The following is a 1,153,433-nucleotide window of genomic DNA, read 5'->3' on the forward strand; positions in this document are numbered from 1 at the left end:
GAAAAGATAATATTTCTTTGGTTTTTTTTTTTTTTTTTTTTTTTTGCCAAATTTGGGGTAATACAATTATCACCACCATACTTTAAAATAGATATTTTTGTTGGTGATGGTGCTGGTGGACTTCTGAAGGAAAATTCTCTATATGAAAACGGGAATTGACAAGTAAAATCAGTGAAATGTTTAAGATCGCATAGTTGAAGGCTATCAGACTCAATAAAACGCTAAAATAGAAAAGGATGCTAATCACAGTACAGACTGAGAAAACACACACTGCAAAAATAGTAGCTACCAAACGAATATCTTTTTTAGAGCTAAAAGTCACTGGGATTACTATTTAGGGTTAGACTGTTAGTAAACATGGATTAATAAAAGACAATGAAAATGGAATCAGAATTCCTCTGTATTCCTTAAGAGTGATTGATTCTAGGATTCAGCTAACTTTAAGCTCCTGATCCAAGATAAGATTTTAAAAGGAATATTTATTTCCAATCTTTTTCATGCTTTCAAGACAATAGACGTCACATCTGGCCTCTGGAATAAACACCTCTTTCTGCATTTGTTATGAGAGCTGCTGCAAATTAAAGACAAGACGGGATGCACTTGGAATTCCAGGTCCTGGGGTGAAACCAGACCCCTACTGAAGCAGTATGAGGCTCTGGATGTGGGAACCATTAACACCACCAATCAGGAATGAGCCCCTGACAAGGCACTGCCCACCCCTGGAGGGTAGCACCAGCATTGAGAAGGCCCAGAGCCCCTAGGGCATTCAGGTTCCTAGCCTGTCCTGGCAGAAAGGACTTCTTGTAGGGACTGTTGATCGTGAGGGACCTAATTAGGGAAACCCAGGTGATTGTGTTAAACCCAGAGGATAGGGAGAGGTGGGAAGGGTCCATTTTTGTCTAAGTTGCCAGATCAAAAGTCAGAGGCAGCTTCAGACAGAGCTGGTCCCAGGTGGTTGCTACACTGATGGACTGCAGATGAGCTGTCGAATTCATCTTTTTTTAAATGTAAAATCCTTGATGCAATCCACTTCAGTTTTTTGTTGTTGTTGTTCTGTGTGTGTGTGCTTTGTTTTTTTTTGGCTGCGCTGGGTCTTCCTTGCTGCGTGTGGGCTTTCTCTCGTTGTGGTGAGCGGGGGCTACTCTTCGTTGTGGTGCACAGGCTTCTCATAGCGATGGCTTCTCTTGTTGTGGAGCACGGGCTCTAGGCACACGGACTCAGTAGTGGTGGCGCACGGGCTTAGTTGCCCCGCGGCATGTGGGATCTTCCCGGAACAGGGCTCGAACCTGTGTCCCCTGCATTGGCAGGCGGATTCTTAACCGCTGGACCACCAGGGAAGTCCTTGAGTTAATCTTTGATACTGTATGCTGACCCTATCTGTGACCACTGGACCCTAGCAAACTACCAACTAAACAGTGACTAAACTCTGCCTGGTCTGACCCTGTGACCACTGGACGCTGGCAGACTACCAACTAAACAGTGACTAAACTCTGCCTGTTCTGTCCAGCTATGCTTAATCCAGATCAGTAGCCCTGGGACCATTTATCCTTTAGTTAGCACTAGGAGGATGATCCAAACGCCTCTTAAAAAGGCTTCACAGATGCCTGAGCCTTCACATTTACACTGGATTACAGGTCCAGCTGATGCACCAATCCACTTTTTTTCTACTACAATTTCATGGAATCTAGCTCCAAGCACAAAGTGGCACATCATGGGTTCTCAATAAATATTAATTGACTGGCTGATCTCCATTAGCAAACAGCCATCACCACCATTAAACAGTTACCCTTCCTTCCATCCGTTTAGTCATTCACTCATTCGAAACATTTATTAAGTGCCAGTTACGGATCAGAACTGTGTTAGGCACTGGAAAAGCCAAGATGATGCAGGTGGTGTGTTCCAGGAGCTCACAGGCGACTGAAGAGTCCTGGAGACATGGAGAATCCTGTATCCACGTAAACAGGTAGAAGCATCACGTTGTCTTTATCACACTCCAGTCTTCCAGATGTCTTGCTCCAGATCAGCCTCTTTTAAAGAACTGCTCTAATCATTTGTATTCTTAGAAGATCACAGAGTTGATCAGACCTAAAATTCTGAGCAAGTAGTGTTATTACCAGGAAATGACAAATGACACAGCAGCAAAGAGCAGCACTGATGAGTACTTGATTAGGGGACCAAGCTCAGTTGAAACAAGGACTTCACCTGGTGATGTTACCGGGGGGGTGGGGGAGTGGGCATCAAAAGCAGTAGCCAAGACCAAGAATGAGGAAAACAGCCAAGGAAACAGGAGATGGGAGCTTGGGGAGCAGTTACTGCAAGGATGCAACCAAATTCTGCTGAGTAATATCTGTCTTGGATGAGGTCATTCTCCTTACCCTCCAATTTTATTTTTTAATTTCTAAATATAAAGTTGTAATATACATTAATTTTAGAAAGTCTGAATAGTATGGAAAAATACAGAAATTATCATATCCCACCACCTAGAAGCAGCCTCAGCTAAGATTTAGTATAGTATTTTCCTACTTGTTTCTTTTTTTAAATAATTGAGATAATACTGCTCTTAAAATTTTATAACTTGCTCTAAAAAAATAAAGCTTCACAAAAAACATTAATACTTCATAAATATTTCAATGGCTACATAAATATGCCATTGGACAAATGTTTAATAAGATAATGAACTTTTCTCTTAGTAATAAGTTTTCACTATTTTTCCTAACTTTTTGTTGCTATACATAACTCTATGTGCAACATCTTACATTTTGGAATATTACCTCAGTGTGGATCCTCAGAAGGATCGCTAGATCCCAAGACGTGAAAAACTTAGAGTCATGACACATGTTGCAAATTGCTTTCTAAGTAAAGCAGTTTGAAATTAGAACAAAAAACGTTTTGTCATTTAGAAGTAGTATGTGAGACTGCTCTTTTCAAAACAGCATTGGGCATTCTCGTTAAAAATAATCTTTGCGGGCTTCCCTGGTGGCGCAGTGGTTGAGAATCTGCCTGCCAATGCAGGGGACACGGGTTCGAGCCCTGGTCTGGGAAGATCCCACATGTCGCGGAGCGACTGGGCCCGTGAGCCACAACTACTGAGCCTGCGCATCTGGAGCCTGTGCCCCACAACGGGAGGGGCCGCGATAGTGAGAGGCCCACGCACCGCGATGAAGAGTGGCCCCGACTCGCCGCAACTAGAGAAAGCCCTCGCACAGAAACAAAGACCCAACACAGCCATAAATAAATAAATTAATTTAAAAAAATAATAATCTTTGCTAATTGTTTTGTATTTCTTTTGAAGTTAAACAGCAAAGATGGTAGCTATTGACCAAAAGTTTGTGCTCACTTTTTTTAAAACATAAATTTATTTATTTATTTTTGGCTGCGTTGGGTCTTCGTTTCCGCGCGAGGGCTTTCTCTAGTTGCGGCGAGCAGGGGCTACTCTTGGTTGCGGTGCACGGGCTTCTCACTGCAGTGGCTTCTCTTGTTGCGGAGCACGGGCTCTAGGCACACAGGCTTCAGTAGCTGTGGCACACGGGCTCAGCAGTTGTGGCACACAGGCTTAGTTGCTCCGCAGCACGTGGGACCTTCCCGGACCAGGGCTCGAACGCACATCCCCTGCGTTGGCAGGCGGATTCTTAACCACTGCGCCACCAGAGAAGCCCTCTCACCTTTCCTTAGCGTGAGTTTGTACTAGGAAGGAGGCGGTGGTCCAGCCAGGGACTATTTCCCAGTCCCTCCTGCATCCCCGTGTGTCCAGTGACGCAGTGTTGCTGATGGACTGTGGGCAGAAGAGATGCGTGTCACGTCCAGGCCGGGTTTTCTCAGGAAGCATGTGTGCCTTCTCCACTTACTCTTCCCCTGCTGGGTGGCTGAAAAGGGCCCTGTGGCCCCAGGGGATGGCAGAGCCGCAAGGTAGAAGAACCTGGATGCCTCAGTCATCATGGGAGGAAAGCCACTGACAGCTAAGCACAGCTGAATTGACTGGACTGCTTCATGAGCAAGAAATAAATGTTTATTACATTAACTCACGGAAACGTTGGCAGTCACCTGTTACAGTAGCTAGCTTTATCCTCTCCAACATAGGTATCCACATAAAAGATGATCACACAGAGGGAACACCAAGTGCTCCTTTTCTTTCATTTTAACTGTAGAAGCCATATATACATGTCACAATGAACATGAAAAATGCATTACCTAAAAATTAGGAATGAAATTGATGTCTAACACAACCACACTTTCAACCATTCATCTAATCCAACCAGGCAATCATTTAACAAATATTAGGGGTCACACATGTGTAAGACACTGAGAACTGGTTTCTGTGATTTCCTGCACATCCAGATGACCCCCAAATGACCTAGGCACTGGGTACCATCCCACTGAGAGCCGGTGGCAGTCCACCCCACACAGACATATCAGGAGCACTTCCGTTAGGAAGGAGGTGAGATTTCGAGGTCGTGCAGCTCACGCACCCAAGGACAGTTTTGGGGAAGAGGGTCCACAGGCTGGATTGAACCAGGAACGTACTGGTTATCAGGGTGGTCCGCGGAAGCTCTGAGACCAGAGAGAAGAGAAAGCATCCTTGGGAAGAGCCAAGATAGGGAGATATGAAACGTCAGGTGGGAAGTGGTCTTTGCGTTGTGCCGCAGATGCGTGAGCAGACCCTCCGGTTCTTCTCGGCAGGCAGGACAGCGGGCCCTTTCTGTTCCTTGACGAGGAGTGGCGTCCAATAGGTCAAGTTCAGAACAGTATTTTTTTCCTGTTATTACTTTCTGGTTTTGAGCTGTATCTTGGATAAACTGAGGCCCGCTGTCTTGGTTTGTTTTGCCTTTGCCCACCCCACCCCCGCAAGTTCATGTCCTTCTGGTATGTCATCAACTCAAAAGTCTCAGTCCAAAGTCTCCTCTAAACACCATCGAAAGCAGATGTGGGGGAGACTCCAATTCCTCTCCAGCCGTGAATCTCTGGTTCCAAAACACAGTGGTGAGGCAGGCATAGTACAGACAGAGGAAGGACACAGTGCCCAGCACCTCCAAAATCCAACAGGGCAAGGGTGGGTCACACCTCAAGGTTCAGGAATAACCTTGGGCTCGGTGTTCTGGCCTCTGGCCCACCTCGCGGAGGTTCTGCCTTCCAGACACACTGGGATGGGGATTCTGGAGCCCCCCTTTGGAGGGCTCTAGAGGGCCTGCCCCGGGGGCTTTGCTGGGTGGGAGCCCAGGCATGTGGCTGTCTCCATGGGAACTCACCACACCACAGCTGAGTCCACTGGCTTCCCTCTGCTGTCCTGCTGGGCATGGCCCTGGCGGGGGCTCTCGACACGGGCCCCACTCCCCCCGTGGTTCTCTGCCTGGACCTGAGGCTCTTGGGGGCATCCTTTGAAGTCAGGGAGGAGGCAGCTACGTCCCCACAGCTTTGCTCCACCAGGGGGGCGATGGAGTGCAGGGTGTGGGGCAGAGCCCCTCCTTTGAAATCGGTTGTCCCCAGCCCCTTGCTCTCAGGGCCTGTGATGGGAGGGGCAGGCCTGATTCTCACAAGAATTGATTAACAATTCCATCTTTGTCATGTCTCTCTTCTTGCATTTTATTATAAGCAGCCAAGAGGCATCAGGCAATTTCTCTGACACTTTGAAATTTTCTCAGCCAAATATCCAGTTTCACCCCTCGAAAGCCGTACCTTCCACAAAACCCTCGGAGGTGAGCATAATTCCTCTAAGCTCGTTGCTACTTTGTAACAAGGTTGGCCTCTCCTCCATCACTCACTCAGCTGTTTGCCATTTCCATCTGTGATCTCATCAGGATGGGCTTCGTTGTCCATATTCCCACCAAGACTCTGTTCAGGATTCCTTAGGTATTCTCGAAAACACTGAGGCCTTCTCTAGAAGTCTATTCTTTTCTTTCTGGTCTCTGACCAGAATCGCCCTTCGTGGTCTGTTCGTGGCAACTGGGCTTCTTCCAGCAGGAACCTCAAAGCCCTTCCAGCCTCTCACCATTACCCCATTCCAAAGCGTCTTCCACATTTTTATGCATTTGTTACAGCGGCATCCTACTCTCGGTACCAACGTCTGCCTTAGTCCGTTAGGGCTGCTATGACAAAAGCCCACGAACTGGTGGCTTATACACAACAGACATTTATTCCTGTAGTTCTGGAGGCTGTGAGTCCGAGATCATGGCGCTGGTAGATTCCGTGTCTGCTGAGGACCTTCCTCCTAGCTGACGGCTGTCTTTTCACTGTACCTGTACCCGCATCGGCAGTAGGGACGAGGGAGCTCTGTGGGGTCGCTTTCGTAAGGGCACTAATTCCCTCATAAGGGCTCTGCCCTCATGACCTCATCCCCTCCCAAAGGCTCCACCTCCTCACACCATCACAATGGGCATTAGATTTTTAGCATATGAATTTGCGAGGGGACACAATCTTTCAACCTATAGCACCTGCCAGATAAATTATTTCCGGATAAATGGAAAATTCTTTTTCGTTTAACATTTGGGACGTTTGAGTCATGGAAATAGGTGGTTTTCCTTTTTTTAGGCACAAATATTCTCCCACTGTTGACGTGGCACCGAATTCCGGGCCTTTCCCTTTGGTAAATCACCGCCATGAAATTGATGAGAATGGCTTCAGAGGCCACCCACAAAGTAAGGAGGTAAACTCTGTTCCTTCTGTCCTCAGGCTTTATTTCCTCTTCCCAGGGAAATGTGTATTTGTCACAGGGCTGTTTATTCCTAGGTCTCTTAGACTCAAAGCACCTTGTCATGGCTACAGCTGCAGTGAAGCTGCCTCTTCGCATGCTTTTCTGCTTACGTAGGGAATCATTGCTTGATTAAATTAGCCACTGGAGGGCTCCATCCCAGTTTCCAGGAAAAAAATGTCTGCAATTGTACTTTCCTGGCACATAACTGCATCTCTGCAGTTTTCAGTGGGTCATACCTATTTAAACAGGTGAAATAAGGAGCCAGGGCATGGAGCTCGGCTACATTCAGAATGTTCATTTGAAAAGTCCAAAGATTTTTCTGGAAGCCTAGAGTGTATTTCTGTGGGAAATAGCATGAAAATGAGACTTGAATTGATAAGCTCTGGTTTATTTATTTTATTTTCATCTCAGGCATCTTAAAATTCATAGCAACAGTTTATATTCAGGATATGCAGTTAATTTACAGGTGTCACATGAAAAAAACACCTATTCTTATGTACTATCCATTATTTTTCTTCCTGTCCAATGAAAAGACTTTTATTATAATCCAGTCTGATGGTCCAAATGCTCCACGCCTTCATTTTCATGTATAACAGTGCTTCCTAGCATGTTCCACAAGATGACAATAGCTATTACAAGAAGAAAATTATCAGGACTTCCAGGAGGAACAAAATTGAGTGCAATTCTTTACTACAGAGGTTATCAGCACACCACTCTGCAACTCCTAGAGAGGCATTTCATACACATTTGCTGCACTTCTTGGAGATGACAAGCAAGGTTTCAAACGTTACTATATCAAAAAAACATGCCTGAAAAGAGAATCCCAAACCTGAGACCATACCTATTCTGAGAAATGGGGAAAACCACATGGAAAGTATAAATTATTGTATTGCCTGACGCTTTTGGAATTTCCTCCTGGACCTCATGGACAGGAACCCTTATAGGCATACAACACAGGGCCAGACCCAGCAGTAACCGGGACACCCCCAGTTTTGAAGTTCTAGCTCACTCTCCTGTAGCTGTCAAGGGTTGCACTTACCATTTTATTTGTCTCTTTTTAATTTGGAGAAAAAAGTAGTAGCTAGGGAGTCTAGTAAATGCAAACTCTTGGTGACAAATGTGACTGTGTTTGTGGATTAAAGCACATGAGCCCAGACCAGGGGAGAGATGGTCACATAGGAGATGAAGGAGCAGCATGTGAACTGCTGATTCTGAAAGAAAAATCACTAGTCTCATCATTTCACAATGAAATAACTCTATAAATCACCAAACATAACAATAGGTAATACATACTTTTTTAAAAAATAAAAAAGGCATTTTGCGGCTAAATGGCAGTTTATGTCACACATCCTGAGAACTCATTGAAAATCGTGACTGGCTTTGGGGAGATGAATTGATTTTTCTTAGTTTTGACGGATCCACCCTCTAGGTCATCCCGCTGTTGAATTCCCTAGTCTGAGTCTATTCTTCCCTGTATCGCTCATGTCTCCCCCGCCCCCAAATCCTACCCTCTAAACACAACGGAAGATTAAACCAAAGCAGCCTGCCCTACTGGACACTTCTTTTTTTTTTTTTAACAATTTCATCAGGAATTTATTTTTGTATTATATGAAGGAAGGCTAACTCCATTTTACTCTAAATTTTGCAACACTTTCTTTTCCTTACCTAGTTTCTTCTTTCTCACTGATGTGAGATTTAATAATCATTGTATTAGTCAATATAGCTTTGGTCACACTATGGCAATACATTAACTCTAAAATCTCAGTAGACAACTGATTTTTGACAAGGGTGCCAAGGCAACTCAATGAAAAATGAATACTTTTGTCAGCAAATGCTTCTGGAACAGTTGGCTATCCGTGTGCAAAAAGCAAAACAAAAACAAGACAGAACAAAACCCTCCACACATTCCTCACACTCTATGCAAAAGTTAAAGCAAAATGGATCATCAACCTAAATATCAAAGGTAGGTTATCAACCTTCTCAAAGAAAACCAAGGAGAAAACTTTTTGTTGCCTTGGGACTGGCAAAGAGTTTTTCAATATAACACCAAAAGCATAATTCATAGTATAAAAATTAGTAAATTGAAACTTATCAAAATTTAAAACTTTCATTCTGTGGAAGACATTAAGAGAACGAAAAGCTAAACCATGGACTGAGGTTTGAACGTTTGCAAAGCACAAAGTGTTAAAGATCTCGTAACCAGAATATATAAAGGTAAATCAACTATACGTCAATAAAAACAATAAAATAAAATAAAAAATGCCTCTGATGACGTACACAGCCCCTGCTCCTGCTGACTACCTCTCTGCAGCACCCAACACTGTGAAACCCCGCCCCCAGCTGAGGTCACTCCAGTCCTGTGTCTCCTTCCTTTGCCTACTGGACACTTCTGATTGGCATTTTTCTATATCTGGGTTGAGGAAAAGGAGAGGAAGCAGCATGAGCTGCCCAGGTGCATGAACACAGGACTGTGCAGATAGAGACCCTCCTATACAGGGCTGGCAGATCAAATCCTGCTGCCACAGGAAATAAAGAAGTAAACCCAGGCAGCAGCTCAGGAAAAACTTGTCATGTGGCCAGCACCAGGGGAGCTGGGAGCTCGCAAATGGGACACATATCTTCCAGACACGCTCTTTGGTTACAGTTTTTTTTTTTTAATACAATTTAAAAAAATTTTATTTATACTTATTTTTGGCTGTGTTGTGTCTTCGTTGCTGCGCGTGGGCTTTCTCTAGTTGCGGCGAGCGGGGGCTACTCTTTGTTGCGGTGCGCGGGCTTCTCATTGAGGTGGCTTCTCTTGTTGCAGAGCACGGTCTCTAGGCACGCGGGCTTCAGTAGTTGTGGCTTGCAGGTTCAGTAGTTGTGGTGCACGGGCTTAGTTGCTCCGCGGCATGTGGGATCTTCCTGGACCAGGGCTCGAACCCGTGTTCCCTGCGTTGGCAGGCGGATTCTTAACCACTGCGCCGCCAGGGAAGCCCTAGAGTTCTTAAAGGCTGCTCTTCTTAGAGTGGAGATGGTGGAGTCCACCGCCCTAATCCCAAGGCCATCTTCCACGCTCCTGCTGAGATGACTCCTTTGGTCAAGTATCAGATTAGCCACACCTGGGCCATCTTTCTCCTTTCCTCACTTCGTTCCTTTGTCTGTTATTCCACTTCCACCTCCCATTTTGGAAAGTTCTCTCCAGGGTTCAGAAATGGACAATGTTGGTTCGAATCCCTGATCCTTCACTTCCCAGCTATGAGAACTTAGACAAATTACTTGATATCACCAGGCTATAATTTTCTCAGCAGTAACTACAGATAATAATAGTACCCCCTTCACAAGGCTGTTGAAGGGATTAAGGAGTAATATCCATGTAAAACACCATATTGAGCTTTTATTATTACACAGCATTCATGTCTCAAATTCACATCCCACTTCCTCATAAAGTCTTCTCCAATGAGCCATGTTGGAAAGGATAGTTTCCTTTGCTAATTTCTCGTAGCACTTACTGTGCTCATGACCAATAGGGCCATAGTCTACACAGCCTTGTGGTCTAGTTATTTGTGTACATGTTTTCTCATCAGAACTAGAGGCAAAGTTTCTGGATGGCAGGGAGTGTGTCTTATGCAGTACCTAGCACAGTGTTATCCTGTAAATTTTTATTAAATCAAAAAGTCAAATGGATATTTTAGTGAATTGGTCAAGTCAATCAAAGGTGTAGGTGGTCAGAAACCAGTAATGATCTCAATCCATTACTCACATATCTGGAGAATTTGGCCTGGGATTCAGCTCCTGGGGACCCAGAGGCACCTGAGCGAGTGGGTGCCCAGGTGTGGGAATGAGAGGCCAAGGAGAGAGAAGCCCCAGGTCCACTTGGCCGTGTTAGGCCTTAGCTGAGAGAGAAGACGTTAACTCCGAAGATTGAAATTTTAACTTATTGCACCAGACTGGATATAGTCGTCACTGAATCGAAACAAATTTTTAATGACTTAACATTGCTGGAGGCTTTTTGATATCTGAGGGTGACTGTAAGAGTTTTTGTCCAAATGCAAGAGGAAGAGCCTGCCCAGAGAGTGGATGTGAATGGTCAGGTGGGATTTCACAGTAGGAGGCCTGCTGCAAGGTACCAGGTTCACGAGCTGACTCAGTGTGGCCTTGGCCAGTGGAATAGCAGCGAGAGATAGAAGTGTCTGCAGGGCGGGGAATGAGAGGGATGGCCTGCCCCTTGCCCACAGTCCCACGGCCGCCACCTCCATCTCTCCAGCTGCCTTGACTGCTGCAGAGGATGTGGTGGTGTCCCAGACCCTGGGCTTTTACTTCTCTCTCCCCCAGGTGACAGCTTCCTGCCATCTCCCGTGAGCTCCCTCCCCAAGTCACTGCCCAGCTTTTGCTTCTTGGGCCTCACAGGTCAAGCCAGGAGCAAACCCTCCAACTGACCAGGCTCTCAGGGAAGTTCTGATTCTTCCAAATCTCTGTTGGATTGCTTTTATTCTAATGTTTCTGTTGGGATGCAATTGCCAGTTGCCATAGTATTCTGTGCAAACAGAAGCTCTTTTATTCTGTGGGATGATTTCATCATGCAGTGTCTGTCACAGAATGAATTGCTATTAGAACCAGTTTGTTTATAGGTTACACCTCTAGTTGGCAAGCCCTTGAGATTTTATTATGCGTGTTAGCTGCACCTGATATCCATCTGAGACCCAGCGCTCACATATTATTCCACGTGAAACTGTGAACTCTCAATTAGGTGCCGTTGATATTGGCTTGGAGAGGAAAAGGTACATTTTGAGGGCTGGCAGAGATAGGAACTAGGTAGACTGTTTTCCTTTAATGCCTGCGGATTTGGGTAATAATTACAGAACCCAGGTTTCGCTGTAGCATCATAGCAAACACTAGTTCAGCGGCCAAAGGTAGAAACTAAGTTGAGGATGGTTGCTTTGTCATCTCTCCAGCTTCCATTTCTTTTTTTTTTTTAATTGAAGTATAGTTGATGTACAATATTATATTGAATGTTACAAGTGTACAATATAGTGATTCACAATTTTTAAAGGTTATACTCCATTTATAGTTATTATAAAATATTGGCTATAGTCCCTGGGCTGTACAATTATGTCCTTGTAGCTTATTTTATACCAAATAGTTAGCACTTCTTACTCCTGTACCCCTGTGTTGCCCCTCCCCGCTTCTCTCTTCCCAGTGGTAACCACTAGTTTGTTCTCAAGATCTGTGAGTACGTCTTTTTGTTATATTCACTAGTTTGTTGAATTTTTTTAGATTCCACATATAAATGATATACAATGTTTGTTTTTCTCTGTCTGACTAATTTCACTTAGCATAATGCCTTCCAAGTCCATCCATGTTGCTGCAAAAGGGCAAAATTTCATTCTTTTTCATGGCTGAGTAATATTCCATTGTATATATGTACCACATCTTCTTTATCCATTCATCTGTCAATGGACATTTAGGTTGCTTCCATGTCTTGGCTATTGTAAATTCTGCTGCTATGAACATTGGGGTGCATGTATCTTTTTGGATTAGTGTTTTTGTCTTTTTCGGATATATCCCCAGGAATGAATTGCCGGGTCATCATTCTATTTTAGTTTTTTGAGAAACCTCCATACTGTTCTCCACAGTGGCTGCACCAACTTACATTCCCCCCCAACAGTGCAGGAGGGTTCCCTTTCCTTCATATCCTCATTAACATTTGTTATTTGTCCAGCTTCCTTTTCTTTATTTTTGGCTGTACCACTTGGCCTGTGGATCTTAGTTCCCCGAACAGGGATTGAACCCAGGCCCTCTGCAGTGAAAGTGCGGAGGCCTAACCACTGGACCGCCAGGGACATCCTGAGCTTCCTTCTCATCTCTGCCTTGTCATTGCCTCTCCAGTCCCCACTGTCACCCACTACTTCCCACTTTAGAGCCCTGAATTTGTAACTTCTGGGTAGTGTCCCCCTTTCCAGACTCTCCTGTCCTTCAGTGATAATTTATCACTGCTAAGAGAACAGCTGGAAATACAACATATAAATCAAGCTCAAGCTATTAGTGGGAGCTAATGGCTGAAGGCACAGCACTGGGGCTTGAGAGACCTGTTTTCTTTTTTCTCTCTCTCTCTTTTTATAAAAATTTATTTAGTTATTTATTTATTCATTTTTGGCTGTGTCGGGTCTTGGTTGCTGTGCGCAGGTTTTCTCTAGCTGTGGCAAGTGGTGGCTTCTCTTGTTGTGGCTCGTGGGCTCTAGGTGTGCGGGCTTCAGTAGTTGTGAAGCATGGGCTTAGTTGCTCCGCGGCATGTGGGATCTTCCCGGACCAGGGCTCGAAACTGTCCTCTGCATTGGCAGGCGGATTCTTTTTTTTTGGCCGTGTTGGGTCTTCGTTGCTGCGCATGGGCTTTCTCTAGTTGCGGCGAGCCGGGGCTACTCTTGGTTGTGGTGCGCGGGCTTCTCATTGTGGTGGCTTCTCTTGTTGTGGCGGCTTCTCTTGTTGTGGCACACGGGCTCAGTAGTTGTGGTTCGTGGGCTCTAGAATGCAGGCTCAGTAGCTGTGGTGCACGGGCTTAGTTGCTCTGCGGCATGTGGGATCTTCCCGGACCAGGGCTCGAACCTGTGTCCCCTGCATTGACAGGCGGATTCTTAACCACTGCACCACCAGGGAAGTCCCTCTCTTTTTTTAATTGCAGTATAGTTGATTTACAATGCTGTGCCTATCTCTGCTGTACAGCAAAGTGACTCAGTTATACACATATATACATTCTGTTTTTCATATTCTCCATTATGGTTTATCATAGGATATTGACTATAGTTCCCTGTTTCCATTACGGTTTATCATAGGATATTGACTATAGTTCCCTGTGTTCTACAGTAGGACCTTGTGGTTTATCCATTCTAAATGTAATAGTTTGCATCTACTAACCACAAACTCCCAGTCCATCCCTCTCCCTCCCCCTCCCCCTCTCCCTCTTGGTAACCACAAGTCTGTTCTCTATGCCTGTGAGTCTGTTTCTGTTTTGTAGATAGATTCATTTGTGCCATATTTTAGATTCCACATATAAATGATATATGATATTTGTCTTTCTCTTTCTGACTTACTTCACTTAGTATGATAACCTCTAGTTTCATCCATGGTGTTGCAAATGGCATTATTTCATTCTTTTTTATGGCTGAGTAATATTCCATTGTATGTGTGTATATATCTATATCTCTATATATATATCGCATCTTCTTTATCCACTCATCTGTTGATGGACACTTACATTGCTTCCGTGTCTTCACTATTGTAAATAGTGCAGCTATGAACATAGGGGTGATGTTCTTTTTGAGTTATAGTTTTCCCCTGGTATATGCTCAGGAGTGGGATTGCTGGCTCATATGGGAGTTCTATTTTCAGTTTTTTAAGGAACCTCCATACTGTTCTCCATAGTGGCTGCACCAACTTACATTCCCACCAGCAGTGTAGGAGGGTTCCCTTTTCTCTAGACCCCCTCAAGCATTTTGTTATTTGTAGACTTTCTAATGATGACCATTCTGACTGGTGTGAAGTGGTACCTCATTGTAGTTTTGATTTGAATTTCTCTAATAATTAGTGTTGTTGAGCATCTTTTCATGTGCCTACTGGCCATCTGTATGTTTTCTTTGGAGAAATGTCTGTGAAGGTCTTCTGCCCATTTTTGGATAGGGCTGTTTGTTTTTCTGCTGTTGAGTTGTATGAACTGTTTGTATATTTTGGAGATTAAGCCCTTGTTGGTCGCATCATTTGCAAATACTTTCTCCCATTCCATAGGTTGTCTTTTCATTTTTTTTTTTTTTTTTATGGTTTCCTTTGCTGTGCAAAATCTTGTAAGTTTGATTAGGTCCCATTTGTTTATTTTTTGTTTTTATTTCTATTGTCTTGGGAGACTGACCTAAGAAAACATCGGAACAAAAATATGCCAGGCTTCATAAATTTGTGCGTCATCTTTGCGCAGGGGCCATGCTAATCTTCTCTGTATCATTTCCATTTTAGTATAAGTGCTGCTGAAGTGAGCATGGGAGACCTGCTTTTAAACTGTGATGGGAAAAATAAACTTTGCACGATGCTAGTGGAGCAGGGGCCCCAGCTTGAGCCAACTCCCAGGAAATGTATTCTCATCGGGGATTTGTCTGGAGGAGAGTGGTGTCCGCGGAGCCTCAGGGAAGGATGCAAGGATGAGGGAAGCCTGATGGATCAGAGCGCAGATTCTGCGGCCAGAGGACCTGCCTGGGGTCAGGTCTCCCAGCTCCACTGCCTAGGGGCTGGTGACAATCTTGGACAAGCCGCTCCATCTCCTTTTACAACTGAGGGTGTTGGCAGTTGCATGCCTCTCAGGGGGGTTTTAAGTTGATCTGTGTAGCCCACTTCGAGCAGTGCGTGGCATGGATCACGTGCTCTGTAAGTGCCAGCTGTTAACGTGGCTGTGTCTCTCCAGCCCTGCGTGCTGGACGCCTGTCGAGCTGGCAGAGAGAGGACTGCGCGACCCCGGGACACGGCAGCTCTGTGTTTATCCTCAGCCGAAAAAGTGTGACCCAGAGAGGGAAAAGGATCTGTCTGCCTGCTACCTGGAGCAACGCGACTTACTGTGGTGCAGTGAAGACCCCAGGCTGTAAAGGCCCCAGGGTTCCCTCCTTGGGAGACGGTGCAGATTCCACGAGGGCCCAGCCCCGATGCTGCCGGCGAGCGCCGTGGAGCGTGAACGAAGGGCTGCTCTACCCGCAGAGCCACACCAGCACCTCAGAGACGCTTCAGGGGCTTTCCAGGGGGCCAAGGTGGCTTATAAGAGCAGGCTGGGAGCCGTTTACCCTGAGCTGTAACTTGTATGGCCCATCCAGATGAAAGGCTGGCAAGACCTTGGGAGACTCCAGTTACCCCAGTAAAAGAGATCTCATGAAATCGATCGACTCTTGGAGACTCTTCTTTTCTTGCTTTCTTAGCTTTCCCTCCTTCCTAAACTATGCAGTTTTCTCTTAAACATTTGCGTTTTAAACATAGTTTTGGTCGTGTCTATGGGAACCGGAAACCAGGCTGGGAAGCTATTTACCCATTGCCTCTACTCACGGCTTGGGGGGGGTCTTTCCCGTGGAAGCTGCCTCAATCTCCCCACTGCCCTCCACACACAATATTACTCTTTAATAAAAGACAATTAATAAAACACACAGACACAAATACCGTTAACAAAGCCGAGATAATACCGGAGCAATAGCGATGTTCTGTGCTGGCTGATGATGTAACTGACTCTGACAGGTGTCACCTCAGTGCTCTGTAGGTACGAAGGGACCTGGGTGTGCTCCTGCCCTGTGTTCTTACTGACAGAAGGAGCTGGCTCGGGCTTGAGGACTGACCTCGGGGGCCCCAGGCAGGGCAGGTCCTGCTCAGCGTCTCAGACTTCAGCCCCTGACCGCCCTCTAGATGACTGCTTCATACGCTCGTGCTGTCTCTCCAGGTAGACGATCATTTCTTGCGGACAAGAGTCCTTTTACACTTCTTTGGTATTTCTGCAGTATTTAGCAAAGTCCACAACATAATAAAGCCTTACTAAATATAAACAAATCAGCGCCAGGGAGAAGACATTTCCTCCGTACAGCTCATGTGGCATCCACGCTCTTCCCGTTTGTGTGCTATTTCCCCTGTAAGGAGAGACACGTCCCATCCGCTCCGCTCTCCTTACTTCTCCACACCTTCCCTTGGAAGGTGGCTGGTGTGGACTTTTTACATATTAGGGAAGACATTGCTGCCGTGTCAGTAATACGGAAACAAGGAGTGAGGGTTCATAGGAAAGCTGACTGTAAGAAAAAAATTCTTTTCATTTGTAAACTCAGCTCTGTTGTGACTCGGCAGCGATGGTGAACAGACCCAGGATGCAGCGGCAATCCAGTGGGTCTGAGTAACATCAGACATGCGCGTGGAAATGAACATGTGGTAGAACAGAACGCAGAAATGAAAAACAGGTCTTTACAGATGGATCCTCATTAATTTATTCAGTAAGAGTAATTCTGTCCCCATTTTGTTGAAGCAAACTTTTGCTACCCATGCACATACGGGACACTTACTTGCACAATTGCCCTTATGCATGTTTGCATACACCACATTTTGAGAATGCAATTGAGAATTGGGTTTTTGCGCACAACTGCTCTCTTTTACTGCGTTGACAGAGATATGATTGTTAACAGACTTCTCTATGAGGATCGTGCCTCTCTTTTTCCAAATGTTGCACACAGTGCTAAATTAAGCCAGCAGGCAATGCAGTTCTTTCAACACAAAAGCTATTCAGCCCTTCTGCTCAAGCGCTCCTTCTCCATCCTCTTCTTCTTCCTGCTTCCTTGTACCAGTTCTGGGCAGGGCACCCAGGGCTGCTGTACCCTCCCAAGTCCCACCTAGGGGTGTGGATTTGTTTGCTAGGGCTGCCATAACAAAACACCACAGACTGAGTGGCTTAAATGACAGAAATGTATTGTCTCCAATTCTGGAGGCTGAAGTCCAAGATCAAGCTGCCAGCAGTTTAGTTCCTTTTGAAGCCTCTCTCCTTGGCTTGCACACGGCTGCCTTCTCACTGTGTCTGCACATGGTTGTCCTTCTGCCGTGTTTTCTGTGTCCTAATCTTCTTCTTGTAAGGACACTAGTTGTAATATGACCTCACTTTAACTTAATTACCTCTTTAAAGGCACCGTCTCCAAATACATTCACATTCTGAGGTAGAGCAGTTAAGGCATCAACATACGGATTTTGTGGGGACACACTGAGCCCTTAACAGGGTGTTACTTGAAAATGCTGTTCTTGTCTAGTCTTGTTCTAATTAGAATAAAAATACATAAGCTCAAGCATGATTCTTGAAATATCAGAAGTAAATACCACCTTTTAAATATGTAGCGAACAGTTTATTTTTCTTCTCTTAAATGATTAGTGATTTTTAGGGAAGGCAGAACAGCTCTTGGTAGCATTTTAGAAAATTTCTGGAAGTTTTGATTATCACAATGATTGGCAGGTGCTATTTTAAGGCATAGCAACTGATTATTTCTGTAGTAGCTACACACTGAACTACATTAAGAAAATTACAACTTTCTTTTTGTTTATATTTTATAACTAAAATACATATTATATTTTATAATTTATATTACAATTTATTATTATTTACAATTAGGGCATTATAATGGTTTTCTGAATTTGTAGGTAAACTACTTATGGATTTTATATCAGAATCGTGATGGTGGCATTACAAAATATTTGTTTTAAGAAGGAGTGTCGGGTTTGATAGGGTTGAGATTCTCTGCACCAGATGTTAAACTCCTAAGGGTCAGACTCTTTTCTTTCCCGAACTCTAAACCACAGGAGTGCATAAGAGGTGTTCAATGCATGGCTGTTAACTAAGGACATGCTTTCTACAGATCTTCTATTCTTACCATTGTGAAACTGCTGAAGAAGGAGAAATGTGAACAGCTCTGTGTCCCGGTGCTTTCACTGATGTCTGCATACCTTTGGGTAGTGTACTCTTCATTTTTTGGTTTTATTTATTTATTTATAAAATTATTTATTTATTTTTGGCTGCGCTGGGTCTTCGTTGCTGCACGCGGGCTTTCTCTAGTTGCGGCGAGCGGGGGCTACTCTTCGTTGCGGTGCGCGGGCTTCTCATTGCCAGCAAGTGCAGTTTCAAGCCTGTGGTGGCATATGCTCTGTAGTAAAATGGGGTCATGGTATGGTTTTCTCTCTCCGACTTGTGACATCTTCCGGTCTTCTCTTCGAGGATTTACAGTCTTGCTTTTCTCTTTTCCCTGGGAGTAAATGTTGAAGAATGAAACAAATGCATCAAAATCTGAAAATGGTCAGTGTAATACCGCATCTAAGGCAGATAGAGGAACATGTCTCTCCTGCCCTAACAAAGATCGTTTTTCCCCTTCGTGGGACTGAGGTGAGAAAGTTCATGACTCAGCGTGGGACCTGTCAGAACAAACAAAACAACTCTGCTTAAACACTATCCTCTCATTTACCTTCGAAGGTGATGAGGAAAATCATCGATATTCTGTGGCAGGACAATCAAACTAAGACAGAAAGAAGAAAAAAGAAGACGAATGACATGTGCCCTTTGGGCAGGCTTTTCCCAGTGTGCGATGTGCATCTGCATTATACATTAACCAGACCTCCTCAGAGCAGGAGGACGAAATCAACCTGTGAGAAAAAGTTGGCCCCTTTCTTCAGAGGCCAGCATTGTAATATCATAACTCTATGATTAATATGTTTCTTTTTCATCTCATACAAGGGTACAAGGGGCCGCATTGACCAAAGGCTTGTCTGTACATGCATAATTGAAAAAAAAGAAAAAAGAAACTTTGTTGATTGAACTGTGGATACAATGCTAACCTGTCAATATGATACACAGTTTCTTTGTCTCAAAAATGTATGAAACTGCATCTTTAATTCCCGATCAATGGAGCAGTTCTCAGAGCTTCTGAGAATCTGTTTCCCAGGTTATAATCCTCAGTTTGGCTCGAATAAAATTCTCTTTTCTTTCTTCTTAGCTTGATTATTATTTGATTTCTCATCGACAAAGGGAATCACCAAATTTAGCCACCACAGTGCACACCAGCTCCCTGGGCCATATTTTGTTTCCTGTTGGTTTTCTCCCCGCTTCTTGCCAGACACTTTTAGAGGAAATTCTCAGATCCTGTCCTCAGACGACCTCCCACATTCAAAGACGCTTCCTCAGCTGAAAGACTTAGGCTCCTTATTCAAACTAATTCTAGCTTTCAGACAATCCAAAAGGCTGGCATTTGTTTTCCCGACTAGGAGAAGCTTTCTGCTTTGGGGCCAGAAAATCTATCTTGATTTCAATACCAGCAGCTAAAAAATGTGTGATACAAAGGGCATAAAACAAGCAGCAAATTTAAAGTAATATTTCTCACGGTTTGCGTGGCACCGAGGGTCTTTCATCTTATATTCACACCGAGCATTTCCATCTTTAGAGAAGAATGTATGCAGTCTGGTTTTCACTTCCCTCAATCCGTAGTCAGAATGTTCAGATTATGCTGCATTGAATATAATGCTCAGAAAGGATGTTCCATTTGTGTCCTGTTCCGAGAGGTTCCTGGAACCTCCAAGGAGTTCCACAGAAATCTCTTCACGGGTCCGTTGTCTCTTACTGTTCAAACCTGGGGCTTTGATTTTCCACGTGGGTTCTCTTGGGCGTGATTTTGGAAGGCAGATGACCTTAGGGGTTGTAAGATGCCTCCAGATAGGCGGTGCCAGGCACCCAGCAGCTTCAGAGACGGGAGGAGGTGGGAGCTGCCGGGAGGTGCCTTCTGTGTCCGCTTGTCTTCGGGCTCTTTCCTCCAACACTGTGTGTGAGGTTCGTCCCTGTTTCTGCGGTGCACAGTTGTGGGTGATGTCCTGTCTTTGCTGTGTGCGGGTCATTTTACACCTCCCCTCCGCCCCTTACTTTGGTTTCATCATCAAATCCTATCAATGGGATCTTCAAGTAGACCTAAAACCTGCGCCCCCTGCCCTCTCCTCACACACCACCCAGGCCCCGGCCATCCTGCCTGGATGTTGCATGGTCCTTGGGGAGTGTCCTCACTTCCAGCCCCGCTCCCCTCCTGTCCTGCCTGCTCAGGCGGCCAGCGTGGCCTTTCAAAGAGACCATGGTGCGTCAGGGTGATGCCCACTGCCCACCCACGGTCACGAAGCACCTGGCTTCGCCCTGATACTCCCCCCACCATTACGCGCTCCCAGTCTCTCAGGAGCCAAGCTCCACCCGCTTCTCCACGTGGGCACCTGTTATCTTTCCTCCTTAATCTGGCAAATTCCTACTCAGCCCTTTCTCAGAGAGACCGCCTTCCCTGACGCCCCCGTCTACATCGAATAGGTCGTTTTCAAGGACAGTGATGGCCACGCCCCACGTTAAACAACGATTCGTCGTCCCACTAGGCTGCGGCATCCCAGGGCCATGTCTGGTTTGCTTACTGCCTCTCAGCATCTGGTACAGTGCCCGGCAGGCAGCCCCCCCCCACAAGCCCAAATATTTTTGGAATGAACAACTGATTAAAGTTTCAGGGACATCACAGCGTGTACCAGAAAATGCATTCAGGGGACTTCCCTTTAAACCTTTATGATCTGAAGCTTTGCAGCTGAAAATGGGTAGATTGGGCATCAGGAATTCTGAGCACCGTGCAGCTCAGTCAGTGCCTGAAGGCAACAATCCCCTTCGTGAGCTGCTCTGGCCAAAGCATTCTCAAGAAACACAGCCCCTGAATTAGAAGCAGCATGAACGCGATGCCAGAGTCCCAGCCTGGAACTGGAACGCTGATTCCATCCACACATGCTGCAGCCACAGGCAACAACATCCATCCCAGCCCCTGGCTGCTTGCCCACCACTGTAGCAAATATATAATTTATTAAGAAAATGTGCAGTGAATAAAATGACCTAAGAAGCTGACCAAACTCTGAGTTGCCAATGGCTTTTTAGGCCACAAGAGGGCGCTGTTTAAATTCCTGTTAAACATAAAGAAAAAAATTGAAAGAGAAGAAATTGGCAATCATAAGGCTGGCCAGATGGACACCTATTTATATGATGTTGACTCCGGAATTCCATTTATTTTTTAAGCTACAAAAATTCCAATTCTTTTTGTCTGCAAAGTAATTTGCATTTTAAATAGTGTTTTTAAAGGCAGAGAATTGTTTTTCCCTTAAAATCTAATTTTAAGTCTAATTTAACTAGTGTGAGGAAGTGTAAGTATTCAGCGAAGGGACAAAGAGATGAAAATTCCTTTCGAAATGAATCTTTTTTTTCTAAATCCTTTTTTTCTAAAACAGCCTCAGGGGCGATATAAGCTTTCTTTAAAAAGTTCCTGTTTCGAGACACAGACTCACAGACATAGAGAACAGACTTGTGGTTGCCAAGGGGGAGGGGGGTGGGGGAGGGATGGAGTGGGAGTTTGGGGTTCGCAGATGCAAACTATTATATATAGGATGGATAAACAACAAGGTCCTACTGTACAGCACAGGGAACTATATTCAATATCCTGGGATAAACCATAATGGAAAAGAATATGAAAAAGAATGTACATATATGTATATGTATAACTGAATCACTTTGCTGTACACCTGAAACTAACACAACATTGTAAATCAACTATACTTCATTAAAAAAAGTTACTGTTTCTTTCACTAATTAGCCTATAAGACTTCAAATATCTAAATATCTGTGCCAATCATCAGATTTTTAAAAGAAATGTATAGCCTATGGCTTGAGAATTTATTAAGAACACTGAGTCTAATCACCGATGTGTTTACCTACCACGAATTAATTTATAGGAGCTCCGCCGGCCAGCCCTCCTGGTCACCCCGAGGACATGGGTGAGTTGTTGAAAGGGCCTGACCCAAGGGCAGAAGGAGGCTTTTCTGAGAAGCTAGTGAGAGGGCACACGGGGGCTTTGACGGAGTCAAATGACCCGTGGGGATAACACCACACGGGGAGTGTCATGCGGTCCAGGCTCTGTGCTGGGAACTTCACATGGACCAGCCAGTCTGTCCTGCACAGAGATGTGTGGAAGCCGTGGTTATGTTTCAGTTTGGGGATGGGAAAACTGAGGCTCAGAGAGAAAGCCTGAGTGTCTTGTATTGAGTCAGGGGGCCACGATTTGAACCCCCCTCCAGGGGGAGGCCCTTGAATGGAATTCTACTCAACTGGCCAGTTTGAGTGTGGGTCAGATCACTGGGCCCCGGGTAACGTGCTTCTTCCTTATAACGGGCCAAGGATGTACATCGTCACCCTATTGAGAACACCAGGATTTGGCCAAGATTCTCTTCTTCCCCTAAAATGTTTTGCCCTAAGAGGGAGAGAGGAAAGCTTTTATAGTGTCTCAAGGGCAGCTATTTCTGGGATGATTGTCAGCAAATAGTAAATGTGGTAAAGATGCTGGTTTTCTGCTGACTCACCTGAGTGATGCCAAGCCTTGTGGGAACACAGAGAAACTCATCTGAATCATGATGAACACAGACCATTTCATGTTCGAGAGAGGTCATCGAAAATGCTCTAAGCACATGATTTTTAAAAATTCCTACACTCTTCCTGTAGTTGTCTAGAGCCTGAGCGTGTGTTCTGAGTAAACACTCAGACACGTGCTGCGAGCAGACATCAAAAGATCATCTTCCTGGCTCGGGGTGGGAACAGGGGTGGGAATGGTGGTGAGGGGGCGGGAAAGACCTCTTGCTACTGACTGTCTACTGTCTGCCTGCATTTTCTCCTGACCCCGCTCTCATCCCTACTCCTAGCTGGCCTCCTTTAAATACTTGGAGAACATTGCTGGTTTTTCTTATCAGAGTACCTAGGAGAAAATGGCATTCCTGAATATAAAAATAAATGACCCGTTTCTTATCCTTTCTTTTTTTAAAACGTCTCCTCACGTCTTTACTCAAGTTTTTATGAACCAGGCACAGAGTGTGAATGAATTTTAAGAAGGACTGACAATCGTAGTGCCTTGGGATGCCTGTTTTCTGTTGTTAATGCAGGGTCAAGCCCGCTTGCCTTTTCATTCCAGCGGTTGACCAAAGTCCAGCATCAGGACTGGAACATGATTCTGCCCTTAGAAGCATGTATTCAAATATGGCAGCAGATTTGAAAAGGTTCTCTGGAATTAGACAGGCTGAGGCTCAACCCTCAGGCAACCCTTCCCCACAGCGTCACCCGTTTAAGTATAGGCTGTTCAGGACTTCCCTGGCGGTCCAGTGGTTAAGACTCTGTGTTTCCAATGCAGGGGGTGCAGGTTCGATCCCTGGTGGGGGAACTAAGATCCCACATGCCATGTGGCACAGCCAAAAAATTAAAAAAAAAAATACAGGCTGTTCAATCCAATTTGAATTTTGGATAAACAACAAATAATTCTTTTCGTAAAAGTATATCCCAAGTATTACATGGGAGATACTTGCACTTAAAATAATTCATTGTTCGTCTGAAATTCACATTGAACTGGGTGTCTTGTGTGTGTATTTGCCGAGTCTGGCAGCCCTTCTCCCTGCCTCACTGATCCTGGAGCTTCGTGGTTGAGGACAGGCCCTGGAACCAGAGCGCTGGGATGCCCTGCCAGCTGTGTGGACTTCAGCAAACTACTTGGCTTCTCTGTGCTTAGTTTTCCTATCTGTAAAATGGGGACAATAATAGAATCCCCCACCTCAGAGTTCTGTTGTCAGGATGAAACAAACTAATGCATCAAAGCACTTAGTAATCAAGGTGATACTCAACAAATGTTAGCTGTTATTATTCCTATTACTTTTAGAGATGGTCTAAAATGCGGACAGGACCAACTCCTCGGTCCTACTAGAGCGGTCAGACTAGAGCCCTCCTGTGCTCCTATTTCCAGGAAAGGCCAGAAAGGGGAAAAGAAAGCTGAGCACCTCATGTTTGGGCTCAGCTTTGTCTAGAAAGGAAGCAAGACGGGGATGAAGATCAAGGCCAAACATGAAAGTACCTGCCCCTCAGACACTGAGGGAGCCCCAAGGTTAGAGCCAGAAGACACTGGAACCAGGATAAGGCGTGGATCTAACACACCTGATACCATCTGTCAGTTTATAGGCAAGGAAACCAGAGCCCTGGGCAGGCTGGTGACTTCCACAAGGCCGTGGGTCCGGGTATGGATCTGGAGCTAGGACCCTGTCCCCTCGTCTCCCTGGCTGCCGTGGATTTTGTAAGGTGACTATTGCCATCCTCACAGGTGCCAGCTGACATCCGCTGAGCACTTACACCTGTTGGAGGGGAGGACAGGGAGGGAGGACACAGCCCTGAGGAGCTGGGAGTCACTCCAGGAAGTGGAAATGGTTGGGACTGCGCTTCAAATGCCCAAACATTTTAGGAGTCAGGGTGTGCGCTGTGTATGAGTGTGCACGTGTGGGTGATGGGCGACCCAGGAGGACCTTGGGACCGGGAGCGTTTCAGTGGCCACCATACGATGTTAAAAAAAAGCCTAAGATGTGATTCCTGCCCCTCTAGTGTTTATAACCCACCTGAGGGAGAGCCGTGACTCGCCCTGTTAGAGGCAACCAGCACACTTGGTGTTTTAGAAGCGAAAGTGTAGCCCACTTTTCTGACTCTTGGGAGAACCAGCTTCTGTGAGTCTCTCCAGTGAAGAACACTCTTTTGTCTCACGAGGCGGGCATGTGTGGCTCCTAAGGAGACCAGGAGTCTTAAGCATATAGCCTCCTGTTTAATAGAAGATAAAACACCAGTGGCCTACACTTTTTTACCAGTTTAAAATTTTCATCCAGAAATTGCTGTCATAATGCTTTTACCAGGAACATGCTGCAAAATATTTTTTTCCAGTGGCATTAGAGTCACAATTCTCAGTTTTTCTTTTCCTGACAATTTTCAGATGTCTGCCCTTTTCTCTCTCCTGTCTTCCACGGCCAAGCATTTATTTTGTAATAGGACCCTTCAGTGTCACCTTAATAATAGTCGAAGATGCCATGCTGGGTGCTGTTTCCCAGAGATGAGAAAGACACAGCTTTCCCTGATGGAGCAGGTGAGCCAGGGGGGGCAGGAGAGCAGCAGAGGGGGAGGGGCGGAGGGGGTGGGACCGGTGTGAACAGTGCCCTGAGAGAGGTACCAAACGTGCCACGTGAACCGGAGATTAAGTCCACTTTGGGGCAGCCTTGAGGGAAGAAAGGGAGGAATTGGGAAAGATGGTGTGTAAAAGACAGCATTGAAATTGGTCCTTGAAGCATAAGAGGCAGGATGTTCCAAGGCTGAGAAGTGTAGAAGAATCAGGGAAGAATGGACAGCCCCGCTTGGCTGAAAAGTAGGTTATTCTAGGGAACTGGTGGACGTAAGACCGAGAAAACGCTCTGAGAGAATTTTGTTTGAGGAGGAGTTTGGGTTTCAGTCGATGGGCAACGGGGAAACCTCGACCATGGCTCAGCAGAGGAGCCACAGGTCAAATAACGACCGTGGTTTTGCTACCAGGCACTTCTGTTAGAGAGAAACAAACTGCAAACCTGCTGGCTGCCCCAGAGATCGTGCTCACACCGAGGACCACTCAGCTGTGCTGCTGAACTGGGTGCACCGTATCTCCTGCACTTTCTTTTTTTTATTTTTAAATTTTTACTTAAAAAATTAAAAAAATTGAAGCATAGTTGATTTATAATGTTGTGTCCGTTTCAGGTGTACAGCAAAGTGGCTCAGTTATACATACATATATATATATTCTCCTTCAGATTCTTTTCCATTATAGATTATTATAAGATATTGAAGGGACTTCCCTGGCGGTCCCGTGGTTAGGACTTCGTGCGTCCATTGCAGCGGCACGGGTTTGATCCCTGCCCGGGGAGCTAAGATCCCGCAAGCCGAGCTGCCAATCCATCAATCAATGAATTGAATATAGTTCTCTGTGCTGTACAGTAGGTCCTTGTTCATCTATCTTATATATAGCAGTGTGTATATGTTAATCCCAAACTCCTATTTTAGTCCTCCCCCTTTCCCCTCTGGTAACCATAAATGTGTTTTCTATGTCTGTGAGTCTGTTTCTGTCTTGTAGATAAGTTCACTTGTATCATTTTCTTAGACTCCACATATAAGTGATATAAGTGCTATGGTATTTGTCTTTGTCTGACTTGCTTCACTTAGTATGATAATCTCTAGGACCATCCGTATTGCTGCAAATGGCATTATTTCCGTCTTCTTTTATGGCTGCACTTTCTACATGAATCCTGTTGTATCGGCGGTTTGAGGGCTGCAAAGCACTACTTCGAGAATCGTCAGGAGAAGACAGGCAGCAACGTGGACGCATCTCACAGGAAGTGTGCTAAGTGACGGAAGCCAGAGTCCAAAGACGACATACCGTGCGACCCCGTTCACACGACACTCTGAAAAAGCCAGGACAGCAGAGGTAGAGACCAGACCAGTGGTCCCCAGGGGTTGGGGTGGGGAGAGGGTCTGACGTCAAAGGGTCAACATGAAGGAGTTCTTCGGGGTGATGGAGTGATGCTGTTTCCTGCCTGTGGTGGTGAGAAGAATCTCTGCATAAGTTATAGCTCAGAGAACTGGACGTGAGACATCTTACTGTAGGTACATTTAAAACATAAATAAATATGAAAAAGCAGGTTAATTATGTTCAGTTTTCTGGAAATAATATGTTTAGTTATCCAATTTTTCAAGAACTGGTAAATTCTTTGTAGTACATAATGGCAAGTCTGCATGTAAAAATTAATGTACAAATAATTATATAGCACTATATGATTATATATTATTTAATATATATTTAATTAATCAGAATTAATTATCTAACTATGGCTATCAGAAAAAACTTGCTATACATTCTCAAATGTTTGGGAACTCCTAGGAGCAAGATGGGAATAAAGACACAGACCTACTAGAGAATGGACTTGAGGACACGGGGAGGGGGAAGGGTAAGCTGTGACAAAGTGAGAGAGTGGCATGGACATATATACACTACCAAACGTAAAATAGATAGCTAGTGGGAAGCAGCCGCATAGCCCAGGGAGATCAGCTCGGGGCTTTGTGACCACCTAGAGGGGTGGGATAGGGAGGGTGGGAGGGAGGGAGACACAAGAGGGAAGAGATATGGGGATATATGTATATGTATAACTGATTCACTTTGTTATAAAGCAGAAACTGACACACCATTGTAAAGCAATTATACTCCAATAAAGATGTTAAAAAAAAATGTTTGGGAACTTTATTAAAGATTGCGCTGGCCCTCATGTATTAAACAGATGACATCTATGAGAGTATATATATATTTTTATATTTAAAGATTTTTTTTACAAATTCTTCTTCCAGTCTTGTTTATGTTAGAAATTTGCGTAATAATCTTTTTGATTATAATCATATTAAATGAAAATCTCAGATCAGATTGGATCTCATAGATTTTGACTTAGTGGTGACTTAAATGAAGTTTGTTTGTGAAGTCTGGTTGTTATAAATACTTTTCTCTCAGTAGAGAATCTCTATAACAGCTGGCCACGTTTTCAAAGTATAGCTACTACAGCACAAAATCCAAATCAAAGGTTCAACCTATGTTATCAGTGCGTGGAGGACGGAAAGTAAAGGGCTTTGCTGTTTATTACAGCTCAGGATCAGAAGGGGGGCTGACCCTGTTACAGATTAGAAGTTCCAAAATGATTTCCTTCTTTTTCCTTTGAAGCCTCTTTCCACTTACCCTAACTTCACTCTGTGTCTTTGACTAAAATAGCGGTTGGCAACAAAATAACACATTCCCTTTTAACTTAAACCTGTGTTTACTTCGTAGAATAATAGGCTCCAGGATCTAAGTGCCGTGCTCCTCAAAGCCACCATGATCACAGCCTGCATGTTTACAGGGGTGGCGCTTCCCGCCAGAGAGAGGGCCCCAACCAAATCCAACTTCTCTGAGAGCCACGGGGCTGCAGCCACAAACCACATAAAGTCCGGTGGCATGGGATGGAGTGAACAATTTGGGTGTCCATTGAGGTTTTTATTTTTGTTCTCATGAATGACTGTCGCTGAGGATAAAAGGAAATTATATGTTGTGAGGGCTATTTTTTAAATCAGTAAAAGTAGGTTGTCGAGGTTTAACATTCTTAAATGTTCCAGGGCACTGCCTTCATCAGATGCAATTTAACATCTTCCCTTGTAAGTTTTACTGGGTTGGCCAAAAAGTTCATTCCGGTTTTTCCGTAACATCTTACGGAAAATCCCGAACGAACTTTTTTGGCCAGCCCCATACTTCTGATGCACAGTTCCTATCTCGGCCCCACTGTCACTGGGCAGAGCTCTCCCCGAGCTTTTGCTGTGTTCTGGCTGCCCTTGCTTTCACCCCTTCATCTACACCGCTGCAGAGCTCACTGACAAGCAGGTGTATTTAAAATTCTTGAGTGGATACTTTCTGTTCTCAGGATAAAATCCAGAATCCTCAACAGGACTGAAAAGGCCGGCATGGTCTGGCCCTTGCGCACTCTGGCAGCTGCCCTCCTACTGCTTCGCTGTGGTTTTCCTTCCTTAGAGCCTTGGCTCAAGCTCCCTCTGCCTGGAATGCTCTCTCTGGACCCCTCTTCCCCACCCAGGTCTCCGATCCCTGTCTGAGCATCCATTCCCAGAGGCAATCTCCCTGAACTCCCAGGCTGTCACTCCTTCTTGGTATAAACATCTTCCATTTCCCCTTATTAGCACCTGTCAAAATTGTAGTTGAGCAATTACTTATGAAATTATTTGTTGATTGTCTTCTCTGATGGAATTGGTCCCTGTGCTTCCAAGGAACATTTCTGGCTTGTGTTCTTGTGTTTCTCCAATGCCCAGCCAAGTGCCTTGTTCATAACACTTGTGCAATGAACATTTGTTGAGCAAATAATTGAAAATCCAAGGCAACCATAAGTTGACTATCGAATGAGTCGAGTGGTGAAATGGGAAGGGGTATAGGTTGATTCCAGCCTGCGAATCCATGGGTCTCAAATCTCCCTGTGCACAGGGTTACCTTGGGAGCTTCCCGAACAAGCAGCTTCCCTGACTCCACTCTCAGAAACACTGATTTCATACATTTGGGGCAGCGGCCAGGAGTCCGCACGTGTAATGTGCATCCTGGGTGACGTGATGCAGGTGTTCGAGGATAGTCTTCGAGAAGCGCTGCTGTGAGTTGAGCTGCACGTAAAACCAGCCCAAAGTTATAACAAGTGCATTTGTGGAAGCGATTTGGACATGGTGATCAAATTCAACTAGCTACCTTGGAAACAGGCTTGCAACCTTAACAAAAGCTAAAAAAGAAACCCCTTATAATCAAGTAGTAATTAAGATGTGGAAATAATTGGAAAGTTATTCATTATAAAATTGGGCTAGAATTCTGCATCTGAACAATAAACAAGCCAAGGGGCCTGATGTGGTTCAAAGTAAACCAATGTCGATGCATATAATAGAAGGTGTCAGTTATGATGACAAAAGACTGATGTTTCCAAATTAATCCTTTACAGAAAACCCAAGTCCTTTCCTCCCCTAACCCCCAACAGCATGAGCAGCAGAGCTGTACACAGTTCTCTTGGGCATCTGTCAGTTTCGTGTTTCCTGTCATTTCTGGCACATACATCTTTTGGGGGCAGGGTGGCGGTGGTTTTATACATCTTCTAGTGTGATTACCCAATTTCACCTAATTTCACACCAGGTGACGGTGACTCAGAATCACTGTGAAGAGAAAAACACCCAGAAGCAAAAGATTATGGTTTTCACCCTTTAACTTTTTTCCATTTGGGGTAAAACCCAAGGCTGATGGGACTTTCCGGGGTTTTGTTTCAATGGGATAACAGAATGTGAAGAGCAGACCAAGGGACCATCTGCTTCTGAAGGTCTGCTTCTTCATTACGTGTTTTGTTAGAGGTGCCATAAATGCACTTTCTCTCATGCATTTTTGAGAACTTTTTACATTGTAGCCATCTGGGCTACAATGCATTTTCTCTCATGCATTTTTGAGAACTTTTTACATTGTAGCCATCTGGGCAAATTACCACCCTATTTAAATTAAGCATCCTTAAAGAGATCAATTCACAGTCTCTGAGCTAAATTCCACGTAGCAATTAATGCCTGAGAGATTTCTCGAGAGCTCCCGGCTTTGTCAGTGCTGAGTACTAACGATCCTATTCCAGGACTCAGCATCCAATTTGCATTACAGAGCCTGCTGTCTGCAGGTTGGGTTAGAATCTGTTAGAAGAACATGAATGACATAAAGGACATGTTTGGATTGTCATTGTGAATATCTCTGCTCTGTAATACATTTGCATTTAAGGCTTTGGATTCTGAGATAACACATTTGTTTAGAAAATCTTTGCTCATCTTTGCTAATCTTTTGGACTTCTCTATCAATGCCCCTGTAGAACAGTAACTTTTTTTGGTGGAAATAGCCTTTCCATTTCATTGAGTCTTTTCAATACCAGGATCTCTTTCATTTAGTTGGACGCCTGCCTTGAAATGAAGTTGTCACTGGACATGATCAACTGCTATCCTCAAAGTGTCCAGGTGTCAATTTATCCATAATGATCCTTCATTTAACAGCTGTGTTTTGGTATTAACAGTGTGAAAGTCGTTGGGGGAAAAATCTGGCAGGACCTGGCGTTCACCTGGGAAAGATCCAGGCCTAGGAAGGTAAATTTCCCGTGTACTCTGCCACTGAGACCAAACTGTGTCATCCCCAGGGCCATGGCTGCCCTCTGGAATCCTGAGTCCTTCCCGTTTGAGAGAGAGACCAAAAGCTGGGCAGTGGTGGTGGTGGGAATAAGCATGGTTCTCGCACACTACAGGACCTATATCTGGCACAGGTGTGAGACTCTTACCAAAAACCAGCCTCCTGTGGGTGGACCTGCTTAAGAAACTGGGTCTCGGAGAGTGAAAGACAGCAGGCTTGCTCGGATGAATTTTGCTAGCAGGGAGCTGTCCAGGGTGCTGACCCTGTAGACCTGAACCTCTGTAGTCCTTTTGCTGCCCTGCTTGCCCAACACTCGACAACTGGTCAGAAAGGAGGCAGTGCCTACTGCCTGAAACAAGTTCTGTCCTGTTGGCCTGGTCTGACCCAGGCTGACCTGGCCTGGCCTAACCTCTGCCCTGCCTGACCTGTGCCTGTTGGAGCTGGGACACGGTCCACTGTGACAGCTACCCTAGTTTTGCCCTAAATCAATGGCTCCCAAACCTGGCTCTGACCAGAGTCGCGAATATCATGAATCAGAGTGTCTGGGAGCAGGTCTAGGAATCTGAGGGTCACTCTCTTGGAATAACTTCTTGGTTCCTTTACCATGTTTCCTTTCAGTATTGGGTCTAATTCCTCTTGTCTATCTCTTTCACTGAATGGAAAGTAAGTTGTAGTACCTAAATTTTTCAGAGGGGTTATTGAGGAAAAGTGTGTTGAAAAACCCATGCCCTATGGGTTTGGAGTCTGAGGTTCCTAAGAAGATTCAAAATAAAACTACCATATGATCCATCAATCCTACTTTTGGGTATTTATCCAAAAGAATTGAAAGCAGAATTCTGAAGGGATCTTAGCACTCCCATGTTCCTTGCAGCCTTATTTACAATAGCCAAGCTATGAAAACAACCTAAATGTCCATCAAGGATGAATGAATAAAGAAAATGTGGGGACTTCCCTGGTAGTCCAGTGGCCAGGACTCCGTGCTCCCAATGCAGGGGGCCTGGGTTCGATCACTGGTCAGGGAACTAGATCCTGCATGCCACAACTAAGAGCCTGCATGATGCAACTAAGAGCCTGCAAGCCACAACTAAAGATCCTGCATGCAGCAACGAAGATCCCATGTGCTGCAACTAAGACCCGGCACAGCCAAAGAAAGAAATAAATAATTTTAAAAAATTATTTTAAAAAAGGGGGGCTTCCCTGGTGGCGCAGTGGTTGAGAATCTGCCTGCTAATGTAGGGGACACGGGTTCGAGCCCTGGTCTGGGAAGATCCCACATGCCGCGGAGCAACTAGGCCCGTGAGCCACAACTACTGAGCCTGCGCGTCTGGAGCCTGTGCCCCGCAACGAGAGGCCGCGATAGTGAGAAGGCCCGCGCACCACAATGAGGAGTGGCCCCCGCTTGCCACAACTAGAGAAAGCCCTCGCACAGAAACGAAGACCCAACACAGCCAAAAATAGATGAATAAATAAATAAATAAAGTAGCTATTAATTAAAAAAAAATTATTAAAAAAAGAAAATGTGGTATTTACACACACGACTGAATATTATTCAGCCTTATAAAACAGGAAATTCTGACATGTGCTACACTGTGGATGAACCTTGAGGACATGATGCTAAGTGAAATAAACCAGTTCCAAAAAGACAAGTGCTATATGATTCCACTTATATGAGGGATCTAATGTGGTCAATCTCAAAGAAACAGAAGGCAGGATGGAGGTTGCCAGGGATAGTGGGAGGGGGGTGGGGAGTTGCTGTTTAACGCGTACAGAGTTTCAGTTTTGCAAGAGGGAAAAGTTCTGGAGGTCTGCAGTACAACAATGTGACTACTGTTAGCACCACTGAACGTTGAAATATGGTTAAGATAGTGACCTTTATTTTACATGTTTTGCAATATTTTAAAAAATTAAAAAGAAACCACCCCCCATACGCTGGCAAATACTATATTTTGGGACAATTAAGTTCAAGGTAGAAATGAATAAATTGATAACAAGATCCACGTATTTGCTAGACTCTAGTTACCTCGGATTTCATAGGATTGCCACATTTTATTTCTCTCTCTCGGCCCAGATTTTATTTAACACTTCTGCTCATAGTATCTGGGTTTGAGTGTGGCTGCTTTATAGAAAAGGATGTTCTTGAAGTGATTTTTTATCCATATCTGTATCAGACCTTAGGGAATACTAGAGGACTCTTTTCTCTGGGTCACACTTCAAACTAAATTGGTTTAGGGACTTCCCTCGTGGCACAGTGGTTAGGAATCAGCCAGCCAATGCAGGGGACACGGGTTCAAGCCCTGGTCCGGGAAGATCCCACGTGCCACGGAGCAACTGAGCCGGGACGCCACAACTACTGAGCCCGCGTGCCACAACTACTGAAGCCCACGTGCCTAGAGCCTGTGTGCCACAAAAAGAGAAGCCACCATAATGAGAAGCCTGTGTGCAGCAATGAAGACCCAACGAAGCCAAAAATAAATAAATACATTTATTTTTTTAAAATTGGTTTAAATTTTGTTGATATTATTTGGTTTCACTGAAACATATTTAATTCCCAGTCTAAGTGCTGGAAATCTGTAGAACTGAAAGAGTTTTAGCAGCAGAAAGTAAAGTTCACTGGGTCACTATTAACCACTAATGTTTGACATGTAAGCGAATGCAACAGGAAAAACTATTTTAGCAACAACTGCTCAAAAAAACCAACCTAACTTTCCCTTTGGAGTGTCTGGGGAAATCCGCATATTCCTGACCAGATCTGACCCCTTTTTCCCCACTAAGCCTGCCTTACAAGCCATATAAACCTTTGGTTTGGCTTTGCTACTGCTCAGAGCTATTGGATAAATAGCTCTTGCGGAAATAGCCTGAGTGATCCCATCTCGAAGACGAAGAGAAAACCAAGTTCTCTGTCCATCTACCCAGCACTTGTGACAACGTCAGGCTTCTGTTCAAGGACAACCAGAGGATGCTGGTAGAGGAACCAGCCTGGAGGAAAACACACGCTCTAAACTCAGGAGGACCAGGACAGGTGGCCACCAGCTGAAGCATCAGGAGAAGCACGTCCAACTCCCAAACTTCCCAGAGCCACGTACGTCCTGGCCAAAGCTGGTCAGCTCTAGTTGCTCCTTACTCAGGCCCATTCAAACCCTGCATATCCAAGTCCAGAGCTGTGATTCCTACTTTCCTTTCCTTGTTTCCAAGCTCGGCTGGGTCCTCCAACTGCTTGGCATATATTTATGGCCGTCTGGACCCCTGTTTCTGTCAAGGAAAAAGGAGGACTGCTTACCTATCGCCACTGGCCACTGTCCTGGGGAACGTTGTTCCGACTTGAGTTAAAGTTTTCTCACTAAATACAGATGTAACTTGGAAATACGGAATGATAGAATCCAGGATCACTCTGGGAGAACGTTTATTTCTATCTTAAGCTCAGATGTCAGCATCACAGAATATTTCATCGTTAGCCAGCTCTGACTCCATTCTCCACCCCTCTTAGGATGTATGTTTAACGGGTGGCAAGTGATTATTTTCTATTCACATCAAGTCCTTCCTGTTTCTCTCCTGGACTGGAGAGATTATAAAAGAACGAGATGAGGTGAAGGGCTTTGTACTGCACTCCTGTCTCTCTTGTTTTCCAAGGATTTCTTGTAAATCCTTTCTTGGGTATCTTAAAGACAACGGTTTTATCTCCCTTATCTACTGATTGCTAATTATCTAAAATTTGCTCCATATTGGGGTAAACCTAGGGGTGTCACCCTTCTAGATCATGATTTAACAAGGACTGTTAAACAGCTGAAATCCACTTGACTGGAATGGAAATTTCCCCCATACCTCTCCTGAGTTCTTGTGGCTGAACTAATAGTAAAATTGGCACAAAGATTAACAGGAGAAAAAGAAACAAATTTTAATTCGTGTGCATGGAGGTCTCATAGAAATGGGACCTAAGAAGTGGCCAAAGCAGGCAGCTTTAGTGCTTTTAAGCAAAGACAACAAATTTGTGAGGAAATGACATGACAGAAGAAAGCAACCTAGGTTTTGGAAGCTCAATTCGTGAAGAATCTACACAGATTTTAGACTGGGGGCAGTCAGTTAAAGAAGTCACAGGGTTTTTTGATACAGGCTTCTTGCCCCAAATCCCTTATCTCTGGCAATAAGGGCATCCTTCTACCTCCAGATGCAGGGGTACACCTTTCACAGGGGAGGTTTATTTCCTGCTTTCAGGGAGATGGATAGGAGGCTCAGAGCATCCCTCTTGTGTTGACTGTTTCTTAAGTAACCTTAATTCAAAATAATCAATATACCATTGATGCAAATTTTGGGGCCGCCTGCCCTGAGCCCCAGTAGTAGACTACACACAAAAGGAAATTCATAAGAGGTTCCTAGAGTCTTAGTAAAATCTCTATTACCTCCACAGACTTGAGCAAAAATATTTACTGTCTTCTGCAATAATGTTTTTTTTTTCTCATAAAAAGAATACAGGCCCTTCCATGTAGAAAACTGGAGAAATACTTAAACGTACTAAGTGCAAAGAAGTAAAGAAAAGTAAGTAATATTTTCTTACCATAATAGGTGCTATGATTAAGTGCCTTTCTATGTGTCAAGTACTGTGTTAAGTGCTTTACAATCACAATCTTTTTTATATTTACAATAATCTTAAGAATTAGTATTATTATCCTAGGTTTACAGATGAGGAAACTGAGCCTTAGAGGTTAAGTGACTTGCCTAAGGTCACACAGCCTGTGTGTTGCAGAAAGAAGATTTTAAATCCATGTTGGTTTCGCTCCAAAACCCAGATTCTTAACCAGGAAGCTAGTTTTTAAATTTATAACTTTATGTTGTGAGAATTTCTCCATGCAGGGGAGCAAAATTTGCTACTCCAAAATGACTCTTCGGCATGAGGATTGAATTAGGCTGATTAGTTTTAAGAAATAGAAGACTCGGGAAGTTTTTCTTCTTACCTCCCTCTGAATGGCCTAAAAGAATTTAGCTACAGGGCCTGTTCCTGGAATAGAACCATCACCAGAAATATCTGCAAAGAACATGGGCCGGGTGTGGTAGGGGAACTCAGCAGAGCCCAGAGATAAGAATCCTCTCTGTCTTGCTGTCACTGTCTGGCCCAGCAGACATTTGTTTACCAAACATTTGCTTTTCTGTCTCCATGCAAATTGCCTTCCTCCTCTTTGTGGTCCAAACCACTACCCCCAGCATCCTTTTTTGTCTTTAGTTAAAGATGGTATTTAAGGTGAGTGTTTGGGCCATTTTGACGAGTGACTCAGTTTTCCTGGGTCTCTCCCATGTATACATGTTATTAAACTTTTGTGTGATTTTCTCCTGTTCGTCTGTCTCACGTCAACTTAATTTGTAGAAGAACCTAGAGGAAACTGTCTTCTTCCCCGACGCTGTAATCAAAACAGTCTGGCACAAAGATAGACATATATCAGTGGAACAGGTTAGAAAATCCAGAGATAAACCCACTCACCTATGGTCAATTAATCTATGACAAAGGAGGCAAGAATATACAATGCAGAAAAGACAGTCTCTTCAGTAAGTGGCGCTGGGAAACCTGGACAGCCACATGTAAAAGAATGAAATTAGAACATTATCTAACACCATACCCAAAAATAAACTAACAATGGATTAAAGACCTAAATGTAAGACCGGATACTATAAAACTCTTAGAGGTAAACATAGGCAGACACTCTGTGACATAAATCAAAGCAATATCTTTTGGGGTCCACCTCCTAGAGTAATGAAAATGAAAACAAAAATAAACAAATAAACAAAAGGGACCTAATTAAACTTAAAAGCTTTTGCACAGCAAAGGAAACCATAAACCAAACAAAAAGACAACCCACAGAATGGGAGAAAATATTTGCAAACAAAGTGACCGACAAGGGATTAATCTCCCAAATATACAAACAGCTCCTGCAGCTCAAGAAAAAACAACAACAACAGCAAACAACCCAATCAAAAAATGGGCAGAAGACCTAAATAGACATTTCTCCAAAGAAGATATATAGATGCCCAAGAGGCACATGAAAAGATGCTCAACATCACTAATTATTAGAGAAATGCAAATCAAAACTACAATGAGGTACCACCTCACACCAGTCAGGATGGCCATCGTTAAACAGTCTACAAATAACAGGTGTGGAGAAAAGGGAACCCTCTAAGACTGCTGGTGGGAATGTAAAGTGGTGTAGCCACTATGGAAAATAGTATGGAGGTTCTTTAAAAAACTAAAAATAGAGTTACCATATGATCCAGCAACCCCACTCCTGGGCATATATCTGGAGAAAACCTAATTTGAAAAGATACATGCACCTCAATGTTCATTGCAGCACTATTTACAATAGCCAAGACATGGAAGCAACCTAAATGTCCATCGACAGATGAATGGATAAAGAAGATGTGGTATATACACACACACACACACACACACACACATACAATGGGCTATTACTCAGCCATAAAAAAGAATGAAATAATGCCATTTGCCGCAACATGGATGGACCTAGAGATTATCATACTAAGTGAAGTAAGTCAGACAGAGAAAGATAAATATCACATGATACCCCTTATATGTGGAATTTAAAAAAAGGATACAAGTGAATTTATTTACAAAACAGAAACAGACTCACAGACTTCAAAAACAAACTTATGGTTACCAAAGGGGAAGGCAGGGGTGGGGAACGGATAAATTAGGAGTCTGGGATTGACATGTACACACTACAATATATAAAATAGATAATCAACAAGGACCTACTGTAGAGCACAAGGAACTCTACTATTATTAGGATATTATTGAGGATATTCTGTAATACCCTAAATGGGAGAAGAATCTGAAAAAGAATAGATACAGGTATATGTATACCTGAATCACTTTGCTGTACGCCTGAAACTAACACAACATTGTAAATCAACTATATGCCAATATAAAATAAATTTTTTTTTTTTAATTAAAAGCAAATAAAGTGAGAAGTCACATTCTGTTTTGTCTCAGTCATCTTTGATTGTTAGAGGGTTTCGGCTGAGCTGATCCAGGCTTTGGGTAAAGCTGGGCTCTGCCCTCTGTGAGGGACGTGGTTCCACCTCCTGGCTCTCCTTCTGTCCAGGCTCTGCAGGACTCTCCCCTCTCCGCGGAGCTGACCCCCTGGCTCCTCTCACAGCTGCCCTTCTTGGGTGGTTCTCGCCCATTCTTCTCCCGTGGCCCTACTTCGGATTTTCGCTGACATCAGCCTTTGCAAGTTTACACCCCTTGGTGTATTGAGATTCTTTCCTTCAGCAACAGATTTTTGCTGCTTGCTATGTGCCCTGTACTGTTCTAGGATCTGGGAAAAGAGCAGCAAAAACCCCTGCTTCGTGGGCCTTAGGTTCTCACGGACACAGAGGGGAAGCCACGGTGAAACGAACACGCAGCACTTTAGATACAGACGGAGCCATGAGAAAAGAAAGCTGCGAAGGGTGGCGGGAGGTGAAGGGAGAGATTTACGGTCTTAAATGCAGCGACTGGGGAGTCTTCCCTGAGAAGATGATATTTGGGTGAGGACTTGAAGCTTCCCTTACCTGTGGAGGGAGCACCGTGTGCTCCAGGGGAAGGACTTCCCAGGCCGAGGGACCAGCCCGCACAAAGGCCCTGAGCAAAATGTGCCGGCACGTGCAGGAACAAGCAGCAAGGCAGCACTGGGTCAGGGAAGTCGTGTTTTGGGGGGATTTGTGTGTCTGTGGGGAGCAGGAGAGATGAGAAGGGCACTTGAGGGACACCCGCCTTGGACACTTGGTGTGACTGAGAAACAAACCTCTCTTGTGCTGAGCCTTGAGAACTCGGGGTGGATTTGTTTAAACAGCGATTAACCTGCCCTAACTCATCGAGGAGGACCCCACCGGCAGGATGATTACTGGAAGCCTCTTGAGGGATTCATCTTTTTTTTTTTTAATTTATTTATTTTTGGCTGTGTTGGGTCTTCATTTCTGTGCGAGGGCTTTCTCTAGCTGCAGCAAGTGGGGGCCACTCTTCATCGCGGTGCGCGGGCCTCTCACTATCGTGGCCTCTCTTGTTGCGGAGCACAGGCTCCAGACGCGCAGGCTCAGTGGTTGTGGCTCACGGGCCCAGTCGCTCCGCGGCATGTGGGATCTTCCCAGACCAGGGCTCGAACCCGTGTCCCCTGCATCGGCAGGCGGATTCTTAACCAGTGCGCCACCAGGGAAGCCCCATCTCTTTTTTTTTGAGGAAACTCAGAAAGACGTAAAGGACGGAGTAACATAAAGTCATTTAAAAATAAATACGAGGGACCAGAGGAAAAAACCAAGGAGGGAAGTAAAATGGTGCAGATGCAGATCCAGAGGACTGGGAAACTGGAGTGGAATACAGCAGGGGCGTAGGAATGGAGAAGGAAGAGATGGAGTGAATTCACGGGAGCAGCTGATGGTGTAAGTGAGTCAAAGATATCGGCAGGGTCTAGGCTGCCGTTTGGAACAAAGGTGGTGCCGGCAGTGTTAGCGGGGCACACGCGGTAAAAGGGCATACAGCCCTCTTTTTGGTTAAACTCCATTGACGTTATTTAAAAACCTCTGGCAATACTGGACAGGCTGACTCCATCGTCACTCTCTCTTGAATCCACTCTTTTCCGGTTTTTTTTGTTTGTTTGTTTGGTTTTTTTTGGCCGTGCCACACGGCATGTGGGATCTCAGTTCCCCCACCAGGGATCGAACCCTTGACCCCTGCAGAGGAAGCGCAGAGTCTTAACGACTGGACCGCCAGGGAAGTCCCTGTTTAACCCTCCACTTCTCAGCATCCTTCGAAGATTCTTCTTTCTCTGACTCCCATTTAACTGTGGATGTTTCCCCAGGTGTAGACTTTAGTCCTTTTTTTTTTTTATTACTCCACACTAAAGGTTGGCAATTTTTTCTGTAAACAGCCAGATGGTAAATATTTTAGGCTTTGTGGACATACGGTCTCTGCTGTAACAATTCAACCTTGCTGCTGTAGTGTGAAAGCAGCCGCGGACGCTATGTAAACAACGGGCGTGGCTGGTCCCCGGAAAACTTTATTCAGAAAAACGGGCAGTGGGCGAGATTTGATCCGAGGGTCCAAGTTTGCTGAGCCCAGACTTACACTGTGCTCTTGGTGACGTATCAGCTCCCATCCATGTGACGATGGCTCCCATACGTACTGTATTTTCTTTAGGACAGACTGTCTCCTCAACTCCACAATCCTGTGTACTACTCGTTACTGGACACCTGCATCTAGAAACCCGCATTCCCAGTTTGGGGCTCACGTATCCCTTCCACCCCCAACAGTACCACACGTACATCCTTTTTGCTGAGCTCGGAGCGCCGTGAACCCCTCTCCCCAGGCAGCCACGTGGAGACAGGTAGGCTGTCTGTCATCTCCTCTGCTTAACTCAGCGACGTCCTCTTTGAACTCACCGCCACTCTCCATCCTTGCTCCCCTTCTACTATCCCCCAATCTGCTGCCAGAGGCATCTTTCTACCACACGATATGGTTAAGTTCCTTCCGTGGTTAAGACTTTGACTGAAGCCTCAGAATAAAACCCAAACTCCTCAGCGCGGCCTGCAAGGCCCTTCACCATCCAGCCCCTGATACTTCTGGAGCCTCGCTTCGTGTTGCCATCCGGCTGCCCACGCAGTGAAATGGTGCAGATCTCAGATCTCTCAGCCACCCTGGTGCTCCCACCGCCGGGGCTTTGCACACGCTGCATCCTGGGTCGGGAACACCTCTTCCAGGTGCCAATGACCCTCCCTGATTAGCACCCACCCCCCGTGCCCATCCTCATCAAGATGCAGCCTTGTGCCACCTCCTTCTAGAAAACTTCCACGAGATCTTGTTAGGGGCAGGTCCAGATTTTGGGGGCCATGAAACTTATACCATGTCATTTTTGTCTCTATGACCAAAAAATACAAAAATATGTTTTGTTTTTTTCAAAATTTACAACGTATAACCATGTGAGTACATTACCAGGGTCCCGGGAGGGGTCTGTGCAATTGAGGAGCCTGGAGATTGCATCTGGGAATCTGCCCCGACCTGCCCCATGCGGGGCTTCCTTATACCCTGGACCCGGCGCCACCACAGAACCCAGCAGACGGCACTGAATCCAAGGTCTGCTCATTTCTCTGTGCTCCACGCTGGACCGTAAACTCCGCAAGGACCAGCACTGTGTGCCAGCACGCGGCAGGTCTCCAATAATTGCTAGTACAGTGAATGGCAGCATGAATGACTGTATGCCAGGTCTGCAGAGACAGGTGCAGCCTGCCCTGACTTCAGGTTGTGTACAACATGGGCGTGAGGGGAGGGGCAGGGTCAAGGAGGTGACCTCTGGCGGAGAGAGTTGTCCAGGGTACAAAATCCTCTGCCTGTTCCTGTTGAGAATTTCACAATTCTCAGCATGTGGTGAATGTACATTGTTTCCTAAGGACTACAAGTGACTTTCCAAGAAAATGCTGTCGTCATTATAAGTCTAACTTATGTCATTGCCCCAGTAACATCACGCTTTTTCAAGACTGCATCTGAATGTGGGGAAAGAGGTGAGAAGTGCTGGCACCTGGCCAGGAGACTTGGTCACAACACAGAAATACAGCATCTAGTAAAAGATGATAAACTGACAGACTTGAGAAGAGAAAACGAAGAGAAATAAACTTCGCTATGTGTCTTCTCCTCAACTAATATGACATTATAGAATTATTTAAAGAATGGGAAATGCTGGAAACACGGAAGCATTGCAACTATAATTAAATTATATGTCGTATAGTATTGGATCGAGATGTAGAAAACATGCCTCTAATGTCAAATGACAAATGGCCTGCTCCGTGGCTGTCAGATGTGAAGTGCATCTTATAAGTCAGGAATAAAGAGGCGATGCCTCAAGGCAGTTAGTAGACCTATAAAGTGGGGATCTCGGGGCTGAGCTTCTCATCTCTTCTCTACATACACATTTCCCCAAAAGCTTGTGGGTTTAAAACCCCTTAATATTTAATATTCTAATGACTCCCAAACTAATACCTGTTGACATAACTTTTTCACTGGGCTTTAGACAAGGATACACAGCTGTCTACTTAACATGTCCACTTGGATAAGGAACATGCATTTCAAACTCTGTGTGTTCCCCACAGAATCTCCGATTTCCCCCACCCCATCCCATTTCAACAGATGGCACTGCCGTTCAGCCAATTACTCCAGCCCCAAACCAGGGAGGGATCCTTGGTTTCTTTCTTTCCCTCACTCCCCGCAATCAATCCATCATCAAGTTCTATGAGTTCTACCTTCAAAATACATCTCATGTCTGTACCACCATTAGCAACTGCTTAGATGTGCGCACCCAACTATGAACTGCTGCCATGTTTTCACCCTTGTCCCTGCAACGCAGCTTCTACAGAGCTCTACGGAGCGGAGAGATCTTTTAAAAGTGTAAGTCAGACCATGGCCCTCCCACTGCTACTTACAGCTCTCCTGACCACGGTGGCCTGGGGGAGTCACAGCAGCCTCGCCCGCCTCTGCGACTGCATCTCCTGCCTCTGCCCCCTCTGGCTCTCCTGCCTCGTGGGTCACACCAGGCCATGTCCAGTCTGGGGTTTCTATACTAGCAGTTTCCCTCCCTCACATCTTCAAGTGTTTGCATATTATGACTTAGGTCTGATTCTCATTATTTAGGTCTTGGCTCAAATGGTGCCTTCTCAGAAAGGCCCTTCCTGACCAACCTAAGTAATTCCAATCATATCTTTCTTTGTTTTCTTCAAGATATTTACCACAAATTGAAATCATGTGTTCATTTTTTTTTTTTTTAAGATTTTGTTGTTGTTGATGGGGATCATTTTTAAAGTCTTTATTGAATTTGTTACAATATTGCTTCTGTTTTATGCTTTGGTTTTTTGGCTGCGAGGCATGTGGGATCTTAGCTCCACAACCAGGGATTTAACCTGCATCCCCTGCATTGGAAGGCGAAGTCTTAACCACTGGACCACCAGGGAAGTCCCCCATTTATTTGTTTTATGCCTAACAATCCCCACTGAATTGTGAGCTCCAGAGGGTGAGTTCTCTGTCATTCACCATTTACACCCAGAGCCTGGAGTAGTGCCTGACTCATGGTGCGAGCTCATCAAAACTATTTGTTCAATGAATGAATGAATGAATGAATGATCTGCCTACTCTGAGCATGACCTTTGTACTAGGGCCTGGCTCTTTATGCTAATGGAAGGAATGAGACATTTTGCCAGCTGTACCTCCATGGGAGGGTCAGGTGGGTAGCGTGGAAAAGGCAGACCTGTGTTCTGAGACGTGTCTCTGAACGATGGGTGACCTTGCACAAGCCTCCCAGCCTTTCTGCCCTCAGTTTTCTAACCTATGCAATGGTAATAAATATACAGGCTGCTAGAGTTTTTCAGTAACATTTATAGAATTCAAGTCCAGCTGATATTTGTAGAACTTCTATGTGTAATTTATGAGTAAATAGCATATAATGATAGCAAAGAATATATACAAGTATAGCTATAAATACATATATATTATTGCTCAGAAGAATGGTTAGTTCCTTATGGGTTACCTTTCTAGCAAGAAGCAGAGTCCTTAACAGCCTTATTTAATTGATGTTAATTGGTATTAATAGGGTAAATTTACAGAACTCACATTTTAAAAAAAATGACCTCCTCTTAGAGTGTTGACCCTGGGAGTTTTAAGAAGAACCATCAAGCTTGCTATTCAAGAAGTCCCTGCCACCTGTGACTAACAAACAGACCAAGGAGAAAGGGGTTGAGGGACCCCTTCAAAGTACTCAAATCCCTCAAATGTCGGTCAATCAACGGAACCCTCCAAATGAAGGCCGTTTCCACTCGGAGGCTTGTTGTACGTTTATAATCTCTTTCTCTCCCTCTTCTCTCAGAAGTGCTAATGAAATGTATTTCTCCCCCTTTTCTTTCAGGAAAGCCTGTTAGAAGCTTTTAAGATCAGTTTATCCTGCTCCAGATTTTGAGGTTATTTTTTGGCCTTTGGTCGGTAGGGTGGATCACAAAATTAGAATTTAGAGTTGGAAGGGATTTGATACCATGTAGTTCAAACTACTTTGTGCATCTTTCTCACAGATTAAAAAAAAAAATTGTGCTGTCAATTTTTAATACTGTTTTCAAGTCTTTGAAAGAAAGAATTTTGCTTTTCATAATTATAGGCCAGAACCAGCAGCATTCCAGGCTGTGAACTCTGAGGGTGGGATGGTTTCATTTGTTTTATAAGCCCAGTGTCTGGCATGGCTCCCACAAGAAATGCTTGAAGAATGAATCATTCCTGATATGTCACTTTGCTAACTAGACGAGCTTGTCAACATTTAATTGCTTACATTCAAAAAGACAGATGCACCGCAATGTTCATGGCAGCACTATTTACAATAGCCAAGACATGGAAACAATCTATCATCTGTCTGACATGGACAGACAACAATCTGTCCATCAACAGATGAATGGATAAAGAACATGTGGTCCATATATACAATGGAGTACTACTCAGCCACAGAAAAGAATGAAATAATGCCATTTGCAGCAACATGGGTGGACCTAGAGATTATCGTACTAAGCGAAGCAAGTCAGACAGAGAAACACAAATATCATATATCGTTTATATGTGGAATCTAAGACAATGATACAAATGAACTTATTTATAAAACAGAAATGGACTCACAGACTTAGAAAACAAACTTATGGTTACCAAAGGTGGGGAGGTGAGGGATAAGTTAGGAGTTTGGGATTAACATATACACACTACTATATATAAACTAGATAATCAACAAGGACCTACTGTACAGCACAGGGAACTCTACTCAACACTGTGTAATAACTTATATGGGAAAAGAATCTGAAAAAGGATACATGTATATGTATAACTAAATCACTTTGCTGTACACCTGAAACTAACACAACATTGTAAATCAACTATACTCCAATATAAAGAAATTAAGAAAACATTTAATTGCTTACAACAAAATAAAGGGATAAAGGCATGGATAATCTAAAATAACAGGTAATTCAAGAATGATTTTATCAGATTTAGGAAATGAGTGAGAGGCCCCCCAAATAAGTCTAAACTTTTTCACAGAATTTCCTGTTTTCCACACTATGTTACTAAATTAATATCTCCGTCGGTGGTTGATGCTTAATTGTGCGATAGGAACATAAAAGCCCTGAACTTCTCAGATAATTCACAGAGCAGAAAATCGATTTTAGGACCAAAAAGAGAAATCAGAGTGTCAATAATTATTACCATCTCACTGACTTCACCTTCCACAGAACTCAGTTGGGATGGCATTGTCACACGTCCACATTCTACACGTGCAGACCTCTGTTACATGGCTCCACATTTTGTATCATATGCGTCTATAAAACCACCAGATCATTCGTGATGAAACCTACAGCACAGAGAGGTTCAGTAACCAGCACAAGGCCAAACAGCTAGTTAGGTGGCAAAGCCAGAACTCTCAACCAGGTCAGGCCCTCTTCACTCTGCCTCACTGGTTCTGCCTGACAAGTCACAGAGCTGAAGGGATTTGAAGGTGACTTAATCGTATGACTTTGTGCCACTGATGAGGACCCTGGGGCCAGAGAGACGGGGACACGGCCCTCAGGCACACACAGCTGGTGCGTGGCAGCCTCCTGACCATGGACTTTCACGCCTCCTGGAATTGAACGGGGTCCGAGCTAAGGAAATGGAAGTGCAGGTCCCAGAAATGACGTGGGAAAACACCCCCCACTTTGTTTCCTGACGTACGAGCAGCAAAGGAGTCACAGCGTATTTGCATTTCAGAAATCTCTCTCTAGCACAGCTGGAGGATGGATTTGAGAGGATCCAACCGTGAGGAATGAGGAGGGCAGTTCCTCAGACGGCAGTGGTAATGGGGGTGCTGCAGAGACAGGATAACATGTGGCTTCAGCAAGTGCAGGCGACAGGTGGCGGCTGGCAGACCTGGGATTAGGATCCCGCGTCCCCCCGGCTGTGCACAGCGGCATCGCAGTTGTGGCTTATTGGGTGTCGCGTCCTCCCAGGTGCACGGGGCACTCTGTCCACCCTGCTCACGGTTACAGCTTTAGTGCTCGGCACGCTGCGGGCACACAGGAAGCCCTTACGTACTGTTCAGCGGATTAAATGAACATTTCACTCTTCCGACATGGCTGGGGAGAGAGGCAGTCTGTGAATGGATAGTTAAATCTTTAGTGTTAAAGCTGTATCTTTATGGGATGATAGTTAAAAATACAGTATTCAAATTCAGCGTCTTACAAACAACACATTGACCATTCATTTCCTTTTCCTAGATGATTGTCACATATCCAGGTGTTCGGGTGCTCCATTTTCTTGAGTTGTCAGATCCTTGAGAGCAGCAAAATGCTGTATGTGTCAGATAAACCAAGATAAAGCTACTCCAGTAAGCCTGCTGCCAACCTCCCACTTAAGAATGGGAGGTCTTATGATTCCAGCAGCCTTGGAAGGAAGAGACATAAAGAAATGTTTTGGAAGCCTGCAGACTTAAGGCTCATTTTAAGAATAATTCTAAGGAGCAGAGACGTCAAACATTTAGGTTTGATAGACAGTCTTCAGCAATTCTGGGCAATTCAAAAGAGGTGCAGAGGAAAAGCTGGTTCTTGTTCTCAGTTGCAATATTAATAGATTCTTATCTGAAATATATTTTTTGCTATTATATAATCTGTGGCCTGAAAACAGATTGAATGATGCTGGCAAGAGTAATTTACAAGATGAAAACAAGGGAAAGGACAAGAAATATTGATCAAAGAGAAAATGTTACAAATAAAAGGCTTTTCCTGAATTAAGAAAAAAAGATGGCATTTGAACTGAACAACCAACCAATAACTTGGACGGTTAGCAAACCTCTTAATTTCCACTGCATTAGATACTTAAATTGATCTTGGGAAAATGTTGTTATCTGCTCAGGCATTTATGGTAATTTAATTGTTCCTTATCATATGCTCAACAGTATTTTAGAAATTGTAGCTATTACAGAAAATTCATTTTATCTCTTCAACTTGAGCCAAGAACAGGTTTATTTTATTTTTTGAAACATTAAAGTTATAATGTGTTATAACTAACAGCAGGTGTCACCAAAACGTCTATAAATAATAAAGGCTGGAGAGCATGTAGAAAGAAATCCTAGTGCACTGCTGGTGGGAATGGAAATTGGTGCAGTCACGGTGGAGAACAGTATGGAGGTCTCTCAAAAAAAAAAAACAAAACCTGAGCTACCATATAATCCTACAATTCCACTCCTGGGTATATATCCGAAAAAGACAAAAACACTAACTCAAAAAGACACATGCACCCCAGTGTTCATAGCAGCATTATTTACAAGAGCCAAGACATGGAAGCAATGAAATATTACTCAGCCATAAATAAAGAAGAATGAAATAATGCCATTTGCAGCAACATGGATGGGCCTGGAGGGCATTATGTTAAGTGAAATAAGTCAGACAAAGATAAATACTGTATGATACCACTTATACGTGGAATCTAAACATACAACAAACTGGTGAATATAACAAAAAAGAAGCAGACTCACAGATATAGAGAACAAACTAGCAGTTACCAGTGGGGAGAAGGAAAGGGGGAGGGACAATGTAGGGGTGGGAATTAAGAGTATAAACTACTGGGTGTAAGATGGGCTCAAGGATGTATTCTACAACACGGGGAATATAGCCAATATTTTGTAATAACTGTAAGTAGAAAGATACCTTTAAAAATTGTATAAAAATAAAAAATTAAAAGTCAGCACTTCCGGAAAAAAAAAAAAATTAACAGCAGAGCTAAAGGTGAACCAGAAGAAGGGAAGCAAGTGTAGGGTTAGGAAACCTACTGCACGTCCCTGACATCACGCAGGACTGATTGCACCTGCCCCATCTCGGACTGAAGGTTGCAGTCTGATGTTTAAAGACTCTGAAGGGAGAAATCTGCCCTGTTTCCACAGTGTTTTCAATGATTACATGAGCCAGTGAGGGGTTATCGGAGTAAAGCAGAGGGTAACCTCAGGTTTCTCTCATTCCCTCCCTGCCTTAGTCCGTTCGGGCTGCTGTAACAGACCACCGTAGACGGGGTGGCTTAGAAGCAACAGAAATCTATTTCTCACGGTCTGGAGGCTGGAGGTCCAAGGCCGAGGTACCAGCAGATTAGTTCCAGCCTTCTGCGTGAGACTGCCATCCATGAGCGCTCCACTCATGACCTCCCAAAGGCTCCACTGACAAATGCCGTCACATTAGGGATCATATGGATTTTGAGGAGACAAACATTCAGGCTATGGCACTCCCATGATCAAGAAGGGCGTGCATGAGTCTGTGTGAGTGTGTCTGAGAGTACGTGTGTGGTTTTAACTCAGACCAATGCTCCTGTCCAATAATGAGAGTAACTGAGGCATGACTGAATTATGATTAAAGTTCCACACTGCAGAGTTGCCATTAACAAAGTCTGAAATCACAACCAGGACTTGGAATTCTGTAGAGTGAATACATTAAAACTGCCCTCATGGGTGAGGATGCATGGATACCTTTTATAGGAATGATCACTGGCAATTGCTATGGGCTTGATGCCATTCTGTGCAATTAACGTGCATCCCACTTAATTCTTACAAGAGCCCTAATGAAGTTGGTATCACCTGCCCGCTACAGATTAAAAAAAAACAAACAACTGCAGCAAAGATCAGTTATTAATAACCTTCTGAGACATACTGTGAGTAAAGCCAGGTATGAACCTGGACAAACTGGCTTCAGAGTTTTTAGATTCTGAACCACTGTACTGTCTACCCCCCCAGAACGTTTCTATGAATTAAACCAAGAGCACTCTAGAGACAACAGTGGGTAGAGCACAAAAAAGGTGTCATGGTTACTTGGTCACTCTCCTAGGATCCAGATGTAAGTCTTTAACCAGCTAGAGGGGCGGCTCGCTGACTTTGAGCGTTTTCATAGAACTGACGGCAGGTGAGAAAGACGCTGGCCCCGGGGAAGCCTCCAGGGTTTACTAAGCAGAGGGGAGAGCCCCCTCTCTTTCTTTACTGGTGATGGGCTTTACCACGTATTATGATTCTAGGACCACCGTGGGGGAACAAAACATCACCAAAACGGCTATTTCTATCTTTGTTCTTAGTTGAGAAAATGCATTTTATAATGTGCAAGATTGGGTTGACTTTGCTAACCCAGCTGTGAAGTTTAAAATATGATCATTATATCATTTTTTATGTTGCAGCTCACATGTGGAAAGCAATTTTCCAGTTTTCAGTTCTGAAAAACAGTATATTTCATCCGTCATTTAGATACTCTGGTGCTTTTTCCCCCTTCTCTGTTCTTAAAGTCCGCTTTTTGAGACTGCTCCTGAATGGAGGTAATTCATGCTTATAAACACCATTTGAATCGTGAGCATCACAGATGTGAAGCCATGTCTTGGGGACCGGGTAATCACGCGTGTTCAGGTGGGCCCCTGACAGGGAGCGCAGGCTTCCTGCGGCAGCACTGATCCCAAGGCTATTTGATTACACAGAGCCGCTTTATTTCTGGCCCATGATAACTGATCATGAACATATCCAGAGGTAAGATAACAGTTCGTAATGAAACGATTTAAATAGTAAAGTTTGAGTCTTTGGATCCTACCTGCGATGAGGTCTCTACCTCCTATTTTGTAGTAGTTCTTATAAGAAAACGTCTTGTTTTTAAAGTGGATCCAGAACATGGGTATATCCTGTTCAAAATACAGATGCTCTTATACCTGGACAAAACTATAATTCGAAAAGACACATGCACCCCAGTGTTCACAGCAGCACTATTCACAATAGCCAAGACTTGGAAACAACCTAAATGCCGATCAACAGATGAATGGATAAAGATGTGGTACATATATACAATGGAATATTAGTCAGCCATAAAAAAGAACGAAATATTGCCATTTGCAGCAACATGGATGGACCTAGAGATTATCCTACTAAGTGAAGTAAGCCAGACAGAGAAAGATGAATACCATATGATATCACGTATAGTGTGGAATCTAAAATATGACACAAATGAACTTACTTACAAAACAGAAATGGACTCACAGACACAGAGAACAGACTTGTGGTTGCCAAGGAGGGGGAAGGAAAGGAGAAGGAAGGACTGGGTATTTGGGGTTAGTAGATGCAAGCTATTATATATAGGATGGATAAACAACAAGGTCCTGCTGTAGAGCACAGGAGACTATATTCAATATCCTGGGATAAACCCTAATAGAAAAGAACATTAAAAAAGAGAATGTATCTATGTGTATAACTGAGTCACTTTGCTGTACAGCAGAAATTAGCACAACACTGTAAATCAACTATACTTCAATAAAAAAATAAAATAAAATACAGATGCCCTATTTGTAAGCCATTTTCTTGTTCTGACATTGAAAGGCACTTGCAAAAATGACAATCTTCTTATCTTTTACAGTCAGTGAAAGGGGTTTTCAATTAGTTAATATAATATTCTGGTTAATATTTACTCCATGTTTTAAGTGTGGTTTAATATTTTTAACGAACAATCACTGATCGTTCCATAGTCTATACTCTGTTGAAGGAACACTTATATCTGTTTTCTGGTGTTCCCGTCGACGTGCGGGAAGATCCACTCAGTACAGAACTGGCTTCTCCCCAGCCTCTCAGTCACTCTCCCCGGGAGAGAAGGATTTAATCCGTTTAGTGCGCTTAGGCAGAGACGCCGGGCACCTGTAACCCCTCCCTCCACTTGCCTGCTTCGGGGACAGAGCTGCCCCCGAGCCAACGCTCCCCTCGGCTCCTCCACGCCGTCAGGACAAGCCTCGGGTGCAGGGCCGTCTGATTCCTTCTAGGGTTTGGTCCTAGGACGTCCATTTGCTGCAGATGTAATCTGTCCACCAGCCGAGGCTTGATCAGTAAGACACGGGAGACTGTGTCTTACTGACTCTTCTGTCTTGTTTCCCGATTGGATCAGGACTCATTGTGGAGGGGAGTCCCGAGCATCTCTGCGCCAGCGGCCCGAGCCTCGTGACGTGAGCCAGGGCAAGCCACCACGTGGGGCGTGGTGTCTGGCGTGGCAGTGCCATCAGCGCTGGGGATTCTGTGCTAAGTGCAGATGCTCCCTGTGGGGAGCCGGGAAGCTTTGGGCGGCTCTGTCCACAGGCAGGGAGCTGCTTCTAAACTGCGATCCTGTTTCTCTAGAGGCAGAGGTGGGTCCCCAGGGCTGAAGCTGAGGTGTGGGCCTTCAGCAAATCCGAGGGGTCTCAGAGGGCAGAGCGAGGAGGGTGCAGTGTTTATGCTAAGCGGGCAAGGCTGAGGCCGGCGTTGATTTCAGGGAGGGGTCCTCCCCTATGGCCTTTAGCGATTAGGGAGCAAACAATATTTGCCTTTTGAAAACAGATGCACCTGGTTTTAGCAGGGGCTCAAGAGCACTGGTGAGATCCCACCTGTACCCACGTGCCAGGCTAGGTAGGCAGCATGGGGCGGTTGCCTCAGTGTCTATTCTGTCCTTGGGTTGTTCCGGCTGCCTTCACAGCCCAGGGCGGGTACGGCCCATCCTGAACTCGTGTGGCTTGTCCATAGCCAGAGGAGCCCAACACCAAGGGCATATACTGTTCGATTCCGCTCATCTGATGCTCCAGAACCAGGCATAACTAATTTATGATGATAGATATCAGAATATTTGGTCTCTTTAGGGGGTCACCGACTGAATCGGAGCTCAGGGGGGCCTCTGGGTGCTGGAAAGTTTGACACCTTGATCTCGGTATTGGCTACTCAGCCATATACATGATAAAAATTCACTGATGTGCCTGCTTAAAAGCTGTGCACTTTATTATACTTCTATTTTAAAAGAAAGCATCTATCTGAACATGGATCACACAGAGGACCTAACAGTGCAAACAACTTAGCTGCACGTTCCTTGCATGTGCCCCGTCGGTCCCTTAATTCTCACAGGCTACACAGCCTGTTGTGGGAAAGATCCTGTCAGATCTATAACACCTTACTGTTTCCAAGTTTACTTTTATTTAAAAAATTTTTTTTTAATTTTTAATGATTTTGTAAAATTGAAGTGTAGTTAATTTACAATGCTGTGTTAGTTTCAGGTGTATAGCAAAGTGAATATACATATATATATATACACATATATGTGTATATATGTATTCTTTTTCAGATTCAATTATAGGTTATTACAGGATATTGAATATAGTTCCCTGTGCTATACAGTAGGTCCTTGTTGTTTATCTATCTTATGTATTGTAGTCTGTATATGTTAATCCCAAACTCCTAATTTATCTCTCCACTGAGATTTTTTTTTAATTTTTTATTTATTTTTTTAACATCTTTATTGGAGTATAATTGCTTTACAATGGTGTGTCAGTTTCTGCTTTATAACACAGTGAATCAGCTATACATATACATATATCCCCATATCCCCTCCCTCTTGCGTCTTCCTCCCACCCTCCCTATCCCACCCCTCTAGGTGGTCACAAAGCACCGAGCTGATCTCCCTGTGCTATGCGGCTGCTTCCCACTAGCTACCTATTTTACATTTGGTAGTGTATATATGTCCATGCCACTCTCTCACTTCATCCCAGCTTCCCCTTCCCCCTCCCTGTGTCCTCAAGTCCACTCTCTACGTCTGCATCTTTATTCCTGTCCTGCCCCCTAGGTTCTTCATAACCTTTTTTTTTTAGATTCCATATATATATGTTAGCATACGGTATTTGTTTTTCTCTTTCTGACTTACTTCACTCTGTATGACAGACTCTAGGTCCATCCACCTCACTACAAATAATTCAATTTCATTTCTTTTTATGGCTGAGCAATATTCCATTGTATATATGTACCACATCTTCTTTATCTATTCATCTGTCGATGGACACTTATGTTGCTTCCATGTCCTGGCTATTGTAAATAGACCTGCAATGAACATTGTGGCACATGACTCTTTTTGAATTATGGTTTTCTCAGGGTATATGCCCAGTAGTGGGATTGCTGGGTGGTATGGTAGTTCTGTTTTTAGTTTTTTAAGGAACCTCCATACTGTTCTCCATAGTGGCTGTATCAATTTACATTCCCACCAACAGTGCAAGAGGGTTCCCTTTTCTCCACACCCTCTCCAGCATTTATTGTTTCTAGATTTTTTGATGATGGCCATTCTGACCTGTGTGAGATGATACCTCATTGTAGTTTTGATTTGCATTTCTCTAATTATTAGTGATGTTGAGCATCCTTTCATGTGTTTGTTGGCAATCTATATCTTCTTTGGAGAAATGTCTATTTAGGTCTTCTGCCCATTTTTGGATTGGGTTGTTTGTTGTTTTGATATTGAGCTGCACGAGCTGCTTGTAAATTTTGGAGATTAATCCTTTGTCAGTTGCTTCATTTGCAAATGTTTTCTCCCATTCTGAGGGTTGTCCTTTCATCTTGTTTATGGTTTCCTTTGCTGTGCAAAAGCTTTTAAGTTTCATTAGGTCCCATTGGTTTATTTTTGTTTTTATTTCCATTTCTTTAGGAGGTGGGTCAAAAAGGACCTTGCCTGTGATTTATGTCATAGAGTGTTCTGCCTGTGTTTTCCTCTAAGAGTTTGATGGTGTCTGGCCTTACATTTAGGTCTTTAATCCATTTGGAGTTTGTTTTTGTGTCTGGTGTTAGGGAGTGTTCTAATTTCATTCTTTTACATGTAGCCGTGCAGTTTTCCCAGCACCGCTTACTGAAGAGGCTGGCTTTTGAGATTACTTTTAAATTTCCATTTATTTATTTATATTTGATGCCTTCCTAGTACCTCTTGGCTGCTCTGGAGACTCACCAGGTATAAGTGGTGAAAGTCAGAGGCTCGCGGGTGTGGGTGATGACCTGACGTGTTTCTCCGTGTCCACCACACCACCTGGTGAATCCAAGGCTAGTGCTCCAGGTGTCCCCTCCTCTGGCAGGATGGGTCCCAACCTAGGTCTATTTCTGCACCAGATATAAAATATATGTGCTATATTTCAAATTCCTGCACATGTACAACAATCATCTAAACCAGAGGTTGGCAAACCTTTTCTATAGAGGACCAGAGAGTGAATTTTTTGTTTGCGGGCCATATGATCTCAACTGTGCATGAAGGCAGACAGACAGATGAGATGGTAATCAGGCAATAGGAAGTGTGTGGATGAATGACCAATCAGAAATCAAGGTTTAGATTCTGGGCTTTTCCAAGCTAGCTGTGTGACTCTGAGCCACTTACTTAACCTCTCTGGATGAGGCTTCACGTAGGACTCATTCCAAGGTATCTACATTTCAAGAGGACACCTAAAGAAGGCAACATTATAACTCAATTTTCAGTGGAGCCAAACGGCACACCGATGAAGGAGTTCATAAGAGCATCTCAGATCAAGTCGTGTCAGTATCCTCACCTCGTTCATTATGATTTCCATGTGACCATAGCCACACCAAGTGATGTGAAGGGTTCTGTCAATCACATCCCAACTTTTGAAGCCGATAACAGGCTAGAGAGGGTTTTCAGGCTAAGGAGTAAGATTATTTCTTAATCTCATTTAAAATACTGTCCAGTCAAAGGATGTAAATATACATTTCCTTCCCCTCAGTGCTTCCAAGTTTTACTCAAGAATTAAATACTTGCACATGAAAATATGCTCAACATCGTTAGTCATCAGAGAAATGCAAATTAAAACCACAATGAGATCTCACCTCACACCTGTCAGAATGACTATTATCAAAAAGAACACAAGTAAGAAGTGTTGGAGAGGGTGTGGAGAAAAGGGAACCCTCCTGAACTGTTGGTGGGAGTACACATTGGTGCAGCCACTGTGGAAAACAGTATGGAGTTTCCTCAAAAAACTAAAAATGGAACTACCATATGACCCAGCAATTCCATTCCTGGGTATATGTCTGAAAAAAACCAGAAACACTTATTCGAAAAGATACATGTACCCCAATGTTCATAGCAGCGTTATTTATAACTGCCAAGATATGAAAGCAAGCCAAGTGCCCATCAACAGACAAATGGATAAAGAAGATATGGTGTATATATACAATGGAATATCACTCAGCCATAAAAAAGTGCGAAATTTTGCCATTTTCAACAACATGAATGGACTTGGAGGGCATTATGCTAAGTGAAATAAGTCAGAGAAAGACAAATACTGTGTGATATCACTTATATGTGGAATCTAAAAAATACGACAACCTAGTCAATATAACAAAAAAGAAACAGACGCAGATATAGAAAACTAGTGATTACCAGTGGGGAGAGGGAAGGGGGGAGGGGCAAGCTGGTGGTAGGGGATTAAGAGGCACAAACTATTATGCATAAAATAAATAAGCTACGAGGATATACTGTACAGCCCAGGGACTACAGCCAATATTTTATAATAACTATAAATGGAGTATAATCTTTAAAAATTGTGAATCACTATATTGTACACCTGAAACTTATATAATACTGTACATCAACTATACTTCAATTAAAGAAATCCCAAATAAAATTAAGAATTAGCAAACAGGGCTTCCCTGGTGGCGCAGTGGTTGAGAATCTGCCTGCCAATGCAGGGGACACGGGTTCGAGCCCCGGTCTGGGAAGATCCCACATGCCACGGAGCAACTGGGCCCGTGAGCCACAATTACTGAGCCTGCGCGTCTGGAGCCTGTGCTCCGCAACAAGAGAGGCCGCGATGGTGAGAGGCCTGCGCACCGCGATGAAGAGTGGTCCCCGCTCGCCGCAACTGGAGAAAGCCCTCACACAGAAACGAAGACCCAACACAGCCATAAATAAATAAATAAATAAATAAAAGAACGTGAATTTCTTTAAAAAAAAAAAAAAAAAGAATTAGCAAACACTCATTTGTTCCACGTTTATATAAAGGAATGGGCAGGCAATGGTTAGAAACATGGCCTTACTGCCTTTAGATTTTACTAATTAAACCAGAATTCACAAAAAATGTCAGCCACATCATGCTGACCCCAGCGGCTGCATGGGAACAACCCACAGTAACTGCTCTGTTCTTGGGATGCCACTTTCCTTTCAGAGTAGATGAAACGTAGCACAGGTATTCAGGGAAAAGGAAGGAGAAAATGGTGCTTCTGTTGTGTACGTTACCTATTCTTCCCCTGTGGCAACAAATACTTTAAGAGGAAATGACTACTACATCATCCTTCTATTTAAAAGAAATGCGTACCGGTTTTTCTCAGCGCAGCGTGGCCAGGCTGGGCATCGCAGTGTCGCGAGGGTCTCCACGGGGGGTGGGATGTGGGGAGTTGAGCGGCAGGAGGGCGGTGACCGTCCACGTGGCTTTCTTCACGCTTTCGCGCAGGGTCGGCCCTGCAGGACACACATGTTCCTTATTTGCAGATTCAAAGGGCATCTTGCTGGAAACAAATACCGCACCTTGTTCTCCTCCAAACTATTTACACATGAGGAGGGATCATGGTCCATTGGCCAGTCAGCTATCCTTCATTGCCTGGAGGCAGAGGCCGGTGCTCTGGCTGGGAGCACGGTCCTTGCACGACCTGACCCTCCTTGACTTTTTCTTTTTTTGAATTTTATTTTATTTATTTTTTTATACAGCAGGTTCTTATTAGTTATCCATTTTATACATATTAGTGTGTACATGTCAATCCCAATCTCCCAATTCATCCCACCTCCATCACCCTCCCCCCCCCCGCTTTCCCCCCTTGGTGTCCATACGTTTGTTCTCTACATCTGTGTCTCTATTTCTGCCCTGCAAACCGGTTCATCTGTACCATTTTAAAACTTTTAAAACGTTCTTTTTCCCCACGTGCATCTTGACCTGCAGACGTTCCCAATGGACTCTTGCTCCACGCGCCAATGACGTCTAGTCTGAATGCCTTTGCACGGGTTCTGCCTTCTCCTTAGATACCCTTGCCCTGGTTCCCTCCTAAGTAAGCACCCCGTCTGCTCAGAGAGCACCGCCTTTGGGAAAGCTCTCTGACCACAGGTGGGCATTTTCTCCCCACTGCGTGAGGATGGCTGCCGAGGGGTAAATGCTCCTTGGGCATCAGGCTCCCACTAGACTTAGTGCCCCAACAAGGTCTGTCCTCTTTTTGTGCCTGGCAGAGTGGAGAATTGAATAAATGTGCGCTGCAAAGAACGAATGACCATTTTATACAGGAGAAGACAGTTTAGATTTCTACAGGATAGTTTAGATGTATACAAGAGAAGATAGTTCAGATTTCTAACATTCTGCTTTCATCACATTAATATTACAAATAGGAGTTATTTTTATTTTATTCATGGTTTTTAGTTTCTTTTAAAATTTTATTTGTATTGAGGTATAATTGCCATATAACATTATACTAGTTTCAGGTGTATGACACAGTGATTTGCTATTTGCATATATGGCAAAATGGTCACCACAATAAGTCATCATCCATCAGCATGCATAGTTATAAAATTTTTTTTCTTGTGATGAGAACTTTTACAGTCTACTCTCTCAGCAACTCTCAAATATGCAACACATTATTATTAACTATAGTCACATGCTGTACATCCCAGGACTTAGTTACTGTATAACTGCAAGTGTGTCCCTTTTGACCCCCTTCACCCATTTCTGCACTGCCCATGCCCCTCCCAACCTCTGGCAACCACCGATCTGTTCTCTGTACGAACAGGAGTCGTTAGAGGTCAGAGCCTGAGTCTCACTCTTCTTTGCCTTTCTGTGCTCACATAGAGCATGGTGGCGACATTTAACACATATTTGGTGGTTGAAGGGAGGGGTGAGTGGTCGAGCGGGTGATGTGGTGAAACCCCCACTCATCCCCTCACACCACAAAGGAAACAGAGGAAGCTGTGGGCACCTCAGGCCCACAGATGCAGGTCTGATGAGGTGACAGAATGGGTAGAGCTATCGCTGCAGAGCTGGCCTGGGTGAGCAGAATAAACATGCCTTCGTGAAGGCCTTAGGATGTACAGTCATTTATTTAACAAATATCTATAGGACCACAATTCCTAATCTGAAACTCGTGAGGCCAGATATGTTTCAGAATTCAGATTTCTTTCAGATTTTAGGACAGTAATATACCATATAGCATGTAAAATGGGGTCTAGGGCAACACTATGGAATAAAGCACCTTCATGTTTCTCCAGAAAAGCGTATTTACATTTACACCATTTGTGGGATAAACTAAAATAGACTCATGCAACTCAGGTCAGGTTTTGACTCTGAAAGCATTCAGGTCAGGTCAGGCTTTGCTGCCAACTGTGTTAGCAAACACTTCCTGTTTTCAGAGCTGTTTGGGTTTTCGAATGGTGGCTGAGGGATCGCAGAACTACATCCATGTTCCTCCGAAAGAAACTTTCTCCAGAAGAAGAAATTTAGAGAAGACGTCAACAAACATACACTCCATCAGTGATTCCCAATGTGGTTTTACCGAACAAAAGTCATCTCAAAGGATCTTATTAAAATTGGAAGAAAAAATGAATTTAAATGTACTTTTTATTAAAAGATAAACCTTGACATCGCATGTATTAGTCTTAACCAATGGCAAAGTAGATCTGATAAGCAGGATAGAGGGTTTCTAAACCCAAAACAGCTGTTCCTTGCAATCTTCACTGTGGGGAAAGTTGGGGCAGGGGTCGGTGGGGCGGGCAGTGAAGGAACAGGAGGCAGCGGCTAAAATTAGAGGCCGCTCTGCCCCAGGGCCTGGTGATCAAATTTGTACTGTACCTGCAAGGGCTCCAGAATCGTCACTTTCTCCTGTTATTTAATGCCGGACATTCCTTTATCTGTGCAGGATGCATTTCTTCACAGCCCTCCCGCCCCCCACCCCAAAACAAAAGTGGACACAAGGAGCTCTGCCCCGTGTGACGGTGCAGAACCAAATCCCCTCCACTGCGTTTCAGGCTCATTGCCTGTCCAGATGGCGTCTGCAGTTTTACCACGAGGTGAAACCCTCTTTAAAAGCTGTTCAGAAAAATACATAATATTCCCTCGGTTGTTCTGGTTCCTGAATGTCTTTAAACTGCTCACCTCCGTGCCCAACTCCCCTGGCTTTTGCGGGGAAACTGAGATCCTTCGCACCCTACCAAGGCGACGTGCTAGAGCTTCACAGAGGGGAGGGGCCTGGAACCCGTGCAGACGGGCGCGCTCACGGGGACCGGGCGTGGGCGACCCTCTGACTGGAGCCCAGTGCTTGTGCCCCCACCCTCCCCGGCCTGGGGGCCCCCGGCCTGCTCACTCCCTCACTCCGTGGAACCAGCCTCGGGCTCCTTCTGCCTTTAGTCTCTGCTTTGATCACTGCGGACTCACTAACAAAGAGACCTTCAGGCTTGGCGTGGAGAAAACCTGGGATCTTCCGCGGAGACAGCATTTCCGTCCTTGTATCACCTGCATACAATCGCCAGCCTCTCTTCCGAGCTTCCTCGCAGGACCAGGCATGGCTGGCCCCCTTGCTTCTGCTCCTGTGGGGTCACGCTCGTTGCTTATGTGCCAGTGGGCTTACCTGGGCCAAGGCGAGAGGAGGACCCTGCCCTGCTCTCTCTTAGAAGGGGCAACAGGGAAGAGGGGTCTGCCAGCTGTGTCTAAACACTCAGATACGAATGCTCGGCACACAGCCCCGCCCCTGAGCCTTCGACCTGCCCCGCCTTTACAACAGTGGGAATGAGGCTCGTTTCAGGAAAAAAGAAATGGCCATCTGGGTTCACAGTGCTGGCGCAGAGGGCAGACGGTGGGCGCAGAAAGGGAAACTTTACGACTGAAGCATGATCTCCAACTAAAGGATGAAGAACTTCGCCCTCGCACAGAGGGACGTCAGGGTCAGGCAGGTGGGAGGAGGGCTTGCACGGGGCTGGATGATGCGGACGGAACTGAAGAGGCTCATCTGCGTGAGGCTGGCCCCCAGGAGCCTGCACCTCTGCGGGGTCCCGGCAGAGGTCAGCTGTGGAAGCCAGCTCAGGCTCTCACCCTTTCCCGGATGGTGTCAGCGCGTATTAGATCCGGACACCATGGCTCTCAGGCCTCGTGGCAGCAGAGACATTGGGAAATGGCCATTTGGGAGAAACGGGAGACGGTCGCTGATGGAGCCAGTGCTCGGCTGAGCGCCTTGCCGGATTCCTCACCACGCCCATCTCTGCAATGAATGCCCCCCGACGCCAGGGCCACGGAGGCCTGGGGGCTCAGTGCTTGTCCGAGGCTGCAGGGCTGCTGGCAGGTGGCGGCTCAGCCCTGCCACCGTGGTGGTGGTGCAGGGGGTTCTGGACCAGACTTTCCCCTCCTCACGCACGAGCCGAAGGGGACAGGAGGGGGCCGCCGGGGGGAGCCGGGAGCACAGTCTGAGTGCCCTTAGCCTGTGCCCACGACGGTTTGATAATAAAATTATGTAGATCAGCGATGACTGAAACTTAAGACCCCCCTGCAGAGTGGGTGGAGATGCACAGGCAACGCAGACCCTTTCCTTGAGGTCTGTCCATCACCACCGGCTGAGCCACCTGTTTTCCAGAAAAAAACCCGGAGCTGGGGCCGCGGTGGAGCCTGGAGCTGCTCGTGAACTCTGACCTCGTTTACTTTGACTTCTTAAGTCTGAGAGTATAAACAGCCGGACGAGAGGAACCGGGGTCCACAGGGAGGACACAGAGCGGGGGGGCGGAGGGAGGGGAGCGGAGGTGAGAGCAGAGTCTCCAGGGGGGCGGTCTGTGGCTCCCACCCTCCTGTGATGCAGCCGATCACGCTTCTTCCATTTCATGCAAAATGCCGTAACACTGGAGTTTCAACAGCCTCTTTCAGATAAGACTGCTGCCCCAAAGCCCTTTAGGAATGGAAATTCTGGGGACACTGAGGACCAGCAGAAACTCAGTAGAGCTGGTTCTATCAAGGCAGCTGGTTGACCTGAGCTGGGGACCCTTCTGCGGCCAGAGGGTGGGAGATGGCTCTGCTCTGGGCGAGGGAAGTGATGGAAACTCTCTGGGAAGGAAATCAAGTTACTGGCCTGAATCTGCTAAGGACAAGAAAACCCGTTCCTTGGTTTTCGTTCTCTCCAAGTTATACACATTTCACAAACGCGGTCTATTCAGGTGTTTCTCATACAATTTTCATAATTTGAGACTGAAATTCTCTTTTGAAGGATTAATGGGTAGCTGATAGGCACTCACCAGGGTCACAGGTCCTGTGCAAAGTCAGCCTCGCCCTGTGACAGACGGCAAAGCAGGAGGTGAAGGTGCACGAGCTTTGGCATCAACAGCCTTGGGCTCGAATCTGGGCTCTTCTCCTGTGTCTGCCATCACTTTCCGAAGCTCTCAGGGGCTCACTGTCCTAATGTCTTGCATGGACGTAAAACCTACCTTGCAGATGGTGATGAAGCTGAAACAGGGTGGATAGAAGAGCCAGGGTGTTCAGCAAGCAGGAAGCGCTGTTGCCAGGGAGCAGGTCTCTGCCAGAAGCAACGTTCACAGACGGAACGCTGACTGGACGTTGTCTGGGCGCTGTCAGCCTGGAGCTGGAGAAAGGGAACAGGGCACGGCTATTCCTCAAATCATTTACATCCGATGCACCCTCCCGCAGGCCGATTTACCTTGCTCATTACCTCCACCCCGGCTAATATGGGGATTAGTCTGTCTTTCTCAGCCATTGCTGGTGGCTTGTCTGAAAGGGACTGTGGCCCAGAGCATTCTGAGTGGTCTGGGACTGAGTGTGTCCAGGGAATTCAGCTACAGCGACAGGTATCCCCCGCTCCCCCAACTTGATTATCTCTAAGGAAGGATCCTTTGGACGCCTTCCCCCTACCTGTTCATTGCTTACTTTTAGTCTTTCTCTCCATCTGTACTCTGTAAGCTTAGCAGGATCAAATGAAGTTTCTCCCCTGACATCTCAAGACTGCAGTGAGATCGTGTCTCTGATGCTACAGAGCACATCACAGCCCCCATGGGCACCAGGACATTCCATTTTCTCAGACCCAACCTTCTCGCCTCTGTAACACCCGGGAGAAAAATAAAGCCATGCAGGGAGTTCTCACCGATCCTTTCAACGCCTTCCTTTCAACGTTTCCTTCTTGGCAGTGTGACCTCTGCTCTCAGCTCTGGGAGCCTCAGGGTTGGATGACCATTGTTCCAACCAAACTGACACCCTCCCAGTGCTTCAGGTATTGAAAGGCACCTGGCTTGTGTTCATTTCAGTTGGAAGAAATACTAGCTACATCATGCCCTTTAATCTCAATGGTCAGTAAGCAAACAAATAAAGCCGGGAATGCTGCCTTCATCGTTGTTTGCTTGCTTCCTACCGTCAAATGCTGGGGCTGTAACCTCTGTTCCGTACACTTGACACACCCTGAGAACTGCAGTCACGACCATGGAACAAGCCTCCCCCATCACTGGATTGCTAAGCAGGTACAGCCCAAATAAACTGGTTTTAAGTTTGTATCAGCCCTTCAAGCCCATGTTCCATAGGTAATTTACCAAAAAAATGACAGGCAGTACCTGCTACATTATCTTCAAAAGCGCGCAAATTCCTCGTGCGGATGGGAGTAGATATGAGTTACCACCATGTGTGGCAACTTACCTGAAGCTGAAGGGAGCCGGGGGACCTGGTCCTGTGACCGGATGCTGGCATCCTTTCTTGAGCATCGTCCTTGGAAGAGCCTTGTGGAGAAAAACGGTTGAGTCACTTGTTTAGCGAGCTTTAATATTTTGAAATTTCATGAAACTCGTTAGATTATATTACATAAGTATTTATGTTACATTAAACATTGACTTATTTGAAATATTATTTAAAATAAAATATTACAGGATCAATATTATTTAAACATATATTAAAAATAAATATTAACATAAATATTATATGTACCTATATTTCATGCAAAACTTAAAATTTTTTTTTCTGTTCGGGAAGTCCTTTTTGAAAATGAGCAGAAGCAGGTACCAACAAATAAATATTATTTAAAATAAACAAATGATTTAAATGGTGCATGTTGGAGTGTGAGGGTGCCTGAGAAAATGCACCCTCCCTTATCAGACCAAGTTCTGAAACGACAGAGAAATATGAGGAAGAGTAAGGCAGGCGGGAGTTCCAAACATCAGCTGGTCTGTCTCTGAAGAGTGGGCTTCGGAACCCCGAACCCACAGGGACAGACCAGCCACGCAGCCTGACCTGCCTCCGAACCTTCCTGCAGGGGGCGCCGCTGAGCCCGAGCTCTCTGGAGTGGGGGTGGGCGCTGGAGGTCCAGGGCCCGGGAAGTGCCTGGGCTCCACCACGGACCAGGGGTCCCTTCTGTTCTCCACTTAGGAGGAAGCTTCAGAACTGGGGAAAAAGCCACGCCAGCCCGCAGTGATTAACTCCTGAACTTAAGATTTCCATTTATGACGGTTCATTTATTTATTCCTTCATTATTTATTTGTTCCCTTTAATCCTCTGATTCCTTTACGAGATGAAATAGTATGTGAAGTTCATCAGATTCTATTTTCAGACTGCCTGGGTTTAAATCCTGGCTCCACTGCTTACTAGCCGTGACGTGGGGCAAGTAATGTTTCTAAGCCTCAGTTTTCTGTAAAGTGTTTACCTATGTTATGATAACAGATGAAAAGCATCGGTTCAGTTCTTGGTGCACAGTGAGTGCTCAGTAAGCGTCACTGATGTTGTTGCTGAAGTTGTTTGTTTTTAGTCTTCCTGGTACCCTCAGGAACACACAGACCAGTGCTTCTCAAACGTCAAAGCTCAGACAGCTCACCTGCGAACTCCTTAAAATGCAGATTCTGGTTAGTCTACCTGGGGTGGGGCTAGAGCATCTGTGTGTCTACCACTCCCTAGGTGAGGCTGACCTGCTGGCTTAGGCACCGCACTTGGAGGTGTGGGACCTGCACGCCTTACGCAAGGTGCTGGATAAGGTAGACCCTTCTTAGTTTTCTCTTCTTCAGCTAAAACAAAATTCTCTAATAGAATCAGCTGTCTCTGTCTAATGCTGCTGTGCTGAATAGTTTAAAGGGTCAATCCATACCTAACTAGGTGGTAAAAGGCTTTGGGATGGGCTGGACTCAGGTCTGCCCCTAACGTTTGCAGCGTTCAAGGCAAGATTTCAGTTGGTGGCCCATGTGCTGTATGTCCAAATAGTTAAAAGTTATAATCAAACAAACGAACTTAAATAAAATCTGTGCTACTCCCAACAAGCACATGGAAAGATGCTCAACATCACTATTCATTAGGAAAATGCAAATCAAAACCACAGTGGGATATCACCTCATACCCACTAGGAAGGTGCTATCAAAAAACAAAAACAAAACACCCCAGAAAATAGCAAGTGCTGGTGAGGATGTGGAGACACAGGCACCACTGCACACTGTTGGTAGGAATATGAAGCGGTACAGCTGCTGTGGAAAACAGTAGGGTGGCTCCTTAAAAAAAAATTAAAAACAGAGTTATCTGCCGCCGCTGCGTCTCTCACCTCTTTGGGGGCAGGGGCCTGGGCCAGATTTCACACATCTGCAAGCAGACCTTTCCGGAGCTCTGCCAGCCGACCCCATGGCGTCCTCTACCACTGTGCCCCTAGGGTCTCACTATGAAACAAAGTGTGTCGTCCTGAGCTACCTGGGAGTCCTCTCTCAGGAGAAGCCGCGGGAGCAACAGCTTTCCTCACCCCAAGGGGTTCGACAAGATACGGCTTCACAATCTCTGGATCAAGAAATTTTATTAAAAGTTAAAACTGAAATTGAAGAAGAGCTAAAATCCCTGGACGAAGAAATGTCTGAAGCCTTCGCCAGCACAGGCTTCACCCGGCACTCTTTGCCCGTGTTCAGCCCCACAAACCCCGACAGCTCCGCAGAGGACCGCTTGGCCCGCCTGGGGGAGAAGGCGTCGCAGGAGCTGAGGGCGCCTCTGCCGGGGCCTTGCAGACGCCCCTCAGCCGGACGCTAAAGCACTTCGGCCTGGTAGACAGACCCGCGTGGGGACTCCGCGGCGCACAGCAGCGGCAGACGGTTCAGGAAAGGAAGTGAAGGGACCGATGCACGCAAGCCGAGCTGCAGGGAGCACCCAGGCCAGGGACGTACCAGGCACGTGGGGAATGTACACTGGAGACCACAGCTCACGCCAGCGGCCGGAATAAGACGTTGGTGCCTCTGATTCTGCTGCGACCAGTGCTCTTGGGGTTGACAAGGCGAGCTCAGGAACCTTGGAGCGCGTCGCTGCAGTTTGGTGGGACTCTCCCGGAGGACCACGCCGCCGAGCGCATCACGCAGCAGGGTGGCTAGGGCACTGCCTTTAACCTGGAGTCCGCGGAGGAGGACGAGGAGCGCCCCGCGGAGGACAGCAACGACACCGACATCCCGCCCGGAGGCGGCGCCCCGCTCGCCAGCCCCACCGAGGCTCCGACGCCCGCGACGGCGTCCTGGCGGGCCGAGGGCCTCCCCGTGTCGCTGTCCAGCAGCCAGAGCTGGCGCACCGAGAGCCCACCGGCGTCCCCGGCTCCCGAGTCCTGGCAGCAGGTCGCAGCGGACCCCGAAGAAGTCGAGAGCTTGGACAGCAACGGGGCCGGAGAGAAGAGCGAGAGTAACTCCGCCAACTCGGACCTCGCGCACGTGGAGGAGGCGGAGGTGCCCGAGGGCGCGGAGGCGGCGGCCCCTGCCCTGATGGCGGCCTGGGATTCTGGCCCCGAGGGGTCGGCCGGCCAGACAGCCCGTCCCACGACATCCCTGTCCGTGGAACCTGCTGAAGAAGAGGCGGGAGCGGAAGCGTCCGAAGCTGCTGAGCTGGAGCAGGAGGGGGTCCCACCGCTAGAGCCCCCGGGGGAGCCCCCAGCAGCCCCGCCGGGCGGAGAGCAGGCGGCCCGCGGGCGGGGAGGGGGGGGCTGGGGGCGGGGCCCTGTCCTGTGGCCACGGCAAAGCTGGCCCCCGGCCCGAGGGCAAGTCCCTCCCGCTCGGCGGAGGGGCAGCCGCTGTTGCCATCCTGGCGGTGGCAGTTGCGGTGGCAGTGGCTCTGAGAAGGAAGTAGATTTTTCGGAGAGAGAAGACAAAAAGGTGTAAGGTTTTAGTTGTGTCGACCGGACTGGAGCTGCCAGGAGCTGGCTGGACATCCCTTGGACAGTTCGGGGTCAGGAGAACTTGGGTCCGCAGGGCAGGGGCCGACCCACGTGTTAGGGCTTGAGCTGGAGGCTGCGCACGCCGGTCTGATCGGAGGTCCAGGGCCCGGGCGCCTGCCAGGTTCAGGGTCTTGTGTGTAAGGTGCCCCACCTCCCCCGGCGTCCACGGCCCCTGGGTAGCTCCCGGGCCTGGGCGCCTGCCAGGTTCAGGGTCTTGTGTGTAAGGTGCCCCCCCTCCCCCGGCGTCCACGGCCCCTGGGTAGCTCCCGGGCCTGGGCGCCTGTGCGCTGTAGGGTGTGCAGCCTCTGCCCACCAGCCCCGTAGCGCCTTCCCCAGTGGTGACAGCCCCACCCCACGTGTCTCCCCGTGTTGCCAAACGTCCCCCAGGGATAACGTCGTCCCGTGAGAGCCACAGTCTCAGAGCGAGAGGGTCCCCGTGGGGGGACCTGGGGTGGGGGGGGAGACCCCAGGCAGGAGGGCTTGGCTGTGGGCCCCTCGGCTGCTGGCGCGCTGCTGCCTGGAGTCTCTCGGCGCCTCTGGTCTTCCCGCCCTCGGCCCCGCAGCCCAGGTGCTCCGCCGGGTCTCAGCCGCCTCTCAGGCACTGCCCTGCCCGCCTCGCCCCAGGGTGCCCCGAGGCCCCGTGGAGAGGGCTCGCCCGATGCTTCCCGCAGTTCCCCTTGTAAAAATGCTGCCTTTAGTCTTTAAACGCACTAGACGGAAGAGACCCGGGGCCCCTGCCCGTGAGGCAAGTTTGTCTGCGCGTTGGGAAGCTGGAGGGTGGCTTCGCTGGCCTATCGAGGCTGCTTCCAGCCCTTTTGTCTGTGCGCGGCCTTGAGCCGACGGGGCCTCGCCGGCCGGCAGCGTCCCTCTTGCTGGGCATCGCTGTCCGTGACCTGGACTAGCGTGATTCCCAGGCTCTGGCCTCAGCCTCCTTCCCAGTCAGGCCGCTCCTCGGCGGTCTCTGCCGGGTGATGAGGGTTTCCACACGTGGGCTTACAGGCCAGGGAATCATAACTCTCCATCAGCACACAAAGTCTCCTAAATACCACTGAAGTAAAAAGCAGGAAAGAGAGGCTGCCCTTGGGGTTCTAGCCTGGCTCTCGGAGTTCCGTAACGGAGGCTTACACTGAGCTCGTCACGGCCCAAATGCCGGAGTGACAAACCGTAGTGACCACGGTCAGCACGTGCCCGTGGAGACTCAGCGTAGCCTCATCCGCTGACCGCGTCCCTCACGGGGGGACCGCGTCTCTTCATGCCTGAGGTCAGTGCCACTGACGGGACACACGTGCTTGAGACAGGTCATCTCAGATTATCCTAGTAAATGTAACAGATTACTTTTTAAATCCTGAAATTTGTAATAACATTACCTATCCCGATCACCAAAAAACAACAACAACAAAAAACAGAATGATCATATAATTCAGCAGTTCTGCTTCTGAGTATATACCCAAAAGAATTGAAAGCACAGTCTTGAAGAGGTATTTGTACACCCGTGTTTATAGCAGCATCATTTACAATAGCCAAAAGGTGAAAGCAACCTAAGTGTCCATGGATGGATGAATGGGATAGAAGAATGGATGAACAAAATGTGGTCTGTACATACAAAGGAATATTATTTGGCCTTAAAAAAGAAAGAAACCTTGTCACATGCTGCAAAAAGGATGCACCTTGAGGACATTATGCAAATTGAAATAAGCCAGTCACAATAAAACAAATACTGTATGAGTCCACTTACTTAAATAAGTCAAATTCATAAGGACAGGAAGAATGGTGGTGGAGGAGGGTAAGGGGGTATTGTTTAATGGTGGCAGGGTTTTAGTCTTGCCAGATGAAAACGTTCTAAAGATCTGTTGTATTCAATACAACAATGTGAATGTAAATCAACATAAATGTCCATCAACAGAGGAATGGATAAAGAAGATGTGGTACATATATACAATGGAATATTGCTCAGCCATAAAAAGATTGAAATAATGCCATTTGCAGCAACATGGATGGACCTAGAGATGATCATACTGAGTGAACTAAGTCAGACAGAGAAAGCAAACATCATATGTTATCACTTATCCGTGGAATGTAAAAAAAATGATACGAGTGAACTTACTTATGAAACAGAAACATACTCACAGACATAGAAAACAAACTTATGGTTACCAAAGGGGTGGGAGTGGGGGAAGGGATAAAGTCAAACCCACGCACTTTCCTCTGGGACATGTTGTCTGGGGTGAAGTTCGGGAGAATATCCGATCATGAAGTATTGTCCCGTCATCCAACAGGCTTATCCTCTCCTTGGTGAGACAGGCATCCAAGTATGTTAGGTTATGAAGAGCACAGATGAAGTATGTTTAGTTGCACCAAGTATAGGCTGGACACTTCGCCCGCGAACTCTACTGGCCACACAGCACGGTTTTCGCTGCCCAGCAAGGACTTGGCACCTGCAGCCTGGGGCCAAGTCCAGCTGCGCTCCCTTGCTTACCTCCCTCCCAGGGCTGCCCTCTTGTTATAGAGGCAGAGGTGAGTCATCGCACAGGGAGAGCCCGGCTCATAAAGCTGAAAGTATGTTCCATCTGGCCCTTGACAGAGAAAGTTTACCAATCCCTGCTGTAGGGCATAAAAAAAATGAACCAACAGCACAAAAGAACACATGACGAATGAGTATATGGCAGAACAAGCCATTTGCTGTAATGAATGTTTCTAGCTTAGCTATTTACAAGAAGATTAAAATGCTTTAGTTCTTAGAAAGCACCTTATTTCCACTGCATGTTGTTGAAATTATAAATAAATACATATTTTATGACTTGGGCAAAAACATACAGGTTCTGGATTGGTTGATTGATGGACTGATTCATTTCTTGCTATTTTAAATGGTGAGTTTTGTTGAAAAGTTAACACCAAAAAACAAACAGAGCTTTAGCAACCCTCACTCCAAACAGGTCTAGCTGTGATCAAACTGTCAGCCAAACGCAACACGAAGTAGGATATTCACCCCGATAGCTGTAGGTCGCATCTCTTTTACATGCGGGGGATGGATGGTTCACGGATAGACCGCGCGTTCTCCTGGCTCTTTGTAAATAACGCCCTTCACCACCTGAATACTTTGCATTCTTCAGCCTGGTAACCGGTTTTCAAATATTTCATGTCATGATTAGCTTGAGTGGAAAAACAGGAAGTAAGGCAGCAGCGTGACACAGCGGCAGTGGCTTGGGGAGCCTGGAGTTCTCATCTCCGCTGTGCAGTTCCCTGTCCAAACCAGACGTTTAATCTCTCTGCCCTCATTTCCTGCAACCCGACTTTGGAGACACACAGTGCGTGTGTGGAGGGGGAGGGCCTCCAAACCGCCGTCCCTCCCTACCTTCCCTCTGAAATCCTGCGGCATGAACCTCCCTGCAGCCTGCGGGTGCTTAACTGCAGAGTGAACCCAGTTGAGTTAATTATTTCAGCATCTCTTTAGAGCCTGTTCTACAGCCTATCAGCCTCTTCCTGGCTATAAAGGGAGGCATTCGAGGGGTTTGGCTGGGGGTGAACCAGGAAAGAGGGAGGCCAGTGTGTGTTGAGAACTCAAATCTCCACCTGATGGAAGTCTCTCGTTCCCAGGAAGGACCTTCAGTCCGATCTGCAAAGGTTACTCTGCCCAGATGACCAAGCAGAGCCTGGCCCGACTGTCCGGATCACCCAGTATAGCCTTTCTAATCAAACTCACAGCAGACATGACCGGGCAACTGGAGGCCCAGTGCCTTCCCCTGAGCTGTCTGCTCCACGGAGGGTCTGGAGACTTTGTCCCCTGAAGCCTGGGCCACACGCTCGATACCCCCCTTCGGAAGTGCTGTGGTCGTTGTTTTTCGCAGCATCAGTCTGGGCTCTGGGCTTTCCCTCCCCCGTTGTTTCTTAAGCCGCTAGGTTGTTTCTAGTCCTGCCTTTTTCTCAGGCGCAAGGGAAACTGGCCTCATTTGGCTGGTGCCTGTGGAATCCCGTGGTTTTTTAGTTTTCTCCCGGGAAACCTCTTCGTAAGGCAGAATGTAGTCTGCTCTCCACAGGGGATTATTTGGGAGTTGTTAGCGGAATGTTTTGCGATTCTTATCTATCAGATACTTTATTGATTGCTTATGTTATCTGTTGCTGAGAGGGGTGTATAAAATTTCTGTGAGACTATGGATTTGTCAGTTTCTCTTTGTAAACCTGTCAGTCTTTGCTTTGAAAAATTTGAACCTACATCTTAGAGGTACACAGGTCCAGGATTCCATCCTCTTGGTGAAATTTTCCTTTTTAATCATTATGTTATTAATCTTTTCTAATATTTTTTTTTTTTGGTCTAAAAGTCTATGTTGTTTAACATTTGCCTGGTATAGCTGGTTTTTCCTCCTTAGGTTTAATTCACTTTGTTTTTGCTGGTCTGAAACCACTGTGGTGGCCACAGCAGAGTCCTGAGTGCTCTGCAGTGAGACCAGGCGTGGATCTTGAAGGATCAGGAGCTTCCCGATGGGGACACTGAGTCAGAGTGAGAGAGCCGTGCTTTGGAGATGGCATCAGGCAGCTTCAGCCGAGTCAGCCAGGGTGGCAGCATACCACTGAACAGCTGGGCAGAGGGGCAGGGACACTGCCCTCCGGGGGAAGGGTAGGAGGCACAGGCACAGAGGTGCAGTGCCCAACCCCACCCCCTTGCCAGGAGGGAGAGGGCTGCTTCCCCAGCAGTCTTGCCTCCAAGAGGTCAGGGATGCCTTGCCCAGGTGATGACACAGGAACGGCAGTTGCCACTTCCTATGAGTGTTCAAATCTTGACCAGCGTGCCACGTGGTTCCCAACAGCCCAGGGTAACTCGGAGGTGGTTTCTGGTCACCTCTTTCCTTTCTCTGGAAGAGTGCAACCCTTAGTGCCTCATCCTCAAGAAATGGGCCCAGAAGAAGTCAAGGAAGGAAACGAGAGGGATCTCCTCCGGGAACTTGATCATCACGTCCTTGATCAGATGACCCAGCCTGGTGTCCAAGCCAGTCCCTGCCCCTGTCCTTGTCCTCTGTCTGTCCTGAGCACCAGCGGCACCTGCAGCCTTTAGCTTGGCTGATTTCCTGGAGAAGCCTAGTGTACCTTTCTCCATCAGTTCGTCCTTGACCTTTCTGGGCTCATATGTTTCTAATTTCTGTCTTCTAGCATATAGCTGATTAAAAAAAATCAATATAAAAAGTTCTGACTTCGAACTGCTTCATTTATCCATCATATCCATATAAGACACTGATGCATCTGGTTTTATCTGTACTACCTACTGTGTGTTTTCATTTTGCCACTCCTTTTTCTTTTTGGCTGCTTTTTACTGCTTCGTTCCTGACTTCTCTTTATTCTTTCTTTTCCCTATTAAGTTTTGATATTGTACATTCTATTTCTATTTTTTATGGTATCCTTTAAATTTTTAACATGCATAATTGACATATCAAAGTCCAAAGTGATGTCTCTACCATTCTTGAAAACTTATGATGTTTTAATTCTACTATCCCTGTCCTGTTTTTCATATTTTTGGTGCCCAGCATTTTAGGTGTACCTCCTGTTAACTGTCCTTTCCATTTTGTTTTAAAAGAAAATCCTTACCCTCATTTACTTTATGTTTGCCACCTTCCTCACTCACTTCCCTTCCCCTCATTCCTTCCTTCTTGGTTCGGTTTTCTTTGTCTTTCAATTCTTTCGGTAAGGATCTGTTGTTCTTCGACTTTGTTTCTCTGAAAATGTTTATTATGCACTCTGACTCTTGAATGATGGCTTACCTGGGTCCAGTACTTTAGGACTTTGGAGATATCATGAATGTTGCTGATGGGAACTGTCATACCTTTGCAGGTGATCTGTTTTTTTCCTTTGTTTTGTTACTTTTAAGGTTTTCTCTTGATCCATGATGTGCTGTAGTTTCACTTCCATTTGTCTTTTATTTATTTATACTGTACTTACAGAGCCCTTTAAATCTGAGGACTTATGTCTTTCCTCAATTTGGAGTCCTTTTTCTTCTGAAACTCAAAATTAAAAAGAGCTCTCTCTCTCTCTCTCTACATGTATATGTATATATATCTTTTAAGTTCCATACTCTATTAAACTTTGTCATACCTTTTATAACTTCATTGTTTTGTGCTGAATTCTCATTAATTTCTGCAAGTCTATCTGAGTCATTTAAGCTCTCCATTGACGTCAGCAATTATACTTTTACAAATCAAGCACTAAATAAACATTAACTGTTATGGTCCTTCAGTAACTTTAGACATACTAATTGCATAGCCACTCTGGCTGCTCTAAGGGGCTTGGCTTCTGGAGGTGTCAGTCTTCACATGGTCTCATATACTGACTCTTCCTTACAGCAGACTGCTTCTGGGTGAGGTTTGTGATGTTTTAATGTTTGGCCCATTTTTAGCTAGGTTTCTTTTCTATGTGGGAAACTCAAATGCTTTCAGTTTATTGAACAATTTGAGGTTTGTTTCTGTTGGATCTGCTCAAACTATCACGAATTTTTCTTTTTCTTTTTTTCTTTTTTTTAAAACATCTTTACTGGAGTATAATTGCTTTACAATGGTGTATCACAAACTTTTACATTAATTTCTTAACTGTGGAATCTAGACCTGCCCACGGTACAAGACTGCAGATTTTTACAGCACACTTTTTGTGCTTTTTGTACACACATATATGCACACACACACATATGTGTGTGTGTGTCCCAGAATTCAAGATTTTGTGGGATTTAGAGCCATTTATTCTCTATGTCTACATAGTAGATTTTTAGTTTGCAACCAATTATTCAATATTTGGCCTTTCCTCACAGCACAAACAAAACCCAACAAACTCCCCCAAACTTAAGGGAAAACTCCTTATTTTATTTGTCCTGAGGATGGTAATGAATTGGCCATCAAAAAATAAAAATAGATTGGAGCTGAACCCTTTTAAATCTACCACACAACACTGGCATCACACTGAGGTTCAAGATGGCGGAGTAGAAGGACGTGCTCTACTCCTGGGAGAGCACTGGTATCACAACTAACTGCTGGACAATCATCGACAGGAAGACACTGGAACTCACCAAAAAAGATAACCCACATCCAAAGACAAAGGAGAAGCCGCAATGAGACGGTAGGAGGGGGCGCAATCACAATAAAGTCAAATCCCATAACCACAGGGTGGGTGACTCATAAACTGGAGAAAAATTATACCACAGAAGTCCACCCACTGGAGTGAAGGTTCTGAGCCCCACGTCAGGCTTCCCAACCTGGGGGTCCAGCAACAGGAGGAGGAATTCCCAGAGAATCAGACTTTGAAGGCTAGCGGGATTTGATTGCAGGACTTCAACAGGACTGGGGGAAACAGAGACTCCACTCTTGGAGGGCACACACAAAGTAGTGTGCGCATCGGGACCCAGGGGAAGGAGCAGTGACCCCATAGGAGACTGAACCAGACCTACATGCTGGTGTCGGAGGGTCTCCTGCAGAGGCGGGGGGTGGCTGTAGCTCACCGTGAGGACAAGGGCACTGGCAGCAGAAGTTCTGGGAAGTACTCCTTGGCGGGAGCCTGCCCAGAGTCTTCCACTAGCCCCACCAAAGAGCCCGGGTAGGCTCCAGTGTTGGGTTGCCTCGGGCCAATCAACCAACAGGGAGGGAACCCAGTCCCACTTAACAGCAGACAAGCAGATTAAAGTTTTACTGAGCTCTGCCCACCATAGCAACACCCAGCTCTACCCACCACCAGTCCCTCCCACCAGGAAGCTTGCACAAGCCTCTTAGATAGCCTCATCCACCAGAGGGCAGACAGCAGAAGCAAGAAGAACTACAATCCTACAGCCTGTGGAATGAAAAACACATTCACAGAAAGACAGACAAAATGAAAAGGCAGAGGACTATGTACCAGATGAGGGAACAAGATAAAACCCCAGAAAAACAACTAAATGAAGTGGAGATAGGCAACATTCCAGAAAAAGAATTCAGAATAATGATAGTGAAGATGATGCAGGACCTCGGAAAAAGAATGGATGCAAAGATCCAGAAGTTGCAAGAAATGTTTAACAAAAACCTAGAAGAATTAAAGAACAAACAAATAGAGATGAACAATACAATAACTGAAATGAAAAGTACACTACAAGGAATCAATAGAAGAATAACTGAGGCAGAAGAACGGACAAGTGACCTGGAAGACAGAATGGTGGAATTCACTGCTACGGAACAGAATAAAGAAAAAACAATGAAAAGAAATGAAGACAGCCTAAGAGACGTCTGGGACAACATTAAATGCACCAACATTCGCATTATAGGGGTCCCAGAAGGAGAAGAGAGAGAAAAAGGACCTGAGAAAATATTTGAAGAGATTATAGTTGAGAACTTCTCTAACATGGGAAAGGAAATAGCCACCCAAGTCCAGGAAGCGCACAGAGTCCCACACAGGATAAACCCAAGGAGAAACACGCCGAGACACATAGTAATCAAATTGGCAAAAATTAAAGACAAAGAAAAATTATTGAAAGCAGCAAGGGAAAAACGAAAAATAATATACAAGGGAACTCCCATAAGGTTACAGCTGATTTCTCAGCTGAAAGTCTACAAGATAGAAGGGAGTGGCATGACATATTTAAAGTGATGAAAAGGAAGAACCTACAACCAAGATTACTCTACCCAGCAAGGATCTCATTCAGATTTGATGGAGAAATCAAAAGCTTTACAGACAAGCAAAAGCTAAGAGAATTCAGCACCACCAAACCCGTTCTAAAACAAATGCTAAAGCAACTTCTCTAAGTGGGAAACACAAGAGAAGAAAAGGACCTACAAAAACAAACCCAAAACAATTAAGAAAATGGTCATAGGAACATACTTATTGATAATTACCTTAAACGTGAATGGATTAAATGCTCCAACCAAAAGACACAGGCTTGCTGAATGGATACAAAAACAAGACCCATATATATGCTGTCTACAAGAGACCCACTTCAGACCTAGGGACACATATAGACTGAAAGTGAGGGGATGGAAAAAGATATTCCATGCAAATGGAAATCAAAAGAAAGCCGGAGTAGCAATACTCATATCAGATAAAATATACTTTAAAATAAAGAATGTTATAAGAGACAAGGAAGGACACTACATAATGATCAAGGGATCAATCCAAGAAGAAGATATAACAATTATAAACATATATGCACCCAACATAGGAGCACCTTAATACATAAAGCAGCTGTTAACAGCTATAAAAGAGGAAATCAACAGTAACAGAATAATAGTGGGGGACTTTAACACCTCATTTACACCAAAGGACAGATCATCCAGACAGAAGATTAATAAGGAAACACAAGCTTTAAATGATACAATAGACCAGATAGATTTAACTGATATTTATAGGACATTCCATCCAAAAACAGCAGATTACACTTTCTTCTCAAGTGCGCACGGAACATTCTCCAGGATAGATCACATCTTGGGTCACAAATCAAGTCTCAGAAAATTTAAGAAAATTGAAATCATATCAAGCATCTTTTCTGACCACAACGCTATGAGATTAGATATCAATTACAGGGGAAAAAAAGTAAAAAACACATGGGCTTCCCTGGTGGCGCAGTGGTTGAGAATCTGCCTGCCAATGCAGGGGACACGGGTTCGAGCCCTGGTCTGGGAGGATCCCACATGCCGCGGAGCAACTGGGCCCGTGAGCCACAATTGCTGAGCCTGCGCGTCTGGAGCCTGTGCTCCGCAACAAGAGAGAGGCCGCGATGGTGAGAGGCGTGCGCACCGCGATGAAGAGTGGTCCCCACTTGCCACAACTGGAGAAAGCCCTCGCACAGAAACGAAGACCCAACACAGTCATGAATAAATAAATAAATAAATAAATAAATAAATAAATAAGAACGTGAATTAAAAAAAAATTCATTAGGTACGCTACTGCACCTCACTTGTTAAAAAAAAAAAAAAACACACAAATACACGGAGGCTAAACAATATGCTACTAAATAACCAAGAGATCACTGAAGAAATCAAAGAGGAAATCAAAAAATACCTAGAGACAAATGACAATGAAAACACGACGATCAAAAATCTATGGGATGCCACAAAAGCAGTTCTAAGAGGGAAGTTTATAGCAATACAATCCTACCTCCAGAAACAACAAACATCTCAAATAAACAATCTAACATTACACCTAAAGGAACTAGAGAAAGAAGAACAAACAAAACCCAAAGTTAGCAGAAGGAAAGAAATCATAAAGATCAGAGCAGAAATAAATGAAACAGAAACAAAGAAAACAATAGCAAAGATCAATAAAACTAAAAGCTGGTTCTTTGAGAAGATACACAAAATTGATAAACCATTAGCCAGACTCATCAAGAAAAAGAAGGAGAGGACTCAAATCAATAAAATCAGAAATGAAAAAGGAAAAGTTACAACAGACACCGCAGAAATACAAAGCATCCTAAGAGACTACTACAAGCAACTCTATGCCAGTAAAATGGACAACCTGCAAGAAATGGACAAATTCTTAGAAAGGTATAACCTTCCAAGACTGAACCAGGAAGAAATAGAAAATATGAACAGACCGATCACAAGTAATGAAATTGATTAAAAATCTTCCAACAAAAGTCCAGGATCAGATGGCTTCACAGGTGAATTCTATCAAACATTTAGAGAAGAGCTAACACCCATCCTTCTCAAACTCTTCCAAAAAATTGCAGAGGAAGGAACACACCCAAACTCATTCTATGATGCTACCATCACCCTGATACCAAAACCAGACAAAGATACTACAAAAAAAGAAAATTACAGACCAATATCACTGATGAATATAGAAGCAAAAGTCTTCAACAAAATACTAGCAAACAGAAACCAACAACACATTAAAAGGATCATACACCATGATCAAGTGGGATTTATCCCAGGGATGCAAGGATTCTTCAATATACACAAATCAATCAATGTGATACACCATATTAACAAATTGAAGAATAAAAACCATATGATCATCTCAATAGATGCAGAAAAAGCTTTTGACAAAATTCAACCCCCATTTATGATAAAAACTCTCCAGAAAGGGGGCATAGAGGGAACCTACCTCAACATAATAAAGGCCATATACGACAAACCCACAGCCAACATCATTCTCAATGGTGAAAAACTGAAAGCATTTCCTCTAAGATCAGGAACAAGACAAGGATGGCCACTCTCACCACTAGTATTCAACATAGTTTTGGAAGTCTTAGCCATGGCAATCAGAGAAGAAAAAGAAATAAAAGGAATACAAATTGGAAAAGAAGAAGTAAAACTGTCACTGTTTGCAGATGACATGATACTATACATAGAGAATCCTAAAAATGCCAACAGAAAACTACTAGAGCTCATCAATGAATTTGGTAAAGCCGCAGGATACAAAATTAATGTACAGAAATCTCTTGCATTCCTATACACTAATGATGAAAAATCTGAAAGAGAAATTATGGAAACACTCCCATTTACCATTGCAACAAAAAGAATAAAATACCTAGGAATAAACCCACCTAGGGAGACAAAAGACCTGTATGCAGAAAACTATAAGACACTGATGAAAGAAATTAAAGATGATACCAACGGGTGGAGAGATATACCATGTTCTTGGATTGGAAGAATCAATATTGTGAAAATGACTATACTCCCCAAAGCAATCTACAGATTCAATGCAATCCCTATCAAATTACCAATGGCATTTTTCACGGAACTAGAACAAAAAATCTTAAAATTTGTATGGAGACACAAAAGACCCCGAATAGCCAAAGCAGTCTTGAGGGGAAAAAACGGAGCTGGAGGAATCAGACTCCCTGACTTCAGACTATACTACAAAGCTACAGTAATGAAGACAATATGGTACTGGCACAAAAACAGAAACATAGATCAATGGAACAAGATAGAAAGCCCAGAGATAAACCCACGCACCTATGGTCAACTAATCTATGACAAAGGAGGCAAAGATATACAATGGAGAAAAGACAGTCTCTTCAATAAGTGGTGCTGGGAAAACTGGACAGCTACATGTAAAAGAATGAAATTAGAACACTCCCTAACACCATACACAAAAATAAACTCAAAATGGATTAGAGACCTAAATGTAAGACTGGACACTATAAAACTCTTAGAGGAAAACATAGGAAGAACATTCTTTGACATAAATCACAGCAAGATCTTTTTTGATCCACCTCCTAGAGTAATGGAAATAAAAACAAAAATAAACAAATGGGACCTAATGAAACTTCAAAGCTTTTGCACAGCAAAGGAAACCATAAACAAGACGAAAAGACAACCCTCAGAATGGGAGAAAATATTTGCAAACGAATCAACGGACAAAGGAGTAATCTCCAAAATATATAAACAGCTCATTCAGCTCAATATTAAAGAAACAAACAACCCAACCCAAAAATGGGCAGAAGACCTAAATAGACATTTCTCCAAAGAAGACATACAGATGGCCAAGAAGCACATGAAAAGATGTTCAACATCACTAATTATTAGAGAAATGCAAATCAAAACTACAATGAGGTATCACCTCACACCAGTTAGAATGGGCATCATCAGAAAATCTACAAACAACAAATGCTGGAGAGGGTGTGGAGAAAAGGGAACCCTCTTGCACTGTTGGTGGGAATGTAAATTGATACAGCCACTATGGAGAACAGTATGGAGGTTCCTTAAAAAACTAAAAATAGATTTACCATATGATCCAGCAATGCCACTACTGGGCGTATACCCAGAGAAAACCATAATTCAAAAAGACACATGCACCCGAATGTTCACTGCAGCACTATTTACAGTAGCCAGGTCATGGAAGCAACCTAAATGCCCATCGACAGACAAATGGATAAAGAAGTTGTGGTACATATATACAATGGAATATTACTCAGCCATAAAAAGGAATGAAATTAGGTCATTTGTAGAGACATGGACAGATCTAGAGACTGTCACACAGAGTGAAGTAAGTCAGAAAGAGAAAAACAAATATCGTATATTAACGCATATATGTGGAACCTAGAAAAATGGTACAGATGAACCAGTTTGCAGGGCAGGAGACAGAAAAGTAGAGGACTAACATATGGACACCAAGGGGGAAACGTGGCAGGGGGGTGGTGGTGGGATGAATTGGGAGATTGGGATTGACATATATACAGTAATATGTATAAAATAGATAACTAATAAGAACCTGCTGTAAAAAAAAAAAAAAAAAGATATCTGGGAGGTCCCTGGTGGCCTAGTGGTTAGAATTCCAGGCTTTCACTGCCATGGACCAGGTTTAATCCCTGGTCGGGGAACTGAGACCCCACAAGCTGCATAGCTCAACCAAAGAAGAAGGGAAAAAAAGATACCTGCACTCCCACGTTTACTGCAGCATTGTTCACAATAGCCAAGATACGGAAACAACCTAAATGTCCCTCAATGGATGAATGGATAACGATACCGTGATATATATATTGGAATGGAATATTATTCAGCCATGAAAAAGAAGGAAATCCTGCCATTTGCAACAACATGGACAGACCTTGAGGGTATTATGCTAAGTGAAATAAGTCAGAGAAGGAAAGAAAAACACTGTATAATCTCACTTATATGTGAGAATTCAATAAAGGTGAACTTGTAGAAACAGAGTAGAATGGTAGATACCAGGAGCTGGGGGTAAAGGAATTGGAGAGATGTTGGTCAAAGGTTATAAACTCGCAATTAAAAGATGAGTAAGTTCTGGAGATCTAATGCTCAGCCTTGTGATTATAGTCAACAACACTGCGTATATACTTCAAAGTTGCTAAGAGAGTAGACCTTAAATGTTCTCACCACAAAAAAGAAGTGATGTGACGTGGTAGAGGTGTTAGCTAAAGCTATGGTGGTAATCATATTGCAATATATAAAAGTATCAAATCAACAAATTGTATACCTTAAACTAGCACAATGTTATATGTCACTTATACATCAATAACAAATATATTTTGAAAAATTTCCATGCATTCATTCAAATATTATATATAATACCAAGACAAATGTATACTAAGATATTGGTATTAATATTAATGGGGCTTGACTGTACATATTATTTTTTTAATTTTTATTTTATATTGGAGTAGAGTTGATTAACAATGTTGTGTTAGTTTCAGGTATACAGCAAAGTGATTCAGTTATACACATACATGTATCTTCTTTTTCAAATTCTTTTCCCATTCAGGTTATTACAGAGTACTGAGCAGAGCTCCCCATGCTACACAGTAGGTCCTTGTTGGTTATCTATTTTAAATATAGCAGTGTTGTACATATCAAAAATAAACAAATAAAACCAAAAATAAACAAATGAGACTTAATCAAACTTACAAACTTTTGCACAGCAAAGGAAACCATAAACAAAATTAAAAGACAACCTACAGAGTGGGAGAAAATATTTGCAAATAATGCCAGTGACAAGCGCTTAATTTTCAAAGTATACAAACAGCTCATACAACTCAACAACAACAACAAAAACAATCCAATCAAAAAATGGGCAGAAGACCTAAGAAGACATTTTTCTAAAGAAGACATACAGATGGCCAACAGGCATATGAAAAGATGCTCAACACTGCTGATTATTAGAGAAAGGCAAATTAAAACTACAATGAGGGGGACTTCCCTGGTGGCACAGTGGTTAAGAATCACCTGCTAATGCAGGGCACACGGGTTCGAGCCCTGGTCCGGGAAGATCCCACATGCCGCAGAGCAACTAAGCCTGTGCGCCACAACTACTGAGCCTGCGCTCTAGAGCCCATGAGCCACAACTACTGAGCCCACGTGCCACAACTACTGAAGCCTGCATGCCTAGAGCCCATGCTCCGCAACAAGAGAAGCCACCTCAATGAGAAGCCCACGCACCGCAACGAAGAGTAGCCCCCTCTCGCTGCAACTAGAGAAAGCCTGCGTGCAGCGATGAAGACCCAACGCGGTCAAAAATAAGTAAATAAATAAATAAATTTATTTATTTTAAAAAACCCCAAAACTGCAATGAGGTACTACCTCACACCGGTCAGAATGGCCACCCTTAAAAAGTCTACAACTAACAAATGTTGGAGGGGTTGTAGAGAAAAGGGAACCCTCCTACGCTGTTGGTGAGAATGTAAATTGGTATAGCCACTACGGAGAACAGTATGGAGGTTCTTCAAAAAACTAAAAACAGAATGGCCTTATGATCCAGCAAACCCACTACTGGGCATATATCCAGATAAAACTATAATTCAAAGATACACACACCTCTATATGCACAGCAGCACTATTCACAACAGCCAAGACATGGAAGCAACCTAAGTGTCCATCGACAGAGGAACGGATAAAGAAGATGTGGTCCATATACACAATGGAATACTACTCAGCCATAAAAAAGCATGTAATAATGCCATTTGCAGCAACATGGATGGACCTAGAGATGATCATACTAAGTGAAGTCAGTCAGAAAGAGAAAGACAAATACCGTATGATATCACTTATATGTGGAACCTAAAATATGATACAAATGAACTTATTTACAAAACAGAAGTACACTCACAGACATAGAGAACAAACTTGTGGTGGCCAAGAGGGAGGGGGTGGGAGAGGGTTGGAGTGGGAGTGTGGGATTAGCAGATGCAAACTATTATATATAAAGTAGATGAACAACTAGGTCCTACTGTATAGCACAGAGAACTATATTCAATATCCTGTGATAAACCATAGTGGAAAAGAAAAAAAATATATATATATACACACACATACATATGTATACATAAAACAGAATCACTGTGCTGTATAGCAGAAATTCACACATTATAAATCAACTATACTTCAATAAAATAAGTTTTAAAAAATACATCTTGAAGATGTTTACATGTCAGTTCAAATAGGTCTACAGCATTCTTTTTAATGGCTACATCGTATCCCAATTCCCTGTTAACACCAAAAATTCCTAAGGTGTGTTCTGTAGTCAGAAAAATTGGAAATACAAGATTAAACACAGTTAACTAGGTTTCTTTACTGAGGACTATGATAGCTTTCAGGAAGGTAATGTATGTGTAAATCTCCAAGACAGCTACCCAGGACGAAGTGTTTACCAAACACGTGAACTTATTTGAGTCCAAGCTTCTCCAGCAAAGATGCTGGCTCTCATGGATGGTGCAAATCTAGGAGGGTAGGCTAATAATTAGGATGCCAGATCTCCGCTGCCTGGACCCAAGGGGTGCGGTCAACAGGACATAATTTAACAAGGCATAAGAATGTTGCACCTTGGTTTGAAACATCAGCAGCACAAGTATAAAATAAGGATTAGTGATTCTTAGAAAAGCAGGGTCTTTACCATTGTATATGCATGCAAGTTCAATATATGCTATCAAGCTGATACGGCTGCTTAAAAAGCCAATGAAAATGTAAGCTGCTTAACGGGAATCATGGGAATCAGATCAATGGTGTTTCGCTGGGCTTCAGCCCACCCAGCTTTGGTTCTTCAGCTTCTCGCAGGGGACACTGCACCGCTTAGCACCAACAGCCAATAGCGTGCCCTTGCCCTTAACCCTGACCCATCCTTGGAGGAGGAAAGAGGGGGCTGGAAGAGCAGATAGGAGCCTGCAGGTAACTTAGAAACCCCAAGCAGTACATTTTAGAGTCTAAAAGTGTCTTCCCAAGACCTACTTACTCCCCTCGATTCAACGCTGCAGATATAATTTCTGTAATTTTACACAGGGCTTATCCAGACCAGAGCTAGGTCTTGATCTTACTTCGTCTGATGCCTCGCCTAGCTTATTTCACCTACACCCATTGTGTTTGTAGATGTGTGTTTTAAACATTCTTTCTTGATTATCAAATGCTTCCCAACTCTGTTGTCTGAGCCTTTGCCAAACCCCAGAATCCTCCATGTGACACTTGGGCTGATTCCTGACTGCTCCCCTGCTATACACACTCTTCTCTTTTTAACATAAATACTGAAATGACTATACTCAGCCATTACAAAAAAGAATGAAATAATGCCATTTGCAGCAACATGGATGGACCTAGAGATTATCATACTAAGTGAAGTAAGTCAGAAAGAGAAAGACAAATACCATATGATATCACTTATATGTGGACTCTAAAATATGACACAAATGAACCTATCTATGAAACAGAAACAGACTCACAGACATAGAGAACAGACCTGTGGTTGTCAAGGGGGAGGGGGGTGGGGGAGGGGTAGGCTGGGAGTTTGGGGTTCGCAGATGCAAACTAGTAGATACAGAATGGCAGCACAGGGAACTATAGTCAATATCCTGGGATAAACCATAATGGAAAAGAATACAAAAAAGAATATATACATGTATAACTGAGTCACTTTGCTGTACAGCAGAAATTAACACAACATTGTAAATCAACCATACTTCAATAAAATAAATAAATTTTAAAAATACTGAAATGACTAATGGCACCTGGGTTTGAATCACTGCACTACTTTTCCTAGTTATTCTTCTTCTCCACCTTGGTCTCAGCTCTTTGTCCCCCAACAGGGATTTGCTGCTGTCCATTTCCCAGATCTTGCTTTCAGAAACCATTCCCCTCACTTCACAGAAAGTCACTCGATTACTTATTTGGGTTGGCTGGAAGCTCATCCCTCTGTATCCTGCTACCTAAGGGCTAGGCACCATTAAATGTTCTGAAGTGGCCTTTGGTGGTGTTCATTCTTAATCATTCATGTGTGAACAGAACATGGAAAACTGGAGATTAAATATCTAGGGAATGAAGAGTAAATTTAAAAATTGCCAGGGGACAAGACCTGTTTCTCCATGAAATATAGCTGTTATATAATGATGATTAAATGTTAGTACAATGCCAGGATTGCTTTTTTACCTTTTTCATCAGGTTAATGGAAACCATAAAGCTTTTCGGTTAATAAACAAAATTTGCAAAATCATAATACCTGAAAGTATTGGGTTGGCCAAAAATTTTGTTCGGGTTTTCCTGTAAGATGTTACGGAAACACCCTAACTTTTTAGCCAACCAATAGATTTTAAAACTCTCATTTCTTTTTTAGGTTAAAGTTTATAAAATATATTCAACCATTAAATCAACCATTTATATATTTTTTTGCATCAAAGTTTACAATATACGTTCAAAACCAGATATACTGGTTCTTCAATTACACAAAAACATTTATGCAACACATCACCTGAAAGAAGTATTACTACATGGAGCTTTTGTGTAAACCTCACGGAACTGGATTTCAAACCTCAGAAACACAAAGGAGATTTCTTTTTGAGAAACATTTAATTAACATTGGGAAAAAAAAGAGAGCACTGGAAGATCATGAAATGGGTATCATTTCACGAGACCAGATTGAAAACTGGCTTGTTCCTTCTTTCACAAACTGTCCAGGTAGCCCTGGTGCTTGTGATTGACATTGGCATCACTGACGTGCCGAATCACTTTTAAAACATTTACCCAAACATTCTGGGTGCCTTATATAAAATCTGAGTCAGTCAAGCAATGCAAGCCCATACATACTTCCTTATTAGATGTTACTGCACGCCAGGTGCTGTAGGGGGACAGAGACGTTTAGGGTAACGCCCCGGAGCACGGGGAACTGCTTGCTGATCCAGCCAAAGAGAGAAGGCCACGCCTGCAGCAGGGCAGGGGCTCACCACACACTTGTTAAGAGCACGCATCCTCCATGCATGCACGTGACTCACGAGGAGCAGACATTCACGGAAAAGGAAAAGCCACTTGGTGCAGGGCTTTGCAGGATGGGGGGGACAGAACAGCTAGGGAAGACCCTGGGAAACCTAGCCAGGCAGTGAGAATGGACAGAGGAAAGGAAGGGAAAGGAAAACAGTAACCTGGTATTTATGACATTCCAGACTCCATCCATGCATTGTCTCACTAGGTCCTCATATCATCCTAGCAAGTGAATAATACTCTGCCTGCGTTTCAGAAGAGGAGATTGGGGTGCAGACTCAGATTCCCACAGCTGTGCTTTTCGCATGACACATCTCCTCTGTGAAAGCCTCAAAGGGGGGTGGTGCTTCAGTGAGCATTGTCCTCACTTGATAAATGGTGAGACAGGAGCGCAGGAATCCAAACGCATTTTCAAAGCTGAAACGGCCAATGTGGGTCACGATCAGCTCTTTCTGTCTGCCAAGCAGCACTCTCCTCATCTATAAATCCTTCTCATATTTAATAAATGTCCTTGTGTTTGGCCCTTTGTTAACTTGACTTATGAGGTTTTTATTTCCTCGTGACAATTATCTCCAAAGTGATGAATTAAAAATCCAGTCAGTATGGGTCTGTGGCTGGGCAATTAGAGAAATGTGGTTCTTGATAAAACCCTCACCGGCCTGTGAGTTCCTGGAGAGAGAGAGTTGTTCCACCAAATCAAATGCTCAAGTCAGCGCTGGCATTAATGGAAGGGCAGAATGGCTTTGAGAAATTAGTTAGGACCACAGATTTTTGCTTAGCTCACATGTGTACCTCTTCATTTGCTTAAATTATACAGAGATGGATAAGACATTTGAGGCTCAAAGATGCCACAGAGATTTACAGAACATAGATTCACTGGAAGACAGGTTTCTAAGGTCCCTTCCTCACTCCCTTAATCTTAACCATTTCCGTTTCACTTCAGGCCCTCTTATGACTCCCACTGTAGGGGCCAAAGATCTCTTAATGGGACTTCAGCTCATACACAGCGTTACATTTCTTTCCTTTTAAGGACGGCTCTTCTTTGAGACCTGCAAACATTCATCTTCTTCCGTGTTACCAGCAGCAGCATGTTGCATTAATTCATGGTTGTATTTTGTATCTTCAGAGCTCACAAACTTTCAACTACAATGTTTTTTTTTAAATTAATTAATTAATTTATTTTTGGCTGCGTTGGGTCTTCCTTGCTGTGCACAGGCTTTCTCTAGTTGCGGCAAGAGGGGACTACTCTTCATTGCAGTGCACGAGCTTCTCATTGCGGTGGCTTCTGTTGTTGCGGAGCATGGGCTCTGGGCGCGTGGGCTTCAGTAGTTGTGGCACACGGGCTCAGTAGTTGTGGCTCGTCGGCTCTAGAGCGCAGGCTCAGTAGTTGTGGTGCACGGGCTTCGTTGCTCCGCGGCATGTGGGATCTTCCCAGACCAGGGCTTGAACCCGTGTCCCCTGCATTGGCAGGCGGATTCCCAACCACTGCGCCACCAGGGAAGTCCCAACTACAATGTTTAAACTCACCAGAATGCTGTACCATAAAAACATTTCTTGTCAAAGAATCCTTTGAGGTGATATTTTTAAAGCAGAATATTACTAATTTCATTGCAAAAGAAAAGAAAATTTGGTTGCCAGCTTATTACTGCAAAATAATTGTGTGCAGAATGGAGAAAGTGAAAAAAAAAAGAAAACCCAACCCTGACATCTGATATTCTTCTATAATTTTTTATGCAAATGAAAAAATCGTACACATAAATGGGGTCATATTTTAATTTACATATATTTTTTCAATAATCTGTCACAGACATCTTTCTGTAGCAATAATGATCTACTTTATGCACTTGAATTCTGCATAGTATTCCACTGCATGTAAACGTCATGATTTATTCCTATTGACAGAAAAGTTGGTTGTTTCTAATTTTCAGCTTTTTTCAAAAAGAGTGTCATCAATATTAATTTATATACATGTATTTTATCTACTTCTTTTGCCCTTATCCTTTGGATAAATTCCCAGAACTTGAATTTATGGATCAAATGCTATGCAAATGAACAAGTTTGCTATGTAGTGCTAACCTGCCCTCCAGAAATTCTGTGCCAATTTTTATTCTAACTAACATTATGTAAGGATATCTACTCCCACACACTCTTTAGCAATTTAATTAACCATTAAATATTTTCCAAATGGCAAAAATTGATACCTGTTTTGTTTTCATTTGTATTTCTTTGCTTATTACTGATGTTGGGTGTATTTTCTTTTGAGTAATGTCCATTTGTAGTTTTTCTATGAATTGTCTATATTTTTCTCCACTGCTTTAATGGAGGTGTTTACATTTTTTCTTATTTATTTCTAAGATCTCTTTGTATATAATGGCTCTTAAATCATTGCCATAGATGTTGCAAATATTTTCTCCACATTGTCATTTGTTAACACGGTTATTAAATTATGGCAGTTTTTACATTTAATTTTTAACATATCTGGAATTTATCTTGATGTCATATAGGAAAATCTAGCCTACTTTCCCTCCAGATGGTTTAGTTTCCCCAGCTTCGTTTATTGAATAATTCATCATGGTGGATCGATTGCAGTAACGGCCCCAACGAGCCCCCTGCTCCCTGCATCCAAGCTCTTTGCAAGTGTCCTCCTCTGCTGACTCTGCTTGGGCATCTGACTTGCTTTGTCCAATGGGATGGCAGCAAACACGATGCGAGCAGAGAGTTGAAAAGTGCCTGGGAATTGAGGCTCACCCCCTGCTGCTCCTGGAACTCTGCGCTGCATAAACAGGCCCAGGGAGCTTGTTGGATAGTGAGACGTGTGGCCCAGTGCCCCTGTTCCTCCCAGTGACTCCTGAGCTGTCTGAGTGAGACCATTAAAGCCTTCAGCTCCAGCCAAGCCACCAGCTGACCACACACCCCGGAGCACCCAGACCCAAGAATTACCCAGCTCACTCCAGCCCAAACTGCCAAACCACCAAACCATGAACGAAATAAATGGTTCTTCTTTTAATCTACTGCATTTTTGGATGGTGTGTTTCTCAATAAAAGGTAACTGGTGTATCCTTCTTCCCTGTACTGATTTGAATATCACACTTTTCGTGTGCTGAATTCCCATTTACACATGTGTCTGCTTCTGAGCTCCTTATTCTGTTTCTCTGGCCTGTTTGCTCCTTCTTCTGGTAGCTTCACACGTTTAAACTTATTGTAGCTTTATGGCATGCTTTACTATTTGATAGGTTAATTTCTCCCCCGTCACCCTGATTCTTCTTTTTTATTTAGCAGAAACTTGTCGAATTCACCAAAAAAAAAAAAAAAAAAAAAGTCTTGCTAGGATTTTATTGTTAATTTCATTCATTTTTTGGAGTATTTTGAATTTTCAGCACAGAAGTCTCTTATCTACTTGTATGTCCTTCAGCCACATTTGACATTTTTCTTCAGAAAGACCCCAGTAGGAGGTATATATTAAAAGATTTGTTGTAAAAAATTGGTTAACAGGATTGTGGAGGCCAGTCCAAATCTGTAAGGCCATCGAGACGGGTAGGCAGAAGACCTTGGGCATGAAACGGCTGTCCACAGCTGGGACGCAGCTGGAATTTCTCCTCCTCCTTCTGGGAAACCTCAGTGCTGCTTTTAAGGCCTTAAACAGAGTGAATGAGACCCACCCAGATTACCTAAAATAATCTCCCTTATTTAAAAGTCAACTGAATATGGATTTTAGTTATGTTTACAAAATGCCTTCAAAGTAACACCTAGATTAGTATTTGCTTCAATACTGGGGATATTAATTTAGCCAAGCTGACACAAAAAACACCATAGCATTTATATTAGTGATTTTTTTGTTCCAGAGTTTTCATCTTATTTTCTGTTCATTGATTTTCAACAGAAAAACAAGTGATTTAAAAAATAGTTTTCTTTTTTAAATATATTTATTTATTTATTTATGGCTATGTTGGGTCTTCATTGCTACGCGCGGGCTTTTCTCTAGTTGTGGCGAGCAGGGGCTACTCTTCGTTGCGGTGTGTGGGCTTCTCATTGCGGTGGCTTCTCTTGTTGAGGAGCATGGACTCTAGGCACTTGGGCTTCAGTAGTTGTGGCACGAGGGCTCAGTAGTTGTGGCTCGCGGGCTCTAGAGCGCACACTCAGTAGTTGTGGCACACGGGCTTAGTTGCTCTGCAGCATGTGGGATCTTCCCAGACCAGGGATCAAACCCGTGTCCCTTGCATTGGCAGGTGGATTCTTAACTACTGCGCCACCAGGGAAGTCCCTAAAGAATATTTTTGTTGTATCTTGTACCTCTGTGCTTTTGTTACGCTTAATAGATTTTTTTGTTTTGTTTTTCAAACACGAATATTTTCATTTTCTAGTCTTTCGTTGCCTTATTTTATTGGTCAGAACTTCCAGAAAAATCTTAAAGGATGTAAGACTTCTGCTTCTATGGACCTTGAGGGCATGATGCTAAGTGAAGAAGTCAGAGAAAGTCAAATACTCTATGAACTCACTTATGTGTGGAATCTAAAAAACAAACAACAAACCCAAACTCATAGAAAAGGGGATCAGATTTGTGGTTACCAGGGGTGTACGGTGTGTGTGTTGGCGGGCTGGTGTCGGGGGTGGGGGGGGGGCGGATTGGAGGAAGGTGGTGAAAAGGTGCAGACTTCCAGTCATAAGATAAATATGTCCTGGGGATGTAATGTACAGCGTGATGACTCTAGTTAACACTGCCGTGGAGGTATATTTAATTGTTAAGAGAGTAGATCCTAAGAGTTCTTATCACAAAGGAAAACACTTTTTTTTTGGTATCTATATGAGATGACGGGTGTTAGCTAAACTTACTGTGGTCATCATTTCACAATATCTAAGTTACTATGCTGTACATCTTAAACTTACACAGGGGTATATCTCAGTTATATCTCAATAAAACTGGAAAAAAATGACTACTGACCACTATTCCTAACAGAATGACCCAAGGGGCAACACTATTAGATATACTGATTACTTTAGCTCAGAAAAAGCTCTGACCATAGAATAATACCCACCCACCCCTCCCCCCCAAAAAAGACTTCTGCTTCTAGACGTTTTAGACTGACCCTCTTTCTGGACACCACCCCTCCCCACCCCCCAACCTGTGCAAAACGTAAGAACATTTTTCCTAAAATCTTCAAACTGCTTAGAAGATGGCAAGGCCTTAGAGGAAAAGAACCCAGAGTCTGAGTCAGGTGCTCAGGTCCACTTTTGCTCTGGGAGTGTTTGGGGATCAGGAAGAGACAGAAAGAGCTGAGCTGTGTTCCCAGCCCCCGCTGGGGCAGAGGTTGTAATCCAGGCCCTGCCAAGGGTGTGGGCCTAGCAAACCAGCCTTCACTGGGGCCTGCCTGGCTCTTCCAAACACTGGCCTGGAAAGAGAATCTGGCAGAATCCTGTCCTTGCGTGGATTTTGACCCAGATTCCAGCCATCTTGGTGGCCAGCAAAATTCTAAGCCCTTACGTGGGTTGAGGTGACCCAGACTGCTGGCACCCCAGCTGCTTGGCAAAAGCAATTCTTTAAAAATTCTCTTTGGAAGAAGATCACATCATTTTTGTCTCAATTTCTACAAATAGCTTTTCAAGTAAAATAGCCAGCATACAATCAGGAAAAGACCCTCAAGTGATAACACTCCATGAACAAGAACCGACAGAAATAATCAACAACGGAAACAAACTTACAAAGACTCCAGATAACAGAATTATCAGGCAGAGGGTGACAAAGAACCTCCTTGTTTTGTTCCTGCTTTGGAAGAAAATCATTTTTGTGTCTCACTATTCCTTACGACATTTGCTCCATTGACCAGGATAGGGTGCCTCTCACTCTTAAATTATTAAGAATTTTTTTAAAAATTAGTAATGAATATTAAATCATATCAAATCTCTTTTCAGTATATATGCTTGGATTGTGACTTTTATCATGAACTTTGTGGATTTCCTAACATTAAACCATTATTTCATTTCTGAAATGAATCCTAATTGGTGTTAGTGTGTTTTTAAAAGTATACTTCTGATTTTGTTAGTATTCTTATATTTATACTCATAAGTGAGACTGGTATGTGCTTTATTTGTTTGTGTTTTTCTTTTGAGCCATCTGTCAGATTTTGGTATTGAGATCATAAAGACAATTGGAAAATTAAAAAAAAAACTTTTATGTTACGAATTTGTGTTTTAGAAGGTCAGAATTATTAAGGATTGTCTGTTCTGTTGGTCTATTTTAGATTCTGCTCTTTTTGGTTTTAATTGTAGGTGATTTTGAGCATCTTTGCAATAGTATTTATTTTTTTGTGAGCTGATTTCGTCCTTAATCTAACATTTTTGGTTAGTTTGGTCATCATAGTCATAGATTTTTAAGAGCTTTTCACATATTAATGAAATTAAGTCCTCATTATAAGTGTTACAAATATTTCCCCCAGTTTTAAATTTTACTTTGATTTGTTTATTGCTTTTGTTCTATGGAAATTTATAATTTTAAATCAATTTTATCAGTCTATTTTATCTCTTCTATGTTTTGTTTTGCTTAGGAAGGACTTCTTCATTCTGATTATTTTTGAAACCCCCATATTTTTCCTCTTTTATCATTTCATTTTTTGATGTTTGACTTGATGGTCTGTTTGGAATTTATTTTGAAGTAAAGGATGAGAAAGGAATCCAGTTATTTCCCTGAGATGGCTATAACAATTTGTAAAATGTCTCGACTTTCTGGTCTATCAATCTATAGGGTCATTGCCAATACCAAACACTTTTACACTCCCTAGATTTATAATACATTTTAATATCTACATTTTCTAGTGGCTTATGATCCTATTATAATGTTTATTTTACTTCATTTCCTTATGGTTTGATATTATTTTTCTTTTATAATTTTGTGATTATCTTCGTGGCTTAATAGAAAGTTAATTTTTATAATGTTATATAATTAATTGAGAAAAGGTATGTTTGCTGATGAAAATTTGCATGTATAGTTTGAGGTAAAAAAATGATAGCTAAATTGTTCATATCATCTATTTCCTTATTTGTGTGTTTCTTTTCTGAATGCTCAAATTCTGAGAGAGGTGTGTTAAAATCTCCAAATATGATGGTGGATATGTCACATTTAGCATCCCACCAGCTTTTCTGTTCAGTGCAATTGTCACTTGGTGCAAATGTGTTTAGGATATGTTACTTTGTGGGTTGGTTGTAAACTCTTACCAATAACCATCCTTTAATTAATTTTTTCTTGAAGTCCACTTTGATATTGATGCTGTCACTTCTGCTTTCTCCTCGCATTGGTTTGGTATATTTTAATCTATTCCCCTACATTAATATGCCTGTCTCATTTGCTTTAGGCATATCCTATAAACATAGCTGACTTTGCATGTTTAATATAGGCCTTTAACTGATCCATATTTGGTTTTCTAAGCCCGTTATGGGGGTTATTTTCCCAGTGCGGGTCCCCTGGGCTGGCGTACCCATGTGGGGCTCAAACCCCTCACTCCTTAAGGAGGAATCCAAGTTGTGACGTCCCCTCTTGCTGTGGGTCGCCCACCGGGGGTGTGGGTCCTGACTCATCACGTCTCTGCCCCTCCTACCCGTCTGCGTGTGGTTTTTCCTTTACATCCTTGGTGGTAGAAGAGCTGTGCTGCCCGTCTTCAGGTCGTTCTCAGAGGGAGTTGTTCCATGTGTGGTCATGATTGTGGTGTGTCCATTGGAGAGGGTGAGCTCAGGGTCTTCCCAATCTGCCATCTTGAGTCCTGTTAACCCTAGGCAATCTTGATCACATTCTTTTTTTTGTTTGTTTTTTTAAAATTTCATTTATTTATTTATTGGCTGTGTTGGGTCTTCATTGCTGCATTCCGGCTTTCTCTAGCTGTGGTGAGCAGGGTCTACTCTTCGTTGCGGTGCGCAGGCTTCTTATTGCGGTGGCTTCTCTTGTTGTGGAACACGGGCTCTAGACACGCGGGCTTCAGTAGTTGTGGCTCTCTGGCTCTAGAGCGCAGGCTCAGTAGTCATGGCTCACAAGCTTAGTTGCTCTGCAGCATGTGGGATCTTCCCGGACCAGGACTCGAACCCGTGTCCCCTGCACTGGCAGGCAGACTCTTAACCACTGCGCCACCAGGGAAGTCCCTTGATCACATTCTTGATCCCGTTGTATTTTCTCTTCACAAGACATTTTTTTTTAATTGAAGTATAGTGGATTTACAATATTATATTACTTTTAGGTATATAGCATAGTGATTCAGTATTCTTACATTATATAATTCCATTTTAAGTTATTTTATGATAATGGCTATAATTCCCTGTGCTATACAGTATGTCCTTGTTGTTTATTTATTTTATACACAGTAGTTTGTATCTGTTAATCCCATACCCCTAATTTGTCTCTCCCCACTCCCCTCTCCCCTTTGGTAACCACAAGTTTGTGTTCTATATCTGTGTGTCTGTTTGTTCTGCATATACAATCTTTTTTTTTTCTTTTTTAGATTCCACATATAAGTGACATCACACAGCATTTTTCTGACCTCTTTTACTAAGCATAATATTCTCTAGGTCCATCCGTGTTGCTGCAAATGGCAGAATTTCATTCACTATTTTTCACTAATACTCCACTGTGTATGTATACCACATCTTCTTAATCCAATCATCTGTTAATGGGCACCTGGGTTGCTTCCATGCTCGCAAGACATAGTTTTAATGGATGGACACATAGCTTGGTTAGGACCTATGGGACACAAAGAACAGTTTGGGAGAACATCTGAAAAGCTCCCTTGCTCTCCCAGAAACAATCCAAGCTCACTATCTTGAAAGGACGTGGGCAAAACACATGTACTTCCATGAGCCAGCCTTAAGATAAAGCTGATATCATCTTGAAAGCACACTTGAGGGATGTGAAGAAACGATCCTGTTGTACTTTCTTCAAAGTGTTTGTCCTGCTCTGAGACTCTCATATTTATTTATATGGTGCTGATGGCTTTCCCCTTTTCACCAGCCTATACACTCCATGAGGGCAGAGACCCTTCCCATTTTATTCATTGTGTCTTTTTAAAAACAATATTTTTAAAATTTATTTAGGCTGCACTGGGTCTTAGTTGCGGCATGTGGACTTCTTAGTTGCTGAGTGCACGTGGGATCTAGTTCCCCACGGAACCTGGGCCCCATGCATCGGGAGTGCGGAGACTTACCCACTGGACCACCAGGGAAGTCCCTATTCATTGCATATCTTTGACTCTTTTAATAGTGCCTGGCATGTAGGAGGAGCTGAGTGAATGGAGAAAAATATGAAATAGCAAAAGCTGCTTTTCCTCTTTCCAGTATTTCCAAAAGATGTTCCATATTATCAATTCTCCTTCCTCTATTTAATTTTCCAGCTCCCTAAAACTGCCTCCAACACACCACGCACAAACTACACACCACGCACACCAAACACACGCACACACACAGCAGTACACATACACACACCACACACACACACCGCACACACACACCGCACGCACACACATACACCACGCATGCACACACCACACACACATACACCACAAACACACCACACACACTCACATATTTGCAAGAGGGCAAATTCATGTACCCAGAAGTTAAGGGAACTCTGTCATGCGGGAGAGCTGAATTATGCGCTTGATTTAGTAAAGTTCACAAAATGTCTGGTGTATCTGGTCACTCCTACCCTCTGTTTCACATCATTTAAATTATCTGAAATATGATCCAATTCTTATTTCTGTTTACTGCCTAGTCACTGCCAAGGAGTACTGAATGTTGCTTTTGTTGTTTCTTCAGATATGATTCAATAGATATCAAGATTATATTGTAAACAGATCTGTTTTTGTTAGAGATTTAGTTTCAAATGATTTGGTTTGGCCAACATAATCAGACTTTGGCAATGCAAGTTACACGCAGAAATCTAATATTAATATTTAGGCCATTTTCTTCAGCTATTTTATCTGGAACGTGTGGTTAAGACTAGAAACTTGGATTCCCACATTGGCGTTTTTGCTTTACCGCACTTTTATCTTGCTTAAAGGACCAGAGTTGAAATGACAAGCTGTTATGACTCATGTTTTGCAATGAGAATGATTTAGTCTGTTAGTACACAACAGGAGTGCTATAAATGTTGAACACATGTATGGATGAATATAAATAAATACTAAAAAGGATTCAAACAAATTATGAGTTATGCTCTAGTGTTTTGTTCTTAAAGCTTTCTGGAATGACTAGGGATGTCGCTGAAGAAACTGAAGGAAGAGAGGAAAACTCTTGTGCTTTTGGATAAATAGAGGCAATGACTTTATGCTGAATTTCTGTAAAATTCTCATCAGTTGTCATCCGTCCACTCTACAAAACCAATTTGTCACAGAGATTGCTGGGTGGGCAGAAAATGTCAGAGCTGCATCAAAGTTAGTAGTCATTAGTGCTATTCACCCAATATTCCCAGTTCTTGTTCTCTGGGCACGTGGTAGAATCATACTTCCTGCTGCCCTTGTGACGGTGTGGACCTATGTGACTACTTGTGGACAATAAGTTGTGAGCAGAAATGACAATGACCCATGTCACGGTTCAGCCAGAGCATTTTATCAGTGAGGTGAAACCCCCTCCGGAGCTCCCTTTCCTTCTGGAGTGATTACCAGCAATTCTCCTGATCGTGGGTGCCAGGGTCCTGGGATGAGGGTGGTGTGGAGTACCCAGCTGAGACCCAAGAATCGTGCGTTGATCAGGAACTGGAAATAAATCTTTCTTGTCTAAGACACTGAGATTTGGGGCAGTCTGTTAGTGCAGCAAAACCCAGCCCATTCTGACTGATATGTAGAATTTAAGTAACCTGCTCCAAGGGGGGGAGTGTTGCTGCATCTCTTGCTTTGCTGCTATGTCTGGGCTCAACCCTCTGCCCTGTTTCTTACGGCCCTCAAACAACTTTTGGACTTTGCTTCTGCATTCCATCTTGAATCTTACTGCCTTACCCAGCTGATGGGCTCAAATAAAATACATACAACTTTTATTAGAACTAAGACTTGAGGCCAGGTCTATCTCCTTATCTGTCATTCCTCTCATTTACTCATTTCTTCATTTATAAAACAAAATGTTGAGCATTTCTATGAGCCAGTGTTAACCACCAGCATAAAACGGCAAATAAAAAAAATCATTGGGAGGGGGAGGGAGAGGGATGGACCGGGAGTTTGGGGTTGGTAGATGCAAACTATTATATATAGAATGAATAAACTACAAGGTTCTCTTGTACAGCACAGGGAACTATATCCAATCTCCTGGGATAAACCATAATGGAAAAGAATATTAAAAAGAAGAATGTATATAATGTAATGTGTATAACTGAGTCACTTTGCTGTACAGCAGAGATAGGCACAACATTGTAAATCAACTATACTGCAATTTAAAAAGATAATGAAGAAAAAAATCATGGGAATTATATTCTAGTTGGAAAGACAAAAATTAATCAAATAATTATACAAATAAATGTAATATTACAACAGTGATAAGTGCTATGAAGAGGAGATTCACACAGTATCTATCATCTTATCATCTATCTGTCTATCATCTATCTGTCTACCTATCTATCTTTCTCTATCTCTCATCTACTTATGAATACTAATAAAGCAAATCTGACAAAATGTTCATAATTAGAGAATGCTGGTATCTAGGGATGATGTTATACAGATATTTTTGTATTATTTCTGCAGCCTTTCCTTCAGTATGAAATTATGTCAAAATTAAAAGGCTTTTTCAAAGTACTGACTGGTATGGTAGCATGCACCTTTACTGGCCAGAATCATCTGGGTTGTTAATCTCCGTTTGGTACTTTATTCAAACTCTTGGTCAAATTATACTGCCTGGCATTGCCATCCCTCTTTCTGTATCTGTGCTAGTCATCATTCCTGCAATCCTGTGGCCCACACATGGTAGTGAAATGAAAGAAAATTCATTTAAAATTGTGCTTGTATTAAAACAAAGCACAGGGACTTCCCTGGCGGTCCAGTGGTTAAAAATCCGCCTTCCAATGCAGGGGCGGCAGGTTGATCCCTGGTCGGGGAACTAAGATCCCACATGCCAGCGGGGCAACTAAGCCTGCGTGTGCTGCAACTACAGAGCCCATGTGCTCTGGAGCCCGCCTGCCACAACTAGAGAGAAGCCCACACACCGCAACGAAAGATCCGGCGGGCCGCAACTAAGACCCGACGCAGCCAAAGATAAATAAATAAATATTTTTTTTAAAAAACCCACAAATTAAAACCATTCCCTTTTTGGTTTTTCTCTTCTGCTTTTAAAAAAGTGATATATAATAAATACTGAAAATCAAGAAAAGATACAGAAAGTCTAATAAAAAATGAAAATTACTCATAACTAATCAGTCAGTGATCACGGCTATTAACCTTTTGGCAAATTTCCTACCATATATTTTTGGTTTTCATTTGGCAGTATTGTCTTTTGTATGTAACAAGTTAACCTGAAACTCAACTGTTTAAAACAATAAACGCCCACCATCTCACACAATGTCTGAGGGTCAAGACTCTGGGATGAGTGGGTCTGGATCAGAGTTATTAGGGGGTTGTGGCCAAGTTGCAGCCACCTGACGGGGCTGGGGAAGGGGCTTCAACCTCATTCCCGGAGCTGTTGCCAGGAGGCTTCAGTTCCTCACCAGGGAGGCTGTCCCCAGAGGCACAGAGCTGCTCACACTGTGAGGAAACTGGCTTCCCGAGGGAGTGGCGGGGGAAGAGACAGAGACAGAGGAGGGAGGGAGGGAGAGAGAGAGAGACAGAGACAGAGGAGGGAGGGAGGGGGAGAGAGAGACAGAGACAGAGACAGAGGAGGGAGGGAGGGAGAGACAGAGAGAGACAGAGACAGAGGAGGGAGGGAGACATGGAGACAGAGGAGGGAGGGAGATAGAGAGAGACAGAGACAGAGGAGTGAGAGAGGGAGAGAGAGAGACAGACAGACACAGAGGAGGGAGGGAGATAGAGAGAGACAGAGACAGAGGAGGGAGGGAGGGAGACAGAGAGACAGAGACAGAGGAGGGAGGGAGGGAGGGATGGAGACAGAGACAGAGGAGGGAGGGAGGGAGGGAGGGGGAGAGAGACAGAGACAGAGGAGGGAGGGAGGGAGAGACAGAGACAGAGACAGAGGAGGGAGGGAGGGAGAGAGAGACAGAGACAGAGACAGAGGAGGGAGGGAGGGAGAGACAGAGGAGGGAGGGAGGGGGAGAGAGACAGAGACAGAGGAGGGATGGAGACAGAGACAGAGACAGAGGAGGGAGGGAGGGAGGGAGGGGGCGAGAGACAGAGACAGAGGAGGGAGGGAGGGAGGGAGAGACAGAGACAGAGACAGAGGAGGGAGGGAGGGAGGGAGGGAGAGACAGGGACAGAGACAGAGGAGGGAGGGAGGGAGGGATGGAGACAGAGACAGAGGAGGGAGGGAGGGAGAGACAGAGACAGAGGAGGGAGGGAGGGAGAGACAGAGACAGAGGAGGGATGGAGACAGACAGAGACAGAGGAGGGAGGGAGGGAGAAGAAGAGAGAGAAACAGAGACAGAGACAGAGAAGGGAGGGAGGGAGAGACAGAGGAGGGAGGGAGGGGGAGAGAGAGAGAGACAGAGACAGAGGAGGGAGGGAGGGAGAGAGACAGAGACAGAGGAGGGAGGGATGGAGACAGAGACAGAGACAGAGGAGGGAGGGAGGGAGGGAGGGAGAAGAGAGAGAAACAGAGACAGAGATAGAGACAGAGGAGGGAGGAAGGGAGGGAGGAGAAGAGAGAGAAACAGAGACAGAGACAGAGGAGGGAGGGAGGGAGAGCCAAGACAGAAGCTGCAGTCTTCTAGGACCTAATCTTGGGAGTGACGTACCATCGTTTGTACTGTATTCTACTGGCCATAAGGCTAGCGCTGGTACAGTGTGAGAGACGACCCTACGAGAGGATGAATACTTGCAGGAGGTAGGAAACATCAGGGCCATCTCGGAGACTCTCCCCTGTATAACACTCTATCACGAGCATTTTACCACGTTATAAACTATTTCCTATGACAGTATTTCAACGAATTAATAAAATTGAATTTATTAATTTCATCCATCAAATTACTGTATTAGTAATAATAATAGTTAATTGCATTCTATTGCTATAGGCCTTCAAATTCATGTACAAAGGGACATTATAAAGTTATGAGGCTGTTATTTTACATTTTTTATTGAAGTATAGCGGATTTACATTGTTGTGTTAATTTCTGCTATATAGCGAAGTGATTCCATTATACATACACACACACACACACACACGTATATATACACACATACATTCTTTTTTATATTCTTTTCCATTATGGCTTATCCCAGGATATTGAATATAGTTCCCTGTGCTCTACAGTAGGACCTTGTTGTTTATCCATCCTACATATAACAGTTTGCATCTGCGAACCCGAAACTCCAAATCTATCCCTCCTCCACCCCCCTCCCCCTTGGCAACCACAAGTCTGTTCTCTATGTCTGTGAATCTGTTTCTGTTTTGTACATAAGTTCATTTGTATCATATTTTAGATTCCACAAATAAGTGATGTCATATGGTATTTGTCTTTCTTTTTCTGTGCTGCATTTAGATGAAGTAAGAGATTATCAGGATAATCGCCAAGTCCACCCGTGTTGCTGCAAATGGCATTATTTTATTCTTTTTAATGGCTGAGTGGTATTCCATTGTATATATGGACCACATCTTCTTTATCCATTCATCTGTTGATGGATAATTAGGTTGCATCCGTGTCTTGGCTATTGTAAATAGTGCTGCAATGAACATAGGGGTGCATGTATCTTTTTGAATTAGTGTTTTCTCCAGATATGTGCCCAGGAGTGGGACTGCTGGATCATATAGTAGCTCTATTTTTAGTTTTTTGAGGAACCTCCATACTGTTCTCCACAGTGGCTGTACCACTGTGGTACCTCATTCCCAATGAGGCTGTTACTTTAAAAAGTGACACCAGGTTTTATCCATCCATCCAAATCAGTGCTGATCATTAAAGTGCTCACCTTGGGAACCTATGACCTTATTCTGATGATGTTGGGCTGTTGTCACAAACATGTCTGGGACACTTCTTTTGAAATTACAATCAGAGTCTTGCAGCATTTTATTTTCAGTAAACTCGAAGGTGGTATGAGGCAGCTATGTTAGCACGTAGAACATTCATTGGATTTATTCTTGTTCTTCTGCTGTTCAGTTTGTGATACCAAACCAGATGTACAGTCAAAAATGAGTTTTTGGCACTCAACTGCAGCTTAACAAAATGGTATTTCTTTGCAAAAATAAGTTGTCCTAAGAAGGAACTATATGTGGGATGAACATTGTTGATTCAGACATTTTAGCTCTTTGGGCTTTGAATGCACTCCCCACCCCTAACCCAGCCACCTGCCCAGTGAGTGTCCTGAAACACTTTTTTAAGTATAGTTCTCGGATTAAGTTCTAGTTTTACAGAAACTTACACCTGCCAACATATAGTCTTGTATTTACATTACCCATCAATTTTGTTGGCAAAGGAAGTCATGGACTAGGAGGCAACATTAAGTCAGAGTCTAGTCTTATCTGACTGTGTTTCCCCGTCATGCTAGACACAAAGCACATACTTAAGACACACTTGTTGAATTAATGACACATTGAGGGACTTCCCTGGTGGCGCAGTGGTTAAGAATCCTCCCGTCAATGCAGGAGACATGGGTTCGATCCCTGGTCCGGGAAGATCCCACATGCTGCGGGGCAACTAAGCCCGTGGGCCACAACTACTGAACCTGCGCTCTAGAGCCTGTGAGCCACAAGTACTGAGCCCGTGAGCCACAAGTACTGAGCCCGCGAGCCACAACTACTGAAGCCTGTGTGCCTAGAGCCCGTGCTCCGCAACGAGAAGCCACCAGAACGAGAAGCCCATGCACCGCAACGAAGAGTAGCCCCCGCTCGCCGCAACTAGAGAAAAAGCCCGCACGCAGCAACGAAGACCCAACGCAGCCAAAAAAAACAAAAGAACAAGAAAGACACACTGAAATTCTGGCATTGTAAAAAAAAAAAATGACATTTCAGCTAATAGTACTTGCCTGGTGGTCTAAATCTTAAAATCAATCATGTTGATACTTGGTACTACCATGTCCTTTCTTAATCCTATGTTCTGACATCATAGAATTTGTTCATTTTTCTTGAGTCCTGCAGTAACATTAGTTGGGCTAAAGTAGATAGCAGGCTGAAAAATATGGACATTTCCCCAACAGCCCAAACTCCCCAAACAAAAAATAATGACCACCAAAACAAACCAATCACCCTAATTACTAACAGAATTTTTAAAAAGCTGGAATCCTTTTCCAACTTTCCTTGAAGTTGTAATGGTGTATTTGTGCATTTCCCACTCTGAAACCATCGTAGTTATCGGTTTTCTCTAAGACATCCAAGAAGTATGTGCAGACAGTATATGTAATCATAGTCTTTTCAAACAACTGCTTGGGGGATGGGATGGGGCAGTGGGGAAATAAGCAAATTGCTGCCATTCCCCCAGAAAGCCAATGTTATATTAGCAGTTCTACTGTGGAGGAGAAAAATAATCCAATTTCAAGGCTGGCATAAGTATTACACTCATCACTCACTTCCTCACATCGGTGGCAGAAAATTCTGTGATTCCATGCCAAGCCCTCTAACACAGACATGGCGTGGCTTTCTGATGTATTTGGCTTCTTCCTATTTTGAAGTTGTAATTTACACTTCCAAAAAGAATTAGAGGCAGCTTCCAATGTTGAAACAGTGAGACCAGATCATTAAAAATAAAAACAGAACAAATTCTAATGAACGGACTAGAAATCCCTACAGGAGCCCTCTCACTAGAGGAGAAGTCGCTGGGTATCCAGGAAGAGCCTGGGCGCCTGCATCCAAGGAGGCCCTGGTGAAACCCTGGGGGCTCCGTCCCCGCCACGCAAATGAGCACTTCCCGTCTGCACTGTCCTCGTCTTCGGTCACTGGCTGGCTCTTCTCTCTCTTAAAATGTAACTGCACTTACAGAAAAGTTGACAGAACAGAACTTCTGAACACCCTTTAACAAAACCTTCCAAATTTTTTTACATTTTCCCCTATTTTCTTGTTTATTCATTCCCTCCCTCTCTCTACAAGCACACACACATGTACACACACACACCCCACACACTTTTTTTCTGAACCATTTGAGAGTACATGGAAGACATGCCTTTTACCATGAAATACTGTAGCATCATATTTCCTTCAAACAAGAAAAGGGCTCTTTCTTACATAATGAGAACAATTATCAACACCAGGAAAATTAACCATGATACGTACCTCATCTACAGATCTTACTCAAATTTTGTCAAGAGTCTGACTAATGTCCTTTCGAGTAAAAGGAACAGAAGTTCTGACCCGGGACCATGAAGGGTGGCAGGGCATTTGGTTTCATGTGTCTTAGTCTCCTTTAATCTGGAGCAGTTCCGCTGTCACTCTGTCCCTCACGACCTTAACAACCTTGAAGAATACTTTGTGGATGGCCCTCAGGTGGGGTTTGCTCAGGCTTGGTGATGGTTTTCGGTGGAATTTCACAGAAGGTGCAGCCTGCCAAGAGGTACCTGGTGCTGGTTTGTCCCAATGCTGGATGTCAACCTGACCAGCTTCTGAAATCCTACCTTCTATTTTGTGACACGAGGCAAAATGACAACTTCGAGACCCTGGGACTCACAAATGGAGGGTGGCCGTGTACCGGCTACTCTCTGTCTGTTCCATCCTGGGTTTGTTTCAGACCCTGGGGGTGGACCCCTGGCACCATCACCGGCCTCCTCTGTCTCGGCCTCTGAACAGATTCAGCTAATGGGAGACACCGACAAAAGATCAAAGTAGGGAGGAGAGAAGTGCGGGGGGATGTAGCCCCCGGAACCCTCACTGCTGTGCGTTAGCCCCCAGGCTGCAGCAGCGGCCACATTCCCCCCAAGAGCATGGCTCTCGCTCCACACTCGCCCCATCCTCTCAGCCCCGGGCAGGGGGTGGCAGGGGGCGCTTCCAGCTGTGACCCATTCCCCCACCAAGATGCTCTGCTGGTGCCCTTCGCTGCCCACACCCCTAAAAGTGGTCCTTTGTTAAAGCACCTTTATTTCTCAGACCTGAGTTGAACTCTGTTCTGTGCCATGCCTCTCACTGGTCCAGCTCTCACTCTGTGTGGTGTTTCTGGGGAACAGATGGGGAGGAAGAGACCAGTTTTAGAGAAGTGTGGACAGAAAGGCCAGGGTGTGACTTGTCATCATTAAGAAGAACAAAGGCCAGTTGTTGGTCCTTCACCACACATAAGACACCACGTGGAGTCCTGAAGAAACACAGGATGTATTTCTTTTCCCTCCACCTGCTTGGAATGGACTTGAGGAGGCAGGTGGGAGCCCTGAAGACAGGGGCAACTGGAAATGTTCTTGGCTGCAGCAGAGGAAACGGGAGGATGGAAGTGGATGGGGTGTCTTCCGTTGACAAGACACGTTACCGAGCTTGTTCTTTTTCTTATCTCGTCTCAGGGACCCCGTGTACAGATGAAAACACCGAGACTCAGAGGAGTCAAGTGATTCGCCTGAAGTCATAGATGTAACCTGTGAACCCGCTGGGATTCAAACCCAGTTTTGTCCAAATCAAAAGCTCCTGCTCTCCTAGTTATAAAAGCAATAAGGAGAAAGAGTTTCATAAAGGAGAGACTTGGGGAGAAATGCCAGGGAAGGGGAAATGTTTGTGGTGTCTGGAGTCACTGATGGCTGATGGGAAAATCACTGATGGGAAAATCAGAATCACACAAGCAGACCCAGAGTGCGGTGCGGAGAGGGGGTTCGCAGAAGCCAGCCTCCGGGTACAGAAATCAGGCTGAGGGCCATTGCCTACGATCAGAAGCCAGGGATCTACCAGCACCATGCAGAGGCATGACTGTGCAGGAAGAAAGTCACCATCCACTGCAGTGGGGTGGTCCAGACACCTTACTAATGGTTGGTGAAAATACCCTAAATATGACAATCTGCCACTTTTGCAGCCATTCAATTAGAAAAAGATAATATTTAGATGAGAAAAAGTAAAATGTTTTATATCACATATCCCTTGTTAATAAGTTAGATTAAAATTTAGTCCAAAAGATTGTGTACTGGGACTTCCCTGGTGGCGCACTGGTTGGGAATCCGCCTGCCAATGCAGGGGGTGCAGGTTCTGGTCCGGGAAGATCCCACATGCCGTGGAGCAACTAAACCCATGTGCCACAACTACTGAGCCTGGGCTCTAGAGCCTGCGAGCCACAACTACTGAAGCCCACACACCTAGAGCCCGTGCACCGCAAGAGAAGCCACCACAATGAGAAGTCCGTGCACTGCAACGAAGAGTAGCTCCCGCTTGCCACAACTAGAGAAAGCCCGCGTGCAGCAATGAAGACCCAATGACGAAGACCCAATGCAGCCAAAAATAAATAAATAAATAAATAAATAAATTTATTTTAAAAAAAAGATTGTGTACTATAATGATATATTTGACTGTATAAACTACAAATTCTTCGATTTATATGGCATTTTTCCTCCAAAGAGTTAAAGGCTGGCAACCCAGAACGGGTAAGATAATTCCAAGAGTCACAGCAAGGGCCAGTCTCAGAATTAGACATCATTAAAGCAATACAAATACAGCATTGTGCAATTCAAACTGCTTAAATGTCCCATTCCTTCTTCACAAGGATTCCGTACGACAAGTGTCTCACGCCCTGCGTCAGGGACTCTGCCTTCCTCCAGGAGCCTTCCTCTCCCCCAAGTCCCTTTCTTCTCTCTCAACACCTTCCCCATTGTCTAGCCCCTTACTCTCTGCTGATTGTCTTTCCCTGCTGACGAAGTAACTGACATGTAACGTAATAGCTGATAATAATTTAAGACGCCACCATTCCTGGGGCTCTGAGTTCTAACGGAGGCTGTAAAACTAGGGGCTCCTCCACAGAGAACAGACTGGTGGTTGCCAAGGGGGAGGGGGTTGGGGGATGGGGGAGGGATGGAGTGGGAGTTTAGGGTTCGCAGATGCAAACCAGTATACATAGGATGGATAAACAACAAGGTCCTACTGTAGAGCACAGGGAACTCTATTCAATATCTTGTGACAAACCATAATGGAAAAGAATATAAAAAATGTATATGTATGTATGAGACGCAAAAGGGAGGGGATATGGGGATATATGTATCCGTACAGCTGATTCACTTTGTTATACAGCAGAAACTAACACAACATTGTAAAGCAATTATACTCCAATAAAGATGTTAAAAAAAATAGGTGTATAACTGAATCACTTTGTTGTACAGCAGAAATTAACACAACATTGTAAAATCAACTATACTTCAAAAAAACCCGAAGAGCTCCTCTACTCAAAGAAAGGCTGCTTGGATGGTGCAACCACAGGTGATGTGCTGTCACATTCTGGGGTAAGGAGACCCCACATACTCCCTGTTTATAAGGAGCATCTGGGCATGGCCGTCGGAAGTGCAGGGAAGTTGGTGCAGACCTTCCATGAGGCGGGAGGTGGGGATAGAGAGGAAGTGCATCTGGTCCCTGCAGACCTACTTGCTGGTCTGTGAGGACCTAGGAATGGGGCGGGCAGTCCCTGGAGGCACCTGAGCCTGGCTGTGCGATGGGCCTGGCCTGAGCACAGCACCCCGACTCCTTTATCTTCTTAAGGGAACGACAGTGGATGACCCCCCAGCGTCAGAGCATTACAATGGAGACCCATGGCCCTAGGTGCTGCTCCCGAAGACTGAGGCTCACGTGGCAACTTGGAAAGCCACCTCCACAATCCTGCTGACCGCTGGCTCTCCCCCAAGGCTGTCACAAGGAAGAAAAATTTGATTTCGTAACGCATGCCCTTTGTAACGTGCAACTGTCCTCTAGGCTACAACAGGCAATTTCTCCTAGGTTAGGCGCACAATGTTGATTTATTGGGCTTAGCATGAAATTCCTGGAATGGACAGAAGAAAGGATGAGGGGTTAATTTTTTTGTTCTTCCTTACTTGCTAGGAAATAGCACCCAAAGGTCTTGGGAAGAACGGGAGAGGTAATTCTCCTCTCCTGGCTTTGCAGACTTGGACCTAGGAAGGCAGAGCACAACGGACCTCTGTCCTTGGTGCCCAAGAGCCTCAACCATGAGTCTCTCCTGGCCACTGCTTGAGGCAAAAAGCCATTGCTATGGATGGAGAGCAGGTGGTCACAGAAGGGAGATGTGGGTTGTGCCTGGGAGAGGGGGAGGCTGGCTACCAGTGAGTGTCCTTCCCCCGCCGCAGCCTGGACCCAGGGGGAGATTTGAAGTCGATGCCTTTCCAGCAGATCTGAGCCCGACGGTCCCTGTACTCATACAGAGCCCAAACCCTGCAGAAGGGTCTCTCTCCACACGTAGGAGAATGCGGTACCTTGCCTCTGCCCGACAGCACTGGATGCATAAAACAACCCCTTCCCTCCTCAGCACCACGAGTCCACACTCGTTCCTGGGCGCTGGTCAGTCTGGGTTCCACGCCAGGCCGGAGCTCTGATCCCCTATCAGCGTTTCCCCTCTTACGTTCAGCAGTGGCCGGGGAACTGCGGGATCTCACGTTCAGGCCATGCAAAGTTTTCATCCCTCCCTTGCACGTTAAAGTTAAAGTGTAAAGAAGGGTAAGAGGTAAAGAAAGATTAATTTAATACAAGCCTCGTACGGAGGCAACGCTGCCCAGAGCTTTGCCATGTGGGGTTTCGGGAAATTAGATTTAGATGATCTCTTACAAACTGCAGTTCACCTTCAAGGAGGCCAGATGCTACTTCCTGTCAGCTTTCTTAATTACCTGTCAAGCGTAATTCCTTCGCTCTCGGCCAAGCCAGCGAGGGAGGCCACCAGCCAGGCTGATCCAGCGTCGTTTACCGGCAAAGCAAAGGGGCTAAAGTCAGGGTGGTGCGGCCACCAGCCAAACCTAGAATAAAACATCTGAGGGGCAACTGCTCTCTCCGCCAGATAACTGAACCACTTTAGAGGTTCTTTATGGTCTGGGGCTTCCAGATCCATCCCCCACCCCCAAATATCCCTTACAAACGAACAAATTCCATCTATCCGTGTGCAGGGGCCGTGAGTCACGGAGCCCAGAGGAGCACAGTAGGTCGTTGTGGGGTGAGAAGATGCAGGTTTTGGGCAAGATCGCAAAGAGTCCTTGGGCTCAGCCCGCGTGTCCTGGCTGCGTATCCCCCCGGGACGGTCAGGCTCTTGCAGTGGTGCTTGTTTTTAGTCTTGGGATTCGGAGTTTATCTGTGTTCAGGGAAACGCTTCAGGAATAGTAGGTACAGAAAAGCAGAAAGCAGGGGCAGGCTCAGAGCGAACACGCTCTCCAGGGAAGGTCGGTACCGCGGGGAGAGGGACACAGACCAGCATCTCAAGAATTTCATCCTGTGCGTGAATGACTCGCACAAGCACAGACTAGACGGGGAGAAGCCAGACAAAATATCCTTCTGGTGCCATCCGTCTCTCACTTTGAGGAGTTTCTGGGGTTTTCCTTCGGGAGAATGATAGCACTGGCTTGAGGTCTCTCCCTCCGTTACATTATTCCAGCTCCTGCCTGAGAGGCTATGAGTTACTCTGCATTATGTTCTACCACCCATCTGCTCTTGATCGAGGGGCGTGAAAAATAATATTCAGGCATTAACAACTGGACAGATGCACCCACGGCTGCGGACGCTGTGACCTCTGATGCCCTCAGACTCCTGTTCCCTGACCCCCCACTGCTTGCCTCCTTGGGGATGGTCTCCAAGCCACCCCTGCACTCAGACACATCTGCCGTCCCTGGTCAGCCTGGGTCTCTACCTTCCCACAAAGTCTTCCAGCCCACTTTTGGACGCCTTTGTGTCACTACTGCAGATGCTGTGTTTGTTTCTTTTTCGCTTTTGTTTTCCACCAAGAAGGCAATCAATTCCGAGTCTGGGACCACATCTTTGGTAAATGTCCTTGACGGGCACAGGGCAGGAAGCACGGGGACATGGTGGGTCCCTCAATACGTACGTGTAGGCGTGCGTATGGAGAACAATCCCGGCTAAGAATTCCCTGCCAGGAAGAAGAGGAGGAGGAGGAGGAGGAATGTAGAAGGGTTGGGAGACTCAGCCAAAGCCGCAGGGACCTGTGCCGGTAAAATGCCTTCACCTGTTCCGGGAGAGGGTGGAGCATGTGTATCTGCTTCACACCCAACAGCTGAAGCGTAAAAACGTCCCCCTTTAAACCTCTTTCTCAGGCATCAGTCTCGTCTTGGAGCGTCTGGGCTGCCCTCCTCTTGGGCTCGGTCCTTGCAGCAGTGGCCCAGGGGCCACTTGTGCTGCTGGACCCGGGGACCCCGGTGGGGGGGACCCACCGAGTGGACATCAGCACGGGGGTGGGGGGAGGGTATGTTCTACACCACCTAACCCTCCCACTGAGGCTGAGGTCAGAGGCTCCCCAGTCACCCCCTTCCCTCAGCCCCTCCCGGGGATGCAGAGATTAGGAAGCCTTCCTTGGCAACGTTTTATTTCTGAAAAGAAGTAAGAAAGAAACAGTTGGGGTCTTTAGTGGGTCTTTCCCCTACAGGAAATGGTGATACCGAGCAGGGCCCCGTGGGGCTCCTGGGCACAAAGCCTTTCTGCATCCCCCATTTCTTTGATGACAGGAAACAGCCTTCATTCAGCCTCCATGACCTTCCCTGACCTTCAATGGGCAGATCCAAGCAGTTGTCAATTAGGGAAGGGAGGGGATGCGAGACCAGGGAGAAACGGTCAAGAGCAGCCTTGGGGCAAGGTCCTGTTTCCCCATCAACAACACACACACAACAATATCTTTGAGCTATTTTGCAGAGGTCGAAACCCCCTCCAGGTGGGAGAAGTTAACTATTAACGATGGTATGCTGCCCACAAACACGTAGACCCCAGACCAGTTGGACCTGAACGTTGATGACGCCGACTCCCACTGACCTCACCACCAGCCAATCAGAAGAACGCAAGACTGTTCCCGCCTTGATCCTTATCGGATACCCCTGACCACGAGCCCCCGACTACAAGACCTCTCTCTATGCCCCAGGGAGGGGGGCACCGTTCTTGAGGCACTAGCCTACTGTGTTCCCCCTTTGCCTGGCAAAGTAATAAAGCTATCCTTGTCTACTTCACCCAAAACTCTGTCTCTGAGATTTGATTCGGCACCGGGATACAGAGAAGCTGAGCTTTCAGCACCGATGGTTTGAAAACGACTGGCTAAAACAAGACTCCAGCCTCCATGACCTTCCCTGAGCTCCAAAGGGAGGATTCGAACAGCTGCTAATCAAGGCAGGAGCAGCCAAGGAACCACCTGAGGTGAGATGAAAGGGACCAGAGAAGACCATCAAGATTAGGAGACCACCTGAGACCCTGCACTGCATCCTAATCTCATCAGCAGCCCCACCCTTGAACCATTTCCATAAAACTCATCAAATCCTCCTGGGTTGGGACACAGTTTTTTGAGGCAGGAGCCTGCTGTGACCCCCTTTGCCTGGCAAAGCAATAAAGCTCTCCTTTTCTACTTAAAAAAAAAAAAAAAGTGGGGGGTCAATGTCCCGAAGATACCCTGCCACCCTAGAGAGACAGCGGTCTGGGAACTGCCCTTTCACTGTCCTTTGTCCCAGAAGGTTTGGCTGGGGCCGCAAATCTGAATTAATCGTGCTCCACAGTGAAAAAAATCAAGGCACAAAATCTGTGGGGATAATGACCATGTCAGAAGATGACAGGGAGGGCTTCCCTGGTGGCGCAGTGGTTAAGAATCCACCTGCCAATGCAGGGGACACGGGTTCGAGCCCTGGTCCAGGAAGATCCCACATGCCGCAGAGCAACTAAGCCCATGCACCGCAACTACTGAGCCTGCGCTCCAGAGCCCGCGAGCCACAGATACTGAAGCCCATGTGCCACAACTACTGAAGCCCGCGCACCTAGAGCCCGTGCTCCGCAACAAGAGAAGTCACTGCAGTGAGAAGCCCGTGCACTGCAGCGAAGAGTAGCCCCCGCTCGCCACAACTAGAGAAAGCCCGCACGCAGCAACGAAGACCCAACGCAGCCAAAAGTAAATAAATAAAATAAATTAATTAAAAAGAAAAAAAAAGAAGATGGCAGGGAATTTTAGCTCTGATGAAAAAAAGTCTTATGCTGATGGAAGTATGAGTAGCTGCTGAATATAAGATACACTGATGTGGATATCTGCATATACCTAACACTTACACACACGAAACTGGCATGTTACATACGTGCGTTAGGTGATGTACCACACACACAGGCGCATAGGTGAGGAGATGAACGGGCCCGTACCCCCCCGCACTGTGCTGTGCGGTCTGGAGGACGACTGTAAAGGCCAGGGGTCTAGACTGCGTCGCCCTTAGAATCAGTTCTTAGTAAAGAGAAGAGGCTGAACATAACCTCATGGGAGCACCCAGCGGTCCTGGCCCGGGCGGTACCTGCGGAACAGAGACGTAACCATGGTGTCAGGGAGGCAGCAGAGGGACCACGGGCTGGGGGAGCCAGGCTGCCCTGTGACCCCACGGGGCGGGGGGGGGGCGAGGTGGGGGGGGCGCCATGTGTGGACACTGCTGCCCTTGCGCCCTCTGCAGACAGGCGTGATGACACACCCGCCTCATCATCTGGGACCCCCTCTCAGAGTCACTACTTCACTTTACCCAGCACACCCGCGGGCCTTGCTGACGACCTCTGTTCCACTGTTTTCAGCCTTTTAAAGCCTATTTTCTCCGGGTGAACACAAAACACGCCCTCCTTTCAAGTTACGTAATATTTAGAAATAAACAAAATGTTGTGACGCCCCGATGGACAGTCCCTGTGCCAAGTCACAGGATGAAGCTCAGACGTGGGGACTTCACCTGCTTCGCTGCTGGCCGAGCCCCTGGAAGCCTCTGGAGCAGAAGAGGGGCTGCCGTCGGCCCTGCATCCTGGACAAGTGGCTGGGCTGGGAACCTGGATTAATCTCGCTCCACGGCACAACCATTAAGGTGCAGAGTGTGTGGGGATGTCCCATTCGCAGAGGAATGGGCGCCTGGGGCTGGGGCCGCCCGTGCTCGTCCTTGTCACCGTACGGGGAGGACGCAGGGAGCCGCCCTCAGCAGAGGGGACACAGGCTCACCCTGTCACAGTGCGGGAGGAGGGGCGGCAGTGACGCACCCACAGCTGTAGGGCTGCGGTCTGGGCGACAGGCCAGGCAGTTTGGTCCCAGGACCGTCGAGAAGCAGGTCCTGGGCAGGCTGTCTGCTCTGGGGGTGGTGGCCCCTCTTCGGAGCCGCAGCCCTTCCTCTGTCACTCTGTCCTCTCCGTCTCTTTACTTCCTTTGTGATGTCCTCACTCTCCGACGACACATCTCCGTTGACACCCACCTGTCTACACAGGCACACACACACTTGATTGTGTGCTTTCTCCTTCCTATGCCCGGGGCCCAGGACGGGGCCTGACTCACGCCCGCCTCTCATCAAATGTCTGTGACGCGGGCACGACCTGCATCCAGGCCTGGCTTCCGACGGGCCACGTTCTCTCTGGCAGATGACTTAACCCCGGCGGGGCCTTCTGTCTCCCGTAAGCCGTGTGGGTCACACCTTCCTCAAGAGATTGTGGTGAGGGTACAGCATACACTAGCCCCGAGCACAGAGCCTGGCACACAGCACAGGCCCCCAGGATGATGGCTGGGATTTCAAATAATCTGCGCTTTGCTATCCAAGTGCTCTGAGGGGTTTTCTAGCGTAAATCCTGTTCTGTGACTTGTCTTGAGCCAGGAGTGCAGGGCAGGGTGAAGTTCCTATTTACAAGTAGGATGGAAAGGCCAGTCTTAGGGAAAAGCTCAAAGGACAAAAAGCCACAAGCTTCAGTTTTTCTTAAAAATAACACATGGTCTCTTCCCCAGGGGAGGGGAGACGTTTGGCCTTGCTTCCTATTGTTTCGTGTTTGGTGAGAACACGCGAGTGCGTGTGCTTGTGTGCTCCTCTCTAGTCGACCCTGGGGATGCTGGATCTGTGGTCTACTCTGTCCTTCTGAGAACAAACCCTTCCCCGGTAAATGTCCTTGGAACACGTACTTATTTCTGCTTTATTTGATTCTTGGTTGTGTTGGAGGATGGTGACAGCTGGGAACTGTAAAAGAAAGAAAGCTAAGAATAGAAAGAACTAGATCAATCTTAGTGTACTTTTTCTAAAGAGATGCACAATCCTTGAAATTGTGGTTGTGGAGACCTGGTTTATTTATTTAAACTACCATATGTCTATTTAAAAAAAAAAGAGACTCATAAAGAAAAGCTAACAGATGAATAAAGCAAAATTGATGGCCCCAAATACACGAGGATGTGCCAGATAAGATTAATATTTTGTTCCTGAAAAATGTTTTCTATCATGCAGTGTTGCATCGTTTGTGTTTGTTTATTTGAGAGTTTATATCCTGGAACATTAGTCACAAGAATTACTACTTTCTTTTATCATAAGAAATAAAAAGAAGAGCTTGGAGATATAGTCTTGGGAAAAACAAGGGAAAGAGGGGCAGGCTTGCTATAGAAAACACTGCTTTATAAATAATTGAGCTACAAAATTTCATGAAACTACAGAAATAATGTATATGGAGTTTCATGTTTTATGAAACATGAATGAGAATAGTATTTGCCAAAAGTGTCTGAGCATAAAAGTATAGTGTTTTTCAGGCATTTATGATTAAAATTTTTACTTATTTTACTTATTTCTCACTGCTGGGCTGTTGGTTCGTAGAAGGTCGGGTTGGAGGCTGATTGGCCCGTGACTTTGGGTGAGAAGCCACTGCTTTTCTTCCATAATTTGTTCTATAGGAATAAGATTATAGCTAATGAAGTTATTCATTAAAAATCATTTGAACAGCCCCCAAAAGAAATGACGCTAATGCAGCAAATTACCGAAAAAGATAATTCTTTGCTTTTGTACTTGTTTTAGGGAAAGAAAGACTTGGCAATTGGATTCTGTTTTGCAATATAAGACAGCTGTAGGCAGATGGCTGGTGCCCCCAGAAGAAAAAGATGGGCGTCCGTGGACCCGGCAATGAAAGTTCTTTTTGATGGAGGTTTTTGGCCTCCAGAAATCTCCTGGGCAGAACCTCAGGCCCAGGTCCTGGGTATTTTCAGACAACGGAAGGTGCCATGACGTAATAGTTTTCAATTTTAAATGGTAAATTGTGTTCTAGGGCAATCATCACTGTGGAAAGTCAAGGCAATTCAGGAGCATGAAACACAAGAAAAATTAATAGACGATGTTTACTCATCCTTTTCTGTTTGAGATCTGGACGCCAAGAGTTTAAGCCCATGCAATGGGCATCCCTTCTTGACTCGATACAAGTCAAACGTCATGAGAGTAAACTAAAAAGAAGATAATTATTGGATGTAGTATTGTGGAGATGTGATGGCCAATGAAGGTCTTTTGGCACGATTACAACAGCCATTGCCTTGGGTTTGTTCTTATTTCCTGTCTGGTCATTGCAACGGTCTTGTGCTTGGACCTCTTTCTCAACAGCCCTCCCCTCTGTCCTCCACATTCTGCCGGAGTGGTCCTCACAAACACAAGCTGGATCAGGTCACACTTCACTGAAAATTCCACACTGGCTCCTCATCGCCATCACACTGACGTCCAATTTCCTTAATGAGGTGTTCAGTGAGGACTGGTCTTTAAAACTTTGCTTGAATTTGGGAAGTGTTAATTGGGAGGGTTACCAGCAGTTTTTGTTGTGGTGGTGTTTGTTTTCATTTTCTAGGAATAGAGATTGGAATTTATCTTTGGGAAATGCCCTTTGTTTGGAGAGATAATTATGACAGTGACCTTTAGTTATGCAGAAGTAACAAGAGAAGTAATGAGGACTTAAATATTATTCTTGCGGATGAAACTGATGAGATACCCCAAGAGAAAATGCTGCAGAGTGAGCTGTTAAATGGCCTACTTAATAATGTAATACTTAATAACTAAAGTTTACTGAGCCAAATCCTGTCCGCCAGATACTCTTCTAAGCTTTTTGCATTAATTGATTTAATACTCATAACTCTTTTACAGTCCATTACTATTGATGAAATAGAGACACAGAGAGGCTCAGTAACATGCCCAAGGTCACGTAACTGGGATTTCAGTCCAAGTGGAATAACTCCGAAGCCCACACTTGTAAGCACTACGTTCTATTGTACATCCTCTGTTACACGATCAGGGCAGGGACCCTGCAGAGTTCAAGACACCCTTCCCTCCACCAGTCTGGGTATCCGATGGATTCTTTTCCTAAGTGTTTGTACATGAGAAGTGACACCTGCAGCTTGATCACAGCTGGAGAAATATACTGCTTTAATCTGTTTAAGCCACTTTGGAGGCAGGACTCAAAAAGTACAGTGCAGCTTGGATGGGATGCTGGTGTCCTACATTGATGGTACTTAAAAACCAATCACTCCGATATTAAGAAGTATCCTGTGGACACTTTGTGAGTCTTATTTGATCCATCTTATTCCACACTTTTGAGAATAAAAGGTGGGGTTTTATTTGGAGGGGTTGACTCTTTCTACTGTCAATTGTTCTGGGGAGATAATCCAAACATAGGCATTTGAATTGCTAGAGGAAAATTTTATATTTGGGGGTGCTCACAGAGTTGGACCTCGACTGCTATGTGGGGACTTGGGAGTATTCCTTTGGTGGAGGGTGAACTAGCCTGAGAACTCAGTAGGGATTTAAGGGCTGGGTTGGGCCTCTGGGCTCTAAGATCAATCCTTTCTCTTAGCAGTGCTAAATAAATCTGTTTATTACACTTGTTTTCTTCCTTGATTTCCAAACTTTCAGTAATGTTTTATTAAGGGTCGCAGTTTGGTATGATGACCCTTCTCAAGGTCAGAGAAGAGGTGGCAAAGGCCCTATCTGTGTACCCTTCTCTTTCCCTTCTCTTCTCCATATGGCACATGGGATTTCCATCCAACTCAGCACGTTCTTTTAGGCCTCCGTGCTTTTCCTCATGCCAGACTCGGAGGCTATGAGGTAAATTTTATGTGCCAACTTGACTAGGTCACAGTACCCAGATATTTGGTCAAATGGCAGTCTGGATGTCACTGTGAAGGTATTTTTTTTTTAAATGAATTAACATCTAAATCAGTAGCCTTTGAATAAAGCAGATTATCCTCCATAACATGGGTGGGCTTTGTCTAATAAGTTGAAGGCCTTAAGAGAAAAGACTAAGGTCTTCTGAGGAAGAGGGATACTGCCTTCAGACTGGAGCTGCAATACCAACACTTCCTCGAGTCTCTGTCTTCTGACCTACTCTGCAAATTTCCTACTTGTCAACTCCGACAATCAGTTTCTTAAAATAAATCCCTCTCCATACACACATCCTCTCAGTTCTGTTTCTTTGGAGAACTCTGACTAGTAACGGGGCCCTGACTTTGTGGGTGTGCACACCGGGTGTCAGGCGGTATCACAGCATTGCACATCCCTGGCAGACTGCCCCTGGGGAGGCGTTCACAGCTGTTCTTTTCCCAGTGGGAGCGCTCCAGTCCTGCCCACATCACACTGCAGCTTGGAGCGGGATCTGGGGTGGACAGGTCCTGGGAGAGCCCTCCCACAGAGGCAGCCCAGGTCTCATGCAGCAGCACAACCACCTTTATTCCTGCAGCCACAATGCCCCAGCCTCCAGCGCCAGCCTAGCTCTAGGCCTCAGACGAACACAACGGAGAAAAGAGCATCACCTTGGGGTGCTTTAGGGCAGAACCGTGGATGCATACATAGGCTGTGCATAGGTCTGCTGTGACCACACCAGCCTCACTCGCTTCAGAACTCACCTCCTTGGGGACAGAGCACACACTTAAGGGCAACAGAGCCTTATCAAACCTGACTCTCAGGGCTTCTACTCCAACAACCGGGGAGCAGACCTCACCCTCAACAGGGCTGTGACAGCCACAGAACAAAGAGGAAGACCCATCCAATATCCAGTGCAGGCTCTGGTCACCACAACACCAATCACACCCCCTATCAAGGGGATACTAACCAGAACACTCTGAGAAAAGATGTGGCTGGCATCCAGACCAAATACAGCCGTCACACCAAAAATACCGTACTCACACAGTTTACAAAGGGACACTCCCACATAAAAACAGCCCTGTGAGACCACGATAGATAACTGTTTCTCCAAAATTCATAGAGACAGAGAACTTTAAGCAAAATGAAAAAGCAGAGGAACTACTCCCAGTTGTAAGAAGAGAAATCCCCTGAAAGAACAAACAATGAAACAGACCTCACCAGTCTACCAGACCCTGAGTTTAAAAATGAGTTAAGAAAAATGCTAAAGAAATTAAGAAAGATTATCGATAGAAATGCAGATCACTGTAACAGGGAACTAGAAGGTATAAAGAAGACCCAATCAAAATTAGACAACTCAATTGCTGAGGTAAAAACCAAGCTAAAAGCATGGAAAGCAGACTAAATAATTCAGAAGAACAAATTACTGACCTGGAAGATAGAATAATGGAAATCACCCAATCAGACAGAAAAACAGCAGACAGAAAGACAAATGAAAAAACATGAAAGCAACATACAAGATCTATGGGATAATATAAAGTACACCAACCTATACATAATAGGGATTCTAGAAGGAAAAGAAAGAGAAAAGGGGATCAAAAATGTGTTTGAAGAAATTATGGCTGAAGACTTCCCAAGCCTAAAGAAGGAAACAGATATCCAAGTACAGGAAGCACAAAGAGTTCCAAACAAGATGAATGCAAACAGACCCAAGAGAAGACATAATTAAAATGGCAAAAGTTAAAGAGAGGATTTGAAAGGCAGAAAGAGAAAAACAAAAAGTCAGTTACAAGGGAACCGCATAAGGCTATCATATGATTTCTCTACAGAAAATTTGCAGGCCAGAAGGGAGTGGCAACATATACTGAAAATCCTGAAAGGGGAAAATGTGCAACCTAGGATACTCTACCTGGCAAGATTATCATTTAGAATAGAAGGAGAAACTAAGAATTTCTCAGATAAGTGAAAACTAAAAGAATACAGCAATACTTAACCTGTCTTAAAAGAAATATTGAATGGTCTTCTCTGAATAGAAAAGAAGGAAGAATCTATAGGAAAGGGAAAAACACAATAGGAAGTGTAAATACATAAAAGGATTGAAAATCACTTAAGCCAGTACATAGATTAAAAAAACTTCATAAAAGAAATTATAACCATAATTAACAGCAAAGGATAAACATGAAGATGTTAAATAGGACATCAAAATCACAAAACGTGGGGAAGGGAAGTAAAAAGAAGCATATCTTTTAGAATGTGTTTGAACTTTTATACGACTATCAGTCTAAAGCAAGTAGATATAGTTATGGGTTAACATACTTGAAAAACAGGGTAACCACAAATCAAAAACATGCAATAGATTCATAAAACCCAAAAAGAAAGACTCAAGCATAATACAAAAGAAAACTATCAAATCACAAAAGGAAAAACAAAAAGAAGGAACAAAGAAGAAACACAAAATCAGCTGGAATATAAGGTTTAAAATGGCAATAAATACATGCTTATAAATAATTACTTCAAATGTCAATGAACTAAATGCTCTGATCAAAAGACATAGAGTGGCAGATTGGATAAAAACCAAGAAACTTCTATATGCAGCCTATAAGAGACTCATCTTAGAGTGAAAGACAGACACAGATTGAAAGTGAGGGGATGGAAAAAGATATTTCATGTAAATAAAAATGACAAGATAGCAGGGGTAGCAATACTCATATCAGACAAAATAGACTTTAAAACAAAGTCCAGGGCTTCCCTGGTGGCGCAGTGGTTGGGAGTCTGCCTGCCAATGCAGGGGACGCGGGTTCGAGCCCTGGTCTGGGAGGATCCCACATGCCGCGGAGCAACTAGGCCCGTGAGCCACAATTACTGAGCCTGCGCATCTGGAACCTGTGCTCCGCAACAAGAGAGGCCACGACAGTGAGAGGCCCGTGCACCGCGATGAATAGTGGCCCCCGCTTGCTGCAACTGGAGAAAGCCCTCGCACAGAAACGAAGACCCAACACAGCCATAAATAAATAAATAAATAAATAAAATTAAAAAAAAAAACAAAAAACAAAACAAAGTCCATAAAGAAAGACAAGAAAGACACTATACAATGATAAAGGGATCAATACAAGAAAAGGACATTACACTTGTTAACATATATGCACCCAATATATATAAAACCTAAATATATAAAACAAATACTAACAGATATAAAAGGAGAAACTGGCAAGAATACAATAATAGTAGGAGACTTTAACACCCCACTTACATCAATGGACAGACCTTCCAGACAGAAAATCAGTAAGGCAACAGAGACCCTAAATGACACAATAGAACAATTAGACTTAACTGATATCTTCAGGACATTACATTCAAAAAAACAAAACAAAACAAAAAACCCCAGAATACAACAGACCACATAGCAGGACACAAAGCAAGTCTCAACAAATTTAAAAGGATAGAAATTATTTCAAGCATCTTTCCTGATCATAACAGTATGAAACCAGAAAGCAACCATAGAAAGAAAAATGAGAAAAAACAATTACATGGAGACTAAACAACATACTACTAAAAAATCAATGGTCAATGATAAAATCAAGAGGACATCAGAAAATACCGTGAGAAAACGACAATGAAAACACAACCATACAAAATCTACAGGATGCAGCAAAAGTGGTTCTAAGAGGGAAGTTCATAGTGATGCAGACCTTTCTCAAGAAACAAGAAAAATTTCAAACAAACAACCTAACCTACCACTTAAAAGAATTGGAAAAGGAAGAACAAATAAAACCCAAAGTCAGCAGAAGGAAGGAAATAATAAAGATCAGAGAGGAAATAAATAAAATAGAGATTTAAAAAAAATAGAAAAGATCAATAAAACCAAGAGCTTTGAAAGGATAAATGAAATCAATAAACCTCTAGCCAGGGTCACCAAGAAGAAAAGGACCCAAATATAAACAAAATAAGAAATAAAAGAGGAGAAATATCAACCAATACTGCAGAAATACACAAAATCATCAGAAAATACTTTGAACAGTTATATGTCAAAAATTGTACAATCCAGAAGGAATGAACAAGTTTCTAGAATCATATAGCCCACCAAAACTGAATCAAGAAGAAACAGATAATTTGAACAGACTGACCAATGGAAGTGAAATATAATCTATAATAATAATAATAATAATAAAACCTCCCTGCAAACAAAAGTCCAGGACCAGATGACTTCACTGGGGAATTATACCAAACATACAAAGAGCTTATTCCTATCCTTCTCAAACTAATCCAAAAGATTGAAGAGGAGGGAAGACTCCCAAGATCATTCTATGAAGCCACCAACACCCTGATACCAAAACCAGATAAAGACACTACAAAAAAAGAAAATAGCAGGCTAATATCTTTGATGAATACAGATGTAAAAATCCTCAACAAAATTTTAGCAAACTGAATCCAATGATACATAAAAAGGATCATATACCATGACCAAGCTGAATTCATTCCAGGGCCATAAGTATAGTTCAACATATGCAAATCAATCAATGTGATACACCACATCAACAAAAGACAAAAACCACATGGTCATCTCAATAGATGCAGAAAAAGCATTTCATAAAATGCAACATCCATTCATTATAAAAACTCTCACCAAAGTGGGTATAGAGGGAACATATCTCAACACAATAAAAGCTATTGATGACAAACCCACAGCCAACATAATATTCAACGGTGAAAAGCTGAAAGCCTTCTCATGAAATTCTGGAACAAGACAAGGATGCCCACTCTCAACACTGCTATTCAGCATAGTATTGGAAGTCCTAGCCACACCAATCAGACAAGAAAAAGGAGTAAAAGGTATCTAAATCGGAAGGGAAGAGGTAAAATTGTCATTATATGCAGATGACATGATACTCTGTATAGAAAACTCTAAAGACTTCAAACAAAAACTATCAGAATTAATAAATTAATTCAGCAAGGTAGTAGGATACAGGATTAATGTACAGAAATCTATTGCATATCTTTACACTAACAATGAAATGTCAGAAAGTAAAAAAAAAAAAAAAAATCTTATTTAAAATCACATAAAAAGTACCTAGGAATAAACTTAACCAAGGAGGTGAAAGACCTATATACTGAGAACTATAAAACACTGATAAAGGAAACTGAAGATGATTCAAAGAAATGGAAAGATATCCCATACTCTTGGATTGGAATTAATATTGTTAAAATGGCCACACTACCCAAAGCAATCTACAGATTTAATGGGATCCCTATCAAATTACCCATGACATTTTTCACAGAACTAGAACAAATAATCCTAAAATTTATATGGAACCATCAAAGACCCAGAATTGCCAAAGCAATCCTTAGGAAAAAGAACAAAGCTGGAGGCATAACTCTCCCAGACTTCAGACAATACCACAAAGCTACAGTAATCAAAACAGCATGGTATTGGCACAAAAGCAAACATATGGATCCATGGAACAGAATAGAGAGCCCAGAAATAAACGCACACACCTATGGTCAATTAGTCTTTGACAAAGGAGGCAAGAATACACAATGGAGAAAAGACAGTCTCTTCAGCAGCAAGTGGTGTTGGAAAAGTTGGACAGCCACATGTAAATCAATGAAGTTGGAACACACCCTCACACCATGCACAAAAATAAACTCAAAATGACTTAAAAACTTAAATATAAGGCATGACACCATAAATTTCCTAGAAGAGAACAGAGGCAAAAATTCTCTGACATAAATCGTACCAATGTTTTCTTAGGTCAGTCTCCCAAGACAATAAAAATAAAAGCAAAAATAAACAAATGGGACCTAATCAAACTTACATGCTTTTGTACAGCAAAGGAAACCATAAACAAAAGGAAAAGACAACCTACAGAATGGGAGAAAATGTTTGCAAACAATGGAACCAACAGGGGATTAATTTCCAGAATATACAAACAGCTCATACAACTCAATATCAAAAAAACAAACAACCCAGTCAAAAAATGGGCAGAAGACCTAAATAGACACTTTTTCAAAGAAGACATACAGGTGGCCAATAGGCACATGGAAAGATGCTCAACATCGCTAATTATTAGAGAAGTGCAAATCAAAAGTACAGTGCGGTGCCACCTCACATAGGTTAGAATGGCCATCATTAAAAAGTCTACAGGGCTTCCCAGGTGGCGCAATGGTTGAGAATCCGCCTACCAACGCAGGGGACATGGGTTCAATCCCTGGTCCGGGAAGATCCCACGTGCCACGGAGCAATTAAGCCTGTGTGCCACAACTACTGAGCAGGCGCTCTAGAGCCCGTGAGCAACAACTACTGAGCCTGCATGCCGCAACTGCTGAAGCCCACGTGCCTAGAGTCCATGCTCCACAACAAGAGAAGCCACCGCAGTGAGAAGCCTGCGCACCGCAACAAAGAGTAGCCCCCGCTCACCGCAACTAGAGAAAGCCCACACACAGCAACGAAGACCCAACACAGCCAAAAAAAAAAAAAAAAAAAAGTCTACAAAGAATAAATGCTGGAGAGGGTGTGGAGAAAAAGGAACCCTCCTACACTGTTGGTGGGAATGTAAATTGGTGCAGCCACTATGGAAAACAGCATGGAGGTTCCTTAAAAAACTAAAAACAGAACTACCATATGATCCAGCAATTCCACTCCTGGGTATTTATCCAGAAAAGGTGAAACTCTAATTTGAAAATATACATGCTCCCCAATGTTCATTGCAGCACTATTCACAATAGCCAAGACATGGGATCAACCCAAGTGCCCATCAACTGATGAATGGAAAAAGAAGATGTGGTACAGATACACAATAGAATACTCAGCCATAAAAAAGAATGAAATAATGCCATTTGCAGCAACATGGATGGACTTAGAGATTATCATACTAAGTGAAGTGAGACAGAGAAAGACAAATATTATATGATATCACTATATGGAATCTAAAACATAATACAAGTGAATCTGTTTCCAAAACAGAAAGAGACTCACAGACATAGAAAACAAACTTATGGTTACCAAAGAGGAAAGCAGGGGCAGGCGGAAGGGATAAATTAGGAGTTTGGGATTAACAGTCACATACTTCTATATATAAAATATATAAGCAAAAGGATTTACTGTATAGCACAGGGAACTATATTCAATATCTTATAAGCACCTATAATGGAAAAGAATCTGAAAAAATATATATATTATATAACTGAATCACTTTGCTATATACCTGAAACTAACACAACACTGTAAATCAAAATTTAAAAAATCATTTATTCAACACTTCCCCCAAAATAATGAGGCCCATTTGTCCAGCTCCCAGCCCGGATCTGTTTCCATTATACTTTGCTTCCTACAACTGGGGCCTACAAATTACTAAAAGCATAAAGAATTTATTCATGGCAATGTTTGTTACAAGGAACTAACAACTCAAAGAAATCCAATTTTCCAATAGTCTTTTCTCATTAAGTTGTGCTTGGCAATGTGCATTCAAATGATTTCAGGAGGACATTTTGGTCATCCCGCTGGCAGCTCATTCCCAGGGCTTTGGGGCTGTGATCCTTTTGTTCTCTGGATATTTTTGCTAAATGTTCATTGGTTAGTTCTCATGTGTCAGGCATTGTTTAGGTGCTGGAATACCATGGGGAACAAGACACAAAACTCCCTGCCGTCATGAAGATTGAATTTGGGGGGGGAACGGACAATGAACAAGATTAAATAAGTAAGAATATCATCGTCTAAGAGGCAAGGAATCTCGTACAGTTATGCAGCTGGTGCACTGCACAGCGTTCCGCGTCTAAGGGTGGGCAGTGACACAGCGCTCACTGTGGCTTTATACCTTTATTTCTACATCATTCTGGCAGAAGGAAATCAGTGTACGGAGAGGGGCATCTTTCACTAATTTGCACAAAGGCACTGTCTGGGCCAGTGGCGGCTCTACCAGCAACGAGCAAGCCTGTTGGAGACTATTGCAGACACCGGGGAAGACTTGCTGGTGGCTGGGATTAGGAAGGTGGCAGTAGAAATGGGGAAAATTTTGTGGTCCAATTCCGCATGTATTTTGAAAGTAGAGCTGAAAGGATTTGCTACAGACTGGATGTGGGGTGTGAGAGAAGATGGCCACCAAGGCTTTTGGCCTAAGCAACGGGAAGAACTGAGTTTCCTTAACTGGGGCGGGGAGACTTCAGGAGGAGCTGGGCTGGGGGCAAAGGTCAGCAGCTGTGCTTCGGAAACTTGCAGGTGAGTTGTTGATCAGACCTCACGTGCAGATGTCACACAGGCACTGGAGACGGGGGTCTGGAGTGCAAGAAAGAGGCCCAGACTCAAGATATAAATTACACGTTTTATGAGACCTACTGCAAACCATCATTGGCCTTTTAATGGCCTGTGATGTTAGTAAACATGTGATTTCTACCCAACATTTGTAACAAGTTCCTCCCCATTTCACACTTCTCTACCTCTTCATATGAACTGAATTCATGCATTTGTTTTCGCTTGCAGTTCTGCCTCTGAAAAGCCTGCAAAATACTTTGAACAAATTATGATTGAAAACATCTGCTCTTAAAAAATTATGACATTATGACTGAGTCCAGTTTTTAAAAATTTATCTGTAGAGAGAAGAGTAGAGAGAAGAGATGGCGCCCTGATAGCCACTGAATTTTCTCAGAGGGAATCTGAATTTGACCATATGCGATCACTCATTTGGAGTTATTTTTTTATGGCAAGAATAAGGGTCATGATGATCAGTGTACGCTGTTATCAGTGACCATTGGAACTTCTCTAATATCAGTTCTGGAGTTTAGAAAACTGGCAAAAGCAAGACTAGATAAAGTAAAACAGCAGGACTCTTTTACAACACAAAGGAATCTATTGCTCACGTTTGTCAGTAGATCTGTCAGGAATGGAGGGCAATTGACAGCTATCAGCTAAAAACTGCTGGTTCTTATGGTAACTGCCAACTCTGCTTCCCCCAAGCAGGTCATCATCTATTTGCAGGTTTTCTGCAGTTTCACGATCTGTGTCTTTCTCTCGTGGGCGGCAGGGAATCGCCGTCCTGGCACACAGGTTGAGTATCTGTGTATCAAAGTGCTTTCTGAAGGCCACTCTCATTGATTTCGGGCCTATTTATAGTTTTGTAATGTTTTCACCTCTTCAGCCGGCTGCCTTGTGCAACCAAGGGCAGTTAGGGCAGAGGTGGCTGCAGGCAACTTGCTGTGTTCCAGAATCACTCTACCAGAGGTCCTACTTCTGGCACAAGTAAGAAATCCAAACTAAACTTTCGCAACAAAAAAATGCCTTGTTGGTTTCCATTTTTATAAATCCACGTGTTCATATGTTGGCATCGTTAGTTCTAATTGGCAGTTAGCCTGCCCCTTTAGTTTTAATATGGGGGTTGAGTAGCCCTTTATATGTTGACTTGGAAAAACAGCTTTATTTAGATAGAGATTCACATAGCATACAATTTACCCACTTAAGGTGTGATATTCTATCTTTTTCAGTATATTCACAGGGTTATTTAACCATTACCATAATTTAATTTTAGAACATTTTTATCTCTAAAAGAAATTCAATACTCACTGCATTCATTCCCCATCCTTCCTTCCCTCCATCAGCCCTTGGCCATCACTCATCTACTATCTGTTGCTATGAATTTGCCTGTTCCGGACATCTCATATTAATGGCACCACACAATATGTGGTCTGTCGTCACTAGCTTTTTTCACTCAGCGAAATATTTTCAAGGTTTATCCACGTTGTAGCATTTCTCAGTACTTCATTCTACTGACTAAGAATATTCCACGGCGTGAATATTTCACGTTTCATTCACCTATGGGTGGACATCTAATTGAGGGACAATTGGGTTGTTTCCACTCTTTGGCTCTTATGAATAATGTCACTATAAACATTCGTGTACACATTTTCATGTGGATGTAGGTTTTCATTTCTCTTGGGTTGATACCTAGGTGTAGAATTGCTGGTTCGTATGGTAACTTTAACTTTCTGAAGAACTGCCAAATTGTTTTCCAAAGTACAATCTGGCTTTAAAAACACAACCTGTACTGTGATTCCCCTTCTCTCTTAGACTAAATGTTTTTCTTTAATTTGTACGTTTCCAGGTATCATGTTGTTGTTACATGTATACACTTTGCAGAGTTGTCACCTCAGTCATGTCTTGAAAATACTGCAATGGCAAAGTTGCCTGTTTCTCCCAGTCAAATGAATTTTTAGAGGACTGTCTCATTTTTCTGGGACTGTACACAATTAATGCAGCTTAAATTTTTTAATTTGAATTTAATTCTATTTATTTGCTTTTTGAATAGGTACTAGAGTCCCATGGTTCAAAATGCTGGGGGGTCCAGTAAGTTACCTGGTATATCCCGCCCCCGCCCTGCATGCTACAGACGCCACTTTCCCTCTCTGGGGGCAACAGGGTTGTCTACTTCTTAGGTGGTCTTCCAAGGAAGGCATTTTAACACAATTTTAATTTGAAAAGAATAAACTGAAAAAAACAAAAAAACAAAATGAGTATGTGGGACTCTAAGGGTCTTGTTCTAAACTTGGTTATTTTCGTTCATCAGAGTCAGAACAGCATAACCCCAGAGATGGCTTTATTTCAGGTTCAAAGAGCAATAAAGAACTGACGAGTTTAATGATTGCTGTAAACAGCTCAAGGACGTAATCAAAGCAGTCTACTCCGTAACTTTCAGTTTCGTCCTGGGAGCCAATCCTTGATCCACAGCCTTCGGGTTATTATTTCACTTTGTCTACATTCCAGAGACATGTCATTGCTGATTCTATCTTCTCTAAGTCCACTCTGCCTTCCACGCTTCACTGTGTGGAGGTCACCCTCAGACGTCTCCAGGCTGCTTCCTGCCTGACCCCCAGGCCCCCTCCGACTGCCTCTCCATCCTGGAACACAAGCTCTTCCCACCTCAGGCTTTGGACCTTACAGGTTCCTCCCTTCGCCGAAAAGGTTTTCTTCTGTCCCTCCTACCTGACAGGTCTCAGCTGAAGTGCCGCCCTCTCTGACCATCTCAGCTAAAGCTGGCCTCTTCTCCTTTCCCCTACTGCATTCCACAGTTCACTTCATTCATAGCACCTACTACAGTATTTGCTTATTGAGTCGTTCATTGCCTGGAATCATCTATTCTAGAATAGTCTATGTTCTAAAACAAAATGGGTAAACTACAGTCCAACCCTGTTCTTGTATGGCTCTGGACCTAAGAATTGCTTTACATTTATAAAGCGTTGTTTACATTTCTTTTTAAAGCAAAAACAAAACAAAACCAACCATGCAACAGAGTTTGCAAAACCTTAAATACTATCTGGCCCTTTACAGAAAAGTTTGACTCTAGGGCTGAACAATGTCTCCAAGGTAGACTGTGTACATTCCAAGGGGTGTGCAAGATAATCCAGCGGGATCTTAATTGCTCACTCTTTTGCAGATATCTATCATGGATGCCTTATAAAGTGCATGACTTTTAATACAGTAGTATGTGCATATAATTTATAAATTAATATATGCATATATGTACTGGGGATGTTTCTCAGAAATTTTTAAATAATGAGCTTATAATAAAAATGGTGGGGGCAACGGTACTAAAATGTATCACTTATGAAGGCAGGAGCCACATTCTCTCCTTCCTTATTCCCATCATCTGAAACATACTCAATACAATATTTTTTGAATAAATGATGGCAGCGGACTTTCCATTTATTGAGCACATATTATATTCTCCAGACAGTAACTATGCTGTTACTGTACAGTATCTCCTTTAATGATCACAGCTACACTATGTCCTAGGTCCTGTTACCCCTATTTCACAAATGAGGAAATCAAGGCCCAGAGGGGTTAAACGACTTCCTGAAGGTCACATTGCTAGTGACAGGTGGAGGTCAAGGTCAGCTGTCTTCTGACTCCAAAACCAGTGCTTTTATCCACTATTGGCTTGTCCCTAATTTCGTTCCTTTTGACTCCTTCTGTGCATCGGAATCCAGTCCCATTTGGAACCCTTCATGTCTGGAAGGATGAAGTCACAATGGCTTAGAAGTGTTCAATGTTTCCCCCAGCAGTCAACAAAAACGAAGGGGTGTGTATCTTCCTGACAGGGGGAGTCACTTTCAATGCTTTGTTGCCAGCTCTTGACGTAAGAATTAGGACACATGAGTTTGGGTGAGTTTGCAATTTACTAGATAAATCATTTAACTTCTATGAGCTAATTTCTCACCTATAAATTGGGGCTAATAGTCATATTTATCCCAGAGGTGGTTTTGAAGATTAAATGCATGTGAAAATGCTTGCATACTAAGCTCTATAAAATATTAGTCTTTCTTTAGTCATATAACTGTGTAGGGGCATACTTTTTCCGCTCTCATAGTTTTGGCTACTACTTACTGTAACATGCTTTGCTTCATAACCCACTTGGGGAACTGTTCAAAGCAAGCAGCACCGTTCTGGCTTAGGAAGGAATCAGAGCCCAGGTCTAAATGTGGCATTCTGTTTCTAGGCTTCTTCTAAACCTAAGTTTACTTGATCTTAGTCCAAAGTGCACACAGCTACTACCTGTATGCGCTTTAAAAGAGAAAACTGCAGTAGCAATCAGATCTCCTTTACCCACCTGTTGGAAAGTGGAAGAACAGAATGCTTTAACTGAATGGTACAGATGAACTTCTTTGCAACGCAGAAATAGAGTCACAGATGTAGAAAACAAACTTATGGTCACCAAGCAGGGAAGGGGAGGGTGGGATGACTTGGGAGATTGGGATTGACACATACACACTACTATATATAAAATAGATAGCCAACGAGAACCTACTGTATAGCACAGGGAACTCAATGCTGTGGAAGGAAATCTAAAAAAGAGGGATGTATGTATGCATACGGCTGATTCACTCTGCTGTACAGCAGAAACTAACACAACATTGTAAAACAACTATACTCCAATAAAAATTAATTTAAAGAAAAGAATGCTCTGTCATGCCCAGCAATTTTAGAATTAAATTGGAAGCTACTATTCAGATTTTGCTGGTGCAACTCTTTATCAGTCTTAAACTTTAAAAAATCCTTCAAGTCCTTTTTAAAAACCACAGCTCTTTAAACTAATTTTATATTAAGTTACAAAATAAAACCCAAAGCATATACCACATTTTCACTTTAAATAATATCTTTCACACTTTTAAAATACTGAGCTCCCCAGGCCTTAAGCTAAATCTGAAATGAAAACTTTCAAAAGAAACTAATTCTCTATGGAGGTGGGAGAGGGATGGAGTGGGAGTTTGGGGTTAGTAGATGCAAACTATTACATATAGAATGGATAGACAATAAGGTACAGCATAGCTACTGTACAGCACAGGGAACTATATTCAATGTCCTGGGATAAACCAAAATGGGAAAGAATATTAAAAAAAATGTGTATATGTATATATGTGTATAACTGAGTCACTGTGCTGTACAGCAGAAATTAACACAACCTTGTAAATCAGCTATACTTCAATAAAAAAAAAAAAAAGGAAACCTAATGGCATCAAATCCTTCTCACAGAGTCCTGACATTTTTGCCATGAACCCTTTACCTTTTTCCTTCCCTAAAGTGTGTCTTCCAACTTTTCTTCTGCCAGGCCCTTTTGCAGGAGAAACCAGTCCTAGTTTTCTCTTATTTTCTGCCTTTGTCCTGCCTCCAGTTAGGGACTTATTTAGAAAGTCCCAATATGTGGAGTATTTTTGCCAAAGTTCGTAAATATGTATAGATTTCCCTTCCCTCTAAATGGTGGTACCCATTACAGCCTGACGGTTCATTTAGCAGTCAATCATGCTCCGCCTTGTGACACATTTTCTCTTTTCACTTGAACCATTATTACACTGCTATTTAATTTTACACGAATCTGTCTTTTCTCTAATTGCACTTCAGAACCCTGAAAGACCAGGTCTTTTGGACCCCAGAGCACGGAGCAGAGGCGCTGACAGCGGTGTGGCCTTTGGTACCAGACCCAAGTCTCACACCCAGCTCTGTTCTTGATCCTCTGTGGCTCTCTGTTCCTTGCTGAGCCTGCTTCGTCACCTGTAAATGGGATGAGAATACTCCCCAGGTGGTTATCAGGATTGAACTGTGTGCTGGCGTGATGGCCGAGCTGCAGCATTGCAGGTTCCGGGACGACGCCAGCTTAGGGGGCCTGGTACAGAAGGCACCCTGCACGTGCTGTCACTGAATCCCATGTACTCGATTCTTAAAGTGTAAAGAAGCAAGCCCGGCAGAGGCTCGGTGGAACACTGTGTGAGCTGTTGGCAGGGAAAGAGCTACCTTTGGCTCAAGCTTCGAAGAGCCACATGGATTTTAATTCTCCTCGGGGACAAGTCAGCTGTTTTGTGAAGCTGTAACATTTATTGTCTCAGTAAGTTTCCTTTAAACAATTGGTTCTAATCTCTCTTTTATGTCACATGAGATTGGGAGGGCAGAGAGGGATGGAGACACCAAGCCACCCGGATCCTCTGACCCGGCAGGTTCTCTTCTCTGGTGTGTCCCTGGGGGTTGGTGACGCTGGCTTGTTCCGCCGAGGAAAGAGGGACCCAGGCTTACAGCCAGGTTTGGGCATCTTCAGACATTCGGAATGTGACGACACTCAAATTCTCAATCCAGTCCTTCTGGTTAGTAACCGATTTAGAGCTTCACAGCAGAAAGAGCAGCATGGAGGTTCCCTAAAAAACTAAAAACAGAACTACCGTATGATCCAGCAGTCCCACTCCTGGGCCCATATCCGGAGAAAACTCTAATTTGAAAAGATACACACACCCGATGTTTATTGCAGCAATATTTACAATAGCCAAGACATAGAAGCAATCTAAATGTCCACTGACAGATGAATGGATAAAGAAGATGTGGTATATATATATACAATGGAATATTACTTAGCCACAAAAAAAGAACGAAATGATGCCATTTGCAGCAACATGGATGGACCTAGAGATGATCATACTGAGTGAAGTAAGTCAATGAGAGAAAGACAAATACCATATGATATCATTTATATGTGGAACCAAAAAAACCGATACAAATGAACTTATTTACAAAACAGAAACAGACTCACAGACTTAGAGAACAAACTTATGGTTACCAGGGGGGAAAGGAGGGAGGAAGGATAAATGAGGAGTTTGGTGTTAACATATACACACTACCATATATGAAATAGGTAATCAACAAGGACCTACTGTATAGCACAGGGAACTCTACTCAATATTCTGTAATAACCTATATGGGACAGAATCTGAAAAAGAATGAATATATGCATATGTATAACCGAATCACTTTGCTGTACACCTGAAATTAACACAACATTGTAAATCAACTATACTCCAATATAAAATAAAAATTAAAAAAAATAATAACCATAAAAAAAGAACATAATTTGGATGGCACAAAAGAAGGAAAGAGGAATGTAAACCCTGGCGAATGAAAGACCTGAAACTCCAGGTGGGTTTCTAGGAAGTATTGAGGATATGACAGGTACTACTTTTTTTTTTTAATTTAATCAATTTATTTATCTTTTTAACGTCTTTATTGGAGTATAATTGCTTTACAGTGGTGTGCTAGTTTCTTCTGTATAACAAAGTGAATCAGCTATATGTATACATACATCCCCACATCCCCTCCCTCTTGCGTCTCCCTGCCACCCTCCCTATCCCACCCCTCTAGGTGGTCACAAAGCACCAAGGTGCTATGCGGCTGCTTCCCACTAGCTACCTATTTTACATTTGGTAGTGTATATATGTCCATGCCACCCTCTCAGTTCGTCCCAGCTTACCCTTCCCCCTCCTGACAGGTACTACTTTAAAGCCCTGAGGATGGTCTTTGTTTAGTTGGAGAAAAGGAAAGAAGGAATGTATCCTTGAATAATTCTTGAAGGTCGCAGAGCAAGTGACACTGGGGGGTGGGGGGCAGGCAGAGCGGGTTACGTGCTATTAGATTAATGTCACATCATTGCAACATATGGAAGAAACGGTAATGTTATTAGTCAGGTGCTAAGAGCAAATTACAAGAAAATAGTAACTGGTTAATAGAATCATAGGATAGTAGAGCTGAAGGCACATGAAGAGATGACACGGCCCAGCCCTGTGTCTTCAGGCAAAGGGATGTCTAAACCATCCAGGCAGGTGTTTTTGCAACTCAAGGAGCTCACTAGAGATAAAGAGGCCTCCACATTTTTTTGGTGGCCCCTATGATTACTTTATCACCCTGAGAGTAAAAAACTCTACATCCCTATCTAATCTCAGGATCAGATGATTAATTTAGATTTGCAGTTCCTTTCCCACAAATAACTGCAGACGGGTGCTTGCGGTGATGGTGTTGCACCTGCCCCCTCTTATTGCCCTTGTTCTTTGTTAGGAGAAGCCGAGAAGCTCATTCACTCAGCAGGTGTTCAAGTATCAAGCTCTGTGACAGGAGCTGAGGATGCAATGACAACTAAAACAGCATCCCGGCCTCAATCCACGTACAGCCTGGCAGGAGGGCAGCAGACAGGAAGTGAGGTGACAGACGGGTGGCCGGTAACGTGAGTGTCCCTATCACCTGCTGGAGCTGTACTCGGTGCTCGGCACGCCATGTCATTCATCCTCAGGCCTCTCCTCCCTCATAAACTCACAATCGTAAAACGACAGAAGTGCAAACTTTTCCTGCCAGCTGGAACTTTCTTTAGCACACCCTAAGCGCTTCCTGCCAATGGCTTAAAGTGAATTGATGATCAGTCGTCAAGCTTTACTTGTGAGATGTAAAGGAAGCACTCCAGGCTGACATTCCTTTTCTCTCTCCTGCGTTTCGGCTTTCAAGACCATCGTGTTTCTGTGGGTTTCAAAATCTTTCAAGACCATTGTGTTTCTGTGGGTTTCAAAATTCTATTCTGGAAGCCGAAAGCTTTCTTTCTCTTCGCATTTCCACAGTAACAATTCTACTTCTCCCGCAGGCAGATGGAATCTTCTGGTTGAAGGGGGAAATGCCATATTGTAAAAACATGAGAAAGAGAAAGGAAGAAAACCACATTTCAACATAGCATCTCTGTTTTATGGTAGAAATGCACACAGAGCTACTTCCATAGTAACTGAATCCAGGATTCCACACACATCCTCATCCAAAGGTATTTATAATTTGACTGGAGATGAGTCTTCAGTCCACATAATGTAGATTATTTCTAATGGTGGAATTTCAAGCATCAAGGTAGTCGGTAAGGCTTTTTATTTTCTAACACTTCTTCTTCTTTGCAGAACCCATCGAGCTAAGGATGTTGTCTACGAAGTTGTTCCCTTATGGAAATTAGTTAACTTTCAACGTTCATTACAGCTTCTGTAAAGTGTTCGCAGGCACTTCTTGCCCTCCTACTTCTGACCCCCTGCGTGTCTATACTTCACACACGTGTGATTACAGTCTCTGAGGTAATCACTGTGCTGATGATAGCAATCAGAAAGGTCAGAAAGATAGTCTCTGATTACACTTAACAGCAAGTGCAAAGATGCACTTCTTCCTGCTCGGGTGTATTTAATGCAAATGGCACAGCAACGTAGAGGACAGCTGTCATGACCCATCCGGTCAGTCTGTTCCCTGACTAGAAAGTAACCATGGGGGAAAGAAATGCCTCCTATCACGTACTGCTCAGGTTCCTAAGCTGAGGATTTACCGAAGTTTTAACTAAAAGCATGCATCTGGATCCTGAAGCTCACACTTGGTACAAATGCAATCGCAGGGCGTACTGGTTACCAAGGTGTTGTCTGGGGGACCCCCGTCGTCATGTGCCCCCCTCAGCCTCCCACCGTGACTCTGGTCAGGTCCTCACCACCTGCCCTGCCTGAGCCCGCTGTTAAGAAGGCCAGGATGGAAGTGTATTCTTTCAGGTTCCTTGGAAGGACACTCACTGACCTCTCTCACTCTTTGGTCGGCTTTTCTTCCTTTCTGGATGAACGAGGACAAATCTGGGAACCCCTGAAGTGACACGATTCAAGACCATTTGGAGCTGTATGTCTGTCTGGGCACCCCAGAGAGGGTGCTGGGGGAACCTGGCTAGGTGGTCTCTCTCTTCCTCCCCAAGCTCAGCTTATGTTTGTACGCACACAGTTCTCTGCTCTCAGCCCCTTTCTTTTTCCTTGTATGCTTCTCCCCATCTCTCATCCCCTCCCCCAACACACATAACCTTGTTACAGGATGGAGAGCGTTTGTCTGCTCTCCAGGCAGCAGGAGAAACAGCAGATGTGCTAGAGGGTCAGGGAGGACCCTGTACAGTACACACTACGTGTACTAAGAATACACGGGGAAACTTAATTGTTATCATCATTATTATTTATCGCAATGTGTCCTAACTATATTGCCTTTGGTGTGGTGACTTAATATTTCAAATGGACAGGCAAGACGTTTAGACCTAAACTATCAGGCCTCTAAGAAGGTTGTGATTTAAAGACGCTATTCACAACCCAAGGGAAAAAAAACAAAAGCAAAAATCCCTTAATTTTCCTTCTGAATGTTCTTGAATTTGTTCTGTCTTCTCTTTGGTGGGAAATGGGGGTGCTGCATACAGAGAGATCTGCCTGCCCTGAGCGGTACTTCAAGGCTCTCTTAGCCATTCACTCCGATTCTGATTCTCTCGAGGTCCAAGGAGCCGGAAGTCCTGCAGTCCTGTTGGTGTGAATTGCATTAGGAGGGGGCGGGGATGGGACTAGGTGCAGGGGTGGAGGCAGGGATGGAGATGAGGACGGAGGAAAGAGAGAGAGAAGTTGCAGAGAGTGCAGGGTGATGGGAAGGCAAGAAGAAAGGGAAGTGAAGTCATTGTCTGGAATCAGAACCTACAGCTCCACCGGTCTGTCCCACAGTCCCACTTTGGCCCGGTGATCACCATGCCGACACCAGGCTATAGCCTCTCTCTTGGAGCACAAAAGAAAATGAGGGCGTTAATAGCGAGGCTGGGAGTTAGGAAACAGGAAGCGAGGTGCTCCTGCAGCTGTTGGAGCCTGGAGCCGTCCCTGAAATGTAATCGTGACATCCCCGTGCGGCAGGACAGCACAGTCGAGGTGCTGGTATCTCGGTTGGCAAAGCCCCCACCTCGGCCTCAGACTCTTGCTCCTGCCACCCAGGCTCCAGGCAGTGACAACTAAATATTGCTCTGCATGGTCATTTATTTGGGGGAAAAAAAATAAGTTTCAGAACCATACCAGCTTTTTGGTTCAGCAATTGGGGCACTTAAGTAAAATGTGAACCTGGCCATCAGGAGATGTGCTAGAAAAAAAATATGACTTGGCAAAATCAAATTTCAAGTCAGCATCATTCACTACAAGGAAAACCACACATTCAGCAGAAGGCAAGGCAAAGCTGAAATTGACCTGCAGAGCTAAACATTGTGCCTTAGACCAGTTTAACCTCTAATTCATTGGAGATTTAACGATCTCCTTTGTGTCTGGGTAAATCTGAAGTTAAGTGGTTAGCAGAAGGTCTTGGCTTATTAGATTTTTCTTTCCTTACAGATTAAAAAAATTTTTTTGAATTTCATTTTATTTTTTTTAATACAGCAGGTTCTTATTAGTTAGCTATTTTATATATATCAGTGTATACATGTCAATCCCAATCTCCCAATTCATCCCACCACCACCCCCGCCCGCTCCCGCTTTCCTCCTTTGGTGTCCATACGTTTGTTCTCTACATCTCCTTACAGACTAACTTTTTATAAACAGAGATGAGTTACTAGCTTGAATGTTTCCCGCAGCTGGATTTGGAGAAGCACTGTTTTGTTAGTCCGAGACTGGAAGAATTAAGTTCCTCTTGTGAGAGGGGGGAGGAAGCCAGGCTTCCCAGTGGGTCCGGCGGGATGGCGGGCAGGGTGTGGCCGGCACAGAGCAGCTCATATGCACGGGTCCCAAAGCAGGGCCCGGCAGAGCCTGGGAAGGCAGAGCCCTTTCTGCAGTGGCTCCCGCTAACAATCTCATTTTGCCCCAGGGAGGTCTAAACTCCCAGAAACAAGTACTAACTGAGCACTTCCTACCAGAGAAGCAAAGGGAGACAACAAAGAATAAAAAGAGAGAAAATTTATGCAAATGACAAGGACCACTGAGGTCATGTTTGTCACAGGAATGGGACAGACTAAAGGAATTCCCAACTTTTTTGAGCATGGGTCACTCTTTTTTTCCCCTGTTGAGTTTAACTTTATTAAATTTATTAAGATACTAATTAATTTTAATTAATAAAGTTAAACTACCTATGTAAATATATATGTATATATATTTAATAAACCACGAATTTGAACATAGCTTTTATGTGACATAATGTCATATGTCACAAGGTGAAATGAACACAAAGAATAATTCTGGAATTGGCTTCAAACAACCCCTCACTAAAGCCAGAGCCCGGGGGCTGCTAAGGAAACTGTCCCCCACGGCCCATTGTGGGGCTCTGTCCCCTTCGTCCAGCTGGCGCTGTGACCTTTGCGGATCCTCCTTCTTTTCCCTGTTATTTCACACCAACACCAAACATCTGGGGGAAACCCCACATGCAATAATTACTTGAATTGTCTGTTGACTGAGGAAATATATATACTTATACACAGCTGTTATGATATCTTGAATGATTTCCTTGATCACAACAAGGACACATGTTTGAAAGTAGCAGAAAACAGACGGGTGAGCCCTAGCACTGGCGTGTCTTCATGGCAATAACTGGGGGGCACGAGCTTCACAGACCACCTCACGGCAGTCGGACCCCAGGGCAGCCACCCGACAGGGTCTGGAGGACGGACATGCCTGGGGAAGACGGCACTGACGAGGGGGCCTTTGAACTCTGTGGGGCAAGGCCTCCCGATCCTCAGCTCCGCACTGGAAGGACGTAGCTGACGGCCTCACGCTGTCAGCTGGCCAAGTCCAGCAGCATCTAGAAGCTGATGCCGCTCTCGCTACAGTGGCCTTTGGGAAAGGATGGCTGTTGACTGGCCAAACGCGAGGCAGCTGGCATTCGAGTGGGAGTGACAGGAGGGGCCTCTCCCTCTGGAACTCGGGGGGCTTCCGCGAGCCTCTTCCCCAACAGCATCTGCACCCGGCACTGGCTTCCGACTCTTTCAAGCAGGACCCATCCCCCTACCAACACGTTTATAGGTCGCCTCCCAGAAAGGTCTAGTAAAAAGCTCCCAGTATAAAATGTGCTGCTCAAGGTAAGACGGAGTGCTTTCCCCGAAACGAGAGTCACGGATCCCTTGGGTTCACCCTGGGGACCGTCCAGCATCCCTGGTGGCTCCACGTGCTTCTGCCCTAAGCTCGCTGGCAGAAGCTACAGGCCTGGCCCCAAGTGAACTGTCCTCATTTCTCACCTGGAAATTTGAAGCTTGCCCCCAAGTGGCCCAGAGTCTGGGGGCTTTCAGGGCTGAGCCGTGTGGAGCCAGCTTTCTAAGAGGAGGGGCGTGGACCTGAACTTCTAGGGTTCCGTGGGCTGCTCCATCTTCCCAAGAACTCCCACTTGGGTTTGTTTGTTTTTTTCCCTTAAGCTAAGCAGAAGTGGGTTCTGTTATTTGCAACCCAAAGAACTTTAATTATCTAAGTGCTTTGGGGCAGGGAAGTGGACTACCCTCTTTTCGACTCGAAGTTAAATCCATGGAAAGATGTAAGGATTCTTAAAATTGAATTGTAGGCCACATGTGCGTTAGAAAGTTGTGGGTTGAGACTAACCCAGTGGGAATCTGAATAAACACTACCTCGTCTATGACCCACCTCGTGTTTTCTTGCAGCTGGGTGGGCTTTCTCTTGACCACTCCCAAGTTCCCTAAGACTTTCCTGCTTCTTTCTTGGGCCCGGCAGAAGCTCATCTGAGGGCATGGCAACCTTAGACTCTCTGACCAAGCTCATCTGGCTTCATGTCACTTTAAAGGGGACACTGCTTCCTCTTTCCTCCCCCACCCAGCAGGGCTGCTGTTAGAAAGAATGAGTAAAAAATAAGTGCTCTAGGGCTTCCCTGGCGGTCCACTGGTTACGACTCTGCGCTTCCACTGAAGGGGGTGCGAGTTCGACCCCTGGTCGGGGAACTAAGATCACACATGCCGCGCAGCGCAGCCAAAAAAGAAAAAGTGCTCTATTTAAAGCAAATTTTATATTGGTCAATGTGAAAAATAGATATGTTATTCTTGGGACTTCCTTGGTGGTGCAGTAGTTAAGAATCTGCCTGCCAGTGCAGGGGACATGGGTTCGAGCCCTGGTCTGGGAAGGTCCCACATGCTGCAGAGCAACTAAGCCCGTGTGCCACAACTACTGAGCCTGCGCTCTAAAGCCTGCGAGCCACAACTACTGAGCCCATGAGCCACAACTACTGAGCCCACAAGCCACAACTACTGAAGCCTGCGCACCTAGAGCCCGTGCCCCACAACAAGAGAAGCCACTGCAATGAGAAGCCCGCGCACAACAATGAAGACCCAAGGCAGCCAAAAAGAAAAAAAAAGAAATGTTATTCCTACAAAAGGAGTATACATTTGCATATGTAGTATAATTACACCAATACAGTAAAAATGAAACCAGTATTTATGTAAGAAACCTTCAGGGGCGCTAGATGGGAGTGCTGATGGCCACTGGGCAGGAGCAGTGGAGGTACAGGTGGCCCCCCTTGCTGTCATTTTCTCCAGTTTTCCAGATTTCCCCTAATGTAGGGTTATCGCACCTATAATAATTTTTGACAACTCTGGATGCAGGGGCAATAGATAAATACACCTAGTGCACTTTAAGATGAAAAAATAGAGAGAGAGAAGGAAGGAGGGAGGGAGGGAGGAAGAAATAAAAAACAGAAAGAAAAAGACAAAGAAAGAAAAGAGGCAGAAGGAATGAGGGAGAGAGAGAAAGGAGAGAGGGACAAGAGGGAGTTAGACATTCTCAAGTCTTGTCGGATTGTCAGAGAAAAAACCTAATAAAACAGTCTTGAAAAACTTTAAACTGACTTTTGGTCTTGCAGTCCTAGGAGATTTTTGTGTGTGTGTTTTTTTCAGTTTATTAATGCCTGAGAGATGTTTGTGTCAGCATTTAAAAATGGAATAGAAGCTAATGTATATACTTTTTTCTTCAGTGCAACTGCCTGAAATGCCTAAATGCCTGATACTCCGAAGGATGAAGCAGCGGCTTCTCATTGGCTGGTTTTAAATTTTGTAGCTAACTACCATCTTTTTACTTTTTTTACTTTTTATTTTTTGTCCTCTCCGTGTGGCATGCGGGATCTTAGTTGCCCAACCAGGGATCGAACCCGTGCCCCCTGCAGTGAAAGCGCGTTGTCCTAACCACTGCGCCACCAGGGAAGTCCCACAGCGGCAGGTAGGTTTTAGACATCAAGGTTATTGGCAGAGATGCCCATTTTACTTATTCATCTAAAATAGAATTAGGCTACGTGAACGACAAAGATATGCAAGAGAAACTCTGTCTAGATTCAAAAGGAAGTGAGACAACGTTGCATTGCTACTGCAAACATCCTTGTAAGCCCAGTAAAAGATCCCTCTTGCAGAATTTTCATGTAAATACATTGCCTCAGGAAGTGTTTTAATTATCAATTTTAAAAAAACCATTTAACATATATAATGGACCAAGGTTGTTACCTATTTTGTTGACTAAGACACCAACACATTCCTTGACAGGGTGTCCACATGTATTTACATATCAATACAAGAGGGCCTTTCTCAAAGCTCGGGAGAAAGAATTCATGAATTTAAACAATCCTGTAGAGCTGGATTGGCCTTTACAGATAATCCAGCCCAGGGCCGTAGGGCTCCTGGGATGACGCGGGTGGCTGTAACTGCTAACACAGGGCCCACGAGTCTCCTGAAATCGCTTGAATAGGGCTGGCAAGACTGAAAACTTAGAACATTCATTTAAATGTAGATGAAACGGCCACACATGGCCAATGCCATGTACTGGACAGCACAGATCACACTTATTTGGCAGAGAAAGAAGTCAGCAGAGAGGTAAGCGGGAAGCTGTCACACCCAGCATTTCTACGTTCAATCCATTCCATTCAGGAGAGATTAGGGACACGAAGGAGGACGAGTGAGCTGGGTACACTAGCAACCCAAGGATGCTCCCTGCTCAACCTTCCCTGGGAACCTCTTGAAACACCTAGAAACCAGCCACCCAACAGGGGTCATGGGGAAGATGATCCAAGTAGATCAAGCCCCCCAAGCCCGCTCCTATTCTCACGCTAACAGTACGTTTGCTAGTACTTCGCAGTGTTCAGACTTCCTCACATACACGATATTCTCTCCTTCCCATTTTCCAACAATCACCTGAGGTTGCAAGAGAAAACCTATCCCCAGTTTGCATCTGAGGCCAAAAGATGAGCTCAGGCTCCTGTGTCTTGCAAGTGTCTGTGATGGAAAAGAAGGTTCTGACCCTTAGTTCGGCCTCTTTCTGTGACGCCGGCTGCCCTTCATCGGAGTCCCTGAGAAGAGCTGAGACCTGGGGAGCTGCCTCAGTATTTTGGGCAAATTACGGGAGCCCCACGGAGCAGGAGCGTCTCACACAAAACATCCTCTGGGGGCCGTGCAGACCCAGAATCATGAAGGTACAGGACGGAGACTGGTCTGTTGAACTTTCTAGAGAATACTCTGGGTGAGTTCCTAGGCCTCCTTATATACACTTTCCTCTTTGGGAAAGCGAGGATATATTGGCACCTAGTAGGCATCTTGTGCAGATGAAGTGAAGTGATTCATGCACAGTGCTTTGTGGGGACACAGTGATGGCTCAGTGCATCAACACAGAAGGACGTAAGCCAGAAAGAAAAAAAACAAGTGTTGTAAATTAATGCACGTATGTGGAACCTAGAAAAATGGTACAGATGAACATATTTGCAGTGTAGGAATAGAGACGCAGACGTAGAGATCGGACGTGTGGACACAGAGGGGGAAGGGGAGGGCGGGATAAATTGGGAGATTAGGATTGACATATACACACTGCCATGTGCAAAACAGCTAGTGGGAACCTGCTATAAAGCACAAGGGGCTCAGCTCGGTGCTCTGGGATAACCTAGATGGGTGGATGGGGGGCAATGGGAGGGGATGGGAGGGAGGTCCCAGAGGGAAGGGATATATGTCTACATAGAGCTGATTCACTTGGTTGTACAGCAGAAACTAACACAACATTGTAAAGCAACTATACTCCTATCAAAAAAAAAAAAGGAAAAGAGAGAAAGATGTCAGCTGTGGTTTGATGGTTTCATTTCCCTGTTTCCACATTCAGAACCAGGAGGTGTGACCTTGGTTTTGAGTTGCTTCAGAACACTACCGACTCTTTCAGCATTTCCCCACGTGCTCCCCGTCCTCCGCAATTCTCTCTTCTCTTTTTCCCACTACAGCGCCGTCAGGAAGATGGAACTGCGTGCCCACCCCTGGAATCTCTCACCTTGCTCTGTGAGCTCTACAGGAAACAGCGAAGGGACACCCTCACCTGTGGGGCTGTGGAAACACTGACCGGCCTCCTGATGTCCACCGGCATCGTGGGAGGGACAGTGTGAAGCCCATGCCCACTTCAGAGGAATATATTTTGACAAAGTCTTCTAAAACTAAACTCTTTCTCCCTGTGGAAACATCCCTCCCCCCACCCCACCCTACCATGGGTCCTACCACCCTCACTACTCTAAAAATTGAGTCGTTATCAAAGTAGACGGGAGAAATCTGCCTGTACATAAAGCCTTCATTCCAGATTCAGGGGTTATGTCCAGTAATCTTCCCGTCTCCTTTTCCAGGCATCTTGGGACCTAGAACCTCCTTCATGAGCTTTGGAAGTGTTCAGGTGGACCCAAGAACACCTGAGGATCAAGGATATCATTTGGATCCATAGATTTCCTCCTCATGGACAGCCCTAGTGTGGGAGAAGAAAACCCAAATGACGTAGATCCCACAGCCCCCAGGGGAAGCTGAAGACCAATATTCCAGGTTAAATTGAGTGCAGATGGTAACTGCTTGTCCCGCCTGGTGACTGGAAACGCACAGCAAGATGGTAAAAGCACCGTCCAGGAGGTGATTCCTGCCTTGTCACCTGGGCGACCACAGCTCACCCCAACTCCATGAATTACCATCCTTTTAAGAGCAGCTCCAATCACTGCATCCTCCCCTGTGGATTATTCAGATGGGCAGAAGGGCTGTCAAATACTCCTCTGGCTACTGTGGTTGGTGATAAGAGAGTGTAGTACCACCAGGGCCCAAGTCTCAATAGAACACCACAAATATTCAACAATTACTGTGATCTGTGAAGTGCCATGTGTCTCCATTCTGGTCACAGCTCGTATTTTTGTTTCTGTTAAAAATCTGCATCATAGCAGGAGTGTGGATATATACCTGTACAGCTCTTTTTTTTTAGCAATTGGAAAAAACATTCCGGGTAAAGCAGGGCGCCAGTGTAATCACAATTTTGATCTTCACAAAGGCCAAATAAATTAAACAGTCTAGTTCACATTTATAGCCTGAACCCCCAGCTGGGACTGGCCTTTTAAGAAATGTGCATCCCTAGACGTAAGCTGACTGGGCTACAGAAGGTTTATGGCACGTCTGCCCGTCACAATTACTGGAAAAAGCAACACAAAGACCTTGGCCTCATGTGTGAAGAAGAGCACGCTATTGACAATATGGTGAGAATGTGCTAGACCCAGCTTCAAGCTCAGGCCACTCACCAGCCCTATGACCTTGGGCCTCTGAACCCTGGTTGTGCCATTTGGAAAATAGAAAAAAGAAAAAAAAAATAATAATAGCTTTTCTTCCTTTATCGCCTGGGTATTGTGGGGAATAAATGAGAAATCTCTTTGTAACCGTAAAGTGCTTTTACAAGTTGAAGATACTATTAATATTTATAGCCTAAATGCTCAAGATTTTTTATAGTGGCTGCTGTGTGTTTGTTTCATTTCCCCTGGGGTAGCTTTAAAAAATGTGGCCTGCATTTCTGTTATGATGGCATTTAGACCTCTGCTTCATCAAAGTCAGGGGCGAACTTTCATAAATTCTTTTTCTTGATGGAAATAGAAAGTCCCTATGTCTGCAGTGGCAAATCATCACCGGCAAATTCTGGGTTATGATGAACGGCCGTGAAGCAGAGTTGATGGCCGAAGCATCATTACCCTTCTACACAAACCCCATTAAGACAACACTGTGCAACACCCGAAGACGAGGCCGGCTTGTGAGAGGTTATTTTTAGTTGAGAGAGTGGAAAAGAAGAGAGTGGAAGACATAGTACCTGAGACTGCCTCCTGCCCGAGAGAAACAGGGGCCACGAGGCTGGCTTTCTGTGTTACACCCACCCTTCCATGCTGCTCAGCGGAGTTGTAAACGTTAAAACCACAAACACAGGCAAGCTCTTAATTCTCTTCCTTTCATTGAATCAGGCTTTAGTTTGAAAGTCACACGAGATCTAAGAAATTCTCTCTTTAAAAAATTAAGTTAGGTGCAGAGAGAAGCATTTCAGTGACCTTAAACTTGGACACTGTTGAGTGAAGTCCTCCATAATCTAAATACTGAGGGGGAAATGTCCTGTTCAGTGAGAAATAATGCATTGTAAGTAATAAAACACTTGGACCAGTGACTGATAACAGAGAAAGGAGAAAAATCTCCATGAATGGGGAGAGTCAGTTCAAAATCACACTGGTTTGATGTTAAGCTGCTGAGACCAGCCTTGCAAAGCCCTCAGGTCTTTGCGAGGCCTCTGGGGACCAGGTTGGAGTATCAGCCTAGCGGCCCTAAGACAAGGGCTGCCTTGTGATATGAGGGATCTCAGGAAGGGACCTGGATAAGATGGACTGAGCAGAAAGACAGCTTCTTATTCCTGGAGGGATTCATGCCAACTCGATTTCCCTCTGGCCTTTAAATAGAAAACTCTCTAGTTTCTTCAGGTACAGGGCAGAGCCTCTGATGTGAGGACAAGATCAGGAATCTTCTTGCCAAGGGAGGGCTGGATCTCCTTCGGGGAAGAATTCCGTTTTGATCCACTTCCCATGACAGGGAGATGGGGATCCTTGTGTGATTTTTTTTTCTGGGTAATATCGCATTAAATCATTTGGTAGCTTTGACTCAAATACGGCCTTAGCTCCTAGAGCTTAGGGAAAGACAAAGGAAGAGAATTTCAACGTGTTTTAAATAGGGTCTTTTGCTTGGAGTGGGTATTCAAAATGGTGATGGGGTGCGTACTTAGGGATACACACGTGTAGGGCCCGTGAGACTGTGAGCCAACACCTAATGCCCATCAACGGCCGGGAAACCATCGCATGGGCTTGGTCTGACTTTTCTAGTCTCCGTCCACAGCCTCAGTGACTCAGTGGTTGATGTCTTTACAAAGGGCTGTTAGGATAGCTCACAAGGACAATTACGCTTGTGTTCATTTTCCACAACCTACATTAACTGCTGGGTCCTTTCATAAACCATAAAGCTCCTTTAAGGTTATTCTGCAAATAGTTCCAGAATGCGCATGCTCTAATACCTTGTTTCCTGCTGGCTAAACGTTTAGCTGTGATGTATGTTAATGAATGTAGTGCAATTTTTATGCGAAAGCAGTATCAGCTCTTTTCTAGGATGACATGAGGAACTGGATGTTACTTGATGGTAATTAGACAGAGGATGTCTCCTCTTATGAGGTTCTCACGGGAGCGATTCACACACATGGTGACGATAAATGAGAAATAGTGTATTTACTTTTGCAAAAACTTTCAGAGCCTGATCTAAGCATGATACCACCCACTCCCCCCCAACGTGACTAGTTTCACCCAATGGAAACGTTTCCTAGCAATGTGTACAAAGGATTCAGGTAACTTCAGAGATTCTAATCACAGAAATAGTTTAGTACCGGCAGCTCCCAGGGTCCTTAACTCAGAGAACGAGACAATATTAAAACAAGCCTCAGGAGAGAATAGTGTGACCAGTGGCTATCTCCCAGCTTCTTTGTACAGTGTGTTACATTCAGGTAGGGATGCAAAACAAAGAATAAACTATACGGTAAACGGCCGCGGCAGAAGGGTGAAAGCCTGGACCCTGGGCTCATCTTCTTTCGGTCCTCATCAAGGTACTGTTCCTTATTATGTGACGTCCAGCTTCCTAAGACGGAGCAGGAGGCTTAGGCCAGAGGCCAGTGTGGAGCTTTCACTCCTCCATGACCCTGACCCTGAAAGCTGAAATCCCACGCGCTCCACCTCTGGATAGCGATATGGCACAGAAACGTTCCACGCGTCAGGGAGACGACGATCAGCCAGCTCGGGGAGCCACGCAAAAGGAAAGGAGTGAAGGCTGGTCCCAAGCTGAGTCCTGGGGCCTTAAGTGACCCTGCTTCCTGGGCTTGACTGAATGTCTAAGAGTTACCTTAACCTACCCAAGACTGGGGTCCGCACCCAGCCCCCGGTTCTAAGCCTGCGTCTTTCCCATCTCAGTTAACAGCACCAGTTGCTAGGGCCAAAAATCGATGAGTCACTAAATTCCTCCCTTTTCCTCCCTCCTACCCACAATGTCTCACCCAGCAGCGAGTCCTGTTGCTTTTACCGCCAAAATCTCTTCGGAAGCTGCACACTTCCCGCTGTTTTCACGGCTACGACCTTAGTCCAGGCCTCCCCTGCGTCCTGCGGGGGCCACTGCGACACGGTCCTAGCGACGGCCCTGCTGCATCCCTGCCTCAGCACCACCATCCGGCACCGAAGCCCAGATGCCCATCAGTCCACCTCCTCTCCTGAGCACAATCCCCCAGTGGCTCCCACTGCGTCTGGAATAAAACGCCCACCTCCAGGCCAAGCCACCCCCGGGGCCCCCAGGGCCTGGCAGCTCTCCACTTCCCCTGCTTCCTGCTCCCACTCTTGACCACCCCCCACCTACCCCCCCACTCTCTCCAGCCTCATCTCCAGCTTTCTGCGTGACGGGCTCCTTGTCTTGAACCTTGTCTTTAGGCTAAACTGTCACCTCCTTGGAGAGGCCTTTCCGGACGCCTTAAACTGAATAAGCCACCTTCCCACGGCAGCCCCACTACTCTGTTCTGTCTCATCCTTAGCGTTCTTTCATCTAAAACGCTCTCATGTGTTTGCCGATGTCCTTGTCACCCCCTCTGCGATGGCGCCCCACGCCACTTCACGGCCACGTCTCCAGGGACCCAAGCAGTGTCTGTGAAGCAGTGTCTGTAAATCTTGTTCAACGTGTTCTCGATAAACAACGGCTGAATAAGTAAGTGACTTTTAAGTCATCCTCCCCAAAGCAAATGTGGGTCCCACGATGTTCTGCCGTGAGACCAAGTGCTGGGGCATCTCTGCCTCCCGGGAAGAAGCGAGAAGGCGGGTGGCAGACAGTGAGCATGTCTCCCTCTCCCAGGACACAGAGGTGAGCAGGCACGTGGGTCGGGGCCACTGAAGACACACAGTCACGCTGCGTGGCCCGCGGGTGGGTGTGACACGAACCCACACAACGGGAATTAGATGCCGGTAATGCAACGGGATTTAAAGAGGGCAAGAGCGGTGTGAAACACAAGCCTTGGGCTAAGCTTTGCCAAAGAAGGAAGCAGAGACTCTGGAAAGGGACGCGAGGAGGAGGGCTTGCAGGCGGAGGAAGGGGCATAAAGGAGAGAAAAGGTGATGGCGGGGGTGGGGGTGTGGACACACATTGGCTGTGGCCAGATTTTGCCCTGAGAAAGCCCCAAGAGACTGATTAGATTCTGCTAAAACCATGCATTTTAGAATGCTCAAATATTTAGAGTCTAAAAGAATTCACAGACAGATAGGTGGGATGGAAGGTGATTTATTAAGGCATTCCTTCCCTAAGGCTCTGGTGGTATTTTTCTTGGGAACTGGGTTTCATTTGTTAACTAACTAGTTATTACCTGCCTCCTTGGTACCAGGCACTGTGCTGGTACCAAGAAGAGATTCCAGTTCCTGTGCCCAGGAGCTTGTAATCTCTCCAAGGAGGTCAACAGTATGTGGATACATTCAAAATAATGACCTAAGTGTAATTTAAAAACTGCATATTTCAGGCAAATTCTTTGATGCTAGCGATGTGGGAAGATACAGAGAAAGAAGATGCTACTCACAGGATGTATGTGAGGCTGTTTGTACCACAGTGTGTTTGTGTTGGAAAGGACAGTGAGGTAAGATACACAGAAAAAACTAGTGGTCACCAGTGGGGAGGGGGAGGGGATGGGGGAGGGGAAAGATAGGAGAGGGGGATTAAGAGGTACAAACGATTAGGTATAAAATAAACGAGCACCAAGATATATTGTACAGCACAGGGAATACAGCCAATATTTTGTAATAACTATAAATGGAGTATAACCTTTAAAAATTGTAAATCACTATATTGTACACCTGTAACTTACACAGTATTGTCCAGCAACTATACTTCAATTAAAAAAACCAATACATAAAAAAAAAAAAAAAAACCAATACAGACATATAAGGCCCACATGATCAAGAACCACATAACTGGAAAAAAATAAAAGGACAGTGAGATTGAAACTGAGCAGAACCCTATGGGGCCTTCCTGGGACAGACCCCTCCCCCCACCCCATGTCCTCACCTGCCTCTTGTCAGTAGAAAAACTTTAGCCAAAGAACAAATTTAGTCAGAGAATTGAGAAAATGCAAAAGCAAAGGAAAATAGTCAAACAGACCATATAATAATAGTTTAGCCATTAAACAAAGTCAAGGACCTTTAGTTCCTCTTCAAGGACTAAAGATAATAGTCTGAGCCATATCCTTTGAGCTGTTTTGCAGATACTGAAATCCCCAACAGGCGGAAGAAGTTAACTACCTGATGACCAGACTGTAGCCATGACATAAGCCGCTCCATCTTACACAAGTCCAAGAACTGGCCTCAAGGAAATGGGAACAAACCGACCGACCCTGGAGCTGAAGATAAACTGTACTCAAAACAATCAAGATGACGCTGATCAGACCACCGATGACCAATTTCAAGATGACTGTCAGAGCTGACTGTGCTGCTCTGCACGTAGCCCTCACCCCGCACGTGCACCCCTGAAACTCCCGTTTAAGAGCTCTTCCCCTTGATCGGCAAGGGGGAGTTGGTCCTTTGGGACATGAGTCCACCTTCTCCCCAGGACTGCCGGCTTCCTCAATACTACTACCTTTCCTTTTACCCAAGGAACTCTCAGTACTGGACTCCTGAGCCAAGAGCAGCTGAACCCAAGTTCAGTAGCACGGTGCCTGTGACGAAACAACCAGAGCGTAGCTGCCAGGGCCCCACATGGAGTCCCTGCTCCTTCTTTTTCTCCCTCCTGCCTTTACACATTTCTGTCAGTTTAATCACAGCTGTGTAAAAATACACAAGCTATGAACAAGGCATGATTAACGTATGTCTGGCAGCAATGCCTGCAATTGGGATGGAACCGGCAAGGATGACTGTCATCATGCCAGAGGCCAGTACCGGGTGGGAGCTCTTGACCCACCAGCTGCACAGGTAGAGAGCAGCTACTCAGCAACTTTCATTATTGGAAGAACAGAGCCTTTCACACAGGAGCAGTCATTGCCTCCTCCAAGACACTGCCAGTCACGGGCAATCACTAAATGATCAGTGATCTGGTTCTGATAGAGATTTCTTAGACAATCATGGCATATCCTGGCCTTAAGTTGGTCCTCTCCCTTGCACCTTGGACCAGAATTCAATAATCGTTACTTCTGTAAAGAGACGTAGATTCCAGCACTCCCTAGTTATGCTGATTCTTGTTTTATCCTGGAGCATTGCCCTAAAATTATGTTACGGTGGCCCTTGAAGATCTGTTTTCATAATATACTGTTCCATTCAAAAAAGTAAATTTTTAAACGTGAAGTCAACTCTGAACGCAGCCAGGTACACCTTGTGGATTACTGAACAATCGACTACTATCAGGTGTCTCCTCCATGGTTTTATTCTTCCTGTATTTGTTTGCTAAGGCTGCCGTAACACAGACTGGGAGGCTTAAACAACAGAAATTTCTCTCTCACAGTTCTGGAGGCTAGAAGTCCAAGATCCAGGTGTCAGTAGGTTTGGTTTCTCCAAGGCCATGGCTGCCCTCTCGCTGTGAGGACATGGTCCTTCCTCGGTGCTCCCACCCCTCATATCTCTCTGTGTCTCCAAATTTCCCTTTTTTTATAAGGACACAGGTTGGATCAGGGCCCACCTAACAGTCTCATTTTAGTTAATCACCACTTCAAAGGCCCTATCTTCAAATACAGGCACATTCTGAAGTCCTGGAGGTTAGGGCTTCAACATTTGGATTTGGGGGAAGACAATTCAGTCCATCACACTTCACAGTCCTGATATACAGCTGGTCCTGAGGGGCAGTGGGTGGGATTCAGAGACCTGGTAGAGGCCTTGCTCTGAGGCACCTGACACCTGCTCCCTGAACCACGTGATGAAACAAATGCGAGGCGGTGGGAGCTTTTAAAAGTCCTGCATCTCCTTTCCGTTATTTCCTGAGATCCCATGGAAAGAAGAGGCCTGAGCTGTAATCTTGTTCTGATGTAGGGGTAAAGATGGCAAACTGCACGAATTCCTAGGAGAAGGGCTTTACTTGTAGAAGGGGGATCCCAGCTTTGTGTGTGAGAGGCGACAGCCCACCTGGGCCTTGGAGAATGGGCAGCAGGTCGGTGTGAAGAGGTCAGAGCATCGGAGGCCAGAGGAAGGTGTGACCGTGGGAGAGGGCGGCACGGGCGAAGAGGTGACCTCTTGTTTATTAGCACACGCGGGCATTCTGTGGAAGTTATCACACTGCATCACCCCAGAACGCCCGTGAGGTAAGCCAATCGGGGATCTGCACTCCTTTCCAGTGAAAAACAGAACAAAGGCTGGGAGAGGCTGGGTAGCCGTACCTGAGACAGGTGATGTGAACGCACGGGACCGCAGCGCCCTTCCCGCTCAGAGGTGCCTGTATTCATTCCCACTGCCATTCTCACAAATCACCACACACTTTACTGAAATAAACAACCCAAATGTCTTACCTCCGTTTTTCAGGTGGGAAGTCCGGGGGGCCTTGCCTGGTTTTCAGCGCCGGGTTTCCCAAGGCCAAAATCAAGGCGGGGCCGGCAGGGCTCCGCCGGGAGCTCTGGGGAAACCTGCTTCCGGCCTCCTTCAGGCGCAGAATTCAGGTCCGGGTGTCCCTGTGACCGAGGCCCCTGCTTCCCGGCCGCTGCTGTCAGCCGAGGGTCACTCCCAGCTTCCGGGGCTGCCCGCTCTCCTCGGGCCCTGGGCCTCACTTTCCCGGCCGGCCCTTCTCACACTTCGCGGCTCTCGCCTCCAGCTCCAGGACGTCCTCTGCTCTCAAATGCGCATGTGCGTAGTTAAGCCCCACCTGATAATCCCGGAGAACCTCCCTAATTAAAGGCTTGCTCCTCCAATCACAGCTGCGAAGTCCTGCTTGACGTGGCACGTGACACGTGCACAGGGCGGGGCTCAGGGTGGGCACGTGGCGCGGGGGCGGGGCTGTCTGAGCTCCAGGGCGGGGCTGCGGGCCTCGGCCCTCCTTGCAGAGGCGACGGACGAGACCCGTTCGAGCCAAACAGCCAAGAGGGAGGACGGGGTGGCGGAGGGCGCTGTGTCCTGGTCAGGGATCTGCTCCGAGGGGATGACTCTGGGAGTCATGGGGGAGGTGGGTTGGGCTGGTGAGAGATCCGAGCTGGGAGAGGAGTTTGGAGGCTTTCGAACTACCTAAAGTGGGCGCCACAAAGAGGTGAAGAAGGGCTGGAAGTCCGTTTGCCCCCAACTCCAGTTCTCCTGGGGTCAGCTGAGCTGCCAATTTGGCTTAGATGTGAATCCCCTGTGTTTCCCTTCCTGGCCGCACGGGATACTCTGAGTGACGCCCCCGTGAAAACAGCTAGTAAAGAAGGAAAAAAATTGATAAGAACTTGAACTGGCAAGAAGGCCGACTAATGAGTGGCCAGGTGCCCGAGAGAGGGGGGGTGGACCCGCGAAGCTGGCATTTGCGGACCTTCCAGAGCCCCCTGAGGCATCAAAGACCAGACAAAGCCCAGGCCCTCGGAGGGCAGGGCTTCTCAAAAGAGACACTGACCACCGGCACAGGCTAGGACCTGAAAAGGCACAAGGGTGCCAGGAATAAACCTGCCCCATCTCCCCCACTCCCCGCAAGGGGAACTTGCTCATTTTCTGCTTCTGAGTGGAGAGAACCCAGAAACAGACTCGAGAACATATAGACACAATACACAAAAGAGGTGGCTTTTCAGATCACTGGGGAAAGAACAGACTTTTCAATAAATGGTCTTGGGACAACCGGGGATTCGTGTTCAAAAAGCGCCATTGGACCGCTACCTAAATCTCTCACACTAATCAAACTCCAGGAGGATGAAGGACTTAAATGTGAAAGTCAAAACCCTACAACTTTAGGAGACCGTGCTGGTTACCTTTGTGATCCTGGGGTAAGGAATAACTTCTTAAACAGAACACAAAAGCACAAACAAAAGGGTGACAGTGATAAGTCTGACCACATTAAGATTAAAAATTTATGTTCATCTAAGGACACCCGAGAGGGAAAAGACAAACTGGAGACTGGGAGATATTCATAACATATATTATGGACAAAAGAGTAGTATTCAGAATCTATAAAGAATTCCCACGAGTCCAAATGAGAAAGATAAATAACTAGAAAGAGCAATGGTCAAAAGACATTTCAGAGAAGAGAAAACCTAAGTTGCCTGTAAACAAACGAGAAGAATGTCTAACTTGAGTTTTCAGGGAAGTTAATCTTAAAAGTACAATGAGAGTTAACACAAAAGTTTGCACCTCAATACAATAGCAACTGAATTCGTAATAGCCCCAAACTGGAGACAACCCGGATTCTCCTAAAACTGGTGAATGGTCAAAGAAACGGGTCCATCCAGACCTTGAAGAGCTGCTTCTTTTAGCCATAAAACAGACGACCTGTGACCCATGCAAGAACCTGGGTGGATCTCAGGGGTGTTGTGCTGAATGAAAAAAGCAAATCCCAAAGGGTTGCACATTGGATGTTTCCATCTACAGCATTCTTGAAATGAGACGAATTGTAGAAATGGGTAATAGACGCTCAGCTGTCAGGAGTGAGGGATGCGGTGGGAGATCGGTGGGTGTGGTTGTTTTCGGCAGCACAGGGGATCCCTGTGATGGTGGGAGTGTTCTGGATCCTTTCTGTGGTGGTGGATACACAAACCAACGTGTGATAAAACTGCACAGAACGAAGTGCACATACACACACCCGAGAACAGGTGACCTGAGCAGCATCAGTGGGTGTGTCTGTGCCCGTGTCCAGGCTGTGACACTGCACTGACGTTTTGCAGGTACTGCCATTGGGGGGGCTTAGGGTGTCTCTCTGTGTTGTTTCTAACAGCTGCATGTGAATCTACAATGATCACAAAATAAAGAGTGTAATTAAAAAATAATGCATGAACGGCATTTCATACCTACCAGAGTGACAAAATTTAAGAAGTTGGACAAAAAGTGTGGGCAGGGCTGTGGGGCAGCGTGAACTTTCACCCTCGGGTGGGTCTGGACATCCATGTGTCTGGACCCTCTCGCTGTCCTCCAGACAATAGCACGATGGTCAGTGGAAGCTGATGCTGGGACCAGAACGCCCACTCAAGCTCTAGGACCAGCTGCATTTTAGTGGAGCCGGTGCAAAAGAAAATGTAGAGCCCCTTACCCAGAAATGAAGAATGCAAGATGGAGACAGCAGAGCTTTGAGGCAGTACAGGTCCTCGTAGGCAATGGTCCCCTGTGTGACCAGCCAGTTTCCATGCCGCAAGCCGGCCTTCCCAGGCGCACACCTTAGAGGAGCCCCGGGATGTGGGCCCCGGGATCCACACAGGGGTGCTCGGGGGAGCACGGCTGGCAACAGCTCAGATACGGGCGGGTGAGCTGGGGGCACAGACATGCCCTGAAAGGCCAAGGGATGAATCAGCTACCTGGGATGGGGTTGGGGACATGATACCACAAACACGGTGTCTCGGCCTATTGAATATTTTAAGCTAAAGGAGTTTGAGAAAATGGCAGAAGCATGAAGGTCCCTCTGAGCTTCCCCCACCTCTCTCTCCTGAAGCAGGTCACAAAGCCTTCAGGTGAGAGGTGCCCTCTGCACACCCAGAGGAAAAGAACATCTGCATCTTCACACATGGAGGGAACCAAGAAGAGTCCCGACAAGCGGGCCTTGCTGACCCCCCCCCCCAGTTACTACATCACTCATCCTCCCCGAGCCCCGCCGTCCTCCACGACTGCCCGCTCTGCACCACACCCAGCATCACCCAGGTCTGTTTCTTTGGGTCCTCGTGTCCTTATGGAGGCGCCCGTGTCACATGAAATTTGTTTATTTATTTATTTTTGACTGTGTTGGGTCTTTGTTGTGGTGTGCAGGCTTCTCATTGCGGTGGCTTCTCTTGTTGCGGAGCACGGGCTCTAGGCACGCGGGCTTCAGTAGTCGTGGCACATGGGCTCAGTAGTTGTTGTGCGTGGGCTCAGTAGTTGTGGCTCATGGGCTCAGTAGTTGTGCCTCACGGGCTCAGTAGTCTTGGCTCATGGGCTCAGTAGGTGTGGCATGCGGGCTCAGTAGTTGTGGTTCGTGGGCACAGTAGTTGTGGCTTGTGGGCTCACTAGTGTGGCTCGCGGGCTCTAGAGCACAGGCTCAGTAGTTGTGGTGCACGGGCTTAGTTGCTCTGTGGCATGTGGGACCTTCCCGGACCAGGGCTCGAACCCGTGTCCCCTGCACTGGCAGGCAGATTCTTAACCACTGTGCCACCAGGGAAGTCCCATGTGAAACTTATATTAAATAAATCTGCATGCTTTTCTCCTACTAATCTCTCTTTGTCGGTGTAATTTTCAGACCCAGACAGGGGCCCTGAGACAGTGGAGGAAAACTCTTTTCTCCTCTACACTTATAACCACATTGAAGTACCTGAGAAACAAAATACTGACTGAAAAGAAGTCCCTAAAGGAACTACACTGTTGGTGGGAATGTAAATTGATACAGCCACTATGGAGAACAGTATGGAGGTTCCTTAAAAAACTAAAAATAGAACTATCATATGACCCAGCAATCCCACTCCTGGGCATATACCCTGAGAAAACCATAATTCAAAGAGTCATGTACCCCAATGGTCATTTCAGCACTATTTACAATAGCCAGGACATGGAAGCAACCTAAGTGTCCATCGACAGATGAATGGATAAAGAAGATGTGGCACATATATACAATGGAATATTACTCAGCCATAAAAAGAAATGAAATTGAGTTATTTGTAGTGAGGTGGATGGACCTAGAGACTGTCATACTGAGTGAAGTGACTCAGACACAGAAAGACAAATAGATCATATGATATCACTTACAGGTGGAATCTAAAACAATGATACAAATGAACTTATTTACAAAAGAGAAATAGACTCACAGGCACAGAAAACAAACTTATGGTTACCAAAGGGGATAGTGGGGGTAGGGGAATAAACTAGGAGTTTGGGATTAACATATACACACTACTCTATATAAAACAGATAAACAAGGACCCACTGTATAGCATATGGAACTATATTCAATATCTTAACCTATAATGGAAAAGAATCTGAAAAAAAGAATATATATATGTTATATATATATATATGTATATATATATACACATATATATATATATATATAAAAGTTATGTGTATATAACGGAATCACTTTGTTGTACACCAGAAACTAACACAACATTGTAAATCAGCTATACTTCAATTAAAAGAAAGTCCCCGAAGAATACATACAACAAAGGCTACCTATAGCAAGTTAAGAAAACCCTACAAAGCTGAACTATGTATATTGTTTAGAGAAACAAACACATGTGGTAAAACTGTTAAGAAAAACGAGGGAATGATGGGGCAGAACCCAGGAGAGTGGTCCCTCTGGAGGGATCAAGTGGGCGGGGCTGAGGGGGATGGTGGGAGGGCCATCAGGGCGAGGGGGTGGCCTTTATTATAAATGGGCCTATGGATAGATGGGTTTTGTTGAACCAGTATTTTTCATACATTCCTCATACTTTGTATTTTTATTTATTAAATATTAATTTAGGCAAGTTGGCACTATTGTATGGGGGAAAACGAACAGTTCATTTATGGTAGGAAATTTCCAGACCTTTCTGCACTTCTACAAGCTTCTAGATGTCTCGTCTACTTTTAGCAGGTAGCGGGGCTGCTGACTTACGCGCGTCCTCTGCTCAGATGTGCGAAGATGCGCAGTTCTTTTCCGGCTCCTCGTCCACCCCGACCCTCTGGGTGGTGAGGGGCGGTCGGGGGTCCTCGGTGTCTACAGATTTCAGTGGTCATTTCCAGGCGACTCCTTCTCTTTGGGAAATGTCGGCCTCTCGGCTGCCCCCTCCTGCCCCTGGTCCTCCGGGCGTGGCATCTGGGGTGTGGCGTGGGTACAGAGAGGGAGGCGTGTCGAGTCTGGCCCCTCTTGCTGTCCTCCCGAGCCCTCTGGTGTCGCCCGGCCCCAGGGCCGCCGGCTGCCATGAAGCTGGGGCGGGGGGAGGACTTCTGGTTCCTCTTGGTGCAGCAGCAGATGCTGGTCGTCCCCCTGCCGACCCGGCCCCCAGGGTCCTGGAGCACAGGGGCGGCTCTGGGTCTTAGCTGCATCCCCATCAAGCCTGAGCAGGTCCTCTTCGCCGGCACCACGGCAGCCCCCGGCCCAGGCCCAGTGCTCTGCCCTCGGTGGCCTTGCTCTCCCGGTGCACGAGGGCACCCTCCCTCCTTGCACAGGGGCGGAGCTCTAAGTAGGTGGCCCCGCCTCATCCCGCGGCTGCCGCAGCCCGCGTGGCCTGGACCCGCCCCGCACGCCCCTCCTGGTTCCAGCTTCCGTGTCTCTGTGAGGCTTCCCCTCAGGACCGGGCGTGGGAGGAGCAGCCCCGCATGTCCGACCCTCGTCTGTCTCCCCAGCCCCTGCTCCCCCGGCATCTGTCCAGGCAGTGGGCGGGCCTACCGTCTCTGGCCTAGAGTGACATTTGTCCATCTCCTCCCTCCCTGGGAGGACCCAGAAGGTGTATTTCCCAGCACGCAGTCTTGAGCGTTCAAGGATTTCCAGGGGAACCTGTCCAAGGACACGTATGCCTGAGTTTCTAGCAAATGAGCCCATTTCAAGCTACTACTGAGAAGCTCTAGAGAAGGTCCGTCCCACGTAGAAAGTGGGACAACCACCCAGATGCCTGGTTATCGCCTTCGATCTTTGCGCGAGGCCTGTCGGGGAATGAGACCCCAGAATTTAGCCTCGTAATGAGGAGTCCTTTTCCCTCCCGCGGGTGATTTGAACTTCACTTTACACCAAGAATCACAGCAAACTCCAGACAATTCGGAAGTTGAATGTAAGAAAATTAAAGTTGCTCTACAGCAACTAGAAGAATAGAGTTAGATATTTATCAACCATCTGGAGGAGCAAGGACAGAGTAAATTTAGAAGTGGTAGAAGTCATGAGGAAAATAATGGGCAGATTTGACTGTATGAAATTAATTTTTAAATGAAATTAAATTTCTATTTAATTAATATTTTAAAATTATAAATTTAATTTCATTTAAATTACAGAATTAAATTTTAGTTACACTTTAATATTTGTTTAAATGTGAATCCAAATTTATTTTATTTTATTTATTTATTTTTTTAACATCTTTATTGGAGTATAATTGCTTTACGAATCCAATTTTAATTAATTTAATTTTTAAATTAAACTCACTTTAACCTAACTGGCTGTTGGTGAAATTGGTTGCAGTCAAATCGGATTTCGAGTGACTTGGTTTAGCAGAGGCTGGCCAGATCCTCCTCTGGCGGCGTGGCGGTGGGGACACAGAGGAGAAGGATTTGAGTGACGAGGGAAAGTCAGGGCTGATGACTGATTAGACAGGGCCGGCTGGTAGGTGCAGGCATCAAGGATGGATCTGAGGTTTTGAGCCCAGGTAGCCGGGAGGTAGTGGGACTAATGAACCCAGATAGGGGCGGGGTGGCGGAGCAGGCGTGGCTACTCAGCTAAAATCACTATTGGTCGCTGGTTCTCAGAATCACCTGGTGGGGGGTTATTAACATACCGATCGAGCGCTGGCCCATCCCCAGAGGTGCTCATTCGGTAGGTTTGGGCCGGGGCTTGAGAATTTGCAGGTCTAACAGGTTCTCCGGTGACGCTGAGGCTGCTGACCAGGGACCTGGCTTTGAGAATCACCCTCTGGTCTTTGGGGTAGAGGAGGTGGGTGGAACCCGGCAGCATTGTTATGGTGGCGCCGGAGCCCTGGAGAGAGAGGGGTCAGGACCAGAGATGAGGATAAAAATTGCTACCATTTACTGCACAGCTTCCCACTGGCGTGCCAGCAGTGGGGTGAGGGCCTGAATTAGTCATCAGCCGCTAGGGTGGGGCTGGGCAGGGGCTGGAGAGGCCAGAGCCCTGCGGCCAATTCTTTCTGAACACAGTCACCTCCACTTACCCCGGCTTGCGTACACATATTTTTTCTTACGTAAGCAGTGGAACGAAGAAACTGTAAAACATGGGAAAGCTCTGCTTTACCGAGTGCTCATGCTGGGGCAGGCTGAGCAGGATGTCCCCAGGAGCGAGATGCTATTATTATCCAGATTGAAGAGAGGAGAAAATGGAGGTTTAGAGGGGTTAAACCACTTTCATGGCTGGCGTCAATGTCACACGGTTGGTTAGCAACTGGCAGATGCAGAATTAAAGCCCTGTCTGGCCCATTTCCAGACTTGGAGACTCTAATCATTATGCCTCTTCCAGGATTTGGACATTATCTGCATGGAGGTGACATTTATTTTTATTTTTATTTTTTAAAATTTATTTTTATTTTATTTATTTTTGCCTGCGTTGGGTCTTCGTTGCTGCATGCGGGCTTTCTCTAGTTGTGGTGAGCGGGGGCTACTCTTTGTTGTGGTGTGCGGGCTTCTCATTGCGGTGGCTTCTCTTGTTCCAGAGCACGGGCTCTAGGCGCACAGGCTTCAGTAGTTGTGGCTTGCGGGCCCTAGAGTGCAGGCTCAGTAGTTGTGGCGCACGGTCTTAGTTGCTCTGGGGCATGTGGGATCTTCCCGGACCAGGGCTCGAACCTGTGTCCCCTGCATTGGCAGGCGGATCCTTAACCACCGCGCCACCAGGGAAGCCCCACAGGTGACATTTAAAGCAATGAGATAGGAGGAAACCACCGAGAAGAGAGTTTATAGAGAATGTCCAAGCACATCACCTTGGGAATCTCCACATTCAGGGGATGAGGGGAAGAGGCTGAGCCCTAGGGGAGGCCATGGAAATGAAAGGAGACGGAAGCACCAAGAGAAGGAGTTTCAGTAGCGCCACATGCCTTGGAGCTGTCCAGAAAGAAAAAGACGAAGAGGAGGCCCCCGAATTTTCAGCTGAGGTCACTGTTGATCCTTAAAGGAACTGCTTCACCAGAGAAGTGAAGATTAGCATTGGGAGCGTTTCAGTTATCTGTTGCTAATTAACAAACAACCTTACAGTGTTTTAAAAATTAGCAGCGTTTTTGCGTTTCTGTAGGTTGATGAGGCTCCAATTGGTGGTGACTTTCCAGCTGCATATGTGTCGGCTGGGGCCCTGAGAGGCTTGGTGGGGCAGGAACATTCCCACATGGCCCCTTTCACCTTGGCAGTTGGTGCTGGCTGCTGGCGGGCGCTCAGCTGGGGCTGGTGACCCAGGACCCTGGTTTTCCTCCCCATAGGTAGTTTCTCCACAAGACCTGGGCTTCTCATGGGGCAGCGGGATTCTGGGAAGATGGGTCCCAAGCACATAAAGTCAAAGCTGTACATCTCTTAAACCTCTGAAGTTACATAATATCATTTCAACAATATTGTGTTAGTAAAAGCAAGACACACGTCGGACCCAGATTCAAGGAGGTGGGGAAATAGACTCCACCTCCCCTGGGGAGGAGTGACCAAGATTTGAGGCCGTTTTAAATCGCCCAGAGGGTGAGTGATGAGAATGTGGGTTACTTACCTTTCAAGAGCTATTGCAACGAAGGGCGGTTGTTTCAGAGCCCAGAGGTTTTAGGGAGGGGCCTTTGTAGGGTACAGGTTACTCATCTCATGGGGTGCTGTTCACCAACATTACCACACATGTACAGCTTACAACCGTGACATTTGTTACCTCACAGTTTCTGTGGATCAAGAGTCCAGGCTTGGCCGAGCTGGGTGCCCTGTGTCACGGCCTCACAAAGCTGTGGTCAAAGTATCAGCTGGGGCTGCAGTCTCATCTGATGCTTCAGAGGGGCGGGGCGGGGGAGAGGATCCATTTCCAGGATTTTGTGGCTTTGAGCAGCTTTCGATTCCTTGTGGGCTGTTGGACCAAGGAGCACAGTTTTGAAGGCCACTGGCTGGAGGCCACTGTGAGCTCCTTGCCACCCGAGACTTCCCAATGTGGCAGCTCAAAGCCAGCAAGAGAGAGAGTCCTCCCAAGACAGGCACAATGTCCCTTAATCACATCCACACAATCACGTACATCCTGTCGCCTTTGCCGTATTCTAGTTGTTACGAAGCAAGTCACAGGTCACACCCGCACACGAGGTCCTGAACACCAGGAGGTGGGGATTCCAGGGACTGTCCCTACCACAAAAGACTTGCATTTGCTTCTAGGCTGGAAGGCAGTGGCCAGTGTAGAGGGAAAATCCATCTTTAGAGACAGGCCAGGGGTGACTGGTGGACAGGGGCCAAGGTCACACGTAAGTTAGATTTGGAGAGGAGGACTTCTTTTATTTTGAATATATAGGAAGAGGGAAGGAATTGGAGAAGATAAAAGAAGTTTTAAAGTGTAAAGGGGGACGTTTCCAAGAAAGCTCACATGGTGGGCCTCCATCTTCCTGGTCAACACGAGGTGAGGCTATTTACTGGGTCTGAGAGTTGAGTGGGGATTCATGTTTTGAGGAAAGTAGAAAGTATTTGAAACAGGTGCTATGCTGAATGTCATCAAGGTTGATCAGAAGTGAGAAAAAGGAGAGAAAAGGATCTTGATCAGCACACAGGGTCAGTTTAGGTGAACATGCAGATTTAGAACTGTTGGCCAACAGTGGTTGGGCCATTGTTAAAATGGTTGGTTATGGGATTTAAGCCTCTTCAGGAGGCAAATGAGGTCAAGAGCAAGTAAAAAATGGTAAGAACAGAGAGTATAAAGGGCAAGAGATTCCCATGAAGGCAAATAGTAGGTTCAATGACTAGGGGAATGATGTAAAGAGAATTTTTATTCTTAATTCTTAATCTCATTTGAATTTCCAGTGAAACGTGAAGCTCCCTCTTCGTGAAATACCCCCTTCCTTGGCTCCTGTAAGACACCCTCTCCTGCTTCCCTGAAGCCCTGATCTCTTCCTCCTCAGGGTTCCTCCTTAGGCCTGCCCCTCTTCCCTCCTCTCAGGGCCATTTCATCGCCTCCTGTGGATTTAATTACTCTCGAAAGGCTGCCAACTTCCCAAAGGTGTATTTCTAGCACAGATTTTCTCATTAGTTTCAGCCCAGGAGCCCACATGTCCCACAGGCACTAAAGCTGGACATTTCACACAGAGAAAGCATCCTTTCTCTCCCTCCCCTTCCCCGATGTTTCCTATGTTGGGGAAGGGCACCCACACAGATTCTTTGCTCAACTAGGAAACCCAGTGTCATCCTTGACATGCCCTTTTCTTCACCCCATCCCATCCCATCTGTAACACTGGACCACTTTTCTCCCTTCACTATGGCCACTCTCCCACCCCAGCTACCAACACATTCGGTCAGATCACCCCCCTCAGGCTCCTACACTGCCTCACTACTTCTAGTATTGATCCTCTGCAATCTGTTTTCTTCCTTGTAGCCAAAGGGACCTTGCAAAATGCAAATCTCATTATGTCAATACCCCCTACCCTGACATACACACACCATTTATAATCCTTCACTGACTTCCTATGGCCCATAGAATAAATAATAAAGGATAAGATTTACCAGGAACTTATTATTTGTTCTGGGCACAGGGATTCACATTACTTGTGTTACAGAACAAATCCCTTAGCAGGATAATTCAGCACCTTCATTATCTGGTCCCAGTGTAACCCTCCAGCCTCCTTGTCTACACCTCCCTCTCCACCTGGCTCATCCCAACTCACCCTTTAGGAATCAGTTCAGAGGCTGATAGCACCTCCAGGAAGCCTCCTGCATCCTGGCTTCAATCTCTGTTATGGGACATGAACCCAGCACCACCTTCTATAGTATTAACCTTCTCGTTCGTGTCCACCGCTCCTCTGTCTTATTAGTTATCCTACCTGCAATATCTTTTAGGGGGCCTGGTTCATAGTCATTTCTCAATAAATATTTGTTGAATGAATGAATGGATCTTGGAGTTAAGACAATTCCAAACATTGGGAGCTGTCAGGAGTGTTACCCTTGGGTACACTCACACTGGCGTGGGTGGTGACCTTGAGTGCCTTCCTGCAGACCCAACCCTGCTAAACCCTAGGAAGGGAGGAAACCCAGCAAGCGTATGCCCTTGTATGGATATACCACATTTTGTTTATCCATTAAGCCAGTAAATTTGGGCATGCAGCCATAGAAACCTGGAGCACAATAGGGGTCAAAGATGGGAGGAATTAAGAGTGCTACCTTCTATGTTCTAATGGTTGAACTGTAGTGCACTACAGTGCATTTTATCATGGTCTTTTAGGCATGAGGTTTTGCACTAAAGCTATCATGTTCTTCCAGGAAAATCCTGTGGTACACAGTGTTACATTATTTTGCATATGTTTTTATTTTTGTAACATGAATCCTACATTGAAATATGCATATTTTAAGTAGATAAAATGAGTTAATTCAACGTATGACAAATTGTAATCGAGTATTGTGTAAATATATTGATATATTTCCTGGCCTGTTACCTAAAACTGGATTTAGGCCCAAAGTCATAAGCGACGAGGATATTTATTAATACTATTTTAAGGAAAAAAATAAATCTAACCAATATCCAAAGCGTTATCTAATTCAATGTGGAAAAACCTGGATTCCCAATAGTTAATCACATATACACCTCGGGACTGTAATCGCCTGCAGAGAGGCCATCCCAGTCCTTCCAATATAAAGAGGTCCTCTGCACCCTTTTGTTTCTTAAGAGCACCTGGACACACCGATTCTTATTTGTTTACTACTTGTTCATGGTCTCACTCTCCCACGAGAATCTGTTCTAAGTTCTGTGTCTTTCCCACTCACCCCTATGTCCTAGAACCCAGCACCACGCCTGATCATGGCAGGAGCCCAGGACTGAAGACTCAAGGAGAACACGAAACAGTGAAGGTGGTTGTGGCTCAGGATGAGTAGTGTGAGATGCAGAGCTTCCTTCAACATTGGCTTAGTACTTCAGCATGAAAATATCTTGAAAGTGAACTGCAATTATGGACGCACATTCCAAAGGAAAGGCCTGCCGTTCTGCTTCCTGCCGACGTTGGTCGGCTTGCAAACTCCAGTTCTCACCCGGGTAGCATCACTCAGAGAAGTGTGAGAAATCCAGTACCTTCCCGCATGGAATTCTGTTCCCTCACAGCAGAACGAGACTCAGCATCACCCCTTCTGGGAGCACACGGAGCTTGTCATGCTTCTCAGTTGACGCCCAATCTCGTGCCTTCCTGCCCCCCTTCACCTACTTGTCTGCCACCATCACTTCAGCCCTGATGCATGCCAGTAAAGCAGGGCTATTTTCAGAGTCCTATTTTAGCCTCAAAAATTAGTCCGAGTTCCTACACAGCCCTAGCAGTACTGCAATTTAATAAACGACATCGATTACCGCCTATGTTATGTGTCTCGGTACGACCACGGATTTCATACAGCAATGCTGTGAGCTCACCTCCATGTCTATGATGAAATCTTGAGCCACTATCCCACATAGTAGAGTGCAGGTGGCAGATGGAAGGTTCCACAACTGCCGGGCTAGAGGGCTCAGGTAGCCTTGTGAGTGGGTTGCCCCTGGTAGAAGGCCCTCAGCATGTGCTCTCATCCTGGCGTTCACCTTTCTAAACCCCAGAGAGCTGGAAAGCCAGAACCAGAATTTTCCCGACTCCCTTGCAGCTAGGGTTCTGGATGTGAACGCACTCCAGCGTGAGACCCACCGTGGAAGGTGAAGAGGAGCAGAGGTCCTCTCTGTGCTGCTGAGGCGGCTGCCGAGCTGGGTCAGGGAGGCGCGGAGGTTTACGGCTGGACTCAGCATCCCAGTGTGTAGCCCTCAGTCCAGTGAGGATGGGAGGCGTCCGTGACGGGAGTGGAGGTGACAAGAGGATCAGCCTCTGGTCTCTGAATCTCACCTATGGAGGTAAGTCTGGTAGCAGCTCTCCAGCTACTCCTGCACTCGGCTGTGATTTTGTAGGTGCCCAGTATCCTGTATGAAATCCCATTCTGCTTGAAAACCTGTTCTGCGACTGTTAAAACCCCACTGAGGACTCAGTCAGGCTACTGAGCTGGACTCTCCGTGGCTGCTTTGGGCTCTCCGTGGGGAAATAGGAAGCTTGACACATAATAAACATTTATTAAATGCACTGCTTGTCCAACATGAAAGAGCTTCATTGAAAGATTAAGTAATATGTCCTACATTAAGCAACTTACAGTATTTTAAAATCTCTAAGTACTCCAATTTCTCAAAATATAAGACACACATGGGGGATACAAGATGATGAAAACCTAGTTCTTTTTTTAAAAATAAATTTATTTATTTTTTATTTATTTTAATTTTATTTTTGGCTGTGTTGGGTCTTTGTTGCTGCACGTGGGCTTTAGTTGCAGCGAGCAGGGGCTACACATCGTTGTGGTGCACAGGCTTCTCATTGCGGTGGCTTCTCTTTTTTTTATTAATTTAATTTAATTTTTTTATACAGCAGATGCTTATTAGTTATCCATTTTATAGATATTAGTGTGTATTTGTCAATCCCAATCTCCCAGTTCATCACACCTGCGGTGGCTTCTCTTGTTGTGGAGCATGGGCTCTAGGTGCGTGGGCTTCAGTAGTTGTGGCATGTGGGCTCAGTAGTTGTGGCTCGCGGGCTCTAGAGCTCAGGCTCAGTAGTTGTGGCACGTGGGTTTAGTCGCTCTGTGGCATGTAGGATCTTCCCGGACCAGGGATCGAACCCATGTCCCCTGCATTGGCAGGTAGATTCTTAACCACTGCACCACCAGAGAAGCCCGAAAACCTAGTTCTTAATGAGACTGGTGGTCTCCAGAGGCGGGGGGTAGGTGAAATGGGTGGAGGGGGTCAAAAGGTACAAACTTCCAGTTATAAAGTAACTAAGTCCTGGGATGTAATGCACAGCATGGTGTCTACAGTTAATAAACTGTGCTGCATATTTGAAAGTTGCTGAGAGAGTACACCTTAAAAGTTCTCATCACTAGAAACAAATTCTGTAACTGTGAGGTGATGGATGTTAGCTACACTTACTGCGGCCACCATTTCACGGCGTATATGAACAGTGAATCATTAGGCTGTACACCTGAAACTAACACAATGTTCCACCTGAATTATACCCGAATGTTCTACCTGTCACTTATACCTGAATTTTAAAAAATGTGGGGACTTCCCTGGTGGTCCAGTGGTTAAGACACTGAGCTGCCAGTGCAGAGGGCATGGGTTCGATCCCTGGTCAGGTAACTAAGATCCCACATGCTGCATGGCTAAGAAAGAAAAAAAAAAAAAAAGCTTATTCAATAATAAAGCTGTTTAAAAAAAAAATTGGTTTAAAAGAAAATAAATAAAAAATGTGAAAAAAGCTTAGTTCTTACCCCACGTGAGAGGGATACAAGGCGTACGGCTCCTCACGTCATCTTAAAGGTACCAGCCCAGCACCAAGAGACGACGTCTGCAGTTACTTACATCTGTCCCTGGAAGAGGACCAGATATCCCCAACCCCGCAGACTTTGGACTTGGCCACGTAATGTGCTTTGGTCAACGGCATGTGCGAGAATCAGATGTGCATCACCTCCAAGAAGAAGATGCAGAGTCACTGTGAGATTCCACCAGTCTGCCTGGGTCCCAGAATGGAAGAACGCACAGTCTGCACGTGACAAGGGTAAGACGCCTTCACTGTAAGCCAGAGATTTGGGGGTTGTTGGCTACTGCCCAGAAATAGATTAATACCCTGGAAGAGAAGAATTTCGTTTTACTGGCAGATCTTGAGTACGTATTCTCGGAGGGGGTGCGATGTCAGGTTTCCTTGGAGGTGTAAGTAGGATTTCAGGGGACAGAGAAGGAAGCAGGCAGGGTGTACGTTTATATCCAAAGAGCCAGATGTGGGAAAATGCAGGTGGATTGGGGAAGAGGGCAGAGAACAACGAGTAATCGGATAGATCTAGAATCTCTGGTGCGAATGAAGGGGAGCGGAAGATTCTTTCAACCACGTTCAGAGGGACTTGAACATCACGGTCAGGGGTCAACACTTCTCAAAGTGGACAGGGAAAGCCATCTCTGCAGGAGAGAGCAGTCAGGAGATAGGCCGAGATTTAGGAACATTTACGAGCTGAAGGAAATGGGCCAAATCAGAGATAATATTGGAAGATATAAGAGAGGAAAATTGGGATCAAAGATGGAGCCTTGGAAAGTTTTTCTGAAATCAGTAAAGGAAAACAACAAACTGATAATGAGAACTTTGGAGGTGGGGTGAGTTCACACCAGACAGCCCTGATCCCAGTGAAGGGGGTAGATTGTGGAAAGTGAGGGGTGGGAGTGGGTGGAATAGCCTTGGGGGGGGAGGGGACGGCCACGGCCACAGAGGAGGGAACAGCTTCAGAGGCATCACGTGACTTGTCACCAGGATGGTGTAAAGTACATGGACCAGCAAGTACATACAGTACCTAGAAATCTGCCTGGCACACAGTTCTCAAACCCTCTTTGGTTTTCCTTTATGTAATTTACCAGGTCCTTGAATATGGACTCTTTTCAGGCCGGAGCCCACAGGCCATTACGTCCTCTCTCCGAGGCCACCACTTTCCATCTGTGCTCTGGCAGGTGCCGCCCACGCCAGAAAACCCCACCGTGCACTCTTCATGGTTCACAGGCTGGCCTCCCCCCATCGACCCCCTTCTCAGAGTCAGTGCTGTCAGTCTGGGGTAAATTTCATGCACAGTCTAATCTCAGCCCTTTACAGGCTTGTTGACTCACGTGGCTTCTTGCAATTCTAGTCACAGGATTAGACACTGGAGAAGTGGCAAACTTGGTTTGCAAGTAGATGCTGCATCAAAGACGTACCTCAAATCCAACAGAATAAATGAAGCCAGCACGAATCTCCTGCTTGGCACTGAGCGGGGCTGGCAGGGATTCCTCCCGGGCACTGCATAGAGGAGCAAGTGAACAGCGGCCCCCGACGCAGCTCCGGGAGTTCTCAGCTGCAGAGTCGAGCCAATTCAGCTGCTAACCCGACAAAAACTTGGTGTGAATATACATGTATATGCTATGTTTCTATGAGAGCACAGAACACGCGTCTATAAATAGTCAGCTGAAGCTGGCAGTGACAACAGAAGCTCTGTACTTTCTTGGCTTACTAAACTGCACAGAAAGAGGGAACGCCGTGTGAGCCCTGCTCCTGGAGGGGTGTGTACTCAGCCCACCGTGGAGGGAGTCTGCTGAGAACGTGACGTCAGACGCCGGGCCAGCTCTCGGCCGTGTTCTGGGCTACTTCAGTGTGACGCCTTCAAGGAGGGCTTTGAGCTCAGGCAGGAAGGAGGAAGAGTTTCTCTAAGCTGGTCTAGGTTAGAGAAAAGCCCAGTAAATACCCAGGTGCTGGCGAGGTAGTGGCGGGAGAGTCCAGGGGAACCAACACTCACAATGCGTGTGACGTTCACGTGTGTCACATGGAGGCACAGACATAGCTCTGCATCCGGTACGTGCGCTTTTGAGAACTCAGAGTTTCAGGCACTGGGCTAAACCTTCCGGTGATTATAAGTTATATATAATCTGATTACAATTTAAGGTAACATTTTTTGACGTCTGTACCCTCTAAGGAATAGTTTATTCAACATGCATCTTGAGTATCTCCCAAGTTCCAGGCACCGTGCTTCGTGCCAGGCACAGAAAGATGAGTAAAGCAGGGTTCCGGTCTTGGGGAGCCTGCGATCCAGTGAGTGTGACAAATAAAGACGAGGATTCTGCAGGGCTGCTGAGTGCTGTAACATTGGAACATACAAAGTCTTTGGGACTCACGGCAAGTTGCGCCAGTTCCTTTTGCTGGATGATAATAAATCAGCCCAGGACTTAGCGGCATAAGGCAACCATTGCATTATTCTCCCAGATCCGGCGGGTTAGGGAGTTGGAGGGGCACGGAGCATGGAAGAGATGGTTGCCTGTTTTCCACCGTGCCTGGGGCCCCACCTGGAAACAGGACGACCAGGTCTGCCCGCCAGGTGTGTACACGTGGCCTCTGCAAGGAGCCAGGCTTCCTCACAGCTCCAAGGGGATGAGTTCCAGCCAACAGGGTGGAAGCCACATTGCCTTTCAGGGCCCAGCCTCATAAGACACCAGTGTCTCTCCTGCCACAGACTCTGTTGGATGAAGCCCCCCCCCCCGCCAGAAGCAAGAAGAGGGACGTGGACCCAAACTCTCAGTGCGGGGAATGTCGAAGAATTCCGTGGCCATTTATAAAAACTGCTGTGAAGAGAGCACCTTCCTAGCTGGGGAGTCAGGGAAGGCTTCACAGAAGAGGTGATGCTTGGGCTGCATCCCGAGGAGTGGAAGTTTGCCAGGAGAAGTGGCGAGGGTGTGAAGAACAGCATCCCAGGCTCACACACCCATGGGGACACAGAGACAGGAGAAGGAGGAATCCGAGGGGGGGACCGTGCACAGATCAAGCGTCGGAGGAAAATCAGTCTCACTGCTCTCCCATTCCCTGGATACATCAAGTGTCTGAACTGCTAACTCAACTCAACCGTTGCTCACTGATCCTTAAACCAGGTACATCGTCTTGGGAAAGTGCCGTGGAGCAGGTGGGTTTCAAGTCGGGCTTGAAAGTGAAGGGACAGCTGTTCTTTAGCAAACACCGAGCACGTACTCCCTGTGGGCACCAAGGACAGGGCCGTTTCCACTCACTCAATCCTCACCACCACCCTGCAAGGCGACTCCTGTTACTACCTCGCTGACAGATGGGGAAGCTGAGGTCCAGAGAGGTGGGGTTACCTGCTCAGCTGGCCAGGGGCACACCTAGGATTCAAAGCAGGTAGCCTGACCACAGAGTCTGGACACCTGACCCCTGCACGGCGCCACCCCTCAGACAGCTGGGGCAGAACAGAGGCTGAAACTGAAGGCTTCCCCAGAAGCTTGAACTTGATCTGTGTGGAGACCAGGAGACATTTAGGGCCACCTGAGACGGCAAGGAATGTGATCTAAACTGTGCGCACACAGCTCGCACGGCTGGTTCTCGGCTGATCCAGATAAGACAAGTCTCTTGCTTCCCTATTCAGTGTTCTCCACTGTTCCCTAAAGCTTGCGTGCGCGGAGAGAGTACTTTCTGGTCCAGCATCTCTTCTGATCTCTCCAAGGACGATGTAAGAGTCTAGACTCTTGAAGAAACCAGCAATGGGGCTGCCCCACGGGGTCACAGGCAGGGTCTCCCAGGCGAGGTCTTAACCTACATGGGATGTTTTAAGGCTAATCTAGAACAAGGCCAAGCATATTCTGTGGTTTGACTTGCAAAGATAAAATGCGATTTATTACAGCAGTTTAATTTCCCCATCAACTCGGCACTGTTCTTACCGCCCTGAGCTGTGGTGGACCTAATGCTTTGCTGTGCCGTGTGGTGCCACTTAGATGCACACGCTGACATCAGGACAGACAGCGTCACAGGGGCAGAAGGTCTGAATGAAGACACCACAATATTATCATCCCTCAGGTCCTTAGTACAGAACCTGAGATGCACAATGGTAAAGAAAGTGGCGGAGGTACACTGTGACCTCAGGAAAGCGGTGGGAGGAGCTGGCAGCTCGATTTCAGGTTCCGGGGAAGTGCTTTTAAATGGACATTGCGCTAATCTCATCATCTTCTATAAAAAATTTAGACCGTTTACTTTGTGATGACTTTACACGTTCACTGAGATATATTAGAAAGTGGTAGGAATAATAAAAACAACAAAAACCATAACTATCAAGCCCTTGGCTCAAAAATGTCCTCCAAGCAGACCCATGAAAAAGACCAGGGCAGGTGAAGTGGATCATTTTGAAATTGAAGGTAGTTTAAAGGATCAAATCAACAGTTCTAGAATTGGTGTACAGAGTCTAAAGGCATGACCTGGGAGGGAAGTCAGGCTTGTTTTGGCAGGAGGTGTGCGGTCACGGGGCTGGACCAAGCTGGGACCAGAGCTGTGTGCCCTCAATCTCATGAATCACCTCTGGTGAGCTTCAGTGGACACACACAATATGTAGTTTTGCTGCACAGCAAAGGAAACCATAAACAAAATGAAAAGACACCTATACACTGGGAGAAAACACTGGCAAATGATGAGACCGACAAGGGATTAATTTCTAAAATACACAAACAGCTTATACACCTCAATATCAAAACAAACAAACAAACAACACAATCAAAAAATGGTCAGAAGGTCTAAATAGCCATTTCTCCAAAGAAGACATACAGATGGCCAAGAGGCACATGAAAAGCTGCTCAACATCACTAATTATTAGAGAAATGGAAATCAAAACCGTAATGAGGTACCACCTCACACCGGTCAGAATGGCCATCATCAAAAAGTCTACAAATAATAAATGCTGGAGAGGGTGTAGAGAAAAGGGAACCCTCCTACACTGTTGGTGGGAATGTAAATTGGTGCAGCCACTATGGAGAACAGTATGGAGGTTCCTTAAAAAACTAAAAATAGAGCTACCATATGATCCAGGAATCCCACTGCTGGGCATATATCTGGAGAAAACCCTAATTCAAAAAGACACATGCACCCCAATGTTCACAGCAGCACTATTTACAATAGCCAAGACATGGAAACAACTTAAATGTCCATTGACAGATGAACGGATAAAGAAGATGTGGTACATATATACACAATGGAATACTATTCAGCCATAAAAAAGAATGAAATAATGCCATTTGCAGCAACATGGATGAACCTAGAGATTATCATACTAAGTGAAGTAAGTCAGACAGAGAAAGACAAATATATGATATCGCTTATATGTGGAATCTAAAAAAAGAATACGAATGAATTATTTATAAAACAGAAACAGACTCACAGACTTGGAAAACAAACTTATGGTTACCAAAGGGGAAGGGGGGGGATAAATTGGGAATATGGGTTTAGCAGATACACACTACTATATATAAAATAGATAAACAACAAGGACCTACTGCATAGCACAAGGAACTATGTTCAATATCTTGTAATAACCTATAATGGAAAAGGATCTGTAAAAGAATAAATATATATAACTGAATCACTTTGCTGTATATTTGAAACATTGTAAATCAATTATACTTCAATAAAAAAAAAGTCTACACAATTACTCAGCCTTAAAAAGGAAGAAAATTCTGATACATGCTGCAACATGGATGAACCTTGAAGACATAGGCTAAGTGAAATAAACCAATCACAAAAGGAAAAAACAAAACAAAATAAAAAAACCCAAAACACATATTTTTGGCGAGTTTTCTAAAAAGTGGTTAATTAAATAAATGACTCTAAAAACTACTCTTCCTGCATGGATGGAGGGATGGATGGATGGAGGGATGGATGGATGAAGGAATGGATGGATGGATTTCACTAAACGCCTTTCTCTCTAGTGAAATGACCTGCGTGGTCCCCTACCTGACTTCCTGTACCAAACTGCAGTGGCAGCAGAAACAGAGAAATCAAAGCACCTAGTACTGGTTTGTCAACCAGACCAACAGCCAGAAAAACGGCCTCCTTTTTCTCTTTCTTGAGCCCATTATACACATTTTTTGGTGCAGAGTAAAAGTGAGCCAAGAATACCCATTTGTATGCCACAAGCCTTCTGCACAGACTGGACATTCACACACACTGTAGCCGTCTCTTGGGGAAACTATGAGAATATTTGTGGATTTATAAGCTGTCATTTCAAAGACACAGTGGTGGGAAAATGGCTCTACAAGTATTAAAGCATTCTTGCTTTTGTGGCATTAAGGTGACATGAAAAGATCTCATATTCTCTTCCAGACTTGAATCTACTAAGTACTTATTTGGGTCTATTATAGACACTGAAATTTTTCTTTAGAAAGTCTTTCTTGCTGACAAAGCGAGGGTGTCATTAGCAATGGAATATCAAAACTTCCACTTAGATGGGCCTAAAGTACACATAAGAGAGAGTACTGAGTGTTCCTTTTTATTTGTAAGTTATCTTGATAACAAGCGTTGAAGAGGGTGTATCTCACGCCCAGGGCATTTAAATCATCGCTGTTCCCCAGTATTTACTCTACAAGGTTTTCATGCATATTAAAACTTGGCTACTAACATGGTTATTCCATGCTGAAACCATACATGGGATGTTTAGAAAGAGATGATTATTCAATAGGCTGAGTTTTGGGAAGGAGTTTGTTTTACCTTCCAGACTGAATTGCTTACAAGAAAGTGAGACTATTTTTGGATTCCTTTTTATTCTATGAATGTTAGCTCTACTGAAGCTCTTTGATTCTTCTACCTTGTTGCTTAGAAACATTTTATTAAATACTGTCAGTGCTTCAATCTGATTTAAAATGTTACTTTTCTCTGTCACTGAAGAATGAACTCGTGCTTTGCCATTTTTCCCAGTCAAGGCCTTTTAAGTTATTTATAGTTGTTAATATTTTATTGACACAAGAATGCTAGGTCAGAGTGAGCCAATAGTTCTGGCCTTTCTATTTTAAGGGCATTGGTTGGGGGTTGGTCTGGAAAAGTCTGCGGCAGACACAGGAGTGATGGGGTGTCCTCAACATCCTTCATCTCTGACACTTCGAACCTAAGAGGCAGCAGGTAGATTCATGAACCTCATTTCAGATTCTTTCCCAGCACGCCGCCTGGGTCCAACTGCCTATCATTTGCCTGAAATCCCACCACTGGTGATATTTCTTTGATGTTGTTTAAACAGTTATCAGATTCAAACTTACTTGGAGATTCACTGAATAGCTGTATGAGCATAAGGCCTGGAAGAAGTGGGGGCTGAGACAGGACTCTTGAAAGCAGGGGCATCAGGAAGGGGGGGGGTGTAGGGGGGAATCGGGGGAAGAAGGGAAACCGACAAAACAAAGATTCCCCCCCCCCAAACCCCGGCCCAAAACACGTTAATTTGGCCCAATTTCCTCAAAGAGCTACTTCACAAAAGAGTTAATTAGGCCAGTAACTCACGTTAAACCTGAACTGCTAGTCTGCAAAAACATCAAATTCTGCCTTTAAAAGTAAGACCCAATTCATACCTTCTGAATAATGAAACAACTATATTTCAAATTAACGTATCTGTATTCTGTCCACTAATAGAGAGGATTTTATGTGGCTTAGAATTGTTACCTTAAGACTGGAAGCTTATTTAAAACCAAGTGAAATAAAACTTCCCAAATGATCTCTCCAATTAAATATGCACACACGCTTCACCTTTATACGGTGGTCCCTGTACTTCATGCTTCCTGTTAGATAAAGGGCACTGCCAACTTACACAAATGACTTGACCATCCTGACTGAAGTACCTTGTGTAATAGGTAATTCTGTTTCAGAATCTCTCATCCTCCGGGGTGATTAGCTTCAGTGTTACAACCCGAGACCTAAAATAACAGTAGCTATATCCAATACTAATGTTTTATAAGTAAAAAGCTTGTTACCACAACATATACAGTAGGTCAGACTTCCTGAAAGTTTCAAGTTTTATGGGTGAACTGACTAAGCTTAAGGAAGGATGCTTTGTTCATTTATGAGAGGCTTTCTAACTGACAGCTGCTAATAGGGGCACAAGCTGGGAAGAAAATATTCAAATGGATTGTAATTTGATTACGCCAATATCACTTCTGAAGACAAAGAGATCTTAGCCATGATTCAGACAGAAAAAGCTAATAATAACTTAATGTGGAGTTATTATTTTTGCCCATAAGCATCTGGGTGGCTGAAGCAATCTGATTGTATGATTAGGCACAAGTCCAATCTGTAGAAATATTTTGGTCTAAAATAGTTACGTGAGAAACCATTGGAAATATGTCTCAGCTTCTGAGAGATTTCAACCTGGTGAATCAGTACATTTTTACCCTGATATTTCATTTTTTTTTTTTTTAATTTATTTTTGGCTGTGTTGGGTCTTCGTTGCTGGGTGCGGGCTTTCTCTAGTTGCGGCGAGTGGGGGCTACTCTTTCGTTGCGGTGCACGGGCTTCTCATTGCGGTGGCTTCTCTTGTTGTGGAGCACGGGCTCTAGGCACACGGGCTTCAGTGGTTGTGGCACACGGGCTCAGGAGTTGTGGCCTGTAGGCTCTAGAGCACAGGCTCAGTAGTTGTGGCACACGGGCTTAGTTGCTCCGCGGCACGTGGGATCTTCCCGGACCAGGGCTCGAACCTGTGTCCCCTGCATTGGCAGGAGGATTCTTAACCACTGCGCAACCAAGGAAGCCCGATATTTCATTTTTATACTCCATTGGTAAACAAACACACAAAGAAACAAACAAACAAAAAAGCATGTTCCCCAGAATTTTATATTAATGGCCAAAATCATGGCTGATAATATTATGTACCCCAATACTCTGGGGAGCTTGTGATGTGTGACAGTTATATCTGCTCACTGATCCTTAAGACAGCTGAGAAGTACAAGGTAATGGCAAGATGCTATTTCCAGACAAAACTTGGGCCATCTCAGTGGAAAGCTCTTCATAAATAATACATCTATAGATAGATGGGATTCAAAAACCAGAGTCTCCCTACAAAATGTTGCTCTTTGTATATGATAACTTCAACTTTCAAATTTTAAGAATAGTCAAAATCTACAGCATGTATTCTTAATTTCCTTCCTTTTTTTTTTTCTGTTGTTTCAACTGATGACACCCCCTTTTTTTCTGTTGTTTCAACTGATGACCAGTTTCAGTGCCCTAAGACCTACCAGTCTGAAAAAGAATTGTCTGTTGACAGCTCTAGGGAGGTGGCTTGCTCAACTCCGTGTGCTGACAAACTGAAGATGGATGGAGCTTTCAAATCTGGCTGGGACATCTGGAAATGTTTTTCTCTTTAGCAGCAAGATGCCAGATCAGAGGAAAGGAAAAAAATGGATATAATTTGTACAGGCCCAAGGTTCTATGTTGACAAAGTCTATGAACCGATTTTAGGGATGACAACAGTAATAGGAAAGTTTTAGATTTAGAGAATTCAAGTCTTTTCCATGTCTGTATGGTCAGTTAATTTACAACAAAAGAGCCAAGAATATAAAACCTTGGGAAAACTGGATAGCTACATGCAAAAGAATGAACCTGGACACTGTCTTATGCCACACACAGAAATCAACTCAAAATGGAGTAAACACTTGAATGTAAGACCTGAAACCATAGAACTCCTAGAAAACACAGGCAGTAAGCTCCTAGACACTCTTCTTGGCAATGATTTTTTGAATTTGACACCAAAAGCAAAGGAAACAAAAGAAAAACATAAACAAGTGGAACTGTTTCAAACTAAAAATCTTCTGCACAGCAAAGAAAACCATCAACAAAATGAAAAGGCAACTATGGCAAATCTTATATCTGATAAGGGGTTAATATCAAAAACTATTTTAAGAATTCATAAGACTCAATAGAAAAAAATCTGACTTAAAAATAGGCAAAGGACCCGAATAGACATTCTTCCGAAAAAAGACATACAAATGGCCAACAGGCACATAAAAAGATGCTCAACATCACTAATCATCAGGGAAATGCAAATCAAAACCACAATGAGATATTGCTTCACACCTGTCAGAATGGCCATTATCAAAATGACTAAAAATAACAAGTGCTGGTGAGGATGTGGAGAAAAGGGATCCCTTGTGCATTGTTGGTGGGAACATAAATTGGTGCAACAACTATGGAAAATGGTACGGAGGTTCCTCAAAAATTTTAAAATAAAACTACCATATGATCCAGCAACTCTACTTCTGGGTATTTATTCAAAGGAAATGAAATCACGATCATGAAGAAATATCTGTACACTCATGCTCACTGCAGCCAAGATGTAGAAACAACCTAAGTGTCCACTGGCAAATGAATGGATAAAGAAATTTATACATCTCCATCTACAAATATATATGTAATACATATATATATATATATACATACTATACACATATCACTATATATATATATACACACACACGTGTGTGTGTGTGTACGTGTAATGGAATATTATTCAGCCGTAAGGAAGATGGAAATCTTGCCATTGGTGACAATGTGGATGGAACTTGAGGGGATTATGCTAAATGAAGTAAGTCAGACAGAGAAAGACAAACATGGTATGATCTCATTTATATGTGGAATCTGAAACAAACAAACTCATGGAAACAGAGAACAGATTGGTGGTTGCCAGAGGCGGGGGTGGAGGGTGAGGGAAATGGGTGAAGGGGGTCAAAGTGTACAAACTCCCAGTTGTAAAATAAATAAGTCCTGGGGATGTCACGCACAGCACGGTGACTACAGTTAACAACACTGTACTGCATACCTGAAAGTTGCTAGGAGAACGAATCTTAAAAGTTCCCTCACACACTCAAAAAAACTTTGTAACTAGGCGAGGTTATGGATGTTAACTTACTGCGGTGGTCATTTTGCAATGTATACATATACAAAATAATTATGTTGCATACCTTAAACTAATACACTGTACTATGTCAACTATATCTCAATAAAACTGAAGGGGAAATAAAGTACAGTAGAAAGTCAGTGAAATGTTATAAACACCCCATGTACTCCAGCAGAGTGTCAGTGTATAAGGAAGGTGCCATCACTTACTAAATACTCCCTCTGCCATTATTTATTAAATTCCCTCTCTCTACATTAAAAAAATTAGACCTAAATGTAAGACTGGAAACCATAAAACTCTTTGACATACCTCGTAGCAATATTGTTTTGGATCTGTCTCCTAAAGCAAAGGAAATAAAAGCAAAAATAAACAAAGGGGACCTCATGAAACTTAAAAGCTTTTGCACAGCAAAGGAAATTATCGACAAAATGAAAAGACCTACTGCGTGGGAGAAAATATTTGCAAATGATATGACTGATAAGGGGTTAGTATCCAACATATATAAACAGCTCACACAACTCAACATCAAAAAAACAACCCAGTCAAAAAATGGGCAGAAGACCTGAACAGACATTTTTCCAAAGAAGACATACAGATGGCCAACAGGCACATGAAAAGATGCTCAACATCACTAACCATGAGGGAAATGCAAATCAAAACCACAATGAGATATCATCACATACCTGTCAGAATGGCCATCAACAAAAAGAACACAAATAAACAAATGTTGTCAAGGATGTGAAGAACAGGGAACCCCCCTACACTCTTTTTTTTTTTTTTTTTTTTAAAGGACACATGTAATGTCATTTTATTTATTTATTTTTAATTAATTAATTTATTTTTGGCTGCGTTGGGTCTTCGTTGTTGCGCATGGGCTTTCTCTATTTGCGGCGAGTGGGGGCTACTCTTCGTTGTGGTGTGCGGGCTTCTCATTGCGGTGGCTTCTCTTGATGCGGAGCACAGGCTCTAGGTGTGCGTGCTTCAGTAGTTGTGGCGCACGGGCTTAGCTGCTCCGTGGCATGTGGGATCTTCCCGGACCAGGGATCGAACCCGTGTCCCCTGCATTGGCAGGCGGATTCTTAACCACTGCGCCACCAGGGAAGTCCCCCCCCTACACTCTTGATGGGAATGTAAATGGGTGCACCCACTGTGGAAAACAGTATGGAGGTTTCTCAAAACATTAAAAATAGAACTACCATATGACCCAGCAATTCCACTCCTCGGTATATATCTGAAAAAAAAAAGAAAATACTAAGGGTGGGGACCCTGCCTGTTCACTGCTGGTTTCCAACACCCAGAATAGCACTTGGCAGACATATGAGTAGGCAAGTAACAACATTTGTTAAGTGAACAACAGTGGTCATCATGACCATCGTTGTTATGTGCTGCAGTATCGTATTTTGATTTCGGTATATTGATATATATTCGTCACGTTGATTTATAAGAACGTGGCTAGAGAAATGGAGAACAGTCCAGCCAGCAAGTGGGCCAGGGTGTCCTGGATAACCTGGTAGTGGTAGTTTCTCTATGACCCAGCGAGTGTAGACAAGATGGTCTATTACCCTGTTCCTAAGAATAGGTGCCCAGGCAGTTGGATTTGGACAGTTGGGCATGCATTTTTCAGGCTTTCATATTGCCCGGTGATGGCCAACGCACACATCTTCAGATTGACATGAAGACGCCAAGAGTTCAGCTGTGCATGCAATCTTCATGCTACCCACACCTCACACATGTATCAGCCACCCCCTAATCAGGTGAGAAAAGTCCCGGAGGCACGACAAACGGAAAGGGAAGCTGGATTCACGTATAAATACTCTCATGAGTCTGAGATGGATGGGTTTAAACAAACCCGAGACAGCCTGATGTATCGCGATGCTTGTATCAAGCGAGTGTAAATGGAACATGAGAGGCTGCGGAACTTCTGTTCTGAACCACAGCATAATGACCATTAGGCATTCGTGACACAATCAACGACTCCACTTTTCTGACAAAGCCTGCCTGTCCGCTGTTCCCACGGGCTGCCTTCTCTCTGCTCCCAAGAGGGCATTTAGAACCTGAAGCCCCTTCCCTGGGCTGGGTGACCGTGCTCGTTGCAGAGCTGCCCGTCCCAGCCAGCCTGGCAGCCCGAGTCCCACATCCTCCTAAGAAGAGCGCCAGCTCCCTGCGGGTGTAGAATTCCCTGACAAACCATGGCTGTGGCTGGAGAACTTGATTCCAAGGGGTCCTCGTTTCTGTGGCTACGAGACTTCCCTGCGTGACAGAAAATAAGGGCAGATTGCTCTCAATTTCTCAATACATCGATATAAAATGTTACAAGAAAATCCACCCTCTAGTTGCTCATCCTCTCCCTCTCCACCTCCTACCACTGGCGTTACAGCGAACGCCACTGAGCCCTTCCAGCCTCCATCTGCCTCTACTGCCCTCCTTTCTAATATAAGCCTGGTTTTGCTCAGCCCTCCTCACCCCTCTTCACAGTTGACGTGGTTAGATTTCAGGCGAGACTGGCCCTGTCCACGGGGGGTTCATCATGCTTGATGTAAGCCAGGGACTGATTTAGGGATAGGCATTTCAGTCAGTCCAGGAAAAAAAGAGATGTCTGATCAGCTCAGCTGGGTGTACTTCTGAGAAAGAGTTCCCTTCCTTAAAACAAACAGAACAAACAAACAAGAAGAAGAAGAAATGGCCCTTTTGTATTTTCTGTTTCCGAATGCCGAGTGTGAAGGGTGATGCCTGTACCTGCTTTTCCACCTGGAGACCACGAGGGAAGCCAGTGAAGGTCCAGGGGAAACGGAACTGTTGGAGGCTGGATAAAACCTCAGTACTTAATTATGCTGATGATTTAATCACCCTGAGAAACTCTCCACCACCAGAGCTCTTATCATGTGAGAGTACAAAAAAAAAAAAAAAAAAAAAATCCTAATGTTGGCTTCAGTCACTTTGAGTTGCATTTTCTACCTTCCTGGCAGCCCAAAGCACCCTAACTAAGCCATGTGACTCCAGCTGTTTGCTCAACATGTCTTTATAATCCCCTGGCTTGGGGACTTTTGAACAACAGTAGGATTTTCTAGTAATTAATACGTCAATATATCAAATAGATGAGTCTCTACTTCCAACAGAAGACAAATTACTGGTTCTATTTTTCAGTGTTGTTTGTATCGTATTTTCAGTTTACAAAGCGCCCTTGCACACTCTCAAGTCCTGCTCTGTGAGCAAGCCCAAGAACAAGCAGGCACTTCCTAACTGCAAAGGTACCGAGAGAAAGCAGTGGTCCAACTACGTGTTTACGGACACGTATCTGTCAATCTCAAGGAGCCGGAAAGGACTTGCAAAAGTCACAGCAGTAATGGGTGTAACTGTTCCAAGTGTTCGATTTTCCTTACGTTCTCCTCCCCACTTCTCGGATGGCAATGTGATTCTCTCAGTCATCCAGGATTAAAACCTCCAATTTATTTCTACTCCTCCCACCCTCTTACTCCAGAAACTACTGTGGCCAAGCCCCCGACGAGACCCTCAGAAACATCTCTCAGGTCCAGGCAGATCGCCCTGCCGTTCCTGCCACTCACCTGGTCCAGACCCTCATCAAGAGCCTCTGAAATCCCCACAGGGGGCTTCACTCTCTCCCACGCATCTTTCCAAAGCAGAGGTCTGTCCTGTCCACTCTGCACACTGGCCTTCAGGAGACCTCAACCCACGTCCCCCCTGCGCCCCACGTTCCCCACTCCAGCCCAACAGCCAGCCCTCTGGGCCCTTTATTGCCTTCACCCCTCACCTCACATCCAGTCCGTCTCCACCTGCCCAAATCCCAACTACCCTTCACAGATTATCTGAAATTACCTTTTTCTTCAGAGTTCTCCTGATTTCTCCCAGTCAAAAGTATGGCATTCCTCCCTTGACTTTTACTAGGATTTCAGTTCTCTATCCATGAGGGCATTTATTACTTTTTTTTTTTACAAGATTCACTTTTAATGGATTTGATAGTCAGGTGCAAATTTGAGCATTATATACAAGAGCTGATGCTTCTACAGAGCTATGTCTGTTTGAACAAGAACAGACTTTCAAAATACAACATAAACCTGAACCAACTAGATTTCTTTCCCTGCAAGTTATAATATTCTGATCAAATAAAATATAATAAAATTCTTGCTTCCCCACAGGTGTAGTGTTTCCTTATAGGCAGAAGGAATGGTCTCTTAGATGCCTGACCACAGTTCTAGGCATTTCTTGAGAGCTGGATTAAATGGATGTATGCATCACAGCACATAATCAGTTTTATCCACAGAGCAAAAACCTGTCTTCATTCTGGCATCTCTTTAACATTAAGTAAGGGTTTTTACCAAGAACAGGGTGTTGGCGGTTCTTCCCCTTGTAATGAGATCCGTGCTGCTCTGGAGGTTTCACACTCCGTGATTACTAGTAGCAGAAGACAAACATCTGAGGCAGGTGCTTCACAATGATGCTGCAATCTAATCTTGAGCTACTCTTTTCAATCCCTAAAATCTCTGATGGTGTGCCACCCTTTTTCCAACATTTATTACTTTTTGAAAAATCATCTATTGTAGCTATTTACTACATGCCTTAAGTACTTTCTAAAAAGGTGAAGTTTTAAGGACAGGAACCAGGTCTTGTTCATTCTTATGTTCTTGGAGCCTAGTATTTCCTTGACCCTTACAAACATCCAATAAAGATACGTGTCTGTAAACACACAGTTTGACAGAACTGCTTTCTCTCGGTACCTCTGCAGTTAGGAAGTGCCTGCTTGCCCCTGGACTTGCTCACAGGGCAGGACTTGAGAGTGTGCAGTGGCACTTTGTAAACAAAAAGAAAGCTGACTTACTAAAGAGGGACTGGCTTTCTGTTGAATCCTGCTTTTTGTGTCCAAACCTTATCGTCATCTGATTAATTAAAATGAAATAAAATTTTGCAAAAAAATAAAGGGACATTATTTGGTTCAGCTGGTCACTAATTGCCTATATGAGGGAGAATTCTTTAAGGGTTGATGAATTCAGAATCATATTAACTGCAAAACAGGATAGATACCTTCGTTTCCTATTTCAGAGAGATTCTTATTAATCTGAACGAGTTTGAATAACATACATACTTCAGGATGATTCTCCCAAATTTATAAGCACCTTTTGGCCTTTCATCTGAAGATTATCACTTGAACTTTACAGAAAATGACTGTTTTGCTTTACTGAAAAACACCACTTTTCCATGAGTCAAAAGATTACGTGTACCAATATCAATATGAAGGATGCTTTTAAACAAGCAAATGCCTATTTCTTCACTGGGCAGACTTCTCTACTGATCAAGGTGATGCCCTACTGTTCATGTGTAGGCACCATGAGAGGATGAGATGCATGCCACCTAGTTAGCAGTGAACACCAGGACTTCCTGTTGGACCCCAGGAACCTCTACTCAGCTAATCTGCAGAAAAGAAACGCACCACAGGCTCATGCTGGGGGAATTCTGAGACACATCTAGGCTTACCCTCCACATTTTCTTACCCTTAATTTCTTCCCCTACTATTTAGATTAAATTTAATACACAGTGTAAAACAGAAGTAGACCCAGAGGTTATCAGATCAAGAAAACTGTAGAGTAAATAAACCCTATTCATTTCCATGAACTTACTGCTTATGGGGTAAGAAGATAATGTAACTAGATACCATAGTAGGATTTGTTCTGACTCACTTTGACAGGTTATGAAGTAAACATTTGATAATTGGTAAAACTGAATTCCTGAGTATTTAATAGGAGCAATTAAGATTTTATTTGCACAATATTCGTGCAAAAGTAAAAACCAACTGGACCCACCTTTAATCCATATCAGGATGGAACAGGTCCTTTATCGGGTGGGGATAAAGAAATCAAGGGCAGCTCAGAGACACACAGCAAACTAGAGAGAAGTGAGTCACAAAGGGTTCAAAAGGATTTCTACCCTATAATTAATACCTAGAGTCAAGCCTCTTGTGACTGCAGATGCCAGGAAAGAGGATTTACAGCGAGGTTGGGCAGGGCTGATGTTACATAAGCAAGTAGGTGCCCAGTCACCCTGCTGGACGCTGGGGCAGTGGACAGAGCTCTGGATCTGGGCCCTTCTCCGGTCTGGGCAGCAGCGATTACGGAACCAGGCTCCACAGGGGAGTGGGACAGAGTGGCCGCTGTGGATCCCAGTGGGAATGTTCCCTCGTTACTGCCTCTGGATGGTTACTCAACTTTCGGATGAGAGGGTGGTGTTAGGACCAAGACAAGAGACCTGGCTGACTTGGCGGCAGGTGCATTTCTGTCCAGGTGGATGCCACGGAGGGGGTGACAGGGGTTCTTATAGTTCAGATGTCAGTCCCCCCCATTGCAAGACCGCGTGTGTGCCATGTGTTGATGTGGTTCTGCTATTGTAAGACCATCCCCTTGATCTTCTGTAGTTACTGTTTCTGAGAGGGACCAGGAGGGATCACAGCCCTGGAAGCAGCTCTTCTTCCTCCTCGCCTGCCTCTGGTTGCAGGGGGCGCTGGGGCGTGTGTGTGCGTGTGTGTGTGTGTGTGTGTGTGTGTGCGCACGTGTGCAGTGGGAGCACGTGTGCAGTGTGACGGGAAAGTCAGGCTCACGGCACCTCAGCAGTTTGCTATACAGGGAAGCAGTTCAGGGCCCAACAGCTCGAGGCCTCTCAGAAGGGTCTGCACAGTTCCCGAGGTCAAGGGTGCCCAGTGACGGTGACGTTCTGATGGTGGTGCCGGGCCCCGGGCCAGGGCCGGGGCTGGTCAGCGGAGGGAGGCTGGGGAAGGCGAGGACGGGTTTGCGCGGCCCGGGCTAGGACAGTGAGGAGGAATCAGCCCTAGTGGAGGTCAACTTGGCCTGATCCCCTGTGAAGCGTGGAAGGAAAGGTGGAATTGAGCAAGTAGGCAGGCTTAGCTTTCAACAAGCCTGGTAAGTACCGGGGCGGGGGACGTTAACTCACAGCATCGAAAGCAGTCGATGTTTGGCCGTGTTTATGTGCCTTAGTAGCGACACATGGTGACCAAGAGTGGCTGGAGGGGACCAGAGGTCACCAAGATGGAAACACGAGAGCCGGTGAAAGCCTCTACCTCCTGGGCTGCATTCTGGGGTCTCCTGTGTGAGCCTGAGCCCAGCCCCTCCCCAGGAAGCACCCGCCTTCAAGACAGGAGGAAAACACAGGTGCTCCCTGCCCGCCGGGGGCTGAGGCCCCAAGACAAGAGCAAGATGGAGGGGAAGCTGGGGAGGAAATGATGGTGACCCCTTGAGACGAGGCTGCAGCCGCAGAGGGCCTTCATCTCCCTTCACAAACCCCGGGCACCGGCTGCACCAACAAGCCCTCGTGGGCGACGCTACAGCACGCAGCTCAGCGGCAGCACACGTGTGCGTCGGGGTGACGTGCCTGTTATGTCACATGCTGTCCCTCCTCGATCCTGAAATAATTCCCTCACTTAACGAGCCCGGTTTCCCCGCTCCTACAATGAGGCCCGTGGGCAGCGCTGCCCTGCTGTGCCCTGAAAGCAATTCAGGGGGGTACACACCCCTGGTTGTTTAGGAACATTTAAACCCATCAGCTGTGTGTGGGGGTTCATTTTCCACTGGGGCTGGTCTGCCCTGGTGAAGATTTAAGGAGAGGGCAGCTTGGGCTCGAGGAAGGGGATTCTCCACTAGAATTTTGTTGTTTCTTTTGAGGTAAAAGAAACTTAGAAGGGGGCCAGGGCAGCTTGGGCGGTTACGCACTGACCTGTCCCCGGGATGCATGGACTGTCCCCACCAGCATCTGAGCTGCAGAAAGGATGCGGTTTTTATTCTGCTCGACCCTCCAGGGTCTGAAAAGTGCCCTCAGAGAATACGACATGAAATGACATAGAGGTGATTCCAGTGTCACTATTCCTTTCTCTTGAATTCACTGCAGGTTTCTAATTGTGGAAAGCTGTCTCACCAAGACACCACCAGAGTGGACAGAAGACTTTTAAATGGCTCTTTAAAAAAATATATTAGGTTAAAGTTCGACAAAAAGAGAAGAGTTATATTCTACTCCTTGAAAAAGAAACCTACCCCATCCTGTGAAGGGGGGAGTGTCTGCACAAGTATGGTTTTAGGTTCCAAGAGATTCTTCAAAGTGTACTTTTTACCCTTCACTGGGCCCTATGAATGAAGACATTTAATCCAATATCAATAAATCCTAATTAGCTAGAAGACAGATTTGTTTTCATTTAATTAACGTTTACTAAAGGCTAGTCATCTTTACGCGTCTGTAGGAAGCACTGTGGCGATACAGACATGATTGCTGTCTGCACAGAGCTCACGGTCTGGTAGCTGTAGATTCTCTTATGGTCTTGGGAAAATGACTTTTTTGTTTAGAACATGGGATCATCTGCTAGGCTACCCTGCCGGTAAGACAGGGAAGAAGAAGGGTGTGTCTTGTTATGAAGGGGAAACCAAAGAAAAGACTTAAGGGTTTATGCAATCATATATCTGATAGGGGACTTGTATCTAGAATATAATAAAGAACTATTACAATTCAACAACAACAACAAAAAGACTTAAGGGTTTACCCAGCTTTACCTAAATACTCCGATATGAAAAATGACAGGAAATGTTACCTCCCACTGCTGATGAATGAGCATAAACAATTTTGTAAGGCTGTGAAATACTGTCTATGCAGAGGAAACAGAGCAAAACTTAGGTGGTACAGAATAAATCTGATTATGGTCAGTGTATGGTGTGCACATCTCATGCTTAGTCCTGAGTTTGGAGTGGAAAATACAGAACAGCAACTTTACTGATGTGGCAATTATGAAAAAAACATTTTTGAACTTGATGGAGACAAAGTATCCTAATGTAGCACACTCAAAATAAATATTTGAAAGAGGCTTCAATGTTGCTGCTTAACGGAAAGTCCGCCCTCCACTATCACTGGGAATCATTTCTTAGTAATGGTTTAATAACTTGAGTTTTGTAACAGGACTCTACTGATTAGCTTAGCACAAAATGCTTCAGTCGTTGAGGTTCATGTCACCGAGGAGACAACCAGGACCCAAACCGGAGGGGTTTCTTGGCTGGAAATTAGGTAACGAGTATAATTTTCTGTAATTTTTACGACTGATTCACACAAGCTAATGCATTTACCATTTTCCATACTTTAAAAATTCACTTTTATCTGGGCACAGCTGCCCCTGGCTAACAGTATGAAGGAGAGTTGTTTTTCAGTTTTCTCCTGCTTTCCTAAGGCTGCTCCTCTCCTGCTTCCAAGAGGTCAGCGTCCAGCTTCAGGCTGCTCAGGACCTCCGGCCAGGGCTGGCCTCCTGGAAGTCCCGTACCCTCCTCAACGCTCCTGGGTCCTGGGCACTCAGATTTCAGCTGGTTGTTAGATAGAGTCAGAGGAGCAAACCAACCCACACTCTGTACCCGTAATGCCTGATGGAAGCCAAATGTGCTTACGAGTCCAGGGCATTTGCACAGTAAGAGAACAACGTTACTTGGAAGGATTCTTTCATGGCGCCTTTCCAGTGGCTTCGAATGAGGACTCTTCCAGACTCCTCAGATGCCCCTGTTCTGGAATCTGCCTCCTGTGCCTTCCTGAGTTGGGCAGAGGATCTTTTCCTCAACACTGTGGCCGGCTGTCTTAAGTTCAACACTTGAGATGCTTTTTTTTAAAAAATTTATTTTATTTATTTTTGGCTGTGTTGGGTCTTCGTTTCTGTGCGAGGGCTTTCTCCAGTTGCGGCGAGTGGGGGCCACTCTTCATCGTGGTGCGCTGGCCTCTCACTATCGCGGCCTCTCTTGTTGCGGAGCACAGGCTCCAGACGCGCAGGCTCAGTAGTTGTGGCTCACGGGCTTAGTTGCTCCGTGGCATGTGGGATCCTCCCAGACCAGGGCTCGAACCCGTGTCCCCGGCATTGGCAGGCAGATTCTCAACCACTGCGCCACCAGGGAAGCCCTAGAGATGCTTTCTTAATATAACATCAGAAGTGACAGGTACCTCATCACGGCCTAGGGGCTGGCACTTACCTGCCCGTCCCGTCTTACCCAAGGGAGCGGAAAACAAGGCTATCGAGATCTCCAGCATCACAGAGGTTGTCTGAGCCTTTACCCATGACTTGTTACCACTCTGCACCTTAGTTTTGGAACTTCTGGAGTGTACCTAGACATTGTACATTTGGGAGGGAGTACTTTCTCTTTGAGACTTTTAAAGGCATGTAGCAACCACGCCTTTGTTCCGTGCTCTGCATCTTCTGGCTGCTCTAGAGTGCAAGGCATGAAGTGGGCATGCCAGAGCTCCTCCACCAAGACACCTGCCTCACGTTCCTCCTTCTCAAGGGTTTTCTAGGATCTCAAGTGTCTGGCTGTCTTTCCTTTGTGTTTCAGAAACCACACCTGTCTGTCTTCATTGTACAAGTCCTTTTAAAGCAACAGGAATTCAGACATCAAGAAACTGATAAATGTCCATATATTTCTATTGGTAAAACATACTTATTACAGTTGGTTCCAGAAAAGCTTCAGTTATTTAGTTAAGTTTACTGATGTTAAAAAAAAAAATGTGTTCTGGGGTGGGAGGGAGGGAGGTGTGGTTGTGAAAGGGCAACTCAGGGGTCCCTGTACTCATGGAATGTTCTGCATCTCGCTGGTGGTGGTGGATGCACAGATCTATATGTGCGGTAAAATTTCACAGAACTAAAAGCTCACACACAAATGAGTGCGTGGAAAACTGGGGTGACCTGGTTAAGACTGGAGAACTGTACCAGTATTGATGCCCTGATTGCGATGGTGTGCAATGCTTTTGTGAGAGATATCCACTGGGGGAACTGGTCAAGTGTACGTGGGATCTCTCTGTACTATTTCTTACAACCACGTGGGAATCTAGAACTCTCAAAATAAAAAGTCTAATTACCATAGACTGGCATCTTAAAAAAAGCATTTATTTCTCACAGTTCTGGAGGCTGGGAAGTCCATAACCAAGGCTCTGGAAGATTCAATGCCTGGTGAGGCTGGCTTCCTGGTTCAGAGATGGCTATCTTCTTGCTGTGTCTTCGGAGCGCTCTGGGGCTCTTTTATAAGGACACTAATCCCATTCATAAGGGCTCCACCCTCATGACCTCATCACCTTCCAGAGGCCCCACCACCAAATACCATCACATTGGGGTTTAGGATTTCAACATACGGTTTTTGAGGGGACACAAACATTCAGTCTGTTTGTGAGTATGGCATAATCATCTTTTTCTTGTGTTACAGCAGAAAACCTTCCATTTTTAGCTACAGATAAAGAAAAGCATTTCTAGATCATCCAGCTGTTCTGCTTGTATAGTCATACTGAAAATCTCTCATGGATTCAAAATGATTGGGAATAAAATGTCTGATTAATAGTCTGGTTATTGAGTTAGTGAACTTGTATGAAACACAGCAATTACTAATGTCAAAGGATGCACAGAGAGTAAAATATATTTAACTCAATCACCTCAAATCCAGTATGGGATGAGAGAAGGTAACATAAAATAGTTAGATGATATCTAACTATTTATCTGCATGTATTTTTTAAAAACTTGTTTTTTTTTTTTTTTCAGGATCTGGCAGGTTTTCAGAAATATCACTAATGTATCTCAATAACTACTATAATGACAAAAAGTTAGGAAAGTTGTATTCTGAACACACAAAAAAACTGATCCCAGACTTCCAATATAAGTTGTCATCTTTCTTTTTTTTCCTACAAATGTATTTAAATTTTCTATAATTTCTGAGGTCTTAACACTTTCAAAATTTCTTCTTCATTAGATAAAGACATTTCTACAAATATGGTGCCAGGTCTTAATTTTTGTAATGTTTCAGCTTTAAAATAATATCAAGTGGAGCCAATATTAAAATTTACCTCTTGTATGTTCAAGTGTCTGCTACATGGTGGATGAATTTTCTCAGTCTCTAACTGTAATCAAGCATCTTACTTCGTGCGTAATAGCTTGGTCCATTGGCCCAACAGGTGAGGTAATACTAGCAGGAAAGACAGGAGACATCATCTGACAGTGAGGGCTATCTGCACAGCTGGTATGGAAGAAGTTTACCTCTTTTCTCCAGACAAACTTGTCATTTCTTTCCCACTTCATGTAAAAACCTTGAGGTTTAGAACTAGGAATATTTTTAAAGCTTTGGGACAACTTTATTCACCTCATCAAATGGCTGGGTGGAATAAGTATGCCACAGTAGAAGTAATAATCCATCAGACCTAAAAATCAGACACGCCGATCACGTCAGGGTCTCCAATGCATGTGAGCTTCATACGAATCATGAAAACTTTCAGGAAACAGATGCTGTATAGCATGAAAACTGAACAATAGAAAGACCCTCAATCTAGCTAGAGTTCTATGCACAGGTAATTTTTTTTGCATGATTCATGTGAATTCGCATTCCATAATGAGCTTTAAAACATGAGTCCATTATAAGAAAACCTACTCCATTGGTCGTGAGAAATTTGCTTCTTGAAAAATTCATATTGCTATTCATCAACCTTCATTCATATTTTTTAGCTTATGAGTTAATATCTTAGGAAAATTCTTATTTTACTCTTGGTGTCTTCATTTTACCTAACAGTTAAATGCAATTGGTGCTGGCTCTGATTCACTTATTATTTAAAAATACCTCAATAAGCCACTTAACACATACATACACTTCTTTCAGTGTGTCATCTCTAATGGTCCTTCCAAAACATACTAATCTACTGAGGCACTTAATCTGCTGGTTCTTTCATTTTTCTGGCAGTTGAACCATCCTTTACTTAATGAGTTGTAGCGTCAGGGCATCTCCGGGGTTGGGGGAGCACCTGATTCGCCTACTTCTGCCTCCAACACCATTGGCAGAAACCATTTAAACTCAAAAGGGTCTGTGCCACATGGCGTGTAATTCATGTAGTGGTGCCAGGAGCACTCACATTTTTTGGTAATCCTCTCTTTGACATGAATACACTTATAATTTTCATTTTGGGTTGACAGTAAAGGAAAATTTTATTGTGGCAGGACAAACTCACGCTTTCAGCTCCAGATGCTCAACAAGGACCAGTGTGGGACCACTTTTAAGATTTCTGACTCAGCGCTTAAAACCTACCAACACCGGAGCATGTCCTAAATGTGGTCACGGGTTCTGCTACACCAGAGATGTTCAAGCAGAGCTGAACCCGTGTGTTAGGGACTCTGCCGAAAAGACAGGGAAATCAGAAAACCTGACACTTATTTTCCAGCTCTGTGACTACACGCTTTGAAAATCACTCAGATTAATATTAAGCCTTACCTAGGCTCCTCTGATTAAGGCCCATGAAGAATGCACTATTCCAAAACCTGTAAAAAAAAAAAAAAATTAGCAGCTGTTTGTTCTGGGTCTGAAAATATGTACCAGTCAAAATTACGCAGTTAGGACAAAACTTTCCTATTTTCTCTTCCCTGGTGGCACAATTGTTAATTTTTCCACGAATGCCACCATAGTTCTCTTAAACCTTTTTTTGCTTGACAGAACCTCTGGATCTTAGTTATATGCACAGTTTATCCGGTAACCCACTCAATAATTTTGTTGGCCTCTCCAGATCTATAGCAAAATACTGACTTTCTTTCCCATTTGGTGTTATCCTTTCTTGTTTTGTTTACATGACCTCATCCTATCTGAGAGGAATCCAGCTTTCAAAGCTTTCAAGGGGCACCTCCCTAGCATATTCTTTGATTTGGTCTGGACTGGGTTCTGTCTAGGTGTTTTGTGTTGGATCTATGACTAATGTCTTCTCCCGTGGAATGTTCTGGGTAGGTGAGTTTCCTGGTCTTCGTGGATTTTCTACAATAAGCTTGATGTTACATGTTAAAAATGATTTCTTCATATAGATAGCCATTTATAAAAAATAAATGGATATCAAGTTTGTCAGGACAGAGTTAGGATTTTTGAATTTGGATAGTTTGTAGATTCACATAACAATTACTTCATTTTTCCCTTTTCCCCAAGATATGCCACAGATGCAAAAGGTAGGGACGAGGACTGACTACGGATTTCTTACCACTGGAAAGAGTAAATCAGGCCACACTCACACAGCCTTGAGCTGGGACACGACACGCTCGGCACACCTGTGCAAATCCTTTATTAAAGCAACAACCAAAATACAGGATGGCTCACATGTTTTTTTTGCTGCTATATCAATTTAAATATTAGTCATTTGTTTATACCTTTAAATTATTCTTAAAAGGTGAACATTTATAGCTCACAAATCAACAGTTTGACATTTCCGCCCAGATACATTTTTCCATCTTATTTCCTGGCTTTAACATAGAAATTCCAGAACCAGAGGAATAGCACATCAAACGTTAAGTGCCAGCATCTTCCGTGAGCATTGCTGGGGTGTCTGAGAGATACACTGAAGGTTTTAATTCCTCGTTAAATAAAAATAATTTATGCCAGAATATTCTTAGAACTATTTGCTTTCTGTTTTTACATTCTCTATGAGCTTCAGTTTCGACTGTGATATTCTAAGCATTAGTCCCCTTAAAAATGACATCTCTAAAAAATCTCAGTTAAAAATCATTATCACCCTCATACAACATTTTCTTGTATAACAGACACTCAGTCCTTCAGAAAGCAGAATAAGCAATTGTTTTTTTTGATTTTTTTCCCCACCACTGATTTGTTTAATTCCAACCTTGTTAATCACTGGTTTAACCCTAAGAGTCATTAGGAAAATGAACTTTGTTATCTACTAAAGGATTTTTAAATGAATAGGTGAATGTAAAAATGACTAATACCGTGAAGGTAACAGGTGCTCAAAACACGTGTGTGAATATACAACGAGATTTGCTGGCTATTTAAAGAGTACCAACGAATTAGTTTAAAAAGCAAGAACAGAAACCAGGATTATGATCTAAAGGGACTGCCAAAAGGGTACGTGAAGACAGGTACAGGGAAGTCGCTGAACTGCGCTGGGTATAAAGTAGAGGATCTGAAAGATAAGGTAAATGCTCCATTTTCTTACCCAATGAAACACTGGGAGGAAACCCCTGTTCACAGAACCACAGGGGCTGCCCTTTAAGAGTTTTAGCACTGGTACAACACTGAAATTCAACCTGCACACACAGGAGTCTGATCTGCCTTTTGAAATGGCTCGTCCGCTGGCTGGGATTGGGGTTTTTGTGGTTGAGTTAGTTTGTGTTGGCTGCACTACATTTAGAAGCTGTCTGTCCAAATCTTGCAAACATTCTTTCTGCCTAACATTTTCTTCACGAGATAAACAGCTGAACAGCTCTGAGACCACCAATAGAGAACAATCCAAACATTAGATGAGAAATGTTACCAGCCCAGAGAATAAGTTACACAGCCATCCTTCAAGCCAAGTCTTTCCATCAAGTTGCTTTCTTATCTCACATTTGCCCTTCAAAGGAAGTCTGAACAACACGGGATGTCTACAATTAAAAATGAAACACACAATGAAAAAGATAAAGAAGGGAAGGATTCCAGACTCCACTGTGTGGGAGGCCAGGCCTTTCCGCTTGGTTTTGAAAAAAGAAATGCTCACCAGCAATCATTCTGGGTGTAATGACACAGCACAATAATGCTCAGGATGGGTAAGGACATTCAGTTATTTTCAGAGCGATTTCTATACATTATAGATGTCACATTTGGTTCCTAGAGATTTAGTCAAGTATTACTATTTCTTTTTGTCAAGTATGATATACAAAAAGATGAGAATAGATGTGCCCTAAAAATATGAAAATATAATATATAAAACAAAACCATTATAAATTACATAGATTTGCAGTATAAAATTTTTTCCCATTTAGAATAAATACCATCCAAGTTTACAGATCATCTATGTGAATTAAATATGCACACATATCTGAATCATTTTCAGAACTTCAAGAAAAGAAATCGCTAGAGATATGACCAGATGACTCAGAAACCAGAAACTGCTTGCTTTTGAGAATAATGACCTAAGACCCAAAGGACATGGCTTGGGATTTAGTGCTAAGCTGTTAAAACTGCCCAAATGAGTCTGACGTATGCATGTGTGCATACACACACACACACACACACACACGCTCACATGCAGCCATACTTTTATGAATTTCTATGAAGCTGAACAGTTTATCTTTGAAAAATCAGCCAAAAGTCACGAGATCTTCTCTGTTCCATATTCTAGCAGGAGAGCTTTCCTATTCTGTAAAGAAGCTACAGGATGAACAGGAAGAGTGTGGCCTTTCTGGACAGAGAAATCTTCGTTGTAAGCCAGCCTCCTCTTTGGTTGGCTGCTATTCTATCAAGAGCTTTCTGATGCCTTAAAGAGGGGAAAGGCTTTGAAAAATCTATATAATCTCGCCAGTCTAAAGAAGCTAAAACCAACCTGAAAACATTCTTTGGTCACACATTTCTGCTCCTGCTTCATAAAAAATCTGCCCGTTTTTAACTTTCTATCCCTAATCAGTGTCTAGATGGGAGAGATGCCTTTTCCTGTAATTTCCACGTGGAAATGTGCACATGGGTTTCGGTGGAGGGAGAACTGGACAGAATGGGAAAAGGTTCATGCAGTGTCACAAAATGAGTGTTGGCCCCTGTTGTCACTTTGGGTTTACAGATCCATGGTAAGAATCCGCTGACCTCCATGACAAGTGGAAAATTCTAAGAGGTGGAGATAAAACTCTTCTGCAACCAAATACAGAAAACCCTCGTCCAGAGAGTGCAAGTGGGAGGTCAAGGTTCCTCTGGATTGTTCACTACTCACTTTTTATGTGACCACCCAAGACACTCCTAACTGATGGCAATGGGCCATTTGAGGCCAAGAGGACTCTGATCCAACTCTGAGTCTTGTCAGACCACCTGTCACACCGGTTATCTATACATAGAGAAACCCCTGAAGCCAAACCCTCTGCCCTCAGCTACGGATTCAGACGCTTTTGCTGTGAAGGTTGGCAGCAAGAGCATCTAACCTCATGTGCCCATTTCTGCTCCCAAGACTGCTTGTCTCCTGCAAGGGGGGCCATCACACACTTTCCATAAAACTCTAAATGTCTGAGCCGCATGGGATCTGGGGACCCATCAAGTACCACCTCCGTGTTTGTCAGATGAGAAAGATTAAACCCAGGGGGGTGTCGAAGGTCACTTATCCAGATAGCGAGAGAGTGAGGACTAAACATCAGGTTTGCTCTCACATCCGTGTGGCCCAGGGAACCTCCATGGAAACCGTGATGTGGCCGTGACCCTCAAGACGACTTCAAGGTTATGGCTCCCCTGCTCATAAATGGAAATGAACCAATGCCTCTCATTCTTCCCATGATGACATCTAAACTGCAGACGCTGCCCTAATGATTTTGGGTTTTGAGTTTTTGAAACTGATCCTCTTGATTTGCATCAGTACTAACTTTCAGCATAAAGAAGATTAGAGGAACCAGAGAGGAAAGTGAAAAATCTTTCGAGTAACTGTGGAGTAGGGCTAGGTGATTCTGCGGGAGAGGGGACCATCTAGATGGAGCTCGAGCCCGTCCGGTCTGTCCCTCTGCCAGGGAAGGAACGGAGGCCCCACCTGCCCAGAGCCTGCGGTGGTTACTGGCACCGTCAGACGAGACGCTAGCCTTTGGGTGACTAGTTTTGTCGTTTCTATAACATGCTGCCGCACATACAACTGCTTTCTTGTGGGACAAAATTAATTCAAGAATTCCGGTGTGAAATCTGATGCCATCACCCTAACCTTTCACTCTCCCCTTCAAGGACAGACGAGCTAGCCCTGCAGTTCAGAGAAGTGGGCCTGGCTAGGCGACCCCACGGACCCTCACACTCGCTGCCCCAAACCAAGCGTCTGGGTCCCCGGACGGCCCCTGGCGGCCCTTGAGGGAGGCCCACATTCTACACCTACACGGATTCCTCAGATGCCTCTGTCTCTGGAAGCAACATGCGTTCCAGATCAAGCAGCAGCCGTTGTTTGGAGGATGACGTTACTTAAACGTAAAAACAGCACTTTTCATGGACAGTCTGGGCAAATTCAAGTTTACAGTCTCCCTGCAACCTCAGCTGAGCTCACCCAAAGGCTCTCAGAATCGGACAGGCAACACATTTTTATTTGGCTATTAAAGTGCTATCCTGGGCAAGGTTGTTTTTTTTTTCTCAGTTTCACAACAGCAGCTTCATTGGAAACAAACAAAAAAAAGCGATGGATGGAGACAGGCCTGGGAAATGACAAAAATCACGAGGCTGGTAACTGCTTTGGAACATTACAGATGACTTGTGGGTATCAGCCCTGACACCAAAGCCTCCGAGGTAAAAGTTTGGCGGGGGGTGGAGAGAAATAAGGACAAAGTGGCAAAGGGGACGAAACCAGAAGGAACGATTAGCATTCGTATCACAACGACTCGGTTATAGGGGAACAGGGAAGGGGGTTAAAACTGAGAAGAAAGTGCAACAGACCCACGGACGTGCAGTTGCTCTCGTAGCAGACCTACAATTCTTTAAAGGAAAAGCGCTGCTGTGTGCATTGGACAGGGCTCTTGGCCTCAGAGTCTCTCACACCAAAAGGGCATCAGTGATTAAGGTATCTGGCAGAGAAGAGCCTCTGAGCTTCGTGCCGCGCGCACAGACACCTGCCCAAGGTCGCCGGCTCTGCACCCTGCCGCTGCTTGCATCCTCTGCCGCGGGGCGCGGTCCGGGCACACAGCATGCACACAGGCGCTCCCTTCTGAAGGGGCCTGGCTCCTACCTACGGGACAGGCGTCTCTGGTAAGGCTTAGCGGCGAGGGCGGACCGCGTCTGGCCCTGGGGGGGGGGGCGGCCCTGATTCTCGGGGTGTGCATAGCTTCTCGGGGGGGGGCGCTGTTAGACATGGCTTTCACAGACGACGTGGGTGTTCCTGTCGCGCGCCCCGGCCGGCTCTGCGGCTTCCAGGAGACCCGGGGGCAGGACATGGTCCGGCACCTCGACGGGCGTGGGCTCCTCGGAGGTCAGCGCCGCGGACGTGACCTCGGTGGACGGCGCCGCAGACTCGGGGGAGCGCTCGGCCGACGGCTCGGTGTCCTCGTCTCTGGCCTCGAGGGGCCCCCCATCCCGGTCATCCGTGGGCTCCCTCTGGGCCTGGGGGTGCACGGACACCTCGATGGCAATCTGCTGGGGCTGCTCGTGCAGCGACGAGGCGTCCGAGTCAGCGGCGGGGGACTCGCTCCGCTGCAGGGCGGCGGGGATGGTGTAGACCTCGTCCCCGGTGGCGGCCTCCTGGCCCTCAGGCGCCGGGCGCACGAAGTTCTGGCCCTGCTCCTCCAGCCCCACCACCTCCATGAGCTCCTCCACGATGGTCCTGCAGTTCATGATGAGCGGGGGCAGCGGCACGCTGCGGGCCAGCTCCTCGATGTAGCGGGCGAACTCCATGGTCTTGAACTGTGTGACCTTGGCCAGCTCCAGCGTCTTGGCCGAGGTGATGATGGGGATGCGCTTGGCGATCTCGAAGGCCTTCTGCAGCTTCTCGGCGCCCTCCGTGCGGAAGAACTCGTTGATGGCCTTCTCGGTCTTCTTCAGGTGGCTGCTCATCATGCAGAGGCGGGTGATGTTGAGGACCAGCACCACGGCGAAGGCCACCAGGCACACCACCATGTAGTACACGCCCATGTCCCCCGACGTGAAGACCACCCTCAGCGTCACCGTGTTGTTCACGGTGCCGTGGATGTTGGTGGCCACACATGTGTACCGACCTCGGTCCGTGAAGGACACCTTGGTGATGTTCAGGAGGCCGTCGTGCATCTGCCACTTTCCTGCAGGAGGAAGAGGACAGAGTCAGCCGGGCCCTCGGCTCCCTGCAGCCACTGCCCCGCACGTCGCTGAGTGCATCTCCCACCACCGTGTCTGCCACTGCCGACGGCGCCCACAGCGAACGCCGACCTCGCCAGACGGTGACAGTGTTAGCTCGCCTAATCCGCACAACCTGGGGAGGAGCTACCAGCACCAGCCCATTTTACAGTATGGGGAAACTGAGGCACAGGTCCACTAAGCCACCTCCCCAGGGCGCCAGTTGGAGAAACTGAGGCACAGGTCCACTGAGGCACAGGTCCACTAAGCCACCTCCCCAGGGCACCAGTTTGGAAGCAGTTGAGCTAGACATGAACTCGAGCCCAAGAGGCTGTCCTCTTAACACCAAATCATACTGTGTGATTCCACATCCTAGAGAAAAATTAGAAAAATAAACAGTATGGAAAATACTTGCTCTTACTAGAGAATTCCTTACTGTAGCATCTGATTTTCTAGCCTGCCTGTGAGCATGGCTCTACAGAATATATATGTTCATTGGAGAGTTTTAATACTTTTCAGAAGATAAAGTACTTTAGGATCAACATAAAAACTGGAGTAAATCAATTAAATTGTAATGGTTCACCTGGGTTTCTCATATTTGAGATTGAAGTAGTCCTGGTATGACCTCGGTTGATGGAAACATAAATAATTAATTTTGAGAAGCTACAATGAACTATGTCACTTACAGTTACAAGCTAACGCTGTGGAGATTCAGAGGCTGGGTGTGAATAAGCAACAATTTGGTTTCGCTTTGCAAATAAATCATAGACCCATCAGGTTAAAACCAGGCCTCACATAATGGAGAATGCATGTTGAAAAGCATTGTAATAGATGAGAATTCTATCGCTCTCTGGCCTGGAAAGGATCGTTGCCCTGGGAATGAGGTTCTTAATCTGAATTAATCTTTGCTAGGGATTAATCCTTAGCCTGCCTGCGTACCCGCAGGTCAGAGGACCCCGGGAAGCGTGATCCTAGCTTTGCCTTCCAGGTCTTGGGTCTGAGCCTTTCTGAAAACCCTCCACCTCCCTAGACTGTCCTGTAGAGAGAGAAGGGTCCCGGTCCGGCCTCGGGGGAGTTCTGAGGAGCAGGAGGATCTTTCTGCGTAAAAGCACTCGCGTCCCCAAGCAAGCCAGAGGCCTCTCCTGAGAGATGCGGCAACTTAGCGTGTAGTTTCCTTTTAAGGGTGTATTATCGCTTTGTAGTTTCGCTTGTTTCATCCCCTTCTGGCAGTAACTTAATTCTAATTAAAGTCTGATATTTCCCCAAAGCAACAAGCAATGGATTTTTAAAAAAAGAAGAAATTTGTGAGCACCAAAGTGACCAGGGTCTCCAGGGACTGTGGGATGAGACAGCAGACGCCCCCGTTATTCCAGGTCCTCTGCTCCAAGGACCATCCTTCGGGAGGCTGGCCGGAGCCGTGGGGGCCGTCGGGGACCTGCAGCCCCTCCTCCCGCTGGCCTGGGGAGTCTGGCAGGAAGCCTCTTGTAGATGCTGTCACATTCCTCTGCTTTCTGAAGGAACATCTGTGAAGAGTGGTTCCTGGTGTCCCCAAGTACCCTGCGTCTAATAATTCAGCCAGTGTACTTTCCCGAGAGTAGGAAACACTGGTTTGGGAAATCTAGCGAATTTCCGTCTCTCGTGAACGTGTATGAACAGACCAACCTAGCGCCCGGCCTGTGAAATCTTCTCTCGTCCAGATGGGCAGAGGCAAGCCTCCCACCCTGTCCGTTCGTTCCCGAACATGAGACTTGATACTTCAGTGGCAGATTTATCCAAATAGAGACTAATTTGAGCGAGGGAAATGATCAACTTGTTTTCTTAAAATGTGCATGTTTCATCAAACCACACTACAGCAGGCATAGAAAAAAATAACAACTCTGGTTGCCTGAAAGCTTATTATAGATGTGGAAGGTACTGGGTTCCAGAGAATTACAGACTCTACCTATAGGAGTTTCTCATACTGATTGTTGGAAAACAACAGGAAATAGGAAGGGAGAAGGTGAGAAGGTGAGGTTATTTGTATGAGGGACAGTTAGGACCAATGTGTCCACCTCCTAACCTCCCACCCTCGCTCCCTCTGTGGAGGAATTATTATCTACAAATTCAAGGACAGGGTAGGGGGACCCAGGGTGTGGAGGAAGAGCAGAAAAGAGTGCTGAACTCAAAAGGCTGGCACCTGACGGTAACATAAACAAGCTCTCTCCCCACACCTAGGCAAGGCGCTCAGGGACAACTGCACCTAATTGTGATAGAAAAGTGAAGTGCAGAAATGCACGCCAGTTACAAGATACCAACAGTTTCCTCTACCGACTATTCAAAGGGTTTCTGAACTTGGATTTTATAGTTATCTTTAGGCATGTTTTTAATCGTCTATTGATGTGTATTTATCTATCCTGGACCCAAGCGATTCAAAGCAGATACCGACTCAGACACTCCAGAAGTTCCCTGTCGCACGGTCAAAACAGGCACAGGCCGGAATCAAACACAATTAGGTGACACTTATTGTTCGTTCTGGGGAAACCGGTGAGACGTAGAGTGCATAAATTATTAGTTTGGCACGTATTCTGCTTCTTAGCCCAGGGCACTGGGTCCTTGGACAAACATCTATCATATACCTTATCCAATAATTAACCTCGTTTGTTCCGGAAGCCCGAAGCCCAGCCATGAATCTGCGAAGTGACTATATTTGCCTAACGATAAACCACAACAATGAATCACATATGATTATCCTGAAACAGGCAGGTATTACCCCTAATAGGAGCTGTGACACTGTAGTTAAATAAGTGAGACCCATCTCTCTGCCAGCAAGTCCCTGTTTCGGGTCCACGACAAGGACATCAAGACATCCCTCTCTTCAGGGTTCAGTCCTTCACTATATTTCTCTTGAAACAAAACACATATCACATTTACTTTATGGATTAAGGTAATATTAATGCTGCGTAGGCTTCTCAGGTACAACGAGGTAAAGTGAATGTGTGACCTGGACTAAACATTCTTTTGCCAGATCTCAAAGCGAGTCTTGGGAAGCCAACACACACACACACACACACACACACACACACACACACTCATTCTGATGACAGAAGATTCTGACCTCAAAGGTGATGTATGTCCGTGTCACGTCCTGTTTAAAGGCTGATACATTCTTTCCTTCCTAGGAACTAAGACTCTAAATACTTCCTCTCAGCCTCAGCATGACCTTGGATTAGCGAGAAATAAAGATTTCTGCAGGTTCTCCTGCTGTATGCAGCCCCGAACACTATGAACCCCACCCTGGGGGTCCTCCCACATCAGCAGGGGCCCAGGCTCATGGAGAATCACTGGCAGCTGCCCCACTAGGATCGTCTCGAGAACATTCCTGGGCCACGTGTTGCCTTTCTCCTTAGTCTGTAAATACCTTGTCCTGAGACCCAGCCTGGAAGGTCTGACTTCAGGCATCAGGAGGTCGAGGGAATAAAAAGGGCCACAGTGACTGTCACACAGACCCGCAGAACCAGCCACCTGGGGCGGGGACGCTCGGTGCTGCTGCTCCAGAGATGATTTTAAACTGGAGTTGAGCAGGGATGTCACAACCACGTGCTGAATTCTCACGAAGCTGCATCACTTCAGCACAAGTAAACACCTAAAACGTGAGCCGCTGATGCTGAGTCACTTCAACAGGCAATGGTTTTGGAGGAAATGCACAACTAAAAAATCCCGCACGCCGCAACTAAGAGATCCTGCACATCCCAACGAAGATCCCACATGCCACAACTAAGACCCGGCGCAGCCAAATAAGTGAATATGAATTTTTTTTTTTTTTAAAGGCAGATGTTGAGCCATCACTTTCTGATTCTAATACCAAAGATTCTGTGTCAAACGTTTCCCTGACAGATTGGTTCAAGATGGCAGAGTAGAAGGACATGTGCTCACTCCCTCTTGCGAGAGCACCGGAATCACAACTGACCATTGAACAATCATCGACAGGAAGGCACTGGAACTCACCAAAAAAGATACCCCATATCCAAAGACAAAGGAGAAGCCACAATGAGACGATAGGAGGGGTGCAATCACAATAAAATCAAATCCCACAACCGATGGGTGGGTGACTCACAAACTGGAGAACAGTTATACCACAGAGGTCCACCCACTGGAGTGAAGGTTCTGAGCCCCGCATCAGGCTTCCCAACCTGGGGGTCTGGAAACAGCAGGAGGAACTCTTAGAGAATCAGACTTTGAAGGCTGGCAGGATTTGACTGCAGGACTTCAACAGGACTGGGGGAAACAGAGACCCCACTCTTGGAGGGTACACACAAAGTAGTGTGTGCATCGGGACACAGGGGAAGGAGCAGTGACCCCATAGGAGACTGAACCAGACTTACCTGCTAGTGTTGGAGGGTCTCCTGCAGAGGCAGGGGGTGGCTGTAGCTCACCGTGGGGACAAGGACACTGGCAGCAGAAGTTCCAAGAGGTACTCCTTGGCGGGAGCCCTCCTGGAGTCCGCCATTAGCCCCACCAAAGAGCCCAGGTAGGCTCCAGTGTTGGGTCGCCTCAGGCCAAACAACCAACAGGGAGGGAACCCAGCCCCACTCATCAGCAGACAAGCAGATTAAAGTTTTACTGAGCTCTGCCCACCAGAGCAACACCCAGCTCTACCCACCACCAGTCCCTCCCATCAGGAAACTTGCACAAGCCTCTTAGATAGCCTCACCCACCAGAGGGCAGACAGCAGAGGCAAGAAGAACTACAACCCTACAGCCTGTGGAACGAAAACCACATTCACAGAAAGACAGACAAGATGAAAAGGCAGAGGACTATGTACCAGATGAAGGAACAAGATAAAACCCTAGAAAAACAATTAAAGGAAGTGGAGATAGGCAACCTTCCAGAAAAAGAATTCAGAATAATGATAGTGAAGATGATTCAGGACCTCAGAAAAAGAACGGAGGCAAAGATCGAGAAGATGCCAGAAATGTTTAACAAAGACCTAGAAGAAGTAAAGAACAAACAAACAGAGATGAACATTACAATAACTGAAATGAAAAATACACTAGAAGGAATCAATAGCAGAATAACTGAGGTAGAAGAACAGATAAGTGACCTGGAAGACAGAATGGTGGAATTCACTGCCGTGGAACATAATAAAGAAAAAAGAATGAAAAGAAATGAAGACAGCCTAAGAGACCTCTGGGACAACATTAAATGCACCAACATTTGCATTATAGGGGTCCCAGAAGGAGACGAGAGAGAGAAAGGACCCGAGAAAGTATTTGAAGAGATTACAATTGAAAACTTCTGTAACATGGGAAAGGAAATAGCCATCCAAGTCCAGGAAGTGCAGAGAGTCCCATACAGGGTAAACCCAAGGAGAAACACGCCGACACACATAGTTATCAAATTGGCAAAAATTAAAGACAAAGCAAAATTATTAAAAGCAACAGAGGAAAAACGACAAATAACATACAAGGGAACTACCATAAGGTTAACAGCTGATTTCTCAGCTGAAACTCTATAAGCCAGAATGGAGTGGCACGATATATTTAAAGTGATGAAAGGGAAGAAACTACAACCAAGATTACTCTACCCAGCAAGCGTCTCATTCAGATTCAACGGAGAAATCAAAACCTTTACAGACAAACAAAAGCTAAGGGAATTCAGCACCACCAAACCAGCTCTACAACAAATGCTAAAGGAACTTCTCTAAGTGGGAAACACAAGAGAAGAAAAGGAACTACAAAAACAAACCCAAAACAATTAAGAGAATGGTAATAGGAACATACATGTTGATAATTACCTTAAATGTGGATGGATTAAATGCTCCAACCAAAAGACACAGGCTTGCTGAATGGATACAAAAACAAGACCCATATATATGCTGCCTACAAGAGACCCACTTCAGACCTAGGGACACATACAGACTGAAAGTGAGGGGAGAGAAAAAGATATTCCATGCAAGTGGGAATCAAAAGAAAGCTGGAGTAGCAATACTGATATCAGATAAAATAGACTTTAAAATAAAGAATGTTACAAGAGACAAGGAGGACACTACATAATGATCAAGGGATCAATCCAAGAAGAAGATATAGCAATTATAAATATATATGCACCCAACATAGGAGCACCTCAATACATAAGGCAACTGCTAACAGCTATAAAAGAGGAAATTGACAGTAACACAATAATAGTGGGGGACTTTAACACCTCACTTACACGAAAGGACAGATCATCCAGAGAGAAAATTAATAAGGAAACACAAGCTTTAAATGACACAATAGACCCGATAGATTTAATTGATATTTATAGGACATTCCACCCAAAAACAGCAGATTACACTTTCTTCTCAAGTGTGCACGGAACATTCTCCAGGATAGATCACATCTTGGGTCACAAATCAAGCCTCAGTAAAGTTGAGAAAATTGAAATCATATCAAGCATCTTTTCTGACCACAACGCCATGAGACTAGATATCAGTTACAGGGAAGAAAACATAAAAAACACAAACACATGGAGGCTAAACAATACGTTACTAAATAACCAAGCGATCACTGAAGAAATCAAAGAGGAAATCAAAAAATACCTAGAGACAAATGACAATGAAAACAGGATGATCCAAAACGTATGGGATGCAGCAAAAGCAGTTCTAAGAGGGAAGTTTATAGCAATACAATCCTACCTCAACAAACAACAAACATCTCAAGTAAACAATCTAACTTACACCTAAAGGAACTAGAGAAAGAAGAACAAACAAAACCCAAAGTTAGTAGAAGGAAAGAAATCATAAAGATCAGAGCAGAAGTAAATGAAACAGAAACAAAGAAAACAATAGCAAAGATCAATAAAACTAAAAGCTGGTTCTTTGAGAAGATACACAAAATTGATGAGCCATTAGCCAGACTCATCAAGAAAAAGAGGGAGAGGACTCAAATCAATAAAATTAGAAATGAAAAAGGAGAAGTTACAACAGACACCACAGAAATACAAAGCATCCTAAGAGACTACTACAAGCAACTCTATGCCAATAAAATGGACAGCCTGGAAGAAATGGACAAATTCTTAGAAAGGTATAACCTTCCAAGACTGAACCAGGAAGAAATAGAAAATATGAACAGACCAATCACAAGTAATGAAATTGAAACTGTGATTAAAAATCTTCCAACAAACGGAAGTCCAGGACCAGATGGCTTCACAGGTGAATTCTATCAAACATTTAGAGAACAGCTAACACCCATCCTTCTCAAACTCTTCCAAAAAATTACAGAGGAAGGAACACTCCCAAACTCATTCTATGAGGCCACCATCACCCTGATACCAAAACCAGACAAAGATACTACAAAAAAAGAAAACCAGTATCACTGATGAATATAGATGCAAAAATCCTCAACAAAATACTAGCAAACAGAATCCAACAACACATTAAAAGGATCATACACCATGATCAAGTGGGATTTATCCCAGGGATGCAAGGATTCTTCGATATGAGTAAATCAATCAATGTGACACACCATATTAACAAATTGAAGAATAAAAACCATATGATCATCTCAATAGATGCAGAAAAAGCTTTTGACAGAATTCAACACCCATTTATGATAAAAACTCTCCAGAAAGTGGGCATAGAGGGAACCTACCTCAACATAATAAAGGCCATATAGGACAAACCCACAGCCAACATCATTCTCAATAGTGAAAAACTGAAAGCATTTCCTCTACGATCAAGAACAAGACAAGGATGTCCACTCTTGTCACTATTATTCAACATAGTTTAGAAATCCTAGCTGCGGCAATCAGAGAAGAAAAAGAAATAGAAGGAATACAAATTGGAAAAGAAGAAGTAAAACTGTCACTGTTTGCAGATGACATGATACTATACACAGAGAATCCTAAAGATGCCACCAGAAAACTCCTAGAACTAATCAATGAATTTGGTAAAGGTGCAGGATACAAAATTAATGCACAGAAATCTTTTGCATTCCTATACACTAATAACGAAAGGTCAGAAAGAGAAATTAAGGAAACAATCCCCTTCACCACTGCAACAAAAAGAATAAAATACCTAGGAATAAACCTACCTAAGGAGGTAAAAGCCCTGTACTCAGAAAACTATAAGACACTGAAGAAACAAATCAAAGATGACACAAACAGATGGAGGGATATACCATGTTCTTGGATTGGAAGAATCAATATTGTGAAAATGACTATACTACCCAAAGCAATCTACAGATTCAGTGCAATCCCTATCAAATTACCAATGGCATTTTTTACAGAAGTAGAACAAAATATCTTAAAATTTGTATGGAGACACAAAAGACCCCGAATAGCCAAAGCAACATTGAGGGAAAAAAATGGAGCTGGAGAAATCAGACTCCCGGACTTCAGACTATACTACAAGCTACAGTCATCAAGACAGTGTGGTACTGGCACAAAAACAGAAATATAGATCAATGGAACAGGACAGAAAGCCCAGAGATAAACCCATGCACCTATGGTCACCTTATCTTTGATAAAGGAGGCAAGACTATACAATGGAGAAAAGACAGTCTCTTCAATAAGTGGTGCTGGGAAAACTGGACAGCTACATGTAAAAGAATGAAATTAGAACACTCCCTAATACCATACACAAAAATATACTCAAAATGGATTAGAGACCTAAATGTAAGACTGGACACTATAAAACTCTTAGAGGAAAACATAGGAAGAACACTCTTTGACATAAATCACAGCAAGATCTTTTTTGATCCACCTCCTAGAGTAATGGAAATAAAAACAAAAGTAAACAAATGGGACCTAATGAGACTTAAAAGCTTTTGCACAGCAAAGGAAACCATAAACAAGATGAAAAAACAACCCTGAGAATGGGAGAAAATATTTGCAAACGAATCAACATACAAAGGATTAATCTCCAAAATATATACACAGCTCATGCAGCTCAATATTAAAAGAACAAACAACCCAATCACAAAATGGGCAGAAGACCTAGACATTTCTCCAAGGAAGACATACAGATGGCCAAGAGGCACATGAAAAGCTGCTCAACATCACTAATTATTAGAGAAATGCAGATCAAAACTACAATGAGCTATCACCTCACACCAGTTAGCATGGGCATCACCTGAAAATCTACAAACAACAAATGCTGGAGAGGGTGTGGAGAAAAGGGAACCCTCTTGCACTGCTGGTGGGAATGTAAATTGATACAGCCACTATGGAGAACAGTATGGAGGCTCCTTAAAAAACTAAAAATAGAATTACCATATGATGCAGCAATCCCACTACTGGGCACATACCCTGAGAAAACCATTAATTCAAAAAGACACATGCACCCCAATGTTCATTGCAGCACTATTTACAGTAGCCAGGACATGGAAGTAACCTAATTGCCCACTGACAGACAAACGGATAAAGATGTGGTACATATATACAATGGAATATTACTCAGCCATAGAAAGGAACGAAATTGGGTCATTTGTAGAGCCGTGGATGTACCTAGAGACTGTCATACAGAGTGAAGTAAGTCAGAAAGAGAAAAACAAGTATCATATATTAACGCATATATGTGGAACCTAGAAAAACGGTACAGATGAACTGGTTTGCAGGGCAGAAATTGAGACACAGATGTAGAGAACAAACGTATGGACACCAAGGGGGGAAAGTGGGGGGAGGGTGGTGGTGGTGGGATGAATTGGGAGATTGGGATTGACATATATACACTAATATGTTTAAAATAGATAACTAGTAAGAACCTGCTGTATAAAAAAGAAAATTAAAAACAACAACAACCCGCCTCCTTGACACTCGGGAGGGCAGTCCCCGGTTCCCGTCCTGTGCTCGGATGGGAGCTCCCCCTCTGCCCCTCGGGATGGCCTTCCCCATCCCATCCTCCCGCTCTGTCCTGATGCACGGCTGGAGGCTGACACCCCAGGAGACGGGCCGTGCGGCTCTCGGGCATCCTCGACGGTCTCCCCGGATACTCCAGGCACGAGAGGCCCATGTGGAAATCTCCCCCATGTGAACTGGGGCATCGCCTTTGCAAAGACAAACGCTAACACAGGTTCGCTTGTAGCTGAACCACGCTGAGTGCTGCGCTGTGTGACGAAGCTGACGTCTTTAGAAGGACAGCGGTATTTTTTATCTTGTTCATGCATTCGGTCAACAAACATTACTGAATACACTGTCTGTCACCAGGCTCCCTGCCAGAAGATGCAGCTACAAAGATGAGTAAGACATGACCCCCGGCTGCAGAAACCAGCGGGCCCCGAGAGGGCTGCAGACCCCCAGCCAAGCCGGGGCCTGTGGCGCGTGCCCTGTGCGGGTGGCGGGGACGGCAAGGGTGCTGCTCAGCGGGGGTGCGGCCCCGAGCGGGATGCGGGCGCAGGCAGAGGAGCAGAGGAAGAGGAAGCACTCCCAAGGCCACAGGGGGCAGCAGGGCCGGTGAGCAGAGGAGGGGCGCCCGTGTGCACTGCTGCAGCTCACAGACGTCGCGCACACCAAGGGGGGATGCGCCACCTGCACACCCCCTGCTCTGACCCCTGGTTCAGTCAGCGGAGGAAACCTCCAAGTCCAGACGAGGACGCCGGCAAGCGTGGGAATTTTAAATGAAGGAAAAGGTCATTTCCAATCGGGGGGAAGAATACTGGGATAACTGACTACTCATTTGAAAGAAAATGAAGTTAAGTTCCTAGTTTACGTGATACCTAAAAATAAATTCCAAGTACTCTAAACATAAAATGAAAAGTATAAAGTTAATAAAAGATATGAAAACATTTTTCTAACCTTGGGACCGGAAAGCTTTTTTCAACATTTCAAGAATGCCAGGGGCTTCCCTGGTGGCGCAGTGGTTGAGAATCTGCCTGCCAATGCAGGGGACATGGGTTCGAGCCCTGGTCTGGGAAGATCCCACATGCCGCGGAGCAACTGGGCCCGTGAGCCACAACTACTGAGCCTGCGCGTCTGGAGCCTGTGCTCCGCAACAAGAGAGGCCGCGATAGTGAGAGGCCCGCGCACCGCGATGAAGAGTGGCCCCCGCTTGCCGCAACTGGAGAAAGCCCTCGCACAGAAACGAAGACCCAACACAGCCATAAATAAATAAATAAATAAATAAATAAAAATTAAAAAAAAAAAAAAGAATCCCAGAAACTCTAATAGAGAACCCTGACGGATCGGATTTCTCCCAAATTAAAAGTTTTACACTGTAACATCTGTTACACTAAAGTTGAGAGCAAATGAAAGAGTGGGAGAAAATTCTGGAATATTTGACAGACAAAGGCTTAATAACTACGAAACATAAAGAACTCCTATAAATCAAGACAAAGACCCCGAAAGGAAAAAAAAATGGGAAAGGAGATGGACGGAGAAGTCACAGAAAAAAGCAATGCAGGTAGTGTCTAAGTGCACAAAATCACTCGTGGTTAAATCATAATTAAATTTGAAGAGATTGAAGTAATTTTTAAAAACAGATGACTTTTCCACCTTGCAGAGCGCCAGAGGAAGGGGGGCCCTGATTATATAGTGTGTTGCTGGGAGGATGGGAAGGCAGATTGCAAGGCTGGGTTTTGGCATCGACCGAAGTGCAAGATGAATGGAGCCTGTGACCCACTTCTAGAACTCTTGAAATGCTTCAAATCAGGCAGGCCTAGATTGACTGGGAAAATATTAATGAGTGTAAGAAAATCAAGGTAGTGAAAAAAATCTCCTTGTCAGCATCTTTCTCCCCAGGGACACAGTTCTAGAGACTTCCTCATGTCCTACATCTTCTGGATGAAGCCGTCACCGGGGTCGCAGGCCAGGAAGGCGGCTGACCTCGTATCACTGTGTCACTGCGGGGCCCAGGCACGTGGAGGGGGAGTCACTGAGGGTGGCACGAGGTCATGTCGACAGAACTGGGTCAGGGGACCATCCAGCAACTAGAGAAGCAGGTCAGCAGCGCTGCGTGGCGACAGTTAAAACCCGTGCCACCAAGAAAGGCCACGGCACAAGGGTTACTGTGACTTACATGACAGATCAGGACGAACGCTGGTGCCAACACCTTCCGACCAAATGACCGCTGGACAGAAACAGCAGCACCATCTCCTTCCTCCCGGAACCGAAGCATCACGAGAAAGGTGACAGCACACCCACAAAGATGCTGTAACTACAACTTCCCTCCAAACCCATCTCTGCCGAAATCCCCAATCTTTCCAGCAGTCCTGAGGATCGCTCAGCATTAAAAATTAACACCATGCCCCAATGAAAAGCTCTTAGAATTTCCCTCAAATTATTTATTAGAAGAAAAGGATTTCTCTTTTTCCTTGGAGACGTCTTTCCGTGAAAGCGTCAACAAGCTGATGTGTGGTTCGTCTACATTCCCGATAGGTGGTATGAGAACATTAAGCCTCTGTTCACAATGCCGTTTAGACACGGAGACTCTTAAACTTTTCAAGGAGGAGAGTTCGGTCTGCTAAAACAAGGAGGTTGTTTTCCTGAAAGCAGCTTAACACTTCTCAGGTGGTGAGAGTTCCAATAACGTTTATGCAAACAGAAAGGAAGTGCAACACTCACTTGAACGACACCGCGCCGAATGCACACGCTTCACATAAGAACCAAACATGTGCATGTGTCTATAAGCACGGGGCCTATTTTCCAACACGTGAAACAGAAGCTATTGAGAGGAAAGGACCCAAGCCTTTTTACAAAACAGAATTGAGAACAAATGGAGCTCCGCATGGCTGCACCTGTTACGGGGCTTCTGCAGGAGACGACAGCTCCCCGAAGCCACTGCAGAGACCCAGGTTAGAAACACTGCAAGCCGCAAGGGCTCCTGCGACACCACCCCCAGCCTCCCAAGCGGGCTCTTCGGATGGTCCTGGGGCAGCTCTACCAAGCTGCTTCCTACGTCACGTGGGACAGAGGTGGCCTGGGATCATCAGGGATTAGCTCAGCTCTCAGCTCAGGAAGGTTGGGGGGAGGGCGGCTGTTCACAGCCTGCAGTTGTGCTTTGCTTCAAGGCATAAATAATATCTGAAGAGAACCCGTCTTTTCATTTCCTGGCAAAGGAAACATATGACCCTCCGGCTCATTCGGCCTGATAATCTCCATTTTTAAAAAAGTGCCAAGCACGTCACTCCATGCAGGCTGGCAAGAGTCTCTTCTGAGAGTGGGCATAGGTGGTCTTCTAAGAGCACGCTGCCCTGGGTGGATGGAAATAGCATCTCAGCCCTCACATCCTCATCTGAGAGGGATGGGGAAGGGTCGTCCCACTGCTAAGACTAACGCAGTCTGGGCTCACACCCCAAAGGGGCAGCACAACTCATTAAAAAAAACCACTATAAATGGTGGTTCATCACCAGGCTGGCCCTCGACGTGACTCAATTTGGAAAATGAACCGAAGTACCACTTTTATGGAAAAATACATTATGGGTTCACGCAAGTGACTTAACCGACTTTGGAATGATTCTTTAGCTGGCTGAGGACGCTTCTTCAGTTGAAACCAGGGTTTCTTCTCTTGGGCCGGCATTTTGCATCAGATAATTCTTTGTAGGGGGCTGTCTGTGCATTGCAGGATATTGAGAGCATCCCTGGCTTCCACCATCCAGATGCCAGCAGCACATCTCCCCGGTCCTTCCCCTCCTGCCCCGGCTACGACAACCAAAAACACCTCCAGAATTGGCCGGTGTCCTCTGGGTGAGAGAACCAGTGGGTTAGGCAAAGGGAAAGTTCATCCTGTGCGTAATATACTCCGTAACATCCACACTCACTGCTCCGAGGCCTGGGCGCGTTGGAGGGCAGCGGGCCCCTTGCACGCGGAGGGGGGATGTGTCAGGGAGGGGATGTTGCTGGTGGAGGGGGGAGAGCCACTCTCGCCATCACATCCGTCACAGCGTTAACTCGAGCTTCTAAACAACACTTAAGGGATATAAATGTTTTTGGTCTTTACTGAATGTTTTTTTAAAAGGTTGAGAACTTGAGAGAGCGAATAAGAAATTGCCCAGAAAACTATTTCCTTTCTTTACAAAACACACCATACTGCGAAGCAGAGACAGACGCACTTGGGATCTTGACTATGACAGCACAGGACACCAGTGATGTGACCAATGACGGTGGCAGCTGCCGTTTACTGATGGCTTGACACCAAGTTTCACGTACTGGACTGACATTTCATACACGACACAAATTGCACAGCCCTGCCTGGCGGTAAAATAGGATTATCTCTGCTTTACAGATAGGAAAACTGGCTCCGAAAAGTTGAGGCACTTGCTCAAAGAGATGCCATTGTGCTGTTCTGCTGAATTTGCAGTAATACATTTATAGTTACATAAATTTTGTCTAACGCCTCTTGAGGAGTTGATTTTTTAAATCTCAAATATGTAACATATTTAAGAGAAATTCAGTATAACACTTCCATAGGTTAATGCACTACTCCACGCTTCATCTGAGAGGCAAAGGATGATGTAAACTTAGTGCTGTGGGCGCTGACCCCCTCCTGGATATGTTGCAGGGGGTGATACACTCCGGCCTCAAGACGTGGCTGGCACAGTTTGTTGAGGCCCCCCTGGCAGAAGGAGTTGAAAGCATCTCACGGGCTACTAAAAACATTTGCAAAGCAGAGGATAAAAACACAAGAGCCGTGTAAACTAAAGCAAAATTTATAACAATGAATTCCACAAAGGTCACGTAGCTGTGAGACAACTGTGAACTTTGTACAATTCAGCTCAGCTTACTTATGCTGTACGTGTTTATTTTCAGAGATAATTCTTAGTTATTTTTGGTGGCAGAATGCTACAGGGGAATGGAAAACAAATCCACAGGAAAGTCTAAAACCTCACCTGAAGGAAGAATTTCCAAGTTAATCGCTAACGAACCAGGCATGTTTACAAAGGCCTATGCCTTTTCCAAAGCTGACTTTTTTTTTTTTTTAATTTTTATTGGAGTCTAGTTGCTTTACAATGTTGTGTTAGTTTCTGCTGTACAGGAAAGTGAATCAGCTATACGTATACATACATACATCCCCTTTTTTAGATTTCCTTCCCATTTAGGTCACCACAGAGCACTGAGTAGAGTTCCCTGTGCTAAACAGTAGATTTTCATTAGTTATCTATTTTATACGTAGTAGTGTGTATATGTCCATTCCAATCTCCCAATTCATCCTACCCTCCCCTCTCCCCTTGGTAACCATAAGTTTGCCCTCTACATCTGGGTCTCTATTTCTGTAAAGCTGACTTTCTTGAAATGCTTCTTATTTATTCATCTGATAAAGGTGCCAATGTGCATTTGAATGGTTTAAAGTCAGAGTATGAAGCTACAGCAAAAATACACTGGATAATTGGTACCTGAAATAACAGGGAACCACTTTCTGGCACCTATATACTCCTAGTTACCTCTTGCAAAAGGAAAATTGAAAACAGGACATTTTGTGGCCATTTGTGGTTCCTCGTGTTATTGGACCTGTGGGTTATTTCTGTAACATGGTTGGTGGACCACCCCGAACGTGTCCTTTGGTGAACTCCAAAAAAAGTCTTCCTCCAGAAATAGCTCACACATTAGCCTCTCCTGACCTGTGGGAATGAAGTGACAACACGAGGGACACAAAGCGAAGCAGCCGCCGCTCCTGCCAGCGACAGGAAATAGCCCGTCCCTTCTAGGACCCGCGGAGCTGGCGCCAGGAACAGCCGTCTCACTTTCTCAGCACCCACAAGAAACGGAACTCCTCCTGGAATCGCAAAGCACACGTGGTGGGCAACTCGTCAGACGGCTCTGGACACACCTGGGTGTGTGCACGCCTCGTACGCAGGTCATGGCGGGGTCCTAACCCTCCTGCTTCTTTGTGACGGTGACGGGGCTGGTGCAGGGACCACCCAGCCTCTCATCCACTCCGTCTGGTCAGAGGCTCTCACCACCCCTCGCCTGCCAACACCTGGAGGATGAGGAGGTGCTGGTGGGCATGGTGGGCACCACGCACCTGCTTCTCATCTGGATGGGTGAGCACCAAGGCCACCAAACCCTCACACTCACTGGAAGGACCAGAAACAAGGTGTGCAACGTGGTACAAGGGCTTAGTCAACGCAAGTGGTTGCTCATGGGAATTACACTCATTTTGTTTGGTTTCAGCAGTGGTCTACCGTGTACATAGGTAACATTCCAGGGTAACATTCCAGGAGCACCATTTTCCATGCTGTAGCCATCACCTCCTTGTTGAGTTATTAACACTGCTGCATTTAAACTCCTAGCCAATCAGCCCAGAAACTGAAATCTACATCCTGGTTAGCACGTGGGCACCTTCCTGTCAGAAATGGAGACTTAGAGACCATGGGTCCTCGAGTGGCACCACCGTGCGCGTATTTTACGATGAGGATAAATGTTCTGCCGTTTCCTCTGTTTTGCCTGGTTGTTCTGAATGTTGCCCCGTGTTACTTGTGACCTGAAATGACTGTTACTATGCACGGTAACTACCAAAGCTGAGCTGGAACATCAAGTGCCAGGATCACGAGTTCTTTTAAAAACTCCACAGTGTGTCTTCCTTCCGAGGTTTTAGAACAGCCAACTGATTTCTCGGCACGGCCACCGGCTACAAACACGACCAGAGGGTTTTGATGCCCCGCCTTGCGCCCAGGCTCTGTCTCCGAGGCACTGGTGGCCGCTCCTTCCTCTCCCGGCGCCCGTGGACGGAACAGAAGTGAGCCCGGGGGACCCCGGCTCCACCAACCTCCCAATGAGAGAAACGACATACAGGGGTCACTTGCCAAGACTGGACCCACACCGTCAAGACTTCGCACAATCTCCCTGGTGGGGCCACTACGACTCCAAGGTAGCCCTCACAAAGCCACGGCTGAGGTCCAGGCCCCAGCCCCACTCTGTTCCTACGCTTCCCTCCTCTCCCGGATACGGGGCTCAGAGCCCCACCCTGGCTCTTTATACCCGGGACCACCTCTGCTCCGGGCCAACGGGAGCCACAGGCTTGGTCTGCAGTCCCTGGTCCCCCGAGAATCCTCCCTGAGGCCCAGCCCAGCAGAAAGACCCCGTGGGGTCCAGGGACCTGTGTGTGCACACGTTGCCATGGTTACCACCCCTGCGCCGGTGTGACGTCACTTCCTCCTGACCTGCAGCAGGAGGAAGGGGCCGTGCCGTCCCATCTGCCCACTGTCAGCACGGAAGGTCCGGTCACAGCCACTTAATGACCACAGGACCGGGGAAAAGTCCCGTAAAAGAGGGGTTCGGACTGCACTGTCTCCAGGGTCCCTTCCAATGGGAAAGTTCTGCGGTCCCATCGTTTTACTTGGTGGGGAGGGAGTTCCCCTCTACCAGGTGAAGCATGCAAACACACACATGGTGTTTTTGTGACCATGATACTTTCACTAGAGGGGAGAAGCTGCATGACGCTGCCTGGCCTTGAACGGCCGTGTAAGGGGCAGTACAGGCAGTGAATGTCGGGGCACGACTGGGAGAAGCCTGGACTTGTCAGACACCCCATCACCTGGCACCTAAGGAGACAGAGTGTTAGCCTCTGGTCTTTTTTTTTTTTAAGATTTTTTTGATGTGGACCATTTTTAAAGTCTTTATTGAACTTGTTACAATGTTGCTTCTGCTCTGTGTTTTTACTTTTTGGCCGCACAGGATGTGGGATCTTAGCTCCCCGACCAGGGATCGAACCCGCACCCCCTGCATTGGAAGGTGAAGTCTTAATCACTGGACCGCCAGGGAAGTCCCAGCCTCTGTTCCTTTTCAGAGCGATTAAGATAAAATGAGGAAAAGAGATTAGCAATGCAGGCCTTCCTGGGGCAGAGACTCTTCTGCGGGTTAGAGGGCTGTGGGCTGGGAGGTACACGAGGGAAAGGGCGGCAGAAACGGAGCAGCTGCTAAGTCAGATCCGTGGTCATTTCACCCTCACCCCCACCCGCCAGGTCATCACCGGAGATGCTCAGAAAGTACCTCCCGGGCCTTCAGGTCAATCAATCAGGTTTGGTTCTCACACCTGAGATAGGAAGCATGTAGACTCCTGAGGACCCACGGTGCCCCCTCCGGCCTCAGTCCTTCCTGACGTGAGCTGGTACGTGGGAAGGGGATTTGCACCTTTTGGCCAGAAACTCATTCATGAGAAGCCAAGCACTCCCCCTATGCCACGGGTTATTTCTCCCCCACTGGCCAACAGTCTAGAAACTTCAGCCAGGTCCCCGGGAGCACACATGACCTCTGGCTGCTGGTGAGAAGCTGCACAGAGACCGCTCTCAAAAGACGTGGCCTTTAAACCCACAGTCCACGAATTAAACTGACCTTTAATGATAGACAACTGCTATGTTCCTTGAAACAAATTAAAACTCCCATATAGACAGAACATATGCTTAAGGAAAATTCACTTTACATCCACCCCTACAATATTCTGTACGCATTATATTGCAACATTCCAAGAGGCCTTTTAAAAGACTCAAACATACATACAATATTTTCGTTACTGTAATACTTTCATTAGAGGGGAGAAGCTGTTTGAGTTTTGTCTTCTGAGTCAAGAGTGAAAGAATGAATTCATTACTGCTTTGAATCCTTAAGGATATTCACTTCTTGGATATCTCTCTCTTGCCTTAGAAAAACAAGACAAAAGGAGATGCTGAAATGATCTGCATAAGAACAACGGACGTTGAGGGTGCCGGCCCCCAAGGCCCTCCCCGTATTTTCTGACACGGGACACAAGTGGACAGCCTACCTGCCCCTCGGTTCTCGGTGTCCTCATGCAGCAGCTTGCCCACGGAGTTATACCACTTGAGCTGGGGCTCAGGGAGGCCATAAACACTACAGTTGATCAAGGCACTGTTCCCTTCCTTGACGATGATATGGTCGGTTCTGGCAATGACCACGGGCACTGAGCCCACGACCATGTCAGTGCCATTTAAAGTGCTGTTGGCCACACTCTTAGCAGTCGCCAGAGTGGACACTAGGATTAACAAGGGCACAGAAGGCAGAAAGCACCCAGGCAGAGGGCGCGCCACTCCGTCCATCTTCTTCGCTTGCTCTGTAAGGCAACAGAGCCGGTCGGCCAGGGGAGTCTTCTAGCAGACAACACCCGGCTCACAGCAGGCCAAGGGCCAAACCCGGCCTGGGTCCATGGAGTTGGCTCTGGATTAAGAACCTCTGTAAAGAAAAAAAACGAACAAAAAAAAACATGTAAATGTTAGCACCCATACTTTAAAAGGATTATTTATAAAATGTTAGAAACCCTGCTAAAGTACACATCTGTGTAATTTTTAAATAGCACACAAATTCAGAAGATGTTCCAAATATTCATGGAAATCGTGATGATACACGTCTGTTATTTTTGCTACTGAAACATATGACTCTTAGCAAGAACACGTTAACTTTGTACCACACGACTTCATGGGGCTCAAAAGCTGACCCCTGCTTCTTTCATCCCGCACCTTGAGGCCTCCTCCCATCCCTCACCTGTCCCCGTCGTGGACCCCGGTGGTTCACCTGGGTCCTCCTAACTAACTTCTCTCTGCTGGCTGAAATGAATTCCAGCTCCTGCAGTGTGCACCTGGGCTCTGCCACATCGGAAGGGCCCCCCCGAACCAGTGCGGTGTCCCCCTTACCCCCACCAGGACACCCCCTTCCCCTTTCAGGCAACTGCCCCGGCTCCTGGAGCTTCCGGGCGACCCTCACCACCCGCCCTCATCACTCACTGAATGCCTTGCTTTCCATCTTCACCTGCCTCCCTGGATACAGGGGGTGACATGACAGGTGGCTGCACTTCTTCACCCAAGGATCTAACCTTCACCTACACCTCTGCCCTCCATTTCGTCCACTAATCACACGGCCACACCCTGGACCCTTCTTCTCTCCAAATTCTGAATTCTGGAGTTCCAGGTCATTCTGAAGTTCTCAATACCCGTCTTTCCCTGCACCCCACCTTCTCAGTCCCCTCACTGGGTTTCCTGGCCGTCCTACTCTCCTCAGGTCCTCCCTCCCACCCAGCTGGCTCGCTTCCTTTCTGCCCCCGCCTGCACCTGGGCACATGGACTGCGCCCCCCGCACCCTCAGCCCTCACCCTCCCGCCACAATCCCTCTGCCAACGCCCAGCCGCGATCCACCCATCGCTTGTCGTCCCAGCTCCTACTCCCCGGAGGCCGGAGCAGGACTGGGAGGGCATCCTACACCCATGACGTGACCGCAAAAATAAGGGGACGGTCGCCAGCCCCAGCCAGGCCCTCCGTGACAGCTGGCAATCCAGGAGAACTTCACTGAGGAGGTGGCCCCGGAGCTGAGGGCTCTTTGGGAATCAACCATGCCTAGACCCCAGAGAAGAGCATTCCAGGAAGAGCCAACAACCAAAGCAAACGGGGCGCTACGAGATGGGCCCAGGTCACCTAGGGCTTTGGAGGACAGAGTAAGGAATCTGGATTTTAGCTGACGTTCATTGAAAAATGTTAAGCAGGGAAGGGACAGGATATGATTTGTCTTTTTTAAGATCAACTTTACTGTGGCATAATTTACAAATTAAAAAAGTGCCCATTTTACGTATGCATTTTAATAGGCTTTGACAGATTTATACACTCATAAAACCACCACAATAAACAATACATAGAATGTTTCCATCACGACCAAAAGTTCCCTTGTGTCCCCTCCCAGTTTTAGTTTTGCCATGGACCCATTCCAGTTACTTTTGTGTACGGCGTGAGGGAGGGACCGAGGTTCATTTCTTCCCCACACGGACATCCAGCCCTTTCTGCACCACCTGTAGAAAAGACCATCCTTTATCAGTGGATTGTGTCTCAAACACAATGAGTCTATTTCTAAACTCTTCCTTCTGTTCCACTAGCGCCAATGCCTGCCCCGAGGCCCATGTCATCCTGACCGTACTGTCTGCCTCATCTTTCTTGGTATCTACAGAGTCTGAAATTGTCCCTGACACTTTACATGCCCAACAGATTGCTGAACGAATGAATCTGTCTGCAAAAGCAGAAAGCAGAAATTATCACTCCAATCGTGTGGACGGTAACACTGAAGAGGTACCAGGCGTGATAAAGCAGCCTCGGACCAGACTTCTTCAGTCGGAAAGACACGCGTTTTCTCAGAGCTACAGCCTTCCACACATACACCCCACGGGGCCGGGTGCCTTCCTGCCCAGGGCGGCCCACACGCGACTTCCCAGTAGGAATCGTAGGGCCGAAGAGCGTGACAGACACCCTGCCGTGATTCTGTCAATGGTTTTCTATACTTGGGCTCATCTTGTGATTTCCTTTTAGCAGGAAAGCTGACCTGCTCCATACAGAACGCTTAAGAGCATGGCCTCAGGTTTGAGAGCGACTGGGGTCCCACCTGGATCCAACCACCCTGACGGCCTGGGTGTTTCCGGCCCAGGACTTACTGAGTAAGGACTGTTACAAGGATTCATGATCAAATATACATCAAGCATGCATTGCTCAGCTTGAAAATAAAAGTTACTAATGCAGCATATAAAGCATCCTTTACTGAAATTACGCTTCTCGAGTTCATTCTTCTTTTAGGTTGTTATCACACCTTGTTTTTGGTTTTGTTGAATACATTATGACTACCATCCCACCACCAGAAGTCATGACAAATGGTTTCCGGCGCTGGGTCCTTTGGTGGGACTCAGGTCTGAGAAGCATGAGCGCCACAGGCAGCGAGCGCCTGGGGACACTCCCTCCCTGGCACGAGGCCAGGGCAGACGCCGACCAAGGACCTCAGGGAGGATCAGAAACAAGTCGGCGAGGGAGACAGGTTCTCATAAATATGTGCAGTAAACACACTGTGACCTTCTCCCCCACAACTAGGGACAATGCAGCAAATGGGAGATCACAATGGGTTTTAAGGTGCGTAAATCAGAGCTGCTTTCAAACAAAGGCTGGCCACATGGTTTGTACTTCCCAACACACTGCGCCAGCCAGGACAAAGGGAAGGGGAGACGGCTGTTCTGTCCTCTTTTAATCACGTCAGTGGGTGCTCTGGGCTGGGCACACGGCGACCGCTCTGCAAGGGCTCGAGCTCGCTGGGAGGCCTGACCAGGTAGGGGAGAGGCTCCCCTCTGCTGCGGGCACGCTGACTCATCCCTCCCCTCCCTTCCCGTCTGAAAAGTCACTGAGGCGCTTCGGAAACGCAGTGCGTCACCTATGCGCTGTTGGGAAGCCAAGCGTTTGTACTCTACAACTCTCTGTGAACACTCATTTTTGAAAAGAAAGCACTCATTTCTGAAAATGCGCACTAACGAAATTAACAGGTTTCGGTAAGAATTCACCATCCCTCATGCCATGCCCTTTCAGTTCAGATTTTCAAAAAAGTATTTATCATGTGTTGGGCACACCGCCAGGGGCTTGGGGGCGGCAGGGGGCGTTGGGAGCGCTACGAACTCAACAAGCCATAGGCCGTGTCCGCTTACAATCCCCTGTGGAGAGAGACAGGTAAATTCAATGTGCTGTGCAGGTGTTGGGAGACTGGGGGTGGCTGGCGGGTGACACTGGGAGTGGCTGTTTGCCGCTGGCCTCCCCTGCAGCACCCAGGCCCACCCCAGCTCCCCTCCCCGCCTCCAGGAGTCCCACCGCTCACCCATCCCAGTCCTAATCGTCCCGGGGCAGATGCAGCTTGTGCCAGCCTCCTGACACCCCTCCCACCCAGGCCCTTGCCTTTTCTCAGCTCCGAGGAACAAGGAGAACGCGTGGAGGGCAGGAACTCGGTGCAGTTCTGCAGAGTTCCCTCCACCTCGGCCGCCCATGGTCCTGCTTCCCTCCACACCTGCCCTGTGGCCACACCGGGGTGGGATCCACCGGCACCTGCTCAAGAGGAGGGAGGTGCCAGAAGAACATAAAGACATCGCATCCCTCTGGATGCTGGGGAAACGTTCCACGAACATACTTTGTTCAGCCTGTCGGACTCCGCAGACAGCATCGTGACAAGTTCAGTTGATAACACTGTCACGCTGGGAAAGACATTTCAGCCACTGTAGAATTAACCACGAGGACTGTAATCCGGCAGCTTAAAACGCAGTCCTTCAAAATACAACAACGAAGGCCACAGATTCCCAAACCGGGGCTTAGAGACAGACACAATGGACAAATTGTTAAGGTTCACATGTTTGCTCAGGGCCTTTGGGAAAACGCTCACAGAATACTTGACTTTTTTTGTTTTTAATGAATGAAACAAAAGAGAAAACGCTTAGCAAATATCCAATGTCCTTTCTTTAACTTGACCCCTTTCTTACTTTCCAACAATTGCATCTTATCTAAAAGCATTTTAATAAAATGCTTTGTGGAGGCTTATTTGCTATCTCTGCACCTATAATAAAACATGACTATTGACCATGAATTTCTGGAGTTGGAAGGAAAAGGGCCTCTTGTTTCAGGGTGTTTTGAACTACATGAATGTACAGGATTGTTTTTTCTTGGCAGTGTTCATGCTGGCATTTCCCCATCAACTGTGATGAATAATTTTATACTTCACAGAATGGGGTTTTGTCACAAAAATATACGAAGAGTTATCACCATTTTTCATTTGTGCATAAACGATGTGACGGGCACAGAGGCCACCTTTTAGATAGGACACAATGTTGATAGGTCCCTACTCATCAGGCGAGGTGGGAAATCTCAACTTCCGGTGGAATGGACAAGGCCTGACGTGCTCATTACATCGTAGGTGCTAACGTTCAAAACCGGTAGCCAGCTGCGGCCACCCTAGTTACAGATATCTTTCTGCAACTTCCTTTCCCATGTGTCATAATCAATGAAAAATACCTATGCTAACCTGTTTTACAAACATGGTTTAAAAAAGATTTTCTTTTGCAATTTTAAAGAAAAATGACAAAATTCTACCAGCCCATTCTTTCTCCCCTAACTTGAGTTTTTAGGTAGTTAAGGTGATGTCTGAACATGGGCTACGGGAATCCAAAGTCAAAGATGAAGAGCTCTGTGGAACAAGCATGTTCCTGCCACGGTGACTGTAGCCCAGCATCACACCATTTAAGCTCTAAATCAGCTAAGTTCTATCTCAATGTCCAAAGTCACGCTACAGAAAGAGGTTCAGATGGTCCTTCTTTCTTCCCGACATGTGTCCTAGAATCCGTCTGTGCAGGGATTCCTGATGTCTCTAACCACACAAAGGTAACTCCTGACTCAGATGGTGATCGTTGCATGAAAGGATGAAGAGCATCCTGTTTAGGTGACTTTCAGAAGCACCCAGCATCACTCCAAATCACTACACTTTAACTGAGAAGATTCCCCGTGTGAGGCACAGTGCCGGGGTGTGGAGCGCACAGGGAAGACACGGTCCTTACCCCTGTCACCCAAGAGTCGAGGAGGAGGACAAAGTAAATCAATAATTACAGGGCAGTGTGGCAACTGCCCCATCAGAGAGGGGTCAAGGATCCACATGGTACAGGACAGGAGACCCAAGTGGTAGAGGGTCCAGGAAGAACTTGCTTATAAGAAGTGACCCTGCGGTTTAATTACAAAGGGGTTCACCAAGGGGGCCAGGGGCCAGAAGCTGACCCTATAAGAGGAAACGGTGATTAGAGAGGACCCACACACTCGGGGAAAGGTATGCATTAGGCATCACTGGTGACGTGCACAAGACGGGGGGCTGGAAAGGCAGAGTGCCTGGATAACAAGGGGGGGGGGCCCTGTAACACCAAGGATGGGGCACGCCCACAGGTAACGGGGGGAGTGACCCCCAGACAAGGCCGGCAAGCTCACTGAACAATTCAGAAGGAGCTAGAACAAAAGGCCTCATTCCTACTTTATCAACTACACTGATGTTCAGGCCTCTATTTTTCTGATACACAAAAGGCACCTACTTTTCAAAAACGGATCTGTTTTAAATCACTGTTTTTCAAACCTAACAATGAATGACAGGCCCAGAAATGCCATCTATGTAATATGTTATTTTTTATGGGTGCATCGTATGAAGAAACCCTTCTTGGATCTTCATCACATTTTTTCCACAGGGTACGTTTTTTTGGTTAAAAGTAAGAATCACATAAAATAAAGCTCTCATAAATATAATGGCTAGAAAAGGAGAAAGAGAAAAAGAAGAGTATTAAAGGCTTCCCTCTGCAGACAATGACTATCGTCAGGTGAGATACAAATGGTCCCATCGTATGGGTTTGTTCACAGAACAAGAGCAGTAGATCTGGAAGAACCTGGGTGTCTCTTCTCAGAGGTGTTTTTTTTTACACAAGATGAGAAACGGAGACCACAGCAGGTAAGCAACTGCCTAGGGTCACACAATTTATTGGCTTCAAACCAGGATAAAACGTCACGCCCATGTCAGGCCTGATATCACATGAAAACCTCTCGGCTCCATAAAGGCGATTTTTCATTGTTCTAGCAGTTGAGACAGGCACAGAGGACTATTCTAATCACAAGCGTATCTTTTAGAAGGGCTTATTGATGTTTTAGCGTGTATTTAGCATCTTCTAATTGTCATTCTAAATGAATAGGCTAAAACACTTTTGGGCCCAATTAATGCAAATTCTTAATTGATCGGAGAGATACTTCCTCAGGAATCTGACGGTCCAGGGAATAAGCCAAACCTGGGAACTGAAGACAGATGGGACACATACACTGGTGGATGGTGCCTTTGTGCTACCAAACCTGTTCCTGAAACACATCACGATGCAGATAAAAGGTGAGGATGCCCAGTAGTGGGGTTGCTGGGTCATATGGTAGTTCTATTTTTAGTTTTTTAAGGAACCTCCATACTGTTCTCCACAGTGGCTGTATCAATTTACATTCCCACCAACAGTGCAAGAGGGTTTCCTTCTCTCCACACCACTACTGGGCGTATACCCTGAGAAAACCATAATTCGAAAAGAGTCATGTACCACAATGTTCATTGCAGCTCTATTTACAATGGCCAGGACATGGAAGCAACCTAAGTGTCCATCATCGGATGAATGGATAAAGAAGATGTGGCACATATATACAATGGAATATTACTCAGCCATAAAAAGAAACGAAATGGAGTTATTTGTAGTGAGGTGGATGGAGTTAGAGTCTGTCATACAGAGTGAAGTAAGTCAGAAAAAGAAAAACAGGGGCTTCCCTGGTGGCGCAGTGGTTGAGAGTCTGCCTGCCAATGCAGGGGACACTGGTTCGAGCCCTGGTCTGGGAAGATCCCACATGCTGCGGAGCGGCTGGGCCCGTGAGCCACAATTGCTGAGCCTGCGCGTCTGGAGCCTGTGCTCCGCAACAAGAGAGGCCGCGATGGTGAGAGGCCCGCGCACCGCGATGAAGAGTGGCTCCCGCTTGCCGCAACTGGAGAAAGCCCTCGCACAGAAACGAAGACCCAACACACCCAAAAAGAAATAAAGAAATAAATTAAAAAAAAAAAAAAGAAAAAGAAAAACAAATACAGTATGCTAACACATATATATGGGATCTAAGGGAAAAAAAAAAGAGGTCATGAAGAACCTAGTGGTAAGACGGGAATAAAGACACAGACCTACTAGAGAATGGACTTGAGGATATAGGGAGGGGGAAGGGTAAGATGTGACAAAGTGAGAGAGTGGCATGGACATATATACACTACCAAACGTAAAATAGATAGCTAGTGGGAAGCAACTGCATAGCACAGGGAGATCAGCTCGGTGCTTTGTGACCACCTAGAGGAGTGGGATAGGGAGGGTGGGAGGGAGCGAGATGCAAGAGGGAAGAGATATGGGAACATATGTATATGTATAACGGATTCACTTTGTGATAAAGCAGAAACTAACACACTATTGTAAAGCAATTATACTCCAATAAAGATGTTAAAAAAAAAAAAAAGGTGAGGATGTTGTGTTGGCATTTTTCTCTTCTCTTCCCTTTGAAACGCTGATGATCAGATCCTATACGGGACCTAACGCTGGTCCAGAAGCACCTGGAGCTGCTTGTCTTTCTCTGCCTGTCTCTACCACTAGATATTTTGTCCAGCATCTCCCACCACCACTTAAAAAAACTGGGTTCTTTCCAAACATCCTCCCTACTCTTTGGAACGTGCATATAGGGAGATACCTATTTTCATCCTAGTGCAGTTAATTTCTCTTACTGGCTAACCTACAGCACAACTTCAGCCAACCTTCAATTCTTCTTGTTTTAATTTCATTGCAAGCCCGTTTCCCGAGACGCTCTTGATGTAGTTCATGCAAAAGCTCCTCTGTCCAGAGTGAAGCCAGACAGGAGCTGGTGGGCATATGGGAGCCTGGACGCATCAACAGGCCAGCATGGAAAAGTGGCCAGAGGATTCGACATATTGGGGCGATGTTTGATGGACACGCTGACCCCCGGCTGCCTGCCCGCAAGGCCAGCGTTCTGCCCGGACAGAGGGGCAATCCGCCCTCCCGGCCGACTGCCAAAATCAGAGACCAATATTCTTAACTTGCTTCCTAAATATGATGTTTAGGCCCGAAGCGATGGCGAGTTTAGATTTTCTCGCGGATTCTGGCACACGCCGTAAACACTTAAGGCCGTGGCAGTGAAAGCCCCTTTCTCAACCCCATCTGCCTGTACACAGACCACCTCCCAACTGCCAAGGGTGAGGCACTGTGTGGACTGAGGGGGGCCCTTTTCCAGAGAAGCCATCCCTAAGGGATGACTGATTATTTCTCCTCCGAATCCACCATCCTGTGACCACAACGAGCAGGGGTGTAGCTGAGCTGTGGAGGGAGGGAACAGGGAGGTGTCTGTGTCCAGACCAAGGTCCCCCTGCAGGGAACAGTCAGGGCAGAGCGCCAGGTTGCCAGCCGTCCGGGACTCGGTGGATGGCCAGGAAGTGGCCTGGGTACCACACAGCACGTGGGGACTTGTCCTTTGCCAGGGATGCACCTTCCTGAGTGTCCCCTCCATCCTGTACAGCAGGGCGCGAGCTCCCGAAGCCTTTAGACCTCCATCCACACCCTCCAGATGCCTCACCTCAACACAGAGAGGAAGCAGCTCGGGTCCCTAGCGGCGCCTGTACGCGCAGGCGGGATGGGGTGGCTGGGGGCTGCGGGGAGGGACCCTCCTCCCGCGCGACAGGGGCGGGGCTCTCCCTCGGCCCCACCCCCGGCGAGCTCAGCGCCACCAAGGAGCCCCGCTGCTCGCGTGGATGGCGGTGAGGACCCGGGTGCCGTGGCCGCACCACCGACCGCCCCCTCTTCAGACCAAGGCCCACCACGGAGTTGGCCCCTGCTGTGCCCCTGCCCGGGCCCTGACAGCTCCACTTCGCTTGCTAATACCCGACAGAGAGGCCCTGCAACTGCTCTTGCGACCTGGGGGTATCACTGTTATCCTGGCGACGCTGTGACCAGACAAATTCTCTATAAATTCTATGTGAACTACAGAAAGGTGTGGTTGGTGCTCAAATACCTGCTGCCATCCTGGGCACCAGGCGTTCGTTACGTACTTTCGTAAATGTCTGGTAGCAGCCTGTGCATGGGGAGGCCTCAAGGAAAACACACCAGGAACACTCTTTAGTTAACACAATGCACACTTCCCAGGGCTCCTCACTGAAGGGTAAAAGCCGGAGGGCCGGGACTTCCCGGGTGGCGCAGTGGTTAAGAATCCGCCTGCCAATGCAGGGGACACGGGTTTGATCCCTGGTCCGGGAAGATCCCACATGCCGCGGAGCAACTAAGCCCGTGCGCCACAACTACTGAGCCTGCGCTCTAGAGCCCGCGAGCCACAACTACTGAGCCCACGTGCCACAACTACTGAAGCCCGTGCGCCTAGAGCCCAGGCTCCACAAGAGAAGCCACCGCAATGAGAAGCCCGCGCACCACGATGAAGAGTAGCCCCCGCTCGCCGCAACTAGAGAAAGCCCACGCGCAGCAACAAAGACCCAACACAGCCAAAAGTAAACAAATAAATAAATTTATAAAAAGAAAAAAACAAAGCCAGAGGGCCTTCCCACGGCCACTACAGTATCTGCTCACCGGCTGCCTCCCAGACTCAATTTCTGACCTTTTTGCCCCTCTCGCTCCCCGCCAGCCACTTGGGCTCCGCGAACCCCGGGAGACGCCAGGCTCGCGGGAAGCCGCCCGCGCCATTCCTTCCTCTGGTCCGAGCCCCTGGCATGCCGGCAAGGCTCCTGCACACCCCCGTTCTGACTCTCAGATGTCACCTCGTCAGCACCCTCTCCGCTGTGTGATGGGAGTCCGTGTGCTCCCCCCTCCCTCTCCCCGGGGGCTGGGCTTCTGTCCCTGCCGAGGGCGGGTCGTGGTCACGTGGGTTGCCGCCCCCCTCAGGGCAAGCACCTGGCTACCCACTGGGTGAGCTTAAACCGCTCTGGGCCCTTTCCTTTAAACAGCTGACTAACTCACTGGGCATCCACATTGGCCCTGCTTTCCTCCAAATTCCACCCATTTCTTAGGACTTCTAGGTAACTGTGTCCTTTCTTTACCACAAATCTAACTTTAAAACATAAACCAAGGTTTCCCCAGAGCTCAGTCTTCACAGCACATCCTTCCCTTGCAGGAGAGGCCGGTGCTCCTACGTGGACCTGGGAGCGGAGGCCCAGGACCTGGGCGGGGACCATGGGGGCCCCGGGATCCGCCGTCGGAGGACTCGGGCCTGCGAGGTGAGTGACGTTTACGGGACTCTCTTCTACACCTGAAATGTACATTCCTATGACTGCTGAACTGGAATTTATATTTCACAGCGTCAAAACCATCCCTCATTCCTTGTCTTGCCGGTGTCTATTAAGGCCATTCAGAGTCACCGCAGAGGAACTGGATCACCCAGGGTTTCTTCTTTCATCAGGATAAAATCTCATCTATTTGAGAAAATATGCTCAGTAACTGCAGAGAGTAGTTAAAATTCTTTTCTTTCTCCCTCCTTTACCAGCCCATTTTCACAAAGTGTGATTGTACGACCAACGTGTTTCCAAATCACACGAGTGTTCTCACTAGACTCTCTCTGAGAACTGGATGTCAGGAAAAACAGATCAGAAGAGATCCTGAATTCACACTCTGCTTGATTTCATTCTTATTAACAGCAAGAAGACAACAGCCCTTATACTCACCTAGCATTTATGGTTTACAAGACACACCCGAGGACGTCACCCAGCCTCGCCTTGCCACGAGCCTATGACGTGGGGAAGGACCACGTAGGTCTGTCTACAATGACAGCCGAAGAAGCAGAGGCCAAGCCGCCAACCTGGGCGTGGAAGCCCCTCCAGGACCACATCACCCCAGGGCTCCTGTCGCCTGCCCACGGTGACCTGGGAGTGGACACCACAGCCCCGGAAAACTGGCTTAATGCCACTAACATCCAAACTGTCACAACTGTTATTTTAAAATGATAATTTAAAAATATTGTGATTATGTATTATTTAAAAATTTTGTGCATAGAGCAATACTCTTCAAAATTCAGTTGGACCGGAATAATCTTCTAGCTGAGTTCAATGCATATATCCTAAGGTCAATCCTCCCCCAAAGTTAAGTGGGTTTCACTGTGGCACTATGGAAAATTATCTTAACAGAAACACCAGAAGAAAGTTGAAAATGTGGATTCAGTGGTTTCCATGCAGAATCTCTGAAGGAAGCTTTGCTTTTCTCTCAGCTCTGACAGGAGAAGGCCTTGCTAGGCTGAGCACACTCTGGGTATTCTCAAGAATTTCTCAGTGGGGCAGATTCAGCTGAGTAATAAAAACAATCAGGACTCAGTCATCCCAATTAAGCGGAACTCCAAGTATTTAAGAGACCACTATTATCACTTTGGTTCCAATTGCTGTGGGGCTTAAAAAAACTTTTAAGACCAGGTCTTTACCCTAAAGGTGCTTACAATCTTGGTGATACCTGTATACAAAATGATACATAATTAAGCACTACTGGGTACATACCACAGAAATTCAGAGGAGGGCCAGCTGGAAAGGTCAAAGAATGTTCACTGGGATTGGCCAAGCCTTGAAGGGTGAGTAAAGGAGACAGGACAGTTTCCCCAGCAGGAGTTAACGGCTTAGTTTAGCAAGTAGGGGTGGAAATAAGCAAGGTCTCCCAATTAAAAACAAAAATCTTCATTACAGTATGTTTCAGCAGGGCCCATGCAGTGGATCTGCTGTGTGCGCTCATCTCAAGCATGCTGGCACATCAGGGCATTCCTCTAGAAGTTCTACTTAAATAAGAGGGCCTCCAGGGCTTCTTAGGAGCAATGATAAAGAGGACTTTGGGACAGAGATCCATTCCCCCAGTGAAAGAAGAAGGGGAGACAGCCAACATCTGGAGGAAGGGATGGAAGCCCTACCAAGGCAGGAGGGAATCAAGTCCACTGTAGGTCCTGGGGTCAGATGTACAGGGAGAAATGCCCAGCCCCCCGTAAGGTAAAGGACTGGTAATACTCAGATATTTTCTGGAAATTAACTTCAAGTTCCTCAGAAGTGTTTTAAAATGGAGAAAGCCACGTTACCTTTGGGGAGTCCAACAAGACCTAGACTCGCCCAGAGACCAAGTCATCTAGGGCTGTCCAAACCCTGAAGGACAAAACCCTTCCCTCCAGCACATCCAGTAACAGAGCAGCCCAGCCCAGCCCCGGCTTCAGCATCGCGGCAGAAATCTACCAAATGAAACTAACAACAGCATCTGAGAAGCAGTCAGGCTCCACGGCCGCTGGAAGTTTCAGCCACCCCACAGCCATCCCGGGGTGTGAAGACCCAGGAGGAAGAACTGGGTGGGAGCCAAACACTAACGCAGTCAGTCTTCACTCCAATACCTTCTCCTGCCGAGGACCAGAGAAAGTGGGCTCTGCACCTTTAAGAAAGCACAGTGGCTGTACACCTACCTACCCTTTTGCAGGCGAGAAAGGGGTTAGCTGGCCAGCTTGGGATGGTCCCCACTGCCACCAGTATCCCAGAGCTCTCGCTAGTTTCAAGAGGGTACAGAAAGGTACAGACGTGGGAACAGGCACATTCCATCTTGTCTAGGAGACCTACTGCCTTAATGAATCCAGCCTGCCACCTCCAGCGCTGCTGTCAATGGGTAACTACTCCGATTCACTGATTTTTTTTTTTTAAGGAGCAATCTCTTCCCTTACACTCTTCCTCGAGCCCTCAGCCGACTCAAATCCTCAATGGAAGGAAAGGGTTGGGATGATATCTCAATATCTGCTCAGCAAGCTTCTTCTTTCCCACTGATGACAAAGTCAACTTCAGCCCAGCTTCTGAAAGAGTTACCTTCTAAATCCAGAACTAGGAAGTCCACCCACACCGACTTCCTCTCAGTCTCACTGGCAAGCCCCAGAGGCTTCTGTCCAGAAGCTGGACAACCACCAGGGAATTAATCCCTTCTTTCTTTCTCCCACGCCTGTCTCACAAAGTCTGTGCCCTGCGGCAATGCAGTTCCGTCTACAGCCCCGCGCGCGGGCTTTCCTGCTCCTGCAGCCTCAGGTCCCCCTGGTTAAGCACCTGAGGTAGAGTCAGTCTCTCTGTCCGCAATCCCTCCAGAAGGTGGCGTCACACACCTGACAGATGCTCCAACTACATGGGCGTTACGATGCCTGCCTTCCCTCCCTGCCCACACGGCTGCCACGTCCAGGTCTGTCCCTGGTTTAAGTGCTCCTCATCCCCTCTGACTAACATCTCTGATGGACCCCGTCCTGGGGGACCTGCCTTAAGTCCCGCCTGCCTGCAATCCACACACCACGTGGCGGCTGAAGTGCGCTGACGCTGAGAGATCTGATTCAGACGTATTCCAGGTCCTCATCCCGCCACCAGCGTACAACTGAAGTCCATGGCAGGACACACGTGATCCTTCATGCTCTGACTCCCGCCTGCCTCCGTAACCTCATCCCTGGAGCTCCCTTGGCACCTCTGCACCGTGCTTCCTTCCATATCCTCACACATCTGGCAAACCCCTACTCAGCCTTCAAGTTCAAAGCCAACCAGGACTGACCAGGTAGCCCCAGACACTCCTTTTCTCACCAACCTTCACCCAGAACTTCATATTTTCACTGTAATCGTCTTTGTGCACATCCATCCCTCCGCTAGGTTATAAGCTCTCAGGTTATCAACATTTGCTGAATGAATCAGTGAATGAATGAGGGAGGCTTATCTGAAGGTACAGATTTGGGGACATCGGCGTGTGGGTGACTGATGCAGTCATGAGGAAAAATAAATCACCCAGAAGGAACACAGTGGGCCACATAATGAGAGGACTAAGGTTAGAACCCAGGGAGGACAGACCCTCAGAGAACGAGGGGCCTGTATCCCAGAGCCTAAGGGAGAGGAGATTCAAGATAGATAGAACGGTTTACACTGAGCTTGTCCTGTACAGTGGAAAACAATAATTATTGCATCACTATATAAGGAAGTATCGGTAAAAATCTTACAAAGTTATGCAAACGGAAGCTAAACAATATAGATCCACAGTTTCATTTTCATTAAGATAAGTTTTCATCAAGTCTTACCATTGTTCCCAGGATCGGATTTTGCCAACGCAGGGCTTCCTGCACCATGTTGTCTGAAAAATGTGTTCTCTCTTACTAATTTTTCTACATATAGTTTGGTTTCAACTTGGAGCCACTCCTGTAACACTAAGGTAGAAGATTTCTTCAGATGAGGTTTTCCAGACACACAGAGATGTCAATTCAACCAGACCATACATTTTTATACGCTATTAAGCCCTTGTACGTAAAAGAGACTGAATAATATGTTTGGAGAGAATGACTGAATTTCTTACATTTAAACCCATAGGTTAGGGCATCTGGTAGTGTAGCTGTTGCCCATCCCCCAGCAAATATGGAGCCCACAGCAAACACTGCTGACGGGTTGTGGGAATTTCCCAGCCAAGCCTGTACAAGCCCACGACATGGCAAGCAGCTCCTACCAACTGGTCAGAGTTGGCCCAGGTGACGTGGCTTCGTTCTCAAGGTAACTATGTTAAACCTGGCTTTCCCGCAGGTCCCTGCCCACATCTGGTCTGCACGGGTGTGTATTCAGCAGAGCAGCTGCCCTCTGTTAAGAGGGCAATGAACAGAAACAAAGTAGTCCAAATGTGACCCGCCCTTCTGCTTTACTTCCTACGTCCTTCCTGCATTACTAGTTGTGAACACAAGTCTTCTTAAGCTCTTAATTCCACACATGCATACTAATGTCATTTCAGATCAATGGAGAGAACTGAATTATACGACACGCTGGTTCCAGATTCCCATCTGCCACGGACCACCTCTAGTTACACACCCTTTGTCGAACTGCCCTGTGAAACCTGGGGTTTAGCTGTATACTGCTTTTTCAGGAAGATAAAACTGGCAGCGGTTTGTCCATCACATGCTCCTGTTCAAAAATCCTCAGTTGATTTCCCATCATTTATCTATAATAGGATGAAATCCAAACTCCTTTGCCCCGGCCCCTGATTCCATCACACCAGATCTTTCTTTGTGTATGGTCGGATGATCTTTCTATGGCTCCTTTCTAAGGCACCAAGTCGTTCATTGACTTATACACACATTTGTTATCTTTCAGTTCTGCGGGTGAAAAGTTTTACATGGGTCAGGATGGGCTAATCAAGGAGCTGGCAGGCCTGTGCTCCTTCTGGAAGCTCGGGGGGCGGCAATCTGTGTCCTGGCCTTTACCAGCTTCCAGAGGCTGCCCCCGTTCCTTGGCCCCTTCATCTTCAAGGCTAGCAATGGCCAGCCAATCTTCCTCACATGCATCTGACACTGACCTCTGCTTCCCTCGTGCGATTACCTGGGGCCCACTGGATAATCCAGAATAATCTCTCCACCTCCAGATCCTCCATTTAACCACATCTGCACAGTCCCAAAGTGGACATCTTGGGTTGGGGGGGCATTACCCTAACTACCATCATGGTGGTCTGTCTGCCTGGACTTCCCTGGTAGAAGACTCCTATCCAATTCCTTAGGCATTCCTTAAGATCCTACGGAAATGTCAATATTTTCACGAGGCCCCTCCCCTTCCAACCCAAGACACGTCTCTGGCAGCACTGACTTTGTACTCCAGTTTATTTGTGCTCAAGCCTGTCTCTCTGACTAGATGGTGAATCACTGTGTCTTACTCATTTTTGCAGCCTTAGGGGCCTAACTATAAAAGACTGTGGGGAAGAAAAATGAATATTTTAATGAGTAAAGGCCTCAGCCAGAGGCAAGACCAGTAAACACACAAGACTTCTGAGTATAACTTAGAAACTAGTTCTGACAGCTCTTAACTGGTTCTTATCACATAATTAACCAAGCCCCTTAACCCTTTAACGATTCCAGGGAGGTCTTCCTGCACACTTAAAATCAACCATTTGCATCTAAGGCTGTTTCTGACTTTAAAGTGATTTGCCATAGATCACAAAGTGTTGTCAAGTGTCCTCCTCGGCTTGGCTAGAAAAGGGCGAGCCACATCCCAAATGCTTGGTTAGATGCTGAATTAGGGAAGTGACCTTATTTGCACTATTTCTGAATTCCAAGAAAATGATTCTCGTCTAAAAAGTCTGACTGCACTTTGTTGGGGGTTAAAAGCAACTTTGCCACAATATTTGTTTGATATTTCAGTATCTGGAAGTTCTTGCATAGAACAAAAAGTTCAAATTAAGCAAAGTTTAAATGGCCTCAAATCTTTAAATTGCAAGGCAAACAAGGAATTGAATAAATTTCGGTCTCGTGAATGGGCAAAGCTGTACTTTTAAAGGTAATAGTTTGCCAGGAATATCCAATGTGACTAATAGGACTATGCACTATAGAAACCTAAAGACATGGAATTAAAAGTAAAATCTATGTGCCCAGCAGTTGAGCTGCAAGAACCCAACAGTTAGGTACAAAAGAGGAGAGATTATCACCTGTTTCTGAATTTGAATACAAAGTCTACTCTGCTATTTTTTTCTTCATTAGCAGTAATAAAACCTCTCTTCAACCTAACTCCTGTTGGTTTTGTTAGTTTCAGGTTAGCAGAATGTGGAGTTCCCAAAGCCAAGAGTGGTGTTTAAATGTGCCTTCTGTTAAATTTCACTGTCTTTCCTAACACTGATAAAATAGGTAGGATTTTCAGATCCACAAGGTGGGGGGCCTATGTATCTGATAAAACACCGATAAAATAGGTAGGATTTTCAGATCCACAAGGGGGGGCCTATGTATCTGTATCAAACCTCACATTCACAAAGCAGAAACTCAGGCCTAGCTGCTTCCTCTAGGTCAGCAAAAAGCCAAGGGTGAGGGGAGATGGTCCGAACACCCACTGAGGAATGGAGCCTGAGAACACAGGCCCTGCCGTAATGGATAAGCTGTACATACGTGTAGTACACACGGCAGATTGTGAACTGGATGCATTTTTATAGAAAAGGGAAGCACAACTTCTCAGTATTTGTGTTGGGCTTTTTTCAAACTTCTAAATTCTTCTATAAATATATTAAGAAAAACATCTAGGGCAATGAACACCACCAACCAAACTCTTTGGCTAAAATGGAGGACTGCAGGCCTAATTTGCAGAAAAAGTCATCATGTTGCCGCTCTTACTGTCTGGACACTTCACTCCTGTTATTACATCTCGGTCACCTACAGGCACGACACAGACCCCACTTGGGGAAATGGTCTGGAGCATCTGGAATGAGAGCTGGAGCCATCTCAAGAAAGAACAAACATTAAAAGCTATTCACAACCTAGTGAAAAGCAAATGCACCTCAAAAGTCTAGGTCTATGAAGAACGAAAACCAGATGTTTTGTAATACCTTAATATATAAAACAACTGAACCCACTAAGTGGTACTTATGGAAACTGGCTTGAGAGATAGAGCTTTAGTTAGAAGTGGAACTAGTTCCCACCAGGAAAAGGATTGTTTGCCTTGCTCCTAAAATCCAGTCATGCTAAGGGTGATAATGGTACTAAATGTTTTAAGAACCAACAGAAACGGTGGTGGGACCTACACATTTCGTTTTCCATAAAAGTAAAACGCCCAGTAGAATTACATTGTTCTAACTTAATCCCTTCCGAAAATAATTTTCTTGCAGCTTGCATTTCATCTTGAACAATTTTACTATGTTCAGCATAGTAGCAACTGAGAAAAAAATGTGTTTCCTTTAGAAACAAAAGTGAGAAAACTTTACAAAAAAAAAATTGCGCTTCTGCGACGCTACGCTTCCAAGTTCTTAACATAAAGCCAAAATAACGCACAATATAGATGGCTACAGTAACCCAACTTTTCTGCAACAAGTATGCTTAAAAACAATGACCATTCAACCACAATACATTATTTTCTACAGTGTGAGCGGGTAATGGACCCGCAAACATTTTTTTCTTTTTGGCTAGCTTGCTTTAAAAATCTTGCAACTTGCAAGCTCAAGTTTTTTGGAGGGGAAGGCCGGTTAATGGTCGAGCTTAAAATAAATCGGCTCTGCAATTACTTCGTTCTTTAAGCCGATGAAACACGTTTACCCATTCCACGCCATAAAGCAATCCGATGTCAACTTGCTATGGAGTCAAATGCGACAAACTCCGAGAGCTCCAGTGGAGGCGGCGGCTGGCGGAGCCCACAGATCCCCGCACCCCTGCGGCACCAGGACGCGCAGCCCGCGCTCAGGGCCTGCCGGGCCCGGGACAGTGCACCACCGCCACCCCCCGTCCCGGGGATACTGAGGCCCGGTGACCCGGGCGACCTGGAGTCGGCGAAGGCCCCGCCGCGGCTTGGCGCCCCCTTTCCCCAGAGGCCGGGAGGCTCCTGGGCAGCGCGCTGTGGACACCACGCTCCTATAGCCGTGGGAGGGCTATGGCACGAGCCTGGGACGCCGTGTCCCCGACCCGCCGCTCCCGGATCCCGCAGCATCCTGAGACCCAGGAGCCCGCCGCGGGGACCCGGGCGCCTCCCGGCGCGCAGCCCCGGCCGCGGGCCCCTCCAGCCCGAAAGCCCCAAAGTTGCGCGGCCGCGTTGCCGGCGGCGGCGACTCGGCCACCACGCGGTGCGGGGCTCCCCGCCGCCCGCGCCCCGCGCCCCCGCCCGCCAGCGCCCGGCTAACCTGGATAACCTGACGCCGCCTCGCCACCCCAGCGGCCGCCGCGCGCCCCTAGCCATGGCCAGCCCGGGAGCCGCGCCGACGCCCGCAGCCTCCCGGCGGCCGCCTCTGCCCCCGCGCTGGCGGCGGCGCAGGATGCGGTCTGCGGGAGCGCGGAGCCTCCCGGAGCGCAGCGGGGCCGAGCGGCCGGGCGGAGCATGCCCAGTGCGCGCGGCGCCGCCGGGTCTTCGCGGCAGCGCGGCGGGGCGGGGCGGGGCGGGGCAGCGGGCCGGCCCGCGGGGGAGGGGCCAGGACCGGGGGACGGCCCCTCGGTCCCCGAGGCCCCGCGACGAGACCCCGCGCCCAGCTGTCTCCGGCCGGCGCCCGCCCCGCGCGGCTGTGCTGCAGCCTCGGCCGTCTCGGCGTGGGTCCCGGGTTCCCGCACGCGGGGCTCGGGACCCGCCCTGGGCCCGTGACCCCGGACCTACCCCGAGCAGGGTCCCCGTGCGGCCGCGGTGCCCGCCCCGGCAGCGCCCCCGCCGCGCGCGGAGCCGCAGGAGCGGGACGTCCACCGGCGGCTTCTGAGCGGCGGGCTTGGGATTCTAGTCTCCTCCTTTGTGACTATCTGGAGTTTCTAAGTTTTCTCTAGTGACCACTGTGGTGTTTTGTCAGTGAGGAAAGACGGGTTTTCTAAGGCGCCTGCAGAAGTTGAGCGGCCCGTCCCCGCAGTGCAAGCTGCCCTTTTCCATACGGCGGGACCACTTGGTGCCAGGCCGGCCCCCGGCTCCTCCTCGGGTTGCCCCCGCCCCTGTCGGCCCCGCCCCTCCCCGCCCCGAGCCCCGCCCCCTCGGCTGCGGCGTAAACCCGGAGCGGCAGATTTCCCACGGCGCCCGGGAGCCGGTAGTCGCCGGTAGTCGCCGGGCGGGAGCGCTGCCGGGGGCGGGGTGACGCAGCTCCGCTCTCCCCCTCTTTCCCCATCCCCGGCGAGCCTCGCGGGGGAGCGCTGCGACCCTCGCCGCGGGGCCGGCCGCAAAAATGGGTCAGGATCCGACTGAGCATGCTCGCCGGCTCGCGGCCGCGTCGGGCGCCCAGGTGGACCCAGCCGGGCCTCCGGTCGGGCCGCGCGGGGGCGGCGCAGGTGCGCAGTCCGGGAGCAGGTGCGTGGTACCCGGCCGGGCCGCGGGCCGGAGTGGGGGGGGGCCTGGGGGGGGTGGGTCTGGGTCACAAGTGAGTTGAATTAGAAATCCTATTTCAACATTAGTTTCATTACCTCAAGAACTTTCAGCTGGTTTGTTTTCCAGGCAACCCAAATCTTTCATTCTCTTCTCGTATTTAATAGGCTTCCTTGACAATTGCATGAGGACACGAAGTTTTCACCTGCTTTTTCGAAGATGAAGGCCTTGTCCTCACTCTCAGATCATTGCGCGGTGTCAGAGTCCATTTTTTCTTCAGTTCTTCCTTCCTCTGAGACTCCACGTTCTCCAGGACCCTGCAGAGCGCGCTCGCGCCGCCTTGGATGCACTTTGGGTGGGCGTGGGAACTTGCTGCTAGCCTTCGGTTTCGGAGGAGAAGACGGGAATGGAGAGCTTCCAGGGAAGGGAGGCTACAGGCAGGAGAGGAGTAAACTCAGGAACCCAGAGAAATGCTTTCAGGTGAGTGGGGTCTTGCGGGTTTCCAGTCCGGGGAGGGGGGACGCTGCCGCACCAAGCTTGGTGCCATGGTAGTGGAATATGAGGGAAGGGGGCAGGGCACAACCTTTCAAAGAAGACATATCCCGAGGACATGACATAAACTGGTTACAACCAGCTAGGTCCAAGATGGCGGACTAGCCAGCATTCACTAGACCTTGAGCCTCAGTATAGGCTCATTGTAACACATCAGCTAAATGATACACCCACAGGTGCCATGACAGTTCCAAGGCTGACCCTAAAGGTCAAAAAGTAGGCGGTGGCCCAATTCCTGGAAATCCCCACCCTCCCCCCAAATAGCTGGACTACTTCTCCCACTCATTAGCCTGTGAAATTACCCACCCCTATAAAAACTGACAACCCCCCATACCCTGGTCCCGGTCTTGCCTTCTGAGATGGCCCACACTCTGTTTGTGGAGTGTTTCTCTAAATAAATCCACTTCTTATCTATCACTTTGTCTCTCACTGAATTCTTTCTGTGTTGAGACGTCAAGAACCTGAGCTTCATTAAGTCCTGAGACCAGGTGTGTGATCTAAGTTAAAACACCATGGGTTCAAGTGCCAATCTGAGTTACACGGTTTCATTGGGATTCCCTCCGAGGGCGGCTTCCCTCTCCCCTAGTCCAGCCCCAGTTCAGCGCCAGCGTGCTTGGGGACACCACCTGTAGTGAAGGCCCCTCTGGGGAACAATTTCCTGGGGGGCTTACTCTGGTGCTCCCCAGAGCCCTACCTTGTGCTGAGGCCCCCCGCCTCCCTCTCGCGAACGGTGAGGCGCCATCATTGCCCGTGCCTCCTGAGCCCTGCCCTTGAGCTTGCCCAGGCCCCTTGGAGGTCCACACCGCGAAGCGTCTAGCCTGGGAGAGGATGGGTGAGAATTTGAACCCGGTATGTCGCCAGCAGAAGTCACGAGCTGTAGTTGCTCCTCCCTTGCATGTCCTAGTTTGGTGACCGGTACCCCCTTCTTCTTAGCTATGCGCAGCACACATCTGGATGTTTGTTATCCCAGATTCGCTCATTTGCTTTCCCCCGTCATCCAGCTGGTCACTGGCCTGTCCACGCTGCCCTTAGACCTCGCTGGATGCGGACCCTCCACCTGCACCACCCTTTTCGGACCGTGTCAGCTTCCCCATCAACCACAGAGCAACGACCTTCCAGAAGGATCCTCCCTCTGTGCTTCCGATCCGTCCTCTGTGCCTCCACACACTTTTCTTTCTCAGCAAATTATATTTCAGTATATCTGCAAAAAATCCTTACACGGGTTCCTACTGCCTTCGGGAGAAAGTCCAAGTTTTTAAGCATAAACTGGCCCCTGTCTCCCTCTCCTGATTGGCCTCCAGCCAGTGTCCCCGCGTGTCCCCCATCCTAGCTGACCCCAAAAGTCACACCTCTGTGTTCCTGTAGTTCTCTTGTCCCTCCTTTTACCTTGCTCACCCCTTGGCAAACGGTTATATCTTCAACACCCAGTTCAGGCTGGATCTCCTCTGACCTCCCCAGGGGTTTCTCTTGGGTACCTCGCCTGGGCCGTGTGCTTTGTCTCCATCTGACACACCTGACCTTGATTTATTTTCCTTCATCTCTGCTGCACTGAGGCAGCGTGACCACAAGGGCTCCTGTCAGCCCTCTCTGTGTCTTCGCTCTCAATCCTCAGTAAGATTTTTACTTAATAAATGAATGATAGGTATATGTACCCATCTAATGTTTAAAGTTCATCAATTTAAAAAATTCTTCCCAAGAATTGTTAGTGGAGTGCACAGGAAAAAAAACTAGAACAAAGTCACATCTTATGCTGTTTGCCAAATGGTTCTACTCCTTTGAGTGATGTGAGACCTCAGATTTGACTTTCAACCCAGTGGATTTTCTTCAGCTTCAGAGATCAGGACATGTCTGAGGTCCTTGTTTATCAGTCTGTGGCTACACAGGGTTCCGTGTTGTATTGCTTATTAATCTACAGACTGCATTGTTCTCTCTCCTTGTTTCCTTCTACAGTGTAGTCATAAGCTTCTAATTACAGGTTACTCCTTAGAATAGATTGTGCTTGATTTTTTTTCTGATGAGAGTGTGGCACACAGAGAGGGCAGATTAACCATTTAGGAAGGAACACGCTTCTTGCAGTTCCGCCAGCTTGTATTGCCTTCCAAGAGCACGGGCAGATTAACCATTTAGGAAGGAACACGCTTCTTGCAGTTCCGCCAGCTTGTATTGCCTTCCGAGAGCACTTCCAGCTGATTGTGGGGTGACTGGCCACCTGCTTCAGATTCACCGGGGAGGCTTAACCCACCCAGACCTCCTGAGCAGAGTGGACTGGGGGCCGGCGAGTTTAACAAGCCCTCCAGGTGATTCTGGATACATTTGAGAAACACAGTTGTAAGTCATATGGATAAAAGGAAAAAAACAAAGTATTAGTCCAGAACTTCAAGTACTGGTTTTCTCTGGTGGAGAGATGCACGTGGGTGGGAAGAGAGTTGGCCCGTTTCAGAAGCATTGCCCGTGTTTGTGCGTGTTAACCAGCGGGGGCTTGTGTTGGGGAGGCTGGGGATCTAGAGCAGCACGAGGTAAGGCAGCTGCTTGCTTATCGGTGTGTTGAGCCGCTCGGGCCTTACTTGGTGGCCTCTTAGGCCACGTGTGATTCCCCAGCACCTGTGTCCTCAGGGCAGCCCCCTTGGCGGGGGTGAGCGGGCCGTGGAGGCTCTGACCTGACCCCTTCCCGGAAGAGGCCAGGAGAGCTGTGGGACTCTCATTAGGCAGCGTCCTTGTTCCTGGGAGCCTGACCAGGCCAGTAAGGAGGGGGCGGGGGAGGAATGGAAGGAAGCAAGCCTTTCCCTCCACAACCCTGTGACTTGCTGGCTGAGGAGGGCGAAGCTTCTTGAAAAGTCTGAGTCAGGGTTAGGGAAATACTCCCTTCCTCGTCTGGGTGTAGACGGAGCCCTGATGTTGGTCCTTTGAGGGGTGTGTGCACGTGTGCTGTCTAACCAGTTAGCCAGGAACCGCAGAGCAAAGGGCTGCCTGCAGCCTGAGTAGGGCCGGTGCCCCAGCTGGGGGTCCCGCCCTCCCTGATCGTTTTCTGAGGCCACAGCAAGGCCCTGGTCACCTTCCAGCTGAGCCTGCTGCCCCCTTTGGGTTTCACTCCCGACGGTGACTTGGTTTTAGGGACACGGGTTATTGGCAGGAGAAGGGATGGATCCGGGGGTCCCCTCCGTGTGCAGGGCCTTCCTGAGAGGCGGTGGGAAGGTCAGAGGCGGGAACCTCTCCGTGAAGAGCCGGGAGAGGCTGCCTCGGAGGTGGGGCGGGTCCCGGGGCAGGGGCGTTGTGAAAACGGACTTCACAGCGGTTTCCCTCGGATTCTGAGGAAGTTAGGTCTTGCGCGTAGCTTGGTGTCCTGGTCTTTGAGTTTATAATTTCCTCGGGAAGGAGGGAAGGCCAAGGATCCACTTTCCCAGCACGGGTCAAAGTTGGGTGACCCGTGTAATGAAACGAACAAACACATCGCTGGTCAGCACATGGGAGAGAGACACCCAGGATGCCGAGATGTTCTCCAGGAGCACAGCAGCTCGGGAGACCCCGCGCCCAGGTCAGGTGCGGCTCGAAGCCCAGGGCTCCGCCCAGGGGAGTGTCCGCAGCCTTTCTGACCTGCGTAGGAGTGACCGGGACCCCTGCACGATGAGGACTCCAAGGTGAGCTCGGAGAGTCGAGGTGTGATTTCTGTGCTGGCGATTCCACGCCTCGCTCTTTTCTCAGCAGTCATTTGCTAGAATTAAGAGGGAAGGAAAGGAAATTCCGTCCGTGGATACACGTGATACAAAGTGGACACGGGCTCCAGCCGGGATGAAGGCGGGGGGCGGGGAGCCCCGAGGGGCGGCTGAGCTGAGCCGAGCTGGGCGGGCAGAGGCCAAGGCGGCTGACGGGGGGGTACGAGGCCACGTGGTGGGTGGGAGGGGCTGGGGGAAGGGGCCCTCCCGAGGCAGGAATGGGGAGAGTGAGATGCTCGCCCCAGAGAAGGTGGAAAGAGCTGGTTTTCATAGGAGATTTGAAGGACTGGGAGGTGGGAGGCCTTGCTTTTACGTGGGTACCGTCCTCCTCTGGAGCCCTCCCGTCTGCCGGCCGAGGTTAGGTCCAGGGAGCCGGCGGCCCAAGCCCAGGACCTGCCCGGGGATGGGGCTCCGCAGCGGGCAGCGTGGAGGCACTGGACATCCACACGTGATGTGTCACCACGGGCCGGGGCTGACACGGGGCCTGAAACTTACTTTTGATGCTGTTACAACTGCGGCTTGAGCCCCGCCTGGGGATGAAGTTTCCTAACAGACTGGAACTTCCCTCCCAGCACAAGAGACACAGCCCAAGCGTGCCGGCCTTCACTCAGATCCCTGCCCCCGTCTGCCTGATAATAAGTACAGTTTCCACCTGTCACTACAGGAACGGCTGTGTGGTGTGTTCTCCATCGTGGCGAGTATGCTCGTGAATAGTTTTTCTTTGCTTCTGGCCCGCGCGGGGGTTGGTACAGCCGAACTGTGCGGCCGAGGGCACGGGGCTCTCCTCCTGGACCACGCCTGCGTGTCAGGCGGACACAAACTCTGCAGCTTCTCTTTAGTAATCTTTTCAATCTCATCTCGTGTAGGTTCTGGCACATCATTGATGCCCATCGATTTTGTTGAATCACGTGTTGAAATTGGTGTTAGAACTACAGGTCGGAGTATCTCGGAGGCAGGCGTGTAAAAATACAAAATCTGTCATTCAGCTGGTTAGTGGGAAACGCCATCCAGACTCTGGCCTCGGTCTGTGTCATCTTGATTCGGCTTTTCTTTCTGATGAAGTGTTTCAGGTCGGTTACCAGACTGTTCCTCCCTGATTTGGGTCAGCTGGCAAAAAAGCAGAGCTGCAAATACATCCTGGATGAGTGTATGGCTGAGTTCATGAAAATGTTTGCAGGAGAAGGTTACTAAGTGGCTGTTTTTTTTAGCATCGTGGTTCAAGGGCTCTCTACTGTAATAGGTCAGCATTTCTGCTATTAATTTCAATGAGCCTTTCCTTTTGCTTTAATAGGAAATCTAAAAGTGTCTTGGAATCAACCATCCCTAAAACTTGAGGAATGTTGTAATCGTATGTATGAACTAAACGAGCCAGTTTGCTTAAGTTGAATGGAAATTGCGATTTGCTGCCCACAGTGTGGGGTGTAGGGTCAGGTGAGAAGTGCAGCTAGGAATTGCTGAGATGCCCAGTGACATTGGCTGGCGATGTCGGCAGCAATCAGAGTGGAGTAGGAGAGGGCTTTGCCCAGCTGTCTCCACGTGGCTGATTTCAGTGATTTATAATTGCGTGTCTGTGCTTTGGCCTGTAGTACTAAGGACTGCAAACGGACTGAGCTAACCAGCGCAGCTTCAGGAATCTCTGGCTGGTACATGAATATTACATTTAATTACATTAAAAGTCCGCCATTGCTTATTCCCCGTAAGAGACACAGCAGGTCATACCTCATCATCTGTTAGGCACTCACCAACCTATAATTCACCTGGTGCTGGGCCCCGACCCCTGAGGGCACCAGAGAAACAGGAGAGCCGGGGACAGCTCTGAAGGTGTCAGTGCTAGCTGAGCACCAAGCTAGTTCTGTGGGGAGACCGCGTTCCCGCTGCGGCCTGGAGTTTACATTGTCAGGTTCCCATGACCGCCTTCCACTACCTGGGGGCTTTGGTTCTGAAGGCTGAATCTGGTTTTCTGTCTCTCCCTTATTTTCGCTCGTTTTGACTCTCACACGACTTCTTGAGAGGGTTATTTCCTTTCCTTTTGTAGCGTCATGGGGAGAGTCATGAGAAAACTACCAGGGAAAGGAGGAACCAAGTCAGTGCTGAGACCCCCGGGGTCAAGCCAGGCTGGTTCCGCTGACCTCGCGTCCAGGACGGCTCCCAAGACCGCACGTGGAGAGGGTTGAATTGATTTATTTCTTACGAGATTCTGGCTCAGGTTTCCTTTAAATGTTAGTTGTTATTAACTTAAAGTATTCAAAATATGATCTGACAGGCAAGTTAGGAGCATAGAATTACATCATTCTAGCACTGCTAGCTTTTAGACCCACATGAAATACACCTTTCTGGTGTTTGTGAGATCTACTGCATTTGATTGTCAGGAACCAGTTAAGAGAGCAGGATGGCCGCCCCAGCTTCTCCGAAAGTGCCCCCTGTCGCTGGGTCCTCCGGGGCCTCACTTCCTGTGGGAGAAGGCCGTGGTCTGAGTGGGCCTCTCTGCGGGCAGGGCCTCTTTGCGGGCAGGGCCTGGGGGGCCAGGAGGCTGAAGGCTGAAAGCGCAGGGTGATGCGACCCTCCAGGGACTCGCGGTTACCCTGTTCCGCTTCCTCTCCCGTCCCTGTCCTCAGGGTCGGGGGTGATGGAGGAGGGTGCGGGTCCTTTGCCTTCAACCACCCCCAGTCTCCCCCCGCTCGTGGCGGCACGAGGTTGAGGCCTGGCACTGGGGCTGGATGATCCTCCCGCTGTCCTCCTGTCACCTCTGCTCCCCCCGAGCACAGGCCGATGACCTGCTGGTTTCTGGGGCTAGACTCTGTTACCCTGACCCAGCCCTGCTGAGGATTCCCAGCGTCCTGTGGGTCCCCCTGGGCTTTCCTCGAGCCCCTCAAAGCCAGCAGGCTCTTTGAGCTGCAGCTCAATCCCGAGTCTTAGTGAGAGCCGTGGGTTCCTTGAGGTGGACCGTGGAGAGACAGGAAACAGGAGCTTAAGAGGGGATGTATGTCCGCACTTCATCCTCTTGTCAGGTGAGTGCAATGTCTTCATGGAATCAGTATCTTTAATATCTATAAACACATACTGATCGTTTTAGAGTGAGAATATTTTTCAGTTGCTGCATTAACAGTCAAGCTGCATCCTCCTAAACATTAAGGTGATGGTGCCCACGTGAAGTGTTAAAGGGGCAGTGTTGTACAATCGTCACAACGATTTGCTCTTAACGTCGGCACAAGAAATTAGCCATAGAATCTGTGACTTTCAGAATGCATTAGATGCAATATTTTGGGCCAGTGAGACTAATACTGCACATAAGTGGGAAAACTGAGTCTCATACATACATTTTAATTTATTATGAAATTAATATGCCAGATTTGCCTAACAATTTAGGAACATTGCATAACTTATAGTGACAGTTCATTTACGAAAGAACTAGGGTGCCTTTTTTTTTAAGCCATAAAACAAATTGGAGAGCGATTCTTGTCCCATAAGTTATTTATGTAGGAAGATGAATAAAAACATTAAGCATGATGAATGCATTTGCTGTGACAGGGTTACAGCAAGAACAAATAATAACGCATGCCACATTTTTAATCAGGCTAAAGAATTTTACCACACAGCAAATTAAGGAATCTTATTTTTATCTGGCGCAACATTAAAATTGTTTTATCATGCACACGGCATTGAACACACATTGCCCATCCCCCCAAACTAGTTGAAACTCCTTGAGGACGGCGGCCACGTCTCCTGTCCATGCAGCCTCTGCGTCCAGGGTGTTATCGTACACACGGTTGGTACTGGCTCAGCGTCTGCTGGGTAAAACCTGAACTTAAGAGTGACTTAAACAGTTTTTGGGTTTTTTTTTTAATTAATTTTTTTTGGAGTATAGCTGGTTTACGATGATGTGTTAGTTTCAGGTGGGCAGCAAAGTGAGTCAAAGTGAGTGGACATACACATATAGCCACTTTTTTTTAGATTCTTTCCCATATATATAGGTCATGACACAGTGTTGAGTGGAGTTCCCTGTGCTATACAGTAGGTCCTTCTTAGTTATCCATTTTATATACAATGGTTTTAAGTGAGCTAGTCTTTATGAGGAAACGTACATGAAAGAAAGGCAGTGACTTCCTTTTGAATAGTTGTTTACCTAAAAAACCTGAATGATGATTTGATCAGAAGCAGGTTGGTATTTGGGGAGGTGGCTTTTCATGTATGGCTAATCTCTGAGATTAGTATGTAGTAAAAATTACTCTAGAAAAGCCCTTGCCTTGACCATAAAGCTTAACATTCCCGTTTGAGTATATAATCTCTCTCCAATGGGAGAATGAGAGGAGCGTCTCTGTACGAATGTCTGGGCAGTCTGATCCATGGTCTTGAAGGAATCTCTCTACTCGTTCTGCCCTAATAGTAGACCTTTATTCGTTAGTACATTTCACTCTGAGGATTAAACGTAAGGAGTTGCATTTTCTGCATCCCACGTAGGGAAGGGTCGGATGCGGGGTCAGAGACCGCATTGCCTTTTGTGCTGAAAGTAGGGTTTCTGTGATGTGAAGGAGCCTGGAAGTCGTGGCAGTTCTTTGACTGAGTTATGTTATGTGAGAGGCAGCCCTTCTGGAGCTGGGCTGTGCACGGTCGCTGTTTTGATCCAGCTTGAACTATTCAAGAAAGGCCTGTTTGGTTGGTTACTGCTCCCAGGTCACAGGACACATCAGCGTGACAGTAAAGCCAGGGTGTCACTTATGTTTGGCATTTAACCTCACTTCGTTGTGGTTTTAAGATGGTCACGGGAGGTTGCATATGAGGCAAGAGCGGATGGGTGTGGCTTGTCACCGATATTAGAAAACCGGGACGATCGGGTGGGCAGCTGGAAGTTGACTTTATGTCTGAAGTTCATCATCAGTACTGTCTTTGGACCGGAGGTGCAGTATTTCTGCTCCACTGGTACGAGTGCCCTGTGTGTTTCTCGGCCTTTCCTTTAACGATGACCTTGCTCATCTAGGTGCCATCAGGGTCCTGTTTGTAACCTGCTCAGGAACCTGGGTGATCAAAGCCAGTGCGAGATTTACTCTCAAGCGACCTGATGGTTTAAGTGCCAGGGTTGCTGCTTAAGTTTCGGCTTAAGTACCAGGGCCCACAACGGCTTATCTTCCAGCGAGGTGCGTACTGACAGTGCCACAGAGGGCGCCAGGTACAGGCAGCCGAGCAGGAACTGCGTGTGGAGCGTGTGGATTCCATAAGCGCCGTGAGTTTGGTGTCTTCTCGTTTTTATTAATTACATTTAATTTTTGTTAATAGTAATTATATCTAATGTAGTAATTTAATAGTAATTAAGTTTCACATTCCCAACAACGACCCCTTCCCGGCGGCCTGGCGTCCCTCGGTGGCCGAGCGGCTGGACGTCCGCGTGCTGAGCCCCTCAGAAGCCAGAGGCTCTGCGTCCCGCTCGTCCCGCCGGCGGCCCCTGGCCATCCTGCCGAGGGGCGTCTCCCCCCCACCCGGGCACTCCTGCCATCTGAGCTGCCCTGCATTTTTCAGGGCGCCTGGCGCTTCCCCGACGTGCCGTGACACTGTGCGCGAGTGTGTTCCCTGCAGGGCCCTATGCGTGGACGTCCCCGCGTCCCAGCACCTGGCAGGGGGCAGACCCCAAGCCCACTGCGGGTGAGTCCTGCTGGGCTTGTACCAACCGTGCGCCAAGGAGTGATGTCCGTGGGCAGGACCGCAAAGGCGGGCGGGCTGGGTCCATCCTTCTCTGTGCTGTGGACGGAGTCCTGTCCGCCCAGAGGTCCCATGTGGAAGCCTAACCCCCAGTGGGATGGACTTAGGATGGCGGGGAGGTAATCGGGGGGTGAAGGGAGAGCCCTCCTGCTGGGCTAGTGCCCCTGTGCGCAGAGCCGGCGAGGACCTCCCCCCAGAGGCAGCCACGCAGGCGGAGGGGGGCTTCCCGGGAAGCCGGCCCTGGCTGCGGACTCCCTGCCTCCAAACGGCGATAATAACATCTGCTGTTTAAGCCCCCAGCCTGGGGAGTTTTGTTACAGCAGCCTGCGCTGACTAAGACAGTATGTTTCCAGAAAACATTTGTCTGGAACACGGTCTTTCCCAGACTCCTGTCTCCCAGCGGAGCCATCAGCTGACAGCAGGGCCATGGGGAGACCGTCTAAGGGGGGGCGGCAGCGTTCGTGTCAGCTGAGTGCAGGTGCTGCTGGGAGGGGGCAGAGAAGCTTCCTTTTTGTGAGGATGCACTGATTGAAGCTTTCGGAGTAGAGCACGCAGTACTGCCGTGGGGTCGTCTGTACGTGGTGTTTATGGGACTGTGATTCCAGTGCAAGTACCGGAGATACAGCTTTTGAAGAGATGGTTCTGGGTTTTGCTTGTTTTGAGATCCTTTAGGATAATTCAAAAGATCTCCTACAGAAAAAGCCTATGATTTATGTATTCACACTGAAACTCTTGGATTCTGATTTTTTTCTTTGAAAATTTTCTTAAAAATTAATTTGTTAAAAATGTAAACTTTTCTAAGTTATTCCCCACTCCTGCCCCTTTTCTTGAATTGCTTTTCTCTGTGCAAAAAACTTGTCAGGAATTGTAGTGCTTGAAAGGTTATTTCTCTAGAAAAATGGACTCACTCCATTCATTTCCATTTTTCCTATTTTTTTTGCACTCCTTGTTTTCCTGTTATATATTTGGTTCTTACCATAGTTTTTTCTATCTTTAGTTTTTTTAAAAAATTTGATCACCATTGAGTAAACACAAGAATAAGTTAGAAATGTAAAAAAAATTTTTTTTCCACGAAGTAAGTTTTCCTGCAATATAAGGAATTCTATTGTGTTACGGAGCCTGTTACAGGGGAATGTGATTAGCAGATCATAAGAATGAGTGAGAACTTCTCCCCCCTTTCTCTGCCATGGACACTGATTGGTTTACCTGTGATTATCTGCTATGTGTAGAGGATGATGTCCTGGCCGATAAAACTTATTTCAGAGTTTGAAACACGTGTTGATCTAGGAGCACAGACAGACATTTCCAGGGGGTATCTGAGAAGACCTTACAACCCCATAAGAGCAGACCTTATAAAACGTGTAACAGTTTATAATGTACATGTTGGCCAGGTGTTTTTTTTAAGTTACCTCAAGTCCTTTTTGGAAATAGGGATGTCTATTAATAAGTCACCCAAGACACAAAGAGTCGTGGCCAGTGTTTTCAGAATCGGCACGGTACTGCCACCGGACAGAGGGTGTGAGGGTCAGAGTCAGGGTCGCGGCATCCTGGGCCATCTTTCAGGTTGGCATCGGAGCTGAAAGCCCAGCTCTGCCGCACGAAGTGGTCCCTATGCCAGCGGATGCCCTGCTTGACCAAGAGCAAGAAGAACTTCTCAAGGAGAGCAGTGTGAATACCCTGATGTTCCAAACAAGCCGATGATGGGCAGAGCAGAGGTGTGAGCGGCCCTCCACGCGGTGTGGAGCTCACAGGGTGGCCTCATCGGCCCCTTGGCTATTTCACTGGCTGCCAGCAGCAGCCATGCTTGATTTTTAAGGCAGCAAAAGAGGCTTCACCCAGACTCTTTGAATTTAGCCAGCCTCTGCAGGAAACAGTTTTTTTCCCCCTGATCTGTAATTCTAATGGCTGACTCCATCTGAATACTTACGTTGGATTTCACCGTGTATGTTTATACATACCAAATATTGAGATGAAGGTGGTAAATTTTGGTTGATGTGTGTTAGTAGTTTGCTAACAAGTAGTTTGTTACTACGTACCACAAACTGAGTGGCTTAAAGGGAAACTTGTTTCTTAGTTCTGGAGGCTAGAAATCCAAGATCACGGTGTCAGCGGGGCCGTTGTCCCTCTGGGGAAGGATGCGTCAGGACTTCAGTATATGAATTTTGGGGGACACAGTTCAGTACACAACAGTGTGATCGGCATGAAGATAATCAGCTCATGGAGGCGTAGACCCAGTAGGGCCCTGGGAGACTATTGGATGCAACCTGATTATTTTGCACGTGAGATCAGTGGGCAGTAAAGATTGTATTATTTTAAAAATTAAATCAGGTAAAGGGTCCTTCAAATGCTGCAAAATAATTAAAGCTCCTTTGTTTGCCCATGTGTCTCTCCAGCCCCGGTGGTCCTTCTCTTCTTTCTCCGACTCTGCCCATCCTCCTGGCTCCAGTCCACCTCCATCACTACCAGGAAACCTTCCCTAGCTGTTCTCACCAGCAGACGGCCCAACTCTGTACCACCAGCCTTTAGTAACTTGGTCCCTTCTGTCTCCTGATTTTTATTCACTGAAATTTGAAATGTACACACCATCTTATGTTTTAATCATGCCATGCATTTATTAGTCTCCTGGCATTTGTTGATGGAAAGATTTCTGGTTCCATTATTAAAAGGAAGTCTGATACATAGGCATGTAAAATTTTTCTGAAATACAAGTTGGGTTGTTTTGTTTTGTTTTGTTTTGGTTTTTGACCATGCCATGCAGCAGGCGGGATCTTAGTTCCCAGACCAGAGATTGAACCTGGGCCCCCTGCAGTGGAAGTGTGGAGTCCTAACCACTAGATTGCCAGGGAAGCAATTGCCCTGAAATACAGGGTTTTTTTTTTTAAATTAATTAATTAATTAATTAATTTATTTTTGGCTGTGTTGTGCGAGGGCTTTCTCTAGTTGCGGCAAGTGGGGGCCATTCTTCATCGCGGTGCTTGGGCCTCTCACTATCGCGGCCTCTCCCGTTGTGGAGCACAGGCTCCAGACGCGCAGGCTCAGTAGTTGTGGCTCATGGGCTTAGTTGCTCTGCGGCATGTGGGATCCTCCCAGACCAGGGCTCGAACCCGTGTCCCCTGCATTGGCAGGCAGATTCTTAACCACTGCGCCACCAGGGAGGCCCTGAAATACAGGTTTTAATCACCTGGATTTTGAAGAGTGGACGTGTGGGGCTGGGCTGTGGAGTGGGTGGTAATGGGCGACCCAGGTAATGAGTGCCTGGCTGGCCTTTCTTTACCTAAATGTGAAACTCGCTGACATTCTGCACCTTGGTGATGTTAAGTCTTTTGTTGGGACTGTAGGTGCAATCATATCTTTGAGAGCTTTAGAAAGCTCCCAGGGACATAAGACTCTGATGGTCTCATCTCTATAACAAAGCTATGGGCTCCTTGAAGGCGGGAACCTTCTCTTTCCTGCTTCATGCCAGCTTCCTGCTGGGGCAGGGCCATGCTTGTTGACCTGTCATACCAGCTAGGGAAGCCAGAGGTTGACTTAATGTAAATAGGTCAACAGAGGAAAATGTGTTCTCTTACTGGACTAGACTCGGCAAATATTTTGAGAGTAAACATATACTTAACCATGATTATCCTACAAGGTTTACCATTTTAATTTTGAGTACTATATGAAATATACTTTTAAATATTATAAAAATCACAGCCACATATTAATCTTTCTGAAAAGTTAAAAGTAAATTTTGTTATTTCTCTACAATGAATGAAAACTTGAACTTTTTGATGAAAACTTGAACTTTTTTTTAATTAAATGAGACCCAGGAGTATGCAATATACAATTAGTGACAGGCCTCACATAGGAAGACAAAATATGTTAAATATCTTAATGGGAAAATCAATGTTTAAATATATTACTTCCCCCCGCTATGACTTAGAATGGCCTAGACATTATGCATTACATGGAGTATGCAGAAATGTCTTGACAATTAATTCACTTAATACCTACATGTATTATCTTGTATTCTTACAGTTAATTGAATGAACAGATTCAGACAACATTATTCCTGAAACTCAAGGCCATAGTATGATTAAACAATGCTGCGTTCATAATTCCTGCTAAATATGAGATACATTTGGATTTTTGTGATGGTATCACTCAGAATCAAAAATTTACTGTCATCCTTTCTGTGAGCTTTTGAAGTCATCATGAGACAAACCTGCCACCTGCTGGTCAAGGCTTGTTACTTCAATCTACGTTTCAAATAACCTGGGCATTTTTCACTACAGCCAAAGAATGTAATGTGGGACTTACCTGGTGGCGCAGTGGTTAAGAATCTGCCTGCCAATGCAGGAGACATGGGTTCGAGCCCTGGTCCAGGAAGATCCCACATGCCACGGAGCAACTAAGCCCGTGCGCCACAACTACTGAGCCTGCGCTCTAGAGCCTGTGAGCCACAACTACTGAAGCCCACGCACCTAGAGCCCGTGCTCCGCAACAAGAGAAGCCACGGCAATGAGAAGCCCGCACAGCTCAACGAAGACCCAATGCAGCCAAAAATAAATAAATAAATATATTTTAAGAAAAAAAAGAATGTGATACAATTTGAAGCAATCCTACATATGGACTTCTGAGATTTCCCAGGCTGTCGTGAATTATTGAAGCTTGGACATCCTAACCATTGTCATTCCCACAAGCCTTTCATGTTTATTCTTCCCTTCTGATGACCATTGATGATAAATCTAGGTCTGTATGTTTCTGGGCCTTTGACACAGTCCACGTTCCAATCAGGCTTCTTTCTCTTGAGCAGTTGTGTGCCAAGTCGGCCCGTAAATGTGGCCAACCCTCCGGCAGAGTCTCACTCCTCTGCCTCTTCTTTCCTGACCACATTGCACACACACACTGGTGCAGCCGCCGTGTCCCTGTGGAGGACCCCAGCTGGACTTCCCCCACTCCTCTGTCTGGCCCTGAGCCCAGCCCAGGGTTGTCCATCCCCCAGGTGTCCCAGAACCTCAGCTTCTTCATCTGTGAAGTAGGGCTGATGACTCCTCCGGGTTGCCTTGAGCATTAAGTCAGGTAATGTGGGAACGCACTTAGCCTCCTGACTGTAAGACTCTCCTGTGCGTGTCCATCATCAGCAGGTTCAAAGACTCGCCAAGATACAGCCCTGTGACTTTTCACCTCATCTGTGTCACCCAACCCGGCTTTTAGTCCTCTTTTTCTTCCCTGTTGTACTTTGAAGACCCGCTTCGTGGGCAGGCAGACTGCAATCCCAGGGACTGGATGTTTAGGGCATCACCATGAGCAGCACAGAAACCGCCTTGAGGCTGGAGAGAAACGTCGGTGGGTCCTGCGAGCTTCTCCATGTTGATTCGGCTGTTGATTCGTCTGCACTCATTAAACCTGACTTTGTATTTGCTAGAAAGAGGGGTAATGGTTATGACTCAGGAAAGAGAGCAAGGGAGATAATTAGTGTAATAAGTGTTAATTAAGTGATAGCCATACACAGTGACCGGGGGAGGTGCTGGGAGCACGAGGTCAGGACAGGACCCTGTCCAGAGCCCTGCGAGAAAGTCCCCTGACAGTGTCAACCCCAGTAATAAGGTCCCTTCCGCGGCTGTTTTATGTGTTGTGTTACAGCTGGATTTCCCCAGGTTTTCTACCTTTTTAGGTCTTCCGAGCTTCAGGTGCCTGCAGTCCCTGCTTCGCCTGCTTCTCAGTGGCGCTGACGGGCGTGGGTGTGGCTGGCGCCGTGCTCGTCCTGGGTAGACGTGGCCACGGTGCAGAGTAAGCGTTCGGCGACCCCGTTCATCTCCTTAAATGTGGCGTTGAGCGCGTTCTTGCTGCGTGGAAAGGGTTCTGTAAACGTCTGTTTGAATTAATGAAAAGGATCTTCAAGTTGTCAGGGGCCTCATTAATTTCACAGTGCTCCATCACTGGCGTTAGGGAACAGTAGACCGGGTGTGCGTCGTCTGGTCGTCTTGGGAATCAGGAGAAGGTGGGCACCGCCTGGGGACTGTTACTTTGCAACAGTTGAACTGTTATGTACTGGACTGTCTTATGTACCGTTGAATTTGACCTACACTTTCCACGGCTCAGACCTGAGCCCCCGGGACTCAGGCCAGCGCGGGCTGCTTGTGGTTGAAGCATGTAGAGGGGGATGTTGATCATTATATTTTCACTTATTATAGACGGATTTGCATGATCATTTTAGCTCCCCAGTAAAGAGATGCAGGGGACGGGACCTCACCTGGAACCTCCTGACAAGGGCACACTGCCTGCGCACGTTTTCCTGCACGTCGCCAGGTGTTTACAGTGAACACAGCTGTGTGGAGTCTTTCCCTCCCACTCTGTCCCAAGCCCCCTCCAATCAGCTGTTCACGCCACCTCTACGCCATGGAGCTGCTTTTGTCCAGGTCACCAGGGACCCTGCCCTGCATGATCCATGGGTCGGTCCTCGGCCGCGGCGCTACCTGACCTCAGCAGCGCTGGGCACAGCGGGTGTTCTCTCCTGACCTCTGCCCTTTGTCCTCTGGCTTCCAGAGCGCACACTGGCCTGGCTCTTTGCCTCATTACTCCTCCTGATCTGACTTGGTCGCCCCCTCACTGCAGCTGTCTGTGTTGTCTTCCCCAGGCTCAGTTCCTAACTTTCCTCTCTCTCTATCTGGTAGTCATTCAAGTTCAAGGCTGTTTACATGCTGCCATTTGCTGACGGCTCCCACTGTAAGCAGCTCTTTGTAGGAAACCGCCCTCAGCAGGAAGCCCCTTTCCTTGTCACTTTAGCAGAGCTGTACTGTGACTTTTCACCAGGCACCCCATGCTCTACTCATCTCCGGCCCAAGCACACCTTTCAGGTCTTCTCATCACACAATACTTTGCCTGAAGTTGTCTGTTCTTTCTGTAGATCAAAGATGTAGAAATGAAGAATCAGTAATTAATAGGTGGCCAGATCTCTTGCCTAGCGTCCCCTCCAGTAATCTCCTGAATGAACTGTGTGACCAAACTTGTGAACAAGAGAACATCTAGAGGAAGATCACGAGGAGTCCACGAGCCTGCACACAGTGGGGGACGGCGGTGACCCTGACCCCCCATCTCAGTGATTAATTGAGATTACTCCCCTCCTTCCCTTTACAACTTCCATGGCCGAGCAGAATCTCAGAGGTGGTTTTGAGGGGACATGGAGTCCACCATCTCCCCACGTTGCCAGCATCCTGATTAAAGGAACTCTTTTTTCTAGCAACATTTCTCTCTCTCGAGTGTTGATGTTTGAGTGGTAAGCAGCCAGACCTGATTGGGTAACCCCACGTCTCACCTCTGCTGGGTCCGAGCCGCCGTCCTCCCGGGCCTGGGTTACTGTAGTAGCCTTTGGACAGGCCTCCCTGCCTGTTCCCCTCAATTCCGCAGCCAGAGCCACCCACTCAGACTGGAGGTCCCCTCTGTCTTGTGGTCGAAATCCCACCATGGTTCTCCCCCTCGGAGAGTGAAAGCCACTGTCTTCAGCTCGGCAACAAGATGCTCTGGCCACCCCACCCTCCTCTCCCAGTGGGTCCCTCTTGTTTGCTCTGCTGCCGCCACACTGGTCCCCTGGCTGTCCCCTGAACCGAAGAGGCTCAAACCTGGGGTCTTGCTGCTCCCTCAGACCCCCGCTTGGCTAATGCCCACTTGAGTCTTTGCTCACCTTCTCAAGGACCAGGCTAGCATCTTAATTTCAGGCTGCACCTCGCCAGCACCCCAAACCTCTCTGCCAGGTGACCCCCCGTGGCCCGTTGTCCCATCTAATAGGCTGTATGATGTACTTGTGTATTGTGCTTATTATTTGTGGTAAACCTCCCGTGCTAGAATGTAAGCCCCATGACAACAAGTGTCTTTATTCACTGATGGGTCACAAACACTTATAACTGTGCCCACAAATATGGGCATTCAAAAATACTGGTTAAATATGTGGATATATCCTTTTGTTAAGCAAAAAAAACCCCCAAAAGCAAACAAACAAAAAACACAGGGGTCATATTGTATAAATAAACTGCTTTAACAAAACTCTTTTGCATGGTGTTTCTTGAATATTTTCCCATGTCAATAGACATGCAACTCAAACTTTTTTTCTAACTACATTAAATGCCAGTGTATGGTAATTCTCTTTAGTGTTTAATGAGTTTACTTGTTTTAATGGTAATGTCTTTTTTTAATAGCTTTGTTGAGACGTAATTCACACACCACAAACTTCCCCATTAAAAGTACACAGTCCAGCGGCAACGCATATTTACTGGAGGCCTGCCCTCAGCCAGGCTCTGTTGCGGGCCCCGAGGACGCAGCCATGAGGAGCATGGCATAGCTCCTTCCTCAGAGATGAGGGCTTGGGAGGAGAACATCAATTAACAAGTGCACAGAGAATTACTTCTTACTGTGGGAGGAGCTACAAAGGAAAAGAGATCAGGCTGTATGGTGCCTGACAGAGGCCCTGGCCTGGCTGGGGGGGTCCGGGCCTCCTCTCCAAGTGTGTGGGACCCAAGTCCTCAGGGTGAGTGGGGATGGGGGGGCGGGGCAGGGCAGGGGGGCACTAGAAGGAACTCGAACGCCTCGAGTTTGGGTTTTTTTTTTTTTTTTTTAAACATCTTTATTGGAGTATAATTGCTTTACAATGGTGTGTTAGCTTCTGCTTTATAACAAAGTGAATCAGTTATACATATACATATGTTCCCATATCTCTTCCCTCTTGCGTCTCCCTCCCTGCCACCCTCCCTATCCCACCCCTCTAGGTGGTCACAAAGCACCGAGCTGATCTCCCTGTGCTATAAGGCTGCTTCCCACGAGCTATCTATTTTACGTTTGGTAGTGTATATATGTCCATGCCACTCTCTCACTTTGTCACAGCTTACCCTTCCCCTCCCCATATCCTTAAGTCCATTCTCTAGTAGGTCTGTGTCTTTATTTCCGTCTTACACCTAGGTTCTTCATGACCTTTTTTTTTTTTTCTTACATTCCATATATATGTGTTAGCAAATGGTATTTGTTTTTCTCTTTCTGACTTACTTCACTCTGTATGACAGACTCTAGGTCCATCCACCTCACTACAAATAACTCAATTTCGTTCCTTTGTATGGCTGAGTAACATTCCATTGTATATATGTGCCACATCTTCTTTATCCATTCATCTGTTGATGGACACTTAGGTTGCTTCCATGTCCTGGCTATTGTAAATAGACCTGCAATGAACATTTTGGTACATGACTCTTTTTGAATTATGGTTTTCTCAGGGTATATGCCCAGTAGTGGGATTGCTGGGTAGTACGGTAATTCTATTTTTAGTTTTTTAAGGAACCTCCATACTGTTCTCCATAGTGGCTGTATCAGTTTACATTCCCACCAACAGTGCAAGAGGGTTCCCTTTTCTCCACACCCTCTCCAGCAGTTATTGTTTGGAGATTTTTTGATGATGGCTATTCTGACTGGTGTGAGATGATATCTCATTGTAGTTTTGATTTGCATTTCTCTAATGATTAATGATGTTGAGCATTCTTTCATGTGTTTGTTGGCAATCTGTATATCTTCTTTAGAGAAATGTCTATTTAGGTCTTCTGCCCATTTTTGGATAGGGTTGTTTGTTTTTTTGATATTGAGCTGCATGAGCTGCTTGTAAATTTTGGAGATTAATCCTTTGTCAGTTGCTTCATTTGCAAATATTTTCTCCCATTCTGAGGGTTGTCTTTTGGTCTTGTTTATGGTTTCCTTTGCTGTGCAAAAGCTTTTAACTTTCATTAGGTCCCATTTGTTTATTTGTGTTTTTATTTCCATTTCTCTAGGAGGTGGGTGAAAAAGGATCTTGCTGTGATTTATGTCATAGAGTGTTCTGCCTATGTTTTCCTCTAAGAGTTTGATAGTGTCTGGCCTTACATTTAGGTCTTTAATCCATTTTGAGTTTATTTTTGTGTATGGTGTTAGAGAGTGCTCTAATTTCATACTTTTACAGGTACCTGTCCAGTTTTCCTGGCACCACTTATTGAAGAGGCTACCTTTTCTCCATTGTATATTCTTGCCTCCTTTATCAAAGATAAGGTGACCATATGTGCGTGGGTTTATCTCTGGGCTTTTATCCTGTTCCATTGATCTATATTTCTGTTTTTGTGTCAGTACCATACTGTATTGATTACTGTAGCTTTGTAGTATAGTCTGAAGTCAGGGAGCCTGATTCCTCCAGCTCCATTTTTCGTTCTCAAGATTGCTTTGGCTATTCGGGGTCTTTTGTGTTTCCATACAAATTGTGAAATTTTTTCTTCTAGTTCTGTGAAAAATGCCATTGGTAGTTTGATAGGGATTGCATTGAATCTGTAGATTGCTTTGGGTAGTAGAGTCATTTTCACAACGTTGATTCTTCCAATCCAAGAACATGGTATATCTCTCCATCTATTTGTATCATCTTTAATTTCTTTCATCAGTGTCTTATAATTTTCTGCATACAGGTCTTTTTTTTTGTTTCCTTAGGTAGGTTTATTCCTAGATATTTTATTCTTTTTGTTGCAGTGGTAAACGGGAGTGTTTTCTTAATTTCACTTTCAGATTTTTCATCATTAGTTTATAGGAATGCCAGAGATTTCTGTGCATTAATTTTGTATCCTGCTACTTTACCAAATTCATTGATTAGCTCTAGTAGTTTTCTGGTAGCATCTTTAGGATTCTCTATGTATAGTATCATGTCATCTGCAAACAGTGACAGCTTTACTTCTTCTTTTCTGATTGGGATTCCTTTTATTTCTTTTTCTTCTCTGATTGCTGTGGCTAAAACTTCCAAAACTATGTTGAATAATAGTGGTGAGAGTGGGCAACCTTGTCTTGTTCCTGATCTTCGTGGAAATGGTTTCAGTTTTTCACCATTGAGGACGATGTTGGCTGTGGGTTTGTCATATATGGCCTTTATTATGTTGAGGAAAGTTCCCTCTGTGCCTACCTTCTGCAGGGTTTTTATCATAAATGGGTGTTGAATTTTGTCAAAAGCTTTCTCTGCATCTATTGAGATGATCATATCGTTTTTCTCCTTCAATTTGTTAATATGGTGTGTCACATTGATTGATTTGCGTATATTGAAGAATCCTTGCATTCCTGGGATAAACCCCACTTGATCATGGTGTATGATCCTTTTAATGTGCTGTTGGATTCTGTGTGCTAGTATTTCATTGAGGATTTTTACATCTCTGTTCATCAGTGATAATGGCCTGTAGTTTTCTTTCTTTGTGACATCTTTGTCTGGTTTTGGTATCAGGGTGATTGTGGCCTTGTAGAATGAGTTTGGAAGTGTTCTTCCCTCTGCTATATTTTGGAAGAGTTTGAGAAGGATAGGTGTTAGCTCTTCTCTAAATGTTTGATAGAATTCGCCTGTGAAGCCATCTGGTCCTGGGCTTTTGTTTGTTGGAAGATTTTTCATCACAGTTTCAATTTCAGTGCTTGTGATTGGTCTGTTCATATTTTCTATTTCTTCCTGGTTCAGTCTCGGAAGGTTGTGCATTTCTACGAATTTGTCCATTTCTTCCAGGTTGTCCATTTTATTGGCATATAGTTGCTTGTAGTGATCTCTCATGATCCTTTGTATTTCTGCAGTGTCAGTTGTTACTTCTCCTTTTTCATTTCTAATTCTATTGATTTGAGTCTTCTCCCTTCTTTTCTTGATGAGTCTGGCTAATGGTTTATCAATTTTGTTTATCTTCTCAAAGAACCAGCTTTTAGTTTTACTGATCTTTGCTATTGTTTCCTTCATTTCTTTTTCATTTATTTCTGATCTGATCTTTCTGATTTCTCTCCTTCTGCTAACTTTGGGGTTTTTTTGTTCTTCTTTCTCTAATTGCTTTAGGTGTAAGGTTAGGTTGTTTATTTGAGATGTTTCTTGTTTCTTAAGGTAGGCTTGTATAGTTATAAACTTCCCTCTTAGAACTGCTTTTGCTGCATCCCATAGGTTTAGGGTCGTTGTGTTTTCATTGTCATTTGTTTCTAGGTATTTTTTGATTTCCTCTTTGATTTCTTCAGTGATCTCTTGGTTATTAAGTAGTGTATTGTGTAGCCTCCATGTGTTTGTATTTTTTACAGATCTTTTCCTGTAATTGATATCTAGTCTCATAGCATTGTGGTTGGAAAAGATACTTGATACGATTTCAATTTTCTTAAATTTACCAAAGCTTGATTTGTGACCCAAGATATGATGTATCCTGGAGAATGTTCCATGAGCACTTGAGAAAAATGTGTATTCAGTTGTTTTGGGATGGAATGTCCTATAAATATCAATTAAGTCCATCTTGTTTAATGTATCATTTAAAGATTGTGTTTCCTTATTTATTTCCATTTTGGATGATCTGTCCATTGGTGAAAGTGGGGTGTTAAAGTCCCCTACTATGATTGTGTTACTGTTGATTTCCCCTTTTATGGCTATTAGTATTTGCCTTATGTATTGAGGTGCTCCTGTGTTGGGTGCATAAATATTTACAATTATTATATCTTCGTCTTGGATCGATCCCTTGATCATTATGTAGTGTCCTTCTTTGTCTCTTGTAATAGTCTTTATTTTAAAGTCAATTTTGTCTGATATGAGAATTGCTACTCCAGCTTTCTTTTGATTTCCACTTGCATGGAATATCTTTTTCCATCCCCTCACTTTCAGTCTGTATGTGTCCCTAGGTCTAAGTGGGTCTCTTGTAGACAGCATATATACAGGTCTTGTTTTTGTATCCATTCAGCCAGTCTGTGTCTTTTGGTGGGAGCATTTAATCCACTTACATTTAAGGTAATTATTGATATGTATGTTCCTATTCCCATTTTCTTAAATGTTTTGGGTTTGTTATTGTAGGTGTTTTCCTTTTCTTGTGTTTCTTGCCTAGAGAAGTTCCTTTAGCATTTGTTGTAAAGCTGGTTTGGTGGTGCTGAACTCTCTCAGCTTTTGCTTGTCTGTAAAGGTTTTAATTTCTTCATCAAATCTGAATGAGATCCTTGCTGGGTAGAGTAATCTTGGTTGTAGGTTTTTCTCCTTCATCACTTTAAATATGTCCTGCCACTCCCTTCTGGTTTGCAGAATTTCTGCTGAAAAATCAGCTGGTAACATTATGGGGATTCCCTTGTGTGTTATTTGTTGTTTTTCCCTTGCTGCTTTTAATATGTTTTTTTTTTGTATTTAATTTTGGATAGTTTGATTAATATGTGTCTTGGAGTGTTTCTCCTTGGATTTATCCTGTATGGGACTCTCTGTTCTTCCTGGACTTGATTAACTATTTCTTTTCCCGTATTAGGGAAGTTTTCAACTATAATCTTTTCAAATATTTTCTCAGTCCCTTTCTTTTTCTCTTCTTCTGGGACCCCTATAATTTGAATGTTGGTGCGTTTAATGTTGTCCCATAGGTCTCTGAGACTGTCCTCAGTTCTTTTCATTCTTTTTTCTTTATTCTGCTCTGCAGTAGTTATTTCCACTATTTTATCTTCCAGGTCACGTATCCGTTCTTCTGCTTCAGTTATTCTGCTATTGATGCCTTCTAGAGTATTTTAAATTTCATTTATTGTGTTGTTCATCATTGCTTGTTTCCTCTTTAGTTCTTCTAGGTCCTTGTTAAATGCTTCTTGCTTTTTCTCTATTCTATTTCCAAGATTTTGGATCATCTTTACTATCATTATTCTGAATTCTCTTTCAGGTAGACTGCCTATTTCCTCTTCATTTGTTAGGTCTGGTGGGTTTTTGCATTGCTCCTTCATCTGCTGTGTGTTTTTCTGTCTTCTCGTTTTGCTTATCTTACTGTGTTTGGGGTCTCCTTTTCGCAGGCTGCAGGTTCATAGTTCCCGTTGTTTTTGGTGTCTGTCCGCAGTGGCTAAGGTTGGTTCAGTGGGTTGTGTAGGCTTCCAGGTGGAGGGGACTAGTGCCTGTGTTCTGGTAGATGAGGCTGGATCTTGTCTTTCTGGTGGGCAGGTCCATGTCTGGTGGTGTGTTTTGGGGTGTCTGTGGCCTTATTATGATTTCAGGCAGCCTCTCTGCTAATGGATGGGGCTGTGTTCCTGTCTTGCTAGTTGTTTGGCATAGGGTGTCCAGCACTGTAGCTTGCTGGTCATTGAGTGAAGCTGGGTCTTGGTGTTGAGATGGAGATCTCTGGGAGATTTTCGCCATTTGATATTATGTGGAGCTGGGAGGTGTCTTGTGGACCAGTGTCCTGAAGTTGGCTCTCCCACCTCAGAGGCACAGCACTGACTCCTGGCTAGGGCACCAAGAGCCTTTCATCCACACAGCTCAGAATAAAAGGAAGAAAAAATAGAAAGAAAGAAAGAAAGAAAGAGGATAAAATAAAATAAAATAAAGTAAGATAAAATAAAGTTATTAAAATAAAAAATAATTATTATGAAAAAAATTTTAAAAAGTAAAAAAAAAAAAAGAAAAAAAGAACGGATGGACAGAATCCTAGGACAAATGGTGAAAGCAAAGCTATACAGACAAAAATCTCACACAGAAGCATACACATACACACTCACAAAAAGAGGAAAAGGGGAAAAAATAATATATCTTGCTCCCAAAGTCCACCTCCTCAATTTGGGATGATTCGTTGTCTGTTCAGGTATTCCACAGATGCAGGGTACATCAAGGTGATTGTGGAGCTTTAATCCACTGCTCCTGAGGCTGCTGGGAGAGATTTCCCTTTCTCTTCTTTGTTCACACAGCTCCCGGGGTTCAGCTTTGGATTTGGCCCCGCCTCTGCGTGTAGGTCGTCTGAGGACGTCTGTTCTTCACTCAGGACGGGGTTAAAGGAGCAGCTGATTCGGGGGCTCTGGCTCACTCAGGTCGGGGGGAGGGAAGGTTACAGAGTGCGGGGCGAGCCTGCGGCGTCAGAGGCCGGCGTAATGTTGCACCAGCCTGATGCGTGCCGTGCGTTCTCCTGGGGAAGTTGTCCCTGGATCACGGGACCCTGGCCGTGGCGGGCTGCACAGGCTCTGGGAGGGGAGGTGTGGAGAGTGACCTGTGCTCGCACACAGGCTTCTTGGTGGCGGCAGCAGCAGCCTTAGCATCTCATGCCCGTCTCTGGGGTCCACACTGATAGCTGCGGCTCGCACCCATCTCTGGAGCGCCTTTAAGCAGCGCTCTTAATCCCCTTTCCTCACGCACCAGGAAACAAAGAGGGAAGAAAAAGTCTCTTGCCTCTTCGGCAGGTCCAGACTTTTTCCCGGACTCCCTCCCGGCTAGCTGTGGTGCACTAGCCCCTTCAGGCTGTGTTCATGACACCAACCCCAGTCCTCTGCCTGCGATCCAACCGAAGCCTGAGCCTCAGCTCCCAGCTCCCGCCCGCCCCGGCGGGGGAGCAGACAAGCCTCTCGGGCTGATGAGTGCTGATTAGCACCAATCCTCCGTGCAGGAATCTCTCCGCTTTTCGTCCGCACCCCTGTGGCTGCGGTCTCCTCCGTGGCTCTGAAGCTTCCCCCCTTTGCCACCGCAGTCTCCGCCCGTGAAGGGGCTTCCTAGTGTGTGGATACCTTTCCTCCTTCACGGCTCCCTCCCACTGGTGCAGGTCCCATCCCTATTCTTTTGTCTCTGTTTTTTCTTTTTTCTTTTGCCCTACCCAGGTACATGGGGAGTTTCTTGCCTTTTGGGAGGTCTGAGGTCTTCTGCCAGCGTTCAGTAGGTGTTCTATATGAGCAGTTCCACGTGTAGATGTATTTCTGATGTATCTGTGGGGAGGAAGGTGATCTCCGTGTCTTACTCTTCCACCGTCTTCTCCTCGAGCTCGAGTTTGGGGTTTTTAAGGCATGAGCCACCCATCTCCTTGCATGACCCTGCAATAAACCTTTCTCTGTTCCAGACTCTGACGTTTCAGTATTGTTTGGCCTGTCTTGTGTATCAGGCACATGGACTTGCGTTTCGGTAACAATTATGGCGAGCCACCCAGGAGGTCTGTGCCAGTGGCAGGTGGACCCCAGCCAGGGGCAGCCACTTTCCTGAGTTCCCAGCAGCTGCTGGAGCTCATTTTGCTCCAGGGAACTGGGAGGGACTCTTTCTGATAGAGGTCGGCTGCCCCAGTGCACGAGGCTGTTGGGAGCAGAGAAACGTCCGGAGCTGTGGTCCACATTTGATGTCGCTTGGGGGTAAGTTACTCCAGCTTGCGCAGACTGGGAATTCTCTCCACTCCGTTTGGGCTGCTTCTGTTGGAGCAAATGAGCCACTTTGGGTCCGTTCTCTTGAGAGCTGGCCCACTCTATTTGGAGGCCTTCGTCTGGGAGTGGAAGTGAAATTTTAGACTACACTTCCTCTGATTTTCTGTCTATGCGACTGTAGCTTATTTGTTGTTTGTGTTTTTGTATATGTCATTTTGGGGTGAGCCACTCTGGCTTGTGCTTTTGTTTGTGGGACCATGTTTGTATATTGTATGTGTGTGAATCAGTACTTGCATTGGCTAGTTGAGATGTCTTTGGTGAAAAACGGAGCTCAACTGTGATGACACCAGGTATCCTTCCCCATTGTGTTGGGTTTTGCCTGTGGTGGAGCTTTGGTTGGGATTTTCCCTTTGCAGTGGGTGGGAATCTCCTTTTTGGTGCTAGAGAACTGTGATCCTGAGAGACCGTTTTGCACTGCATTTGTTTGTTTGGTATTTGATAACATCTGCCGTGATAATCAGAGCTCTATTCCATCTTATAGTCCCCCTAGGGTAAAAGAAAGAAGATTTTTTAAACACTGCATGGCCACTATATTCTTTAGACTCTAAAGAAAAATTGGTTAAGATGAAACTCTTTTGGAATTCCAAAACTGTTTTTTTTGCATATGCAGTTAGAGAAAGCTGGCTTGATGAAATACATTTTTTCAGAATTCTGACCCTGAGAAAATAAAAATATTTCCAGGAAAAAGCTTGAAGTTAACTAAGTAAACTTAACTTATTCCAACTGTTATTTTTGGTTTTGCATTTGCCAGGTGAATTGCCATGACACTTGTAGTCACGATTCCCTATCTTTTCATTTGCATGTTGTTTGTTGTTAAAAAGAGGGATCTGTGTTTGAAAAAGTTGAGGAAATTGTTGAACTTCACCCTTTTGTTTCTGTCCTGCAGGAAGTAGACTTTGTTCTTTGTGTGTACGTTTGATTTGGTCTTGTGTTTAAGTGTGCTGGCTATGGGAAACTCAGATTTGTTTCCCAAATGCAGCCCCTTGAGGGGCATTCTCCAGATTTGGACCATTTTCAGTTATAATACTGCTGAATTAACTTGTGAATGAGCTCTATTTAACTGACTCTAAAGTAAGTGCTTACAAATTAAATACTTCCTAATACTTAGAAAATTGGCCAAAATGAATTTCAGGTCCTCATGATCTGGGTTGATATCTGGTATTGAAGCTAGCTTAAGCTTGTTGGTTTGTTAAGTTGTTAACACTTCCGTTGTACCTAGGTTTATTAGAAATCAAATAAGACCTTATATCTGTTGCAAATTTGTCAGCAAGGAAAATAACTTGATATGATGAAACTTTAAGTCTATCTAGAATAGCCTCTCTAGATTTTGGTAACTTGAAACTGAACTAAGTTAAATGACAAGAATCCATTGACTCTCTGGGTCATTTCAAGCAGGATAAAATATTTGAACGCTGGTCGCTGGGTAAATCTAACTTTATCTACCTTTGCCTTCTTAGGAGAGGAAAACTAAAGCATAAATTTCCAATCAGAAAATGCTGGAATGACAAGCAGTTCACAATTACTTGCCTCTTGGTTTTCACTAAAAATTAAGGTGTTTAAGAGTTGAGGATTCTAATCTAAATATGTACTTAAAGCTACTAAAAATAATCGAATGAAAAAAATTTTCAGTATAAAGTGAGAAAGTAGGATCTATGTTTTGAGTAAAAACGGAGTTTTATGCATGGTTGGGCTGAGATTAGATTAAATTTAGGTAACTGGATTTTGTTATTAAAAGTAAGCTGGTGCAAGACTGGATTTGGTTCCTCTCTGCTAAGAGAACAAGTTTGCTTAGAATGCTGCTTTTGATAAGAGGTTATATGAACTTCCTTGCCTTTAAGTGATCTGTATTTGCTTTTAAGATCTCTTCTCACTTTGGATAAGAAACAAGTATTGTCTTACAGTGACCGATGATCTTATTTGACCAAGTATTTTGAAACTTTTTGACAAACTTCCCAAATATCAAATTTTAATTAAGGTTTTTGACCTCCAGCTAACTTTGGCATTCTTTAGGGGGGCCTTAAGTCATGTCAAGGGGGAATATTTAATAAGTATTATTTGGTGTATTGAATTACATGGGAAGCATTGTCAAAGGAGTGATAAGCCTTCTAAGATTATCCAGTATGGATAAACGTTACTACTGTAGATATTCTAGAAATTATATAAAGTGTCAGAAATGTAGATATGCCCTGGTATAATCTATCAGCCATAAGTCTGGTTATATCACTGCAACTTGATTAAGCTTCTTTGTCAATCCATTGTAATCAGATCTTTAACTTTGCCTTTTTAAGTCTTTAATAGACAGTTAAGCTGATGCTTTGCAAAAGTGCTTCATCTTCAGAAGATATAACAATTGTAAATATTTATGCACCCAACATAGGAGCACCTCAATATATAAGGCAAATGCTAACAGCCATAAAAGGGGAAATCGACAGTAACACAATCATAGTAGGGGACTTTAGCACCCCTCTTTCACCAATGGACAGATCATCCAAAATGAAAATAAGGAAACACAAGCTTTAAATGATACATTAAACAAGATGGACTTAATTGATATTTATAGGACATTCCACCCAAAAACAACAGAATACACATTCTTCTCAAGTGCTCATGGAACATTCTCCAGGATAGATCATATCTTGGGTCAAAAATCAAGCCTTGGTAAATTTAAGAAAATTGAAATCATACCAAGTATCTTTTCCGACCACAACGCTATGGGAGTAGATATCAATTACAGGAAAAAATCTGTAAGAAATACAAACACATGGAGGCTAAACAACACACTAATAACCAAGATATCACTGAAGAAATCAAAGAGGAAATCAAAAAATACCTAGAAACAAATGAGAATGAAAACATAACGACCCTAAACCTACGGCATGCAGCAAAAGCCATTCTAAGAGGGAAGTTTAAAGCTACACAAGCCTACCTTAAGAAACAAGAAACATCTCAAATGAACAATCTAACCTTACACCTAAAGCAATTAGAGAAAGCAGAACAAAAAACCCCCAAAGTTAGCAAAAAGAAAGAAATCATAAAGATCAGATCAGAAATAAATGAAAAAGAAATGAAGGAAACAATAGCAAAGATCAGTAAAACTAAAAGCTGGTTCTTTGAGAAGATAAACAAAATTGATAAACCATTAGCCAGACTCATGAAGAAAAAAAGGGAGAAGACTCAAATCAATAGAATTAGAAATGAAAAAGGAGAAGTAACAACTGACACTGCAGAAATACAAAGGATCATGAGAGATTACTACAAGCAACTCTATGCCAATAAAATGGACAACCTGGAAGAAATGCACAAATTCTTAGAAATGCACAACCTTCCGAGACTGAACCAGGAAAAAATAGAAAATATGAACAGACCAATCACAAGCACTGAAATTGAAACTGTGATGAAAAATCTTCCAACAAACAAAAGCCCAGGACCAGATGGCTTCACAGGCGAATTCTATCAAACATTTAGAGAAGAGCTAACACCTATCCTTCTCAAACTCTTCCAAAATATAGCAGAGGGAGGAACACTCCCAAACTCATTCTACAAGGCCACCATCACCCTGATACCAAAACCAGACAAAGATGTCACAAAGAAAGAAAACTACAGACCAATATCACTGATGAACATAGATGCAAAAATCCTCAACAAAATACTAGCAAACAGGGCTTCCCTGGTGGCGCAGTGGTTGAGAATCTGCCTGCCAATGCAGGGGACACGGGTTCGAGCCCTGGTCTGGGAAGATCCCACATGCCGCGGAGCAACTTGGCCCGTGAGCCACAGTTACTGAGCCTGCGCGTCTGGAGCCTGTGCTCCACAGTGGGAGAGGCCGCGATGGTGAGAGGCCCGCGCACCGCAACGAAGAGTGGCCCTCGCTTGCCGCAACTGGGGAAAGCCCTAGCACAGAAACGAAGACCCAACACAGCCATAAATAAATAAAAAATTTTAAACTGAGTGAACAAGATTCTGTACTCTCTTCTGGGGGCTTACTTTATAAAAAAAAAATACTAGCAAACAGAATCCAACAGCACATTAAAAGAATCATACACTATGATCAAGTGGGGTTTATCCCAGGAATGCAAGGATTCTTCAATATACGCAAATCAATCAATGTGATACACCATATTAACAAATTGAAGGAGAAAAACAATATGATCATCTCAATAGATGCAGAGAAAGCTTTCGACAAAATTCAACACCCATTTATGATAAAAACCCTGCAGAAAGTAGGCATAGAGGGAACTTTCCTCAACATAATAAAGGCCATATATGACAAACCCACAGCCAACATCGTCCTCAATGGTGAAAAACTGAAACCATTTCCACAAAGATCAGGAACAAGGCAAGGTTGCCCACTCTCACCACTATTATTCAACATAGTTTTGGAAGTTTTAGGCACAGCAATCAGAGAAGAAAAAAATAAAAGGAATCCCAGTCGGAAAAGAAGAAGTAAAGCTGTCACTGTTTGCAGATGACATGATATACTATACATAGAGAATCCTAAAGATGCTACCAGAAAACTACTAGAGCTAATCAATGAATTTGGTAGAGTAGCAGGATACAAAATTAATCCACAGAAATCTCTTGCATTCCTATACACTAATGATGAAAAATCTGAAAGAGAAATTAAGGAAACACTCCCATTTACTATTACAACAAAAAGAATAAAATACCTAGGAATAAACCTACCTAAGGAGACAAAAGACCTGTATGCAGAAAATTATAAGACACTGATGAAAGAAATTAAAGATGATACAAGTAGATGGAGAGATATACCATGTTCTTGGATTGGAAGAATCAACATTGTGAAAATGACTCTACTACCCGAAGTAATCTACAGATTCAGTTCAATCCCTATGAAACTACCACTGGCATTGTTCACAGAACTAGAACAAAAAATTTCACAATTTGTATGGAAACACAAAAGACCCCGAATATCCAAAGCAATCTTGAGAAAGAAAAACGGAGCTGGAGGAATCAGGCTTCCTGACTTCAGACTATACTACAAAGCCATAGTAATCAATACAGTATGGTACTGGCACAAAAACAGAAATATAGATCAATGGAACAGGATAAAAGCCCAGAGATAAACCCACGCACATATGGTCACCTTATCTTTGATAAAGGAGGCAAACTTATACAGTGGAGAAAAGCCAGCCTCTTCAATAAGTGGTGATGGGAAAACTGGACAGCTACATGTAAAAGAATGAAATTAGAACACTCCCTAACACCATACACAAAAATAAATTCAAAATGGATTAAAGACCTAAATGTAAGGCCAGACACCATCAAACTCTTAGAGGAAAACATAGGCAGAACACTCTATGACATAAATCACAGTGAGATCCTTTTTGACCCACCTCCTAGAGAAATGGAAATAAAAAGAAAAATAAACAAATGGGAACTAATGAAACTTAAAAGCTTTTGCACAGCAAAGGAAACCATAGACAAGACGAAAAGACAACCCTCAGAATGGGAGAAATATTTGCAAATGAAGCAACTGACAAAGGATTAATCTCCAAAACATACAAGCAACTCATGTAGCTTAATATCAAAAAAACAAACTACCCAATCCAAAAATGGGCAGAGGTCCTAAATAGACATTTCTCTAAAGAAGATATACAGATTGCCAACAAACACATGAAAGAATGCTCAACATCATTAATCATTAGAGAAATGCAAATCAAAACTACAATGAGATATCATCTCACACCGGTCAGAATGGCCATCATCAAAAAATCTACAAACAATAAATGCTGGAGAGGGTGTGGAGAAAAGGGAACTCTCTTGCACTGTTGGTGGGGATGTAAATTGATACAGCCACTATGGAGAACAGTATGGAGGTTCCTTAAAAAACTAAAAATAGAACTACCATACGACCCAGCAATCCCACTACTGGGCATATACCCTGAGAAAACTATAATTCAAAAAGAGTCATGTACCAAAATGTTCATTGCAGGTCTATTTACAATAGCCAGGACATGGAAGCAACCTAAGTGTCCATCGACAGATGAATGGATAAAGAAGACGTGGCACATATATACAATGGAATATTACTTAGCCATAAAAAGGAACGAAACTGAGTTATTTGTAGTGAGGTGGATGGACCTAGAGACTGCCATATAGAGTGAAGTAAGTCAGAAAAAGAAAAACAAATACTATATGGTAACACATATATATGGAATCTAAAAAAAGAAAAAAAATGGTCAGAAGAACTTAGGGGCAAGAAGGGAATAAAGATGCAGACCTACTAGAGAATGGAATTGAGGATACGGGGAGGGGCAAGGGTAAGCTGGGACAACGTGAGAGAGTTGCATGGACATATATACCCTACCAAATGTAAAATAGATAGCTAGTGGGAAGCAGCTGTATAGCACAGGGAGATCATCTCGGTGCTTTGTGACCACCTAGAGGGGTGGGATACGGAGGGTGGGAGGGAGGGAGATGCAAGAGGGAAGAGATACGGGGACATATGTATATGTATAACTGATTCACTTTGTTATAAAGCAGAAACTAACACACCATTGTAAAGCAATTATACTCTAATAAAGATGTTAAAAAACAAAAAGTGCTTCATCTTCAAGAAGATTCATAGGAAGGACTTTTTGACAAACACAGATCTCGAGTAAATTTCAAGTTATACCACTGAACTGGGTAAGAAATTTAAAATCCTAATGGAAGACCTGATGGCTTCATAAAAAGTAAAAGGATTGGTTACTGAATAAACTGGTGTATATGGTTATGTTTATGGGTTTTGTCTGGAATATTACTGATTTTGATCTGTGTTCTCCAGATATAGGGAAGCCCTTCCCCTCAAGTTACTCATGACTTACAGCAATTTGGTAAATTATACTTCTGTGAATCTGGCTATCTGGCAACAAGTCTCTCCCAGAGTGCAAGATCCAGACTGGTTTTCAGTCTTATTTTCCTGAATCCCTTATATAAGATCTTTCTTATACAAGACTTGGATCCAGGACTTGTAACTTGGGAATATTTCCAATTTGGTATCCATTCCCCACATCAAGGTAGGACTACACCCCATTTCAGCAGGAATTAGCTAGAGCAGTCATCGTCCGATTCCCTGAAAGACTTGGGGAAGGATGAAACAGGATTGGAAGTGGAGACCAAGTCCCCCAGAAACCGAGTTCCTCTGCCGAGTTTATGATTAGCCACTCTGTCCAAAACATACCCACGTGTTCTCCTCAAGACTGAGGAGTATCAAAGAAAACGGGGGAATTGTAATAGAGCACAGCAGCATGCAGCCCTTAGCACAGCCATTGCTGCATGCTGTTATCACCCACGCCCCCACGCTGTCACCAGGCAGTGGTTACCGGGAGACCACAAACACCATGGCTAGAGCTGTGTCAGAGGTCCCACTCAACCATTGCTCGGCACCGCAGTGGGCACCTCCCCCAAGTGACCAACTGTCAATGAGCCACTGTTAGTGGGCTCATTCAGCCAGTGGTCCATGGAATGGTGGTCCTCAGGCGAGAGTGAGGTAAGAGGCGGATCCTGGCCTTCTCCCCGGGGCCTTTGAGCTATCCGGCCTCGGGCCTGGCAGGTGAGCTGGGGGGCCCAGGGAACAGACTGGGGGTGTGTCCTGCAGGGTTCCAGAGCCCTCACCAAGGCCACCCACTGGCTGGGCCCAGGCCCTGAGGCGGCAGTGACCCTCTTCCCCATCCCCGCCACTGTGACCTAATGGCAGCGGCAGTTTGGATGGGACACAGTCTGGAGGACCTGACCCTGCCATCTGGGTGGCCTGAGGAGCCTGAGGGCCAGTTGGGTCCTGGGCGCCTGGCTCCCTCAGTGATGATGGCTGGGCAGGATCTGGGGACCCGGCCTTGAGGGCGCCGCCAACCGAGATCTGCCTCTTCAGCAGAGCCTGGGCACTGGAGGGAGGGCCCAGACCTGTTGCTGGACGAAGGCTCCGGGGCAGGGTACACACACCCACCCCCTAGCCCCCCGCAGGGACCCCTTCCTCTTAGCCAGGGCCTGGACCTCGGAGGGCGAAAGTTGAGCCTTGGGACCTTGCCCTTTCTTATCAGAACAGAGATCACATTTGTTTAGGGGGAGTTTTACAGGAACATTGTGACTTGACCATGACCCGACCTCAACAACAACAGATCTGACACCAAGAAGTCTGCAGCAACTAACCACGCCCCTCCCTCACCTTTCCTGTAAGGGGGCTTTGCTGAAAGCTTTCAGGGACATAAGGGTTTTTAAGGCTTGAGCCATCCATCTCCTTGCGGTGCCCTGCAGTAAACCTTTGTCTGCTCCGAAGTCCAACGTTTTGGTATTGTTTGGCCTCACTGTACATCGGGCAGTGAGGTTGTGTACACTTTTATACCCTGACTTTTCATCCCATATAATCATTTTACCATACTGGTGTTTAGTGGTGGCCTAAAACTTAGTTAAGTGGATGAAACATAATTGACGTAACATCTTCCTATCGTGAGACCTCTAGTCACCAAACCTCTACTCCCACCCCCAGCTTTTGGCTGTTTTAAATTACAGTTGCCATCTTTGTAGTTTTTAGTGTCTTGCATATTTTGGGTAACTCTTTACCTGTCCAGAAGTGGGATTCCTGGTGGGCAGGAGAGGGTTAAGGCAGCAGCTCCGGGTCCCTGGGACCGTGCACATTCCCAGGAATGGGCTGCTTCCATGGCTGCCCTTGGCTGGCTCCTGGGGACCGAGCTCTCGGGGTACACGTACTGGAGGAGTGTTCTGCGTGCCCAGGGGCTGATGCCTGCTGTCATGGTTTCTCCAGGTGGTTTATGCTGAACACCTGCTCTCCCTCTGCGGCAGGTGGGGCAGTCTTGCAGCCATGGTGTCACCCATCACTGCTGAAGGAATTAAGTGAGTCCCGTGGCGCTGCTGGGAGGGGACTCTCGGAAGCTTGTGTCTGGTTTCCCCCAGACTTTGCCCACGTGACTTTCCCTTTGAGATGTTGCTCTATCCTTCTGCTATAATAACCTGTAACTGTGAATAGAACAACTTTTGGTCCTCTGAGTCCTTCCAGTGACCCATGAAGCCCAAGGATGGTCTTAGAGACCCCGACACACCGGGCCTGGTGGGCATTCAGTTGCAGATAATGGAAACTACTCTGGCTGGCTTAAGCAAAAAACATTTCTATCACGTATTCCGTGGTTTCCAAATGGTTGGCATGACTGAAAATGTGGATGGAGCATTTTCCACAGGGCTGGGGACAATTTCTAGCCCCGCGTTTCCCTGTTTCTGCCAGAAGAAGCAGACCCACCCAGCCGGGCAGCGGCCTGCTGTGAGGTCCTGCTGCCTTAGCTGTGCCAGGAGATGGGAGCCCCATATCCTGCCCGCTCGCCTCCTGACTCAGTTCTGAAGCCAGGCGTCTGGGGGACAGAGCTCACACCTGGGCTGTGTCTGCAAGGCCATCTGGAAATGTGGCATTTCACCTCCCAGAGCTCAAAGACACAGGAAGGAGCTCGGACTCTGAGCCAAGGGAGCCAAACCACAGCATCTGATATGCTGTGTCAAAGACTACAAACCTGCTAGTGTCTCTGGATCCTGCCAGACAGCTTTCCCAGCTTGGAAAGACGCACAAGGGCAAAGGCATCAGGCGAGGCTCCTGTTTGTGGTGCTTTAACGTTTGAGAGGCAGGAAATCTCTGGAAATGAAAGTGAACCCTGAGTGATAAGGGGCCGCCTCCCCATCTCCTGTGCATCCTGTCTCCGCCCTTCTATTTTCCTATGAAGAAGCAGATTCCCATAGACTGTCGTTAGATTGCACGTTTCCCGGCTTGAAAGGAGGCTGTACATCAACTCCCCTATGTCGGGGACTTAACAAGAAAAACTAGGCCCTCCTGTATATAGCCCAGGCTGAGCAGTTTGGCTCTTGTTGGAAACTGCTGAATAAAATACATGGAAGCCCGGTTTTACTTTTACGAATTAATTTACACTTTCCTCTCTCTTGTCCCACTTCACAGGCTTGTCAGCTCCCCCATCTCAGCTGTCCTCTGCTGCCTGCGTGTCTCCAGTCTCCCAAAGAACCACCACCGCTTGTCCTAGAAAGGGGACCCAGGCTTGGAGCCAGCTGATTGGATTTGAGCTTTAAGGTAAGATTTTCGTTCAAGAACTTTAGCTGCCAGTGGTATAACATGTCATTCAGATGCTGGGAAAATAATAACCGTGATGGAGATGTTTATATACACAAGGATGGTGGGAATGATAAAGAGGTAAACTTCCTAATTCCTCAAAGGACCAGATAACTTTACAAGGACTGGGTCTTGGAATGCTGGTAAACTGTTCTACAGCAATAGAAAACGGATACAGGGTATTTATGATACTGTCCTAATGAGATCACATTCTTGCACATATTACATGTACATGCATAGAAAACATCTAAAAGGATAGATATAAATGCTGGGGGTGAGATACCTGGTGGCTTTTACTTTATTCCTTATACTTACTGGGTTGTTTGAAAAAAAAATTAAGTGAGCATATATTTAATAATCAGATGGGAAAAATAAAGACCTTAAAGGTGAGAAAGAAAACCATTAAAAAGTATATCATAAGTACCTCAAAGGAGTCTAGTAGATTGAAATTACGAAACTGATAAGAATGCATTTTGAAAGTTGTGTAGTTTCATAAAAATACAATGTAGTACATTTTTCTCAGTCCTTAATCTCTCCTCCTTACTTAGAATTAATAGGGAGACCTTTATGTATGTTTAGATTCAGAATTTTATTTTAAATGGATTTCTGTGCCATAACATAATGTCTGTGATACTCTTACTAAAAATTATGTATAACAGTCAAATTCTAACAATTTTTGCAACAAGCTCTCATTACATTTTCTTCAAAATAGGAAAAGTTCACATTACATACCATTTTGAACATGATTGTTTGCTTACACATAATTTACTGTAAAAATGTTATTTTCAAAGAAAATTTATGGGAAATGAAAAAGCAACTACAAAAATCTTTACAAGAAAATCCAGGATAAAAATACTTTTCGGGGGTTGAAAATTTATCAACATGTACAGGTGGATTATAAATATATTTTGGCAATCTGATGGGTTCAAGGGCACTTTAAAAGTTGTCTAGTTAAATTACTACAGATATGACGTGTTTGGTGAAACCCAATCTGTAAGTCTAACACCAACAATCATTTCTTCCTGCTAAAACATAGAAATAATTTATCTGAAAACCGTGAGTGCTATGAAGAGCTCGATTTCTTCATAAAGATTCCTTTATAAATTGGGCTAATCCCTGGAAGGCCTAAAAGCGAACAGAGAGAAGAATTAATAAAATTAGGATGCTGTTTAGGAAAAGTCTGTCATAACTTTAGAAATTCAAACAAAGAGTATCCATCTTAGGTTGAGATCAGACAATGAAAGGTCAGGATTAACCTCAGTTTTATCTGGGTCAGAGGCCATCATGTCCACTAATATAAGTAGACGGAAGCATATCAGAGCCCCAGGAAAATTTTCAAGTCCTTATTCCCTCAAGATCATCATATTCTCCTAGAACTTGAATTATTTTTTTCATATACTCTCTCACCTGCACGTGCCTTCTGTATAGTTTCAGTTGTCCAGCTCTACGCATATATAACTTATGAAAAGCATATTTAGTGACATGAGAAAGCAAGTCAATCAAGAACACGCCCGGAGACAACCCATCTCCAAGGATAAGTATACACTCTTCTTACACTTACTGGACTCTTCAGTTTATGGCTCTTCTGTGGGTTCCCGACACACAGTTCTTAGGAACTTGCTTCATGGTTTCCTGTAATCCTGGTTAAAGCTGGACTTTGTGATTAAGCAATTACTTAACTCCAATGATTAATATTATTCTATTTGACCCTTCCCCCAGAGATAGAGATGGATGGCTTCATGAATTTGGACTATGGCTCATGTTAATTCCATGAAGGAGCGAAAGAGGTTCTCTCTGTAACGTGTTGATAATCTGCCAACACTGTTGAGCAGGTCTGAAATCTATTCAACTCCAATTTGGTCGCATCATTTGTCTATAGAAGCCTGGCAACTTCTTTGAATGGTGGTTTGTGACTTTCCAACTAATACCCATTTTGCAGAAACCCAAGAAGATATCAAATAATGTTGTAACTCCCAAAATGAACACAAAAAATAAATGGATATCTAGTTTTACTCTAAAGAGAATATTGTACTCACCATGTCCATCTGCTCTGGAGAAGCTAAAGAGAAAGATGCTCTGAAGTAGGGGCAAGGAGCTGAACTATCAAGGTAGAAGTTATATCCAGGAAGCATGAATATCTAAGAGAGTTAATGGAAAACACGTGATGTACCATTAAAGAAAACTAAAAGGAAATATAGGTGAACCTAAGCTCGGAGTGGAGGATGACTTTTAAACTTAGAAAGCAATGAAAGAAATCACAAGAGAAAAATCAATTTATATAAAATTACTGCATGTCGTACAATAAAACTAAAAGCATAGAAACCAGTGTTTACAATAAATACAGCAATTCTACCTCTTCTCCATATATTATAAAGAATGCACAGAAACAGAGGAAAAACTTTATAATGGACAAGGACAGCTTATTCAAGAAATAGAAATGGTAATAAACACGAATAAATGTTTAACATAACTAGAACAGTAAAATAAATCCAATGAAATATCATTTTAAAAAATATTTTATTTCATTTTTTTAAGTTAAACTATAGCTGATTTACAATGTTGTGTTAGTTTTGGGTATACAGCATAGTGATTCAGTTATACATATGTGTATATGTATATGTATATGTATCGATCGATCTACCTTTTCTTTTTCATATTCTTTTCCCTTATAGGTTATTATAAAATATTGAGTATAGTTTCCTGTGCTATACAGTAGGTCCTTGTTGATTATCTATTTTATACATAATAGTGTATGTATGTTAATCCCAAACTCCTAATTTATCCCTTCCCCCCTTTCCCCTTTGGTAACCATAAGTTTGTTTTCTATGTTTGTGGGTCTATTTCCATTTTGTAAATAAATTCATTTGTATCATTTTTTTAGATTCCACATAAGTGATATCATATGATATTTGTCTTTCTCTGTCTGACTTACTTAGTATGATCATCTCTAGGTTGATCCATGTTGCTGCAAATGGCATTATTTCATTCTGAGTAATTCTGGCTGAGTAATATTCCACTGTATATATGTACCACATCTTCTCTATCTGTTCCTCTGTTGATGGACATTTAAGTTGCTTCCATGTACTGGCTATTGTAAATAGTGCTGCAATGAACATTGGGGTGCATGTATCTTTTTGAATTATACTTTTCTCCGTATATATTCCCAGGAGTGGGATAACTGGATCATATGGTAACTATACTTTTAGTTTCCTTATGAACCTCCATACTATTCTCCATAGTGGCGGCACCATTGTACATTCCCACCAACAGTGTAGGAGGGTCCTGTTTTCTCCACACCCTCTCCAGCCTTTATTATTTGTAGACATTTTGATGATGGGCTTTCTGACCGGTGTGAAGTGATACTTCATTATAGTTTAGATTTGCATTTCTCTAATAATTAGTGATATTGAGCATCTTTTCATGTGCCTGTTGGCCATCTGTATGTATTCTTTGGAGAAATGTCTTTTTAGGTCTTCTGCCCAATTTTGGATTGGGTTGTTTGTTTTTTTGATATTGAGCTGTATGAGCTGTTTGTATACTTTGGAAATTAATCCCTTGTTGGTCGCAACATTTGCAAATATTTGTTCCCATTCTATAGGTTGCCTTTTTGTTTTTTTATGCTTTCCTTTGCTGTGCAAAAGCTTTTAAGTAGGTCCCATGTATTTATTTTTGTTTTTATTTCCATTAATCTAGGAGACAGAACGAAAAAGATATAGCTGTGATTTATGTCAAAGAGTGTTCTTCCTGTTTTGCTGTAGGAGTTTTGTATTATCCAGTCTTACATTTAGGTCTGTAAGCCATTTTCAATTTATTTTTGTTTATCGTGTTAGAGAATGTTCTAATTTCATTCTTTTACATGTAGCTGTCCAGTTCTCCCAGCAACACTTACTGAAGAGACTGTCTTTTCTCCACTGTATTTTCTTGCTTCCTTTGCTGTAGATTAATTGGCCATAGGTGCGTGGGTTTATTTCTGGGCTTTCTCTCCTGTTCCAGTGGTCTATATTTCTGTTTTTGTTCCAGTACCATACTGCTTTGATTACTGCAGCTTTGTAGTATAGTCTGAAGTCAGGGAACGTGACTCCTCCAGCTCCATTCTTCTTTCTCAAGACTGCTTTGGCTGTTAGGGGTCTTTTGTGTTTCCATACAAATGTTAAAATTATTTTAGTTCTGTGAAAAATGCCGTTGGTAATTTGATACAGGGATTGCATTGAACCTGTAGTTGGCCTTGGATAGTAAAGTCATTTTGACAATATTGATTCTTCCAATCCAAGAACGCGCTATATCTTTCCATCTGTTTGTGTTGTCTTCAATTTCTTTCATCAGCATCTTACAGTTTTCCAAGTACAGGTCTTCTGCCTTTTTAGGTAGGTTTATTCCTAGGTATTTTATTCTTTTTGATACGATGGCAAATGGGATTTTTTCCTTAATTTCTCTTTCTGCTCTTTTGTTGTTAGTGTATAGAAATGCAACAAATTTCTGTGTATTTATTTTGTATCATGCAACTTTACCAAATTCATTGATGAGCTCTAGTAGTTTTCTGGTAGTGTCTTTAGGATTTTCTATGTATAGCATCATCTCATCTGCAAACAGTGACAGTTTTACTTCTTCTTTTCCACTTTGGATTCCTTCTATTTCTTTTTCTTCTCTGATTGCTGTGTCTAGGTCTTCCAAAACTTTGTTGAATAAAAGTGGCGAGTGGGGCATCCTTGTCTTGTTCCTCACCTTAGAAGAAATGCTTTCAGATTTTCACCGTTGAGTATGATGTTAGCTGTGGGTTTTTCATATACAGCCTTTATTATGTTAACGTGTGTTCCCTCTATACCCACTTTCTGGAGAGTTTTTATCATAAATGGATGTTGCATTTTATCAGAAGCTTTTCTTGCCTCTATTGAAATGATTGTATGGTTTTTATTCTTCAATTTGTTAATGTGGTATATCATATGGATTGATTTGTGGCTATTGAAAAAAACTCAAAAAACACAAACGTGGAGGCTAAACAATATGCTACTAAACAACCAATGGATCATTGAAGAAATTAAAGAGAAAATCAAAAATACCTAGAGATAAATGAAAATGAAAACACAAGTATCTAAAACCTATGGGATGCAGCAAAAGCAGTTCTAAGAGGGAAGTTTATATCAATACAATCATACCTCAGGAAACAACAAAAATCCCAAATGAACAACCTAACCTTACACCTAAAGCAACTAGAGAAAGAAGAACAAACCAAACCCATAGTTAGTAGAAGGAAAGAAATCATAAAGATCAGAGCAGAGATAAATTAGAGACTAAGAAGACAGTAGAAAAGATCAATGAAACTAAAAGCTGGTTCTTTGGAAAGATAAACAAAATTGATAAACCTTGAGGCAGACTCATCAAGAAAAAAAGGGAGAGGGCCCAACTCAATAAAATCAGAAATGAAAAGGAGAAGTTACAACCAACACCACAGAAATATAAAGGACCATAAGGGACTACTACAAGCAAGTATATACTAATAAAATGGACAACCTAGAAGAAATGGCCAAATTCTGAGAAAGGTACAACCTCCCAAACCTGAAGCAGGAAGAAATAGAAAATATGAACAGAGCAGTTACCAGTACTGAAATTGAACCAGTAAGTTAAAAACTCCCAACAAGCAAAAGTCCAGGACCAGATGGCTTCACAGGTAAATTCTATCAAACATTTAGAGAAGAGTTAACACCTATCCTTCTGAAACTATTCCAAAAAATTGCAGAGAAAGGAACACTTCCAAACTCATTCTGTGAGGCCACTATCACCCTACTACCAAAATCAGACAAAGACACCACAAAAAAAGAAAATTACAGGCCAATATCACTAATGAACATAGATGCAAAAATCCTCAACAAAATAGTAGCAAACCGAATCCAGTAACACATCAGAAGGATCATACACCATGATCAAGTGGGATTTATCCCAGGGATGCAAGGATTTTTCAACATCTGCAAATCAATCAGTGTAAAATACCCTTTTTGAGTTATCAAATTTGGGGGTGATCTTTCAGCTGGGAGTTGAAAGGTAAGTAGGCATAGGCCAAGCAAAAAGTAGGGGAAGAGTCTGTCAGGGAGAAGATACAAAGTGTAGTGTCCCCGAGGTGCAAAGAAAATTGGTCACTCAAAGAGGTGGAAACACTTAATACATAGAGTGAAGGAATAAAAATGATAGGTAATAGTGTCAAAACGGTGGGACACCTGCTCTTGGTGACTTCTGTGGCCAACAGCTCGCTGCCCCAAAGCATGTGTCCTCTGCTTCCTGTGCATGAAAACACACTGTTCCCAGCCTCTTTCTAGATGCCTGTGGCTGCGTGAGTGAATCCCAGCCAGGAGAGGGGAAGTTTTGGTGCTACTTCTCGGCCTGGCCCCGAACGTCTCCCTGTGTGACCCACCATGCCCTCTCAATGCTGCGGTCATCATGGATCCATGTGTTGAAAAACTCAGAGCAAGAAGGTGGCAGGAACCTGGGTCTCTGACTCACGGCAGGAGCAGAGGAGCCTGTAGACCACGTCTTTGAAAATTGTGCGTGAGTCAGAACTAAGCTGGGTTGTGTTAAGTCTTTGAGATTGTTGTCTAGTAAAATCATGACATTCAGAACTTTAAGAAACTGCTTGTATTTTCATGGTGTAAATCTGGCCCCTGGATGTTGAAGTTAGGTGAGCTGGGAATGAAATGATTTGGGGGTATTCTGGGGAGAAAATTTCAAGGCTGAAGATGAGTTGTTTTTTTTTTTCCCTGATTAACAATGAAATGAAAACTGTCATTTCTACCAATATTGGGGACCAGTTTAGGGATGTGCCAGAAACAAGTTTCTGTAGAGAAGGAGGGAGTGGTAATAATCTTGCAAGGTGACCAAAATCTGGGTTAAGAGAGTGGTGTTAAAGTTAGAGATTTAGAAAAGTTGAAGGTCCATGCAACAGGGTGTATGGAATAAATAAAAGGGACTGAAAAAACTATAATAAAATATGAAGCCTGTGTCCTTATCTCCTAGCTCAGGGATACAAACAAATAGCCACTTATCAAATATTGTGAATAATAATGGCATTGATAACAAAGCAAAGAAAATGTAATAAAATTGATTTATTGTACTAAAATGCACTTATACGAGTTAAGTCATTTAAGTATTTATTAAGCACTTTCTATGTGCTGTTATTAGCATTAAAACAATTCATAAAGCATGAGTCCTGCGGTCAAGTACGACGATTACAGGGAATGAGTGACTTTCCCAGGGCAGTGGATTGGCTCTCGGGTCCAGGCAGCCAGTTCCCAGCTCTGACCTCTAGACTGTCTCTTATGCTCTAGCACAGGAGTTTGCCAACAACAACATGATCTGTTCTTTGTACTCACTGCCTCAAGACAAAAGTGATACTAGAAACAGATCTTGGTGTTTACAAAAGAGTGACGAACATGATAAAGGAATTAATTAATGGAGAATGGTTGATTGACTTGGTAAATTGGAAAGCTACACAGAAGCATATTTAGATGTCTCAGCTTAATTAGTGCCTCTGAATGAAATCTAAGTAGACCTGATTTAAGTACAAAAGGAGAAAAAAACCTAGAAATCCTTGTGGGCTAATTTTAAGTGAAAAAAGCAGGATATAAACTTTTCTGTGTAATTTTAATCATGTAAAATAATTGCACAGCCATATCAAACAAACAAACCACCCGATTAAAAAATGGGCACAAGACCTGAATGTACATTTTTCCAGAGAAGACATACAGATGGCTAAAAGGCACATGAAAAGATGCTCAACATCATTAATCATCAGGTTAATGCCAATCATTAACCATTCATCATCAATGCAAATCAAAACCACAATGAGATATCACGTCACACTTATCAAAATGGCAATCATCAAATGGACGACAAATAACAAATGCTGGTGAGGATGTAGAGAAAAGGGAGCCCTTGTAAACTGTCGGTGGGAATGTAAATTGGTGAAGCATTATGGAAAATAGTATGGAGGTTCCTCAAAAAACGAAAAATAGAACTACCATGTGACCCAGCAATTCCACTTGTGGGTATATGTCCAAAGAAAATGAAAACACCACTTAAAAAAGATACATGCACCCCAGTGTTCATTTCAGCATTATGTATAATTGCCAAGATATGGAAACAACCTAAGTGCCCATCAACAGATGAATGGATAAAGAATATGTGAGATATATATATATGTAGTGATGTGATACACAAAGTCATAAAATGAATGAAATAATGCCATTTGTGACAACATGGATGGACTTGGAGGGTATTATGCTTAGTGAAATAAGTCAGAGAAAGACAAATATGCACTTCTACGCAGAATCTAAAAAAAAAAATGAATAAATACAACAAAAAGAAAGAGACTCACACGTAATAGAGACAAACTGGTACTTACCAGTGGGAAGAGGGAAGGGGGAAGGGCACGATAGGTGTAGAGGAGTAAGAGGTACAAACTATTATGTATAAAATAAAGATACAGTGACATATTGTACAGCACAGGGAATATAACCAATTTTTTATAATAACTTTAAGTGGAGTCTAATTGTTAAAAATATTGAATCACTATGTTGTACACCTGAAACGAATGTAATATTGTAAAGCATTATACTTTAATAAAAAAATAATTTCATAGGCCATCTACTAGATATATATAAGATGTTCAAGAAAATATTTCACAAATGGTCATAAAATCTGGGTGGTAAAATTATGGGCTATTTAAAAATTTTTCATTATGCTTTAATGAAGAATAATGTTACCATGAGTATGCTTTACTTTCATAATCAGGAAAAAAATCCTTTTATTTTAATACTAATGGCTTATGGTTACCAGTGGGTAAGGGGAGGAGGGTTAAATTGGGAGTTTGGGATTGACATATACAACTACTATATATAAAGCAGATAACTAATAAGGCCCTACTGTATAGCACAGGGAACTCTACTCAATACTCTGTAATGGCCTATATGGGAAAAGAATCTAAAAAAGAGTGGATACATGTATATGTATAACTGATTCACTTTGCTGTACACCTGAAACTAACACAACATTGTAAATCAACTATACTCCAATAAAAATTTTTAAAAAATAATAAAAAATATTACTGGCTAATACTTATCAAGCATTTACTATGTGCCAGGTATTAGTCTAAGTACTTTATCCATATTTATTGCTTTCATCATCATAGCAACCCTAAGAGGGAGAGGTTCTTATTATCTGCATTTTACCCAATGCCACATATCAGGGCAGGGCTGGAGCTGGGATTCACACCCAAGGACGTGACTCCAGAGAGTATTCTCTTAGCCACTAAGCTAATCAGTAGCTGAGCTGAATGACTATTTCCCCTAGTTTAGACCAGGAGACTAGTTCTGTAACCCAAAATCTATTATGTTCTTAGTAAGGAGATAATGTATCTGATAGGCAAACATTATGCCTTGGGTTGGTGGGCAACGATAGATATCTCTCGCCATTTTATTAAGATATTACTTTAAAGAAAAAATATAGCTTTTCTTCCTGTTTTACCTCTTTCTTAAAGGCTTTCTCTTCGATCAGTTTTCTTACATCATGAAGGCCCTTAATTTTAACCCATAAAAACATTCCAGCAGTAGGAACATGCCATTCTGCCAAACCTACAAACAAAAGAAGAGAAGAAATATTTCCCGAGACCATTTTTGATGATGTCAGCTATACGGCTGAAATGACAAATTGCAGTAACTGTAAACTAGTATTTCCAAAAAAGTTCCTTCAGGGATAGCATTTTTAAAAATATAGTTTTATGAGTCCTGAAAATTGATGCTCTGAGTTTTATTTTAAAAAGTAAGGGGAGGGTTTGAAAGGGAGAGAGGAGACTCATGTTTATTTACGATTTTAGTGGGTCTCAGGGCAGTGCGGGAAATCCAGTGCCATGCCCACCTCCCTCCCTTAGAACTGTCCCTAAGCCAAACACGACTCTTTCAGTTTTAGGAGCGGATTCCTCAACTCTTTCTAGAGCCTTCTAGTGTTTCAACAAATCCTATCATTTATGTAATTGTTCATAAGTCTAATGAATTGAAGTTTTTATCAGAATGTAATTAATTATGAAAGGAGTACATAAAATTAAGAAATTCTGGTCATTTGCAGACTTTATGCTTCATTGAATATAAGGGTACAGAAACCAAGAAGGAAGAATAATTATTTTGATTTTGATTATTACCCTTTAAAAAAAAAAACCTTGATGTTGACTAAAGCCTTTTTTTCAGCTTCACTATAGGAAGTGGTAGAATAGTACTCTTTTCAAAAAGATAGTAATTGTGTTTTTACCAGGACTACATAGGGAACAAGATATGAGGGAAATAAGAAGTGAATACTTTGTATTTACTATTATTCTTTCCAAAGGCATTTTTAGTGGTGTAATTAAAGCCATGCAATTCATTTTACTTTCTTCCTTAATAGAAAATTAAATCTAAACCATTCTGAAATCAAATTAGCAATAGAAAATATTAGATAAATGAGGTTAATTATTAAAAGGCAAATTGTCTGTAATGAGAAACCTGCCTTAGATTGTCCTATTTTGTCTTTATAGAGTCAGAAAAGGAGTATGTTGTTGATTTCACAATTCCTCTTCTATTTGGAGCAAAATTTTGAAAACCTTTTGAGTACAGATGTTATTTAACTTTAAGTAGGTTATTGCTGGTTGATTGTTAGACTAATTGGTCTTTTTTCTTCAAACCACAGATACTTTGCAGCAGTCAGGTATAGTAGAAATGCGTAGAATTGTGCCAGGGTTTGTGCTGTTACTTCTGAGATCATTCATAGGGTAACATTTTCTTGACAAGAATACTCCTGGGCCCTGTTTCCTTCCCCAGGGTTATTAACAATACTCTGTGGTGTGTATCACTCACTCATATAAGGGCTACTGTTCATCCCAGGACAGGATGTAAGTTCCACTCACCACTTAACCACTTGTCTGCGGCGGCCAATAATGCATCCCTTTGCTTTCTATAGAAATCAATAATCCTAGAAGAAGAAAACAATGAAAAGGATGTGTTTGCTACATTGATTGCAGACACTAAAAGGCTCTGGAGTCCAGTCTATAAGAATCTATTTTCTATCTTGATGAAAACGTCGAATTCTTGATGAGGGAATAGAGCATATTTATTTGACCTGTCTGATGGTAAACTTTTTTACCATTGTGGTCTTTCCATTATTTTGGAATAATTCAAAAATGAAAATTAATAGAGTGAAGTCCATTTCTATATAAAGTATAGAACCTAAAATACAGTACCTCTCTACATGAGCCAGGAAGCCCTCTTCTCCCCATTGGTGGAGAAGCTGCGATACCAGGAGCTAAAAGGGATGAGAGAGTTATAAGGTTCATCCTCTAAAATGTTTTTTTTTGCCAAAGATCACAGCAAATCACTCTTGATTATGTGCAAACGACCCTAAGAAGATGCAACAACCTGCACGCAGCCTTATAGGCTCAGCGACTTATAACAACGTTGATTAATAACAATGACAACAATAATAGTAAAAATAACAAATATTGATATGGTCCTTGCTATGTGCTGGAAACTGCTGTACCATATGAATATAGTTCAGCTAAGTTGATCTTTGTAATACCCTTATTGGGCAGGTCATTATTTCCACTCTACTGATAAAGAGAATGAGGCACAAGGTGAAATTAACTTTCCTGCAGTCACTGCGCATCACAGAGCCTGGACTTAGGGCAGACTGTCCAGCCCCAGATCCACCCAATAACTGCCGCCCTAGATGGCCTCTCTAAATATAAAACACATACAGTCTATATAAGAAGTTATACAATATATTTAGAGATTTTTGTATCCAAAATGAAAGTTCTAAATGTTCTAAATGGATAGTGAAATTTAGTTGATAACAGATACAGAAAATATAGAAAAAGCCCCCAACTTGATAAAACATGGGATATCTGCACTTTGTGGAATGTATAATGTCAAAGAAATGTCCATTCTACGTGAACTACCCCTTTTGCGTTCTTAGGTAGCCGTTCTGTCCTTAAGGTCTGATTCTCAAGGTTGCCTTAGGGATGGGTCCAATAATTTCTCAAAGCTTGTAAAGAAATTTATACATTCTCCAAAAATAATTTTACTGTATTTTAGTTAAAATACATTCCAGCTGGTGTCTGTAGGGAGGTTAGCACATGGGCAGTGAAGGCAGACGTCGGGCCACCACACGGGTTTGAACCCGTGCTCTCAGATTCCAGGACAACGAAGCTAACGGTGTGTTACTTCACCAAACCTCTTCCGCCCTGTCGAGTCCAACACAGTTTTTATGGGATTCCTAGGCTAGATGCCAGGACACAGATGAATAAGATCTCTGACCCTCAAGAAGCTTGATCTACACTGTGTAACAGCACCAGGTCCATTCAAATCTCTTTTGCCTTTTAGAGCAAACATCTGCTGTGCGTGGTCTCCTAATTCAGTCCATGCGGAACTAGAGTTGCAATCAGTGATTTCTCTCTCTGCCACCTACACGCAGTCATATTTGCCAACATCTATTTTATTTTATGATCTGATTCAAAAAATTCCTACCTGGGTGAAAGTGCTGGTGTGCATTGTTGAAACTTCTGTGTGTAAAACAATTCTCTCGATCAAGGGCTTTGGACCAGTTATAAACCCTATTCGCAACCTGCACAAAGAGAGAAAAGGCACAATACCAACCCTGCATTAACAATTAATACCTTGTTACTGATTTCACGGGGAAGAAAGTTGTGACCTGGGGACAAATGGACCTAGACAGTTAACACATTCTAATAAAACAACTTCTTATTTAAAATACACATTTAAATTAAATTGTACAGTTAAAATAGAATGCATATCTGACCAGGTATTTCTAAATGTGCTCTATCATATATGCAAGCAAAAACCTGACCAGTCCCCATTAAGCTATAGATTAATGGCCAAGTATCTTTGACCACTCGGAAGGATTGGTAGAAAAGCCTGTTATTAATAGATAAAATCAAACAGGAATACAAGTATCTTAAATGAGAAGAACTGTTTGCACTAAGAGATGCTGAGGTGCAGCCTCTGTCACCTGTAGATGCAGCCTGAAGGCACAGCCAGGGCCTTACCCAGAGGACAGGACTTTGGAAAAGGAGTCAGCTCGGATGACACGCCCATCAACGTCCATGGAGAGAAAAGTCGGTGCCCAGGGCTGGAAATGGAAGAAAAATACTGTTGGTTTGGGAAGTCTGTTAGAGACCGTATCCCTACTTTGTGCAGAGAGTGGGGAGGAATGGATTTGGAGAACAGTAGGACAAACATCCTTTTTCTTGTCTTCATCTCAGCCCTTTGAGATGGAGTAAGAACCAGAGATGCATGTTCTTCTATTCGTATCTGCCGATCTTCACGGCTTTTCTGCCAAACACACACACACACGTCCTCTCACTTGCTCACGATGCCACTCCCGTGAGTTTAGGGAAACCTCACACAGGACCTCCTTGTCCCAAGGCTTGAGATCCAGGATGAACAGATTTCGAGGAAGGATTCAAGAAAAAGTAGTTTGGAAAAGACCAAAACGAAGAGGGCCATCAGCATTGAGGGCTGTTTAGGAAGAGAACGCTGACCCTTAGACCAACTAGAAACACAAAAAAGGTGCAAATGAAGACGAGCAGTGTAGTCAGTGTGCAATGCTGAAACTTCCATATTTACTTCACAAGTAAATGCCAACGAGAAAGGGGGCCATGGTCGTGTTGAAGGTGGGCGGCAGGCAGACATGGTATTCAGGCCAACTAGATAAAAAGCCAAGAGTTCTGTTTCTTCTCCGTAGATATCAAGTGGGGACTGAGTCCCTGTGTTTGCTCAGTGCAGCCCTGAGAGCAAATACAGTGTTGGATTTTGAGGAATTGGGCATTGGGAGTGTGTACCACTACTGTTGTCTCCTAGGAAACCATGCTTGTCCACAGTGGTGTACGTATGTAGTGGGAAGGGATGTAAAAGTCCATCATTCTGCAGGTAGGTCCCCGGCCCTAAGTGACAGGGATGGCAAGTGGGCAGCGTGATGCTAGGAACGCCCCTCCTCTGCCCACCGCCACCTCACTGACTGAGCGCGGCCCTCCTTCTCCTTCAGCCTGGGCACAGCTCCCAAGTCCTCGGCCCATCAGCCACCCCCGAGAGACCGAGGCTGACACCCAAGGAGACGCCCACTGCATAACCCTGGTCCGATGTCGAAGGAGCCATGATCTGGATTTGGAGTCCAGACGACCCTCACCCTTGACTCACTCGACCCTCCACGTGCCTGGCACAGAGAGCCAGCCACTGTTCTAAAGGTAAGGGATTTCTGGAAAGAGCAGTAATACCAGAGATGAAAATACTCAGCAGCCCGGCTAAACTCAAATCAGCGCAGTAACCTACAGCCACTTATCTACTGATTGTGGGCTGAGTTGACACGGCACTTACCTTGTTGAACTGCATAAAATAGTAAGGATCGTCTTCTATGATGAGGAAGTCATATTTTCTTGCGAGCTAAAAAAGTTAAAGGAGCATATTTATTGCTTCAGATCGCTCGAAGATGAAAATCACTTGGAATCATAGTTCTTTGTACTCATTTCTGTGTAGCTTAACATATGATTTTAGAACAGTGTTTATAGTGAAAATCTTAGACATCATGTTCAGCTACCTAGAGGAGACTTTACAAAAGGAGCCTGCCTCCTATTTTAAAGGAATTTCTTTGTAACCTGAAATGACAAGAAGTAGGAAAGGGAAGGGACAGGTTGAAAATACAAACATAAAATAATGAAAATCAAACTTGGGGCCAGTTATTAAATAACCTCACAGAGTTTAACATCACACCAAGAATAACATTTCTTTCAATGAAAATATCAGTTAAAGGGAAAGAAAAATCTCATAGTCAACAAGAGTGTAATAGTTTCTTGAATTTAAATTCATGGCGACCCTGGCATAGATGACTTCCTTTTATTAAAAATCATCTTCCTTGAGAGCAAGGGGTCATGAGAAGGAACTTGCAGAGCACTCTTCGAAAGAGTCAGAACAAAACAAGAGCACAGCCACATAGCACATTCTTTGAAAATACCTCATAGATTTCCTTTTTGCGGTTAGTTGTTAATGAGTTCCCGGCAGGGTTGTTGCCATTTGGGACAGTATAAAGAAATTTGGGGGTGTTTTTCTCGGGGTTCTTTGAATCTTCTGGTTTCCATCTGGAAAGTATTTCTCTGAGGGAGTCTGGAATAATCCCGTGCTCATCACTGGAAACATTAATCATGTTGCAGCCCAGAGGTTGCAGCTGTCCAGTACAAAGAGAAAAGAAAGCCCAAGACTCAGACTTGACACAAAATGTCAGTGTCACTGGTTCTTACACTAAGGAGAATGTTACCATTTATACCCTGAAACATAAACCTGCACTCAGCTCTTCGCCCACAGTGCATTATCTTCATAATCATGCTTAGAACTGGTTCATAAAATAGGTGTTTATTAAGGCATGTTTTTTGACAAAGTAAATTAATCTTATAAATCATCTATGATGCTAATACGTAAAATAGTTATAAGCAGAGGTGATATTCAAAATATCAGACAAGTGGTGTAGCGTGGGCACATCAGATACAGAGCAGGCTGGAATGGGGTCCTGGAGGCCCCCTACCATGCCAGCATTGGCTCTGTACTATGGGGTGTTCAGGTTGGTCTTAGGAGAGGGACAGGGGAGCCAGAGTGGTGCTGGGGCACCAAGGAGCATCAGGGCAGTGGCTCACCAAGGCATGTGGATACTATACTGTACCGATTGCAAAGGCTGAAGTCACAAGTAGTGGCCTTGTTTATACACATTGTTCTATGAAAGTTTTGTGTTTTTATGTTTTATGTTTGTGGACGAACATAAAGAAAAAAATCGGAACTTAATAAGTAACAAGCAAAGGAAATCATCAACGAATGGAAAGACAACCTACAGAATGGGAGAAGCTATTTGCAAACAATGGAACTGACAAGGGATTAATTTCCAAAATATACAGACAGCTCATACAGCTCAATATCAAAAAAAACAAACAACCCAGTCCAAAATTGGGCAGAAGATCTAAATAGACATTTCTCCAAAGAAGACATGCAGATGGCCAACAGGCACATGAAAAGATGCTCAATGTTACTAATCATTAGAGAAATGTAAATGAAAACTACAATGAGGTATCACCTCACACCATTCAGAATGGCCATCATCAAAAAGTCTACAAATAATAAATGCTGGAGAGGGTGTGGAGAAAAGGGAACTCTCCTACACTGTTGGTGGGAATGTAAATTGGTGCAGCCACTATGGAGAACAGTATGGAGGTTCCTTAAAAAACTAAAAACAGAATTACCTTATGATCCAGCAATCCCCTTCCTCGTCATATATCTGGAGAAAACCATACTTCTAAAAGACACATGCACCCCAATGTTCATTGCAGCATTATTTACAATAGCCAAGACATGGAAGCAACCTAAGTGTTCATTGACAGATGAATGGATAAAGATGTGGTATGTGTATGTATGTATGTATACACATATATACACACACACACACACACACACACACACACATATATACACAATGGAATATTACTCAGCCATAAAAAGATTGAAATAATGCCATTTTCTGCAACATGGATGGATCTAGAGATTATCATAGTAAGTGAAGTAAGTCAGATGGCGAAATACAAATATCATATAATATTGCCTATATATGGAATCTAATAAAATGATACAAATGAACCTATTTATAAAACAAATAGACACACACAGACATAGAAAACAAACTTCTGGCTACAAAAGGGAAAGAGGAGAGGAGGGATAAATTAGGAGTTAGGAATTAACATATACACACTACTATATATAAAATAGATAACCAACAAGAACCTATTGTATAGCACAGGGAACTATACTCAATATCTTGTAATAACCTATAATGGAAAAGGATCTGTAAGTTATACATATATATGTATAACTGAATCACTTTGGTGTACATCTGAAATGAACACAACATTGTAAATCAAGTACAATATATTTCAATAAAAATTTTAAAAAATAGCAATAACTGAGCGAGGTTCTCAGAAAAAATATTTTCAAAGGATAAGCAAACACTTTTCTTAGCAGTCAAATGTAGAATTATGCACTGAGAATAATCCAGACCCCACTTATGATAAATTTAAAAGGTCTTAGACTTAGAAATCACATAAACATGAATAAAAGAAGTCAATATTGGACCGTGAGATAAACACACATGGACCATAAGCATATTCCCTCACAGCCTGGCATTGGTCTCTGTTTGGGTGTGTGAAAACGTGTGTGCGTGTGTGCTGTTTACATAGACAAAAATTTTATATTTATAGGCATTGTGTAATCTTATGACTTAGGAGTTTAGGAAAATAATTAACAATTAGTATCCAGTCACTAAGAAAAGGTAATTATTTTATTTTAGTTTTTTAAATTAGGGCAAAATATGTAAATAACAAAAATTTGCCATTTTAAAGTGTGCGACTCAGTGGCATTAATTACATTCACAGTGTGTGCATCCATCGTCACTATTAATTTCCAAAATCTTTTCATCACTCCAAACAGACCCCCTGTATCATTAAGCAATAACTCCCCACTTCCCCCTCCCTCAGCCCCTGGTAATCACTAAGCAACTTTCTGTCTCTATGAGTTTGCCTATTTCAGATATTTTGTACAAGTGGAATCATACAATATGTGTCCTTTTGTGTCTGGCTTCTTTCACTTGGCATAGTGCTTTCAAGGTTTATCCATGTTGTAGCAGGTGTCAGAACTTCCTTCCTTTTTCTGGCTGAATAATATTCCATTGTGTGGATGGACCACATTTTATTCATGCACTGATGTAAACTTGGGCTGCTCCATGTTTTGGCTGTTGTGAATAATGCTGCTATGAACGTTTATGTTTCTGTTTGAGCCCCAGTTTTCAAATCTTTTTGGGTACATACTAGGAGTGGAATTTGTGTGTCCATGGTAATTCTATGTTTAATTTTTTGAGGCACTGATAAACCGTTTTCCACAGGGGCTGCACCATTTTACATTTCCACCAGCAATGTACTGTGGTTCCAATTTCTCTACATATTCACCATTACTTGCTATATTCCATTAAAAAAATAATAGCCATCCTAGTAGGTGTGAAGTAGTATCTCACTATGGTTTTGACTTTCGTCTCTCTAATGACTAGTGATGTTGAGCATCTTTTCATGTACTTATTGGCCATTTATATATCTTCTTTGGAGAAATGTCTATTCAAGTCCTTTGTCTATTTTTAAATTAATTTCTTTGTCTTTTGTTTTTTAGTTGTAGGAGGTCTTGATATACTCTGGATATTGAACTCTTACCATATATATGATTTGCATGTATTTTCTCCCACTCTGTAGGCTGATTATTCACTTTCTTCATAATGTCCTTTGATGCTCAAAAGATTTTAATTTTTGATGAAGTCCAATTTATCTATATTTTTGTTGTTGCTTGTATTTTTGTTGTTTATATCTAAGAATAGTGCCAAATCCAAGGTCAAGAAGATTTGCCCTTATGTTTTCTTCTAAGAGTTTATAGTTTTAGCTCTTATATTTAAATGTTTGATCCATTTTGAGCTAACTTTTTATATGGCATGAGGTGAGGGTCCAATTTCTTTCTTTTGCACGTGGAAATACAGTTATCCCACCACAATTTGTTGAAGAGACTTTTTTTTCCCTGTTGAATGGTTTTGGTACCCTTGTCAAAATCAGTTGGTCACAGCTGTATGGTTTATTTCTGAACTCTCAATTCTATTCCATTGGGGTATGTATCTATCCTTAATGCCAGTACCAGCCGGTTTTGATTACTACAGATTAAGGCAGTTGGTTTTGAAATTGGGAACTGAAAATCTTCTAACTTTGCACTTTTTCAAGATTGGTTTGCCTATTTGGACCCTTTCCAATCCCAAATGAATTTGAGGATTGGCTTTTCTATTTCTGCAAAAAAGGCTATTGGAATTTTGATAGGGATTGCATGGAATCTGTAAATTGCTGTGGTAGTATTGACACCTGAACAGTATTAAGTCTTCCAACCCAGGAGAAGGTGATGCCTTTCGGTTTATTGGCATCTTCTTTAATTTCTTTCAGCAATGTTTTTTAGTTTTTAATGTGGAAGTCTTTCACCCATTTTGTTAGATTTATTCCCAGATATTTTATTCTTTTGGATGCTATTACAAATGGAATTTTCTTAATTTCCTTTTCAGATTGTTCATTAGAAAAGCAATGTTTATAATATATTTTTACCCCTACTTGGGAGTGTTGAGGAAATATGCCTTTCATCAAGACTAGCTAATTGCTTTCTATATATATTCATTTTTCACAAAGATAATATTAAATTCAAAAAAAAAAAAGATAATCCATGAAGTTAGATTCAGTAGAGCATAAGGGCCATCTCATTAAATCCCCTACTCTAAGCTAGAATTACTTTGCTAGCATTCATGTCAGGTGGCCATTGAGAGTTACTCTGAGCCCCTGCAGTGATGGGCAGTGCTCTACTCCTCAGAGAGCTGGTAAGGCTGATGGTTAGACAGTTGTTACATTGAGTTGAAACTGTTTTCCTGTAGTTTCCATCCTTTGATTCCAGTTGTGTGAACCTGAGGACATGCACAGACAAATCTAACTCCTCTGTCACGTGGCTAGCTTTAATGTACTTGAGGACAATTCTCATGGCCCCGTGGAGTCTTCTCTTTCTGCAGAAAAGAGCATAGTTCCTAAAACAGTTCAACCTATGGTATTATTTCCATTTGTTTGTTCACTCTGGTCGCTCTTCTCCGACTGTGCTCCAGTCTGTATTCACATCGACCCAAAAGTATTGTGCCCCCGACAGTGGTGTGTTCTGACCAGGGCACAGCAGAGCAGGTGATCCGATTCCTCGTTCTGGATATCAGAGTCCCATTAATTAAGACTGGAGAGGAAAGTCCTAATCATACCATGTTACTGTACAGTTATTCTCCATTGACATATGATCATCCTTAGGCATGTGGTAATATAGATGGTAGTGAAAAAACGTCTTTGTAAATTAAGTCACATTTCAGGTGAAATATTAAGAAATCTGGACATGATTTTGCACAACCCAATTTTAGCACCTCTACATTTAGACTTTGTAAGGAGAAATGTATAAAGCAGAGGGTACATTTCACATATTTTATATATATTAATGATTCTTCTGTTTAAGAATAAAGATGCTATTTTATGTTTCAGTGGACAGATAATTCTCAAGGTGCAGTGGTTTCTTCTTATTTGTTATAAGAAAGAGAGTGGCCTTTTGTAGAAATGTGTACTCACAGCATGAATTGTTCCTGAGTAAATAGGTTCATTTACGAGGATATTATCTCCAGGATTAACGATCATTTCAAATACCTAACAAAAGAAGCATAGGTTAGCTTGGTTAGTTTGGTTTCCAATCTTAGAAACCACCCCCCCCCCCATTTTTTTTTTTTAGTTTGGGCTCACTAGGATTCTAGAGAAGGAGTTGGCAAGTTTTCTGTAAATGCCAGATGGGATGTATTTTGTGAGCCCTGGTGTCTCCATTGCAACTAGTCATCTCTGCCTCAAGGTGAGAAAGCAGCCGTAGATAGTACGTCAGCCGATGGTGTGGCTGAGTTCCAGTAAAGCTCTACTTACAGAATCAGACAATGGCTGGCTTGGCTCTCAAGCCACAGTTTGCAAACCTCCGTTCTAGGTTGAAAAAAAAAAAACATAACTGCTTTGGCTCCTAAAATTTATTTATTCCTTTTATTCCTTTTCTGAAAAATTTAAAAATATTTGCTATAAGCCAGGCCTGTGTAAAGGATGGAGATAAAGGGACGAGCATAAAGGCATGGTTTTTACCCTCATGGAGATACTGGTCCACCATTCTGACTAAATCTTATACGAGTCACAGAATCATTCTTTCCTGCCCTGTGATGTTTCACAATCCCCAGGTCAAGCCTCTCCTCCCTATTATTTTAACAACCTAGAGCTCTTGATAAACAGCACGGCCATTATACATTGGGACAGAAGATTTGACTTTTGTTTCCTGATTTGGTCTAGGATGTTCCATTTACTTTTCCTTAGGAGCTTTTGGCATTTTATGACGGTGTCATCCTCTGACAGGTTTCTAATTGATTCAGGATTTACAGGACCTCCTAGGACCAAACAGATCACTGGGTGGCTTGTGTATCATCCATGGATCAGATGAAAACCTCATTACATACATTTCCCATGTCAGTTAGGGGAGATGAGATAGTCAAATATCCTAAATGAGGAGGGAGGGCTGTATATTATCTGAGACACGGACACCTAAAATAATATCCATCCTGGAGAACAAAGTGGGAGAAATATTAAACCATATTCCCAGGAGCCCTCTGTAACAAGCATGGCTATAAGCCACTGAGTTACTGATGCATTTGGCCATCTATGCTATCTTCCTCTTTGATATGACTGATGCTGCAACAGGCAAAGAAGAAACTTTCTTGTGCATCTTTCTGGAAAAAAAAAAGGCACATAATGTCCCTTCCTAAGAAAAGAATTTCACTGAAAAGAACTTTTTTTTTCCTACTAGTCTGGAGCATCACAAATGTTTCTCTTCAAGAAAAAAAATCAGGGCTTCCCTGGTGGCGCAGTGGTTGAGAATCTGCCTGCCAATGCAGGAGACACAGGTTCGAGCCCTGGTCTGGGAAGATCCCACATGCCGCGGAGCAACTGGGCCCGTGAGCCACAATTACTGAGCCTGTGCGTCTGGAGCCTGTGCTCCGCAACAAGAGGTCGCAATAGTGAGAGGCCCGCGCACCGCGATGAAGAGTGGCCCCCGCTTGCCGCAACTAGAGAGAAAGCCCTCGCACAGAAACGAAGACCCAACGCAGCCATAAATAAAAATAAATAAATAAATTTAAAAAAAAAAAAAAAAAAGAAAAAAAATCAAACAGCAGCTAATCCTTTTATTTTTCCTAATTCAGGACAAAAAGGGGGAGGAAAATTATGAAGTCTTATTACTTTAATACCTTATTCTGTAAAAATAATTTAATTGAAATTCATTAAAACTAACCAGATTATAACTTTCACATTTACATAAGAAAGAAGAGCAAGAAAGCTACTCTGCTTTGAGATAAACAAGAGTCATACTTTCATCTAGATGTGAGGACTGAATGTAGAGCCTCCTTATCCAGGACTAATTATTCATGAAAAAGAAAAGAAAAACATAGATGAAACTTTAACCATATATGCAGTCTCTTTATCTGGGGACCCCCCCCAGTGGTGGTTGCCTCTGTGGAGTTCCTGGAACCCAGGAGAGAGGCAGACAGAGAGAGAGAGAGAGAGAAAGAGAGAGAGAAAGTAACCCAGAGGAGAAGTCAGCCACAGCACAGACATATATGTAGACGTGGAGAAGCACATCCAAGAGGGAGTCAGGGTACAAGAGGCAGCCGGCACAGACGATAACACCAGCAGACACACAAAGGAATGACGTTTCATCTCAGAAGTATCAGGATACACCCTCAAAGAATTTAAAAGTCATACACTGAAATGTTATAGCCACAAGCAAAACTGAAATTTAGCCTGAATCTCTGAGTCAGATGAAAGTAAGCAGTGCTCACTAAGCTGCAGGTAGGGGTTGAGTTCTCCCTGAATGGGAATCTTGTCCTAAGGACCCAGAGCTCTGGGTCAATGATGATGGGATCTCTGTTTAAGAGAAATCAGGTTGCAAATGAAGCAACTGACAAAGGATTAATCTCCAAAATATACAAGCAGCTCATGCAGCTCAATATCAAAAAAACAAACAATCCAAAAATGGGCAGAAGACCTAAATAGACATTTCTCCAAAGAACACATACAGATTGCCAACAAACACATGAAGAGATGCTCAACATCACTAATCATTAGAGAAAAGCAAATCAAAACCACAATGAGGTATCACCTCACACCATTCAGAATGGCCATCATCAAAAGATCTCCAAACAATAACTGCTGGTGAGGGTGTGGAGAAAAGGGAACCCTCTTGCACTGTTGGTGGGAATGTAAATTGATACAGTCACTATGGAGAACAGTATGGAGGTTCCTTAAAAAACTAAAAATAGAACTAGCATATGACCCAGCAATCCCACTACTGGGCATATATCCTGAGAAAACCATAATTCAAAAAGGAACATGTACCACAATATTCATTGCAGCACTGTTTACAATAGCCAGGATATGGAAGCAACCTAAATGTCCATCGACAGATGAATGGATAAAGATGTGGCACATATATACAATGGAATATTACTCAGCCATAAAGAGGAACAAAATTGAGTTATTTGTAGTGAGGTGGGTGGACCTACTGTCTGTCATACAGAGTGAAGTAAGTCAGAAAGAGAAAAATAAATACCGTATGCTAATGCATATATATGGAATCTAAAAATACTGGTACTGATGAACCTAGTGGCAGGGCAGGAATAAAGATGCAGACGTGGAGAATGGACTTGAGGACACAGGGAGGGGGAAGGGTAAGCTGGGACGAAGTGAGAGAGTGGCATGGACATATACACACTACCAAATGTGAAATAAATAGCTAGTAGGAAGCTGCTGCATAGCACAGGGAGAGCAGCTGGGTGTTTTGTGACCACTTAGAGGGGTGGGATAGGGAGGGTGGGAGGGAGGCTCAAGAGGGAGGGGATATGGGGATGTATGTATGCATATGGCTGACTGACTGTTGTACAGCAGAAACTAACACAACATTGTAAAGCAATTATACTCCAATAAAGATGTGACAAAAAGAGAAGTCAGGTTGGTGAATGTCTTTAAGTTCCGTTTATGATTCTAGGTGAAGACAAGGAAGCCTTCGTAACCCACAGAACACGATGCTCTGTGGCTAAGGGAGAGATGGCCGTCTGGGTGAACGTAGTATTTGATTCTTCCCGCGGGCGCCCTTCCTTCCAGCCTTACCTTACAGAGACCTTCTTGGCTGCCACATGTGACACACATGTCCATTTGTCCTTGGCTGGGTGGATAATGGATGGTGGGAGGATTATGCAATTTTACTTGTAACTGTTTCAGCCAGGATAACAGCTCTGGGAGTCTAAAGCATAAAATGCATTTAAAAATTGACAGTAGTGAAAGTCATAATAATAGTAGACAGGAGCTAAATGGTAGCTTTATAGCAGGCACTTTAAAGGTCCTCAAATGCTTTTTGCCAATATTAATATCTTTACTTAAAACACAAGGCAACAGACTTAGAGATTAAGAAATCCACATAAAGTTAATCAGCTGGTGATTAAAAGAGCTGAGATTTGAATCTACAGCTTTCTCATTCCAAAGCCTGTACTTTTTCTTTTACATTAGAGCACTCACTGCGTAATTAATTTTTTGTTTCCCTTAGGGAGATTTCTGTAGGATACCTAAAGTGCAGGTTCAGTAAGTTCTTTCCATCACAGAAAGAAAAGCCTAGGTATACATTGTATACAATTCTTATGCACCCAACATGCATTATTCTTCAATCACAGAACAAACAGGCTTTAATAAAGTATAATTCATAGACACTCTCTAAGTTACCCTTTATCACTGGAAGAAGACCAGCTGAGGAAAGCTTTAGAATATGTGTTCCAGTTGCCTTTATGAGATTAAACACATCTGAACTGAGGGCAACACGCTTACATAGCTGCCTGTTCAGAAAGGGAACATAATCATTAAAAAATTTCCCCAGGACCTAAACTGGCTGCTTCCTGGGTCATCCTTTTCCTCCTTTCTCCTACCCTTCTTCTTTACCTAGCTATATTCTCTCTTTTTCTTTTCCCAGTCTCAGCTCAAATGGAACCACCTTCCAAAAATTTCTCCCTCTCCTAGTCATATAAGGTTGAGAAGCAGTCCCTGGCGTCTTAGGCATTCAGTATCATTGCTGCAATTATTTTTTCTTCTAAAACTCTTCCCCAAACCTTCCTCACTGCTGAATACCCAGTTAAAAAACACACAGGTCACTTTATCAGCGAGCTGTAGAATATTGCTCATGAAAATGAACCAAGGTTACATTATCTACTGATCAGTACCCAGCACTCTGAGAATACTGCAGTGCTCTCTTCATCATCTCTTCATCAAATTGGATGGTCTCTCCGTTGTCTATGGTGATAACCGCAGTCTTGAAAGGGAACGTGTTGGGGTTTGGTGCTCCAGTCGCCAGGGAGAGGACAGATTTCGATGACTTGCCCAATATCTCAGCTACAACAAATAAGGAGGAGAAGAAGAAACACTTTCAGTGAAGACTTTCCTAAACAGAGATGGTTCAGCATGTTGCATTAAAGTCAGTAAGACTTTAAAATGTAACGATTTCTAGTGATAGAATGCTAGTCCGAAAGAAACATAGAAGATGCCTTTTTTTGTGGACCGACCTCACCGGTGGAGGAACTAAGGAAGAGACACGTGCATCTAAGAAGGCAGAGTGATCAGGCAGACAAGCCAAGGGCCGCAGTAACAGAAAACGGTCTTCCACTCGGCCCGTCCCTGCCCGGCTCCGCGCGCACCCCGCTCTGTCCCGCGAACCCGCCCTCCCCGCTCCGCACGCGCCCGCACGCTGAGCCGAACCCCGACTCCTGTGCCCGGGAGAGCCGTCTGGAGCCTAAGCAGGACGTGTCCACAGCGGCCTGCCCTCTCTCTACTGCTGATGGCCCGCCCTCGTGCCCGTTCCAGCGCGGCTTCTGTGCCAGGTCTGCGCAGAGCCGGGCTCAGGCCGCCCCGAGCAGCTCTGCGGGGACCGCCCCCTCCAGTGGGAGAGCAGGGCCCGGACTCACCCATGAGTCGAATGGCAGAAGGCTTCCTGGCCGCGCTCGCAGCCGTGATGAACCGTGTGTAATTCATTCTCGGATTCCAAGCGGCAAGCCCCGCCTTAGGTGGTTGAAGACTGGGAAAACCAAGGATCCGCGTCAGTCCTGCCCCCTAACCCCTGCAAGGCCGCCTCTGCTGTCCCCCGCGTGTGGTCCGGCGCGCGGAGCCAGGAGAGGCCGCCGAAGGCCCGGCTGGTGGCTGCGCGAGAGCCTGGTTAGGATCCGGCCTGGCGCGTAGCGGGACTGGCAAAGTCCACGGGCAGGTTAGGATGCGGGCCCCTCCGGCCTCACTCCCTTTGGTACCTCCCCCTGCCGCGCGCCCCTCCATCCCGGCCCCGCCCCTGCCACGCCCTCCGCCGGCCCCGCCCCTGCCACGCCCTCCGCCGGCCCCGCCCCCTGCCACGCCCCTCCATCCCTCCCCCGCCCCGGGCCGCGACTCCAGACCCGCCCCCGCCCTCGTATGCGTCTACCCTGTCCCGCCCGTGACCGCCTGTCCTGCTGGGGACCTGACCACGCGCCTGCAGCGTGCTCTCTTTGTTGGCGCAGGCAGTGCGGGAGGCCGCATTTAATGATTTACCATTGGGTGTTTTGCACAAGGTACTTAATCTTTCTGGGCATTAGTTTGCTCACAGGGCTGTGGGCAGGATGAAATCAGGGAATCTCAGACACTCCTCGGCACAGTGACCTGATCTTACAAAAGCCTTTAGTAACTGTTAGCTATTATTTTGACTAGTAACAACGTTCTCAGCAAAACTAAGGACTCCGTTTCCTAATGGTTTTTGCTAGAGAAACTGGCAACTTTTAAGGCAGATTATGTCCTTAGTTCACTCATGTACCCAATTAAGGGTCTTTGTGAGGTTACCTATTTAAAGTGTTGCCTCTGCATTTTTCTAGAAGTTAGCTCAAGAAGCTCTAACTAACCTCTAAATTATAAACCATAGTTAATTATGAAATAAAAGTGGAGATTTTGATGTTACTAGAGATTCAGGATTCCCCCCCACCCCATTAGTGTGGTTCCCTTGGATACTTAGATACCTTAGATACACAAACTTAAACTTCTTCCCTTTGGTTGTAGGAACCTGTTTGTGAAAGGTCTTTGGTGTTCTCAGGTCTATGCTGCTTATAATATTTATTACATAGAGACTTTTTTTTTTAAGTACGGAACTAATGCCCGCCCATATTTCCAATCAATGGCAATAAAACTAAAGGAGCCAAAACTAAAGAGATTTCAGGCCAGCTCGTTATAAGTTGCAGGCTCTCAAGCTTCATGGGTTTGCTGAATTTTCTACTTGGCTGCTGGAGTTAGACAGGTGAGAGGCTGAGGGTGCTGATTCGTTATGAGGTGGTGATGATTTAGGTCAGGTAGGGAGGCAGAGAAGTGGCCCATCAGGGCGGCTACTGGAACACAGGGGACCTGAGGGTTGTGCTTAGAAAATGCAGGCAGAGAATGGCCAGAGTGGTGGGAAAGGGTAGGCAAGGGCTAAGTTGGGGGCAGCTTACCTGACAATCAGAAGCTGAAAACTGAAGAGACAGTTGATTGCCAGAGAAATCCAACAGACCAGACTTTGAAATTGTCAGGAGCAACCGCAGAAGGAGTTCTTTGCCGGGTGTGGGGTGAGTGAGCAAGGTCACAGCTCAGGCTGCCTTTTAAACACTTGGCTTAGGACTCCTGGGGACAGAATGTATGAAAGGGCCAGGGCTTGTGGACCCAGTCATCCTCTAAACATTTAATGAGTGCTTCCTCTGTGCTGGGAGCTGTAACACGTCTAAAGAGATGGTGGAGACCAGCCACAGGTCTGGAGGCTGGAAGTGCCGGATGAAGGTGTCAGCAGGGGTGGTTCTCCCCGAGACCTGTGACCAGGAATCTGTTCCAGGCCTCTCGGCTAGATACTAGTGGTTTGCTGGTAATTTTTAATGTTCCTTGGCTTGTGGTTGCATCTTCATCTTCACATGGTGTCTCCCTGTTGTGTGCATGTCTCTGTGTTCAAACTTCCCTGTTTTATATGGACACCAGTCACATTAGACTAGGGCTCACCTTCATCACCTCATGTTAACTTGGTTACCTCTGTAAGGACTGTATCTTCAAAGAAGGTCACATTTCTAGGTACTAGGGGTTAAGACTCCAAAGTACCTTTATTTTTTTTTTTTTAATTGCAGTAGAGTTAATTTGCAATGTTCTGTTAGTTTCAAGTGTACAACAAAGTGATTCAGTTATACATATGTATCTATTCTTTTTCAGATTCTTTTCCATTATAGGTTATTACAAGATTTCAAATATAGTTTCCTGTGCTATACAGTAGGACCTTGTTGTTTATCTATTTTAGATATAGTAGTGTGTACATTTTAATCCCATACTCCTAATGTAACCTCCCCCTCCCTCTGCCCCCACCCCTCGGGATCCCCTTTGGTAACCACAAGTTTGTGTTCTATGTCTGTGAGTCTGTTTCTGTTTTGTAAATAAGTTCATTTGTATCTTTTTTTTTTTTAAGATACCGCATATAAGTGATATCATATGATATTTGTCTTTGTCTGACTTACTTCACTTAATATGATAACCTCTAGGTCTCCCCATGTTGCTGCAAATGGTGTTATTTCATTCTTTTTTTTATGACTGAGTAATATGTACCACATCTTCTTTATCCAGTCATCTGTCATGGGATAGCTAGGTTGCTTCCATGTCTTGACTATTGTAAATAGTGTTGGTATGAACATTGGGGTTCATGTATCTATTTGAATTAGAGTTTTCTCCAGATATATACCCAGGAGTGGGATTGCATGACCATACGTTAACTCCATTTTAGTGTTTAAAGTAACCTCCATACTGCTCTCCTTAGTGGCTGCACCAGTTTACATTCCCACCAAAGTGTAGGAGGGTTGATTTTTCTCCACACCCTCTCCAAAATTTATTATTTGTAGACTTTTTAATGATGGCCCTTCTTATTGGTGTGACATCGTACCTCATTATAGTTTTGATTTGCACCTCTGTAATCATTAGCGATGTCGAGCATCTTTTCATGTGCCTGTTGGCCATCTGTAGGTCTTCTTTGGAGCAGTATCTATTTAGGTCTTCTGTCCATTTTTTGATTGAGTTGTTTGTTTTGTTGATATTAAGTTGTATGAGCTCTTTGTATATTTTGGAAATTAATCCCTTGTCAGTAGCATCTTCTGCAAATATTTTCTCCCATTCTGTAGGTTGTCTTTTCGTTTTGTTCATGGTTTCCTTTGCTCTGCAAAAGCTTTTAAGTTTAATTAGGGCCCACCTGTTTATTTTTGTTTTTATTTCCATTACTCTAGGAGACGATCCAAAAAGATATTGCTGCCATTTATGTCAAAGAATGTTCTGCCTATGTTTTACTCTAGGTGTTTAATAGTATCCAGTATTACATTTAGGTCTGTATGCCATTTTCAATTTATTTTTGTTTATGGTGTTAGAGAGTGTTCTGATTTCATTCTTTTACACGTAGCTGTCCAGTTTTCCAAGCACCACTTACCGAAGAGACTGTCTTTTCTCCATTATATATTCTTGCCTTGTTTGTCATAGATTAATTGACCATAAGTTTGTGTGTTTATTTCTGGGCTTTCTGTCCTGTTCCATTGATCTATATTTCTGTTTTTGTGCCAATACCATACTGTTTTGATGACTGTAGCTTTGTAGTAAAACCTGAAGTCAGATAGCGTGATTCCTCTGCCTCTGTTCTTATTTCTCAAGATTGCTTTGGCTCTTAGGCGTCTTTTGTGTTTCCATACAAATTTTAAAATTATGTGTTCTAGTTCTGTGAAAAATGCCATTGGTAATTTGATAGGTATTGTGTTGAATCTGTAGATTGTCTTGCATAGTATGGTCATCTTAACAATATAGATTCTTCCAGTCCAAAACACAGTATATCTTTCCATCTGTTTGTGTTGTCTTCTATATCTTTTATCAGCATCTTATAGTTTTCAGAGTACAGGTCTTTGCCTCCTTAGGTAGGTTTATTCTTAGGTAGTTTATTCTTTTTAGTGCTGTAGTTAATGGGATTGTTTCTTTAATTTCTCTTCCGATATTTCCTTGTTCATGTACAGAAATGCAACAGATTTCTGTAAAGTAATTTTGTACCCTGCAAATTTATGGAATTCATTAATGAACTCTAGTAGTTTTCTGGTGGTGTCTTTAGGATTTTCTATGTATACTTCATGTCATCTGCAAACAGTGAGAGTTTTACATCTTCTTTTCCAATTTGGATTCCTTTAGTTTCTTTTTCCTATCTGGTTGGTGTGGCTAGGACTTCCAAAACTATGTTGAATAAAAGTGGTGAGAGTGGGCATTCTTGTCTTGTTTCTGAACTTAGTGGAAATGCTTTCAGCTTTTCACTGTTGAGAATGATGTTAGCTGTGAGTTTGTCATATATGGCCTTATTATGTTGAGATATGGTCCCTCTATGCCCACTTTCTGAAGACTTTTTAGCATAAATCGATGTTGAATTTTATCAAAAGCTTTTTCTGCATCTATTGAGCTGATCATATGGTTTTTATTCTTCAGTTTGTTAATGTGACATATCACATTGACTGATTTCCGAATATTGAAAAATCCTAGCATCCCTGGGATAAATCCCCTTGATCATGGTGTATGATCATTTTAATGTATTGTTGGAGTTGATTTGCTAGTATTTTGTTGAGGAATTTTGCATCTGTGTTCATCAGTGATATTGGCATGTAAATTTCTTTCTTTTTTTTTTTAATGATATCTTTGTCTGGTTTTGGTGTCAGGGTGATGGTGGCCCCATAGAATGAGTTTGGAAGTGTTCCTTCCCCTGCAATTTTTTCTGGAATAGTTTCAGAGAATGGGTGTTAACTCTCCTCTAAATGTTTGGTAGAATTCACCTGTGAGGCCGTCAGGTCCCGGACTTTAAAGTTTTAAAGTTTCTGATTCAGTTTCAGTACTGGTAATGGGTCTGTTCATATTTTCTATTTCCTCCTGGTACAGTCTTGGTACCTTCCTAAGAATTTGTCCATTTCTTCTAGGTTGTCCATTTTATTGGTGTATAGTTGCTTGTAGTAGTCTCTTATGGTCCTTTGTATTTCTCTGGTGTCAGTTGTAACTTCTCCTTTTTCATTTCTAATTTTATTGATTTGAGTCCTCTCCCTTTTTTTTTCTTGATGAGGCTGGCTAAAAGTTTGTCAATTTTGTTTATCTTTTCAAATAACCAGCTTTTAGTTTCATTGATCGATAGGGAAGCATTAAAGACTTTTTTACATGGGGGTGGTGGTTTCCTAAAGTGGACAAGTCAATATTTAAATTTAATTCAGAAGGAAACCATGCTAAATGACAACTGTTTTCTATTTATGGCTGTTCCTATTTGCCTTATATATTGAGGTGCACCTATGTTGGGTGCATATATATTTACAATTGTGATATCTTCTTCTTGAATTTATCCCTTGATTGTTATGTAGTGTCTTCTTTGTCTTTTGTAACAGTCTTTATTTTAAAGTCTATTTGTCTGATATGAATATTGCTACTCCAGCTTTCTTTTGATTTCCATTTGCATGAAATACCTTTTTTCAACTTCTCACTTTCAGTCTGTGTGTGTCCCTATATCTGAAGTGGGTCTCTTGTAGACAGTGTATATAAGGGTCTTGTTTTTGTTTCCATTCAGCCAGTCAGTGTCTTTTGGTTGGAGCATTTATTCTGTTTACGCTTAAGGTAATTATGGATATGTATGTTCTTATTGCCATTTTATTAATTGTTTGGGGTTTGTTTTTGTAGGTCGTTTTTCTTCCCTTCCTCTTTTTCTCTTCTCTTCTGATTCGATGACTAATTTTAATGTTGTGGTTGGATTCCTTTTTCGTTTTTGTGTTTGTATCTATTGTAGATTTTTGGTTTGAGGTTACCATAGGTTTTGATATAGCAGTCTGTATATAAACAAGATTGTTTTAAGTTGCTGGTCTTTTAATTTCAAATGCATTCCAATATCCTGCATTTGTGCACTTTTCTTCTCATGATCGCTAGTTTTGATATCATACTTGTGTGTGGATGATTTCCTATGTTTACTGTATGTTTGCCTTTACCAGTGAGCTTTTCCATTCATCATTTTCTTGTTTCTAGTTGTGGCCTTTCCGTTTCTGCCTAGAGAAGTTCCTTTAGAATGTGTGGCAAAGCTGGTCTGGTGGTACTGAATTCTCTTAGCTTTTGCTTGTCTGTAAACTTTTGATTTCTCCATTGAATCTGCATAAGAGCCTCTGCTGGCTAGAGTATTCTTGGTTGTAGGTTCTTACCTTTCATCACGTTAAAGATATCATGCCACTCTTTTCTGGCCTGCAAAGTTTCTGTTGAGAAATCAGCTGGTAACCTTATGGGAATTCCCTTGCATGTTATTTGTTGCTTTTCCCTTGTTGCTTTTAACATTTTTTCTTTGTCCTTAATTTTTGTCAATTTGATTACTATGTGTCTTGGCGTGTTCCTCCCTGGGTTTATCCTGCCTGGGACTCTCTGTGCTTCCTGACAACTGTTCATTTTAGGACAACTTGAAAGAGCCATATTGATTCCCACCAGGACCAAACGCTGTAGCTCATTCATATGCTGGGAAAATACTAACTGTGATGGAAATGTTTACATACACAAGGATGACGGGAATGACAGTGACATAAACTTCCTAATTCCTTAAAGGACCTGATGACCTTACAAGGACGGGGCTTGGAATGCTGGTAAATTGTTCTACAGCAATAGAAAACGGATACAGGGTATTTATGATACTGTCCTAATGAGATCCCATTCTTGTACATATTACATATATATGCATAGAAAACATCTAAAAGGATAGATATAAATGCGGGGGGTGAGACACCAGTGGCTTTTACTTTATTCCTTATACTTACTGGGTTGTTTGAAAAAAATTAAGTGAGCATATATTTAATAATCAGATGGGGAAAATAAAGATCTTAAAGGTGAGAAAGAAAATCATTAAAAGTATATCCCAAGTACCTCAAAGGAGTCTAGTAGATTGAAATTACATAACTGATAAGAATGTGCTTTTGAAAGTTGTGTAGTTTCATAAAAATACAATGTAGTACATTTTTCTCAGTCCTTAATCTGTCCTCCTTACTTAGAATTAATAGGAAGACGTTTAGGTATGTTTAGATTCAGAATTTTATTTTAAATGGATTTCTGTGCCATAACATAATGTCTGTGATACTGTTACTAAAAATTATGTATAACAGTCAAATTCTAACAATTTTTGCAACAAGCTCTCATTACATTTTCTTCAAAATAGGAAAAGTTCACATTACATACCATTTTGAACATGATTGTTTGCTTACAAATAATTTACTCTAAAAATGTTATTTTCAAAGAAAATTTATGGGAAATGATAAAGCAACTACAAAAATCTTTACAATAAAATCCAGGATAAAAAAATTTTTTTGTGGGTTGAAAATTTATCAACATGTATAGGTGGATTATAAATATATTTTGGCAATCTGATGCGTTCAAGGTCACTTTAAAAGTTGTCTAGTTAAATTACTACAGATATGATGTGTTTGGTGAAACCCAATCTGTAAGTCTGACACCAACAATCATTTCTTCCTGGTAAAACATAGAAATAATTTATCTGAAAACCGTGAGTGCTATGAAGAGTTCGATTTCTTCATAAAGATTCCTTTATAAGTTGGGCTAATCCCTGGAAGGCCTAAAAGCGAACAGAGAGAAGAATTAATAAAATTAGGATGCTGTTTAGGAGAAGTCTGTCATAACTTTAGAAATTCAAACAAAGAGTATCCATTTTAGGTTGAGATCAGACAGTGAAAGGTCAGGATTAACCTCAGTTTTATCTGGGTCAGAGGCCGTCATGTCCACTAATATATGTAGACGGAAGCATATCAGAGTCCCAGGAAAATTTTCAAATCCTTATTTCCTCAAGATCATCATTTTCTCCCAGAACACGAATTATTTTTTTCATATACTCTCTCACCTGCACGTGCCTTCTGTATAGTTTCAGTTGTCCATCTCTACGCATATATAACTTATGAAAAGCATATTTAATGACATGAGAAAGCAAGTCAATCAAGAACACACCCGGAGACAACCCATCTCCAAGGATAAGTATACAGTCTTCTTACACTTACTGGACTCTTCAGTTTATGGCTCTTCTGTGGGTTCCTGACACACAGTTCTTAGGAACTTGCTTCCTTGGTTTCCTGTAATCCTGGTTAAAGCTGGACTTTGTGATTAAGCAATTACTTAACTCTAATCATTAATATTATTCTATTTGACCCTTCCTCAAGAGATAGAGATGGATGGCTTCATGAATTTGTACTATGGCTCATGTTAATTCCATGAGGGAGTGAAAGAGGTTCTCTTTTTAACGTGTTGATAATTTGCCAACACTGTTGAGCAGGTCTGACATGTATTCATGAAAGCAATAAAATTCAACTCCAATTTGGTCACATCATTTGTCTATAGAAGTCTGGCAACTTCTTTGAATGGTAGTTTGTGACTTTCCAACTAATACCCATTTTGCAGAAACCCAAGAAGATATCAAATTATGTTGTAACTCCCAAAATGAACACAAAAAATAAATGGATATCTAGTTTTACTCTAAAGAGAATATTGTACTCACCATGTCCATCTGCTCTGGAGAAGCTAAAGAGAAGGATGCTCTGAAGTAGGGGCAAGGAGCCGAACTATCAAGGTAGAAGTTGTATCCAGGAAGCATGAATATCTAAGAGAGTTTATGGAAAACACGTGATGTACCATTAAAGAAAACTAAAAGGAAATATAGGTGAATCTAAGCTCAGAGTGGAGGATGACTTTTAAACTTAAAAAGCAATGAAAGAAATCACAAGAGAAAAATCAATTTATATAAAATTACTGCATGTCGTACAATAAAACTAAAAGCATAGAAACCAGTGTTTACAATAAATACAGCAATTCTACCTCTTCTCCATATATTATAAAGAATGCACAGAAACAGAGGAAAAACTTTACAATGGACAAGGACAGCTTATTCAAGAAATAGAAATGGTAATAAACATGAATAAATGTTTAACATAACTAGAAAAGTAAAATAAATCCAAACAATGAAATATCATTTTAAAAAATATTTTATTTTATTTCATTTTTTTAAGTTAAACTGTAGCTGATTTACAATGTTGTATTAGTTTTGGGTATACAGAATAGTGATTCAGTTATACATATGAGTATATGTATATGTATATCTATCTCTCTATCTTTTCTTTTTCATATTCTTTTCCCTTATAGGTTATTATAAAATATTGAGTATAGTTCCCTGTGCTATACAGTAGGATCTTGTTGGTTACCTATGTTATACATAGTAGTGTATATATGTTAATCCCAAGCTCCTAATATATCCCTTCCCCCCTTTCCCCTTTGGTAACCATAAGTTTGTTTTCTATGTCTATGGGTTTATTTCCATTTTATCAATAAGTTCATTTGTATAATTTTTTTAGATTCCACATATAGTGATATCATATGATGTTTGTTTTTTTTTTCTGTCTGACTTCACTTTGTGTGATAATCTTTAGGTCTATCCATGTTGCTGCAAATGGTATTATTTCATTCTTTGTCTATGGCTGAATAATATTCCATTGGGTATATGTACCGCATCTTCTTTATTTATTCATTTTTCGATGAACATTTAGGTTGCTTCCATGTCTTGGCTATTATAAATAGTGCTGCAATGGAACATTGGGGTGCATTTATCTTTTTGAATTATACCTTTCTCCATATATATATTCCCAGGAGTGGGATCCCTGGATCATATGGTAACTCTATTTTTAGTTTCTTAATGAACCTCCATACTGGTTGCACCAATTTAAATTCCCACCAACAGTGTACGAGGGTTCCCTTTTCTCCACACCCTCTCCAGCATTTATTATTTGTAGACTTTTTGATGATGGGCATTCTGTCTGGTATGAGGTGATATCTCATTGTAGTTTTGATTTGCTTTGCTCTAATAATTAGCGATATTGAGCATCCTTTCATGTGCCTGTTGACCATCTATATATCTTCTTTGGAGAAATGTCTTTTTAGGTCTTCTGCCCAATTTTGGATTGGGTTATTTGTGTGTGTGTGTGTGTGTGTGTGTGTGTGTTTTTTATATTGAACTGTATGAGCTGTTTCTATACTTTGGAAATTAATCCTTTGTCTGTCACATCACTTGCAAATATTTGTTCCTATTCCGTAGGTTGCCTTTTTGTTTTCTTTATGGTTTCATTTGCTGTGCAAAAGCTTTTAAGTTTAATTAGGTCCCATTTATTTATTTTTGTTTTTATTTCCATTACTCTAGGAGACAGAGCAAAAATGACATTGCTGTGATTTATGTCAAAGAGTGTTCTGCCTGTTTTACTCTAGGAGTTTTATAATATCCAGTCTTACATTTAGGTCTGTAAACCATTTTGAGTTTATTGTTGTATATGATCTTCGAGAATGTTCTAATTTAATTCTTTGGCATGTAGCTGTACTGTTTTCCTAGCATCATTTATTGTAGAGACTGTCTTTTCTCCATGGTATATTCTTGCTCCTTTGTCATAGATTAATTGACCATAGGTGCGTGGGTTTATTTCTGGGCTCTCTATACTGTTCCATTGATATATATTTCTGTTTTTGTGCCACTACAATACTGTTTGGATTACTGCAGCTTTGTAGTGTAGTCTGAAGTCAGGGAATGTGACTCCTCCAGCTCCATTCTTCTTTCTCAAGACTGCTTTGGCTGTTAGGGGACTTCTGTGTTTCCATACAAATTTTAAAATTATTTGTTCTAGTTCTGTGAAAAATGACCTTGGTAATTTGATAGGGATTTCACTGAACTTGTAATTGGCCTTGGATAGTAAAGTCATTTTGACAATATTGATTCTTCCAATCCAAGAACATGGTGTATCTTTCCATCTGTTTGTGTTGTCTTCAATTTCTTTCATCAGCATTTTATAGGTTTCCAATTACAGGTCTTTTGCCTTTTTAGGTAGGTTTATTCCTAGGTATTTTATTCTTTTAGATGTGATGGTAAATGGGATTTTCCCCTTAATTTCTCTTTCTGATCTTTTGTTGTTAGTGTATAGAAATGCAACACATTTCTTTGTATTTATTTTGTATCATTCAACTTTACTGAATTCATTGATGAGCTCTAGTAGTTTTCTGGTAGTATCTTTAGGATTTTCTATGTATAGTATCATCTCATCTGCAAACAGTGACAGTTTTACTTCTTCTTTTTCAATTTGGATTCCTTTTATTTCTTTTTCTTCTCTGATTGCTGTGTCTAGGTCTTCCAAAACTTTGTTGAATAAAAGTGGTGAGTGTGGGCATCCTTGTCTTGCTCCCGATCTTAGAGGAAATACTTTCAGATTTTCACTGTTGAGTATGATGTTAGCTGTGGGTTTTTCATATATAGCCATTATTATGTTAAGGCGTGTTCCCTCTATACCCACTTTCTGGAGAGTTTTTATCATAAATGGATGTTGAATTTTATCAAAAGCTTTTTTGTCTCTATTGAGATGATCATATGGTTTTTATTCTTCAATTTGTTAACGTGGTGTGTCACACAGATTGATTTGTGGATATTGAAAAAAACTGCAAAAAATACAAACATGTGGAGGCTAAACAATATGCTACTAAACAACCAATGAATCACGGAAGAAATTAAAGAGAAAATAAAAAAATACCTAGAGATAAATGAAAATGAAAACATGATGATCCAAAACCTATGGGATGCAGCAAAATTAGTTCTAAGAGGGAAGTTTATAGTAATACAGTCGTACCTCGGGAAATAAAAAATCTCAAATAAACAACCTAACCTTACACCTAAAGCAACTAGAGAAAGAAGAAGAAACCAAACCCATAGTTAGTAGAAGGAAAGAAATCATAAAGATCAGAGCAGAAATAAATAGAGACTAAGAAGACAATAGAAAAGATCAATGAAAGTAAAATGGAACCCGGGTCTCTGACTCACGGCAGGAGGAGAGGAGGTCATAGACCCCTTTTTTGAAAACTGTGAGTGAGTCAGAACTAAGCTGGGTTGTGTTAAGTCTTTGAGATTGTTGTCTAGTAAAATCATGACATTCAGAATTTTAAGAAACTGCTTGTTTTTTCATGGTGTAAATCTGGCCCCTGGTTGTTGAAGTTAGATGAGCTGGGAATGAAATGATGTGGGGGCATTCTGGGGAGAAAATTTCAAGGCAGAAGATGAGTTTGTTTGTTTGTTTTTTTTGTCCTGATTAACAATGAAATGAAAACCATCATTTCTGCCAATATTGTGGAACAGTTTAGGGATGTGCCAGAAGCAAGTTTCTGTAGAGAAGGAGGGGATGGTAGTAATCTCCTTGCAAGATAACCAAAATTTGGGCTAAGGCAGCAGTGATAGAGATTACTTAGAAAAGGTAAAGGTACGTGCAACAGGGTATATGGAATAAAAGAAAGGGACTGAAAAAAAAATGACAATAAATATGAAGTCTGTATCCTTAGCTCCTAGTTCAGGGATACACACAAACAGCCACTCATCAAATGTGCTGGAGAATAATGGCATTGATAAGAAAGCAAAAAAAAAAAAGTAATAAAATTGATTTATTGTACTAAAATGCACTTAGATGAGTTAAGTCATTTAAGTATTTATTAAGCACTTTCTATGTGCTGTTATTAGCATTAAAACAATTCATAAAGCATGAGTCCTGCGGTCAAGTACGATGATTACAGGGAATGAGTGACTTTCCCAGGGGAGTGGATTGGCTCTCGGGTCCAGGCAGCCAGTTCCCAGCTCTGACCTCTAGACTGTCTCTTATGCTCTAGCACAGGAGTTTGCCAACAACAACACGATCTGTTCTTTGTACTCACTGCCTCAAGACAAAAGTGATACTAGAAACAGAACTTGGTGTTTACAAAAGAGTGACGAACATGATAAAGGAATTAATTAATGGAGAACGGTTGATTGATTTTGTAAATTGGAAAGCTACACAGAAGCATATTTAGATGTCTCAGCTTAATTAGTGCCTCTGAATGAAATCTAAGTAGACTTATGATTTAAGTACAAAAGGAGGAAAAAAAACCTAGAAGAAATCCTTGCGGGCTAATTTTAAGTGAAAAAAACAGTATATAAACTTTTCTGTGTAATTTTAATCATGTAACATAATTGCAGAGCATTATTAAAAAAAAAAAACCCCAGACTAAAAAATGGGCAGAAGACCTGAATAGATGTTTTTCCAGAGAAGAAATGCAGATGAACAACAGTTACATGAAAAGATGCTAAACATCACTAATCAACAGGGAAATGCAAATCAAAACCACAATGAGATATCACCTCACACCTGTAAATATAGCTATTAACAAAAAGAACACAAATAACAAGTGTTGGCGAGGATGTGGAGAATAGGGAACCCTCCTCCACTGTTGGTGGGAGTGCAAATTGGTGCAGCCATTTTTGAAAACAATATTGAGGTTCCTAAAAATCTAAAAATAGAGCTACCATATGATCCAGCAATCCACTCCTGGGTGTATATCCGGAAAAAAGAAAACACTAATTTGAACAGATACATGTACCCCAATATGCATTTCAGCATTATTTATAATAGCCAAGATATAGAAACAACCTAAGTGTCCATCAACAGATGAATGGATAAAGAAGATGTGGTATGTGTGTATACACACACACACACACACACACACACACACACACACACACACACTCAATGGAATACTACTCAGCCATAAAAAAGAAAGAAGTCCTGCCATTTGTGACATGAATGGACTTGAGGGGTATTATGCCTCGTGAAACAGGTCAGAAAAAGAGAAATAACATGTTATCACTTATATGCAAAATCTAAAAAAATAAAATGAATAAATACAACAAAAAGAAACAGGCTCACATATAATACAGAACAAGCTAGTTGTTATCAGTGGGAAGAGGGAAGGGAGGAAGGACAAGATAGGGGTAGAGGATTAAGAGGTACAAACTATTATGTATAAAATAAAGAAGATACAGGATTTATTATACAGCACAGGGAATACAGCCAATATTTTATAATAACTTTAAATGGAGTCTAATCTTTAAAAATACTGACTCACTATGGTATATACCTGAAACTAATGTAATATTGTAAATCAACTATACTTTAATAAAAAAATAATTTCATAGCCAAAATACTAGATGGATACAACCTCTTCAAGAAAATGTATCGCAAGTGGTCATAAAATCTGGGTGGTAAAATTATGGGCTATTTAAAAATTTTTCATTCTGCTTTAATGAACTATAATGCTATCATGAGTATGCTTTACTTTCATAATCAGCAAAAAAAAATCCTTCTATTGTAAATACTAATGGCTTATATTTATCAAGCATTTACTATATGCCAGGCAGGTATTAGTCTAAGTGCTTTATCCATATTGACTGCTTTCATCATAGCAGCCCTAAGAGGGAGGGATTCTTATTATCTGCATTTTCCAGATGAAACTCAGGAAGGGCAACTCATCCAGTGCCACATATCAGGGCAGGGCGGGAGCTGGGATTCACACCCAAGGACGTGACTCCAGAGAGTGTGCTCTTAGCCACTAAGCTAATCAGTAGCTGAGCTGAATGACTGTATTTCCCCTAGTTTAGACCAGGAGACTAATTCTGTAACCCAAAATCTATTATGATCTTAGTAAGGAGATAATGTATCTGGTAGGCAAACATTATGCCTTGGGTTGGCGGGCAGTGATAAACATCTCTCACCATTTTTATTAAGATATTACTTTAAAGAAAAAATATAGATTTTCTTCCTGTTTTACCTCTTTCTTAAAGGCTTTCTCTTCGATCAGTTTTCTTACATCATGAAGGCCCTTAATTTTAACCCATAAAAACATTCCAGCAGTAGGAACATGCCATTCTGCCAAACCTACAAACAAAAGAAGAGAAGAAATATTTCCCGAGACCATTTTTGATGATGTCAACTATATCGCTGAAATGACAAATTGCAGTAACTGTCAACTAGTATTTCCAAAAAAGTTCCTTTGGTGATAGCATTTTTAAAAAATATAGTTTTAGGAGTCCTGAAAATTGGTGTTCTGAGTTTTATTTTTAAAAGTGAGGGGAGGGTTTGAAAGGGAGAGAGGGGACTCGTGTATATTTCTGATTTTAGTGGGTCTCAGGGCAGTGCAGGAAATCCAGTGCCATGCCCACCTCCCTTTCTTAGAACTGTCCCTAAGCCAAACGTGGCTCTTTCAATTTTAGAAGAGGATTCCTCAACTCTTTCTAGAGCCTTCTAGTGTTTCAATAAATCCTATCATTTACATAATCGTTCAGAACTCCAATGAATTGAAGTTTTTATCGCAATGTAATTAAGAAGTACTTAAAATTCAGGAATTCCTGGTGTATTTGTAGGCTTTATATTTCATTGAATATAAGGATAGAGAAACCAAGAAGGAAAAAGAGTTATTTTGATTTTGATTATTACCTTTAAAAAAAAAAACCTTGATGTTGATTAAAACCTTTTTTTCAACTTCACTATAGGAAGTGGTAGAATAGTACTCTTATCAAAAAGATAGTGATTGTGTTTTTACCAGGACTACATAGGGAACAAGATATGAGGGAAATAAGAAGTGAATACTTTGTATTTACTATTATTCCTACAAAAGGCATTTTCAGTGGTGTAATTAAAGCCAGGTAATTCACTTTACTTTCTTCCTTAATAGAAAATAAAATCTAAAGCATTCTGAAATCAAATTAGCAATAGAAATACTAATGATTAATGAGGTTAATGATTAAAAGACAAATCATCTGTAATGAGAAATCCACCTTAGAGTGTACTTAGTTTGTACTATTGTACTATTTTGTCTTTATAGAGTCTAGTTAGAAAAGGAATATGTTATGTCATAATTCCTTTTCTATTTGGAGCAAAATTTTGAAAACCTTTTGAGTACAGATATTATTTAGCTTTAAGTAGATTATTGCTGGTATTAGACTAATTAGCCATTTTTCTTTAAACCACAGATTCTTTGCAGCAGTCAAGTATAGTAGAAATGCGTAGAATTGTGCCAGGGTTTGTGCTGTTACTTCTGAGATTATTTATAAGGTAACATTTTCTTGACAAGAATACTCCTGGACCCTGTTTCCTTCCCCAGGGTTATTAACAGTACTCTGTGGTGTGTATCACTCACTCATATAAGGGCTACGGTTCATCCCAGGACAGGATATAAGTTCCACTCACCACTTAACCACTTGTCTGCAGCTGCCAATAATGCATCCCTTTGCTTTCTATAGAAATCAATAACCCTAAAAGAACAATAAAACAAAAAGGTGTGTTTAGTACATTGATTGCAGAAATTAAAAGGCTCTGAAGTCCAGTCTGTAAGAATCTGTTTTCTATCTTGATGAAAATGTTGAATTCTTGATGAGGGAATAGAAGCATATTTATTTGACCTGTTGGGTGGTAAACTTTTTACCATTGTGGTTTTTCCATTATTTTGGAATAATTCAAAAATGAAAATTAATAGACTGAAGTCCATTTCTATATAAAGTATGGAACCTAAAATACAATACCTGTCTACATGAGCCAGGAAGCCCTCTTCTCCCCATTGGTACAGAAGCTGTGATACCAGGAGCTAAAAGGGATGAGACAGTAATAAGGTCATCATTCATCCTCTGAAATGTGCTTTTTGCCCAAACGTAAAAGCAAACCACTCTTGATCATGTGCAAGCCACCCTCAGAGGATGCTACAAGCTGCACCAAGCTTTGTAGAGCTAGCGATTTATAATAAGGTTGATTATTAACAATGACAAGAATAATAGTAAAAATAACAAATATTTATATGGTCCTTCCTATGTGCCGGAAACTGCTGTACCATATGAACGTATTTCAGCTAAGTTGATCTTCGTAATACCCTTATTAGGCAGGTCATTTCTAATCTACTGAGGAAGAGACTGAGGCACGAGGTGAAGTTAAATTTCCTGAGGTCACTGCTCCTCAAAGAGCCTGGACTTAAATCAGACTGTGCAGCCTGAGATCCACCCAACAACTGCCGCCCTGGATGGTCTCTAAATATAAAACACATACAGTCGTAGAGGGTTTCTACAGGCGTGTGCTCCATTCGCCATGTTTCTGTTTGGCTGAAGGCTTCCCTAAGGTGTGCGGCTGACAGGGTCTTGGTGCTCCGGCCTGGTGTCAGGCCTGAGCCTCTGAGGTGGGAGAGCCAAGTTCAGGTCATTGGACCACCAGAGACCTCCAGGCTGCACATAATATCAATCGGCAAGACCTCTCCCAGAGATCTCTGTCTCAATGCTAAGACCCACCTCTACCCAATGGCCAGCAAGCTCTAGTGCTGGACGCCCCATGCCAAACAACTAGTAAGACAGGAGCACAACCCCTCCCATTAGCAGAGAGGCTGCCTAAAATCATACTAAGTTCAATCACACCTCAAGAAACAAGAAAAATCTCAAATAAACAAGAAGAAAACAATAGCAAAGATCAATAAAACTAAAAGCTTGTTCTTTGAGAAGATAAAAAAAATTGATAAACCACTAGACACACTCATCAAGAAAAAAAGGGAGAAGACTCAAATCAACAGAATTAGAAATGAAAAAGGAGAAGTAACAACTGACACGGCAGAAATACAAAGGATCATGAGAGATTACTATAAGCAACTATATGCCAATAAAATGGACAACCTGGAAGAAATGGACAAATTCTTAGAAAAGCACCACCTTCCAAGACTGAACCAGGAAGAAATAGAAAATATAAACAGACCAATCACAAGCACTGAAATTGAAACTGTGATTAAAAATTTTCCAACAAACAAAAGACCAGGACCATATGGCTTCACAGGCGAATTCTTTCAAACATTTAGAGAGGAGCTAACACCTATCCTTCTCAAACTCTTCCAAAATACAGCAGAGGGAAGAACGCTCCCAAACTCATTCTACGAGGCCACCATCACCCTGATACCAAAACCAGACAAAGATGTCACAAAAAAAGAAAACTACAGACCAATATCACTGATGAACATAGATGTAAAAATCCTCAACAAAATACTAGCAAATAGAACGCAACAGCACATTAAAAGGATCATACACCATGATCAAGTGGGATTTATCCCAGGAATGCAAGGATTCTTCAATACACGCAAATCAATCAACGTGATACACCATATTAACAAACTGAAGGATAAAAACCATATGATCATCTCAATAGGTGCAGAAAAAGCTTTTGACAAAATTCAACACCAATTTATGATAAAAACTCTCCAGAAAGTAGGCATAGAGGGAACTTACCTCAACATAATAAAGGCCATGTATGACAAACCCACAGCCAACATCATTCTCAATGGTGAAAAACTGAAACCATTTCCTCTAAAATCAGGAACAATACAAGGATGCCCACTCTCACCACTGTTATTCAGCATAGTTTTGGAAGTTTTAGCCACAGCAAGCAGAGAAGAAAAAGAAATAAAAAGAATCCAAATTGGAAAAGAAGAAGTAAAGCTGTGACTGTTTGCAGATGACATGATACTATACACAGAGAATCCTAAAGATGCTACCAAAAAACTACTAGAGCTAATCAATGAATTTGGTAAAGTAGCAGGATACAAAATTAATGCACAGAAATTTCTTGCATTCCTATGCACTAATGATGAAAAATCAAAGAGAAATTAAAGAAACACTCCAATTTACACTGTTAGGAATAAACCTACCTAAGGAGACAAAAGACCTGTATGCAGAAAGCTATAAGACACTGATGAAAGAAATTAAAGATGATACAAACAGATGGAGAGATATACCATGTTCTTGGATTGGAAGAACCAACATTGTGAAAATGACTATACTACCTAAAGCAATCTACAGATTCAACGCAATCCCTATCAAACTACCAATGGCATTTTTCACAGAACTAGAACAAAAAATTTCACAATGTGTATGGAAACACAAAAGACCCCGAATAGCCAAAGCAATTTGAGAAAGAAAAACAGAGCTGGAGGAACCAGGCTCCCTGACTTCAGACTATACTACAAAGCTACAGTAATCAATACAGTATGGTACTGGCACAAAAACAGAAATATAGATCAATGGAACAGGATAGAAAGCCCAGAGATAAACCCACGCACATATGGTCACCTTATCTTTGACAAAGGAGGCAAGCATATACAGTGGAGAAAAGGCAGCCTCTTCAATAAGTGGTGCTGGGAAAACTGGACAGCTACATGTAAAAGAATGAAATTAGAACACTTCCTAACACCATATACAAAAATAAACTCAAAATGGATTAAAGACCTAAATGTAAGGCCAGACACTATAAAACTCTTAGAGGAAAACATAGGAAGAACACTGTTTGACATAAATCACAGCAAGATCCTTTTTGACCCACCTCCTAGAGAAATGGAAATAAAAACAAAAATAAACAAATAGGACCTAATGAAACTTAAAGATTTTGCACAGCAAAGGAAACCATAAACAAGACAAAAAGACAACCCTCAGAATGGGAGAAAATATTTGCAAACGAAGAAACTGAGAAAGGATTAATCTCCAAAATATACAAGCAGCTAATGCAGCTCAATATCAAAATAAAAAACAAACAACCCAATCCAAAAATGGGCAGAAGATCTAAATACACAGTTCTCCAAATAAGATATACAGATTGCCAACAAATACATGAAAGGATGCTCAGCATCACTAACCATTAGAGAAATGCAAATCAAAACTATAATGAGGTATCACCTCACACCGGTCAGAATGGCCATCATCAAAAAATCTACGAACAATAACTGCTGGAGAGGGTGTGGAGAAAAGGGAACCCTCTTGCACTGTTGGTGGGAATGTAAATTGATACAGCCACTATGGAGAACAGTATGGAGTTTCCTTAAAAAACTAAAAATAGAACTACCATATGACCCAGCAATCCCACTACTGGGCATATACCCTGAGAAAACCATAATTCAAAAAGACATGTACCACAATGTTCATTGCAGGTCTATTTACAATAGCCAGGACATGGAAGCAACCTAAGTGTCCATCGACAGATGAATGGATAAAGAAGATGTGGCACATATATACAATGGAATATTACTTTGCCATGAAAAGAAATGAAATTGAGTTATTTGTAGTGAGGTGGGTGGACCTAGAGTCTGTCATATAGAGTGAAGTAAGTCAGAAAGAGAAAAACAAATACTGTATGCTAACGCATACATATGGAATCTAAAAAAAAAAAAAAGTTCTGAAAAACCTAGGGGCAGGACAGGAGTAAAGATGCAGACGTAGAGAATGGACATGAGGACACAGGGAGGGGGAAGGGTAAGCTGGGACGAAGTGAGAGAGTGGCATGGACATATATACACTACCAAATGTAAAACAGATAGCTAGTGGGAAGCAGCCGCATAGGCCAGGGAGATCAGCTTGGTGCTTTGTGTCCACCTAGAGGGGTGGGATAGGGAGGGTGGGAGGGAGATGCAAGAGGAAGGGGGTATGGGGATATACGTATGCATATAGCCGATTCACTCTGCTGTACAGCAGAAAGTAACACAACATTGTAAAGCAAGTATACTCCAATAAGATGTTTAAAAAAAAAATTAGTTCCAGAAATTGAACAAATGTTATGATAAAAATAAAGAGATAAATTGACAAAAAAACAAACCAATAAACCTCCCCAAAAACACATACAGTCGATACATGAAGTTATACAATATATTCAGAGATTTTCTATCCAAAATGGAAGTTCTAAATGTTGTAAATGGATAGTGAAATTTGATTGATAACAGATACAGAAAATATGGAAAAAGTCCCCAACTTGATAAAACGCGGGGACACGTGCACTTTGTGGAGTGTATAATGTCAAAGAAATGTCCATTCTACATAAACTACACCTTTTGAGTTCTTAGGTAGCAGTCCTGTCCTTATCGTTGGTTCTCAAGATTGCCTTAGGGATGGGTCCAATCATTTCTCAAAGCTTGTGAAGAAATTTATACATTCGCCACAAATAATTTTACTGTATTTAATTAAAATACATTCCAGCCGCTGTTTGTAGGGAGCTTAGCACATGGGCAGTGAAGGCAGACGTCGGGCCACCACGCGGGACTGGAACCCTTGCTCTCAGATTCCAGGACAACGAAGCTAACGGTGTGTTACTTCACCAAACCTCTTCCGTCCTGTCGAGTCCAACACAGTTTTTATGGGATTCCTGAGCTAGATGCCAGGGCACAGATGAATAAGATCTCTGACCTTCAAGGAGCTTGGTCTACACTGTGAAACAGCACCAGGTCCATTCAAATCTCTTTTGCCTTTTAGAGCAAACATCTGCTGTGTGTGGTCTCCTAACTGGAACTAGAGATGCAATCAGTGATTTCTCTCCCTGCCATGTTCACTCAGTCTTATTTGCCAACATCTCTTTTGTTTTATGATCTGATTCAAAAAAATTCCTATTTCCTAAGTTGTCCGTACCTGGGCAAAAGTGCTGGGATGCATTGTTGAAACTTGTATGTGTAAAACAATTCTCTCGATCAGGGGCTTTGGACCAGTTATAAACCCTATTCGCAACCTGCACAAAGAGAGAAAAGGCACAATACCAACCCTGCATTAACAATTAATACCATGTTAGTGATTTCATAGGGGAGAATTTTGTGACCTGGGGACAAACACAGACAGTTAACACATTCTAATAAAACTACTTATTTAAAATACACATTTAAACTTAATTGTACACTTAAAATAGACTATGTATTTCTAAATGTGCTCTTTCGTAGATGTAACCAAAAACCTGACCAGTCCCCCTACAGCTATAATTTAATGGCCAAGTATCTTTGACCACAGGGGACAGATTGGGAGAAAAGCCTGGTATTAATAGTCAGTCAAATGGGGAATACAAGCATCTTAAATGAGAAGAAGTGTTTGCACTAAAAGATGCTGAGGTGCAGCCTCTGTCGCCTGTAGATGCAGCCTGAAGGCACAGCCAGGGCCTTACCCAGAGGACAGGACTTTGGAAAAGGAGTCAGCTCGGATGACACGCCCATCAACGTCCATGGAGAGAAAAGTCGGTGCCCAGGGCTGGAAATGGAAGAAAAATACTGTTGGTTTGGGAAGTCTGTTAGAGACCGTATCCCTACTTTGTGCAGAGAGTGGGGAGGAATGGATTTGGAGAACAGTAGGACAAACATCCTTTTTCTTGTCTTCATCTCAGCCCTTTGAGATGGAGTAAGAACCAGAGATGCATGTTCTTCTATTCGTATCTGCCGATCTTCACGGCTTTTCTGCCAAACACACACACACACGTCCTCTCACTTGCTCACGATGCCACTCCCGTGAGTTTAGGGAAACCTCACACAGAACCTCCTTGTCCCAAGGCTTGAGATCCTGGGTGAACAGATTTCGAGGAAGGATTCAAGAAAAAGTAGTTTGGAAAAGACCAAAACGAAGAGGGCCATCAGCATTGAGGGCTGTTTAGGAAGAGAACGCTGACCCTTAGACCAACTAGAAACACAAAAAAGGTGCAAATGAAGACGAGCAGTGTAGTCGGTGTGCAATGCTGAAACTTCCATATTTACTTCACAGGTAAATGCCAACGAGAAAGGGGGCCATGGTCGTGTTGAAGGTGGGCGGCAGGCAGACATGGTATTCAGGCCAACTAGATAAAAAGCCAAGAGTTCTGTTTCTTCTCCGTAGATATCAAGTGGGGACTGAGTCCCTGTGTTTGCTCAGTGCAGCCCTGAGAGCAAATACAGTGTTGGATTTTGAGGAATTGGGCATTGGGAGTGTGTACCACTACTGTTGTCTCCTAGGAAACCATGCTCGTCCACAGTGGTGTACGTATGTAGTGGGAAGGGGTCTAAAAGTCCATCATTCTGCAGGTAAGTCCCCGGCCCTAAGTGACAGGGATGGCGAGTGGGCAGCGTGATGCTAGGAACGCCCCTCCTCTGCCCACCGCCACCTCACTGACTGAGCGCGGCCCTCCTTCTCCTTCAGCCTGGGCACAGCTCCCAAGTCCTCGGCCCATCAGCCACCCCTGAGAGACCGAGGTTGACACCCAAGGAGATGCCCACTGCATAACCCTGGTCTGATGTCGAAGGAGCCACGATCTGGATTTGGAGTCCAGACGACCCTCACCCTTGACTCACTCGACCCTCCACGTGCCTGGCACAGAGAGCCAGCCACTGTTCTAAAGGTAAGGGATTTCTGGAAAGAGCAGTAATACCAGAGCTGAAAATACTCAGCAGCCCGGCTAAACTCAAATCAGCGCAGTAACCTACAGCCACTTATCTACTGATTGTGGGCTGAGTTGACACGGCACTTACCTTGTTGAACTGCATAAAATAGTAAGGATCGTCTTCTATGATGAGGAAGTCATATTTTCTTGCGAGCTGAAAAAGTTAAAGGAGCATATTTATCGCTTCAGATCGCTCGAAGATGAAAATCACTTGGAATCATAGTTCTTTGTACTCATTCATTCATTCACCCAAGAAGCTACTGAGGGCTCCCTGTCCTAGGAGCAGGATGAAGACAGGAACCAGCCCTGAAAGCTCTGTCCTCAGGGAACTTACGTTCTGGTGGGAAAGACAGAACGAACATGCGCCAGTGGATAGTGAACAGAGGACGAATAGGAGGGAGGCTTTGAGGGCTGGGCGGAAGGTTAAAGAGGGTCATGTTTGAGAGAGAGAGAGTGACACGGAAGCTCCAGGAGAGCTCAGGCTGGCAGGAAGGCTCAGGTGTGCAGATGACGGGGGAGAAGATTTTAGACTCAGGGACCAGGGGCAGAGGCCCTGGGGGTGAGAAAATACTTGGCATGTTTAAGGGATAGACGTTTGTAGAAGGCATAGGTGTGTAAGGGACGGAAGGAAGGCTGTGTAGCTGCAACAAGAAGGATGTGGGAGACCCTAGCCTGAGAACCAAGGCCCAGGTCGCATCACCGTGCGTGGCAGGTGAAGGACTCTCATCTTCTTTTAAGTGCGGGGAAGCAGCTGGAGAAGGGCTTGTAGATCTACACTGGAACAGGAAGGACGCCACGAGCCGGGGGAGGAGCTGTGAGGAGGGGGGCAGTCACAGGGTCCGGGAGGGTGGGCGGCCGAGGGGACGGTGGGTTTGGATAACGTTGGTGGTGGGAGCCACGGGATGGATTGGAGGTGGGGATGAGGGGAAGACAGAAGGAAGAGAGGGGAGGAAGAGGTGAGTTTAACACTACACCAACCATAACATCTCTTTCAACCAAAATATCAATTAAAGGGAAAGGAAAACCTCATAGTCAGCAAGAGCATAATAGTTTCCTTAAATTCATGGGGACCCTTTTATTAAAAATCATCTTCCTTGAGAGCGAGAGGCTAATCAGAGAAGGAACTTGCAGAGCACTCTTCTAAAGGGTCAGAAAGAAACAAGAGCACAGCCACGGAACCCATTCTTTGAAAATACCTCATAGATTTCCTTTTTGCGGTTAGTTGTTAATGAGTTCCCGGCAGGGTTGTTGCCATTTGGGACAGTATAAAGAAATTTGGGGGTGTTTTTCTCGGGGTTCTTTGAATCTTCTGGTTTCCATCTGGAAAGTATTTCTCTGAGGGAGTCTGGAATAATCCCGTGTTCATCACTGGAAATGTTAATCATGTTGCAGCCCAGAGGCTGCACCTGTGGAGGACAGGAGGAAAGAAAAGCCAAGACTCAGACATGGTACAAAATATCCTAGTCACTGGCTCTTACAGTAACGAAAATGTTACCGTTTATACCCTTAAACACAAACCTGCACTCAGCCCTACACCCAAGGGCTGAGGTTGTATTTTCTGATTCCATTGTTGCCCCAGTTAAGCTTCCATTATGGTTCAAAAATATCCCCTGTCAATTCCTAGAGGAAGGGTAGACTTCCCTGCTCATATATGTCAGGCTTGGCCAGGGGTCTTGGCTTTGGTCAATAAATTGCGTGCAGAAGTGATGGGTGTTCCTTCCAAGCAGAAGCTTTAAATCCCAGCTTGTGTCTCTCGTTCCCTGTCCCCTCTGCTCTAAGACTGGCAGCGGTCCGGATGACGCTGCTTCTGTCACTCTGGGGCCTGGGATGAAGATGGCCTGGCACAGAGCTCGGGGGCCTGACCGTGGACACAGCGTGTGAGAGAAAGACAGGACTTTGCAGCCATAGGCCAGTGAGATAAGGAGTCAGCTATTCCACAGCAGAACCCAGCCTCTTCTGACTGTATCATCTTTATAATTATGGTTAGAGCTGCTTCATAAAGTGGGAGTTTATTAAGGAATTTTTTTACAAAGTAAATTAATCATATAAAGCATCTGTGATGCTAATACGTAAAATAGTTATAAGCAGAGGTGATATTCCACATACTGGACAAGTGGTGTAGCGTGGGCACTGCAGATACATCCTGTAGGCCCCGTGCCAGGCCAGCATTGGCTCTGTACCATGGGGGGTTCAGGGTGGTCTTAGGAGACGGCCAGGGGAGCCACGGAGCATAATGGCAGTGGCTCATCAAGGCATGTGGAAGTATTTCAATACTGTACCAGTTGCAGAGGCTGAAGTTGAAAGTAGTGGCCTTGCTTATAGACACAGTTTTATAAAAGTCTTGTATTTTTGTGTTGTATGTTCATAAAGAAAAAATTGGGACTTATTAATAACAAGCAAAGGAAACCATCAACAAAATGAAAAGACAACCTACAGACTGGGAGAAAATATTTGCAAACAATGCAACCGACGAGGGATTAATTTCCAAAGTATACAAACAGCTCATACAGCTCAATATCAAAAAACAAAAAAGCAAAAAATAAACAACCCAATCAAAAAATGGACAGAAGACTGAAGTAGACATTTCTCCAGAGAAGACATACAGATGGCCAACAGGCACATGACAAGATGTTCAACATCCATAATTATTAGAGAAATGCAAATGAAAACTGCAATGAGGTACCACCTCAAATGAGTCAGAATGCCCATCATCAGAAAGTCTACAAATAATAAATGCTGGAGAGGGTGTGGAGAAATGGGCCTCTGACATTGTTCGTGGGAATGTAAATTGGTGCAGCCACTATGGAGAACAGTATGGAGGTTCCTTAAAAGACTAAAAGTAGAGCTACCATATGATCCAGTGATCCCACTCCTGGGCATATATATGGAGAAAAGTATAATTCAAAAAGATACATGCATCCTAATGTTCATAGCAGCACTATTGACAATAGTCAAGACATGGAAGCAACTTAAAATGTCCATCAACAGATGAATGGATAAAGAAAATATGGTACATATATACAATGGAATATTACTCAGACATAAAAAAGAATGAAATAATGCCATTTGCAGCAATATGGATGGACCTAGAGATTATCATACTAAGTGAAGTAAGTCAGAGAAAGACAAACATCATATGATAGCACTTATATGTGGAGTCTAAGACAAGGATACAAATGAACTTATTTACAAAACAAACAGACTCACAGACATAGAAAACAAACTCATGGTTACTAAAGGGGAAAGGTGGGGAGGGATAAATTAGGAGTTTGGGATTAACATATACATACTACAATATATAAAATAAATAAACAGCAAGTTCCTACTGTATAGCACAGGGAAGTATATACTCAATATCTTGTAATAACCTATCATGCAAAAGAATGTGAAAAAGAACAGATATATATATATATCTGAATCACATTGCTGTATACCTGAAACTAACATGACATTGTAAATAAACTATATTTCAGTAAAAATTAAGAAAAAAAACCCAATAATTGAGTGAAGTTCTCAGAAAAAAAATGCAAACACATATATTAGTAGTCAAATGTAGACTTATGCACTGAGAATAATCCAGACCCTACTTATGGCAAATTTAAAAGGTCTTAGACTTTAAAAACACATCAACATGAATAAAACGAGTTGATATTGGGCCATGAGATAAACACACATGGACCGTCATTATATTCCCTCACAGTGTGGCATTGGTTTCTGTTTGGGCGTGTGAAAACGTGTGTGCATCGTGCTATTTACATAGACACAAGTTTTACATTTACAGGCATTGTGTAATCTTACATCTTTGGAGTTTAGGAAAATAATGAATAATTAGTATCCAGTGATTAAGGCCATTATTTTACTTTAGTTTTTAAAATTGTGGTAAAATATATATAACAAAAACTCTGCCATTTTAACGTGTGGGATTTAGTGGCATTAATTACGTTCATAATGTGTGCATCTCTCACTATCAATTTCCAAAATCTTTTCATCACTCCAAACAGAAACCCTGTAGTCATTAAGCAACAACTCCCCATTTCCCCCTCCCCCAGGCCCTGGTAACCTCTCATCAACTTTCTGTCTCTATGAATTTGCCTATTTTTGATATTTAGTACAAGTGGAATCATACAATATTTGTCCTTTTGTGTCTGGCTTCTTTCTTTGAGCCCCTGCAGTGATGGGCAGTGCTCTACTCCTCAGAGAGCTGGTAAGGCTGATGGTTAGACAGTTGTTACATTGAGTTGAAACTGTTTTCCTGTAGTTTCCATCCTTTGATTCCAGTTGTATGAACCTGAGGACATGCACAGACAAATCTAACTCCTCTGTCACGTGGCTAGCTTTAATGTACTTGAGGACAATTCTCATGCCCCCGTGGACTCTTCTCTTTCTGCAGAAAAGAGCATAGTTCCTAAAACAATTCAACCTATGGTATTATTTCCATTTGTTTGTTCACTCTGGTCGCTTTTCTCCGACTGTGCTCCAGTCTGTATTCACATCGACCCAAAAGTATTGTGCCCCCGACAGTGGTGTGTTCTGACCAGGGCACAGCAGAGCAGGTGATCCGACTCCTCGTTCTGGATATCAGAGTCCCATTAATTAACACTGGAGAGGAAAGTCCTAATCATACCATGTTACTGTACAGTTATTCTCCATTGACATATGATCATCCTTAGGCGTGTGGTAATATAGATGGTAGTGAAAAAAGTCTTTGTAAATTAAGTCACATTTCAGGTGAAATATTAAGAAATCTGGACATGATTTTGCACAACCCAATTTTAGCACCCCTACATTTAGACTTTGTAAGAAGAAATGTATAAAGCAGAGGGTACATTTCACATATTTTGCATATATTAATGATTCTCCTGTTTAAGAAGAAAGATGCTATTTTATGTTTCAGTGGGCAGATAATTCTCAAGGTGCAGTGGTTTCTTCTTATTTGTTATAAGAAAGAGAGTGGCCTTTTGTAGAAATGTGTACTCACAGCATGAATTGTTCCTGAGTAAATAGGTTCATTTACGAGGATATTATCTCCAGGATTAACGATCATTTCAAATACCTAACAAAAGAAGCATAGGTTAGCTTGGTTAGTTTGGTTTCCAGTCTTAGAAGCCACCACCCCCCCTCTTTTTTTTTGGTTTGGGCTCACTAGGATTCTAGAGAAGGAGTTGGCAAGTTTTCTGTAAATGCCAGATGGGACGTATTTTGTGAGCCCCGGTGTCTCCATTGCAACTACTCCTCTCTGCCTCAAGGTGAGAAAGCAGCCGTAGACAATACGTCAGCCGATGGTGTGACTGAGTTCCAATAAAACTCTACTTACAGAATCAGACAAGGGCTGGCTTGGCTCTCAAGCCACAGTTTGCAAACCTCCGTTCTAGGTTTAAAAAATATATATATATATAACTGGTTTGGCTCCTAAACTTCATGTATTCCTTCTTTGAATAATTTAAAAATCTTTGCTCTAAGCCAGGACCTATGGAGGTAAACTGATGAGTATAGCGGGATGGTTTTTACCCTCATAGAGGTGCTAGCCCACTGAAAGCTAGATTCTAATCAAATAACGACTCAGATAAATGCATATGTAAAATCGGTGATAGGCGCTATTACGTATAGATGCCAATGCTCTAAGTGCTCATTGTAGGAGGACTTGGGCACTCAGGGAACTTAGAGCAATCAGGGAAGGCTTCCCTGAGGAAGTGATGAGTAGGAGGAGGGGGTGACAATACGTACACAGTTTGAGAAACTGAAAGAATCCTGTGGCTTGAGGTGGAGTGTGAAGAGGAGAGTGGAAGGAGGTCAGAGGGAAGTGGGCAGAGAGCGTCCCAGGGAGGCCTTTGGGCCAAGTGAGCCCAGTGAGAATTTTAAGTAGAGGGCGGGACCAGGGAGTCAGGTGACCAGACAGGCATTTGAGAAAGTCATTCTGGCTGCAAACTCAAGGTATCAAAAAGGAATGAGAGGGCTTCCCTGGTGGCGCAGTGGTTGAGAGTCTGCCTGCCAAGGCAGGGGACACGGGTTCAAGCCCTGGTCTGGGAAGATCCCACATGCCGCAGAGCAACTGGGCCCATGAGCCACAACTACTGAGCCTGAGTGTCTGGAGCCTGTGCTCCGCAACAAGAGAGGCCGCGACAGTGAGTGGCCCCCGCTCGCCGCAACTAGAGAAAGCCCTCGCACAGAAACGAAGACCCAACACAGCCATAAATAAATAAATTAAAAAAAAAAAAAGGAATGAGAGTACAGGTGGAGTCTGGGAAGTTTTTAGGCTCATTTGGGAGGTTTTTTGCTGCAGTCCTTGGGAAAGGTAAGGGTGGTCTGGATGGGGTGATGATGGCGGGGCTGGGGAGAACTGCGCGGCATTTAGGAAATCAGAACCAGCAGACGTAACTGTGGACTGAGGGGGCGCGAGGAAGGAGAGGTGTCAGGAGGGACCCCTGGATTTCTGGCTGTGCAGGTGGGGAGGTGGTGGGAGGGGTGCCACTGACTGAAAAATACCCCCAACGCTGTCTGTTCTGAGGGAGGAGCAGGTGAGCGTGCTTTGGTCCATCCCAGGCTGGATCAGGTGGGGGGCTGGCTGTGTGGATGTGCAGGGAGCCTGGAGTTAATGGCAATGGACGTGACCGCCTGGGTGCGATGCCCAGCGAAGGTGTGTGTGTGAAGGGGAAGCAGGTGTGGGCGCCCAGCCTCACGGGGCTCCCATGCATAATGGACACGGCAAGGGGGGCAGGGCAAGGAGGAAGGGGAGCATTCCAGAAAGGAGGGGGGCTCAGCAAGGCTAAAGGAGACTCAGAGGTCAGGGAAGACAAGGTCCACAAATCTCGGGGGATCTTGAGGACAATATGATGCCTCGTGACATCAGTAGAGCCACACAAGAGATTTTTCCAGCCTAAATCAGAGGGGTCCATTCTGAGTAAATCTTACATGAGTCAGAGAATAATCCTTTCCCAACTTGTGACATTTCACAATCCCCAGGTCAAGCCTCTCCTCCCTATCATTTTAACAAACTGGATCTCTTGACAGACAGCACGGCCATTATCCATTGAGACAGAAGATGTGACATTTTTTTCCAATTTGGACTAGGATGTTCCATTTACTTTTCCTTCGGAGCTTTTGGCGTTTTATGACAAACAGTATCTTCCTCTGACAAGTTCATTGGTTCAGGATTTACAGGACCTCCTAGGACCAAACAGATCACTGGGTGGCTTGTGTATCATCCATGGATCAGATGAAAACCTCATTACATACATTTCCCATGTCAGTTAGGGGACATGAGATAGTCAAATATCCTAAATGAGGAGGGAGGGCTGTTTATTATCTGAGACAGGGACACCTAAAATAATATCCATCCTGGAGAACAAAGTGGGAGAAATATTAAACCAGATTCCCAGGAGGCCTCTGTAACAAGCATGGCTATAAGCCACTGAGTTACTGATGCATTTGGCCATCTGTGCTATCTTCCTCTTTGATATGACTGATGCTGCAACAGGCAAAGAAGAAACTTTCTTGTGCATCTTTCTGGAAAAAGAAAAGGCACATAGTGTTTCTTCCTAAGAAAAGAAATTCACCGAAGTCCTTTTTTTCCCTACTTGTCTGGGGCATCACAAATATTTCTCTTCAACGATAAAACTGAAACAGCAGCTAATCCTTTTGTTTTTCCTAATTAAGTCCAAAAAGAGGGAGGAAAATTATAGTCTTATTACTTTAATACATTATTATGTAATAATAATTTAATTAAAATTCATTAAAACTAACCAGCTTTCACATTTACATAAAAAAGAAGAGCAAGAAAGCTACTCTGCTTTGAGATAAACAAGAGTCATACTTTCATCTAGATGTGAGGACTGAATATAGAGCCTCTTTATCCAGGACTAATTATTCATGAAAAAGAAAAGAAAAAAAATAGATGAAACAGAGAACCATATATGCAGTCTCTTTGTCAGGGGACCCCCCCCCCAGTGGTGGTTACCTCTGTGGAGTCCCTGGAACCCAGGAGAGAGGCAGAGAGACAGAGAGAGAGAGAGAGGGAAAGAGAGAGAGAAAGTAACCCAGAGGAGAAATCAGCCACAGACACAGACATATACATAGACCTGGAGAAGCACAGCCAAGAGGGAGTCACGGTACAAGAGGCAGCCGGCACAGACGATGACACCAGCAGACACACAAAGGAATGACGTTTCATCTCAGGGGTATCAGGATACACCCTCGAAGAATTTAAAAGTCATGCATTGAAATGTCATAACCACAAACATAACTGAAATGTAGCCTGAATCTCTGAGCTAGATGAAAGTAAGCAGTGCTCACTAAGCTGCAGGTAGGGGTTGAGTTCTTCCTGAACAGGAATCTTGTCCTAATGACTCAGAGCTCTGGGTCATTGATGGTGGGATCTCTGCTTAAGAGAAATCAGGTTGGTGAATGTCTTTAAGTTCCACTTATGATTCTAGGTGAAGACAAGGAAGCCTTCGTAACCCACAGAACACGATGCTCTGTGGCTAAGGGAGAGATGGCCGTCTGGGTGAACGTAGTATTTGATTCTTCCCGCGGGTGCCTTTCCCTCCAGTCTTACCTTACAGAGACCTTCTTGGCTGCCACATGTGACACACATGTCCATTTGTCCTTGGCTGGGTGGATAATGGATGGTGGGAGGATTATGCAATTTTACTTGTAACTGTTTCAGCCAGGATAACAGCTCTGGGAGTCTAAAGCATAAAATGCATTTAAAAATTGACAGTAGTGAGAGTCATAATAATAGTAGACAGGAGCTAAATGGTGGCTTTATAGCAGGCACTTTAAAGGTCCTCAAATGCTTTTTGCCAATATTAATATCTTTACTTAAAAGACAAGGCAACAGACTTAGAGATTAAGAAATCCACATAAAGTTCATCAGTTGGTGATTAAAAGAGCTGAGATTTGAATCTACAGCTTTCTCATTCCAAAGCCTGTACTTTTTCTTTTACGTTAGAGCACTCACTGCGTAATTAATTTTTTGTTTCCCTTAGGGAGATTTCTGTAGGATACCTAGAAGTGCAGGTTCAGTAAGTTCTTTGCATCATGGAAAGAAAAGCTTCTGTATACATTATATACAATACAATTCTTATGCACCCAACATGCATTATTCTTCAATCACAGAACAAACAGGCTTTAATAAAGTATAATTCATAGACACTCTCTAAGTTACCCTTTATCACTGGAAGAAGACCAGCTAAGGAAAGCTTCAGAATATGTGTTCCAGTTGCCTTTATGAGATTAAACACATCTGAACTGAGGGCAACACGCTTACATAGCTGCCTGTTTAGAAAGGGAACATAATCATTAAAAAATTTCCCCAGGACCTAAACTGGCTGCTTCCTGGGTCATCCTTTTCCTCCTTTCTCCTACCCTGCTTCTTCACCTAGCTATCGTCTCTCTCTCTCTCTTTTATTCCAGTCTCAGCTCAAATGGTACCTACTTTCAAAAGCCTTCTCTCCCTCTCCTAGTCGTATAAGGTTGGGAAGCAGTCACTAGGGGTCTTAAGCATTCAGTATTATTGCTGCTATTAATTATTCTTCTAAAGCTCTTCCCCAAACCTTCCTCACTGCTGAATACCCAGTTAAAAAACACACATGTCACTTTATCAGCCGGCTGTAGAATACTGCTCATGAAAATGAACCAACAAGGTTACATTATCTACTGATCAGTACCCAGCACTCTGAGAATACTGCAGTGCTCTCTTCATCATCTCTTCATCAAATTGGATGGTCTCTTTGTTGTCTGTGGTGATAACCGCGGTCTTGAAAGGGAACGTGTTGGGGTTTGGTGCTCCAGTCGCCAGGGAGAGGACAGATTTCGATGACTTGCCCAGTATCTCAGCTACAACAAAAAAGGAGGAGAAGAAGAAACACTTTCAGTGAAGACTTTCCTAAACAGAGATGGTTCAGCATGTTGCATTGAAGTCAGTAAAACTTTAAAGTGTAACGATTTCTAGTGATAGAATGCTAGTCCGAAAGAAACATAGAAGATGCCTTTTTTTGTGGACCGACCTCACCGGTGGAGGAACTAAGGAAGAGACACGTGCATCTAAGAAGGCAGAGTGATCAGGCAGACAAGCCAAGGGCCGCAGTAACAGAAAACGGTCTTCCACTCGGCCCGTCCCTGCCCGGCTCCGCGCGCACCCCGCTCTGTCCCGCGAACCCGCCCTCCCCGCTCCGCACGCGCCCGCACGCTGAGCCGAACCCCGACTCTGTGCCCGGAAGCGGCCACAGCGTGTCCACAGCGGCCTGCCCTCTCTCTACTGCTGATGGCCCGCCCTCGTGCCCGTTCCAGCGCGGCTTCTGTGCCAGGCCTGCGCAGAGCCGGGCTCAGGCCGCCCCGAGCAGCTCTGCGGGGACCGTCCCCTCCAGTGGGCGAGCAGGGCCGTGACTCACTCATGACTCGAATGGCAGAAGGCTTCCTGGCCGCGCTCGCAGCCGTGATGAACCGTGTGTAATTCATTCTCGGATTCCAAGCGGCAAGCCCCGCCTTAGGTGGCTGAAGACTGGGAAAACCAAGGATCCGCGTCAGTCCTGCCCCCTAACCCCTGCAAGGCCGCCTCTGCTGTCCCCCGCGTGTGGTCCGGCGCGCGGAGCCAGGAGAGGCCGCCGAAGGCCCGGCTGGTGGCTGCGCGAGAGCCTGGTTAGGATCCGGCCTGGCGCGTAGCGGGACTGGCAAAGTCCACGGGCAGGTTAGGATGCGGGCCCCGCCCGCCCTGCGCGACGCGGCCTATGGCCAGCGGCCGCCCCTCCCGCGGGTTTCCAGCCCTGTGAGCACGCCTCCAGGCCCTTCAGCACGCCCTCTGGCCTCGCCCCTCCTGGCCGATCCCCACCCAGGCCGGGCGTCCAGTGCGTCCCCGCCCCCGGCAGCGCCTCGCGGCCCGTCCCGCCCTCCCCGCCTGCAGACTGGTCTCCGCCCCAGGCCTCGGCTCCGCCTGGAGACCTGGCCACGCGCCTCCAACCTGGCCACCTGTCTTGGCGCAGGAGGCGCGGGGAGGCTGGCCGCCTGCCTGAACCAGGGCCTGAGTCAATTTAAAACTCAGTCTGACTCCTGACTCTGCAGCTGGAGTCGCCGCAGGAAAGCGCCGGGTTGGCCGGGGCGCCGGCGGGGATGTCCCCGAGCGGCTGGTGGAGGGGCCTGAGTCCTCTGTGCCCAGGTCCTCGAGGGCCAGCCGCAGGCTTCGCTGCCTGAGCAGCAGGGCGCTGAACGCTCATCTCGGAAGGGAAACTGCAGACAGCCTCCTGGGGAGTCACCAAAGCGACGCGGGTGATGTCCAGCGCCTCTGTTTCCAAGATCTGAGCGTTTTAGAGTGAGGGTGGAGTGTTGATAGAAATTTTGGGAGAATCACTCCGAGAGTCTCCTCAAATTTTAGTGTCTCCCCTCCGCTTGGGTTTTTTTTTTTACCACTCAGTGTAGATTTAGGTTGCAAGTGTCGATGCAAAAAGATGCCCGTCTTTGGGGCCAGCACCTTGTCCCCTTTTCTCACAGAATAAGCCCATCCTCCCACTCCCACCAGCTTTAGCCGTGATTTCTCCTTCCTGAATCACCCAAATGGAAGGCACAGGGTTCCCTGTGAGCCCTGAATGAGAGAAGATTTGGAGACAATCTCTCTTTTTTAATTCTTAAATGGGTATTAAAGAATCATTTCTTTTCACCAAATTCCACCCTGGATTCATTCATTCGGTAAGTATTATTGCGTTCTTCCTGCATGAGTGAGTATTGACCCTCGGCCCAGGGCTTTCTTAGACATAAATAGTTTGGTCTTGGAGACACTTCTGCCCTTAGTAGGTCCTGGCAACCACAGGATAAGACAACCCAGGGAAATCTTTATGCCCCCAGCTGAGGAACACAGGGAATATCATTAGTAAAGCTACTAGAAACCCAAGAGGGGATGGAGTTCTGGATTCAGAGACTTCAAGTGGTTTAAATCGGGGGTCCCCAACTCCCAGGCCACGGGCCAGTACCGGTCCATGGCCTGTTAGGAACCGGGCCGCACAGCAGCAGGTGAGTGGCGGGCCAGTGAGTGAAGCTTCATCTGTATTTACAGCTGCTCTGCATCGCTCACATTGCCGCCTGAGCTCCGCCTCCTGTCAGATCAGCGGTGGCATTAGATTCTCATAGGACTGTGGACCCTACTGTGAACTGCGCATGCGAGGGATCTAGGTCGCGCGCTCCTTATGGGAATCTAATGCCTGATGATCTGAGGTGGAGCTGAGGCGGTGACACTACCGCTGGGGAGCGGCTGCAAATACAGGTTATCATTAGCAGAGAGGTTTGACTGCACAGAGACCATCATAAATCAGTTACTTGCAGACTCATATCAAAACCCTATCAGTGGGCTTCCCTGGTGGCGCAGTGGTTGAGAGTCTGCCTGCCAATGCAGGGGACACGGGTTCGAGCCCTGGTCTGGTCTGAAGATCCCACATGCCGCGGAGCGACTGGGCCCGTGAGCCACAACTACTGAGCCTGCGCGTCTGGAGCCTGTGCTCCGCAACAAGAGAGGCCGCGACAGTGAGAGGCCCGCGCACCGCGATGAAGAGTGGCCCCTGCTCGCCGCAACTAGAGAAAGCCCGCGCACAGAAACGAAGACCCAACACAGCCAAAAAATAAATAAATAAATAAATAATAATTAAAGGTGCTAATAATTAAAACAAACAAACAAACAAAAAAAACCCCTATCAAGGGTAAGTGACAAGCTGCATCTGGTGGCAAGCTTTATAGTGGCACGTGAGTTGATGTACTTCAATTGTACAGCTGCAGCTGGTGGCAGGCTATAAGTCAGAATCTGACACTTACTTTAGTCCGTGTGTGGCCCGCCCATTATTTTATTTACCACTTCTGTCTGCGCCTCTTTCCCGCACTGTGCACTTGTCTCAGTCACAGTTTTGGTAAACCCACAAGCTAATCCTAGCCAAAATGAGTAAAAAACAAACGTTGCTGAAGAGCTTCTTTGAAAAGGGGGAAAGACCCAATGATGAGACAGCAGAAGACTCTTAAGACTGCTAACAAGAAGAAAGCTGCATTTAAAAGAAAATACCGAGTCCTACTTAAATTACGGGTGCATCGCAACAGGTGATTCACATTCTCCAAGCCCGCTTTATATAATACGTGGCTACCGGCTATCCAATGAAGCTATGAAACCTTCAAAACTGCTTCGTCACATGGAGACCAAGCACCCTGCATTAAAAGACAAGGCTTTGGAGTTTTTCAAAAGAAAAAAAACATGAACACGAAGAACAGAAGCAATTACTGAAGGCCACCACTTCATCACATGTGTCTGCACTGAGAGCATCATTCTTAGTGGCTAACCGCATTGCTAAAGCTAAGAAGCCCATCACTGTTGGTGAAGAGTTGACCCTGCCTGCTGCTGAGGACATTTGTTGTGAACTTTTAGGAGAGGCTGCAGTTCAAAAGGTGGCACGTGTTCCTCTTCTGGCTAGCACCATAACTAGATGAATTGACGAAATAGCAGAGGATACTGAGGCACAATTGTTAGGATTAATGAGTCACCGTGGTACGCAATCCAGGTTGACGAGTCTACCGCTGTTGACAACAAGGCAACAGTGCTTGTTTTTGTGCGATATGTTTTTCAGGAGGATGTGCATGAGGATATGTTATGTGCGCTTTTGTTGCCAAACAACACCACAGCACAGCTGCAGAACTAGTCAAGTCTTTGAATGGTTACATATCAGGAAAACGGAATTGGTCGTTTTGTGTCGGTATGTGCACAGACATAACGGCTGCCATGACCGGACAGCTTTCTGGTTTCACTACTCGGGTCAAAGAGGTCGCTTCTGAATGTGAGTCCACACACTGTGTGATCGAAGAGAAATGCTGGCTAGCTGAAAAATGTCACCTGGATTTAACAACGTTTTGCAGGATGTGAATAAAATTATCAACCACGTTAAAGTACATGCCCTTAACTCACGTCTGTTCGTGCAGCTCTGTGAGGATTTGAACACAGAGCACCCACGTCTTCTCTTCTACACAGAGGTGAGATGGCTTTCTAAAGGTAGATCACTGGCCAGAGTTTCTGAGTTACGAGAGCCACTCCAGAGATTTCTTTTAGAAGAATAGTCACCACTGACCGCACATTTCAGTGACACAGAATGGGTCGCAAAACTTGCTTCCTTGTGTGACATATTCAACCTGCTCAACGACATCAATCTGTCACTTCAGAGGAGAATGGCAACTGTGTTCAAGTCGTCAGATAAAGTGGCTGCATTCAAAGCCAAACTGGAATTAGCAGGGGGCGACGAGTGAACATTGGGATTTTTGACATGTTTCAAACATTAGCAGAGATTTTGAAAGAGACTGAGCCAGGGCCTTCTTTCTCCCAGCTGGTACATGATCACCTATCACAGCTTTCAATAGAGTTTGAACGTTACTTCCCAACCACAAAAGACCCCCGAACTGGGAAGGAATGGATCCGTGACCCATTTGTGAATAAGCCAGGTGAATCAACTTTGTCCGTGCTAGAAGAGGATCAACTGCTTGAGATCGCAAGTGACGGTGGCCTTAAAAGTATGTTTGAGACAATTTCAAATCTCCATATGTTCTGGATTAAAGCCAAGGTGGAATATCCTGAGATGGCCACAAAAGCACTGAAAAGCCTGCTTCCCTTTCCAGCATCCTATCCTTGTGAAGCAGGGTTTTCTGCAGTGATGGCACCCAAAACGAGATCACCGAGTAGAGTGGACATAAACAACACACTTCGGGTGTCACTGTCTCCCATCACTCCCAGATGGGACCATCTAGTTCCAGGAAAACAAGCTCAGGGCTCCCACTGATTCTGCATCATGGTGAGTTGTATAATTATTTCATTATATATTACAGTGTAATAATAGTAGAAATAAAGTGCACAATAAATGTAATGAGCTTGAATTGTCCCGAAACCATCCCCCTGACCCTGGTCTGTGGAAAAATCGTCTTCCACGACCCGGTCTCTGGTGCCAAAAAGGATGGGGACCGCTGTTTTAAATCCCACTTAATGATTTGCCAGCTGGGTGTTTTGCACAAGGTACATAATCTTTCTGGGCATCCGTTTGCTCACAGGGCTGTGGGCGGGATGAAATCAGAGAATCTCTGAAGCTCCTCAGCACAGTGGCCTGGTCATTGTAAAAGCATTCGGTGACTGTTAGCTGTTGTTACAAATAGTAACAATGTTCTTAGCAAAACTTAAGGACTCAGCCTCCAAATGGAAATTTTTAAGGCAAATTATGTCCTTAGTTAATTCATGTACACAATTAAGAATCTTTATGAGGTTATCTATTTCAAAAAGTGTTGCCTCTGAATGTTCCTAGAAATTAGCTCAAGAAGCTCTAACATCTAACTAAGTTAGAGACCGTAGTTTATTATGAAATAAAACTAGAGATACTGATGTTACTAGAGACTTCAGGATTTTTCTCCACCTTTTAATTAGTGTGGTTCCCTTAGATACTTAATACAACTTAAACTTTTTCTCTTTGTCAGTAGGAACCTGTTTGGTGAAAGGTGTTTGGTGTTCCGAGCCAAGAAAAAAAGTGAAGTTTAGCCTTTGTAGCCATATTCATGCACAGGTCTGTGCTTCTTATACTATTTATTACATACAGACATTTTTTTAAAGTGTGGAACTCATCCCCTGACCCCCTCACACACACACACACACACACACACACACACACACACACACACACACTTCCAATCAATGGTAACAAAACTAAAGGAGACAAAACTAAAGAGATTTCAGGCCACCTCGTCATAAGATGCAGGCTCTCAAGCTTCTTGGGTTTGCTGAATTTTCTACTTGGCTGCTGGAGTTGGACAGGTGAGAGGCTGAGGGTGCTGATTCGTTATGAGGTGGTGATGATTTAGGTCAGGTAGGGAGGCAGAGAAGTGGCCCATCAGGGCGGCTACTGGAACACAGGGGACCTGAGGGTTGTGCTTAGAAAATGCAGGCAGAGAATGGCCAGAGTGGTGGGAAAGGGTAGGCAAGGGCTAAGTTGGGGGCAGCTTACCTGACAATCAGAAGCTGAAAACTGAAGAGACAGTTGATTGCCAGAGAAATCCAACAGACCAGACTTTGAAATTGTCAGGAGCAACCGCAGAAGGAGTTCTTTGCCGGGTGTGGGGTGAGTGAGCAAAGTCACAGCTCAGGCTGCCTTTTAAACGCTTGGCTTAGGACTCCTGGGGACAGAATGTATGAAAGGGCCAGGGCTTGTGGACCCAGTCATCCTCTAAACATTTATTGAGTGCTTCCTCTGTGCTGGGAGCTGTAACACGTCTAAAGAAATGGTGGAGACCAGCCACAGGTCTGGAGGCTGGAAGTGCAGGATGAAGGTGTCAGCAGGGGTGGTTCTCCCTGAGACCTGTGACCAGGAATCTGTTCCAGGCCTCTCGACTAGATGCTGGTGGTTTGCTGGTAATATTTTTAAAAATTTATTTATTATATTTATTTATTTTTGGCTGCACTGGGTCTTTGTTGCTGCGCGCGGGCTTTCTCTAGTTGCGGTGAGCGGGGGCCACTCTTCGCTGCGGTGCGCAGGCTTCTCTTTGCGGTGGCTTCTCCTGTTGTGGAGCACAGGCTCTAGGTGTGTGGGCTCCGTAGTTGTGGCACACGGGCTCAGCAGTTGTGGCTCTCGGGCTCTAGAGCACAGGCTCAGTAGTTGTGGCGCACAGGTCAATCTGCTCTGGGGCATGTGGGATCCTCCCGGACCAGGGCTTGAACCCGTGTCCCCTGCACTGGCAGGCGGATTCTTAACCACTGTGCCACCAGGTAAGCCTGTTGGTAATTTTTAATGTTCCTTGGCTTGTGTTGCATCACCCTGATCTGTGTCTTCATCTTCACTTGGCATCTCCCTGTTGTGTGCAGGTCCCTGTTTTCAAACTTCTTTTTTTTTAAAATAAGAACACCAGTCACATTAGACTAGGGCTCACCTTCATTGCCTCATGTTAACTTGGTTACCTCTGCAAGGACTCTATCTTCAAATAAGGTCACATTCCTAGGTACTGGGAGTTAAGACTCCAAAGTATCTTTTTTAAAATTGAAGTATAGTTAATTTGCAATTTTGGGTAGTTTCAAGTGTGCAGCAAAGTGATTCAGTTAAACATATATATTCTTTTCAGATTCTTTTTCATTATAGGTTTTTAAAAAATGTTGAGTATAGACCCTTGTGCTATACAGTAGGAACTTATTTTATATATAGTAGTGTATATATTTTAATCCCAAACTCCTAATCTATGCCCCTGCTATCAGCTTTAGTAAGCATAAGTTTGTTTTCCATGTCTCTGAGTCTACTTCAGTTTTGTAAATAAGTTCATTTGTGTAATTTTTTAAGATTCCACATAAAGTGATATCATATAATATCTGTCATCCACTGTCTGACTTATTTCACTTAGTATGATAATCTCCAGGTCCATCCATATTACTGCAAATGGAATTATTTCATTCTTTTTTATGGCTGAGTAATATTCCATTGTATATATATATATATATATATCATATCTTCTTTATCCATTCATCCATCAATGGACACTTAGGTTGCCTCCATGTTTTGGCTATTGGAAATTGTGCTGTTGTGAAGATTAGGATGCATATATCTTTCCAAATTAGGTTTTCTCTGGATATATGTCCAGTAGTGGGATTGCTGGATCATATGGTAGCTCTACTTTTAGTTTCTTAAGGAACCTCCATACTGTTCTCCATAGTGACTGCACCAATTCACATTCCCACCAACAGTGTAGGAGGGTTTCCTTTTCTCCACACCCTCTCCAGCATTTATTATTTGTAGACTTTTTATGGTGGCCAGTCTGACTGTTGTGAGGTGATACCTCATTGTAGTTTTGGTTTGCATTTCTCTAATAATTAGCTATGTTGAGCATCTTTTCATGTGCCTTTGAGTTTATTTCTGTATATGGTGTTAGAGAATGCTCTAATTTCATTCTTTTACATGTAGCTGTCCAGGTTTCCCAGCACCACATGTTGAAGAGACTGTCTTTTCTCCATTGTATATTCTTGCTTCCTTTGTCATAGATTAATTGACCATAAGTGAGTGGGTTTATTTCTGGTTTTCTATTCTGTTCCATTGATCTATATGTCTGTTTTTCTGCCAGTACCATACTTTTTTGATGACTGTAGCTTTGTAATGTAGTTTGAAGTCAGGGAGCATGAGTCCTTCAGCTTCATTCTTCTTTCTCAAGATTCTTTTGGCTATTTGGGGTCTTTTGTGTTGCCATATAAATTAAAAAATTTTTTGTTCTGATTCTGTGAAAATGCCATTGGTAATTTGATAGAGATTGCATTGAATCTGTAGATTGCCTTGGATGGTATGATCATTTTAACAACATTGATGCTTCCAAATCAAGAATCTGCTATATCTTTCCATCCGTTTGTGTCGTCTTCAGTTTCTTTCATCAGCATCTTAAAGTGTTCAGAGTAGAGATTTTTGCCTCCATAGTAGGTTTATTCATAGGTATCTTAATCTTTTTGATGGAGTGGTAAATGGGATTGTTTTCTTAATTACTCTTTCCAATATTTTGTTGTTAGTGTATAGAGATTCAACAGATTTTTGTATATTAATTTTGTATCCATCAACTTTGCTGAATTCATTGATGAACTGTAGTAGTTTTCTGGTAGCATCTTTTGGATTTTCTACTTATAGTAACATGTCAACTGCAAGGAGTGACAGGTTTACTTCTTCTTTTCCAATTTGGATTCCTTTTATTTCTTTTTCTTCTCTGATTGCTGTGGCTAGGACTTGCAAAACTATGTTGAATAAATGTGGCAAGAGTGGACATCCTTGTCTTGTTCCTGATCTTAGAGGAAATGCTTTCAGCTTTTCAGCGTTGAGTATGATGTTAGCTGTGGGTTTGTCCTATATGGCCTTTATTATGTTGAGGTGTGTTCACTCTATGTCCATTTTCTGAAGAATGTTTCTCATAAATGTATATTGAATTTTATCAAAAACTTTTTCTGCATTTATTAAGATGATCATATGGCTTTTATTCTTCAATTTGTTAATGTGATATATCACATTGATTGATTTCCAGATATTGAAAATCCTAGGATCCCTGGGATAAATCCACTTGATCATGGTGTACAATCTTTTTAATGTATTGTTGGAGTTGATTTGCTAGTATTTTGTTGAGAATTTTTGTATCTGTGTTCATCAGTGATATTAGCCTGTAGTTTTCTTCTTTTTTTCATATCTTTGTTTGATTTTGGTGTCAGGGTGATGGTGGCCTCATAGAATGAGTTTGAAAGTGCTTCTTCCTCTGCAGTTTTTGGAATAATTTCAGAAGGATAGGTGTTAACTCTTCTCTAAATGTTTGGTAGAATTCACCTCCCTCCCTCCCTCCCTTCCTTCCTTCCTTCTTTCCTTCCTTCCTTCCTTCTCTTTTGTACTTTGGACAGTACTCATATTTGTTATCTGTAGGAAGTTTGGGTCAGGTAAGAGCATAGTTGGTTTTATCCAAAGTGGAAAACTATGGTGGTGGCCTTTTGAAAGTGATAGAAGGCAGTGTGGTGTGGTGAGTGATCACGGCTTTGGAATCAGACTGCCTGGTTTCAAATCTTAGCTTTATCACTTACACTCTGTGTGTCCTTGGACAAATTACTTAACCTCTTTATATCACCTAGGCTGTAAAATAGGTGGAAAATATTACCTATTTCATAGGCTTATTATGAATATTAAATGTATAATATGCTTTGCAGTGTCTGATATATAAGTGCTAGTAAATGTCAGGTGTTTTCATTCTTATCAGCAATCTTAATAATGTTAAAAGGGGAAACTCAGAATATTCTGAGAAATCCTACTTAAGAAGGATGTATCTCAAATTCTTCCCTCAAGCTTAAGGGGACTAAATCCATTATATTAAAAATGATTATTAAATGTTTACCAAGTGCAAACTGTGGACTGATTTTACTAAGACAAATAACACACAGTTCCTATTATTGATGAGTAAATATATGTGTGGTTTCCAAAAGTCAAAAAATAATGAGAGAACATAGTGAAATGTATAAATTGTCTGAGCATAGTGCACATATAAAGCACAAAGACCAAGTGCTTAATTTTAAAAGAGATCCTCACCAACACGTTTACCCCAGAATCTCTCCATGATCTGAGAGAGATTTAAGTTTTAGACAACCAAGCTTATTGGTAAGCATTCTGGGCTTAAAATCTGTAGTAAAGAGAGGTATGTGATACTATCTCACGTACCGTTGACTTTTTTTGGGGGGGTGGGGGGTGGAAGGGGCAAAAAGTAGTATGCAGGTGGCAGTGGAAACAAGATTCAAGATGGGCAGCAAGGTATTCTTCTTCTTGGCAAGTTGAAGCCCCCAGGGCAAGGACTGAATTGGATAAGGTTTGTTTTACGTTTCCTATGTTTGGTGCTTTGAGACGCAGTGGTGAGGGCTGAGCAGAAAGGCACTCAGTGCATGAGGATATAGGATGACACAGGGGTGCAGTCTTGGGGGGTATAGTCCTCCGAGGAAGATATCTTTCCACTGAGGTCGAAATGCTGAGTAGAAGTCAGTGCAGACAGAGTGGATGAGGGGAGAGCACCCCCAGCAGCAGGAACAGAATGTGCAAACGTTTCCCAGATGAAGGAAACACGGTGAATTCACGGAAGGGAAGGGAGGCTAGAGGTTGAAGAGCTGAGTGATAAGAGATGAAAGTAGGCAAGAGCAGAGGCCAAATAATACTGTCCTTGTTGGCTACAGGCAACATCTTCATTCTTATCCCAAGAATAAGGGAGCTATTGAAAGGTTCAAGGTGAAGGATACAGGTCAGGATGGCGGTGGGGTGGGGCTGCAGAAGAGCTGGAGGGGCAACTTGATAAGTGCCTTTTGCCTTTGACACGCAGGATGGATTAGAAGAAGCAAAAGTGGGTGAAGGGAGACCAATTAGGAGATTACGATAATAATCTAGATGAGAATTAATTATGATGGTGGAAATTGAGAGGAATGGACAGACTAGGAGGTGAAACTGACAGTACTTGATGGATTGGAAATGGGTTCCAGGGAGAAGGAAGTGGCAAAAGTGATTCCTAGGTCTCTGGTTGGCAGAGCTAGGTGAACAGTGGTACTATTTACTGAGGCAGGGATCATGGGAAGAGGCTTAGATTCGGGTGGGACGATTGTGGGTCTAGAAGGAATGACAGGACTCCTATTATTTTTACATAAATCAGTGTCCCAGAGGAAAGAATGATGGTGGACACTGCAATCACAGTGTGATCCACAGAATGGATTGGGGGAGAATGTAGAAGTGGATTTGCATTGGTTATTGTTGCCAATTTGGGCAAGTCCTAGAATGGTGGTGGTAAAGAAGAGGAGGAGCATGGCCACGTTAAACTGCAGATATGAACTTGTCCTCCAAGCTACCAGCGGGCATTGGGCTTGTGCGCAGCTCTCGGCTGAATGGGAGGAAGGGGAGATGGAGTAGAGGGGTCCCTGGGCAGGCGGAGAATATTGACTTTCTTTCCCTTGTCCTTCCTGTCATTACTTTCTCTGGGTATGGCACCCTCTCTCAGGAAGGGTTAGGACCTGTGGTTCCCCCCGGCATTCCCGGAGCACATATGTGTGCATGTTTTGCTTGAAGATTTGGCTTGAGGAAAGGCAAGTGGTAATTAACGAAGAAGCTTTGAGGTGAGCAAGTTCCTAATTTTAAAGAGATTGTGGGCGGGAGTTCATCTTTTGGCTGATTGAACGAAACAACATTTTGTCACCCTGGAAACAATGTTCTGAATGGTGACTGGATGTTTCTAACATTATTTCTTTTAAAATGGATTCTGAGTTGAAACTTGGATTCCTGAAAAGATGTATCTGATCAGATTTGGTCTGATGTGACTTGAGGAAATTTGATTACATTGTGTCATTATTTCAAAAAGTGTTTACTGAGCACTTGGTATCTTCCAGGAACACATTTGGTGCTGGACACGTGCTGGTGGACGTGATGGAGGGATTTACGTGTTAGAGACATGACTAAGCATGTGGGGCACCAGAATGGGAGTACAGAGAGGGGGCAGCATGGCGAGGCAGAGGAACCTGACGAATCCATGATGGGGCAGAGAGAGCAGTGAAGAAGGTGGCAGGAGGTCCCTGAAGGGATTGTCGTCCATGTTGAAGCTGTTGGACTTTATCCTCTTTGCGGTAGCTGTGTTTTGTTCAAGGGAGTGGCCCCTTCAGATATGTGTCTTTAATGGTCACCCTTGCTACTGAGTAGGAATGGATGGGGGAGAAGAACAAAAATCAACAGGTGGAGCCAGTTAGGTGCTTGCGTAGTAAGGATATGAGAGACGGGAGCGGAAGGGAGGAAACATAGGGTGTGAGAGTCACTCAGAGGGTAGAGTCAGGGTTTGTGATGGATGGACATGCAGGGGAGCAGCCACGGTGGGTGAGTCAGTGTGTTAATTTCCCGTTGCTGCTATAACAAATAGCACAAACTGGGCAGAAACAACAGAAATTTATTCTCTCACAGTTCTGGAAGCTTGAGGTCAAAATCAGGACGTGAGCAGGGCTGCGCTCCCGCCAAAGGCTTAGGGAGAATCCTTCCTTACTCCCCACAGCTCCTGTGGTGGTGGCATCCTTGTCAAAAGCTTTTTCTGCATCTATTGAAATGATCATATGGTTCTTATTCTTTAATTTGTTGATGTGGTGTATCACACTGATTGATTTGTGGATATTGAAGAATCCTTGCATCCCTGGGATAAATCCCACTTGATCATGGTGTATGATCCTTTTAATGTGTTGTTGGATTCAGTTTGCCAGTATTTTGTTGAGGATTTTTGCATCTATGTTCATCAGTGATATTGGCCTGTAATTTTCTTTTTTTGTAGTATCTTTGTCCGGTTTTGGTATCAGGGTGATGGCGGCCTCATAGAATGAGTTTGGGAGTGTTCCTTCCTCTGCAATGTTTTGGAAGAGTTTGAGAAGGATGGGTGTTAGCTCTTCTCTAAATGTTTGATAGAATTCACCTGTGAAGCCATTGGGTCCTGGGTTTTTGTTTGTTGGAAGATTTTTAATCACAGTTTCAATTTCATTACTTGTGATTGGTCTGTTCATATTTTCTGTTTCTCCCTGGTTCAGTCTTGGAAGGTTATACCTTTCTAAGAATTTGTCCGTTTCTTCCAGGTTGTCCATTTTATTGGTATAGAGTTGCTTTTAGTAGTCTCTTAGGATGCTTTGTATTTCTGTGGTGTCTGTTGTAACTTCTCCTTTTTCATTTCTAATTTTATTGATTTGAGTCCTCTCTCTCTTTTTCTTCATGAGTCTGGCTAATGGTTTATCAATTTTGTTTATCTTCTCAAAGAACCAGCTTTTAATTTTTATTGATCTTTGCTATCATTTCCTTCATTTCTTTTTCATTTATTTCTGCTCTGATCTTTATGATTTCTTTCCTTCTGCTAACTTTGGGTTTTGTTTGTTCTTCTTTCTCTAGTTCCTTTAGGTGTAAGGTTAGATTGTTTACTTGAGATTTTTCTTGTTTCTTGAGGTAGGCTTGTATAGCTATAAACTTCCCTCTTAGAACTGCCTTTGTTGCATCCCATAGGTTTTGGATTGTCGTGTTTTCATTGTCATTTGTCTCTAGGGATTTTTTGATTTCCTCTTTGATTTCTTCAGTGATCTCTTGGTTATTTAGTAACGTATTGTTTAGCCTCCATGTGTTTGTGTTTTTTACGTTTTTTTCCCTGTAATTCATTTCTAATCTCATAGCGTTGTGGTCAGAAAAGATGCTTGATATGATTTCAATTTTCTTAAATTTACTGAGGCTTGATTTGTGACCCAAGATGTGATCTATCCTGGAGAATGTTCCGTGCGCACTTGAGAAGAAAGTGTAATCTGCTGTTTTTGGATGGAATGTCCTATAAATATCAATGAAATCTATCTGGTCTGTTGTGTCATTTAAAGCTTCTGTTTCCTTATTTATTTTCATTTTGGATGATCTGTCCGTTGGTGTAAGTGAGGTGTTAAAGTCCCCCACTATTATTGTGTTACTGTCAATTTCCTCTTTTATAGCTGTTAGCAGTTGCCTTATGTATTGAGGTGCTCTTATGTTGGGTGCATATATATTTATAATTGTTATATCTTCTTCTTGGATTGATCCCTTGATCATTATGTAATGTCCTTCCTTGTCTCTTGTAACATTCTTTATTTTAAAGTCTATTTTATCTGATATGAGTATAGCTACTCCAGCTTTCTTTTGATTTCCGTTTGCATGGAATATCTTTTTCCATCCCCTCACTTTCCATCTGTATGTGTCCCTAGGTCTGAAGTGGGTCTCTTGTAGACAGCATATATATGGGTCTTGTTTTTGTATCCATTCAGCAAGCCTGTGTCTTTTGGTTGGAGCATTTAATCCATTCACGTTTAAGGTAATTATCGATATGTATGTTCCTATGACCATTTTCTTAGTTGTTTTGGGTTTGTTTTTGTAGGTCCTTTTCTTCTCTTGTGTTTCCCACTTAGAGAAGTTCCTTTAGCATTTGTTGTAGAGCTGGTTTGGTGGTGCTGAATTCTCTTAGCTTTTGCTTGTCTGTAAAGCTTTTGATTTCTCCATCATATCTGAATGAGATCCTTGCCGGGTAGAGTAATCTTGGTTGTAGGTTCTTCCCTTTCATCACCTTAAGTATATCATGCCACTCCCTTCTGGCTTGCAGAGTTTCTGCTGAGAAATCAGCTGTTAACCTTATTGGAGTTCCCTTGTATGTTATTTTTTGTTTTTCCCTTGCTGCTTTCAATAATTTTTCTTTGTCTTTAAGTTTTGCCAATTTGATTACTATGTGTCTCGGCATGTTTCCCCTTGGGTTTATCCTGTATGGGACTCGCTGTGCTTCCTGGACTTGGGTGGCTATTTCCTTTCCCATGTTAGGGAAGTTTTCAACTATAATCTCTTCAAATATTTTCTCAGGTCCTTTCTCTCTCTCTTCTCCTTCTGGGACCCCTATAATACGAATATTGTTGTGTTTAATGTTGTCCCAGAGGTCTCTTAGGCTGTCTTCATTTCTTTTCATTCTTTTTTCTTTATTCTGTTCCACAGCAGTGAATTCCACCATTCTGTCTTCCAGGTCAATTATCCGTTCTTCTGCCTCAGTTATTCTGCTATTGATTCCTTGTAGTGTAGTTTTCATTTCAGTTATTGTATTGTTCATCTCTGTTTGTTTGTTCTTTAATTCTTCTAGGTCTTTGTTAACATTTCTTGCATCTTCTCGATCTTTGCCTCATTCTTTTTCCAAGGTCCTGGATCATCTTCGCTATCATTATTCTGAATTCTTTTTCTGGAAGGTTGCCTATCTCCATTTCATTTAGTTGTTTTTCTGGGGTTTTACCTTGTTCCTTCATCTGGTACATAGCCCTCTGCCTTTTCATCTTGTCTGTCTTTCTGTGAATGTGGTTTTTGTTCCACAGGCTGCAGGATTGTAGTTCTTTTTGCTTCTGCTGTCTGCCCTCTGGTGGATGAGGCTATCTAAGAGGCTTGATGGGAGGGACTGGTGGTGGGTAGAGCTGACTGTTGCTCTGGTGGGCAGAGCTCAGTAAAACTTTAATCCACTTGACTGTTGAGGGGTGGGGATGGGTTCCCTCCCTGTTGGTTGTTTGGCCTGAGGCAACCCAACATTAGAGCCTACCTGGTGGGGCTAATGACAGACTCTGGGAGGGCTCACGCCAAAGAGTACTTCCCAGAACTTCTGCTGCCAGTGTCCTTGTCCTCCAGGGTGAGCCACAGCACCCCCCCCCCCCGCCTCTGCAGGAGACCCTCCCACACTAGCAGGTAGGTCTGGTTCAGTCTCCCCTGGGGTCACTGCTCCTTCCCCTGGGTCCCCATGTGCACACTACTTTGTGTGTGCCTTCCAAGAGTGGAGTCTCTGTTTCTCCCAGTCCTGTCGAAGTCCTGCAATCAATTCCCACTAGTCTTCAAAGTCTGATTCTCTAGGAATTCCTCCTCCCGTTACCTGACTGCCAGGTTGGGAAGCCTGACGTGGGGCTCAGAACCTTCACTCCAGTGGGTGGACTTCTGTGGTATAAGTGTTCTCCAGTCTGTGAGTTACCCACCCACCAGTTATGGGATTTGATTTTACTGTGATTACGCCCCTCCACCCGTCTCATTGTGGCTTCTCCTTTGTCTTTGGATGTGGGGTATCTTTTTTGGCGAGTTCCAGTGTCTTCCTGTCGATGATTGTCCAGCAGCTAGTTGTGATTCTGGTGTTCTCGCAAGAGGCAGTGAGAGCACGTCCTTCTACTCCGCCATCTTGGTTCCTCTCTCTTTATTGATCATTCTTCAATGGATTCTTAAATCTTTACAATGCCACAATTGTAATGCCTTTATTTTTGTCATTATGGCATGTGGTTCAAAAAGCATTTTTATAACATATTAATATACCCACCTTTTGCATTTAAATATTTGAATCAAAGATTTGAAAGGAATCTTTGCTCCTTACTGAAAAGAAAAATCCCTACCACTTGCTTGCCTTTCTGTGAATTAGTACTGACTCTAAAATACATTATTCAAATACCTCATAAGAAATTACGCATTAAGAAAATGGTGTCATATTTGCTTATTCCAGTTAACAAGTTAAAAATAAAAGTGTGGGGCGAGGGGGCTAGTGATTACCATCTTTAGTAAAATGCAGATGGTATGGCTGTGTTAGGTCAGAAACATTGTAAAACCATAAATCTACTTCACTGGAATACTGGAATGAATAGAAGCTTCAAATTCCTCAGTGAGTTGGCTTTTGCTCTCCAATCTAAGGAAGAGGCAGTTTAAGCAAGATGAGGCAGTTTAAGCAAGGTAAAGTTTCACACAGAAACTTTGCAAGACATGGATGAAAACCCAAAGGTGAGAATCGGAGTAATGTTTCTTGGAGTCTGCAACTGTGAAATGTGTTTCTGTCAATGTGCATGCAATCTTCATCTCCTTTTAACTGGGAGTTTTATTTCTAAGATAAGAACATGGTTTAGATGACGGAAATATTTAGACCCAGTTAAAAATCAGGGTTGAAGCCTCAACTCTGTGAGGTAGGTACAATTATTAGTATCATTTCATAAACTGGGAAATTGGGACATAGAAGCTCACATGTAACAGAGCTGAGATTTGAATCCAGACAGTCTGATTCAGAGCCTGTGCTTAACCACCCCGGCAGATACCTTTTTTCATATTATTTGTTGTGTTTGTCTAGGCAAATGCAAACTTTCCAGTATGTAAACTTGCACAAAGATATCAATCTGAGTTGCCGCTGTATCTAGCACAGTATGTTGATATCATGATGAGCGTCGAGCAGATGGATGGCTGGGTAGAGATGAAACGTCTGTTCAGGGTAAATTTTCAACTTTGATGAGTAACCAAAGAGAGAGATGGTGTGGCCAGGAACCCAGATACAATCAAAGACTCTACCATCATCATTATGTTTCTGGGGTGGGATGGTGGATGGGAACATATTAAGGCATTTTCCCACTAACCAGTAAGAGTCAATCCCAATTGCTATTCAGACTATTTGAGTTCTAATGCTAGCCCACACCTCACCTGAGAATAATCATGAGATCACATACTTAGTAATTTGAAAAATTTCTATCTTTAAATGGCATCTGTTCCAGGAAAAATTCTTTGAGTTAGTGTGGACAGCCTTGCCCGTGGGCAATATATACCATAAGAAGCACATATATTAGAGATCTCAGAACTTAACTTGGGGGCACAAAATAGCCATTGATCTCTGGTAAAGACAGAAAGGGCCATAGAGTAACCATCATCAATGGAGAATACTATACCCAGCAAAGCTGTCCTTCAGAAATGAGTGAGAGATACTTACCTGTGCAAACAAAAGCTAAGGAAGCTCCTCACCACTAGACCTACCTTACAGGAAATGCCAAGGGTGTTCTTCAAGTGGAAATAAACTTAATTAACATTGTAAAAATGTATGAATGTGTAAAACTCATTGGTAATGATAAAATATAATCAAAGTCAGATTCTTTAATATTGTAATGGTGGTTCATAATTCACTTACAACTCTAGCTTAAAAATTAAAAAACAAATTTATTAAAAAAACATAATAATAATTTGTTATTGGATACACAATGTAAACAAGATATAAAGTGTAACATCAATAACGTAAAATGTGAGGAAGGGGGAGAAGTAAAAGTATAAGGTTTCTGTATGCTATTGAAGTTAAGTGGTTATCAAGTTACAATTGGATGTTATAACTGTAAGGTAATTTATGTAAGTGAGGGTAACCACAACATAGTACTGGAATTCCAAGCCAGAGCAATAAGGCGAGAAGAAGAAATAGGAGGCATCCAAAAAAATGAAAGAAGTGAAATAAATTGTCCCTATTTGCAGATGACAAAGTGTTACTTGTAGAAAACCCTAAAGACTCCACGAAAAACTCTTACACCTAAAAATGCATTCAGTATATCTGCAGGATACAAAGTAAACATACAGAAATCAATTGCCTACCTATATGTTAACAATGAAACATCTGACAAAGAAATAAAGAAAACAATCCCATTCACAATAGCATCAATAACAAGGAAATTCTTAAGAATAAATTTAACCAAGGAAGTGAAATATCTCTCCACTGAAAACTATAAGCCTCTGATGAAAGAAGTTGAAGAAAACACAGATAAATGGAAAGACATCCTGTGTTCCTAGATCAGAAGAATTAATATTGTTTAAATGCCCAAGTTTCCCAAAGCTGTCAATAGAGTCAATGCAATCCCTTTCAAAATTCCAATAGCATTTTTCACAGAAATAGAAAAACAATCCTAAAATTTGCCTGGAACCACAAAAGACCCTGAGTAGCCAAAGCAATCATGAGAAAGAAGAACAAAGCTGGAGGCGTCACATGTCCTGATTTCAAACTATATTACAAAGCTATAGTAATCAAAGTAGTATACTGGCTTAAAAACACATAGACCAATGGAACAGAACAGAGAGCCCAGAAATAAGGCCCTGCATTAACAGTCAACCAATATTAGACAAGGGAGGCAACTGCCCTCAATGGGGAAAGAATAGTCTCTTCCATAAATGGTGTTGGGAAAACTCGATAATCACATGCAGAAGAATGAAGCTGGACCCCTGTCTTATATCACCCACAAAAAATAACTTGAAATGGATTAAAGACCTGATTGTAAGGCCTGAAACTTTAAAACTCCTAGAAGGAAACAAGTGAAAATGCTCCTTGACTTGATCTTGGCAGCAAGTTTTTAGATATGGCAACAAAAGCACAAGCAACAAAACCAAAAACCAGCAAGTGGAACTACATCGACAAAAAAGCTTCAGCACAGAAAAAGAATCAACAAAATGAAAAGAGGACCTACAGAATGGGAGAAAATATTTGTAAACAATATGTTTGATAAGGGATTAATATCCAAAATATATAAGGAACTCAAGCAACTCAGGAGTAAAAGGACAAGCCAATTAAAAAACTGGTCAAGGCAGATGAATGGATAAAGAAGATGTGGCACATATATACAACAGAATATTACTCAGCCATAAAAAGGAACAAAATTGAGTTATTTGTTGTGAGGTGGATGGACCTAGAGACTGTCATACAGAGTGAGGTAAGTCAGAAAGAGAAAAACAAATACTGTATGCTAACACATATATATGGAATCTAAAAAAAAAGGTTCTGAAGAACCTAGGGGCAGGACAGGAATAAAGATGCAGATGTAGAGAACGGTCTTGAGGACATGGGGAGGGGGAAGGGTAAGCTGGGACGAAGTGAGAGAGTGGCATGGACATATATACACCACCAAATGTAAAATAGATAGCTGGTGGGAAGCAGCCGCATAGCACAGGGAGATCAGCTTGGTGCTTTGTGTCCACCTAGAGGGGTGGGATAGAGAGGGTGGGAGGGAGACGCAAGAGGGAGGAGACATGGGGATGTATGTATTTGTATAGCTGATTCACTTTGTTATACAGCAGAAGCTAACACACCATTGTAAAGCAATTATACTCCAATAAAGATGTTAAAAAAAAAAACAAAAAGAAAAACAGATCAAGGACTTGAATAGACATTTTCCCAAAAAAGACATTCAGATGGCCAACAGGTACATGAAAACATGCTCAATATCACTAATTATCAGGGAAATGCAAGTCAAAACCACAATGAGATATCACCTCACACCTGCTATTATCAAAAAAACAAGAGAAGGAAAGTGTTGGCAAGGATGTGAAGAAAAGGAAACCCTTGTGCACTGTTGGTGGGAATGTGGGTTGGTGCAGCCTCTATGGAAAACACTATTGAGGTTCCTCAAAAAATTAAAAGTAGAGCTATCATGTGATCCAGCAGTCCCACTTCTTGGTATTTATCTGAAGGACACAAAATTATACCTGTATCCCCATGTTCATTGCAGCATTATTTATATAGTCAAGATACGGAAACAACCTAATTATCCACTGATGGATGAATCGATAAAGAAAACATGGTATACGTACACAATGGAATATTATTCAGCCACAAGAGGAAGAAAATCCGCTGTTTATGACAACGTGGATGAAACTTGTGGGTTTTATGCTCAGTGAAATAAGTCAGACTGAGAAAGACAAATACTGTATGATTTACATGCAGAATCTAGAAACACTGAACTCCTAGAAACAGATTAGATTGGTGGTTGCCAGGGGTGGAGCTGGTGGAAATGGGTGAAAGTGGTTAAAATGTACCAACTTCTAGTTATTAAATGAATAAGATCTGGGGATGTAGTGGACAGCAGGGTGACTACAGTTAACAATACTGTATTGTATACTTAAAAGTTGCTGAGAGAATAGATCTTTAAAGTTCTCATCAAAACAAACAAACAAACAAACAAAAAAACCAAAACAAAAACAAAAAACCCAAAAGGTAACTACATGAGGTGATGGATATAACTAACCTTACTGTGGTAATCATTTTGCAATATGTACGTATATCAATTAATGACACTGTACACCTTAAACTTACACAATGTCATGTGCCAATTTTATCGAAATAAAGTTGGAAAGAAATAGAATTATGTGTGCAAAAGATATTTATGAAGCGTGCCACTTTTCTTTTAGCAGAAGAAAACGCTGTGTGCTGATTAGGAGAGGGTTGGCCAACATCTGAGTTAACTATTTAAGGTTCTGTTATTTTACGAGATACCAGACTTGGTCACGTGGATTCGTAGTGTTTGGCTGAATTTTCAGGTTCGATCCTGAAAAACACCTTGCTTAGCTAATGTTGGGGAAAAAATGCTAAAACCTGGAATAAAATATTTTAAAAAGGTAATACTTTAAGAACATCTGTGAGAAGCAGGACAGAAGTGCATATGGTGAATTTTATTATCATAAAATTAAAAAAAGGCAGGATGACCTGTTTGTATTTTGTGCATCTCCTCAGTGAGTTTGTGTGTAAGCAACAGTGGAGATTAAAACTGGTGGTGGGAGCATGGCGTTCATCCATGGGAACAGCTTCTCCCTCAGTAGTGTGGGGTTGAAGATGGAGATCAGAGGTGCTGGGGAATGTCTTAGACTATCCAGTATGACGGCGGCTGTTCATTGCACACAGATGGGCAGGATGTGAGTGAGCCGGAGGAGAGGAGGGGGATAGTTGTGTAAGGAGGTGGATGAGAAGTCCGTGTGGGGAGGTGACCCGGAAAGATGGCTTACTGGAGTAAAGGGCACGTGCATAATGATTTATCTCACAGTTCACCTACCTGTTTGAAGCTTATCCTCCTGTCCTTCCTGGGTTGAAGTTACCACCTCCTACCCTTAACCTTTGCAGGTTTGTCACAGAGTCTGTTACATTACTCGTAGGTCTGCCTCGCTCCCGCAGCTGGGAAATTCCTTGAAGGTAGCCACCCTTTTCTTATTCCTTTCCTGTTGTTTCCAGAACCGACTGATTTCTTAGAGCCTGGAGCCTCTGAGTAATACATAACCACTTCTGGAATGAATGAATAACTATTTTACACTGTAAAATAGCAACTGGGTCACATAGGTAGGGCAGACCCCATCAAAGAGAAAATTAGAGCCTCAGACAGAAAAGTCACCCAAGAGTCACGGTCCGTGGAAAGACGTGGGAGGCAGAGTGCAGAGTGAATTGTGTTTGTGGCCTGGTCATGTCACTTATAGGCTTTGTGAGTTCAGGTGATGTGAATGAATTAATTCCTCTGCGGAAAATTAGGGAGTCTTCATTGAGAAGAAATAGTGAGTATTTTATTTGAAAGTGAGTATCAAAATAAATGCTCGTAAAATTGTAACAGTTGTTAAAATGACGTTTGATATATACCGATTTGGAGAATAAAAAAATAAGTGCAGTGACTCAGAGACAAACACGCCTCTCTTATAAAGAGATAATGCAGTGTTCGTAGCGAAATGGTTCTTTTACACCAGTTTCACCCTTGCGCTGAAACAAGGCAGAGGGGCAGGCCGTAGGGCACAGCTGGAGGCCCCCGGGTTTTGGGGAGACAGACCTGGGTTCCAATCTGCCATTTATCCGTGCGTCTGTGTGAATGACTCACGTGCTCTGAGGTTTCCTTACACGGAATTTATGTATATATAACAACGTCTGAATTTCAGGGCTGCTGTAAGTGTCCCGGGTGGAGTGTGCATCATGTACAAAGGACTCAGTGACCGGTAGATGTGTTTTCTACGCCATCGTGTGCGGTCTGCCACACTAGGGCTTTCCCTGGGGGCGTCTCACCTTCTCCAGGCCCCCTGGTTAGTGCTGCTGTGGAGGGATGGGTTGACTGGCCCCGGTTCACGGAGGTGTGGGTGAAAGTGCCATCGCTAGGCGTTTCTCCCGCGCTGGCTTTCAGCCTGGACTCACCAGGCTGCTTTGGGCTACGACCTGCCCTTGAGGTCCGATTCTTCTGAGTCTGTCCCCTGCACTGAAACGTTCTTCTCTGATGTCTGTGCCCGCCTCCCACTGACCCGTGACGCTGCTCCAACCTCCTTCCTGCCTCAACCCCCCGGTTCTCTCCATGTCACTGCTTTCCAGGTTCCCACGTTCTTGCTCTTCTTTTCTAAGAAGCGTCCTGCACGGTCTCATTCCTTGAGGACCCCCAGTCCTCTTAACTCGCTCCATCCAAAATATCTCATAGGCTGCACACTGAGTCGCTGATTCATTCACTGAGCAAACGTTTCTCGAGTGTGTGTTCTGTGTGGGGCTTAGGCTCACTCTGACGCTTTGGTGGAAAAACACAAGGTTTTATTCCTGGTGCATTTAGAAGACTCTGGAGAAAATGGCAATTCCCCAGGACATAGTAGAGGATCTCTTTACCCACCAGAGTGTGTATGCTGAACAATTAAATAAATATGCATTCTCTACTTTCAGAAAGGATAACTGCATTCTGTGTTGCTAATGCTTTGGAGAGTGGGGACACGTTGACATCTATTGAGAGAGGAAAAGAAGGAGAATGAAGACTTTTGTGTGGGATAATGAGAGTGTGGCCAGAGCAGCAGGAGACCACTGAAGGGGAACGGAAGTCTGCAAGGGATGGGCTTGGCTCGGCAGTGCCGGGTCCTTCCCCCGAGGGATCCGTCACCGGGAATGGACATCCCATTCATGTGTCCAAGACCTATGGCTCTGGGATGACCTGGCTGGGCAGCTGTCAGGGAAGGGGTCACTATAGTAACTAAATGGAGGCATTATTATGCTTCATTCCAAGCCCTCTACAGCTAATGACCACAAGTAAGATGGTGACTGCACTTTTGGAGCTTCATCGCCCTGCGTACACCTAGAGATATTTTGAGCCAATTACTCCATCATCTGTTTAGCGGGGAGTCAGTGTTATGCCCCATGCCTTGAGCGTGACACATATTTTGACTAACCTATACATACGCTGCTCTCTACAACACCAGGGGAGATAGGAGGCTCGTGTGACCCCTCGACTTACGGGATGAGCAGCGACAGATTCTATTTTGCCGGGAGCAGACACCACAGTATCATGTATGAGCTGTGAGCTTGGCACTGTGGAATAAAAGGAGAGGAATAAGACTTGACCCTTCTGTTTGATTCCTATTTATGGGGCAGAGGAAATAGGGTGGGTTCACAGGGCAATGTCAGGTCAGGGAGTGGATGCACTGCTTGAGACAGTCGTTGCAGCTAAGATTTTGCAGGTCTCGTCCCTCTTCAGATAGGGCTCGACTCTGTTTTAATACATTTTTGACCTGTCTGAGCTCGTGGGATATGTGTGAAACAAAAAGGTCATTTTCTAAATTTCTTGGAAAAGTCAAATATCCTCTGTAAAGTCTTTTGTTGATATCATATGATATTACACAGAGGGAGAATTATGGGCTGCTAGTTTGATGGGTTTCTAGTTGAACACCTGCACCCAGAAGGTATTAATCTGATGACAGCTTTCTGCTGGTAAGTATCCTGGCTTTATCTTGGATCATATTCTGTTGGATACATTCATCAGGGATTTGGATAAAGGTATGGGGGACACACTTATCATGATGCAGAGTTAAGAGGCTTAATAAAGAAACTAAATGACAAAATCAGATGATGAAAGAGGTCTTAATATGCTAGAGAGATGAACCAAACTTTTACAGAAGTTTGATAGGAATAAATACCAAGCGCTATGTGATTTTTTTTTTTTTTTTGCTTTAGTATTGTTAAATCTTAACTTTAGAAGCATAACAAAACAAAAACAAGCAAAAACATACCAGGACATAATAGTTCAAACATATATTTATGAACACATATAACTATACTATTAAAACATGTGTAATTGTATAATTATATTAATATTATAGTTCAAAACACAATATTTTGCAGAGGGACGTGGCTAAATAGATGAGACACTGATTCTCCTTTGTGTGTTCTAGGTCACCAATCATTCAAATAGCAACGGCCTGAATCTTGGAGGACTATTTGATTTTGTCCTCTTTGAGAATTGTGTTTTGGTGATGACAGCCTCAAAACCAGCCTTATTTGTTCTGAAAATAGCTGGCCAGGGAAGCCTGCATGAGTAAGAATATCTTAAACTTCCCTGCTTCCAGCCTGGAGTAGCTTGTCTGCAGCGGCATGACAGTTGCAAATGTCAGTCTTGTCATTCACGAGGACAGTCACACACTTGTAAACATCACCAAACAAAACTGCCCTGCCCCTGCCATTGACCTTCTTTCTCTCTTTGTGAATCAAAGTAACTTCAGCATTGAATCCATCTGCAATTAGGTGACACTTTTGGAACCACTTGCATGAGAGGATGCAATGACACATTTCTTCCACTCTGCAATAGTTTCTCAAGTCCACTGGAGACTGTATGTTCTGCATATAAACTCTCCACAGGAGCATTTTCAAAATACCTGTATCTGAGAAGTGTGTATCTGCCCCAGTTACTGAAATCATACTGGTTACGAGTTTTGTAGAAATTAGAGCATGGGTCATGTTTTGGTGTTTGTTTCTTTGTTCTTTTTTTTTTTAATTGAGGTGTAGTTGATTTGCAATATGGTGTTAGTTTCAGGTGTACAACATAGTGATTCAACATTTTTATAGATTATACTCCATTTAAAGTTATCACAGAATAATCATTATATTTCCCTGTGCTGTATGATATATTTTTGCTGCTTATTTCTCTTGTACATAGTAGTTTGTACCTCTTAATCCCCTTCCCCTACATTGTCCCTTCCCCCTTCTCTCTCTCCGCTGATAACCACTAGTTTGTTCTCTATATCTATGAGTCTGTTTCTGTTTTGTTATATTCACAGGTTTGTTGTATTTTTTAGATTCCACATATAAGTGATAACATAGAGTATTTGTCTTTCTCTGTCTCAGTTATTTTACTAAGCATAATATCTTTAGGTCCGACCACGTTGTTGCAAATGGCATTATTTCATTCTCTTTTTTGGCTGAGTAGCATTCCATCGTGTATATATATATGTGTGTGTGTGTGTGTTTGTGTGCGTGTGTGTATATGTATGTGTGTGTATATATATGTATGTTTGTGTATATATATATGTATGTGTGTGTATATATATATGTATGTGTATGTGTGTGTATATGTGTGTATATATATGTGTGTGTATATATGTATGTGTGTATATATGTGTGTGTATATGTATGTATGTGTGTATATATGTGTGTGTGTGTATATATATGTGTGTATATATATGTGTGTGTGTATATATGTGTGTATGTGTGTGTGTGTATATATATGTATGTATATATGTGTGTGTGTATATATATGTGTGTGTGTATATATATGTATGTGTGTATATATGTGTGTGTGTATATATATATGTATGTGTGTGTGTATATATATATGTGTGTGTGTGTATATGTACACCTCATCTTCCTTATCCATTCATCTGTTGATGGACACTTAGGTTGCTTCCATATCTTGGTTATAGTAAATAGTGCTGCAGTGAACATGAGGGTGCCTATATCTTTTTGAGTTAGTGTTTTCCTTTATTTCATTTCCACTCAGACAGTGATAGTTCTATTTTTAGTTTCTTGAGGAACCTCCACACTGTCTTCCATAGTGGCTGTATCAGTTTACCTTCTTACCAGTAATATATGAGGGTTTCCTTTTCTCCACACCCTCTCCAACATTTGCTATTTGTGTTCTTTTGAGGATGGCCATTCTGACAGGTGTGAGGTGATATCTCACTGTGGTTTTGATTTGCATTTCCCTGATGATTAGTGATGTTGAGCATCTGTATATCTTCTTTGGAAAAATGTTTATTCAAGTCTTCTGCCCATTTTTTAATCAGGTTTTTTTTTTTTGATATTGAGCTGTATGGGCTGTTTGTATATTTTGGATGTTAACCCCTGTTGAATGGGAGAAAATATTTGCAGTTTTGCAAGTGTCGATTATGATGAGAGGTCCCCCTGCGTCATGCTCATTTCCTCATAGTCACTCCATATGACACACACAGCTTCATCTCTTACACTCTCACAGTCTCTACCCTGGCAACCTAGTTGCTGAACTCCTTGGTGGTCACCTTGCTCAGACCCAGACTCGCCTCTTCACCAGTTTCCGGGACAGATCCTGGCTTAGCTGCTGCTGAGCTGAGCCGTGCTGGGCTTGGCGGAGGCCATGGGACAGGTGGGGCACAGGCGGCGGGAATGGAGGTCACTTACTTTAAGAATAAAAATTTTCATGAATTGCAACAAAAGAAAACAAAAAACAAGCTAATGTTTAACTACAAGATGAGAGAGCAATAATGTTTGCGAAAATGTTTCACAGGTTATCAAGAAGAATCTTCTCAACAAATCGACTGTGTAATGTGGCTGCAGACCGTCCTGTGTGTCCCGTGGTTTTAATGGAAGTGGATCAGAGTGAGGGACTTGGAATCCATATCCTGTGAGTCGATCAGTTCACGCCTTTCAGTTTTTTGATTTTAGTTTTCAGCAATACAAACTTCTTTTAAAAATAACATTTATTATTTGCTTTTTATTACAAAGTAGTATATTTTCACTGCAGAAAATCTGGAAAGTACAGAAAAATACATCAAGTAAAAATCATCTGTGATCCCATCGGCTGGAAGGAGCTACAGTTAATATTTCATCATATATTCTTCCAGGTTTATGAACATACACAGATATGTATACACAAATGATCTCATGACACGATTTTTGGTAATCTCCTTTTCCTTCTACTGGACAACATAGTAAACATTTGAATGCCATTCAGTTACTTCTTCAACGTACTTTCAAATTTTATCATGTAGGTATACTATACATACTCTTATTTTTGAAAACTGTAAGTAATGCTGTGATGAACATTATGATAGACAAATATTTGTTCATATACCTGATCATTTCCTTCAAGAAAACTCTTAGAAGTGTAAATACCAGATAACAAGGATTTTGCTATCATTCTTTAAGAGGTACACGGACAAATGAAGTATGTTCAGAAGAGAGTGACTATTTCATGGAGGGACTAGAAACAATGCCATTTGAGAACAGTTGCAAGAGAATAATTGAAAATCGTTGCAAGAGGAAAAAAATGGGGATTCAAAGCTTCACATATTTCAGGGTCTGTCACAAAGACAAGAGGAATTATATGACTCAAAAATATAACAGAACCAACAGCTTGAAGCTAGAGGGAGACAGATAGTCTGATGCAGCGTGCATGCTCACTCCTGCCAGAGCTGCTGAGACCCGGGTAAGGGGGACTCAAGAGGGAGTGCCCTGAACTTGGAGGTATCTTCATAGGCTGATGGCCACTTGGGAGACACGGGGTCGAGAGCTGAGAGTGGGGTGGACTCTTCTAACCTTCTGAGTCAATGATTTGTCCTAAGCAGAAAGTTTTCTTAAGAAATACATACCTGATTAGATCATGTCAGTAGAAAATTATTTACATAGGATTTTAGAAAAGAAAAAAAAAAAACCCACAAAAACAGCTGCAGAACTGGCTTGTTTCAGAATTCAGGTGTATTTTCTTTCTAAAATAATTTTAGTGGAAATGTTTCTTGTAAAGGAATTGATGGTAATTTCCATCATCACTGTGTTCATTATCACCTGGATTTTTAAAAATTTATAATACATATGTGTATATGTGTGTGTGTGTGTGTGTGTGTGTGTATATATATATATATGATATGTAATAGGATGCCCAACTGAGTGTCCCATTTATGGTGGTTCTTCCCCCTTTTATTCTAGGGAGGGAACTGTCAGAAAGTCATGTTGTCACCGTTTGCAGGTGTGAAGGCAGCTTCCTCCACAGAGGGCCTTCCTGGGGGCAGTTGGTGCTGAGGGTAGAGCCTGACACAGAGTAGGTCGTCAATCAGTGTTTGGAAAGTGAATGAATAGTGTAGTGCCTTCTGGAGATTGTAGAGGGTCCTTCTGATTTCTAAGCAGAGAGGTATACTCAGACTCTGGGTTCCCAGGTGAAAAGGGAGCGGCTTCCTGGTGTCTGGGGATGCGGATTTCTTAGAAGGGCAGAGGGGTGGTGGCTCAAGGTCTACAGGAGGCCTCAGCCTCAGCCTAGCGCTCCTGGGTTTGCCCCCTTGGGGCAAGCTGAGGTTGGCGACAAAGGGAGCCCAGGCAGTGGATAGGCTGTCCTGGCTCGTTCTAATTTGGAGGGAATTAGGTTATCCTCCTTAAGAGCCACCTGGGTCTGTGCGGGAACCGAATGCGTATCAGCTCAGCTGACCAGCATCAAAGTCACACTCAGCAGCAGCACCATCCGTGGAACTGGGACCACGGGTGTCGGCCACCACGTGGCAGGAAGCAGCAATGGACTAATGGGATTGTCCAAAGGATACAGATTCTGTTTGCTTAGGTGTAGAAGGCGGGCTGCCATTCTCACATTTGGACTGAGAAGGCTGTTAAGTTTTGGGCAATTTTGGGAGGGTGTTACCTCCAAAGAAAGGTCCGGGAGACTGTAAGCTGACCGAGGGCAGGGGCTCCTGCATGTCGTGTATACTGATGTGTCCCAAGCGCCCCACATGCCTATGGAGATGTGAGTATGTGTACCTAAGAGATGACATTTTAATTCTGAAACAGGAATTCTTTTCAGCTGGCCTCAGTACCGCAGCTCTCCAGCCATGATTTTGTCAATGTCGTCACCGTCAGCAGTGAGTAGGTTATAATAGCGATTTCTCTTGCAAACTAAAGTTTTGTCGCCTGTGTTGTGAAAGCCAAAGTTAGATGGAGCAAGGATCAATAAAGTTTCCAGCGAATACACTATAGTACAAATGGAATTAATAATAAGAAATGAAATGACTTCTTCTGACAAATGCTGTTGCAAAAAACCTCAGGCTGTCATTTGAAACTGATATTGTAGGGAAACTCTAGTTGCGGTGTGAACTTTAATATGTACATCTTCTGTGGCACAGGTATTCATGATTTCCAAAGGTGCTGGGTATTATGACGTGAAGCATATTTCTGGGCATTTCTGACTCATTTACTGATTCAGATATCTGTTTCTTTTTTTTTAAAATTTTCCTGGAACTCACACATGTGACTAAGAAGGATGTTGATTTTAGAATTCTAGAATTCTCATTTTTACTTCAAAGATTAACCATAATTAGGTAGGTTTTTTCCTCTCTTTTTTCTTCTCGTAGAAAGGCTTCAAGATTAAAAACACCACCTGCAAACTGAGATTATTCAATTTGAAGACTTTTGGTAAGAATAAATATATTTGGGGGCTATATTTGCTACAGATACATACAGACAGCAGCCAGTAGGGGAGTTAAAGCTTCATTCCTCAGAAGTGTGCATGCTTGTATTATAATGTGCACCACTGGACAGTAGTTCCCTGAGAAGCATAAGGAGACGGAAATTTTCCTTGAAGATCAGAATTTATTTAACTAGAAGTTGTATAAAGCAGGTGAGAAAAATGCATATGGACGTTACATGTTTTTGACCAAAAAATCAAAGAAAGATGATAAGAAATCAAGATTGTAAGCTGTGGAATCAGGAGAGCTAAGAATGCTTTTTACCTCTCATGATTCCCGATGGTTTGTGGATGTGACTTGAGTGTGTTCTTAGGGGCCGAGGCACTGAAATACAAGGAGAAGCTGTTTCTGTTTGGTGGGGACAGTGTGAAGTTTTTAACACCTAGCAAGAGAGGGATTGTGAAGTCCACGCTCTTAAGAAAGCTACTTTTCTGAGATTGGACTTAAAAAACATTTGGCCGAGTTCACGTGTTCATAGGCCAGAGAATCATTTGGATCCAGGACTTTTTCATGCACTTTAAGTCCAAGGATGCATCCAGCATTAGCAAATACTCAGGTTGTCTGAGAGTTAATGCCCAAGCAAGGGTGCGTGTGAACAACTCCGTGCGTGGTGTCCTTCCTGGTAGCACGACAATCAGATGAGCCCCGTCACCCAGATCCTGGCAAGGAGCTTCCATTTGATGTGCTTATGAATGTAAATGAAGATGAATGACAAAGATTTTGGACTGGGAATTTTTAAGCTAGTAGGAAACTGACCTTGTTCTTGTGTCAGTTACTGTCTTCAACCTGAGCTGTCTTTTCCACCCCCCCCGCCCCCCCCACGCCGGCATTAGAGACGTATTTATTTACTTATTTCCCAGCTTTATTGAGATATAATTGACATGCAACATATTATAAGTTTAAGGTATACAGTGTGATGATTTGATACACTTATATATTGTGAAATGATCACTATGGGAGGGTTAGTTAGCACCTCTGTAACTCACATAATTATTATTATTTTTTTCATTGTGAGAACTTTTAAGATCTACTCTCTTAGCACCTGTCAAGTAGATAATGCAGTATTATTAATTAGAGTCACCATGTGGTTCATCAGATCCCCAGAACTCATTCATCTTATAACTGGAAGTTCATAATCTTTGACCAGCCTCTCCCCATTTCTTCTACCCCCAGCGCCTGGTTACCATCACTCTACTCTCTGTTTCTATGAGTTCTGCTTTTTTAGATTCCACATACAACTGAGATAATTCAGTATTTGTCTTTTTCTTCCTGACTTATTTCACTCAGCATAATGCCCTCAAGATCCACTTATGTTGCCACAAATGGCAGGATTTCCTTCTTTCTCATGGCTGGATAATATTTCATTGTATATGGTATATATATATATATATATATAGAAATGGGATTGCTGGATCATACAGTAGTTCTATTTTTAATTTTTTTGAGGAACCTCCATATTGTTTTCCATAGTGGCTGCACCAATTTACATTCCCATCAGCAGTGCACAAGGGTTCCCTTTTCTCCACACCCTCGCCAGCATTTGTTATTTGTTGTTTTTTTGATAATAGCCATTCTGACAGGTGGGAGGTGATGTCTCATTGTGGTTTCGATTTGCATTTTCTTAGTGATTAGTGAGGTTGAGCATGCTTTCATGTACCTGTTGACCATCTGAATGTCTCTTTTAGGAAAACATCTGTTCAAGTCCTTGGCCCATTTTTAAATTAGCTTGTTCTTTTGCTCCTGAGTTAAATGAGTTCCTTATACATTTTAGATATTAATCCCTGATCAGATATATGGTTTGCAAATATTTTCTCCCATTCCACAGGTTTCCTTTTCATTTGTCGGTTGTTTCTTCTTCTGTGAAGAAGCTTTTTTGTTGAGGTAGTTCTACTCGTTGATTTTTGATTTTGTTGCTTGTGCTTTTGGTGTTCTATCCAAAAAAAGTCAAGGAAGATTTTTTTCCTATGCTTTCTTCTAGGAGTTTTACAGTTTCAGGTTTTTCATTTAGAGTCTTTAATCCATTTCAAGTTATTTTTTGTGGGTGGCATAAGATGGGGTCCAGCTTCATTCTTTTGCATGAGATTATCCAGCTTTCCCAAGACCATTTATTGAAGAGACTATTCTTTCCCCATTGAGTATTCTTGGCTCCTGCATCAAATATTAGTTGACTGTAAATACAGGGGTTAATCTGTAACATAGTTTGTAATTAGGACATGTGAAACCTCCAGCTTTGTTCTTCTTTCTCGAGATTGCTTTGTCTATTCAGGGTCTTTTGCTGTTCCTTGTGAATTTTAGGATTGCTTTTTTTCTATTTCTGTGAAAAATGCCATTGGAATTTTGATAAGGATTGCGTTGTCTCTGTACATGGCTTTGGAAAGTATGGATATTTTAACAATATTAATTATCCTGATCCACACAGGATATCTTTCCGTTTATTGAGACCTCTTTAATTTTGTTTGTTTCAAGAATTTTTACACTAATGGAAAATTCATAATGACCCTTTGACAATGACTAAATCTTCTACCTAAGTTGTGGGGTTTTTTGGTGCATTTCAAATTGTTTTTCTATTTTACCTGGGGACACCTGGAAGCAGCACGACTTGCCTCTGCTGTTACCTCTGTACACAACATGTAATACCCGTCTGTGTTCCATGACTTTGCTCAGTTGTTCATTTCTCTTTATAGTTCTTCTTTTTATAATTACTCCACTGCGCATGTCTTTCCACATGTGGGAGGGATATGGATGAGGGTCCCATTTGTGCCTCTGAGCCCTGGCTTCCAGAATGCCCATGGGTGAGTGGCTACCAGCCCCGTCAGCCAGGGAGGTAATGGGCCTCCACCGCAAGGGCTCTAGTGGTTGAGCAGTGACCCGAGATGTGGTGTCACTGGTCAAGAGTCTTTTACTCTCTGCACAAACTCAGGTTTCATTTTGCTTTTTAAATTCCTGAAAGCACTGACTTTTTGCTGAATATAAAAATAATTCATTGTCATGGTAGAAATATTGGAAAAGGAAAAAAAATTTTTAAAAGAAAATGAAAACCACCCAAGACTACAAAGGGATAACCATTGTTAATATTTGAATATTCTAATAACAATTTCTTTCCAACTTTCTTCTCTGGAAAAAGGTCTTCCCCCCAAATTTTGAGGGGTCCTCCCTACAAAAACCATATTGTACATGGTTTTTAGTGTTCATACAAGATATTTCCACTTAGTATATAATGAACATTTTTGTAATATCATGAACTTGCCCTTGGAAACAGGAATTCTTAACGGATGCATAATACATGAACCTATAGATATGCTATAATTCATATGATGATTTCCCTATGGCTGGGTATTTTAGTTACTGGCAGCAGTGACTATTTCATGTAGACCAGCATGCTTATCCTTGAACCATCAGTGCATCTCTGATGAGTTTTTAACATTTTATTATGCAAAGTGTCAAATAGATACAACAGAGGGGAGAATATTTTACTGCAGGAATCTTCTTCTCCCATCACCAGCTTCAGCAATTAAAAACTCACAGCCCATCCTGTTTTATCTACACACTCTCATCCCCAGGTTGTTTTGAAACAAATCCCAGACATCATTAACATGCCAGGAGGTGCTGCTCAAAAATAAGGACTCTAAATATTGTGGCAACTGTATCATATCACACCTAAAAAAATTAGCCATAGTTCCTCAGTATGTGATACTTCTTTTAGAGAGTAGATTTTTAGAGGCGAATGTTCACTGCTTGAACAATATGGATCTTGATAAATATTACTTTCTAGAAACGTTTTAAACTTTGTACTTCCACCTCAGTGTATGGGGATTTCTGTCTGGCATCTAGAATCACACTGAGCTATCATGTTTTAAAATAGGGAACAATTTGAAGGGCATATAATGGGTGGGCAGTAGAAAGGAGTGGTTGAACACCCAGCCTCTGGAGCACACAAGCCAGGTATAGCTCTGGGTTCTACACTTACTATTAATTTATCTTTGATTGTGCAATGTCATCTTCAGCAACAGCAATTACACTTGGGTTCACATGCGTCTTGTTCACTACACATCTGTTTTTACTTATTTTTTCATTGTCTTGATCATTTTTACTTTGAAAATTTTATATAGATATTTAGTTAGAGATGTTAGGGAAAACACAAGGTGCTATTTTATCATGAAACAGGTAATTCAACTAATCATTAAAATTGCTCCCAATATTTGCCTATTTGAAATGATGTTGCAGTGAACATATTCTGTGAATGTTTTCACTCCATTTTGATTATTTCTTAAGGGTAATTTTCTATAGGTGGGATTACAAGGTCAAAGGGCATGCTGCTTAATTCTTTTTTTGGGGGGTGGGGGGCGGGCTCCTAATAGCTTTTTCTAACCTGTTTTCTAAAATGTTTATATCAACTTGCAGTGCCTTCAGCAACTGTGAACTTAGCAGCTTTACTTCACCTTTGGAAGTACTGGTTGTCGTTTGGAAAAGAATTGTCTTTTTGCTCAACAGCTAAATAGTGATACCTCAAATTGTTTGATTACTAGCAGTGTGGAATATTTTCCTCGTACGTTTATTTATAAATTAATTTCATCTTGCCTTCTGAGAAAGAATAAATGAAAATAAAAGAGAAATCTAGGCTGAAAATGTAAAGAGAGAAGAGATCAAATGGAAATTCTCAGGCTGCTGAATTGTGCTTTGAGTAATAACGACCAACTCTAGGGATGAGAAATTAATTTGTAAGATCTGAGAAAAATTGTGAGATCTGTGATAGGAGGCATGCGACCTCCATGGTGGTAGAATTCACCGCATTTGCAGAATCCAGAGACTGGAGGGCTTCATGCAGGAGGGGACTGAGCACAGAGAAGCTAGCCCTGGGGAAGTCGTAGCGGGCGGCTGTTCCAGACCTCTGGGTCCTCCCCTGCGTTGCTTCCATCAGGTCTGCAGTTTCCTCCTCTGGCCCTGGTTGCAGCCTCTAATTCGCCCCTTGTTTCACCCGTCACATGCAACTCATTCCTTCTCAGCTGCTTCCGGGGTGATGTTTCTAAAACACAAATATATACGTTGTCGAATGGATCTGCTGACTTAGGGTTTTGGAATCTTCTGGGCTCCACCTGACGAGGAGATTTGTGAGCTGACACAAGCTTCTGAAATGTATGTGAAAACGTGTCTGCACATTGATGGTCGGCTATAAGCCATCTTCTCCTGAGAATTTACAGCTCACCTGAGATCTTGGGGTCAAGACCACCTCGTTTTTTTTTAGAGTGACAGATTGCCTTGACAGAGATTTTTAACAACTATTTGTACTGTAAATCTTTGGTAAGAATGGTCCCACCTGTTTTACTACCTGGACGTGATTCAGAAACTGCAGAGTGTAAAAAGGCAGTATTTGTTAACAATTTTAGGGTCCCGTTTTTAACCGTCTAAGTATTTATTGGCAATACATTCTATGTTTAGCACAGGGTTAGGAGTTTCGGGAATTTGGGGCGAACTAGATAGAACATTGCCTTTATCCTTGTTGGAAAGGCCAAGGATATGTTTAATGAAATTAAATAAAATATCATGGTTTAATAATAGCATAAAATAATGTAATAATGATAAAAAATCAGAAATAATCATAATAATAGCTAACACTGAACACTTACTATATGCCACAAACTGTGCTAAACAGTTTACATGAATTATTTTAACCAACACATTTAATTTTTACAACTACCCTATGAGGTACATAAAAGTCAGAAGTCATCTATAGAGTCAGATGTGGTCAACCGCTAATTTGATTAAGTCCATTTGATTCTAAGTCCATAGAATCACTTCCAGAATTATCATAAACGACTTTGAGATGGGAGAGAATTTGAAACTCTCCTTGAAGGCTGGGTGGGAATTGGACAGACGAATATAAGTAGGAAGTTTAGGTGAGGGTGCCCAGAGCAGATTCCCAGAGGTAAGGATCTCAGATAAGGTGAGTGTTGCAGGCCGTAGAGAATTTGCAAAGGGTGATAAAAGAAAATCCACAAAAGTAAGCAGGCTGGGAGTAAATAATGTACATGTACAGCTATGACTTACAGGCAGGCTGTGATAGTCACTTCTCTCCATGAGTTTGGAGAAACAAAGAAATAGGCTCCTGAGCTTTCCCACTTCTACCCTTAGCCTTTTCCCGGTGTGCTGTGTGCCAGGATCACTCTGGACTGCAGGTTCCGGCTGGGAACTGCCTTGCTGTGTGATCTCTGTGATGTCAGAGAAGTTCTGTACAACGGACCTTTCTGGGGACTGTTATCTGAAAACTCTCCAGATTCTGGCGTCAGGATTTATGGTTTTGAACATTCTTCTCAAGCCATGGCAGTCATCATGGGTTCAGGTCATTTATGTTCCTGAGCCCAGGTACGTGCTCTGTAATGGGCCAGGTGTGGGTGTGGGCTTAGTACAGGCCGACCTCAGAGACACTGCAGGTTCAGTGCCAGACACCGCAGGAAAACGAGTATCGCAATAAAGCGCGTCACATGAAATTTTTGGTTTCCCAATGCATATAAAAGTCATGTTTACACTATACTGTAGTCTAAGTGTGCAATAGCATTATGTCTCAAAAAACAATACATAGACCTTAATTATACTTTCTTGCTAAGAAATGCGAACCGTCATCTGAGCGTTCAGCGAGTCATAGTAGTAACATCAAAGATCACTGATCAACACTTATAATAATAATGGCAAAGTATGAAATATCGCAAGAATTACCAAAGTGTGACCCAGAGACAGGAAGTGAACAAATGCTGTTGGAAAAATGGTGCAGATAGACTTGCTCAATGCAGGGTTGCCACACACCTTCAGTTTCTAAAAAACACGGTATCTGCCAAGTGCAGTAAAGCAAAAGCGCAATAAAACAAGGTCTGCCTGTAATTTCTCTGGAAAAAGAAGACTGTCTGGATTCCTGGTGTTATTCTTGATACCTTTTCTCTTTGAACTATGGGGTTTCTGAAATGGCGCTTATGGTCTTACTTTGCTACTCACCAGGCCCTATATTTCTGTGCAGCTTAGTTTCGTGGTTACAAGCGCAGACCCTGGAGCTGAGCCGTCTGAGTACAAATGCCAGCTCTTTTGTGACCCAGTCTCTGTTTCTCCTTTTTCATCTTAAAATCTACCTTGAGTTCCTTGATTAGATTGTCGAGTCTCTAGGCAAATACCTCTTTCATTTTATATAAGATGTGCCCAGTCTGTTATCAGAAATGCGTTATTGCTTCGTAGACCCAAGTTAAGGAAGCCACACGCTCTTCTTTCAATACTGTGGATGTGTGATGTAGACCCCGTCGACCATGATTCCCTTCCTGCCCTGGTTCCTCTTTCCCACAGCCATGTCATCAAGTGACGTGTACTCACCAAGTCCCATTTGGTTCCTTTTCCCCAAGTGTAAGGATAGCAGGTTTCTTCCATTTCAGAAATAACAGGATCTATGATTGTGAATCTGTGGTGTTTTAAGATTTTTTTAATAAGCATAATTGTACAGAAATCACTTCACTGGGAAACCCCACAAATTCCAAAATTGCCAAAACAACACCCAGCAAAATTCACATTTGAACCAGAAACATAATACACATATACAAGTATACACCTTCCCCCGCCCCCCAAGAAATGAGGTTGGCATTAATTTTACACTTTGATATACTTGGAACTGTCACAGTGGGTAAATTTTTTAGGTTAAAAAAAGAGAAATCCTGGTCTCCGAATTAAGACCAGAGGAAATCAAATAGCAACCAAAGATGTGAATTATGTTAAAAATAGAAGGGCTGTTAATACAAACATCAAATATGACCGAGTGTGAACTGTCTTATTTCCCTGAGTGTTGCAGATACGTGAAGCAGCTCTGATGTCTCAAGATTCAGTAGATTGAGAAGTTAGTCAAGTAGCCGGAGTTCTAGTTCTTTGATGGGAAATTAGGCGAGGGGGCCCTCAGAGCAGGTTTTGCATATTTCTGAGGGAGCAGTTGAAACCTTAGTCGTGAACAGCTTGTGGAGGATGGGGGCAGAGTCAACACCCTGAACGCAGCACTGGGACTGGGCAGGTCTGCAGTCCTGCCCTTTCTGCACCTCGGCAGCCTGCTTTGTTTGGTTTGGCTTTTTAAAAACTTAGTTAATTAATTGATTTTTGTTGGGGTAGAGCTGTTTTACAGTGTTGCGTTACTTTCTACCGTACAGCGAAGTGGAGTGGAGCCCCTGTCAGACGTCTCCACCAGGTATCAAATAATAGCATGTTTAGTGCTTCAATTCTACTGATTTTTCTTATGCTCAGCTTGGCTTTCAATGAGAGAAGAAACCCTTTCCTTTTACATTTTCATGTTATCGGTTCACATAATGTTTAATAAAATGTTAGCTATAACAGGGTCTAGTGACACATATAATTTTGTGAACAAATGAAATGGGTAAGCAGTGGTGGATGAAAGGAAAAGTCTAGGGGATACAGCTGGGAAACACCCATGTGTCACGGGCCGTCAGCCTGCTCTAAGAAGAAAATACAGCTCAGGTATTTAAGTGAGTAGGTAAAGCAGCAGGCAGTTAAGAGATCTCCTTTTGCATATGGAACGAAAATAAGTAATCAATCATTTGTCTTTAGTGTATATAATATTCAAATATGGATTAATTTACACAGATATTGTTGTACAGCAATTTTTTTTCAAAGGTTCAGTTTAATTTTGCATCAGTTTCTTCTGCCCTTAAGGGAGTCAAGTCTTCCTGCCCTTAACACCCTGCTGTATTTAACATTTCTGCAATGATGTCTCAGCTAACCTCCCAATCTTTTTTTTTTTTATTTCTTTGATTTGTCTAGGGCATGATTCGAAATCTTAGATCAAAGCCAGCTCTAGCCAAGTTCATTTTTATGATCCAGTTTTGTGAAACACATTTGATTTTTTTTTTTTTTTCATTCTTCAACAGATTTAAAACATGGTAAAGTGTTCTGAGGGCGGTGATAGTCTATGGACACATGCAGGCCTGTCAGCGTGTTCAGAGGAAGCAATTGCTTCTTTGGTGAGAACAATGACATCTGTACCCTACAGTCTATGAAATGCATTCTAACGGCAACTCGACGTTTAGCAAAAGGTTTCAGCTTTGCCCCAGCTTTGTTTGTGCTCAGCTGTCTTCCAAGTTAGTCAACCGTCAACAGAGTCAATGCAGAGCTTCTAACGAATGGTGATGTAAACTAGTCACTTGGCAGACTCATGGCTAGTGCCTGGATGGTACCACAGACAACTCCTGAAACTTTGTGTAGGACTAATAGCCCTTCGTCTTAGGTTCAAACCAGGCAGTACTTGGGTTCTTGCAGGGGTAAACCTGGGGAGCCCAGAGGTCGTAATTTCAGAATGACCAGCTGGTTCTGTGCCATGTCGAAATGCCCAGATGAAAAAGGAAAAGCAGTGTCCGTTAGAGTACAGCGTCAGTTTCTGCTTCATGGTGCCTGTGTTGTTTTTTTTTTTTTCTCTTTTCCCCCTGGTTTTAGGAAAGAATTTCCAAAGAAAAGCCAATAATTTATGCTTTGCTGCTGACTTCAACAGTTTCCTGCATGCCTATAAAACATAAAAGTGTACTTTAGAGAGAGGCTGGGGATCTCAGGCAACGACTAGATGTCTGGGTGCACAAGATGAATGAGATAAGAACACAGCCTGGGAGGAACGCACGTTCTAATGATACAGACAAACACACCCGAAATACGTACCCGAGATATGTATGGGAGGTGGAGGAACGACTGCCTGATTGGGGGGAGAGGAAGCTTGTACAGAGGAGGTGACCTCTGAGCCTCAAAGACAAGTGAGCAGTCGTCAGGCAGATAGAGGTCCCAAGATGCCAGAGCACGCAGCCCAAATGCCCAGCCTCTTGGCACTATATAATAAAGGCCATCTTCTGGAAAGTAGAAATAGCTTGAAACTTTTAAATCATTTTTTTCTTCAGTTACCTTTGATAGTTAAAAGATAAGTAATACACACAGAAAACTCGTTTCTAACCAAGTAACCTCTTAGGAGCATTTTTGTAAGGAGATTAGTGTGGTAATACTTGCCATGAAGGCAAAGTGGATACAGATGAGGGCTGTAAAGGGGCTCTGGGCAACGGGGAGTCATTACAGGTTTCGGTGCAGTTCTCTGAAGTGTGTGTGTGTGTGTGTGTGTGTGTGTGTGTGTGTGTGTGTAGTTTGTGGAGAAATCCACGTGGCAATGTGAAAGAAGCACCTGGGCAGGGATTGGAAGGGTCTGGAAGCAGAGACACCCATTAGCAATCTGAAATAGTGTAGACAGAGGGGGTAAGTGCGTGAACTACAGTACTGACAAAGGAAAGAGAGAATAAAAATATAAGTTGAGTTATTTCCCAGGTGGATCTGATGAAAGATTTAGTCATTCATTGACCAAAAATTCAGTCATTCATTTAATAAACACACTCCATCTTCAAAGCATTGTTCTTTGAGGATTAGAAAGATGCGGATTGCTTTTGAGGGGCTTACAGTCCAGTAGGGAAATCAGACATCATACTATACTAGTTAGGGATCTCCAGAGAATCTATATCTATCTATCAGCTATCTATCTATCTATCTACCCATTTAATTTAAGGAATTGACTCACATGATTCTGGGGGCTGGCAAGTCTGAAGTCTGCAGGACAGGCCAATAGCTTGGAGACCCAGGAAAACCTGATGTTGCATCTTGAGTCGGGAGACCTCAGTCTTTTCTCTTAAGGCCTTCCTTCAATTGATTGGATGAGGCCCACATTCATTATGGAGGGTAATCTGCTTTACTTGAAGTCTGTTGATCTAAATGTTAATCTCATCTAAAAATACCTTTGCAGCAATATCTTGACTGCTGTTTGACCTAACACCGGGTACCATGGCCTAGACAAGCTTACATAGAAAATTAACCGTCACACATAAAAATAGTTGAGAGAAACGTGTGTATGTGTGTAAGAAATTGTATTTGAGATGAGCTTTGAAGGAAGAGATGAGTATGAATATTTGAAATGGAAGGCACAGCATGAAAATAAGGATGGAAATGAGAAAAAAGCAGGGTGCGTGTAGAAAATTATTGTTTCCTTTGATTGGCATGAAGGGAGCGAGGAAGGGATTGATGGAAATTGAACTTGAATGAGGGATCCTGGTATCCCATGAAGGCCAAAAAGAGGAGTTTGACTTCATTCTGCAGGAAGGGGAAATCCAGCCAAGTGTTTTGCTCGGAGGATTGTTTTCTTGGAGTTAGTATTGAGTTCAATCTGACAGCAAGCCCCGGGTCAGGGCATCGTGGGGTTGTGCGGCTTCCATGGGGCAACTGCCCTGCCTTCTTGTTGTGTGACCACCCAGAATACGATTCACTTGGAAGACGGTCGTGAACAAGACCAAAAGTATCATTTAGGGTTTCAAGGTAATCCAAGATCATTATTGTTGGAACACTGCATGCAATCGTTTCATAAAAAGATATCACCTGTTTCAAGAAGGGGGCGTAAATGAAAAAAAGAACCTATGGGTGGGATGTAGCTCTTCAAAAATGATTAAATTGGGAAATAAATTCTATTGTCCTCCTGAGTTCTTTCTTTAAATTCTTGGTGAACTGGTTGAAAAAATTTATGTAACACTGGTTTCATGCCTGACCGAGAATGGCAGATACATCATTCTCCATGATTTACTCTTTTGTACTAATGATTCTTTACTTAAAAAAGCTTTACAGTTGCTGATTAACTGATATGAGTTAAGGCCTTTGGTTAATTGTAACCCTCTCAGTTCAAAGGTTTCTTGTATTGCTTAAGCCACATGTAGAGTTTCTCTCTTTGTGTTTTTGGTTAATTTCTTGTTTTTAAGGACATTGAGTTGTGTTCCGTTTTCTATTATGTTGAGTCATGGATTAACCTAAAGAAACACAGACATTTGATTATGCTTCTTTGGAGCAAAATATGCACAGGCTTTGGGGGAAGTGTGGGTGTGTATTATTAGGGTCTTTGTGGTAAGGGCTTTGCCCCTTCCATCCACTCACAGCTCTTTCTCTATAGGACCATGTAAGAGAGACGTTCCATCTAGCTAATTTGCTGTTTTGTTTTTTTTTTTAAGATAATAAGTAGGTTATATTAAACCATTTTCTAAGAATCTAAGTCTTAGATCCCCCCCAGCAGGCTGCTGGGACCACAGTGTTAAGAATGTGAACTTTGGAGCCAGGCGGCCCGGGTTAGAACCTGGCTCTGTTACCAGCTGTGTTTCCTCCATGAGCCGCTTAACCATTTGGCCCCCATTTCCACATCTGCAAAAGTGAGGGTAGTAATACTGAAACCGTGTACCTCAGATTGGGGCTGGAACCCACGTGCCAGGACTCAAACCCAGCCTGTACTCAGATTGGGAATTGAACCCACGCAGCCGGGACTCGAACCCACGTGGCCAGGACTCAGACCCAGACGAAACCCATGGTCTTCCAACTGAGATCACACACCTGGTTTCAGGACCTAATGAAGCTCAGGTTCTTGATGTCCTATCACAGAAAGAATTCAGTGAGAGACAAAGTGATAGGTAAGAAGTGGATTTATTTAGAGAGAAACACACCCCACAGACAGAGTGTGGGCCATCTCAGAAGGTGAGAAAGTCACCAGGGCATGGGGTTGTCAGTTTTTATACGGGTGGGTAATTTCATAGGGTAATGAGTGGGAGAAGTATTCCGGGGTTGTCAGTTTTTATACGGGTGGGTAATTTCATAGGCTAATGAGTGGGAAGAATATTCCAGCTATCTGGGGGGAGGGTGGGGATTTCCAGGAATTGGGCCACCACCCTCTTTTTGACCCTTGTGGTCACCCTTGGAACTGTCATGGCGCCTGTGGGTGTGTCATTTAGCTGATGTGGTACAGTGAGCCTATACTGAAGCTCAAGGTCTAGTGGAAGTTGACTTGTCCGCCATCTTGGACCCATTTGGTTCTAATCAGTTTATGTCATGTCTTTGGGTTATGTCATTCTTTCAAAGGTTGTGCCCTGCCCCCTTCCCTCCTGTTTCATTATAACATCATCACTGTTGTGAGGACTGGATGATTTAATGATATGCAAAGTGTTTAAAGCAATGCCTGACACATGGTACACACTTGTAAGTGTTAGCTCTTATCATCTTAGATGAGAACTGGGCAGATGCATCACATTGTTCAGAAGAATCTTGTACCATTAACAAATCTCAGATGACTGTCTTTGGCTGCATATATGGAATTTTACTTCTCTGGAACAATCACTACTCCTAAGCAAAGTTGTCAGTGTTAGTTCGTTTTTAAATGATGGAAGAGGATGAGATTTCACCGGGTGGGTCAGCTATCACTGGCACAATGACTCATAGCTGGGTAGGGAGATACAGGAGCAGTTAGGATTTTTCCCTGGCTAGAGTGGAGACTTTCTTTCTGTGTACATAAATATCCTTACAAACATATTGATCTTTAAAACCGATGCAATGATATTTACTTGTTGGTAAGTAACATCACTTTTGCAAACATCTGCTGGCTTTTACGACCAGACTGATTTATAACTTATCAGGGATATTGTACAGCATGCATTATACAAGTTCTGTAAGTCTGGTAATATAATCAGAACACATATGACAGCTTGCCTTCTCGTCATGCTGATATTCTAGGACATCGTAGGTGCCATGATAGGCAGAATGGGCAGTAGTTATGTTTCATGAGGAAAATTCTAGTTTTAAAAGTGACTAATAAAAATTTAAATCTCAGTCAGCATAATTACTTCTCCTGTGTCTTATAGAACAAAGGGGAGGAAACAACTCTGTAGCTCCTACTCCTTAGAGCCAGAATGGATACAGAACAACAAAGGAGACATCCTATTTAATTGATTTCTTTTTATATACCCTTTTGGTATTTCACGAATCCCATTTTGTTTTTACTGGCATCTTATCTGCTCTGTTTATGTGCCCCATAGCTAGTGATTTTTTTTTTTTTTAAACATTCTCACTAACTCTGTTTCTTTTCCTCAAAGCCCTTAAGTAACTGCCGGATCCTCTTTCCACTGTTATCCCCTACAGATGATTTGTTAGTTTATTTCCTCTTCTGATCAAAACGCCTTTGCCTGGGTGACTCTGAATTAGTCACATCTAATCTTGATGACTCCCTGAATGACATTTCCACGAAGTTACCAGCAGGCAGTGCTCTGTTTGGTTTAAAACATTAAAATGTGAAGCTTGTTTTGACAGCAAGATTCTTCCCTGGGCAGTGCTAAGAAGTGTCTAAGTCTGACTGATGAATCGTGATGAGAATCACAGGACTTAACAATAGTAATAAAACCTTGTGATAAAGCACCTTGTTTTTCCACCATTTGAATATCATTGTGAGTCAGATCATCTCCCTTGAGAGCAGAGTGTAATCTCGTGACTGTATCTCTTTAATGTGGTCCACACACTTGTGGGTCCTTATTTTCCAGCGGATATTTGAGCGCTTACTTGATGTGTAGCATTCCAGTGTCATGAGTGGGTCCTTCTTCTTTGTTTAATTGTATTTTTTTATTGAAGTATAGTTGATTTCCGATGTTGTGTTAGTTTCAGGTATACAGCAAAATGATTCAGCTATACATATACACACGTATATATATATATATATATATATATACACACACAAAAAGAATATATATATATATTCTTTTGCAGATTCTTTTCCCTTATAGGTTATTACAAGATACTAACCTATAAAGTAATAGTTGTAGTTCCCTGTGCTGTACAGTAGTTCCTTATTGGTTATCTGTTCTGTACATAGTAGTGTGTATATGTTAACGTGCGTGGGTTCTTCTGTTTTTATAATTTATGAAACATTTTCTCTTCATGACTCAGAGAACACCTTTGGCTCATCCTCATAGCAATTTAAAAATGTAAGATCTTCAACAACGAAGGAAAACATGGGAACCCACTGCTCATCCAGGAACACACATGCGGCCCCTGTGTCTAATCCGGCGGCAGGCACTGCAGGGAGGTGGGATGTGGATGAATCAGTTCCCGACTTCGCAGCCCGCGTCTTAGAGAAGGGACGGGGAGAGAGAGAAGAGATGAGCTCACATTTACTGAGCGACGCGCAAGGCCCCTCACAGATGTCCTCTTTTAATCGTGACAACAGTACTGCAATATACCTGCTGTTACCTCTATTTTATATGGAGGAGACTGGGTCTCAGAGTGGTCGAGTAGCATCCCCAGGGTCTCGGGGCCAGAGTGAGTAGAAGCAGTGATTTCAACTCAGGTCTGTCTTTCCAGTCCATGCTCTGTCTGTCCCCTGTGTGGGCCACTCACAGGCAGAAGGAAGAAAAGCACGAGGGCAGTGAATGATTATGGGAGTTCATGGTCATGTGTCTTCGTGGGCCAGGAAGTCATTACAAAAAGAGTACTCGAAAGGGCTTCCCTGGTGGCGCAGTGGTTGAGAGTCTGCCTGCCAATGCAGGGGACATGGGTTCGAGCCCTGGTCTGGGAAGATCCCACATGCCGCGGAGCGACTAGGCCCATGAGCCACAACTACTGAGCCTGCGCGTCTGGAGCCTGTGTTCCACAACAGGAGAGGCCGCGACAGTGAGAGGCCCGCGCACCGCGATGAAGAGTGACCCCCGCTCGCCGCAACTAGAGAAAGCCCTCGTACAGAAACGAAGACCCAGCATAGCCAAAAATAAATAAATAAATTTATTAAAAAAAAAAAAAAGAGTACTCGAAAAACTAAAGGTGAAACTGATAATGTATCAAAATGGAGATCAAACATTCTCCTTGAGATGGTGAAATAGACTGAAAAAAGTGGAAAAACATTCGTGCTTGATTAGAACATCTCAGACTCTGCTGGATTTCTATTTCTCCACAGCTCGCCTCTTCCAATGGGCTCCCTCTAATATCAACAGGTCTTCAGATGCGAGCACACAGAATTACATGGAAATTCCCCACGCAGTACAGCTACTTCAGTATTTAGATTTTTACGGCAAAGATTCTTTCCCGTGATCCTTTTTACAGGCATGACTTTTGGGAGAATACCAATCATGAAATAGAAGCTACATTTTAAAATGAAAATGCATTGATACCTCCTGTAGAATCTCATCCTAGGATGACATGGCAATCTAAAACAGGCACAAAACACACAAAATACATAAAAAGTCATCTACCCTCAGTTTACTTGTCTTTTGCCTTCTGCTTCCATTACTAATCTGAGAAAACCGTGTGTGTGTGTCTGCCTGAGTTTGTGTGTTGAATTCTTCACTGAGAAAAAGTTATTATTCTTGAGAGTATTTTAAGTTTAGTATTGTAGAATAGTGGTCCCCAACCTTTTTGGCACCAGGGACCGGTTTCGTGGAAGACAGTTTTTCCACGGACCGGGGGGAGGTGTGTGTGGGGTGGGTAGTTCAGGCGGTAATGCGAGTGATGGGAAGCGGCAGATGAAGCCTCGCTCACTCGCTGGCCGCTCACCTCTTACTACGCAGCCCAGTTCCTAAGAGGCTGTGGACCGGTACCGGTCTGTGGCCCGGGGGTTGGGGACCCCTGTTGTAGAAGATGTACCAGTTATATGGAAAAAAGAGGCACTAGTTCCAGGAGGTTGGAGCTGGTGTCAGCTGGGCTTAGGCTCCTACGTGAAATTTTGACCCCTGGGACACTTTAGTAGCTGATGATTCCAGGCTCCGCCATCTGAAAGTCGTTTCCATCGGGCAAACCCAAGATCCTGTTCTGACACAGGGGCTGGCCTGTTTTTATAAGTAGAGTTTTCCTGGGACACGGCCACACTCATTTGTTGACATACTGTCCCTGGCCGCTCTTATGCTACAGTGGAGATTGTGACTCTGTGGTCTGGAAAGTAAAAAATGTTTACTGCCTGACCTTCAAGAAAAAGCTTCCTGGCCCCCGTTGGGAGCATCCAGCCTTCATCTATATTTACCTGGACTCAATCCTAAAATGCGTTGTATTGCACTAGAGCTTTGCAAAACCAATATTGCATTAATGATGCTTTAGTCATATTTTGAAATAAGTCAAAGTCCTTTGGATATAGAAGACTAGGAACGGAATAGTCATACTTTCTGGACTTCCTCTTGCCCCGAATTTGCATCCATAGGCTTCCAAATTGCATTCTCTTTCACAGAAACTCAATTGGTCTCAGTTTTTAAATCTGAAATCTTCAAAGAGGATGCGGTACACAAAAAAGGTGATACCTGGCAACGTGGAATGGGATCAAAATTTAGTCTGTGGTTTTTAAATTAATACTCTGTGGACTCTTCATGTTTCTTTCCTCCTTGTTTCATTGTGTAGCCTTCAGACGTGCGTCATTCACTGTAACTCATCGTATTACATTTCTGTTTGGCAATTTCCTGAAGTTAGCACTCCCATAACCATTATTTGCAAGCTGTGAAAAATAACAATCCTGTTGTGAAAATGGTTGAGAATTTCAATAAGCTCAAGTGTTGACTTCTTGGCACTAGAATAACAGCTGTTTCCTAGGGTAATGTAAAAGAAAAGGAACACCACCAATTCTTTTAGATTTCTAGGTAATAGAAGCCCACAGAAAATCAACAGATTTGTTGTATATGAACAGAGGAAACTTCGGCAAAATCATTTTTAAATTCCCCATATCTTTAAGTTTTCTTAAAGCCATTTCATGATACAGTTGCTCAAAAGACATTTTTTAAAGCTGGATAAGTTTTTTTTGCCTAGTGATATCAGTATTAATGTGATAGGAACAGCACAGAGAGGTCTGGAGTCTGTTTTAAGATGAAACTTCATATGCCAGCAGGAAAGAAGCCACCAACAATCTGGAGAATTTAATGAGAACAACCTCCCAGTTTTAACTACAGCATTACAAATGTGCAGATATAATAATTACATTACCTTGATGTATATTTCCACAAGGACTCCATAAAATAAATTCAAAGGCCAGCAGATGGCTATCACTAATAGTATCATTTCTCCCTGGGAACAATACAGTTGCTGCATATATTTTTGTAAAAAACAGGTGAATGACACCATCCCAAGACAGTATAACATTTAAATATTTTCTTCATGTCTTGTTTAAAAGACTTTTCCTTATGGTTTTTCGTCAAAGGGTTAGAGAAAAGTAAACCTATGAAGATACTAGATTAGCTTGTTTAATTTCAGTATCTCTAGACTTCTCTAGATGGCAGTCAAGCCACAGGGTGTTTTAGGCTGCTCTTGTGGAAAGCGAGAGGAAGAACACAGCAGGGTTTTTTGTTTGTCACAGTTGTCAAATAGCGGTGTTGAGCGTCTTAAAGTCTGGAAACTGACATAACTGACATATGAGAGTATGAATACAGCAAAAGATGCTCGTCTTAAGGCTGCACATTGAAACAGGAAAGAAAGATACTCAAGGGGAATAAGACCCCTGGACTAATCTGATCCAGTTATCACATATTTTTGTGTGTGCATGGCATCCTCTTTGAAGATCTCAGATTTAAAAACTGAGGCCAGTTGAGCTTCTGTGGGAGAGAATGAACATTTGGAAGCCTGTGAATGCAAATTTAGAGCAAGAGAAAAATCCAGAAAGCATGACTATTCCATACCTAGTCTCCAACATCCAAAGAACTTTGACTTATTTTAAAATTTGATTACAGCAAAGTGTCATTAATGCAACATAGGTTTGTGAAAGCTCTTGTGAAAGACGACATATTTTTTGCATTGAGCCCGGGTGAACTTAGATGAAGTCTGTACTTGGTGCTCCTTAATAGCGAAAGTAATCAGTGTTTTAGGACAAGAATCTTTAACTTGCGCATTTTAAATGACTGTTTGATTGTGTTCCTGAGGAAAATTGATCGTGTGACATGTATTCAACATGCAACAAATATTTTTTGACTGTTTATTCTGCATCAAACACTCTGCTTAGTGCCAGGTATTCAGATGCGCGCGAGTCCCTATCCCAATGGCCCCGTGAATGTACACTCTACTAGGACAGATAAAGCCAGAGTGAAGTGGGGACCCTTGTTTTTTGTCTCTTGCTTCCAGTATAGGATGGAGAAGAGTTAAGAAGACACAGATTTTCCATCAAGGTCTTTGTCCAGGACTGGGATTTAATAAAATAATAATGAAAATATCAACAAAACCACATTCATTTATTGTATATCTAAATAGCCTACTTGTTTTAAATACTTTATCTATGTGCATTACATGAACCCAGCAAGGTGGGTATTAGTACCTTTATTTATGGATAATGAAACTTAGAGAAGGAAGATGTCTTTCCCAGGGGCCACAGCAGAGCCCGATTCTAGCTGGAGTTCCTGTGTCTCCAAGGCTTAGGCTCTGCCCACCGCACCCAGCTGCCCACATTCTGAGCTGCCCTGTGTGTGCACATCTTCCATCTGAGTTGGACTCTTCCACACAGAGGTGTTGGGGACAGTGTACATGGCCTTTCCTGGGTCCATCTGTGTTTGGAAGACTCTGGGGAGCTCGGTGCTGATCCTCCAGGGCTTACTGATGATATGCTGATATGTCTGATGATATGCTGTCAGGAACGGTAAGGGAGACGTTTCGGCATCAAGAATATTTTTCTTATCCCTTAACAGGCGCTATGGTGACTCCTATTCCTCTGGTCCTGATGCAGCATGAAACGTGGCACAAAGGAAAGAGGAAACGTGGCCTTTTGCGCTCGGTGTCTGAAAGTGAGTGTACCGCTGTGGGGACAGTGGCCGGGGAGGTAGGGTAGGATTCCTGCCATCTCTGTGACCATCGGACAGGATTACCTGATCAGCAGCAGCCCCTTACTAAGGCCCCTGATCGCACCCAGGGCTCCGTGTGAGTGAGGTGCTGGGAACAGACATTTTCCTGAGGCCGTGTGTGTTAGCTTCCCAGGGCTACTGTAACAAAGCATCACAAACTGGGGGGCTTCAAACCCCAGAAATGTATTGTCTCCTGGTTCTGGAGGCTGGAAGTCTGAAATCAAAGTGCTGGCAGGACCACAATCCCCCGAAAACTGCACGAGAGCCCTTCCTTGCCTCTTTCCGGCTCTGGAGGACCTCCAGAGTCCAGTCAGCAGTCCCCGGCGCTGGCTTGCACCTGCCTAACTGCAGTTCTGCCCCCGTCTTCACGTGGTTCTCTCCCCGGGTCTTTGTCTTCTCCGGGGGACCAGTTACATTGGGTTAGCGGCCACCCTAGTCCGGGATGACCTCAACGAAGTACACTTGTGATCACCCAGTTTCCAAACAAGGTCATATTCTGAGGCACTGGGGGCTTGGAACTTCAGCATGACCCTTTTCAGGGAAAGACAATTTCACCCCATGACAACACAACATAAGGCAAAGAGCAGATTCTAGTACTAACTCTGTCACTAATTAGCTATGTAACTAGTATCTACATCTCCCTGGGACCCTGGTTTCCTCATCTATAAAGGGTAGGAGTTGGAAAAGTTGACCTCTAAGGTCTTATTCTATTAGCCTGAGAGCGGGAGGTCCTTGGCCTCTGGTCACGTACCTCTGGTCCCTGGACATTTCTGTCAGGACAGGGTATGTGGCTCAACCAGGCTGGACACCGTGCAGCTCCCTTCCTGCCCCCGACCCTGGTTTCCTTCTTTAGTCTGTTGTTAAGCTTTGAGAATCCTCAGAATCTGAGATTTTATTTATTTTACTTCTGTGCTGAGCTGTCTGCTGTGATGCAACAAAGAAAAAGGTATAAGGGAGGAACGAGAAATATATAAACCAGATACCATAGAACTAAAGGGAAAAACAGAGAAAATGACCAGAGCTCCAATAGGTTAACCGTGATAGGCTGCAAGTCTACTGCTGGCTGAAGGGGCCAAGCAAAATTATTGTCTTGGTACTAATCGCAGACTTGCCATGTGACCACACTTTTCCAGTGGATTATTTCATTATATTGAAACAGGAGTGTTTATGATCTATCATCCAAAAGGAGGTTCAGAGCTAATGAATTCATAGATAAAGTTTCTGGTGGCCTTAATTGCATGTAGACCATTTCCTTTAGAAATGCCATCATTCAGTGCATCCCAGCTGCCCATCGTGACCATCCCGCCACTCCTCCCACCTGTGACGATTACTTGGATGAGATGCTGGGCCTCTCTCCTCTCTCTAAATAACTGCAGTGTTATGCCTGTGAGCTCAAGAGTGATACCATGTGAGGTCTCACAAAACCATCAACACTGTCACTCAACATACAGATGGCCTGTAGGCACATGACAAGATGCTCAACATTGCTAATTATTAGAGAAAATCAAATCAAAACTACAATGAGGTACCACCTCAAATGAGTCAGAATAGCCATCACCAAAAAGTCTAGAAATAATAAATTCTGGAGAGGGTGTGGAGAAAAGGGAACCCTCCTACACTGTTGGTGGGAATGTAAATTGGTACAGCCACTATGGAGAACAGTATGGAGGTTCTTTAGAAAACTAAAAATAGAATTACCGTGTGATCCTGCAATCCCACTCCTGGGCATATATCTGGAGAAAACTCTAATTCAAAAAATACATGTACCCCAGTATTCGTAGCAGCACTATTTACAATAGCCAAGACATGGAAGCAACCTAAATGTCCATCAATAGATGAATGGATAAAGCAGATGTGGTACATATATACAATGGAATACTACTCAGCCATAAAAAAGAATAAGGCCATTTGCAGCAACATGGATGGACCTAGAGATTATCATACTAAGTGAAGCAAGTCAGAGAAAGATAAATATCGTAGGATATTACTCATATGTAGAATCTGAAAAAAATGATACAAAGGAACTTGTTTATAAAACAGAAATAGACTCACAGAAATAGAAAACAAACTTATGGTTACCAAAGGGGAAAGTGGGGGAGAGATAAATTAGGAGCATGGGATTAACAGATACAAACAACTATACATAAAATAGGTGAGCAGCAAGGATAGCACAGGGGACGATATTCAATATCTTGTAATAACCTATAGTGGAACATAATCTGAAAAAAGTATATAACTGAATCGCTTTGCTCTACACCTGAAACTAACACAATATTGTAAATCAACTCTACCTCAATAAAAAATACGATTTTACAAACAAATTTTGAAGAACATTTTATAAAAGCAACTATCCATCATCTTTGTAAAAAACAGCTTTACTGAGATCTATTTCATATACCATGAACGTCACCCACTTAAAGTGTGTAATCCAGTGGTTTTTAGTGCATTCACAGTATGGCATATTAGTAGTCACAGTATATATCACAGTATATTCACACTGGGCAACTATCACACAGTCTGATTTCAGAGCATTTTATTAACTCTCAAACTAGCAGTCACTCCTGATTTCTCCCCCTGTTCCCCCCTCCCACCCTTGACAACCATGGATCTACTTTCTGTCTCTACATATTTTCATATTCTGGACATTACATGAAAATGGAAGCATACCATATGTGGTCTGTCACTGGCTTCTTTCATTGATCAGAATGATTTAAAGGTTTATCATGTTGTAGCATGTACCAGTTATTTAATATCTTTTTGTTGCTGAATAATATTGCATGGAGTGGATGCGTCACATTTTATTTATCCATTCACCAGTTGATGAACACGTGGGTGGTTTTCACTTTTTAGCTGTTACGAACGGTGCTGTTGTGGACATTAGGAGTAAGTTTTTTGTGTGGATGAATGTTTTAATTTCTCTTGGGTTTATATGCAGGAGTGGAATTCTGCGTCTACGGAAGCTCTGTGTTTAACAGGTGGAGAAACTGTCAAACTATTTTCCAAAGTGGCTGTGCCATTTTACAAATCTGCCAGCAATGTATGAAGGCTCCAATTTCTCCTAATCCTCGTGTATGCTTGTTATTTTTTGTCCTTTTGGTGGTAGCCATTCTAGTGGATGTGAGGTAGCATCTCATTGTGGTTTTTGTTGGTGTTTCCCTTATGATTAGTGAGGTTGAGCACTTTTTTCATCTGCTTATTGACCATTTGGAAGAGGATCTATTCAGATCCTTTACCCATTTTTAAATTGGGTTGTTTGTCTTTTTGTTATTGACTTGTAAGTATTCTTTATATTTTCTGAACATAAATCCCTTATCAGATACCTGTTTTGCAAATATTTTCTGCCATTCTGTGGGCTGTCTTTTCACTTTCTTGATGGCATTGTTTGCAGCACAAAAGTTTTTAATTTTGATGAAGTCTGACTTACCTATTTTTCTCTTGTCACTTGTGCTTTGTCCGAGAAACCGAGAAACCATTGTCTAAGTCCAGGTCACAAAGATTTGCTCCTATGTTTTCTTCCAAGAGTTTTATATATCTGGCGCTTACGTTTCTACCTAGGGTCCATTTTGAGTTAATTTTTGTGTCTGATGAGAGGTAGGAATCCATTTTCAATCCTTTACATGTGGATGTCCAGTTGTCTCACTACAATTTGTTGCAAAGGCTGCTCTTTCCCCATTGAACTGTTTCAGCACCCTTGTCAAAATTCAATTGACACGGTTGTTTTTTAATTTTTATATATTACCTTGAAATTCTTTTTTTATATTTAAACTGTTTCAATAATTATGCATACGTATTTTGCATTATGGTTTTTAATTTAACACAACATAAACATTTTCCAGATTTCTACAGAGGATTTCAATGTTTACACTCCTTCATGTTGAGGTATGGTATTTTACCAAACCATTTCAATATATTTGGACACTTCCATTACCACATTAACTTGGAAAGAAAATAAATGGAATTTTTACTGAATTTGGAATAAAGATTTTGAATATCAGCACCTTTTGACTTAAACATACAGGGAATAATATTTTCTTTCACCAAGGGAATTGCAGAAATGGAGGAATTTCTGAAGAACCTGGCAAAAGAAAGAATGAGATGTAAAAACCTGCCAAATCCAGAGAGCATGAAGCAAACGTTCAACAATACCAGTCAGGTAAGGACTCTTGCTCACTGTCTCTCCTCCATCACTTCTTCTCCTCAAAATAACTGGAAGATGCCGATCCCAAAGTCAGTAGGCTAAGGTAAAAATTGGTGGGAAACCCATTTTGATTGCTATATAGAATTAGAAAATCCGGTTTAAAATAGAATCATGATTGGAGTTTTAATTGGTAGGATGGTACTTAAGGTTGATCCAAAAGTCATGAGAATCCCTAAGTTTTCATTCCAGGTAAATGAGAGGAGAGGAAATTACATAAATTCACTTTAACCAGGTTGAGACTTATACAGTTAACATTTCCTTTTGTCTCAAGGGATGGGAAGGGAAAGCATCATATGAAATAATAGAGAAGTAATAGGATCTAAACTTAAGCAAGTAAAATTATCAGGATTTTCTGTCCTTTTGTGTCGAGCAAGTTACCTGGACCAATCTTTAGCAAAAATAAAATGAGAACTAATCGATTAGGCAGTGAAGCATCTACAGGTTATTCAGGAAAGAACTTCATCTGTAAGTCCTTTGGGAACAAAACCATTTTACCATGGCTATGAACTAATAAGGAAATGAGGTATCAAAGGGAAAGATGGACAAAGAACAAGGGCTGAGCAGAACATACAAGGAAGTTGCATGGAGGGCTGGAAAGAAAGTAGGCAGGACAGAAGGTCAAGAAAATGAAGTAAAACTAAAGGTCATTTGCATTGAAAATTCTGAGTTCTGATTTTTTTAAATGTTTTTCTTCTGGCAAGTTTTTGTGTTTTTTTTTTTTTAACTATAAGGAGTTGTTAAGAGCTTTATTGGTAAGCAACACAAAGGGCAGAAATTGTATAGGAGCACAAAAGTTTTATCTTACAATTACGTTTCAGTTTATAATTTTATAGACTGTCCAAAAGTTCTGAGTGATATGCGACCTTCTTAAGTCTCTTTAAACGTGTGTTATGTTTATCTCTTGCTCTAAAACAAGTTATCCCTGAATTCCATGATTTAGAACCACTATTTCATTTTGTTCATGATTTTGTGGGTCAGGAATTCTGGAAGGGCCAGGCTGGGTGATTCATCTCTGATCAATATGGCAGCAGCTGGGGCTGTAGGGTACGCTCAAAGACGGTTTCTCCATTCATGTCTGGGGTCTTGGGGCTTCCTGGCCTCTCTCTCTATACAGCATCTCATCCTCTCTGGCCTTCTGCATGTGGCCTGAGCATCTCACGGACAGTGGTCTCAGGGCTCCAGAACCCCCGTGCACAAGCTGCTTGCCCAAGCTGAGCTGGGAGCTGGAGGCCCACTGTCCTCAGCGTCCCGGTGGTGAAAGCAGCCCTCGTTCAGTTTAGATTCAAGGGGAGGGGAGCTAGGACCCACTTCCCCATGGAAAGAGGATCAAAGGCTTTGCAGCTTTCTTTAATCCTCCACACACCGTGGTTCTTAGCTGTTTTAGTTTCTGGGGTCTTCTGAGAATCTGATGAAGGTTATAGAAAATGCACTCTCACCTCATTTTATATGCGGTTTTGGTGGAATCACTTACCCTGAAGACTTGAGTGTCTAAAATAAAGCTGCTTGATGAATGGAACTGGAGAAACAGTGTGCTAGTTATTCCCTTGATGTCAGAGCCACTGGTCTGCTCACTAAATCCCCATCTCCTTAGCCCTTTTCTTTCCTCCTTAAGCACTCTCGATTCTTCCTCCCCTACCCTTAACCTTCTCCTCTGTCCCCTAGAGGTCTGCCTTTGGAAGGATCTTGGTTGTAGTTCGGAGGTTATAATTTCACAAGGTTCATTTCTCTCAGGGTAGCAATAAACCTGTGAAGTATGACTGGGTCAGTATTTCTCCAAATGAGTTCTTCTGTCCATAATTTATACCCAGCAGCAGACTCTGTGTGACCCGAAAGACAGGAAGGAAATAATCTCCCGGGACAGTATTTTAATAGCCAGATGTCATTGCCACTAACGAACTTTTAGGCTGGACACAAGGATAACCTTGACAACTGACTTCCTACTCCTGCCTGAACTGTCCACCTGGATTTTGTTTTTTATTAGCCGTCGTCGATACAAAGGTTGTTTCTCAATTTCGTTCTGTAAACATACAACAGCTGCGTCCCACAGGAACTGAAAGTAGGCGTCCCCAGCTTGGGAACTTTTTTCGGAAACGATAAAAAGCTCCTTCAGCTTTGTCTTTTGATGAGGATGTTTTGCAGCCCGCGCAAATGCCTTGTAATGTAATCTCAAGACACAGCTGTTGTTTCAGAGAGTTCATTCCTGTCAGCAGCAATTAAAAAGTGCTTTGTTTTCCAAACATGCTTTCAGGCCCCCTTGAAGATCTTGGCAAACAATGACTCCTGCAGCTTGAGGAAAGGGATCTTTATTGAGTGCGGCAGAAAGGGTGTGCCCGGTTCGCTTTCAGTCTTGCCCCATGATTTACAGCAGTTACACCTGTGCATCTGGACCATGAGGTTTTCAATGTAGAAAATCCAGTCATCACTTTGCCACTTTGAGGTGTGGTCTCTTGTCACGACGAGTTAAAATATGCTTCTGAGATGGGATGAAGCTCAAACCACACTCTTGGAATCACTGTTACCCTGTTTATCTTTTAAATTTTGCACATCAAAATGATGCATCCTTGGGACCTGAGCCTAAGAGTCTGAGTTCGCCTCTCTCTCGGGTGAGGTGTGTAATACAGGACAGCAGCTCAAGGGCTCCCTGTGAAGGCTCCGTGCTTTGGGCTACGGGGACCCGGACCAAGAAGAATTGAAGGACAGACGCGTGATGTGATGTCAGAGCTGAGAAGCAGGTTCTTCTGTCAGTGCCGTGCCCCTCTCTCAAGAGTGAAAGAGAAAGTGTGCATAGCGCTGTTCTGTGTCCATTTAACTCTTCCCCCCGCCCCGTGGAGGGGAGCCGCCTATGTATTAGGTGAATGCCTGCCATGAATATTTACAAATATTAGTGTCATTAGTATGTATGTGTATCTTTCAGATTGTCTACATATACTTTTTCTCATTTTAATTGTGTGTGTGTGTTTGGTGATTAGAGAGCTCATTAAATAACAAAACTTTTCTGTTGTTGTTTGGTATCTAGACCTCGTTTCTTCTGTTGGGGAAGGGAATAGAGGTGGGGCTGGGGTGGGTGGGTGAGGGGAAACTCAGGAAACTACTCATTTATAATAAGCTAAAAGCCAAATTGTTGCACAGCCCAGGGAAGTGTTTTCCCCTCGCTTTTTAAATAATCAGAATGAGCTGCTGGCATCTCTAATGAAATACTGGTTTATCTACTTAACAATGAGCTTTATATTCTTGCAAATATCAACAAAACAAGACAAAAAACAAAACAGTTCAGGCCCCATAGTCTGGGGAACACAAAAAGGTAAAATAGGACAGAATATTTCCAACTCAAGTTTCATAAATCGACAGATTCTATAAATTCTGATGACATTACTGTAAGGGTGTCAGGCATATATTAGAGTAGATTTTTAAAAGTGAAGGTTTGAATGCCTTGCAAGCCGGTTGGTACACACATATCCTGGCTCTGTCAGAGCCAGATGATTTACGTGGCTCAAACTTCCCTTGGCTGGAAAGCTGCCCCAGCATAGGGGCACCCCCTCTCACAATGTTGGGGGATCCCAGGAAATACAGCCCGAGCAATGCAAGGCTGCCATCCTCTCTGTATCACACAACATCTTTCTTATTCTGCTTTTGTGAAAGTCAACACCCACAGAATCCTAGGTGGTAGAGTTGGACTTGATCTCAAGTCACTAGTGAAATCAATCTTCCTTTCTATAGAAGGAGGAAGCAGCAGACACAGAGATTAAGTGATTGCCCAGGGCATACTCTGCTTAGTGACAAAGCTGGGATCTGAACCCAGGTCTTTGGACTAAGTCGATCTTGAATATTAAATCAGAATATTTGACATGAGTGTTCCAGGTGCTATAGACTGAATGCTTGTGTTTCCCTAATTTTCCTATGTTGGAACCTAACCCACAGGGTGCTGCTGTTAGGAGGTGGGACCTTGGAAAGGTGATGTCACCCTTATAATAGAGACCCCAGCCAGCTCTCTCGCCCCTCCGCCCAGAGAGAAGATGGCCGTCTACAAACCAGGAAGCGGGTTCTCACCAGACACTGAATCTGCCTGCGCCTTGATCTTGGACTTCCAGCCTCCAGAACTGTGAGAAGTAAATGTCTGTTGTTTAAGCCACCCCATCTGTGGTAGATTGTTATAGCAGCCCGAGCAGACTAAGACGCTAGGTTTTTTTTTTTTTACGGTTTTATTGAGATATATTTTACATACCATAAAATACACCCCTTTAAAATGTACGGTTATGTGCTTTTTAACATATTCAGAGTGCAATCATCACCACATTTTAGAACATTTTAGCACTACAAAAAGGAAATCTGTCCCCATTAGCAGTTGCTACCCAATCACCCCCAGCTGGCCCCAGCTGCCTCCCTAAGCAACAGCCAATCCACTTTCTGTCTTCATGAATTTGCCTGTCCTGGGTAAGTGGGATCAATATAATATGTGGTCCTTTGTGACTGACTTCTTTCACATGGGATAATGGTTCAAGGTTGGTCCATGTTGTAACAGGTGTCTGTACTTCATAATTTTTTATTGCTGAATAATATTCTATTGTCTGGCCATCCCACATTTGTTTATCTGTTCATTAGCTGATGGCATTTAGGGGTTCGCAGTTTTGGGGTATTTTGAATGATGTGACTGTGAACATTGTGGGCAAGTTTTGCATACATGTGTATTTTTACTTCTCATGGGTATATACCTAGCAGTGGAATTGTTGGGTCACATGGTAACTCCATGTTTATAATTTTCTGAGGAACTGCCAAACTGTTTTCCACTAGCTTGTTTTTATTTTTTTAATTTATTTTTTTCTGAGTTTTTAAAAATTGAAATATAGCTGATTTACAACGTTGTGTTAGTTTCAGGTGTACAGCAAAGTGATTCAGTTATACATACATATATATCTATTCTTTCAGATTTTTTTCCCTTATAGGTCTTTGTTGGTTATCTATTTTATATACAGTAGTGTGCATATGTTGATCCCAAACTCCTAATATATCCCTCCCCCCAACTAGTTTTTTATAACAACATCAAAATGTTATGTTAACAACTATCATGATCCAGGGCAACTTTTAGTCAATTAAAAATACATGTATAACTACGTATGCACAAGTCTGTATATATTAATACACAGTTAAATTGTGGAAAGGAACAAGACATTTCTCATAGCTAAAAATTAGACTATGTAAAACAAAAACCTTTCTTTTCACATCATGAATAATTTGCACGGGCTACACTTAAACCAGCTAACAGAGAAGAGGCTTCCAATCCACAGTTAGACAGGGGCGGCCAAGTTAATGTTGTCAGAGGGGTCCTGCATTTGGCATTTCTAGACATAGACAATGGCAACACGGTTTTGATAAAGGTGTTAGGATATTAAAGAAAAGAAAATAAGAGAATCAGCAAGAGAGAAGAAGGGCGCCAAGGAAGGGCAGTGCTGGTTTTCATACTGAGGGTCTCTGAGCGGCAGCTCGGCAGGACTTGGCATCAGGGAGGCACCGTTTTGTACCTTTTTATGGCTGAGTCAGTAGGCAGCATGGGTCTGGAGCAGCCCTTGTAGACCCAGGTGTGAGCAAACCAGATGAAGCTGTTCGATTTCCCATTTGCATTTCTAGTAAGGCATTTTGCCAGCCTTTTCCCCTAACCTTTCACCATGTGTAATGGCAGGAATACCAAGACCCCTGCCCTGTTCCAGGCTCCACAAGACCCCTGGGACCTCGCTCTGTATCTTGGGCCCCGCCTTCACCTGTAGAATAGGAGTAATTACCCCCCTACCCACTTCCAGGATCAGGTTTCCGGGAGGACGATGAGAGAATATGTGGCCCAGTACCCTGAGCTGTCAAGCTCTAAAGGAAAGGCATTAACACAGGCCAGTAGAACTGTGTTCTCGTGGTAGATGGTCTAAGGGATACTTAAAATGCTCAGAGTACTGACAGACAGTTTTGTTTGCACACCTACCTGTGACTGATGGCCAGTGCTATGTAAAGCACTTAAAAACACATTTCTAAGCTAATAGGCACAAATAAAAAGATAAAACTGGGAAGAACTGACAAATTTCCTTAGTACATCAAACTCGAGAAAGATTTCCTTGGCATATATTAGAAAAAGCATAGAGCACAGAAATTACAGAAAAACTGCACTCACATTTTGCATGATTTCAGACTGCAGATTGGTTAGTTCTTTTCTTTCATCTCCCACACACACTTGAAGTTCACCACATGCCTAACTCTGCCTCTGGGGGCTCTCCTTGTAGTTTTGTTCACAAAAGCAGACCTGAAGGCATCTGAGGCAGCCCGATTGTGTGATTATTTTACTATATTTTATTTTTTATTGAAGTACAGTTGATTTACAATGTTGTGTTAGTTTCAGGTGTACAGCCAAGTGATTCAGTCATATACATATATATATATATGCTTTTTTAGACTCGTTTCCCTTATAGGTTATTACAAAATATTGAGTAGAGTTCCCTGTGCTATACAGAAGGTCCTTGTTGGTTATCTATTTTATATACAGTAGTGTGTATATGTTAAACCCAAACTCCCAGTTTATCCCTCTTCCTCACCTTTCTGCTTTGGTAACCATAAATTTGTTTCTATGTCTGTGGGTCTATTTCTGTTTTGTGTATAAGTTCATTTGTATCATTTTTTTAGATTCTTCACTTAGTATGATAATCTCTAGGTCCATCCACGTTGCTGCCTATGGCATTATTTCATTCTTTTTAATGGCTGAGTAGTATTCCGTTGTATATATGGATCACATCTTCTTTATCCATTCCTCTCTTGATGGACATTTAGGTTGCTTCCACGTCCTGGCTATTGTAAATAGTGCTGCAATGAACATTGGGGTGCATGTATCTTTTCAAAGTATGGGTTTCTCCAGATACTTGCCCAGGAGTGGGATTGCTGGATCATATGGTAGCTCTATTTTTAGTTTTTTGAGGAACCTCCATACTGTTCTCCATAGTGGCTGCACCAATTTACTTTCCCACCAACAGTGTAGGAGGCTTCCCTTTTCTCTACACCCTCTCCAGCATTTATTATTTGTAGTCTTTTGATGATGATTATTTTAAATAAGATATATGTAATTCATTTCCTCTGCTAACCTCTTGTGGCCCAATACCAAAATGAACTGTTTTCTTAAAACAGCTTTTACAAGTTTCATTTATAAAAAGGGAATTTGAGATAGCTACCATGAAACAGTGTCAAGGGGCAAGTTCAAAGCAGTGCTGTTTATACAACCCCACAGTGCCATTCTTTTTCGCTTCTACTCACTTATCAATGTCATTACAGTTTCATTAGCATTTGGCATTAAAAGTCTTCTTAAACATTTACCCTAAAAACATTACACTAAAAACTTAGAAAGATGGTTATATACTTTTCCCTGATGGAAGACTGCAGACAGAAGATAAGGCCAATGATCGGAAATTTTAGCAAGCATAGAGTGACAGAAAAAAATAATTAGCATCTTGTTGAGAACACTACATTCTACTCCTGCTTAATTTTATGAATAGCAGCCACTGTGCCAATTAACATCCAAGCATCCATATCTTAAGATGACACAGAGCTTGGTTTTTGTTGTTTTTTTCCCACCCCCCGAGAGAAAAAGACAAGGAGTTCGGCAAGGGGCTGTTTCTGGAGAAAAATGACCTGCATTGTGAACATCTTCAATCATTTGTCTCGATTCATATAACGTCCTCTTTCCTCCCTCCAAGTTCTCATTATTCAAAAATCATTTACCACTAAATTACAGAAAAACAGTTTCTCCTACAGCAGAAATGAAGTGAAGCTGGGCATGAGTCAATAAACAATTATGAGGCTCTCAAATCATCAGAAAGAGGCCACCTGAGACATATGACCTGTCCTGGTCTCCAGACGCCCGGTGCCCATTGATGGGGAGCCTAGAAGGGTAATATTTTCTCTTCTCTGGAACTGAAGGCCCCTGTCATCTCAACTAAGAGAGAGTTTTTCTTTGGAAGAACAAAAACACATCAGTGTTTGGAGGACGTACTGATGATACACACAGGCATCTTTTCCCAAGAAGCAGTCTGAAGCTCTAATCGTATTTTGGCAAACAGAGCCTCACGTCACTGGTGCTCTGGCCACAGGGACCGGCCGTTGTTACCCTCGCGGCGTGGCTGTATCAGGGTGGCGTGGTTGGGAGTGAGGCTTTGGGGCCAGCCGGGCCTCCGTGCAGAGCTGCCTCCCTACGAGCAGGGTGACTTGGGCGGAACAACCACGGCTGCCTCGTGCAGTCTCTGTGAATGAACAGCGAGCACGCTGTGTTTAAGCCGCTCTGGGTCAGATTTTCTGTTACTGTGGTGCCGAGTATCCGACTCCAGGAGCAGACCTGTTACTAATATGTATTCATCAGCAAATTTGAAAGGGGGTAAATTGATATTTAATAATTCCCAGCTTAATTCCAACTAATTCTTTTTTTTTTTAAATAAATTTATTTATTTATTTATTTAATTTTTTGGGGTTATGTTGGGTCTTCGTTTCTGTGCGAGGGCTTTCTCTAGTTGCGGCGAGCGGGGGCCACTCTTCATCGCGGTGCGCGGGCCTCTCACTATCGCGGCCTCTCTTATTGCGGAGCACAGGCTCCAGACGCGCAGGCTCAGTTGTTGTGGCTCACGGGCCCAGTCGCTCCGCGGCATGTGGGATCTTCCCAGACCAGGGCTCGAACCCGTGTCCCCTGCATTGGCAGGCAGACTCTCAACCACTGCGCCACCAGGGAAGCCCGGCCCAGTTACTTCTTAGCGATCTGGTTAAAATCAATCAAAGCGTCCTTCCCAGTCAGTGACAGTCCAGGGCTCTCCTTACAACTGCTGCATAACTGCGGTCTCTTCCTCACCATCCAGGCAAATGCTCCTTTGTTTCTTTTGCCCCTTCCTGAGTCTAGAGCAAGAGTTCGCAAACTATGACCCTGACCCGTAGTCTGGCCTCATGCTGGGAATGGTGTTACGCTTTTATGTGGTTGAAAAGTGTTCAAAGAAGAACAATATTTTGTGAAACGTGAGAAGTGCATGAAATTCAAACGTTGGTGTCCAAAGTAAAGTTTTATTAGAACAGTCGCGGGCCACACCCCTCATTCACATGCTGGGCGGCTTGATGCAGAAGAGCAGCGTGGAGTAGCTTCGACGCGTGACCCGCAGAGCCTGAAAGGTTTGCTCTTTGGCCCTTTTGGAAGGACTTTCGCTGGTCTCTGGTCCAGAGGCAGAGACCAGCCTCTCAGTGCTCAGTTCCCTCCTGCCCAGGCTTGAATAACTGCAGCCATCACTGAAATGACTCACGCAGAGGTCACACTGCAGTCCTGCTTTTCACACAGCCCGGTTCTTTCTCTTCCTCTTTCTACCTGACCCTCTCCCTGTCTGCAGAACCCAGCAGATTTCTCTCTCATCTACCGCAGCTCCGCTTCACCCAAAACTCAGGGCAACCCCAATGAGGAGACGTGGCTCTAGCTGTTAAGAGAATTGCATTTCCCATTTTACTCTACATTTTTAAAGTGACTTTTAAGCAAAAAGCAGTGTTTCATTGATGCTATATCAGCTGCTTTACTCTAATTTTTAAGGTTTATTAAAATATTTGCAAAACAGTATATCCTATAACTAGAGCCCCAAATGAAATCTGTATATTAAGGTTTCCGAGATCCACGGAGCACAGCATGGGGTGGGACGTGGGGGCATCTATTTTTTTTTTTAACGAATTTATTTACTTAATTTATTTATTTTTGGCTGTGTTGGGTCTTCGTTGCTGGGTGCGGGCTTTCTCTAGTTGCGGCAAGCGGGGGCTACTCTCCATTGCGGTGCACGGGCTTCTCATTGCAGTGGCTTCTCTTGTGGAGTACGGGCTCTAGGCACGCGGGCTTCAGTAGTTGTGGCATGTGGGCTCAGTAGTTGTAGCTCACGGGCTCTAGAGCGCAGGCTCAGTAGTTGTGGCGCACGGGCTTAGTTGCTGCATGGCATGTGGGATCTTCCCGGACCAGGGCTCGAACCCGTGTCCCCTGCATTGGCAGGTGGGTTCTTAACCACTGCACCACCAGGGAAGCCCGGGACATCTATTTTTGTATTAGAGTAAGACAGAGGATCATTCTAAATTTTAAGTAGTTGTGCCAATGGCTTTTTAAGGATAAAAAGATGACAGTTCATTAAAATCCTGATGTATCTTCATAATAGCAATGATAGAGTTCATGAATATTCGTTGACATTGTTGCAATAAAGACATCTTCACTGATACCCAAGAAAAGTGTACGCAAACCTTGCCTGAAAGGTCATATAATTAATGTACATTCATGTTTACTAAATGGTTACCCTCTGTTTTATAAACTGTAAAAATCACGATTCTCAGATCATTATATCAGAGGAACCAGAATGTTTCTGAAAAAACCAAACAACCAAAACAAAAAGGTGAGGTGATTGCGGCCGCGAGAGGTAATTCTTCACTTAAGGTCCCATAAGAGGTGAGCAGTGGTTGTCATCTGCCTGAGACCAGGACTCAGGTTTCCTGACCCCCATTGTACCACACCAGCTCCCCAAATTTCTTTTAACTTTTCTCTTAGTAATGAATAATAAAGGCAAGTAAACAAATACATAAACACTCTCTCAGTTTCACATATTTAACCTGGTGGAGCAAAATTATCCAAAATAATAATCTCGATATGGTGCTAGAGTGCTGTAAGTGTAGAAAGTTATTCAGGAGAGATTCACCGCTGAACGGAACGGCTTGCTATGGCAGTGGTGCCCCTGGGATGCAGACAGACAGGCAAAGGGTCCCTTCCGAGCTTCTTTTGTTAAATAGCACAGGCCCAAAGGCAGTCAGCTGCACTGGACTGCAAAAACAATAATTATTTTATCTCCTAGACTATTCCACTTTTCTCATTGTCCCACCTCAACACTAATTTAAGATAACTTGATGGCATTTAAGGAGGAGAAAAGAATTTGTATGTAAATGAGGGAAAGGACAAAAATTGTCTATTAAAGTCCATTGGATTCAAGAAAGCTTCAAGTTTGGTTAGGAAACCGCGACTCTGCAAAAGTGTTTAAGAATATCTGGAGAATTTTTTTTTCTATTAAATTATTTTATTTTGAGACTTATAATGTGATTTTTATTCTAGAGTAAAATGCTCTCTGCAGCGGCTTTGTAATAAAAAAGCAACAAGGTAAAAAGTAGCCGAAACCTTTGCCTGCCTGAGCTATAGCATTACAACCATTTATATCGGGAATAGAAACATTTCTGCTAATCTGTTCTTTTTTAAAAAAAAACAACCCTGACTTTTTGACATGGTGTATATGTGTATGATGTGTGTGTGTATAAGTCCATATATGATAATAAAAATATTATTATTATAAAAGAGAAAACTATGATCTACTTCACATAAATAAGCTATTTTAGAGCTTTAAAATCATGTAAACAAATGACATGGTTAAAATACTTCATGTTAATGGTTATTATTTGAAGGTAGTCATCGCTAATCTCTAAGAGGATGTGAGGTACCCTACAGATGTAAACGCATTGTAGAGTCAGGTATTTACGAAAGAATACAACGGAGGCCGTGGGCTCAAGGTTGAAGAAATAAGAGCTATTTCCCGCCATCAAGTCAGGCTCTGGGAAGCCCACGGACCCCAGTCTCTTTTCGTAGGTGGGAACAAGAGAGCAGTGCAGCAGAAGGGACTGAGCTGTAGCTTGAACGGATCAGTTACGAACACTTGATACTGTACTTTCCCATTTTGTTTTAGGTTTTTAAACATCTAAGACTATCAATAAACTGATCAGTACTTCTTTGGCAAAGAGAGAGAGGGAGAGTGTGGTGTGAGTGCCAGGAAATGACCATTGCATACATGTTCCAACATCGCGTGGCAAGTTGAGAGACATTTAATAAGATTAAAAAGAAATAGAATTTAACTCTGGTAACTGCTTTTTGTAGTGCTGCTATTGTCAATCGGCTTTGACCTCGATTTAAGGGCAAATTGTCTAGGGAAAAAAAGACTTCTGAATTTGTGCACTGGAGCTTTGATGTTGATATCTCAGCGGGATATAAGATGCATATGCTCCTTGAAATCATTTTGCTTTATTCAATACATTGTACCAATTTTGTATAAATTCTAGACTTCTTTGACTTCTTAGATCTTGTGTATATTCTCATGTTCCATTGAGTTCTTATGATTCCAGTGTTGCCCCATTCTCTAGAAGGTGACTGTGAATCTCAAGAGTAATGATTAGGTGAATTATATTTTTAACACAATTGAAGAGCATGGCACATTATTTTTTGTTGTGGAGGGTGTTATTGATATGTCTGCAATATCAGAAACAGTGGTAGGAAAAAGAAGAGGGGTTGTTAACTTGCGTGCGTGCGTGCGTGTGTTTTATGGACACTGTAAGAGGCAGAACAGTGGCCCCCCACAGATACCCACGTCCTAATCCCTGGGACCTGTGAAAAATGTTACCTTACGTGGCAAAGGGGACGCTGCAGCTGCAGTTAACATTACCCTGGATTATCTGGGTGAGCCCGGTATAATCACCAAGTTTCCTTGTAAGTGAGAGACGGGGGCTGGATGGTGAGAGAAGGAGGTAGAATGATGGAAGCAGATACTGGAGTGATGTGCTCACTGACGTGAGCCGAGAAACGTGGTCGTCTCCGGAGCTGGAAACAGATTCTCCCCTACAGGAAGGGGCGGAGCCCTGCTGACACCTTGATTTTAGCTTCAGGATACCCATTTTTGGACTTCTGATCTCCTGATCTGTAAAATAATAAGCCTGTGTTGTTGTAAGCCTCTAAATTTGTGGTAATTTTAACAGCAGCAGTAGGGAACTAACACAGACACCTCTGAGCCATCTGGTGAAACCTATGAATCTCTTTATGGGTTTTTGATAGAGTGATGTGCGTGCCTCTGTATTCATGTGTTAATTGACAGGACAAACCACTTAAAATAGAGACAAGTTAAAATTCAGTGTCATCTTTTCCATGTTTATCAGGGTGAAAGCTCACTGCTTATGGACTGTAAACTATTCACGTTTCACAAGTTGTACTGTCCTACAGAGGATTAAGAATGGAAATTTGAACTGTCCAGATTTGTGAAACTTTTAAGTTTTCATCTTCTTCTGACTTTGGTCAACAAACTATTGTAGATGTGGAACACTGGAGAACAAAGTCATTTTCTGAGCATCAATTTTGCATGTATGTGATTTCACTATTAACTGCATAACTATGGGATGAGGGGTGATCCAATAGCTGGCGAACAGGAGAATTGGATGCAGTCTGGAAGTGGGTTTAATAACCACCAGGATTTCAAATTAGGCATGAGCATAAATAATATTTGAGTTACGTGTGACAACTGTAGCGTGATGTGGACATGCCTGTGCTATTTGTGACAAAATGACACAGACACCACTAACACTTCTTTTCTACATTGACAATTGAATGCGATACTAAATTCACCGAAAGGCATTTAAAATGATAAAGAGGCATTTCTTTCCAGTCCAAGTTCATGGACTCTCTTCCCTGGTTACGGCCACCAGAGCAGAACCAGAACAATGAGTGGTTTTATAGATTGTAGCTAGTCATCTTCCTCGTTTTCACTCTGATTTTTAGGGGAAGGACTATCTTGTTTATGGAGAGAAATGACATTAAAATACACAAAACAAATGGAGCACAGACGGGTCGGCCAGTCTGCTGATGTCTCCTGCGGCGCTGAGGGTGGAACTTTGAGTGGACGTGGTTAAGGAGTCCGAGTTCTCTTCCTCTTTATTTGCCTTCTTTTTCTTCCTTAATCACAGTGCTTCTTTCCTTAGGGAGGCAGGTAATTCTTTGTTTATTCTTTGATAACGAGAAAATTATGTTCTATGTCATAAGAAAGAAGTCAGATAGGAGACAGAGTATGGAGGTTAGGCAGGAGGTTAGATCAGATCATTTGCGCGTTGATATCTGTTAATATGTCACGTGGAAGTTAAGGGGAAAATGATATTCAGGTGCCTATACTGTCATTTCCTTGGGGGAAGTCATAGAATCTATTTTAGCATGAATATCCCGATGCCTCAAACCAATGCAACATCTGTTACTTAAAGAAATCTGCTGCAGTCAGGAGTGGGTTGTGTGGTCCAGTAGACCTTCTACAACTTTCGTGGTTCAGCCAGCCGCGGAGAATACACTGGGTGCTCTCCAAACACCCACATGGGTGCCCACTGATTTACAGAGCAAAGTGCCCAGGCTCCAAAGTTCAGAGAAACAAAATGGACTTGTTTCCCACAACCCTTTGTAGATTTAACGTTGCTCATTTTTCATTAAAAAAAACCCCTCTTCTCTGTATAAAAATAGTGCTCTTATTTAACTCGCTGTCCTGAAGACAAATTGAGCCAGTCGACAGGGTAGTAAAGCAGACCGCTGTTCAAACATAGTCCATAAAAGGTCCAGCTACGTTGGCATTTTGCAGGGTTTGCATGAAAGCAAGAGAAATGACAACTTGCTGAAGCGCAAACCAGGCAAAACGGACATCCAAGTTCAAGAGAAAGTTGAATCTGGAAGCAAGGTCTGAGCTTTTTCAAGATGACAAGTCAAATTGCCCCTGGATCCTGCTGTGACTCAGTGGAGTTGATCCTATTTCTCAGCCACGTGGGCCCAAGGTGAGTCTGATGGGGTTTTAGGAAGGCCCCAAGGTGTACTATGTCACAGTTAGATGCTGCCCGTTACAGTGGAAGTCGCTGGTCATAGCACAGACTTCGGATTAATTTTTAGGGTAAGAAACGCATCAGAAATAGCTAACTGAGACTTTTAGAAAACCGAGGTGAAGAATGTCTTATGTGATTTAAGACTGAAAGGCAGAAGTAATATTCACCATCGAGGGAATATTCCATTTCAAATAACTGATTTTGGGCTTGTAATCTTAGATTTAATAGATTTTCATATTTCTCTCTTCCCTCACTCACCAGACACACTCGTTTGTAGCTGTGTGTGTGCGCTTGTGTGTTGGAGCTCAAGGAAAGAAGATGTGGATTCATGAACACGAACTTCAGATGAACCGGGGGTCCTAGGTGTACGAAGGACCTACCTTCGTATTGGTCGGCTTGGAGGGTTTTGCAGTTAGTTATCTACCAGAGCTCTTGGTGGAGGCCACGAAGCCAGGCCAGAGCTCTGTATGCCTCAGGCTGAGTCCTCGAGGAACCATTGGGAACTCAAAGCCCAGACATTCCTTGACCTTCACACACACACACACACACACACACACACACACACACACACACACACACACAGACACACACATACACACTACTGATGGCTGTTCATAGTGGCTCTAGTCGTGACAGGGACTTGGGAATTCACAGTCACGGACACGTGCCCCGGCTGTGCAGATGCACACTGAGAGCTGCCCTGCGGGTCTCAGACACGATGCCAGCACCGAGAACGGGGTGGGGAGGGCAGAGGTTGGGAGGTACCGGATCTGTGTTCAGGATCCAGGAGAAAGAGGAGAAAGAGGCGGGAGATTTCTTGGTTAAAAAGAAGAAAGCCGTGATTTTCATTTTGATGCGGCTCTTTGACTAGGCAGTGTCAACATGAGTGCCTCGGACTGGTTATGTTAAAATATCCAGCTTTGTCCCTTTTGCTGCTTTTGCGACTTTCCAGTCCTTTCTTGGGTCTTTTGGCTGAGGAATCGAATCTTTAATGCTATCTTTTAAAATCTTGTTTAAGCGCTTAATATTCGGCAGATAAATCATGAACATCTACCTCGGGTATGAACAGCGTGATAAATATGTTTCCTGCCCGTAAGGAGCCTGAGTTGAAGCTGCAGCTGTAACTAGACAATCTGATCCTACTTCACCCCATGAGACGCTGGAGGCCTCATTTTTAAAGGAGAAGGGAACTAACATTTACTGAATTCTGATTCACGGTGTAATACTTAATCCTTGAACGAATCAGATTTTTAGACAGATGCAGGGTTGAAGACCTCACTGCTTTCTAGATGGATGTCGGCCAGAATACTTAACTTCCCTGAGTACCAGTCTCCCCTGTCTAATAGATTAGTGAAATTAATAATGGCTACTGCACAGGGTGAACATGAAATAAAGTGATTTAAAATATTGAGCATTCTGTCAGAATTCAGTACATGTTTCCTCTCTTACATTCTCCCCATTTTACACCAACATTAAGGCCCTTGTCCATCCTTCCCACACGGCTCTCAGGGACAGAGCTCCCATGACGCAGGTATCGTTGGCAACACTGCGAAGAATCGAGTGGGAATAAAAGTTCATCATCAGTGGCCAGGTCTTTCCTTCCCCCCATCAGTGCTCCGGGACACACAGCTCCTGCTGTATCAGGCGTGAGATGATTTAGCTGTTAGTCCTGGGCTACTAACATCCGCAGGGGTGTTTAATGGCATGATGTGGGTGGGACATCACTCTGTGGGAACAGGGAGCTCCTTTTCATCTGCTTTCTGAAATAAAAGTTAAATTTCCTTCCTCTCTTCCCTTTAGACAGCCAAGAATGCTGATTTCACCAATAAAATAGCTAATAATCAGAGCTCAAAAGCAGACATGTCAGAGCTTCCAGACTTAGCAGGAAAAGAAGAACCTAGAATGTTCAGAGGACGCTTCTGGCTGCCTGGAACCAACCCTGTGGACCCCGAGGGAGGAGGATTTCACGGCAACCACACTCAGTGTTAGAATTTAGTGCATATCTGTGTGCTCAGTAAAATTTATTTCAAAAAGCATATTTAAACACTCTTCTAAAAGAATCCATGTCTGTGATGAAAAACTCATGCTGTAGACTTAAGCTTCCTTAACCCTGTTGCTATTCCTGACAACGCACACTTCTGCTCATGGCTTTCAGGTCTTTGCGATGACATCTGTCTCTTTAAATAATAGGCATTTGCTTTTATTTCTTGTTTCAACACCCCTAATGGCATCTTTTAACACCCATCTTATAAATGGGAGTGTTTCTGTTGTTATCCTGATTCTTGCCCTTCTTTTCCTCTTCTGCCTTTTTCATCCGTGCTTTTGCTTTTTTTTTTTTAACATCTTTATTGGAGTATAATTGCTTTACAATAGTGTGTTAGTTTCTGCTTTATAAGAAAGTGAATCACTTATACATATACATATGTTCCCATATCTCTTCCCTCTTGCGTCTCCCTCCCTCTCACCCTCCCTATCCCACCCCTCTAGGTGGTCACAAACCACCAAGCTGACCTCCCTGTGCTATGCGGCTGCTTCCCACTAGCTATCTACTTTATGTTTGGTAGTGTATATATGTCCATGCCACTCTCTCACTTTGTCGCAGCTTACCCTTCCCCCTCCCCATGTCCTCAAGTCCATTCTCTAGTAGGCCTGTGTCTTTATTCCTGTCTTACCTCTAGGTTCTTCATGACCTTTTTTTTTTTTTCTTAGATTCCATATATATGTGTTAGCATATGGTATTTGTTTTTCTCTTTCTGACTTACTTCACTCTGTATGACAGACTCTAGGTCCATCCACCTCACTACAAATAACTCAATTTCATTTCTTTTTATGGCTGAGTAATATTCCATTGTGTATATGTGCCACATCTTTATCCATTCATCTGTTGATGGACACTTAGGTAGCTTCCATGTCCTGGCTATTGTAAATAGAGCTGCAATGAACATTGTGGTACATGACACATTTGAATTATGGTTTTCTCAGGGTATGTGCCCAGTAGTGGGATTACTGGGTTGTATGGTGATCCTTTTGACCCATCTCCTAGAGAAATGGAAATAAAAACAAAAATAAACAAATGGGACCTAATGAAACTTAAAAACTTTTGCACAGCAAAGGAAACCATAAACAAGACCAAAAGACAACCCTCAGAATGGGAGAAAATATTTGCAAATGAAGCAACTGACAAAGGATTAATCTCCAAAATTTACAAGCAGCTTATGCAGCTCAATAACAAAAAAACAAACAACCCAATCCAAAAATGGGCAGAAGACCTAAATAGACATTTCTCCAAAGAAGATATACAGATTGCCAACAAACACATGAAAGAATGCTCAACATCATTAATCATTAGAGAAATGCAAATCAAAACTACAATGAGATATCATCTCACACCGGTCAGAATGGCCATCATCAAAAAATCTAGAAACAATAAATGCTGGAGAGGGTGTGGAGAAAAGGGAACACTCTTGCACTGTTGGTGGGAATGCAAATTGATACAGCCACTATGGAGAACAGTATGGAGGTTCCTTAAAAAACTAAAAAGAGGATTACCATACGTGTTTTTGCTTTTTGATTGCTTAGGTCGACCTCAGGTGGAAAAGGGAAGTGGAGGAGGAGGCCTTCAGGTAAGGGGGTCACACAGGTTTCTAAACACAGCATGCTTTCTCTCGCATTTCCGTCTTTGTCTGTCTCACAGCTGTCACACTTTGCTGTGTGTGCACAGAATTACCTGCAGTGGTTCTTCAATCTGCAGTTTCTAGCATTCAGACCCGAGAAAATTCTGGTGTGTGTCTTTGGGCTAAGCCTGGAAATCTGCGTATTTACCAGGCACCGCAGATTGTTCTGGAGCAGGTGGCCCGCACAGTACACTGCACAAAACAGCAGATCTTCTTCCCGTGGGTGAAGAATATTGACGCTCCTCTCCGCCCAATAGCAGGAGATGCCATTCCATCTGTGAGCCACATGCCTCCTGAATCTAGTGGATCCCGAATCTAGTGGATCCTGAATCTAGTGGATCCCGAATCTAGTGGATCCTGAATCTACTGGAATGGTCGGCTTCCAGGCTAGAGACTGCACACATGCACACAGCTCTGGAGTTGTTAGAGATAACTGGAACCCCATAGATGGAATCTAGGAAATACATTTGTAATGATGAATAATTTCACCCCTCATGCACAAGCTTATGCCTTGGGTTAACAGAAAGCATCAAGCTGTCGTGCACCTCGAAGGAGATCTTTCAGAGAGAACCAACTGCTTTAGGGTGTGGTTCACCGAGTCTTTGTAGGGATACCTGGTGCTGCTTCCCAGGAAGACTGCTGACCTGATAGGTTTACTGAACCCTAAAAAAGAAATTGAGGATATTTTTCCCTCGGACGGAAGAGAGGAGGGAGCTAGCCCATAGTGTTCTAGATCTATATTTCTAATATACAAGGAGAGATGTCGCTGGGATTTTCCTTTAATGTTGATGTCATGGCAGAAACCTTAGATGCCCATCCATCTCTGTCTTTGGATGGGTGAGGGGCACATACTGTAGGAAACCCTGCTTCCTTTGCATCTAACTTAAGGGATAAATTACAGGACGTAACAGACACGTCCCTGCTGCTTTTGAGTCAGGAGAGCAGAGCCCCTCTGAATGCTCTGAATTCAGGCATGTTGCCCAATTGCAAAGCTGTTGGGGGAGTGAAAGTCCAGGAGAGGGCGCTGCAGGATCAGAGAAAGAACACCCAGCAGTCTGTGAAGTACAGGTGTGAGCGGGAAACGGGCAGGGGTGTCTAGGACTCTGAAGGCAAGAGAGCAAGGAGCCGACCAGGTGGATCGGGTGCCAGTGGTGGGGCAAGCACGCATGAACGACCAGAAGTGAGTCTCCCAGGGGAGAGAGCTGTTCTCGAGCCACCTTAAATCCTGTTCAAGAGGACTCTGCAGCAGGGCGTGAGCTCTGGGATCTACAGGGACAGAAGGACCCCCGTGCGTGCCGGAGGAGAATTTACTGCTGCTGCCTCTGTGAGGGGGACCAGTTGTCCCCAGGCTGGAGTGAAGCCCACGGTTGCCGTGCGAGGACAGGAGCCAGCTGTGGCCACCCGCCCGTGGGAGATAGGGTCACCCCCCCACCTGCCGGGAGAAACCAGCCCCGATGACACGCGTCTGCTCTTGACGTTTCTTTCTGCCTCTGCTCCAAACCTGCCCAAATCAGAGTTAGAAAATCAGTGGGCGGAGAGGCAGGGAGGTGGGGAAATAGAACAGACATTGAATATAGCCCCATGAGAGCCTCCTAAGCTTGTCTCACCCAGGAGAGGCAACAGCTTTTAACATTAAATAAAGTCAAGCTTTTAGAAAATCCCACCAGGCTGGATCTATTTATGACTATTCTTATGCTGGAAAGTGAATGGAGGTCATCTTACTATCCAACGGTACTTGAAGAGATTATGGACTTTCTCAGAGATTTCAGGCAGGGTTAGGTAGAGACCTAGGCTCACAGAGGAAGTTTAAAGGTCAGCACTGCATAGAATGAAGTTATTTCCTGATTGAGCCATATAAGTCTTGAATGTTCAGCTTAACGGTGTTACCTGCCTTGGTTAAAAAAACAAATCAAGCCACACAAAGTAGGTAAAAGCAGTTTATCCTTTTTTTTTTGGTTATATGAATATATGTTTCCTTTTTTTTCAAAACAAACAACTTTTTATTGAAGTGTAGTTGATTTGCAATGTTATGTTAGTTTCTGGTGTACAGCAAAGTTATTCAGTTTTATATCTTTCTATATATGTACATACTCTTTTTCAGATTCTTTTCCATTATAGGTTATTACAAGATTTTGAATATAGTTCCCTGTGCTACACAGTAGGTCCTTGTTGTTTACCTATTTTATATATAGTAATGTGTATCTGTTAATCCCAAACTCCTAATTTATCCCTCCCCCCCTTTTCCCCTTTGGTAACCCTAAGTTTGTTTTCTCTGTCTGTGAGTCTATTTCTGTTTTGTAAGTAAGTTCATTTGTATCATTTTTTTTTCTTTTTTTTAGATTCCACATATAAGTGATATTACATGATATTTGTCTTTCTCTGTCTGGCTTACTTCACTTAGTATGATCATCTCTAGGTCCATCCATGTTGCTGCAAATGGCAATATTTCATTCTTTTTATGGCTGAGTAATATTCCATTGTATATATGGACCACATCTTCTTTATCCATTCATCTGTCAGTGGACACTTAGGTTGCTTCCATGTCTTGGCTATTGTAAATAGTGCTGCTGTGAACATAGGGGCGCACGTATCTTTTCAAATTAGTGTTTTCATCTCTTCTGGATATATGCCCAGGAATGGGATTGCAGGATCATATGGTAACTCTATTTTTAGTTTTTTAAGGAACCTCCATATTGTTCTCCATAGTGGCTGCACCAATTTACATTCCCACCAACAGTGTAGGAGGGTTCCCTTTTCTCCACACCCTCTCCAGCATTTATTGTTTGTAGATATTTTGATGATGGCCATTCTGACCAGTGTGAGGTGATACCTCATTGTTGTTTTGATTTGCATTTCTCTGATAATTAGTGATGTTGAGCATCTTTTCATGGGCTTATTGGCCATGTGTATGTCTTCTTTGGAAGATGACCTAAATGTCTGTTTAGGTCTTCTGTCTGTTTTTTGATGCGGTTGTTTGTTTCTTGATACTGAGCTGTAGAACCAGCTTATCTTGACTCTATTTACTTTAAAGACAAGGAGAAGAAAGGGCTTAGTATTTGGAAGATTCTGCCGAAGTAAGTAAATGCAGTTGTGTGTAGTTTAGAAGTGTAAGACGAAATTGAGTTTTGTTGCAGAAGAAAAACTTGCTCAATGCACTGGGGCTGCTGCCACACCTTCAGTCACATCTCTGCAGTTTTCAGAAAGTGACTTTAGCATCCTTTGAGGCTTGGCTAGGGCAGGAGCTAAGCATATGACACGAAACTTTTACTGCTTTGGCGATTTCAAAGAGTCTACTGTTTTGCTGTCTTCTGCTTTCCCCAGCCTGTAAAATTCATGCAGTTGAGTTGAAATGTGTGTTTTCTACTCAAGAATGTAGAAAATGAAATCACAGAGTAATGCCGTCAATCTAAATTATTTAAATACCAGTCTCCTTTTGCTTGAATTTATTATAAAGTTCTATATGCTGGTGAATCCTTTAATATGGAGTTGGAAAGGATATGGCTTATTCAAAATCAATAAAAGTCTTAGACATAAAAATATAAATGAAAAGAAACTGGAATATAACTTTAAAATAATCCGAATCTCTGCTTTATCCTTGGAAACCACAATCTTCCAAATACTCTTTAGGAAAAGATTGATTCTTACTTCTGTCACTACCATCATTTTTATTAAGTGTTATGTTTTGGAATACAAAGCCATGCTGAGGATGAAGCATTTTGTTGAGCTAACATTGCACGGTTCTCATGAGCACTGGTTTCTATCCTTGCACCGTGTAATCTCTCCAGGAGTGGATCACAAGTGACCACCCGAAGAAAATCCTGTCTTCCTAGTGGTTCACTGAGAGTCACATGCGGGGGTGGGGTGGGCGCTTTCAGGGTTAAGATACTGGCTGAGCTTCCTGTGGTGTCTACGGCCTGCAGTTTACCTTTAGCCCAAATCAAGGAGTTTACTAGGCTCTCGCCCCAGACTATAAACCCAAATTGCCCTATTCTAAGCTTTTAAAAAATGCTCCATTTGAAAGAAACATCATTAGAAAAGACCATCCCAGGGCAATAATTGGCATTGACTTCTCAGCAGGCTTGAAGCTGTGTCCTTGAGTCAGACTCTATGGCTGAAAAGCAATGTATTTGGCCATCAGTCTGTCCTTTCCAGATGTGCTGCGGTGTTATGGGCCGTTCTCAGGTTTTATGGAGGTTGCAACAAGCAAGAGGCTTATGAAATTTGCCTCTTTATTGACTCTGACACCGCCTATTCCATTATTTAATGTGCCCTATATAAATCCCCATATGAGACAGTGTTTTAGAATTTAGTTCCAGGAAAACAAACAAACAAACAAACAAAAAAACTTGTCTCCCCTGAGGTACTCACAGCTGAACTTCTTTCTGATCCTAGGAACTTACTATGAGTTATCTGATTACATTTTATTTTTATGGTTCTGAAATACGACTGCAATTTGTTAACCTTTGAAACCTATATTTTGTATATTGTTTCAAATTATTTTTGAGAAGGGGTAGAAGTTAACAAATTGAACAAATTAATAATCCTCTGTGATTTGCCTTTTTTTTTTTTTTGTAGTCTTAGAAAATTACCTTTTAGGAATGTTCTACTCGCCAAGTTCTTTTAAAAGTGTAACATCAAAAAATTCTTATTTTAACGTAGCGGTAACATTACCTGTGGCGTGATGCTACTATGGTGCTCACAGACATAACATGTGTAAAACACTTAAAACAGAACCTGAAGCTACCTCCCCAGCTGGAAACAATGGTTGAATATAACTTTAATTCATTTATGCTCTATAACATAACAATGCACCTTGCCCAAAGAGCCTGTTTATTTTCTTTATTTACTGCAGTGTTGCTATTATTATGTATATTATTATATCAAAAGTCAAGCCTTCCAGATACAATAAGTATACATCTTCCCAGTAAAAAATAAAGTGAGTGGTTGATTTACTGATTTTTAAAGACATATCCCCCGACTCATTCATTTTTTAGACTGTTTTTCAAAGAAGCAATAAACAGCATCTAGTCTTTGTTTTTCTGATACGGTATTTTCTTTGTTTCATAATCAATTGCATTTTTGTTAGCTTTTTGAAAGCAATTCTTACTTTGGTCTCTAAGTTCTTTTGTTGCTATAATATTCCACCTTTCTCTTAAAAGATCTCCAAAGGGCATAGAAGCTCTATCTCAACTATGTAATGGAACACACATAACCATCGTCAGATTATTGCTGAAATAGTTTCTAAGACAACTATTTTCTGGAAAGTTCATTTAAGTAACCATATGTTTGTGAAATATTAGAATAAAAACTTCCATAGTTAAACTTGTCTTTTATAATAATAGTAATTCTTATTTTTCAAATCTGTTGATTAAAAAAAATACTTCCTGGAAAAATTTACCTGTTAGAAAGATGTGCATTTCATTATTAAGAAAAATTTAAAACCACGTGGTTTAATGTTGGCCTCAGAGAATTACCTGGACTGGTTTATCAGTGAGTTCTTAAGCTCGTACTTCCATAAGTTAACAGTTTCAGTCTACTGCTCCTTCATGGTTTCTTTGAGTTCTTAGAAGCTTAATGACTGTATGTATCAACCAGTCGAAACAAACAATATTTATTATAATGACCACTAGACTCATGTAGTATCTAAGCTCTCACCAGGTACCATTATTGGTCTTAGCAATGACGAAAAATAGAGAAACAATGAACAGTTTTCCTGCCTGCCTGCCTTTCAATCTTTCTTCCCTCCTTTCTCACAAAATGAAAGCCTCTGGGTTAGTGTTTTTTTTTTTTTTTTTTAACTTACATACAGACCAAGTAAATGGGGTCTTCCAGTCTCCATTTCCAGCAAGGTTACTGGTTACTTTTTTTTTTTTTTTTAATTCTCCTGGAATAGTGTGTGTCTATGTTTGTATAATCAATGAAGCCTTTATTTCTGCCAATAATTCATTTAGCTCTATTGATTTTCTTTTATCCCTTTATCATGGCCAAGTTCAAGTTTAAATTCTAGATTCCTAAAATAATTAATAATCCAGAAAGAACTTGTTTCACTGTCGTTTGCTTTTTAAACCCAACCTGTAGCAAATGGGTGTAAAACATCCTGCAATTTGGGTCAGGATCAGAAGCATTGACAGAGCCGGGACTTGGTTACAAAGTTCAAGTTGGTGGCAGGAGTGGTTAAGGACCCACCATCCTGGGCTCTGCTTTGGGCAAGTCCTGGTAAAGGGAAATGTGAATTCAGAGTATGGATGTATTCATGAAACCAATATTGACTGGGTCCTAATAAGTGCTAGGCATTTTTTTTCTACTGGGGATAAATAAGTGAATAAATTCTTGTCCCCTGTGAATGAAAAATACTGCCGGCCATATCAGTAAACAAAGGATGTTGCAGCCATCAAGCCATCACATTGTAGCCGCCCTGACAGTGAGCGCTGAGGGAACTCAGGATGGAAACAGGATGCCCGCCATCAAGCCCTCAGCAACTGCAGCCCCCCAGTGATGCACCCTGCAGGGACTCAGGATGAGAAAGCACAGGACATTGGCCCCAGAGAGCTGAGGTGCAGAACAAAGGGATGATTTCAGTGAGTCCAGACTCTTGCATCTCCCCATACATAGAAAAGTGCTAAATTCCTTAACTTGAGATGTCTTGTTTTCTTTAATTAACAGTAATCTTTTGATGTTCTGACCACGAGGTCTTTGTTGCAAAACCTCCTATATATCCTAGCCTCCTTCCTTACCTCTTCAGATCAGTCCCTCAGAGCTGTCTGAGAGGCTGTGTCCTGGGCTTAAGTCCTCAGTTTTGTCCACCAATTAACACATAACTCTCAACTGCTAGGTTGTGCATTTTTTCAGCTGACACCCCATAGATGTGACAAAGGAGTTCTAGATTTGGTATCATTATTGAAGCCATGTTTCAATATGTATTTGATTTTTCTAACATATAAGATATCAAATTGCCAAGGAATTCCTTTTCTAAGGGCTTGGATAAGCACTATTTTTTAAGAGAAAATAAAAAATACATATTCTATTTATTTTACCAATTTCAGTTAGAATGGTAGAAAAGTAAAGTTGAAAAATTATTTATTTAGGTTCTATGATAAATGGTTATTTTTTTAAAACAGCTGATATGTGTCTTCACATGTAAAATATATAACTTAAAAAGAAGTTTCATTATACTCATTTCATTCAGTCTATAGAGGTAAACTAAGCAAGGGGAACTATTGATAGTTTAAAAATGTTATTAGCTTTTCCAGCATTTTTTTGAAAGGTTATGAGAACTGAGGACGGGGGAGTCTTACAGCGTCCCCAATATTTGTAAAAACAAAACAAGCCAAACAACAACAGAAAAAACAACCTGTGAAATTACATTCCTAAGCGAGGACTTAGATACGGGAGAGCTCTGTTTCCCCAGAGAGAAGGTGCCACATCATCTAAAGCAGCTATGTTCCTATGAGTCACACTGCTCCTGGTGCCGTCTTTGTCATGATTTCCCCCCAAAATGGTACAGCTTAACAAAGAAGATTAAACCTCCATCCCTGAGGTGGCTTATTGACAGGTCTTTGAAAGATCAACACAGGAAGCAAACGCAACACAGTAAGTGCCCTACAGCAAATGAGTTCCGTTCCGAGAGCGCGTTCATAAGTCCGATTTGTTCGTAAGTCCAACAAAGTTAGCCTAGGTGCCCCACTGACACAATCATCTATACAGTATGTACTGTCATAGGTTTATAATACTCTTCACACAAAGAATACATACAAAACAAACAAACACAAAAAATAAACTTTTTTAATGTTACACTACCTTGAAAAGTACAGTAGTTCAGTACAACAGCTGGCATCCAGGGGCTGGCATCGAGTGAACAGGCAAGAAGAACTACTGACTGGAGGGGGGAGGGGAGTTGGGAGATGGCAGAGCTGAAGGATGGTCAGCAATAGGAGACGGAGGGCAAGCTGCAGATTCACTCCCGCCTGAACACACGTTCACATCTTTGAAAGTTTGCAACTTGAAGGTTCGTACGTAGGGGACTTACCATATCCTTAATTTTTAACTTAGAGACTTAAGGAAGGAAGGAAAGTATTTGCCGAGAGGTAAATAGCAATGACTTGTTGAAAAAATGTGATGCTGTGGCCGCTGTAGGAGCTGCTGAAATCACCTGACAGAAGAGAAAAAGGGAAGAATCTGGTAGAAGCTGGGGAATTTCCAGGAGTAGTGAGGTTTCTAGTTTAGGTCAGTGGCCGAGGGAGTTCCCTCCGGGGTGGCAGAGTCCTGGGAGTAGCCTGAAGCCTGGAGGGCTGCCCTGGGAGCCGGGGATCCAATTGGTGTCCAGAATGTGTCTGCCGGCCGTGTCACCCTAACTCACTCTTGTTAAAAATGCTCATCTCCGTGTGCCTGGGGATGTTTTTCCTTAAGGGAACATACTCTTGATTTTAAAATGGGATTAATTTTTATACTAGAATTCAATTTATTCAAATTTAAAGTCAACTTTGCTTGAAAATCTTAAATCAGTGTCATTATTAAGCAAAGCCATGTGAAATGCGTGTGGTCTGCGTGTATGTTCTAGGGCGGGGTGAGGGATGCAAGTGACTTCACAGATGTTTGAGCTGATCGAGGACCTTTGTGTATTTTGCTTTATTTCTTTTTCTCCGACTTTTGATGCTTAAAAATTCTCATTAGTTTAAAGGAAGGTTGACGCCATCACGGCGACTGAAGCATGGTCCATGAATCTAAGGAAATGTTCAGTATTTTATAGCCAGGAAAATAGGTTCTGTATCTTGACCTTTCTGTGAAGCTTTTCTTTTCAGAATGTATTACCTTGCAAAGTACACAGGGAACGGAGCCAGCTTGTGACCTTTTGCTAACATGTCATTCTGAGAAATGGGAAAAAGGTGTTGCATAGATCAGGAATTTTATTACCAAAACGATGAGGGGTCACTTGCAAGTTCCACCTTTCTTGGGAAGGCAGCTAGCCATGCAATTTCTGCAACAGAGGCTGTTCTCTTTGGAGAACGCTGGGGCCAATGTCATCCCAAAGAAGTGAAGTGGGAAGTAATTGATCGCAGAGGGTGAATGAAAGGTGGAGAAGGGGGTGAGGAGACCTTTGGCATGTTGCTGTCGGGAACATCCGTGGAGGTGGTTGTTATGTTACCCCAGTTTGCTGAACATGAACGGGCTCCGTTGATGCTACGTGACAATTCCCCTGGCGGATTAAGAGCTATGACTGGGGAGGAATAGAGCTTGATGGGGATACGGTGCAATTACATATGCACCAGGCTGTGATGCCCAGTGGTTTGTGCCCACAGCTGGTCCTGTGGGCACCACCTTCAAAACATGCAGGACCCAGCGGTGCCTCACCACGAGCCCCGCTGTCACCGGGAGCAAGCCACAGCCCCTGGCCACTTTGATTATGGCAAAGCCCGTAGCTGTGTCCCTGCTCCTGCCCTCACCCCCCCCCCCCCCCCCGCAACGGTGAGAGAAATCCCATTAATACAAAGTCAGATTATGCCATTTCTCTGCTCAAACCCTGCACTGGCTCCCAGGAGACTCAGAGTAAAAGCCAGTCCCACTGGGACCTACGCAGCCCACCGGCTCTGGCCCTGGTGGCCCTGGACCTCGCTGCCACTGCCTCTCCCGTTCACCTGCTCTGGCCACGCCGGCTCTGCCCAGGTGCTTGCTCCAGATCCTTCCCTCTGCCTTTATCTCTTGTTGGATCCACCGCCATGGGTTTGAAATGTTGCTTTCCCAGGGAGGCCTTTCCTAACCGCCGACATAAAGGAGCGGCTCTCTTCACCCGACACCCTGCTTCTCCCCATCTGACGCCCACGTGTTTACTTGTTCACGTGTGCCTGTCCGTTCCCTCCACTGTACCATGGGCCCCTCAGAGCTCTGTTTCCTCAGCACGTGGAACATCGCACAGAGTAGCTCAGTAAATATTTGAGTGAATAAATGAATATGAAAACCAGCAAAATAATTTCATTTTGAACAAATGCTTGTTACGGAATCATAGTGTTTTAAAGCAACTTGCTCAGTACTTGGAGGACAGAACGCTCCAGGAAGGCAAATTTTGCAGAGACTCAGAGAGTGGCCAGGACTCAGCACCATCCTATTAACAGAGGATTGGCATGTTTCCTACAGCAGGCGTGGGAGGAGCAGATGACTTCCGGGAGATGATAGGATACCTTCTGCTTTGTGAGGAAAACTAACCATTTAGTGAATAATAGAAAAATACTTTCCTCATATAACAAGATACTATTACATTTTTTCCTCCAGTTTTATTAAGATATAATTGACATACAGTACTGTGTAAGTTTAAGGTATACAGAAAAATGACATATACAATAGTGATATGATTATCACAATAAGTTTAGTTAACATCCATTATCTAGTATATAGTAAAAGAAAAGGGAAAAATTGTTTTTTTGTTTTTTTTTGTTACTTGCCTTTCTTTTATTTATTTATTTATTTATTTATGGCTGTGTTGGGTCTTCATTTCTGTGCGAGGGCTTTCTCTAGTTGTGGCAAGCGGGGGCCACTCCTCATCGCGGTGCGCGGGCCTCTCACTATCGCGGCCTCTCCTGTTGCGGAGCACAGGCTCCGGACGCGCAGGCTCAGCAATTGTGGCTCACGGGCCCAGTTGCTCCGTGGCATGTGGGATCTTCCCAGAGCAGGGCTCGAACCCGTATCCCCTGCATTGGCAGGCAGATTCTCAACCACTGCGCCACCAGGGAAGCCCCGGAAAAATTGTTTTTATCTTGTGATGAGAACTTTTTGAATCTACTCTCTTAACAGTTTTCAAAGATACCATACAACAGTGTTTGCTGTAGTCATCATGTTGTATGTTACGTCCTCAGTACTTACTTATTATATAATCTTTATTTTCTATGACTTTGGTGTTTTTTTTTTATTCCACATATAAGGGACATCATACAGTATTTGTCTTTCTCTGTCTGACTTAATTCACTTAGCATGATGCCCTCAAGGTCCATGCATGCTGTCACATACGGCAGGATTTTCTTCTCTCTTATGGCCGAGTAATATTGTACATGTCTACCTCTGTATCTTTATCATCTATATCTATAGATCTCTCACTGCATCTTTATCCATTCATCTGTCTATGTTTGTTTCCATGCCTTGGCTATTGTGAATAATGCTGCTATGAACAGAGGGGTGCAGATATCTCTTTGACATAGTGTTTTTGTTTCCTTTGGATATAGTTCCAGAAGTAGAATTGCTGTCTCATACGATAGTTCTATTTTTAACTTTTTGAGGAACCTCCATACTGTTTTCCATGGTGGCCACATCAATTTACAATACTATCAACAGTGCATAAGGGCTTCCTTTTCTCCACACCCTCACCAGCATTTGTTGTCTCCTGTGTTTGTGATGACAGCCATTCTAACAAGCGTGACGTGATACCCCATTATGGTTTTCATTTGCGTTTCCATGATGACTAGTGATGTTGAGCATTTTTTCATGTATCTGTTGGCCATTCATATATCGTCTTTGAAAAAATGTCAATTCAGGTCCTTTGCCCATTTTAAAATTGGATTATTATTATTATTATTTTGCTATTGAGTTGTTTGAGTTCTTCATATGTTTTGGATTTTAACCCCTTATCAGATGTATGGTTCGCAAATATTTTTTCCCATTCTGTAGGTTTTTTTTTTTTTTTTCATTTTGTTGATCATTTCTTTCGCTGTGCAAAACTTTTTAGTTTGATGTAGCCCCACTTGTTTGTTATTGCTTTTGTTGCTTGTGCTTTGGATGTAATATCCAAAAAAGTCATTACTTAGACCCATGTCAAAGAGCTTTTTTCCTATGCTTTTTCTAAGAGTTTTATCGTTTCCAGTCTTACATTTAAGTCTTTAATCCATTTTGAGTTAATTTTTGTGATTATGTAAGATACCGGTCTAGTCTCAATCTTTTACATGTGAATGCCCAATTTTCCTAGCACCATTTATTGAAGAGACTGTCTTTTCTCCATTGAGTATTCTTAGCTCTCTTGACATATATTAGATGACCATATGTGCATGGATTAATTTCTGGGCTCTCTATTCTGTTCCATTGGTCTATGTTTCTATTGTTATGCCAGTACCATATGGTCTGTATTATGCTGAGGTATGTTCCTTCTATAGCTAATTTCTTAAGTTTTTATTGTGAACACATAATGAATTTTGTCAAATGGTTTCCCTGTATCTATTGAGCTGATCATACTTTTATTGATTTGCAGATGTTGAACCATCATTGCATCCCAGGGATAAATACAAGTTGATCATGGTGAATGATCCTTTAATGTGCTGCTGAATTCAGTTTGCTAGTATTTTACTGAAAATTTTTACATTAATATTCATCAGGGATGTTGACCTTATAATTTTCTTTCCTTGTGGTGTCCTTTTCTGGCATTGGTATCAGGTTAATGCTGGCCTCATAAATAAGTTTTGTAGTGGTCCCTCCTCTTCAATTTTTGGAAGAGTTTGAGAAGGATTGGTGTTAATTCTTCTTTAAATGTTTTGTAAAATTCACCAGCGAAGCCAATTGGTCTTAGACTTTTTCTGCTGTTGTTGTTGGGAGATTTTTGATTACTGATTCAATCTTTTTTTTAGGTTGTACAGTTTCTTGGTGTATAGTTGTTAATAGTATCTTCTTACGATCCTTTATATTTCTGTGGTATCAACTGTAATGTCTTGTCTTTCATTTATAATTTTGTTGAACTGGGTTCTCTTTTTTTTTCCTTGGTTAGTCTAGCCAAAACTTTTATATTTTGTTTATCTTTTCAAAGAAGCAACTCTTATTAATCTTTTGTATTGTTTTCCTGTTCTCTATTTATTTGTGCTCTAATCTTTATTATTTCTCTCCTGCTAACTTTTGGCTTAATTTGTTCTGTTTCTAGTTCCTTGAGGTGCAGAGTCAGGTTGCTTATTTGCGATCTTTCTTGTTTCTTAATGTAAGTGTTTATTGCTATGACCATCCATCTTAGAACTGCTTTTGCTGTGTTCCATCAATTTTGGTATGTTGTGTTTCCATTTTCATTTATCTCAAGAAACTTTTTAAGTTTTTTCTTTAATTTTGTCTTTGATCCATTGGTTGTTCAAGAGAATGTTATTTAATTTCCATCAGTTTTCCTCTTGTTATTAGTTCCCAGTTTCATTCTATTGTGGTCAGGGAAGATGTTTGGTATGCTTTCAATCTTCTTGAATTGCTAAGACTTGTTTTGTGACCTAACATGTGGTCTATCGTAGAAAATGTAGCATATGTGCTTGAGAAGAATTTGTATTCTGCTGTTGTCAGGTAGACTATTCTGTATATGTCTGTTTGGTACATTTGGTCTATGGTGTTGATCAGATCTAGTGTTTCTTTATTGATTTTCTCTGGATGATTTATGTATTGTTGAGAGTGGGATATTAAAGTCCCTATCTATTATTGTATTGTACTGTGTTGCTGTTTATTTCTCCTTTGGCTCTGTTAGTTTTTGTTTATTTTTAGAAACTCTGATTGGACAAAGAATCCAGACTTATCCTCTTAAAGAAGTTTAGTGAACTACAAGAATACACAGACAGAAAACTAAAATAAATCAGTAAGGAAATGCCTAAACAAATAAGAAGTTCAAAAAAGCAATAGAAACCATCAAAAAACAAACAATAAAAGAAACAGAAATCCTAGAGCTAAAAACTACAATAACAGAACTGAAGAATTTAACAGAGAGGGCAGCAGGCAGAGCTGACCATCCTCGCAGCAAAGCCCGGGGTACCATTTGGCCAGGGAACTCGGCCTGCAGGTCAGCTTGAGTTAAGACCCCGAACAAGAAGCTTCGCAGGGCCTGGAGCTTGTTTCCTGCCCCACCCCCGCCAGGGAGCTAATTTATAGCCCCACCCACTGCTGAGTGTAGCTCCAGCCCCACCTGACCAGAAAGCCTGACTGGGAACACCTGGGAGGCTGCTTGGAGCCGGCGTTCCTGCCGGGCCTGGTCAGGGGAGATAACTTAGCCCCGGATACCTGGAGTGCAGCTCCCAGCCACACCTGAGCAGAAAGCCTGGCCAGGACAGCAGGAAAAATGGGCACCCCGGCCACTCCTGGGCATAGAGTCCGTCAGGCAGAGCAAAGGCAGTGGGCCAATTGGCCACAGAACCTGGAGCATGAGTTGGCTTGAGTCAAGACCACAAAGAGCCTTGCTGGAATTGGAGCCATCCATTTCTGTAGGGTCAGCTGTTGAAGATGTATTAGTTTCCTTTGGTGGTGTCATGTTTACCTGATTTTTCATGATCCTTGATTTCTTATATTGGTATCTGTGCATTTGAGTAGGTGGTTTCCTCTTCTGTAGTTTCCAGGTTTGCTTTGGCAGAGACAGTTCTTCACCAGTCAGCTCAGTTGGGTGTTTTAGATGTGTCCACTCTTAATGTCCTTGGGCAGGCGGGGCCTGCTGTCAGGGTCTATTCTGGGGCAAGGCCATTGCCTGATCTCTGAGGTTGGGGGCGGGTGGTTCCCACTGGCTGGGAACAGGTGACTAGGACTGCTGGCTTGGTTCCCTGCTCAAGAGATGCTGTAGGATGGGCTCTGTGCTTGCCTGAGTTCTCTGGTCAGGCTTCCTAGACAGTCAGGACTGGGTACTATACTCAGATGTAGATGGGGCCATGAATTAGCTTCCCTGCCCTGGTGGGGTGCAGAACGGGCTCCAAATCCCACACAGCTCATTGTTTGGGGACCTGAATCAGGCAAGACTGTGCACCGAATTCCCTGGCCAGATGGGGTCACTGGTTTTGCTCTGTGGACTGGACAGCCATAGGCTCTGCTCTCTGTTCAGGTGTCATTGTAAGCGGGGCTGTAGGAAGGGCTCTACAGCCTCCCTGTGCTCTGGTTGGGCTCCCAGTTTGGGCTAAAGGCTGGATTCAGCAGTGGGGGTGGGAGGGGGGTGGCTGTGAATTAGTCTCCCTCACTGGTTAGAGCAGGAGGAATGGCTCCAATTCCAGCAAGGCTCCTTGTGGTCTTGACTCAAGCCAACCCATGCTCCAGGTTCTGTGGCCAAATTGGCCCACTGCCTTTGCTCTGCCTGACGGACTCTATGCCCAGGAGTGGCCGGGGTGCCCATTTTTCCTGCTGTCCTGGCCAGGCTTTCTGCTCAGGTGTGGCTGGGAGCTGCACTCCAGGTATCCGGGGCTAAGTTATCTCCCCTGACCAGGCCCGGCAGGAACGCCGGCTCCAAGCAGCCTCCCAGGTGTTCCCAGTCAGGCTTTCTGGTCAGGTGGGGCTGGAGCTACACTCAGCAGTGGGTGGGGCTATAAATTAGCTCCCTGGCAGGGGTGGGGCAGGAAACGAGCTCCAGGCCCCGCGAAGCTTCTTGTTCGGGGTCTTAACTCAAGCTGACCTGCAGGCCGAGTTCCCTGGCCAAATGGTACCCCGGGCTTTGCCGCGAGGATGGTCAGCTCTGCCTGCCGCCCTCTCTGCTTGAGTGTCACTAAGGTAAGCAGCGTGCAGGTGCTCTGGCCAGGCTTTCTGGTCTTTTCCAGGCGGGGCCAGGAGCTGCCCTCCGCGGTGGGCAGGCCTGAGGCGGGGCACCCCGGCCTGGCGCGGAGCCGGGGTGAGCAGGCCAGGCCCCGAGGCCAGCAGGGCTCTTTTTGGGGGCCCAGAGTCTGGCTGGCCTGTGACCCGCTGAGGTCCGACTGCATCACCGTCCCGGCTCTGCCGAGGGGCAGAGCTGCCGGCCGGCGTCCTAGCCGCCTGCGCGGGTGGCAGCTCTGCCCGCCGAGACCTGTGTGCTGGTGCCGCAAGCCCCTCCCCTCCTCCGTCAGATTCCCCCGCACTCCTGAGGGAGACCCAGGAAGCCCCGGGGGGCTGGCCGTCCACGGGGGCTCTCTTCCCCCGGAGGAGCCGGGCGCTCAGGGGCGGGGGGGCCCGTGCGGTGCTGCCGGCCTGGGGGAGGGCAAGTCGTCCGCGTGTAGCCGCTCCTCGGGCCCTTTACTGGCCTCTGTCTCGGTCTCCGTGGTGCAGGGGTGTCGCCTCGCCCCCTTCTCTCGGATTCGCTCAGGGCCGTCCTGGGCATGAACGGTTGTTAGTTGCTCTTCTGAGGGGGTGTGAGGCCGGGAACAGCCGATGTCGCCATCTTGGGGACTTTACTCAAGGGATACCATGTTGGAAAAAAGGCCGAATGTCTGCTTTTCTTGTGTTTCTGCCCTCCTTGTCTTCTGTGTTTTCAGCCAGGTATCAGTCCTTGTCTCCCAGGAGTCATGATGCTACAGAAAAGCAGAGAAAGGCTTTTGGGTTTTCAAAGTGTTGGCTTTTATGTTGCAAAAACCGAGGGCCCAAAGGAAAGGCTGATGTAAAAGTCTTCCGGTCCACATCCTCCGCCCCCTTTCCTGGCGGGGGTGGGGGGTACAGGAAGGACCCCTGCCCTCCAGAGTGTCACGGAGTACTACACAGACTGCGGTACACGTCTGGCCTCACGGAGGTCCTGCAAGCGCCCCTGCGGGGAAGGAAGCAGAGGGCACTTAATTTACTTAATTTACCAACTCAGATGGACCTAGGAAGGGCCCCGCAGCAGGATTGAGTTCCCTCCAAGAAAGAGGCCAGGAGAGAATAAGGGCTTCCTTGTTTGCATGAAAAGAGGATGAACTAGCTCAGGCAGTTTGCAGCTCCCTCAGGGGTATTGTTTTCACCTGGAACTCAGGAGCAACTCCTGGCAAGGGCTTATGATTAACTCTCCACCACAGAGCCGAAGCTTGCAGCAGAAACTGCAAGTTTCTGTTATAAGGAAAAGAAGTGCACATCGCGGAGATGGGCTGAATTTGTAACCCAGCGCACTTAGATGAACCAACGGTCTGTCACCCGACTGACCCCAAGTCCTCCAACCTTCTCAAGTCCCCTTTCCTTTGATATACTGGCAGAATGGCTCTCACCTTCACCCCTTGTGGTGTGGAAACTCTAGCCATCCTGAATGTCTCTGGGAATGATGTTTTCTGGGCACTGCCTGCCCTGATTTCTTCCACCGCCTGCTCTGTTTCTCTCTGCTCACTGCTCTCCCTCTTCTGTAGCCGGTACACCAACTTCCTTCTTTCTTTATTGCTCTGATGCGTCACTCCCCAAGGTTGATGAGAATAGCGGTTTTTTTTTTTTAAAGTGCAGATTGTGATTCAGTAGGTCTGGTGGGCCTGAGATTGATTGATTGATTGATTGATGGCTGTGTTGGGTCTTCGTTTCTGTGCGAGGGCTTTCTCCATTTGCGGCAAGCGGGGGCCACTCTTCATCGCGGTGCACAGGCCTCTCACTATCGCGGCCTCTCTTGTTGCGGAGCACAGGCTCCAGACGCGCAGGCTCAGTAGTTGTGGCTCACGGGCCCAGTTGCTCCGCGGCATGTGGGATCTTCCCGGACCAGGGCTCGAACCCGCGTCCCCTGCATTGGCGGGCAGATTCTCAACCACTGCGCCACCAGGGAAGCCCAGAATAGCGTATTTTTAAAGGAGGTTTGAGGTAATGGAGGGAAATAACAGCAGAAATTAACCGTAAGCAGCTACTGGAAATGAAACCTTGAATATTAAGAGTCCTAAAAGTGACTGTCTCTTTACGTATCTTCTTAGACACTTTTTTCTGTTGCGTCCAGAGATCTCGGAGTCAAAAGTCCTAGTGAATTTTCTGTGGAATGGTGTTTTGAAGCTCTCTGCGCTTTTCTAAAGTGTACTTGAAAATGATCAAAACTATTTTGGGCGCTTGATGCCAGACAAGAGACCTGCAGTGTTAAGAAGGGAGGTCACATGCGGATGCTCTGAAACAACGTTGCAAAGGGAGCTTTCCTCATCCAGGGCCTTGCCTTCCTCTCCGCTCCTCTCTGCCTTGTCTGCACTGTGCCTCCGTGAATGACTCAGCTCGCAGCTCGGGCAGAAGCGTCAGTCCTCCACCCTGGCACTTTCCCATGTCGGTTGCTAGGTGCACACCACGCTCCCGTCGTTTTTCGTGAAATAGTCTGCATCAGACACAGACCATATCCTTAAAGGTCATGAGTTGCCCCACACGATAAGCTTGTCCCTCCAAACCTTTGGTACCACTGAAACTTACTACGAGTCCTCTTCGGAGCGCTACACAACAACAGCTCCTATTCCTAACAAGAGCCTTGAAACGGTCTGTTGAACTTGACACAGAGGTGATAGCACAAGACATACCGGCCTCACTCCTCCATCATTAACGGCATTGAAATTCAAAGAGAGCTGCTCCAGAGGCATCAAGACCGGGTCCTTGGAGCTGTCTAATCAGTGTAACTGTTCAGCCTCGAATGAATTAACATGAAACAGTGTCAGTCAGCTCCGTAGATCCCAGGAAATCACATCTCGTGGAAGAGTGGTTCAGCTGCTAAAACGATGAGAGCGAGAGATGCCAGGAGTGGTTGAGAAGCTCTTCCAGCCTGCTGGAGATCACACTAAAAGCAAGTGGTGTGCGTACTGATGGATCACTGTCTGAGAAACGGGTTGGAGCTTGTAGGCAGAGCTGTGCAATGCTCCTAAGTGAGGCTAGAATGCCTCAGAGTGAAAACCCCCATGATGCTTTGCTCAGAAAGGAAGACCATCCTCCCCTGGGGGTGTGCCATCATGTCACCGTCTTACTCTGAGCAACTGCATACACTCTGAACATTTGTTACCCCAGCCTGCAATTACTGGCTTTTTAGTTAGTAGATGCCACTTGGCCTTCATGGAGGCTGGCGCAAAGTCATACTCATCTTTGCGTCCTGAATGGCGCACACGTTGCCTTGTTTATGGTGAATTTACCGTAGATGCCTGAGGAATGCTGTTCCTAGCTTAGCTCCTGGTCAGAGCGCTGGAGCTTAGTGATTGACTCGTGTCAGCAGCTCAGGACTGCAGGACACAGATAAGTTGAGTAATGGGAAGAGTGCAGACCAGCCTGGTTAGGGTAATTGTAGCTGCCACTGCTGTTAACTCAGTTATGCTTGTACACGTGCCCTTTGAACACCTTCCAAACCTACTGGTCATCTTTAAAAATAAGCATGTCTGTCCCACCTCGGGATCCTGGTTCAGGCTCCTCCTTCCACCCAGAACTCTCTTTCTTGCTCTGCATGTGGCTGGTGTCTTCTCATCTTTTAATGTTGTTTTCATCAGAATGGTCTCCTCTGACCACATAACCTGTGTTTCCTGCCCCCACCAACCAGTTTCATGGCATTTACAGTATCCTATTAGTTCATTTATTTGTTGACTTGTTTTCTTAGTCTGCCTTTACTGAAAGTCTTCCCTTGACTGTTTGTAGAGTTGCCCACCCATCCATCTCATGAGTTTGCTTCTCTCCAAATTGAAGAATATTAGTACCATTCTTAGGATTTTTTTCAACCCACTTTCTTTGCTTAGTAATCTTTTTGGAGAATAGGGCTCTGTTACTAGTCTTGTACCACATATAGTGAACAGTCATAGAGTTTGCTGTGGACATATTCAATTGATGTGGCACTGTCCCAAACATCCCAGGTGTAATACAACATACAATTGATGCCTATATTTTTAAAATTCAAAGAAATTCTAAATTTCTGGTTTCTTTCTAGGTGTCTGTTGCCCAGTATTTATAGCACCAAGCTACTCTCCTTCCCTTGTTTGTTTGCTGCTGTTGAATTTGAGTTTTTCTCTTTCATTACTCCTTTTAAAACTTGTCTTAACCCAAGAGACTGGGCTAGGACTTCATGCTATGCTTTATATTATAAAGCAATAAAAGCTATTTAAGATAGGGAATCACATAAAATAGGGAATCACGTGTACTCATTTAAGGAAAGTTAAATTTTTACTATCTTGCTGTTATATACCAGTGACATGTCATTCATATTCTAATTAAAAAATGTAATAGTGCTCTCGATACCAATTGCATATCTCTTCTCTGCATTTATTTTTAAATTTTTTTAAAGATCTTTTTTTTTTGATGGGGACCATTTTTAAAGTCTTCATTGAATTTGTTACAATATTACTTCTGTTTTATGTTTTGGTGTTTTGGCCACAAGGCATGTGGGATCTTAGCTCCCCAACCAGGGATCGAACCCACGCCCCCTGCACTGGAAGGGGAAGTCCCAACCACTGGACCCCCCCCCCCCAGGGAAGCCCCTTCTCTGTATTTATTATCTAACCAGTCTTAAAATGGAAAATTTGGGGGGAAATAAATTCACGTGTTTAGTTATCCTGTATTTTATGTATTTACCTTTTGAAATAATGAGATATACCTACATATACATATATACATGTATTAATAAAAACGCTCCTTGGCAAAATGACCTAGTCTTGCAACTCTTATTGCAAATTTGTATAGTTTTACCCTTTCCCTTATGAGAAATTACACAATTATCTGTAAGATATTTCAGCCAATCTCTGTGTTTTATCCTTTCCTAAAGAACCCACAGACATACACATATACACGCATACATACATAGACATACAGTTTTTTTTTTAGATTACAGAGTAATATAGCAAAATGTTTGACACTGGATACTGTAAACTCTAATACAAGGAATGCAAGTTGATATACTTAACAAATCTCTAAGTAGGCATTTAAAACCAGATAGTCCATACCTCATCAGGATTACTTAAATGATTGTTCAATTGAAGTATTTTGTATTCTTCCTTCTAGTGATATAGTTATTTTATATTAGATTTTATTGTATTTTATTTTTTTTTAAGATTTTCTTTTTGGATATGGACCATTTTTAAAGTCTTTATTGAATATTTCTTCTGTTTTATGTTTTGGTTCTTTGGCCGTGAGGCATGTGGGATCTCAGCTCCCCAGCCAGGGATCGAACCCGCACGCCCTGCATTGGAAGGTGAAGTCTTAACCACTGGACCGCCAGGGAAGTCCCATATAATAGATTTTAAAGAAAACATTCATTGTCTCCATGTTTCTGTGCCAAAAAGATAAAGAATATATTTCACTAAAAATAGAATGTTGTAAGTCCAAGAAGTATATTTTCAATGAAATTAAACGCATCCAGTAATTTTTCAGAAAATAATTTGATTGGATTGGATTTTTTTTCAGGAACATGTATCAATACTATTCATTCCTGTTGGATATGGTACCTTTCACATATAAGCATGAGGGCAACTACACTCAGATTTTTGGAAAACATGTTATATCACGGAAGATCTGCTTAAAAAAGCAGACGTTATTTTTCTGTGCAGAAAAAGGAAGACTTCCAGCATTTAAAATTTTATTACTTCTAGTAAGTGTGGCAATTACTGAAATTTATTAAAATACTTACCATAATCAAACGTGCTACTATTATTAATAATGCATATTCTTTTGTTAAATTAAGTATAGCTCTTGTATTAATATTCCAGGGAATAACAAACTGCTATTTCCTTATTTGCTTAGCTAATTGTGTAAAAACAAATGTACTAGTCTTCTGTCTTATAGATGGGGGAAAAAAATCTTTTTCTTAGATTCTGGGTTTAAATCAGTGAGAGAACTGACATGCTGTAGTCTTAGATTCCAGAATTTTTTCCTAGAACTTAGTTCCTATTAGGAACCATTCTGCAATGATATCTGAATACCATTAAATTATACTACCTTCTAAAACTTATCAGTGCCAAGGTGTTGATTTTTATTGGTCTGGTTTATATTAGTTTAGGTGATAATTTGCTCTCTTGTTTTTACATTTAATGACCACAGTTGAGTCCAAAATTACATTCCTCATTTGAGAATGTTCAGGAAAGGAGCCTCTAACACTACATACTTTTCTCCTTTTTCGGGATCTGTCCGTCCTTCTTCACCTTCTGCCCACTTGTGCTTGCACCTACGTACACAGCCATGCTGTCCGTGTTTAATTCACATTCCTGATCCCTAGTTCAAGTGGCCCCTTAGTGCAATCCTGCTGTTTTCCCCTAGGACTTGAATTCTTCTGCGCTCTCATACGTTGCCTATTTGCAAAACTCCTAGCGTCTTTTCTCCCTTCTCATTGCCATCTGCAGCTTTTATTTTTGCGAGAGGAAAGACCTCCTGCCGCTTCCCCTGACCGCAGCTGCCGCCGCCCCCCACCCCGCTCTCCCCGCATCCAGGTACTTACCCTGGCCTTCTCGTCTGCAGCTCTGCCTGGATTGTCCATGTTCCTTCTACCCCTTGGCGGGTGCAAAGATCCCGTCATCTCTAGCTGGCTTCATGACCTTGACCTAGCCATCCTTCCCTCTCTTCTGTTGATCAGTTTCCCCGTTTGCTGGAGAACTCTTACAAGTACACGTGCAGACCCATTCGTCTCGCCTGACGCCTTTTAAAAACAAAAAGAAACAAAACCCTTCACGTCTCCAGTTACAGCCCTACATTTATCCTTTCCTTTACAACTAAACCTCTTAGGAGAGGTTCCATACCACCTGTCCCCTATTTCTTCCCCACTCTCTCTCTCTCTCGACTTCACTCGAATAATCCAAGGTGACCACTGACCTCCTCTGTAGTGTCAGATCCAGTGGGTGTAAGAAAAGTCCATCTCACTTTATCAGCAGCATTTGAAACAGTGACCCTTCCTCAGTTCCGGCTTGTTCACTATGGCTCGGGGGCACCACAGAAGAGTATCTCCGGGTCCAGAAGTGCCCTTGGACCCTCTCCCATGACTGTCCTTTCCCTCCTCCTCACATGAGCCATTACCCACATTTGTATAGTAATCACTTTGTAGCTTTTCTTTATAGCTTTTCTAGCTCACGATGGAGTCCTAAAATTTATCCTGAAGTGGTACCTGTTTTTTGAACTTTAGGAGTTGGGTCACGTAGAAGGAGTTTTGATGTCTTGTTCAACATTGCGTTTGCTTTGTGCCGTTGTCGTGAGTGGCCGTGGTTCTCATTGCCGTTGCTTTATGCTCGTCCACTGTACGAATACATCTCGTGTGGGTTTGTATGGGACTCGGTTTCTGCACCGCTCCACACCTGGGTCCTGCCTGGCTCTCTAGCTGGGTGCGGGGTGGGTGAGCAGCCCTGGCAACATTTCTAGGAGCTGCTGCAGGTGGGGGGCCGCGTGCTCTGCTGACGGTGAGAGGGATGCTGCGGCCACGCCCTGGCTAGAGTGGTCCAGCCCGGCTTCCGCTCTCCTGGTTGCTGCTGGGAGACACCGCTGACTTGGCTTGTCAGTGGGAGGAGCTTACAGCTCATCTTGGTGGATTCTGAGTGCAGCAAGGTGAAGAAGAGGCAGATGAGGATGAATTCTTTTCTCTTCCAACCACCAATACACATGTATGTGTGGGATGCAGTGCTTAGATGGCCCCTCTGAGGACATCCTGGGAAATCGAGGCATCAGTCATTGTTGCCGCCAGCCTTAAGCTGGCTCTGTAACACTCCCCTGTGTGTCCTCCTCTTTTCCTGTGTCATCCCCTTTCGCACACGATCCTGTTACTCTGGAGTGCACTCCTCAGTGATGTGGTAGCACATCTGCTTTTGCCTTGGGCTCTGTTTTCTCAAGAACCTAGAAACTGGCTTCCAGGGCCAGCTACATAATTGATGGGACCAGTGCAAGATGCAAATACGGAAACCTTTGTTCAAAATTAAGAAGGACTTCAAGACGATGACCGCAGAGCATTGAACCAAGTGCAGGACTCTTCTAAGCCCTGGGTCCCGTGTGACTGCTCAGGTCGTGTGTCTGGGAAGCTGGCCTTGGTTCCTCCCATTCCCAGCCCTCCCCCGACCCCTCTTCCCCACTCCCTGTCCTCCAATTCTTCAAGCACCATCCTCAGGTCCTCTACTATTACCTGTTTCTTGTGCAAACTTCCATCTTTTCCCCATCTTTTTCCTCTCCCATCATTGGCCCCTGCCAGGATGACCAGATTAAGCAAATAAAAATCCAGGATTCTCAGTTAAATTTGAATTCAGATAAAACACAAAAAATTTTTAGTCTAAGTATGTCCCATGAAATACTTGGGACACACTTATCCTAAAAAATGATTCGTTGTTTGAGTTTCAGATTTAACTGTTACCCTGTATCGTATCTGGCAACCCTCCCCCCTTCAGCGCTTTAGGTGACAAGGTCTCTGAATCCAGGGCATCTGCGTGCTACGCCGTGTCTTAAGGGGAAGAGCAATGCTAGGATCTTTATAAGGATTGATTGATTGATGGGAACGTCTGCAGGAAAGCACCTCCAACAATCAGATATTTCAAATGTAATTTCCATTTAGGCCTTGCTGATTCTAGAAAGGACTTCCTGAGCTGTTATCAGTGAGTACTGTCTGGAGGTTTGTAAGGGAAGCTGTACCCTAAGGAGCGTGCACTCACCTTGGTAACTCTGCAGGATACCAGCCCAGGGAGACGGCCACATGCAAACCTCTCTGTACCTGGAGATGAATTCATGACCCTTTAAAACAGAGATACTTTCTGCATTGTTCTCTGATTTTCTGCTTTCATCTGGGTAAATAATCTTTCTTCGTCTTTTCTCTTGAGTTAATTGTGACCTGTCTCGGGACTTTGAAGAAGAGTAACACCTCACAGATGATTGTCACTGTGACCATGTAGCATATGAGGTGAGGGGCCACAGGAATACTTAGGGCAATAACGACACCCCCTGAGTCCCAGATCCATAGCAAAGGAGGATGTGAAGTAAAAACTGGGTGTCCTTTAAATTGTGTTGAACTAGCAAACCCACGGCTATATTATAGATGTAGCTCAACTTAGTTCAGGGAGCTCATTTTGTAGAAATTAAAATATGAATAAAAGTAGTAAGTTCAGGAAAAGGAAGTCCGCTGACCCTTTGACTCTGAACACAAGTGGCTTTCCCTGCCCTAAAAGATGACATTGGATCATTGGGCTGGTGTACATTGCTTCTTTTATTATTTTGAGGTGACACCCCCCGACCCCGGTCACCTTAGCCAATGACTATAACACCATTCCCTTGACCTACATCTTTTTTTAAATTAAATTTTAAAATTGAAGTATAGTTGATTTACAATGTTGTGTTAGTTTCATGTGTACAGCAACAGTGTACAGTTATACATACATATATATACTTTTTCAGGTTCTCTTCCATTATAATTTATTACTAAGTAATAAGTATAGTTCCTTGTGCTATACAGTAGATCCTTGTTGGTTATCTATTTTATATATAGTAATGTGTGTATATTAATCCCAAACTGCTAATTTATTCCTCCCCTTCCCCCTTTGGTAACCATAATTGTTTTGTATGTCTGTGAGTCTATTTCTGTTTTGTAAATAAGTTCATTTGTATACTTTTTTAGATTCCACATATAAGTGATACCGTATGATATTTGTCTTTCTCTGTCTGACTTACTTCACTTAGGTAACTTCTAGGTAATAATAAGATAATCTCTAGGTCCGTACATGTTGCTTCTTATCAAGTGGCTGAGGTCAGCCTGGGCTCTGTGGTGTCTCGGAGTTGGTCTCTGCCGTTGCTGGGAGGTTTTGTACCACAGCCGTGCTGTCTTACCCTTTCCACACGAAGGGAAGCTGTCGGACTTCACTTCTAACGTTTGCGATTTCGATTTCACGTCTGATCTGATTGTTACTGAGCAGTTGCCTTGTTTGGAGAATTCAGTGCTTTGATTAGCCTCTTAAAGGGTTCTTTTCCTGTGGCCAGATTTCTGTTTTTCCCTGTGTCTTAGGCCTGGTTCCCTCACATGGAGGATTCTTTGAAGTCAGTGGAAGCTTGGTGGAAAAGGAGCTGCACTGCCCTGTGGGGTAGATGGTGGGAAGCAAGACTTCAGCCTCTGGTTTCCAGCTTGCTTGTGACAGAACTGGAAAAATAACGGAATTAGCAGGAAAGAGTGTGTTGGGTGTGTTTAAGATAAATTTTAAACAAAACATTAAAAAAAACTTTATACAGATTTCTCATTTAGTAAAATGCGTGACTGTTGAGTATTCACGTCAATAAAGCAACTAGTTCAACATGATATAAAGCATGTACATGTTTCTCATATTGTTTATCTCTAGAACCTTCATCCTCATCAGTCAAAATCTCTAAATGGAATTAGTGTGGTTCTTACAGGGATATCATCTTCAAAATGGGACTATGGTATTTAAGGATATGTACTTAAAATCGCCACTCTTCAGAGGGCAAACTCATTGGAAAATGATCCAGATAAACATAAGCCTCAGAGATGAAAATCAGAATGTGTTTGATAGAAACGTTGATTAAGCTTGGTATATGTGGCATGTAAATAATACCTTGCTTTAGATATACTTTTCTTATGGGGGAAAGGTTTCTTATCTAGGCCTCACTTCATGAATTAGTGTCTCCCTTTTTCTTCTAAAATTTCATTTTCATTACAACTGATTCCTGGCACTTGCACCATCTCTTCAAATTAATACAGTTAAAATGGAACTTCTGAGTTTCTTTTCTCGGAGATACTAAAACTTCTCAGCATTTGGAGGACCCATAACTTTTCTTAAATGGGCCCATCTTCTAGCACGAAAAATAATTCTTACATGTCGCTTTAACTCCTAGTTTCAGTACAAAGACGGATTGTCAGGGTAATAAATTAAAGGCACCACACTGCAGCTCTTCTGGTCAATGTTCTAGCACAGGCCGATATTAATATTTTATTCCCTTTAATATTATTACATGATGCAGGCTTTATTTAAATGGATTTGACTGGTCTCTGGGTTGGCTTGACAATCAGAGGGAAAAATTTATGTTCTGCATTTAATCTCAGCTCAAGGTGCTAAATTATTTCGGAGGTCAAAACCGTCATGCATATCACGCTAAATTATTGACTGTAATAACTATTAGCTAGCTAGCTATTTATGGGCTTTTTAAATTGTTTACTTCATGCATCTTGAGCTAATTCTTAAGAAAATCTCCCTTTAAGTTTTTTCCCTTTCATGCGCCACTGTTATCCCAACCTTTGCAACAGGACTGAAGGAAGATGCCGGGTGGCCGTCTTAGAAACTATGAGAAATGTTAATAAGGTGCAGAGGGCACTCCTCTTTTCATTGGTTCCATTTTCATATGAAGTTCAAGTATGTTGAGAGAAATAGTGACTTTGTTATACGCTATTATCTTGAGATAAAAATCACAGAATGCTTTGTATAAAAAAATTGATGGTTAAAAGAATATAGTTGCTGAGGGAACTAAACCTTATTCTAATTATTCTAAGAATAACTGGAACAGAATTGAAAAAGGAATTGAAGGATAAAATGATACTGTTAGATATTTAAAGAAATATTTTAATGAGAGATCTGGCAAGTGAAATATAAGATAAGGTATTTATTATTTATGATAGAAATGAGTTCCATATATTTGTCCTTTGGTCCAGCCTTAATCTAAAAGGTGGATTCATTCATGTCAGTGGTGTTCTGCACTCTTCATCGTGTATGAGAGCTCTGATCTTACCTCCTGGACATTTTTGTAATGAGAGCTATAAAACCCTGTACCTTGAGAGTAGAATCTCGCCCCTTTAGGTCCTAGGAAGGTGGCGGTGGGGAGTTGGAAGAAGGCATCTCCTGTCCTGTCTCTGCTCTGCTTCCTTGGATTTTATCTTAACTACAGCCAGCACCTTCTATGTATGAGGATCTCTGAGGTTAACCAGTTTTAACTGCTTTACTTAAAGCAGCATCAGTCATGGCCAATGGGCCATGATTAAAAAAAAAAAAGAGCTTCAAATGAGAAGGTGATTTTTCTTCCTGGTAATGAATGGCGACGGGCCAAAAAACTTCTCGTACCTTCCAGGGCAGGATAACAACTTACCCGAGTAAGGGCAGCCGGCACTGGGCGAGGCTGGCTGTTGGTGGACAGACTGGACCTCACCCAAAGGGCTGAGACAGCACTCTTCACCCCGTCTTTCTTTCTGTCTTTCCCATCTCACTTATAAATGACTTCATTCATCTAAATGAGAGCTTATTGGAAGGCTGTTAGTCTGGAAATGGCAGGTCTGTCTAGCGACCCAAGATAGCTTCTCGGGGGCATCTAGCTGTGCAGAGAGAGGCTGCTCTGAGAAAGGGGTAGTTGGGTGGTCTGGGACTGCCCGGCCCCCGTCCTGCCCAGCAGCCCCTTGCCGTCCACTAAATGGTTGGACTGGGAGCAGTGGGGTAGCCGGCCAGGCAGGGGCTCGGGTGGTGGGGAGGGGACATCTAGGACCCAGAGAGTGGTCCGTCCCTGGGAGAAGATCAGTGCTCTTTCCTTATCTTCATCCAGTGACTCAATTAATGCAAAACCAAATGAAACGAAATAGAACCAACTTTCAATCGTACTTGCTGTGCCGGGGCTACGGAACGCGGAGTGGCGTGAGCCTCGGTTCAAGCCCCGCGGAGCTCACGTCTCCTGCCTTCCTTAGGCCGTGGCTTGTCCTCACCGCTGCTGCCCCTGGGTTGGAGGAGAGTTAGGGGGACAGCGGGGTGAGATGGGAACCAGGGCCTCATAACATCCGACGGGGACGAGGGAGGATGTGGAGGGTCCGCAGCCCATCCTGGGGAGAGAGCAGCGCCCAGAGTGCAGGAGGGCTTGACGCGAGGACCAAGAGGATGGAAACCCTAGGTGATCGGAAGTGGACGGCTCATCATGTCTTTTTTTCTTGTTAACTCTCTTTCGGGGCGTGTGAGCTTTTGAGATCTAGTGTTTTCATAGGTGACATCTTTGAGTTAGGTGTTCCTGACTTCTTTGAGACCTTTATTAAGAAAGTGGTCCTTCGTTGCTCTCCACGGCTCTCATTTACAACTGGAGTCACCTTACTCTTAGGTCTTCAGGTTTATAAGAACTCGTCTGAGGCCCGAGGAAGAAGCAGAGAACTTCAAGATGCTGATACTAAATAAATAGTGGGAAATAAATAAGTGGAGGAAAACATGTCCGATTCTGTGACTAATGACAGTTGTAAGAAGTCACTAAGTACCTTAAAACAAAGTGCTTTAAAAATACATTTTAAAATGCAACGCTCTCTCTCTGTCTCTCTCTCTCCAGTTAGGAAACCTATCACAACAGTGTTTGTGTTGAAGCTTTATCAAAATAAAAATGCTGTATAAAAATAAAAATTAAACAAAAAAACTCTATCACTTTCTTAAATACCTACACTGGAAAATATAGGTATTATTAAAAAGGATGCCGCCCATAATTCTATCACCTTGAGGTGTTCAGACTTCAATAGATAAAGAAGAAAAGATGGTAAGCTTTCTCTATTATTCATAGAAAGTTCCATTTGTTAATTGTTGAATGACAAAAAATCTCTGCTTGGGAGAACGGCACAAACCATGTGGCAAAGGATTCTAATGTTTTTAGTATAAGTTACAAAGTGGTAATTGGTCTATTAAGTACTGTGGCTTTATGAACAGACTTTAGAATCCTAGTAGGTGTCTATGAAAAGAAGTGAAAGTTGTACTTAAAATAAGATACGGGCAACCACAATTGGATTCGCTAGGCTTGGTAACAGCTGAAGACCAGTGGGACAAGGTATTTTGTTTGTCCTTACATATTTGCAGTATATGCTTTGCTTATTGGATATTGGATAATTAGGTTTATTGGATGTACTGAACTCCATAGAGTACAATGAGAAAATGGGTTCATTTATTTATTTATTTTTAAACATCTTATTTGAGTGCAGTTGCTTCACAGTGCTGTGTCAGCTTCCATGTACAACAAAGTGAATCAGCTACATGCACACACACATCCCTATATCCCCTCCCTCTTGCGTCTCCCTGCCACCCTCCCTATCCCACCCCTCTAGGTGGTCACAAAGCCCTGAGCTGATCTCCCTGTGCTATGCAGCTGCTTCCCACTAGCTATCTATTTTACATTTGGTAGTGTATATAAGTCCATGACACTCACACTTCTTCCCAGCTTACCCTTTTCCCTCCCCGTGTCCTCAAGTCCATTTCTATGTCTGCGTCTTTATTCCTATCTTGCCCCTGGGTTCATCAGAACCATTTTTTTTGGTTTCAGATTCTATATAAATATGTGTTAGCATACGGTATTTGGTTTTTCTCTTTCTGACTTCACTCTGTATGACAGACTCTAGGTCCATCCACTTCACTACAAATAACTCAATTTCGTTCCTTTTATGGCTGAATAATATTCCACTGTATATATGTGCCACATCTTCTTTATCCATTCATCTGTCGATGGACACTTAAGGTTGCTTCCATGTCCTGGCTATTGTAAATAGTGCTGCAATGAACATTGTGGTACATACTCTTTTTGAATTATGGTTTTCTCAGGGTATATGCCCAGTAGTGGGATTGCTGGGTCATATGGTAGTTCTATTTTTAGTTTTTTAAGGAACCTCCATACTGTTCTCCATAGTGGCTATATCAATTTACATTCCCACCAACAGTGCAAGAGGGTTCCCTTTTCTCCATACCCTGTCTAGTATTTATTGTTTGTAGATTTTTTGATTATGGCCATTCTGACTGGTGTGAGCTGATACCTCATTGTAGTTTTGATTTGCATTTCTCTAATGTTTAGTGTTGTTGAACATCCTTTCATGTGTTTGTTGCCAATCTGTATATCTTCTTTGGAGAAATGTCTATTTAGGTCTTCTGCCCATTTTTGGATTGGGTTGTTTGTTTTTTTGATATTGAGCTGCATGAGCTGCTTGTGTATTTTGGATATTAATCCTTTGTCAGTTGCTTCATTTGAAAATATTTTCTACCATTCTGAGGATTGTCTTTTTGTCTTGTTTATGGTTTCCTTTGCTGTGCAAAGCTTTTAAGTTTCATTAGGTCTCAATTGTTTACTTTTGTTTTTCTTTCCATTTCTCTAGGAGGTGGGTCAAAAGGATCTTGCTGTGATTTATGTCATAGAGTGATCTGCTTATATTTTCCTCTAAGAGTTTTATAGTGTCTGGCCTCACATTTAGATCTTTAATCCATTTTGAATTTGTTTTTGTGTGTGGTGTTACGGAGTGTTCTAATTTCATTCTTTTACATGTAGCTGTCCCATTTTCCCAGCACCACTTATTGAAGAGGCTGTCTTTTCTCCATTGTATATTCTTGCCTCCTTTATCAAAGGTAAGGTGACCATATGTGTGTGGGTTTATCTGTGGGCTTTCTATCCTGTTCCATTGATCTGTATTTCTGTTTTTGTGCCAGTACCGTACTGTCTTGATTACTGTAGCTTTGTAGTATAGTCTGAAGTCAGGGAGCCTGATTCCTCCAGCTCCATTTTCCTTTCTCAGTATTGCTTTGGCTATTTGGGGTCTTTTGTGTTTCCATACACATTGTGAAACTTTTTGTTCTAGTTCTGTGAAAAATGCCATTGGTAGTTTGATAGGGATTGCATTGAATCTGTAGATTGCTTTGGGTACTATACTTATTTGCACAATGTTGATTCTTCCGATCCAAGAACCTGGTATATCTCTCCATCTGTTTGTCTCATCTTTAATTTCTTTCATCAGTGTCTTATAGTTTTCTGCATACAGGTTTTTTGTCTCCTTAGGTAGATTTATTGCTAGGTATTTTATTCTTTTTGTTGCAGTGGTACATGGGAGTGTTTCCTTAATTCCTCTTTCAGATTTTTCATCATTAGTGTATAGGAATGCAAGAGATTTCTGTGCATTAATTTTGTATCCTGTTACTCTACCAAATTCATTGATTAGCTCTAGTAGTTCTGGTAGCATCTTTAGGATTCTCTATGTATAGTATCATATCATCTGCAAACAGTGACAGTTTTACTAGTACTTCTCCGATTTGGATTCCTTTTATTTCTTTTTCTTCTCTGAATTCTGTGGTTAAAACTTCCAAAACTATGTTGAATAATACTGGCGAGAGTGGGCAAACTTGTCTTGTTCCTGATCTTAGAGGAAATGCTTTCAGTTTTTCACCATTGAGAACGATGTTGGCTGTGGGTTTGTCATATATGGCCTTTATTATGTTGAGGTAGGTTCCCTCTATGCCTACTTTCTGGAAGGTTTTTATCATAAATGGGTGTTGAATTTTGTCAAAAGCTTTTTCTGCATCTCTTGAGATGATTATATGGGTTTTATCCTTCAGTTTGTTAATATGGTGTATCACATTGATTTGCGTGTATTGAAGAATCCTTGCATTCCTGGGATAAATCCCACTTGATCATGGTGTGTGATCTTTTTAATGTGCTGTTGGATTCTGTTTGCTAGTATTTTGTTCAGGATTTTTGCATCTATGTTAATCAGTGATATTGGCCTGTAGTTTTCTTTCTTTGTGACATCTTTGTCTGGTTTTGGTATCAGGGTGATGGTGGCCTCGTAGAATGAGTTTGGGAGTGTTCCTCCCTCTGCTGTATTTTGGAAGAGTTTGAGAAGGATAGGTGTTAGCTCTTCTCTAAATGTTTGATAGAATTTGCCTGTGAAGCCATCTGGTCCTGGGCTTTTGTTTGTTGGAAGATTTTTAATCACAGTCTCAATTTCAGTGCTTGTGATTGGTCTGTTCATATTTTCTATTTCTTCCTGGTTCAGTCTCGGAAGGTTGTGCTTTTCTAAGAATTTGTCCATTTCTACAAGATTGTCCATTTTACTGGCATATAGTTGCTTGTAGTAATCTCTCATGATCATTTGTATTTCTGTAGTGTCAGTTGTTACTTCTTCTTTTTCATTTCTAACTCTATTGATTTGAGTCTTCTCCCTTTTTTTCTTGATGAGTCTGGCTAATGGTTTATCAATTTTGTTTATCTTCTCAAAGAACCAGCTTTTAGTTTTATTGATCTTTGCTATTGTTTCCTTCATTTCTTTTTCATTTACTTCTGATCTGATCTTTATGATTTCTTTCCTTCTAACTTTGGGGTTTTTTTGTTCTTCTTTCTCTAAGTACTTTAGGTGTAAGGTTAGGTTGTTTATTTGAGATTTTTCTTGTTTCTTGAGGTAGGATTGTATTGGTATAATCTTCCCTCTTAGAACTGCTTTTGCTGCATCACATAGGTTTTGGGTCATGGTGTTTTCATTGTCATTTGTTTCTAGGTATTTTTTGATTTCCTCTCCAAAAGAGGAGAACAATAACACAGTATAAAGAATAAAATAAAATTAGAAAAATAAAAGATTTATTAGGAAACATAAAAATATAAATGGATCAAGAGCTATGAATCAACAGGTAAAACAGAGCCCCAATCTAAAAGAGGAAAAAAGAAAAAAAGAACCTTGCCTATGGGGGTGGAGTTTAGGTGGGGGTGGAACTTAGGCAGGGGTGGGGCCTAGGTGGGTGGGGGGGCAACGTTCAAGCATGGGGCGGGCCTCTGCTTAGGACCTGTGCAGAAGGTGAGAGGCAGCACGTAGGAAGGAGGGCCTGCAGAGTGTGGAGTTCTGGAGTTTGGCTGTAGGGCCCTGGGTGAGGGTGAGTGGGTGGGGTTTATGCCCAGCGCTTTGGAGGGGGTCTCTGAGTGTAGAGGCGGGGCCCTGGGTGGGGTGTAGGGGCGGGGCTTGGGCTCTGCACGGCAGGAGGGAGGCTCCGAGGGCAGAGGATTAGGCCTGGGAGCTAAGTGGACGGGAAAGCGGTGGCTGCGTTTCCTTCTGTTCCTCTGTGCCCCTCCCCATCTCCCCCAGGGTCTCCCGGTCCCCACTGGACCCCTAACCGTGGGTGGGTCCCGCTGGGTGTAGGAAGTCCTCTCCTCCCCCAGCCACCCCTCAGGGGTGCTGGTTCCGTAGGTCCGGCCTTTACTTCTGCTCCCCCTTCCCTCCCTCTGACTCCCTCAGGACCCACGTGGCTGGAGGGGGCCTCGGTGGGCAGAGGAAGCAGGCTCGGGATCTCAGCAGGTTCCTGGGGGCCCAAGTGGGCAGGGGAAAGCTGGCCATGCTCCCTTTTGATCCTCTGCCCTCCCAGTGGTTCTGCAATTTCCCCCTTCGGGCCTGGGATCCCTTCCCCTCCCAGCCGCCCCTCAGGAGCGCCAGTCCCATCCCACCTCCACTTCTCCTCACTCCCCCCACGCCCCATGTCCTACCCGGTCCCTGGGGGTTCCTCCCATCCCCTTAGGTGTCCGTGGTCCCCCTCCGGTGCCTGGTATGTGCCCTAATTGTTTGGAGACACGAATTCTGCATCCTCCTAGTACGGCATCTTCAGGAAATGGGTTTATTTTTTTTTTGCCCTGATTGCCTTTGTGGATATCCCATTGTCACCTCGGGGTGACATCTCATATGAAACCCATAGCTTTTAATTCCTTTTCTAGTTTTAAAATGTCCAGTCCAGTCTAAATCAAAACCTTGTTTTCTCGTCCAGTTGAAAGCTTCCCCACCCCTCTCTCACCTAAGGGAAGTAGGGCCTCCTATGTTTTGATAAACTCCTGGTTTTGCTTTCCTTGCTCCCCTGCTCCTCGCTTCTGGCTCTTCCAACTGGGTCGGGTGAAAGGAAAGATGAGAGGGGATGTGGCCAAGCCCACAGTGCTAGACGGTTCGCCTGCCACAGACTGAGGGGCCTACACAGAAGAGACTTGTTTTTCATGGTTCTAGAGGCTGGAAAGCCCCAGATCAAGGTGCTGGCTGGCTGGGGTCCTGGTGAGGGCTCTCTTTCTGTCCTGCAGAGCAGCCTTTCTACTATGTCCTCGTGTGGCGGAGACGCCAGCTCTGGTGTCTTCCTCCTCTAAGGGCCCTGATGGATGAGGGTCTCATCTTTATGACCTCATTTGACTTTTATCACCTCCTTACAGGCCGCATCTCCAAATACAGCAACATTGAGGGTTAGGGCTTCAACATAAGGATTTTGGGGGTGACAAAAAAGTTCAGTTCACATGCCCATTTTACTTACTTGGTATTTTATCTGGTGTTTACTTTTCACTCTTGATTCTCCAGTGACCTTTTTCATGGCAACACTTCTGTCATCGACTAGAAACAGTGGGCTCATGGGAGAACACAGAAGGGACTTCTACCTTACTTAGTTCCCTCACTATATTAGTGAGGGCAGAGGTAAGCTGCTCGAACAAAGAGACCAAGCATATAATAGCTGAAATCATGCGTTCTCAGTAGTGGTGAAAATTGGTTTTCAGGGGACAGAGAATGAAAAAAATTCTTAGTTATTGAAATGGTTTGTGGCCTTCCAAAGCTCAGCAAGATCTTATTTCTTAGTATTTTGTCTCTCTTGTTAGGAAGAAATTAAATTAAAAGTTTAATTACTCAAATTAAATTTCTTTTTTCTCCTTAGGGGGGCAATAGTGAAAAAAATGCTAGGAAACCCGGGCTTAAATGAAACAGATTTATTACTCTCTCACTTGGCAGTCTAGCTCTGCCTCATAAAGTCATTTAAGGAGCCAAGGTCCTTCCATCTTACTGTTTCACCATCACCTGGGGGCGTTACCCGGTCTGCAGGATCAAAAAGCTGCCTTGAGCATGTCTGTTTTTTTCAGATAGAGAGGAGAGGAAGGAGGTGGAACCAGGGCAGGTATTTCCTTTGAGCAAATGAGGCAGAAGTTGCACCCATCATTTCTGCTAACATTGCATTGACGACAACTTAGTCATGTAGTTACTTTGGGTGGAAAGAGGCCGGGAAATGCAGTCTGTGGCTTGGTAGCCACGTGTCCAGCATGAGGGAGAGGGCATTTGTGGGGACAGCTAGCAGCCTGCCCCATCGGCCCTGAGAACGCACCGTTTGGCGGACTGCTGCCCTCCTCTGGTCCACCCACACAGCCCTCTGCCGTGGTTCCTTGTCCTGCAGGCAGCTGTCTGGGGCAGTATCCTTTCAAGAGCATCCTAGCCTATCATGCAAGACGTCTACTGGGCCAGTGGGAGCACAGATAACCTTGCTGCATTAAATGGTGGGGGGCACTTTGCTCTCATAACTGTATTCTCTTCTCCTTGCTCTGCACCCTTCACTACTCCAGCTAGCTTGCTGACTTCAGAATTCCCAGCTGGCAAGAGGGTAAGGAAGGCAGGTTTAAAGGGATGTATATTAAGATCCAGAAACGCTTTCTCTTTCCTGTTGGCAACAGAGATAAGCCCAGGCGCTTGTTTCAGGTGAGGAGAAAGATGCCTGATGGCACTGAGATTTAAGACTCCTCCCTTGCACACTTCTCCCAGGTACTTGGAGAGAAGTTCTTCTTTTTAAGCTTCCTCATTTGCCTTGGGTATGAAAATCAACCGTATGCCCTCCCCTGTGGGAATAGAAAGGGAAATGCCACGATGCTCTGAGGCCCTTGGCTTGATCAATTTGAAATGTCTTTTAAAAAAAAGGATGGGCATGGGGTGAACCAATGCAGCAGGTTCTTGGTGCCCTGCATCTCATCCAGTTGGTTCACTTTTTATTTCAGTCACGGCCGAGCTGGATAGTTGTAAGCACACGGATACCATCTCACCGCGCGGGTCCACCATGAAGCTCTCCAGTTCTCTCTCGGGACCTCCTCTAAAGCCACAGGCGTCCCCTGGGCCCACTTGTAGGTTGGGTCCCCAAATGCAGTGCAGTTAACACTGCAGTCAACCCTCAGCCAACAGGCGAGCCAGTAGGTAAATGCCCCAGACGCCCTGCTTTGGGTGGACCATCCTGGAAGACATTCTGTGTTCCTCAGAGGCTCCTGCAGAGGGAAGCCCCTGCTGTCCGTGGCAGCAATCGCAGTACTGTGCCCTGAGTTGCTTTTCCAGCTTCTCTCTCTCCATGTCCTCGTTCCTTCCCTCCTGCTTTCTTGTATCAACTCTTAAATGCACTACCTCAATACAAGTTCTTTCCTCACACTCCCGTGTTGGGGGAACTCGAACAAAGCTATGGTTTTGTTACATTTTGTCAGTCTTACAGCGGTAGGGCTGGTAGCCTCTCTTTATAAGGTAGGGATACTTACTCATTTTTATGAGGTTTGGGGACCTCCGCTGAACAGAAAGACTTTCACTTTTATCTTTTCATTCCTACAGTAGTATATTTTCTTAAGGTGATTTAGCATCATGTTAAAAATTACTGTTTAGTTCAAAAAAGAAATCTTGTTTTCCTTTTACAAAAGGCATTTTGGGTGAATTACGTGCTAATGTCCTAAGATCAAGTTATCTAAGGAAAAACTGGCCAGTTGGCCGGTGTACAAAATATCGGTAACCCAGTCACAAGCATGGGACCTGGGAGTTACTGGCGTATACAGGATTGGCTTGTCACTTAGGAGGTGACATCCGCATCACGATATCCTTACGTTTTAAATTTGAAGGCATTCATTTTGACCTTTTGCAATTTCACATCTTTCTTCTTGATTATAGATACTATATAACAGAATTCTGTATCTCCATGATGAATATTTGAGGGGCAATTAAGAGGTTATTAAATGTGTATTGGGATTATTGTAAATACGATAGGTAATCAGTTTCATGGTGTTTTACCTAATCAGTACTGGTAATTCATTAGGAAATCTATTTGGAAGAAAAACATGTATATTGGACAAGTTTTCGCTTTCTTTAGGCCCTTTTGCAATTAAAAATAATTGGCATTTGACATGAAATAGACTCAGAATGTCTGACCTATAGTCCTCCCTTGGTCACCTCAGCTCTTGCGGAAGGTCAAGCTGTATCCTGCAATTTACTTTAAGTATTATTATTATTGTGTTGTAGCAATATTTCTTTGGAAGTTAAAACGATGGCTGGCTATAATACAGAAAGCTCGATGAAACTGTTATAAATCACCACTAGCTGGGCGAAAAGATGAGATTCTGATTACTTATGATTTCTATTGTTTCACAGAGAATTGTCTAGGATTTTTGAGTCTCTTTCTGTCACTATCTCTATAGTGATTTAAATTTGTTGTACTTGAAGGAGATTGGTAAGAACACTTCAAGATTATTCAGGAAGATGGTTTCTAACCCTCTTAGAAGAAATAGGTTCCCAGCTGACTAGGGAGTAGAAGAAACTTTCCTGGAACATCATTAAAACAAGCTACTGCCTTCCCTGGCTCAATCCTGCTACCAGACACAGAAAACAACTTCTAATTTTCACAACTACGCAACTGAAGTTTCTTTTTTCATTGTTGGTTATGACACAGTTTTAACACTTCGAGATTTTCTTTCCCTCTTTTTCTAGCACAAAGGATAGTGTTCATCCATCATTAATTTTTACAGCTATTATACAGCTCAAGTGTACTTGGGAAGCCTTTTGGGGCCTCCGAAAGAAATCTGAGGCATGGATTTCCTGTTCACCAAAATTATCCTTGGAAGATAAGTGTAGGTAGATACATGTTTTTAAAAAGAAAGATTTTTAAAGAGTCCCAGGCTTGAACACTGCCTGGCTCAGGGATTCTCCTATGAGCTGGGGCCCCACCATGGTGCTCGCTTTAGTCTACTTTCAGCCTGCTGGAAGTTAGACTTCCTTTCGTATTTAAAGTCCTGTTTACTCATTGATTTGAGTTCTATTTTAACTAACATTTTTGGATAATGTAGCAAAAAGAAAAATATCAGAATGGTCCAAATTAAATTGGTTTATATCCAAACACTGGTGCGTGGACTTTCCTCTCTGATCCCTGGGGATCGTTAGCACAAATGACATCCGGATACAGGAATTTGCATTTTAGGATGGAAACCTCATACGAGGGAAGACCACTCACGTATAAACCAGCATTTCTCAACTTTGACTTTTCCAAGGAATTATCTTGTCACAGGGCACCTTGAAGTCTGAGGGCAAATATGTAGGAAGTGATAAATTAGTCACTTCTTATTTTGCGTCTCTGACATCTTCCTCATAACTATATACTGAAACTGTCTCCTTTCCTTCAGATCTGCCACCATCACCTTAGTTCAGACCTTTACAGAGTCATGCCTAAAACATTGCAATTCTCGTGACTTCCCTGGAGGTCCAGTGGTTAGGACTCCACACTTCCAGTGCTGGGGGCGTGGGTTCCATCCCTGGTTGGAGAACTAAGATCCCACATGCCAACGGCCAAAAAAAAAAAATACTGCAACACTCAGCTAACTGACCCATTGGTTATGACATTTGTAAGTTCCCTCCCCCATCTTCTTGAACAACCTTTGTGCTCCAGTTACTGCTGTGACCTGCATTGTAGGCACCCATCTCACCTTGGCTGTACGATGGGCTTAGCCCAGGTCTTCTCTACCCCTGCCGTCCGGGGTGTCTCCCTCTGAGAGCGCAGGCATCCATTCTGATGCGTGTACGTACCTGGGAGTAGAGGCAGTTAACACCCTCTGTGCAACACCTGACCGACCCCGAGGGATGCTGGGGACAAATACTGCCTCTTCCTGATCGGGCTGGACTGTTCTAAAGCACATTTTACAGGTTCCTCAGAAGGTTTCTCTTATGTCCCCACTCAGTTTATTTGACCTTTGCAAAAACCAAATGAATAATGGCAGATGGCAATGGCTGACTGTACATGTAACCCATTAACAGTCCAATCACAACTGTTGTGATGAATGTAGAATCTTGACTGTGGTGAATCAGTACAGACTCTGGTGCTTGGTATGTAGCAACTCATGGGCTAAACAGATTTTTCTCAGTTCTCATAATTAAGAGGGTCTAAATTAGTTTGTGTTTATGTATGGTGGACAGCAATACATTGTCACTGTTTTGTCCCAAGATTTCGTCAGAATATAGTTCTCAGGAAGCTCAATCATCTTACAAGTCTACAGATTCATGTTACTTTGCTATATTGATCACATCATGCCAACTGGATTTGGTGAGCAAGAAGTAAAAAGTACTGTGGGTACCTTAGTAAGATCCTTGTGTGCCAGAGTATACGAGATGAACCCTATGAGGATACGGATCCAGCCAGAGCAGTGATGTTTTAAGGTGCCTCATGGTCTTTGGCATGCCTGGACATTGCCTCAAAAGGACATGTTGTAGGACTTTACACTTCCTACCACTAAGAAAGAGCATCATGTTTGGTGGGCTTATTTGAATTCTGAAGGTAGCATATGCTGCAGTTGGGAGTAATATTCTTACCCTTTGGTTGAGTAACTCAGAAAGCCACAAGTTTTGAGTGTGGCTCAGAGCGAGAGAGGGCTCTGTAGGAAGTCCGGGTTGGGGTGAAAGCTGTCCAGCCATCCAGACTGTATCACTCAGCAGAACTGGCGGTGCCGGAGCTACTCATAACGCATGAGAATGCTGTGTCGTGAGACACACTGTAGTGTGCGAGGGTTCTGGAGCAACGCCATGCCTTCTGCAGAAAGAACTACTACGTGATATTTACAAAGCATCCCTTGACTCTTGGAATTTTCTAAGTGATGAGAGCAACAAAGGTGTCTCTTGTTAGGCTAATGCCGTGAAATCTGGACACAACCCCACTCCCCAAGGATGGGGGCTGGTTTCCAGAAGAACCAACCTTGTGATTAGAGGGTTGGAACTTTCAGTCCCATCCCCCAACCTCCAGGGAGGGGAGAGGGCCTGGAGGTGGAATCAATCACCATTGGCCAGTTTAGTCAATCATGACTATGTAATGAAGCCTCCATAAAAACCTAAAAGGACAGCTTTTTGGTCCCTTTCAGAGAACTTCTACATGGAGGAACCAGAAGGCTTCTGTTCACCACTGCGCCTCGCCCCAAGTTCCTTTGTTTGGGACTCAGCCCTATGTATCTTTTCATCTGGCTGTTGGTTTGTATCTTTTAGCATCCTTTCATAATAAATTGGTAATCTAGTGAGTAAACGGGTTTTCCTGAGTTCTGTGAGACTTTCTAGCAAATTAATCGAACCCAGTGAAGGAGTCGTGGGAACCTCTGATTTGTAGCCAGTTGGTCAGCAGTCCAGGTAGCAACTTGGGCTTGTACTTGGCATCCTGCGTTGGAGGGGGGTCGTCAGAACCTCCAGTTCGTAGCTGGTTGGTCAGAAGCACAAATGACAACCTGGGCACGCCATGGCATCTGAAGTGGAGGGAGGTCTTGCGGGACTGAGCCCTTTACCTGTGGAATCTGGCGCCTCTCTGGGTAGATTGTGCCAGAATTGAGCTGATTGCTCAGACACCCAGGTGGCATCTGAGGAACTGCTTGTTGGTGTGAGGAGACCTCCACACACAGGTTGGAATTGGGTCTGTGTGCCTTTTTGGAATTCCTGCAGGGGTCCAGCCGACCCGTGCTGGTCTGTGAACAGACTCGGAAGTACTGAGGAATGAACACCCCTCTGGGGCAGCTACCAGCAGCTCAGAGGACATCCAGCAGGGTTGAGTCCCGGTGGCACATGGTGGTGATCTGCTCAGTTATGCAACTTAGGTTGGCTTCTCCTCATTTCCTGTTTGATGTTTTCCAGCAGCCCTGTTCCTGTGCCCTGGGATCACTTCGCAAATAAACTACCTGCACACAAGTCCCGATCTCTGACATTCAGATGTGGCTTTTCCCTTTTCACCCTTTTTTTCTCTCCGAATCATTGCCCTTCTTGTGGTCAGGCAGGTCTTCCTAAAATGCAAAAGGGATCGTGTTACACCATTACTTACTTTGCACTGGACTCTTCCAGGGCAGGACATTTCTCCATGCGCACGTGGCCCTCTGTGCGGTACTTGGAGAGTCCATTTCTGAGCATGAATGGGTAAGACCCTCAGACATCAAAGATGGTAATAGGAGTGCTGACAGCCCAGAACTGGCTGTCCTGTCTCCCCATTGGAGGGCAGGACAAGGCTCCCTCACTGTTTTGTGAAGAGAAGAAGCGGTGCAGGGAAGCATAGATTTGAGGAAGATAATATTTTCCCGTGATTCGAAGTATATTTTTCATTATGTGCATGAATTGTTTCAGAGAATCTCAATCAGTTTCATTCAGTGGACTCATTCATGTATTCAGCAAACTTACATTGAGGAACAGAGCTCACTAATTACAGTACTCTTATCTCAGAGATGTACTATATTTAGGCACCTTTTTTTCTTGTCTGAAGGAGGCTGGATTTAGTTAATCTTAGCTCCTTCAGATGGGGGTTTATTAAGGATTGTGCACCAAGGCTGCAGGCAGATAGAAGACTGAGGCAAGAAAATGCAGTCAGAAAAGTTCTCCTTGGGTACTTCTAAAATATTCATCTTTGCCCCCCATATTTGCTAAATACTGCTCTGGGGTACAGATTTGCAACCAAGTTCCCCTGGGTTTAATTCCGCATCTTTGTTCCCTGTGACTATTGTGGACTTGGGCACATTTCTTAGTCTCTCTAAACCTTATTTTCCTCATTGGTACAATGGGGATGAAGGAATCCCTGCTTCATAGCATTGGTTGAAGATTATATAAGATAACATCAAAACTGGTCCCAGGTTCCAACATGTGAGGAGCACTCAGTGAATGAAGGGTCCTTGTCTTCATCATATTTCCATCTCTGCTTCATTTTGCTAAACCACGAATTAAATGCATACCTTTCCTCCCCCACTTGATTAACCATTGCTTTATAATGAGTAGAACTGATGGCTCTTGAGTTTTCTAGACACAGGTCTATAAAGGACTTGGAGACTCTTGGTCCCTTGTTCACCATACGCATTTCAGCCGGCTCAGGGGGAAGACATTATAATGGAAGTAGAAGTCTTGTAGTAAATAAGGTACAAGGAAAGTGGTAAGAAGCCCCTTAAGGCTAAGAATTTGAAGGGTGGATAAATGTGAGGATGTCTGTCATAATAGAAATTGGAAAATGCAGGGAAAGGGTCAGAGTGTCCTCTCCTTTTGTGTGCGTGGTGGGGAGAGGGACTGTATCCTTCCTTTACTTTTCCCTTTTCAGATGTCAGTCTCGTAAGTTAGGGTGAGTCCTGGCCAGAGTGAGAGGTCAGGATAGGTGGGAGGCATGGGATGAGGGCATTCCGGGGTTTTGTGAACAACATTGACTGAGGGATTGTCTCTTTCTTACACTCTCATTTGATTTTGAGGGCTCTTTACTTCTGAGAGAGATTTCTCTAAAGCAGCAGAGCTACAAACAGAGATTAGGGCTCAGAGGACAAGAAGTGGGGTGGTGGATGCTTAGAACTTGCTCTAGGACTTAAGAAGTTCCTGTAGGGAGACTAGTACGGCTGACCAGATCAGAAGAGGAGGTAGGGCAGGGATTCAGACTGGGAATCAAGTTATGCAGACAGTAGGAGCATTTTATGGGCTGTAGCCCTCCAAGAAACAAGGCAATAACTGATGGTGGGGAACAGCACTGAGGAACCCCAATACATACAACTGAATCAAACTAGAATGGCTTATGTTCACTAAAAGCCTTATATTGTCACTATACCTAATAGCAAGGTAAATGGGCTGAATGGGATAAATGACCAGTTGTATTTTTTCTTGTGCAGAGGGGTTGCCTAACCAGCCACATCTTCTCTCCACGAAGGTGGGATAAATATGTAAGGGCGGTTACCTTCCCAGAACACATCTGTGTCCTGATCTGGTTAGAGTTCTGGCTTTGGGAAAAGGCTGATGCATATAGGGAGGGGGAGTTGACAGTTCTTTGCTTGTTCCTTTCTTCAGACCAATGAGATGAATGAGAAGGAAACTTCAGCTTTTACTAGCATTAACTGTATTTGATCAGCCTCTTTGAAACTTTCTGTCTTGTTGGCTGATGAAATCAGAAATGGAGAAGTCATAAAGGTAAGGATGAGTTTGGTCATCTGAGAACAGGAGGGCTTTCTCAGAACACAGCACCGTTAGCGGACAGAAGGACAAGTTGGGAAGAAGGATGCAATTTGTCTTTATGAGAGGGTTTTACAGGATGTGTGACTGGTCATGATTTCAAGCGTGTGATTGTGAATACGATTTCAACGGTTTGGACAAGAAATAAGTCTGAAAACAGGCACAGCCTTTGACAGGTGGAGAGACGAGATTGATGGTCCATTTCAGATTCAGTGCCTGAACAATGATGAGCTAAAAAGCTGTAAAAAGCTTCTTTTCTGAGAGACTGAAACAATGGTTTGTAATGATTCTCTACAGATTACTTGAAAGGTTTTCATTTTAATTCAAGGTTATCCATGAACTTCTGGTCCAACACTTTGAGATTTGATATGGAAGTGATTAAATATTCATAGACAACATCTCAAGCACTTTTGGATTCAACATTTTAAGAATGATTTTTTTTTAACTGGTTCAAATCTACAATCTTAGATCTGGAAGGAATATTTTGGATCATTTAATTCAAACTTCTCCTTTTAAGGATGTAGAAACATGGTATTCAGAAAAACTGTAAAGTTATATGCTTATTAAAGTACCAATTATTTACATCATCTTTTTTAAAATTGAAGTATAGTTAACTTACAACATTAGTTTCACATGTACAGCATAGTGATTCAGAATTGTTACAGATTATATTCCATTAAAAGTTACTATAAGATAATGGTTATAATTCCCAGTGCTGTACAATATATCCTTGTTATCTATTTTATACACAGTAGTTCATATCTCTTAAATCCACACTCCTATCTTGGCTCTGTCTCCTTCCCTCTCCCCGACTGGTAAACACTAGTTTGTTTTCTATATCTGTGAGTCTGTTTCTGTTTTGCTATATACATTCATTTATTTTATTTTTTTGATTCCACATATAAATGATAAGATACAGTATTTGTCTTTCTCTGTGTGACTTATTTCACTAAGCATAATCTCTAGGTCCATCCAGATTGCTGCAAATGGCAGAATTTCATTCTTTTTTAAGGCTGAGTAATATTCCATTGTGTATACACATGCTACATCTTCTTTATCCATTCATCTGTTGATGGACACTTAGGTTGCTTCCATATCTTGGCAGTTGTAAATAATGCTGCTATGAACATTGGGGTGCATGTATCTTTTTGAATTAGTCGTTTTGGTTTTTCCAGGTATATACTGAGAAGTGGAACTGCTGGATCAAATGGTAGTTCTATTTTTAGTTTTTTTGTGGAACCTCCATACTGATTTCCATAGTGGCTGTACCAATTTACATACCTACCAATAGTGTACAAGGGTTTCCTTTTCTCCACATCCTCTCCAACATGTGTTACTTCTTATGTTTTTGATGATAGCCATTCTGATGGATTAGTATGGGTGAATGAGTGATACCAATTGTTTTGATTTGCCTTTCCCTAATGATTAGTGATGTTGAGCATCTTTTCATGTGTCTGTTGGCCATCTGTATGTCTTCTTTGGAAAAATGTCTATTTAGGGCTTCTGCCCATTTTTTGATTGGGTTGTATTTTTTTTTTTTTTTGATATTGAGTTGTATGAGCTGTTTGTATATTCTGGAATTAAATCCCTTGACAGTTACATCATTTGCAAATATTTTCTTCCATTTTGTTGATGGTTTCCTTTGCTGTGCAAAAGCTGTTAAGTGTAATGAAATGCCATTTGTTTATATTTGCTTTTGTTTTCTTTTTGCCTTTGGAGACTATCTAAAAATTATTGTTATGATTTATGTCAGAGTGTTCTGCGTGTTTTACTTGAGGAGTTTTATAATATCCAGTCTTACATTTAGGTCTTCAATTCATTTTGAGTTTATTTTTGTATATGGTGTGAGAGTGTTCTAATTTCATCCTTTTACATGTAGCTGTCCAGTTTTCCCAGCACCACGTGTTGAAGAGACTGTCTTTTCCCCATTGTATATTCTTGCCTCCTTTGTCATAGATTAATTGACCATAGGTGTGTGGATTTATTTCTGGGCTCTCTATTGTGTTTCATTAATCTATATGTCTGTTTTTGTGCCATTACCATGCTGTTTTTGATTACTGTAGCTTTGTAGCATAGTCTTAAGTCTGGGAGCATGATACCTCCAGCTTTGTTCTTTTTTTCTCAAGATTGCTTTGGCAATTTGGGATCTTTTTTTGTTGCAAACAAATTTTAGGATTATTCTAGTTCTGTGAAAATGTCATGGATATTTTGATAGGGATTGCATTAAATCTGTAAATTGCTTAGGGTAGTATGGCCATTTCAACAACATTAATTATTCCAATACAAGAACATGGGCTATATTCCTTTGATTTCCTTCATCAGCGTTTTATAGTTTTCAGAGCATAGGTTTTTCACCTTCTTGGTTAAGTTTATTCCTAGGTATTTTATTCTTCAATGCTATTGTAAATGAGATTGTTTTAATGCTTTCTCATTCAGATAGTTCATTATTAGTGTATAGAAAAGCAGGAGATTTATGTATATTAATTTTGTATCCTGCAACTTTGCCAAATTCATGTATTAGTTCTAATAGTTTTGGGGTGGAGACTTCAGGGTTTTCTATATATAGTATGATGTTACTTGCAAATCATGACAGTTTTCTTTCCTTCCAATTTGGATTTATATCTTTTTCTTGTCTGATTGCTATGGCTAGGACCTCCAATACTATATTAAATAGAAGGGGTGAGAGTGGACATCCTTATCTTGTTCCTGAACTTAGACGAAAGGCTTTCAGCTTTTCACCACTGAGTATGATATTAGGTGTGGGTTTGTCATAAATGGCCTTTATCATGTTGAGATATGTTCCCTCTATGCCCACATTGATGAGAGTTTTTATAATGGGTGGATCCTGAATTTTGTCAAATGATTTTTCTGTGTCTATTGAGACAATCATGTGGTTTTGTCTTTTCTTTTGTTAATGTGATGTATCACATTGATTTTTGTGAATATTGAACCATCCTTGCGTCCTTGGAATAAATCCAACTTGATCATGGTATATGGTCCTTTTTATATATTGTTGTATTCAGTTTGCTAATATTTGGTTGAGGATTTTTGCATCTATATTCATCAAAGATATTGGCATGTAATTTTGTTCTTTTGTAGTATCTTTATCTAGTTTTGGTATCAGGGTAATGGTGGACTTGTAGAATGAATTTGGGAGTGTTTCATCCTCTTCAGTTTTTTTTTTTGGAATGGTTTCAGAATAAGTATTAGCTCTTCCTTATATATATTTGGTAGAATTCTCCTGTGAAGCCATCCAGATTGGACTTTTGTTTGCTGGGAGTTTTTTAAAATTACGAATTCATTGTCACTGATAGTGATCAGATCAGCCTGTTCCAATTGTCAGTCTCTTCTTGATTCAGTCTTGGCAGGTTGTATGTTTCTGGAAATTGTGCATTTCTTCTAGGGATGTCCAGTTTATTGGCATATAACTATTTGTGGTATCCTCTTATGATTTTATGTATCTGTGTGGTATTGGTTGGTATTTCTTCTCTTTCATTTCTTATTTTGTTTATTTGGGTCCTCTCCCTTTTCTTCATGGTGAGCCTGGCTAAAGGTTTATCAATTTTGCTTATCTTTTCAAACAAACGGCTCTTGGTTTCATTAATCTTTTCTACTGTTTTTTTGATCTCTATTATATTTTCTCTAATCTTTATTATTTCCTTCCTTCTGTTGACTTTGGCCTTTGTTTATTCTTCTTTTTCTAATTCCTTCGGGTGGTAGTTTAGGTTGTTTATTTAAAATTTTTCTTGTTTCTTGAGGAAGGCCTGTATCACTATAAACTTCCCTCTTGGAACTGCTTTTGCTACATCCCATACATTTTGGAGTGTTGTATTTCCATTTTCATTTGTCTTTAGATACTTGCTGATTTCCACTTTGTTTTTTTCATTGACCCATTGGTTTTTTAGTATCATGCTGTTTAGTCTCCACTTGTTTGTGCTTTTCCCATTTTTCTTTCTATAACTGATTTCTAGTTCCATACCATTGTGGTCAGAGAAAATGCTTGATACCGTTTCTGTGCTCTTAAATTTGCTGAGACTTGTTTTGTGGCTTAGCATGCGATCTATCCTGGAAAATGTTCACGTGCACTTGAATAGAATGTGTATTCTGCTGTTTTTGGATGTAATGTCCAATAGAGATCTGTTAAGTACAACTGGTCTATTAAGACCACTGTTGCCTTATTGATTTCCTGTCTGGGTCATCTGTCCATTGATGTAAGTGGGGTGTTAAAATCCCCTACTGTTATTGTGTTATTGTCAGTTTCTCCATTTGTCTGTTAGTATTTGCCCTCTCTCTCTCTCTCTCTATATATATATATATATATTTGCTTTTTATATGTATGTTTGCTTTATATATTTAAGAAAAGGCATATTGGTTTGAGAATTTGGAATAAGTTTAGGGAACATAAACCTATAGTTTGTGTCGAATATAGATGGTATGAAGGTAGAAGTAAAAGATAAAGATGGAACTGTAGGTCAATAATTATGCTAAAGAGTTTACTCTGTGGAGAAGGTAGGCCATTGAAGCATTTTGAGGAGTAATGTCTCCTAATGAATATAGTGCTTTTGAATGTTTCAGTCTGATTGCTGTATGTAGGATGGATTAGTAGTGAAAACCTAATAGTGGCAAACCATTGGAAAGCAAATTACAGTTGTTCAGGTATTGGAAAGAGGGAATAATCTATTCTGGCAGCATAGATGTCTACTCTAAGTAAATTAGATGTTTTATATAACTTTTTAGAGTATCTATTTCTGAATTATTACAGTAATAGTGACCTCAACAAGAAAGGAAAGTCAGAAGAAGGACCTTATTGCGAGGTTATAGTGAATGTTAAAAATTACTGGGACATTTGGTTAAAATATCTAATATTGAGTTTGAAATATGTATCTTGGGCTTAGGAGAAAGGTTAGAGCTAATAATATAGATTTTGGTGTCAGCTACATAAAATGGTATTTAAAGCCATGGGAAAGAAAACGCAGATGAAATTTTCAAGGAGAACGTATAGAATAGAGAGTGGGGGGAACAGGCACAAAATCTAGGGTTGCGGGGATTCCTGGACTTAGAATATTAGAGGAAGAAGAAAAGCCGTAGAGGTTGGATGAAAGATGAATCAGGAAAATCTGTTATCAGCTATGCCCTGCACAGCAGCAACTACATAATATGGCAGAAGAAAAGGGGGAGGTAATAGGGAGGAGGGGAGTTATTGAAAAAATCATTGGAATGTGTTTCACGGTTCGTTTATTCATTTGTTCATCACCCAAATATCTTTGGCCGCCATGATTTGGTTATTAATGCCCTGTGGCAGGTTGTATTTTCCAAAGATGGCAGCAGCAATAGCTCCCATTCCCCAGGCTCTTGTAGAGCCTTGTCCCTTTTCCACCAAGAGGGAGTCTAAGTCCCCTTCTCTTGAATCTGCTTGGGCTGGTGACTGGTGTGTACCCAGAGAATGTGCCAGCATTGTCATTGAATGACTTCCGAGGCTAAGTCATAAAAAGTGAAGCAGCTTGCACCTTTCTTCCTGGAATATTCACCTGTGAAGTCTTAACCTGCCAGGTAACCAATCCATCTGCCCCAAGCCTGCCCTGCTGTGAGGAAATGCAAGCTAGTCCACAAGCTGGGGCTGCAGGAGAAGGCCTGAGACCACGTCAAGAGAGACAGGTGCCTGGCTAGTCCCTAGCTGCTCCCACCCCACTTGCTCTATTCTACCTACAGTCTGACTGCACCTACGTAACGGACCCAAAGCCAGAACCACCCAGTCTAGTCATCCCCAAATTCCTGACCTATGGAGACCATAAAAGCTAATAAAACAATCGTTGTTCTTTTAAGCCACTGCATTTTTTATTTTTACAACCCAGAATTTTAAAATATTTTTAGACCTATTTTGCTATGAATTCGTAGGGCATAGGTCCCAGCAGCTCAAGGTCTTCTCCACTGCTTCTCACAACATGTGTATCTCTGGGTGGGGCCAGTTGACTCTTCAGTTGAACCCAGGTTTGTATCTTTCGCTTTGGCTTCTTTGTTTTTCTGGTAGTTTTCCCTCACACATTTCAGGAAGTTATCTCCACTCTTGGAGTGTGTAATATTTTCAATATGTGCATTAATTTTCTGGGCAAGAATCTTGCCCTTAACTTGCTTGTTTACAACCATGCCAACAGCATACTGAACACCACTGTAGACTCCTCTGGTTTTGCCACAGTAACAGTGTGGGCTGTTCCTCTTTGAACAGTGCCCCTTCCCTTAATGTCTGGAATGTCACCTTTCTTGTAGATCCACACGTATGTGGCCAAAGGAACAATTTTATGTTTTCCCAAAGGCCTGGAGAATATACGGCAGGTGCCTCTTCTCTTTGCTTTTTGTTTGCCGTTTTGGAGAATTACTGGAAGATGGAGGTTCTGGTCAAAAGGTTGGAGTGAATTGTTTTCAGTGATAGTAACTGGAACAGGTCACAATAAAAGAACCAGTATTCATATTTTTTGGCTTTGTATCCATCTGTTCCCTAAGAAATCCCACTGCCTCAATTTGTTCCCCTGAATTCTGAGAGTCCTCCTGTAAATTATATCACACTTCCCCAAGCAGTTGTCCTAGGGTGGCTGCACTTTTCCCTCTCTCTTATTCTGACTCTGCAGAGCTGGTTGGGGTGGAGGGAGTTGATAGGTGCGTCCGAGAGGTGCCCAGGTGTCCTCTTCTCCAGTCCAGATGTGTGATATATCTGGAGTGCCGTCCAAACAGTGCCCTCTACCCATGCTGGAATCTTATCTTCTTTTAGAGGCTTCAAGAAATGCAGTAATATGCTTTTGGTGTCTTACAGGGTTTTTTTGTTGTTGTTGTTATATTATTTTATTTTTTTTTTTAGATTCCACATGTAAATGGAAACGTATGGTATTTGTCTTTCCCCGTCTGACTTACTTCACTAAACATAATACCCTCTAGATCCATTCATGTTGCTGCAAATGGCAATATTTTGTTCTTTTTTATGGCTGAGTAATATTCCATTGTATATCTGTACTACATCTTCTTTATGCATTCACCTGTCAATGGACACTTATGTTGCTTCTGTGTTTTGGCTGTTGTAAATAGTGCTGCTGATGCTGGAAAAGCTTTATCAAAAGTTCAGGCTCTTGTTCATATGGTCCAGAAAGAATTCGGGGGAGAAACACACACACACACACACACACACACACACACACACACACACACACACGAGCAAAGAGAACAAAGAGCAGTTTATTCAGGGCAGAAGTGAAAGGACACAGGAGAGTGTGGTTGTCCTTGCAAGTCAGGGGCTCCTCGCAGGGTTTTTTGATCCCCCTTTTATTTTTAGCCCTTTGAATGGGTGGCGCTCTTTTTGGTTAGGGGTGGAATATTCATGGAAGGGGGTTGGGGTGTGGCCTGGATTGCACCAGGTTGCATCAGCTCCTGGTCCTGTGGGTTCAGCTCCTGAAGCCACTGCACATGCTCTCTAAGAGCTGTTTTCCCTTCAATTTTCCCTCACTAGTCGAGAGCCACACGTGGAAGGTCGTATAGGTTCACCAGCAGCCTGTGCATTTTCATTGGGCGTGCTCCACGGTTTTCAAGGCCACAGTTTCTTGCTCAGATGCTACAGAGTTTGTTTTAGATGCCATTTCTCCATGTGTCGTGGCCTCATTAAGTCCAAAACAGGGAGGTGGCTTTGCTTCTGCTTGATGCCCTACACATGAGGAGGCTATCCTTGGGCCCTGCCCCATCTTTCCTGCCTCAGAACATTGGGGTGCATATATCTTTCCAAATTAGTGTTTTTGTTTTCTTGAGGTATAAACCCAGGAGTGGAATAGATGGATTATATGGAAGTTCTATTTTTCGTTTTTTGAGGAACATCCATACTGTTTTCCACATTAGTGGTTGCACTAATTTACATTCCCAGGAATGGTGTCCTAGGGGTCCCTTTTCTCCATATCCTTGCCGACATTTATTTGTTGTCTATTTGACACTGGCCATTCTGACGGGTGTGAGGTGATACCTTATTGTGGTTTTGATTTGCATTTGTCTGATAATTAGTGATGCTGAGCAGCTTTTCATGTGCCTGTTGGGCATCTGCAGGTCTTCTTTGGACAAATGTCTACTCATTTCTTCTGCCCATTTTTAAATCAGGTTGTTTTTTTGATGTTGAGTTGTATGAGCTCTTTATATATTTTGGACATTAACCCCTTGACAGTCACATCATTTGCAAATATCTTCTCCAATTCAATAGGTTGTTTTTTGTTTTGCTGATGGTTTTCTTTGCTGTGCAAAAGCTTTTAAGTTTAATTAGATCTAATTTGTTTATTTTTGCTTTTGTTTCCCTTGCCTGAGAAGACTTACGCCTAAATATTGCTAAGACTTATTTTCACAGATACTTTGAATGTTAGCTTCTATTCCTTTATTATGGTTACCTCTTTTTTTAAGGAAACCATGAATCCACAGAAACCACACAGGAGGACAATCTGAGTGATAGTTACAATTGCCTCCTCCCTTTATAATAGCAATCTATTGTTCTCAAAACAAACTTGCTAACTCTTATTTTCTTTATCTAGAACATGGGGACAATCACAGTAGTTGCCTTATGGGGTTGTCTGAGGACTCAGTGTGGTAATGTTTACTAAGTTACTGATAGAGAGTCTGGAACAGACCATTTCTAACAGTGGCTTCTTCCCTGTTTTTGAACTTTAAGTCCTGAATTAAAACTTATTTTATAAATTTTATACCTATAAGCTTATATAACCATAACTAAACTTATAACTATAACTAAATTTATTTCAAAAAACTGGTAGAAATCTATACCTGAGTATACTCTAAGCTTACCTTCTTCAAACGTGCCTTAACCACAGATATCTGAGCAGCCACCTGTAATTTTCTACATGTCAAGTGCTGCTGCTGTTTTTAGCCTCTTCACACTGGTGGCTTAGAAGCTGTTCACTCAAAGTCCTTCATCGCCTAACTGTTGGTCGCTTCATTTGCACATAATGAGTAGCAAACTGACAAAAGGCCAGCCTGTATTCCTAAAGGAAGTGATTATGGTTACGCAGAGCAGAAGGCAAAAGGATCACGTGTAGGTTTTTTATGTTGTGCCAAATATTTATCGCAGTGTTAGTCAAAGAGCCGTAAACTTGAGAAGACTTCTGAGGTGCTGCCGTGGAGAAGACAGAGCCGTGACAACGTGGGAAAATGCGTGGCTTTCATTAGAGCCTGAGGAACAGCACTGGGTTAGACTTGTGGGAATTGGGAGACCCGGTTCTTCATCTTACGGGAGAAAGCGATGCTGAAATGGCTCAGATTTACACGTCATAAATAGCAGTACTGGACTTTGGCTGTTCGTCCTCCCCCCACCGAAGTTAAATTTCTCATGTTAGAATTAATAACACAAGGAAAAAACTCTGTGAATGGGAATCGGCTGATGCCAGCTGCTGTGCAGAGAAAATCAAGAGTTCATATGTTTAGACGTGCCGTCCTCACATATTTTAGTAAATATGAGAGGAGTGATGTTAGCGAGGGTTTACAATGACAACTCATTTTCATGGTTTTGGCTCATTGGCTGAGGCACAGAAATTAATAGCTTTATTTTATTTTATAGCACGAGCAGCACTTTGTGGGTGATATCTCGGCTGCTTGGGTGATGGGTGTATTCACGGCATCTTATGGCTTATGGTAATAAGTGCACATATCACGCACCAAGAACTAAACAGATAAGTCCTATGATGTCCTCATCTCGCTTTATTTTCATTATGATTTTCCATCCATGTAAACAGCACATGATGTACATACTTGACTACTTGCCTGCAATCTCCTATATTTCAAACTCCGAATACTGCTGTTTTGGAAGTCTACTGGGATGGGCTTTCTACTCCACACTCTTTGAAATTGATCTGCTAGGAATAGCATCATATGTCAAACCACCTCATGCCATAAGCCTTAGAAGCATACTGAAGAGGCTTTTTGTGCTGATGATAGCCTGGTTACAGAGACTTACCAACACAGTCATAGCCTTGGCATGTTTCAGGACTCTGGTGACCACACATTTTTTACAAATGTAAGTGACATTCTCTACTAAGTTCTAAGTAACTGGATTTCAGGAATGATATCTTAGTATCTGGTACTTGTTTTCTCCTGACTTTCTAAAACTCTTTTACCTTCCTGAAATATCTGGTAATAAGCCTGCAACAAATGAAAAGAAATTCAGGTTTCAAGGGTAAGGGGCTTGTGTATGTGTCCATAGGAGGGCAGTATTGTATTGGAAAGAAAACGTAAGAACTTGGAGGGATTTCCTGCACTCTGGCCTTATAATGAAACCACTTCCTGAAGGGGAGTGGATGGTATTTCAAATCACACTAATAAATCTATGGATTAATAAAATGTGAGTCAGAACAGCATGCACTGAAAGTACGGCTGTTGGTCTATTTGTCTCTCTTTGCATGGTGTATTGATTTTTTCCAAGAATGTAACAAAGGAAAGAACTTTATAAAATGTTCTCATCTTGAAACTCTGCTTGTTAATGTATTTCTGTTGCCACTCATCTGTTAGTAATTCCCTGACCCGTAACTATTGCTATTATAATTGAAAATAGTCTTGAAAAGCAGTTGTGTTTCTGGTGGAAATTCTTAGTAGTGGCAGCTGCCTGCATATTGAATTGCACAGACCAGGTGGTTCCAGCTGAGATCAGACCTGACCATTAACTCACGTATCTGCAAACTGAGCATTTCTGGGACTCCCTGGTTAGGGAAATCTTCTCTTTCCTCACTTTTTACAAGGCTCAGCTTTCTTCTGTTAGTTTCGCACACATTTCATAATTACGTCGTCTTGTGGGACCTTTACAGCAGACGAAAAAGCATCTTTATTAAATCAGAAGTGTGGGAGTAGAGAGAATTGTTGGTGCTTTCCGATTAAAAAAATAAACTAAGCAAGCAGTCAAATGCGATATAGAATATTTTAGAGACTGACAGCTTCTCTCATTAAAATGGATTTTGGGATAATTTCTTTCGCTGACATGGAATCTACCGTATGGCAGTTCTGAAAACGAAGTAGATTACAAGTTCAAATTTTTAGCAACTGACGATTATTTCTGTTTGCTCCTCCTGCTTCACTATTTTTTCCCCTTTGCAGAAGCAGGGATAGAATTTGAGGAGTGATGAGGCTGAGAAAGGCTGAGCGTTGTTTTGGAAACAGGCTGGGAAACAGGGCAGTGAGGACGATGGGGCCTAGACAGGGGTGGAGGGACACCGACATTCCCCTAAACCAGGACTTCACAGAAAGTTGGTACAAGCACACCTCGTTTCATTGTGCTTTGCAGATGCTGCATTTTTACAAATGGAAGGTTTGCGGCGACCCTGCCTGGAGCAAGTTTATTGGTGCTATTTTTCCAACAGCATTTTCTCACGTCATGTCTCTGTGTCACGTTGTTGCTGAAACCCGGCCTCCCTACACTGGCACCGAATTGAATCTCAGAGACAAGAGTTTGGGGTGAGGCAGAAAAGAATAGCTTTTATTGCTTTGCTAGGCACAGGGGGCCACAGTGGGCTCATGCCCTCAAGACTGTGTATTCCGTCTCGGAGGAGGTACTGAGGAGTAATGGTTCATGTAATGAACCAGTACAGTACAGTAATGGTTATAGTGATGGTTCAAGGGGCAGGCTTGCTGATCGTGATCAGGGTCTTTACAGGGCTTGCATTCTTTTCCACTCAGAGATCATCTGAAGACCATCAAGGCTGGCGTCAGGCGGTCTCTTTATGGGCTTCTCTGGTTCCCGAGGTTATCAAACTGTGACCTTCTCTGGAATGAAGAATGCTTACAAAGAACGGAGTGCAAAGTGGAGTGTTGAAAAGAGAAGAATACCAGGTACTATGATACGGCTAAGCAAAAAGAAAAACAGGTCATCTGTGAAAAGCAAGTCAGAATGAGTTAAAACAGATAGGAGCGCGATGAGGGCTGTGTGCTCGTGGTCATCAGGTAGTTAATTTCTCCCATTTGCTGGGGAGTTTTCACATCCGTGAAACAACTCAGGAAATGTGCAGCTGATACTGTTGTCCGGGTACCTCAGAGAGGAGCTAAAGCAGAGGATATGGGGGAAGGGCCTGTCCTGGGAAGGCCCCGTAGGGTCCTGCTCAGTTACAACATGTTGGTAATTCTCTCAGTATTGCAAATGTTTTCATGATTCTCATATTTGTTATGGTGTCTGTGATCATTGATCTTTGATGTTACCACACAACCCGCCAAAACCTCAGAGAATGGTTGGCATCTTTAGCAAGAAGATATTTTTAAATTAAGGTATGAACATGATTTCTTTTAGACATAAGGCTATTACACATTTTCATGCACTGGGAAATCAACACAATTTGTGTGACTTGCTTTATTGCGATATTGGCTTCATTGTGGTGTCTGGAACCCAGCCTGCAGGATCTCCCAGGTCTTCCTGGACACTGAAATCTGGTGGAATGGTGAAAAGGGAAATGGATATGAAAATAAGAACCGCCTTTAAAAGGGGCCTTTGACAGTCTTTGGTGCTGATGATTATATAAATGTCACCTCGGCTCAGTTGAGGGAGCTGATGGATTTTGTTGTTGTCAAACGTGAGCTTGGATCTGAGTTGGGGCATGGGGGCTGGAGATGGTGGATCCAGCTGCTTTATAGGCAAGAAGAAGCATTTCTGGGGGCATCAGAGAGAGTGGAGGTGAGTGGAGATGGAAAGGGCAGTGCCACAGTAAACCAGCACGTGGGAGGGCCCTAATGGAAGAGAAGTGTCAGTGGGGGGCGTTCGGTAGGTGTATCACAACTGCTGGCATTTCTCCAGCGTTCACTCTTTCTGCCCCTCTGAGCCTTCATTAAACTCGGCTCTGCGGGGGGTGAAGGGGGGTTGGTGGTTCACTTTTGAGTCGATGTGGCTTAAGGGTTCATATTCATAGGATGAGAAGAAGACTCATAATAGCAACTGGCTGAGCAGACAAGTCACCCCCCCGTCTGTCCTCTTAAGGGCCCATTTATCTTTACAAAACTCTGTTTGTTTGCCCATAAGTGCCCTTCTCCCTTTCCTCGCCCCCATGAAGGTGGTATATAAGCCCTAAACCCTACCTTCGAGGGATATTGTTCTGTGGATCCCCGATCTCTTCTCTTGCTCTTCTGACTTTTGTCAATTCCAAGGCCCATCCCTCCATCACTGACCCTCAGAGAGTCGAGGTTTCCCTCCCTGCGGAACCATCACTAAGCAAGCTGCCTCAAGTTGTGTGAGTGCCAGACTTGCCTGCTGCTGTGTGGAGTGGGAATTCAGGCCAGGGCTGTGGAGGAAAACAATGTCCCTTCTCCCGGACACCCGCACTTCACTGTAGGGCCCCCTGTGACTCAGCACATGAAACCGTCCCCCTTTGTCACTGTAGCTGAGATTCTGATCTGTTAAGGATTCTACTGTGCTTAAAAAACAACACACAGAATTCACATTCTCAGCTCCCCTTCAAATACTTGAGCTGTTAAAAGCCAAAATCCGACTGAGTAAATGTTAAAGATCTTACTGGCTTTATCCAGTGATGCATGAATCGGGCAGCGTCCCATCAGCAGAGAGAAAGGAGCCCGAGGAGATGTGCAAATGGAAGATTTTATAGGCGGGGGATCAGGACAAGGCAGTGACACCAGCAAGGAGGGCGGGCTGCGTCAGGGTCCCTGCCCTCTGGGTCCGGCGGGGGCTATGTGGCCCATGGCCTCGCTCGTGTTGGCCTGGGGATGCCCGGCTGACTGGTCTAAGAGTCCACTTCTGGGAGAGCCAAGGCTGTAAGTAAGCTAAGCCTTGAGTCTTGCTTTGGGTATGTGGGGCTTAGCATAAAAAACTCCATTTTGGGCCTGTTGTCTTATTGCTAACAATGCAACATTTCTTTGAGTAAATCTGTTTTATTTCTTCCAACTGCATAGGTTTTGATCTTCTGCCCTCAGTTGGATAGGTGAGGTGTCTTATTGTATACTTTTTGGAAACATGCTGAATATAAATAATAAATAGATGCAGATGCCCTTGTTCATGTCTTGCACATGTGACATCTTAAATTACTCCTATATGTTCTTTCTCTTCTAATTATCATCATACGATCATTTATTAAGCACCTACTACACCCCAGGCACCATTCTGCTCTGGTGCCAACATACAGTCACTCTGTCCAAGGGACATGTAGGAAGAGGTAAGAATTGGAGGATATTTGCAGTTGAATTCTTTTCTTATTTCTTGCTGTGGCAGCTACTGTCTGCTGACCATGAAGGGTGACTTAGATATTGTTGAATGACCAAATGATTGCCCGTATATTGGCCTCCATTCCTTTCTTACTGCCAATTGATTTTTCATCTATTCTCTTTGCCTAAAAATTTCTTGGACTCATAATAAAAAAAGGCAGAAGTCCTTAATATACTACTTAATCTAACATTTTATAAAAATGGTCCAACTTTCCACTTGACTCTTGTTACTGTCATCTAGCTGTGCAGCTCTGCCCTTAAGGGATTGTAATTATTTGCTCTTGTGTTTCATCTTGTCCCTTAACCCTGAATTACTCTGTCACCTGGATCCGGGGTTTCTAAATGGGCAGCACAGTGAATTTACAGGAGCATTCCAGGGTATGTTAAATTTTTGAGGGAAACACAGTGACATTTGTCAGATGCTGTGTGCACTGTTGGCTTATTTGTGCTACATTCCTCTAGATGATGTCATATCTTTGTGAAGCTGGGTTTTCTGCAGTTGCAGTTATAAAAGCAAGCACCATGTGAAAATTAAGTGGAGTAGGAAATGGAGGTGTGGGATGGAAGGTTCGATTCCAAGGCTTGAGAAGTTGTTTGAAAAGTTCGGGAAGGATTGAGAAGGAGTGTGGGGCCTGACAGGCTTGGGCACGCTATTAGTAAGTAATTGTGCTCATTTAAAAATGAAATAAAGGTATTATTCTATTTCACTTTATTTATTTTTAAAACTGATAATTAATGATGTTGAGCATCTTTTCATGTGCCTCTTGGCCATCTGTATGTCTTCTTTGGAGAAATGTCTGTTTAGATATTCTGCCCATTTTTGGATTGGGTTGTTTGTTTTTTTGATATTGAGCTGCATGAGCTGTATGTATATTTTGGAGATTAATCTTTTCGTTTTGTTTATGGTTTCCTTTGCTGTGCAAAAGGTTTAATTAGGTCCCATTTGTTGTTTTTGTTTTTATTTCCATTACTCTAGGAGGTGGGTCAAGAGAGATCTCACTGTGATTTATGTCAGAGTGTTCTGCCTATGTTTTCCTCTAAGAGTTTTTATAGTGTCTGGCCTTACATTTAGGTCTTCAATCCATTTTGAGTTTATTTTTGTGTATCGTGTTAGGAAGTGTTCTAATTTCATTCTTTTACATGTAGTGGTCCAGTTTTCCCAGCACCACTTATTGAAGAGGCTGTCTTTTTTCCACTGTATAGTCTTGCCTCCTTTGTCATAGATTAGGTGACAGTAGGTGCATGGGTGTATTTCTGGGCTTTCTATTCTGTTCCATTGATCTATATTTCTATTTTTTGGTGCCAGTACCATACTGTCTTGATTACTGTAGCTTTGTAGTATAGTCTGAAATCAGCTAGTTTGATTCCTTCAGCTCCGTTTTTCTTTCTCAAGATTGCTTTGGATTGTTGTAAGACATGACTATTTTATTTGTTGTTTGGACCTCACTACTTAGTGAAGGGAACTGTTAGATGACCTTTGGCTTCAAGGCACCATGAAAAAAACAATGATGGGAGGCACTGAGGAAATTTGGGAACCTTTGACCTTGACACTGACTTTGCATCCTCCCTGCCTGGCATAGATCTGATTCACAGTGAATCAGGTGTTTACAGAAATTTTCTTAACATAAATAACTTCATTTAGAAATTTCTTCCATGCATACATGTAGAGAGACTCACAGTATTAAACACAGGACACATATTTTGCAATGATTATAGTTTTATATCGGAGTAGAAAAGAAAATGTTTTTATAACATTTTGACTCAATAATAATACAGTAAAACCAAAGTAATTGAAGGTCTTATAAGTGTATAATTGAGGTTGACAATATTAATTATATTAAAATTTAGAACAGAAATTCTCAGTTAATTAATGAAATTATTATATATTAACATATAAATCAGAAAAAGTTGAATACAATTTAACTATTGCTAACCTTTCTAGAACAAAAGTGTCCATTTTTTAATGTTTATGTTTATAATTTCCTATCCTAGAGTTGTAATGGTACCCATTGAATTGTTTCTTGCATTTAGTAAACCTGTGTCTTAATATATCTGCTCTTCCAAAATTGATACCATTTTGCTTATTATTGGTGCAAGTGAATTCATTCACTTAGCCATTCAACAAACATTTATTGACTACCTGCCATTTGTAGACTCTGTGTTGGTACATATTGAAGGTCATGGGAAAAAATTAATAGTTTACTTGGAAACATTTTTCTTCAAAGATTCTCTAAGAAGTTACTGGTTTTAACTAAAACAAAGGCATTTAAGCTTTACTGGGGACTGCTGGAGAAACTCCGTGAAGAGTTTTAATCATGAGATTTTGAATTATCATTGTTGGTGAAGGACGAGCCCTTTGCCTGCCAGAAGGAACCACCGAAATCCCTTCATGTTCTAGGCCTTTCTGTGAATTCCCTTGAATAACAATCTCCTTGTTTGCATTGATAATTTCCCTATTTTATCTGATGCTTTTTCTATTTTTAAAAGTTCTTCTTCTCCCATTATAGGCTCCTTTGATTTGCCAAACAAAAAAGCAAAGGACTCAGTGTGAGCTTTAGGAAGACTTGGGCTGCTTTCAAGGGTTTGATAACATCTCTGGGGTGATACTGTGGACCTGACTTCTTCTATATACCATTTTGTAGAAATTTTCTTTCCTGTGTCCTAACCACATTTCTTTATAGTTTATTTTCTCTGTTTTGCAATCACCTTCAATAATAAGTCTCCTGTTGCATATGCTATTGTTTGAATACCAGCTGATAGCCTTGGTAATGAAAAACAGAAATAATATCTCACTGTTCAGTTTATGTTTCTATGGGAAAAGTGATTTGTTTATGCTTGGTTTGCAAAAGTTAGCACTTGAAAGAATTGAATGAGTCCTCAGCTATCAGCTTGAAAAATATATTTAAATCAAATTAAGTAGTGAAGTTTCCAGATACTAATGGCTTTAATTTTGTTAGAATATTTAGGAGTATATAATTTTACTTGACAATAGAAATATAAACAAGATTCAATTTCATAAATTCAACAAAAATTTTTATTATTTTGAATACTGTTTCCTTTCACTCATATATAGATAATCAGGGTGCTCTCTAGTAAGCTTTAATTTACTAATTTTTCCTCAAAATTAAAAAAACCTTTTTTTCCTCTTGCTATTTTGGAAAATATAAATGAAAGCTGAAAATGTGTAATATACCAAAAACTACTTTCACTAAAACCTGATTTCCAAAACCAATATATGAAAACATAATATGTAACATTATTCTTAAAATATATTTCATTCTCAGTGTAAACCTTGAACTAGCTTTGTATGAAAACATGTTGGAATGTGAAAGACTACTGAAATTCATAGATCATACATTATCCAAACAAAATTATTTTCCCACTGGCATTACTTTCTTTGTTTAAAAAAAATGCTTACATAAAATAATTGAAAAACTAGGCAGTTTTCTGGTTAGAAATATAAATGAAGGAAGCTACACAAGTTTTCAGTGATTCATAGATGAGAAACAACTTCTCTAAGTTATTTAGACATTTTTTCCCACTTCTATTTCTTACCTCTAATTGACACATTAAATTGGTCATTTAATTTATGACAAAGGAACCAAGGATATACAAAGGGGAAACGACAGTCTTTTTAATGGTGCTGGGAAAACTGGACCTCTATCTTACACCATACACAAAAATTAACTCAAAATGGATTAAAAACTTGATTGAAGACATGAAACTCCTAGAAGAAAACATAGGCAGTAAGCTTCTTGCTCTAAGTGTTGGTGATAATTTTTTAAATCTGACACCAACAGCAAAAGCAACAAAAGCAAAAATAAACAAGTGGGACTACATTAAACTAAAAAGCTTCTGCACAGCAAAGAAACCAACGGAATGAAATTGCAACATACTGAATGGGAAAAAAAGTATTTGCAAACCATATATCTGATAAAGGGGCTAATATCCAAAATATACAAAGAACTCATACAACTCAATAGCAAAGAAACAAACAACCCAATTAAAAAATGGGCAGAAGATCTGAATAGACATTTTTCCATAGAAGACATACAGATGGCCAACAGGTAGATGAAAAGATGCTCAAAATCATTAATCATCATGGAAATGCAGATCAAAACCACAATGAGATATCACCTCACACCTGTCAGAATGGCCATCATCAAAGAGACAAGAGGTTAATGTTGGTGAGGATATGGAAAAAGGGCACCCTTATGCACTGTTGGTGGGAATGTAAGTTGGTGCAGCCTCAATGGAAAACAGTATGGAGGGTCCTCAAAAAATTAAAAATAGAGCTACCATATGATCCCACAGTTCAACTCCTGGGTATTTATGGCAATAATGGTAATCATATGGGCCGTGTGATGGGCCTCAGTGGTCTTTGAACAGGCTAAAATTACACCACCTTTCTTCACTCCCCTTCCTCCTGCATCCAAAACTCCCATCAAAATTGCCAACCTTATTCAGACACCTATCAGGGAAATATTGGGTTGGCCGGTAACATCTTACGGCAAAACCCGAACGAACTTTTGGGCCAAGCCAATATTTTCTGTCCTGATGACTTTGACTTTACATGTGTAGGAATGATCAGTATTTAACAGCAAACGTAAATTTCCAACCTGGACTTCTCCACAAACCTCTAGACTCATACACTCCATGTTTCTACTGAAATCTATACTTGGATGTATAATTACCTCATTCTCAACATGTCCAAACTTAACCTCTGATCTCCCCTCTCATCCACCAGCAGCCATTTACTGTCTCATTTGAGGGGAACTCTATCCTACTCATCATTCTGTCCGAAAAACCTTGGGGTACCTCTTCACCACCTCTTTCCCTCCCACCTACTTCCGGTCATCAGGCAGTCTTACTGTGTAAACTTTAATTAATCTCTGGAATCTGGTCCTTTCTTACTACTTCCAACAAGTACCATCTTGAGAAATTTTAAAATCATTTCTTGCCTGGACTGTTGCATTAGGTAATAAACATTCCAGTAGGGTCTTCTGCCTCAGCTTTCATCCGTCTGGGGCTATTCTCAATATGGACGTCAGAATGGTCCTTTTAAAATGTCAGTTCACATCACTCAAAACCTGTAGGGCTCCCCATTTGACTTAGGGTAAAAGCTGATGTCTGGACCACACTCTGCAGTGCCTTCCATGATCAGAGTCTTTACCCCCTGTTTTGTTTGGTCAGGTCTCCCACGACTTTTCTCCTCCCTCATAATTTGCAGCCAAATACTAGGTTCTTCTGTAACACACTAGGCTACTAGGTGTCCTCTGTCCTCGGGGCCTTCCCTCTGGCTAGTTCCTCTGTCTGAACCCCGGCCCACACTCCTTCTCCCCCCAGCATCCCCTTGGTTCACTTCCTCACCTCCTGCATCAAATCTTTGTCCAAGCCTCACCTCTCCACAAGGCTTACCTTGACCACAGTACTGAAGACTGTGATCTGTCCCTTATCCCACCCCACCCACTCTTATAAATACTACTTATTCTGCTGTTTCCCGCAAAGCACATATCATCTCTAATTCCATATAATTTACTCATTATTTACCATATTTTTCTTATTTTCTCTCTCCACCAGAAAGCTCCATGAAGGTGGAGTTTTTATTCATTGATGTTTTCCCAGTACCGAGTATAGTATCTCACACATAGACACTTGATAAATATTTGTTAAAAAATGGATAATGTATTAAGTCTTCCTGAGGTATTTACATGTTTAAAAACGTTGCTAATTCATCCACAGGAATTGGTCTCCGATAACAAAATTTCATGTCGTGTGGCAGATTTCTGGGGCCATCCTGGGGCCTTTCCATCACTCCTCATATTACACAGTTTGCATTTCTGAAACTTGTCCAATTAACATTTCTGAAACTTCAGAATTAAAATCTGGGTATGTAAATATAAATGGAAATAGATACATGCAAAACTGTTAATATGTTTAGAGACATACAAATTCAAATTATATTGTGAATATATATATACACACACACACTCAGGAAATGTTTTAATAAATTATTTGGGGGTTATGTGATAATTAGTAAAAAGCTCTTAAAAGACACTTATAGCTTAGCAGTTGATACCTCAGGTTCTAGAGTCTCAGGTAAACCTTGGTTATTCTGTTTCCTGGTGTGTGACCTTGGGCAAGTAATTAGACCTCTCTCTGCCTCTGTAAAAACTGTGCCTTACTGCAGTTGGGTCTGCAGTTAGCTATGGAAAAAAAGCAACACAATGGTCTGTATCCTTCTTATAATCTGCAAAATAATATGCCCAAATTTGTGTGTGGATGTTTATATCTTTGGAATGTAAGTTCTTGGGTGAGCCAATGAATTGTAGAGTAGATGAGCCTTCAGTGATAACATTGTAAAGACATCATGGTAATAGTACATATCTCATGGCATTATTGTAAGAAATAACATAATCCTTGTAAAATACTTAGATCAGTACTTGCTACATAGTAAGTGCTCAGTATCTTGAGGTCAAAAACAGAAAAAAGAAAAATAGAGCACACGAACATTAAGTTCTTTAATCAAGCACTTTATTAAAATATATGCCAATTATTTTTGTTCTACTAACCTGTATTGCAGTATATGTATCATTTTATTCTTTGAAAATTTAAATCCATAATATTTGCCAGGCAAAGAACAAAATGCAGTTCTGTTTTCATTTCACTGACACACATGTGCGTATGTCATTTTCTTTATAACAAAGACAGTATTTGTTGTTGAAAAGTTGCCTAGAAATGCATGATGAAGGCAGATCGAAAATATCAAGGAAACAAGTTACATTTTTCAGGGTGAAGCAGTTCTTGGGAACTGCACACCCCGGCACCACAGGACGTCCAATTAACCTGTTCCATGAAAAGTTCCCATTGTTGAAGGATATGGAGGATCTTTCACACTTAAAAGTGTGTTTGTCTTCTTTTCTTCACCCTCACACTTCCTTTCATGCTGCTGCAGGTTTTCAACTTCTCTGTATATCCTCCCAAAAAAGCAAAAACGAAGGCAAAAATAAATGAAGAAAAGAAACCCAGACACAACATTTAAGGTTCAGGAATAAACTGTACAAAGGAATTAAAGAATTCAAATGGGGTCTTAAATCACTTCCTCAAAGCATTGAAATTCCTATTGGAGGTCACCCTCTGTGTTCAAGCACCCCAGAATTTTACTACAGTGAGTGACCATTGGGAAGTAGATGAAGAGAAATGGGGGGAGAAGATGCTATATTTTACTTCTTTCGATTGTGGTTTGTAATAGATGGTAGAGACAGATGCTGGGGGCAGGGCAGCGCATGGGGGCTTCTGAGTTGCTGGTCAGTTTCCAGTTTTTGGTCTATGTGGTCATTACTTGGTTCTCTTTTGTAATCACTTGGTGCAGTTCGCCAAGCTCTACGTAAATAATTTGTGTACTTTAAAAAATGTCTGAATCAAAAGTTTATGTAAAACTTATTGTATAATATACAACAACAAGAATGAACCTTGATGATATGATCTAAGTGAAATAAGCCAATCCTAGAAAGACAAATACTTCATGATGCCACTTTTATAAGGAACCTAAAATAGAGTCATAGAATCAAAAAGTGGGAAGGTTGTTGCTAGGTACTGGGAGAAGGGTGGGCATGGGGAAAGCTTTTGAGCTCTGTAACATTGTTACAGAGTCAACAATAATGTATTGTACACTTAACATTTGTTAAGAGAGTAGATCTCAGGTAGGTGTTCCTCCCACAATAAAAATTCATAATAAAAATAAAAGGAGCACCAGATGTATTAAAATGAGGGAGGGATGAAATTTATCTTGTGCCTCCCTGCAGTTGAATATAGCAGTTAGCTTATGAGAGCTATGGAAAAAAGAAACATAATGGGCTGTATACTGCTTTTTACCTAGTTATTCAAAGTACCTATATTTCTGTGTCAAGGTTTACCTTTTTGGCAGATATGTTCTTGTGTGAGCCAGTGAATTGTAGAGTAGGCGAGTCTTCAATAATTATGTTTAAAAGGCACATTGTTCAAATTTACACTTCCTTTATTTGATCCTCTGTAAAAGTTGGGGCATACCATTAAATCTTAACTCACTAGACATTATGCTGTAGGAAGTTAAGATATTAAAGTCTAGGTATATCCCCTTCTGTTGATTTAACAAAATAAGGCACAGACACGTGATATCCAGGGCAGCAAGTGGTAGACACATTCAACGATTATCTGTTTTTAAAATGTTAGTTATCTGACAAGCCATTTGCTCATCAGTGTGGGGAATATCACGGCTGGTTTCTCTGATGAGTGTCAGACGCCTTTGCCCTAGTGAAGGGCTGGTCAATTCCTGTGCTTTAAATTCCTGGTGGACAGTAGGTAGAGTCACAGTTTGACCTGGAAAAACCAAAACTTCTAAGTTTTAGATTCTATAAAATGGGCTTTACTACAAAGGCATCTGGAAATTCCTCCCTGTTTCTTTGTTCTTTCATTTTCCCATAACAGACCAAATAGAGTAGCAAAATGCTCTTCTGGAATGAATAGCAGAGTGTATTGGGAAACATTTCCTGAGTAGATGAAGTCTAGAATGCTTCAGACAGAATAAATATAGCCTCAAAAGCCTAAATCAAAGTGAGACAAGAAAACACCCAGGTGGATTTTTCATAAAAATTAAACAATTGTGTTTGATATCTTGCTAATTTTCTGCCTTTTAATTTGTTATAATGGTTATTAGTTATAAGTCCTAATTGTCCAAAAATACATGTTTAAAAATATTTTTTCTGAAAGGGAAGATGAGATTAAAGGATGCAGGGCTTATTAGTTCTACAGAGCATATCATCTAGATCATATTAATTATAGCGCTGTTTTCTCTTTTTCATGATTGAGGGCACTAACTGTATACCCTCTTGAAAAGAGAGAAGTATAATAAGCTCTAAAAACTGGTCTAATCCACTATGTCCAGAGCGAGGAAAGAGGTAGGTCCCAGGGTGCTGCATCTAGTCTGGGCTGGTCCTGGAGTCAGCCATATGGGGAAGCTGTAAAATAGATTTCCAATTAATTCAACAGATGTTTGAGTGCCTTTAAGGGATCAAGGATAAATGAAGAAACTGTTATTTTTCCACAAGTAGCCAGTCAAGTGGGAGACACAGGTGAACGGACCTATAATTGCAGTTCAGTAAGGTGCTGTAATAGAAGCCCAAGGGCACTATTCAGAAAGGACGGTCAGGGAGGCTCCGAGGAGAAGGTAGAGCGTGAGCTTCAGTTCTGGAAGAGCGGGTTCCTGCTGGCTTGATGAGGAGGGGCCAGGGGTTCCAGCAGTAGAAGGGCTGGGAGCTCTCCAACAGCCTGACACCTGCAGGGAGCTGGCGCCCCGAGAAAATCCAGGGCCAGTCACAGTGGAGGGAGAAGCAGATGAGTGGACAGCTGCGTGTTCCAGAAGGGAAGGTGCCTCTCTGGACGGGCAGGGCTTGAAACAGTGCTTGAAATAGGGTAATTTGAGGGAAGCTTGATGTCTGAGTGCGTTGAAGGCCGGACTGAGAACCAGTCTTCCCAGTATTAGCTTCTGATGTAGCGTTCTCTAGGGAGTGGCTGGTGGTGGTATGGGTCCTGGTGTGTCTGTAGAGAAGCATCAGACACCCAGGTGGCAGCAGCCTGAGTCCTGCTGGAGAAGCCGATATCGGCCCGTTTGATTTTTGCATGAGTTTTATAAGACCGTAGTCATTTCTGGGGAAATGGAAACTTTCAGTCTTTTTTTTTTTGCTTGTGGAGAGGATGTGATTTTAGCAGCAGCGAGAGAAACAATATACTCAGTTATATGTGGTCATTTTTCATTATTTAATAATTATTATACATAATCATTAAATAGCAAAGTAATAAGAAACAAAAGCCCTGATTTCCGTGAAGGGGTGATCTCAGCAGTGACTCCGTGAAGACGGCCAGGTGTGTGGGGAGATGGTGAGGCTGGATGGGCTTCGCACCCTTGGCTGTCTCATCGCCTGATGCCTCACGACTCCCTGACTTAGGGTGACCCCAGAGCAGCTCAGCTCTGCACATCTAACTGTGACAGGTGAGCAAGGTGGCCTGCTTCTCTCCTGAGCGCCACTGAACTTTAGACAGGTTTCTTCCTGACTCTGGGCCTCTGACTTCCCTTTCCATGGAGGATTTGCTTTAGAAAACTTTCAATTTCTCTGCCCTTTCAGATGTAAATACTTTAAAAAGCCTCTTGCCAATTTTATGATCCAGGAATGTCTTTCTCAAGGACCTGGAACCCATTCTTCTTCTTTTTTTTAAACATCTTTATTGGAGTATAATTGCTTTACAATGGTGTGTTAGTTTCTGCTTTATAACAAAGTGTATCAGCTATACATATACATATATCCCCATATCCCCTCCCTCTTGTGTCTCCCTCCCACCCTCCCTATCCCACCACTCTAGGTGGTCACAAAGCACTGAGCTGATCTCCCTGTGCTATGCGGCTGCTTCCAACTAGCTATCTATTTTACATTTGGTAGTGTATATATGTCCATGCCACTCTCTCACTTTGTCCCAGCTTACCCTTCCCCCTCCCTGTATCCTCAAGTCCACTCTCTACGTCTGCGTCTTTATTCCTGTCCTGCCCCTAGGTGGAACCCATTCTTCTGAACCGAGATCATCAGGGAAGATAGAGCTCCTAGCCTCCTGCCCCCTGTCCCCAGGCTCTGCGGGAGGGGAGGAGCCCAACTTCAACCAGGACCAGTTAGAGCACAGATGGCCGATCACATGGTCCAACCCAGCACCTCCTCCATGTCCTTCAGTACTTTTCTACTAGTTCACCCTGGCTTAAAAACTCCCCCACTTTTTGTTTCTGTGGAGTTGAGTTCAGTCTCTCTCCCTTATTGCAATAATCTTGAAAAAAGTCTTCCTTTCTTGTTTAACTTGTCCATTGCACTTATGTTTTGACACAGGGTGGGCTTAGCATCTCACTGAAAGATGGCCACCTAGAACTGTGGCCAACAGAGGGTCCAGTGTCAGGTTCACGGTACCATGTATTCATGCTCCGTGACTGGAGATAGTGAAAACTTAGGGAGAAAGCATACTTTCTCTCCTTGAGATCTACATGCACAGAGTGAATCTTTGAGTGGTATTCCAGTGGGCTGAAGTCTAGGCCAAAAGATCTTCAACAACATAGAAAAATAAAAATTAGTTGGGGCAGAATGATAAGCTGTGCAGACGGGAAGTGAATGTGGAATCTTGAGATGAGGATGGAGGGCGAAGGTAACTCTCTCTCCTTGTGCAGGTTGACGTCTCCTTGAGTTATCCTTTCCTCTTTACAGAGATAAGATGGACAGGTTATATATGTAACAAATCACTTTTTATGATGTTGAGTTTTCTTTGGACATTTTCCTCCAGCCTTCCAACTAGTGAAGACAATAAGATAGGGTATTTCAATGGTTCTTAAATGCCAACTTTGCTTACAAAAACAAAGTGGGTCAAAAATGCAAATTTAGCCTTCTGCTTTAATGCAAAGATGGGAAACAACATAAGCAATTATCTGACAAATGGCAGTTGTTTAAACTGCCGGATACTAAACTGGTATCTTAGCAGGTGTGTCATTATATATAGGCCATTAAAAGTTTGTTTTTTAAATTATTTTTATTGGCTTAGGTTTTAAAAAGCGAAAGATAAACTCCCCAACTGAAGGCTTTATTACTTTTACTACATGAATGATGCTCTATTGCTAAAAAGATATGTTACTTGATTAAAATTCCCAAAAGATTAGCCCCAAGTTTCTTATTATTTGCCCTTGGAGATAAGAGAACTATCTGAATGTGTGGGCGTGTGTAATGGTGAAGCTAACACATGTTTTATGTTGACATTATCCTTGTTAAAATTTCCCTTCACAATTCATACGAATTATCAATTCCTGAAAATTTTTCATATTCTTACTAAGCTTTGGATATAGTTAGCATTTCAGGACAGGACACTCTTCATCATAGGATTCTGCTTGCCCACGGGGAAGTGGCTATGAGATGGGGCTAATTGTAGTGAAACGGCCAAATAGATGAGGTTACCTTTCATTACTCTTATTTACTTCTTTTTTTTCTCACTCTTAAGTACCACCTCCCTACTTCATTTCAGGTATTCAGTATCCTGCTAATTGTAATCCAAACCTCCCTGGAGAGAAATGGTAATTACCTGTGGGTTCATGAATACCAGTTGATGCTCTTACCTCATTATTTCCTTTGACAGGATAACTACACTGATAGATCAGAACAAAATATGTACACTTAGGGTGTTGACTTCATCAAGACACTTTGCATGTTACCTCTGATTTATCTGTGGATTAGTTATAGAAATATAAGCTAGATGCCAGTACCCCTAATCAAATGTCTGTGTTTTTGATATGCCTGTTAGTGAACTATTGTCAACAGAAAGAAAGAAAAAATCTGTTTAAGGTGTAGCTGTATCCTTGTTCCTTTGCAATATAATTTTTAAAATTAATACATCTAATGCATATGTAGAAACCCTTTTGCTAAAAATATGGTGAAAGAAAAGTGAGCCTGTTGTGCACAGTGGTGTCAGGATCTGTTCAGAAGTGATCAGATGGAGTTTGGGGGAGAGCGGATACACGTATACGCATGGCTGAGTCGCTTTGCTGTGCATCGGAAATGTCACAACATTGTTAATCGGCTCTACCCCAATATCAAATAAAAAGTTAAGAAAAACTGTAGCAACCATTTTGCAGTCTTGAAGGCACAAGCCCAAAGACCAAGCCAAGATAACAATCTGATGAATCAATGTTAGAAGCAGCATTCCTTTGAATTTCTTGTTATATGAAATATTAAACCTCCTTATTGTTTAGAGCATTAAAAAATGGATCAGATTGCAGTATTTTGTGAGGTCTGAGATTTCTGCTCCATTGAAGATGAATGAGATCCTACACTTGTGGTCTCCAGCGCTGTGAGGGCGGGATTGTGGCACAGAACCCGCTTCTGGGAGGAATCGAGATTTCGGCTGAAACACAGATAATGTGATGATCTGCCCGATGTGGGTGTCACAGGGGCAAGCGCAGCTCTGGCTGCATGAACAGAAATGTTAAGAGAATGAAGAAGGCGATACTCTCTTCTCTTCTGGGTGTCAGGCCACACTTTCCTGATGGCTTTTAGCCCAAGTGCCACAGTGTAGGGGGAACATGCAGAAGCTGAGGACATTTAAAGGACAGACTTGGGAAGGAGAGGGTCCCAGGCCATAGAAGAACCTAGGGGACCTCGGAGATATTTAATTTGATGAAAAGAAATGTGTGGGGTGTGTGTGTGTGTGTGTGTGTGTGAGTGTGTATGGTTGGCGAGCTGAATGTGAAATGGGTGTGTGGGAAGATCTACATATTCCATGGGGATCCAGTGAGTAGAATTAAGATCCAAGAGTGTGTTCTAAATGAGAAATTCTTTTCTCTAATAAAACTGTGAGGAGTTTTCAAAGAGCCGCTTCAGGTTGGAATGCAATCCCTCCTGCTGAAGGGTATCCACACGTCTCAGGACACCTATTTTACATTTCTCACCAGACTTAGGTTCTTTCAGTAAGAATTCCTCATTGTTTTTCTTGCTTTACCTCTTTTCTCAGCTGCTTCTCTGTGCCTTTATGAGACAGCTGATGGCAGTTGCTTGTTTGAAGAATGATTTTTTTATTAAAGAGGTGTTGACTGCCCATCTTATGGAAAAGTTGCTAAAATTGCTTGCAGTTTTTGTTAGTTACCAAATTACAAATTCCATTATCTTTTAATAGCCTCATTTAACCTGTATTATAGTTGATGTTGATATCACACGACTAGTCAGATAATTCCAAATATGTGGCTAGAACATAAGATTTTAAGGAGTCACTGAAAGATCTGTATGATTGTTCGTTCTCTTGTTTTTGTCTTGCAACTCCAGAAGCTGTTCATTTGATAATTTTGTCTGGAATTAGGGTCTTTTGACTGGATCATAGTTGTGGCTCAGCTATGGCTTTGAAAAGTCAGGCTCCCAACGTCAACCGAGATACAGAGAAGAGTCCACATTTCTACTCAGATTTTTGCCGTGAAAGTAGGACTGTTAATTAAATAGTCAATAATTGATATTAACATGAACCTAAAAAAATTTGATATTCAATAAGATGTAAGATTTAAAGAAATGTGAACACGAGTTGCAAGTTAGTGAGAAAACATCAAACATCTCTCTTACATGCCTCACACTACTTCTCCCCATACTTGAATGCAACAGATTCATTCTGAAAGTGTCTTGAATTCGGGTTCCATTTTCCGGGGCCCATAGCTGGCAGCTGCTTTCCATTTACAGCCAGGAATGGCTTCTTCACTCCTCCAGGCTGTCCATTGGAGAGGCAAGGCCTTCTGTGTTTCATTCCTTCCTGATGAGCTGTAGGAAGGTTTCTGCTTTCTTCCTAAAACTTTCTCATTTGACACAATGGAAAGAGGAAGGAGCAGTTGAGTGGATTGTTCTGTGTGAATCCTCCTATGATTTTTATCACCACCATCACCAGCTTCCCGGCAGGTCCATTTCAATGTTCTATTCCCTTAGTTAGTGCGTTTTTGGTAATTTAAAAATAAAAATGTGGCTTCCTCATTAAATGCTCCTCCGGTGGTTCCCTTAGCAGTGGTCCTCTAAGGTTTCCAGATCATTTACTAACCTGCATCTGCTTCACTCTGCTTTCAGTTACAGCCCAAGCTTCTTGGTACATACATTTTAAAGCATATTTAAACATAACAGCATTCATAGTTTAAAAACAGACATGTAAAATCATGGCTTTGCAGTTAGATAGACTGGCTCCTGAATGATGTACTAATGATTTCACTTTTTAAAAATACATTTTACTAAAATTAGTCTGGATGTTCTGGCTGGTTTGTGAGTTAACTAAGTGTTAGTTTCTTAGAGAGATCCATCCCATGGAGTTTATAATCAGGTTAAGAGAAGCAGGTGATCATTTAATTGACATCAATATATTCATAAAATAGAATGGATATTATTTAAACTCACCTGTTAGACTGACTCAGTGAAATCTTCTAAGTTCTCTGTTCCCTTGGAAACATATACTGACTTATGGTCAGGATAAGTAGTAGATTACAAGATTACATACAAGCCTGAATACTTCTTCCTATACAGGTTGAGTCATTTTCTTGCCAAGAATGACTTGGTTTCCAAACCATTTTATGACAGTTGCATATATATCTTTGTATTGATATAAGTTCATACTATAGAAACTAATGACATTGAATGTGGATAAAAAGGGTATTTTTTTCTATGAAGACTAAGTTGAATACTCTGGAGATGATAAAGGTAAATAAAACATAATTCTGTTGAATTATGTATGGGCAAGATGACTACAAAAGATTGGGGGATATCTTAAATTCCCAAAAGGTTTTACACTCAAATTGGTTATTTAAGGAGTCTTTAGGTTTTCACTCTATTTCAGTAACATGCATACTGGGACTCATGGGTTACTGCAAGAAAGATACTTCAGGATTTCAATCAGCAGATTCATAAAGAAAAGGCCTTGGTTCTATGTCAGTATATTGACAAATAATGTGTTTTTAGGTAAAATAAAGAAATTAAAATGTCAGTTTTTGATTCCTTTTTTAAACTAACTTTTAAAATTAACTTAGTAACTCTTAGCTTTGCCCATGTGTGTTGAGGACTTTTACAAAGATAAGCAATAAGAACTAACTGAGGATACTAATTGTTTTGGTTCAGAAATTGGCAGAGCCATGAAATAAGAAGGCACAAGCATGAAGAGAATTCTTTGGAATAGAATTTACTCCTGTTAATTGGGCTGGTTACTCTTAAGGTTTTGATTTATATTTTTCTTTTCTTTTTTTAAAAAATTGAAGTATAGTTGATTTACAATGTTGTGTTATTTTCTGCTGTACAGCGAAGTGATTCAGTTATACATGTATGTATATTCTTTTCCATTATGGTTTATTACAGGATATTGAATATAGTTCTCTGTGCTATCCTTGTTATTTATCTATTTTATATATAGTAGTTTGTATCTGCTAATCCCAAACCCCTAATTTATACCCCTCCTCCCCTTTCCCCTTTGGTGACCGTAAGTTTGTTTTCTATGTCTGTGAGTCTGTTTCTGTTCTGTAAATAAGTTCATTTGTGTCATCTTTTAGATTCCACATATAAGTGATATCATAAGGTATTTGTCTTTCTCTGACTTATTTCACTTAGTATGATAATCTCTAGGTCCATCCGTGTTGCTGCAAATGGCATTATTTCATTCTTTTTTTATGGCTGAGTAATATTCCATTGTGTATATGTACTACATCTTCTTTATCCATTCCTCTGTCGATGGACATTTAGGTTGCTTCCATGTCTCAGCTATTGTGAATAGTGCTGCTATGAACATTGGGGTGCATGTAACTTTTGGAATTAGAGTTTTCTCCAGATATATGCCCAGGAGTGGGATTGCTGGATCATATGGTAATTCTATTTTTAGTTTTTTAAGGAACCTCCATACTGTTCTCCATAGTGGCTGTATCAGTTTACATCCCTACCAACAGTGCAAGAGGGTTCCTTTTCTCCATACCCTCTCCAGCATTTATTGTTTGTAGACTTTTTGATGATAGCCGTTCTGACCAGTATGAGGTGGTACCTTATTGTAGTTTTGATTTGCATTTCTCTAATAATTAGCGATGTTGAGCATCTTTTCATGTACCTGTTGGCCATCTGTATGTCTTCTTTGGAGAAATGTCTATTTAGGTCTGGTTTGTATTTTTCAAAGTCTTTCATAATAACAGTCTCACATAGAATACAGAGAAACTTGTTCAGTAGCTCATAGGAAAACCATCATCTGTTCCACTTGAATGTAGACCCCTTCAAGTTTAAAATGGAGTCGTGTTGGTGGCAGATGATTCTTCCTGAGCATGGATCTTGGACTTATTCCAGGATTATTAACCCCTCAAATGCAGATGCCTCCTTGTTTCTGCCACAGCAAGAGGGCAAACGGGGAGTCAGGAGAATTCCAAGTTTAAGTGTTGTTAGCTTGACTATCTTAATGTCACACCTGTCAGCGGGACAAGATGGGTACAACTTCTCACCCTATTTGGCAGCCCTGTTGGGGGCTAAGTGAGACAATGCAGTGGACATTGCTGTGTAGAAGGAAAGAGTGCAAGCTCTTTTTTGGCTTGGGCACAGTAGGGGTTTAATGACTTTGTCCAAACAGACTTGAGAGGGCGTGTTTATTTGCTGTGTTCCGTCCACATATATTTCACGAATGGCAGAGTCCTCTTTGGGGATTTGAACATGAATTCATCCAGTGCCCAGTTTTCCATTTCAGCCCTGTGGGGCACAGAAGTGATCTCTCCATGTAGCCAGAAGGAAAAAATGCTGTGTCAGCACTGCATCAGGAAATCTGCCTTCTATCTCTATGTAAAATGTCCACTTGGCCTTCTGAAATGCTTACTGAAGTCTGAGTTCTTCTCATTTTACCTATTCATGAGCCTGTCAGAACTCCCTAAAAGAGTATCAATAATCACATTGGATTCTAAGACACGTACAGTTATCCTTATAAATGGATGGATGATAAACTCTCATTAAGAGACAATAGAAAACATGTTATCAGGTGTGATCAATACTCTTCTCTAGAGACAGGCATTGAATTTCCTCTTTAAGTCTCTTTGGTTTTGTTTTGCTTTTTCCTTGCTTCATCTTTGATAAATAGTAAATTCTGCTATACATAAAAGAAGTTATTGTAATATGCCTCCCTTCCTTTCAGGCACCTCCTGCCCATTTCCTTAGTGTGGAAACTTATTCTTACTAAAAAGCTCAATTGAAATGAGGGTATTATTTATTTAGGGGTGATGGGGCTTAGGCCACACTACCCCAAAATATGGCTCCTTGGCATATTGATTATTATAAACTGGAGGACTTTGAGAAAGGGCAGATGCAGGAAGGATTTTCTAAACTTCTCCTGAGGCAGGTTGTAAGACCCTCACGTGAGAGGTGCCCTCCCTGTACCCAGAGGAAGGAGCCTCCTTATCTCTGAAGATAAAAGGGCACCGAGGGTCATCCAAGCAAACAGGCCTTGCTGTTTTCCAGGGTTCACTACACTGAGCTCAAACTCTGTCTTCTCCCATCTTTCCACAAGTCTGCAGGCTTCATCAAACCTAGATTAACACTGTTTCTTCATTTTCTTATGAAGGCTCTCGAGTCACATAAAACTTATGTTAAATAAACTTGTATGCTTTTCTCCTGTTAATCTGTCTTTTGTTATAGGAGTCCCAGTCAAGAACTTAGAAGGATAGAGGAAAAAGATTTTTCCTTCCCTACAAGGGGATGTATGTCAATGTTGCTTTCATAAAAGGTACCACTAAATACTACAGCTCAGTATCATCAAAGAGTAGACTAATAAGATGTGGACGAAGAATGTCACCTGCCATAACAGTAAACAGCAAATGTTGTGGCCATCAAGCCAGCAGCCTCCGTAGCCACCCCTGACTGTGTACCCTGAGGGCACTCAGGATGGAGAAAAGCAGGACACTGGCCCTAGATAGCTGAGGTGCATATCAGAGGAACGGTTTCAGTGAGCCCAGACTCTTGCATATGGGAAGATGAGCTTAAAATTCATTAGAATTTGTAGAAAAGCTCTAAATTCATTAACTTGAGATGTTTGTTTTTTCTTTCATTAGCAGTAATCTTTTTTGTAATTGAAGGATAGTTGATTTACAATGTTGTGTTAGTTTTGGTGTACAGCTAAGCGATTCAGTTATATATATATCTATCTTCAATTTATATATACACACACACACACATATTCTTTTCCATTAGTTTATTGCAAGATACTGAATATAGTTCCCTGTGCTATACAGCAGGTCTTTGTTGTTTACCTATTTTATATATGGTAGTTTGTATCTGCTAATCCCAAACTCCTAACCTATCCTCCCCACCCACCTTTCCCCTTTGGTAACCATAAGTTTGTTTTCCGTCTGTGAGTCTAGCATTAATCTTTTGATGTTCAACTATCTTTTTTTTCTTTGCAAAAAACTCCTGTATGTCCTGTCTCCTGCCTGACCTCTGCAGAGCAGACCCTCAGAGCCATCTGAGAGCCTGTCTCCCAGGCTTAAGTCCTCAGTATGTCTGCCAAATAAAACTTAATTCTCAACTTTTAGGTTGTGCTTTTTTTTTTTTCAGTTGACAGTTTCTATTATTAATATGGGTTTTTAGGTGTCACCTAAAAACAAAACCCAATTGTCATTGAGAGTTTACAGGCTCTAGAGCCTAAATACATGACTTAACCCCTATATCAACCCTGAGAGGTAGGTGTTTTTTTTTTTACAGGTCAGGAAACAGACTTAGGTGAAGTGACTTAAAGTCAAAGAAATTTTAAGAAGATGAACACAGACTTGAATCCAAAACTCTGAATCCTAAGAAGGGGCTCTTGACCCTGTGGTTTCAATCCTGGATGCACAGGAGAATCACCTGGGACACATTTGGAACTTTCCCTTGTCTGGGTGACACACCTGGAAATGAATTGGATTTGGATGAGGCCGTGATGCCAGTGTGCAGCCAGGGTTAACATACAGGTTGATCAATATGTTTGGTTCCCTCAAATGTAATGACGGAGCAGATAGGAAACATGGTCCACTCTTTCCTCTTCTGTGTCATCATTTCAGTAATTATGAAGACAGCTGTAGTTGGGGGTTCTGCCTGGCTCCTGTGTGTTGGCAAAGCCTTAGGAAGAGCTTCAGAAATAGCACAACTAGAACACTCAACACATTGAACATAAGATAATAAAAAGTGTGCCGTTATATCTTTCTTATAAGCCTAGGTGTGTTCATTAAATGGAAATTCCAGTAAATCAGAGGTTAGTATGAGATTCTATCATTTTTCTAGGCAAAGATGGACTTACAAATAATATTAATATAGTGAAGTCAGTTGCTCATTACCCTAACTGAGGCTAAATCTTGTTTAAAACATTTCAGCTAAAAGTAGTGAAGGTACATTTCTTGGTCAAAGTATTAAGGTGCTTCATCCCAGCAGTTTTATAGCTCAGCATATCCATTTAATCTACAAAATCAGCCAAATAAGGAATGTTTGAATTTGTCGTTCTAGCTTCAGTATTCTGTTATCTCAAGTTACTTGTGTTCCTGACATGTTAAAATGCTTATACTGTTTTAACCTCTACTATTAAAATATGTCCGTTTGTAGAATGTGAAATTTTATTCTGATTTTCATCTGGAAGGAAGTCCTGATCTAAACACACGAGAAATAGAGGCTGATGGAATTTTCTTGCTTTAACTGCTGCACACTTCTCTACTCTGGTGGGTCAACTCTTCCCCACCTGTGAATTCCATCTGCCCAGGGGTTGGCCTCTGTGTTGCCCTGGATAGGGAATAAAGAGCCTTTGCCTTAGAGAATAAATATGCTCTGCTTTACCTTGGTCTCTTTTATCAGGTGCCTAGATTTCCACCTGGGTTCTAATGCCAGTTCCCCTAATGCCAGACCCCATGCCTTGGATCATGCTTTCCTACTCCTCTGGGCCCCAGTGTTACCAACCAGGGTTCTTGACTTTCCCTAGTCAATAGAAATTGATGAGGCCAGACAGGAAATGCAAGCAAGGCTTTACTCGGGCCCCTGCTGCAGCAGAGGAGAGTGAGAACGAGTAACAGGTTCCCTTGCTCACTCCCCAAGGTGGGAGGTGCGAGCTGGTTTCTTGTATGGGGTGAGGGTAGGGATGTGTCCAGGGCTTAGGCTGGAGGGGTGGCTTAGGTGTTTTGCCCACCCCTATGGTGGTGTTGAGTGCAGGGGGCATGCACGGTACCCTGCTTTTGCTCCTGGCTCTTCAGAAGTGGCAGTTGTGCTTTTTGGTCTTTTGGTATCTTTTCAGCCATAATTTGTCCCCACTGTGCATGCATGCAGTTATTTTTAGTCCCTTATTGTTTCTTTGTATTTTATTGCTGGAGGAGATGTTTATCCAGGTGCAAGCACTGCAGCAAAGGGTCCCAGGTCCCAACCTGTCTCACCAGAACCCTGAGGCTAATTGGAAACCCATTCTCTTTCTTGCTTTCCTGCTTGGGGTATCCTTACAGACTCTGGATATACGTAAGGATTCCTCCCCCATCCCAATTTCTGACCTTTTAAACCAGACTCATAGTTCTAATGTCTTCTGGATTCCACTATCCTGATGTACCTCTGTCATTCACGTCTTTCTCTGTATTATCTAATACCCCATCCAGACTCTTCAAGTTTTTAAGGACTCCCTTCCCTCTTCCAACACGTACCTACTAACTAGACTGATGGTCCTGTGTCTCGGCCACCTAAGGCTAATCCACCAGGGAAACAAGTTTTCTGCTGTCACCTTTGGCATTACTGTTGGTCAAGTATCGAGGCTAACATGACATATGCGTATATTGTAAACTGAGTCATAATCTCTGGCCTCTGCCTGTGTAATATAAAGGAAATACTTGGATTTCTAACAGCAGCAAGGTTACTATGAGTTTTTATGTTAGAAATTCTCAATTATTCTTGTGATTACCTTTTAATCTAATGCAATTTATTTTTCATTACATTTTAGTTCAAAAAACAGATCAAAAGCAAAAGGAAAAAGAATAAAAAAGTAAAATAATAGGACAGAAAAGATATATTAAAGCTTAAGCAAAGCATTTTAATGAACAGTGACTTTTAAAAGCCTAATCTTAGCTTTTTCACTTGTATTTGACAGAACCTCCTTGTGATCATTATTTTTAGAGGCCAAGTCACAGGTGAAGTATATTTTATAAAACAAAAAATTCAGATGTTTATTTAGTAATTCATACACAAGTATGTAAATGTCTAAAATAAAGCTCAAGCTATTCTCTGTGGTTTCCTACTTCTTAAAAAGTAAATGTAGCCCAAATGTCTGTAACATCTTTTCTCTCCAGATTATTCCTTGACTCAACATAGGAAAATGAGATGACCTTTTTTTTTTTTGTAGAAAATATTGTGAAAAACAAAGTGAGATAATAAAAATTGACAGTTTTTACTGCCCAGATTTTCCTTAGTAATGGGATTTGGTTTTTGTGTCCTGCTTTTCAGCACATTTTGTGTTTACAGCTTTTGGGGATTTGAAGGGTCCAGATAAATAATAGAGTAGTATTTTCTATCACGTTGTTATTTTTTTCCTACCCATTTTATTCTGGGAAATTTCTACAACATAATAAATTTGTTTTTATTATTTTCATTTTGGCTAAGAGAGGACTATTAAAATCTGATTTTTCAGTTCTGGTTTTAGGGATCCAATATTTTAATAAAGCTTTTTGCAAAAAATAATTTTAAAAGGTTTTCGGTAGTTAATATTTTTGCCCTCTTGTTTCTGTGTCCCCCCCACCCCCACCCCACCCCTGTCTCCATGGACCAATTCTATTTTGGGTTTGCTTGTGGCCAAGGGGGATTTAAAGTTCCCCTGCCCTTGACTAAACTTGCGATAGACAACTTCTTGCCTCTGGCTCCTGACCTCCCTTTTCTTAGAGGTTTAGAAAATTTGTAATTGTGATTTCTCTCTCTGCCCCTTGGAGATGCAAATCACTTTAAAGGCTCTTGTAGACCTGGGAATGTCTTTCGCAAGGACCTGGGAGCCATCTTTTGAAATGCAAACATCAAGGAAGACCACACCCATCTCCTGGAGAGTGTCACTGGGCAGGGGTCTAGCTTTCCTGTCTGCCTTGCTCCGTGTTGTGAAACTGCCTCCTGTCTTGAAATACGAGAGAGCTAACTCCTTTGGCAAATCCGGTCGTCAAAAGCAGATGGCCAGTGGTCCTCCCCGCTCTTAAAACCTCTATCGTCCCTTGTCTTAGTGGAGTTCAGAGTGAGTCTGGCCTCTCTCTCCTGTGGCAATAGCCTTGGATAGTTTTCCTTGCCTGTTTAACTTTGCCTGGTGTGATTTTTGCTTTAACACTTGTTTTTAATCAGTCTGTTGCCGTTTTAAAATGTCTTTAATTGAGGTATAATTAATATACCATAAAATTTATCTGCTTTAATTGTAAAAGTCAGTAATTTTTAGTAATTTTATAACGTTGTCTTTCCCCTGAATAGGAAGCCTGATCAGCAGTTCTGCATGAACAGTTAGGGCTTGGCAAATGGCAGGATTTATTTGAGGTTGAGCAGGTGGGAAGCCAGGGATGAAGTTGTAGGATTCCGAGTACTTTTCTTTGATCCTCTCACAAGTGTTTTGATCTGAGGCCTTCAGATCTGTTTTTTGGTGGTTTTTTGTTTTTTGATGTTTTGTCAAAATTAACTTTATTCTTCAGCTTTATTTCATTGGGATGTGGTAACAAAATTGGCATGAGAAGGAAGCGGATATTGGACCTAATTACAGAAAGTGTCTCTGGCCAGGTGGTAGGAATATCAAAGTGGCCAAGATAAACATGAAGTTGGAACTGTTAAAAAGTGAGTTCAGTGTTAGTTGTGCCACATTTTATGTGACGGGAGATGAGTTGTCCTCCCGAAGCATGTTTCCTCATCTGTCGGCGTTTGGCTTTAGATCGCTCATGTTCACATTGCTCCATTCTGAGCTTTTTGTCACTGGCGTGTCACTTCGTGGCCACGTGAGGACACGCTTACCTGAGCTGCGGAGGGAAGGCCGTAGTGGCTGAGGTGCTCTGAGGACCTGGGCTTGGCTCAGGTTGTGTAGCTTGGGCCCAAAGGCAGGTGGCCCGGCAGGCTGGTGACACCACACCCAACCTTAGCTGTCAGGGCACAGAGGGATGGGGAAGGGTCGGCACCTTCAGGATTCTGGAGGGAGGGACCCAATGAAAGTTGCACTCTTCAATTCTAATTTTTCTACCCAGGTTGTTTGTCTTAAACCAGGTTCGGCCCAAAGGGAAAACATCTGAATTCTTCTGCAAACTGTTCTCCCCCATCTGTTATTTTAAAAAAATCTGTCTTTGTTTTGACAAACCTCCAAGTAATCATGGCAGCCTCTCTGTAGGTGGTGTCTCCCACCGCATCCTGACATACCTTAGGACCCTCATCTCCCTGATGTTCTGCCATTCTCTCCCTAAACTAATATGAGCTCTCCCAGGGCTCTGCTGTTTGCTTCTAGTTTGAGGTCCTCTCCTCCCAGTGTCCAAAATGCTCCAAATGCTCAGAGTAGATGCGTTGAGGAGGTGAATAACCCTTAGGTTATGAGGTGTAGGAGCAAGGAATAGTGACTTTATTAGGAAAGCCAGCAGACCAAGAAGATGGTGGACTAATGTTCCAAAGAACCATCTTGCCTGCATTTGGATGCTCGTTTCTTTCCTAGAACAAAGAGGGAGAGGTGAAGTTAAAGGAAAAAAAAAAAAAAAGAGGGGGTGAAGTAAAAAAAAAAAAGGTGTTAAGTTGTAGCAAATATTTCCTGGTTCCAGCCAGACTCTGGAGGGGATGTGTTAGTTTCTTCTTTCCTGCAGCCATTCGCAGGTGGGCCTGGTCAGGATGTTTCCTGTGAGCTAAACACAGAGGTATTTTAGCTTAACATTCAGGCATGGGAGGAGGGTTCCCAGAGATGGGCCACTGTGCACACTTTCAGCTATAGGCAACATCCCTTTAGTGACTAACTTGTAGTGAAAGCAATAGAATACAAAGGTTAAAGTAAAAGGAACAGATCCAATGTGGAATCAGATTTGTCCTTCCCTATTCTAGGCTGAAAGGCTGTGGGGGAGCAGAGAGGGCGTGAATGGTGAGGATGAGGCCAGGAGTTAAGGCGAGCCCCCCTGGGCACATTCCTAGTTTGCTCTCTAGAGATGGGGTTAAGCTGTTTTTATCTTTTAAAAACCAGGAGACTAAAAAACTATATTTCAGTATTAGGCTGATAAGCTTTGTAAGAGGTTATCCTGAATTCCTAGCTGGTCTCCAGCAGAGAAAGGTACTTGAACAGAGTTGACAGTGTAAGATGCCTAATGACGGTAGTGGTAATCCCAAACTGCGCCGTTTTTATCTTCCTATTTCTGGTTTCGAGCTATGAAGTGATTGTATTTAACCCACCGCTTGTGCTCAGAAATAATGCTGTAACATAATTTAGGTTACAGAATATTTCTCACAGCCTTTATATTCCTTATGACTGAAGCTTGTGTTTTCCTTGTGACTGCAAATTCCGTATCTCACAACTTGTGCTCACTGCCTGCTATTTTATTAAACTTGGAATTACAAGTAGGGGAGCAAAGGGAAACCACTGGGAACCCCATTTATTTCTAGGAAGGAGAAAAGACCGAGTTGCCCCATCTGCTCACTTGCTTGTGGAACAAGATGTGGACTCCTCGTCCTGAGAGTGTCTGGTTTGTTGGGTAGTGGTTAGAAGAGGTGAATCAAAAGCTGAGTGGATTTTTAACAGCCAGCAACCCTCTCTACTAGCTGTTGAGGCGAGACCTGAGACCAGGTTCCCACTTGGTACCCTGGATGGAACAGGAGACCCAAATTGGTAGATCCCTCGGGGCCCGATGTCGCCAAGACCACAGTCTGGTGCCCTGCCTGCTTCTGAAAGTGGGGAGATCACTCCTTCAAGAGCTGAGGCAGACGCGGGTCACACCCAGCCCCCAAGTGAGCTGAGCGCCCAGGCACTGCCTTGAATTCTGAGCACCGGCTTCCTTTCTAAATCTCTCTCGGAAGGCTCAGCTACTCCATCTCCCTCCAGCCTGTGGACACCTGAGGTTTGCAGGCGAGGGTGTAGAAGGCATTGTGGGGTCCTGTGAGGCGGGCTCAGCCTCACCTGGTGGAACATCACTGCTAAATCTCTCCTGGTTTCTGGGCTCAGCAGAGCTTCTCTCCCTGCTCACCAACCACCTGCCCCTGCGACAGCAGAAAAAGGAAGCAACAAGAGAGCTCACAGCTGCCCCAAACTCTCCATCCTTCTGCAGCTGAATCCGGCCTCTCTACCCCGACACCGAATTAAATCTCAAGAGTTTTGGGTGAAGTAGAAAAGAACAGCTTTATTGCTTTGCCAGGCAAAGGGGGGCCACAGCGGGCTAATGCCCTCAGGACTGTGTGACCCACCCTGGAGGGAGTAGTGAGGAGTTTTATAGTAATGGTTCAAAGAGGGCGTGGTCAGCTCATGGACGTTCTTCTGATTGGTTGGTGGGGAGGTAAGTGGGAGTGAAATCATCAGCCTTCTGGTTCCAACCGGTCTGGGGTCTCGGTGCTTGTGGTCAGCGTGCAGTTAACTTCTTCCACCTGGTGGAGGTTTCAGTATCTGCAAAACAGCTCAAAGATATTGTTCTGTCTATCCCTTGAGGGGGAACCAGGACCCGCCCCAAGGCTGCGCTATTGTTTCCTGACTGCTTCTCCCTTGTCTCTGCGTCCCCTCCCTTCCCTAATTAGCAGCTGTTTGAACCTGCCTGTTGGAACTCAGGGAAGGTCTTGGAGGCTGAATGAAGCCTATTTCCTGTAATCAAGAAGTGGGGGACACAGAAAGGCTTTTGTGCCCAGGAGCCCCACGGGGTCCTGCCCGGTATCACTTCCTTCTGGGGCCCTATGCTCCTTGGGTCTTGGACCTGCGCCTGGAAGATAAAGGGGCGGGTTTGGGTCAGAGCGTCACGTCCCCAGCCCACCCACGCTGAATCCTGGGCTGCAGCAGCGTCGTCCCCGGGCTCTCTCTGCTCCGGCGTCCGGCTCCTCCTGCAGGTGGGGCTGTTCTTCCTGGTGGGGGGGAGGGCAGCTTGGAGCCGGAGCGCGGGACCCCCGCCGTGAGTGGGCGCATCGAGGGTGGCTGGGCCCAGGGCTGGACTGGACTCTGGGCCGTGCCGGGCCCCAGGGGCAGCATGGGGGCCGCCTTGGATAACTCTGTCCAGGTGTCCTGGGAACAAGACGGTGCAGCGGCTGGACATCGGGGTGTCCACTGGGCCGTTCCTGAAGGCAGGCGTGTGGGCGCTGCAGGCTGTGTAGACGTGGTGGGGAGCCCGTCCAAGCTCCCTTGGGACCAGTCTGCGCGGGGGTGTGGCTCATCTGTGTCACACATGCAGTGTAGTCACTGTCTAGGAACCTGACTGTGAAGAAATGACCCAGGAAGCCCTTCGTTCCCAAGAAGGGTACACAGATGAGGAGGCTGTGGGATAGAAAGTGACCGTCCAGGCCATGTCTACCCACTTCCGCTGGCTATAAAAACAGGAAGCATGCCGGTGGAAGCAGAGAGGCAGCAGGTGGGGGGCCGGGCAGGGGGAGGCGTCTGTGCTGGTGGTCGTGTGGCAGGTACTCGTTCTTGGTCCCCAGGCTCCACAGAGGCCATCCTTGGCCAGGCAGAGATGAAGGGGCGCCATCAGTGTCGGGTCTCCGGGGAGCAGCTGGGCTTGGGGTGCCACCCCTGGGCCTGCCAGGCAGGCGGCCCGCCAGGGAGCCAGGTGGCAGGTGGTTCCAGGTGGAGGTGCTACCGCCAGATGCTGTAGGCGGCCAGCCAGGGCCTTGACTGCCTGGCGCAGTGACACACAGGCCGGGAAGGGCAGAGGGTGTCCGGGGCCCTGGGAGTGAGCAGGCAGTGATGTCCAGCAGCGGGTGTGGTGGGGAGGATGTGGTGGTCGTGGGGGCCCGTCCATCCCCTGCAGTGTGCCAGTGCTGTATTCTTGGTGAGATGGGGCTGCGCAGAGCCGGCCCTCACATCAGGAGGCCCTTGTGGGTGTGGGTGCCGCAAAGACCTCCTGCCACGGGGGCTGGTGACCAGGGCCGGGCTGGTGCTGACCTCACCGACGTGTCCATCTTTGGGTTCATCAGGAGCCAGTGCATCTTAGCGCTGTGCCGCTGGACCTGCAGGTAGTGGGACTGTATTTGTCCTTATTTTAAATCAGTAAATACCCTTGCTCTTACTCCTCATCCTCCAACAATATTTGAAAGTCTCTAGTCTGCTCATGTTCCTTCTTGTTCTCTTTACTGTCATGATTTATTTAATTTTTTTAAGCATTTTTTTAGGAAGTTGGGAGGCAGTTGCGTGTGTTTCCTGCCATCGTGAATTCCAGCTCAGTTGTCTTGCCAGTAAAAGTTCTTGCAGGCTGGGGTGTCCGCCAGGAGACCTACAACACTGGGGCCGAATGGTGTCGCTCCTCGTGGGGAGGGTGAAAGGAAGAGGTGCCCTCACCTCCTCAACCTCCCACCTTCCCTGGGGGAAGGTATTTGGCCCTGGTGCCTTAGAGAACAGGGTGGAGGGAATTACGCTGAGAAGTTAAAACGTCAAGCCTGCTGTGTTCAGAGGCCAAACTCATGTATTTTGTATTGCCCATAAAACTTTAAGCCACACAGGCATTGAATTGCATTGATTTTGTGATGCAGCTTCTTTTCCTCCCATTTTAACACCTGTAAAATCAAAATGCATCCTTCTGTCAATAGCTTACAGTCAATGAAATACCGCAGTTTAAAATTTCCTGGCAGAAGCTAAAGCAAATTCTCTCTGAAGCAACCCAACTTCATCCCAGTCTCGAAGAATTCCCACAGATAACTTTTTGTGGAAAATAGCTCACTGTAAACAATTCTTACCCATACAAGTAACAGAGCGCACATCTGGGGGCCAGCATGAAAACACAGCCGGAACACGTCCTGTAAATTGGTGAACTTATTAGAAATTGAATGATTGTTAAAGAAGGAAACTTTGACATAGCTGTTTAAAGAGATAACAGACAAGATTGAAAACATCTTCAGAGAACAAGGAATTGTAAAACAGACCTAACAGACTTGAAGGAGAACCAAATAGATAATCCATAAATTCTTTGTATTTGTTTAGTTATATGGAGTAGTGTTCTTTGTTTTTCTTTTCATGATGTCAAAGTAAGGTCATTATTAGGATTCTCCAGAGAATCAGTAGGGTGTGTGTGTGTGTGTGTGTGTGTGTGTGTGTGTGTGTGTGTGAAGATAGGGAGAGATTTATTTTAAGAAGTGGCTAAAGTGATTGTGAAGACAGCCAAATCCAAAATCTGCAGGGTAGGCTAGCAGACTGCAGACCCGGGGAAGAGCTGATTTTGCCACTCAGGTTCGAAGACAGACCCACAGGCAGAAGTTTCTCTGCCTTGAGGGGAAGGTCAGTCTTTTTCCTCTTAAGACCTTCAACTGATTGGACGGGGCCCACCCACACCATGGAGGGTAATCTGCTGGACTCAAAGTCTACTGATCTAAAGGTTAATCTCATCTAAAAATACCTTCACAGCAACATCCAGATTAGTGTCTGACCAAACATTTGGGTACCATGGCCTCGCCAGGTTGATATATAAAATCAACCATCACGATTATATTTCTCATTCTGTACATTTTTGACTTTCTAGAATTATTCTTCAAGCTTGAGAGTATTTTCCTTTTGAAGACAACTTTCTGGAACATTTTACTTAGGCTAATTTCAGTAACATGATTCCTTTTTGTAGGAGACTGTATTGTCTCTTACTCTTGTGTGGAGAAAACACTTTGTATCTTTTAGAGCTATATCTTCAGTGAAAAGATATTTTCCTGTATTCTTTTCTATCTCAGAAGTCTGAAAAATATCCTTGTGACATGTTAGTTAGGATTTCTGGGCTGTACTATTGCTCCTGTAAATTATTATTCTAGACTGAGCATAACAGAGACCATACTCTGTCTATATAACAGGGGGTCAGCACATTTTTATATGTAGTTTTTCAGTATCACGTTGACTCACTAGCCCAGAAATATCTACCTTCTTTTTGAAGTGAGCATATTACACAGAAGGTGGAGTTTAGAGTAGTGTTTGGGGGACCATGCTGGCAGCACCATTGGTTAGCGCATAGAACTAAGGAGGAAATAAATGTGGCTTTCCCTGTGGGCGTCCATTTTCTTCATTTGAAACTCCAGCTCTAGAGGGCTCGTGCCTTTATACAAAAATGTGAGTTACTGACATATTAGCTGTTAGGTAGATTCAGTACAGAAAAATGATGCAAAAATGATACAAATCATCATACTGCTGGTGTTTACATAGCTGCATTTTGCATATGAATTACAGCATTTCAAAGAAATTGTTTTGATTTACTTACTTGCATTTCCCTGACTCGGTTTGTACTTGAAAATAGTACCAAAAATGGGAAATCCCTAAGAAATTTGTCATCAAGGACATTTGTACATGTTAAATTCCCCAGAATTTTTACACAACAACCTATTTCTGCAGAGGCAAAATTCTTTCTGTAAACTTCTTCAAGTTGATGGGTATAGTTTGTTTTCATACCTTCCCTGTTAAGAACTGTTCCAGCATCACAGCGTGAGTCATAAGCATTTCCTGTCACTTTTTCTTCTTAGGAATGGCTAGGTGAAAATGGCAGTTTTCATCTTTGATGGCTGCTAAATCTCTGTGCTTTTTTTTCTGACAAGGAGTAAATGGAATTTGTTTTTCTCTTAATTTGACAGCATCTCCTTGTCACATAATTATTGAATTATCTAAGAAGGAAGGCTTTGACAATTACAGCAGGTGTTTTTTCCCCAAGGACTTTTCAAAGTTTTTTAAACTTCAAAGTCATGGCAGTCACCATAGCCACATAAAGGCATGTGAAATGGCCAGGGCTTGAGGGGTAGATGAGAAATATTTCATTAGCGCTAGGCGCTACCTCCAACCCAGAGGAGCCACGATGCCACAGTAGAGGGAGACGGCACCACTGACATGGAGGTTGGTGGGGATGGAATACACTGTCAGTGACACTTGCTTTGCACTTGATGACTCTCTGTTTCCGCGCACTCTCCTGGGCCTTGCAGGATGTTTAACAGCGTCCCTGGCCTCTGTCCGGGAGATCTGCCTGGTTGTGACGATCAGAAGATTTCTGGGCACTGCCAAGTGTTCCTGGGGTGGGTAGGGGGGCAAAAATCGCCCCTGGTTGAGAACCCCTGCTCTAAGTCACTGTCATCAATCCTGGTCTCATGAAAGGCTGGGAGAGATACCACATTTCAGGAATGACAGTCCACGTGGCTTTGGTAAACATCAACGATAAGAAGTGTCTAAAGTGTTTTTCCAGCCTGTGTTGCTGGACACAGGACATTGTTGGCTTCCAGGACATTGAAGTCAAACTGGGCAGAGCAGACAGATGTGAGAGCTTACAGGAGGGCCTAGTGCTGCCGAGTGAGACCCAAACAGGGAGAAACACCAAGATTCAACTAAATCACTCAAGTCCTCTGAGTCTGCCTAAGTTGCTTTTATTCAGTGCTGGAAACACACAGAGAAAGTTAGCCATAACCTGAAGTACCATCTAGCCACAACAATATATTTTGTGGTTTAGATGAAAAAAAAAAAAAGAGGTAGAAAGCAGGTTTTTATTATTATCTACTATTGTGAGTACAGATACTTGGGGTTCACAGAAATGGCAGCTGGCCCTGGATTCCTGTTCAAAGCTTGAGTTCATACTGAGTTCCATACCTTGCTGTCTTAAAAAGTTATAAAAAGCCCAAGTTAAGCCAGATATGAAGCAAATATTATGTGGATAATAATTAACAGTACCATTATTATTATTATTATAGCAAGTAACTTACATTTTAAGATGCTGGTCATAGTAGATGATTTTAAAGCACAGAGCAAATATAAATTTGTACAATATTTCACACCTCAGGGGTGTGAATTGACGGAAGTCAGTGTGCAGGGGGCGCTGGGCCCAGTTCAGTGGAGAACGAAGGCACCAGAGTCTCCGCAAAGACCTGTCAGGTCCACCCCCTTACGGGGAGAGTCACACAGGAGTGGGGTTCGCCTGCATCCGTCTCCGGGTGCCCGCTTGTCTTGTCTGGAGGTGTCAGCCGCGTCAGCCTCCTGCTGCAGTTACTCCTCTGAAACTACCTCAGAGGGGTCTTGACGTTTATAAAGACAACAGAAAAGGATGGTTTCAGTATGTTAAACTCATACCAGCAGGAAAATATTAGAGACAATCTAGTTTACTAAATAATTAGCTACATACACATTTGCTGTGAATTGTACTTCACAAATTTAATGGGGCAAAAAAAAGCCCCACAGTCTCATATATTTATTTTTTTCAAAACTTAAGTATCCAAGCCCTGCCCCCCACTTCTTCCTGCCACCTTTAAATTAGGGAGACATTGGATGTGAGCCATTTTTTTTGCACGTTCTGTCTCTTACGCCAGTTGTATATGAATCCAGACGTTTGCGTTTATTGGAAAACAGGAGAAGGCATTTAAGTGTCACTGCATCACGGCTGTCCACAAAAAATTAAGGTGGCCAGTTTCACTACAGCCGTGTCTGGCAGGCCACAGGGGCCCCCTGAGCCTGGGGCTCTGGTGTGTAGAGTCCAGCATGAGAGTCTGATCTTATTCACTCCTCTGTGTCTTACATTTTTCTCTTAGGACGTTTGTCCTGAGAGGAGGATGTATTTTTTTAAGACAACGCTGATCTTTTAACGTCATGCATAGGATCATCAATTTTACGTTCCTAGTTTAAATCCGTTTCGGCGACAAGAAAAATGATAAAAGTAATATATCCTTATTACACTTTGCCTTATGAATGCTGAAATAACCATGGCTATTTATAACAAGGTTGAACATTGCTGCTAGATGTCGACACCCTGGAAGGAGTCGTTTCAGGATGCTGCGTTGTTCCTAGTGGGCGTCTGCTCTGAGGTCTGGGCTACTTTGCGTATGGTGGACCCTCCTCTTCTTTGTGAAGCCCTTCCATGACACCTCTTCTCCATCTTGCCTCTCCTGTTCTTGGATGTGCGTGGAAACGTCCTGAAGCTGTACAGGGCACATCCGGCCGAATGCCACTTGCCACTTCATGATGTCATTGTCCAGAGACCTCTGTGGGACTCCAGTGGCCTTGAGGGCGTCCAGGCGCGATCAGTTCAGTGGTGCTTTCTGTGCTTGCCTGTCCTTAGCGTTGGGAATTTAGTTGGCAGAGGTATGGTGGGGTAGGAGGCTTTCTGGGTATGTGTTCTCCAAATTTCTCCTATCTTGCACCTTGACCAAAGCTTTTGAAATGGAAAAAAAAAAAGGAGACCCACAAATTAAAGACTGTTTTTAGGTGTTGTGGAAATAGAACGTGAGTTCTGTCACTAGAACTTTAAACTCGTACTTACTCATTGACTCTGGTGGTAGGTGACAGGCAAGGAGGACTTTGAAGGGGAGTACTTTTGTTCTCACTGTAGGCAGTGGCCTGCTGCTAATTATTACAGACTTTATCAACCACATTTACAGCTTCACCTGTGTTCCTAATTTGCTACCAAAGGTATGTTTTCCGTCCGCGCAGGCTCTGAAAGTGTCATTCCCACTGCCAGCTACCAGATACGGCTCTGCTCTCTCTTAAAAATCCTCTTAGCTTTGTGGCGCCTCTTCTTTGCACCGGCGGTCGGAGATCGTTAGAGACAGCCTTGGCTTTTTGGCAGGAATAGAGCAGCTTCGAGGCAAAGTCAAACCTGAAAAAACCTACCACTGTGCAGAAGTTCTTCCTTTCTGATGCTTTCAGTGTCAGGCCATGCAGCACCTTTGTGGCTGCAGAAGCCCAGGGTGTAAATTGCTCCGTGGGTTCTCTGGATAAAGCGGAAGGAAGAAAAGCCAGGTTTTGGTCTCCCATTTAGCAAGAAGACATGAGTGACAGATGTCCACGTTTTCCTAATTTTTCTTTTGGCAGTATTTTAGTCTTTCTCCTCTGCACGTATTTTTTCCTGACTTTTAAATCTCTTGTACGTTTTCCCAAGGGGCCAGCCTTGTCTATTTCCTTCACTTAAAAGCCTATGAAGAAGTTGGTTTTGTTTGATCTCTTGTGTGACCGCCTTGCCAGTAGATGTTGAAACAGACTGCTGTTGAACTCTTAATTCACACCCCTTGCAGGGGAAGGGGAGAGCTCACGGAGTTAAAGTTTAAGAGATGGTATAATTAACATGCATCAACCTGCCGCAAAAACAGGACATTTAGCTTGCAGTGGGCTCACCTCTGTGTTAGAATAACTCCATTTTAACACATTTGTTTATTTATTATCATTATGCTGATAACTGACAGTAATTAAAGGAGGCACTTTATTCCCTGCTCTATTATTATGCCTATTGTTTTTATTTATTTTCTTTTTAAATTTTCTTGTTTAAATTTTATAGTTGATTTACAATGTTGTGTTAATTTCTGCTGTACAGCAAAGTGATTCAGTTATACATATACATATTCTTTTTCATTTTATTTTCCGTTATGTTTTGTCCCAGGATATTGAATATAGTTCCCTGTGCTCTACAGTAGGACCTTGTTTATCCATCCTGTATATAACAGTTTGCCTCTGCTAATCCCACACTCCCAATCCATCCCTCCCCTACCATCCCCGCCTTGGCCGGCACAAGTCTGTTCTCTATGTCTTATTATACCTACTATCGTAAGTAATCACTGACATAACTGCTGTCACAGGGTTATTGAAACACATCCATTTGGGACTGGATTTTCCTATAGGAAATGGAACAATGACCCATATTAATTTTGTAGATCTAATGTGGGCCAGATTACCTTGGTGGTGGTCATTCTTTCTCAATATGGCCCAAAGGTCTACCATTTCATCTCAGAACTCAGCTTTAACCATAACAGTGTATTCATATGCTCATGTGTTCTTTCATGAAATATTTAATAAACATCTAATTTAAGCCAGGCACTAGAGCAGGCTTAATGATGAAGGATTCCTGTGTTGACAGACTTCCAAATGAGTATCTACTTAAGCTGTAATAATCTCGGCCACTAGTGGCCTCCTTATGCACAAACCCAGTGGATTTTGATACCGACCCTGCTCCAAACACAGAGGAGTCATATATAAAGTAAGAAAAAAGAAAATTTAAAATATGTAGATGTATTTAAACAAGGTCTGTGTCTTCGCAGACCACACACAAAACAACACAATAAAACGAAGTGGTAAGTAGGGCTGAAGACTGCTAAGATCTAGACTCCTTCAGGATTAAAATGGCCCCTTTGAGGTAGACAGTACTGATTTCTTTTTTTCTTTCTTTATGTAATTAATTTTTAAATTCTTTAAAAATTAAAAAGATTATTGATGTATAATTTACTTAAGTATTATATTAGTTTCAGGTGCACAACATGGTGATCAATATTTTTATAGATTACACACCATACAAAGTTGTTTTAAAGTATTGGATGTGTTCCCTGTGCTTTACATTTTGTCCCTGTAACTGATAACAAATAACTCGTGGTTTGTACTTCTTAATCCCCTTCACCTATTTTGTCCCTCATCCCACCCCCTCCCCTTTGGCATCCACTGGTAACCTAAGTGTCCATCAATAGATGAATGGATAAAGAATATGTGATATATGTACACACACACACACACACACACACACACACACACACAAAATGGAATATTACTCAGCCAAAAAAAATGAAATCTTGCCATTTGAGATAATATGGATGGACCTGGATGGCATTATGCTTAGTGAAATAAGTCAGACAGACAAAGACAAATATTGCATGTTTTCACTTATATGTGGAACCTAAAAAACAAAGCTAACAAATATAACAAAAAAGAAATAGACTCACAGTACTGATTGCTTCTTAATATAGGAGACTGGGGTGAAGTTTCCTTTCTCAGAAGGGGAAGCTGAAAAAAAATGCTGCAGCACCTTTACAGGTCAGTGGATTATACAAAGCTGCACACCTGCAAAGGGAGAAAGAAGGGATTAGAGACAGGCACCCAACCAAATCTAAACTGTCAACTGGCTCTCCAATATCTGCCATATTCCATGGGATAGAAAACCTGCACTGCAAGTATAAAGCATGGTCCTGAATTGGGGCTTCAGGGTGAGACCCGGTGAGGACGCTTACAAACGTCTAGATAAGAAAGCAGGGAGGAGGAGGAAGAGTCAGGCAAAGAGAGACACTTTCTCAGGCAAATCAGTATAAATTACTAAGAGACGTCAGAAGATCTAATATTAAGGAAGATAGCCAACACAGTCAACAATAAGGAGACAAATTTAAAAAGAGATAAAGTTGATAATGACTTTGAAAAATAAAGGAGTGACATACATAAAAGAACAAGAAATTATGAAACAGTGAGCAGAAGTAAAATAGATGAATACAAAAGAGAACAAGTTAGAAATTCTAGAAATAAATAACAGGATCACTGATATAAAACAGATTTATTAAACTGGAGAAACTGATGGCGAGACCCAGTCAGAGAGAAAATTAGTAAATTGAAAGGTGATACTGAGGAATTCATACCACATAGTGGAATGAAAAGGTGTGAAACAGTTTATCCATTCTCCTGTTGATGGACGTCTTAGTTATTTTGGGCTGTTATCACAAAATATCATAGACTGAGTGGCTTATAAACAGCAGAGATATATTCCTCACAGTTCTGGAGCTGGAAGTCCAAGATGAAGGTGCCAGCCTGGTTGGCTTCTGGTGAGAGCCCTTTTCTGGGTTACAGACTGCTAATTTCTTGCTATGTCCTCACTTAGTGGAAGGGGCAAGGGAGCTCTCGTGGGTCATTTTTAGAAGGGCACTAATCCCATTCATGGGGGTTTGCCCTCATGATCTCAGCACCTCCCAAAGGTGATTACACCTCCTCATACCATCATTTTGGAGGTTAGGTTTCAACATAATGAGGTTGAGGGGACACTAACATTCAGACCATAGCAATGAACATTTGGGTTGTTGTCAGTTTTTGACTGTTACGAAGTTGCTGCCGTAAACTTTTTCGTAGAAGTCTTTTTGCAGACCTGTGTGTTTATTTCTCTTGAGTTGATAACTGGGAGTAGAATTGCTGGATTACAGGGTAGGTTGATTTTACAAGAAACTACCAAAATTTTTTTGAGGAGGTTGTATCATTCTACCCTCATCAGCAAAGTGTGAGAGTTCTCATTGCTCCACGTCCTTGTTTGTACTTGATACTGTCAGTCTTTTCAATTTTATCCATTCTAACGTGTGTGCCTTGGTATCTCATGGTGATTTTAATTTGTGTTCCTCTGATAACTTAAGATATTCAACAGCATTTCATATTATATTGGCCTATGTTTGTCATCATTTGTGATGTGTCCCAGTATTTTGTTCATTTGTAAAAAAAAAAAATTAAGTCATTTGTTTTTCTTATTTTTGTGTTGTAGGAATTACTCACATATTCTGCATCCGAGTTCTTTGTCAGATATGTGTATTGCAGGTGTCTTCTCCTAGTCTATAGCTTGCATATTCATTTTATTAATGGTATACCTTGAATTTTTATTTTCTTTGAGGACCAATTTGTCAACTTTTGATTTTATGGTTATTTTTTTAATATACGGTCTAAGACTGCAAATACATTCTCTTATGTCCTAGAAGGGAATATTTACAAATTCATAATTATGCCTTCGTATATGGACAGGTGGATTCTTTATAGAGATTTACAATGTTCATTAAAAATATTCTTTTAATATTTGCTTGGACTATAGAAAGTTGCTTATAAATGGGCCCATTTAAAATTTAATATTTCAGGGACTTCCCTGGTGGCACAGTGGTTAAGAATCCACCTGCCAGTGCAGGGGACATGGGTTCGAGCCCTGGTCTGGGAAGATCCCACATGCCGCGGAGCAACTAAGCCCGTGCGCCACAACTACTGAGGCCACGTGTTGCAACTACTGAGGCCTGTGTGCCTAGAGTCCGTGCTCCACAACAAGAGAAGCCACTGTAATGAGAAGCCCGCACACCACAATGAAGAGTAGCCCCCACTCGCCACAACTAGAGAAAGCCCACGTGTAGCAACTAAGACCCAGCGCAGCCAAAAATAAATAAGTAAAATAAATAAATTAAAAAAAATTTTTTAATATTTCAGTAATAGATCTGTAGGCTTAAATGGAGGGATTTTCATTTTGAACAATGTACTTCAGAATGAGAGAATCTGATATTATGTACTATGTTATTTTTATATATTCATTTTAGACTACACAAATAATGTATATGCTACTGTTTCCATAATATTTATTCTTTCCAAGTATAAATTTAAAAATTTGCTTTTTTGCCTTTAACATTGCATGCTTTTCTGCAAAATATAAGTTGTGAGATGTGAACTTTTATATGTTAGCTACTGCGGACATTGTGAGCATGTGTGCTAAGTGTTATTAGTATAGTTATTGGGAAGGAATTTAGAAAGAATTAAACATTTCATTAATTTAAAACATTTGACGACACCACTTGTATCTTGTTTTCATCCAATATATTTTCTTTCCAATACGGTGAAAATACAACAGGGGTCATAATCAAACTCCCCCCCCCCCCTTTTTTTTTCCTTCTGTACGTTCAGAAGCTGGAAAACACAAAGGGAAAGGGATTCACAGCTTTTGTTCCTTTGTGTGCCAAGGTTGCCCTTGATATTTACTCCAAAAGGGCCAATGGGACTGTTGTCATACTAAGTTTCAGAGTTGACTGTCTGGAATTTTTTCTCTGGAATCAATGAGAGTTGTATCTTTCTATTTATTTGCTTGGCTTGTGTTTATTTTTTAACAGCTTTTTTGAGATATTATTCACAAACTGCTCAATTCCCCAATTTGAATTGTATAATTTGACGTTTTTTAGTATATTCATGAATCATGCAACCATCATCGTGATCAGTTTTAGAGCATTTTTGTCACCCTTAAAAAGAAACCTGGAACTCATTAACAATCACTGTCGACTTCCTCCCTGCCCTCACTCACTCCCCAGTCCTGGGCAACCAGTGGTCTACTTTCTGTCTTTATGGATTTTTCTATTTTGGACATTTCATATAAGTGCAGTCAAACAATGAGTGATCTTTTGTGCCTTGCCTCTTTCACTTAGCATAATGTTTTCACAGTTCATCTACATTGTAGGCTGTATCAGTCCCTCATTCCTTTTTTATGGCTGAATAATATTTCATTATATGGCCATGCCACTTTGTTTCTCCATTCACCAGGTGGTGGAGATCTGGGTTGTTTCCACTTTTTGGCTATTGCGAATTATGCTACTCTGAACATTCATGTATGAGTTTTTTGTGTTGACATTTGTTGTCATTCATCTTGGATATATACTTAGGAATGGGACTTTAGGGTCACATGGTAACTCTGATTCGCATTTTGAGTAATTGTCATTCTGTTTTTCTAAAGTGACAATTTGATTTATTTTAAAATTTACCTTAATCCACTTCGAAAAAGCACTGCGTCAACTTGTGATAGATGTTGGGTTTGGCTTTCTCTTTCCTCTCTGTGTGGTCTGGATAACACATTTCTTCAGCTCATTCTTTATGTGTTCTGCAAAAATACATGATTAAAATAGTTGGAGATTTTGTCTCATCTTAGGGATATATGCCAGAATTTGGCATTATTGACTTTTTAAAAATTGAAATACAGTTGATTTACAATGTTATATTAGTTTCAGGTGTACAGCGTAGTGAATTATATTTTTACAGATTATACTTCATTTAAAGTTACTATGAAATATTGGTTATTTTCCCTGTGCTGTACATTATGTCCTTTTATCTTATTTAATTTTATGCCTAGTAGCCTGTACCTCTTAATCCCCTTCCCCTTCCTTGCCCCTCCCCCCCACGCCTCCCTCTCATGTGGTACTTTTATCGAGGTGATGCCTTAGGTACCTAGGATCTTGCCCGAGCTTCTGTTTGTGTTCAGTTGCCCCCAAGTGGTGAGATTTTACTTTGTCCAAGCAAGGGTGGCAGGCTGAAAAGGTGGAGCTAGTTGCCACAAACTTCTGCTTCGTCCTTGTAGATTTGAGTTGAATATTATTCCTTGACAAAGTGTGGGTTACCCAGGGATGTTCTTACAGCTTTATTTGCAGGTGTGCTATTGCTCCTTATGAGCGGGCATACAAGGAAACATTGGGGGTTCTTGATCAGTTTATTAAAGAACTGGAGGTAGGGTTGCCAGTGTGGTCTAGATCAGGGGCTCAGGTGGAGCTTTCCCTGGACAGAAAGAAATCTGTGCAGAGGTGAGGGAGCTGAGGGGCAGTTACATGTGCTGCAGAGACCAGCTGCCCTGTGCAATCTAGAGGGCTTTGAATCCTTTAAAACAGGGGTCCCCAACCCCCGGGCCGTGGACTGGTACCATTCCAAGGCCTGTTACGACCCGGGCCGCACAGCAGGTGAGCGGTGAGTGAGTGAGCAAAGCTTCATCTGCCGCTCCCCATCGCTTACATTACCGCCTGAACCATCCCCCCTCCCCTGCCCCGTCCGCAGAAAAATTGTCTTCCATGAAGCTGGTCCCTGGTGCCAAAAATGTTGGGGACTGCTGCTTTAAATAACCTTTTTTGACATCCCACACTGGTCCCTGGATGTCCTGGCAGAGGTCTTTGAGTGCTGTCCTCCCAGGACCACTGTGGGATGTCAAGAAACGTTATTTAGTGACTCAAAGCTCTTTGGATTGCATATGGCAGCTGGTCTCTGCAGCATGTGTAACCACCCCTCAGCCCCCTCCCCTCTGCACAGATTTCGTCCAGTTTAGTGGCGGTGTGACGGACTCTCCACTCCTCCAGGAGCAGCTCTCGGATGACATGAGGTGGGAGAAACCCAGTGACGGCTGTCGCAGGCAGCTGGTGAGGGCCCCCTGGGGCTGCTGCCAGCAGGAGCAGCTGAAGGGAACAACTAGCACCTGGGGAGAACGTTCTGTGAACTGCATCCAGAGTCACTGCCCTCCACATCTTCTCCTGGGACAATCCAATTAAGTACCAATTTGGAGAGGATGCATTTTTCACTGGTACCTCCCAGCCTTTGCCGATTGAGCACGAGCCATTTAAGGGAGAATGTGGTGGGTTACTCTTTGCAGTTGCCAACCTAATACTTGTCTTTTATTTATTGTCTTTTATTATTTACTGAGAAGAAAGAGTAAATAATTGCTTTCCAGGAAACTTGGATGGATGTGTATCCTCCCAGGAGCACCTGGTTTTATGAACCAGTTCTTAGACTTCTGGTGATGAATGCACACCAGAAGGAAAAGATCATTTCTGTATCAAAACTCTAGAACCTGTTTTAACATATTTCAGAAATTATAAAATAAAAATTCAGAAAACAAAGAATAGAGAGAAAATCTTCACACTTACAAGTATTTTTGTTCTGCATTGATATGTCTGCCACATGACTGTTTCTTCCAACATTTTATCTAGCCACGCTGCAGTTAAAATGTATCTTTTTAAAAAATTTACAGTGAGGGCAAGAAGCTTTCTGTTATAGCACATTACTGCTTCATATTATAATTATAAGGAGGAGCATGAGATTTGGGGTTAGTCACATCTGAGTTAGAATTCCATTCCAGGACATCATAATTTTAGATGTGGAAAAGGACAGTTTTCTCAAGTCTACATTTTCCTCAGCTGTTGAATGTGGAGAATACCTGTACTGGGAACATTTCATATGAGCATGGTATTCTGATGGCCACGAGTCTTTGTTTTTATTCAGATCAGCAGCTGAGATACCTATTTTTATGTTCAATGTGGGTTTAGAGCAGTGGTTCCCAATGCGGGGAGACTCTGCCCTCCAGTATACAACGGGTGATGCCTGGATATGTTCTTGGTTCTCGGCTTGATGTGGGTGTGCTAGACTGTACTTGTGGCATGCAGTGGGTAGAGGCCAGGGATGCTGCTATACGTCCCATTTTGCCCAGGATGGCTCCCCCCTCTCCCCAACACAGACGTATCCAGCCCCAAACGTTGGCTGTAATGAGCTGGATGAACCCTGGTTAGGGGAGGAGAAAGAAGGGAGCTTCCACTGGGTGAAGTCCTGTCTGAAGGGAGACAGTCTGTGGTGGAATATCCCTCTTCTTAAGAGCCGATGGTGAAAAGCAATCTACAGATTCAATGCAATCCCTATCAAACTACCAATGGCATTTTTCACAGAACTAGAACAAAAAATTTCACAATTTGTATGGAAACACAAAAGACCCCGAATAGCCAAAGCAATCTTGAGAAAGAAAAACAGAGCTGGAGGAATCAGGCTCCCGGACTTCAGACTATACTACAAAGCTACAGTAATCAAGACAGTATGGTACTGGCAAAAAACCAGAAATATCGATCAATGGAACAGGATAGAAAGCCCAGAGATAAACCCATGCACATATGGCCATCTTACCTTTGGTAAAGGAGCCAAGAATATACAATGGAGAAAAGACAGCCTCTTCAATAAGTGATGCTAGGAAAACTGGACAGCTACATGTAAAAGAATGAAATTAGAACACTCCCTAACACCATACACAAAAATAAGTTCAAAATGGATTAAAGACCTAAATGTAAGGGCAGACACTATAAAACTCTTAGAGGAAAACATAGGCAGAACACTCTATGACATAAATCACAGCAAGATCCTTTTGACCCACCTCCTAGAGAAATGCAAAGAAAAACAAAAATAAACAAATGGGATCTAATGAAACTTAAAAGCTTTTGCACAGCAAAGGAAACCATAAACAAGACGAAAAGACAACCCTCAGAATGGGAGAAAATATTTGCAAATGAAGCAACTGACCAAGGATTAATCTCCAAAATATACAAGCAGCTCATGCAGCTCAATATCAAAAAAACAACCCAATCCAAAAATGGACAGAAGACCTAAATAGACATTTACCCAAAGAAGATATATGGACTGCCAAAAAACACATGAAAGGATGCTCAACATCACTAATCATTAGAGAAATGCAGATCAAAACCACAATGAGGTATCACCTCAGACCGGTCAGAAGGGCCATCGTCAAAAACATCTACAAACAATAAATGCTGTAGAGGGTGTGGAGAAAAGGGAACCCTCTTGCACTGTTGGTGGGAATGTAAATTGATACAGCCACTATGGAGAACAGTATGGAGGGTCCTTAAAAAACTAAAAATAGAACTACCATATGACCCAGCAATCCCACTACTGGGCATATACCCTGAGAAAACCATAATTCAAAAAGAGATATGTACCACAATGTTCATTGCAGCACTCTTTACAATAGCTAGGACACGGAAGCAACCTAAATGTCCATTGACAGATGAATGGATAAAGAAGATGTGGCACATATATACAATGGAATATTACTCAGCCATAAGAAGGAGCAAAATTGAGTTATTTGTAATGGGGTGGATGGTCCTAGAGACTGTCATACAGAGTGAAGTAAGAAAGAGGAAAACCAATACCGTATGCTAACACATATATATATATGGAATCTAAAAAAAAATTTTTTTTTTTCTGAAGGACCTAGGGGCAGGACAGGAATAAAGACACAGACGTAGAGAATGGACTTGAAGATACGGGGAGGGGGAAGGGTAAGCTGCGATGAAGTGAGAGAGTGGCATGGACATATACACACTACCAAATGTAAAATAGATAGCTCGTGGAAAGCAGCCACATAACACAGGGAGATCAGCTCGGTGCTTTGTGACCATCTAGAGGGGTGGGATAGGGAGAGTAGGAGGGAGACGCAAGAGGGAGGATTTATGAGGATGTGTGTATATGTATAGCTGATTCACTTTGTTATAAAGCAGAAACTAACACATCATTGTAAAGCAATTATACTCCAATAAAGATGTTTTTAAAAAAAAGAGCTGGTGGTGAGGAAAAGAGCATGTGGCAGTGTCTCAGTATTGCATTTTAAGTATTTAAGCTGCTTGAGCCAGATGAGGATGGTTAACATGTAAGAAGAATATATTATACATTTATCAAAAACAATGTCATGAACGGTGCTTATATTTTCATCAAAGGGAAGCTGAGCCCTGTAGATACTTTTATGAGTGGGCAAAGCAAAACAGGAACTTAGAAGGCACACATGCCTGGCTTCTCTTCCCACCTCTAATACTTGTTGTCTTTGTGACATTGGGGGAGTGACTAAACCTCTCTGAGCCTTGGTTCCTTCACTATAAAGTATAAATAATAATATTCCTCTTAGAATATTGTGAATTTTGGATTTTATTAGGATTAATGAAATGATAAAGTGTCTGGCATATCATATAAGACCAACGAATGTCCATTTCTTCTTCCCCATGATGAGGTCTGGGAATTAGACTTGGTAGATGTGAAGACTTTTTGTTTTTAATAAGAAAATTTAAATGGCAGAGGGTACCAGCACCCCTATAAGGACTGTATATAGATTTTTTAGATTTAAATAATTAATTTTATTAGCTTATTTGTGTGCAGGGTAAAATTTTTTTAAATTTTTTTTTAAAAGAAATTGGACAAATTATATTCATTCTGGTCCCCAGTTCTCTTCCCAGAGGCAACTGCTATTTCCAGTTTCTTATGATTTTTCCAGATAAATGAGTCCTTGATATTCTGCACTGAAGTATTGAGGTTAAGGATTATCTTTAGGAGGACCTATGATAAATGGCAAAGAAAATCAGGGTTGGGAAAGCCCAATTTTACGTGTCTAGATGTTAGGGGCTAAAAGTAACAGTCCCGGACAAGACCTATGATAGAGACAAAATATAACAGAGGAAAAAGCACTTCTAGAAGGTAGCATTAGGGCATCACCTTAGTTGTTGGGGCGAGCGTGACCCTAGAGACAAAAGTTATGTCCAGAAGTCAAAAGATTTCTGTGTTCCAAAGAAGAGAATAATATCAGCAGTTAGGCTGAAGATGTAGCATAAATAGATCTGGAAGAAAAATGTACTCCTTTCCCTCCTGAGGGTCAAGTCTTACATTAAAATGAAATAATACTGCGCGTGAGTACTGAGGGGAATGTTAAAGATTTTGTGCATCCACCAAACCAGCTGAGGAGTATGAGAACGTATTTGGGATTTACCTCGAGAGTATACAATCCGCGTTTTGAAATCTCTCTGGATTATATTGATACTCAACTGAGCATGTTGCCGGAGAGGGGGAAGCGGTGGGAGTGGAGACCACCTGGATCCCAGGCATGATTACAAAACGCCTCCATTCTTTCTGCCCCCGGCAAGAGGAATCCTGAGAGCCATCTAGGGTGCGGATGGGTCACCTCTCCTGTCAGCCCCCGCTTGCCGAAGTAGAGGACTTTTGAGCGAACAGCACAGAGAAACCGTGGGATTCAGGAGAGCGCCCTGCTACTGAATTCCTGTAAGTGTAAGCGAGCGTCAGACCTCACTTGTGTATTCCAGGTGCTGACAAGCTATTTAATTCCTCTGGACCTCAGTTTGCTCTCTCTCATCTTTGCTGGTCTTTCTGCATAAGAACAACTGATCACTTTTTGTTTTCAAGCCATTTCCCTCCAGTCATGTATATAAAACCCCTTTCAAAATAAGCTTTATCTAGACAGCCTCCCTGTTCTCTAGACAAAGGGTGTTCCCCACCCCCCGCCCATCATCCAGGCTTGAAATCTGTTCTTGTCACTCCTCTGGTTTCTTAAACCCTGTCCTTCCTCCACATTCATGTGTTAATCCTTTATTCATACTGTATTTTTATTCATTGCCATGATCGGATCGCACTCCTACCTGCTAAGCTAACCCGTCACAACGTCCAGGCTTGAGCGTCTGCGTAGCCCCTGGTGGTGTTCTTCCCTTCAGTGTGTTGTCCACACCCGTCGGGGCGCCCAGTTGGCATCTCTGCCACATATTCCTCTTCCAGGAAAGGTGCTTCCTGGCTTCCGCACAGCTGGCGATGTGACACTCACTGTGCAGGTCCCCTCCGCCTCCAGGCCGACTGGTCACTGCATCCCACTTCTCACCCCGTTACCAACCCTGGAGCCCCATGGAAGTGTGGTGAGGTTTCCACACAAATTTTGTGCCGTGTGTATATGACACCCACAGTGTAGACACATAAGACCTAGATGGTGTTTCTCACGCGGCATGACATTTCTGTCTTATCCATTTCCTACACTAACCTGTGAGCTCCTTGAGGATGAGGGCCATGTATTTTCAACTCGGTACCCAAGAACATGGCATGGTGCCTTGTACACGCACGTGATCGAAGGTTGAATGAACCCGTGTGTGAACCACACACTCTAAGCTCACAGTGCTGACGTTACATTTTTTACATGTTGAAGCTCTGATATTCAAGCATGGTCTGAAGTAACACCATTTTCCTCTGTGAATCTTGTTTGGGTGCTGTTTTCTTATTGATTTCTGAGATTTCTTTCCAAGGGAAACGATATTCATTAGTTTAACACTCCCGGGCTCTGATTCGGGGTCTCCTACCTGGAGTGAAGGGGTGGAGTCTGGTGGGTAGGTTGGAAACCGAACTGGAGCCCATGGACCTAAGCTCCTCTCTCGTCACCTGTTTTTGGGTGACACGTGGTCCCTGGAAACACGGTCTAGCTTACTACTCACACCACGGGACCAGGCTGTGGTTGTTCAGGGCTGCCTTGGCTGGCTGGGTCAATCTGTCTAATTTTGGGATGTAGAATTTGTAGACCCTTTAGAATTGTAGTTCTAGGCACTTTAAAATTTAAATATGTTTACCTATTTTCTGACTTCGTATATTTCCTTTTCCTATAGACATTGATGCTCTCCTGTGTTCTATCTGCATGTTTATATATTAACTGTTCAATAATTTGTGAAATAATTCTAATTACGTTCTATAAGAATAAGTAAAACCTTTTAAAAAATAGTTGCATCTACATGGTAGCCTCATTAACATTTTACTAAACTAATTTTTGATTTATCTCTAACTTGGCTGACATTTATTGTATTTTTCTTTCATGTAACCTAGGGTATTACAAACTATTATGTGATTTAAATGTGAGAAGCCCTTTGTAAGCTGTCAGGTGCAATTATTTACATCATTTTGTTATTAAGATTAGAAATTTTCAAAAGTAATTACCTTGATGATTATATAGCCTAAAATTTTTTAAATTATAGGGAAATCAGAAAACTTTCCGATTTCCTCTTTTTCTGTCTTGCCTTATTTTCTTTACTTCGTGCTAGCGAGTCTCCATTGGGTCCCTATTTTTCTTCTCTTTAATGTTCTTACTAAATCATCCATAGTTGGCTATGGGGAGATTGCTGCTTTAAGGCTAAATTCATCAGCTTGGTGGTTGTGGTATTTTGGTGATTTATGGATGTTTATGACTCAAGTATGGATACAAACAAGGGCTGTCAAAATACCATCGTTTTCCTTCCCAGCTCGCCGTGGTGCCTGACCATCCATGAACCAAACCAAATAGACAAAAATCTGTAATTGCGAAAGCAGTCACACCTCCAGCAGGAAAGACCCCAAGACGGATTGCCGCAGACAGCCTTAGGTAAACCAGCAGAGCACGATGGCACTGGCGGCCTCGAACTGCATTGGTTCCAGAAGCAAGAATTAGTAAGATAGTCAAACGTTCTCATTACATGCACGTCCATCGTTAGGAGGCATGTCGTTAACTTTGGTTTTTCTGGTTTACCTTTTTCAGACTTTGCAAAAGGGCTGCTTGAGGGAAAGAGAGAGGAAATGTAAACATCTGTATATGCTGAATTTTTTGCATTAGTTAATCAACAGTTCACCATTATTGGATGGTGTGTGGGTGATGGTGATGTGGCCTGAGGGCATCCGGAAAAAAAAAAGTTCCAAACTCAGGTAGTGAAACTGTCCAGTGCTGACAAGGACATATAAACAGGCAGGGGGAGATATAAAAGAAATGGTCCTTGGCCCATGATATATGTACTGTGCCTGGGACATTTAATGATGAAGATTATTGGAAGCCGTCAGCCTGTTATCGCGTCCATTCTTTCAACCTTGTTGTTTAGGGCAGATAAAAATGACTGCTTCTAATTGAAAGAAAGGTGAAAGAATGTACAGTGGTTTATATTAAATGAAAATGTTTTTCACGGCTAAATCAAATAAGCATCATGTTTTAGGGAAATTAAACATACTCTTAACTGCCAGACTTCTGGCAATCATGTTGAAATTAAATAAGGAATATATACATTTAAAAGAGCCAAGGGTGATTATTTAAGTAATGAAAGTGATGATTATAGAATTTTACTCTTAAAAAAGTGTTACATTGAAATTAACCATCTGTATTACAGCCTTATTAATAATATAGTAAATATTTTACATTTAGTTCTGAAATACTGTAATAAGACATTATAGCAATTTAAATTTGTATTATATAAGAAATGGCTCTCCTATGGCTGGCCGATATTCTTAAATGGTTTAATATGTAAGTAAGTCCTCTGTAAAGTGTGATATGCAATTCCCCTGTAACCTTTTCTAAAAAATAGAGTGAGAATGTTTCAAAAGGTTTGGAAGGCTTCAGATACTCTGAAGGTTATCTGGCACTAAAAAACGACTTGGAAAACACATCCACCCCCCCCAAAAATAGCAAAGTAGGCAATGCAATTTTCCAAAATACTGACTCTTAAATGTTAATATACTCCTAAGACTTTTAATGCTTAAGAGCTTAATGGCATTTTGTAATCATTTTATTATTTCAGAATTTCAAATACACACACACACGCGCACACACACACATAAACACTCTCATGGCTTTCCATTTCCAAATTTGCCTCATTGTTCACCTTTTCCTTCTGATTTTCCTACTTCTTCCCCTTGTCTTTGGAGATTATACTTTTAAATATTTCTCTCCAGACTTTGATCGTGTCTGTAACGTGTGCTGTTTCTGTATGAACTCAGAGGGAATGAAGAATCTTTGACTTCACTAATGTCAGCTCCGTAACAGGACAGGGATGTGTCTGACAGATTTGCCGACACAGTTCAAGAATGTAAGGGTCCGTGGATGACAAATAATACTCAGGCTCGCAAGACATCTGGATGGACGGGAGCCTGTGTCGTGGAACGCACATGGCGGGCAGGGGTTCCCTGGGCCCCATACAATGCAGGAAACCTCAGCCGTCTGTGATCACTCCTGCGTGAATTACGGATACCAGGAGCTGCAGGAGGGTCGGACCTGATTCTCAGGTGCTCTTCCTATAGTCCTGGCCTCTCGTGAGAGTCTGGTCAGGAGGAAAAACCTGGACGGCATCCCCAAAGCTGGGAGTAGGTCTAGATGTTTGAGGAGTATGTATGGTTTCCTAAAGCTCCGTAACAAAGTACCACCCGCTGAGTGGCTTAGACAACAGAAATTGACTCTCACAGTTTGGAGGTCAGAAGCCCGAGATCAAGGTGTCTGCAGGTTGGTTCCTTATGAGGCTCTGTGGCCTTTCTTCCCCCTCTCTGTGTCCTGTTTTTCTTGTCTTGCAGCAGAACGCCCAACATAGAACATAACTGCAAATATTTGGCCATGCCACAGAGGGTAGTGCTTAAGTACAAACGGGAGATGTGATTTAAGAAGTGAATATTTAAACACAGCTCGGGTCTTACAGGCACTTGGACCTCAGGGCTACAGGGCGGAGCTGCCTTGCCTGAGGTGCAAACAAGTCTGTTCCAGGCTCCCTCCTGGCTTCTGGGGCTTTGCTGGCAACGTCTGGGGTTCCTTTCCTGGAGATGCATCACCCCAACCTTTGCCTCTACGTTCGCACATGGTGTCCCCCTGTGTGCGTGTCTTCGTCCACATTTTCCCTTTTTATGAGGACATTTGGATTAGGGGCTCACCCTGTCCCCAGCCTGACTGCATTTTAGCTAACCGCATTTGCAGTGATCCTGTTTCCAAATAAGGTCACCCTCTGAGGCACCATGAGTTGGGACTTGAGCATATGAATTTTTGGAGACACACTTCCATGCATAACAGAATGCCTAGGAGGCCAGTGGTTCTGGAAACGATGAACGGGGCGCAGTGTGAGGGTGGTGGGGGGCTGAGGTCAGAGGAATAACAGCGGCCAGGTTGTCTCGGGTCTTAGGGGTCAGTATAACCTCTAAGGTTTTTACTGTGAGGGACATAGGGTTTTGCATAGCAGACTGACATGACTGATCTTAAAAAGACAACACCAGTTGGTGGGTTGAGAACAGACCAAAGGCTGGTGGGGCTAAAAAGAGGGAGACAGTCAGCAGCCGTCGTGGGTGCCCAGGAAGAGATGCCAGGGCAGAGAACTGTGGTGCTGATACAGCCACGGACCGTGGTCAGGTCTGACCTCAGGTACCTGTGATGGCAGATGGGGCGGGACTTGCTGAGGAACTGCACGTGGGTGATGAGTACCAGAAGAGTCAGGTGAGGTTCCCACGTTTTGTTCTGACTAGCAGGAGGGAGAGAGTTGCCATGGAGTGAAGTGTGTGGGTGTAGCAGGCGTGAGGGGGCGGGGGTCAGGGGAGGGGGCTGGGCCTCCTGCCATCTGCATGTCAGTTCTCCTGGTTCTCATGGCTTCTACTTCTTGCTGTTTTTCCTCGTTTTCTGTTGCTTGTTTTTGTTTATTTTTTTCCAGTTTTTTTGAGGTATAACGACAAATGAAAATTGTATATATTTGAGGTGTACAGTGTAATGATTTGATCTACATAAATGTTGTGAGTCAATCACCACAACCAAGCTAACTGACGTGTCCACCCCTTCACATCGTTTCTATTTTTTCTTTTATGGTGTGTACACTTCAGATCAACTCTTTTAGCGCATTTCACGTATAAGATATGGTATTGCTAACTGTAGTCAGGTTGCTGTATGTAGATCTCCAGCACTCACTCCTCCTGCAGCACTGAATCTTGTGCCCTTTGAGCAACATCTCCCCACTTCTTCCAACCCCCTTTGTGGTATTTCCTTACTTGACCTTTCAGGACGCATCCCAGTCTTGACAGTGTCATTCTCATCTTTAATTCATTTTTACATCATGCTTTTCTTCCTTCACAAGGTTTCGCTATAGGAGTCACCACTTTGCAAGAAAACGATGACTTCTTATTACATTTCAGAGAAATGTACCTGTTTGATCTTCCCAGTTCTTTAGTCTCTGCCTTTGCTTTCTTTCTTGTCATGGTCCAGCAAACAAAGGAAAACAATATGGTGCGGTATGAGGCACTGACTTAATTTAAACATACACAAAAGACTTTTATAGCTGTCTTACTAATGTGCTTACAAGTTTCCCTCTTGCATTTACTTAGTCTTCTTTACAAACAGCACACACAAGATGACTCTGCACAGGATAAAGATAGCCTTCTTTTGAAGTGATTTCACCTCTTTGCAGAAAGTAATATTTAGAAACATTCACACAGGTTTTTAATGAGTATATGGATGTTTTTGTGTAGACACTTGAAGCCAGTTATTTATAATGTTTAACACCTAGCTTATCTGGCTTTAATTAGTTTATTGTTGATTCAATTGAAATTCATTGTTGACTTTCTACATGTGTCCGGGATTGTGGAGAAGGAAGCACAAAACTTATTTTGACCCATTTATTTCCCTTGGGAAGCTCTTAAAATGCCTTGGAGATACCACTTGTGAAACAGAACGCACTCATTTACTGATGAGGCTCACATGGGGAATTTGGGTTTTCAAGGCTGCTTATCGTTGGTGTTCTTTCCCTTTGCTCTCAGCTGTTGGTTTTCTGTCGTTCAGTTCTGGTGTCTTTATCTCTGCTCCGTCTTCCTAGTAGACAAACAGTGGCGTCCAGCTAGGAGATCCTGGGAGCCGAATCAAGTGGAGCGAGGCGGGGAGAGAGAAGGTAAAGCTGATGTGGTTCAAGGATGGAGTTCTGGACAGAGAGGCAGAACTGGTGAACCACACAGAATTACTCAATCGTTATTTGGAGACAAAATGTGCTAATGAGAGAAGGACATACACGGGCAGCAGACTTGACAGCAGAAGAAATGAGGGTCAGTGTGAATTATGGACTAGTTTCCAGTGATGCCACACCACCCCCTCCCAGTGTATCCATTGGACCGCCCCCCCCCCCCCACACACACACATACACAGACTCAGGTGCTTTTGGAACTACAGTGCTTTCAACTTGATAACGACAGACTCAGGAGTGGATGAGAACACACGTCTTTAGAGACTACAACGTGCCTTCATGGCTGGTGTAAGTCACTGTATGGTATATGTCTCTAGACGGGTCTGACCAGTAACCCCTGAGCAATCCAAGGTAAGAAGAGGTTGTCTTTAATTCTCATCCATCAGCCTCCCTCTGTTGTTTATCTCAGGCCCAGGCCCCAGAACCTTCCTTGGTTGCTGTTCACACTGTTTAAGTTATGCCAGTTATGCTAACTTCCCTTCTGCTCTTGTCTGTTGGTTTTACACTGACTCGTGTTTATGAGCCCACCGGCCTCAGTCCTGATGGACATACACCCCGTTCTGACTTCTTAGGCCCTCTGTGAGGTGCATGTCATGTTGATCTCATCCTGTCTGACTGCCCTCGGCTCAAGACAGAGGGATGACCCCAGTCCACTTCCCCTACTTAGGACACACTTGGTTACAAGACATGGAGGGAGCTTCTTACCTCTTCTGTAAACTAATGTTTACATAAGCATTGGCTAAGCTCAGAGTCACTGTTTTCCTTACTGTCGAGAGCAATCTTCATTTTCTTCCAGGGTCATAGTTAGAAGTCTGACTCAGTTAAGAATTTCGTCTTTGCTGGTGGGAGGATGAGTAGCATGTATCAACTGATTATCACTGTTTCTCATGGAATTCCACACTGTGTTTACACTGTTGTCACATGACCTTTTTACACCAACCACCAACTTTCGTATTCTGATTTTTCCTACTTGGGAGTGAAGGAGAGGAAGAAATATGACTCAGTAGGAATGCATTTTTTGGTATTTGTATTTGCTTTTCCTAGTGCTAACTGGACTTTATGTCTCAGCAAATGTTGAGGTGTTCTCTGGATGCAAACCATTATAAAAGTATATAGTTGGAAGTAAAAGTTGGGACTAAAGAGAGATCGGAAAATGACATAAAATTAGAAAAAAACTCAACATACAACCAAATTAATAAAATCTAAGGATCCATGTATTGTGCAAAAATACTGAAGTGGGTCTTGAAGAAAGGAAGTTCCTCATGTCTTTGAGGTTGATGAGAGAAAACCTTATGGAAGCAGAATGTCTTCATGTTCACAGATCTCTGAGGAAAGGCAGGGACTCTTGGGTCGACAGGAGTGTTGGATATCATTGTAAGAAAGGACTATCTGACACGTCAGTCTTCCTACTTGTCGTGCCCTTCAGTACCTTCCAAAATGGTAGTTGTCATGTATTCTTTAATTGCTCTCTAGGGACTTATCGGGAAACATTGTTTTGTCATATATTACTAAAACAGTTTTTAAAATATCTTGATATTGTCACCAGACAGAAGTTCATGTAGCAAGGCCAAATAAACCTAAATGTTGGAGCTTGGAGCAGAGAAAGGTTTACTGCAGGGCCAAGCAAGGAGAGTGGGTGGCTTGTGCTCAAAAACCCTGAACTCCCCTATGGTTTTCGGAGAAGAGTTTTTATAGGCAAAATTTGGGATGAAGGCTGCAGTGTGTGTGTGACTTTTTTCTGATTGGTTGGTGGTGAGGTAACAGAGTGATGCTCCAGGAATCTTGTACTCAACCTGAAGTTACCATCCTCTACCTGGTTGGTGGTGGGGAAGCCTTAGTCCCTGCAGAAGAATTCACAGATATTGTTCTGTGTATCCCTTGAGGGGGAGCCAGGACCCGCCCCAAGACTGCGTTATTGTTTCTGACTGCTTCTCCCTTGTCTCTGCGTCCCCTCCCTTCCCTGATTAGCAGCTCTTTGAATCTGCCCTTTAGAACTCAGGAAAGGTCAAGGAGGGTGAATGAAGCCTATTTCCTACAAATAAGAAAATTGGGGGTGGTGGGGGGACAGAAAGGCTTTTGTGCCCAGAAGGGCCCCGCAGGGTCCTGCTTGGTTGCAATATTTTAAAATCAAATGCTAAGATAAAAGCTTTTGCTAGACCACATGACAGTTTAAATTTGAAAACAGAGGCCTAACTATTACAATTTTTTCAAAACATAACTTACGTATACCTTTTTTTTTTTTTTCAGATGGCACAGGTGGGTCTTTCATTGAGTTTTGAAGGTGGATCAGGACTTTGAGGCAGAACTGTGCATCAGGCTATAGCAAACTCTGGTGGATTTTGCTGTCTCTAATGAGATTATAATGCCCTCACCATTTGTGGTTTTACATAAAGCTTGGGACGAACAAGGGATGGAGTGAAATTTATTTTTATTAATATACTTTTATCTTTGTCGAGCTGATATTTTCTTTTGAAAGCTCCCCCAAATGACACCTATTTCAGGAAGAAATGTTTTCAACCTGATCATGTCCCTGAAGATGGCTGTAGTGAGATTGCAGAGGATCAGAGGATATCAAGGGAGATTTGATAGAGCTTATCCAAGGATTTAAGGCATTTAAACATGTTCCAAAACTGTGTGAAACATATATCACAGATATTGATACTTGGGGATGACTATGGTTTCAGTAGACAAAGGTTGTGTCTAAGGATGAAACTGTGGTCCGCAGAATTTAGCCTGAGCTACTCAGTGCTGGAAATCTTACAGTCGGTAGCTGCAGGGGCTTGTATTTAGTTGGATCTTTGTGGGTTTGACCTTTTCCTACTGGAGAATGCCAAATTGTCCCCTTTTTTGTCTTTTACAGGGATTCAACTCTTCTACTTCCTTCTTCCCATTTATTTTCTTATCAATTCCTATTCCTAGGCTTTTGAGGACATATATTGGCTTTTCTTAAAATGTTTCAGGGAGGGAAATTGTGACTTAATACGTTTTCTAAAATGACTATGTAAATTAGCAAGTCAGAAACTGCACATGATGGGATAATAGGCTCCTAGCTGATAAACAGAGGACATGATTCCAGTGGTGCATTCCCAGATACAAGGGGAGATGTGTAGATTTCCCCATGGAGGGCCGGTTGCCCATCCTCAGCTTCTGGTCTAGAGGTGCCAGCTTTCTTCCAATGTTTTGCTCAGTCTGTGCAGGCTGCTGTAACAGAATACCATACACTGGGTGACTTAAACAACAGACATTTGTCTCTCTCAGTTCTGGAGGCTGGAAGGCTAAGAGCAGGGTGCTGGCAGATTCAGAGACTGGTGAGGCCAGCTTCCCGGTTCACAGATGGCTGTCTTGTCACTGCGTCCTCACACGGCAGTAGGGGCTGGGAGCTCTCTGGGGTCTCTTTTATAAGGGTACGAATCCCATTCCTGAGTCCCCCACCCTCCTGACCTCATCACCTCCTAAATGCCGCACCTCCAAATACCATCACATTTGGGGATTAGGTTTCAACCTATGATTTTCAGTGTATAGCAGCCTTCCTTCCAGAAAATGGTTTATGTGAGTCGAGTTGGTATGGAAATATAACATTAAAGTGGGCACAGTGACCTTTGGGAATTACCTAACCGAACAAACTAACCTTTTAAGACTGCAACGTGGAGCGTTCCAGAATGCTCTGGCTCCTGGTAGGCTTCTTTTGGAAGCTCCACTTTCTCTGTCCTAAAGGAAATGCCATATTTTTTTCCTTCCAACTAAGACTTGGGTCTCTGTGGGGTGTACAAAACCAATCATGATAGTAGAGGAATCCCCCTGGAGGGGATGAGTTTGTTTTTTTTTTTTCTTTAAATCAAGCAAATGAATTCAAGTCTTTATGTTTCCAGACATATATAGCCATAAGATAATGTCCTTTTCATGGAAAGAGTCTCTAGAGCACTTTTTATTTAAAGTTTTAGATCTGTTTCTATGGCAATCTATTTCAGTGGCTGCAGGCTCTGCTTTTTTGGCACAAAAGTTTTGCTGTGCTGTTCAAATCACGCCACGTTCTTGCCCCGCCATCTGCGCTGCAGAGCCCAGAGTGGCTACTGCTGTTCGCCTTCTTGCTGATATAAGTGCTTGTCCCTCAGGAAAGGCACCAGAGGGGCACCGTGTAGTTAGCAATCAGTAGAGATTCTCACAGAAAGACAGAAACTATAAATACCAGTCGTTTGTTTGAACTCGTGAAGGCAAAAGAGTTCCTTTCTAAGCTTACAGGGTCCAGGAAGAATGCAAGGGGAATCGTGGAATACAGACAGTAAAGGATTTGTATTAAATTCAGAACCTTTGACAGGAAGGCAACGGGGACCTCACGTGTGAAATTTTTTATCCTATTTCCATCTTAAAACAGGTGGAAAAGAAGTCTACTGTGTTTTTTGTTCCAGGAAAGTGGGTTTTGTTTCCAATCTAACAAAATAGAATCTTTGGGGTCCATTCTTTTCAGTAATTTAACTTTTTGATTATACTTTCTGGTGAGAGGTTCTGTGTAAGAAGAGGTGAAGCTCACTCAACAGACGTACTTCCTTGTGTCCTGACCACGGAGGGGAGGGAGTCCCAGGCCCTCTCCAGGGGTGGCGGACTCTGCCTCAGGGCTGTTGTGTCTCCACACCGCACCTGTCCTGGACCTACAGGCTTTCTGGGTTTCTGCGCCAGTTTAGTGAGCGGTTGGGAAGTGCCTGCAGGAGATGGCAGGGAATAAAATCCCCTGTTATCAGAGAGCTTTTAGGCAAGTGGTGCGTTGATAGTTCCGATGTGTGTTTTTTTCCCCAACACCGAGCAATTCTCTGATACTCAGCAGACACCGACTGGGTGTCCCACAAATGTGATTCAATTCTAACGCCATCTGTCTACCTGGAGCGGCCTCAGATCACACAGAGTAAGGTCTCAGTCCCACAAGACCGCCCCCTTTTCAGATGCCAGTCACAAGTCCAGGATGTCACCTGCGCTTCTGACCGACTGGTTACAAATTGGAGTTTCTCATGACCCCTTCCTTGGGTTTGATTAATTTGGTTAATTCCCACAGCATAGAAACATTTACTTATGTTATTTTATTTTATGTTTTATTCTCATTTTATTTTAACCTTATTGAAGTATAGTTGATTTACAATGTAGTGTTAATTTCTGCTGTACAGCAATGTGACTCAGTTATACATATATATATATATATATATATATATATATATATTCTTTTTTGTATTCTTTTCCATTATGGTTTATCCCAGGATATTAAATATAGTTCCCTGTGCTATACAGTAGGACCTTGTTGTTTATCCATCCTGTATATAATAGTTTGTGTCTGCTAATCCCACACTCCCAATCCTTCCCTCCCTCACCCCTCACCCCCCTTGGCAACCACAAGTCTGTTCTCTATGTCTGTGAGTCTGTTTCTGTTTTGCAGATAAGTTCATTTGTGTCTTATTTTATTTTATTTATTTATTTATTTTTAATTTTTTATTTTATTTTATTTATTTTTTATGGCTGTGTTGGGTCTTCGTTTATGTGCGAGGGCTTTCTCCAGTTGTGGCAAGTGGGGGCCACTCTTCATCGCGGTGCGCGGGCCTCTCACTATCGCGGCCTCTCTTGTTGCGGAGCACAGGCTCCAGACGCGCAGGCTCAGTAGTTGTGGCTCACGGGCCTAGTTGCTCCGTGGCATGTGGGATCTTCCCAGACCAGGGCTCAAAGCCGTGTCCCCTGCATTGGCAGGCAGATTCTCAACCACTGTGCCACCAGGGAAGCCCATTTGTGTCTTATTTTATATTCCACATATAAGTGATATCATATGGTATTTTAAATGGTAGAAAAGTCAATGATTTTAAGTATATAAGGGAAATTATTGCTTAGATTTCCATCTAAATCTGTGACAAAATAGATCATATAATATGCGAGAAAATACCTCATAAATTTAAAAAAGCTGTAATAGTATTAATGCTTTCATTTTGTATTTTAACGCTACTTTTAGTTATCAGGAGCAAGGTGACCTTATAATGAATCAACAGAGCGTGTTGGTTTCCAACATCCCTTTGTGTTCACAGGTGGGTGCTCACCTGCCCGAGAGGAGCCGTTACATAGATAACGGTGTGAGGGCGGCCGGGGTGGACCGGTCTCAGTGACTGATAAGCCCCATTTTCACCGCCATCAGGAGGCAGGTAAAAGTTCCCACCTTGAGAGCCGAAGCTTGCTTAGGTGACCTGGGACACAGCCAGGACTTCCATCTCCTGCCAAGTCCTGTGGAGCAGAGCACTACTGACATTTTGGACTGGGTGCCTCTGTGTTGTCGGGCCTCTTCTACGCTTTGTAGGATGTTTAGCAGCATTCTTGGCCTCTACTCCCTAGATGCCACTAGGATCCCCACTACTGGTCATGGCAACTAAATTATCTCCAGACGTGGCAAAATCACCTCCGATTGAGAACCACTGTTCTACAGGGTACATCCTTGACTACACAGATGTCTCTGGGACTGTAATACCGAAAACGAAAGCGTCCAGGGGTCTGTGCGTGTGACAGGTAACCTGAGGAAGGTGTGATACAGCGATGTGATAAAGGGTGTGGGCAAAGTTGAAAATGGCAGACAAGTGAATTCTGGAGGATGGGCTGTTAGAATTTTCACTTACATTTTCTTTTTGAATTAAACCTAAGTAAGTGTCATTGAAATTCAAGACCTTGCTCTGGAGAACTGCTCCTGAGTATATTCTGATAGCAGCTTTCTATTTTATCTAAAACAGTGCCTTTCATCTTTCTTTACACATCCTATTTCCCAAGCACTTAATCACACTGATGCTCACTTTTGGACAGTCTCCTGGGTTGGCATGTCTGGGTAAAGTCTTGGGATGCTGAGAAAGAAAAGGTGGAGGAAGAGGGAGGGTATCAGAGGGATTTCTGAATTAGAGTAAGATATCAAAATATTTTGCTAATAAGTGCAGTGAGAAGTAAGGGATTTGCAAGGAAGAATGATAAAACACCGACGGAGAGACCTTCTTGTATCTCCTCTTGAAATTTAATAAGATGTAGTAGTGTGACATCGTGACTTAAAAGTTTTGAGAGTTAGTGAAGAAATAACCTACGAAATAGTATAAAATTAACATGAGCCAGTAGATAGTAAGCTAGGAAAAAATCACTCTACTGACACACTTATATTACTAACCTGATTTTTCTCTTAAGCAGAGTTACATTTAGGTTTTGGAATGAAAGGATCTTATAAATTATTCTCAGGGAAATGCAGTTTCATGATAGATGCACATCCCTACCCCCTGAAACTTGATTCAGCTGTTCTAAGGCTTTATTGCTGTTTACTGTGGTGCCACTTTATTATGTCACATCCACAAAGCCTCCATTATTATTATTTTTTTAACATCTTTATTTGAGTATAATTGCTTTACAATGGTGTGTTAGTTTCTGCTTTATGACAAGTGAATCAGCTATACATATACATATACCCCCATATCTCCTACCTCTTGCGTCTCCCTGCCACCCTCCCTATCCCACCCCTCTAGGTGGTCACAAAGCACTGAGCTGATCTCCCTGTGCTATGCGGCTGCTTCCCACTAGCTATCTATTTTACATTTGGTAGTGTATATATGTCCAGGCCACTTTCTCACTTCGTCCCAGCTTACCCTTCCCCCTCCCCGTGTCCTCAAGTCCATTCTCTGCATCTGTGTTTTATTCTTGTCCTGCCCCTAGATTCTTCAGAACCATTATTTATTTATTTTTTATATTTTTATATTCCATATATATGTGTTAGCATACGATATTTGTTTTTCTCTTTCTGATTTACTTCACTCTGTATGACAGACGCTAGGTCCATCCACATCACTACAAATAACTCAATTTCATTTCTTTGTATGGCTAAGTAATATTCCACTGTATATATGTGTCACATCTTCTTTATCCATTGATCTGTTGATGGACACTTAGGTTGCTTCCATGTCCTGGCTATTGTAAATAGAGCTGAAATAAACATTGTGGTGCATGACTCTTTTTGAATTATGGTTTTCTCAGGGTATATGCCCGGTATCAGGATTGCTGGGTCGTATGGTAGTTCTATTTTTAGTTTTTTAAGGAACCTCCATACTGTTCTCCGTAGTGGCTGTATCAATTTACATTCCCACCAACAGTGCAAGAGGGTTCCCTTTTCTCCACACCCTCTCCAGCTTTTATTGTTTGTAGATTTTTGGATGATGTCATTCTGACCGGTGTGAGGTGATACCTCATTGCAGTGTTGATTTGCATTTCTCTAATGTTTAGTGTTGTTGAGCATCCTTTCATGTGTTTGTTGCCAATCTGTATATCTTGTTTGGAGAAATGTCTATTTAGGTCTTCTGCCCATTTTTGGATTGGGTTGTTTGTTTTTTTGATATTGAGATGCATGAGTGGCTTGTAAATTTTGGAGATTAATCCTTTGTCAATTGCTTCATTTGCAAATATTTTCTCCCATTCTGAGGGTTGTCTTTTCATCTTGTTTATGGTTTCCTTTGCTGTGCAAAAGCTTTGAAGTTTCATTAGGTCCCATTTGTTTATTTTTGTTTTTATTTCCATTTCTCTAGGAGGTGGGTCAAAAAGGATCTTGCTGTGATTTATGTCACAGAGTGTTCTGCCTATGTTTTCCTCTAAGAGTTTGATAGTGTCTGGCCTTACATTTAGGTCTTTAATCCATTTTGACTTTATTTTTGTGCATGGTGTTAGAGAGAGTTCTAATTTCATTCTTTTACATGTAGCTGTCCCGTTTTCCCAGCACCACTTATTGAAGAGGCTGTCTTTTCTACATTGTATATTCTTGCCTCCTTTATCAAAAATAAGATGACCATATGTGCATGGGTTTATCTCTGGGCTTTCTATTCTGTTCCATTGATCTACATTTCTCTTTTTGTGTCAGTACCATACTGTCTTTATTACTGTAGCTTTGTAGTATAATCTGAAGTCCAGGAGCCTGATTCCTCCAGCTCCGTTTTTCTATCTCAAGATTGCTGTGGCTCTTCGGGGTCTTTTGTGTTTCCATACAAATTGTGAAATTTTTTGTTCTAGTTCTGTGGAAAATGCCATTGGTAGTTTGATAGGGATTTCATGGAATCTGTAGATTGCTTTGGGTAGTAGAGTCATTTTCACAATGTTGATTCTTCCAATCCAAGAACATGGTATATCTCACCATCTGTTTGTCTCATCTTTAATTTCTTTCATCAGTGTCTTATAGTTTTCTGCCTACAGGTCTTTTGTCTCCTTAGGTAGGTTTATTCCTAGGTATTTTATTCTTTTTGTTGCAGTGGTAAATGGCAGTGTTTCCTTAATTTCACTTTCAGATTTTTCATCATTAGTATATAGGAATACAAGAGAATTCTGTGCATTAATTTTGTATCCTGCTACTTTACCAAATTCATTGATTAGTTGTAGTAGTTTTCTGGTAGCATTTTTAGGATTCTCTATTTATAGTATCATGTCAGCTGCCAACAGTGGCAGCTAGCTTTACTTCTTCTTTCTGATTTGGATTCCTTTTAATTTTTTTTCTTCTCTGCTTGCTTTGGCTAAAACTTCCAAAACTATGTGGATTAATAATGGTGAGAGTGGACAACCTTGCTGTGTTCCTGATCTGAGAGGAAATGGTTTCAATTTTTCAGCATTGAGAACGATGTTGGCTGTGGGTTTGTCATATATGGCCTTTATTATGTTGAGGTAAGTTCCCTCTATGCCTACTTTCTGGAGGGTTTTTATCATAAAAGGGTGTTGAAATTTGTTGAAAGCTTTTTTGCATCTATTGAGATTATCATATGGTTTTTCTCCTTCAGTTTGTTAATATGGTTTATCACATCGATTGATTTGCGTATATTGAATCCTTGCATTCCTGGGATAAACCCCACTTGATCATGGTGTATGATCCTTTTAATGCGCTGCTGGATTCTCTTTGCTAGTATTCTGTTGAGGATTTTTGCATCTATGTTCATCAGAGATATTGGCCTGTAGTTTTCTTTCTTTGTGACATCTTTATCTGGTTTTGGTATCAGGGTGATGGTGGCCTCATAGAATGAGTTTGGGAGTGTTCCTCCCTGTGCTATATTTTGGAAGAGTTTGAGAAGGATAGGTGTTAGCTCTTCTCTAAATGTTTGATAGAATTCGCCTGTGAAGCCATCTGGTCCTGGGCTTTTGTTTGTTGGAAGATTTTTAATCACAGTCTCAATTTCATTGCTTGTGATTGGTCTGTTTCTATTTTCTATTTCTTCCTGGTTCAGTCTCGGAAGGTTGTGCTTTTCTAAGAATTTGTCCATTTCTACAAGATTGTCCATTTTACTGACATATAGTTGCTTGTAGTAATCTCTCATGATCCTTTGTATTTCTGCAGTGTCAGTTGTTACTTCTTCCTTTCCATTTCTAATTCTGTTGATTTGAGTCTTCTCCCTTTTTTTCTTGATGAGTCTGGCTAATGGTTTATCAATTTTGTTTATCTTCTCAAAGAACCAACTTTTATTTTTATTGATCTTTGCTATTGTTTCCTTCCTTTGTTTTTCATTTATTTCTGATCTGATCTTTATGATTTCTTTCCTTCTGCTAACTTTGGCGTTTTTTTGTTCTTCTTTCTCTAATTGCTTCAGGTGTTAGGTTAGATTATTTGAGATTTTTCTTGTTTCTTGAGGTAGGATTGTATTGCTATAAACTTCCCTCTTAGAACTGCTTTTTCTGCATCTCATAGGCATTGGGTCGTCGTGTTTTCATTGTCATTTTTTTCTAGGTATTTTTTGATTTCCTCTTTGATTTGTTCAGTGATTTCTTCATTATTTAGTAGTTTATTGTTTAGCCTCCATGTGTTTGTATTTTTTACATTTTTTCTTCTGTAATTGATGTCTAGTCTCATAGCATTGTTGTCAGAAAAGATACTTGATATGATTTCAATTTTCTTAAATTTAGCCATGCTTGATTTGTGACCCAAGATATGATGTATCCTGGAGAATGTTCCATGAGCACTTGAGAAGAAAGTGTATTCTGTTGTTTTTGGCTGGAATGTCCTATAAATATCACTTAAGTTCATCTTCTTTAATGTGTCATTTAAAGCTTGTGTTTCCTTATATATTTTCATTTTGGATGATCTGTCCATTGGTGAAAGTGGGGTGTTAAAGTCCCCTACTATGATTGTGTTACTGTCAATTTCCCCTTTTAGGGCTGTTAGCATTTGCCTTATGTATTGAAGTGCTCCTATGTTCGGTGCATAGATATTTACAATTGTTATATCTTCTTCTTGGATTGATCCCTTGATCATTATGTAGTGTCCTTCTTTGTCTCTTGTAATAGTCTTTATTTTAAAGTCTGTTTTGTCTGATATGAGAATTGCTACTCCAGCTTTCTTTTGATTTCCATTTGCATGGAATATCTTTTTCCATCCCCTCACTTTCAGTCTGTATGTGTCCCCAGGTCTGAAGTGGGTCTCTTGTAGACAGCATATATACAGGTCTTGTTTTTGTATCCATTCAGCCAGTCTGTGTCTTTTGTTTGGAGCATTTAATCCATTTACATTTAAGGTAGTTATCAATATGTATGTCCCCATTAACATTTTCTTAATAGTTTTGGGTTTGTTATTGTAGGTCTTTTCCTTGCCTTGTGTTTCCTGCCTAGAGAAGTTCCTTTAGCATTTGTTGTAAAACTGGTTTGGTGGTGCTGAATTCTCTTAGCTTTTGCTTGTCTGGAAAGGTTTTAATTTCTCCACCAAATCTGAAGGAGATCCTTGCTGGGTGGAGTAATCTTGCTTGTAGGTTTTTCCCTTTCATCACTTTAAATATGTCCTGCCACTCCTTTCTGGCTTGCAGAGTTTCTGCTGAAAGATCAGCTGTTAACCTTATGGGGATTCCCTTGTATGTTATTTGTTGTTTTTCCCTCAGTGCTTTTAATATTTTTTCTTGGTATTTAATTTTTGATAGTTTGATTAATATGTGTCTTGGTGTGTTTCTCTTTGGATTTATCCTGTATGGGACTGTCTGCGCTTCCTGGACTTGATTATTTCCTTCACATATTAGGGAAGTTTTCAACTATAATCTCTTCAAATATTTTCTCAGTCCCTTTCATTTTCTCTTCTTCTTCTGGGACCCCTGTAATTCGATTGTTGGTGTGTTTAATGTTGTCCCAGAGATCTCTGAGACTGTCCTCAATTATTTTCATTCTTTTTTCTTTATTCTGCTCTGTGGTGGTTATTTTGTCTTCCAGATCACTTATCCATTCTTCTGCCATAGCTATTCTGCTATTCATTCCTTCTAGAGAATTTTTAATTTCATTTATTGTGTTGTTCATCACTGTTTGTTTTCTCTTTAGTTCTTCTAGGTCCTTGTTAAACGTTTCTTGTATTTTCTCCATTCTATTTCCAAGATTTTGGATCATCTTTACTATCATTATTCTGAATTCTTTTTTAGGTAGGCTGCCTATTTCCTCTTCATTTGTTTGGTGTGGTGGGTTTTTACCTTGCTCCTTAATCTGCTTTGTGTTTCTCTGTCTTCTCATTTTGCTTAACTTCTGTGTTTGGGGTCTCCTTTTTGCAGGCTGCTGGTTCGTAGTTCCCATTGTTTTTGGTGTCTGCCCCCAGTGGCTAAGGTTGGTTCAGTGGGTTGTGTAGGCTTTCTGGTAGAGGGGACTGGTGCCTGTGTTCTGGTGGATGAGGCTGGATCTCTGTTTCTGGTGGGCAGGACCACGTCCAGTGCTGTGTTTTGGGGTGTCTCTGACCTTATTATGATTTTAAGCAGCCTCTCTGCTAATGGGTGGGGTTGTGTTCCTGTCTTGCTAGTTTTTTGGCATAGGGTGTCCAGCACTGTAGCTTGGTGGTCGTTGAGTGGAGCTGGGTCATAGCATTGAGATGGAGAGCTCTCGGAGATCTTTCACTATTTGATATTATGCGGGGATGGGAAGTCTCTGGTGGACCAATGTCCTGAACTTAGCTCTTCCACCTTAGACGCTCAAGCGTGACACCCGGCTGGAGCACCAAGACCCTGTTAGCCACATGGCTCTAAAAAGAAAAGGGAGAAAAAAAAGAAAGAAAAAAACAAATAAATATAATAATGAAAATTTAAAATTTTATTAAAAATTAATAAGCACTAAAAAAAAAAATAGAAAGAAGAAAGCAACCAAACCAGGAAACAAATCCACCAATGATAACAAGAGCTAAAAAGTATATTGAAAAAAAAAAAAACACAACAAAAATGGACAGACAGAACCCTAGGACAAATGGTAAAAGCAAAGCTATACAGACAAAATCACACAAAGAAGCATACACATACACTCTCAGAAAAAGAGAAAAAGGAAAAAATTTACATGTAAAAAAAAAAAGGAATGGCACATCCAAATCAGTAAATAAATCTACCAATGATAATAAGGTCTAAATACTAAACTCAGATAAACATAAAACCTGAAACAAATTAGATGCGGAAAGCAAACCCCAAGTCTACAGTTGTTCCCTAAGTCCACCACCTCAATTTTGGGATGATTCATTGCCTATTCAGGTATTCCACAGATGCAGGGTACATCAAGTTGATTGTGGAGATTTAATCCACAGCTCCTGAGGCTGCTGGGAGAAATTTCCCGTTCTCTTCTTTGTCTCACAGCTCCCGGGGTTCACCTTTGGATTTGGCCCCGTCTCTGCGTGTAGGTCTCCTGAGGGCATCTGTTCCTGCTCAGATAGGATGGGGTAAAAGCAGAGGCTGTTTAGGGGGCTCTGGCTCACTCAGGCCGGGGGGAGGGAGGGGTATGGAATGTGGGGCAAGCCTGCGGCGGCAGAGGCCAGCATGACGTTGTACCAGCCTGAGGTGCACCGTGTGTTCTCCTGGGGATGTTGTCCCTGGATCGCGGGACCCTGGCAGTGGCGGGCTGCAAAGGCTCCCGGGAGCGGAGGTGTGGATAGTGACCTGTGCTTGCACACAGGCTTCTTGGTGGCTGCAGCAGGAGCCTTAGCGTCTCATGCCCATCTCTGGGGTCCGCGCTGATAGCCGTGGCTCATGCCCGTCTCTGGAGCTCGTTTAGGCAGTGCTCTGAATTCCCTCTCCTCATGCACCCAGAAACAATGGTCTCTTGCCTCTTAGGCAGGTCCAGACTTTTCCCCGGACTCCCTCCCGGCTAGCTGTGACACACTAGCCCCTTCAGGCTGTGTTCACGCAGCCAACCCCAGTCCTCTCCCTGGGATCTGACCTCCGAAGCCCGAGCCTCAGCTTAGGTCCCACCCACCCCTGCAGGTGAGCAGACAAGCCTCTCAGGCTGGTGAGTGCTGGTCGGCACCGATCCTCCGTGCGGGAGTCTCTCCGCTTTGCCCTCCGCTCCCCTGTTGCTGTGCTCTCCTCTGTGGCTCTGAAGCTTCCCCCCCCGCTACCCTTCCGTCTCCGCCAGTGAAGGGGCTTCCTCGTGTGTGGAACTTTACCTCCTTCACAGCTCCCTCCCACTGGTGCAGATTCTGTCCCTATTCTTTTGTCTCTGTTTTTTCTTTTTTCTTTTGCCCTACCCAGGTACGTGGGGAGTTTCTTGCCTTTTGGGAAGTGAGGTCTTCTCCCAGTGTTCCATAGGTGTTCTGTAGGAGTTGTTCCACATGCAGATGTATTTCTGATGTATTTGTGGGGAGGAAGGTGATCTCCACGTCTTACTCCTCCACCATCTTGAAGGTCTCCCCCTATTTTCTTATTTAAAAATTCTGTTGGAGTATAGCTGATTTGCAATGTTGTGTTAGTTTCAGGTGCATTGCAAAGTGATTCAGTTATACATATATTCATTCTTTTTCAGATTATTTTCCCATATAGGTTATTGCAGAATATTGAGCAGGGTGCCCTGTGCTGTACAGTAGGTCCTTGTTGGTTATCTATTTTATATATAGTACTGTGTGTATGTTAATAATTTGGATGATTTCTACGTTTGGGTTTGAATAGCTCAGTGCCATAATGTGATCTGATTCCCAAGCTTATAGCTTTTCCCTCTGAGTTAGGATTTGTGCCTCTAATGAATTCAGCAGCTTTAATCGCCAAATGTATGTCCTCTAATGAGGTCCCAGGTGACATGAAACCCTCATCTTTCAGGTCAGATAAAAATTGGTATGTCTTCACCAGGGAGCTAATGTAATAATAAGATTCAATGTATGGTTGTATCAGGGTAGCTGATCAAGTCCTAAAAGTGTGTGCTGAAATGAGACTGGACTTCTTTTGCTGGGTCCTTTCAACTGACACATGGAAAGTGATTTGGGCCTTTTATTATCCACTGTGTGCCAATACCTGTCTCGTCCAGGAGCAGTTTTCTGGACTGGGGACTGTATCTGTCAAGCATTTCATATATCATAACTTACCTAAGCATTCGGTGCCTAAAATTCTGCTCCAGTAGCCAAACGGGTCTCCTGAAGGAACACTTCAACAATTCCTCAGTGTTTTAATATTCTAGAGATGCAGCACAGAGGGTTTTTTCCTTTCATTTTATTTTGTTTTGCTTTTTTTTTTTACTTAATGTATTTTTTTTTTAAGCGAGATCAGCTGAGGTCACTTGCCTACCAGGTATGTCTTCAACAATTTATTGTGAGGCACGTCTATTATTTTTCCTTGACACTATGAAGGAAGGGTTTGCTGTGAAGGTATTATTTGCAAGTGTACAGATGAAGCATGTGGTTCAGTCAGCTAGTCTGGTCCAAGAGGTGATTCTGAGGTTCGTTAGCTCAGTACCTCCATCATCCAGTAATGGGCACCCCAGAGTTGCTGCCCGAGAAAGGAACGCAGTGCTTCCTGCCTACTGCTTTTATGGAGAAATGCTTTAAAATCAATCCGAGAGAGATTGTTTGAAAAGGATCCTCGTTTACCTGATGTTTGCATAATCCACGGTTTTTTTTTTTTTAAATAAATACTCCATGTACTGAGAAAATAAAGTTTTTATGCGTCCTATATCCATTATTCACCAAAACGCTTTCAGGAAAAGCTTCAGTGTAAAACAGAGTGGCTCATTTCACAGAGGAATCGACTGACATTTTAGTGACTTGTCATAAATAGTGCAGGGCACTAAGTAAACTGAGTTTAATGATGAGTTTTACAAGGTAGTTTGTTCCTCTTCCTTCATGGGCTCTATGACCTTTTCCCGAGAGAGAGGGATTTATGTGAAGTCTCTGTCTCTCTCTTATATTCTTCTGAACCATTGGTTCTCTAACTAGGAGTGGAGGAGACAAGATGGAATAAAACAAAAAATTTAAAAGAAAGAAAGAGAGACAATGCTTTTACCAAGTGAAAGGAATCTACAGTATCCAGAAGACAGCTTTTCTCTGTGAGGGAAAAATTAGAATGTTAGGGCTGAGGGGATCATGAGTGATCAACCAGAGTAAAGGGGAGTCTAGGTTCCCCCACACCCCTGTGCTCTGCAGTAAATGGCACCCCCATCCTCACTGCTGCTTGGCTCAAATCCTGACATCTCCCTCGGTTACCCTTGCCTTCACCCCCCCTCCGCCCCCCATCCCCCGTCCCCACCCTCGTGCTCCATCTCCCGTCTCGACCACGGGTCCTTTTCAATCCTTCAACTTTCAAAGTATATCCCATCTTTTTATCTTAACTGAGTACCCTAGTCCTAACCACCAACTCCTTTCACCTTATTTTCTTTCTTGGCCCACCGAAACCCATCTTCTAACTAGTCTCACTGCTTCTACTTGGGCTGCCCACAACGCATCCTCCGTGGGGTAGCTAAAGGGATCCTTGCAAAGCTAACTCTTCATGTCACTCCCCTGCTAAAACAGGAAATGCTTCTCAGTTCACTTAGAATAAGAATCTTAAGTAAATAAACATCTCAAGTAAATAAGAATCTTAAGTAAATATCAGAATTTATTCTATCGCACTATATGGGTATATACTGTATGGATTATATATATGTTTTACACACAATCATGCATGTTATAGATGGAATGTCTCAAAAGTCCACTATGGAACATCCAGTTATCTAGACATTTTCTATTTCCCAGACATTGTATGGAAATGAGATCTTATTAAAATATCTTGTTATGCTAATGAACAGAAATCTTAAAATGTTTCTTGTAGTATAAGGTGAGTCTTCCTTTCTCCTGATCTTAGCTTGTAGGTGCTTATTCATCCGGTCATTTGAATATTCATTTGGAGAGACCTGGTTGTGTGCCAGGCATTTTGCTGGAAGTTGGAATAAAAAAGATAATCCTGGACTGCACGGAATCTGGTATCCAATGTGGGCATAGCTGCAAATAGCAAGTTCTTAGATATCTATTCATTCTTATACTTTGATTCTGGTTATGACATAGGATGACAAAAATAATAGTAATCACAACAACATTGGTTAACATTTATTGATGGCTTTTTCATCTCTGGCATTATATGAAGACCTTTGTATGCATTGTCTTATTGCACACTCATAGTGATCCATGAGGTTATTATTATTTCCATTTTACAAAACTGAGTTTTGAGAAGTGTTTTGGCCACAATGGCATAGCTAAAAGGTGCCAGAGAGCAATTTCTACTCCAGGTTTTTGAAATTCTGAAGCCTGACTAAAGCATCATATAATGGCAAGTGAGAATTAGGAAGATGGGAAAAGAAATGATCATTATTCACATCTATACTTCTTAGAATATTGCTGTAATAGTGTCTAAAATCATGATGGTCATTCCAGATAAAATAGGCTGTTTCTTTAAGAAAAAAACACACATTGAAATTATTATCTCAAGGAAATTTTGCCTTGAGAAAATTGGGTCTCCTGTCAATGCATGTGGAGAACTCCACTGTTCATCATGACCAAGAAATGTGACACATCCAACAACAAGGCATTATTTGGCTTGCCAGTAAGGTAGAAATTAAACCTCTTGGTGTTCATAAAACATACTCTTATATGGATTTCTCTTCAGTAAGCAGTAAAGAAAGTAGCAAAATAGGAAGCTCTGCTTTCACACTTTCATAAAGGGAGCTTTTATCAAATGAGGCTGCAATATCTTTAATGTAAGTTACATTTTACCTCAAAGTTAGAACAGGAAAAACACCACTCCACGGATGTTTGAAATAGTTAGTCATGATGATGTGGTTATTGATGGCAGTGACCCTTTGCTGGAAGCTTCTGTTAACATTTTATTTTTGACGGGACCTCATTCCTCAAAACTGAATTCATCATCGTCTTCCCATCAAAGTAACTCTCTTTTCAAGTCCCTTTTGTCCAGAATGACACTAGTTTAGAACCTCTGAAACCTTATGTCTGTTAATTGTTTTTGTGATGTTTTCTCCGTCATTACCTATACCCAATATCACAGAATCCTGTCAATTTTACGTTCAGGTGCCTCTCACATAATTAAAACAACAACAAAAATGTTTCTCTCACAGGCCTTGTTCTCATTCAGGCACTCCTTCAAGTGCCTTTTAATTAATCTCCCTACTTACATTGTTTGCCCAATTAGACTAATACTACATGCAGTCCACAGATCTATTTCTCTAAATACCTGCATTCATGTTATCACTGTGCTTCTAAAACCTTCAGTCATTCCCTGTCATACGCAAGGTACAATCTAAATCCTTTAGTCTAAACTTCAAAGCCTGTCATAATCTGTCCTTGCTACCTTTTCACACACATTTCCCAAAATACTGAACAGAACCCATGTCTCATTCTGGCTATGTGAAAATTTTTGCTATGCATAAAATACATCACGCTGTCTACTCCCAATACAAATTGACTTCCCCTCTCCAATCTCAGACACTGCTTTTTAATTATTTTGAAAAATTAGCAAATATCACCGATCTCTTAACTATTTTGTGTTAATAAATTTGTTAAACATTATTATGTAGTGGGGCTGTGGGAATTTTAAAAGTAATTTATTATATGGTTTCTTCATGGGGCTTTTTTTCAATTGGAGTAGAGTTGATTTACAATGTCATGTTAGTTTCAGATATACAGCGAATTGATTCAGTTATATATATATATTCTTTGTCAGATTCTTTTCCCTTATGTGTTGTTACAAAATATTGAGTATAGTTCCCTGTGCTATACAGTAGGTCCTTGTTGGTTATCTATTTTATACATAGTAGTGTATATGTGTTAATTCCAAACTCCTAATTTATCCCTTCCCCCACTGTCCCCTTTGGTAACCGTAAGTCTGTTTTCCATGTCTGTGGGTGTATTTCTGTTTTGTAAATAAATTCATTTGTATCATTGTTTTAGATTCCACATGTAAGTGGTATCATATGGTATTTGTCTTTGTCTCGATTACTTCACTTGGTATGTTAATCTTTAGTATAGTTGGCGTAGTAGGGAAGAATAGAATTCAGTGTTCAATTGCTTCAGTCTGTAAATTTTCAGTAGTTGGAAACATAACGTCCAGCATGTGTTTATGTATCATATGTGTTCCTTTTTTCTTTGTTCATTTGTTTTAATTATATTTTAAGCTCCTGAAAGGACAGATGCTGTCTTCTACATTTGTGAATATGTGTTTTTGGATTTCTTCATACTGTTGAATAGGTGCTTGAGAAAAATGTATTGCATGAGCTTGTAGAGCTGGGAAGGAGGTGCTTTTTCTTGCCTAATAGCTTAGGCAAGTTAGAAATCCTTACTTCTCATAAGCAAGGCTTTAGGGCACAGTTAGTAACTGCAGATGTCCGCGGAAACCAGGCGGTAGGATGAGGGTGTGGCTGGCAGGTTGGAGAGTGAAGACGGGTCTCACTGGAGGGTGGTAGGTAGCCTTTTCCGAAGGGTCAGCTGCTGGTCAGCAGGAGCTGTTGTTGCCACAGTCAAGTCCAGTGGTACCTGATCTAGTTTTTCAAGAGGAGATGGAGATTGGAATTTTTACATGAAATGTCCCACTTTTATTTTTCCTCTGGAATTTGACAGGCCAAATTCCATACCCATATAAGCTGCATTTGTCCTGCAGGCTGCTAGTTTGCAATCTCAGCTCTAGAGAGACGTTTGTTGCTCTTGATGATGTGATTATAGTAGAATTCTCATCTGACACAATCAAAGTTGGTAGCTGGTCAATTAGTTAGAAAAGGCAGGTAAAGTGGCAAAGTATAAACAAATGGTTGACCTGTATTGTGAAATTCTTAGAATAATACATGATGTCTATGCCAAACATTTTATGTTACATTAGAACATAGGAATTCAGCAATCCTTTCATGTGCGGGTAAGGCTTTTTCTCTGGGTATGAGTTAACTGACTGTATTGCTAAATTTTCCTGTGTAGACCCCACACAATGTCCTCCATTTCTAGCTTCCATTTCCTTAAAGCAGAGGGAGAAATATAAACACTAACCAGGCAGGCTGAGGGCAGAATCCTTTTAAATTTCTATGACGTTCTTCCAACTTTCACATTGTCTGGTCCCCAAATGAGGCTGCTTTATTTTTAGTGACTTTAACCAAAGCATTTAAATTAGTTTTCTTAGAAGCAGTTCTCTTTTCACATGCCTAGTTCATCAGTTTACACAATATTTAATTAATCTATATAATTACAATGTAAAATAAGTCAAGCATGAACAAGTTTGGGAACAGATGAAACTGACTCCTGGCAACCATGCAATTCAACACATGGAAGCAGGAGGGCTCAGGAGAATAAAGATTAACCTTCTATTCACATGATTCAGCAGGTTGTCCACAACAATCAGTAAGTTTTGGGAGAAGACTGGAGAACATGGATAAATCCAGTCACTCAATTAAGTGAAAGTTCATTAAGTGAGCAACGTGGTAGAACATTACAGTTCATTGTGCTGACCTGTAGTATTGGCCCCTACTGTGCAACCCTTGGGTTAGCACAACATCAGTACCATCTGTGAATCCAAGTGATGCTCCAGAGTTGGGTTACATAGACTTTGATAAATGCTTTTAGTGTGACCCTCATGGGGAGAGAGAGGGGGGTTACTTCTAAACCAGTGACAAGATATTTGCTTCCGAGGAGGTTGTCTTGAGTAGGAATCATTCTTCTACTATGAGAACAAAAATACTTTAGTGCAACTTTGCTTTTTGCAGGTATAACGAACCATGCTTTGGAAAGAGGTAATGTGTGAATGTATTATAAGAGCAAGAACAGAGAATGTCCCAAAGTTCAAGTTGCTTCTCTAGGACAAAAAAAAATCTGTTTTCTCACCCAGAAGTTTTATCCCATTTTTTTTCTCAGTTCTTCCAAAGAGCAATTATTTATGACCACACACACAAAAAAAAGATTCACACTCAGATTAGAATTTAGATTTTCTTTGTCCTTGTAAAGCAGTTTGTGTTCTTCGAAGGAATCTAAAAATATCCTGTGCATTTCTTCCCTTCATGCTCATTATTTTTAACCTATTGTGGACGATTGTTCTGTACACAGTGGTTTGAATACATTAAATCCTAGAGGCATTGTTTAGGCTCACAGACATTATGTGCATTTACTTTTAAATAAAGGATACATTTGAATTGCAGAATTACAAAAAAGTTAATGTTTAGCTAAAAAACTAGTTGTTTTTAAAAATACTTGTAACAAACTGACCTTTCATATAGGTTTAATAATTTCCAATAGGAATGATAAATTGTTATAGTAGAGATTTTAACACTTACTCACCAGCAAGCATTTACAAATCATCTGTTAAGTGAGACATCTTTCCTCGGGGAGTGCCCAGTGCTTCTCCAAATGATTTACAAATCTCCTGCTCAAGTTTGTTCAGCTTTCAGTTTTGTGGAATCCATTCCAGGTCGGTGGACTTGAGTCTTTAGCTGTGGACTCTGGGATCTGCACGTTTATCAAAACCCGATGGTGATTTCTACATGGAGTGACTTTGAGAATTAGTACTCTTGGCATTTTCCATCCATAGGGAAAATAGAAATTATATCCTTCCAGGAGTAGGTCCAAAGTGGTGGCTAAAATCTGGCAGGGGTACAAGTAACATTTTCATAACATGAGAGCGCCCACTGAAATTTTGCTGCCTTGGCCTTTCTGCCTGTTGAACTTGGGAAATTTGCACCAGTCAAGCTGAGAAATGGCTTACAATCAAATAGAATACACCCAGAATACAGCTAAGCAGGGGGTGGCAATGTGTTTAGAAACAAAAGAGATTCAACCAAGAATGTTACCCAGGTCTAAAGAAGCAAAGATGCAGGCAGAATCCCTTAGTGCAGGAACACAATAAAGCAGAATCCATAGTTGAGTGTTTCTCTGATAGATCTCTTGTGGGGCTTGGCAGGTCCTAGACCCACAGACATTGCTTACAGCCAGTAAGAGATTCAGAAACCTGCAAATAAGTCCTATTTGTGATTGACTGCCAACCTAGGAGCTAGGATCGCCACACAGCCTGCCTTGAACCTCAAGATCTTAGTTTTTTCAGGGCGCATAGCTCAGAGGCCATCCCCACGCTGGGGGACATTCAGAAGCTGAGCTTTATTGACAGTTCATTGTAAAGAGTCTGTGGGCTGTGTAAAAGCCATCAGTGAAACAGCAGCATAAAGGAATCTTTTTGTTCTGTTTATGTATTTTGCTTCAAAAGGAGACTCATTCTCTTTTTCACAGATAAGTACCATTCTGGAATTGTTTAGAGTCCATTAAAACCTTTCAGAGATCTGATGTTTAAACATAAGAATGATTCTTCTGTTCTTTATTCAATATATGTGTGATAGGTAGAGACTTGTACCTCTTAAAGTTTTTTTTGCTCTGAATATCGTGAAGTGCTCAAAGACTTAATATTCTAATTTCTACCTATGTTCACTTTGAAGGATCCATATAATCCTCTTTCTAGTGAGTCACGTTTTGCTCCATTTCACCTTTTGAAAATGTCATGTGCAAACTTTTAAAATTAAAGACCAAATGGCTGATAGGAAACCTCACACAGTACAGCAGAGGTGAGGGTTTAGGGTGTGTGCTGGCCGCCAAGAGAGGCTACATGGAGTCATATAGGTCATGGATCTTGGAGGAAAAAAAAGGATGGATGCTGTTTTCTTGAAATGCTTCCACAGCAAATAAAGAAGAGCAAAGGGCAGGCTGTGTGAGTTATGAGTTGGTTCCAGCACAGACAACTCTGTCCCCACTGTCAGCTGTCAGGAGAGCTCTGCTCCCGCCCACAGACCTCAGCCTTGTCCTGGGACCCCTGGCCACCTCTCCATCTTTCCCACTCCTCCCCATTTAACTGCACAGGCTATAAAGCATTGTACGTTTCATCATTTTGAGATGTGGTGTCTCATTTTTTTTCCAAGGCTGGATGAGCAGAATTTTCATCGCTATCCCATCTAATCCAGGGATTTTAATCTCCAGGAATTTGTTAATTCTTCGGGGTGTTGATTTCTTTGGCCTAGGTTAAACCTAATTTGGTCCTAAATTTAAGCACAGAACTAAAATTAGGACCAAATTAAGTTTGACGAGGCCAAAGAAATCAATACCCTGAAGGACTAACAAATTCCTGATCATATTTATGTGTCAGGAAAGGACATTTTAGTTATTTGCTTGATTCATGTGAAAATGTTAAAGATTTGAAGATTTTGAAAATACACTATGGCACTTCTGTAGTCTAGAAGTTGCCCTTAGCTCAGATTATTCTACTTTTCCTTACTCATTTACATTATATTCCTATTCTTTAGTTGATGTACTTATTCGTATTAAAAAGTCTTGAAAAGAAAGAATTTTCCTACTGAAAAAATTAAGTTCCTTCTGGTTTAGTACAAATTAAGTGCCAGTATACTTCAAGCAGGAAGTTGATATTCATATAACTTGAACATGTGTGACACTATAGAGAATAAAGGGTGCTAATTCTTTTTTTATATATAAATTTATTTTATTATTTTATTTTATTTTATTTTATTTTTTGGCTGTGTTGGGTCTTTGTTGCTGAGCGCGGGCTTTCTCTAGTTGCAGCGAGCGGGGGCTACTCTTCGTTGCAGTATGTGGGCTTCTCATTGCGGTGGCTTCTCTTGTTGCGCAGCACAGGCTCTAGGCACGCAGGCCCAGTAGTTGTGTCATGTGGGCTCAGTAGTTGTGGCTCGCGGGCTCTAGAGCACAGGCTCAGTAGTTGTGTCGCACGGGCTTCGTTGCTCCGCAGCATGTGGGATCTTCCCAGACCAGGGCTCGAAACTGTGTCCCCTGTATTGGCAGGTGGATTCTTAACCACTGCACCATCGGGGAAGCCCAAGGGTGCTAACTCTTTAAGAAAGGGATTTCTTAAGAGAAATGCATACTGGTTCTAGAGTCTAGTCTCATGCCTTATGTAACCATAAGGTTACAGCCATTATTTTGTAATAACTTTAAATGGAGTATAATCTATAAAATATTGAGTCACTATGTTGTACACCTAAAAATAATATAATATTGTGAATCAGCTATACTTCACTTAAAAAAAAGTTGCATTTGTACCTAGAAATTAATTTGTTACCCATATTTTCAATAGGTGGTAGCCCAGGATTTTAAAGGCATGTTTTATGCACTAAATGGTGACTCTGTTAGTTTTGGTTTCTGTGTTCCCTCCTTAAAATATAAAAATCATGTAAAAATAGTTATTTTATCAATGAAAAGGAATAGTGACAAGGTTGTTTTTTTATATTGGGAAGTTGTCCAGGAGACAATTTAAATATATTTTGAAAGTATTTTTCTTTCTATATTACCATTTTACCATGTATACTATATGCCATATATGCCATAGAGTCCAAAGACAATTAATATCCATGGTATACTTTCACAATGATATGTATTTAAAAGTTTGGCATTTGGGGAACTTCCTCAACTTGGTAAAGAACATCTCAAAAAAACCTATACCTCACATCATAGTTAATTGTGTTTTTTAAAAAAATAATTTATTTATTTTTGGCTGTGTTAGGTCTTCATTGCTGCGTGCGGGCTTTCTCTAGTTGTGGCGAGCAGGGGCTACTCTTTGTTGCGGTGTGCAGGCTTCTCATTGCGGTGGCCTGCCTTTGTTGCAGAGCACGGGCTCTAGGCGTGCGGGCTTCAGTAGTTGTGACACGTGGGCTCAGTAGTTGTGGCTCACGGGCTTAGCTGCTCCGTGGCATGTGGGATCTTCCTGAATCAGGGCTCAAACCCGCGTCCCCTGCATTGGCAGGTGGATTCTTTACCACTGCATCACCAGGGAAGTCCTAATGGTGTTAACTGGATAATTTTCCCCTAAGATCAGGAACAAGGCAAAGATTTCCTCTCTTACCACTCCTACTCAATGTTGCACTGGAGGTCTTAGCAATGCAGTAACACAGGAAAAGAAAAGGAGTATAGAATTGGAAGGAAGAAATAAAATTGTATATGTGTGCAGATGATGTGATATGTCTATTAGGTATAAATCTAACAAAATATGTGGAAACTATATGTCGAAAATTACTCTGAACAAAATCAAGGAATATCTAAATAAAAGGAGAGTTATTTCCATGTTCACGGATTGGAAGACTCAGTACTGTCAAGTTTATATGGAGAGGCAAAACACCCCAATATTCAAAAGACATGAAAGGAAGAAGAATAAAGTTGTTGTAGTGATATTACCTGACTTGAAGACTTATTATAAAGCTATAATCATCAAGATAGCATGGCATTTGTGAAATAACAGACACATAGATCAATGGAACAAAATAGAGAGCACAGAAATCAACCCATACACATATAGCCATTTAATCTTTAGCAGTGGAGCAAAGGCAGTTCAATGAACAAAGGACAGTCTTTCAACAAATGGTGCTGGAGCAATTAGATTTTTTATGCAAGAAAAATTCTAGACACAGACTTTATATATTTTACGAATCGATTCAACTTAAAATGGATCATGGATCTGAGTGTAGAATGCAAAATTATAAAACTTCTGGAAGGAAACATAGAAAATCTAGGTAACCTGTGTTTGGTAATGTGTTCATAGATATAACAACAAAAGCACACTCCATGAAAGAAAAAAATGGTTATGCTGAACTGTACCAAAATTAAAAACTTCTGTCATAAGAAAGATACTGTCAAGAGGATGAAAAGATAAGCTGCAGACAAGGAGAAATTATTTGTGAAACACATTTGATAAAGGAATGTATCTAAAATATTCAAAGAACTCTTAAAACGGAACAATAAGAAAACATACAATCCAATTAATACGTAGGCAAAAGGTCTGAAGACACTTCAACATGTATATACAGATGGCAAGTAATCATATGAAAAGCTTCTCAAAATCATTTGTTGTTAGGGAATTACAAATTTAAAAAAATGAGATAGCATTACGTACTCAATGGAATGGCTCCAATCCAAAAAACTAACAATACCCAACGCACACAAGGATGTGGGGCAACAGGAAGGAATGCAAACTGGTACAGACACTTTGGAAGACAGTTTGGCAGTTCTCAAATGGCAGTCTTGCCATATGATCCAGCAATTATGCTTCCAGATATTTACCTGATCAAGTTGAAAACTTGTGTCACACAAAAACGTGCATGCAGATGTTTATCGCAGCTTTATTAGTAATTGACAGAAACTGGACGCATCTATTGTCCTTCAGCAGGTGAACTGATCAACTGTGGTCCATCCAGACAATGGAATGTCATGGCAATAAGAAGAAATGAGCTATCAAATCACAACGAGACATGGAGAAACCTTAAATGCATATTGCTGAGTGAGAGAGACTAGTCTGAAAAGGTCCACACTGTATGATTCCAACTATACTACCCTCTGGAAAAGGCAAGGCTATAGAGACAATAAAAAAGTCAGTGGCTGCCAGGGGTTCAGAGGAAGGGGAGGGGAGTGAACAGGTGAAGCACAGGGGATTTTAAGGTAGTGTGAGACTCTTCTGTACCATATGTAATGGTGGATACTATGATGATATTATGCATTTGTCAAAAAAGCACAAGACCAAGACCGAACCCTAATGTAAACTAAGGACTTTAGTTAATAATAATGTAACGATATTGGCTTATCAGTTGTAACAAATATGCAGGAGGTTAATAATAGGAGGAACTGTGGAGTGGGGAGGGGAGAGGAGGTATGTGGGGACTTTCTGTACTTTCTGCATGATTTTTCTATAAACCTAAAACTGCTCTAAAAGAAAAAAAAAGACTTTATGTAGCACTCATCCAGCTTCAACATTTTCCAGCATTTTGCAAATCCTTTTACCCATCCACCCCTGCTGAGACCAAAGTTGAGAGGGATATTTAGCACTGGGGTGAGCTGGTGAAGAAGTGCCAGAGGGCATCTGGGGAGAGGTGGATCCATGAGATGTGTTGCCGTGTTTTTCCCTGTGATGAGGCCATCTGTGCTTGCTGGCTGGTACCCATGGAAGTGAGGCTGCTCCCCTCCCACAGAGCCTGGGAGACAAGGGAAGTTTCTTCATGATCACACTTCAAAGGGACAGCTCCCAGGTCCTGGAGAAAGATAACTCCTAAGTTGCCAAACTGGCAAGTGACTTTTCAAAACATTTACACCTCAAAAGGATAGAGAAATAATTTATACTTACAAATGTTCTAAAGTTAATGTTATAGGAGAAGGGAAGTCAGGAGCCTAGAGTTGGGAAGAAGCCTTTCTGAAGTTTAGTCCAGCTGAGGGAAAGGTTTTAAGGCTGTCTTGATCACTTTCATCTCTTGTTCCTCTTATTCTTATAAGAATACTTGTTCTTAGAAGAATTCCTCTTGTGATTTATAAGGAGCTCAAGTCCTATTTGTGAATCCCATTCTTTCACTTGCTCAGCTTCCGACTCTGATTTATGGATGCTCTTTTTTATTAAAGAACATTTCCACATCAAGACGAGGAATGCAGCCAAGTAAAAGCATGGGTTGGGTAAGACCTACTGGGTTCTTAATAAGCATTGAAAATATTATGTTGTCCCAAACCCCTAATATGTAATTTAAAACAATTAAAATTCATAAGAAATACCAACAGCGGTCTGATTTTTCACATGATTTCTGTTTCAATGCTGTTTCTAAAATATTAATTTTCAAATTATTATAAAAAATTGACGTTGGTACCTCTGGCTAGTGGGAGCTTCAGGCTTTGCTGCCTGTTGGGTGTCTACACTGAGGAACAGTGTTCTATGCAGGACCAGTGACCCGGCTGCCTTAGGCTAGCTTCTTATTTTGGTGACAGGGGATCATTCACATGAAATTCTGTATTTTATCTCCTGCCATCTGTACCCAAACCATTGGCACAGTGTTACCTTTTGTTCCTTAAACTTAGAGTCATGAATATATTTCCCCCTACTTTCTTTCTTGGGCTGCATACAGGGGAAGCATTATCATTCAAATGTTCTTTTAATCATCCCATCTATAATATTACCAGCAATCAGAACAGATTTGCAATTTGTGAGCCATGTGCAAAGAAGAGATATCCTGCTTCATTGAGAAAATAGACAATTTTGTGAAATATTGGCCATTTATCTGCCAAAGTGGGCCATTCTACATTGAACCACAGTAAGAAGCCTCTGTGCACCTTCAGTTCTTGTCATTTATGCTTTAATGAAGTTTTTTGTATCTGTTGTAAGGCTGATCCAAATTCTGCTATCTTTGAATCACTTTTGACAAAATTAGGTATATGAAAATATTAATCAGGAGAATACAATTAGAAGAACAAAATTGGAATGCAGAGTCAGGCCAAATGCATTTTTTTTAAATGAAAAAAATATCAATCATCAAGAAAACAATGAGGGAGAAGAGAATGGAAAGTAGTGTGATTTATCGTTTTCTCTCCACCGCCTCTACTTCATAAGCTGGGTGTCTTCTTTGTTTTGGCTGTGCTGGGTCTTTGTTGCTGCGCGCGGGCTTTCTCTAGTTGTGGCAAGCGGGGGCTACGCTTCATTGCGGTGCGCGGGCTTCTCATTTGCGGTGGCTTCCCTTGTTGCGGAGCACGGGGTCTAGGCGCGTGGGCTTCAGTAATTGTGGCACGTGGGCTCAGAAGTTGTGGCTCGCGGGCTCTAGAGCACAGGCTCAGTAGTTGTGGCGCACAGGCTTCGTTACTCCGCGGCATGTGGGATCTTCCCGGACCAAGGATCGAACCTGTGTCCCTTGCATTGGCAGGCGGATTCTTAACCACTGCGCCACCAGGGAAATCCAAGCTGGGTGTCTTCTAAGGCCACAGCCATGAGGCTGTCATAGTGTCTGCATTTAGGGTTCATTATTCTGGGTGGAACATTCAAAATGCTGGAGGCTCTCCAGCATATGTTGGAATAGGTATAGAAAGCAAGTCAGAAGACTTCTTTTTAATTCTTGCTCTATAGTCTGCAACATATAAGTTATGTGACACTGGATGAGTTATTAAATCTTTCTGAGCCCTGATTTCCTCACCTGAAAAACGAGAATACTAAAAAATTCTTGTTTTCTCTGTTACAAAGTTGTAGCAAGCAGCAAATAATGTAATGTACATTAAAAAATCATAGTGTAAACTGAAAAGCACCATGAAGGATTATTATTTATGCTTCAGTGCATGCATTGAACGTGGTCTGCGTAATCTGTATTTTTGGAAACTAACCCTCCGTCATGTTGACATTTGCTAATATTAAATCATGCTGCAAATGAGTGATTCAGATTGGAACACCTGCTATCATCATTTTTAAAGAAAATGACTATCATTTGATTTACAAGAACATTTTATCTTAATAAGTTCAGTTCAGCATGTATTAGCATGTATTAGCCTGAAATTCCCTTAACAGAAAATCGTATCTAATTCTTTTCTCAGATATCAGAGTAGTAACCATATTATTCTCAAACACTGTACTCTGTGGGAATTACTGGCCTCCATAATTCCCATTATTTTCCCAGGAGGACTTTAAAAATTGTAAGTTTTGGAAAAAAAAGCAAGGAAAAGATTATAGTGTGGCTTAAGAGGATATAAATCTTTGGACGTCACATTTCTGTATTATGTTCTATATTATGTAAATAGGATAACTGCATTCTATATCTGTTCAGAGCAAGGAAGTGTTATGTTTGGGGAAGACTCCTGAATACATGTGAGAGCTGGGTTGAAGATGCACACAAATTAGAAGAGGGAAGAGAAGATAAAGAAGTTGCAGAGTGGAAGAACCACATAAGCTCAACTAGCACCAGAAAGGAAGATTTATGAAGTCCTATTCTTCAAAGAGTGTATTGTGACTTGCTGCCTACAAAGACTTTATGGTGTTTATATCTGAAAATATGATTGCGTTAAATGAAGACAATTTAAAGAGCCATTGGAAAAATTCATCATCACTGTTGCCTTTAAATGGAGCTAAATGTAACATACTCATTTTTTTGTTATTTTTAAACCTCCTTAAAAGAAGACCATCCAACCGTTCATTTTATAGCATTTAAGCTTCATAATGAATATCGTCGCTCCCACATAAACGTTGGCATTGGACTACCTTGAGACATTCTAACCTGTGTGTTTTGAAGTTGTATGTTTTCTCAACTGGAAGCCTCAGAAGTTGTGAATGGCTTCTAAAGTGTGGTGTTGAAATAACACTATTATTTGTGAGTTCTTTTGTTCCCCCTAAATAGGTTCTAGTAAAGAGTGGTTCTTGAAAGCTCTGCTGTACAAGAACATTTAACAAAACCAGAGTTGTTTTGCCTCCTTCAAATACCATCCTTTGCAGGTCCTGACACTCGGGAAGGTTTTCTTTCTTAGCATTGTTCAGCATTTTGAATAGCAGTATCACTTAGAGGATAGAATCATCTTCAGATCAGTGGCCCTTTAAGTGGTATCAATAAATAAGTACTCCAAGCTCTGTTCCATTTTGTCAAGAATCTTCCTGAATCTTTCTCACTGTGCATAGAACGATGGAGTCCATACACATATTCTGTAACAGCCTGAGGGGAGGGAGGGGAGGATGTGTGTGTGTGATGTCTTTGCTACTCCAGGACATGTTGGCATTTTACAAATGGTCTAGGCATGGAGAAGGAACCTTTCGAAATCAGGTTTCTACTCTAAACTTTTAAGGACATCCTGAAATATAGTACTTTAGGAGTACATGCAGTTCAAGGATAGAGGAGTAATTTGCCATTTGTACCAAATTAAATCAGACTTTCAGTGCAATCAAAACAGCTTGCAGCTGGATGCAATAATCTGATTTCCTGACACTCAGAGAAAAATTGAAGGCCTCCAAAAGACCCCTGCTGATCTTCAACATGAAATACAGTTTTGCTGGCACACTCAACCTCTGAATGCCTTCACTTTTAATAAGCTAAAAAAAAAATGCAAATAAAGCATGAGGTTAGCTGGAGATGGCTCTCAGGTAGCATTTTATTCCAACGAAATGAAACCCAGTACAGTGCCTTTAAAGGATCGTACCCTTGTTCTTTCTCAAAGCAGATATTTTGCTAAATACACCATTAGATGAATCTCTGTATTAGTGTCCTGGGAGTACTGTTTTGACATTGGATGTATGTTGAAAACATAATAAAAGGCTTCAGAGAACAAATGCTAGAAATCAGTATGAATAACTTGATATTTTCTTGGGAAGGTAATAAGGCAGATGAAGATAAATCCTCAAGTATCCATTAACAGCTGGTTATTCCAGCTAGCGAGGATCTGAACTTACAGATATATCTAGTCCTGACAAATTAGTTCAGTTCATGACAATGTGTATTTATCTTGAGTTTTGACTGTATAAATTGGTAAATGTAGATCTTTCAGGATGTTGAATGGACTGTTTCTGCTGCCCCCAAATTGAAAATTGCTGAATTAAGAACAAAGGAGCATGAAGTGATACACGGTCTAAAGAAGCCTTTTTGCATGTGAAGTCTAGAACTCCCTCAGGGCTTATAATGAGGTCTTAAAACTGACCCTGATCCATTATCACAAGTCTGTCCCCTTCTTAATAGGCACCCAACTTAAAGGAGAGGCAGAGGTCAAAAGAAGGACATTGTTCAGATTCTGAGTCCTTAGCATCGGAGGTGCTGGGATTTTTCCTCCTTTCTGTTTGGGGCAGGAAAAGTCTTTGGCCCCTTCCCAGGGCACATCCTGACAGTAAGCAGGTAGTGTGCACTCAAATAGGGCAGCTGAAGAGAGGTTGATGAAGGGACCGTGTGTGTGTGACTAGAGCTGGGGAAGCCAGCAAGGCGCGGTGAAGCATCCTGGCCGTCACAGCAGGGGTGGCTTGAACCACCGCAAACCCAGAGGCCAGGAGGGGACATGGTGACTAGGACCCAGAGCTGGAGCTGAAGAGGAGGTCAGCCCAGCAGGACCAATGGGCTTCTGAAGAAGGACTTGGTCACTGGTAATCTCCAGCCTGGCAAGGAGAGGGTCAGGGAAATAAATACCTCAATATCTTTCTCCAAACTCTAGTCTCCCACCAGAAGCCAGGGAGCAAAAGAGCTCAGTTGAAGCTTCCTGGGCGCCCAGAACAGAGATGAGAAGCTGGGTGTCGGTCTGGAGGGGCAAACAGAGGTTACTCAGCACCCCAAGATGGGGCACTCCAAGAATCACTCATGAAGCTTGGCGGGATCTAGGAGGGAGCTTTGGGATCTCGTCTTCTGGCTAGAATCTTAGCTACGGTGCTGGGGGAATAGCCATGAAGAAGGTGATCCAGCCCTTGCACCCGTTCGAACCCTGTGGACTCAGCCCAGGGTGATGCTGGGGGGAGGGGGAGGGGAAGACATCAGTCAGATGTGATGTTGATACAATGTTGCGGCGTTAAACTGCATCGAGTTGGATTGGAGCTTTTGCTCCCTGGAAGTGAGAGGGAAGCCTTAGGATTTATTTAGGACGTTGTTAAGGGGACAAGAAACGGTGGCAGAGCACAGTGGTCGTCAGTGATTGTAGAAAAGCAGAATGGTTACCTGTTTGTACTGCACCAAGTTCAGACTCTTCAGTAAACTGGTTACGTTGGAAAGTTTGGGAACAAAAGCACAAGCGTACAATTTATATGACAAGTGACAATGCTGATCTTCCAGTCTCATTGTGGCAACACTCCAAAAGTATAAACTGCCCACTCTTGGTTCTGCTTTGTTAGCTGAAAAACTAGGACCCACACTTCTTTGCATAAAAATCCTATCATGAAATTTAAATTTCTAAATTAAGAATACTTCCCCTTTTCTTAAGAATTTATGTCAAATTACCCTTGAGTAGAGAAATTTGTATTAAAACCTATAGTTTTTTTATCTTGACTATCAAAGATCTTTACACTAATTTAAATATTTCTATTTTGCTATGTACTGTCTCACTATAACATATGTTATTTATTTCTTTTAAAATTTTAATAATGTTTTTAAAATGTTCACATTTCAGGGCCTTTATTTTTATTTTCCCCCTATATTATGTTTTATTTTTAAGCAACAACAAACTGGTGACCATCCAGGGGAAGAATGGAGAGGCCCTGTATCCCACTCAGAGGCTATGAGCGCCCGTAAAGGCGTCTCCCTAATACCAGGGAAGCTTGTTCGCGTTGGCTGGGATTACTACTCATTGGATGTGGTGGTCGATCATTTTGTTCACTAACTCCTCTCTCCAAGGCTGGACTTCCTGCCCTCTGTGGTTGAGCAGGACCACGAAACTAGTTTGGGCCAGTAAGTCGTCATTTAAGGTGGTATTTCTAATTTTCAGGTCAGAGCACCTGCGCTTGAGAGCCTGGAGTTGTTACTGCCGCTGCCACACACCTTAGCCTCCTGTGGCTGATGTCCCGGGGGTGGGGGGGTGGCGGCGCAGGTGCTGGAAGGCAGGAAACAGAGATCTCTGTCTCAGAGGCTGTGCGCACAGCCATCCGATATGCAGGGGCCCAGAAAGGTCACCTGAGTCCCTCAGCCTGATCGGAATCACGCCCATGGATGGACGTGCAGTGATGATAGTTTGACACTTTGGGAGAAAGAATAGTCATGCAATGCTCTATTCGTCCTCCTGGGCTGCCAGAACCTGTAAGATATTTAAAACATCTTTTGGTAAAAGAGTAGAGCCTTTTACAGTGTGCCCCGCCTCTTAAATAAACATGACCACTTGACCCAGCTCCCCTGCAGTAGCGTTCTGTAAGGTTCCTTTTTTCTTGGACTCTTCTTAATTTCTTTGCGGTATGAAAGTGGAGGAGAAGCGGTCTGGTGTCAGGACTGCTGACACCAGAGCTGTCACTCCTCTGATTGGTGGTTCCCAGAAGAGACCTCTCTCTGAGCAGATGCCTCTGCTCCCATTTCTCCAAATCCGTGGTGACAACGAGATCAGGACTGCAAGTTCCAAGTCCTTTATGGAAAGCTGCAGAGCTCACTAAAAATACTAGACATTTCTTGAAAAAAATATTAATGAATTCTTTTGCAAAACTGCTAAGAACCAGCAGGCTATTTTGTGTGGTCCTGAGCTACTCAAAACAATCAGGCCACACCCTTTAACTAGGTCCTGAAATATTATTTCTTATTTTTATTATACCAATTATACATAGACATATTCTTTTAAAATATAGCTCAGGATGATGTTAACTTCCTTTTGACCACCTCTTGGTCTGAGTTGTCTCTTGGCCTTTTTTCAAGGTGACACCATCAGGAGCTTTTTGAGTAAAGGAGCTGAAACTTAACACGGATTCTTCTCACACAGACCCTTTCTGGATAATTTTCCTGGCCTTCAGTGTTTCCAATTCATCTCTGAACACTGTTGCAGTCGAGCATCTTGTTTCCTATCTGGGGTCTGACCTGTTGGTACTCTTGTCACCTGTTAACACTCGTCATCCTCTTGGGGATAATGACCCCTCACATTTCTTGGTAAATTACCTGATGAATCCCATCTCCAATCTGCCTCTCATAGAATCCCAGCCTTAGACTATAATTGTTGCTTGTCTTGCAGAAGCTCGTTTTTGAAACCCTCCTTTCTTGGGGGTAATGGAATGCAAAGTCCATCACCGCCCCCGCCAACCCAGCCACAATGTGCTGAGTCATTCGGTGATAGTTTAATCCAGGAGCATCAGTAACAAGGTCCTGAGGGACGTGCAGAGTGATATATATTGATATATACTGACTATAGTTCCCTGTGCTGTACAGTAGGACCTTGTTGTTTATCCATCCTGTATACAATAGTTTGCATCTGCTAACCTCAGACTCCCACTCCTTCCGCACCTTCTCCCCCTTGGCAACCACCAGTCTGTTCTCTATGTCTGTGAGTCTGTTTCTGGTTCATTTGTGTCATACTTTAGATTCCACATGTAAGTGACAGCATATGGTATTTGTCTTTCTCAGGGAGTGAAGTTCTTTAACCTCAATTCTTTCATACTTCTGAGGTGGATTGGAGCTAAGGCTTGCAAATCATCTTTTTGAAGCCCTCCTCTGAAGGTTCTGTGTGGTCAGCCTAGGTCCTCCCTCTGAGGTGCAGGCGTAGGTGCCATGGTGGCTGTGTTCTCACTCTGCCATGGCCCCACCCATCCACCCACACGTACTCATTGTCATGTCCAAAATCACAATGATTTTTCATATTCTTTGTAAGGTGTTCCTTTATATAAATGCCTTCTCTCTCTCTTTCCTTCCTTCCTTCCTTCTTTCTTTACTTTTTTCCTACTTTCTCTATTTACTTTTTCTTTCGCCATTTGGTTTTTGCACATGCATTGTCTTCTTTTTGGAATTGTGTTTCCTCCTTTCTGGTCCTTTCACCTGGATACCCCTGACTCAGTCTTCAGGAATGAGAAGACTCCTCTGGCCCCCATGAAACATGTCTACAGGATCCCGCACCTGCCCCTCTGGTAGCTCTTCTCCTTGCTGTTAAGTTGTCTGTTGTATTTGTATCGCCTCTGTTAGAATTCCGGCCCTTTGAGGAAGGGAGGTTGGCCTTCCCCATTGCATCGTTAGAACCTAGTATAATGACTGGGACAGAGTGCCAGAAATAATTGTTTAGAATGAAATGTGACGTCTAGAAAACCACCCGGTTGCCCTCTTAATTATGAATATTGGTGGGTTCACTGGAGCAATGGACTCCAAGATGTGTGCTCATTTACCCTGTAGCAGAATGTCGAAAAGTTTTGTGTGCTCTCATGCATTTTAATGGTGATATCTAAAAGTTCTAATCATACGTTAAAATAGTTTTTTTTTTAACATCTTTATTGGAGTATAATTGCTTTACAATGGTGTGTTAGTTTCTGCTTTATAACAAAGTGAATCAGTTATACATATGTTCCCATATCTCTTCCCTCTTGCATCTCCCTCCCTCCCACCGTCCCTATCCCACCCCTCTAGGTGGTCACAAAGCACCGAGTTGATCTCCCTGTGCTATGCGGCTGCTTCCCACTAGCTATCTATTTTACATTTGGTAGTGTATATATGTCCATGCCACTCTCTCACTTTGTCCCAGCTTACCCTTCCCCCTCCCCATATCCTCAAGTCCATTCTCTAGTAGGTCTGTGTCTTTATTCCCATCTTGCCCCTAGGTTCTTCATGAGCTTTTTTTTTTTCTGAGATTCCATGTATATGTGTTAGCATACGGTATTTGTTTTTCTCTTTCTGACTTACTTCACTCTGTATGACACACTCTAGGTCCATCCACCTCACTACAAATAACAAAATTTCGTTTCTTTTTATGGCTGAGTAATATTCCATTGTATATATGTGCCACATCTTCTTTATCCATTCATCTGTCGATGGACACTTAGGTTGCTTCCATGTCCTGGCTATTGTAAATAGAGCTGCAATGAACATTTTGGTACATGACTCTTTTTGAATTATGGTTTTCTCAGGGTATATACCCAGTAGTGGGATTGCTGGGTCGTATGGTAGTTCTATTTTTAGTTTTTTAAGGAACCTCCATACTGTTCTCCATAGTGGCTGTATCAATTTACATTCCCACCAACAGTGCCAAGAGGTTTCCCTTTTCTCCACACCCTCTCCAGCATTTATTGTTTGTAGATTTTTTGATGATGGCCATTCTGACTGGTGTGAGATGATATCTCATTGTAGTTTTGATTTGCATTTCTCTAATGATTAATGATGTTGAGCATGCTTTCATGTGTTTGTTGGCAATCTGTATATCTTCTTTGGAGAAATGTCTATTTAGGTCTTCTGCCCATTTTTGGATTGGGTTGTTTGTTTTTTTGATATTGAGTTGCATGAACTGCTTGTAAATTTTGGAGATTAATCCTTTGTCAGTTGCTTCATTTGCAAATATTTTCTCCCATTCTGAGGGTTGTCTTTTGGTGTTCTTTATGGTTTCCTTTGCTGTGCAAAAGCTTTTAAGTTTCATTAGGTCCCATTTGTTTATTTTTGTTTTTATTTCCATTTCTCTAGGAGGTGGGCCAAAAAGGATCTTGCTGTGATTGATGTCATAGAGTGTTCTGCCTATGTTTTCCTCTAAGAGTTTGATAGTGTCTGGCCTTACATTTAGGTCTTTAATCCATTTTGAGTTTATTTTTGTGTATGGTGTTAGGGAGTGTTCTAATTTCATACTTTTACATGTACGTGTCCAGTTTTCCCAGCACCACTTATTGAAGAGGCTGTCTTGTCTCCACTGTATATTCTTGCTTCCTTTATCAAAGATAAGGTTACCATATGTGCGTGGGTTTATCTCTGGGCTTTCTATCCTGTTCCATTGATTTATATTTCTGTTTTTCTGCCAGTACCATACTGTCTTGATTACTGTAGCTTTGTAGTATAGTCTGAAGTCAGGGAGCCTGATTCCTCCAGCTCTGTTTTTCTTTCTCAAGGTTGCTTTGGGTATTCAGGGTCGTTTGTGTTTCCATACAGATTGTGAAATTTTTTGTTCTAGTTCTGTGAAAAATGCCATTGGTAGTTTGATAGGGATTGCATTGAATCTGTAGATTGCTTTGGATAGTAGAGTCATTTTCACAATGTTGATTCTTCCAATCCAAGAACATGGTATATCTGTCCATCTATTTGTATCATCGTTAATTTCTTTCATCAGTGTTTTATAATTTTCTGCATACAGGTCTTTTGTCTCCTCAGGTAGGTTTATTCCTAGATATTTTATTCTTTTTGTTGCAATGGTAAATGGGAGTGTTTTCTTAATTTCACTTTCAGATTTTTCATCAGTAGTGTATAGGAATGCTAGAGATTTCTGTGCATTAATTTTGTATCCTGCTACTTTACCAAATTCATTGATTAGCTCTAGTAGTTTTCTGGTAGCATCTTTAGGATTCTCTGTGTATAGTATCATCTCATCTGCAAACAGTGACAGCTTTACTTCTTTTCTGATTTGGATTCCTTTTATTTCTTTTTCTTCTCTGATTGCTGGGCTAAAACTTCCAAAACTATGTTGAATAATAGTGGTGAGAATGGGCAACCTTGTCTTGTTTCTGATCTTCGTGGAAATGGTTTCAGTTTTTCACCATTGAGGACGATGTTGGCTGTGGGTTTGTCATATATGGCCTTTATTATGTTGAGGAAAGTTCCCTCTGTGCCTACTTTCTGGAGGGTTTTTATCATAAATCGGTGCTGAATTTTGTCAAAAGCTTTTTCTGAATCTATTGCGATGATCATATGGTTTTTCTCCTTCAATTTGTTAATATGGTGTATCACATTGATTGATTTGCGTATATTGAAGAAAACTTGCATTCCTGGGATAAACCCCACTTGATCATGGTGTATGATCCTTTTAATGTTTTGTTGGATTCTGTTTGCTAGTATTTTGTTCAGGATTTTTGCATCTATGTTCATCAGCGATATTGGCCTGTAGTTTTCTTTCTTTGTGACATCTTTGTCTGGTTTTGGTATCAGGGTGATGGTGGCCTCGTAGAATGAGTTGGGGAGTGTTCCTTCCTCTGCTATATTTTGGAAGAGTTTGAGAAGGATAGGTGTTAGCTCTTCTCTAAATGTTGGATAGAATTCGCCTGTGAATCCATCTGGTCCTGGGCTTTTGTTTGTTGGAAGATTTTTAATCACAGTTTCAATTTCAGTGCTTGTGATTGGACTGTTAATATTTTCTATTTCTTCCTGGTTCAGTCTCGGAAGGTTGTGCATTTCTAAGAATTTGTCCATTTCTTCCAGGTTATCCATTTTATTGGCATAGAGTTGCTTGTAGTAATCGCTCATGATCCTTTGTATTTCTGCCATGTCAGTTGTTACTTCTCCTTTTTCATTTCTAGTTCTACTGATTTGAGTCTTCTCCCTTTTTTTCTTGATGAGTCTGGCTAATGGTTTATCACTTTTGTTTATCTTCTCAAAAAACCAGCTTTAGTTTTACTGATATTTGCTACAGTTCCCTTCATTTCTTTTTTATTTATTTCTGATCTGATCTTTATGATTTCTTTCCTTCTGCTAACTTTGGGGTTTTTTTGTTCTTCTTTCTCTAATTGCTTTAGGTATAAGGTTAGGTTGTTTATTTGAGATTTTTCTTGTTTCTTGAGGTAGGATTGTATTGCTATAGACTTCCCTCTTAGAACTGCTTTTGCTGCATCCCTTTTGCTGGGACCCCTATAATTCAAATGTTGGTGCGTTTAATGTTGTCCCAGATGTCTCTGAAACTGTCCTCAATTCTTTTCTTTCTTTTTTCTTTATTTTGCTCTGCAGTAGTTATTTCCACTATTTTATCTTCCAGGTCACTTATCCATTCTTCTGCCTCAGTTATTCTGCTATGGATCCCTTCTAGAGAATTTTAAATTTCATTTATTGTGTTGTTCATCACTGTTTGTTTGCTCTTTAGTTCTTCTAAGTCCTTGTTAAACGTTTCTTGTATTTCCTGTATTCTATTTCCAAGATTTTGGATCATCTTTACTATCATTGTTCTGAATTCTTTTTCAGGTAGACTGCCTATTTTCTCTTCATTTGTTAGGTCTGGTGGGTTTTTGCCTTGCTCCTTCATCTGCTTTGTGTTTTTCTGTCTTCTCATTTTGCTTAACTTACTGTGTTTGGGGTCTCCTTTTCGCAGGCTGCAGGTTTGTAGTTCCTCTTGTTTTTGGTGTCTGCCCCCAGTGGCTAAGGTTGGTTCAGTGGGTTGTGTAGGCTTCCTGGTGGAGGGGACTAGTGCCTGTGTTCTGGTGGATAAGGCTGGATCTTGTCTTTCTGGTGGGCACGTCCACGTCTGGTGGTGTGTTTTGGGGTGTCTGTGGCCTTATTATGATTTTAGGCAGGCTCTGTGCTAATGGATGGGGTTGTGTTCCTGTCTTGCTAGTTGTTTGGCATAGGGTGTCCAGCAGTGTAGCTTCCCGGTCGTTGAGTGAAGCTGGGTCTTGGCGTTGAGATGGAGATCTCTGGGAGATTTTTGCCGTTTGATATTATGTGGAGCTGGGAGGTCTCTTGTGGACCAGTGTCCTGAAGTTGGCTCTGCCACCTCCGAGGCACAGCCCTGATGCTTGGCTGGAGCACTAAGAGCCTTTCATCCACATGGCTCAGAATGAAAGGGAGAGAAAATACAAAGAAAGAGAGTATAAAGATAAAGTAAAATAAAATAAAGTAAAATAAAATAAAGTTATTAAAATAAAAAATAATTATTAAGAAAAAACTTTTTCAAGTAATAATAATAAAAAAAAAACGGACAGACAGAACCCCAGGACAAATGGATAAAGTAAAGCTATAAAGAGAAAATCACACACAGAAGCATACACATACACACTCACAAAAAGGGAAAAAGGGAAAAAAATATATATATCTTTGCTCCCAAAGTCCACCTCCTCAATTTGGGATGATTCGTTGTCTATTCAGGTGTTCCACAGATGCAGGTACATCATGTTGATTGTGGAGATGTAATCGCTGCTTCTGAGGCTGCTGGGAGAAATTTCCCTTTCTCTTCTCTGTTCATACTTCTCCCAGCATTCAGCTTTGGATTTGGACCCGCCTCTGCGTGTAGGTCGCCTGAAGGCATCAGTTCTTCGCTCAGACACGACGGGGTTAAAGGAGCAGCTGCTTGGGAGCTCTGGCTCACTCAGGCTGCGGGGAGGGAGGGGTACGGAGGAGGCGGGGCGAGCCTGCGGCGGCAGAGGCGTCGTGACGTTGCACCAGCCTGAGGCGCGCCGTGCGTTCTCCCGGGGAAGTTGTCCCTGGATCCCGGGACCCTGGCAGTGGCGGGCTGCACAGGCTCCCGGGAGGGGCGGTGTGGAGAGTGACCTGTGCTCGCACACAGGCTTCTTGGTGGCGGCAGCAGCAGCCTTAGCGTCTCCTGCCCGTCTCTGGGGTCCGCGCTGATAGCCACGGCTCGCGCCCATCTCTGGAGCTCCTTTAAGCGGCGCTCTGAATCCCCTCTCCTCGCGCGCCGCGAAACAAAGAGGCAAGAAAAAGTCTCTTGCCTCTTCGGCAGCTGCAGACTTTTTCCCGGACTCCCTCCCGGCTAGCCGTGGCGCACTAGCCCCTTCAGTCTGTGTTCACGCCGCCAACCCCAGTCCTCTCCCTGCGATCCGACCGCAGCCCGAGCCTCAGCTCCCAGCCCCGCCCGCCCCGGCGGGGGAGCAGACAAGCCTCTCGGGCTGGTGAGTGCTGCTCGGCGCCGAGCCTCCGTGCGGGAATCTCTCCGCTTTGCCCTCCGCACCCCTGTGGCTGCGCTCTCCTCCGTGGCTCCGAAGCTTCCTCCCTCCGCCACCCGCAGTCTCCGCCCGCGAAGGGGCTCCTAGTGTGTGGACACCTTTCCTCCTTCACCGCTCCCTCCCACTGGTGCGGGTCCCGTCCCTATTCTTTGTCTCTGTTGTTTCTTTTTTCTTTTGCCCGACCCAGGTACGTGCGGAGTTTCTTGCCTTTTGGGAGGTCTGAGGTCTTCTGCCAGCGTTCAGTAGGTGTTCTGTAAGAGCAGTTCCACGTGTAGATGTATTTCTGATGTATTTGTGGGGAGGAAGGTGATCTCCGCGTCTTACTCTTCCGCCATCTTGAAGCTCCTCTCCTAAAATAGTTTTAAGGAATGTAATTTACAGTGCTAGTGAATACTGACATTTTAAAATCAAACCACTGTGTCATTCTTTAAATGTATCCCTGGAATATAAATATCATGGTGATTTGATGACCTGTCATCATTCATTTTAAAAATACGTGAATAAGCTCATTTTTAAAGTCAGAAATTTCACCTTCTTCCTTTCTCTCCTTGACATTGTATTTTCATTCCTTGTCCCTCAAAAAATTTCTTTACTGTATTACATTAATATGATTAAATGTGCTATTGATAACCCTATATTGGTTGCAAAGAAATATGATAATTAAAAATATATATGTATGTGTATATGTATGGTATATATTTATACTGGTATATATTTGTATATGTGTGTATATACATATATATACACACATAATTAATTCATGTATGTGTATAGTGTAAATGTATTTTATTTATCTTGTACGTATATATTGTACATATATAGAGGTTTAAATTTTTCAGTGTTTTATTTTTAATTATTAGACTCTAGATATTAAAAAATTCTTCTATCATAACAATCACTTATTTCCATAATTGATCAAAGCAGCACAAATATATTAAAAAGTTTGATAAATAATTGTTATATATGAAATTAAAATTTTATCAGAAATGCATTTGGTAACATAAACACATACACAGTATACACACAGAATTTATATGTACATTAATCTGTTTAAAAGTTTTTCTTGATTATCCTATTTCTTTGCAACCAAATAGGGTAATCAGACATTCTTTTTAATGATCTATTAGCTAGCAACATGATTAAGCCACCCCTTAAATATTCTTGAAAGCAAAACACCTGACTTGATTTGTTACCTGGTTCACTACTGAATTTACTCTCTCAGTTTCTGAGTAATGTGTTTTTCAAGATATATCAAATGTATATAGAAGATTTTATTCATTTGTTTAGAGACATTAGGTTTGACCTGGTTTACCTAGAAAAGACTGAGAAAATTAAATTATTGTTATTTAAATGCATTTGGCCAAAAGAAATTTCTGTCAAAAATGCTTTTACCTTATCATAGTGCTGTAGAATTAGGGCATTTAGTTTGTGGAAAATATTTATTTTATAATGTATATGCCAAAGCCATTTCCCATAGTCAAAAAAAATCTACTGGGGCTTCCCTGGTGGCGCAGTGGTTGGGAATCTGCCTGCCAATGCAGGGGACACGGGTTTGAGCCCCGGTCCGGGAAGATCCCACATGCCGCGGAGCGACTGGGCCCGTGAGCCACAGCTGCTGAGCCTGCGTGTCTGGAGCCTGTGCTCCGCAACAAGAGGGGCCGCGATGGTGGGAGGCCCACGCACCGCGATGAGGAGTGGCCCCCACTTGCCGCAACTAGAGAGAGCCCTAGCACAGAAACGAAGACCCAACATAGTAATCAATCAATCAATAAATCTTTAAAAAAAAAATTAAAAAAAGCCTGTGCCTTTAAAAACCATATTAAGATGGTTTAAAAAAAAATAAATCTACTAAATCAGACCTAATTTCAGTCAGAAAAGGTCTGACTTCATTTTTCAATTCAAGTAGATGTGTTAACACATGTCTCAGAGGCAGAAATCTCACTTCTGAGGCAGGTTGTGTTGTCATGGGTCGTTGTCTGGGTGACCCTGTGAAGCAATGTATTTTTCCCATTTAGTGTTTCTCACTACTGTTCTCTTCCCGTGGCTCTCACCGGGCTCCCCTCAGGGGCGGTGTACTCTTATCACCCCGAGGTGGAGGAGGTGAGGTTATTAAGTGAAAATTGCCATCCCCCCTCCCTGCTCCCTCATATATCTAAGTCCAAGACATCACCACACAAACCAAAATACCAAGTTTCTAAGGCAGCTCCACCCTTAACAGAAATGGGAGTGCACAAGACATCAAGCCTTTTTTGCTCTCTTCTTGTTACTTCTCTGACTTTTCTAAATTTTCAGAAATGAACGCATAGTACATTTATTATGAGGAAGCTGGAAATCAAAGAGGATGATTTTCAACATTTAAAAATGACACATTAATATTAGTATAAAAACTGGGTTATGCAACACTGCACCAACCAGAAATCTCTAGAAACAACTATTATTGACATCTTTGGATTGAAATTCTCAGTTTTCTGCCTAGCTACAGTGCAAAACCCCTTAAGGTTAGAGCAGTTCACTGCAGCATTGAATTTCGGTGGGATTAGTCTGGGTTTGCTGAAGACTGGTTTTGTTTGTTTTGTTTTGTTTTGTTTTTAACATCTTTATTTGAGTGTAATTGCTTTACAATGGTGTGTTGATTTCTGCTGTATAACAAAGTGAATCAGCTATACGTATACATATATCCCCATATCTCCTCCCTCTTGTGTCTCCCTCCCACCCTCCCTATCCCACCCCTCTAGGTGGTCAGAAAGCACTGAGCTGATCTCTCTGTGCTATGCAGCTGTGAAGACTGTTTTTATCAACGATCTTCCAATTAAAATGGATGATCACCTGTGCCTTTGCACAGAGTTGTGTTTGCATGTGTCAATACTGCCCCTTCTTTGTCTTTAAGATCTTAGTGGGATGGTGAGTGAGTAGATGCCAGTTGAGAGAATTTTTGGTGATCAGTATAGGCTTATTAGGGACTTCCCTGGTGGTCCAGTGTTTAGGACTCAGTGCTTACACTGCCAGGTTCAGTCCCCGGTTGGGGAACTAAGATCCCGCAAGCCATGTGGTGTGGCCAAAAAAAAAAAAGGAAAAAAATTGAAGAAAAAAAAGAACAGGCTTATTAAACAGTCTTAAAAATAGAGTTCTCGGGGCTTCCCTGGTGGCGCAGTGGTTGAGAGTCTGCCTGCCAATGCAGGGGACGTGGGTTCGAGCCCTGGTCTGGGAAGATCCCACATGCCGCGGAGAAACTGGGTCCGTGAGCCACAACTGCTGAGCCTGCGCGTCTGGAGCCTGTGCTCCGCAACAAGAGAGGCCGCGATAGTGAGAGGCCCGCGCACCGCGATGAAGAGTGGCCCCCGCTTGCCGCAACTAGAGAAAGCCCTCGCACAGAAACAAAGACCCAACACAGCCAATAAATAAATAAATAAATATTAAAAAAAAAAATAGAGTTCTCTCAATATAATGGAACATGAAATTGACATGGTACAACAGAATTGGAAATACCTATGAGTTAAAATTAGGAGAAGGATTATTTCTCCATGTCTCAGATAATGCCATGTGTGTTACAATGAAACCAGTGAAAAGTTTGTTAATGTGAGTGACTCAAATGGACGAAAAGAAAAAGAAATAAAATAGATGAGATAAAAATCTAATGGTATATCTGTCATTTTTTGGGTATAGTATTTCAGTATTTTTATGTATAGTATAGTACAAAAATACTATATATAGAATTTTTCAGTGATAGCATATTTTACATATATATCTTCATCTATTCCTCATAGCAACACTAGGAAGTCATTACAACTTTGCAGATGAATAAATAGAAATGTAGGAAAGTTAAGTAAAAAAAATAATTGGTTTACAGTCCAGATAGAAAGTAATAGAGGCAAACTTCAAATTCTAGCCGGGTCTTGCTCCAATGCCCATGTTTTGCCCAATTATGCCTTATGTAACTGAGTGCACAACTGATTTGGATTGGTGGTTATTGGGCAAAAGGCAGAATAAAGCTTCTCTGAAACATGGATATGCCATTGAAGCAGGTCTGTACGATGTAAAATGACCACAGAAATCTAAAATAAGATGCAAACGAACATATCTAAGAAACAAACAGACTCACAGACATAGAGACCAAACTTGTGGTTGCTGAGGGTGTGTGGGGGAGGGATGGACTGGGAGTTTGGGGTTAGCAGATGTGAGCTTTTATATATAAGATGGATAAACAACAAGGTCCTACTGTAGAGCACAGGGAACTATATTCAATATCCTGTGATAAACCATAATGGAAAAGAATATGAAAAAGAATATATGTGTCACTAAGTCACTTTGCTTTACAGCAGAAATTAGCACAACATCGTAAGTCAACTATACTTCAGTAAAATTTTTAAAAAATAGATAAAATGACCATAGCATCTCAGATTTCAGTGATGCATACTCTGGGGGATGGGAATGATTGATCAATGCACATTGGCAAAGCAGAAAAAGAAAAAAAAATGTCAAACAAGAAAGTATTAGAATCAGCAGGAGATGACACTTATGAAAATATATACAGAAAACTTATAAACGATGAAATTACTAATCAGTCTTAAGTAAACTCAGCAGGCTATAAGTTGCAAAGATCTGCTAATGAATTATTAAACTGAAACGTGGCCCTGGATTAAGATAAAAAGGAGCTCGAAAATGAAGTCTTCCAAATGATGTGAAACAAATGTGACAATCAGCAACTTTGAAAATGTTGCTAGGTTGTAAGGGGGTGCTATTTGCTTCACATGTTTCTCCATCAGTTATGCATTTCCAAGTAAACTTAAAGAGGTTTCTAATTAAGCTCCTTGTGCAGCTGTCAGAGAACTTTTTTCTTTATTTAGTACCAAGCTTAGAGCCTGCAATAAAAATCCATGATTACAAATACCACGTGAAAGAGCAAATGAATTAAAAATGCACCCAAGATTCTGAGCACCATTCAGGTAGCTTCTGAGGAGAGTTGTCTACAATATGGCAAACAACTAGAGTTGGAATTTTCCAAGATCTGATTCTCCTTCCTTTATTTCTATATAGACGTGTTTCTGTTGACATGTGATGCTACTGTAAATAACAGTGTGAAATTATTAGACCACCGAGAAGGCTTATTACCCTCTAGGGGAGGAGAGGGCATACACCACCTGCAACAGAGAGGTTGTGAGAAGCCATCCATCAGCTCGAAATCTCAGTGCTGTTTTTGGGAGATCGCACTCTCCCAAGGAGTCGGACTTTGTAAAGAGAGAAAAGTTAGAATTTCTCCCTAAATAGATCAAGAGGCGTTGTGCTGGAATCAAGCTAAAGAGCTTTCCTTTACATTCTGGGCCAGAGAAAGTGACCAGCAGAAAGGCACACCCTCTGAGTGGATGAAAGCAGGACAGCCAGAGGAAGGACAGGAGGTCAGGAATCTGCTGAAAGATGGGGCGGGGCAGGAGGTATGTTTTGGAAATCCTTGGCTAGGTTTTGGTCAGCAGGAACCCCTGATATGTTGAGGGAGAATCCAAGAACATCTGGGGGTGGTGTCCTCTGCTTCCTTGTTCTACGTTCGATCACATGTCACCAGGCACGGGAACAGTATCAGAGGATAGAGGCAGTACACAGATAAGTGATTGTAGCTGAGTTCCTGCAGCCTATGGAGAGAGGGCAGGAAATCCAGGAAGGCTCGCAGGGAGCAGAAGAGGTCAGAGTCCTGGTGGGCTGGTGGCGTCCTAGGGTCGGGACTGGGAGGACACAGAGGTACAGTGCCCGTGTCCACCCTCAACCAGGCGTAGTGGTTGGTGGGCAGACACCTCGGGATCGGGGGAGAACACAGAGGTACAGTGCCCGTGTCCACCCTCAACCAGGCGTAGTGGTTGGTGGGCAGACACCTCGGGATCGGGGGAGAACACAGAGGTACGATGCCCGTGTCCACCCTCAACCAGGCGTAGTGGTTGGTGGGCAGACACCTCGGGATCGGGGGAGAACACAGAGGTACGATGCCAGTGTCCACCCTCAACCAGGCGTAGTGATTGGTGGGCAGACACCTCGGGATCGGGGGAGACCACTGACGTGGCCCCAGGGAACACAGAGGTTGATGTCCGGAGAGCAGTGTGATGAGGCACCTTGACCAGGGGACAGCGAAGGCCCAGAAGACAGCACATAGAACACAGGCTCCTCTGGCCACGACTATGAAGATAACTGCTTGCTTTGGGAGAATCAGATGACATCTTGGGAAAATGAAGCAGGAGTGGGGAAGGTGCCATGGACGACTGAGCACGGACCCTAAAGAGAATTTGAAGTCTCTTTTAAGTTACTTTGAAGAAGACTGACTGACTTTCATTTTTTTAAAACATCTTTATTGGAGTATAATTGCTTTACAGTGGTGTGTTAGTTTCTGCTTTATAACAAAGTGAATCAGTTATACATATACATATATCCCCATATCTCCTCCCTCTCGTGTCTCCCTCCCTCCCACCTTCCCTATCCCACCCCTCTAGGTGGTCACAAAGCCCCGAGCTGATCTCCCTGTGCTATAAGGCTGCTTCCCACTAGCTAGCTATTTTACATTTGGTAGTGTGTATATGTCCATGCCACTCTCTCACTTCGTCCCAGCTTACCCTTGCCCCTCCCCACATCCTCAAGTCCATTCTCTAGTAGGTCTGAGTCTTTATTTCCATCTTGTATGGTGCTGGGAAAACTGGACAGCTACATGTAAAAGAATGAAATTAGCACGCTCCCTAACACCATATACAAAAATAAACTCAAAATGGATTAAAGACCTAAATGTAAGGCCAGCCACTATCAAACTCTTAGAGGAAAACATAGGCAGAACACTCTATGACTTAAATCACAGCAAGATCCTTTCTGACTGACTTTTAATTGGCAAGACCCGGTGGGCTCTCTGTGTCCCTCTGCCAGAGCCTACTCCACAGCACAGTGAGCTTGGTTACAGAACATAGATACGTGGGTTTTGATTTAATTTAACCAAGAATGGAAACTCCTTCTCTTGTGTAAAAGTCCAGGGCTGTGTGAACAAGGGCCACTCCATGATGCCATGTTCCACCATTTCTACGATGTCACATTTTCCTCCTGGTCCAAGATGGTGGCACTTGCCTCTAAAGGAGAAGAAAGGGGGTGGACATGCACCAGATTCCTTCTAAGGAAGGGTCTTAGGAACTACTTAAGGCGCATCCGCTTATGTTTCAGTGGCCGGGAGTTAGCCTCATGGCCACTTCGAGCTGCAAAGGATGTTGGGAGATGCGAACTTTATTTTGAGTCACCATGACTAGCTAACACTTCTACTATTTCAGAGTAAAGAGATGTTGGGGAAAAATTAACAACTCTGCCATAGGGCCCTGGATGTAAGACATTAGAGGGAGCTGATTACAGGCCATGGAATGATTTGTGATTTATTCCTCCTTCAGATATGGATGAAAAATGCCACCTGCCATATTAGTAAACGATGGATGTTGCAGCCATCAAGCCCCCAGCCACTACACCCCCCGAACTGTGCAATCTGAGGGGATTCAGGGTGGAGAAAAGCAGGACACTGGCCGTAGATAGCTGAGGTGCAGATCAAAGGAATGATGTCAATGAGCCCAGACTCTTGCATCTTCATACATAGAAAAGTGCTAAACTCATTAACTTGAGGTGTCTGGTTTTCTTGAATTAACAGCAATCTTTTGATGTTCCGACTACCTGGTGTTTGTTGAAAAAACTCCTATGTATCCTCGCTTATCCTTACCTCTTGGGAGCAGCCCTTCCGAGCTATCTGAGATGCTGTGTCCCGGGCTAAAGTCCTCAGTTTTGACTGCCAAATAAAACATAATTCTCAACTTTTAGGTTGTGCTTTTTCTTTTTTTTTTTCAGTTGACAGAGTTTCTTTCACATTTGGCAGTAGCTGGACTGCAAATGCTAGCTTTTAATAGAGAGACTTTCATGTTTTTCTTCATCTTTACAGGTATTGCACAGAGGGATTAGGAGAGGTGTGTCCAGTTCTGGTGGCCAAATACCACTCAGAAATCTATCTCTGAAGTTTTGGTTCTTTAGGAGTTACACAGAGGAAAGTGGCTTGGTGTCTTAAACTGTATCTTTCACTTATTTGGGGACTTTATTCTTCTTCTTGCTACTCTTTAGTCTCAAAGGAATCAAATTAAATTTTTCCTCAATTCATTCCCCACTCAGCTACTGACTAATTTTTCTTCTCTTCTCATTTGGAATTCTCACAAGATTGGTCTTTATTTTTGTTCCCTGCAACCTGTCTGCCTCTCTTTTCATTCTGGAAACAATATTAAAAAAAAAAAAAAACTGTATCAAGGCACTTTAAAAAAGTAACTTCATTGAGGCATAATTTTATAACTTTTTAAATAAATTTATTGAGTTACAATGCTTTATACTTTTACTGGTGACAAAGAAAAGGCACCACCCATCCCAAGTGTGCAATTCAATGATATTTTTGGTAAACTGACCAAGTTGTTCAACCATCACTATAAATCAGTTCTGGATTACTTCCATCATCCTAATAAGATTGCTTATGCCCACTTACTATTAAATTGTAATCGTCTTTCCCCTTCACTCCAAGCAACCAGTAATCTGATTTCTGTCTCCATAGATTGGCCGTTTTTGGACATTTCATGTAAACTGAACCATACAGTATATGGTCTCTGTGTCTGGCTTCTTTTACTGAGTGTAATGCTTTATTTCCATGTCTTAGCTTGTATCAGTTCTTCATTCCTATCTATTGCCAAGTAATATTGCCAAATAGTATTCAACATTTGTTAAGAATATACCATATTATTCTATGCATTTATTAGTTGATTAACATTTAGGTTGTTTCCAATTTGGGGTTATTAATAAGTAATGCTGCTAAAACTTTTGCGTGCAAGTCTTTTAGTGGATATATGCTTTCAGTCGTCTTGACTAGATACCCAGGAAGAGAACTCCTGGGTCACATGGTAATTATTTTTATCAACTGAGTAGCTTTCAAATTGCTTTCCACAGTGGCTGTAGTAGTTTGCTGGGGCCCCATAGCCAAGTACCATGACCTGGGTGGCTCAAACAACAGAAATATGTTTTCTCTCCGTTGTAGAGGCTGGCAGTGCGGGCTCAAGGTGCTGCTGGAACCGTTCTCCTCTCAGGGCTCTTCTCTCGGCCTGCCCTTGGCCACCCTCTCCTGTACCCTAACTCGGCATCTTCTCCGTGTGTCCCAGTTTCCTCTTCTCATAAGGACATGAGTCATGCTGGATTCTGGCCCATCCTAACAGCCTCATTTTAACTCCATCATCTCTTTTAAAGGCCCTGTCTCCAAAGACAGTTAGATTCTGAGGTCCTGGGATTTAGGGCTTTAATATATGAATTATGAGGAGACACAATTCAATCCTAACAGCGGCCATATCATTTTATGTTTATACTAGAAATGTATGAGGGTTCCAATTCCTCCACATTCCTGGAAACATTTATTCTTGTCTGCTTTTTTTTAATTTTTATGATAGCCATGCTCGTGGCTGTGATATGCTGTTTTGTGGTTTTAAGTTGCGTGTCCCTAATGCCAAATGATGTTGAGCATTATTTCATATGCTTATTAGCCATGAGTAGGTCTTCTTTGGTGGACTATCTATTCAAATCCTTTGCCTACTTTTTAACTGGTGTTTGGCCAGCAAAACTGGATACAGCTTCTTTTAGTCTGTCTTTGTAATGCTTACAATGATACAGAAATAAAACCTTGGAAGAGTTGAGAAAGATACTCCCAGAATGTACAAAGAAGTCGTATACCTCAAAGACATGAAAATCATGTTCAAAGTTTTCCAAAATATAGTTATTATAATTAATTAGCATCTTCTCATACCTCCAAGCAATGTGGTCCATCGGTCCCTGAATGGGGGCTGCGTCTTGGGAATACTCTGAAGCACTTTCCCAGCATAGAAATATTCTGCTGGATGAGAACATGCTGACTTTTTCCTCTTCTCCTTCACCATTTGGTATATGATGATTCCTGCTCTTCTAACACTGGAAACGTCTGACCCCTACTAGGGTTTCTAGGCAGGCTTTGGAAATCAGGATGCCCATGTGCCTGATGTTCACTAGTAGATGTTTGTTTGGCTTGAACAGTGTTGGACCATATCTTGTCTTTAAAATGTTTACTGCTAGTTAATTGATTGCTGACATCAAAATGCTAAATTAAGAGATTTTATATATATATATATGTAATACATATGTATGTAATGAGTTTTTGGCTTTTTTTTTTTTTTTTTTAACACTGATCTACATGTCCTCATGCAGTAGCTGGCTGACCGCATCGGTCCCTTGCATTGAGACTGAATGTCACTGCGTTTGTCTCTATGCTAGTCCTGTTATTTTACTTACATTGAACTTAAGATAAAAATGAACCTTTTATATCCATCCAGTTTCTGAGTTTGCAGTTTACAGACATTGGTTTGCCCCTCACATCCTGAAATTGGGGCAAAGTTTTCTCCTTTGGTTCTCTAAACCGTCTTCAAACAATTGCTCTGGTGCTGCCTTGTTCAGGAAAGCATACTGTCGCAAACTCCGTGATGGCAAGGTGGTTTTTATAAATGTTTCCGTTGTATCCCAACACCTAGAATGATGCCCAGCGTGTAATACACATGTACGTATTGTTTGTATAATGGGTGACAAATTAGGATATGATGCCATTATTCACTGTGGTCTGTATTTCTACCTCATCGTCAAGGTCGATCAGTTTTATCCCCCAGATATCTCTCAATCCAGCCACTTCTCTCCATCTTTACCTTCAGCCTAATCCAAACCACCACCTGTCTTAACAGGACTATGAAAAAGTCCCTTAACAGATCTTCCTGACTCAGGTCTGCCCCTTCTCCACCCTGTTCTCCACGGGGCATCCAGGATGTGCAGATATGATCATTCCCCTCCTCTGCCACCCTGCCTCTCATTGTTCCTCGGGACTCGTCACAGGAGAGAAGCTACGGCATGTAGTACATTATCTATGGTGTTATTAGATGGATGGATGGATGGGGGAAAAAAACACTCCGATTCTTGATGGAGAAACCCACTGGCAATCTGAGTAACTATCAAAATTCTCATTTGATGCTGCCATCTTTACACGTGGGCTCGCCAGCTTTGAAGAGAAGACAAAAACTGCTGGGGCTTTGTTTCTAGGAATGGGCCCACATTGGCTGAATGAGGTTGAATTAGTCTTCAGAGGTGCCTGTTGGGTGTATCCTGAAGCCTCAGAGACCATGTCCAGATCACTAAGCTGCTGCTTCTTGGTGGTTTCCCATGGGTTTACCTCTTCTTGCTGTCAGAGAAGTAACTTTGGGAGGAGATAGACCCAAGGGAGACAGAGAGAAGCAGGTCCCTTAGCAGCCGTGGTGGAAAGCTGCTTACGTCTGCCTTGATCCTAGGCCAGGAGACGGGGTGAGTGTGGGGACACCGCCTAGACGGCTGAGCCCGAATCTTATAGTGGAGTGATGCAATTCCTTAGCCCAGTCGTATTTCTCTCTCTCTCTCTCTTCCTCTCAATTAGAATTGGAAGGTCAAGAGTTTAGAAATCAGGACTTTAATTCAAAATCCATGGAAAAAGAATCTAGGAACTATTCATGGAATTTTCTTCTCTGAAAGGAATTGTAGTTATAATTAATAATCCTTCCTGATTTGCTTCTGGGGGAACCCTAGGACCCCAAGGAATACGGGTCTACAGTATTGTGGGAATAGCATAATCTCTGAAACAGTTATCATAGGAATATGCAAAGAGTTCATCTGTATGCTACTGAAAAGTACAATGTAAAGTTCTCTGTTGAAAGAGAATAGACTTTTGCTGTCTCACGTTAGATTTGAGCATCACGGTATCATGATTCGGTTTCTCCCTTCTTCTTCTGTATTACCTGCTTCCCATCCCTCCCCTGTTCGTTTATGCTGACAACATAAACTCAAACAGGTGTAAGGTTAATAATTTTTATGTATGAGCCATTGCATTACTATTTTTTTTTGCATCCATTATTTTGGCCTAGGTGGATTGTGAATGATTAGGGGCCACAAGATTCAATTTATTTGTTGCTGGGAAATTTGAACCTATTACTCAGTCCTAGACTAGCTCGTGCAACTTGCTAACCTTTTCTCTATTCTCATTTTATATGAAATTACTTTCTGGGCTAGGATAATGATTTATCTCTCCTCTTAATTGGGAAGTATATAAATTCATGAGAGAATTGTGCTAACGTGTTTTTCTTCTACATGGGAAATAACATTTTTGGAAAATATTTTATTGTGGAGAAAAACTAGATGTGTTTTACATGCAGGTTCAAAAGCAGTAAATGAAATATAAAGAGAAATGGAGGGCACAGGACTGTAAATATAGAGGATTCTTGATGTGAATGTGCCTGAATAACACCTCTTTGGGTGGTAATTATGGGTGTCTAGATACATATATAAAAATATGGCCTTGTTCTTACTTGTTAGGTTTTCACACTGCACTTGGTACTAAAGTCCCTCAAGCCTACTTCTGTCATTCCCTTATTGAGTCACTTCGGGTCAAGAAGAAATATAATAAGCAGTGTGTTCACTCTAGGGAAGCTGTCTAACAGGTCTTTCTGCAATGATGGAAAAGTTCTATATCTGTCCAATATCCAATATGAGAACTAGCACTTGAAATGTGACTAGTTTGAAGAATTGAATTTTAAATTTTATTTAACTTTAATTGAATTTAATTTCAATAACCATATATGGTTGGTGATTACCGTACTGAACAATGCAGCTCTAGAAGCTTCTTTTTTCCCCCATTTTATTGAGAAATAATTGGCATACATCACTGTATAAGTTTAAGGCATACATCATAATGGTTTGATTTATACATGTTGTGCAGTGATTACCACAATCAGTTCAGCTAACATCCATCACTTCATATAGATACAATAAAAAGACAAGAAGAAAAGAAAAAAGAAAAAAATTCCCCTTGTGATTAGAACTCTTAGGATTAACTCTCTTAACTACTTTCCTGTATATCATACAGCAGTTCATAACTATAGTAAACCTGTTGTATGCTATACCACTTGTACTTATTTATCTTATAACTAGAAGTCTATACCTTTTGACCACCTTTGCCCAGTCCCCCCCCCAAACCCCACCCCACCTCTGACAACTACAGATCTGACCTCTTTTTCTCGGAGGTGTTTTTTGTTTTGTTATGTTTTTTAAAGATTCCATGTATAAGTAAGATCATATAGTATTTGTCTTTCTCTGTCTGGCTTATTTCATTTAACATAATGCCCTCAAGGTTCATCCATGTCGTCACAAATGATAGGATTTCCTCATTTTTTATGGCTGAATGATATTCCATTGTGTGTGTGTGTGTATACATACATACATATATACATACTACAACTTCGTTATCCATTCATCCATCAATGTCTGCTTAGGTTGTTTCCATGTCTTGGCTATTGTAAATAGTGCTGCAATGAACATGCAGGTACAGATATCTTTTGGGGTTAGTGTTTTTGTTTCTTTTGGATATATTCCCAGAAGTGCAATTGCTGAATCTTGTGTTAGTTCTATTTTTAATTTTTTGAGGATCTTCCATACTCTTTTCCATAGTGGTTGTACAATGTCACCAACAGTGCACAAGGGTTCCCTTTTCTCCACATCCATGACATTTGTTATCTCTTTTTGATGATGGCCATTCTGACAGGGGTGAGGTGATGTCTCATAGTAATTTTAATTTGCATTTCTCTAATGATTAGTGTTGTTGAGTTTCTTTTCATGTACTTGTTGACCTTTTGTGTATCTTCTTTAGCAAAATGTCTATTCAGATCCCTTGACCCTTTTTTAATTGGGTTCTTTGTTATTTTTCTATTGAGCTGTATACATTCTTTATATATTTTAGATATTAACCCCTTATCAAATATATGGTTTACAAATATTTTTCCTATTCTGTAGGTTGTCTTTTCACTTTGTTGATTGTTTCTTTTGCTGTATAGAAGCTTTTTAGTTTGATGTAATCCCACTTGTTTATTTTTTATTTTGTTGCTTATGCTTCAGGTGTTGTATCCAAAAAATCATTACCAAGACCCAAGTTGAGGAACTTTATTTCTGTTTTCTTCTAGGAGTTTCATGGTTTTAGGTCTTACATTTAAAACTTGAATCCATTCTGAGTTAATTTTTGTGAGTGGTGTAAGATAGGAGTCCAATTTCATTCTTTTCCATGTGAATATCCGGTTATCCCAGCACCATTTATTGAAGAGTCTGTCTTTTCTCCATTGAATATTCTTGGATCCCTTATCAAATATTAATTGACATAGGTGCTTGGGTTTATTTCTGGACTCTTGATTCTGTTCCACAGGTCTGTTGTCTGTTTTTATGACAACACTGTACTGTTTTGATTACTATATCTCTGTAGTATAATGTGAAATCAGGAAGTGTGTTGCCTCCTGCTTTGTTCATTCTGATGATTTCTTTGGCCACTGGGGGTCTTCTGTGGTTCCATATAAATTTTAGGAGGGTTTTTTCTACTTCTGTAAAAAAAAAAAATGCCATTGGAATCTTGATAAAGATTGCATTAAACCCATAGATGGCTTTTGGTAATATTGACATTTTAACAATATTATTTATTCCAATCCATGGACATGAGATATCTTTCCATTTATTTGTGTCAGTTTTGATTTCTTTGTAGTTTTCAGAGTAAATATCTTTCACCTCCTTGGTTAAACTTATTCCTAAGTACTTTATTGTATTTGATGCTATCCTAAATGGTATTTATTTCTTTATTTCTTTTTCAGAAAAATTTTTGCCACTGACATTTGTATGTTAATTTTGTATCCTGCAACCTTCCTGAATTTGTTGATTAGATCTAATAGTCTTTGGTTGATTCTTTAGGATTTTCTATATATAAAATCTTGTGACGCACAAATACAGATAATTTAACTTCTTAATCTCCATTTTTGATACCTTTTATTTCTTTACTTGCCCGATTGCTCTAGTTAGAACTTCCAGTATTATGTTGAATAGGAGTGCTGGAACTGGACATCTTTGTCTTGTTCCTGATCTTAGAGGAGAAGTTTTCAACCTTTCACCATTGAGTATGATGTTGTGGGCTTGTCATACACAGCCTTTATTATGTTGAGGTATGTTCTTTCTTTCCCTAATTTGTTAAGAGTTTTTATCATGATGAATGTTGAATTTTGTCAAATGTTTTTTCTGTATGTTGAGATGATCGTATTATTCATTTCTTTCATTCTAGTAATGTGATATGTCATATTCATTGATTTGCTTATGCTGAACCATCCTTACATCCCAGGGATAAATCCCACTTGATCATGATGAATAATCCTTTTAACGTGCTGCTATATTTGGTTTGCTAGTATTTTATTAAGAATTTTTGCACCTATATTCATCAGATATATTGGCCTGTAGTTTTCTTTTCTAGTAGTTTCCTTTTCTGGCTTTGGTATAAGGATAATTCTGGCCTTGTAAAAGGAGTTTGGGAGTGTTTACTTCTTTTCAACTTATTGGAAGAGTCTGGGAAGGATTGGTGTTAATTCTTTTTCAAATGTTTGGTAAAATTCTCCATAAGAGCCTGGGCTTTTCTTTGTTGGGAGATTTTTTATTATTACTTTTCCAATCTTCTTTCTAGTAATTGGTCTATTCAGATTTCCTATTTCTTCCTGTTTCAGTCTTGGTAAGCTGTATGTTTCTAAGAATTTTTCCATTTCTTCTAGGCTGTCCAGTTTGTTGGCATATAGTTGTTCATCATAGCCTCTATGATCTTGTGAATTTCTGTGGTAAGAGTTGTAATGTCTCCTTTTTAAATTTATTATTTTGTTGATTTTTGTTATTTCTCTTTTTTCCTTGATTAGTCTAGTTAAAGGTTTGTCAATTTTATCATTTCAAAGAACCAACTCTTAGTTTGATTAATCTTTTCTATAATTTTTATGTTCTCTATTTTATTTATTTCTGCTCTAATTTTTTATTTCCTTTTTCTCCTGATTTGGGCTCAGTTTTTCTTCTTTTTCCAGTTCCTTAAGGCATAGAGTTAGGTTATTTATCTGGGATCTTTCTTGCTTCTTAATGTAGACATTTATTTCTATGAACTTCCCTCTTAAAACTGCTTTTGCTGCATCCCATAAATTGTGGAATGTTGTGCTTTTATTTTCATTTGTCTAATGAAACTTTTAAATTTCCCCTTTAATTTATTCTTTGATTCATTGGTTGTTTAGGAGAGTGTTAATTTCCATGTGTTCATGAATTTTCCAGTGTTCCTCTTGTTATTGATTTGTAGTTTCATGCCACTGTTGTCAGAAAGTATATGTGATATGATTTCAATCTTTTTGAATTTTCCAGGACTTCTTTTATGGCCTTACATATGGTCAATCCTAGAAAATGTTCCATGTATGTTCTGCTGTCATTGGATAGAATGTTCTGTTAGTCCATGTGGTTTATAGTGTTGTTCAAATCTGCTTTTTCTTATTGATTCTCTGTCTGGATGATCTATCCATAGTTGAGAATAAGGTATTAAAGTTCCCAAATATTACTATATTACTGTTTATTTCCCCTTTTAGCTCTGTTAATTTTTGTTGTATATATTTAGGTACTCCAATGTTGGGCACATATTTACAATTGTTATATCTTCTTGATGGGTTTATCCCTTTATTAGTATGTAATGAACTTTGTATCTTTTTCTCATTTTCAGTTTAAAGTCTATTTTGTTTGATATAAGTATTGCTACTGCTGCTTTTTTATTGGTTACCATTTGCTTGAAATGACTTTTACCATCCCTTCACTCTCAGTGTATGCATGTCTTTAAGGCTAAAGTGAGTCTTTTGAAAGTACCATAATCACTGGATCCTGTTTTTTAATTTTTTATCCATTCAGCCATTCTGTATTGTTTAAAGTAATTATTGATAGGTAAGAACTTACTATTGCCATTTTGTTATTTGTTTTATCATCGTTTTGTAAGTTCATTGTTCTTTGTGTCCTATCCTGCTAGTTTTTTTTATGTGGTGTGTTTTGTTGTCTTTTGATATCAGTATGCTTTGACTTCTTTTTCATGTTCTTCTGTGTAATTGCTACTTGTTTTCCCTGTGGTTACCAAAAGGCTTACATAAAATATCTTAAAATTCTAACACCTTATTTTAAGCTAACAACCTAACTTCAATAGAATTCCTAACCTTTACACTTTTACTTCTCCTCCTCCTCACATTTTAGGTTATTGCTTTTACAATCAACATATTTATTATGTTGTGTAACTAATAATAGATAATTATAGTTGTGAGGTTTTTTTTTTTTACTACATTCATTTTTAAACTTTTAAACTGGAGTTGTAAGTGAATTAAGCATGACCATTACCAGATTACTGAATTTAACTTTGACAATTATTTTACCATTATCATTGAGTTTAAACTACATTTTTATATTTGTATGATGTTAATTAGCATCCTTTTACTTTCAATCAAAAGACTTTCTTTGGCATTTCTTGTAAGGCAGGTCTAGTGGTGATGAACTCCATCTACTTTTATTTGTTTATGAAAGTCTTTATCTCTTTTTCATTTGTGAAGGACGGCTTTGCTGGTATAGACTTCTTGGTTAACAGTTTTTCTTTCAATATTTTGAAATGTCTTCCCATTCTCTCCTGGCCTGAAATGTTTCTGTTGAAAAATCTGCCCATAGGCTTATGGGGGTTCCCTTTTAAGTAACTTATCTCTTTTCTCTTGCTGCTTTTAAAATTCTTTTTTATTGTCTTTGACTTTGACAATGTAATTATAATTTGTCTTGGTGTAGCCCTATCTAAGTTTGATATTTTTGGGGTCCTTTGGGCCTCATAGATCTGGATGTCCATTTCTCTACCCAGGTTTAGGAAGTTTTCAGCCATTAATGCTTGAAATATACTTTCTGTCCCTTTCTCTTTCTCTTCTCCTTCTGGAATTCCTACAATGCAAATTTTGTTTCTTTTCATTTTCATTTCCCATAAATCTCATAGGCTTTTTTCATGCTTTCATTCTTTCTTACTTTTTGCTCCTCTAACTGGTTAATTTCTAATATTCTATTCTCCAGATAACTGATTGTTTTTTCTGCATGGTCAAGTCTGCTTTTGAAATTCTCTATTGAATTCTTCAGTTCAGTTATTATATTTTTCAACTCTAGGATTTCTGTTTGTTTGTTTTTGGATGGTTTCTATTGCTTTGTCAAACTTCTCATTTTGTTCATGCATTGTTTCCCTAATTTAGTTTAGTTTTCTGTGTGTCCTTGTAGTTCACTAAACTTCTTTAAGATAATTGTTCTGAATTATTTGTCTCACAGTTCATACATTTCCATTTCTTTAAGATTAGTTATTAGAGCTTCATTAGTTTCCTTTGGTGGTGTCATGTTTTCCTGTTTTCTTTTGTGATACTTGATCTCTTATGTTGGTATCTACACATTTGAGTAATCAGCCTCCTCTTCCAGACTTTGCAGGTTTGCTTTGGTAGAAACAGTCCTTCACCTGTCAGCTCATTTTGGGTTTCTGTTGGTGTCTGTTGGTAATGTCCTTAGGCAGGTGATACCTGCTATTACGGTCTATTTTTGGATAAGGAGGCAACTGTTTAAGCTCTGAGGATGGGGACGTGGGATGTGCCCTGACTAAGAACAGTTGGATAGAACTGCTCACTTGGTTCCCAAGTGAGGCTATAGGATGGGCTTCATGGTCGCCTGGATTCTCTCTCTGGTCAGGCTTATGAGATGGTTGGGACTGGGTACTTGATTCAGTAGTAGTGGGGCTATGAATTAGCTTCCCTGCGCCCAGGACAGCACCCAGAGCAGCATGGCTTGTTGCTTGGGGACCTGAACCAGGCAGGAGTGTGCACTTATTTCCCTGGTCAGGTGAGGCCACTGGTTTTGCTCAGCAGATGGGGGAGGTGTGGGCTGTGCTCTCTGTTCAGGTCCCACTGTAAGCTGGGCTGTTGTGTGGGTTTATGGATTCGTTCCCCTGCCTGGACACAGTGGGAGAAGCAGCTCTAAAGCTAGTAAAGCTCTTTGTTTGTTGTCTTAATTCAAGCCGGCCCACGTCCCAAGTTCCTTGGTTGCTCAGGGCCCCGGCTTTGCTTTGCAAACTGGGGAATCTGCCTGCCCTTCTCTAGGCATGAGCATGGCTGGGCCTCATAGCTCCTAGGTATTATAGCCAGCCCTTCTGGTCTGATGGATCTGGAGCCATAGCAGGTGGGGCTCTGTCTCAGCTCCCCTGCCTGCGCTGGAAAGTGAGGGACTACTCCAGCCATCTCCCAATTTTTCCCAAACAAAATGTCAGGCTGGGAGGGGCCAGGAGGTACCCTTAGCCTTGGCTGCGAGTAGCACAGGAGCCCTCCAGGCCAATACTGGCTTTGCCCCAGTGGTGATCAGCTCTGCCTGCTGGTCTCTTGGCTGGAGCATTACTGGGCTACACAGCTTCTAGGCCTCCCGCCAGCCCCTCTGGTCAGATGCGGCCGGGAGACACTCTCCACCGTGGGTGGGGTGTGACTCAGCTTCTTGCCTGGGAGCGGGCAAACTAGGTTCTCAGGCTGTCAAAACTCCTCACGTGAGGATCTGAGTAAGGCGGCTCTGCACCCTGCCATGTTCCCTGGTCAGAGTGCACCCCCGACTTGGTTCTGCAGGTGAGCAGACCCACTGGTTAGTCTACCCTTGGGCACTGCAGGTGTGAACTCGCTCTGCCAAGACCCCTGTGCTGGTTGCAAGCCCCTCCCCCTCTTCCATCAGCCAGATTCCCAGTGGTTGAGCCCCAGAGATTCCCCTGCAGTCCCCATGGGGTGAGGCCAGAGTAGGGGCTCCCTCAAAGAGAAACACAGTGCTGGGGGGCTGGTTGTTCCCCCTCGGCTCTCTTTTCCCACTGGAGGAACCAGAGGCTCAGGGGAGACCTGTCCGCCTGGTGCTGCCCTGGCCTGGGGGCGGGGCAATGCGGTCAGCATGGAGCCACTTCTCTTACCTTCTAACGTGGTCTCTCTTGGTCTCTGTGGTGCAGGGGGGGCTTCAGGCTCCCCTGTGTTCTAGGTTCTCTCAGTGCTGACTTGTTCATGAATAGTTGTTAGTTGTTCTTCTAGTGCAGGGGAGGGAAGTCAGGAAGGATCTATGTCACCATCCACCTAGAGAATGTCTTGAGCTCTTAGCATCAGTCGCTACAGTAAGTGCCTATCTCTTGTTGTGCTGTCATAACCCAGACACTTTGCCCCATGGTGCTCTTTGTATTTCTAACCTCCAGCTCTTCACTGCCTCCAGTATACCCTCTGGATCTGAAGTTTTATAACATCAGTAACCCTCCTGTAACTGAGTTTCTCAACTTTTTTTTTAATCTAGCTGAAATGTGACTTTTCCTCTTGAGGACACACCTTCCCCAATAGCCATCTCAAGTGAAAGAGGATTGTTTTGTTATATTTCATGCTCTGTAGGACCTAGTGTTGAGATAAATGTCTTTTTAGCTCTTCAGTACTGTTTCCAAGCTATTTTTCCACTTTTCTTCTTTTAAAAAAATACCAGATACTTTGAAGTGTATGTTGTCAGTTCCCAGCACCTACAGCCAACCTGTTTGTCACTTTCCCTGCCCACTTCCACTCCTACGACTTTCACACAGACTTCTTTTCCACCATCCTTGGTAATTTCCATTCTTGGTAATTTCATATGGTTTCCTTCATATGGATAATTCATTTAACACTTTGGCCTCTCATATTCCTGACCCCTTCATCCATAAAAATCTTTCTTCCATCTTAACAACTAACTCTTACAATCATATTGTATAACTATCCCACATTCTAAATCCCCAAATTTGAGCACCCAATTCTCTCCCGCATTGTATATTCCCACTCACTTTTCCCAGGATTTTCACTTCAACAATTATCTGATGAATTGAGACCTCTGGGTCCATTGATGCTTCCACCTTCTTAATCTTCAATACTTCCATTATATTCCTCTTTTCTTTTTTGAGCTTAGGGACCATGTCCATCACATATTCATGCCCCTTTAAAAACACTTTTCAAGCTTGCTTTTCTTGCCTTCTGTCAAAATTTCTCTTAAAGCCAAACCCCTGGATTAACCTAATTACTGACAACAGTGCTCTGTATCCCAGCACTTGAGGATTGTTATAGAACACTGAACCATCAAGCTGACTTGTTTCAACTTGATCTCAAATCTCAAATGGGCACTTGACACTACCTGGCAATCCTACTGTATCTCCTCAGTAAACTTGCTTTCTTACCCTCTAAAGATCACCAGTTTGCATCTTCTCTCCTCACATTTCCAGCACACCCCTTTATGGTCAGCTGATAGTTTTTCCCCTGCTGTCCTGAGAAAATGCAGCTATCAGGTAGGTTCTATCCTATCTTCTAACTAGACATGCACTGGTGTATCTGCGTGTGCACCCACATCCTCTTTTTTTTCTCTCCTTTAAAAGGGCGACTCCTTCACATGTGCTCAAAATATGCTAATCCTGAAAATTTTCTCTTTCTTGCATCACCAGCTTCTCATTCTGTACTGGATCAGTTTTATCAGTATACAGATACATACTTCAGGACCACTCATCTTAAAAAATAATTCCAACCCCATAGCCTTCTCAACTCTTTTCCTATTTCTCTGCTTTTCTTATTAGCAAAACTAATTTTCTGTTCCCCAATTATTATCTTCACACTCTTCACTCTCCTTTTTTTTAAACAATATCCAGCTAAGATTCAGTCTCCATGGCTTTGTTGAAGTTTCACGTTGTCAAGGCTACCAACAAACCAACATCTTGGCATGTCTCAGTCGTGAACTTATTCAGATTCTCAAGAGGATTAAAGTCAGTTGTCCACTCCATCCTTTGTAAAATGATTCTTCATCTGGACTTCCGTGACATCACACTTTCCTGTTTTTTCTTCCCCTCTGTGCTCTTTCTCAGCTCTGTTTTTCTGTCCTTTCCTTCTCTACCCGACTTACACTGAGTGGCCTCGAGGAACTGTTCCCCGTGGGTCACCTCATCTGGTCTCATGAGTTTAAAAGCAGCTGTGTGGAAGCATCAACAAAGGTCTAGGTTTGCAAACTATCAGAAGCAATTAGTATTTTTTATAGTCTCTTCACAAATTACCTCATTAACTTTGTGGAAGGGAAATAATAATCATAGTGTCATCTTCTCCCTCCAAAAATTATTCTGGTTTTCAGAAGCATTTTAAAGAACAAAGAAAAGAAAGAAAAAGAAAACAGAAATCAATGATGTTATTTATCCACTAAGCACATATTCCATGAACTAACCCAGTTTTTTCATAAGACATATTGTTTTATACCTCCTTGAAATTGTTTTGAATGTAGAAGTTAAAAGTTATATTGCAGATATAACTGTTTTATTGAATTTGGACAAAAGAGGTCAATTACTTACCTTAAATAAGGCCACTTGGTACATAGGGCATAGTTAAGTTTAATCTTCTTGGGATCTTAGTTTAACTTGATTATTTATGTTATCAAGACTCTTTGTTTAATTTTAGTTTTTTTTTTTATTACATCAAAGTACATTTGTGGTTTTTTGTGTCCTGTATAAGATATTTTTACCTATTCCAAGATTACAAAGATTTTCTTCCATATTTTGGGGAGCAATTATATAATTTTAGCTTTTACATTTAGAATTAGAATCCTTTTCAAGTTAAAGATTTATGTGCAGTGTGAGGTAAGGTTCAAGTTCATTTTCCCCCGACATGCGTATCTAGTTCTGTAAGTGTAATTCATTGAAAAGATTTTGCTTCCTCTTTGAATTATCTTGTTAAAATTCAGTTGACCATATATATGTTGGTCCATTTGTGGACTCTATTTCTTCTTCCATAGTTTCTATTTTTAAAAAAGATTTTTGTTCTAATAGCACCTTTTTTTATTTAGTTATTTTGTCAAAATTTTACAGAAGCATATTTTTGAAAGTCTAATAGTTTTGCAAGACTTGTAATGAAAAACTGCCACATGCTGCATAAAGCCTCTCACTCCCAACCTTCTCCAGTAATTTTCCATTATTTTCATAGCTCACGTTTTTGATATTGGCCACCACATATTACTGTTATACTTTTACTTCCTGACTGTTTTTAGAAGTTTTAGGGATTAAATTATTTTTCTTGGTTGATTTCCTCTTCATGTTGGGACACATCTTCCTGTAGTTTGCTAAAGAAGAAAAAATTAGCGATATAAATTTTTAAAAATCCAGTTGAAATAGTTATTAAAAATCCAAAAGAAATCTTGAAAGATACAGTTGAGGAAATCTTCAATACATCTCAAATGGCATAGCAATATAAAATTACAGAGAGATGTAAAATAGAGATCCCAATATATGAATAATAAGAGTCCCAGGAGGAGAGGAAAGAGAAAATAGCAGAAAGTAAGTCATCAAAGAAATAATTCAAGAAGAATTTCCAGAACTGAATGACATGGGTTCTAGATTTAAAAGGGTCACCAAAAGTCTAAGATGACTTGTGAAAACACATCCGTAACAGGGTGCTTCATTATAATATTTTAGAAAACTAGATAAGATCCTTCAAGTTTGCAAAAAGCATGCAACTTTTTATAGAAATGATCCAGAACCATAAAGGCAACAGATTTCTGACTTAGAGCAGGGGGGTGGGAAACTATGGTCCACGGACACATTGTCTATGGCTACTTTTGTGCTATAGTTGCAGAACTGAGTAGCTTTGACAGAGGAATTATGACCTGTAAAGCATAAAATGTTTACTGTCTGGCCCTTTACTGAAAAAAGTTTGCTGACACCTGCTTTAGAACAGTAGTAGAAGTTACAGACAATAGGTTAATGGCATCAAATTTTGAAAGAGAAGTATTTTTACCTTAGAATTATACAGTCAATTAATGAAATTTGAGAGTAAAATAAAGACATATTCATATATATAATCTTGTAAATTTACTTCTCAACATGTAATTAAATTCAACCCTTTCTCCCTTTGTTGGTTTTTTAAACTCCCTCTTTCCTGTTTACCTGGTATAAATTTGTTAATTTTCTCAGTGATTAAATTATAAATAAATTCTAAATAACTTGGGATGTGTGAGCAGTGACTTTGACATTGAAAGCATTATGTTTTCATTGGAACCATGGAGAAAATGAGCTCAGATCCAGGATATAGAGTGGCTGTGGTCACCTGCAGAGGTAAAATGGGCCACGTGATCCAAAATTTGGTCTGGGTGTGGAGATTGGTGATACTACACACACCAAGAGTTTATGAAAACGTTCATTCCTCATTTCATGAGGGGTTCTAGAAAGCAGAGAATGTTTCCAAGTAGGTCCAAAATGGTTTGAGAAAGCCGTGAAAGGGTTGTGTAGCGTTTTAGGGGCAGGGCGGGACGAGGGTTCTCGCAGAGACTCTGGGACTTGGGTGGTCTGACCTTTCCACCAAGCCCCAGGGGAGTACAGTCCACTCTGTCACCAACTTATCCAGTAGTGGGTCAGAAAACAAAGGGGGGCAGTGGGGCTCAGAAGCTGTCAAAAGTCAAATGTCAAATGGAGTCAGACCTTTTGACAAGAGTCATGAAGATAATAACAGTAATTACACAAAAGCACATCATTCAAAGGTTGATCCTGCCTTTTTCATTTGTCAGGTTTCTTCCTTCTAATAGAGCAAAGTATGTATTTTTATTTCTATTAGAGTACCCAGGAGGAAGAGTATAGCAGTGGGGTAGGAGAGTGATCTGATGTTATTATTTGGCAGATATTAAGTTTAACTTAAGGGAGATGACATATTTATTTTCTAAATAGTTTTAAAATTATGGTTTGTACTTTTAAAAGTTTTTTGCAAGGTAGATGGCTTCAGCTTTATTTTTGAGAGCAATTACTAATGTGACTCTTTACAGGGTAAATTGTAGGCCTGCAGAACATAAACAAAAGTTCTTCAATGTCCAGGGCCAATGCCTCCTGGTAGTAGAAAGCACATACTCGAGGCTGGGGACCCTGTCACCTAGTCATTGTGGGGGTACTCAGCAGAGCTCTTATGTGGTTTATGTGATGACTTTTGGATGAATTTTAAGGCCGATTAAACTTCTAGGCATAGATAACTGCATAGTTCATTTAGACCAGGTGGTAAGGCATTTTGTCTCTGTGACTGCAATACCTTGACAACTTTTGAGTCCTTCTTTATAGTATTATAGTAAATCTACACATAGTACTAAAATATCACTTTATACCTAGCTTCCCATAGGTGGGTTGCCTCTAGGTAGTAATACAAAGCCTTATGGTTTTCTTATTAGCATTTTGTACATAACAGATGTTTAAAAGTGGTATGAGCAGAATACCTGAATGCTTAAGTAATGTTTCTGAACAAAGTTTGAGATGATTTATTTTCAGAATTTCTTTGCTGAACCTATGAAATACTATAAAAATATTTTTTACACTGATTTCTTAAAAGTTTACATGGTGTACGATATTGGTATTTCAATGGGAAATTTTTGCTTGGTGGAGGCTTCTGATTACTGAGACTTAGGAAATGTTTGTTATTTTCTAGTGCACTTAGAAAGATGGAAGACATAAGTAAGCAGTTTATGCTTTAAACCTGTGAAGAGGGATATTAGTCATTTACTGTCTGGTCCACTGGAAATGACTCAAGATGTGATTTCATGAATGCAGTTACAAATATACTGGCCTTCATTGAATAGACCTAATGTACCGTCTACAGATTATTAGAAAATATTAGTAGTCATCATTGAACTCTACATACATTTAAAAGTCACTGTCTAGGGACTTTCCTAGTTGCACAGTGGTTAAGAATCTGCCTGCCAATGCAACGGACACGGGTTCGAGCCCTGAGCTGGGAAGATCCCACATGCCTTGGAGCAACTAAGCCTGTGCGCCACAGTTACTGAGCCTGCGCTCTAGAGCCCATGAGCCACAACTACTGAGCCCGCATGCCACAACTGCTGCAGCCTGCGCGCCTAGAGCCCATGCTCCACAACAAGAGAAGCCACCACAGTGAGAAGCCCGCACACCACAACGAAGAGTAGCCCCCGCTCACTGCAACTAGAGAAAGCCTGCGCGCAGCAATGAAGACCCAACGCAGCCAAAAATAAATAGATAGATTTTAAAAATAATAATAAAAAAAAGTCACTATCTAAATGGTATTGATACATTGTAACTTTGGAGTATCATAGAAAATTTGTACCAGCTTTAAGAATCAAAAGTGTTCATATGTTGTTAAAGTTTGGATTTACCTGTTTAATTTTATTATGTCCTTTCTGGTCTCTTCAGAAAGAAACCTTTAAAATGGTCTTTCCTCTTTCCCCTTTAGTTACCACCTTTTTACTTCTCTGTCATGTATGACATCTTGCTAATTTTAACATATTGAGTCATATATATACTTATTATTATGCCAAATCAAATGCCTAATTATATTTTTTAAATTTTCATGCAGCTTAATTTTTAAAACACATTACAATTTCTTTAAGTGGATATACAGTGATAATAGTTATGCTTTCCTAATTACCCTTTATCATTGTTAGATGGCCTCTTTATTTCTGTTAACAAGCTTTGTCTTATGTCTTTTTTTTTGGGCTGCGTGGCTTGCGGGATCTTAGTTCCCCAACCAGGGATCGAACCTGTGCCCCCTGCAGTGGAAGCACAGAGTCCTAACCACTGGACCACCAGGGAATTCCTCTCTCTCTTTATATATGTATATATATAAAACAAGTTTTATTTCTTTTTCTATACATAAAACAAATTATATGTATAATTTATAATTTTAAATATTTTAATGTTAATTTAAAAAACTGTAAAATTTGAGCATATAAACAAATGCCCTGAATAAATTATTTTACTATTTATTATTGTTATTCTATATCTTTTTATATGTATATTATTTTATATCTTAAAAGAAACTATTGTTTTACAATCAGATAAGACAAAAAAATAGAACACAAATGAAAATGGTGTACATACATGCAGTTATGTATTCATATTTATTTTTACTTTGATCCAAGAACTTATAGCAAGGTCCATGGTATGTAAATTTAGATAAATCTCTTGGTTAGTATTATTTTAATGAAAATCCTTAAATTTCCTGAAACTATTATTAGGGAGGGCGTATTGTGTTTAGATAACATTATACGATTAGTAAATAGAAAAATAATGGATATGAACAAGCTTTGAAACTTGTCTAAATTTTTAAAAACTCCTTATGTAGTATTAGATTTATAGATATAATTGTCATATACATAAGTACTCAGAAGTTAATAAAGTGCACCAAGTATCATCTGAGTTTTATAGGAACTAATTTATACAGCCAACTAATTATTTAGATTATTACTTACTTTAGTTGAAGAAATATTTATATTTTATCCTTTAGATATTGTTTTAGTAGTGATAGCTACTTTGATATCAAAACAAATATAAAAAATTTAGAAAACTTTCTTTGATTAAATCTTGTGTACAAATATCCAAATTCTTAGAAAAATTAAAATGTAATACTTTCCCTTTAATCTTTCCTTTGGTCTATGGTAACCACATTATTCCTTTTATTTTTTAATAGGTGTACTTTAATATTTATTTATTTATTTATTTATTTATGGCTGTGCTGGGTCTTAGTTGCGGCATGCGGGATCTTTAGTTGTGGCACGCGGGATCTTTAGTTCAGGCATGCAAACTCTTAGTTGTGGCATGCATGCGGGATCTAGTTCCCCAACCAGGGATCGAACCCAGGCCCCCGGCATTGGGAGTGCAGAGTGTTACCCACTGGACCACCAGGGAAGTCCCAACCACATTATTCTTAATTCAATTTATTAAAAGAACTTTTTTGGTCAGGGGAATTAAGTAAATTTTTTTCCATAAATGCACTTTTTAAAAAAAATTGAAGTAGAGTTGCTGTACAATATAGTGATTCACAATTTTTAAAGGTTATACTCCATTTATTGTTGTTATAAAATATTGGCTATATTCCTTGGAGCTTATTTTATACCTAATAGTTTGTTCTCTATATTGCTTTTCCCCCCTTCCCTCTCCCCACTAGTAACCACTAGTTTGTCTTCTATATCTGTAAGTCTACTTCTTTTTTGTTACATTCAATAGTTTGTTGTATTTTTAAATTCCACATAGAAGTGATATCATATAGTATTTCTTTTTCTGACTTATTTCACTTAGCATAATGCCCTCCAAGTCCATCCATGTTGCTGCAGATGTCAAAATTTCATTTTTTTATGACTAATAGTCCATTGTTTATATATTCCACATTTTCTTTATCCATTCATCTGTTGATGGACCCTTAGGTTGCTTCCATATCGTGGCTATTGTAAATAATGTTGTCATTGACATTGGGGTGCTGATGTCTTATTGAGTTAGAGCTTTTGGATTTTTTTGGATATATCCCCAGGAGTGGAATTGCTGGGTCATATGGTAACTCTATTTTTAGTGTTTTTGAGAAACCTCCATAATGTTTTTCACAGTGGTTGCACTAATTTGCCTTCCCACCAACAGTGTAGGAGGAATCCCCTTTCTCCACATTCTCACCAACATTTTTCATTTGTGGTCTTTTTGATGATAGCCATTCTGACAGGTGTGAGGTGATATCTCATTTTGATTTTGATTTGCATTTCCCCATTCATTAGCAGTGTTGAACATGTTTTCATGTGCCTGTTGACCATCTGCATTTCCTCTTTGGAAAAATGTCTACTCAGTTCTTCTGCCCATTTTTAAAATTAATTAATTTATTTATTATTTATTTTTGGCTGTGTTGGGTCTTTGTTGCTGTGCGCAAGCTTTCTTTAGTTGCAGCGAGCGGGGGCTACTCTTCGTTGTGGTGCACGGGCTTCTCATTGTGGTGGCTTCTCTTGTTGTGCAGAATGGGCTCTAGGCGAGCAGGCTCAGAAGTTGTGGTGCACAGGCTTAGTTGTTCTGCAGCATGTGGGATCTTCCCAGACCAGGGCTCGAACCTGTGTCCCCTGCATTGGCAGGCGGATTCTTAACCTCTGTGCCACCAGGGAAGTCCCTTCTGCCCATTTTTTAATTGAGTTGTTTGTTTCTTTGATGTTGAGTTGTAGGAGGTGTTAGTATACATTGGATATTAACCCCTTATCAGTCATATCATTTGCAAATATTTTCTCCCATTCAGTAGGTTGTAGTTTCATTTTGTTGATGGTTTCCTTTGCTGTCAAAAGTTTTTAAGTTTAATTATGTCTCATTTGTTTATTTTTGCTCTTTTTCCTTTGCTTTAGGAGACAGATCCAAAAAAAATATTGCTGCGATTTATGTCAAAGAGTGTTCTGCCTATGTTTTTCTCTAGGAGATTTGTAGTATCTAGTCTTACATTTAGGTCTTTAATCCATTTTGACTTTATTTCTGTATATGGTGTCAGAAAATGTTCTAATTTTACTCTTTTACATGTAGCTGTCCAGTTTCCCCAGCACCACTTATTGAAGAGACTGTCTTTTCTCCATTGTATAGTCTTGCCTTCTTTGTCATAGATTAATTGACATGGGTTTATTTCTGGGCTTTTTATCCTGTTCCATTGAAGTGTATGTCTGTTTTTATACCAGTACCATACTGTTTTGATTACTGTAGCTTTGTAGTATAGTCTGAAGTCAGGGAGTGTGATTCCTCCAGCTTTGATCTTCTTTCTCAAGATTGTTTTGGCTATTAAGGGTCTTTTGTGTTTCCATGCAAACTTTAAAATTATTTTTTTCTACTTATGTAAAAAATGCTGTTGGTATTCTGATAAGGATTGCATTGAATCTATAGATTGCCTTGGGTAGTATGGTCATTTTAACAAAATTGATTCTTCTAATCCAAGAAAATGGTATATCTTTCTATGTGTGTCTTCGTCAATTCCTTTCATCAGTGTCTAACAGTTTTCCAAGTACAGGTCTTTTACCTCCTTAAGTAGGTTTATTCCTAGGTATTTGAATTATGTAAATGTTAAAATTAAAATAATCTTGATTTTTTTAAAACTTACTATTTACATTTTCATCTACTTTAAACTTAAAATTAAAGGTAAAGATTTCTCAACTGGAAATCTTTTCTAATTTGTAAGAATAAATTTCTTCAGAATTAGCCTTTAATAAAAATTAGGTGTCCTGGGAAGGGCCTTTTTGCCAGCTGAGCAGACTTGAACCACGATACACAGGGTTAGGCTGTTTGCACATCTAGCTTTTAAACAACTACTGATTTCTGTCATGTTGTCCACTTGAAAATTTAAGTTCCTTTTTACTAGTTAAATTCATAGCTCAGCAGGAACACTAAACCTATATAAACCAAAATTAGATGTGAAATTCAAAAGTTAAGTATACAAAGTAGAGCTCAATTTAAGATAACACTTTAAACTTAGGCCAAACAAGGGGGAAAAAAAAAGAAAGGAAACTTTTAAATTACATGTTTAAATACTGATAGTTTTTGTGACTAGGTGGAAGGAAAGGAGGAGGTTAACTGACCTTTTGTCCATGCATGAAATGATTGACCTTTTTATCCCTACAAATTCCGCAGTTGACCTGGAGACTTATGTGAGAAAGAAGAGAAATACAAAATGATTTAAAATAATGGAATTCATTAAGTTTTTTCTCCCCACATTAAAATTTCCAGTAATTCCTGCTCAGATTCTTATTCTCTAGTCAACTGAGTATATGTATACTTTTTTAAGGTTTTTAATGTAAACTTTTGATAATTAAAAAATCCAGATATATTGTTTAATTCTGTTATTTTTACTGAATTGTCCTCTATATTTAATTTCTTTTCTCACGTTAGTAAATTTATATTTATGTTCATAACAAATTAAGACACTTACAGACTTGTCTAAGGAAAGTTCTCGCACACTGAATTGGTATACTCTGCTATTTTCCTGCCAAATGAAAGAATGCTTGATTATGTCTTGACAGTTACATATGCAAAAATTTAAACACGACCTTTTTCTCCCATTGCTGCAAACTGAATGACATACATTGAAAAAAAGTTCCTCTTCAAAATACATTTGCTCTGAGGCATTCAAGCCTTTTTACCCTGTAGTAATAAACCTAATTTCAATTAAACTTCAATTAACAAGTTGATTCATATTAAAAAAGGAAAAAGGCACCTACATTTGCTGGAGAGAAGTTTTCCTGTCTCTGTTGATTTGACCAAACAGAAAATGTGCTACATTTTCTTTCCAATAACTTTCACTACCTTTTAAGCCTTTCCCTTTACTTTGTCTTAGAGGGAATTCTTACAGGTTCATTGACAAAAAGAGAAGTGCTCAGCCCCACATGAACGGTAAGGTGACAGGAGTTCTCAACTCTACTCTTAAAATTCCCATTAGGGATTTATAACCTCACTTAGTGTCTGAGGATTTGGCAGTGGTGAAATTTGTCCTGTCAATTCTCTGTTTAAATCTAAATGACAGCAGAAGTTTGCTGGGAGCATAAATATAATTCTGCATTATGTCTATTTGTACCATTGTTAGAAGCTCTAGTTTCTGTAAGCTTTCTTAGTCTTTCACAAAAGTGAGGTAAATAATAGAAAATAATCAACACCAAAAAGATATTGTGGCTTTTTCTGACATTTTAGGGAACAGAAAATGTAAAGGGAAAAGGGATACAGATTGTCATTCCCACTTTACATTGAAAAGTTACCTGCACATATTCTACTGACTAACATTATTTTCTTAAAAAAATGCTCTCCGGCCAAGAAATTTTGTTAATAATGGAGGTTAGAAGTTATATCAAAGATATAGCTGTCATAGTAAAATTTGACACAAATGTCCTTGGAAAGATATCACAAATGATGAAAGTCTGCTTCATGAAATATAGAGCAAGGTATGGTTAAATTTAGTCTTATTCAGATCTTGCTTTAACTTGATAAATCAGCAAATCAAATTCTTACTTACTGTCAGAATTTTTAACAAGAAAGTAAGTCTCTCCAACACACGATCTGCACGAGTGAAGTACCTTTCAGTCCAGGGAGACTGTTTCCTCTTTGGGCAATAGTTTTTGCCTTCCTTGGAAAAATGGAGACCCACATGGACACACAAATGTATACTTTTATATTTTGACTAATTTTACTTTGTAAATAACATTATGGAATATTTGGCATACTAAAAAGTCAGAACAGCAAAACAGAAAAAGACTCCCCATGTACCTTCCACACAGCCAAAGACTGAAAATATTACCAAAAAATTAAACACACGATTGTAACCTTCTCTGATCTTGTCTTTGTCTTCTGTTACTATTTTATATTCCAGTGTCTTTAGACTATTTTTATAGATGGATGGATGAGTAGCTCCAATGAAGCCTTCATATTTGAAGCCTTTCTCTTTGTTGTATGTGTTTCTTGTATGTTGGTTTACTTGTGAGTGTTGCTGGAGTGTTGAATCATGTGTTTTATACAAAACCTTTGGTTAAAGAAAGATGTATCTTTTTGCCATAATTCTAATACTCTTCAGCTTTAATCTAGATTTTGCAGTAATTAATTCATTCTGCTGCTTAAATTCCATTGACTTTCTCTCTTTATTTGGACCAGTTCTCTCATATAATAATTTGGATCATTTTGGTTTGTACACATTTTTTGTTTTTATGGAGCTTCTAGTTTACTTACATTTTAAAGAAGGAATTCTTGACCTCTGTCAGATGGCCATTTCCATCAGCCTCTGAGTTATTTTGTATCCTTTGTGCCCCATAGGGCCTCCCTCTCCGGCTCTCCATCCTCCCTATTCCGAGCTGGACAGGACATTCTTGGCGACTGCCCTTCTGGGCTGAGCACTCTCTTTCTTGCTTCACTTCTTTGAGATCCTCAGATAACTTCCTAAGCAAAGGTGTGTCTTTGTTCTGTCGTTATATATGTATATTACATTGTTATGTATGTGTGTTATGTTATGTCTTTGTTATGCACTTGTTATGGATTTATATCTTTCCTCCCTCCCTTCCTTCTCTTTTCCTTTTTGGCTTTCTTTCTTCCCTATATTTTAATGGTAGCTCAGGAGGAGGAGATAAAAGCATATGCTCACTTGCAATCTTGGTCCAGGGGTTTTAAAAAAAATTTTTGGAAAAAATGTCAGACTTACAGCAAAGTTGTAAAACTAGTACAAAAAATTCCCAAATGCCCTTTACTCATATTCCCCAAATGTTAGCATTTTACCACATTTACATTACTTTTCTTCCCTGAGATGTTTGAAAGTTGCAGGCAAGATGTCCTTTTTTTTCTCTAAAGACTTCAGTGTACATTTTCTAAAACAGACATTCTTATACTAGTACAATTATCAAAATTAGGAAATTAACTTTGATCCTAATACCGTATAGGTAGTTAAAATGTATCAGTTGTCTAACCATTGTCCTCTATTATAGAAGAAAACTTTTTTCTTGCCCAAGGTCTAATTTACAAGCACACGTTACATTCAGATGTCATGTCTCTACTTTCCTTTACTTTGGAACACTTCCTGAGATATTTTATCTTTCATAACCTTGGCATATTTTTAATACCAGAGGTTAGTTATTTGTAAAATGCCCCTCAGTTTGGGCTTGTCAAATGTTTCCTCAGGATTAGATTCAGATTATGCATTTTTGGTAGCAGTACATCAGAAATGCTCTCATATCCACCTCAGCGCACCTATCAAAGTGTGTATGACATCATCTGTCCCATTACTGGTGATATTAACTCTGATCGCATGGTTAGGAGGGTGTTGAGGTCTCTTTAAAAATTTATAAGGGCTCTTACAGAAAGGATAGCGAATAGAAATGACAAACTCAGGGAAGCAGAGCCACAATGCAGTACTATGGGAATAAGGACCTGGGGAGTGAAGACCTGGAAAAGAGAAGATCAGATAAAGAGTTGCTAAGCAATCTTCCCGAAACACAGGGTCAGGTGGCAAGCTGAGGGACCTCGCCAGGAAATTCAGGGTGCCAGGTGTGTTCAGTCACCAAAGTCGGGACCTGAGGGACGAACTTCGGAAAGTTCTACGGGACCCTGTTGCATCTGTGAGTTTGTTGTCTCTGTGGACCCACAGAGAAGTTCTGGTAGTGAGTCTGGTGTTGCTGTTACTCCGCAGAATGGGAACTATGTGGGTAAATATGAAACACATTTTTTTCTCAGTTTTAAGTTTCTTTTAAACGTTAATTGACAGCAATGCCATTTATAATTGTATTAAAATATGAAATTCCTAGGGATGTGTTTAACAAAGTATGTGCCAGGTGTACATACTGACAACTACAATCATTGCTAAAATACAATAAAGAATCTATCTAAGTATATATATTTATATATATATATATACACCACACTAATAGACTGAGAAACTCAATAGTGCTGAAATGCCAATTATCCCCAAATTAATGCACGGTTAAACGCAATCCAAATCAAAATCCCAGCCAAACTTTTTTTGTAGAAATTGACAAGCTTTTTTAAAGATAATATGGAAATAAAAAGGACACAGAATAACCAAAATTATTTTGAAAAAGAAAAACTTATAGGCTTCAACTACCAGATATCAAGACTTTTTTTAAAAGCTATAGTAATCAAGACAGGGTAAATTTTCTATAAGTACAGACATATTGATCAATGGAACAGAATGAAAATTCCAAAAATCAGTCTGTACATCTATGGCCAATTGGCCAATTGCTTTTCAGCAAAATTTTCTTAGTATTTTAGAAAAGGTCCAGGCAAGTCAGTGAGTAAAAGATAGTTTTTTTTCCCCCGCAAAAGGCACTGTAACAATTGAAAATCTATATGCAACAATATGAGCTCTTATCTTTACTTCACATCATACATAAAAATTGACTCAAAATGGATCAATGTCCTAAATATAACAGCTAAAATTATAAAATTTCTAGAAAAGAGCATAGGAGACAATCTTAGTGAACTTGCAACAAGTAAAAATTTCTAAGTAGAACATAAGAACCATGACATTTGAAAAATGATATATTCATTTCAACAAAAGAGTGATAATTCTGTAATACATTTTTTTTTTGTCCCGGAAAAGTCAGATTGTTCTCAATTCCAGAAAGAAAAATGTAAATCAACCCTGTAAATTTTCTATTATTCAGTGTTTAAATGCTATATTACTTATAGTGAGGAATATTCTGCATTGAAAGTTATTTTCGGAGCATTACCATCTTTGAGAAAAATAGCAATATGCCTTTCAGACATGTTATCTGTGTAATTTGGGAGGTTGGGATACAAGAGTCCACTTACCTCTTCAAATTTATTTTCCCTCAGCGTACAGCAGAGGGCACAGTATATAGTCTCAACCAGTTTGTTGTGTGATTGAATTAATAACTTAAAAGACTTAGGAGGACTTCTTGGGATAAATAATCAAAGGAAAGACAATTGAATATATACTACTTAACTGAATAATACACAGGGGAGTCCGTTTTTAAAAATATATGTTTACAGTCAGATGGTAAGAAAAATTATTCTTGTGTATTATTTAGAAAAGTTGCTTGTTCTCCTTTGCCTCTTCACAGTAAAATATATATGTTGAAAACACAATTATTGACTATAGATAATTTGTATTTTTCATTAGGTTTAATGAGAATATAATAAATAAATATGAAATAAAGTAATGGGGATATATGCCTATCAGAAGATAGAAGAAGTGAATTTCATGAAGGATTGTGTTTAAAGCTATGCCAAATGATTTCCTGAGATTTTAATCACATAACAAATTGACACAAAGAGTACTTGTCCTTTAAGAATTATAAATAGCATATGTTTTCCTACTATTTTTAATTTTTCACATTTGGCATTTACTTTTGTCTGACATTTAAGAAATTTGAGTGCGAGAGAAACAACAACATTCTTAATATTTTAGAAAAGGTCGATTCATCTAATTTGATATCTGTAAATAACATCTTTCACTTTTAACAATGGGTCTTTGAAATCAGCTAGTTTACTGACTGGTAAATGACAAACCTGTTATAGAAAACACAGTCTCATAGGAATTTTTAAGACTCTCATTTCTTTTCAAATTAGCAAAATCAGGAATAGGTAACACCCATGGGCCTGTGAAGTCTCCCTTTTGTTTTGAAGTGTTGGGCTCAATTTAAGTGGAGAACATGCAAAAGGCCAGATTAATTCTATTGTACAACGTGCTCTGGTGAGTATGGAAGGAGAGATGTCTATATTACTCTCCTGACTGAGGAAATACCAACGATCTTGTTAACAAACAGAGTTTACTAGCTTCGTATCAATTTTTAAAAGACGTACAGGCCCTACTCTGAGTTCTGGAATACATTCTGTAAAGGTTTTATGCTCAGGTAGCTCATAATCTAGCAGAGAGACAGATACGCCCACTTAATTATAATTGAATGCGACAAAGCATAGAATAAATCTAGCCAGATATGTACTTGAGATGCAAAGGACAGCGTCCACCAAGTTTTAGAACCAATGTGTAAGGTGCCGTTAGTTTAGGCCTATAAATTTGTTTCTTTCAGACACGGCAGTCTTTAAGAGCAAGTGAGTAAAGATTTAATTTTCACTTTGTTATACTTTGCCTATAATTCTGTTTACATAATCAGTGATTTCCCATCCGACTTAGGATGAAACCCAAAGTTCTTCCCATGTCTTTTGAGGTAGACGTGATCTGACCCCTGGTCTTGGGTCCAGGGTCAGCACCGTCCATCTCCCTGTGCTGGGCTCTGGCCACGTCAGCCCCCTCGGTATTTCTCAAACTTACTGAACGCTTCCTTACGGCAGGTATTTGCATGCTTCTGCTGCCTGGAATATTCCTCACGCACACGTGCACATCACTTAGCTCTTCACCTCATTCAGACGTCAGGTCCTCAGAACGCCTTCCCGAGCCATCGCATATCCAAGAGCGACCCTCCCTTGCATTTTCCATGTTGTGTTTTCTGCACAGCACTGATCCTAATTGATACGTATTTGTTTATATATCTGTTTATTACTGACTTCCCCACTAGGATCTACGTTCCTAAGAGCAAGAACTTCTCCTACTTTATTTATACTGTGTCACCAGTGCTTAAAACACTGTCTGGGTTTTAGTAGAAATGTGATACATACAGAATTCAGTAATTGTTGAGATATACCAACTGGTCTTTCTTCCTTGTGGTTAGTCATTTGAAAATTAGACACAGCTCCTCAAAAGAACGAGAGCCAGAAGGACTCAGGTGTATCTCCCAGTTCTGTGTCCCAGATATCTGTCATAATTTAATACTTCCGCTGGGATAGGGGTTTAGTAGCAGCCTTAGGTATGCGCAGCCCTCAGTCTTGTTTACAGTGGCATCGTGCAGAATTACCAGCAGGTTCTGCTTTGTTGTGGCATAATTTCTGGTAACTTACCCCACTTCACTCTCATATAAAGTATTCTTCATTGTCTTATTGTCAAATCTTCCTATACATTTAGGCCAAAAGAAGAAACTCTCAAATTCTAATTAAAATACAAATTGACATAAGTGCAGAGGCATGTGACAGATGAGAATACTCAAGCCCAAGAAAGTAACTTATGTTAGTATAGGAGAAAAAAATGAAGAAGGGAGGAAAAGAAGCACCTTAAGAGAACTGTCCAATTAAGGGCTAATTGGAAATGAATAGTGAACAAATCGACTCTTTAGAATTTGCACTGTGCTAAGAAAGCCAGATTGTACCCAGGGTACTATGCTAACAGAGCTGACCGTTAAAAGCTGACTACAAATGTTCAATTATTTTCTAATGTCAACAAACTACAATTGAATTATGCAAAATGACATCCCATTAACACTCAGTTAACTGCTTGAATCAATGGCAATCATTTCCCCTCTATTTTTGTCTAAAACAATTAGCAGTGATTTTAAAATCCATACCAAGCTTCACAGTGAGGTTGGCTAAAAATGATTTCTCATTATGTTTAAAGTGATGGGGGGAGGGTCATGAACATATCGATAGATGGTTCCGTTGTGTAGGGGGCAGGTAAGCTCACCTGTGTTAAACCATTCTCTGAATTAGTCCCAATAGGTTGATGGTAACAGTTCTTTAAATCATTAAGCCTCAAAATTGGGAGGCTGCTTAGAGCACACCTTAGATGCATCTCTTACATTTACAGATGTGGAACAATGGTTATAATCAGGTTAAATCAGAAACTTGATGGGGACTAGGAAACTAAAAATTATTGACGAGTTGTGTGATCTCTAAAGAAACAAACTAAAAAGTTGTTTGACTGTAATAAAGACTGAAAATTCACAAAGAGTTTTGATTGTCGTTGTGCTGGCTCATGGCGTATGTTGGCACCACCAAGGCAATATGGTATAAAGAATACAATTGAGAGTGAGGCAGACCTGTGATCAAATGAGCAAATCCTCTCTCTGGCAGTTAATGTCAGGGTCCCCATTGGCTAGTAAAATATGTTCTTCGGAAGCTTAGTTTTCCTGGATGTTTTCCCGCCAGAAGAGAACATGGAAAGTGCCTGACAATGAGTACACTCTCAATTAAAGAGAGCTAATAATTTCACAGTAGTAATATTTCAAGTCTTCTAATACTTTCACAGTAGTAATATTTCAAGTATTCTAAAATAAACCAAAAATATACTAGAGTTCCCCTCTAGCTAGCTAATGCTAATGGTCCCCTGTTTTCAACAATAAAAGTGAAACAAAAGTATGACTGGTTTTTATCAAAAGAGATCATTTCATTGCTTTTCATGTGTATTTTTAAATCAACTATATTGAAATATAGTTACATACAATAAAATACCCCTATTTTGAGTGTACATTTTGACTTGGGTTGTTTTTAGTGTCATAAATCCTAAATTTAATTGCAGCTTTACTTTTTTTTTTACTGAAGTATAGCTGATTTACAATGTTGTATTAGTTTCAGGTGTACAGCAAAGTGATTCAGTTATATATATACATATGTATTCATTCTCTTTCATTATAGGTTATTACATGATACTGAGTAGAGTTCCCTGTGCTATCCAGTAGGTCATTGTTGGGTATCTGTTTTGTATATAGTAGTGTGTACGTGTTAATCCCAAATCCTAATTTATCCCTCCGCCTTCTCCCTTTGGTAACCACAAGGTTGTTTTTTATGTGTATTGACGTGTTTTTACAAATTTACATACATCTGTGTAGCCCACTACTGTAATCAAAATACAGCACATATACACAACATAAAATTTTCTCTTGTATCCCAACCAGTCAATCTTTCTTCCATCGCCCCAAATCCCAAAACCAGGCAACCACTGATGTACTTTCTCTGGTGTGTATTTGATTCATCTTTTCTAAAGTTTCACATAAATGGAATCATGCAATATGTACTCTTTTGTGTCTGGTTTCTTCCACTTAGCATAATGTTTTTGAGATACATCTTTGTTGTCACATGTGTTAGTAGTTTGTTTATTTTCATTGCTGACCAGTATCCCAAGGTATGACTGGGACACTATTTTTATCTAGTTACCTGTTGATGCACAATTAGGATGTTACTGACAAAACTTCTATGAACATTCACACAGAAGACTTTGTGGAGGCACATTTTCATTGATCTTGAGGAAATTCATAGGAACAGGATTACTGGGTCATATGGTAAAGAAACAATTCAGCATTATTAGAAACTACTAAACTTATTTCCAAAGTGACTGCCATGTTGTCTCCCAGTAGCAACATGTGAGAGTCCCACATTGTTGTCAACACTTAGTGTAGTGTGTCTTTTTATTTTTTTTCTCATTAAAATTGTATTTTAATATATTCTTCCAGGTTGCTTCCATGTCTTGGCTATTGTAAATAGTGCTGCTATGAACCTTGGGGTGCGTGTATCTTTTTGAATTATGGTTTTCTCAGGGTATATGCCCAGGAGTGGGATTGCTGGATCATATGGTAGTTCTATTTTTAGTTTTTTAAGGAACCACCATACTGTTCTCCATAGTGGCTGTACCAATTTACATTCCCACCAACAGTGTAGAAGGGTTTCCTTTTCTCCACACCCTCTCCATCTATTGTTTGTAGACTTTTTGCTGATGGCTATTCTGAGTGGTGTGAGGTGAGTGAGTCTTTTTAATTTTGGACATTCTGTGAGTTAGTGGTTATGTCATGGATTCTCACTGTGGTTTTTCTTTGAATATCCCTAACAACTAATGATGTTGAACATTTTTTCATGTGTTTGACATTTAATTATCTTTTTTGGTGAAAAGCCTTTAAATATTTCTATTTTTTAAAAAATTAAGTTGTTTTTCTTCTTATTATTGAGTAGTAAGATTTATTTACATTCTCTTGATATGAGCCCTTTATCAGATATGTATCTTTCAAACATTTTTTCCCAATCTGTGGCTTGCCTTTTTATTTTCTTATGAGTATATTTTGAAGAACAAGAGTCTCTTATTTTGACCAAGCCCAATTTAGCAATTATTTATTTCATGGTTTGTACTTTTTGTGTCCTTTATGAGAAGAAATAATCCTGAATCATGGAAGTTTTCTCCTGCTTTCTCCTAGGATTTTATAGCTTTAGCTTTTTCATTTAGATTAATGATCAATTTCAAATCAATTTTTATAATATGATGAAGTAAGTATAAAGATTTTTCTCCATGTAATTATCAAAGATTTCTAGGACTATTTGTTTAAATATTATTACTTCCCCATTGAATTTCCTTGGCATCTTTGTCAAAAATCAATTGACTATATCCGTGAATGTTTATGAACACTATATGGTAGGTATTGGCAAACTTATTTTGTGAAGGTAAGAGTAAAAATTTTAGACTTTTCAGGCCATTCACTCTCTGTTACAGCTACTAAACTCTGCTGCTGTAGCATGAAAGCAGCCATAGATAACATGTAAATAAATGGGCATTGCTGTATTCCAATAAAACTTCATTTACTAAAAAGGCAGGAGGCCAGATTCAGCCCATGGGCCATGGTTAGCTGACCCCTGTATTGTATTTTACTGATCTCTAGCCAATACAACAATATAGTACTTACTGTAGCTTTATTATAGACCTTGAAATACTTGTTCTACTTCTGCAAAATTTTTCAAAATTTTTTAGTTCTTACAACCTTGCTAAATGTAATTATTGGTTATATCAGCTTTTTTTTTTTGTAGATTCTTTAAGATTTCTGTATAAGTGATCATGTCATTTACAAATAATAGAGTTTTATCTCTTCCTTTCCATTCCCTAACTTATCGTTCCTTTTCCTACCTTATTCCAGTGCCTTGAACCTCCAGTAAGGTGTTCAATTAAAGTGGCAAGAACTTGCCTTGTTTGCAGTCTTATGGGTGAAGGATCCTGGTTTTATCCTTTAAAGGTTGATGTTATCAATAGGTTTTATTGATGTTATCGGTGAGATGTAGGATGACTGTTTTCAGGTTGAGGAAATTCCCTTCATTTCCTAGTTTACTGAGAGTTATTAAAAGTGGGTTCTGCATTTTGTGAAGTGCTTTTTTTTTCTTAGCATCTATCGAGACAGTAAAATTGATTTTCCTTATAGCCTATATATTAAATAATATATTAATAATTAATATATTAATTACATTAATAATTAATTATTATATTGATTTAATAAAATTCCTGAGATACCCTCTGGCAATGGATGAGAGTTTTATCAACATTTTTACGAGTTCTTTTAAAACTAATATTAGTCATTCGTGTGTGTGTGTGTGTGTGTGTGTTGTACATTGTGTGTGTGTGGTATCTCACTGTGGTTTTAATTTGTATGTTTCTGATGGCTGATAATATTAACCATTTTTTTTTTCAGAGTGTACTGGCCATTGTTATATCTTCCTTTTTGAGGCAACTGTTGAGTCTTTCACCACTTTAAAAACTTAGGTTGTCTTTTTACTGCAGTTGTAGGAGTTATTTAAATATTTTGGATAACGGTCCTCTGTTGAAAATATTTGTTACACATATATTCTCCCAGGTTATGGCTTTTCTGTTAATTTTCTTAATGTTGTTTTTGTATTTTATGACTTTAATATTCATAACGTTCTAAAGGTTAGCTCTTTTTCCTCTTAGTGCTAGTGCTTTTGGGTCTTCCCTGAGGAAATATTGCTACTTCAAGTTTATAAAGATTTTCTCTATTTCTTTCTATGTTGTATAGTTTTAGCTTTTATGTTTTGGTCTATGACTGATCACAAATTTTTGTCCATGGTAGAGGTTGAGGTTCATTTACCTACTTATATATATCCAGTTGTTCTGGTACCATTTATTGAGAAGACTCCTTTTCCCATTTACTTTGGTTTATTTGTCAAAATTATTTACCAGTATATTCATGATACTATTTGCTATTCTATTCCATTGATCTGTTTAGTCTTTCATCAGTGACACTGTCTTGATTATTGTAGCATCATAGGAAGTCTTTAAATCAGATAAAATGCCTTCCAACTTTGTTATATTTCAAGATTGTTTTGTCTATAACTAGATCCTTTGATTTCCATGTACCTTTTAGAATCAGCTTATTAATTTCTGCAAAAAAGCTTGTTCAGGTTTTATTGGGATAAAATTAAATCCCAAATTTGGAAAAGATTTATATTTTAGTTTTAATGACTCATTTAATCTATGTCCATGTCATTGCCTTTTTTTTGAAATTTGTTTTATTTTATTTTTTATACAGTAGGTTCTTATTTGTCATCCATTTTATACATATTAGTGTATATATGTCAATCCCAATCGCCCAATTCATCACACCACCACCCCCCTGCCACTTCCCCCCTTGGTGTCCATACGTTTGTTCTTTACATCTGTGTCTCAATTTCTGCACTGCAAACCGGTTCATCTGTACCATTTTTCTAGGATCCACATATATGCATTAATATACGATATTTGTTTTTCTCTTTCTGACTTACTTCACTCTGTATGACAGTCTCTAGATCCATCCATGTCTCAACAAATGACCCAATTTCATTCCTTTTTATGGCTGAGTAATATTCCATTGTATATATGTACCACAACTTCTTTAACCATTTGTCTGTCGATGGGCATTTAGGTTGCTTCCATGACCTGGCTAGTGTAAATAGTGCTGCATTGAACATTGGGGTGCATGTGTCTTTTTGAATTACGGTTTTCTATGGGTATATGCCCAGTAGTGGGATTGCTGGGTCATATGGTAATTCTATTTTTAGTTTTTTAAGGAACCTCCATACTGTTCTCCATAGTGGCTGTATCAATTTACATTCCCACCAACAGTGCAAGAGGGTTCCCTTTTCTCCACACCCTCTCCAGCATTTGTTGTTTGTAGATTTTCTGATGATGCCCATTCTAACTGGTGTGAGGTGATAACCTCATTGTAGTTTTGATTTGCATTTCTCTAATAATTAGTGATGTTGAGCAGCTTTTCATGTGCTTCTTGGCCATCTGTATGTCTTCTTTGGAGAAATGTCTATTTAGGTCTTCTGCCCATTTTTTGATTGGGTTGTTTGTTCTTTTAATATGGAACTGCATGTGCTGTTTATATATATTGGAGATTAATCCTTTGTCCGTTGATTTGTTTGCAAATATTTTTTCCCATTCTGAGGGTTGTGTTTTCGTCTTGTTTGTAGTTTCCTTTGTAAAAGCTTTTAAGTTTCATTAGGTCCCATTTGTTTATTTTTGTTTTTATTTCCATTACTCTAGGAGGTCAATCAAAAAAGAACTTGCTGTGGTTTATGTCAAAGAGTGTTCTTCCTGTGTTTTCATCTAAGAGTTTTATAGTGTCTGGTCTTACATTTAGGTATCTAATACATTTTGAGTTTATTTTTGTGTATGGTGTTCGGGAGTGTTCTAATTTCATTCTTTTACATGTAGCTGTCCAGGTTTCCCAGCACCACTTACTGAAGAGACTGTCTTTTCTCCATTGTATATCCTTACCTCCTTTGTCATAGATTAGTTGACCATAGGTGTGTGGGTTTATCTCTGGGCTTTCTATCCTGTTCCATTGATCTATATTTCTGTTTTTGTGCCTGTTCCATTGATCTATATTTCTATTTTCTATCCTGTTCCGTTGATCTATATTTCTGTTTTTGTGCCAGTACCATACTGTCTTAATTACTGTAGCTTTGCAGTATAGTCTGAAGTCAGGAAGTCTGATTCCTCCAGCTCCGTTTTTTTCCCTCAAGACTGCTTTGGCTATTTGGGGTGTTTTGTGTCTCCATACAAATTTTAAGATTTTTTGTTCTAGTTCTGTAAAAAATGCCATGGGTAATGGCATTGATAGGTATTACATCGAATCTGTAGATTGCTTTGGGTACTATAGTCATTTTCACAATATTGATTTTTCCAATCCAAGAACATGGTATATCTTTCCATCTGTTTGTATCATCTTTAATTTCTTTCATCAGTGTCTTATAGTTTTCTGCATACAGGTCTTTTGTCTCCCTAGGTAGGTTTATTCCTAAGTATTTTATTCTTTTTGTTGCAGTGGTAAATGGGAGTGTTTCCTTAATTTCTCTTTCAGATTTTTCATCATTAATATATACGAATGCAAGAGATTTCTGTGCATTAATTTTGTATACTGCACCTTTACCAAATTCATTGATTAGTTCTAGGAGTTTTCTGGTGGCGTCTTTAGGATTCTCTGTGTATAGTATCATGTCATCTGCAAACACTGACAGTTTTACTTCTTCTTTTCCAATTTGTATTTCTTTTTCTTCTCTGATTGCTGAGGCTAGGACTTCCAAAACTATGTTGAATAATAGTGGCAAGAGTGGACATCCTTGTCTTGTTCCTGATCTTAAAGGAAATGCTTTCAGTTTTTCATTATTGAGAATGATTTTTGCTGTGGGTTTGTCATATATAGCCTTTATTATGTTGAAGTAGGTTCCCTCTGTGCCCACTTTCTGGAGAGTTTTTATCATAAATAGGTGTTGAATTTTGTCAAAAGCTTTTTCTGCATCTATTGAGATGGTCATATGGTTTTTATTCTTCACTTTGTTAATATGGTGTATCAGATTGATTGATTTGCGTATATTGAAGAATCCTCGCATCCCTGGGATAAACCCCACTTGATCATGGGGTACGATGCTTTTAATGTGCTGTTGGGTTCTATTTGCTAGTATTTTGTTGAGGATTTTTGCATCTATATTCATCAGTGATATTGGTCTGTAATTTTGTTTTTTTGTAGTATCTTTGTCTGGTTTTGGTATTGGGGTGATGGTGGCCTCATAGAATGAGTTTGGGAGTGTTCCTTCCTCTGCAATTTTTTGGAAGAGTTTGAGAAGGATGGGTGTTAGCTCTTCTCTGAATGTTTGATAGAATTCACCTGTGAAGCCATCTGGTCCTGGACTTTGTTGGAAGATTTTTAATCACAGTATCAATTTCATAACTTGTGATTGGTCTGTTCATATTTTCTATTTCTTCCTGGTTCAGTCTTGGAAGGTTATACCTTTCTAAGAATTTGTCCATTTCTTCCAGGTTGTCCATTTTATTGACATAGAGTTGCTTGTAGTAGTCTCTTAGGATGCTCTGTATTTCTGCGGTGTCTGTTGTAACTTCTCCTTTTTCATTTCTAAATTAATTGATTTGAGTCCTCTCCCTCTTTTGCTTGATGAGTCTGGCTAATGGTTTATCAATTTTGTTTATCTTTTCAAAGAACCAGCTTTTAGTTTTATTGATCTTTGCTATTGTTTTCTTTGTTTCTATTTCATTTATTTCTGCTCTGATCTTTATGATTTCTTTCCTTCTAGTAACTTTGGGTTTTCTTTGTTCTTCTTTGTCTAGTTCTTTTATGTGTAACATTAGATTGTTTATTTGAGATTTTTCTTGTTTCTTTAGGTAGGCTTGTATAGCTATAAACTTCCTTCTTAGAACTGCTTTTGCTGCATCCCATAGGTTTTGGATTGTCATGTTTTCGTTGTCATTTGTCTCTAGGTATTTTTTGATTTCCTCTTTGATTTCTTCAGTGATCTCTTGGTTATTTAGTGACGTATTGTTTAGCCTACATGTGTTTGTGTTTTTTACGTTTTTTTCCTTGTAATTGATTTCTAATCTCATAGCACTGTGGTCAGAAAAGATGCTTGATATGATTTCAATTTTCTTAAATTTACTGAGGCTTGATTTGTGACCCAAGATGTGATCTATCCTGGAGAATGTTCCCTGCACACTTGAGAAGAAAGTGTAATCTGCTGTTTTTGGATGGAATGTCCTATAAATATCAATTAACTATATCTGGTCTGTTGTGACATTTAAAGCTTGTGTTTCCTTATTAATTTTCTGTTTGGATGATCTGTCCATTTGTGTAAGTGAGGTTTTAAAGTCCCCCACTATTATTGTGTTACTGTCAATTCCCTCTTTTATAGATGTTAGCAGTTGCCTTATGTATTGAGGTGCTCCTGTGTTGGGTGCATATATATTTATAATTGTTATATCTTCTTCTTGGATTGATCCCTTGATCATTATGTAGTGTCCTTCCTTGTCTCTTTTAACATTCTTTATTTTAAAGTCTATTATATCTGATATGAGTATAGCTACTCCAGCTTTCCTTTGATTTCCATTTGCATGGAATATCTTTTTCCATCCCCTCACTTTTAGTCTATGTGTGTCCCTCGGTCTGAAGTGGGTCTCTTGTAGACAGCATATATATGGGTCTTGTTTTTGTATCCATTCAGCGAGCCTGTGTCTTTTGGTTGGAGCAGTTAATCCATTCACGTTTAAGGTAATTATTGATATGTATGTTCCTATTACCATTTTCTTAATTGATATGGGTTTGTTTTTGTAGGTCCTTTTCTTCTCTTGTGTTTCCCACTTAGAGAAGTTCCTTTAGCATTTGTTTTAGAACAGGTTTGGTGGTGCTGAATTCTCTTAGCTTTTGCTTGTCTGTAAAGCTTTTGATTTCTCCGTCGAATCTGAGTGATATCCTTGCTGGGTAGAGTAATCTTGGTTGTAGGTTCTTCCCTTTCATCACTTTAAATATGTCATGCCACTCCCTTCTGGCTTGTAGAGTTTCTGCTGAGAAATCAGCTGTTAACCTTATGGGAGTTCCCTTGTATATTATTTGTCATTTTTCCCTTGCTGCTTTCAATGATTTTTCTTTGTCTTTAATTTTTGCCAATTTGATTACTATGTGTCTCGGCGTGTTTCTCCTTGGGTTTATCCTGTGTGGGACTCTGTGCGCTTCCTGGACTTGGGTGGCTATTTCCTTTCACATGTTAGGGAAGTTTTCAACTATAATCTCTTCAAGTATTTTCTCAGGTCCTTTCTCTCTCTCGTCTCCTTCTAGGACCCCTGTAATGCGAATGTTGGTGCATTTAATGTTGTCCCAGAGGTCTCTTAGGCTGTCTTCACTTCTTTTCATTGTTTTTTCTTTATTCTGTTCCATAGCAGTGAATTCCACCATTCTGTCTTCCAGGTCACTTATCCGTTCTTCTGCCTCAGTTATTCTGCTATTGATTCCTTCTAGTGTATTTTTCATTTCAGTTATTGTACTGTTCATCTCTGTTTGTTTGTTCTTTAATTCTTCTAGGTCTTTGTTAAACATTTCTTGCATCTTCTTGGTCTTTGCCTCCATTCTTTTTCTGAGGTCCTGGATCATCTTCATTATCGTTATTCTGAATTCTTTTTCTGGAAGGTTGCCTATCTCCACTTCATTTAGTTGTTTTTCTGGGGTTTTATCTTGTTCCTTCATCTGGTACATAGCCCTCTGCCTTTTCATCTTGTCTGTCTTTCTGTGAATGTGGTTTTCGTTCCACAGGCTGTAGGATTGTAGTTCTTCTTGCTTCTGCTGTCTGCCCTCTGGTGGATGAGGCTATCTAAGAGGCTTGTGCAAGTTTCCTGATGGGAGGGACTGGTCGTGGGTAGAGCTGACTATTGCTCTGGTGGGCAGAGCTCAGTAAAACTTTAATCCACTTGTCTGCTTATAGGTGGGGCTGGGTTCCCTCCCTGTTGGTTGTTTGGCCTGAGGCGACCCAACACTGGAGCCTACCCCAGCTCTTTGGTGGGGCTACTGGTGGACTCTGGGAGGGCTCACGCCAAGGAGTACTTCCCAGAACTTCTGCTGCCGGTGTCCTTGTCCTCATGGTGAGCCACAGCCACCCCCCACCTCTGCAGGAGACCCTCTGACACCAGCAGGTAGGTCTGGTTCAGTCTCCTATGGGGTCACTGCTCCTTCTCCTGGGTCCTGACGTGGACACTACTTTGTGCGTGCCCTCCAGGAGTGGAGCCTCTGTTTCCCCCAGTCCTGTTGAAGTCTTGCAATCAAATCCCGCTAGCCTTCAAAGTCTGATTCTCTAGGAATTCCTCCTCTCGCTGCCGGGCCTCCAGGTTGGGAAGCCTGACGTGGGGCTCAGAACCTTCACTCCAGTTGGTGGACTTCTGTGGTATAAGTGTTCTCCAGTTTGTGAGTCACCCACCCAGCAGTTATAGGATTTGATTTTATTATGACTGTGCCCCTCCTACCATCTCATTGTGGCTTCTCCTTTGTCTTTGGATGTGGGGTATCTTTTTTGGTGAGTTCCAGTGTCTTCCTGTCGATGATTGTTCAGCAGTTAGTTGTGATTCTGGTGCTCTCACAGGAGGGAGTGAGAGCATGTCCTTCTACACCACCATCTTGATCCTCTCAAAACTCTCCTTTTTTTTTTTTTTAAAGATTTCATTTACTTTATTTCAGAAATGTCTTCCAATTTTGAAATGAGATCTTGCACATCTTTTATTATATTTATCCCTAAGTAGTTTTGTTCAGTTGCAAATTAAAAAAATTATACAATATACATTGCTAGTGCAATAAGAATACAATTAATTTTTATTTATTAGGTTTGTATCCTTGGTGATTGTCTTATTATTTCCAGGATTTTTTTTTTTTTTTGGTTGGATCCTTAGGTTTTCTACATACACAATCATGTTATCTGCAAATAAATACAGGTTTACTTGTTTCTTTCCAATCTTTATGTATTGTACTTCTTTTTCTGGCCTTATCACATGGGTGAGGTTCCCTATTACAATAATGAATAGAAATAGAAATAGTGATGACTGAAATCCTTGCCTTGTTCATGACTTTAGGAGGAAAGTATTCAATATTGTATTATTAAGTATGTTCTTAGCCACCATGGGACAGTATGACTGGTTCATCCTAGGTATAGGATACGTGGGAAAGTTGTCTGTAGAAAATTTAAAAACAATAACAATGCTGTTACTTGGCATTGTACTAACGTTACTTGGCTTTTTAAGTTCTCATTATGTGACACACCTTAAACAATGTCAGTATTATGGGATGAATTTTGTTTTCCCCCAAATTCATATGTTGAGGTTCTAAACCCTCGTAACTCAGAATGTGATTATTTGGAGATGGGGCCTTCAAAGTGATGATTAAGTTAAAATTAGATTGTTAGAGTGGGCCCTGCTCCTATATGACTGATGTTCTTATAAGAAGAGGAAATTTGGACACACAGATGCCAGGGGTGTAAGTCCACAGACAGACCATATGAGGGTCACTGACAAGCCAAGAAAAGTGGCCTCAGAAGAATCCAGACCTTCAACACCTTGATCTTGGACTTCTAGGCTCCAGAACTGTGAGAAAATAAATTTCTATTGTTTAAAGCATCCAGTCTGTATTATTTTGTTACAGTAGCCCCAGCAGCTTAATGATAATCAATCACTATCACAGTTAGTGATAAAGTCCTCTTTCCAGAAAAAAAGAAATTGCTCGCCTAATTTCTAAAAAATTTCTGTGGTTAAACAGTCAAATTTGCACATTTTCTATTCCTTGCACTTTAGTTAAGATTGTATTCTACACAGGATTTGGTTTAGAGCACTCCTAGTCATAGGGTAGGCCCCTAACAAACTAGAATCAGCTCCATTCATTTTAGTAATAAGTTTCAATGGTTTGGGATTGTTTGAACTCACTTCAGGGATAGTTAATATTTCTAAACCTTGTGGGGTTACATGTTTCTGGATTTAAACAGTATATTCAAAATAAACAATGTTAGTACAGTTATTGTAAAGTCAAAGAAAACTTGAGTTAGTCTAATGCTCTCATTTTACACGATCCCTTATTTTTCTTCAGCGCAACATTTTTTGGACATTTGAAAAAACGTATTAATTCTCTACAGTCTTACCTGTTCACTAGAAAATCCTGCAGAATTTAGGAATATAAATCAGTGAAAAGATTTTCTAGATACAGCAATTACAGAGTAACTCTTGCATAAACATCAATACAAACCTTTGTAATTATTTAAATGACAGGAATCATTCTTTAATATGATTAATCTGAACACATTTTTCTTTTCCTCTATTTAAAAAGGACATTTTTACCAGTTATAGGCTCTAGGCTAACAACTGTTTTTTTCTTTTAATACTGTAAAGAAACTGTGCCATTTTTTCTGGTCTTCCTTGTTTCTGTTGAGACTTCAGCTATCATTTTTATACCTGTGACATGATATATAAAAATATAACCTATCTTTTGTTTTCTGATTGATTTTAAAATTCGATCTTTATCTTTGGATTTCAGCAGTTTGACTATGATGGGCCTAGGTGTGATTTATTTATTCTGCCTAATGTTTTATTAAATTTTGATATGTGGTTTGTTGTATTTCATCAACTTTGGAAAACTCTTGGCCATTGTTTTTCAGATTTTTTTTGTCCACTAATGTGCATAGCAACTTTATTTAATTTAGTTTTTTTATTGAAGTACAGTTGATTTACAATGTTGTATTGCTTTCAAGTGTACAGCAAAGTGATTCTATTTTTTTGTCCACTAATGTTCATAGCAACTTTATTTTTTTTATTGAAGTGTAGTTGATTTACAATTTGTGTGTTTTTCAAATTTTTTTGCCTTATTTTTAATCTCTTCTCTTTTTGACTCCAGTTATCCCTATGGTAGTTGATTTGATACTGTTCCAAAGAGTATTTTATTCTTTTTTGCTTATTCTTTTTTGCTCCTTATATTTCACCTTGAATAATTTCTATTGACCCAAGTGTATGTTGACTGATTTTTTTTGGTGTTGGGCCAGACTGCTAATAAGCCTATTGAAAGAATCATAATGTTTTATTCTATACCATACATTGTACATTACAGAGCAGTAGAGACTGAAGTAAATAAAATTTCTGCTCAGTCATGAGCTTGGCCCTTTTGTCAAAGTGCTAGTGTTCAGAGTTGAATCACATTTGTAGCTAAATGGGTTTTCTGGATTTTTCTCCATTGGCTTCAGCTGCTATGAAGGCCGGATGAGGGCCTCTTTGCAAGGTTACGGATTAGAGGGCCTGAGGATTCTCCTCATCCTAGAACTCTATCCTGAATCTTGCACAAATGTGATGTGTCTGTGCCTCGGGTGGTGCCTCTCAGTTCTCCTGCCCCTCCTCCAGCCACATGTATCCTCTCCCTGGTCCGCAGTGGTGGTCCTCGGAGACTTTCTCTCAGAGTTTTCCTGTCCTCACTCTTCAGTAAATTTAAGTGAGTTTAGTAAATTCATGTTTCTTTGCCTTCTCAGCTCTCCAGTCGGTTTGAGATGTGAGTTTGTAGCTTCTCAGCTTGTTCTTGTTGTTTGGGTAGTGACAATTTTCTCTTGTGACTTTCTGTTCTAAACAGAAGTGGAAGTCTCAATGTGATGTTTGATGGAAAGAACTACTTGATTTTAGAGTGGTTCATTTATCAAATTTTTCTTTAGAGTTAGTGTATTGTTCATGCTTTTGTGTTAGGTTTGAGAAATCTTTCCCATTCCAAGGACACAATAATATTCACCTTTCTTTTCTTCTAAGAGCTTTATTGTTTCCTGATAATAAGTTTAATGAAATTTGAATTCTACTTGAGAGTCGAGGAGAAATATATCAGCTTGAGGGATATTTTGTGTCCCATTGAGAGTGGAGCCCTCACCCTTTATTTATTTATTTATTTTTCCTGTAGTTGCTTTCATTGGTTTTGAGAAAAGTTACAAATAATATTAATGCGTTTACTTTGCTCCTTTTAATCAGCGTTTCTTTTATTGCTAAATATTTCTAGATTATAATAATTATCTAGCATCCTTGGAATTACATGAATTCATCTGAATTAATTAAGATTTTAACAGCACTATTCCAATTTTTAGTGACATAAGAGGAATTTAAAGTGGATTATTTAATCCCAATATAAATGTGGTCAGAAAGGAATAGGGTACAGGTTTGAAAGTGTAATATGTCTAAACATACAGCTCAAGAAATTTTATTGATTTTACCTCTCTAATCAAATTCCAATTACATGGTCCAGTCTAGATTCATATGAAGCAATCCATTTATTTTTTGTGTTACTTGCCAGATCTAGTTATTAGAAGAAAAGTAGGTCATTAGGCTATTTAGAATAAAAATATTTTAGCCTTAATTTAAGACTAATTTCTTTCAGTTTATAGGCTTATTTAAAGCTATATTTATAGGATGTTAATGTTTTAGAGGGAAGATCTCTGTAGTAATTTATATTAATTATTTTTAGCATTTGAAAGATATAATCCTTATAGGTGACATATATTATACATGATTTGTGCTGTTTAAAAGTGATTGATTTAAATTTTCTTTTCTGTAAATACATCCACTGGAGTGAAGGAAAAATAGTAAAAAGACCTAAATTTTTATTATCACAAAGTAATTCTAAAATCTTTAAAAGAAGTTTGTCTTCTTTGCTCCTTTGTTCTTGTAAACAATTATAGTACAGTATCTTATAGCTGAAGTCACATAATTTTGTTTTTATAGAAAACATATTGTGTTGCAAAGACAGGGAATATAGGCCAGTTTATTTTTATATTAATATGTTAAATGTATCATTTTTATAGAAAAAATAAATACGTTTTTTTCTTTCCGGAGATATGAATATCTTTCATGGAAGTGTGTTAGAATTCCATCATCCAGATTGTTTATCAGTGAGAAATCATATTTGCTCTTTCAACTAGTATTTATTTAATCCACCATTTGTACTAAACTCTCCCAGAGATATAGAGGCACATGACAACATATAATATTGTTGGGAAAAAAGCATTCAATTTTATGACACATTAAAAACTGTGAATCTAGATATTAGTGCTTTCAAAATTCTAAGGGGTTGAGACCAGTTGAAACTGGAAAGTAAATTAACCACTAATTTCCTAATTATTTTCATAAAAGTTTGTAGCAGCTGAATAGTCAGAGGTGGTTTGAAGGTGAGAGGATAACAGATAGCTGTCAAACATGGTCCGCAAGGGTTCCTACTTCCTGGTATTCATACCCCTCCCTTTGAGAGGGGGTGAGGGCTAGAGACTTGCTTCTAACAAAGAGCATTAAGACAAAGTAATGAAATCCCCCTGGCTTAGTTGCACTACAAAAGACTGTGACCTTGCTCTTGCTGGCTTTCTCTTTCTATTTCTTCTAAGCTTGTACACTTTGATAGTTTTGTTTTGTTTTTTTAAATCAAAAAAACAAACAAAAAAAATCCTGCCATGTTGGAGATTTGCATGATGCCAGAGAGCTGAGAGGCATCTGCCAACACTGTGGAAGCAGCAAAGCTCCCACGTCAACAGCCTGGAAGGAACTGCCTCCTGGGACGAGCCCCAGGAGAGACATGGAGACCCAGCCCACCCTCCAGCCTGGAGAGGAGGCTGTAGCCCCAGCATCACCTTGATTACAGCCCCTGAGAACCTGCAACAGGGAACCCAGGGAAGCCACACCTGAACTCTGGACCTAGAGAGATAGCAAGTGTTCTGTCAAGCCACCAGGATTGGGGTAGTAGCTCATTGTGCAATCATCCATAGCAAATGCGGATGGAGAGAGCCGGGGCGGGGTTGAGGTGGCATCCCAAAGAATGGGTGTGATGGGAATGAATAGGCGGAGGAAGAATGTTTTGGATCAAGAAACAGCAGGAACAAAGGCAAGGAGCTGGGCATAATCATTGGGCTAAAGTGGAAAAAGTATACCATGGGATACCCAAGAAGACAACCCAGGAACAGGTTGTAACAGAATCTCCAAGCTAGGACTGGGAGCACATATTAGTAATCATATAAAGAGCAATGATAGCTAACACTTAATTGTATTCATGGAGCCAACATCTAATTTTATTTAATTAATATATGTACTACACGATTTGCTAAGCGTTTTATGAGCATTATCTCATTCGGTCCTCACAATAACTCTGAGAAAGATACTTACTGTTTCAGTTATAGCTGAGCGAACTGGGGCTCCGTATGTTTACTGTGAGCAGTTTTCATCTGGAAAGACTATCAGCATATTGCTTTTTCTAGTAGTGAGACAAATATCTTGGTTATGTATCTACTCAACTGTTATATAGACATGTTTGAATTATGTGGATACAGTTTCATGATCAAGTAAATATTTCTTTTGTCAGAAAGTAGCTGCTCATATGATTAATGCTCTAATAATCAGGGCACAAACATTTTTGAGATTTTTAAACTGAAACTTAATTAGATAGGACCTAATAGAACTTAAGCAATTCCTCACACTAATTTTCCATCAAGATGCTCTTTCTATCAAAACTTCTATATATTTAACTCTAGGGATCAGTCATGATTTTAAGAGAAATGATATATGGGAGACATCCATTGGTTGTTTATCAATGGGTTTTAATCTTTCATTAGATCATAATGACTCATTGACTGTTAAACAAAATAAATATATTTTAAAATTTAATGGAAAACAAGTGTTAAAAAATGTGTAAAGAGAGGAGTTGAATAATGTATCATCTCTGCCATCTTAAGAATTCTAAGTCACAATGAGGACAAATCCAGGCTTTGAATTGTGAGAGAGTTGGCAGTGATAAGGAAGTTTTCTTTGCAAAACCCAAGTACAGAGTTTAAGATTAGGGGAGTGGCGCTCCTCTAAGTGATATGGTAAGCGTTGGGGGATTAGTTCATATACAGCACGATGAAAATGATTGTGATTGTTTTGAGTAAGAAACTGTGAGTTCAAGAGTTAAGGTGCTATTTATTTATATTTCAAGCTGATAATAAAGCTACTTGAAATTATGGCAAGAGGTGGGTATAGAGGAAGATTTTTAAAAAATCAAATGTCAACAGGGGCATCCTCTGCTGAATTTGAAAAAAAAAAATCCTTACTATCATCTTCTTATCAACCCACTCATATAATGGTACTTGATTAAAGAGAGTTGCTCAGCCTTTCAGAGATGTAAAAGACCGGTCTAGTCACTATATAAACTAGTTAGGGTTATCTTTCAAGTGGTGGGAACATTAAAAGAAAACTTGGATTATTTATCATAGAGCCTTTAGAAGGCAATCTTTTAAGACTCTAAAAATACTCAGCAATGTTTTATCATTTTACTACAAGGTGTTGCAAAGGTATTTTTTTGTTGTTATGGAGATAGGCTTGTGTGCTTTAAAGGAAGTTATGAAAAAAAAAAAAAAAGAACAGTACACTTTCAAAGAAATCTATCAACATTTTATCCACCCTCTCTATCATGAATAACTCACTTTCCAACTGTCACTCATTACTTTTTTATTCATTTAACTCATTAGTCGGGGAGATGAAATTAGAGATGTATTTAAACATTTCTTCACATGTAGAGAGCTGAAGGTACATAAATATTACATAAAATTGTGGGATTTGGAATAAACATGTTTCAAAGCTAAAGGAAATGGTGGAGAGGTCCCGATTGTGCTCTGCCATATGAAAAAATAAAACTAAAATCTCTGCTCTTGAAAAGCTGAATTATCGCATGCAAGGCCCATACAAGTCTGGAGGAATTTTATTTTTACCCACTTCTGATGTGCTTCCTGAGACAGTTTTGAAATTTGATGACTAACTTTTGAGTGAAGATGTGTTCCGCTGGTATCCTCTGAGGATTTACCCCTCCATATATAAGCACACAGCGTGATAAGGCTTATACTGTACACAGAGAGTCTCTTTCAGTTTGGGACACTGGACACATCCTCCCAGTGAAGGTGATCTTTCTCTGGCCATCAGCATCCCATACCAGGTGGCCTCCTAAGCCCCCGTGGAAGAATTTCTAACACTGTGGCAGGTGGAGGGCAAGAGGAGAAGGTTGTTGAATTGAGACTCGTTTTCTCCATGGACCTCAACTCATGTTTACCGTGCCTGGCCCCTAGGCAGGATAAAGCTTGTAGTGTGAAATATTTTTTTAAATTGCAGTTCAGACCTTGAGCACCCTCCAGAGATCCCTCTTGAGGAATCCTTCCCCTGCAGCCTTCTCAAGGGGTAAACCATTTCCCTCCCAGCCCTCCTCCTCCCTGGCTGATTCTGAAGGTCCTACAGGTGCCATGTTGTTTCCTGTCACTGCTTCCATGCTCCTCGCTCCCTCCTTCCTAAAATGCCAGCACTGGACTTCTTGTCACCAAAAGTTATTCATTATCCCTAATTGCAGCTGCTACCGACCCCAGACTCAGGCTCCCTCATTTCCTTACACTTTTAATTCCTGGGTTACTGCCACTCTCCCCAGCATGATTTCGGTGTTGATTCTGGGTGACTTAGAAATACACGTGCATGACCTTTCTGAAGACCTGTTCCCTGGGTTACTTCAGTGCCTCTTCACTTGCTTTTGTCCTTGTCTTTTCTTCTTCAGTCCTGCTCTCCCATGGTCATAATCATGGCCCTTGTCATTACCAATAACGAATCCCTCCACTGTCTACATTTTATCCATCCCACGCTAACCATCACTTCCTAAAGTTGGAAGTAACTCCCACAGTTAATCGGACACTGGCAATCCTTTGGCCCGCACAAAACCTCTGATCCATTGATTCTACAACTTTCTGTTGCCTTTTAACCCTTTAATGGTCTCTCTTCTCTTCTTACTAAGCGTAAATTCCAATCTATCTAATCACCCATACACTCAGTGTATCATCGTAGCCCTGTCTGCTTTGTACCAGCACTCGTGATGGTGGGGATGAAAAACACAGAGCCATGTTGGGTGTGCCTGGGCGAGTCCTGGTGGACCCTTAATGCTGCCTGACGACTGTGACCCATCACCCTAGCTCATTTGTTTGTCCCCCTCCTAGACAGGTACTTCATACCTTCTCTTCTCAAACTCCCAACTTCTCCTTCCCCATATTTGTCTTAGCTGATTATTTTGTTGCCTATTTCATTGAGCAAATTAAAGCCATCAGAAAAGAACATCCACAGATTGCCACCAACACATCCACCACCTACCAGCCTCCGCACCACACGCTCTGCCTTCATACCTGTGGTTAAAATGAACAGTTCCTCTTCCATCTGAGGCTGACTGTCTAACTGTGTCTTTTTCCTCCTCTTTTCACTCACTTCCTTTGGTTGCTCAACTGTAACCTTTGAAATGATGTCCACAGGGATGGTCCTCTCTGAAACTGCAAACTGCCTCCCATCCTGACAACTGATCTCCCCGCTTGCTCTGTGTGTTTCCATAATGATTATCATCTTCTAACACACTATGTATTTACTCATTTATTATAATTATTTTTATTGCCTGTTCCCCTGCTAGAAAGTAGGCTCCCTTGAGGGCAGGGATCTCTATGTTTAGTCCTTGCCCTATGCTAAATGTCTAGATCTGTGCCTGGATAGAGGAGGTACTAAACATTTTCCATCAAATCAATAAATTATTGTTCAAAAGGATGTAAGTCACTCAGGACAGGAATTATAACACAGAAACGTATTTGCCACTTTGCTGATTTTTAAAAAGAAAATTTTTCCTATCTGGCTATGTTTTCACCTAGTTTGGAAAATTCGTAAAACTTAGATTTCTTATGTATTCACTTTATATGGAAAAACCTAATTTACACTTGTACAAATTATTTGGGCTAAGAGATCCCTGCTATGATACACTCCAGGGACCCCCCCAGGCACCACCCAGACTTGACAGCACCTGTATCCTTCACTCCTGTGCCCTCACTCCCTCCACATTTTCTTTTAGGAGAGAAGAGTTAGCCTTGAAGGGCACACATATTCTCTGATAAATAAAAACTGAGTAGTGATAACTGCATTCTTTGGATTAACAATGCTTCTAGAAGATATTTTTTAACATACTTAGATGTTTTTGTTTTTAAAGCAAGGAACTGTTGATATACTCTAATTTCAACATTAAAATAAATTTTAACTATACATATTAATTTAACCATAAATTTAGAAGAGTTATACTGCCATGGTACTGTATTTGCATATCACTTTCTTCACTCACAGATATGGAAACAGTTTGCTAATAGTTAATTTTACAAAGAAAGTCTTTACAATGTTGAATATAACCTAAGAAATCAAAACTTTAATAATGCACAATTATCACCTTTAAAAAAAATTCCCTTAAGTCTATCATTTCGTTAACTTACATCAATTCGAAATATAACCCTCCACAAGTACATTTATTTCACCACGTGTTTTTTTTTTTCAAAATGCTGTTAATATTTTCTGATGATGCAGCAGAAATCTGAAGGGTCCCGGCTGTCACTCACCCACCTTAACTGCTTTGTGTGTCAGGCAAGCTAAATTCAGACACCATTCATCACGGCTCAAGTATTTCCGTCTTTTTTGGGCTGAAGTAAGTAGAAGAAAGCGCCCCTCCAGCTCTGTCACATTTGCAGGCAGCCTGCATCCAAGGTCACAGCACTGGGAGAAGAAGGGACCAAAGCCATGTGTGCTCACTCAGCGCCCCCGACCCTCCCTCTCCTCAGTTTTCCTTCCCCTCTCCTCCCGGCCACAGAGCTCAGAGACCCTCACACCTACAGCTCCGCCCTTCCTGCGAACTGATCTGAAGCCACGTTTCCACTTTGTTCCATTTTTTTCCATCCACCACTTCTGTTTCCTCCCTGTTCACCTCCTCACCGTAAGGAATCTAAGTGAAGGATGAGAGCATAGTGATAAAATATTCTTTTCTTTCTTGAACAAAGGCAAGTAGTACATTCACAAGGTCAGAGTTCCGAATTTTGTGTCCTGAAGGACTTCAATTCCAAAGTTCCTTGAAGTGTCTGCAGAGGAAGAGTCTCAGTGGGAAAGCTTTAGTGTTTTTGAAATTTTACACTCCTTTTTCTCCTGAAGCAGCTTCGTTAAACCAAGCTTGCTATTTAACTCACACTTGCCAACCCTATAGGGTAGTGAGAAGGGATTAAGTTAGACCTAATTAGATGCTGGAAGTGACTACATGTTCTATTAATAAAAGGCTTCCTACTTGATAAAAACAGGATTTTTATTTGTGAAGTTTGTGAAATAAGCATATTATGGCGCTTTTCACTATCTGCGCCTTACTGTCGTGTAGAATTTTTAATGCTTTTATTTCTGAATAGTGAAGAGACGTGTTAAAATACTAGGCATCCGCCCATATTGGTATAATTTGAAAGGTGCCCAAACTTCTTTGTCTACAAATCTCTCTTTTCCAAGTACTCTATAAAATTCTTGATTTGCATAATTGAGGCAGTGAAGTTTACACTTAATATGATGATGTTATTGGGGTGTATTTAAAATACATATTATCAATAGTTTGGCTTATATGTGCCGATGATAAAAACCAGCCCTGAGGGAATAAGGCAGAGTACAACTAATTTTCTGTGGTTAGACCAAGAGTGGAATCAGAAAATGTTAGTCTTGACCAGACTCTAGAGAAAGGGTAGCCTGATAGCAAAGAAGCAACGTGGTGGCCTCGGATGCTTTTGAGGAGAGAACGCTCAAAGTGGGCCGGCGAGGAAGCAAACACTAGCTTTCTCTGTCCATTGGGCAAATATTCAACGTAGGTATTGTAATGTGCACTTAACAATAATTATTATTATTGATTTTGTCTAAGATAACTATTTTAACACTTGTTGAGAGGAAGGAAGGACAGAAGGAAGGAAGGAATTCAAACTCAAAGGGTAGTGTTAGTGAACGGAGCGAAACAGAAGGTGAACTCAGGCAAAGAGTCAGGACCCAGACCATGTAAATCGATTAATGAAATCTGACAGCAAGCAGTCCAGCGTGGGGCTGCTCTGGGGGAGGCGTAAGAGGCAGTGGGGTCTGTGGCCCCTTGTGTTCTGCTCCCTGTAGCGGCCCCTCAGGCAGCACGAAGGAACCCAGGGCTCTGAGATTCAGTTAAAAAAATCACTGCACAATCTCTAGAGATTGTCATACTGAGTGAACTAAGTCAGACAGGGAAAGATAAATATCATATGATATCGATTATATGTGGAATCTAAAAAAATGATACGAATGAACTTGTCTACAAAATGGAAAGACTCACAGACATAGAGAACAAACTTATGTTTACCAAAGAGGAAAGGGGGGGAAGGATAAATCAGGAGCTTGGGATTAACATATACACACTACTATATGTAAAATAGAAAATCACAAAGGACCTACGGTATAGCAGAGGGAATTATACTCAATATCTTGTAATAAACTATAATGGAAAAGAATCTGAAAAAGAGTATGTACATATATATATATATGTGTGTGTGTATATATATATATGTATATATACCTGAATCACTTTGCTTGTACACCCGAAGCTAATACAACATTGTAAATCAACTATATTTCAATAAAATTCTTAAAAAATCACTGGATAAGTGAAAGGTTTTCTATTTGAGATAATTTTAGACCAATATTGTCCACCTTTAGAGTTAGGTAGACACTTGTTTTTAATGCAAACAGTGCTGTACCCCAACTGCATGGACATGTTTCTGTCACTATTTTATAGGCTAGACACCTAGAAGAGGGCACTGTGATGCCATTTAATTAATGTTATTTTACCTATAGCTGCCAGCTTAGTGTTAGTCAACTAAATCTCAAAGCCTTTTATATACCCACCTGCCAAGTCAGTTCTCCCCCATTTGGTAATTGCATAATTGATATTTTGATCCTAAATGGAAGCTTTGTTACAAGCAGAGCTGTGGGACAATGTGGCTTTAGTGTTAGACCACAAACACTCTTCTCTTAGTTCCCTCCAGAATGAGGCAGTGCTTTACCCCCAGTCAAGCAGTGTGGAGACCTTGGGGCTTTCTGGTGGGGTTGGACCCCCGTCACCCTACTGAAGAGAGCGGAGCTCTGCACACATTCTCTGCAAACACTCAAGCCCCAATGGGGTTAGAAGGGTTAGGGCCACCAGGGCCCCATTCTTCCTCCAGTCTTGACCAACCAGATAAGTGTCTCTTCTCAGCCACTAGGAGTGAGTTAGTGGCCAAGAGCCTGGAGTGTAGTTCTGATGACGGTCCTTCCACATAGAGACATAACACCATGAAGAAGGAAGCTTTGCCCTTCATGTTGTGTTTATGGATTGGCTACAAATGTTGAAACTCAGTAAACAGCTCTTATGAACTTTGATCATGCAAAATAACATGGTTCATATTTTCCATAGCTTTGGTTTTTGTTTTCTATAATCCAGAAGATTTTGCAAAGTTTATTGACTATGTCTTTTTGTTAGAGTATTTTTGACCTTTTAGCGCTTGTTTTCTGTTCTCTGCCTATTCCTTCAGATAACATTTGATTCTTATTTTATGAGTTAAATATCTTCTTACATCTCTTGAGTATACTGATTACAGTTTTATTGGAGCTATTCTCTTTCTTGAATTATCCCTACTTCCTCAGAAATTTTTTTTAAAATTTGCAAATGATATGACCAAGGGGTTAATATCCAAAAATATAAACATCTCATATAACTCAATATCAGAAAAGCAAACAACCCAATCAAAAAATGGGCAGAAGACCTGAATAGACATTTTTTCAAGGATGGCATACAGATGGCCAACAGGCACATGAAAAGATATTCAGCATTGCTAATTTATCAGAGAAATGCAAATCAAAACAATGAGATATCACCGCACACCTGTCAGAATGGCCATCATCAAAAACTCTACAAATAACAGATGCTGGAGAGGGTGTGGAGAAAAGGGAACCCTCCTGCACTGTTGGGGGGAATGTAAATTGGTGCAGCCACTATGGAGAAGAGTATGGAGGTGTCTCAAGAAACTAAAAATAGAGCTGCCATATGATCCAGCAATCCCCCTCCTGGGCATGTATCCAGAAAATATGAAAACATTAATTTGAAAAGATATATGTGTCCCAGTGTTCATAGCAGCACTATTTACAATAGCAAGATATGGAAACAACCCAAATGCCCATCAACAGCTGAATGGATAAAGAAAATGTGGTGTGTATACACAAACACACACACTGGAATATTACTCAGACTTAAAAATGAATGAAATATTTGCAGCATGTGAATAGGCAGAGATTAAGATTAGTGGAATTAAGTCAGACAAAGACAAATACTGTGTGTTATCACTTATATGTGGAATTTAAAAAATAATATAAATGAATATTATGCAAAAAAGAGATTCACAGACACGGAAAACAAGTGGTTAACAGTGAGGAGAGGGAAGAGGGAGGGGCAAAAGAGGGGTAGAGGATTAAGAGATACAAACTACTATGTATAACACAGATAAGCAGCAGGATATATTGTACAGCACAGGGAATTATAGCCATTATCTTTTAATAACTTTTAATGGAGTATAACCTATAAAAATACTGAATCACTATGCTGTACATGTGGAACTAATATAATATTGTCAGTCAACTATAATTCAATAAAAATTTTTGTTTAGTTATTTCTCCTTCCTCCAATGTCTGGTCATCCTTGGTTGCTCACACACTTTTAAGACCCAAGGCTGGTGTAGACCGTGTGTATTTGTTCTAAGGCCTCCCGAGGTGTCTCCCTGAGTATAATTCTTAGTCAGCCGGGTCACCAGGGTTGTCAGGATTGTCAAGATGCAGCCTTTCAAAGTGAGAGCATCAGAAAGATTTTATCCTGTTTTACCATCCTGCTCACAAGAAATCCTAGATCTTCCTAGCTTATGTGTTCAGTTTCTTAGAGATGAGCCTTCTGATGCTTTTCTGGCCGTTAAACCCTGTTGATTGCACTCTGCATTAGGGGTGAGAAGGAGGAATCAGATGTTCAGATTGCAGATCTTCAATTAAGCTTCCCATATAAGTTTTGCCTTTTTGTTTTTATTTTATTTATTTATTTATTTATTTACTTATATTGAAGTATAGTTAATTTACAATGTTGTGTTAGTTTCAGGTGTAAAGCAGTGATTCAGTGATATATATGTATGTGTATGTATATCTATGTGATTTAAATATATATATATATATATATATATATATATTCTTTTTCAGGCTCTTTTCCCATATAGGTTATTACAAGATATTGAGTAGAGTTCCCTGTGCTCTATGGTAGGTCCTTGTTGGTTATTTTATATACAGTGGTGTGTATATGTTTGCTTTTAACTCCCAGCCTCGGTCCTGTTGAGTCCTAGCCAGGAGCGTTCCTCACTCCCCTGGTGGGCTGCTCCACCCTTGCCTGCAGCCCCTCAGGATGTGCGCTGGTCTGTGGCTTCCTCATGTCTGTTTCCAGCTGGCAAAACTATCCCACCAGCTCTCCAGCTCTCAGAACTTTGAGAAATGGTCTTAACCCTGATGCTGATGCTTTTGAGTTTCTTCACTCTCTTATTCTTATTTCAATTTTATTTTTATTCCCTCATTTCGGTGAGATTTATGCTCTTTCTGCCATCGTGAACTGAAAGTTAATTTGTTACTTTGTTCTAACTGTTCATCTGAATTTTGGAAATAAAACCATCTTAAATATGTTTTTAAATTCTCCTTTTATCATAAATGCATTGAAACATGTCCACTGATATGGAAGTGGAAGTTATAGATTATTTTACCGACAACTTTTGTGTGTGGAAGGTGGGATGCAGGTGAAATGTTTTTACTGCCAGTTACTTTGTGGTTGAGCTTCTGATAGTAGAAGAACATGGTGTACTGTGTATCCCTCCTGCTAACCACCATTTATTGGCCCGGAGATGATTCAAACCAGATCCAGAAAAGACCTTTAATTCTTTTAACCTGGAACTGGCTCAACTCTAGTGAAGCCATTAATGTGAACGTGAGAGGTGGGAGGGGCCATGTCTTCAGTGAGAGGAAGATTCGTGCCCCTGACCTTGGAGGGAAGCACAGAGAAGCCAGGAGACAGGGAAGGTCCAGGAGGTGTTTATAGCTTTTGTTCTGGTGGCTCTGGTTATCCGAGAGGTTGGTCTGTACTCATATGCTGTCTCCACTTTAGCTTCCTAGTCAAACCCATGTCCTTCCCCCTCAGCAGCATACATTTCTGTCACATGCAACTGAAATTTCTGAGTTTACTTCACAACCCAGCCATTGTTGCCGTCTTGCAGAAATGTATGCAAATTGACGCATAAATAATTTACTCATAAGTAATTCCAACTCTGCCCTCTGTATTCACTCTGTCAAGAAACAGGTATAGAAGAGATTTCACAAAATAGCCCAGTGGTTTTAATACCATGAGTGATGCACAGACATATGGAAACAAAGCCTCTTCTCTTAGATTCACTTATCTATTAATAGGCCAATAAAAACATTTCAAGTTATTCAAAGTAATTGAGATGTGGTACTTCTGAAGTTTACTGAGGATGAGAATTCAAAAATAATTTTAAAAACTCTGTTCTTGCATATAGTTAAGAGACTAGTATTCCCTGTGATTTTCTTTCTGGACTCCTAATGGAGAAGTTGATTGGTCAATTATTTGAACTTTTCTTAGCAAACTGAGCTACTATGTTAAATCTGTTCTAAAATAATGAAATCAATTATCTGGGTTGTTGAGCAGGTGTTAGCCTGGATTCTCTAAAAATAAATCATGTCAGACTAATCTGAATTTTTTTGATGAAGTAACTAAGTTAATTTATGAAGGCATAATTTATCTTTTTTTTATACAGCAGATTCTTATTAGTTACCTATTTTATACATATTAGTGTGTATATGTCAATCCCAATCGCCCAATTCATCCCACCACCACCACCCTCCCGCACACCCCTGCTCTCCCCCTTTGGTGTTTGTTCTCTGTATCTGTGTCTCTATTTCTGCCTTGCAAACAAGGCATAATTTATCTTGATTTTAGCAATGCTTTTGATAAAACATCTCTCCAAAAGCATGTGAATAAGTCCCAACCTAATGGCATTAGCAGAGGATTGCTAAAATAGATGACTAACTGGCAATCCAGAGGAGGTAATAATACATGGACAGTAATTCTTCGGAGCACAGTTGACAGGCAGGTTTCCCATGGGCTCCGCGTTCAGGAATACTTTAAATAAGATTTATAAGGCTCGTTTAGCAATAAGCTCTCGGTGTGCCAGCAGTGCAATCTGCTGATTGGGTAGTAGGTTGGGATTGGGAGGAAGAAGGGCAACAAGGATGGGTAAACAAGTAGGTCCCCAGAACGGTCAGAATCTGAAGGTGGGCTTTCAGGCTCCAGGAGCAGCTCGGTAACAGAACAGATGGAACAGGTAGAGGCAGGGAGACCGTGCGAGTTTAGGTAGTGCTGGATGTCACCGCTCTTGAACGGGCTGTGCGCTTCAGCTGAAAAGCTGACGACTGGGCATTGTTTGGGACCCTCTGTTATTGGCTCAGGTACTCCCCACTCCATGCACAATTTTTGGGCTTCCAATCTCATCAACTATTTACCAGAAAACTCTGACCTCCTCTCATTTCACCCTCTGATCAAAGACCAGCACCCCTCACTCTGCTTTGAGATGCATAGAGATATCTTTATCCTCAAGCATCACAAACAATGTGAAGAAGCCAACAATTCTGAGAAATTACGCCCCCAAACAGCACTCTCAGTGCCCTTCCCTGTGGTTGCCCTCTTTGGTGCTTCCCATGTATGGTTTCCAGAAGCTTCCCTGAATAGGGTCACTGCTGCCAGCAGTCCTCAGCGGAGGTTCTTCTGTGACAAGGACCCTGTCTGTTTTCTCAGTATCTCACTACACAGTCTCTCATGGGTTCTGCAGATCGACAAGGGTTGCTCACAACCCTTTATCATCCTAGACCCTTCCTTTGGCTGTTACAAACTTCAATATCGGTCCTTCTCCAGACCCATCTCTAAGTGTAACTCAGAGTAACATTGGAACTTCACTCTCTAGTTTCCATTTTGGGAGAAATGTCGCAGCTTTTTTGAAAGAACTCATGGTACATGAGTCTTGATCACCTTGATACTTGGAATGTGGTCCTCAGACCAGCGGCACTGACAGCTTTGGGGATCTTGCTAGAAATGCAGGATCTTGGTCCTGTCCTTTGCCACTGAAATCAAATATGCACTCTCCATGATTTCCAGATAATTTCTATGCACATTAAGGTTTGGGAAGCAGGCTTATAGAGAAAACTGAACCTTGGTGGAAGGTGGTTAGAAACTGACAGAGCCTATTTGACTTCAATTATATCTTTTTTCCTCTACACCACGCTGCAAGGATTGATGTAAAAGAGGACAATAGGATGACTAGATGACTCTGTTCTCTGGTGCCTGAGTCTTAAAAAATGTCCCCCTGAATGCAGTATCTAACAGTAGAAGGAAGTGGTTGCGATGAAGGAGACATGGCTAGAATCAGAGCCTGGCTCTGCGGAATGTTTTGAACAATTGCCATGGCACGGGGAGGCGGGGCACAGCTAAGGAGATGCCGTCCTGCCTGTTACCAGAGATGAGGTTGCTGGTCCCTGTGAGTCCAGCGAGACCCCCCAACCCCCCATCTCTGCCGTGACTGGGCACCTGATGGCAGAACAAAGTTGTCCTGTTTCTTCTGTTTGCCCCGTGTCCTCAGCACCATAGCTTGGAGCTTTGGAAGCATGAAGACTTATAAAAATTGAGTTATTTCTTAGTGAACTTTGTTCTGGGAATCAAGGGAAATCACAGATCTGCTTTACAAGTCCTCAGAAGCAATGCTATATTTGGTTCTAAACACTGAGTGTAATTAAGGAGTTTCAAATTGGTGAATGATACTGAAAATGACTGTAAAATTTATTCAAAAATCAGAATAACTATTTTTGTGAGGGAGGATTCATGATGAATACATTTATGTCTGAAAAATACATTTTAAAACAGGCTGAGGAGATCTGATTGCATCTAACGATTTTAGAGGGATAGTAAATAAATGACTGCATGTGAAGAGGAAAGAATTTACATTCCAAAAGCCTGAACTAAGGGACAGTGACAATTTCAACTCTTTAATTGTGTGATTGGGGTAAAGTTGGGGTAAATTGTGGTGTCAGCTCAAAAATGTAAACACTTCAACTGGAAAAACCCTTGAAAAGTGATCTAAGTCCATATACAAATTGCTTCAGGGGATATCAATGTGGGAATTGCATTATTGGTACTTCAAATTGTTCCAACTTTGCTCTTGTTCCATCTGTCTTCTTCTTTTCCCAACTAATTTTTTCTTCTGAGGTATTTCTCATAAGGAAACTGCTCTACCAGAATCTTTTTTCACCCACTGTCATCCTGTTAAAAATCTCTGGTCTTCAGTGCGTGTTACAACTCTCTCCTCCTCTTACCCATGCATGCTGGATCAATTTTCTATGGTGTGTACTAATGTAGCTTCTCTTGGCCTAGGTTCATTTTTCTCTCTGCTCCTGTTTTGATCAGGGTAACAAAGTCCAGCTACTGAGTAGGCAAACCTAGAAAATTCAGAAATTTCCTTAAAGAGGGATGAGAAGGCTCTGGGATGAAATAGCAAAATTATACTTTTGGATCCTTTTATAATGATGCTGTAAGATAGTTACATGTTTATACTTCAAGCCCCCTTACCAGGCTCTGATTTCCTTATTATAAAGAACTCATGGAAGGTGATTGTAAGATCTTGTTGAATGAATATATTGGGAGAAGAGGCTAGCATGCAGTAAAAACCAATGCTGGTCATGTTTGACACCAACTGGTAGATTTAGCAAAAAATGTAAAATGCTGTAGTCTACAGCCTTCCTACTAGATGTGTGGTCCGTGCACCAGCAACTCAGTGTTGTTGGAAATGCAATTTCAGTCCCACTCAGGACCAACTGAATTAGAATTAGAATTTCAACAAAGTCCACACGGGATTGATCAGCACACTCACCTTTGGGAAGCATCACCCTGAACTGACCAAGCATAATTTTCTCCTTTGGTCAACAGTGTAAAGGGACCCATCACTCAGGACATTTTGTATTTTCTTATAGCACTTTTGTTACTGCTTCCTAAGATTACATTGTGTAGAATGTGCTAGACCATAATGCAAAATGCCAAGTGGATGCTGAGAAAAACACGAAGGAAAAATTTGTGATATTTTTCAAAATTCCCAAATTTGGAAGGTGAAGGACAAATACATAGATAGACTTATTGAAGATGGAGATTGTATTTCCAATGAATCTCCAGGGCCTAGCGGTGAACCCAGAATGTAATCGGAGGCCACCAAACATTTGTTGAATGAGGGAATGAAGGAATGAATGAATGAATGAAGTCCATTTACCCATTCAAGTGCTTAAAAATACAAGTTGGGAAGTTTTGAAACTTGCAGGAAAGAAGTAAATTCTAAAACATAATGATACTTTTGACTGTATTTCTTTGTGCCTTTTTAGTGTCCTTTTTCTCTCTCATTTTCTTTTTTTACCCTAAAACTTAAATATTTGAAGTAGTCTGTGATATTAGTATTGTTTCCTTTCTTCAGCTCATAGTAATAGCTCAATGCCATTCCAATATTTGGACAATAAGGTTAGTAATTTTACATCCTCATGTGTCAATCTTTTACTGATTTGCAGCAAGCCATCTATAAATTTATTTTAAAAATTTGGATCATGTTGAAAGTTTCCCTGATGAAATGGTAGCCTCAAGATACACTACCAGGCAAGCCATAGAGAGATGACAGAATGAAAAGGTCACAGACAATATAAAATTGCTTGAATCACATAGTTTTGTTTGTTTGTTTGTTTTTAAACTTTAGCATTTCTTCAACATTTTCACTATTTTAGTACTTTTGTAGCAAAGAATGGAAATTATATAAAAGGTTGAAAAAAATAAAAGCAGGGAGAAAGAAATGGGATAGGATGCCAGCTGGTGGAAGGCTGAGTCTTGGGGTATTCAGTGTTCCCACCTCCTGTCTCTCTGCCCATCAGCCTTCCTCACTGATGGTGTGGTTACAAGAATTAGCATGGAGGTCTGCGCAAGGAGGCCCAGGAATGGAAGGTATCTTGGGCTCTGACCTACACTTGCCTATCAGGGAAAAGCAGAGCCCTCAATGCTCCATGCAGATTGCCTGGCAATTAGACGGCTGAGCAGCCATGGGTTTTATTTATGGTCTAGCATAGAGCCCATGGGGCTAGAATGGGACCCTCCTGAGAAGGACCCATGTGTGCCTTTTCTGGAGATAGCAGCTGTCAGCCTGGAGGTGGTGTGATCATAATTTGGTCTCTCCAGCCTTCCTATTTAGATGTAACACTTTTGTTTGTTCCATCATATTTCCTATTTATTCAGTCTACTGTTAACATGTTTTAGAAGTTACTAACTTACCATCTAAGTGTCTGATGGATTCTGTCTGTGGCTCACCAGCTGCTGTGTATCCATTCTCTGTACCCGACACAGCCCATGAGCGTCACTGATAATTGCATAAGCTACTAGCTTACTGTCTATGCTTATTATTTCTCATGCATTTCATCTGTTTCATTCCCTTCAATTCCACAGCAGAATTAAACTTCTTTTAAAAATCCAGCAAAGAAACAATACAATGTACATATGGCATTTCATAGATAATACAATTTAATTTTTTATACTTGAAGGATATTTACTTAAGGAAATACTATTCAGATTTCACTGCAATGAAAGTCATGTTAATAAACAGTGTTAATGTTAACACATGCTAAAATTAACAGTATCAGTATTAACATAATATTAGTATTAAATCACCAAGAGTTTTAGGATTGAGGGTGAAAATGCTGATAATGGAAGCCAGCTGATATTGGACAAAGGCTGAAGGGTGACAGAAAGCATTGAAATCAATTCATCTAAAGTTTTTTTCTTCTACTACAATGGTCTATTTTTAACTTTTTTTTTTTTTTTTGGTGATCTGCAGGCTTTGTTTGCTACAAAAGTACTAAAACGAAAGGAAAGTTGAAAGGATTTCAAGGAACAACCTTCTCTTTAGCATGTCAGTTTGGGTGAACATTTTGCTGTCACCCTGTTCGTTCCCTCTCCCTCTTAGGCTGCTTTCAAGGAAGCATTCAATATACAGAAACGTACCCAAACTTGGAGCTCACCGGGTCAAAGGCTGTTGCTTAGGTTGGCTGCACACACCGTGTGGGTGGTGGTTGGTGGGTGAAGATTCTAGAGTCAAACTCCATCCCTTCAAATCCCAGCTCTTCTGCTAACTAGTTGAATCTACTTACCTCCTTCCTGCCTCATCTACAGTATGTCCCCAAACAAGACTACAGGTTACATAAAGCTGGCTAGTCCTATCTCAGAAGGTAACTGTGAAGGTTAAGTTGAATAACGTCTGGCTCATCTTCACGTTAATGTATTAAATTTCAGAGAGTTCAGCAACACTTTTGCTGAAACTGTGTTGAGATTCCCTTGCCCACTCTATCTAATTTTCCATGTGTTGTAGATAAAAATGAGAAGGCAAATTTTCTTTAATGAATGAAAAATTTGCTGAACATTTACATTTTCAGGACACTTCTGCTCCTAATACTTTTATTTTCTGGACTGATTTAGCTCAATGAGAAAAGAGAAGGGCTTGGTGCCTATATTTTCCAGAATAACTGAAGACCTTTTTTAGATAATTAAAAAAATTTTAACTTCATTTTAATTTTGTACACTTGATATGAAAGTGTCCTTGTGACTGTTTATTCAAATAATATTCCAGTCTTTTCTAATCTGTATAATTATATCCTGCTTAAAGATTTATCTTACATTTTCCCAAGTATCATTTTTGTTTTGGTACTAAAACTTTATTGGTATACTATGTCACTCTATTTTTCATTTTGTTCTTATTCATCAGGTTTCATAAAAGGATATTTTTAGCTGTGCTAATTTCCTTACACAGTAAATATAATGAAATGCGAACTAATTGACTTACTGATCACAGTAAAACATAATCATCTTTCTAAGTAAATAGGTTGAACCCAGTGTTGCTATTAATTTATCAGTAGAGGGAGGCAAGGAAGTATACTGTTACTAAATCTACATTTGACTTCTGACCAAAAATTACCATGTTTTATTTACTGTAGCTTTCTCACCTTTTATATTTTCTAACTTTTAGTCAGAAGACTGAGAAAAATGAATATTGAAAAAAATTAAAAATATTTTAACTGATGATTTGAAATAGATCTGGGTAAGGCCAGGTTGCAAGTAATGATAGAGATGAAGTTGACAGTTGACTTACCTTCTCTGGTCAATATCAAAAAACAAGCATTTTGAATAAACTGATTATCTTCTTTTTGAATTGACCAGATGTACTGTCATGGCTTGGAGTGACATCTTTGGTCCTTCCATCATAGAAAATATTCATTTTCAGAAACTATCATACTCTCCGTATTTTTTTTGGGGGGGGGGAGTAATATACATAAATTTTGAAAGAGAAAAGTGCCCCAATTTTTTACTGTTCCTAAGCTTCCCAATGTTCAATGACTGTAGGAAAAGAATGACAACAACTTTGTTCTTTGTGCTTAATTTTGTTATTTCATACATTCATTTATTGAGTACTAATATGCTGAGTTCTATTCTGGAATCTTGGTATTGGGATATAGCAGATAAAAAAAACTGACCAATTTCTTGCTCTTATTCAGCAAGACAGGAAATTGAATACACATGTAGGACACTAATGCAGATTCTGGTACCAGTAAAAGGGGTGCTGCTGCCATAAGAATACCTGAAAGTACAGAAGTGGCTTTAGAATTCAATAATGTGTAGAGGCTGGAAGAGTTTGAGGTGCTTGATAGAAAAAAACCTAAATTGCCTTGAAGAGATTGTCTATCAATATGGATGTTAAAGGCAATTCTGGTGAGGACTCAGAAAGAAGACAGAAGATCAAAGAAAGCTTTCTACCCCCTTAGAGAACACACATATCATCGTCAACACAATGTTGTTAGAAATATGAATGTTAAAGGTGCCTCTGGTGAGGTCTCAGATGGAAATGAAGGACATGTTTTTGGACTCTAGAGGGAAGGTGGTCTTTGTTGTATAAAGTCACAGAGAACTCGTTTGAATTATGTTTTGCTGTTGGGAGGACAGTAGAACCTGTGAGCAATGACCTTGGATATTCAACTGAGAAAATTTCCAAGCAAGGTGTAGAAGGTGCAGCCTGGTTTCTCCTTGCTAAACAAAAAAGGAATCAACATTTGATGATTTGGAAAATTCTCAGCTGACCCAGATAGCATGTTCTGGAAACAGGACCATGGCTGTGATTGAACACATGTTTGCTAAAGAGAGTTTGACTTCTGGATCCAATGGACCAGAAGTCAGGAAGAGGGATGTGATTACCTAGGCAAGATATCTGGAGAACCCTTGTGTCTCATAGAGTGCATCTTCTTGACACCTGTGGAAGACTAACAAGAATTTGGAGGACTTATACTAGTATCAAAACTGCCGGCCTGAGAAGACCTAAATAGACATTTCTCCAAAGAAGGTATACAGATTGCCAACAAACACATGAAAGGATGCTCAGCATCACTAATCATTAGAGAAATGCAAATCAAAACTACAATGAGGTGTCACCTCACACCAGTCAGAATGGCCATCATCCAAAAATCTACAAACAATAAATGCTGGAAAAGGTGTGGAGAAAAGGGAACCCTCTTGCACTGTTGGTGGGAATGTAAATTGATACAGCCACTATGGAGAACAGTATGGAGGTGCCTTAAAAAACTAAAAATAGAAGTACCATGTGACCCAGCAATCCCACTACTGGGCACATACCCTGAGAAAACCATAATTCAAAAAGAGTCATATACCAAAATGTTCATTGCAGCTCTATTTACAATAGCCAGGACATGGAAGCAACCTAAATGTCCATCATCGGATGAATGGATAAAGAAGATGTGGCACATATATACAATGGAATATTACTCAGCCATAAAAAGAAACGAAACTGAGTTATTTGTAGTGAGGTGGATGGACCTAGAGTCTGTCATACGGAGTGAAGTAAGTCAGAAGGAGAAAAACAAATACCGTATGCTAACACATATATGGAATCTAAAAAAAAAAAAAAAAGGTTCTGAGGAACCTAGGGGAAGGAGAAGTATAAAGACGCCGACGTAGAGAATGGACTTGAGGACACAGGGAACAGGAAAGGTAAGCTGGGAAGAAGTGAGAGAGTGGCATGGACATATATACACTACCAAATGTAAAACAGGTAGTTAGTGGGAAGCAGCCGCATAGCACAGGGAGATCAGCTCGGTGCTTTGTGACCACCCAGAGGGGTGGGATAGGGAGGGTGGGAGGGAGATGCAAGAGGGAGGAGATATGGGGATATATATATATATATATATATGTATAGCTGATTCACTTTGTTATAAAGCAGAAACTAACACACCATTGTAAAGCAATTATACTCCAATAAAGATTAAAAAAACACAAAAACCTGCCGGCCTCAATTGCAAGGGACAGAGATGGGGTAAAATGGAGGAAGAATGACTCTGAGGGCAGAGACGTGGATGCAGAGGACTGGACCAACAGGAACTCCTTGGGCAGAGAGATTGGAGCTGCTGACCCAGTGGGCCAAGAGGATGGGCCCAGAGTGCATGGCTGTCATTGGGAGAAACGAGTGTCCAACCACAGAGGGTTGCTGAAAGGCCTTGAAGTCTGATGGAATATGTTTCCTGGGCTTTTGACTTGCTTGGGACCCATGACTCCTTTTTTCCTTCCAGTTTCTCTCTTTTGGAATAGGAATATCTATCTTTGCTTGTCCCACCATTGTATTTTGGAAGCAGATAACTTGTTTTCTAGGTTTTGCAAGTCCATAGGTAAAGAAGAATTTTGCCCCAGTATAGATCATACCCAGAGTCTCACCTATATCTGATTTAGATGATTTAGAAGGTGAGATTTGGGACTTTTTGAGTTGATCATATTTAGATGAGATTTGGGACTCAGAGTTGATGCTGGAATGGGTTAAGATTTTCAGGGATGTTGAGATGGGGTGAATGTATTTTGAATATGGGAAGGACATGAATTTTGGGGGGCCAGGGCAGATTCATCAGTTGAATTGTGTCCTACAAAAAGATATGTTGAAGTTCTAAATACAGTACCCCAGAATGTGACCTTATTTGGAAATTAGGTCATTGCAGATTAATTAGTTAAGACAAGGTCATGCTGGAGTAAGGTCGATCCTCAATATAAAATAGCTCGTGTCCTTATGAGAAGAGGGACATTTAGATACGACATGCCCAGAGGGAAGATACAGGAAGAAGATACAGGAAGAAACAGGAAGAAAATGGCTATGTTAATAGAGAGGCAGAGATTGGAGTGATGCATCTACAAGCCAGGGAATGCCAAGGATAGCTGAGAATTGCTAGATGCTAGAGAGAGGCAAGAAAGGATTCTCCCCAGAACCAGAGAGAATAAAGTTCTCCCCAGAACTTCTAGCCTCCAGAACTGTAAGAGAATAAATTTCTGTTGTTTTCAGCCACCAAGTTTGTGGTACTTTATTACGGCAGCCATAGGAAAGAAATATACGTACTTTGTGTGTATATCAAGCACACAGATAGATTGAAAGTAGAAGAATGGTAAAAAGATATACCATGCAAACAACTGAAAATGAACTGGAGTGGTTAATACTAATATCAGACAAAAAAGACTTTAATACAAAAATTATTATTGGAGACAATTTGATAATTAACAGTTTGATAAATCAAGGGCATTTGATGCTAGAGTCAATCCATCAAGAAGACATAAAAATTATAAAAATATATGCACCTAACAACACAGCCACCAAACTATGATGCAGAGTTCGCAGACTAACTATCCTTTGTGAATGTAGACACAGATATCCTCAACAAGATACTAGCAAACAGACTCCAGTAGCATACGAAAACAACTGTAACCCAGTAGAGCTATATACAGGAATGTTCACAGTACTGCTAATTGTGATAGGTAAGTATTGATAACAACCTAAATATCCATCGAGAGGTCAGTGGATAAACTCTGTGGCGTATCTGCTCAGTAATAGTACTTAGCAATAAAAAACAATGAATTGATGACACGTGCTGCAACGTGAATGAATATCACAATAATTATGATGAATGAAAGAAAACATATAAAAAGGAAACATATTTATGATTCCATTTATATAACATTCTACATAATGTAAATATTCAAATGATGGAAAATAAATCAGTGGTTGCCTGGTGACAGTGGTGGAGGAATGGGAGGGGAAAGCTACAAAGTAGCAAGAGGAACTTTTTGGGGTGATGGATATATTCTTCATCTTGATTGAGGCAGTATTTTTATGGATGTGTACATGTGCCAACGTATATCAAGTTGTATACCTTAAATATATTTGGTGTATTTTATTCCAATTACATTTAGTAAAGCTCTTCAGGAAAGGAAAATACAGTGAAAGAATGAAGGAATATGAGGTCTTACTTCTCAAATAAAAAGAGCACACACTTGTTTTGAATTTAAGTATTCTTGCTTGAAGTCTTTCTTGACAACACACCTTAGCTTGAAGACCACAATGTTCCATGCTTTATAGTGAGGTAGGTACCCATTGCTGAGCAAGTAATTCTACCTAGTCTCTCCTCCACTTGTAATTTTTCATTATCTTTAACTGGATGCAAATTGACCAGCATTAATTATTAGCTATCTCTAATTAGACACGGAAACTATAGACGATATTATAAATATTGGAAGGATCAAGAAATACTTTCCTGTACCGGCTCATGGCTTATTCCTCAGTCTCATTAAATTGTAATGTGTGAGGGTCCCTACTTGTACCAATGGCAGGAGAGTGGTGGTTAGAAATAAGCTACAAGTAAGGTGTGAGGTCAGCAACTTCTAAAAGAAGGAGAAGTATTCCTATGTTTCAAGCACTTTTCCACTTTAAATTTTGTTTTCAAAGTTCTTAATTTATTAATTAGTTCAAAATTGCATGAACTAATGAAATACAGGTCAAAAGAATAGTTAAGGCCTTCTAAAAACACTTGGTTTCTATAGTAAAATGAAAATGATAGACTGAAGATTTAATGGAGGTTTTCTAGAAACAAAGCCTCAAATTTCATGGCTTTGGGGATGTAGTGGGGAATACCTGGTTGATGGAATAAGGTTTGGTGCTCTAGGAGCATAATTAACCATAAATATCTTTCTGATCTAATTAAAAATTTTACTTTTTAGATTGCCCTGTGATTACTGAGTCACTGATTTAGAGTTCTTTACAAAGTCTTTTTGTGAACAGTATTAAAAGAGAAAGGGAAACAATTTTTTTTTTTGTTACTAATCCAAATAAATAGCAGTTGTGGTATTACTGTGTTTAATATATAAAACATTTATCTATAGGCTCTAAGGTAATGACTTTTAACTAAGATTACAACCTCCCACTATTTTAAATTTATTTGACATCTTTTTTGAAACTTGTATTTTAATTTGCACTTATTTTTATTTGTGCCAGCCTGCAGTAAGTGTTTCTATATGGAATACTTTGTATACAGATTAATATTTTTAAAGTTTATAGATAGTGATTGGCTTATTTATGAACTGTTTCCTGTGAACACCGCTTAATAAGAGTTCTTCCAGCCAAGACCCTTCAGCAACATCTTCCTTCTTCTTTATTGTGTAGCTGCTACCTAGGAGCAGTATCTGGTTCCTACCACCAACTTTGGTCCAAACTTTGTGTTGGGTAATAGCTGATGGAAAAGTGGCGTTCACAGCCAGAGGAGAAGCTTCTTGGCTGCCGTCCTCTTCTCTGTCTTCCTCTTGTTGCATCTCTGCACCTTCTCTCTTCTGTATCACATTATAGTTCTGTGGAGCCCGGGATCATGTCTGTGTCCATGAGGAGCTGCCCAGGGTAGCTAGGGAGGCGGGGCCAGTTAGCCCACCTGGCTGCCCCGGGTTCTGTTTTTCTGGGGAAAACGCCCTCTCCACCACCCTCCATGGCCCCTGAACAGACTCTCTTGAAGTTTCTTCCTTGGTTCTTATTCTTCATGGAAACATCTGGGATGGACGTTGGTGGGCTTCTCCAGTTCCTCTTCTCCCTGAGAGCATTTACGGTCCAGGGGATTGTTTTGCAGTTTGAGTAGGCACAGGTTTCTGAAAACTACACTTAGGATTATTTTGGTCATACAGTTTCCTCAAAAAACTTAGTGAGTCTCTGGTCTGTTTGTTTCTGGGCACTTCTGTATGGGAGTAACCATGGCCAAGGTTCTTCAGAAGATAATTTTCTAAGCCTGGAGACTGGTCTCTTACTTGTTGGCCCATTCTCTTTCCACCACTACTTGTTGGTAGTGAAACAGCTGAAGCAAATGGTTGCCATGGAGGGCGACCCCCCTAGGAATGTACAAACAGCTGTCTCACAGCCCCATCACCCTGAGGTTCCCTTGCTTGTTTTATTTTTCATCTCAAACTACTTATTTTGTAGGGTGAATCAGGTGAGAGCCTCTGAGTGACAAAAATGACTCCTAAATAAAGTTTATTTAAATAGCTCTGAAAAGAATTTTGTGACACTTTAATACATTTCCACAAAATTACCAAGAACATTTTTGCAACTTTATTAGCTATTTTAATGTACTAAAATAAAATCACCTGTTAGATGTTCATTAATTAATATGGTAAACATATTTTTCAACTCAACATCTGGTTAACCATCTAAAAAGGTTTTTGGGGCCACTTCTGAGTATTGTAAGCATTCTAGGAAAATAAATTTGGGTGAAATTTTGTATTCTGGGAAGTTTGGATAATTCGTAAGAGTGATCATAATCCTTTCAGAAAACCCCAGCATATATAATAGGATTTTCTGTAATATTTTATGCCACAAATATGAATGTTTTAAAAATAAGGAATTCTTATCAGGACATTTTACCTCTACTATACAAAATAGCTTCCTGTATTTTCCAGGTGAATTGTCTGGGCATTTTGACATCATATTACTTAATGAAGTAGGTGGATGTAAATATGTTATGGCTGCCCCCAAGAAACTGTGTGTTCAAACTTGCTAGAAATTATTTTAATAGCTAAAATCACTTGTGTCTTCCAAGAAAATACATTATTGATAAGCGTATCCGAGACCATGCCTGGCAGTATGTTTTAGAGATGGTGCGATTGCTAATCAAGAGAGATGGGGCTGGCATCTTGTAGAACATACACGAAATGACACTGGTGCTGGATTTTATTCTAAGGGAGCACTGACCCTCAGACTACATCTAGTAGTAACGGTGAATCATTCTATTAACAAGAAACATAATACAGGAGAACTGGTTGTCTTTTACTCCCTTATAAATAACTCTTAGAGTTATCTGAGCTAAGTCTAATTTGTTTTCACTTCTACCATATGAAATTGGTACCTCGTCACATTTGTATATTAACTTATCAGTGCTGCACAGTCCAAGCCAGAGGGTGCTTAATGAATGCAATTCAGTGATTACGTTTGTATATTCACTGATGTTTGAGAGCAGCTCGGGCAGCTCGTGCAGATGTGTGGCTGACCTGGGACAGCAGCAGGACAAGGACTGGGTCATTACTGAATAGATGGTGGTTTCTGCTCTAGAAGGAACCATGGAGAAGACAGGTCAATTAGGACCTAATGAATTTTCTCTCACTATTTCTCAAGCATACAAATCGAGCAGTCTGCATCTTATTAATAAGAGATTTTTTAACCCCAAATGTTTAGGATCTTGACTGTAATTATCAGGGAGACTAATAACAATCCCACCTCTTTTCCTGTCTGTCTGAATGGCCTCCAGGGTCCTAGGTGAATTTCACTCTTTGCAATAATGGGGCTTCTTCTTAGAAAATGGCAATGATGGCAGAGCATTAAAGTCTGCCGAATTTTCTCAGTTTTTAATGAGAAGAAAGGTTATGATTTGATTTTCCTGTATTGAAACAAGAGTTTCTTCTGATACACCTCCTGCTCCTTGAACTGTTTAACCCCATAGCCCATCGGGTTAATGAATGATTGTCTCCCAGCTGATGAAGGAAGTTAAGTATTATCAAGCTTAAACGTATTTACACTTCAAGAAAGATCAGGGATAAATGTCTCTTATGAACGACTTTTACATTTTCTTATAGTGCTCTGATATTTTTGGTCCTACGTCACATTACATTGTAATTACAATAGCAATTGCATAGCAATAAAAATGTCTAGAAAAAATTATGATGTTTAGGGAAAATTATACAAAGTAAGGATTTAAATTGTTCTGTAGTAAGCCTGGAATTAGAGAGCCTTGGATTTCAGGAAAGCTCTCATGAAAAGGTCAGTTCATGAAATCCTTGAAAGAAGAACTGAAGGGCTGAGTTAAGGAGTTTTTCCATGTTCTAGAATGATTGCAGGATATGTGCATCTGTGGTAGACCTTCAGTGATTCTCAAGTAATAAGAAGTTGCTCTGGAGTTTCTTCTTCTTACTTCTGATGGCTTAATTTTTCTTCCACGGGAATGATGTGAAAAGGGCTAGCTATTTTACAGAGATTCAGTACTGTATATGGAGGTTTCCTATTTCTGTTTGTGGCTGTAGAATAGCCCATGTTTAGGAATCTCCGAGCAAACCAGCTAGTCAAACAAACAAACAAACTAAAAACCATGCTTCAAAATATAGCCATGAATTTATTTCCCACTCTGTACCAGACACAATAATTATATTTGATCCTCATAACAATACTATGGGGAAGATATTATCTCTATACTATGGATGAAGATAAAAAACCAAAGTGCAGAGATGTGTTTCAAAGCTGGCACAGTTAGAGCTAACACTCAACTATGTTCTTTTTCTATCATTTTGCACCACCTCTTACAAACTTCCCTCTCAACATAAAGGAAAAGAAAGTATCGTAACTTTCTCTGTCTCTTCACTGATGTTGTTTACATGGCCACTGAATAATATAGGAATAAATGTAGCTCTTTATCAAATCCATAGACTCACCATCATATCATATTAAGTGTATGTTTTTAAGCTGTGTGTTTGAAATTTGAGACCAATTTTTTCCTGCCTCACATCTGTATTTTCTTCTTTTCTCAGAAATAATGGGTTTGGCTTAGGTGTCTCTTAAATACAAAGTTCAGTATAGTTGTGAAACAATGTCAAACCAAAGAATGAAATAATGCCATTTGCAGCAACATGGATGGACCTAGAGATTATCATACTAAGTGAAGTAAGTCAGACAGAGAAAGGCAGATATCATATGATATCACTTATATATGGAATCTTAAAAAAATGAACTTATTTACAAAACAAACAGAATCACAGATTTAACAAACAAACTTATGATTACCAAAGGGGAAAGGTTGGGGGGAGGGATAAATTGGGAGTTTGAGACTGACATATACACACTGCTATATATAAAATAGATAACAAACAAGGACCTACTGTATAGCACAGGGAACTCTACTCAGTATTCTGTAATAACCTATATGGGAAAAGAATCTGGGAAAGAATAGATATATGTATGTATATAACTGAATCAGTTTGCTGTATACCTGAAACTAACAAAACATTGTAAATTAACTATACTCCAATATACAAATTTAAAAACCCCCCATCAAACTCTGTACCAAATCATGACAAAATGATCTTAAAGGGAAGAAAACATAATTTTTAACTCTAAGAAAACTTTAATAGTGACCGTAATATAATATCACCAGAATCGTCTATATTTTTATACAGGTATGTGATATCTGATATTTAATAAAAATATTTTAGGTATACCAAGAAATTAAACCATATGATGAAAATCTAAAGCTAAACAAGAGAAATATCATATAGGTGAATCAGATATTGGAATGAGCCGAAAAATACTTTAAAATATATCTGGTAAATATATTCAAGAAATAGAGAAAAAATAAAGAAAATAGATGAGACGATGGATAATTTCACCAGAAAATTGGAATCTGGTAAAAAGTAATAAGTAAAAATTTTAAAGATGAAAAAATCCAGTAACTGAAACCAGCAACTACTTAACCTGACTGTACGTGCAGCAGATGGAAGAAGAGTGAATTGGAAGAGAGATCAAATAGAAAAAATCCAAACTGAATTCCAGAGTGACAATAGATTTGAAAACACAGAAAATGCAAAAGTGATGTGTGGGACACAATCATCATGCTCATCATATGTAATAGGAGTTGGAGGGGGAGAGAGGGTGTGAAAGTAGCAATAAATTGAAGGAATAATAGCTGAGAATATTCCAAAATCAATGAAAGACAACAACCTACAGATTCAAGTAACTATGTGAATGCCAATGAAGATGAAGTCAAAGAGAATTACACACCTTATGTGAACATGTTGGAAAGCAAAGACAGAGGGAAAACTTAGAAGCAGCAAGGACTGGATTGGGAGATGGGTGGACATAATGTCTTCAAAGGAGCAACAGTAAAGAAAAAAAAGGCTGAAAATGGACTTTTCAATACAAATGAGAAAAACCCAGAGGATAATGAGTAATGTCTTTAAATTGCTTGGGAGCATGTAGTTACTATCCTTGAATTCCACAACTAGAGTGAACTTCCTTCAAGAATAGAAGCCTAAATAGAGACATTTTTAGAAAATCAAAAAATCAGAGAATTTTGTTACCAACTGTCATGAATGCAAATAAATGTTAAAAGGTTTAAAGAAAATGATTCCTGATGAAAAATCAGTAAATGCAGAAAGGGTGAAGAACATAGAAATGATAAACATCCAGTAAATATTGATGAACAGTGATTGTTAAAAACAACAATAATATCTCATGGGATTTAATATATATGGCAATGCAACAAAAGGTGGAATTAGGGCAGAGTTAAAGTCCTCTAAAGTTTAAGAAATATTAGTAAAATGTTAAAGATAATCATTTGCTTTCTACTGTAAAAAGTCAACGATGTGTGTTGTAAATGTCCTGGATAAAGCAACAGGATACAAATGAATAATAATTCAGTAGAGCTAATATGGAAAAACCAAAAATATGGGTTACATCCAAAAGAAATTTGAAAAGAAAAAAGAACATAAAAAAGGTGTTTGTATTAGTCAGGGTTCTCCAGAGAAACAGAACCAAGAGGTTATATATAATGAGATATATTATAAGAAATTGGCTTACATGTTATGGAGCTGAGAAGTCCCACCATCTAACATCTGCAAGCTGGAGACCCAGGAAAGGTGGGCATGTAAATTCCAGTCCAAGTTCGAAGGCCTGAGAACAAGGAACACCAGCAGTGTGAATCCCAGCCCGAGGGCAGGAGAAGACCAATGTCTCAGCTCAACAGTCTAGCAGAGAGAGAATTCAAACCTTCTTTTTTTGTTTTGTTTTTTGTTTTGTTTTGTTCTATTCAGGTTCTCAATGGACTGAATGATGGATGACCATCCACAGGGCAGAGGACAGTCTGGTTTACTAAGTCCACCAATTCAAATGCTAATCTCTTCCGCAAACACCCTCACAGACACACCCAGAAATAATGTTTAACCAGATATCTGGGCATCCTGTAACCCAGTCAAGTTGACACATAAAATTAACCAAACTAACCTTCACAGTGTATCAAATTAAAAACAGATAACCATAGGGTGTATATGGTCACAAGTATGTCAGTAATTATAGAAAATGAAAATGCTCTAAATATCTCCAAGTGAAAGCCTCATTTCCAGGCTGAATATAAAATCAAAGCCCTACTGTATGCTGCTTAGAAGAGACATGACTCAAGTATTAATTGGGTGTTCAGGTAGACCTCCTTGAGAGGTGAGATGTGAGAAAAGACTAGTCGTTCTGAGTGAGCAGACATCAGGAGGAAGAGCATTTGGGCGGGAGGAACAGTTAGAGCCCTGGTTCCAAGGGAGGGCTTGTCTGGTTTGGTGAAGGACAGAGAAGAGGCCAGGGTTGGTGAAGTGGAGGAGGGAGGAGGAGACTGATTGTAGGGTCAGTCAGAGAAGTAGGGAGAGTCAGATCCTACAGAGCCTTCTTGGCCGTGGTAGGACTTTGGGTTTTACTCTAAGTTAAGTAGGGAATAATTCTGGAATTTTGAATAGGGAAGTGACATGATCCAACTTAAACTTTGAAAATATCATTCTGGCTGCCATCTTGGGAAGTGACAGCAAGGAGATGTCAGGGAACTATTGCCACCATCCAATGGGACGTGATGGTGGCTTGGACCAGGACGGTGGCAACGAAGTTACTGAGAAGTCGCTGGACTTTGGATGTAGTTGAATCTCCAATAAACTGTAGTCAGAGGGCTGTACCTCCCTGCCATTGGCTAGAAAATGTCCTTAAATAATCAAACTGATTTAGGAGGCCTTACAACAGAGACAAGATAAAACGTTGTAGAGGTGAAGTTTAGCTTCAGAGCTGATGTGATGATTGTGTTAGTTGACAAAGAAGATCAGTTGTGGGAAGGGAAGAATTGGAGAGTCAGCAAGACAGGAGGCAAAAGTGTCCACACATGATAACAACGGCTGTACCTCTATCAGATTGGCTCATCTTTCTCTTTGAAGTTAGGGGTTGCTATAAGGGGCCTAGCACTCAAAAAGCTAACATTTTCAAGGGTGAACGCATTATGGGTGCAAGCATTTTGAAAAAAGGGGGGAAACCAAGGAATATGTCACTTTTCTCCCAAACTAATGGACTTGTAAATAAATATTAGTTCCCTTCCTCTGTGCCATATATCTTAGCAACACACTGAGTGACTGTTTAAACATGCTCTGTTAAAATTAATACTGTACAATGAGTGATGATCGATGATAAATGGGAAAAGAATACTTAACAAACACATAAATTACTCTTTCTTCCCTGTGTGCGTCTGTAACAGAAGATAATTCCTTGTATCATCTATAACAGACTTCCATTTTTTGGAAAGCAATAATTCATTCCTATTTTTCCCTTGTAAAAATGAGTAAATTATTGTTATGAGCATCAATTAGTTAATCCAATAGGGACAATTCAATGATACCATGAAGACTAATGGTCCTGTGACTTCTAAGAAAAGATGTATTTTAAAGTCTTACTGATAGAATTGCTCTCAGCCTCTTGCCAGGTAATGTGAATATCTACTGTAGGACATTCTTCTGCATAAGCAAGGGATTGGGGTTATGCCTTTACACTAATAGATGGAAGTATACCCTCAGGGTCCCCTAAGTAATTTGCTTTATACAAGTCTACTACTCAATTATAAAATATTGATTGTTGCTGAATTTGGAAACCAGATCTTGTTTTAGGAATCTTAGATAAACAGTATGAAAGAGAGACAGGGCTGCTAGCTCTTGGTATCCAAGAGACTTTGCACAAGGACGGAAACATAGTTACATTTAATACATCTTCATGAATTCAGAATGCTTATCACTTCGTCAAAATGCAGAAAACTTTTTCTTTTTCCTGCATGTGCTTAGGGAAGATCATGGATTATGAGGTTAGAAACAAAAGCACTTTGAGATGGAAAAATCCTGGTTCTTTCCTAGGTAACCATGAAGATGAATATTTTATAAAATTACCAAGACTGGAGCAATGATTGTAATACTACTCATGTTATTAAACATTAAGAGAAAATCAAAACTTTGCATAAAAACATTTTAAAAATGAATTATCTCTGTTAAGTAAAAATAGTAGACAGTTTCCTAAATGGTGAGGATTTTCAGAGAAGGAAATAGAATCCTCTTTCTATGGTACAACTATATTATTTAATGAAGCAAATCCTACTGTTCTAAGAATGAGATGATTTTTACGTGGCCAGCTCCTTCCTAACAATTATGATTAAAAAATCATTTCTTTCTTTAGAAAACAAATCTAAAATAAAGAAACTCATAGTAATGAACTTATAAAAATTGCTTTTGTTAATTAACATCAGGTGCATAGCGCTGAGAAAACTGTCTCTAAAATCACAGATGATTTCAAACTTTGCTGTTTGAAATTGTAGTTGGGAGAATAGAGCATATTACTTTTGTCTGAAGGATCAGAGCCACGAGGGTCACTGTTACACAGAATGCAGCTCTATTTCCAGAACAGGTACAGAGCTTCAGATAAGGGTTTTTTGAACACCATATTCCACCAATATATCTTCACTTTGTATTTCCCAAGGACATAAGACCCTGAGTTCTCTCCTAGCACTGGTGGTGGTCAGATTATGATGTGCCTAAAAAATCTGAAAGAATATCCTCATTTTAAATCAACTGTACTCTAATAAAAGTTTTTTAAAAATATTCGAAACGAAAAATAAATATCCTAACAGCATATGGCCAAAGTTATATAAACCATACTTTCCAAGGCCACACCGTGGTTGAAAAGTGACCAGCCATTTCTCATCATTCGACTCATTGCTTCTTCTCACCATGACTCCCTCAGCCCCACTTTATTCCTTCTGTGTCCTGAGCAAAGATGCTGAGATACACCCAACGCCTGCCCCTCATCACAGCACGAGCTAGCACTCTATTTCCCCCATCGCGCGTGCGCACACCCTTTTCTAAGCCCCGCCCCCGCCCCGCCCCCCCCACCAATTCCACCTCTGAGGCTCTGTGCTTCCCCTGCTCTCACTCTCCCTTGATGCAGCAACTTAATGTACAACAAACCCAACCGAATTTGACTGTAATATGTTCCTTGCAGTTCTTTTCTGTGCTAGTTTATATTAACAACTTAGTTGTTGGGCTGAACCTAAATACATAGCAAAACCCACATTCTTTTCTGGGAAATAAACTCAACGATGGCAATCATTTTAACTTTCTTTAGCTCTTTACATAAACATCCGTGCAAGCCTTGGGGAAAAACAGCTAGATAGTTCTGCCTGGAATTATAGTTAGTATTGTAATTCTCAAGGGAATGTCTAGAAGATGTGCTTATAGGGTATGCGTGGTGAATATTTTTTAGAAGCACTGATGAATGTAGAATGGGTTAGAAGTGCGCAGAGAGTTTAACGTCTGGATTTTCTAAGAGGGGAACATAGCAAAGTATGTCTCAGAAGCAAACCTAGGGAACTAGATGTTGATTCTTGTGGGTGGGCAAGTGGGGGAGGCGTGTGATGAGTTGGTAGGTTTCTGAACATCTGCCAGGAAAGATAATCAGGGCCTGGACCTCCAAAGAATAGACTAGAGAATGGGATAGATGAATAAAGCAGTGGGTTGGTTATCAGAAAACACTGATCAGAACCAGGGAACAACATCAGCCCTGATATAGAGGCCAGTGTATCCTGGCATAGAGTGCTGGGGTGTCACTGGGGCTCCTCAGACCCCTTTTAGGGCCACTGTTTGTCTGGAGAATGGATGGGGCTGATCTCCAGGTGAGGAAGCAGAGACCCTGCAGTCCTGTCGGGATGGACATCCTCTGCTTATCTTCTATGGGTGATAGAGCTGAGCTCGAGGCTCCTATTTTCAGATACTGATGAATAAACTAGGGGAATTTTTAACAGAATTGAACACTTGAAATCTCAGTGAATAATGAAGGGAACATTATTCAAGCCACAGGTATTCACCTTCATTAGCTACATAATGAACAAATGAGGAAAACAAGATAATAGTGGATGATACTACTTCCTTGACTATTTCTTTCTCAGCATTACTGTGCCCCAATTTTGTGTGTGTTTTACCTTAGTTCTTCTATAAATAGGGTGATTTAGAGCCCATAGTTAGCTGCTTTGACGACCCTATGCAGAAATGAGCACAGAAGCAAATGACTACAAAGGCTTCTAGAGTAAAATAAACATTTAAATGCTTTTTTGGTTTTTTGACCTTGATTTTTGTAATTCAGCCAGTGTTTACATGAGTCACACAGACTCCACCCATCCTCTGTCAGTGTCCACACTTCTTTCATCTTTTGTTCCTTTGAGTTCTTCACTTGCTTCTCTTCCCAGCTTTCCTCTTAAGCACTGTTTGCTATTTTAAGATTAAAATTCCCAGATGCCTTTCCTCCAGGCAGAAATATTGTGGAAGGGAACACAAACTATTTTCAATTACAGCGGTGTAGTGTGAAAGTCTTAAAGAGAACAATATTTTCTATATTCCAACAGGGAAAGTTTTAACTATATTTGATAGAAAGGTACTGAAAAAACCACATTTCATCAAGTTCTGTGACTTCTCAACCCAAATTGCCTTGTTCTGGTGTTAGGTAGCCTGCAGTCTCCACATATAAGGTGGATTGAGGGGGAAATGCAGACAAAAGCAAAAGACAAGAATAACAACTCACTTGGCAAATCCTCGATTACATGCCTGCTGTGTGATGTGAAGGCACTCTCCTGAGTTCTGGAGATAAAATGCTGAACTACAGTCCCTAGACGTGCTCTGTTTTACTTGCATGGGAGAACAGATATTATTTAAATGGTCTTTGTGTGCTATTATAGGTGGATGTGGTTGTACAACCGTGAGTTCTAGCTTGAGCAGGAAGAGGATCCTGGTAGCTTTCTGAATAAGTTACATTCAGGTTGAGATGATCTGGGTGTGAAGCTAACACTTTCTGAGCTCTTAGTAAATGCCGCACATTGGGTGAGTACTTTATATGTATTATGCAATCTAATTCCCTCAAAAGTCTAGAGCGGGAAGCAGCACAATGATCCCGTTTCTTCAGGAAGAAATTTGAGCATCACAGAGATTAAGTGGTTTACCCAAGACCACAGAACCCATTTGGGGCCAACTCAGGTTTCAAGTTCAAGTCCATCTCCCACTGTTGCCCTTCATGGCTTTATTTAATCTCCTCACACACTGAAGGCATTGTGTTTAATAACTCATGAGTACGATGGTTGATTTCTTCCTTCACAACAGTTCTGGTGGATATATTGATATAAATAACCTCCTGTATAAAACTCTAAGGCTCATGTTTATAGTGGAAATATAATATTTTTAAAAGGCAAAATGTACATCTTTGAAACAGCAGAATAAACACCTCTCCTGAGTTGCTCTTTGTCAGAACATGTCTCAATATGGAGTGAATGGAAACAGAACAAATGGAGCCTTAAAGTCCGGTGTCCTTGTCATAGTGGGGACCTGTCCGTACCCGGACAGTGGGGACATTGTGATCGTCCCAAGTCAGTGTCTGAGGCTGTGTCCAACCACTGCCAAAGCACCTGACACTCTAGTCAATGACACTGAAGATTTCTGTGATAGGAAGCAGCAAGCCCTTTGTTCACAATCACATATGCAGAACAACTAGCTTTATTGACTCAGCAAATCATAATGTTACTGCAGATGATGGGTCTTCCCTGCCACCCTCTGTGTTTTCCCTAGTCCCCTCCTGGTGACAAGTTGGCTGTGGTAATTCCCGGCTTCACACACAGACTAAGAGACAGCATAGGGGCTGTCTCTTCTTGTGTGACTGTTCTTATGACAAAGGAACTTGTTGGCAGAAGCTGCCTGGTTGACTTTCCTTCATTTGTCAGAAGTGGGTCACACACGTGGCTAGTTCTGGCCTATTTGCTGTGCTTCACAGGAGGATCTGACCTCTGTAGGCTGTCTCTAGGACCCTGGTTTCTCGCTGGGTGTGGTCACAGGGAACCACTAGCAGAGACTAAAGGCTGGGCAGGGGAGATGGGTGTTTCTACTCCTCCCTCTCCCTGGTGCTGCGTGTCCAGCAGCTGCCTGGCTCTGTTGCTCCAACACCCACTGGACCCATGGAAGTGAGTCCAGATTCTGCAGACACCCCACCCAGGCCACTGGGCTCTGGTTAAACTCCCATTCCCACTGTTTCTCCAGTTTAGGGGTGGCTGTGGCTTGGTTGCCTCCCCTCCCCCCCGTCCAGTTTCTCAGCTCTTCCAACACTTGTGGAAAAAATTCCCTGCATTGAATTTTCTTTTATTCCCCCAAATATTTGCTGTGTTTATGTTTTCCCAGTTAAATCCTGAATGAGACACGTGCCTACCTCCAAACCAATTACTAGCAAGGTGAACAGGGTCTCTGGGATTAGATTAAACCATTGGGGGTTCACCTGGAGATGAGAACCTACCATATGTTCCACATTTTTCTTGGGTGTGGATAGCCTCCAGTGATGGTGTTTCTCTTTGCAAGGATGAGGGTAGGAGATTTGTGTTTTACAGATTATGGAGTTATTTTTCCATTTTCTTTCTAAGGTTCTGTGTATGTAATAGAGGGGAAAAAAACCCCTATATTTGCCTGGCAGTAAACTGGTATAAAAGTACACAAGAGATAATTATGGCCAAGTAAGGAGTGATTAAAAAAGGAATTCAAGAGTTTGCACTTGGTTCCTGTGTAAGTTTGAGCTGCCATAACTAAAATACCATAGACTGAGTGAGTGGCTTAAACAATGGAAATTTATTTTCATGGTTCTGGAGGCTGGAGTCCAAGATCAGGGTGCAGGCCGGGTTGGTTTCTTGTGGGAGCTCATCCTGGCTTGTGGAGAGTCTCACATGTCCCTCCCTTAGTGCCCATGTGTTTAGAGAGAGAGAACGTGAGCTCTGTGTGCCTCTTCTTACAAAGACACTAATCCTATTGGATCAGGGCCCCAGCCTTATCACCTCACTTAACCTTGCTCTTACCCTGATAGGCCCCATCTCCAAACACAGGTACGTTGGGGATTAAGACAGCAACATACGAATTTGGCCAGGGAGGGGGACACAATTCAGTCCACAGCAGTCCCAGATTGGTTTTGCCATATATGATGATGTGGCAATTTTCTTTGATCACATTGCATGTCAGCTTTCTGTCCTGAAGTAGGGAGTTAACACATTGGCATTGGGGTGGAGGGAGCTACATAAGGGCAAAGTTGGGGAGCCTTTAGATTTTACTGACAGTGTTGATTAGATCTCATATACTGTGCTCTAGGAAAAAGATACCTTCTTTTCTTTGGCGTGGTTCTGTGTTGAAGGGTTTGCTAATAATGTGGGTGCTCTTCTCATATTGTTTTCCTTGCCTTGATTATCTGTTACTCCTGAATTATGCACTGATGCATTTTCAATGACATGATTAGGACTGGCTTTAGATTTGAAATACAGGTGCTGAATATCCCATTCCCCAGAGTAAAGTCGAGGGGAGGGACAGTGCATTCCTGCTGCTTTTTCCTTTGCTGACTAAATCAAAACATGGATTTGAGACATTTAAGCTTCACATTAATTAGAAGAATTGACCACTCTTTCCCACGTGTTGTGAATATGATTCTAAGCCCTTATTCTGTGTTTTAGACCAAAGGATGGATAAAAAAGATCCAAAAGGGAGATTTAGAGACACTGATTTTTTATAAGTTAAGTTTTATTAGCAAGAGAACGAGAGGTCTGAATAAATGGCCTAAATGATAAGAGGCCAAAAATAAAAGCTAACTGTGCAGAAAGCAACAGAATGTGATTTAGGACCAGGATATGCACGAGAAATCGGAAATCAGACTGTGTTAGTGGGACACCGTTGCTGAGAATTTGCCAGAAGGGTAGAGAGGGATTTAAAAGATGGAAAATCCAGTTTTAGAAGACACAAGGGCAAGATCATGAAACACTCTCAGCCTCACACCCCAGGGAGAATAAAGAGGTTTATGTGCTGGGATGAGGTTAAGAATGATGCAGAGGAGAGGTGCAGTGAAGCAGCAAACTCACCTGATAGCAGGTGATCAAGGGCACACGCAGAGCTGAAACCAAGCCAAAGAATGAGACTTGTCCCTAAGGACAGAGGAGGGATTATGAACAGAATGGAAGAAACTCTAAAAATATAAAAATTGATTAATGAAGCACGAATGTGGGCTAGATTCATAAGTTTGTATTTATTAGTTACTTACCATTCTGTACACTCTAATAATATGAGGTAGTTTTGGTGGATTTTTGACTGAGGATATAGAGCCAAAGGGAACTCGACTTCTTACTATCTTTCAAAACATAACCAAACCTCTGAGGTAGATATAATTAGAGCTCTCTAAAAGATGAGAAAATTGACAGAGAATTTATGGTGCTCACCCCAAATCACATGATGAGAACTTCGTAAGGTTAGGATCGAATCCTGCATTTCTAGGGGCCGCCCCTGTTCCTTTTCCTAGTGACGAAGTGGCAGGAAGACACCTCACTCACGTTGGCACCTGCATATCAATATATTTCTGTTGTTTCTGTCCAATGACAATGGGGCAGCTTCTTTCCTGGTGAATGAAATAAAAATGCGGAGAAGAGAAATCCCTCTAGTGGAGTTTACTATATGTAGAAATGTCTCTATGGTAATAATGCGGAAGGGACTCTGACAGCATCAACGCTTAAATCTTGTGGTAGGTTCACATTTCTCAAGTCATAGATCCCCCATGTGCAAACAAACCCTTACTTCCTAGCTGTGGATTCCATCACAAGCTCCCGTAGAGTCTGATGCCAGACGCCTTGGAGAAGCTGGGTGACATGGGTCCCATCAGTCTCCTCCCCGCTCCAGTAGGTGTTTCATCCCACCTGGTCCCTTGATGGGGACATCCCTCCATTGGCTTCAGCCGAGGCTGTCTTTCTGGTGGTGCTTGGCTGCTTCTTCCCACTGTGGCAGGACCGAGTCTGACACACATCCCCCATCCTTCCCCTCTCTCTCTCTCTCTCCCTCTCTCTCTCTCTCTCTCTCTCTCTCCCTCCCCCTCTCTCCTAATTTCCTCATCTTTCTGGAGGCACACGGAAGGTTTGGCTACCCTCTCATGCCTTCCTAAGTGTCTAGAATTCTTGGTGGGGCAATCATGTCAATCACCATGTGTGATCAATAAGCATCTACTTCTCTTGTTCCCTCCACTCTCTGATCATGTGGGAACTTTCCAGGATTTCAGTGACGCTGGAAACCATTATCTTCTACCTTTGATTTCTCAAATTGAACTGAGGGCCTTTTCTTACCTCCACACCTATTAACTGGGGGCAGTGAAGGTCAGGGTGTTTGGTGCTAGTGGAGGATTCTGATCTAGCCTAATGCACCAGGCAGTTGGTGGAGGGCAGGAAGATACTTTATCATCAATTTTTAAAATCTTAAGGTCTCAGAATTTGATGCATTTGTTTTCAGGCTGCAGAATAACTATTTCCTTTCGGGGCAAAGCCAAGCTCATAAATGACACCCAAATCTAGGAGAATTACAGGGATTAAAAAAACACAAGAGTTTCATCTCACTGTCATTATTTTAATTTCATTTTGAACAAAAAATCCACTTGTTGCATATTTCACAGCACGCAGCTCTTCTGATCTACACATGTCTGGGTCAGTTTGAATTCTTTTCTTAGTGAAGTACAGCCTTAAAGCACTGAGTCGTTGGCCGTTATGGTACATCTTTGGGACATTTTTTTTCTTTTTTTTCACTCTTGTCCAATGACCACTGCAATAAAATCTGAGACAGCTGTTAAAAATTAAGATGCAGCCCTCACTAAAGTAGATTTACTGAATCCGGGGCTGGGCCCAGGCATCTGCATGTTAACATCTACCCCCAGGGCATTCTTATGCTAATCAACTTTGAGAAACACTGGTGCAGGATTCCATTAGGCTGAACTTTTTCATTTGTAAGGACGGTTCAAACAGGAACATGGCTAATTGAAGTTTTTTTAATGAGAGATTAGTATGTACTCATCTGAACAGGAAGCCTTAAAACTTTATTTATGTCCCACATATTTCTAAAGATAACTGTATGATACCAGGGGAAATTTAACTTAATTAGAAAATCCCCTCGAACTGTATTACTCCAATGATGTTTTACAGAGATGAAATTTTGGTTTCTGAGAGTAAGTTGCAATAAAGTCGAGTCATGTTTTGGAAAAAACTGTTGCTTATCTATGCTTTATAGAGGATCATCTTATACACACACACACACACACACACACACACACACACACGACCTAATATACTCTTCCACTTCCTGTCCAGAAGAAAAACAGTGTGAGGATCCGAATCCTTATTTTCTGGTTTAATTTCATGCCTTTGTTCCTGGGAAGTGAGATGCCCTGTCAGTTTCCTGGGCTGCCATGAAAATTAGCACAAGCTTGGTGATTTAAAACACAGGTATGGTGAATCTCACAGAGTTCTGGAAGCCAGAAGGCCAAATCACGGTGTGGGCAGGGCCGCACTCTCTCTGTAAGCTCCTGGGGAGAACGCTTCCTGCCTCTTCTGCTTTCTGGTGGCTCCATCACTCCAATCTCTGCTTCTGTCTTCCCTGCCTTTCTGCTTTCCTGGTCTTTTCCTGACTTTTATAAGGACACTCATCACTGAACTTAAGGGTCCTACAGATCATGCAGCGTGATCTCATCTTGAGATCCTTAATTTATTCGTCTGCAAAACCCCTCTTTCTGGATTTGTCCTTATTCACAGGCTCTGGGGTGAGGATGTGCCTATCTTTGGGGGCCATAATGGAACTCATTATGTGTGTTATGGCCACATTTCACTTTTTTTGCATTTGTGAATTTTCCCAGAGGGGCTGTGTGTACTGCTCATGCCCGCTCCTGGCTGTGGCTAATTAGGAATGAATGCTCCCTGGGAAAGGGTAAGCAGCAGGAAAGGGGGATTAGATCACCCCATCTGCCCTCATAAGGGCCCACTTTAATCTTTTCCCTCAATCCTTTCAAGACCTGGTAGCAGGGGAATGGGAAGCTATTTCTTTAACTTAGAAAGTGAAGTAAACTTAGCTTTGTACCCGGGAGAGTAACTTTTGTTCAGTTGGTGGAAATTGTGACTTAGGTTTGTAAGTGATGGGAACCTTCTCACTTAATGAAGGCATCGCGGTGGAAACGACTCACCCGCCCGCCTGCAGGAGCCACTCTGCTGAGCCCTCAGACCGCCCAGCACATCATTAATTTTAATCACTTCTTAGTATTTAAGAATGAAAGGAGAAGGAAAACTAATTTAAAACATAGATGGTGTATCCTCTTCAGTAGAATTTAATTTAAAAGAAAAGTGTCAAATAGCCTTTAAGCAAAATGCTAGCCCAGGAGGAAAAGAGTAGAAATGTGGAAGAAATGGAGAAGAAGATCTCAAAGGTCGTTGATGGCTTTGGGTGTTCCTTCGCACCACTGGAGCAGTTGTTAGCCTTTGCTACAGCATTCGTTAAAAATTGTTATGATCATAGAAAAATCCTAAGAAATCTTCAAGAATGGTGTTGTTCACTATAAGTATATAGGGACAGGAGATGTAGGTTTTGAACTTTAGCTTGGTTCCCAAAGGGCAGTGTTAAGGGTCTACAGTGAGTATGTGTAGAAGAAAAAGACTGAGTAGAGGAGAGACCTATATGCATAGGATTGTGACGCAAGACAGGAGACTCTGCTTACCGTGCTTTCTAGAAAACAGTGCCCCACAATTTACAGGATATGAATCATGTATTTTTGTACTCTCCCTGATTGGTGATTTTGAGCTTTGATGTCTAACTTTTGATACAATTGATATTAGAAGCTATAGTTTAAAAAAAATTCAATGAAAACTGAAATATTATTCTGGAAAAAGAAGTGTAAACTGTGTCCACACAGGTTAGATGTTGAAGAAAGGCATGACCTGGGTGTTTTTGATGTCACATTTAATCGTCTCTGTTGGATCTCAATTTAGAGACGTTGTTGGTCTTTACGTGGAAATGGGATGCTGGAACAATGTTTAAAGATCTTCAATACCAGAGAAAAGGAATATTGTACGTAAGCTTGATAGCTTAGAATAGTGCCTTAGAAAAGTTATCTTGTGAAATGTGGCATTACATTTAGGCACCATGTTGAAGCATTTTTATACTTGAAATATTAATTGCCAATCTCCAAAATTATCTCCCATGTCTCCAAAATGCTTTCCTTAAAGTGAAGTGGCATTGTCAGACTTACCACAATCTACAATTCATTTCCAAAATTCTCTGTGCGTGTAGGTGGTGTGCTTTGGGAAGATGGAATCAAAAGGATCTTAAGTGACCAGTTCAGCATGAAATTCTGAATCCTATCATGTAATTCCTATGACAAAGTTATGAAGTTGAATTGGGCCACCTGAGAAGACAGTGTTCATTTTATATAATTTATTCTCTTTATAGCTTCTGATGCAGCAAAAATGCCATTTATAATTCACTCCTTCTGATTGTCATAGTTTAAAAATCAAAACTTATAAATGGTAAAATAAGAAAAAAATTATTCTGTAGCCATAAGTTTATTATTCTTATCAATGTTCTTTGCTATCTGTTTCAAAACAAACATTTCATACTTCTTCAATGATACTTAGCCTTGAATTTTTAAAATTTTTAATATCATACTTTACATTAGAGCTCTCAACCACAGAAATAGTGTATCAAATACTCTAGCAAAATAGCATAGATTTTTTTCTTTTTCTTTTTCTTTTTAACCTCTTTATTGGAGTATAATTGCTTTACAATGGTATGTTAGTTTCTGCTTTATAACAAAGTGAATCAGTTATACATATACATATATCCCCATATCTCTTCCCTCTTGCATCTCCCTCCCTCCCACCCTCCCTATCCCACCCCTCTAGGTGGTCACAAAGCACCGAGCTGATCTCCCTGTGCTATGTAGCTGCTTCCCACTAGCTATCTATTTTACATTTGGTAGTGTGTATAAGTACATACCACTCTCTCACTTAGTCCCAGCTTACCCTTCCCACTCCCTGTGTACTCAAGTCCATTCTCTACATCGGTGTCTTTATTCCTGTCCTGCCCCTAGGTTCTCCAGGACCAATTTTTGTTTTTTTTTTAGATTCCATTTCATGTGTTAGCATACGGTATTTGTTTTTCTCTTTCTGACTTACTTTACTCTGTATGACAGAATCTAGGTCCATCCAACTCACTAAAAATAACTCAATTTCATTTCTTTTTATGGCTGAGTAATATTCCATTGTATATATGTGCCACATCTTCTTTATCCATTCATCTGTCGATGGACACTTAGGTTGCTTCCATGTCCTGGCTATTGTAAATAGAGCTGCAATGAACACTGTGGTACATGACTCATTTTGAATTATAGTTTTCTTAGGGTATAGGCCCAGTAGTGGGATTGCTGGGTCATATGGTAGTTCTATTTTTAGTTTTTAAAGGAACCTCCATACTGTTCTCCATAGTGGCTGTATCAATTTACATTCCCACCAACAGTACAAGAGGGTTCCCTCTTCTCCACACCTTCTCCAGCATTTATTGTTTGTAGATTTTTGGATGATGACCATTCTGACTGGTGTGAGGTGATCCCTCATTGTAGTTTTGATTTGCATTTCTCTAATGATTAGTGATGTTGAGCATTCTTTCATGTGTTTGTTGGCAATCTGTATATCTTATTTGGAGACATGTCTATTTAGGTCTTCTGCCCATTTTTGGATTGGGTTGTTTGTTTTTTGATATTGAGCTGCTTGTAAATTTTGGAGATTAATCCTTTGTCTGTTGCTTCATTTGCAAATATTTTCTCCCATTCTGAGGGTTGTCTTTTCATCTTGTTTATGGTTTCCTTTGCTGTACAAAAGCTTTTAAGTTTCATTAGGTCCCATTTGTTTATTTTTGTTTTTATTTCCATTTCTCTAGGAGGTTGGTCAAAAAGAATCTTGCTTTGATGTGTGTCATAGAGTGTTCTGCCTATGTTTTCCTCTAAGAATTTTATAGTGTCTGGCCTCACATTTAGGTCTTTAATCCATTTTGAGTTTATTTTTGTGTATGGTGTTAGGGAGTGTTCTAATTTTATTCTTTTACATGTAGCTGTCCCATTTTCCCAGTACCACTTATTGAAGAGGCTGTCTTTTCTCCATTGTATATTCTTGGCTCCTTTATCAAAGGTAAGATGGCCATATGTGCATGGGTTTATCTCCTGGTTTTCTATCCTGTTACATTGATCTATATTTCTGGTTTTTGTGCCAGTACCATACTGTCTTGATTACTGTAGCTTTGTAGTATAGTCTGAAGTCAGGAAGCCCGATTCCTCCAGCTCCATTTTCCTTTCTCAGTATTGCTTTCACTATTTGGGGTCTTTTGTGTTTCCATACAAATTGTGAAATTTTTTATTCTGGTTCTGTGAAAAATGCCTTTGGTAGTTTGATAGGGATTGCATTGAATCTGTAGATTGCTTTGGGTAGTACAGTCATTTTCACAGTGTTGATTCTTCCAATCCAAGAATATGGTATATCTCTCCATCTGTTTGTATCATCTTTAATTTCTTTCATCAGTGTCTTATAGTTTTCTGCATACAGGTCTTTTGTCTCCTTAGGTAGGTTTATTCTTTTTGTTGTAATAGTAAATGGGAGTGTTTCTTTAATTTCTCTTTCAGATTTTTCACCATTAGCGTATAGGAATGCAAGAGATTTCTGAGCATTCATTTTGTATCCTGCTACTTTACCAAATTCATTGATTAGCTCTAGTAGTTTTCTGGTAGAGTCTTTAGGATTCTCTGTGTATAGTATCATCTCATCTGCAAACAGTGACAGCTTTACTTCTTTTCCAGTTTGGATTCTTTTTACTTCTTTTTCTTCTCTGATTGCTGTGGCTAAAACTTCCAAAACTATGTTGAATAATAGTGGTGAGAGTGGGAAGCCTTGTCTTGTCCCTGATCTTGGTGGAAATGGTTTCAGTTTTTCACCATTGAAGACGATGTTGGCTGTGGGTTTGTCATAGAAGCCCTTTATTGTGTTGAGGTACATTCCCTCTATGCCTACTTTCTGGAGGGTTTTTGTACCATAAATGGGTGTTGAATTTTGTCAAAAGCTTTTTCTGCATCTATTGAGTTGATCATATGGTTTTTCTCCTTCAATTTGTTAATATGTTGTATCACACTGATTTATTTGCATATATTGAAGAAGTCTTGCATTCCTGGGATAAAGCCCACTTGATCATGGTGTATGATCCTTTTAATGTGCTGTTGGATTCTGTTTGGTAGTATTTTGTTGAGGATTTTTACATCTATGTTCATCAGAGATATTGGCCTGTATTTTTGTTTCATTGTGACATCTTTGTCTGGTTTTGGTATCAGGGTGATGGTGGTCTCGTAGAATGAGTTTGGGAGTGTTCCTCCCTCTGCTATATTTTGGAAGACTTTGAGAAGGGTAGGTTTTAGCTCTTCTCTAAATGTTTGATAGAATTTGCCTGTGAAGCCATGTGGTCCTGGTCTTTTGTTTGTTGGTAGATTTTTAATCACAGTCTCAATTTCATTGCTTGTGATTGGTCTGTTTATATTTTCTCTTTCTTCCTGGTTCAGTCTTGGAAGGTTGTGCTTTTCTAAGAATTTGTCCATTTCTTCTAGGTTATCCATTTTATTGGCATATAGTTTCTTGTAGTAATCTCTCATGATCCTTTGTATTTCTGCCATGTCAGTTCTTACTTCTCCTTTTTCATTTCTAATTCTATTGATTTGAGTCTTCTCCCTTTTTTTCTTGATGAGTCTGGCTAATAGTTTATCAGTTTTGTTTATCTTCTCAAAGAACCAGCTTTTAGTTTTATTGATCTTTGCTCTTGTTCCCTTCATTTCTTTTTCATTTATTTCAGATCTGATCTTTATGATTTCTTTCCTTCTGCTAACTTTGGGGTTTTTTTGTTCTTCTTTCTCTAATTGCTTTAGGTGTAAGGTTAGGTTGTTTATTTCTGATGTCTCTTGTTTCTTGAGGTAGGATTGTATTGCTATAGACTTCCCTCTTAGAACTGCTTTTGCTGCATCCCATAGGGGTTGGGTCATTGTGTTTTCAATGACATTTTTTTCTAGGTATTTTTTGATTTCCTCTTTGATTTCTTCAGTGATCTCTTGGTTATTAAGTAGTGTATTGTTTAGCCTCCATGTGTTTGTATTTTTTACAGATTGTTTCCTGTAATTGATATCTAGTCTCATAGCGTTGTGGTCAGAAAAGATACTTGATACGATTTCAATTTTCTTAATTTTACCAAGGGTTGATTTGTGACCCAGGATAGGATGTATCCTGGAGAATGTTCCAGGATCACTTGAGAAGAAAGTGTATTCTGTTGTTTTTGGATGGAATGTCCTATAAATATCAATTAAGTCCATCTTGTTTAATGTATCATTTAAAGCTTGTGTTTCCTTATTTATTTTCATTTTGGATGATCTGTCCACTGGTGAAAGTGGGATGTTAAAGTCCCCTACTATGATTGTGTTACTGTCGATTTTCCCTTTTATGGCTGTTAGTATTTGCCTTATGTATTGAGGTGCTCCTATGTTGGGTGCATAGATATATACAATTGTTATATCCTCTTCTTGGATTGATCCTTTGTTCATTATGTAGTGTCCTTCTTTCTCTCTTGTAGTAGTCTTTATTTTAAAGGCTTTTTTGCCTGTTATGAGAATTGCTCCTCCAGCTTTCTTTTGATTTCCATTTGCATGGAATATCTTTTTCCATCCCCTCACTTTCAGTCTGTATGTGTCCCTAAGTCTGAAGTGGGTCTCTTGTAGACAGCATATGTACGGATCTTGTTTTTGTATCCATTCTGCCAGTCTGTGTCTTTTGGTTGGAGCATTTAATCCATTTACATTTAAGGTAATTATCGATATGTATGTTCCTATTACCATTTTCTTAATTGTTTGGGTTTTGTTATTGTAGGTCTTTTCCTTCTCTTGTGTTTCCTGCCTAGAGAAGTTCCTTTAGCATTTGTTGTAAAGCTGGTTTGATGGTGCTGAATTCTCTTAGCTTTTGCTTGTCTGTAAAGGTTTTAATTTCTCCGTCAGATCTGAATGGGATCCTTGCTGGCTAGAGTAATCTTGGTTGTAGGTTTTTCCCTTTCATCACTTTAAATATGTCCTGCCACTCCCTTCTGGCTTGCAGAGTTTCTGCAGAAAGGTCTGCTGTTAATCTTATGGTGATTCCCTTGTATATTATTTGTTGTTTTTCCCTTGCTGCTTTTAATATTTTTTCTCTGTACTTAATTTTTGATAGTTTGATTAATATATGTCTTGGCATGTTTCTCCTTGGATTTTTCCTGTATGGGACTCTCTGCACTTCCTGGACTTGATTAACTATTTCTTTTCCCATATTAGGGAAGTTTTCAACTATAATCTCTTCAAATATTTTCTCAGTCCCTTGTTTTTCCTCTTCTTCTTATGGGACCCCTATAATTCCAATGTTGGTGTGTTTAATGTTATCCCAGAGGTCTCTGAGACTATCCTTTATTCTGCTCTGCAGTAGTTATTTCCACTATTTTATCTTCCAAGTCACTTATCTGTTCTTCTTCCACAGCTATTCTGCTATTGATTCCTTCTAGAGAAGTTTTAATTTCACTCACTGTGTTGTTTATCATTGTGTGTTTTCTCTTTAGTTCTTCTAGGTCCTTGTTAAACATTTCTTGTATTTTTTCATTCTATTTCCTAGATTTTGGATCATCTCTACTATCATTACTCTGAATTCTTTTTCAGGTAGACTGCCTATTTCCTCTTCATTTGTTTGGTCTGTTGGGTTTTTACATTGCTCCTTCATCTGCCTTGTGTTTCTCTGTCTTCTCATTTTGCTTAAGAGACTGATTTTGGGCACTCGTTTTTGCAGGCTGCAGGTTCGCAGTTCCCGTTGTTTTTGGTGTCTGCCTCCCGTGGCTAAGGTTTGTTCAGTGAGTTGTGCAGGCTTCCTGGTGGAGGCGACTAGTGCCTGTGTTCTGGTGGCCCAGACCACGTCTGGTGGTGTGTTTTGGGCTGTTTGTGACCTTATTATGATTTTAGGCAGCTTCTCTGCTAATGTGTGAGGTTGTGTTCCTGTCTTGCTAGTTGTTTGGCATAGGGTGTCCTGCACTGTAGCTTGCTGGTCGTTGAGTGGGGCTGGGTCTTGGCATTGAGGTGGAGATCTCTGGGAGGGCATTTGCTGTTTGATATTGCGTGGAGCCGGGAGATTTCTGGTGGAGCAATATCCTGAACTCGGCTCTCCCACCTCAGAGGCACAGGCCTGACACCCGGCCAGAGCACCAAGGCCCTGTCAGCCACATGGCTCATAAGAAAAGGGAGAAAAAACGAAAGAAAAAAGAAAGAAAAAAAATAAAGTTATTAAAATAAAAAATAAAAAATAATTATTCAAAATTAAAAATATTATGTAACAAAAAAAGAAAAAAAGAAAAAAAAAAAAAGAAAGAAAGAAAGAAGAGAGCAACCACGCCAAAAAATAAATCCAGCAATGATAACAAGTGCTAAAAACTATACTAAGAAACAAAAACAAAAACAACATGGAGAGACAGAACCCTAGGACAAATGGTAAAAGCAAAGCTATACAGACAAAATCACACAAAGAAGCATACACATACACACTCACAAAAAGAGAAAAAGGAAAAAAATACATATATCATTGCTCCCAACGTCCACCGCCTCAATTTTGGGATGATTCATTGTCTATTCAGGTATTCCACAGATGCAGGGTTCATCAAGTTGATGTGGAGATTTAATCCGCTGCCCCTGAGGCTGCTGGGAGAGATTTCCCTTTCTCTTCTTTGTTCGCACAGCTCCCGGGGTTCAGCTTTGGATTTGGCTGCGCCTCTGCACGTAAGTCACCTGAGAGCGTTTGTTCTTCACTCAGACTGGACAGGGTTAAAGTAGTGGCTGATTCGGGGGCTCTCACTCACTCAGGTGGTGGGGAGAGAGGGGTATGGAGTGCGGGGCGAGCCTGCGGCAGCAGAGGCGTCATGACGTTGCAGCAGCCCGAGGCGCGCCGTGCGTTCTCCCGGGGAAGTTGTTCCCAGATCACAGGAGCCCGGCAGTGGCGGGCTGCACAGGCTCCCGGGAGGGGCGGTGTGGATAGTGACCTGTGCTCGCACACAGGCTTCCTGGTGGCGGCAGCAGCAGCCTCAGCGTTTCATGCCCATCTCTGGGGTCTGCGCTGATAGCCGCGGCTCATGCCCATCTCTGGAGCTCATTTAGGCGGCGCTCTGAATCCCCTCTCCTCGCGCACCCCGAAACAATGGTCTCTTGCCTCTTAGGCAGGTCCAGACTTTTTTCAGACTCCCTCCCCACTAGCTGTGGCGCACTAGCCCCCTTCAGTCTGTGTTCATGCAGCCAACCCCAGTCCTCTCCCTGCGATCCGACCTCCGAAGCCTGAGCCTCAGCTCCCAGCTCCCACCCTTCCTGGCCAGTGAGCAGACAAGCCTCTTGGGCTGGTGAGTGCTGGTCAGCACCGAGCCTCTGTGCAGGGATCTCTCCACTTTGCCCTCTGCACCCCTGTTGCTGCGCTCTCCTCCGTAGCTCTGAAGCTTCCCCCCCCACCCCCCATCTCCACCAGTGAAGAGTCCAGTGTGTGGAAACTTTTCCTCCTTCACAGCTCCCTCCCAGAGGGGCAGGTCCCATCCCTATTCCTTTGTCTCTGCTTTTTCTTTTTTCTTTTGCCCTACCCAGGTACGTGGGGAGTTTCTTGCCTTTTGGGAGGTCTGAGATCTTTTTGCCAGCGTTCAGTAGATGTTCTGTAGGAGTTGTTCCACATGTAGATGTATTTCTGATGTATTTGTGGGGAGCAAGGTGATCTCCACGTCTTACTCCTCCACCATCTTGAAGGTCTCTCTAGCATATATTTTTTTTGTCCTTAGTTTCATCTATTAAATGTGAAAGACTTTAAATCAGTTTATCAGTTTTGAATATTCTCAAAGAAATATTGCAGAGACTTCTAAAGTTTAAGCATTTTCATTTTTCGTAAATAGTTTTCTCCAGCACATATAACCAAACCCTTATCCATAGGAAAGTCTCGTGTGTGGTCTGCACACAATCTGCTGGCTTTGGCAAGGCAGCAGTAGAGTGCAGGAGCGAACCTGCTGGCTTTAACAGAGCAGCGGGGGAGTGCAGGAACTGCGCCTGCCTGCCTGTGTGAACTAGGTAAAGGGAAAACGCAGAAATGGTGCTGGCCAGTTCTCCACCTGGGAGAGCATCCCATCAAGCCCTTGCCCATCAAGCAGACCCTCTAATATTAGAAAAGAGATCTCCTTCACAAATAGTCCAGGCACCTTTCAAACTGCTGCTTTTGTGCTGGATCCCAGGGTGAGTGAATTTGCTTCAAGCCCTTTAAGAGCTCAGTTCCCTGCAGCCCTTGGGTCTTCCTGGACATCAGCCCCTTTGTTTTTCAAAACTAGATGTTTGAGGGGCTCATATTTCCAGTGCAGGTCCCAAGGATTGGGGTGCCTCTGTGGGGAATGAACCCCCTGCTCCTCAGAGAGAAGCTGCTTCTTTGTGAGATCCAACAAAACAACAAAACAAATGTTATTCTCTGTGCTGCAACTTTTTATCTCCGTATGAGTGGACTCTTAAAGGTCAGATCCCTGAGAGTAGACTATCCTGTATATTTCAGGCTACAGGCAACATTCTTTTACAAAAGGTGCAGAGCCAGCATGACTAAGCACAGGCAACAGAGCACAGAGGTTAAAGAAGAAGGAACAGGTCTACTGTGGAGTCAGATTTTTTCTACCATGTTACACTGCGGGTGGCATCTTCCGTGAGACTGCGTCTGTACCTGTCCTAGTCATCTCGATGTGGCCTTCTTAGCCTTTATTTTGGAGCAGGTGTTCAGCTAGTTTTCAGAGGGAATTGGTCCATACATGGCTGTAGACTTGGTGTGTCCCGTGGAAGGAAGTTAGTGCAGGACCTTCCCACACTGCCGTCTTGGCCTGCCCTTGAGCTTGTGTATTTTACATGATGGTTCTGTTCATTAACTCAGAGTGAAAGTGACAGTAGCCACAAAAAGAAGGAGAGGGGGCTGGAAATATGGAGAGAAAGCTTTCAGTTTAGAGCAAACTGATGGAGATGGCCCAGTGAAGAACAATGAGTATTGTAAAGCTCCTTATTCCATTATTTACCTCCTTTGCTTTATTTTGGGAAAAAAACAAACAAACAGTGGCAATGATTTCATATTAATAAATTCAGATATCACTCCTTATGGATGCAAAAGGATATGAATGATTACATTTATTCTTCTTGGGTGTCCTTTGTTCCCAAATTCTTTGAGAATAAGGAAGAAAACTCTAACACAGCATTGTAAATCAACTATACTTCAGCAAAATTTTAAAACATTTAAAAAAAGAAAAAAAGAAATAAAACTCTAGTGGATTGGGAAAGGATCATTTTATGAGAATTTATAAATGGTGTCTTTTATATTATGATACATCTGCCTGTGTATTGGATTGCTTGACACAGAAGCTATTTGGGTTTTTATTCACCAACAGACTCCTATAAAGCAATAGAAAATGTACATATTGTATAACTACAGTGTTTTATTTACCTATTTAAGATCACTAATACATTGTACAGACAGCCTATTTCACCTAAAATCTAATCGCCACAGATGCTACTGTCAAACCTATCTCACGGTTTTTAAGACTCAAATTCTCAGCTTCAACACCACTTTTCACCTTGTGTAGGAGTCAAATTACATTGACGTTAAATTTAAAAATACAATTACTTGGTCCAAAGATTACCTATAGTTAAAAGGTCCCAAAGCACCATTGTAGAGTCACCTATAGAACCTAATATCAAAGTAATTCTATATTGAAATAATTTTATGAACTTGGCTGTGGATATTGAACTCTCTGTAGAAGAAATCAGCCCAACATATTGTATAGACATATTAAGACTGGGAAAAGATGCTCAAGATCACTAATCATCAGGGAAATGCAAATCAAAACTGCAGTAAGATATCACTTCACACCTGTCAGAATGGCCATCATCAAAAAGAACACAAATAACAAATGTTGGCAGGGATGTGGAGGAAAGGGCACACTTGCACACTGCTGATGGGAATGTAAACTGGTGCAGCCACTGTGGAAAACAGTATGGAGGCTTCTCAAAAAACTAAAAATAGAACTACCATATGACCTAACAATTCCACTCCTAGGGATATATCTGAGAAAAAAAAACAATAACACTAATTCAAAAAGATACATGCACCCCAATGTTCATAGCAGCATTTACAACGGCCAAGATATTGAAGCAACCTAAGTGCTCATCAGTAGATGAATGGACAAAGAAGATGTGGTACATATACACAATGGAATACTACTCAGTCATATAAAAGAATGAAATTTTGCCATTTGCAGCAACAGGGATGGACTCAGAGGGTATTATGCTAAGTGAAATAAGTCAGATAGAGAAAGACAAATACTGTATGATATCACTTATATATGGAATCTGAAAAATACAACAAACTAGTAAATAAAAAAGAAGCAAACTCACAGAGTTAGAGGACAGAGTACTGGTTACCAGTGGGAAGGGGAGTGGCAACATAGGGGTAGGGGAGTAGGAGGTATAAACTATTGGTTGTAAGACAGGCTACAAGGATGCATTTTACAATGTGGGGAATATAGCCAATATTTTGTAAGATCTGTAAATGGGGGGTAACCCTTAAAACTGTACAGAAAATTTAAAAATACAACCAGAAAAAGATAAAAGCAATGTATTCACACCTCGGAAAAAAAAAGACTGGGAGCGAAACAATGGCTTAAAATTTTGGTTTTTCTGGACAGGCTGAAAATTTTGGCTGGCAGTGTTCTCCAAATGATCTAGGAAAAACAGGGAAATGCCAAGTTTTAAAGGTGCTACAATCACATAAATGTCTTAAACCTTGACTTTGCATTCAACATCAAATTCTTATTTCGCTAACATATAAGTCCCAGAGAAACTGAAACTCCAAATATTTTGCATGTAAGTATGTATTTACGTGTGCTGCAGAGTCATAAATGGGAGATTTTATCTAAAGAACTGAGATAAAATAAATATCATCTACCAAGGAGCGCTGTGGTCTTTCACTGTAATCGTGAGAAAGGCTTAAATTCCTTAGCCACGTTGTGATACGATTACCTTGAGAGTAGATTTTGGGAAGAAGTTCCAGAAAGGATTTTCTGGAGTGTGATGCAGTCTGTCTCTGACACAGGGGGGGAAGAATGGATGTATCTACTCTCTCTTCAAGCCTAATAGAAAGGCGTTTCAGTAATATTACTTGTAAGCCTTGAAATGTGGGCCCTAGGGACTTCGCTGTGGTCCAGTGGTTAAGAATCCACGCTTCCACTGCAGGAAGCGTGGGTTTGATCCCTGGTTGGGGAGGATCCCACGTGCTGCGTGGTGTAGCCAAAAAAAAAAAAAAAAAAAAAAATGGGGAAATGTAGGTCCTGAAGCTGAGGGGATACAGTGAACTTCTGTGTGATTCCCACCTGAGAAATACGGCAAGTAAGAGAAAAAGCTGATTCATGCCCCCGTATAATAAGTATGAAATAGAAGTTGCTGCTTTGGGATAACTTTGTATCTCCAAAATCGGTCAGAACAAAGGAAGCAGCAGTGTTTCTTGTGGGTCAGATATGGACCACACATGAGGTACAGTATGTGGGTTATAGTAAGTCTACAGTAGAGCCAGTTAGGTGGCCCATGAAACCATAGCAGATTAAAAATGGCAGTGTGCCCTTAGATCTCACTGGTCTGCAGAAGAAGTAACGCAAGCCTACAGATGTATTTGCCCTGGTTAGGGAGACTGCAGGTAACAAACTCCCAGGAATGGGATGGAGCTTCAAAGAACCCGTGGAAATATTCACAGGAGCCTGTCCACCCGGAGAGCATGCGGCTGTCGAAGAGGTCAGGACGAATAGATGGTGAGTGTTGGGAAAAAAGCCTGAGAAAGAATGGGCCAATATGGCGGGCAGTCTGGTAAAGCATGCCTTTCCCGGAGAGAAGACATCACTGTATCTGACATAGGGTGAAAGTGCCAAGTGGCTCCACCACTCCGTGGGCTTTCCCTGGGCCCACATACCAATTTCTGAACTGAGTGTGCATTGAGTGATTTGAAAAGAAGATAGAACTAGCAGTTATCCAAAAAGTCTTCAAACTGTCCTCATGTTTATCTAGCAGCAGGGAAAGTACTAGACCTGATGAGAAAATGAGATGTAAGCATTGGGGGAAAATTAAGCTATTTTCTGATTACATTCCATAAAGTATGTTAGCATTTTTTTCCCTCTTAACTTTTTATTTGGACATAATTTTACAGAGTTGAGAGACTAGAACAAAGAATTCCCATATACCCTTCACCCAAATTCCCCAAATAACAATCAACATCTGAGCTATACACATCCATCTCTCTCTCTCTCTCCCTCCCTCCCAGTCTCTCTCTTTGCAACTAAACACACAAACACACGTACACACACAATTTTTTTCCTGCACATTTGAGAGTAGGTTGCAGAAATGAAGCTCTTTTACTCTTCTGTATGTATTTCCTAAAATAAAGACCTTCTCTTATATAATCTGAGGACACTTACAAAATCAGGAAATTAATATCAATTCTCTACTATTATCCAACCTATAGATCTTATTTTGATTTTACCAATTGTCCCAATAATGCTCTTTATAGCAAAAGGAAATCCTAAATCATGTTGCCTTTAGTGGTCTCATCTTTTTAATCTCTCTTAATATGGAACGTTGCTTAGACTTTATTTTTAATCATGCTGATATTTTTAGATTAAAATAGGCCAGATATTTTATAGAATTCACTCAATTTGATTTTTCTGATATCTCATGATTATATTTAAGCTATAGGTTTTGAGCAAAAATACCACAGAAGTGATATGTTCCTCTCAGTGCATTCTACCAGGAGTTACATAATGCCTTTTTGTTCCATTATTGGTGCTTTTAGCTTTGTCACATGGTTAAGATGGTGTTTGTCAGGCTTCTCCATTATAATTTTACAGATTTTTCCCTTGTAATATGTCTGGAGAGAAACCTTGAAACTCTGAAAACATCCTGTTATTCCTTGAATTTTTACCCACTAGTTTTAGCATCCATTGAAGATTCTTTTCTGAATCAATTTTTATTATAATGGTTGACAAACGATGATTCTCTTATTTTATCGTTCCATGCATGTTTATTAGGTGGCTTCGTACTGTAAGGAATCGGTCCCCCCAGTTATCCATTAACTAGTTAATAAACTAACTAGTTAGTAAATTAATTAATATGTTTGGACTCAAAGATTCTAATGTCATTTACAGAATTGTAATTCGTATTTGGCTAGTAGGAGCCTCAAATCCAGATGAATCTGTATTCTTTTGCTACTCTCTTATTTTATGACACAGTAAGATGTTCCAGAATGATCTCATGCTTTCCTCACTCCAGCTCTGGAATTAAGCATTTCTCCAATGATACTTGGTGGATAATGGTATTTAGAACTCAAGATGTGCTACCAGGGAATCATTGCTTCTAGGCCTTCTTAGCCAAAGAGCTAATACATTCATACATATCTGTGCCTATTTCTATATTTGTTCATCTAGCATAAAAGCCATGGGTTCATGTGGATACTCCCTATTCCAATTCAACACCAGCAGGCTTATTTTATTTTTCCCTCTATTCATATTTGCAACTTATTTCTCCAATAGTGAGAGACCGGTTTCCTATTATCCACAATTTACTTACTTAATCTTTCACAATTAGAATATACACAAAATTTTATTTTGAATTGCTAGCTCATGCTTCTGTGAAAAATTAGTCTCCTGCCTGGAGTTCACCCTTTGTTTAAAGTTGTTTTCTTTCCTTATCCTGGGGACAATTAGTTGAAAAACTATGTTGAAAAGTTGCCAAGGTTATTCCTCTTTTCCTCCCCCTCCCTACTACCTCCTTAGTGTAGTTTTATTATTAATTTGAAATACAACTTTGGTTTATTTGTTTTTATTTTTTATTTCACAATTCGTCCTTTTAATTTTATTTTTTATTCTTTTTGAGTATGTGAAACACAGAGTTCTGAGGTTAGAACTGTTTACAAGAGCTATTGTCAGAGATGTGTTATTCCCCCAAATTCCTTCTATTCTTTCCCTCTATTCCCTTCTATTCTTTCCCTCTATTACCAATATCAGTAATTTCTAATTTGTTCTCTCTTTTGTTTTGTGCCCATGGGAGTAGATATGCATAATTTTTTATTTTTCCATTTTTCTTACAAACAAAAGAGATATGATAGACCTATGTTGCACTTAGCTTTTTTCACTGATTCATTTATCAGAGATAAATAATTATTAAATAAAGTCAGAGATCCTAATTATTTATACAACTGCAGGGTCTTCCATTGTGTAGATGTGCCATAGTTTATTTAACCTTTCCTTTTACTTAGAAACATAGTTTCCAATATCTTGACGCTATAAACAGGGTCTCAACAGATCACTTTGTGATTTGTATTTTCATATCATTGGACATGAACCTTCGTGGTATAATGATTGACATTAAAAAAGAAATTCATGTGATAAAACAACTGAATAGAGCAGAATGACACAAAATAAAAAGTGTGTCTACACCTGCCACCCATTCCTACCCTATACTTCTTGGAGTCAATCCATTTCTTTTAACCATTTGTGATTTCAGTTCTTCTGGTTGTTACATCTCCAAATAATGTAAATTACATGAATGGGGTGGGTATTTAGAATGATGATCATATCTTTATTACTTTCTTGTGTTTAGAGACACCTGATGTAAGGATCAGAAGCTAGTGGTCAAAATATCAACTGGATTGAATAATAACTCAGATTAGGTTTATGTCTATAATTAGGTTTCCTAGTGCATCCCTCTCAGTACACACTTTGGAACAACTCACTTGAGAGAGTGAGATTACAGAGAAAAAAAGTCTTCCATCTGGAATCATTGTATCATATATACTTAATGTACATTTAGTATAGAGTTAATCTGTTCTGAATTCTGGAATATTTCATTTATAGATGTTTAGAATTGCCAGAACAAAATATTAGAAAGATGGATTTTAAAGTAGTTTGAAAATACTTATTGGTAGACACTTTATATCCAAGTTTTGAAGCATTGTAACAGAGATCTCCTGTATACATGCTTTTAAGGAATAATCCATTGCCCATGTGAATATTCAGTTATCAGTATTGTTAATCCAACACTTAGGAGCAAGGTTATAGATTCAGGAGAAAATTTATACATAAATTCATGGAGCAAAAAAAAAACCATTAAGTAGAAATTGTCTGCCATTAAAAATACCATCAGCAGTCTACCCTTTTCACTAGACTTCATCTTAAAATATGTAAGGACAGAAATTAAATCAATATGTATTTTTTATTCCTGACCCAATCTATGTTTAGCCAAGCAAATGGACAGGGGAATAGTTAAAAGACAAATTGTATGTCTTGGCTTTGTTGCAGGCTATTTGTCACTGTAACATATTGAAATTAAAAGAGCCATCTTTGATATCATTCTTCAATAATATATTCCCTTTTGTCACTGTTCTGCACACTGTATTTTCTTTTAAAAATAACCCACATTTTAGAGGATCTGTTTTTTGAGACATTTAAAAAGGGCTTTCGTGGCATTTGGTTGTATGTTAGGAAGAGCTTCTTAAGTTCACAAATAATGATTCAGTAGATTACTTTGGCAGGAGAGAGTGTTGGTTTTCCTCTTCCTTTGGAATCTCTTCTTAAGAGCCAAACCACTTGCATATGTACAATAATTTGAATCTGTAATAATTTGGGGGCAGAGGCATCAACTAACTAGAATAATTAAGAAATTTCTAGTTCTATGATTTTTTTAAATGTTGCAGCTGACTTTCAAGGTGAGCATTTGTAGTTGGTAGCATGTACTATTTGCCCATGGTAAACAGAGATTTATTGGAAGTAAGCAAATGTAACATCTGGAAAAGCGGACGGTGTATACTATTTAAATACCTTGATTTCTTATCCACTGCTATTTACAAGAGAAATTTGACATCTTCTGCTATTAGAGGTTTAATAGAATCCCTTGAACAGCTGCATAGGCACACAAAGCAAAGTGGATGCAGTTTACATAAGGAATAAAGGAATATGCAAAAGTCTTTAATCCCCAAAATAAGCTAAGTGAGATGCTTAAAAAGGATGATGGAAAAGGGAAGTTCTTGTCAGCTGACTTAGAAAAGACTTAAAAAATTACTTTTAAAACTCTTGGATTCACTTGGAAGTTCACCTACCTTCTGCTGGCTATTGTAGGTGACCCCTGACGTTGGTGGCCATGGTTAAATCGGTGGGGTTGTGTAAAGGTTGCGCTGACAGGTTGGGTGTGTTCTACCCTACACAGGCTGTGGTCCTGGCACACAAGAACTGGTTGTCATCACTGAAGAATGCTGCCCGTTACTTCTGAGAACTTACCAACAATGAGGCTAATTCCTAAAGACTGAAAAAGGGCAAACGTTGAGACCCTGAGGAAAAGAGACTGGATGAGGGTAAAAGCTTTCAAACTTGGCAGTATGTTACACGTTATTAAAATAATTCATCTAAGCAAACAAATTCTGTCAACTTAAGCTGGCTTTTTTTTTTTTTTTTTCCACATGAACATGATTTCCCTAGAAGGTAAATGACAAGGAGCAAAGAGTAATATGATTTCACCTTAATGAGGTTCAAGGTTTTATCTCACAGGGCGTTTATCAAAACATTGTAGAAATATGGTTTAGATCGAAGAGGTCTTAGGTTAAAGCAGATGTGAGTGGCAGGAAAACAAATTTAAAAGTCTGTTCTAAATAACTTAAAAATAAGGGAGTAAGTAAAATGCAGTAAGCAGTGTTGGTGGTAGTACTGTCTTATTAGTTGTATTAATGAAAGACTTACAGGAGAGAATATATATTATGTCCATTAAACGTAGTAATTCTACCAAGTTGATGACGAATTTGGAAAACAGAGATTTATAAAAATAATGGTGTTGTTAGTGCAAGAGAATCTACTCGAAGAAAAATAAATTGAGTGGGTACAGCATCAGTAAAAATCAGTTTTCCAGAAGTGATGCAAAAAATGATCACATGTCATATAAGGGTAAGCAAGATACTGGAAATTATGAATCGCCGTCTAGAAAGTAGGAACCCTTATACTCAGCACAGATCACCCAACCCCTTCCCCACCAGCAAGCCTTCTGAAAATTACACATCAGAAAGCACTCTAATTAGAAGAAAGGAAACATGATGGAAAGCATTTAGGGAGAGGCAGAATGTGTTCATTTTACTAGGGGTTCAATTTTAGCTTGATGATTTACTGGGAGGCTGGAAAACTGGGAGAGGGCTCTGAAAAGAGAAATAATAAGGAATAGGAAATGGGTTGATAAAGAAAGGGAATTTCGCTTGGAACAAAGTATAAAGTGGAACTAAATGGGTGAAACTAAATGAATATGTAAAATGATATGGCACTGACGTTTATCAGCTCTTCCTGGTCTCTTCTGAGGATCAGTCAGTGTGGTTTTAGAAGTAGCAGAAATGTTCTAGTCCTGTGAAAAATGCATTTGTATTTTGATGGGGATTGCACTGAATCTGTAGATTGCCTTGGATAGTATGGTCATTTTAGCAATATTGATTCTTGCATTCCAAGAACACAGTATATCTTTCCATCTGTTCCTGTCATCTTCGATTTCTTTCATCAGCATCTTATAGTTTTTGGAGTACAGGGCTTTTGCCTCCTTAGGTAGGTTTATTCCTAGGTACTTTATTCTTTTTGAAGTGATGGTAGATGGGATTGTTTCCTTAATTTCTCTTTTTGATATTTCATTGTTAGTGTATAGAAATGCAACAGATTTCTGCATATTAATTTTGTATCCTGCAACTTTACCGAATTCATGGATGAGCTCCAGTAGTTTTCTGGTAGCAACTTTAGGATTTTCTATGTATAGTATTTTGTCGTCTGCAAACAGTGATAGCTTTACTTCTTCCTTTCCAATTCGGATTCATTTTATATCTTTTTCTTCTCTGGTTGCTGTGGCTAGGACTTGCAATAATATGTTGAATAAAAGTTGCAAGAGTGGGCATCCTTGTCTTGTTGTTCCTGATCGTAGAGAAAAGGCTTTCAGCTTTTCACTGTTGAGTGTGATGTTAGCTGTGGTTTGTCATGTATGGCCTTGTATAATTTGAAGGTATTAAATGTGGAGAATAAGGTAAGCAAGAGAAGCATCATGTCTGTCCCGTTGGACCACGTCAGTCAGATTCTTACAGGGAAATACCCACCCCACAGGGCTATAGCTGACATTCTGGTGTAGTCTTTGAGACATTTTGAGAGGTTAGGAAATTTTGTGAATATGTTTGTTATAATAATATACCAGTTATAGAACATGTCATTGAATTTCCTTTCTCTTAAAACATTCACTTTAATAATTTGCGCTCAGCATGTTTAAATAAGGTCCCCCCCGCTACCCCCGGAGTTTTGGAAAGGAGTTTAAGCCAAGAGGAGTGTGATAAGACTCTTAGAAAATAACATGGACTGTATGAATTGCAGCTATTTTTTGTTTAAAGGCTACAGGAACACATCATGAAAAATTTAAGAAGTTATAACTAAAATTTTTGGACACAAGAACACCGTACTTTCAAACTGTAGACATTCAAGTCAAAACTTCACTCAATAGATACACGAGTTTGTGAAAGTAATCTTTTCAGTCATAGAAATCTACTTATAATAACAGCAGTGATAATAATAGCATGGTAATAATAATAAATGACATTTATTGAGCTCTTAGTTTATACCAAAGACTGTTGTAGACATTTCACATGGATTAATTCATTTACTCTTCACAATAATTAGGTCCTCTTACTCTCATGATCATTTTAAAATTAGCAACGAGGGTATGGAAGTAGAACAAGATTAAGCAACCTTCCACAGTTTGTGTGCCTGTTCTGTGGTCTGACTGTAGATCCATCCCGTTTTGTTGGTCTGACACAGAACACACTTAGGTACACATTATCAAATGACTTTCAATACAGTTCTACAATTAATAATCAGCAATTCCTGTTATCTATGGCCAGAATAGTAACCCATGGAATATGACACACAATGAGAGTAACATATGTAGAATTTCCCGCTAACATTCTGTAATAAAGACAGTGCTTTCTGTAGACATGATTTACTGCAGATCCCCCTATGGAAATGCCTTTAAAATATAGTCTGCAAGTATGTTAAATTGGTACTGTATTATGGTATTAGTGTTTTTTATCTGTGTATTTAATTATATAAATAGATTTCCTGAAAGTACAGATTTGATTTTTAAACACAATGGTAAATTAAACATTCTACAAATTTTCTTGAGTTTCAGAAGACTATTTTTTTTTTTTTCTTTTGCTAAAATGAGATTTCAGGACATTGTGCCTTTTTAAACTCCCATGATTTACTAAATGGAATACTTTTTAGTATTCCAAATATTTATAATTTAGTATTAGTATTTAGTTTAGTAGGTAATAGTCAGCACTTTTTAGAAAATCTCTCTTTTTCAAGAGTTTCTTGATATAAAATCGTTATTATTGGAAATCAGTACTTGTCTAATTTGCCTAAAATTAACTACTAGCTCAATTGCTCACATCCTAAGAGAATTAGGAATGGAAACTCTCTAGAAGGAAACCCACCAGGTTGGTGATGGTTGTTTCCACAGATATGAGCCCACCATGAGGGTGATGAGGGGAGGTGACAGCAATATTATGCTTTGTTTTGTTTTTAATAAGAGTGCATTCCTGTATTCCATGTGCATTTAAAAGCTAATTTTAAAGTGATATAATCTTTTTATTTGTAAAGATGATCATGACTGGAAGAGATAAAGCTATTTCATCCTACAAAATCAGTGCGGTAAGAAAAGTAGTTAATTTAGGGTCCCAATTTTTGAATATGTGGCCAGTGTCTACTAAAGGCATGATTGAGTGATGTATGGCTTTTTAGATCTGGAGAGGACATTAGAAATCAATCATTTTTTGCCCTTTAGTCTCTGTCATTTCATTAATTAGCTTAGACGTGTGACTTGGGACCTAACGATCAGGAGACAAGGTAGATTTGAAGTGAGCAGAGGCCCTCTGGGGAGAACCACCCTGACAAATGCAGTGCAGACGCACTGTTTGTTGGGGATGCCCGGTGGAGATTTTCGCGGTTGGGTCTGTGTCACAGACTCAGGGCAGTGGGGACAGGTCAGGGCTCTGCAGGGCGGGCCCACAGAGAGGCTGCGCATCAACCCTGCCCCGAGCACCGGAGCCTATCTCCCTGGAGTCATGAGCCACGTGGATTCACATAGCAAATTTCTCTTCTGTAACAAATAGACAGGTTGGGTTCTGTCTTTATTTCTTTTACTAAAATCCCTGATTGATAGCTAAATTTTTTGTTTCTACTTTATCCACCTATGCGATTTTCTTCTCATTGGAAGAAGCTATTAGACTTTTCCCCATCTCATCTTTTCCATAAAAGTATATATTAAAGATTAATTCACAGATGAACTAGCTTAAATGTCCTGTACAGCACTTGTGAAACAGGTGTTAACTTTTGTAAAATGGGCACAATTCAGGTCTTCTAGGTAGCGTTTTGGAGTTTATAGGAAAACATAGAATCCAAGAAGTTTTAGTTTCTCTGTTGGTCATATAATTTATCTCAATAAAAGTCTTTGGGCAAGAAAACAGAGACTTGAGATTGAAAACTCTATTTCCAAAATGAGAATGTAGGAAGTGTTGGAAGAAATTGAGAACACACGTGCCTAAATGCACAAATGCTTTTATTTTATAAGCAAAAAACAAAATAAAACCACCCCAAAACCCTTAAGCCCCAAGTAATTAGTGCTTTTCACACAGTTAAGGACTGTCAGAGCGAAATCCAAGGCTTTCTGGTGCTTTTCTCCCAATACTCTGTCCCTTTCACATGATTCAGCTGCCATGACAATACCCATGGTCATCTCTGAGTTGCTGCTGCTGTGTTCTCTGAGGGCAAATTTGGGAGATCCAGGCTCAGACCTCCTGCACTTGCTTTCACTGCCTCTGCCCCAGCTCTTGAGAATCCAGCCTCTTGGGAAAGTTCATTCCCCTTCTCTCTCCAGGCTCCACTCTCAGGAGTGGAGCAGTAACAGTTTGCCTAATCAAGTCGCAGTGTGTTTCTAAGGTATGTCCACCTGAAACGTCGAATAATTCCAAAAGCTCTCATATTAATTTCAAAATCTCTCTGTCTGGTCATTATTACCCAAAAGCCTTTTCCCAAATGGGAAAAAATCCATTATCACTCAACCTTCAGCCCAACATTTCTGAATTACTGAAGAAACTTGATTTTCCAATTCCTTGTCCATTTTATAAGAAAGCGTCCTTTCTATTGATTCATTCATTGAACAAGTCTGTACTGAAAGGATCTATTATGAGCCTGGCAGTGTTCTAGGCTATGGAGATACATGTGTAAACAGAATGGATTTTGTTTGCAACATTTCTGTCCTTGTGGGGCTCACATTCTATTAGAGAAGACAAACAACATGCCTACAAAATAAGCACATGATATGGCAAGTTAGATGGAGGGAATGCTGGGGGAAATATTGAGCAAGACTGGGAGGATGGATTCCGGGGCTTGGGTGGGATCACAATTCCAAATGCATCAGAGAATCATCATCGGGAAGGTGACAGTTGAGCAAAGATCTGAAGGGGAGTGAGGATGTGGAGGATGCATTGAGATTTTCACGGAGGAGGGTATAAAATTGCTCAGTTGCATGGAGTGCAAAGTGACTCGGGAAATGTACAAGGATTGCTGGGTCCTTTGAAGGGCCCACTTGAGGTTGACTTGTGGGTACACATTTAAGATCAGACAAATCAGAATGCTTGTGGTTGTGTGTGTGTGTGTGTGTGTGTTTATCCACATTCAGTTACACAAGGGCAAGCATGCAAGGAGTAGGCAGAAAGTTGTATTTAGCAAGAATTGTGGGTATAATGAGGCTGGAGAGGGTCAGAAAATTGAGAATGTGATTCTACTGATTGCCCATAACATTTATACTGGGTTCAGAGGGAAGACCAGCTTATTATGGGCATGAAGACAGAAGATGGGAGAATCAACTGATTGTATGTCCTGGTCAAGTCAGAGGATTACTGGAAGCTTTCTTAGTGCTCCTAGTAACCACACTGACGTTTATTGAGTACTTGATGTATCTGGACACGTGGACACAGTGCAGACTGCTGTAGATAGATTATCCCTTTAAAGGTTCACAGACCTCTGGGGTAGATACCATCCTGTAATCAACCTCATTTTGCAGATGATGAAATTGAAAGTGGGAGTGGAACTCTCTCTCTAGATCAGTCACATTAAGATAAGGTGATATGTATGAAACCTGTAAACTTCTATGCAAATATAACTATTATTCAGTGGATAGGGGCCTGGAACGTATATAACATGTAGTTTAATTAATGGCCAAAGTTAGCTGTAGTGACAAGTCTTCTGTGTCCTCAAACACAAGGCCGAAAATATCTTATGAATTTAGGGAGGTGTTTTATTTCCATGCTTAGTAATCTGATTTTCATACACATTCAAAGAGCACTGTGTGAATACAAGAAAAATCAAGCTATTAGAATAGCATATTTTAATCTCTGGGAACTTGCTGCTTTTCTTTGAAAGATAATAGATCTTGATTGATATCTTATTTCATGGAGTTTCAGACACAAACTGGCTTGTGAGTAAGATTTCAGTATACTTATGTTCAATTTCAGAAATAAGAGAGCATGATGTATTTTCCATATAAGTGTGAAATGGTAGAATATGTATTTATCAGTGAGAACAGAAAACCTAGTACAGTAATCAAAGACCAACGTGACTTAGTCGTTTCTCTAGATAAGACTCTGAAAGGAGGAAATTAACCCTCATCAACTGGGTTCATAAAATTAAATTATCAGCTGATAAAGAACTGACTCCTCCTCGGATGTCCTTTCCAACTATCGTTCGTAATCTGTCTGTTCAACTTAAGAAGAATGACTCGGCACTCCAAGTGCTGTGCACCTCACTGAGAAGAGCCGTTACCAGGAGTGAATCGTCTAAGTGTTGCCCCTGGGATGGGAAGCCCTTGGACTCCTGGTGTCCCAGTTGTCAGGTCTGTGGATATAGTAACCAGAGCTGCACTTCCTAGTAGCTATTTTCTCCCATCTTCCCTACTTTTGTTACCGAACTCAGGTTCGGCTGCTTGCTGCTCAAAAGCCAAGCATTTGAGCCGCAAGTGTCAGTAGAAAGGAAAGGTGCTTTAATCAGAAAAGCCGGCAATCTGGGGGAGAAGGTGGACTCGTGTCCTGAGACCAACTCTGAAGATTCTGCTCAGCCATGACAGTTTTTAAAGGGGAAAAGGGGGAAGAATCTCAGTGAATCATCAAGGCAGGAAGTTGGGTTCTGCATTATCGTCCATTACATGCTGACTGGCTGACTCTTTCCTCAGATGTTATCTTGCCTGTGTGATCTGCCTGCAGGATTGCTAAGGGAGCTGTTGCGGGGTAGAGAGCTAGTCATTCTTTAACTACTTTTCTTCATTCTTCTTTTTATCTAGGAAAAGAATCAATAGGTTAATTAGATTCTTTCGGGTTTAGAGGGGAATAGAAACGGGCAAACAGGAAAGGGGCAAAAGAGCTGCTTTCACTTTGAGTCAGTGGACACTATATAACCTCTCTTAATTACCAGTAATTGGCAGCTTTAAAAAAGAGTTTTAAAAATAACTGGATGTGGCAGCCAAACTAGCTTCTCTCCATGAGTATTTAAAAGATGTCAGTGGACAGGTGAGAAGGGCTTCACTCTGTGACCATGCATGCCACGTTAAATCAGGGCAGAAAAGCAGGAGGGATCATTTGCAGCATCTAATCCATTCCCACAGTAATGAAGGGCCATCAGTTATGCTTTATTTCTCAGTGTTTCTTCCAGAAGAGGCTGTCACCTTTAATTGATGCAAGTGATAGAGATTTCCTGAACTTTGCTGGGGACTCAGTTCTGGGCTAATGTACCTCACAGTTTTTTTTTCTCAACCTCATTTCATCCCAACTGTGCTTTATTTACTTCTTTCTTTCCCTTAAAGAGTCCTTCTTCCAGAATCTCTATACAACTCTAAAGAAGATTTGATTTTAAGTTAAGGCCATTCTCCCCATGGAGAGAGGTGCTATGTTAATCTATGAAGTATTCTTACCCCTGAAGACTTTGTATGCCATGTAAGCTCTGACAGCCTTAGTAATACCCTGTCTTTACCCTGTCCCTCTTTTCATTTCTTTGCTCCAAAGTTGCTTTGTGTTGCTTCCAAACTTCACCAAACAGCAAACAGGAAGCTCAGTGGAAAAATGGGCAGATGACATGACCAAGCAATTTTCAGAAGAGAAACCTTAAAAATTCATTAGTAATCAGAGAAATACAGATGATGTATGTATATGACTATAAAGTATCAGGTGACATCCCATTAAACAGCCTCGATGATGCAGAGGATGTGCTGATATAAGGTTTTTATCCATTACTCAAGGGAATGGAGAAAGGTCCACCCATCCTGGAGAGAAATCTGGCACAACTTCATCAAATTGATTGACTATGTCCTCCAAGATGGAGCAAGTCATCTCCTGAACATATATCCCCAATAAATTATTTTACAGGACCATCAAAGAACTTGCACATGAATGTTGATCACAGCACAGTTGTGGTGACAGTGTTGAAGGTGGTCCCAGTGTCCATCAGTGGGCAAGCTGGCCAGCTTCAATCTGGTGGGTTCCCACCCCAGAGCACTCGGCAGCAGTGAGAAGCAACTGGATAGACCCCTAGCAACATGAATGGATCCTAAACCAACTTGTTAAATGAAAAAAGTGTGACTAGAGAACACCATTTAAATAAATTAAATCTACGCTCCTGTAAAATAAATTATACCTGTTACAGAAAGACATAAGAACGAAAATACATATATTAAGCACTTTAGGATGGTAACCTATGGAGGAGGAGAGGAATGCATATGGAGAATGGGGGCAACAGGAATAAATAATATATAGATAAACTAAGCCAATAGGATTGATTTTTGTGGAGTTTTGTTTAGTCTCCCCGAGACCCAAGCATAAAATATCCTTACCATCCTAGCCAGCTCTTCTGCTTGGCCACCTCTCTTTGCAAGGACACTGAATTTTCTTTCAAGCTATTTCAACTAAAACATTGTTAATTCACTTTTAAAAGTTATTATAGGCCCCACATTGCAGACATTCTTTGTGCTTTCTGTACCCCTCCCCAGTTAGTGCCCTGAGTTGGGCCTGGCATGTTACCTTGTAATATACCTTTTGAGTGAGGAAAAGGAGGATGTGAGTTCCTATCTGGAAACTTCATCCTCTGATCTCAAGGTCAAAGGAAAGAGTGTTATCCGTGAGGCAGGGCTGGGAGGGCAGCAGCCTTGGCAGGGGTGTTTTGAGGTCTTGGGAAAGTTTGTCCAGAGAGGCCTCCACTCTCTCTGACGCTCCCTTTAAGCCCTTCCTAACGTTGCAGTGTCTCAAAGCCACATTTGGGCACAGGGAAGCCTGATCCCAAGCCCAGCCCATACTCCCAGGCCCTGCTTATGCCCTGTTGTATCCGTCTCACCATTTTCTTCCTCCCCCCACGCCCCTCCTCCTGACCTCCCTCCATTCCCCAGCTTTACTGAGCTATTGTCGACATATCAGACGTGTAAGTCTAAGCCTACCTTCCTGTGTAGTCTAGCCCCTCCTTACCCGACCTTACCTCTGGTTCCTACTCAGCCCCATTAGCGCCTCACAATCATAAGTCAGCTCCTGCCAGAATCTTCCCTGAATTCTGCCCGATGACCAGGGCTGGATTCTACCTGTGGTTCCTGATTTGGAGTTTCTCATCCATAAAGTACAACAAATACTGAAGTGAATTTCAGTAAAAACAATCAGGTTCTCTAAAATATTGATGCACTTTTAAGGTTTGGGCTAGATGTGTTTAACTCATTGTAGTGGATTGAATAATATCTCCCCGAATCCATGTGTACCGAAACCTCTCCGTGTGATCTTATTGGGATCTTATTTGGAAATAGGGTCTTTGCAGGTGGAATTAAGATAAAGATAAAAATGGGATTACACTGGATTGGAGTGGGTCCTAAATTCAATGAAGGTCCTTGTAAGAGACAGGAAAGGACACACAGACACACGCAGATAAGAAGACCCTGGGAAGATGGAGTCAGAGACTGGGGCTCTGCTGCCACAAGCCAAGGAGGACTGGGGCCTCTGTCAACTGGAAGAGGCAGGAAGGAGCCTTCAGAGGGAGCAGGCCCTTGATTTTGGACTTCTGGCCTCCAGACTGTGAGAGAATAACACTGTGCTATTTCAAGCCACCAAATTTGTGGTATTTTGTTGAGGTATCCCTAGGAAATTGATACACTCAGTAGAACACATGGATCACTAGTTTATGATAATCAGGTCTCAGATTGGTTATATATATATGTATGTATGTCATTAATATAAATGAGAAAAAATTGCTTATTCTATTGTTATTATACATGGTGCTTGGTAATTTGTCTCTGTTAGGACTGAGATGTACACTGTCTTGTAGTGGGTAAAATATCAGAGTGAACAGCCTGACTGTGTGAGTTCAAATTACAGCTCTGCTAGTAACTGGCCATGTGATGCTGGAAAAGTTATTTTCACCCATTTGTGCCTCAGTTTGCTCACTTTTAGTGGCTAATAATAGTACCTATGTCTTGGAGGATAGGATTAAAAACTGGTTAAAATATCAATATTTTAAATACTTGGAACAGTGATAAGCATATAGTAATAAATAAGTGTTTGCTAATATTATTTCATGAAGATACCTGTCTTCAACCCTTCCTTTACTTTTTCTTAGATCTATGTATAAATTGGGTAATAGCTATTATGTACCGTGTGCAGGTGATACAGGCTGTGGGCAGGGCCCATTCTGCCCCAGGTAATTTATATCAATGTGATACACACACACACAAAAAAAAAAAAGAAAGAAAAGATTTCAATTTCATTAAATCTGTAGATTAAAATATTTTCATTTAGCCCAGAATAATATTTACATTACTCTACTGTTTGTAATTTAAGTGGCACTGTTAAATTTTTTTATGATCTTCTGGAACAGCAGATGACATTCATCGAACAAAATTTTTCTGATTTATTTTGCATTTCATTCACTATGCAGTGAGATTGATTTTAGAAAAAGTACAGTTCCAAGGTTGAGGAGAAGAAAACCCTCTCCTCCAGATCATAGACGTCTGTTCTGTGGTATTATACTTCCAGATGTAAGAAACCTGTACTTTGTTGCTTCGTTTTTGTTTTAACCAGTGAATTTGTTGCTGTTCCTGACTGAGGTATGATTAATGCCCAAAGTTCAGTCTCACTTAGACTGTTCACTTTTTGAGTTTTTTAAAGCGTATTTCCCTTTCCTTCTATCTATGTAGATAGATAATTAAACTTCTTAATTAACATAATTAAAGTTCTGTGAGATCTTTACTGTCCAGAAGCCAGAGTGGAAAGCAAGGTTGGAGAGCCTGTACCTCAGATAGTCCCATGCTGGAAGCTACACACCATAGTTAATAATCTGTTGAGTGTCTGCTGTATTTTAGTGCATCGTTAGTTCTTTGATATGTTTCATTGGTAATTGTGGTGGTTAATTTCCTTTGTCAGCCTGACTGGGCTACAGGGTACCCAAATAATTGGCCAAAAGTTATTCTGGGTGTTTCTGTGAGGGTGTTTCTGGGTGAGGTTAACATTTGAATTGGAAGACAAAGTGAAGCAGGTTGCCCTCCCTGATGCAGGTGGGCCTCATCCAATCCACTGAAGACCTGAATAGAGCAAAAAGGCTGAGTAAGAGGAACTTGCCTTGACTGCTGAGCTGGAATATGGGGTTTCTCTTGCTCTTGAACTTGGACCGGAATGTATACCATTGGCTCTCTTGCTTTTCAGGTCTTTGGACTCAGACTAGAGCGGTACCATTGGCTCTTTTGGGTGTCCATCTGGCCAACTGTACATCTCAGGGCTTCTCAGTCTCCATAATGGTGTGAGCCAATTCCAGACAATAACATTTCTATTCTATGTATGTGTGTGTGCATGTGTGTATGCATATGTGTGTAAACACACGGTTGACCCTTGAACAACACAGGTTTGAACTGCAAGGGTCCACTTGTATGTGGATTCTTTTCAATAGTAAATACTACAGCACTATGTGATCCGTGGTTGGTTGAATCCATGGATGTGGAACCAAAGATGAGGACCAACTATGGGGTTAGAACACCTGTGGATTTTGGCATCCCTGGCGTCTGCTGGAACCACTCCCTAAGGTTACCAAGGGATTATCGTGTGTATAGGAAGGGAGGGAGGGAGGGAGGGAGGAAGGAAATGGACTGGATAGATGAATGGATGGATACATCAATAGATGGATATGATATGGATATAGATATAGATATAGATATCTCCTGTTGGCTCTGTTTTCTGGAGAACCTTCAATAATATAGTAATGCAGTGTTTTTGCAAGTTTGATATTATAATCTCTTTTACAGGTTAGAAAATTGAAGCTTCTTCAGAAAAGAATAATCCTAAATTGACTCAGCAAATGGTTGGTAGATCTGGAATTTCAACTCAGTTTTGCATGATTCCAAATCTCACGCTGTATCCACTTCATGACAGTCAGCTTCATCACAGCTGCTCAAAAGGCGCAGAGAGAGCTTGAAACCAATACTGAATTTACCCCAAGACATGTCAGCTCAGAAATATTTCCCTACTGAAGACTGATTGCCTCTGAGAAGCCGCACACCCTCCTCTGCTCACACAGCCCCTCCTCCTCTCCTGAGCTAGTGCTAAGTGCATTCTCCACAAGTATATTCCAATTCAAGGCTGAAAGAACAAAGTCAGTTTATCATTTATTGCATTTTATTCATGCAGCTTATTTCCATCCCCAGAAATAGATAAGAACTAGTACCATGTATTCTTCTTAAACTCCATTTAATTCCCACTGAATCTCCAGCCCTCAAATTCTTAAATAATTACACTGCTTAAATGTGAACACTTGTGGTAGAGCCTTTTTATGGAAACTTTTTACGAAAAATCGTTAATCAAGATCACCTTTCTTCCAACTGATTGTTACGGTGCACAGAACACCTGTGAGTCTAAATATTGTTTCAGGCCTCTGGATCTTTTCTCTATTTCTATTCTTAGAATTGCAACTAGGTGGGGTATAGCACAGTGGACCCATTCCTGTTTTCTTTTTGTTAATGGAACATGTGTTTTTTTCATCGAGGAGAAGTTATTGCTACTTTTTTTCTTTCTGTTTTGTCAGACTAATTTAACATTGTTAAATCGTTTTCATGTCCTTACATATTGGGTCTCTGTTGTTCAGTTTTCGTTTCTAATGGACTAGATTTGAACTGTGCCTTGAAATAATCTTGCATTTGTACTGGACTCTCTTTTGCAAAGTTTATCTCATCTGTTTTTGGCTGGCTTGCAGAACAGTGATTTAAGCAGCTTGTTGGCTAGGTTTTATTGCCTCCTGGCTTAATTCATTTTCATACAGATGCTCTCCAGTTATGTTTAAAAGGGATCAAAGGATGTTTTCTAACTAAGTACTCCCATTTTTAGGAACCCTGCCACTGACTATTATATACGGCATCTTTTCATCTTTTAAAAAAAAAAAAGTGGAAATAAACCAAAAAGCCCCCTTAGCATGCCTCTTTTTTTTTTTTTTTTTTTTTTTAAGCACAAACTCACTCTAAAAACCATTTCCACTCAAGTCAGCTCTATGAAGCTCTTGTTCTCTTCAATTACTGCTTTTTTCCTCCTTTTTTGGGGGGGGGGGCTATACTTTCTTGCTGTGTCCTGATGCCACTTTTAGGGATATTTTGTCAGGTCACCTGCTTTCCAAGTTCATTCCTTTATGAGCTAGCGGGGCATGACAAAGGGAAGCCACTTAATAGTTTTACTACCTAACCCTGACACCTTATTTTTCAAAGGGGTGTCTTACAAATGCTCCCAATTTTTATCAGATCTGAAGGAAAGAGTATCTCAAAGAACAGCCCTTAAGCACTTGCCAATTAAATCTGGTCTATTTCCTAGGATATTTTTGAGCTCCCTTTGAAGAAGTGTTTCTCTATGTCTCAGATCTGTTAAATTGTACTCTTTATATTGCCATTTATGCCACAAAAGTTTTGTGACCTCTGAGTAATTTTTTGAGATGGATTTTCATAGCATTTATGACTTCAATTTTGAATTTGTCAGTCTTTTCTCCTGCACAAGAAAGAGGGCAGAAAGGGTATCCCATTTTCTGAAAAGAAAGCGAGTATATAACATATAGTTTAACAACCACTTGAAGGTTTTAGAAAATATAGAAAAATTTGTGTATCATTTTTGCAAAGGGCCTCAGGATAGGAAAAGGAAATGCAGAAGGAATAACTGATTACAGCACTTACTTCCTAAAATTGTTTTAGACTCCTAAACCATAGAACATGAGATGAAATTTGCATCTAACGTATTTCTTAGTTAGAAAACATCCTTGATCCCTTTTAAACATAATTGGAGAACATCTATATGAAAACGAATTAAGCCAGGCGTCAGTAAAACCTAGCCAACAAGCTGCTTAAATCACTGTTCTGCAAGCCAGCCAAAAACAGATGAGATAAACTTTGCAAAAGAGAGTCCAGAACAAATGCAACATCTCAAACTGAACAACAACAACAAAAAAGATAAGTATTTACTTTCATTAATTGAATGAAGTGATGACAAGGATTCAATATTTAAAATTCCAGAACAGTATGTGTTGATTCCTCATTCTTATTAAAAAGTATCATCACTCTGTTTAAACACAGGAAAGATAGTAAAATCCATACATTTAAAGGTAGCGAAGAGAAGACCTCCACTCCTGGAAAGAATGGAGTAGATGTATTGAATATACTTTTCTCAATTCCTCCTGCTAAATACAACTAAATATTCTGGATGATATATAAATAAAAGTAACATAAGAAAACCGAATGGTGGAGAGAAGGAAACAAACCAGCTATGGGTCTTGGGTCCTAAGAAATGACATGGTAGTTAGTTCCCCAGGGTTTTCTTTTTGTCTCATATAACCTAAACTTGGAGCTGGAAATCCAGAAAAAGCCCCAACATAAGCTTTCTCCCTTCTGGCAAAGCACCAGTAAAAGGGGCATTCTTGCAAGAGAAAGCTTTTAGACAGTAACCACTGTACTCTAGACAAACACCACAGAGAGAAACTGTGGCCCTATCCCCACCTGCTCCATTAAATGTTGAGTGGGTAGCCTAGACTGCCATCCTCGCTGGCTGTGCCCACTGCCCCCTGGAGTGGTCAGAGAAGGCTTAGGAGGGAGCAGGGCCTTTCTTTCCCACAGAGCAGTGATAGTACCCTATCCCCAATAGCATCAGTAAAGGCCACTTGGGGAGCCTGGACTTCCACCCCCACCAGGCAGTAATGAGGTAGCCCTTTTGAGAAGTGGTTTCCTAAGAGGTGTGGTGAAAAGTCAGAACTTTCACCACTGCCCACTGGTCACTAGGTAACTTTCTGCTCCCCTAGGTGTCAGTACAGGCTGTGTAGGGAAGTAACAAGACATCCCTGCCCCTTCCAGCCACAAAGTTATCAGTGGAGGCCTTTCAGGTGATCAAAATTCCTACTCCTGCCTAGCAGTGATGAGCAACCCCCTACCGTGGTCATCATTGGAGGTTACATTGGGAATCTAGACTTCTGCCCACTTCACGCAGTGATATGGTGGCATCCTCCTTCACCTGTCAGGATGGAGTCAAGGAAAGCCAGCTAAAATACAAGTATGGTGCCCCGAATGTCCATAACATAGTATTCCAAGTGTCCAGGTTTTAATCACTCATTCTGAGGACCAGGAAGATCTCAAACAGAACAACAACAACAAAAAAGATAATCAATAGATGCTTGCACCAAGAAGACAGAGATGTTAGAGTTATTTGACAACAATTTTAAATCAGTTCTCATAAAAAAAAAATGCTTCAAGGAGCAATTGTGAACACATTTGAAATAAATTTTAAAAATGGAAAATCACAGCAAAGAAATAAAAAGTCTCAGAAAAGGAATAGAAGACATAAAGAAGAACCAAATGGACCATTTAGAACTGAAAAATACATTAACATAATTTTAAAAAACTTCACAGATGGGCTGAATAGCATAATGAAGGGGACAGATGGAAGAATCATGCAGCTGGAGGCTAGAATGATAGAAATTACTCAGGAAGCTAGAACAATAGAAATTACCCAATCTGAATAGTAGAGAGAAAGACTGAAAAATATATTGGATAGAGCCTCAGGCACCTGTCAACCTATAACAAAAGGTCTCACATTTTTGTCATTGAAGTTCTAGAAGGAGAAACAAAAGGTGGTAGAACTAAAAAAAGCACTTGAATAAGTAATGGCTTAAAAATTCCCAAATTTGGCACAAGATGTACACCTGCAGTTTCAAAAAGCTGAGTGAACTCCAAATAGCATAAACCCAGTGAAACTCACACCAAGATACATCATAGTAAAACTTCTGGAAAAGAAGAAGAAAAAAATCATGAAAGCAGTGACTCACCTATAGGGGAAAAACAATTTGTATGACTGGGAATTTCTTGTTAGAAACCATAAAGGCCAGGAGGAAATGGCACATGTGCTGAATGAAAACAAAACTGACAAGAATTCTGTATCCAGTGAAAATATCTTTCAGAAATCAAGGGAGAGATCAAGGCATCAGGTGAAGAAAAATGGAGAGAATTTGTAGTCAGCAGAACTACTTTAGAATAATGACTAAAGGGGTTTTCTAAACAGGAAGGAAATGGTTAAAGAAGGAACCTCTGAACCTTAGGGAAGGAGGAAGGACACAGTAAGCAAAAATATGGGTAAATACAACCAACTTTCCTTCTCCTCAAGTTTTCACAGTTACGTTTGGTGATTGAAGCAAAAAGTGTATCCCTGTCTGATGTAGTTCTAAATTGGTTTTAGAAAAAATACTTCATACAATGATTTTATTAAATGGAGGAGGTGTAAAAGAACATGAAGGAAGGTAAATTTCCTACACTTTACTTAGACTGGTAAAATGATAACACCAGTAGACTGTGATAGGTTATGTATATACAGTGCAACACCTAGAGCAACCACCAAAAAAGCTATACAAAGACATGCAATAAAAATACTACATATAAATGAAAATGGAGTTCTAAAAATGTTCAAGTAACCAATAGTAAAGCAGGAGAAAGAAAACAGAGAAATAAAAATCAGAAACAAACATTAAACAAACAAATAAAAAATGGCAGACTTAAGCCCTAACGTATCTATTATTACATTTAGTGTAAATGGTCTAAATGCACCAATTACAGACAGAGATTAGCAAAGTGGATTGAAAAGCATGACCCAATTATATGCTGTCTGCAAGAAACTGACTTCAGTTATAATGCTATAGGCTGGTTAACAGTAAAGTGATGGGAAAAGATATGTAATCATTAATCAAAAAAAGCAGAAGTGGCAATATTAATATTAGATAAAGTAGACTTCAGAGCAAAGACTCATGAGAGATAGATATTATATGATGATAAAAGAGTTACTCTACTAAGAAAACATAGCAATCCTTAATATGTATCCACCAAACAACAGAGCTACAAAATATGTGAAGCACAAACTGATAAAACTGAAAGGAGAATTAGACAAATCCATAATTATAGTTGAGACTTTAATACTCTTTTCTCAACAATTGTTAGAACAATTAAGCAGAAAATCAGTGAGGATATGAAAGAACTCATTATCAATTAAAAGAATCAAACATTTGTAGGACACTCCATGCAACAACAGCAAAACACATTATTTTCGGGTCCCACAGAATGTATATCACGATTTACCATATCCTGGGCCATAAAACAAAACTCAACAAGTATAAAAAAATTGATAGATACAGATTGTGTTCTCCAACTGCAACAAAATTGAACAGGAAATCAATAACAGGAAATTCTCCAAGTACGTAGAAATTAAACAACTCCTAAATAATCCATAGGTGAAAGAGGAAGTGTCAAGGTAATGAAAATAAAAATACAACACCTCAAAATCTGTGGGACACAGTTAAAATAGTGCTGAGAAGGAAATTTATAACACTCAATGCATGCATCAGAAAAGAAAGTTTTAAATCAATAATTGAAGCTCCCACCTCAAGAATGTAGAAAAAGCACAGCAAAATAAACCCAAACCAAGGAAAAACTAATAAAGATAACAGCATAAACCACTACAATTGAAAACAAAAAAAAATAATAATAGGGAAAATCAATAAAACAAAGAACTGATTCTCTGAGATTAAAAAAAATTCATAAAGTTCTGGTAAGACTGACAAAGAAAAAGAAGATACAAATCATCAATATCAGGAAAGAAACTGGATATCACTATGGACCCATCAGACATTAAAAGGATAATAAGGGAATACTACAAACCACTTTACACACACAAATCTGACAATTTTTATAAATAATCTAATTCCTTGAAAAACCTAACTACTACCACTCACTCAATATAAAACTGATAATTTGTATAGCATCATAACTATTAAGGAAACTGATTTTGTAACTTAAAAATTCCTGAAAAAGAAATATAGAAGCCCAGATGGCATCACTGAAGAGTTTTTCTGAATGTTTAGAGAATTAACACCAATTTTACACACTGTGTCTTGGGATGTGTGTGTGTGTATATTTCTCCCTCACCTGAAAAAGGAGGAGGTTACCAGATGATCCCTAAGGATTCTTCCTGAAGGTAGTCTGTCTTGGAGGGAATAAAACCGACTGATGACCTATGTTAAATGCATCACTGAATATACATCATAGGAGATGGTGGCAGTTAATCGATATTGGTCAAGGTGCTGGGCTTTTTCCACAGGGTGGAATAACAGAGGGGCACAGAAAGTTCTCATATCAATCAGTGTTGCTTCATTTTTTCATAACTTATGAAATTATATTAAAATGGCATCTGTATTAACTAAACTGTCATTACATGCATTTTTCTACTAAAATTAATATGAACATACCATTTGACACAATATAAATAAATAGAAGCCATGGTTTTGAATATCACAACTTCTTGACTGTGGACCCTCCAAATTTTCATCTTTTTGAGGATAAGGTGCCTCCAAACTTTCATTTTTCAAAGGTCATATACAAACTATGTTTTAGATGTGGCTTTCCTTATGTTTTCACCTGCTAGTGCTTAATAATTAAATTGTTTTGCTTACATAATAACAAGTGGATATTTTTAAGACAATCTTCATTTTTTCCAAAACCCTGTTATTGACATTTTAAATACCACATTTTTTTCTTCCAGTGATATCCACGCTTCTTAGCATTCACATAACTAGGATTATGATTTTATAATTAAATAGAAGAATAACCTTTAAGAGTAGCTCATTAGTTGTGTTCGATTGATTTTTTATACATTTTTGGATTTATTCTCAAAAATACCCCTACATTTTATTTAGATTTTTGCTTCCTGAGTACTGAGCAAATTGTGCCCATCCTAGAGCATGTTTTTCAAAGAACTTAATTACACATTGAATTGAGCTGATAGAATTGCTTTTTGATATGTGAAAGATAAGCTTCAAAATTGTAAATTGTGGCAAAATATAAGCCTTGCATGCTGACAAGTCCTTGTTTAGAGTGACATGAAGCATTTTTATAGTTTTTAAGTCTCTGAAGGGCATTATGACTAACACTATTTCCTCATTTAACTTAACATATTTCCATGAAGTACTCCAGTGGGACAGTGTTGAAGAAGCACAAACTTTTAAGTTACCAGTGATTTAATTTAACACATGTTTCTGTGGTATTTACATACACAGATTGCATTATTTATAATTAAGTTCCCTAGTCGTGTCTGTGCAGCTTTCTAAATCTCTCAGTATCCCTCTGCTTCCTTGAAAAGTTCAGTCACATCTGATAACACCAATCTGGCATTTAAATGTGACAAATGTAGACACCACACTCATTCTTCAAATAATATATACAAAGTGACATTCAGGAGACCGTCTACCTTGTGTCCCTGGCATCACTGTCCGAGGCTCTCCTGGATCAGCGGTTCCAAGGCTGAGAGTGAGGTCCTTATGTTGAGAGCGCCTGGTTTGTTCTGATTAATTTTCATTTTGAAAAAGGAGAAAAAGGGTGCTCCCATTTGAATGTTCGTGGTTACTAGAAAACACAGTCAATAATTTACTATTTGTTTTGATTATATTCAGTGAATCTGTATAAAACTGGAAGTCACTCCAAATGCAGCTTAAAAAAAGAAAAGATTTAGTGGCTCCAGTCTAAGTAGTTTTTATTGGATGTTGTCTCAGCCTATTATGACTCTCTGTTTCATTATAAAGCCATGAACTTTCTCTATAAAAAATTTGTTAAAAACATCAAATATATGCAACCACTCTCACCCCCTAATTGCATGGTTTCCCCTAGCCTACATGTAGCTCAAACCTTATTTTGAATCAAACTGGAAATTTTTAGTTTCCCATTCTTACTATATTGATTAGAAAATACATTCATTATCCTTTTTTTTTCAGTCTTACAATTTTATTTTATTTTACTTTTTCACATCTCTTTTGGAGTATAATTGCTTTACTATGTTGTGTTAGTTCCTGCTGTATAACAAAGTGAACCAGCAAGAGGGAGGGGATATGGGGATATATGTATACATTCATTGTCTTTTCTCTCCTGTCTTGTTTCAGTGCGTTCCTGTTATTACCTCTCTTTTCATTTCATTGTGAGCGTTGTGGATTCTAAGGGCCAAGTGTATCAGTAACACTTTCCATTTAATTATTGTTTCCAAGTGGTAGGAGAAGATAGGAAAGTCTGATCTTCTTAGCTTGTTCCGTGATAAGAAATTTGCACGCCAGCAACTCCTCTGTCATGAAGCCAGACCAGATGGAAAATTCGTCTGGCCCTTTAAGCAGTAGATGTATCACCTGCATTCGGTTAAAACTTGTTTGATGAGAATGAACATATAGTATTTTCAAGTCCTACTATTGTTTCAGAGACTATTAGCCTCTGAAAAGAAAATATGAGTAACTCAGGCAATCAGGCCAAAACCTGGGACCCAACTGAAGCTTGAACAAATTGCAGCCTCAAAGAATGAGTCCTGGGGTCTCCCAGGTCACGATTTAGTGTTAATTTTTCACTCTTACTTGGGAAACTCACAATTAAATAAACAGACGAAACAGGGAAAATCACAGTCGTACTTAAACACTGATGGCAGTTGACACTTACTTGTTATGTACCGCAGTGTTTATTGACTGAAGTCCCAGTTTGCCTGGAGTGTCCCAGTTTTAGCACTGACCATCCCATGTCTCTGGAAACTCTCCAGTTCTGGGCAAACTGGGATGCAGGTATCCCTGTAATGAGGTCATGACATTTAATTAAAAACTATCCACTTGTTTTCATTTCACTGTATTTGAATAAATGCAATTATGTTTTAAGATAAACAAGAATATTAAGTGCTCATTATTTTTAAAATATCTGACTGGTCATCAAATTTACTTCAGATTATCTATTTTAAGTAGATAAGTAATTGTTCATGGAAAACGTTAGTTTGGGCATAATACAATTAAATCTGAAGTTGTAATTAAAATAGACTTTTGAAAGACACTTTATGTGGTAAAATAAGAAATATTAAGACTCTGTTTTAAACCCTTTGTTAGGCCCTGAAATGATAATAAAATGCAATCTTTTTTCTCTAGGAACTTACAGTGCCGAGTTTCCAAGTTTCTATGGAAACAACTTTGCAATTTTAATAGAGTAGATAATTGTGTGCATTCATAGGCTCAATAACTAGTTTACTTAACAAAAGTTGAGTAGTTATTTTTTTCGTCATACGTATAGTGCATATATATGCTAAATTTTGGTCCTCTTTGTCTTAAAATAGGCATGTTCTTTTGGAAGCAAGAGTCATTTGGATTAATTGAATACTAATTTTCCAAAAGGTAATAAATACTTGTATTTTTGTATGACAGAGTCACGAAACCACATTCTTGAACTACAGTCCTACAATCTGAGGACTATACAAATATCTAAGAAACAGCCAGAAAGAAATAGCAGGTGCATATATATGACTGGTTATTTTTCTAGTCTTTTTACAAGATATTTGGTAGTTGGATGGCACTGTGTCTTGCAAACTGCTCAAAGCTTTGGTTAGATTTCTAGACTAGCTCAGATAAACCAAATTTGTGCATATGTAGATAAAAACTTTATATTCACAATAAAGAGAACATATTTTCTAGTGCTGGTGATAAAACAAAAAAGTACAAATTAATACAAATTATTTTTAAGATTTTACCACCTTGAAACCAGTATGATCTTTTGGCAACGCAAACGCAAACGTGAATGTGACACTTCTCTACACGTGCACACCGCACACACACACACACACACACACACACACACACACGGACGCATTCACAGATAACGCTCTTCATTGGATTCTCATTGCTTTAAAGATTAGGACCAAGATGAGAATATTTGATTAGTGTCCCACGCTGAATTAAATCAGGGGCCACATCTGGTTTTGCTCAACACTGTTTACTGCTAGCCTAGCAGTGCCTAGGTCTTAGTCAACACCAGAGTTGGATAAACATACAAATTAAGAGTTTTTTCTCACATGCTGGCATTTGAGGAAAAGCAGATTAATTATCAAAGGATGGTAAGGATAGTAACTTTAAAGGGAACTTCAGCGGAATTTTAACATGTCAGGGGATGGTATTTGTTCCTTACTATATATAATTTTTTTCAAAATTCCTGAGGCAGGTACAGACCTACCACCACACTAACATTTATTAGCCATAGTTGAAATAATTTTTTAAAAACTCACAATATGTCTAAAGAGAAGGAAAGAAAGAAAACATTTTCAAGTGATTGAATGATAATTAGAAGTGGTAAGAGTAGATTTACCAGAATGTATATTTGTATATCTTGAGAATCTGTGTAAAGTAGTATTTGCTAATCTGAGAGTGGTTGAAGATCAAAGAAAGTTGCATAAAGGGGAGGAAAGTGCTACAAATCAGATGATTCTTGAGCCAGTTAACAACTCAGTTACTTTTCCCTGAGCTGGAAGGACCATCTGGAGAGTTAGGTGCAAAGCGGTGGATGGTTTGCCCTTCCTTGTACAGAATTAAGGGATATCATTGGGGCCCAGAGTTGTTTTAATAATCGGAACTGATTAAATTGTATGTTTTGTAAGATGATTACATTAACAAAGATTGATGAGATTATTGATTGCTGGGTTTTTTCCCCTAAAAACACAACACTGCATTGTGTGCAAATCCTTAGCAAATTAACTACACTTACACCAAATTCGAAATAGTAACACACTTCTGCATTTGAAAATTGATTAAATCACTTAGAATTTAGTATAACTACTTGAGTTCCATACAGTATGATTTGACTTAGTACACAAATAAATCAATAATATAGAAAGATACTTACTTGACGGCTCCATGCCCCAAAGATCAATGGATGTTGATGATATTTTTAATGATCATCGCAGATGGAAATTAACAGCTTCCCATAGAATCCCATTCCAGTGTTAAATTATACTGTAATCAAAAATTATTTAGGGCTTATGTAAACTCTCTCGGGAGATTTTAAGCTCTTATAATTTTATTGGTCTTTTGTGAGGGTGGAATCCAGTTGTTCTGTGTTCTCTTTATGGTTCATTCTATGTGTATTTGAAAGAGGCTTTTGCAACTTTTTGTTTTATATTTTGCAGCCCAGGGAAGCTAATGTGTACCATTGGTAGGCATGAAATAACTTCTATTCTCTTGCATACTTTCATCCCTTTTTTTTTTTTTTTTTTTTTTTTTACAACTCTTTAAGTCCTTATAGTGTCCTCTTAAAATGTAAAAGAATTTAAAAGTTCATCAGCTTAGACTGGCCATGAGGTTGTAATTATAGAAGCAAGATAGTAGGTGCAAGAATGTTCATTTTACTGTCCTTACTTTTGCATATGTTTTACTATTTCCTATAGCAAAATATAGATTAAAAGTGCCTATTAGCTAAGGGCCAAGGTGAGTATGTGTATGTCTGCTCGTGCACGTGTGTGTGCGTGTGTGTGTGCGTGCATGCGTGTGCCCTAGCTGGTTCTTGAATTTCTGGATTCAGGGTTAGTGACTGTTTATTTGAGCTCCCATAGCTCTGTGCTTCTGTGATTTTGGATAATAAAGTAACTTTGTTTTGTAAAAGTAACTGAATTTTAATCCAGTAAGACATATTGCTCAAAGTCCCCTGGTTTCATTATTTTTAATGTCTCAGTGGTTATTTGATTCTAATGAGGGCCTGAAGAGGGCAGCTTTTCCCAGATCAGTTCTGAGGATTCACAAGTCAGGTGCCTGTTCACACCATCTCTACATCCTGTACCATCACCCAGCAAAACAGGAGTCTGGCCTCTTCTGCCATGCCAGCTCACTAGCCAGTACTGTATTTTGGGGGGGGGGAAACATTCACTAGGAGTCAGGAGAGGCAAATTTTCATTCTTCCTTATCTGCTATGGCTGAGAGAAATTCACATGAGCATGCTTCCCAGCTCACTGGAAATTCATGAGCCTAAACTCAGAGCTGCACGTCACACCCCTTGTGTATTTCTTGTGAACCCTCTTCAAAGGTTCAGTTCTCAGTGGTCTCACATCCTCAACCCCCTTCCCGAGCCCTCTCCAGTCTGGACCTGCCTCCACCGAGGACCTGGGGTCCCAGGACCCTAACTCGTCCATTTGTCCTTTATCAGTATCCCAGGCCCTTTTCCTTTCTTTTTTGCTTCACTGCTCTGTGACTTTGCTCACGTTCTCTCAGCCTGAATTTCCCTTCCGTAACTTAATTATCTGGCAAAATCTTAGTTTTTATTCTAGTTACAAGCAAATGTCCGTTGTTGCAGACGTTTCCCCTTTCCTGCAGGCAGGATCCATGTCCTCTGTTCCCTTAGTGCTGAGCTCATGGCTCAGGCACAGCAGAATTTTGTAAAGTGATTATTTTCATTTGCTTAATTGACTGGGTGCTCTTCCCACGAAAGTCTTGAGTTCCCTGTAGCGCACCTTTTCCCACATGCATCTCTGATTCCAGCGTACAAGGCGTGGAGCACGGTCGTAGGCACTGAACAGATGTTCACTAGAATTGACATATTTTTCATCTGTCTGAGGAAAAAAGAAAAACATAGTGCCTCCTTTCCTAAAAAAAAAAAACCTTGATTCTTTTTCTGTATTTTAAAGCATGTTGCTGTCATAGATTATCCTTTCTTAGGCTTACATCTTCTCCTTCTCTACTGGCTTTTTTTTTTTCCCTTCAGGAGGTAGATGCTTTTAGTGCATGTGGAAAAAAGGGAAGCAGAGGTGTGCAAGTATGTGATCTTCAGATTTATAAATAGTGAGGTGAGATGCATTCTTCTTGGAGTAATAATGGGCTTCTCCTCTTCTGACTTGTGTGGGGAGATTTATTATATATATATATTTTGTATATACATATATATTATATATGTATATATATGTATATTTGCCTTACTCTCCCTCCACCCCAGCAATTACTGCCTATGAGAGCAAGGAAGGGTGTGTTAGAGGATTGAAATGGAAGTAGTTTTGTTGAGGCTTCAGAGGCGATATTGGCCTCTAACCGATTGGTGACCTTGCCTGGACTACGTGTCTGCTTGTGAGTTGCCTCTGCTTGTGAGTTGCCGCCAGCAAGTCCGGAGGCACTTAAGATAAAGAAGGGAGTGGATCACGGAATTCCTTGAGCCTGGGGACCTGGCCAGTTCCCGGGGGTCTAGAAATTCTTATGATACACAAAATGAGGTAAAGAGCATTGCTGAAGAAACCCAGAGATGCATATTTGCACACAAACTGCTGATATCAGTTTGCAGCCTGGTATCATAAGCGGGGCTCCCCTAAACTGCCATTTGAAGTCTCACCCGCAGAGTGGACCCACTGCCCGGGACCTTCCCCACTTGGGACTCCAGACTGCTGTTCGAGGGAGTTCCCAGCGCTGTTCCAGTCTGCATATAGGTGTCGACCCAATTTGGTGATGTACATGCTTTTACTTTTCTTTCCCTTTTCATTTCTATTTCTTTCTTTTTAATGAGTTTCTATCAAAGTTAAGTTGAAATTGTCTATTTGTGTGACGAGTGGTGTCTTTTTGTTAACGAATCCTTTGAACCTAGAACGAAGGTAAAACTTTCGGCAAAACAGGGTGGTCGCTCCTTTGCTGTTCTCCAGACTCTCTTTATGGCTCAGCTGACAGCTTTTCTTTCTACTATAAGAAGGGATTAAAGAAAACAATCCCCAGCCCTTCATCTTCTACTATCACTACTTCTCCCTTCAGCTGAGCCTTCGCTGATGCTGATATTACCTACTCCAAACACTTGATCACCTCCATGTGGATGACTCCAAAAGCTAGCTTTCTCACTTCAGTCTCTTCCCCAAGTCCTGGATCTGCTTTTGCCAGCTTGCACTGTTTTGTTTATCTTCCCTAAATGAATGGAATGCATTGTCAGGACATCAGCCTTAAGGCCAAAAACCTAACCATTCATCTTTTCTCCCCAGAGGAGCTTTTTCTTTGCTATTGGTCTTATCTAGTCTGTTCTTTTATCTTTGACTCTTAATCCTAAATGCAATATGTTGCCAAACACAATCAACTCTACTGCTACTGTTTTCTTGTTTCTTTACTCTTCTCTCCATGGCCTCTGTCAGTATGCTAGATAAAGGATATATTTCTGATCTATATTACAGCAACATAAACTCATCTCCCCAGTTCTAGTTTCTCCCTGATATAAATCATTCCTCACCACATTTACAGATCTGTCTTCCTAAACCACAGTTTATATAAAGCCATTCTCCTGGCAAAGAGCCTGTGGTGTCTTCTCAGCTTTCTGAATTAAGTTTAAACTCCTCTGGTTGGATGTTTAAGGCTGGCTATAGTGCAGTCCAAACCTTTATTTACAGACTTGTAGCCAGTTTTTACCGTTCCTCCACCCGAGGCACCAATCACATTGGACAGCTCTATGGCCCCTGAATTTGCCCTTAATTTTCCCCTGCTACCTTTGCTTCTGTTGATCCTTCCACCTAGAAGGACCATCACACCTCTCATCCTAGCATGGTGAAAGCCAAGACAGCATTCAAGGCCCATCTACAAGCTTATTTAAAGGAATAATCGTTTTTCTGTTTTGCATCAAGGCAGAAGCAATCTCTATTTTGATCTACCAGTGAGTTTGTATCATGTATTCTATTGTCATTTTTTTTGATACTTGTGTTTTCACCTCTCCCATTACTGTGAACTGCTTGGAGGCAGAATTTATCCCTTATGGTTTTTTTTTTTTAAACATCTTTATTGGAGTATAATTGCTTTACAATGGTGTGTTAGTTTCTGCTTTATAACAAAGTGAATCAGTTATACATATACATATGTCCCCATATCTCTTCCCTCTTGTGTCTGCCTCCCTCCCACCCTCCCTATCCCAGCCCTCTAGGTGGTCACAAAGCACCGAGCTGATCTCCCTGTGCTATGCGGCTGCTTCCCACTAGCTATCTATTTTACATTTGGTAGTGTATATATGTCCATGCCACTCTCTCACTTTGTCACAGTTTACCCCTCCCCCTCCCCATATCCTCAAGTCCATTCTCTACGTCTGTGTCTTTATTCCCGTCTTGCCTCTAGGTTCTTCATGACCTTTTTTTTTTTCTTAGATTCCATATATATGTGTTAGCATACGGTATTTGTTTTTCTCTTTCTGACTTACTTCACTCTGTATGACAGACTCTAACTCCATCCACCTCACTATAAATAACTCAATTTCATTTCTTTTTATGGCTGAGTAATATTCCATTGTATATATGTGCCACGTCTTCTTTATCCATTCACCTGTCGATGGACACTTAGGTTGCTTCCATGTCCTGGCTATTGTAAATAGAACTGCAATGAACATTTTGGTACCTGACTCTTTTTGAATTATGGTTTTCTGAGGGTATATGCCCAGTAGTGGGATTGCTGGGTCGTACGGTAGTTCTATTTTTAGTTTTTTAAGGAACCTCCATACTGTTCTCCATAGTGGCTGTATCAATTTACATTCCCACCAACAGTGCAAGAGGGTTCCCTTTTCTCCACACCCTCTCCAGCATTTATTGTTTCTAGATTTTTTGATGATGGCCATTCTGACTGGTGTGAGATGATATCTCATTATAGTTTTGATTTGCATTTCTCTAATGATTAATGATGTTGAGCATTCTTTCATGTGTTTGTTGGCAATCTGTATATCTTCTTTGGAGAAATGTCTATTTAGGTCTTCTGCCCATTTTTGGATAGGGTTGTTTGTTTTTTTGATATTGAGCTGCATGAGCTGCTTGTAAATTTTGGAGATTAATCCTTTGTCAGTTGCTTCATTTGCAAATATTTTCTCCCATTCTGAGGGTTGTCTTTTGGTCTTGTTTATGGTTTCCTTTGCTGTGCAAAAGCTTTTAAGTTTCATTAGGTCCCCTTTGTTTATTTTTGTTTTTATTTCCATTCTCTAGGAGGTTTAGGTTTTTGTTTTTGTTTTATTCCTTGTAATAGCGGGCAGGTTACTTTCTACAGAGTAAACACTCAACAGACATTACTGAGTTGAATGAATGTAGTTGCAGGACTCTTGGCTGATAGCGTACCCTCTGAGATGCATGTCCCTCATCTGTAAAGGCAGGATGTTGCACTATGAATCCCCATGAGCGTCATAATTCTATAATTATATTCATGTTGTAACAGGGAAGTGCTAAATCGGACTCCACTGTTGGATCTGTTTCTTTGACTTTAACCTTTGCTTTTCGTTGCTTTTGTTATTATAATCATACATAATGGCCTGCCTCAGGGAACCCTGCCCACCTGTGAATGGCTGCAAGTAAAAAGGAACTAATTCATCCCCTCACCGAGGCTGGTCATTCCAGGAGATGTTTTGCAAGACTGATGGCCCTTTTACTTTACTTCCTCACCACCTCTCCATCTCTGATTCTATAAAAGAAACTGGCATCCAGACCTAGAGAAGATGGTTTTTCAGAGACACTAGTCTGCCATCTTCTCCGTCTGCCGGCTTTCTGAATAAAGTCGCATTCCCTGCCTCAGCACCTCGTCTCCAGTTCCCTGGCCTGTCATGGGTGAGCAGAGCAAGCTTGAACTCTGTAACGATGTCATATGTTCATAATTATATTCATTGTTTTTTGGTGTTTTGGGCTGTGAGCTTGGAAGAAGAGTTTTCATAGTCACTATAAACTTTTTAACTGACTTCTCCTGAAGCTATTCATTTAAGGGATACTGAAAGATGGAGAGGACTGGTACTTTATTACACAGCACTGGATCTCCTTCTTATCAATGAAAAAAAATTGTTGCTGCCATATCAGTAAACAAAGGATGTTGCAGCCGTCAAGCCATCACGTTACAGCAGCCCAGACGGTGAGCCCTGAGGGAACTCAGGATGGAAACAGGATGCCTGCCATCAAGCCCTCAGCCACTGCAGCCCCACAACGGTGCACCCTGCAGGGACTCAGGATGAGAAAGCACAGGACAGTGGCCCCAGAGAGCTGAGGTGCAGATCAAAGGAATGATTTCAATGAGCCCAGACTCTTGCATCTTACCATATGTAGAAAAGCGCTAAATTCCTTAACTTGAGGTGTCTGGTTTTCTTTAATTAACAGCAATCTTCTGATGTTCCGACCACCTGGTGTTTGTTGAAAAAACTCCTATGTATCCTCGCTCCCCCCTGACCTCTTGGGAGCAGCCCTTCCGAGCTGTCTGAGATGCTGTGTCCCGGGCTAAAGTCCTCAGTTTTGACTGCCAAATAAAACATAATTCTCAACTTTTAGGCTGTGCATTTTTTTTTTTTCAGTTGACATTCTCTTACCCAGTGTTTGAGCGTGACGATTTTTAGGACATTCCTGGAATAATAAGGTCACAAACTCTTAGAGATGTTAGGATTTGTACTTCATATCCGTCTTTTAAAATTGCTGAAATCATTATTAATAACAGTATTTATTGAGCGTCTACTGCCTTGCCAGACAGTGTGCTAAACTCTTCCTGTGCATCTTATTATTCCTCCCAACAACCCCTAGAATAGGTTCTATTATCCTTACTTCACGGATGAAGAAAATTCAGAAGACTGTTTGGTACATTATAAGCATTTGGTAAATTCTGTGACTACTGTCCCTATGTGTAATGTAAATGTAATGATCATTATTAAAATTTTAGAAATTTTGCTGAAACTTCTGATTATATTCATGGTCTTTTCCATGCCACTTTAAAAAACTTAATCTTACTATTTTCTTGGTTTTACTTTCATATAAGACAAACAGTATGAAATTTAGTTGAAAATTCCCTAATTTGGCTCCAGTGGAAATTTGGACATTTATTGGCTTGAAGTCAAACTTTGCTCCACAAAAGTGTGTTATCAACGTGTGGTCCATGGCCCCTAGTGGTTCTTGGTGGGAGTGGGCAGTGTCCATGGACTGGTGAGAACTAATCAAGTCTGCCAGGTGCTGTCAAACAAAGGTAGGGAGCCACTCATGTTTTTGCACCATTCATTTTAAGCAAAGTTCAATCATCTGCTTGGCAAACTCATTGAGTTTTTCCTAGAATGGTAACAAAATAAGGTTTTCCTATGTGTGATAATCTAATGCTGTTGCTAATGGCACATAAGAAACGGAAACTATAGAGGTATCATTCAAAGAGCAAAATCAGACACTTATCAAGGTCGATATTAACACCTGTTGATTGGTGATGTGTGACAAACTTTTAGGTACTAGGGATGCAGAGGTGATGAAAGCCCTGCTCTTGTAGAGCTTATATTCTCATTGGGAGGAACCACATAACAGCCAAGTCAAGATTAATTTCAGAAAGTGACAAATGCTCTGAAGGGAATAGAGAGCTTAATGTTGTCAGGGTGTATATTCAGCAACTATGCACCCATCTAGCTACGCTTGTAGTCTGCAGCTTGCATCCCTTCTGATTGGTGCTCATGCTTTAGAGATCATTAAATAATTGTTTACTGTCCCTTCTGGATGTGGCGGTAAGTGACCGGGAATGTGGTAATACAGATTGAGAAGTTAGGATAGACTTTACTGAGGCTTTTAACTGAGATCAAGATGATGAGAGGACGCAGCCGTATGAAATAATAGAATCCTCTATCCACGGGGATCAAGGGACAAGCTCATGCAAAGGCACCGTGGCAAGCAAAAGCGGGACCTTTCTGTGCCAAAGAAAGAAGACTTGTCTGGCTGCAACATCGTGTGTCAAGGGGACAGTGGAGGGAGGTAAAGTCAGATAGGTGTCAATGACATGCATTGTGGAAGAGCAGTCACCTGTGCTTATGGCCAATATTTTGCTTGATGAGTGGAGGACTGTCCTGATGTGATCCATTTGCAGTTAGTATATGGGGAAATACACAATGATCTTTTTAACTACGATTGGATAAAGGTGTTTGGTATCAGTAACAAGGAGTAATCACTATATTTGTCACAAGTAGGGTTTTGATATGCAAATAAAATAGTAAGCATCTAAGTGTCAAATATTCAGTCAGTAACTGGCAATATGCCCAATCTGAATTTAATGTTCAAGTAAAGAGAAAACATTGTGAATGTCAGTAATCATGGCCATTGAATGTCTCACTTTTCAGGTTGCTATTCAAAGATACAGGCTAGAAGTGAAAGCAAGACTCACTTTTTCCCTCGGAAGTATGCTAGTTGTCAAGGGGGAGGTGCTCCTGGGAACTTTTCAAATGAGGGGTAAGATTCCTTTAACGATTCATGGCATCGATAAAAGATTAAGGTCTATCTCTCTGATTTCAGGAACTTTTGCTTTGTGACATATCTCAAAAATACATATAGTAACTTGAATAGCCTGAATATATTACTTTAGTGACAACATGATGTTAATATTGATGCTAAAACAACAGATTACTTAAGAAGTCTAAATTGGTACATAGAGCTCAATTGCCAAGAGTATGGTTCTTTTTCTTCTTCACTTGTCAGATAAGAAAATCATTGACACACTGTGATATATTTTAAAAACAAATTTAAATGGTGCAACAGAACACGAAGAAATGTTTTCCATAAATAAATATGAAAAAAGAGAGTTTAAAATAAATACATTTACCACTCTGCCCCTTCCGGATCATTCAAATGCTTTTGAATGTGATGTAGTAATCAATTTAGCATCTTTCAGCACACAGGACATCGTATTTAATATGAAATCTCCCCGTAGTTTGGATATATTTCATGTTCGATCCAAATATCTAGAACTATAAGGCAGAAGCACAAAACATTCAAACTCATTTTAGGTGACTTGCATTGGTTGTCTTAATATAAGTTAAGAATTTCCAATTTGGTAGAAATAAAGAATAAATGAAGTAATTAACTGGATACAGGACCTGATTTGCATCCACAGGTAGTCATTATTCGGCCTAATACAAATAAGTTGGTGAAAAATTTCAAATAATATCGTCCATCTCACTGACACAAAATATTTTTAATATTGTTAACTTGAAATCTGGTTATTAATTTTATTATTTAAAAGCTTGTAATAATCCTGTTTCTCAATTTATCTAGAATTGGTATCCTGTGAATGTAACGAAGACACAGTACATGGTCCACAAATGAGAAACTCTGCTCTATGAAATAAGGGATTCACGCTGTAAGTGGGACTTTCCTGAGTGCACAGAAGAGACTGATTTAGGGTTTAGGAATAGCAGTTAATTGAAAGAGAGTTCATTATCCTAAACATAATGAGTGCAAAAGCCTATTAATTCTGAAGTCTTTTCTGTAACTAGATTTGGATCTGTAGCAATGCAGTTATTATTGCACCAAATAGATGGTTTGGACCTGACCATTGTCAATTGAATGACTGTTTTAGAAAGTGATCTTTATTTCTCTTAGGGTGTGAAGTGAGTTTTCATGTGTAATCTAGCAGATGACGCTGCTGCCATGGTTTCTGCACATGGTATCAAGATTGGAAGGTAAGTTTGTATACTTCTAAAAAGAAAGTAAAGGCAGATAAAGAAAAAGATTATCCACACTACAAGGAAGCAGCCAACCCCAGAACATGGGACCTTCTACAATGCAAATGATCTATTTTCTACACTAGATCAATGGCATTAAAAAAAAATTGGAGTGGGCTGCTGAAGAGCAGAGAAGAGTGAAGAAGGATGATGAAATGCAAAGTATAGACCTTATATAGATCCTGCCTCAGAGAAAACAACTGTAAAATTATGGTTGAGATAAAAAGTACAATTAAACATATATTGATGGTATTAAAGAATTACTGGAACGTTTGGTGTGATAATGGTGCCCTGGTGGTGATATCAAAAGCTGTTTTTATGTTTTAAAATTAAATAATGATGTATTTGCAGATGAATGACATGATATCTGGGTTTTCCTTTAGAATATTCAGAAGAAGAATTAGAGGAGAGTGGGTAAAACTGCGTGTGCAAAATGTTGATAAATATTGCAGTTGGGTGAGTAATACATTTTCATTATACTATTCTGTCTACTTCTGTGTACATTTTGTATTTTCCATAGTAGCAGCTGATTTTTTTCCACATTTATTAAAATGAACCATTCAGCAGACCACTGTATACAGCCTTTAGGTTCACAGAAGCTGGTTTCAAGAACCTCAGTCAACAGTGTATTGTTAGATGATTTGACGCCATAATAGCATGCAACTTCAGAAATATAAGGAAAGTCTGTAGTTAAATGGAAAAACTATTATCTTAATTCTCTTTTATTCATTTAATCCCCATATGTGGCTTTTCTTTTTTAAACATTTTTAAAAATTTTGAAATATATGCAGAAAAGTGCATAAAATAAATGTATAGTTTAATAAATAATTAAAAAACGAATACTGTATGATCTTCACTCATATTAAGAAATAAACTATTGTAAGAACAGAAAATTACTTTGTATACCTTCTTGATCATAACCCTTTCCCCTTACCTTGAGGCAATTCTTAACTCAGACTTAGTTTTGCCTCTTTTTGAATTTTATATAGATGGAATGATATGGTGTATATTATTTTCCCTTTGCTTATTTTGTACAGCATTATGTTTGTGAGATTCAGTCACACAGTTTTTGCTTTTTGCTGTAATGTAATCATTTTTATAGCTATGCAGTATAATAATTCTGCTGTAGACATTCCCGTACATGTAACTTTGAGTACAAGGACACGGTTTCCTGAAGGCTTATACTCAGGAGGAGAATGGCTGCCTCATCGGATGTGCTGCTTTTTAACATAGATGCCCATGTACGCTTATATCTGTCTTATCTGCTTTGCCGATATACGCATTATTGTCTTAACTTCAGCCAACTTACTTTGACAGGTAGTCTTTTCATAATTATTGAGTTTAAAATGGTTCTAATTTTTATTGTTATTTCTTCTTTAACCTGATTCAGAGGAGCATTTCTCAAAAAAAATTTTTTTTGAAATTGAAATAAATACAGAAAACTGTACAATTATAGTTATTACAGCAAAAATGAGCAGCTCCATATGTTTACCACTCAAAAGACCCTCTCACGCCTCCTCCCAAGGCCAAGAGAGGGTCAAGGGATTAAATTAAGAAAGTACTTACTTTCAGAGACTGGCAAGTGCAGAATCGGCATTTGCCTGATAGTGAATACCTTCTTAAATTTTGCCTCCTAGGTATCTCACTCTCTCGTAATCCTAGTTCAGGCCCTGACAGCCATAGACAATATGTAAATAAATGACCATGGCTGTGTTCCAATTAAACTTTATTTACAAAAACAAGCAGTGGGCCAGAATTTGCCTGTGGACTATAATTTCCTGACTTCTGACCTAGATTCTTCCTTCTGACCTATCTGCCAGCTCACTAATTCTCCCTTCAGCTTCATCTAATCTGTTGTTAATCTCATCTCTTTACTTTCTTTTTCACTTCCTGAATATCTATTTGCAATTTTTTTTCAAATCTGTGCTATGAGTATTTACAGTTGCTTATTTCCTAAAGATGTTTTAAGCTTGACTCTTATTTCTTTTAATCATAGATGTTAAGTAAGCCTAGTAGTTTTACGGTCTGTGACTGATAATTCCAGTATTTGAAGTCTTGCCGCTCTGCTTTTGATTTTTGCTCATATTTATTTCTTTGAGTGCTTATTTATCTTTTATCATATGCTCCTCCATATCCTTGCAAATTTTTTTGTGGAAATAATTTGAAGCCTAGGATAAAAGTATATTCGTCTAGAGCAGTGGTTCTACAGGTGTGGCCCCTGGACCAGCAACATCAGCATCACCTGAGAATTTGCTAGAAATATAAATTCTTGGGCCTCATCCCACACCCACTGAATCAGAAAGTCTGGGGTTGAGGAGCAGCAGTATGTGTTTTTTTTTTTAATAAATTTATTTATTTATTTATTTATTTATTTTTGGCTGTGTTGGGTCTTTGTTTCTGTGCAAGGGCTTTCTCCAGTTGTGGCGAGCGGGGGCCACTCTTCATCGCGGTGCGCGGGCCTCTCACTGTCGTGGCCTCTCCCGTTGCGGAGCACAGGCTCCAGAGGCGCAGGCTCAGCAGTTGTGGCTCATGGGCTTAGTTGCTCTGTGGCATGTGGGATCTTCCCAGACCAGAGCTCGAACCCATGTCCCCTGCATTGGCAGGCAGATTCCTAACCACTGTGCCACCAGGGAAGCCCAGCAGTATGTGTTTTAACAACCCTCTGTGTGATTCTGATGCATGCTCAAGTTTGAAAACCACTGCTTTCAGAAAGATTTTCAATGTTAACGTTCCACACCTAGTCTTTCTGGAATCTAGTTAAATTCATGTCTTGAGTGCTTTGGGCCTCTTAGATGATGTAAATCTGGTTGACTTGAATGTCAGATTTGCCCTGGGGGCGTGTAGCCACTGTGATCTCAGCTTAATATGGGGAAAGTCTCTTAGACCCTCCACCTCAAGCAGACCCTGGATTTGATTTCTGTTTCCCTCTTTCCATATGCCCTCTCCAACCAAAGTTCAAAGTTTCCAAGTGGTAAAGGCTTCAGATGAAAGGAAGGTCAGTGGCCCCCTATTCTCTGGATTCAAACTTGCCCCTCAGATCTGGCTAGTCATTCCTTACCATCTTGTTAGCTGATTGATGCCTGTAAGAGGATGTTTTTATGTTTCATCCAGCAATTTCAGTTTGTTTCTAGCCAGAGAGTCAGTCCCAATCTCCCACCCTCCCCCCATTATAGGAGATGACCTCATGCAGGTATTTCTAGGATTACAGTAAGTCCCCTACATACAAATCTTCAAGTTGCGAACTTTCAAAGATGTGAACATGTGTCCAGTCATGTAAGTTAATTCAGGTGCCTGGCGTACATTGTCACATGCGTGCATCCTCTACAAGTGGTTGTGCTTTCATGTACTTTACTGTACAGTACTGTATAGAGTACAGGAGTACAGTATCTTTATTTCAAGCCCAGAATATCTAGAAGCAAGTGGAAGGAGAAGTAACTGAAGAACTGAAGAGATTCACGATGCAGGAAATGGCAAGGGGATTTTCTTTATCTGAGGAGGCACTGTTAGTTTCTGAGGTACAGGACCCAAACGTAGAACGGTACACGAAGGTTGCAACATCTGTTCAGAATGCAATCCAGTGCTACCGTGTCATCTATGATGAGAAATAAAGAGCTGCTACCCAGACATCACTGGATCATTTTTTCAAGAGGTTAGATAGCATCGAATCCAGCAAGGAACCAGAACCTGCGCCATCAACGTCAGGCGTGAGTGAAATTGCAGCTTACCCTCCGTCTCCTATTGCTGATGATCTTTCAGCTCTGCCATCTCCCACCTCCCCTCCCCGCTCCAGTCAGTAACTCTTCTTGCCTGTTCACTCGATGCCAGCCCCTGGATGCTAGCTGTTGTACTGGACTACTGTACTTTTCAAGGTAGTGTAACATTAAAAATGTTTATTTTTTGTGTTTGTTTGTTTTGTATGTATTCTTTGTGTGAAGGGTATTATAAACCGATTACAGTACATACTATATAGATGATTGTGTCAGTGGGGTACCTAGGCTAACTTTGTTGGACTTACTGACAAATTGGACTTATGAACGCACTCTTGGAATGGAACTCATTCGTATGTAAGGGACTTACTGTATTTGTTTTTATCTAAACACAAGAGAAAACAAAAAATGTAGACAGTTTACCTTAGTGGGGACATGACACTGATATGAAATGTTCTTAAAAGGCTTACATTGTGTCTTGAGATTTATGCCTCAAAAATATACAGATTTACTCACCAGTAAGGCATTCTGACCTTGTTAAAACTGCTCTCTTTGGATGCTGAAAGAGCTTTTGCTTCATTCATATATCACAAGTCTTTGGAAGTGATGCAGCAATCACCTGAGACTTAAATTTAATCTCGGATGGTTTCTATTCATGTACTTATTATGAAAAATATATTGGCAGAAAGTTGATGGGTTTTATCATTCTGAGGTGGAACGTTGCTATAAGGAAGTGAATTTATTGACTGTTCGATGAAAATAACATATTTATGCAAAATGTTTCCGTAAAGCAACATCTGCTTTTGGCTTGAGGAGACATATTCACACAAGAGTGGAGACAGAGATGTAAGGGAAGTTGATTTAATTTAAGATCCCAAATCTCTTTACCAGGACTTCTTTATAGACAGTGTGAAAATATTTCATGGACAGATATTGAAATTTCATAAAACCCCAGTGTTCTGTGGCAAACCTGATGGTATTTAAACTAGCCGGTGGATTCTGAAGAAGGGCACGTGGTCTCTAGTGAAAGGAGACCAAATGTAATTCTCTACAGAAATTTGGATGGAAATTCAGTCTCCCTGTGTGCTTTTAAGTGACTGTTCTGTCCTCTGAACATACTGTGTTCAGACAACTAAAATAAATGCCAAAGGAGCCTGGAAAACTAGCAGACCAATAGAACCAGGATGTGGAGATTTTACTACTAGAAGAAAGGATTTAAAGTGTTACCTCAGAAAATTTACCCAGATTCGTGATTAGTAATAAAATCTCTTTCTTTTTTAACCTAAATCACAATCTGCATCTTCAGATGTTGTCTGTTAGTTACATCTGAGAGCAAGCAGGATCCAGAGGCTGGGCTTGGGTATGCAGCACATTTGTGGTACTTTCTATAAAATGAGCCTGTGAATGAACTTGTTTATAAGCTCAGGTGATATGACTTCCAGACCTACCAAAGTTGTTTCTTCCGGTTTTTTTTCCCAATTCTACAGTTAAAATTTGGATGTTTATGGTATCAGTGGTAAGACAGTTCAAGAGCCTAAAATTCCCATAAGGTCCTACTGCTTTAGTGAGTCATTTATCTGAGAAAGATTGACTCAAAAAGAGGGATGCTCACCTTCAAGGTCACTGAAAAACACTTTGTACTGGAACACATTTTCAGGACCTCCACATGTCATTGGCATCTCTCAGATGTTTACGTGCCTCTCACGCTGCTCACTGAAAATACACAAGCTGATCAGTGGGAGAAATTGTCCGAAGGCTTTAGCTATATTCTCTGCTTAATATCACCACATGAAACTATGCTTTTCTTTCATTTCTTATATCCCAAAGTAAATATGGTTAAGATAAAAAAGAGGGCATGAGGGTATAAAACCATTTTTTTTCCCTGTTGAATGTGTATACCTGGCCAGTTTTTAGCCAGTTGCTTCCTTATTTTCCTTTGCTTTGAGTTGTCTTGCCTTGCTTTTCTCTTCAAAAATCCTAGATCACCTATTACGTTTCCAATACTATGCAAAAAATCGAAAGAGCCCATCTCTGCCCTTGAAGAGCTCCATCTAATAGGTACTTAGAAAACAAACGAGGATGTGGTCCAGTTTGAAAACAGAGGCATGGGCAATGATTTATGAGAATTTACACAAGTGCAGCGGGAATTTCTTACTATGCCAAGGTAAAATTTTTTATTTGAAAAATATTGTTTACAAATACAGTGGAGCCATCAATATCATTCATAGTTTATGCATAATGAAAATCACCGAGAAACACAAAATCACCTAGCAGATCAACTGAAGAGCTGGTACTAAGATTTGATGAGTAATCCATCAGCATAGCTTTCGGTCAGCTAGCTCAGTTCTCCGGTGAGCTCTGAAGTGTGTGATGGGGAGTGCGGTTCAGCACCCTGGACAGGGCCACCTTTGCCCACGCCTCATACCTGCAGCATCTGCTTCTACACTGGGTACCATAGGATGACTGGTGAGCAGGACGTGATGTTATTAACAGAATTGTGGTAACAGTTGTTATAACCCTATGCTTGATGAAGGTGCTTTCAGAATACTGCTGAGGACGTGAGCACCTCATCGACTTGCTGTTCCGTTCTGTTCTCACTCCTTTGTTTACACGGAGTGTAAGTGGCCCTGAGCACACTGTGGAAGCTCGAGTTATTTGTCATTGGCTTTTATCAACAGTTACATTAAGCCAGACCTGTTCTTACTGTGAATCTAAATTACAGGTGTGCCATCAGACATGAGTTCTGTTTTGTTTTTTGCACTAAAACTGCTGTGTTATTTAGCCTTTGGGAGGAGAAGTTGGAGTTGCAATGTGTGAGGGAAGATCAGCATTTGAGTTTCTGGATGTGTAATAGCTCTGCCCACCCCAGTGCAGCTAGGCATTTGCACTCTGTGGACAATGCTTGTAGAGTATATAATTGTATGTTCAGAAAATCCAAGGCAAGCATCAGAAAAATTAACATAGTTAAAAATATATATGTGAGTAGCCTGGTTGAAAATTATTTAAAAATCAATAACTTTTCTATATGCCAGCAATAACCTCTTAGAAAATATAATAAAAAACGGATCCTAGTAATAAACAGAAAATATTTTAAAAGGCCCATAAGTAATCTTAACAAGAAATGTGCAGGACTTATATGAAAAAAGTATGAGATATCACCAAGGGTCATAAAAATAGAATTTAATGAGAGGAAATCGTTTTTCCTGGAAGGCAAACAGAATACAGTATTTTATTTCTTCTAAAATTAAGTGTAAATATAAATACAATTGCAATAAAAATTCCAGCTGAACTACTCCAAAATGTATCAGTAAAAATAATGTGAATAATGTGTAAAAATGGCTAAAACTTCTTTAAAAGAAGAAATATGATGTGGGGTTGTCATTAATGGATAATAAAACATTATAACAGTGATATTCAATCAAACCATATATGGATAAAATTCAGCATGGTAAAAGGCAGTTTTCTAAAAATAATACATGATTCAATGTATGACGTTGGGACAATGGGCTGTGTATAAGAAAAATATATAATTGAATTAGAATACAAAATTAATTTCATACTAGTTTCCTAATATAAACATTATTCACTATATTAAGAGAATAAGAGGTTGTGTCAATGAGAACTGAGATTCCACTTCTGATGTTGCAACCCCAGAAGCCAGTACTGATACAGAGACCCTGGAGAAGATGGGAGTTTCAGTGTTGCTATGAATGAAAATAACAAAGACGAAAAGAGACCAGACTTGTAATAGGGCATGGGTCTTGGCGAGTAAAGCATGGCCAGAATTTTGGCCTCCCCACTCTCCTATCCCCCAAGACTCTCTTTGGCCAGGAAGCTTTGTGCAGTGCACATAATGCACCACTGTGCTCGCAGCCAGCCCTGAGTGCGGGTGATACTCACACATTCTGGAGGGCAGCTTGGCACATCACACATACCTACTGCTGCTTTCAGACTTTCCTGTTATAGAAGGGTATCCCAGGGAGATGAGAGAAAAAGCACAATGCGAAAAATTTTAAATAAGCAAATTACTTATTAATAAGGTGTTAGCTAAGAAATTGTATATACTTATAAAATAACATTCTTTAAAAAATTTTAATGAATATGATAGTTTAATAAGTAGCATGTTATTGGAGATAAAATTTACATTTCTTCCGCTAATAGCCATGCTAAGCATTTCTGTCTCACTGTTAATTGGCAGTTTGTGTCCTTGACACCCTTTCTTCCTTCCTTCCTTCCTTTTCTTATCTTTTCTTCTTCCCTTCCTTCCTCCCTTCCTTGCTTCCTTCTTTTTTCTTTTTTTTTGTCATTCACTGTATATGTTTAAAACTGAGGAAACATTTTAATCAGAAAAAGCACATTCTTAAACAACAACAAAAGTCCACAAAGACTATTTGAAAAAAATTCAAGAGATTGGTCTGTTTCTTGTTTATAATTAAATAGTGGAAGTCGCAGCTAGAAACATGAACTAGGAACAAGTTTGCAATATGCCTTGAATCCCAAGCAGAGCAGATTGAACTTTATTCTGGGGATGATCGAGAGCATTTGGAAATTTTAAGTAGGAGTGGAATGAGACAAATGCAGTGCTTTAAGTATTATTATCTACTTCATAAGGAAAATAGTGTGCAGCTGGCTCAGAACTCTGTCCCCTGTCGCCAGTCACCAGGTGGCGACCTGCTGGCCATCTCCTGAAGTTCTACTTTATATTTATATTCCCCTGGTGTGAAAAAAGACAATGAGGCATAAATAAGAGTAACGGCCTGACACCAAGCAAAAGAAAATTTTTAGGCTCTAGATTAGAAATTTTGCTGCAGGTGAGGATGTTAAAATGAGAAACAGTTTCAAAAAAAAAAAAAGTGATGAGGTGAGGTGTTGGAATAATGTAAAATGAGATGGGTCAAACCCTGCTAATAGGAAACTTCGAAGAGTAATTGGGATGAGAAGCTGAAATTAGATGGCTTTTGGTTTTTTCTACCTCTTTAATTTCTGCGATTAATCTGCCATTACCAAAGAATTATGTCTCTTCTTCTAAAGACGGTATAAATTTGAAATAGCCATAAATAGCCATTAGTCTCTGATCTTGATATTTTATTTTTGACCCAAGAATACAGAGCATGGTGGAAGCCTTTGCAGCCTCCTGTCCCACTTTGTTTTCTTGTTTGCAGCCCTGAAGCCAAAGGTCTTAGACACGCCAGTATCCCACCTGGGAGAGCACGGTCCTTGGGAGCGTGCTTCCCCGCCTCCTCGCCAGGACCTCCATTGCCGTGTGTATCGCTGACATTCCACCCTCTCTGGGAAGCTGTATGTAAGTCGTCAGTCACTAAGGGAGCCCGTGGTCCTGACCTGAGGAAGGGGCACGCGCTGGACAGTGGTGGCAGAGATGAACTCGTGACTGTCCAGAAAAGACCTGGAAAAAGTGGCACATTTTTTCCTTCCTCCTAAAGAAAGAAATGATTTCAAAATTTGGAGGAGGGAAGTGTTCAGGAAGAGGGAACAGTTTGGACTAGGAACATACACGGTCTGAATCCAGTAACATCAAAGAGACCATGACCTTAGCTTGGGGAAGGGTTTTCTTTGGGGCCTTTGGATATTTGGTGGCTCCCTTGGCTTTGAGGTGGATGTGGAAGAGCTTTGTTTCAGGGATGCCTTTGTCACTGGTGCAAAAAGTATGGGGAGCTCCCTGCTTTATTAGACTTGCTCTAGGGAGAAAGTAAAGGGGTCTTTAATATCTCATTTCACCTCTTCTGGTCTAGTGATGAGCTGAGAAAGGCAGCCTCAGCCTGAGGACAGCTTTGTGATTCCCTGAGGAAAACCAGGGGCTGCCAGTATTTCCAGAACTTGAGAACAATATGTATTGGGAAGAAGGTAAGAAACTCCAGCACTCTATTTATGCTTATTTCTTTGTTGGGATCAAATGTTGGCGATAGAATGGCTTGCTTAATGAGGTGATACACTTTCTGCCAAGAAATTTTCCAGACAGTATTGAACATGACAGTTAAATGTTCACTATCATTAGATATTGCAAAGCAAAGGGTCTAAAAACTCCATGAATTTTTTTTCTTGAATAACATAATTTTCCTAAAAACTATCAAAAAGATGATTGAGTACTGATTCAATGCCCTGGTATATCCAAGTAAAAACTAAGCTGCTTAACCAAAATAACATGACTCCAATAGAAAGTATATTAGAAAACACATGCATTGAGCCTTGACTATATTACTGCCTTATGCTGGACACTCTGACATAACACTGTCTCATTTACTCCTGACAGTAACTCTGTCAGTTAAAGACTAATGTTCCCATTTTACAGATAAGGACCAGGAGGCTAGTGGAGGTCAAGGGACATCTGGGGTGCACTGGATATATGATCCTAACCTAATTCTTCTGACAATGATCCGGTGGTCTTCCCTTTCACCAGAAACAAATGGGTGAACTATTAGAACTTACAAAACAGTTCGATGATTTTCATCTCCAACTTAAATTTTGGTGGGACCAAAGAACCACAGTATCCTTTAATGTTGGTTCGTAGCTGGGCGAACACCTCTGTTTCCACCTATTTGATTTTGGGTTTGTAACATTTTGTCAAAATATTTCAATTTTTTATATTTAAAAATAAACATTTACACTTGTGATCATTAATTGAACATTTATAATCCTATGTCACAGCTGAGCTTTTGCTGAGAATGTTGATTTGTTTACTCTGGGGTAATTGCATTTTTGTGTACAAATTCCATTTTTACTCAAATCACCATCTAACTTGGTAACTTTCAGTATGGCCAATGAAACTCATTTTCTCTATAACAAACCTCTAAAGGAGATTTGATTATTATTCTTTCATATAAAAAGAAATGAGGCACAAAAGAGTTCAGTGGCTGCTTGGATTCATGTGGCTGGTGGTGTAGTTCAAGCTAAAAGGTGCTTTTCAGGTACATCATATATTGCTCAGCTGGAGGCCTCCAAGTTCCTCCTGAACTCTGAGGTTCCACTTTGCTTTAATAACTTAATAGAACGGCTTGAACTCCTATATCATGTGTTATATTATGGGGAGGCTACATTCTTCTCAAACATTCCAAATACTCTGGGCATTTGTGTTTCCATGGTTACATGTTGCTTTGAATTCCCACTGACTCCAAATTCTTGTTACCCCAATTGCCAATCTCCTTCTAGAACAAGCACTGTTGAATGAGGCATCCCTTTCTAAAGGTTCTTCACCTGTGTCCATCACAGAGGACATATCACTGGGCTTCTTTTCCTCAGGCTTGAGGTTCTCTGTGCTGAGGACCTTCTCTTCCATCCAGTTTTCTCTGTCCTAAAACCTGTCTCCCAAATATTCAAAATGAATAATTATTCCTTTTATTCAATATGCATATAAAGACTTTGATTGAAGGTATCCTATTTAGTCTATGTTTATAGGTAACTTTTTTTTTTTTTTTGAATCAATCAAACATACTGTGCTTCTTTTAAACATACAATAAGTTTTCCCCTTAGGAGGAATTCTGCCTACAGAGCAGGTATATGTTCAAATTGCAGCTGAGTTTTTAAAGTAGAGATTTTGTCTTTTGCTATGTTGATTTCACATTCGGGCAGCTGGAGATTCTCTGATTGTAATTTCTCTGTGGCTTACACCTTTATTTTCTTACTCAGTGTTCATTCTCTTTGTTCTCTTTGATAGCAGAAGTATGACTTTTTGGGGGGTGAGAGTTGGAGGACGGTGATGTGCTCCATTGAAACGCTGATTTCCTTGTCTCCCTTTTAGCTGGTGGTAGGCTTGTGGATACCCCATCAATAGTGCTCTCAGATTCAGGCATGGGGACCTCTGCCCTGGGCTCCACACCTCAGAGGACCCCACATACCACAAATAGACACAAAATAACTTATTAAGGAACACAAATGCCTCTGTCAGACTGAAGATCTGTCCTTGAACTTGGACAGATCCTAACCCTCCGCTCTCAGGACTGACACTCCTCTGGCCCAGGAAAACGGAAATCCTCTTATTCTCTCTACGCAAAACAAAGACCAGGTAAACCCCAACTCGGGGAAGTGTTGTGTGTTATGCTACTGCCGACTTTGGAATGGACCTTGCTTTGAAGTCAGGGAGGAATGTGAGTAGCAGCAGGGCTTAGACAAGAAAAAAGAAATATTAATTTGTCACGTCCTTCCTCTCATATACATAAATGAGCAACATTCTTTGTAATAAAATATCATTTTAAACTAGTGCTGTGCTTCCATTTCCTTGCTTCTTTTTGTACTCCTATTTGTGATTCCAGAGGTAATCGTTAATTAGTTCAGTATTTACAAGAGCTGTACCTTGACATTTCACAACATTAAACAAGTCATATAACACTGAAATTTGAATATCTGCAGATCTAGCCATAATGTGTGAAGCATGGTAACAGTGTTGGATACTAGCAACAAACACTAACATTATGAGTGGTTTTATTTTTGTAAATATACTTAATGTAATTTAATTAAATTTCAAAATAATTAAATAAAACTTTTTTAAGCCTAATCTAAATAACTTAATATAAGTAAAAAATTAAATAAAACTTTTCAGTTTAACCTAAAACTTAATCTAAATAGCAAAATAATCTTACTGTAGTACACCTGGTGTATATGACCACTTATATGGTTAGTTCAGTAATTACACAGTTCTCTGCCAAATTTATAAGAATGAAAGTTGTTATGGCTGAATGCTTGTGCCTGCCCCCCAACCCCCCAAATTCATACGTGAAAGTCCTAACACCCAATGGCCTGGTATGCAGAGCCTTTGGGAGATAATTAGGTTTAGATGAGATAAGTAGGTTTAGGTGTACATGAGGATGGGCCCCTATGATGGGATTAGTGTCCTTATAAAAAGAACAAGAGAGACAAGAGCTCTCTCTCCACCATGCCAGGTGAGAACACCGTGAGAAGGTGGCCACCTGCCAGCCAGGAAGAGGTTCTCACCAAGAACTGAATCTGTTGCTGCCTTGGTCTTTGTCTCTAGCCTCCAGAGCTGTGAGAAATGGATGTCTGTTGTTTAAGCCACCTGGTCTATGGTATTTTGTTATAGCAGCCCAAGATGATTAAGTTAGAAATATTGGGCTGGCCAAAAAGTTCACTTGGGTTTTTCTGTATTTGTTATGAAAAACCCAAACGAAGTTTTTGGCCAACCCAATACTTTGAGAACAAGGACTATGTATTATTTTAATTTTACCAGTACCGTGGAAGAAATCTGTAAAATATACCCACCGATGTTCTCTGCTACAAGTACAGTTTCAGTGGAAATGATGCTCTTATTCCTATTGGTGTAGCTGTTCTCTCTCTTCTTGGTCTGGATCCCATTTCCCCCCATCTTCTCAGGGACCTACACCTGGAGTTACCCCTTCTCACACTTTTATCATTATGTCATATTTTGTTGTATCTTCCATGCTGGAAAGAGAAACAAAACCTAAAACAAATCATTGCACTACATTCCCTAACAGCTACAGTGCATATCTCCACTTGCTTTCACAGATAAATTTAATACATTCTACTTCCACAGTTGCCATTCATTCCTCAAATAATTCCTCTTTGGCTTCCATCTCTACCACTGCGTTGAAACGACTTTTGTCAATAACTTTCCTGTTACCAAATCCAGGCAACATGTTATGCGTTTATCTTGTCTGAACTGTTAGTAACATCCCACACAAATGATACTCCCTCCTACTTGAAACATTTATTCTTTTCTTAGATATCTTAACGCTCAGATTTCCTCCTATCTCATTATTTATTTTCAGTGTTATTTTCCTTCTATTTCTAATTTCTAACTTTTGGCCAGCCTCAGTGTTTTATGCTTACATATAATCTAATTCAATTGATTTCATTTAGTCTCATGCCTTTAAAAATAATTAAGGTAATTCAAAAGATCAGATTCTAAAATCAGCCTCAGAAGAATCAAATATTTCACTCACTATCAAAATTTAGTAATAGTTTCAAGGATATATGTAACTGAAGCACAGGAAAAGCAGGAAGCAGAGAGTGACAGCACAGCTATCTAAGGCAGCAGTAGGACATGCTCTGGTTCAGATTTAACATATGAAGTATGTAAGTAGTGTATGTACATATGTTATATATGCAAAAAGGAGATGTTCTGGTTATGAAACACCTTCACTTTATATGTAGATGTTTATATAAGTTAAAGAATATTTGCCAGAAAGCTATTCCCCATAAATCCATAAATTCCGGTTTCGTTTGCCCTAAGCAGTCCCAGATAAAACAGATATATCCTGATCAAACATTCCATAGGTAAGTACTCTCTTAGTAGCCAATCACTGTATATCTTAGGAGTGTGACCATAAACATGCTTACAAGGAGATTTGCTAGGTACCCTCCTTCTGTCTTTCCCAGGGGCATTGCTCTAGAAAAGGGAGAGAATGGACTGCAAGATTGCTGCTAACCCCATCCACCAAATTGATGTTGATGTGTTGATATTGATGTGGATGTTAATAAGTTACTACCTCCCAAATTTCAAGCTAGCTACCTTTATCCAATGCCATACTTAACATCATCTGCTATATGGTAGGCACTGTCCTGGGTGCTGAGTGTTCAAACTAGATTAAGACACAATCTAAGCCCTCATTCCTTCCTCATGAGTGTGGTTTCATGAGAGATTCTAGTACAAAAAAGACATAAGCCAAGATCCTGAAGATGTATATCCAATTCACCTTGGGGATGTTCTGGGGAGGAGCACAGAAGCTTCTCCATCTGTGGCAGGAAACCGCTTTCTATTAAAGGTCTAATGGATTTAAAATACATCATGTTTATATATACACTACCAAATGTAAAATAGGTAGCTAGTGGGAAGCAGCTGCGTAGCACAGGGAGATCAGCTCGGTGCTTTGTGACCAGCTAGAGGGGTGGGATAGGGAGGGTGGGAGGGAGAGGCCAGAGAGAGGGGATATATGTATACGTATAGCTGATTCACTTTGTTATACAGCAGAAACGAACACAACATTGTAAAGCAATTATACTCCAATAAAGATGTTAAAAACAAACAAACAAACAAAGAAAAACATTTGGTTTCCAAAAGTAAAACTTTATTTCAGGATTGGATTTCTCTATAGTTTTAGTGACTGAGAGAATATATCAAACCAGATACTATATTCAAGTCAGTTATTACATTTTATAGATAACCTTTTGTGTTTCTAGTACACAAAGAAAGAATAAATCAACCAAATCAACATACTATATTTATTTACCGGGGCTATGTTTTTACTACTTTTCAGAAGTGTATTATCTAGCACTGTTGCCTAATATACTCTAAGAATATTGTTTCCCTCTGTGTTTTCTGATATAATCTGGAAAAATAAAAACCAGAAGCAAAAAAAAATACCTCATGCTTAAATTAGGTAAGTGATTTTACTGTTTGTATTTTGGCAGTTGCTTTATATCTTACTATTTTTACATGAATAAACCTGAATGTTTTCCTGTATTTCATAGCTACACATACATAGAATCATGTGGTATAAAAGAAGCTCAATAAATTTATCATGAACAAAACATTATGATACTTCTTTCCTCTGTTAAATTCTAAAATCCTTGAAGGGGGGCATATTTTCTTTGATTATCTAACCTCCAAGAGTACTAGCAGGGTGTTACAAATAGTAGGTAAGTGCTTCATAAATATTGATTCCTTGAGCCCGTGAGAACCTGTCACCTGTGATCCAATTTTTCATTGTCTCTCTTGCCACACATGTTTTTACTGCTCTTTTCACACAGACAGGTTTAATGGCCCATTATCATAATCTTTTCCTTGCATATATTCTTAACACTATTCTTTTGTTCTGTTCACTTGGAAAAAACTTCAAATCTGGTCGAATCCAACTAATCCACAAACTTTTTACCTGGATCTATAAGACCAAATATAGGTAAAGAAAAAATACACACATGGCCCACTTCAATCTTGTAAATACTAATAAGAAGTAGGTTCTTAGTGTCTTCTGGCAAACTTAATGTATTTTCCAAGTTCAATTGCTATCCCACTCTGTTAGACAATTATGTCATATCTTTTGTCTTCATCAATCTTATGCTTCCTCTATAATTTGCACTATCAGCTCATGAGATTACCTCCAATTTTACTGAGAATATAGAATCAATCAGAATAAAACTCCATCTGTTCCCACACTCACTCAGCTTCCTGCACCTTTGCCTATGCACGCTGCCCCCCCTCCTGTAATCACAGATAAATTATCCGTGATTCAAAGTCAGCATATAAACTTCTGGGATCAGTGCATTATCACATTTTTTCCTTCTTCACTTGATCTTTACCATCAGCATAGAAACAGAATGTAAATTCTCCCACAGTAAGAAAAATACACTTCCTTTTTTCCTCTAGCTATTGCCCCATTTCTCCATTCCACCTTTAGAGAGATTTTCATCGAAAGTGTTTCTCCAATTCTCACCCTCCTATGGCTCTTCTCAGAGACTCCACTGAAGCTTTGTATTAATTATATTTTTTACTTTCTGTATTTTATGATGCTTTGACAATCAGGGGCCTTGTGGACCCAGGGAGGAACTGCCCCTCCCAGGATTTGCTGATTCCTACAGATGCAAACCACCCCCCCCATGAGTGCCTTTCATATACAGACCACCCATCCCAGAGCCCATATCCCCAACCTCTTCCTTTATCAAACTCACACACCAAGCCAGCATTTCCTTTGCCCTAAATTACCACTGGGCAAGGTACTGGACAGCTAGAGACCATCCTTATAGCCCAGAGCCCACAAAAAGTATTCCAACTAGTCAATCCCAAGGTTGCTCAGTGTACCTGCCCAGCCTCACTCATTCCTTCCTGTGAAAACACCAATAAAGACTCCGGACTAGGTTTTCCCCTCACTTCTTCTGCCTCCTGACTGACTGGCGCTCCCCCAGGTGACCCTGCATGGTGCGTGTGCTCTGGTCTCATGGCAACTGCGTAATGGAATTCCTTTCAGTGGCCTTGAGCTCTCCGTGTGTTCACTCAGGCACCACTGTAAATCAATCAAAACAGGCTTTCACACATATCCCTCCATCAAACCAATCTTTAAAAATATAACTAGACATCAACTTGCTAATGTTTCCAACAGAAAAAAAAATTCTCATATCAGCAGTGTTCCTTCAAGAGCCACTTTCAAAGTGTGGCTTCAGGACCACCATACTCTCTTTATCTTCCTCTGGACCACTTACCTCGGTCTCCTTGGCTGGTTCTCACTGATCACCTGGACCTCTGAATTTTGAAATTTGAAAGTTTGAAGTTTTCAGCCCTTGGATCTCTTATCTTCTCCATCCACTCTTCCTAGTTGATGTTTGTAGTTTCAAGACTTTAAGTTATTCATCTCTGCACTGATGGGTTTATATCTCCAGGCCAGATCTCTCTTCCTAACTTCACGTTTGTATACCCAGCTCCCAACTTAACATTCCCCCTTTGTTGTCCAAAGGACATTTCAAAGTAATAAGTCCCAAAGCTCATTCCTTAGAACTCATCTTCAAATCATCCTTGCTTCCTTTTTATTTTATTTATTTTTTCTTCTTACCCTCAAATAATCCATCAGTGAGTCCTGGCTCTTCCTAACAGAATAGCTAGAGTGATTGCTTTAATAATGAATAGTTATGTGCCTCAGATGGTTTCCCATCTTACTCAGGGCAGAAACAAAAGTCATTACCATCGTCTTTTAAGGACTGTCAGTATTTTGCTGTCCATATTCTTCTTATCTCCCACCCCGACTCACTGCTCTCCATCACTCTGGCCCAAGTACAGTTTCCTAAAACATGCCAAGCGCTTTCCTGCTTGAATACCTTTGCTCTTGCTTTTGTCTTTGCCTGGAAAACTTTCCTCCTCTGTCTGCAAGGCTTACCCCCTCTTATCCTTCAGACCTCTGTTTAAATGTCACCAAGGGGTGAGGCATTTCCTAACCACCACACATAGAAGAGCTTGCCATCTGGACCCCAGCAACCCTGATACACCAGGTTCCAAATTTTTCTATAGCGCTTAAAATCATTTCACTTATTGTCTGTTTTCTCCTTTTTATTTGTTGAGTATCGGTCTTTCCTCCTCTAGGTCAATCTCCTCTGGTTAAAATATAAGCTCTATGAAGTTAGGGATTTTGTCGGTTCCTAGGGGAGGGCCTCATGCAAGGTAGGCAGCCCATGTGTGTTTGTTGAATAGACAAATGCGTTCATTTTTAATTCAATTAAATAACATCAAATAACACTTTTGTGAGGAAAAAGATGTGAAAAAATAAATTATTAAAAATCTGACAGTATAGCTAAGTTGGCTTTGATGAGATGAGTCTCCTCTAGTTGTAATCTTTTCTCTCTGAATTCAGACTCCTGGTCTACCTCCTGGCCTTGTTCCTTGGAGTGGTCTGATTGTAGGTCAAGATCATACCTTTGAGGTTATGAATGATAAAGTGCAAATATGAGTCTTGTGTATTTTAAATCCATTTACTTTTCAGCTCCCTATGTAAATAGGGGAAACTGTAGATTTGATTATTGACCTCAAATGAAAGGTTATCTTGCAAAGGTTAAAAAAATGCTTATGATTGCAGTAGTTTAAAAATCTAAAGCCAAACTTTAAGCACAAATACTATAATATAGCCCTAAGCTCAATGGATTAACTTTAAACATATAACTGTACTAATTTCAATGTAAAATAAATGATTTCTTACCTCTAAAATTAAGAACAATTAAGTTTTTTTTAACTTTTTATTTTGTATTGGCATATATAAGAACAATTAAGTTTTGTACCAAATTACTGTTAGATGATTTTGAGAATAAGCTGAATCACATTAACATTATTATTTTTAATTCTATGACTCTCTCTTACAAGTAGCTTTGGGTGTATATACAAGCTAAGGAACAGACTATCGCCTTGCAGCACTTACTGAAAGATTGTACTGTCACTGCCCCAGAGGATCTGACTAGTTCAATGTGTTACAAATTTCATCCTCTCAGGAAAATGCCTCTTACTTTCAAGTTATAATTGACTTACCTTCTAATGATAGTTTTCTGTGTAAAACAAGCTAATCTTCCCAAATCCTCACATCTGCTGGTGATGAGATACAAAGATGAATTTAACAACAAGAAAAAATATTAATTTAAAAACAGCATTCTATTCATAATTTAATTATTGTAGCTATTTACTTCTTTTGCCACAGGTTTATTTGCTTTTCAGTAGAGAAAGAAAATTCTTCTTCTCAAGCATTTGACAACAGTAAGAAGTTAATTACGTGGCCAATTAGGTTGATAAGTTGACAGCTTTGGAAGAGCTCCAGAAAAATCTGTCACCTTCTCACCACAGACAAGTTCTGTTTAACAAGCCTCTCTAGCACAGGTTAAACTATTCGATTATTCCTAAAGTGTTTGACCTCTTTTCTTGCACCCTGCAGGGGAATGGTGTTAACATTTCACCAACAGTGAGGAATCCTTGCTGAGGGTGAAAATATTGGGTTTTTTTTCCCCCCAGCTAGTTATCAGTTCAGCTGACTCATGATTGTAATAGTCTAGTTTAGATTTAATAGTTATGAAAAAGGAATAATTATTTTTCCTTTGATTCCATACTTTCCTATGCTTCATATGTTCCTTGTGAAGACTATTAAATATATTTTGATATTTTTCTCTAAAGGGTAAAACAGATCTTTATGTTGTCTGATCTGCAAAATATCTTCAATTGCAATTACTTCAGTGGTTTATTGTTTTTCCAATATATGAAATATAGTATAAGTGCACAGGAGTATGTGAAAACATACGTTACAGTTAAGGAAAGATAACACAATGAACACCCACATTCCCACCACCCAGGCCAAGAAATGTTGGGTTGGCCAAAATATTCGTTCAGTTTTTTCCGTAAGATGGCTCTAGTAGCACTTAGTTGTCTTTAACTTCATTCGAAACAATTTTGTTAGATTGTATGTGACAGCTGTCATATCAGCGTACATTTAAAAAAAAGACTTATCAAAATTGGTGAATTTTTGTTTAGTCGTTTTAATATTGAAGATGGAAGAAAAAAAGCAACATTTTCAGCATATTATGCTTTATTATTTAAAGAAAGGTAAAAACACAACTGAAATGCAAAAAAAGATTTGTGCAGTGCATGGAGAAGGTGATGTGACTGATTGAACGTGTCAAAAGTGGTTTGCGAAGTTTTGTGCTGGAGATTTCTCGCTGGACGATGCTCCACGGTCAGGTAGACCAGTTGAAGTTGATAGCGATCAAGTTGATACGTTAATTGAGAACAATCAACATTATACCACGTGGGAGATAGCCGACATACTCAAAATATCCAAATCAAGTGTTGAACATCATTTGCACCAGCTTGGTTACGTGAATCGCTTCGATATTTGGGTTCCACATAAGTTAAGCAAAGAAAACCTTGACCATATTTCCGCATGCAATTCTCTACTGAAACGTAATGAAAACGTTCTGTTTTTAAAACAAATTGTGACGGGTGATGAAAAGTGGATACTGTACAACAATGTGGAACGGAAGAGATCGTGGGACAAGTGAAATGAACCACCACCAACCACACCAAAGGCAGGTCTTCATCCAAAGAAGGTGACATTGTGTATAGGGTGGCATTGAAAAGGGAGTCCTCTATTATGAGCGCCTTCCGGAAAACCAAACGATTAATTCCAACAAGTACTGCTCCCAGTTAGACCAAGTGAAAGCAGCACTAGAAGAAAAACGTCCAGAATTAGTCAACAGAAAACTCATAATCTTCTGTCAGGACAGTGCATGACTGCATGTTTCTTTGATGACCAGGCAAAAACTGTTACAGCTTGGCTGGGAAGTTCTGGTTCATCCGCCGTGTTCACCAGACATTGCACCTTCGGATTTCCATTGATTTCGGTCTTGACAAAATTCTCTTAATGGCAAAAATTTCAATTCCCTGGAAGACTGTAAAAGGTACCTGGAAAGATGAAACGTTTTGGGAAGATGGAATTATGCAGTTGCCTGAAAAATGGCAGAAGGTAGTGGAACAAAAGGGTGAATATGTTGTTCAATAAAGTTCTGGGTGAAAATGAAAAATGTGTCTTTTATCTTTACTTAAAAACCAAAGGCACTTTTCAGCCAACCCGATAGACTTTACCTCACTGAGCAGCCCGATTAAATCTCCCTTGCTTTTCCCCAAAGTAAATCTCTTTTTGAATTTTGTAGTAGTCATTTCTTTGCTTTCCACGTTAGTCTTTGCCATCTTTATAAATCCCTATTCAGTCCTAACCAAAGTATGATTTAATTTTGTACATTTAAAACATTATATAGAAGAAATCATAGTGTATGTATTCTTACAACTCACTTTGTTGACCACTAATCTTTTAGGTCATCCATGTGAATGCTAATGGCTGTTATCAACTTTATTCACTGCTGCATAGTATTCTGTTGAATACATGGATTCCATATTATTTACCCACTTTAATTTTGATTGCCTTTTGGGTTGTTTCCAGTCTTTGCCATTCTGACTGATGCTATCATAAAAATACCTGTCTCCGGCGGTACACTGCCCACCATTTTCTGTAGGGATCTCTACCTAGGAGATGAGATGCTAAATTGTGAACTGTAAACATGTCCAACTCTCCTTTATAACACAAACATTTCTCAAAGTGGTTTGACTGATTTACACACCCAGCAGCAGCATATGACAGTCGTAGGTGTTTCACATAATATCAACTGGATTTTTTTTTTTTACAGTCAGTGTAAAATCAATTGCTGATTGTTGTTTTATTTTGCATTTCCTTTATTTCTGTCAAAGTGAATGTATTCTCATTTTGTAAAACCATTTTTAATATATTCTATAACCTTCTATAGTCTTGATAGTTTTTATCTGATTTTGGGTCTGTATATTTCTTTATGTATTTCTACCATATTTTTCAGTTTTATTAAAATATAATTGACATATAACATTGTGTAAGTTTAAAGTGTACATCATGTTGATTTGATACACTTATATATTTCAATATGATTACCAATCTTTGTCTTACATATTTCAAGACTAATTAGCTGCATACAAACTTAGTATCATTTTATGTTCCTGGTGAATTATCATTATACAGAGAACTTAAATACTTCTAGTAATGTTTTTACATTAGGTGGTATACATTTTTATTCCTTGGAACGTTTTTTGAATTAAATTCTCATTGTTTGACATTAATATAGCTACACCTGTTTTCTTTTGATTAATATTTGTATATATATGCAAATAAAGGTTGACAGTAAAGATATATATATAAATATAAATAAATTTTTATATATAGAGGGGGCGAGATCTATATCTATACCTATCTACCTATATATAAATATCTATGTATATAGCACATTGCTCTGTATAAATAAATATATAAATATATATATATATATATATACACATACATATACACATTTGCTTTCTACCTTTATTCATGTATGATTTTATGTCTCCCTAAAACAGAAGTCAGCTGGATTTATTTTTTTTAATCTTATCTGAAAGTGTTTATTTTTTAAACTTTCAGTTCCTTTACCTTTTAAAAACATTTGTTAAAATAGTTTTTAATAAATTTACAGGGAAAATTTGAGAAGATAGAGATTTTCCCATGTACCTTCCGCTCCCACAAATGCACAGCGTCCCCCATTATCAACATTCCCACCAGATGGCACGTTTGTTACAACTGATGAACCTACACTGACCTGTCGTCATCACCCAAAGTCCATAGTTTACATCAGGGTTCACTTGGTGTTGGATATTTTACGGGTTTGGACAAACGTATAATGCCAAGTGTCCATCACTGTAGTGCCATGCAGAGTACTTTCACTGCCCTAAAAACTCTCTTTGTCTCTCCCTCCCTCCAGTCCCTGCCAATCACCGATCTTTCTACTGTACACACAGCTTTGCCTTTTCCAGAATCTCATATAGTTGGAATGATTTACATTATGTAGCTTTTTCGAACTGGCTTCTTTCACTCAGTAATATGCATTTATAGTTCCTCTATGTCTTTTCATGGCTGGATAGCTCATTTCTTTTTAGCACTGAATAATATTCCATTGTCTGGATGTACCCCAGGTTATTTAACCACTCACCTACTGAAGGACATCTTGGTTGCTTCCAAGTTTTGGCAATTATGAATAAAGCTTCTATAAACATTAGTGTCCAGGTTTTTGTTGTGGACATAAGTTTTCAACTTCTTTGGATAAATACCAAGAACTGCAATTGCTGGATCATATGGTAAAAATATGTTTAATTTTGTAAGGAAGAGCCAAATTGTCTTCCAAAGTGGCTGCAACGTTTTGCGTTCCCTCCAGCAGTGAATAAGCCTTCCCGTTGCTCCACATCCTCACCAGCATTTGGTGTTGTCAGTGTTCAGATTTTGGCCATTCTAATGGGTATATCGTGGTATCCCATTGTTGTTTAATTTGCATTTCCCTGATGATATACAAGGTGGAACATTTCTCCTGATATACAATTGTGGAGCATCTTTCCATATGCTTATTTGCTATTTGTATATCTTCTTTGGTGAGATACCTGTTCAGGTCTTTGGCTCATTTTTTAAATTGAAGTGTAGTTACTGGAAGACATTATACAAGTTATGGGTGTACAATATAGTGATTCACAATTTTTAAAGGTTATACTCCATTTATAGCTATTATAAAATTTTGGCTATATTTCCTGTGTTGTACAATATATCCTTGTAGTTTATTTTACACCTATTAGTTTGTACCTCTTAATCCCCTACCCCTATCTTTTCTCTCCCCCTTCCCTCTCCCCACCGGTAACCACTAGTTTGTTCTCTTCTGATATATGCATTCACTGCTATAAATTTACTTCCAAGCACTGATTTCACTGCACCCCACAAATTTTGATAAGTTGTGTTTTCTTTTTCATTTAGTCCAAATATTTTAAAATTACTCTTGAGAGTGGTTTTATTTGACCCAAATGTATTTAGAAGTGTATTGCATACTCTCCATGTACTTGGGTTGTTCTAGCTTTCTTTCTGCTATTGATTTCTAGCTCAGTTTCATTGTGATCTGAGAGCAGACATTGTATGAGTTCTATTTTTTAAGTTGTGAAGGTGTGTTTTATGGCCCAGAATGTGGTCTGTCTGTCTTGGTGAATGTTCCATGTGAAATTGAGAATAAAGTATAACTTGTTGTTCTTGGATGAAATAGTCTACAGATGTTGATTATGTGCAGTTGACTGATGGTGTGGTTGAATTCAGCTGTGTCCTTAACTGACTCTGCCTGCTGGATCTGCCCATTTCTCATAGAGGGGTGTTGAGTTCTCTAACTGTGACAGAAGGTTCTTTGATTTCTCCTTGCAGTTCCATCAGTTTTGCCTCTGGTAGCTTGATGCTCTGTTGTTGGCACATAGACACTGAGAATTGTTATGTTTTCTTGGAGAATTAACCCCTTTATCATTATGTAATGCCCTTCTTTATCTGTGATAATTTCCTTGCTTTGAAGTCTTTTCTGTCTGAAGTTAATAAATTGACTGCTCTCTTTTGATTAGTGTTATCATGGTATATTTTTTCTCCATTTGTTTACTTTTACTTCACATGTATCTTTGTGTTTAATGTGGTTTCCTTGTAAACGACATATAGCTGAGTCTTGCTTTCTGATCTACTCTGACAATCTGTCTTTTAATTGGTGCATTTAGATAACTGATGTTCTAAATGATTATTGATATAATTGAGTTAATATCTACAATATTATTGTTTCATTATTTGTTGATCTTGTTCTTTCCTACTATTTTTTTGGTTCCACTCTTTTTCTGCCGTTTGTGCTTTTATTTGAGCATTTTATACAATTGTATATTCGCTCCTTTCTAGCATATCAGTTATACTTCTTTGTTTTTTTGTTTGTTTTTTACAGTTTTTAATGGTTGTCCTATTGTTTGCAAGTAATCCAAGTCCACTTTCAAATAACACTACATTACATCATGGGTAGTATGGGAACTTTATAATAACAAAATAATCCTAATTCCCCCTTCCTGTTTCTTGTATCATTGATGTTATTCATTTCACTTGTATATAAGCATACAGAAGTATATATATATTTATGTGTGTGTATATATATATATAAGCATATGTAATCAAATACACTGTTGGTATTGTTACTTTGAACAAGCTGTTATCTGTTAGATCAATTAAGAATAAGAAAAAGTAATTACTTTATCTTCATTTATTACTTCTTTAAAGCTTACGCTTTCTTTATGCAGATCTGAGTTTCTGACCTGTATTATTCTGACTATAAATATATTGTTCTCCTTATCTCTAAAGAACTTCTAACATTTCTTGCAAGGTAGGTATGCTGGCAACAAATTCATCTTTGTTTGTCTAGGAAGACTTTTTTTTTTCTTCAGTTTTGAAGGTTTATTTTGCAGAATACAGTATTCTGGGTTAGTTTTTTTGTTTTTTCTCAGCGGTTTAAACATTTCACTCCACTCTCTTCTCACCTGCAGGGTTTCTGAGAAGTTGTATGTAATGCTTATCTTTGTTACTTTAAAGGTAAGGTGTTTCCCTCCCCTCCACCCCTGGCCCGGCTTCTTTCAGGATTTTTTCTTTATCTTTGATTTTCAATAATTTGAAACTGATTATGCCGAGGTTCGTTTTTTTTTGCATTTATCCTACTTGTTATTCTCTGAACTTCCTGAATTGTGGTTTGATGTCTGACATTAATTTGGGGGAAGTTCTCAGCTAGTGTTTTGTCCAATATTTCTCCTGTTCCTTTTTCTCTCTTCTTCTGGTTTTCTTATTATGCATATGTTACACTACTGTAGTTGTCCCACAATCCTTGGATATTCTATTCCATTTTTTTTTTAAAGACCTTGCTCTCTTTGCTTTCTGGTTTTTAAAGTTTTTGTTAATATATTCTTAAGGTCAGAGATTCTTCAGCTGTTTCTAATCTAATAAGACCATCTAAGGCATTCTTCATTTTTGTTACAGTGTTTTTAATCTCTAGCATTTATTTTGGTTCTTAGGACTCCATCTCTCTGCTTACATTGCCCATGTGTTCTTTCATGCTGCCTACTTTATCCATGAGAGCCCTTAGTATATTCATCATAGTTATTTTAAATTCCCAGTCTGATAATTCCTACATCCCTGCCAAGTCTGGTTCCGATGCTTGCTCCCTTTATTTTCAAATTGTGGCTTTTTTGCCTTTTGGTATGCCCTATGATTTTTTTCTTGATAGTCAGACGTAATATACTGGGTAAAAGGAACTGTTGTAAATACCTTTGGTGACGTGGTGTGAGGTGTGGTGGAGGGGTGCGTGCTATGGTCATGTGACTGGGCCTCAGTCCGCCAGTGAGCCTGGGCCTCTGACTGTGAACTTCACAAACGTGAAGGAGGCTAGAGAGGCCTGGACTTGGCCATTTCCCTTTGCTCAGGTCAGTTAGGTTCTGATATAGCTCCCAGCTGGCGAGGCTCTGGCTAACTACTTTCACCTGAGGGCTGGTCTTGTTAAGGAGTGCTCTGGCGTCTTTTACAACAGCTTCTTTCCTCTTGCCCCAGCCAGAAGCAAGAGGGAATTTTCCTGCAGTGTTTACTGTGAGAAGCTGGTAGAGCTCCTGCTAATACTGTGACGGCCCCCGGGACTGGGTGCCCTGGAGTTTTTATCCCTCAGGCCCGTCCACACTGAGCCTCCAGCGCTCTGCCATTGACCGTTCACGTTTTCCTCCGTGGCCCTGGTTCCTGCTCGTGGGTTCCTGCTCAGGTCAGCCGTGACCCCTCATACTCACCTGTCCTGGGCCCCGTGGCTTTCCCTTTGTCACCCCCTTCTCATGGATCCAAGAATCGTTGGTTTTATAATCTGTTCAGCATTTCTCCTTGTTTTGGGAATTGAAAATCAGTCCATTTAACTTTTATTTTAATTACTAAGAGACAATGATTCATTCCTATTTACTTAGTTAATATTTTGTTTTCATTCCTTCTTTACCGTGTTTATTTTTTGTTCATTTCCTTCATTGTTTAGAATTAATGGATTATTTTTTTCTCATTCTGTTTTGAATTTTGTATGTTGGTCATAAGAAATCAATTGCTGGTCTTTTAGAGAAGTCAGCTGTTATTTCATCGACACTCTTTTGAAAGCAATGCTTTCTCTCTGGCTACTTGTAAGAACTGTTGTTGGTTATAGCTGTTCTGTGATTTCACCATGGTATGTCTACAGGAAGATTTTATTTACCCCACTTCAGATTTCTTGGGCTTATTAAATATGTTCATTGGCGTCTTCCACCAATTCTGAAACAGTTCTCAGCCGTTCCTTTTTAAACTGTTGCCTCTGCCATATTTTCTCTATCCTCACATTTGGGATTTTGAAGGAGCATATGTTAAATATTTTCATTCTACCTTTCATGACTCTTAAATTTTTGTATGTTACTTCTTTGCAATCTGTGCTGCATTTAGATTAATTTCTTCAGTTTTATATTTCAAAGTATAATTTTTTCTTCACCCATGTCTAGGCTTGTCCTTAACACACATATATCAGTATTTTACTTTCAATTACACATTTGCATTGCTGGAAGTATGGTTTTGTTATATTTTTTTTCAAATTTGCTTGCTATTTACTAATTTTCAAAACTATTTAATGTTTTAAAACATAAAATTTATATTATGTGTCTAATGATGCTCATATCTAAAGTTTTGGTGGGTCTGAATTTTCTCTTTGTGGTTTCAGTTGGCTTTCACTGATATTGTGGTGCTTCCCTCTTGTATTAGGCACAGAACCAATAACGTGTGTGTGTGTGTGTGTCTGTCTATCTGTCTATCTATCTATCTACCTATCTACCTATTTATCTATCTGAGTTAGAGATTTTAAGGAATTGGCTCATGTGAGTATGGAGGCTGAGAAGTTCCAAGATCTTGTCGATATTTCAGAAATAGCAGAAATAAAACCAATCGATCACTGAAATAGTAATTAGTAAAAGTTTAGTGTGCACAAAAATCTGTTCATGAGTGGGAACACTCAAACTGAATATGGAATGAGGCTCAGAGGTATATTGTTATAAAATAGTTTATATGGTGAAAAGGCAGTGGTTATTGATTCTTCACAGTGTTTGGTTATAACTTTAGGGTTTTCCTAGTGATAGGGAATTGGTTAAAAGTGGTAATATCATATTCATTTTGGAGAACAGCTTAAGTTTTGTTTATGATTTTCAGAGGCATTAACAAGAAGTGACCCAGGTTAAGTTTCACTTGATTTGCAGAATAAGCTACATTAAGTTTTGCTAGTGTGACTACACAGGTTTGTCTGCTCAGGAAATTTCAAGTCTGGTCTCCACTTGTGCTTGATTTTAGCAATCTTCACTTGGCAAGCTGGAGACTCAGGAGGAGAGCCAATGGTGTGGTTCAGTCTGAGCCAATGGTGTAAGGTCCAGTCTGAAAGCTGGCAGGCTTGGGACCCAAGGAGACTGAAGCTTCAGTTCTAGTCTGGACACAGGAAAAGACCAGTGTTGCAGATCAAGCACTCAGGCAGGAAGAATTGCCCCTTACTGGTGGGAGAGTCAGCCTTTTTGTTTTATTCAGGCCTTCAGCTGATTGAACGAGGCCCATCCATACTGGGGCAGACAATCTACTTCTCTCTGTCCTCCCATTCAGACGTTGGTCTCATCCAACAAACACCCTCACAGACACACCAGAATACAGTCTGACCAAATATCTGGGCACCCTATGGCCCAGTTAAGTTGACACATAACAATTATCACACCTTTTTATTTAATCATTTTTGGAAATAAGGGGCATAGTTTCCTTGGAAATTGATCAGTGGAAATGCTTTGAAAACTGAGGTGAAGGTGGATTCATTTAGGAAGTATTAACATCACCAATCCAGAAACACGTGGAACATAATTCATAAGTTAAACTTTTTTAGGTAACTCAGACAATCTGAATTAGGCTGAAAATCCGTCTTTTGGATGGCTATGGTTTCACATTCTTTAGAGAAATTTTCCCTCTCCCACTGAGCATGAAGCTTGGAGACAGTTTATTGTAGACTTTTGGGGATGCAGATTTAATGATAGTTCACCATTTTACCAAGACTGTTACGCTCTCATTTGACTCTCTTGGAGGGCAGTGGTGAGGCTGTATTTATTTATCTGTCCCTGAGCCCTGGGCTGTCAGAAAATTTATTAATTAATTTATTTTTGCTGTGTTGGGTCTTCGTCTCTGTGCGAGGGCTTTCTCTAGTTGCGGCAAGCGGGGGCCACTCTTCATCACGGTGCGCGTGCCTCTCACTATCGCGGCCTGTCTTGTTGCGGAGCACAGGCTCCAGACACGCAGGCTCAGCAGTTGTGGCTCACGGGCCTAGTTGCTCCGCGGCATGTGGGATCTTCCCGGACCAGGGCTCGAACCCGTGTCCCCTGCATTGGCAGGCAGACTCTCAACCACTGCGCCACCAGGGAAGCCCTGTCAGAAAATTTATTTTAAAGTTTACTGGGTTTTGGAAAATGCTCAGAAGAGCTAGGGCCACTTCAGGTACCCCCCTTTCCTCTCTGGATCTCTGTACTCATTCCCTGTCCTGACTTCCTCACTGTGTTAACATCTCATGCAAGCTTTCAGACTTTTTATAATTTGACCCCACACATTTTGTTATTTTCATGAAATTCAATCTTACGTTGCTAGAAATGAAACTCTTCAGTGACGAATTTTAAATATTTGTCTTTGACCTGTGCATTACTTAGGATGTTTCAACATAGGCAGTATATTTAAAGAGTTTACCCTACAAATCCAAATTCCAGAGTCTGAAATCCTGATATCATCCTTTATTGATATTAATAATAAAAGTGAAAGAAAGTTTTAAAAAATCCCAGAAAACTCAATGAAGTCATAAATCAGAAGTTGCATCTTCTTTCAAAAGTTCTGTGATTTTTCTAATAAACAAAACACATGTAATTAGTTTCCTATTATGGATAATTAAAGGACAGATCCATGAGATGGGTGTATTACATACAAGTAAAATTTTAAAAGGAAATAAGAACAAATTTTAAAAACATAACAGTGGCATGTCCAAACAGGAAGGCCTCATCCAAAGCTCTGGGGGGATGGTCACCAAATTAGTGTACCCAGGGTAGGGTGAGAGATCTGTTAATTGGTTCTATTTCAGATACTTCTCTTTACTAATATTCAAAGGGATTTCCTTATTTAGAAGTTATTTGGACTCTGAAACCACAGATAGAATGAAAAGTAAATAGATACTAATTTGTTAATTTAAACAATGTATATAAACACAACACAGTGAATATAAATAACATGTAAATGGCTATAATGTAGCTTAGGTCTTTGTCTCTTCTAAAGCGTGCATTGTGGTTTTGATTTGCATTTCTCTAATGATTAATGATGTTGGGCATCTTTTCCTGTGTTTGTTGGCAATCTGTATGTCTGCTTTGGAGAAATGTCTATTTAGGTCTTCCACCCATTTTTGGACTGGGTTGTGTGTTTTTCTTGATATTGAGCTGCATGAGCTGCTTGTATATTTTGGAGATTAATCCTTTGTCAGTTGCTTCATTTGCAAATATTTTCTCCCATTCTGAGGGTTGTCTTTTCATTTTGTTTGTGGTTTCTTTTGCTGTGCAAAAGCTTTTAAGTTTCATTAGGTCCCATTTGTTTATTTTTTCTTTTATTTCCATTACTCTAGGAGTTGGGTCAAAAAAGATCTTGCTGTGATTGATGTCATAGAGTGTTCTGCCTATGTTTCCCTCTAAGAATTTTATAGTGTCTGGCCTTACATTTAGGGCTTTAATCCATTTTGAGTTTATTTTTGTGTATGGTGTTAGGAAGTGTTCTAAGTTCATTCTCTTACATGTAGCTATATCACCTCACACCATCATCAAAAAATCTAGAAACAGTAAATGCTGGAGAGGGTGTGGTGAAAAGGGAACCCTCTTGCACTGTTGGTGGGAATGTAAATTGATACAGCCACTATGGAGAACAGTATGGTGGTTCCTTAAAAAACTAAAAATAGAACTAACATATGACCCAGCAGTCCCACTACTGGGCATATACCCTGAGAAAACCATAATTCAAAAAGAGACATGTACCACAATGTTCATTGCAGCACTATTTACAGTAGCCAGGACATGGAACTCACCTAAATGTCCATCGACAGATGAATGGATAAAGAAGATGTGGCACATATATACAATGGAATATTACTCAGCCATAAAAAGAAACGAAATTGAGTTATTTGTAATGAGGTAGATGGATCTAGAGTCTGTCATACAGAGTGAAATAAGTCAGAAAGAGAAAAATACCGTATGCTAACACACATATATGGAATCTAAAAATACGTGACTGATTAACCTAGTGGCAGGGCAGGAATAAAGACACAGACATAGAGAATGGACTTGAGGACCTGGGGACGGGGAAGGGTAAGCTGGGACAAAGTGAGAGAGTGGCATGGACATATATACACTACCAAATGTAAAATACATAGCTAGTGGGAAGCAGCCACATAGCACAGGGAGATCAGCTCGGTGCTTTGTGACCACCTAGAGGGGTGGGATAGGGAGGGTGGGAGGGAGATGCAAGAGGAAGGGGATATGGGGATATATGAATTTAAAAAAATTTGTTTACAAGAGACACACTTAAAAATTGTAATAAAAGGATGGAAAAAAAAAAACCAACCAAAACAACAACAAAAAAGCATGCACTGTATTGTGCAAATCCTAGAGAAGCAGTGTAATCAGGTAAATGCTGCTATCCTGTATTTTTCTTCCTTTTCAAGCCAGTTCTGTCCCATTCTCTGTCTTCTCTGACCGTGGCTGGCGTGGGCCTTATTTCATTCTGATTGTTTTAGTTTTTCATTGACTGGAGTATTATTTAGAAAGAACCTGGGTGACGCTCTCTGCTTCAAGGAGGGGCTTTGTAATATCAGTGATGGTGAACTCACTGTCACATGTTTACCCTTCTTCTTGGAGAATTTACGCCCAGATCCCTCCAACAAACCTCACACAGTCAGTTTCCCTTCCCACGCTGAGCCTTCTGTAACTGTGTGCAGATATTTAGGAATGCGTTTCCTATGCTGATCCAGAAGGTTTTCATTGGTTTCATGCAATTTTAGAAGTTTTGGGTTGAAAATAACCTTATAATGGCTCTTTCCATGTGAAAAAAATCTTTGCCAGAGTTTTACTCCTTTTTTGAGTCTGCAGTTCTTTGAAAAGATAAATTAGTTTACTAGACTTCCAAGTGACAGTAGTTCTTCTGCTGTGTCTTGTGTGAGAAAATACATAGTGATTGAAATTTCCTATTCAGTGATTCTTTAAGTAAATTGATATTTTATTTAACAACTGAGCATCTTCTGAAAAATAGTGGTTTATAATATGAAAACATGATTTTTTTTCTGTTCCACTGAGAATGTTTGATGGATGTTTGTATTTAAGAACACCGTGAATAGAATAAACCTATAATTATCCCAGCTTGCCATGACCCAAACCTTAGGAACAATCACTTGGAGTTAAACTCCTAAATCACCCTGTGAAATGGCTGGTAACTGTAAAGGCTGCACTTGACTCTGATTATTTGTACTTTATCAGGCAGGGTTCTTTGCTGCCAATAGTAGAAACTCTCACTAACAAAGCAGGAAATGAAGTGATTGTAAGGGTGGTGCACAGCTCCCAGATGCCCCGCCAGCCTGGAGAACCCAGAAACTCATCAGGACCCGTCATGTTCACACCACACGGGCTGCTGGACTGCACAGTGGCTGCTGGCCTCCCCTCCAGGGCACACTCGATTTTATGCTGCCAGCCTTTCAACTTTGCCTTGGCTGCCAGGAGTAACCTCCCAAAGTCCTCCTCTTAAGGCGCCTGTAGTTTCATTAGGAAGGTGTAAGTTGAACATGTGAACCATGAGAGGTGTTAACCTGAAACAAATAGACGGCCAGGTATTTCTCCAGCAAGGATGGGTTTATCCAGGATATCAGCAGAGAATTTCAATTAGGGCTGTGCAACCATGGTGAGCTGCGTGCAAGTCCCCGCACAGCAAGGGTAGGAGAACTTTTATAGGGAGGAAAAGGGACTTGGAAGGGCCATTGTAAACAGAGTCCATGGCTTTTCATGGCTGAGTCCTTGTTAGGAAAGAAAAGGAGTCTTTCTCCTTCCTGTTGGACTCGGCTTTGGCACAGGGTATGAGAGTTGCCCCTGGTGGTCTCCCTACTCTATTTAATTGAGGTTTGTTTTATTAATTTTTTTTTCAAAGTTTAATTTTATTTACTTATTTATTTATTTATGGCTGTGTTGGGTCTTCGTTTCTGTGCGAGGCCTTTCTCTAGTTGTGGCAAGCGGGGGCCACTCTTCATCGCGGTGCGCGGGCCTCTCACTATCACAGCCTCTCTTGTTGCGGAGCACAGGCTCCAGACGCGCAGGATCAGTAATTGTGGCTCACGGGCCTAGTTGCTCCGCGGCATGTGGGATCTTCCCAGCCCAGGGCTCGAACCCATGTCCCCTGCATTGGCAGGCAGACTCTAAACCACTGCGCCACCAGGGAAGCCCTATTAATTTTTTTATGGAGAGAAACTTGAGATAAAATATACCAAATAATAAAATGTATGTTTAGATAATATGAGAGATTAAGGAGAGATTCATTATGGTTAAATTATCATTATTGAGTAAAATTCGTGAAACGGATTCGTTGATGGTTTTGGTTATAGATAGTTTATTTCATGTTGCCTGTTCATCAGCTGCTTGTAAATTTGCATTAACGAAGCACTGTGACCTCAGTTATAACAGAATTTGTTACTTCTGCAGAGTGACAGTGCTATTGCAGTTTTCATGATAAATTCTCTTTTCTGTGGTTTTATATCCTGTGATGTTAAATTGTATGAGGATGAAAGTTGGCATTGAAAGTGGCTCAACTCGTATGAAAATTTCTTTCTAAAAATTGTTTAAATTAGTATTTGCAACAAAGCAATCAACTAAACCATAATTTATCTAAAAAATACTCTTCCAACTAAAGAAATTTATTCTAAACAGTAAAGTTTTACTAGCAGTTACCCTTTCGTTCAGAATAGTTTCTATGGGCATTTAAAAGTACTAATGCAATAGTTATACTGAAGCACAACTGCCTCTAAATAGTTCTGTCAGTTAAACATTTTTCCCAGTTATTATTCCAGAAATGAAGTGGTCAGTTGCTTATTCTTATCTACTCTTTATTTTACTGTTTTTTTTAGATATTACTTCTGTAATGCATTTATTTTTAAAATTTTATTTATTTAATTTATTTTTGGCTGCATTGGGTCTTTGCTGCTGTGCACGGGCTTTCTCTAGTTGTGGCAAGCGGGGGCTACTCTTCGTTGTAATGCATTTAGAGAGGTATTTATAAACACTTGTAATAAAGATGTTTGTAAGAGTGGTACGCACTCGCTACAAAGAGAATTTGTGTGTGTGTGTTTATTTGGATACAATTGACATGTAATGTGTACGTTTAAGAGGTACAGCATATCTATTGTATAGTTTAAATTTATTTATTTATTTATTTATGGCTGTGCTGGGTCTTCGTTTCTGTGCGAGGGCTTTCTCTAGTTGCGGCAAGCGGGGGCCACTCTTCATCGCGGTGCGTGGGCCTCTCACTATCGCGGCCTCTCTTGTTGCAGAGCACAGGCTCCAGACACGCAGGCTCAGTAATTGTGGCTCACGGGTCCAGTTGCTCTGCGGCACGTGGGATCTTCCCAGACCAGGGCTTGAACCCGTGTCCCCTGCATTGGCAGGCAGATTCTCAACCACTGCGCCACCAGGGAAGCCCCTATTGGATAGTTTATATTGCAGTATGATTGCCCTTGTGGCATTAGCTAACCCCTCTGTCATGTGACATAATTATTATTTCTTCTAGTAGTGGGAACAATTAAGATCTATTCTCTAAGCAGGTTTAATATTTATGATATAGTTACATTGTCTATAATCATTGTACTGTGTGTTAGATTGCCAAGACTTATCTACTAGTTGCAAGTTTGTACCCTTAAAATCAGCTCTCCTGTTCCCCCACTCCTCAGCTCTACTCTCTGTTTGAGTTTGGTGCTTTTTGGATTCCACGTGTAAGGACTATCATACAGTATTTATCTTTCCCTGTCTGACTTACCTCATTTAGTATAATGACTTCAAGTTCGATCCATATTGTTGCAAATGTCAGGATTTTATTTTTCTCATGGCTGAATAGTATTGTGTGTGTGTGCGTGTGTAATCTCACATCTTCTTTATCCATTCATCCATTGATGGACACTTAGGTTGTTTCCATGCGATGAACATGGGAACGTAGATGTCTCTTTAATATTCTCTTTTTAATTCCCTTTGGATATATTCCCAGAAAAGAGATTTCTGGATCTATGGCTGGTAGTTCTATTTTTAATTTTTTGAGGAACCTCTGTAATGTTTTCCATAGTGGTTGCACCAGTTTACAATCCCACCAGCAATGTACAAGTGATCCATTTTTTCCTGCATCCTTGCCAACACTTATTATCTCTTATCTTCTAGATGATATGCTTTCTTACAGATGTGAGATGGTATCTTACTGTGGTTTTGATTTGCTTGTCATTGGTGATTAGTGATGTTGAGTGCATTTTCATATACCTATTTACCATTCGAATGCCTCCTTTGGAAAAATTTGTTTAGTTCCTCTGTCATTTTTTAATTGAGTTTTCTGTTGTTGTTGTTATTGAGTTGTATGAGTTCTTTATATATTTTGGATATTCACCCATTAACTGATACATGGTTTGCAAATATTTTCTTCCATAGGTTGCTCTTTCATTTTGTTGATTGTTTCTTTTATAATGCAGAAGGTTAAGTTTGATGTAATACCACTTATTGATTTTTTTTCTTTTGTTGTTTGTCCTTTTGGTGTCATATCCAAAAAATCATTGCCAAGACCAATGTTGAGAATTCTTCCCTGTGTTTTTTCTAGCAGTTTTACAGTTTCAGGTCTTATGTTTAAGTTTTTGATCCATTTAGGGTTAATTTTTGTGAGTGGTGTAAGATAGGGGTCCAATTTCATTTTTCCACATGTGTTTATCCAGTTTTCCCAACACCATTGGTTGAAGAGATTTTCCCCATTGGATGTTCTTGGCTCTCTTATCAAATATGTGTTAACCATATATACAGGGGTTTAATTCTGGTTTCTCTATTCTCTTCCATTGGTCTACATATTTATTTTTATGGCAGTACCATACTTTTTAGTTACTATAGCTTTGTAGTATATACATATATATATTTAAATTAGGAAGTGTGATGCCTCCAGTTTTGTTTTTTTCTCATGATTGCTTTGTCTATTCAGGGTCTTTTGTGGTTCCAAACAAATTTTAGGATTGTTTATTCTATGTGTTAATTGTTTATTCTATTCCAAAATGCCATTGGAATTTTGATTGGGATTGTGTTGAGTCTATAGATGGCTTTGGGTTGTATGGACATTTTAACAACATTAACTCTCCTAATCCATGAATATGGGATGTCCTTCCATTTGTTTGTGTCTTCTTTGATGTCTTTCAGTAAAGTCTTACAGTTTTCATTGTACAGATCTTTCACTTCCTTGGTTAAATTTATTTCTAGGTATATTACTGGTTTTGATGCTGTTGTAAATGGGATAGTTTATTTTTCCCAGATGTTTCATTGTTAGTGTATAGAAATGCAACTGATTTTTTTTTTAGAGTTTTAATAAGGCTTTTGTTTAAAAGAAAATTCTTAAAATAGTCCTACATAGTTTTTTATTGAAGTATAGTTTATTTACAATATTGTATGTTTCAGATGCACAAAATAGTGTTTAATATTTTAATAGATATACTTCATTTAAAGTTATTTAAAAAACAATGGCTGTATTTCCCTGTGCTGTACAATATATCCTTTTTGCTTATCTATTTTATACATGGTAGTTTGTACCTCTTAATTCCCTACCCTAAATTGCCCCTCTCCCCTCTCCTCTCCACACTGTAATAACTAGTTTGTTTTCTATATCTGTGAGTCTGCTTCTGTTTTGTTATATACAATTGTTTTATTTTTTAGATTCTACATATAGGTGATAACATAGAGTATTTAATTTTTGTGTATTGTCTTATCTACTTTTCAAACTTGTTATTTACAAATAAATGACTTTGAGATTTGGATGTGTATCTGTTTGCATAGTCATGTCACTATATTAACTGTATTATAAGTTGGGTAAAGAAGTCAAGACAATGTGTTACTGCAAAGGAGATTTTAGAACTGAATTAATTTAAAAGTTACTTTTTGGAGGGTAGAGATAGGTCATGGTTGATTTTTCTTTCCCCCAAACCTACATGTTATTAATTATACCTACTACCATTGGCTATGGGTTTTTATAGAACTATGAAGAGTTAAGAAAGAAATGATAAAAAATGAAGCAGGGTCTTTTCAGCACCCTTACCATTGCCTAAACTGGGCAACATTTTCCCTTTCATCCTCTGATAGTTCTGATTTCATGCTTTAAAAAAATAATGAATTCATGGGTGAGTGTTTGCTTCACTACATGGCAGCATTGTTGGAGCTAGAAATAAGTCAGCCATCCTTGTCATCGAGAATGCATGCCCTCTGTGGCTTTTGAACACCTATATTGGGTCAGATTAGGGATGCACGTATCTGAATCTAGTAGAGATGAGCTATATATTTAATTCAGGTTATGCTGACCCTAAATTCAACTTAAGATTTTTATAATTTGATTTGTCTCTCAAAGTCCTAATTCACTAGTGATTTCATTTGGCATTGCATAATTGGCCTCAGGTACAAGAAATGTCTTTGTTACCGAAATGTTAGAATTTGAGCACTCTAAATTTAAAAGTGTTTACTGGGACAGATTTTTACACACATTACTTTCAGGCAGGACTGAAAGGATTGGAAGAAGAATAAACCATCCCTATTGTTTCTCTCCTTTTTTAGCGTTGCATGTTAAAAAATTGATAAAAAGTCAGTTTTGAATAAAGTGACTAGAAAGATATTTTGGTTTGACCAGTCAGTGCCAATTATATGTGATGTTCAGAAATTTCTAGAAAAGTCCCAAGGATAATCTTCTCAGGATGACTTTTTCTGCTGGAAGTATTAGAGAGAACCTCTGGGTTTGGAATACCTGGTTCCCTTCTCTTGACATTGCTGACTGCAGTCACCTGGCTAATGACCATGGGAAAAGGGAGACCGATCCTGCCAGACCAGCACTGTCCAGGGGGACTTTCTGTGGTGATGGTCATGCCCCGTATCACAGGATCTAATACACGAGCCACTAGCCACATGTGACAACTGAGCATTTAAAATGTGCCTAGCATGACTGAGGAACTGAACTTTAAATTTCATTTAATTAAAATAAGTGTGTATTATTATTTAATTTTTAACTTTAGTTAACGAAAAATTAACTTTAATATTTACATGTGACTAGTGGCTACAGTATAGGACAATGAAACATGATGTTTTCCAAAGTGTGAAAGCAGGTCACTTGCATCATAATTACCTGAAGTCAAGTGAGGCGTTTTAAAAATGCAGACTACTGGAATCCACCTCAGAACTTTTGAATCATAATCTTTGGGGAAAGAGCCCAGGAATTTGCTAGCAAGAACACAGAGGAATTTGTGTCAAAGATCATTCAGGAATTCAGGACTCGCCTCTCATGTCTACTTTTTAGGAAAGTTTGCTCTGACCTAGAATGGCAATAGCACCCTAGTCTCTCTCCAACCCTTTATTTTATACTCTCCAACTCCCTGCTTAATTTATGTTTCTCCCTCTTTATCCCTCTTCCCTCCCCCTGCTCCTCCCTTTTACCTGTGCTACTGAAATGGATATACTGGGGCTAAAATAGAGTAGGAATTCATGTGCTGGGGTTATTTTTTTTCTATACTTTTTACTATTACGAGACTGAGATGAATTATGCCTAAATACTAAATGTTGTTGCTTCTAGGCAGTAGAATTAGGAATTAGAAGGGCTTTTAAAAAAAATACTTTTCCATGATTTGTGAATTTTATACATCGCAATATTTATAATCAGGAAAAAGAATTTAAAGCTTGCTGCATTTAAAACCCATTTCATTTAAACATGCAACATAGATTTTAGTTTTCTCACTGTCTTGCATCCGTATGCTAACTCTTGTTGAATAAGACGAGCACCAGCTACATTGTAGAATTCTCTAAAATTACCCAGGAACTAGCGAATCACAGATGGTTTTTCAGTTCACCCCAAAGGAACTTAAATCAAAGTGTAAGGTCTTTGCAGATGATTAACATAAGGTTGTATGGAGAAAATGGTTTTATGGAATGGGATAAAATGTGAGAATGGAGACAATTTGGTAAAAATAAAACTTTGTTTTATTCATGAGGGCCACATTCCAAGAATGGGGTGACTCCTGGAAGCAAATGTCTTTAAGTGTGAGTTTTTCAGTCAATTTAAATGTATCTCACATTTCCAACTCTTTTATTTGCATTTCTACTCAATATTTAACCTGTTACACCCAGACATAATTTCTAAATGCACACGGTATATAATGTTGCTGTTTTCACTCTCAGTGCATGATTCACAGGGAGATAAGAGAACCTTTCTCTGCATTTGGGGACCTAGGTGGTTTGTCCAACCGTGTCTAACACATACTCTGCCACTTGGTAGAGAAATAAGAGGTAGGCTGCACTGGTTGCTGTTTTGAAATACTGCAATCACTAAAATTATTATTTTTATTTTCTATAAAATTGGCAAACAGAGGAATGACAATGTATGTGCATGCATACATAGCACAAATGCCATTAAGAAAGTTCAATTACCTTTTTATATTTTTTTTCAAATTTAGCCAATCAGGAGTTGCAATAAGGCTGATTGTGTTTAATCGTCAAGATATTTAATTATCAGGGACATTTAGGAAGTAATAATCCAGTACTAAGCAATTAAGCAGGATTTTCTTAGCTAGTAGTTTATGATAACACTTAACATTTTCAGAAGGAAATGGTTAAAAAAAAAAATGGAGTCTCTTTTTTGCCTCCACCCAGGAATCTGACCCTTGAAAGAATTAACTCTGTGTAAATAATTCAAATGGAGATACAGGGGGTTAACTCTAAAGTATATACAGTAGTTTGAAAGCAGGAAGGAAAAATATAGACAGCTATGAGCATCAGAAGCTCTAAATTTTGGTCCAGGGAGTACAGGTTTCTGAAGGGAACAACACTTAGGTTGTCAGGCAACCAGAATCCAGATCATCTTTTCTGTGCACTGGATGTGTGAGTTGACTCTAGCAAACCTTTTGAGCCTCAGTTTATAACACTAAAAGTCTAGTAATTAGCCTGAACTTACATGCTCAAAAATCAGTTCGTGCTCCTGTATAACTTGCTCTTACACCTTGAGTGGTCATATGTCAAGTATTTTTGTTGTTCTTCCAGCTGAAGCATAGGATCCCTGAGGATTAAGTGTAGAATTCACATCTGCAGCTTTAATCAGCAGATTTACTGAAGGGCACAGGAAAGCTCATAAATTTACCCTGTTTTAGACGTAATCACCCAATTTGACAAGAGTGATGGTAAGAAACCTCTTCTCATGAAGAGAACTCAGGAGTGAGTAGCAGCGACAGTAAACTCCCTCCAGACCACCTGTCACTGGCCTCTTGAGAATACAACCATCAGATACCTTCCCCTTGGCTAGGTCTACTGAAAATAAGAGAAATCAATAACGTCTAATCTGGCTTGGTGTTAGCAGTACAAATTCATCAAAATGCTACTAACTTCTTTTTGCAGTTGACTGTAGAAGATGGCTTTTCTGAAAGATGGCTTGATTTTGGAAAGGTTACAATCTGATTCCTCTAAATTGAAATAATACACATTATACATCAAGTAGGCTTTCTTTGAGCTTAATAACATTCCTTCATTTATTATAAGGTATGACATACAGATAAATGGATAAAATACATGCAGTTTAATATCTATGAAGTGAAAACCCAAGAAACATTCAGAGCCAAAAATAAATAAGACTTTGCCAGCACCCCAGAAGCCCCACCCTAATCAGAGCCCCCTCTCTCACTGTTAGAGCCCTTCTGTGATAAACACACTCAACTTTCCTTAGCACTTTGCTTCCTTTGTTTGCATTCCTGAAAATAGATTACCCTAGTTTTGAGTTTTGTATGAATAGATCCATTAACAAAGAAAATAATGCATTCTCTTTTTTATTATCTGCTTTTTTTTTCTTAACATAATTTAGTGAATTTCATTTAGGTCATTACATGATGCTGTAGTTTTTTTGTTTGTTTGTTTGTCACTATGCAGTACTCAACTGATAGAATAGTATTAATCCATCCTATTGTTGATGAACACATGTGTTGTTCCAGCTTCGGGCTTTTATTATACTGCTGTGAGCATGATTGTCCATGCTGTAATCATACAGGCGGTATGTACATCCTTGTACTCAACTGCATCAGAATTTTAGGAATGGAATTACTGGGCAAGGAGATGCAGATAGGTCTTGGGAGATGTAGCAGAAAAGTCAGTTGGGACTGGGATTGTCTATTTGGGAAGATTTTGAGTACTAATTCAATTACTTTAGTGATTGTAGGACTATCCAGGTTTTCTATCTCTTTTTGTTTAGTATATTACATACTTGTCTCAGAATTTGTCCTTTTATTTAAATTTTAAAGCGCACTAGTATAAACTTGGCTTTTAACATTCTCTTATGTAGCGTCTTCAATAATACTTCGCTTTTTCATTTGTGATACTAGCTTTTGAGTCCTCTTGCTTTTTTTCATCTTGAGTGGTTTGTCAATTTTTAAAAGGCTCTGCAAAGGTATGCTTCTGGTTTGTTAATCCTTTCTATTGATATTTTATATTTATTTGGTTTTTTAAAAATTAAAGTATAGTTGATTTACAATGTTGTGATTCTGAATATATATATTCATATATATATATATATATGCTTTTTAAGATTCTTTTCCCATATAGGTTATTACAAAATACTGAGTATAGTTCCCCGTGCTATACAATAGGTCCTAGTCGGTTATCTATTTTATATATAGTAGTTTGGGTCTGTTAATCCCAAACTCCTAATTTGTCTCCCCCAACTTTCCCCTTTGGTAACCATAAGTTTGTTCACTGTGTCTGCTTGGGTCTATTTCTGTTTTATATTTGTTTTCTATTTCATTATCTTTTCTTATAATTCTTCTTGTTTTCTCTTTTGTTATGTTTTCTTATAATTCTTTTTCTCTCTCTCTTTTTTTTTTTTTTTTTTGTACTTCTTTTGCTGTTATTGTGCCCTTTTAATATATTGTCAGAGATGCCTGGTCTATTAATTGACAACATCTGTTTGTTATTAAAATATGTATTTGAGGCTGTGGTGGCTTTGTAATGTATCATGTTGGGCTAAGCTAACTTACATTGCCCAGAATCCCCCTGTATGCTTTCAGTTAGAGTGGGTTACATGAGGTTCTTGCACAAGATTAAGAGGATGATGTCATTTATATGTGGAATCTAAACACTCGTAGAAACAGAGCAGATTGGTGGTTGCCAGAAGCAGGGGATAGGGGGTGGGGAAATGGGTGAAGGTGCTTAAAAGGTACAAACTTCCAGTTATAAAGTAAGTCCTGGAGATGTAATGTACAGTTAATGATACTTAACTGTGTATTTGAAAGTTGCTGAGAGAGTAGATATTGAAAGTTCTGTTCATGAGAAAAAAAATTGTAACTGTGTGAGGTGATAAATGTTAACTGGACTTGTGGTGGTGATCGTTTTGCAATATATACATATATCAAATCATTATGCTGTACACCTGAAACTAATACAGAGCTTTATGTCGATTATATCTCAGTAAACCTGGAAAAATAATCAAGTTCTCAAAACCAAAACCAAACAACACCACATTTTTTTGGAGGCAGAAGTGAAGCAACTGCTCTTGTTGCTGCTCATCTTTGACATGGAAGGGCCAACTCCCCTCTGTGGCTTGGGCAGTGACTGCCCCAGTTTCTCCTGCTTATTCCTGCAACCTCCTCACTCCTAGGCGGTGTGTGTATTCAGATGCACAGTCAAGAGCCCTGGCTTCTCCAGGCCACCCAGGCCACTGAGACCAAAGGTGGAAGAACTGACATGGGTTTCAGTGTTGTCTCCAGGCTTGTGCTCAGGAGTTATAGCTGGTTTCTCTCTCTCCACCTCTCATGCATCTTTCCTTCCCAATTCTCACCCTGGGGATGTCAAGCTGTAACATTGGTGTGAGGACAACAGTCTTGCAGAGACAGCTTCACCAGCTTCTGTAGTTGATAAGGTCAAACTTCTTAATATATGGAACCTAGTGGTCTCTGACTGGCAGAGAGAGACTATACATTTTCCTCTAAGTTTTGCTTTATCTGCCACTTACTTCTTTGTATGTGATACTTTGTTACATGCTTAATTTTGATTATAACTCTTGCTTTGATTCATGAGTTTTTTTACACATATTTTCTAACTTCCAAACATGAAATACTTATTTTGTAATTGATACCCTTTTTTGAAAAGTTACACTGTCAGAAAACATGCTTTGTATGATTTAAACTTTTAAAAGTTGTTTTAACTTTCTTTATGACTACTATATGATGAATCTTTGTAAATGTTCCTCTGTGTTTGAGAATAATATATACTCTACTGTAATTTGTTATAATCTCCTATATATATCCATTATGTCAATAATTTAATCATGTTCAAATATTCTATATTCTTCTTGATTTTTCTATCTGCTTGTTTTGTCAATTGTTGAGGTAGTTGTTTTAAATCTCCCACTTTGTGTATTTTTATACAGCTACTTATGTTTCTAACCATTTTTGCTTTGTGTATCTTAGTGATATTTTATTAATACCTTTTGTATCACTCCCCCATATTGTAGCCATCTACCATTCCTCTTGATCAAAACTCATTCCTTAAAAATTTATCTCCTATTCCATTGTTGCTCTTCACACTACTGTATTTTTCAGTGATCTCAGTATCCATGTAGATGCTCCTTCTATATTGTTACCATTCTGGGTGCCCTCTTTCTTTTTTTTTTTTAAATTTTACTTATTTATTTATTTTTAATTTTTATTGGAGTATAGTTGCTTTACAATGTTGTGTTAGTTTCTACTGTACAGCAAAGTGAATTCTCCCAATTCATTCCACTCCCGCCTTACCCCTTGGTATCCATACGTTTGTTCTCTACATCTGTGTCTCTATTTCTGCTTTGTAAATAAGATCGTCTATACCAATTTTTTTCAGATTCCACATATATGTGTTAATATACAGTATTTGTTTTTCTCTTTCTGACTTACTTCACTCTGTATGACGGTCTCTAGGGCCATCCAGTTTCATCCCTTTTTAAGGCTGAATAGTATTCCATTGTCTATATGTACCACACCTTCCTTATCCATTCCTCTGTCGATGGACATGTAGGTTGCTTCCATGTCCTGCGTGCCCTCTTTCAATAGTCCTCTGCTTTTACTCCAGGAAGTCACTTGTCTTAATCATTGGGTATAAGCCCTCCACAATATCAAAAGTGAACACCCCTCTCTTGGCATCTTTTGAGGTCACTTCTTCTAATAACACTAACCTGATAATCTCTTGCCATCTCTCCTGGTCCCCATCCCAACTTTTCACTTTCCTTCAAACCCCTCAAGTCTTGACTTCTTACTTAGCTTCTATCCACATTAAAGCATTCTGATCAAAACTTGATATTTGTGCCATAATCCCTTGTCCATCTCTTCCTTCATCTTAATTGCTTGGATAAATACAACCCCACTTAAATTCAAGCCTCCTCCCACTGCATGCCTGAATGCACTCTCTAACCTAAACATGGTTAGAGAAAAAAACAAAGAAACACAAAAGAACTATGGTGACTGGTCTCCCTTTAAATCCATGATCATTAACCTTGAATGGCCCCTCATTATTGCTCAGAAACCCTATATTCCTCTGTATTCACCCTCTTTCTGGACAGTTTTTCGCTTTTCTCCTCTCTTCAAACCTTCAAACCTCCACCTTCTCCTCCATATTTACTCTCAGTTGATAATCTTTTTTCCACTTTACTGTGAAAATTCAAATACTTAGAAGTAAATGCCCCTAGTCAATATAGTCATTTATAAGCAGGCATCCCAACTCCTATATCCTTTGCTCTGTGTTTGCACTTGCCTCACCAAAACCCAGTCCTGGTTAAATCTAGCACTCCTAGAATTCCACAGTAGTGTCAGAGCAGATTCATGTAAGTGGACAGACACATCCATGCCTACTAGTCTCACCTAAATTCATGACCACAAACCAACTCCAGCAGGGTCTTGGGTGTCTGACGTTCATAGTGCTTTGGGTTAGTCAGGTCTCTGTGACTCTACCATGCTCTGAGCTGCTTAGTTCACAACTCTTTCCTCTTCACATCTCAGAGAGTGGTCCTGCTTTTTATTTCATGAAGCAAGTAATTGGAAGGAAACGTCATCATCATCCATTACCCAATCTGTAGGTCTACCTGTACCTCTCCTTTCATCCAAGGCCAAACCCTCTATTTTCTGCTAGGTCTCCATCTCCTCTGGTCTCTTACCCAAGACCTCACTGCTTTAATCATCCTTGTTCTCATGAAACATCAATGTTTCCCAGTCTGTTGGATTATCCCATAAGCATCAAATGTAGTGGCCTTACCCTTCAAATGTTAACTTCTGTTAGTCACTTTCTCCCCTTCCTGCCCCCTCTTCCCTGAATTGCTCCACTTTAGGGTTTTTTTTTCCTACCATCTCACTGATAACTAAAAAAAAATAATCAAGGTCACATGTCCTACATGTCACCACATCTGACAATCATTCCTCAATCCTTCCTTGCTCAACTGCTACATGAAATTGGACATAGCTGATTATACCATCCTTTTCAAAATATTTCTGGTTGGTTGGTTGGTTGGTTTCCCCCCTTGCTTTCAAAGGTACCATGTGCTCTTAATCTTCCTCCTTCTTCATCTAAGGATAACTACAAGCTGAAAAAAGAAAAAAAACCCCACAATTTTCTCCAGTGAAAAAAGGAAAGAGACGCCCCATGCCACATTTTCTTAGCATATTATTTACTTAAAACCAAACATTGTAATTATAACGTAAGAGTTGTATGTAAAATGTTTTTATGGCTAAGTAAGCCTCTTTCCACCTTTAAGACTCAGAAATATCTCAAAGACTTAAGAACCATTTTTCTGAATGTAATCATCAAGGAAGATAGGGCCCCATCTCCCAGTTTCTATGGGAGAGTAAAAGCCTAATTTCAGTGGATGCTTTGCTCCAAGTTACAAAACTACCTCCTGTAATAAAGATGTGAGAAGTTTATTTTTCCTTTGGTTAAAGCCAATTAGGTAATACAGATGGCCACCCCATTACCATGTGAATCTAGAAGGAACTCTGTATGACAAACGGTGCTGTCAGTCCTCTTATTTGAGGAGTAGTTATTGATTATCTTACATGTATGTAATGGGCTGTATCTACCTGGCTCTATAAAAGGTAAGATTTCTTTCTGTCTTTGCAGTCTCTTAGTGGATCACCTGTGCTGCACAACCCATTCTAATACAATATGATTAACGGTAGTAATTTAGTACCAATGGTAATTTAACAGGACAAAAACTGTTTTCTTTGTCTTCTACTCTTGTAGAGAGGTTTTCTGGGTTGGAAGGAGTTATTGTTTTTAATTATATTGTTCCAGCACTCAGTCCTGCATTTCCTGCCTGTAGATGTTGGGATGCTCCAGTTCTCCTTTCTTGGATTTCTTCTTTTGTCCATCTTTAATCACTTCTTAAATGATCTTCTTTAGTTCATTGGCTTTAAATGCTATCTGTACATTAATGTCCTAGATTTTCAGACCTGACCGATCTCTGTCTTTTCACACGGACACACAGATACCCACACACACACTGTGCACACAAGTATAAACCTCTTATTTGATAGTTCTGCCTGTGTGTCCTGGCCCTAAATGAACCCTTGATCACCAACATCCCTGACATAAACCTGACTCGTCCTGTGCCTCCCATCTTAGAAAAAGGCACCATCATTCAGACAGTTATTCAGGTTACAAAACTCAGTCTTGCTTTATTTTCTCATTTTTGTAGACCCAAAGTAAATCCTATAGGTCTGCTTTCAATACGTATCTGGGTTTTATTCCTTTTCCCAAGTGTCATTGTCCTTCCCTCCCATTTAACATTTACACTGACCCCCAGAGAGGAGAAAGAGTTAGGAGGTAGGGTGCCCAGATGAAGGGGGGCTTTACTAAACCAGAGAAAAGATCCTGGGAGCACATGCTGAGGAGAGGTTAAATTCACGCTGTGAGACCAACAGTATTCGGAGTTGTCTGTGGTGAATGGAGCTGTGAGAGGCTCTGCTGGGGCTCAGACAAAGCACGTGAACAACAAGGTAAATGCACCAACCCTGTAAGTCCGGGGTACATTGATAGGTTGGAAGTCATAGCTGTTTAAAGGAGCAGAAAATGAGAACTGAAAAAGGTATAAGGAGAACCTAACCAGAAAAAGTTTCCAGAATTCATAGGAAAAAAATCACAAGTAGGACAAGCCAAAAGAACAGTGTTGAGGACTGTTTGAGGCCAGATTATAAACTGAAGTGGGATGGCCAAGGTTTGGAATATCTACAGTGGAGAATGCTAGGTACAGAGCACCATGGTAGGCACCAACGAGAATACTAAGATAAAATAAATAAGGGATCTTCGTGGAAGGGCGTGAAAATCTATTGGAGAGACAAAATGTGAATACAAATAATTTAAATACAGTGTAAGAACTGATGTTTCTTAAGAGTCTTATGATCAAATTTAAGAGAGATCCTGAGGGGAATATCTGGTTCCTGGAGGGCAATGAGGGGAGGGTCAGCAGAAGACGTATTGTTTTCCGTGGACCTGAATTCTGAGCAGACAGTTTGGCAGAATTCACCAGAGGGCAGGCACGGGATAATGCAGGCTGCAGTATGGACAGGAAAGATATCAAGATAGAAAAGACATGAACTTGCAATCTCAGTTGCTGCTGTGCAAGAATGACGATATTAAAAAATCCACCTGTCATTCCCCCTTCTGTCTTTCTGCTAACAATGACTTTAATCTCAGTCCTCAGTGGACTTTTCCCTTCAGTCATGTCTTCCCATTAAAATCTAAGGAAGACCCCTGGGGTCACGGCTGCTGACACACCCTTGTTTTAGGATGCAAGCAGTCTTTCAGGTCCTACAGTCAGTTCTAATGGTTTTTCCGCTGTTCTTGGGGCACAGGTGAGATTGGCGAGACCGGGAAAATGATTCCAATAGGAGAGCATAATAGTTATACTAGTATTTTTATTGCTTGTTAATTAATAATGGTAATAATGTTAATAATAATGTGTTAAGACTTCACAAAATATAAAAAATCAGTAAAATTCAGTATGCGATACATTAAATGTATAAATATATTAGAAATATTAAATATCAGTCTAACAAAATGTAAATATTAAACCTATATTATAATAAACTGATAAAATTAGTATAATTAATATCATCCAAAAACCAGCACTGCATAAATTGAACATTTAATTATGCATGAATCATTAAAATGATATTATGCAGTTCAATTTCTTTGTAAAAGAGATCCTCTAAAAAATTGCATTAACAGGATTATTATTGAGCTGAGTCTATTTTTGTAAAAAGATTTCCAACTGATGGCAAGGCACTTGCTATGTCTTCACCAGCAGGAGAATGTTTAGTAGACATTTATGAACGAACTTCCCATCACCAACACCATCCCACAATACAATCAATGCAAAATATCAGTTTAATACTATGATGCTAATATTTCACTTGTTCAAAAGGTCTTTGTAATTGGCAATAATTATGCTTAAAATAGTAGAATATTAAAAAAAAATAGAAGATAATGTGTAGGTTCAGATTTGCCTGGGCTTATAGACAGCCCTTTGTTTTGTCTTTTCTGCACGTATCAAGAAGCTACATTATGGATTTCATTATTGATACGTAAATGATTTAAATATCAGGTTCTTTCAAACACAAAAATAATGACATTGCATTAAAAAGTGTTAGTGTTTCATACATAATCCCTGGTATTCCATCCACAGCCTGGCAATGCTGCGAATCATTGCGGCCAAAGCCTGAGGTATCAGGTGGTCACTGGCTCTGAGTTCTGGCCACGCTTTCAGGTAACAAACTCTGGACAGGGCTTGGGTTCCTAGTCCCCACTCCCCTTTCCTGTATGATGGGCTGGCTTCCTTGTCAATCAATCCCTTCTTGCTCTGCGATACCTGGCATTATGTTGTCAGTGAATTTAGGATTTTAAAAAGATACAATCAGTTTTAGTTTTCCGCATACAAAAAGTCACAGCTAAGAAGATAAGGTGACCTGCTAAGAATGAGGAAAAGGGAAAAATACAGTGAATAAAACACATGGACGTATTTCAAAAAGTCAGCTGGCACAACAGAAGCAGTTAGAATTGTCATTCAGCTCATAATTGTATTTTCTTTTTGATTGGAATCTATTGCTACATGCATTAATGTGCTTTTTTGTTTGAAATGTTTAAATCAATCCTGTCAACATAGAACTCGTGACTGTAGAGATTGTTGTGGATGTGTTATTCAATGTCTGTGAGTTTGTATTTAGAAAGAAAAATTTTAATGTGCATAAACTAATATAATTCTGTGAAAATATGACAAAATGTTACTGTAGTAATTTAATAAGATAAATAAAACTGGGGGAGTAAATATTTGTTTCAGAACAGTACTAAAAGTCTGTCTTTGTGCAAGTTATCACTTACCTATGAAATGGGGCCTGACCCTTCTCTGACACTAGGAATTATACGTTTTCTGGTTTTAATATGGAGAGAATCTAACATAAACTTGGCAGAAAGTATTTTCTTTTTTTTTAGAAATTCACGTTCTTTTATTTATTTATTTATTTATTTATGGCTGTGTTGAGTCTTCGTTTCTGTGCGAGGGCTTTCTCTAGCTGCGGCAAGTGGGGACCACTCTTCATCGCGGTGCGCAGGCCTCTCACCATCGCGGCCTCTCTTGTTGCGGAGCACAGGCTCCAGACACGCAGGCTCAGTAATTGTGGCTCACGGGCCCAGCCGCTCCGCGGCATGTGGGATCCTCCCAGACCAGGGCTCGAACCCGTGTCCCCCGCACTGGCAGGCAGACTCCCAACCACTGCGCCACCAGGGAAGCCCCAGAAAGTATTTTCTTAAAAAAACGTTTGTAATGAGTAATCAAATCAATCAATGTGCAAATCTCCCTACTTTGAAACACTTTTGTGATCACGTATTTTGAGTGTCCATTAGGGAATAGTTAAGGAATAGTTATTTGTTAAATGAGTACATGAATTAATGTTTGTGTAAATGCATTGATTTATAGCTTCCTGTCTGTTACTGCAAATGATCTTTACAGTATTGCAACAGAGGCTGACAGTGACACTGCCCACTTTTGTATATGAAAAAAAAGACATCTTGGAGACAGAAGGTGATTTACCTCAAAGTGATTTTTTGGCCACGTTGGGAATACAATCCAAGTTTTATGCCTCCATGTTCTTACCGTATGGTGTGCTTTGCCAGTGGGCGTTGATGGTCACCCCTCATGGATTATAACTTTGATACCATCTCTTCATCATGAGTTCTGACTCTGCTACTGGCATAGCGGGGTCATGGTTCAGAGCAGAGCAGATTGATTCTCTCATGAGCTTGTAAATATACAGTGGAAGAAAGAAGTAGTGAAAATCTATGGATTTGGGAATAAAAGAAGACTTAATGTTGGCTCTCAATGCCAACATTTACTGATTTCTTAGGCAGACTACTCAACTCTATGTCAGAATGATAACATCACACTATTTCAAGATTGTTTTGAGATTAAATGTCACAATTGCAAGAAGACAGTTTACAGTAAACATGCAATAAGGGCAGTTTTATTGGAACACCTTAGTTTTACTTTGTTAATTGACTACCACTGCTCACCCCTTTTGGGGTTTTCTGTATCATTTAACATAGGCCTAGAAGTACATTTTCCAAAATTCCCTTCTCCATGTGGTTCTGAGTTAGTCTGATCATGAGAGGCACCTAAATGATACTTGGATGGTGAAAAATTGGCAATATTTGGTGACAAGCGTTAACAGCAAGCACATTCTCTTGGTGGGGAATTGGGGGTGATCTGAGTGATTGGGCTATGATAGGAATACCCCTCACCCAGTATTCAGGTTCTGCCATCCTTTCTCATGGAAGGATAACACTTTGAAATTGAGCAAGACTGCGTGATTGTTTCTGACCAATGAACTGGAAGCAGGAGTGATTTGTGTCACTTCAAGACCCAGCACCTAATTGCTTCTGAGAGCTCCCTTTCCCCTGTGTCATGGCTGGCATTGCTCAAGGTAGCAGCTGCTCTGAGGCTTGGTTAGCTGATGGACTACAGCGGGCTCTGCCTTCTCAGTGGGCATGGGCCACGATCAGGAATCAAATCTGAGCTGTGAGTGGTGGATAGAGTAATGTCTTCCCAAAGGTGCCTAGGTCCTAATTCCTGGAACCTGTGAATATGTAACCTTCTGTGGCCAAAGAGAGTTTGCAGATATGATCAAGTTAAGGCCCCTGAGATGGGGCTCTTATCTTGGATTATCTGGGTGGGCCCAATGTAATCACAAGGGTCCTTAAAGATGTCAGTGGAAGGAGAGGTTGGGCTGATGGGATTGCTGGCTATGGAGATGAAGGGAGGGGCTGAGGAATTTAAATGGTCTCTAGAAACTGGATATGGCAAGGAAATGGATTTTCCCTAGAGGCTCCAGAAGGATTTTAGTCCCTGAAACCCATTTCAGACTTCTGACCTCCTGAACTGTAGGATAATAAATTGTGTTGTTTCAAGCCATTAAGTCTGAGTCATTTGTTACAGCATTGATAGGAAACTAATACACTGTTATAAGCCATCTGAGGCTGAGGTGTTTATTACAGCAGCATAACCTAGTCTATCTTGACTGATGTAATAGTCCTTTACCTTTTTTTTATGGCCAAGGCTAGTATTAAGAAAATATACTTCAAATTTCAAGTGGTGTGTTTTTCACCCAAACAATATTTATAGTCTTCAAGTTGTACTCTTCTTATTGGGGGTGGGGTGGGGTGGTGTGAATCGGAGTATAGATAAAATTTTCAGTATTATTATTGTCTACATATTTTATATAATATACAGGAATTTAATATAAATGCAATGGAGTTCTTGTTTTTAAGAATTAATAGATGTTGCTATTTTAGAACCCCAGTTTTGTTCTTACTATTCATTGGCTTATGAAATGTAGAATAAATTTTCATGCTGGATAAGATGAAAAAAATATAACCCATAGATACTATGCAGGCGATAAAGTAACACAGTCACTTTATTAACCAGTTAATTTGGCGACAGTATATTCTTCCTTCAAGAAGATGAAAGTGGTAAACCGTTAGAGAAATTGTAAAGTTGAGATCAATGTGAAATGTCACGGAAGAAATCAGCTGAAGAGTCACACATGAACAGAGATTAGAGGCAGAGCTCCTGTGAAGAGAGGAAGATGAAGAGGCATCTGCAGAATGGGTTTCTTCTTCTGTCAACTTACCTGCGGAATCCAGAAGTGACTAAGCTGATTCCGGGGCTAGAAGTAGGAAAAGGATAACAAAAAGGAAAGCGTAATTTTCCGAGATTCAAGCATTTCTCTGTAAGTAACCCAGACACAGAGCTGAATGTGAGACTAGGATTCATATCTGAAATCATAGCACTTAGACCTATAGTCAAATGAAATGACTGCTCTCTTTTGTAGAGTAAGAATAGGGAGTAAAGTTTGAGGAAATTTACTAGGAAGGCAAGGAGTCTAGTTTTCATCTGACTTCATCTGTTTAGTTTCTGTTCTCTTCCTTTTACCTACACACCTCGCACATCCCATGCACACACAAGCCTGCGTGTGCACCCGCAGGTGCATATTTGATCCTTGACCGCGTGTCCAGGAGCACTTGGTCAGGGTCTCCCTCCCTGGAGGTGCAGGGGGAGAAGAAGGCAGCTTTCTCTCTATTTCCCCTGCAGTGCTCCATAGAGTGTTCGCTTAGGGTGCTGTCATCGAGGACTGTGTCTGGGGCTGTTGGAAATGCCCATTCTCCTTGCCTTCCACTCCCGACCCCAGGGCAGAACTTCTCTGCTGTGTCTCCACACTTTCTCGGGCAGTTTTGAAAGCTTGCTGACAACATCGATGTTCTACGATCTCTGCACGTCTGGTAGGTGGGAGATCTCTTAATAACCTGTCAGTTAATACTTTGTGGCTCCAAGGTACGACTTATAAATGAATGCCTTACTCTCCTAAGGCATCTAGTTTTGTATGATTTTGTACATCCTTCTCTGTGCAGGAATAGACTCAGAAAAGCATTGCAGTTAAAAGTATTCTTTAAAAAATATTTTCTGTTCACTTTCTAAATTAACACCCTTTATATACATAGGCAGAATCATCATAGTTCTGCATGGCAACTATCTTTACATATTGATTGGTTACATGTAAAACAATCTTTAACTTGGTATTTCAGCCATCATTATAGTAAATAATTCTACTGTCTTAAAACACGGTTCACTTCCTACTTAGCTCAAATACTATTGGGCCCTCAAGGAAAACTGTCCCATAGCCTCTTTGCATATCTTGTAGGTTAGGTTTCCTCCTCTGTATTCTCAAGTACCTTTTGCATATCTTTTTTTTTTTAATTTTTATTTTTTCATTGATGTATAGTTGATTTACAATGTTGTGTTAATTTCTGCTGTACGGCAAAGTGATACAGTTATATAGATAGATAGATAGATAGATAGATAGATAGGTAGATAGATAGACACATTCTTTTTTATATTCTTTCCCATTCTAGTTTATCACAGGATACTGAGTATAGTTCCCTGTGCTATACAGTAGTACATTGTTATTTATCCATTCTCTATATAATAGTTTGCATCTGCTAATTCCAAACTCCCAATCCAACACACCCCTACCCCCTTCCTCCTTGGCAACCACAAGTCCGTTCTCTATGTCTGTGAGTCTGTTTCGTAGATAAGTTCATTTGTGTCATATTTTAGATCCCACCTATAAGTGATATCCTATGGTATTTGTCTTTCTCTTTCTGACTGACTTCACTTAGTATGATAATCCTAGGTCCATCCATGTTGCTGCAGATGGCATTATTTCATTTTTTTTTTTTATGGCTAACATTCCACTGTATACATGTACCATATCTTCTTTATCCATTCCTCTGTCGATGGACATTTAGGTTGCTTCCATGTCTTGGCTATTGCGAATAGTGCGGCAATGAACATTGGGGTGCATGTATCTTTTCGAATTATGGTTTTCTCCAAGTATTTGCCCAAGACTGGGATTTGCTGGATCATATGGCAACGCTATTTTTAATTTTTTGAGGAACCTCCATACTATTTTCCATAGTGGCTGCACCAACTTACATTCCCACCAACAGTGTAGAGGGTTCCCTTTTTTCCACACCCTCTCCAGCACTTGTTATTTGTACACTTCTTAATGATGGCCATTCTGTCAGGTGTGAGATTGTACCTCATTATAGTTTTGACTTACATTTCTGTAATAATTAGTGATGTTGAGCATCTTTTCATGTGCCTGTTGGCCATCTGTATGTCTTCTTTGGGGAAATACTTATTTAGGTCTTCTCCCCATTTTTCGTTTGGGTTGTTTGTTCTTTTGCATATTGCAGTGCCCATATTGTTTACACTAGGTTTTGAGTGTCTTCAAAATAAGTACACCATTACAGCCACTCCAAACATGTGTTCATAGACATTTAACAACCAGTTCTCCTGGAAAGGGAGAGTATGCATATATATGTACATAAGTTTATTATGAAGTTGACTGACATAAAGACTGTGTAGCATGCAATATATAAATAATAATTAAATGTACAGTGCTCTCTATTGATAATTCCACATAGGCAATTGATTCTCAAAGAATACTTTTGTTGACTTTTTCTGCATTTTTGTATCCATAATCAACCTATGGCTGTAACTGGTGGGTGAGTGTAGTTCTGACATGAATGTTGGTTGATATTTTCATTTATGTTAATGAGTAAGACGAAGGTCAAACAGCAAGGACATGTGTTGGGACTTCACGTGTTAGTCGCTGAGGTGAGTGACTTTGCGAAAGGTATGATAGTTTTGAATCCTAGAAGTATATTTCTTCAAATTTGTGTGCTATTGACAGTGTAGCAAATATAAAAATGATACACTTTTAAGTTAAATCTGCGTTATTAACGTGTTACCCATTATTTGCTTATGTCTTGACGATCAACACAACAAAGAAATCACACTCTGATTTGTAGCATTTGCTCATTTCTGTGGTGTAAAACTCCTACCCTGACCTATTCCAAGTTACTGATGTGACATCGTTGAGAGGTGAGTTCTAAAGCGATATAGAGTAGCAACCACTATATTATCTTTCCATCGTACAGATCGCTAGACACTAATAACCTCAAGAGGATGGATTACAGTAAAATGTAGTAAAATGATTAGGGAATTATGAGCCTTGAATACTTACTAACTTTTAAAAAAATAAAATGTGTTTAATCATAAGCTTATATAATTTAATTTTTAACAATGTTTCTGTTTAACAGTTAGCTCTCAAAATTGCTGAAATCTGACAATCAGTTCTTGTCCCCTGGTGTGGGCCACCGCCAGCACAGCACCAACTGCTTCCCCGTCTTGTTTTCATGGCACCTAACACATAGCGGGTGGTCAGGGGACATTGGCTGAGTGGGAAGATGATGACCTCACCCAATGTTGGGCACCAGCAGCACTTTTAGTACATTAGTAACTCTTTTTAAAAATTTTTATTGAGATATAGTTGATTTACAATGTTGTGTTAGTTTCAGGTGTATGGCAAAGTGATTCAGGTATACGTGTATGTGTATACATTTTCAGATTCTTTTCCATTGTAGGTTATTACAAGATATTGAGTATAGTCCCCTGTGCTATACAGTAGGTCCTTATTGTTTACCTATTTTATATATAGCAGTGTGTATGTTATTCCCAAACTCCTAATTTATCCCTCCCCACCCCTTCCGCTTTGGTAACCATAAGTTTGTTTTCTCTGTCTGTGAGTCTAGTTGTTTTATAAATAAGTTCATTTGTATCATTTCTTTAGATTCCACATATAAGTGATATCATATGATAATTGTCTTTCTCTGTCTGACTCACTTAGTATGATAATCTCTAGGTCCATCCACATCTCTGCAAATGGCACAACTTCATTCCTTCTTATGGCTGAGTAGTATTCCATTGTATATATGTACCACATCTTCTTTATCCTCTGGCGATGGACATTTAGGTTGCTTCCATGTCTTGGCTATTGTAAATTATGCTGCAGTGAACATTGGGTTGCATGTGTCTTTTCGAATTATGGTTTTCTCCAAATATTTGCCCAGGAGTCTGATTGCTGGGTCGTATGGTAGTTCTATTTTTAGTTTTTTAAGGAACCTCCATAGTGGCTGTATCAATTTACATTCCCACCAACAGTGCAAGAGGGTTCCCTTTTCTCCACACCCTCTCCAGCATTTGTTATTTGTAGACTTTTTGATGATGGCCATTCTGACAGGTGTGAGGTGATACCTCCTTGTAGTTTTGATTTGCATTTCCCTAATAATTAGTGATGTGGAGACTCTTTTCATGTGCCTGTTGTGCCTCTGAATGAACACCAGTCACTCTTAAAAGCAGCATTACTTTCTCTGCTCAAATGACTTCCTGAATAAGTGAGTTTATTCTCTTTGACATGTTTTAAGCTTATTGAAATTTATAACAACTTTCCATCTGTGGCATTAGAGTTCTGTAGACTAATTTATCACAGAACAAGATCCATCACATCTGTACTAAATACTTTGTGTTTAACGGGCTGATTCTGTGTTCAGGTCTTGTCTTGTGTACCTCGATAAAAGTGTGAACTGTTGAAGTTTGTTTTAGTGTGTTTTTGTTTTTGCTGTTTTGTTTTATTTTTCTCTCCCGTTAATGGTCCTCTCCTCTCTCCGTACCGAGGAAGCATCCTCAGAGGGGCTCGCTCAGGTCTGCCTCCCCGAATTCTTAACCCAAAGCATCATCAGGCTTATTACCGTTAAAATAATATTTTTTCCAATTCCACATCAAAACTTAAACGTCAGTTTTGTCGTCATGTCAGCACATACACCTGATTTTTAAATTAAAGTGAACTGATCCATCTACCTTAGGTGTGGTATATCTTTAAACAGAAGCCTCTGGAAACCGTAGCTTAGCATAGGTGGAGGGATCTGGGGGTAGGGATTCCTGGAGCTGTGGCAGTATTTAATAGAAAAAAAGGTGGACCTGGGGTCATTGTGTGCTCTCCAAACCCTCCTCCTCAGCGTTTTGCCCTTCACAGGCCCTTTCCCACGTAAGATCCCCTAGAGTGTTAATGTGGGGACCGATCACATGGCAGGAAACCCCAGTAAAGAGACCTGGTAAAGAAACGAGCAGCTTCATGTTTTTAAAATTATTTTTCTTAGATAAATAAGAAATTTGATAACATTAAATGCTTCAGTGATTTTAAAATAAGAGCATAAAACCAAATATCATAATAAATCATTTTTAAAGGCTTACGTTTATAACATGAGAGAGAGACCAAGGGAAGAAAGGTTAAAGCACAAAGGTTAAAAATGTGTATGTGGAGGGAAAAGTGTGTGTATGAGAGAAATAGAGAGGGGTCTTAATGAGTGTCTTGACTTTATTGGGCATTTTCCTCAGCTCCTCTTTGATTCTTTGTCTCTTACTGTACCAAATAGGCTCCAGCAGCTCCATTCCTTAAACATCTTCCAATGTTTGAGCCCCTTTTCCTAGAGATTAAAAAGTCAAAAGTTGATTTACCCCTGACATAGAAACTGAAAATCGGCAGTTTTAACTGAATCTACTTAAACACAGACATAGTTTCATCTAAGACATTCATAAATTATAGTTGTTGGTGTGTGTGTGTGTGTGTGTGTGTGTGTGTATAAAAGCACAAGCTTTGGACTCAGACCTGGGCTCACAATCTGAAAGTATCTAGCTATACAAAATTAGTCAAATATCTTAAATTCTCAGAACTTTAGTTTCCTTATCTTTAAAACAGGACCAATAATACCTAATACAAAGGACTGTAGAGAATGTTAAATTAGATAATGTGTATAATGTCCTTAACACACACTTGTAAGGACTTGCTAAAGGATTATTTTTTTATCATCATACTTCTATTACTATTGATATAAGAACAGTTGAAAATATTTAATTTCAAGTAATTAACATGCTTTTATGACTGTTAATGTAAACATAATTGCAAATATGAAATGTACAAGTGTAAAAAAGATGAATCTGATCAAAGAGTTAAGAAGTTATTCTCGTTAGGTGTCATTTTAACAGGTAAATGGTGAAAAAGTCAGGCAATCAAAGAGAAGCGCTTGGATAGCCTTTAAATTGAAGTCAGAGTTCAATTTCTTAAATATCAAATCCATGGAAAGGGAGAGAAGATTGGACAACACTGGAGAATAGCGGCAGAAGATGTGCTTTTTCAAGTTGAAAATCTATTCTGACTTTTAGAATTATATAGTTAGAGCTCTTCTCACTGGGATTTCAGTCCAGTGACATCGGAGAAAATCGTGAGGTTTTTTGTCTCTAACTACAAGGTCCTGAGAGTATTTTAAAATGGTTCAAAAAGCTCATTTGTCGTGAACTAACATTTTAGGAACAACTTTTCAATGACTTTAGTGGCAATAAATCAGAAGCATACTGATTAGGTTTACCATGAAACGCCCATGGGTTTAAAGATTAACCGGCAAAGAGATAGAAAAGACACAGTTTAGACATTTCCAAAGGCAATGCGTTTGACCAGTTATTTGAGTCACGAAACAAAACTTGATTCTTTTTTCGTCTATGATGCTATCACAAGCTATAAAAGTAACTCCAACATTGCTTTCCATGTTTTATTACAATTTTTGTCATTATTCTTAATAATAAGATTATTAATTACAAATAAAAATAAAACTAATTAAGCAATCATTCTATTACTAAATTTTAAATGTTTAGTTAAGTGCAGTGTTTTGGCAATGAAAGGCAGTTTTGGAGTTGGATATTATGATCAGAAGATTTTCTCAACTTAGCATTTTTTTTTATAGCCTGGTATTTTTTCTCTTTTATTTAAACTATGTATATATTTTGTATTTGTCTCGGGTATAAGCTTACTTTGGCTCTCTCTAGAAACATATGTATCTAGTAAGAGCAACAAAAATACATTTAAATGTATTGTGGATAAAGAACTATAATGACAAAATCTATCCATTCACTAGCTAGGGATAGAAAGTTAAAGCTACTGAAGCAAAATTAATGGGTCTAAAGTGATGTAGACTTAATTATCTCCATTTTCTTTAACTTCAGTCTATAGCAGCAGATTCAGTTGTTACTAAAGATCAGTGGAAGTGACATGGGCTGGATGATGACACAACTAAGGTGAGAACAGAGGAAAAAAAGGCATAGGTTCTCCTCAGATGTGTAGGTACGAGTGACTTGTGAAGTTGAGTGCCTTTCAAACTGGGTCATAACAATGTTTACCTTTTAAACACAGCACCTTGGGAACTACAGGAGTGACAGTTTAACTTCCTTCCTTTGATGGTGACTGAAACAAATCATTAACTACCATGTAAAATTCTCACAAGTAGCCAAAGTAATGACCAACACGGTTTTGTGAAGACTTAGTAAAGTCTAACTAATTTGATTTCATGATAGGATGACAAATCGAATAAATGAGGGGAAATAGCTGAAAGTGTTTTGACAGAAATTTTACTTTTAAAGGAGAAACAATGTGATTTTCTTTGTCAGTATTTTACAGTGAGATATCAACTCAGTTACCATTTAAATTACAAAACCCTGGGAGTTGACATATATCTCCTATCATCTTCAACTAGACTAAAAATAGGCATCCTTATTTAATTCCCGGTTCATATGACTTGGGGATGCAAAGAGTACTTTCTATCATTGAAGTTTTAAGACCCTTAAAGGACAGAAGTTGTTAAGTAAAGAAATGATTAACTGTTGACCTATTTGGTACAAGGTCTTGTTGTAAAAAGGATTTCAGTGCTGTAACTTCACAACATACAAGAATTGTATTCTCAGAGTCCCCCAAAGAAAGTTTCTTTTGGCTTCCTCTTTGAATCTCCAAAGATGTTTAAAATAATCTCTGGGGTCCCCATTTATTTTAAATCCTGATACTGTATTCTGTAACAGAAGTACCAGAGGTCTTTTTAATAATTTTATAACTGTACCTTGGAAATCCAGTCAAATGCCAAGTTAGACAACAGGTAGAATCCTGTTTTTCATTTTTCATGTGACTGAAATTGATGTGATTTATTTTTTTCCATTAATGAGTGCCAAGCCTAAACCAAACGGTTAGTTGATTAATGTAATACATATTTATTGGGTGCTATTGGGTTCTATGCATTATTAGTCACTATGCTAGGCTCTGGGTGCACAGCCTCGAGCTAGATACACACCATGCCTGCCCTTACACCGTGCACGTGCCCTTACAACACGTTAATTGAGATGATAAACAATTAAACGTGCAATTACTAGCCACCGTGGAGAAGGGTGCGTACTAGCACTTGGCAGGGGCATCTAAGTTGGTATTCCTGGGGAGGCCAGGTGAAGGTTCAGAGGTAATAATAGATAAGCTCAGTCCTAATGGACAAGGAAGACTTATCCGGTGCAGTGGAGGCAACAGCATGGAAGAGGCAACAGCAGGATTGAGATTTGAAAGAGAGAAAAGAGCAAAGACCAGTTCAGGGACTGAGAAGAAATCAATCCCTAGAGCTCAGGTTTGAGGACCGGAGAGGCAACGTTGAGGCCAGAGAGGAAGGCAAGGAGCCTGGTATGTTGTCCTAAGAACGGAAACTGCACACCAGCGCCCATAGGGAGCTATCAAAACATTCAAAGCAGGGGACTAACATGATCATAATTGCTTTATGTAAATGCAGATATTAACATGGTAATTTTCTGTCTGTGTTTTTGGCAAAGCCTCAAGACTATAAGTGCCAAACACTGTGAGGGGTAGACGGCCTGAGGAAGATTTGCAAAGGGGGTCTCAGACGAGGGATGTGATGAATGTCACTGACATCAGCCTCCAGACTACACAAGAGGGTGGAGATGCTGAGATACAGAGGTGGTACTGGAGAGACGATGGATGTGGGAAGTTCACTGTGCTATGAGATGCGTCACATCTCCCCTTGAGAGGGAGGTGGGGTTCCCAATGGTTCTTTCAGATGCCGTCGTATTTGTCCCCCACAGCTTGGGGGACACAGGGCTGAGAACGACCAAAGATGACACTGTGGCTGCAGCACCTGTACCAGCCAAGTGTAAGCTGTGGTGTGGGTAGGGCAGTAACAAGTCCACCTATGCTTTTCCTAGTGACCTGACGTGGGCGGGCGGGAGACCAAACAGTCAGACACACTCGGAGTTATTTTTATAAGAGGTACTTTAGCTAGGATGGCCCAGATGCACCACTGAGAAGCAAGGACCAATGGGAGGGGTTTAAGGTGGCTCTAAAGAGTTTATCAGCCGTGCCAGGGAACCAGAAGTGGGGATCCTCATAAAGGGCCTGTCTCAGCAAACCCCGCTCTATTAGTCAGGGTTCTCCGGAGAAACAGAACAAATAGGGTGTGTGTGCGTGTGTCTGTATTTTAAGGAATTGGCTCATGTGATTGTCGGAATTGGCAAGTCCAAAATCTTTAGGGTGGGCTGGCAGGCTGGAGACCCAGGGAAGAGCTGATGCTGCAACTCAAGTCTGAACACAGTCTGGAGGCACAGTTCCCTTTCTCTCGGGGAAGGTCAGGCTTTTTGCTCTTAAGGCCTTCAACTGATTGGACGAGGCCCACCCACATCATGGTGGGTCATCTGCTTTGCTCAAAGTCCACTGACTTAAATGTTGAGCTCATGTAAAAGAATACCTTCACAGCAACATCCAGACTGCTGTCTGACCAAATACCTGGATGCTGTGACCAAGCCAAGTTGACACATAAAATCAACCATCACATCTACAATTAGCTGTAAACCCTTTTTACAGCCATGGAAATGTAGACTGTAAAAAGCCAAACTATATTCAGTGCCAGTCAAGAGAGAGCTTTTCTGTCCCATTACTTGTTCTTTCATCTACTCCAAATGTGGAGATGCCAGAAACCACACAGTTAGCAGGGAGGAAAACTGGAGAAGACCTTTTCCCACCGCAGAAGGTCAGGGCTGGAAGAGGAGAAACACCTTTAAATTCCAGAGCTTTAATTATTTCCCTGGGATGGACACAGCAATTACTGACTCGCTGGGGCTCTCTGAAGTGACAGAGGACAGGGGAAGGAGATCTAGTGGCCCAGAGCAGGCTTCTAGGAACAATAGGGGAAAAATAAAGCTGCCTTACCCCCCGTATCTTTAGTGCACTGCACTTTCAACAGACTAGCTCCAGTCAGAAGGATGTCTTTGCTTGCCATGGGATAATAATTTTAGCGGCCCCTGTTTTGATGCTCCATTAGCCGTGTGTGTGTGTGTGTGTGTGTGTGTGTGTGTGTGTGTGTGTGTGTGTGTGTGTTAAGTGTTGTTATGTCTTCCTGGAGAACTGGCCCCATTATCATTATATAATACCCCTATTTATCCCTGATAATTTTCTTGTTCTGTACATCCTGCTTAGTCTGAAATTAATACAACTACCCTACTTTCTTCTGATCAGAGTTAGCAGGGTATATCTTTTTCCATCCCTTTACTTTTAACCTGAGTCTTCATATTTAAAGTGGGTTTCTTATAGACAAGGTATAGTAGGTTCTTGTTTTTATCAACTTTACTAAGCTCTGACTTTTAATTGGTGTATTTAGACCATTAACATTTAAATCAATTATATCATTGGTTTAATATCTACCATGTTTGTAACAGTTTTCTATATGTTGCACTTGTACAACAAGTTTTTTTTCTATTTTCACCTTTCTTCTATCCTCTTTCTCTGGTTTTAATTTAACATTGTATATGATTCCATGTTATCTCATCTATTAGCATAGCAATTATATTTTTTTAAACTTGTTTCGTGGTTGCCCTGGAGTTTGCAGTATGAAATTACAACTATTCTGAATCAATCTTCAAATAACCAGTACTGAGGTTTGTAGGTTTCCTGTCTTTTATGATATTGCTGTCATTAATATCACTTATCCATTTGCTATAATCACTTATTCTTACTACTATTACTCTAAATAACAGCTATCTTTTAGATCAATTAAGAATAAGAAAAATAAAGGCTTCATTCAACCTTCATTTATTTCTTATCTGCCATTCTTCCTTTCTTTATGTGTATACCAGTTTCTGATTGGTATCATTTTTCTTCTCCCTAAAGATTTTCTTTTAAAATTCCTTGAAGGATAAGTCGGTTGGCAATGAATTTGGACAACTTTTTGTTTTCTGCGAAAGTCTATTTTCCCCTCATTTTGAAGGACAATTTCATTGAATAGAGAATTATAGGTTTTTTGTTTTTTGTTTTCTTTAACACTTTAAATAAATCTGTCCATTCTCTCTTCCTTGCCTGGTTTCTGATGAGAAGTTCTATTTACTACTTCTGTATCAATGTTCCTCTGTAGGTTAGGTGTTTTTATTTTCCTCTGGCTTCTTTCAAGCTCTTGTCTTTGTCTTCGGTTTTCTGTAGTTTACATATGAAATTCTCAAGTGTATATTTTTGGTATTTATTCTGCTCTTATCTTCCTGGAATGGTGGTTTGGTATTTGTCATTAATTCCATAAAAATATCAGCCATTATTCTTTCAAATACTCTTTCTGCTTCATTTTCTCTCTTTTCTCCTTCTAGTATTCCAGTTATGTTCATGCTAAACCTTTTCAAATTGTCCCTCAGTTCTTGGATGTTCTTTTTTTCCCTCTATTCCTTTTTATCTCTGCATTTTAGTTTGAGAAGTTTCTATTGACATATCTTCAAGATCATTTATTCTCTTCTTGGCCGTGTTCAATTTACTGATGTGCTTATCAAAAGCATTGTGTTCTTCATTTCTGTTACAGTGTTGTTGACTTCTAGAACTCCTTTTTTTTAAAAAATTAATTAATTAATTAATTTATTTTTGGCTGCGTTGGGTCTTCGTTGCTGCGCGTGGACTTTCTCTAGTTGCGGCGAGCGGGGACTACTCTTCATTGCGGTGTGCGGGCTTCTCATTGCGGTGGTTTCTCTTGTTGCGGAGCACGGGCTCTACGCACGCGGGCTTCAGTAGTTGTGGCTCGCAGGCTCTAGAGTGCAGGCTCAGTAGTTGTGGCTCACGGGCTTAGTTACTCCGTGGCAAGTGGAATCTTCCCAGACCAGGGCTCGAACCCGTGTCCCCTGCATTGGCAGGTGGATTCTTAACTACTGCGCCACCAGGGAAACCCTAGAACTCCCTTTTGATTTTTCTTAGAATTTATCTCTCTCTGCTTACATTACCCATATGTTCTTGCATGTTGTCTTTTTTTTTTCATTAAAATCCATAACATCGTCATTATAGTTAAATTCCCTGTCTCCTAATTCCAACATCTGTGTTGTAGTTGAGTCTGATTCTGATGCTAGCTTTGTCTCTTCACACTATGTTTTATCTGGCCTTATAATTTTTTGTAGAACACTGGAAATAATGTAATGGGTAATAGGAACTGAAAAAAAGACTTTTGAGGTGAGGTTTTTTGTTAATCTGACTAGCAGTTAGGGCTGTGTCTAATGTTTACTATATCTATAGGTGGTAGAGACCTCAAATTCCTCCAGTGTTCTTGTTTCTGTGTCCTCTTTAAATTGAGTCTGTGTCCTCTAGCTCTTTTAGCTGTGATCCACTGGTATGATGCTGGAACCCATGGATGTGGTGGTCAGTGGGCGCTGGGAGGGGAAGTGTTCTATAAACTTACTCTTAAATCTCAGTCTTGCAGTGGGCCTGTGTTCCTGATCTGTGACCCTCATACATTTATTAATTATCCCTTTAGTTACATCTAAACCCATTCACCAACCTTCTAATTTCAGTTACTAGGTTTCATTTTTAGATGTGCAATTTGTTCTTTTGCAAAATTTGTTGCTTTACCTATGCTTTAAACCCCTTTTGTTTCTTGAACAATATCACACATACTTTTAGAAGTACATTCTTTGATTACAAAGTCAATATCTGAAGGCTCTGTGTTTCTTTCTGTGTTTATATCTGCTTACTCTTGTTTATGTATGAGTTTTCCTTGTGTTTATGTAATTTTTGACTATTAATAGATTTTTTTTTTTTCCCAGAACTTTTAGGCTTGAGCCAAGGTACATCCTTTCAGGGAGGATTTTCTTTAGGCTTATCTCAAATGCCTGTGAAATTTAACACTTTAAATTTTAAGCTAAATTCTTGGCTTCACATTTTTCTCGTTGACCAAGCACAGTGAGTTAGGCCAAAAAACTCACATGTTGGGTTCTTTGTCTATTAATTTTCAGGAAAGATTCCACACACACCCCTCCCCCCCAACTCAGTATAAAGATTTGAGGCCAGATTTTTTATTTGTTTGTTTATCAAGTTTACTAGAAGCAAAGCGCTTTTATTTCTATTTTACTCTCATACTAAGGGTGAAGATTTTGGTTCTCATTTTATGTTGGAAACCAACCTTCTAGACCCCCATTTTGAGAGGCCTTTAATGCCATCTCTTCTGTTTCCACAACACTCTGAACCTTTACATTCAGTCAACCGTAGCACATTTTTAACCATAGCACATTTTTTACCTACCTGCACCCTACCTTTGCTTACATCTTAGCCAGAGTATATCTTTTATGACAACTCTGGATACATTTATAAAGATGTATTTGCATTTATCTACCAGTTTAATTAGGGGGGTTACTCTATTGATTATAATGTTGAGAAAAGGAGTAGTAGCAGTGATTCTCTGTGGGCTGGAATTCTAATCTGTGCATCACTTTGGTCAAGTTAGTTACAGGTCTGCCTCTCAAATGCAGAGCTATTTTTGAGGTACTGATGAATTCACAGAACTAGATGTGCTTGTTTCTTTCTTTGGAAATGTTGACAAGATCTGTATATGATAGATGAAGCGTATGATAGATGAAATAAATATTGCTTTTACCAACATCTCTGTTGAATAGCAGCCTGGCTATGGAGAATCTAAAATTGTCTTTGACAACTGATCCAAATTGATGGTAGTGATACACTTTGAGAGTACTTCTTTTCCTCCCCTTATTTTTTTTTCTCCAGTGACCATTTTATCTTTCATTTTAACTATTCTTTTGGGGGCAGTTCTTTTCATTACTTAAGTGTTAGTAGATTTAAGATAATAAGACTCACATATCGGAATATATCAATGTGGAAGCATATTTCCTATCTTTGGATCAGCCTGCCTCTTTCTAGCTGTGTGCCCTTGGACAACTTATAGATTTCTCTGTACTTTCACTTCCTTACTGGTAACATGGGGATAAAGACAACCCCAACCTCGTAAGGTTGCTGTGAGTGTTCCTGGCTGGAACACAGTAAGTACCATATAAATGTAGTTCATGATGATGAGGATGGTGGTGATAGTCATGGTGATGAAGATGGATCTGGGAAGGTGGGCTCGAAGAGGAAAATGTTTACAAGGACAAGTTTTAGCATAACCCTTTCCTTATGTTTCTTTGTCTTGGGTTTTACATTCACTCCGAATATTAATCTTGGTACTTTAAGATCTAAGTTTCTACAGAACGAGTTAGAGTATCAGTTTTAACCCGTATTTTTTTTTTTAAGTTAAGGCATTTGATTAGAAGGAGCATGCTTTAATGATTTCTTACCTGACTTGATCTCATTATCAACTTCACCAGAGGATTATCACTGACATTACTGCATCTGGCATTTTTGAGAAGTCAGGCTAACCTCTCCCATTTCTCAAGGTGAGAAATAGGATAATAACAATAATCCCTTTAAAATCTTTCAACCACTTTCTAGGGATTAAGTCTAAGACTTTACCATTTAAACTTCCTAAAAAAAATTGGCCTTAACCTCACTTTGTAGTTGCATTTCCTCCTACTCTGCCCCTTGCAATCCAGGCTGTTCACTGTCCTCTGGACGCACCATGATTTTCACGTCTTTGTCTTAAGGCTTCATTCAAACTATTCCCTCCGACAAGAACACCCTGCTTTATATTCTTTCTCTTCTAAATTGGCCCCTCCTCTCTGCCTCCAGACCTGCTTCCTGAATCCATTCTTCCCACTGCAGCCAGATTGATGTTTGGAAAATAGAAATTGAACATGTCAACCCCCTGCTTAAATCCTTTAAATAGCTGCTAGTGACTCTCAGGAATAGAATTCCATCTCCTTGAGAGAAAGTTTGTAATATTTTCTTCACCTTTCTGGTCTTATCTGTGTTCGTCTGACTCACAATGTGCCGAGTCACTCCAGCCCTTTTAGATGCTGTTTCCTCTGTTTCACATGGTCTCCCAGTTTTCTCCACACATCCCGGGTGTGGGAAAACTTTTATTCAGTTCTTCCCTCAGATTTAGAGTTGTCAGATAAAAAAAACAGGACACCCACTTAAATTTTAACTTCATCTAAATAGCAAATAACTTGTTGCATAAGTCTGTCCCAAATAGTTCATGGGACATGTTTATACTACAAAATATTTGTTGTTTATCTGAAAGTCAAATATAAATAGGCATCCTATATTTTTATTTGCTAAATCTAGCAATCCTACTTAGAGTACAATGAAGCCTTCTCTTAGAACCAAATCATATGTTCTCTTAACATCCTAGACTTCATGGCTCTAACCACCATATATTGAAGTAGTTGTTAATATGTTTTTCTCTTCTACTAGATAGTTTTCTCCTTGGGGACAAGGGTCATATCTTTATCACCGTATTGTCTGCAACCATTACTGGAGAAAGCACAGTCCCTAGAACACAGAAATCATTAAACAAAGATTTAGTGAGTAAACGAATAGATGGATAGATGATTGAATGAATATGTTGGAACTCCCATGGAAGGCCTCTTCAATAGGACATCCTCCTGAGAAAACTATTTGGTAATTATCTCTGTTTGGGTAACACATTTTACATCTTTCCTGCATAGCTCTTTTCACACATATTCCTTGTGTGATCCTTACAACTGTTGATCTGCACGACTGTACACCTTCCTGCCTGGTGGGCATCGGAGGTCAGGGGTTGGATCTTCACCTCCTCATGGTTGTGCTTCCTGCCTTCCACATGGACTTGTTGATCACTGGTCCACACCAAACAATGATTGTGATTTAAAGAAGGGACCTAAGTGCACGCTCTGGAGAGGAAATGCTCACCTGAATATGAACATGATCTGTGACTGTTGACAAGGCATGTGCATTTCAGTGATATTATAAGGAAAAGAGTGCCTGCCAAATCACCTGCTAATTTGCTCAAATTCAAATACTTTATTTTAATAAAGATAGGAACTGAGTATTATGCAGACAAAAGTGCACAAGAGCTAATATTATGTGCCAAGTAGTGTGCTATTTGATTTAAATGCATAATCTCTATTTAAGTTCATAATTGCCAATGGAAGTAGATACTAGTCTCTCCATAGCTCCATATTAAAGATGTGAAAAATTAGACTTAGGGTTGTTCCTAAGGCTCTAAATGTAGCAGATAGTGGAAAAATCTAAATTTCCTTGCTAACCAAGGAAAATGCTGTTTAAAGTATCCCACATCATATAATATGAGAAATGGTTGAAAGAAAAGGGCCTATTTAGCATGAAGAGAAAAAAAAAATTATAAATGTTGTTAGGTATTTGGAGGATCAGTCTTTTTTTGTGTATCCAGAGAGCAGCAGTAAGCACAATGGGAAACATATATGGCTAAATAAGAGCAGGGATTTTCTAATACATAAGGTTATTAAGTGTAAATAATTTCTTTAGAAGTGGAATAATTGGATTTGGAATGGAATCGCTTTGAAACTCTGCTACAAAGAGCACTTTGCACATTCCTGGAAGATTTAGGAGGTGATATCATAAAGGTGAGTCACAGAGGGGATTCCATAGGTAGTTTACGTGTACAGATTTACAGACTAAAAAATTGTACGTTTGGTACTTTAAAGATGTTGGATTTCTATGTATGGTTTTATATGTAAAAAGTTCAGATATTTTTGTGAATTTATATAGAACTGGTAGTTGCTGGGAAAAGATGTCATTTTAAAGCTATAAACATTTTCAGTCTCTGAGGTAAAGCCTTAAATATCCCCATTGGACTTTCTGTTTCACTGTTTATAGTAGCTACTTAGAAGGATCCTTTATCAACGCAAAGTAGCTTCGTATTGTTCTTCGGGGACATTTTGAAGTAATTATTAGCTTTAATGAAGAGGTTTTTTGACTGCAAAGGGGAGTGTGAGGAATCCAAGCAAGGATTCTACTTGGTTGGGTATTACTGAGACAGGATTGTCTCCACGGGCTTTTCTGCTCATGAGAGAGAAGAGTGTGTCTTTCTTCATGTGGATTTAGACTGTATTTTCTCTATAGAGTTTCTTTCTGGGTTTGTTCTTGTTGGAAGATTCATTGACAGGAGATATCAAGTGGTGTCTAGAAGGAAGGGATTGTACTTGATTGAGGTTCTGCCTGTTTGTTCCAGGAATGACCTGTACATCATTCTACACAGATCAATAACCAGGATGTTGTAGGATGTACTGGTGTTGGAATATTATGTTCTGATGTGACTGTGCTTTCAGGGCCACTAGATAAGAGTGCACACGTGTGTCCTGATTTCCTTGGGTGGGCTCTAAATTTCCACCATCTATGATCCCTTGATGAGGCACATCCAGGGCCTAAGGCAGGGACCACTCTTTGTTCCCAGTTGTTGAGACCTCAGAGCTGAGGATCAGCTTTCCTTTCGGGCATTCTCACTTGTTGGGTTGAGCTGGTCCTTTCATGGAGGGGCAGATTGGAGACTTCAGGGGAAGATAATGCTCTAAAAGTATGGAGGCACTTGGCACTTTCTCATGTAGGTCTGGAACAAGGCAAGGATGTTCCCTCTCACCATTACTTTTTAACGTAGTATTGGATGTCCTAGCTAAAGTGATAAGACAAGAAAAGGAAATATAAGGCATACTGATCAGGAAGGAAGAAATAAAACTATCTTTGTTTGTATATGACATTATTATTTGTGTAGAGGACTGGCCAGATCCTTTGAGCTCTGAGAGCAGCCATGTGTACTCTGTAGGTTATAAGCTACTGTGTTGTAATTCTCTCAAGTAAATTAAGGCAAGCTTAACAAACATCTACCACAAGTTACACACTGTTTTCTTCTGTGATGGGAGAACTAAGAGAAAGGCCAGTGCCATGCCTTGGATATAATGGTGCAGGCAGTAATGCTCCCATGAGCCACCCCCCCATCATCCTAGGATGCTGTGCCAGAAATAGGTCACCCAAGCCTGAGACCTGCCTCAGGTCATTCTGAGAGGCAGGAGCACAGAGAACAGCAGTGAGGATCCCAAGAAGCCAGACTCAAGGCAAAGAATAATGTCTGGTGTCTCATTATGAGATAGGTGCTGTGGTGGCCATGAAACTGCCGCCATGTATCCCGTTGAGATCTCCCGTGGCAGAGTGTGAGTGGGCGGGCAGCCCAGCTGCTGTCATCCAGGTTTACCATTCTGTGTCAAAACCATGGTTTCCCCAAGATGTTGGCTGCCTTGTCTGAGCGCAGTAGGGGGTCTAGTGCCAACCTGTTCCTGTGACGTGCCATCCTCTAATGGATGACTTTATCCTAAGGACTCTCCATTGGTCTGGACAAACATTTTCTAACATGGAGCTGCAGTCTGAGGCTATTCTCACCTGATTCTTCCTTCCCCTCTCCTTTTACAGGGGTCAGAGTAGCATCATGATTCCAAGGCTCTGCCCAGTCACTGCTGCTCCGTCTCCCCTCACCTCCACACGTGCTGATTCCCAGCTGAGGTCTTCTCAGAGAACCAGACCTCACACAAGGGCTGTGTGTGACATTTGGCAAAACTGGCAGGTGTGGGCTGATAACAAGTGTAATTTTGGTGTTCTTATAATGTGGTGGAAGTGAGCTTGGACACCTTAGATATATATGCAAGTGTATGTTCAACACATCAAATTGGAAAGTCACCTAAAAATAGAAAATCTGAACTACTTCCAGCTGGAAGAAACTGAGGACAGGTTGTGTGATATTGTGCTTTATGATAAGAAATGTATATTTGGTTGTTGTCCCTATTTCTGGCACAGAGCTCCTACAGTCCTTGGAATTTCCTAAGTGATGAGAGCGATACAGTTGTCTTTTGTTATGTTAATGAAGATGGCTTTTGGAAGCACTTAAGGAGGGAGGCTGGTTGCCAGGGAAACCAACCACATGATTAGAAGGTTGGAACTTTCAGTCACTACTGCCTACCTCCAGGGAGGGGAGAGGGGCTGGAGGCTGCCTCGAGGACCAATGGCCAATGATGTAATCAATCATGCCTATTTAAAGAAGCCTCCATTAAACCCAGAAGGACCAGGTTCTTTGAGCTTCTGGGTTGGTGAGCACGGGGAGATTCAGGGAGAGTGGGGGGCTCAGAGAGAGGGCCTGGGAGCTCTGTGACTTTTTCCCATATCTCACCCTATGCATCTCTTCCATCTGGCTGTTTCTGAGTTATGTCCTATTATAATAAATTGGTAATCTAGTAAGTAAAATATTTCTCTGCATTCTGTGGGCCACTCTAGCAAATTAATTGAGTCTGAGGAGAGGGTCATTGGAAGCTCTGATCTATAGTGGATTGGTCAGAAGCACAGATGACAACCTGGATTTGTGATTAGCATCTGAAGTGGGGGCAGTCTTGTAGGACTGAACCCTTAACCCATGGGGTCTGATGCTGTCTCCATCAGAAGTGAGTTAGTTGTAGGACACTCAGTCAGGGAATCGCTTGCTGGTGTGGGGAAAAACCCATACAGGTTGGAACTGGAATGAGAATCATACATTGTTACTGAGACCCTAAGTGCTGGGAGAGAAAAAGGGGTTAGCCTGTGGTCGATACAAGGACTGGGATGGGGAGAAGAAACATACGCAGTTGCCAAAAGCCTGGGAAGAAGGGTTGGCATAAGAGAGGAGATGGACACAGAGAGTGTGAGAATGGGGAAGTGCGCAAAAACAGGTTCAAGGTGTGGCACAACAGAATACAGCAGACAGCAAGAAAATGAAAAGGAAGACAAAACTCCAGAACGTAGACGCAAGCATACAGGTTCCATCAACAATGCAGAAATGAAAAGGAAAAAACTATGGTTAGGGTGTGTATAGTATAAGCCTGAAAGCTGTCTTCAACTCACTCGCTTATGAATACAGACAGTGAGACTGAAGGATTTCATGATAGCTCACTTGAGGCAGGGTTTCCAAAGATGAAGTAGGTCAAACAAGACAAAGGCCAGGATCAAGTCCAATATGAAGAAAAGAAAGAGTATGAAGTGTCGCTGTTGGAAGAAATCCCTGGTGATCCTGCTCTGAACTATGTTTCTTCCCATCACTGAGAGAGAAGAATGTTAAGGAATTACCACTGGCATCAGAAACATTGCATTAGATTAACACATCAAGAAGATTAATCATTCAAGTCTTTAAACACTTGCTGATATCAAACAATGGAATACATAAAATACTTTAAAATATTAGAAATAGCAAATGCATAATTTTTAGGTATAAATGGGTCACCCTGTACAAAAATAATAATGTTTAATTAGATATTGCTTTTTAAATAGTTTTCCCCTCAATAGTAGAGATGGACTTACACAATCTATTCATTTTTCCCAAGTTCACTTTTCCACCAAGAGCCATGTATTTGAATGCTAGGTAGTTAGAATCAAGCAGTCAGTGTTTGATTTTCAAAGTGTTGCTAATTGACCCCTACAAAGATTTAGCTCAGGCAGTGAGAAAAATCAGACGAAAAAAGTAATCATTTAAGCAGAGAATGGAAGGGAAAATGTCAACTTTACTTGAGTTTCATTGGTTTGCCTCAATTTAGTTATTTAAAACTAACCAACAAGCAAGACTGCTCACTCTCTCATTTCTATTTTCTGAGGAGTAGAATGGGAAGCTCTATCTTTATTTCAAATAACTAGCGGGTCCGGTTGTTTTACACTACAATTGGTGTTTTTTTCCTCTAATGTAAAAGTGAAATACCACTAATCCATAATTTACAGGTTAGAGTAAAGAAAAAAATGAGGTATTATATTTGACACAAGAGATTCCTGGCATACAGTGGGAATGCAACATATGGTTGCTCTTGACTCATGGGAGTTAAACAGTGTTAGAATCATTAATAAACATTAGCTGAAGAAGAAGACAGACAAGGGAAAATACATCTAGGGAAAAACAAAGATTGTTCAAAATAAAAAGGCATAGAGGATAAGAAATCTAAATCAATATTACAAATGTAGGGCAAAGGCACATATAGTCAAATAAATCATAAGAAGACCTGCAAGAAGAATGTATGTTTTGGGAAGAAAAACGGAGAATTTCAAATATATGTGAACTGAGAAGACAGGGAAGGAAGATTATAAGCCCCTTGGGGGAGATTGAAATGAATTCAATGAGAGAAGCAAATACAGCACAAAAAATGAATGACTTATTTGTTTTAGTGCTCATTGGGGAAAGCTTGAAGTTCTACTAGAAAGTGAAACGTTTCCCGGGGGGAGATGGCAAATTCCTAAAACCAAAGAACTGTAAAATCATTTACATAGGTAACATCTCATTAGAATGAAAACTACAGTGCCTTTAAGTTGTTTTGTGGGGGCAAAATTTTGTTGAAATGATCTCAGATGTGAAAGCCCCTACATATTGATAGATTTAGGGATAATACATGGTATCTGCACATTAAAAACTGTGGAGAATAAAGTCTTATGCTCATAGATGTGCAGTGCGGCATTATTTATAATAGAGAAGTATGGGGAGTTTTGTAAAGATATAAAAAGAGAATGGTTAAACACATTATAAAAGTTATATAATAAAATACTTTACCAACAAAATAATGCTTATAAAAAGTCATTAACAGTGGCAGAAAATGCATATGATGTAATATTAAATGAAAGAAAATTCCATGTACAGAATAATTAAAATTGTGAAAGATAAAATAACCGAAGAAAACAAGACTGAGGAGATCCATAATAAAATGTTAAAAATAATTATCTCTGATGGGGTATTGAGGCTATAGATTCTTTTTACGTTCTTTTACTTTCTGGTTTTTCTAAAATTAGTAGGTACTTCTTATATGCAGATGTATGTTGAATGTGAATCTATATTTTATAAATCAGTACATGTATAAAATTAAAAAAATCAACTAGTTCTCTAAGACTTTTAATTAAAAAGCAGCATTCCTTTGCTCCACCTTTTTTGCTTTCCCAAGACATCCATTTTCAAACCCTTTAACTGTTTCTTCTGTTAATTACTTCCATATACCAAATAACTGCCATTTAGTTTTTAAGGGGTTATTTATTGAATTATTCATGTGGGAAATAGATTTGCTTTTCTCACGTCCCTGCCCTCAACACCCACACAACGATTTTCTCTTTATCCTCCCAACACATTTGTCTCTTATTTAGATTAAATGGGTATTTTGTGTTTATCCATAGTGGAGTCATATAGTGTCATGTAACTATTTCATTCTCTTCCTTGTACAAGTTCTTGTTTTCCTTGCAGGTCAGTAATTGATCCTTTTTGTTTTTTCTTAGGAACCTATTCCCAAACTGTCAGAGATGGAAAGCTCTTCTCAGTGTATTTAAATAAATCAAGTAAGGTCTCAGTTCAAGTTCCCTGGAAACAGAGCTGGAGAAGGGGGTGCGGCTGCGTGGATCTGATTGAGTGAGCACCCCCAGGAGAAGAGTGCAGGAAGCACTGGTCGGGGACAGGAAGTGAGCAGGGGTGTTTCCCTTCTGTCTGCTTCCAAGGGCAGAGTTACCTCTGAGTTCTTAGCACTGTGGGGCAGGGTGGGTGGAGCTTCTCATCTCCAGGGCCTGGTGCCTCTCTCTTGGCCCAGGACAGAAGAGGGGATAGATGGGTGCCCTTAGCATCCACTAGATGGAGGATGGGTGCACTAGCCCAATAAAGTGGATTGGGGCAGGGTTCAAGTGCATCCAATGTAGGTAATCTCTCACTGTCTCCTTCCTTCCCTCCTTTCCTCCCTTCCTTCCTCCTTTCCCCTCCCTCATTTGTCCCTCCTTCCCTCCATCTTTCTGTCTTGGGGACCTTGTTTCTGGGTACCCTGATATAAGGATCTGTGGGTTTTCTCTTGGGACGGCCAGGTTCTCTAGAGAGTAACCCCATCTCTTGCCTGAGGCATTGATAACTTTTTTCAGCCTTCCTGGACCCAGCAAGGGGGGATGGTCTGATGGATCATATTTTGCAGCACAGGGACTTTCACGTGTGTTTTATGTCTGTTTCACTCTTCTGCAACTATGTGTGTGACTTGAGCCCATTCCTCTCCCAGGGCAGCAAGGAGGCAATAAAGGGTTAGCAATTCCGGGAGTCAAATTGCTTCTTAAACAGACTTTGAACAAATGCTTCTGCTTTTGGTCCCTCCTCTCTATTTCTGCCTTCAAAAGTAACAGCTTCCTCAACTTGAACCATTCCAGGTTCTGTGACACAAAAAGTTTTACCTTTCTCCCTCTTCCTCCTGACTGCTGGCTTAGATTTTCACTTTCCCTGCTGTGCTTAATAAGTTGAAATGTGTCCTGCTTTCTGGCTATAAACGTTCCCTTGACATCCTACCTGCTGCCATTGCTTTCCAGTTTTCTTTGTCTTTTGGGGTGTATTCCTGTTCTTCCTCATTACTCTCATTATACTCAATTTTAGGGGATAAACTTATATTCAATCATCTTGTTAAAATAAGACACTTGTTTTTAACAAAATAAATTTTTAACGTGCTTGATTTCCACGTATGTTGACAAAAATTGTAAAACCAATTAATAGTTATATTTTAGTTGTACTATGAACCTCTGCAGATTATCTTTGTTAAGCAAAGTGGAAACAAAATGCAGTAAAATAAAAATGGTAACATAGCTTTCTTTAGCAATGCAAGTCCATGAACATGAATAAACACTTGAATGTGGGAAAATGGGGGGGAAATAGCTATCACTGGCAGTGTTGATTGTTTGTATATAAAAGGTACATTGTTCCTGTGTGAAAGCCCAGTTAACCTTGTGTCTCGGAAGTCATGTTCTTTGTGAGGGTCCAGGGTGAGATTTTGGATTCTCAAAACTCTCAGCGTGTGGGATTTTGTAGCATAAGGTGGAGGCCGCACTCCTGCCTTCTGTAATCCATATGTCAGTAAGGTTTCGGTCTTTTATTCCCAGAATAAAAATTTCTGGGCTGCATCTTCCCTGTAATATATGCCCATAATAAAAAGAAGACTCTACCCCTCCCAAGAGTCACTCAGCCAGGGAAGTTCCATTTTTATGAGGAAGCAAATCCCTTGAGAGAAACCTTGATTGGGTTGGATCTAAAAACAGAATTCCTGCTGGAGTACTGACAAGGGCATATTCCAGTGGTCCTGTATTATAATAAATTGACACTGATAGGCATTAAATTTGTTACTAATTAGCTCAAGTAATAATTACAATATTGATTTATAGGGTACTTTACATTTATCACAATATTATCCCAACTGTTGCTCATTTTATTTTTACTGGAGTACCGAGAATGTTCACATGTGGCATTATTCATATATAACAGGTAAGGCAACTGCTGAGTGAATTGCTAAATGTGCTGTTGACGTCCTGTGACCTGAGCCCTGAATTCTTTTAGTTGCACAGTTCTGGCGCACTTTTTGTATGCTCTGCACTCACAGACACCTTACATGCTTTGTTCTAAGATTGTCTTATGAGATTTTTTTTTTTTTTAATTTATGTTGCTTTGTAAATGCTGCAAAGGTCCTTTCAAGTTGACAGAGAATCAACTCTGTGTCATTCATTAAATCTGTGCTTTCTTCTAGCTGGTAGTTGTTAGCAACTAAACTCCTATTTACTCTTCATGTTTCCATAAAATCTGAATTTTAGACTTCTTAGCCCTTTTTTTTTTGAGATGTGTGCATCTGCCTCTGTGATATTCATTCCTGGTTTTGTCTTCTGTCTCTTCTTTTTTTTTTTGCCCCTTAACACCATGCTACCTCCAAGGCTCTCTGTACTGAGAGAATTTGGTACAAGCAGTTCCAAGGGAAGCAGAAAAACTCTCGTTCACAAGTTTCACAAGTCTGGGTGGTGGTTGGAGGGACCAGGTCAAAGGAAACTTCTGACTTGAGCATGTGAGGTTTACTTATTTAGCGGAGGGGTTATCTCCCTTAATCACAAGGTCCACAGGTGTTCTTGTGAGTCACACTCAGTCACACCTCACAACATGTGTCTCTAGGAGTCACGGAGAATCAGCAAAATGGCTCCAAAGTTGCTGCTGGCCAGGCTGTGGAAGGAGACTTGGCTTGCATATCTCAGAAATAGATTTTCCAGTACCTGTAGCAGCAAAATGACTCCATATATATTTCCAAATAGGTCATGGTACATAGGTCTAGCAATGCAAAGAAATCATTCCATTCTGAAATAACGTATCCTTTGTGGTGCTGGAAAATAAATAGGCTTTTAAGTGAGGGAAGGAGTGCCATCATCCACAAATGCAATATTTTCAACATGGTGCTGAGAACAGCAGTTGCAAAATAGCATCCGGAGATTAATGTTGTCCACTCTGCATGACGCTGGCCAGGGCGGAAGGGCTCAGCTTCTTGTTTCTTAGCGAGTCTGTCCTCATCTTGTCTGACTCCTGCCAGGCAATCAGTTCTCCAAAAGCCTTAGTTGAAACCAGGGCAGCATTTAGCAAGGCAAGGACTTTATCCATCTCATGGTCAGTAGCTGCCTCAGGATCAATGCAGAAAGCAGGCCGTTGGCCTGCTGAACTCTTTCAGGACACCTGATACTGAGAAGTGAGTAAACGTATTGACAAGTGGTGAGGATTTTCAAGGAGCTCTGCAGTCGTGTCATACGGTTGAAAGAAAATAAAGAAGGGAAAACAGTGTTTATACTTGGGGAGGTGGGGAGTGGCCCCCATACCTGACACCTGACACAGTTTGGGTCCTTGATCCCTTTGTTTTGACCTAGGTTGATAGAATGGGAATCATAAAGTTAATCATAAAATGAACATAGAATATACTTCTACTGTTTATATTATAGTTAGTCAATGTCACCTTTGAGGTTGGTGTATTTTATGAACCAAAACAAAGTGTAAAGATTAAAAAAAAGTCTTTATTTTTAAAAAATCTTTTATATTGAACTACAGTTGATAAACAATGTTGTGTTAGTTTCAGGTGTGCAGCAAAGTGATTCAGTTATACATATACATGTATCTATTCATTTTCAAATTCTTTTCCCATTTAGGTTATTACTGAATATTGAGTAGAGTTCCCTGTGCTATACAGTAGGTCCTTGTTGATTATCTATTTTATGTATAGTAGTGTGTATATGTTAATCCCAAACTCCCAATTTATCCCTCCCGCCACCTTTGGTAACCAGACCTAGAAATAATGTCTTTTATCTTCACTTCACTGTACAGTAGAAACTAATACAACATTGTAAAACAACTATACCCCAATAAAAAAAAAAAGAAATGCATAAACAAACAAAAATCTCATGACATTTCCCATGTCCTAAGTAAAATAGATGCTTACTAAATACTTGTTGGATTTTTTTAAAGAATTAAGATTTTATCATTTCATTGAGGGAGTAACCATTTGAATGAGCTAATTTTGAATGGAAAAATATCCATATACCCTAATTTTATTGGTTTTATTGTTTGTATTGGTTTACACTGAACATTTAAAATTAGCCTCTCGCTAATTGTAGACATTGCCCCATTATTATTATATTTTTTAACATCTTTATTGGAGTATAGTTGCTTTACAATGTTGTGTTAGTTTCTGCTGTATAACAAAGTGAATCAGCTCTACGTATACATATATCCCCATATCCCTTCCCTCTTGCCTCTCCCTCCCACCCTCCCTATCCCTCCACTCTAGGTGATCACAAAGCACGGAGCTGATCTCCCTGTGCTATGCAGCTGCTTCCCACTAGCTATCTATTTTACATTTGGTAGTGTATATATGTCAATGCTACTCTCTCACTTGGTATAATAGCATTTACCCACTCTGTTTCTTAGTCTCCTCAGATGTAAAATGAAAATATTTGAGGACATGGTTGCTAAGACATTTTCTAGACTATTTTCCATTCTACGTCCATTGAGTTCATGCTAGTCCTAATGCATACATAATTTCTTCATAAATATTCTCCTCTCTCAGGATGGATGTGCTTTCTATTTATATATTCCTTGTCCCTGTACATTAGATATTTATAAGCCTGAGGACTGTGTGATGTGCACATGTTATTAGGATGTTACTTTCTTTTCTGAGGCACTACTTCTACAGTGTCTGTGCTGCTCTTGGCTTCTCTTCTACTTAGCACTTGGGTCCTTCATGATTAGGTTGAAGTGAATTCCTTCATCTGTCAGTGGCTTATTTAGGTCTCAGGACAGATGTTCCATTTTTACAATTTACTTCCCCCCCCATTCCATTTGTACAATTTACACCCTTATTGCAAGCACTTGGATGATACTCTTTGCATTTTCTGTTGATTTTTATGGCGGTTTGGCCCATTATGCCTGACGGACTTCTAAAATCACTCATTTACTCCTGTGGAATTGCTTGTGTCTGTTTCTTGAAAGTGTGAAAACTTATTTACCCAAGTGATGTGATCCTTTTCTTTGTGTTTTTGCTGTTCGCCTCCCAACACACAAGGCAACTTGTCTTTGCCACAGTAATTTTGTTTCTCATTTTTTATCATCTGCTGAATTCTCAAAAAAGAGGTCTCGGTGGAATTGAGAAGCGGTGGTTTGTGTTGTTTGTTTCTTGACATTCTCTCCTTCTTTTGCATTGATTAGCACAGACCCTTGTTAGAAGGAATTTATGTGCAAGTTTTCTCTCTGAACATTTTTTAACCAAGTCAGGTGTCTGTTCTCTGAGGGCACATGAAATACAGTAGGACCGTTTTAAATGCTGGAGCTGAGAAAATGGGCAGTAATTGTGCATGAACCAGCTGTTATCAGATTTTACTTTACTTAATGAACTTAAAGAAGTACTACTTGAAAGAGGCCTTTTTTTAAAAAATCATTTTAAAATAGAAGTATAGTTAATTTACAATGTTGTGTTAGCTTCGGGTGTACAGCAAAGTGATTCGGTTTATATATTTATTCAGTTTACATGTATATATATTCTTTTTCAGATTCTTTTCCCTTATAGGTTATTACAAGACATTGACTATAGTTCCCTGTGCTATATAGTAGGTCCTTGTTGTTTATCTGTTTATATGTAGTAGTGTGTGTATGTTGATCCCAAACTCCTAATTTAAAGATGGCCTTTTTGATTTGTGTAGGTTGTGCTGTAATACCTAGAAATAACAGAGGAAAGAATGGAAACAATTTAAAGAAGGCTAGTAAAGTTAGTAAAAATTTGCTGTGGGTCTTTGAGCCCTCCTTCTGGACCACATCCACATGTTCCATGTGAAATATATCATCTTAGTCAACTCGGTAAAATAGCAGGTCATATTCTTAGCCCATTTTGCATTCTCTGTTCCCTCTTTGGGTATTCTCATAGTTTTAATAATTATACTTTCTTAGTCATGGATAGTTTGATCACAAGGGACCAAAAAACAATCCAAATTACCTAGAAAAATGTTACAAAACCAGAGAAAAATCTCATGGACATCAACTGCAAAAAGGTTAGCTAGATTTCAAAAGAACTGCAGCATCACTAGGTTTCAGTTTTGTCTTTCAGGCTTCTTGTTTTTCTTCTCTCTGTCCGTCTACTTCCTTTCTGTCCCCCTCTGTGGTCTAGGTTTTGCAGGCTATTTGTCAATAGTTTGTCAGAACTGCTCCAGTATGCAGTATTGTTCTCAGACCAAGGCAAGAGGAAACCCTTCCTAGGGTCTGCTCCAGTTTTATCCCTCTTCTAGGCTAGGTTTTGGGTACCTGGCATCTTGAATTCTCTGCTATTCTAGCCTCAAGCATCCTATCAGAGCCTATGAAATCCTCCTCCTCAGGCACATTCTTCTGAGGACCGTCCATGCAGTAGCCATGTATACCCCTGGGCCCTGGCATGGGCTATGGACAGAGGTCTGCAGGGAGTGGATGGACCTTGGACATGTGAGTCCCTGGCTTTATGGACAAAGCTCAGTGCAGAAAGAGAAGGGAGGTGGGCCATGATCGAGAGCCACTAGCCAGTTCTCCCTGTGTCTCTACATCCTTGCTGAAAATTTTGAGGATCCTGAGAACTCTATACGTAATTCTGTCATCGTAATGATGTATTTATCTACATAGGAGGCTAGCGCATGTTCTTCTAAACAATGTGTTAGCTTAATTTTATTACATTTAAATACTTAGATCCATGATGTATGGAATTTCATTTGCATTTTTGCCCTGGATCCCAGAAATATTATAGCGGCAGCATGCCAATGTGAATATCTACAAAATATTCCCCAGTAACTAACTGACTTAGTCTTTCTGTCACATTTCAAATTCTCTTGGGACAGAAATTAATTTTTCTAACTTGAGTGCCATGTTCATGCTTGCAGGTTTCACAGGTATGTCTGACTCAAGTTGTTTAAAGTTAAATCTATTACCTTCCACTCCTAATAGGCTAATTCATACAAGACATCCTTACTGAGAACATTCTGAGCCAGGCACTTTGATAGTCCCCTGGAGCAAGATGATGAGTAGAAGCATACATGGTCCTTGTTTGGATGCAGTGGAAGAGACAGGGTCCATGTTTGGATGGGGAGCCCCATCAGCTACTTTGTTGTCAATTCCCAGATCTTCAATTTATTCATGATTTGGCACCTTTCACCTTACCCATAGCCAAACAGGTATCAAGCCTGGTTGATCTTTACCTCTTAATTGTTTTTCTATTTGTCAACTTTACTTATCCCTACTGTTATTATCTTAATTTCATCTTAGTTACCTTCTCTCACCTGGACTGTTGCTTGAGCTTTTATCTCGTTTTTCTGTCTTCAGTATTGTGTTTCTCAGTTACTTTAAAAAAAAATCTGTCACCTTTTTTACTTGATTATAATCCATCAATCCTTGCATGCCGGCTCCTGTTTCCTTACTGCCCTCACTCGCCCATCCAAGACAAATACTAACTCCATATGGAATGAAGTCTAATTTACAAGGGAGAGAAGGCCTTCCAAGAAGAGTTTCCTACTTACCTTCTTCCTATCTTGGTCCCCACTCTTTCAATTAGAATTATAAATTTCAATAGTGCCAGCCTCTTCTTTCTGTTCCTTTGCTCCAGATGTTTTCTCTGCCTAGAACACTCTTTCTCAACAAAATTAGACTTCTTCCAATCTCTCCTATCCCTTACCCCAAACATACACACAACTGTGGTTGGGTTCCTTTTAGATGTGCTTTTACTGGAAGCACTCATGCATGTGACTATTAGAGCATCTACCTAAAGTAGTAAATCGCACACATACACACAAACACACAGACATTCTCTCTCTCTCTCCTGAAGGTAATCATTCCACAAGATTTTAACTACTCAAGGGAAGCATTATTTTTTATCATAAAACAGATCATCAAAAAATTTATTAACAAAACCAAAAAAGTTTGGTGACTTGTGGTTTCTCTGATTTAACCTATCACAGTTCTCTTTCTTTCTTGTTTTTTTAAAGATTGATCTTTTTGTTCTTGTTCATGTTGTAGCCCCTCTTGTAAACTTTTCCAGAGAAAACACTTATGTCTATAAGACAAATCCTAGAGTAAATACTGTTGCTTTGAATTCGAGCAGAATAAAAAAGTTCAGAGATTTTCACCTAGATCCTTGCACTTACCCTGAGTGAACTGAAGCTATTCAGCCCTGACATACAATGATATAAAAACTCTTCATTTTCAAATGTCTTTAGCCTGAAAATAGGGATTTTTATTTTAAGTATCTAAAGGTGACCTATTTTCTAAGTTTATACCATCACAGGAATGAAGGAATAGCCTGGTGAAATAGTCTGTAGGTGTGTAGATGATTACTGAGTGGAATTCCAATACCTTGAATCCCATGGTGTATACCTTATGACACATCAGGAACGCAGCTACACTGGGCAGGATGTAGAAATGATTTTGGCATATCTAAGATCCAAAAGTTCCTTAGGTGTGTCTTGTGCTACTTATATGAATTAAGTAAATAGCAGCCTGATTTATCCATTGAACTTGACCGTTTCAATCCAAGTGGATAGATCACACATCTTTCAGTACCAAAGAGTTTCTAATTCTCCTTTGATTTTTTTTTCTTTGATCAATGGTATTTTTGGAAGTGTGTTATTTAGTTTTCAAATGCTTGGATATTTTCTATGTTTCTGTTATTAATTTCTAATTTAATTCTGTTGTTAAGAGAACATATATTATATAATTATATATATATGTGTGTATATTTTTTTGGCTGCGTTGGGTCTTCGTTGCTGCGCACAGGCTTTCTCTAGTTGCGGCGAGCGGGGGCTACTCTTTGGTGCGGTGCGCAGGCTTCTCATTGTGGTGGCTTCTCTTGTTGCAGAGCAGGGGCTCTAGGCACACGACCTTCAGTAGTTATGGCACGTGGGCTCAGTAGTTTTGGCTCGCGGGCTCTAGAGCACAGGCTCAGTAGTTGTGACGCATGGGCTTAGTTGCTCCGCAGCATGTGGGATCTTCCCGGACCAGGGCTCGAACCCGTGTCCCCTGCACTGGCAAGCAGATTCTTAACCACTGTGCCACCAGGGAAGTCCAGTATAATTATAATTTTATTGAGATTTATTTTCTAGCCCAGAATATGTTCTATTAGTATAGAATGTGTTAGGTACTAGGAATACCAAAATAGATGAAATATAAATCATTAAGCAAGTCACATTTTTTGTCTAATAGACATGTTTACAAATTATAATACAATGTTAAAAGTATAAAAAATATATGTACAAGAGTCTATGGAAGATTACTGTAGCTTAGCCAAGGAACAGGTTATGATTTAGAGAGAATACTTACTTTGTTGGCACAAAAACAAAGGATAGTACACAAGCAAGATGCATTATATTTATGGCAGCCTTGGGAGTTATTGTTTCTCTCTTATGTAGAAAGATTTAGGAATTAGTGGAGTCAGATCATAGGCTCAGGGTATAATTTTCAGAGCTTGACAATGAGATGGTGTCATTAAATCTGGGCCAACAGAATAAAAAAATAAATCTTCATTGGCTTCTCCAGCAATTTGAAGACTTTAATTGAAAATTCATGTAGTTGAAAATTTTAACTAAATTTTATTGTATTCTATCATTAGACCAAGTCTCCTGGGACCCAGAGATCCCTTGTTGAATGCTGATACACATAATCTGAATGAGAGGCAACTAGTCCAATCTATGAAGGACTGCATTTGTGAAAGTTTGTTTCTAAATCTTGAAGTGTGCAGCAATTCACAGCAGCAGATGCCTGTGTGCAACTGATATCTCCCTAAACAGCCATGTGTAGACAAAGAACCAGTGGGCTCTGGAGAATAATAATATCATTTTGTCTTTATTGAGCACTTATCTCTGAGGAACTAAAGTGATTTACAAGAATTATCTCATTAGTTCATATAATACTCTTATGAAGCGAGTAGATATTATCTTTGTTTTTTAACAGAATTCTCCAGGTACAACCTGGAAAATTTGATTAGATAGGTGAGCTGGATTCATAACATCCTAATCTAAGAAAAACTGTCTTACAGACATTGAAAGCATTATTAACGTTCAAAAAACAATTTCATAAATCCTAAAGTTTTTAGAGTACATGCCAGCTCAAGGAGCTGGCCATATTTACAGGTGGTTTTGACAAGGTGCATTTTTAAGAACTCAGGTTTTATATTAAACATTTTATATTTATATTTATATTATACATATATTCCATAAGATGTTATGGAAAAACCCGAGCAAACTTTTTGGCCAACCCAATAGATTCTCTCTTAAATCCAACAAATATATTTTGAAAATCTGCTATATAAGAGAAAGAAAATCAAAGCATGATATCTTTTCCAGAGAGGTTTTTATCTTATTGGTATGATAAATTTTAAAAAGAGACACTTAAAAGGATATCATATATATATATGCTGTATAGATATCTCTGTCCCTATCCAAAAAACTAATATGGCATAGACAAGGAAAGTTGTTATCTCTCAGGAATGAGTAGGAGACTATAAGCAGATCATTTTAAGGAAAGGTTGATTGTAAATACAGTTTTTCATTGCACTCTAAATGAAATGCAGTGCCTCGCTGTGGCCTTCAAAGCTCTACATGGATTGCCTTGATTGCCTAGCCAGTCTCATTAAATAGAGAACTCTTCCATATTTGGCCTGCTTTCAAACTTCCGATCCTCTGCCACATCCTCGGTTTCAGCTGATGGCCTTGTACCTTATTTCACTGAGAAAATAAGAAGCAATCAGTAGAGCATTTCCATAAGCCATTGCTCATATTTACAGGTGTATCCTCACCTGTTCTCACGCACGCTGGCTCCTCTGTCCAGATACAGATGAACTGTCTGTGACGCCATCACTCGTGTACTAGATCATGTCCCCTGTCACCTACTCAAGTTTCCTGGTGCATCTAATGTTCCTTCTCCACTGAATCAGTAGTCAAGCGTGCTCTTATTTCTTCCATTTAAAAAAGTATTCTTGATGTTACTGACTTATTTCTCCTCTTGCTTTTATAACAAAAATCTTCCAAGGAGTTGACTGTGCTAGCTGTCACTAATGATCTTCTAGCCTCCAATTCTCCCATCAGACCACTCCATGCAAATTTGTGTTGTTCAGGTAAGCGGCGATTTACAGACTTATTACATCTAGGGGTCACGCCTCAGTCCTCTTCTCCATTGACCTGTAAATAATGTTAGACCCAGTTGATAACTCCCTCCTTTTTAAAAAACCTTATTCACTGTTTTTTCTCACCTGGTTTTCCTCTGTTTCACTAGCTATCTGGCCTCTGTCTTCTTTGCAATTTCCTCTGGATCTTTCAAATTACTTAGCATGGTGTGGAGGGATTGGCAGTTCATTTTCTATTACATATTACATTCAAACATATCAAAACTGTTCACTGTTTCTATTAACAAACAAAACTTGCTTTGTTTTGATACTGCGGCTGCAGGTTCGTTTCAGTGAAAATTTCCTCTGATCTCAGCTATTAAGAGCTTAGAGGAGACCTAGTCAGACAGTGACCCTCCTAACTGGATTTAGTCACCACTGGCTTGAACTCACTGCGTGCCCCTCACATTTTGTTTAATACAGTTCACCTTGGAATTGTCATGTTGGGATGAGAAGGCGCCCAGCTTGGATGCTAAATCAGCTCCCAGAGTAACTCCTAGAGTGACTCAGAGAATAGCCCCTGCTCTAGTAATTGCCCAGCGCTATCCTCACACATCCTGCCTGGAAACCTCTGCAGCAGGTGTGTGGGGAGGCCCGAGTGATGGGAGCCATCACCTGGGCAGCGGTCAGCTGGCACCTCTGAGTAGCTGCAGAAGGGCCGTAAGCAAAGCCGTCTTTCTGAGAACCTGAAGTTGAGTGAGGACAGTCTGGAAGGAAAAGCCATTTAATCCTGGGACCCTACAGTCTGAGAGAGAGATCAGAACTCCAAATGTTGCTTTGGGGGCCATCAGCCTATAAAAATAATCTTTGATGTTTTCAATGAAGATGAGCTCCCCTAGAGAAAAGACCTCTGAGTTTTGGGGAGTGTGGGGAAGCAGATGGCAGCCCAGGTGGGCTAGTCTGGGGACAAGTGTTTGAAGCGTCTTCTCATGCTGCAATTGAACCTACGCTGATGACACAGAATGAAACAGAGCACCACTTCTGCCCTACACTTGCATGTCTTTTTTGAAAATCAGGCAAACCTCCCCCTTAAACTTGAGGAGTTGAAGTTCCAATTGATATTCTTTCAGGGACACTTAGGAATAGTTCTGAATCTTTAAAAGGCCACAGATTCATTGAGGTTTTAGTAAAAGCTATGGATCTTTCCCTAGAAAAATGAAAATGAGTGAGTGTATAGAAACAAGACATAATTCTGAAACAAAAAGTCAGAGGCCTCCTGGGTACTAGTTATTTTTCACAGTGAAGACATGGTTGGTGATTTTATATATTCAGTTGGAGATTTTTGCTGCTGCTTTCTTAAATTCTCTTGAGATTTTGTTGTTTTGGTGAAACAGTGTTGACGCAGAGTTAGGGTTGCTAAGTTCTGTTTTCTAATTTCATCACCGCCTTTTGTGATTCTACCCTATGTTATATTTTGGGGGGAACAGGAGAACGTCTTGGGTTGGAGCAGTGTTCTCATAAACTGGTAAAGAACACAAATTCTGCAGTATAATGGAATTATTCTGCCTTTTCTTGTTCATTTAAGTGAGATAGAGGGAGTATTTTAATATTTTAAGAATATTTTAAAGTATTGCCTTTCTTTTTTGATAGAAAGCCTTTAATAGAATTTTTAAAAGATTTTAAAGTAACAAATTGGCTTTATTCCTCTTTTTCCGAATAAGAACAAGAGCCAAATGTATTTCAGCCTGTTTCCAGGTAAGATGTGAAATGACATGAAAAGTATGTTCAGAATGAAAATCTATTTCAGAAGGCAACAGCCATGAGGAGACAGGCAGAGGGGAAGATGAGGGCAAGACCAATGCCAAGATTCAAGTCAGTGCAGGTAAACTGAGAACTTGATCTGAGCATCTAATCTTGAAAGGATGCAATATTTGAGATGGCTCTTTTGATCTCAGGCAGTGAAATAAAACACTTTCAGCAGACCCAACTGAGGTCAAAGTTGAATTTCCTTGTTGAAGAGGGGGACAAATATTGCTGCCATTAAATCTATTAAAGAATATTAAAAGTTAGCCACATTTAAAGATAAATATTAGATACAAGGGTAATATATCGAATCACACACAAATTAGTGTCATGGTGTAATTCCAAATGTCATCACTTTGGCTCAGGATCTTGATACAGGATGTTGGCCATACTTAGTGACAGATTTGATAGAGTGAAAGTAAAAAGATACCTGTAAACAAATGAAGTCAGAATATGACACCATCTTTCTAGAAATTGAATATGTAGATGGGGTGACTTCTCTGTAAATCTGTGAAAGTTTTCCATATTTGTACCTTTGTTTTCTCTCTCTCTCACTTTCTCTCTCTCTCTCCCCCTCTCTGTATATCTCTCTGTCACTTTGTCTCTGTATGTATGTATATATATGTGTATATGTATATATGTAAATCCTATAATTAATCAAGGGTTACTCCTATATTTTTGCTTGAATATATCCATATCTGTATCAGTCATTGGCCACAATTTATATGCTGTTTGAAAAAGAGATATCTCTCTTTTCCACCCTGTTCTTATCTAATAATATCTACCTCTAACTCAGTTTGAATATTACTGCAATTATGAAGCCATTTGGACACTTGACATTATTTCTCTGAGTGACAATAACTTTTGTATCAGTTAAGATATTCTTGGCTATGAGAAACAGAAGCCCAGTTTGAAGTTGCTCAAACAGGAAATCTATTATCTAACTCTTTATATGAAGTATAGAGTCAGGATGGTTCCAGGGTTGGTCGTTCAGAAGCTCAGCATCTTGAAGGATCTAGATTCTTTCCATGTTTCCACTTGGAAAATCCCAGTGTGTGGATGTTATCTCCTCAGATTTCAAGAAGACTATAGAATCTCCAAGCATCATATAGAGACTAAACAATACCCAGAAAATTATGTGCATTCAGGTGCATTTATTTGGAAAATAGAAATTGAAGCTTCTCAAGTTTCTAGCCAGAATGGAGTCCAATGTCCATACCTAATCAAACTCTTGTAAGGAAAATAACACCACTGAACAGCTTATTACCACCTGAAGTTGGAGATGGGTCCCATCCCTTGGATATTCATCCATGTAAAATACGATTATTGGAACAAAGCTTTGCCAAGGAGGAAGAAGCAGGTGTGTGTGTGTGTGTGTGTGTGTGTGTGTGTGTGTGTGTGTTTGCACTATTTTTTTGAGTTTGTTAATTGTATGCTATCATACTTTATCGCTACTGCTTTTAAGTCATACCTCTCTCTACCTTCTGTTCCATGACTTGTCTTGCCTCGACACCTGGATCTACCTGCTTGAGGGCAAGTGTCAATTCTGGTTTCTCTGTATCTCCCCGAAGCTCAGTGACTATCACATAGTAGGTTTAGGATAAAACACTTGTCTGTAGGAGCAACAGTGTCAATCTCTAGGATCACTGGTGTATGGGATAGTAATATTTGAAACTTCACTTCTTGAGACAGGTAAAGGAAAACATATGAGATAAGCTTGCATAGTTTAGACCGTACTTAGTAAACTGTGCCATCGGACTAGGAAATAAACTTTATTAATGCAATTTTTAGTTCTGCAAAATCTTTATTAAGTTTCAGTAGACATGCCTGGAGATTTCAGCCCTCGTTAAGTGGCAAGAGACTGGAAATCAGAAGTCACTTTAAACCTTAGTGCAAAAAAGGGATTTTAAAGCTGGAAAATGTTTCATGCTAGAAGATAGAATAGGGCCCTTACATTTTTAAAAATAGTACAGATTTTAGCTGAAGTAAATTGTAACAGTTGAGGGTTTGGGCCTCATTAAAAGAGGTTGTATTTTTATTTATTTATTTATTTATTTTCATGGGCTATTCATGTCTTTTTATTACTTGATATTTTGCCAAACTGTTTTCCAAAGTGAGTTTGTAACAATTAACACTCCCACCCACAGTGTCTGAGACATCCTGTGCTTGCCAGCACATGGTCCTATCAGACTTTAAAAATGTTTTGCCAATCTAGGTGGCTATGTAGAAATATTGCCCTGATTACTCAAGAAATTGAGTATTATTACTTTTATAATTTAAAATAATAAAGAAATATTAGATCAAGGCCAGGACATATAATATCACAGAGAGATTCTTACATATTTCCACCCATGTATGTGAAATGAGGTCTTCTTGCTACTGTCCATATTTGTTTGAACTTTCAAATTAAAATGAAGCTGCATCTATATGTTCTCTCTATGTGCATTCTAAAGATCCCGGCAAGGGGCTTAAACCATGGGGAGATGCACAAATGAAGGGGCCTGGCTTTGATGTAAAAATCTTTGACTGTTAGAGAAAAAAGGTAGCAGAGGTTCTTGTGTGGTCCCCAGACCAGCTGCAGCCACATCACTTGGGAGCTTGGTAGTGGAGGAAGAGAATCCAAAAATTTGCCCATGGGAATGGGGACAGAGAGAGGTATTTGCCACAGACGGGCCATCTTTGTGGGAGGAAGATAGATCTAGGGGGGAAAAAAAAGACTTCTTGTGTTGGTTGATTTACTTCTGAGAAACTGGAGTTTCCCTAGAGATTAAAAAAAAAAGAGTAAGGTGCAAGTGTAGCAGCTTAGAATGAACAAGTTGAGAGTAGGGTCTGAAAATGGGTGGGTGAACAGCTGAAGGGTTGCCCTAATTTAAGGAAAATTACAAAAATTGGTATCTGGAAAGCAGGAGAAGGCTTTTTTAGAAGCCAGTCCCTCTCTGTACTCTCACTCACCTTTCCAAACCAGGGACGTAACCTTCACCTTGTATTCATCTAGCCAAATGTGCGCCAGTCTGAGATTGTTATATACCAAGGCTTTTACAATTCCAGTGTGGTTTGCAACGTGTTGCTTATCAATATGTCCTACTCGAGAGCAGGGGAGTATAAAGAGTTGGCCTCCACACATCCAGATCCTTAGTGAAAGTTCCTAATGTTCTCCTCCCCAGAGATTCATGCCCTTGTGGTACTTTCCGATTGCATTAAAATAATGCCTATTTATAGCACAACTTCCTGCAGCCATTGCAGGTGATTGGATAGCTCTAGTGGGTCCTTCTGGTCCATCCATCTCATAAGAGAAAACACGATCCCGTTTAAATTGCAGATACCAGTTGAAAGCTCCCCTGACAACAGGAGAGGGCTGGTATTCCAGGGTCGTATAATCAATGGCATCTATCAGAGGACACACCTCCATGTGGGGGTCCTTGGCAATGGCATTCAGCAAGGGCTCCAGCCATACTTTATTCACCTTGCAATGGGTATCCAGGAGCATCAGAATGTCCCCTGAAGCACGTGATGCTCCAGTCAGCCTTGCTCGAATTGGTCCCTCTCTCTTTTTGTTTCTTATTAATTTAACCTTTCCCCCAAAAATTTCCACATGGTAGACTAGTTTCTCTTTCAAATCATCAAATTCACTCATGTCATCTACCAAAATAATTTCTTCAAGGATATGCTGTGGAGTGAGAGTCATGACACTGGACACTGTCCAAAACAAGACATTAAATTCTTCATTGTGGAAACAAATGACAATGCTGGCACGAGGTAGGTTGGATGGGTACTGCTTTTTTTTTTTTTAACATCTTTATTGGAGTATAATTGCTTTACAATGGTGTGTTAGTTTCTGCTTTACAACAAAGTGAATCAGCTATACATACATATGTATATATCCCCATGTCTACTCCCTCTTGCCTCTCCCTCCCGCCCTCCCTATCCCACTCCTCTAGGTGGACACAAAGCACCGAACTGATCTCCCTGTGCTATGCGGCTGCTTCCCACTAGCTATCTATTTTACGTTTGGTAGTGTATATACGTACATGCCACTCCCTCACTTTGTCCCAGCTCACCCTTCCCCCTCCCCGTATCCTCAAGTCCATTCTCTAGTAGGTCTGTGTCTTTATTCCTGTCCTGCCCCTAGGTTCTTCATGCCCATTTTTTTTTTTTTTTTAGATTCTATATATATGTGTTAGCATACAGTATTTCTTTTTCTCTTTCTGACTTACAGCACTCTGTATGACAGACTCTAGGTCCATCCACCTCACTGCAAATAACTCAATTTCGGTTTATTTTATGACTGAGTAATATTCCATTGTATATATGTGCCACATCTTCTTTATCCATTCATCTGTTGATGGACAGTTAGGTTGCTTCCATGTCCTGGCTATTGTAAATAGAGCTGCAGTGAACATTGTGATACATGACTCTTTTTGAATGATGGTTTTCTCAGGGTATATGCCCAGTAGTGGGATTGCTGGGTCATATGGTAGTTCTATTTTTAGTTTTTTAAGGAACCTCCATACTGTTCTCCATAGTGGCTCTATCAATTTACATTCCCACCAAGAGTGCAGGGGGGTTCCCTTTACTGTACACCCTTTCCAGCATTTATTGTTTGTAGATTTTTGGATGATGGCCATTCAGACTGGTGTGAGATGATATCTCATTGTAGTTTTGATTTGCATTTCTCTAATGATTAATGATGTTGAGCATTCTTTCATGTGTTTGTTGGCAATCTGTATATCTTCTTTGGAGAAATGTCTATTTAGGTCTTCTACCCATTTTTGGATTGGGTTATTTGTTTTTTTCATATTGAGCTGCATGAGACGCTTGTAAATTTTGTAGATTAATCGTTTGTCAGTTGCTTCATTTGCAAATATTTTCTCCCACTCTGAGTGTTGTCTTTTGGTCTTGTTTATGGTTTCCTTTGCTGTGCAAAAGCTTTTAAGTTTCATTAGGTCCCATTTGTTTATTTTTGTTATTATTTCCATTTCTCTAGGAGGTGGATCAAAAAGGATCTTGCTGTGATTTATGTCATAGAGTGTTTGGCCTATGTTTTCCTCTAAGAGTTTTATAGTCTCTTTATAGTTTCTTTCTTTTTCTCTCCCTCTTCTTCTGAGCTGTGTGGCTGACAGGGTCTTGGTGCACTGGCCAGGTGTCAGGCCTGAGCCTCTGAGGTGGGGTAGCCGAGTTCAGGACATTGCTCCATCAGAGACCTCCCAGCCCCATGTAGTATCAAAGAGAGAAAGCTCTCCCAGAGATATCCATCTCAACGCTAAGACCCAGCTCTACTCAACAACCAGCAAGCTACAGTGCTGGACACCCTATGCCAAGCAACTAGCAAGATAGGAACACAACACCACTCCTTAGCAGAGAGGCTGCCTAAAATCGTAATAAGGTCACAGATACCCCAAAACACACCAGACGTGGACCTGCCCATCAGAAAGACAAGATCCAGCCTCATCCACCAGAACACAGGAACTAGTCCCCTCCACTAGGAAGCCTACACAACCCACTGAACCAACCTTAGCCACTGGGGGCAGACACTAAAAACTACGGGAACTATGAACCTGCAGCCTGTCAAAAGGAGACCCCAAGCACAGTAAGTTAAGCAAAATGAGAAGACAGAGAAACACACAACAGATGAAGGAGCAAGGTAAAAACTCACCAGACCAAACAAATGAAGAGGAAGTAGGCAGTCTACCTGAAAACGTATTCAGAGAAATGATAGTGAAGACAATCCAAAATCTTGGAAATAGAATGGAGAAAATACAAGAAACGTTTAACAAGGACCTAGAAGAACTAAAGAGCAAACAAACAATGATGAACAACACAATAAATGAAATTTAAAATTCTCTAGAAGGAATCAATAGAAGAATAAATGAGGCAGAAGAACGGATAAGTGACCTGGAAGATAAAATAGTGGAAATAACTACCACAGAGCAGAAGAAAGAAGAAAGAATGAAAAGAATTGAGGACAGTCTCAGAGACCTCTGGGAAAACACTAAACACACCAACATTCGAATTATAGGGGTTCCAGAAGAAAAAGAGGGAAAAAGCCACTGAGAATATACTTGAAGTGTTTATAGTTGAAAACTTCTCTAATATGGGAAAGGAAATAGTCAGTCAGTCCAGGAAGCACAGAGAGTCCCATAAAGGATAAATCCAAGGTGAAACACGCCAAGACCCATATTAATCAAACTATCGAAAATTAAATACAAAGAACAAATATGAAAAGCAGCAAGGGAAAAGCAACAAATAACATACAAGAGAATCCCCACAGGTTAACAGCTGATCTTTCAGCAGAAACTCTGCAAGGCAGAAGGAAGTGGCAGGACATATTTAAAGTGATGAAAGGCAAAAACCTACAACCAAGATTTCACTACCCAGCAAGGATCTCATTCAGATTTGACAGAGAAATTAAAACCTTTACAGCCAAGCAAGTGTTGAGAGAATTCAGCACCTCCAAACCACCTCTACAACAAATGCTAAAGGAACTTCTCTATGCAGGAAATCAAGAGAAGGATAAGACCTACAATAACAAACCCAAAACAATTAAGAAAATGGTAATAGGAACATACCTATTGATAACTACCTTAAATGTAAATGGATTAAATGATCCAACCAGAAGACACAGATTGGCTGAATGGATTCAAAAACAAGACCCATATATATGCTGTCTACAAGAGACCCACTTCAGACCTAGGGACACATACAGACTGAAAGTGAGGGGATGGAAAAAGATATTCCATGCAAATGGAAATCAAAAGAAAGCTGGAGTAGCAATTCTCATATCAGACAAAATAGACTTTAAAATAAAGAGTATTGCAAGATACAAAGAAGGACACTACGTAATGATCAAGGGATCAATCCAAGAAGAAAATATAACAAATATAAATATTTATGCACCCAACATAGGAGCACCTCAATACATAAGGCAAATGCTAACAGCCATAAAAGGGGAAATTGACGGTAACGCAAAATAGTAGGGGACTTTAACACCCCACTTAACCAAAGGACAGATCAACCAAAATGAAAATAAATAAACACAAGCTTTAAATGACACATTAATCTACATGGACTTAATTGATATTTATAGGACATTCCATCCAAAAACAACAGGATACATATGATAATCTCAATAGATGCAGAAAAAGCTTTCAAAAAAATTCACCACCTATTTATGATAAAAAACCCTCCAGAACGTAGGCATAAAGGGAACTTTCCTCAACATAGTAAAGGCCATATATGAGAAACCCACAGCCAACATCATTCTCAATGGTGAAAAACTGAAACCATTTCTACTAAGATCAGGAACAAGACAAGGTTGCCCACTCTCACCACTGTTATTCAACATAGTTTTGGAAGTGTTAGCCACAGCAATCAGAGAAGAAAAAGAAATAAAACTTATCCAAATCAGAAAAGAGGAAGTAAAACTGTCACTGTTTGCAGATGACATGATACAGTACATAGAGAGTCCTAAAGATGCTACCAGAAAACTACTAGAGCTAATCAATGAATTTGGTAAAGTAGCAGGGTACAAAATTAATGCACAGAAATCTCCTGCATTCCTATACACTAATGACGAAAAATCTGAAAGAGAAATTAAGGAAATAATCCCATTTAGCAATGCAACAAAAAAGAATAAAATACCTAGGAATAAACCTACCTAAGGAGACAGAAGACCTGTATGCCGAAAAGTATAAGACACTGATGAAAGAAATTAAAGATGATACAAACAGATGGAGAGATATACCATGTTCTTGGACTGGAAGAATCAACATTGTGAAAATGACTGTACTACCTAAAGCAATCTACAGATTCAATGCAATCCCTGTCAAACTACCAATGGCATTTTTCACAGAACTAGAACAAAAAATTTCACAATTTGTATAGAAACACAAAAGACCCTGAATAGCCAAAGCAATCTTGAGAAAGAAAAACGGAGCTGGAGGAATCAGGCTCCCAGACTTCAGACTATACTACAAAGCTTCAGTAATCAAGACGGTATGGTACTGCCACAAAAATAGAAATGTAGATCAATGGTACAGGATAGAAAGCCCAGAGATAAACCCACACACATATGATCACCTTATCTTTGACGAAGGAGTCAAGAATGTACAATGGAGAAAAGACAACCTCTTCAATAAGTGGTGCTGGGAAAACTAGACAGCTGCATATAAAAGAATGAAATTAGAACACTCCCAAATACCATACATAAAAATAAACTCAAAATGGATTAAAGACCTAAATGTAAGGCCAGAGACTATAAAACTCTTAGAGGAAAACATAGGCAGAACACTCTCTGACATAAATCACAGCAAGATCCTTTTTGACCCACCTCCTAGAGAAATGCAAATAAAAACAAAAATAAACAAATGGAACCTAATGAAACTTAAAAGCTTTTGCACAGCAAAGGAAACCATAAGCAAGACAAAAAGACAACTCTCAGAATGGGAGAAAATATTTGCAGATGAAGCAACTGAGAAAGGATTAAACTCCGAAATTTACAAGCATCTCATGCAGCTCAATATCAAAATAACAAACAACCCAATCCAAAACTGGGCAGAAGGCCTAAATAGACATTTCTCCAAAGAAGATATACAGATTGCCAACAAACACATGAAAGGATGCTCAACATCAGTAATCATTAGAGAGATGCAAATCAAAACTACAAAGAGTCATCACCTCACACTGGTCAGAATGGCCATCATCAAAATATTTACAAACAATAAATGCTGGAGAGGGTGTGGAGAAAAGGGAACCCTCTTGCACTGTTGGTGGGAATGTAAATTGATACAGCCACTATGGAGAACAGTATGGAGGTTCCTTAAAAAACTAAAAATAGAACTACCATATGACCCAGCAATCCCACTACTGAGAATATACCCTGAGAAAACCATAATTCCAAGAGAGTCATGTACCACAATGTTCATTGCAGCTCTGTTTACAATAGCCAGGACATGGAAGCAACCTACGTGTCCATTGACAAATGAATGGATAAAGAAGATGTGGCAGATATATACAATGGAATATTACTCAACCATAAAAAGAAACAAAACTGAGTTATTTGTAGTGAGGTAGCTGGACCTAGAGACTGTCATACAGAGTGAAGTAAGTCAGAAAGAGAAGAACAAAATCATATGCTAACACATTTATATGGAATCTTAAAGAAAAAAATGGTTCTGAAAAACCTAGCGGCAGGACAGGAAGAAAGACACAAACGTAGAGAATGGACTCGAGGACATGGGGAGGGGGAAGGGTAAGCTGGGACGAAGTGAGAGAGTGGCATGGACATATATACACTACCAAGTGTAAAATAGCTAGTGGGAAGCAGCCGCATAGCACAGGGAGATCAGCTCGGTGCTTTGTGACCATCTAGAGGGGTGGGATAGGGAGAGTGGGAGGGAGACGCAAGAGGGAGGAAATATGGGGATATATGTATATGTATAGCTGATTCACTTTGTTTTAAAGCAGAAAGTAACACACCATTGTAAAGCAATTATTCTCCAATGAAGACGTTAAAAAAATTAAAATTAAATTGAAAAAGAAAAAAAGCCAACCAAATAAGTTGGTTCACAGAATAATTATCAGAGAGAAATGCTACAAATTATAGAGCAGATTATGTTGTTGCTGTCGTGTAATATAATCTCTGTTATATTATTGGTTAATCATGGCAAGTACATTTAGTTACATTAGTTAGATGTTAATTACACAGCTGAAGTGCTAACATTTTCTGGTATTTAAACATTTTAAGTTCTAAAGAATCTTCAAATTTGTTATTGTCTTTGAATACCTACTGTACATTATTACAGTATTTCTCTAAGTGTGTAGCAAGACGTTCGAATCAGTTGCACTGATGTTAAAATTGCACAGTCATGGAGTTCGTGTTCCGAAGCGGGAGCCAGGAGGTAAGGAGAGTCCAGGAAGTGATACCCACCAGCGTTCCTGTCCTTCCCCAGTCAGTAGAAGTTGATCAGAGTCTGGACCAGAAATTCAGGCAGTGCTTCACTGGGGCCCCTGCTGCAGCAGGGGGAGCGAGAACAAAGCAGGTTCCCTTGCTGGCTGGCTCCCTGAGGTGGGGGAGAGCTGGTTCCTTAGATGGGCTAAGGGTAGGGGCAGATCCAGGGTTCGGGCCAGAGGGGTGGCCTAGGTGGTCTGCCCTACCCTCTGGTGGGGTGTGTGCAGGGGGCATGCGCAGTGCCCTGCTTTTGCTCCCAACCCCCTGTTTTTGCTCCCGCCTCTTCAGAAGTGACAGTTGGGCTTTTTGGTCTTTTTGTATCTTTTTGTCCATAATTTGTCCCAACTGAGCATGCACCCAGGTATTTTTAGTCCCATAAGTTTCTTTGTATTTTGTTGCTTGAGGAGAGGTGTGTCCAGGTGCAAGCCCTGCAGCGAAGGGTCCCAGGTCCCAGCCAGTCTCAGTATCTCCATTTTTGATGAGACTTATATCCCCTCCCCCCACCCCTTCGTGTGATACTAATGGACACTAAAGTTTGGAAACTATAGATTTAGACACAACTCAGAGCTTTTATTAGCTTGAGAAAAAACAATTTGCTTTCCTCTTAAATCAAAAGGATAAATTTTATAAATGGGGGATAAAATGGTTTCAATTTTTATTTTAACTACAAGTTTAGAAAAACACATGCTGGAAATGTAAAGAATATAAAGAACGGATCTTAGTACCTTGTAGGAATCTAGATGGTCATTCCAATCAAAAATAATCTTGCTTTTTTACTCCCATTGCAAAGATGGAAAAACACAGTGCTCAGAATGTAGCTGGAACATTGGCACCCCATATATATTTATAGAATAAAAGTCTCCATATCAATGCAGTGATTAATATTAATGCCATTGAGCTGAGTCATGCAGTTTTTAAATTATACTTGCCTATCCCCAATTTCTCATTTGAATCTAATAGAACTTCCTTATTTTGAAATTTTGGAGTTGTCCATTTTTCATTGTGTGTGTTTCCCTACATTTGATTAAAGGTAATACAGATGAATATAGGTAACTTCCATAATATTAACAGTTGTCCCTTGTTCTGATCAAATTGCTAGACATTGTACTTAAAAATTTATCTAAAATTCTCAATTAATTCTCAGATAATAGAGAACCCCATTTTACAAGCGTGGCCATTCGGGCTCCAAGTGTCTAAGGACCTTCCAAAAATACTTAGGTAGCTGGAGAGGAGGTGGAGGATGGAAGTGCCTAACACAAAGCCCCTGCTCTTAGCTACTAGGCAACACGCCTCTACCAGCTTTCATGATGAAACGAGGAAGAGGCTAGCCCAAAATCAGATGCCTACGTGGAAAGGTACCCCCTCCGTGCCCTCCTGCCCGTTTGACAGTTCTGATGTCATTTCATTCATTTCTATATTCATTCAGCTGATGTTCTATCAGCAGGGGATACAGCAGTCAAGAAAAAAAGGTCTCTTTTTGCAGAGTCTACATTCTACAGGAAAAGACAGGAGAAATAGCGAAACAAGTAAATGTGTCGTAAGACAAGAGGTGGTATGTGCTACAGAGAATGTAATGGAATAAAAAGTGCTGGTGAGAGGTGCTGTTTGATACTCGTTGGTTAGGGAACCTTTTTTTAGTAATGAGGGAGTGAGTCACACATATCTACGGAGAAAGAGCTCTCTAGGTAGAGAGGGGACAGTACAGAGATGCAACACCTTGAGGAAAGAGTGTTCTGGAAACAGCAGGGAGGCTGGTTTGGCTGGAGCAGAGGTGGGAGTGGTGGACAAAGAGGCCAAAGATAGCAGAGGGAATCAGGACTTGAGGACGTCGTAGGCCCAAGTATGGACTGAGGTTTTCCTTGTGTGTGGGATGGGAAGCTGAGAGCTTTTTTTTTTTTTTTTTTTTTTTTTTTAAAGATTTTTATTTTTATTTAATTGATTGATTGGTTGCTATGTTGGGTCTTCGTTTCTGTGCTAGGGCTTTCTCTAGTTGCGGCAAGCGGGGGCCACTCCTCATCGCGGTGCGCGGGCCTCTCAGTATCGCGGCCTCTCCCGTTGCGGAGCGCAGGCTCCAGACGCGCAGGCTCAGTAGTTGTGGCTCACGGGCCCAGTCACTCCGCGGCATGTGGGATCTTCCCAGACCAGGGCTCGAACCCGTGTCCCCTGCATTGGCAGGCAGATTCTCAACCACTGCGCCACCAGGGAAGCCCCTGAGAGCTTTTTAAACAGAAGAGCGGAAACCACTCTGACTTATCTTAGAGAAAGATCTTTCTGGATTGTGAATTAATCTGGAGAGTGGATTGAGTTTGCTAAGACTGGACATTAGGGCAGCTTATGCAATAGACCAGGTAAGACATGACTTCATCAAGTGGTTCGTCATAGGTGGTTTGACTAACGTGCCAAGAATTCATTTGGTGAAAAGTGCGGGGGCTCTGAGTGTATTTTGAAGGTTCAGATGACAGGACTAGGTTTGGGATGTAAGAGAAAAAGAGACAGATTAAGAGAAACAGAGACAGATTAAGGAAAAGCATCAAGTTGTTGGCATGCGTAACTGAACAGCGTTTACCGAGATGTGGAGCCTTGTGAGTTGGGGGTGGGGAGAGCTGGTCTATTTTAGACACGTTAAATTCAACATCTGCATCCCCTAGATCTGAGGTCTGCAAACTCCTGTCCACCAGGCAGATCTGCTTCACTCGTTGTCTTTGTAGACCCACAAACTAAGGATGGTTTTCACATTTTTAAATAGTTGAAAAGTAACTATTAATAAAGACTATTTTGTAATATGTGAAGTGTACATGAAATTCACATTTCGCTGTCCATAGATAAAGTTGGTAACATAGTCACACTTACTTGTCTATGACTGTTCGCCTGCTACACCAGCAGAGTGGAGTAGTTGCAATAAAGACCACACAGCCCGCAAAGCTGAAAATATTTATCATCTGGTCTTTTACAGAAAAAGCTGCCCACCCGTGACCCTGATGGTCCACTCCTACAACATGCTAGCTCGAACTGTAGGAAAGTTGAGCGGCAGCTCCTGCATCATCCCCCATCAAGAAAGTCATGATTTTTGCTCACTTCTTTAAAGACCTTAGTCATGAAAAGACTGGGCATACCTGTGAGTTTTAATGGGAACATCAGTGCCTTCAACAAAAGTAGATTACTTATGGTGAATATAAACTTCTCTTAGGACAAGGACATTATTCATATAAGGACCTTCTGAATTCCCCAAAGTGCATTATGTAAGGTCTGGCTTATTTGGCCCAGAGAACAGCTGTCCTGGCCAGGAAGGACCACTTTTTCACATAGTGTCTGACACAACTGCTGTGCTGTCCATCTCTTGAGATGACGTTGCATCACCAGAAGTGGATTTTCTACCATTTTGGGATTTGCTAAGCCCAAAGGAGAAGTTCTTTTTTATTGAATAGTAGTTTTTCCTCCCTCTAACTCCTAACCAGGGTAAATGAATTGAACCCCATTTATTTTTAGAAACCAATGCGATAATATTGGTATTATTAAAAAAAAAAAAAAAAAAGACTTCCATTGCCCCAAACTAAGTATAGTTGATAATTTGGAAGACTTCAAAATGGTCTTCATTTTCTGAGAGCTGAGTGTTCCAAGGACACAGGAATATGCTGCAAAGTCTAATTTCCTCTGAAGTTATTCCATGTTCTTTTTAGGTATTCACTAATTGCACATATACAGAACTGCTTTATATATATATATGTGTGTGTGTGTGTGTGTGTGCTTATATATACACATACATACACACACATGAAAAATTGAAAATATATTCAATATGTGAAAAGACACTTTCTTTAAAACCTTTTATATCTAGTGGAGCTATTTTTTCCCCTTTCTATAAAAAAAGAGACATAGAGGAGGAGAAATGATCAAATCCCCAGCAGGATGGTAATACCTGCTGGGCTGCTCTGACAGTGGCAAGACTCCTATAAAGCCTCCTTAGTGTGTGAGATCTAGCCTTCATAAAAATGAGTCAGGGCTTGCTCTGTGACCAGTAAAGCCTTCCATTTTGTGAGTTATTTTTAACTTTAAAAAATATCAATTTCTGTGAATTTTGTGCTACTGAACCTGCTTCCTAGTACTTAATCGTGTAAGATCTTTTGAAAGGATATAATATACTCTTTGCTTTTTGAATATTTGATATGCTATATGAAAAATACACAATATGCATCAGCAAATCTTTTGATTCCATTTTCACCTTGGCAGTGTTAGATGAGATTGGACAAAATTAAATGCATATATGCACGCCAGTGGCTATAAGCTGTGAAGTACAAGGAAGGGACCTTGAAATCTCAATGATTTAGAGTGTAGGGTGATTTTGTCCTCATCATTATACATAAAGTATTGCTCACATCATTACTATCACCATACTCATCAGAAACATCAGCATTACTCTAGTATTCGTTAATCCACCATATGGACCTGAAACTTTGTTAGTTATCATGCAGATGAATACTTTTATCTTTCCTTATTTTAATGATTTTTTTGGCTTTTAATTTTGATACAAGCAAAATACTATTAACATTTTATTGCTGATAATCCCACCGGTAACATCTGATAATTAGGTGGAGTTATGTCAGAAAAGCCAAGAGTTCCATTAGCTAAATAGAATGACCCATAAAAAGGCAATAAATTTTAGAGCCTGTCTATATGGATGATTGGATTGTTAATTTTACAGGTCACTTGCTAGAGCATGAATAGTATGTAACTGGTCTGTTCTACAGAGATAGATGATTATGAGAGTGGAAAAAAAACCCCATCACATCAACTGTAATAAATTCATATGATCACCTGCTACATGAGCCTTAGTTTTCTGTATTTTCCTAGCATTTCAGAAACTTTTGATCAATTATTTGACCTGTAATGAAATTTTCAAAATGCAGCAGAGATTCCAGTTTAGCAGTAATTTTCAAATTGCTCTGGGTGTATTTATCATGAACCTGGGAAGAGATTTTTCGGAAGGCAGGATGGAATACGGTAGAGTCTTTTATAATAAAATGGTTCAAACAGTTGAAGCAGAGTTTCCTGCTGTGTGAGGGCTGGGCTTTCAGTTCATCTTGCTGTGGTTGGTTGCTGGTTATCTATTTGCATCTGCTGATGGTCCAGGAGCTTCTTCAGAAAAATCACATGTTCCATTCACAGCTGTAGTTTACATATGACAGGTTTACAGAGGAAGAGGGGGGAGGTCATCATGGTCAAAGAAGCAAGGAGACCCAGCATATAGGGACTGGCTGTAGCAAAGAGGAGAAGCAAGTCAATGCAATAAACTAGGTGAATCAATAAGACAATCATTTTAGGAGAATGCTGTTTATAGCACTCGAGGAAATATGAATTGGCTTGGGGAGGGTGTAGTGTGGATGTAAGGCCCAAGAAAGTTTGGAATAATTCCAAGACATAAAACATCAAACGCTATTGCATCTCAGGGCTCAAGCTACCCTACTGTGCACGCATGGAGAGAGAGCTTTCTCTTCTCTCGGCCGAGCTGTCCTGTCACTGTGCATTTTGTAAGCCTCACTGGTTGGGGACTGTCAGTTTCGGGCCTCAGGGAGGTCCGTGGTCTGAGGGGATCCTGGAACAAAGAAGCCGGGGACGTGGTGGGGGCAGGCGAGACACCCTCCAAAAGCACTAGGACTGTTTAGAGATGAGGAAAACTTTGTGTCCTGCTTGAGCAAATGGGAGACAGAGAGCTGAGAATCCAGGTATTTGCTTTATGGTGATCTAATTTCTTACCTGAATACTGGGGGGGCCTGTTTGGTGGCAAACCCAAGACTGCCAGAATCGATGACCCATTCCCTAAATCTTAGCTAGAGAGGCTTTGGCACAAATCTTGTCATTGATGTTCATAAAGATGAAGTCATATCATTTCAAACTGATCCATCTGTAAAATTGCTTAATCTTTACAATTTAGTAGGAACATTTATAACACCTGGAATATTAGAATGTTCTCCTCTTTTATTTTTTATTTATTTATTTTTTAAAATTTATTTTATTCGTATTTATTTTATCTTTGGCTGCGTTGGGTCTTCGTTGCTGCGCGCGGGCTTTCTCTAGTTGCGGTGAGCGGGGGCTACTCTTCCTTGCGGTGCGCGGGCTTCTCATCGCGGTGGCTTCTCTCGTTGCGGAGCATGGGTCTAGGCACATGGGCTTCAGTAGTTGTGGCACGTGGGCTCCAGTAGTTGTGGTGCACGGGCTCAATAGTTGTGGCTCACAGGCTCTAGAGCACAGGCTCAGTAGTTATGGCACATGGGCTTTGTTGCTTTGCGGCATGTGGGATCTTCCTGGACCAGGGATCGAACCCGTGTCCCCTGCATTGGCAGGCAGATTCTTAACCACTACGCCACCAGGGAAGCCCTCCTCTTTTATTGGTAACTGAATTTAAAAGGCAACTTTCTTTTTTTAAATTTTATTTATTTATTTAAATAGAATTTTTTAAAAATTAAAGTATAGTTGATTTACAATGTGCTAATTTCTGCTGTACAGCAAAGTGATTCAGTTATACATATATATATTCTTTTCCATTATTGGTTTATCACATGATATTGAATATAGTTTCCTGTGCTCTACAGTAGGACCTTGTTGTTTATCCATTCTGTATATACTAGTCTTCGTCTGCTAATCCCAGACTCCCAATCCATCTCTCCCCCACACCCCTCCCCCTTGGCAACCACAAGTCTATTCTCTTTATCTGTGAGTCTGTTACTGTTTCATAGATAGGTCCATTTGTGTCATAGTTTAGATTCCACATATAAGTGATATCATATGGTGTTTGTCTTTCTCTGTCTGACTGACTTAATACGATAATCTCCAGGTCCATCCATGTTGCTGCAAATGGCATTTATAAAAGGCAACTTTCTGACGGAAATATGGAGGAACCTAAAAGATTATTCTTACTATTTAATTTCAAATGTTCTCTAAGAATCATTCACAAAGTCTCTGTTTTTAAAAATTGGGACATATGTCAGATGAATTATGCATTTGAAAAAGCAAGTGAAAGATGGGGAAGAGGAATTTCAGTTGGAAAGTTATTTGTTGACTTGCTTATGTTCAATGATTTTCTGGCCTTGATTATAAATGCCAGGCTTTCTTCCCTGAACCTCCTACATTATTCCAAAAGTTCTTTGTTAATTAATGTCAAATTCTGTGTTAAAAGGAACAGAGCTAAACATGTTTCTTTTAACTAAAAAATGACAGATTGCAATTATAAAGTACAGTTTCAGACTTTATCATTTTATATAACAAGCTTTAATAATTTAATAATTTTTAATTCTCTATGTTTATATATATATGTGTATTTGTATATATATACATACATACATATACACATATATTAACAATTTATTGGGATGAATTAATTTTTTTCTGAAACTATTGAAAAGTTTCTAGTTGATAATAAACACTAAAAATAAAACAAAAAACTGCATACAACAGAAATGAAAAGAGCAACTTCAGAAAATATAATTGCCTTATCTATAGGGATTTAATAAGATTATGCTGAATATATCCTGAAAAGTAACTAAGACAGGAACTCAGGAATGATTTAACAAGCAAGAAAAAAAATTAGAAAGATAACCAACCTTTTGAAAATCATATTGTAAAATGCATCTACTTTAAATACAATTTTTAAAAAAAAAGTCAAAGCAACAATGTTTCCTTTTTATTAGGCAGGGAATGAAAATCAGAAAGATGATAACATATTTGGTGCATTAAAACATAAGACAGATTTTAGCAATGAGAGGCATCAGAGACATGTAGGTGATAGAAAAACAAGTGAGAAAATCTTTAAGTGGACAAACTAGGTACAAATCTGAGACTTCTGTTGGGATTTCATCATTGCCTTCCAGCTTTGAAAATTGAGTCCTAGAAGAACACAATACACTGGGACTCAGTTCAGTCGGTGATGGGTCAGTGGTTTACCCAGGTGTCAGTCACTTTCAAGGAAGTAAGGGTTTCAGTGTCTCCCTCAACTTTGGTCCATGATCACTGTGTTTAGAGAATCAGAAGTACTCCTGACTGAGTAACCTAATGAGGCTGCAGCATCCACATAACTGAAACCCGCTGGCTCACACTGGCCAGCCTTTCATCTGCAGTCTACTCTGGGTATAGACATTTGCTTTAATTTTCCTGTGTTTTATTTCCTATGTAAAAACATTTGAGAGTGCTAGTAAATCTGGTTTAATTAAGTGTCATCCATGAACCCAAATAAATGATGTGGTTTACAGTATTAAAGAGGCAACTTTTCTAGCCCTTAGGTGATATGACGATAAGAACAGTAATAGCAGCACTTACCGTGGGGTGTCTGTGATGGGAACTTGACAATCACTTATGTATCAGGTCCTCGTGGAACCTAGAGACAGAGGAGGTAGGGACTTGCCTGATATCCCATGGCCAGTGAAGAATGGAGACAGGCTTTGCTCCACGGCAGCGTGGATCCAAAGTCGATGCCTTGGTCCCTCCATCTGATCATCTCTCACATCTATATCCACCCGTGCAGTGACCCGTGAACACATGGCAGGAACGCAAAAACAGCTGTCCATTTCATGCATATAAATATTTCATGTATTATTTGTTACATCACTTAGGAAAAAAACAAAATGTCCTACCACAAGGGAACTATACATTCTGCACATAACCCGCAGCCATCTAGTAATAAACATACGCTCCTTCATTTTTCACTTTCTTTCAGTCTTTCTCTTTTTCCAATCGATTTTAGAGAAGGGACCATGTGTAATATTGACCATTCCAACTACCCTGTAGTCCAGCTTTGTGAACACCTCACAGCTCCATGAATACTGCACTGCTGATGTCTTGGTGACTGGACCCTAAATCTTTAGAGAACCAGTCTTGCCTGTTTAACTGCAGGTGCTCCACACGTAATAAATACATCTTTCGGACAACCGTGTTTTCCGTAGATCCTGGCTCTTAGGGACATTTCAGATAATTCTGCCTTGCACTTTATTTCCCAGTATGTTACTTAATGGGGCCACTGTTCTGTATCTTGTTTATGGCACTCATTCACTGTCAGCCAGTGGTCCTCGGTGCGGATCTAAGCACTTCCTCGGAGATGACTATGCTGGTCCTTTAGGGTGTGTTTGTTTCTAGCTATTTGTCAGAAGGGCCCCTCCCATTTGCTGCCACCTTTTTCACCCTCACCTGCCGTGACCACATCCCCGTCCTCCCAAGATGCTCAGTGCTGCCTTTTGCCGGTGGCTGTTCCTTGGTTTATCGTTTCACCGTCAGGGATGCTCTCATTTTCTGACCCCTCATGAGGTCACCTCCGAGTACACATCCCCTCTCAGGCTGCTCACCCTGAGCCGCTTTCATGTCTCCCACTTCAAAGGGGCATCTTGTCAAGTCCCCTTGCCCTGAGCTTTCCTTGGTGTTTTATTCTTTCCGAACCTCCCCTTTCTCTAAGGGCACCTCCTCTCCACATCTCTTCACTTGCTTCTTCCCTACTTACAGGTAGGACTAACAGACTTCCGGGGAAAAAATGAAAATAATAAAGTGATTGAAGTTTTCTTTTTTTATTAAAAAATAGGTACAAGCACATTTTTCAGCCTAAGCTCCAAGAAGTTAGCAAATAGAACAAAACTGAGCAAAGTGTAAAGAACTCTTACAAGCAGCCAAGCTTCATTAACTTTTGAAAGGAAAGATTCACGGTTTCACATTTGGGTTTCGATTTCTAGTAAAGAAGTGAATTAGCATTCCTATAGCCAACTTTCCAATTTTCTTTGGGATTCATTGTAGTCGAACGTTATATTTGTAACACTGCATGAAAATTCAGGGTAAATTATGTGACTTTAAAACTGTCAAAAACTACTGCTGTCTGTCTCCTCATGTCTCTAAAGGAATGATTTGGCAAGGCTGGAAGGTAAACTAGAGGGGCTAAAATTTAGGAAAACGAATATTTATTCCTCAGTGATGAAATGTAATCACACTACATTTTAGTGTTTCAGAAAGGGGGAGGAATTTGAGGACGCTGAAAACGATGTCCACAGGACTTTTCTTGATAGCAGCATAAAACAAACAGAAAGAAACAAACTTTTCTGTCCTTCAGATCACCTGCTGGATTTTGCCATGAAATAGGCACAATTTATATGCAGTTACATGTAGCCAGCGGAGTTGAATGCTAGGTATAGTTATGGCCATTCTGCAGTGCTGTTTCACTGAACACTAATTTGAAAAATATTGAATAGGTCCTAGGTGCTCCAGATATTCTAGGCTCTGCAGTGGGTACTGGGCATACAGTAGAGTGTGATGGTTAGGAGAAGGGGCACTGGAGTAAAAATATCAAGTTGCAAGTCCTCTGTCATTTATTTAAGCTCTGTGACCTTGAACAATTTGCCTCACCTCTCTGAGCTTCAGGCAGAAAATGAAAATAATGCCTCAGTCTTTTCTTGGGACATTCTCTTCTGTCTCAGAGTAACGGGAGCCTACCTTTCCCCTGTGCACGCTTCTGGCCCCCTGGAGCCCTCTCAAGCAGACAGACGACTAGAGCACCCATCGCCTTGCTTGTTCCACTCATACAGACCGCTCGCCTTCATTTCTTGAAGCTGCTGCTCCTGACCCACTGTCCCTCTCATGTCACCACACACCTTAAAGTTGGTGATTTCAATAGCTACGTAGATGGTCCTTTCAGTGCTCTGGCTTTAGTTTCTGGATAAATCTTATTTCCTCTCTGGCCTCATCATTCATTTCTGTAATCATACCCTAACCTGCACTGCCTACAATAGTATCAAATTAACCACATATGACTATTAAAATTTTTAAAATTAGGACTTCAGTCCCTCAATTGCACTGGCCATATTTCAAGTGCTTGAGAGGCACATGTGGCTAGTTGGCCACCATATTGGACAGCTCAGAACACCTCCATCTTTGCAGAAAGTTCTATTGGATAGTGCTGACTCCTAGACTCCTTCAATATCTGTAACTGGAATTCCTCCATAATCTCGGTTTTATACCCTCCACTTTCTGACCCTTACTTTCTACATCTCCAGCTCACTGCCTCTAGTTGGCTGACTCAGTCTTGGACACCTCCTGGAGATACGGTTGGCCAACCCCAACCTTTAGTCATACTCTTAATCTTTTTCATGCTCTTACTAGTCTATTAAAACAGCTTGAATGCTGTGTTCAAATTTCATAAACCCTATCCTGCTTCCCCCCTCAGCTCCCTGGCCCCTCCCTCATTTCTTTAGATTCTTATGGCTAAAATACAATCTTGGTTAATCAAACTACCCGCCCTGTTGTCTAAACTGCAGAAGTTGTAAGCAGCTGAAGGATATTCCATCATGCTGCTTGGCCTAATTCTGCACCCATGACCTCTAACTTCAAGAGATAAATAGAACTGTTTTTGAGGTTGGATAATATCATCTATTGATTGGTCTTCTACTTCACCTCCCCCTTCTCCTGTATTCTATTCTTCAAACTGTTGTTAGCTCATTCAATAAAATTTCACTGAAATATTATACTTTTCTATTCTCAAATTTCCATTTGATTCTTTTGAAGGTTTTCTATTTCTCTATGGAGATTTATCATCTGTTCATTCTTTGTCTATATCTTCCCTCAGGTCCTTGGTTTATTTGTAATTGCTCTTTTAACATCCTTGTCTACTAATTTCAACATCTGAGTCATCTCAGAGTCCGTTTTAATTATGTGTTGTTTTCTTCCCTTGAAAATACATTGAGTTTTCTGGGGTTTTTTTTTTTTTTGCATGCTAAGTAGTTGTAACTCTGTGCTGGATAGTGTGAATTATATGTTGTAGGGAATCTAGATTACCTTCTCTTCATTTATAGGTTTTTGATTTTCGTTTTGGATGGCAGTAGAATTCCTTGAAGACTTTTTGAACCTGACAGACTTGGCTTTGTTTTTTGTTGGTTCTGCTCTCTGTTGATTTTATCCCATTTTACCTTCTCAATTTCAGTAAGACTGGTATTTTTTTTGGCTCTACCTCCAATAAAGGAAACCAGGGCAATGTAGAACTCACCTCATGTGTTTCCCTTCTCTTAAGAATCATGGTACTTTGAAGCTCTCTAGCCAATGCCTGTTGTAGATTTGTACAGTTCATGTTATATTTTCTCCAGTGTTATAATTGTTTAGAACAGTGGGCCAAGTCCAGTATCAGTAATTTTGTCATGGATGAAAGTAGAATTCTATCCCACTGTGTTTCCCATTTCAAAATGCTTTATTTTGCAAAAAACATACATACAGATGTAAACATAAAATGTAATGTACAACTTACTGTTTAATAGAAAAGAAACCACTGATGAAACTTCTATGTAGATCAAGAAATAGAACATTTTCACTACTGCAGAAATGTGTCCCCAAACTTGACATTCACAGTCTAAACCCCATTGCTCTTCCGTAAGTGTAATCACTCCTTTTATTTTCTTTATCTTTTTACTGTCTGAGTGGACATTGCTAAAGACTGAGATTTAGTTTTACCTGGTTTTTTGCATTGTATAAATGGAATAATACACACAGTAAATGTGCTCTTATGACTGGCTTTCTTTCCTGGACATTATGCGTAAGGAGATTTATCCAAGTCGCTGGATGTAAGTATAATTCATTCATGTTTATTCATTTCTCTCTTTAATTCACTCCAATCAGTCTTTTCCCATGCCATTTCACCTAAACTGTTCTTGTTAAGGTTGTCTATGCCCTTCATCAAGGTTGGACCATTTCTTGTCTCAATTTCAAGCACTAGACACTCTACACTTCCTCCCTCCTGCTTGTCTCCTCCACCTCCAGCTTATTCATCCCACTCATAGACGGGTCCATAGGCAACTAAGAGAGCATGTGTGCAGATCATTAAGTTTTGTGGAAACCATGGAATAGATATGTATGTATACAAACAAGGTAGTGAATGTATCTACTATAGACATTCTGAGACATGCAGGAGTCTTCCATTTAGCCACTGGAAAGCCATATCAAAAAAATAAGGTTTAGTTGTTGTCTGTAAAATGGATTCTGGGGTGAAAAGGATGTAAAAAGAATCTGTCTCTCCTTTGCAAAAGTTACTCAGAAAGGCTATCTCTGGTCATCGGCTCAGCAAAATTTCAGTTTACAGATGAAATGGTGAAAGACTTCAGGGATGAAGTTATTTTTAAACGTGTTCACAATTCTGGAACTTCTTATATCTTTTATTTTAGTAAAAAATTGATCATCTGGGAAAGGCATTAAATGAAATAAAATTATTACTTTTATTGCTAAGAGAGACCTACTTCTTTAATTTCCTTGAATGTTAAACTGTCTTTGAAGTCTTATATGCTAAAGCATATTTTTTGAATTATCCAAAAGGGTCCTGTTCTTATTCTCATTTTAGTTATTAGTCTGGAAATTGCCACCATTCTGGGATCTCTTAGTGGCAAGTGAGTGAAGACACCATAAAGTCAGATGGTTTTACATTAGGCTTGGGATTGGTGCCCAGAATTACCACTTTGATGCCAGAACTACATTCTAAGTCTTGCAGCTACTCTTATCTCTGAATATTCGGTAAAATGACCACTTTTTCTTAAGTTACCTAGATAAAGTTTCTTCTCTAAAAAGTACCTTGACTACATTAATTATCCTGGTCACTGTATAAAATTCTTTGTTTTGTTCGATGAATTGAGAAGAGACTTTTCCTACTTACGGCACTTTTGCCATGTGCCATTATATACTCCTGAATGTATATCAAAATTTTTAAAAATCACTAGAATTTCCTCTCTCCTCTGATGCCATTAACTAAGATTAGTATGTTTTCAAAGGCTGACAAAGGCTGTAAATGTGAAAAGACAGTGACTCCACATCACTGGGGTACGTGAAAAGGTCCTGGGATGGCTATGCTTGTGTGGCATGAAATGCATTGTGAAATCATGTGTTCCCACCTCATGTTGGCATTCAGTGCCCTCTGGAGAATATAATGGTCCAGTTCTATTAACATATCAGAGTGTGCTTTACAATCGTTGAGCAGCCAAAAAGCTGGAGAGAGACGGTGTGTTTCCATTGCACATTTCACATGACTCTATTTTTATCAGCTCAAACTGACTTAAAGGAATGACAATCCAGCATCCATCACAGGGAGGTCTTACGCATTACTGATTAACGCAGGCAGTGCACAAGAAGGCAGACTTTGAACAACCTTTCAGTCTAAGAAATGCTGGTGAAAAGGCAGTTTGTTCCTTGAGAATAAACTGATAGTCCAAGGAAAGAAAAAAATGTTATACAACTATAAAGGGCGATCAAAGCCTGAATGATGCAGTGGTAAATGGGACTGTTTCCTTAATTTTTCTTTCAGATTTTTCATCAGTAGTGTATAGGAATGCAAGAGATTTCTGTGAATTAATTTTGTATCCTGCTGCTTTACCAAATTCATTGATTAGCTCTAGTAGTTTTCTGGTAGCATCTTTAGGATTCTCTATGTATAGTATGTCATTGGCAAACAGTGACAGCTTTACTTCTTCTTTTCCGATTTGGGTTCCTTTCTCTTCTCTGATTGCTGTGGCTAAAACTTCCAAAACTATGTTGAATAACAGTGGTGAGAGTGGACAACCTTGTCTTGCTCCTGATCTTAGTGGAAATGGTTTCAGTTTTTCACCATTGAGGACGATGTTGGCTGTGGGTTTGTCATATATGGCCTTTATTATGTTGAGGAAAGTTCCCTCTATGCCTACTTTCTGGAGGGTTTTTATCATAAATGGGTGTTGAATTTTGTCGAAAGCTTTCTTTGCATCTATTGAGATGATCATATGGTTTTTCTTCTTCAATTTGTTAATATGGTTTATCACATCAATTGATTTGTGTATATTGAAGAAGCCTTGCATTCCTGGGATAAAACCCACTTGATCATGGTGTATGATCCTTTTAATGTGCTGTTGGATTCTGTTTGCTAGTATTTTGTTGAGGATTTTTGCATCTATGTTCATCAGTGATATTGGCCGGTAGTTTTCTTTCTTTGTAACATCTTTGTCTGGGTTTGGTATCAGGATGATGGTGGCCTCGTAGAATGAGTTTAGGAGTGTTCCTCCCTCTGCTATATTTTGGAAGAGTTTGAGAAGGATAGGTGTTAGCTCTTCTCTAAATGTTTGATAGAATTCGCCTGTGAAGCCGTCTGGTCCTGGGCTTTTTTGTTGGAAGATTTTTAATCACAGTATTAATTTGAGTGCTTGTGATTGGTCTGTTTAAATTTTCTATTTCTTTCTGGTTCAGTCTCGGAAGATTGTGCTTCTCATAGAATTTGTCCATTTCTTCCAGGTTGTCCATTTTATTATCATAGATTTGCTTGCAGTAATCTCTCGTGATCTTTTGTATTTCTGCAGTGTCAGTTGTTACTTCTCCTTTTTCATTTCTAATTCTATTAATTTGAGTTTTCTCCCTTTTTATTCTTGATGAGTCTGGCTAATGGTTTATCAATTTTGTTTATCTTCTTAAACAACCAGCTTTTAGTTTTATTGATCTTTGCTATTGTTTCCTTCATTTCCTTTTCATTTCTTTCTTTCTTTTTTTTTTTTTTTTTGTTGGGGGCAATCTCTTAGCTGCCCTCTGGTTCTTTGTTTCTTATTTGGGCAATAATTCAATGTCATTTATTTCTGATCTGATCTTTATGACTTCTTTCCTTCTGCTAACTTTGGGTTTTTTTTGTTCTTCTTTCTCTAATTGCTTTAGGTGTAAGGTTAGGTTGTTTATTTGAGATGTTTCTAGTTTCTTGAGTTAGGGTTGTATTGCTATAAACTTAAGACACTGATGACAGAAATTAAAGATGATACAAATAGATGGAGAGGTATACCATGTTCTTGTATTGCAAGAATCAAAATTGTGAAAATGACTATATTACCCAAAGCAATCTACAGATTCAGTGCAATCCCTATCAAACTACCAATGGCATTTTTCACAGAACTAGAACAAAAAATTTCACAATTTGTATGGAAACACAAAAGACCCCAAATAGCCAAAGCAATCTTGAGAAAGAAAAATGGAGCTGGAGGAATCAGGCTCCCTGACTTCAGACTATACTACAAAGCTACAGTAATCAAGACAGTATGGTACTGGCACAAAAACAGAAATATACATCAATGGAACAGGATAGAAAGCCCAGAGATAAACCTATGCACATATGGTCACCTTATTTTTGATAAGGGAGGCAAGAATATAATGGAGAAAAGACAGCCTCTTCAATAAGTGGTGCTGGGAAAACTGGACAGCTACATGTAAAAGAATGAAATTAGAACACTCCCTAACACCATACACAAAAATAAACTCAAAATGGATTAAAGACCTAAATGTAAGGCCAGACACTATAAAACTCTTAGAGGAAAACATAGGCAGAACACTCTATGATGTACATCACAGCAAGATCCTTTTTGACCCACCTCCTAGAGAAATGGAAATAAAAACAAAAATAAACAAATGGGACCTCATGAAACTTAAAAGCTTTTGCACAGCAAAGGAAACCATAATCAACATGAAAAGACAACCCTCAGAATGGGAGAAAATATTTGCAAATGAAGCAACTGACAAAGGATTAATCTCCAAAATTCACAAGCATCTCATGCACCTCCATATCAAAACATCAAACAACCCTATCCAAAATTGGGCAAAAGACCTAAATAGACATTTCTCCAAAGAAAATATACAGATTGCCAACAAACACATGAAAGAATGCTCAACATCACTAATCATTAGAGAATTGCAAATCAAAACTACAATGAGGTATCACCTCCCGCCTGTCAGAATAGCCATCGTCAAAAAATCTACAAAGATGCTGGAGAGGGTGTGGAGAAAAGGGAACCCTCTTGCACTGTTGGTGGAAATGTAAATTGATACAGCCACTATGGAGAACAGTATGAAGGTTTTTTAGAAAAGTAAAAACAGAACTACCACATGACCCAGCAATCCCACTACTGGGCATATACCCTGAGAAAACCATAATTCAAAAAGAGTCGTGTACCACAGTGTTCATTGCAGCTCTATTTACAATAGCCAGGACATGGAAGCAACCTAAGTGTCCATTGACAGACGAATGGATAAAGAAGATGTGGCACATATATACAATGGAATATTACTCAGCCATAAAAAGAAACGAAATTGAGTTATTTGTAGTGAGGTGGATGGACCTAGAGTATGTCACACAGAGTGAAGTAAGTCAGAAAGAGAAAAACAAATACCGTATGCTAACACATATATATGGAATCTGAAAAAAAAAAAAAAAGTGGTTCTGAAGAACGTAGGGGCAGGACAGGAATAAAGATGCAGACGTAGAGGATGGACTTGAGGACACGGTGAGGGGGAAGGGTAAGCTGGGGAGGAAGTGAGAGAGTAGCATTGACATATATACACTACCAAATGTAAAATAGCTAGCTAGTGGGAAGCAGCCACATAGCACAGGGAGATCAGCTCGGTGCTTTGTGACCACCTAGAGGGGTGGGATAGGGAGGGTGGGAGGGAGACGCAAGAGGGAGGAGATATGGGGATATATGTATATGTATAGTTGATTCACTTTGTTATACAACAGAAACTAACACAACATTGTAAAGCAATTATACTCCAATAAGGATGTTAAAAAAATAAATAAAAATTTTTTAAAAAGGGATGAACTATTGATAGACACAACAAATTGAGTGAATTTACGCTAAGTGAAGAAAACCAATCTCAGAAAAGATACAAAATGCATAATTCCATTTATGTAACAACTGTAAAATAACATAATTATAAGCATGGAGAAACAGAATAGTGTGGCCAGAGGCTAGGGGTGGAGATGGAGGGGACAGGAGAGTAGTGGTTGTAAAGGGGTCAGACAAGGGAGTTTTGTGGTGATGATTCAGTTGAGTTTCTTGATTGCTGTGTGGGTTTTGCAAGGCTACACGTGTGATAAAACTGTGTAGAGCTATAAACACACACACACAAATGGTACATGTATAACTCATGAAATCTCAATAAGGTTTATGAATTGTGCCAATATCAGTATTTTGATTTTGCTATTGAACTATAGTTGTAGAAAATGTTAACACTGGGTGAGGCTGAGGGAAGGGTAAGCAGGACTTCCTTGTACATTTGTTTGCAACTTCCTATGAACCTACAACTATTTCAAAATATAAAGAAAAAAAGATAATTAAAAAAACCCAACAAAACCCTCTGCCTTCAATGCTCCCTGATGCCAGCTTTGCGTAGTAGTGATTCTCTGTGTACATGCATGCATACATGTGTGTGCACCAGTAATTATGATAATTCTGTGGACTTAAAGTAGTCTTTGCTGAGAAATATGACTATCATGCATATGAAGGGTGGGGTGACTGAGCAGATAAACTAATCCATTTCCTAGTTTTCACATAGCTTTACAATGGGGTATTTTCTTCTAAAGGGTTTAATAGGGTTGAAGGTCAAAAAATTTCAAAAGTATGAGAGTGACAGATGATTATCTGCCTGAAATCTTCTCGCTGCTTCTTCGTCAGTTAAGGAATCCTGATTTCATTCCCAGTGGTGATGTTCCCATCCTGCATCTAGGTGTGGCCCTGTGATTTTTAATCAATAAGACATAGGTAGATTTAACCATTGTGAAGTTCTGTGTCAGAATCTAGGCATGCTCTTCAAAGTGAGATGGCTTATTCTGAAAGTGCCTCCTTTAGAATCTGATCCCCTTCACTTTTCTTACTGCCTGCAGTGTGGATGTGATGTCTGGTGCTCCAGTAGCCATTATGAAGACACGCTTCAGCATAAGAATGGAAGCCATGTGTAGAGAGAACAGAGGAGACGTGTGGGGAGAGCCTGGGTCCTGGTGAGTGTCTTGGTCCTGGGCCTGCTCAGGATGCTCAGTCAATCTCTGTACTTTTTATTTATTTTTTTAATGTGAAGGAATAAACATAAGCCACTGATTTGGGGATGGGGGGGTGGTTTCCTCTTTTAAGCAGTCAAATCTAATCCCAAAATATATATCTTGAATAGGGGAAGACTTAATGATAAATACAGGGAAGACTTTGGTCAGAGGGGGGAGATAGGACATTTATATATTTGTATGGCAATCTTGACACTCCTTTCAGTATTAGGACAGACTTCATTAGTCTTCAGAGTTTTTCAAGTGATGATTAGAAAAGTATGTATTCTTATACAAGATTGCCTGACTGTTGAGAGGTTTTTGCTTTTGGCTAGCTGTGTGTGTTTGTGTGTGTGTGCACAGGGGGCAGGGAGGGGACATAGATTTGAGCTATTCTTACTCTCCGAGAGATGTACTATGGCAAATTATCAAACTATTTTTTTGAAATATTTTATCATAAAATTAAAAACCTGCACTATTTTTCCTAAGGTCAGTTAAGAAACTACAGCGGAATGTGCAGGATTTACATACTGGCTTGCTCTTAGTTAGATATGTTTACGAGTCGTTCCTCTCTCAGTTGAAATAGATGCTGAGTCCCAAAATAAAATTGAATTGCAGACTTTTGTCTCACTATTAATTCTTCATTCTGCTCTTGACTCGGGTGGGTGTATGTGCACATGCTGAGGTTTGTATGACTTATCTATAACTGCTTTTGTCATGGGTGCTGCTTCTGCCTTTTATATATGTATTACGTATGTGTGTGTATATACATGTGTGCGTGTATGTACTTATGTTATGGCATATGTATATACGTACATGCATACATGGGGATGCTTCAAACATGACCAGATTGTATTTACATGTATATGTAAATCCCCCATATACAGTTGCATATTTCTACCTCTCCAGACATTTTCTCTTTTCTTATCGACGCTCACCTTTACCATAATGGTGCTGAGGTTTTCTCTCACAGTAAGCTTACCTTCTTGGTATCAGCTGATAACTAAGGAGAAGGAAGACAGGATATTTAACTTTCCCAGCGCTTCCTACCGCTTTCTCTGTTCTGTAGCACTTACTGTGATCTCACATGCTCTGTGTTTTATGGATTTCTCTTTTTTATTGCCTGCTTCTCTCACTAGACTATCAATCCTGTGGAGGAGCCAAGATTTCTTCTTTTGTTCACTGGTGTATTCCTAGCACCTAGGATAATACCTGGTGCCTTGTAAGCATTAAGTAATATTCGTTGAATGAATGGATTAGTTCTAGTCACTGGTAAAAAGAGTTACTAATGGAAAAGTCCTTTTAGAGAAATACCATTTTAGAGTTGAGTTTTATGGGCTGTTCAAATTTCCCATCTTAGCAGAGGCATCAGATAATAACATTTTAGAAGGAGGCCTCTTCCTCAGGGTAGATTCTTTTGGATGTCCTTTACTTTTACTATTTCCCATGTCATTTGCGAGGGGACTATTATGTGCTTAAAAATGTAAACTTCCAAATTATTTGGGGAATAATAAAGTGTAAAGGATGTCTGAAAGAAACTGCCATCAGAAAGAGGCCACTTCTAAAATGATACTATCTTTGACTATTTGAGGTGGAAGACACCTCGGCAGGAAATGATGACGATTTTACTGATAGGAAGCTGAGTGGCCCAAGGTAACTCAGAGCCTAGCTTTCCTACAGGCACAAACGGGAAGCCAGCCAGCATCACTGGAGCCAGAGACGTGATTGTGTTCGCACACTCAAGAATGCTACGACCTTGAGCAAATTACATAACACGACTTAGCCTCAATGATGATGATTATACACATTATGGGTCAGATGTGAACAAAACATGAGAACGTTTAACAACATTTGCTGTTATTCATCCCTCATGCTATTTCCATTACACATTTCTGAGTGTTAGTTGGTAAGTATTCTCTCAGGTGAAATTAGGTGACTTTGTTGGGAGGATTTGGCAGACTTTTTGGCCCATTATGCATTGCTATCTGAAAAAGAATAAACCCTTTAAAAATATTACTTGTTAGCTTTTCTATGCTTTAATTTTGGCTAATTGTAAACACACAAAATGGAATACCGTTCATTTTGATAATTAGCATTGCATATTCCTTTAGAACCATTTAGTATTTAACTTTACTACTGATGTATGGGGTCTTTTCACTATTTTGAAATGAGAAGGCTCTGCCTGGGACATAGTTCCATCCTGATACAGGATACGAGTTACATAAGCTATGGGACATAAGGACAAAGGCTGCATTCAATGTCTTTGCCCATAGAAATTTATCTTCTGAGTTCTTACATTTTACAAAATCCACAAAGTGTCTTGAGGTTAAGAATTTACTTTATTTTGATGTACTTTGCCTTGGAGCCAAAGCTGTGAATGAATATTTTTGAGCCCTTACGGACAGATTCTGCCACATGCTAAGAACGCAGAGATGGGGGGCGTAGTGTCTGCGCTCTCTGAGCTCAGAGCTTATTCACACGCCTGAGACATCGCAGGGCACGTGATGGGTCTTCTGACAGAGGGGTGACAGGAGCATGCAGCTGGACCCCTCACAGAGCAGCCCTTCCCCAGCCGGGCTCCCAGGAGGAAGTGGGTTTGTGTAGGAGTGGATGTCCCACCACTGGAGGAGGAGAGGGTCCTATTTCAGGCAGTGAGGCCACATCAACAAGAACAGGTGATGCACGAGAGCAAGAGGAAGGAGGAGGGTTCAAAACTGCTCCGAAGGGTGACGTGCAGGAGAATGTGGCAGAGGGACACTCACAGCTGGGGTGGCAACTAAAACTGGCCCCTTTCCCTCAGCCTTTTGGAGACATCTGAAAGTGAAGAATTTCCTGCAAGAGCCTTCAAAAGAGCCTCTCTGGGTGTTGACAGAAGAGTTTCCAAGTTGTTTATTGTGTATGAATTATTGGGTAGTGTTTTGTAGGATGGCATCCTAGAACTTAGATAAGCAAACTGCCATCTCCACAACTCTGCTGGTCACATATTTAGAAAGATCATATAGGTTTAAAGGTATATTGTAATGAAAGGTAGACACTGAATTTTTAAGCCAAATTACTCAAGGATACATAGAACATAAAATATGTAATTTATTTTTCTTATTCTCAGCTCACTGCTCCTAACACAAATATAATTCCTTGCTGTATTTCAGGTACCTTTTTGTAAACAATATTAAGTGTATTCTGTCAGTTTATGTAGATACTATATCATCTTTAAAATTCATTTTCATTCATCAAAAACTCTGAATATTTCCAATTTCTGTTCATGTCTTATATAGTATTCAAGCATAGTTACGTCCGCTATGGATGAAATTCTTTTATCCATTCTAAGTTAGAATTTCTGAGCCTCTGGCATCCCCTGAATGGAGACCCAGATAGAAAATGGTTCCCCAGGAATTATCACATGGTGCAGGCTGTAAGAGCAATTCTACTTACTGCTTTTTTCTGTCTTAAATTCCTTCTTCTGTTTCCATCACAGTAGTTTGTGTTTTCCTTCCCAACATACAGAAAATTCTTTAAAAATGTCCAGGTCACTCTCCCTCCATCACCTCAGTCTTCATGTTTGGTGAAAGATATTCATGACTGACGTCAGTGTAACAGCAAAGAACAGAGTGATTTTTCATCAACTTGTTAATGATCACAGAGCTTTTCCTGTTCCAGCAGTTCATATTCTGTTACCAAGGTTCTTGTAGTTCAGACCTTTCATTTTTGGGTAAAGTCAGATGTACCTAAGTAAGAACAAGGGCTGGCAGTTAACCAAAAACTTTTAGGATCAAGTAGCAAACCTTGACAGGGTTGAAAAAATCTTTATATAAAACAATATAGACAAATCTATGATTTTTTTATTGAAGTATAACTGCTTTACAATGTTGTATTAGTTTCTGCTGTACAATGAAGTGAAGCAGCTATATGTAGACATATATACCCTTCCTCTTGGACCTCCCTCCCACCGCACCCCCCTTCCTGCCCATCTAGGTGGTCACAGAGCATCGAGCTGAGCTCCCTGTGCTATAGAGCAGGTTCCCACTAGCTACCTATTTTACACACGGTAGTGTATATATGTCAATCCTAATCTCCCAAATCATCCCACCCTCCCCTTCCCCTGTGTCCACATGTCCATTCTCTATGTCTACATCTCTATTCCTGCCCTGCAAATAGGTTCATCTGTACCATTTTTCTAGATTCCATATATATGTGTTAATATACAATATTTGTTTTTCTCTTTCTGACCTACTTCACTCTGTATGATAGACTTTAGGTCCATCCACATCTTTATAAATGACCTAACTTCATTCCTTTTTATGGCTGAGTAATATTCCATTGTATATATGTACCACATCTTCTTTATCCATTCCTCTGTTGATGGACACTTAGGTTGTTTCCATGTCCTGGCTATTGTAAATAGTGCTGCAAATGAACATTGGGGTACATGTGTCATTTTGAATTATGGTTTTCTCAAGGTATATGCCCAGTAGTGGGATTGCTGTATCATATGGTAGTTCTATTTTTAGTTTTTTAAGGAACCCCCATACCGTTCTCCACAGTGGCTGTATTAATTAATATTCCCACTAACAGTGCAGGAGGGTTCCTTTTGCTCCACACTCTCTCCAGCATTCATTTTTTTGTAGATTTTTCTGATTATGGCCATTCTGACCGGTGTGAGGCGATACCTCACTGTAGCTTTGATTTGCATTTCTCTAATAATTAGTGATATTGAGCATATTTTCATGTTCCTCTGGGTCATCAGTATGTCTTCTTTGGAGAGACATCTATTTAGGTCTCCTGCCCATTTTTTGATTGGGTTGTTTGTTTTTTGATATTGAGCTCCATGAGCTGTTTATGTATTTTGGAGATTAATCCTTTGTCTGTTGTTTCATTTGCAAATATTTTCTCCCATCCTGAGGGTTGTCTTTTCATCTTATTTATGGTTTCCTTTGCTGTACAAAAACTTTTAAGTTAAATTAGGTCCCATTTGTTTATTTTTGTTTTTATTTTCATTACTCTAGGAGGTGGGTCAAAAAAGATCTTGATGTGTTTTACGTCAAAGAATTAATCATAATTCCATGAAAAATTCTGATTTGGTCAAACATGTATTTTGATACCATGTCTCTGACGTGAAAAATAAGCTTAAAATTATGTCAAAGCCATAATACTTGTTAATCCAAATGATTCTTGAAAATTGATGCAGAATATCTATAATGACCGTGTTTTGGGTCATTTCCTGGATATTAAAAAAAGTGTAGGGTTAGCTGCCCTCAACATTTTCATTCCTTAAGATTATTTGTTCCAGAGAAGTGGTGTGAGTTGAAATGATTACTGCTTAATTAACACATTTTTCTAGATTGCTGATGTTTCCAGAATAAAATGGTGTGTTTTGGAACCATAGGAGATTTCATTTTTTATGGAGCACTGAAAGTAGTCATTTTAAAAGAAATCTTGCCTTCTGTGTGTGATGGAAGAAGGAATCTGTGAAAAGGGAGATTTGGTTGAGTTTTGCTCTGGGACATTCTCTTTCATATGTTGTTGCTAAAGAAGAAATGGCAGGATTGCTGTGTGATGTGTACTGCAGCCACTTAGCTGCTTTCTTCTGCACAGACTTTTGTGTGTGACCACTTTTAGAGGTTTAATTTGAACAATTGCACTGCCCCTTAGAATCGTGTTATTATTGTTTTATTATTGTGGAAATGAAAATAGTACTCATGTAAATTCCTTGACATTCAGCTCCTCTTGGAAAAATGCAGATAACATGCTAAGTTTGGAACTTGAGTCGGGTTATCCTGAGTTTTTAAAGGTGTTATCTGATATTTGCCTTTCTCTGTCTGGCTTACGTCACTTAGTATGATAATCTCTAGGTCCATCCATGTTGTTGCAAATTACATTATTTCATTCTTTTTTCATGGCTGGGTAATATTCCATTGTGTTTGTGCGTGTGTGTCTTTGTGTGTGTGCGTATATATATACCACATCTTCATTACCATTCATCTCTGTCCTTGGACATTTAGGTTGCTTCCATGTCTTGGCTATTGTAAGTAGTGCTGCAATGAACATTGGGGTGCATGTATCTTTTCAAATTTTGGTCTTCTCCATATATATGCCCAGGAGTAGGATTGCAGAATAATATGTTAGCTCTTTTTTTAGTATTATAAGGAACCTCCATTCTGTTCTCTGTAGTGGCTGCACCAGTTTACATTCCCACCAACACTGTAGGATGATTCTCTTTTCTCCACACCCTCTTCAGCGTTTATTATTTGTAGTTTTTTAATGATGGCCACTTTGACCAGTGTGAGGTGATACCTCATTGTAGTTTTGACTTGCATTTCTCTAATTAGCAATGTTGAGCATCCTTTCATGTGCCTTTTGGCCATCTGTATGTCTTCCTTGGAGAAATGTCTATTTAGGTCTTCTGCCCATTTTTTCTTTTTCTTTTTTTTTTTTGATGTTGAGCTGCATGAGCTGCTTGTATGTTTTGGAGATTAATCCCTTTTTGGCCACATCAATTGCAAAAAAGAACAGGTCCTGCAAAATGAAAATTCCATACACCTCTGGAAGTCATTTCCTCAATACTAAAGAACATTTTTTTCATGCTTTTACAATGTTCATTTTACTGAACATTTCCTTTGGTTAGATTATTTTCAGTGCATATCTACTTTTTATATCCAAGTACCCAAAGTCCTTTCTCTGTAACACATGGGCTGTCCTTTAAAACCCTGCTGGCGGGCATATCAACTTCACAGGACAGCTTCCTCAAAAGGTGCCCTGAGCAGTTTAATTACATGTTCCTGTGAATCACGGGAAGTCAGCTCTTTTTTTAATTGCGGTCTAAATGCCATATAACATTATACTAGTTTCAGATGTACAACATAAAATTTGATATTTGTATATACTGTGAAATGACCACCACAGTAAGTCTAGTTACAATCTGTCACCATCCATAGTTATAAAATTTTTTTTTCTTGTGATGAGAACTTTTAAGGTCTACTCTCTTAGGAAGTTTCTAATATGCAATTCAGTATTATTAGCTATTGTCATCATGCTGTATATTACATCCCATGATTTACTTTTATAACTGGAAGTTTGTACCGTTTAACCCCCTTCACCTGTTTTTCCTACCCACCCCCCCACACACACACACTCTAACTTTGGGATTTGTAAAACTTCACTAAAGATAAACATCTGATATGTGTATGTTTCCCTTTCCTGGAAACTGTCTTAAAAAAAAACAAAACAGATTACTGTAAGCTGTAAAATATTTGTTCTTACAGACTCGTGGATTCATAGACAAAAATGAAAATAAATGAGGAAATTACAGGCTTTGTGTCTCTTCATCCCAATATTCTTACACTAACATCTGTTCTAATATCCAAAGACGACAAAGGAGTCTTTACATAAGTCTCATATCCATAGTATATACATATTATTCTTATTTCAGTGTTTGCTTTGTTTTAAGGTGATACAGATCTTGATCTGTGAACAAAGGTGGAAGTCGGCAGCAGAATTAGGTGCCAAGTTCAGGACATTACAAACTGATAGATTATAAAACCTGTATTTCTAAACATCTGAGTTTCACGTATTAATGTATTTCATATTTGAAATGGATTTCAGAAATGTATTTACATTGTTTCCTATCCCAAGGTAGTTCTACTTCTCTTTTTTCTTCTTTTCCCCCCTTTTCACCTTTTATAAATAAAGGCAAATTCTGTTATTGCTAAATCACAGTTGTCAGCTAAACACACACAAACACACATACACAAGAAAGAAAGGTTTACACAGTTGGGGCCCATGTGCCCTGATGCTATACAAAGGCACGTTCAATATAGTATAGTCCATCAGACTACGGTCACTGATATGCATTCACAATTTTATCGACTTCCTGATATAATACTTTCAAAGAGCAGGCCATACATCCTTAATGTATACTGAAATGTCTTTTAAATTTTTGTCTTTGTCTTGGTGGCTCTCAGCAACCTTCACGTGAATGGCAGACGCTCCCCCGAACTCCCCTCTCTGCTCATGCATCCTCACTCCCTGAAATCCCAGCCTTTGGGATCTGTCCTTTCTTCCTCTCCCCTTTCTGCTGCTTTTGATCTCTCTTCAATCTCCTGGAGAAAATCTGGGTCATTTAAAATTTCTCTTTTTCTCTACCTGCTGTCTAGATCTGTTTCACAAATACTCAGGAAATGAGCCGGCCAAGAAAATACTGTTATTTAGCAGGTGGGTGAGAGATTCAGTTTCTCAATTTTATTCTCACCCCGTAGTATCCCATTCAGTCCATATTCAAATCCACTGTTTAAAAATTTAGGAAGAAAAAAAAGTCAACAACTATACACGTAAATGGAATGTCTTAATGAAAAAATTTCCCCTATTTTAAAAATTACTAACTGAGTTAGGATTAATTTTTCGCATTGATTCCACTTGGCCTCTTGACTACTAAGATAGTTTTATGAAAAGCCTTTGCTCTGTTCATCTTTAATGTTCTGATGCTTCTGGGAATTCTAGATTTATCATAGTAGGAAGCAGAAAAATGGTTAAGGTAAGAACACTTCACTAAATTAGTAGAAGTCATCCCTTTATAAAAATTGGTGAGATCACTGAATGTTAACAATGCCCCCCTCTGCATGTATGGTGTGAGCAACTTATCATTAACAGACCCATTTTCATATCACTTAACATACCCAGTCTCATTTTAATGAAATCAGTGTTCTATAGGCTTGCTATAGAAAGACAATAAATGAAAAGAAGTATTTGCTAGGCTTGAGAAGCTACCTTAATCGAGAAACATTTAAGTGAGACATTGAAAAACATGAAAAATTCTTGCTAATAAAATGATGTGAGAAATAAGGTTATGTTTAGTTGCATTTTGTCAAATTAATCTTTTTTTCCCCATTACAATCAATCTTTGGAACTTCCCAACATTCTTAAGATTTAAAAAAGCACAGCAACAATTTCTACCCTTTTGCATAGTGCACTGGTTTGGAATTAATAATAGCAATTGTTCTATTTTATGCAGTCTTCCATACAAATGATAAAATATTTTGAAGAAAATAATTCCTTCATAAAATAGTAAACTGCAGAATACAAATCAGTGTTGAAAACATATTCACAGACCTTAAACAAGTCAATAAATCATTGGATGGGAAAAAAGAAAAGGAAGCCAGTTTTTGTGATGCTAATCAGTTGATATAAGATAGTAACATGACTTAAAATAATGTGCTAAGTTTTTTCATCCTTAACTTCTCCCCAAAATGAGAACAACATATTATTAATCTATGGAGGAAAACACTACAAATTTAATTTGGGAAATGAGTGTCTACTCCTATTCTCTTTTAAACTATTATATAGCTCTTTGGCCAGACAGCTCTTTGGCCAAATCTGTCTGTGCATTATACACACGTGACTTGTAATGCCTGTCTTCACAGTTTGCTATTTTCTTTTCCTAGAATTCTGTTTCTCATCTCTACCTAATAGAAATGTACTCATCCATCAAGATTTATGCTCAGTTACTACTTATATAGTTTAATCCTACTATCTCTAATAAGGATTAACCTCTTTTGGATGACATGTCTTTATATTAGAAAAATGTTAACCTTTTACAAAATTATCTCTAAATGTAATTCAATTCAACTAAAATCTATTTTTTTGTATATATATTATTGCTGATGTGTTGGGGTGGGTGGAAAATAGAAAATCATTTAATATCTTCTGGAAGAATAAATGTGTGAATATTATAAGTAATCGTCAAAGGAAACATTACTAAGTTGTATTTTGCCATACTGGACAAAATCAATACAACAAAAAACCTGTTATAAATCATGATCAAGGCATTGTGGGGTTGTCATAGAAACACACAAATCCATCAGTTTCTCAGAGTACCACTGAAAAGATGGTAATGCATACTACACCTAACATTTGTTTTAGTTTCAATATTCTATGATATTGCAGAGGAACAGGAGAGAGGAATTTTGTGAAGAATTCAGCACTAAGTAATCCTGATTTTGCTATTAAGTTTCATGCCTAATGCTAATATTTTTCTCATTTACTGATGGGGAAACTGAGGTTGAAGAAACCTCAACAACCAGGAAGAAGCAGAGCAGGGATTCAGAGCCAAGTCAGGGCTGGCTAAGTCCAAAACCAATTCCCCTCAATAAGTCTCATTCTCTTCTTTTTGGTTTTACTTACTTTCTTTCTTTTCTTCTTAACTATATCAAAACCAAGTCTCCTTTTCCCTACTTCTGAAAATAACTTCCTAGTTAATATTTAAATGTATTTGCACACTAAATTTTTCATTAATGTGTCAGTATGATTACTTTTAGCTGTATAACAGAACACCCCGAAGTTGGTAGTTTAAGCCAAAAAAATGTCCAGTTACTTCTCATATTTGCATCGTGGACAAGACTCAGCTGGTGAGTTCTGGTGTGAAGTCCCTCATGTGCTGAGTCAGGTGGGGGCTGCCCGAGGGACCTCATTCACATGGTGGCAGCTGACGCTGCCTGTAAGTGGGGGACTCAGCCAGGGCTGCTGACCAGTGTCCACACATGGCCTCTCCTTGTGGCCTGCACTTCTCACAGCCTGGTGGCTGTTTTGAGATGTACCATCTCAAGAATGAGTGTCCAACAGGCCTAGCAGGTAACTGCAAGGTATTTCATGACTTGACTCTGCAATCTCAGATATTCACTTCGTAAGATTCTATTGGTCAAGCAAGTCACTAAGGCTAGCCTAGTTTTAAGGGAAGGGGGCTACACACATTTGTAAATAGCAGGAGGCACGGTTCATTAGGAAGACATATTTGGAAACTACCAAAATTACAAGTACGCTTTATGTGTAGGCTCTACTGTTCTCATTATTATTATTCTCCTTTTATTATTTTTTTCCTCCCTCCCACATCAGTGTAAGCTCCCTTTTTCTGTGTGGCCCATTTTAACAATTGCATATAGTCGTCCCTCTGTATCCGCTGGGGACTGGTTCCAGGAGCCCCTGCATATACCAAACTCCATGGATGCTCAAGTTCCTTATATAAAATGACATAGTCCCATAGGTACCCTCATCTGCGGGATTTGATCCACAGGCGCTTGAATCCATGGTTACCAAACCTGTGAATACAGAGGGCCAGCTGTATGTTTATTGAAAAAAATCTGTGTATAGTGGACCAGGCATTTCAAACCCATGTTGTTCATGGGTCAACTGTATTCCCTCCATGTTTCTACCCGTACTTCATAATCATAAAATTATACGCAGGTTACACACCTATTCAATATTTTATTTCATTTTAAAAGTACAATTTTTAGATTATACATCTACCTTTTCTATACTTAATTTTTTTTTTTAATTAAATTTATTTATTTATTTATTTATGGCTGTGTTGGGTCTTCGTTTCTGTGTGAGGGCTTTCTCTAGTTGCGGCGAGCGGGGGCCACTCCTCATCGCGGTGCGCGGGCCTCTCACTATCGCGGCCTCTCTTGTTGCGGAGCACAGGCTCCAGACGCGCAGGCTCAGCAATTGTGGCTCACGGGCCCAGTTGCTCCGTGGCATGTGGGATCTTCCCAGACCAGGGCTCGAACCCATGTCCCCTGCATTAGCAGGCGGATTCTCGACCACTGCGCCACCAGGGAAGCCCTATACTTAATTTTTATTGAACATTATTTCATAGACATCCCTCTGAATCTTTTCCAGTTTTAATAGATACACAATATTCTACAATGTGGATGTGCTGTACTCTATAAACCACTTAATTATAAGTAGACATGCACTGTTTCTACCTTTTGCCATTATTAATCATTTAATAGACATCCTAGTTAATATACTGTTTCATAATTTCTTTTTAAAATTTAATTGAATTTATTTTTATTGGGGTGTAAGCAACATTTAACATTCTATTAAGTTTATGTGTACAAAATAATAATTTGATATATTTATATATTGCAAAATGATTACACCAATAAGTTTAGTTAACATTCCTCATCACACAGTTACAATTGTTTTTTCTTGTGATGAGAACTTTTAAAACTTATTTTAACTTTCAAATATACAATACAGCATTATTAACTATAGTCACTATGCTGTACATTACATCCCCCAGACTTTTTTATCTTATAGTAGAAGTTTGTACCTTTTTATCACCTTCACCCACTTTTTCTGCTCCCCAACTCCCAAATCTGGCAACCACCAGTCTGTTCTCTATACCTGTGAGTTCTGTATTATTTTAGATTCCACATAGAAGTGAGATCATAAGGTATTTGTCTTTCTCTGTCTGACTTGTGTCACTTAGCATAATTCCCTCAAGGTCCATCCATGTTGTTGCAAATGGCAGAACTTCCTTTCTTTATTGCTGAATATTTCATTTTATATATATGTGTGTGTGTGTGTGTATATGTATTTATATATATATATAGATGTGTATGTGTACGTGTGTGTATATATATGTGTATGTATGTATATGTGTTTGTGTGTGTGTATATATATATACATATACATATATACATATATATATATGTGTATATATATATATGTATATATATATATATATATATATATATATATATATATATATATACACACACACACACACACACACACACACACACCACATCTTCTATATCCATCCATCCATACCGGAAACTTAGGTTGTTTTCGTGTCTTGGCTATTGTAAACAATGCTGAAATAAATGAACACAGGGGTGCCTATATCTTTTGAGACAGATTAATTTTCCTTCAGATAAATGTCTGGAAGTAAAATTGCTGATCATATGGCAGTTAAATTTTTAGTTTTTTGAAGTACCTCTATACTGTTTTCCATAGTAGCTGCATCAATTTACATTCCTCCTAACAGAACACAAGTCTTCCCTCTTCTCCACATCCTCGGAAACACTTGTTATTTCTTGTCTTCTCCAGGATAGCCATCCTAACATGTACGAGGTAATATTGTGGTTTTGATTTGCATTTCTGTGATGATTAGTGAAGTTGAGCACCTTTTCATATACCTGTTGGCCACTTTTATGTATTCTTTTGAAAAAAGTCTATGTAGATACTCTGCTTATTTTTAATCAAATTGTTCTTTTGCTATTAAGTTGTATAAGTTCTTTATATACTGGGGATATATATGTATATATATGTATATAATGATATATAAATATATAATATATACATATATATTTATACTTATATAAATATGTTTATATAAATAATATATACATATATGTCATATATAAAGGTAAATAAATATATAAATAAATACTATGTATAGATATCCAAAATATATTTTAAAAGCCAATATTTGGATATGTATATAGTTGGGAAATATTTTCTCCCATTTTGTAGGTTGCCTTTTCATTCTGTTGATGGTTTACTTTGCTGTGCAGAAGTTTTCATTTTGATAGTGTCCCAAATGTTTATTTTTGCTTTTTTTGCCCTTGGTTTTGCTATCAGATTCAAAGAAACTATTCCCAGGATGGGATAAGTAGCTTACTGCCCATGTTTTTTCTGGGAGTTTTATAGTTTCAGGTCATACATTCAAGAATTTATTCCATTTTGAGTTAATTTTTGTGTATGGTATAAGAAAGGGTTCTGGTTTCATTCTTTTGCATGGCTGTCCAATTTTCCAAACATAATTTGTTGAAGAGACTGTCCTTCCCCAATGTATATTATTGGCTCTTTTGTTGTAATTTAATTGAGCATATATGTGTGTATTTATTTTTGGGCTCTCTGTGTTCCACTGATCTATATGTCTGTTTTTACACCAAAAGCATACTGTTTTGATTACTATGGCTTTGTAATATAATTTGAAACCAGTAAGCATGATGTCTCCAGCTTTCTTCCTCCTCAAGTTTGTTTTGGTTATTCAGGATCTTTTTTGGTTCCATATAAATTTTAGGATATTTGTTGTATTTCTGTGAAAAATGCCATTGTAATTTTGATAGGGTTTGCTTTGAATCTCTAGATTGCTTTGGTTAGTATGAACATTTTAACAGTATTAATTCTTTCAGTCCATGAACACAGACTGTCTTTCAATTTATTTGTGTTTTGTTTAATTTACTTCATCAATATCTAATAGTTTTCAGTGTACAGCTCATTCACCTCCTTAGTTAAATTTATTCCTTATATTCTGTTCTTTCTGATGCACTTAAATAATTGTTTCCTTAATTCTCTTTCTGATAGTTCATTATCAGTGTCTAGAAGTGCAACAGATGTTTGTATATTGATTTTGTATCCTATACCTTTACTAAGTTCAGTTATTTTTTTCCTAATTTCAGTTATTAATTCTAACAGCTTTTTTTTTGGTAGAGTCTTTAGGGTTTTCTGTAGATAATAACATTTTAATTACAAATAGAGACAGCTTTACTTGTTCCTTATTTATTTATTTATTGTTTTTTCTTGCTTAATTGTCCTGGCTAAGACTTTTAGAACTGTGTTGAATTAAAGTGGTGAGACTGTCATTCTTGTCTTGCTCTTGATCTTAGAGGAAAATCTTAGTTTTCACAATTGAGTATGACGTTAGCTATGGGTTTGTCATATATGGAGTTTATTATATTAAGGTATGTTCCTACTGTACTCACTTTGTTAAAGGTTTTTATCATGATGCATTTTGAATGCTTTTTATGAATCTATTGAAATGATCATATAATTTTGATCCTTCATTTTGTTAATGTAGTGCATCACAGTTTTTGATTTGTGGATGTTGAACCATCCTTGCATCCTTTGACTAAATCCCAATTGATCATGGTGTATGATCTTTTAAATGTTTAATTCACTTTACTAAATTTTTGTTGAGAAGTTTTGCATCTATGTTCATCAGGGATATTGTCCTGTAATTTTTTTTTTCTTGTAGTGTCCTTGTCTGGTTTTGGTTTCAGGGTAATGCTGTTCTCATATAATGAGTTTGCAAGTGTTTCCTCTCATAATTTTTGGAAGAATTTGAGAAGAATTGGTGTCAGTTCTTTAATGTTAGGTAGGATTCATCAGTGAAGGCATCTGGTTCTAGATTATTTTTGTTGGGAGGTTTTAGATTACTGATTTAATCTCTTTGCTTTAGATTGGTCTGTTTAGATTTTTTATGTCTTCCTGATTCAGTTTGGTAAGTTGTATGTTTCTAGAAATTTATCCATTTCTTCTCAGTTGTCTGATTTATTAGCGTATAATTGTTCATAGCAGTCTCTTATGATTCTTTGTATTCCAGTGTTATCAATTAATATCACATCATTTGTTTCTGATTTTATTTATGAGTTCTCTTTTTTTCTTGGTGAGTCCAGCTAAAGTTTTGTCTACTCTGTTTATCATTTTTAAAAAGCAGTTCTTAGTTTTATTGATTTTTAAAATCATGTTTCTAGTCTCTGTTTCATTTTATTCATATACCTTGAGGTATAAAGTTAGGTTGTTTATTTGAGCTCCTTCTTGTTTCTTGAGGTAGACATTTATCACTGTGAACTTCCCTCTTATAACTGATTTTGCTGCATCCCATAGGTTTTGGTATGTTGTATTTTCATTTTAACTCGTCTCAAGATATTTTTTGATTTCTCTTTTGATTTCTTCTTTGAGTCATTGATTGTTCAGTACCATGTTGTCTAATCTCCATATATTTGTGGAATTTTCCAGTTTTCCCCTTATAAGAATCTTGTCTAATATTAATAGACACATTTTATGGTATGGATGTACTTTATGGACCATTTACTATAAGAAAAAATTCACTTTGTTGCCATTTTTACGATTATGAAGAATGATTTAATAAACATCCTGGTTAATATATTATTTCATAATAATTCCTTTCTAAGGGATAGATCCCTGAGAATGTATGAGGGCATTGATCTAAGTCTATCTATCTGTCTGTCTATCTATCTATCTATCTGTCATCTATCTATCTATCAACTATTTATTTAAAATACGTTGTCAGAGTTCTTTTCAAGAAATCTTTGACACTTACTCTTTTGACCAAATGGGCAGGAGTGTACTTTTTTCCCCATTTGTTTACCAGTGATGACAGTTTTTTTGGTTTTTAAGTTTTGCCTTCCTGATGGGTATAAAATTATATTTCATATTTATTTTAATTTGCATTTATCTGAATACCATACAATGCTCCAACAAAAGGGTGGATACAGAGGTATTAGCAAGAAGGAACGGTTTAGCAGGTGGTGAATTTGGGGCAGTAGATAGCTTACTTCTCCTGAAAGTAAACACATGGATGAAATAACTAGTCAGGTATTTTACCTCTTTTTATGCCAAACTCAACTATTTTCCTCCAGTTCCTTAATTTATCTTCCATTTTTTCTCTTCCCTCCCCTCCTCCTTTCTTCTCTTATCTCCCTCCTCTTTGTTTCTTCCCATCCTTTCTTTCTGTTTTCACTTTCTCACTCTTATTTCTTCAATTTTTCTGTCTCATTATAAGAAATTTGTCATACAGCTATTTCCACATAAGGACACAAAGATATTCATTGTGGAAATGTTTGGAAAAATGAGAACAACTCATGAAAAAACATCATTATTTGACTAACTCAATAAAAATTCCAACCCCTTTCTCATTTAATTGAATTCATTACTTCCTTTGCCCACCTCCCCTGCCACCAGGAGTGGCCATTTCATATCTTTCTGGCAATGAGATGTAAGCAGAAATGTGTTAAACCAGCACTGGGATAAGTTCTCATTTTCCTCATGAAAGAGACAGACAATTTGGATGTGGGTGTGATGATGACCTGGGGAAGACCTTTTGTAACTATGAGGACAAAGGGTAAAAGAATCATAGACACCTGTACTGACGTTATGGAGCTACTAAAGCAAGCTGCCAAATGTTCACCTAGAGACTTTTTGTTATAGAAAAAAGGCACTTTTTAAAAGAATAATATACTTGGCAGTTCCATTTTGCTGCCAAAGACATTCCCAGCTAACATAAGATCCACTGTCCACTAATCAGAGCCTGTTAATTAACTAGGATGTACTTGTACAATCAAATGCAATCATGTAATAGATAGAAGATAAAACCATAGGTATGGACATAGGGAGATGGATACAATAAAGTTAATTCAATGTATCAAGTGAGTTAAGAGCTGATATAAGTTTTTAACTTTAAAAAATGTATATATACCAAGGAGACTGTCTTGAAGAATCCGGAAAGAATTGTTAACTGTGGTTACTTCTGAGGCTGGGATATAGGGGCCAAGAGGGAGAGGAGAATGCTTTTATTACTTAAAATATTTTGTTGTATATTTTTTTCTTTTACAACACACATAATAAAGAATAAATAGTGAAAAAAGAAAGTGGCCTACAGAAATGTTCCATGTTTTATTTTCTGGGACGCATTAATTTAAAAAAAAAGAAAATTAGATTTTTAAAATCTAGAAATCTTTTTTTTTTCCACAATTTTTAATACTCCATACTACTAGGCAACATGAAAATACAATAAAAGCATTGACCTAGGGTGTCAGGAAATCTATTTTCTACACCTATCTCTGTCACCAACTTGTTTTCTAGACCTTGGGCTATCTCTCTTTATGTTTCTCACTTTATTCTAAGTTAAGACAAATTGGTTGCCTGAGGGTGTCTCCCCGATCTGGTTCCGATATTCAGTAATGAGACTGATAAGCGTATAGTATTTGGTAGTACTCCGTCTGGCGTGCAGTATCCTACAAAACTAAGGCTCCACTACTCAAGCTGATAAAAAGATGAAGCTGGTGGTCAGCTTAGTATACCAAGCTTGTCTGTGATAAGTGGTCTTTAAGGGGTCTGTGGCATCAGACTCTAGTGTTGTACATCTTGTTGAATATATGCCCCAAAGTGGACTGATAACATCATCTCATCAAGCCACACTTTATTTTCAATTATCAAAAAAAAATTCTCCGAAATATTTTGTCATATAAATTGTTGCGAATAATTACTTAGCGAAATCTGAATGGATTGTAGGGTTACTGAAATTGGTATTAACCTTTATTCCAGATTAAGCTCAAAGAGTTTAAATATTCAATTTTTAAAATTTTATTAAAATATACTTTTTTAAAGTGATAATCAACCTTAAAACTCCAGCTACTTCTTGCATTTTTTTTCTTAAGCATTCTTTAATTTCTTAGGGGAATTTCTAATACATGGATTAGATTGTAGAAAAAGAAAGCTTTGCCAATAAATTTCGTGAGCTTGACAAATCATGAACATAGGAATATTTTCATGTTGAAAATTCCCCAAACATTTATAATACACAGAGTATTCCTTGTTTAGATTTTCCTGTCATTGGCTCCACTTAGTTTTGTAATACAGATTATCATGAGAGAGGCAAAGAAAGCCCATGTCCCACTCCCTTGAAAGGAATTTTTTTTCAAAGTGATTATTTTTTGAAAATGAGTACAGTTGTTCTTTTACTATGTCTTGATGACTGTGTACATTCAATGCCTACCTTTTTCATCTTAGGCTGTATCTGCACAGGTGATACCACTATCCTTTCCTGGGGAAGGTAGAACTGAGCCCTTCATAACGTGTTTGTTATCATTCGATGGTATCAATTCCAAATCTGCTTAGTAGCCAAAAAGAACTCTGTTGTTTTCCTGATTGCTTCCAGTCTCACTTTCCCATGAATCTCATGAATGTGAATGTGAATGTTAGGTCTATGTTTCCCATTCCCACAGTTTTGGCCTTATTTTCGAAGTTGTACATGAAAACATACAGTCAATAATCTAATAGAAAGTTGCATATTTTAGTTTATTGGTACTAGAAAGAGTAAAAGACATCATAAGTCACTTACTGTGTAAAGCATTAGGAAGAATGGGGTCTGTTTTCCAGCTCAGATCAAATATTGTTAATATTATCATGTGAAATATGGCCTACGTAGTTAATTAAGGGCTTTATAGATCAATGGTTTAAGCATAGTCTATTGATTTTCTTGATCGATAGTAAAAGATTTGTATAAATATATGAATTTAATTCAGTGTTCTATATTTGTACTGGCATAAAAAACGACATTCCAATAAGTTAGTATTTCCTGTAAAGAATTATACTCTTATTGGATACATTATTAAAACAATTATCCTTGAACTATTCTAAATTAGAAGTTAATGTCTGATATATTGTTTAAAACTTAATGGCATTTTAATCTTCAGTATTGATTTAGTGGCAACTGCAACTTGCTAGAAATTTAAAATTTAATTGACATCATTAAAAACTGTGGAGTTAAGGAAGTTTATAATATTGTTAAAATGCTGTATACGGTATTGGTGCTGTGAATTGAGATGCCATAAAATTATTAAGTTAACCATCTATAAAAATTTTTTAGTATTTAAAAGTCCATCAAATCGAGGATATCAATATCATTTATTAAACTCTTCCCTGTTCTTATAAATAAGGCTTAGATTAATATATTATTCAATATACAAATTACATATTGAATATATATGCATATATGGTTAATACATAAGTATTAAATAAAATTAGAATGACAAAATTGAAATAAAAGTCTGGAAAATTATCAATGATATATTTATGTCAGTAGTCCTATACTTTACCAACACTGAAACATATTTATTTTTAAGCTTCCTAGGGCCAAAGCACAGAAAAAAGAAATAGGACCAATCATGTTAATTTCATTGTTGAAAACAGACATATATATTTCATAGGAGAAGTAAAATTCTTATTGCACTTAGTTTCTTTTGTGGAATATAAGACAGGGAACATTGAATGATACAATGGTCAATTTCTTCTAAACACCCCTATAACAAATAATATATCAGAATTCATTAAGTTATTTAATATTGTATTTTTCAATAAAATCTGAGGTTGTAAAAATTAAGCATAATTCAATAAAATACAATTCTGCTGATTTTCAAGACAGTATTGTCTAGTTAAACAAATGCATCTTGTGATTATGCATGTCACAGTATGTTAACTTCTACTGATTTCATAAATTGCTAGACAAATTAGTGTTGTGTGTGTGCATTTATATACACACATAAAACAATATATTGGATGTGAACTTATCCAAACAAGCTTTTTTATACAAACACATTTACTTTTAAAATCCTCCTTCTACCTCCTTTGGTTTTACTGATTTTTAAAATTGATTTCCTCTTTTCAGTTTCATCGATTTCTGTTCTAATTTGCATTTTCTTTTTTTCTGCTTACTTTGGATTTAATTTGCTCTATTTCTTTAATTTTCTAATGTAGAAGTTTAGATTATTAATTTCTAGACCTATTTTCTAATATATGCATTCAGTGCTATATTTCACTGTAATCACTGTTTTTGTTGAATCCCTTTTTGATAAGTTGAGTTTTCATTTTCATTTAGGTCAAAAGAGTTTTTTTATTTCTGTTGAGATTTCTTCTCTGTCCCATGGTGTTTTTTTAAATTGAGGTATAGTTGATTTGCTATATTATATTACTCTCAGCTGTACAACGTAGTGATTCAAAATTTCTATAGATTATACTCCATTTAAAGTTATTATAAAATATTGGCTATATTCCCTGTGATATACAACATATCCTTGTAGCTTATTTATTTTACACATATTATTTTTTACCTCTTAATCCTGTACCCCTATCTTGCCCCTTCAACTTTCCTCTCCCCACTGGTAACCACTAGTTTGTTCTCTATATCTGTGAGTCTGGTTTTGTTTTGTTATATTCATTCATTTGTTTTGTTTTTTAGATTCCACATATAAGTGATAACATACAGTATTTCTCTGTCTGACTTATTTCACTGAGCACAATACTCCTCAGATCCATCCACATTGCTGCAAATAGCACTATTTCATTCTTTTTTATGGCTGAGTAATATTCCATTGTGTGTGTGCATGTGTGTGTGTGCCTGTGTGTATCACATCTTCTTGATACAATCATCTGTTAATGGGCACTTGGGTTGCATCCGTGTCTTGGCTATTGTAAATAGTGCTGCTACAAACATTGTGGTGCACGTCTTTTTGGATTAGCATTTCCGTTTTTTCTGGGTATATACCCAGGAATGGAACTGCTGGAACATATGGAGGTTCTATTTTTAGTTTTTTGAGGAACCTCCATACTGTTTTCCATAGTGGCTGCACCAATTTACATTCCCACCAACAGTGTACAAGGGTGCCCTTTTTTCCACATCCTTGCCAACATTTGGTATTTGAGTTCTTTTTGATGATGGTCATTCTGACAGGTGTGAGATGATATCTCATTATGGTTTTCATTTGCTTTTCCCTAATGATCAGTGATGTAGAGCATCTTTTCATGTACCTGTTGACCATCTGTATGTCTTCTTCGGAAAAATATCTATTCATTTTCTATCCAATTTTTATTTGGATTTTTTGGGTTTTGCCATTGATTTATAATAGCTTTTTATATATTTTGGATATTAACCCCTGATCACATACATGATTTGCAAATGTTTTCTCCCATTCAATAAGTTGACTTTTCATTTTGTTGATGGTTTACTTTGCTGTACATAGTTTGATGTACTGTCATTTGTCTATTTTTGATTTTGTTGCCTTTGCTTTTGGTATGAGATCCAGAAAATCATCACTATGACCAATTTCAAGGAGCATAGCCCCTGTGTTTTCTTCTAGGATTTTTATGGTTTCAAGTCCTGTGTTCAAGTCTGTCATAGGCTTTGAATTAATTTTTGTATATAGTGTGAAATTGGGGTCCAATTTCATTATTTTGCATGTGGCTGCCCAGTTTTCCCAACATCATTTATTAAAGAGACTTTTTTTTTTCCTCATTGTGTATTCTTGGCTCTTTTGTTATAAATTAACCATATACGCATGGGTTTATTTCTGGGCTCTCTATTCTGTTCCGTTGATCTATATGACTGTAATTATGCCAATAGCATATTATTTTGATTAGTATGGCTTTTTAATATAGTTTGAAATCAGAACGCATAATACCTCCAGCTTTGTTCTTCTTTCTCAATATTGCTTGGGCTTTTTGTGGTTCCAAATAAATTTTTAGGATTGTTTTTTCTACTTCTGTAAAAAATGCCATTGAGATCTTGATAGAAATTGCACTGAATTCATAAATGGCTTTTGGTAGTATAGACATTTTAACAATATTAATTCTTCTGGTCTATGAACATGGTATACATTTCCATTTATCTGTGTCTTCTTTGATTTCTTTCATCAATGTTTTATAGTTTTCAGTTTAATGATCTTTCACCTCCTTGTTAAATTTATTCCCATGTATTTTATTGTTTTTGATGCCACTGTAAATGAGATCATTTTCTTTATTTCCTTTAAAGGTACTTTGTTGTTAGTGTATAAAACACAACTGATTTTTTATGTTTGCTTTGTATCCTTCAACTTTACTGAATTTTTTGAAAGGATCTAAGTTTTTTGGTGGAGTCTTTAGGATATTCTCTATATAAAACCATGTTGTTTGTAAATAGAGACAATTTTACTCCTTCCTTTCCAATTTCGATGTCTTTTATTTCTTTTTCTGGCCTAATTGTTCTGGCTAAGATTTCCAGTATTATGTTGAACAGTAGTGGTGATGGTGGGGATCCTTGACTTCTTCCTCATATTAGTGGGAAAGCTTTCAACCTTTCATCGTTGAATATGATGTTAGCTATAAGCTTTCATATATGGCCTTTATTATGTAGTGGTGTGTTCCTTCTATACCTAATTTGTTAACAAGTTTATCATAAAGAGATGTTGAATTTTGTAAAATGCTTTTTCTGCATCTATTGAGATGATCATATGATTTTTTCCTTTCATTCTCTTAATGTGATGTATCACATTGGTTTGCATATGTTGAACCATCCTTGCATCACAAAGATAAATCCCAATTGATCATGGTAAATGATCCTTTTGGTGTGCTGTTGAACTCAGTTTTCTTAGCATTTTATTGAGAATTTTTGCATTTGTATTCATCAAGGGTGTTGGCCTGTAGTTTTCTTGCCATGTTCTTTTCTGTCTTTGGTGTTAGGGTAATGCTGGCCTCATAAAATGAGTTTGGGGGTGTTTCCTCTTCTTCAAATTTTTGGAAGAGTTTGAAATGAATTGGTGTGAATTCTTCTTTAAACGTTTGGTCAAATTCACCAGTTAATTAATCTGGTCCTAAGCTTTCCTTCATTCAGAGATTTTAAATTATTGATTCAATATCTTTACTTATAATTGGTCTGTTCAGATTTTCTATTTCTTCCTTATTCAGTGTTGGTAAGTTGTATGTTTCTATGAGTTTTTCCATTTCTTCTAGTTTGTCCAGTTTGTTGGCATATAGTTACCTTAACAGCTTCTTATGATCCTTTGTATTTCTGTGATATTAGTTTTAATGTTTCTTTTTTCATTTATAATTTTGTTGACTTATTTTCTCTTTCTTTCTACCCTGATTAGGCTAACTAAAGGTTTGTCAATTTTGTTTATCCTTTATAGAACCAACTTTTGTTAATATTTTTTCTTTTTCTTTTATTTATTCATGCTCTAATCTTATTATATTCCTTCTGCTACATTTGGGCTCACTTTATTTTTCCTTTTCTAGTTCCTTAAGGCATAGATTTAGCTTCTTTGTTTGAGATCATTTTTGTTTCTTAAGGTAGGCCTTTTCCTTCTTTAGAACAGTTTTTGCTGCATCCATATGTTTTGGTATGTTGTGTTTCTATTTTCATTTGTCTCAGATACTTTTTTATTTTCACTTCATTTATTATTTGTCCTTTATTGTTTTTGGCAGCATCGGGTCTTAGCTGTGGCATGCAGGGTCTTTGTTGAGGTGTGCAGGATCTTTCATTGTGGCTTGGGGGCTTCTCTGTAGTTGTGGTGTGTGGGCCTCTCTCTAGTTGTAACGTGTGGGTTTTTTTCTCTCTCTAGTTGTGGCACATGGGCTCCAGGGCACGTGGGCTCTGTAGTTGTGGTGCACGGGGTCCAGAGTGCATGGGCTCTGTAGTTTGTGGCATGCGAGCTCAGTAGTTGTGGCACGTGGGCTTAGTTGCCCCACAGCATGTGGGATCTCAGTTCCCTGGCCAGAGATTGAACCTGCGTCCCCTGCATTGGAAGGCAGATTCTTTACCACTGGACCGCCAGGGAAGTCCCCCTTCATTTATTTATTTATTTTTGATCTATTGGTTGTTCAGGAGAGTTCAATATCCATGTGTTCCTGAATGTTCCATTTTTCCTCTTGCTATTGACCATTGTGGTCAGAGAACATATTTAGTATGATTTCAGTCTTCTTGAATTTGCTAAGACTTCTTTGTGGTCTAACATATGGTCTCTCCTAGAAAATGTTACATGTGCACTTGAGAAGAATGTGTATTCTTCTGTTTGTGGACAAAATGTTCTTTATATCTCTTCAAGGTACATTTGGTCTATCATGATGTTCACATCCACTGTTTCCTCACTGTCTGTCTGGATGACAAATGGATATTAAAGTCCCTGACTATAATTGTATTACTGTTTCTTTCTCCTTTTAAGTCTGTTATGTTTTACTTAATATATTTAGGTGATCCAGTGTTGGGAGCATAAATATTTCCAATTTTTACGTCTTCTTGGTGGAATGACATCTTTATCATTATATGATGAGCTCTTTGTCTCTTTTTACCATTTTTAGTTTAAGGTCAATATTTTTTTTCTGCTATAAGTATAGCTACTCCTGCTTTTTTCTTTTGGTTACCATTATCTTGAACTATTTCCATTCCTCATTCTCATCTATGTGTGTTTTTAAGGCTAAAGTGAATCTCTTGTAGGCATCATATCATTGGCTCTTGTTTTAATATCTATTCAGCCATTCTAGGTCTTTGATTAAATAATATAATCCACTTATGTTTAAAGTAATTATTGATAGGTAAGAACTTATTATTGCCATTTTGTTCATTGTTTTCTGGTTGTTCTATAGATCCAGTGTTCCTTGTTTCCTATTTTGCTGTCTTTTTTTGTGTTTTGATGTATTTTGGTATCAGTATGTTTTGACTTCTTTATCATATTCTTTTGTATAATTATCAAATAGCTAATAATGGATTATTGTATTTATGGTTATTTTTACTACGTTTGTTTTATAACTTAAACTAGAGTTGTAAGTGAATTAGGTACTACTGTTATCATATTACAAAATATATCTTTGACTATATATTTACCACTACCAGTGAGTTTTACTGTGCCTTCTTATGTTTGTATGATGTAAATTAGTGTCCTTTTAGTTCCACACAAAGGACTTACTTGAGCAATTCTTGTAAGTCAGGTCTAGTTGTGATGAACTCCCTCAGCTTTTGTTTGTTCAGGAAAGACTTTATATCTTTTTTATTTCTGAAAGACAACTTTGCTGAGTATAGAATTCTTGGTTGACATTTTTTTCTTTCAATATTTTGAATATATCATCTCATTTTCTCCTAGCCTGAAAATTTTCTGTTGAGAAATCTGATGTTTTATGGGGAGTTCCCTTGTATGTAACTTGTCTCTTCTCTCTTGCTGCATTCCTTTGTCTTTGACTCTCTGGGGACTTTTGGGCCTCATAGATTGAATGTCTGTTTCCCCAGGTTTGGCTAGTTTTCCACCAGTACTGCTTTAAATATACCATTTGTCCTTTCCTCTTTATTTTTCTCCTCTGGAATTGCATTAATGTATTGTTTCTTTTGATTTTGTCAAACAAATCCCACAGGGGTTTTTCATTCTTTTTTTTTTTTTTTTCTCCTCTGACTGAATAATTTCCAAGTCATTGATTCTTTCCTTTGAATGGTTGAGTCTGTTGTTGAAGCTCTGTATTGAATTCTTGAGTTCAGTCATTATAGTTTTCAGTTCTAGGGTTTGTCTTTTTTTATGGTTTCTGTTTCTTTGTTGAACTTCTCATTTTGTTTATGCATTATTTTCCTAATTTTGTTCAGTTGTCTGTCTGTCTAAGTTGTTTCCTTGTAGATCACTAAATTTCCTTTACGGGGATTATTCTGAATTCTTTGTTTGCTAGCTCACAGATTTCCATTTCTTTAGGGTCAGTTATTGAAGCTTTACTAGTTTTCTTCAGTGATGTCATGTTTACCTGATTTTTCATAATCTTTTATTCCTTAAGTTGGTATTTGTGTATTTTAATAAGCAGTCTCTCTTCCAGACTTTACAGATTTGCTTCAATAGAGATGGTTCTTAACCAGTCAGCTCAGCTGGGTTTCTAGATGTGTCTGATAGTAATATCTTTGGGAAGAAGTGGCTTGCTGTCAGGGTCTATATTTTGGCAAGGCCACTGCTCAAGCGCTTAAATTGGAAGGCTGATTGCTGCTTGCTGAGAAGAGTTAGATAGGACTGCTGGCTTGATTCCCTGCCCAAGCAGGGCTGTAGGCTGGACTTTGAAGTTGCCTGTGTTTTCTGGTCAGACTTACTAGACAGTCAGGACTAGGTATTATTTCAGCTGCTGGTGGGGCACTGAATTAGCTTCTCTGTCCTGGTGGCACACAGTTCATTGTTTTGGGACCTGAATCAAGTAAGACTGTGTACTGAATTCCCTCATCAGATGAGGCCACTGGTTTTGCTTTGCAGATGGGGAAAGCCACAGGCTGGGCTTTCTGTTCAAGTGCCACAGCTACTTGTGTGCTCTGTTTAGGTTCCCTGGTTGGGCAGTTGAAGGCTGTATTCAGTATTGGGCAAGACTATGAATTAGTTTCCCTGCCTAGGCACAGGAGGAGAACCAGCTTCAAGGCAGGCAAGGCTCTTTGTTAGTGGTCTTGGCTCAAGCCAACCTGTGCCCCAAGTTCCCTGCCTGAACAGGGCCATTGTCTTTGCTGTGTAGACTATGAGCTCTGCCTGTTGGTGTCTCTGCTTGACAGTTGCTATATTACACAGCTTTCCAGGTGTTCTGACCAGGCTTTCCAGTTGAGCGGGGCTGGGAGCTTCACTTAACAGTGGGCGGGGCTATATCTGAGCTCCTCTGCCTAGGTGGGTTGGGGGGTCCATCTCCAAGAAGTCTCCCTGGTTTTCCTGATCAGGTTTTCTGGTTGGGAGCAGCCTGAAGCTACATTGAAAAAATGGTACAGATGACTCAGCTCCCGTAACTGGCAGAGGCAGACCAGGTTCCAGATCAAAAAAGACTGTTTGAGGACCAGGATCAGACAGACCTGCACGCTGCTGTGTTCACTGGTCGGACTGTGCCGCAAGTTGGATCTTCAAATGAGCAGAGCTGCTGGTTGGACTACTGCTTGGGTGCTGCATGTAGGAACTCTGTCTGTCAAGACCTGAGTGCTGGTTGTTGCAATCAGATTCCCAGTGGTCAAGCCCTGTACATTCTCCTGCAACCCTAGTGGGGCTAGACTGGAGTAGGGGCTGCCAGGAAGTGACCCACAATGCTGGGCAAGCTGTATGTCCACCCAGGGCTCTCTTTTCACACTGGAGAAACTGCAGGCTCAGGGGAGACTTCTTGGAGTGGTGCTGCACTGCACTGGACTGGGGGAGGGGCAATGAGGTCACATACAGCCACTCCTCTTACCTTCTAATGTGGTCTGTCTTGGTCTCTGTGGTACAGGGGGTGTTTCAGCCTCACCCTCATGTTCTAAGATTCTCTCTATAGTGTCTTGTCCATAAATAGTTGTTAGCTGTTCTTCTTGTGAATGGGGAGCAATGTTAGAAATGACGTATGTCATCATCTTGGTGACTTCACGTCCCTCTTTTTACTTTCTTAGGGTGTTGTTTACAGCATAGAAAATTATAATTTTGATTAAGTCCATTTTATTTATTATTGTTTCACTTGTGGATTTGATGTCATAATTAAGAAACCACTGCTTATCCCAAGGTCATGAAGATTTAGACCTAATTTTTTCCTAATATTTCTATAGTTTTAGAATTTAGGTTTAAAGTTTAGATTTTACAGTTAGGTCTTTAATCATTTGGAGTTAATTTTTTATGCTGTAAGGAAGGGGTCTAATCTGTTGTTTTGCATGTGGATATTCAGTTGTTCCAGTTCTTTTTTTTTTTTTTTTTTTCTGTTTTCCTATGTGTTTATTTTAAATTTTGGGGGGGTTTTCATTTAATTTTATTTTATTTTTATACAGCAGATTCTTATTAGTTATCTGTTTTATACAAATTAGTGTATACATGTCAATCTCAATCTCCTAATTCACCCCACCCCCCACCCCCCCCACCCCCTCAACGCTTTCCCCTCTTTGTGCCCATACGTTTGTTCTCTACATCTCTCTCTATTTCTGCCTTGCAAACCGGTTCTTCTGTACCATTTTTCTAGATTCCACATATGTGTGTTAATATACGATATTTATTTTTCTCTTTCGAATTACTTCACTCTGTATGACAGATTCTGGGTCCATCCACATCTCTAAAAATGACCCAATTTCATTCCTTCTTATGGCTGAGTAATATTCCATTGTATATATGTACCACATCTTCTTTATCCATTCGTCTGTCAATCGACACTTAGGTTGCTTCCATGACCTGCCTATCGTAGATAGTGCTGCAATGAACATTGGGGTACATCTGTCTTTTTGAATTATGGTTTTCTCTGGGTATATGCCCAGTAGTGGGATTGCTGTGTCATATGGTAACTCTATTTTTAGTTTTTTAAGGAACCTCCATACTGTTCTCCATAGAGGCTGTATCAATTTACATTCCCACCAACAGCGCAAGAGGATTCCCTTTTCTCTACACCCTCTCCAGCATTTGTTGTTTGTAGATTTTCTGATGATGCCCAATCTAACTGGTGTGAGGTGAACCTCATTGTAGTTTTGATTTGCATTTCTCTAATAATTAGTGATGTTGAGCGTATTTTCATTGCCTCTTGGCCATCTTCTTTGGAGAGATGTCTATTTAGGTCTTCTGCCCACTTTTTGATTGGGTTATTTGTTTTGTTGGTATTGAACTCCATGAGCTATTTATGTATTTTGGGGATTAATCCTTTGTCCATTGATTTGTTTGCAAATATTTTCTCCCATTCTGAGGGTTGTCTTTTCGTCTTGTTTATAGTTTCCTTTGTTGTGCAAAAGCTTTTAAGTTTCATTAGGTCCCATTTGTTTATTTTTATTTCCATTACTCTAGGAGGTGGGTCAAAAAAGATCTCACTGTGATTTATGTCAAAGAGTGTTCTTCCAATGTTTTCCTCTAAGAGTTTTATAGTGTCCAGTCTTACATTTAGGTCTTTAATATATTTTGAGTTTATTTTTGTGTATGGTGTTAGGGAGTGTTCTAATTTCATTCTTTTACATGTAGCTGTCCAGTTTTCCCAGCACCACTTATTGAAGAGAATGTCTTTTCTCCATTGTATATCCTGCCTCCTCTGTCATAGATTAATTGACCATAGGTGCGTGGGTTTATCTCTGGACTTTCTATCCTGTTCCATTGATCTATATTTCTGTTTTTGTGCCAGTACCATATTGTCTTGATTACTGTAGCTTTGTAGTATAGCCTGAAATCAGTGAGCCTGATTCCTCCAGCTCCGTTTTTCTTTCTCAAGATTGCTTTGGCTATTTGGGGTCTTTTCTGTCTCCATACAAATTTTAAGATTTTTTGTGTCATATTTGATTTCTTTCATTAGTGTCTTATAGTTTTCTGAGTACAGGTCTTTTACCTCCTTAGGTAGGTTTATTCCTAGGTATTTTATTCTTTTTGTTGCAATGGTGAATGGGATTGTTCCTTAAGTTCACTTTCTGATCTTTCATTGTTAGTGTATATGAATGCAAGAGATTTCTGTGCATTAATTTTGTATCCTGCAACTTTACCAAATTCATTGATTAGCTCTAGTAGTTTTCTGGTAGCATCTTTAGGATTCTCTATGTATAGTATCATGTTATCTGCGAACAGTTACTGTTTTACTTCTTCTTCTCCAATTTGTATTCCTTTTATTTCTTTTTCTTCTCTGATTGCCGGGGCTAGGACTTCCAAAACTATGTTGAATAATAGTGGTGAGAGTGGACAACCTTGTCTTGCTCCTGATCTTAGTGGAAATTCTTTCAGTTTTTCACCATTGAGAATGATGTTTTTGGTGGGTTTGTCATATATGGCCTTTATTATGTTGAGGGAGGTTCCCTCTGTGCCCACTTTCTACAGAGTTTCTATCATAAATGGGTGTTGAATTTTGTCAAAAGCTTTTTCTGTATCTATTGAGATTATCATATGGTTTTTATTCTTCAGTTTGTTAATGTGGTGTATCACATTGTTTGATTTGCATATTGAAGAATCCTTGCATCCCTGAGATAAATCCCTCTTGATCATGGTGTACCATCCTTTTAATGTGCTGTTGGGTTCTGTTTGCTAGTATTTTGTTGAGGATTTTTACATCTATATTCATCAGTGATATTGGTCTGTAATTTTCTTTTTTTGTAGTATCTTTGTCTGGTTTTGGTATCAGGGTGATGGTGGCCTCGTAGAATGAGTTTGGGAGTGTTCCTTCCTCTGCAAATTTTTGGAAGAGTTTGAGAAGGATGGGTGTTAGCTCTTCTCTAAATGTTTGATAGAATTCACCTGTGAGGCTATCTGGTCCTGGACTTTTGTTTGTTGGAAGATTTTTAATCACAGTTTCAATATAAGTGCTTGTGATTGGTCTGTTCATATTTTCTATTTCTTCCTGGTTCAGTCTTGGAAGGTTATACCTTTCTAAGAATTTGTCCATTTCTTCCAGGTTGTCCATTTTACTGGCAGAGTTGCTTGTAGTAGTCTCCTATGATCCTTTGTATTTCTGTGGTGTCCGTTGTAACTTCTCCTTTTTCATTTCTAATTTTATTGATTTGAGTACTCTACCTCTTTTTCTTGATGAGTCTGGCTAAAGGTTTATCAATTGTGTTTATCTTCTCAGAGAACCAGCTTTTAGTTTTATTGATCTTTGCTATCGTTTCCTTCATTTCTTTTTCATTTATTTCTGATCTGATCTTTATGATTTCTTTCCTTCTGCTAACTTTGGGGTTTTTTGTTCTTCTTTCTCTAATTGCTTTAGGTGTAAGGTTAGATTGTTTATTTGAGATTTTTCTTGTTTCTTGAGATAGGATTGTATTGCTATAAAGATCCCTCTTAGAACTGCTTTTGCTGCATCCCATAGGTTTTGGATCGTCGTGTTTTCATTGTCATTTGTCTCTAGGTATTATTTGATTTCATCTTTGATTTCTTCAGTGATCTCTTGGTTATTTAGTGACGTATTGTTTAGCCTCCATGTGTTTGTGTTTTTTATGATATTTTTTCCCTGTAATTGATTTCTAATCTCATAGCATTGTGGTCAGAAAATATGCTTGATATGATTTCAATTTTCTTAAATTTACAGAGGCTTGATTTTTGACCCAAGATGTGATCTCTCCTGGAGAATGTTCTGTGTGTACTTGAGAAGAAAGAATAATCTGCTGTTTTCAGATGGAATGTCCTATAAATATCAATTAAATCTATCTAGTCTATTGTGTCATTTAAAGCTTGTGTTTCCTTATTAATTTTCTCTCTGGATGATCTATCCATTGGTGTAAGTGAGGTGTTAAAGTGCCCCACTATTACTGTGTTACTGTCAATTTCCTCTTTTACAGCTGTTAGTATTTGCCTTATGTTATGAGGTGTTGCTGTGTTGGATGCATATATATTTATAATTGTTATATCTTCTTCTTGGATTGATCCCTTGATCATTATGTAGTGTCCTTCTTTGTCTCTTGTAACAGTCTTTATTTTAAAGTCTATTTTATCTGCTATGAGTATTGCTACTCTATCTTTCTTTTGATTTCCATTTGCATGGAATATCTTTTTCCATCCCCTCACTTTCAGACTGTATGAGTCCCTAGGTCTGAAGTGAGTCTCTTGTAGACAGCATATATACAGGTCTTGTTTTTGTATCCATTCAGCCAGTTCTATGTCTTTTGGTTCAAGCATTTAATCCATTCACATTTAAGTTAATTATTGATATGTATATTCCTATTACCATTTTCTTAATTGTTTGGGGTTTGTTTTTGTAGGTCCTTTTCTTCTCTTGTGTTTCCCACTTAGAGAAGTTCCTTTAGCATTTGTTGCAGAGCTGGTTTGGTGGTGATGAATTCTCTTAGCTTTTGCTTGTCTGTAAAGGTTTTGATTTCTCCATCAAATCTGAATGAGATTCTTGCTGTGTGGCGTAATCCTGGTTGTAGGTTCTTCCCTTTCATCACTTTAATTATATTGTGCCACTCCTTCTGGCTTGTAGAATTTCTGCTGAGCAGTCAGCTTTTAACCTTATGGGAGTTCCCTTGTATGCTATTTGGTTTTCTTCCCTTGTTGCTTTTAATAATTTTTCTTTGTCTTTAATTTTTGTCAATTTGATTACTATGTGTCTCGGCGTGTTTCTCCTTGGGTTTATCCTGCCTGGGACTCTCTGCGCTTCCTGGACTTGGGTGGCTATTTCCTTTCCCATGTTAAGGAAGTTTTTGACTATAATCTCTTCAAATATTTTCTCAGGTCCTTTCTCTCTTCTCCTTCTCGGACCCCTATAATGCGAATGTTGGTGCATTTAATGTTTTCCCAGAGGTCTCTTAGGCTGTCTTCATTTCTTTTCATTCTTTTTTCTTTATTCTGTTCAATGGCAGTGATTTCTACCATTCTGTCTTCCAGGTCACTTATTCGTTCTTCTGCCTCAGTTATTCTGCTATTGATTCCTTCTAGTGTAGTTTTCATTTCAGTTATTGTATTGTTCATCCCTGTTTGTTCTTTAATTCTTCTAGGACTTTGTTAAACATTTCTTGCATCTTCTTGATCTTTGCCTCCATTCTTTTTCCGAGGTCCTGCATCATCTTCACTATCATTATTCTGAATTCTTTTTCTGGAAGGTTTCCTATCTCCACTCCATTTAGTTGTTTTTCTGGGGGTTTATCTTGTTCCTTCATCTGGTACATGGTCCTCTGCCTTTTCATTTTGTCTGTCTTTCTGTGAATGTGATTTTTTTTCTACAGGCTGCAGGACTGTAGTTCTTCTTGCTTCTGCTATCTGCCCTGTGGTAGGTGAGGCTATCTAAGAGGCTTGTGCAAGCTTCCTGATGGGAGGGACTGGTGATGGGTAGGGCTGGGTGTTGCTCTGGTGGGCAGAGCTCAGTAAAACTTTAATCCACTTTTCTGCAGATAAGTGGTCCTGAGTTCCCTCCATGTTGGTTGTTTGTTCTGAGGCAACCCAGCACTGGAGCCTACAGGCTCTTTGCTGGGGCTAATGGTGGACTCCGGGAGGGCTCATGCCAAGGAGTAGAGTACTTTCCAGAACGTCTGCTGCCAGTGCCCTTGTGTCCACAGTGAGCCACAGCTGCCCCCTGCCTCTGCAGGAGACCCTCCAACACTAGCAGGTAGGTCTGGTTCAGTCTCCTATGGGGTCACTGCTCCTTCCCCCTGGGTCCTGATGCACACACTACTTTGTGTGTGCCCTCCAAGAGTGAAGTCTCTGTTTCCCCCAGTCCTGTCGAAGTCCTGCAATCAAATCCCACTAGCCTTCCATCTCTGGGAATTCCTCCTCCCATTGCTGGACCCCCAGGTTGGGAAGCTTGATGTGGGGCTCAGAACCTGCACTCCAGTGGGTGGACTTCTGTGGTATAATTGTTCTTCAGTTTGTGAGTCACCCACCCAGCGGTTATGGGATTTGATTTTATTGTGATTGTGCCCCTCCTCCCATCTCATTGCGGCTTCTCCTTTGTCTTTGGATGTGGGGTATCTTTTTTGGTGAATTTCAGTGTCTTCCTGTCAGTGATTGTTTAGCAGTTAGTTGTGATTCCAGTGCTCTCACAAGAGGGAGTGAGCGCACATCCTTCTACTTCTCCATCTTGCACAGCCTCCCATGTCCAGTACCAGTTCTTGAAAAGACTATTCTTTACACATTAAATTGCCTTGGCACACTGATTAAAAATCAACTGGCCATAAATATATGGGTCCATTTCTGGACTCTCAATTATATTTCATTAATCTATATGTCTATCCTTATGCAACTACCACACTGTCTTTATTCCTGTACCTCTGTATTAAGTTTTGAAATTTGGATGTATGAATGCTTCAACTTTGTTCTTTTTTGTTTTCAAGATTAGTTTTGTTATTCTGGGTCCCTTAAATTTCCATATAATTTTTTTAGAATCAGTTTTTCAATATCTATTTTAAAAAGTGCCATTCATAATTTTGATAAGCAGTGCATTGAGTCCACAAATTAATTTAAGGACTGTTACTATCTTAATGATGTTACATTCTGGTCCATGAGCATGGATGTTTTCCATTTATTTATATTGTCTTTAATTTCTTTCAACAATGTTTTAGAGTTTGCAGAATACAAGTTTTACATTTCTCTTTTAAATTGTATTCCTAAGTATTTTATTCTTTTTGATGCCATTGTAAATGGAATTGTTTATTTCATTTTCTGATATTTATTTGCTGGTTGATTTTTCTTTATTAATCTTGAACTGTGACACCTTGATGAACTTTTTTATTGATTCTAGAGGTATTTTTTAACTGATTTCTTAACATATTCTACACATAAGATTTTATTTGTAAATAGAGATAGTTTTAATTCTTTGCAATTTGGGTGTCTTTTATTTCTTTATCTTGTCTAGTTGCCCTGGTACAATTAACATTACAATGTTGAATGGAAATGACTGGGTAACAGTCACATATTCCTATTTCTTTGAATGTCATGAATTTTTTTGTTGAAAAGTGGTATTTTTTATAATATATTGTAGCAACTCTGGATACTGATTTACACCTCACTGCTAGAACTTGGTGTTGGTTTACTTGCTTGGCTGGACTATTTCAGTAAAGTCTATTTTTCCTGCAATATGTAATTTCTGATATTGCTCTTTATAGATTGTAGCCTTGGACAGGACACCCTTGGTTCACAGTGGTTTGAGCTGTATGCTCTTTGACTGTCTTTCCTTGATCTCTCTGTTAAGCTATTCATGACTCTTGGTATCTCACTCAGCTAAGAGCCACTGATTATGTTATCATAATTACCAGCTCATTGCTTTACTGCTTTCCATAATGTGTGGCATAAATTTCTCCACTGCCTGATCTAATTAAATTGGGCCCATTTTCTAGGGCATGTGCATTCTACATTTGAACATATTAGTAAATATCTTGTGGATAATAAAAACCAGTTCTTGAAGAAAGGAGTTATAAATAAAGTAGGGAGAAGACCAGGAAACCCTGTGATGCTCATGAAATCAGAAATATCAGTATGTACTAATAGTTTTAAAATAGGTATATAGACAGATAGATGTGGAAATAAAACTTTATACATGTAGATACATATACATTTCTTAGCTATGTCCACTGAGAAGGTAGTAACATATCAGTAGCAGTGAGCACATCTAACACTCTAATCTTGGTGTCTAAATGCCCTTCTACAATGAATGGAACTAGGGCTTCTTGGAGGATGATCTGATACCAGGGCTGGGATAAGCAATGTAGAAGATAAACTCATAACATCTTTTTGACCAAAAACTAAGAAACTGCTCAAAAGTAATTGTTATATAACAAAATTACAAAGCAGTAAGCTTGACAGGGATACTTCTGGCAAAATAGGGAAAATTTTGTATTCCAAAAAAAATGATTATAGGAAAGAACTATAAATTCTTGAATACGCTATTCCTCTAGTCCACTTTAATATAAATAATTTTAATGTAGTGTGACTCATAGAATAAAATAAATATCCATGAGTCCACATTGGTATGAAGAAATAATTGGATAATCACATTCTTTTTAATAGAATAATGTTGGAAAAGAAGATGTAAAATGTTAAATATCACTGTGAATAACCACAGATTATGACATATTTCTCCAAGTATTAATTTAACATCTTCTATAATCCATCATTATTTTGTAAAATGATAACTCAAAATTTTCTTTTTAAAATAAAAAAAATTCCCTTTTCTTATTATATAATAATAGAAAATAAAAATATAACAAAATGTAAAAGAAAATTAAAAAATAAACTCAGATTCAAATTTGAAATTATTTTCAAAATATGTATATTACTCAATGCCTCTCTGAACATTCTTTGTAACCAATAATTTGTTGTACACCTGAAACTAACACAATATTGTAAATCAACTATACTACAATAAAATTTAAATTTTTAAAAATTCCCAACAATTATAATCATTAAACAAACACTAACACATAATTTTAAGTTATATGAGTTTGATTTTTATTTTTAATTGACAAAGAATAGAAAACATTATAAACACCATGGTGTAATCTTGCAATAATAGCAAATATAAAACTTATTAAAAAGTTTTTTCTCTTATGCCTGAAATAAATTGTTCTATTATACTTCTTGGATTATACTTTAACAACATGCTTTCATTCTGATTATTGACTGCCTACTTAAAATTTTTAACATGCAAATATCTACAACCACTGTAAATATTATAAATTCTTTATAGATTTTTGCTTTTATTATAAAGTAATCACAGTTATAGGGCTGAAATTTCCTTTCCTGTGGTGTTTATAAATAATAGTAATTTATTGAGATTTTTTAAAGGTCATAATTTCTTTCCAACTCAAGCCATTTTGTGGTATATATTCATCTCAGCACTTAAGGAATTATACCTGGAGCTTCTATTTACATAGAAATAAGTTTATAATAATTCTTTGCAAAATCTTGTTAAAGTATAATCCAAGCATGTTGTTAAAGTATAATCCAAAGCATGTTGTTGAAGTATAATCCAAGAAGTATATAATAGAACAATTTATTTTATTTCAGGCGTAAGAGAAAAAAACTTTTTAATAAGTTTTATATTTGCTATTATTGCAAGATTACACCACGGTGTTTATAATGTTTTCTATTCTTTGTCAATTAAAAATAAAAATCAGACTTACAGATTTTCAAACTTGAATGGAGAAGAATGGTTTGATTTTATATAAAGTTCTCAAAATGAGGCTGCTCGCCATTTTGTAGTAAATAGACATTTTCAAAAAAGATTCAAAGGCTCAAAAAGTATTAAGTACTTTACTGTGTTGGATAGCCAACAAATTCAGGAACTATCTGCATAACTGTGAGCTGATGTGAGTAGCTTGTTAAATATAATGGATTAACCTAAGAAAGAAAGCTAAGACACATGACACATATCTATTCTCTTATTCTCACTCATATTTTGTTTTTGTGGGTTTTTTTTACCATTATTCATTGTGCATCTAATTTTCAAAATCTTTCCTGAGAATAATAGTTAAGATTGGTAGAAAAGTTTTCTCTGAATTCAATTTATAATTCCCCTAGCTCAATCTCATCTGATTATCTTTAGTTCTTTTGTATAGTTAATCAACTTGAGCTCTTTCAAAGAGCTAGCTAATGAGTATGATATATGATCCTCAGTGTTATAAACCTGTTTTCCCCTGAAAGCACATTTCCATATGTGGATGGATTCCTGGTTAATTCAAAATTATAAAAGCAAAGCTGAATTTTAAGTGCTTAGGTTATTCATTTATTTTTAATTTATTTTTAAAATCAAGGATACATTAAAATAATGGCATGTGCTAAATTTCACTTAGTGGATAGCTTTGGAGGAATGTATTATGAACAAATGTGGAAGTTCAGAGAACTTGTGTCTTCAGAAAGTACATGGAAATTAATAAATAAGTGTAATAATTAATATGAATGCACATGGCAGAATTTTCTTCTAAAAGGCCCAGAATTTAAAATCATGGGCCTTAGTTTCAGACATACTTGGGTCTAAATCATAACTCAACCATTTGAGACTCTCATGATCGACGGTGAATTTCTTAACCTCTTTAAACTTTATCTGTCGCATCTGAAGCAATACTTACTAAACCTTAGAGAATTACTTTAAATAATTAATGAGATAAAGTACTTAGCCTATAAAGGAATGCTTCCTTTATTCAACAAATGTTTATTGAATGCCAGTTTCAGACACTTTTCCTAGCTCTAAGGATACTGAAAGAGGAAAAGAGACACAATTTTTGCTCTTTTTAAAATTTTACCACAGACACCAGGATCAGGTATTTTGCAACTGAGGGCAATCTAACCTTTAAGAAACAAACAATTCCAATATGATTTAATATATTCTAGGTCATAAGAGCTTAATTCTTAAAACTTAGGAAGACATAACAAAAAGTTAGATATAAATTTATTTCTAGAGATGCATAATTTTAAAGAATTATAAAATAGAATAATCTACTGTTTGGTAAAGTGTTACATGTACAACAATTAAAACTTGCTCCAGGAAGATACAGTTGTAATCAAGGATTCAATCTATACATTCCATCAACATATTTCCTAAATCAACAAGTTAAGCAAGAAGAAAAAACAATTAATAATAAACTTCAGCTGAGCAGAAAAAAAAACTAAATAGAAAGTTAAAAAGTCCTTTAAATAAAATGTAAAAAAAATGGTTTAAGTAAAAACCCAGCAGCAAATAGCATAATAAAATTTGTAACTGTAAATTTTTATTTACTTCTTTATATGTTTTTATGAAAATCAAGGATAAGGTATAAATAACTTAATTTCCTTCAAATATCATAAATTCAACATATAAATAAGAATGTGGTTCTAATTAAAATTCAGTAGTGATATTTTGGCAGGAAAAGGCATGGGAGAGTTGTATAAAATCCCATAAAGCTACATACATGGAAGCTTGATTTCTGAGCATAGCTAAGAATATAAGAAAAATAGAAAAAGGACTTGATTATAAGGAATGAGACTATATTATCAATGTATTTCAATAAAATATTGGACTAGATCAAATAGATCAGTGAAATTTAATATATGGGAGATATACATATTCATATTCCTGTTTAATGAGAATTTAATATATGAAAAAAGTGGTATTTCAATTCAATAACAAAAAATATTTTGTCAATTTGCCTTGTGTTACAACTAGCTATGTGTCTGTATGAAAATAAACTAGTTGATTTGGGACCCTGCTTTACATATTTAAACATACTTGACTACATGTAATGTAAAAATCCTTAAATTAAAAGTAAAATTTAAAAATATTAGTTTGAAAAATATTTGACATGCATTTAAGAAATAGATAATATTTTTTTAATTGCTAAGGAAAGGACAATCCAAAGAAAAATCACAAAATTATGAACAGATAATTCAAAGAGGTACAAATCTTAATTCCTAAAATAAAACTTGAAAAGTACTCAGTCTAATTTTTAGTTAAAGAAATACCAATAAGGTAGCAATTAGCTTTTGTTTCTAATTCTCAGACTGGTAAATATTTTAAGTTATAACACCCACTACTGATGGGGATGTGAGAAAAGTCTACTACAAAATTTTTAATGGAATTGTGATTTGTCACAGCTTTTGGCATACTCAATCATAATTGTTATCAATTAAAAAAAAATAAAACCTACCATTAAACATGGAATCCAAATACTTGGTAGTATTCTATGAAAATAAGAGCTCTAGTAAGTAACAGTATATGTACCCAGTTGTTCAATATAGGATTTTTTAAAAAATTTTATTGGAGTATAGTCGATTTACAATGTTGTGTAAGTTTCAGATATACAGCAAAGTGAATCAGTTATACATATACATATATTCACTCTTTTTTGGATTCTTTTCCCATATAGGCATTACAGAGTATTGAGTAGAGCTCTCTGTGCTATACAGTAGGTAGTATTGTTTAAGCTGGTAGAAAATAGCTTTAAAAAAAGGTATCAGTAGGTGATTTTTTTTTTATATATAATATTGTGTTACTCCATTCCAAGGGATGTCTTGAGGCCAAAACAAATAAACAATACATATAGATATATATTAGGTGAACTGGAGAAATCTCCGTTATGTATAATTAGTGAGAAATGCAAGGAAGGTGCCCGGATGATGACTCATTAGAATCTGACCTTCGTCTGGTCAGTATTGATACCAATCTCCAACACAGTTTACTTTGTATTTATAACAGATACACGTTTATGTCTGTACATATGTGTGTATGTATAGTCATTGTTATTCATTCAACAAATATGTCTGAAGAACTTCTGTACTGAACACTGTTGTAGCTTCTGAGATAAAGAGAAACAATCCCTGCCTTCCTGGCTTCAATTAGTTGGGGTTGGGTACCATGGGAGACAACAGAACAAGAGGTGGCTGTGGAGTGCAGGATGGCTGTAGTATTTAACGGTGAGAGACAACACATCCATGCCCGGTATGCTGTCTTCCATCTCTGGTTCTCATGTCAATTCTCAAGTGCTCTTGGCAGTGACATTTCTACATCTGCAGTCTCATTAACTCATCTTTTTAGAACAGTATTCTCTACAGGTCAGTTTTCAAGGCAACCTGCCCATTGTCTGGTTTGTTAATCTGAATTGGGTCTCACTGCTCCCAGCCAAGAAAACTATCCATATCCATTATTTTTGTAGGAAGATGTTATAAGGGTCAAAGTCTGAGAGTATTTGTACAGTTATAATATTGCAAAATTGAAAAAAAGTTTTCACATTATAGAATCTCTCTGACTTTTGAGATCTATCATGTAAATTAAGGTGAATGCACAGGCTGAGAAGGCTTTCTCCTCACTATGCGATCTTCTCTGACTGGGATGAGAATATTCTTATCTTTGGGTAGAAAGCAAAAACTACAAAAGAAAAATGTCAATAATAAAACCAACATGTATGAGAAAATTTGATTAATATAAAACTAGAAAAAATATTTTTATAATGAATTAAAATTACAAAATGATGTACATCTTTATGTGAACATTTATGAATATTTATATGAGAGTCAGTGAAATGGAAATGATGGTTACTCTTTTAAGAGGATATGGAATTTCATGGGCTTTTGAACTTTTAAAATATTTTCTACATTGATCAATTGTGATAACTTAAATATTAAAAAATTCAAAATAACAGAAATATGCTTATAGGATATTTGCTAAACAAAATTCATACCTGTGCTGTATTATATGGAATATAAGGTATAATACACACTATTTTTAAATACTAAGGAATCATTTATATATAAATGATATATAGGTATATATGACAGAATAGGAACTCTAATACATTCTCCAAAATAGAATTTTTTTGAGCCAGTTTTGCTGACCACAGTGGTGTAAATATGAGTAAAGAATGACAAGGAGATAAATTATAAATAATGGAATGAGATTATAAATCAATCCTGAGTAAAGGGAAAATAACAACAGAATATATATTAAATAATAACAAAACAATTCATTGACTAAACCAGCAAATATTTAGGAAAGTACACTCCTGTTTGAGGAGTGCAAACTTGAAAATTTTTTATGGAGGACGATTTGGAAGTATACAGTAAATGGCCTAAATATTTTGATAGAGCTAGAGTTGCCAGAATTTGTTCCTAAACTAATCATTAAAAATATGTCTAATTATTTGGCTATTAGGATGTTTCAACATATATATAATAAATTTAGTAATGTATTAGAATGTTGATTTAAAAGATAATATATTTATATGATGCAATAAATATGTCCATTTAAATATCTTAATGTATAAAAGAATCACTGCTAGTATAAGTACATGGTCAAAAATTTTAACAAGTTACAAAATATACTTTGTTAATATATAACCTCATATTTATATCTAACAGGATAGACTTAGAGGTATAACAATAATTAATATTACCTGTTTGTATCTGGGTATCTTACTAACAGTTAGCTGGCAGGGTGCAGGCCTGGGTTCACCCCAGGGCATGAGAAACAGGGAAATAGGGAGCTACTTCTGGGTACCAGAAACCTGGCCACTTACTGGGTCCCTGTCTTGAGTGACAGTGTGTTTTCTTCTTTTCCATTATGGTTTATTACAGGATATCGAATATAGATCCCTGTGCTATACAGTAGGACCTTGTTGTTTATCAATCCTGTATATGCTGGTTTGCATCTGCTAACCCCAGACTCCCACTGCCTCCCTCCCCCACTCCCCCTCATCCTTGGCAACCACAAGTCTGTTCTCTATGTCTGTCATCTGTTTCTTTTTCATAGATAGGTTCATTTGTGTCATATTTTAGATTCCACATATAAGCAATATAATATGGTATTTGTCTTTCTCTTTCTGACTTACTTCACTTAGTATGATAATCTCTAGTTGCATCCATGTTGCTGCAAAAGGCATCATTTCGTTCTTTTTTATGGCTGAGTAGTATTCCATTGTATACATGTACCACTTCTTTTTTTTTTTAACATTTTTATTGGAGTATAATTGCTTTACAATGGTGTGTTGGTTTCAGCTTTATAACAAAGTGAATCAGTTATACATATACATATATCCCCATACCCATATCTCTTCCTTCTTGTGTCTCGCTCCCTCCCACCCTCCCTATCTCACCCCTCTAGGTGGTCACAAAGCACTGAGCTGATCTCCCTGTGCTATGCGGCTGCTTCCCACTAGCTATCTATTTTACATTTGCTAGTGTATATATGTCCATGCCACTCTCTCACTTTGTCCCAGCTTACCATTCCCCTTCCCATATCCTCAACTCCATTCTCTAGTAGGTCCATGTCTTTATTCCTGTCTTGCCCCTAGGTCCTTCATGCCTTTTTTTTTTTTCAGATTCCATATATATGTGTTAGCATATGGTACTTCTTTTTCTCTTTCTGACATACTTCACTCTGTATGACATACTCTAGGTCCATCCACCTCACTACATATAACTCAATTTCGTTTCTTTTTATGGCTGAGTAATATTCCATTGTATATATGTGCCACATCTTCTTTATCCATTCATTGGTTGATGGACACTTAGGTTGCTTCCATGTCCTGGCTATTGTAAATAGAGCTGCAATGAACATTATGGTACATGACTCTTTTTGAATTATGGTTTTCTCAGGGTATATGCCCAGTAGTGGGATTGCTGGGTCATATGATATTTCTATTTTTAGTTTTTTAAGGAACCTCCATACTGTTCTCCATAGTGGCTGTATCAGTTTACATTCCCACCAACAGTGCAAGAGGGTTCCCTTTTCTCCACACCCTCTACAGCATTTATTGTTTCTAGATTTTTTGATGATGGCCATTCTGACAGGTGTGAGATGATATCTCATTGTAGTTTTGATTTGCATTTCTCTAATGATTAATGATGTTGAGCATTCTTTCATGTGTTTGTTGGCAATCTGTATATCTTCTTTGGAGAAATGTCTATTTAGGTCTTCTGCCCATTTTTGGATTGGGTTGTTTGTTTTTTGATATTGAGCTGCATGAGTTGCTTGTATGTTTTGGAGATTAATTCTTTGTCAGTTGCTTCATTTGCAAATATTTTCTCCCATTCTGAGGGTTGTCTTTTCGTCTTGTTTATGGTTTCCTTTGCTGTGCAAAAGCTTTAAGTTTCATTAGGTCCCATTTGTTTATTTTTGTTTTTATTTCCATTTCTCTAGGAGGTGGGTCAAAAAGGATCTTGCTGTGATTTATGACATAGAGTGTTCTGGCTATGTTTTCCTCTAAGGGTTTGATAGTGTCTGGCCTTACATTTAGGTCTTTAATCCATTTTGAGTTTATTTTTGTGTATGGTGTTAATTCTTTTACATGTAGCTGTCCAGTTTTCCCAGCATCACTTATTGAAGAGGCTGTCTTTTCTCCACTGTATATGCTTGCCACCTTTATCAAAGATAAGGTTACCATATGTGCGTAGGTTTATCTCTGGGCTTTCTCTCCTGTTCCATTGATCTATATTTCTGTTTTTGTGCCAGTACCATACTGTCTTGATTTCTGTAGCTTTGTAGTATAGTCTGAAGTCAGGGAGCCTGATTCCTCCAGCTCCGTTTTTCTTTCTTAAGATTCTTTGACTATTCGGGGTCTTTTGTGTTTCCATACAAATTGTGAAATTTTTTGTTCTAGTTCTGAGAAAAATGCCATTGGTGGTTTGATAGGGATTGCATTGAATCTGTAGATTGCTTTGGGTAGTATATTCACTTGCACCATGTTGATTCTTCCAATCCAAGAACATGGTATACCTCTCCATCTGTTTGTATCATCTTTAATTTCTTTCATCAGTGTCTTATAATTTTCACATACAGGTCTTTTGTCTCCTTAGGGGGGTTTACTCCTAGATATTTTATTCTTTTTGTTGCAATGGGAGTGTTTTCTTAATTTCAATTTCAGATTTTTCATCATTAGTGTATAGGAATGCAAGAGATTTCTGTGCATTAATTTTGTATCCTGCTACTTTACCAAATTCATTGATTAGCTCTAGTAGTTTTCTGGTAGCATCTTTAGGATTCTCTATGTATAGTATCATGTCATCTGAAAACACTTACAGCTTTACTTCTTCTTTTCTGATTTGGATTCCTTTTATTTCTTTTTCTTCTCTGATTGCTGTTGCTAAAACTTCCAAAACTATGTTGAATAATAGTGATGAGAGTGGGCAACCTTGTCTTGTTCCTGATGTTAGTGGAAATGCTTTTAGTTTTTCACCATTGAGGACGATGTTGGCTGTGGGTTTTTCATATATGGCTTTTATTATGTTGAGGTAAGTTCCCTCTATGCCTACTTTCTGGAGGGTTTTATCATAAATGGGTGTTGAATTTTGTCGAAAGCTTTCTCTGCATCTATTGAGATGATCATATGGTTTTTCTTCTTCAATTTGTTAATATGGTTTATCACATCGATTGATTTGCATATATTGAAGAAGCCTTGCATTCCTGGGATAAAACCCACTTGATCATGGTGTATGATCTTTTAATGTTCTGTGGATTCTGTTTGCTAGTATTTGGTTGAGGATTTTTGCATCTATGTTTATCAGTGATACTGGCCTGTAGTTTTCTTTTTTTGTGACATCTTTGTCTGGTTTTGATATCAGGGTGATGGTGGCCCTGTAGAATGAGTTTGGGAGTGTTCCACCCTCTGCTATATTTTGGAAGAGTTTGAGAAAGATAGGTGTTAGCTCTTCTCTAAATGTTTGATAGAATTCACCTGTGAAGCCATCTGGTCCTGGGCTTTTGTTTGTTGGAAGATTTTTAATTACAGTTTCAATTTCAGTGCTTGTGATTGGTCTGTTCATATTTTCTATTTCTTCCTGGTTTAGTCTCGGAAGGTTGTGCTTTTCTAAGAATTTGTCCATTTCTTCCAAGTTGTCCATCTTATTGGCATATAGCTGCTTGTAGTAATTTCTCATGATCCTTTGTATTTCTGCAGTGTCAGTTGTTACTTCTCCTTTTTCATTTCTAATTTTATTGATTTGAGTCTTCTCCCTTTTTTTCTTGATGAGTCTGGCTAATGGTTTATCAATTGTGTTTATCTTCTCAAACAACCAGCTTTTAGTTTTATTGATCTTTGCTATTGTTTCCTTCATTTCTTTTTCATTTATTTCTGATCTGATCTTTATGAGTTCTTTCCTTCTGCTAGCTTTGGGGTTTTTTTGTTCTTATTTCTCTAATTGCTTTAGGTGTAAGGTTAGGTAGTTTATTTGAGATGTTTCTTGTTTCTGAAGGTAGGATTGTATTGCTATAAACGTCCCTCTTAGAACTGCTTTTGCTGCATCCCATAGGTTTTGGGTCGTCGTGTTTTCATTGGCACTTGTTTCTAGGTATTTTTTGATTTCCTCTTTGATTTCCTCACTGATACCTTGGTTATTAAGTAGTATATTGTTTCGCCTCCATGTGTTTGTATTTTTTACAGATTTTTTCCTGTAATTGATATCTAGTCTCATAGTGTTTTGGTCGGAAAAGATACTTGATACAATTTCAATTTTCTAAAATTTACCAAGGCTTGATTTGTGACCCAAGATAGGATCTATCCTGGAGAATGTTCTATGAGCACTTGAGAAGAAAGTGTATTCTGTTGTTTTTGGATGGAATGTCCTATAAATATCAATTAAGTCCATCTTGTTTAATGTTATCATTTAAAGCTTGTTTTTCCTTATTTATTTTCATTTTGGATGATCTGTCCTTTGGTGAAAGTGGGGTGTTAAAGTCCCCTACTATGATTGTGTTACTGTCGATTTCCCCTTTTATGGCTTTTAGCATTTGCCTTATGTATTGAGGTGCTCCCATGTTGGGTGCATAAATATTTACAATTGTTATATCTTCTTCTTGGATTGATCCCTTGATCATTATGTAGTGTCCTTCTTTGTCTCTTGAAATAGTCTTTGTTTTAAAGTCTATTTTCTCTGATATGAGAATTGCTCCTCCAGGTTTCTTTTGATTTCCATTTGCATGGAATATCTTTTTCCATCCCCTCACTTTCAGTCTGTATGTGTCCCTAGGTCTGAAGTGGGTCTCTTGTAGACAGCATATATACAGGTCTTGTTTTTGTATCCATTTATCAAGTCTATGTCTTTTGGTGGGAGCATTTAATCCATTTACACTTAAGGTAATTATCAATATGTTCCTATTACCATTTTCTTAATTGTTTTAGGTTTGTATTGTAGGTCTTTTCCTTCTCTTGTGTTTCCTGCCTAGAGAAGTTCCTTTAGCATTTGTTGTAGAGCTGGTTTGGTTGTGCTGAATTCTCTTAGCTTCTGCTTGTCTGTAAAGGTTTTAATTTCTCCATCAAATCTGAATGAGATCCTTGCTGGATAGAGTAATCTTGGTTGTAGATTTTTCCCTTTCATCACTTTAAATATGTCCTGCCACTCCCTTCTGGCTTGCAGAGTTTCTGCTGAAAGATCAGCTGTTAACCTTATGGGGATTCCCTTGTATGTTATTTGTTGTTTTTCCCTTGCTGCTTTTAATATTTTTTCCTTGTATTTAATTTTTGATAGTTTGATTAATATGTGTCTTGGCGTGTTTCTCCTTGAATTTATCCTGTATGGGACTCTCTGTGCTTCCAGGACTTGATTAACTATTTCCTTTCCCATATTAGGGAAGTTTTCAACTGTGTAATCTCTTCAAATATTTTCTTAGTCCCTTTCTTTTTCTCTTCTTCTTCTGGGACCCCTCTAATTCGAATGTTGGTGCGTTTAATATTGTCCCAGAGGTCTCTGACACTGTCCTCAATTCTTTTCATTCTTTTTTCTTTATTCTGCTCTGTGATAGTTATTTCCACTCTTTTATCTTCCAGGTCACTTATGTGTTCTTCTGCCTCAGTTATTCTGCTATTGATTCCTTCTACAGAAATTTTAAATTCCATTTATTGTGTTGTTCATCACTGTTTGTTTGCTCTTTAGTTCTTCTAGGTCTTTGTTAAACGTTTCTTGTATTTTCTCCAATCTATTTCCAAGATTTTAGATCATCTCTACTATCATTATTCTGAATTCTTTTTCAGATAGACTGCCTATTTCCTCTTCATTTGTTTGGTCTGGTTGGTTTTTACCTTGCTCCTTCATCTGCTGTGTGTTTCTCTGTCTTCTCATTCTCTTAACTTACTGTGTTTGAAGTCTCCTTTTCATAGGCTGCAGGTTCGTAGTTCCCATTGTTTTTGTTGCCTGCCCCCAGTGGCTAAGGTTGGTTCAGTGGGTTGTGTAGGTTTCCTGGTGGAGGGGACTGGTGCCTGTGTTCTGCTGGATGTTGTCTCTCTGGTGGGCAGGACCACGTCCGGTGGTGTGTTTTGGGGTGTCTGTGACCTTATTATAATTTTAGGCAGCCTCTCTGCTAATGCGTGGGGTTGTGTTCCTGTCTTGCTAGTTGTTTGGCATAGGGTGTCCAGCATTGTAGCTTGCTTGTTGTTGAGTGGAGCTGGGTCTTAGCGTTGAGATGTGCAGCCTGGCAGTGGCAGGCTACACAGGCTCCCAGGAGGGGAGGTGTGGATATTGACCTGTGGTTGCACACAGGCTTCTTGTTGGCTGCAGCAGCAGCCTTGGCATTTCATGCGTGTCTCTGGTGCCCACGCTGATAGCCATGGCTTGCCCCCATCTCTGGAGCTCGTTTAGGCGGTGCTCTGAATCCCCTCTCCTTGCGCACCCCAAAACAGTGGTCTCTTGCCTCTCCGCCAGGTCCAGACTTATTCTCAGACTCCCTCCCAGCTAGCTGTGGTGCACTAGCCCCCTTCAGACTGTGTTCACGCAGCCAACCCCAGTCCTCTCCCTGGGGTCTGACCTCTGAAGCCACAATCCTCAGCTCCCAGCCCCCAACCTCCCTGGCAGTTGAGCAGACAAGCCTCTCAAGCTGGTGAGTACTGGTCGGCAATGATCCTCTGTGCGGAAATCTCTCTGCTTTGCCCTCTGCACCCCTGTTGCTGTGCTCTTCTCTGTAGCTCTGTAGCTCCCTCCCTGCCACTCCCTATCTCCACCAGTGCAGGGTCTTCCTAGTGTGTGGAAACTTTTCCTCCTTCACAGCTCCCTCCCAGAGGCACAGGTCCCATTCTTATTCTTTTGTCTCTGTTTTTCCTTTTTTCTTTTGCCCTACCCAGGTATGTGGGGAGTTTCTTGCCTTTTGGGATGTCTGAGGTCTTCTGCCAGCGTTCAGTAGGTGGTCTGTAGGAGTTGTTCCACGTGTAGATGTATTTTTGATGTATTTGTGGGGAGGAAGGTGATCTCTATGTCTTACTCCTCTGCCATCTTGATGGTCCCCTCCTCATAGTATACTTTGAAACCTCCAGTTTTTGCTCAGAAAGACAATATTCTATAAGACTGCAATATTATTGTTATGATAAATAACTACAACAATAAATGAAACAGAGCAAAGAAATGGGGAGTCTATGATATAGCCACTATATTCTGTTGTGGATTATCAACAGCTTATCCAGGCTATTCTACGTAGTCAAAAGGAGTCATCGAGGCTTACTATCCATCTCTGATTGTGGAACTCAAACATTGCTGCATCTTTGTGAGCTCAAGCAGGCAAACCTAAAGCAACCCATACTATTGACATTATGTGAAGTGTCACTATGACATTCATTGGGTGAGTCAGGTGGCAATAGATTACATCGTGTGGACTGCCTACTGTGTCCCTTTGGTTGTGTTAACAGGTTTATTTGCATCATCTTATTTAATTATCACAGATTTCCATAGATAATCATCTACTTTAAGCCTATACTTCATTAGCTTATACTTATGGATACTTATAGCCTCATGCAGTTAAGAGGCCTTGGATTTGAACACTGGACTACTTGATTCAAATATCTAATATCCATTCATTGATTGTGATTCTTTTTTCAAGGAAAACATATTCCTAGGTGGGCAAGAAGCTGGAATACTGTAAGTAGAGCCACCATTTCGTTTTTGTGTGGTTTGGGAAAGACAATTTCTTAGGCTATTTAGAAACCACCTCTTACCATAATCTTGAGAAATTACATGGAAGTCAGTGAAATGGTAGTGAGATAGATAATAGTTATATCAAAAGAAGAAAAGAAAGAAAAAGGAAAATATATGTATTGGGTTGAATTGTGTCCCTCCCCCAACGTTTCTCTCTACCTAGAACCTCAGAATGTGACCTTATTTGGAAACATGGCCTTTGCAGATGTAACTACTTGAGAGTCTCAAGAAGAAATCATAGCAGGCCCCAGATCCAATGACTGGTGATGTCTTTAGGAGGGAAAGGAGAGGAGGATTTGTACACAGAGACCCAGGGGAGAGGCCACAGAGAGATTGCAGTTATGCTGCCATAAATTAAAATATGCCAGGAGATTCTCTCCTGGAGCCTTCAGAGGGAGCATGGCCCTGCTGATAGCTTGAGTTCAGACTTCTGGCCTCCAGAACTGTGGGAGAATAGATTTCTGTTGTTGTAAGCCACTCAGTTTGTGGTCATTTGTTATGATAGCCCTAGGAAATGAATACATCACAGAAATTATTTTATCCCATACAATTTTGGGATTGTTTTAGTGCAACAGGTAAAAATTGAAATAAGAAAAATGTGCTACTTTTGATGAAACCATACAAATAGGTTTTTTTTTAAATGACCTTATGAATAAAGTTGTCTATACACACGTGTATGGCTGTGAAAAAAAATCACAACACAATCATTTTTGTAAGTTTAACATTAATTTAACAGGCACAGCAGCTACAATAGTGATGCATATTAATTGCTAAGATGTTCCTTATGTGGACTCAGTCTTAACTTTAAGCCGGCTTGGATGGATGGATAGATAGATAGATGGATTAAGTAAGATATAACCAACACAATTAACAAGCTTATCTACTCTATGTATGCTTTTAGCAGTATATATATATACACATACGTACCTATATATGTGTGTGTATATATGTGTATATACATATATCTGTATATATGTGTGTGTGTGTGTGTATGTATATAATATGAATGACAGGTAGATAATCAACTGGGACAAGTTTGTTGATTGTTCAGGTTAGATCTTATTTAATCAGTAGACTTATTGATTTTTAGTTGGCTTATTCTATCACTTATTAAATGAGATGGGTTAAGGGCTTTTTTTGTGATTGGAAATTTGTCCACTTCACCTTCCGTTATTTTTTCTTTACATGTTTTGGAAGGTAAGGTATTAAGTGTATACAGAGTGCAGATTGTGATATCTTTCTGCAAATTTGAATGCTTTATTCCTATGAAATGTTTCTCTTTGTCTCAATTTATATTTCCTTAGGACATTTTTGGCTGTCATTGAAATAGTTACACTGCTTTCTTTTGGCTAATGTTTTAAATGTTTTCTTTCTTATTCTTTGTTGAACTTTCTGTTTACTTATCTTTAAGTGGTGACTCACATAAGCGTCATATAGTTGCTTTATATTTTTTAGTCCAGCCTGATAATCTTATTATTTTCTGTCTATTAACTTGCTAATCATCTATTCTTTGATTATCTTTGTTGATCATTATAAAGATGACCAGTTCCTTGAGATATCTCAATGAAATTATTATTTTTACCGTCTATCTAAATATGAAGGCATCTTTGAATTCTTAAAATTGATGACCTTTTTGTGCTCTTTGCATTACTGTTGTAATGGACTTATTCAAGAAATATTTTAAATTCTTTAAGGCATTACTGTTATTTTGCTCAGTGAATATGTATTTAGTATGTATTTATGTTTATACATATATTAGCAGTTTAACTTCATTCTTTTTCTTTATAATTTGGTACTGTCTTCTGAGATCATTGCTATTCTTCCTGAAAAACCACCTTTTATGTATCCTTTAGTGTCAAAATTTTTAGAGATTAATGCTTTCACTTTCTGTCTTTCTGAAAACCATGTTTATGTTGATGTTTGCAAGATAACTTCACTGGGTAGAAATCTAGGTTGAAACATTTTCTTTTAGCATTTTAAATTTGTCATTTTGTTACGGTTGGCTTGATAATTACTGAGACATAGTTTGAAGGTAATGTATTTTTTTCCTCTGTCTGCTTTAATATTTCTTTTTTAAAAAATTTCAACAACTATAATAGATATGCCTAGGTGTGGCTAATATCCAGCTGGAAAAAGTAATGACAGGTTCTAAAAACAAAGGCTTGGTTTGGTGCTGATTTTATTTAGGATGTCAGAAGGAATGGAAGAATGAATTTTCAAAAGAAGGAATTGGGTAAAAAGAAAAATTATAGTAACATACATTAATTTCTTTTCTAAAAGGGAATACTTTACAAGAGTTTTTTATTTAAAAAATGGGTGGTGCTGAAGAATATTAAAACTTGGAAGGAAATAAAAACAGGTACATAGGGAAAATTAATTGGGATATTTTAACTTTCTGCTACCTTATTTTTAACAGTAATATTCATCTAAATGAAGGAGACCCCTACTTCCTTCTCCACCAAAATGCCTTTTAATTAGGTAAGTCCAAATTATAGCTGTTTTATTTTTCAATGTTTAAAATGGGCAAGTATGAGATATAATTGTTTTTATTGCATAATATCAAAGTGATTTTCTTTTTTTATTGAAGTAGAGTTAATTTACAATGTGTTAGTTTCAGGTGTATGGCAAAATGATTCAGTTTATATATATATATATACATATATATATATATATATCTGTGTATATATATATCTCCTTTTTCAGATTCTTTTCCATTATAGGTTATTACAAGATATTGAGTAGAGTTCCCTGTGCTATACAGTAGGTCCTTGTTGTTTATCTATTTTATATATAGTAGCTTTTATCAGCTAATCCCCAAATCCTAATTTGTCTCTCCCCCTCTTTCCCCTTTGGTAATCATAAGTTTGTTTTCTATGTCTGTGAGTGTATTACTGTTCTGTGAATAAGTTCATTTGTATCATTTTAGATTCCACATATAAGTGATATCATATGATATTTGTCTTGAGATATAATTTTGAGGTAGCATATCCAGGAGTGCATGATGGATTGGATGTGGGAAATAAAAGAGAGAAGAATCAAAGATTATACTAATAGTTTCTGACTTGGCCAACCAGGTGGATGGTGGTGCTATTTACTAAGCGGAAGAAAACTAGGGTAAGAAAACACATTTGAGGTAGGAAATAGTGAATACTTTTTGAATATGATAAATTTTCCATATGTGATATATAAACATAGCTTTTAGGTTATTAATTATAATCTAAATTCATGCCCTTTCCTTGGGAAATAAGTAGAGTCATCTGATTGTATTTTAAATAACAGAATCAGTTGAGGGTATCCAGGACAGGTTACAGAGAAAGGAGCATAGAACCTCCTGACTAAGCACCCAGAATTTAGAGATCAGAAAGAGGAAAGTAATTCCAACTCTCCAATTAGTAGGAAAGGAAGGAGTCACAGGGACTAAGAGGAGGGAGTGTTTCAAGAACAAGGGAGTGTATGACTTTCAACAACAAAGAACAGAGTACATAGGTCATGTTCCTCAAGTGCCTGCTAAGAATTGGCGCCCTGGAGACCATCAACTTTCCAAGAGGAGTTCCAGAAATGTGGTGGGACAGAAAAGCAGGTACTGGGTTTATGAATAAAAATGTGGTCAACTGAAAACTATTTGGAAGTAATTGTATTGTAAAAATATAGAAAAAAGGAACCTGGAACAACATGTGTGTCAAGGGAGAACTTGTTTGTAAGCTGATATTCTACGCTAGAGAATAAGAGATCTTGACTGTTTAGGAATGAAAATGTATAATTTAAGGTGTTAAAGTTTTTGAGTCTACAGCACAAATGGAGAAACTTACATTTGATAAGGGAGAATCACATGCCCATCGTAGTTCTCATTGTGATTCACTGTAATTTACTGAAAAGAAGAAGACAGATAGATTTGCACATTTGGTAGTGGAAAATAAGAATAAAGATGTAAAGATTTTGGACTGCTTAGAAAATAAAAGACAAGTTCAGAAGCTAAAAGTGATGCATGTGAAGAAGGGGTGATAAGTGAGAATATGAGAAATAGTCATCACAGTAAGAGCAGATGTTCAAGAGTAAAGATAGTGCAGTTACTAGGTAGGGTTGAGGACCCATGGAGATCAGTGATCATGAACATAGAGTGAGATGGTTTTGTCCAGTATGTGATTTTTTCCAGCAAAATTTTCTGCACATGTGTAAGTTAAGACCCTCCAGGAATGGAGAATTTCCACATGATTGTGAAAGAAGGAGGTTACAATTTATGAATTTTTGAAAGAAATTGAGGATCTCAGTGATGTCAAATCATTAATAAAGTTAATGCTTATATACATACAATATAGGTTATATTGGAAGGCTTTGCAGGTTAAAATTAGTTTTGAAGGTAATGTGATTTCTGCAGATAAGATCCATGGTATAACATGGGACTAAGGTAGTTGGATAGAATGAAGCAAAAGGTCACTAGAGATCTACAGGTCAAGGGTCTTAGAGGCTAGTAAGCTGGATGGTTTAATCACATGTAAGTTGAAGTCACCAAGAGAACAGAAGAGTTAGTTATGACCCAGGTGCTAAATCTTTCCAAGATAATACAGAGACCAGATAGCTGTGGGTGACAACCCCCCCAAAAAAAAACACCAAGAAAAAAATGTAGAGACGGTGGAAAAGCACAATGTCATGATTTTAACTGAATGAAGAGATTTTATAAGTGGAAAGACAGGTGGTTTGGAGATAGCACTGGATGATGAGAATAATCCCCTAAGCGCACCTCATGATTCTGACGTACAGGTTCTACTTAAGAGAAGATTATCCTCTTTTCAATTAAGGTAGTGGAAATACTGAAATAGTCTTGAAGAGGATAAAGATATAGTAGAGTGATTTGGTCAAATCCAAAAATTCCCCGGGGCATAGTGAAATAACTTTGGAAGCAAGGGGAGGGTGGTAGGAAGATGATAAACATTTATAATAAGAGATAAGGAAATTATGCATAACATCAGAAACCTAGAGTCCTGGTGGAATTGAGAAAAATAGGTGAGCAGTATTAGTATTTATTAATTCAATGAATATTTATGGAGTAACTTCAATGGGCAATTATCAACATATAGCAAACAAAACAGAGTAGCCCTTGCTCTGATCGAGCTGACAGTCTAATGGACAGTAGCAGAATATAAATAATTATAGAGGGATAGTGCTCTGGACAAAAATGCAGCAAGATGAGAGATATGGAGTGTTAATGTGGTGCTGGAGTGTTATTTTACATACAGTATTCAGGGAAAAGTGTTTAAGTGATACTTGAACAGGATACGGTGGGTGTCAGGTTTGTGGTAGGAGATAGAGTGGGAAGAAGTTAGGAGCTAGGATGTGGAGGACCTATGAACTACTAAAGGTCCTTAATGTTTACTTGGAGTGAGTGGGAAACCACTGCAGGAGTTGGAGCATAAGGGGAATTTTATCGGAAAGACATTTTAGATGTGGTATTGTGGTTGCTTCATTGAGAATTGACTCTAATGGGACGCAGCAGCATCAGGAAGATCAATTTAAAGGTTATCGAAAGAATTCATACAAAAGTTGATCGTTTGGACCAGCCTGACAGTGGAAGAGGTAGGAGAAAATGTTGGTTTCTTCCTGTACTTTGAAGGTAGAATCAGTATCATTTGGTGCTGAATTGCAGGTGAGGCAGAAGAGAAAGAAAATCATCCAGGAGACCCCTCTGTGTAGGTGAGTATGGTTTTCCTGTTAAGAAGGTAAAATGGAATCACTCTATACTGAGATGGAATTAACAAAGAAGAGAAGGTGTGTGGTTTGGGAATGAGGAGTTTGGTTTAGGACATCTACGTACAATTGTCCAGTAGGCTGTTAAGGAAATAGGTGTACACTGTAGTTATAATTTGAAATTAAATAGCATGTAGTGGTTTTTATATCCATGAGACTGGTCGAGGTCATGTGGAGAGTAAAGAGAGAGATTTCGAGAATATAGCCTGGGAGATTTCATATTTCAGAGATTAGGAAAGAAGGAGGAAACAGCAAACTGGTTGACACAGATTGACTTAAGTTGAAATAGTAGTTCCTCTTTCTTGTATCATTCCTTCCATTCCTGTCCTTTTCCTTCTTATTTCTTAGCTCATTTATTTTTAAAAGAACTCTATTAGGAGTTTCTGAGATTCTAGTAGTCACTGTCTCATTTAATATGGTTTATATTTAAAACCTCTCTGTTAGCATTTGTCTAGCATGTGTTAATAAAGATCAAAGACTCAGGCCTTTTGCAATTATTTATCCACATTTTGGCATGGCCTTTCAAAGTGATTATTGCAGTTTTGTTAAATGGGATTAATTTTGCATGTGGCAGAAATGTGGAATTAGAGAAAACTCCTTAGAAGGATACATTTAAGATGGTACTATTGCACAGTTTTTGAATGATTAAAGATGGATAATAGTCTGCATTTACAAAGGAGAATTGTTCTAACTGGGTATTTTTAGAAGAGAAAAATAAAAATCCACAAACTACCAAACATATGAAAGAGTTGATTGAACTATACATAATTTTGAGTTGCTGTTAAAAATTTCCAAAGCTCCATTGAGCTGGAAACACTGTATTTGAAATGGAGAAAACATTTCTATACTTTGCATCTTTATATATGACCGTTTTTTTGGAGGGAGCTTCATTTAACAGATTGAAGCTAATTTTGGGGAAAATATTCTGATTTGCTCATTATCCTTCCCAACTCACAGGGGAACATGTGACAAACCTTCGTAAAATCTTGCTATCTGAGATCTACATACATTCCACATATTAATGAAGCTCTGTAATGGGAATGTAACTCTGGAAATCTGGTTATTAGAAATAATAATGTCTCTGGGGAATTAAGAAACCCTTGGCTATGTGTTGAGAATTAGAATATCTCAAGGCCATAATGTTGCCTGGCTACTGAAATAATAATACACTCTTATTCTAAAATACTCCTTTTTAGAGGAATGTGAACTATATTTAAATTTCTGTTCAAATTTTATTTTAAAAAATATCAGATTATTTCTCTAACCATAGTTGCCAATGGTTTATAAAATAATTTAAATTTAGACACTTAAATTCATTAGTAAGAAACTGGTAATATTATTTATGATTAAAAATATTTTCATAGATCACTTCATAAACACTGATTATATATGCATGCATATGTAATATGCATTTATATTTTTTGGCTATGTATATAATGTAAGTTAGTTTGTTCAAGTCTGTATTTATACTTCTCATGTGTACTACTGCCTGGATATATGTATGTGCTGTAACGGTGCTAGGCTTATCAACAGAAGAACTTTTAAAGTTCTACTTCCTGTCCTATTCCTAGCTTTTTGCATGTGTCAATCTTTATTCTTGGAGATACCTTTTTCTTATGTGTAAAGTAGAATTAATTAGGATTAAAAGTACTCTTCTGCATATTTAAAACAACGGTTATAAGGATGAAATTTGAGTTTTAAAGTACTACTGAATATATCTCCATAGGAAATTAATTCAGAGTGAAGGGCTAGGAAATATTATCAGAATAATAATTTATTAATAACTCCAAGGAGACAAAATTATTCAGTAAATATTGGGTATTGAGCATATGACTGAGTATACTACGTACTGAGGATTCAGTGGAAAAAATATTCTGATATCATGAAACTTACATTCTGGTGAGTTGGTACAGATAATGAACAATATACAGTATATTGGAAGATGATAGATTATTTGAAGAAAAAAATTTAACGGGGTAAGAAAAATGATGTGCCTGGAGGGTTAAAATTTAAATAAAATGGTATCACTGGGAAGATAACGTTGGAATGACTTGAAAACTTGAAGAAGAAAACTGTAAGGACATTTGGAGGAATAACAAACATTACAGAGAAAGGGAAGCTCAGTGCAAAAGTGTGAGATCATAGTGGTAGCCTCAGGAAATTTTTAAAAAATATTTTGAACTGAACAAAAGTTAAAATGCAACATATAAAAATTTTGGAAATGCAGCTAAAGCAATGTTAGGAGGGACATGTATAGCATTGAACACTTATATTTAAAGAGAGCAAAAGTCTCAAATCAACAATTTAAGCTTCCATTTTAAGAAACCACAGAAGGAAGAAATTAAAACCCAAAGCAAGCAGAGTGAAAGAAATAATTTAGATAAAAGAAGAAATCAATGAAATTGAAAACCAAGCACATTAGGGAATAATCAGTGAAAGCAAACCTGTTTTTTGATGTCAATGAAATTGATAAATCTCCAAAGAGATCATGAAAATGAAAAAATGAGAAGATGCAATTCAATGATCTCAGAAATGAATTATGGAACATCGTGACTGACTTTTTCAGACATTAAATAGTAGTAAAAATGAGTACCAAAAAAACTGTGCCCATAACTTTGGCAAATTAGACTAAATGAAGAATTCTTTAAAAGATACAAACTATAAAACTTGCTCAAGAAGAAAGAGGTACCCTGAATAATTACTTATCTATCAATCAATCAATCAAAGTTTTAAATTTGTGGTGCAAATTCTTCTGTGAAAGAAAACTTAAGTCTAGTTGGTTTCATTGCTAAAATCTACCAAATATTTTTAAAGGAAATATACCAAATATTCAAATATAATTGCTATAACAAATTGGAATACTTCTCTTCAGAAAATAGAAGAGAGGGGACACTTCTGAAGTCTTTTATGAGGCCAGAACTATCCTAATATATCATGATCAAGCAGGATTTATTCCATAGATACCAGGATGGTTCAATGTCCACAAATCAACCAATCAATCAATGTGATACACCATGTTAACAAAATGGAGGATAAAAATCATATGATCATTTCAATAGATGCAGAAAAAGTATCTGACAAAATCAAACATTCATTTTAAATAAAAAAAAATCCCTCAACAAGTTAGGCATAAAAGAAATGTACCTCAATGTACTAAAGACCATATATGACAAATCCATAGCAAACATCATTTTCAACAGTGAAAAGCTTTTCCTCCAAGATCAGGAACAAGACAAGGGTGCCCACTCTCACCACTTGTATTCAACATGGTATTGAAAGTCCTAACCATGGCAACTAGCAAGAAAAAGAAATAAAAGGCATTCAAATTGGAAAGAAAGAAGTATAACTTTCTCTATTTGCAGATGGCATGATATTATATACAGAAAACCCGAAGGACTCCACCAAAAACTGTTAGAACTAATAATTGAATTTAGTAAAGTTACATAATACAAAATCAATATACAAAAGTGTTGCAATTCTATAAATAACACACTATCAGAAAGAGAAATTAAAGAAACAATCCTGTTTTATCACATCAAAAAGAATACCCAAGATTAATTTAACCAAGGAGGCAAGAGTTCTGTACACAGAAACTACAAATATTAATTAAAGAAATTAAAGGCACAAATAAATGCAAAGGTATTCTGTGTTCATTGATTAGAAATTAATACTGTTACAATGTCTGTAACCCAAAGCAATCTTCAGATTACATGCAATCCCTCTCAAAATTCAAACAGCATTTTTCACAGAAAATGAACAAACAATCCTAAAATTTGCATGGAACCACAAAAGACTGAATAGCCAAAGTAATCATAAGAAAGAAAAAACAAAGGTGGAGGCATCATGCTTTCTGATTTCAAACTATATTACAATACAGTAATAAAATAGCATGGTGTTGGCATAAAAACACACACCTTGAACAATCAGTCAAATAGAGAGCCTATTAAAAAAATCACAGATATATGGTCAGTTAATTTACAACAAAGTAGCCAAGAATACACAATGGAGAAGGACAGTCTCTTCAATAAGTCGTGCTGGGAAAACTAGGCTGCCACATGCCAAAGAATAAAGCTGGATCCCTATCTTACACCAGACACAAAAATCAAGTCAAGGGCTTCCCTGGTGGCACAGTGGTTGAGAATCTGCCTGCCAGTGCAGGGGACACGGGTTCGAGCCCTGCTCTGGGAAGATCCCACATGCCGCGGAGCAGCTGGGCCCGTGAGCCACAACTACTGAGCCTGCGCGTCTGGAGCCTGTGCTCTGCAACAACAGAGGCCGTGACAGTGAGAGGCCCGCGCACCGCGATGAAGAGTCGGCCCCGCTCGCCGCAACTAAAGAAAGCTCTCGCGCAGAAACGAAGACCCAACACAGCAAAAATAAATAAATTTAAAAAAAAAGTCAAAATGGATTAAACTTGAATGTAATATCAGACACCGTAAGCTCCTAGACAAAAAACATGAGGAGTAAGGTCCTTGACCTCAGTCTTGGCAATGATTTTTATGTTTGACAGCAAAAGCAAAGGCAATGAAGACAAAAAATAAGACAACCTCAAGCTAAAAAGCTTCTGCACAGCAAAGGCAACCATCAACAAAATGAAAAGGCAACCTATGGAATGGGAGAAAATATTTGAAAACCATGCATCTGATATGGGTTAATAGCCAAAATGTATAAAGAACTCATACAATTCAATAGCAAATAATAATAATAATAATCTGATTAAAAATGGGCAGAGGAACTGAATAGACATTTTTCAATGAAGTCATACAAGCGGCCAACCAGTACATGAAAAGATGCTCAGCTTCACTAATCATCAGGGAAATGCAAATCAACACCACAATGAGACATCACCCCATACCCGCTAGAAAGGCTATCATCAAAAAGACAAGAGATAACAAGCGTTGGTGAGGATGTGGAAAAAGGGGGACCCTTATGCACTGTTGATGGGAATGTAAATTGGTGTAGCCACTATGGAAAACAGTATACAGGGTCCTCAAAAAACTAAAAATAGAACGGCCATATAATCCAGCAATCCCACTCGTGGGTATTCATTTGAATGAAACAAAAACACTATTTTGAAGAGATATCTATACCCCCATGTTCATTTCAACATTATTTAAAATAGCCAAGACGTGAAAACAACCTAAGTGTCCATCTATGGATGAATGGATGAAGCATATATATACTCACACACATACACATACATATATATATACACGTACGCGGTATTATTCCACCATAAAGGAAATCCTGTCATTTTTGACAATAAGGATGGACCTTGAGGGCATTATGCTAAGTAAAGAATTCAGGCAAAGAAAGACATGCAATGTATTATCTCACTTACATGTGGCATCTACAATCACTGAGTGAGTTTATAGAAGCAGACAACAAATTGGTGGTTGTCAGACGTGAGGGGCGGGGGAAATGGGTGAAGGTGCTCAAAGGGTACAAACTTCCAGTTGTAAGATAAATAAGTTTTAGGCATGTGATAGATAGTCTGATGACTTTAGTTAACAGTATTGTTTTGTGTATTTGAAAGTTACTGTAGATTAGGTCTTAAAAATTCTCGTCACACAAAAAATCTGTAATCATGTGAGGTGATAGATGTTAACTTATCGTAGTAATCATTTCAAATCATTATGTTGTATACCTGCAATGAATATACCATTATACAACAACTGTATCTCAATAAAACTGAGGAAAAAAAAGAAAAATCAACAAAACATAAAAATAAGCATTTTAAAGGAAAATTGAAAGGCCAATCATCACTTGAATAGATCTTCATAATAGACATATTAAAATTACAACTTACGTCATTTTATTGGTCACATGGCAAGGAGCTGCAGGTGGCCTCAGGATCTGAGTATGGTCTCCATCAAGAAACTGAAACTTTCAACCTACAACCATAATGAAATGAATTCTCTAAGAACCTGGATGATCTTGGAAGCAGACCTTTCCCCATTTGAGGCTCTAATGTGAGGGCATCCCTGACTACCTGCATTGCATCCCAGTAAGCCCCTGACACGGAGGATCCAGGTAGACGGTATGCCAGGACCTCTACCTACAGAGACTGTGAGTTAATAAATGTGTGTTGGTTTAAGCCACTGAATGTGTGGTCATTTGTTATGCATAACTAGAAAACAAATATAATCTTTGATCTCCATTTCATCAAATGTAAAATGGAGGTAATACTATCTAGTTCACAGTAGGATTTTGGAAATTAAATATACTGTTTATTTATATTATATTTTTTAATTGTTATACTTTTATTTTTCCATATCTGAATTTAATTTCTTGTATGGGTCCTCATTCCTTTGGGTGTTAGCAATGTAAATTCAGTTACTTCTCCATTTTTCTCTGGGATATTGGTTTTGAACCTAATTACTAGGGGAGGTACAGACTTGCCAAGACCTTGGGCCCACAGGAGGTTATCTGGTTTATCATCAATGCATGAGATGTGCTCTCTCCCACTGAATTAAACTGGTGTTTTTCAAGAGTATCTTTTGAAAAATGGATTTGGAAATTAACTTTCTTTCTGAACAAATGTAACCTGGTGCTTTCTTTTGCAGTCCTCTCAGCAATAATGTTACTTTAGCTGTTTTTGCTGGATCAGTGCAATTCTATGTAGTTTTGGACTCTACTTTTATAGAGAGAAATTTGAAAACCGTTATCCCAGAAGGCACTGTTGTGCACTTTCTCAGGAAAAAAAAAACATCAAATGGCTTACCAGAAAGTCCACTGTGTTTTGTTAGAAAATTGCACAAAGTGTTGATCCTTTATTCCACTATTGGATAAAGCGTCTTAATAGTCAATGCACTGGAGATTGCTGGTCCAATAAAATCCATTTATCAAATATACACCCTTCTTTCTTCCTCTGCTTCTTTAAAAAACATAACTTGAGTTCCTCCAGCACATACTGATTTGCAATGTACAATGTCATTGGTGTCTTGATTTTTTTTAATTTAGAAAGTCATTCTTAACTATTATCATGGCATACACTCTAACAGTTATTATTGATTTATAAATCAGGCATGCGATGCAACAACAGTTAATAAGGAAAAATACACAAAATGTGTGAAATATGTAAAAAAATCATATATATTTTTTCTTTTTCTCTGAAACTACTAGTTCATAGACTATACAAAACCACCTGTGTTCTTTGGACCAATCTTGCAGAAAGCTACTCATGGGGGAGAATACAAAACAGTCACCTGTATCCTTGGTCCCTGAAACATGGTTTGTATATGTGGCACGGTAATTTACTGAGACATCTTTTCTGTCTCCTTATATGTGTGACACAGAAAGGCTGAAAAGAATATTTTCTGTTATTCTTGTTCCTCATCTCAACTATTAAAAACATTCTCATCAAACCTAGGTTTTCTAGGGTCGAGGCTTTTCTTATTGCCAAAGGAATTGTGTCTTTGAATTTCCAGGGCCTGTTGAAAGAAAATCTTCAGGCAGCTGACAAGTAGCTCAGCATCATTAAAAGCAGCAAGAAAAGGTATGGTCTTCCTGTCACGAAGAAGCTGGTGTGAAGGGCAAATCTGTGTCCTAAATGATGTCAAGGGCTGGCAGAGAACAGAGGACAGGCCAAGAGCTTCTTGTAGCAGAAGCGGCAAAGGCTTCTGTGCTGAGGCCTCTTCCCATTGACAACATAAACCCCCTGGCATCACTTCCTATCCAGTAGAAATGGGTAGGGGCCCTGAGATTGACTCAATCCAGATGTCCCGATATCCACGCTAAGTATGTAAAGTGCTCACACTGGATTTAACTTCCCTTAGAAATTTTAAAACGTAGTTATGTTTCTTGCCTATGAGTTCTAAAAAACAAATTCTTGTCTGCTCTTATGTCAGATACCCGAAAAGAAAAGAAAAATATGAGTGGAGAAATAAAGGTTGAAAGAAGGAAGGTAGAACATTTAAATAAGAAAAAGGTCCCTTAGGTGGTAATATGGGACTCATTAAGAATAAGATTGGACTACTCAGTTTTTCTTAGGAACAAATTATTCTTGATTCTCTGAAAGTTTTGAAATAATGTCATCTAGAGATAAGAGTGTGGTAAGAGGTTATAACAACTGAATTTTTATATGATCACACATTCTACAAAATAATTCTCTTTGATGCTTTGCCAGATGTAATCCTAACAGGATTTTAGGATTACATAAAATATATAGATGATATAGATTAAAAAAAATTTTTTTTATTCCTCACCAGGACTAAATAGTACTTCTTTTAGGAAGCAAATGAATAGTCCCTGGTGAAGCTCTTTTAAATTCCCTGTGTAGGTGCCTCAGTGGTTTTAGTGATGACTGGGGACATATTTAATTCAGGATATACTATGATTTTCAGAGATAACCTACACTCTATATTCAACTAGGCAACAGGATAATTTTAAAAGTTGTGTGGTTACTGTCTACATAAACTATACATTGCATTTTGGCAAATGCAACTTAATTGTAATTTTGTTCACTCATAGTAAAATGCTAATTATATTCTGTTACTTATTTTATATTCATGACCTTAAGCAACGTAGATGAACTGAAAAATTAAAATGAAAGGTGAATTCTGAAACTGAAATACATGATTTTTATACTCTGGGCAGTTCTGCCCTTTTCCTCCTAAGAATGCTATCCCTCCAGATGTCTTTGATTCAGAAATTTATATAATGCTAATAATATTCCACATATTGGTGTCTAGAAAAACATACAGAAATGTTGAGTGTGGGAGAAGTAATTCAAACCATCATGCAAACTAATCAAATATGTTAACATTAAGTTTTTAAAAACAAGAAACAAGTACAAAAATAAATCTGATAAAGTATAGTTAACTCATCACATTTCATGGAAATACTTCCCCATTTTGAATTGTAGGTAAGGTGTCTTCTTCCATATTTCAAGTTACAATTTGAGGATAACCAATTTTTCCAAAATCTTTGGAATCTTGATTCTTCTGGAAGCAAATAAACTAGCATAATTGTAATTTTTATGTTAAAAACAGAAAAATGAATTTAAACTTTTCTGAGAAACTAAATCAGGGCTTTAAAATCATGCAAAGCATTAACAGAAGATATATGGGGCTTCCTTTATCTGGTAGAGGCACCCTAGTTTAATGGAATCAATTAACCAACTGTAAACTCAAATATAAACACACCAACAAGAATGAATAAAACATAAGAGCAATGTTTCAAAGAGACAACAGAAAATGAACACCTAGACGCATTTGATTGAACTCACAGAAAATCAAAGAGAAAAATATAAAAACAAAAGAAAACAATTACCTTCAAATGACTGACATCTGACAGCCAGAGACAGTAAAATGTCTTCCATCTGCTGGAAAAAAAAATGGCTAAGTTAGTTAGAATTCTGTAACCAGTGACAATATCTGTCAAGTTTGGAGGAAAAATGGCATTGAGATAAATAAAAACTGGGACATTTCACTGCAGGAGACCCACACTAAAGGAAATTCTCTAGGATGTATTTCAGGCAACAAGAAATGATTCCAGTGGCAAGTGTCTTTACATGAAGTAATGAAGAGCAAAAAACTTAAACAACAAATCCAAACTAAAATAGATAAATAAAAATCAGTGTGTGTGTATAAAACAATGATGGTGATTCTTGATAACTTATTCTTTCTCTCCCCACAGAGATAAGAAAATGAGAGTAGCAAGTTAATTCATGATTAAGGATTTTAAATTATGTGGTGGAAAAAATATTCCTCAGGAGTGGTTCTTTTTCTTTTAACTCCTTTCGATTTTTTCTTTGATGAACATGTCAAGTTATATAATAAAATAGTCAGAAATTATAAAACTAAATATAAAGATTATTATCACCATGAAGAAGATTTGTGTGTGGTCCTTGACATTCATGAGTGACTCTGCTAAAATGTTGTTTACTGTCATTTTTTTTTTTTTTTTGCAACTTGAGATAGTGGAGTCCTGATGTGCATGAAGATAATGTTGTAAATGAACAAGGTAAGTAATCAGCATCATAACTTCAGATCCTTCATTGCAATTCTGGTAAATTGAAGTACCTGACATTCAACAAAGAGCTCAATCAGAGGGAACACATTCATTCATTCATTCATTCTAGTTGAAATATAGTTAATTTACAATGTTATGTTAGTTTCTGGTGTACAGCAAAGTGATTCAGTTATACATATATATAAAATATATATACTTTTTCACATTCTTTTCCATTATAGGTTATTACAAGATACTGAGTATAGTTCCCAGTGCTCTACAAGAGGACCTTGTTGTTTATCTATTTTATGTATAGTAGTTTGCATCAGTTAATCCGAAGCCTCTAATTTATCCTTGCCCCCCCTTCACCTTTGGCAACCATAAATTACTTTTTCTATGTCTATGGGTCTGTTTCTGTTTTGTAAATAAGTTCATTTGTATCATATTTTTAGATTCCACGTATAAGCGCTATCATATGGTATTTGTCTTTCTCTGACTTACTTCGGTTAGTATGACAATCTCTAGGTCCATCCATGTTGCTGCAAATGACACTATTTCATTCCTTTTTATAACTGTGTAGTATTCCATTGTATTTATCCATTCATCTGTAGACGGACATTTAGGTTGCTTCCATGTCTTGGCTGTTGTACATAGTGCTGCAATGAACACAGGGGTGCATGTGTCTTTTTGAATTAGAGTTGCAGACAGAACACTTTTAATAGATGACAGATGTGATTCCCTTTAAGAAAATATGATAACCAAACATATAAATATAATTTGTTCATTTGCATTATATAACATTTATTTTAGATTTAAGTATAATTACTCTTTTAAAAAGCAGGCTTCTTATAGCAAGTTTAAGCATTTCTCACAAACCATTTATGTTTTAAAAGGGTGAGGGTCAGAGAAGCATGTGAGTTCCAAGAGGGGATTTCTTTACTACTTCAGTAAAATGACTCATTTCTGAAAGAGTGAGCACTTTTTAAAATCTTCAAACACATTTATATGATTAACAGACAACTCATGCTGGAATTAGAACTATTCACATCAGCAACATGTCCCAAATACCCATCACTGAATGAAATTTACTAATGTCACTTCTTTAGTATTTATAATCTATTTGATTGAAGAGTAATTGCTTGTTTATATATATAGTATCTCTTATGCTTTATGATGTTTGATTAAAATATTGATTAAAATAGCATCTATATAATGCTTCTCCTTATTACATTTAACTTAAACTCTCAGACATTTTTTATTCCCTAGAATCTCATGAAAGGATTTTTACAATTTAGTTTTGGTTTTTAAACATATTTTAGTAACTCATAAGTGTCTTGGTTTGGTAAAAAGATGTATGGCAGAGAGAACAAATCACTTTGAGCTGATAGGACAGCATAAATAAAGGCAGAAGGCAAGAAGAAATGGCATTAAGGAGAGGGCATACTCTAGAGGGAAGAAGCGTAAGGGGTGAGTATATGGTCTTTAAGGTCAGTAACATACTGCAGACTCGATATCATGTAACTTTTAAAAGTCAGGTTATTTGTATGTGGTTTGATAAGTAACAGACTTAACACTGAATGAATGGAAGGAGATATAAAATAAAATGAGTTTGGCAAATTTAAGCCAATGAAGTAAAGGAAGAGAGAGAAAGACTAATTTGGAGCCTACTGCAACAACCCAAGATTGAGGGGTATTATAAGCTAAGGAAGTAAATGTGATATTTTGAGTGATAATAATAGTACTAGTAAGAATAATTTTAAAAAATATCTGAGCACTAAAAGCTACTACATGATTAGTATATGCAGGCATTTTTGAAAAACAAAAATACTGAGTGGCAATTTCAAATGGGAAGTAAAACAGAGAAACTGTAAATGTATAACTCTACGTTCTCCAAAAAAGGAGAATGGGAAAATTGAGGCACCACTAATAGAAGTGAAGGACTTAAGAAAATTCATTCATTCATTCATTCATTCATTCAACAGGTATTGATCTTCTAATATACACAAGGAATTATGGTAAATAATGGGAATGAAAAGGTAAAGAAGACTAGACATGTTATTGCTTCAGTGGATTTTAAAATTGGTGGGCAAAACAAGCATTAGTTTAGTTAAATAAACCACACAGAGATGTAAAATTACAACCACGATCTAGTTTACAAAGGAGAGGCTCCTGATTCTAGAAAGCACGTTATTGGGAGACTTGATCCTGTCAGGAAGACTGAGAATTGTTGTTTGAAGATGTGAATAGGGAATTCACTTTTAGAGGGTTACAGTAGGAAAAAGCACTAGGCTATGATCAAACCCTGAGGAACGCCCACAGTTGGGCACAGCAGTGAAATGTTTCAGTGCCAAGGACCAGGTAGGTGTGTTTTGAGACTGAAGAAGGAACGAAGGAAGGTTGGTGTAAAATCACTCACTGGCCAAATAAAACTTATATTTAAATGAAAATCTGTTTAAATTTGACCTTCTTTAGTTTCATTAAATATGGCATCCCACTAAACATTGAGAACAGATGAATTATATATAATTCATGTGTATTATATATACTTTACCTTGCTAGTCTTGTTTGATAATAACATTTTTCCAGATATCATTTTAACACTCTCCAAATATCGTATCTAGAATTTCAGGCTGAATGACACAAATAATAATATTATTCCTGCTATAATTTCTGTTATAACACAATATACTCTTCTCCTGCCAAGCATCTTATATAAATTACTGCAATCTTAAATGTTATTTTAACACTTGTGTTTGGACTCCAACAGAGAATTCTACTACTTACTTATGAGCCCCTTTCTATGTTATTAGATAATTCTTTGAACATGAGATAGTTGGGGTTACTTCTGGTCATAATGTAGGCACCCCTTTGCCTTACCATTTACTGTCTATTTCCATAACTGTTAAATATCTGTCATCTTTATTAAAAATTAAGCTAATTTAATCAGCACTGATTAAGACAACTGTTAGATTCGGATGAGGAATTGATTAGTACTGAAGTCATATTACCATGCAATTTGTAAATTATCTTTTATCAAAAAGAATATATTCAACTCATCATCTTTCAGAGGGATTATTTATGTTAATATAGATTTTAAATAATTTTTACAACTACATTGAATAATTTATGGCCGTTTTTATGATATATTTACAACATACTGTGCAGTCAGACTCTTCTACTCCCATTGTATGTTACGTTGGCTTTATAACTGTACATAGAAACATAAATCAGTAGGCATAATACTACCAGCAGTGGTGAGTCACATCTTCACATTCACTAAATTTACATAGAATATATACACATAGGCATTCTTTAGTATATATTATAAAGTTTAAATACATGTAATCATCTTATTAGTAAGTTAATTTTTAATGTTAGCTTCTTGAAGTCTATTGAAAGAAAACTCAAACTTTCTTCTTGATATGTGTTTAATAATTTATCAGATGAATTATAATACCTATATGGTTTTAAGCTCATTTTTCAGTGTGTGGGAAGAATCAAGATATTTATCACCTAGCCAATTTGATATTTTAATTTTTCAAAAATATTCTTATTAAACACATGGGAATATGTGACTAGTACAAATTATGTAAATATATCACCACCACTGTAATATTTCATACAGACCCTTTAAATTAGAGCTTTATATTTGACTTGACTAATATTTTGATGCCTATTTTTGTGATCATTAAATGATGCAAGCTCATTTAAAGGGAAAATTGCCAAGTAATGAAAAATAAAAAGATACTTGCATTTTGATTATTCAGGGAAGACTTAGAGGAAAACATAGGCAGAACACTCTTTCTTTGACATAAATCACAGCAACATCTTTTTTGATCTGTCTCCTAGAGTAATGGAAATAAAAACAAAAATAAACAAATGGGACCTAATTAAACTTAAAAGCTTTTGCACTGCAAAGGAAACCATAAACAAAATGAAAAGACAACCTGCAGAATGGGAGAAAATATTTGCAAATGATGTGACTGACAAGGGATTAATCTCCAAAATTTACAAACAGCTCATGCAGCTCAGTATCAAAAAAACAAACAACCCCATCAAAAAATGGGCAGAAGAGCTAAATAGACATTTCTCCAAAGAAGACATAAAGATGGCCAAGAGGCACATGAAAAGATGGTCAACATCACTAATCATTAGAGAAATGCAAATTGAAACCACAATGGGGTATCACCTCATACCAGTCAGAATGGCTATCATCAGAAAGTCTGCAAACAATAAATGCTGGAGAGGATGTGGAGAAAAAGGAGCCTTCTTGCACTGTTGGGGGGAATGTAAATTGATACAGCCACTATGGAGAACAGTATGGAGGTTCCTTAAAAAACTAAAAGTAGAGCTACCATATGATCTAGCAATCCTACTCCTGGGCATATACCCAGAGAAAGACATGGTTGGAAAGGATACATGCACCCCAATGTTCATTGCAGCACTGTTTACAATAGCCACGACATGGAAGCAACCTAAATGTCCATCGACAAATGAATGAATAAAGATGTGGTACATATGTACACAATGAAGTACCCCTCAGCCATATTAAAAAAAATGATATAATGCCATTTGCAGCAACATGGATGGACCTGGAAATTACCATACTAAGTGAAGTAAGTCAGACAAAGACAAATATCACATGATATGGCTTATTGCAGAATCTAAAAAAAAATGATACAAATGAACTTATCTATGAAGCAGAAAAGACTCACTGACTTAGAGAACAAACTTATGGTTACTGGGTGGGGAGGGATAGTTAGGGAATTTGGGATTGACATGTACACACTGCTATATTTAAAATAGATTGCCAACAAGGTCCTACTGTATAGCACAGGGAACTCTGCTCAATACTCTGTAATAACCTTAAATGGGAAAATAATTTGAAAAAGAGTAGATACATGTATATGTATAACTGAATCACTTTGCTGTACACCTGAAACTAATATAACATTGTTAATCAGCTATACTCCAGTATAAAATAAAAAACGTTTAGAAAGCTACCTGCATTTTGATTATTCAGGAACACTTACTAATTTTTTGTGTCATTTCATTAGACTTTTTCCTCTGTAGATGAATACATAATGTAGCTTACAGTCTGCAATTTGCAGGTTACAAAACTGAGAGTGTTCTTTTGTTGTTCATCCTCTGTTTTCCCTGCTCCTCTTCATGCCTTCAGACCTGCTCTGTGTCTTCCTTCTCACTGACTGAAACCACCTTAGGTTGAATCTATGACCTTTTTGCAACTTTCAGGTAAAAGCATCTTCTGTCCTCTTTTCCTTCATTTATAACTTCAATTCATATCAGCTTTTAAAAAATTTATTTCCCTATCTCCCCTCCAGCACTGAACAGGATATGATGACTTATTAATTTCACTCATTTTCTTTTTCCTTTTCTGGATCCTTTCCTACTGGGGGAAACAAGAATAGGAAACAAAAGAAAACACCTTTTCCCTAATGTATCAAGAAAACAACATAATAGAAGTCCAAGTCAAAGTGAAAACTGAGAAAAAACATTAGAATTCACATATCACAGAAAAATATTTCTTAAAACTGAGGTAAGGGAACAAAGTTTATGTAACAAATGAGCAAAATATATTAGAACAATTCAAAGACAAAGATACACATATCCATTAAACATATTAAAAGAAAAATTAAGAAGTAAAACTGTCATGATTTGCAGATAACATGACAGTATGTATAGAAAACCCTAAATACACTACCCACAAACTGTTAGAACTAATAAATGAATTCAGTAAAACTGCAGGATATAAAATCAATATAAAAATATCTGTTGCATTTTGATACACTAATAACTATCAGAAAGAATTTAAGAAAACAATCTCACAATTGCATCAAAAATAATAAAATACTTAGGAGGTGAAAGAGCTATGCACTGAAAACTATAAGACACTGATGAAACAAGTTGAAGAAGACACAAATTAATGGAAAGATTTCTTTGCTCATGGATTGGAAGAATATTGTTTAAATATCCATACCACCCAAAGCCATCTACAGATTCAGTGCAATCCCTATCAAACATCCAATGGCATTCTTCACAGAAATAGAACAAACAAACTTAAAATGTGTATGGGATCATAAAAAGACACTGACTAGGCAAAGCAATCTTAATAAAGATGAACAAAGCTGGAGTCATCACACTTTCTGATTTCAAACCCTATCACAACACAATGTTAATGAAAAGAGCATGTTATTGGCATAAAAACAGATACCTAGAATAATGAATCAAAATAGAGAACCCCATTAAAAAATCACACATATATGATCAATTAATTAATTTACAACAAAGTAGCCAAGAATACAAAATGGAGAAAGGACAGTCTCTTCAATAATTAAATTGGACAGCCATGTGCCAAAGAATGAAACTGGATCCCTGTCTTATACCATACACACAGATTAACTCAAAATGGATTAAAAACTTGAGTATAAGACCTGAAACCATACAAGTCATAGAAGAAAACACAGGTGGTAAGCTCCTGGACATCAATCTTGGCAATTATTTTTTGGTTTGACACCACAAGCAAAGGCAACAAAAGTAAAAAGAAATAAGTAGTATTACCTCAAACTAAAAAGCTTCAGCACAGCAAAGGAAACCATGAACAAAATGAAAAGGCAACCTATTGAATGGGAGAAAATATTTGCAAATTATATATTTGATTAAGGGGTTAATATCCAAAATACATAAAGAACTCATACAGTGATGATACAAAAAAAAATCAATCCAATTAAAAAATAGGTAGAGGATCTCAATAGACATTTTTCCAAAGAAGACATACAGCTGGTCAACAGGTACATGAAAAGAGGCTGCACATCACTAATCATCAGGAAAATGCACATCAAAACCGCAATGAGAAGCCACCTCACAATTGTTAGAATGGCTATGATCTGAAAGACAACAGATAACAAGTGTTGGCGAGGATGTGGAGAAAAGGGAACCCTCCTCCACTGTCGGTGGGTAGGTACATTGGTGCAGCCACTATGGAAAATAGTATGGAAGTTCCTCAAAAAATTAAAAATAGAACTACCATATGATCCAGCAATTCCGTGTTTTCTGAGTATTAATCCAAAGAAAGGAAAACACTAACTCAAAAAGATATACTCACTCCCATGTTTACTGCAGCATTATTTACAATAGCCAAGACCTGGAGCAACCTAAGTGTCCACTGATGGATCAATGGAAAAGAAAAAGTGACATATATATATATATATATATATATATATATACACACACACACACACACATATATATATATATACACACACATATATATATATATGGCCAAAGCTATATATATATATAAACACATATGCACACATGCACACACAATGGACTATTATTCAGCCATAAAAAAAAAGAAATCTTGCCAGGTGTGACAACATGGATGGACCTTGAGGGCATTATGTTAAGTGAAATAAGTCAGAGAAAAACAAATACTGTATGCTCTCATTTATATAGAGAATGTATCTATCTATCTATCTATGTATCTCTCTATATGTATCTATCTCATAGATACAGAGAACTGATTGGTAGTTGCCAGAGACACAGCTGTAGGGTCAAAAGGTACAAACTTCTAGTTATAAAATACATCATGGGAATGTAATATACATCATGGTGACTACAGTCAGTAACACTCTACTGCATATTTGAAAGCTGCTAGGAGAATAGATCTTAAAAGTTTTTATCACAAGGAAAAAAAATTGTGACGATGGTGATGGTGATGGATGGTAACTAGTCTTGTCTTGGTGATCATTTCACAATATGTATATATATTGAATCATTATGTTTTACACCTGAAATGAATATAATGTTATATATCAATTTTATTATCAATTTTTTAAAAAGTCAGCTCCTAAAGCCCATAACTGGTGGCAGGGACCGTGGATGTAACTTATAAGCAATCAGTAGATGAGGACAAGAACATCATAGACTTTTTACACAGACCAGTAGTTTTTACCCCACTATGTTTTTCTCTTTGTCTGTTCATGTGGAGAAGAAAACATACACACACAAAAACAAAAATAAACAAGGAAATGAAAATAGGACCTTTCTCCTAAGAAGTGGTAACACCAAGCTTCATCACGGTAGAAACCTCAAAGCCTGAATAGTTGCCACCTCTGAAGGCTGTTCTTACTGTGCTGTTCTAGAGCACACCACCATCACCACAGCCACCACTGCCTTTTGATTAGGTATTAAAATGCAGAAGGAAAAAAGAATAATTTTAAGGATCAGATTAAATTATACTGGATAATGATTGAGGAACAAAAAGATACCAAATTGAATGGTACCCAGGTATGCATATTTCTTTAAATCTTACGAGACTTGCTTGATATTTTCTATGAATAAACTATGAAGTGTTTGAACTGTTATCCTAAAGAGATACATATTGGTCAGAGAAAGTAACAAATGAATGGGAAAATGAGCTAAAACTCAAAGTTATCCACCCCTCTGGGAAGCCAGGGTGTTTAATCAGGCAGACCAGTGTCTAGGCACCACCTAGTGGCACGTTACTCACATTACAGGAACAGTACTTCAGAGTCATTAATGTAGCATCTAGGAGTTCCTGCAAACGCCAATCTCTTTGATGGGAAGGACTGCATTTTTTTCTCTATCCGGCCATGTATCTGCATGATATGCACCTTAAGGCAATAGGAAGTTTTGAAGTCACCTAGTCCATCCATTCATAGCTATGCAGAATGTATTCAGCATGGTTTTAATTATGTCTATCTTATAATATTGCAACGTCTTCAGAATCTTGCTGGCCGAACTCACAGACATAGAGAACAGATATGGTTGCCAAGGGGGAGGGAGGGTTGAGGGAGGGATGAATTGGGAGTTTGGGATTAGCAGATGCAAATTATTATATATAGAATGGATAAACAGCAAGGTCCTACTGTAGAGCACAGGGAACAATATTCATTATCCTGGGATAAACCGTAATGGAAAAGAAAATGAAGAAGAATGTATATATGTATAACTAACTGAATGACTTTTGCTGTACAGCAGAAATTAAAACAACGCTGTAAATCAACTATACTTCAATACAATAAATTTTAAAAAAAAGTCTTGCTTGCCAAAAAGAGACTGACCCCTTCAGGGCTAACCAGTTCTTAGAACAAAGGGCTCCCTGGGAGCGTCACTTTTATATGCAAACAAACCAATTCTGAGTCTATATCCCAAACCACACCCTCTAGCTCTCACACATCAAACCGGGATCGCCCCTGCCCTAAATCGTCCCAGCGGCCAGGTTCAAGGCAACTGGACGCCACTACTACAGGCCAACCCACCAGAACTGTTAAAACCCGCCAGTCTTAAACTGTTTGCTCTGGCCTGCCCGGCCCTTCCTTTGGAAACCCCAGTAAAGGCTCTGGTCCAGGCTCTCCCCTCGCTCCTGCTTTGCCTCCTGACTAAAACCTGCTGCCTTCCCTGAGGCATGGCAGGGCTTGGCGTGACATGTTCCTTTCTCTTGGGAAAAGTAAGCAATAAATTATTCTTTTAATGGCAAAAAGAAAAAGAAAAATTAAGACTTCCCTGAGATACTATTTGTCGTGCATCACGTAGGCAAACATTTCAAAAGTGTGACAATACGTGAGAAACCTGCAGGAAAAGGCAGTGTTATGAGCTGCTGTAGGGCATGTAGCAATATCTAAAAAGGGTACATATTGATTTACTCTTTGGCCCGACAATCTTGCTTTTAAGAATGCACCATAAACACAATTTTTATTTGTAGAGGTATATGGCTAAACAAACACAAACAAAATGTGCACAGTTATTCACTGTATCCTTATGTGTAATAGTAAAGGTTGGAAACCATCCAAACTCCCAGTCACAGGAGCCCACAGTAGAATCGTATGCAGCTATAAAAAAGGATGAGGAAGATGGCTATGAACTAATATGGACTCATTCCAGGAATATATTCAGGGTTAGCAGCACACTGAGAAGAATGAGACTAAGACTTTACTAAGCATTTCTTTTCTTATTATTCCTTTTGAGAGTTGAAGCAAGTTTTACATGTTCAAAAAATAAACCTAAATTGTTAAAAACTCAGATTATAAAATCAAATACCAAAGAGGACCCCTAACCGCTTATTAAATTGATACCATGAAGCTATATATTCTGTAGCTTTGAGCACAATTCTTTGCCTACATTATTATAGAGCTATAGCCTAAACCAAAATCAACTCTAGAGCAGATTTACGTGTTACCTAGCAGGTTATTTGAATTCTAAATTCTAAAAAGCTTTATTTCTTTGATCATGAACATTAGGCGATATAACACATTACATGCACACAAAATATGGTTAAATTTTTCCTGAAATATATTCAATTTCAGAATCAGTTCTTCTGAATACCTTTTTGACTATGAGATGTTGTTATCTTTGTTTTGCACATGATATTGTTGTATTGGTGGTTGCCCACTTAAGGAACAATGAATGAAAACCAAGTCACTATTTTTGTCAAGGTTATTCTTTTAGTTGTTCAGATACATGTTCATGCAGCACGTCAAGAACTAAGACACTTGCTGGGTTAAATAGGTTTCTTAGACGTCTAGTCAAAATGAATTTTAACCAGCCTCATTTCTTTTTCATATTCCCTGAGCTCTGAAAAAAAACATTTTGCTCTCATATGAAGGAAATCTTTCCCCTTTCATGTTTCTTTGAAAAGTTCTGTTATGTTAGTGAAGTTGCTTCCCTTGAGAAGTCAGTCTTTTTTATATACTGTGCACATAACTTAATTGAAGTTATAATAATATGAACAGCTATGGCCAAATATGTATGTAATTAATAGCTATGTTATTATTATTGCCTGGCAAACAGGATTTATGAAAGCAAGCAAGCAAATATGAAGTAATTTTGCTTACTTCAGATATTAAAATGTGAAAAAAATGACATTTTGAATTTATGAATTAGGGTGATTCAGTTTCCAAATTTTGTTTTAATACTCTGGAATACATCATATGGCTGTAAGATATATAAATTATTTCTTCATTAAGTATTATTCATTCATTGAAGGATTGAAGAATTGCTTAGTCAATAATAATTACTGTATATACTCTTAAAAATTTCAAGATCTTCCCATTCTATTAGACTTCTGGAGGAAGATTATTCTATGCTTAGGAAAATCCAGTGTCAAAGCTGTGAGGCAGAAGGTCAGTAGCAAATCAGGCAAAGTTGACAATAGCAGAATTGTTCTGATAATTACACATTTTTCAGACTGAACAAAAGGAAACTGATTTAAAACTCATGACTTTTGCCAGTGGTAAGGTTTTTCAACTATCTCTAGAGTCATGCTGACTCTAGGGTCTGTGTTCTTGGTCACCACCCTCAACTGTACAGGTGGGAGGTTGTTATCACAGTAGTGTGTTCTCCTCCTTCCCCTTAGATGTCTGACTTTTTCAACGTTGTCTGGACTTTACTAGACATATTCAAAATCCAAGTAACTGACATCTCTCCTGTCTACTCTGTGTTGACAGAAAAATAGTACAACAGAGATCACTGGTGTACACTGACTACATAACCCCTGGGACTGAAATATGATGGACTGTACTCCCATAGTTTGTGGTTTTTGTTATATGACGCAGCTGATTTTAAGAATGGGAGATTATCTTGGGTGAATCTGATGCAGTCAGGTTAGCCCTTTACTAGCAGAGAGTTTACTTGGGGGGCTTGCAGAGGAAAAAGAGTGATGTTTCCAAGGTAGCTTAGAAGAAAGTAAACATGCGTGTTGTGAACTTCCTATGGGGCCCCCTGGCAAGGAATGTCTAAGAGTCGGGAGTGATCTCTTGGCTGACAACCAACAAAGAAATGGAGACCTCAGCCCTGTAGCCACAAAGAGCTGATTCTTGCAATAGCCATGTGAGCTTGGAAAAGAATCCTGGACTTCTGGAGAAAACTGCAAACCATGTGATACTTTGATTTTACCTTGTGAGGCCCTGAGCAGAGAATCCATACACTTTATGCCCATACTTTTAACCTAAAGAACTATGAAATAATAAATGGATTTAAAAAAATATTTTAATATAAAAAAGAGCCAGTCAGAACTGAAGTATAAAATAACTGAAATGAAAATCACACTAGAAAAAATTAACAGCAGACTAGGTAATACAAAGAACACATAAGTGATCTGGAAGATAAAACACTGGAAATCACCCAATCAGAACAGCAAAAAGAAAAATAAATTAAAAGAAATGAGCACAGTTTGTGGCCCTCTCAGACAACATCAAGTGTTCCAACATTTGCATTATAGTGGTCCCAGAAGGAGAAGAGAGAGAGAGAAGTGGGTTGAAAATGTATTTGATGATATTATGGCTGAAAAGTTCCCAAAGCTGAAGAAGGAAACAGATTTCTAAGTGCAGGAAGCACAGGGAGTCCCAGAAAAGATGAACTCAAAGAGACCCACACCAAGATTTATAATTACAAAGGCAAAAGTTAAAGAGAGAATTTTAAAAGCAGCAAGAGAAAAACAAGGAGTCACATACAAGAGAACCCCCATAAGCCTATCAGCTGATTTTTCTGCAGAAATTTTGTAAGCCAGAAGGGAGTGGCGTGATATATTTAAAGTACTGAAAGGGGAAAACCTACAACCTAGGATTCTCTACCCAGCAAGATTATCATTCAGAAGTGAAGGAGAGGAAAAGAATTTCTCAGGCAAGCAAAAACTAAGAGTTCATCAATACTAAACCTGCTATGAAAGAAATGTTAAAGGTTCTTCTCTAAGTGGGAAAAAAAAAGCTACAACAAGAAGTAAGAATCTATAGGAAAGGAAAAAACCCACAAGTAAGGAAAGTATATAGTAAAGTCTGTGGATCCACCACTAAAATAAGCTAGTACAAAATTAAAAGAATATTATAAAATCAACTATAATAAACACACAAGGAATAGACATGAAGATGTAAAATATGACATTAAAAACAAAACGTGGGGAATGGGCATAAAATATGTAGGTGTTTGTAGAGTGTGTTTGAAATTAAATGACTATCAGTGTAAAACAAGTAGATATAGTTATAATTCAACATATATGAACCCCATGATAACCACAAATCAAAAACCTACAAGAGAACACAAAAACTACAGCAAAAGGAAAATAAGCATACCTCTAAAGAACATCATCAAACCACAAGGGAAAAAGCTAAAAGAAGAAGAAAAAAACAGAGAAGCACTATACAAACAACCAGAAAACAAGTAAAAAATTAGCCGTAAGTATATACCTATCAATAATCACTTTAACTGTCAATGGGCTAAAAAATACTCCAATCAAAATACGTAGGGTGGCTGATTGGATTAAAAAGACTTTGTTGCTACAAGAGACTCACTTCAAAGCTAAAGACACAGACTGAAACCAAGAGGATGGAAAAAAGATATTTCATTCAAAAGGAAACCACAGAAAAGCTGGGGTAGCAATACTCATATCAGACAAAGTAGACAAAGAATTTAAAACAAAATTGACAAATCAGACAAAGTAGAATTTAAAACAAAGTAGAATTTAAAACAAAATTGAATTTAAAAGAAAGTCTATAACAAAAGACAAAAGATCATTTATATAATTATAAAACAGTCAATGTAAGAAGAAGATGTAAGATTTCTTAACATATATGCATCTAATATAGGAGAACCTAAATATATAGAGCAAATATTAACAGACATAATGGGAGAAATTGATGATAAAATAATAGTAGGAGACTTTAACACCCTACTGACACCAATGGACAGATTATCCAGACAGAAAATTTGTAAAGCAACAGTGGCCTTAATGACAAATTAGAGGAGTTGTACTTTAATAGATTATCTACAAGACATTCCATCGAAAACAGCAGAATACATGGTCTTTTCAAGTGCACATGGAGCTTTCTCCATGATTGATAGCATGCTTGGCCACAAAACAAGTCAACAAATTTAAGAGGATAGAAATTATACTGAGTATTTTTCCAACAACATGGTAAAAAACTAGAAATCATTAACAGGAAGATAAATGGGAAAGGCACAAACATGTGGAGACTAAAAAACATACTACTGAAAAAAAAAAAAAGGGTCAATGAAGAAATCAAAGAGTAAATCAGAAAATACCTTGAGACAAGTGAAAATAAAAACACAAGACTCCAAAATCTATGAAATGCAGCAAAAGCAGTTCTAAAAGGGAAGTTCATGACAATACAGGCCTACCTCAAGAAACAAGAAAAATCTCAAATAAACAACCTTACTTACCATCTATTAGTAAAGAACAAACAAACCCAAAGTCAGATAAGGAAGGAAATAATAAAATCAGGAAATAAATAGAGACAAAGAAATAGAAAAGATCAATGAAATCAAGAGTTGGTTTTTTGAAATGATAAAAAAAAGTTATGTGTTTAGCCAGGCCCACCAAGAAAAAAAGAGAGGACCCAAATAAATAAAATAAGAAATGAAAGAGGAGAAATTACAACCCATACCACAGAGATACAAAAAAATCCTAAGAGAATACTATGAAGTTATATGCCAAGAAATTGGACAACCTAGAAAAAAATGGATAAATTTCTGGAAACATACAATCTCCCAATACTGAGTCAGGAAGAAATGGATCATATGAACAGACTGATCAATAGTAGTGAAACTGAATTTGTAGTCAAAATACTCCCAGCAAACCAAAGTCCAGGACCAGATGGCTTCACAGGAGGATTCTACCAAACATATAAAGAAGACCTAATACCTATCCGTTTTGAATTATTCCAAGAAATTGAAGAGGAGGGAACATACCCAAATTTATTCTATGAGGCCACACCACTACCCCGAGACCAAAACCAAAGACACTGAAAAAAGATTATAGGCCAATATCTCTGATGAATATAGATGTAAAAATCCTCAACAAAATATTAGTAAACTGAATTCGACAACATACAAAAATTATTATATACCATGATCAGGCGGGTTTTATTCCAGGGAAGCAAGGTTGGTTCAACATCCACAAACCAATCAATGTGAATTGCCACATTAAAAACAAATGAAGGATAAAAACCATAGGATCATAGCAACAGATGCAGAGAAAGCAACTGACAAGATTCAGCATCCATTTATGATAGAAATTCTCAATAAAGGGGGCATAAAAGGAAATATCCAACTTAATAAAGGCCATTTATGACAAACCAATAACTACCATCATACTCAATGTGGGAAAGCTGAAATCTTTTCCTCTAAAATCAGGAACAAGATAAGGATGCCCCCTTTTTACCACTTCTATTTAACATAGTATTGGAAGTCCTATCCACAGTGTTCAGACAAGAAAAATAAATAAATGGCATCCAGATTGGAAGGGAAGAAGTAAATCTGTCACTATTTGCAGATGACATGATACTATATATAAAAGACCTGAAAATCTCCACCAAAAAACAGCTAGAACTAATACATGGATTCAGTTAAGTTGCAAGATAAAAGATTAACATACAGCAATCTGTTGCTTTTCTATACACTAATAATCAAAGATCAGAAAGAGAAAGCAAGAAAAAAATCCTGTTTAAAATCACATCAAAAAGAATAGAATACATAGGAATAAATTTAATCAAGGAGGTGAAAGACCTATAATCTGAAAACAATAAATCACTGATGATACAAAGAAATAAAAAAATACCACGTTCTTGGATTGAAAGAATTAACATTGTTAAAATATGCATACTACCCAAAGCAATCCACATATTTAATGTAATCTCAATCAAAATACCCAAGATTTTTTTCACAGAAAGAGAACAAATAATTCTAAAATTTATGTAGAACCAAAAAAGACTCCAAATGGTGAAAGAAATCTTGAGAAAAAAGAACAAAGCTGGAGGTATGTTACAAGACCTCAGACTATACTGCAAAGCTACAGTAATCAAAACAGTGTGATACTGGCACAAAAAAACATGCACATAGATCAGTGGAACAGAATAGAGAGCCCCAAAATAAACATGTGCACATATGGTGAATTAATCTATGGCAAAGGAATCAAGACTACACAATGGAGAGAAGACAGTCTCTTCAATAGTGGTGATGTGAAAATTGGACAGCTACATGTAAAACAATAAAATTAGAACATTTTCTCACACCATATACAAAAATAAACTCAAAATGGATCAAAGACTTAATGTAAGACTGAAAACCATGAAGTTTCTAGAAGAAAACATAGGCAGAACACTCTGACATAAATCACAGGCAAAATTTTTTGGATCTGTCTCCCAAGGCAAAAGAAACAAAAGCAAAGATAAGCAAAAGGAACAGAATTAAACTTAACAGCTTTTGCACAGGAAGGCATCCATCAAAAAAACAGAAAAGACAACCTCCTGAATGGGAGAAAATATTTACAAATGATATGACCAATAAGGGGTTAATATCCAAAATATATAAACAGTTTATGTAACTCAGTGTTAAAAAAACAAACTGATTAAAAAATGAGAAAACTTAAATAGACATTTTTCCAAAGAACATATACAGATGTCCAACAGCACATGAAAAGATTCTCAACATCACTAATCATCAGGGAAATGCAAACCAAACCACAGTGAGATATCATCTCACACTTAGCAGAATATCTGTCATCAAAAAGTCTACAAATACAAATGCTGGAGAGGGTGTGGAGAAAAGGGAACCCCCCTACACTGTTGATGGGAATGTAAATTGGTACAGCCACTGTGGAGAACACTATGGAGGTTCCTCAAAAAACTAAAAATAGAACTACCATATGATCCAGTTATTCCACTCCTGGGTTTATAGCTGAAGAAAGCAAAAAAACTATTTCAAAAAGATACATGCACCCTAATATTTATCACAACGTTATTACAATTGCCGAGATATGGAATCAACCTAGTTGTCCATCAACAGATGAATGGATAAAGAAGATGTGGTGTATATATAGACAATGGAACATTACTCAGCTATAAAAACAAATGACATTTTGCCATTTGAAACAATAGGGATGGACCTTGGGGGTATTATGCTTAGTGAAATAGGTCAGACAGAGAAAAACAAATATTGTATGTTATCACTATTTGTGGAATCTAAAAAATAAAAACAAATGAATATACATGACAAAAGAGAAACAGAGTCACAGATATAGAGACCAAACTAGTGGTTACCAGTGGGGAGATGGGAGAGGGGAGGGAAAGACTGGGGTAGGGGATTAAGAGGTACAACCTATTATGTATAAAATAAATAAGCTACAAGGATATATTGGGCAGTTCAGGGAATATAGCTAGTATTTTATAATAACCTTAAATGGAGTATAATCTGTAAAAATACTGAATCACTATGCTGTACACCTGAAACTAATAAACTATTGTAAATTAACTATACTACAATAAAAATTTTAAAAGAAAAAAATAAAAAATATATTTTCATTATTGTTGCTTTTTGCACGCAAGTAATACAGATGCAACAATAGAAAACTAACACTCATACTGAACAATAGAAAAGTACATGTATTTAGAAATAAGTTTGAAAGTCCTCCTTTATCAACACCTCAACTCCTAATTTCTTCCACAAAGGTAAGAACTGTTAATGGATTGAAGTCACTTTGTTTTATAAATTTATATACACATTTATTTACATATATACATTTAAAAAGGGGCCAAACTGAAAGTTATTCTGTGATTTCACTTTCACCTAAGTGTTACAGAGCTCTTTCCATTTCAGGATATGGAGATCTACCTCATTCATTTTAATGGCAGCATAGTATTCCATGGAAAGGGAATATCCCATAACTTATTGAATGAAATCTCCAATCTACTCTCCCCTCCTCACCCACCCCCAAGTTGATGGACTTCCTCTTTACATAAACTTTTATTATTATAAACATTTTGTCAGTGAATATCATTATAAAGAGATTTAGGTCATATGTAATGTTTCTTTTGGATAGAATGGAAGAAGTACAATTAGATCAAAGCATATGCCCATTGAAAACTGTAACAGATAATCGCCAAGTTGCCTTACAAAATAATTCACTTGTTTACACTTCCAGCAATAGCCAATGCTGTCTCTTCAAATACCTTCAACAGCATTTGAAGTTAATAGTCTTTTAATTTTGCTAATCTGGTAGATAAAAAATGTTGTAACAATTTGAATTTCTCTTATCGTAAGGAGCTCAAATATTTTTTGAAATGCTTGTTGGTCCTTTAGATTTCTTTTGGATTTGCCTTCTAGCTTTTGGTGTCATGTGATATGTACACATGTGTAATTTTCATGAGATCAAAGCTGTTACTCTTTTTATACATGGCTCCCATCTTGTGTTCCTTCAGTTCTTAAATGCCATTCACTGTGGCCACAATAAGAAAATAAAGTGAAAGAAAAGATTATTAAGCTTAATAAGTTGCTCTACCTTCACTGAAAGCTAGTGGCTTTCCAAAGATGGCAGTGGTATTTTTCATTATTTCTAAAAATTATTTGATTAAAAATTTTAAATTATGGTTAAAACCATAATATTATGGTTTATATTATTAAACTGTACACTTAAAAATGGTTCAGAAGGCAAATTTCTTTTTCTGTTTTCAACCATAACTAATCTCCAGAACATGTTAATCTTACAAAACTGAAACTCTATACCCATTAAATAATTAACTCTTCATTTCCACCTCCCTGCAGCCCCTGGCATCCACCATTCTACTTTTTATGTCTATGAATTTGACTACTCCAGATGCCTCATATAAGTCCAATCATACAATATTTTTCTGTGACTGACTTATTTCACTCAGCATAATTTTTTCAAGGCTCATCCATGCTGTAGCATGTGTCAGATAAGTAATATTTCATTGTGTGTACATACCACATTTTGTTTATCCATTCATCCTTTGATGGATATTCCGCTTGCTTCAACATTTTGGCTATTTTGATTAGTGCTGCTATGAATATGGGCATTTAGATGATGTTTTAAACTGATGAATTTGTGGCATTTTGTTACACAGCATGAGAAAACTAATAAACCTGGTTTTACTTTATTTAATGGTGTCAGCATTAATATAATAACTACATTTATTAATCAAGATACAAAACAAAGTGTGGGAAGTAACCAATGCATATGGTAAAATATGACTTGATATGTTATCTAAAGATTGGAGTTACACACTAGTCAAAATAATACATAAGATACTTTTTAAGAGTACTTGCAAATATATTCCACAAACCAATTTTACTATCAAAAAAGAAGCACACATGCTCTAAAACAACTTAAATGACTAAAGACACACAATTATATTTTGAATGGTACTGAAATGAAAACAAAATGAAACTCTATATCTATACAGCTACTCACTACTCATCAGAGTAAGAGAAAGGTATATGAAATTAACTGACCCAAATGGTTCATAGAGTCTACATCATTATGCTTCTATTGCTTTAAACAATAGTGTTCTAATTTTCACTTGAATGACAGTTCTTATATTTTTGTTTTAAGTATTAAGCTAAAGAACATAATTAAAATTTTAGTGTGATACATGGATGCTTCAGTCAGCCTTCTACCTGGAGAGTTTTGAAACTTGTGACACATACAGCCCAATGTTTTGGTATTGTAACTTTAAATAAAATGTTAAAATATTTCTAACTCAATGAACCTTGGAATTATAATTTTATCAGAGGATAACAAATGGGAATTTTTAGTTTTTGATCATTTTAAACAATTCCAAAGTAGTCCGTAAAATTTAGGATATGTAAGCATCCCTTCTTGAATTCATACACATTTGCCCTAATTTATCCCTCGCTTCAGGCACCCTAAAGGTTCTATGTTCTGGCATCCACCTAAATTTTCCTTCATGACCTATCTCTTTTCTTGTCCCTACTTCATCTCATTGGCTCTAAGGAAAAAACACTGAAGTAGAAGCAAGGCAAAGTAAACAATCTAAAAATGGTGAGCCTTTCTCTGCATTTTAAGTTTCCATACCTGCCCCAGGATACTGTCCACCATGTTATGAACTACTCAATGTTAATATTTAATTGCTTGTCTTATCATATCCTCAAGGCTTTGTTTATGTCTTTGCTTTCACGTAGCACATTAATTGCTTTATAGCCTCTACTAGTTATTCCAGGAGAAACTTTGTCCATTTATCAAAGACTAGAAGACAAAGCATTATTTCTGTTTCTGAACTGATAGTCATAGCTTCCCTTCCTCTGGGATGCACTAGCAACCCACACTCTAGAAAGTTCAATCCTTTCTTCTACAGACATGGCAAGGATCTTGAGTAAATATAATCCCAAGGAAATTAACCTAAAGATAGAAAAAAATGGGCTAATGTAACAGGAGAAAGAGTATTTTTGTATTTCACACAGACTTTGTGGCTTTCATCTTTTCATGAACTGGCGAGGAATATAAGGGTATGTTGTGAAATAAAGAAGCAACATACATAGCAAATATAAAGATATAAGCTACATACACATTTATCTCAAAAGTGGATTAAAACTGGTTAATGCTGTATGCAAAATACTTGTGGATACGTTTAAGAAAATAAAATATTATATATGATATTAGCTGCTGAGATTAATCAGCAGGTGTTTTCTCCAAGTAGTCAAGCTCTTTCTGAAATGTCTTTTAGGCATCAACAACAGTTAAACAGACTTCATAGGAATCTGGTTCCTGGGGAGAATTTATGGAAATTTTTGCTATCCTGTTGTTTCTGTAAGAATTATACTATGTTTCTTCTCTCTGATGAAAATAAACTGGGACTATTCCGCTGAATGTGGTGCATTTTCAGAGGTTCAAAAGCATAAGTGCAATAATGCTTATTCTGTCACACTGAAATCACAGATGCCACTAAATGATTCTAATTTTCATGTGTAACTTTTGCCTGAAAAAGTTTCTGTAATAGAGAGACTCTTCGAAGCCTGGGGATATCGAGAAGAGGGAGGAAAAGTCCCTGCCTTCAAGATGCATGCACACTGGGCAAAAGTCAGCCAACCAGCAAACAGACAGCTAATAGGATGCGAGGTGGTGCTACGTGTACAAAAACGAAACAGAGAAAGGCAGCGGAGTATCGAGTCATGATGAGGGTGCAAGGGGTAGGAACTTCCAGACAAGGGGTGGATTTAAGCCTCCATGAATCAAGAGGTGTGGTCCCTGGGAGAATGTTCTGAAGAGATGAAACCGTAAGGTGCCCCCTCAGCGGCCAGGGTGCTCGCCTGAGTGACCAAGGCAGAGTACAGCAGACAAGGGGAGAGACGCAGGTAAGGGTATCGAGGGATGTCTGGACACACAGATCGTGGGACGGTATTTGATTTCTTTTCTGGGAATATTTTGGATGGTTCTGCGCAGGGAAGAAGACAATCTCATTAGCATTTTAAAAAGATCCGTCTGCCCACCACCTGGAGTACTAACTGTTGGAGGAGAGTAGACTGGAAGCAGGGAACTTTCTTAGGAGGCTTGGCAGTATTTTGGCTAAAATGCTGGGGGTTTCAGCAGCAGGGGCAGCTGTGCAGATGATCTCGTACAATCTGGAAGAGTCAGCAGCCTGGCTGAGGTATTGATGTGGGTTGCATGAAATAGTGAATTTATGGTTGATAAACAGATTTTTGCCCAAGAACTGGTTGACTTTTTAATTTAAACGTGGGAGTTTGGGAAGAGCAGGATCAAGGTTAGGGTGAGAACAAGAGGTTTGTGTCAGACCAGCTCCGTTTGAGATGCTTATCAGGTACCAATGAGGATGTCAGACAGGTGTTTGGATATAAGAGTGTAGGGTCATGGGAGAAAAACTGCAGTTGATATGATGGTTAATGTAGATGTTTGATGACACGGGCTAGGTGAGATTATTTTGAGAGTGAGGATAGGACAGTAAATGATTTTTTTCAGAATTCTGTGTACACATCAAAGTTAAAAACACAAGATACATAGAGATCACTATTATAATTATGTAAAATGTGTATAAAAAAAGGAAGAAGAAAACAGAAAAATATTGACTTCACACATTTGGACTGTGCAGAGATCTGGAATTTTTTTTTTTTTTTTGCCACGCCTCATGGCTTGCAGGATCTTAGTTCCCCAACCAGGGATTGAATCTGGGGTCCCTGGCAGTGACAGCACTGAGTCATGACGACTGGGCCACCAGGGAATTCCTGGATTATTTTCCGAAGTTCATATAATGTGGTTATGCTTATACCACAGTAAACTGATGAGAGTTTAGTCAAACTACTTATGATATTGCTGCCTCTGTGTCTATTCTGTGTGTCCAAGCAGGCTGCAGGGCCCTTGACCTGGATTTAGCCCCTCCGCCTAGAGAACAGCCCACAGAGTCATACGTAAATGTACGTTCCTGAGATGACTCCCCCGTGGCCTTTGGGATAAAGTCGTCCCCCGACTCCCAGGGCCTTCTCTGTGTGTGTCCCTTAGATAAGGCCCCACGGAGCTCACCACAACCCTGCTCTTTTTGGTCTGAGTTGACCAATCCGATCTTAGCCTGGGAACCCCAAAGCACTCTGCCCAGGGACCCCAATAAAGGGTCCCAGGTCCGGCCTCTCTCTCTCTGCCGACACCTGCTTTTAACGTCCCGTGAGGGCCCCGAGTCCTGCTGTGCACCTCCTCCTCCAGGACCCGTGAGCAATAAACTCCTCTATTGCAGTTTCCGTGTGCTCACCTCGGACACCCCGGACACCCCGGAACTCGACTTAATACATGTTCATTGAACACAGTCCCAACAACTGGTGTCAAATCAGGAGGGATTGAGTTGCCCTTGCAGTTGAGCGCAGAGAACGCCTCTGGGCCGCACGTGGCTACTGACCAGCCCTCCCAGGACTGATGGTGACTCTCTCCGGAGGGTCATGGCCCTGGCTGCACTGCGTCACCCCACGGGGTGCCACTTGTGCATCCCATCTCAAAGTGCCAGCTCCACAAAAAGCACCCCGAGTCCTCGGAACCTTGGGGCATTGCTCATCAGAGCTGATTCAGGTGCCAAGGATGTGTTTTCCAGCTGTTACTACCACTCGGGGGTAAATTCCCCCAGCAGGTCATAGACCTGGGGTGTGTTTCCCAAAAGACCCTGAGTATGGAAGTGGCTGCTGACTCTTTTAGTTGCGGCATGCGAACTCTTAGTCGGAAGTCCCTGCCGACTCTGAGGAGAATTAGCTCGCATTTTCGTAACGTCCCGGGATGTGTTAGTTAATGGTCGGGACACAGAAGTGGCAACCCTCGCTCATGTGAACTACTGGATACAGGTGCCAGCATTGCCCTTGAAGGAGGAGAGAGAGAGACCCCTGCCCTGATCACTGTGCTCGAGGCTGGCCCTGGGACTCTGAGTCCTAACCAGTACAATCCAGTATCCTCCCTGGAGAAATCAGGCCCCTCCCAAAGTCAAGTGCGGCTGGCTCTGTCTCTGCATACCCTGTTGCCTTCACGCCTCACCCCCATGCCAACGGAGAGCTTGGCAGAGGCACAGCATCTGATGGCACAGTATCCAATGGCCCAACACAAATGGCCTGAGCACCGGGTGCTGCACCACACAACGTGCCCAAGGAAGTTAGCAGGCTCCTGGCTAAACATAAACCACCCCCAGTATGACAACCTCTAGGTCCCGACATAGAGAACAGACTTACGGTTGTCAAGAGAGAGGGGGTCGGGGGAGGGAAGGATTGGGAGTTTGGGAGTAGCAGATGCAAAGTAGTAATATATAGGATGGATGAACAACAAGGTCCTACTGTAGAGCATGGGGAACTATATTCAGTACCCTGTGATAAACCGTAATGGAGAGGAATATGAAAAAGAATTAATAAAAAAAAAACCCCGAAGGGCACTGCTCAACACCAGAACCACTGTTGCCAAGGTGCCATCTCTGTTTCCAGGATCTAGGGGACCAGCCTCAGTGATCCTGCTGCTACCGTAGCTGCGGTGGAAGCTGAGCCCACCCCACGAGGCCGATGGGACACTCTGCAGGGGGAAGAGGCTGCCTCCCAGTTCAGCCACTGGGGACGTCCCCTTTGGCTCTTGCCAGGGATAGTTGGTAAGGTCAAACCAGGGAGAAAACAGAGTAGAAACTGAAACTCGGAACTTCATGCATCTCAAGATTCAAAATATTTTAAAAGAAAAATGAACATATCTACAAAACAGACTCTTAGACATAGAGAACAGACTTGTGGTTGCCAAGGGGGAAGTGGGGTAGGGGAGGGATGGACTGAGAGTTTGGGACTAGCAGATGCAAACTAGTATATACAACAAGGTCCTGCTGTAGAGCACAGGGAACTACATTCAATATCCTGTAAAAAACCATAGTGGAAAAGAATATACATATATATATGTGTGTGTGTGTGTGTGTGTGTGTGTGTATGTATATATATATATATATATATATATATATATATATATATATATATATATATATATACTGTCACTTTGCTGTACAGCAGAAATTAACACAACATTTTGAATGAACTCTACTTCAATAAAATTTTTTAAAAAAGAATTGATGGTGTGAGATTTGAAGGGCAGGAGTGAAGCCACAGACATAACTCCTGAAGGTCTCCATGAGCAGACACATTGAGGGGAAGCTGTCGAATTGCTTAGTGTGTTTCCCTTTGTCCTTGCTCTTCTCTCTGCATCCAGCTTTCTTCCTAATTGCGGGCCCTGCCCACCAAAGGCAGCCCTACCATGAGATGCTTGGACAGGGACCCATAATGCTCACGGCTCCACTGACCTCTCCTTGACCTTCCATTTTCCTTCCCCACCTCTGCTACTTGACGTGCATGGCTCTGAGTTGTTCACCTGCCTCTGAGGACTGGTTTAGTGTCTCCTTTTCCAACTCTACACCCCTCCCTACCAAACTGTCACTCCTCTATCTCATCCCACAATTACTCATTAGAGTAAATCCCTTAATCCATAACACTCAGACTGGCTCTGCTTCCCTGACTCATCCCTGATTTCATCATTCAGTCTGCTGCTTAGGCTTTTACTATTTACTACTCAGTTTTCTTCTTTGGTTCATATTATGTAGCTTTAAGCAATGACATCCATTTTCATACCGTGATAAAAAAGAAAATAAGAAAATCTATTAGCATATAATTTTATAATTTGGTAGTATTTTGATTAATATTTTTCATGATAACTTTCATGGTAAATAAATAAGTTGAAAAATGAATAATTGAATAGTTGAATGATAAATCAGAAATGATTAATATTAAAGTTCATTTAGAAAAGAGTGAAATTCTTTTAAGACTATAGTAGAGGTAAATAAAATATATGATATGACATTAAGTTTTGTTCAACATGCCATATAAATCATTACTTGTGTTGTTGGGTGTGCATGTCATTGTGAACTCATACATGTGTTTGAAAGTTTAATCAGTTGAAAATTTGGTCAAATCAAGACATTCAGTAGCTACATTTTAGAATCTAATATAGTTAAGACAAGTTTTATGGAAACATGATAACACAAGCTTGTAATTTAAAATTATTAAGTCATTTCTTAATGACAACTGCTTTCTCAAAACCATAAATATTTCATAATATACAAAGCACTAAACACTTTCTGAAATCATTAAAATTACTATTCACTATAAATTACTTCTAATTAAGACTGAGCTTACATTGTCACTAAAAATAACCCCCCCAAAAGAGATTTGGTTTGGTTATACTGTGAAAAGAATTGTCAGTGATAACTTCTTTTTTTTTCTTTTTCTTTTTTTTTTTAATTGGAGTATAGTTCCTTTACAATGTTGTGTTAGTTTCTGCTGTACAACGAAGTGAATCAGCTATAGGTATACATATATCCCCTCCCTCTTGAACCTCCCATCCCCCCCCCATCCCACCCACCTAGGTCATCACAGAGCACCAAGCTGAGCTCCCTGTGCTATACAGCAGGTTCCTACTAGCTATCTATTTTACACATGGTAGTGTAAATATGTCAATCCTAATCTCCCAATTCATCCCACCCACCCCTTCCCCCACTGTGTCCACCTGTCCATTCTCTATGTCTGTGTCTCTATTCCTGCCATGCAAATAGGTTCATCTGCACCATTTTTCTAAATTCCACATATATGCATTAATACATGATATTTGTTTTTCTCTTTCTCACTTCAGTCTGTATGACAGACACTTTCTGTGTAGAAGAATATTGCATTTGATTAGAAAATTGCTGGCTCAAGTTTTCTTATCAATAGTTCTAACCTATTTTTAAATATTTTCTTCATATTTTTATATTGTTAGCAAAATTAAGAAAATAAGAAGATCCCACTGAAAATTTATATTACAGAAATGTAAGTAGAGGAGAGTAATGTCAGCAGGATGGCAGAATAGGAAGTCCCAGACTTGTTTCCCCCAGAAAATACCATTTTACCAGTAATATACAGACAAAAATACCTTTAGGAAAAATCTAGAATCCAGTAAGAAGTTGCAATACCCCAGATAAGCACAAAACTGAGAATAGTCATATTGAAATGGCTAAGAAGGTCAATTTCACTTTACCCACCTCAGCCCCTACCCCAAGTCAGCACAACTTAATGCTGAGAGAGATTTTCTTTGCTGGCAATTTCTCTCATGGGGAGGGAGGGTAGGGGAAGAGAGAGTGGGACATCCATCCAATGTCCCTGACCTTTTTATGTGCTGTCCAAGGAGCTGCTTTCTGTCTCGTGACTAAAGAAAATCATGAAACCACAAGGGAAGAAAATAAAAGAAGAAGAGAAGAGCAGGGGAGAACTATAAAGACCACCAGAAAACAAGTAGCAAAATGGCAGTAAGTACATAACTATCAATAATTACATTAAATGTCATGGACTAAATGCTCCAATTAAATGACATAGGGTGGCTGATTGCATTAAACAAGACACATCTATATGCTACTACAAGAGATTCACTTCAGAGCCAAAGATACACACAGACAAAGTGAGGGGAGGGAAGAAGGTATTTCATTCAAAAGGAAACCACAAGAAAGCTGGGGTAGCAATACTCATATTAGACAAAGCAGACTTTGAAACAAAGTTTATAACAAAAGACAAAGAAGAGCATTATATAATGATAAAGGGATCTATACAAGGAGAGGATATAATGTCCTGTAAAATATATGCACCTAATATGGGAGCACTTAAATATATAGAGCAAGTATTAACAGACATAATGGGAGAAACTGACAATAATACAATAATAATAGGATACTTTAATACCCCACTTACATCAATGGACAGATCATCGAGGCAGAAAATCAAAAAGGAAACAGTGGCCTTGACTGACACATTAGAAAAGTTGGACTTAATAGATATCTCAGGACATTCCTTCCAAAAATAGCAGAATACACATTCTTTTCAAGTGCACATGGAATGTTCTCCAGGATAGTTCACATCCTAGACCACAAAACAAGTCTCAACAAATTTAACAGGATAGAAATTATATCAAGCTTTTTTTCATGACCATAATGGTATGAAACTAGAAATCAGTTACAGGATTGAAAATGGGAAAAGCACAAACACTCAGAGATCAAATGACATGCTACCAAAAAAAAAAAAAAAAGTCAATGAAGAAATAAAGGAAGTAATCAAAAAATACTTGAGACAAATGAAAATAAATACACACATTCCCAAATCTATGGGACACAGCCAAAGCAGTTCTTAGAGGGAAATTTAGAGCAATACAGGCCTACCTCAAGGAACAAGGAAAATCTCAAACAACCTAACCTACCACCTAAAGGAATTAGAAAAAAAATGGACAAATGAAGCCCAAAGTGAGCAGAAGGAAGGAAATAATAAAGATCAGAGAGAAAATAAAATAGAGACAAAAATAGAAAAGGTCAATGAAACCAAGAGCTATTTTTATAAGAAAATAAAAATGATAAGCTCAGCCAGCCTAAGTAAGAAACAAAGAGAGAGGACCCAAATAAACAAAATAAGGAATGAAAGAGGAGAAAGAAAACCAATATTACAGATATAGAAAATATCATAGGAGAACACTACAAACAGTTATATGCTATAAGCCAACAAATTGGATAATCTAGAAGAAATGTATAAATTCCTAGAAATATGTTCTATTCTAGGACTGAATCAAGAAGAAATAGATAATCTGAACAGACCAATCATTAGTAGTGTAATTGAATAAGTATCAAAAAAATTCCCAGCAAAAAAAATTTCAGGTTGCTTTTCTACACAGTAATAATGAACTCTCAAAAAGAGAAATCAAGAAAATAATCCCATTTACAATTGTATCAAAAGGAAAGAAAAAAACTTAGTAATAACCTTAACCAAGGAGATGAAAGAGCTATACTCTGAAAACTATAAAACACTGATGAAGGAAATAGAAGATGATACAAAGAAATGAAAAGATATCCTGTGTTCATGTATTGGAAGATTTAATATTGTGAAAATGTCTATATTACCTATTGTAATATACAGATTTAATGCAATCCCTATCACAATACCCGTAACATTTTTCACATAAGTGGAACAAATAATTCTAAAATTTATATAGAACTAGAAAAGACCCTAAATAGTCAAAGCAATCTTGAGAAAAAACAACAAAGCTGGAGGAATCACAATCCCTGACTTCAGACTATGCTACAAAGCTCTAGTAATCAGAACAGTATGGTACTGGCACAATAACAGACACTTAGAGGGAATTCCCAGGTGGTCCAGTGGTTAAGACTTGACACTTTCACTGCCATGGGTCTGGGTTTGATCCTTGGTTGGGGAACTAAGATGCCATAAGCCACGTGCATGGTCAAAAAAAAAAAAAATTAAAAAAAAAGACACTTAGAGCAATGAAACAAAATAGACACGTGAGAAATAAACATACACATATGGTTAATTAATCTACAATAAAGGATGCAAAAATATAAAATGGGGAAAAACAGTCTATTCAATAAGTGGTGCTGGGAAAACAGGACAGCTACATGTAAAAGAATGAAATTACAACATTTTCTTATACCATATACAAAAATAAACTCAAAATGGATTAAAGACCTACATATAACATCTGAAACCATAAAACTCCTAGAAGAGAACATAGGAAGAACACTCTTTGACATAAGTTGGTGATATTTTTTTGGATAAGCACCTTCAGGCAAAGAAAACAAACACAAGAATAATCATATGGGATCTACTTAAACTTAAAAGCTTTCATACAGCAAAGGAAACCAAACACAGCAAAGGACAAAACAAAAAGACAACCAACTGAATGGGGAAACTATTTGCAAATGACGTGACCGATAAGGGGTTAATATCCAAAATATATAAACAGCTCATACAACTCAACATCAGAAAACAAACAACCTGATTAAAAAATGAGAAGACCTAAATGGACATTTTTCCAAAGAAAATATACAGATGGCCAACAGGCACATGAAAAGATGCTCAACATCACAAATCATCAGGGAAATGCAAATCAAAACCACAATGAGATATCACCTCACACCTGTCAGAATACCCATCATCAAAATGTTTACAAATAACAAATATTGGCAAAGGTGTGGAAAATGTAAAGCGGGGCAGCCATTATGGAAAACAGCATGGAAGCTCCTCAAAAAACTAAAATTATAACTACCATATAATCCAGCAATTCCACTCCTGGGTATACATCCAAAGAAAACAAAAACACCTATTCAAAAAGATATATGCACCCCAATGTTCATAGAAGCATTATTTACAACAGCCAAGATATGGAAGCAACCTAAGTGTCCATCAACAAATGAATGGATAAGGAAGATATGTTATATATAAATATATGCAACAGAATATTACTCAGCCATAACAAGAATGACATTTTGTCATTTGTAACAACATGAATGGACTTGGAGGGTATTATATTTAGAGAAATAAGTCAGAAAGAGAAAGACAAATACTGTATGTTATCACTTATATGTAGAATCTAAAATAAAACAAACTAGTGAATATAACAAAACTCAAACAGACTCACAAATATAGAGAACAAATTAGTGATTACCAGTGGGAAGAGGCAAGAGGAGAGGGGCAATATACGGGTAGGGGAATAAGAGGTACAAACTAATAGGTATAAAATGAATAAAATACAAGGATATATTGTACAGCATAGGGATATAGCCAACATTTTATAATAACTTAAATGGAATACAATCTATAAAAATATTGAATCCCTATATTTTACAATCTGTAAAAATACTGAATCCCTATATTGCAAACCTGAAACTAATATTATATTGTAAATCAACTATGCTTTTATAAAAAATGGAAGAAAACATAAAACTCACTGATAAATGTAAATATATAAACAAAATACTGTTATAGTGTACTGTGCTGGTGTAAGCCACTTTTTAGTGATTTAAGACAAAAGTATCAATTATAACTATAAGTAGAAAATATGTTAATAGTATATCATATATAAAGATTTAAATTGTGACATCAACAACAAATTGATGGGAGGAGAGAAATAAAAGCGTAGTTTTTGTATGTGACTGAAATTAGTTTGTTACCAGCATATAATAGACTGTTATAATTACAAGATGTTTTATGTAAGCCTTAAAGTATCCACAAAGAAAATACCTACAGAAATTTACACATAGAAAAAAGAGAAAGGAATTGAGGTATATCAATAAAAATATTAATGAAACACAAGGAAAAGGGAGAAAGAATGGAAAAGAACAAAAGAACTACAAGACAGGCGAAGAACAATGAACAGAATGTCAGTAGTAAGCTCTTACACATTAATATTTACTTTAAAATTAAGTGGATTAAACACCCCAGTCAAAAGACAGAGGTTGAATAAATATATATAAAAAAAGCCAAACTATATGCTATCCATAAGAGACTCCCTTCAGATTTAAAAACCCAGATAGGATGAAGTAAAGGAATGGAAAAAGATATCTCATGCAAATGGTAACCAAAAGAGGGCAGAGGTGCCATCTTTTTATCAGACAGAATAGACTTTAAGTCCAAAACTGCCACAGAAGGCAAAGAAGATCATTATATAATGATAAAAAGGTCAATTCATCAGGAAGATAAAACAGTTATAAATATATATGCAGCCATCATCAGAGCACCTAAATAAGTAAAGGAAACACTGACTGAACTGAAGGGAAAAATAGAAATACAATAATAGTAAGAGGCTTCAATACCCCACTTTCCATAAAGGATAGATTATCCAGAGAGAAAATCAATAAGGAAACAGTGGAGTCGAACAACACTATAGACCAAAGAGACCTAACAGACATATACAGAACATTCTTATCACCAGCAGCAGAAAACAGCATTCTTCTCCATTGCACATGGAATATTCTCACAACACATGTTAGGTTACAAAACAAGTTCTAACTAATTTAAGAATATTGAAACCATACCATGTGTATTTTCTGACCACAACAAAATGAAACTAGAAATAAGTAACAGAAGAAAAACTGAAAAATTCACAAGAATATGGAAGTTAAAAAACTTACTTGAACAACCAATGCATCACAGCAGTATCAGAAAGTACCTTGAGATCAATGAAAAGGAAAACACAACATACCAAAACTTATGGAATGCTGAAAAAGCAGTACTAAGAGGGAAGATTATAGCAATAAACACTTACATTAAAGATCTCAAGTACTTTCTCAAAATCTCCTAATACTTTTAGCAACTAGAAAAAGAACAAACTAAAGCTAGAGTTTGCAGGAGAAAGGAAATAAAAATGAGAGCAGAAATAATAAAATAGAAAAACAATAGAATAAAAATCAATGAACCTACGAGTTGCTTTTTTTTTGAAAATATAAACAAATTTTCAAATCCTAGACTAACAAAAAAGGGAAGACTCAAAATAGACTAACAAAAAAGGGAAGACTCAAATAAAATCAGAAATGAGAGAAGAGACATTACAAATGATGCCACATAAATATATAGTATCTAAAGAGACAACTATGGACAATTTTACCCCAATAAACTGAATAACCTAGAAGAAAGGGATACATTCCTAGGACCATACAACCTGCTAAGACCATATCATGAAGAAATGGAAAATCTAAACAGATCTTAGACAATAATCACAAACTTCCCAACAAAGGAAAGCCCAGGAGTTTAAGGGTAAATTCTACTAAACTTCTAAAGAAGAATTAAAGTTAATTCTTCGTCACTCTTGAAAAAAAATTGAAAAAGAAGGGACACTTCCAAACTCATTTTATGAGGTCAGCACTAACTAGATAGCAAAGCCAAAGATACTATAAGAAAAAATAAACAAACAAAAAAAAACCCTTACAAATCAGTATCTCTGATGATCACAGAGGCAGATATCCCCAACAAAATATTGGCAAACCAAATTCAACAGCACACCTCAAGGATTGTACCATGACCAACTGGGATTTATCCCAATGGTTCAGCATGACATTAATTAATGTGTTAATGACATTAAAAGAATAAAGATAAAAATCACATGATTTTCTCAATACACACAGAAAAATGCATTTTACAAAATTCAACAACCTTTCATTATAAAAACTCTTAAACTAGTTAAAGAAGGAATGTGTCTCAAAATAATAAAGGCCATATATGATAAACCCACAAGTAAAATCACACTTAACAGTGAAAAACTGAAAGCATTTCCTCTAAGATTAAGAACAGCGAAAGGATGCCCACTCTTGACACTTCTATTCAACATAACACTGGAAGTCCTAGCCAGATAAATTAGGCAAGAAAAAGAAATTTAAAAAAATAAAAAGCATTCAAATTGGAAAGGAAGAAGTAAAATTACCCATTTGCAGATAACATGATCATATACGTAGACAACCCTAGAGTTTCTGTCAAAATAGAACTAATAAATTCAGTAAAGTTGCAGAATATAAGAGCAACAAACAAAAAATCAGTTTTATTTCTATACATTAACAACAAACTATTCAAAAAGGAAACTAAGAAAACAATCTCATTTATAATGACATCAAAAAGAATAAAATACTTAGGGTTAAACTTAACCAAGGAGGTGAAAGATTGGTACACTGAAAACTACAAAATATTGATGAGTGAAAGAAAAGAAGAGACAAATTTAATGGAAAACCATCCTGTGTTCAGGAATTGGAAGGGTTAATATTATTAAACTGTTTACACTAATCAAAACAATCTACAAATTAAGTGTAATCCCTGTGAAAATTCCAATGGCTCTTTATTTTACATAAATTTTAAAAATTGTAAAATTCATATGGAACCGCATTAGACCCCAAGTAACCTAAGCAATCTTGAGCACAAGGCTGGGGCCATCACACTTCTTGATTTCAAAATGTTTTACAAAGCAATAGTAATTAAAACAGTATGGTACTTGCATAAAAACAGACATACACACTGATGGAATAGAATAGGGGGTCTTTAGAAACATTTTAAAATATGTATATTTCTCTTCCATTATCTTGAAATAACTTGATTTTATTTCATCAATATATTTCTTTTTAAATATACTAAAGAAAAATATCGCCATACTTTTGTGTGCATGTGTGTGTGCCTCTGTGTGTGTGTGTGTGTGTGTGTGTGTGCACACATGTGAGTGCATTTAACTGCTTGGCTTCTGTTGGACAAGATTTAACCCAAAGTAATCTTGAGGAAATTAATGGCAAACTTCTTTTTTAAAAACTCAGAACATATCAAAGAGTGGACTATTTCCTTTTAAAGTAATTTTATAGTGTGATGTAGTTTTATTTTAAAGTTACTGAAATACAATTTTTAAAGCAAAAAATAAACATTGTTAAAATTCTAGTGAAGAAGCAATGCAAAAGATTTACAATAAAGATAACACACAGGCCTTCCCTGGTGGTGCAGTGGTTAAGAATCTACCTGCCAATGCAGGGGACACGGGTTCGAGCCCTGGTCTGGGAAGATCCCACATGCTGCGGAGTAACTAAGCCCGTGTGCCACAACTACTGAGCCTGCGCTCTAGAGCCTACGAGTCACAGCTGCTGAGCCTGCATGCCACAACTACTAAAGCCTGTGCCTAGAGCCTGTGCTCTGCAACAAGAGAAGCCACGACAATGAGAAGCCTGCGCACCGCAACTAGAGAAAGCCCATGCACAGCAACGAAGACCCAATGAAGCCAAAAATAAATAAATAAAACAAATTAAAAAAAAAAAAGATAACACACAAATTTAAAGTAATTGGAAGAACATGTAAGTATGTTACTTTAAGTTTTTCCCTTATGGTATTCACAACCACATCATATGTAGTACACATTTCACATTATTTGATACTCATATAATTCAGAGACATAGCTAAGGTTGCATTTCAGGGACATCACAAAAAGAAGGTAATACAATGGAAGATGGAATCTACTCCAAAAGACCTGCAAAAAGAGAAAAGCTGTAATTATAAAGACTGAAACTTTTAACCAGACTGCAACTTTTATTTTTCTTAGAAAGCAGTTGGTTTAATCAGCTTAAGCTACCATAACAAAATACCACAAACTGGGTGACTTAAACAACAGAAATTTAATTTCTAAGTGTTCTCAAGGCTGAAGTCCAAGATCAAGGTGTCAGCATTGTCAGGTTTGGTGCAAACTCTCTACCTGGCCTCCAGATGGCCACCTTTTCACTGTGTCTTCACATGGCAAAGAGCAAGAGTGAGTCCTCAGGTATTTCTTCTTATAAAGGCACTAATTCCATCATGAGGGTCCTATCTTCATGTCATCATCTAAACCTAATTATCTCCCAAAGGCCCCATCTCCAAATATCATCACACTGGGGGTTAGGACTTCACTATATGCATTTTGGAGGACATAATTCAGTCCATAGAATCAGTCAACACTTTTGCAAGTGTGTGTAGTTGTTAAAACCTGGTTTGCACATCTGGTTTGACAAACCACATTGTCAATGAGTATCTTAAATCTCACTTTTCCATACTTTAAATAAAAGCAATATTTCAAATCTGCTGTGAGATGTAGGTTACTGTCGACTTATTGAATGCCATTTGACACTGAGTGGATAAATTATGCTTACATAAAAAGTGTCAATCACTTAAATCTTAATTTATGATCCCTTTGAGATATTATATAATCTCAAAATTGCAAATACCTCATAACACGGAATCAATTTAAATATCCATTTAAGAAGAGTTTTAAGTTTTATTTAGCATATTCAGTTTGATATATAAAGGAAATTCTGCTTTAGAAAGTAGTTGTCAAATCCCTATTTTTTTAAGCTGAGACAGTTGAAGAATGTTGTTAATTGCTCAATGTTGATCTGTTGATTTTGCAAAAATACCTAAAGGTAAGTAAATGAGCATTGCTTACAATGCACACACACACGCACACTTGAGGAAAATCTACAGGTGAGATAACATTGATGATTTTTCAGCATATGAATTACTAGGAGAGATATAAACTGATGCTTTACAGACTTACAATACAGAGAACAAACTAGTGGTTCCCAGTGGGGAGAGGGAACTTGGAGGGGCAAGATAGAGGTCGGGGGAAAAGGGTTATTATGGGATTATATGAAATCATGTGTGTGAAACTGTTGAAAATTATAAAGTCCTATAGAATTTAAAGAATCTTTTATTCAGTAAAAAATAAATTGATGCTTTAAAGATATGACTTTAATGGGCAAGATTACATCATATTGTCACATGTGTATGGTAAAAATCATAAAGGTATGCAAGGAAGCGAAAAATCAGGATGGTGATTACTTTTGCAAGATGAAAAAGAGGCATGATTAGGATGAAGTTTCTGGGGAGTCTGACAAAGTTCTTTTCTTGACCAGAGTGGTGATTAAGAGTGTTTGTTCTATAATAATTTACTAAGTTATATATATATATGTATATATATATATATATATATATATATATATATATACACACACACACATATATATTTATATTTATATAATTAAACACATTAAAAGTAAAATATCTCTTAAATGGGTATTGGAAAAATATCCAGTAATTAGGTGATAGATGAAGGAATATAAGTTTTATCCAGCATGATTTTAGAGTATAATTCTTAGATTTGTACATTTTTATATTTTCTCTATGTATAATTATATCATAAAAAACCTTACACTTAATTAAATTAAATAGAATCTAGTTTTTAAATATGTATATTCGTTTAAAATGAATAAAGTAGATTACACTTTGCAAACAGTAGAAGAAATAAAATTCCAGTTCATTTAACTTGTTAATGCAAAATGACAAGTGAAAGAAACAATAAGGACTTTGGAGTTTTGACATCATTGGTCATATATGATAGAATTTTTAATGATTTAAGAAACATGAAAAATGATGCATCTGATAACAAGGGCAAGCCAAATATTTCTATCTGCTAGGACAAATTCAAAGGATGAGAAAGTTTATTTATTTTTAATTCTGGAGGCTGACGACATTGGTATGATTCCAGAAAGCTGTTAGGAAGTAATATCTCAGTAGGAGGAGTTATGAATTGTCTTGTGAATGTTATTGCATATGATGAAGTTAAATGGATCAGTGTATCAAAATGTTACTTCTGAGACTATTCTCTACATGTCACAGTGTGCAATTAATGAATTGTAATTAAGTATCTGTAGGGTAAATTTTTCATACTAAGTAAAATAGTTAAACAGAAAGTTAAAAATAGCACTTCCATGTTATTGGAGACCCTACAGAAATGTGAAATTAACATGACATTAGCAACCTCATGGAGATGACTCTGTACCCCCCAAAATTGTACTCTGCCTGCTACCGTGTGGGGTTATTTCTGGAGGTGACTACATTTTGAGGTCCCTCTGCACAACACAGCTGGGTGTGGCCATGTTATAATAAATAATAAATATTATTATATTATATATATTATTATTATATTATGTATTATTATTATTCTATGAATAAATATATAATAAATAGAATAAAATTTAAAGAATTGTGGCTGATTTTCCATTTAGGACTTCTAAAAAGTGGGTTTGACACATCCATTTATCTTTTTCCTCCTGCCACTGAATGGAGGGAATTGTTAAGGTCCCACAGGCATGGTTGACAGAGCCAGAAAATGGAAGAGTTAGGTTTCTGAATCACCAAGTGCACTAAGCTGCCTCCTAACAGTGAATTCATGTGGGACCTTAAATGAAAGAGAAATAAAGTTACATTGTATCCAACCACTGAAACTTAGAAGGGTTCTTGATCAGGGGGCCAGTGTTTTCCTTCTTAATACAAAGTCTGACAGATCTCAGTCAACAACTGGTTATTATACTTGGGCATATACTTAACATTCCTAAAAAGCATATTCTCATCTATGGAATGAAGATAAAAACAGTACTTTCTGTGTAAAATTGTGTGAAATGTAGAGCTATACATAAAGCACTGTTGCAGTTCTTGCTATGCAAGTGGCTCTCAGAAAATGACAGTATTATTAACATTATCTTACAAAGCAAGCCAACATTCCCATAATTTATTTCTTAATTTTCTGGTGATCTCTTTATTGAAAAAAATTATAAAATTTTACAAAGAGGATAGTTATTTTTATAAAAGACATTGGATTTAGACATTGCATGACTTGTCTCCTTTAAGAAACAGTAAACTCACAGTCTTGCCTTTATATTGTTCTTTTGCTCCCCTAAAATCCCTAACACAATGCCTGACACACAATCATGAAACAAAATAGGAAGCATATATTAGTAATATTATCTGATAGTCATCTATCTACCTAACATAGCATGAGTAAATGTTAGGAATTTGACCTAACAATCCAAATTAACATGTGCTGAAACTCAAATGGTTTCTGTCACTTTGTATCCCAACCACCTAATTTGCATGTGATTATTCTCAGAAAGTTTTCAATGTTACCTTACTTTAAGAACTATTTCCAATTATTTTATCCATTCAGCTTGAAAAAAGGTAAAATTCAAATTAAGACCACAGCATTCTCATCTCCAAAGAGAACAATTTTGACCTTGTTTGACAGAGACATCTTTCTGTTGTAAATCTCTAAGAGTTTGGTAGCACAGATCTCCCTAGACATTGCTCATTCTCAGAGCACTTCATCACCAGCATATACATGTATAATCAAGAATTAGACTAAGTCAGACACTCTTGCATTTCTATTTTTTCTTCCTTTTAATAAGCATTCAACTTACTTCCAAGGTGATTCTCCTTCACTTACCAAAATAGCTCATTTTACAGCAGAGATTCCCAGCCTTTTTAATCCCAGAGCTCATCTATGCATGTGATGAGTCATATTAGGGTATGAATTGGGGAGATACAGAGGTAAGGAGAAGGAAGAGAGACCATGATGTTATTACACTTTAAAACCTGCCATATAACTCTGGAGTAATGAAACATTTTATAGCTCTCATGGAGGTTTTTTTAAAGAATATTTTTCAAAAGGAAACTATAAAAAGCTCTTGAACTACGTTAGCATGATTCAAAATACACTTTGGAGAAAAACTTTCATTTAGCAGTAAAAGATTTAGGACGTTAAAATAGATTATACTATTTCAATTATATTTTGAATTCAACCCCAAAACGTTTACAATGATCATATACAGTATTAACCTGTGGTCAAGAAGTTTTGACAGTTGAGTGAGTTCTGATACTTCCAATTTTTAATTGTTCCACATGGAATTAGAAAGATAACTAACTAAGCCTATTAATAAAGATAGGAGAGTCAAATGATATATCACTAGGATTTGTCAGGAATACACCAAAATTTAAAGACCAGTGTTGAAGGATTAAAATGTAATGTCAGAGACTACTTAAAACTTTCAAAAACAAATTACGTGAACAGCAAGGGGTTTACTATTGAGACCAACCTGTCTTTCATGGAGGGCACAGAGGACATTCCCTTCACTGGTGAGGGTACCAGAAAATCTCTGGGAAATCAGTAATGATTGTCCTAAAAAAGACTGAGAGTGGTGATTATAGATACTCCAAGGAATGGGGCTCTCTAGATTTACTTGAGATATTTGTAACTGGCAATTGTATAGACCAGGAGACAAAGCTTAAAATTCAGGGTCAGCAAGTCTGGAGAACAAATCATGCTGCCTTGAACTTCAGAGATCTCTGAAGATGGCAAAGAGGGTATAGTTCTAAGATAAAGATAAATAGTAAGCTAGTGTTGATTGACCTGCAACAGAATATTGATAATTAACAGTAACAGAGGTGTGCAGAAGGCTCACATCAAACCGCAACAGAAAATCTAAGTCCGGAGTAACATCAACAAGATGGTGACATAGGATGCTCCTGACTTCAATCTCACTCACAAGCAAGCTGGCTAGCAACCATTCCATTCATAGACAAGACGCCATTGTGAAACCCTAGAACTCAGAGGCGGGGCTGAAGAATTTCCCTGGACCACAGAGACCTTAAGAATCTTATTAAGGCTGAGAGAAATGGCTACATTCTCACTGCGCTGCTCCTCCCTCAGACTAGCACAGTCTATACCAGAAAAGAACCCTTGGGTCTACAGTTTCCCCAGTGGGAAAAATAAAGCCCATATCCTCTCCAACACTTGTTATTAGTTGCCTTTTTGATAATAGCCATTCTGACAGGTGTGGGGTGTTACCTCACTGTGGTTTTGATTTGCAATTCCCTGATGATTAGTGATGTTGAGCATCTTTTCATGTACCTGTTGGCCTTCTGTATGTCTTTGGGAAAATGTCTATTCAGATTCTCCACCTGTTTTTAATCAGGTTGTTTGTTTTTGTTGTTGAGTCATATGAGTTCTTTATACATTTTGGATATTAACCCATGTTCATAATGGAATTATTTACAAGTGCCAAGGTAAGGAATCAACCTAAGGCACATCGATAGATGAATGGATAAAAGAGACGTGATATATATGTACAATGGGCTACTACGCAGCCAGAAGAAATGGTGAAATCTTGCCATTTGTGACAACATGGATGGACCTTGAGGGTATTATGCAAAATGAAATAAGTCAGATGGAGAAAGACAAATACCACATGACTTCACTCCTATGTGGAATATAAAAAACTAATAAACAAAAACAGAATAAATGAACAAACCAAACCAAACCAAACAAAAACACATAGATACAGAGAACAGAGTAGTGGTTACTAGAGGGGAAGGGGCAGGGAACAGGGCAAAATAAGTAAACTGTATGGTGATAGATGGAAAATACATTTTTGGTGGTGAGGACATTGTAGGGTATACAGAAGTAGAAATATAATGCTGTACATATGAAACATGTTATAAATCAATGTTATTTCCATTAAGAATTAAATTAAAAAAGAAAGCCCAAGGTGGACATTCAGCCCCCCAGCATTGTGTGTTGTGGGTCACTTCCCAGGAGGCCCGTCTGGTCTCAACTTACGGGGATGGTGGGGGAAAATCTGTAGGGCTTGACTACTGGAGATCAGACTGTGACAGAGATGTGGGGAGGGGGTTACAGCAACCAGAGTTTGGATCTTGGCAGACTGAGTTCCTACTCACAGTGGCACCCAAGTGGAAATCTCAGCCAGTGAATCTGCCCATCTGCAGAGCCAAAATGTTGGCTCTGGCTGACCAGGGAGCTTTGTGTATAGTTCTGCCTCATTTTGGACTTCAAATGGTAAGTCTTCTGGCCTCGGAGGCTGTGCTGCCACCTTGCCCAGGAGGCAAACTAATTCATAGCCCAGCCTGCTGCTGAGTGTATCCTCCTGGCCACCCCATTCCAGGAAGCCTGGCCAGAGCACCTGACAAGCTGCATAGACCAGCAGCCCTCAAGCTGAGAGCCTGGCAAGTGGCTTTGCCTGGTGGAAGAGCCAGCATGGTGGCCTGTCTTGCCAGGTAACTTGGTTCTCAGTTCTGCCTGATTTAAGGCACCAAACAATGAACCTTCATAGCCTAGGGGCCTGTTCTGCTGTCTTGCCTGGGCAGGGAAGTTAATTCATAGCCCTGCCCATGCAGAGTGCCCCCACCCCACCTGACCAAGAAACCTGGCCAGAACACCTAGGAAGCTATGTAGCCCACCAGCACTTGAACAGATTGCCCAACCCGTGGCCCTGCCCATCAGCAGAGCCAAGCCAGTGGCTCTGTCTGTCCAGAGAGCTTGGTGTACAATTCTGCCTGATTCAACATTACTAAATAACAAGCCTTGCCAGTCTTGGAGCTTGTTCTGCAGCCCTGCCCAGGCAAGGAAGCTACTTTGTAGCCCTGCCTAAATAGGAAACCTACTCAGAGCACCCAGGAAGCCGCATAGCCTATCCTACAGCCTAGCTTACAGTGGTATGTGAGCCAAGAACCAGCCAGAGGCTCTACCCGTCTGCAGAGTAAAGCTGGTCGCCCCTTCTGACTAGAGAGCTCAGTATGCAGGTCTGCCAGATTCAGATCCCCAAACAATGAGCAATGCTGGCCTTGGGACCTATTCTGCCACCCCACCCAGGCAGTGAAGCTAATTCATAGCCCCACCTGATGTTAAATATAGTACCAGTCCTGACTATTTAGGAAGACTTACCAGAAAGTCTGGGCAATTGCAGACCACATCCTAAATCTGCACTTGGGCAGGAAACCAAGCCAGCAGTCCTGTCCAACACTTCTCAGTCAGTGGCAACACCCCGCCCGCCACTCCAGTCTCAGAGATTGAGCAGTGGCATAACAAACCCCAACCTGCCCAAGGATCCTATCAGCTGACCCATCTAGAACCACAAGCTGAGCTGACTGGTAAAGTATTCTCTCTGTCAAAGCAAACCTGTAAAGTCTGGAAGAGGAGACTGCTTACTCAAATGCACAGAAACCCATGTAAGGGATCAAGGATCACAAAAAAATCAGGTTAACACGATACCACCAAAAGAGACTAAAGAAGCACCAATAACTGACCCTAAAGAAAGAATGATTGATGAACTGTCTGACAAAGAACTCAGAATAATGTTTTTAAAGAAGTTTAATGAGCTAGAGGGGCACACAGACAACTAAATGAAAGAAAACAATGCATGGACAAAACAAGAAGTTCAACAAAGAAACAGAAGCCATCAAAACAAAAACAAAAACAAATCTTATACCTGAAGAATACAATGACTGTATGGAATAATCCTGTAGAGAGTTCAATAGCAGGCTCAACCAAACAAAAGAAAGAATAAATGAACTAGAAGATAGGTCATTTGAAATAATCCAATCAGAGTTAGAGAGGGAAAAAAAAGCCTATGAAACTTATGGGACAGCAGATTTTAGTATATGTAAAACAATAATGGTAGAAAACTTTCCAAATCTGGAGAGAAAAATGGGCATCCAGATTCATGAGGCCCAAAGAACTCCAAATAGATTGAACCCAGAAAAGACTAGACCAAGATGTATTATAATTAAATTGTCAAAAAGACAAAGTGAGAATTTTGAAAGTAGCAAGGGACAAGTGACATGTCATACATAAAGGAACCCTCATAAGACTATAGGCAGATTTTTCAACAGATAGTTTTCAGGTCAATAAAGAATGGGATGATATATTCAAACTATTGAAAGAATAAAGTTATCAACCAAGAATTCTATACCTGGAGAGCTGTTCTTCAGAAATAAAGGAGAGATAAAGACTTTCCCAAACAAACAAAAGCTGAGGTAGTTTTTCACCACTAGACCTGTCTTACAAAAAATGCTAAAAGGAGTTTTTCAAGCAGAAATAAAATGATATGAATAGACCTCATAAAAACATATGAATGTCGGTGTAAAACTCACTGGTAAGGGTAAATACACAGTCAAAATCAGATTCTCTAATACTGTAATGGTGGTGTGTGACTCACAACTCTAGTTTCAAAGTTAAAAAGCAAACATTTTATAAAATAACCACAACAGAAATAATTTGTTATTGGATACATAATATAAAAATATGTAAATTGTAACATGAAAAACTTAAAATATGAGTAGAGGAAGTAAAAGTGTAAAGTTTGAATGCTATCAAAGTTAAGCAGTTGTCAGGTTAAAATACATTATTATAAATATAAGGTATTTCATGTAAGCCTCATGGTAACCACAAAGGAAAAACCTGTAGTAGTTACACAAAAGATTATGATAAAGGATCAAACCATACCACTACAAAAAGTCCTCAAATCCCAAAAGACAGTACGATAAAAAAGCAAGAAATCAGGGAACCATAAAACAGTCAAAAACAATAAACTACGGCAATAGTAAGTTCTTTTCTATCAGCAGTTACTCTAATGTAAATGGATTAAATTATCCAATGAAAAGACATAATGGCTGCATGAACATAAAAGCAAAATCCAAAGATACGCTGCCTACAAGAGACTCACACTAGCTTTAAGAACACACATAGATGAGTGAAGGGAGGGAAAAATGTATGTGAAGCAAATGGCAACCAAAAGAAAGCAGGGGCAGTCATTCTTAGGCAAGATAGACTTTCAACTAAAAATGGTCAAAAGAGACAAAGAAGGTCATTATATAATAATAAAGGGGTCAATCTATCAAGAAGATATAATAATGTTAAGTATTTATGCACCCAATATTGGAGCACCAAAATATATAAAGCAAATACAAATAGAACTAAACGGAAATATAAACAGAAATACCATTATACTTAGGGACTTTAATACTGAACTCTCAACATGGAGAGATCATCCAGAGTTTCAATAAGAAAACAACAGATTTGAGTAACATGATAGACCAAAGTCAGCATAAGGAAGGAAATAGTAAAGATTAAAGTAGAAATAAATGGAATAGAGAACAGAAAACCGATAGAAAGTGTTACAAAACTAAAAGTTGGTCTTTAAAAGATAAACAAAATTGACAAACATTTAGATAACCTAATCAAAAAAAAAAAGGACACAAATCAATAAAATTTTAAATGAAAGAGGAGACACTGCGATTGATACCATAGGAGACTACTATGATCATAAGAGACTACTATGAAAAACTATATGCCAACAAACTGGACAACCTAGAATAAATGGATAAATTTCTAGACACATACAACCTATGAAGATGGAATCATGAAGAAATAGAAAATCTGAACAATTGTTAGTAAGGAGATTGAATCAGTAATCAAAAACCTCCCAACACAGAAAATCCCAGGACGAGATGGCTTCACTGGTGAATTCTACCAAACATTTACAGAATTAATACCAATCCTTATCAAACTCTTTTTAAAACAATGAAGCAGGGTAAACACTCCTAAACTCATTTTATAAGGCCATCATTGCCTTAATACCAAAGCCAGATAAGGACACTACAAGAAAAGAAAACTACAAGCCAATATCCTTGATAAATATGGATGTAAAAATTCTTAAATACTAGCAGACCAAATTCAGCAGCACATTAAAAGACCCATACACCATGATTAAGTAGGATTTTATCCCTGGGATATAAGGATGTTTCAACATATGTAAAATAATAAATATGATAAATCACATTAATAGAATAATAATACAATTCATGTTATCATCTCAATAGATGCAGAAAAAGTATTTAACAAAATTAAATATCCATTTATGATAATAGCTCTCAACAAATTAGGTATAGAAGGACAGTACATCAACATAAAGGCCATATAAGACAAGCCCACAGCTAACATTATACTCAATAATGAAAGGTTGAAAGCTTCTCCTCTAAGATCAGGAACAAGACGAGGGTGCCCGCTCTCACCACTCGTATTCATAGAATAGAACTGTGTTTTGTGCTGGTCTCAGCCTATCAATAGTAATGCTATTGGCTAGAAATGCCAGGGGTCACTCATCCAGGCCTACAGTGTGGATCCACATACAGGTCCCCTTTCAGAGCCAATGTTGTGTCTGGACCTGCCTTTGTTCTTATTATGATTACAAGGTACACCTCAGCAACAAGCATCAGGGAACTTTAACATTAGACAAGGTTTATTACTTATGACTCCTGAAGGGTACGTGGCACACCTGGGGCCACAGAGCCAGGTCACAGATAGACAGAGAGAGTACAGAGTATAGACACAGAGTTCTGCTTTTATTGGTGTGTGTGTGTAGTGGTGGGGGCTAGGGTTTCACAGGTTCACTCGTTATTGGTGAACTTGAAACAGAAGAGTGGAAATTAAAGCACAGGAAGGGAAAAACAAATGGCTAGACAGTCAGTTATCTAAGTCCACAAGAGATCTGTAAAAGAAAAGAAACTTCAGAGTGGGGTGGCCTAGCTCTTTATTAAGTCATGTGGCTGGCAATATGTTTCTTCCGGATAGCTGCCCTTGAGTGGATGTCACAGTCAAAGGCTTAATGTCAGGTATTTGCATTATAATAAAAAAAAAGCCAACTGTCAGGTGCTTGCACTACTGCAAGTCGTAGTCTGAGCAATCAGGCAAGATGAATAAGTAAAAGTCATCAGAATTAGAAGGAAGAAGTAAAATTGTCTCTATTTGCAATGACATGATTCTCTATGCAGAAAATCCTAGAGATTCTACCAAAAGGTATTATATCAAATCAACAAATCCGGTAAAGTTGCAGGATACAAAAATCAACATACAAATGTCAGCAGAAAATCCTAGAGATTCTACCAAAAGGTATTATATCAAATCAACAAATCCAGTAAAGTTGCAGGATACAAAAATCAACATACAAATGTCAGCAGTATTGTATACACTAACAATGAATTCTCTGAAGTATCTGAAAAAAGACCCCATTTATAATAGCATCAAAAACAATAAAATAATTAGGAATAAATTTAACCAAGGAGGTGAAAAATATGTCCACTGAAAACTGTAAGACACTGATAAAAGATATCTCATGTTTATAGATTGTAGGAATTAATATTGTTAAAATAGCCACACTACTCAAAGCTATCTATAAATGCAATGCAATTCCTATCAAAATTCCAATGGCATTCTTTACAGAAATAGAAAAAAAAATCCTAAACTTCTTATGAAACCAAAAAGACCCCAATTAGCCAAAGCAATCCCAACAAACAAGAGCAAAGCTGGAAGCATCCCACTTCCTAATTTAAAGATATATTATGAAGCTATAGTAATCAAAACAGTATGGTACTGGCGTAAAAAAGACACATAGACCAATGGAACAGAATCAAGAGCCCAGAAATAAATCCATGCATATACAGCCAGCTAATATTTGACAAGGGAGCCAAGAATGCTCAATGGAGAAAAGATAGTCTCTTCAATAGATGGTGAGGCAAATTGGATATTCTCATGCAAATGAATGAAACTAGATAAGAATCTTACACCAGTCACAAAAATTAACTTAAAATGGATTAAAGACTTTTTAAATGTAAGACCTGAAATCATAAAACTCCTAGAATAAAACCTAGGGAAAAGTTCCTTAACATGTGTCTTGGAAATGATTTTTTGAATATGACATTTAAAGCACAAGCAACAAAATTAAAAAACAAACAAATGGGATTACACCAAACTAAAAATCTTCTGCGTAGCAAAGGAAACCATCAACAAAATGAAACAAACCAACCTACCAAATGGGAGAAAATATTTGCAAACCAGGTATTAACCCTGATAAGGGGTTAATATTGGGGAAAAAAATGGTTTTGAGGAGGATAAACATCAGAATATTATTGCATAATAAAACTAATCTGAGAGCTAGAGAAATTAACAATGCAGGAGAGGCTCTACTTTTACAAAATATTCCCTGATAATGTGAGAGGGGGAACTGGAGGTGAGACATTGTCCTATCTGAGCCCTGAGCAGTTGGTGTTTAGGAAGAGCTGAATGCCCACTTGTAATAGGAGAGAAAGCTACTCTACAAAACAGACAGAGCCTCGTTCCTTATATGGAGAGAGGCAATATGAGTTATTTTCATATGCAGTGACTTTTACCCAACTTCATATAGGTACTTTTTGTATCCTAAATTTAAGGTTATAATTAGTATTAACTGAGAAATTCAGAATCTTCTGGAAGTAAATGAGGTAGTAAGAATCATGTACTAAAGGAAGAAAGGAAGGAGCACTATTTTAGAAGGAAAATTGAGACTTGCTTATATGAGTTTCTATTAAAGGACTGGGAATGAATAATTCAGGCTTGAGTTCCGTCTAAAAGTTATCATCTTCTGCCAGCATTCTAGAGAAGCTGACTGTAAGCATGATTGTGTTCAACTTAAAACCTAAGTAGGATGAAATTTGGTGTTCCCATAAAGAGTATACTGAGACTGAACTATGAAATTAGGAAAATTAAAGAAGAATTTTGAGCACTCCAGAGCCATAGATCAACCTTTAAAATGTCTTTGGAATTCATAGTCGAATTAGTATTTTCAGCAAAAACAGAAAAAAATGATAATTGAATCAAATTATATTTGCAATACTAGTTATAATTCTTAAAAAGACATACTAGGTTGTTACTGGCCAATCCTGAAGGTATATAAATAATACTTACTTTCACAATTTGTTTTGTTACCTAATCTTCAAAGTTTAGCACTGAACAATAACAAGAATAGGAAATTTCATCCATTTAATTTTGATGAAAATTAATTGCTTTCACAGAAATAAAATTCTCTTTAAAATGTTAATGCAAAAATCTTATTCCAGAATTCATAAAGAACTCTAGCAAGTCAATAATAAAATGTCAATAACAAATCAATAATAACATTAAAAACTCTTACATGCCAATAATAGTAAAACTAAATTTGAATTTTGTCATTTATAAAACAGGCAAAAGATTTAAATAGACATTTCACCAGTGTATGAAAGGCTAACATACATGAAAAGATGCTCAGCATCTTTAGTCTTTAGGGAAATGCAAATTAAAACAATGAGATGTACCCCACATCCGCTATAATAAGTACAATAATATTTCATTACTATCATGATAAGAAGATATTCAATACCAAGTATTGGTAAGGATACAGAGAAACAGCAACCCTCATATATTCCTGATGATAATGTGAAATGACTAACTTTGTAAATCAATTTGGCAGTTTCTTAAGAATAAACTACCATACAAACCAGTGACTCCATTTCAGGATATCTGCCACATGAAATAAAGACATGTCTACATAAAGACTTGTAAGCAAGTGTTCTCAGTAACATTATTTAGAGTAACCAAAACCCAGAAACAATCCAAACACCCATCAGTTTGTGAACTGATAAATGTGTTCTCCCTACAATGGAATACTATTCAACAATAGAAAAGAACAAAATACTAATACATGCCATGATGTGGATGAACCTCAAGAGCATTACACTAAGTGAAAGAATGCAGGCAGGTTACAAGATTGCACTGATATGAAATGACCAGAAAAGACACGTCTATTGAGCCAAAAATCAGATCAACAATTACCTTGGGCAGGGGTAGGAGCAGGGATTGACTGCAAATTTGCACAAGGGAACTGTTAGGGGGATAAAAATATTCTTAAACTGAATGGCAGTGATGATCGCACAACTCAATCAATGTACTAAAATCACTGAGTTGGGTACTTAGATGAAATCTGCTATAAGTAAAGTATTGCTCAATAAAGCTCAACAATCAATGTTGAGTGAGGGGTAGGGAATGGTGTGCTAAAAACTAATGTACACAATGAAGTTCCAGAATAATTTTGTAAAAGGCAGTATAAAATACAGAACACATTTTATAAATCAATCCATGAAAATATATCATGTAACCACAGAACAAACTCTCTTTTGAACCCAGCACTAAGATTTGTAGTCTGGAATTTATTAAAATTCTGCCCTCCTACACCCAAATAGTATATATTCTTTAGGTGAATAAATCATAGTTTAGATGGAAAGCAGAATTAATTATCTCCTAACAAGTCATGTGACTTAAGTCAAAACACCTATGATGTAAATTGTTGCAAGTATTAAGGAGTAAAACAATTTCCCCTTATTCGAGACAGAGCAAACCAACAAATTATAATATCTAGGGAGTGTTCTAATTTCACTCTTTTACATGTAGCTGTCCAGTTTTCCCAGCACCACTTATTGAAGAGGCTGTCTTTTCTCCATTGTATGTTCTTGCCTCCTTTGTCATAAATTAGGTGCCCATAGGTGCGTGGGTTTATCTCTGGGCTTTCTATCCTGTTCCATTGATCTATATTTCTGTTTTTGTGCCAGTACCATACTGTCTTGATTACTGTAGCTTTGTGGTATAGTTTGAAGTTAGGGAGCCTGATTCTTCCAACTCCGTTTTACTTTCTCATGATTGCTTTGGTTATTCGGGGTCTTTTGAGTTTCCATATGAATTGTAAAATTTTTTGTTCTAATTCTGTGAAGAATGCCATTGGTAGTTTGATAGGGATTGCACTGAATCTGTAGATTGCTTTGGGTAATATAGTCATTTTCACAATATTGATTCCTCCAATCCAAGAACATGGTCTATTTCTCCATCTGTTAAGATGTGGCACATATATACAATGGAATATTACTCAGCCATAAAAAGAAAGGAAATTGAGTTATTTGTAGTGAGGTGGATGGACCTAGAGTCTGTCATACAGAGTGAAGTAAGTCAGAAAGAGAAAAACAAATACCGTATGCTAACGCATATATATGGAATCTAAAAAAAAAAAAAAAAATGCTACTGATGAACCTAGTGGCAGGGCAGGAATAAAGAAGTAGACATAGAGCATGGACTTGAGGACATGGGGGGGAGGGGGAAGCTGGGGCAAAGTGAGAGTAGCATCGACATATATACACTACCGAATGTAAAACAGTTAGCTAGTGGGAAGCAGCAGCATAGCACAGGGAGATCAGCTTGGTGCTTTGCTATGACCTAGAGAGGTGGGATAGGGAGGATGGGAGGGAGGCTCAAGAGGGAGGGGTTACGGGGACATATGTATGCCTATGGCTGATTCACTTTGTTGTGCAACAGAAACTAACATAGTATTGTGGAGCAATTATACTCCAATAAAGATCTATTAAAAAGAACACCTAAACTCAATTTAAACATACCCAACAACTTCCTCTACAATGAATTTTGCTCATGTATTAAAAGGATTTTGATTTTAGAGATATTTGTGTGAACTGCTCAGTTAGGGGTTTTAAACAGGATATCCTTAAACAGGACATGGATGTTAACTAAAGGAGAGAGGGCTTACGTCTTCAAACCGCCTTCTCTGTTCTGCGTGTGTTCTTGGGTTCCTCCATCATTTACTTTAATCTTAAGATATTTTATAGTTTCCTTTTGCGAGTAAACTATACTTTGAGTTATCTTTTATACATTTGATTATATAATGTGCGTGTGTGTGTGTGTGTGTGTATAGTGCTGTGTTTGGAAGAAACATTTATCATCTATCTTAGGATGAGTGTTCTTTAAACCAGACAAGTCGGTGCTCAATTGACCAGGGACTATGAATAATTCTTCAGTGTAGACAGAAATTTTGAGTATATATATATTTATTTTTTCTAATTCTACTTTAATGAAAGAAATTTCACATTATTCCGTTGATGATTGGAAGTGCATTAGGTAAATATCATTCTAATAATCTGCAACTCAACGTAGTCTCTGTCTTCCCTATATTCTTTCAATTTCTGGGTGTCTGAACAAAGTTGTTCATTCCCATATTTACACTCCCTCAAGTAAAGTAAGACTTTTCAGAGACCTCTACATTAAATATTACCTGAGGAAGAAACTCTTAGAAAAGGCTTTCCTAAACCATGGCCAATGTCATTATTGTCTTACATAAATTTGTTAACCAAACAAAAAAGTATGAGGTACCATGAGTTATCCAAGTATCTTTGCTTGTATGAGTAGTGTGATGAAGTGTTTTAGATTGGTTCTTTTTTTGCCAGATCTGGAAGTTTAAATATAAAAATAGAATGAAGACGTTGTCGCTGTATTAAAGAAAAAATTATATTACCAGCTGAATGTCAGTGTAAATTTCAATAACTGGTTCATTACATTTTAACAAATCCTCCAATTTTTCTCTTAAAGTTTTAAAATACATCAGCTCTAATAATTTAACTTTCATATTTTTTTACAAGGTTTAAAACTGTAAGAGAGGATGTTCGGTCTGGACAAGATGACTTACAGCCTCATTTATCCCTGCTCTTCCTTGCTAAGTACAACTACAAACCCCAGAACCAATGCGAGAGAAAGCAATGCAAAAGAAAACAAAAGAGAAACTGGAAAGGTGGAGAGAGGAAGGTAAACTGTTAAAGATCCCAGTACTGGAGGAACTACATAGTAGCAGGGTGTCTGACTCCCTCACCCTTGGTAAGAAGGTGATTCAGGCTCAGCATTTAGTGGTAGCCGGTTATACTCCTTCTCCCTGGTTGAATAGGATGACTGCGGACATCACCAGGCAAGCCGAGCAGCACGTGCCAGGGGGATCGCCATGGAGCCTCACGGACAGTAAGTGGACACGTGAAGTGCTTTCCTTCCCTGCTAGACCTGAGACTCCCCTCCCCAAAACAGAGGCACCGGGTGCCTGAGGGGCACTGGCGAAAGGAAGGCTAGCACAACGAGCACATGACCTAGGAAGCTTCTTTGTCCCCCTGGGTCCAAGACTCCCCTAACCAGGAGCACTGGTAGCCAGAGGGCAAAGCTAAGGGGAATCAACCAGAGAAGTATTCCTCGACCAAGGGGTACGCTGTCACCCACATACTGCGGTCGGGGGGTCCCCACCACAGTCAGTGCCTATGTTCTGGCAGAGCCTTAGACTCCCTTTCTGCATCTAAAGGCACTGGCCAACCTGGCTGCAGATACTCCTCTACCCTCCTCAGGCAGCAAAAGCAGGGAATAGTGGGAGCCTCAGCTGTACCAGGTAAACCAAGCAGACCAAAATGGTACTGCAAGGGCTCTGGAAGTTAAATTGGCATTTGAATCACAGTCCACAAAAGTAGATGGAGGTCTGCATGCTAAACATACAAAGGATGACTGCCTGCTAAGATAGAAGACTTAAATAGGATCCAGAGTCTCCTAACAATAAAGACAAGATGACAGTTAGACAACCTAAAATAAATGGGTGAATTTCTGGAAACATGCAACCTACGAAGACTGAATCATGAAAAAATAGAAACTCTAAACAGAGTTTAGACTGATTACTATCAAGATTAAATCAGTAATCAAAAACTTCCCAAAAAGCAAAAGTTCAGGACCAGATGGCTTCACTGATGAATTCTGCCAAACATTTAAAGAAGAATTAATACCAATCCTTCTCAAACTCTTCCAAAAAACTGAAGAAAAAGGAACACTTTCAAACTTATTTTATACGAGGCCAGCATTACCTTGATAGCAAAACCAGTCACGGCCAGCAGAAGATAAGAAAATTACATGCTGATATCCTTGAGCATGGATGCAAAAATCCTTGTTGCTGAGCATGGATGCAAAAATCCTTAACAAAATATTAGTAAACTGAATTCAATAATACATTAAAAGGATCATACACCATGATAAAGTGGGATTTATTTCAGGAATGCATAATTGGTTCACCATCTGCAAACCAAACAATGTGATACACCACATTAATAAAATGAAGGATAAAAATCATATGATCATCTCAGTAGATGCAGAAAAAGCGTCTCACAAAATTCAACATTCACTTATGAAAAAACTCTCAACAAAATGGGTAGAGAGGGAACATATCTCAACATAATAAAGGTCATATGTGACAATCCCACAGCTGTCATCATACTCAATGAAGAAAAACTAAAATCTTTTCCTCTAAGATCAGGAACAAGACAGGATGCCCACTCTTGCCAATTTTATTCAACATAGTACTTGAAGTCCTAGCTATAGCAATTAGGCAAGTAAAAAGAAATGAAAGGCATCAGAATCAGTAAGGGAGAATTAAACTGTCACTATTTGCAGATAACATGACTGAATACAGAAAATACCCTAAAAACTTACTGAAAAACTGTTATAACTGTTAGAACTAATAAACGAATTCAGTAAAGTTGCAGGATACAAAAAGCAATATACAAAAATCTACACACTAATAACAAACTGTCAGAAAGAGAAGTTAAGAAAGCAATCCTATTTACAAGTGCATCAAAAAGATGCACTTAACTAAGGAGGTGAGAGAAATACCTGTACACTGAAAACTATGAGACACTGATGAAAGAAGTTAAAGATAAAACACATCAATGGAAAGATATTCTCTGCTCATGGATTGTAAGAATTAATACTGTTAAAATGTCCATACAAACGAAAGCAATCTACAGGTTCAATGCAATCCCTATAAAAATCCCAAAGGCATTTTTTCACAGAAATAGAACAATGATCCTAAAATTGTATGGAACCACAAAAGACCTTGAATAGCCAAAGCAATCTTGAGAACAGAGAACAAAGCTGGAGGCATCAGGCTCCCCAATTTCAAACTACATTACAAAGCTATAGTAAGCAAAACAGTACTGGCATAAAACAGACACACAGATCAATGGAATAGAATATAGAGCCCAGAAATAAATCCAAGCAAACATGGTCAATTAATTTATGACAAAGAAGCCAAGGTTATACAATAGAGAAAGGACGGTCTCTTCAATAAATGGTGCTGGAAAAACTGGACAGCCACATGCAAAAGAATGAAACAGCATTACTGTCTTATACCATACACAAACATTAACTCAAATTGGATTAAAGTCTTGAATATAAGACCTGAAATCATAAAGCTCATAGAAGAAAACACAGGCAGTAAATTTCCTAACATCACTCTTGGCAATGATTTTTTGGATTTGACACCAAAAGCAAAGGCAACGAAAGATAAACAAGTGGGACTACATCAAACTAGAAAGTTTCTTCACAGCAAAGGAAATGATCTACAAAATGAAAATGCAACATACAGAATGGGAGAAACTATTTTTAAATCATGTAACTGATAAGGTGTTAATATCCAAAATATATAAAGAACTCATACAACTTAATAGCAAAAAATCAATCTGATTGAAAAATGGGCAGAGGATCTGAATAAACCCTTTTCCAAAGAAGACACAAAGATGGGACTTCCCTGGTGGCCCAGTGGTAAAGAATCCACCTTACAATGCAGGGGCATAGTCAGGGAACTAAGATCCCACATGCCCTGGGGTAACTAAGCCCACGTACCACAGCTATTGAGCTTGCGTGCCTCAACTAGACTCCGTGTGCTGCAAACTATAGAGCCCACGTGCCCTGGAGCCCATGCGCCACAAGGAGAGAAGAGAAAACCCACATGCCACAACTAGAGAAAAACCCGTGCACCACAACGAAGAGCCTGCACACCGTGAGGAAAGATCCTGCATGCCTCAGTGAAGATCCTGTGTGCCTCAACTAAGACCTGATGCAGCCAAAAATAAATTAAATAAATAAATAAATAAATAATAAATAAGTCTTTTAAAAAAAGGAAGATGCAAAAATGGTAAATAGGCACATGAAAAGGTGCTCAACATCACTAATCATCAGGGAAATGCAAATCAAAACCACAATGAGATATCACCTCACACGTGTTAGAATGGCTGTTATGAAAAAGACAACAAATAAATGTTGGCAAGGACATGGAGAAAAGTGAAGCCTTTTGCACTGCTGTAGAATTGTAAATTGGTGCAGTCACTATGGAAAACAGTATGGACATTCCTCAAAAAATTAAAAATAAGAACTACCATATGACCCAGCAATTCCATTTCTGGGTATTTATCCAAAGGAAACATAAATACTAATCTGAAAAGATATATGTACCTCTGTGTCCACTGAAGCATTATTTACAGTAGCCAAGATATGTAAGTAATCTCAGTGCCCATCAATGGATAAACTGATAAGGAAAATGTGATTTACATATATAATATCATATTTTCCTTAACTATCTGTATCTCTACCTCTATATCTATCTGTCTATATCTATCCATCTATCTATCTCTATCTACCTATCTATCTATATCTATCTCTATCTGTCTTTCTCTATATCTATCTATCTCTATCTCTGTCTATATCTATCTGTCTATATCTATCTGTATCTATCTATCTATCTATCTGTATCTATCTATCGGTCTGTATCTGTCTATCTGTATCTATCTATTTGTCTATCTATCTATCTATTTATCTATCTATCTGTCTGTCTATCTATCTATCTATCTAATTCAGGCATCAAAAAGAAGAAAATCTTGCCATCTGCCACAGTGGATAGACCTTGAGGGCACTATGCTAAATGAAATAAGTCAGACAGAGAAAGACAAATATTGTATGATCTCATTTATACACGGAATCTAAAAAACAAAATAAAACAAAAAACCCAACTCATAAATACAGAGAACAGATTGGTGGTTTCCAAAGGCGGGGGGCGTGGATGGGCAAAATAGGTGAAGGTGGTCAAAAGGCACCTACTTCCAGTTATAATGTAAGCCCTGGGATGTAACACACAATATGGTGACTAATGCTAACAATACTGCATTGTACATTTGAAAGTTTCTACGAGAGCAGATGTTAGAAGTTCTCATCACAAGAAAAAAGGTATAAATATGTGTAATGATATATATTAACTAGATTTAATGTAATGATCATTTTGTAATATATACAAATATCAAATCATTTTGATGTATACCTGAAACTAATATAATGATATATTTCAAGTATATCTCAACTTTTAAAAAGCAGGAGTCACTATATTTGTATCAGTTAAAGTAGACTTTAATCCATGAGGAACATATATGATCCTAAATGTATATATGCCAAACAACAGAGCCTAAAAATACCTGAATCAAAACAGATACAGCTGAAAGGAGAAACAGACAAATCTGCAACTCTCACTGAAGGCTTCAGTACCCTCTCATCAGCAACTTTTAGAATATTACACAGAAAATCCATGAAAATATGGAAGATATGAATAGCACCAGCAAACAAGACCATCTGACATATGTACTTCACTGAACAAAGGCAGATACACATTATTTTTAAGTGCACTTGGAACATTCACCAAGAGAGAAAATATCTTGTATTATAAAAGAAACCTCAACGAATTTAGAATAATTGAAATCACATAGTACCTTCTCTGACTATAATGAAATCAAACTAAGAATCAATAACAGAACGAACAGGTACATCTCTAAACATCGGCAATTAAACAACACATTTTCCATAATTTAACGGTAAAAAATGGAAGTTTGAAAGGAAATGGAAAGACATAAAATAGAATGAAAGTAAAAATACAACATATCAGAATATGTGGAATGCAGCTTAAGCAGTGATGAGGGTGGATTTGTTCAACTAAAAACTTACATTCAAAAAGGCAAAAGATCTGGGCTTCCCTGGTGGCGCAGTGGTTGAGAATCTGCCTGCCAATGCAGGGGACACGGGTTCGAGCCCTGGTCTGGGAAGATCCCACATGCCGTGGAGCAGCTAGGCCCGTGAGCCACAACTACTGGGCCTGCGCGTCTGGAGCCTGTGCTCCGCAACAAGAGAGGCCGCGACAGTGAGAGGCCCGCGCACTGTGATGAAGAGTGGCCCCCGCTCGCCGCAACTAGAGAAAGCCCTCACACGAAGACCCAACACAGCCAAAAAAGTAATAATAAATAAATAAATATTTTTTTAAAAGGCAAAAGATCTGAAATCAATAATCAAAGTCCCAATCTTGAGAAGCTAGAAAAATAGATAAAAATGAACCCAAAGCAAGAAGAAGAGAATAATAAAGATATGCAAAGAAATCAATGAAATAGAGAAAAATCAGTGAATCAACAAGTTGTTTCTTTGAAAAAAATCAATAAAAACTGATAAATCTTCAGCAAGACTGACAACAAATTTTAAAGGAAAATACAGAAATCATCAGTATCGGAATGAAACAGGGCCTACCACTATAGGTAGCTGGCCATTATAAGGGTAATAATGGAAATACTGTGAACAACTTGACAGTCTTAAGTTTTAAAAATTAGAAGAAATGGAACAGTTCCTTGATTACACAAACTACTAAAATTCAACCAAGATCCAACAGACAACATGAATGTTTATTAGACTATAACCATCAACTAAATTAATGATTAAACAGCTCCTGAAAAAAGCATATCCAGTCCCAGATGATTTTTTATACTGGAGGATTCTATCAAACATTTGAACAAGAATTAACACTGATTTTACACAGTCTTTTCCACAAAAAAGGGGAGAAAACACTTTCTAACACATTCTATGAGGCTAGTATCACCCCAATACCAAAACCAGATAAAGATATCATAACAGAAGAAAACTACAGACCAATATAACCTTATGAGTATAGATTCAAAATTCCTCAGTGAAATACTAGCAAATAAAATCCAACAACATAAAGGAAAATACATACTACTGTTGATTGGCATATATCCCAGGAATGCAAGATTGGTTTTACAACTGAAAAATCAGTTAATAGAATTAATATTAATAGAATGGAGAAAAACATAAGATCACCTCAAAAGATGCAGAAAAATACTGGACAGAATACAAATACTTTATTGATTAAAAATTACCCAAATACTAGGAATAGAAAGGAATTTTCTCAACATGAAAAAGTACATCTATGAAAAAACACAATGTATATCATACTAAATGGTGAAAAACTGAATGTTTACCTCCTAAGATCAGGAATAGTAAGAAGATGTTCACTCTTGCTACTTCTATTTAACATTGTACTGGAGGTTCTACTAGGAAAATTAGGCAAGCAAAAGAAATAGATGTTATCCAGACTGGTAAAGAAAAAGTAAAGCTCTCTCTACCTATATATGACAGTATCCTGTATATAGGAAATCCTCAGGAATCTACCAAAAAATGAGGTTTCTAGAAGTAATAAACAAGTTAAGTAAGCAGTAGCGTGCAAGCTCTATATACAAATATCAATTGTACTTCTAGACACTGGCAATGAACATTCTGAAAATAAAATTAAGAAAACAATTCCATATGCAATAGCATTAAAAAATAAAATATTTAGGTATAAATTTAACCAAAGAAATGTAAGACTTGTAGACTGAAAATTATAAAATTGTGTTTAAATAAATTTTAGAAGACAAATAAATGGAAAGACATCCTATGTGCATGGATCAGGTCACTTTTAAACAAACTTCCTGGTTAGTCTGTCATTGGATTGTACATTTTTATGCACTCTGACTGAACTTGGGGACAAGAGAAATAACCACAATTTGGGGTCTGAAGGTCCACTGGACCCACTGTAAGGTAGATGCGGGGTAGGATGGTATTCACATCATGAATACCCCGCTCCAACTGTAAGCCCACGAAGCCATGGCAGAGCTCCTAGTGTTAGTGTCGGCTCAGGTTCCAAATTCAAGATGTCTGAAAAGGTCTGAGTGTTTTCCTTATCCAGGAAGTTGGTGCTTAGGTAACTAAGTAGAGCTCACTCTGGGGAGATTTGAGATTTGGGAGGAATGTTTATCGTGCCTGCTTGTGGTAGAATTGCAGGGGACTTCCTCAAAAGAACTACTTTCCCTTCCCACCTATGTGCTCTCAGTTTGAGAGTTGATTCCATTCTAGAAACTGAGTGAAAAATTGCCATTTTCCTTTCTAGTGCTGATATCAGCTTCTTGTTTACATGCCATCGATGTATTTTGGTTATACAAGTCAGTCAAGACCCTATTCTGAGGTCTATGTCACTCCTGGTAGTACCACCATCTTGACAGATCCCTCTGGGTCAAAGCACCCTACCCTGGTCGCCACTCTTGCTGGACGTTTTATCAGTGACATCCATCTTGTTTTTGACTGTTAAGTGCTCCCACATTGCCTCTGCTGTTTTGGAAACTGATCTGTCCAGTTTATACTAGGGAGCCCAGTTTTTGGCTGTAGCCAAAAACGAATATAAACTCCAGCCAACAGAGAAGAACGATGACTGAATTTAATCAAGAATGCAATACATTCTTTAGTGCCTTTATGCCCGGGTCAGCAAACTTTATGCAAAGAGATACATAGTAAATATTTTAGGGTTTGCAGGTCACATACAGTCAAATATTTTTTCTCTGCTTATTTTTTATGACCTTTTAGAAGTATAAAAATATTCTTAGCTCACAGACATACAAAAAGAGGCCAGCTTCCAGGTTTGGTACAGGGCCATAGTTTGCTGACCTCTACCTTAATGAGGTGAGCGTATCCTCAAGAGAATACATCAGAGGATGGATTTTCTGGTCTCTCTATAAACCAGCATTTCTAACATTCAAACCACCCTCCTGACTTCTTCTTCAATACCCTGCCAAGTAAGTTCTAGCATTCCCACTTCATTTACACAGGCATTACTGACTCCCAGTTTTAAGCAGTAATCACAGTAGTACAATAGGACAGACTGTAGGTGTAACTTAACAGGATATTAAATCCTAAGTGATGATAACCTGTTCCCATGGTAACAAACCATCCTTATGTTATACTCCACACTCTGTCCATCACCGTCAAGGAAGACTCACCTGCGTTTGCCTTTTCCTGCTGGTATTCATTATCCTGGCCCATCAGTAATTTTATTTCACTGGCCAAACTATTTCCTTGAGTCAGGGACTAAATTTCCTTTGTGGGGGGAGGCGGTCTAAGCCTATTCTTTTATTGGCTTGTCACAAAAAGAAAAGGAGAAATTTGGGGAGTTAACAGTCGAGAGGAACCACCGTCCTCTAGTAAAGGGCCTTTCGGCCCAAAGCACTCAAGAAGATCTGCATGTTCAAGGTTATCAGGCACACCCACCCAAATATTCTCATCCCATCCCTCAGCCAACCAGTCTTCTCTTTAAGGCCCCAAATTTAGTATAGAAGACTGTACATTCAATTTCCTTTGCTGGCTTAACCTCATTTACAATGAAATTCTGGGCCTCAGTTTCTGCAAAGTCTGCCCTCCAGATATAGAAGACGGTGATTTCTTTAAATGCTACTGTGGAGGCTTTGTGACTTTTACAGCACGTTCTGATTTAAGAGTTGGATGACCTGAGTCTGTCATTTCCTTGCTTTAAGGCTTCCAAGGCATTTAACAAAGCCAGCTATCTTTACCATTTCAGGTAAAAAAATACATCAATTTCTAGAACTACTGAAAAAGCCAAAGCTTTTATTTTATCGCGAACCACTTCAGATGATTATTTTGTGTGATGCTGCAGCATCCTGAGGGTCACCAGTACCACACTGACGACTAACAGTGGGGTTGTTGCCACCTTGGTGTGTGTAAGTGACCCATTTCCATACCATCTTGAGGCTCTGCTTTCTGGGGCCACTTCCAGTCCCAAATATTTTAAACTGTATCCTCAAAGAAGCAGAGCTAAAGACATGGATTTGGATGCAGTTGAGATTTCCAAGAAATAAGAGATGAGCGAGTGAAAAAGGAAAAGTCACTAAAAGGGATAATTATTGAGTTGCTGCAATGGGCAAAAAGGACTCCGCTACACTGAGGCATTTTAAGGAGCAGAACAGGTGCCCAAGATTTGTCCATCTGATGCACGGAAGATGGGGGTGCATGTCCATCCACTCTTGTCTCCTGAGTGGATGGCTTGCCAAGGGGCTGTTAGCACCTCACATGTATGAGAACTGAGTGGCTCCAGTAGTTTAGAGAAAGCCCTGAAACAGAAAGCAGAAACACGTGCCGTGTAGGCTGGGATGTGGCACAGAAAGCCTGACTAGAAGCGTTCACTGCAATTATGGCTAATTTGAGAGGAAGGCTGAGAGCAAGTGAGGCAGCTACAAAAGTCCCACCATTGTGCTCCTATAATTAATATAAGCAGAAAACTACTGAACGAATAAAGAATAAATTAAGGACCTGTACTGTTTCAGCACTGGTCATCTTCCTGGTAGTGATCAAGGAACAATAAGGACAGCTGGCTTCTCTGTGGGTTTTTGGTGATTAAATCACAGGGTTATTTGTTCATTTTTTCCACTCTTTTATTCATTTAAATATCACATTTTTTTTTTTTTGAGTGCCTGCTAATAACCCATATTGATTGATGAGAATTCAGGGATGAATTTTCAGACTTATTTTATTTATTTTTTAAATTAATTTTTTTTGGAGTATAGTTGAGTTACAATCTTGCATTACTTTCTGCTGTACAGCAAAGTGAATGAGTTATACATATATATATATCCACTCTATTTTTTTTTAAAACATCTTTATTGCAGTATAATTGCTTTACAATGGTGTGTCAGTTTCTGCTTTATAACAAAGAGAATCAGCTATACATATACATATATCCCCATATCTCTTCCCTCTTGCGTCTCCCTCCCACCCTCCCTATCCCACCCCTCTAGGTGGTCACAAAGCACCGAGCTGATCTCCCTGTGCTATGCAGCTGCTTCCCACTAGCTATCTATTTTACATTTGGTAGTGCATATATGTCCATGCCACTCTCTCACTTCGTCCCAGCTTACCCTTCCCCCTCCCCGTGTCCTCAAATCCATTCTCTATGTCTGCATCTTTATTCCTGTTCAGACTTATTTTAAAGTCTAACATAGATATAGATATTAGATATATTTAGACATATTTTATCTATCTATCTAATTTCCCTCATACTGAAGAAAAATAGCATTCCTTTTAGGTATATTTTATAACATGTCACAAAACACTCAGCATACATAACTAAAATTTCCCTAGAGGCTCTGAAAATTCTCAGAAATGTAATGAGGAGACAATAAACTTCCAAAAGGTCAATGAAATTCAAGAAAAAATTTCTTTAAAGGTAAAGTAGATAAAAGACCACCTTTACCTTCTGTTTTATGGATGATAGGATAAAGCTCAATAATATGAGTAATACGGACATATTTCTAAGACTGTGAAAGGCCATTTCAGTAGGGAAAGTAGTCAATAAGGTTTATATTGCTTGCAAAGGGTAAATCTACATGAGTTCTTTCAGGGCAGATGAGCAAGAAAAAGTTGACAGTTATTATGTCTCCAGATTTCATTTCAAAATAGTGTACACATTCCTCAAAGGATTATTACTTGGTCTTTCATTTAAGCACATATGTATACCTGAAACAAGTTTCAATAAATGGTTAGTACTGTATTTCCAAATTCAAAACTGTTTTTTTCACTCAAAATAGCTATGTATTTTTCAACAACTGCCATTTTTCTATTTAACTGTCATTCTTTACCTCCTACTTCATGAAGAGAATGCCTGATTGTCATTGACACTAAATCAGAAACAGTCTTAAAATACCAATAATCAGTCTCATTTGTAGAGCACCACAAATATAAAGTGATAGTGAAAATAACTGTGGAGAAAGTAGTTTGAAATTTTGTCAGATATCCTACAAAACAAATCATCTGAGGATAAAAAAAAATGGATCCTTATTAAAGAAAGGATGCTTTTGCAGAGAAAGTAAAAGATTCTAAATTCTTAATTCTGGAAAAGTGGCAAAGTCTTAGCTCATAGGGTTATTCTACAAGCCTAACTGGTTGAACTACACAGAATTGGTATACATACATTTTTTTTTTGCACATCCAAGTAAGTTTTTCTTGCTTTCAATTAATCATGGATATGTGTTGAACCTCATTAATAATCAGGAAATACAGACCAAATTTACAATACCATTCTACTGCAACCCACGTGGATAGCTAAAAATTGTAAATAGTGAAAATGACAAGTGCTGCCAAAAATGTGGAAAAGCTGGAACTCTCATCTAATGCTGTGAGAATGAAAATTAGTATTATCTGTTTCAAAAACTGACATGTCTGCTAAATTTCAAATATGTGTGTATCCTGTAACAATCCCAGAAATATACTCACCTAAACTCACATACACATGCTTCAGAATTTATATTTAAGAATGTTCCTAGAAGCAGTTTTGGTGGGTGATAAACTGGGACTGTACAAGCTTTCATCAACAGTTGAAGGAATATATAGATGTTGTTATATCCCACACCTGAATAATTTATTGCAACTAATATGAATGAACTACTATGTTAGCTATAACACGGAGAAATCTCACAAGTATAATATTAAGTAAAAGATGCCAGACACAAAAGAATGCATTTTGCAAGCTTCCATTTATGTAAAGTTTAAAAACAAGCAAAATGTTACAGGGGCGGGAAGGGGCCATATAGGGGTGGGAGAGTGGGAGGTATAAACTATTGGGTGTAAGACAGGCTACAAGGATGTATTGCGCAACACAGGGACTATAGCCAACATTTTATAATAACTGTAAATGGAGTGTCACCTTTAAAACTTGTATAAAAAATTAAAAATTTAAAAAACCAAGCAAAATGGACCTATGTTAATACAGGTTATGATAGTGGTTCTTTGGGGGAGGTGTTATCGATTGGGAGGGAAATTAAGGAGGCATCTGAAGTGTTGGTACAATTTCACTTTCTGATCTGGGCTGTAGTTACACCACTGTGATCACTGTGTAATAATTCATCAAGCTACACACTTCTTGTTTGCAGACTTTTCTATTTGTATAGTTCAAAAAAAGTTCATTATAAAAAGCTTCTTCAGAGTGAAGTAAGTCAGAAAGACAAAAACAAATATCGTATACTAATGCATATATAGGGAACCTAGAAAAATGGTACAGATGAACCGGTCTGCAGGGCAGAAATAGAGACACAGATGAGAGAACAAACGTATGGGCACCAAGGAGGGAAAGCGGGGGGGTGGTGGTGGGATGAATTGGGAGACTGGGATTGACATGTATACACTAATATGTATAAAATGGATAACTAATAAGAACCTGCTGTATAAAAAAATAAATAAAATAAAATTCAAAAAAAAAAAAAGCTTTTTCTTTCATTCAGTTAATATCTCCTGAGCACATATTATATCCAAAGAACTGCACTCAGTAGCGGGTCTCGAAGTGGTGAGAGACACAAAAATCAATCATGTGCTCAACACCATGTATTCAGACTTGGCTATTTACAAGGCACCATTCTAAGAACTGAGCAAACAAAAATCTCTGTTCTGATTTCTCCTCTAAAGAATTTTCATTTCTTGTGGAGGAGATACATGCTACACATCACAATATTTATGATTATAATAAATGCCATGTTGGAGAAGTATACGGTTCTACTTAATATATACCAAGAGACCAATCCACATGTGGTGAATCAGGGGAAGGTTTTTTCAAAGGAAGGAAATTATAGCTGAATTCTGAGGATGAAAGAGAACCAACCAACTGAAGACAGGAAGAAAACTGATGAACAGTAATAAGCATGCACACGTGAGGACTTCACAGAAGGCCCTTCTGAGAACAATCCGTGTGTGAATTGAATTGGGCAACAGGGTCCTGAAGAGGCCCAGAGAGCCTGGAGACCACACTGAACATTTTATTGTTTCTCCAAAGAGTGATGGAAAGCCTTTAACAAGCATGATCCAGTAAGTAGCGTATCAAATTTACATTTTAATACATCACCTCTACTACAGAAATGCTAATGGATTAGAGCAAGGGTTTGCAAACACTTTTTGCAAAGGGCAAGATAATACATTTGTTAGGACCTTTCTGGGCCACATAGTCTCTCTCATAACTACCTAGCTCTGCTTTTGAAGTAGGAAAGCCGTCATAGCGAATCTATAAATAAATGCATGGGGCCATAGTCCAGTTAAATTTTATTTGTAATAATAGGTGGGTGGGATTTCAGGCTGTAGTTTGCCAAACTCTGGATTAGAGGAAGAGAGAAGTACGTGGGAAAATTTATGAAGCTAATGTGGTGGTCTAGTTAAGAAAGAAAGGTAACTTGGTCTGAGGTATTAGTGGTTGATAAGAGAAAGAGGGAAATGCAACCCATGTACTGGCTGTGTTTCCTAGCCCGCCCACCCCTGACCAGTTCATAAAAGATGTATCACATCCTTATTTTACTATCTGTGGAAATTCCAACACACTCCCCAAGATCTGGACAATTTGGAGGAGATCACATTAACGCGGTTATTTTTGGCTCTGGGGTCCTATCTGCAAGCAATTTATTTCAGTGTGTGGATCACCACACCTTCCTGACCAATGAGGTGTTTTCTTTTAGAGTAACTACAGTTCAAGTCATCCCCATTCAGTAATTTTTCATCATCGTGTCTGCTTACAAATGATTTTTGAATGTGCAAACATCACTGAAATTTGTGGAAAAAGAGGTGGTGTTTATTATAAGCACTCTCAAATTACTATGCATAATTTTCTTAATGTATCTACATCCACAATGTCCTATGCACAGCATCCAACCTCCCTTAAAATTCTTTAGTACATTAACGAGCCCTTAAAATAATTTTAGTTAACTTTAATTGCATGTGTTATGTAAACCTGGATTTTCCATGATCCATCTAAACTTAACTGGGATTGTAGGCAAGTGGCAAGTTTTAGCTCAGTTTTTTCCTCTGTGCCTACTTTCTGTGTATTGTTCAAGAATTTCTGTTTATATTTTGGGTTTTTTTCTTTTTTTTTTGGTTGTTCTGTTTATTTCTTTGTTTTTAAGTCAAGATTAAGAAAGCCACATGTTAAACAGATACAAACTACTGTATATAAAGTAAACAACAAGGTCCTACTGTATAGCAGAGGGAACTATATTCAGTATCTTGTAATAACCTATAATGGAAAAGAATCTGAAAAAGAATAGATAAATATATATGTATGTATAACTGAATCCCTTTGCTGTATACCTGAAACTAACACAACACTGTAAATCAACTATATTTCAACAAAAGAAAGCAATAAAGCAAGGAAGGAAGGAAGCAAGCAAGCAAGCAAGCCATGTGTTAGATATTTTGGCCTACTGAAAGCTATCTCTCTAAGATTAGGAACAAGACAAAGATGCCCACTCTTTGCACTCTTATTCAATGTAATACTGGAAGTTTTAGCCAGAGCAATTAGATAAGAAAAAGACTTAAAAGGCATCCAGGGGGCTTCCCTGGTGGTGCAGTGGTTGAGAGTCTGCCTGCTAATGCAGGAGACACGGGTTCGAGCCCTGGTCTGGGAGGATCCCACGTGCCACGGAGCAACTAGGCCCGTGTGCCACACTGCTGAGCCTGCGCGTCTGGAGCCTGTGCTCCGCAACGAGAGAGGCCGCGATAATGAAAGGCCCGCGCACCGTGATGAAGAGTGGCCCCCACTTGCCACAACTGGAGAAAGCCCTTGCACAGAAATGAAGACCCAACACAGCCATAAATAAATAAATTAAAAAAAAAAAGGCATTCAAATTAGAAAAGAAGAAGTAATACTGTCACTATTTACAGATGATATGATTAAATATAGAAAACCCTAAAGACCCCACCAAAAAAAAAAAACTATTAAAATAATAAATGAATACAGTAAAGTTGCAGGATACAAAATCAACACACAAAAATCTGTTGCATTTCTATACATTAACAATAAGCTAGCAAAAAAAAAGAAATCAAGAAAACAATCCCATTTACAATCACAAAAAAACCCCAAAAACCCAGAATAAAATACCTAGGAATAAATTTAACCAAGGAGGTGAAACACTTGTACACTTAAAACTATGTCACTGTTGAAAAAAACTGAAGAAAACATAATAAATGGAAAGATAATTCGTGTTCATGAATTGGAAGAGTTAACATTGTTAAAATGTCCATACTACCTAAAGCCCTCATGGCTGCATGGCCTGCTCACTTGGGGAAAAATCAGTTATGCCCTTATGAATTAATAACTAAAGTCTACAAATAAGGATGTTACCTCTAATACTAAACTCTGCCTTGCTGCACACAGACATGGCAAAATATCGCAAGAGACTCACGAACTGGACCCAGTTTTATCCTTTCTTATTACCATTCTTAGGTCAGAATATAATTATTCCAATGCCATTCTTAGATTACCCCAAACAGTAGTCACTGCCCTCAATCTTACCAACTGCTGGATTGTGCCATTCATTTTCAGACCCCCATGTAATTATAGCTAAAGAAATTTCCATTTGGAAATGACTTACAAGGACAAATAACCTTAAACAAATCAGTCTATGACTTTGTAGTGTCCCTCTCTCTCAGAAAAAGAACAGATAAATATATTTTATCAGCATAATATATTAATTGTATTCTATTAATGAAAATATTATATTTTATTATTAATCAAAATTAATTCTAATTTTGAAATCAACACCTTTCATGAGGTAATGGGCCAATACTTACTACCTGGAAAAGAGTAACAGAAATTCAAATATGTAACCCAGGTAATGTAAGGCATTGCTTCTGACTTGGTGTCATGAAAATTTCCATTAACAACTTCTTCTGGATCCCCATGTACCTCTACCTGATACTGTTTTCTTTGTGACCAGGATCTGGTCCTGTTTGCCTTAGACCAACACCTTAGCACTTAAGGAACAGTATTCTGAGACTTGTCTGTACATAGAAGCCGTATGTTTTTTGATTGGTGAATTTAATCCATTTACACTTAGGGTCATTATTTACAGATGAGGACTTAGTACTGCTATTTTACCTTTTGTTTTCTGATTGCTCAATATCTCCATTATTTCTTTTTCCTTGTGTTTCTGTCTGCCATTTTGGTTTGGTGGTTACTATGCTTTTCTGTTTCCTCTTTTTTTTAATGTTTTGTATCACTGCTTTAGATTTATGTTGTGTGGTTACCATGAGGTTTATACAGAACGTCTCATAGATAAAATAGTCCTTTTTCTGCCAATACTACCTTCTCTTCATTGACCTTTATGGGTTCCAGCCTTTTCCCCTTCCTCTATTGTGTTTTGTTGTCTCAGATTATCCCTTTTTATGTTGCAAGTTTTTTTTTTTTTAACCAAATTGAAGTAGCTATAGTTATTTTTTCAGCTTTTTCCCTCTTAGTCATGCTATAATAGTATTTAAAATCTATTCGGATAAAAAGAAAATTGCAACTCTTTATCACCTTATGCAAAGTTTTACTTACTTTTGGCTTTTTGTTTCTGGTTGAATAGCTCTTTCCAACATCTCTTGTAAGGTAGGTCTAGTGTCGATGAACTCCTTCAGCTTTTTTGTTGTTGTTGTCTAGGAAAGTATTTCTTCTTCATATCTGAATAATAACTTTGTTAGATACAGTGTTCTTGGCTGACAGTTTTTATCTTTCAGTATTTGGAGGGATGTCATTCCACTCCCTCCTGGCCCGTAGAGTATCTGCTGAGAAATCTTCTGATGGTCTAATGGGGGTTCCTTTGTAGGTTACCATCCGTTTTTCCCTGTTTTTAAAATTCTTTGTTATTAACTTTTGACAGCTATAACATAATGTGCCTTGGCAAAGGTCTTTTTGCACTGAGGTAATTAGTTGGTCTCTTAGCTTCACGGACCCGTATATCTGGTTCCTTCCCAAGTTTGGGAAGTTCTCAGTTGTTACTTCTTTAATAAAGTCTCTGCTCCCTTCTCTGTTTCTTCTCCTCTGGGATACCCATTAGTGTAATGCTGCTGTTCTTTAGCTAAAAGAGTCAGATAGCTCTCACAGAATTTCCTCGTTTTGAAAATTATCTTATTTCTCTTTCTTCTTCTACTTGTATCATTTCTATCATTAAGCTCACTAATTCTCTCTTCCATATGGTCTGCTCTATTTCCAATGCTTTCTAATGCATTCTTTGTCTCATTTGTTGAATTCTTCAGCTCTGGAACTTCTTGATTCTTTTTTAGAGTTTCAATCTCTTTGGTAAAGTAATCCTTTACCAAATACTTTCTGGTAAAGTATTTCTCTGTTCATTCATTTTATTCCTGAGCTCAATGAACTACCCTTGTGAGTTTTCTTGTAGATCATTGAGTTCTTCATGACAGCTTTTCGGAATTCTCTCTCAGATCGCAATATTCTGCGACTTTAAGTTTGGTTTCTGGAGAGTTTTCATTATCATTTTGTGGTTTAGTGTTAGCGTGGTTCTTCATCTGTTCATGGTGTCCGAGCAATTGCTTGTCCGCAGGTGCATTTGAAATAGCTAAGACCTTTCTGCTCGATTTTCATTCAAGAAGTTAGAAATTAGAGGCCTTTCTTTTCCAGTGGGTGGCGCTAGAGCACAAGCTTTTGGTTTCTCTTGCCTGACCTGCGTCTGATTTTCCTGGAGCACTGGCACTTCCCACTCTCCACTGCCTCGGTCAGAAGCGTCACCCTGCACCCCTGCTATTGCTTCTTTGCCTTTGGGGTCACTGGTGCCTTGCTGTCGCCAGGGTCATTGGCACTGCCTCCCGCAGCTCCAGGATGGTGGGCTCTTCTGCAGCGTCTGGGATCCTCTGTGTCCCAGGCTCCAAAACACAGGGGAAGGAGGGGAGGGGAAAAGGGAGCCGGGTTTGCTTGGGGGCCTCTGCTATGTCCAGTGCTGTAAAGTCTGCGGGCTCCGTTGCTGCAGGTGGGGGACAGGGGGCCGGAGTCATAGGCATCGCCATGCTGAAGGGACAGGGTCGCAGGCCCCAGTGCTTCCATTGCCCGATGCCCGGGGCTTCAGGTGCTGCTGTGATCAGGGGGCCAGGGTCAAGAGTGTCACCTCCCCGGCTGTCCCCAGGCTCTCTGGGGCTGGGGCTCAGCTGCCTCAGCTGGGGGCTGGGGGTCACAGGCACTGTCTCCACTGTGCCCCTGGTCCCATCTCCCTGATGGGGTCCAGCCCACCCTCCTTAAACACACAGGTGTGTGGGACTCTCTCTAGGAATTAGAAGTGTATCTAAAAGTTCCTTAACTTGTTGCACATTTTTGATAGGGATTCCAGCAGAGATGAGAAGCCCCCTTTGTTATCAAAGCATCCCAAGGTCAAACAATCCTCCAAAAGCATACCTGCTCTTTGTATATACTTTCCTGGTCACTAGTTGACAAGCTCTAGTAAAAGCATTAAGTTCTAACAGCTGTGATGATTTAACCTCAGGTAACTCTACTTTGTAAGAACCATTATCAAAAACATTGACTATGATAGCTTCATCCTTGACTTAGCTGCAAAGCTTATCTTCATTGTCTTAGTAAAATAGCCCTTTCTGAAAAATACTGATATTGATAGATACTACTGAGAATTAAAGAGATAACAATTTTTTGATAGCCATTGAGTCAATTTTTTTTTAATACAAAGGGGCTGAAAGCGATATGAGGGTTAGTGGAGGGTATGACATATCCTTTGGCTCTAAGACCTTCAACGATATGTTTGAAGTTTTTCTTTTCTTCTGGCTTCAAGAGATATTGAGAATGTCTGGGTAAAGATTTGGTAGGCTCTATCTCAACCTTAATAGGTTTTGTTCCAACATTTTTTTTCAACATTAGTAAAATTTTTAACTATAGAATGTCCGATATAGGGCCAATCTTTATGTAGGGTACTTATCAAATATAATGGAGAAGGAAACCATATATATGTATGGCAAACAAAACTTGATTATGAAGGGAGAAGTCCTCTGGAACCTCAAAAAAATAGTCCATCTGGTGTGCACTTAATTTTACAATTTTCATTCGTAAAGTGAGTCCCTATGTATTAGTTTGCTATTTCTTCTGTAACAAACTTAGTAGCATAAAACGACTCAAACTTATTACAGTTCTATAAGTTAGAAGTCTGACAGTGGTCTCACCAAGCTAAAAAAATCAAGGCTAGAAATCAGCAGGGTGGCATTCTGTTCTGCGGGCTCCAATGGAGAATGTTTCCTTACCTTTTCCAGCTTGTAGAGGCTGCCCACATTCCTTGGCAACTGGTCCCCTTCCGCCATCTTCAAAGTAAGCAACGCTGCATCTCTTTGCTCATCCTTAGCTGTGTCTCGCTTTGAATCTCTTCTGACTCCCTCTCCTACTTTTAAGGATGCTTGTAAATAAATTGGGTCCACCTGGCTAATGCAGGCTAACCTCCGTATATTAAGGTCAGCTGGTAAGCAGCCTTAATTCTCTGTGCAACCTTAATTACCCTTTTATTAGGACATGGACATCCTTGGGGGGCATTATGCTGCCCACCATACCCTATTAAATTTACTAAGGTGGTATGAGAGAATAGGAAGGGACATGTTTAGTGAAGCGTCCAAGGTTTGTATTTAAGGGCTGGGAGATAGTGAAACTGTGGATTATTGGAATACTTACCACCTGTGTTGCATGTTTACTCTGAGGAAGAAGTTGAGCAAAATTGGGAGGAGTTAACTAGTGTAGAAAGTGTAGCACCTACCAGGCTGTGTGCTTCCCCTTACAACAAACAACATGTTCACCCAGCAAATGCAAAATGGAAGCAAACAAGAGAACCAAAGGGGATGAAGAGAAATGGCCTGATTCCTACCAGGGTGCCCAACAAAAACCAAAAAACAAAATCCAGAAATAAAACTGAGAATGAATAACTGAGGAGCTGCATGCAGAGAGCAGAGTTGGACTTGCTGCTGATTTGCCACTTGGGGATGGACTCATCAAGCCATGAGTCCAGGCACAAGGGGCCTCCATGGGTCCCACACCGGGTTGAAGGCTGAAGTCAGCAGCAAAGAGAAGGGAAAACCTTGTCTTGGAGCCTCTGGGAAACATGCGGACAAAGACCTTCTGAATGAGAGCAAATTAAGCCAGTTGGGAGTTTGCTACAGCAAGAGCCAGCCACCATAATGGACTCAAAGGCAGGCAGAAGAGTCAGGAAGCCTTATAGTGAGCAAAAGGGAGTCATCAGATGAGCTTTGAGTGGAGGTTGCTGGCGGTGAAGATGGAAATGGACTCATTTAAAAGGGGCATCGTAGCATGTGATTGGTTTGGGAGGCATGTTTGCATATTTGGCTTCTTCTGGTTGTTTCTTGTAAGTGAGGATACATACTAGGGAGACTGGCAGTTCTTTACTAATCTTAACTGTTCTAGAAATACCACTACAATTGCAAAACCTAATAATTCAGAGTTCACAAAATTATGGTCACTATCCAAGACTCCTTTATCTTTGGCCCTTGACAAACAGACCCACTAAATGGGGATGTAAAAGGAATCAACATCCATTCACCTTTCACACTTTTTACGTGACACTACTTTCTCCAATTCCTCCAGAAACCAGGTCTTGCTGAGGTCAGAGCTGTTCCAGGTCTTTCCACTGGCCCTTCCTATCATTCTGATATCCTTTATTCTGACTGAAGTCAGAAAACCCATTTGTATTACAGAATCTCTTTCAATCCTCTTAAGCCCACAGAGGATAGCTATCAGAAATCTCTTCAAAGACCGTCTCTTACCGTTGCATTTAAAACATCTAATAGAGTATCTACCAAATCTTCTAAGTGTGGTTAGTGGATGGGTGAGCAAGTTTCAGCGAATAGGCCCATTCCAGTATTTCTATCTCCCTGATTCTCTTTATTTTTTCCTCCAAAAAAAAGAAAGCAAAAAACAGGAAAGTCTTTCAATTTAACAATGTTGATTATACTCATTGAGTCAAGACTTTAATTAGCCACACTACTAGATCATAATGCCACCCCCAAAAGATTGAGCACCACAAGGTAAATCTTTAATTCTGAGTGGATGTCCACTTGTCAATAAATTCATCTGGCTCAAGCCTTAGATTGCACATGTAAATGTACTCCCCAGTATATAATGATATTGATATTATCTTAAAACTCCTTGAGTATAGAGGTTATCTCTCTTTAAAGAAGACCTTGCACAACTCTGTCTAGACTCTTTTAGCATCTACATTTCATTAGGGGCCTGAAAAAAGAAAATGGTACATGTTGGGGATGGGACCTGAGGAGAAATGGTACCAGCTTATGAAGCAGGTGCCCCAAGTGTCATGACTGAAAGGCTTTTGTGCAGATGATGGGTGATTCAGACTAGAGAGGGAGTGACAGGGCTGTCTCTGCCAGTGAAAGAATTTGAGGGAAATCTGGAGGATCCAATTCTACACATTTCTATCTGCTCAAATGCCCCGACCCTGTATCTCTGAAGCTCACGCTTTCCTGCCAATACACTTACCGTAGCATAAGTGGCACCCTTACCATAAGTGGCTTTCATGGGATTTTGCCAGTTAATCATCATGCCCTAGGCTTGGTCTCCAGCCCCAAACGACCTCTGATTACAAAGTTGTCATTGGTCCTTTGTGTTAACATTTACTCTTAATTGTGTATTTATAGATATTAATTCTTCTTTTTCCCTAATAATTGTCTCTAGGGCTACAGTAAGAAGCAAAGTGATTACATAATGTTTATCACCACTGTTGCTGCCATGGCAACCGATCCAGAGCAGTACACCCTATGCTAAGACCTGTAATAACTTCAGAAAACTTGATGCTGCCTGCGTTTATGGATTAGCCATATCCCCTCAGCAAACAGGCTATCCTTGTGCTTCTCTAATACATGAACAACCCAACTGGGTAACCCTATTTGGTGGTTTGTTTTGGGTGGGCACATTGACACCAATTAAAGTATCAATAAGAGTCCCAGCAGGAACAGTGATACTCTCACATTAGGATAATCACAGGTGCATCTATTAAAGGAACTTAGCAAATGTGTGGGAAGGGTTTCGATAAAACACAAACTAAAGTTTCACCTCCCAGGACTTGTAAAGCAGAGCTCTTCCTGTCCTTACACCTGAAAGCATGAAGGGGATGAACAGCTCTTGAAATGCAGGAGAGAGATGCTTGGAGAAAGTTGGGAGATGGATAGCTAGGATGGATGGAGGCGCATGCGGTCAGGAGACACAGTGGACCACAGGCAGCTGCACAGAGAGGAACTGGGGAAAAGAAAGGGAACGCCACTCTCCTCCTTCTCCATCAGGGCTTCTTATTGTCAGATGGAAACTAAGAGGAAGAATGAAAGCCAGCCCACTGAGGTAGCCTGTACAAGTCAAATTTCTGGCTCACAGAACAGGCTGGAGAAAGGTGGAAATGGATCTAAAAGGGCAGTTGGAAGATACCCTGAAGAAAGTATTTATGCTCACATTATAGGTAGAATTTCTGGAAACTCCAAACAATACTTCCATTATATTAAGCAATACTCATTTACACGACCACACTTAGCTTCAAATGCGACTACTGATTATCTATTGTTTTAGCTAAGGGGCAATGTGACCCCTTGAAGACTCCATCCTTTTCTCCATCTGACTCTGGTCAGGCTTGTGGGACTAGGATGGAGGATGTAGTCAGCATGGGGAGGAAGCCTGGGCTGGACCAGAGTGGGTGGTCAGGGCACAGGAGGTGGATGGGTCCTGCGGGGCTCAAGTAAACAGACTGAGAGGGAAGTTGAGGCTTAAGAGGCTGGCAGGTCTGATGGGATCAAGGCTGAAGAGGAGTTTGGGGTGAGGAGGCAGAAGGTATTTGGAGCCAGTGGGTATGGAGCTGAGGAGGTTGCTGGGACTTAGCGGGCAGCTTGTGTGGTTAGGAGTTTGGTTACATAAGGAGGTGCGAGCGTTTAAGTACATATAGTGAGGGTAATGAAATGGAAGTTTCCCATGGCCACAGAAGGGGGAAGGCTAGAATGAACTCTCGAGTTTGATTGGAATTGGAGGCATTTGTGTAAACTCATAGTCGTTAAGTAGCTAGACAAGTAGGTAAGTGGATAGATATATAGATATAGATATAAATATGTATGGAGGTGAAGATTTATACACATATTTACATGTAAATGTAAGGGAGTCTGGAAAGTGTGTACTTGCTTTCTCAACTTTATAGCAGAGGAAAAAAAGAAAGCTAGAATTGTTTGAAGGCATGTGGAGCAAGAAAAACTATGTCTGCCATAATTCAATCTAAATTGCGAGATTTATCTTTGGAGAGAGTTTGGTACACTCTTACTGAGGAAGGAAAACATACAGGCTATATAATCCACTACACATTTTTAAAAAACGAAGCCCAATATATCTGGAGAAAACCATGATTCGAAAAGATACATGCACCGCGATGTTCACTGCAGCACTGTTTACAACACCCAAGACACGGACACAACCTAAATGTCCATCGACAGATGAATGGATAAAGAAGATGTGGTACATACATACAATGGAATATTACTCAGCCATAAAAAGAATGAAATAATGCCATTTGCAGCAACATGGATGGACCCAGAGATTGTCGTACTGAGTGAAGTAAGACAGAGAAAGACAAACATCATATGATATCGCTTATATGTGGGATCTAAAAAAAATGATACAAATGAACTTATTTTCAAAACAGAAATAGAGTCACAGATGTAGAAATAAACTTATGGTTACCAAGGGGGGGATAAATTGGGAGATTGAGATTGACATATACACACTACTGTATATAAAACAGATAACTAATAAGAATCTACAATATAGCACAGGGAACTCTACTCAGTACTCTGTGGTGACCTAAATGGGAAAAGAATCTAAAAAAGAGGGGATAGATGTATATGTATAACTGACTCACTTTGCTGTACAGCAGAAACTGACATTGTAAATCAACTATACTCCAATAAACATTAATTAAAAAAATTGAAGCCCAAGCAAGTTTGGTAATTTTCCAATGTCACACACATATAAGTGACAGAGCTAGAAGTCTTACCAAAAATCTTATCAAGACTTTCCAATCTTAATGCCACAAAGGGATAAGTCTGTACTTGTGAGATGACATTTTTGCCTTTGTCAAAAATGGGGTAAAACAATCTTTTTTTCTTTGAATTTTCAAGCTTTCCATTATATATTTAAATAATTAAATAGCATGTAAAGCTCGAGTCTATCATTCTTGAAGTCTTCATGATATAAAGGATCTTAAAAATATGTAATTAGTTTTCATTGTGGAATGTTCCTGGCACATGTATTCCCCCTGTCTATGAAAAAAGTACCTGCTTCCACAGGTAACAGGATACTTCCTTTTTTTACCCTAGGCTCAATCATGAACAACCTTGGTGTCTGAGATTTTAAAGTCAGTCCCATTAGATCTGGGATGGTGCCAGGGACACAGTGTTCTATAAGCAAATGTCCCCAAATGACCTGAAGGTATGATCACTTTGTTTTATGTATCTCATTGTGGCAATTAACAATTTCTCAAAATATATTCTTTCTTTCTTTTTCTAATTTTGCAAGTGTTTTGGCAGGGATATGAATATATATTTAATTTCAGAATGTCAGTTAATGTTTATCTCGCCACTTGGCTGCCTCACTCTATAGAAATGAGAAATGATTTCAAAAAGGGCTGCCTCGCCCTTTTTGAAATAAAACCTTGGATCTTGAACTGAATTTCACTACTAGAAGAAACTTTAAATTTATTGCTTTTTTTTCTCCTTGGCTTTTTTTTTGGAATGAGCTGCAACAAAGCAGGTTTGAAAGTCAGTGGTCAGTACAATCAGCAGTATAGATTTGGTCATAGTCAAACACAGGGGAGAAAGAGTATATTGGATTTTGATGTTAAATATTCCCAGAAGGACAGTTCACATACTCCTGTCTAAAGAGGGATTACTTAAGAAGGCTTCAGTTTCTGTTGTAATCCGTGATGCAGCTCGAATCAACAGAAGAATGGCTTTAGAAATGAACGATGGAGTTGCACTGACACTGCCTGATAGTCACTCAGCCTCAGATTGACAGTATTGGGTTGTCATGAGGGACAACCTCATGTTCATGACACAGAGTTATGGGTCCTTTCTTTCCTTGGCTGTGGGGTTAAATTACCTGCACAGGATCCATCTTTAAGCTAGTGTATGGAACATCATTTAAAAACATACCTTAGTCCATAATACAAGATCTGACATACTATTCTTGCTTTTAAATTTTCCAGTTTTCAAAATCAATAAAAATCAATAAAATGGTTAAAGTTCAGATAAAGATTTTCTATTTATACTGAAGAACACTTGTACTTAGAGTAGCAGTTCTCTCTGTTATATGCACCGAGTATACACACAACACACACAATGTTCTAAACTCAACTGTGTGCATTTTAGGATCCAATTTATTAATAATTTGCTTTTACTGTTACTCAATTTTCATACACAGCAACAACCATACACTTTCATAGTTTTAATAGATGAAAGACCATACAAGCAGTATTCGGACATAAAACATTTATAAATACACTATTATTTAAATTATACAAAATACAAGTTATTGCATTTTATATACGGAAATTTAAGCACTAGGCAGACTGTTTAGATGTATAGTTTATAGGTTTATGTTTGTCTATTTGTAATCTAAAAAGAGTTCACCTAAACTAATACTCACACTTGTATTTTGTTTTCAAAATTGTGAATGTTGTCATTTTAATGTATGTGAATTTTAGTAAGATATATTAAATTATAAATATAATCAATGTTACCCACTGCCTTTAATTACCTTGAGATTATACTGAATAATATTAGTGGACATTTTGCATAAGTTGTAAAAGTCTCAAATTATATATTATTTTATTTCCATAAAGTATCATAATTTTAGATGAAATTTGTTAAGTAACAGAAGTGAAGATTAGTGCTGTCCCCTGAATTTTAACTCATTTTTTGTCACATTTTAATTTATAAAAGTTGGCAAATTATATTATCATTAATGTACACATTTCTATATCTTAAATAGTGGGGAATTCATAAATCCTTTTGTAATTCTGCTTTAGGATGATTGATTAGAACGCCACACAACCATCTCGCTAATTGAGTGTCCTTTATAAAATATTTCTTAAAAGCATATGTTATATAATTAACTACCAAGCCTTCTATATGTCTATGTGTTCATATACATTGACATTCACATATACATACATGTATATACATGTATATGTATATGTATATATGTGTGGGCATGTGTAATAAAAGCATATATTAATATTTGTTAACTAAGAATGTTTTACTTCCAAATCCCTAAATTAGACTAGAAAAATATAATTTTTCTAAGAAGTATTGAATAATAGCAAATGCATTTCTTTACCTTTGTGGATATCTAAAGAAAATCTAGTGCCATATTATCTCTACAATTTTATACTGAAATGGATTAGGGAAAGTCAGAAATCAGACAGAAGAATGCTTTTCTATGTGATGAAAAGAAACTCCACATTTGCCTCCTGTGTCAACAACGCCCGTTGTTGGGAAAGGCAAGTGCTCATTCTGAAATGCCAAGAAGCGGAAGAAGTCAAGGATGGGAAACAGAAGAAAAAGCACAGGGTTAGGAGCTGGAGAGAAAGAGGTCGAACGCGATAAAAGGGAAAATGCTGGTAACGCCGTCAGAAAGAACAGAGCACAGATGTTTGAAATGATGGTGTCAAAGGTGTGACCTTGGCGATTTCGAAAAGACAACATCTAAAGGGCTGTACCGAGAAATGCCTCCGGTGGCCTCAGAGGGCGCGGCTGGGGAAAGGGTCATTAACGCAGCCCACATAATGAAGTCCTGAGAGATGAAGACAGGGAAAGCGAAACGGCAGGATGGACGGTGCAGAATAATCCTAAGGAAACAGAAGGAACTGAGAGAAGGGATATTTCTGTTTCACCTCCAAGACCAAAACCTCTCTACTAAAAATACTTCTTAAAATAAGTTCACACAGTTTATTATCTTTGGTGATTTTGGGACTAGAGGCCAATATTGAGGAATAAAAACATCATCAATTATGACATTTTCCATGAATCTTTAGCTGGGGACCCTCACCCTTTTGCCAAAGCTAATTTTTTTTCAGGAAGGGTAAATTGATAAAACAGGTCGACGATTTTAAAAATATAGTCTCCATTATGTATTATTTTCTCACATTCAAAAGATGATCTCTTTGTTACAGAGTTTGGGAGCTGTTGGATGATTGGGGTCCTCTAGCAGAGGTTTTCCCAAAAGACTTTCCACCCCAGGTATCAATCATGCTTTATAATCTTTCCCTCCTAATTCTGGTGTTTAATTTTTTTTGCTCAAATATCTCTCTCCTTTTATTAAGGCTGATCATACTTCATCTGCTGACACTTCTCTTTTATCCAGGGTAGAAAAAATGCTTCTATACCTTACACGTTTTCTTACATAAATCTTACACATTTCTTACACAATTTGTGTTGGGAACCATACGAATCAAGCTCTATTGATTCAGTATTTTCCTCTGTAATGTTCCTAACATGAATTTATACAGGATTTTCTTAGAAATACAACCAAGGAGGTATTATTTATTAAGCAGTGCATACCATCTCTCGGTAGTTCTAATTTCTAGAAATTGCCCCCATTTATCTTTTTCACCTACTGGTCTTCAGCTGGTTTTAAACATTTAAGTATCCACCATTGGCTGAAAACAGTAAAAGGCACTGAACATAATATTGAGAACAAATCACAGTTCCTGCCTTCAAAAAGCTTAAAATTTAAAAGAGGGAGGCATAATACAAAACGTTCAGAAAAATAACCAACCCAGATATCAAGTGAAGTCTCCATTTGTTTTCCATTTATGAATGCTTTCCTTTCAAATACGCAACTGATCAGAAATGGTTGATATAGCTGGATATTATCTTAGTTTTTCACAATACAATGGATCATGAGCTTTACACAAATTTATCTAGATTTCATACACAGAACACAACATTAGCACATCATTTGTGTGTGTGTGTTAAAAATAGAGTGTTCTGTTTGTACTATTTTATTTTTGGAAAATTTGAAATAATTGCAAGAAATACAGCCAATTTCAATTGTATTCTTTTAGTCTATTGGCTAACATATCGCTTAGTTATCAGGTCATTTATAAAATGATAATGGAAAATTTGTTTCTTTCAATTTAAAAATAACACTGCACCATAAATTCAGATTTCACTCTCACAACTCATCATTTAGATGACTTGAAGTAGATTTAAAGATAACCAAAAAGTAGAGTAGAAAAAAGAACAGCTATATTTTACAGGCTCACAGGTTTTAGTAAAATCCATTTCCCACAACTGGGATGGAAGGAATGAGGATTATGAAACCTTAAAATACTAAATAAATTTAAGCAACAATTTATTGTAGCCAAAAATATATCTGTATATTTATTTATTTTCTGAGTCACATAAAACAATTATTTTATACTATTATAATCAAAGTAATAAGAATTGGCAAAAAATAAAAACTTAAGCTGTAGTGCCACTGATCTGTTAATTTTTCTTCAATGTGCTTTGCACAAGACCAAGCTCATGTGTCATCAAACATGATGAACTCTATGTATGATCTAAAGTAGTTTATAATTTTAAATATTTTGGTCTTAGTCTCACGACTCTAAGTGATAACACTGACTTGAATGTAATAGCATCATTGCATAAATGAGTGTATTAGAACTTTTGCAGAACAAGCACGTATTTCCACACCTGCATGAATTATATTAGTCATAGAATAACATTTTTATCATAATTTCTGCTTATTGTCTTAAATTTCAAGATAAAATTAAATATTGGTGATATACTGTACTACGACTGTGTTGAAATCAAACTTGCGAAAAATTTTAGAAAAACACAAGCAAAATATGCAAATAAAATAAACTGCCTAGTTTCCATGATTTACCTTTTAGAAAGAAGGTATAATAAAATATTAACTGATATCAGAACACCACATAGGTGCCTCCAGGCTTAGATCTATGCAACGTGTGACTATTTTACCCTGAAAACATGCAGAGAGGCCATTCCTTTCCATGTCCCAGCAAGGGCACCTTGAAATCCTTTAGTTGTTTGGTGAAAAACCAACTGCAGAAAGGACTATGCAAAGAGCCTAACTGATTTTCTTTGAAGGAGTAAGTGTTCAAGCAGCCCACGTATATTTAAAAATTAGACATGGAGAACTGAAAACTATAATTTCCAGACACCAATCAAATTCATTAAATCCTATAGGTATAGTATTATTATAAAGCACATTTTCTTCATATGTATCTGAGCTATATTTTAACGATTTTTTTTTGATGTGGACCATTTTTAAAGTCTTTATTGAATTTGTTACAATAGTGCTTCTATTTTACGTTTTGGTTTTTTGGCCGCGAGGCATGTGGGATCTTAGCTCCTCGACCAGGGATCGAACCCGCACCCCCTGCATTGGAAGGCGACGTCTTAACCACTGGACTGCCAGGGATGTCCCTAAGCTATATTGTATATGCTTGACAAACTGACAAAATCTGTATAACAGTGAAATGTCATGAAGCATTGGGATCAATGGAAGTAATTTCTACAGAGTAAACTCATACTAATTCATTACAGGTGTTTTTACAGAGGAACAAAGGCAGGCAGACAAAGGCTGACTGGTTGAAATAATCTGTTTTGACTTCTAAGTCATTTTACAAATTCTAACAACGATAATTTAGGTTCAACTTAAAACAGGATGTACGTTGTGCTGATAGGCATTAGGGAGATCAGAGCATCAGTGTCACTCAGTAACTCATTTGCTCCAAAAATATCATTGAATTTCTACCAGTACCAGGCACCGCGAATCCACAGGTATCTGTGAGCAAGACATCTTCTTCTCAACAGAACCCCAGTGTAGCAGGAAACACAAAAGAACTCAATAAGTGTACTATAAAATTACAGCTACCACAGTGGAATGTACAAAGTGAAATCCATCCATACATTCGACAGATATTGAGGCTCTGGGGGCAGGCACTGCTGGAGGTGCTCAGGATGTATCAATAAAGAGCACACTGACATCCACCCTCCAGCATCCCACTTTTCACCAGAGGGAGGGAGATGATAAGGAATGAATACACTCAATGCATATTTTTGTAGTATGTTAGAAAATAAGTTCTATGAAAATAAAAAAAGAAGCAGAGAAGAATAAAAGGAGCTGGGAGTTCTAGGACAGAGATAGAGAAGGATACAATATTAAATAGGCTTTTTTGAGCCATGAAAATAATTCTGAGCAAAGACTTGGAGGAGGTGAAGAAATTAACAAAGCAGATATTTGGAAAAAAGTATTTCAAGCAAAGAAGCAAAGGGCACAGTTGGGAGTGGGCTTACCATGTTCAAGGAAGAGAAAGTGAGCTGGAGAAAAAAGTAACCAAAGGAGAAAATGCAGTTTCTTTAATTGATACAGAACTACTGCAGATATCTAACTATTCTTGAGTGAGCTTTGTTAGGTCGTGCCCTTTAAGCAATTTGTCCATTTGATCTAAGTTGTCAAATGTATGGGCATAAAGCTCTTCATAATAATTCATAAAGTTATTCTCTTAATATTTTTAGGATTGGTTGTGTTCTCATCTTTCAATCCTGATATTGATTATTTGTCTTTTAACAATGTTTTCCTAGTCTGTCCAATTAATCTTTTCAAAGAATCAGAAATGTTTTCTTTGATTGTTTTTCTCTTTGGAATTTGACTGATTCTTTTTAAATCTTATCTTTATAATCTTATTCTTTCTGCTTACCTTTTTTTCCTTCTATTTACTTACTGTGACATTTAGATAATTGACTTCAGAAATTTCTTCTTTTATAATCTAAATATTTAACATTCTGTTTCCTACTAAATACTACACTATTTGCATCCCACAAAGTTTGATTCATAGCATTTTATTTTAATTCAATTCAAAATATTTTCTAATTTTCTTTATAATTTGCCTACAGTGCCATATGGCTTTTAGAAGTGTGTTAATTTCTAAATGTTTAGGGATCGTTTGTATAACTTCTGTTATTGATTTCTAATATAATTCTTTCATTACCAGAAAACAGACATTGTATTATTTCTGTTCCTGTCAATTTCTAATGGACTGTTTTATGTCCCAGAACTCCATCTATCTTTGAAAATGTTCTACCTGCTTGTGGAAAGAATGTGTATTCTGCTGTTATTGGCTCAAGGGTTCTATAAATATCCTTTAGGTTTAGTTCATTGACAGTACTGATCCTGTGCTCTACAGTCTTACTGATTTTCTATCTACTTATGTTTTTCAATCAATTATGAGAGATAAGTGTAGACTGATCTACTTCTCTATATTTTATCATCTTTAAAATTCATGTTATTTGAAACTGTTGTTAGGTACAAACACACTTAAGATTGTGATTTCTTCTTAGTGACTTAGTCCTTTTATCATTACATAATGGCCCTCTTTGTCTGCATTAATATTACTTGCTTAGATGTCTATTTTTCTTTTACTTATGTGACTACTCTAGTTTCTTTTAATTCATGTTGGCATGGTATATCATTTCCCAGTTTTTACTTTTAACCTGCATATGTCTTTGTATTTAAATTGGGTTTCTTATAGATGATATATGGTTGAGTCTTACTTTTTCATTACATTTGATTATCTAAATGTAAATATTTAGACTATTTATATCCATTTATTAATTTGTTTAAACAAAATTTGCCATTTTGCTAGTTTTTTTAGAATATGCTCCATTGTTCCTCTGCCGCATTTTCTTCCTGCATATGAAATAATTTAATATTTTTTAGGATTCCAGTAAATTTTAATAAATTTCCACGATTCACTACTTACGTTTACTGTTTTTTCAACTACTTTTAATAATTGTGTAAAATTAATAAAATACATCTTTAACCCATTACTTAATAATGGTCTGCCTTCACATGTGGTATAAGAATTGTACAATCAAATGCTCCTAATTCCTTTTTTCTATGTTTTGAGTTGCTATTTAAATACATTTTTACTTTTATATTATTTAAGGCCACCGCAGTTTGCTACTATTTTTTATCTGTACTCAGTATTTTATTAGAGAAAATCAAAATGTCAAAATAACTTATATTTACATTTTAAATATGAACAGTGATTTTCATATCTTAGCATTGATTGAGTTTTTATCTTATAACATATTATTTCTATCTGAAAAATTTGCTTGAAATTTCACCATACAGCTATTCTGCTGGTAATGAAATTTCTCATTTTCTATTTGTTTAAAAAATAGTCTTCATTTCTCCTTAATTTCTAAAAATATCTCACCAGTCTTACATTTAGGTCTTTAATCCATTTTGAGTTTGTCTTTGTGTATGGTGTTAGAGAATGTTCTAATTTCATTCTTTTACATGTAGCTGTCCAGTTTTCCCAGCACCACTTACTGAGGAGACTGTCTGTTCTCCAATGTATATTCTTGCCTCCTTTGTCTAGATTAATTTACTATAGGTGAGTGGTTTCTTTCTGGGCTTTCTATCCTGTTCCATTGATCTATATTTCTGTTTTTATGCCAGCAAATGGAACCATAAACAAAATGAAAGACAACGTACAGAATGGGAGAAAATATTTGCAAATGATGTGACCGAAAAGGGATTAATTTCCAAAACCTACAAACAGCTCATACAGCTCAATATCAAAAAAAAACAAACACCCAATCAAAAAATGGGCAAAATACTGAAACAGACATTTATCCAAAGAAGACATAAAGATGGCCAAAAGACACATGAAAAGATGCTCAACATCACTAATTATTAGAGAAATGTAAATCAAACCCACAGTGAGGTATCACCTCACACCAGTCAGAATGGCCATCATCAAAAGGTCTACAAATAATAAATGCTGGAGAGGGTGTAGAGAAAAAAGAACCCTCCTACACTGTTGGTGGGAATGTAAATTGGTGCAGCCACTATGGAGAACAGTATGGAGGTTCCTTGAAAAACTAAAAATAGAGTTACCATATGATCCAGCAATCCCACTCCTGGGCATGTATCCAAAGAAAACCATAATTCGAAAAGATACATGCACCCAATATTCATAGCAGCACTATTTACAATAGTCAAGACATGGAAACAACCTAAATGCCCATCCATTGGCAGATGAATGGATAAAGAAGATGTGGTACATGTATACAATGGAATGCTACTCAGCCATAAAAAAGAGTGAAATAATGTCATTTGCAGCAACATGAATGGACCTAGAGATTATCATACTAAGTGAAGTCAGACAGAGAAAGACAAATATCATATGATATTGCTTATATATGGAATCTTAGAAAAAGACACTAATGAATTTATTTCCAAAACAGAAAGAGACTCACAGACACAGAAAACAAACTTATGGTTACCAAAGGGGAAAGGGGGTTGAGGGAAGGGATAAATTAGGAGTTTGGGATTAACATACATATACTACTATGTATAAAATAGATAACCAGCAAGGACCTACTGTACAGCACAGGGGACTATACTCAATATTATGTAATAACCTATAAGGGAAAAGAATCTGAAAAAGAATATATATATATATATACACACATATATTTATAGCTATATATATAACTATATAACTGAATCACTGTGTTTCACCTGAAACACACAATATTGTAAATCAATTATACTTCAATTAAAAAATTTTAAAAATACTTTGAACACTTGACAAATTAAAAAAAATCATGATTTTGTATATTGTGCAGACTTTTCTCTTTGTTAGAATGGGAACAAAGCTCTTTCTAGCTTTCTACCTCTTAGTCTAAAGATGGAAGCCCCCTGCTCCATTTCTTAAATGCATACATGAAAAAAAGCAGCAGCATTTTCCTTACATATTACGTTATGTAATATGCTGTCTGTATTACCTCCTACACTAGTTAAGAGAAAGAACAGTGTCTACCTTCTGTTTATCTTTAATATATATTTTACCTGCAAATGTCTCCCAAAGGGACATTCTCAATATTGTGAAAATGCTTTCCAATAGCTATTTTTTTTAATATACACAACTTTGTCTGAGGAAGTAACTAAAGGTTTAATGTTGTAGACACTTATTTATAATACAATAGAAGCAAATTTGTCTCAGCACCTCAAGGGAAATTTTCAACTAATACTTTAAATTCGGCTTCTAATGAATCAGAAATTTCCCATGTACCTAGAACCATACACCTCTTCACCCAAGTTGCACCTTATTGGACCAAGTTTCACGTGAGGGGTGTTGTCATGCCATAGTTGTTTAACCCTCTTTACCAGTACGTTGTTTGGGATAATTCCTAGAAATAGGACTGATTGAGGGAAAGTCAATTCTGTCACTTAGCTAAAAGCAACCTATTTAGCTTCACTTAAGCTATCATTTCCTTAACACATTTAACTGAAATTCTCCTTCCCCTAATTTGGTATAATATTTTTTTTAACAACTAACAGAATGCCACTCTTCATAAGAAAAGAGTTCAGAAAAACTACTAGATTGATTTACAGTAAAATGAGGATAAAACCAACATGGAAAACATGTTATAATCTTTAAAATTTATGAGATAAACCCAATGAAATTCTGTTCCCCCTCTGTGGCATGTACCTTTGTCTGCCTTATTGAATACTTATTTGATAACCATTTCATCCTATCCACACCCCCTACCACACACACTATGTTATAAATACAGTGTCAGAATTATGTATTTGTAGCGCCCAACCTTGTTCCTTGCTAATGTTCAAAAAAGAGGAATTAATATTGTGAGAAATACAAACTCTCCATTCGGCCTCAAAATGCATACACCAAAGTAGCCCTTGCAAATAGTAGCCAAGAAATAGGCCCGATCAATTTTTCTTTTTAAACTGATAGGATTGAAGGAAGGACTTTCCCAGCCAGTTTTGCAACTACTACTCCTGCTACATGCCTTCCCTGCTGTTATATAGATTTTTAAAGAAAGACGGAATGAAACAGAATTTTAAAAGGTTAGAAAAGTTGGCAGAAAATAATAAACATGGTAAATTTCAAAAGCAAGTTCTGAAAATCAGAAAACATGTGGGAACAAAGATATGGTTAACAAGACCAGAAGACTGGCCCTGAAGTGCATTTATGTAACAAGATAAAATATGTGGTTCTGTGTCATGTTCACTTTTATAAGGACATGATAATTTCCAACTGACTTCCTCCCCACTCCTCAGAACAAATTGCAATGCTCTTGGATTATAAATGCAGCTTGTGTAAGACTAATACAACTATGTAACTAATGGGGTGTATACTTTTATTGTCAGGGTTTAATGCATTTGTATATATTTTAAGGTGTATTATTCATCAGTAAAGATGGAAAGATGCATTCCCCAAACAGAAAATTATACATGAAATAAACACTCAAATCTTTCATCATTAACATGGCTTTGACAACAAAAGAAATTAAATGATTTTGGTATATTTTTCTTTGCCAAATACTATCTGTTACAGTCCAGAGTTGCTTTGTTACTTTGCAAAGTATCACTTAATGTATAGAATAAAATTCCTTGATGTCCCAGTTTATAAAAGCTAAATAAAGTTTTGCATTTTATAGTGAATCTGGGAAAGTGGATATAGATAATTTAAAACAAAGTTTTTCCCTCCTCTTCCAGTTTCTTAATATGTTATGGTTATGGGTCTATTTATGTTTAAATCTTTAAGCCATTTTGAGTTTATTTTTGTGTATGGTGTGAGGGTGTGTTCTAACTTCACTGATTTACATGCGACTGTCCAGCTTTCCCAGCACCACTTGCTGAAGAGACTGTCTTTTCTCCATTGTATATTCTTGCCTCCTTTGTTGAAGAATATTGACCATAGGTGTGTAGGTTTGTTTCTGGGCTCTCTATTCTGTTCCATTGATCCATATGTCTGTTTTGTGCCAACGCCATGCTGTTTTGATTACTATAGCTTTGTGGTATTGTCTGAAGTCTGGGAGAGTTATGCCTCCTGCTTTGTTATTTTTCTTCAGGATTGCTTTGGCAACTCTGGGCCTTTTATGGTTCCTACTGGGTCTCTTTTTGAATGAGTGTCCTCTCTTCTATGTTACAAGGCAATCTCCCTGGGTTAGAAATATCAACCAAACCTTACAACCTAGAAAAGTCTTCCTGGAGCCACTTGGAAGAGAATTGCTGAGACCACCCATAGCCCGTGTTCCTTCTAATTGAAGATCAGCATAGCTTTTAACATCCAGCTACCAAGGATGATAAAATATAGAAAAATAAAGTCTGAAGATACTCTAAGAATTAAATGAAGTATAGTCATCATCCCAAAATGGGACTCCTGACAAGACAAGCCTTCCTCCAGCCCCAGCACTGCCTTTGGCCAGACTGAAAAGAAAGCCCCTAAACCCCTCCTCGTTTACAAGGAGACCCCTGTCCCACCCAGTGTTCACCATCTCACCAGAACCACTGCCTACAAGACTCTTCTTAGGTAAAAGAGTATAATTAGATCTGTTTTCTACCTCCATCGAAGAGACCATCAGGTCTAATCTCATCATAATTTAAAGATTTAGTTACCCAGGTCACCCTAAAGCTTATTTTTCAACAACTTGACCTTTATCCTGATAAATCTCTGTAAATCCACTAATTTGATCCAATCTCCTGTCCTTCCTCAATCATCCCAAATTCCTTCATGGGAATTAATGGTCTTTCATCAGAAAAATGATCACTTCTCTAAAACTCTTCTCCCAGGTAGAGCTGAATGGGTCCTTTTATCCTTGAAGGCATTGTCTTCCTGCAGAACTGTCCAGTTAAGCCTGCCTTTTGCCTTTCTCCTATTCGGGTGGGGTATGGGCAGCTTTCCTCCAGATCCTCCCTGACATCAATGTCACCTCAAACACACAGGCAATCAAATATTACTATGGGCTACAGCTTCTTATCGTGGTCATCTACGCACATCCTTACTCTTTTTACGTTAGCTTCTAAATCCATCTCCTGCTCCACGATTACTAATTATAAAAATCCCTGGTGATTTCAGTATCCACATAGACCCTCTACACTAGGCATGTGCACTTGTGCTATAAATAGGATAACTACCAAAAAAATCATAAAATGTGTATATGTGTACCTAGAGTATGTAAAGGGATCTCTTTCTTTGGTGGAGAAATGCTCCTGAGTGTTGACAAGACTGGTCTTCCTTCTGTTTATATCCTTGGCATCATCAGGCAGCATGTCTACTACATTTCAAGTCACCACTTTGAAGAATTAGGGAGTCGTCAGAGAACTGTATTTACTGGCTCACTTTCGTACATCCCTTGCATTGATTGTTTGTAGCATCCATATTTAAATGAATACAAATCAATGTCGGCTGGATCCAAGTCATTGTTCTTGCCCATCTCAGAACCTGATATAGTTTAGCATCTCTGACTTGGCTTTCTCCTGTCCAATGAGCTTGCTCTGCATGCTCCTCCATCACACCCTGCAGGCATGACCATGTGGATACCACCAATATCTGCACCATGTCAAAAATCTAAATTTCAGACAATATCGGGCACATTCAGGGCGGTATGGGATATTACTCAGCCATAAAAAAGAAGAAAGTAATGCCATTTGCAGCAACATGGATGGTCCTAGAGATGATCATACTGAGTGAAGTAAGTCAGACAGAGAAAGACAAATATCATATGATATCACTCATATGTGGAATCTAATTTTTTTAAAAAATGATATAAATGAACTTATTTACAAAACAGAAACAGACTCACAGATTTCAAAAACAAAGTATGGTTACCAAAGGGGAAACATGGTGGGGAGGGATAAATTAGGAGCTTGGGATGAACAAACACACACTAACTACTATCTATAAAATAGATAACCAACAAGGACCTACTGTATAGCACAGGGAGCTCTGCTCAATATTCTGTAATAACTTATATGGGAAAAGAATCTGAAAAAGAATGAATATGTTTATATGTACAACTGAATCACTGAAACTAACACAACACTGTAAATCGAATATACTCTAATAAAATTTTTTTAAAAAAGTCTAAATTTCAAATAATTACTCTCACCATGTTCTACTTGTCTTTTCAGTACAATTTTCTAGAACTCACATTCCCACAATTTTCACCCCAATTGGGCACTCGAACTTACTGAATCTTCCAGCTGTTGTGGCATAACATATACCATAATTAATATCCCTTTTTACCTGGCTCATCATTTATAATTAAAATCATAGCCTTGAACATATTCTCAGTTCCCACACATTTCTTTCTAGAGAATTTATGTGCCTAAAACTCCAACCCTAGTTTGTTCAACTTCCTGCCTTCTCCGCTTCTGAACCTGAACAAATACATAATGCTTTTCACACTTCAAATTCATCACTACCACTTCAAATGTGCCCTTAGTTCTATTCTAAAATACTGTTATTTTTTATAGGTCATTCACTCACCCACTCTCAGAGAGTTATTTAAAATTTCTCATCTCCTATTAATATTCAACACATTTCTCCTTCCTCACTCTCAGCTGATCTTTGCCTCTTAGAAAACTGAAAAATAACAAGCAGATTTCATCATTGTATTTCTAAATCTAACAACTTACCCACATTTAAATACATGTAACTTTTTATAATAGATGCACTTCCTATGTTCCAATATAAACTTCATGTGTCATTCTCTCCTTCTTAGAAAAGAACTTAATTCCACATTATCTTTCTCCAGTTTCATCAATTTTCCTTTGATGGATATATTGTCTCATCAGTATACAAATATGCTATGGTAGCATTCATTCTTAAAAAAAGGATAATCATATTATTTCAGCTTACACTCCTTCTCTGCTCTTCATTCCAGTAAAATACCTCATAAGACTTTTTTATGCTTTCTCTCTTAAATTCCCCACATTCTTTTCTCTCGTTACCACTTAACCAAGCTCTCATCCTAACCACAACAAAAGAAGATTACAGGTCTTATCCAAAATGTAATTCTCAGTCCTCACTTCACCTCTCAGTAGTATCTGGCAGTGTTTACTCCTTTTCTATGTGTTCATTCAATTATTCCCTTGGAGAAACTGTCTAGTCCATGGTGTTAAATATCATCAGTATTCTGTTGCATCTCAATTGACCTCTTTTTCCCTGGCCTCCTACATAAAGTCCAGGTTCACTAACCCAGCTGCCTGCTTTGTTATTTTATTTGAATACTTAATAGACATCCTAAGAAGAGAAGAGTTTTAGATTTCCAATCTACACCAATATTTGTCTCCTACATTATTCTTTGTATCAATCAATGGCAATTTAATCATCCACTTAGGCCAACAACTCTGAGTCAACCTTGACTATTCTCTTTCAACATGCATTTATTTATCTGCAAATTCTGTCCATGCTCTTAAAAATACATACAGAATATGAGTACATCTCACCACTTATGTGATCTTTTCTGCTTCTCTGTGTTTTAAAAATATGCTTGGCCTTTCCTTTTCTGGTACAGAGATATCAGCATCCTATCTGGTGACCAATGAAATTTGGAAATTTGGCAGGGTTAAGGGGTGCAGAGGAGGCTGTGAAGCCTTGGAAGGAAGCCAGCCTGAGGGGTAGCTGCGATGCAGCTAGAATTGGTGGAGATCTGTCATTCTGGCATGGTTGAGATGTTGGTTATATTGAACAAACTGATTGTGTAAACAAGTAAACGTTGAGGTGACACGTTTCTCACTGTGGAGAAGGGATAAACACGGAAATACTGATACATATATAGATACACACGTATTACAGAGACAAACACAGGAGCACATAAATACACACAGGTAATTATAGTAATAGATATTATATATATACATGTGTAATAGCAATAGATATTATATACATACACACACACCACAATGAACCAGATCTTACTGTCAACATAATCTCAGCATCAATGGGTGATTCCAGACCTGTGGCAAGAAAAGGTCAAGTTGAATCTGGAACGTCTTCTTGTTCTAAAAGCAAAGGATGCCCAAAAAGTCATGAGGATGTGTCAAAAAGATACAGAAACCAGCTAGAAGTGGCTCCTAATGACAAAATTTGGACACTTTAAGCATCAAGAAATACATTACATGACATAGGAATTCATGAGTCCATATGAAAATAAATAAATAGATGAATGAGTATAAGTGGCAAATAAAGGAAAGCCCTTCCTTGAAGAAAAGTACCAACTAATACATTTAGAAGGAATGACAGACTGAGAAAATCCTCAACGGCAGACATCAGCATAGTGGTTGATTCAGGTAGGAGTCATCAATGAATGCTCCAGCTGGATGGGGGTCAGAGCACAGTCTCTGAATACCTCCTCACATGGTGCTGGGTCAGTCGTAATGGAAAACGGTGATGACTCGTGGTGGTGGGGATGTTCAGCAGACACTGACGTAAAGAGAATGCAGGACAGGAGTCTGGTCATAAGGAAACACTGGGTGGACACAAGTTGAGGGCCAAAGCTTTTGAAACTGTACAAATAGGAGGGATGTGGAAGAAGTGAAAAGCTGCAGAGTGAAGGAACCTGAGGAGACACAGCAAGTGAACACTGCACATGCTCTAGGAGGGGCACTGGACCAGAAAAGGAAAGAGACATTGTCAGAAGGATTGGTGAGATTTGCATGCAGTTTGTTGACTGGAGAGCAGTTTGGCCTCAGTGCTGATTTCCAACTATGATGAGTATTTAGGCCAACATTCTTGTCCGTGGCAGATTCACAATGGAGTGACCAGGGATAGTGCAACATCAAGTTTACAGTTTTCTCATGAATGTTTTCTAAAAGGGTATATCTGAAGGAGGAGATGCAGTAGAACCTTGGCAGCAGTAAAATAAATTATTAAGAATTATTTTAAAATTTAAAAATATGTTAACTTCAAGAAAAGAGCCAACAACATAGAAGGACCTAGAGATTATCCTACTAAGTGAAGTAAGTCAGACAGAGAAAGACAAATATCATATGATTTCACTTATATGTGAAATCTAAAAAATTGATACAAAGGAACTTAATTACAAAACAGAAACAGACTTACAGATATGGAAAACAAACTTACGATTACCAAAGGGGAGGGGGGAGAGGGAGTGATAAATTAGGAGTTTGGGATTAGCAGATACAAATTATTATATATAAAATAGATAACCAACAAGGACCTACTATATAGCACAGGAAACTATATTCAAAATCTTGTAATAACCTATAATGTAAAAGAATCTGAAAAAAGAATAGATATACATATGTGTATAACTTAATCACTTTGCTGTACACCTGAAACTAACAGAATATTGTAAATCAGCTATACTTCAATTTAATTAGAAGAGCAAAAAAAAAAAAAAAAAAAAAGAAGAAGAAGAAGAATAGCAAACAAGAGCAAAACACCCTGATTAATTTTACCTGACCATTATTGTGTGGGCCAAAAAGTGCCTTTGGTTTTCTAAGTAAAAGTAAAAGACACATTTCTCATTTTCACCAAGAACTTTATTGAACAATGTATTCACCCTTTTGTTCCACTACCTTCTGCCATTTTTCAGGCAACTGCATAATTCCATCTTCCCAAAACTTTTTATCTTATTGAGCAAAGAACTATTCCAGATGTCTTTTATAGTCTTCCAGGGAATTGAAAATTTTTCCATTAGAGAATTTTGTAAAGACCTAAATCAATGGAATCCCGAAGGTGCAATGTCTGGTAAATACAGTGGATGAATCAGAACTTCCCAGCCAAGCTGCAACAGTTTTTGCCTGGTCGTCAAAGAAACATGTGGTTTTGTGGTATCCTGATGAAAGATTATGCATTTTCTGTTGACTAATTCTGGATGCTTTTCATCGAGTGCTGCTTTCAGTTGGTCTAATTGGGAGCAGTACTTGTTGGAATTAATCGTTTGGTTTTCCAGAAGGAGCTCATAATAGAGGACTCCCTTCCAATCCCACCATATACACAACATCACCTTCTTTGGATGAAGACCGGCCTTTGGTGTGGTTGGTGGTGGTTGATTTCGCTTGCCCCATGATCTCTTCCATTCCACATTATTGTACAGTATCCACTTTTCATCACCCGTCACAATTTGTTTAAAAACAGAACGTTTTCATTACATTTCAGTAGAGAATTGCATGCGGAAATATGGTCAAGAAGGCTTTTTTTTGCTTAACTTACGTGGAACCCAAACATCAAAATGATTCACATAACCAAGCTGGTGCAAATGATTTTCAGCGCTTGATTTGGATATTTTGAGTATGTCGGCGATCTCCTGCGTGGTATAACGTTGATTGTTCCCAATTACTGTTTTGATTTGATCGCTATCAGCTTCAACTGGTTTACCCAACCATGGAGCATCATCCAGCGAGAAATCTCCAGCATGAAACTTCACAAACCACTTTTGACACATACGATCAGTCATAGCACCTTCACCATACACTGCACAAATCTTTTGGTGCGTTTCAGTTTCATTATTACCTTTCTTGAAATAATAAAGCATAATATGCCGAAACTGTTGCTTTTTTCTTCCATCTTCAATATTAAAATGGCTACACAAAAATTCACCAATTTTGATGTCTTTTTTTAAATGCACGCTGATGTGACAGCTGTCACATACAAACAACATTGTTTCGAATGAAGTTAAAGACAACTAAGTGCAACATGAAAAGACAACCCTCAGAACAGGAGAAAATGTTTGCTAACGAATCAACGGACAAAAGATTAATCTCCAAAATATATAAACAGATTATGCAGCTCAATATTAAAAAAACAAACAACCCAATCAAAAAATGGGCAGAAGACCTAAATAGACATTTCTCCAAAGAAGACATACAGATGGCCAAGAGGCACATGAAAAGCTGCTCAACATCACTAATTATTAGAGAAATGCAAATCAAAACTACAATGAGGTATCACCTCACACTGGTTAGAATGGACATCATAAGAAAATCTACAAACAACAAACGCTAGAGAGGGTGTGGAGAAAAGGGAACCCTCTTGTACTTTTGGTGGGAATGTAAATTGATACAGCCACTATGGAGAACAGTATGGAGGTTCCTTAAAAAACTAAAAATAGAATTACCATTTGACCCAGCAATCCCACTACTGGGTACATACCCAGAGAAAACCATAATTCAAAAAGACACATGCACTCCAATGTTCATAGCAGCACTATTTACAATAGCCGGGTCATGGAAGCAACCTAAATGCCCATCAACAGATGCATGGATAAAGAAGATGTGGTACATAAATACAATGGAATATTACTCAGCCATAAAAAGGAATGAAATTGGGTCATTTGTTGAGACGTGGATGGATCTAGAGACTGTCATACAGAGTGAATTAAGTCAGAAAGAGAAAAACAAATATCGTATATTAACGCATGTATGTGGAACTTAGAAAAATGGTACAGATGAGCTGGTTTGCAGGGCAGAAGTTGAGACACAGATGTAGAGAACAAATGTATGGACACCAAGGGGGGAAAGCAGGGGGAGGGTGGTGGTGGTGGGATGAATTGGGAGATTGGGATTGACATATATACACTAATATGTATAAAATAGATAACTAATAAGAACCTGCTGTATAAATAAATAAATAAATAAATAAATAAATAAATAAATAAATAAATAAATAAGACAACGAAGTGCTACTAGAGCCATCTTACAGAAAAAAACAAAGAAACCTTTTGGCCCACCCAATACATTGTAAATACTGAACATATAAAATACAAGTATTCCATTCAAAATTTATAAGTGTAATTTCTGAATTCCCAATAATAAAAGTATTTGAACAATACACCATCAGTCTATTAACCTTCATATTTATCATGAAAAACTACTCTAAGATTGGAGTAGTATGAATACAGAAGATCAAAGACATAGCAAAATCACACATACTTTTTAAAAAAATTTTAGATGCATTTGTTTTGCTTAGGTACTCAGGTAAATGTACGTACTTTGGCTTTTTCTAGGTGGTCTATGAACTCTTACTAATAATCAAGAAGGAATGAACTCCTGTGTTGATGATGAGGGTGCAGGTGGATGCCTTAGAAATTCAGGTGTTTGAAATAAACGGCTAAATGTCTGAGACATCTGGCTAAGCCTCTGTGGAAGCTGTCAATTCCCTTTCCAGATGGATCACAGTGGAATGTGTAACTCCCACAGCACTTTGAGCAAGAGACAGACCTGTTTCTGCAAACATCAGTCATCCAACTGGAAATTCCCAGAGAGTCTGAGTCAACACCTTTCTAAAAAGAAAGTTCTAGGAAACCGATAGAAGTCTCCCATGTTTCTCTTTTATTAAAAAGGAAGACTTTTCTATAAGGAGCAAAATTTAGTTATCTTTCTACATCATAAACAGACATGTTCCTGAAAAATCATGCCTTTTTACCTTCTATCAAATCTACTTTTCCTTATTTTTGATGCACACTATTATAACATAATTTCACCTGCCATCACCAAGTCCCATTAGACAATGATGACCAACAATTATCCAAACCAATGAGTATTTTCTTGTTAAAGATGAATCTGGCGGAGCGAGTATAATAACAAACATACTGCTGCACGATAGCAGTTATAGATTAGTGAGAAAGTACTCCCAGTTGCTTCCAAATTCAATCATAAAAACATTTTTCATTGCACTGATGCATATAGATCCACCTTCCTTAGTGGCATAAGATTAGAGAATGATTGAAACAAACATTTATTGAATGCTCACTCAATCTCCTAATTTGTGCAATGTGGACAATAATAGCACATACTTTATAGAGTTGTGAGGATAAATGAGTTAAGTGCTTAATAGATAGTAAGAGCTTAATGTGTTAGTTATTATTAATACTATTCTAGATGATGTTGACCTAGACATAAAATACACATTCCCTTTCCTTGGGGAATTCACATGAAATTTATACAGAGAGTGAGTTATCTATGAATTCATATCAAAATGTATTTAATTACTGCTCAACTCTCAATAAGGTTCATTGGATTAAAACGACTAACCTGAGAACTTTCAACTGCCTAAACATGTTGCTGAAAATAGTAGATAAGCAGATTATAGCACTGAATTGAGGTAAAATAAAAATATGGCCTTAACAAACTTCCTCAAAATCCCTATAGAAGAGAGAGTACAGGTAGAAGAGAAGAAAAACAAAAAGTCTTAGAAAAGAACAAAAGAGAGCAAGGTGTACTTATAAATGGTTAGTTGTGAGGAGAAGGCTCTAGAATAAGATGAAGCTATTGAGAATGATAGGTAGTTAAACTGAATAATGTAGCTTAGAGAGATGGAAAGAACTTGAGCAATTCAATTTAAGTAATTCTGAGGGCCCACTACCCACCTAGTTGAGTATTTATCGTGTCATCCCATGGTGTGGGCCTTTGGTCAATTTGATAAAGATGTCTATTACAGCTTCACTCAAGTTACTGATCTAGCTGTTCAACAAAGCAAAGCAGAGAACAAAAGCACGCGGTTGTCATGAGGATGTACTCGTTAATCACCCTTTGTTCATTACAGTGACTCAGCAACCAAAAAGTACCTGCGATACATTCAGCTAATCCATAAATATTCTCCTGCTCATTTTGGTCACTTTACAACTATTCCCTAATGCACTAACATCTCTCTGGAGCTGCATATCAGGGAAAATTAGGAGAAAGCACGAAACATAGTTTCTTCCTTAGGAGAAGTTCGAGTTCGCCCACTCATGAACCCCAAGAGAGTTTACCGATATGTTAATGAAAAAGTGTTTATCGGGTGTTTACTAGACTCTCTCGTAAGGGCTGTGCATTGCAACCAATGATAGTGAAATGATTTGTCATAACTCCTCATTATATATAATTTACATGTCACAGTAATTCTCCAGGGCTTTCAAGGGAGGCAATTCCCTTCTTGACTATCTTTACTCATTTGATGAATAGATGGGAAGAAAGACAATGAAAGAGAAAACATCTATTGAACTTTTATTTTGGTTCTGGAAATGCAAACATCATTTAAGAAGGATTATGCCATGTAATTTTAGCAAATAATTGAATAAAGTAAGTATTAATATTTCTATTTAATAGATAACCAAACTAAGAATCAGAAAGACTAAAAGACTTTCTCAAGGTCACAGAGCATTTAGATGGCAAATTTGTCAAGACATCACGATATATTCTGAATACAATTGATGTTCTTGACATTCTGGAGAATACAACATTGATCTACGTTATCGATGAGATAATTTGATAATTTGACCTAATGAGTAGATAAAGACAGATATTCTGGATGCCCTGGCAAGATGCTTGTGCCCCAAAAGGTCATCCAGATTAATGGGCATTTGACATGGTACACACTAGTCTTACCATACACAACACCATCCAAAGCCTCAAGCCTGACAGAGCACTGGCCAAGCCTGTTGAAGGCACAGGGGAGGCACCATCTTAAACAGGTGCTGTCACTCAGGATGTGGTATATCCCTTGAAGTCTTGGCCATAATGTAGTAGAATCCATGGGTCCAGGAACCACGGCGGGAGTAGGAGTGGCCCTACTTACCATCCCATTCAGGGACCCACCTACTGCTTTCCAATACCACAGCTTTAAATTGTTTGGGTCCAAAAGTCCTGTTTTCTAGATGGGGGACACTTCCACCATGAACAGAGTACCAGTTTTGTTAACATAAAGCTGGGGCTACCACTTAGTCATCTGGGTTCCTTGTTTCTACAGACTAGAAAGCAAAGAAAGGAGTCACTGTGCTGTCTGGGGCTGATGCCCATGAGAATGTAGGATCACTGCTACATGATGTGAGCAGGGAAGAGCACACCTGAAATGCAAGGGATACAGCCGGGTGCCCTGTGGTGTTTCTATGCCCAGTTTTAACTATAAAGAGAAATGCATTACAACAGCGACCCGGATGAGATACAATAACTAGGATAAATGACTGTTTTTCCATTTCCCCCCTCCCCAGGCAATTCACCTAGACTAATAGGAGCACTACTGGAGGACGAGGATAATCTGAAATGCTTCGCAGAGCAGGAAGATAATAAATATCAATTATAATCTTACGTCAAACTGCAGAAGCCCAGGCAGTAACTCACCCCTCCTCCTCCTCTCTTCTTGTATATGTTTTCAACCAAAATCGTCAACAATAACTTGAAGAAACCATGGAGGTTTAGAGTGAACTTAATGAAGAAGTAAGTGGGAAGAGGGACATCAATTTTATCATCTTTGCAAAGAACCAAATTTTGGTGTTGTTGATTATTTTTGTTTTTCTATGTCAGTTTTCTATTTCACCTATTTCAATGATTCCTTCATTCTGCTTCCTTTAGGTTTAGTTTGCTCATCTTTTTCTTAAAATGAAAGTTTAAGTTATGCTTTGACATCTTTACTGAGGTTCAACAATTTCTTCATTCTTACCTCAAATACTTTTTAAAATTAAAATCAAGACAACTTGGCACTTTCAAAAAATTTACAGAGCTCTATAGTAAAATCCTAATTTTACGCAGGCATTTCTTTCTACATACAGATATTTATCTAATGTGGATTTTGATTCATTCTGGAGGATGGGATATGGGGTAATACTTTACATTATTCTATAGTTTACTCAACTAATAAATGCTTCATGAAGTATATATATATATATATATATCATTTTAACAAAAAATTATATTATTAAAATAAAAAATAGAAATATGATTAATGATAGGCCTAACCAATTCAACTTTTCAACTCATTATCTAATCAAAGTGATTTAGACTTAATAGTCTATAGCTCATGATTAATTGATGAAATTTTTAATTTTATTTTCATTACTTGAAGAATGAACACTTCCAAAAGTTATCCTTACATTTAATGATTTATTCTGTCTCCAAGTTACAGTGTTTTAGAAAGTATATTCAACATGCTTTGAAAAGTATTTGACAAGAGTTTGGGCCAAGGTGGCAGAGCAGGAGGACTCTGAGCTCACCTCCTCCCAGGGGCACACCAGGATTACAACCATTATGGAGAAACTAACTATGAGAACAACCTGAAGACTAGAGAAAATATTTTCCACAACTAAAGCATAAAGAAGGAACCAGGATGAGATGGGCAGTAGGCGCAGCGATGCGGTATAGTCAAGTCTACACCTGCGGGTAGGCAACCCACAAAGAGGGAGATAATCACAACTGCAGAGGTTCTCCTCAAGGACCAAGGGGTTCGAGCCCCACAATGGGCTCCCAAGCCCGGGGGTCGTGCGTCAGGAAGATGAGCACCCAGAATGTCTGGATTTGAGGACCAGCAGGGCTTGCTTAGGGCAGAATTAGAGACAGACACTCCACTCTTAAACGGGACACACAAAATTTCACACAGTATGAGTCACAGCCCACAGGCAGTGATTTGAAACAAGCCTGGGTGAGAACCACTTGCTGATCTTGAAGAGTCTCCCGGAACTGGCACTCCTCTTGGAACATAAAAAGTGGCAACAGCAATTTTTGGGAGCTCATTCTACCACAAGGCCACTGCTGCTGGCAAGAACCATCTTAAAGACCTCCCTCTAGACTGTTAGTGCCGGGGGCTTTGACCCCCGCCAGGGGGCCAGCAACAGCCCAGGACCCCCAGGCTGCAGAGCCAACTGCCCTGGGACTAGGTCCCACCCACTAGCGGGGTCCAGCCCTGCCTACCAGCTCACCAACGGTTGTCTGCACCATCACAACAGAAGGGCCCACTCACTCATTTCACCTCTGGGTACTTACCCAGAGAAATCAAAAACACTAATTTGAAAAGATACATGCAAACCAATGTACATAGCAGCACTATGTATAATAGGCAAGATATGAAAGCAACCTAGGTGCCCATCAACAGGTGCATGGATGAAGAAGATGTGGTTTGCATATACAATGAAATATTACTCAGCCATAAAAAAAGATTGAAATAATGCCATTTGTGACAACATGAATGGATGTAGAGGAAATTATTCTAAGTGAAGTAAGTCAGACAGAGAAAGACAAATACCACATGATCTCACTTAGATGTGGAACCTAAAAAACAAAATAAGCAAAGAAATTAACAACAACAAAAAGATGAAAACAGATTCATAGATAAGAGAACAAATAGGTGGTTGCCGAAAGAGAGGGAAGCGGCGGGGGGGTGGGGTGAAATAGGTTAAGGGGATTTAGAAGTACAAACTTCCAGTTATATAATAGATAGGTCACAGGGATGTAATATACAGCATAGGAGTGTGGTCAGTAATATTGTAACAACTTTGTATGGGGACAGATGGTTACTAGACTTATCACAGTGATCATTTCATAATGTATGCAAATGTCAAATCATTATGCAGTACACCTGAAACTAACATAATACTGTACAACAAATATATTTCAAATAAAAAAATAGTATTTGAGACATCTTCGTTTTAACTGTAATACTAAAATTTTTCATAAAGAAAAATACAGGATAGAGACCACCAAAAATAAATAAGTTGAGTAGCTATCATATAGTATTTTCAATGAACTAAGTAGAAATTAACATTGTTTGCTTTAGGAAATTCAAATTTCAAATTTTGATATACAAACATATAAAACAATACGAAGATAAAAATTTCCTTTGGGCAATTTTTTTTCCCCAAATAATTAACCTAAGGACACTTCTCTTTGAATTTCAAGCTACTATACTAAGAAACTGAGGCTATTAAAAAATTGGGCATATGCAAAAAAAGAAGAAACAATCACTCATTTATTATTAAGAGAACAAATATATATTATTTCACTTTTCTCTGTTTATGAATTCATTGCTACTCTGTCCCAGATTCTGTACTAGCTGGGACCCAGAACTAGAAAAGTCACAGATGCTAAGAAGTTAATAAGCTAAACTCTGAGTTTCAGAGGAAGCATAAAAGACAAGAAAAAATATTTTCTTTTTCTGAAATGATACTGTGTTTAAATAATATAAAGGTATGAGTCTGAAAGGTTGGAAAATAAATCTAATGTTGTAATTAGAGGCCAACTCATAAACAAACTTACACAAAATGACTTAAAAGTATGTGAAAGTATCAAAAGTTGACGTTGAGAGACAGCTGTGTTCACAGCTGCACACAAATGGGCTAGACTGTCCATTTGAAGCACAAATATGACCAATAGATCTTTTGGGTGAACAAATCATTAGGCAAATTAATCATTAATTAACCAGCGCTAAGCATATTTGTTTTGGGTGAACTGGCTTTCTTCCAACTCAGTATGTCTGAAACCAAGACAGATACTTTTATCTAAACTCAACTTCAAAATGAGCATAGAAAGTCTTTGTAAATGGTGAGCCTTCTTTAATGTTGAAATAAAGAGGACCAGGTAACAGCAACCAAAATGTCAAATCAAGTAAGTAACATAGGTTGTGCTTTTTACAAACTCATCCAAGTGATGTATTTCTCTGTGAAGTTAAATGCTCCACATGGGATATTTTGAGATAATTTTTGACAAGCAATGATACCAAGCCTAAATATTTTTTTAGCACGATAGCATCTTTTTCCATCTAAATGTCACCACATTTTAGAATGTCAGCAAAATATGTGTGAAATATTTTACAGTACACCCAGTCCTTAAGAAGAATGATATAGTTCTACCTTGTCCTGATACAACTCAACAATTTTAAAATAGATTGTCTCTGTGTATGGGTATTAACACAGTTTAGTTTCGAATTAGTTGTGGCATAATCATAGGTATGTCTTATTTTCCTCTTTTGCCGAAACACAAAGTTCTGATTTTAACAAACCAGAAATAGACCGTCCACAGTGTAGATCTGATATATCATTTAACCAGTATTGGAATCCAACATACAATATAAGTGTGTGCATGTGTGTCTCTGAGAGTGTGTGTGTGTGTGTGTGTGTGTGTGAGAGAGAGAGAGAGAGAGAAAGAAAGAAAGGGAGAGAAAGAGAGAAATGAGACCTGAAATTCTCAAAATTACCTAAATCTTCCTCCCAAAATTTATGTAGATAATGAAAAAGTCAAGTGCCAAGATCATGCTGTATTTGTTCTCTGCAAGATGCTTTCCCTGAATTAATTCAGGAGATATATCCTACTTTCAGACATTTTCCCTAAAAGAAACCAAGAATTCAATAATGTAAAGGACATAGATCCTTCCAAAAAGGAATGTTATATAGCTCAGTATAATGCAGTGATGACAAGGGAAATGGAAAAAGAACTCCTAAACCCTTAAACACAGCCTGCTGCATGATTAGTACTCATTCTGACACTCTGCCTGGAAGATAAACTATCCACTTGATCTGTCTATCTTTGATGCTGATTTATTTATTTTTTAATTGAAGTATAGCTGATTTACAATGTTGTGTTAGTTTCAGGTATACAGCATAGTGATTCAGCTACACATATATATGTATATATATTCTTTTTCAGATTCTCTTCCATTATAGGAAGAGATACTGAATATAGTTCCCTGTGCCGTATAGTAGGTCCTTGTTGTTTATTTTATATATAGTAATGTGTATTGGTTAATACCAAACTCCTAATTTATCCCTCCTACCTCCTTTCCCCCTTTAGTAACCGTAAGTTTGTTTTCTATATCTGTGAGTCTATTTCTGTTTTGTAAATAAGCTCATTTGTTGATGCTAATTTCTTAAGCGCAGAGGTTAATTAGTGCTACGAGCTTCATATATTGGTAACAATATCTAGAGTTATTTTAACTAATGATTTTCTAAGGCCAGCGGAAATGATTCATGGAAAATATCACAAATGACAATACAAAATCAGAATTATATACAGTTAACTTGATTAAAATTATGTGTTCAGGAAGCTGTACACATCTACTCTATTTCCTCACTAAGGATCACTGGAGGTTGCTGCGGAATGTATGTGGGTACTGTCTTGTTCCTTTTTGGTTGTTCTGCTTTTAATGTGGTGACCAAGAGACCCTTGTTTGGATGATCTGCTTGAGGTGGCAAAGAAAATTCCCAAGGAGTAAACAGTGGAAAAGGGACCCTTAGCCTTTCTTTTTTGTTCAAGTGCTGTATAAGGAACTGTTTCTTTGCATCAATGCTTTCTGTTTTTCTTATTAAAATATAAAATAATACAAATTTAAAGTAATAAATGGTTCACAGATGTAAATGTTTAAAATACAGACCAAGTAAAGCCAAAGTTGCAGAGAACAATGCAGCAAGTCCCAGCCATAAGGCAACCTGAAGAGTTTAGTGTGCATCTCCCAAAGGAGGCAAAGGAAACAGAGACATTGGGAGCAATTGAAAGGAAAAGTTTGTTTTTCACATTCAGCTCAATGTTTGCAAGCTGTCTTTCGGAAGAGAGAAATCAAGCCATGATTTAACAAGGGCAACACCCAACAGCTGCTTTCACGGGACACCAGGAGAACCAGCCAACTGACATTTTCTCCTAATGCCTTCCCATGAACCAACTACTAGTCTTACATCAAGAATTTGCCACTAAGCACCAGAAATGAATTTGTTCTTTTTTTTTTTTTTTGACAGAATTTCCCTGGACTCTAAACCACATGGGAAAATTTATAGAGAAAATTATGACAGTTAAAAGATGAAAAGGTAGGAAAAAAAGGCAGAGAAAAATACCTCATTGTATCCACATGATTAAAAAGCATCCAACTCAAACATACACTTGTTATTATGTTTTAAACTAATTTAAAATTTCACTTGAATATTCTATTGTTTGTTAAGTAGAGTGTGAAGTACATGAGATTTTACGTTTATTAATTTCTTAAAGGGCTCTGCCTATTACAGTACCTTACACAATATTTGGAGCTCAGTGAATAATGTGAATGAAAGAATGAATTAATATTAAACAGATTCAGGATGCTAAACAGTTACTAATATCAGTAAGGTCAATTCAGTGGCAAATAAATTCAGCTGATGGTGAAATATGGACCCAGTAGTCTTACTAAACCCATCCATCTATCCATCCGTTAATTCACCAACTGAGAACAAACTTTTGAGCATCTAATGTCTTCTAAGTACCATAATAATTAAAAAGTAAATACAACAGTAAAATTGATAGACAAGGCCTTAGCTCTCATGGAGCTTAAAATTTATCAGAGAAGACAATAATCCAAGTAATTACAAAAATGCATAATAAGATGGAGTTAATGGAACATACTGTGAATAGAAACAGCAGGGAAACTTAATACAGTTTCAGCTGAAACCTGATGGATGAGTCAGAATGAGCCACTTGCAAATACAGAGAAAGTGTTCATAGCAAAGAGAAGAACATACACCAAGGCTTGAAGGTGAGAAGGGGCTGATGAATCTGAGGAACTGAAAAGTCTAATACAAATGGGAAGTGGGGATAGAGTTGGCAAAACAAGAAGCTAAAGAAATAGTGAGGGATGAACAGGAAAAGAATACTGTTAAGATGAGATCAGTGATTTGGCTTTTATTCTAAAGGCAATAGGAGCCTGTAAAGCGTTTTAAGCAGATGAGTGACAAAACTATATTGGTATTTTAGTAAGGTCAGTCTGACTGCAACGTGGAGACTGAGTTGGAGATGAAAGGCCAGTTACAGAGCTTACCCTCTGCTTCGTCTTCAACCCTGTCTTGTGCTAATATTACTGTGGATATTGCCAACCATGAAGACCACATTCACAGAAATCAATAGAAGCTCTGATGAAATCTCCAGCAGCAACAACCAGAAAATCTAGACTAAATTTTTAAAAAAATATTTATTCTATACCTAGGTCAAAAAGAAAAAAGAAAGAGCAAGAGGGAGATGAGAGTGAGGGAGAAGAGAGACTTGACTAAATATTATGTACAAGTACCTTGGCCTCATCTACATAAATTACATTTTAGAGGGCGAAAGATACAGTAATACACACTAACCTCTTCTACATATTTTGCAGGTAACAGATTATTCATACTAATCTTCAGCCATTAAACTATTGCCAATGCATGGACACAGCAACAATTTACATAAAATATGTCTGTAATTGTTACACTTCAGTTGTCACATTAATAAATCCTTAGTCTCAGATGGGGGAGATAATTAGCATAAGCATTTCATTACAATGTGGGAAATTTTTTTTCCAAAAATGAACTAAACAAACTAAATTATTTCACAAGGACATTGAACAGCTGTCAAATGAAAACCACTTCTGGTCAAAATCAGCAGGGGTCTGATTCAGACAGATAATAATCAGGTTAAATGTGCATAATGACTATTTAGAGCCCAAGTCTCTACAGTTTATAAGTTTTTAGGCAAGACAGGGCCCATGATAATTCTTTCTATATCATTACTAAAACTTTATTGCAATGGTTTCGGTTAACACACTCTGTTCACCCCCCAGTGCATGTAAACTTACTGATGGCCGAGTGACACAAAAACGTGACACTGATATTATATGATTAGCAGGTCCTCTTTGAAGATGATGATCTTAATTAGCCGTAGATAAAAGATATATACATATGTTGATTTGATGATGACCTTTTTTTCCCTTTATTCATTAAAAGTAGAAAGAAATTTCTAGAAAGTGATTGAAGATTCAAGAGAGAAACAGACAACAGAGCCTAGTAGTATTATTTTAATCTGTTTTGGAGGTTCAGTTATTATGACAAGAAAAAAAATAATGTGAAAATACTGAAAATTAAAAGTTAATATTATCTTTTTGAGTAGATTATATGGTTGTAGACTTAGGAAAGTAAATTTGATGATGACTTTTAAAAGAATAATAAATGAAATCCAAAACTATGATCAATTTTTTTCATCTATTCATGTTGAAAAAGTTATGAAGTAAACCCATCAGACATTAAGTGAAAAATGAAAGAAAATAATGGCCAATGAATGAAATACATACATCTAGAATAAGCAAAACTTTGTAGGTAAAACAGAAAGATCTCTATAACTTTCTCTTATAAATTAATATTTGATTTGATAGAAGCAGTTGAAATATGCATTTTCTGTCATCGTGAAAATTTTTTTCTATTTGTCCTTCTTCTCTTTGCCTCTTCTAGTTCTTTTTTCCTTCCCTTCCCCCTCCTCCTCTTTTTCCTTCTTCTTCTGCTACTATTACTAGCACAATTCCTATCCATCAGATAATAATGATGGCCATCCTGCCATGATTTACTCAGCATTTACCCTAAACCAGGGACTGCTGAAACTAGCACCATTACATTACCTTATTTTATCTCATAATATACTTTATGAGGTCAGAATTATTAATTAATTCAGTTATTAATTTTTTCATTGAAGTAACCATCTGAAATCATTCAAACGGCTTTTTCCAAGTTCCTAGAGCTAAAACATATGGGGTTGGTGCTGACATCCAATTCTACCTGATTCCAGAGTCCAAGATCTTAATTGCTTTGTCAAGCTGTCTTCACCTGGCATAAGAGTTTCTCTAAGGCCAAAATGAAACAAAGGAATAGGTAGACTCCATAGACACAACAGTACAACTAGAAAAAGGGAAATAACATTTCAAAAATAATCCATGATCTGTCAGTTTTCTGTTTTGACCCCTGGCTCACTGAACTTTTCCTTTTCTCTTTTTAAGCATAATCTGTGCAGTTTACCACCTCAGAAATGAGGGGAAGTGTCAGAGTGACAACATCAGTAACAAAGTCCTTATACCAGGAAAACCCCTCCCGGCAAGCCAGAGGTGGGGTAGGTGAGGATGGAAGTGTATAGAGTCACTGCCTCGTTCCCGTCTAATGACCTCAGGACGGCCACTCCTTGTATCACAGCCCAGCCTGTGGAAGGGAGAGGCAACGGAGTCTCTAGTAAAAAAAAAATGCATGATAATTTGCAGGACTCCTAAGAAAACTAGGGCTGGTGTGCCAACATCCCAGTCATTGCCTGTGGGAAGGTGTTATACTCAAGGACCCCACATATCTCACACGGTGCCATATCCAACATGGCAGGCACACCCCTATGACAGGGTAGCCAGGACTGGCGGATCTCCAGAAGAGCTCCCACCAAATTCTGCATCCTGCAGTACAGCAGCTAGAAAGCAGGCCAGATGCCCTCAGCTTCCCAGCAATGCTTAGCAACAGGTGGGAAGGAAAGGCCCGGGTCACAGCAGAGATGCTGGAGGCCCAAGTCCAGGTGAGTTCCACAGCTCCAGAGAATGCCAAGAATCACAGTTATTAGATCCACAACCCTCTGAATCAGAGACACGTCACTGTACACCATCAAAGGATGCTCGAGAGGCAGATCAGACAAGCCATGCAGATAACAGCTTAGGGCTCACACGGATGAGACCAGACCCAAAAAAAATCCCACCATGGGGACCGCTTGCTTCTGAAGAAAACGTCACGGGGAGGAAGAAAGAAAGAAGAGACCCTTGACAAAAAGTAGAAACTGTGAAATAAATTAGCACTTACCTGAAAACCTGAATTAATCCAAAACTGACTCTTTTAAATGGGAAACCATTGAGTTATCTTTCAAAAGCCGGCTCGAGTTTGATCCCACACCTGCCTCTTCCAAATACTCCTTCAGTCAGATTGAATGTTTTCCCAAACTTTAAAATTACTTGCAGCAAAAAAGGAAATAAGTAGTCGTGTACCTCTGGGTGGTATTGCGTTCATCTTGACCAATCGACACTGAAAAGAAAATAACCACTTGTAGGGCTTAATTTTCTGAACACAAGTAATTCACTTCAATTTTAGTAAACAGTGGGCTATTACTATTTACTATTTAAAATAATGATATGTTTTCCTCTTTAGCAAAATAAGCAAATAGTAAATTCAATAATCAAATTAATCAATAAAATTAGAAGAGCAGCTATTTTGACTCATCTAGATAAAATGACTAAGATCATTTTTTATTTCGACCATTTATTTTGAAGTACAGTATTCTAAAATGGGTCCTTGTCTAGTGATATAAAGTGAAATATCAATCAACCAGAAATAAGGCCTCTAATTGCTCTAGACATTTTTTTTCACCTCTTCACTGCTTATTAACCGTTCCATCAGAGAAATGAAAAAAAGATTATATGAGGTGACATTATAAGATCAATCAAGTGAGTCACTTCTGTAGATTCTATTTTAAAAAGGTCTCAAAGGAATCAGAGGCTTATAGATAATCCATGTGATGACTATTCTCCAATTAGCACTTAGGATTTATCAATTTATACACCCTACAATTCTGTAGTTAATGTCTTTGATTAGTATTACAAGTCTAATGGTCAAAGGGATCTTATATGTGCAACAGAGGTAAAATTAATTTAGATAATACATAGGGTAAAAGTACATGTGATATTAGTGGACACTTTAATTGCTTTTAACTAAAATAAACACGATGTCCAAGAAAACAACACTTATGTCAGCAGAAGCACTGATGGAGAAATTGTTATAAGGGGTTGGTTAAATACATGTTAAAAATCAACTAACCAAAATAAGTAAGATAGATTCAGAAAAAGATTCTCTGATACAACAGGAATTCATCTTAGCTGACACAGCAGCCCTAACCACTTTCTTGAAGTCTCCGCCTACTGGGTCAAAAAACCATGGTCAATAATCAATTTTTTAAGATGAAAGAAAAACTTAAAGCAAAACAAACTCTGAAGTTGATCTCTACTGCTCAGGTCCTGCATGTCAGGCTCTGATCGTTGCCACCCTCTTCATTTATCTTTCTCGGAATTACAGGGAACTACCCAAAATAAAAGCAAATTGCCGTCCGTCCGTCTTTGGCTTGACACTGCTCCATTGCGTCAGAGTTGGTAAGAGGCCTTATAATTCACACACCACAATTGCTAGGAAGGTACTATAAGAATATTTCTTCTTATGTAAAAGAGCAGATACTATTATTCGTCTTTGATATTTGAGAAAACATAGGTTTTTACAGTGTATAGAGATTTCCAATTCTAGCAGGCCTGGGGAACACATGCATTAAAGGGTCATTACCTAAATCCTGCAGAAAACATACTTTGCAGTACATTGTTGGTCTCACACTAAGTAAAATCTCCTCTATCACCCCCGACAATATACCTAAAACAGAAACTTTGAATACAAAGGCCCCAATTCTCACAAAGATCCAAGATTACTTCATGAACTCATGGCAGGTTTGAAAAGCTTAATTTTCAATTCCATAATGAAGCATCAATCTTGGAAGAACCAAAAGCGGTCCCATGGGTCTCTCAACCCAAGTTTGTAATAACACCTGTAACCCCAAAGGCAATTTCACTCTGAAAAAAAGCATCCACAATTCTGCCCTTCAGAATTTCCATAGATTAAGATCAAAGAAATATTAGCTAATGATCAGGATAATTAAGACATAAGGAAACAAGCTACTATGAATGGACGTCACTACAAACAGCTAAATCACAGTTACATCACAATGGATGTCATACATTAGAATTATCTGATACATAATAAGGAATAACTTGTCTGAACTACGAAAAATGATATTCCCCAAAAGAGCAAGTATCATAAAATTGATTTTCAAAAGGATAACAAATAATTTTTAATAGAAAAATATAGTTTTTAATTTTTTAAATTTTGTAATGGAGTTTTTTTTCAACAGCACATTAAAGAATCATGAGAGAATCTGTAGACTGGAAACTAGGTCTGAAGACAATAATCAACATGGAAAAGAGAGATGCAAAAAGTCAGACATTTGAATAAAAGGTAAAACATATGATAGCTAAAACAAAAATTCTAACATACCTCCAATCTAGGTTCCAGGAATATGAATTAGAGAATATGGTGGAGAAACAATACAAGCCAAGATAATGAGTAGGGATTTCAGCATTGATAAAGGAGTGACCTCCTGTTACAGTAAGTTCAATATAACTAACCAGGCTAAATAAAACATTAATCTAAACCTATGTACATCAGAGTAAGATGCTAAATCACCAAGGACGTAGAGAAGGTTTTAAAAGCAGATGACAAGAATAGATAATTTATGAAAGAATAGCTGACAGGACACATCTCAGAAGCAGCTATAAAAATAACCTAAGAGGGTTCCCTTTTCTCCACACCCTCTCCAGCATTTATTGTTTGAAGATTTTTTGATGATGGCCATTCTGACTGGTGTGAGATGATACCACATTGTAGTTTTGATTTGCATTTCTCTAATGATTAATGATGTTGAGCATTCTTTCACTACACTGTTGGTGGGAATGTAAATTGATACAGCCACTATGGAGAACAGTATGGAGGTTCCTTAAAAAACTAAAAATAGAACTACCATACGACCCAGCAATCCCACTACTGGGCATATTCCCTGAGAAAACCATAATTCAAAAAGAGTCATGTACCACAATGTTCACTGCAGCTCTATTTACAATAGCCAGGACATGGAAGCAACCTAAGTGTCCATCGACAGATGAATGGATAAAGAAGATGTGGTACATATATACAATGTAATATTACTCAGGCATAAAAAGAAATGAAATTGAGTTATTTGTAGTGAGGTGGATGGACCTAGAGTCTGTCATACAGAGTGAAGTAAGTCAGAAAGAGAAAAACAAATACCGTATGCTAACACATATATATGGAATCTAAAAAAAAAAAAAAAAAAAGGTCATGAATAACCTAGGGGCAAGACGGGAATAAAGACGCAGACCTACTAGAGAATGGACTTGAGGATACAGGGAGGGGGAAGGGTAAGCTGGGACAAAGTGAGAGAGTAGCATGGACATATATACACTATCAAATGTAAAACAGATAGCTAGTGGGAAGCAGCCGCATAGGCCAGGGAGATCAGCTCGGTGCTTTGTGACCACCTAGAGGGGTGGGATAGGGAGGGTGGGAGGGAGACACAAGAGGGAGGGGATATGGGGATAGATGTATAACTGATTCACTTTGTTATAAAGCAGAAACTAACAGACAACTGTAAAGCAATTATACTCCAATAAAAATGTTAAAAAAATATAACCTAAGCGGGTAAAGAAAATAGGTGTCAGCTAAGAATTAAAGTGCCCTGCAGATCTGGCCTGACAAGAACCAGGGTAAAAACAAAAAATGGAAACCCTGATAGAGTTTACCACAAACATCTAACCCACGTTCCAAAAGGAGTCCAGACACGATGAGAAATTATCCCAGAAGGAAGTCCTAAGATTGAAACAAACAAACCAACAAAAAAAAAGGTAATAAAGTGGTCAGCATGTAGATAAATCTGAACATCATCTGTATAAAATATTATGCTGATAATTTCTAGACTGAGAAATTAAATTTATCCTTAAAACACTAGACATTATTAGCTTATCAAGGAAGAAGGGGATTATCAAAAGTAAGTGTTCTAGTGTCCCTGTATGTATCAGGAGAGGGCTTAAATACTATTTTGCATTCACTAAATTTAGTGGGAAATTAAAATTTTCAAGAGTTACAATGAAACAGAAATAGTGTTTCAAAACAACAAAGGAACAAATTCTTAATGGAGAGAAAACTAACAAACAGAAAACTCATAATATAGGCAAACCAGGAAGGAAAAGAAATATCAAAAATCTGAGACAAATAGGAATCAAAACGTTTAAGATGGTAAAAGTGGAATCAGATATATCCCAATAAACAGAAATAGATAAGAAGAAGACACATAAAGTATTTCCTAGTTTAAATAGTTTACATTTCAAAATTATAATATAAATTCAAAATTTTAACACTTGAAAAACAATAAAAGTACACATTAAAATTTGTAGAATGCAACAAACATATTTTCAAAAAAATGTGTGGCTATAAATTTTTTTCTTTTAAGGAAGAAAAAGGTTGATAGTTAATGATGTATGTATCTATTTAAGAATTAGAAGAAGAACAGAATAAATCCAAAGTAGAATTAAGATAATAATAAAGATCAAAAAATAATTTTATGAAATAGGAAACAATATAAATAGATCAACAAACCAAATGGAAGACTTATTAAATTAAAAAATAATTCTCATCAGATTGAACAAGAAAGGATGGTAAAAAGAAAAATAGTATAAAGAATTAAAATGGGAGACATAATTGTGTATAGGATTGAGATTTTAAAAAAAATCTATAAAGAACTGTATGTAAATAAATGATGAAAAGGGAAGATTCCTAGAAAAACTCAGTTGATAAAAATTGACATGAGAAAAATTAGAAATCTTAAATGATGTATAACCATTAAACACAATCAACTATTTATTATGAATCACCCTGCAAATAAATAAACCCTAATGATTTAATAGGTGAGTTCTAACAAACCTCTAAGTAATGCATTATTCCAATAATATATACAATCTTCTAAAGAAAAAGAATTAAAAGATAAATAGTCTCAACTCATTTTTATGTGTTCAGATATAACCATGACACCAAAACTCTACTGAGGAACAAAGGGGCAAAAAGTCATTCTAAATTCAGCAATATGTACAAAAGACGATTAATGATGTAGAAGTTGGACAATGCTTTGAGTTGTTTTACAATATTTTCTATGTTATAAGATATTAGATGATGCTTACATTTAAAAATATTACTTCATTTAATAGTCAAATATTAAAAGCCAAACAAACTGAGACCAGAGAGCATGTCCTAAACTACATTGCTGCACACTTAGCTTACTTAAATCTTCCCATTCTTAACAGAAAATACAACATGGATGTTAAGTAGGGCTATGATCTCTGGCTTTGATCAATACATCCATAAAAATGATATTTGTGAATACCACTTTAAATATTTCCTGAAATAATAAAATGTTAACAAACATGAACTGAAAATTTCTTTGTCTGACTCTTCAAACTGAATGTTAAAACAGGATTGGTATGGCTCAAAATAGTGATTTAGGACTACTCCTGTTTCCACAATCAGAGAATCAGGAGGAAGAGTCAGCAGGATACCGGCTTGAGGAAAGGTAAAAGGCATGGAAGATTAAAAAAAAAAAAAAAAAAAAAATTGTGTATAAATTCTTCTGTGAGATTGTTACCTAAGATAATTCTGCTTATAGAATAGGAAAGGGAATAAAGCTTGTTTATAAAAATTAGTATAGATTTAATAGGCTAAGATCTTTATATCACACTGTTTTGAATACAATAATATGTAAAAAGTTAATAAACAGAAACCTCAATTAAATAGAATTGCACGACCAGTAGGGGGAGCTCTCACACCCTGTGATGCAGCCCAGCCCAACAGGAAGAAAGACTTCTTTCCCATCAAGGACTCAGCCATGAAAAGCCATGGACTCTGTTAACTATGGCCCTTCCAAATCCCTTTTCCTCCCTATAAAAGTTGTCCTTCCCTCGCTGTGCAGGGACTTACACGTGGCTCCCCATGGTTGCAGACCCGTAATTGAAATTCTCTGCTGATTCCAAATAAACCCACTTTTGTTGGAGAAATACATGGCAGTCTATTTGCTTTGGGTCAACAAACCATAAAAGTTTAATACAAAAACTACACAAAAACAAAGATCAAAACCAAAAATACCTAGAAGAAATCATGGGAAACTATGAAAGTGACTTGCCATTTTAGTAACTTGAACTACAATTTGTTTTTACCAGGCATAGTAAACATAATTTCCAGGGAGATATGCATTGTATCAGGGAAGGTGCACCTACTGAAATATGGATTTACTGTCATCTAACTTACACTTGAAATATAATGCATTTATCTGCCTGTATGACATAAAAGTATTTGTATAGAACACTTTACAAATTTATATCTACATTCTTATATTTTGTGGGAAAAGTTGAAATACAGTATTCAAGTAGAAATCTAAGGGGTCCCAACATAAACCGTTCATCATTCACTAAAAAAATCTTATTTCCAGGTAGTAAAAACCCTGTTTCTTATAAATGGATAGTGGTGAAGAATAAATAAATTACGAAAAAAGGAGAGAGGAAGGGAGAGAGAGAGAGAAAGAGAGAGATTTGTGACTATGTATCAGTGAGAGAGATGCAGATTCTAAAAGTAATTACCGTCTCTTTACTTTCATTCTCTATATTTTTCTGAAAACTAGGTTCTAAATAAGCACTGTATTTCCTTAGTGGTCTAAAGAAGAAGAGCATAGAAAAATCTGGAATACAGTTTTCTTTCAACAGCAAAAAGACCCCAAAATATAAGAGCAGATATTGGGAGAAAATATAGATAGCAGACAGCTCTCTATCTATTTTTACCTGACATTATGGAAAGTTTCAAACATAAATACATGTCACGTAGAGGTAATAGCATGTGAACTCACATATACCCATCACATAGCTTCCGTGATGATGAATTCATGGTAGTTTTCTTTCATCTATATCCCCACCCACTCCCTCCACTATCAATGAATTATGTTGAAGCAAATTCCATACATCAATATATCCTATAAATATATCAAGTAAATTTCAGATATTCTATATTTCAGCACAAACATATACAACATAAGGGCTCTCCTTAAAAATCATATTCACATCATCATCATACCTAATACCTGACAAAAAATACTTAGTATCATCCGATATATCTACACACTGCTCATCTCTCTAATTTTCTCATAACAGCTGCCTTATTCAAATCAGAATTCAAAGAAGATGCACACATTGAATTTTGTTGATATGTTTTTTGGGGTCTCTTTGAATATAAAGGTAACCTCTTTTTTTTTGTTTGTTTTTCCTGCAATTTGTTTTCAAAAGAAACCAGTTCCGTCTTCTATTATAGAATGATTCACAGCATTCTGCTGATGCATTTCTGTATTGTCATGTAACATATGCCTCTGGTCACTGTATTTCCTGTAATCTGGCTGTTAGGTCTTAGGTTTTTATCTATTTCTTGTTCAATTTCTTATTAGGTAGGAGAATTTATATGATAATAGATGTGTACATCTATCAGAAAAAACATTGTCTCTTTTCTCTTTTTTTCCTGTCATTTCTTTCTTTCCTTCCTTCCTTCCTTCCTTCCTTCCTTCCTTCCTTCCTTCCTTCCTTCCTTCCTCATTCCCTCTCTATCTCCCCCTCTCTCTTTTTTTCTTTCTCTCTCTCTTTTCCTTTCTTTCCTGTGATGTTATTCAGTCAATGATTATATAAGCCCAGGTCTATTATTTCACTGAGGATTGTAAATAAGTGATTTTTCTAATACTTTCTAACAGTTATTCCTTCTTCAATTATTAGCTGGAATGCTTTTGTGAAGATAAAGTTTCTCTCATCAAGATTTCAGTAGAGACACAATGGTGAAGTATAAGAAAGACAGTCTGAAACTTGATTATTTCCCATTATTTTCAACTTTCTAAATAATTATTATATTTTATTAACATTCTCTAAAGGTAAGAAGTTAATTTGTTTTTTAAATTATGAACCTGTTGGCAGTGATGGTGGTATTTTCTTTTGAACTCATGAATTTTAATAAATTTGACATGCTATAATTCATTGAAACTGTTACTCTATTTTTTGCTCAAATTATTTTATGTTTGGCCAAATGAGCGGTTCTTTGAGTTTGCTTTCAGCCGCTTTGGCCATGATCCCAGTAGTCTTATATAGATCGTCTCCTAGCTTTGTGGTGCAATAATGAGTTCTAAATTCACATTTTATATTTTCTACCACAGACCTGGAATCATCTGTTTCTTCATGTAGATCTGGTACTTTATGATGGTTTTACATTTTGGTGGTTTATGAATTTCACTTTAGTCCTAATGAGGGTTTTAGATGGTTAACTTCAAGAATTCATAGGGTCCGGACTACTTCATTGCCATCAAATGTTATAGAAACCTACATGTCCTCACCTGTAGGTTTGCGTCTGAAAGGGTTCCTTCTAATCTCAGCTGCTGTTCTCAGTCTTCCCCGCTGCCCTTTCTCCTTAGTAAATTTTGGCAACTTGGGAACCCTCAGGCTGTTCGGGTTCCTCTCCCCCCTTTTTGTGTCCTGAACACTTGTGGAGGGCATAGAGCATCACTGGTAATGGTAGTTTGTCCGATTTGGGGTTTCACGGTGACTCTTTGTCACTTGGTTTTGTTTCACGTATTTTTGCAGGTATTTCTAGGTTAGTTGCTTTCTCCGATTTTGTGGGTGGTTTTGGAAATATTCAAATACTACAGAGTTACTGACATCTTACTTTTATCATCTGAAGATACTTAGTTAAATAATGTGTCACTAATTTCCATCCTTCCAGATTTCTTTAATGTGCCAAATACTAGTCTTTATTTTTTCAAGATTCTTCCTGTAGGTGCAGAAGAAATATCAGTACAGTCAGCTTGGGCTGTGATAGGGGAGAAGAAAATGGTTCGTGAATTTTCTTGCCTGGTGGTTTACAGGGGTGTCTAGTAATTGCTGTGCTGCACCGAGTATACAAGATGCGTATAAGGGGGGATAGAATGCTAGTTACCATCAGTCATTTGGAAAATAGTTTTGAATGCCTATGAGGGCAAGACATGTTCAAGACACACGTATTACTGGGCTAAGTGGAATAAGGGAGAAAGTTTTGTAGAGGATACAAAGCACGATTACCCACTATTCCACAGAAAAAGGAAGATACAGATGAACACAGGACCCTGAAAAAAGGCACTTTAAAACAGAGTTGATTTTACAAATCAGAGCAATAGACAATATCTATGTTGTTGAAATTTCATGAGGTCTGCAAATAACAATAATAATATACACCAAGCATAGTACTATATGTTCTTATGTATATTATGTCACTTAATCTTTATAATTCTCTCAGGTAAGTATTATGCCTCCCATTTTATGGGTGAGTAGACTGAGGCTGAGAAAAGTTAAATAACTCACCCCAGGCATCACAATCTGAAGGTGGCAGAGTCTTTCCAAACATTGAGCTCTTAACTATACAACACTGTCTACTTAATCATAGAAAATCTACGTGCCAAAAACCAAATAAATAAATAAACCTCTGACTCATAACAGAGGGCAAAACTAGCCAATAAACAAAATGAAGCATATACTATAAATAACAGTAAGAAACATTTAAAACTTTATATTAAAACCACAATGTAATGTAGATAACGGATTCTAGGTTATGGTTTAAAACAAAGAAAGGCCCAGAAAGAAACCGGGCCCCTGATATGAAAAGGCATGCCAAATGCTCTTGGGAGAGGTACTGAGATACGATGACTTAAGAAAAAGATAGCATAAAATTAATTTCCCTTTGACCCAACTTTACCAGCTCTGACTATAGAAATGATTTTTACAAAATCTTTTCAATCCTCTAAAGCTGAGAGAGATTATTAATTATTTGACTACACCAAACTTACTCTATAAGTTTTCATTTATCTTCCTTGGGATATAAAATTTGTTTTTAAAAGAAAATTTCTGCAACCTTTATCTGCTCTTAAATTCATTTCTTTACACACAAGTGTTTCAGCCTAGCTCCAGTTAATGGCTTATTAGCATAACATTTCACTTCTTGTACTTAATTTAAAAGATATACCATCTATTCTTGTCGAAATCTTTATGAGTACTAGCTAAAAATAATTAGTTTTCTGTTCAAAAATGCTTTTGTAATATTCCATGAGGTCTTATCTATTATATTGCTTTTAGTGCTTACCTCTAATACCTGATAGCTTGTTGTAAAATCATTTACTGGTTCCCCATTTTGAAAGAAGAATGAGGGATTCTAATTCTAATTCTAACATTACAAATGAAAGCTTGATGTGGAGATAAATGAATTATCTCAAAGACAGGGACCATTTCTTGACAATCAGAGAAGTGAATTATGTGACCTACAAACGCTGTTCCTCTTTTCTGATTTTTTAACTAGCTTATTTGTATCTTTTGGAGGAGTCCATTTTATTTCTTTTTATGCTTTCTGTAACCTTTAAATTTAACCAGACCTTCACTTTTACCTCTAAAAGTTTATGTGACAGTAGTTTATTTTGAGCTCAACTCAGTGGGCATGAATTCTACAAGAGCAACACAGTGATGGGAGTGGATCCTATGCACGTGGGCTAACATCTTATCTGTTTGGTCCACGGGAATGGGGAAGGGGAAGGGAAAGAGAGGTTGGTTATTAAAACTCAGTGTGTACGTGACATTGTGCTACGTGCTCAAATAATTCATTGGCCCTCACAAAAGCCCTCTAAATGACAATAATTATTATCTATTAACATTATTTTCTATATACTAATCAAGGTATCATACTTTAAATAAGAAGCAGAGTTTCTCCAGACTCACAGACATAGAGAACAGACTTGTGGTGGCCAAGGGGGAGGGGGCTGGGGGAGGGATGGATTGGGAGTTTGGGATTAGCGGATACAAACTATTATATACAGGATGGATAAACAACAAAGCCCTACTGTAGAGCACAGGGAACTATATGCAATATCCCATGATAATCCATAATGGAAAAGAATATGAAAATGAATGTATATATATATACATATACATATATGTATGTATATACATAGATATACACACATCACTCTGCTGTACAGCAAAAGTTGACACAACATTGTAAATCAACTATACTTCAATAAAATAAAGTTTAAAAAAAGCAGGGTTTCTTTACAAGTCTTTCTGACTCAAAAATCTGTGGTCTAGACTTATCCATCTTTTATTGTGTCATTCCTTTGAGGATATGCTTTGAATGCACAGCCTGGAAAATCAAACACCCATTTCCACATGTCTCAAGGTGGCTCCCTCTGCAGGACACAGGAGATGGAAGCACCGCTAAGAGACGCGGAAGGTGCACGTCTCAGGGTCTCTGGAGCTGTAGCTCCTGTGACAAAGTGCTTCTCACCGGTGTGGTAGCCCCGGCAGAGGAAGAAAGACCCGTGCCTGACTCTGATGGTGCGTGGAGTCAGCTTCCCCCTCGATTTCCATATTTACACACTCACGTTAACTCAGGGAGGCATCTTCCCTCCATCATGGACAACATAACAAGGAGGCTCAGACATACAACGCCATGGTGGTTTTGCACCACTGGGACTTGGATGAGTTGAGACGATGACCTTTTTCAGCATCCTCTTGCCCGTGTGGTCCTCAGGGAGAAACGAGTGTGAGATTTGGGAGGTGCAACCAACGCCACAGCCACCACCCCCTGGAATCCAGTGTGGACCATCAGCGCCACTGCCGCTCACACTGGTCTCTGTGCTCTGTTGCATCACTTGTGGGCGTGGAGCTGGACCCACAGCAGCCTGGCTCCTGGAGCAGGAAGTCCCCCTCCAGCTTTGCCAAGTCCTTTTCAGCGCCCGTGACTGTGTAAGGTCTAATCTCACTACTGAATTGCTTATTCACCATCACCCGTGGTAGCTTGACTTCCTGATTGAATCCTAAATAATCTACTCGCTCGTTTCCATACAGCTGATACATGGCCAAGATCCAAACTTCAATCTAGCTGCTCTGTCCCCTTCACCAGTGTGAATACTGGCAGTGGGGAGAGGAAGGAGAGTGAATTTTCATACACAGTAATAATCACGTGACTCTAGCGCTTCTCCTTTTGCTCTTTTATGTGCAGATGATTAAAGGAAATGCATTATTACTGCTAAAGTCTGTATTGTACCACCCGACATTCAGTGTTCCAAATACCTCTCCATTAGATAGTACTTACTAACAAAGTAAAAAAAAATGTCCTGGGCATGAGAGCTCTTTATTATCTTTCATGCATCATTGTAAAGCTTTTTCATATCAAATTATATAGTCACTCAAAATGTTCATCTTTCCTAAATGCACCTTTTGCAGCTATAATCTATCTATCTGCATCTAGGTGATTTTAGCCTCTCAAATGGTTGAGAAACGTCTTTACTGGGCAGTTAATCCCATTTATGTTCTGAGTGACCAATTTGTGTGTTCCATTACCTGCTATAATATCCCCACTGTACATAATGTGTATTTGACTTAACAGCTCTAATCTCACCAAAATGCTCTTTCTCAGTCAATCGTTTTCATGGTCTCAGATTTCCACAGGGAATCTGCCGGGAACTTTGTAGCAAATAATTATCTAAGAGTACTAAACCTGCTATAAAATTTCCTCAGCTTTTATTGATAGCATCTTCACATTATCAATATCTTTATATTTTACTTAAAATCCTTGGTTTAGAAAGTGTTAACAAGGGAAACCTGCCAGTTTCCAAGCCCCAATATCAAGCCAAGAATGTTGATCCTTCAATGACAGTATAATTCATAATTTCTCTTATAAACTGTTTCAAGAGCATTATTCTCTCTAGAGACAAAAGATTTTTGCCATAGACAAAAGAAATCATTTCCTTTCAGTACTTAAAGATGATTAAGCTGAAATATATATGTCGCCTCCAATAGTTAACAAAGTGATTTGATTCAGATTCTACATGTGCACTACAAAGCATTTCTTACATTGAAAATCTCCAGTCCATGCTTTTGCCAAGACCAGACATTGACTAATTCCCAAGTGTCAGATTTAATAGCAACCTTATTTACTTTATATTTTATATCTTTATACAAATCAGATGAAGCCTACAAAGTTTTTTCTCTTAGTTGAACGAACTTACACATAAGGGTTGTTTTCTAGCCAATATATGAGATTACCCCTATAAGTCCCACCTTATCCACACACTGGAACTGGTAAATGAGATAGGATCACCAGAATAAAAATAATCTAAGGGGCAATTCACCTTAAAATAGTTTCTGAGTTCCAAGTTCCCTTGACCCGAATTATAAATGGTATGCAAATATCTGGGCAATGTACACTTTATATATAACTTTGAGGATACTATTTTAAATTCATGCTTTAAAATTCTGAAGTGCATAATGTATGGTAAGTTAAATGTTTATTCTCCACCCTCTGCATTTTTTTGCATAAAAACTATGTTAAGTCTTAGAGCGACTTCTCACGGTCTCTCCATGTCCCTTTTTTCTTTTCTCTATGGGGACAACATTTTTGAATGGCCACTCGGCATAAACAATTCATTGCACAGTCTCTTTTTCAGATTAGTACGTCCATGTGACTAAGTCCTGGCCAACAGGATCTCATGTGTTTTCCTCCTGGAATCTTTCATCGATATACTGGCATAAGCCCTTGCCCCTCTTCCTTCCCCTGCCCTTGTTCTGCTGTCTGGAATCTGGATGCTGGAACAATGGTCCATGAGAATGAAGACAATGCCTTAGAAAGGACCTAACGTTAAGCTACAAGAAGCCTGGAATTGGGGGTTTCCTGGAACAGAGCCAATTAACCCACGCCAGGCAGGATGCCTATCTCCACACTGGTACATGAGAGAATACTAATTCTATATTGGATAATCCTTTTTATTTTAGGGTTTATCTAAGGCACATCATAACCTTATTCTAACTGGTGTAGTAACTATAAACTGAAGAATTATCAGTGATGCTTTTGCTATCAATATAGCTAAATTTGTGATTAGTATTTATTAGCTAGAGTATCAAATATATTGAATATAACCATTAACTGTCTGTCAAACCAAGTCTGTCAAACCAAGTATTTATTAGCTAGAGTATCCAGTATATTGAATATAACCATTAACTGTCTGTCAAACCAAGGGCCTTAATTGAAACAAAGGCAAATATCTAGCCTGTTAGCTATATATGAAAGCAGTGTGAATTCTTTATATTATTGGAAGGAAGGAGACAGTTCTTCCTTCAGCTGGTTTAAACTGATTCAATTTAGGTTTTCTAAAACATATTTTTAGTGTAGATACATAGAAGGCTATCTGACACAAAGTACATATTCAATAGTGATAACAGCTAATGTATTAATGCAATATGAGGCAAGCATCATTTTTAGGATTCTTACTTGATTAATACATTTAATCTGTATAAAACATTTTGAATTTGAAAGTACCTTTTCCCCCTCTGACAAGCTCCCTAGCAGATTCTCAATTAGCTTTTTAATTTCCCCTCAAGGGCGTGATGGAATTTCTAGGCCCCCTTCCCACACGGGAACTAGGTCCACTCAGGAGAACTAAATATCAGCTCTCTCCCCTGACTCCTTCCACATTTATGAAACACATTGGTTTGACAGAAGCCCATGGAGCAGTTTCTTCTCTGAGTCTAAAACTTAAAAGAGGGAATAGCCCTTTTCTCTTCAAATTCCTTTCAAACTATCTCAAGGAATCGGGCTTGAAGAAGATAATTTGGGACACTTATGTCTCATCACTGGCTTTCTGAAATCTCTCTGGCCATCACTTTCATTTTCTTGGCCTCCAATGATGGGTCATTATTAATTTTTTTCCCTCTACTTCCTGCTGTGTAGGGATCTTCGTGAGCCCCTGTTCTCTCCAACCACAGACTCATGGCTTATCCTAAATCATTCTCAGCTGCAGCTATATCATCTCCTTAGGGGATATTAGGTAATATTAGAAGTCCTTTGAGTTGTTGTCACAGTAACTGACACAAAACACTGACGTTTTGGGTGCAGTGTCTAAGGATACAATTCATTGCTTATTGAACAAAACTGTCCCCACAGAAAGAGGACTACCTCTCCCAAAATGATAGAATCACACATGTTGAAACATTCAGATGAAATGATAAAGAAGGTGCAGGGATGGAAATGAGCTTAATAGAACTGAATGTACATTCATATATCATAAAGAGCTTGACAACCTCATCCTACTAATGAATTACTGCTTCTTTCCCACTTTAAACATCCCACTGGCCCTTTATAACCTGGCCCTAACATCTGCTCACACTCAATTAACAGAATATCCCACTTGGTCTTTATACCTGGCCATACAAAGCTTATTTTAATACTGCAAAGATGTCAAGCTCTCCCAAGAACTGCACTATTTTGACACTAATGATTTCCTCTGCTTGGGCCATTCATCCCCTTTAAAATCATATTAAGCGTGTAAAGATTTACATCGGTTTACATTTCTATTCATCTGAGAAAACTGTTTTTGACCTGCTCAGGTTGACTTTAATATTCCTTCCTATGAGCAGAGAGAATCGAATACATTATCAAGGGGTCTCTTTACATTGGTTGCAATGATTGGTTTACATTAGAAATTAACAAATAATTAACAAGTTCTGCAAAGGAAGACAGTTGGTTTAATCTATGTATCTTTAATGTCTAGCAAAGCATATAACTTATAGTTGATTTTTCAAGAAATATTTGTCTAAAAAGCAAATTAAAAGAGGGCAAGGGGCTTCCCCGGTGGCGCAGTGGTTGAGAATCTGCCTGCCAATGCAGGGGACACGGGTTCGAGCCCTGGTCTGGGAAGATCCCACATGCCTCAGAGCAGCTGGGCCCGTGAGCCACAATTACTGAGCCTGCGCGTCTGGAGCCTGTGCTCCGCAACAAGAGAGGCCGCGATAGTGAGAGGCCCGCGCACCGCGATGAAGAGTGGCCCCCGCTTGCCACAACTAGAGAAAGCCCTCGCACAGAAACGAAGACCCAACACATCCAAAAATAAACAAACAAACAAACAAACAAACAAATAAATAAGAGGGCAAGGAGAACTTCTAATCCAATCAAGATGGTCTTTACTCCTCCTCTTTCCTTCCTGCTCCTCCCTGTTAAGTACAGCTATGAACCCTGAAAACCATGCAAGAGGCAGCAAAAGGAAAACCTGTAAAGGTAGAAAGAGGAACATGAACTGGTTTGGGAATGCCAGGACTAGAGGGATATCATAGCAGCTGGTTGTCAAATACCCCCCAGCTCAAGAGAAGAAGGTGACGTGGGCCCGGCATGTCCTAACCCCCAACCTCACAGTGGAACACAGCCCAGATAGGCTCATTCCTCTTCCAGACCAAGTGGGAATCCTCCCAAAAACTCAAGGTGAACTTCGCACCACTGTCAAGGGTGGCAGATAGAGGGTTCCATTAACAGAGGAACAAAAAAAAACAGAGGAAGCAAATAGAAAAAAATAATAAAATGGCAGACTTAACTACTATCCTATCAATAGTGCCTTAAGTGTAAACATCTAAATATACCAATTAAAGAGGGAGGCCGGCAGAGCAGATTAAAAATAATATGACCCAACGATAAGCTGTTTGCAAGAAATTCACTTCATACCTAATGACATAGGTATGTTAAAGTAAAAGTTTGGAAAAAATAATATTGTGGAAAGATGAACTGAAATAAAGAAGTAGTTAAAATAATATCTGATGAAGTAGACTTTAGAGCAAAGAAGATTTCTACTGACAAAGTGGGAAATTACAAATGATGAAAAAATCAATCCACCAGAAACACATAACAATCCTAAGTGTGGACCCAATAAACAATAGAGCCTCAAAATACATAAAGAAACAAGTGACAGAGCTGAAAGGAAAAGAGACAAATCCACAATCACAATTTAGGACTTTAGTATCTTCCTTTCAGCAACTGATAGGGTTGCTAAACAAAAAACAGCAAAGACTCAAAACAACACAATCAACCAACAAGATCTAATTGACACATAGGGAGCTCCTCACCCCAAAAAGGCAGAATACACAGTGCCTTCTCAAGTTCCTATGGAATATTCACTAAGGAGGACCATATCCTGGGCCACGATACAAATGTCAAAGAATCAAAATCATAAGAATAAGAAATGTCAAAGAATCAAAATCATACAGAGTGTGTTCTTTGAGCAGTGTAATCAAACCAGAAATCAATAACAGAAACACAATAGCAAATTTCCTAAACATATGAGTAGATAAAGTAAATAAATAAGTCATAGGTCTAAGAGAAAGTCTCAAAAAAGTATAAATCTAAATGAAAATTAAAAATACACTGTATCAAAATATATGGGATACAGCTAAAGCAGTACTGAGAGGAAAATGGAAGCACTAAGTGCATACAGTAGAACAAGGAAAGACCTTATATCTAGTTCCTATCTCAAGAATCTAGGAAAAGAAGAGTAAGACTAATCCAAAGAAAGCAGAGGAAAGAAATAATAATGAACAGAGCAGAAAAAAATGAAATTAAAAAAGAAACCCAATAGAGAAAAATCAATGAAATAAAAACCTTGATCTTTGGAAAAATCAATAAAATGGATAAACGCCTAGCAAGACTGACAAAAAATATAAAAGGGAAGACACAAATGGTCAATATCAAGAATGAAATAGGAGATATTCATTATAGGTCTTGCAGCCATTAAAAGGTTAAAAAAAGAAAATACGATGAACATCTTTACGCTCATAAATTCATAAATCTTTGGAAAATACACACTACCAAAACTCAGTCAAGATGAAAGAGATAACGCACGTAGCCTTATATTCATTACATAAATTGAAGTGCAATCAAAAAACTCCAAGCCCAGGTAGCTTCGCTGGAGAATTCTATGAAACACTTAAAGAAGAGTTAATGCCACTTTTACACAATCTCTTCAAAAAGATCAATTCACAATTCAGTTAACGAGGCCAGTTTTAACCTGATACCAAACCCAGACAATGGTTACAGAAAAAAGGAATACTAGGGAATATCTTTCATGAACTTAGACACAAAAATCCTTAACAAAATATTTATAGATCAAATTCAAAATTCATGAAAATAATTACACACCATGATAGTGCAATTTATTCTGGATATTTAAGGCTGGTCAGTATTCTAAATCAATCACTGACATCTACTATATCAACAAGCTAAAGAAAAAAAATTTTGATCATATCCCTTTATGCATAAGAAACATTTGACACAATGTAACACTCATTTAAGGCAAAAAATAATAAATCTCAGCAAGTTAGAAGTACCTCAACTTGATAAAGAGCATCTACAAAAATTCTACAGCTGACATCTTAGTGGTGGAAAACTGACTAACGACTCCTTAAGATTTGTACTTAGCAATGCTATCCAACCTCACACATTTATTCAGCAGAGTACTAAGAGTTCTATTCACTATCATGGCATGAAAAAGAAATAAAAGACATGCAGTTTGCAAAGAAAGAAATAAAACTGTGCCTAGTTGCAGATGACATAATTGTTCACATAATATATCCTAAGAAATCAACAAAAAAAATTCCCAGAACTAAGAAACAAGGTTGCAGCAGGATTACAGGATACAAGATCAACACAAATAAGCCAGCTGCATTTATATGTGCTAAAAATGAACGCACAGAAGCCAAATTAAAAACACAATACCCTGTAAAACTGTTCCTAAGCAAATAAAATACTTAGATATACACTTGACAGAACATACATAGGATCTTTATCTTGAAATTCATAAAGCATTGGTGAAACAAATGAAAGAAGACCTGCATAAGTGAAGAGAAATGCTATGTTCATGAATTGAAGAATTAACACAGTAAAAAATGTCTATTTTCCCCAAATTAATCTATAAATTTAATGTAATCTTTTAAATGTATAGCATGATTTTGTTGACATAAACAAGCACATTCTAAAGTGTTTATGGAAAAGCAGAAGATTTACAATAGCTAAAACAATCTTGAAAAAGGAAAAGAAAATGGGGAGTATCACTATTCATTATTAATAAGGTTTAGTACATAGATAGCTGCAGTAACCATGACAGCACGGTATTGACAGAGGAATAGACAGAGATCAATGGAACAGAACAGAGAATCCAGAAATAGACTCACACAATATGCCCAAATTGTTTTTGATGAAAGGGTGAAAGCAATACAATGGAGGAAGTGTTGTCTTTACAACATGTGCTGAAGAAATTGAGCATCCATAGTCAAACAAATAAACAAATAAATACATACAATGATGGTAGACAGAAAAATAAACATCAACCTAAACTTCATATCATATACAAATCTTAATTCAAAATGAATCATACAGATGGCCAACAGGCACATGAAAAGATGTTCAACATTGCTAAGTATTAGAGAAATGCAAATCAAAACTACTTTGAGGTATCACCTTATATGAGTCAGAATGTCCATCATCAAATATATGCAAATAATAAATGCTGGAGGGGGTGTGCAGAAAAGGAAACCCTCCAACACTGTTGGTGGGAATGTAAATTGGTGCAGCCACTATGGAAAACAGTATGGAGGTTTCTTAAAAAACTAAAAATAGAACTACTGTGTGATCCAGCAATCCCACTCTTGGGTACATATCCAGAAAAGATGAAAACTCTAATTTGAAAAGATACATGCACTCCAATGTTCATAGCAGCATTATTTACAATAGCCAGTACGTGGAAACAACCCAAGTGCCCATCAACAGAAGACTGGCTTGAGAAGATGTGGTATATATATAAACAATGGAATATTACTCAGCCATAAAAAAGAATGAAATAATGCCATTTGCAGCAACATGGATGGACCTAGAGATTATCATACTAAGTGAAGTCAGACAGAGAAAGACAAATATCATATGATAGCACTTATACATGGAATCTAAAAAAATAATACAAATTAACTTATTTACAAAACAGAAACAGACTCACAGACTTAGAAAACAAACTGTGTTTACCAAAGGGGAAAGCTGGGGGGAGGGAGGGACAAATTAGGAGTATGGAATTATCAGATACAAACTACTATGCATAAAATAGATAAGCAACAAGGATTTACTGTATAGCACAGGGAATTATATTCAATGTCTTATAATAACCTATAATGGAATATAATAAGGAAAAAATAACTGAATCACTGTGCTATACACCTGAAAGTAGCATAATATTGTAAATCAACTACACTTCAATGAAAAAAATGGATCATGTAAGATTACAAAACTTTTAGGAAAAACCTTTAGAAGAAAATCTTTGAGATCTGTCTCAAGGTAAAGAGTTCTTAGACTTGATGGCAAAATAGTGACACATAAGAGGAAAAGTTGACAAACTGAACACCATAAAAACTAAAGCCTTTTTCTGTGCAAAAGACTAATAAGGTGATGGAATGACAAAGTACAGACTAAGAGAAAAACATTTGAAAAGCACATATCTGACAGAGGACTAATATCTAGATCAGACAAGGGGATCCTGTCTTTTGGAACTCTTTCATCTTGACTATGGGGATGGATACGTGAACCTGCACAGGTAATAAAATTGTACTGAAGTTAGTGCACGCACACACATGCACACACAACACACATACACACACACACACACCAGAACAAGTAAAACTGGGGAAGTCTGAATAAGACTGGATCAGTGGATTGCATCAATGTTAATGTCAATGTCCTCCTTGTGACATTACACTACACTTTTAAAAAATATTACTGTGGGGAAAACAAGACAAAGTGTGTTATGGGATCTCTCTTATAACTACATATGAATCTATAATTATCCACAATTATCTCAATACAAATTTCAATTAGAAAATAGAAGAGGGTTTGTTGACTGTTGATTACCCTACCTCTCCTTTTCTCCCGCTGTTTACCTTATATCTGCTTAATTGTGCTTACGAAGATTTCACCATAGCAGCAACAGAATACTGTTTTAAACAGCAGAAATAGAAAAAGATCAGACTTGTGGTTATCAGACATGGTGAGGGAAAGGATGTTGGAGGAAGGTTGGTCAAAAGGTACAAATTTCTAGTTTTAATATAAATAAGTACTATGAATACAACATACAGCATGATACTATAGTCAACACTGCTGTATGATAAATGAAAGTTGTTAAGAGAGTAGATCCAAAGAGTTCTCATCACCAGAAAAAAATTTTTTTTTCTTTCTACTGTATCTGTATGAGATGATGGATGCTAATTGAACTTATTATAGTAATCACTTCACAATATATGTAAGTCAAACAATTATGATGTACACCCTAAACTTATTCAGTGATATAAATCAATTATACCTCAATAAAATTGGGAAAAATAGCAGAAACAAAATAAATATATAAGGCACATGAAGGTAAAAGAACGAAGTCAGTGGTAGACAATAACAATAGCTTAAGAAAAGGCTCAAAATCAGAAGGAAAATGCACCAAGAATAAATGGATGAAATTGAGATTAAAATCAAACATGACAAAACACAGCCACAGACAATCAAAGAAACAGAAATCAAACTATATATAGCTATATATAATTATATATATACATATTTTATACACTCCTGGGGATAGTTTCTTGAACAAGCCTTATTATTTTTTTGCAAGTATGTGTGTGTATCTTCCATTATCAAAGGAAATAAATGATAAGGATAGCAGGAATTCGTTTAATGGTTTGCATCCTTTTAGAAATTATACAGTATGAAAATCAATTAATCACCATGACATGAGGTCAAAACCTGTATAAGAAAAATTTGGAGACACTTTTCAAAAGTTTGGAAATGGTTAAATAGGATTTATCTTATTAGAGGCAAGTTAGAATCACTTTATGTGCAGTGGGACAAATGTTAGACAGCTTAATCCATCCCACTATTTCTTCAAAGCAACCTCAGTTCCAGCAGCAATGGGTGCTCAGGTGATCTGGGCAAAGGAAGTATGACACTCATGTATGTGACATATTTTCAGAGTCTTGTTCTTTAGAGACAGGTTTGAAATTTGCATTTTATCTTGTCATATTTCCATGGAAATACAGTAAAAGTACACATCCTGCTGCTTTATCAAGTACATTTTTGACTCAGAAACCTGGACAGTTTATTATGAGGCTTCTGATATCCCAATTTGAGAAGCAGAGCTTTGAGGAGGTAAATGGCTCTTTGTTCAGCAGAGTTTTTTTTTTTAAGATTTAACAATTACCACTTTATTAAACATTTCTAATAATATTGCCCAAAATACGTAAAGTAAAAAAAAAAAACTGATCAAACTATACCAAGGAATAGACCAAAGCTATAATCACAGTGGAAGATATTAAAACATGCTCTTCTGTTCAATAGCATTTTGGTCTAAAATTTTAACATTTAAGAAATAGTATGGTTATGTTGTAGCAATAATTCCTTCCAAGCATGTGCAGGGCAGCCAGCGGCTTGGATAATGATTTAAAATTCTGTCCTCCTGTTAGCCAGACTATTCTGGTATGGAAAAAATGATGGATTAGCTAGATTACTTAGACATAATTATTCAGCTCATTTTCCTTATTATGACTCATTGACAACCAAGCAATTGTCAGATTTTAATTTGTTTCCACAAACATTATTATATAAAGTGAAAGAGTTAGTTAAAATTAACATGACCATTATACAAATTGTAAAATAAGAAAAGGGCATTCTGTACACATCACTCTCTATGATTTGCTCATGGTGACAATACCCATGAGAGTCTGATTCATTTTCTATAAACACACATTCTTTTCTCTTTCTTCTTACAACTGTGTATGTTCTGGACCTTCTAACCTTCTGTCTATCCTAACACCACACAGGGAATCCTCTTTCAAACTCAGTCTACTAAACTTGGAAACTTCACGGGCTTTGGAACTTTTCCCATTCATACTTCTATGAAGGCAATGGACATCTATTTGGTTTTAGAACCTCAGATTCTAAAATACGTTTTGAAGATGTGAAAGTTACCTAAGAATTTTTATTAGGACAGAATCTGAGAAAGGACATGCACTATGTAACATGAAGAAATGTAAGAGGAAAATGAGAAAAACACAGAAATGTTCATCAACTTAGAGGCCATTAAAATAAGGACTATTTGTCAGTACAAGAAAATACTATAGAGCTATTAAAAATATGGTCAATGTGTAAGTAATGATGTCTACAGAGGCTCAAGGTACACTGTGATGTGTAGGAATAAATTGTAAATCAGAATGTATCGTTGATTTTATTTGGCTTTATACGCACACTCATGAACACACATACTTGTATGTGTATATTTTCATAACATATATTACTTACATCTTTTTTTTTTAAAGTATTTTTTTTTAATTTATTTATTTATTATTTATGGCTGTGTTGGGTCTTCATCTCTGTGCGAGGGCTTTCTCTAGTTGCGGCAAGTGGGGACCACTCTTCATCGCAGTGCGCGGGCCTCTCACCATCGCGGCCTCTCTTGTTGCGGAGCACAGGCTCCAGACGCGCAGGCTCAGTAACTGTGGCTCACGGGCCCAGCTGCTCCGCGGCATGTGGGATCCTCCCAGACCAGGGCTCGAACCCGTGTCCCCTGCATTGGCAGGCAGACTCTCAACCACTGCGCCACCAGGGAAGCCCTACTTACATCTTTAAACAAAACAAAAACTGAAAACAGAAGGCCTAAAAAAGATAAGGAAGATAGGGTTTTGTATTCACTTCTTAAAAATTCTCTCTATCCATAATTGTAAAGCTACGCTTGATTAATTTGTTCAGCACTTATTTACCGCACAGAAAGCTGTGGACTAGGAATTTGATAGAAAACAGAAATAGACATTAACTCAACTGCTGATATGGATGGAATGTTTTACGTATAAACAGGTCTTAAAATGATCTGTGCTTTAAACAGATGGGCTGTGAGTGCAGTTGGGAGAATAGCTCTGAGTGGTGCAAGAGTGGATGTGGATAAACCATTTGGGAGACCATCACAGACCATCATGACGCTTTAAGTTAAGATCACGGCTACTGGTACTCAGATAGTGGCAGTAGAATTAGGACACATTCAGGAACCAAGGTGGCATTAATAATATGGGTGTTGGCCAGTCACAATGGCCATGATTAAAAAGTCTACAAATAACAAATGCTGAAGAGGGTGTGGAGAAAAGGGAACCCTCCTATACTGTTGGTGGGAATGTAAATTGGTGCAGCCACTATGGAAAAGAGTATGGAGGTTCCTCAGAAAGCTAAAAATAGAGTTACTATATGATCCAGTAATCCCACTCCCGGGCATATATCCAGACAAAACTAATTCAAAAAGATACATGGACCTCAATGTTCATAGCAGTATTAATTACAATAGCCAAGACATGGAAGCAACCTAAATGTCCATCAACAGATGAATGGATAAAGAAGAGGTAATATATATATATATATATAAATAAAATATACATATATACATGTATGTATACATATATCACACACACACACACATACATATATATATACACACACATATATACAATGGAATATTAGCCATAAAAAGGAATAAAATAATGCCACTTGCAGCTACATGGATGGACCTAGAGATTATCATACTAAACGAAGTAAGTCAGACAAAGACAAATACCATATGCTATCACTCATATGTAGGAACTAAAATACGACACAAATGATCCTATCTACAGAACAAAAACAGACTCACGGACATAGAGAACAGGCTGGTGGTTGCCAAGGGGGAGGGGGTGAGGGAGGGATGGATTGGGAGTTTGGGGTTAGCAGATGCAAACTATTATATATAGGATGGATAAACAAGGTCCTACTGTAGAGCACAGGGAACTGTATTCATTATCCTGTGATAAACCATAATGGAAAAGAATATGAAAAAGAATGTATGTGTATATATATACGTATAACTGAATCACTCTGCTGTACAGCAGAAATTAACACAACATTGTAAATCAACTGTACTTTAATAATAATAATAAGGGTGTTGGACGGCTAGTAGGATGTGATGGAACAGCACCTCCCTAGCCTGCCTTTTAGTTTTCTGACTTCCCCCAGTGGATGAACGGTAGAAATGCTCACTGATTTGGGAAACACTGGGAGAAAACCCAGTCTGAAGAGTGGCAGGTGTTTTAAGAAACAGAATATCAAGTAAGCAGTTAATAATTGAATCTGAAGTTTTCAGGAGGAAGTTAGGTCTGTCATCACCATATAGATAATCATTAATGCACAAATAAGGATGAAGTTGCCAGAGGATAAAATATTAATTGGAAAAAGAAGTGGACTACAAGAGCTGATTATTGGAAAATTCAAGCGTCTATTAGCTAAACATGGGTGGATAAACCTATAAAAGTTATTGAGGGACAGCCAGAGATACGGGAGGAAAACCAGATAGTTAATGCCCTGCTTTTAACTCTGTTGTTAAACTATCCTGCAGATGTTTTTATGCTGTGTAAAAAAATACACCCCAGAATGTAGTGGCCTAAAATGACATTTATTTTTACTTCTCATGGATCTGTGGGTTGACTGAGGTTGGCTGGGAGCTTCTTCCTTGGCATCTCTCATGGTCTGAGTCAAATGTCAGCTGGGGCTGAGATGTCCAAAGACTTGATTGTCCAAAGTGGCTCGCTCACCGGGCCAACACTGGAAGCTGGCTGTTGGCCTGGAACGCAGTAGGCGCTGCCCACGCTGCCATGAAAATGGGCTTCCAAAGAGTCAGCTTTCCACAAAAATAAGCAAAAACTGCCAGTCGCCTTCAAGCCTCGGCCTAAAAGTGGCACAGCTTTATTTTTGTTTAACATTTTATTTTATATTGGAGTACAGTTGATTAACAATGTCGTGATAGTTTCAGGTGTACAGCAAAGTGATTCAGTTATACATATACGTGTATCTTTTTCAAATTCTTTTCCATTTAGGTTGTTACATAATATTGAGCAGAGTTCCCTGTGCCATACAGTAGTAGGTCCTTGTCGGTTTTCCATTTTAAATATAGCAGTGTGTACATGTCAATCCCAAACTCGCAATCTATCCCTCCCCCCACCCTTCCCCCCAAAAGTGGCACAGCTTTAATTCCACCATATTCTATAGGTCAAAATAGACATAGGCCAGTCCAGATTTAAGAGGGTAAAAAATTAAACTGTTGGTGGAGCAGTGACAGCCGTCTTTAATGTAACACAATTCAAATAACTGAACAGAGTGCTTCAAAGGTAAGGAGACGTTAACACCGCTAAATGGAAATCCGAAGTCAAGTTTAAGGAACTGATAATGTCCATTGGAGCTTCTTAGAATCACCTCAGTTTACTTTTCACGTATTTATTTTTTTTGCTGAATCATCTGGCCAATGTTCCTTGCCTCGTTCAAAACAAACAAAACATAGAAGTGAAAAGAAGAAAAAATAGTACATTAGTCAATCTTATTTGATTAGAGCTGGTTCAACGGGAAACTTTTCCAGAATGGGTAAATGTAGTGATAATGTCATGAAATTCAAATTAAACCTTATTTACTTTTAATATGGAGCAGAAAGGATTCTCTCTCTTTAAATAAACAGTTACAAAACTAAATTAAAATTCTCTTGAGACAAAGACCTTTAGAAGCCCATTCTAGTACCTAGATCAAATAATATAAACGCATATCGTAATTGTGTTTTGTTAAAAATAAGAAAATCGAGAAGCCAACATGGCGATATATAATGGAAGAAATTTAAAACGAGACCTTTTTATGTTGATCAAATACTGCATTCATATAAGTTATATTTTAGAAGTATGTTGAGATTACCAAAAAGATTATGCATCTTTACATTTATTCACAAGGAATTTTTTTTTCAAAGAAAAGTGGGCCTTTCTATTTAAACCATGAATTGTTTTAATAACTAAAATAAAAATAATTTATAAATGAAATAAAACTAAAGCATGAAGATAAGTGAGCTTTATATAATAGAGCCAATTTCACTGTGTAGAATATAAGAAATACCAACATATTAAAGGAGGAAAATATTCTGGTACACTTTGGCACAAACTGTGGCAAAATTAAAAAACATTTTGAATTGTTTAAAAAATATCCAAGGAAAGACAAGTAGAATTGGATTTTGAAGCCTGGAAACTTTTAAATAAATTAGTAGTTGGAGCAAAAAGGCAGGGAGAGGAACAGGGAAAGATGAGGAAAAGAATTAAAAGATACTTTCCACCTTTTCTAAGATAAAAACTCTGAAAAATCATAGGTATGAATTGCTATACAAGGATTTCAGACCATAACAACAAATAATTCACCTCTGAACTTTTGAAACATGATGAAGAAAATCAATAAGCAAGAATTTCTTAAGATCTGGCTATGGAAAATAAATCTTTGATTCTGTTTGGAATGACTACGTTCTTACTCATGGCCTAATACATTTATCTTTGTCTTATGTATATGTGTATCCCATTCATCAACTGCAGATGTAAATGTGAAACACAGAGCCAGATGGATGCTGTGTGGTGAGTGGATTTAATTTCACTTCCCACACAGCAGCAACTGACAGTTTTTTAAGCCTGCATATGTATGTCTCTGTCTCTCTTACAGTGACTCCACATTGATGATGCACTGTCCTATGTAGTCATCTAGACTATGACAAGTATTTTGGGGTAACAGCTATCAGACAAGTAAAAACTATGAACAAGAGTAAAAATGATTCAATAGCCATACAGGATTAAACGTTTTTATTTTGATATCTTTTATCTACAAACGAGTAATACAAAGTATAAAAAGATACTGACGATAATATAAAATGTGATTTATGGTAATTACACAAATGGTATCTCCTGACTTATTTTAGAACATGCTTATGTGGAGCAGAATTAGGGAGTCCAGAAATAAACCCATGGATATATGATCAATTAACCTGTGGCAAAGGAGCCAAGAATATACAACGGGAAAAGGAGAGTCTCTTCAATAAATGGTGCTGGGGAAACTGGATGTCTACCTGCAAAAGAATGAAACTGGATCCCTATCTTACACTAGGCACAAAGATCAACTCCAGATGGATTAAAGACTTGAACATATACCTGAAACCATAAAACTTGTTGAATAAAACATAGTAGGTAAGCTCTTTGACATTAGTATTGGTGATGATTTTTCGCATTCGACACCAAAAGAAAGACAACAAAAGCAGAAATAAGCAAGTGGGACTATATCAAACTAAAAAGCTTCTGCACAGCAAAGGAAACAACCAGACAAGTAAAAAGGCAACTTATGGAATGGGGAAAAATGTTTACAAATTATATATCTGATAAGGGGTTAATATTTAAATAAATGAAGAATTCATAAGACTCACTAGAAAAGAAAATCTGATTAAAAAATGGGCAGAGGATCTGAATAGACATTTTTCCAATGATGTAAAAATGGCCAACAACTATATGAAAGGGTGCTCAAAATCACTAATTATCAGGGAAACGCAAATTAAAACCACAATGTTTGAATGGCTATCAAAAAGACAAGAAATAACAAGTGTTGGTGAGGTTGTGGAAAAAAGGAAACCCTTGTGCACTGTTGGTGGGAATGTAAATTTGTGCATCCACCATGAAAAACAGTATGGAGGTTCTTTGAAAAATGAAAAAATAAATCTACCATAGGATCCAGCAATTCTACGTTTGGGTATTTATTATAGGGAAACCAAATCCTATCTAGTAAAGATATGTGTACTGCCAACTTCATTGCAGCATTGCTTACAGTAGCCAAGATATGGAAACAACCTAAGTGTCCATCGACAGATGAATGGATTAAAAAAAGTGATATATAAAAAATGGAATATTATTCAGCCATAAAAAGGAGGAAATACTGCCATATGTGACAACATAGATGGACCTTGAGGGCATTATGCTAAGTGAAATAAATCAAATATTGTATGAGAAATACAAATACTGTATGATCTCACTTATATGTAGAATCTTAAAAACAGAAAACTAGGAAAAAAAAACCCAACAAAAATGAACATAGGTAGAGAGAACAGATTGGTGGTTGCCAGAAACAGGGGGTAAGGAATGGGTGAAGAGGGTCAAAAGGTACAGATTTAAGTTATACAATGAATAAGTCCTGGGAATTTAATCTACAGAAGGTGAAAAAGTTAAATAAATAGACAGAAAAATAAATAAATGCCTATGTATTTTGGGATGTTTGCTATCAGATAAAGCATGATGGTTACATTAATTCAGTCCTGGTGACCCATCAATAAGTGGCCAGTGAAAACTGTTTTGCCTTGGTGATCAATGATGAATATCTCACAAACCATTTTTTTTTAAATTGAGGTATATACTACATAGAACATAGTTCAACAATCTTAAGTGTGTAGTTTGAAGAATATTCACTTATACACTTATGATACTCAAATCAAGATATACAGTATTTCATAACCTCAGAAGATTCCCTCAGGCCCTGTCTCAAATACCTCCCCAGAAGAATTATTATGACTTTGATATCACTGTAGCTTGCCTATTCTTAAGCATCATAAAGTCATATCAAGTATGTTTTCCTTTGAGTTTGGATTTGCTCTTGTTGTTTTTTAACATAAAATCTGTGAGATATATCCATATTGTATCAGTAGTTCATTCTTTACTAGCGGGTTATTTTTCATTGAATGAAAGTATTGCTAATTGTTTTTCATTCTCTTGTTGATGGATTTTTAGGCTGTGTCAAGTTTTGAATAGACAATTCACCAAAAAGATATATGACTGACAAATAAGTGTATAAAAATATGTCCAATATCTTGTCAGAGGAATGTAAATAAAATCCCCAATGACACCACTACACACCTATTACAATGGCTAAAATTGAATGAGCACACCAAATATTTGCAAGGTCATGGAGCAAACAGAACTTGGATACACTGCTGGTGGGAACTGAACATGGTTCAAAAAATTTAGAAAACCGTTTGGAAGTTTGTTAAAGTTAAATATACATCCAGGCGTTTCATTCTTAGGCTGATAAATGAAAGCAGATATCCATTCAAAGACTTTAACATAAATGTTTATAAAAACTTTATTTGTAATAGTCAATACTTGGAAACAACCCAAATGCCAATCAGCAGGTGAATGGTTAAACAAACCGTGGTGTATTCATACAATGGAATAGTATGCAGCAATGAAAAGTGATGCCTAAGTCTAACAATATCAGTAAATCACAAAATAATTATGCTAACAGAAATAAACAGGAACCAAAAGCAAGCTATTCGTACGCTATGACTCCATTTTCATAAAATTCTAGGAAATTCAAAGTAATGTATAGTATTATAAGGCCTAACAGTGGTTATTGGGGTCCCAGGAGCAGGGAAGAGAGGAAGAGAGGGATGACAAAAGAGCATGAGGGAACTTGGGGGATGCATATGTTCATTACCTTGATTTGGTGATGGTTTCATATGTGTGTGTGTCAAAAGATCAAATCATATACTCTATGTGTGTAGTCTATTGTATGTTAATTAAACACAATGTCAAAAATTTATTAAATTAAAAAAATCATATTTCGCTTACATCAGTAATGTGGGAAACAGTGACGACACACCCTCTCCAACATTTGGTATTGTCAGGCTTTTTAAATTTTTAGATATCCTCATTTTAGCTTTATTTCAACTTCTTTGCAAAGTAATATTATCATGTGTTCCTATACTTATTGTCATATGCTGGTTCTTTCTGCACAGCGTGTTTATTACTGGTAGCTGAAGATCACTAGGAAGACATTTGTTCTCAAACGTATTTGGGTATTTTTACTCGCTGCAGTTAAGCAGCAGCAGGCTCCTAAGAGGCTTCTCAACGAAACAGGGTCAGCAGAGGTTCCTCATAGGATTCAGACCTGAGTTCCTTTTGTGCTCAAGAAGAGAGTTTGCTCTGGCCTAGGTGTGATCATAAAGCGGGGACAATGTAGTGGTTTGGTCCGCTGGACGAAATCCAGGAGGTGGAGGAATGGAATCCAGCAAAACCTCTAATTGGTGATAAATTATCAGCAGGCACTCATGGTAGCAGGGAGAGGACAGTCCTCACTTTGCGCTGTGCATTGTTGTATTATGTCTTTCTGTGCTTGGACATGGTTATGAAGGGACCTGTCCTTGTCTCACTTCAGTGCTGTCACAGTGACCTGATCTGATAGTGGTGTTATGTGAAATTGTTTATGTTTAGCAGGATAAGCCTGTATCCTGCCTAGCAGTGCTGAGACAACCATCAGCTGACAGCAGCTGAACTGTCAGGGCTGATTTTTTTCTTATTTTTTATTCTGTCCATTTTCAATCAGACTCTTTGCCTATCACAGTCTTCCTATATCCTGAGCAAAAGATATGAGTCCTTGATATCTCTCTCTCATCTCTCCTTCTAATGTCTCTCTATATTTAGAGAGACTTCTCCCTTTTCCTGCCTGTTTTACCTCTTCACTTCAAGTATCTTTTGGTGGACAGATATTCTTAATTTCAATGGAATCTAATTTATCGCTTATTTTTCTTTTACTTATAATTCTTTTGGTATCCTTCAAACATTTTTTTCTACTCCAAGTTCATTAAGATCCTATTCTATATTTTATATTGTAAGTTTTATTGTTTTATTTTCTCTTTCAGAGCTATAATCCACATGTAATTAATTTTGGCTATATGTGAGATAGGATAAAAAGTCTTTTTCTTTTTGTTTATTACAACATTTAATGGGCATATACCTCATTTAATGGCAATGATATAGGTGATGATGAAAAAGGCATCAATCATAATTAATTATGGTTGTTCCAAAGTGCCGATAACTGAAATACTTGTACATTTGAACAAAGCTTCTTCGTGTGAAAAGCCAAACACCACAGTATTTCCCAAAACCAGTTTTTATGAGTTTAAATAAATATGGACTAGGTTTACATGAGTAATTGCTATTTTTTGCTCTTGGTATCTTTGGAAATAAATTAGAATACCACCTTATAAAAAGGTTGGAAAATGTATTTGCCTTGTTAGGAATGCATTTTGTAGCATAATTCTCCACTTTCTCAAAAGTGAAGGAAAATGTAACTTTCAGAAAAGTACCAAAAGTTCATGAATTTTCTTTTTCTGTTTTGGAACAGAAATCAAGGACCCATTTTTTTTCCCACTATATATATATATATATATATATATATATATATATATATATATATATATGATGCATATATATATGATGCATATTGTAAATGGGAGGGATAATAGCAGAAAGAGACATCTGAGAAAATTACCACAATCATTTCAAATAATAAAACAATTATGGAAACTTTAGTCATGCTACAATCAGATATACACTAGACGGCTTTCAGAATCACTTATCTATGGAATGAGTGTAATTGGCTATTATCATTTCAAAATGTTACATTATACACAAAAAGATGAATTAATTACTGCTATATTGAATAACTTGCAATAATTTATATCAATCCACACCAGCAAAAAACAAAAATCCCTTTATGATATCATTTGCAAACACATTTTTAAATAAGGATAGAATTTGAGACAGTAATTTGTATGCAAAAATTTTACTTGGTAATTAAAACTTTACTGTTACATTTCATAAAATCTCTGATGTTACCTTGACAACAGGAAACATCCTGTATACTGACAGTAAAATAATAAAGGGGAATCAAGAAACAGCTTGCAAATTGAATGCCGAAAAATAAAATCAAATAAAATAGCAAGTCCAGGCTTGGACCCTGTGATTTTCTTATATAGTATAAGGATTTGTGTTTCATCATTTGGCTTTACAGCAGACAGAAATGTTTAAGTAACCTATGGCTTTCATTGCAAAGCGAATTCCTCCTGTCTGAAAACAGATAATTTAGAAAGGATTTATTATGAATCAATGGAGCAACATCCCCTCCAGTTCATTCCACTTGTTATTACACTTTCCTTAAAAATGCCACAGAAGGGATTTAAATTTATTACTGCTCATTAAACCTATAAAAGCCTGTGTTAATTGGATGTCAACCTATTTTACTCACTTGCCGACTGCCATTAAGGGCCTTATGATTTACAGGCAACTAAAGAATATGAAGAATATTTGCTATATTTACTAGTTTATTGGGAAATAAAATATGGGTCCTACTCCTATCAAACCTCAGGCATTCAGCATGTCATAAAAGGAGCAATCACTTTTTAAAAGACAGCGTGAAGATATATTTCTTTATTTAATTGAAAGTTAGGAGTTTAAACCATCAATATCTGCCAGAAAGGGAATGGGCCGTCCTTAGAAATGTATTAGTAAAGCATGTTAGATAAAATTATATGCCAGCACTCAGTATTCGTTGGATTAAAGAGAACAGCAATCATAAATCATCACACGCGCACACACACACACACACACACACACACATGCAACATTTAAACATGAAAGTGAAGCATGTTTGTCTTTGAGAGCTCAAAAACCTATTGTCCCCATAACAACTCATTAACACTTTGCTTTGTCATTCTATACTTTTACAAATGTAATTATTTGTGGGAAGCAAAGCAAGTACCATATAACTGTTGTGACAACCACAGGAAAAGGAGATTAGAAAACTACTCCATAATGTCAACTCCTACTCTTGAAAATAATTGAAAAATTTAATTCACTGGAATTTATTTTGAGTGACAGAAGTGGTTTATACACTTTCCAGATTCTAGTACAGACTAAAAATTCAGTAACATCAGGTGTCTGGCTACTGCTGTCAACCTGTGAAGCAGATGGAAATTAAACAATAAGGAGAAAAAGGGGCCACCATTAACTGGAGAGTGAATATCCACTAGAAGTCATTAAAGTGTACATTTCTCTTTAAATTTTTTATTGATATATAAGTGCAGAAAATAAGACAAATCACAAGTGTAAGCCTTAATGAATTTCACAAATTGAACACAGTCTTGTAACCAACACTGGCTTTAAGAAACAGAACATTAGCAAAACCCCAGAGTCCATTGGGCATTTCCTTCAAGTCACTTCAACCCTCCCCCGCCAAACGTAATCCCTAGTCTGACTTCCAACACATTTTAGTTTCTAATGTTAATAACATTTATAAAAATAAAATCTTACCAGATAATATTTTCCATATTGAATCATTTACTTATAGTCTGTTCATTCTCATTTCTTTATATTATTCTAATACGTGAATATACAACAGTTTATTTTTATGTATCTATCTTATAGTTGATGGGCATTCTGGTAACTCAGTTTGGAGCTACTGAGAATAATCCTCCCAGAACAGTTTTGCCCATGTCTTTTGGTGAAGATGTGTATATATTTCTTTTGAATATATATGTTGGGATGGGATTCCTAGGTCACACCTTGGGCATATGCTCAGTCTAAGTACACAGAGCTTTCCCGGTGGTTACACAAAAGCTCAGCAATGCTAGAAATGGATGAGAGGACTAGTTGTTCTCTGTCTTTGCCAACGTTTGGTCCTTTTTTCCTTCTATTCTAATAGTTGCCTACTGGGATCGATTTGTATTTCCTTGAAGACTAACCAAGTAACTTTTCAGATATTTATTGGCATTTGGATATTCTCCCTGGAAAATACAATTATCAATTTTTCTATTTGCTAGTCTGCCCTTTTCTGATTGACTTTCAGACATTATTTTTATACTCTGGATACAAATATTGTTGTGCATATGGACTGATAGTATTTTATTCCACTCTGAGACTTGCCTTTTTACTCTCTTAATATCTTTTGAGGATACAAGTAATTTTTCCTTAATAGATTCTAATTTAACTTTTGTCTTTATTTAGGGTTAATAGTTTCAGGAAACATTTAAGAAATTATTACTTTTCCAAAATAAAAATGTTCTCTTATGTTTTCTTTAATTTTCAAAAATATTAATTTAATATTTATAATCCATCCAGTATTACCTTTGTATGTGGCATGAGGATTTACAAAGGGTTAGGATTAAATATTCATTTTTCTCATTTTGCCAATAGATAAAAGCACCCTTTGCACTGACTCGTTTGTCATAAAATCAGATAACTATATGTGTGTAGGTCTGTTTCTGGACACTATTTGTTAATTTGGTTTTATTGCCTAACCTTGTACATACACCCCACTGTCCAGTTCACCATGACATCATTCTTGTAACTGTTCATTTTGTTGGCACCTGCTTCTATGAACATACTTGCATACGTATAGACCAAGAATGATAGATCTGTATAGAATATTTTGGGTCAAAGTTAGCAGTGTTCATATAATTGTGATGACTATTATAATCATTCTCAGATTTGTGATGTCAAACAGCAACAAGTGTATGAAATCCATAGTGACTACCATCCACTAGCAGAAGACTGAGAATAAAAGGGAATTGAAGGCTAATTCACAACAGTATATTAAATAATATTCTGTTTGCATCTGGGACAAATAAACAAAATAAATAGAAACAAAGTGAAAGAGAGAGAATAGGTGTGTTTGAAGTGAGAAGCATGTTTAAAGCACAATTAAACTTTCAAACTCTAGGAAGATTGTGGAGTTTTGCAGCTGTAAAGGCTTTATGACATGTTATTCTCATACGATCATTCTAAAGTGATACATGCAGAGTCTATTTCATTAAAGATAATTTGCTACTTAAGAATAATAAAAATGAGGAGATGTTGGTCAAAAGTTATAAACTTTCAGTTATAAGACGAATGAGTTTTGGGGATCTAATGGTGATTATAGTTAATAATACTGTGTTAAATGCTCAAAAGTTAATAGAGTAGATCTTAAATGTTCTCACCACACAAAAAGAAATGGTAATTATGCGATGAAGATGTTAGCTCACACTAAGGTGGTAATCATTTTGCAATGTATAAGTGTATCAGATCAACATGTTGTAAACCTGAATGTTACACAATATTATATGTCAATTGTATCTCAATAAAGTTGGAAAAAAGAATAATAAAAAAGAATAACATACATCTTTATTGGCAACTGAGTTTCCACTGTGTTGAAACACAGACAGCATTACAGATCTCTGCAGGCCAAGTCTAACGATAAAGAGTGGTTCAGTCCTTAAAATAAAACCAGGTATGAGAAGAAAAAAAAAAGAACAATAATGACAAATAATAACACATGTGCTCTGAGGAACCATTTAGGGTACCTGATGTCTTTGAAAGAATATGGTTATAAAATAATTAGTAGAACTTAATCACGGCTTACTGAGGCTAATGTGAGAATTAGAGAAAAAATTAGAAGTTAAATGGACAGATCATTCTCTTTTTCTTTTAACCAAAAGCTATTGGTTATCTAGCCATAATGCTTCACTTCAAAGTATCATTTTCATCTGTAGTACATACAAATGCATAGATTGCTAAATAGAATGCTACAGGAAGATGTAATACAGTGACAAAACTGCCAAAAGTAGGGCAAAGCATTGAAATTAATATCTGGTCATATGCCACGGTTCATCTCATTTCTCACCCAACCTCATGAAACAATATTGCAGTTTTCACTTCACTTCTATCCATTCCCATTGTTTCTTTTTTTTTTTCTTAACATTTTTATTGGAGTATAATTGCTTTACAATGGTGTGTTAGTTTCTGTTTTATAACAAAGTGAATGAGTTATACATATACATATATCCCCATATCTCTTCCCTCTTGCGTCTCCCTCCCTCCCACCCTCCCTATCCCACCCTTCCAGCTGGTCGCAAAGCACCGAGCTGATCTCCCTGTTCTATGCGACTGCTTCCCACTAGCTATTTATTTTACATTTGGTACTGTATATATGTCCATATATACACTACCACTCTCTCACTTTGTCCCATCTTCCCCTTCCCCCTCCACGTGTCCTCAGGTCCATTCTCTAGTAGGTCTGTGTCTTTATTCCCATCTTGCCCCTAGGTTCTTCATGAACTTTTTTTTTTTAAGATTCCATATACATGTGTTAGCATACGGTATTTGTTTTTCTCTTTCTGACTTACTTCACTCTGTATGACAGACTCTAGGTCCATCCACCTCACTACAAATAACTCAATTTCGTTTCTTTTTATGGCTGAGTAATATTCCATTGTATATATGTGCCACATCTTCTTTACCCATTCATCGGTTGATGGACACTTAGGTTGCTTCCATGTCCTGGCTATTGTAAATAGAGCTGCAATGAACATTGTGGTACATGACTCTTTTTGAATTATGGTTTTCTCAGGGTATATGCCCAGTAGTGGGTCATATGGTAGTTCTATTTTTAGTTTTTGAAGGAACCTCCATACTGTTCTCTATAGTGGCTGTATCAATTTACATTCCCACCAACAGTGCAAGAGGGTTCCCTTTTCTCCACACCCTCTCCAGTATTTATTGTCTCTAGATTTTTTGATGATGGCCATTCTGACCGGTGTGAGATGATATCTCATTGTAGTTTTGATTTGCATTTCTCTAATGATTAATGATGTTAAGCATTCTTTCCTGTGTTTGTTGGCAATCTGTATATCTTCTTTGGAGAAATGTCTATTTAGGTCTTCTGCCCATTTTTGGATGGGGTTGTTTGTTTTTTTTGATATTGAGCTGCATGAGCTGCTTGTAAATTTTGGAGATTAAACCTTTGTCAGTTGCTTCATTTGCAAATATTTTCTCCCATTCTGAGGGTTGTCTTTTCATCTTGCTTATGGTTTCCTTTGCTGTGCAAAAGCTTTTAAGTTTCATTAGGTCCCATTTGTTTATTTTTGTTCTTATTTCCATTTCTCTAGGAGGTGGGTCAAAAAGGATCTTGCTGTGATTGATGTCATAGAGTGTTCTGCCTATGTTTTCCTCTAAGAGTTTGATAGTGTCTGGCCTTCCATTTAGGTCTTTAATCCATTTTGAGTTTATTTTTGTTTATGGCGTTAGGGAGTGTTCTAATTTCATTCTTTTACATGTAGCTGTCCAGTTTTCCCAGCACCACTTATTGAAGAGGCTGTCTTTTCTCCATTGTATATCAAAATTGTTTCTTGATCTCATCGCTTTCTCAGTTCTTTCACATACCTCTAAGTCTTGCCTGTGCTAAGTCATTCAACAGCCTTCTAACTTCACGCCACCATAAAGGCACAAAGAAAACAGCAGGAGACCTATAGTTTACTACATAACAGCTGCCCTTTGAGTTATGCAGTTACCTAATCTGTTCTCACCTGTTTTCTTTTCGTGAAAGTCTATTAGATGGATACCTCTCCTCAAACCCACCCTCCCTCCTATGCAACTCCACTTTTTCTTCAGATAACAACTCAAACTTCCTTTTTCTTAGAGGAATCTTTTTGTAGTCCCTCTGCCTGAGGAACGTGTCTGTGTGTGTGTGTGTCTAGTATGAGACAGAGATATCTCATACTACCATGTAAGTATACATGAATGTAGTAGGTATGCAATATGATACACAGGCACACCTTGGAGATATTGTGGTTTTGTTTCCAGACCACCATGATAAATATCACAATAAAACGAGTCACATGTATTTTTTGGTTTCCCAGCACATATAAAAGTTATGCTTATACTGTGCTGTACCCATTAAGTGTGCAATAGCATTATGCCTAAGAAAACAATGTCCATACCTTAATTTTAAAATACTCTATTGCTAAAAAAATGTTAACCATTATCAAAGCCTCCAGCAAGTCAATCATTTTGCTGGTGGAGGGTCTTGCCTCCATGTTGAGGGCTGCTGGCTGATCATGGAAGTGGTTGCTGAAGGTTGGGGTGACTGTGGAAATTTCTTAAAATAAGACAACAATGAAGTCTGCTGCATTGATTGACTCTTCCTTTCACGAACAATTTGTCTGTAACATGCGATGCTCTTTGATAGCATTTTATCTACAAACTTCTTTCAAAATTGGAGTCAATCCTCTCAAATATTGCCAGTTTTATCAATTAAGTTTAAGTAATATTCTAAATCCTTTGTTGTCATTTCGATAATCTTCATAGCATCTCTACCAGGAATAGATTTAATCTCAAGACACCACTTTGCTCATCCATAAAAGGCGACTCCTTATCCGTTAAAGTTTTGTCATGAGATTGCAGCAATTCAGTCCCATCTTCAGACTCCACTTCTAATTCTAGTTGTCTTTCTGTTTCTACCACATCTCCCCCTACTTCCTCCACTGAAGTCTTGAGCCCAGCCAAGTCATCCATGAGGGTTGGCATCAACTTCTTCCAAACTCCTGTTCATGTTGATATTTTGACCTCTTCCCATGAATCATGAATGTTCTTAATGGTATCTAGAATGGTGAATCCTTTCTAGAAGGTTTTCAATGGCTTTTGCCCAGTTCCATCAGAGGAATTACTATCTATGGCAGCTATGGCCTTAAAAATGTATTTCTTAAATACAGTAAGTCCCCTGCATACAAATATTCAAGTTGCGAACTTTCAAAGATGCAAAAGTGCGTTCGCATGTCCAATCACGTAAGTTAGTTCACGTGTCTGGCGAACATTGTCACGTGCATGCATCCTCTACAAGTGGTTGTGCTTTTGTGTACTTTACTGTGCAGGACTGTATAGAGTACAGTAGTACAGTATCTTTATTTCAATCCCAGGATGTCCGGAAGCAAATGTAAAGGCAGCGGTGATGTAACTGGTACTAAGAAGTGCCAGATGTTGTACTGTACTACTGTATTTTTCAAGGTACTGTACCGTAATATTAAAAACGTTTTATTTTTTGTGTTTGTTTTTATGTATTATTTGTGTGAAAAGTATTATAAGCCTATTACAGTACAGTACTATATAGCCGATTGTGTTAGTTGGGTACCTAGGCTAACTTTGTTGGACTTACGAACAAATTGGACTTACGAACGCACTCTCGGAACAGAACTCTTTCTATGTAGGGGACTTACTGTAATAGGACTTGAAAGTCAAAATTACTCCTTGATCCGTGGACTGCAGAATGTATGCTGTGTTAACAGGCATGAAAACAACATTAATCTCATTGTCCATCTCCATCAGATGATGGGTGACCAGATGCATTGTCAATGAGCAGTAATATTATGAGAGGAATCTTTTTTTTTTTTTCTGAGCAGTAAGTCTCAATAGTGGGCTGAAAGTATTCAGTAAACCATGTTGTAAACAAATGTGCTGTCATGCAGGCTTTGTTGTTCCATTTATAGAGGACAGGCAAAGTAGATTTAGATAATTCTCAAGGGCCCTAGGATTTTCAGAATGGTAAAGGAACACTGGCCTCAACTTAAAGTCACCAGCTGCATTAACCCCTAACGAGACAGTCAGCCAGTCCTTTGAGCTTTGAAGCCAGGCATTGACTTCTCTTCTCTAGCTATGAAAGTCCTAGATGGCATCTTCTTCCAACAGAAGGCTGTTTGTCTACACTGAAAATCTGTTGTTCAGTTAATTATCTTCATTAATTATCTTAGCTATATCTTCTGGATAACTTGTTGCAGTTTCTACAACAGCATTTGCTGCTGCACCTTGCACTTTTATGTTATGGAGACAGATGGCTTCTTTCCAAACCTCATGAACCATCCTCTGCTAGCTTCAGACTTTTCTCCTGCAGCTTCCTCCCTTCTGTCAGCCTTCATAGAATTGAAGAGAGTTAGGTCCTTTCTCTGGATTAGGCTTTGGTTTAAGGGAATGTCGTGGCTGGTTTGATTTTCTATCCAGACCACTAAAACTTTCTCCATATCAGCAACAAGGCTGTTTTGATTTCTTATCAATCATGTGTTCACTGGAGCAGCACTTTTAATTTCCTTCAAGGGCTTCTCCTTTGCATTCACAGCTTGGCTAACTGTTTGGTACAAGAAGCCTAGCTTTCAGCCTATCTTGGCTTTCAACATTCCTTTCTCACTAAGCTTAATCATTTCTAGCTTTTTATTTAAAGTGAGAGACGTGGGACTCTTTTAATCATTTGAACACTTAGAGACCATTGTAGGGTTATTAATTGGCCTAATTATAATATTGTTGAATCTCAGGGAATAGGGAGGACCAAGGAGAGCGAGAAAGATAGGGGAACAGCCAGTAAGTGGAGCAGTCAGAATACATACATTTATTAAGTTTGCTTTTATGGGTGTAGCTCATGGTGCCCACCCCCCCAAACAATTACATTAGTAACATCAAGGATCACTAATCACAGATACCATAACTAAAATAATAATAATGAAAAAGTTTGAGATATTGCAAGAATTACCAAAATGTGACAAAGGGACATGACGTGAGCAAATGTATTGGAAAAATGGCACCAGTAGACTTGCTCGTCACAGAGTTGCCACAAATCTTTAATTTGTAAAAAACGCAGTATCTGTAAAGCACAATAAAATGAGGTATGCCTGTATGTGTATGTATATCATATACTACACACAACACACAGATTTACACGTATATGTGTACATATATTTATTACAAATAAGCATTTTGATGTTGTAGTTAGTAGACAATATTTAGTGCATATGTTAGGAAATCAAATCAATGGCAATTGTCTAACCTAGATGCTTGGTTTATAATGAAGAATCTGTAAAGATCATTCATAGTGGAAGTTAGAACCAATGTCACAATTCACCAAATATATTGAGCACTTAAAATTAAATAATATTTATTAAGGGTACATTCCAGAAAGACAGTATCTTACTGAATTGATGATAGTTTTATAAAAGTTGCAGTGGGTTACAAATCAGCAGACCTGACTTTTAGGCCCAGGTTTACCCATCATCTCTGTGTGAATTTAGGCAAGTCTTAAAAGTTCTCTGAGTCATAGCAAACCAAGACAATAAGTGCTGTTTACCTGTTTTACAGGGTACTTGTGACTGTCAAATTAGAAAATGTAACTAAAATGATGTACAGAATTTCACTTTATATGAAACATGAATTATTTTATCTCTATTAATAACACACTTGAATTTTATGTTAATATCTAAAAATTGGAAAATATCTTCAAGCAGTTTAGATGCAGTGAACACTACCATCATTTGGCTTAAAAACTAGAAAAGCCATATTTGTCCTATTTAGCTATACTCTAAAAATATATGTTTAATATTCAACATTTCTAACACCCGTTATATTATACTACATCTGACATATTTACACAAGTGAAGTAGATATAGTCAGTATTTTCTCTGCCACATTATATATATTAAATTTTATATAATTTATATAGTTCATATAATTTATATGGTTATGTAATAAGTAATTTGATTTATTATTTTATAGTCCTATACATATTTTCTTGCTTGAGCAGTTTAAGATACTCCTTTCCACTTAGCTGGAAGACATAAAATATTTGACATTAGATAACAAAATGAGAGTTCCTGCATTGAGCATAAAAGGCCAGGTTCTCAAGAGTAGTGGTACCTGAAGGCATTATTAAACAAATGCAAATTATCCAGATGTCTTCAACTAAACTCATAAAAATATCAGAGTTAAGTAAATAGACATTTGTAGAAAAATAAATATCCCACGTGTTCTGGATATGTTGATTAATACTTTACATCAATTTCCAACCTCTTCTACTTCCACTCCTATAAAACTAAAAATGGGAAACTCAAAATTTCATGCTCTAGATGCCTTTACAGCAAGAGTTCTAGAATGCAGGTTAGGCTCAATAGAAGAACTCTTAGGAGTTTTGGAACCAGATTCTTCCGGCTGTACTTTTGTCTATCAAGCGATGTTACGAAGCACTTGCCACTGCTAGAACCGCTATGTCTTTGCTTTCCATCCTCAGTCACTGCCCACAGGAGCTGCGGCTATAGACACGGTGGGGCGGCAGCATCGCTGACCCGCTACATCTAACCTGTTACATCTGAAAGCGTATCAAAATAGTAATAACTGTCAGTATTTTCCTGCATCTGTTTACATTTCAAAAAAGGGAAATATTTTCTAAACATTCTCACTGTTCACAATGCATGAAAAATAAATCATTGTATAGAGAATTTTTTAACACTTGTGATTTTAAGAAATACATTTATTTTCATTATTTCACTTGTTTCATAGAAAGACAAAAGGCATATTCAACAATTGCAGCATGTGAGGGTAGGGGAAGCTAGTGAAGCAGTCTTGTTCAGGCTTCAGAGGCGGCACTAGGCCGCCTCTGAAGCTAGAATTCTAGAATACTAGACAACTAGAATTTTAAATATTCTATAAATGACCACATATTATAATGATTTTTAAGTTTTATCAGATTTGTTAATCTATTAAATGAAATCGAAAGCATTTAAGGCTGACATTGAATATAGCTTGCTGTAATGCTAATTATAAATATCAAAATATAATTATTTTATTGGCTCGGATGTGTCAAACATAATTATTTTATTGGCTTGGAAGTAATTGATGCTATAGTATTAGCAGAAAAATTTTATAATATTATTTTTATTAAAAAGCAATTATGAAAATTACTTTGGGATTCATATTCATCACAACAAATTTCTTCTGAAACATTAACAATTAGACCTAACTATATAAAACCTTGCTTTGTAAATTAAGTAAGGGTTAAAATATCTGTATGCTTTTTGTCTCACAGCTTTATCCAGGCTTCCTGAAATGTACTTGAGATCGTGTGAGATTAATTCTATAATAGGTATTCATAAATTACAGAACATTTAAAATTCAAAACTATTGTTATTACAGGCTTTATTTCCTTACAGTTTGATGATTGTAAGTATCATAATGTTGTGTCAGCATTTTGCAGACATTTTTTCTCCTTTCCAATGAGGTACATGCCAATTTTTATGCTCTCTGAATAACCAGATAGGAAAATATACAAAGACACGGTCGCTACTTGGCTGAATGGTAATACAGCCGTAAGCTTCCTTTAGAACAAAAGGACAATGGAAATGACCCAAGGGTACATCACATGGTCAAGACATTCAGTGCCTAAAAACTTGTAAGTCAGACTCTGTGAGTAACTTCTGGAAATATTATTATTGTTGATGGGCGTGCTCCTGACCTTAGAGCTTGTGTGAATGAAGAGAAAAAAGAGGTTTTATGAGTTTACGGCTAAAAGTGAAAAGGCTACGTTAGCTTAAAATATACATAGAGAGAGAGGTGCACCCATTAGTATTTACCCTCAAGATAGCATGGGATAAACAATGACAGTACACAGGTTTCAGAAAGCTAATTCATCAGGAAAAATCCCAGATGGTCAACTGTCAAGAATTTCACTTAATGGGCAGCTTTCCCACCAAGGGCTGTTGACAGCCACTGTCCCTCATCTACCGCTTCAATTAAAAATAAAATCTTGGGGAGGGAAAATACTGCAATTTCTTATTAAAGTTAAAATAGTTGTTGAGCATATTTTTATGCTTATGATGCACTTTGGGAACTTTGAAAGATAACAATATTTCTATTTTATGGTTCCCTACTCAAAATTTCAGCCCCCAAAAGTAAGATGTTTTAGCTCCTTAATTTCCTTAAGAGCTTTGAATTGCTTGTGCAGTCAAAAAACACAGGTTTTAAGTGATGGACTTCTTGGCAACCTTTTTATTTCATCTCCAGTGATGGATACAGAGACGCTGATTGAAAATTTTGAGTCTGAAATAGACGTATGGGAAAGAAATCCATGTTACTTACAAATCATAGTGTTCTCTACCATTTTATGACTGGAGATTAGATACCTGTTCCTGTCATTCCTGTAGGCTCCTAGTTTTTGGCTTTTGTTCTGAGAAATCACTGCTTTCACTATATCATGAGAGTGTGGACTCTAAGAAAACCTCAAGAACTGTTCTTGCCAGGGATGAAACAGACAACACTCTCCAAGTTATTAAACTTGAAATTAAAATGCACATATATGAAGAAATATCATTTGTTATATATTTAAGTCAATTAAATACAGTCCTGAAAATTTCACCTGAGCTTGCATGTTGCACAGACCTGGAAGAAGAATTAATGGTCATGTTTCCCCCAGAGATCAGAGTAGCTGGACCACACGCTGACCTGAGGCTTTGCAGTCAAATTCAAGCTGTGATTAAGCCATAACCTGCCTGGAAATAGTGGTTTTTCTTTGGGGACATCAAGTGGTTCTGGCAGAGCTATTAAGTAAATCTCTCTTTCCTATTATCTAGAGAGACAATGTAGAGTCTAACAGAAAACGCAGAGGAATGTGGCTGGAAAAAGATACATCACCACCTCACTGTGGATGTCTGCTCATTCACACCTTTTACTCTCAGGTGGACCCAATGCTAACAAGCGGTCGCATTACCCCATCTCTTTGCTCCATTCTCTATTTTGTATGTTGATTCCACATAGATTTCATCTACTCAAACCCTCTTCCTCTGTACTGGTAACAGATGACCTCACTTCCTAAGTTTCTGAGAAAATTGAAGCAATCAGGGGAGATAATTCACAAGCTTTTACTACCCCGTCTATTTACCTCCCCACACCCATGTACTTTTACCTTCTCTTAGACTTTTTACGGAGGGACTGCCTATGTTCCCAGGAAAGGCAGATATGGTCACTCCTGAAACAGCTTCCGTGTCTTCCTACTTACCCACAGAACTTCTTTCTGCAATTCCCCTTGACCTTCCTTCACTTTCAATTTTTCTAATGTTAGAAGAAATAAAACAATATTTTTCTCCTAAAACAAAAAACATCAGGGAAAGTTCTCTTGACCTCACTTTCCCCTCCAGTTCTGACACCTGGTTCTTCACTGAACATTCCTCACACGTGTCCATCTTTATACTCGCAGCTCCTTCCCGGGAAGGCTCTTTCCCCAGATATCCACCTGGTTCCCTATCCAGCTCACGTCCTTAGTGAGGACTTCTCCAAATGCTCTATTTCAAATTGCAATCCTAACATATCCTGTGACTCTTTATATTTTATTATTATTGAAATTTTTAAATTTTTCTCTCCATGGGATTTCTCACCATTTAAAATGACATAGGTAGGTAGGTAGGTAGGTAGATAGATAGATGCTTATTTAATTAATTGCCTATCTCTGTCCTCCAGAATGTTATTTCCATGAGGGCATGGATTTTTGTCTGTTTAATTTTTTTCCTGCTATATCAACTGTCCTTAAAACAGCACTTGGGACATAGTTGGACTGTAATAAAACTTGGTTAAATAATTAAATGAGGAAATGGATGTGGGAATAAAACCGTTCTCAAATATTGGTGCCAGATATTAAGGTTTCAACTTTTAGAAAGAGACAGATAAACTGCATCTTGAGTCTTCCAAAGTCAAACTCGTTTTAAAATATGAGCACTCCACAGGTATGTCTCATTCTACAATATTAATCAAATCTGAGTAGAATACAAGTAGTAGAAACATCTACAATAAAAGGTTAAAAACATCAACTTTGTAATTAGGAAAAAATGGATTCAGAGCCAGGCACTGAATAGTTTTGTTTTTGCTTTTTGTTGGGGAAATTGTTTAGTCTATCTAAACTTCCATTTCCTTTTCTCAGAACTGAGGATTAAAATAGAAATCTCCTTTGAAATGAGGATAAAATGAGATGATGTATGTAAAGCCCTTAATATATACTAAGCTCCCAATAAGAATACAGTATTAAACAATTCTGAATTTAGGCTTACTTTAAACAGTTACATTAATTTATTACTTTCTTTGTGAATTTCCTTATTTAAAACATTTAGGTGAATACTAGTTGCAGTGTTCTGGGGGGTGGTCAGAATACCATTCTGTGGATTTTATAATGTGAATCACACTTTTGCACATTTTTATGAGTGTATATATAATTTTATATACTAGATATTTAGACCCATATCAGTTATTTTTTTACAACTTTATTCTTATTTATTGCTTTATGTACGTAGACTATTAACGTACTTGTTCAGATATAAATATATAGAAATCCCAATGTCTTTTTCAATTTCACTTTATAAACTGGTTATAAAAAACATGCACATTATAATATACAAGGGAAAGTCTGCTTTCTTCGACCTCTAAAATAATGTTCTATAAACCACAACTGTAATATGTGATGGTAAAAATGAATTCATATTCCATTCTGTTCATACGTTTATACGGTCTGCAACTCTTTTCTTTCTTTTTTTTTTTTTAATGCTTTAAGCTAGTATGAATAAGTGAACAGCTTCCTGTGGGAAAAAATATTCTCCTAATTAAAAATTTTATTTTCAAATAAAAATCTTTTACATTTTAAATTAATAAACTTATGTTACAGAAACATCTTTCAGATTTAAATATAAGTATCCAGTACTTGTAACCTGCAAAGTCAAGGGAGTTACTCTGAGTCATTTTTCTTACTATACATCTTTTTGGTATGGGAAATCACCCCTTTTCATTACAAAAGTCCCTGGTGCATACTATATTCTAACTCTTATAAAGTTGTATCAGCATATGTGAGCTCCAAAATAATAAGTTCATGAAATTCTGCACCATGAAAAGCAAGTTTGCAGAAAAGTACCATTAGAGATGCCAGCTCCACTTAACCCATTTCATAGGCTTCTGTCACTGGACATCCTTGAAGGTTTCATAGTACATAGTACTCCACGTGGTGTGTCATTATTTGAGGTGCACAGACTTTGACAGCAGTATTTTTCTGAGAGGTCCCAGGAGCGTGGGTACAAGGCCTCTGCAGCTCACTTGTGTCCGTCCTCCACCTCCTGCTGCTGGACGTTATCTCTAGTGCTTCGTTACTTTATCTCCTCACCACCAGCCGCTCCTCTTTATCACCTTCATATTTCTGTCCTTGGCAAAATGAGATGATGGGAAAAATACCCGCATGTGATGCTTCATGCCTCTTGTCTCAGAGGCAGATAAAAGTGGGAAGACATAATAAAATGATACCCTTTTAGTGGTACCGACAGACGCTTATCTAGTGCTTTTGCCAGCCAGGACCATGCATAGTGGGATGTTAGTTTCTTATTGATCATTATAGTCAATGTTGACTGACATATAATGAATTTTCTAGTTCTCTCTTGAGATTTATCATGACAATGGGAAAGAAAAGATATTGGTGAGAAAAGGATAAAAGAAGAGGATAAAACACAGAAAAACATGAAATGTTAGAACTCTAGCGGTAGTGTGATATTATGCCTACTCCTACATGGTTCTGTGGAAATAGTCATTTTAAATGAGTTCAATCTCTCATAAAACTATCTTGAATTGTAAGAATAGGATTTCTGCCATAGTGTACTTCTCAGCGCAAAATATTATCACTGATAGTTATTATATACAAAGTGTATGCACTTCTTTTTCTCTGGAAATTCGGATAACAGCCTCCCTCCTTTATATGAGGAGCTGCTTTTTTCTTGCCCTAACCAAGTGATCCTGTTTCGGTCTGCCAACCAGCCCCCGACTTCAGAAGTGGGCATCTAACCAAACTTGGAGTAATTCTAACACTCCACTCACATCATAGTGATTGGTCCAGAGATGATGAGCTGAGACATTAAAGTCTTTCCTGGACATTTTCCTGGTTAGATTTATAGACAAGACTCTTTTCTGGCTTAGAAGTTGTAAAGAGGCAAGCCTGCCTTTAGGAGAGCTAGGCTTCATGAATGAAGGCAACATTCAGGAAGAGGCAGGGATGAAAAAAGAAGGAAGAGATATTTACAATGTCTAGGCACATGGGTTTCAACCATCCCTAAAGTTAAATTCCCCCATGATTTCTCATAATATAGTCAGGTGAACAATGGATTCGTTTGTTTTTTTTTTAAACATAAGATTAGGATTAATTTGGATTTTGTAGTGGGAAACCAAGAGTTCTGACTAATACAAAGTTTTATTATCTTCCTTTCTCTTGATACAGTAGTTTCAAAATAAAAGAATGTTATAAATTGATCATGTATAACTGGGGTTGGTTTAGCTCTGTAGGATTTAATATGCTCATGTGAAAAGTAAAATTCTAATCTGATGAAATTTTTTATAGAACATTATATGGAATAAAGTTAATTTGCATAAAATAACCTTTTGAAACTTAAATGGAAATTTTAATACTTCTCAATTCAACTTTACAACAACAAAAAAGAGTGTTTTGGTAATTTGAACTGAAGAAGCAAATTATCAAACAAATATACAGTTTCTAATTCCCTGGAATTATAAATTATTTCATGTAAACCATAACTAAAATATCTCTAAGCATGATTAATAAGATTCATGTTAATATATAACTGAATACAAGTCAATTTCTAAATGCAAACATAATAATTGAATTAATTTCTAAAGTTTTGCTGAAAGTGATATTTTAGGACAAGTTTATTTTAACAACGTGATTACTTATACAGGTCTAGACTAAAAAATAAATTCTAGCTCTCATTGTCTAAGGCTTGAAATATCAAAAAGCACTTATTTTTATCTTAGTAGTAATTGCTGGTAACTGGGGTCCTGGCACCCACATGTTTCCCTGAGGCTTTCACCCACTTGGGGTACATGCTGGGGGCAAAGGCAGGATTCAGGGAGGGCAGGGGCTGAAAGAGAAGCAGCAGAGCTTCTAGCTGGGGCGGGGGCGGGGGAGTTGAATTAAAACTGGAGACGTGAGAGGCCTCAATGCACAGCAAGATTTCCTTGGAGGACTCTTGCTGATGTCTGGGAAGGGGCTCTGGCGCCTACAGTGATGGACGCTGGCTCTCAAGTGGAAACGAAGTTTGCCACCACGCAGCAGAGGCAGTGCGTGGAGACTCTGCGGAGTACATCCTGAGATGATTATGTCTGGAGGAAATAACATATAACTACATGACATTTTGGACTGTGCGATGTCTCTGGAACCTTATGAGTTACCACAGGAAGGAAGATCTTCAGATGGAACAGGAAGCTATTCTAAGAACGGACGAGGTTGAATTCGCAATCAACATATTTTAAATTAAAATATGTCACCTGACTTTAGACTCCAAACGTATCTGTAATGTAAATAATTAACTTATGTTAACAAGATTAAGTTTAATTTTTTGTCTGAGTCAACCAAAAAAGCAACTCGAGCTACTGAATGAAAGGTCACCAGGTAGAGATGATTGTCATCTCTTAGACCAAACAGCCAATCTCACAATGAATTTTTTCAAAATGATTAGTGAGTATGCAAAAGTTACATGCAGTTTTGTGCTGAAAGCAGCAGATATCAGAGAAAAAAAGGAGCAATCGAAAACGTTTCCTGGACTGCAGTCTCTCTGGAGTCCCCCTGTTTGAAGGTCCCTTAGATTCAGTGATGAATAAATACTTATAATAAATCTCATTCTCTTGAATGGTTTTATCTTCCCTGCACCAAATTTTTCCTAAGAAAAATATTCACAATTTCTATAGGAATTTATATCTTCTTTTAATTGCCAACCTCTATTTTTATCTTATAAATTTAAATGGATCTTACTTCTTAAAGCAACTCTATTAACCATTTCTTTCTAGGATATACAACTTTTTTCCCACATACATAAAGTATTAGAGCAAGGTTTCTGTGAGAGTAATAACTATTTCAAAATTTTTATTCAGAAATTATACTAAATATTTTGTTCCCATTGATTTTGGGGAAAATGTGCAAAAGAGCTACTGTACACTACACTTAGTTCCTCCACTGTATCTTATATTTTGAAAAATTTAACAAGATTCATGACACCTAAAATTGTGTGTCATCTTGAAGAGATTTCAATTAATAAAGTCGACATTATATACTCCTGCCAAGTTTTCTTGTTCATAATCTTAGATATGGTCATATGGCTCAATGTTCCATATAAATCAAATCTGTATATTTCATTGGTCTATATTTTCCATTTTTATCTCTTCTTACTTTCAAAAATAATTTTAGAGAAGTTTTAGATTTCCAAAAAATTGCAAAGATAAAGTGCAGTTTCCCCATTTTATATTTATACGACACATCAACTATAATGAATATTGATATTGTTATATCAATCAATATTGATGATCACTAACTAAAGTCCATAATTTATTCAGATTTCCTCAGTTTTTACTTAAAATCTTTTTTCTGTTCCAGGATCCCACATTACATTTAGACTTCATTTCTCCTTAGACTTCTCTTGGCTGTGACAGTTTCTGAGACTTTCCTTGTGTTAGATGACCTTGACAGTTTTGCTGAGTACTGGTCAGGTATTTTATAGAATTCCCCTCAAGCAGGATATGTCTAACTTTCTTCTTACAATTAGACTGGGGTTTTGTTTTGGGGAGAAGACCACAGAGGTAAAGTGCCATAATTGTCACATGATACCAAGAGTATGTACGATCAACTTGCCTTATCTTATCACTAAGATGTTAACCTTGATCACCTGATTGAGGTAGGGTTGGTCAGATCTATTCACTAGTAAATCCCTCCCCCGTGCCCTTCTCCACACTGTACTCTTTGGAAGGAACTTGCTACGTGCAGCCAACACTTAAGGGGTGGAGAGTTTACCTATGTTCCACCTCCTGGAAAACAGACTATCTGCATACATTATTGGGAAATTTTCTGCATGGAAAATTTGTCTCTTCTTCCTTATATATTTATTCAATCATTTACTTATATCAGTATGAGTTCACGGATATTTATTTTAGATTATAATCCAGTGATACATTATCTGTAATTTTGCTTAAATATTTCCAGCTTTGAACATCAGGTGATCTTTCGATTGGCTTCTGTGTCCCTGACAAACTCCCATCATTTTTTTTTTAGCATTTTCTTTCTTTCTTGCACTAAAAGATATTCCAGGCTCATCTTGTATATTTGCTGCCCAGTCCTAGAATCATCCATCTCTCTAAAAGACCTGTTTTCTTTTACTAGATAATAATATTAGACGCCAAGATCTGAGTGGTAAGTGTAGCCTTCACCACTGGAGTGACGTTGCTTTTAGACCCTCTCAGCTGACAGAGAAAGGACATGTATGCAAGTATACTAACTCGTGAAAATACAGATATCTATAATTATAGCTGTATGCAATCATCTGTATCTGTACTAAGTTCATACGAGTTCATACCGACATCTCCCACTCCAGTCTGTTTGCACCAGGGGCATGTCAGAGCTCCTCTTTTTTTTTTTTTTTTTATAGCTCCTCTTTTTGCTTATCTGTAACTTCCTCTCCAACACTGGGAGACCTGGATCCCGCCACCCACTGAACATGGATGACATTGTTAGACTGTGTTGTCACATTCTGCATTCCAAACTGTCATCCTTGAGCTCCTAAATGATTTTTTAAATTTCATATATTAAGATTCACTCTTTGTGCTATAAAATGCTATGGGTTTGGACAAATGCATGTCCGGCATCCACTATTTCACGCCCCCCCCCCCCCACAAAAAAAAATCCATGTGCCTTACCTATTAAAGCTGTAGTTCCCTCTCCCCAAAACTTTGACAGCTGCTGATTTTTTTTTTAACAGATTTACCTTTTCCAGAATATCATACAATTGGAATCATACAGTGTGTAGCATTTTCAGACCAGTTTCTTTTACTTCCAATATGTATTTAAGGTTGATCCATGTCCTTTTGTGGCTTAACAGCAAGTTTCTTTTTATGGACAAATAGTATTTCGTTGAATGGATGTGTAGTAGTTTGTTTTTCCTTTCACCTATTAAAGATATCTGGGTTCCTTCCAGTTTTTGCAATTATGAATAAAGCTGCTATAAACATTCACATGCAGGTTTTTGTGTGGATATGTTTTCAAATCAGTTGGGTAAATACTTAGAGGCATAGTTACTGAATTGTATAGTAAGACTATGTTTAGATTTGTAAGAAACTGCCAAACTATCTTCCAAAGTGGCTGTACCATTTTGCATTTCCACCAGCAATAAATGAGAGCTTCTTCTTGCTGTTTTACAATTCCTATTCTCTCACTAATGAGATTCAGTTTCTTAATTAAATCAGACATTTTATAATAGAGCAAAAGCACATTAATGTGAAAATCAGTGAAAAGTTTGAAACGAATACCTATTATTTAAAGTCAAGTTATAGAACACCCAGAGAAGTATTGATATAGAATAACAAAATATTCCACAAGGTTATTATAGAATAACCTTGTGGAATAACCTTTAAGGAAAAAAAATAAAGCTAAAGCCAGGGTAATATCAGCATATTACCCCTTTGAATACAAATAGATATTGGTAAAATGCTTACAAACTTATTGCTATTTAAGAAGTATGATAACAACCTCATATTTCCATTTATATTTTGAATTTGAACAGTAAATATTTTTTATCAGGCTTTAGTATACCCTGACAAAATTTCTATGTATTATAAGTAGGCCTATTAAAAATAAAAATAGAATAGCTACTTCATGTCTCCCATTTTCAGGTAAATGTTCTTTTATGAATTTGCACGCTTGTGGAGTTTTCCCTAAAATACAACTACTCACATAAATAATGTACTTTCTCCTGAATCTGAAATATCAGCTTTCTGTCTTTCATGTGAAGTCTTTTCTAAAGGTAAAGGTTTAATGATGAAATTTATGATAAACAAAGTCCCAGGCAAGCAAAATCTTTTGAACTCCAGCTTTACAGTCTCAGTTAAATTTTCTACTACAACCATCATAAGGGATCATTTAAAGATTTTTATTAAAAAAACAAAACAAAACAAAAAAAACCTTACCTGTTCTGCAAAATCGTAACTAGTTCTACTTTTTCTGAGTTACTTTTTGAAACGTTATTATGGCTTAATAATTCTCTAGACACTGCTGACAGGTGTGTAACTGACACTATGTTATAATGGTCTATAATATTCATTCTTTGTATCCACAAATGGATCTTTGTTCCTGTCTTTGATCGGTCTTTGGTGCTGACTTAGGGGAAACCAGGAGCCTAGTCACAGATGGGTCCTTTCTGTGATAGCCTTTCAAGAGCAGAGTGAAATGTAACTTTATTAAAAATGTTGAAATCGGACACACTGAAATCATTGTCCGGGATTGAGGATTAGCCATATTATATGAAAAGAGAAAATTATAAAATATTCCCACATAAATGTGTAAAATTTTTAAAAATTATTATATTGTTAGTTAATATCAAGGTTCAAGTCCCTAAATAAGTAAAATATCGTCTTTAACTTTCAAAAACATGGACTGTGATGAGGTATGTCATGTGCCTGTGTGCAATGAAAACATGACACATAACACAGTGAGACACAATCATGATGATGGTAAATATATTTTTATAACTCAGGCTCCCCTCAGCTCTTGGTACCCATTACAGTAATTTACTGCTCAAAGGTGATTGCCCACCTGTCTTATGATAGCTGCTATTTGTTTTCTGCCCCTGTTGTTTTGCTTTCCCAGAAAGGCTTATAAAGGGAATCATTCTTATATTGCCTTCTGAATCTTGCTCACCTAAATTAGCATAAAGTATTCCACAATTATCTATGTTAACTGTAGCACTACTTTATTCCTTTGTGTTGACAAATAGCAGACCATTGCATAAACGTACGAGTTGGTTTATCCATCTACCCAGCGAAGGACATTGGGACTTTGAGTTTTGGGTGAACGTGAATAAAATTGCTCTAAGCATTTGTGAAAAGGTTTTCTGTGAATACGAATTTAAATTTTATTGGGATCAATACATCAGAGTGAGATTTTTGGATCATACGGCAATTGTATGCTTACTTTTATTTATTTTTTTAAAGATAATATTGTTTTATTGCCCTGTGTAAAGTTAACCAATCATATATAACATGGACTTTTGTTTAGCTTTTAAATGAGGTTTAATACATATACAGAAAAGAGAACTTATCATGGACAGTGAATTTTGAAAAAAGTTCAAATTTTATAAATGAGCTATGATACCATTGTATATCTGATGGACATCTGGGTACTTTCTACTTTGGGGCTATAAGGCACAGAGCTTTTCTGAATATTCTTGTGCACTTGTATGAGTATCTCCACAGTTTGCCACTGGTCACAAGCCGGGGAGTGACGTTTCTGCGCTATAGGATCCACGTGTGTTCTTTGATAGCAGATACTTCCGAGAGCTTCTCAAAGTGGTTTTACTCTTATGTTCTCCCAGCAGAACAGTTGTGAGTTTCAGTTGCTTCAAGTCTTTACCAATTTGGTATTTTCTTTTTCACTTTTAGAATTTTGCTCCTTGTGTCCTGGTATCTCATTCTGCCCTCAACTGCATTTCTCTGAGTGTGTTTCCTTTTATAAGATGCTACAGATTCTTTGCTCAAATGGCTGTTCCATTTTAAATCCACACCAGCAATGGATGACTGTTCCCACTGTCTGCAGCCTCACCAGAACTTGGTGTCTGTCATTTTCTTTACATCCCATTGTGATGGTGTGTAATGGTATCTTACCTTGGTTTTTATTTGCATTTCCCTAGTTACCAGTGAGGTTGAATACCTTTTCATATGCTTCTCTGGTGAGGTGTCAAAAACCTTATGCCTATTTTTAGTGTGATATTTTACTAAAATTGAGGTTTGTAATTTCTATATTGATTCTTGATAAAAATTCTTTATCAGCTATATACTTTGCAAATATATTCTCCCAGTCTATCTTATTTTTTTACTTTCAACGTTTTTTATCATGAAAAACTTGTGATAAAGTTTTATCCTCTTTTTTCTTTTGTAGATCACATTTTTCCTATCAAGTGTAAGAAATTTTGCCCAACCTGAGGTTCCAAGAAGTTTTCTCTTATTTTTTTCTTCTGGAAGTTTTGTAGTTTTAGGTTTTCATTTAGGGTTATAACCCATTTTGAGGTAATTTTTCTATTTGATGCAAGAGATGGAGCATTTTTCATTTCTTTTTGCATATGGATTCAAATTTTTCCAGATTCATTAACAAGTTAAGAAAAACTCCTTTCCTTAAGATTACACTATAGAGAGAGAAGTCAATAAACATTAAATACAATAAATAACTGTTTTATGTGGTATATATGATTATAAGTCCTATGGCCAAAAGAAAACTACATACAGAGTAGCATAAAAATATAGAGTAGCAAAAAGGATTTCAGATTTGGATGAATTAATTAGATAGGTTTATAAATGATGGAATAGATATCTGACCTAGTTCATGAGAGATTTTTCACCTTCTATATTCCCTCTAAGTATCATAAAATGTAAGAGTAATACTATATTACTTCTGACAAAAAACTTTGACAGTACTAAGAAAAATAATTAAATAATGAAATGTGACTTATTACCTCATTATTAACATTGGGTGGAACCCAAGTAACAATTGTAGTTATGGATTTATAATCATAATGATAACTTATTGAAAGTTCCTTTATGATTCATTAATATGCTATAATATTCACAATCCAAATTCCTAAGGGCATATTTAGATTCTGAAATTCCTTAAAAATTGATTTCTTCTTTTTAAATTCCAAATACATTGAAGTTTTAATAAGTAAAATAGTGATAATAATGTAGACATATAAAAACCCACATACTAAACATTGCATCTTCTCTGGTTTTGGTATCAGAGTGATGGTGGCCTCATAGAATGAGTTTGGGAGTGTTCCTTCCCATGCAATTTTTTGAAATAGTTTCAGAAGGATAGTTGTTAACTCTTCTCTAAATGTTTGACAGAATTCGTCTGTGAAGCCATCTGGACTTTTGTTTGTTGGGAGTTTTTTAATGACACTTTCAATTTCAGTTTTTGTGATTGGCCTGTTCATATTTTCTGTTTCTTCCTGGTTCAGTATTGGGAGATTGCACCTTTCCAAGAATTTGTCCATTTCTTCTAGGTTGTCCATTTTATTGGCATAGAGTTGCTTGTAACAGTCTCTTATGATCCTTAGTATTTCTGTGGTGTCAGTTGTAACTTCTCCTTTTTCATTTCTAATTTTATTGAATTGAGCCCTCTCCCTTATTTTCTTGATGAGTCTGGCTAAAGGTTTATCAATTTTGTTTATCTTTTCAAAGAACCAGCTTTTAGTTTCATTGATCTTTTCTACTGTTTACTTAGTCTCTACTTCATTTATTTCTGCTCTGATCTTTGATTTCTTTCCTTCTGCTAATTTTGGGTTTTGTTTGTTCTTCTTTCTCTAGTTGCTTTAGGTGTAAGGTTAAGTTGTTTATTTGTGATTTTTCTTATTTCCTGATGTGAGATTATAAACTTACTTGCTATAAACTTCTCTCTTAGAATTGCTTTTGCTGCATCCCATAGGTTTTGGATTGATATGTTTTCATTTTCATTTGTCTCTAGGTATTTTTTTATTTCCTCTTTCTTCAGTGATCCATTGGTTGTTTAGTAGCATATTGTTTAGCCTCCATGTATTTTCACTTTTTATAGTTTTTTTCCTTGTAGTTGACTTCCAATCTCACAGCATTGTTGTAGGAAAAGATGCTTGATTTGATTTCAATTTTCTTAAATTTACCTAGGCTTGCTTTATAGCCCAGCATGTGATATATCCTGGAGAATGTTCCATGTGCACTTGAAAAGAATGTGTATTCTGCTGCTTTCAGATGGAATGCTCTGTAAATATCAATTAAGTCCATCTGCTCTAATGTGTCACTTAAGGTGTGTATTTCCTTACTGATTTTCTGTCTGCATGATCTGTCCATTGATGTAAGTGGGGTGTTAAAGTCCCTCACTATTATTGTGTTACAGTCAATTATTCCTTTTATGGCTCTTTGCATTTGCCTTATATATTGGGGTGCTCCTATGTTGGGTGTATATATATTTACAATTGCTATATCTTCTGCTTGGATTGATCCCTTGATCATTATGTACTGTCCTTCTTTGTCTCTTGCAACAGTCTTTCATTTAAAGTCTATTTTGTCTGATGTGAGAATTGCTACTCCAGCTTTCTTTTGATTTCCATTTGCATGGAATATCTTTTTCCATCCCCACACTTTCCGTCTGTATGTGTCCCTAGGTCTGAAGTGGGTCTCTTGTACACAGCATATATATGGGTCTTGTTTTTGTATCCATTCAGCTAGTCTATGTCTTTTGGTTGGAGCATTTAATCCATTTACATTTAAGGTAATTACTGATATGTATGTTCTTATTGCCATTTTGTTAGTTGTTTTGGATTTGTTTTTGTAGGTCTTTTTTCTTCCTTCCATTTTGTTCTCTGTTCTTGTGATTTGATGATCTTTAGCATTGTGTTTGGATTCCCTTTTCTTTTTTGTGTGTATATCTATTGTACATTTTTGGTTTGTGGTTACCATCAGGTTTTGATATAGTATATATATACTATATATATACAAGATTGTTTTAAGTTGTTGGTCTCTTAATTTCAAATACATTTCAAATATCCTGCATTTGTGCTCTCTTCTCATGATTGTTGGTTTTGATGTCATATTTGTGCGTGGATAATTTCCTACTTTAACTGTATATTTGCCTTTACTGATGATACCACAAAAAAGAAAATTACAGGTCAATATCACTGATGAACTTAGACACAAAAACCCTCAAAAAAATACTAGCAAACTGAATCCAACAATATAATAAAGGGATCATATAACATGATCAAGTGGGATTTATCCCAGGGATGCAAGGATATTTCAATATCCACAACCAAAAAGTGTGATATATCACATAAACAAATTGAAGAATAAAAACCATATGATCATTTCAAAAATTGCATAAAAACCTTTGACAAAATTCAACACCCATTTATCATAAAAACTCCCCAGAAAGGGCATAGAAGGAACATACCTCAATATAATAAAGGACCTATATGAAAAACCCACAGCTAACATCATACTCAAAAGTGAACAACTGAAAGCATTTCCTCTAATCAGGAAGAAGATAAGGATGTCCACTTTCACCACTTTTGTTCAACATAGTTTTGGAAGTCCTAGCCATGGCACTAAGAGAAGAAAAACAAATAAAAGGGACCCAAACTGTAAAAGAAGAAGTAAAACTGTCACTGTTTGTAGATGACATGATACCATACATAGAAAATCCTAAAGATGCTACCAGAAAACTACTAGAGCTCATCAATGAATTTGGTAAAGTTGCGGGATACAAAATTAATGCATGGAAATCTGTCATATTTCTATACACTAACAACGAAAGATCAGAAAGGGAAGTTAAGGAAACAATCCCATTTATCATCACATCAAAAAGAATAAAATACCTAGGAATAACCTATATAAGGAAGCAAAAGACGTGTACTCCAAAAACTGTAATATGCTGATGAAAGAAATCAAAGATGACACAAACAGATGGAAAGATATACCATGTTCTTGGATTGAAAGAATCAATATTGTCAAAAGGCTATACTACCAATCTAAAGATTCAATGCAATCCCTGTCAAATTACCAATGGCATTTTTTTTTGCAGATGTAGAACAAAAAAAATCTTAAAATTTGTATGGAAACAAAAAAGAATCCAAATAGCCAAAGCAAACTTGGGAAAGAAAAATGGAGCTGGAGGAATCAGGCTCCCTGACTTCAGACTATACTACAAAGCTACAGTAATCAAAACAGTACAGTACTGGCACAAAGTCAGAATTATAGATCAATGGAACAGGATAGAAAGCCCAGAAATAAACCCACACACCTATGGTCAATTAATCTAATAAAAACGAAAAGTAAAAAATGGGATCTAATTAAACTTAAAATCTTTTGCACAGCAAAGGTAACCATAGACCAAACAAAAAGATAACTCACAGAATGGGAGAAGATATTTGCATAGGATGCAACTGACAGGAGCTTACTTTCCAAAATATACAAACAGCACATGCAGCTCAATATAAAAACAAAAAACAAAACAACCAACCAAATTAAAAAATGGGCAGAAGATCTAAATAGAAATTTTTCCAAAGAAGACATACAGATGGCCAAAAATCACACGAAAAAAACACTCAACATTGCTAATAATCAGAGAAATGCAAATCAAAACTACAATGAGGTATCACCTCACATTGGTCAGAATGGACAACATCAAAAAGTCTACAAATAATATATGCTGGAGAGTGCATGGAGAAAAGGGAACCCTCCTATAGTGTTGGTGGGAATGCAAATTGGTACAACCACTGTGGAGAACAGTATGGAGGTTCCTTAAAAAACTAAAAATAGAGCTACCATATGATCTAGCAATCCCACTCCTTGGCATATATCTGGAGAAAACAGTAATCTGAAAAGATACATGCACCCCAATGTTCAGTGCAGCAATATTTACAATAGCCAAGACAGGGAAGAAACCTAAATGTCCACTGACAGATGGATGGATAAAGAAGACATGGTATTTATACAATGGAATATTACTCAGCCATATAAAAAAGAATGAAATAATGCCATTTGCAGCAACATGGATGGACCTAGAGATTATCATACTAAGTGATGTAAGTCAGACAGAGAAAGGCCAATATCATATGATATTACTTATATGTGGCATCTAAAAAATGATACAAATGAACTTATTTCCAAAACGAAAAGAGACTCAACAGGCACAGAAAACAAACTTATGGTTGCTAGAGGGGAAAGGGGGAGGGATAAATGAGGAGTTTGGGATTAACATATACACACTATATACACACTATATATAAAATAGATAACCAACGAGGACCTACTGTATGGCACAGGGAAATATACTCAATACTCTGTTATAACCTATATGGGAAAAGAATCTGAAAAAGAATAGATGTATGTATAACTAAATCACTTTGCTGTACACCTAAAACTAACACATTTTAAATCAACTATACTCCAATATAAAATAAAAATTAAAAAAATAATTTCAGCTTCTTTAATGAATAGTCTCCAAGGAAAAAAGTTATTCAAAAAGACAGTCAAATTATGTTTAATATTAGAATGAAAACGAAAAGTCTGGCATGTATCTATTTTCATTTATCTATGTGAATTAATAAGAAAAGATAAAGAGTATTGTGTATATTGTTTATATGCCATCTAGGGCAAGTAACTTTTTAATTACTTGCTTATATTTTCTGGAAAAAAAAGTTAAAATATATTTGGAAAATTAAAGGCAATTACAGTAGAGGGAGTTAATATTTCACAATAAAAATATCTTGGTCTCACCAATGAAGAAAGAAAATTTTCTTGTTTCTAATTTGGACAGTAATGCATTTTGTTGTTTCTTTGAATCAATAATAATTTTGTTTATAAAGTCATTCCAAAATTAGACTAAAATAGGATGATAATAAGAAAAAGAGCATCATGCTCTGTTGAGAGCAAATACCTATCTCATTTTAAATTACAGATCATTGAATCAAGTTACACATTAATCAATGTCTTTCTTTTAATTATACTGTGTAACAGGTGAAAACATTTCTATTGCTTTTCCTCAGAAAATATAATAAACATTAAAAAGATTAGGATTGTAATGTTTACTGAAAATGTGATTAACAGATTTTGAATATTCAATGTCCAAACTGACAAGTCCACAGATACCAATTGAAGCCATGGTGAAGGTGCCTACTGCTAATGTTGAAACTATGTGAAAACTTTAGTCTTCTTAATTCTGTGAGATATGATAGATTGACCCTCTTTCCCTTTTCTTTGACTACCAAAATAATTTTTAAGTCTATATTGTCACTACCCAAAGTTGATGAGATATCTGCTGAGAAACAAGTAAAATATAATTATCAAGTAAATCATCAGAAGCAAATTAATGTAAATGTTACAATTGACAATTAATGTGAATATTGCAAATTTATACTAAATAAATCAATGCATTTGAAAATGTACTTTATTAGCCCAGACATTTGATATTTTCTTTTCATAATGAATTATTTTAATTATTTCATAAGAGTACTCTTCAAAATAGAAGTTTTAAAAAAAAATTTAGGTGCATTTTACTATAGCTCTCTTCCAAAAGACTGGTAAGTATAAAGATATAAAATAGACAATGAAAGGAATGAAAGCATTTGTCAAAATAATTTAACAGTGATATATCCATTGAGTAAAATGCATTCATTAAATTCTAATTATCAACCTCACTAAAATATTTTGTCTAGTTTTCCACTTCAGTTTACCTATGTATGTACAGATAGCATGTATAAAAATTTCAATTCAGAAAAAAATGAAATGGATTCTGTATCTAAGGAAACTTCTGGAACAGAGGTCAGAAGTCTGGTTAAAAAGACTATGACTTGGATCACTTGGGTAAAAAAAAAAAAAGCATGGACTTAGATTTATTTTTCATATGTTAATCGTGGAATACATGATTATTCTTAATGGAAAATGCTCTTGTCAAAAATTCATTTAAGAAAATATGTAAGAAACAGATTTCTGCCTTACCATGAATACTGATGAATGATGAAAGTCTGGTATATTTACTAAAACTTTCTTGCATGAAAACACAAATTATCTACATGCAGTGCTTTCAGTGTGCATTATTTAGTGTCTCAATTTTAATCAATCAAAAACTATTATTAAATACTGTGTGTGGTGTGTGGCTGTGGAACATGGAAGGTAAGTGCAACATATGTCTTTAGGAGAATTAATCATTTTAGGGGAGGAGATCAAGATGGTGGAGTAAGAGGATGTGGAACTCACCTCCTCCACAAACACATCAAAAATACATCTACATGTGGAACAATTAATTCTCACTGAAAACTAACTGGAGACTGGCAGAAAGACTCTTGTCCAACCAAGGCTATAAAAAAGATACACATGGAATTGGGTGGAAAGGGAAGAGAAGCAATCAGGTCAGGACCTGTCCACTGGGAGGAGACTCAGAAAAGGAGGAGGATTATAGGAGCAGAGACCCTCCCTGGGGAGTGAGTGGTACCAGCCATGTACTGGGCCTCCCAGTCCTGGGGTCCAACATAGGGAAGACCAGCCCCCTTGGCTGGTTGCAGGGCCAGTGTGACCAGCAGGAGGGCTGTGGGAAGCCTGGAATCCTATTGTGAGGAGTGTGTGCACACACTTGCTTACTCCCAAAACAGGGCAGAAGGTGGATCGAAACTACGTGGGTCTCCGGGTGGTTTCCCACAACAGCCCTATAGCACACACCCCAGCCTGAGCTGAACGATCACTCTGGCCCTGCTTGTTTCATGGCACGGCTCCATGCTGGAGAGAGGATGGCAGCAGATGAGGAAAGAGCTCAGCTTTGAGGCACAAAGGTGGTTCAGACTCAGAGCAGCATCTGAGAAGGGTGGGGGCAGCCATTACTGGTGTTTACACAGGCAGTGCATCCCAAGTGGTCTGGGCCACTGACTGGCTGCGGCCCACATAACCCATAACCCTGCATGCCCAAACCCATGTCAAGCACCCGCATCAGCCCCTCTTGCTCCAGCAATGCTCCCCTGTGGGGCAAGGGTTCCTGGGATTCTGGGATATGGGGACAGTTAAGGGGACAGATCCAGCTTAGACTTGACCCTCAGGGTTTCTGTGCCAGAGACTAGGAAACTGGCCCCACCCCTGATAGAGTGGTGACAACCACCGAGCTGAAGAGTAGCCCTATCTCACCCCTGGCTCTAGTTCTAGCCTCTCCATCTCCAGCTCCACTTCCTACCAAGGAGACAGCTGCCAGCACACTCTAAGCAAAGCCATGACTTGTGTTCATGTCAGATCCAGGTCTCCCAGCAAAGCCACTGGGCACGTGAAGACTGTATAGGCATGGTCCCCCACAAGGACACCCCTTCAAGACTTGGGTAGGTAACTGTTTCACCTAATTTCATAGAGACAGAGTGTTAGGCAAAATGAGAAGACAGAGGAATTTTTCAATTGAAAGAGCAAGAGAAAACCCCTGAAAAAACAACTAATAAAACAGAAATAAATATTGTACCAGATAAAGAGTTCAAAGCATTAGTAATAAGAATGCTGATTTAGGGAAAAGAATAGATGAACACGGTGAGAATTTTAACAAGGAACTAGAAAATATAAAAGACAATCAGTCAGAACTGAAGACTACAATAACTGAAATGAAAAACGTGCTAGAAGGAAATAACAACAAATTGGTGATAGAGAAGAATGCATAAGTGATCTGGAAGATAGAATAATGGAAATCACCCAATCAAAACAGCAAAAAGAAAAACAAATTAAAAAATGAGAACAGATTAAGGGATCTCTGGGACAAACTCAAGCATACCAACATTCACATTATAGCCAGAAGTCTAAAAGAGAGAGAAGGGGGTCGAAAGTGTGTTTAATGAAATTATGGCTGAAACTTCCCAAATCTAAAGAAGGAAACAGATATCCAGGTACAGGAAGCACAGAAGGTCCCAAACAAGATGATCTCAACTGGACCCAAATCAAGACATATCATAATTAAAATGGCAAAAATTACAGATAAAGAGAGAATTCTAAAGGCAGCAAGAGAAAAACAAAGAGTCATGTACAAGGGAACCCCCATAATGCTATCAGGTGATTTTTCTGTAAAAACTTTGCAGCATGAAGGGTGTGGAATGATATATTTAAGGTGCTGAAAGGGAAAAACCTGCAACCCAGCAAGCTTATGATTTAGAACTGAAGGAGAGATAATGAACTTTTAAGGAAAGGAAAAACTGAAAGAGTTCATTAATACTAAACTGACCCTAAAAGAAGTGTTAAAGGTCTTCTTTAAATGGAAAAGAAAAGGCTATAACAAGAAGTAAGAGTCTATGGGAAAGGAGAAATACCACTAGTAAAGGAAAACATATAGTAAAGTCTGAGGATCAATCACTTAAATAAGCAAGTACAAAAATTAAAAGACAAAAAAAAATGTAAGACCAACTATAACTACAATACTCAGTAAAGGGATAAATATGAAGATTTAAAATATGACATCATGAACACAAAATGTCAGGGAGTTAAAAGTGTAGCTCTTTCAGAATGTGTTTGAACTTAAATGGCTACCTGTTTAAAACAAGTTGACATAGTTATACATCAACATATATATGAACCCCCTGGTAAACAAATCAAAAACCTACAATATACACAAAAAGTAGAGAAAAAGGAATACAAGCATACCACTAAAGAAAATCATCAAACCATAAGGGGAGAAATTAAAGAAGAAAAGACAAAGAACTGCAAAAACATCCAGAAAACAAATAACAAAAATGGCAATAAGTACATACCTATCAATAATTACTTTAAATGTAAATAGACTAAATGCTCCAATCAAAAGACAGAGTTGCTAAAGAAATAAAAAAACAAGACCGCACTTCAACAAGAGTCTCACTTCAACAAAAGCTGGACCTACAAAAGACTCCAAATTGCCAAAGCAATCTTGAGGGAAAGAAAAGAAACAAAGCTGTATGTACACTCCTGCCAGATTTCAGACTATATTATAAAGCTACAATAATCAAAATAGCAGGGTCCTGGCACAAAAACAGACACATAGATCAATGGAACAGCATAGACAGCCCAGAAATAAACCCACACACTACAGTCAATTAATCTACAACAAAGGAGCTCAGAATATACAATGGAGAAAAGACAATCTCTTCAGTAAGTAGTGCTGGGAAAACTGGACAGCTACATGTAAAAGAATAAGATTAGAATATTTTCTCACTCAATATATAAAAATAAACTCAAAGTGGATTATAGATCTAAATGTAAGACCTGAAACCATAAAACTCCTAGAAGAGAACATAGGCAGAACACTCTTTGACATAAATCATAGCAATATTTTTTTGGATCTGTCTCCTAAGACAAAGGAAATAAAAACAAAAAAATTTTAAATGGGACAGAATTAAACCTAAAAGATTTTGCACAGCAAAGGAAGCTATTGACAAAAGGAAAAGACCACCTACTGAATGGGAGAAAATATTTGTAAATGATATCACTAATAAGGGGTTGATATCCAAAACACATAAACAGCTCATACAACTCAATATCAAAAAACAAACAACCCATTTAAAAGATCTAATAGACATTTTTCCAAACGAGATATTCAGATGGTCAACAGGCACATGAAAAAAAGCTCAGCATCACTAATCATCACAGAAATGCAGATCAAAACCACAATGAGATATCACTTCACACCTGTCAGAATGGCCATCATCAAAAAGACCACAAATCACAAATGTTGGTGAGGATGTGGAGAAAAGGGAACCCTCCTACACTGTTGGTGGGAATGTAAGTTGGTGCAGCCACTATGGAGAACAGTATGGAGGTTCCTCCAAAAACTAAAACTAGAACTACCATATGATCTAGCAATTCCACTCCTGGGTATATATCCAAAGAAAACAAAAACACTAATACAAAAAGATACATGCATCCTAATGTTCATAGCAATGTTATTTACAATAGCCAAGATATGGAAGCAACCCTAAGTGTCCAACAACAGATGAATGGATAAGGAAGATATTACACACACATACACACACACACACACACACACACACACACACGTATATTCACAGGATTACTCAGCCATAAGAAATGAAAGTCTGCCATTTGCAACAACGTAGTTGGACCTAGAGGTTATTATGCTTAGTGAAATGTCAGAGAAAGACAAATACTGTATGTTATCACTTAAATGTGGAATCTAAATAATAAAACAAACAAATACATATAACAAAACAGAAACAGCCTCACAGATATAGAGAACAAACTAGTAGTTACCACTGGGGAGAAGCCGGGGGGAGGGGCAAGATATGCATATGGGATTAAGAGATATAAACTACTATGTATAAAATAAATAAGATACAAGGATATATTGTCCAGCACAGGAAAATATAGCCATTATTTTGTAATAACTTTAAATGGAGTATAATCTATAAAAATACTGAATCACTGTTGTACACCTGAAGCTAATATAATATTGTAAAACAATACTACAATTAAAAAATCATTTATTATTTTATTAGAGAAACAACATGAGAAAATGTGAAGCCATTGGAATAAAAAGTGAACAGTACATGACAGAATTTAAGTATGTATGTTACAGAATAAATGTCACATAAATTTAAAATAAATGATTTAAAGTCTATTTTGTTATAAAATGTATTCTTACAGTGAATAGAAAATAATCCAAGAGTCTACGATTTTGTGAATGTTTTCATTTTATTATTCAGCTAGCATGGATTTTGGCATTGCCATGCATGAAAGAAATTGACCTGGTAAGGACGGAAGAGCTGAGTTGAAATGGAAGCTTCAAAATATTCTCCTTGAATTCCAAAGAACTCTGAAGAAAACGACTGAGGGTACATGACAGCAACAACAGTAACAATACAAGAACAAATTCACAGACCCTTTTCAAATCAGTGAATCTTTCGAGATTATTTTAATGTCAAGTTTATAAATGTAAATTTTAAACAAGGTATAAATGCACATGTTAGAGAGAAGATGCACGGAAAATAACACTTTTACTTTAAGTGTAGATAATACTAGGAAAGCTATATCCTGATAGTTAATTCACACTTACCTCAAATGTGTAAATTATTTAAATTCTCAATTTAAGGATTAGTTACCCTTGCATGCATAGCAGTGTAAACTGATACTTTTTTAAAGAAAATAAGCCAGAGTGCAAAACCAATGCCAGTTGTCAGGTTACTAAAGTATAGTGGAAATTTTTATTTAAAAATTCTTTCTAGATTTTTTTATCTTAAAAGTGTTATATCAATCAAAATATTCCACAACTGCCTGAGGAATACATCACATCCAGCAGAAGAATTCAGCACTCAGAAAATTAAATTGGAGCCAATGAGGGAGGCGATGATTTATATGCCATTTATAAATAAATTAGGCTCTTTATAAATCACGAGTACTTTAATCTAAATAGTTCCCATATATCAACAACAAAAACTAAGTAAATCAATTTTTCATTTTGTGCCACAGCTTTGGAGCATACACAAAATTAAATTAGAAAATTTGCTATTGATAAAAAAATAATACGACTGTCATATATTTTAAATCTCTTATATCTACACATTCTCCCATCATTTCAACAGTTTTCTGTTTTATAGGACTCCTTTCATCATGTTTGTTACCGTGCCTGGGACATGAGTGCCTGAGGCATTGCAAAGTAATTAGAAGTGGCCCAAGAATACACTCAGACACAGCTCTCTATATAGATACAATATTAGTTTTCAAAAATACTGACTTCATAAAATGCAGAGGGCATTGAAAGGTACACTGAAGTCACTGTAGTTTTTTGGTTGATATGTATTTTCTTCAATAGATACAGAATGTATAATTAATTGCCATTAATTCCATCTTCAAAAATTTTAACAATAACTTATAAAGAGGTTTTTATACTCAAAATGACTGAAGGCCAATATTTTAGAATTTTAAAAATCCATTAAAGGCTATAAATTTTTTTACAGGAATGTAAAATTAAAATAGCAATGGTTTCAATTAATTCAAATTTGGCACTGGTTCTCAAAATATGGCATCTTGGCAGATAAAGAAAAATTAGAAAATACTTAAACTATTTCAAAATAAATCCTTTAAGAGTTAGACCAGTCCCTATTTATCTATTTTGATTGAGAAACTTATTAATGAAGAAAATTTCAGTGCTTTCTTCTGAGTTACCCAGTATATAAGCTTTGTGATAGAAAGTTTTTTTGATTCCTTGTATAATAATCTGCTTATGAAACTGACTGTTAATTTGCCTTGCTTTTCATAAATCACAAAAATACTCTTCCCCATTCCTACTAAGCATGAATATCATTTCTTCTATCAAGTGTTGCTTCTTGGTTTGGTAATGTGAAGTCTAGGAACCTGGGAGAATTCACACTACTCCCTAAACCTTAGCTCAGGTTTGGTGGGTGGTCATTTACTGGCCTCTAGACCCTGATTCACTACATCAGATTCATTGCATACATTATTCTGCTGTCCTCCCCATACCAATTCCAGTGACAAGAGAACGCAGCATATGCATTACCTCTTACAGTCCGTCCTGCTCAGCAGAGACCCACTCTGAGGTATAGATGTTGGGATTGGAAGGAAGATCTAGATGTTCGTGGTGCCTTATCTGTTCTTGCCAGAACTTTAGTGAAGATGGCTTTAGGGCGTGCCTGCTTGATATGTGTGTTTTGGAGATCCGGGAAAGAACATGTTTGAAATGGATTTGGAGATTAATGGAAGTTGGATTTTGTTCTCTTTATTTTTGTGTGAGTTGGTATGACAAATAATTCATGCTGAACGTTTGCACAGCACTGAGCAATGTAAAAGATTTTCCTTTAACTAGGTTTTACTGTGGGATGGGAAAACTGAAGTCCCATGTTTTCCTGACACTGTTTTGGCACAAGAAGGGCTGTGGTGTCACTGGGCCGTTGCTTTAAAATACTTCCTGCTCCCCATCTACAGCCCTCCTCAAAGTCTCAACCGCCTCCATCAAAAAGCTGATGTTTCCTTTTTATGAAAAGAAATTTAAAAAATCACATAGTATCCAATAGGTCAAATACAGCAATAGATTAAAATATAAAGAAAGGCAGGATATATTCAGGCTGTAGTCATAAAGAGCAGATTGATAATACACGAAAAGATAAAGAAGCGGTACGACATTTAACACCTAGACATTTAGAACTTACCATCAAAATGGACAAAAAGAGAAGCAGAATTTAATGATATTAAGGAAGAGTTACTTTCTTTAGAGCGCATTTGACGCAACCGTCTTTAGGTTCACACTGTTTCTCAGTTTGCTTTAATCTATGCAGCACTGTGATGAACATGAAACCCCACATCCCTATTTAATCATATTTAACAGTTCCAAGTGAACGACGTATTGTACACAAATTTTAAAAGCATACAATACTGATACTTTTTTCAAAATGATATCTGCCCCTACCTTATACTGTCTTATTTCCTTGACACAAAAAAGAACCAAACTCAAATATATCAAAATAAAAGTAAAGGGAGGGGAATGAGATAATCCCAAAGGAAGAACTATTATTATTTATTCATTTTTAATAAAATGCAGTGTGCACGTATGAATTATAGCAACCCTTTGCTCTCATTAGAGTCCTCCGGGATTTTATCTCTATCGGGAGGTGACCCCTTTGACAATCTGACACAAAAACTCAGAAAAGTGGAAATAATTATTGCAGATGGAAGGTTAACCCTGAGGACTTGGGAAGATTATTAGAAATGAGGAAATCTGGTAAAAGCAATTATAAAAAAAGAAGAAATGAAAGATACGGTATAAACTCAAAGTAGCTAAAAAGAGCCTAATGATAGCAACTAACATTTAAAGTGTAGGTAGTTTGGGATTCTCCTGGTATATGAATTTTATTATTCAATCTTTAAAACAATGCATCAAGTGAGGAATCACTCTCATTCACACTTTACTGATTGGGAAATAGTACCGAATGTAGCAGGTAAACTTCCCAAAGTATCATAGGTAGGAACTGGTAGCTTCAGAGCTCACACCAGCTTCCTCAAGCTCGGTGCAGCTCTCTGGAAGTTATAGGTTATATAGCAATTGATCAACAAGACAGAACCTCACTGAATGAACTGTGGCTTGTCTCTTACATGACATTTTATAATCACTTGATTCTTCCATAAGGTTGACGATAAGTGTTGGTGGTATACTGACACAATCACAGACTCAACATCCTGTCCTCCCCCTCCTGCTATGTACACCCTGAATTAATGAAAACTTGCATTTTTCCTTGGCATGGTTAGGCAATGGTATGCTGGCAGATGTTTAATAACCACCTCTTTCATATTTTTTAAAAAGTCCTTATTTAGGGTATTTGCTGATTTCCATGGTGCAAAAACTCCCACAGTGGCTGACTTCAAGCCACCAAAATTACATAATTAAACGCAGATTTGGGTGCTGGTGTGAGTCAGCGTTCGCACACTGCAACATGAGGTTTACCTGTTATCCTTCTGCTAATTGCCATTTGGAAGGAGCTTCACTTGTCAGTAATGATATTGGTACTGGTGAAAGGCAAGCAGGGCTTCAGGCAACAAGTCATTAATATTAACCCAGAATATCTCATCCAAAAAACTGATATGCTGATCACATCTAGAAAGCATTCTAATAAAAGTGCTAAGATAAAAATGATACCCCAATATTTCTAATGATTTTATCATCCTAAAATATTTGAGGGAGAGTTGTCTGGTTTTGAAATTAATGTAAATGCATAATTAAGTGCAGATTTTAGTCCTAGATATTGTACTTTGGATTATTCCAATTATGTTTGCAAACTGCAAGATAAAATATCCATCAAAACATTGCTGGGTCCCGTTGGAAAGTGATCTTCCTAAATCTGTTATTCCTTCTACAAAATCTCCTGGTCTAGTGGTACTCTCCATTGTGCACTGTAACAAATATATAAAAATATTCCACAGTGATTAGTAAACTGCAAATCACAAAAATGAAAATGATAAATATTTTCAAATTGAGATATATTCATACCAGTCCATCAACATCACACCAAATGTCTAAAATCTTTCATATCATGTTATTCATTCGATATAAAGCAAAGTCAAACTGCTTCACAAAAAAATTTTTGGTTCTGGTAGGAAAGCAATGGAGTTTATTAACTACAAAGTAAGGGCTATAAAAATGTTTTAAGACTCTCGGGAAAACTGAGGCAGCAAAAATATCACTGAAAAGCTTTATAAGTAATACTCTGTTTCCATCCATTTTAATTAAAATCATAAATCTTACATTTTCCTGTTTCCTAGGTGCCTAAAAATATGCTTGCTAAGCCATGCTGTATTTATAGGTTCTTTACAATTTAACTACAGCTATTGTGATAATGTAATCAAAACCTTTTTAGGACTGCCTAAATTTTAATTAGACTAAATTTGTTTTTGCAAATGATGTTACTTAGATACACAAGAGTATATATTAAGGCTTATTACAATTATATATGAGGACACAAGCTGATTTTGTAATTCTGATGCTATTCAGCAATGCAAAGTAAAAAATAATTACTACTGGAAAACTTTCCATTGATTATGTCTAGATATACAAGCTTCGTTTATTGTTTTAAGATATAGAGACTGTTTCCAAAACCAAATTTAAACCTGGATGAGAATGCTTATAATGCTATGTGCTTTGTTCGCTATATATACTACATCAGTAATGTTTCTTTGAAACAAAAACTTACAAAAAATTGGGAGTTTTACTAACTTACTGCTTAGAATACTTTAATCTTCCCAAATGTCTACTAACTCACTCCACTTAATTACTTGTTACACACTCATACTTCAACTCATACTTTCACACAGATTTTGGGCAACAAAAAGCAAATATATAAACTTTTTTTTAAAAGAAGAATTTTGTTTCATTCTTTTTTATGGTAGAGTAGTATTTCATAATCTATATATACGACACCTTTTTTTATCCATTCGTCTCTTAATGGACACTTGGGTTGCTTCCATGTCTTGGCTATTGTAAATGATGCTGAAATGAACACTGGGGTACATGTATCTTTTCGGATTAGTGTTTTTGTTTTTTTCACATATATGCCCAGGAGCAAAATTGCTGGATCATACAGTAGTTCCATTTTTAGTTTTTGTGAAACCTCCATACTGTTTCCCACAGTGGCTGCACCAATTTACATTCCCACCAACAGTGTAGGAGGGTTCCCTTCTGTTCACATCCTCGCCAACAGTTGTTATTTGTGTTCTTTCTGATGATAGCCATTATGACAGGTATGAGGTGGTACCTTGTTGTGGTTTTGATTTGCATTTCCCCGTGATTAACGAAGTTGAGTATCTTCTCATGTGCCTGTTGGCCATCGGCATTTCACCTTTGGAAAAATGTCTATTCAGTTCTGTCCATTTTTTAATCAGGCCATAAAAAAAATGAAATTTTGCCATTTGAAGCAACATGGATAGACTTGGAGGGCATTATGCTAAGTGAAATAACTCAAACAGAAAAAGACAAATACTGTATGATATCATTTAAATGTGGAATCTAAAAAATACAACAAACTAGTGAATATAATGAAAAACAAGCAGACTGACTGACATAGAGAACAAACTAGTGGTTACCAGAGGGGAGAGGGAAGGAGGGAGGGGCAATATAGGGGTAGGAGATTAAGAGGTATAAACCATTAGGTATAAAATAAGCTACAAGGAGGAGCTTCAAGATGGCAGAAGAGTAAGATGCAGAGATCACATTCCTCCCCACAAATACATCAGAAATACATCTACATGTGGAACAACTCCTACAGAACACCTACTGAATGCCAGTAGAAGACCTCAGACCTCCCAAAAGTTTTTCTCCCTTTTATTCTGAGCCGTGTGGATGAAAGGCTCTTGGTGCTCCAGCCAGGCGTCAGGGCTGTGCCACTGAGGTGGGATAGCCAAGTTCAGGACACTGGTCCACAAGAGACCTCCCAGCTCCATGTAATATCAAATGGCGAAAATCTCCCAGAGATCTCCATCTCAATGCCAAGACCCAGCTCTACTCAACGACCAGCAAGCTACAGTGCTGGACACCCTATGCCAAACAACTAGCAAGACAGGAACACAACCCCACCCATTAGCAGAGAGGCTGCATAAAATCATAATAAGGTCACAGACACCCCAAAATACACCACTAGACGTGGACGTGCCCACCAGAAAGACAAGATCCAGCCTCATCCTCCAGAACACAGGCACCAGTCCCCTCCACCAGGAAGCCTACACAACCCACTGAACCAACCTTAGCCACTGGGGACAGACACCAAAAACAACGGAAACTACGAACATGTAGGCTGTGAAAAGGAGACCCCAAACACAGTAAGTTAAGCAAAATGAGAAGATAGAGAAACACAAAGCAGATGAAGGAGCAAGGCAAAAACCCACTAGACCTAACAAATGAAGAGGAAATAGGTAATCTACCTGAAAAAGAATTCAGAATAATGATAGTAAAGATGATCCAAAATCTTGGAAATAGAATGGAGAAAATACAAGAAACGTTTAACAAGGACCTAGAAGAACTAAAGAGCAAACAAACAGTGATGAACAACACAATAAATGAAATTAAAAATTCTCTAGAAGGGATCAATAGCAGAATAACTGAGGCAGAAGAACAGATAAGTGACGTGGAAGATAAAATAGTGGAAATAACTACTGCAGAGCAGAATAAAGAAAACAGAAGGAAAAGAATTGAGGACAGTCTCAGAGACCTCTGGGACAACATTAAACTCACCAACATTCGAATTATAGGGGTCCCATAAGAAGAAGAGAAAAAGAAAGGAACTGAGAAAATAGTTGAACAGATTTTAGTTGAAAATTTCTCTAATATGGGAAAGGAAATAGTTAATCAAGTCCAGGAAACACAGAGAGTCCCATACAGGATAAATCCAAGGAGAAACATGCCAAGACAAATATTAATCAAACTATCAAAAATTAAACACAAAGAACAAATATTAAAAGCAGCAAGGGAAAAACAACAAATAACACATAAGGTAATCCCCATAAGGTTAACATCTGATCTTTCAGCAGAAACTCTGCCAGCCAGAAGGGAGTGGCAGGACATATTTAAAGTGATGAAGGACAAAAACCTACAACCAAGATTCCTGTACCAAGCAAGGATCTCATTCAGATTTGACAGAGAAATTAAAATCTTTGCAGACAAGCAAAAGCTAAGAGAATTCAGCACCACCAAACCAGCTTTATAACAAATGCTAAAGGAACTTCTCTAGGCAGGAAACACAAGAGAAGGAAAAGACCTACAATAATAAACCCAAAACAATTAAGAAAGTGGTAATAGGAACATGCATATCGATAATTACCTTAAATGTAAAAGGATTAAATGCTCCAACCAAAAGACATAGACTGGCTGAATGGATACAAAAACAAGACCCGTATGTATGTTGTCTACAAGAGACCCACTTCAGACCTAGGGACACATACAGACTGAAAGTGAGGGGATGGAAAAAGATATTCCATGCAAATGGAAAGCAAAAGAAAGCTGGAGTAGCATTTCTCATATCAGACAAAATAGACTTTGAAACAAAGACTATTAAAAGAGACAAAGAAGGACACTACATAATGATCAAGGGATCAATCCAAGAAGAAGATATAACAATTGTAAATATTTATGCATCCAACATAGGAGCACCTCAATACATAAGGCAAATACTAACAGCCATAAAAGGGGAAATTGACAGTAACACAATCATAGTAGGGGACGTTAACACCCCACTTTCACCAATGGACAGATCATCCCAAATGAAAATAAATAAGGAAACACAAGCTTTAAATGATACATTAAACAAGATGGACTTAATTGATATTTATAGGGCATTGCATCCAAAAACAACAGAATACACATTCTTCTCAAGTGCTCATGGAACATTCGCCAGGATAGATTATATCTTGGGTCACAAATCAAGCCTTGGTAAATTTAAGAACATTGAAATCGTATCAAGTATCTTTTCTGACCACAACGTTTTGACACTAGATATCAACTACAGGAAAAAATCTGTAAGAAATACAAACACATGGAGGCTAAACAACACACTACTTAATAACCAAGAGATCACTGAAGAAATCAAAGAGGGAATCAAAAAATACCTAGAAACAAATGACAATGAAAACACAATGACCCAAAACCTATGGGATGCAGCAAAAGCAGTTCTAAGAGGGAAGTTTATAGCAATACAATCCTACCTTAAGAAACAAGAAAGATCTCAAAGAAACAACCTAACCTTACACCTAAAGCAATTAGAGAAAGAAGAACAAAAAACCCCCAAAGTTAGCAGAAGGAAAGAAATCATAAAGATCAGATCAGAAATAAATGAAAAAGAAATAAAGGAAACGATAGCAAAGATCAATAAAACTAAAAGCTGGTTCTTTGAGAAGATAAACAAAATTGATAAAGCACTGCCAGACTTATCAAGAAAAAAAGGGAGAAGACTCAAATCAATAGAATTAGAAATGAAAAAGGAGAAGTAACTGACACTGCAGAAATACAAAGGATCATGAGAGATTACTACAAGCAACTATATGCCAATAAAATGGACAACCTGGAAGAAATGGACAAATTCTTAGAAATGCACAACCTTCTGAGACTGAACCAGGAAGAAGCAGAAAATATGAACAGACCAATCACAAGCACTGAAATTGAAACTGTGATGAAAAATCTTCCAACAAACAAAAGCCCAGGACCAGAAGGCTTCACAGGCAAATTCTATCAAACATTTAGACAAGAGCTAACACATATCCTTCTCAAACTCTTCCAAAATATAGCAGAGGGAGGAACACTCCCAAACTCATTCTACGAAGCCACCATCACGCTGATACCAAAACCAGACAAAGATTTCACAAAGAAAGAAAACTACAGGCCAATATCACTGATGAACATAGATGCAAAAATCCTCAACAAAATGCTAGCAAACAGAATCCAACAGCACATTAAAAGGATCATACACTATGATCAAGTGGGGTTTATCCCAGGAATGCAAGGATTCTTCAATATATGCAAATCAATCAATGTGATACACCATATTAACAAACTGAAGGAGAAAAACCATATGATCATCTCAATAAATGCAGAGAAAGCTTTCAACAAAATTCAACACTCATTTATGATAAACACCCTCAAGAAAGTAGGCATAGAGGGAACTTTCCTCAACATAATAAAGGCCATATATGACAAACCCACAGCCAACATCGTCCTCAATGGTGAAAAACTGAAACCATTTCCACTAAGATCAGGAACAAGACAAGGTTGCCCACTCTCACCACTATTATTCAACATAGTTTTGGAAGTTTCAGCCACAGCAATCAGAGAAGAAAAAGAAATTAAAGGAATCCAAATTGAAAAAGAAGAAGTAAAGCTGTCACTGTTTGCAGATGACATGATACTATACATAGAGAATCCTAAAGATGCTACCAGAAAACTACTAGAGCTAATCAATGAATTTGGTAAAGTAGCATTAATTTGGTAAATTAACGCACAGAAATCTCTTGCATTCCTATACACTAATGATGAAAAATCTGAACGAGAAATTATGGAAACACTCCCATTTACCATTGCAACAAAAAGAATAAAATATCTAGGAATAAACCCAACTAAGGAGACAAAAGACCTGTATGCAGAAAATTATAAGACACTGATGAAAGAAATTAAAGAGGATACAAATAGATGGAGAGATATACCACGTTCTTGGATTGGAAGAATCAACATTGTGAAAATGACTCTACTACCCAAAGCAATCTACAGATTCAATGCAATCCCTATCAAACTACCACTGGCATCTTTCACAGAACTAGAACAAAAAATTTCACAATTTGTATGGAAACACAAAAGACCCTGAATAACAAAAGCAATCTTGAGAAAGAAAAACGGAGCTGGAGGAATCAGGCTCCCTGACTTCAGACTATACTACAAAGCTACAGTAATCAAGACATTATGGTACTGGTACAAAAACAGAAATATAGGTCAATGGCACAGGATAGAAAGCCCAGAGGTAAACCCACGCACATATGGTCACCTTATCTTTGATAAAGGAGACAAGAATATACAGTGGAGAAAAGACAGCCTCTTCAATAAGTGGTGCTGGGAAAACTGGACAGCTACATGTAAAAGAATGAAATTAGAACACTCCCTAACACCATACACAAAAATAAACTCAAAATGGATTGAAGACCTAAATGTAAGGCCAGACACTATAAAATTCTTAGAGGAAAACATAGGCAGGACACTCTATGACATAAATCACAGCAAGATCCTTTTTGATACAGCTCCTAGAGAAATGGAAATAAAAACAAAAATAAACAAATGGAACCGAATGAAACTTAAAAGCTTTTGCATAGCAAAGGAAACCATAAACAAGATAAAAAGACAACCCTCAGAATGGGAGAAAATATTTGCAAATGAAGCAACTGACAAAGGATTAATCTCCAAAACATACAAGCAACTCATGCAGCTCAATATCAAAAAACAAACAACCCCATCCAAAAATGGGCAGAAGCCTTAAACAGACATTTCTCCAAAGAAGATATACAGATTGCCAACAAACACATGAAAGAATGCTCAACATCATTATTCATTAGAGAAATGCAAATCAAAACTACAATGAGATATCATCTCACACCAGTCAGAATGGCCATCATCAAAAAATCTACAAACAATAAATGCTGGAGAGGGTGTGGAGAAAAGGGAACACTCTTGCACTGTTGGTGGGAATGTGAATTGATACAGCCACTATGGAGAACAGTATGGAGGTTCCTTAAAAAACTAAAAATAGAACTACCATACAACCCAGCAATCTCACTACTGGGCATATACCCTGAGAAAACCATAATTCAAGAAGAGTCATATACTAAAATGTTCATTACAGCTCTATTTACAATAGCCAGAACATGGAAGCGACCTAAGTGTCCATCAACAGATGAATGGATAAAGAAGATGTGGCACATATATACAATGGAATATTACTCAGCCATTAAAAGAAATGATATTGAGTTATTTGTAATGAGGTGGATGGACCTAGAGATTGTCATACAGAGTGAAGTAAGTCAGAAAGAGAGAAACAAATACCGTATGCTAACACATATATATGGAATCCAAAGAAAGTAGAAAAAAAATGGATCTGAAGAAACTAGGGGCAGGACAGGAATAAAGATGCAGACTTAGAGAATGGACTTGAGGACATGGGGAGGGGGAAGGGTAAGCTGGGACGAAGTGAGAGAGTGGCATGGACATATATGTAAATATGTAGCTAGTGCGAAGCAGCTGCATAGCACAGGGAGATCAGCTCGATGCTTTGTATCACCTAGAGGGGTGAGATAGGGAGGGTGGGAGGGAGATGCAAGAGCGAGGAGATATGGGGATATATGTATATGTATAGCTGATTCACTTTGTTATAAAGCAGAAACAAACACACCATTGTGAAGCAGTTATACTACAATAAAGATGTTAAATAAAATAAAATAAGCTACAAGGATATACTGTACAACACAGGGAGTATAGCCAATATTTTATAATAACTATAAATGGAGTATAACCTTTAAAAATTGTGAAGCACTATATTGACACCTATAACATGTAATATTGTACATCAACTATACTTTAATAAAAAATAAAAAAAAGAAGAATGTTATGATATGCCTATTCAAAGTTTTCAGGAGTTATTAAATTTTTTTTCAAGCTCCAAGTCTGATGGCCAAAGGAAGGTATCTTTGCTCACTACTCTATTTCCAATTTCAGTGAGAAAGTATATTGAGAAGTATTACTGCTTTATTCAAAGAAAAAAGAAAGGGACAGAACTACAACTCAGTAACTATACAGCTCAACTCACCACTGGTGTGTAGATTGAATAATAAAAGGCCATAAGCTTCCAGAGGAAACAGCTTGTATATGGTGTTAGAATAAATCCTCATAAGGCCTGAAGGGCAACCCAGCTGCCTCCCTTCCAAGAGAACATGACTCACACACACACACACACACACACACACACACACACACACACACACACACACCACATGTGCACCTGCCCTATTCCATAATCACACAGGAGTTCATACCTGACCTAGCCTGACCTCAGCTCAAAAAATTGCAAAAACAAAATAAGAAGAGAGAGAGAAGCATAAACTAAAGTTAGATGAATAAGACATAATAAATGTAGATAATCAGTAAAATGCATGACTATTTCAGAGAAAAAATGTAAAATTCCAAACACTTTGACTTCTCTATGAACACAAAAAAAATGTAAAAGTGAGGTACAATGGTTGAGAGAAGAGATTATGATACAGCAAACAGAGATTAAAATGAAGTTGGTCTTACTCAGGGTAGATGAGATAAAAACAAGACATGCGGAGAAGAATATCATCTTAGAAAAAAGAAGTGTTAATAACCATGACTAAAAAGAGGCATTGTAGCCAAACTTTAAAATCCCCAGGAAACAAAATAGAAAAAAAAATTCATGTGTAAAAATGATTTGGTAGAAGAGGATCGTTAGGAAGGCAGAAAAATGGAGTCCAATATACATAGATGCTGGTCTTCTTAAAGAAGAGATTTAAACAAATGAAACACCAGGCAAATAAATTACGCTAACATAAATGCAGGCATGCTTTCCTGAAATAAAGGAAAAATTAAACCTCTGGATAAAAACTGTATAATATTTGCTAGGAAAAAGTGACTTAAAAAATGATCAACTTCAAAGCTTATACTGATGATATTACTGAACTTTATGACTAAAAGATGTTCTCTTTTAGTCGTAAATAGGGATGTTCTCTCTCTATTTGCCAAACATAAGAAGGCAAATAATCTTTGAGTTTGGATCTAAACGTCTTTACAGCAACATAAAACAACAAAATGTACAGAACAATGTCTACAGAGATGTGTGAACAATACAATGACTGTCCAAGGTGTCTTCAGCATGAAGCTAACAGACCAACGTTCTTAAACACATGAGAAGTCAGGGGATATAGAGCCCGTGCGACTTTCTGAATAAAATGATCTGATAATGAAATGCAGACTGTGAGATGAAGGAAATTATACATCCTAGAAACGCAAAAATTAAACTACTGATGGGCATTAAATTCCTTTAAATATAGAACTGAGACTCACTGACAGGGGGGATTTATAGTAACAATACAACAGTTAAAGTTTGACATGGTAGGGCTTCCCTGGTGGTGCAGTGGTTAAGAATCCGCCTGCCAATGCAGGGGATACGGGTTGGAGCCCTGGTCCAAGAAGATTCCCACATGCTGCGGAGCAACTAAGCCCATGTGCCACAACTACTGAGCCTGCACTCTAGAAGCCCATGAGCCACAACTACTGAAGCCCGGGCTCCTAGAGCCCGTGCTCTGCAACAAGAGAAGCCACCGCAATGAGAAGCCTGTGCACCGCAACGAAGAGTAGCCCCTGCTCACCACAACTAGAGAAAAGCCCCCGCGCAGCAATGAAGACCCAATGCAGCCAAAATAAATAAATTAATTTTTAAAAAAAAGTTTGACATGGTAAAATGTATTATCTAGCTTAAAAAAGACCAGAGAGATGGAGGTGGGAGCATGTATAATTGTGTCTTTGCTTATTTCATCATCTAATGAAGGAATGAGCCTGAATACACCTAAAATGGAAACATGTAGTGAATAAGAAACGTAACCTACAACCACTTAATATTTTCAACTCTACCAGGTGAGCATATGTGCTTGTGCACTCCTGTGTATGCACGCACACACACACACATACGCACACACACTTGCATGCAGGTACTGGTTTTTAGTAGTTACATCTTTGTGGTAGAAAAACATTTATATGAAATTTAGCAATTCCTTCATCCTGGATTCTTTTTTAAGTTAAAATAAACTTAATCATTTCCTCATTGTGGTTCAGATTTGCATCTCTCTAATGATTAGTGATGCTGAACTTCTTTTCATGTACATATTGGTCACTTATATATCTTCTTTGGATAAATGTCTATTCAAGTCCTTTGCCTACTTTTGAAATTGGGTTGTTCAGGTTTTCTTGCCTGTTGAGGTTTTTTTTTTTTTTCCTAAGATCTATTTGCCCAAGATCTGTTCTATAAGATCTATTTGCCTTGAAAGGTTTAAAATCTTGTTTTGTTGTTAATTATATGCCAATACACAAAGCAAAATGGGGTAAGAAATTTAAAGGCAGAAATTCACAAAATCCTCTAAGCAAAAAAACACACTTCATGATTTTATAGATATTTTTCTCTAACAATAAATGTCTGAATTATCTAATCTTTAGAAATAAGATTTTGGGAAAAATAAATTAAGTATGAGAATAACATAAAATAAAAATCACTCTTACTAGGATAATTTAAAGTAATAGAAATATACAAATTTTGGCATAAATAAAAATATGTTTTGTGGCTGTGCAAGAAAACAATGGAATTGAAATTCTTACTAACAGTTTTGTCTGTTCTTAAAGCTCTAAATTTTTAAGTTGCAAGAGTGCTAACTTATTTTGGAAAATTTCTGAAATCAGAGATATGTTATGAAGTTATCTCTTTTGTATTGCTTTTAAGAAACTAATAATTTAGCCTCTTGTCTTCAAATAATCTTAAATTTACATTTCAACATCTGATTTTGAATGAGTACATAAAGATGTAGGTAATATATAAGCTATGTTGAGCAATGCAAATTTACTCATATTATTACAAAGGGACTTTAACCAAAAAAATTAATTTTACATTGGTTGCAGTTAAGTGGTATAAATGCTTTGTATTACTTTAAAGACATAAATTATTCTTTTGAAATGGTAGTTCATAATATAAGGTATATATATATGTATATGTGTATATATACACACACATATATATGCATTTATATGTTTATATATACAGAAATATATTTTTGTTATGTAACATACAAGATACATAAATGTCTGTATGTGTGCATATGGGGTCTCTTACTAGGTAACTCAATCTTCTTTAAATCATTTTCATCAGCAACTGACAGTTTACCTTCAATCATTCTCTTTTGAAATTTGTAATTATTTTTACATTTTTTATGTATTGGAGACTTGGGATATTTGGAGGGAACAAAACTAAAGGAGGAGGAGTCTGGGTTAGTGATCTGAACTCAACAGCTAGGCATAGGTCACTCAAGATACATGCTGAGTTTGTAAACAGTGGCTATGGATGGCATGAACCCTGCCACCCAAACCCAAAGTTACTTATAACTTGACCTTGACTTGGGAATAACATCTTTCTTCGTGGATGAAAAGAGCTCTATCATTTGGGGATTAGCAATGGAAGAAACTCCTGATTTATCAGCAACTATACAGAAAACTTCATTGCTTTAATATCCATCTGCGCTTGCTGACTTGTAGACAGCCCTAGTGTGGTGGTTAAATCTGCAGGCTCTGCTCTTGGTGAAACCAGACTGTTTGGGTGGGAACCCAAGCCCCACCACTCACTAGTTGTGCCATCTTAAGCAAGACATCTGAACTCTCTGTGCCTCAGTTTCCTCACTTGTAATGAGGCTAGAAAGAGTACTTGAAGGCTAACTACAGTGATATTCATACAGTCTCAGGATGGCATCTGGCACATAGCAAATGCTATAATGTACCTTAAATTAATGAAATAGTCAACATGAAAATTATAGAAAATAATATCTTTTTAAGCCAAAACCATAAAGTTTTAACAGTAATATTTCTCATGTCTCACACAACAGCACAAAAATAACTAGATAAACTCTTGCTTCGTGGTGACACCCTATCAAAGTAATGGGATTGCTGGGTCGTATGGTAGTTCTATTTTTAGTTTTTTAAGAAGTAATCTTCTTGTCATTGTTGTTGTTTGTTCTCACTTTTTAAAATTGTTGACATGTAATGGAAAGTTCAAATAGAAAGAGACTAAAATTGAAATGATCTTTCAGACTAAAAACTCCTAATATATTGAGATAAGCTGATGATTACCAAAAATATATATTCAGTAGCTCAAATTTGTATTTGTATTTTGCAAAGAAATCACAAATCTATGTTATAATGTGGTAGGCCCCTATGTAAAAATGCCCACGTCCTAATCCCCAGAATCTGTGAAAATGTTACCATATGTGGTAAAAGGGACTTTGCAGGTGTAATCCAGTTAAAGATGTTGAAATGAGGAGATCATTCTAGATCACCTGATGTGTCCGATGTAATCACAAGGATAAACACCATCTATGGCAATATAATATTTTTGAACAGCTCTTTATAATTATTTTAGATATACTGTCATGGAAAAGACTATAAGTTAATAACAATTATAAGAAATGACAAAAATGAGAAATTTAAATTTTTAAAGTTTTTTTTCCATTGACTATTGGGATAATGTTCACTTCACATAGACAAAGCAGCTGCAATAAGCCATCAATATTATTTGATTACTATGCTCTTTTTAAGAAAATTATTTTCATATACAAATTATATCAGTAGTTCTAGGGCTTATATATTGAATGAATTTATAATGTTACCTACTTTTATTCATGGACTTAACCTCAAATTAAAAATAAAGCAAATGAAATTGTTTTTCAGGATTGTCTATAACGTTACAAATTTGAATATAGTCAATTTCTCATGTATTACACAATATCACACAAATAACTAAACTCTTAAACATATTAACACTAATTTCATAAGATTACCAATCACACAGGTGTTATTAAAATTCAATATCACATTTTTAAAGCTGGTTTGTTCATATCAGCATTCACAATCCATTTATTGAATTTGCTTCCTAGATTTCTCTTGTAATCTAGATCCCCTCTTTTATTTTCTTCTTGCTATTTGTTATGGAAGAAACCAAAACATTTTCCCTGTAGAATGATTTACCATCTGGATTTTGATGATTGGATCCCATTGTTTGCATAATATGTTCTATCCTCCAATAAAATGACATTTAGATGGAGAGGCTCTGTCAGATTTAGGTTTGACATTTTGTCAAGGATTTATCATACATGGTGCTATATACTTTCACTTGCATCACATCAGAAGACACATAATTCAGTTCAGTTGTAGCTCTTTTCTTGCTGGTAATTTTGATCGTGGGTTCAAGTGTTTCAGTTTACTTATTGGGTTGGCCAAAAAGTTTGGTCTGTAACAGCTTACGGAAAAACCTGAAAAAACTTTTCGGCCAACCCAATATTATAAAATTCCTCTCCTAAAAACACTTAATGGTTTTAGAAACCATTGATGATATATTCTATTATCTTATTCAGTGTTCTGCAAATGCTATATTCCAGTGGTATCATTTATTAACAAAATTCTCCTATAAAGAAGACATTCTCTCATCAACTTTTTGTTGCCCAAGGTACAGTTCACATAGGAAAGTCAGCATAAATGCATTCTTATTTTCCTTTATTGCATTGCCCGTCTTTGGTGAATGGGAGCCTCTTCAAGTTGACAGCTATACCCTTTTAAGATAAAATCAATAATTTTTCAAAGATCCATTGATTTTTGAATAATAATATCACGCAGTTTCACTTGTATATGCCTTGCTCCACATCTGAAATCAGTCACCTATTTAAGAAATAATGGTTCCCTTTAATGAGAAATGGTCATTAGAAACCACAGTGTAGACATTTGGGGTCATCAGTGCTACTGAGTTATCATTTATTCTGGATCTTTGTAGTGGGGAGTAGAAGTAAGAAATGCACACATATGTATGCATACGTTTATAATGAATATCATATATAATTTTACATGTTTGTTTTGTTATTTTAAATGAAAATACATCATGAATTCATACTTATATGTCTAATTCAAATTTAAAATTACCATATTTTATCTATTTCAGTTTTAATTAACATAATTTGTTTTTCATGTTTTTCTCTTGTAAAACTCTTATTTGCTAATGATAGTAATATAATTACTTTTTCTTAAATTCATATATATATATATGAATATGCATACATATACACATATATATGATTCAGAGGTGTACATTTATATATAGATTAATACACCTAATATATTCAGAGTAACATCACTATTATTACTAAAATATGGTTATAGAAAATGTGTAATCTTATCTTACAGTTCATTTTGTTCTTGGCTTATATTCTACTAGGGATCTGCAAATTACTCAGCTTTAAAATATCTGGGAACATTTACTCTGTGTGACTAAGCCATCAACTCCATACACACCTGGGGAAGTGCACTTGGTTCCGTTTGCTTTGGTTTTTAGGAATCACTTTTTTAATGTTGATTTCATTTTTGTTTTGTAATTGTAAAAACATTTATTCAGTTTCAGTGTCAGATAAAAATGTATATTCAAAGACACTGAGTTACCATCCCTTTTTCTTCTGTATATATAACACATGTTTAGCATTCATTTTATCCACTGCATTTCTTTTTCTATGAATGCTATACTCCTGTTACTTTTCATTTTTCCATATGACTGCTAGTCTTTGTATTCTTTGTTAATAAAGTTTATACATATTAGGAATAATACTTTTCTATGATATAAATTGCAATTATACCCAGCTTTTTCCATTTATCTCTTTTATACTACTTACGGAGTACTTTCGCTAATCAAAAATTGTGGCTGTTTTTCAATGAACTTATCTATGAAACAGAAACAGACTCATAGACATAGAGAACAGACTGTGGTTGCCAAGGGGGAGGGGCATGGGGAGGGATAGGTTGGGAGTTTGGGATTAGCAGATGCAAACTATTATATATAAGATAAACAAAAAGGTCCTACTGTATAGCACAGGGAACTATATTCAATATCCTGTAATAAACCATAATGGAAAAGAATATGAAAAAGAATCTATAACTCTGAATCACTTTGCTGTATGACAAAAATTAACACAACACTGTAAATCAACTATACTCCAAAATTCAAAACTACTCACAAAACACTGTCTTCTTTTTTAGAGGTAGGAGGCAAAGCAGAGTAACTTGACCTTAATTTTAGAGTGTATGTTATGATGTGGACCAGATCATTGTATCACCAAAATAACGACCAGTATGGCAGTGCCACAATGGACATGGCTAATCTCTCACTCTTGGCACATGCTTGCTGCCAAATTATTTCTGATGCTCTGCTCACCAAATCCAATTCACAGGAGAGTACGAAAACAGAGGTCCATAGTGATGCTCTCCTGGGCGACAAGGTAAGGAAGATCCGCTCATCTAGAGAAGACAGTTAACCTCAGAGAGTGGATTTTCTGTATATCCTCCCAGGTGGATTGGAACTACTACTTTTATACTCTCTCTTTTTGGAGACTAGAAAAGAAAACATTTTCCAAATCAATAAAAACTTACCAAAAGTTATAGTATGTATCGATCTCTTTTAGTAATGATAATTGCATCCAGCACAGAACTGCAGTAAGGTTTCCATATACTTAATTTTATGGTGGTTCTCTGCCATCTGTTTACTTTTCAAAAATCCTTTAAATGAATTACATGAAGGCCATAACAGAGATCGACACCACTGAACTCTTTGTGTCTCTGAGGGAGCATTCACCTTCAGTATCCCACTCAGGAGGTCATTTTGCTTCTGACTATACTTTCTAGTTGAGGTGGATGTGGAGTTTTAGGGTCCCTCACATCTCCCTTTCTTCCATTATGATTACACCCCAAAGATCATAAGATCATAGAACCAGTGTGAGGTTGTGCCAGCTGCTAAGTGTATTTATCCATATTATGTACATAAGTCCTGAGGGTCGGGGGGAGGAGGGGAAGTTAGGTAGTTTACAGACCCATTGGATCCCCTTCAAGAGGAACTTGGATCAATATTCCACATATCATCTGGCCACCATTTACCTTCAGCCCAACAGTTAAAATATAATGGCACTTTGGTTCTCCTAGAATCATTGTCAGCTCAGGTCCTGTATCTAACAACCCTGAAAAGATCTGGGTTGTCCCCTTCTTAATATATACTCATACAGGTCACTGGCTTTAGGTCCATTGGAGAAAGAGTGGGGAAATAGTAATATACAAATCCAGAGGTATTTTAGGTTTTTTCCACAGGAGAACTGGGTTATTCTTAAATCAACAATATCTGGGCATGAGAAATGCTCGCTCTGGATACTAGAAAACAAATTATGGTTTTCAACTGTGGAGCTGATATTGGTTTTCTGTCCACCAGATTTTTATGATTTTTGGTTATAGCCTTTGCCTCCGCATCAGTCCCATCCACAGGACACAGCAGTCTGTTAGTTACCACCACAGATTCCTGTGCATCACAAGCTACTGGTTGCCATGCAGGGCGGTGGCCCATAATGGTAAGTAATTATATCCACCTTGTTCCTGATGGTTAGCTAGCAGCCAACCTCTCCAGTTTGATGATATCGGGGATGGTTAATTTTATGTGTTAACTTGGTTAGGCCATGGTATCCAGACATTTGGTCAAACATTATTCTAGATCTTTCTGTGAAGGTATTTTTTAGAAAAAATTAACATTTAAATCAGTAGACTTTGAATTAAGGTAATTACTCTCCATAATATGGTTGGGTATCATCTGATTAGGTAAAAGCCTTAAAAGAAAAATGACTGACGCTTTCCATGTTTTTTTTTTATAAACAGAACTGATTGTCTATTTATCTATTTATCTATCTATCATCTATCTATCTATCTCTCTATATATCCCATTTCTCTGTTTCTCTGGAGAACCCTAACCAATACCTAATATAATATCCTAAACTTACAATGCTAATTAGCAAATCCTCCAGTGTTGATTAAGAAAAAAAAGACAAAAACCAAACTAACTTCCTGGGCATATATCTAGAGAAAACCATGGTTCAAAAGGATACATGCACCCCAATGTGCACTGCAATGCTGTTTACAATAGTCAAGCCATGGAAGCAACCCAAGTGTCCATCGACAGATGAATGAATAAAGAAGATGTGGTATATATATATACAATGGAGTACTACTCAGCCATAAAAAGAACAAAATAATGCCCCTTGCAGCAACATGGATGGACCTAGAGATTATCATACTAAGTGAAGTCAGACAGAGAAAGACAAATATCATGATATCATTTCTATGTGGAATCTAATAAAAAATGATACAAATGAAGTTATTTACAAAACAGAAACAGACTCGCAGATGTCGAAATCAAACTTATGGTTACCAAAGGGTAAACGTGGGGGGAAGTGATAAATTAGGAGATTGGGAATGACATATATACACTACTATGTATAAAATAGATAACTAATAAGGACCTACTGTATAGCACAGGGAACTCTACTCAGTACTCTGTAATAACCTATATGGGAAAAGAATCTGAAAAAGAATGGATATATGTATATGTAGAACTGATTCACTTTGCTGTACACCTGAAACTAACACAACATTGTAAATCAATCATACTTCACTAAAAATTAAAAAAAAAAAAACAATGAACTTAATTGCCATTTTGGAGAGGGGCCTCATAAATATGGGAGAAAAATGGCAGAATTCCTTCCATCTTGAAGTGTGTGTGCGTGTGTGTGTGTGTGTGTGTGTGTGTGTGTGTGTGTGTGTGTGTGTGTGGTGAAACTGGGGTGAATTTGATAGGTAAAGATGGCAGGGAACGTGGTTGTTATAAGTTCTGTCCACCAGATATTTTCACTTCTTTCTTCTTCCAAAATACAGCAACAATGCACCTTCTAATCCTTTTGTGGTTGGTAGAGCTGTGACTAGTTTTGACCAGTGAGCTTGGAGCAGAAGTGACATTTCTTATTTCCAGACTGGATAGTTAACTGTCAACACAATATCCTTCTATGTTCTCCTTCTTCCCTCTCCTGGTAGTATTTGAAATGTTCATTCCAGTTCTTCACCCTGGAAATCTGGAGACTATAACAACCACTGCTGTAGGTGATGGATCCAATTTACAAGGAAGAAGTTGATGTTTGTGGATTTAAACCACAAGGACGCGGGAATTGTTTGGTACCACAACACAAAACAGAGTATAAACCAACATAGTATGTGCATGCCACTGCATACCTACAGAACTGGTGAGGATTAAGTCCATGGGGCCAGGTCTGGGACCTAATTTCTACCTCAGGAGAGCACAGGGCAGTGTCGCCTATAGGAGAGAGCTAAGCCCCAGCACCATGAAATCTTAAATGAGTGCACAATCCACACCTAACCTTTGACCATGAATTTCACGGGTATTCTTACAGTGCCACACGAAATGAAGAGAACTTATATTTAAACTAGGTTGTGGACATCATACAATGATCTAAGTCAAGATCAATTCACTAAATTGTATGCATCAAACATTTTGAATTATGTTAAAGTACTTTAATTAAAAAGTGAAAATATGAAATTTATTTTGAACATGTAAATCATTTTCTTTTTGTTTGCTGAATAAAGAAGACTTGTTTGATATACCTTTATTCACCATAGAGTTCAGCCTTCCCTGAATGCAGAATTGAATGTAGAATTGTGATTTCCAGGACACATAGATAACCATACCTCTAAAACTCTTATTTTGTAAAGAGAAGCAATTGACAAATTATAGAAATTGACAGGAACATGAAAGGTCTATGTGATTTGTATACTAATGTGCTAACATAAATTGAAAATAAGTGGTTATTTAAAATTCATTATCAAAGTCAAAGTAAAAAATAAAATTAATGATTTTACTACTGCTTATTGTATTTATCTACTGTTATTCACCACTTTAGAGCAATTGCAATAAAATATATTTTTTTCTTTTTAAAGAAGTACAGTTTCTTTTTTTCCATGTATCTAGCAAGGTTATTTTGAACTCAAAAGACACAGAATCCCCTGATAGAAAGCTCAATTTTGGCATCAGTTATAATACACCAGTCCATCTATCTAAAATAAGCTTCATATAAGAGATAAAAGTGGTTTCAATGAAATTGTTAGTGAAATCCATCACTCTAATATATATATATATATATATATATATATATATATATATATATTAGTCTTTAAATTTTGATGACTTAGTAAGCAATTGCTTTATGAAATTAAATTGTCACAAGACTTTTTAAATTTTCTAGAAAGCATAGTATCAGGATGATAATTAAATTTGTAGTCTTTTACTTGATGGAGTGCCCTGTTATCTATATAGGAAAGATATAGATAAAATTCTCTGTGAATGAGTTTAATGATTCTGAACACTTCTCATCTTGAACTCATCAAATTTTCAATATTCTTTTTCCTTCTTGTAAGTTTTCTGACCATCGGTTTTCTATTACAAGTAAATGAATAACAATTCTAGAAGTCATCAAAGCCATTTTAGCTGATGAAAGCAAAGATGGATCTCTTGCCTTGCTACTTCAAAGTTATCTGAGTGTTTCATTGAGATAAAATACTCATCTTTTCTGATTTTTATATTCCTATTATATACTATATATTTGAAAAAAAATGTATAGACATCACGCAATGGTTTATTGTATTGTAAAGTTTTTAAAATATAGAGAAACCATATAATAACTGTTATAGGTCAATATTTTGCCTCTACAAGGGTGCTACATAATTTAGTTAACCACAGCTAGGGTCCTACTTACATAGAATTATTACAATTACTTGTAAAGGTAGAGAGTACATAAATACTGCTAGTTTTAGGTGACCTAAGGCAAGTGTGTGCCATCTGCAGACATTTAAGGGCTGAATTGTGTCCCTTCCAAAACTATGTTGATGTCTTAACCCCAAGTACCTCAGAAAGTGACTGTGTTTGGAGACCAGGTTTTTAAAGAGGTAATTACATTAACATGAGGTCTTTGGGGTAGGACCTAGTCCAATAATGTTGGTACCCTTATAAGAGGAGGAAATTGGCATGGACCTGGGGCTCTGCCTTTATTAGGGTCTGAAGGTTTCTGTGGGTTTACTCATTGGTGAATTTAAAACATTAAGAGCCGGAATTAGGGAGCAGGAAAGGAGAAGTGGGGTCACTCAAGCTGTCAGTTACATGGTTCACCCAGGGTTTTCTAAAAGAGGACCATCATGGGTAGGGGGACCTGGTTCCGTATTTAGTTGGTTCTTAGTAGTTGTGAGAGACAACTGGCAACATGTTTATTTGAGATGGATGTCTTTGAAATGGATGCCTTGGCAATCAAAAACTTAACATCAGGCACTTACACTACAGGAGTGCCGGCCTCATAAAATGAGTCTGTGAGTGTTCCTTCCTCTTCAACTATATAAAACAGTTTGAGAAGAATTGGTACTAATTTTTCTTTAAACGTTTGGTAGATTTCACTGGTGAAGCCATCTGGTCCTGGGGTTTTGTTTCTTGGGAGATTTTTGATTACTGCTTCAACCTCCTTGCTCACTATTGGTCTATTCAGATTTTTTTACTACTTCAAGATACAGTCTGGGTAAGTAGTGTGTTTCTGGGAATTTATCTATTCCTCCTAAGTTACCTAATTTTTTGGTGTATAATTGTCCATAGTAGTCTCTTATGATCTTTTTTTTTTTTAACTTCTGTGGCATCAGCCCCTTATTTTTTTAATTTTTGGTCACAGGATCTCAGTTCCCCAACCAGGGATCGAACCCAGATCCCAGCAGTGAAAATGCCAAGCCCTAAGCACTGGACCACTAGGGAATTTCCCCCTTATTTCTTCCATATTTTTGTTATTAGAGTCTTTTCTATTTTTCTGGTCTATTTGAGGGTTTGTCAATTTTGTTGATCATTTCAATAAACTTCTAGTTTCATAGATATTTTCTATAAGCTATTTTATTTCTGTTCTAATCTTTATTATTTCCTTCATTCTGCTAACTTTGGGTTTAGTTTGAACCTCTTTTTACAGTTTCTTGAGGTGTAAAGTTAGGTTGGTGATTTCAAATCATTTTTCTTTTTGAAATGAATATGTTATAGCAAACTTCCCTCTTAGTACTGCTTTTTGCTCTATTCCATAAATTTTGGTATAGTATGTTTTGAATTTTATTTATCTCAATATATTTTCCAATTTTGATTTCCTTTTCGACACACTGATTGTTCAAAAGTGTGTTACTTAATTTCCACATATTTGTGAATTGTCCATAGTTTTCCTTTTTCATATGATCTATCCTGGACAATGTAGTATGTGCATTTGAGTAGAATGTTTACTCTGACATTGTTGGGTGGAGTGTTCTTTGCATGTCTGTTAGGTTCAACTGATCTACAGTGTTCTATTCCCATATTGATCTTCTGTCTGGTGAATCCCATTCTGAGAGTGGGGTATTGAAATTTCCAACTAGTATTATCTTACTGTCTGTTTCTCCCTTCAAGCCTGTCAATGTTTGCTTCATATATTTGTGTGCTCTGCTGTTAGGTGCAGATATGGTTATAATTCTTACATCTTTTTGGTGAGTTGACACTTTCATCATTATATAATGTCCTTCTTTGTCTCTCTGACTGTTTTTGATAGTCCATTTTGACTTTCAAATCCATAGCCACTCTGGCTCTCTTCCATTACCATTTACATGGAATATCTTTTCCCATCATTTACTTTTTTAAAAAAATTTAACATCTTTATTGGAGTATAATTGCTTTACAATGGTGTGTTAGTTTCTGCTGTATAACAAAGTGAATCAGCTATACAAGTACATACATCCCCATATCTCTTCCCTCTTGCATCTCCCTCCCTCCCACCCTCCCTATCCCACCCCTCTAGGTGGTCACAAAGCACTGAGCTGATCTCCCTGTGCTATGCGGCTGCTTCCCACTAGCTATCTATTTTACGTTTGGTAGTGTATATATGTCCATGCCACTCTCTCACTTCGTCCCAGCTTACCCTTCCCCCTCCCTGTGTCCTCAAGTTCATTATCTATGTCTGTATCTTTATTCCTGTCCTGCCCCTAGGTTCTTCAGAACTTTTTTTTTTTTTAGATACCCTATATATGTGTTAGCACATGGTATTTGTTTTTCTCTTTCTGACTTACTTCATTCTGTATGACAGTCTCTAGGTCCATCCACCTCACTACAAATAACTCAATTTCATTTCCTTTTATGGCTGAGCAATATTCCATCATATATATGTGCCACATATTCTTTATCCATTCATCTGTCGTTGGATGCTTAGGTTGCTTCCATGTCCTGGCTATTGTAAATAGAGCTGCAATGAACATTGTGGTGCATGACTCTTTTTGAATTCCCATCATTTACTTTTAGCCTATGTGTCCTTAAAGTTAAAGTGAGTGTCTTGTAGACAGCACATAGTTGGATCTTGCGTTTTTTTCCTCCATTTAACCACTCTATGTTTTTTAATTTGGTTGTTTAATCCATTTACATTTAAAGGAATTATTGATATAGGAGGACTTGCTATTGTTACTTTATTCAGTGTTTTTAATGTCTTATAGGTTTTTTGTCCCTCTTACTCTCTCTTCCTGTCTTAATTTGTGTTTTTTTTTTTTAAAGATTGCACAATTTTATTAATTAATTAATTTATTTATCTTTGGCTTTTGTTGGGTCTTCGTTTCTGTGCAAGGGCATTCTATAGTTGCGGCGAGTGGGGGCCACTCTTCATCGCGGTGCGCGGGCCTCTCACTATCGCGGCCTCTCTTGTTGGGAGCACAGGCTCCAGACGCGCAGGCTCAGTAGTTGTGGCTCATGGGCCCATTTGCTCCGTGGCATGTGGGATCCTCCCAGATCAGGGCTTGAACCCGTGTCCCCTGCACTGGCAGGCAGACTCTCAGCCACTGCGCCACCAGGGAAGCCCTTAATTTGTGTTTTGTTATTTTTTTTTTTTGTAGTGTAGTGACATGCTCTGATGACTTTCTCATTTTCTTTTGTGTATCTTCTACAGATATTTTCTTTGTGATTATCATGGGATTACATAAAACATCTTATCACAATCTATTTCAAACTGATAACAATTTAATTTCAATCACCTGCAAAAACTCTACTTCTTTACAGCTCCTCTCACACATGCTTTGTGTTACTGATATCACAAATTACATCTTTTAATATTTCATATATATTAACATAGTCTTAGAGGTATAGTGATTGTTTGCTACTTTTTTATGGTTTTATAGCTATTTTACCTTTTAAACTCTATTCCAGAATTATTATAAAAGCGATTTATACACCACCTAACAGAAATACAGGATCCAGTATCAGTCTATATATTTACCTTTACCAGATAGCTTTATATTTCCATATGCTTTTGTGTTGTTGTCTAGTGGTCCTTCATTTCAACTTGAAGGGCTCCCTTTAGCATTTGTAACGGCAATGAACTCTCTCAACTTTTTATTTATCTGGGAAGGTCACTATTTCTCCCTTATTCTTGAAGGATAGTTTTGCTGACAATATTATTCTTGGTTGACACTTTTTATTTCTTTCAATACTTTGCAAGGGCTCTCATTCCACTCCCTTCTGCTGAGAAATCCACTGACAGTCTTTTGGCAGCTCCCTTGTACATGATTTGTCACTGTTCTCTTGTTGCTTTCAAGATTACCTCTTTGTCTCTCACTTTTGACAGGTTAATTATAATGTGTCTATGAGTGGGACTCTTTGGGTTCACCCTCAATGGAGTCTTTTGAGCTTCCTGAATCTGGATCACCATTTTCTTCCTTTAATCTGTGAATCTTTAGGCCATTATTTCTTCAAATAGGCTCTCTGTATGGTCAGTGCAGGCTGCTGTAATGGCATACCACAGACTGAGAGGCTAAGAAATAGCAAAAACTTATTTCTCACAGTTCTGGGAGCTAGAATTCTGACATCAGGATGCCAGCATGTTTGGGTTCTGGTGAGAGTCCTCTTCCAGTTACACACTGCGATCTTCTCATTTTATCTTCACAGGGTAGGAAAGGGTGAGAGAACTCTCTGGGTTCTTCTTTGTAAGGGCAGTAATCTCATTCATAGGGGCTTCACTCTTATAACCCAATCAACTCCAAAGGCTCACCTCCTAATACCACTCATTGGAGGTTAGGACTTCAACATATGAATTTGTGTGGGGGCACAAACGTTCAGTTTATAAGAGTCCCATTTTCTGTCTCTTTTACTTTTGGGACTCCCCAAATGCATGTATTGGTCCTATAAATCTCTCAGGCTTTCTTCATTTTTTTCACTATTTTTTTCTTATTTTTCCTTGATATTTCAAATGACTTGCCTGCCAGTTGGCTGATCCTTTCCTCTGCTTACTGAACTCTGCTGTTGAGCCTAGCTACTGAATTTTTCAATTCAGTTATTTCATTCCTCAGCTCGAGAATTTCTGTTTAGTTATTTTTATAGCTTCTGTCTCTGTTGATATTCTCACTTTGTTCATCCATCATTTTCCTGATTTCACTGAGTTGTCTATCTGTGTTCTCTCAGTACCTCACTGAACTTCTTTGATTATTTTGAATTCTTCATCAGGTAATTCACAGTTCCCCATTTCTTCAGGTTGCTTTCTGGAGATTTATTTTATTGTTTTGATTAGACTATATCTCTTGGTTTCTTTGTATGCCTTGTTACAGTATTTTATTTTTGTATTGTATTATATTGTATTGCTTGGATTTGGGCATTTGAAAAAACAGCCACCTCTCCCAGTCTTTACAGATGGACTCTATACAGGAGAAGGCCTCCATCAGTTACCCTGGCCAACGATTCCTGGGGCTTCTCAAATATTTTTGGGGGACGCATCATCCAGGGAGTGTGCCTGTAATTCCACAATGAGAGGGGTCTGCAGGTTTCTTTTTCAGGAGCTCTTTGTCTCTTGCCCCCTCTGGTATCTGCCTGCAGTACCATAGTTTCTCTGGTCCCTCCAGAGCTGGTGAACTCTCCTTTGCCCTAGACTGCCAGGCATGGAAGGTATGCTGTTCCTCATCAGTGCTTTGAGTTGGCAAGAGAGAAATCAATCCTTTGGGAAGTCTTCCTAAAAGCGGGAATTTGGGGCACACATTCCACTCTTTTTTTCCCTTCTGTTGAGAGTCTGGCTAAGCTGTTCCATGGTATTGCTGCCTCAGCATCCATTTTATTTGGCCAAGCAGGCTGAGAAGACTTATATTGACACTAGCCCCTCACACAAACACACTCCCTAGATAAAAGCCTGCAGGTAAGTTCCTGATGTGACTCCTTATGATAAGCAGTCCCACCACCTCCCAGGGCCTTCCTCTTGTGCCCCTTCAATAAGACTCCCACAGAGCATATCAAACCCCACTCTTCTTGGCTTGAATTGACCACTCTGACCTTAGCCCAGGAACCCCAAAGCACTCCACTGACAGACCCTAATAAAGGCATGTGCCCCAGGATCTGTCTCTTTCTGCCTGCACCTGCCTTGACCTTGACCTTCCCACATGGCCCCCCAGGAGGTGTGCCATGCACCTCCTCCAGTACCTGTGAGTAATAAACCTCTCTATTTCAATTTCCCTCTGGTCTGCTGTTGAACCACTGCTCACCATCCAGCACCCTGGTGCTCTACTTAACAAAGTTAAGTTAACAAAATTTTAATACTTCCTAAGGAAGAAGATACAAATTGGGTATTTTCCCCCCACTGCACTGAGTTGTGCTGACTTTGTGGAAGGGCCTCAAAAAGTGAAATACAATAACTTTTATTATCTACTTCAGTGCATTTATTCTGGCTTTGCACTTGCCTTGGGTACTGTGACTTCTTAACTGGTTTCTGGAGTTCTCAAAAGGGTTTATGGTCATGTATTGTTGTTAAGTCAGTGTGTCTATGGGGGAATGAGGTTTGGGTCTTATTATTCCACCACTGCTCACCTGAATTACTAATTTTTAAGGAAAAAAAAAATGTTAACAGTAGCCAGAGAGAAACATCATATTACCTTATAGGGGAAGAACAGTTTGAATGACAGCAGACTTATTTCAGAAATGATGGAGGCCAGAAGGAAGTGGCACACCATTTTACAAATGCTATAAAAAAAAAAAGTCAACTCAAAATTTTATATCCAGTGAAAATATTCTTCAGGAATGAAAAGAAAATCAAGACATTCTCAGTCAAAGGAAAAGTAAAAGCATTATTCACAATCAGACCTATCCTAAGAAAGTGGCTAAAGGGAATTCTTGAAACAGAGCGGAAATTATAAAAGAATCAAATTGAAAATCCAGAAAGTGAGCAAAACAGTGCAAAGAGTTAAAGTATGGGTAAATGGAATAGATTTTTCTTCTTCTCTTGAGTTTTAGTAATTATGTTTGGCAGTTAGAGCAAAAGTTAACTTTATCTCATTGTTACAGAATGTGACTAGAATATTTAAGACAATTATATTTTTACTAGAAATTGCTGTGAGAAATTCTTATTGATTTTTTTAAATGCAAGGATATAAAAGTCTATATTTAAAACGTCTGTGGTTAAAGGAAATTGAGGGTCTACAACTAGACTAAGGTTGATTTATTCTCCTCCTCTGGATGAAATGGCTATTATTGTTACATATTACATACTTGATTTGGAATTGCTCTGACTGTATATTGATTGGTCAACTACTTAATAAACATACTTCAGAATAAATGCATGATGATTTTTAGAGAATTTTAGACTAATCTGTAGTATATTCTAATTTACCTAACTCTTTGCTTCAATTAATTCAGCAGGCTCATTTTGTAAGGGTCATGGTAAAATGTTATGCAAAAAAAAAAGAAATAATATCAGGAATATTTTTCAGTGCATTAACATGGAAAAAAATTGTAATGAATCCATGGCAGCTGAGGAAAGATGGAAAATACGAAGGCAGATACAATTTTTATAGGAAGTAAGATTATCAAAGGCCCACAAAGTGGGTGAAATGTAAATCTAGCACATGAACATTATCTGCTAGCTTCCAACTTACTATCCAACTATAAACCTGTCACTCACCACCTGTCAGACTCCATGTATGAATATTTCTTTCCATGACAAATCACTGCAGGGAGTCATCAGTATCACCATGACTTGACTTAATGAGACTCCTGTCCGTGTACCTGCCTAACAGCTTGTGTCCATATCATTCCTTACTGTCAGCCTTCAAACCAATGACAGGAGCCTGCATCTTATACAGCCATTTCTTTAGAATATATAACAAATGCCGCTTCTGATAATTTATCTAAAGAGAGTCCATTCTTCTTCCAAGTTTCACCAATGGATATGCTGCAAAGGTTTGATAATATCACTGCAAATGTACCCTTTTACAAAACGTGATATCACAAACTGTACTTCAACTACCAGGATGATATTTATACATAAAAAGATTGACTAATCCTACAATGTGAGTCTTGCTCAAATGAACAAGATGGTTCTTCTACATTTAATGTCCTGTTCTTTTCACACCCATCGATGCAAAACCTCCCATAATTCAAGCCCATAACAGATTTCAAACTCATCTTTAGTACTCATACATTATAAATGTTCAACTAATAAATAAAGAATAGCCATTTCTTTTAAATCCATGTTATTGGGCTAAAGCCTTGTGATTTCTGATATAATGTATTCTCATTAACGGGAGAGCATTCTTTGGGAACTGCTGATAAATTGTAGAGCTAAATAATTTAAGGGAAAGGGGAGATTAAGAGTAAATCACTCTCTTCATAGTGCACCAACCTCTAAAAATTAACCAATCACATTAAAGGAACATATACACCCCAATAATTCATGGGCTTTAATGGATATTCAATAAAAGTAATGCAAAAAATCAATGTCTTACAGACTGAACAATATTTTTGCTACATCAACCTCTCAATTGTCTTAGTTTCTATTAAATCTCATGACAAAATAATGCTTTGTCCTTTTGCTCCAAGACTTGAAAGCTGAGGAATTCATAGATGAAACTTCAGTGGGAGTAGGCATGCACTGCCATGGTAAAGAATAAATTTTGAGGAATGAGCCTTTAGTGAGCTGAGGGCCTTTGTGAGTTTACATATAAGGGAGTATATGAAACAAAATAAGGAGAGTACTGGTGAAACTTGAAAGTATCTTAAGGGAGTTTTCAGAAGTGAACTCCAAAAAGGAAAGCAAGCTGCTTATATGCACTTAAAGATTGTGCTACATCTATTGATCTTTAGTACAGGAAAAAATGAACATGAAGTAGTATTAAAGAAGGTAGATACCTGTGTCTCTATTCAGATTTTCTGCTTCAATCCAATCATTTTGTAGAGAAATAAAAAAAAACAACATTTAATTACTTTCACCTATCAGTTAAAAAAAAGAAATGAGTGCAGACTGTATACCCGAATCTGTCCTATGTGTCTGAGAATATGAATATTTTAGATATAGCAATATTCAAAATTCTCTGTCTAATTCTATGCTTTCACTTATTACCATGCTGTGCCTACAGGAAAAATAAGAATTCAAAGGAGAGTACCTGGGATGTGATTTTATACTGTATCCATGCCAAGAACTAGTAAAGTATCAGTATTCAGTGATAACATAAAATGTTTGCACATTTTTAGAATTTAGGGCAAAAGATCAGGCATTTTTTTAATGCCACAGTAAATGAGGAACAGGAACATTAAAATAAAGAGTAAAAATATGTTTAATGCAGACTGAATCCATCCATTCAACCTTCAGGAGCCCTTAGAGTGGACGACTGTGTGAAGTCTTTACTATGTAAATGTCATCTTGAGGAAGATGAGATTTAGTTGGGGAGACAAGTGAAAAAGTGTAACGAGAAAACTTGCCATGAGCACAGAAATAAGCACACTAATGCTGCTTGAGAGAACTGGCAAGAATTTCTTGGAAGATATTAATTTTGTTCTGTAACTTAAAGCATGAAAAAGTTTACTGGTTAGAAAAAAATTATTATACTACTTTTTACTTAAATTGTAAACAATATTTCTGCCCAGTGGTCTGTTACCTAAGAATTCTGGAGATCTATTTTTGTGTTCTGTAGATATAAGTTTTCTAAAAGTTAAAAAACAAACATATTTATAAAATTAGAAAATAGAGTTATTATTTTATTTAACATTTCTTTATATTGAATATTTAATGCCCATGAATTACTCATTGAATTAATATTAAATAAGCATTAAATATTTAAAAATATTAAATTTCAAGGGAAAATTCAGTTGAAAGTCTTCTTCAACGTTAGGATACCTAAAATTAATTAACTCAAGCAGGCTTTGATTTTAAGGAATATAGGATAGGCCAAGCTGTACTATAAATTGAATAAGGGGAAAAACTGATTTTTGAAAGAGTGCAAAATTCAGGCACACCATCTAAATTACTATATTCCACATTGATTCTTTGTTTTTATTTATATACATGACTCAGAAATCAGAACAGTTTGATAACATAGCAAAGAGGAATCAGCTCTTCTAAAATCTCTGCTGGCAAAAAAGAGCCAGTAGGTAGATTTATAAAAGTATCCATCTGAAGCTATTGAACTTGGAAGATAAAGTATTGGAGAATAAAAATAACTATTTTATAAGACAATGGTTAAGTAAAACTCTAATATGGAAACAAAAAAAATTTTAGAGTATAAATAAAAAGAACAAAAACAATCATTAAGTAAGACGTGTGCTAAAATGCCTGTTATAGTAAGAAGCACGCTGCTTACTAGGTATAAACTCTTACTGAATCAATTTATTTTTTTAGAAGATGGATTGTATTATCATACCCAAACTTGGTAGATTAATGCAACAAAAACACTTTGCATTGCTCACAAGTCTGTGGGCTGAGTGGGCACTGGGCACTCCTGCAAATGCAGGCCATGGTCAGCTGATCTTAGCTTGGCTCTTTAACGCACCTGTAGTCGGAGGGCTGTTTGGCTGAGGGCTGGCTCCTGCAGGAGAGCCTCCTGTGTCTGGGGGTTGGCTGTCCGTCTGCTGGGACAGTGGGGGTCTCTCGGCATCCAGCAAGCTAGCCTGGGCTATTCTCATAGTGCTTGGGCAGCATTCCAAGAGAATGAGGTGAAGCATGCAAGCCCTTGTGAGACATATGTCTCTTCCGCTACATGCTGTTTGTTAAAAGAACTCAAAAAGCCGGCCCAGACTCAAGGAGCGGCAAACGCATGCAGACTCCATTTCTTGATAGGAAAACCTGAAAAGTCTCATTGTGTCTCTGAGTGATTACAGGGAAGGAAATTATTTCAGCCATGTTTTCATGTGCCCTTGGGACTCTGGTGCCTCTACAAAGCCTCATTTGTCTGGTGAAGATGGGAGGAGCTGGGCAGAGCTCAGACTTTCCGACTACCTGGCTGTAGGCAGCCCAGGTCAGTGGACCATCGGTCCACCCCGAGCCTTCGGAGTGGCAGCTGTCTATCCAACCCAGCAAGCCCTAGGCATGTAGGCATATTGTATGTCCCTGAGATTTTGTGATGCTTAGCTTTGCAACATTTCTATAGGAACAGCCGGTCCATCATGGCCAAATACCCACCCAATTCAGTATTTTCCTTCAGCAGGTATGGCAATCTGAAATCATTTTATAACATGAATTCTTCAAATTAATCCATGCAGTATGAATAGGCACATAAGCTTATAGAGACATAGAGAACATAATACAACACTCTGCAAAGATCTGTGTTATAAAAGAGGATACTTCATTGACTTCTGAGTACTGCAAAGTACAGTATTTAAGACCCAAGCAGCAGAGTTTGGATACAACACAAAACAGTTTTTAACCTGTATACTGTTATAACATAGCTGATATTATTTCTGTATTTTGAAATTAGACACAAAATTGTCCTTGTATTCAAATTTCACACATAAAGTCTGAGTAGAAATAAAGATATGATCAGAATTAATAAAGCATGGTGGTATACAGCTGCAGTTTTACTCCCTACATCTGGACCACAAATTTAAATTTCCATATGTGTTTTCACCTGGAGCTTTATCAAGGACACACAGACATTTTTCCATAATACATTCAACTTAAAACACAGCCTTTTTTGGGTTATTTATGTAGAGCACGTCATGCATGCAAAATAGAAGGCCACCTACCCAGTGTGATTTAGAGACTTGATGATGCCAGAGACTGCTCCCCCACTGTCTTATTGTAAAGATTGAAATTACACCTATTAAGAGTCACTGCTTTGGGTGAAGGCACTGTTCTTTGAAAATCCCTTAACAATATGTCTGCAAGAAGAAAGCTGTGAACTCCTTAGCCTCTGTTTGCATATTAACAAGCATCTCAGGGCTTCCCTGGTGGCGCAGTGGTTAAGAATCTGTCTGCCAATGCAGGGACACAGGTTCGAGCCCTGGTCCGGGAAGATCCCACATGCTGCGGAGCAACTAAGCCTGTGTGCCACAACTACTGAGCCTGCACTCCAGAGACCACGAGCCACAACTACTGAGCCCAGGTGCCACAATTCCTGAAGCCCAGGTGCCTAGAGCCCGTGCTCTACAACAAGAGAAGCCACCGCAGTGAGAAGCCTGCACACCACAATGAAGAGTAGCCTCTGCTCACCACAACTAGAGAAAGCCCTCATGCAGCAACAAAGACCCAATGCAGCCAAAAATAAATAAATAAAATAAACAAATTAAAAAAAAAAATCTTCAGTCTCAGCATCCTTGTCACACTCACCTCACAGTTGGGTCTCTTAAAAAAAAAAAAACAAGCATCTCATCATCATCGCCTGGTGCCGTGAAGAGACCCCTGGCCTCCCAAAAAGGTCCAGGTCCTCATGCCTGGAACCTGGGAATGTGGTGTTCTGTGCAAAGGGGTTCAGGAAGCAGTTGATTTCAAGAGAGGGAGAATACCCTGGTCTTACCTGGCTGAGCCCCGTGTGTGTGTGTATCCACAAGGGCCCTTAAACATGGCAGAGGGAGGAAGGACAGTCAGGGTCAGAGCGATGCACATGGGAAAGAACCAAGCAGTCCCTGATGCCCTTGAAGATGGAGTGGCATGAACCAGGAACTCAGGGGGCCTCTAGCAGATGGAGGAGACAGGGGTACAGATTCCAGGGAGCATCGCAGCTCTGCCAGCACCAGGTAGACCCGCTGTCGACTCTGACCTCCAGAACAGCAAGACAATAAACGTGTGTTTTTCAAGCCCCTGGCTTTGTGGCCAGTAGTTATAACAGCGATAGGAAACTAATGCACATGCGGGAGGGGTGGAAGCCTGAGGGGCAGTTCAAGGTTCAGGTAACAGCTGAAGGAGGCGTAAGAGGGTCAGTGATACGGGCTGGAATCTGAGACAAGGTCTGCAGGTTGCTGCAGTCAAGGCCAAACCAAGAAAGGATTTTAGCACGGCTCTGGGTGGCCTTTCATGCAGTAGTTCTAGGAAGATGAACAATGAGAGAAGAAAGGGCTGATCTGAAAGGGAAAGAGATATGAAAAAGTAGAAGTATAAAAGACTAAATGAGTTGAAAATGTAAAAGAATGAAATTATTCCTACTATGCAATATTGTTGGAGATTGAGCTTAAATACACTTGTATACACACACACAGACACCCACCAGGATTCGAAATATATTGATTAAACTAACTATGCATTTAAAAGCAAAAAAAACTATAATATATTTTTATAATCTAAGAAGTCTTGCAGTGTTTTCAGAGCATATATTATGCATTGCTATGAGATAGCTCAGTGACAATATAACTGAAAAACAGATATTGTTATGCTTTCTACTTTTTAGATTATAAAACTAAGTTCAGGATGGTGGAAGGACTCTTCCAAAGTTTCACAATTATTAACTAGGAAAACCAGGATTTCCGACTGGGAAAGGCCAGGTTTGCCAACAGCCTTGATTCATCCAAGGGCGTCTAATTATGGAAATTATGAGTCCCCAAATGTCCATAGACAGAAATCAGTGGGCCCAGGAATGCGAATGAGAAATTGTGCCTTTATTTTTACTAATATCTAATTGAAATTTAGTATTTTTCTATTAATGAATCCAGGCAACCCATCACAGTAGTATTATGAGCACCTGTAATTTTGTCACCAATAGAAATTACAGATAATTTTATATGACTTTTAAATTATTGCAAAATTCTCAAATATCATTTACCTTTACCACTAGTTTAAAATTATCAGAGCCATGGCTATACCTCACTGGGTAATGCATTATTAAAGATTTATATATGCTACTATAGCACACATTTATGTTTTGACATTTATTTCAATAGACATAGCTGCCTTCATAATTTTATATTTTAGTTTATGCATGTATATATACATATGTTGTTGTTATGTTGTTGTTAACCACTATTATGATTATTCTGAGATTGGTCACTAGGCTTTACCAGGTTGCCAAATGCATGATGGCAAAAACATAAAACCATCAGGGGCCCCACTCACCAAGTTATCTTTCTAGAATGTTGCTTGACTATTATGCAGGTGTTACATTATACTAAGTATTTTTTTTGTAACTTGGTTCATTACTTTACAAAATGAAAATGTTTCAATTTAAATCATTTTTAAATGCAGTCTTAGTTCTATTTGGACAAGTTTTGTTTTACCTTTGTTCAATTACATGCATATAAATTACCCATTCATCATTATCATGCACATGTAAAAACTGATAATCAAATATGCATGTGATAAAATAGATATTAAATAAAACCTTCCAGACTCATTTCTCCAATCTTAATAAATACAATTTATCACCATCCATTGGGAATTGTAAACATATGAAGAATGACACATAGTAATAAGTTATGTCCATATCAGAGATAAAATAAATAACACATTCCACTGAGAATGACAATATTATGGAAATTTGGGAAATGGAAATTTTTTCAGATAGCTATTCAATGCAATTGTAATCTCTTCTTATTTTCCCCAGATATGGTAAAATAAACAAATGACTGCCTTGATTTCTTTGACATCATCCACTATCCTGATAGCAAAGGTTTAAACTTTGCCTAGTAATACAGGGCAAACATCGTTTCATAAGAGACCTAAAGCAATTTAACCACTAATCAGCCTCACATCACAGAGGCTGATCACAGAAAGGTTCCTCTTTCATTCCTCTGCTCTGTTTTAAAGCCCATTCACTGAATAACCTCATGATAAAAAGGCTCCCCTGAAACTCATTCTTGGTCGCCCTCTGTCACAGGTAAATAAAGCAGATGTTTTAATTCAGAGATCCCGATTACTGTTTCCTCCTTAACGCATAAAGAAAATGGGCAGTGCATTTCTGTTTTCCCTTGGCCAGCTGGGGCTGCTGTGAAATTGGTCAGAAATTTTATTTTGACTGTTCTTTTGTTCCTCTCTTCTTTTCCCATGCTCCCATCTTAAAGTGAATGTGGAAGGAAATGCAAGGTGTCCAATGAAAAGACACAAAAATGATTAAGGGAAGGATGATTTATGAGCAAAGATTAAAGAAACTGAAGGAAGGCTGAGAGAAAAGTGAATAATTTTTTTCAAGTACTCGGTGAACAATTATGTGAATACTGATCATCTGACATCAATAGACATAGATCCCTATTTCAGTATAAAAATATACTGTAAATAAAGGGACATTTACCTTTCATTGCCCTCACCCCCAGTTTTAGCATGCTTCCTAAACAGAAAACTTGTCAATGTGGACCCTTCAAGGCACCCAAGGGGATGGATTAACAGGGTTTTCACGCAGAGGAAAGAACTGAGGATGCTGACTGCATCAGGTAAAACAGCTTTGGCTGCACCTCAGTTAACTTGTCGTAAACAATGACAACACACCCTGTATTTTCTCAGACAACCAGGATACAGAGTGGCTGGCTACAAAGCTGTTGGGTTCAGTAGCACCAAGATGTCACCAGGGCCCCTGCTCCCTTCCATCTCTGCTGTTCTCTGCAGGCAGCTTAGTTTCCTTAAAGATTGCCAAGCACCACAGTCATATGCCTCTTAAAGCAGCAGTGCAGGGACTGCTCCTTTTGGTGTCCTTCATTTCCAAGAAGGCCTTCAAAAACTTGCACCTACTTATTGGTCAGAATTGCATTGCATGCCCACATCTAAGTTAATCAATAGCAAGGAAAATGCAAATCCTATGACTCAACTAAGTCACCCTACATGCAAGTTGTGCAGTAGAGGATAGATTCATTAAACTTTTACCTTTCTATTAGAGAGGAAAGAGAGAGTTATGACATTGAAAAACATCAGCACTGGCTAAGAAGTTGTTTATAAATAGAAAATATAGGCAAATTGGTGGCTGTAACACCTAACTTTCTTCTCACTAGAAACATCTTCTAATAAAATTTAGAGATATATTTAATTAATTTCCTACTAGGTGCAGGCAATGCTCTCATTATTATGCTCACATTAACGAATTCAATCTTCACCATTACCCTTTGGAAGAAGTACCGCTATTATCTCTATTTTACAAAGGAGATAATTAAAGCAGAGATTAGTTAGGTACATTTCTCAAGGTCACACATTAATAGACACCAGAACAAGAGTTTGAACCCAAGTAGTTTGGCTCCATAGCCAAGGCTCTTAAAGACTCATCGGGTTATATATCAAATAGCATGTAGGTATATTTATTTACAAGTTTTATATTAAATGTAGGATTTCAAATTAAACAGTTGGGAAGATAGAGACCCTTTTGCTTTCAAAGTTTAAAGTAAGGTTTACTTTGGAATAATATTTTTGCTTCCAAAAGCTAAAAATGCTGTACAAAATATAAGAAATGTCTGCTGGAGGGCACTGGAGACCCAACAAGGTAGTGATGAATTATTGATCTGGGCAGAAGGGATAAAGATGGATGTCCAGGGCCAGACTGGGAATGTGTGGTTGAGGCACAAGAAAGACGGCACCCCAGGATGTAAGTAAAACAAGAAATTATACAAATATTCACAGGGATTGCATTTTAGCTACAAATAATCTCAGCTCCTGAGAGTGGGAGGAATGGGAGGAGTATTCCAGCTATTTGGGGGAAGGGGTGGGGATTTCCAGGAATTGGGCCACCACCCACTTTTTGACCTTTTATGGTCGGCCTTGGAACTGTCATGGCACCTATGGGTGTGTGATTTAGCTGATGTGTTACAGTGAGTGTATACTGAGGGTCAAGGTCTAGTGGAAGTCAACTTGTCCGCCATCTTGGACCTCATTCGTTCTAATCAGTTTCTGTCGTGTCCTTGGGCTATGGTATTCTTTTAAAGGTTGTGCCCTGCCTCTTTCCTGTCTCACAAGCAAAAGAAAATCTCTGGAAGATGACACAATCATTCTACCTAAATTTGAAATCAAATTATTTCAATAATAATTTTGAAAATACAATGTTTAGCAAACAATACAAAAATTGAAGTGCACATAAGGAGTAAACCAACATGAAATGGAAGGAGCAGAAACCACAGACACAGAAATTTACACACAGGGAAGCAGATGGTCACTGATACTAGGGACATGACTGATTTAATGGCAGACTATACAAATGTATCCATTTTCCACAGCTGCGTAACAAATCACCACCAATTCTGTGGCTTTAATATAGCACCTACTTATGATCTGGGAGCCCTGTAGATGAGAAGTGTGGGTATAGCACGACCCAAAGGGGTCTTCTGCTTAGTCTCCAAGACCAAAATCAAGGTGTGGCTGGGCTGTGTTCCCTTATGGAAGATCTGGGGATAAACTCACTTCCAAACTCATTCAGGTTGTTGGTCAGATTCCATTCCTTGGGGTTGTAGGACTGAAAACCCCAGTCCTTGCTGCTGTTAGAGGGTTGCTGCCCTGAGATGCTACAGTCCTCTGTCTGGTCCGTGTGGGTCCCCACATTTCAGAGTCAGCAACAGCAGGTCAAATCCTTTTTGTACCTCAAATTCCTCAACTTCCTCTGCATCAGCTTCTCTCTTCTGTCTAATCTGTCCTCTGTTAGCCAGAGAAAGTCTTCTGCTTTAAGGGCTCATGTGATGAGATTGGGCCCACCAGACAATCCAGGATAACCTGCTTATGTTAAGGTCTGTGACTTTATTTCCATTTGTGAAGCCCCTCTTGTCATGTCATGTAAAGTGTTCACAGATTCCAGGGATTAAGGCATGGACATTTGGGGGGCCATTCCTACCACAACAACTGGAGGGAGAATTATTTTCAGTAGAAAACATCCACATGAAATTATAGAGACAACAGGAGGGAAATGGGAATCAGGGCACATGGCATAGGGCAGAGAGGACCACAAACACCTAGTCAGATGCTACAAGAAGAGGAGAGAGAAGCCGTGTTTGAAGACATGGTGTCTGAGAGTTTTCCAGAGTAGCAAAGGCATCCAGGCACTTCTCTGAGCCCCAAGAAAGGGAAAGAGAAGGGAAGTCACAGGCAGGCACAGCACAGCAAGACTGAAACCGAGAGAAAATTCTTGGGGTGGGGGTGGGCAGAGGAAAAAGAGATGTACATTCGGAGGGGCAATGACAATAATGAGTGTTGATTTCTCAACATAAAATAATGGAAGCCAGTAAAACAACCACCAACCTAGATTCTCCAACACAGCAAAAATCTTCAAAAATGAAGGTAAACATCTCATTTCAACACAAGTATAGATGAGTGAAGGCTGATACTGGGTAAGCCTCTGACATGAGGCTGACTTGCAGAATAATCTTTTTTATATTAAATCAAACCCATTCATTCACAAAGAAGGAAGGCTGAAGGAAATGAAAAAGAGAATAAATGAATAAGATTTAAAAAAATGAAATAAAGAAGACCAACAAAGCCTAAAGTTGATTCTTGAATGTATTAAATAAATTCAATAAATTCTTGATGAGACTGAACAGCAGAAACAAAAAAGTGCACAAACAATAAACCTCACTGATAAGAGTGGGAAATCAATACAGTTTCTATGAATATTTAATGTTTATAATGTCCTTATAAAATAAGGACATTATAAACAGTTTTAAGGTAGTAAATTTGAAAAGTTAGGGGTAATGCTCAAAGGCCTAGAAAAACACATCTTATCAAAATTCAGAGCAAAAAGAGAAAAATTACACATCTTATACTTATTAAAAATATTAAATCTCACAATTTTAAGCTTTCCCTTAATTTCAGGCTCACGTGGCTTCACCAACAAATCTTATCACTCATCTAAGAAAGACATATTGCTGACTTAATAAATATTTCCAGAGAATATAAAAAGTGGAAACACTTATCCATCCATTACATGAGACAAGCAAAACTTTGGTATAAGAATCTCTTACAGTTCTAAGGAGAAAGTGACGCTCAGACAAATCTCTCTGTAGACATAGATTCAAAAATCCTAAAGAATATATTAATCAATGATGGAAAGATAAAAAGGGTTATTTAGAAAAATCAGTTACATTTCTAAAACTGACAACATACAGAGGTAAAGCAAAAATATACCTTTTATAATTGAGAGAAATGAATGTGGAGATATACTATATGCCATAATTATTGATTAAAATACTTAATATTTAGAGATGTCAATTCTCCCTGAACTGATCACCGTAAGAACAACAATTCCAATCACAGTACTAGAAATGTGTTTGCTCCGGGTGGCAACTGACATGCTGATTTTAACATAGTTATGTCAATACAAAGGGGAAGAGTAGATAAGACATTCTGGAAGAATAAGAGGGAGGATTGGCTATAAATGATATTGAGAGCTGTTTTAAACTTGCATAATGTAGGCAGTGGGTACTGGCTCAGTGACGGACAGGAGAGACAGAGTAAAATAGAGCCCTGGACAAGACAGATGTGTGTATAAACCCAGGCAGCACTGCACAGCAGTGAGGAGGGACACATCTTCAAATGTTGTCTTGACAATGTGATACTCCTTACCTTCTACCCTCAAAGAAAAAAGAGAAAAAAGTAAGCACCCTCGACCCACCTCGACACGCACAAAAACTTAATTCCAGGTGAACACAGATCTAATATAAAAGCAACACAAAGCTTTTAAAATATAATATAGGAGACTACCTTTACTATTTGGGTGGAAAATATTTTTTAAGCTAGACATAAAGTTATCAATCATAAAGGAAAATATGATTAATTATACTATATTTAAAATAATAATTTCTATTTATCAAAAGATACCAGTAGAGAAAAGGCAAGCCAAGAGTAAGAAATGATATTTCTGACACATGTAATCAACAAATGTCATCTAAGGAAATAATTTATGAAGAACTCCTCCAAACCAACGTACCCAAAGGAAAAACGCTTAAGAGACTTATAAAGGCTCTTCACAAGGGAGGATTTCCAAAAGGAAATGTTTTTGACCTAATTAGTGAAACCAAGTCCCCTAAAATCGAGTTCCCCTGCCGAATTTATGATTCATCTCTCCATCCAAAACTTTTTTCCCTTTCTTGTCCCCTCTGATCTTAATTCGGTGCTCACTGAACACTCATCAACCAGAGTCAGATGACTAAAATAGCTGTTGTCGATAACATCGTTAGCATACTAAAATTGTTATTCTAGACATGCACCACTATCATACAAACTCAGGTTGTGTCTCCAGGGCAAGATGAGCCCCAGCCATGGACCCCAGCCACGGACCCCAGCCATGGACCCCAGCCATGCACCACCCGGCCAGAGACTCAGAAACCGGAGACAGCCTGACTGCTGAAACCATGATGAAGCAAGGTCACAGAAATGTCCCTAGACAATGATTAACCCTAGTCTCTTTGTTCCTCCCCTTTAAAAAAATAAATAACAGCTACAGACCAAGGGGTAGTGGGTCTGATGCTTGTCTCTCACACTCTTGCTTGGCACCTGCAATAGACTCTTACTTTGCTGCGAATGCCCACTGTCAGGTTGGGTTTCTGCACCTCCAGCACATGAGCCCTTGCTCGGTTACATTAGTCAAAAAGAGATGTTCAGTCTCAATAATAATTAAGGAAATGAAAACTAAATCCACGAAGCAATCCTACTACCCATTAACCATAATTGCTGAAAGAAAGAAGTGATACAACAGAGACTCACCTACAATCCTACTGGGTAAGTAACCTAGTCTGACCGTTGTGGTGAACAGTTGGTAATTTATATTTCCTCTATTTGGTGATACTCTTATCTTATGACCCAGAAAACCCACTCCTGACTATAGACCCATCAGAGATACTTGCACACACGCACAGAACAAGGTGGGCGATTCTCTAAAATGTAATACTGAGCTAAGAAACAACTGCAGAATTACCCATATTCGTATAATTCCATTCATTTTAGTTTTTAGGGATACATGTTTAAGAAAAAAAGATCCTAAAAATCAGCAAGAACGTGATTAGCATGGAAATGAGAATGAAGTTTTGGCATAAAAAAGTAGTGTGAACAGGGATCAGAGGGAAGTAAGGGGGCACTTCCAGTACACAGGTAACTTTGTATTTTTTTTTTTTTACCTTGCTGGTGATTATGCTAATGTTGTAAGTAAGTTGGCGAGCGTACACTTTTGCACAAGATTTTATTGGGTATACATCGCTGTATATGCCATCTATCACAATATAGATGTGACACAGGTATCACGAAAATAGTTGGGGGGACAGTCATGTCCTATATAAATGAAGATGAATTTAAATCACAGTGGAGGTTTGGTTTATAACTGTGGGATGTCATATCTCAGCGGAATCTTGGAACTCATAAAATCAACCTCTCGGGCTTCCCTGGTGGCGCAGTGGTTAAGAATCCACCTGCCAAGGCAGGGGACACGGGTTCAATCCCTGGTCCCGGAAGATCCCACATGCCGTGGAGCAGCTAAGCCCGTGCACCACAACTACCAAGCCTGCTCTCTAGAGCCCACGAGCCACAACTACTGCAGCCCGCGTGCCTGCAGCCTGTGCTCTACAACAAGAGAAGCCACTGCAATGAGAAGCCCACGCACCACAACGAAGATCTAACACAGCCAAAAATAAATAAATAAAACAAATAATAATAAAAAAAATCAACCTCTCTTAACATTCAGAAAGTTACATGCTTTCCAGTGAGTATTGGTTCTCTATCGTTGAAGCAATTATATACAGCAAAAGTACTCCTTTTTTAGTTATCTGATTTATTTCAGGATTATTTCAATCACGTTGATTGAACCTCTGCATATGTCCTAGATTAAAGGAATATTTTTCTATGACAGGATGCCGAAAACCCTGCTGCCCCCTTCGAATTCCCCGTTGACCTTTTGTTTTGACTCCTTTTCCACAGTGACTACACAGCTAAATTCCGGTATTTTTACTCCACTGGAGAAAACAGGTCCTTCTAGCTGTGACTTACTTATTTTTCACCATCACTCGGTGAGTTTAATGGCTCCTGTCAGTAGACATTTCGGTCTCTCATCTTGCAAATGTTTAACTCTATAAACGAGGAAGTGTCAACCTTGATTTGTCTGTTACCCTGAAAGGGTTTCTCCCGTTCACTTGTAACACTTGCTTCTACCCAGCTAGAATGACAGCAGCTTTGGCACGAACAACAGCTTATTTGGCATTCAAGTTATATTAATGTAAAGTAAACACGCAGTGGGAAAGGAACAGGCAGGGACACTCAGTAAAGGGTCGCAGTGTCGGCATGAAGAGATGCCTGGGTCGGCACACGGCCTGCTGAGGGAGCCTCATGGTAGGCAATGACACCTCCGGCCATTTGGAAACTCTTAGGGCACCTCCATCCCCTTAGTCACATCTAGTGCAAAGCCTTCCAGAAGGAGGCACGCCCCGCCCAGAAAATGGAACGAGCTCTGAGTCCGCACACTCCGCTCTATGAACAAGACTACAGAAATAGCAGTTCGAGGGTGGCTGACACCTACGGTGGTTAGGGATGCTTGAAGAAAATGAAAAGTCTGAGAGCACATGCTTGAGTGGAACTTGACATTAGGGGAACTCCACCCTCAATTCTATTTGAATAATAAAAAGAGCAAAGGAGACTATTATTGACTCTCGTATTACTGTTAGGGCTGCCATAACAGCACACTGCAGGCTGGGCGACTTAAAAAACAGAGATGTATTTTCTTACGGTTCTGGAGGCTGGAAGTCCAAGATCAAGGTGCCTGCAGGGTTGTTTTCTGGTGACAGCCCTCTTCTGGGCACGAAGACAGCCGCTTTCTCTCCGTGTCCTCACGTGGCCTCTTCTCTGTGTGAAGAGAGAGATCTCTGATGTCTCTTCCTCATTCTATCAGGACAGCAGTCCTATTGGATTAGGGTCCCACACTATGCCTTCATTTAGCTAAGGTCCAGCATCTCCTTAAAGGCCCTACCTCTAAATATAGTCACACTGGGGGGTTAGGATTTCAACATATAAATGTTGGAGTGACACAATTCAGTCCGTAACACAAGAAGAGAGGAACGAGAATAACAATAATTTTTTATCCCCAGATTTTGATATGCATCTGAATTTTGATTAATATATTAAATGGATTTTGATCTTTATTAAAATAAAAATGTTCACATTTTTGTGTGTATTTCCTAAGGAAAGGTCAATACAAATATTTCTCAAGAAAATATTTCTGCAAATAAAAAAGGAGCATTTGACTGGCTATTAACAGAAGGTTGTTCACAGGGTTTCCTACCATGAACAGGGCTCAGAGAAAAATTAGAAGCAATACCGGAGTTTCCCTTCCCTGGATTGAATGACAGTTTTATGATGTGACTCAGCTACAGCCAATAAGCTGTGGCTCACCACAATATCACCCATTTCCTCGTCTCCTTTTTCTTGGCTTTATGATCTAGGAGTGTGATAATCACTGATCACATCCTCCGTGCCGTCAAATCTGGCCTTTTACCAAAGCCTAAGTAGTTTAAAAAACATTGTGCTTTAATGTAGAATTTGGAAGCTGATATTAAATATGAACAAATCAGAGCATTGTTCAAATGCTCGATGTCAGGTAGTTCTATGGCAAATATGATTAAAAATCACCAAGTTCTTGATAAATTTTGATTGCAAGGAAGACATATAAAATAGTGGGGTAGAGATAGATGAAATATTATTAATTACCTTGTTTTAAGTCTGGCAAACTCATCTTCATTATCAAACGTTATTCATTTTTAACAAATAGTTAGTGAATACTCATTCTGTTCCAGGTACATTCTAGATACTAGAGCTAACAAAAAAAGTAAAGAGAACACATTCCCTGACATCATGAGGCTAACTTCTATCTTTTGATTAGTAACTGAATGTATTATGATTGGTAACATGGAAAGATGCAATTAAACTGTAGGACTTGTTCCCTACTTTAAAGGGTCTAATATAAATGAATTATATGGCATGGAGGCAGAGGAAGGTAAATGACTTTAACAATAATTTAGGTACTGTCTAATCAAGTAGTGTCTGTACTAAATACGAATATGATTTTTTTTCTATAAGCATTGTAGGGGAGCAAATTTTGCCACCCCAAAATGTGTTTCTTTGGCATGAGAATTATGTTATGCTGATTATTTTTAAGAAACAGAACACTCAGAAAGTTTTTCTTTTTAACCTCCCCTTAACAGCTTAAAATAATTTAGATAGGGGGGATGCACCAGGAAGAGAGCTGCCACCTAAGGTAACTTTGTTTTACCTGAGAAAGACTTCTCCACAGGACAGGGTAACTCTTGTTGACCAAAAGTTTGCTCTTCCCTTCCCTTCAAAGAGGGTCTTCCTCCCTCTTTGAAGTCCCTATTAGCTAATAGCTATGGAGTCAGTTGCCTAACTCTCCTGAGTGCTTTATATTCTTATGGAGCCCCCTTTCATATGAAATTAAATTTGATTTTCTCCCTTTAATGTCTCGTGTCAATTGACTTATTAGACCAGTCAGAAGAACTGGGAAGGGTAGAGGAAAATTTTTCTTCCCTGACACCATACAAGAAATGTATACATAATGCATACTGTTTATAAACAAACCTAAATTAACTATAGACTCAGAATTTAGAATTGAATGAGTCCATAGTGATAATCTCCTTCAACTTTTGTGAAGTACGTTTTATCATTCCTAGGAAGAGATCATTCACAACTTCCTAAAAATATTATTTGACATGTAAATAACTCATAATTCCCTGGGTAAAATTATTTCAAAGTTGTTTCTAAAATATTACAAATAGATTTTTCAGATTATTAAATGAATTCATGCTCAAAATTTAAAAGACTGTACGAAAAAGAATGTGATGTAATGAATTGTGTAACAAAAAAATATTACCCATAATTCCTCCAGAAAAATACCATTAGAATTTTTTGTATATCACAATGGATCTTACATGTATGTATGCATGTATACGTGTATAAATTTTATTTTTTAAAAAATTTAATCATGACGTTCATATATTTTCATTTTCCTCTTATAAAATATTAAAAATTCCTAAATATCAAAGATATAACCAGATAAACATTTTGAGTGGTTTATGATTCCTTTTTCTAAAAAAAATATTAATTAACCAACTTCCTTTAAAAAGAAGACTTTGGGTACAATAAGCAATTTTTTTCTATGGTCACTTTTTGTGCTTGTCTTTTTACATTTTAGCTAATAATTTTCTTATATCAGTTCTTAGAAGTGGAATTGGTCTTAATGAGACTAATTTATTTTGGAGTTGTATTATTGATACATGTTATCAAGTCTTTCTTTAGAAATATACTAGTTTTAAAAACTGTCAGTATTGTATGACAACCTGTTTTTCCACATTGTAAAGTATACAGGGAATTAACTATTTTACATGCAGACGATAAAAATAGTTCATTGAAATTTGTAGTTTCGCTTTGATGAATAGAAATTTTAATGATGTTTTGGTGTTTTTTTCACTTGAAATGCCACTTATATGACATCAACTCGCTTTATATTCCATGCGATTAATCTTACTCTTATTTTGTACTATAAGCCACTTCATTTATTTACTATTGTTCCACAAAACATTTTACTATATGGTTGGGAAAATTTCTACTATTTTTGCCATAGAGCTGCTTTAACTATTTCTCCTTTAAAAGTTACTTTATAAATACTGAAATCCAACTGAAATTATTGTTGAGATTATATTAATCTTATGTATTTGAAGAGAGCCCACATCTGCATAATACTGAATCTTCTTACTGATAACTTGATATGTATCTTAAAGATTTTATGTGTCTCAAATATTTTATTTATCAAAGATATATTGCAGGAGAAATCGAGAATAAATCCAATCTGTTGAGGTTGTTCGGGAAGGAGATAAGGATTGTCGGGCAGTGGCTGAAGTACGAAGAACTTACTTTGATAGACACAGTTAAAGGACATGGTAAATTTAAAGTATAAAAGTTGTAAATACATATGAAGTCCCCCTTTTTGAGCTACTTAACAAATCATTTTTTTGTGCATGGTGCAGGCAGTAGTCAATGTAGTTAAGATTATTTAAGGATGGCTCTCCTAATGGCAAGGCTTCAGACAGACTTGGCAACTACGGTGTGTATTCCAAATGTACAGGTTCAACAAAGTAAGTTCAGCTGAAAACGGAAAATAAATGATATTCTAATGTTTAACCTGTAGCTAAAAGTTCAAAAATATATGAATGCGAGCCCACATTTCAGGCTAAAAACCACTGCTGCTAAGAGGTCAGAGGGAGTGAACTAGGTCTACATAACCAAAGAAGACAGCCCAAGAGAAAAATGAGCTAAAACTTGAACAAGTAGCTTGCAGGTATCCAAAATGCCATTAAACACATGGAAATGTGTTTAAGTCATTAGGGAAATGTAAATTAAAAAAATTAGAGGTTCCAGATTTTGGTAATGGTGGAATAGATCGTCAGACTGAACCTCCTGTGGACAATAAGGATAAAGCCTGAAAAAAAAATCTATTTGAAAGCACTCTAGTGTCACAAGAAGAAGGCAGAAACTGGAGAAGAGTCTACTTGTGAAAGACAGAAATGGCACTGAAGGACATTTACGCGTTTGTAGTTTTCTGCCTGAGGACCCTCTGCAGTGCTTACAGCTGGGGCGTCAAAGCAAGTGCCTTAAGGACTTGAGGTGTCAGTAACCAGTGGAGAAGCACAGCACAAGCACACTGTCAGTGGAGTAATCCTGCAATGAGGAGAAAGCTCCAGAGACTGTAGCCCAGCGGGATACTCACACTTGCAGAGGCCACAGAGGTAGAGCGTGCACACCACAGCTGGTCTGGGCCCACTGAGAGCATGTGAATTTGCAGGGAGATGGCATAAAAGATCAAGGAGAATGCCCAGGTGAGGCACCTATTGCCTCCAATTTCCCAAAACTTCCACAGGTGCAGGGTCTCCTTCTTGGTGGTGGGGACTAAGTCTTCCCCAGACTGCTGGAGGGACCTTGCATTGAGAATCCACCCACACAATCCCGGCGAACTTGATTTGGCGAGCAGACCTGCATTTTGTCAGGGTTTCTCAGCCACTCCTGCTGGTAGATTATGATAACATTACATCTAGACCTTAAGACTGAAGTTCTGAGTTGCTGATCGATCAGACATCACCCACACAGTGAAAATGTTGGATATCGGAAGTGTCCTATATCTTGACCCATCGCTGGTGGCAAATGGCAGGGGAGAACTGCAGACATCTATTGGAGGCCATGCCACTTTAGTCTTGGTCCCTCGTTGCCAGTGGTACAGAATATAGGGCATCGGTAATGTCCAAGACAGCAACCGAGGGCCCTCAGCCTGTGTGATGATTCAGCCCCACCCCCAGTATCTGGAACAGCTGGGACACTAGGCCCAGGGACTGAATTCAGTTCATGATGACCCTCTGTAAGCCTGTAGCTCCAGCCGCTCCTTTTGATTGGCACACAGGGCTACTGCCTGGAGATACTGTCTCTGCCATTAGGAGAGTCATCCTTAAATAATCCTAACTACATTGACTACTGCCTGCACCATGCACAAAAAAATGATTTGTTAAGTAGCTCAAAAAGGGAGACTTCATATGTATTTACAACTTTTATACTTTGAATTTACCATGTCCTTTAACCGTGTCTATCAAAGTAAGTTCTTTGTACTTCGGCCACTGCCCAGAGATATTATCACATCTCTTCTTAACCCTGCTGCCTTTAGGTCTTTAATTAGGGCTGTGATTCCCCATCTTCCCCAAATTGTTTCTGTTGGACCACCTGGGAGGGAAGAGGAGACAGTAAGGATCTATATGTCCCAATAGCACTTCTCAAAGGGTGCAGCTAACCAATTTGGCACTTTGGGATGGAGAAGTACAAGCATATGACACATTAATTTCCAGTATATATTCAGGGGTGGAGGCAACAACAGCAGAGCACAAAACTGGCCCAAAGGGCTCCTCCTAAAGGTCACCTTAACTTTCTCTGAGAACCTTGAGGAAACCCCATCACTCAAATCCAGATGAAGCAGCACCGTCCCCACCCCCTACCCGACACTGGATACAGTAGTGACTTGAGTCCCTGTACCCAGTGGAGTCATAAAAGTTTGAGTGCTCCTCTCCCCAAGTTCCTACCTATTTGGACAGGTGCGTATGTCACTCAGCTCCCCTTGGACATAGACAAATCTCAGCCCTGTTCCAAAAGGTTCTCCCTAAAGCAGCTGAATTCAAGGCACAAGTGTTGAAAGGGATTCAGGAGGCAGAGGGAGAGAAGGGTTCCGTGTCATCGGCAAGGGAAATTACTTCCAGTTTTGAGAGGCTCAATGGCTGCTCACAGCTCAAGAAAAATAACTTCCAATGTTTTTGGGCGACACATCTCCTGTATTCTCATCGCCAATACCATTTATTTATCTTGCTTCCTGAATTGGTTGCATTTCACTTTTTGAAAATTTATCAAATGTATAATTTGTTAAACATCTCATTCAACCAGAAAAGTTTGCTTTAAAAAAAAAATCTATTGGTACTTACTGAGCTGTATTTCTTCCATTTGCTTCTATTCTTCTCTGTACGCTACCTTCCTCTGTCCCAGGAGACTGAGCTATAAAGGTTGTATATGTGCATCCTTTATCCTCTAGCTTCCAGGTAAGTTTGGCCAGAGGTACGCACTGGTAGAAGATCCAGAGAGAAGGAAAAAATGGGAGAGTAAGGTCAGTATATGTAATACATGAGTCCCTTCATGCAAAATTCCTCATGTGGTCTGTGTCCTCCACTCAAGACCAAATCTCGTGTTAGATGGGCCTTTCAACCTACTCTTTCTTTCTTTTGTGGTTACTAGCCCTGGATCACCACCCTTTGCCATGTGGTTTTCCTAAACTCTGGCCACTTCTTTGTCAATGGTCTTTCGTAAAACCTCTTCCAATTACCCAGGTGAGAGGACTATCTCTTCTCCGCTATAACACGTGAATGCTTGCACCTTTCCTATGGGTAGGGCATATTTTACTCATTTATATATATAAATGTTATACCCACTGTAAAACTTTGAGGGAAGCTTGATCTCAATGTTAGTTCTAATTCTACGCCTGTGTTCTTTCTACTTAATAAGTATGGTGACAGTGGGTTTTTCTACCTTACCAGCAACATGAAGTATATCAATGCTGTTACATTTAGATTTTACAACTTCTCTGAAATACATTAATTATGAAATACCACAAATAATTATAAATTAAAAATTCCAAGTATAGCATGTAGAAAATAATTCTTAAACTTTACAAACCCTAGACTATACTTGAGCCCCTTTTTTAATACTCAGAAAATCCATAAAATTACATTTCTTCTTAGATAAGAATCATTTATTTGAGATGAAGAATGTTAAACTTGTTTTTCCTTATTTGCTTTTTAAACATCCAGGTATGATATAGTGTGATTTAAAATTTTAAGAAACAGTATCATCACAATACTATAAACTATAGAAAATGGAATGCAAATGCTGAAAGATTTTGCTTTAGATTAAATCACTTTGTATACAGCTGATCATATTGTTGTTCTAACCCTGTTTAAATATCATGTTTATATCCAAGCACTTTTATTTCAAGAATATATACTTTCCCCAAGGAATAGTGTTTATATTGCTATCTAGTTTCTGGTTATTATAGTTGTTTTGAATTCTGATACAAAATACTGACTTCTGAAGCCCTTTTTTTTTTTTTTTTATTAAAGATGGCTTGAAACTTCTTTCTTCCTATTATATTAAGTTAGGATTTTACATCTTCAAATATAATACTAGTGTGTACGCCTGGCAGTAAAGTTTCTGTTCTATGCTCAAAGGATTCATAGCTTCAAAAAAAAAAAACCTAAGAAACAAAATCAAAACTGACTGTCAAGGGGACAGTATGTGAAGTTACCAAAGGGGATTTCATTTCAATTCTTTAATGCCTCTTTCCAGCCAACCTAGTAAGCACTGAGGAATCTCAGTGGATATGATCATTCTATTTGTTCTTCCAGTAATTTAATTCATCTTCTTGAACTAGAATGAAGAGAGGTGATAAGCTAAACCATAGGGATTTTTTTAGATATCAAGTCACAAATAAAATCTGATTATGTCATTTCTGTCTTTAAAATGTATCAATGGTTCCATAGGCTCTTAGGACAAAGATAAAATAAAATCTTTCCCAAAGCTGATAAGCATCTTGACTCTGCATTTCCCCTCCCGAGTGTTCTTCAACTCCAGGGCTGTGCAGTGATTCTTGCTGATTCAAGGTCTTTGCATATCCTGTTTCTCCATCTGGAATGCTCTCCACCTGTTCGCCAGTTAAATTTTACCATCTTCTAATTTCAACTCAAGCTTTTCTTTCAAATAGTAGTTTAGATCATAGCCCTTTGTTCTCAGCTCCTGTAGAACCATGTTTCATATTTTCAGAATACACATCTCAGTTTGTATACATTATTGGTTTAATGTCAGTTTCCCTGTCTGGTATGTAAGCTCCTTGGGAAGAGGTATGTATCATTTTTCCCTAGCCCTTTATCTCCAGAAACAATAGGCGGCTCCTTATAATGCCCTAAATGCGTTATGTTGATACTGCACAGTCTGACTTGAAGTGCGGGTATTTCTGAGAGCTCATTTTTCTCCTCAAAATCAGGTCTAAAAATTCCCAGCTTGCCCTGATCCCTGACATTGTTAATCAATTACAAAAAAAGGGAGAGAGATATAGGAGAAGCTGCTCAGAAAATAAATTACTTGTCTTGTCTCCTTACTCTGGGATGTCGTGAGAAATTCTATGAAACTATTTCATAATTATAATGCCAATGTGCTCTGGGATGATCCAGAGGACGAACACTTGAAGGGTAAGTAACGAGAACCCCTGTTTCTCAGTTGCAGGTCCGATATATGGAGTTCATGAGTGATTTCTGGGTCTAATGGGAAAAATCATTTCAACAATAAATCTTATTTTAATTATTGTCTGTGTGCCAAATACTAGGACACTTGTTGTATAAAAGCAAATCAGAAAGACATGTTATGTTATGTTACAGCAGGAACAGGTAAATACAGATGCAGAAGTCAGTTTATTTCCTAAGGAAAGGTACAGGGTGAGGAAAGGCTTTACAGGTAATGTGATATTTAAAGTGAGACCTGTGGATGTTCAGGAGATAGACCTGGGGGGAAGGCTAGGAAGGCTGATGAAGGGTCTTCCAGGCACAGTGGCTAGTATATGGTGCATCCAAATATGAGCCTGACAGATAAAGTTTCCTGGAAAGAGCCAGGTATCTGAGGAATGTACTGGGCATGGCAGACAGTGGCCTGAGTTGCAGCTATTAGAAACACTGGTACGTCTTTGAAATGAAAGTCTCTTAGAAGGTATTCTTGTACATTATGATAGGAGTCTGCACTCGTTCTGATGCCTATAAAAAGGCATTGATTTATTTTAAGCAAGAGAGTGAAGTTACTAATCCTTATTAAATATTTCACTCTGGCTGCTTTGTGAAGAATACGTTAGAAAAAGCAAGACTGAGGGCAAGGAGAGCACACACAATTCTGTCACTTTCTTCCTTGTGAGATGCTTGTAACCATGGAGAAATTGTGGCAATGAGGATGGATAGTAATGTGTGTTTGTAGCAGATAACTGGGGGGTGAAAGGACAAAACTTAGTGACTGGGCAATGCTGGGTCCTTCTTGAACTTCTTTTATAGCCAAACACAGAAAGTTTAGGTTGCGTATAGTAGCCATCCATAACACTAAATAGCATAGTGCTAAAAAGCAAGCATTTTTATGCTACTGAATATACATTTGGGGCAGTATTGGTGGAGATTGGTTGTTGAAGAGGAAAATTTCTTTGCGGAGGAAGCATAATTTCTTCCCTCCAAAAAAAAAAGGGAGTTGGGGAGTTGGGAAAATTATATGAAAGCACTTAGAACATCTAGACACAGTAAGCAGATGGATGATTTCACTATTTCACAGACCTGTAAAAAGGTCAACTTTATTAGCTAACTTGACTTTAGTACTTCTTTCTCTCTTATTATTATTTCTACTCTTTATTGGTGATATTTGGGGTCTGGGGTGTTAGTTATCCTCTGGAATCTTTATTATATTTAGCCAAGGCTGCTGATTTTTGCCTTTCTTTGGGTTTTATCTTTGTAAACCCTTTACCCTATTTTTTATTTTATTTATTGAAGAGGAGAAAAAACCCTCACTATGTATATGACTTTATATTCCCAAACCTGATGGTTAATTTCTTCATAACTGATAAATGAGACTGTTAGTATAATTATTTTAAATGTTTGTGTGTCAAATGCTTGACTGACAGACAATAATAAAGACTATTGTTGTTCAAGAAAATCCCAGGAAAGGATATGATATATATGGTAAGAGAATAAATAAAATACTCTGAAACTGGTGATGGGGTATTTGGGCCATATTAGTACTCAGTGTTCTTACTGCTTTCATATTTAACTCACGTAAACTTTCTAAGAATATACTGTTTTCTTCATTCAACAGTTGAAAAATCCAAGGCATAGAGATATTAGGTAAATTGTTCCATGTCCAAACGCTAGTAGGTGATAAACTCAGTCTGCCTAATTCCAAGCCTGCATTGGCAACCTAGACTAATTTATGTTTACTACTGTTAAAAAACAAAATTCAACTGAGTACATTTTAAAGATCTTATTGACTTTATTCAACTATTTCTGATACAGGCAGCATCCCATCTAGCAGGTAGAAAGGAGCTCCTAGGAGCTGTACAAAACAAAGACTTTTATCGGCAGAAGGGAGCAGGGGCAAGGAAGTTATACCAGCAAATAGCGGACTGGTTGTGTCAAGGTCACCCTCCTTTAGGGGATGGTACTGTATGTCGCAGTATGTTTAAACACCTTCCTAAAGGCTCCATAGAATGTATGTGCCAGCTGCTGAATTCAAGTCAATCAGTAGAAAACTGCCATAGAAAACCCTCCCAAGGGAAGATCTCTGGAAGCATTATAACATGAATTCTGCGGCAAGAAATGCATCAATGAATAATGTTTCAGAAAGTAAATTAGATTTTATTTTTCTCAGCTTATTATATTGTATTGTTTTGTCTCTAGTATCTGTAGGAATGTAACTCAGAAAATCTATCCTAAAGAGAATAATTAGAAAAGCTGCTCTAAGAAAAACTAATATGCTTCAGAAAATATATGTCTGAGGCCCCAGAGAGCTAAAAAAAAAAAAGCAGTGAAAATGTATGAAGCAAAAACTAGAAGAAAAAAAGAAGCATAAAATGCTAAAGGTCACATTTGGTGTCACTTACGTCCTAGAGCCAAATGAACACTCCTCCTGAGGTGCCCAAAGAATTGAAAAGATGTGCAGAACTATCAAAAAGTTCACCATAGGACTAGGAAGGCAAGTTGAAGTTAGGGCCCACCTACAAAAAGCACATGTAAATCACCCCGGTCTACCACCTTTGGTTTGCGACCCAGAAAGGTTATAAAATAGGTACAAAAGTGAACTGGAAATAAATTGGCCCTTGCAAAGACTGGAGCCTGATTGGATTAACATAATCCAGAACTGTTAGTAACTCTAGCTTCTTACCTATAGCAAAGAGAAATCCTTTAAATGACGAATAACACTATACTAGGTCTCAAATGATGTCTATATTGTTTTCACATACAACATTAGGGTTGTAACTTAAAAAACTCAGGCATGTGAAATATAACCACAAAACAAGAGACAAAAAATAACTAAAACAGACACAAACTGAACTGTATTCAGAAAAGCGAAGTGTTTAATATAGACCTTAAATATTCGTGGATATATAAAGTAAGTCATAATATTGGCAACTAAATAGAATATATAAAAAGCATAACACACAGGAATTCTAGAACTAAAAATTCAGAACTCTAAAAAGTTCAGAAGTTATTAATTGAGTGGGTAGAGATAGATGGGGCCTAGCCTAGCCAAAAACAAGATTAGTGAGCTTGAAGACAGATGAGAAAAATATATATTGAGAAGTCCAGAAATACAGAAAAATATAAAATACAGAAAATAACCCAAGGGACATAAGTGTCATAATATAAAAGTCAAATGTACGTGTAAAGGAAATCAAGAGGAACACAGGAGAGACAGCCGGATTCAAGCAATTGAAATGATAATGCAAAAGACAACAAAGCAGAGATTTAAGAAATTCTGCAAATACCAAGAAGAAAAAAGAAAAAGAAAAAAAAAAAACACCTAGGCATATTATAATTTAAAAATATATCTAAATATATATATATACAAGAGAATATTTTTAAGAGAAAAAAGTATTTTTACAGAGTCAATAATGATGGATAGTACATTAAAACAATGCAAATCAGAAGATCACGAAATATTATTTTCGGTGTGCTCAAAAACTTACCTTCTAACAAGAATCTATAGCCAGCTACAACAACGAACAAGTATTAAGGTGGAGGAAAAAAAAAGAAATGTTCAGAAAAACAAAAATGGAGAGAAGTTGTTACCAGCAAAATTTATGCTAAAGAAAATATCCAGAAGAAAATGATCCCAGAAGGGAGCATGGAAATGCAAGAAAGAATAAAGAATAACAAAAGTTAAATATGCATGAAATGGAAAATGCATTGTGTAGTTAACTAAAATAAAATATGTTTGTAGAGTGAGTTAATGCCAATATATGACTATTTTTCTTCTAGCACGCTGGAGTAATCTCTACCAAAGCAGGCTTCATGCAGATAATAACTATTCCGAACAAAATACACAAACTTGTTTATGCCTTTTAGCCTAAGGGAGGATAAAAATCCCAAATTAATCAACATTTCAAGAACGAAAGAATGTGACCCATTCTCAACAGGAAATAAAATCAACAGCCCAAGATGCTGAAATTAGCAGTTAGCAGGCAAGGATTTTAAAGCCACTATTATAACTGTGCTTGATGAGGTAAAGGACAATATCTTCTCAGTAGGACTTCTACTTCCTGAGTAGGAAGTCTCAGGAGAGAAACAGTAATTATGAAAACTATGAAAAAGAATCCAATGGAACTTCTAGAGATAAAAAACACAATTTCTGAAATTTCAAAAGTATCATTGGAAGTACATAATAAATGAAAGGAAATAACAAGAGAACAGACTTAATGAATTTGAAGAAAGACCAATAGAAATTACCTTATTTAAAGAAAAGAGAAAAATAAATGATGACTGAGGGAATTGTTGAACAATATCAAAACGGTGAACATGCATGCACTTGGTGTTCTAGAAAGAGAACAGAGAAAAAAATTTGAAAGAAGACCACCTGAATTTTTCCAAATTTGGTGAAAAAAATAAGTATACACATTTCTAAAGGTTAGCAAACTCCAAGAATAGTAGATATGAAGAAATCCATGCTTAGTTTCACCATACTCAAATTGATAAAAACCAAAAATAAAGGGAAACTTTTAAAAAGCAGAAATAGAACATGACAGGGAAACAGTAATTCCAAATATTTGCTCAATTCTCATCAAAACTTTGGGAGCCAGAAATCGGCAGAACTACTTCTCTGAGGTGCTGAAGGAAAAAGTTTGTCAGTGTAAAATTTTATCAAGCACATATTCAAGAATTAATGCAAAGTAAAGGCATATTCAGATACAACGGTGACTAATGTAGTTATCGTCTATTCCTTTTTCTTGCCTATTGCACTGATTAGAATCACATTATAAGACTGAATAGGAGTATGAGAGCAAATGTTCTTGCCTTATTCCTGTTCTTAGGGAGAAACATATATAGTATTTTAAAAGTGTCAGCTCTGGGTTTTTGAAGGGGCCTTTGTCAGGCTGAAAAAGTTCCATTCTATTTCTAGTTTGAAAAGAGTTTCAATCAGAAATAGTTGTATTTTGTTAAATGATTTTTCCATCATCTTTGAGATAATCCACACTTTTACTTTTTCAGTCTGTTAAAATGCTGAACTATATTTATTGTTTTTTAAATGTAAATTATTCCTGCATTGCTAGCATAAACCCCATTTGGTCATGATATAGTATCCTTTTTACAAATGGTTGAATTACATTTACATAAGTATTCTAAATCTTTTAAGAAGCTATAAAGAATATTTTTACTTGTGTTCACGAGGGATATTGGTCCATAGTTTTCTTTCCTTGTAATATTTTTGTCTGTTTTTGGATATCAAGGTAATGCTGGCCTCATAGATGAGTTGGAAGCATTCATTCTACTTAAATTTTCCTGAAGAGTTTGATAATATTTCATCCAAATTTTTTTGTATAATTCATCAGTAAAGCCATTTTGGTCTAAAGGATTTTTGTGGAGGGTTTTTCAAGTATTAACTATTATTTGTTAGTGAGATTTGGTTACATGTATCTTTTAAGGAACATTTTCATTTCGTCCAAGCTACTGAATTTATTTACTTAAATGTATTCATAATATTTTCTTATTTTCCTTTTCCTATCTATAAAATCTGCAGTGATATTAACTCTCATTACTAACATTGGGATGTCCTGACCTTTTTCTTGATCAGTGTGGCTTGCAGTTCACCAATTTTATTGATCTCCTCTAACAGCCAGCTTTTGACTTTCCCTGTTTTTCTGTTATGTTTTCTTTCATTTTTTCTCATATCTTTATGCACTGCATTTCATTTGCTCTCAAGAAATTAGGGTGAAAATTGAGGCCATTATCTTCTTCTTTCTGCACATAATCCGTTAAGTGCTATAATTTTCCATTTAAGTACCACTGTAGCTTCCCCCCACCACTGGAAAAAGTTCAGTAACTTCATTTAAATTACAATTGTTAGGACTCAAACTGAGAAGAAATCTGCAATCCACAGTTCTGTTTACACAGGCAACAGGGTAATGGCCCAACTCCTCTTGCTTTTCCAAATGTCACTCTTATAATTACCCTGCTGATTTTTCTTTCCTTAATTATGATTTTCTAATTTTCTGATCTTGGAGATTTTCAGGAGTTTCTGGAGAAACATACACACACAACTCATAACTTGGGCTCAGTTAGCATTCATAGCTTTGGGATGACACTTGGAATTTGCAGAGATTCTTTTCACTAAAGTCAGAAATGGGCTTTCTTATCCACCCTTTTACATATTTTATGGTCTAGGGCAGGTATGGCTGTGTGGAAGGTCCTTGGAAGAGCAGAGATCTCTGTAGCCTCATGGTCAGTTCACTTGGAAGAGATACAAGTCATGCTCTGGTTATTCTTTGCAAATTTATCAATCAAGTAAACTACTCCAATCCCTCAAATTAGTAAAAGAGTAAAGAAAAGACAGGAGTTGCACATAATTGAGTGTCACACAAAAGGTCACACAAAAGAAAGCATCAGGGATTGAGAAAAAACATATTTCTAAGATTCCCTAGTTGTTTTCTCTATGTACCTGTTGGGATTAAATACCCTGTGCCTGTTGTGACTCTGGAAGCAGAGGTGGTCACTCCTGCCCTCACCTTCCTAAATCCACACTGCCAAAACCATTAACTTCTCTTTTTATATGTCACTGAGATTATCAGTTACATTTTGCCTTAAAAATCTCTGAAATGCATCTGAACAAAATATTAATCCTATTAACCTGAAGATCACTTCATTTCCAAACCTCTAACTTCATTTCCTGTTGTATCTCTCAACTCATATCATGGTATGCTCATGATACAATATGTCCACCAGAGGTTTGACAATATCAAATGATATCATAAAGACACTCTAATAAAAGTGCACAGTGACACTGTAGGAATACAACAGTGGCTACAAGATGCCCCAAATCCTAGAGCAAAATCAAAGCCTGAGAAGCAAACTCTTCTGCAAGTAAAATACCAAAGAAAGTAAATCCTGAGATACAGTCAGTCCCCTACATACGAACATGTTCCATTCCAAGAGTGCATTCATATGTCCCATTTGTTCATAAGTCCAACAAAGTTAAACTAGGTCCCCCACTAACAGAATCGGCTATATAGTACTGTACTGTAAAAGGTTTATAATACTTTTCACACAAATAATACATAAAAAACAAACACAAAAAATAAAGACAACATTTTTAATCTTACAGTACAGTACCTTGAAAAGTACAGTAGTACCAGCTATTTACATCACTGCTGCCTTTACGCTTGCTTCCAGACATCCTGGGCTTGAAATAAAGATACTGTACGACTGTACTCTATACAGTCCTGTACAGTGAAGTACACAAAAGAACAACCACTTGTAGATGATGCACGCACGTGACAATGTACGCCAGACACGTGAACTAACTTATGTGATTGGACATAAGAATGCAAGTTCGTATCTTTGAAAGTTCACAACTTGAAAGTTCTTATGTAGGGGACTTACTGTAAAACATTTTCCTTTGTGAGTTAATAAGACCTTGGTCCCTTTTGCTCCCATCTCCATATTTTGCTTAGTTTCAGCTGGAGAAGTTCTGAGTCCCCAGTTAGAATAGGGATGACTGCACCTAGGACTTCGTAGATTTGGCTGTTCTTTTCAGGCAGCTAACTTCTCACTAACTCAACGTTCAGTTTCAAATGGGCTTTTATTTAAAGACTCCAAATAACTATTAGGGTATATACAATATCAAAGTACTGAAAACTCTCAACCATGAACTTTAGAAAATAAGCCAAATGTCGATCCTTAGAATTTGTATCCAGTAATGTTTTATGAACTCAGCAGTTAATGTCAGCAAAGCCTGTTGCAAAAAGTCAAAGGTAAGTCAGGGTAGATGGAAAATATTTTGTTTACATTCACTAGGCTGCCAGCCACTTAATGCCAGTTGTCTAGCATTAAAGCCAGTAAATATAAAGTGAAATAGGGGGAAAATCCTAGAAAAAGTTTATCTTGGTATATACAAACCTTTTAATCTTCATTTCACCTTTGAAAATCTGTTTTGTTTTTTTTTTTTTTTGCACTGAGCACTAAATTCAGTATGAGATCTGCTATAATGTTTCTGCCTTACATATCCAATAGAAACCTCACGTGTGTTACAGGGAGTGGGCCAGTGTTAACTCTTGAGCCACATGGAAAAACTGAAGAATTCAAGGTTATTCCCTCCATTATTCCCCTAGTGTTCTCTGACAGCTACTCAAAACAACCTTAAAAAAACATAATTAGGGCAGCCTAATAATACCTCATATATTTTTTGCCACCAAAAATGTCGTTAGAACTTTGCATCTCACACACTTGTGCTCTGTAATACATATATGTTGTACTTAAATATATGACTTATCTATTAAAAAAAAAAAAACCCTCTGGAAGACCTAGACAAGAAACTAATAATAGTAGCAAATGATGTTCAACCCCATAATGTCTAAATTCTTGGATACGGAAAGTCTTTTTTTCCCCTATATTTGAAATTTGTCATTGTTATGCCTCCTTAGTCTGGACTATACAACCTCAGTATTCCTGAGGCACAAAGCCTCGAAAGTTAAAAACTAAGTAATATTAAATTTGTATAACGTAGTATGTCACAAAGGGCCACAAAAATTTAGTTTCCCATCCTGACCATGCAAGAAGCTTTTTCACCTTGCTTATATTTGCTTTCCCAATTTTTACTCTATTTATTTATTTATTATGGCTTACAGGCTGATTTACTAGATATTGGGGCCTTTTATGTTAGGCTCAGAAAACTGCAGCTCACCTGCCTTATTCCAAGGATCAGAACATGCTGCTGCAAAATTCACTGCTTACAGGAAAGCAGTGGGTATTCCATGCTTTCTCCTCTTTCTTCTTCCATGCTTCCAAAAGAGGAGGAGGGTTTGGCCCTCCAGCAATTCTGGCCTAGTGTTGGCTACCCCACAGGAGGGGGCCCTCTGAGACAGGGCAGTTTTATGAAGAAAGGAAACAGAGGATATACCAAGCAATTTTTTTCCCCTCCAATTTACCTACTAGAGAAGTCTACTTCTTCTGGTAGAGGAAGTGAAGGGGCCATGAAATGCTAGAAATATTGCACTAACTGAGCTTCTACAGCATGGAAGGACAAACATCCAGAGAGAAGATGTGTTCCCTCCAACAGTGGAATGGTCTTTCAATTGAAAGTTTGGAAGCCAAGGACTAGATCAAAGATTGTAAGGCACAGACACATAACTATATAATCTCCTGGAATATTAAAGACCGTAGATACATAGCATCTAGCAGTGGGGGTAGAAGGCCTTCACATACATTTTCTCTAGTGCAAGGTATTAGTATATCTTGGACTCTGACTCAGTAATCAGCTCTTCTCGTTCAGGATTCTTTCCACTGCACCATGCTGACTCACAACAATTCAGCATGCCTTAGCTACACTAGAAGCGTAATGAGATTACAAAATGCCTGATCTGGTGGTGTTTCATTATGAAGCGTGCTATAGTCAGAATGAAGAGCATCCCAAAATTTATTAAACCCATTGAAAACTTTCAAACGTATTTGATTCATATGATAAGAACTACCCCAAATAGTGCAGAAAATGAGACGAGTCACAAATTAGCCAATTACTAAATGATGGGAATAAACAATCTAGAAGGAATATCAAGCATAACTTTAATGTCCTTGAAGAACTGAGAGGGAACTAGAGAAACTAAGAGCCTATATCACATTTTAATCTCCTATTTTAGTTAATAAATATCTGATCGGAGCAGAAATATGTAGAAAGTAAAGACATTAAATATAGATAATGCAAGAAGATTCAAGTTCCTAAATGTATATTTATATACATAGTATATATAATGATGGGATTATGTTTTCTCCTATAGAAAAGGTGATATTTTATGAATATAAGAAGACATATTTCAGGAAATTTTATCTTTATCAAGATGATTTAAATAAGAAGTTGAGAAAAATTCTGTGGGAAAACAGAACAAAATAAGTGGAAAAAATCTATCAGTAATAATTTAGTGAGTAATAGAATGAGCAAAGATTTGAGACAACTGATTTGATACTGGCAATCTGATGAATTTGCCTTTTCCCTGAGTCCTTACTGAGCTACAGAATGAGGGATTGTGTATTCTGTTTATCATTTTTTCAGAGCAAAAGTTTACAAGTTTCTGTGTCCTGCTAGCTTCCTTCCTCAACTTCCAATAATAACTTAGGAAAATACCTCATGGTTTTAAGCTACCTTAGGAAATGGACACATGGTTTTAAATTGGGTATATGGCAGCCCAGAATAAATATTAAATTTTCCAGATTCTGTTAAAGCTAAATTTGGCAATATGACTAAGCTGGATGAAAGGGATGAAAGCATGTGTGTTCTATGCCACTTTGAAGAAGTGTCTTTAAAGGGAAAAAAACATAAAGGTGGTCCTGGAAAGATAATATTGGTGATATAGCTTTTTTAATCTGCACAAATACAACAATAAAAACAGAAAAGGAAGACTGAATAACAAAGACAAAAGCCCATATCAAACATCCACAGAAGATTATGAAGCAAGATTTTTCCTCAAATCCCCCAATATGAGGTCATGATAATGAACCACCATTATCTTTCATGATAATGACTTTCATGATAACAGTTACAAGAGTCCATGGTAAAGAAATTGTGCAGGAAGACTCAGATACACAGTATTGAACCTGTCAGGCCTGAGAACTCAAGAAACAAACAGGCACTGAATCAAAAGTTGAGCAAAAAAAAAAAAAAAAAAGTGAGGATAGCAGCTGAAACAGCAAGGAAATCATACTTAAGGTCAGTTAAGCATGAGACCAATTAGCCAATGAATTCTCAAAGTCAACCAAAGTGCCATTCCAGGAGAATCTCCACAATGAGAGCAACTTCTGGTAATAGAATCCACATTGAACAGGATGAGCACAAGAGACATAAAGGAATGAAGGGTACAGATAAGAGTGGGGAAAGGAACAGATACATGAGATGTCTAAGAGTAAGCCAGCGTATTTTTGTATATCCCTTATTTTTGAAGGATAATTTCACTGGATATAAAATTGTTGGTTGGTAGTTTGTTTTTTCAGCCCTTTAAACACTTCATTTCCCTCTCGTCTTGCTTGCATGATTTCTAACTAGAAGTTCACTGTAATTTTTACTCTTGTTCACTCTGTGTAAGGTGCTTCTCACCAACAAATTCAAGACTTTCTCTTTCTTTTTGGTTTCATGTGTTTTGAATAAGATATGCCTATTTTTTTAATCCTATTTTATGTTCTTAAGGTTTAGGATCTGAGTTTTTGTCTCATATTTCAACTATACATATGTTATATATTTGGAAATTGTCTCAAAATTTGTTGGTACTCTATTCTTTTTTCCTCCATTTTTTCTTTTTGCATTTAAGTATGGGAAGTTGCTATAGACCTATCTTGAAGCTCACTGATATATTTTTTTTTGCACAGCTGTGTTGAGTCTACTGAAGAGCTCATCAAAGGCATCTTTCTTTTCTGTCACTCTGTTTTTTATTTCTAGCATTTCCTTTCCAAGTGGTTTTCTTGCTCTCCCCATGCCAGAGCCAGAAGGATGCCTTTCTCAATTTTTCACCATGAGAACCTGATGCATTTCTTAGAGGGAAGGTCCATGAAAATGTATCGTGCCCCTAAGATTGGAGCTTGCAGGAGTTCACTCTCATGCTAGTTCCCACTTAGCCTTTATCATTCATCAAAATTAATATTTAAATGTTTCCCCCATTTTAGGGCTCTGCTGCCTCCTGATCTAGGTGAGAAGATACCTGGAAGCACCTCTCACTTCAGGTTTCAGGGAGGCAGTTTACCCTGAGACTTCAGTTCTTTTATGGGTCTAAGAAAAGTCACTGATATTTAGTTTGTCCAGCTTTTATTGGACAAAGCAATTCAGGAGTGTCGGGAGTGACGGCATCTAAGGACTTGACAGGCTGAAACTGAAACCAGAAGTTACTACCATGTTGTTGAACTTTACAAAAACGCAGGAGAAGGAACTCTGGAGACTTTCAATTAAAAACAAACAAACCTATCCTCTAACATGCCTCATTCAAAAAACTTAGCTTAAAAACAACAAAGAAAAAAAAAAATTTAAGTTCAATTTCCAAAGTTCTGGTAAGAAAGAAGAGAATATTATAACAATAGCATTCCTATATAAGATGGAATCATTCCAGAAAGATACAGCTGAAAATAATTATCTAATATTTCAAAATGAGATTCAAAATGTTATGAAAATATTAAAAAAAGGAAAAAAAAAAAGAAACACCAAAAATGTTTTATTGCATTTTAGGAAGCAATGAGAAATGCAGGAAAAATATCATTTCAGAACTGAAGATTAAACTCGAAGAAACCATACGAGCAAAACAAAACAAATGCTATAAAAAATTATCAAGTGAAAACAAGATGAAAAGTTGATAAATTTTAAAAAGAAGATTCAAGAATGACAAAAGATAAAAGGTAAAGAAGTTTCAATATGTGTAATTGGATTATCTTTAAAAAATCAAAGCAAATGAAGAGAAGGAACACTACAGACTACAACTCAAGGATAGCTTCCTGATAGACAGATGGACAGATACATACATACATACAATACATAAATACATAGCTTATATGCTACATACCCACATATTTTGAAAGGGCTCACTCTGCTAAATCTTCATAAAATAATCAGTAATGAAATAAATTCTAGCAAAATGATTTAATATTGAAGAATATAAGAATAAATCCTAAATCTTTTCATACAGACAGAAAAACCAAGTCATTTATAAGGGATATAAAATCAGTTTGCCATTAGTCACTTTGTAAATGAAGCTTTCTTTCAGAAGAATATGGAACAATACACTTAAGATAATCAAGGACAAATTTTTAAATGAATGATTTAAAACAGTCAAACTGATTTTCAATTCTAAAGGCTAAAGATAAAACTTCATCAGTATGCAAGAACTTAGTAAATATTTTGTCCATGAACTGAACTTGTCTTTATTACCTAAATGTTTTCATACTGGATATCACACATTCAAAATAACTGGAAATGCACTGATATAGAGACTGATGGTGAGCCTCAGATATACAATTTTACACACAGAACTAAGATTACAGAGACATATATATGGAAGGGTGTATAGTTTGTAATAGTTGTCTGCTCTGACAATGTAGATAAGTACAGCTGTGAAAAAATGAAGTGAGAATGGGAAGAACATATGTCAGTCATCAAATACTGGTGTTTATGAAAGTGTTATTATCTGGAAAATTTTACCTGTAATATGAAATAAAACTTATCAGTAATTACTTGGTAGTCTAATGTTCTTCTTCACAATGTTCTTTTAAAAAAACAGATGCTCTGTTTGGCTTTTTAAAAAATACAGTTTCAGGATTGAAGAAATTAAGGAAATCCCTGCAGCAGTGAATTCGAAATGAACATAAAATTTTGTACTCATGAGGTTCCACTATAAAGACCTAGAAATTATAACCAATCCAGTAGATATCAATCCATAGTAGCCTGGTACTGATCTACAATTTCCACTTCCACTAAAGGAAATCAGGGTTTCTTGGGAAAATGACTGATTTTAGGAATAGAGCAAGGAATATACAAGACAACCTGAGTCATTTTGTGACACCAGAGAGATAGGAAACTATCATGGAACATTGGGTGAAGGTCTGAAGAATTTGGGAATCAACTATAAGAGCTTCCATTGGCCAAAGGGTGGAAAATGTAAACATCAAAAGCTAATAGGTGGATCAAAACAAGTCAAATATGCTTTAACTCATTACCCATTAACTTTCCAAAATAATACTGAATTGGTCACCTCTGTACTATGCTAGGCAACCAATTTTATTTTTTTTAACTAGTAAATAAAATTATTTAGTATTTGTCTTGCCTTTCCTATTCAGACTTTACCTCTGGGTAACCAAATAGTGGATGAGACACAATTTCCCTTAATAGAAGTATTCTGGAAGTTAAATGAAGGTAGAATAATGGAATTGTAATATTGCCATGTGCAACTCCTAATACATTAATTAACTGTGTGTATCAAGCATCAACGGGCATCGTACGCTTACTAAGGAAAATATCAGCACCTGGCCAATCCTGGAAAACCATTATTCCTGAATCAGACTCAGGCTCTGGATTCACCTAACAATTCACATGAAACTCAGAGGACAGGGGAACACGTTAAATCGTACAAGAGAAATGCAACCAGCAAAATCTTGACTGTAAGAAACTCAATGAGACATCAAGGTTCCTCAACAAATAAATTGCAGGCAAAAAAATAAGAGAAAGATAGAGGCAATTATATTGATTAAAATCAACTAATATAACATAGTGGTAAAAGTAAATTATAAAGAGTTTAGCTGTATTCATTTAAGAGTTAAATCTGTGAGGAAAAGTAAGTAAGTTTATAATAAAAGTCAGGTATAATCACTCAGAGAGGAAGGAGAGGGTTGGGATTTGAGGTGACAAGTAGAGGGCTTCTGTGACGTATGGCAAGATTATTATCTCTTAATTGGGTGATAGTTACAATGCCTTATGGTAATTTATTAGTGGTATATTTGATTTATGCAACTTTTTGTGTATCATATTAATTAAAAATAGTTTAAAAGGCAGAGAGATTTTCTTTATCCATCTTTCTTCATGTTGGCTGCCTGCAAAGCAGAGATGGCTATTACTTGAGAAGTCAAACAGAACCAAAGGATGTTACCAAGACCAGAACTATATAGCAAGATAACTGCATCCCTTATCTGCCTACGTTATGACTCCTTTAGGACAGACAGAATTAAACTGATACCTTGTTTGAGTCACTGTTATGCTACATTTTCTAATTATTGAAGGCAAACCTAATTCCAACCAGTACAAGTTCTTTGACAAAATTAAATAATTGAAGGAAGCTTCTTACAGTTTGTAAAACAATTCAAGTGGGAAGAGTATAAGACATATTTAGACCCTTACTGTCTTCCTATATGGCACAAATATGGGTTATTAAGCAATAAATGTGACACTTCAACACAATAGATCTCTTACCAATGTTTAGTAGAAAGGGTGTCAGAAATATGTAACTAAAGAAAGGATACATTTTGATCAGTAGAATAAGGAGGATAGGAAGAATAAAACAGTATATCAGAAGAAAAATCCATTATTCAGAATGCCTGTCTTCGAGAGTAGAACCTTGGTATAAGGGTATTTTGCTCTATCGACAAGAAGACATGGAGCAATGATAATGTTATGGGCACATACCAACATTTAGAACATTTATATGATTAGAGATTACAAAAATAAATAAATGAATCAGTTTAGTAGAGCTAGGAAGATCTCAAAATATGTTCTGGCAATGCAGTCATAATTGGTCCAATTGTGAATAGTAAATCAATATGGTTACTCCAGAAAGCTCTTCAGTGGGCTTTTTGTTTATTTGTTTGTTTGTTAAATACTCACAGGGGATTAATAGCACCTCACCACTAGAACAAACAACAAAGACTTCAGCAGCCCTATAAGAAGGAAGCCAGGCAGCTAAAAGAAGTACTTCTTAACTGAGGCTTACAAAATACTATATCACAGAAATATTTTTATAGTGTTCTCAACTGAGGCAAGTATATAGTAAGAAAGGAATAAGTTAAAATAATCTAATGATATTATACATTACATAATACACAATAGTATATTAAAATACTGAACATGTGTCTCTTCTCTGTAAAAGATAATGATTTTTAAACCAGGAACTATGTATCATTGTTATTATAAAGACATTGAATCCAAAGAGCAGTGAGATAATTAAGCACACTGAACATATGTCTCTTCTGGAGCCAATGACGTTCCATTTTATGGCAACTAAAGTACTTATATGTGTGAATTCCAAATCACTGTGGTTAAACAGGGGTAAAGTGTGCACACTGGTAGAAATTTCAGAGCACAGATGTGGGCAATATTCACCCAAGCTCTCATCCTCAAGGATGCAGACACGCAAATGTGATGCTCATTTGCAATCATACCACAGAGATTTGTAGAAATTTCTTCACTTTTCATGTGCATTTCTCTATTCTATTTATTCTTCAAAAGCATTCTTTTAAAGTCTGCATTTCCCTGAATATCCATAATTTACTCAGCAATGTAGGAATCCTGTGTTGTACCACCCAGATCACTCCTTCAGGACTAAGCACTTCGTTGCCCATCCCTGCCCATGTTCATGAAACCAGGACCTTGAGGGGCACCTGGGTACCAAAGCCTTTCTGTGTCCCCCATTTCTTGTTGGCAGGAAATCGGCTTCATTCAGCCTCCATGACCTCCCCTGAGTTCCAAAGGTCAGGTTCAAACAGCTGCTAATCAGGGAAGGGAGGGGAGGAGCAGTCAGAAAAACAGTAGTGCAGCCTTCGGGCAGGGTTCTGGTTCCCCCTCAAGGGATAGATTTACATAACAATATCTTTGAGCTATTTTGCAGATACTGAAGCCCCCACCAGGTGGGAGAAGTTAACTGTATGCTGCCCACAAACACGGAGACCCCAGATGGGTTGGAACCAGAAGGTTGATGATGCTGACACCCGATTACCTCACCGCTAACCAATCAGAAGAATGTCCATGAGCTGACCACGCCCTCATTGAACCATTACTATAAAACCTCTCACTACCCCCTCCAGGGTTGGTACAGACTGTTTTGAGGGCATTAGCCCACTGTGGTCCCCTCTGCCTGGCAAAGCAATAAAGCTATTCTTTTCTACACCAAAAACTCTGTCTCTGAAATTCAATTCGGTACCAGGATACAGAAGCCAAATTTAGGCTACATTCATGACTGAAGGCTCTCAGCTGTGTTCCTCTCTGGACAGTATATTCAGCCCAAGGGACTTGCTTCATCTAAATCACACCCCTCCCTGGGAGCAGTCTGCATCTAACGACTGTTTAATATGCAGTATAAAGTACCAGCCCCTGACCTTGAGATGGGACAAGTCAAGGGGGTCATGTGGAATAAGCTCAGCCCTCGACTATGACCACCAGAATTCAGAAGCTCTCAATCTGCTTTTCTCTCCATTCTACCCTCACCGATATTGATCCTGAAGGCACAATCAAATTTCTAAGGCTGGGCTGCCTCTGATCTCCCCGATATTGTAGGTGTAGATACATGACAGAATGCCCAGTAAACTGAAGGTTTCTGGGGAAACTTTGCTTTCCCAGTAGAGATATAACCTCAGAGTGTTCTACCTTCTTTCTTTTCTTTCCATACTTATGATTCAAATCCTGGAGGAAAGTAGTCATTAGCAATCATGTAGCACCAAACATATGACAGTAAAAGTGCAAAGGATGGAAGGGCTGGTTATACAAACAGCTTCGGTCCTTGTAGGATTGTTGAACTGCCTGCCTTTGGACGTTTAGTTAAGTTAGATAAAATAAGTTTATATTTGCTCAAGCCAAGGTAGTAGGGGTATTTGTTGCATACAACTAGATACACTTATAATTGAAATCCTTTAGTTTCTTAGATATTGAATTTTTCTCAAGTTTTTTCATAACTAGAATTAGAAGCGTTGAATAAAACGTGGTCATAGGTCTACTTCTGAAGACGTTGTTATTTCCTCACGATACACTGTTAAGTATCAATAAAAAAGTGACTAAGTTCAAGGGTGTAAACGTTTTAATGTTTCTAAATATGTACTGCCAAAAATGTCTACTGCAGCAATTCATGCTACCTCCTAAAGTTCATTAGAGTTCCGTCTCACAAAACTATTGCCAGCACTAAGTATTGCCATTAATATTGCTCATTTGATAGATGAAAAATGCTATCTCAAAACTTCAAATTGGAAAGTCTGCTCATTACTGAAGTTGAGAGCAAAGGTTTTGTGTGTCTTGGACTTTCCTGAGAATGAATGAATGAGTGAATGGATGAATGCCATATGTGTGGCAGGAACTGTTTTCATCTCTGGGATTATAAAATGGGCAATACAAACACAGTCCTTTCATCATGGCGTTTATATTCTACTGGGACATATCCAGATAGACATAGTAACTCCAACGATGAATAAAGTAGTGGAGGGAGACAGAGTGATGACGGGGTTGCTGTATTTAGGTACAGCGATCATGGAAAGCACATCTCAGGAAGGGATATTTGCTCAGAGAGCTAACTGCAATGAAGGAGTGAAAAAGGGAAGACAGGGGATGAACTATTCCTGGCAAAGTGAACATCGTATGTAAGACAATGAGATGGAAATGAACCTTCCAGTAAAAAAAAAACAACAGAGGCGGCAGCAGCAGCAGCAACAACCAAGTTCATTATGTCTAAACAGAGGGAGAAGGGGAGAAGATGGAAGGACACAGATCAGACAGGCAGGCAGGCAGGCAAGGACCAGCTGGTCCTTATATACCTTATATACTACGTGCTAGGGGTTGAACCGTATCTCCCCAAAAAAGATGTCTAGACTCCTAACCCCCAGTACCTCAGGAGGTGGCCTTATTTAGAGATGGGGTCTTCACAGAGGTAATCAAGTTAAAATGAGGTCATTAAGCTGGGTCCTAATCCAACATGACTGTTGGCTTTATTAAAAGAAGGAATTTGGGCACAGAGACAGACACACAGAGGGAAGATGATGGGAAGGGGCCCAGGGAGAAGATGGCCATCGACACAGCCAGGGAGAGGGACTTGGAGCATATTTTCCCCTCACAGACCTCAGAAGGAACCAACCCTTAATTTCAGACTTCGACCCTCCAGACTGTGAGATAATAATCTTCTGTTGTTTAAGCCCCTGAGTACCCTAAATGCAGTAATAAGCCGTAGGATAACTTTGAGCAGGAGAATAATACAACCCAAGTTACAAGTTAAAAATAAGGATCATTGGGGCTTCCCTGGTGGCGCAGTGGTTGAGAGTCTGCCTGCCAATGCAGGGGACACGGATTCGAGCCCTGGTCTGGAGAGATCCCACATGCCGCGGAACAACTAGGCCCGTGAGCCACAATTACTGAGCCTGCGCGTCTGGAGCCTGTGCTCCGCAACAAGAGAGGCCGCGATAATGAGAGGCCCGCGCACCGTGATGAAGAGTGGCCCCCGCTTGCCGCAACTAGAGAAAGCCCTAGCACAGAAACGAAGACCCAACACAGCCATATATAAATAAATAAATAAATAAAAATTAAAAAAAAAAAAAGAACATCTGTTTAAAAAAAAAATAAGGATCATTTCTGTTTGCTATTTGGAGGATTAAAACAAAAGCAGAAATGAGGAACCAAAGGAGGGGAATTATTAGGCAGGAATTGTGATAATCTCAGGTGAAGTGATGATGTCTTGAAAAGAGTGGCAGAGTTAGGAATTGGAGAAGTGGACAGATTTGAAATTTATTTTAAAGCTTGTTGATTAATATGGGCTGTGAATAAAGTAAGGATTCAAAATTTAACAGCTACATTTTTGTTCTGAATATTTACTGGGTTAGGAAAATTTGGGCAATTACAGATGGATAGGATCAAAGTTATTTTTGACATGATATATCTTTTAAGTGTACAGATGGCCAATGGATAATGTCAAGTGGGCAATCAGATAGAAAGGTCTAGAACTCAATGACAAGGTCAAAGCTGTAGATATAAATTTCAGAGCCACCATTGTATGTAGACTTAAAAGCTATTTGACTTACATGGAATTACCTAGGAAGAGTAATTACAGCAAAATAATATACAAACAAGAGCAGTGAACTACATCTTAGAGCACTACAAAATGTAAAGATTGGTAAGAGGACACAGTAAAGAAAATTGAGAAGTAAAATAATGCTTTTGCCTCTTTAGCATATTGGGATCCAAATCAATTCCAAGGAGTCATGTCACCATCTTGCAAAGGGTAGCAGTGAAAAATAAGAGACAAAGAAACAAATTTTTATGAAGAAGGTGATGATCCAAAACTTCAGATCCTCAAGAGATGTCAAAGAGAATAAGAGCTGAAATAGATATTTGACTCAGCAATTAGGTGACCATGTCTTATGTAAAATAGAACAAAATCAGCCGAATGATGGGGGCAGAATCCAGTCTACTGTAGGGTGTATGAATTATGAGAGAGGTGAACGCAATTTAGGTTCACAAACCCTTCTTCAGTAAAGGAAAAAGCAATGTGTGTAAATTAGAAAGACTTCCTACTTGTGTGTGTGTCTGAAGATGTGAGCATCTTTGGAGACTGAAGGTTTCAGCAGGGGAGCACATTTACCTTTGCACAACCTTGAAGGAAACAGGATCTCATCTTTCTCTCTATGGGGCATTCAGTTTCTGATTCATTTATTTATTGATTCAGAAAGCATGCAGAGGGTCCACTGTATGTCAAATATTACTTTGGGGGCTGGGGATATAAGGAAGGGAGACACGAGCTTCAATTTTGATTGAAATTGTGTGCGTGGGGGGAGGGGTACTTTTGCTTCCCTGCCACCCACACTGGAAGACGTGAACAAGCACTGACATGGTTTCTAACAGCTCAAGGCTGCATTCCTAGGATGATCCTTTTCCTTAAAAAGTGCCTGCCTGAGAAAGCAGGCACTTTTCCAAATATGGAAAAACAAGTACCATATTTACCCTCTAGCCTATAAAAAAGAACCAGACAAAATTGATCAAACAACAGTTTACCAGAGTCAGAAAAAAACACAGTGAAACAGAGGAAATAGAGGAAACATAGGATAGGAAGCTTGTAATTGCCCACCTTACCTCTTGGAGTATCTGCGGTGCCCCAGGAAGGGGATGCCCGGGGGGAGCCTGGTGTTCCCACAGAGTTGAGGAACAGAGTGGATCCAAGGGTGCCAGGGTGGCCAGGGTGCACCAGGCCGACTGCTGGACAGGAGAAAGCTGCGGACGGGAGAGCTCTGTAGTTCTGCTCGTAGCTCTCCCTGCATCTCCACACAAATAAGGAAGCGGTGCATCTACGAGATGAAACCAAACGAGACTGGGGAGAGCCCCACCTGGAAGAAAATGCCGAGGCAAAGTTTCTGAGCTCAAGCCCAGCTGGGAATAGTTTGCATTTCCATCAGCTGTAGAGGAAACACGTGTCATTCGAGGAACATCGATTAAACAGAAAGTCATTGCTAAGCTGTGGTGCAAAAAGGTAGCCTTTTCTTAAAGACTGTCCTGGCCCACACAGTAAATAATAAACAAGAATTATCAGAAGAGGACAATTAAACAGTTATTTTAACTGTATTCCACATGTTCATGAAGCTGGAGGAGACTGGCCACAGCACCAATGATAAACAAAGCCGGACACTAAAATGGTCAGGACAGATTTTAATTAGAATATCTGGTGCACTAAGTAAGAGGGTCCAGCATGAACTGAAGGCAGCGTGGATTTGTACAGAAGAGACTGGATGTTTTAAAGGGAGAGTGAGGGAGCAGGGAGTGGGAACTGCTGGGGTTTGAACAGAGTCAGGTCCACAAGAAGCCCATCTGGGTTGCAGTCTGGAGTTGATCAAAGTCAGGCCCCTCCCCACCCACGGAGGCTGGGAGAGGGGCCCTCCCTGCAGGTGTTGGCTGGAGCAGTCCATTAAGTTGGCAGCCGTGAGCTTTCTCAGGCAGGCACTTTATAAGGAGAAGGATCATCCTAGGAACGCAGCCTTGAGCTGTTGGAAACCCTGTCAGTGTTTGTTCACGTCTTCCAGCGTGTGTATGTGTGTGGGCGGCAGGGAGAGATGGACAGGTCACTTGGGCTGAGGGGCTGCAGTTTTATCTGCCAAGGTGGAGGCCCAGCTAGGAGAGGACTGAGAGGGTCCTGGCAAGAGTTTGGTGAATATGGAAATGGAAGATTTTTTTTTTCCTTTAGGAGCCAAATCAACTTCTTAGAAATGAACATCACAGTGTCTGAGATTAAAAATACATATTAGATGGGATTAATGGCAAATAATACATAGACAAAAGTAAAAACGCAAAAATTTGAGGGCATCAAAATAGAAACTACACAAAATGAAACACAATGAGAAAAAATGAAATAAAATGAAATAAAAATAAAGCATAAGTGAGCTGTGGAACAGCCTCAAGTGGCCTAAAATATGAGAAATTTGTCCCCAAAGAAAAATTAGGAAATTGGTAGATAAAGGTATTTTTGAAAAATAATAGCAAAAATGTATCACATTTGACGAAAGAAGTTCCAAGAAGTTCAATGAAACCCCAAACAAGAAACATGAAGAAAACTATAAAAATGCACAGTATAATGAACTTCCTCAAAATCAGTGATAAATCATAAACAAGGTCACAGAAAAATGCACATGAAGTATAAAAGAACACAGTAAATCCTAATGCTGACTTCTTACCATAATCCATGCATGAAGCAACTCTTTTAAAGTTATGAAAGACAAACTGTCAGCCTACAATCCCATACCCACTGGAAATATCTTTCAAACATGAAGGCAAAATTAAAATTCTTTCAATGTAAAATTTGAAAGAAATGATTGTAATCAGTCCTGCAGTATGAGAAATACAAGTTCTTCAGAAAAAAAGGAAATGATACCCAGAGGAAAGCTAGATCAGCTCAATGGGATGAAGAGGATGGGAAACAGTAAAAATGAAATATTTTTAATAGTTAAAAATAACTGATGGTGTAAAAAAGTAATAATGTATTGTGGCATATATAACAAAATTAAAAGTAATTACATGTAAAACATGACAATAATATCAAAAGGTTTAAATGGAAGAAATAGCAATATAATATTGTAAGGTTCTTATATGTGAGGTGGCATAATAGTACTTGAAAGATACTATACTATAAGATACTATAAATCCTAAAGCAGGCACAAGAGAAATAAAATAGAGTTGGAATTAGTAAGCCAAAAGAAGGAGATAAACTGGAATCATAGAATGTATGTAGTAGTCACTAAATAGATATTGATTGCATAAAAAAGAATATACTAGAAAAAGAAGATATGGTATATATACACAATGATTACTCAGCCATGAAAAAGAAGGAAATAATGCCATTTGCAGCAACATGCATGGCCCTAGAGATTATCATAGTAAGTGAAGTAAGTCAGAAGGAGAAAGACAAATATATTATATCACTTATATGTGAAATCTAAAATATGACACAAATGAACTTATTTATAAAACAGAAACAGATTTACGGACATATAAAACAAACTTATGGTCACCAAAGGGGAAAGAGGGGGAGGGATAAACTAGAAGTTTGGGATTAGCAGATACAAACTACTATATATAAAATAGAAAAACAACAGAGTCCTACTGCATAGCACAGGGAACTATATTGAATATCTTATAATAAACTATGATGGAAAAGAATATGAAAAATAATAGATCTAAATATAGGTACAGATATATATAACTGAATCATTTTGCTGTACACCAGAAACTAACACAACATTGTAAATCAACTATACTTCAATTTAAAAAAAAAAGACTATACTCAGTTAATACAAAAGGAGGTAGAGAAAGAATAAGTTAGAAAAGAACATATCAGAAAAATAGAAAACAATGAGGATCTAGTTTATGGATTTCATAATATTTTGGATGTTACCCTCACTCCAGGCTTGGCTTCAACTTGCTTTCCAATGCAGGTAATTTTGTCTCAACTTATTTTTACATGTATTTGATATTTCTATACTATGTGCGTGCATATTCTTATACGTCCTTAATTCTCTTATGAACATGTGAGGAATGAATGCATAAAAAATAAATGAATGACAATCTTTATAATTGTAAAAAAAAAAAAGAAAAGAAATAGGAAGATGGTAGATTTAAATGAACATATCGATAACCACCCTAAATGTTAATGTAAATAAAATTATCGCAATTAAAAAGAAAGGATTGTTCATTTGGATAAAAAACAAGGCTCAGCCTATGCTGTCTATGAGAAAATCACATAAAATATAAAAAACATAGGTGGAAAACAAAACACATATCACTGAACGCTAATCAAAAGAAAGTCACTGATTTTTCAAAATAAAATAATAGCCACAGTATGTTTATTAGCCAAAATGGGTTGGGCTGTGTGTTTTGCTGTGTGCAAAAGAGCCCTCACATGTCAGCAGCTTAAACAATAATCGTTTACTTTTTGTTCAGACTTCATGTCTGGTGCATTATTAGTCCTCATCCAATGCTGCCCTCATCACAGGCACTGTTGGCAGTTACTGCAGAGAGAGACAGACCTGGAGGGTCTCACACCGGAAATGAAATACTGAGACTTCCACGTGCAACTCTTTGTCCAGACTGCTGATAGTTAGAGCAGGTTAAGGAAAGAACAATAAGACATTTGTTACATACGCAATGACGTATTATTACTCCATGGCCAGCATGGCGTACACAACGCAGATGGCAATGTATGGATGGAGGAGGTTATAGCCTTAGTTGTGACGATGGGAGTGATTTTTAATGTTTTCACTTTCCACGAAGTTGCATTTGCTATTCTCCTCCTCTAAAAATCTTAATTACTTGAAATGAGAAGATTCAAGAACAGTGACTTTCCATCAAGCCAGCACATGTGTGAAAAATTATAAATATTTATGTAATCATACTTATTTTTATGTAGACTATCTTTGGAAGGATAAGAAAGAAACTTTTACCGGTATGCTCTGGAAGAGGAACAACTTGGTCAAGATTTGGGGAGAGAAAGACTTCTTCATCACTGAATACTATTGTTAATGGTTTGAATTTTTTCTTAAGTATATATTACTGTTTGGGTTGAATTGTGTTCCTCCAAAATTCATATATTAGTCTTAACCCCAGGGCCTCAGATTGTGACCTTATTTGGGAATAGGGTTGTTGTAGATGTATATGTGTCTGTGTCCCAATTTCCTCTTTTGTTATAAGAACACCATTAATACTGGACTAGGGTCATACTTCAGTATGACCTCATGTTGTGGTACTTTGTTATGGTAGTCCTAGCAAACGAATACAATTATTCATTAAAATATAAGCATTAAAAAAAAAACAGGTGGATAATTAATGTTCAGAATCCAGCAGTACTTCAGAGGGAATAGAATCAAGAGAACACGGTGAGTTATTCTAGGGAAGGGGATGGGGTAGAAAACTTCGACTGCGATGGAAGGGAAAACTATAAGGAAGGATAAGGCAGCACAATTGTTGGACTTAATTGAAAGAAATTATAGCTGAACCATGAAGACACACGTTTGTCTAGACTGGGTTTTGTTGTTGGATGTGTGCTCTGTGTCAGCCATGTTACTTGATTTTTAAATTGACTGTAAACTTTCACAGGGCCATCTCCGTTCATAAATGTTAGATGTTTAGCATTCATAATTCTCCAATAGAGTTCTCAGACACAGATGGCTCAGTGGATTCAGTGTGTGCCTGAAAGGAAAGAACTAGAACATTGGGCCGGGAGTTAGAACACCTGGATTGTATTCTGACTTTTATCAATTGGTTGAATTATTTAAGTGTTGGAAATTGGTAACTCTTTGGAAGCTATTAAAAGCTGTGCAAATATTTCTGCTTGATGCAAAGGGATTATGGTTTTCTGTATTACTGTCATTTCTTTATTTCTCTGAGTCATTGGTCGTTGTTTCTGTATCATATTTGTGTTATCTGTATCTGTGCGTGGAAGTGAGAAGATAGGGATGAAGCTACTTATGTATTTCTTAGCTACAGTGAAGTGTGCTCCTAAAATCAGCATGAACTGCCTTTTTGTTGTTACCTACTGTAAAATTGTTAGTGCTCTTCCTGGTATTAATGCATTAATATACTTTGAAACAAAACAAGATATTTCACTTCTTGGAGAAGTTGACTATAAGCTCTTTGGCACTATGATAATCTCACTGTCAACTGGATAAATGTTCCAAAGCTCATTTCATCTGTTGCTTACTTTCCTTGACTATTTTAAAATTACTTTCGTGCTGCAAAATTTGCTGCATGTCTGTGTTACTGCCAAGTTATGTTTGTGAAATGTTTTTTAAAAGAAGGGATAAAAGCAAAATACCCATTACTTAATGATTACTTCTCCAACTACCTATTTATTATTTTTAATAATAAATGAGGTTACACATTGAAAATGACAACTTCGTTTAACACTATTGCATAAAACAGGAGGAACTGAAGCTCGCTTAAGAGAGAAAACCTCTAAGCGAGCTTCAGTTAGTTCAGTAATGAGTATCATTGTCAACACTTCTCCCAACTGCAGGTTTGAAGAAGAATTTGAAGAAACAGCACATGTCAAATTCAGGAGACACCTGTCCCTGGTGAATAATGGTTAAGGTAAAAAGCTTAAAGAGAAAGCAACAAATGGGGAGATTCAAAGTGCAGTTCTAACGTGCAGATCTATTAAGAACAGTTATTTAAGACTGACGTGTCAGAGGAGATTTTAATTCCAAAGATTAATTTTCTTATTCCTTCAACGTGAATATGTGAGGTCAAGAAAAATGCCTGCCTTTCTCAGGAAATGGGCCTTGTTTCTGGTTTCTCTTAGTATCACTGGAGAATGACCTTTCCCAGATGATTAGGTTTTCCTGTTAACTGAAGTCTAACATTTTACTGCATCTGAATGTTATTTAATGAAATGAACTTTGAAGTTTCTTTCCTTAATAAAGTACAACTGAAATCAACTAAAACTGCAATCCCCAGGGTCATAATTTTGAAAGTCAGTTTGGTATTTTGCTCACTCTAAGACAGGAGATGTTGATACTATAGGACCTAGGGGTGAATGTTATCTAGTTCAAGAAGATGATCTGAAATGTTACTTCTTTAAATAAAAGGAAAATTTTTGTGAGATATTAGGACTTTTCTCATTTTTTTTATCTTTATCACATTAGTGTAATATTTCTCTCTGCAAAACATTGTACAAATATGCTGTTGAATTAGGGACAAAGATGGCTTTTTGCAAATTTCTGCTAGGTGCTAATATTTAATGAGACTATCACTGTCATTCTAGAATATAGTAATGACTTCTACGCTGTTGAGGCCGTGTAGGGAACTCCACCTTGGCAGAGATCTTCTGTGTTGTTCACTTGTATATCCAGAATGCATAGACTAGTGCCTAGCACATGACTGGAGTTGACCCAATATTTTTTGGACCAATGTTCTCCATAGTTTACCTGTCAGGTTCAAATTTACTGTGCCGTTTTTTTATCTGAGTGTCTATGGGTCAGGTATTTAACCTCTCTGTGTATCCCTTTCCTCATCATTAGAGCGGCGATCATAGTAGATCCTATTTCATAGGGATATGGAGGGGAATTATTGTATTACACATGCATGCATTCATGCATTAGAATCCTATGTTGCAGATAGGAAGTGTTAAAATTATTAAATATTTATTCATCATTATTGAATAGCTTAGGTTTTTCTCTCAAATGTCCCAGGAGAAAGCATAATGCATGGTCCTTCTACCACTAATGTACTTTGGGGGACTGTACAGCAAAGGCTTTGGGAGGGATAGATGGTTAGAGAGTTGCTAGTGTCACAGTACTGTGGAGACATTTATCTTCTTTATCCTCACTTGGCCTTTCTCTATTCTTCTCTCATGATTCTTGTTGCTAACTGCCCTGGCTCTGAACCGTTTTTCCATTCTTTTGAACTCCTTTCCTTGGAGCTCCTAGGGTTTGCTGTTTTTCTTTGCTTCTCATTTGTTTCTCTTCCTGATATTTTTATCACTGTTATATGTCAGTGCTATGCACTCTGATGCAGCATATTGCCAGAAAGTCAGTCTCCAGATAATTGAGGGCTTCCTGCATGTAAGTCCTTTGGGGATTCTTAGATGATGGCTCCTGGCTTTAGTTAGATGGGCTGGTAAATCATTATAGAGCTATCTGATTGTGGGCTAACACCAGGCTACTAGCATATCATATAATTAAATGGTTTCTCTATATTTTAACAACCAGACGCCCTAATGAATCCTGAAGATGGTGCATACAGACACACCAATTTATTTCTTAATGCATTTTTTTATGGCAGCCATTGCAGGAGTCTGGAATTGGTCCTGACTGAGTGCATTTGATGTCATTAAAACATAATAGAATTAATGAATAAGCAGTACATAGAAGTCCAAAACTCAACATGACAAAATGGAATAATATAAACATCATAGTATACTTGATACATTCTCATTTCTTTACTAATAATAACCCTTATCTAGTCTGCAGAATTATAGGGCCAAAAGTTTGTCTAACAAAATAAAAGTTATCTAATGCTTTGAGAGATTGATTTTCAGTGTGGATGCTCCTCTTTTTTTTTTTTTTTTTTTTAAACGTTTCTTTAATTAATTAATTATATTTATTTTTTTGGCTGTGTTGGGTCTTCGTTTCTGTGCGAGGGCTTTCTCCAGTTGCGGCGAGTGGGGGTCACTCTTCATCGCGGTGCGCGGGCCTCTCTCCGTCGCGGCCTCTCTTGTTGCGGAGCACGGGCTCCAGACGCGCAGGCTCAGTAATTGTGGCTCACGGGCCTAGTTGCTCCGCGGCATGCGGGATCCTCCCAGACCAGGGCTCGAACCCGTGTCCCCTGCATTGGCAGGCAGATTCTTAACCACTGCGCCACCAGGGAAGCCCTGGATGCTCCTCTTAATCTATCTCTCCATCTCTCTCTCTCACCTAAAAGCAAAACTAATATAAGTCAGTTGGGTAGTGAGATTTAAAGCGAGGTTTGCACACTCCAGAAAGTGCCCAAAAAATGTCCACTTGTGAGCACACAACAAAAATATCGGTAAACATCTTATTTCATTTGAACTTATATTTTGAGGTACTTAGCATTGTGTTATATTAATGTGCTAATACATCTACATAGTTTAAAAATCAAAAACATTTATGTCAGCATATATTAAATTTTTCCTGATGGAGTACACTATCAAAAAGATTCAGAGATCAGTAAAGTAGGAATAATTGAGAATTACAATGTGTTGTTGATATGCAGTAGTTATTTATTCCAAAATCCTTTCTGAGTTTCCATTATCATGTATATGCCCTTGTTTCTGGGCATGACTTTAGTAGAGGTAAATAAGTAAAGAACCCACGTAGATCACAGGGGAGGAAAAAAAAAAAATGTAATGGGCTCATAAAAATAAAGAAGTAGCCATCTATAAATAAAACGTAGTCTGCCGAGAAATAATGACACATCAGGAAAATCAGGTTATTTAATTTTAATATTAATATTTTTCAATGTTTTACTATATTAACTACAAAATATGAGTATTAAAAGAGCATAATACTACCTCTTAAGAAATTCTTATATAACACTTATTTCATATTTTTCACCAAAAATTATTGGGTAGTGGAATTCATTCATTCATTCAACTATACTTGGTGCTGGAGATGAGGATGACTAAGCCTCACTGTTTTCAATGAGTTTATAGGCTTGATACTGTGGAGTATGATGAATACAACAGTGGTATTTATAAAACAATATAAATATAATTTGTAAAAGAGTTATGAACCATATTATTTACTTTTATATAATGCCAACATATAGGAAATATAAGCTTGGAAACTAAGAAGTCAAATTCACCACCATTATTTGCTATAATTTTAGCAAATCCAAGAATTGGTCAGTAACCACAGAGGTGAGTAGTTAATGGATTTACCAACAAAATAATATATGCAAATAAAAGTGCAAATTAACTGATTGCTTTTTGAGAACATTTTCAAATTTTGAAATAAACCCAATTTGAAATTAATTATATAGGAAATATGATACAACCATTTTTATCTGATATTTTCTACATTATTAGGACATTTATATGTTTTTGATCTCATTAAATTCTGTTCTATGATCCAGGAAACGTATAATGTTGTTCAAAAAGACAAAGACTCATGAGGAAAGTTAAAAAATCTAAGACGGTTATCACCAAAAAAAAGACAAAAAGTGTAGATGAGGACACAGAGGAAAAGGGAATCCTTGTTCAATGTTGGTAAGAATGCAAAATGGTGCAGCCACTATGGAAAACAATACGGAAGTTCCTCAAAAAACTACAAATACAGCTACCATATGATCCAGCAATCCCATTTGTGGGTACTTACCCAAAAGGATTGAAATCAGGGTCTCAGAGAAATATTAACACTCCCATGTTAATTGTGCCGTATTCACAGCAGCTAAAAGGTGAAACAACTTAAATATCCACTGACAGATGGATAAAGAATATGTGGTCTATACATACAATGGAATTTTATTCAGCCTTAAGATAGGAGGAAATTATGCAATATGCCACAACATGAATGTACCTGAGGACATTACATTATGCTAAGTAAAATAAACCAGTCCCAGAAGTACAAATACTGTCTGATTCTACTTACAGGAGGTACCTAAACTAGCCAAACTCATGGATCCACAGAGTAGAAAGGTGGTTACCAGGGGCTGAGGGGAGGAGGACATGCGGAGTTGCTAGTCAAGGGGCATGTGGTTGCAGTCATGTGAGATGCATAAGAGTGCTCCAGGGAAACAGAATCAATAGTTAGATAGATGATAGATAGATAGATAATAAATAGATGAGTAGATAGATGATTCATAGATAGATGGATAATTAGGTGATTGATAAATACAAAGATAGATGATAGATATATAGATGATAGATAATAAATAGATGAGTAGATAGATGATTCATATATCAATGGATAGATAATTAGATGATTGATAAATAGATAGATAGGTGATAGATATATAGATTTACTATAGGAACTGGCTCACATGATTATGACAGACGGATGGATAGACAGATGATTCATAAATATTAGGTGAGCCAAAAAGTGCCTTCGTTTTTTAAGTAAAAATAAAAGACACATTTTTCATTTTCACCCAGAACTTTATTGAACAACGTATTCACCCTTTTGTTCCACTACCTTCTGCCGTTTTTCAGGCAACTGCATAATTCCATCTTCCCAAAACTTTTAATCTTTTTGAGCAAAGAACTGTTCCAGGTGCCTTTTACAGTCTTCCAGGGAATTGAAATTTTTTCCATTAAGAGAATTCTGTAAAGACCAAAATAAAAGGAAATCCGAAGGTGCAATGCCTGGTGAATATGGTGGATGAATCAGAACTTCCCGCCAAGCTGTAACAGTTTTTGAGCGGTCATCAAAGAAACATGCGGTCTTGTGGTATCCTAATGGAAGATCATGCATTTTCTATTGACTAATTCTGGATGCTTTTCGTCGAGTGCTGCTTTCAGTTGGTCTAATTGGGAGCAGTACTTGTTGGAATTAATCATTTGGTTTTCCAGAAGGAGCTCATAATAGAGGACTCCCTTCCAATCCCACCATATACACAACATCACCTTCTTTGGATGAAGACCAGCCTTTCGTGTGGTTGGTGGTGGTTCATTTCCCTTGCCCCACGATCTCTTCCGTTCCACATTATTGTACAGTATCCACTTTTCAATGCCTGTCACAATTTGTTTTAAAAACAGAACGTTTTCATTACGTTTCAGTAGAGAATCGCATGTGGAAATATGGTCAAGAAGGTTTTTTTTGCTTAACTTATGTGAAACCCAAACATCAAAGTGATTCACATAACCAAGCAAATGATTTTCAACACTTGATTTGGATATTTTGAGTATGTCGGCTATCTCCCACTTGGTATAATGTTGATTGTTCTCAATTACTGTTTTGATTTGATTGCTATCAACTTCAACTGTTCTACCCGACCGTGGAGCATCGTCCAGCGAGAAATCTCCAGCACGAAACTTCGCAAACCACTTTTGACACGTTCAGTCAGTCACAGCACTTTCTCCATACACTGCACAAATCATTTTTTGCTTTCAGTTGCATTTTTACCTTTCTTGACATCATAAAACATAATACGCCAAAAATGTTGCTTTTTTTCTTCTACCTTCAATATTAAAATGGCTACACAAAAATTCACCAATTTTGATAAGTCTTTTTTTAAACGCACGCTGATATGACAGCTGTCACATACAATCAACAAAATTGTTTTGAATGAAGTTAAAGACAACTAAGTGCTACTAGAGCCATCTTACTGAGAAAATCGAACAGGGACTTCCCTGGTGGCTCAGTGGTTAAGAATCCGCCTGCCAATGCAGGGGACATGGGTTTGAGCCCTGGTCCAAGAAGATCCCACATGCTGCAGAGCAACTAAGCCCGTACGCCACAACTACTGAGCCTGTGCCCTAGAGCCCGCATGCCACAACTACTGAAGCCTGCACACCTGGAGCCCGTGCTCCGCAACAAGAGAAGCCACTGCAATGAAAAGCCCGCGCACCACAACGAAGAGTAGCCCCCGCTTGCCACAACTAGAGAAAGCCCATGTGCAGCAATGCAGCCAAAAATAAATAATAAATAAAATAAACAAATTTTAAAAATATTAAAAAAATACATGAACGAACCTTTTGGCCCACCCAATAGATAGATGACTGATAAACAGATGGATAGATAGATAAATAGATGATTGATAGATAGATGATAAATAGACAGAGTTATAGATTTACTATAGGAATTAGCTCACCTGGTTGTGGAGGGCGAGAAGTCCCACAGTCTGCCATTTTCAAGCTGGAGGTGTAATTCATTCTGAGTCTGAAGGCCTGAGAATCTGGGGCTCAATAGTGTCTAAGTCCCAGTTTGAGTCCCAAAGCCTGAGACCAGCAGAACTGATGTCTGAGGGTAGAAGTTGGATGCCTCAGTTCAAGCAGAGTGAATCTGCCCTTCTTCCTGCCTTTATTCTGTTCACCCTCAGCAGATTGGATGATGCCCACCTCCACTGCTGAAGACCATCTACTTTACTCAGCCTGCTGACTCGATGCTAACCCCTTCCAGCGCTGCCCTCACAGACACAGCAGACACGATGCTTCACCAGCTATCTGGTGTCAAGTTGATATGTAAAATGAACCACACATTGGATGGCTAAATTCTAAAAATCTGCTGTACAATATTGTGCTTACTGTACTGTACACTTAAATCTGATGAGAGAGTAGACCTCATGCTAAATGTCCTTACAATAATATAATAAAATAATTTTAAAAATATAACACAACTTTACAAACGAAACCAAATATTTCAATGGCTTATCAAAATATAGGTATATGTATTTTTAATAGAAAAATCTAAATGAGATCATCTGACTGAAGGCAAGTTGCCTCTAAGAAAGATTTTGTGGACCAGACCCCTCTTTTCATCTTGTAGAATTGTTGTTTCCAAGATGGGCCCTCAAGTTTGCCCTGCTTATCTGTATCCATCCAGCAGAGGCAGTAAGGACAGGGAGGGCTGCACATGGGTGGATTTCATTGGCCAGCCCTGGGTCCAGGACCTAACTAAGTCCCTGGCCAAGTCTAACTGGGGGGTTGGCAGGGAAATGCTGTCTGGTTCTCTGTCAAAGAAATAGATGGACAGGGAGCCCATCTCTGCCACAAACCTTTCTCAGTACAATTAAAATTCAACGTAGGTTTTCATGGGATTGATTTTGTAAGATTAAACTTATCATAGGACATAAAGATTGCCTAAATACGAAGTAATTCTCCATAACCGTTTTAATGTATCTGATAGCATTTTTATAGTTCCTGACCTTTTAACTCTGGGCAAAGCAAAAGCAATGTTGGGATTATTTGTGATTGTTGGTAACTGATACAACATCCTCCTTGGACATATTAATACTTTAGGGAGTAAGGTGTACTGTACGAAGGATTGACTATTTACAATAATAAGGATATTTTGATTTTCTTAAAAAATAGGAATATAACATTAAGTTGGTGATAGAATCATGAACCTTTTATTTAGGTAAATATTTTCTTCCGTTGTTCAAACTCTCCTTTCTCTGACTTGCTTGGCTTCTTTTAATATGATGAACATTTCTCTACTTGAATCACAAGGTGGCGTTAAAACTCATATTGATAACTACATTAGGAAGAAAATGGAATTTAGTCAAAATTAGGAATTTCTCAGGGAAAATAATTAAAACCACTCTGAAAAGAAAAAGGGCAACTGCTACCAAATTTGAAAAAAAGGGGGTACATTTCAAAATAAAATATGAAGAACAGATTCTAGATTATACAAGAGTTAGGGAAATTCATGGGACTGTCTCTGAATACTGAAAATGGAATAGAATATTTTAGAGATCTCTACTGAAATAAGAATAAAACCCAGATAACACTTAAACCTCATTTAGCTCAAATGCAGTTTCTGAATTTATTATCTTTTTTTTTCAGAAAAAGTTGAACTAGTGGTAGTAAAAAATGTCCAGTTCAAACCCATAATTCTAAAGCATGCTACAAGAGAACACCTTTGCACTTGGATAGCAAAACAGATTACAATATACCAGCTTTGTTTAAGAAAAAGTAATGGCAAGTTCCATAATAGGTTATTCTTTGCTTCTCTTACAGAAAAAAAATACAATATAGTCGCAACCTACTACTTTAATCATCTATAAGGGATATAATACTTTTAATAAAGATTCACTTGTATTTTGGGGGTATTTGGTGGTGCTGATAGGGAAGAGAATAATAAACATTTTAAGATATCAGCTTTTCTTTCTAAATATGGGAAAATACAAAAGGAAGAACAAATACTTGACTATATGCTTTTAGTCATTTACATTAAAAGAATTATCTTGAATATCTATAATTTAATTCACATGGTTTCTTGAATCCCTGACTCATGAAATTTTTTTATTTTAGGGTGTCTAATGACAATTCACTGAGTCTGTGAATTCCTTAGTAATTATACAGTTAAATATTTTTGACATGATTTATATGTAACAGTTGGATTTTTAGCTCACAATATTTTTTAAAAAACAACAAAATACCTATCATTTTCTTTAAGATTCATCCTAAAATTTAACCCCTCTTGGGACCCTTACCAACCAACCCATCCATCTGAGAATTAATCCATTTCCATTTTACTCATCAATGTTTAAAGTAATTTGACCAATAAATCAAGGAATCGTGCCTCGTTCTACCTGTCATAATAGTCTTTAATAATTTTCCATTAATATTCACCACCTTTATAACATAAGGACTAGGGCAACAAGGCATATAAGATACAGTGCAATAATCGAAGTCTATTTTTATTTTGTTTTATTGTTTGTTGGTATGAACACAACATGAGATCTACCTTCCTAGATTTTTAAGCGTACGATACAATACTGAAAGTTACTGGCACAATTGTCACTCAGCAGGTCAGCAACTGATAACTTCCCACGTCCCAGCAGCCGGGAGAGTATAAAAATGCCCAGCAGTAACAAACTGGATACTGTTCAACCCACTGCTTCACAACTGCCTTCCCTCCTATAAGAAAAGAAAAGTATTCTATGGGATATTGGAAAAAAAAAAAAAAAGCTCTTCTCACTTCCCACACAGGAATATGGGATGTCAAATGATTCCCCAGTTGCTTCTATCATATCTGAATGCATAGCTCTTTAAAAAAAAAATGCCATGTGACAATCTTCTGCCTCTACCTACCCCTTCCTCCTGGGAACACTCTTCCCTTGAGTGTCATAATTCCACAATTTGCTGTATTCCCTGTGTCTCTCTGCAGGTTCCTCGTCTCCCCCTTGATCTTTCAATACTGGAGTTTCTCGGAGGTTTGTCTCTTATCGTAATACATCTTCTACCTTTGATATGTCATCCACTGCTAGGGATTCATGGCTCTCCTCAAAAGGTATCTAGACGCTTACTCTCACGATCTCCAGGGTAGCATATCAAATGGCCTACTAAACATCTCCATTTGCATTTCGCATTTGCATTTATAAAGAAACCTAACCAGATAGAACTCGTGCTCTTTCCCAAACCTTTTCCATAAATCAGCAGTGGTGCCCCATCAGCCCCATATAACAACAGCAAGTACTCTCGGCTGGCACCTCTCTCTCTCTCTTTAAGACAACTGGCTTAATTTTATTTTATTCATTTTTGTGCCAATCCTCTTACCCCACAAACCAGATAAACCCCCGATGTACCCCTTTTCCTCTCCTTCTCTCTTCTTTCTTGTCTCGGGAAGGAGAACCATGAGAGCGATTTATAGAAAAGCACTTGTATTGAAAGCGGCCTTAAGATAGTTGAAATCCTAGAGATGGATTTAAATCTCCCCACTTTACAAAAGTCCACGATGAAAACCCAAGAATAAAAAGTCAAATTGTAAAGGGAGAAGACAGGGATGGCCACTCTCTACCCTGGTCTCCCCTCCACCCCCTTTATTACCATCGTGTCACATCCCTGCTGGTCAAACAGTTTTAGAAGCTGAGTTAACCTAGTCTTACACATAACGTTCAAATTACATGGACCCGCGTGTGTTATCAGTTTCTCCTTCCCTAGGAAGATAGTCAAGTAACAGCCTTGCTGCTCCTCTGACCTAAATTATCACTGTCCTGAGGTTGATGAGTGCTAGCAGGCCCAGGTGAGAAGTCTGAGTCCTGACCACTTGGTTCCAACAGAGAACACAGATCCCCCCACCCCACTACCAAATGAATCAGGTGCTCAAGGTAAATTAAAAACAGGACAAAATCATTCTGAAAGATATATGTTGAGCAGTATTACTTCCATCTCAGTTCTGGTCCCCCCTTTAGGCCCCCAGTCCCTTGTTAGTACCATTCAATAGTGTTTCATATATCCGTACAGTGTTCACGTAAATGCAAGCACGTATGAATATATGTTCTTATTCCCCCTCTTACTCTTTTATACAAAAGGCAGCACATTATATAAGCTGTTCTGTGACTTGCCTTTTGTCCTTAAGAATATGTCCTAGGGATCTTTCCGTGTGGGTACAGAGAGAGATTCCTCATTCTTTTATCACAGCTTTGTAGTATTCCATCGTATGGATGGCTGCTTCCTAGTTTATTGAACCATTATTGTCCTTTACAAAAGGACTTGAGTCATTTCCAGTAATTTTTTTTAACCTACATTACAAATATGTGTAAGAAACAAGACCCAAGATGATGCACAGGTAAAATCAATTATGATAAAGATGAAAAGAAAATTGGCAGTTTTTTCCTAATTCACTACTTTTTCTTTTTACCTTTTGATCCCCTTCACCCATTTCTCCCCCGCACCCCATCACACACACACCCTTTGCCTATGACAACCACACGTTTGTTCTCTTTATCTGTGAGCTTTGAGCTTGGGCTTTTTTGTTGTTGTTGTTGTTTTTTGTTTTGTTGTTGTTGTTTTTCAGATTCCACATATAAGAGAGATCATACAGTATTTGCCTTTGTCTCACTTATTTCACTTAGTAGAATACCCTTAAGGTCCATTCATGTTGTTGCAAATGAAAGTATTTTGTTATTTTTATGGATGAATAATATTCCATTGTGTGTGTGTGTGTGTGTATATATATATGTACCACATTTTCTTTATCCATTCATCTGTCGATGGACACTTAAGTTGTTTCCATGTCTTGGATATTGTAATAGTGCTGCAATGAACATGGGGGTGCATGTATCTCTTACACACTCTTATAATCTCTACAGTTGACCAAATCGTCTCACTCTGACAATTTTACCAAATATATCTTGACTTGTCAACAATTTACATTTCAACTGCCTCCATCCTGGTCCAAACTGTCACAGGTTCTTGCTTCCTTGCTTTATACTATTCAGTTGATTCAAAATGAACTTAGAATAAAGTAAAAAATAAATCCTTAAGGAGATGTACTCAGCTCTGCAGTTTGACTCTGCTTATCTCTCACCTAATCATATGTATTTCTCCTTCACTCACTATGTTTAGTCATACTGGTTTCAATTCAATCATAAAGACAAATTTCTCTTTACCTTGGTTCTGGGCCATCAAAAATGTGCAAATCAGAGAAATGCAAATCAAAAGTACAATGAGGTATCACCTCACACCTGTCAGAATGGCCATCATCAAAAAATCTACAAACAATAAATGCTGGAGAGGGTGTGGAGAAAAGGGAACCCTCTTGCACTGTTGGTGGGAATGTAAATTGTACAACCACTATGGAGAACAGTGTGGAGGTTTCCTAAAAAACATGAAAAAATCTAAAAATAGAACTACCATATGATCCAGCAATCCCACTCCTGGGCGTGTATCCAGAGAAAACCATAATTCGAAAAGATACATGCACCCCGATGTTCACTGCAGCACTATCAATGGCCAAGACATGGAAGCAACCTAAATGTCCATTGACAGAGGGATGGATAAAGAAGATATGGTACATATATACAATGGAATATTATTCAGCCATAAAAAAGAATGAAATAATACCATTTGCAGCAACAGGGATGGACCTAGAGATTATCATACTAAGTGAAGTAAGTCAGACAGAGAAAGACAAATATCATATGATATCACTTATATGTGGAATCTAGAAAAATGATACAAATGAACTTATTTACAAAACAGAAACAGACTTAGAAAACAAACTTATGGTTACCAAAGGGGAAACATGAGGGGGAGGGATAAATCGGGAGCTTGGGATTAACATGCACACACTACTATATACAAGATAGATAACCAGCAGGGACCTACTGTATAGCACAGGGAACCCTACTCAATATTTTGTGATAATCTATAGGAGAAAAGGATCTGAAAAAGAATGAATATATGCATATGTCTAACTGAATCACTTTGCTGTATACCTGAAATTAACACAACATTGTAAATCAACTATACTCCAATAAAATTTAAAAATAAATTAAGAATAAAAACAAAAATAAAGGATTTTAAAAAATGTGCTTTGCATCTACACCTGGAAAATGCAATCTTCAAATCCTTATATGTCATTTACTCACGGAAATCTTCCTTAATCCCCTAATTTAGACTATTTATTTTATCCTCAATACAGACTCTCCTGTCAACCTGCCCATCTTCATTTCTAGCTCTTAATATAATTGTTTAATGACACATTTTCCACCCAGGTTTAAATATGTATCAATATCTACTACAGCATCTGATTTTATAGTAGATGCTCAATAAACAGTTGTGGGATGAATTAACTGGTGGACAGCTAAATAAATGTGCCAGCCACACAATGAACCCTCATGCTGTTAAAAAAGTTCGTTTCTTCTCACATGACCCAGGTCTTTTCCCTTTTGCAGGGGCCAAGTTGAGTGATTCTGTAATGGGATGCTCTGAGATTTTGATTGAGATCTTTGCTTGTGCCAGAAGTTTCTGAATGGTGCAAAGATGACTACAGAGATAGAGCTCTGATGATAATAATATTACGAAGTTCTCCAGGGATAGTTCAAAGAAAGGCTCTTTCTAAGCCTGAGAGCCCGGGGGGACACCTGGGTAAAGGTTCTGAAATCTGCCTGCCTGTTAGAGTCACCTGGGGAGCTCTGAAGAAACACCAGTGCCAGGCTCCACTAGACTTTTTAAATCACAATACCTCGGGGCAGGATTTGGCCATCAGGCTTGTTTGCTGGTTTTTATTTTTCCAGGTAATACTACTCTGCATCCTATTTTGAGAAATATAGCAGTGGGTTCCAAACATGACTTATCATCAGAATATTTTGGAGTCATTTAAATAAACAGAAAAATTTCAGACCCACCCCTGGAGTTACTGATTTAGTTGGACAGGAATGAAGCTAAATAATCTGTATTTTAAAAGCTTCCCTAGTGATTTCGTTATTCAGAAAAGATTTATAAATCACTGATCTATAACAATGGACCCAGTATTAAATAGTATCAACAAATTCCTCTGAATCCATTTTCTTGGAAAGGCAAAAATAGAAATAACAGCATAGGACATAAAAGCTTTGCTAAAAGAAACATATTCTTTACCAAAGGTATCTCTTCCACATACTTGTTTTAAATTTAAAAACAAGTAAAGAAGCTAATTTAGGTTGGGCAAGTTTTTAAGAATTTTCTCTCAAAAACATGTTCATTGATGGTATTAGTAGGTAGCTTTGATTAAATATACTAGCGATATATTATATATGAATGAGGAAGTGTAGAATGATGGTTAGAAGTTCCATCTTGACTTGTCATTTTTCTAAAATGTACATATGATTAAAATAGTTAAAGTGAACTAAGTATTTCACCCAAGAACCATTTGTTGTAAGAAACAGAAATATACTCAAAGTAACTTACATCTAACATGGGATGGGAGGCAAAGAGGAGACAACCATTACAGAAATGAAAGGGTTGAGAACAAATAGGGTCAAATTTAAAGATGATAAATGGGAGGGAAATGATTATGGTTAATCTCTCGGTCTTTCTGGAGTCTCTTGGATTCCCTTTTCACTGCTTCTCTTTGTGTGTCTGACTCTCTCCTTGTCTCTTTCTCTCCCTCCTTCCCTCCTCTCTGGGTTTGCTCTTTATTCTTTTCTTGGACAGAACCTACCTCTAGTTACCACTGGGTACCAGGTCACATCATTAAGAGAACATCCTGATTAACTATGGGTCAGAATGGGTTGGTCGATCTTGCTCCTGATCTACAGCAAGTCCCCTACATATGAATGAGTTCTGTTCCGAGAGTGCGTCCATAAGTCCAATTTGTTCATAAGTCCAATAAAGTTAGCCTAGGTACCCAACTAACACAATCGGCTATATAGTACTGTACTGTAATGGGTTTATAATACTTTTCACACAAATAATACATAAAAAACAAACAAAAAATAAAGAAAACATTTTAAATCTTACAGTACAGTACCTTGAAAAGTACAGTAGTCCAGTACAACAGCTGGCATACAGGTGCTGGCATCGAGGGAACAGGCAAGAAGAGTTACTGACTGGAGGCGGGGAGAGGAGGTGGGAGATGGTAGAGCTGAAGGATCGTCAGCAATAGGAGACAGAGGGCAAGGTGCAGTTTCACTCATGCCTGACGTCGATGGCACAGGTTCTGGTTCCTTGCTGGAACTAGATGCACTTTCGCATCTTTGAAAGTTCGTGACTTGAAGGTTTGTATGTAGGGGACTTACTGTATTTCAGTAAGATGTGGCCTAAAGGGGCAGAATTTCATCTCCTAGGCTTTTCAGGAGTGCCAACACACCATTTACACACAGGAGAGAAGAAGCTGTCTCTCCCTCCCCTCCAAGGAGAAAGGTAAAAATCGCTCCTCTGACATGGGATGGAAGGACCCTGGGTTCTCACCTACCCTTTTGGAATATACACATGCCTTTCCAGGGCCTGGATAAACCCTGGGTGTCTTCCACTTCCATGAGCCAGAGAAGTCTTCAAGTCTGGGCTTTATCTCTTTGAAACATAAATACCAAGGGAGATAGCACTCCATTTTTCCCAGTGCCTCAGCAGCTTAACCCAGGGTAAAGAAACATTTTGCACCAGACACATGTTAAAAATAGCAAAACAGATTTATTTGGAGTCACTGCAGTAGGAGAAAAAGACCTTAGTATGTGACTGAGCTCAATTCCAAAGACAGCAAAGACAGCTGGTGATTTAGAGCCAAAAAGCAGAGTGAGGGGGTCAGTGCATGGAAAGTTACTAACAAGAACTTGATTGGGTATCAAGGGCAGAAAGAGTCTTGCTAAAATAACTTAACAGGATCTTGCTAAAGGCAGGCCAAGGGTGGAAATTGATCAGTTATAAAAGGTGGAAGTATTTTTGCTAACCGGGATTAGTGGGATTCTTTGCTAAAATTGGACAGGCCACGAGCAGGGTAGCAGACCAAGATCCAGGTCTAGTCAAGACGGCTCAGAGGAGCCTGATTAAAACGTGGGTAAGGAGAGAGTCCTTGCTACCAGGAAACTACTCTGACTGGAATCATTTAGCCCTATTGGAAGTTAACAGAAACTTTATTATTCTTTCATATCAGAGCAATATATTAGATAAATAGATACCGGACTAATTATCATGCTATATGAATAGTAAGATGTTTCTAAGGAAAGTGAAAGCGAACACTCCCTCTATCAGTATGCGGTATAAATTTCTGTGTCTAAGGAGTACCAAGAAATCCAGGGAGGTTCTATTTCTCCACAGTACGGAGATGGATTCGGTGGGCTGATCCAGGGTGACACTCGATCTAGTGCCAACTCAAAAACAAACAACGCCTTTAATTTTCTACAACCTAAAGGAGTGACTTAGATATTTTGCGGCTATATTTTCATAAAATCAAAATAACACGTTATTTTAGAAGAGCTACCAATTAGATGGATTCAGTTTTGAACATCAAAAACTAGCCTTTGTTTTTCATATTCCATCTCTGGCTTATAAAAGGGATAAATATATTTTTGCCCAGTTTCTTAGAAGTAAAGTTTGATGATATCAAGTTTAATCAATTAAGATGCTTTTGACTGTAAGCAACAGATTATCCATCCAAAGTAGCTTAAGCACTAAAGTTTTTTCTTTGACTCATATAAGAAAAATCGATCATCAGTAGTTCTATGATTGGTGTGGCAGTTCAGCAATATTATCCAGAACCCAGATACCTTCTAATCTCTGCTCTGCCATCTCCAAGGTGGTGGGTTTCCATCCTCAGGCTTGTCAATGCACAGGAGCAACACGAGTGCTTCAGGTCTAATGATCCATTTTCAAACCTGCTGAAGAGAACAAAATCTTTTCCTGAGGATTCCCAGCAGATATCTCCTTTTGGACAACTTAGTCACATATCCAGTAAAAGAGAATGAAATTGCAATTACTGGTTTAGGCTAGCCATACCTCGTCACCTTCACTTGGGCACATTGGGTTTCCTAAACTAAGGGAAAATGAGGAAAGGCCTTTAGAACAAAAAGGTAAACAACAGTGCCTGCCACACCAGTGTTAGTTAGGGTATGGAGAAATAGGTATTCTCATGAAATCTCAGAACACTACTCACCGATGTTTCTAACAATTGAAAATGTAGCCGATGTCATGGGAAATAAAGTTAATTGTTGGTGATAGCAACAAAAAGGGAATAATAAAATCAATTTATGGGATACGATCAGATTTTGAAATGAATAGACTGGTATTACACAGAGTATGGCCCAGATGAAGTGGCCTGAGGCTGTAAAGAGAAGAAGGGTAGAGGGCTCTGAAAATCAGTGAATCAAAAACACAAGACTTCTGCCACATGAGTGTTGGCAAGGGGATGTTTTAGAGCTGGCTTGTTTTAGAGCAAGTCCATTGGATTTGTGTATGTGAGCATGTATGTGTATATATGCTCTGAAAATCAGTGAATCAAAAACACAAGACTTCTGCCACGTGAGTGTTGGCAAGGGGATGTTTTAGAGCTGGCTTCGAGTCTCACCTGGAAAGAGAAGGCCTCCACTGAAAGAGGCTGGGGATTTACAGGCAGATGGCTATGGACCAAGAGCAACCAGCTAGAGAAATGCATGCGACTCAAGAGAAGTGCAGGCAAGAAATGTCTAGCGATGTGGAGGACTTCTGTAGAACGAAACCACGGCTACCATGGTCAATGTCAACTTCTGCTCAGCTCAGGGAACGCAGATGCTGGTTCGCAAGAGGGTCAGTCAAGTAAGACCTTTCCAGCTTCCTTAAGTCTTCCACCTTCCTGTATGATTTTGACCCTATCGGGTTCCAAAACCACACTTAAGAAGCTGGAGAGAAGAAGAGGAATCAGGTGAAAAGATAAAAGGGGGAAGGGGCTGACTATCCCCTTTCCCACTGTTAGCAACTAACCTGCAGCCAGCCCAAACCAGGGGAAAAGATACATTTTCAATGGGAATAAAATAACACTGAAATGAAACTGTTTGGAGGACTGGCTGTTACTAGGTGACTTTTCGTTACCTGAAAGTGACTAGAAAATTCATGAGGTTTGCAGAAGATTGCAGTGAGAAAAGGGAAATAATTAGTTCCACAGATGTTTAGAAGGACAGAGAAGGAAAAGAAATAAAGAGACTTAATGATTGCACCTAGGAGTCTAGCTAGTTTTTATTCTCCCATTTAATATATATGTTATATATGCTATATCATATATGTATGATATATTCATATGCACATACTTAGAAACATATAAAGAGACACGTGATTTTTTTCCTGCAGTAATCATAAAAAAACTTTTCAAATCTGTTGCCTCGAATGAGTATGGAGTTGTTTTGCTTAATTTTGGAAATTATGTTTTTTTCACTATATTACTATATATGCATACTATATTTTTATATTATACATACACATTTATTCAAAGTCACACACATTGTTATATATGTACAATACATACAATGTATGTATATATACACATAGTGCATATGTGTATGTGAGCATATATGTGTATATATGCCAGTTTTTCAAGGATTAAGAAGACAAAGTGTTTGTGGTCAATCTGGGGAATATTTTCCTATTTTATGTTTCCAAATTAAAGAAGAAAACTGACAAATAATGTTTTCAAAAATGAAAAAGGAGATGGAAATAGAAGATACTCTTCTTTGGCATATGAAGATTCAATGAAATAGAAAGAGAATTAAATAATTCTCCCTCATTCATGGAGTAAAAGATATAAAATATCCATTGGATTTGTCAAAGATAAAGCTTAATTATACATATTTTACTTGGTTGAGGATCCAAAGAAATTATACACTTTTCCAGCATCAGATCATGAGTGCAGTAGAGAGATATCACAATGTAAATATCAGAATATGAGATTGCAATATTTTAAAGATAGAAGTATTCTTTGCTATTTATACACAGAGGAATTTAATTATTCAGTACCTCAATAGATAACTAAAGAAAGACATATTAAAAATATGCTCTCATGGCTGTGAAGAAAATAATGCAAATTCAAATAATAGAGGAAATATAACTTCTGTTCCTGGCATTTGTATCACACGTGTTTGAAAAACAGAAGGATAATTTTATACATATTGTATAACATATGTGATTTTAATTCTTCAAGCCAGATACATTGCCAATCTGTCTGCAAACACATATTTTTTAATCCTGAAAAAGAAATGTGTTAAGAATTTTAAGTTGCATATAAATGGATACAGAGGAGTAAAAGTCATTTCTGACATTTTGCTTTTCCTTTACTTCAAAATTTTACCTAAATAAATGGGCATCTAATCCAAAAGTTCTATACATTTTTGGGTTCCATATCTTGTTAGTAGTTTGCCCATTATATTTGTGCCATGATGACATCATACATAGTAATATGTAGCATTCAAATTAAATAATATTTTGCATGTTAACTAGCCAGACTCAGTCATGATAGGTGGAAAAATTAAACCAAGAGAAATTAAGTGATTGACTCAAAGTGTCATAGTTAAAAGCATATCTACAACCTCAATCAAGTTTCTTTCTCCCATCACTGTGTAGCTTTAATTAAAAAAATATATGCATATATCAATGTCTCTTTGTGCATATGCATTGTTTTACATGCCCCATCATCCTAGTTTTCTTTTCTTTTGTCCTTTTTAAAGTTTGTTGCAGTTTAATATGCATAGAGAAATCATAAGCATACAAATCAAAACATTTTCACAAAGTGAATACCCCTGTTAAGCAGCATTCACATTAAGAGATTAAATAACACTAGCATCTGAGAAGACTTGTCTTATTGCCCAGTCACTAAACATCCACAGTAAATCACTGGCCTGAGTACTAACAGCAGAGATTATTTTTTCCTGTTTTTGTACTTCATGTAAATGGAATAATTTACATGCACTATTTGTGTCTGGCTTCTTTAATGCAACATAATGTCTGTGAGATTCATACATATTATGGTGTGTAATTATAGATAATTCATTTTAACTGTCATCCAGTTTTTATTTTATGAAAATATCACAATTTATTTATCCACTCTACTCCTGACAGCCATTTGAGTTGATTCCAGTGTTTGTTAACTTGAGCATTCTTGTGTGCGCCTCTTGTTACACATACATTTACGCACACATTTTTACGCAGTCTCTTCCAAGGAATGAGATTTCTGGACTGAGGAGACAGTGTTGAGTTTTACTAGACGCTGCCAGTCTTCCAACATGATTGCACGAATTTAACACTGTTTAGTAGTGCACTACAACTCACGTTTATCATTTGATTTTTGCCATTCTGCAAGTTGGTTGTTCCACCATCTAATAAAAGAGTACTGTTAAATTTCCAATACAGGCATACTTTGTTTTGCTGCACTTCACTTTATTGTGCTTTGCAGATATTACAGTTTTTACAGATTCAAGATTTGTGACAACCCTGTGTCAATCAAGTCTATGGATGTCCTTTTCAAATTGTCAATTCTTTCAGCTCTTGCTTCATAGACTTTGAAGTGCTGATGTTTGGTGCCATCTCAGGACTGTTGTGTCTTCCTGATAAATTGACTCCTTTCTCATTACAAAATACCCTCCTATGGCCCTGGCAACGTTTCTTGTTCTGAAGTCTACTTCCTCTGATTTAACACAGTCACTCACAATCCTTGTGCTTAGATGTGTGTGGTGTATCTTTTGTCACTTTATCTTCAGCCCATGTGTTTTTACATTTAATTGTGCTTCTTGGAGACAACATATAATCGGGCCCTGGTTTTCTATCCCACCTGAAAATCTATGCCTTTTAAGAGAATTGTTTAATCATTCACATTTAATGTAACTATTGATTTCTTGGTTTTTATATCTGTCATCTTGATATTTGTTTCTGTTTTCTCACATTTTCTTTATTGCCCTTTTCCTTCTCTTTTCTTGTCTTACTTTTGATCTGTGTGTACTTTTAGGTTCCATTTTACCTTTACTATTGATTTTGTAGATACAATTTTTTATTGTTTTAAGGGTTTCTTGGGTTTAAAATATGCATCTTTTCATTACAGTTAAGTTTCAAACAAGTGTATACTACATGAATAATGTAAGAATCTATAATAGTACACACTGTTTCCCCACAACCCAATTTTGTGCTATATTTGTATACATTATACCACTACATATGTTATAAAATCCAAAATAAATGGTTATTAATTTTGCTTTGAAAAGTTGAAAGAAAGGAATTAAAGTAAGTTGTCTGTGATCCATTTACTCTTTTTACTTGGTAGAAGTTCCTGGTAGGAAGAAAAGAAGGGTAAGTTCCTGGAAAAGTCTTTTTGCTAAGTGGACCTCAGATAGATTAATGATATTATTAAGAGTAAGGGACCCAATCTCTGAAATATCCCTAGCTGGAGATCCCATACTAAATAGAACCTAGTGTGTATGAGAAATGTCCCCAGAAATGTCCCAAAGGCTGTACAACCCTTCAAGCTCTTTCATAACATAAATTCTTACCTCTTTGTGAGGAATCCCATGAACCTTACTTAAAGCCCTCTAATATTCTAGGCCAAAGGGGCATGTCTGACATGGGAAGAAAGGCACCGCCCCCCTCGACCCCCCCAGGTCCCATATCTCTTTCTTCTTCATCTAAGCCTTTTTCTGAATTGTTTTTATGTTTTTAAATTATTTAGTAAAACCTGATCCTGGGTACGATCTATGGTTCTGTGAGTCTGACTTGACCTTCTGATCCTATCTGGTAACTCAAGAGTCAATTATATTTCATAGCGATTTAAATGTGATACAAAACCCCTTTATACATACCTACCTATTTACCATATACAGTAATCATAATCCCTGTGTGTAGCTCCAAACTTCCATCTTGTAGTGCAGGTCTGTCATTGAGAAATTCTCTAAACTTCTGCTTGTTTTAAAAAGTTTTTAATTTGCCATCAGTTTTGCAAGAATTTTTTTTTATTCAATAGATATAATTTATTAAAAATTTAGCATTACTACAACTTCTCAGGTTCCCTCCCACATGGCTTGAAACATCTACTATTATTCATCCTCTCCTGGGAATTAGTAGCAACATTACCTAGGGAACAATAACAACAACAACAATAATAACAACAACAAAACAGCAGTTACTTCACTTAAAGTGAAGTAGTTAACCCATTTTTGCAAGACTTTTTTTCTGTGTGTAAAGTTCTGGGTTGTAAGGTTTTTTAAAATATGTTTTTCAACACCTTATAGATTTTTTTTTTAAATTGTTTTCTGGTTTGCCTAGTTTCTGATGAGGTCTGTTGTCATTCTTGTACTTTTCCCTCTAAACTTACTAATGTGTTGCTTACCTCTGGCTGCTTTATACTTTTCTCCTTAACAGTATTTTTCATTAATTTGAATATACTCTGGATTGGTGTAGTTTTCTTGGTGTGTATCTTTTTGGAATTGCTTGGGGTGTTTTGGACCAACATTCTCATAGTTTTCATCAGCTTTGGGAAATGTTCAGTCATTTTTCCTTTATCAATTTTATCCTCTAGTCTCTCTTTCTGAGACTCCAATTATACCTATATTAGACTACTTGTCATCAGTTCATGTATCACTGAGTCTGTTAATTTTCTTGGTCTGTTATTCTTTCTTTTTATATTTGTCTCTATCTTGCTGTTTCAATTTGGATGGTTTATATTATTTTCTATGTCTTCAGGTTCAATGATCTTTGCTTTGTCTGCATTTAATCTACTATTAATTCTATCAGTGGATTTTTCATTTCAGTTATTATGCTTTTCATGGGACACTTCATTTCATTTGGTTTGTTTTTGTATTTTCAATTTCCCTCCTTATTACATCCATGTTTTCCTTTAAACACTTGAAATATTTGAAATAGCTATTTTAGTGATTATATCTACTTTCACCTTTCTTTCTTTCTCTTTCTTTCTTTCTTTCTTTCTTTCTTTCTTTCTTTCTTTTCCTTTCTTTCTTTCTTTCTTCATGAGACACAGGGTGATTCAATCTCAGTAGGAGCAAAACAGACATGAGAGTGATTCTCCCAATTTACAGTTGTTGCTTGTTCCACAGGGACCACCCTGCTTCCCCTCTGAGAATGAGAGACACATTCAAAAATGGAAGATTAGGCTTCTAAGTGTGTAGTAGGTGTCCACTTCATCATAATTTTTAACAACATACTGGAGTTGGAAGTAAGACCTTCCTGTCTGTAGTTCTCAGCTCTCCTCTGTGGCCCTTGTCAGCCCAAGTCTGTCTGGAAATCTGCCACTCCAGTGGCATGTGGCTATTTGCAACTGCAAGGTTACAATTTGGCCAAGAGCTTCACAAGTTCATCCTAGAGTTTCTTAAGACCCTTGGTTGGTGTCATCTACTGCTGGTAAATGATTTGTTTCTAAATTTGTCAAATAGGTCTAAAGCATCTTGTGCTTTACCACCACATTTCCCCCCTCTAATTCCTAGGTTCTGAAAGATTATTTGTGGCTAGGAATTTCTTTAGCATATTTTTCAGTAAGCACTTTATAAATATAGTTGGGGGTTATGTAGGACCAAGACTGAATTTATATTGGCTAAAGACTCAGAATATTTATCTGTTGTAGTTTATATGCAAATAGGAGGTGGGAAGAAATATTCCTCTTCTCCCACCAAGGGTTGTGGTCAAGAGGGACTGCATAGAAATAAGAGGGATCTCCTACTCATGGGTGATATTTATCACCCCTCCCCAACTCATCAGCCCTGTTATCCCCACTCTTCTACTGAAACTATTATGAAAAAATTCCTTTTTTTTTGCATATGATCATAGCAACTGATTATTTTCCTAGTTATGGGTCATGTTTCCTGGCTGTTCCTAATCTTTAATATATATATTTAAAATTATTGGTTACTGGATGCTATGATGCTTATGTTGATAAGTACTGCAAACCAGGAAGGGTCCCTCACCTGACACCAGATCTGTCAGCGCCTGGATCTTGGACTCCAGCCTCCAGAACTGTGAGAAACAAATGTTTGTTGTTTAAGCCACCCAATCTGTGGTATTCTGTTACAGCATCCTGGACTGACTAAGACAGGATGGAATTAGTTTTGAGGGCAGCAACAACAAAAAATCCCCAATGTCCAAATACTTTTCAAAACTCTTGTGCATTACCTTTGCTATTATCCCATTGACCAACCAAAAGAAGTCACACAGCCAAGCCCAGAGTCAGAAGGGGAGGATGATTACACAGGAAGGATGATCAAATTAGAAGCCATTACTTCAATTATTGATCATATGGTGTTTGGATTACTAATATATTCAAGGACTTCTAGGATACTCTTTTTTTCTTAGAGGAAACTGGAATTGAGTAATCTAGAGCATGCAATGATAGGACTCAAATCGATCAACACAAAAATTAACCTCAAATTTGTCTTATTTGCGAAAACAATGTGTTTCAAAAGTGTTTGTTAAATTTTTTTAAACATTTTTTCCTCCTGTAATTCTGAAACATATGTAAAGACTGTAATGATCATACAGTTAAACAAAGAAAACTACAAAAGTCACCAATGTCTAAGAGGAGAGCATAAAAGTGCATCGTTTTCATAAATAAGATCATGTCAGTAAACAATACAGAGTTGGATTTAACAGAAAACTTGAGTAGCCACTAGCCTAAAACAACAATTTGCTTTAGGATCTAGTTGACAGGAATTTGCGCGTGTGTGTGTGTGTGTGTGTGTGTGTGTGTGTGTGTGTGTAGGGGGGATGGTGATTAGAATTATGTAGTTTCTTATATAATTCAACCCTAAGTCCATTTTATATTGCATAGAAAGTTTTCATCTGAATTTTTTTTAATGAGGCAACAGTGAATTATCTCATGGTTATTAGAAACTCGTATCACTGAAACTATTTCTGCTGATGATTTTATACATCAAAAATGTAATACCAAGTATTTTTCGTAGACAGTCTTTTCAAAAAGATGAAAGGCAATTTTCAGTATTTATGGGAAGTATATAAACTTTATAGCTGAAACTCAAGACCAGTAATCTTTAATTATCCCTTGACCCTGGGAAATGTCCATTCTCATACAATACAGCATATAGGAAAATTCTTCATATGTCACGCTCATAATCTGCCCAGGTCCTTCTGCCTTTTGTACTAAAACGAGAGACAAGCATTCTCAAAACTCCACTAGTTAGTAATTAAGGTGCTTGTCAGTAACAGTGCCTTTCCCAATACCAGACACAGAGGTTTACACAGCTTATAACAACAAAAGCAACAGCAACAACTAACATTTATTAACAAGGTTTTATATTCTGGGCCTTTTTTCTAAGTTATTTGCATGTATCAGTGATTTCAATACCCATAATAGTCCCATAACATAGGTATATGTTCACCTATTTTAAAAATGAGAGACAAGAGAGACAGAAGGTTACTTATTTTGCTCAAAGGTTTTATACAAATATATAACTCATATATATATGCACATATATATATTTAACCCTTGGTCTAATCTATTTATTTTCAACCCAGTATTGATCCTCCCAGAGTTGGTACTTTCTAACATTGTCTGAGGGAGCATTTGACATCTTTTATAATTGAACAACATATATCTAACCATACGCCCTATACAATAAACCCCTATTTTGGCTTATTCTAATTACAGGCTAAGGTGCTAACATATTTATAACACATTTGTCATTTAAGCCTTTTGTCCCATGTAAATATTACTAATGTACTTTAGGGTTAGAGGAAATAAAGTTTTCTAGATCAACCTCTGCTAATGTAAGGGAGGCAGATGTGTAGAAAGGCATATCTTTCTTTAGTGCTGGGGAGACTCATTCTGTAGTCTTAATGTGTTTGATTTTATTATGACTCATTTCTATGACAATAATAAACTCTCCTCCTGGTGACTAAAGATCAGTTTTTTATACTTGCCAAGCTCTTTTCTGACTTATCTACATGTGCCCCTTCTGCCTGAACTTCTGTTCCCTGGATCATTGCAACTCCAACCACTTCTCATTCTTTAAGTCTCATCTTGACAATTATCTACTCAGAGAATGAAGACTGGAAAATCCATCTCAATGGAAAGTAATAATTTGTTTCTTTTCAATTTCCCCCAAAGAAAATGAATATCACAGTATGATATTGCCATCAATAAATTTCTTTTATTTAATTACCAGAAGGCTGACTGCAAGTTCAAAAATAATAGAGTATGAGCTTAATGAATGGAGGAAAAAAAATCAGAATTCATGGAAGTTTGATGTCAATTAAGTTTCTCGCTTCATTGTTTAATTAAATGGAACTACTAAAAATAAAATCAATCTGAAAGTAAGCCCAATAAGCACTGGTTAATTCAGTGCATCTTGTACATTATAAGGATAATCATCCATTTGTCATTGACCTGTTCCAGTAGCAGAACCTCTGTTGTCGAAGAAATATGTCAGCATGAGAGTTTAATCAATAATGAGATGATAGAAACCAGATATTAATATATTTGACATCTTTGAAATAGGCTGCTAAGATGATCCCTGTTTCCCTCACAAAATCAATGTAAATATCTGACATAGCTACCTCTGCTACTTCTCTTTAAAGTTTTTTCCTGAAGAATGGGTTATAAATAGGCTTGAGACGGCATAAAACAGTCACTAAATAAAAGGAGTAACAAACCCTTGGGTCCTGCTTACATTTGTCCTTGATGAATCTCTTCTACTCGATGATACAGAATCTCGGAATTGTTCATATAGGGTAATTTATAGAGATCATCAGACATAGAAATAATGATTAAAAAGAGTTTGGTATCTGATTGTTTTTCCCATCTCTAAAGTTTCTCTCTTTTTTAGAAATACCATATTCAGGCATAAGGAATCAATTTGTAAGAATAAAATTTGTTTTGAGAGAATGAACAACAACATCTGGAAGACCCAATTCAGCATTAAAAGGGAACATACTATTGACATTCAACACAACAAAGTTGGATTTCACAGACGTGGTGCTCTCTGAGGGAAATCAAACACAAAACAGGTAGAACTATACCAAACGACTGTCACGCAATGAGCAAAGTAACTGATGGTGATAGAAATCAGAACAGAGGTTCCTTGAGGAGTGAGCTTGACTGAGAAAAGGCAGCAGGTGGTTCTCTGGGGTGGTCGAAATGTTAATATCTCGATGGGAATGTGGGTGAAAAGAGCGTCTGCATTTGTCAAAACTGATTAGATTTATGATCTGTGCGTGACCATGTACGTTCACCATCCCTCCAGATATAACATATAAACTCTGGATACACCACAGAATGCTGGGTGCTTTTCGTTTCGGCAGCCTCTGATTGAGGAAGCGAGCCATCTGGAATGGAGGTTTGCGGAGGAAAGTCTCCATCCAC

The 1,153,433-nt window shown here is 39.9% G+C and overlaps 5 protein-coding genes, 3 long non-coding RNA genes and 2 pseudogenes across 21 annotated transcripts in view; 3 read left to right on the forward strand and 7 right to left on the reverse strand.

The window, feature by feature from the left end:
• Positions 1-17,782: 17,782 nt before the first annotated feature.
• LOC309633369 (uncharacterized protein) lies at positions 17,783-63,385 on the reverse strand. 2 transcript variants are annotated; one of them, XM_082402163.1, is made up of 5 exons: positions 63,303-63,385; positions 62,306-62,385; positions 61,093-61,247; positions 55,976-56,118; positions 17,783-18,441 (listed from the first exon to the last, which is right to left on the reverse strand). In XM_082402163.1, the coding sequence occupies exons 1-5, from the start codon at positions 63,328-63,330 to the stop codon at positions 18,359-18,361; spliced, it is 489 nt and encodes a 162-aa protein (XP_082258289.1). In that variant the 5' UTR covers positions 63,331-63,385; the 3' UTR covers positions 17,783-18,358. The 2 variants fall into 2 exon arrangements, with proteins under 2 accessions (XP_082258289.1, XP_082258290.1); XM_082402164.1 differs by lacking the exon at positions 17,783-18,441 and adding an exon at positions 42,923-45,983.
• Positions 63,386-64,258: 873 nt separating this feature from the next.
• Positions 64,259-66,002, forward strand: LOC309633376 (bcl-2-like protein 13; annotated as a pseudogene). The gene is made up of 2 exons: positions 64,259-64,679; positions 64,773-66,002. The product of its transcript is annotated as a bcl-2-like protein 13 (transcript).
• A 122,183-nt stretch (positions 66,003-188,185) lies between these two features.
• Positions 188,186-232,249, reverse strand: MFAP3L (microfibril associated protein 3 like). 2 transcript variants are annotated; one of them, XM_082402147.1, is made up of 3 exons: positions 232,126-232,249; positions 212,465-212,889; positions 188,186-193,784 (listed from the first exon to the last, which is right to left on the reverse strand). In XM_082402147.1, exons 2-3 carry the CDS (start codon positions 212,754-212,756, stop codon positions 192,859-192,861), a joined length of 1,218 nt encoding a protein of 405 aa, XP_082258273.1. In that variant the 5' UTR covers positions 212,757-212,889; positions 232,126-232,249; the 3' UTR covers positions 188,186-192,858. The 2 variants fall into 2 exon arrangements, with proteins under 2 accessions (XP_082258273.1, XP_082258272.1); XM_082402146.1 differs by lacking the exon at positions 232,126-232,249 and adding an exon at positions 231,662-231,885.
• Positions 232,250-232,680: 431 nt separating this feature from the next.
• On the forward strand, positions 232,681-696,356 carry LOC309633380. The gene is made up of 11 exons (XR_014247481.1): positions 232,681-232,794; positions 232,977-233,289; positions 268,855-268,983; positions 283,093-283,291; positions 317,673-317,871; positions 355,022-355,138; positions 377,438-377,533; positions 381,633-381,743; positions 385,707-385,887; positions 691,715-692,730; positions 692,973-696,356. It is a non-coding gene; the product is annotated as an uncharacterized lncRNA (long non-coding RNA).
• LOC309633360 (kynurenine/alpha-aminoadipate aminotransferase, mitochondrial-like) lies at positions 269,805-296,402 on the reverse strand. Of its 6 annotated transcripts, none has more exons than XR_014247453.1 (14): positions 294,745-295,089; positions 294,007-294,175; positions 292,910-293,042; positions 289,295-289,369; positions 284,056-284,265; positions 283,422-283,487; positions 282,095-282,177; positions 281,556-281,652; positions 280,274-280,335; positions 279,941-280,005; positions 278,533-278,639; positions 271,059-271,160; positions 270,584-270,662; positions 269,805-270,147 (listed from the first exon to the last, which is right to left on the reverse strand). XR_014247453.1 is itself a non-coding variant. In XM_082402138.1 (14 exons), exons 2-14 carry the CDS (start codon positions 294,809-294,811, stop codon positions 270,106-270,108), a joined length of 1,278 nt encoding a protein of 425 aa, XP_082258264.1. In that variant the 5' UTR covers positions 294,812-294,854; positions 296,278-296,402; the 3' UTR covers positions 269,805-270,105. The 6 variants fall into 6 exon arrangements, 5 of the variants coding, with proteins under 5 accessions (XP_082258264.1, XP_082258266.1, XP_082258267.1 ...); XM_082402138.1 differs by lacking the exon at positions 270,584-270,662 and adding an exon at positions 296,278-296,402 and having other exon boundaries at positions 294,745-294,854; XM_082402140.1 differs by lacking the exons at positions 270,584-270,662; positions 294,745-295,089 and adding an exon at positions 294,539-294,670.
• AADAT (aminoadipate aminotransferase) lies at positions 301,883-328,691 on the reverse strand. The gene is made up of 13 exons (XM_082402137.1): positions 328,302-328,691; positions 327,579-327,747; positions 326,465-326,597; positions 322,892-322,966; positions 319,110-319,319; positions 318,002-318,067; positions 316,675-316,757; positions 316,155-316,251; positions 311,271-311,332; positions 310,939-311,003; positions 309,521-309,627; positions 303,369-303,470; positions 301,883-302,438 (listed from the first exon to the last, which is right to left on the reverse strand). Exons 1-13 carry the CDS (start codon positions 328,366-328,368, stop codon positions 302,397-302,399), a joined length of 1,278 nt encoding a protein of 425 aa, XP_082258263.1. The 5' UTR covers positions 328,369-328,691; the 3' UTR covers positions 301,883-302,396.
• On the reverse strand, positions 660,046-681,703 carry LOC309633555. The gene is made up of 2 exons (XR_014247608.1): positions 680,103-681,703; positions 660,046-667,626 (listed from the first exon to the last, which is right to left on the reverse strand). It is a non-coding gene; the product is annotated as an uncharacterized lncRNA (long non-coding RNA).
• Positions 696,357-783,016: 86,660 nt separating the features above from the next.
• LOC309633208 (inactive polypeptide N-acetylgalactosaminyltransferase-like protein 5 pseudogene) lies at positions 783,017-784,038 on the reverse strand (annotated as a pseudogene). The gene has a single exon. The product of its transcript is annotated as an inactive polypeptide N-acetylgalactosaminyltransferase-like protein 5 pseudogene (transcript).
• An 8,378-nt stretch (positions 784,039-792,416) lies between these two features.
• On the forward strand, positions 792,417-862,492 carry LOC309633386. Its single transcript, XR_014247487.1, has 2 exons — positions 792,417-808,966; positions 860,270-862,492. It is a non-coding gene; the product is annotated as an uncharacterized lncRNA (long non-coding RNA).
• Positions 862,493-873,729: 11,237 nt separating this feature from the next.
• The window catches only part of LOC309633371 (uncharacterized protein), a 394,758-nt gene continuing 115,054 nt past the window's right edge, over positions 873,730-1,153,433 (reverse strand). For 3 of the 5 annotated variants that reach the window (XR_014247465.1, XR_014247466.1, XR_014247468.1), the window contains 3 exons: positions 1,142,869-1,153,433; positions 1,121,374-1,121,624; positions 1,095,086-1,098,607 (listed from right to left, as the gene is read on the reverse strand). The exon at positions 1,142,869-1,153,433 is cut by the window's right edge and continues 875 nt beyond it. Coding sequence is in view for 1 of the 5 variants with exons in the window: in XM_082402165.1 (XP_082258291.1) it covers positions 1,092,780-1,092,795; positions 1,098,471-1,098,607; positions 1,121,374-1,121,585; positions 1,142,869-1,142,890 (387 nt within the window). In the remaining 4 variants the exon portion in view is untranslated. Of the gene's footprint in view, positions 874,206-876,100; positions 877,395-980,506; positions 980,726-1,092,678; positions 1,092,796-1,095,085; positions 1,098,608-1,121,373; positions 1,121,625-1,142,868 lie in introns of those variants that run through there. The other 2 variants (XM_082402165.1, XR_014247467.1) reach the window with 2 other exon arrangements.

Source organism: Balaenoptera borealis (assembly GCF_965194805.1).
Source record: "Balaenoptera borealis genome assembly, chromosome: 8".
NCBI classification, from domain to species: Eukaryota; Metazoa; Chordata; class Mammalia; order Artiodactyla; family Balaenopteridae; genus Balaenoptera; species Balaenoptera borealis.

Excerpts from the sequence above, each read along its gene's own strand:
- AADAT (XM_082402137.1), bottom strand. The coding sequence starts at position 328,368 with ATGAATTACACACGGTTCATCACGGCTGCGAGCGCGGCCAGGAAGCCT. Across the intron at positions 322,967-326,464 it reads GCCAAGAAGGTCTCTGTAAG|GTATTTGAAATGATCGTTAA; the intron begins GTAAGACTGGAG and ends TTCTTTTGTTAG. Across the intron at positions 316,252-316,674 it reads TCCAAAGTCCTGTCCTCTGG|GTTGCGAATAGGGTTTATAA; the intron begins GTAAGGCCCTGG and ends CTCTTTGTGCAG.
- MFAP3L (XM_082402147.1), bottom strand. The coding sequence starts at position 212,756 with ATGGACGGAGTGGCGCGCCCTCTGCCTGGGTGCTTTCTGCCTTCTGTG. Across the intron at positions 193,785-212,464 it reads CACCGAGAACCGAGGGGCAG|GAAAGTGGCAGATGCACGAC; the intron begins GTAGGCTGTCCA and ends TTCCTCCTGCAG.
- LOC309633369 (XM_082402163.1), bottom strand. The coding sequence starts at position 63,330 with ATGCTTTTCATCTGTTATCATAACATAG. Across the intron at positions 62,386-63,302 it reads CATCTGTTATCATAACATAG|GCTCTTCCAAGGACGATGCT; the intron begins GTAAACACTTTA and ends TTTCTCCACAAG. Across the intron at positions 61,248-62,305 it reads CCGGCTCCCTTCAGCTTCAG|CTCCAGGCTGACAGCGCCCA; the intron begins GTAAGTTGCCAC and ends CCCTTTCTCCAG.
- LOC309633360 (XM_082402138.1), bottom strand. The coding sequence starts at position 294,811 with ATGAATTACACACGGTTCATCACGGCTGCGAGCGCGGCCAGGAAGCCT. Across the intron at positions 280,336-281,555 it reads ACACCAGCACTTTCACCCAG|CTCCTGGTATCGCAGCTTCT; the intron begins GTAGGAATTTTT and ends CATCCCTTTTAG. Across the intron at positions 278,640-279,940 it reads CGCAGACAAGTGGTTAAGTG|GTTTGGCAGAATGGCATGTT; the intron begins GTGAGTGGAACT and ends TTTTGTTTGTAG.